This window comes from Anabrus simplex, chromosome 4 (assembly GCF_040414725.1).
Source record: "Anabrus simplex isolate iqAnaSimp1 chromosome 4, ASM4041472v1, whole genome shotgun sequence".
Classification (NCBI taxonomy): domain Eukaryota; kingdom Metazoa; phylum Arthropoda; class Insecta; order Orthoptera; family Tettigoniidae; genus Anabrus; species Anabrus simplex.
Genome location: NC_090268.1, coordinates 290943929 through 291879823, shown reverse-complemented (window position 1 = coordinate 291879823; position 935895 = coordinate 290943929). Strand labels below are relative to the sequence as shown.

General features: G+C 38.6%; 4 protein-coding genes across 27 annotated transcripts; 1 reads left to right on the top strand and 3 right to left on the bottom strand.

The window, feature by feature from the left end:
* Positions 1–104883: 104883 nt before the first annotated feature.
* ewg (DNA-binding protein Ewg) lies at positions 104884–386682 on the bottom strand. Of its 10 annotated transcripts, none has more exons than XM_067145587.2 (11): positions 386597–386682; positions 382395–382529; positions 330814–331036; positions 314810–314934; positions 281469–281585; positions 275928–276236; positions 237693–237836; positions 213503–213643; positions 201491–201659; positions 123730–123842; positions 104884–106695 (listed from the first exon to the last, which is right to left on the bottom strand). In XM_067145587.2, exons 3-11 carry the CDS (start codon positions 331028–331030, stop codon positions 106432–106434), a joined length of 1599 nt encoding a protein of 532 aa, XP_067001688.1. In that variant the 5' UTR covers positions 331031–331036; positions 382395–382529; positions 386597–386682; the 3' UTR covers positions 104884–106431. The 10 variants fall into 10 exon arrangements, with proteins under 10 accessions (XP_067001688.1, XP_067001687.1, XP_067001682.1 ...); XM_067145586.2 differs by lacking the exon at positions 386597–386682 and adding an exon at positions 386221–386353; XM_067145581.2 differs by lacking the exon at positions 386597–386682 and adding an exon at positions 385926–386005.
* Positions 386206–498591, top strand: Coq7 (ubiquinone biosynthesis protein COQ7, mitochondrial). 5 transcript variants are annotated; one of them, XM_067145599.2, is made up of 5 exons: positions 386466–386556; positions 404474–404651; positions 460871–461025; positions 472391–472540; positions 498173–498591. In XM_067145599.2, exons 3-5 carry the CDS (start codon positions 460872–460874, stop codon positions 498448–498450), a joined length of 582 nt encoding a protein of 193 aa, XP_067001700.1. In that variant the 5' UTR covers positions 386466–386556; positions 404474–404651; position 460871; the 3' UTR covers positions 498451–498591. The 5 variants fall into 5 exon arrangements, with proteins under 5 accessions (XP_067001698.1, XP_067001703.1, XP_067001700.1 ...); XM_067145598.2 differs by lacking the exon at positions 386466–386556 and adding an exon at positions 386784–386919; XM_067145597.1 differs by lacking the exons at positions 386466–386556; positions 404474–404651 and adding an exon at positions 386206–386344.
* Positions 426839–625286, bottom strand: LOC136871898 (protein shifted). Of its 6 annotated transcripts, none has more exons than XM_067145593.2 (9): positions 625199–625286; positions 624313–624473; positions 581351–581448; positions 581125–581269; positions 571746–571889; positions 543000–543200; positions 460735–460830; positions 450804–451013; positions 426839–427158 (listed from the first exon to the last, which is right to left on the bottom strand). In XM_067145593.2, the coding sequence occupies exons 2-9, from the start codon at positions 624455–624457 to the stop codon at positions 427085–427087; spliced, it is 1113 nt and encodes a 370-aa protein (XP_067001694.1). In that variant the 5' UTR covers positions 624458–624473; positions 625199–625286; the 3' UTR covers positions 426839–427084. The 6 variants fall into 6 exon arrangements, with proteins under 6 accessions (XP_067001694.1, XP_067001695.1, XP_067001696.1 ...); XM_067145594.2 differs by lacking the exon at positions 625199–625286 and adding an exon at positions 624949–625141; XM_067145595.2 differs by lacking the exon at positions 625199–625286 and adding an exon at positions 624949–625140 and having other exon boundaries at positions 624180–624473.
* Positions 625287–661542: 36256 nt separating this feature from the next.
* Nrg (Neuroglian) lies at positions 661543–877870 on the bottom strand. Of its 6 annotated transcripts, XM_067145580.2 has the most exons (23): positions 877769–877870; positions 877212–877292; positions 876898–877027; positions 855391–855506; positions 848590–848783; positions 838079–838218; positions 837572–837733; positions 819741–819931; positions 814721–814996; positions 807567–807744; positions 805175–805266; positions 804803–805084; positions 801006–801193; positions 786257–786436; positions 783332–783566; positions 773402–773520; positions 773095–773281; positions 758631–759066; positions 745483–745646; positions 728601–728811; positions 728297–728400; positions 721012–721131; positions 661543–664938 (listed from the first exon to the last, which is right to left on the bottom strand). In XM_067145580.2, the coding sequence occupies exons 2-22, from the start codon at positions 877276–877278 to the stop codon at positions 721034–721036; spliced, it is 3750 nt and encodes a 1249-aa protein (XP_067001681.1). In that variant the 5' UTR covers positions 877279–877292; positions 877769–877870; the 3' UTR covers positions 661543–664938; positions 721012–721033. The 6 variants fall into 6 exon arrangements, with proteins under 6 accessions (XP_067001681.1, XP_067001676.1, XP_067001678.1 ...); XM_067145575.2 differs by lacking the exon at positions 721012–721131; XM_067145577.2 differs by lacking the exons at positions 721012–721131; positions 877769–877870 and adding an exon at positions 877620–877674.
* Between the last annotated feature and the right edge of the window lie 58025 nt (positions 877871–935895).

The following is a 935895-nucleotide window of genomic DNA, read 5'->3' as shown; positions in this document are numbered from 1 at the left end:
CATACGGCTTGTCAAACTGTACCCCATACTAAACAGTAAACCCAGCATAAACACAAAGGTAGCAGTCAACATGTATAAAGCCTTGATAAGACCAATCATCATGTATGCTGCCCCAGCATGGGGATATACGGCCAAAACCAACATCAACAGTCTCGAGTGTATACAAAACAAATGCCTGCGAGCAGCGGCGAAACTCCATTACGGAACGGCAGCAAGGGACCTACGCACTCTAACAAACACTCGCTCTATAAGACAACACATTAGAAAGCAAACACTTCGAATGTACACCAAGGCGTGGGGCAACAGGATCAATCCCTTAATCAGGAGTATTGGAAGGTACGACCCAGACCAATACAAAAAGTACCCCACGCCAAAACAAATACTATTCAGCCACAGCAATAGAAGATAAGGGGATCCCCGTATTCCTTTTACGGCTTCGACCTCACTAAAAATATTCAAAATCAAATAAAAATCTCTTTATTTGCAAATGAGGTGTCTAGCTCGGTGGCAAATGGTACTCTAAAATACATTATTGTCAAGCACTAAATTTTAAATCAACAAGAGACGAAGAAAATTTTCCTAGAATACAATATTATACAATTTACGCTAATAATTTGTTCTATTAAACACACACATCATCCTTAATAAATTTATATTGTTTACAAAATTCTACTTCTAATATCTTACAAATATAGTCAACTCATATACAGTATGTGAAATTACTTCTAATAATAATATACAACTGGTATAAGATTAAAATTAACATTGAATTTATTTACATATTTATATTTTACCCATTTCGGAACATAAGTAGCATAACGACCTGCTGCGTCTTAACCAGGGCCCCTTTTGCCACCACATTTCAGAGTTCCTGAAGGGCCTTCACAGCTACCGTAGCGGACCCAGGGCCCTCGAAGTCCCCACTATACTTCACCCCTACTTGGGCTGTCCAAACTCCATAGACCATTAATTTAATCACACACATTTTTTATTTACAATATCCTGCACTGGTCGAATGCCCCCTAATATTTCATTGATTTTCTCTGTTGTTGTTTATTCTCTTCTTGAATATCTGTACAGATTTTGGAAAAGGATCAAACACTACCCCTGGTAAACTGTTCCACTCATTCACGCCCTTCCCAATGAATGAAAATTTACCCCAATCGCTTCTGCTAAAATTCCTTCAAAATTTTGCACTTGTGGTCAGTTCTACCAATATAATTATTTTCCAACTGAAGCCTCTCACGGATATCTCTCCATGCTTCTTCTCCTGTATAGGCTCTATATAATCCAATAAGTCTAGTTTTCTCCCTTCTCTTACTTAAAGTTTCCCAACCAAGTTCCTTTAACATTTCTGATACACTACTCTTTCTCCTGAAATCCCCTGTTACAAACCTTGCTGCTTTCCTCTGCACACCATCTAGTTCTTTTATTAGGTATTCTTGGTGAGGATCCCAAACACTGTTTGCACATTCCAATAATGGACGAACCATACTTAAGTAACATTTTTCTTTTAATTCTTTGTTGCATCCTTTCAGTAGCCTCATTATGACATGTAATCTGTATGCTTTCCCAACAATGTCATCAACATGACCCTTCCAGTGAAAATTACTTTCAAATCTCACACCTAAGTATTTGCACTTGCCATCTTTAGGGATAACTACCTCATCCAAAGTATATTCAAATTCAGTTTTAAAGCTCCTATTTGTAAATGTTGTAACAGTTGATTTGCCTACATTAATCTTCATATTATTTTCTTCAACCCATTCCTGGATACTCTCAAGGTCCCTTTGTAATTCTGAGCAATCCTCAATGTTATTTATTTCCCTATAAACAATTATGTCATCCGCATACAATCTTATTTTTGATGTTATATTGTTCCCTAAATCATTTACGTATATTAAGAAAAGTAACGGACCGATTATACTACCCTGTGCAATTCCCTTCCAAACTTTCTCTTCCTGTGATATATTATTTCCTACTTTGACTTTCTGAACCCTTGAATTTAGAAATGTTCTCATCCAACGTATAACCCTTACGTCCAATCCTATTCCCTCCAATTCCTTTAATAATATTCCATGTTCCACTCTGTCAAAGGCTTTGGAAAGATCTATGGCTATGCAATCCAACTGGCCTCCTGAATCCAACTGATCTGATATATCCTGCTGAAATCCCACCAGTTGTGCCTCACAAGAAAATTTCTTTCTAAATCCATACTGGCTCTTCATGAACCAATTTTTATCATCACATATCCCTCTGATGTACTTTGCTATTAAACTCTCCAGTATTTTACAAACTATACTGGTCAGGCTGATTGGTCTGTAGTTCTGTGGTTTCCTTTCATCACCCTTTCCTTTATAAATTGGTATTATTATAGATTCCTTCCATTCCTTTGGTATTACACTATTATTTATGACATAGTCAAAGAGAAAATTTAAATAAGGCACTATATACCACCCCATTGTCTTTAATACCTCCCCAGTAATTTGATCACTTCCTCCTGCTTCTCCTTGCTGAAGCAGTTGGATTTCTCTGAAAATATCTTCATTTGTGAATGAGAAGCTTCTTGTTTCCCTATGTGTCTCTCCCTCTCTATCTTCTGTTATGGTTTCCAAGTCCTGACAATCTTCTACTGAATCTCTGATTTCCCTACTAAAGAGGTTTCTGTTAAATAGTGTTCACCCCCTTCTCCCACCATTGTAGGGATTTGGATTCCTTTTCCTTTTTGATTCCTAATATATGAATACAGCTTTTTCCATTTCCCTTTGTGGTCATTACCCTCTCGAAGAATTCCATTCATATAAATTATCTTTTGCTTCCTTTTTCACTCTATTCAGTTCCTTCATTAGCTGTTTTCTAGTTTCTCTATTCTCCCTCTTTGATTTTCCTGTTTAATATTCTACATTTTCTTTTTAATTTTCTTATTTCTCTTGTATAATAAACAGGGTCTGAGGTCATTTTACCCTTCTTAACAGGTGCAAATCTCTTTTCTCCTTCCCAAATGATTCCTTTAAATTTAGCCCAAAGTGTATCCACATTACTCCCTTCACTTATCTAACAACTGAATTGCGATTTAAGGTAAGTCCCAAATTCATCAACTTTAGTTTTTCTGTACAATTAAGCCTTTTTGGTACCAGTCCCACATCCATTATTACAGCCTTATGGTCACCTATTCCTTCAATTACCTCAGTTTTATCAACAATTTTCCATGGTTTAACCAAGAATACATCTAGTAAGTTATTGAGACGAGTCGGTTCTTGTACTACTTGTGTAAATAATATAAATATAAATATAAATAAATAAATAAATAAATAAATAAATAAATAAATAAATAAATAAATACAAATATTTAAACAAACACCACTCAAAGTACACTAAAAATGTTAAACTGTATATAAAATGTATATAATATGTTTCCACTCCCTTGTATTTCCATATATATGTTTCAGTAACGCGAAGGGAAAGCAGGAGACCAGCCCCTCAAGAAGCGCACACCGACAACAATCACATAAGATAAAATTGCTTGCAGCGACAAGAGAGCAGAACCCCGAGCCCGCACTCAAACTTAGTGTACAGTAATCATTGTAATAATAAGCATGTATGTATGCTCTTGTATGTTTGTCTTTAGATTAGAAGTGACATGAGTGAATACCACCCAATACCGGGACACACCCAGGGATGAGAGAAGAAGAAGGCGTTGAAGAAGACGTTAGCCCCAGCTACACGGCAGCCTTGGCTTATTCCTTCTCCAAAATGGAGGCTTGGCGACAGGGAACAGTGGCGGCTGGACGATGGGACTTTTCCTGTAGTCCCAAAGCCCAGATACCATTGGACACGCGCATAGAACCCCGCAGTGTCAAGAAGGCTGATCCCCTATAACAAACAAATCTGGCAGGAGAAAGGAATGACTTGTGCATGATACATACTCCTCAATAACACAACCTGGAAAAGTCCAGCCCACATCCTTGCATGTGCTATCTACAAAATGTCAGGTTTTACATGTAGGCATATTTCTATTTCTGCCTATGTGGTTTTGTCCTGACCCTTACTACCCGATTACACCACTATTGATACCCAACACCACATCTGGCCTGGTAACATGCTGAGCATGGCGACAGCCAGATACTCCTGTAGTATTATACTCCCACTCCTCCCTGCTATCTTTCTCTTCTTAGAACTAATAGCATGTCGGAGGCAATATAGAATAGAGTCGATTGCCACGCCGGGCAGCGGACTACGGGGTCCACCCGTATATAAAAAAAGTTTCAAACCAGTGGACGAGCTTGACTGTCGTAGTGGAAGGACGTGTTCCTCTCACTTGCTCTCTCTCTCTCTCCTCGCCAGGCGATCTGTACTTTCGCAGTACTAGTCAGGCAGCTGTACTTGTTAATACATCTCCGAAAGAGCATTGTCTACTGTGTACTTTCAAGTGCGCAGTACGAGCTTGTCAGGAAGCGCTTCTTAGTGTTATTTCTCTTTCAGATTTTTATTTCAGGAAGCAACAGGAATGATGGAATTGCGAGACGACCTACCAGAGAACTTCAAGGAAACAGTGGGGGAGATTATTCACTGGGTCGACCACAGGACCGTCCCAATGAATATGGCCCTCCCTGCTCTATTGGTGCAGTACTGACAGGGAAGCGACCCCCTACAGGGACGCACACCTCATCATCGACCTCCTCACTAGGCTGGAGGGGGCTGCAGGGAATGAACTCTCTACTAACGACATCATGGGCATAGTGAACTGGGCGATTATCATTCGCCCCATGGACCCAGTCCAGATCAGCCGCTACGAGAGGAGATTTTCTGTTTACTTTCAGGTCACACGAGTACCAGGATTGAGAAGCTACCCTACCGGCACCGGCAGCCAGGAGACAGCCACTCAGACGTCACAGGGGACGTCTAGATTCGGGACGCAGACAGCCAGGAGGCAGAGGCACAAACAGGTGGGAACGGACCCACGCTTCTTGGCTCCTCTGGAGCTGAGGACTGAGGACAACGGCGGCACTCCCGAGCGCTGCGATGGTGCGACCCAGGTTGATTTGCTGTACTTCACGAAGTACACGCAGACCAACAAGGCCGCTAACCAGGAACGTCCACCATCTGCCCGGACTACCCGGGAAAAGCCCACCACCCGAGCGCAGACCAGGAAGGCGACCCGGACGGCGGAAAGTGGCACGGACGCGGACACCCCCGGAAGTTCAGAGGCTGCTCCCCAGGCCTAGCCTGCTAGCACCTCGTTCACGATGCAGACATCCTTATGCGCCCTAGAGGACAGGGCTCGCACAGAGATGCCAGCAACGACCGATACCACCGCCAGCCAGGAGGAGGGAGAAGACGGCGACGCAGTGGGGCCACCCGCTATCCCGAGGTCACCAGGCCGGGAGGAGGGCGACCAGGACGAGGTCTCTTCCCCTGCCGAGAAGAGACCCCCGGGAAGGAGACGCCGCCCCAGGATCAGGAGGAAGAAGGAGACGACAGCCCACCAGGAGAGGGCCCCCCCAGCCGCAACCCAGGACTGCTCCTAGGACAGCAGTCGACCGAGGAGCCAATCAGGAGTGGACCTCAGCGGGTAGCGGCAATCAGGTGAGATTGAAACGTCCCCCTCAACAGTCCTTGCAGTGGTTCCGCTGTCTGAGGTGGGGCCATCGTCAGGTCAGCTGTGGGCTCCAAGTGAGATGCAACCGCTGTGGTTGTGATCATTATTACACGGCCTGCGCTACACTTGTGGAGGCGCCGGTGTGTGCCAACTGCGCAGGGGGCCACCCGGCCTCCCATCGCTGTTGCCCTGTATACCTGGCCATGGTGCGGGCAGAGGAAGGAGGCCTGGCGTCATGACTCCCCCCCCCCCCAGGAACCACGCCTCGGCGGGCTTGGCCTCATTCTCCGGGATCTGAGACTGGGTACAAGGAACCCAAGGAGGTGGCGCTGTGCGGCGGGCCCTAGTGGTACTCGAGGCATGGCTCCACAACCGACATGGCCCGCGCTAGCAACAGCAGTGCCCAGAAGGACTGATCCCCTAAATAACTGGACTGGCGTGGAATAGGCTTATCACATGAGCACATCCTTGCATGTGGTATCTACAAAATGTCAGGTTTTACATATAGGCATCTTTCTATTTCTGCCTATGTGGTTTTGTCCTGACCCTTACTACACGATTACACTACTATTCATACCCAACATACCTGGCCTGGTAACATGCTGAGCATGGGGACAGGCAGATACTCCTGTAGTATCACACTCCCACTCCTCCCTGCTATCTTTCTCTTCTTCGAACTAACAGAATGTCGGAGGCAATGTAGAATGAGTCGATTACCACGGCGAGGAGCGCGCTACGGGGGGCCCCCGTTAAATAAAAAATATTTCAAACCAGAGACTATTTCCGATTCATCGGCACTCCCAGAAACAGATGAGTAGAGAGGCATAGTTTTCGCCCCGAGACTCTCGTGAACTTGCCCTCGAAAAAACAACATGTTTCACAAACCTCAAGCTCCTAAACCAGGAGTTAAAAGCTGCAGTTGCACAAAAAATCGTCCAGGTCGTCTCGTACAGGAAAAGTCTAGAAAAGCCAACGTAAATATATTTATTTTACGTAATTCATCTATAGTATTATACAATAAAGAAAGTGCGAAATGTGTGAATTTGTGTACATCTGGAGGGTAAACTCAGAAACTACTGGACCGATTCTAAAAAATATTTTACTAGTAAATATACATTATCCTTGAGAGACATGGGCTGTATTTTATTTTCTGGGCATGTTTGCAAGATAACCATGGGGGTTTGCTGAAAAGAAGAATATGTTCCCTATTTAATGGTTGGATTAGTTGCACATCATTGTTTACAAAGGCAAATTCACATTCTGAAGTGTCCGTTAGAATACAATTAGTAGTTTTAACATTACAATATATACATACATAAGATATATACATAAAATTAAAAATGAATACATAAACACCTTAAGTGCTTATGGCTTCATTTCATACATCAACTCTACAACAAGAATAACCCCCAAATCTAGAACATGTACAGATCACATACATATAAAATCCCATAGATATAACAATTTTGAGTCATGCCGTATGTTATACATACTAGTATCACAGATCACAGTCCTATTTTCCTCATACAAAAACAATCCCAGAAACATCATATACCACAAATGGAAGGAAAAATACAGAACAATGCCAGAATATATTATGAAGCTTTAAATGAAGCCTTAAAAAAGGAAAATTGGGTATCTGTCCTAAATGAACATGATGTCCACAAAGCGACCGGTATTTTTATGCGCCTATTTATTCAACATATCTCTGAACTCTGAACTACCACAAGACATGTAAGATCAAAATTCAGAAAGGTAACACCATGGATCACAACTGGAATCCTAACTTCCATTAGAATAAGGGACAAATTACACCAGGCAATTGTAAAACAAAAGGTGAGGTCCTCAAAAATGTCGAGATCACTAACACTATTAAGAAACATAAAACATACCGAAACTGGATAAACGGGCTCATTAAAGTAGCAAAAGAGAAGTACTATTCCAATAAAATTATGTCAAGCTCAAACAATTCTAAAATCCTATGGAAAAGCATAAATGATACTACATATAGAAAGGAGAAAAGAAATTCAAATGTAGACAGCATAAATCTTACAGACTCACAAGAAACAACCAACTATCATTGCAGACAAATTTGTAGATTATTTCAGTGCTATAAGTATAGAACTTGCTGACAAAATAACGAATACCAGCAAAAAACCTAATGACACATGTATTAATGACATTCATGCAATACCTCAACCACAATCAATCTTTTTTCTTCCCATAACAGAAACAGAAATAATGAATCACATAGCTGCACAAGAAGATAACTCAGCCAATGGCTATGACAATATCTCAAGTAAAACACTTAAAACAATGGGTTCACGTATTCTACAGCCTCTGCAATATATTTTAATTTTTTCACTAATGAAAATACAATTTCTATACCCATTCAAAATTGCTACCATAGTCCCAATCCATAAAGCAGGCGATAACAGAGAGTTAAACAAGTATCGCCCAATTTCTCTCACAACCCAACTTTCAAAATTACTAGAGAAATGCATTAAAACCAGATTACTTAATTACCTGAATAAGTATAACATATTATCTCCAAACCAATTTGGTTTTAGACCAAAAAATTAGCGCTCAAGATGCAATATTCTCCTTAACTGAATATTTGTATAAAACCATAGATAGCTCCAAAAGAACTATTTCCATATTCTTGGATTTAACAAAGGTATTTGATACCGTAGAACACAATATACTCCTTAGAATAATTGAAAAAGTAGACATTCGTGGCATTCCTCAAAATCTAATTAAAATCTTTATTCTTTCTAACAGAATTCAAAAGGTAAGTATCAAGGATACCCTAAGTACAAGTGCTCAAGTAAAAAATCGGAGTACCCCAAGGAACAGTGGGAGGACCAATTCTTTTTCTGTTAAATATCAATGATCTGTGTGAGCTAAACTGTAATGCAAAAATTAACTCATATTCTGATGACACGGTAGTCACAGTCACGGGTGAAACTTGGGAGGAAACCTTCAACAGAGCTCAACAAACCCTAGTCATAGTCCAGAAATGGCTAAACAACCACCTACTTACTTTAATGAAAATAAAACTAAATCCCTCTGCTTCTCGTATAATAAAACAATGCAACCCTCAGACAACCTAACACTAAAACTCCACACACCAACTTGAAAAATTACTGAAAGCTGCAACTGTTATACTTTACAGAAATCTATAAATGTTTCAAACCTAGGGGATAATTATAGATAGGTATCTGAAATGGAATTTTCATGCAACAAATTTGATCGTTAAAATTCAGAAACTTATTTATATATTTTACAGAATTAGAAATTGTATTTCAACAAAAGCCTTGAAGTCAGTATACTTTGCCTTAAAACAATCGCAACTGCAATTTGGAATTAACAGTTGGGGTGGAATACTTGATTCACACTTGGCTCAGGTAAATACATGCCAGAACTACATACTGAAAGTCATGTACAAAAAGCCACTGAAGTTTCCAACATATGAACTGTTCCAGCAAAGCATGGTACTTAACATACGGCAGCTATTTGTGCAGTCAGTAACCCTATACATGCATAAAAATTTAAAGCTCTTCTGCAAAGAACACAAGTCAAAAATTTGCACTAGGCCGCTAGACAGAACTGGAATAAGTATACCACGCCGGAACACTTTACTTGGACAAAGAAATCTAAGTTGTCTAGGGCCACGGATATACAATGGACCTGTGGACGTGATCAGTGGCAATCGGAATACCCTGAAGGAAAGGCTATTCATATGGCTCAAGAACAATTATTACAAAGTAGATCAACTTATAAATTTCCATTATAATATTTAAATCAACTAGCACACTATTCCTCTCTACTAAGAAACCAACCTTCTCCTTAACCCATGTCCCTCCCTCCCAGATTCCTGTTTATTACACCAAATGCAGAAAAACAGTTCATAAAATTTCTGTAGCCAAATATCACCAAAATGATAATGGAGTAAATGATATTCACAAGATGCCATGACGCAAATAATCTTGCTATTGCATTTTTGAAGCCCACACACAAGTTTACCTTATGTTGGATTCACACTGTATCTTTTACTACCTCTGTATGTATATGCAAGACATTGATTGTGAATAAATGTGTTTAAAATATACAAGGTCCATTTCAAGATGGAGCCTTGTAAATAGTATCTTTCCGAAGGGATTAACACGAGATAATTGATACCAGGCACAGGCGAAATTGAATACATTTGATACTGATTTCCATCTGCAATTGGCATAGCAAGAATCAAGATCATTTCTTTGCCCATCATGAGAACTTCCGTTTTTGATTATTTAAGATTTTCAATTTAATGGTACCTATTGATCAGTATGAATCATAGTTTTTGTGGGATAAATTGATTGTAAATTGTTTACTATATTTGAGAGATCTTGTTATTGGTCATTTCATTAAATGATAAGTTAATGGTTTCAAGTAGCACTCGCACAATTTTGTTAAATATGTTCGCGCACAGTAACACATATTGTAGATGCTTCAGTACATTTATCTTGAAGTCTTCTCCCTGTAAGATTCTTGTATTACCTTCATATTTTCATTGACATGGTTCATATCACTGTATAATTTTTTGGGTAATTGAATTGATACAGGTTTGTTTATGTGTTCAATTTCGTTATTATTACTTTGCTTTAGTGAATCAATTTGATTTTGCAGATTGTCCAAGTCATTCTGGTCTAAACTGCCAGAGATGAATTTGATTACGGTACCTAGGCCGTTTATTAAACCTCTTTTAGTTTTAGGTGTAGTAGGCCTACATAGTAACTTATTCAATTCTTTCTTTGCTTCCTTAATGGCTTCTTGTAATTCAGACATTATATGAGGGAAGGTGTTCTTACTTCGTGATAGTAGGCTTGAAATAGTGTTGAGAATGTTATTATAAGATTCTCTTAAGCTCCTGAGATCAAAATGAAACATAAACTCTTGGTAGTCGTTAACTATTATGGCAGGTCTCATTGAGCCAGCTACTAATGACTACTAGCTTACCTGCTTCATTAGGAATCTCCTTGAAAATAGAAGTTCCTTGTTGAATGTTACGTAGTCCTTCACCTATGATGTTAGGTTCCTGTCTAAGGCCCTTATTAGCACGGCATAGCTATTCTTGAGACCGAACGGGAGTGTACAGCATACATATGCCTGGTTGTTAAACATGAATCCAGTGAGCAACCTATATTTCACTTCTAACACAACATGATGGCATGACGACGTGAAATCCATACAAGTAAAATAATGCATGTTTCTAAATTTTTTACGATGTCCTTTATTCTCGGAACCTCTTCATATCCTGGGATTCGTTTTTTGTTTAAATTCCTGTCATCTAAATATATTTTTGGGCTTGCATTACTTTTCTTTACAGTTACCAACGGATTAAGGTATGGCGTATTTGTTTTGGTTATTATACCCTTAAATAACATCTCCTATATGATTTCTTTGACTTCGTGGAAATATTTTTCTGGAATGTCATATATTTTCCCCAATAAGGAGTTCAATTATTTACTAACAATTTATATTTGAAATTTGGGATTTGCCTTGGTTTATTCTTAAAATCCTCTGAATGTTGCTTTAAAATTTCATATAATTTCATCCTTTCCCCTCACGAGATTTCAGTTTCTGCAAAACTCTTCCAAATATATAATACCAATATAATGGTCCGTTATTGGACATTATAAATTTTCCAGCTAACTCATTCTTGGTTGCCTGCGTTTCGCCCTCGTGTGCTAAGTTAGGCTCGTCAGTTGGGACTTAGCACACCAACCAAGACGCAAGGCTAGTGAATACCGTGGAGGCCACTGCATAGGCTACTGGAAGCCACCAGCAGTGCCAATGCACTACGAGAGCCATGTCTCATTTCCAAAAATAGATGCCTGCCTGGCCATCAAATAATGTAGATGTTGATTCCCATAGGGAACCTAAAATATTTGTCCCGAATGAGCAAATTTATAATACCAATATAATGGTCCGTTATTGGACATTATAAATTTTCCAGCTAACTCATTCTTGGTTGCCTGCGTTTCGCCCTCGTGTGCTAAGTTAGGCTGTCAGTTGGGACTTAGCACACCACCCAAGACGCAAGGCTAGTGCATACCGTGGAGGCTCTTCTTCTTCAATGCTTTCATTCCCCACCCTGAAGGGGTGGGGCGGGCCACCTAGAGGGTGTCGCCCTCTCTCTGGCCAAGAGATGCGGGCGGGTTGGGGAGATGTGATGGAAGAAGGAGGTGGGTAGAGGATGTGGAGAGTTAGGAGATGAGAGAGGAATTGTGCCTATGCCTGGGTATTACACAATTGCTTTATTTAAGTCATAAGTACATGATACATAAAACATATATTATTTACGAAAGGGTGTGGGGGATAAGGGGGTGTGTAAGGGGGAGAGATGAAGCGTAGAAGGAAGTGCCGGGGTAAAGGTGCAAGGTAAGGAGATGAAGGGTGGCTGTCAGGTGATTAAGTGAAGTGATGAGAAGTCGAAGGAGTTCAAACGTCGGGACGGTTGGGGGGATGAAACCAGTCGGAGGAAGGGGAGGACAAACTGGTGGAGATGGGTAAACAGGAGGAGGGTCCGGCCGGGGTCGGCGACGAGGAAAGGTAAATCGGGTCGAAGGTTGGGGAGGCGAACGGGAGGGTTCCACACGATGGTGACGTCCATATAGCTGGATCCCATGAGTGATGAGTTGGTTCACGTCTTCGGGCGTCGGCAGGTGGAGGCGAACTAAAAACGTTGGACCATCAGCGTTGTGTATCCGAAACACTCGTTGTACGGGTAGTCCTTGCTGGCGGAGGTGAGTAGCGATGTCGTCAGTAGGAATGTTTGGGCCCACCCCGCAAGCAACACAGCTGTAGTTATTAGTACGGTTGGGCGACGGTGGTGGTGATGGTGGATTTGCCATGTTTATTGAAGTCCCGGTGTTTGTTCGCTCGGCAGGTGGCTCGGAGGTTATACACTGAGGACTTTGTTGAACAGTGGTGGGAGGGTTGGGGAGTGTAGACATCATAAGGGGTAAAGGATGGGATACAGTTGTAGTGGTGATAGGGTGGGTGGGGGAGGTGGATGCAGAGGTGGTGGTGACGGTGGTGGTAGTAGTTGTGGTGGTAACAGGGTTGGTATGACTAGGGAACAACGGTGGCGATGGAGGAGGGGGTGAGTTGACGACGGGCGAAGCAGTTGTAACAGGCGTAGCAGGTTCATCTGCTGGCAGCTGGGCTAATATATATGATGGAGTAGAGGTCACTCGGTGTCGGCAGCCATGGATGAGCGCTCCGCTTGCTTGAAGGCGATTGTGGTCGTTCTCAAAGGCGAAATACAGAAGTACATCGGGAGACGGGTCGGGGCCATCATAGAGCCGTGAGGCGCTATGGACGCCGGTCCCGCGGAGGGCGGTCTGGACGTCGTCGTTGGAGAGAGCAAGGCTCACTTCTTCGATGATACAGGTAAACATGGTGGGAGGCCGACTTCCAACGAGGTGTCAGGCCGTTATGCGTGCTTGGGATCGGCGGGGTGAAATAGTAGAGTTGTGGAAACACCCGGCAGAACAAAAAGAGACCTTGCGTGGAGAAGCGATTATTGCCGTGGAGGCTGCTGCTGCTGCAGAGCTTTCCAAACTGCTGCTGCTGCAGAGCTTTCATTCCCCGCCCGAAGGACGGGGCGGGCCCCCTAGATCGTGTCGCGATCTCTCGGGCCGGGAGATGTGGAGAGAACAGTGGGATGTTTGAAATGAAGAAGAGGGAAAAACGGTGTGAAAATTTGGATGACTGCCTATACGGATTGAGATTTATACAGGAGTGTCGAGAAGGAAGTTTCGTGGAAGGGTAAGGTGGTAAAGTGTTGAAGCGATGTGATAGAGGACAGTTGTGAGGTGTCGGAGATGTTCAAGGGTCGGTGGTGGTGGGAGGGAGATATTAGCAGAAGAAGGAGTTGGACGGACATAGATAGAGCGTTGGAAGGGAGGATGATCAGGCCGGGTATGGCGACGAGTGGTGGAGTGGTGATATCTAGGGCGGGGAGGTGAACGAGAGGGTTCGACGGGATGACGACGGCCGTAGAGAAGTGCTCCGCTGGAGATCAGGTGGGCGACGGCTGCTGCACTGGTAAGCTGAAGTCTGATTAAATACGTCGGACCGGTGGAGTTGTAGATACGGAATGCCCTCTTGACGGGTATGGCTTGAAGACGAAGTTGTTCTTGAATGTCAGTTGCCGGGATGAGTGGGCTTACGCCGCGGACGACGCAACTGAAGACTTCGTTTGTGGCTGATGTGTCTGACGGTGTTGGAGGTTGATGAGCGGCTGCTGCTGTTACGACGGACAGTGGTGGTGGTGATGTCGTGGTCGGCAAGGCAGATGTAGACAGCGTAGAAGGGCGGGTGAAGTAGCGGGGAGGAATACGTAATAGTCGAGGTGGATCAACAGGAGGTAGCGCGGGGAGAGAGGTGGATAGAAGCGGCGATGAATGGGACGACGTAACAGTTGTGATGGAAAGCGAGGAAAAGGTGTGAGCAGCGGTCGCAAAGGTAGTGGTGATGGTCGTGGTGGTGGTGGTCGTCATGGTGGTTGGTGGTAGGGAGGCTGACATCCAACGAGGAGTCGGCCTATATGCTTTGTTGGCTCGGCGCGAGTGGAAAGTAAAGATGTGTAGCCACCCGGCCGATCAAAAATAACAGGAGTGTCTTCAGCGACGAGTTGTGGAGTTCACTTGAGGTTGACCCAGATTTGAGATCCTGGAGAGAAGATCCCCGTGGAGGCCACTGCATAGGCTATTTGAAGCCACCAGCAGTGCCAATGCACTATGAGAGCCATGTCTCATTTCCAAAAATAGATGCTTGCCTGGCCATCAAATAATGTAGATGTTGATTCCCATAGTGAACTTAAAATATTTGTCCCGAATGAGCAAATTTATAATACCAATATAATGGTCCGTTATTGGACATTATAAATTTTCCAGCTAACTCATTCTTGGTTGCCTGCGTTTCGCCCTCGTGTGCTAAGTTAGGCTCGTCAGTTGGAACTTAGCACACCACCAAAGACGCAAGGCTTGTGCATACCGTGGAGGCCACTGCATAGGCTATTTGAAGCCACCAGCAGTTCCTAACTTAGCACACGAGGGCGAAACGCAGGCAACCAAGAATGAGTTAGCTGGAAAATTTATAATGTCCAATAACGGACCATTATATTGGTATTATAAATTTGCTCATTCGGGACAAATATTTTAGGTTCCCTATGGGAATCAACATCTACATTATTTGATGGCCAGGCAAGCATCTATTTTTTTTGGAAATGAGACATGGCTCTCATAGTGCATTGGCACTGCTGGTGGCTTCAAATAGCCTATGCAGTGGCCCCCACGGGGCAACTCTCTCCTCTGATTTGGATTGCACCGAACTCCGTCGCACCTTCAAATCATTTTTGCTCGGCCGGGTGGCTCACCATCTATAACTTAGCTTCCCGCCGATTCAATCAGCATATTAGGCCGACACCTAGTTGGTAGTCAGCCTCCCCAGCACCATGTCCAGCTGCGTGCTCCATGACATCGACCCCGCTCTCTCTGACCAGGACTTACTTGCCAAACTCCAAATGGCACACGTCCCAGCCCGAAGCGTCTCAAGGATACTGCAAGACTTCGTCCCTACACGTCGGGTCCTGCTACATCTCCACTCAGCTGACGCCGTTTCACATTTTCTCGCCAGCGGAATCTACTTGGACAGCCAGATCCACCGAGTGACATCTTGTCCTTCGTACTTTGCCAACGAAACACCACCACAGTGGACTCCGTCCCAACCATCTTCCTCTCATTTCTACACAACTCCCATCGCCACCACCACCAGCACCACCATCACCACTACCATCGCAACGACCAGCACGCCCTCCATCCCTCTCTATCCTTCTGTCCCGGTCACAACTGTTATAACATGCCATCCTTCTCCTCTCATGACTTCTTTCCTCCCTGTTTGCCCTAGCCCTGAAGGACCTCAACACCTGAACCAACCCACTGAGACATCTCCGTCTACAGCTGCAGCACTGCCTTCGTCACCACCATCTACGCACGCCGCCGACGCAGCAGCCTCCGCCGCACCACCATCCACGCAGTCCTCATCGACCTGTCACACCATGTACAGCTGTGTGATACGCGGAGTGGATCCTGCTCTCTCAGCTCGAACGATTCTCCAGGAACTTCAAGCCGAAGGCGTCCCAGTTCGTCGCGTCTTTCGGATCAAGAACTCCTCCGGCCCGACGTATATGGTCCGCATACACCTTCCAACTGCCGAAGATGTCCAACGACTTATTGCCAATGGAGCTTACATCTATCGCCATCGTCATAAAGTTGAGCCCTCTCTCTCCCCACCGCAACCTATTCGCCAACGTTTCAACCCACCATATTGCCGCCCCCGGCCAATTCCTCCTTTCCAACCTAGTACACCCGTTTGCCCACGCCTTTCCCCACCTAATTTCTTCCCTCCACCACCTCCAACGCTAGATATCATCCGACTCCTCATCACTTCCCTTAACAATATCACAACAATTCTGCAACTCCTCACATTCCATTTCCACCCTGCTACATTCATTTAAACTTCACTCCTCGAGCACAATTCCTATCGTTCCCATCTCCCCAGCTAAGAAGACCCACCGTTACTTCCTCATGAATATTTACATCGCTATCCCCATCTTCCTCTTCTATCACACCTTCTACTTCTTTTCCCTTCTCCCGGCCCGAGAGATCGCGACACGATCTAGGGGGCCCGCCCCGTCCTTCGGGCGGGGAATGAAAGCATTTAAGCAGCAGCAGCCCCCACGGCACCACGATTCTCTACTTCTCGCTAGGAGCGACATCTCCGAGTGGAACATCAAAGCTACTCCTTACTCCTTAATTTTTTTTCGGCCGGGTGGCTCACCATCTTTACCTCCGCTACCTCGCCGACTCTAAAGAGCATATTGGCTGACACCTAGTTGGTAGTCGGCCTCCCCGCCATGCTTACCTGCCTACTCCGTAACGTCAACCTCGCTCTCTCAGATGACGATATCGTCCAACACATCCGCCAGGCAGGCGTTCCAGTTCATTGGGCCACAAGACTACGAAACAGTTCCGGACTGTCACCAGATGTCCTTCTATATTTTCACACAGAGGAAGACGTCTGCCGCCTCATGAACAACGGCGTCCATATTCATCACATCTTCCATCGTGCGGAAGTTACTCCTGCGTCACTCATAGATCAGCTCATAGCCACTAATTTTACTCCGCCTGCAACGGTCGCGCCACCACAGGAGACTTCCTACCAGCTGCCTTCGCACCAAGTGGAATCTACGCCGTCAAGCCACCCAACATCACACGCCGTTTCTACGTCGCCGATAACTACCACTACCACCACCATCTCCACTACAACATCAACCTTCCACCCCTCCCCCATTCCCACCACTGTGGTTACAACCAGTCATCCTGCGTCCATAATGATTTCTTCCCTCCCTCTTCCTTCAACACCTGAAGAACGTCATGCCTCATACATGCCTCCGGCAACGTCTGCAGCACCGTCGTCTTCGTCGTCTTTCAACGCCGCCGAAGAAGCACCACCCTCATCGCAGTCATCACCGTCCCGCCACACTATGTATAGCTGTGTGATCCGTGGATTGGATCCTGCTCACTCAGAACAAGCCATCCTCCAACAACTTCGAGCAGAAGGCGTACCCGTCCGTCGAGTCTTCAGGATCAAGAACACCTCCGGTCTGACGTACATGGTCCGTATCCACCTCCCTACTGCCGCCGACGTTCACCATCTCATCGCCAATGGAGTCTACATCTTTGGCCATCGCTACAAAGTCGAGCCATCTCTTTCACCACCCCAACCTGTTCTACATAACTCCAACAATGCCCGTCGTCACACCCGGCCACCCCCTCCATATCGACCCCCACCACCCGTTTACCCTCCCCTCCCATCAATCAGTTTCTTCCCCCCATCAGCTCCAACACTCTACATCTGGAGATTCCTAACTTCCTCCCTCTATAACATCACGGCGACCCTGCACCTCCTCAGTTTCCATTTACAGCCTGGTACCCTCCTCTAAACATGCCACTCCTCCCGCACACCCTCATAACCTCAGCCCCGTAGCCATTCATCAAAATTTAAATACCGTTTTTCCCCTCTTCTTCATTTGAAACATCTCACTGTTCTCCCCACATCTCCCGGCCCGAGAGATCGCGACACGATCTAGGGGGCCCGCCCCGTCCTTCGGGCGGGGAATGAAAGCCTTGCAGCAGCAGCAGCCTCCACGGCATCTCCTCTCCATACTCGAATCTTTTGCAACTCCGGGGGAACGTAACTTTTTTTTCGGCCGGGTGACTGCTCATCTTTAATTTAGCACCCCGCCGAGACAATAAAGCACATAGGCTGGCACCAAGTTGGAGGTCGGCCTTCCCATCATGCTGTTCACCTGTGTTCTTCACGACGTTCCCGTTGTACTTTCTGAAGATGACCTCCTTACTGAACTTCATCCCACCGGCGCCTATTCTGTCACCAGGCTCTACGAAGGGACTCAACCAGCACCAGCTATACTTGTGTATTTTCACTCTTCAGCAGACCTCTCCACCATCTACAAGACTGGAGCCCGTATTGGTGGTCGTCTTTATCCAGCAGAACCCACTCCAGAGGATATTCAAGTCCAGCTCCAGCTACAGTACGACGAACCCTCTCAGCCTGCAACAGCCGCTCTGATCGCCGTAACCACGCTATCTTCCTCCACCTCATCACCACAACCTTCGTCTTCCATTTACACCACTCCTGCCACTACTACCACTACTATCACCACCATTACCACTTCAGCCCACCTGCCTATTACTACTACTGTCATGTCTCATTCCTTCCCTCTTATGACGTCTATTCTTCCCTTCCCTCCCAACCCTGATCTAACACATCCGCAGAGCGCATCTCTTCAGTCACCTGCCGAGGGAAATTCTACTACAGATGCTCCTGGAAACATCGTACATCTTCCACCGATACCACCGCCTTCTGCCTATGCTAACACCTATAGCTGCGTGGTTTGCGGTGTAGAGCCTAGCATACCATCTGCAATCATCGCCCAGGAACTCCGCCAGGCAGGACTACCCGTGCGAAGAGCTTTCCGCATTTACAACGCCGACGGTCCAACATATCTAGTCAGACTTCTCCTTCCAACTTCTGACGACGCCGCACGACTCATCGCCACTGGGATCCACCTCAACGGCCGTCACCATCGGATCGAACCATCTCGTTCACCTCCCCAAACTTCGCCTCGTCCCACCACATCTCGTAGCCGTCCCCGGCCTGCCCCACCTCCCCAACCACCTAGTCCATATCTTCGATCTTATCCACCCCCACCTCCACCCGGTTATTTTTCACCACCACCACCTTCCTTTGACATCATTCGACTTCTCCTCACTTCTCTTGTTAACTTCTCCTCCTTCTATCATAGCGTTGCACTTCACCTATTTCCCTCCCACCTTGTCTAAACCTTCGCTACATAGCATCGCTGTCCTATCTATTCATGTCTTGTATCCAATCTCAATCTAACCCAGTATAATTACCCCACTTCGCCACCTCCACACTTTAATTACCTCACCTACTCCCATCTCCTTCTTCTAATACCCCTCCTCAACCCCGTCATCTCTCCTGGCCAGAGAGAGGGCGACACCCTCTAGGTGGCCCGCCCCACCCCTTCAGGGTGGGGAATGAAAGCATTGAAGCAAGCAGCAAGCAAGCCTCCACGGGGGACGGGATTTCCAAGAGGCTTTTAACATTCAAGATCTCTGGTTGGGGACACGACGACTGCTCTCCTCTGCTTCAACGCAACGCATATTTTTTCTTCGGCCGGGTGACTGCTCAACTTTACTTATCACCCTGCCGAGACAACAAAGCATATAGGCTGGCACCACGTAGGAGGTCGGCCTTCCCACAATGCTCTACACCTGCCTTGCCCGCAACGTTCCTCTCGTCTTCTCAGACCAAGATGTCCTCGCTGCTCTTCGTCCGGCGGGTGCCTATGGTGCCTGCCGGGTAGTCGACGACGAAGCTCAACCACTATCCGATGTACTTCTCTATTTATCCACTCCAGCCGACGTCTCTACCATCATCAAGAATGGCGCACGCATCCACAACCATCTCTATACAGTTGAACCTACTCCAGAGGATCTTTTGGCTGAGCTACCGGACACCGACGACCCTCCGCCTGGAACCATCGATCCGCCCGCTACGACCACACCACCTCCCTACTGCTCACCCCCGCCCCCTTTGTCCTTCCCTCCTGTTACCTCTGCCACTACTCTAACCACTGCTACCTCCACTATTACCACCTCAGTTCACACCTCCTCTTCCCTTCCTATCACTACTACTGTTACCACTCATCCTTCCCCTCTCATGACATTTCCTTTCCCCTTACCTCCCTCCACTGACCCCACACACCCCCAGCGCTCATCACTTCCGTCATCTGAAGAGGGATATTCCCATCAAGATACTCCTGGCAACTTGGCACAGCCACCATTGGTCCCACCGCCTTCCACCAGCACTACCACCTTTAGCTGTGTCGTCTGCGGTGTGGAGCCCAGTCTTCCATCAGCATCTATCATCCAAACACTCCGCCAGACAGGGATACCAGTGCGCCGAGCCTTTCGGATCTATAACTCCGCTGGACCCACCTATCTCGTCCGCCTTCATCTGCCGACTGCTGAAGACGTTGAACGCCTCATCGCCACCGGGATCCACCTCAACGGCCGTCATCATCGCATAGAACCATCTCGCTCACCTCCACCACCTTCATCTCATCCCTCCACACCTCGAAGTAGTCCCCGGCCGGCCCCACCTCCCCAACCACCTCCTCCATCATTTCATCCTTATCTCTTCCCGCCCCCACCTCCTTACTTTCCCCCACCTCCCTCTTTTGATATCCTTCGCCTTCTTCTAACTTCGCTTGTTAGCTTCTCCTCCTTTTATAACACCCTTGCCCTTCATTTATTTTCCTCTCACCTTGTATAACCCCTCTCCTCTTTGTTCACAGCTCATTTTGACATAATCACAACTGTATTCTCACTTCAATAAAGAATAAATACTTAGGAATAGACGCAATTCCCCTCCCATCTCCTAACTTTCCACATCCTTTACCCACCTCCTTCTTCCATCACATCTCCCCAACCCGCCCGCATCTCTTGGCCAGAGAGAGGGCGACACCCTCTAGGTGGCCCGCCCCACCCCTTCAGGGTGGGGAATGAAAGCATTTAAGCAGCAGCAGCAGCCTCCACGGTATGCACTAGCCTTGCGTCTTGGGTGGTGTGCTAAGTCCCAACTGACGAGCCTAACTTAGCACACGAGGGCGAAACGCAGGCAACCAAGAACGACTTAGCTGGAAAATTTATAATGTCCAATAACGGACCATTATATTGGTATTATAAATTTGCTCATTCGGGACAAATATTTTAGGTTCCCTATGGGAATCAACATCTACATTATTTGATGGCCAGGCAGGCATCTATGTTTGGCAATGAGACATGGCTCTCATAGTGCATTGGCACTGCTGGTGGCTTCAAATAGCCTATGCAGTGGCCTCCACGGTATGCACTAGCCTTGCGTCTTGGTTGGTGTGCTAAGTCCCAACTGACGAGCCTAACTTAGCACACGAGGGCGAAACGCAGGCAACCAAGAATGAGTTAGCTGGAAAATTTATAATGTCCAATAACGGACCATTATATTGATATTATAAATTTGCTCATTCGGGACAAATATTTTAGGTTCCCTATGGGAATCAACATCTACATTATCTTCCAAATATCCCAATTTTCTTCTTCTTCAATGCCCATTATTTTCTTGACTGTGTTGATCATTTCTACCTCCATATGATCGATATCATTCTGCATGTTATCTGGGTGCGAATTTTCTTTCAAATGTTAGCTATTTCTTGCCTTTCTATCTCATGTGTTCATTATCATACATGTTATTTAATCTAACTACCGAGCTCGATAGCTGCAGTCGCTTAAGTGCGGCCAGTATCCAGTATTCGGGGGATAGTGGGTTCGAACCCCACTGTCGGCAGCCCTGAAAATGGTTTTCCGTGGTTTCCCATTTTCACACCAGGAAAATGCTGGGGCTGTACCTTTATTTAGGCCACGGCCGCTTCCTTCCAGTCCTAGCCCTTTCCTGTCCCATCGTCGCCATAAGACCTATCTGTGTCGGTGCGACGTAAAGCCAATATCAGTCATTTAATCTCTTTCGGCTATTTCTTCTCCCTTATCTCCGATAGTTGGAAATCTGACTTCCTGCTTTTCCATGTCCATCGTCATTCTTGTTGCAATTATAAAATCAATACCTAAAATGATATTCTATTTAATTCTCTTCATTATTACGAACAGGTGTTCAAAATTTCTACTCCCAATACTAATTCTGAGGTAAGTTTGCATCTTGTATTCCACAGTTTTATCTGGAATTATCCGATTTTTATTCCTGATACTGGTATTATTGGTAACTTAATTGTCCTCTCAATTTCTTGAAATAGTGCATGTGATATGACACTAATGAATGCTCCGGAATCCATCAAGCCATCAGTTCTCACTGCGTATATTTTTACTATAATTATTGGTAAATTATATGTAATCTTAATTCAATACGGAACCAAAAATGAAATTCATAACCTTGGAAAATTATATTGTTGCGTTCTTGTATCAACTGTGATACTAGTTCGTCTGCTCCTATTTCCTATGAGAACTTGCGCAATGATCGAACTTAAAATTTTGTTATTTTCCTCTTTCATAACATCTTTTATGTCTTGACCTATTCTAAAATTGGCGTTTTTTCTTTTCTTCTCAGACGCCTCTGAGTTCACGTTGAAACTTGCAACACTAGGGTTCAACCTGTGCTCTTCTCTTTCTCTGTGCTTATATCTCTGCAGTTCCAAGCACTCTGTCACTTCTGTCTCCATTATCGATGGTCTCGGATGGCTTACTCCCATCTCTCTTTGTTTTGCGTACCCTCTCGCAGATCCCGTATATACTTTTTATTTGTATATTCCCTTTCCTTAAAATTTTGCTCTCTTCTATTGTTATATACTGGTCTTCTGCGGTAGTTATATCGGTTTCAGTCTCCTCTGAATCGGTTGTTTGGCCTACGATAGGTATAAACCTGTTATTCGAGTTATACCTCACATAAGTTTCGTGATTTATGTTCCATGGACATCTTTCTGCTCTCTTTTTCCCTCTCGTTCGTATTTTCTGGGATTGTTTCTCTGTTCTGCTAATATGTTTCTACCAGTATCCTCTTGCTCTCTCATTACTCGGGTTACGAATGACTCTACTCGTAGGATGTATTGTTGTCATGTCTAACTGGTTCAGTATATTTTCCATGTCTACTGCTGATTCCACGTTTGCAGCTGATAACAATCTTTGTACATCTGGTGGAAATTGCTTTTGGATTGTTTTGATTGCTTCTAATTCGCTCGGCGCTGCACCTAAGTCTTGGAATCGGTGAAATTGATATCCGAAGAAATCGCTTAATCTAGTCTGTCCGGTTGAGACGTATTTTCTTGAGTGCAGTTCCAGTTAGGGGGCAAACTATCGATAGTAATCGCCATCGATATTTTCCGATATTATGAGCTCTAGTATCGATAGTACTCGATAGTTTCAAAGAAGTGGAACGAATCATATCATTATGCATGAAGATAGAACATTCATTGAACACAATCCACAAAAAAGATTTAGTAAAAATTACAACTATTTAATGCTATATAATTTCTGAAATTCAAATCGGAATCACTCGTAGATCTCTTTAGTGGCACGACGGAGATATTCGCGAGCTGCACGCGCTTGCCCATAACTTGACCGCCCGAAAAGTCCTCGTTCAGCTTCAGTGCTCATTTTGCGATCGCCCGACATTTTCTCGGGTATAGTAATATCTTTGGAAAAACGTTTTACAGCATTCTCAACGGATGGCAGGAGAGTTTTCAATTGCTTTCGTGAAGCCTTTGGCCTAAAATTTGCCTTATGTTCTCTCGCCTATAAGTTATACAATCTCTGATTCACCAACTGACAAGGTAAACAGAAATGGCGAGCGCGAAACGGAAGAAATGTTTGTGTGATGACAAAATAAGAGACTCGCCTACATCCAAGATGAATCTCTAAATGATATAGGTAATTCTGATAGTAGTGATAATGATTTGTCGCATGATGACCTGGTATTTCTAATTAATGCGAGGAAGATATATTACTCGGAAACGATGGTGATGGGAGATGTAGAACATACATTCGTGTGGAAAAAATGTAAGCCTGTAAATAATGAACGATCTAATATAATTCCATTTACGGGATATTCAGATGTAAAAGTTGTATTACAGTATTACCGGAGGTTAGTGAGATTGACAGTTTCAAACTTTTTCCACACTCAATGCACTTAGCTATTTTTTATCCTCACTACGCCTAAACCACTTCTAAACGTCAGGTATCTTCCTTTTGGGCATATTTGTATGAAGTTCATAATTTTAAACTGGTATATTAAAGTTACTACCAAACCGTGAAACAGCTGTACAATTTATGATAGTGTGAAAGAGAGGCGGAAAGCTATCAATAGTGCTATCGATGGTTATCGACAGCGACCACTATCGTCATACATCGATAGTCAGTTGCCTATTATCAATAGTCAACGATAGTTCTTTCCACTCACTGGCTTGTTTTTCGCGCTAACAGAAATTATACAGTTGTTTGCAGTGAACTGGTGAGGAGTTCGTTCTAATTCATAGGTGTGCATTTAAGTATCTCAGCGTACCTGCGACTTCAGTGCCGGCATAAAGGCTATTTATCATTTTGGAAGGTGGGATTCCCCATTCAACCTAACCTTAGTTGAGTTGATGCCAATACGAGACAAGAAGTGAGATTTATACGTTGTTAGAGACTGTACGTAGGCGAGAGAAGATAAGGCAGATTTAAAGTCAAGGACTTCATGAAAGCAACTGAAAACTCTCCTGCCATCTGTTGACAATGCTGTAAAACATTTCTCCAAAGATGTTGCAATACCGGAAAAAATGTCGGGCGATCGCAATATGAACACTGCAGCTGAACGAGAATTTCTCGGGCGGTCACGTTGTAGGCAAGCGCGTGCAGCCAAGAATGTCTCGGACGTGCCACTGAAGAGATTTATGAGTGACTCCGATTTGAATTTCAGAAATTACATAGCATAAAATAGTTGTGCTTTCTACTGATCTTTTTGTGGATTGTGTTCAATAATAGTTCTATTTTCGGACATAATGATATGATTCATTCCACTTTTTGAAAACTATCGATTACTATCGATAGTAGAGCTCATATTATCGGAAAATATCGATGGCGATTACTATCGATAGCTTGCCGCCTCTAGTGTGAAACCAAGACCAAATACAATTACATCAGACCGTAATCCAGAATAAACATGGCGGACATCGGCGTGCGATATGAGAGGTTGAGGGAAAGGTTATGCATGTTTATTTCGAGTCACCTAAAGAAAATATCACAAGTCGAACGTCATGAAATGCAACTCACTAACTCAAAATATGAATAATTAAACACCAAAATTAGCGTTATAGCGTATTGTAAGTCTAAATGAATTTTCAGAGGGGAAAATAACGAAGGGACAATTATTGTATCAACGTCAGGTTGAAACAGACAGAGAGTATAAAAATATTTCACATATGAATCTCCGGTCAGCAAATACGATATACAGATATCAACAAAGAACATTATTAACCGTACATGGAATACTATGTAACACCACCATTAACCCCAGCTCATTATGTAAAACACGCAAACAAATTTCTCCAACAAAATTTCAACCCTCCAAAATCCACCTGTATTGTTGAGTAGGTACACTTGACCAGCTTAAAACTCACCAGAATTGATGGCATAATTGTATTTTATATAAAAGAACACAATCCTCATGTTCACTCCACGGGAAATGGGGTTAGGTTTAGTTAAAGCATGTTCATTGTAAAACGTTGAAAATTTATTACATCATTCTTGCGCCACCGCTTAAGATTAATTTAGTCTCTAAATCATAAATTTTAGTCATGATTTCTGGGACTGATTTAATGTTCTTTGTAGTAAGGTACGTTGGCTGATAAGGCAAATGCTAGGATAGGCGTCATTAGTTTAAACTTCGGAAGTTTGCGCTGCACTCGAATTAGATCACCACCTTCTATGGGTATATAATGTCTTCCCTAACAATACATTTGATTTCAAAAATGATAAAATGATTAATCCACACAACATTGTTAGTCTTATGATTCGGTTCGAAGTTTTCCTTACGAATGCTCTTAACCCAATTTTGTCTTAATACTAGGTCTTCTGGAAACGGGAACACTTAAGCTCTTACTTACATCCAGGCACACAGCACATTAAACATATTGCATAGGTAACTAAAAATGAAGAAAAAACTTTCAGAAAAGAACACGAGAATCAACATTAACCTTATCACCACCGATATTGTTGGAATAAATAAGCTCTTTGAGAACAAATAGCTTCTTACGGCACTGAAAGAGGATCTGTAACCTTCTTAAGACTATAAATAAATATAATGTACGATTAATAATATTGAAATTTCCGTAAATATTTGGTAACAACACGGCTTACACAAATCAAAACAAACGCATGCTAGCACTCCAGCTGCCGCCATTATGGACAGTTTCGATAAGTCGGTTAAGGTCTGATATATTGTAGTTGGTCTTGGTGAAACATAAGCCAATAAGGAAAAAGAAACTGTCATTGACTATCGATAATAGGCAACTGACTATCGATGTCAGACGATAGTGGTCGCTGTCGATAGTTTTCCGCCTTTAGTTCCAGTCATAGCTGTTGTTGCAATTCCGAATTCCAAAATCTTCCGGGTTTGAGTTTAGGTGTTTTCCATTATTCGTAATTTCTTGTCCTCGGGGATTATGTTCTCCCTAGAACATGCTTCTAATTCTCCCAGGAATTGTTTCGGTGATATACTCACAGTATTATTAAAGTGTTTAGGCCTATCATCGTATGTCTTAATGATATTTATAATTGCAGGATAGCCGTTGTTATTGCTCCCTATCGTTACGTCGTTAGTATTCAGGTTTGTTTCTGCTGTACCTCTAGGTGTTGTTTCCCTGTCGTTAATTTGGATTTCCATTGCTCTCTGCCTCTCATTATAATTAGATATGACAGACTTCGTTGCTTGGTTTTCCATTCTAAACTCTTGGATTTCCTTCCTAACCTGTTGTAATTCTTCCGTCTTGTCAATCCTTAGGTTGGCCCCATCTTTATTACATTCCATTTCTTCTCTCATGATGCCTAACTTGTCTGCAATCTGGTCTCGAGCTACGATGAAGTTTACCTCCATCGATTGGTTTGTAATTTCAATTCCTTCATTCAATTCATTAATTCTCTCCTGGTATTGTTCCCATCTTTCTTGTGAATTGATCTTGAATCCCTCATTGTTTTGTCAACTTCTTTATTTCTTCTTCCTTCAAGTTCTGAATGTACTTTCGGTTCTCGGATAATTCTCTAATTTTGTTGACCTTTTCGTAAACCTCTTTATTCTTGTTTTCCATGAACCCCGTCATTTCAGTACACAGGTTTACTATGTCGGTTTTAATATCTGTGATTTCCGACCTAAATTTTCCAATCTGTGTTTTGACGATTTCATTCTGTCTTGCCTCCATGTTTCTCATTTCTTCCATCTGCTTCTGTTACATTTCCTCCTGCCTCTGCTGTCCTTCCTTCATGCTTCTGATATCTTCAATCATTTCTTCTTGTTTTTCTTGATCTTTTCGCCTTTCCCTCCTCATTTCTTCAATCATTTTATCCTAACAATGATAAAGACTAACTTACACCTTTTCAATCAAAGACAGTGTGTTGCTCTAATTAAAACACTACACTTTTTATTTGGAACCGATTTCGACATTTGGCGAGTGTCATCATCAGGCAATCTTGTAAATAGGGTCAAAGAGCATGTTATACAAAAGATTATTACACACACATTATAAAACCTTAACACTATTGATTGCGAAAAGCAGGCAGAATGGTAAGAGTTAAAACATGAGTCTAATGTTTCTGACAAGATGAATCTTGAGAGTCTTGTGCAATCTTATGTGAGAATGAAAAACACGTATAATGTTAAAAACTTCGTTGATCCACTTTGCTTCTGGTAATTAAAACCTTGAAGGACTTGTTAATAGCGACAAGCGCACTATTGACGTCCGAAACGGGGGAGGAGCTTACCGTCAGCTGTTTCCAATATGGCGGCGGGATAGTGACGGGATGTAAACACGACAGTGATCGGGTGTGCGTCTGTAGGATTTATTAAGTGTTCAAAATGTCTTTGATGTCGTATGCGCAACTGTTGAGAGTTGTCGGAGATTTCATGCGTCCATTAGTGGAAGGGGAAGAAATATTCAAGCGTAATTACTTGATATGTGTAGGTAAAAAGTTTGAAACAGAAGATGAAACTGGTTGTGTTTACAGTCATCCCACATCGATTCAAAACCGCACAAAGTTAATGTTGTCTTGAACAAGGGGGTGAAAATGTGAAGTGCAACTGTATATGTAAAGCGGGTTTGTCAGAGAAATGTTACCGCTGACACGCTAATTCACCTTAACAGTTAAGCTACTGTAATTTTCCACTATTAGAGGTTATGGAGTAATTTCTTAGCCAGGTGACGGGGGAGTTACCTGTTTTGTAAACTGTAATCTTGGGGAAGAAAGAAAATAATTATACTAAGTAAATGTTGTAAAGCAAATAAATCCTAGTCTTTATACAGGCTTGTGTTGGAACAGCCCACATAAACTTAAATGTTCTTCCATTTTTACCATCAGCACAAAAGTTAGAACTTAGAACCGACAATAATAAGTATAAAAAATTATAACTACCTACAGAATATGCAGAGCAAAGTTGGAAAATTATAATTTAAGAGTACTATAACCTCTACAGTCACAGCTGTTTGGGGTTGAAGAATACTTGGTTTGTCCAATTCTACCAAATAATTAGGTTATGGCTTCTAATTTATGATGACCGGGCGAGTTGGCCGTGCGGTTAGGAGCGTGCAGCTGTGAGCTCGCATCCGGGAGATAGTGGGTTCGAAACCCACTGTCGGCAGCCCTGAAGATGGTTTTCCGTGGTATCCCATTTTCTCACTAGGCAAATGCTGGGGCTGTACCTTAATTAAGGCCACGGCCGCTTCCTTCCCATTCCTAGACCTTTCCCGTCACATCGTCGCCATAACACCTCTCTGTGTCGGTGTAACGTAAAACAAATAGCAAAAAAAGCTCATTTATGACGGAATACTACATATTTTCTTTCATTGATAGAAGTATTATATAGGCAATTTAAATTCAGTGCTTAATTACTATCAGTTAAAGATATTACTCACATGTAGATAGTTAATTTACTGTCTGCTGTTACACATATGAAGAAGTTTACAAAGAGCGGATTACATTCTATGTGCGGCACAGAAGTATTAGGCTACAAGTTTATCAGTATTTTTAATGTAGCTAAATCTTTGTGAATACAAATTAGAGATAATAACTATCAATGAGTACAATAAACAGTACCGGCACCTACGCTGTGGAAAGAAGTCGTCTTCACGAGAATGCAGACTGCGCACTGTCATGTATCGCGCAACGCGTTTTCCAATTGACAGCGCGGAAACCCATCTTTCTTTCTGAACTTTTTGTACAGGACAGTAGTGACCAGATTTCGCATCCGTTTTATACGATTTGCAACCTTATACAGAGCAGTACCTCCTCAAATTTGACAATTTTCTTTCTGTTTCCATCACGGCGTCAATGCTTCGCCATGTAAATATACCTCACCAGTCACTATGTTGCAGCTTCAACATTCTACCGCGTGGCTGCGCCATCCAACTTTTCTGACGTCAATACATGCAGGGTCTTGTTGGTAGATAAAATCTTTAAAACTTGAGAGGATACTTTGATAGGTCCATCTATGAAGAATTATCGTAGTTTGTTTAAGAGCAATGCAACTAAAATTCATGAATTGAATCTGATTGTGCAATTAGAGAGATTAGCTAGATATATGTGGCAAGTTCTAGAGGGAAAAGAAAGAAAACAACGTGTAGTATGGGACTCCCCTTGTGCAGCCTGATACAGGGCTCGAGTGTGTGTAGGAACTGAGAGGTGGAACGTGTGTGGATCAAGGGCTTGGAGTGAGCGGGGGTAAGCGAGAGAGGGGCGATGGTCCCGAGGGACGGGGTGAGAGGAGATTGTATGGAGGGTATCCGGAGGGCGGTGCGATAGGGGTGCGTGACGTGATAAGAGTGTTACACATAATGCGAAAAATCGAACTGTTTACAATTTTTATGTTTGTGAAAACTGTAATGAGGAAATTGAAAAGTGATTTGGGTTTCTCATATGTCATTCAAATTTAGATTAAAGTACCGATCCAGGTGAATAAAACAGTTTTCGGTGACATCAAGTAAAAATCCTTTCCTTAATATCTCCAGGATCTCTATATCCTGATCTATACTGATGAAACTGTGTTTTAAATCGGGTATGTATTGGCCCACCACGAAAATCTATTATGTTTTATTGCATTAACGTGTTCTGCATACCTAATTTTGAAGTTCCGTCCAGTTTGCTCTATGTAAGGACAATTATAGTACGCGAACCTTTTCTTGATCCGTGAACTCCCTAGTGCTGAACAGGAACTTGGGATCGAGAAAAGGTTCACGTACTATAGAGTTGTTGCAGCTGAACCTGTAGACTCCTGATCTTAAATGGGCGTTAGATTTATTTATAGAAGCGGGGTTACCGTATGTAATACCTCCATATTCCTGTTGTTGGTACGAAATGAAATTTTGGCGTTATGATTTGTAAAGATGTTCGCAATACTATATACGTCCTTATTAAAAGTGAAGGTTGAGTATACGTCAGGAGTAGGTTTCTCTTTTGGTAAAGTTGATTTGAGGCGATGTCTAAATGTATTAATTATTCGTTCAATAAAGGGTTTATTGAAGCCATTGGATCTGGCGATGGAGCAGATAATGTTTAGTTCTTTATTTAGATTGTCACTGGACATAGGAATCTTAAAGGTATGGTCAACGATGTTGTTTTCAGTAGCGCATTTATGTGTTTGTGGGTGTATAGAATATTGTCTTATATTGGTAGTGTGACTGGGTTTTCTATAGATCTTAAGCGATAGTAAAAGAACCAAGTCTGGTTATTGTTACACCGAGCTCGATAGCTGCAGTCGCTTAAGTGCGGCCAGTATCCAGTATTCGGGAGATAGTAGGTTCGAACCCCACTGTCGGCAGCCCTGAAAATGGTTTTCCGTGGTTTCCCATTTTCACACCAGGCAAATACTGGGGCTGTACCTTAATTAAGGCCACGGCCGCTTCCTTCCCACTCCTAGCCCTTTCCTGTCCCATCGTCGCCGTAAGACCTATCTGTGTCAGCGCGACGTAAAACAACTAGCAAAAAAAAGGTTATTGTTACATCTAAGAAATTGAGTGACTACTGTCGGATTTTTTATTATGGACACTCGAGTTTAGGCTTTAATTATAAACGAACCAATAGGCCTATTGCAATGCGAGTTATACCAATATTTTCCTTGTTTAATTCTACATTAGCGTATATAAGACACGTTGTTTTCGACGTTCATTAAATATTTTTATTTGTGGTTATAATAAATATTGCCCGGGATTTTGGCTTCTTCTCTAGGAAGCGCTCACTTAGGAATATATACAAGGAAAACTACTTGTCTGATGGTAATGGAATTTTAATATGTTATAACCACATGTATTTGTAGTGTAATATTCCTGTTGCAATTTTTTTCAATTACCTAGAAAAAAGTTCTTATCATTTTTCTTAAGCAACTCCTTCTCAGCCCAGGATAAACGTACAACAGCAAACATGGGCTTGTTTTGAAGCACTCAGTCATGGTTATCAGAAACTACAACAACTGTAACCGTACAGTTTTGTACCGAATTTATGAAGAGTAATATTGAAAGGAGGTTTTGTGTACGCCGAACCGTGCGATTAACAGCAGGCCGGGTGGGGAAATTGGGTGCAGTGTTGCCGCGTTCAGTAGTAATCATGCGCGCAACGAACACAGCTTTTCGTTTACTTTCAACCTTTAATTTTATTTCCTCTTATAAATTCCACTTTCCATTACCTTTTCTTGTAAAGGATTTGGACCTTCAAAGGCAGGTTTAAAAATGGTTGACTTCCTAATTTAGAAATATCACACTGTACAATTTTTACAAGAGTTATTTGCATTATTATTTACATATATTTACAATATTAATTCTATCAATTTTCTTCGTCTGAAAAATCAGTGTTCCGATGAATCGGTGCTGCTGTCATTCATGTTGATTGTGACTGGCTGGAAATAAGGGACGTTTTCAGACAGTCCATCTTTTTCCCAGTAGTGATCTTCAATTTTCTTAGTGTGTTTAATGCATTGTTTCCAGAGTTCAGGGGTGACGGTACGTAAGGCTTCTCGGCATAAAGCGTTAACTGCTTCCATACCTCTCCCCATTTTCTAATGTGTTAGCCATAGTTATTATTATTATTATTATTATTATTATTATGTTTTTTTTTTCTATTTTCCCTTTTACGTAAGCCCAAATGAGCTCGATTGGATTAAGCTCGCAATGGGCCACTGGTAACCAAACAAGCTGTACATCTGGTCGAAGTCGTTTAGTCAGTTGTTCCAGCTTCTTTACCGGTGTTTGAAAATAAGGCCTGGCAAGGACAATCAGCTCTGATTTCGTTAATTTGTTATAATCGTCAACTCCAGGTGGTAGTGAAATATTCTTTGATGTTTTCCAGGATATAATTTCAGGTTTCAGCCATGACATGTTCGGGTTTTTAGATGACGGATCGACCATCGCATGATATGGAACTTGATCTATAACGACAGCCGACTTTTGAGGCAATAAACTCAGGACTTTCGTGAACCATTCTTCACAATGAGTCGAGTTCATCTCATTGTGGTAATCACTACTGCCTTTTTTGCTAATAAAACAAAGTTCTGCACCGTCAAGAAATCCTTCTTCACTTCCGATGTGTAAAATTATGATGCGTTTCCCAGCTCCAGACGGTGTTTTGAACCCTCCACGCCATCCATAAATTTGCTGAATGTACCCTCTGTACAGATTATAGTTGTCAAAGTTGTATTCTAAAGCTTCAATCACGTTTTCTTGCCACCCATATTTCATAGTATGGTTCTGTCCGCACCAGGTCTCGTCTGTAAAGAAGATCTCGTATCCCTGTGCCCTTAAGTCTTTAATTCGTCCAAGGTAAGTATGTTGGGATGCAGCAACCGTCACGGATTCCATTAGCACTGGTTTCATGTTTAGTTTTTGAATCGGGATCCCAAGCTTCGAACTACTTTCAAAAGCGTAGAAATTGACATATCAGGAAAATCCGGCATATTTTCTAACAGTTTCATGCGGAGGCTTTTAATTGTGGGAAATATCTTATTCATATAAAAATCGTGCAAATTTCTTCGTATTGTGCACAAAGTAAAATCATCGAGATGAATTTTCGGACGCCCCTGTCTCACACACTGCTTCTTTCTTGACCTGGATGACGTATTTCCATAATTCTCCTTTGAACCAGCTCCTACTCTCTTCACTGACGACAGCGATAATCCAAGACAATCTGCCACCTTCTTGTACACAGGAAACCTCTTGTCCCCTACTTTTCCCCCTCACATTGAAAGAAACAAATATCACTCAAAATCATTGCAAGTTCACCCTCTGATAACGGCGGTCTCGGAGGCATCTTGAAGTGACGTGGCCAACATGCAGAACATAGGACAACTGAAAATAGCTTGCGGATAAACCAAGGTCATGGGCATTCCGTTGCACAACTGCCCGGGGCGAGTGTACTGTGTTCGTTGCGCGCGTGATTACTACTGAACGCGGCAACACTGCGCCCGTTTTCACCACCCGGCCTGCTGTTAATCGCACGGTCCGGCGTACACAAAACCTCCTTTCAATATTACTCTTCATAAATTCGGTACCAAACTGTACGGTTACAGTTGTTGTAGTTTCTGATAACCATGACTGAGTGCTTCAAAACAAGCCCATGTTTGCTGTTGTACATTTATCCTGGGCTGAGAAAGAGTTGCTTTAGAAAAATGATAAGAACTTTTTTCGGGGTAATTGAAAAAAATTGTAACTTGAGTATTACACTATAAATACATGTGGTTATAACATATAAAAATTGCATTACCATCAGACAAGTAGTTTTCCTTGTATATATCCCTAAGTGAGCGCTTCCTAGAGAAGAAGCCAAAAACCCGGGCAATATTTATTATAACCACATATAAAAAATATTTAATGAACGTCGAAAACAACGTGTCTTATATACGCTAATGTAGAATTAAACAAGGAAAATATTGGTATAACTCGCATTGCAATAGGCCTATTGGTTCGTTTATAATTAAAGCCTAAACTCGAGTGTCCATAATAAAAAATCCGACAGTAGTTTCTGACTCCAGAGTGAATTTAATGTGGGGATCAATGTTGTTCAGATCTGTGAGTGTAGTAGGTGCATCTACAGTACGGTCATCCAAGATTATTAAAGTGTCGCCCCTCACCCCCCCCCCTTTCTCGAGACGACCTACCCTCTCTCGCTTATCCCCGGTCACGCCAAGCCCTTGATCCACACACGTTCCACCTCTCAGTTCGATCCAATCCAACCCCGCCCCCCACCAGCGACAAAGGAGTGGACGAAAAACCCACCCCTGCTAATACCATTTAACTATTAATTTACTTGTTGTACTTGTACTTGTTCTACAGGACGCGAGAGCAGAAAAGCGGCCCGCACTCTACAGAAGAAAAGTAATAATGTATATATAATAGGATGTGTGTATATATGTGTATATATTGTGCCGTTTCATAGTTCTTTTTAAGAGCTGTAGTAACAAAGATGGAGTCTCTGCGATCAAAATGTCAAATAAAATGCATTTAACGTCAGTACGGGCCGAAATGTAAGTCTTTTCGTCGGTCGGTTACGGAAATGACCGCGTATAGAAGGCGCAGAAAAAAATGACAAATGGACATTATTTAAAACCATTATTCAAGATAAAAATTCTCATCACTTATTATATAATCTGACTTCGATGTGTTAAGAAGACGCAAGACTAGATTTGAAAGGGATTATCCAGCGGAGCTAAATACTATAAATTGGAAACGAAAGATAATTTGCGACTACACGCCAATCTGCTGATATCAAGATTTAAACGCTGCGCGGGAGATTAAATACGCAAAAAGAAGAGATAAATAGACTACAGTAGAACTACGTCACGAAGTGGCGCAGGTCCTCAATAAAATTTTCCCGATACTGTTTAATGTTGAAGGACACCTACTGACCAGTTGTTGAGTGCATTTACGCCAATAAAAAGATAGCGGAAAGAAATTTATTTTCAAATTGAAATATATACAGAACATCTGTCTTAGTCGATTTTGAACTAGTTTATTGGATCAACTGTACCCCAACGAAATCTATGCAATCTGAGCAACGCAAGAGATATATTAATTGGAAGATGTCAGCAATGAATCAAATATTCTATTATTGTTCTGTTTCATACGCACGAGTCTTCACCATGGGTCTGTAAGGGAGCAAGGCGATGCTGCTTGGATCCTGACGAGGCGATACGATGTTGGCTGTCCCGGATGACCTGTGATCAGTGTTGAGAAGCTACGATGTACCCGACCACTTTTGGAGGAACCAGATGCCGAGATCCTAATCTCAGATGACCGGAGATGAGGAAACATCGAGACCATCTTGAGCAAAGCTAAGTCCATTACCTAAGTCGTTTTCGTAAGTAAGAGTATATTATTTCTTTTATTGCATGTTGATGTTTGTTTTGTGCTAAGACTGTGCGTGGATAAACGTATTGCTGATGTGATTGGAAGTAGGTATTCATCCATATGGTATGTTAATTCCACTTGTAGGCGTGGTCACCAAGTGATTGTGCGATCGTAATGTTTTCCAGTGATATGTGAGGAGAGACAGCGAGAGTTATTATTATTACCAGTGTTGAGTAGTGCGTGAAGTTGGCATTAATACCTGTGTGTCCTAATTTAAGCAATGTCAATCAGTTCGAGATCGTATATAGGATGTGTTTTATGAAGGAATATGGCAGTAGACTACTCCAAGTTCATGTTAAATTTGGCACTATGACAGTAGTAAGTAAAGTAGGCATTTTATGAATGTCACGGCACGTTGATGTGTAAGTTAAGTTGTGATTTACATATGATGAAGTGAAAGAGTTGTTATATATGAAATATGTGTATATTAACGCGTCATAGATATGATATATGGATGTTAATGATTTATGATGGTGGTAGTTATTGTTTTCTTCGAGAGAGAAATAGTCATAGTGGTGCGAAGTGAGATCTAGTCTTTTCAAATGATGTTTCGGAGGGTGTCACAGAATTCTCGCCAATTCCATGTAATAATTCTGGATCTTACGCATTGTACATAGCTTAGGATATGATCTCGAGACGAGTAGTGCAATGTTTTTTTCATCCATGTTAGGATTACCTAGAGAATCATATATGTACTCAAGATACGATTTGAGCTTTCACTGATTTACTTAGAATGATCTTGAAAATTCTCACGGTGTATAACTTTATTTCTGGATAAATTTCAACCTATAGGCTGATCACTGGTGACCTAGATTTTCAAAGAGAATTAATTTTTTTTAGTCGGAGATAGTGTCATCTGACCATGTAGATTTTCCGTTGATAGTATGTGTTATGATAGCTACATATGATATGTGTGGTGACGTTTTTTTTGTTTTTTTTGCAAGCATGTACGCACGTAGTCTGATAATCAATAAGCTAAGGTCATATTACCTTAAGTTCATAAACTAAATCTTGCGATAATGTTACTTGTAGGGTGATTACGACTTACAATGGACGTAGCTTGGCTCATGATATGTGACACAAGGAAATATGAGCGTCTAAGAGGCAACTAAGTAGGCAGAAGTGAATGTTTAAAATGTAAAACATACAAGAGAGTACTTGTCAAATCAAATCTGAAGAAGAGCTTGGTGATAGCCTCATTGAGAGTCCTAAACCTGCATCTAGACAAACAGTCAGTGAAAATTTAGGAATGTGACAGTTTATAGAGTAAGGATTAGGTGGTAACTAACAGAATCCCAAGAATAATTGATTCAGAAAACTTGAACTCCATTTCTTGACTGAACATTAAAAATCGGCAATTCTACTAGCGTTTCTTTATTTTCTCAAGAGAGTGTCACTAGAAATACTGTAAATAGTAGTTAATACAATTTTTATTTTCTTCTTTGAGGATGCATCCTATATTCTTAGTATACTTGATTTTAATGTTTATTTTCTTGCCAGTATGGCACATGTAAATACCATTATCTGTATTCACATTAATTTATTTTGTTATCACCCAGCTTTGTAGGTGAGTTGTATACGAAGGAAAACATAGCTTTTTCAAAAATTTCCCAGATGTTACATGGAATTTATGCTAATAAGTTATGATTTTGGAGATTAATGGGCTTATGAAAGGAAATAATATGATCCGAAAAGACATTTATTTAGGATGAATTCGGAAGATGTAATTTTTCTGAAAGTTGTTGACGGATATAGACTATAGGGTTGACAATGAGTCACTCATTTCAAGAACGACTTCATTGGTAAAAATTTGCGATAATTTTCTTGAATATTTGACTTAATATTTAAAATAAATATGGAATAGTGAAACCTAAACACTCTTTCTCTGTGTTCTTAGAATAAGAATTAGTTGTAAGACTGTAGTAGTTTCAAGCGACGACAATTTCTATAAGAGTTAATAAGAATATGGTACCTAACTAGATACGAGTAAGAGACGTCTTTCTGCGTTAGTTAGAAACTACCATTAATCGACCTGGACGTTTTTCTATTACGGAACTCACACCCGTAGAACTCAGTCACCAGATTAATTGAATTTAGAGCTAGTCAGGATCTCTTGAGTCCATGCCTGGACGCGGGAACGGCGCAAGTAGAAAATGGCGCCTCAACGTGATGCGAATGGAGAAAAACGCCACGGGAACTGTTGGTCGCAAACCAAGTAGAATTTTTGGGATACTCATGTATGTGGAAATTCAAGAGAAAGTCGTCGTGGGAATTCCAAGAGAAAGAATACGACACAGAACGGTGAAGAGGTTGATTCCCATATGTAGCGATAATAATGAGGAAAACATCGGGAAACCTGTTAAGAAGATGACAGAGATGATAGTCGAATGACGGATCTTTGGTGCAATATTAGAGTAAAATGGGAGAATTTACTCAAAAGAAGTGGGTAAGATAAAGAAGATATTTTAGGAATTAATGGATGAGGAATTATTGATTGTAACAGCAAGATGATTGCATGGAGATGGAGATGTCGTACGGTAATTTCTTTATTGGACTGTTATGCATTATTATTTTATGGGATCGAAGTGGACACAGCAAGATATTAGGCTGTGAGAACGAGTAGATGCCCAGTATAGATAATGGAATAGGAGAAAGAAGAAATGGATGATTGCTCTGAAGAGAATAACAGAAAATAGCTGGTAGCAGTCAGAACTCGGAAAGAAGGAAGGATGACCGCTAATATGTTAATTTATTTAGATGTAACTTAGATATAAGAGATAGATTGTAAGAGGTTATTTGAGTTAATTTCAGTTAAGAATTGGAGTCATATGTACATGAACAAGTACCTCATATTTCCTAGTGTGATTGGGTCAACATCGTGAGCTGAGTCAGATCCAAGTAGTGAAGCCTGCCTGTTTATTTACTGAATATATATTGTTGGTTGAAGTAGTGGGAGAGACATTGCTGGAGAACTTGAGTTGTGGAGAACTTAGGGAAAATATAGAGTTTATTAGGATTTTTAGAATTTAGAATACTAATTGAATATCGATATGACGACGTTAAGCCATTTGAAAGCTCAATTTGAGGAGTATCAAAGGGAACAACGAGAAGAACAAGAACAGTATCGGAAAGGCCAAGAAGAGAAACAAGAGAAATATCAAAAAGAACAGGAAGAGAAAGAAAGAAGACAGAAAGAAGAGCATCGGGGATTGTTGCAGGCTATAAAAGAAATGATGGAAGAAGCTAGAAAGGAGAGGTTGGAAGAGAACAGAAAGCGCGATGTAGAAGCTAGAAGACGCGACGAGGAAGCTAAGAAAGAGAGGCAGGAAGAAATGAGAAAGCAGGAAGAGACATTGAAGAAGATGATGGAAGAAATGAATAAGAAACAGGTGGAAGAAATGGCTAAGAAGCAGGAAGAAGAGAAGAATAAAGAGAGACAAGAACGAGAGGAGAAGGAGAAGAGGCAGGAAGAAGAGAGGAAGAGAGAGAAGCAAGAACAAGAGGAACGATATCAGAGATTCATGGAAGATTTGGAGAGAAAAATGGGGGAGATACAGGAAGCAAAACATAGAGAAATGATGGAGGAAATAAGGAGAGGTCAGCAAGAACAAACGGAAGAAATGAATAAATATCAGGAGAAGATGGAAGAGGTGACTAGGGAACAAGAAGAAAGACATAAGATAATGATGGAGGAGATGAAAGAAGAGATCAAGAACAATATAGATGAATGGAAAGCTGAAATTAGTGGAAGTATAGCGGAGAAGAACCGAGAGATACGAGAAGAAATAAACGAAGTTAGGAAAGAAATGACAGGGAACAATAACTATCTCCAGTCTTTAAAGGAGAATGTAATAAAGGATTTATCAGACAACATGGAAAGGTTAAGCCTAGATTCCCAAGAAAAGTGGAGATTATGTGAGGAAAGTATAGGAAAACTAGGTGAGGACGTGCAAACCACGAGTACAAGTCTGGAAAAGAAGTATGACCAGGCTGCAAACCAAATTGGGAGCAGAATAACGGAGATAAGGGACGAAATAGAACAACATAAGGATGAATTAAACCAAAGAATATCGAAATCTGAAGAAGGGCTTAGACGAATGCAAGCTCAGTTACGAGAAATTCGGGAGGAAGGACCAGGAAAGACTGTTATGATGTCTGGTAGCGAGCGGAACAGAGGAGTTGAGTTTCAAATAAATGAAAGAGAAGGGACACCCATACCAGTCACACGTTCTAACCACAGTATGGGGGAGACAAATGTGGATAACGGAAACAGTGGTTATCCTACGATTATTAACGTCATAAAAACTTTCGATGATAGACCGAAGCACTTTAATAATTCCACCAGTATTTCGCCCAAACGTTTCCTTAGGGAAATGGAGGATTACTTTAAGGAACATGGCATAGCTGAGGAGAAGAAATTGAAAATAGTGGAAAAGCATTTAGATGCTAATCCAAGCTTATGGTTCCAAGCATTTAAGTATACTTTCCATGAGTATAGCGACTTTAAAACGGCGTTCTTACAAAAATTTTGGAGTCCAGAGGTGCAGCAGAGTTTACGTCTAGAGTTGTATTCTCGCAAGTATGCTACTAATGGTCAAACAGGGTTTAGTGATTACTTCGCTTACCAGTTTCACCGTTTTCAAGATCTTGATTCGCCACCCAGTGAACTTGAAGCGATCAAGACGATACAACGACAATTTCCCTCAGATGTACAACGACTGCTGGCTACTGCTAACCCAACTACGGCAGTGCAAATGGAAACGACACTTAGACAGATCGATATGACTACAGCACCACACCCTCAAAGAATGATTAGGAATACTTACGGTGAAGAAACGGTTAATGTGCTCACACAGGAAAACATCGATAGGAATACCCCTGAAGAAAGAGGAAAAATGAATAGGAAGAGACAATGGGGAAACCAGGAGAGTGGAAGGAGAGATGAAGAAAAATGCTATTGCAGGAAAGGGTCCTACAACCAAGAAGCATATATGGGAAATAGAGCATATAGACCCAACATGCGATACAGGAACCCGTATAGAGAAAACAGAGGAAGAAGTAATTTCAGAGGAAGACATGGTTACGGAAAAAGAAATGTGAGAGACAACCAAGGAAGGGAAACTTATAATCGGAGACCTATACGCGAAGTAAATGAGGACCGAAACGAGAAGGTCAAGTGGGAGAAAGCAATTAGAGAACAAGACGTCAATGCTGATGTAGAGGGAGCGGAGAGTCTTGAGTTACAGAGATATAAAAAGAGGAAACAGGAAGAACAAATCCTCGATCCAAATTCGAGAGAATTCGAATGTAGAAGAGAAAATGAGAAGATAACAAGCAAAAAAAAAACGCCGATTTTGAATTAGAAGGTGAGGTTGAGAATATAAAGAACGCATTGGATTCCAAAATTCACAGTTATTTCATAACGCAGGTTGATTCATGGGAAATCGATTCGGAAAAACTGATAAAGGATTTGACAGTACGTCACATGAAAAGAAAATATGAATTGCCTATTATCGTAGCAAGAGTTGGAGAGCTGAAGGTACGTTGCCTAGTTGATTCTGGGGCTAGCATCAGTGTGCTTTCGAAGGAATTATTCCAAGATATGAGTAGAAGAATGAAATTATTAACCATCCCAGTTTCGAAAATTAAAATAAGAGGTATAATTCCGGATAAAACGGTGGAATGCAATATACAAACATATTTGGAAATCAATATTGGAAACAGACACTTTGAACATCCATTCATCGTCATGAACAAAATTAAATATAATATTATACTAGGAATAGACTTCATGACGGTAACTGGAATGACGATCGATATGGAGAAACAAGAAATAAGATTCCCTATATCTGACGAACACACCAGGGAAAACCAAGAACGGATTAAGATCAATGACGACATTATGATCATAGATAACAAGGAGGTACCGGAAGAAGAAAACTTACCGTCGGAAGAGCATCCAAACTTTCAATCAGAGGAAGGAGAGATATCTCTGGCAGATGAAAACATTGTAGAAAGCATAGAAAAGGTAATGGCTATGGAGGAGGAAGAAGACATGCCGAACATTGCAGAAGCAGTGGCGAATGCTAAGATTTCCTCCGTCGGAAAGTCAAAACTTCATGAAATCTTACAGAAATACTCGGATTTATTTAAGAATAAACCAGGACAGATTCCAAATTTTAAATATAAACTAATAGTGAACGATTGGACACCCTATAAAGGCAAACTCTATGGAATTCCGGAGAAACACTTCCCAGAAGTGAAAAAGATCATAAAGGAAATGGAAGACGATGGCATTATAATGAAGACATCTAGTCCTTATTTGAATCCCTTAGTAATTGTGGTGAAAAGCAACGGGAAACTCCGTCTGTGCCTTGACGCGCGTTTTTTGAACGGTCGGTTGGTTCCAGAGTATAATCAAACTCTAAAGATAAAAGATATTATTCAGAGATTCCGTGACATGAGCTATTTTCAACCATGGATTTTACGTCCTCATACCATCACATCGTTCTGGAGGAAAAATCCCGATTGTTAACCGGATTTATGTTTGATAATCAGACATATATCTATTGTCGTCTCCCATTCGGTTTGAGGAATAGTTGTGCAGTTTTGGTGAGAGCTTTAGACAGAAATTTAACGCCGGAAGTAAAGGAGTTTTTAACTTACTACGTGGACGATCTAATTCTGGCAACTAAAACATTTACAGAACATTGTGACAAGCTTGAAAGGTTGTTTCGAAACCTAAGGGCCACTGGATTTAAGATCAACCTTACAAAATCAAAATTCTGTCAAGAAGAGGTCCTATTCGTCGGTCACATGATAGACGGTACAGGAGTACGGCCAAACCCAGTTAAGATCCAGGCCATATGCGATTTTCCCCGACCGAAGCGTATAAAGCACGTCAGACAATTTCTTGGTATGGCGCAGTTTTTCTCTAACCATTGTCAAGGATATACCCAGACCGCCGCACCTTTACAGGATTTGTTAAAGATCAACAACAGGTGGAAATGGGATGAAAAGGCAGAGAGAGCATTCCAAGAATTAAAGACCTTGTTAACCAAAAGCATCAAATTAGGCTATCCGAACTATGAAAAAGAATTTATAATACAGTCAGACGCATCTAATGTTGGCATCGGAGCTTGTTTGTACCAAGAAGAAGAAGGAACACCTCCCAAAAGAATATATCTAGCATTCACTAGCCGAAAATTGAGGAGCCACGAGGTTAACTATACCACGACAGAACAGGAGCTGTTAGCAATCATTTACGCCTTACAGCAATGGAGAAAAACTATTTACGGATACCCAATAACGGTCAGATCAGACCATAAGGCATTAACGTTTGGATTGAAAGCTGCAATGACTAATGAGCGGATAACAAGGTGGATGTTGTTCACGCAGCAATTCGAGATAAAAATCGATTATTGTAAGGGAAAGGAAAACATCCTTGCTGACGCCTTAAGTCGTAACCCTGTGGAGAAAGAGGAAGTAATTCATAAAATAGAATTGGTCCCGGAAGATGAAGAAACATTAGAGAAACTACTGAACCTAGTACACTTGCAGCGTCAAGACGAAAGGTTGAAACAAATTATAGATAAATTGGAAGACGGAAACCGTGAAAGTGAAACAAGGTCGAGGATTACGAAAATCTACAGCTTAGAGCAAGGAATACTAATGGCTAGAACAGGTAAAGGTCATAAAAGGATACGTATAGTACTACCTTCGATGTTATACAAGGAAGTAATCTGGCACATACATAGGATTACAGGTCACGGTGGCGTAGAAAAGGTAACCCAAGTCATACTCGAGAAATTTACTTGGAAAGGCATTCGAAGGACTGTGAGGAATACAGTAAGAGCATGCGACATATGCCAGAAGGTCAAACATGGCAGTGGTACAGTAAGACACGAACCCAGAGCTATACTACCGCATAAAGCTCGAGAATTATATGCTATAGATATCTTTGGCAGACTCCCAACTGCCAGAAAGGGACATAAGTTCATAGTCGTAGTGATGGATGTGTTCTCTAAATATGTGTCGTTACAACCAATTCAACGCGCCAACACAAAACAGGTATTACAACGTCTAATCAAAAACACCTTACCTAGTATGGGAAAACCTGAGAAATTACTGTCAGACAGAGGGACACAATTTACGTCGCTTCAATTCAGAGAAACCATGGAAGAGTTAGGAATTAAACACATTCTTTGCTCGGTGAGACATCCAGCGTCCAATCCTGTTGAAAGATGCATGAAAGAAATAGCGAAGTTCTGTCGAATCTATTGTCCAAACCAACACTGGAGGTGGTTAGAGGTAATTGGAATAATAGAAGACAGCATGAATAACACAATACATGAATCCAGCGGACAAATACCTAAAATTATTCACCATAGTATTAAACCTAAGAGACCTTGGGACACAGTTATTCACCTACCTGCTGAACCTAACTTAGATATCAACGAAATTAACAAACTGGTTCGAGAGAGAATGTACAGACAAGCACAGAGAAGGTTAAGGAGAGTACAGCATAAGAAATTCAAACCTGAGTTGAAGAAAGGCGACCTTGTATTAATAAAGAAACCCGCAATTTCCAGTGTAACGAACAAAATCTTCGCGAAATTCTTGCATTTATTCGAAGGACCGTTATAAGAAGAAAGGCGAATATAATAAATATATAGCAAGCCATATATTTCTTTCAACGCAGGGGAAGATAATGTGCCGTTTCACAGTTCTTTTTAAGAGCTGTAGTAACAAAGATGGAGTCTCTGCGATCAAAATGTCAAATAAAATGCATTTAACGTCAGTACGGGCCGAAATGTAAGTCTTTTCGTCGGTCGGTTACGGAAATGACCGCGTATAGAAGGCGCAGAAAAAAATGACAAATGGACATTATTTAAAACCATTATTCAAGAAAAAAAAATGCTCATCACTTATTATATAATCTGACTTCGATGTGTTAAGAAGACGCAAGACTAGATTTGAAAGGGATTATCCAGCGGAGCTAAATACTATAAATTGGAAACGAAAGATAATTTGCGACTACACGCCAATCTGCTGATATCAAGATTTAAACGCTGCGCGGGAGATTAAATACGCAAAAAGAAGAGATAAATAGACTACAGTAGAACTACGTCACGAAGTGGCGCAGGTCCTCAATAAAATTTTCCCGATACTGTTTAATGTTGAAGGACACCTACTGACCAGTTGTTGAGTGCATTTACGCCAATAAAAAGATAGCGGAAAGAAATTTATTTTCAAATTGAAATATATACAGAACATCTGTCTTAGTCGATTTTGAACTAGTTTATTGGATCAACTGTACCCCAACGAAATCTATGCAATCTGAGCAACGCAAGAGATATATTAATTGGAAGATGTCAGCAATGAATCAAATATTCTATTATTGTTCTGTTTCATACGCACGAGTCTTCACCATGGGTCTGTAAGGGAGCAAGGCGATGCTGCTTGGATCCTGACGAGGCGATACGATGTTGGCTGTCCCGGATGACCTGTGATCAGTGTTGAGAAGCTACGATGTACCCGACCACTTCTGGAGGAACCAGATGACGAGATCCTAATCTCAGATGACCGGAGATGAGGAAACATCGAGACCATCTTGAGCAAAGCTGAGTCCATTACCTAAGTCGTTTTCGTAAGTAAGAGTATATTATTTCTTTTATTGCATGTTGATGTTTGTTTTGTGCTAAGACTGTGCGTGGATAAACGTATTGCTGATGTGATTGGAAGTAGGTATTCATCCATATGGTATGTTAATTCCACTTGTAGGCGTGGTCACCAAGTGATTGTGCGATCGTAATGTTTTCCAGTGATATGTGAGGAGAGACAGCGAGAGTTATTATTATTACCAGTGTTGAGTAGTGCGTGAAGTTGGCATTAATACCTGTGTGTCCTAATTTAAGCAATGTCAATCAGTTCGAGATCGTATATAGGATGTGTTTTATGAAGGAATATGGCAGTAGACTACTCCAAGTTCATGTTAAATTTGGCACTATGACAGTAGTAAGTAAAGTAGGCATTTTATGAATGTCACGGCACGTTGATGTGTAAGTTAAGGTTGTGATTTACATATGATGAAGTGAAAGAGTTGTTATATATGAAATATGTGTATATTAACGCGTCATAGATATGATATATGGATGTTAATGATTTATGATGGTGGTAGTTATTGTTTTCTTCGAGAGAGAAATAGTCATAGTGGTGCGAAGTGAGATCTAGTCTTTTCAAATGATGTTTCGGAGGGTGTCACAGAATTCTCGCCAATTCCATGTAATAATTCTGGATCTTACGCATTGTACATAGCTTAGGATATGATCTCGAGACGAGTAGTGCAATGTTTTTTCATCCATGTTAGGATTACCTAGAGAATCATATATGTACTCAAGATACGATTTGAGCTTTCACTGATTTACTTAGAATGATCTTGAAAATTCTCACGGTGTATAACTTTATTTCTGGATAAATTTCAACCTATAGGCTGATCACTGGTGACCTAGATTTTCAAAGAGAATTAATTTTTTTTAGTCGGAGATAGTGTCATCTGACCATGTAGATTTTCCGTTGATAGTATGTGTTATGATAGCTACATATGATATGTGTGGTGACGTTTTTTTTGTTTTTTTTTGCAAGCATGTACGCACGTAGTCTGATAATCAATAAGCTAAGGTCATATTACCTTAAGTTCATAAATTAAATCTTGCGATAATGTTACTTGTAGGGTGATTACGACTTACAATGGACGTAGCTTGGCTCATGATATGTGACACAAGGAAATATGAGCGTCTAAGAGGCAACTAAGTAGGCAGAAGTGAATGTTTAAAATGTAAAACATACAAGAGAGTACTTGTCAAATCAAATCTGAAGAAGAGCTTGGTGATAGCCTCATTGAGAGTCCTAAACCTGCATCTAGACAAACAGTCAGTGAAAATTTAGGAATGTGACAGTTTATAGAGTAAGGATTAGGTGGTAACTAACAGAATCCCAAGAATAATTGATTCAGACAACTTGAACTCCATTTCTTGACTGAACATTAAAAATCGGCAATTCTACTAGCGTTTCTTTATTTTCTCAAGAGAGTGTCACTAGAAATACTGTAAATAGTAGTTTATACAATTTTTATTTTCTTCTTTGAGGATGCATCCTATATTCTTAGTATACTTGATTTTAATGTTTATTTTCTTGCCAGTATGGCACATGTAAATACCATTATCTGTATTCACATTAATTTATTTTGTTATCACCCAGCTTTGTAGGTGAGTTGTATACGAAGGAAAACATAGCTTTTTCAAAAATTTCCCAGATGTTACATGGAATTTATGCTAATAAGTTATGATTTTGGAGATTAATGGGCTTATGAAAGGAAATAATATGATCCGAGAAGACATTTATTTAGGATGAATTCGGAAGATGTAATTTTTCTGAAAGTTGTTGACGGATATAGACTATAGGGTTGACAATGAGTCACTCATTTCAAGAACGACTTCATTGGTAAAAATTTGCGATAATTTTCTTGAATATTTGACTTAATATTTAAAATAAATATGGAATAGTGAAACCTAAACACTCTTTCTCTGTGTTCTTAGAATAAGAATTAGTTGTAAGACTGTAGTAGTTTCAAGCGACGACAATTTCTATAAGAGTTAATAAGAATATGGTACCTAACTAGATACGAGTAAGAGACGTCTTTCTGCGTTAGTTAGAAACTACCATTAATCGACCTGGACGTTTTTCTATTACGGAACTCACACCCGTAGAACTCAGTCACCAGATTAATTGAATTTAGAGCTAGTCAGGATCTCTTGAGTCCATGCCTGGACGCGGGAACGGCGCAATATTTACAGAGGCAAGTGTGTGGCACCAACATCGCAAAGAAGGGACGTCATCAGGCGAGAAAGAAGATGCCCCTTACAATAAGTATGGCTTGGCACTACTCCCCTTCTCCTTAAAAGGAGACTTGGCACCAGGGACTGCTGGCTGCTGGACCAAGGGACTAACCTGTGGCCCAAAGCCCAGACGCCAGCGGACCCGAGCCGCACCAGGCAGTGACAAGTAGGACTGATCCCCAAAAATAATTGACAAAAGCTAGGTAAATGGTTATGATTTTGCATGACACATATTCCTAACTAACACAACCTCTGGGCTTTTCCAGCCCACATCCTTGCATGTGCTATCAAAAGATGTCAGGTTTTACATGTAGGCTCTTTCTTCTTTCTGCCTATGTGGTTTTTCCCTGACCCTTCAATACCATACTTCAACAACATATACCTAACACAATCTCGCCTGGTAACGTGTCTGACATGGAAACAGGCAGATACTCCTTGTATCACTTCCCACTCTACCCAGCTATCTCTTTTCTTCTTAGAAATTAATAGCATGTCGGAGGCCATGTAGATTGAGTCGATGGTCACGGCGGGGGAGGGGGCTACGCCCCCCCCCCCGTAAAAAAAACAAAAAAACCCTCTCAGTTCCTACACACACTCAAGCCCTGCAGCAGGCTGCGCAAGGTGAGTTCCATACTTCAATTTTACTTTCTTTCTTTTTCCTCTAGAACTTGCCACGTATATCTATCCTATCGTCTCTAATTAGCCCATTTTCCTCTTTTTTATGCTTCAGGACCCGCAATGGACTGAGAAACATTGGTCACACTTCCATCTAGTGGCCCTCATTTGTACTGTTCTCCACCTCTTGCAACACAGTACAACACGAACTCAGCACTAGGGATGGGCTTAGCAGTTATTTTTGATTAACGGTTATAACTGGAGCGGTTGCACAAAAATACTCGTTAACGTTAACTGTTAAAAATAACCTCTAATGCCGAAATAAGTGGCTGAGACGGTTGAGGCGCTGGCCTTCTGACCCCAACTTACCAGGTTCGATTCTGGTTCAGTTCGGTGGTATTTGGATACGTCAGCCTCGTGTGGGTAGATTTACTAGCACGTAAAAGAATTCCTGCGGGACTAAATTCCGACACCTCGTCTTCTCCGAAAACCGTAAAAGTAGTTAGTGGGACGTAAAGTCAATAAAAGTATTATTATTATTATTATTATTATTATTATTACCTCTAGTACAAGAGGGGTACCTAATATTCGCTGCACAAAGGAAATACGGTGCCAGTAGCGTGCCAGCCTGGTCAGCGATTTTCAACTGCATCTGAGAGCTGCTTCGAGAGGTCCACGTGTTTATACACTTGAGAAGCTATCTGACGGCGATGACGGCCTTGGTCAAAAATGCCGAGAATAACCACCGGGAGGATTCGTCTTGCTGACCACGCGTCACCTCGTAATATGCAGACATGCGGGGTGAGGAGCGATCGCTTAGTAGGCCAAATGTCCTTTAAAGCAGGAAGTATAGTATGTGAACCAACTGCAAGGTTGACGTAAGGAGCGTAAGTTAAGTCATAATTCCCTTTTATGTAAATACTACATACATGAAGTCGATCAGTTTAAGAATGACGAAAAATTGCCTCCAAACAACAGAACGATACTGTAAATGAATGAAAAATACATGCTTAAATAACTTTATAGAAGAGCCAGAAGCATGAACAAGGAACACAACAAAAATTTAATCCACCATCATTTAAAAATACTGTTAATTATAAGCTGAAATAACTTGCATAAATTCTTATTACTGTGATGGAAACTGGTAGCGAGTACGGCCGCACGGTTCTGCCCACTTCATAATTCCCGTAACTCTTTTAGGCCCCATTCACAATGCAAACGTAACCGTAAACTTAACGACGTAACGTAACCGTAAAATTAACGTTAAATTTGTGGTATTCACAATGGAGGAACGTAACATTAACGTAAAGAGTACACAGCAGCCAATCAAAACACTGCCATGTTATTTAGTACGGAAGTCAGGTTTTGGGCTATCTCGCAGTTTTATATTTCAATACCTCGATGGAATCAAACAACGTGGTAGCGGAATTCATATTACTTCAAACATCTATTGCTTTGCTCCTGGGAGCTGTGTAGGCCTACGGTACCTGAAAAGGCGATCTAAACAACGGTGCAGAAAATGGGGTTCATCCCTTGAATCAAAGAAGGTTATCTCAGGGCGATTTCGGTAATCTACTGTAAGAAATGACCCTCATCAGTTCGTTTTGGACATGCGGATGAAACCTGAACTGTTTGCCTTTCTTACGATTTGCTTCCCCTTTTGTAATAAAAAGAAATGTAAAAGGTCCCCTTCACCGACATCTATGACCCTATCTACAACACCCCGATGAGATGTTTGGATGATATCGTTTTCGTAAACTAGTAGTCCGTCATAATGTTAAGAAATATACAGGGACACTTTTATTTATGACAGGGATTGTCTCTCGTCCCTTTGCCAGCGCTGCGAGCTTGTCTCCCGCCATTTATTGTCAGATTTCATTACTACAGGATATTAATTTCCACCAATTATTTTTCGGTACAGCGTATTTGTAATTCTTTTTCCTTCTATCATACATAGCCTATACACAAAGATTAGTTGAAAGAGAAACACGTGTTTCGTCGAAAGAAGTCATTATATCGTGCACAACACACAATGTTTACCTCTGCTCTGATTGGCTGGTTCTTAAAGTTAACGTAAAATTAAACGCAATAGCTTGGAGTTTGCAATCCCTTAATTTTACGGACTCGCAGTTAAGTTTACGTCGGCGCATTGTGAATGGATCCATAAGATAAGATGGCCGCTAACTTCTAAGTTAACGTTAATTTTAAGTTTACGTTGCATTACGTTTGCATTGTGAATGGGGCTTAACACGTCTACGAGTCAGTACTGATTACTTGAGGCGGCTACTGATAGCGTGCAGGCCCGCGCGGCGCCCTCGTTAACCGAGTTCATACGAGTATTGCCGAGCCGCTGTTATTTCAGTAACTGGATATTATAATACTAGTTAGATTCTCTTTGCTAGTTAGTAAAAATAGTACTTACGGGAGGCAGCTACTGGTAACGATTCGTCCGCGCACTGGCCTCGTTAACCGAGTACACACGAGCATTGCCGAGCCGCTGTTATTTCAGTAATTGAGTATCTCCTGTAAACGTAACAAACTCCAATCGCGTACTGGTAAAAGATCCTCGTTACCAGCCACAATTTTCATGGAAATATCACTTCCTGTCTGCAAGGTAGACGCAAGTAGGGTAAGTTAAGCTTCGTAATTTCCTCTTAAGTACTATTTTCTCAGTCTCCATTGTACAACAGACATCCATAGAGAAATATATTAAGTCGATCATTTTAAAAAAGAACGAAACTACCAAGAAAGGAATCCTACTTAATAACAGAGAACTGTATTGTAACACGAATGTAAAAGGCACATATAAACAACTATTTAGAGAAAAGCTGAGGCAAATGTTGAATAGGAACTATATGTTTAACAATACGGTAATTACAATAATTAAAAATAATACAACAGAATATTCCCCTAAATAATATAAGAGGCAAATGAATGCAAAATACAAGCTTAATTAAATATTCAGAGAAACAATACAATTTTGCTTTAGGTCGCACCGACACAGATAGGTCTTATGGCGACAATGAGATAGGGGAGATCTAGGAGTGGAAAGGAAGCAGCCGGGGCTTTAATTAAGGTACATCCCCATCATTTGTCTGGTGAGAAAAATGGGAAACCACGGAAAACCATCTTCAAGGCTGCCGACATTGGGGTTCGAACCCACTATCTCCCGAGTACAAGCTACGTGGACCAAGCCACATGGCCACTTGCTCCGTATACATTTAGAGAAAAACCAAGGCAACTGCTAAATAGGAACTTAAATTTTAAATAATATAGTAACAAAAATAAACAAATTGAACTCCACGTAATAGACCTATAAGAATAATATAAATGAATGCGAAATGCAAACTTAAATAACTGTACTATTTGTCCAACCATTGGCCCGTTTCTGTGCGGAGCCGGGTATGTTCTTTTACAATTTTGCTTTACGTCGCACTGACACAGATAGGTCTTACGGCGACGATGGGATAGGAAAGGCCTAGGAGTTGGAAGGAAGCGGCCGTGGCCTTAAGATACAGCCCCAGCATTTGCCTGGTGTGAAAATGGGAAACCACGGAAAACCATTTTCAGGGCTACCGACAGTGGGGTTCGTACCCACTATCTTACGGATGTTGCAAGCTCACAGCTGCGCGCCCCTAACCATATGGCCAGCTCGCCCGGTAGGATCAAGTATGAAGTGAGATGACGCTTCGTAGGAAATTTTATGACCGGACGACAAACTCATCAGAGGACTTAATGAAATGATATGGCGTATGGCTTTTAGTGTCGGGGTGCCAAGATCAGGTCTTTTGAACTGACACCCGTAGGCGACCTGCGCGTCGTGATGAGGATGAAATGATGATGAAGACAGACACATACACCCAGCCCCCGTGCCCGTGGAATTAACCAATTATGGCTAAATCGCTCCGCAGTGTCGGGTATATAGTGAGATGAAGCTTCGTAGCAATTTTTTACTATCGGATATTCTTCCTGGCGTCAAACTCATCAGAGGACTTGGAGTTTCGATGTTTACAGGTAATATCAGCAGATAATAACAATATACTGAGCGAGATGGCTACTTGGTTTAGGGCACGTAGTCGGCAGATTGAGAGTTCGAACCCCACTGTCGGCATTTCTGAAAATGGTTTTTCGTGCTTTCCCATTTTCACACCAAACAAAGTAAGGCCACGGTCACTTCCTTCCCAGTCCTAGCCCTGCCCTATTCCATTGTCGCCATAAGACCTGTCTGTGTCGGTGCGACGTAAAACAAGTCCACTAATAATAATAATAATCAACAATAATAATATAATTGTATGTTCTAATCTTTTTTCACCTGTTATAGGTTTTTGAGAGACAACGGGGTTGCGGCATTTCATCCCGAAAAGAGGTTCTTTTCTTCTTTAATTTTCTGGCATGAGTCTCTTAAACTGGATTCCGCAACACTGAGCAAATAGAAGTAGAGAGATACATAACCTACAGAACACTTATGCACTTGCCTGCTTACATTAAAGAGTATGAACACAAAATTGGTTAACTTAAAAAATACTTATCTCGACTGCTGGCATTGCTATTTTTTAATTAATTGTTGGATGAATCCTTTCCACGTGTTTTTTAAAAATTTGATATGGAAAACTTGTAAGAGCATTTCGCGAACTCATTATCCATTACGGAAAATATGCCCACATAAAGCTCGTCTTTGCCCTCTTCATAACGTTGACGATATAAATGCATGGTTACAACTCAAAACTAGTCGGTAAATTCCGCGTTAAGAGTGAAATACTAGTTAATAGAGGCGGTTACTGCTAGCGATTACGGCCACGCGCTGCCGGTGTTAACCGAGTTCAACCGAGTATTGCTGAGCTTCTGTGAGGATAAAAATCCGCGTTAAGAGTAAAATACTAGATAGTAGAGGCGGTTACTGCTGGGGAGTACGGCTACGCGCACTTGTGTCTAGGGAATGTCGAGGTGCAGCCATCATCGGCTTTGCTCGGGACAGCTCGAGAAATCTCGGCGTTTAGGACCTCCTACCAATCATGGCGATTTCGTGCCACGTGTGGAGCAGGAGGAGGAGAAGAAGAAGCAGCTTTGTTTTGCTGTCGAGACACACCATAAAGGTCATTAACGACCTAGGGTCGAGGCATCAACCAGTAATATTTACACTGGAAGCGAACCCGGAGGAATATGAGAATAACCCCAAGCGCCGACTCAACTATAAAGCAGCCAATTGGGGTAAATTCGAAAGAAAACTAGATTCACTCCTGCAGGGGACTGAGGACATACAAATAGTAAACCCAGCCCAAACGGATGAATCACTAAGAACACTCGTAAATGCGATCCAGGCAGCCACAACTGCGAGCATTCCGGTACACAAACCTAGACAAAACACTAACATTGAAATACCGGCCCACATTAAAGATCTAATACGCCAGCGCAACAGACACAAGCGCAACTGGGCCCGACACCACCGCGATGAAGACCGGATACGTAAAAACGAACTCAGGGTCGAAATCGAAATAATGGAGTATAGGTCACGGATCTGGAATAACAAACTGAGTACATTCGACACAAATACCAGACCGGTGTGGAACTTAGCGAGACATTTCACGCGAGAACCACACGTGATCCCAACAATTAAGGGACCCAAACGGACCAGTATACGAAAATCAAGACAAAGCAGAGGTGATAGCCGACTCACTCGAGGAGGCCTTTAAGCCCAATGACGAACCGTCGGACCCCGCCTTCATTAGGCAAACAGAGGCCAAGGTAGCGGAATTCCTAGCAAACGCACCTAAGCCCGAGGTTAAGAAGACTAATATCCACGAAATTAAGTGGATAATAGATCACCTTAACCCGAAGAAGGCACCCGGCCCAGATGAGATTCAAAATATAATAATCAAAAAGCTAACACCGAAAGCCCTCGCACTACTCACTAAAATATACAATGCAATGTTCCAATTGCAGTATTATCCGGAACAGTGGAAAAAGGCGAGAATCCTTGTATTCGGCAAACCAGGCAAGGACAAATCTAACCCCAATAATTATAGGCCCATCAGTCTCCTGGACGCCCTCAGCAAAGTATTTGAGAAAATACTGCTGAAAAGGCTCATAGCACATATCAAGGAAAGAGGAATCATTCGAAACGAACAATTCGGTTTTAGAAACGGCCACTCCGCCCCGCAACTGCTTACCCGGGTCCTAGAACAAGCGACCATCGGACTAAACAAGCGGAGGGACACAGGCACGGTATTCCTTGATATCCAGAAGGCATTCGATAAAGTCTGGCACGAAGGCCTATTAGCGAAATTAATAGACCTCGAATTCCACCCAGGGTACATAAGATTAATTAAATCATACCTGGAAGGCCGAGAGTTCCAAGTAGATGTTCATAACACGCTGTCAAGCACGCGACCAATCAGGGCGGGCGTAGCCCAGGGGTCACTTATAGGGCCAATCCTGTTCATTCTATTTACGAATGACATGCCGACAGCGGAACTCACTACCACGCACCTCTACGCGGATGACACTGCTATCACAGTACAACACTTTCAGCTAGCATGCGCCCGAAAGAGACTACAAGTAGCACTGCGAACTCTCGAGCCCTGGCTAACCAAATGGCGTATCAAGGTCAACGTTGACAAATGCCAAGCTGTGTTGTTCACTAGGAAGAACAGACGCACACGTATGCCAGCTAACATAAAACCGCTCAAACTATTTAATCGAGATATAGCATGGCACGACAAGGTCAAATATCTAGGAGTAGTCTTAGATAGAAAACTAACCATGCTATATCACATTAAAGACATCCAGCGGAAAACAAACGCACGACTGGCACAGCTCTATCCGATACTGAATAAAAGATCCAGTATTAACAAGCGAGTAGCAATAAACATGTACAAGGCCTTAATTAGGCCGATGATAACGTACGCAGCTCCCGCCAGGGGCTACACTGCTATGACAAACCTGGATAAGCTGGAACTAATACAAAACAAATGCATTCGAGCAGCGGCTAGACTCCCGTATGACACACCAATACGCCACCTACGCGCAATTGCGAAAGTCAGCTCGATAAGGCAACACATACGAAATCAAACACTCCGAATGTACAAGAAGTCATGGGGTAGTAAGGTCAACCCACTAGTCAGTGGAATAGGACGCTATGACGTCGATCTATACACCAAATACCCCACACCGAAACACATTCTGTTCAGGCACAGGGCCAGGAGGCCGGGGGCCCAAAATCGCCCTCGCTCTTAAACTGACACCAACCCACAATACCGCACCACTTAACACTATGCACACACACCGCAACACCTGTATATATGTGCATGCTTGTTTACAACATACATCCTTTCCCTAGATTGTGTTATGCTATTACTATGTTACAGATTTGGCCAAGCGAGCGAGGATTGAGAGAAGTAATACAACACGACGAAGGCAGCACAGCCAAGAAAGAGACGATCCAATCCAACTCGCTCCCACCAACGACAAAGGAGTGGACAAAAAACCCACGCCTGCTAATATCATTAACTATTAATCTACTAATTGTACTTGTACTTGTTCTACAGGACACGAGAGCGGAAATGCGGCCCGCACTCTAAAGAAGAAAAGTAATGTATATATAATAGGATGTGTGTATATTTGTGTATATATTTACAGAGACAAGTGTGTGACACCAACACCGCAAAGAAGGGACGTCATCAGGCGGGAAAGAAGATACCCCTTACAACAAGTAAGGCTTGGCACTAATCCCTTTCTCCTTAAAAGGAGACTTGGCACCAGGGACTGCTGGCTGCTGGACCAAGGGACTAACCCACTGATCTCTATACCTGGATGGCTGGTAGCTTGGGTAGCAGTAAGCCGAATAGAAGATGACTGGCGTAGTAAGATGGCAGCGAGCGCACGGTGCAATAGACCACGAGGAGCGCGCTTGTTTTGTTTATGCTTAGTTCAGTGACGCCAGGCCTCTTGATTGTAGTTTCACGAGTGTTCTGTGCTGTGTTATTGCAAAGTAAATAGTAGTGTATTTTACGAATTTAGGTTCGTTGCCTTGTAGTATGCTTGTGAATTACAAGATTAAATTTAAATATGTATGTGTTTACCTGAAATATGAATGAAGAAACATTCTACGGGGTATTAACATACCGCAGTATTCAGCTTATGGATTTACAAACAGAACCGATCAGCAGAAGGAGAAATCATTTCATCGGGGAGTTTTAATAATAATGTTATTTGCTTTACGTCCCACTAACTATTTTTTTAAGGTCTTCGGAGACGCCGTGGTGCCGGAATTTAGTCCGCAGGAGTTCTTTTACGTGCCAGTAAATCTACCGACACGGGGCTGTCGTATTTGAGCACCTTCAAATACCACCGGACTGAGCCAGGATCGAACCTGCCAAGTTGGGGTTAGAAGGCCAGCGCCTTAACCGTCTGAGCCACTCAGCCCGGCTCGGGGAGTTTTATACTGTCATACCTGCCAACTTTTAGAACCCCAAAACAGGAAGATTTTTTAATTCTTGGATTTCATCACATATATTCCACCATGGTCTAGGTGAAAAAAGGTGAGGATAAGAGGCATACATATCTACAGTTACAATGCGAATTGACCATTAAATTTAAAATCTTAAGCTAAGAAAACAAAAATGGTTACAAGAAAATGTACCAAATCATTCTCATTTATGACATACATTTCTCTTCATAAAATTAATCATTAATATATTTGTCACACCGATACACGCAACAAAATGCACAATACCGTATTTTCTCGCGTAATTAACGCACTGTTTGAGGAAAATACAGGCGAAAACTTTGGATGCGTAAATTACTGAAGGAATTCAGATATTAATAAATTATTTACAATTCATTTACATGTAAAAGATACATCAAATGTAATATAAACAAAACTGGTTCAACTCATTTGCGGTTATCGTCATTTGGCGTAAAATTCCGGCGTGAGATTTTTTTCTATAAAGTCAAATAGGGTACATCAGGTAAGTTAGACACGTGGGTTTGAAGTACCGACACTGGAAAATATTCTTCCCATCACGAGCTGACAATACGACCTGAACTGAAATAAACATGAACTAATAAAAGTACAATTCATGTAATGTCATAACAATGACATACCGGCATAAAAAGAAAACTATCCAACACAAGAAGAGCCGGGCATCGAAGGAGGGACCCTGCTACAGTAACCTAAACCGTTCGTATCCAATCTTGTACAAGTGACGTGTCCATCCACCCTTTTTCTTGAATACGAACGTGGATCACTCGCGAAAATTTTGCTTTTGGCATTGTTTTTCGTTTTGGAGCAATGTAAGGTGCAAGCTTTGTGCCATCAGCTGTTACAGCAAGAATTGCAGTACATCGTTGTGTTTTGCTTCCGGTAGCGCGTACGATAAAACTATGTTCCTTTCGTATCGATTGTTCGACTTTGTGGCATATGGAAACTGATTGGCGTCTAACCTGTGGTTCCTATAAGGGAGATCAAATATTCATTCACTTTACGCTTCTCAATCACAAAACGATGAAAATGGTTGAAATTATTAGTCATTTTTTGGCATAATGTTGTTTTTCATCGAAGTCCATTTCTCTCCATAAAATTAATCAAGCCTTGGCTAACCTTCAAATCCGAGACACTGATTCCATGTGTAGCGGCTATTTCTCATTCTTTAAGATACAGCATTTCGCGAGAAACGGCTTATCCAGCGTTGCGTAACAAAATCATATATTTAAGCAGATCCTCCTCTACTTGCGGAAACTAGCCGCTTTTTGGTCCGCGAAATGCTTTGCGAGCGAGACTTGTTGGCCGCTTGAAGTGCACTTCTGTTACAGCGGTAGCGCACGTTTCATTTGGACACTGAATACTTGCTGCCCGTTGTCCTATTCCCCTATGTTTCTGCGTAACTGATCACCGCGAGTCTGTATGATGCAGTATTACTCGAATACTGTGGACTGAAACATTTTTGAGATCACAGAATGTCCCGTACCCGAAACACTCGTAAAACTAGTGCAGTGGGATTTCCTGTCGACTATTAACAGCATGTTGCCCTGTATTTGGAATGCCCGCTTTTGCAATAGGAAGCCTGCTCCTTGAGTAGTTTATATCTTTATTTCGAAACCCACCCGGAGTTGCGTGATGGGGATGTTCGAAGTTGTGGGTGCATCAAATAGGCCTACGTCAACATTTCTTTTTCTCCACTTTGGTCCCAAAAATATTAGGATGCGTAAATTATGCAAGGGTATTAATTACGCGAGAAAATACGGTAGTTTCCTTTATCAGACGGTAAAATTAACGGAAATTTATAGGTATTTCTGAACACTTGGGAGATACGTTTGTTATATTTTTTTACCATAACGAGAAAAGAAAATACCAGAAACCGTCACCGACACAACCCCCTTAAAAACATTCAACTCATTAACATTATGCATTTAAATACGCGAAACTACCACATACAAAACATATGTCCCATACATTATTAACATACGACTTTGACAGAAAGGGGGGGGGGGCATAGAAATACAAAAAAAAAAACACGTGGCCTACAACTCCGACGAGACTACGCACAGAAACGATGTTAACAGCGCGCGAACAATACAATAACAAACTCATTCTTTCGTCCCGATTAACTGTCGCTACCGCGCGCTAGCCTGTCTTGCTTGCAGGACGATTGGCCCGATACACGAAGGCGATGGACAAAAAACTCACGAAATAAAGTATCAAATAAATACGCTTGAAAATGAGGTTTCGTAAATTACACAAGCACATAAGAATTTATCCTTGATCCTAGGGGAAGAGTATTGGCCGTACTAGAGGTTATATTGGTCAAAAATAGGAAGAAGTAAAAATAAATCGGAAAATCGGAAGACGAGTTAAAAACCGGAAAGTTTCCGGGTAAATCGGAAGGGTTGGCAGGTATGTACTGTACATAAGAATCTTCCTAGGGTAGTGTTTTGAGTTTTAGGTTTATTGTATCTTATTTCGCATATTCCGGGAGCAAAATGGCAATTAATTTTTGTAGGTTTCCTTTCTCGAGACCCGAACATCTAAGATCATCGATTAGGAGTATCAGGCGGGAGAATTGGGAGCCTTCTAAAACAGCTGTTCTCTGCTCGGATCACTTAGAGGAAGACTGTTTTGATAGAAATGGACAAACTGTACACCTTAGAAGTGATGTACAGCCAACTGTTTTCAATTTTACTTAACATTAACTGCAAGTAAAGATTTGCTTTTTTTTTTCTTCTCATAATTAAACTGACGGTTTCGATGAAATAAGTGATGTGACCTTATAACAATCTTAGAAAATGAAGTCTGGAGGAATTCTAGACCTTATTTACATCAGTAATAATTATGGGTTTCAGACACTGGAGTGGTGGGAGAAGGGAAAGTGTGGTGGGTGTTTGGGGCTATTTCATTATACTATTAGTGGTATTTGGGACTCTTTTAATTGGTGTTACATATTTCTGATGATGACTATCAATATCGCTTTGCTAGCTGAATTTAATTAAAGAGGTTTGTAATAGTACATTAAGCTGCAGGCAATGTGATATATTGACTAGTTTTGAATATTTTCTGGTTTTATAAATGTGTACATTTGCTTCAATGATATTTTAATTTGATAATATGCGCGTTATTTCTTGGAAACAGGAAACAGAAATTCATTATCAAGCACCGATTACGATATGTCGAATCTAGGCCTGTATATTGAGCTACGTTTATAGGTACATCATTTTAAGAATGCATAATTTCGTGGCATGCATGTATACAATTTACACCAATGTTTCCAGAAACTGGTTTTCACTCGTATTGTGTTACCGATCGCTAATTGCATGTATTCAGCAGCTAAGTTAATATTTGCCGGCCGTTATTATACACTCATGTTTATTGCTATCCCGGAGATTTACTGACCTCGGAATGACGTGTCAGTGATCCCAATGTCCTTATGCTTTGAGTGAACATGTCTCTATATTTTTAATTATTCCAATGCACCATTAATTGCGACTTAAAATTGACTATATTATCATTGCTTCCCCATAAGGAGAGCTCGAGGTTGGGTACGCCAACATGGCGAACCGCGCGTTCAACTTGGCGTACTTTCTCCTGCAGCGGAGACCTGCCATCAGCGATCCATGTATAGAGATCAGTGGACTAACCTGTGGCCCAAAGCCCAGACGCCAGCGGACCCGAGCCGCGCCAGGCAGTGACAAGTAGGACTGATCCCCCATAATAATTGACAAAAGCTAGGTAAATGGTTATGATTGCATGACACATATTCCTAACTAACACAACCTCTGGTCTTTTTCCAGCCCACATCCTTGCATGTGCTATCAAAAGATGTCAGGTTTTACATGTAGGCTCTTTCTTCTTTTTGCCTATGTGGTTTTTCCCTGACCCTTCAATACCATACTTCAACACCATATACCTAACACAATCTCGCCTGGTAACGTGTCTGACATGGAAACAGGCAGATACTCCTTGTATCACTTCCCACTCTACCCAGCTATCTCTTTTCTACTTAGAAATTAATAGCATGTCGGAGGCCATGTAGATTGATTCGATGGTCACGGCGGGGGAGCGGGCTACGGGGGCCCCCCGTAAAAAAAAAAACAAACAAAAAAAAAAGCTGTCGAGAGAATTCGAGACGCAGCCATAAAGCATGTCCGCCTGTTTCCGCGAGGTGCAGCCGATGCAGTTTTCGTGAAGCACTCTCTCTCTTGAGCGCAGCACGTGGAGTCGCTCCCACGTTGTAAAGTATGAATTTCCTTCATTCTTAAGCAATAGTACAAATAAAATCTGTCTCTCCAGACGACGTACATATTTGTATAACTTTAAAGCCTAAAGTTTTAACTACGGTACTTAACCACATTTTTAAAGCGTTTTCAAGTCCCTGAAAAATAATCAGGCGGCAAGATTGAACAACGAACGTTACGTGTTTAAAAATGATAGAAATAATGAAACTAAATGATTTTTGCTTCTTTCTATTTCGATAGTTGAATGTTAATACTGATAGTAATAATAAAACTCAATGAGGATTTCAGTTTGTTCGAATCCTTGGCTGAATGGCCAGCGTTGTGACCGTCGTTTCAGAAGGTCCCGGATTTGATTCCCATCCGGATCAGAGATTTTAATCCCGTCTAATTACTTCCGGCTCAGAGACTGGGTGTTAGTGTTTGTTCCACCACTTTTCTCTTAATATTCAGGCAACACACTGAGCCTCCGTGTCTCAGACGGCAGCGCGTCGGCCTGTCACCGCTGGATAACGTGGTTCAAATCCCGGTCACTCCAAGAGGGATTTGTGCTGGACAAAGCGGAGACGGGACAGATTTTTCTCCGGGTACTCCCGGTTTTTTCCTGTCATCTTTCATTCCGGCAACACTCTCCATTCTCATTTCATAGTATCTATCAATTATTAATAAATCACCTTGGGAGTGGCGATCCCATCGCACTAATAGCCTAAATATGCTTCATTCATTTCATCCTTGACTCGGTCGAGGAAAACAGGAGGTAGTTTTTTTTAAATTCAGACAACACACTGCATTCCCAACCACCGCAGAAACATGCAATCGTGATTACTAGACTTCAGGTGTTAGAAGGTCATTCATTTTAGCTGCCTAAAAGACTGTCAAGTAGTTTCTAAAATACTTTTAGGCAGTTTCAATTGTACGTATTTTGATAGGCATTAATTAAAATACCATACTTATTTTGCTAAATTGATAATCAATAAATTAATTACTACTGATCTGCATTTAGAGCAGTCACCCAGGTGGCAGATTCCCTACCTGTTGTTTTCCTAGCCTTTTCTTAAAGGATTTATTGAACATCTCCCTTGGTAAGTTATTCCAATCCCTAACTGCCCTTCCTATAAACGAATATTTGCCCCAATTTGTCCTCTTGAATTCCAACTTTATCTTCATTCTGTGATCCTTCCTTTTAAACACACCACTCAAACTTATTCGTCTACTGATGTTCTCCAACGCCATCTCTCCCCTGACAGCTCGGAACATACCACTTAATATGCTTGCAATATTGTGACTTTTTATTCCACCTTTTCAATACAATTGGTTTTATGTTGTTAGATCATAATGCTACAACACTATTTTATGATTATGATCTAACAACATAACTGCATTGAAAAGGTGGAATAAAAAATCACAATATGTTATAGCATATTAAATATGGGTTCAATTTGTCCAGCACAAATCCCTCGTGGAATGACCGGGATTTGAACCACGTTATCCAGCGGTGAGAGGCCGACGCGCTGCCGTCTGAGACACGGAGGCTCAGTGTGTTGCCTGAATATTAAGAGAAAAGTGGTGGAACAAACACTAACACCCAGTCTCCGAGCCAGAAGTAATTAGACGGGATTAAAATCTCCGATCCGGATGGGAATAAAATCCGGGACCTTCTGAAACGACAGGCACAACGCTGGCCATTCAGCCAAGGATTCGAACAAACTGAAATCCTCATTGAGTTTTATTATTACTATCAGTATTAACATTCAACTATCGAAATAGAAAGAAGCAAAAATCATTATTTAGTTTCATTATTTCTATCATTTTTAAACATGTAACGTTCGTTGTTCAATCTTGCCGCCTGATTATTTTTCAGGTTCTTGAAAACGCTTTATCAAATCAAAATCTCTTTATTTGCAAATGAGGTGTTTACCTCGGTGGCAAATGGTACACTAAAATACATTATTGTCAAGCACTAAATATTAAATTAACAAGAGAATAAAATTTTCCTATAATACAATATTATATAATTTACGCTAACGATTTTTTCTATTAAACACACAGGTCATCCTTAATAAATTTACATTGTTTACAAAATTCTACTTATAATATCTCCTGTACTACATACAAATATAGTCATCTGATATACAGTATGTGGAATTACTTCAAATGATACTGTACAACTGGTATAAGATTAAAATTTACATTGCATTTATTTACTTTTTTTTTCTTTACCCATTCTGGAACCTAAGTAGCATAACGACCTGCTGCGTCTTAACCAGAGCCCCTTTTACCACCACTTTTCAGAGTTCCTGAAGGGCCTTCACAGCTACCATAGCGGTGCCAGGGCCCTCAAAGTCCCCACTGTACTTCACCCCTACAGGCAGTCCCCTACTTTGGCTGTCCAAACTCCTTAGACCAGGGGATGGAATTAATTTATTTACACACATTTTTAATTTACAATAACCTGCACTAGTCGAATGCCCTCTAACATTTCATTTATTTTCTCTGTTGCTGTTTATTCTCTTTTTGAATATCTGTACAGATTTTGGAAAAGGATCAAACACTACCCCTGGTAAACTGTTCCACTCCTTCACACCCTTCCCAATGAATGAAAATTTACCCCAATCGCTTCTGCTAAAATTCCTTCTAATTTTATATTTGTGGTCAGTCCTGCCGATATAATTATTTTCCAACTGAAGCCTCTCATGGATATCTCCCCATGCTGCTTCTCCTGTATAGGCTCTATATAAACCTATAAGTCTAGTTTTCTCCCTTCTCTTACTTAAAGTTTCCTACCCTAGTTTCTTTAACATTTCTGATACACTACTCTTTCTCCTGAAATCCCCTGTTACAAATCTTGCTGCTTTCCTCTGCACACTATCTATTTCTTTTATTAGGTATTCTTGGTGAGGATCCCAAACAGTTTGCATATTCCAATAATGGACGAACCATACTTAAGTAACTTTTCTCTTTTAATTCTTTGTTGCATCCTTTAAGTAGCCTCATTATGACATGTAACTATCTGTATGCTTTCCCAACAATGTCATCCACATGACCCTTCCAATGCAAATTACTTTCAAATCTTACAGCTAAGTATTTGCACTTGCCATCTTTTGGGATAACTACCCCATCCAAAGTATATTCAAATTCAGTTTTAAAACTCCTGTTTGTAAATGTTGTAACAGTTGATTTGCCTCCATTAACTTTCATGTTATTCTCTTTAACTCATTGTTGGATACTCTCAAGGTCCCTTTGTAATTCTGAACAATCCTCAATGGTATTTATTTCCCTGTAAACAATTATGTCATCTGCACACAATCTTATTTTTGATGTTATATTGTTCCCTAAATCATTTACGTATATTAAGAAAAGTAACGGACCGATTATACTACCCTGTGCAATTCCCTTCCAAACTTTCTCTTCCTGCGATACGTTAATTCCTACTTTGACTTTCTGAACCCTTGAATTTAGAAATGTTTTTACCCAACATGTAACCCTTACGTCCAATCCTATTCCCTCCAATTTCTTTAATATTCCATGTTCCACTATATCAAAGGCTTTGGAAAGATCTATGGCTATGCAATCTAACTGGCCTCCTGAATCCAACTGATCTGATATGTCCTGCTGAAATCCCACCAGTTGTGCCTCACAAGAATATTTCTTTCTAAATCCATACTGGCTCTTCATGAACCAATTTTTATCATCATATATCCCTCTGATGTACTTTGATATTAAACTCTCCAGTATTTTACAAAGTATACTGGTCAGGCTGATTGGTCTGTAGTTCTCTGGTTTCCTTTTATCACCCTTTCCTTTATAAATTGGTATTATTATAGATTCCTTCCATTCCTTTGGTATTACACTATTATTTATGACATAGTCAAAGAGAAATTTTAAATAAGGCACTATGTACCACCCCATTGTCTTTATCACCTCCCCAGTAATTTGATCACTTCCTGCTGCTTTTCCTTGCTGAAGCAGTTGGATTTCTCTGAAAATATCTTCATTTGTGAACGAGAAGCTTCTTGTTTCCCTCTGTGTCTGTCCCTCTGTAATTTCTGTTTCGGTGTCCAACTCCTGACAATCATCTACTGAATCTCTAAATTCCCTACTAAAGAGGTTTGCTTTCTCAGTATCTGTTAAATAGTGTTCACCCCTTTCTCCCACCATTATAGGTAGTTGGATTCCATTTCCTTTTTGATTCCTGATATATGAATACAGCTTTTTCCATTTCCCTTTGTGGTCATTACGCTCTTGAAGAATGCCATTCATATAATTCTCTTTTGCTTCCTTTTTTACTCTATTCAGTTCCCTCATTAGCTGTTTTCTACTTTCTCTACTCTCCCTACCTTCTTTGATTTTCCTGTTTACTATTCTACATTTTCTTTTTAATTTTCTTATTTCCCTTGTATAATAAACAGGGTCTGAGGTCATTTTACCCTAAGTACCGTAAAGTTATACAAAATGTACGGTGTCTGGAGAGACAGATTTTATTTGTACTAATGCTTAAGAATAAAGGAAATTCATACTTTACAACGTGGGAGCGACTCCATGCGCTGCGCTCACGAGAGACAGTGCTGGCTTCACGAAAACTGCATCGGCTGCACCTCGCGGAAACAGGCGGACATGCTTTATGGCTGCACCTCGGCATTCCCTTATTGAAATTATACGGCAAACTCGGCGTAATGACTCGTACAGTAAACTATCACAAACCAAGCAATACTGAAATAGACTTTCGAGACACAGCGTTGGCACTTGTGTTAAAATAAATCTCATTACCCGTGAAATTAAACGGCAAACTAACCACGATTAAAAAAAAAAAAAAGACTCATTACCCGTGAAAGTATACGGCAAACTCGGCGTAATGACTCGTACAGTAAACTATCACAAACCAAGCAATACTGAAATAGACTTTCGAGACACAGCGTTGGCTTCGCGAAAAGCTGCATCGGCTGCACCTCGCGTAAATGCTTTATGGCTGCACCTCGACAGCAAAACAAAACAAAGCTTCTTTTCTTCTTGCCCCACACGTGGCGCGCAATCGCTAGGTAGGCGGTACTAAACGCCGAGATGACTCGATCAGGCCCGAACATAGCCGATTATTGGCTGCACCTCGACATTCCCTAGACGCAAGTGGCTACGCGCTGTCGGTGTTAACCGGGTTGATCCGGGTATTGCCATAACATGTTCTTTGACCCTATTTATAAGTTTGGTTGATGATGACACTCGTCCAGTGTCGAAACCGGTTCCAAAATATAAGTGTAGTGTTTTAATTAGAGCGACAAACTGTTTTGTATTGAAAAGGGGAAGACCTTAAGTTAGTCTTTATCATCATTATTACTCTCAGTTCAATACGGACCCATTATGAAGTTTTTAACTTAAAAATAATTTTACCTTGTTTTCTTATCATTTCTTTCAGGATTTCCAATATTCCTCTTTGCCCTTCCTTCGCCTTTTGTATCTCTTCCTGAATATTCTTTATTGCTTCATCCCTCTTCTGCAGTTCTTCTTCTTGCTGTTTCTGGTACTCTTCGAATTGAGTTCGCATCTGATTTAGATTTGCCATTTCTAAGTTTTATTATTTTCTCTAATATTTTTCAAGACTAAAGTTTCCTAGATTTCCTCTAGTTTTCTGCTCTAAATTTATGTCTGTATCTTAATATATAAACACATTATTTTATTCGTAAATTTATGCAATTTGGTGGACTCCCCAGAACTATCCTAACCAATTTGCACTAGACCAATCCCGATCATGAAACGTATTCCCAACCTGACATTCAATTCTATTAGGTTTTCTCTATACTGACATCACTTTAGTCATGGAAAGGCTAACTTTCATATCATACTCACCACACCGAATTTCAACTTCCAAGATATTAGACTGCAAGCATTCAGCACAATCTGCCATTAAAACCAAGTTGTTGGCACAGGCCAAACTGTTTACTAGATTTCCATCTAACTGAATCCCCAACGTAAATGTTGTTGATTGCTTTTAAGAATCTATTCAGGAGTTTATAGACGCAAATGCGCCCAATGTGAATTTTCTTATGTTGGGCAAACTGGACGCAGCTTTCATACAAGATATTTAGAACATTAGAACGCATCTAAGCACAAAAAACACTCCGCTATGAGTATCCATATGAAAGAAACGGGACATAACTTCACCACCATAGACCAGGACCTTCAAATCTTAAAAATCATCAATAAAGGTAGTCTAATGAATGAATTTGAAAACACCTACATCCTTTTAGATCAACACTTCAATAAAAACAAAAATCTAAATGACACCGTACAAATAAAGAGCCCGGTCACGGAACAAATTCCTAATTTATTGTCATCTCTTAACATAAACGGTAATAATTTTTTTTTTTTAAATCTTCAACTATAAATCCAACAATAACCCAACTCACTCCCTGCCAACAATGACACATACTACAATACAAGAAGCAGAGATAAATCAACTGTTCAGACCACCTCACACAAGCAACACAACAGGACCTCCTCCTACCGCCTAAAGGGTAAGTTTCAAGAACAATAAATCTACTAACTAATAAATCATCCTAATATGGCACTCGCACACTTTTTTGTTTTATTCCACAGACTTCAATACACCCACCAGCCACACACTACATTCAGAATCCAGTGAACTGCTCTTCAACCTTACACTGAATAACCTCAACAAAGCTCCACGACAAAACAGCATACAACAAATTTATACGATCATGTATTAATCCGTTATCTAACAAATCTTGATCAAAATCTCTAACAGCATTCTTGCCATTCCACTATAAGGCACCTAAATATTGATATTCATTCTTCTAAGAAGTGATGCTGATCTATAGAATATTTAGACCTCCCCAAAAAACCATGTAAGCTGAACATGTTTCCATGTCCTACAAATATAAAAAAAATATTTAAAAGCTATGACTTCAATAAACTACAATGCCATCCCAGTATCAGCATTTTCTCCATTTGACAGGATATGAGTAAGACATCCCATCGAAGCTTCAAGACAAGTTCGACCAGTTCAGTTCCAAAATGTACCATAAGTTTGTATATACGAGGATGGTTTGAAAAGTTCTCGGAATCACCGCTAGATGTCAGTGCTAGAGCAACGAGGTTCCCGCGCAATAATCACACATCCTTTGTGAGCGAACATGTGGCGCGTCAGTGCTCTAGCTGCAGGAGTGTGGTAGTGATGACTCTTTGTTGTTGTTCCAGCATAGTGATTTGTGACAATGGAAAAAAACTGAGATTCGAGCAGTGATTAAATACTTTGTAAGGAAAGGTATGAAAGCAAAGGAAATTCATGCCGTCTTTCAGAACACACTTGGGGACTCTGCTCCTTCATTTTCAACTGTTGCCAGTGGACCAGCGAGTTTAAATTTGGTCGGGAGAGCTTGGATGATAATCCGCGTAGTGGATGGCCAAAAAGTGTTACGACCCCAGAATTTATCGCAAAAGTGCATAAAATGGTCATGGAGGATCGTCGACTGAAAGTGCGGGAGATTGCTGAAGCTGTAGAGATGTCTTCTGAACGGGTATATTATATTTTAACCGAAGAATTGGGTATGAAAAAATTATCCGCAAGATGGGTGCTGCGGCTCTTGACATTGGACAATAAATGCACCGGATTGGAAATGTCCGAACAAAGTCTGGCCCGTTTTCAGTGCAACCAACAAGATTTTTTGCGCCGGTTTGCGACTACAGATGAATCTTGGGTCCACTACTATACCCCAGAGACAAAACAGCAGTTAAAGCAGTGGAAACATGCTGATTCACCACCACCAAAGAAAGCAAAGGCAGTGCGTTTGGCCGGAAAGGTCATGGCCTCGGTTTTCTGGGATGCAAAAGGCATTCTGCTGATAGATTATCTTCCTACTGGCCAAACAATTACAGGGCAATACTATGCAAACCTCCTAGACCAACTATAGGAAAAGATACGCGAAACAAGGCCTGGTTCGGCGAGGAAAAAGGTCATCTTTCATCAGGACAACGCTCCGCTCCACACAAGTGTTATTGCCATGGCAAAACTTCATGAACTGGGGTATGAATTGTTGCCACATCCACCTTATTCACCTGATTTGGCACCATCAGACTTTAATCTATTCCCCAAGCTTAAAATTTTCCTCGGTGGACGGAGATTTTCTACAAGGGAAGAACTGACAGCCGAATTATAGAGGTATTTTGCAGGCCTGGAGGAATCTCATTTTCGAGATGGGATCAAGGCATTGGAACATCGCTGGACCAAATGCATTAGTCTACAGGGAGACTATGTTGAAAAATAAGAGCAGTTCCACCGAGGTAAGATACTTAATTCTAGTACATTCCGAGAACTTTTCAAACGACCTACGTATTATGTAAATTGTGTAAAAATAGTTTTTCAGAATAGTTCTAGCACATGTTAATCTCCAATAAGTTGTAAAATGTGCAAATGATTTAATCCTAATTGCATCAAGCCGTTCTCATTACTGACATTATGAAAGTTAACAGTCAATATATTTCCATTAAATGTGTACAAGAGTAGAATGTCACATTAGGACTTTAAAACATAGATGGCTTGATCACTCCTTTGCACTGTTACATAAATAATATTGACTATGATTAATCCTAAAACAGCATCCACTCAGAGCTCTGACTTGGAGATAAAATTAATGGCTGATGATGCCTGCAATGCCAGGCGAAACATGTACCATACTCAAACTTAATGTAATGGTATAGCTGCCTCTGTGGATCCGTGGTAGAGTGTCGGCCTCCGGATCCCAAGATAGCGGGTTCAAACCCGGCAGAGGTAGTCGGATTTTTGAAGGGCGGAAAAAAGTCCATTCGACACTCCATGTCGTACGATGTCGGCATGTAAAAGAACTCTGGTGATACATTTGGTATTTACCCGACAAAATTAATTAAATCTCAGCCATAGACGCCCAAGAGAGATCCGGTTTACTCTAGGTCCGCTAGATGGCAGACAGAGTAAACCGGAACGTCGAAATTGACGAGCAGACAGCCAGATGGCGTCAAATCGAAATGTCTGCAAACGGTAGCTGAGGCCATACGATTATTATTATTATTATGTAATGGTATTGTTATAGTCATAAAGACTCAACCAGTATTGAATAGGTGGTTTAAATAAATTAATATTTAACATTTAATACGTTAATTTGACTGCATTTCTCGAGTGTACGTAGATTTTGTGATTTTTACACATATATTTCATAGTTTGCCACACTTATAGGGAAGATAATCACAGAATTTGACACGCACACTGACACAACCGATGGTGGCTATATGTGAGCCAAATTTCATTAATCTAGTTTCCACACAAGTATGCGAAAAATAATATGAAGTAATAAAAATGTACCCAAATTTCACCCCATTCAAATTTTCTAACTCAATCGAACCCATAAATATGGGAAACGGGAAAATATTTTAGGACCAAACATGTAGAACGATAAAAGGGGCGTCTGATAGAGCAACCAGTTTGTCGATATGATGAACCGTTTAGGAGCAGTAAATCTAGAAATGAAGGACTGCATTTACAAACGTGCCCATGCTTGCCTGTCATCTATATATAACAGCAAGTCAGTATGGAGCGATATAGCGAAGGTGTGTCTGTCATTATTATTAATACTTTACATATTGATAGTGATTGTCAGCAGGACGTCTCCTGTTATGATCACTTCTCCCCACATCTACTTTGATTGGCAGTAGGAATGGGGTCCTTCTCCAACTCCTGTGCAAATGGCATTAGTAAGGAGGGCCTACCATTTTAATTAATAATTTCCTTCTCGGTTTGACTAGCAGAAGGTAAGGGTGCCTCCAATTATAAACAAATTTACCCATTAAAATGTGACTGTCATGAGGCAAAGTGGCCTGGTATTAAATTTGAAACTCACCAACTCGAGTGTGACTGGTATTAGGAAGAGGGGCCCGTCATTGTAATGATAACAGTATAACTCAATTTTGATTGGCAGTAGGGAAGGTGCCTGCCATTATAATGAAAGCTCCTCAACTGTAATGTGTCCGGAAGTAGGAAAGGGGGCCTGCCATTGTAAGAAAAACTACCCAAATCGATTGTGACCGGCAGTAGGCAAGGGGGCCTGCCATTATAAAGAAACTTCCCAACTCGATTGTGAATGGCAGTAGGCAAGTGAGCCTGCTGTTATCATCACAACTCGCACCTTACATGGGAAATAACGTATGGGGTCCTCTCTATGGCGTTTCTTCGATAACACTAAGAGACAGGCTATTTTATAAAATCTCGCTCACCGTGTACAGTATTTCACATAGAAATCTGTATACAATGTAGAATACCGCAGCAAAGCACGGGTATATTTGCTAGTAGAAAATAAGACAATGGACACAGTATCTTCTAAGCAAAGGAAGATGCTTGGTTAAGTATTGCTGAAGAATTCAATTCCTCAATACATACTGTAGAAAATATAAATAATGTTCTTATAATGGTAAAAATACTATTACAGAAGCAAAGATTGTATAAGTATTATTATACCTAGCACTAATTTGCTTATAATTTGTTATAGCGAGATGCCAAACAAATGCGTGAGGTATGAGCAAATATAAAATGCCACTGAATTCCACTTCACTGTAGAATTCAAATGGGTCCATAACATTTAGCAAGTATCGCTTTGGAGCATGGATTTCTTCTAACACTTTCTCAAAATATTCATCTGTTTTGCAGGTTAAGATGCGAAATAAATCAAGAGTCTCCTTGACTTGACGAAGTTCAACTTATTTCATCACATAAGTAGCAATTAAATGACTATGAATTCCATTAAGTCCAGCTGCATGAAGTTAGACTTTATGAAGTATATTGCTATTAAGTAGGACTTATTTGTGCCAGAATCTGGAATAAAATCGAGATTTAAGTTTGACTCAAACATAAGTATTACTTATTGCGACTATGAATACCGGCCTTAGGCTCAGCAGTTGAAGAAACCCCCTGATGTTAGGAAAACAATTAATTGCTCTGTTAAAGAAGAGGTTGAATGATCAGGAACGTAATTTGATCAGAACACAGAATAAACAAAATGTTGGGTCGGGGGAGTAAAATTAAACACTAGCTTTGCACAGGCAAAACAGATAGCCCCCATCCCCTCTGCAAAAAACAGAAAATTAGTGAACACAAAGTTAAAAGAAATGCCAAGTAGAATTAAAGAAATGAGCTTCTCTTGGATAGTCTACTTTTAAAAATGAAGTCTCCCAAAGGCACTGCTTAAATTATGACTTTGCCCTCTGAGGCTCATTTACAAAAATTGGTAGAAGGTCTTAAATTCCCTTATAGCATAAATGATCATGCTACCGCTGTCATAGCACATTTTTTTAGCAAAAAACAGGAGGATGTACGAGTCAGAATTTCAATGAAGTTAAACTTTGGGAAGTAATTCAGTTTAATTCACTGAAAGTGGGTGGCTTTATTGATTTGGGAAAATTTACTCCCGAGGAGAACAAGGATCATTTGGCAAGTCATGCTCCACTTTTTACATTTGTTCTCTTTCTTTTGTAATGGAATTCAGCTCCTAGCTAGAACACTACCCCTAGTGGCATAATTGCAAAATTTACACTGCTCATTGCACTCCAAGGGCTCCTTAAGTACTTAATCAAGTGTGGCCTGTTCTGGACTCTTTGGGGTTAATACTGCAATGGGGATGTAGGTAGTTCAAGCTATTGGCCGCAGAGAGAAGCACTGCATACTCTTAGAATTAAGAAGCAAATTCTGTTAACTACTCAGCATCCCCTAGTCACAGTTATAACATCCAGCCTATACATTCTATAAGACATAGATGGCGAGCAGAGACTTGCTGTGTAAGCTCGCGTTGATAGAGTACACACAAGGAAAACGTAGTCCAAAATTTTTGGTAGCAGCCTTTGTCAACGAAGGATAGAATAAGAGTGGTAATGGTCATTGTTGACAAGTAGACTCTGCTGTGAGGTAAAGGGAGGGGGTAGATAGGTGAGACAAGAGAATGGAAAGGAGTGGTTATGTAATGTCAAAGCCAGGTGCTTCCCTAGACCTAAGTAACAGTTTATGTCCAATTTCAGAATCTCTAAGGATAAGAACATATTGAAGGACTTTAACTGTGAAACTATCATCAAATATGGTTAGATGGTAATGGGTGTGAACGGGGACAGGAAAATTCATGTTATAGGTTTTGCAAGTACTGCAGTGATCGCACATTCATTTGGCCAACGTGTTGGTAGTTAAGCCAATGTGGAAAGAGGAGCAGAATCTGCATGGAAGCTGGTAGATGATGTTGAATGAAGTGCAGTCATGACGACCTTGTTTGACGTAAAACTTGTTGGTGATGCTATTGGTGAGAGTGGTACCAAATATACTGTATGGTCTTACAACAGCTGTGTTCACAGGAGAACGAGCCAGAAAGAGGTGGGGGTTGGTAAGGCTAATAGCGAGTGAGATATTTTTAAGGTTTGGTCGGCACCTGAACGTGAGCCTGTCTCTTTGGTGTGGGGTAAATCTGAAACTGAATGCTTGTTTTGGTACGTGGTTATAAAGGGGACTGGATTAGGTTTCTTGGTGAGTCTGGAGACAGAGTTCAGGGCTCAGGAGGTTTGACAGTCAACTAATTGGTGGGTAACCCCTAGCAGTAAAGGCTGTCCTCAGGTTGGTGTCGCTACTTCTATGATCATCAGAAAGCTGCAGGTGATGGTCATTCTGCACTTAAGCTGGAAGGTGATGGTGAATGAAGTGCAGTTATGATCTAGTATGGGGTAAGACTTGGTTCGTATGCTACTGGTGGAAGTGGCGCTGAGTATATAGACGACAGGTCTTACAGCAGCTGTGTTCACAGGAGAAAGAGCCGGAAAGGGGTGGGACAACAGTACAAACTTTGTCTCTTAATACAGATATGTCTACTCTCAGAATGCTTTATATATTATACCCCAATAACAATGTCAATAGATTACCAACCTCTTATCTCTTGTTCTACACTGAGGTAGTAGTTGTGGTAATAGTTGTTTAGCAAGTAAAACTATAAGATTATCACTTCCTCTCTAGAATCAAAAGACACCTAACTTACATAACAATTCAAGTTCATGCCACAATATAGCCTAAATACTAAGACATCTTTCTTATGCCAGGGCACAGCATCACTTACACAGGATTCTTCTCCCCCTTAAATGATAAAGATGTAGTGTCAAGTTCTTTCTTGGGACCTAATTTTGTATATGCAAGTCTTCTGCACCTTATGTAATGTAATCGTTCTTTTGCAATATTTTACTCTTGCCCAGCAGCATAATAATGCTTTTCTCACATCCTGCTGGGTTGCCAGCACGAACTGTCACACATATATGAATTTGACCTGGTTTTACAGCAGGATGTCTTCCCGATACCAACCCTACCATGGGGAGATGATAAACTTCAAGTAAGGTAAAAAATAATAATACATACAGTATACGCAAAACTCAAAATTACTTTAAATATATTTAACACACACACACAATTTCATGTATTTATAAGATGGTGAACATTCAAATTTAAGTTCTAAGGAAATATTAAATTTGACACAAACTCCATCAAACAGGAAAAAATGAGTACAGTATGTTTGTTCTAGGTAACCTATAACAGTAAAAAAAAAAAACTTCTGTGAACAATCTGCTTTTTTTTTTTATGACCAACACATGCACACAGGCACTCACGCACATGAAACACACGCTGCATACATAACATTGTTATTTTGAATTGCACATGCCTGATTTAACATTTTCAACCAGTTTTTCTTCTCTAAGGTTTTATATATAATAAGGATTAACGATTATTTGGCTCTCACACAGGACACACTTAACAATTAACACTACTGACTTCATTTAGACACAAATATTAAAAGACACCACACCATGAAGATTTAGAACCATATTACACTAACTCACAATACTGAGCTTGCTCTCAAGGTATGTTTAGCTCTGATGTATTTCACCTTTGTGCTATGATTAATTGCTATAAAAAGTTAACAAAAGTATACTATAACTAAAAGAAATATCACAATGGGAGATTTATGTCCATAGCATACTTATGAAAGAACTTTATTATGACATGAGGATAATTTTCTTCTGCTGCTCAATAAGCAAACAGTTCATCCAAAAAGTCTCCATACTGTATGTAATTTTAAAAATATTTTGCATTACTTCAGGCACAAATCAGTTTACAGCACAATTATGAAAACCGATATTGGCCACTTTATTGAGTAATTTGCCTGACTAAAATTTACTGTGTAACTTATGCTAATGTGTTTTACACATATACGTAAGCTGAATGGAAGTACAATAAAAATCTCAAGCTAGATGATAAAAGAAATATTTTATCACACTCAAATCTCCCTTTTTCATAGCATCAAGAAAGTATCATATATTTAACTAATAAGAAAAATATCCATAGCTTCTATTAAACTGCAAAGTATCATGGTGAGCATTTAAATTTTACCTGGGATGGAAATAATTTTTATATTATGACTTCAATAGCTTTCTAATTCAGATGTACTGTATGATGCTTAATAAGTAGTTCATAATCTATAAGAAAGTAAAACAGAAAATTTTCAAAACCTTGCACTATTTACCTCAGACTAAAAATCAATTACTGCAAACAGGTATAGCATATTGTTTCTTCACAATCATTCATACAATTGGTTTTCAAAATATCCAATTTGACAGTGGCCAGGTGAGAGAATATGATGTGGTTCAAACATGATTATTATTTAATGTGCATTTATTTCTCAGGAAAGGCTCACAACAAACTCATATAAATACATAGGAAACTGATACATGGCATGCAACAATTTAACAATCAGCAGCAGCCTACTGAATTAGACTAGTATGGTTTAAAATCCTCATGTAGACAACTCAAAGTGCTCAAATTGTAACCAGAGCTCAACATTTTAATTAATTAATCAATCAGAGAGAGAGAGAGAGAGAGAGAGAGAGAGAGAGAGAGAGAGAGAGAGAGAGAGAGAGAGAGAGGTGTAAAAGTTACAGACTTTAAAATATGTTCTTTAAAATATGCTCGGAATTTTGCACCAAAGAGAGTGTTAATATACCAGCATTGGTCTCTCACGTTTAAGTACCCTTAAATTACTGTGGAATTCAAACCTCAAACTTGAACATGTATACTGCTTTTCACGAGAGTTTAATCCTGATATAAACAAATAGACGGAGCAACTTGCCTTTCCACGTGGACATAGACGTAGTTGATTGGAGAAGCAACCGTCGCACTCACTTGACTGTACGCAAGCTCGAAGAAAAGTAATAGGTCGCATTAATTTTTTATTTTAGTTCATTATATTTAGAGAGTTTAGAAGAGTACGTAATGAAATTAAAATACAGTTGTCATAAATACCGGTATATATGTATAGTTCTTTTATAAAATAGTGATTAAATAACAAGAAACAAAGGCACAAGGCGTGGTGTAATACAGGAAGTCTTCTCGTAGTGAGAGAAAGTCCCAAGCTGTACAGCGTAGAGAAAAGGTGTTTCACTTTGTGGCAGCAGTCAGTATTCCTAGTGACAGAAATGGAACAAGAGGTAGGACCATCATGTGTAGTGAAGCACAAAAGAGGAAAACTGCTCAGAAGTGACCATAGGCAGTACATTGTGAATGTGTTCAATAAACTCAGTGAACAGAATTCACGTTTAGTCGTTTATTCAGAAGTTCAGATCTTCGCACTGCTGTCGTATGCGATGCGCAGCCCTGTACATCTGAACACGAGACTTTGACGGGGTGGAGGTCGGGACTACACGTTCAGCAAATCACAACTCTTTCTTTGGCAGAGGCATGGACATACTATGTTTACATCAGGATTAAACTCTTGTGAAAAGACATACAAACCAATGTCAATTATTAGAATTCACAGCAATAGTCCACCATTTTTTAAACTGTTTAAAAAATCTTGATACAATTTGAGCACTTTTGTTATGACAAAGAAAAAACCCTCTGTTATTTGCTGCTGTTAATTTCTAATATAATTTACACTGGTATTTGAAAGGATAATAATTTGATTTCATGAAAATCTTGTAAGTCTTTGGGCCGTTATATATTTGGAGAATGAACATTACAGAAATAACAATTCTTTTTAATCTCAGATAGTAAACGAATTCTGACAAATCTGAGCATAGCATACCATTGCCTGTTAAAAATATTATTTGAAGTCTCTTTTAATGCCAGTAGTTAGTGCCCCTATTATACCTAATGTTATACATGTTTGATTTGTTACTTTTCTGTCTAGATTTATGAATTCAAGTCATAGGTTTGAGTTTAAATTTCGACTAGTATTTTCCACTCAACATAGTCATTCTTCTCATACTAAATTCAGTTCTGCTCCTAGTTTGTGAGATGAGTTAAAATGCTGAAGAATGACATTTCAATTCCTTCAGACTGCAGCACAATTTACTTCTTCATTTCCTTAGCCCGCAACCATCTATTTCGATACTTGTGTACTAGTATCACATCCACCTGGCTAGCCTCTTGGCATCTTTGTTGACAGAGCAATATGGGAGAGTAGGATTAGAGTATACTATTATGATCATGCATAGCAATCCCCATTTTAACATGGGTTAAAATCTTGGAAATTTTATGTGAAATTTGTACTGGGAACACAACAGGCAGGATAAGTTTTCTGAGGTACCCTTCTATTTTCTGTCAATGTCACTGACGTAATCTGGATTAGATAGTAGTGTAGTAAGGGTAAGTACACTTTTGCCATGTCATTCTTGATTCAACTTTGTTTACATTTAAACTTTTTAATGAAAGGCTTCTGGCAAGCATATTTCCAAATAGTTTAGCAAAGGGTTTGATGGGTTCATCTCAGCTATTAGCATTATCACATGAATATGGTCATTTTAACTGATTTTATTATTAATGCTGCATTTTTAATATCCCTTTAACTGTAAACTACCAGTTCACCATGGGTGTAGCAGTGACCACTGTTCTACGAAGCTAGCAGTATTTAGCTTACATACTGATTTGGGAATTGGAGGAGCATTACAAGATTGTATAAAAAGGAAGTTGCCTAACACAGAAATACGAAGTGAAGAAGAGTGGGACAATTTAAGACAGGACATTTGTGGAAGTAGCAATTGAGATATGCGGAAACACAAAAAAGCAAAGGTTAAGGGAATGGAGACATGGTGGTGGAGAGACAAAATAAAAAAAAGAAAGGAACAAGGTGAAGAAAGAAATGGATAGGGAAAAGCAAAAAATGTATCAGAGGAATGAGATTAAGATAGAAAGGTTACATGTGGAATTCAAAAGATTGAAACTACAAGTAAAGGGGAGTATCAAGGAACTCAGAAACTATTATACAGAGTAATAAAATCATAAAGAATAAATCAAGAAAAAATCAAGGCATTAGAGAGAGAAGACGGATCCATAGTACATGACGAAAAGGATCTTCAGAAGGTGATAGCAAAGTATTTTGAAAAACTTTATAATGAGGATGACTGCTTGGAGGAAGGAGATAAGAAAATGGAAATAATAGACGGAGAAAAAGAAGAGAACCCGATAACATGGTTGGAACTTGAAAGGGCAGTGAAAGCAATGACTAAAGGTAAAGCAAGTGGAAAAGACAAATTCAATGCTGATGTGGTTAAGGCAGCAGGAAGCATTGGACTACAGTGGCTATACCGAGCCCTCAATGCCATATGGAAAGATGATAGGATACCTCAAGATTGGCAAGAAGGAAGCAATGTACCATTGTTCAAAAAGGATATAGGAAGAAATGTGAAAATTATAGAGATATAACCCTATTATCACATGGGCTAAAAATAATGGAGAAAATCATAGACAAAAGACTGAAAGATATAATAGAAACACAGATGAAGAACAATATGGCTTTAGACCGAACAGATCAACAATAGACTTGGTATTTACAGTGCAAACAATAATGGAAAAACATCTGGAAAGGAACAAGGAAATCATCTTCGTATTTTTGGATTTGGAAAAAGCTTATGATACAGTTAACAGAAAACATGTATGGGAATGCCTACTGAACAAGGCTGTAGCAAAATCATTAATTAACAAGATAAAAAGGTTGTATCATGAGAGTAAAAGCAGTATACAAGCGGGGAGTGGTGACTCTGAAACATTTCATACAAAAAAAGGTCTCAAGCAAGGAAGTGCACTGTAGCCATTATTGTTTATTATATTGATGGATGAAATCATAAAACGAGTAAAACAGAGTATCAGTAATGACGAAGTGAATGCTTTGGTATTTGCAGATGATGTGGTGATTTGGGGAAAGGGAGAAAATGAAGTACAAAGGAGACTGGACATTTGGAATGAGAATCTGAAGGAGTTTGGAATGGTAATTAGTAAAAATAAAACTGTAGTCATGCACTGTGGAAAAGAGAAGCCAAGTGAATATAGACAGAGAACGGTTGGAGAATGTAGAACAGTTTATATATCTGGGTTACATTATTAATGGAAGTAATGAAATCAACCCTGAAATTAATAACAGACTAAGTAAAGGTACAACATTTTATCATCAAGTCAGAGAGCTTTTATGGGATGACAAAGTACCCAAGAGAACAAAATTTAACATTATATAAAACAGTATTTCATACCAATTGTAACATACAGACTATGTAATAGACAAGAAAAATGTTCCACTGATCAATACATTTATTGTGAATGAATTATTGCACTAGTACCGGTTTCGGCCTATATTGGCCATCATCAGCTAGCACACAAATTTACAGTCATTAGACAAAATTACAAAGATGTTACGTTAGAGCATCCGGATGTCTAATGAAAAATGGAAGTAAAATATATTGCAGTATGTTGCGTTAAAATATCTCTGATTAAAAGTAGTGATGGTGTTGATTGAGCATGGACATGAGTACATAAACACATTAAAATATATATGCCACATCATAAGACACTAAAAAATATAGTACATTAAACACATTAAAACAGGGTATATTTTAAAAAACGTCTATTAAAATTTGAGTTCATGTTGCGTTGCATTCATTCTTCAATCCTCTTGTAGTTCTTGTGTTGATTAAGTTGTATTAGGTGAATATCGAGAATGTTCTATGGCTGATATACTTTGTATTGGTATGTTATAAGAACTCTTGTCATTAAAATTTGAAAATTGAGTACTGTGCAATTCAACTGTTGATGTAGTCAGGTAAGATTTATATATACAGCAAGATAGGGTTTAATTTTAGAGCAGTTGGTGGTGACACCTCTCTCGTCTATGCACGTTGTATGGTTGTTATCTGTAAAGAAAAGCTAATATGAGTAAAGCGTATGTATGAAGGAATGCCTGGATGTATGTGTGAAATGAAAAGAGTACTTACTGTTGTTGCTGTGGAGGTTGTGTACCGATATGTTTGGAGATTTGTTGTGTTCTGCTACGAGTACGTCTGGGGCTCATGTTAGCTGTGTGGAGGGATGTTGGTGGAGGGGATGGAGGAGTGGCTATTGTGAAGGTAGGGGCGGGGTTAGGTTTGTGATTCGTCGGTTTGTTATGACATGTGTTTACTAATTTGAGATAGTCGTTTTTTATTGCAGGAATGACTTTGTCAAAGATGATACTGGTTTTCTCTGTAATGTCGTTAATGTTATGATTGGGGTTAGCGTATTGATCCAAAGAAATATAGAAATCTTCGGTTATGTTGAACAGGGGGCCCTTAGAGTTTATGTTTAATATCATCATGTCATTATTGATGCCTGTGAAGTTGTGCTTAGATTCTTCTACATGTTGGCCTATTGATGGAATGGTTGTGCTTTACTGCATTGATATGTTCATTATAACGGACGGTGAAGTTTCTGCCTGTACGTCCAATGTAGCTTGTGTCACAGTTGTTACATTTGATGCGGTAGACACCTGATTGGTTGTATTTATTACTATTATTGACTGTTTTGGTGTTGTGTATAGTGTTGGTGCTGTTGTGTGTGGTTTTGAATGCTATTTTCAGGTTGTGCTTCTTAAAGATATTAGTTATAGTATATATATTGGTGTTCTTGAAGGTAAATAGGACATAATCTTTTTTCGGTTTGGCTGTTTTGATTTATTTAGTTTTAGGTTGGGATTTTATTTTGTGGATGATTTTGTTGACCATTTCTTTGCTGTATCCATTGTATTTGAGTATGTCGTGGATTAATTTTAATTAATTATTTCGATCTTCTATTGTCATTGAGATATTGAAAGCTCTATGTATCATACTATAATAGGCTGCTCTTTTATGTGTGTTACGATGAACGGAGTCATTTTTTATGGTATTTAAAGTGTGTGTGGGTTTCCTATAGATCTTGTAAGATAAGTGAGTGTCATGCCTGGTTATTGTTAAGTCCAAGTAATTTAAGGTACGGTTATTTTCTGTTTCTTTAGTGAATTTAATTTGGGGGTCTAAATTGTTAAGTTTGTCTAGTATAGTATCTGCATCAGTGAATCTATTATCTATAATTACGAAGATATCGTCGACAAATCTACACCAAAAATATATATTATCTATTTTATTAATTGACGTGTGTTCTAGGTAGTCGATATATATTTCTGCTAATATTCCGGAAGCAGGAGATCCCATACGTAATCCTTGTTGCTGATATATGGTATCATGAAATTTGAAGTAGTTATTGTTTAAGGCGAATTTAAGCAGAGTCATGAATTCTTCTATTTCTAAGGTGCTTAAGTTACTATGGTTTTTTAGGTTAGATTCAATTATTTTGACTGTTTGTTTAATAGGAATGTTAGGGTACATGTTTGTTATATCAAATGAAGTAAGGGTATGATGTTTTTCGATCTTCAGTTATTTGGTTCTGTTGCAAAAATCTATTGAGTTTTGTATTGTTTTGTTTGCTAAAAATGAATAATGCTTTTTCAGAAATTTCTGAATGAATTGTGATAACTTATAGGTTGAACTTGCTTTATAGTTTATAATCAGTCTCATGGGTACATTTTCTTTGTGTATTTTAGGGTAGGCCCTTGCGGATGGTAATTGGGGGTTCATAGTTATAAGTTTAGCAGATTCTGTTTCGGTGAGAATAAAGTGTGCGTTCTTGAGTAGATTTTTAAAATTCCTTTGTATATTATTGGTTGGATCTCGGCGTTTAATTGAAAAAGTGTTGTCCTGGAAACATTCTTTAGTCTTTGTTATGTATTCATTCTTATCCATAATGACCGTAGTGTTGCCTTTGTCGGCTTTTGTTATTAATAGGTTGTTCTGTTTTATTTTGTTTTTGAGTTTGTTTAGGTTCGATTTATTGGTGGTATTCATGTTTAGGTTATTATTGTGAACATTATTGATATATTGCGGGATCTTTCTACTGATTTCATGTCTAACTTCGTCTCGTATATCGTACGGAATTTTCTGTAAAGCGAGTTCTGTTTCGGTAACGGCAGTTATAATATTCTGATAGGATGATGCATTACCCCAGTTATGTTTGGGTCCCCTGCTCAACATAGCCATCCCTACATCGTCAAATACGGTTAGTGTGAGATTTTTTACAGGTGGGTGGAATTTATGTTGGGAATTCTTGTTAAGATGAGAAGGATCTTTATTTTCAGTTATGGTTAGTGGTTTCGGTTTGCTTTATGTTTCAGTGTTTCCAGTTTTTTGTTCAATGTGTTTTGTTTCTTTATGGCTAAATCTTCTATTTTATTTCTAGAAATTTGTTGAAAGTAATTCCAATAGCTATGTGGGAGTTCATGGGATACTTTGAGATGTGTTGAATAAAGTTCATTATTGAGATGTTGTTTCTTATGATATAGGAATTTTATTTCTTCTTTTAACCAAATTTCATTAGTCTTGTTTAGTGTTTTGCGTGTCTGAGCAGTTCGTCTATGTTTGTTATTGTATTTCTGGAGAAATTTCGGTGTTAAGTTGTTTGAAAGGCATTCCTTCAAGAAGGCAATACTTTTGGTTGCGTTCATTAGCTTGATTTGCACAGTACTCAATTTTCAAATTTTAATAACAAGAGTTCTATATCAGCCATAGAACATTCTCGATATTCACCTAATACAACTTAATCAACACAAGAACTACAAGAGGATTGAAGAATGAATGCAACGCAACATGAACTCAAATTTTAATAGACGTTTTTAAAATATACCATGTTTTAATGTGTTTAATGTACTATATTTTTTAGTGTCTTATGATGTGGCATATATATTTTAATGTGTTTATGTACTCATGTCCATGCTCAATCAACACCATCACTACTTTTAATCAGAGATATTTTAATGCAACATACTGCAATATATTTTACTTCCATTTTTCATTAGACATCCGGATGCTCTAACGTAACATCTTTGTAATTTTGTCTAATGACTGTAAATTTGTGTGCTAGCTGATGATGGCCAAGATAGGCCAAAACCGGTACTAGTGCAATAATTCATTCACAATAAATGTATTGATCGGTGGAACATTTTTCTTGTCTATTACATTGAATCCAATCAATACGGAATATGAAACTTATAAATAATACATACGGACTAGATACGCTGGTAACTAATAAGAGACAAGATAGTAAGATCCAAGCAGCAGAAATGAAATTTTTAAGAACATCGGTTAAAAAGACAAGAAGAGATAGAATTCAAAATAATAAAATCAGAGAAGAGCTAAATATAGAACCGTTAGTACAGAACATACAGAAAGCAAGACTGAGATGGTTCGGACATGTAAAAAGAATGGGAAAGGAATGGGTAGCAAGAAGGGAATTGGAAAGAGAAGTTAAGGGAAAGAGACCAGTTGGAAGACCGAAAAGAAGGTGGATGGAACAGATTTGGAAGGACATTAGAGAAGCTGGATTGGATGTGGTGGAAATAATGGAGCAGGAAAAGTGGAAGGACAGAAAGGAGTGGAGTGGACTTGTTAACCACACCCGGGCAACTGGAGTGGGACATTATTGATGATGATGATGATGAATGAAAAGAAATTCTAAACAGTCATTGGGAGTTAGCTTACAGGAATAGTGATTTCTTGTTGATGTAGGAGCTTGGATGAATGAAAAATGAATGATATTTGGTAAGACACGGCTCATCTTGCGTGATCATGGGTTCAGTGAAGCCTCATACAAAATTACCATTGGAATTTAATTTTTAAGGTCAATATGATTGTCCAAGATTGAGTAAAATTTAGATTCCCTTACCAAACCTTTAAAAATTTTGGACAGAAAAAAACTAATTGTGGGCCTACTAATTTCTTTGGTGGGTTCTGTCTCTTCTCTGAACACAAGCAACCAGCGAGCTGTGGGTGAGTTGAGGACGAGGGGCCGGGGGAAGGAAGCAGCCAAAATCTGTTCAAATTAAAACTAGTGAAGAGCCAATCTTTTCTGATCCTTCATGATGCTGGTCAGCTGTATCTGTCTCACAAGTGGCCTGACAGCAGAGCAACAATTTGAAGATGATGAGAGTGTGGAAGACTTTGTGCGCAACTGGCTGGTGATATGACCCTGTTCTTTTTACGATGAGGGCATCAAAAAGCTGCCCATACGCCAGGACAAATGCATTTCCAAAGCAGGAAACTATGTAGAAAAATAAATTATAATTGCCTTGTGTTTTTCAATAAATGAATTCAAATAAAAAATAAAATCCTGCTTATATTTGATCTCCCATCTTAACATCATTGCATAATGGAAAGGTTGGAGTGTGCTGCGCGGTGTCAACATCCGGGATTGTTGGCCACATTTTCTTTGATACGAATGTAGACACTGCAGTTTATACGGTCATCTTCAATACATTTGTGGAGGAGTTGCATGATGTTGAACTGACAGGAGGTTATTTCCAACAAGATGGAGCAACGTGTCATATGTCAAACATTTCCATGCAACTTGTAACCAGTTTCTTTGATGGCCGAATAATCTCTAAAAATTTGTGCCCCCTCCCCTCATCACCTGACCTAATATTGCCAGACTTTTTCATATCCCTTTCAGACCGTGTACGCACAATTGTGCGGGTTCATATTTTATTTATTTCTGAGCTTATTTGACGTTTTCTTGGCGCTAGACCGGACTGCAGTGCTTGTGCGGGACACGTAGCATGTACTTCAGCTGTTTTTATTTAGTACTTGACCACCAGGGGGCAGGAAGAAGAGTTTAAAAATACAGTTCATTAGCAAGATGGCGGGAAGCAGTAATGCCTAAAGTATGTATTTATTTATTGCATTCATGTTAATCTAGAAGCTTTACTGAATATCAGAATATAATCAATGAAGTGTGTAAATTGTGTAGCAAACGTAAATTGTGAACTTACAACATCGTACGTAATACCATGAGGTTTTGAATGTTGATACGCACATATGTGCGGGCTAGGTTTCCTTACAGGCAATACATGCAGGAGTGCTGGGTGCTGTGAAAGCAAAACTCGTACTCTACATGAGAAATGTAATGTATAAGATTTTAATTGTTTAAAATCACTCCATACTGTAAAGTAGAACATTTGATCATGTACATGTGCATATTCACATGTACTGAGTAGAATTTTTTAAATTTTTTTATTTTTAGCAAGTAGTGAATTAAGTCCTGACACGCACAATTGTGTGGGTTCTGTTTTTCAGCAGACAGTTCTTATTTTGTAAAATAAACTGTAAAAACATGTATTTGAGAGCATTTTAGTACGTTTTTGACGTTTTGACACCTCCAGATTTCTTTCAGGTCTGACGACATGTTGCTGCTGCCAAAAGGGCAGTAAAAGCAAAACTCTTCCTCAATGTAGAAAATATAACATTTACTTGTGGTGTTTAAACGAAGATTTAATTGTTTTAAATTAGTCCCTACTGTAAAATAGAACGTTTGATCATGTACATATGTATATTCACATGAATTGAGGAAATATTTCTTTTTTGTAAGTAGTGAAGTCAGTCCTGACACGCACAATTGTGCGGGTGCTTTTTTTTCAGATGTTAATTTTTATTTTGTAGAATAAACAAAAAATATATGTATTTAAGAGCATTTTAGTCAGTTTTTGACAAACAAAAATTCACACCGCCAGTTTTTTTCAGGTCTGAAAGGGTTATGGGGGGCATCCTAAAAGCAGAGTGTACAAGAATAGGCATTAGACAACTGCTGAACTCTGTGTGACCATTTAGACATGAAAGAAGCAACATTGGCGAGGATGCACTTCGCAGAACGTTGCAGAATATGATGAAATGAGTACAGTTGAGTAAGGATGCTGGTGGAGGGCACTTTGAACAATAAGGAATCTCCCAACAAAGTATTGTAACCAGTTTCTTTGCTGACCAAATAATCTCAAAAAATTTATGCCCCCCAGATTACCGGATTTTATCTTATGTATGCATGTATGTAATCTCCCAATTATGTATTAACATCTCCCGAAGTTGTATGTGTGTCCTATTACTGATTCAAATCTTACGACTCATTAAATTATTTCAGGTTTATATGGATCGTTTTGTATAATTAGATGAAACCTGGATTGGAACACAGTTGAGGAACAATGTGGGTTGGATAGAGGATAACAGAACCAACATCCCAGCAAGAGCTGGATGAGGGAAATGATGATAAGTGTATATTTCTTAAGGTCAAAGCCATATCACTCTCAATAATAATAATAATAATAATAATAATAATAATAATAATAATAATAATAATAATAATAATAATAATGAGATGGATCAACAAAATTTAAAAAAAAGACCTCGATTTGGCAGGAATCCACAAGAAGACATCGAAAACAGGGAGATCTTTGGATCCAAAATTCACAAATAGTTAACTGACCAAGAGGACAAACTGAAGGAAACAACAGGGATAATTTGGACCACAGAGAGAAAAGCAGCTCAAAGCAAAGGAATGAAAGAAATCTGGCCATAACAGAAGGCAAACAAATGCCACTCCAATAAGTACTTTTTGTAGTCCTAATGGGGGTATTTGTAACTGATAATAGTTTAACACCCCTTAAATGTCTAGCTGGGTCAGGGATTTTAACCTTAATTGGTTAATTCCAATGGCTCAGGGGCTGGGTGTATGTGTGTTATCTTCAACATTTCAAAACTGGCCCCGAGAAAAGTTTTTTAATGTGCCACTGAATTTACTGGCACTCGTTCCTTAAATTTAAGCACTCCTAAATGCCAACCAACAGGGTTGAAATTCAACCCCACCAACCAACATAGGAGATGAATGACTATTTGTTCAGAGAGATGGAAATGCAAATGTGAGTCCTTAAATTGTATAACATCATTAAAAAAATAAATGATAACCTGCTATACAACTGATCATCCTCCCCATTCAATTAAAAATACACTGATACAGATACACAGCAACACAGGTTAACCCTATCTCTTGCAATAACGGGAATTTCTGTCACAGTAAATGCATTCCCACAAATGCAATGACAAATTTCTGTCCTCCCTTTATACTGCTTTGTTGAGGTTTCCATGGATACAAACTGAAATTTATTTGCAATCCTCAACATCTTTATGAGATGTTGGTAACCGCATTCCATCCGTCTCAGAACTTCAGCTACATATTTCACTGTCAAAGAGGTTACAAATGTCAGTTGAAACTCGTTTGAGACAATTACCGAGTAGAGTTCCGATGAAGGTGAAGTCAACATCATGGCTGAGTGATGAAGCCAGAATATTAATGTTTTTTTTTTTTTGGAAAGCAATGTCAGTGACAGTTTTTCTGATGAAAGTGATACTGAATTACCTTTGAGGATGTTAGCATTAGTAGTTCTGAAGAATTATTGAAGAAAATGTAGAAGGGGACGCAGGTGGATGTGTGCTTTTTTTCGAAGACTGTAAGTGGACACAAACAAACAATGTACCAAATAAAAATATGCGGTGTAATATGAATGGAGAACCGAACACTGTAGTAGCAAGAACATTCGGCAAGAATCCAGGGAGAAGGATGACACACTAGGCGAGTTTTTTGATTCACAAATTTGGGGAACATGTCAAGAATGAAACTAATGCTAATGCAGCAAAATTTTTCCATGAAGAAAAAAAAAAAAAAAAAAATTCTGATGAGGAGAACTGGTTTCCTGTCACAAAATATGAACAAAAGGCTCATATTGCTTTATGCATTTTGATGTCAAACTAAAAAGTCTTCAGTTCAAGAATACTAGATGAAAAGAAGGGTTAGAGAAACACCAATTTTTTCGGAAACCATGCCTTATAGAAGATTCGGCATCATATCTAGATATTTGCATTTTGTTCCTGATTCTCTGCAAACCCAGTGTGATAAGCTCCAGAAGTCTGGCCTGTTTTGGAGCTCTTTTGAAGGCTTACAAATTAATGGGAAGCAATGTATCCCTTAGGATTCACTTTCTCCACTCACATTTAGATTTCTTTCCATCAAACTTATTGATGATACAACTTCAATTCCTTTCCCTAATATACCTTCTATGATTCTGAAGTTCTGTTCCATCTCAATTTTTATTCTGAGCTTCTCACTCATACACACTGATAGTACAAGTGAAAGGAAAACCTTCAATGTAGCAGAAAGAGTTTGATTCAGGTGTCTCAGTTGAAACATCTTACGAAACTAATCTGATATTTAAATATTAAGATAAATATAAGGGGAAAAACCTCCAAGTTTACTGATCATAGGTGACAAGGACTAAGAATAATGATAAATCATTATGACTTCGCTACAGACTTTTATGGTGAACAAATAACCTCACTGGAGCACTTTTAACCATTAATGGTTAAAATTGCATTGACATAAGAATTGTTTATTTAAAAAAATGTGTAGTAAAGATGTCGTTATTTATCTGTGCAATTATTGTCAAAGTATGATGGATAAAATGGACCAATTTTATTCTTCTATGTCCACATCGAACCAATAACATTTGGAGAAAAAACACATGGATAACTAATTTATAAATAAATAGATTATTATGATTAATGTTTTATGTAATGATGAAAGTGACATATGAAAAGTCTTGTTTTCTTCCTAATGTTGCCAGACGCTCAGACCAAGGCCAGAATCTTTTTATTAAAGGCAAAACTTCAACCAATATCATTCATTCAAATATCACAAAACTAGAAAAAAATCCATAGCCTGTGTCCAGTCATTCGATTGGGTCAGCAGTGAGGATAGGAACTGTGCCGGCTGCTGAAACCTGGGGCAATGATTAATGACTGACAGATGAAATGAAATGATATTGGACATTGTTGCTGAAATGAAAGATGACAGGAAAAACTGGAGTACCAAGAGAAAAACCTTTCGCACCTCCGCTTTGTCCAGCACAAATCTCATATGGAGTGACCGGGACGTGAACCACGGAACTCAGTGGCGAGAGGCCAGCGCGCTGCCGTCTGAGCCACGGAGGCTACTCACGAAACTAGACTGAACAAACCATCTGCTAATGGTATGCTGACCTAAATATCTTATAAAGCCAAAAGAGCACCTCAGCTGCAATGGTAAGGCACCCAAAGTACAGTATGTACATTAGAGCAACAGCAGCAATAACATTCTTGAACTATACCACACAGTAACAAGGTTGGAAAGTTTCAATAAATAAATGACAGTTACTACACTTCATAGATAACAATGTACATTTTCAACATTTACAAATAAAGAAAGCAATATATTCAGTCTATTTTCAATGAAAACTGATAGACATGATTTAAATTCCCTGATAAGGTAATAGGTGTACCAAGATTTCAGCTGAAAACCTTGGTATTTGCTCTTATAGGATGGATGAAATATATATTTTTTTAAATTAAAAAAAGAAAAACTGTACATTTTATAAACATGAACACGACAAAAAATATCCTCAAATACAAAAACAATAAATTTCCTATGGCACAGAAATCACAGGAAGCAACAAATACAGGGATAGAGAGAACAAACAAAATATCACGGTAAAACATTCACACTCCTGCTCATTTATTCACATCAGTCTGAATGCAATCCACGTTCACTTTAGAAAGTTTATTAGGACAGAACTGCACAGTAAAGAACTCACATAAAATGAGCAATTGGAAGCTTTATGAGGTGATTTACATAGTCTCTACCTCAAGGGCTCACAATTCTCATAAAATAAGACTTACATAGCTATTTGTAACAGATCTCATGGAATCTGGAAACTGAATGAATGTTTCATGAACTAATACACCCAAAAACAATATTTACAACAACAAAAAAAGAAAATCCTCAGAAACTAAATTCAATCAACATGATATAGCCATCAGTGCAGTATAGCTTAGAGTGAAACTAATACATTTTAAGAATACACAAATCAGTACATAAATTTTAAAAAAAGTAACTCAGTTCATGTACTACACAAAGTGACTATTAAATCTTGATTAATGCAGAACTTCATTATAATCCAATCTAGACCTTCCTGAATTCGTCATAATATAATATGGCGATGAACATAACTATCTAACAAGCACATTTCCATAGCAATGGGTATGCACACAGTACCATACAAATCATACAAAGCCGTTGAGGAAAAATAAAGAAATAAAAACCACTGCCTGAACCACGTGAAATGCTACTGTTGGATTATGGTACCAAGCGAACTTTTATTGGCAAGTATTGACTACACTGGTGAAAGGCAACAAGAAGAAGAGACACAAGAGGAGACAAGATTTTCGGAGAATGAAAGTGACAATATATAAATAAGCTGCAAGTTTATGAAATGTCCTAAAGAGAAAAGAAAAGTGAGTTCACCCTACCTATAAGATTTATTTTCCTTTAATTGAGGCGAATGGAGGAGGATAGGTTACCTAGGATAATAATGGACTCTGCTATGGAGGGTAAGAGAAGTAGAGGTAGACCAAGACGACGATGGTTAGACTCGGTTTCTAACGATTTAAAGATAAGTGGCATAGAACTAAATGAGGCCACAACACTAGTTGCAAATCGAGGATTGTGGCGACGTTTAGTAAATTCACAGAGGCTTACAGACTGAACGCTGAAAGGCATAACAGTCTATAATGATAATGTATGTATGTATGTATGTATGTATGTATGTATGTATGTATGTATGTATGTATTTTTTAAATTGGCTTTACACTGCATCAATACAGATAGGTCATATAGTGATGAAGGGGCAAGAAAGGGCTAGGAGTGTGAAGGAAGCAACTGTGATGTTAATTAAGGTACAGCCGCAGCATTTGCCTGGTGTGAAAACGGGAAACCATGGAAAAACATTTTCAGGGCAGCCGACAGTGGGGTTCAAACCCACTATCCACCAAATGCAAGCTCACAGCTGTGCACCCCTAATCACACGGTCAACTTGCTCGGTCTACTACCTATAAAAGTCATGGTATGATAAAGTTTGAAATACTTTTGGATTCCTTTTGGTTGCCCACTTTTTTTCTCTTATAAATCTGCCCAAAATTAAAGGTGATCACAAGGTTCTAGAATACTGGAACAGATAAATTAATTAATAGCCTACAGCAGTTATGACAAAGGAAAATAAATATAAAAAAGAGAATTAGCATTATTTCACAGAAATTCTATTGAAACATCATACAAACTACTTTTATGGTTTCTGAAGAAATGGCTGACAATTCATTCCTATCACTAACACTATACAAATGTAAGGAGAAAAATAAATCAAAAAGAACTGAATGCCTAGAAGAGAAATATTACTTACTAAGCACATTTCAAATACATAGATCGAAAATCTAATTTGTTTAAATAAGTTCAATAATGGTTAAATGAGACATTGACATTCTTAATATAACAAAGTCAGGGATGTAGAATTCTGGTAAAACATAATTTTAAGTCTTTGTATTCTGCATGAAAATAAAGAGAAATGTAGTGCAATAACTTTAGTCAAAGACACTTACTACAGATATACGACATATGCTCTGTAAAACAGTTATCCATACGCATGCAACATTTTCGAAATATACATATGTCTGCTGAGAATTCCTCTGTACATTGCAGAAGCTACAGAGTTTAACACTACCCACACTCTGACTGATTGCAAGATCATAGAACTCTTTAAAATTATGTTATTACCTTCAGTTGTGGAAAAGAGAAAACACTTCAGCAAAAAACTAGAGAAAAAATTAAAATGGAACTATAAAATTACAGAGGGCTGCATCCCACCAATCAACCACGGCTTAGTGCAAAGGCCTGCAGATTACGAGGTGTTTTGTAGTTGGTACAATGAATCCTCACGGTTATTATTTTTGGCTTTCTAGACCGGGGCCGCTGTCACACCGTAAGATAGCTCCTCAATTGTAATCATGTGGGCTGAGTGGACCTTGAACCAGAGCTCAGACCCAGGTAAAAATCCTTGACCTGGCCAGGAAATGAAATGGGAAAAACTTATGGGTCTACTTTTTCAGTACAAAACAATGTTATAATGGTTGAATTGCAACATTTTGATTAGTAATTAGGACTAGTTTCAACGCCAATTTCTGCGCCACCTTCAGCCGAAAATTGAGAAAAGACAAAGACACATATATAACCATACAAGGCAATGCACTAGAACAATGTTCCTCTATGTTTAAAATGATTAAAATGGGCTAAGAGTAAAAATGAGTGAACATGAGCTAGGAGATTTGACAACACTGAGTTAAAAATATTAACATTCATTCTATAACAACACATAACATTTTAAAAGCATGACATTAACTCAAGATTGAAGAATTTCATACTTATAAGTGAAAAAACAACTACTGAACATTTTGTGACGGAAATTCTAACTTATAAGCTCTTAAAGATTCCAATAAGAAAACTATTGTGCTTGTTGTTTTAAGGGGCCTAAACATCTACTGAACATTTTGTGATGGAAATTCTAACTTTTAAGCTCTTAAAGATTCCAATAAGAAAACTATTGTGCTTGTTGTTTTAAGGGGCCTAACATCGAAGGTAATCGGCCCCTGTTATGTGTTGTTATAGAGTGAATGTTAATATTTTTAACTCGGTGTTGTTAAATCTCCCAGTTCATGTTCACTCATTTTAACTCTTAGCCCATTTTCATCATTTTAAACATAGAGGTACATTGTTCTAGTGCATTGCCTTGTATGGTTATTTATATATGTGACTATGTCTCTTCTCAATTTTCGGTTGAATATGACGCAGAAATTGGCATTGAAACTAGTCCTAATTACTAATTAAAATGTTGTAATTCAATCATTATAACATTGTTTTGTATTGAAAAGGTGGACCCATAAGTTATTCCCATTTTATTCTCAGTTCAATACAGATATATATATATATGATGAAATTCTTAAATTTAAACCAGGCAAGAGGTAGGCTCGCTACCCCTACAGATGCAACGTCACTGAACAAATGCCCTGATCTTCTTTAAAGTATATAACTGCGCAACCAAAGAGAATATATATATATATTTGTCTGCACAAGACCATTGATGAATATCGATGAACGAGAAACCTAGCACTAATGATGTGGATAGTCGATGTGTGAAACGCATTTGCCCTCATCTGTTATAGCAGCAGATCCTTTGGTGGAAGAATTGAGAATTACTGCATAGTCGTGTGTAGTCAATACACTGCCATCCGAGACAAACGGCCATAAGTTATGAATTTCATTGTGGTCCGTATTGACAAATGACCATGCAAAAATTAGATCATTGTCTGTGATCAGTATCATCTGAGATTTTAAAAACAAAGCAGACCCAACCATTTACAGTTAATAGTCCAACTATAGCTCTTTAATTTAACATTCCTTGACAGTTTAAATAGGGCCTAATTGGGGTTAGAAAAAAAAAATTAAAAATTGCAGCCAACGCTAAATTCTATTATTTATCGGTATTAGGTTGGTGGGATTCTTGCTGGCTCCTCTATTCAGAGAAAATTTCTGCACCACTGTATTAGACACAAGACTTTATATCACCAAAAGACTTTTTATTCCTATTGTTATTCACTCAATGCTTAAAAAATGGAAGATGAGAGAGAGAGAGAGAGAGAGAGAGAGACTGACTATACATAAAAGAAAAATTCTAATGAATAAAGTAAGTCTCAAACCAGTACAATGAACCAGTGAACAGTCTTAGGTGCATTTTTTAATGGAAGTATCGCCCTGCACTATCAACAACAATAATAATAATAATAATGAGATGGATCTAACCACAATTTTTTTATGAGACTTGGCAGGGGCAAGACAACCTGGCTTCAATTATGAGTGACATCATGGAGTTACGGCCTTCACCCTCTCGCCCCTACGGGCCAGAGACGAGTCGGTCACTTATTGGCCAGACCATCTACTACATCACCATCACTACGGGCTTCCAGTGGTATGAGAAACAACTAGATTACTAGAAAGACGAACCCAGAGCTTTCCTTCTCCAGAGATTTTTAGCGGCTTCATGTCTGAAGTATCTGGAAGGGCTGTCCTTCCCATAAAAGTAATGCTTAAAGTAATGTGGTCAGTATTACAATGTTCTCAGCTTTGAGCAGATTTACTGCCTCTCATTTGAGGCAGGTCCCAGTTTATCTTATAAGACTGAGTAAGCAAGATTTCAACCCTCCAATCAGGATTAATATCTGTGTATGAGATAAGAATAAAACTTGGGACTAACAGGTAAGAAGCACAGATGTTCCTTTTATACTGTGTAACTGGCAGTTTCAAGAATGATCACAATTCAACAGAGCAATTACGAAAGTTAACGGTCGGTTCCATACATAAATACACAACAAGGTTAACCATAGAGATCTGCAGCACTTAAAACCCATAAACACCTAGCATTACCGTATAGTAACGTAGTACTTCTTCTGACTTGTATTGCTCTATGGAACAGTTCCGTGTTAGATATATGCGCAAATTTCACTGTTATTTGGTTGAGGAAGGAGTCTCTTTACATTCTGTGCCTTCTGATTAACAGTCAGTGCCTGGCTTCGGTCAACACCGTTGCGTGTTTGTCGTACTGAGATGACATGCGGCAGAGGGTGAGAAATGCAAAATTATTCCATGCAATGCATGTAATTAACATGTCTCTTCAAGAGTATGGTAATAGATACAGAACATCAAACTAATAATATAGTGCAATTTCTTATGCAATTCTTCAGGCTCACATGTGTTAGGCCTAGTTTTGTGTGCGTTACCATACTGCAAGCCGCCCACTTCATGACCGTATCGATGAGTACAATCAACAAATTAATTTAAAAAACCACCTAATCGATACTTTATTTTTGCCTTGGGAAAAATTAAAAATACATTAGCACACACATGTTCTACCATATGGTAGTACTAAGCAGAACCACAAAAAAAGAAGGAAAAAATGCTGTATGTACTTCGCTCATATGCATCTTTTCTATCACAATATTTTATAACAAAGTCATGCTTGGCATTACAGGCTAATAATTTCATGGCTCTGCTAATACTTCTTCAGCTGGGTATAGTGGGTGTTTCAGTAAATGTAGGTACTTGTAAATAATTAATTTACTTATTTCAGAGACCCTCGCACGCTGGTATCTTCATCTTGTCGCAATGTGGGAGCTTGCGTGCCTAAATGATCCTGAGAGCTATACCAGCGGGAGCCTAAGCTCCTGGTAGGGCCACCCAAGCCGGACAGGTTGGGGGTTGAGCATGGGGCTAACAACCCTATATCGGAAAAAACAGCTCGTTACGAAATACATAGACAAGAATAGCCGGACTGATGAGAAAGGTAAACGACCAATGCGAGGAAATGGAAGATGCAAACGGAAATATGATACGCACATAGCAATCTGGAATGTACGAACCCTGAATAAACCAGGAGCTCTACACAGTATGAAACAAAAAATGGAGAAATATAATATTGGAATAGCAGCAATTCGGGAAGTTAAATGGAAAGAAAATGTTTTTTTTTTGAAGTGGTATATACAGTGCTGCATAGTGGTGGAGCCAGAGGTAGAATAGGTGGCATAGGCTTCCTCGTGGATGACAGATATAAGTCAGAAATTTTGAATTTTAAACCTGTAAATGAAAGAATATGCACTCTAAGGATGAATGCCCATTTTTTGAACATCACCTGTGTGTGTGTGTGCGCGCGTGCGCGCCTACAGAAGGATTGAGGATGAAGAGAAAGATATGTTTTATGGACAATTGGAACAAGAAATAGAATGCATCCCAAGACAAGATGTAAAAATCATACTTGGAGATTTCAATGCTAAAGTGGGTAAGGAAGAAGCCTATAGGGAGACAGTTGGGAAGGAAAGTTTGCATGATGAGTCAAATGATAATGGACAGAGGCTAATTGATTTTGCCATGGGAAACTCGATGGTGGTGAAGAGTACATAGTTTCAGAGAAAGAATATACGGAAAGTCACTTGGTGGTCACCAGATGTTGTCACCTTTAATCAAATAGATCATGTAGTAATCAATAGGAGACATGCATCTTATATACCACAAGTTGACAGTTGTAGGGGAGCTGATTGTGATTCGGACCATTACTTGGTACGGGTAAAATACAGGCAACGTATTGCAACTTACAGATCTGCTAAGAAAGGAAAAGCTCCAAGGAGATATATGGTCTCAAATTTGAAAGATAAATGAACTGTGCAGCTATATGAATCCAGGATGGAGAAGAAATTGGAGGCTAAACAACAAAGCTGGGCAGCGGAAAACATCGAAGGAAAGTGGACTTTATTGAGGGATGCATTGCAGGAAACTGCAGATGAAGTACTAGGAGTGGAAGTAAAGACTGAAAGGCAAGGGTGGTTTGATGATAATTGCTGACGAGCAATTGAGGAGAGAAATGAAGCAAGGAAGAAAATGCTTAGCAGGAAAATAAGAACATATGTAGAAGAATTTATGAAGAAGAGGAAAGAGGCAGACAGAATTTGCAGGAGAAAGAAGAGAGAGGCAGAGAGGAAATGGACTACAGATTTGGAGGAACAATACGATATGCAAAAAGTACAGAAGTTTTATGGGAAAATAAATGACTTACAGAAAGGTTTTCAGCCACATGCTGTATTCTGTAGAGATAAAGAAGGAAACATGATTGGGGGAAGAGACCGGATTCTTGACCAATGGGCGGAATACTTTAGTGAACTGTTGAATATGGCTGCAGAGACGGTGAGATTGGAAGAAGAGGATGGGCAGCCTTGGCAGGATACTGGCCTAGGTTTAAAACCAGTGCCTGTACCATCTATAGAAGAAGTGAGGATGGCAATTAAGTACTTGAGGAATAATAAGGCCCCAGGAAGTGATAACATTTCAGCTGGGATGATTTAATACGGGGGTGAACAGTTGACACAACTTGTTCACCAACTAATTGTGGAAGTTTGGGAAACAGAACAAATGCCAGAGCATTGGAGCTTAACGATTATTTGCCCAATTCATAAGAAGAAAGATAAAACATATCTTTGCTTAGTGTGGTCTATATGGTCTTAGCCAACGTGGTTGAGCAGATACTAGGAGACTACAAAAGTGGCTTTCGACAGGGTAGATAAACAACAGATCACATCTTCACTGTCAATGCTTATAAAGTTACAGGTTTCCACCTATTCAATACATTAACATAATAATTCAATTAAACATCACATGTTTATTTAAAATATCATGGTATACATTATGGGACCGCTTTTGGCATCTATAGTGCCATCATCAGCCATTGAGATATTGATTGCAAGGTATATTAGAAAAATAAAAAATATAATACTATTAGTGCAGTGTAAAATGTATGCTTAGTATTATATTTTTTATTTTTCTAATATACCTTGCAATCAATATCTCAATGGCTGATGATGGCACGATGGATGCTGAAACCGGTCCCTTAATGTATACCATGATATTTTAAATAAACATGTGATGTTTAATTGAATTATTATGTTAATGTATTGAATAGGTTGAAACCTTTAACTTGATAAGCATTGTAAATCTCGAGTCAATACGGACAAAAAATGAAATTCTTAATATTAAATAATCTTCACTGTCGGGCGAAATGCTATGAATATAATGTGGATGTGCATCAGCTGTTTGTGGATTTTCGGCAGGCTTATGATAGTGTGAAAAGGAGGAAACTGTATCAAACAATGATGGATATGGAGTTTCCAAGACTGATACAAATGACCCTAATGGGTACTAAATGCATGGTTAAAATAGAAGGAAATCTTACTGAAGAGTTTGAAGTAAACCAAGGTTTATGTGTTATCTACCTTGCTCTTCAATGTGGTTTTGGAGCGTGTGATGAGAAGGGTGGAGGTCAGTAATCCAGGCGGTATGCTGTTCAACCGTGCAACACAGAATCTGGCTTATGCTGATGATGTTGATATGCTTTCTAGAAGATTGAAAGACCTAGAGGCAGGACTGGATGGATTAGAAAAGGAAGGAGGAGAAATGGGCCTAAGAGTGAATAATGCCAAAACTCATTACCTGTTTGCATCTAGGAGGACTATGGTTAGGGAAGACAAGTGCATAAAATTAAATGGGATTAACTATGAGAGATGTGAAAAGTTTAAGTATTTAGAAGTGCTGGTGACAAAAGATAATGACTTGAGTGGGGAAATGAAAGCAAGGATTGCTGCAGGAAATAGGGCTTACTTAGCTTTACTGAAAATGTTTAGATCACGCAGCCTAGGTAGAAGATTAAAGTTGACAGTCTATCGAACAGTATTACGACCAGTGGTAACTTACGGTTCTGAAACATGGACAACGACCAAAGTAAATGAAGAACTGTTGAACAGATGGGAGAGAAAAATATTGAGAACGATTTTTGGCCCAGTGAAGGAAGGGGACTTGTGGAGAATAAGGAAAAACAAGGAACTGGAAGAACTCTATGGACATCCAAGTATCTCTAGTTGAATTGGTTGAACTTTATTTTTAATGATGGTATACATATCATTTACTTGTCTATTAGACCTCCCTCGCGTATTAGAGCCCCCTGGTTTTTTGGGACAAAGAAAATGAAAAAATCTTGCATACAAGACCCCCCAAAGTAATTTGTCAGAGAAGAACAACGATTCCACTTCGAAGCGGGTACAAGTCTTACTGCAGCTCCGATGACATCACACAAATTTGTGAACAGTATCGTCCGTACGACCCGTGCAACGAAAACATGCGTCAAAATCATGCAGCACATCTGTGTTCGTAGTTATGTAATGTCACCTCCGTAGCGTAAGCCTACTGCAGCTCTGATGACGTCGTACAAATAGATGAATAGTTTTGTGTCCAACCTATGCAATTAAAGCATGCATCAGTCGTGCTATATGTCTGCCTTTTGGAGATAAGAATGTCCGCCAGCGTAATGGTTAGCACAGTTAGCTGCCACTCTCAGAAGCCTGAGTTCGCTTCCCAGTACCGTATTGCCAGAGATTTAAGAATGGCAGGAAAGTTAATATGCAGTAAAAAATGGTACATGCAGCTCCCCTCCATTGGGGGGCTGCAACCTCGGGATGAGAAAACGAGTTTACTTTAGGTAAGAAATGTTCACGGCTGTTGCTATTAATATAGCAGGTGAGATCACTAACAAAGTGATCATGTAATATCTTGTAACTCGGGCCAATATAGCCTACGTAATCTTTGGAGAGAAGTAAGTTTAAAACGCGATAAAAACAATCCAATCATAACGATTGTTTTACTCGCCAAAGTACCTAAATAATAATAACAATAACAATAACAATTTTAAGTCCCCACTAACTACTTTTACGATTTTCGGAGATGCCAAACGGAACATACTATGCATTAATAAATAAATATGGAGGCAACGGATGCGCAAAATTAAATGTTATGCTAATAAAATGCATTACCGCCACACCTGTAGATATCCATAAATGCGACAAGCTTGACTTATTTTTATTCTTTCAGTCATGGAACTTCAACACTAGCTGGGCACTTAGTAGCATACCTAACCTAAACAATGTGGTCTCTCTTATCTCAATTACAGCTGTTTAGGTAAATCCTGATGTGATAAATGTAGAGAACAAGCATGAAATATACTTAGAAATAAATGTCTGGCTTTCAATAGCTGCAGTTATCCAAAGAATGCTTGCAGTAACTATGTATTACATTAGGAAGTACAACTCGTAACATATGCTAGTTATCAGCTGGTGGGTTGGCACGCATTTTACAGAAAGGCTTCATTCAAAAGGGGTAGTTTCTGCTACACATATACCAACTAGGAATAACAGAGACCATCTCCAGAAAATAACTGTGAATAGATTCTCACTGTTTGGACTCTACAGCCTGCAATGAAACTTACTTTTTTTTTTTTTTTTTTTTTTTTTGCAAAAAGATGGGATCTTGAATACTCGTGACTAATGTGAAGATGACATCATCTGGAATGACGGCACGCCGGTAACAGGGAAGTTGGTGGCACAAGACGACGATAATTCAAATGAAGGCAATGACCAGGTTTACTGTGTGGTAGGACAACTGCTTAACTGATAGACACAAATTACTGCCATTAAGTTCTTTTGTATTAATATTGCATAATACGATACCCTTATCCCTTTTCTCTACAGGGTCGAGTATGAAGTGAGATGAATCTCTTAGCGAGTTTTTACGACCGCATGTCCTTGCTGACGTCAACCTCATCAGAAGAGTTAATGAGATGAAACGAATGAGTTGATATAAGAGTAACTAAAAGTGACTATATTTACTTTATATGCAGGCCTATAAGTCATGGGTTCACGACAAATTCTTTTTAAGTATACAAATACTGCCTTCAACAAAAATAGCCAGTAAAACTCAGAATACATTCGTTTGTTAAAGAATAGTGTTGAATGTTAACATGTACAATTTATAGCTCTTTCTAGCCCAGAAGTCGTGTTCACTGCACAAAATTTGAGGTTATTGCATATTGAACAGCCCCCTACTTTTCTCGGCTGTAAGTGGGGAAAAAAAGGGGGGGGGTCTAATACGCGAGTAAATACGGTAGTTATTTTGCTCTGAATAAAATTGTATCTTGTTTAGGAACTCTCCAGATCCATGTGGTGCTGGTAAAACCAGAAGAGCTCTATAGAGAAACTGAAGTGATCACGGAGATGTTTTTGTTGTAGTTAAAAATAAACGTGATAGAAATGAACGTTGTGAAAGTAAGACTATTAGACAGTACCATATGGCTGATAAGACAGGCATAAGGGAGTTCTTAAAAAAGTAATTATGATCTGTGGAAAAAGATAAATATACTTGGGGACAATACATGACGACCTCACCTCACACCACTCCTCTCCAGCGGCAGCCCGGTGTATATTACCTGCTTGTAGGATCTACTACATCTACTGTAGTGAGAGTTGCCAAATAGTCTACTGCACTCAACACGAAAAAAGGGTAAAGACTGAACAGACTGTGGAAGAAAGTGGTTTGGCAACCTCTCCACACCAAACAAGAATCACTTAGAACTCGTTAACTCAGCAGGGTGCAGGGTGTGATTGACTGCCGGCTTCCAACTCACTTCCAGGAACTGAGGCCGCCCTGTTTCGTTCCCAAGTACAAAAATGTAAACAGATTGTAGGATGGGTTTCAAGCAATTGTTAAGGAATGTGAAAACAGGTATGTACTTTTGAAAGTGGTAAGGAATGGTAAAGACCCACTATATTATAACAGAGAAATGAAGAGACTAAGGAGGTGATGAAGGTTGGAAAGAAATAGAGTTAGAAATGCCTGAGAGAGCTAAGAATAACATGATGTCAAGCGTAATTGGCAGTCGTACAAATTTTAATGAAAAATGGAAGGGTATGTATAGGTACTTTAGGGCAGAAATAGGTTCCAAGGATATTCCAGGAATCATTAATGAACAAAGGGAGTGTGTAAGCGAGGATCTACAGAAGGCAGAAGTATTCAGTCAGCAGTATGTAAAGATTAGTATTAGGCTGAAGATGCCCATAACTAGGGCGAAACTTGTCCCTAACTGGTGTTTATAATTCATGTAGAATTTAATCACTAAAAAATATATTTGTATTGAATAGGTGGACACACTAATTTTAATCTTGAAAGAGTTTTTACTTACAGGGAAAATGTCCAAGAGAAGAGGTGACTAATACTAACCAAGTATTACAATTTACTTATGATAACTAAGACATCTACAATAAGATACAAAAGTTGAAAACTAGAAAAGAGCTGGAATTGATAAGATTACTGGGAATATACTAATGACAAAGGGCTGGGATGTAGTACCATATCTGAAGTACTTACTAGATTACTGTTTGCATGAAGGAAACACACACAATGAATGGAGAGTTACTATAGTAGCCCCTGATAAAGGAAAGGTTAATAAATATAGAGCCGAAAATTACAGGCCAGCCAATTTAACATGTATTATATGTAAGCTTTGGGAAAGCATTATTTCCGATCATACTAGATATGTTTGTGAAATTGATAACTGGTTTGATAGAAAGCAGTTCGGGTATAGGAAAGGCGATTCCAGTGAAGCTCAACTTGTAGGATTCCAGCAAGATATAGCAGATATCCTAGATTCGGGAGGTCAAATGAACTGTATTGCGATTGACCAATCCAAGGCATTTCACAGGGTAGATTATGGGAGACTACAGGCAAAAATGAGTGTAAATGGACTAGACAAGAGAGTGACTGAATGAGTGGCTATATTTCTTGACAATAAAACAGAGAATCTGATCCTGTAACCATTAAGAGGGGAATTCCTCAAGGCAATAATACTGGTCCTTGATGTTTTCTTATGATACGAGTAAAGAACTGGAATCAGAGGTAAGGCATTTTGCAGATGATATACTGTATGGAGTAATGTCCGACTCGGTTGAATGGTCAGCGTACTGCCCTTTGGTTCAGAGCGTCCCGGGTTCGATTCCCGCTTCTAGTTAATTCTTCTGGCTCAGGGACTGGGCGTTTGTGTATGTCCCAACACTCTCCTCTTCCTATTCGCACAACACAAGACACCAGACTACCAACCACCACAGAAGCACACAATAGTTATTACATACCTACATATGTAGGGTTGGCATCAGGAAGGGCATACGGCTGTAAAACAGGGCCAAATCCACATGTGCCACACAGTTCGCACCCGCGACCCCACAGGTATGGGAAAAGTTATACTGTATGGACTAATAAATAAGTTACAAGATTGTGAGCAACTGCAAAAAGACCTCATAATGTTGTGAGATGGACAGCAGGCAATGGTATGATAAATGAGGTTTAAAGTCAGGTTGTGAGTTTCACTAACCGGAAAAGTCCTCTCAGTTTTAATTACTGCGTTGATGGGGCGAAAGTACCTTTTGGTGATCACTGGAAGTATCTAGGTGTTAATATAGGGTAAGATCTTCATTGGGGTGATCACATAAACGGTATTGTAAATAAAGGGTACAGATCTCTGGATATGGTTACGAGGGTATTTAGGGGTTGTAGTAAGGATGTAAAGGAGAGGGTATATAAGCCTCTGGTAAGACCCCAACTAGAGTATGGTTCCTGTGTATGGTACCCTCACCATAATTACTTGATTAAAAAAAAAATACAAAGAAAAGCAGATCGAGTTGTTCTGGATGATTTCCAACAAAAGATTAGCGTTACAGAAATGTGTCAAAGTTTGGGTTGGGAAGACTTGGGAGAAAGGAGACGAGCTGCTCGACTAAGTGGTATGTTCTGAGCTGTTAGCGGAGAGATGGAGTGGAATGACATTAGTAGATATATAAGTTTGAGTGGTGTTTTTAAAAGCAAGAAAGATCACAATATGAAGATAAAGTTGGAATTCAAGAGGCTAAATCAGGGGAAATATTAGTTTATAGGAAGAGGAGTTAGGGGCTGGAATAACTTACCAAGGGATATGTTCAATAAATTTGCAATTCTTTGCAATTATTTAAGAAAAGACTAGGTAAACAACAGATAGGGAATCTGCCATCTGGGTGACTGCCCTAAATGCAGATCAGTATTGATTGATTGATAGTATTATCAGTATTTCAGCTGTATATTTTGTCATTAATATTTTTAAGCTGGGATGCCTCCATATGTGGTATGAGTACTGTTTTGTGCAAATTGATGGGGAATCATTGCTATCATAACTCAGGAAATTCGTATGACTCATGTGTATATCCGAAAGTCTGATGAGGTGGACTTGTTATCGTAGTTGAAAAGTTCCGATGATGATAGGCAAAGAGACACTAGTACACTTACAACGGGATATACGGTACTGGAGTGATTCTACTGCTCTATACTGGACTGGACTTCAAACGTTCGTGGAACGTGGCTAACCTACAAACTGTGGAGTGCTTAGGCACCGGGTTTTGCATCACTTTGTGGTGGCCTGGTATTATATGTTGGTGAAAGCTATCTCAGACTTTCCATAATTTATGTTCAGAAATGACAAGCGTGTGGTGCTTAAGTGAATTATCTTTAAAACAAGTGTTAAGAGTCAGTGAACACAGTATTATGAGGTACAGTATCTGTATGATATAATAAGTGCCGATTATGAGAATTGGCAAGTCGTGTTGATACAGGGACAGTGAAGGGTACTTATCTACACATATGTGCATTGTTCAACGGACTATCTGCAAATGGTGGCTTGGTTCTCGCTTTTGTTTTCCCACTGTTTTCATTGTTGTTGTAAATATGAAGTCTTCCAGCAATATTTTGTGTGTCTATTATATGTATATTTTGGTGTGTTGATGAGGTACTCATGCCCAGATTTTATTGAGAATATAGTTGGTTATTTTAGAATCCGTGGAGTTATTGATGAACTTAGGTGCAGTTCCTACCTATTTAGTCGTTTTCAGAAGGTTAGGTAAGGCCTGAAGCAGATGTACCAGCACGCAGCTTTTATGTACACACCCTGGGAGAGAAAGAATTATTATCGTGCTCTATTAAAATTCGAGGGATCCATTCTGGTGAACTGTGGCGCCCATACTATGGACATTTCGATCAATTATTTTACTTCAAGTATTTTATTAAATTTTCGAGTAATTTTATTTATGATTATTCACTAAAAGTTACACATGGCGTTCGTAGATCTAGAAAAGGCATTCGATAATGTTGATTGGACCAAGCTGTTTGAGATTCTGAAGGTGATCGGAATCAGATACCGAGAAAGGAGAATTATCTACAATCTATACATAAATCAATCTGCAGTGATACGAACTGAGGTCTTTGAAAAAGAGGCAGCAATAAAGAAAGGAGTGAGGCAAGTGTGCAGTTTGTCCGCTCTCCTTTCAATATCTACATAGAACAGGCAATAAAAGAAATCAAAAAGGAATTTGGAAAGGGTATCAAAGTTCAAGGAGAGGAAATCAAAATCCTGAGATTTGCCAATGATATTGTTATTTTATCTGACTGCAAAAAATCTGGAGAAATTGCTGAATGGTATGGACAGAGTCTTGGGGAAGGAATACAAGATGAAAATAAATAAGTCTAAAACAAAAGTAATGGAGTGTGGTCGAACATAGTCAGGTGATGCAGGAAATATTATATTAGGAAATTAAGTCTGAAAGGAAGTAGATGAATATTGTCACTTGGGTAGCAAAATAACTAATGATGGCAGAAGTAAGGAGGATATAAAATGCAGACTAGCACAACCAAGGACAGCCTTTCTTAAGAAAAGAAATGTGTACACCTCGAACGTTGATACAGGAATTAGAAAGATGTTTTTTAAGACTATCGTCTGGAGCGTGGCATTGTATGGAAATGAAACATGGATGATAACTAGCTCAGAAAGAAAGAGAATAGAAGCCTTTGAAATGTGGTGTTACAGAAGAATGCTGAAGGTGAGATGGGTAGATATAATCACGAATGAAGAGATACTGAATCAAATGGGTGAGAGGAGATTGATTTGACTAAATTTGACCAGACGAAGAGATAGAATGATAGAGCACATCTTAAGACACCCAGGACTTGTACAGTTGGTTTTTGAGGGAAGTGTAGGTGGTAAGAACGGTAGGGGTAGACCAAGGTACGAATATGGTAAGCAGATTATAGCAGATATAGGATGTAGTAGTTATATAGAAATCAAAAGGCACATGATAGCGTGGCATGGAGAGCTATATCAAACCAGTCTACGGACTGATGGCTCAAACAACAACAATATACATTGTCATCTCTATACAATTAAAGTTCAATCTTACCACTGTGAAAGTCAGAACCAGCAACACAAACACAAACAAATCACAGTTTAAAAACAACTAAGTAGAAATTATCTTTTATCATTTTAAGAGTTGATTCTTTAGGTGTAAAAAGGAGATACTCCAATGCAAGTTCACTTCTTTTACTGCCCTCCCTACAGAAGAGATTATATAAAACTTTGTTTCATCATTCCAAAAGTACTACCCTGGTTCAGGATACATGGCTAGTTCCTATCATCCTGTTGTGACTAGGATTGCAGGATCAGCAAAGCATACTCAATACGAGGGGCATCAATATTATATTAAACTTATTTTCTCAAAAGAAATTGATTGTATTCTAACCTTAAATACACATGTACATTGCCACAGTGTCAAGAATATATATTAAAATAACAGAAATACGTCACTGCATATTATCAAGACCCATAATAAATGTTTCAAAAGCAATAAGTGTTCAGATATCATTTCTTACTATTGCTAGATGATGACAGTTCATACACCACTGCCATTATCACACTGTTCTTGGTGCTCAATTATCTTTACAACTTCAAATAATAGCCTAAGTTAAACAGTACTTATTACTGTCTGAACTTATAACACAATGAATGTTTTATGAAAAGAAACAATAAAACACTGAGTTTCATTTTCAAATAAGCTACACTGTACTGACAGCTATTAGTTGTTCTAAATTATATTTCCTAGAAATATAAATATATACAACATATTTAACAAGTATTTATGATATAAGCAGTAGCTGGTAACCTTGTACAATTCATGAAATACCTCACTATAGTGAGAGCTCATTTCATTCAGTAATGAATTTCAATGTGAAATTCTACTTTTCTGAATAATAAATTACTCACATTCACATGGATTTTGGCACAGATAGCTATCAGTCTGTAGCAGTGAGTTCTAATGAGTTGTTACTGATCAGCTGACTGTTGTCCAACAGTTGTTCTGTCCTCCTCTTTCACTTCTTCCTCCTCTGGCGATGGCACACTTCCGGCATCCTTTAAGGAAAGAACTTGCAGCACCTGGGGTTCCCCATTACCCATTGCCACTACTTGATGAGTACCCATAAGTTGTGGAGTCACTGTGATGGTATCAACACTCTCTGATCCACTGCTAGGCTCCACCTTCGGTACTTGCACCATTGGCGCCACAACCTGGAACATGCGTTCTTCCCCCTGAGGAAACACCAAGGGATCCATTAATAAAATTGAGTTGGGTATTGTCATAAATTAAAAACAACCCACACAGCAACAAGAACAAAAAATGCAGTTTCTAGAAGATAATCCATCCCTAAATTCAGATCTAACTTCAGAATTTCTGTATCGGCCTCAGTTTTTATGTGATAATAGTTTTCGTAGGCCTATGTATTAATGTGTCTGGCAAAATGGCACACACTCACAACAAGTGTTCCAAATGTAAATTGCAAAAAAAAAAGTATGTGTCAATACACAGCAATCAAAGAAGTGCGCAACATAAAAGTAAAAGAAAAAAGCACAGGAACATACCTAAAACTGTTTCTTGCCTGATTTCCTGCAATACTTTGCCTCAGGAATGTCTCTTTGTAAGATCCCGCAGTAGTCGGACAACATTTCAGCAATCCAATTGCCTTTATAAGGTTTTTCCATTTGAGAACTGTTTGCAGTGTTCGTCACTAATGACGCCAAAGTTGTCCGGGAAATAATTCCAAATGATTGTTCAAGAAATATAGTTTAAGTGACATGTTACATCCCATTCGTAGGCATGATCTCAGTAGTTCCTGTCCAATATCGCAATAGCTTTCTGCCTAGCGACTGTCTAAAAAGTTCTTACAGACACTTGTGAAAGACAGCCATGCCATTTTTTTCAACAACATTCAACAAATCAAGGAAACGTTCATCAGTCATTAATTCCCTAATTACCAAGCAAGTTGGTCATGCAGTTAGGGGCATGCTGCTGTGAGCTTGCATTCGGGAGATAGTGCGTTCGAACCCCACTGTTGACAGCCCTGAAGATGGTTTTTCCATAGTTTCCCATTTTCATATTGGTACAAAAAAGAGAAAGAGAAAAGATGGGAATGATAGCCTGGGATTGTGCTTGATTTTCACTTTTTGTGTGTATTTATAGTATTAAAAGCTACTGAATATATTTTCTGTTGCTTTCCCTTCGTACAATACGTAACAGTCCCCCATCATACCTTACCGTTTTTTATAAGTTCGAGACTAGATGTGCAACACCGTGTGAACATCTGAGTCCTTTACTTTTGTCAATATGGTTATTCCTTTAAATATCGTATAGGACTATATACAAACATAATTAGTAACCGAGCGAGTTGGCCATGCGGTTAGGGCCGCGCAGCTGTACGCTTGCATCCGGGAGATAGTGGGTTCGAACCCCACTGTTGGCAGCCCTGAAGATGGTTTTCCGTGGTTTCCCATTTTCACACCAGGCAAATGCTGGGGCTGTACCTTAGTGAAGGCCATCGCCGCTTCCTTCCCATTCCTAGGCCTATCCCATCGTCGCCATAAAACCTATCTATGTTGGTGCGATGTAAAGTAAAAAAAATGTATTACTTTACGTGGAATTTTTTCCCATGGGAGTTCTTTCATGTGCCGGTAAATCTATCTATAAGAGGCTGACATATTTGAGCACCTTCAAGTAACACCTGACTGAGCCAAGCTTGAACCTGCTAACTTGGGTTCAGAAAGCCAGGGTCTAAACCGGCGATGACAATATTTTATCTACTTTACCCCAAAATCTCGCCAATGCTTTTAGACCTAAAATCTTGCTCACTGGCTTCGTACAAGAGAGGACATATTTGGTCATTGGGCAGATTTATACGAAAGTCCTGGTCATTTACACAAAAGATAGCGAAATATACGTGCCCTCCTTCTAAACGTATGTTGTTAGAAGACTTAATATGAACAGTAAATTGATTTTATGTTACTTAACTACACATGAACACTGTCCTCTTTTATCATGCATTTCTCCTGTATTTATGCTTTTTGGGCTTTTTTACTGGAGAGAAGCATCGTAAGTATACTGTAGTATCTGAGAATGTTTACATGTAAGAATTTAAAACCATATCAATATCCATAAAGTTTTAAGTCCCTATTTACATTCATAAGTACAGCAGAGTAAGCTTTTTGCCAGCGATTTTAACAGGCTCCACTCGCTAGTGATTCTCTCGCAGACGGTGGCGCAGCTCCTACCTCTAGAGTATTATTTACTAACTTTATGGTTACAATGGGGTCGCCACTCCCAAAGGCATTTTAGAGCTATAGGTCCCGCAAGAAGAGCTTGCCAAAGAAAGCTGCGCAGAACATCGGCAGTGTTCGGGTGGGCTCGGTAGCAGCACTGCACGCACCCCTCACTTCGCTAAATCGCCTTACTGCCAGCAGTTGTTAATGAACCGTCTGCGCTGGCGGTCTGGCATGTTGAACTGTGAGCAGCGTTCGAGTGAAATCTCAGCGCGTGTATGTAATGCCTTATTGTAGTTATAACCAGAGCCAGGACACATTACCCTATAGCATAATGATATTGTTGGACATGCAGAATCAAAAAACATTTAATGAAATAACAATAATAACAATAACAAACAACGAGATTAAGAATTATGTGATCGTAAAATAGCAGTTAACCTACCCAATGGCTTGTTCTAGTCCGCATCTTCTGAAAGAGGTTGAAAGCTGCTCATACCGCCTTCACTGTCATCCGCGCTATCACTAACGCCCTCTCCGTCACTGTCACTATCGTCCTCCAGATTAATGATTATGCTGTCTGATACTTCATCCATTATGTGATCGCTCCCAATGTATTTATTCTCAGTGTCGATTATGTGCCTACATCGACTCGACCATTCTTCTGCCCCAATTGACGCAATTCCTTCCATCAGCAATGTTCTTGCATTATCGAGTCTGAAAGTAACATTCTTTTGTGCTACATAATCTTTAACTTGAGCCCAAATCATTTCGATTGGGTTCAAGTCTGGATGGTATGGCGGTAGACTCAAATCGTATGCCCATATGTTGCAAGTAATCTGTCGATTTGATATGACTTAAAGCGTGGTTTATGGGATTTAATCAAAGCGTACAGTTGGGGTTTTATCATCTCTGTAGAAAACGGAATATCCTTATCAGTCAACGAATCCTGCACTCTTTTTCTGGACGATGATGTGGGTGCACGCTCACATTGGACATTATGGTACGAGGCAATATCAATCACGACTACAGAGTTGGGTGGCAAATTAGGAATTAATTTCTGTGTCAGATATTTCTCGTAGTTTCTATAGTTCATCTCATCGTGATAAGCCCCTGTTGTTTGGTTGGATTTGAAAACCAACAAAGCATTCGTAACGAAACCTGCATCTGAACCGGCATGTACCACTATTAATCATTGCCCTTTAGAGATAGGTGACTTCAGTCCATGAAGAGTACTGTCACTCCAAGCACTTGACTTGGTGTGCGAACTATGCAAATATGTCTCATCAGTGTAAACAATAGGCCTACCTTCTTGTTGGTACCGCTTCATGCTCTGTATGTACTGCACACGTAGGAGCCTTGTGTCAGGCTTCTCCATAAGTATTCTACGCATGTCTTCTGTCTTCCTCCATCGAAAACTTAGGCCTCGAACTATCTTGCTTAGTGTTCTTACGCAACCTTTAAACTGTATATCCTCAACCAGCTTCTTACGGATCTTTTCAAGCGTTGGTCTCTCGCCTTCGGAATTGTGAAAAATGTGAATCGTGCGCCTGACCGCGCATTTCTCAAAATCGTCTAATTCACACTTCTTGACAGACTTCAGTCTTCTCTTTCCAGACGTAGAAAATGAATCCACTTCACCCCTTTCGATCTTCTTTGCGTCTCGTATTACATTCCGCACGGACCTTTCCTACACACCCGTTGCTTCGGCCACTTTCTTTTGAATAGCACATAAGTTTCCAGTGGGGTGGGTTTCGTTTTTCATGAATGTATACACATTATAAATAACTTCTCTAGTTTGACTGTGTAAAGTTTTAGCACTCCCTAATTTAGAACGAAACGGGGGCATCGCTACGTACACTGAATATCATACTACAACAAATTCACTTTCAGCTACGAAATATAAATAAAATATTAATAATACAAGCACACGCTTCTTGCTTCTTTTCAATACACGCTTGATAAAGAGCTGTACACTGTGCCTCTCAGTGAGCGGTTGAGTAGCAATGAGCCCGGTAATCAGCATTCGGGCGACACACAGGAGCCCCGCAACGAGCTTAAACTTCGCCAACAGATATTGGTCTCTGCGCACGTTTGAGTTTCAGCAAGCTCTTGTTGCGGGACCTATACTACCAGCAATTATGGAAAACTCATACTATGCCTCTTCTGCTATCTCCACCGTTCCAAAGTCCATCTTCTCCGCTGTAGATTCGATTGAGGTCTTCACTTGTAACCCTGATCTAGGATCCTTACCAGATGATACACAATGGGTCGGTGTGCATTCTTCTTTCCCAATTCTGTACCCTAAAGTTGACAAGTTGATTTCAGATAGAAAAAAGTTCTGAAAGCACCAACAAGAATTGATTTGCTCAGTGCAAAAAAAATCCAGAATTTGCAATTCCACATAGTCCCATTGTTACTCGTTGCGGGACATAGAAACAGTAGTGTATTATGCAAACAATTTAGAAAATTTTCAAATCAGCAACAAATAAACTAAGGATGATGCTTCATGAATCAAAATTCTTTAGGACTTACTTAAAGACAGTACATTAAAAAACAAATTATCTTATATATCTGCAAATTTGAGTTTTTGTCTTCCTGCATAAAACAATTAAAAACATCAACCAACTTGTTAACTGACACAATTAATGAGGTGCGCGAGACTGAGGAAAAAAATTCACTCCGAGGTCCTAAAGGTGGGAGCTATTTAACAGAAATTTAAAAGTGTGTTTGAAATAAATAGTTGATTCCATACTATGTGTAAGATTGTCAACGTTTTGGAAGGGCAAGAAGACGTTGGTGAAATTGAAATTTTGAGTGTCAGTGACATTCCTTTGATGAAATATGCAAGACTGTCTTCTTGCGATGTTCTTTTTCCTGATATTGTGCATTGTTCCGAGAAAACCGACATCGGTTTGTGATGAAAAACTTGGAAAAAGCTTTCATACTTCATTGCAATAGCGAGCTCTTTTAATCCACCTCTGCCCCAACATAGTTTTTTAATGATTTAACTTAAGTGTTTACAAATTTGCAATATTGAAACAAATTATTCTTCCTTTATAAATATTTTAATTTTTTTACTACATACAAATAAGATGTTTTCAAGTTTTTTAGCATATTAACATCTGTTCCCTAGCCATTTGATGGTAAAACAAAGATAAAATGATTCAATTTGATGTTAACGTGGAACAATGAATAGATCGTGAGTAAAACTGTGTGTCACTCCAATCAAGAATCTACCAATAAAGAGAGAAATGGAAGTGAGAATTACATAAAAATGGTATAACTAATAAAATGAGGGAGTCAGCAAATACAGAGGATAAAAACAAGTGACTTACTCAGTGTTGACTTTGATATAGTGATGTAAACAAGTGGGCAATATGGCTGGAACTGCATGACTACTAAACAAGTTGGCTGTTAGCCGTGGAAAGCGGAGGGCGGGGGCATAGGGGAATCATTGGAGTTGGGGGGGGGGGAATCTTATGTGGAGAACTGTAATAGGAAGAGTTTTAACTTTGTTACGCTTATCAAGAATAGCTGTTAAGGCCTTAAAAAGAATGTTGATCTGCTCAGACAAATTAGAAATTTCTTTGATCTAGAAGTATGAAAATGTTTTCATAAATGTTAAGTTTTTTTTTCTTTCTGCTGTGCATAAAATCAACAAACCAATGGATGGTGATTCAAATATGCCTAGTGTTCATTCATGGCTGGAAATCTATAGTATCTTTTGGAATTAACATGTTCTTATGAACGGATTTGAAAATGTCTTCCTGTTTGGCCAGTATAGCTGGAATTACAGTTATAGCATTGAAGTTTGTAAATACCTGAACTGGAATATTTATTACAAATGGTGAAATTGTGTATTGTAGCAAATGTTATAATTAGTATTATTAGTTTGAAAGGCTATACTAAAATTTTGCTTTTTGAACAGATTGGTGACCTGAAAAAATTAGTTGTTGTAAATACGAGATACTTCTCTTTGCTTATGGTTTCTCCAACAAGGGTTGTGGAGAGTTTATTTTTCAATTTATGGATCATTTTGTTACCAAAATGTTCAGCGCAATATTGTTATGAAATTATTTTTTTAAATTAACAGTTGAAAGAGGGATGTTAAGGGCTCTATAAATTAAACTGTAAAATGCCATTATTTTCTGGTTACCCAGAGTTACAATTTTGGGTTTCCTACAAATGTCGTAAGTTAAGGAACTGCTGTTCCTAGAGATTGTGACATCCAAATAATTTAACTAATTATTAACTTTAGATTCAACTGTGAATTTAACACCTTTGCTCCTGTAGATGAGAATGGTCATTTAGGTATGTTGTCTTCTGTGGCCCGAAGAGGAGTCAAGTTGGTTAGCACTTGTTCAGTGTAGCATGCTCTGATATGCTTGTGTTTTTGGAGACCAGAAGTGTTCTATTTAGAAGTCTCTTTTCCTTTCTGTAGATGACTTGAGCGTCCTCTTCTCAACATTGCACAACCCTCCCTGTGTGTTCCTTTACTAACGGTTTACAAGCCAATTTTCCCGCTTCCTAAACTGAGTGAAATAACAAGTGACTGTGAATATGTAGTAGGCATGGCTTCAAACGTGACTAAATTTTACAGCAACAGAGTGATTCTAGAAGAAGAAATATGCGATATTTTACATAATAACAATTCAGAGCACTGGGAGTGCCTGAATGTCTCATAGGCAAGGTCCAGATGCTGTACCACAACTGTAGCAGCTGCATACGTGTTGGGGATGGCTATTCAGAATGGTTTGATACCACACAGGGTGCCCAACAAGGGAGCAAACTTTCACCATTGCTATTCATTACTGTCCTAGATAGTACTCTTAAAATACTGAAAAGAGAACGAAATGGAGAACTACACACATTGGTGTTTGCTGGCAATGTAGTCATCTGAGGAAGACAGAGCTAGAGGTACAAACAAGTTTGGATGAATGAGCAGCAAAGTTCAAACAGTATCAGATGAAAGTTAGCACAACAAAAACTGTTGCACTGAAAATGGGTAGGAAAGATAATAGCTATCACACAAGGCTTGAAGGTAAAATCATTCAATGTGTACAGGTATTCAAATACCTCGGTAGTATGATTTCCATCAGGGGTACTGTAGATAAAGAAATAGTAAACAGAGTGTCTAGCAGTTCCAACTTCTACAACCTTGTAAGACATCTACTTTGGGATAAAGTGTTCATGAGAACCAAGATGACTCCATATAAACCATACTTTATGTCCATTCTCACATACAGTCTAGAAACATGTACAGTGGAACCTCGATTATCCGTTCCCAGAAACTATGTTTTCCCGGGTTATGCATTCAAATGATGTGGTCCCGTGAGCATCGTAATTAAATCACATTGTAAAAATCCAGCATTATCCGTTCCTTGAAGAAACAATTTCCCGGATCAACCGCCCCGAAATTTCAGTCCCATCAACGCTGAATCCTCGATTAAGAGTTTTTCAATAAACTGTATCTCACGAAAGGACGGCTATGGCATACTTATGGATCTTGGCGTTAATGCTGCGTCATTGCGATAATTAGAGCTAGTACCGGTACTGTACTGGAAAAGTGATCGCTGGTGAACTTGTAGAAAGGACCATCTTACCATTGCATTCAGGTGGTATTGTTCAGAGAATCTCAGAAATCATAAAGCAGAGTGGCCACAACAATTGTAAGGAGAGACAGAGCATTTCGACAGCTCTACTTGAAGAGAGAACAAGTTTCGTCAAATGTTCGCACTTATAGAACATCCACATTATGTCCAGAGTTAGATGTTTACATTATTACGTGTTTCGATTGTATTGCCAAACAGGTTTTCGGCAGTTTCCTCAGGGCACTGTACAGTAACTGGGCTTTCAGGCAGGAATCGAAACTGATCCTTCTTAACACAAATGTAGTATTTTAATATTATTGTCCACGATTACGTTATCGAGACCAGAACAGATGTTGCACCGCCATGGGAGAGGTCTTGGGATTGTCTATTACTGTTTTGGTCCTAATATAACGCTGACAATTTTACGTTTTTGTGTTAAAATGTCAAAAACTGCAGTCGTTTATTCGTGCACGTCATATTTAGATGGTTTGTATCATTTCCAACTCATGCTGACATGTGCAGTGAGCGTGCTTTCCAGTTGAGCTCAAGGTCACGAATAACCGCCATTTCTGAAGTTTTGATGACTTTTTTTTCTCTTTCCAATTTGATTGGATTAGTGATGGGCAGAATTGATTATAGTGCATTTGAGAACATTTGAGAATCGATACATACATTCAAAACCATGTTTTCGAGTCAACATAACCTTTAAAGGTCGATATAGGCCTAAGCTACGCTGTACAAGATTTTCAGCAGAAACTGACTCTGAACAGGGTACGGTACCAAAGACCAGATTACAATGGAAGATTAAGAAAAGAAGGGATTTCGCCATCATGTCGGGCGCTTTTGTATCGAATGTGCTTTATTTTATTAGATGAGAGAATTATAAACTACTTGCGGTCGATTTTCCTTTGGGATTTTTCGAAGAGTTTAGGTAATCCAAGTTGTTGAACTGAAAGAAGTTTTCACGGGAAACTGACGAAGTTTCCCCACGTAAAATTGAATATAAAGTATCGAGAATTTGAACTCGCGTACCGGTAATTAATGTGTGATGCCAGTTTTGCGGTCTAACATTTTACCTGGTTATAAGGGCTGGTTCCAGGTCCACTCAGCCTACGTGATTACCTTTAATTGAGGAGCCATCTAATGGTGAGATGGAGACCCTGGTCTAGAGAGCCAGGAATAACAGCCGAGAGAATTCGTTGCACTGATGATGACATCAGAATGGAACTGGACTCTACACAAGAAAAGCTAAGGACTTCGAGACTAACATGGTATGCACATGTAAAGTGAATATCTGGTACAGGAACAACACATGCATGCCTAAAAAGAAGGTTGAAGGAAAAACACCAGTGGGAAGATCAAGAAAGAGATGGCTACACCAATTGGGAGATGATATATATATATATAATTGGCTTTATGTACCAGTAACGACTTTTTACAGTTTTCGGAGAAGCCAAAGTGCTGGAACTTAGTCCTGCAGGAGTTCATCTACGTGCCAGTAAATCTACTGACACGAGGCTGATGTATTTGAGCCCCTTCAAATACCACCGGACTGAGCCAGGATCGAACCTGCCTAGTTGGGGTCAGAAGGAAGGCGCCTCAACCCTCTGAGCCACTAAGCCCGACCAATTGGGAGATGATGTGGAGAGCAGAGGGAGGAACTGGGAGTCAGTGGTGAGAGAGGGGCATTTCTGGGCAGACAACGATGCTGAAGGCTCGTTCAACACCATCCTACCCGGCATGCTGGAGGGGTTCTATGATGATGATGATGATGATGATGATGATGATGATGAACAATTCAGGTGATGATGATAGCTTTGGTAGATGCACGGTGGGTCTCGGCCCATAAGTGGCGACGGCTGGTCCGTGGTTCAACAGCTCCGCACTCTGACCGGCCAACCAAGCAGAGGAAGGTTGGCCACGACTCTACGCCTCTGCATTCTGGAGACGGGGCAGGGCTGGACCTCACGGCTGCCCCAACTGTCGGCTATCTTGAGACTGGCTTTTCATTCTCCTGCACTAAGGCAAATGCCGGGACAGTTCCTAGTATAGGCCACAGCTGCCAACCGCCTTACCTTCACCGTAACAAATCTCCTGGCCTGAGAGACAGCATCACCGTCTCTCCTTCAGAGGAAGAATGAAAACGTCTTAGTAGTAGCTTCAAACAATGAAAGTGAATGTGAGGTGTGCAGTGAAAACACTGGAAGGATGAATAGTAATCCAGAAGAGAGGTACGGGTACAATGACTCCCAGTCTCCTTTCTATCGTCCATTGGCTTAATACTTAATGTACACATGGGTGTAAATAAAAACAATGAGGTAAACAAAAGTATGTCTTTTGTAAATATACCTGTATTTTCAATAAGGATTTCTTTAATATGCACTAATGTAGAACTCAGCTGTCAAGTAGATGGCTTTTAAAGAATGGCTGGGATCCAGCAGTGGCAAACTACCCAGGCAGCTGGTAGTGAAAGCATTATTATACAGATCCAATGAGTACAAATGGTGAGGCACGACCTCTTCTTTGATAAAGCAATGGGCGATTATAGTGAAGATGTGGTCCACATATCTAGTCCAGAAAACAATCCTCTAAAATTCCTTAATGATCTTTGTGTCCTCCAAATTATCAATACAAATAATGGCTAAAATGCCAGAAGCAGGAGAGCCCATGGGAAGACCATCATGCTTTTAAATAGTGTTATTAAAGGAAAAATTGTTGTCTTTGAAGACAAATTTAAGAAGAACCATAAAACTGTTTATTTACATTTTACTCAATAATTGCAGTGACTGTAAATATAGTTTTAAGTCCTTTAGTTCTAATTTAGTGAATATGATATTGTTGATCTTTGAGGTATAAATGGATTGTGAGACATGGGAAAGGGCAAAGCAGCAGGCAAGATAGTGTGTGGTGTAATGGATCTTCCCCGTCCACCTTCAAAATTCGAGGCATGTAGTTATGCATTAGACTCTTCTACTAAGGATGTAACTAGGAATATAATCGAGGAAGCAGCAGAAATAGCTGTCAAAAAGAATCACAACAGACATGACCTCACAATAGCTCTTGATTATACATGGCACAGACATGTCATACCTCTAATATGGTGTTTTCACAGCTACTGTACAAATATGGATACAGCAAAGGTAATTGATGTAGATGTCACATCACAATATTGTAGATGTTCACATAGGCTAAGAAATGAACACCATGATTATTGCATTGCTAATTACTATGGCAGTAATAGTAGAATGGAGGTCACTGGGGTAAGAAAAATATTTGTTCATTCTTTTCAGTGGTACAATGTTCATTAGTTAAAACAGTTGGGGAGCAGTGATTCAGAGGCTTTCAGAGAGGTTTTAGAGCAGACCATATTGGAACGCTGTTGAGATCAGCTAACTGGAGTGTGTGGGACATGTGCAGAAGAGAATGGGGGCTACACATAGGCACTGAAGATAACTGTAACAGGTAAGAAACTAAATGACGGAAAAATACTAGATGACAAGGTAGGTTCACTGATGCTATGATAGACCATATTCAGAACTGTTATGGCCTAGCAGTTAGGCAAAATACAGGTAATGTTTAAGCTATGAGGAAAGCTGTATGGGTTCTTTCACACTGCTTCTACACAAGAACAACCTTAACATGGATTGTGTCTTGAAAGTGAAACAGCTGGCTTAAATACAATATGGGAAAAATGATAGATGAGACAAACAATAATCACCACAGTTCAACCAGTGAAAATTAAACCAACTTCCAAGATCTTTCTGCTGTAAATGTGAGGAAATGCGTTCGTGGTAAAACAAAGGACCTTAATGAGTGTTTCAACAGTGTTACTTTACTTCGTACTGACACAGATAGGTATGGAGATAATTGGATGAGAAAGGGCTAGGAGTGGGAAGGAAGTGGCCGTGGCCTTAATTAAGGTACAGCCCCAGCATTTGCCTGGTGTGAAAACGGGAAATCACGGAAAACCATCTTCAGGACTGCTGGGGTTTGAAACCACAATCTCCTGAACGCAAGCTGATAGCTATGTGACCCAAACTGCACAGCCACTTGTTTGGTAGCTAAAATGAATATACTGTCATTTTTTAATTATTGTATTAGCACACAATTTTCTCTTCTCATTTAAACTTGAGTGTTACTAAAGGATTTATGCAACAAAATTGTTATTGTGTAATTTATGTTAATTGCAAGACTTAGTTCATTATTGTTCAATCATTTTTACTTCATTTTACTTCAGTTTATTGGTGAGTAATTAAAAAAAACACACACACCCCCCCTCTTTCTACATCATACAGTGCACACCGTAAGTAGTTACATTACACAACTCTCAAGGTTAAAGCTCAGCTTCCCTGCATCATTCTTCCCAGATGTCATTTTTCATACAAAAGTGTAAATTATTTTGATGCTGCATAGAAAAAATTATAAACAACTCAATTCATAAGAAAATTAACAGATGACAGTGAAAATTCTTGGAGGTGTACTAACAAAACACTGCTCTCACGTTTAATTCTTTGTAATACAGGGTTAGCAATTGAAAACTAGCCCTCTATACACAGCCACTCAGCACATACCATACCTGCTAACTTTCAAGAAAAGAAATCCAGGAGGTCCTAAAGCAGGAAAATTTTAACAACACAAGCATGCGTCACAAAGTCTTGAGACATAGTGAAAAAGGACGGCAAGGGGGGAGATTACAAACAATACTAATACAAGTCAAATACGTTATGATCAGCCCTGAAATTAAAAACACAAAGTTACATCTTGATGAGTGCTCATCTGTTTTTACTTAACATTGGGAACAATTCACACAGCATACAAACAGTGTTTTTCTGCACTTTAACCCTTTCCCACGGAATATCTTTGACTCACTGTCAGGCGAAACCTAGAGTAATAATTTGCTTGTCAGGTATAGTTGTGGAGTACCTTCACTAAATAATTTATTCTGTAAAAACCACTTAAGACATCACTTTCAAATTTTGTAACAATGGAAAATACACTATATTTATTCTAAAATGATACAATGAGATCACCTAATTACACGCAAGACCCCCCGCCCCATCGTTCAGAATCATATATCAGGAAGCATCCAATATGGTGCATAATGTTAAATTGCTTGTTCTTGAAGTCAGTCTAAATTGCTGGACATGAAGGGGTTCTTATTTTCTTGGTAATGCAGAGAACGCAGGAATTCACCCTGAATCTCCCAATTTATTTCATTTTTGGGATCAGTCAAATGAAGATATTTAGATAGCAAATCGTGCTTCCTCTCGGACATACAAACTATAAACAATTTTTGACTGAATGGGATTGGAAGATAAATTGACATTAGTTGGAATAGGCTATTATGTAATTAAGTAGAGGCTCATAGTCCGAAACAGAAGTAACTGAAGAATTAAAACTGATAATTATGTTTTTTACAAGTAGGCCTAATATTTTAAAAGGGGACGGTACCTGAATGAACATTTCCTTTCCTGTGCCTATTTCGATTACTCTCAGATTCAGATTCTGTCCCAAATGCTTCCTGGGCATCTTCAATTCTTGAAACATCTGCAACCTTTGCATGTTCCAGTATTTCATCACTGAGAGGGAACTTGTTAATAATATAATCACATTCTGTGCAGAAGTAACCCCTGGCAGATAAAGAGATTGATTTATCTTTATCCTTACGTTTCTTCACCAAGTTCATTGTCTCAATGCCAATGACTAGCTCATCATTGTCTCTCTGATTCTCAATAGAATGGTATGGAACTTTTAATAAAAGTGAACTTTTGATCACTTTTGGTTTAACAAATCTGGAAAGCAGCTGCTTTAACAGGTTCATCATTAGTTCTAGTAGTTTATGAATGTGAGGGGAAGCAGTCTGAAGTATAGAATTGAGATTCACAAATAAAGGAATGACAGCATACAGGAAGGCACAGTATGCCTTATTTAAGCCTGACGACAAAACCAAAAAAAAAAAACTTCACGATTTTCAATAATGATCTTATTCTTTAACACAGGCGTGTCAGATTTTGCGACACATGCAAACTTTTTGGGAGTGACCACTTCTGACGACTCAGTAGCTTTCCTCTTTTCATGGTCTTTGCAAGTACCAGGCTCGGCTTTTGGCATCGTAAATGATGTTAAGCTAGTAGTTAATGCACACTGAGCATTAACAAGCACCTCATGTTTAAAGAAACCAAGTAGTGGATCTCATTGCTCTAACAGTCCCAGCCATCTTGTGCAAACATGTTTCAGTATCTTCTTCGTTTCCTTGTTGTGAAGTTCTTGGAATTTCTTAAGGCGTTCCTTCCTCTTACAACTCTTTTCTAAATAACAGAAAATGTCGACTAATAGTTAAAGGCAAACGGCTTGCACCTTTCACAGCAGCCAAGTTAATCAAATGACATGAGCAACCCAGTACGAAGACAGATGACTGTGCTTCCCTTAAAACAGCAACCCCATTCTTCTTTCCAATCATGACTAGAGCATTGTTGGAACAGAATGCTACACAATTCTGAATAGGTATTTTGTAACACACTAACTGTGAAATTACCGAATTACCCATATTACGTCCCGTTGAATCTCCCACCAAAGCTGGGAGAGACAACACTGAGCTAACTATCTTTTCCTGCTTTGCCACAAAACAGGTGACGACAATAGGGTAAATCTTACCATTACTATTATTGCTCCCATCCGTAGCTAAAGAAAATGGTTCACATTGCATGTTACCAACGAGTTCACTTCTTAAATCTGTAGCCATTTCTAAATGTGTGGTTTTCATAGACCAGTCATATTTTTTTTTGTAATTTCTGAACCTGGAAACATTTCCCTAAATGGAGCACCAGCATGATCGACAGCAGCTAACGGGACATTATGTTCAATTAAAAATTAAGTGAACAAGCATTCCGCTCTTATATCAAGGTCTGCTTCAGAAGAGGCAAAAAACAAGATAATTTTCTGACTGCCATCCTTAAATTTTGTACTGGAGACATCTTTAACAGATTTAATGTGATTTACTAATTCTGCTCCTCCTCCATGAGAAACGTTTATATCGCATGAGCACATGGAACAGAATGTGAATGTTTTGCCTTTCCATGATCGTATAAAACAAGGACATTCAGCAGAATATGCCTCCCTAAAAGATTTATAATAGAATTTCTTAGTTAAACTCATCACGAACACCACTAAAAATACTAAATTGCTTACAAATTCGTCACACCATTCCACGAGTTTCAGAACTACCGGCACTGTTACTTACACCCACACAGAAACAAAGCCTTTCAGCTGCTATGAAGCACGACACAGTTACTGAAGTTGCTGTATATATATTCACAGCCTGCTACTTTTCACTGGTTTCTTTTCTTCAAAATCACAGCCAGCTACTTGTTTGGGAACATCTCAGTGCATGAAGTAGCAGTTGAGTTAAACAGGTGACAAAAGCACGGTGATAATCGATACATTTATCGGTCAAATTTCAAACACTGCATCTTGTATTACCAGCTACTATCAAAAGTCAAACAAATCTGATTTGATCGCAAAAGGCAAAAACAAGCGCAGATATTCAAAATCCGCACAATAACGTTGTTCATCCGCAAAACCGTAAAACACACTCAAAATCTGTACATTTTATGGAAAAACTGGAATACTTGGCAGGTATGACATACTAAGAGAGTTGGTCAACCGGTTTGAAGTTGTTTAGAGGGGCCTATTTCTCAAAGCAACAAGTCTGACCAGTGGCTAGCATTACTAGTGACTGGTGGGTGACAAGTAGATTAATTTCTGTTTCTCAAACATCTTTGACAAAATTGTCACTCTCCACTATTTCATTGACAAGTTGGCAAGTAAACAAAGCTGCATTCTCTGCAGAAAGCGAGTGACTGTAGGAGTTCTGCTCTTTTCTTTTTATGTTTGTAAAGCGGAAGTTATGTTTTATACAGATGAAGGGTTGTTCTTTAACCCTAACTAGTACTTCTGTATTATTATTTATGTATTATTATTAGAATAAACAAATTTAATGACTGCAAACGTTTGTGCCCACTCATGTTTTGTAACAGTTGTGCCCGGGGTACGTTACCTATGCCTTCTGCATTTACTGTAGTTCTTCTTCCTCTTCAGTAAGGTTAACACATGTGTCTTCAGCAGTTCTACTAAAGTTGCACAAAGTAACACATGCCTTGATTAATTTGCTGGTGTATAGCGGCTGTAACCTTACTTTATTTAGGCATGGGAACTTCCTTTAAGAGTCCAAATGAGCACTCAATGACTCTTCTCGCCTCATTTTTCGTGTGTGTGCTTTAAGGAAACGTAAGACAGCTGGATCCTTTGGATCTGTGCAAACTGGTGGAATCTGTCACGGTCTCAGTGGAATATATGCACTATCTCCCGATAAATATCCATCTTTTATTGGCCTCCAACCTTCTTCCATTCTTCTGCATAGTGTACTATTTAGCATCACCTTTGAGTCATGAATGCTTCCTGGCCAGTTAGGATTTACATAACAGAACATGTTATAGGGACCACACATCAACACTGCATTGACAGAGTGGTTACCATATCTGTCTACATAATGTTCTTCATTTTCATGAGGTGCTTCAATTGGAAATAAGATGCCAACAACACATCCCATAACCAATGACATGCCATGTGAATCTGTGGAAATCACTCACAACTTTGACAGCCTCCACGACCTAACAACACGGCATACAGGAACCTTACTTACACCGTGCATGTCAACGACAGTATAATACCGCTCACCAGATCCGAGCTAGTGAAGGGCAACGTCTCAATGAATAACTGCTCAGAGTTGCTCGCTGTAACTGAGGTCCAATCATGTTCAGCATTTCTTCTAACTTTCCACTCTATGATCTGAACCATTCATTAAACTGGAAAGAACTTTCAAACCTGTATGTGGTCCTTTCACGATAAGTCCTTACTCTTTTTCGGACAGGCCCAATATCATCTGCAGAATCCGATGACAACATATCCCGCATAAGTGCACTACAATAAGAAAAGTCAGTAAAGTCAATAACAAACAAATTCCCGAATGCAGAAATTTTATTAATCTACTGTATATTTTGTACATGTACATACAACTCACGCTTATGTAGGGAATAATATGACAAGTGTCTCAGCCTGGGTCAGAAATTGTAGTTATTGACTAGTGACAAGTTTTCAGTTTTGAGAAACAGACCACTTGTCACTGGTCAAAAATTTACTAGTCAGTTCTTGTCACTACGTTTGAGGAAAAAACATCAAAATTTGTCGGCACTTGTCACTAATAATGCTTGTCACTTGTCAAACTTGCCGCTTTGAGAAACAAGCCCCACATATACATTTTATATATGTAACAGTTTTGAAAAGTATATAATGTAATTAAATGAAGACAATAAACTATATTTATCATAGCATGTTAGAAAGATTGAGCAGTTGTTTTCAATGGGTCAATACTGTGACTTACCTGAATGGTACCATCTCCTTGAGTATGGATTTGTGGAAGGTTTGCAATAACCGTTTGGAACATGGATGCAGATACTGGTACTGTTATCATTCCGGAAACTGAGACAGGATAACCTGATAGTATAAAAACACACAAGAATGAGTGGCATACTTTAGCGGACACAAAGGGAAGTCTCTTTATACCAAGGATAGGTGACAAACAAAAACCTTCATCATTTAAGTTTTGTAAAAATGTACTACAGTATGCTTGTTATGAAAATCAGTCAATGATAAATACTACATATCCCTATGAAAAGGAATGTGCCAGCAATCCTAAATAATATGACAGAAACTAGGCATAGGATTACAGCTGTTCAATGTATAATTAATTTCATTTATATTCTCAAGCTGTTCTGTAATTGACAATATGCATAAGGCAAAACAGCTGTCTACCAAGTAAAATGAATCAGAATAGACAATATATATATATATATATATAAACTGGTAAAAAAATATCAAGAATATTATATATACTGGTAACATGCAACAAAACTGGAAATGCAAATGGAGACAAAATAAATATTTTATCAGTTGAAACAGATGGATGTTGCTATTCAACTGTAATTTTTAACCCATTGAGGCAAATAATGTTGGCACAATAAATAAGGCCTGGAACAGGGAATTATTTTAAAGGAAATTTCTGTGAAAAAAGTTATAATTAGGTAACTTCCAAACTTTCAAAACATAAAAAAAGAAAATGAATATGATAAAAAACTGTGACACACTAGCATTCATTCCACGAACTGCAGAACATGGAATATGTTTAATTTTGTCGTTGTGCATCCATATCCAGTCCATTGGCACATACGTCACATTTATCATCTCCTTGCTCCTTGTCCTCTTCATATACACCACTATTGAATTCGTTATCATCAGAACTAGAACTGATACTACTCGCTTCACGGTTACTTTCATCGAAATAATTACAATTATCATCACTTTCAAGCAAAGACTGGATTTCTTTTTTCTTTCAGCCGCCGAAGAGATGCCATGTTCGGTTACTTGTGTCAAACACGTTATAATTCTCACGTTAGGTCCGTATTGAAATGTACGTAAATACAAAGTATGTTGCAAGTGTTTATTTATAAATCCACCTATTCAATACAAAGAGATCTTTTTAGAAATTAAATATTATTATAAAATGTTAAGGGACATGTTTCGCCCATATTAAGGGCATCATCAGCCTCAAATTCAAACCTGTATGGTGAAAAATCAGGCTCCTGATTGCTCTTACAAGCCATAAGAAGAGGATATCATTATAGGTGTCAGTCTAAACATACAAAATATTAGAATGTCCTTGGCTAAAATTGCAGTATCAAGCTGCATGTCATAAGTTCACATGAATATACTTTCCGGGGCGTTGAAAAACTTGTTGGGGTAGGGCAGTAAACAGCTCAGTCTTTATAATGAAACAGAAATGTGCCTCCTTGAAGATGATAAGAAAAAGCAAAGCTGATACACTGTTACAGATGTCAATATCGTATGTTGTGATAAGACAACAGATCTCTTAAATGGCTGTTCAGCTCCGGAAAGTATATTCATGTGAACTTATGAAATGCAGCTTGATACTGCAATTTTAGCCAAGGACATTCTAATATTTTGTATGTTTAGACTGACACCTATAATGATATCCTCTTCTTATGGCTTGTAAGAGCAATCAGGATCCTGATTTTTCACCATACAGGTTTGAATTTGAGGCTGATGATGCCCTTAATATGGGCGAAACATGTCCCTTAACATTTTATAATAATATTTAATTTCTAAAAAGATCTCTTTGTATTGAATAGGTGGATATATAAATAAACACTTGCAACATACTTTGTATTTACTTGTGTCAAAGTCGAAGACTAACTACTTGAAAATATCAAACAACACCAATCTATCTTCGATTGTCGATATATGTACCCAAAGAATATAAAAAGAGATGTCACTCACACATATACAGAGTGACAACTATCTCCATCTATTGTGGAATTGGTTAAATTTCATCGTATTGCCTCACACCCATAGTAGCAGAGCACAGAACGGTTCTGTGACTCTGCGCCAATGGGTTAATATTCACTTTTATTATTTATATGGAAATTTAAGTCAATTACACAACAAACAGAGGAAACTAAAAAACAAAAATGAGGGTAAAATAGGCAAAACATACTTAGTGTAATACAAAGAAGAAAAAACATTTTATACCTGAATATTTTAAACGGATATTGATTAATGTAACTTTAGAAAATAAATCAACTAGAAACATAATGCTAAGATAGGAGTTTCCATTGTGAGGGAGCACTGGTAGCACACAAAGACGGTAGAACAGTGCCAGTATTTCTGGTCCAGATTGAAAGAATGCTGATAATTTGTATCTTCCTCCCCATCTCTTTCATACTGTATGAATTATATTTGATCTACAGTAATTCCTAACAGTATTAGATATAGCTTACATTTAAAAAAATGTTAAATGCACACTTAACATGAATCGTACTTGAGTTAATTGAGACTATACCAATGAACTGATATCCAGCTTTTATCACAAATAATTTACTTCACATATAGAGTCCATTTCTAGTTTATTAAGTAACAGCTGAACAATACTGGAAGCCCTGAAATACACTTCTGACTTATTAGGTCATATGCACACAGTACAAGACTGGCCTAGGTCATTGTAGCTCAATTACGAGAGTAATGGTTGTGGGTTTGGTTTCTCATGGTGTCAAACTGGTCATTTCTGAGTAGTACTTAACATCTCTTTGGTATGTACTATATCTATTTGTTACAACCTAGTAGGCTGAAAATCTACAAGAAGTACAATATGGTCATGAAAGATAAATATTCAGCCAAGTGTGTTAACAGGAATGGCAGGGCAATAATGTCACTTCCAGCCATGGATGTCAATATAAAGTATGTTGACATGATACTGTATAGGCTTTTGGGCTTATGCCGTGTCAAGAAAAAAAGGTAAAATTCTTTACGTTTCGCTCTGCATCATCAGAAGAAAATCTTGACTATCCATGAGAAAGGCTTCCTAAACAATGAGCTTTTGAAATTTAGACGTTATTACAGAAGTGGAAATGGTACGTTCATTAGTCACCAGATGGCTCCCCGGACACGGCACAGCGCTAGCGTTCAAAGCGGAAGCTGACCAGACCATCAGAATCAGTCTAAGAGGGTCACATAACATGTGTACGTAACATATGAATTTGGAAAAACACTGGGACGAAATAACAATAGTGAAGGGACAGGGAAGGAAACTACCTACGTAAATCCTGAATGGCTGGCAACCAGGTATTACTTAACTGATAGCCAGTATCCCTGTTGAAATTGTTAGGATTTCTGTGTGTTTCCACACCTTCCGTATACTATGGACCCTTAATAATGAAATAACAATGGTTAGATGAAATACAAAATAAGATGGTGCTTAATGAGAAAATCATTCCTAAAATATTTACAAGTTAAAAACTTGTTGGTCAAGTTGTAAAACAAAGGTGAAAAATACTAACAAATATTTGAATGAGTCTTGATCACATTTTTTTGAGTCTTTTGAGTCTTAAGTGTGGCGTTGTTAACCACGGAAATAGTTTTGAATGCTGTCTTCTAAAAACTGATGTAAAATGTTGTTCCTCTGTAGAATGTTGACAATATGATAAAATATGTAAATTTAGTAGTGACTTGTAGCATCGGTTTTTATAAGGCGAAACACTAAGCTGTGACGTGATTTAAGCCAGCGGATCTTGATACAGACATGGATATTAAAGTCGTTATAAAACCCGAAATTTCTCGATCCAAAGTGGGACCTTGAGCGGCCTGTTGTGAATACGGAGTCTAGAGAGGAGCTCCTCTCCAGAATCCGTATTCTCCTCTCTAGACTCCGTATTCACAAGAGGCCACTCAAGGTCCCTCTCTGGAACGACAACTTTCTGATTTTATAACGACTTTAATATTCATGTCTATCAAGATCCACTGGCTTAATTACATCACGGCTTAGTGTTTCACCTTATGAAAACTGATGCCACAAGTCACTACTAAGTTTACATATTTTATATTATTGTCAACGTTCTACAGAGGAACAACATTTTAAGTCAGTTTTTAGAAGACAACATTCAAAACTATTTCCGCGGTTAACAACACTACACTTAAGACTCAAACCTTAAAAAAGTGATCAAGACTCATTCAAATATTTGTTAATATTTTTCACCTTTGTTTTACAACTTGACCAACAAGATTTAAACTTGTAAATGTTTTACAATAGAGTTATGACCAACAAGTTTTAAACTTGTAAATATTTTACAATAGAGTTAAACTAATGTATTATTAAGGTCCACCTTTTCAATACAAAATATACAGAGTTTAAATTACATAAATGCTTAGGGACTAGTTTCGACCTAATATTAGGTCATCCTCAGCCTAAAGCAAAATTAAAATATATGAATACCAAAGAAATCAAACAATGTAAAGACACACAAGGTCTCGTAAATGTACATACCATGTGAGATATTGAGAAAAGAATTATAGAGACGTGCAGCACTCTATTAAAAAATAACTTTATGACAGAGTTTCATAAAAAGTCCAGTGCACATTAAAAAGATGTTAAAGATAGGAATCCTTGAGTTGCTGGATAAGGAGATTAGTATATGTTGGCTCCTTTAAGATGTTGTTATCCAACTGAAGAACAACTGAGCCGAAGTACAACAGCACATTTAAGGAGCAAGCATATATTGAATTCCTTGACCTACAACTGAAAGATTTCTATCCCTAACAACTTTTTAATGCTGTAAGGCGCACTGGACTTTAATCGTAAATAAAAGACGTGACTTCAGCTACGGGACATAGATGCGCAAGTCAAGTTTCCTTTGCTTTATTGTGTATGTTCGAAATCTAGACATCAGAAATAAACTCAACAAATCGTAATACTTCCATCAGGATTGAAATCTCATGAAAAAGGTTTAGTATTAAGTAAAAACATTCAGTATTATAGGCCTAATCTAATTATAGAGCTTGGATTATTATTTATAAAAGTAATTTTCATTCTTTATTCTCAGAATCTTCATCTCTAACTCATCCTCATCTCTTGAACTGTACTAAAAAAAAAAGACACTGTCACCATCCAAATCACTCACTTTCCTTACTTTTTCAGAAATGTAAGGTTAACTTGTGGCACATACTTTAGTTTCCTGACAACTCTTCACATGGAGCTAAACAGATTTTAGTGCGCATGTCCAGAACGTGTAGCTCTCTCTCTGGACCAAGAACCGCTTTCATCGGTTCGGAACTGTTCCGAATCAGTTCTGAATTATGTTGGAACAGCAAGCTGAGAGTTCAGAACCGATTCTCGATTGTTGGAACGCCCGTCGAGTTACTGCACATGAGCAGACAGTTCAGAATCGATTCGGAATCATGTTGGAACAAACCTAATGTAATTTCTTTTGTATTTCATTCCTGAACGATTAGTGCATATAAATGTGTACTCACCCTAATTTTGAATAACGACATTTTGTTCCCGATGGTATTCCAAAAAGCACCCCCTCCTGCACAGTGGTAGATTGCACGGCTTACATATGAATGTTGTTTATTTGCCTCTCCTAGAAGCTGCCCTATTTTTCATTTATAAACACAAAGCGCACACTTTGGCACGACCAGGTATCTTCACAAGAGAATGAAATAATTTAGGGGATGGAGAGCCGATGGGTAAACTTCATTTCCTGCCCGTACATTTGCGGGATGTGAAGTTCCTGATCAGCTGTTGCACCAAGTTGCGCCGGAAGTTCAGCAGGCTGTTTCCATGAACTGTGAGAGCTGGTCGGTTACTCATATTATAACAAATTAAACTGTTCACAATGCACACATTGATCACAAAATGAAAATTTTCATCAATTTTTAGACGATTGCCCAACCCCGTGGTATTCTCTTTTCTGATCACTGATGTCCACGCCACCCATATGTTTTGTGTAATTTTTGACAGCGCGAGGACATGCAATTTCTATTTCTTCATTGCCTTTACCAGTTTTTCGTTTCACTGTGCCGTCATTCACAGATTCTGAATTTGTTGACAACATAAGAACAGTACGTTTATCTTGCCAGAATGTCTGTTACATCCTAATTTTACATTTTCGTACATCCTCCCCGCTTGAGTTTCAACTGTGTACGTTTCCTAAACTGATCAGGCCAACCTTCTCTGTCTACCCTCGTTGTCACAGAATTTTTCGGTAAGTTGCAGAGCTGACCATGCTTTGTGCAGAATATCGTAATGTTCATCTTGTGGTGTTGACCTGTTTACATGGCTACTTAGTTTTGCAGAACTGAAAACGTTATCAAAGTAAACGTGATGACACTTTCCCCAGTATGTCAGGTGTAAAACCACCTGCTCTCCTAATAATAAATTCTTGTCCCATACTTCTTTCTTCCACTTGTAAATCTCACATTTCAGAAGGTAGCCATTTCCACTGTCAGCAATACCCTCATGCTTTGATACCCCATTTGGTGCGTTTCGCTGGCAGGTACTGTTTCAAGATAATCTTCCCTTGAAACCTATCATAGCTTCATCTACTGAGAGTTCCCGGCCAGGTGCAAACAAAATTCAGAATTTTTCGGTAAGTTGCAGAGCTGACCATGCTTTGTGCAGAATATCGTAATGTTCATCTTGTGGTGTTGACCTGTTTACATGGCTACTTAGATGTAAACATTGCCCAATCTTTTTAAACCGTTTCAGTGTCATTGCCTGCCTTACTAACGGGCACAGGCAAAAGTCTCCTAGGAAGTAATAGCCCATTTCTGGTAAAACAATCAATCCCATATAAATTAGAACTCCTACATATGCCCTTATTTCATCAGCATTAGTGTCTTTCCACGTATCAACAGTGCCAGTCTTTCTTTTGAATATTTGGCATGAATATTTATCTGCTCTGCTACTAGCTCATACTCATAAAATTCCGATCCCATAAATGATTTAAAAAAAAAAAATTTTTTTTTTTGATCTCCTGGAAAATAAATCGTGATTTGGACCGGCATTGCTTTCCTATATTTTCAGTTCATCAAAACAAATATTGTGACTCCAGATATCACTAGCAACATTTCTCTGTAGACCTGTCCGTTGTTCTTTCACACAATATTTGTTCACGCTCATGATTCTCGGAATCATTATCACAATATCATCATGTACCTTATTTTATTTAATATTCATCTATGCAGGTGTTACAGTGTGTTTTAAATTGTTTTAAGTTGTTTGTGTTTGCCTGATTTGACCCGTTGGCTGATGATGGCACGTGTTCAGTGCCGAAACTAGTACCTCACGTGAACGACGTATGATCAATATTCATATTAATGAATGGCTTTGAATTGAATAGGAGAACCCTTAATAGTTTCAATTAATGTACTTAAAGACAAAGAATAATACTAGATTATAAATTCCACTTATTCAATACATAAGAGTTTTTTATTTAAATTTATGACATAGATCTTAACATATTAGATACAGGGAACATGTTTCACCCATAATGAGGGCATCAGCAGCCTAAAAATCTCACACCTGTCATCATTATATTCTAAAGGCTAAGCCTTGTCGCTGCAGCCACAGATGTCTATCTTGAGCCAGTCAACTCAGCGTACATCTTGCACTTCATCCTCAGAAGCAGGTTCTTGAAATAAGACACACTGGGTCGTCCTCTCCCTCTTTTTCCAGCAATTCTTCCTTCAATGATGTTACAAAGAAACTCTTCATGCCGCAGAATGTGACCAATGAATTTTATTTTCTGTTTTTTAATTTCAGTTATCAGATTCTGTCAGATTCTCTCTAAGGACTTCAGTATCACTCTTCATTTCAGTCCAACTTATCCTCTGCATTCTTCTCCAGATCCACATTTCAATTGCCTCTAGTTTTTTCTTTTCTTGCATTCCTAATGTCCAGCTTTTGCAACCATAGAGAAGCACGCTCAATACAAAGGTTTTTGCAAAGGCCTTCCGAGTTTGAATATCTATACGTTTGTTGGCTAGCAGATGCTTTTTATCTTGGAATGCTCTCTTTTCCATTGCTATCCTCTTTGTGACTTCTGATATGCTCTGATTATCACTCGTGATCTGGGTTCCTAGGTAGCAAAAGTGCTTCACTCGTTCAATTTTATCAGGGCCAATTTTGGTGTTATAGGGGTTTTCTTGTATTTACATACTGTCATGGTTTTTGTTTTCCTTGTATTAATTTTGAGGTTACATTTGCTTAAAATTTCAGCTAGTATTGCGATATCATCAGCAAATCTTATAGAGTGTACTTGTCTGCCATTAATTTTGAACCCAGTTGTTTTCTCCTTCATGACTGCGATGGCTTCTTCGATGAACATAGTGAAGAGATAAGGAGAGAGTGGACATCCTTGCCTAACTCCTCTTCTTATTTTGGCATTTTCTTTGTCCCATTGATTTCTAAATCGGTGTCCTGCATTCTGTATAAATCCTTCCAATCAATTCCTGCTTTTTTCATGGTAAGGAAAAGTTGTTCCCAGTCTACTCGATCAAAAGCTTTCTCTAAGTCGACGAAGGTCACATATACTTTCTTATTCTTCTCAAGTCTTCTCTCCAGAATTAAACGTAATGTCAGAATTGCTTCCCTAGTATCCCTCCCTGATCGAAATCCAAACTAGTCATTATCGATATACTGTAGTGTTCTAAATTCCCTTTAATTGTATTCTTGATGATGTTGAGCAGTATTTTTGAAGCATGAGACAGGAGAATGACAGTTCGATAATCTGAACAGTCCGTGGCATTCCTCTTGTTTGGTATTGCAACAGTTCTGGTTTTACTAAATTCAGGAGGAACTATGCCATTCTCATAGCAATCTGACACCAGCTGAAAAAGGCACATTTCACATTGTCATCCAAATGTTTCAGAAGTTCTGCTGGAATGTTATCTGGACCGGGTGCTTTCTTTTCCTGGAGACTGTGCAGTGCTGCATTAAACTCAAGATGTGATTGAGGGACCCTTTCTGTATTCGTCTATCTCGTGTTCTTTTTCAATGTAGCTGGTTGTATTATTTACATCTTTTCCTTGGTACAGGTCATCAATGTATTCTTTCCAGCGTTCACAGATTTCCTCAGTGTTGAACAGGATGTTTCCCATTTCATCTTCGACTATGGAGCTTCTGGTTTTTGGTTTGTGTTGTAGGGTTCTGATATTGAAATATGCCTTTTCCACCTGTCCTCTGATCATGTCCTTTTCCATAATCTCGCTTGTCTCCTTTATCCAGTTCTCCTTTGCTTCACGACACTTTGTTGTGACCTGATTTCTAATTTCTTTGTACCTGTTTTTATTCCCTACTATCCACTCCTTATGCCTTTCCGAACAAGGTTTATGATTTCATCAGTCATCCATGGCTTCCTAGGCTGTAAATGTCTTCTTCCCAGCATTTCTTCAGCAGCCTCAGTTATAACATTCCTTATTTCCTCCCATTCTGCACTGTCATGAAGAGCGTCTGCTAACTGATTAGTTACCATTTTGTATGCCTTCTTTATGCCAGTGTTCTTTAAACTTTGTGTGTTCCATTTGTGCTGGATCAATTTCATATTCTTCTTTAGCTTAATGTCACACTTGGCTATTACAAGATTGTGGTCGCTGTCCACATCAGCTCTTGGATGGCTGTGGCTGGATTTTATCTAGTTTTGATATCGCTGACTAATATATAATCAATATGATATCGTGCATTATCTCCATGTGCTTTCCACGTGTATCTTCTTCGGACAGGTACTTCAAAGAATGTGTTTGTTATGACCATGTCATGCTGTTCACAAAATTCTAAAAGTCTCTGACCTCTTTTATTCATGTTCCCTAGTCCGAATTTACCAGCATATTTCAAGCTGCTATGTGAACCAACAGAGGCATTGAAATTGCCCATTATCTTTATTTCCTACAAGCCCCAACAAGCTTTCAATTTACTCGTATACTACCTCTACCTCTTCGTCGGAACTGTTTGATGTTGGGCAGTATACCTGAATGATCACTATACAATACAATCAATACTGATCTGCATTTAGGGCAGTCGCCCAGGTGGCAGATTCCCTATCTGTTGCTTTCCTAGCCTTTTCCTAAATGATTTCAAAGAAATTGGAAATTTATTGAACATCTCCCTTGATAAGTTATTCCAGTCCCTAACTCCCCTTCCTATAAATGAATATTTGCCCCAGTTTGTCTTCTTGAATTCCAACTTTATCTTCATACTGTGATCTTTCCTACTTTTATAAACGCCATTCAAACTTATTCGTCTACTAATGTCATTCCACGCCATCTCTCCGCTGACAGCTCGGAACATACCACTGATGTAGATGGTGATTCCCATAAAGAACCTAAAATATTTGTCCCGAATGAGTAAATTTATAATACCAATATAATGGTCCGTTATTGGACATTATAAATTTTCCAGCTAACTCATTCTTGGTTGCCTGCGTTTCGCCCTCGTGTGCTAAGTTAGGCTCGTCAGGTGGGACTTAGCACACCACCCAAGACGCAAGGCTAGTGCAAGAATGAGTTAGCTGGAAAATTTATAATGTCCAATAACGGACCATTATATTGGTATTATAAATTTACTCATTCGGGACAAATATTTTAGGTTCCTTATGGGAATCAACATCTACATCATTTGATGGCCAGGCAGGCATCATTTTTTGAAAATGAGACATAGCTCTCATAGTGCATTGGCACTGCTGGTGGCTTCAAGTGGCCTATGCAGTGGCCTCCACGGTATGCACTAGCCTTGCGTCTTGGGTGGTGTGCTAAGTCCCAACTGACGAGCCTAACTTAGCACACGAGGGCGAAACGCAGGCAACCAAGAATGAGTTAGCTGGAAAATTTATAATGTCCCATAACGGACCATTATATTGGTATTACATACCATTGAGTCGAGCAGCTCTTCTTCTTTCTCTCAATTCTTCCCAACCCAAACATTGCAACATTTTTGTAACGCTACTCTTTTGCCGGAAATCACCCAGAACAAATCGAGCTGCTTTATCAACTGGAGTGGCTTTCACTTTGATCATCATCAATCTGTCACTTACATATGTGTTGATCACATGACTGGAACATTTTCTTCGCAAGATAATAGCAACTCCATTCATTCCCGACTTTTCACTTCCACTGTAAATTATTCTAAATTCGTCCGAACAGAAGTTCCCGTTTCCTGACCACCTTGTTTCACATATTCCTAAAATATCAAGTCCTGTTTCTCGCATTGCAATTTTGATTTCCTCTAGTTTTCCTATTCTTAGCTGTGTTTTCACATTCCAAGTCCCTAAATTGAACTTATTACGCACTTTCCTGCAAGGATTTTGTTGGATGACGACCTGAGAGACCTTCCATCCATCCCCTCTCCTGCCGGATCTTGGGTTCCGAAGCCCACGATCAGTATTTACAGATTCGCTCAAGCTTCTATCCACGACTGCTAATCTCGGGATTTTGCTTGTGCAGTGGTTTCCCGTTGCCTTCTGCACATCAGGTTACCAGCCGCCCCTAACCTGGAGAACAGGCACTGCCCACAAGTCGCCTACTATGGGTCAGATGCTTGCAGTTATGTATTCCAGTGGCATTTCCTCCACTGAGGGTTCATCGCTCTACTAAGAGAATTCCTCTGCTCAAACCGTTGGCCCCCCTCCCCCCTCAGTTGGCTGGGTTATTTCCCGCCAACCAACACTCGGCGTTGAGAAGCTGGCTATACGGCCTCCTCAATAATTGTAGCAGGGTATACCTGGCCAGACAGGCCTCACGTAATTTTTAATGAAGGTTTAAAATATAAACAAGATACTGTTGTAGGTACAAATGTCTAAAAGACTAGCAAGTGGAAGACAGTAAAGTACTCTTATGACAACGTCTTATAATCAATCCTTATTATGTATTTTTACAAATGTCCTGTTTTTAAATGTGGTAACGAGTAGATTTTGCTTTCAAAATGTATTTGTAAATTGCTGTGTTGAAATGAAATCTGGTAAATCTGGAGCCTTATTCTGGAGATGGCGTAAGGAGCTTATAACAGCTTAATATTTAGGATAAAAGACACTCTTAGTGGTGGTTAAATTAAAATCCAAAGTTGTTTGTCTGTTGAAGTTGTTAATCTTATGTGAAAAGATAAGATGGTAAATTTCTTCAAGTACTTAGGAGCGAGGACAAGTACTTGTCAGAAACGTAGCTATATTTATATTAGCAGGTAAACATGTACCTGATTATATTAAAAGTCGAAAGGAAAATGTGCGAGGTTGAGTAGAGCTTGTGGTGTTATGTCTGAAACAAGAGGAGAGTGAAAAGTTAAGGAATAAAATTAAAGGAGACAGAGAGAAGAAAAAGATGTGTGAAATTACTTACCCCTTCAACAGTTGTTATGTTAATTTGGTTAAAGGTGAGGTGAGTTGAAGAAATTATGTTGTGTGTAATTTCATTTATCTTTTCTACTGTTGTAATGTTAATTAGTTGCCATGGTAGCATTTGAATGACTGACATTTGCGCTTCTAGTGTTATATCGATGTGAGATTGGCGGGGGAGGGTATGGAGGTGGGGGTGGGTTGGACGGGGCGTTTATGTGCAATTTCTTAGTGGTCATGAGCATGACACATAGTCATAGTGTACACTAGAGAGTTGAGTTGAATCAATTTCTGAATGTCAACTAAGTTATAATACCATGATTCATTATACTAATAAATAGCTATAACCACGTCTACCTGCTAATATAGCTACATTTCTGACGAGTAATTGTCCTCGCTTCTAAGTGCTTAAAGAAGTTTGCCGTCTTATCTTTTCACACAAGATTAACAACTTCAACAAACAACTTTGGATTTTAATTTAACCACTACTAAGAGTGACTTTTATCCCAAATATTAAGCTATTATAAGCTCCTTACGCTATCTCCAGAATAAAGCACCACATTTACCAGATTTCATTTCAACGCAGCAATTTACGTATTCATTTTGAACTTTTAACTCACTACTTCCTTCCACATTTTAAAACAGGACATTCGTAAAAATCTATAATATTGATTGTAGCACTTGTCATCCACTTGCTAGTCTTTTTTAGACATTTGTACCTACAACAGTATCCTCTTATTTATATTTTAGATCTTCGTTAAAAACTACAAATAAGAACAATCAGACCAAGATTTTTCATTCTTTCAGGTATGAGATTTTTGGGTTGATGATGCCCTCATTATGGGCAAAATATGTCCCTGTATCTAATATGATGAGATCTATTTCTTAAATTTAAATAAAAACTCTTATATATTGAATAGGTGGAATTTATAATCTAGTATTATTCTTTGAGACTGGTCATTGGCGGGGAGTTGAATTTCCACTGCAAGTTAGACATGAAGAGGCATGGATCAGTGAAAGGATCGTGCACTTGTGGCTTCATTAGGGACTCCTGCTCTGACCTCATTTCAAAATAATACATTCACTTTCATTTCCACTACCAGGGAGTTCCATTTCTTGCACTCCCATTTCTTTCAGGTCCTTCTTCACCTCCTGATATCAGTGCACTGTAGTTTTCATGGTCGCATGAATCCTTACTACCTGGTCTGTCAGTCTTCCCAGGTCCATTCTGTAGATGTGTCTGAGGAACACGGCTCTCCTCTTCTGAATGGTATTTAAGATCTTTTCTGTCTAATGCTTGGTTTCCATTCTTTCTGTATGATCTATCTTCTGTTCTTTAGAGTCCCAGTATCTTCCTCAGAATCTTTCTCTCCATCAGTTCCAACTTCTTGACCAATCCTATTTTTATCATGTTTAAATATTTTTGGATGGATTGCTGGTCAAAGTATTCTTGTTTAACATTTGGAACTTTTGAGCAGTCAGGTGCAATGCATACAAAATAACAGTATAAAAAACACATGAAAATTAAAACGGTATAGAATTAGTTATTATTTCTTTGAAAGATATCTGGATTACAACATAACAAAATCGTGAAGATAACCAATTTATGATAAGACTTTGTATTTTTTTAGAAAGGCTCTGGTGCATTTTAATAACAAGGAATCTGGTAAGCTTTAGTTGTTGAAATTGTTGATATACTGAAGAGAGTATTCCTACTTCATGAAACTTATCTTACTCGTTCTACAAATTGATAAGCTAAATGTGGGCCAGTGCATCAGCACTGTGTTAAGCATATCTGTGTCCTTGTATCCTCCAAGGTGGTGGTGATCTTATTGAACTCATCTCAGAGCTCCCCTCTGGCAATCTTTAATGTCTCACAAGGAAACATCGGCAATGGGTAAATAGCCGATCGCGATGAAACTTGGAAAACACATTGAGGTACACGTAAAAATGATGTTGGCATCAATTTTGGATGCCAACATTCACTAGGGCATTAACTACGGGACCTAAAAGTTGCGACATTTCAAATTCCGCGCGATCAGCGATGAATACCTGCTGGCCAATGCTAAGCTGGCACACTGTGTATCTGGAGACACGCCTCTGCACCTCCTCCCCTCCCCGTTCCAGTTGGTTCGAAACGCACGTTCCCCTTCTCCCCGCGCTTGCTGGCCGCTCCTTTGTAATTTCCACGTTGTATTAGTTTACGTTTTCTGAAATGTTTATGAAAACGTTTGCACAGGGCGAGTTGGCCTAGCGGTTAGAGGCGCGCGACTGTGAGCTTGCATCCGGAGGATAGTGGGTTCGAATCCCACTGTCGGCAGCCCTGAAGATGGTTTTCCGTGGTTTCCCATTTTCACACCAGGCAAATGCTGGGGTTGTACCTTAATTAAGGCCACGGCCGCTTCCTTCCAACTCCTAGGCCTTTCCTATCCCATTGTCGCCATAAGACCTATCTGAGTCGGTGCGACGTAAAGCAATTAGCAAAAAAAAAAAAAAAAAAAAAAAAAAAAAAAAGTACGGTGCCTGTTGTTAATTGTGTTTTGTTTCAGTTTTCTTTTCACTATTGTTTAATGTTTCGAATAGACCAAAGATTGTTTTTGTTTACTATCAGTTATTGACGGGGAGTTTGCCCGATGTAATTGTTACGGAGTCATTTATTGTGTTGCCTTGTAATTGTTTTTTGTTGCACCAGTTCGTACAATACCCATTTAACTTTTTGCGTATGTAACTGCCATTATACCCAGAAGACTGTAGTGTGATACTTTAATATCGGTACTTGTTGAATACATAGACCTTCGTCAGCTATAACACAAAAGTACCGGTACAGTAAGACTACAGGTCTGCCTGTGATTACTGTACCGAGCTCGATAGCTGCAGTCGCTTAAGTGCGGCCAGTGTCCAGTATTCAGGAGATAGTAGGTTCGAACCCCACTGTCGGCAGCCCTGAAAATGGTTTTCCGTGGTTTCCCATTTTCACACCAGGCAAATGCTGGGGCTGTACCTTAATTAAGGTCATGGCCGCTTCCTTCCACCTCCTAGCCCTTTCCTCTCCCATCGTCGCCATAAGACCTATCTGTGTCGGTGCGACGTAAAACAACTAGCAAAAAAAAGTGATTACTGTATATCTATTGCATATATAATTGCACATCTTTTTTATGTTTCAAGGCTTTTCATATTACGTCAAACTTTACTACATTCCATGTCATACTCATATCGAAGTTGCCTATGCATTAAATTAATTTATATTCGACAACCATTGCTGCAATTGAAATGTGTTGTGCCCGTCACTGCACAACATAAATAAATCGTTCAGTACAAGCACAAATAAAAACATTCTACCTATAGGCCTATTCCTTATACCAGAGTACGAAATACGGAAAATACCAGTAGTTTCAAACTCGGAGTTTATAATTGTTGTTGTTGTCGTCCGCGATGTTGTTTCGTTATGACACAACTGGTAGCGTACACAAAATGGGTGGGGGTAAGGGGTCATAAAAAGAAGATCTGGACCTATAACCAGGTTTTGATATCCCGAGCTACCGAATCTCATTACATTCCTTGAGATCCTCTACCCAGGCACGAAATTTCTTTATATAAAAAGGTATTTAACGTTGTTTAAATGTGGGAGATTTAGTGGTGGGTGATTTAATTTAATTAATTCCATATGTATGTCCACTCTAAAGGACACTATCGACAGATTTAAGGAGTTTTAGAAGTAAATAATAATTTAATCGTAGGTAGGACGTGGTACCCCATCCCACGTTTCCATGGTACTTAACTCGGAGTTGTACCCACGAATGTGACAACTCACCGGAATTAGCAGGAATGAAAATATAACATTTGAATAAAATATGGGTATATTAGTTTAGGTTATTTATTATCATTACGTGTGAAACGGAACGTAATTTAAAGGATTTCAATAATTACAGTACGGAAAGAAGCAAATTATAGAGTCGGTCCCGTTGAACAGCTAAGCAGCCGGCAAGCGCGGGGTGAAGGGGACGTGCGGTGGCGAACCAATTGGAGCGCGGAGGGGAGGAGGTGCAAAGGCAGATATGCAGTGTGCCAGCTTAGCATTGGCCAGCAGGTATTCATCGCTGATCGCGCGGAATTTGAAAAGTCGCAAATTTTAGGCCCCGTAGTTAGCGCCCTAATGAAAGTTGGCACCCAAAATTGATGACGACATCATTTTTACGTGTACCTCAATGTGTTTCCCAAGTTTCATCGCAATCGGCGACTTACCCATTGCCGATGTTCCCTTGTCAGAGGGATGGGAATCAAAAGTGGGCATCTAAGGATAGCAGCTAATAGTACTAACCAATCCACTATGGAAGTGGACACAGTACTGTAAACACACCCTTCCTGAACACTGCCATTGTGGAGTAGTAATCTGTGTCCTTCATCTTGTACTTTTCACTGATAAGCATTAAAAACTCACTTTGCTAATACTTCTCTATTCCAACAGCCACTTTAGCATATCAACGAGAAATATTTTTATGAATTTTTTTTTTTTTTTTTTAATTTCTTAACCGTAATGAAGGTCTCCCATGGGGAGTGGAAGGTAAAAGTTTCCACTGTCTGCAACATCAACACTGAGTGGAGTCTATTGTTAGAGTAAATGTTCAGTCACCTTTGTCCCCAGAAATAAGTTTTTCTGCTTATTCAATGTAGGGCCAGTTCTATGCAGCAACTTGTCAGAAAATAACTACATGTACGAGTTTCTTAAATCTCAAATATGTCTCTGAACTATACAAAAAATTTTTTAAATGGTAAACAAATATAAGAAAATGATCAGCTCATAAAAGTGTAGGAATGTCAGGCATAGGTCGGAAGATAGTTTCTTCTCTGCAAGCAGCTATTTCAAGAATTTTCTACTTCAGGAACAAACATAACATATATCAACATTTTTTAACAGCTTCAATGGAAACTTGAGCATTTGGTTCTGAAAATGACCTCTACAGCCAGCAAGTGTATTATTATTCAGGACTAAGAAATGCAAACAGGTAGACATTAAAAATATGTTTCAGAATTGAAAAGGAATAAACAAGTGTCAAATCAAGTCTTATAGAGACAGGAACATCAATCAATACTGATCTGCATTTAGGGCAGTCGCCCAGGTGGCAGATTCCCTATCTGTTGTTTTCCTAGCTTTTTCCTAAATGATTTCAAAGAAATTGGAAATTTATTGAACGTCTCCCTTGGTAAGTTATTCCAATCCCTAACTCCCCTTCCTATAAATGAATATTTGCCCCAGTTTGTCCTCTTGAATTCCAACTTTATCTTCATATTGTGATCTTTCCTACTTTTATTAACGCCACTCAAACTTATTCGTCTACTAATGTCATTCCACGCCATCTCTCCGCTGACAGGTCGGAACATACCACTTTGTTAGTATATCACATACCACTTAGTCGAGCAGCTCTTCTTCTTTCTCTCAATTCTTCCCAACCCAAACTTTGCAACATTTTTGTAACGCTACTCTTTTGTCGGAAATCACCCAGGACAAATTGAGCTGCTTTTCTTTGGATTTTTTCCAGTTCTTGAATCAGGTAATACTGGTGAGGGTCCCATACACTGGAACCATACTCTAGTTGGGGTCTTACCAGAGACTTATATGCCCCCTCCTTTACATCCTTACTACAACCCCTAAACACCCTCATAACCATGTGCAGAGATCTGTACCCTTTATTTACAATCCCATTTATGTGATTACCCCAATGAAGATCTTTCCTTATATTAACACCTAGATACTTACAATGATCCCCAAAAGGAACTTTCACCCCATCAACGCAGTAATTAAAACTGAGAGGACTTTTCCTATTTGTGAAACTCACAACCTGACTTTTAACCCCGTTTATCAACATACCATTACCTGCTGTCCATCTCACAACATTTTCGAGGTGACGTTGCAGTTGCTCACAATCTTGTAATTTATTTATCACTCTATAGAGAATAACATCATCTGCAAAAAGCCTTACCTCCGATTCCACTCCTTTACTCATATCATTTATATATATAAGAAAAACATAAAGGTCCTATAACACTGCCCTGAGGAACTCCCCTCTCAACTATTACAGGGTCAGACAAAACTTCACCTACTCTAACTCTCTGAGATATATTTTCTAGAAATATAGCAACCCATTCAGTCACTCTTTTGTCTAGTCCAATTGCACTCATTTTTGCCAGTAGTCTACCATGATCCACCCTATCAAATGCTTTAGACAGGTCAATCGCGATACAGTCCATTTGACCTCCAGAATCCAAGGTATCTGCTATATCTTGCTGGAATCCTACAAGTTGAGCTTCAGTGGAATAACCTTTCCTAAAACCGAACTGCCTTCTATCGAACCAGTTATTAATTTCATAAACATGTCTAATATAATCAGAAAGAATGCGTTCCAAAAGCTTACATACAATGCATGTCAAACTTACTGGCCTATAATTTTCAGCTTTATGTCTATCACCCTTTCCTTTATACACAGGGGCTACAATAGCAACTCTCCATTCATCTGGTATAGCTCCTCTGACCAAACAATAAGTACTTCATCTTTAGTATATCCCCAGAAATCTGATCAATTCCAGCCACTTTTCTAGTTTTCAACTTTTGTATCTTATTGTAAATGTCATTGTCATCATATGTAAATTTTATTACTTCTTTGGCCTTAGTCTCCTCCTCTATCTCGACATTATCCCTGTAACCAACAATCTTTACATACTGCTGACTGAATACTTCTGCCTTTTGAAGATATTCACATACACACTCCCCTTGTTCATTAATTATTCCTGGAATGTCCTTCTTGGAACCTGTTTCTGCCTTAAAATACCTATACATACCCTTCCTTTTTTCACTAAAGTTTGTGTGACTGCCAATTATGCTTGCCATCATGTTATCCTTAGCTGCCTTCTTTGCTAGATTCAATTTTCTACCAAGTTCCTTCAGTTTCTCCTTACTTCCACAGTCATTTCTAACTCTTTCTTTCCAGTCTGCACCTCCTTCTTAGTCTCTTTATTTCTCTATTATAATAAGGTGGGTCTTTACCATTCCTTACCACCCTTAAAGGTACAAACCTGTTTTCGCATTCCTCAACAATTTCTTTAAACCCATCCCAGAGTCTGTTTACATTTTTATTTATCGTTTACCACCGATCATAGTTACTTTAGAAACTGCCTCATGCCTGCTTTATCAGCCATATGGTACTGCCTAATGGTCCTACTTTTAAGACCTTCCTTTCTACCACATTTACTTTTAACTACCTCAAAAACAGCTTCATGATCACTAATACCATCTATTACTTCAGTTTCCCAATAGAGCTCATCTGGTTTTATCAGCACCACATCCAGGATATTTTTCCCTCTCGTTGGTTCCATCACTTTCTGAATCAGCTGTCCTTCCCATATTAACTTATTTGCCATTTGTTGGTCATGCTTCCTGTCGTTCGCATTTCCTTCCCAATTGACATCTGGCAAATTCAGATCTCCCGCTACAATCACATTTCTTTCCATATCGTTTCCCACATAGCTGGCTATCCTATCAAATAATTCCGAATCCGCGTCAGTGCTACCCTTTCCCGATCTATACACTCCAAATATATCAAGTTGCCTATTATCTTTAGAAATGAGCCTTACACCTAGAATTTCATGTGTCTCATCTTTAACTTTTTCGTAGCTTACAAATTCTTCTTTCACCAGAATGAACACTCCCCCTCCCACCCTTCCTACCCTATCTCTACGATACACACTCCAGTGCCATGAGAAAATTTCTGCATCCATTATATCATTTCTCAGCCATGATTCAACTCCTATTACAATATCTGGTAAATATATATCTATTAAATTACTTAATTCTATTCCTTTCTTTACAATACTTCTACAGTACAACACTAACAATTTTATGTCATCCCTACTTGATTTCCAGTACCCTGTTCCCTTATCACCGCTCCCTAGGCCATCCCGTTTCCCTGAATGTACCTCCCTATTACCCTTCCAAACAAATTTCCTAACTTATACGTACCACTGCGGTTTAGATGAAGGCCATCTGAGCGCAGATCCATATCTCCTACCCACCCATTAGGATCTAGAAATTTCACTCCCAGTTTCCCACATACCCACTCCATAGTCTCATTTAAATCCCCAATCACCCTCCAGTCAGTATCCCTTCTACACAGTATTCCACTAATAACAATCTCCGCTTTCTTAAACTTCACCCGTGCTGCATTTACCAGATCCCACACATCTCCAACTATGTTGGTACTTATATCAGCTTGCCTTACGTTGTTGGTACCAACGTGGAACACTACCACCTTCTCCGTCCCCTCCTCCCTCTCTTCTACTTTCCTCAACATCTGCCTCAGCATAATTCCTGGATAACACTCTACCCTGGTACCCTTTCCTCCACACACTTTCCCCACCTGTCTAACAATGGAATCCCCCATGACCAGAGCCTCAACCCTACCCACCTCATTTGATCTCTTCCCCTCTTGGTCAGCCCTATCTTTGCTGATAGCTGCAGAAGCTACTTCCTCCTCCCTTTTCTCCTTCCCATGACCCTGTTCCACCTGTCTTTTCCTATCATGTACTCTACATTTCCCTTTCCTACCTTTTCCCTTCCTCCTACTTCCACACATCTCACCAACAGTTCCCTGTCCCTCATCTTCCCTCAGTTGTTCAACCTGGAATGACTCGTACCGATTCCGCACAGACACCTGTCCTGAATTCTGATCCTGAATGGAGCCCTTAGCCTGCAATCTCCTTCCGTTTAGAACATTTGACCACCTGTCTTCTACAATTCCCCCCTTTCCTTTCCCTTCCTCTTGTACACCTACTGTAAACTGTACATTGTTTGAGGGGGTCCTATCTTCCTTTCTGTCTTCTGTGAGAATCCTAATTATCTCCCTCAAACTTTCCAACTCCTCCCTCATACCCCTCAATGCCTTGCCACACCCACAGTTCGTACACTCGCGCTCCTTAGCCATTCTTTACGGGAAGAAAGAAGAAAATAAAATAACTTATTTGAAAAAAAAATGAACGGAGGGATATATTGTCTGGGATAGTACTAAAAGATCACACGACTGTAAGGTAATTTATATACAAATACACTACAATACTACTTAGTCGTACTCTATTATTTATCCTACAACCCCTAACAGATAAAAACTGCTGTTAATTACAGAATACACAAGAACTACACAATTCCAAACTGCAAAGGGCACACAACAGAATAAAAACAACGACAAGTCAGTTAAGGAAGAGGGAGCAATAGAAACAGGAGACAACAATAAACATGAAAATACAGACAGACAAAGACAATCTCCACATCTTCATACGCTGTTGTCCTCAAATAATGGACTCCCTCCTCATCAATCCCAATTCTTCTACATCCAACTCTTCTTAGCCCCAATGAGCCCATTTCTGTTGCCGGCTTCTTCAGGATCTTCATTCGTATGTTTCATCCCATTTCCTATATTTATCCACCTTTCTTCTTATCCTACACTTCATGCATCAAAATGTTCCTAGATCAAAATTATACTTCATTAACTATGTATTACTTCTTCCATGCCACCTCATTAACAGTTTTAACAAGAAGTATTAAATAGTTGACCAGTTCTATGAAGATTTACAAGAACTACTACGGTCAACACCATAAAAGGATGTCGTTTTCATAGTTGGAGACTGGAATGCCAAAGTGGGAAATCAAATTGCAGATGGTGTAACATGGAAATTTGGTCTTGGTACAACAAATGAAGCAGGGCAGAGACTCCTAGAATTCTGCCAAGACAATTCACTGGTTATTACCAACACACTATTCCGCCTACCTAAACGACGTCTATACACTTGGACTTCACTACACGGCCAATACCAGAATCAAATTGATTACATAATTTATAATATAAGTGGAAGAGTGCTATTCAATCAACTACAACAAGTCCAGGAGCTGATTGCGGATCAGACCATGAACTCTTATTTGCATGTTGAGGAAAACAGCTAAAGCCACGTCATCGTACAGATATGACCTTGGAAGAATTATACAGTAGAAATCAGGAATGGATTTAATGCATTGCAGGTAGAAGACAAAAACCCTCATGAGCTGCTGTCATGGAGGCAGCAGAAAAACACATTCCCAAGAAAAGGAATAATAAGAAGGCCAAATGGTTATCGGGTGAGGCATTGCAAATTGCAGAAGAATGAAGGAAAGCAAAAATCAAAGGGAATTGATCAGCAATGTTTGTTGAATTGAATGCAGAGCTTCGAAAATTAGCTAGGAGACAAGTTGCTCGAGCAAGAGGTATGTACGCAATAAATTTCATTGCCACGACCATATTCATGGATATGACTCCCCACCCCCCCCTTTTTTTATTACAAATTTTAATTTATTCTTCCATCTAATCAATACTTAATTTATATCATCAAATAGTACTAGCTTTGGTTGTTCATTGCAGCCATCCTCATCTTCAATTCTCGTTTCCAGCTTCCCGGGTCGGGTTTTGATCAACGACATCCATCGCTGCCTGTCTCTACAACATTCCTCTCCTTTTTTAAGTACATTTTCTGGTTTTCCTCCGCTCTTCTGTATGCACTCCCACACTGAATCTGTCCATTCCTTTCAGGGCCTCTTTCCTTTTAACTTCTCCGAAAAAAGTTTTTTTTTGGCACTCTCTCTTCTCCCATTCTCATCATATGCCCATACCAATTTAGCTTTGTTGTTTCTATCCTGTCTTGAAGTTTCAAGATTCCTGTACTTTTCCTCATCTCTTCATCTCTAATTCCATCCTTTCTGGCCTTGCCCTCGATACCTCTTAGGAATTTCATCTCCGCTGGCCGTATTCTACTCTCCTCTCGTTTTGTTGTAGTCCACGATCCAGCTGCATAGTTTAGTATGGGTTCATAATAGGTTGAATATAATATTTTGTTACATTTCTTCGGGACATTTTGGTTCCACAAAATACCCCTTACACTCTGGTAGAAACTGTTTGCTTGTTATATTCTTTTCCCAATTTCCTCGGTTAACTTTCCGTCTTTTGTGATCACACTTACCAACTACTTGAAACTTTTAACCACTTCCAGAATTTTACCATTTATCTTTCCTCTTCCTTCCTTCTCTTTGTCATCACTATTGGTTTACTTTTCATCCCAAATTTTTCTGTCTCTTGATTCGATACATCTACTTGTTTTTGCACTTCCGTTTCATCCTCACCCTATGTCACGATATTATCTGCAGACAACATGGCTTTTGTTGCCTTGTCTTCCCAATCTCTGTTTTAATGTTTTTATGAATTTTATCTATGACTATGATGAATAATATGGGGGTAGTACATTTCCCTGTTGGAGACCAGTTTCAACTTTAAACCATTTTGTTTTTCCTATATTAGTATTCACACTACTAACACAATTTTTGTACATAGCTTTTATCATTTGCACTTTCACTCCGTTAACCTGTGTTTTTCTTAATGTGTCCTATACCAACAGTCTGGGCACACTGTCATAAGCTTTCTCAATGTCAATAAATGTCATCACTAAGTCTTTTCCCCTCCTCTGCGAACCATGCGACCTTGCCGCGGTGGGGAGGCTTGCGTGTCCCAATGATGCAGATAGCCGAGCCGCAGGTGCAACCATATCTGATGGGTACCTGTTGAGAGACCAGACTAACGAATGGTTCATCGAAAGGGGGGGTAGCAGCCTTTCGGAAGTTGCAAGGGCGGCAGTCTAGATGATTGACTGATACGGCTGAAAGCAACGGGAAACTACAGCCGTAACTAACTCCCGAGGACATGCAGCTTTCTCTGTATGAATGGTGTACTGATGATGGCTTCCTCCCGGGTAAAATATTCCGGAGGTAAACTAGTCCCCCATTCGGATCTCCGGGTGGGGACTACACGAGAGGGGGCGATCATCAGGAAGATGGATACTGACATTCTGCGAGTCGGAGCATGGAATGTTAGAAGTTTGAATCGTTGTGGTAGGTTAGAGAATCTGAAAAGGGAGATGGATAGGCTAAAGTTAGATGTAGTTGGTATAAGTGAAGTACGTTGGCAGGAAGAAAAGATTTTTGGTCAGGCGACTACCGAATTATCAACACAAAATCAAACAGGGGAAATGCAGGAGTTGGTTTAATAATGAATAAGAAAATAGGGCAGCGGGTAAGCTACTACGACCAGCATAGTGAAAGAATTATTGTCGTCAAGATAGACACCAAACCAATGCCCACCACAATAGTGCAGGTCTATATGCCTACTAGTTCAGCGGATGATGAAGAAATTGAAAGAATATATGAGGAGATAGAAGATTTAATACAAGATGTAAAAGGTGACGAGAATCTAATTGTGATGGGAGACTGGAATGCAGCGGTAGGCCAAGGAAGAGAAGGTAGTACAGTAGGAGAATTTCGATTGGGACAAAGGAACGAAAGAGGAAGTCGGCTGGTTGAATTCTGCACTGATCATAATTTAGTCCTTGCCAATACTTGGTTCAAACACCACAAACGACGGCTGTATACGTGGACGAGACCTGGAGACACTGGAAGGTATCAAATAGACTTCATTATGATTAGGCAGAGATTCAGAAACCAGGTGTTGGATTGCAAAACTTTCCCAGGAGCAGGCATGGACTCTGACCACAACTTGTTGGTCATGAAATGCCATCTGAAGTTGAAGAAATTGAAGAAAGGAAAGAACGCAAAAAAAAAAAAATGGGATCTAGACAAGTTGAAAGAAAAGAGTGTGAGGGATTGTTTCAAGGAACATGTTGCACAAGGACTAAATGAAAAGGCTGAAGGAAACACTATAGACGAAGAGTGGAGAGTCATGAAAAATGAAGTCAGTAGGGCTGCTGAAGAAATGTTAGGAAGGAAGAAAAGATCAACTAAGAATCAGTGGATAACTCAGGAGATACTAGACCTGATTGATGAACGACGAAAATACAAGAATGCTAGAAATGAAGAGGGCAGAAAAGAATACAGGCGATTAAAGAATGAAGTGGATAGAAAGTGCAAGGTAGCTAAGGAAGAATGGCTGAAGGAGAAGTGCAAGGATGTCGGAGGCTGTATGGTCCTGGGAAAGGTAGATGCTGCATACAGGAAAATCAAGGAAACCTTTGGAGAAAGGAAAACTAGGTGTATCAATATTAAGAGCTCAGATGGAAAGCCACTTCTAGGGAAAGAAGGCAAAGCAGAAAGATGGCAGGAGTATATCCAACAGTTGTATGAAGATGTAGATAATTTGGTTCTGGAACATGAAGAATGTGTTGATGCTGAGGAAATGGGAGACCCAATTTTGAGGTCAGAGTTTGACAGAGCTGTGAGTGACCTCAATAGGAACAAGGCACCTGGAATTGATGATATTCCCTCTGAATTACTGACTGCCTTAGGAGAAACCAGCATGGCAAGATTATTTCAGTTAGTGTGCAAGATGTATGAGACAGGAGAAGTCCCATCCGATTTTCGGAAGAATGTTGTTATACCTATTCCCAAGAAAGCTGGTGCCGACAGGTGTGAAAACTACCGCACCATTAGTTTAGTATCTCATGCCTGCAAAATTTTAACACGTATTATTTACAGAAGAATGGAAAAACAAGTTGAAGCTGAGTTGGGAGAAGATCAATTTGGCTTCAGAAGAAATGTAGGAACACGTGAAGCAATCCTGACTTTACGTCTGATCTTAGAGGATCGAATCAAGAAGGACAAGCCCACATACTTGGCGTTCGTAGATCTAGAAAAGGCATTCGATAATGTTGATTGGTCCAAGCTATTTATGATTCTGAAGATGATAGGAATCAGATACCGAGAACGAAGAATTATCTACAATCTGTATAAAAATCAGTCTGCAGTGATAAGAATCGAGGGCTTTGAAAAAGAAGCAGCAATCCAGAAAGGAGTGAGGCAAGGCTGCAGTTTGTCCCCTCTCCTTTTCAATGTTTACATAGAACAGGCAGTAAAGGAAATCAAAGAGAAATTTGGAAAGGGAATCACAGTCCAAGGAGAGGAAATCAAAACCTTGAGATTTGCCGATGATATTGTTATTTTATCTGAGACTGCAGAAGATCTCGAGAAGTTGCTGAATGGTATGGATGAAGTCTTGGGTAAGGAGTACAAGATGAAAATAAATAAGTCCAAAACAAAAGTAATGGAGTGCAGTCGAACGAAGGCAGGTGATGCAGGAAATATTAGATTAGGAAATGAAGTCTTAAAGGAAGTAGATGAATATTGTTACTTGGGTAGTAAAATAACTAACGATGGCAGAAGTAAGGAGGACATTAAATGCAGACTGGCACAAGCAAGGAAGAGGTTTCTTAAGAAAAGAAATTTGCTCACTTCAAATATTGGTATCGAAATTAGAAAGATGTTTTTGAAGACTTTCGTGTGGAGCGTGGCATTGTATGGAAGTGAAACATGGACGATAACTAGCTCAGAAAAAAAAGAGAATAGAAGCTTTTCAAATGTGGTGTTACAGAAGAATGCTGAAGGTGAGATGGATAGATCGAATCACGAATGAATACTGAATCGAATTGGTGAGAGGAGATCGATTTGGCTAAATTTGACGAGAAGAAGAGATAGAATGATAGGACACATCTTAAGACACCCAGGACTTGTTCAGTTGGTTTTTGAAGGAAGTGTAGGTGGTAAGAACGGTAGGGGTAGACCAAGGTATGAATATGACAAGCAGATTAGAGCAGACGTAGGATGCAATAGTTACCTAGAAATGAAAAGGTTAGCACAGGATAGGGTGGCATGGAGGGCTGCATCAAACCAGTCTATGGTCTGATGACTCAAACACAAGTCTTTTCCAAACTCCCATCTTTTCTCCATCATGTCTCTTAATGTAAAGATGAGGTCAAACATTGATCTGTCTTTCCTAAAACCATGCTGTTCTTCCTCCTCAAGTCTTCCTTCCAATACTCTCTCAAAGATCTTAGCTACATGGGCAATAAACAAGGGTGATCCCTCTGAAGTTATTACATTCCTATTTATCACCTTTTTAAAATATCGGGATAATTAAACCCTTTCCCCACTCTTCTGGGATCTCTTTCTTCCTTTGGATTATTCCAAATAATCTATAGAGCCACTGTAGCCCTATTGGTCCTGCACTTTTATCATTTCCGTAGTTACCTCATCCACTCCTGCTGCTTTACCGCTCTTCATCTTTTGCATGGCTTCCCCTATTTCTAACATTGCTCCTTCTCCTCTACCAGTTCACTTTACTTAATATTTAGCAATTCTGAAAAGTATTCTTCCCATCCATTTAGTATGTTATCTCTTTGTGTCAATATCTGCTCTGTTTCAGTTTTTTTTGCTAGTTGCTTTACGTCGCACCGACACAGATAGGTCTTATGGCGACGATGGGATGGGAAAGGCCTAGGAGTTGGAAGGAAGTGGCCGTGGCCTTAATTAAGGTACAGCCCCAGCATTTGCCTGGTGTGAAAATGGGAAACCACGGAAAACCATCTTCAGGGCTGCCGATAGTGGGATTCGAACCTACTATCTCCCGGATGCAAGCTCACAGCCGCGCGCCTCTACGCGCACGGCCAACTCGCCCGGTTTTTTCAAATTTTGTATTTTCCCTATTTCATAATCTATTTTCCACCAAACCATACAAAACATTTTTACTACCCTTTATATCCTCCTATAAAGTTTCTGTGAAACTTTCCAAGCTCTTCCGTTTCTCTTCTTGAACGATTTTCTTACATACCTTTCTTCCTCCTTTATATTTCTGCCAATCTGTACTATTGCTACCTATCCCCAAGGAGTCTCCTTTTCCTTTTTCCTCCCTGATAGTCTTCCACAAGTGTTTACTGTACACTTTACAAAACCATTTCTGAAACATGTCCATTCCTCCCCCACACTGTTCCAAGTCATCTTTGGGAATTTCTTTCTTCAAATCCTTTTGAAACTTTTCCCTTATTTCTTTCTCTTGTAACTTCCATCCCTTTATTTTTCTTTCCCTTTTTTCTACTTCATTATTTTACCATTCTTAATTTGGCTACTGCCACTTTATGGTCTCCTTCGAAATCTGCTCTTGGCATTGCTGTCAACATCCTCCAGTAGTCTACGTTTCTTCTTCTCCACCAGAATAAGATCAACCGTATCGAGTTATTTTTTCCAAACCACGTATTGCCAACAATTAATCCATTCCTTCTACAAAAATCTATTACCAAATCTCCTTCTTCATCTTGGTTTCTATAACTATAGGTAAACTGACCATTTTTCTACTTGGCTCAAAGCGGGATACACTGATTCCGACAGCCACACACAAACGGGTGGTCAAATTTTGACACAGCTATATCTTATACGTTAAAGTTGGTATTGCAATATTTCTCCACTCCACATTTTAAGATAAAATTATAATAATACAATATCTTCCCTTTTGATACATTCCAGTGTTACTCGTAATTCTCAGAGGATATAATTAGCTGTAACAACTGTGGTGATGATTTCAAAAACTTATGAATCTCCAAACAATTCTGCAAAAAGTTAAACTTGATCATTAACAAAGCCTTAAGAGTAGAAAGTTTCAGGTGAGATTTTTCAGATGTCCGCAGTTTGTTCATTTGAGAGAAAACTCTTTCAACTGAAGCATTAGCTCCAGGAAGAGAAAAAGATATACTGTGCTACTATTGAGAGTTGACTGTGTCTTATATTGTTTTTCTTGAAGGGAAGAAAAACCTCTGTCCACCTTTTGTCTACTGAAACTTCTGCATCATTTCAATTGGATATTTTCTTTGGAGTGGCATATTTGGTTAAGCAGGAAAATTGATCAAATAGTTCTGAGTCATTCCCACCGTCAAAAAATCCTTTACTTGCCACAACATCACAACATTTTTCCACATCAGACGATTCAGGAACAGTTTTTAGTGATGCCCATTGGAAATTGTTCATGTCTTTAAAATGACTAGACCATTGGTCCAAATACAATATAGAGGTCAAAGTTCCTGCCACTTCTTCAGCATTCTTCCTACTTGCTAATCTTTCACCTTCAAGCACACCAACAAGAACTCTTACCTTATGTGGTAAAAACTTATGAGACAACTTATCTGAAAGATTGTCTTTTAGCTCACTCGTGGCTTCCATAACCTCTGTTGCAGAAATTAGCTTACCTTCAATTTTCAATACTACTTTGTGGAAAGAACTGGCTTGTGTGAAGACAAAATTTAAGCACACCTCTGAAACAGGATCTTCAAAGAAACGTAGCAAGGAAACCGGACATTTTGTTTGACTTAAGAAGTATGATTTCGTCCTTGGTACATGTCAAGCATTCTTTTCACTGCCGGCATGAGTGCTAACCACCTTGTTTTGCTATAACCAAGGACTTGTTTATACTCAATTTCCACAAAATCACAGAACTCTTTCAACTGTTCAACTTTGACTGTGTAGATATAAAAGTGAGAGTACCCCTTAACAATTATGTTCTCTACATCAATAGATAAACAATCACAAGAAGACTGTATTGCATGATGTATAATATGAGCACCACATCCTATACCAATTAAGTCCCTACCCAAAATACTGTTCAGTATCCTGGAAGTATTGTTAAGCCCTTTCCTTACTGATCCTCCAAATTACTGTTTGTATCATCACCACAAAACCCGATGATATCATTTTTTACCAGCACTTCTTGCAAGTATTTGACAACGTCTGATGTTTTACCGGGTTGAGATTGAAGATCCAGCAGTTTCACTTGAACACCGTCATAGGGGTCATAAAACCGAACAACAACTGGGAACACTTTAACATTCCCGTGGTTCGAGGCATTCGTTAGCAGTGTAAAGCGATGTGCCTGTCCGAGTTGTTGTTTGACTTGTTGCTCAGGTAAGGCGGCAAACACTTCAGTAATTACACATTCACATTTTGTCCGTGCACATCAGAATTTGGGCTCAAAACATGTCTGGAGAAGTTTCAAAGCGCAGTCACATGAGCGAATGCTTTGATTTTCGTTAGCTGTATGGTAAGCCCAGGTTCCTTCAGCAGCTGCGACTTTCAAGTCCTTGGACGTAGGTGTTGCACTATTGAAAAAACTAGTCAATGCTTTGCTTGAACTTGCAGTATTTTCAGCAGATTTATGTTTGGTAGATTGCAAATGTTTGGTTATAATCATGTCCACTGCCATGTGCAACGCTAAATGCCGCCCCACAAGACTGACATCGAACATCACTGTCGGATATTGTTCTCTTAATAAATGGGAATTTATTTTGAAATTCTGAATTAAATATGCATTTGTGTTCAGGCATTGTGCAATCACAGAAAAGAAATCAAACGTTCCAAACAACACCACACAGAGCCAGGAAGCAGGAAAAGTCTGAACGAGAAATGAATAATGAATTGATATAAACGACTTTTTATCAGTTTCTACTGAAGTGCGATGTTTAAAATTGTCAATCTGAAGCGGGACATTTAAGCGTCCCCAGAGTTTTTGAGGGGACAACAGGACAGAATACCTAAAAGCGGAACTGTCCCGTCGAATCCGGGACATCTGGTCAGTTTAACTATAGGGCCCAATTACCTCTTCTTTTCCCCGTCTGCCTGTTCCAACACGTGCATTCATGTCTTCCATTATTATAACATCTTTTTCTTCAATATAGCTTTCAAGTTCTTCTAGAAACTCTTCTAAACATTCATCTGCATTCCTCAATTGGGGTGCATAAACCTGTAAAAATCCTTGATACTACTCTGAAGTCCAAGTCTAACTTTTTTTTGTTAGTTGCTTCATGTCGCACCGACACAGATAGGCCTTATGGCGACGATGGGACAGGAAAGGCCTAGGCATGGGAAGGAAACGGCCGTGGCCTTAACTGAGGAGAGCCCCAGCATTTGCCTGGTGTGAAAATAGGAAACCACGGAAAACCATCTTCAGGGCTGCCGACAGCAGGGTTTGAACCCACTATCTCCCAGATGCGAGTTCACAGCTGTGCACTCCTAACCGCACAGCCAACTCGCCCAGTGTATAACTTTAATTATCCTGTCACTGATCTGGTCAATTTTGTCCACATATCGCACTTCTCTCAATATAACATCAACACCATTTGTTGCCATCTTTCCTCCACTCCAATATACTCTATACCCTTACATCAATTCTTTTTGACCTTTTCCCTTCCATTTTGTCTCACTCATTCCCATCATTGCTGTGTCTTTCTTCTCCATATACTCTATCAGTTCTTCTACCTTGCCATTCAAAGTCATGACATTGACGATACCGATTCTTGTGATGTCTGGTAGCCCACTTCTCACAGTTCCCCCAGAGCACCGGGAATTGCGCGTCACTTTAGGGTAACGCTCTAGCATTTTCCGAGGTCTCGATTCACTCGCACTCATTTTTCATTTTTTAGGCCGTTTGTGTGATGGGTTCACCACTCCCAAAGGTATTTTATTACCTTCTGCCAGGTTCAAATTAGGCCGCCCCTAACATGGAGTCAGACATCTTTTGTAGGCGCTCCTCTGGTTTGCCCCTTCCGCCATCTCCACCGCACCGAAGTCCATCTTCTCCGCTGTAGATGCCGTTGAGGTCTTCACCCATAACCCAGGGCAAGGACCCTCCAAATTTATGGCCCCTCGAGAGAGAGAGGGCGTCCCAGTATTTTAAAGCCCCCATGGAATGGGCTACCTGTTGGTCCGCGGGTTGTATTGGGTATTTCAACCAGCCCTATGTACTGTAGGGACCCCCCATCCACCACAAAGGCTGAGGTTATTTGCAGAGCCAGCTATTCACCATAAATTATTAAAATGGGGTTGAATCCCATAAGTTAAAATCATAAAATAAAAAAACAAATACACATACATACACATTTAAAAATTTCTAACATTTAAGACTCGGAGTATTGGTCTTGTGAATTTCAGTTCCAAAATGAGATTATGGCTGGTCACATATTCGTATAACTGGATATTTAAAGATAATTCAGTGTAGCTTAATCAAATGAAGTGTCATGAAATGTCATTGTCTAATAATTTGGAAAGAGAATCATTATAAAAGTATGAACGTTAAAACACTGTATTATTTAAAAAATGTAATTATCACAATATTAATACAGGTAAAATCTATTAATTGTTGAGGTACATACGGACCACTATATAAATAAAAGATTCAATCTGCTTTAAGTTAATGAAGGATATCCAGATGTTTTGAAAAGCAAATTGTATCCGCCCATAAGGGCGTTAACAGGGGATATCTAAAAGAAAAGAAAAAAATAAATTTAAATACGAATTGATATGTCATGGGTTTGCAAGCAGAAAAAGAAGGAACAAATTACACTTGGAGGTTGCTGTGGGAACACTTAACACAGTTGCCAGTGTTGACAGTAGCTTTGAACTTCTTGCGGCATAGCAGAGAAGGAGATGGGAGGGGAGCTATGGGAGAGAGGGAGGAGAACTGGGAAAGTTAGAAAGAGGAAGGAGATGGATGGGAAAGAGGGAAACTGTTTGGAGGATCATTTCTATGGCCTGTATGAAAGTTTTTGGCCTAACACAGTACTACTGTATATGTTGTGGAAATGATTGACTCAACGAGGGCATTAGTGTTCTCGGAAATTTCATTCAAGTTAAAAGCAGGAATAGTGAACTTGTCTAAATATATAAAATGCTCTTCCAGAATGTTGAGGATGGGACCATTTTGACTGAAATAAAGAATATTTAAATCATCTTGAATGTTAGTGAAATAATGATTCGATTCCATAACATGTAACCCCATAGCGGAGAATCTCTTATGCTTAACAGTATTAATGTGCTCTAAGTATTAAAAACTCCTCCCTGTATGGCCAATATAACAAACTGCAATCAGAACCTTTCAATCCATACATGCCTGAACGTAAATTTGTTAACAGAATTCAATGAACTGGAATAGTAAAATTTACAAAAATTATTGTTTGAGGTCCTGAATACCATTTGAACATTGTATTTTTTAGAGGGTTAGTTATGTAGTGAGTACTATCATTATAGGTAATAATGGTGTACTTTGTGGTTTTAAATCCCTGATTAGATTCAATTTGGGTTTATATATAATCTTATTAATAAGGTTAATTATAAATTAAAGGCTGCAACCGTTATTTAAAGCTATTGGCCAGATGATGTTTAATCCTTCTTTCAAGGTCAGACTGAGACATAGGAATACTAAATGCTCAGTTTGGGCGTACTGTGTGCAGAGTCTGCCCTGATGGTGGTAGAAGTTTGAGTAGGTTTCCTAAATACCTTGAATTTGAGATGATTGTCTTCTCTAGTTATGGTTAAGTCAAGATAATTAATGGAATTATTAATCCCCTTTTCTAAAGTAAATTTAATGTGAGAATCTACATTGTTAAGCAACTGTAATGTTGATTCACTGTCATTTAATCATCTGTCCTCACCACCAAAATATAATTTGCATATCTCAACCAGCATTCTGTATGTATTAGCTATGCTACTAATATTAGTGTAATCTAGATGAACAACGGGTCATGGGAATTGACCTGGGAAGAATATTTTTGACTCTGGCAAATGGGAGTGATGCATCATTGCAATCCAACTAGCAACAATAACATAAGGACTCAGCAAGTTTGAGTTCTCTAGCCTCTCTCACTTTATCTCCAAACACATAACATACAAGAGGTGCCCATGTTAAGCCGAGCAAACCATTGGAAGGTTTGGGTGCCCAACCCCAGTGGAAAACCAGGTCAGCCAGCCGATCAGTGCGGGAGGATCACCAATCCGTCATTGAAACAGGCGTGGTGATTAGGCTTCACACCCTTTAAGTCAAATGATTAATGACATTAAGGTTAATAAATTCTCTGGAGGTAAAATATTGCCACAGTTGGATCTCCGGGTGGGAGCAGCGTTGATGTCTCAGAAACAAAGATCTATTACAAAGAAACCTCAAATATTCATGTCTGTACCTATAACTGTCGCTCATTGCTAGGTAGTGACAGACTAGAAGAGATTGAAGAAGAACTTGGGAAGATCAACTGGAGTATTGTTGGTCTAAGTGAAATACGTCAGAAAGGAGAAGACTGTCCCCTCTTAAAATCTGGAATTTTTTTTTATTTCTGTAGCAAACCAGAAGAAAAACTGAATGGAGTTGGGTTTCTAGTAAACAGGAACATCACTGACAACATATCGGTACTAGAAGGAGTATCCAGAAGAATAGCCCGACTGGCTCCGAATTATGATATAGATGTTGATTCCCATAGGGAATCTGAAATATTTGTCCCGAATGAGTAAACACCAATATAAATGGTCCGTTATTGGACATTATAAATTTTCCAGCTAACTCACTCCTGGTTGCCAGCGTTTCGCCCTCGTGTGCTAGGTTGGGCTCATCTGTTAGTACCTAGCAGAACACGTTCTTCAAAAAGCATCCTAACTGAAAATGGACATGGAGAAGCCCCAACTTCAGTGTTAAAAAACGAGATATAATTTATTCTGTCAAATACGCCTCATATTGTGAAAGACGTCTCGGTTTTAAACAAATTCAATACTGTACTGACAGTGATCACTGACTTGTAAGAGCAAGAATTGAAATCAACGTAAGAGATGAAAGAAAAAACTCTTTAAAAAGGAAGAGAAACGTAATGATTGTTTCTGAAAGCGAGGTTATGGGATACCAAAGAGAAGACGTATCAGAGGGAGAAGACAGTTTGATTCCGAAACAACTAGCGCCATCTGATGGCTACAACCAAGAACCTGCAAGTAACTCCAACTGGCAGCTACTCCCAGCTAGCGACCACGCCCAATCAGGAGAAGGTAGCTCGACCTCAGAACAAATAGCTTCATCTCCTGGCCACAACCAAGAACCTACAAACAGCAACAACAGCCAAATTCAACCATCTGACGGCGAAATGCAAAGCTCGCATTTACTTGAAAGGACAACCCAGCTCATTCAGCTTAACAAAGCCGTGAACAATGAAACTAAGGATCTAGCGGATTTAAAAGAAACCGTAAGATATATGATGGACTTCATAACAAATAAAATAAATATAATTATTGAAGAAAAAATTACGCAGACCCTGAATAGGAATGCAGTGCTTACTCACAAGGATAATGAAGTACTCAATAACAAAACAGATGGAAGGGATAACGATCATAACTATAGAAGAGAAACAGAATGGACAACTGTAATAAATACAAACCATCAGAGGGACAAGGGTTATTTCAGTTACCTGGCGCTTACTGAAAATCTAATTCTAACAGCCCCTCTGTGGTATGAAAGCACACTGGTTTTCATCCAACTTATTTTTAACAGCTGATCATACCCTCCTTTCCAAAATGCCAGTGATCACCTTGCGTGGTATACCGATCAATGAAATACCTTTATATTTGTTTCACTCATGTTCCCTTTTTTTAAAAATAGATAGGTGCAATTACTGCTTCTGCCAATCAAAGGCTTTACTTTTTATTTATTCATTTATTTTCTTTATAGGCATGTTAGCCAAGGCACTTTTTGGTGCAATACAGAATAATTACAGTACATTGACAGTCATGTAGCTTTGTCCTTTCTTATTTATTACATCACCAACTATATTTTATTTTGTAATTTTATTGTGAAACATGGCTGCACACTTCCTAGTCAAAACCGATGTGTGTGTACAACTGGGCAGGTACAAAATGCCAATTTCCAATTTTTCTCCTTAACCCACACAGCTAGCAAAAACTTATCTGTTTCTCAGAAAGTACACTGCTAGTAATAAGAGTTGGCGTGTGACATTTCTTAGAGGGAGGTCCGTTTACTGCCTGCCAAGGCGGGATAAAGGGAGTGGCTGTGTGGTTGCCACGGAAACGAGGGTGGGGCGACTGCGGTTGCCATGGAGATAAAACTTCTGGGCAGCTCGTCTTGCTGGGAGTTGCCAAACCTCTCACTTCACTTGTGAGCTAGATCTTGTCGCAAGCAGTTCAGTGTGAGTGGCCGTTAGTAAGTTTCTAATTGTATTTTAAATACTATTTACATACATACGCACATGCAATCATTGTATTTTCATTTATATTTTGAGTACGATGAATACTCCTCGAGGGAGAGGGAGGCCCAGGCCTCATCCACCTCGTGAAAAAAATACCGTCGCCCATGGTGTGACAATTCATCACCAAGAAAGAGAAATGATATGTGCTGCAAGAGAATTTTTTGAAGAGGAGGCTACGAGTTTATCGGAAAGGAATGTTCCCTTAATTCCATTCTAGTCCAGGAACGCACTGCCAAAGCTCTTAGAGTTAGCAAAAGAACTGTGACAAGAGTTACGTTTGAGAGATATAAGAACTCAGAAGAGGGGTCATCAAAACTGTCTACGCGTGGAAAGAAGTGGCCTAGAACTTCCAGAATTACAAACCTGGATCCGTTTAAAGAGGATGCTATTCGCCATCACATATATTCCTACTACTCCGGAAGAGAACATCAACAATTCAAAAGCTGTTATTTACACACCCGAAAGGGTTATTTAAAGGCAGTTATTCTTCCTTACTGAAAGTGGTTCATAACCTTGGTTTTGAATATAAAACTATCGAATAGAACCCGGGACCTCTGTGACCAAAGGCCAGCACGTTAACCATTTAGCCATGGAGCCGGACAACCATCTGGTAACTCTAAATAAAAGGTTTATTTGAGAACTGTTTATTCCCTGTCAGTCCCGATATAAACGCATCAGTCACAAACGGTAAATATAAGTAATTTAATGACTTCCAACATACGATGCGCAAGATTCCCAGTTTCGCAAGTTACTTGAGGGATGTATTCCTGTACCAATCCTTCAATAAGGAATTCCCTCACAGCAACCCGACTGTTTGTATGTCACTGATAAGAACCTGACTGTTTGTATAAGAATGATTGCAAATGGGACGACACTGCCTGGCCAGGTAGTCTACAACAGATCACAGCAGTCAGAATGAAGGAGGGAACAAGTGAGCCGGAAGCGAGGGGTAAGAGCATGTAGAAAGGAATGCTGGAATGTGGCAACATCGTGAAATGGCACGTGCAGTGCTCCTCCCTCCAACCTTACCTGTCAGACGCCAACTTAAGTCTAGTATAGTAGGCGTATACACTCTAGTAGGTAAACCTCTTCGGTATGCCGCAACATGTATGGTCAGCCTATGAGAGGCGAATGGAGGAAGATAGGCTACCTAAGAGAGTAATGGTGGACTCGGTCATGTAGGGTAAGTGAAGTAGAGGGAGACCAAGATGATTTTCGTTTGACTAAGATTCTAATGATTTAAAGATAAGAGGTATAGAACTAACCGTGGCCACAGAGCTACTTACAAAATAGAGGATTGTGGTTGCATATAGTAAAATTCACATATGCTTGCAAATTGAAGATACGAGGGGTACCAAAAAAATAATTGAAAGCTAAATATTTTCAAAATATTTACAAAACAACCTTATCCCTTCAAAATACTCTCCATTACAACTAATACATTTGTCCCATCAGTGCTTCCACTGTTTGAAATTTTTTTTTTTTTTTGTAGTCAAGGGAAATTACTGGACTTACGATTGGCGCTAGAGTAACTATTCCTAAGGCGACGCTGAATTTCTTAAGAATAAACAAAATTACAGACACTATTATCCAGACCAAAGCGGACTCAGTGTTGAAAAATTCATTGGTGATTGTAAGACACCACTTGTACTCCCTAACTTGAAGAAACACGTATTGGATTTTCTTTCTCAAATAAAATCCGAAAGAGACAATCTGCCTGATGATGACAATAGTAATCTTGAGTTATGACTCAAGCCCTGCTTAATCCAAACTTCATATAAAATATTGTTCACACGAATTGATTAGGAAGCCGACCTTTTGATTCCCTAAGTGGGGCGGCTATCAGGTAGATTCTCTCTCTGACAGCTCTTCCCTCTTTTTTTTTCTCTCTTGACCTCTTCAATGTTGATTTGCATACGGAATGTCAAATTGGTGTCTTTTCTTGCCCCTTTTCATGCGTGGAAATAAGAAAGTCGTACGGAGCCAGGTAGGCAAGGGGCAGCGGAACCATGCCATTTTCAGCCAAAAACTGTCTAACAGAGATGGCTGTGTGTGCAGATGCGTTGTCACGGTGGACGAACCAGTCTCCTGTCTGCCACAAATCAGGTTGTTTTTGCCAAACACTGTTGCGCAATCTTCTTAAAACTTCCCAATAAAAGGTTTGCATGTTGTTCACTTAAACTTGATATCATAAAAAATGAAACAAGAACAAAGAGTGCTAGCAAAAAGAATCACTACAGATGAACAGAAAAAGCCAGTTCGGCAACATAGCTGAACTAGCAATGAGTTGCGCTATACACGCCTAGCGGCAGAAATACGTACTACACAAGCTTTGCCTACGGCAATGTTATTCTGGTTATTTTTGGGTACCCCCTCGTGTATGTATGTATGTATGTATGTATGTATGTATGTATGTATGTGCCATGGAAATGTCTACAAGATGATATATAAATATGTAACTTGAGTATAAAGCTCTATCTGAAAACTAATTTCAAAAGCCAAGAAGAACACAAAGCTGCAGATTTGGATTAGAGAATAAAGTAGGCATGTTCTAGAATATCGTTGTTGCACCCTGAAATACCATTATGTGACAATGTTGTAAAAGAAATACTGACCTGCAGTACATGTATCTCTTCGAACGAAAATTCACTAATAAGAGTTTGCACAATACTATATCTTAGATTACAGAACCTTTCTGGCCAGAGTTCAAAGTTGAAATACATCACATAGCGGTTTTTCTAGGTGCAAAGACGATACGTTTCATGTGAAAAAACAAAACTAGGGATATACAACAAGTAAAGTTCCATATTTCAATAGTGTTAGGAATGTAAGTTTCACCTATCATGCAAACCAGATTCTTATTTATGTACTGCAAAGTACTGAACTGCAACCATTGTAAAAAGAAAGAAATGAATCATGTAAACAATGAGATGAAGAAGAAGACACAGCTAATACTGCAATTAAATCAAGAAATAGAAGGAAAAAATCCTTGTTAATGCTATTTTAGCAAAAATGCCCAAAAGTGGTTTTCCAAATTGGATTAGAATTTACTTTCTAGAGAAGCAGATTGAGGTAGATAATAATCTGATTTGATTCATTGGAGGTTTGTGACATGAGAGCCTTGTTGCATGAAATAGCAATGCTATCACCTCGAAAGTACGATCACTTAGTTATAAGCTTGTATTAAGGAGATAGTTTTTTCCAAGGCCCTACACCACCGGCTGCACAGTTGCGTGTGGAAGAGATGTCCATGCGCGTTCCGCCATGTTGAGGGCACTCGTGACTCGCCGAAGAGATCGTAGTACGTAATTGATGCATTAACTTACATTAACACACGCATTAATACACCTCTTGATGTTATTTCTATGACATGAGATAAAACTGTAAGAACAAATGTTAGGTACATCAAAAATATTTTTACTCGGTGAGTTGGCCGTGCGGTTAGGAGCACGCAGTTGTGAGCTTGCATCCGGGAGATAGTGAGTTTGAACCCCTACTGTCGGCAGCCCTGAAAATAGTCTTCCGTGGTTTACCATTTTCACACCAGGCAAATACTGGAGCTGTACCTTAATTATGGCCACAGCCGTTTCCTCCCATTCCTAGGCCTTTCCTGTCCCACCATCGCCATAAGACCTGTGTCGGTACGATGTAAAAAACAGGAAAAAATTTTAAATTGTACCGGGTGGTACACCTCCACGCCGCTAATTCAAATATTGCGCCAGTGGAAACTCCTCTAAAGGAGAAAGCCTGAACGTTAACAAACTGAATTAACTCAACGGTTTTTCGGAAGATGTCACTACTGTAAATTTGGTAATTTTGAAGTGTTCTGAACTGTGTCTATTTTGATTTGTGTTTGTTTGCTCCGTATCAAGAAGTTGGGACATTCTCTAACAGATGTCTCTACCAAAACTTTGATAACGCACTCTAGTGTAAAGGAATGAACTTTCTTGAAGAAATTTAGCATTCATAAGTTTTGTTTTTACTAAATTTTGTTGTGGTTTGGGGGTTAGCAACAGTTATTCTTCTTTCCGCCTGTTTTGAATTTAACCAATAGCTAATTTTTGTAATTAATTTCTGACCAATAGTGTCTTTCTTTCTCGATGTTGATGTGTAACTTTTAGCGACCCAATAAAATTCAGGGGGTGTGTCTACTCATTCTTGAAAGATCTCAAATTCTCCACGAGGGTATAAAAACGGCTGATTTTCTTGCCTCGGTGCCACTTCTGTAACATCTTTCTTAGTGTGTGGATATGTAGCAGGGGGCGGGAAGCACCTCTTTCTCCAAGCAGCAGTTCATCTACAAGGTAATGGCCTGTTAACATCTTCATTTCTTGCTAGCTCAGCAGTTTAATTCTCGGGGAGGGTTCGAAACCTTTAGTATGTAACCTACCCTGTTAAAATGTAAATTCTTTTCTCTCTATCTACAAATTACAAATCTGTAAAGCGGGGATAGAGAGTGCTTCACCCTCTCGAACTCCCCTTCATTTTGAATTTGAGGCGACTATGTTTTGGTAACCGTTTTTCTCTTCCTTCTTAAAGTCTTAAACTTATTTGCCGATTAGTCACCTCCATAGATTGGGATTAGCCCCTGTATCATCGGCCTGGCGCCACATAGGTTTGTAAACAAAAACTTGGTGTAGGAGTGCTCTTATCGCCTCCATTCATTTTGTATATTTTGGGCCATTTTTCTTAACCTGTTTGTTTTCTTCATTCAAAGGCCCCGTAGGTTGGGTATTAATTACCCCTGTTTCCTTGTGTGCCGTAAGGGCAGATAGAAATGAAGTTTGTTGTAGCCTTTGATAGGCTTGTAAAATCGAGAGCGGGACAGCTCTTTATAGTGTTGTGGTAATAGTGCCTTAGAGAGGCTTGAGATGTAAAATTGGGAGCTAATGCTCCATGTAATTAAGGGTGTCCTGCCCTTTGGTATCTTGTTATTGTGAGCTGAGAGCTCAGAAATTATTTTTGGGGCTCGAAGCCCTGATCTTGTAATTACCCCCTAAATCTTGTGATTTCTTTGTATCTAATTTTGGCTTGTTGTTGACTTGTTAAGTTAACAAATTCTATGTCACCATTGTTAAGTTTTGAAAATATAACCTTTGTTAAAGTTTTAAATTAACTTTAATTTTGTAGTTGAGACCTATTCCCGCCCGCACCTTCTTTCACCTCTAACTACCACGGATAAGCCCGTAACATAAATAAAGAAAAATCAAAGGGACCACAATAAAAAACAGAAGATTTGTATGGATATTTTCGTCAGTTCGCAAACCAGAAACACTGTATTGTTAATGTCAAATCAAATGCCAGGCAGAAGTTGTATACAAGTAATCTGAGGTCTGAAATGGTAAAAGTAGACCGTGGCGTGTGAAAATCTGTGTCTTCCTTCATATTGATTCTCGGTAAATGTCCGACAATTTCTCATCAAGGCCTCAGGGAAACTCAGCCATCCCCAAGTAACTGATAATGAAAGACACAGCCTACACCAACTACCGTGCACACATAAAAACTGAACGCATTTTGGATTGTTACTGAACAATCTTCACAAACATGTTTTTAATTAAGAGAGCAGTCCCCGAAAAACAGAAAAAAACACTATATACTGGTGCATAAAATTGTTAACCTTAAAAAAGCCACCTAACTCAGCCATTTTATAGACTTGGGCCTACTAAAAATTTTGGAATAACATTCAACCATTCTTTTACTATAAAACAGATGTCAAAAGGAGAAATTAATACTTACAGTACTTATAATGGATTTTTCAGATAATGTTTAAGAATTTGAAACAATGCATTGCCCCAAAACTAGACAGGTTTCATCAAGCTTTATCAACCACATTTCTCAGATTCTAGGCCCATGTTTTCCAATTAGTAGTACACAGGCTTGTAACAAAAATATGCATGTTTTTTCAGGACAGCTGTTTATTTCTTAATAATTATCCTTCAATATATTGGAAAAAAGCCACGAATAAGAAGGCTACACATTCAAAATTCCATGCCCGTACATTCTCTGAATCTACTGTCATATAGCCTGCTTAATTCTCAATTTTGGTAAATTAAAATAATTTCAGTTCAATTTCCACTTATGAGAAGACATACCAGACCACTTCTGATAGCGATCTGTACAATTAAAAGCTGTACAAGGATTCACCATCCCTGCATAATTTTCCACTCCACACGTAGGGCCTAACTTATCTCTCCCTTTAATATTACCCATTGATTCAACTACTGCAAAAGCTCTCACTTATTCAGCGAAAACATTTGGCAATATATTATCATTCCTTCACATATAATACTACAGCAGATCCACTAACCGACACGATTCAATATGAGAGCACACAAGGAACTGTAAACATTATCACGTGCGAACCATGCATTCAAAGCTGAAGTGCCAAACATGGTGATGAGCGAATGTATTCAATATTCCTCATAGCATCAGCGCGCTCTGCGAGTCTAGATAAGTAATATTAAAGTCTTTGGTTTTCTCAAGCTTCCCATTTTCACGACACAAATTCCGAGTTGCAGAGTCCTCCTACCTCAATGCTAAAAACCTATTTCTGTTAGTGAGCTCAGTAGCTACCAAGAATTGTTAGCCTATCATTATAAGTAGAGCTGCGATTTCGATGTAATTACCTATTTTGTTCCTTGTTATTTATGTGCTGGGAAAAGTCATATGTTCACGAAACACTATTTTCACGGAATTTCATTTTACATATTTTTTTATATTTTTGGGTATTCTACATATTCTTAGTAAGATTACATAAAATTATATATTTTAGCGTTTTCCTGTTTTCATATGAAATAAATTGCTGAACTGAAGTTTCACACTTAATGTGGGGCTGTTGTCTGTCTTTTCAACAGGGGGATTAAGGTAATTATGAGTGACAGATATTTGAGAGGATGACAAGTGCAGATAGAGACCCTTGCAAAATAGGTTTTTCTAAAAGTTCCAATTAGCTGCAGGAAAACTTTTACTTTACATGTGCCAGTCTTAAATCTTTCATCCCTTTTAGACTTAATTTCGTTAAAACTTGCCACTTTCATGTTGGAGTTTCCAGGAATATTTTTCTAAATGCATTTCTGTGACCTCTTTGTTATGTATCTAGGAATTTCCAAATCAATTCTTAGAGCTGTCTTCCTTTTAAATGTCTCAAATTAGGATTTAGTTTCTTTTGAACAGCTGAAGAACATAGTTCATGAACATCAGTTTCCTCTAGAGTCAATATGGCACCAGTAGCGTCCTCGCTGGCTTCAAAGTTGAAATCATGGATTGCAGTTGACGAGTCCTTTGCAACTGATGGCAAAGTAGTGATTTGCCAAGCATGCAACAAACTTATCGCATGTTCCATGAAATCCCAGCTTGAGCAACATGCACGAAGTGCTCTGCATAGAAAAAACCAACAGTTAGGTCTACAAAAGAAACAAATCCTCTTAACACAGATGCAGCCTTCACCTTCAAGTAACCCTTTTTATAAAGACTTATACAGTGCAATGATTGCAGCCAATATTCCATGGTATAAACTTGAAGTGCCTGAATTCACATCTTTTCTGGAAAAATACTGCAAGCAACATGTTCCTAACCAATCAACACTACGCAAGAATTATCTCCAAGTCTTTTACGACGAGGTAATGCACAACATAAGACAGCATATAGGAAATTCTTTCATATGGGTTGCTGTTGATGAAACAACAGATGCTAAGGATAGATTTATTGCAAATCTTGTGGTGGGGAAGCTACAACCTGACAGCACCTCAAAACCGTGTTTGGCCTACTGTAAAGAGCTAGACTATTCAAATCACTCAACTATTGCGAGATTTGTGAATGATGGGTTAAGAGCTCTGTGGTTGACTGAGATGAAAGAGGAAAAGGTATTAGTGATGTATTCTGATGCTGCAGTATATATGAATAAGGCTGCAAATGCTTTGAAGATGTTTTTATCCCAATATGCTCCATTTTATACAGTGTGCTTGGTTCATGGACTGCAACGTGTTGCCGAAGATATTAGAGCTAAGTTTCCACAAGTGAATAGATTAATTTCAGCAACAAAAAAGGTTTTTCTAAAACCTCCACAACGAGTGCTATCTTACAAACAACAATTGTCAGAGATATCATTGCCGCCGGAACCAGTGTTAACGAGGTAGGGGACATGGATAGAAGCAGCTGACTTCTATAGTGAATATCTAGATGTTATAAATACTGTGGTAGATTCTTTAGATCCTGAAAAACTGCCTTTAGTGACTCCAAAGTGGCCTCCTCAATCATCTACATCAGGGGCAACTTCTGCTGATTTCCAGAAAGCATCAAACGTCTAGAAACATCAGGACTGCCACTGCAAGATTCTATTGCCATCATAGAGGGTGCTATTTAAAAACTAAGTAATATGATTAAGGCTGCAACTGCTTTGAAGGTGTTTTATCCCAATATGCTCCATTTTATACAGTGTGCTTGGGGAAACTGGTGCAAGTGTATTGAGTAAATTCAAAAAGTGTTGAAGAGAAATCCTGGTTATTCAACATTTCACAGTGTGTGCCGAATTCTAAATGGAGATGACGTCGATCCTCCCTAGGACATTTCTCCAGCGAAAATTCCTCTCCTAAAATTTGCCCCAGTTACATCATGTGATTTCGAAAGATCTTTCTCTGCATATAAGAACATCCTAAGTGAAAAACGCCTTTCCATGACCCCAGAAAACATCGAAAAATACTTAACAGTTCACTGTGCTACAAAATGTAAGGGATAATCATGCTTTTGAAAGTTGAAAATAATAAGTTTCTATTGAACATGTGTGTGATATATTCATATAATATGACTCCAAGGAACATTTAAAAATTCTTAATTGTTCACTGTGTTACAAAATATAATACAAAGCGTGTTTGGTGTGTTGTAACTGACAAAATGGTAAGTTTATATTAATTATACGATATTACATATTTTGCCCATTCTACATATTTTGCTACATATTTTGATGCTTTTTGTTACCTATTTATGTACATATTATGCCACTTGATTCTACATAAAAATCCCAGCTCTAATTATAAGTATTCTCTCTTCTACTTCACATACGTAAAGCAGGAATAAAATTACTTATTGAAAGAGTGCAAAAGGATACTTCAGATATATTATTCATCACGCACAAATTATCAAGCAGATTTTCATACTAATAGGATGGATCTGATCTGGATTCACGACAGGAAACCAACAATTCTAACACAGTTCAAAAGACTGATGATGTAGCTACGACAAAAGTCGTGATCATGAACAAAACAATGAGCAATGCAACATTTTGTATCTTAATAATGTAAATATAAAATATTTTCAAGAAGTAAAAAATTCCTCCTCCCAAGGAATGTTATGGATATTAGTTCTAGCAGTCAGGCCTTAACATTAAATAATATGATGCATTAAAATTTCTCGTAATGGATACTTCTAGATAACGGAAATTTTTAAAACATTTTCAGCAGAAATATATGAGCCTACTAGTTGATGTACCCATGCTTCCCTACAGAATTCTCAGAAAGACTGTCTTTGTGGTTTTCCAAAGAAGTCAACATAGGCCATTATAATAACGTCTGTAGGAATGCACACATGCCAACTTTCAAAAGTAAAAAATCAGCAGAAATTTGGCAGCGAATCATGACATATTACGACACACCACTGATGGCAGAGCATGTACTAATTCATTATAACTCAATACATTAACAATTCTATTTGGCCTACATACAAATATATATATACACTAGCTGATGTACCCAAGCTTTGCTACGGGATTCTCAGACTGACTTTGTGGTTTTCGTAACTAAGTCAACATAGGTCATTACAAAAATGTCAGTAGGAATGTAGTGATTAAAAGCAATGTTATCACATAAAACACTCGATCAAATGAAAAACCGCACATTTTCTCACTTTCAACGAACAGTACTATGGTGCCGATCAACCAGTCTAAAGTTTCAGAGCTGGAAGGACTAGGCCATAAACAGCCGTGAACACTCCTCTGCCATTATTCTGTTATATGTACACTGCTCATTCGAATCAGTGTCTCAGAGTAGGGATTGAATAGCTCGAATGGTATGATGAACCAGTGTGTTACGTACCAGTACCGGTAGTATCAGAAAATTTATGAACCAGAGAATGGCATGCTAAAGAAGAAAGTTATCTAACTCCCCAGCTACTTTCCGCCAATATTCAGGCAGGCTGTTACACTCTGTACGACCGGGAGAGTTGGCCATGTGGTTAGAGGCGTGCAGCTGTGAGCTTGCATCAGGGAGATAGTGGATTCGAACACCACTGTCGGCAGCCCTGAATGTTATTCCGTGTTTTCCCATTTTCACACCAGGCAAATGCTGGGGCTGTACCTTAATTAAGGCCAAGGTCTGTAGTTCCTCATTCTCCGACGTTACATACAGATTTTCGTTAAATTCTGTTTACCCATTTCCTCATGAGTCGGCGCTGATATGGACTTAGTAACAAAACTCCAAATTCATGAATATCTCTGTGATAACAGCCGATACTGTAACAATGTATAAGACATAAATGATCTGAAATTTAATACTATATAACTTTAGTTATGTAGTATTTGTCGATACGACCACTAATAACAAAAATATTTGAGAATTAAATTTTAGGCCTTCCCCTAAACTACCATCCTTCTCAGTGTGAATACAACTATTTATAGCCTAGAATATAGCGACTTATTCCCCGACTTTGCATACCAATTTTCATTAAATTCTCTACAGCCGTTTTCTCGTGATGTGTGTACATACATACATACATACATACCATACATACATACATACATACATGACAGACAGACAGACAGACAGACAGACAGACAGACAGACAGACAGACAGACAGACAGACAGACAGACAGACAGACAGACAGACAGACACACAGACAGACATAATTTACAGAAAATTAAAAAGTGCGTTTCCTTGTTACTGTGGACACGACTAATGCAGAAATACCATCCTTTTTATATTTTGAGCAATGTACAGACAAAACTCTTATTTTATATATAAACTAGATGATGTACCCGTGCTTCGCTACGGAATTCTACATTGAATGCAGAATTCTACGTTAGGTAGTGTACATGTTGTGAGCAAGATTGTATTAAATTACATAGCACATAACGTTACCCTAGAAACGCGACGGGTCAGTCACCAAAGATCTATTCTCATATGAAAACTGGGTTATGGAATTTTCATTGTAATGGTAGGCCCTCTTGCCTACCATCAGTCACAATCAGGTTGTGGAGTTTTGATTATAACGGCAGACATTCACTCTCCACCTACCTTTTTTACATCCTCAGAAAGACCGTCTTAATAGTTTGGCAATTGAAATGAACATAGGTCATTGCAATGACGTCAGTAGGAATGGCGCGATTAAAAGCAATGCTTTCATATGAAATACGCGATCAATTGAAAAACCACACGTTCTCACTTTTAATGAACAGTACTACGCTGCCGATCTAACAGTCCAAAGTTCCAGAGCTGGAATGACCAGCCGAGACAGCCGTGATCAGTGAACACACTTCGTCTTATTTCGACCGGGTGGGGGTGTCGAACAGTGGAGTCTCCCAGGGCAAAAACTATGCCGTTTTACTAATCTGTTTCCTAGGAGTACCCGATGAGTCGGGAAATCTCAGTTCACTACACAGGCGGTGGAAAAATCTATCAGACTTGGAGGTAAATTTTTCCTCCAAGCCAGAGGAAAAATCCCCTCTTCACTGCTAATTTGGAATAAAATGAATATACAATTTAATTAAAGTGAAGAGGAAGAAGTTTTTCTTAAGAAACGGCTCTTTTCAGGGTTGAATTTTGAGTTATTTAGTGAATTGTGGTGCTACAATTTGGAATAGGCCTAAATTGTTATTCTAGACCAGGTCATACTGCTATTACTACTACTACTAAGTGAGCCGCTGCCTTAAGTATGCACACTGCTCATTCAAACCAGCACGTCAGAGTAGGGATCGAATAGCGATTAGAAGCAATGCTTTCATATGAAATACTCGATCAATTGAAAAACCACACATTTTCTCACTGTTAACGAACAGTACTACGCTGCCGATCTAACAGTCCAAAGTTCCAGAGCTGGAATGACCAGCCCAGACAGCCGTGATCAGTGAACACACTTTGTCTTATTTCGGCCGGGTGGGGGAGTCGAATAGTGGAGACTCCCAGAGCAAAAACTATACCCTTTTACTAAAAACTATACCCTTTTACTAATCTGTTTCCTACGAGTACCCGATGAGTCGGAAAATCTCAGTTCACTACGTTATGATGATCCAGTTTGTTACATACCGGCAGTATCAGAAAATGTATGAACCAGAGGAATGGCATGCTAAAGAAGAAAGTTTTGCAACTCCCCAGCTATTTCCCGCCAATATTCAGTCAGGATGTTATACACGGTACGCAGCAGTAATACCATCTGAATTGAGCTGCAGCACAAGAGACAAAGAACAACACAACAAACAATGGTCAATGTAATGTTATTGTTGATGACAATGTTATGCGCTTTCAATATTGTAGGCCTGCACATTTAGTTTTCTTCCGACTCTGAAATACCATTCTTATCATCGTCGCTACGGTAGAACTGAATAAAACATAAATGGTAGGAAATTGTATTCTCTATAACTTTTGTTATGTAGTACTTTTCGATAGGACCAATAACATAGGTATTTAAAAGTTAAATTTTAGCCGCCTTCCCCTAAACTACAATTTCATCCAGGGTGAATAAAATTGTTTACAACTTAGACTGTATTTTCTTATTCTCCGACTCTATATACCGACTTTCATCAAATTCTGTTAACCCATTTTCTCGCGGCTCGGCGTTGATATGGACTTAGCAACAAAAATACAAATTCATGAATATCTGTGTTATCAAAGCCGGTACGGTAACGATGTATGACATAAATGATCAGAAATTTAATTCTATATAACTTTCGTTATGCAGTATTTATCGATAGGACCACTAATAATATAAATATTTGAGAATAAAATTTTAGGCCTTCCCTTAAACTACCATTTCACTCAGCATGAATAAAATTATTTATAGCCTAGATTGTAGAGGCTCATCCCCCGACTTCACATACCGATTTTCATTAAATTCTCTTCAGCTGTTTTCTCATGATACGTGTACATACATACATACATACAGACAGACAGACAGACAGAAATCACGGAAAAGTAAAAAAAGGCATTTCCTTGTTACTATGGACATGACCGATACAGAAATACCATTCTTTTCAAATTCTGAGCAATGTACAGACAAAACTCTTATTATATATATATAGATTTATATTTATTTTCATCATTTATATGCAAATACTAAATACTGGATACACCTGAACTTTAGGAACATGTGACTTCTCATCCTTCAACATGCTGAACACATTACGACTATTGTTGTTCAACACACTCGCAGCTGACTTAACCCTCTTCTGAAATACGGAACTAAATTTTTGCTCAAAGCATTTGTCTTGCTGAACTGATTTTAGGGTTAAAAGTTTCTACAAAGTTTGTTCAGACAGCAAGGCCGACCTGTGCTTTTGTATTTGTGACTTTGCTAAAAATCCTTTCACATTCTGCATTGCTATGTGGAGTTGATAAAATAGCAAGTATCACCTTAGAGAGTCTGTCACATTTAAGTACACCATCAGCTGATATCATCTGACCTACAGAAGCCTTTTGCCAATCTGTTTCTTTGAACTGAAAGTTACAGAACTGGGAATGCAGAATATCAGTTTCTTTATCTAAATGTTCCGCTTCACTAGTCAGAATGTTCAGAAACTTGTTAATGAAAAATCTAAGGCTAGAAAATGATGCCTTACTTATAGCAGAAATATTTGTAACTTCTGCATTAATTAAAACTTCATCTTTGAACGGAAATTTATGCACCCTGTAGTCACGTGACGAAGAGAAGATGCACTTTTCCTCAGATTTCAAAGTTTCACGAAAACAAATGCAGAGTTCCCTACTATCAGATCGGAGTTTTTAATAACGTGTGGTTTCACAAACCTTGCCATCACATTCTTCAATAGTTCCTCCAAAATTGACTTCAATAAGTGGATGTGGGGCATACTTCACTGAAGAGCTACGTTTGGATTCTCAAAGATATCCACAAAACTTGAGACAAAAAAGGCAAAAAGATTTATGTAAATTTGATGACAGGAACATGAACAGTCGTTCTTCACGTGAAAATGCATGGCTCTTAGTGTCATCAGTAGTTCATTTCCCTTTTGGGGTGAAACTGATGACTGGGTTTACCTTTTAACTGAGGAGTGTGGTGAAATGTTATGACAATGCTTCAACTTTTCAGACAAACAAGACACATATGCACTTAGATTGTTTAGGAATTTTGTAAGTCTTCAAAGTTCCCATCTGGGAATCCTTACTCACAATTTTGCTCCTGAATAAAGTAACCGAAGGGTCCCATTGCAGCAAAATCCTATCTAAACACCTTCTTAGTGATAACCATCGAGTAGCCACATGCTTCAGAATTTTCCTGAACACTGTGTTGTGTAAAGTCTGAAATTCTCTGAACTCTTCTTTCCCACTTGAATTCCTTTCCAGATAATAAAATATATCAATTATACTTTCATCTACATTTACAATCAAGCACGCCACACCTTTCTCTGCAGCAAGATTAATTAGCACCAAGAGTTAGGCAGTTTTTCAATGGATTGCAGAATTCCTGAAAAGTTGAGAGCAAGAGATTGGCAATGTTACCTCCAGTAGCATCCCCTTCTAAATTAGGCACAGAGAGTAGACAACTCTGAATTTCACAGAGTTCAGGCCTAAAAAAAATGTTACAACAATAGGATATATTTTCAAGTCACTTTTATTGCTACCATCAGTAGCAGCATAAAATGCAATCACCTGCAAATGTGATACAATTTTCGTCCTTTCTTCTGGGCACATTTCTGTAATGATAGCCACTGTTTTTGTTCTAGCACAACCATATCGTTTAGCGATTTCTGAATAAGGAAACATTTTGCGGAACAAAGACCCCACATGGTCAGCACAATTTACAGGCAGGTTATGTTATACGATAAATGATGTAAATAAAGCCTTGGCATTCGCCACAGGATTTACATCTTGGTTTTTACATGAAAGGTTCAGTTTCTGAATTCTTTCTGCATAATGGACACTCTCCTTATGTTTTTTCGTTTGCAAATGTTAAGAGTATATCGAAATTCTCACCATGCGCAACTGATAAATCACACCTACATATAGTACAGAATGTGAACGTCGGTCCCTTCCTGGATTCACTTGAACACGGAAACTCTTCCCTATAAGCATTTTTAAACACTACATCATATTTCTTTTTTGACGTTTTAGCCAGAGCAAATATTAAGTCATACAACCAAGAAGTACTATGCGATGCAACACGAATACTTATACAGGTACTGCCCCGCGTAGACGTTTATGACGTGCTACAGGTTACTCGCTTGTGACCTCCACTTCCTATTATTAAGCTGTTTGAGTATTTGATTGTATTAAAGACCAAAGAGGAGTACATGGCTGGCCATAGTGCCCCGTACTGCTATCCAGTTGTGATTATTAGAACTACTATTGACCAGCCATATTCAGCCATATATCGATAGAATGAGGAAACGCGCAGGAGTTTAAAATATTACGAAAATTACTGAAACTGCTCTGAAAATCAGGGGATCGGTCCCAGCGATCAGGAAGAACTATGAAAAATCCAGAGTCTCCCGCTTAAATCAGGAGAGTTGGCACGTCTAATGTAACGATTAAAAGCAATGCTGTCATATACAATACTTAATCAAATGAAAAATGCACAACTTCTCACTTTTAACGATCTAACAGACCAAAGTTCCAGGACTGGAATGACCAGGCCGCAGACAGCCACAAGCACTCCTCTGCCATTATTCCGTTAAATGTGCACACTGCTCATTCCAATCAGTGCCTCCGAGTAGGGATTGAATAGCTGGAATGCTGTGATGAATGAGTGTGTTACATACCAGTAGTATCAGAAAATTTATGAACCAGAAGAATGGCAAGCTAAAGAAGAGAGAGATCTAACTGCTTAGTTACTTCTCGCCAATATTCAGGCAAGCTATTATACTCGGTACGCAGAGATGATCGGAGATGATTGGCAGCAGAAGACACAAAGCGCACCACAACAAACAATGGCCAATGTAATGTTATTGTTACAAGCGAACTATGTAGTGCGAGTGGAATGTATTTTTTTTTTAAGACTTTATTTGTAAAATATGATATGATGTTTTATTTTTAATGACCTAACCTGTACTGTATAATATTGTAACATAGGCATTTGTAAATAGTAGAATTCTGTTCTATATTTCCTGGAAGGATCCGGAAAGTTATATGAATTATGGAACAGGGTGTGTTGTTTTGTGGGTAATGTATTCTAGAAAATATTTCTGACTGTTCTGGAAATACGACATTCGCGATCAGGCGTATTCTAGAATGTTGGTCCAAGTTCGCGATCGAAAGTAAGGTTGTGATTGGTGAGTCTAGGTGGCAATAGGGAACTCGTGCATGCTGATTGGCTGCCTCCAAGGCCGGAATTTCCTATATATAGTGAGCAAGGCAGTGTTCGAATTAATTCTGTATCCTGTATTCTGTCGGTCTTGGTCTATCTGTCTGCGAGCAGCCTATCTGGTTGACGTCTCCCGGTTTCCGGGATGGCACTCTCCTCGGGTAAGCACTTTTGAATTCCGTTCCTGCTAAAATTTCCATAATGTTACGATTTGCTTTGCATACAGGAGTCTGCCCTAACCTTGCCTAGATTCGCCAAATTAGTTACTTATGACGCCTTAGTTTTTCAGCTGGGCTTACCTGTTCGTTTCCGAGGCATTCCCATTTCTTGTTTCACTAAAATATGTAGATTGTAGCTTAATATTATTTCCCTTGGGGTTTGCCTCTGGTAGTTCTGTATCATTTTAGGTACGCTAGATTTTGGATAACCTGGTTCACATCACTGTAAATTGCATTGTACTACTGCACTGGTGACTAGCTGAATAGTTGGTTTAAAATTTGAATTTACACTGCTGCGAAATAGGCCATATATATCACTGAAATTATAGCTCGTAACTTGGAATTGTGTTGGAATGTATTTGTAAATAATATTTTTCAAATCTAAGGATCACGGCCATTTATTTCGGAATCCGCTATCTAAGCCATGTCCACGCCTCTGGTAGGTTCCCAGCCCTTTTCACCTTCCCAGTTTGTTGTTCACTAGTTGGCCCCACTGATATTTAAGTACATGTTTCGGTTGGAGATCCGCGTAATGCCAGCTAGTGTTTTTCCGAGTGTGTAGTGATGTCTTATATGGTGTAGTTGGCTCTTACCTTCCCCTTTTAACTCTGTTTATGCCTTGTTTTGGTGTTACCACTGTAGTAGAGGTAACAGTTATGATGATCAATTTTATGAGCTTTCGATATTGTAGGCCTTCACATTTAGTTTCCTTCCAACTCTGTGATATTAGGGCATCTTATAAAATTATTTATAGCATAGACCGTAGTTCCTTATTTCCTGACTTTAAATACCGATTTTCATTAAATTTTCTTTAGTCATTTTATAGAGATGAGCGTACGTACATACATACATACAGACAGAAATTACGGAAAATTAAGAAGTGCATTACCTTGTTACTGTCAACACGACCGATACAGAAATACCATTCTTTTTAAAGTCTGCGTAATGTACAGACAAAACTCTTATTTTATATATCTGTGGCTTGGTTCTAAAAGGTCCAATGTCATTTTTTATCGAAATTGAGATATTAACTGATACGAAAGCGTTTTATCCTGGCTTGCAACATGTTAAAAGGGCCAATGTCTCTGTTAAGTACTAAACGAACAGTTAACGTTTAATTAAATAAGCCCTTGCCAATAATGTTGGATTACCAATAAAGAATAGAGACCTGGCAATTTTTAAAGAATACGATAGAAAAAAATAGCGTTTAATAAGGTATCTTCAATAAAGAAAGTATAAAGTTATTTAAAGTTAGTTGCTGAAAAAAATAACTGGAGAACTATAAGCAAAACTTCAAAGGCTCATAGCTCAAAAACAGGTTTTTTGACATTGGCCCTTTTAGAACCAAGCCACAGGTATATAGATATGGAAAAATTACTTCTCAGCAATGGACATTCTCAATAATGGAAGTATTTCATACAGAATTACAGCACGATATTTTCTGTATAACACAGATCCAGAAGTGATAAATGTCAAAATGAAAGTGCTAAATCTAAACTTGGCAAACTTTTAAAACAATTCGGTGATGGTACAACAGACAGACTTCCGAGTCGAATGATGATTCTGAGTACACATCCATAAATGTTTGGCATCCCATTCAATGTGCGACTGCTGATATTACAGCATCAAACACGGATGAGGATAAAGATGAAGCGGTGGAAGCAACAGAAGCTCACAAAGGGATTTTAAGGATGCAAGAAGTGAAAAATTACTTCAGTCATGAAGATGCAAAGGAACCTAAAATTTTTTTAAAAGTAGAAAAAGTACAACACAAAATCTCATACAGTGCACTCCCGATAATTTGCGTGAGGATAATTTGCTTTGCGGTTAATTCGCGGGTCTCGGAGAGTTATTTTTTAAAGTATTAATTCTTACACCCACTAATCATCACACTGAGTAAAATTATCTCTGCCTGGTTTAAAAGCATTTTAATGCAATGCGTGGAGATGAAATCATTGATATTTGAGGAGAATGGACTTTGTTTCTCTATGATGTAGCAGCAGGCCTATATGCACACTGCTGCCAGAATGCTGCAAACTTGGAAACATTCGAGCATGTTGCTGGGCGTGGCACAGCACAGATTACCGTAATCTTGGAAGCAGACACAATGAAAGAGGAATGCACTCGGAATTTACCCTCCCTTTCCCCACAGCCCAAGGTCGCTGAACTGTAAGCCAAGTGAAGGGTAGGTGTGCCGGCAGTGAGTATATTGTAGGCTACTGTACTTGAGAAGTGTGAACGGAGTGCGGAAGTCTTTTCAAAGTTTTGATTAAGTCAGTAGTAAGAGTTTACGATATGAGTGGTCGAAAAATGAAATACAAAAGGTTAACCGTCAGAGAAAAACTGAAAATTATAGAAAGACTGAAGAAAGGTGAGGCGTCATCAAAGTTAGCCTGCGAGTTTGGTGTGGGTAAAACAACAGTGAGAGACATGAAGAGGCAAAAGGAAACCCTCATCAAATTTTCTGCTAATTGTGATCCTTCATCGTCCTGGAAATCAATGATAACATCGGACTATGCAAACCTAGACGAAGCCACGATATGGGGATATAATCGAAAACGAGCGGAAGTTATTCCTGTGTCCGGCCCAATGTGTGCTGAGCAAGCAAAACATTTTCATGATGCTCTTGGCTTAGAAGGCGATTTTAAAACATCTTTTGGCTGGCTTACGCAGTTTAAGAAATGCTACAGAATACGAGAAATTGCTATTCACGGAGATCGTCTCAGCGCAGACATGGATGCTGCTGACAAGTTCGCACAGAAATTTCAAAAATTCACTGAAAAAAGAACAGCTTGACCCTAGGCAACTTTACAATGCAGATGTAACAGGGTTGTATTGGGAACTTTAGTGATGCAACAAAAACAACAAGCCCCAGGCCGCAAAACATCGAAGGAAAGAATAACTTTCCTTTTTGCTATTTGCTTTACGTCACACTGACACAGGTCTTATGGCGATGATGGGATAGGAAAGGCCTAGGAACGGGAAGGAAGCGGCTGTGTCCTTAATTAACGTACAGCCCCAGCAATTGTCTGGTGTCAAAATGGGAAACCATGGAAAACCATCCTCAGAGCTGCCGACAGTGGGGTTCGAACCCACTATCTCCCATATGCAAGCTCACAGCTGCGCGCCCCTAACTGCACGGCCAACTCGCTCGGTAAGAATAACCATTATGGCGTGTGCTAACACAAGTGGTGATCATAAATTAAAATTATTAACGATAGGGAAATCCAGAAAACCCCATTGTTTTAAACGAGAGTATGTACGTTTGCAGTACTACCATCAAAGGCAGCGTGGATGGACACACATATATTTAAGGACTGGTTTCACAATCATTTTGTGAAACAAGTGACGGCCTATCTAATTAAGCAGTCACTGCCAATCAAAGCAGTGCTCTTGATTGATAATGCGCCTTCTCACCCACACGAAAGTGAACTGAAAGAAGGTGATATTTACATGAAATACCTTCCCCCGAATGTAACTTCTCTCCTCCAACCTATGGACCAAGGCGTTATGTGCTGCATGTCATCTCTGTTACAACAATTGGATGAAAAAGGCATCGATATTCCAACATTTTGGAAGGACTTCAGTTTGTTGGATGCTCTTCATGCAGTCAATAAGTCATGGGACAAAATTACCGCTACTACGCTCGCACGATCGTGGAAATCTCTTCTAGGTGAAGAGCAAGCATTTGCCGGCTTCAGCGACGATATTTCGAACGGGCAACGTAGTCTTGCTACGATATCATTACTGAAAAACCTGGATAAATGCCAAGATACAGAAGAAAGTATCTTCTTTGAGTGGTTAGGCGTTGATAAGGACGATTATGGTTTCAGACATGAAAGTGAGGAGGATATTGTATGGAATTTGACGGTTAGTGAGGAAGACGGAGATTCAGATGATATCGAGTGCGGGAGTGATGCAACGGAAACTCCGAAAGTTTCCCGCACAGAAGCTAGTGTGTCTATAGACACACTTATCTCTTACATAGAAAATAGAGATGAATTTTCATTTTCAGATATTGTTTTCTTGAGAAATGTACGATCCAAAATTAAAAAACATGAACAATCGTCTAAGAAACAAAAAGTGATGACAGATTTTCTTCGTTAGATACGAATGTTGGCATAATCCACATGGCATTTTGTAACTTTTCTCTAGTGTGTCTTTATGAAGTGTTACAATTATTTTCTGCTTGTTCATAAAATACATTTCATTATTTTAACCTAAGGTTTTGTTTTTACCAGGCTTAAAAATGACTGCGGATAATTCGCGGAAGTGCGTGCATTAATTACCACGAATTATCGGGAGTGTACAGTACAAGGTTTCTCAATACATGAAGAGGAAAATTAATGTCATGTCTTTTCAAATTAACTTTTTGGCAGCATTTTTAAAAGTTTAACTATCGTCTGATATTCTGATCCCTACTACTATCAAGCGAAAGTCGCATACCAGGGAATAACCAATATTAAGTAAAAGTACTAACATTAAATGAGCCAGGAATAAGAGAACAGCCAACATATTTATTTTGTAAATTAACTGTGCAACCTACAGAAAGCGTTACGTTCGTATGTTTGAATTAGCGCTCTCTGTTATGCACGACTGTGCCATGTGCTGGCTGCTACTTCATACCCTCCCCACAACTCACAACATCCAACAGCTGATTTTAGACCACGCTGACATACGCTTATAGTTGTTACATGGGGCAAGAGGTTGTCTGTATAATGGCAATCATCATTGGCAAAGCTATTTTTGTGTTGAAAGAAATATAATGGAACATGTGATATTCAGCCTCTCGGTATTCAAGAATATGATGTGCTGGATACTATTAGTGGTATTCTAATTGGTCTGTTTATCTGTTGGTTTGCATCTGTTTCAAAGCTTGTCTTTAACTTTTTACACACTGATATTTACATGAGCCATCAGAAGCTGACTTGAAAATGATAAGGTTTACATGGTCATGTCTTGTCTCACTTTTGTCTCAAATTATACGTCACATGATCCTAAAGCAAACGATTCCATGACAAATATTTGGAAGAAGGTGATAGCCAATACGGAACATTAAAGACAAACTAAAAAAAGGAAGGCTGAGGCTGTTCAATACTGGAGAAGGGGTAAGCAGGGCCCGCTTACATTTTCGTCAATGCAACAAAAGAATAGTGAGACTCACCGTAAAAAATTGAGGGCAATGGTACGTTCTGTCAGAAAAAAATTGACTTTGCCCACCCAAATAATTCATAATGTGACCATACAGCAGTGGGCTTTGCAAGTTGCCCATGAAGAACAATGTGCGGGGTTTAAAGTATGCCACACATGGGTACGAAACTTTAAAAAGCACAATGCTGTTTTGTCACAGAAAATTAAATCTGCAATGACAAAAAAGAAGACCCAAAAAAGAAATAGAAACCACGGCAGCAGCGTAACTATTCATAGAGGAAGTTAAATCTGTTATAGAGTCCTACGCATACCTGCCACTCTTAGAAATCAAAAATAGGAAGATTTTTTAATTACTGGATTTCATAACATACATTGCGCCGCGATCTCGATGAAAAAAAAAAAAGACAAGATAAAAGGCATACACATCTACAGTTACAATGGACTTGACCATTAAATTTACAAGCTTAAACTAAGAAAACATAAAAATGGTTACAAGAAATTGTACCTAATCATTCTTATTTATGACATACATACGAATAATAATATTTATATCATATCGTTATACTGTAAAATGAATGGAAATTCAATTTTATAGGTATCGCTGAACACTTGGAGATAACAGTTATGTTTGGTGGCCATAACATGAATAGAAAATGCCAGAAACTGTCACTGACACAACTCCCTGAAATACGCCAAACTACCACATACAAAACAGATCAGTATGTCTCATACATTATTACGACTTTGACAGCGGGAAAGCACAGAACTACAAGAAAAAATACGTTGCCTACACCTCCAACGAAACTACGCACAGAATGTGGTAAGTGCGTGAACCAAACAATAACAAACTAATTCTTTTGTCCCGATTAATTAACCGAGTCGGTGGCCTCTCTCACTTGTAGAATGATTGCCGTCCCGAATTCCCAGCTGCAAGGCAAACACACTGCTATAGTGAGAGGGAAACACGATACACGAAGGTGGACAGGCTATACACTCGCCAAATAAAGCATCACATAAATACACTTGAAAATGAGGTTGTGTAAATTACACAAGCAGATAAGAATTTACCCTAGGGGAAAAGTATTGACCGTACAGAAGGTTATATTGTTAAAAAAAATAGGAAGTAAAATTAAATCGGAAAACCGGGAGACAAGTTAAAAAATTGAAAGTTTCTGGGTAAATCGGAAGGGTTGGCAGGAATGCCTACGGCTCCCAAAACGTGTGCAACAGTGATCAGAAGGGGCCCGGTCAGGAGATGTGTATGGGAAGGACACTGACTTTAAAAGGGAAAAAATCAGTTTCCGCCACAATGCAAATCTGTGGTGTCCATCACACACAATTACACCAAAATACCGACAGTTAGTTCAAGTGGCAAACTTGTAGGGATTTTATGCATCACTTTATGAGAGTCGAACGGTGTGCTTGGTAAGAGGGTGAGGGGAAAAAAAATTGCATGAAAATATTCGTGTTGGATGCACGAAATACAAGAAAATGCAATCTACTCAAGTGAACAAAAACGGTTTAATGTTTTATTCTAGCATAATACACCGTCAATTGAACTTGCGCTTTACGATGGGCTTCTTCTGGATTCTTTTTCCAGACCTAAATCTATACAATAATAATAATAATAATAATAATAATAATAATAATAATAATAATAATAATAATAATCGTATGGCCTCAGCTACCGTGTGCAGACATTTCAATTTGACGCCATCTGGCTGTCTGATCGTCAATTTCGACGTTCCGTTTTACTCTAGGCCTAATAGATGGCAGATCAAGTAAACCTTAACTCTCTTAGGCGTCTATGGCTGAGATTTAATGAATTTTGTCGGGTGGACACCAAATGTGCCACCAGAGATCTTTTACATGCCGACATCGTACGACATGGAGTGTTGAATGGACTTTTTTCCGCCTTTCAAAAATCTGACTACCTCTGCCGGGTTCGAACCCGCTATCTTGGGATCCGGAAGCCGACACTCTACCACTGATCCACAGAGGCAGCTTAATCTATACAAAATGAAGATGATGTACAGCTCATGATTACCCCTCCTGGTGCCACAGCTTGCTGTCAACTATTAGATGTATATGCGTTTAGTGTATGGAAAGGCTTTGTACATAGATTACAGTATATGACACTGTTTGATTATTGATTTTCGATATTGTTTATGTGCTGAAAAATACCATCTTGAACATTCAGTCTCTGACATACCAACAACTGTCATTTCCTATTAAATGCTGAAATTACACCTAGTACCGACGCCAGAACTTGTCCAAGAAAACAAGAGCCTTTGAGAAACCTGTACAATATTGCTTTGACAGTGGTGACGTAAAATGTTCCACTTGCCTGTATCCTTGCTTAGTTAGGTCTGGTTGATGTAGAACCACTTTCTACCCTGAGGATCACTGGTGCAGGAACTAAGGAGTAACTTGCTTTCATATATAACACCTTGTTACACTAACAACATAACAATGTTGTTCTATTGCCTTTATTGACCCACAATCAATACAGGAATTAAGTTATTTCTCTGACCATATTTGCGATGTGCTACGCAAGTTATAATGGATTAAAAGAGAAGGTCAGTGGTGCAGTTCCTTGGCAAGTGAGCCCCGTAGTCGCTGCAGACTTCCACATCAGAAGTAGCTAATTCAAACATACTAAATTTAACACTGTCTGTAGGTCACACGAGTTAATTTCCAAAATAAATGTTTTGGTTGTTGTGTTATTTGTGGCTCATTTAATGTGTGTGCAAAATTTACTAAAGATCCGTTATTCCCCGATATGTGACCTTTCCTTGTAAGTGTCTTTGAGATCTGGGCACATTATGACCTCTTAAAATGCCAATATCACAGTAGGGGAAATGGGAAGGTAAACACAGAATTTAAATTATTACATTCAGTACTTTCAATCACTTTGGTTCCTGCTGCTGATACCAAACATTGCATTTGATTGCTTAAAATGGTGTTCTTGATCCCTGAACCTGCAGGGAAAAAAGCTAAGTTGAAGAAGAAGGAAAAGAATCATTTTGGTTCCAAATAAAAATAAACATGGAATATAAAATTGAAGGTTTATTCTTAGCTGCTACTGATCAATGCAATTTTGGATGTCTATACACAGGAAATGGGAATAAGCAGGTGATGGGGTGTAGATATCACAATTGTGTACATTAACATATTTTAATAGAAAAAGAAAATAAAGAAGCAAATAACAATTACTAGACAGGTTCCTTTTTCATACAAAAAAAAGTTCAATGGCAACAAGCAAACAAACTAACAAACAAACAAACGATGCATTCATCCAAATCCAGAAAGATCACTCTTAAAAAAAAAACAAGCCTCTATATAACTTACACATTTTCATGCCAATACCTTAATCCAAATGAGCATCATTGTTATTACAATAAGCTAAAGAACATCCACATTTAGCAGAAATAGGGCATGTTCAACCATCTGCTGGTAAATTACATGGCAGCAACACAGGTGGTGAACTACCTGGAGGGGTAAATCATCTGGCACCTTGGCTTGCATGCTACCATCTTTGCATAGGCACTGGGTAGTCACCCTGAGTTAAGACACCAATATATGGGGCCGACTAGACCAATTTTCAGCAATTTCTGGCTTTCGACTTAGCAGCTATAGTCAGATTTATAGAGCCCATTTTGATAGTCTTATTTTCTTGTACTCTTAATAGCCGATTACCAACACGACTGACAACGGGAGTCTGTAGTGTTATGAACACCGATTCATGTCAAGCTTTAGCGAGGTTAATCTCTGTGGGTTCAAAATCAGTACCTATTTGGCTTAAAATCTTGAGATTTTAATGTTTAATTTTTCATACACCACTAATAAGACGTCAAGTAAGCAAGCTTTTTGGACAGCGTTCCTGTAGTAGAATGATCAAGGCACTTGTTTTCAAACTGAAGGTGCACAGGTTTGAGTCTGAATTAGGCTGTGTCTTTTTATTTTATTAAAATTCAGTTATTTTTGTGCCCCACTTGCTGTTTCTAATACAGTGTCTTTTACATGCTTCCATACGTACGTATATACATACATACATACATACATACATACATACATACATACATACATACATACATACATACGACACTGGTTTATACACAACTTAGTTCTGCATAATTCAGTTTTATACATAAATTCCTGTAAGTCCCGGCAAAATATAACTTAAAAACATGTTAAATAAACCTCAATTGCCAACTCATTTATACATAACTCAGTGTTATTGGTAGATAACTAAGTTAAAATAATATTGCCGACGTATGCATTTCCTCCAATCAAAACGCAGGCAAGTAAGAAATGTGATGCATTAGAGTCAGCTTTGTTGGCGGTGGGACTTCAGCTGCAGATGTCAGAGGGATGCAGTACGGTAGTATAACGAAGGTCGTGGGAAGTGACCATGTAGCTTTTACTAAAGGGCAAGATTACAATCCAGATACCTGTTGTGGAACACAGTTGATTTGCATGCAACAGAGTTAAAATACTGCTGCAGACGTGTGAATTTCCTGATGTTACCGAAGTACAGGTGGGTTACAAATGTGACCATTAGTAAACTCGTGCCCTCATCCTGAGGTTGTGCAGCTCTTTCCAGGCACACCCCCAATGGAGGTGAGCTGCACGTACCATTTCAACCACTTACCAGCCTTATTGCCAATCTTAAATTTCTGGCAATACCGGGAATCAAACCCAGGTCCTCCGAGGACGGCAGGTGACAACACTAATCATTACGCTACAGAGGCATACTATTAAAGTCAGCATTGTCTGCAGCAGAAATTTAGCTGCAGATATCGGAAGGATGTGGTGGGGTGGTATAACGGAGGTAATGAGAAGTGACCGTGTGGCATAGAGCTCAAGTAGAAAAATTATAAGACATGTTCAAACATAGGACACACTTCCATTTTTAACTGTAAATAGGTTATTTTAAAGAGACAAATTAAAATTATGTCAACAGCTGACATTTCCCACGAGTAATAAAAACTGCGGATATATATAAGTAGAAACTGTATGTTGCGGTCTGTTGACCATGGAGAAAATAAAGAGGAAAAGTTACATGCTGGATGAGAAAGTAAAATTGACACGAGAAGTGGAAAATAATCCACATAAAACTAAAACTGAAATATGTTGAGATTTAGGAATGGCTTATACCACACTTGCAGTCATTAGCAACACACATGCTATTTTAAGCGAATGTTTAAAATCTGGGCGTAAAACCAGCAGTGTAGATTAATAATGTTGCAAATGTGATGTATCAAAAGAATCATCAGTACAAATTCAGTTTTTAACATATCTCTGAAATAACCTGTTGATCTTATTCCTGAAAATAGAGAAAATTATTTCAATAATTATATGACATAATATCTACAAATGACTTTTAAGTAATTCCTAACTATGCATAAAATCTGCTCTTCACCTTTAGACCTATAACTTGGGTTCAATTGTACATACATCTTATGGATTTATTGCCCTTGAGTATGTCTGCAGGCTTCTGTGAATTAAATATGTGCCTCCACGATCACCTATTTGCAACCAGCAGTGTGGCCTTTTCTAGTTCAATACGCTCCCCCTTTTCTTCTTCTTCTTTCTTTCTTTCTTTGAATGGGCTAACTAAGGACCATGATGTTCAACTTTTCTGCTTGGAGAGGGACTTGATATCTGCCCAAAACTCGTGCATTCTCTGGCTACCCCCTTTATTTTTTACATGATGGTCTGCCCTGAAACCTCTTTTGTTTGATTATTCTTATGAGAGATGCACAGTTTCTGATGTAGTTTTCAATTACTCCCAGTTCCTGCATGTCATTCTTCACCTCTGTATCCCACCTCGGCAGCCTGGTTTTTAACACTAGAAAGACGGAATGAGTCGCACCACCTAGAAAGACGGAGGGGTAAAAAATGACCCTTGAGTGATATGGATACAAAATGAAAGTATTTTGTGTGATTAGTTTTCTATTTTCATGAACCTATGAATCCATAATAAGCACATCCTTCAGTAGCCTGAAGAGCACATGATGAAGTACAGTATACCGGTAAATGAGTGTATGGTCAACCGTAAAACTTAAAAGAGATTCTACACAGATGACTATTTTCTCTTTTCCAATACATGTCTTGCAGACAACCTTAACGCATGCCTTACACACATGCCTACCTTTCATTTCTTTCTTACCTGGCATTTCCTGCATTTTTGGCTAGATTAATGTTCTATTTCACTATCATCATCGTTTGCAGTATCGGTCCTTTTATTTCTACTCTGGGTGTTTGCTGCAATAAATTCCTCAGCAAGTTGTAGGAGAAAGTTTCTTTGCAAGACCTTGATATTTGTAGCCTATTTGTAGAACACCCAAGCGTTTATTCCTGCAAATTCGAGAACATTACTGAATGTGTGTAACGGCCACCTACGTGCAGCTGGCTTGATGGTATACTTTCTGGTCATTTGGTCCACAACGTTGACTCCATACTTCGTTCTGTTGTAACATGTTATGGTGTCAGGTTTCTTCTTTCTGTCCATTTCCACCTGGGCATCTGGATGAAGTGAACTGAGCACATGTACATTCTTACAGACCCTGCCTTCATAAATATTCGGAAGTTATGTTGTTCCTTTTTAGAACTCGTGCTTGGGAAGTTTTCACCTCCGGCGGAGCCTCCCATCTTACCCGATTTATTGTACCAAGAAGACTGGTTTCCTGGGATTTCAGCTTTTCAGCAAGTTACAGTGATGCACCAAAAAACACCCACCTGTCACAAGTGACTTTCCTATCCTTGTTTATGAAAGGGGCCATTAACTTCACAACAACATAATCATCCAAATGCACATTTTCATGGCACTGTTCATCCCTTCGTAGATAAGGAAATACATTCAAGACCCATTTTGATTCTTTATCCATGGCCATCCAGAATTTCTGCCCATATTTGTCGGTCTTGGATGCCATAAATTACAAAAAGTGACAAGTTTTGCTGGAGAACAGTTTCTCATCAACTGTAATCCAAGCTCCAGGTTTATAGCAAATCTAAAAACTAAACCCCATGGTGCAACAGCCTCAAAGGGCCATGGCCTACCAAGTGACCACTGCTCAGCCTCAGGGCCTACAGATTACGAGGTGTCATATGGTCAGTACGATGGCTCCTCTCGGCCATTATTCTTGGCTTTGTACACCGGGTCCGCTATCTCACCACCAGATAGGTCCTCAATTTTAATCACGTAGGCTGAGTGGACCTCGAACCAGCCCTCAGACGCAGGTAAAAATCCCTTACTTGGCCGGGAATCAAATCTGGGGCCTCCGGGTAAGAGGCAGGCACGCTAACCCTACATCGTGAGGCCGGCGTTTTATTACAAATCTGACAATTTGAAATAAACCTCACCCATACTTCTGACATCAGAGTAAACTTACTGGTTTTAAGTTTCTCTGACCTTAACCCTTTCGCACTCAGTGCACCGATCTATCGGCGCGAGAGGTTATGGCGAAAACGCTCACGGCGCCGATACATCGGCTCTGTCTTATTTATGGATTTTGGTCATTTGCGTAGCTGTTAAATCGTAACAGTTGATCGTGATGGTACATTAAAGCGTTGAATTTGTGTTTAACTCAACAGATATATCCACAAGCCCTACAAAATATTTTTATTTTCGACAAATGAAATCTGTTGACCGAGAATGTTTATGTTGTGGTCATTTGAAGTTGTTATTGCGTGGATCTGTTTTGATTGGCTTATGAATACAACAAGTTGATCTTGCTACGAGTTTTGTTTATAGTTTATTTCATTTCTTTGGTATATCGTGTGTTCCATGTACTTCGTAAACTACAATTTTACTCCTTTTCATAACTCCGTTGTTGCACGTGCTTGCGTCATCTTTTTATAGTAATGGCTAGGCCATATTCAAGGCCGAATGAGGCCGATATCCTTGAATTTTCAGATGATTTAGACAGTAATAATGACCTTCTTTTGCTGAAAGTGATTACCGTTATGTGGGAAGTGACACGGTCATAACTGCTCACCGTGCATCGGACCGCGAGGTCCTGACATCGATGACCGTTACATGTACACTGAATAACTTTGTGCAATGCTTCATGAGTGAATTGCAGCACTCACATCATATTGATATCAAATTATTCAGAATTAAATGTTCTTTCATTCACGTCTAAGAGTAAAGAAGGAAGACGCAACAATGTCTAATTTTTCTATCATTGAAAACAATAATTTATTTTTAAAAATTTATTTTCGAAATTTAATAATTTTTTGGGGCTTAACCAATAACAATACGTCCAAGTTATATTCATTTCTGAAATGCTCATAGTTTCCTGTATTAGTGTGATTAATTTTATTTTAATGTGTCTTAAACTCTTTACGTGTTGAATTTTTGTAATTTGCTTTGGAAAATCACAAAAATTAGTCTGAGTGTCTTCGAGCAAACACCTGTATTTAGGCTGAGTGCCAAAGGGTTAAGGACTGATATTGAATCTCAAAATATCTATAAAACGATCTTGGGACATAGCATTTTTACACAATTCCCAAGTGCCCAGTTTTTGGACCAGAGAAATTTCAAATCCAGCGTTCTCGCACAAGCTGTCCTCATGAGCATACCATATACCTAGAAATGCACAAGTTCATTCATAGTCGCAGACCAGTTCTTACACTGTAGCTGCCTCTCAGCCTCTCCTTCCATACATTTCTGTATGTGTTTGAAGATGAATTCATCCATGATGGGTCTCTATGCACTTGTGATGCATCCATCAACAATATTTCGTATTGTATGTGGTGCTGGACCTGACTCTTCTCAGTAATCTTCACTTATTTCCTGGACAGAAACTATTACATCATCTGGTCTCAAATAACTTCTGTGCTCCATATTTGAGGAATCATTCGTAAAACAACCACAACAAACAACAACTAACTGTTTACAATACAAGTTTCACAAGCTCCTTACTGCGAATGGCGGGCTTGTTTTAACCTAGACTCTCGTTGGTGGAGTAGGGGAAGAAGCTAACATTGCATCACGCATAGGAAACAAATTAGAAGCAAGGTTATGGAAATACGAGGCGAGTTCTTGTAACATCTAATATGGGTCAAAAATGACCCTTCCACCCTTCTGGGCTAATTGAATTATAGGGAACAAGCTGTTATACAGTCATACAGTCTGAATAAAATCTAAGAAATTATGGCAAAAGCAAAGTGCGGAGTTCATAAAAGGGTAAAAAATGACTTCTCCGTCTTTCTGGTGTGCATTGAGTTGTTTCACTGCTACTTCTACGGCAGTCGCCAGAAGTGCCAGGTCATCTGCGAACACCAAGCAGTCAACTATTAGCCTCTTCCGTTTGTGTCCCAGTTAAATACCACTTGGTATCTTTTGTTCTTCCAGTCCTTTCCACCACTCTCTTTTGACCTTGTCCAATGAAGTCCGTCTCCCTGTCTAACTCCTGTTTTTATTTCAAACCTTTCCGAAAGCGTTCCTCTGAACTTCACTCGTAATCACGTATTACTCAGGGTCTTTTGGATAAGGCTGTAGGTCTTCTGCTCCAGACCCATTTCCTGCAGAATTCTCATGAGGGTAATTCTGTCTATTGAGTCGTATGCTTTCGTAAAGTCAACAATGGTGACTATATACTTCTTGCCCGCTAGTTTAACTTGCATTAGTACCGACTTCAAGTTGAGGATATGTTCAGCACAAGAACGTTCTTTCTGAAACTACCTTGGTATTCCCCCAATTGTGGATCCAATTGAGGTTTGGCTCTGTTTAATAAGGCCTTAGATACTATCCTGTAGGTAACTGGTATCAATAAGATCCTTCTATAGTTGTTCGTGTTAGTCAAGTCACCCTTCTTGTGTAAGGGGTGGATCAGAGCAGATGTCCAGTCATCTGGCAGCCTCTCTGTTTCCCAGAAGTTCCGTAGGATCTCTGTCAACTTGCTGATTACTTTGTCCCCTGGCCTGCTTCCATAGTTAGGCAACTATTGCATCTTCTCCCGGTGCTTTGTTATTTTTCAGAGATTGGATGATGTTTGTTACTTCTTCTTCTTCTGTTGGAGAAAGAGAGTTTGGTTGTCTGGGTCTGTCTCGGTAGACACAGGAAGTCTTAGTGGACTCGCACTTGAGGAGTTTCTCAAAGTATTTGGCCAATAGGTGACAGTTGTCTTTATCATTACAAGCTAAGTTCCCATCTGGTCCCCTGAAGTGCAGGCTGGGTGGAGTGCAGTGCCTGAGGTTTCGTTTGAAGGTCTTGTAGAAGTTTCTGGAGCTGTTCTTCTTAAAATCTTCATCCAATTGCATTAATTGGTCCTGGAGACAACTTAGTCAAAGTAGCCACAGAAGTCTTGGTCCCAGTTGTAACTCTCATATTCTAGCGCTTGCATTTTCTTTGTAATCATGTTTGATTTCAGTTTCTCCAGGTCAAACTTAGCGAGTTTGGGTGTTTGCGCTTTTTTTGTGTTTCTGGGTAAGAACTGAAATTATATTTTCGAGAGGTAGTGGTCCGCGTCCAGATTCACCCCTCTTAGTACCCTGACGTTTTGTATTTCTCTGGAGGACTTCCTTGAATGGCCACATGATCTATCTGAAATTCTCTAAGGAGTTTGTTGGGTGAAATCCATGTCTTCTGCTTTCTTGGCAGACGTTTGAAAGTCATTGATTTAATTAGTAGATTAAAGGCCTTACAGAGTCCAACAAGTCGTTTCCCATTTCTCTTGGTCCTCGTGTGAGCTGGGTATTCCCCCACTGTGTGTTTATACCACCTTTCCTAGCTGAGCGTTAAAATCACCCAATAAGAAGACTGTATGGCGCTCTGAAATCTTGTTAATCATATCTTCAAGCTCTTCTCAAAACTTGTCTGTCTCTTCAGGATTCCACTTCTTGTCCTGGTTAATGGGTGCATGTACATTCACAACTGTGTAGACCTTATTGGTGCACCGAAATGTTTAGTAGAATTACTCTGCTATTGGACAAATGGAAGTCGATAAAACTGAATCCAGTATTTTGTGGCTGACAATCAAGCCAGTTCCCAAATGAGGGATGTTCTTTACCTTCCGACGCCCCACTTTTTCCTTGAAGATCCGGTATCCCCGAGATTCGAATGCATATTCATCGGAATATAAGGTTTCTTGCACTGCCGTGATCAGAATCTGGTGTTGTGTCAAAGTGTCTGTTAGATGTCTTTGATTAGGGAGTTGACATTCAACGTGGGGAAGTAGTTGGGCTGTTTATGGTATATCTTGTTGCAAGAGGTTTCAAGATGCTCCGACTCCTCCTTGCAGCATGTCGGCGTGGGCTCCCCAGAATTCGAAGGCCCACAAAGTCACTGAAAGTGACGGTGGATTGGGTACCACCTGGGGTAATTATTTCTGTATGTTTGTCCTCCATGCTTTAGTTGAAAACTGTGTTGGATGGATTAGGGTTATTACATCCTGATCATGTTACTACCAAGGTTGTTTAATAAGAACATAACTTTCTGTAAGTAGCATGTACAGAGTAAAGCGAAATTTGCGCATTCGGGCGTCGCAGCGTGACTCCTCACATGCCAGCAATAAAAAAATGTCTCCCACAAAAGTTGGTCCTGCGAGTATATCAGGCAGAAAAAGGACGTTGAAGAGTGGCAATTTGGCAACACTGTAACCACATATAGGGTAAGTACCTCTGTCAGCAAATCCGTGCTGTACAGTTGGTGCAGTGGATAGAGTTTTGGGTTCGCATGCAGGAAGTCGAGGGTTCGATCCTGGGTTGAGGCGCATTTTTTATTTGCTAATTTCCATAGGACATTACATACTGTATTACAGTAGGACACCTGTACCTTACATCACATGTATCCTACATTTATAACATTTTGTAACGCTGAACACAACAAATACTTTGCTAGGCCTACTGGTAACGTAATGCCCTAACGAAATATAATGGACCTGAACGAGGCAAGATTAATAGTTGGTACTAATCTATGAGGTCCGCCTCTGTGGTGTAGTGGTTAATGTGATTAGCTGCAAACCCCAGAGGCCCGGGTTCGATTCCCGGCTCTGCCACGAAATGTGAAAAGTGGTACGAGGGCTGGAACGGGGTCCACTCAGCCTTGGGAGGTCTACTGAGGAGAGGTGGGTTTGATTCCCACCTCAGCCATCCTGGAAGTGGTTTTCCGTGGTTTCCCCACTTCTCCTCCAGGCAAATGCAGCGATGGTACCTAACTTAAGGCCACGGCCGCTTCTTTCCCACTTCCTTGTCTATCCCTACCAATCTTCCCATCCCCCCACAAGGCCCCTGTTCAGCATAGCAGGTGAGGCCGCCTGGGTGAGGTACTGGTCATCCTCGCCAGTTGTATCCTCCAACCCAGAGTCTGAAGCTCCAGGACACTGCCCTTGAGGCGGTAGAGGTGGGATCCCTCACCGAGTCCGTGGGAATAACCGACCCTGGAGGGTAAACAGATTACGATACAATACGATACTAATCTATAAGACCACTGGAGGAGGGTACAAAGGTTTCGCATCTAACATATGAAGTGGTGCGATTGAATTCACGCCCAGGACGTGGAAAAGGCGTCTTTCAAAGCTGACCAATGAAAACGATTGTTCGTCCATTTCTAGGATCGTAGTATGTAAGTGCAAATGGTGTCTATAGGACCCGCTGCAATCACTGTTGACGATTAGATGCCAGATACCATACCACCTGGACTACATTTACGAAATAATAAAATACACGCTTCAACCCAGGATCGACCCCTCGGCCTCCTGCATGCTAAACCAAAACTATATCCACTGCACCAACTGTACAGCACAAATATGTGCTGACAGAGGTAGTTACCCTACATGTGGTTAGTGTTGCCAAATTGCCACTCTTCAACGTCCTTTTTCTGCCTGATATATTCGCAGGACCAACTTTTGTGAGAGACATTTTTTTTATTGCTAGCATGTGAGGAGTCGTGCTGCGACGCCAGAGTGCGCGAATTTCGCTTCACCCTATATATTAATGATTTTCCTAACAGATATAATATTGTGATTAAATATTTGAATGAAATATATTATCAATAAAGGAAGGGATGAAAAAAGGCATGCATATGAATATTTTAAAATCAGCCTGATGGGGACTCAAACCAGCGTACCTCATGTTATGAAGCCAGTGCATTAGCCATTATGCTGTAAGAACGCTCCCCTGAACATTAGCATATACAACAACTTATAACTCGTGTTTGAAAACTGAAATACTAAAATTAAAAAACTGAAGCCCATTCAAGATTATTTTCAAATAGGTTTTGATTTTGTACCATACAGATTTTCCTCATGAAAGCTTGACATACAATTGGTGTTAATGACATTGGACGCGAGAGTGTGATGTGACTATAGCAACTCAAGGGAAGTATTCATGATTAAAAACCTGCAATACAATTCAGATCACTGTTACAGTATCATGTTTTTCTCAACATACTGAGCTAATTGTTGTATGTCACAAAAAAGGAAAGCTAATAATATTCAGATCTCAAGTCTTGCCTGGCAGGTAGTCTCATCTGACCCTCGCAGTGGCCGATAACTTATGCGGGAGTAGTTATGATTTATGAATTACAAGATATTAGAATCATTCCGTATTGACGTTTTCACTTTACAAAGGAAATTTCATATGTCCTCCTATTCAATACATACACATCTCCATCATTAGATAAAGTAATAATAGTCATACGTCTTTCAACTCGTCTGAGCCATCTTCAGTGAAAAAAAGTTAAGTTTTCTTACATTAGAGATCCTCAAAGATGTATTAAAACATAATGAAGGAAAGAATGAAAACAAATGAGACATGACAGAAATAAAACAATAAGTGATTATGGTGAGGTTGTGGACCTCTTAGTCTAAAACGTGCAGTGTGTTACAATTAAAAAACGAGGTCGAATTCACTATGTTAAAATTTGAAACGACAGTCTGTCTTTGTTGAGTCACCATCACAAATAGTCAAGAGGGCAGTGAAAAAATTGAGAAAACTATGTTTGGGAAGATAACAAAAGCTAGGTACACACAGTGGAAACCACCAATGAAGTTCAAATCTGTAATGGAAAAAATGAGGTTGTATGAGAAACTTGGGCTAATAAATTTGTGATGGTGACTCGATGAAGACAGACTGTCATTTTAAATTTTAACACAGTGAATTCATCTCATTTTTTAATTGTCACACACTGGACGTTTTAGACTAAGGGGTCCACAACATCGCCACAATCGCTTATTGTTTTAATTCAGTCATGTCTCATTTGTTTTCATTCTTTTCTTCATTATGTTTTAATACATTTTTTAGAATCTATTATTTAAAAAACAACTCTTATTTTCACTGAAGATGGCTGAAATGAGTTGAAACAGGTATGTCTATTATTACTCCATCTAATGATGGAGATGTGTATGTATTGAATAGGAGGACATAAAATTTCCTTAGTAAAGTACGATTTATGCAGCTGATAGCGCTACCCAGGAGGGGTTAAATGGAAATAAGCCCTTAGACAGAGGGTAAGTTAATCATTACTTTACCAGCAGGTGGTAAAACGGACCCAAAGCCAAGGGTTTGAAGAACAGCACATTTTTATATTTAATTATTGCAATCAATAATAGCCAAGCAGTGAACAATAAAGCACTCACTATGGACAAGATGTGATGCTATTCTACAATAAAATAACAGGAGACAATGGGAGATTCTAGTATGAAACAAGTCTTGAATCTGTATTATCTGAAACCGATTTTATATTTGCTGGCCCAGATCTGAATCTTGAGATGCAATTAACGTAGTTGATGTTCAACATCTGTGAATTCACCTTCATTACATTTCATTTCTGATCAAAAAGCATGCATTTCCTTATGTTTTGTCTTAAACAATGTTTTTATTTTAATGTACAGTAATAAACTGTTATTTCCCACAAAGGCCGATGACACACACAGCAGTTCTCGCCGAATCGGCAGCAATACTTTCCAAAACGACGTGGCTGTGAATGAGCTGCAATGTGATCGCTGACATGACAGAATATGGACCTCAACAGAAAAGATTTATTGCAAGTGGAGTTTAAAATTACCGTATTTCTCCGAATTCCAAAAAATGTTTTTTAAAATTTCATGTGAAAAATCAAGGGTTGTCTAGCATTCGCAACCTAACAGTAATGAACATCACTGGCAGCTACCACGGTAACCACACTGTTTCTTTCCACCCGCTGCACGCGCACACAAAACTCGTTGACAATCAATGTCCGCCTCTTTAATATACCTCGCTAGCCGTGGCAACCAGTTGTACAGTGCCTCTGTGTAACGGCACTGATCTCGGGAAATAATGAAGAGAGAATAACATTCTATTAGCCTCTACAAAAACTTTTGTCAAATCCACAGAATGGCATCAAAACATGCGAGCCTTTGAATTCTTAGAAAGGCCATGGCTATTCAGTGGCAGAGTTATAATGTGTCTATTGTACCTGACGCTTAGTAGAATTACATTTTATAGACAGCAGAAATATTTTTTTGGTGGATTGTCGTATTGTAAAGATACGTGGAACAGGTATTGCCAGCAAATTTTCAATAGCTTCTTGTCGATATTTTGATAACAATTTTAATTTAATGGTTATTAAAAACGCAGAAATGAAGAATAACTGTGCATCCACAAGTAAATATGGCACAGGCCTAACTAAAGCCAATATTCAGGGTTAGCGTAAAGACAAAGGTAGTGTCGTGTGTTGGTGGGGTAAATAAGTGAATAAATGAGTACAGAACCTGGTAGAGTCTTATTTCTAAGATTTATTAAAAAAACACACACACACACACACAGAGTTCCCTTCGCGCTGCTCAGAACACCCTAGGTTCTTCTCCAGCAGCCGGCTCCAAGAGACATCAGGGAAACAGGAACGAGTCCTCGGTTTCAACAGGCAGATACTCCATCGGCTGACATCTCAGCCCAGGATATAACTGACTGCGCTCTTCGCTAACTCACACTAGCGAACTCAATCTCTCTCTCGCTCACTCACTCACTAACTAACCCAGTCTAACTCTCACTAACTGTCTACAGGCAAGTAACTGCTCTTATATACCTGCGCCAGCCCTTCTAGAAAAGTCTGGATGCTCGATGAATCCAGGAACCTCGCGAGATGGAAGACTCCAGATTAATAGTCGAGTAATTTCCATCGTCCCATGCGGCGCGACCATGGACAGAAGAGAGAAGGGCCCACCCACCACTTAAGTGCTGCTCGTGATTGGCGCGGACGAGCGTAAGGGGGGGTGGGGCCGATACGGCCGATAGCAAGTTGCCATGGCGGACGCTATAACCATTACATTATGCAACAGATTCATTCAGATCGTTACAGGAGATAATCAGTATTGTAAATTATAGAAGATAGGTAGGCCTATTGAAACTAGTATGTCATTAACTTACTCATATGTAAGAAACAGTGAGTTCAAATATAAATTCAAAGGAAGGGAGAACAGAGTCAAATGCAACCTACACCATGTATAACCTGTAGGCCTAATTTCTAATATGATTTTGCTACTGTAGATATTAATGATGTGTCCAGTTAATAAAATACAGGTTAAAAATCTCTGAATGATAATACAAAAGACATATCTCACACAATAACAAGAATGCTTTAAAACCAAAGCATCATACTGCGATATAAATTCAAAGGACGGGGTATCCTAATCAAATGTGGCCTACACCATGTATAATCTGGCAGCCTAATTTCTGATATGATTGTGCTGCTGTAGTTATTAATGATGTGTCCAGTTAATAAAATTCACCATACAAAACCTCTGAAGGGTAATACAAAAGATAACAAGAATGCTTTAAAATCAAAGCAATATTTCATAGAAGAGAGATACTGGCAGGCAGTTTACTGAAATTCCATGAACTTATTAACATGTAACAAACATTACGTTTTGTATTGAAATACAAATTCAAATGAAGGGGGATCATAATCACATGTAGCCTTCACCATGTATAATGTGGTAGGCCTAATTTCTAATATGAGTGTGACACTGTAGTTATTAATGATCTTTCCAGTTAATACAATTCTGATATTGTGATATTCTGCATCACAAGTCGTCATTTCAAAGAGGCTCAACTTCGATGCCGATTAATGCAATAATCTACTAAGTCAATTTAAATGCTGGAATAAATGTACCACATCCGGCCTTGGAGCTCTCCAACCCATTCTTCGAATAATCTTTTATATTTGGCCTTTTTTTTCTTAGCTTGTTGTGCAGGTATTTCTAATAGAACTTCTTATCCTGCGCAAAAAGAGAACAGGAGAAAGGTGACAGATGCATAACATTATTCTCGGCACCGTTCAGAAGATAAAAATATAAATGGTCCACTATTGGACATTATAAATTTTCCAGCTAACTCATTCCTGGGGCGAGACGCTGGCAACCAGGAATGAGTTAGCTGGAAAACACCAATATAAATGGTCCATTATTGGACATTATAAATTTACTCATTCGGGACAAATATTTCAGGTTCCCAATGGGAATCAACATCTATATCACCGTTCAGAAGAGCGAAATAATATTAATGATACACACGGCTGACTTGATCGTTAACATTAACGCCACATTAAATAATGAGCTTGCTACAATGTTCTGTGAAATGCGATTTCTATAACACAGTAAGAAAAACAAAATATAACTGTTACAGGTGGTGTGAAGACAACAGTGGGTAGAACAGAATGGTTTGGAATTGACAATGGTCTGTCACCTTTATGGTTCATAATGGTGATGGATGACATCGTAAAGGCAGCAAGAGAAGATTATGGAGGGAAAGAATTAATGTAATGATGTTTGCGGACTATGCTGTGAAATGGGAAGAAGGTGAGGAGATAAAACAGCTGACTGTACTGAACAGAAGGTCTGAACAATGGGGATTGAGGATCAACGTGGAGAAGAGCAAGACAATGGTGATAAGTAGAGGAAGTAGGAGCTGTCAAAATTGAAGACTCGATATCAAAATGAGCAGAAGGATACAACTAGAGAATGCCTTTTACCACTAGGCACAGAGATTAGTATGGAATAAAGATGTACCAATGCAGGCTAGACGTAATATACAAGGGACATTACTTAACTATGACATATGCAGCAGAAACCTGGACAATGACTCCGAGAGATGAGGGTAGAGTACAGGCAGCTGAAATGAAATTCCTGAGGAGTATTGTACAGAAGACAAGGAGGGGTTGAGTGCGAAATGAAGATACACGAAAAGAGCAAAATGTGAGGACACTAAATAACAAACTTGAACAGAAGATATTGAGTTGGTTTGAACATATCAACTGGATGAAAGATGAAAGAATGCCAAAACAAGCACGGGAAAGACAGAAGACAGAAGCAAGGACGAGGGAGGCCAAGATTATGATAGATGGACTCACTGAAGAATGGCACAGGACAACGTAACCTGGACTGGAACATAGTGTTGGATGAGGAATGCTGGGAGACAGCATGAAGTGTAGAGGAACAATATTGGCCCCCACCCAGTATCAGCTCGAAAAGAGGAATTGATGATGACAAGAAAAAATTTATATAATAAAACAGGATGAATTTCAATTATATGTTGAAAAAACTGAGTGATATACACAACAAAGAGCAGAACTTAATTTGTTATACTGCAAATTCAACATTGTTAAACAATGTGTTAACATACATTAAATATGGAAAAGGGAAGGAAGCTAAAATTAATTTTGTAATACTGAACATTTTGTTATACTAGTATTCACTGCAGCAACATTTTACATTAATAGATCTAATATTGTAATTTCATTAATGTATTTATTTTCACTACATACCTTACCAAATTAATTAGTTATCATAGTTAACATATTATCTGAGTAAAAAGTGCAAGTTACTTAGTAGAACAATATAGAAGCTTCTTCCCCTCCATGCTACAAAATGAGAGTATAAAGATAACTGAAAATATTTAGAAGTGAAATTGATATGAAATTTCCATACAATAATGCTAGGAATTTAGGCATGGAAATTCACACCAACACTGTGCAATAAAATTACTGGGCTCCTCGTAACACTTGACACATACACCTATAATGATTTTTGCAAGTGTAGATGTGACTGAATGTGTAAGGAATAAAGGATCATGAAGAAACTGGGCCATTTAACAAGAATATTCCATTGAATACTAATCAGTAAGGAGAATAGTGTTAGGGCATCAATTTTGACATACCCAGGCTATGATAAAAAATAAATGATTCTCAATATGAGAAACTAATCATTGTAATGACAAGTCCCCATTTTCCTGACATACAATTAATTGAATACAGTAGATGAGTACATATTAGTATATTTCTCAGCCAGTAATATAGGAGGACTTGCTTACAAGCCTGTTGCACAACAAATTCCATCAACAAGAAATTCAAACAACTGCATGTATATCTTAAATATGTACTTTATACTAGTTTGAAATCAATTGTAATATAAACAAAAATGGAGAAGATACAAGCATGGCTTAACAATTATTCAGGTACAATACACAATAAATACTTAATGACAAATATACAAAAACAGGCAGATATCTGAATAGAACTGTGACAAATTAAAAAAATACACATGGCTCCATGATTCATACTAACATTCCTTTATGACTCACATGCCTGAGTGGAGTGTTTGTCACCTATCCCTGATAGTCATATATGAGGAAGAGAGTACCATGGCCATCCTCGCCCGTTAAGATCAACTGTCCATCCTGGTTGAGCGTTGCCTCAGTCACGTTATTCAGATCAACTGCTACACCGCCATCTCCCTGCGCCGACGCTACCTCCGCCAACGTTTGAACAGTATGAACTGTAGGAGTGCCGTCTCCTTGGGTCGTATGTATCTGGACAGAAAAGCAATAATTGTAAAATCATAACACTATTAATGAAATAAGAACAAATGCAATATTACACCACTAGAACTACAAACATAAACTACAAAAAATACTGTAGATGGTGAATAATGATTACGAGTTACAAGGGAAGTACCGTAAACAAGATACTGGTACACTAATATCTTCACAAGAGTTGGTAGAGAGGCAACTGAGATAGTGTACATTATTGAGATGAAAACCTTATCAGCCCAAATTAACAATCAAAGCCTCATTTACAACATTAAATTTGTGAACTTTGTACACAACTGTGCTTCAGCAAAGTATAATTGCCACCATCACTGTGAAGAGTTTGGCCAGTGAAATTCCTTGCTGAATCCACCTCAGTACCAATTAAAGAAATACATTCCACTAAACGTTTGAATGGCTACTGCAATTGCATACTTTTGGAAGCTCCCCTTTTGTGCCTCAGTGCTCAACTTGTTGCTCCCGTATAAAACATCATTGTGACATTGTAAGTTACTGTAACACTGGCATCCAGTTTTGCTAACCACCTATTTCACTGGATCAAACCTCAGAATGTATATTATTTGAGGTAGCCAGGACACAGCTATGGCAATCCACTACACCAGCAGGGTGGATAAAAGGCCAAAGAAGGTCTTACATCAGGCCATCGCACCAACTGGGAAATCTGGCGATCACCCAAGGGATTTAGGAGTGGTGTGGGAAGATGTAGAGTAAATTTACGTACATAGGAATATCTACAGGGTTCAGATCTCTGCAAGTGAGGGGAGAGACGGACAATATTACACCTGCCTACCTGCAAACCGTACCTATACTCTTGCACAACGCAAGAGTTAATGGTAGATTGTGACACTGCTACGAATTTGGCCCATTTCTGGGTCAAGATAATCTAATATGAGACACTTTATTTATTTTTCAATTTATAATTGTAACATTCCTTTACAGTATTGTATTTATTGCTCCCAACTCAAGGAAAAAAATTAATACCCTAATTTGGAATCTAAATGTTGTCCAAATTTCCTAAACCATTTCAGTGTCATTGCCTGCCTTACTAACAGGAACTCACAAAAGCCTCATACGAAGTAATGTACAATTTCAGGTAAAACAACCGAACCCATATAAATTAGAAGACCTAAATACGCCCTAATATTGTCAGCGCAAGTTTTGCCAGGTAGTATCAACAATGCCAGTTTTTCTTTGTAAATTTTCGGCATGAAAATTAATCTGCTTTACTACAAGCTCATAAAATTCCCATCCCACAAATAATTGAAAAGAATACAGTATTCTTTTCTAAACTTCTGGAAGGTAAATAGTAATTTGAATCAGCATTATTTTACCATATTTCCAGTTCACAAGAATGATTATCATGATATTACTAGTAACATTTCTCTGTAGCCCTGTCCCTCGACATTTACATGATTCTTGGAATCATAGTCACAACTACATTCATTAGAATATTATTCCGAACCTCTAATAGAAAGTTTAATTTCTCCACTAATTTGTAACGTACTCTAATTCTACATTTTTTCAAACCTTGTGATAATCCTCCACGATAAGTAGGCAAAATGATGAGAACTAGAACATAGATCATCTCTAACCAGAACACGATGTTTATAAACTGGGTCTGCTTCTGAAATATACACAGGAAAGTACGTCAACAAGGTGCTGAGAGCTTGCTGAGTCATGGGAAAACACTGTGGTTTCATGAATCTTTTCTATATTTCCATCAATACACTTCTAATGAACGCGTGTGTGACGAACACTTTGGGGACATTAATATCAAAATATTGGAAGCAATGCAGATGTTCATTTAGTGCTGCATGAAGATCACTGACAGAATAAAGCACAGAAAACTGATTCAGAAACCCTGGAGTCCTTCATGCAGAAGACATCACAGAAAATGAAATGTTGGATGATGCAGAAACAAAAGTAAACTGGAAGATTTTGAGTAAAAAGTTTAATGTGCGAATAAGTGTGAATCTAGCAGGCTGTATCAACATGGACTGTGATGTATTAGTGCAAAAAGAAATTACCGATTATGTAATTGTGGCAGACAGAGAAATAGTGATGTAATGGGCTCAATGTAAATTTGCACAAATTCAGACAGGATTTATACTCAGAATAATACAAGGTTATAGAACAATATCTACAGATGCTGCTCTCATTATAGCAGGTATAGAACTTTTGCATTTGAAAGCCATAGCAAAAGCTGAATTGACCAACATTAAGAAAGGAAGACAATGCAATAAGGTAATGCAAGAATATGATATTGAACAAAAAGTAAATATCCTTGAATGTGGTCATCCAGCATATCATTATGATTATGTTATCACTGAATGTTTTCTCTCACATGAGGTGCAAGTTTACACAGATGGTTCAAGAACACCCAAAGAGGATTGTACTAATCTAATAGGAAGTGCCTTTGTCGTGTATAAAGATGAAGCAGAAATATATTTTAAGACTATGAAACTTTCCTCCCAGTGTTCCATTTTTCAAGCAGAACTTCTTGCTAAAATTATGCAGTTCAGTGGCTGAAAGAAAGAAAGTTTAGTGCATGTATACATAGTGACTCGCAAGCAGCTCTGAAATTGTATAATTTAAATTCTTTGGCAAGTAGCATTAGAGCAGATCTCTCACAGTATGGAAGACATCTCTGTTTTAAGTGGGTTAAAGGGCATGAAGGTCTAATAGAAAGAGCAGATAAGCTTGCTAAACTTGCAGCATTTAGTGACAATGAAACTACACAAAAGAGCCCCTATATCAAAAGTGAAATGTGAATTATATAAATTCACGATCAGTGAAGGTCAAAGCTGTGGAACTCAAGTAATAAGGGTGACACTACAAGAACAATCTTTTTCCAACGGTACCGGACTGTTTGGACTGCAGTTTATTGAAACCAAACTTCACCAGCACTCTGTTTCTTTCGGGTCACGGAAAATTTAAATTTTATTTATATAAATTCAAAATAAGTAATAACAGTTGTGTTGGTGGAGATAAAAAAACTGCAACTCACCTTATTTTTTATGGTCTATTCTTCAGCAAAGCTAGATATATTTTGGAACAACACAATTGTTGTACAAGTAATGTTAGTCAAACCTATTTTTAGGATATTTCACAAGATCTGTCGTTTGAATGATTTTTATAAGTTTATGCAGTTTATCTTAGGAAAAAAATTAAGAATAGTTTTTTCTTTTCTCCCAGTTTAGTTAATTTGGGTGTGTAATCACTCACTTCAAAAATTTTGTATTATATGTTTGTACTATTTAAGGTAACTAGTTATAACCTGCAGCCCTAATATTCTAGACAAAGTAGGGCTTTTTCATGGATAGTAAATAAACAGATATAGTGAAAAATCGATGTGATGAGGAGGAGGAGGAAAAGAAAGATGTGCCTCAAAATGTTCCAAAAGAGTTTGACACTTGTGCAGGCAAGAAACATGGCATGTAGTCTTGATTTTTTCTTCCGTCACAAAGTGAGGTGCCAGAATCTGTCGTAATTTGTTTGCAGTGATTGGTGACTACCTTGAATGTTCTTTTGCGTCCGAGAGTGTTCAAAAGAAAATCACTTTTTTCTTCCCTTCCAGAAAATAAAGCCCAGAAAATCGTGTAGCAGAACAATGTAAAGTTTGATATGCTGAAAATTTATAGAAAACCTCTTGCAATTACTGTATATCATTACTTCATGTACATATGTCCTAATTTTCCTATCATCTAATAAATATTAAGCTGCTTTATCTGTAAATTCATGCTGAAGTAATGTAGATTCTGCAACGGATATAGCAACAGGGTAGTTCTTAAAAACTGACTCAAGTATAACAAAATTTAACCATACATTAATTTCCAAAATCCCCGCAATTTTGTTTTACTGGTATTTTACTGTGTTAGGATCTGGTTAGTATTATTACTGATTGTAAGATCGAAGAGGATGTGTGAGGTGGCAATATGATGTGTAGGGTTTAGGGGTAGGATTGTCAAATTAATAGACATATACATTTCAGTCAATTGTTTGGTTTTGGTATATTTAATTTGTCATATCAGTATTATAAAGTCTCCCAAAAATAAAATCACATGCTCATACCTGGGTGATATGTCGTAGAGCTTACTTCAGGTTTGCGATGTTACTAGTCTTCGGAGACTATTCACAATACCAAGAACTATAAGCTTGACAAACAAAAATTCAGAGGTATGAGAGAAATCACTATGGGATTTAAATATCACCTTATAGTTCATGTTATCCTGTATATACCTATCGATATCTCCCAACAAGTTTACTGCTTCTGTCATTCTTAACTAATGAACAACCATTCATTCTAACAAGAGATGAAGGGGTAGAATGATGTAACCACAACTTGGAAAACAGTACGGCATGCAGAATGTAGGCTGAGAACATTTCTGAGAATTCTGGGAAATGCCATATTTTGGTTATTCTGTATTGACTGTATTGTAAAAGAAAAGCTTATAATTAGTCCACCTTAGTCAATACATGAATGTGTCTTAAAAGAAACTTTAAGAAAAATCACATAACAGATAAGTGTTTTGGCCTCATTGGGCCTTTCTCAGCCATAAAAGTAAAATAAAACACTCTAAAGAGAACACTAAAAGTCCTATGAAAATTAAACTTGAAATATCTTGATATATTCTTAGAAACATAACAAAAAAAAATAACACACAGAGGAACATATAAAGGCCTTGAAGTCTTGATGGAAGAAATTACTTAAGAAGTGTGAACAGTGGTTATAGATGTCAAATTACAAGATTCATAAAAATAATCGTCATGTAAAAAGTCTTTTGAAACTGACAATTAGAAAAAATGAAAATTGAAACATGCTGACAATACAGAAAACAAAAGCCTGAAGTACCAGCAGAGAGTTGCTCTATGGAAAAGTTGTGTATAATGAGAAAGGAAAAAGGAAGAAAAGAAAAATTGTTGAGAATAAGTAAATGAAAGGGGAAAAGTAAATTTAAGATGAAATAGATGTGACTCACTTTATATTGCATATTGAAAAATGTAAAGCAAAAGAATATAGAATGAACTAATAGACTGCTGAGCAGGTCAGCTGTTAACTAAGGAAGGAAGAAAGGAAGGAACGGGGAAGAAGAAATTGTGGAAGGGAGACCTGAAAAAAATTATGAAAGACTGGACGGGTTGTAACTTTATGTTTTACAAAGAAGGATTTTTAATGCCTCGCAAAGAACGTTAGTCTATTCAGGAATTTCATTTAAATTGTTGAAGGTGGGGTTAATCATTTGATCTGAATGTACGAAAATGCTTTCCTAGATGGTAAGTAATTTTCCCTTATTTTCTCTATGGAGAATCAATAAATTGTTGTCAATGGATGTAAACTGACTATGAAAATCTGACAATGTCACTCACTCACAGCTGAAAATGTATTGTGTTTTTTTAGCATTAAGAAACTGAAGTAATAGATGATATCAGTGATCACGAAGCTGTTTTCGTCGCAGTTAAAAATAAACACAATAGCAAGGAAGGTTGTAAAAGTAGGAGTATTAGATAATACCATATGGCTCATAAGACAGGCATGAGGGAGTTTAAAAAAAAAAATGATCAGTGGAAAATGTCAAGACTGAGAGATTGTAAATAAAAGATACACATCTCCGCACTGGAGAGATGTTGTGGAATGACATTAGTAGACAAATAAGTTTGAGTGGTGTTTTCTAAAGTAGGAAAGATCAAAATATGAAGATAAAGTTGGAATTCAAGAGGACAAACTGAGGCAAGAGGAGTTAGGGACTGGAATAATTTCCTAATGTTCACAGAAATGTTCTCTCAGGTTTCCCTGACTTTCCCTGACCTACTACACCTAAGAAAAATTTCCTTGACTTATGAAAACTGAGTGACAAGTTAATTCGCCAAACAGCATGTTTTACAAAGAACAACAACAGGAAATTCCAGCCTCCACCATTCCCCTGGCTGGCCTAATTTTCTCTCCACTTCCTTTTTGTTAAATTATTTATGGAAAAACAAATGAGGGTACTTCATATATAAACAAATTGTTTAAAAGTAGCATGTAGGCCTACCATTTACCTTTAACTCATCATTTCCAAGGAACAAAGTACAACTAACTTATTAATAGAGTATTCAAATATGGAAATGAAATTATTTTACTACAGCAATCTAATATTATTTCATGCGGATTTAAAGCAATCTTGAGATCAAAAGGAAATAACTTTTGATTCTAATGTAGGTGAATATAATGAATTACAATTAGTCTATGTCTATATTCAAAACAGTTTTCAAATTTGGAGACAAATCAATCAGGAAAGATAGGCATGAAAAAGAAACGGTTGCATTTATCAAAAACATTACCGTTTTTGTTTTATGTCTTCTAGAACTATCTTCTTCCTTTCAATTACAGCACCCTGCTTTTCTCTTTCATTTTCAACCTTTTCTTGTTTTCCTGCAAATTTTTCAATTGTAATTCGATTTTCCTTCTCTCCATTTTCTTATTTTCCTCTTCTGATTCCTTTTCTTTTTTATTTTCCTGGTATGACTGATACCTTCTTCTTTAAGCTCGGTTCAAGGTCAGTATCCTTCTATTGATAGTAACATTCCTCAAACCACCGTGTTTCACACTATCGAAAATTATGCTCTGGGACACAAGTGGCTCCTCTAAAAGATTTTAAGAGTGGTAAATGTTCAATGACAGAAAAGTCTGTCTCAACAAAATGCATAACCATGGCATAAAATGAAACAGTTTCATTACAGACCAGAGATCTTCATATTTCTCATTTTCTCCTAAAAGATTTTAGTAAAATTCATCCAATCCCAAGTCATCTGTTCATCTAGAAATGAAGTCATTAATTAATTTGTTTGTTGATTCCTGCATTGTTCTGAGCTTCCTCTGTTAGCAGACAGACCCGTCGTCTGACCTTTACAGCACTTTTATCACATATTCTTGTATGGCTGTGCAAGTTTTCAAGAACAACGTCAATCCTTTTCATTGCCAAACTGGATTTGAGCAATATCATTTTAGGGCTTAAGGCAGTGATATCCCTTACTAAACGTGATTTTGGAGGATTTTTCTCTCTGAGTTTTTCTCACATGGTGATCAAGAGATCAGTAATTCTTACAATTAACCTTTTCCTTTTCAGAACATTTAACTTGTTTGAGTAAGCTCTTGGCAGCATGACCATTATGCTCTTTTTCTACTGAAAGCAGATTGGCACTATCTTGGAAGTCTAAATATTTTAACTTTTAGGAAGTACTTGCTTCAGCTATCTTGTAAGACTTAACAAGTCTCATCATTATGTTTTTCGTAAGTTCGTATCGTAATCTATAATCTTCATATCCGTATTGACGAACTACACAATTATAAATAAGAAAGTAAATCCACCTTATCATTATTTGTTTATTATAATTATTATACTACAGTACCGGTTCCGACCGCCATTTTCAGGTCATCCTCACAGCTGAACAATACACTCACATATAGTACATAAAGCAATGATTGATACCGTATTACTTTGTCTGGGGAATGCCATATGATAACAAATGTTTGAATACTTCTAAATGGGGCATGTCAAATCGGGAACTGACAGGTGTGCCACTACAAGTATATGTCTATAATGATATACTTTAAACTTACAACTGGTTTGTACAACACTATCTTAACTTAAAGCTAATTTATAAGTATATATGGCTAAAAACAATATATATAAGAACACTTCATGCACATAAACATTCATATCTTGCGTATACCCAGTTCATCAGTTGACTTCTGTATTTGAGTCTTTTGTCATGGTTGTGCATTTGATTGATGCTTTGGAGCTTAAATGATTTGCTTGTAAAATTGTCCTCTATTTTATATAAAAGATATTTGTCTTATATGTGCATAGCATAAAACACTTTCTGAAATTTAAAAATGAGTTCCAAGCGTGTAGTTACAACGATGATAAAATGTACGTATACAGCTCTGCTGTGAGTTGAATCTTGTTGTTTTATGTTAAAATCGAATCATATTGTGCTGTGACATTGATAAAATTTGGGTGGCATTAGACCCAAGGTGGTAGCTCCTTTCCCATCTGTTGCTGTGCATTGGTGTTATGATTATCTGTGGAAAATAAGATTGAGTTATGAGTGATATTTTATATTGGAAGAATGTCTAAGAATTGTGTGTGCAAATTTAAATATTTCTGATATTTGATCTGATTTTTTTATATGCTCTATTGGTGGAAAAATATCTAATTCCCTCTATGGGAACTTAGAATTTCCATTAACAACTGCAATTGACGACGTTACTTACATATTTGTTACGAAAACATTTTCTCCTCTTTCATTTCTGATTGTCTTCATGGAACAGCAGTTGACAGGTGTTACTAAATCGACTCAAACATCACCTATGAATATCTACGACAGAGATCGCAAGTGCACATAGCGAGAAAACTAAACAGAAGGTCGCATTTTGTGCCGAACGCTTCAATTTTCTTATTCTAACAGCATCACCTAACCTAACTTAACAGCGTATGTACCATGAAAACATCTATATCAAAACTGATAACCTTCTTGCTATAAAATGAGATGGGAATAACCTTATCAAAATTAAACGAGACGCGAGAAAATATAATCTTATCTTAGAAATCATTGATGTGCTCTGCCATATCTTGAGGTGTATCGCATTCTTACTTAATTTCAGTGAACAGTATTAAAATTAAGCAATTGTTTCCTTAGCCTTTATATCTAACGAGTTAACTGCTATCGACCACGTATTTATTACAAAAACATGTTCTACTCATTAATTTCTAATCTTTTTATGGAGCAACAGTTAAGGGTATTACTAATCGACTCCAACATTACCTTCGAATGTCGACGAGAGAACTTGCGAGTGCACATAGCGAGAGAACTATACCGTACCGAAGAGGATCGATCGCATATTGTGGCAAATGTTTCAGTTTTCTTATTCAAACATCATCACCTAATCAAACTTATATATACTATATGATCATGAAAACATATTTTCAAATGTCAGCAGAGAAATGATACCCTTCTCGCTATAAATTTACATGATAATAGCCTTTCCGAAATTTACCCAGACATGAGAAGCTATAAACTAACCTCTGAAATCAATGACGCACTCTTGCCATATACTGAGGTGTGTCCCATTCTTACTAAATTGCAGTATTTAGCATTAAAATTAAGCTATCGTTTACTTCAGCCTTTATTTTTAACGAAGTAACAACTGCTATCGGACACGTTATTTACACATTTATTACGAAAACATGTTCTCCTCTTTCGTTTCCATTTTTACTTATGAAACAAAATAGACTAGCATTGCTAATCGCCTCCGACATCACCTTCGAATGTTAACAAGAGAGGTCACTAGTGGACATACTAAGGAAACAGCAGACGATCGATCGCATACAATATACAGTAAAACCTCGTTAATTCGAAGTCGTTGGGACTAAAAAATCGGACTTCGAATTACGTGATTTCGAATTAACCGCCAATTCGCAATTCAGAAGTACCAACCCTTGCCCCGTTACAAAATATTCTAAGGCCGGTTACTGCATGCATTTAACCTTGATTCACAGTTTGTACCTTTCAAATGCCATGAAAAAAGAAATATTTCCAAAATGTATCCAAGAAGGTGCATTTACAGTATTCAAATAATACACTCGGATATCTTACTGGTAAACATACCCTCACGCAACGAAAGAAAGAAAAAAAAAAGTACGATTCAAAGACGAGGAGAAATCTATGCTCGCTCCCATGTGCAAGTGCTTCATTAATTGGATTACTATACTGTATGCATTTTAGATGCCTTGTATTTACACAGAAAGTACCCAATGCTCTTAAAATCGAACTTTCCTATGACTCTATCCTTGTACGATTTCTCGCCATGGCACGTCTCTCGTACTTCAGACATGTAAACACTTGCCGCGTCACGAAGTATTCTAAGACCCATTAATACACGCAATCACCTCAATTCACAGTTTAAACCTTTCAAATGCCATGGAAAAAACTATTTCCGAAATGTATCCAAAGGTGCATTTACAATGTTCAAATAATGCACTTGGATAAATCACTGACACACACAACCTCACGCAACGAAAGGAAAAAAAAACCACACAATTCAAAGACGAAGATAAATTATGCCGGTTTCCCTGTGCAAATGCATTATTTTTTTGATTTCTTTACTGTTTGCATTTTTATTATAGCTGCTTTGTACTGGCATGGAAAGTGCCCGACGCTCTTAAAACAGTGTGGCTTATCAAAGTTTCTTATGACGAGGGGATAAAGTATCTCGCTTCCATGTGCATTGCAACACACTATTATGACCCCCATCCCTCACACTGTACAATTTCCCGGCTGGCAATTTCTCCTTTAAAACCATAAGACCGTTTGGGTTCGCATTAAAATAAAGCAATGCAGTTTCACCGGCAATGTCAATATTGTTCGGTGCCCACGAATTTATTATATTTGCCACGGTTTTTCGTCAACTGTTTCGCGGATTCAGTTTTCCCGCACACTGCATGTTGCGTGATAGTACGGCATTCCTTAAAAGGTTGAACACAAAAGAATTCCGATTTCATTCAACTTAGCAATCATGAAGCGCACTGTAGACCCACCGAAGTGAGTGTAAGTGCGGAAAGCTACCCCTCCACGTTCCGGAACGTGCGTTCTATTATGACGCGGAGCGGATAAATTTCGAGTTGAAATTACTCTGTAACATACTATTGTTTTAAAATGTAAAGGCAGTTTCGAATTAAAAGTCTGAATTTCGGTAATGGGGCCGACATTGTACGTCGAATTACGAATTATCCCTATTTCGAATTAAACAATTGAAATAACATGCAAAACTGTATCTCATGTTTCCGGGAAAGAGAGCTTCTTCGAATTAGGCGGGATTTTGAATTAACCGATTTCGAATTATCGAGGTTCTACTGTAATCACTGGGTGCATAAATATCGGTAAAGGAAAAAATCATGCACATTTAATCGCTTGTAATAACGGATGCATCAGTGATAATACACAGTTTAATATAGCAATTTTGAGGGGACAAACAAAAACTGCCGTTACAATGGGGTTCTCGTTATAGCAGACTTCTACTGTAAACTTATACCTTTCATTTAGGTTATAAAATATCCAGACGCTATAATAACTATGGTGACAACGGTTTCAGAAGGAAAGAAGAAGGGCTAGTGGTCAGCACAGTTTGGCAGCTATTAGAAATGGCTGCATTGGTCACACTAGAAATACAGGGGGTGGGGCAGGGTAGCGGTCTGATACTGGCATCACCTAGCCTTCTCACTGTTATGAAATATTAACCCTAGAACCGGCAAGCATCGATGAATCGGCGATTTGCCATTTCTGTAGTGACGGAGTCGATACTTCAACAAGCTTTTTTTCCCCTTCATTTAGTAGCACTATTCTACTAACAAATGGTGCGACATGTCTTGTGATCCTGCAAGTTTACAGATGCCTCTTGCTCATTTTGATCCATAGAAAAAAATCTCCTATAAGCTTCCTTCAAAATAGATGAGTGACTCACTGCTATACAACCAAAAACATATCTTGTAATGGCGCTATACCTGTTATTGTTACTGCTCTTATTTTGAGGCTGTAGTTACATGTATTTGGGAGTTAAAAGTGCACTGTTGTTGACTAGGTTATTTTCATTGTGTTTACCTTCCATGTAGCATAGCTGCTGTAATAACATTTATAACAACATAAGTTCATACACCCACATGGATTATAACATGGCTCATGGGAGTCTGTTGGCTAAAAGGCTGCATGTTTGTGACTTCACTACACTTGACAAAATTCTCAAAATACAAAACATTTTGTTACAAATCAGATGCAAGTCAACTCACCGTGGCAACCCCTTGAACTTGTGCAGTAGTACCATCAGGAAGCGTGATGATAGGATTATTTGGATCTACTTGTATTACAGACACAGTGCCATCTGGATTGCTAATAGTCTGTAAGACAGTTGGGGCATACTGAGCTGACACCTGAAAAAACAGATGATAATATGTTGAAGATACAAAGAATACAATAATGAGAAGCATGCTACTACATAAATTTCAATGTTAAGAAATAATTTATTGTACAACTTTCGTTACCGTAACCATTCAACCCACGTTTAGATTAGCCCTATCCATCTGCAACCACTAATTACAACATAACATTTCAACAGATTTCACAGTTTCACTGCCCTGAGAGGATTACTAATAAAAAGTCATGTCTGTACAGTCTGTGAAGGCTTCTGCAGGATCAAAAAGTAAAGGCTTCCAATATTTGTAACTTCAATACCAAAAGGGATAGAATGCACCCAGGAATTAATGTGGTACTCAACAAAGAGAGTAGTACAACAAGACAGTTCATGAAATACCATGAGGTTGATGAACCTGAAGAAAAAGGAATTCCTACTATATGGGCAGAAACAAAAAGGGCCCTGAAACTGATGAAAGAAGGAAAGTCATCAGGGGAAGATGTACTGTCATAAGGAATACATGTTAAGCAGTGATCACACCAAATGCTGGAGCAATACAGACGGAGAGTAAAACCCCACATTACTGGAAGAAAGGGCTGATTATATTATTACAGCAAAATCTTGATATGATTCCATGCTGACATAGAGGTTATTGTAGAGGGAATTATTATTGTTAATATTATTCGATTTACATCCCACTAACTACAGTTTTCGGAAACACGGCGGTGCCGGAATTTTGTCTACTGACACGAGGCTGACATATTTGAGCACCTTCAAATACCACCGGACTAAGCCAGGATCAAACCTGCCAAGTTGGTGTCAGAAAGCCAGCACCTCAACCATCTGAGTCACTCAGCCCAGCAGAATTATTGTTATAAATATAGATTTAAAATAACAGGTTGTTATATCAATTGGCATTTTTAAATTGAATTACATTAACTGCCTGCCACATGATACCATTTAATTCCCACTGATATGAGGTCTGTGGGAGGAGATGTGTTGGGACAAGTTCACTACCAGGGTAACAAGACTGTGAAAGTAATGGGAAGTTCCTTTATAAAGTAGTCTAGAATAGAAGTAGTGAGCATGGCAATATCCCTGCACCAGAAACAGATGATGGGAGCCTGGTGAAGAGAGATCATGGCATCAGAGAAGAAATAAAGAACTACCTTAAATGCAGAAAGTTCCTGAAAGGATAACACTGAAGACTGCAGTTGAAGTGCGAGTAATGGAGCACAACACCAGCTAACATGGTTAGTAGTTTCAGCTGAAGAACATGAGAAAGGGGAAGTTCCGAGGGGTTTACTGACCTCACTGCTGACATGATAAAGGCAGTTGGAGTACAATGTGGTTGTAAAAAGTTCTCTTTGTCATCAGGAAAGAGAAGAGGATAGCAGAGGACTGGATGAAAGATATCATTATCCCCCTGCATAAAAAAGGAAGAAATGTGGAAATGACAGCAGCATCACTCTACTTTCTCACTTGAACTTCTGAAGAAGATCATTGAAAGAAGAATCGGGAATATAGTAGAATCATTATTGGAGGAGCAGCACCACGGCTTCAGGAAGAACCGAAGCACTGGAAATATGGTAAGAATTTAGTGATGTTTCTTATGGACATCAAGATATCCTACGACAGTGTGCCTTGGGAGATAATCTGGGAATGCCTAGAAGGTATTGTCAAACTTCCTGACTGATAAAGTAAAGATGCTCAGTCAAAAACGCTTCAGCAGTGTCCAAGTAGGGGATGGAAGATCAGATTGGTTTGAAAACAAAGATGAGTCCAGCAAGGAAGTGCCTTGTCACCACTCCTGTTCATCATATTCATGGGTCGGATAATAAAATGTAGTAAAGAACATTGCAAAGAGCCTAACACTCATATATATGATCAGATGATGATCTGATCTTGGCAGAAATATAGGAGAAACTAAATCTTAGGAAAGTCTAATTTTAACCCTTTCGCACTCAGCGCGCCGATCTATCGGCGCGAGAGGTTATGGCGAAAACGCTCACGGCGCCGATACATCGGCTCTGTCTTATTTACGGATTTTGGTCATTTGCGTAGCTGTTAAATCGTAACAGTTGATCGTGACGGTACCTCAAAGCGTTGAATTTGCGTTTAACTCAACAGATATATCCACCAGCCCTACAAAATATTTTTATTTTCGACAAATGAAATCTGTTGACCGTGAATGTTTATGTTGTGGTTATTTGAAGTTGTTATTGAGTGGATCTGTTTTGATTGGCTTATGAATACAACAAGTTGATCTTGCTATGAGTTTTGTTTATAGTTTATTTCGTTTCTTTGGTATATCGTGTGTTCGATGTACTTCGTAAACTACAATTTTACTCCTTTTCATAACTCCGTTGTTGCACGTGCTTGCGTCATCTTTTTATCGTAATGGCTAGGCCATATTCAAGGCCGAATGAGGCCGATATCCTTGAATTTTCAGATGATTTAGACAGTAATAATGACCTTCTTTTGCCGAAAGTGATTCCCGTTATGTGGGAAGTGACACGGTCGTAACTGCTCACCGTGCATCGGACCGCGAGGCCCTGACATCGATGACCGTTACATGTACACTGAATAACTTTGTGCAATGCTTCATGAGTGAATTGCAGCACACACATCATATTGATATCAAATTATTCAGAATTAAATGTTCTTTCATTCACGTCTAAGAGTAAAGAAGGAAGACGCAATAATGTCTAATTTTTCTGTCATTGAAAACAATGATTTATTTTTTAAAATTTATTTTCGAAATTTAATAATTGTTTTGGGTTTAACCAATAACAATACGTCCAAGGTATATTCATTTCTGAAATGCTCACAGTTTTCTGTATTAGTGTGATTAATTTTATTTTAATGTGTGTTAAACTCTTTACGTGTTGAATTTTTGTAATTTGCTTTGGAAAATCACAAAAATTAGTCTGAGTGTCTTCGAGCAAACACCTGCATATAGGCTGAGTGCCAAAGGGTTAAGGAACATGGACTAAACAGCATTAAAACAAAAACTATTGAAATGACCATCAAGAGGAAGCACAGTTTCAAACAATTTCCTGGAGAGAACTCTATTACAATCTGTTTCTAACTTCAAATATTTTGGAAGTATCATTTCAAAAGGTAACATAATAAACCAAGAAATCCTTAATAAGACTTTGAAAGTTTCTGTTTCATTATCAAGAAAGAAATTTACTCTGGGATGAAAACTGACCATGTCTCATACCTACTTCATTTCAATTTTTACATAGGGACTTGAAACATGTACCCTACATAACAAGGTTAATAGTAAAACCCAGTCAATAGAAATGGCATTCATTAAAACAATGAATAAAAAGATCAGGAAGGACAAGATTAGAAATGAAGCAAACAGGAAGGAGGCTGGCATCAAAATACCTGTTATTGAGCTTTTAGGAAGATGCAGGCTACAATGGTTTGTCATTTCATAGACCGAGAACAGCTAAGAATTATGGGAGAGGGCAGTAGGGAGGCCAAGAAAACGATGGATAGACACAGTGAAATCGGAGGTCATGCCTTTCCTAAAACCAAACTGCATTTTATCGAACCAGTTATTAATTTCGCAAACATGTCTAATATAATCAGAAAGAATGCCTTCCAAAAGCTTACATGCAATGCAAGTCAAACTTACTGACCTGTAATTTTCAGCTTTATGTCTATTACCCTTTCCTTTATACACAGGGGCTACTATAGCAACTCTCCATTCAATTGGTATAGCCCCTTCATGCAAACAATAATAAAATAAGTACTTCAGATATGGTACTATATCCCAACCCATTGTCTTAGTATATTCCCAGAAATCTTAACAATTCCAGCCACTTTTCTAGTTTTCAACTTTTGTATCGTATTGTAAATGTTATTGTAATGATATGATATGTTATGATATGTAAATTTTATTACTTCTTTAGCATTAGTCAACTCCTCTATCCAGATATTATCCTTGTAACTAACAATCTTTACATACTGCTGACTGAATACCAAGGGCACCAGGAAAGTTTTGCAATACGCAAAGACGGGTGGCTGGACACCCCTGTTATGGCGAGGGATGAAAAGAGGGGTGAAGACCGGTCTAGAAGACAGCAAGACGCAACCTTCACACCAGTTGTTACCAAGCAGTGGGAGATTGAAACCAAGTTAAGATGTCAGTGTGGTCTAAAGGTGAATATCCTCTAATTATCCGCTACAATTTTGCTCGTGGATCAACTGTTGACCAGTGCCTGGAGGAAATGACTCCTGTGCTGTGGAAAGACTGTTCACATCGGACAACAATTTTCCACTGGTACAAAGAGTTCCAGAGGGGAAATTTTGGGGTTGAAGACGATCCTCGTTCTAGGCGACCGTCTGAATCAGAGACTGAGGAAAACATTGAAGCTGTGAGGAAAATGTTGCAGCAAGAGAGGTGGTTGACATATCGGCAGGTAGAAGAGACCCTCCACATCCCTGCAACAGCTATTCATTCAGTTCTACATGACCATCTCCATGTTAGAAAGGTTTGTTCCCTTTGGGTGTCCCATTCACTTTCAGAGCAACAAAGGGCACATCGAGTGAAATGGTGCCGAAAAATGATAATTAAAACAGTTTGAAAATAAGACTTCACGTAACGTTAATGGCATCGTTACAGGTGACGAAACTTGGCTTTATTATTACGATGTCCCAACAAAATCCCAGACAAGGTGTGGCTGTTTGAAGATGAGGGTACTCCTGTGACTGTGCAAAAGTCAAGGTCAGTGAAGAAAAGGATGATTGCAGTATTCTCCACTAAACGGGGCATCCTGACTCGGGTTGTGCTAGAAACACAAAGGACAGTTACTGCGAAGTGGTACAGTAAGACTTGCCTGCCTCAGGTCATCCAGGCTCTCAAGCAGCTCTATCCAAGGTCACGGCTCAACACTTGGCTCTTGCATCACGACAATGCTCCAGCACATCGGGCTAATGTTACAATGAATTTTCTTGCCAGATCAGGGTTGACTGTGCTTGATCAACCTCCATATAGTCCTGATCTTGCCCCGTGTGACTTCCCACTCTTCCCAGAAGTGAAGATGAAGCTGAAAGGGCAGCGCTTTGCATCCGACGAGGAGCTTCTGGCAGCATGGGATCAAGAGTGTGAAATTTCTAACTCTATTTCTTTCCACTCTGCACCTCCTTCTTAGTCTCTTTATTTCTCTATTACAATAAGGTGGGCCTTTACCATTCCTTACCACCTTTGAAGGTACAAACCTGTTTTCACATTCGTCAACAATTACTTTTAACCCATGCCAGAGTCTGTTTACATTTTTATTTACAATTTTCCATTCTCTCATGCCTGCTTTATCAGCCATATGGTACCGCCTAATAGTCCTACTTTTAAGACCTTCCTTTCTATCACATTTCTTTTCAACTATGACAAAAACAAACAGCGTTGTGATCTCTAATACCATATATTACTTCGGTTTCTCTACCAGCACCACATCCAGGATATTCTTTCCTCTAGTTGGTTCCATCACTTTCTGAATCAGCTGTTCTTCCCATATTAACTTATTTGCCACTTGTTGGATATGCTTCCTGCTATTCGCATTAACTTCCCAGTTAACATATGGTAAATTCAGATCTCCCGCTACAATCATATTCCTTTCCATGTCGTTTCCCACACAGTTGATTATCTTATCAAATATTATGAATCAGCGCTACCCTTTCTTGGTCTGTACACTCCAAAGACATCAAGTTATCTATTCTCTTTAGAAATAAGCCTAACACCTAGAATTTCATATTTGTCATATTTAACTTTTTTTTAAATTACAAATTCTTCTTTCACCAGAATGAATACTCCCCCTCCTTCAATTCTCATCCTATCTCTACAATACACACTCCAGTTCCGTGAGAAAATTTCTGCATCCATAACATAATTTCTCAGCCAAGATTCAACTCCTATTACAATATTTATGTAAGTAATATTCCCTCTTTCTTGCTCCAGATCCACTTGGAGGGCATTTCAGACCTCTGTTAAAGTTTCCCCTCAGTTTATTCCATCTTTCATGGCACTGCAACCCTAAAATAAATTAAAATTGGATCGGTTTATTCTGTATAAAACTACTGAAATAATAATTATTTCTATTGTCGTTTCAGGTACCTGGCTACTGGGAGCAGTTTCTGGAGCTTATCGGTAATTTTCTAAGAGGGGAGACAAGTATTCACGGTATTATAAGGTAAGTAACAAAGGAGATTTGGGAAATCCTGTACACCGAGTTCATGCCAGCACTGAATCACGAGGACTTGTCAAATATTGCCATTAGATTTTTCAACTTGTGGAATATACAAAATTATTACAGAGCAATGGATGGAAAACGCATCCAAATAAAGAAACTGAAGCAAACAGGATCAATGCACATCAACTACGAAGGTTTCTTTTCTGTAATTGTAATGGCCATTGCAGGTGCATATGGGAACTTCATTACAGTTGGCGTGGGGGACTTTGAGAGAAACAGCGATGGAAAGGTATTCTCAAACTGCAACTTGGGAAAATTATAAGCAGAGACCTTGCTTTCCCTGACAATGTTCCTCTACCTGGAACTACTGACCGATTTCCACACATTTTTGTGATAGATCCACTTACAAAGAGACTTATGCATCCATACACCAGCAGCCAGTTACCAGACAACAGAAGAATGTTTAATTGCAGACTTTCAAGAGCAAGAGAAGTAACTGAACATGCACTTGGCATGTTAGTATCTAAATTTTGATGCTTTGATACTCCACTTGCATGCAGTGCTGATGCTATTGACAACATAGTAAAATGTGCATGTGTATTATGCAATTATATTCGTAAATATTCGTAAAGAACCACATATATCGGAAGCAAATTACAGCAATGGCTCTCGAAATTATCTAGGAAGGGTTTACGCCGTGTTAACAGGGAGGTGAATTAGATCGGTAAAATGAACAGAGATAAACTCAAAGACTACTTCACTGCAAATCCAATCCCACCTCACACCTAAATTTACTGCTAACCTAAAAATGCCAATTAATTCATTATAGTAACTTACGTTCTAAAAGTGTCACTGTATGTAGCCTGCGTCTATAATCTACTACGATATGCAAAAGAACCACTATTACCTGCATATACATTACTATATCCACGAAGTTTTAAAGCACAGTTAAATGCAGTAGGCTAATATTGAGACTAGATGTCAAAACCTACGTTACAAACTTACGCACAGGTAACTTTGACATGGTGACTTTTTCTTTTTTTTGCTAGTTGCTTTACGTCGCACCGACACAGATAGGTCTTATGGCGACGATGGGATAGGGAAGGGCTAGGAGTGGGATGGAAGCGGCCGTGGCCTTATTTAAGGTACAGCCCCAGAATTTGCCTGGTGTGAAAATGGGAAACCACGGAAAACCATTTTCAGGGCTGCCGACAGTGGGGTTCGAACCTACTGTCTCCCAAATACTGGATACTAGCCGCACTTAAGCGACTGCAGCTATCGAGCTCGGTGGTGACATTTTGTGAACTTATGTAGATGATTAACACTAGAACCGCCGGAATATATTATATATCTAGAACCGCCGATGCGGTCATTTTGACCGCTATTGAAATTGTTATATTTTCGTTATCGGTACGCACGGTTACTCATTATCATCATTTTACCTCTGTTTCTATATATTGCTTTATGAGTTTCAGTATTTATTTAGTAATAATTTTTTATTATTACTTTTTTTGCTAGTGGCTTAACACAGCACCGACACAGATAGGTCTTATGGCGACGATGGGACAGGAAAGGCCTAGGAGTGGGAAGGAAGCGGTCGTGGCCTTAATTAAGGTACAGCCCCAGCATTTGCTTGGTGTGAAAATGGGAAACCACGGAAAACATCACCAGGGCTGCCGACGGTGGGGTTCGAACCCACTATCTTCCGGATGCAAGCTCACAGCTGCGTGACCCTAACCGCACGGCCAACTCGCCCGGTGGGCCGCATTCTACATCAGACATGTCTTCAGGAATGTCATACAATAGACTCAGCAACAGATAGTTTACAAGACGTGTTTACTGTCCTGTAACAAGCAGATGAATGATAACACTACCGGAGACGCTGCGGAAATATAACTCGCACATTTCGTAATATATCCGAGTTCGATTGTTGTGTTTTTGAGCATTACCGTTGTTGATAGGATAATTATAAGTAGATTATTATATCTCAACGAGAGGTGTGTGTTATTATACATTTTATTATGCTAATTAATACAGCGGTCAAAATGACCGCTCTGGCGGTAGTAGGTATACCCGTTACTAACGCCCTATCCATCGATGCAAAATTAATTATATTTAATATGGATTTTTCTTACCACTAATCAGGAAAAGTCGCTGCAGTTCAATATCGTACAAAAAAAAACTGTAGTCAAAATTCAGTTTGGAAAATGTGTAGCGGTCATTTTGACCGCTCCGGCGGTTCTAGTGTTAATATTTACTTAAACTCCACACTATACTAAGTAGAACGTTATAATGAATCACCGCCATCTGGTGAACTGTACTAACGCGTGCACGTCAGCAGAGACATTGGCACTCCAACAGACAGCGTGCGGCACTAGATTTGTTACTATGGAGGCACCTTCCTGCTGTCATACCACTGGCGTGCAGTCTACAAAATACAGGTAAGTGTGCGGCCTGCCTAAATGTTCGAGAAACAGGATTACAAAAGCTTGTATCTTATGATGAAAAAGATGTTGCTGATACTTCTTGAACCATTTATCTTTTAAGCCATATTATTTTCGCTTGAATCTATGACGGATTTTTCTATTACCATTTATATCGTGTCCTAGAGGTAACCAGTCATTCTACATTCATTGCAAGTGGTGGGTGATTGAGAAAAAGAAATGCTTGGTGATTATCACATAACTGAGCGTGAGTTACACTGTGCAGAATGATCACATTGTAATCTCCTAGATATTAAACATGCTACCAAAAAGAATAAGCAACAGTAACAGCAGGTTTATGATGTTTAGACTTAACAAACTTCCCCAAGGATAAAGTACAGTAGAACCTCGATAATTAGAAATCTGTTAATTCAAAATCTCGCCTAATTCGAAGCAGCTCTTGTTCCCGGAAACATGAGGTACGGTTTTGCATGTTATTTAAATCGTTTCATTCGAAATACGGATAATTCGTAATTCGAAGAACAATGTCGGTCCCGTTACCGAAATTCAGACTTTTAATTCAAAATTGCCTTAACATTTTGAAAAAAAAAAAAAAAAAAGTATTTTACAGAGTAATTTAAATTCAAAATTTCTCCACGTCATTAAATAACGCGTTTTCCGGAACGTGAAGAAGTAACTTTGCGCACTTTCACCTACTTTGGCGTGTCTATAGTGAGCTTCATATCTGCTATGTTCGAGCGGAATCGTAATTATTTTGTATTCGGCGTTTTTAAGAACGCCACAATTCACAATACCATGTAGCAGGCAGTGTGTGGAGAGGTAGAATCCGCGAACACTGGCGATGCCGACAGTTAGCAAAAAAGCGTGGCTTATAGGCTACAATCAATTCGTACGCACCAAACATATTGTCAATGACGATGAAACTGCATTGTTTGTTTGTTTCATGTTTTTAAATGCTGAGGCCAAACGGGCTTATAGTTTTAAAGGAGAGAATTGCCAGCCGGGAAATGTACTGTGTTGCTATGCAGTGCACACTGCACACAGAAGCGAGAGACTTCCTTCCCCTGTCATAGGAAAGTTTGAAAAGCCATGATGTTTTAAGGACGTCGGGCACTTTCCATGCCAGCAGAGGGTGTTTAAAAATGTAGACAGTACAGTAATCCAAACGATAAAGCATTTGCACAGAGGAGCCAGCATAATCTTTCCTCGTCTTTGAATCGTGTTTTTTTTTTCCTTCCGTTGCGCGAGGTTATGTTTGTCATTGTTTTATACAAGTGCATTATTTGAATAATGTAAATGCACCTTGTTAGATCAATTTCTAAAATAGTACTTTCCATAGCGTTTGAAAAGTTTAAACTGAGAATCAAGATGATTGCATGCATTACTGGGTCTTAGAAGTGCCATGGCGGGGAAACTGTACAAGTACAGTCACTGTACTGTTGTAATGTGGACGGAAGCAAGAGACCTTCTCCCCTCGCCATAGGAAAGTTCGATAAGCAGCGATGTTTTAAGGACATCGCAAGGACATCAGGTACATTCCGTGCAAGCACAAGGCATCTAAAATGCATACAGTACAGTAATCCAATGAATAAAGCACTTGCACAGGGGAGCCATTATAGATTTCTCCTCATCTTTGAATCATGTTTTCTTTTTTTTTTATATCATTACGTGAGGTTATGTTTGCCGGTGAGTTATCCAAGTGCATTATTTGAATACTGTAAATGCACATGGTTGGATACATTTTGGAAATAGTTTTTCCGTGGCATTTGAGAGCTTTAAACTGTGAATCAAGGTTAATTGCATGCAGTAACTGGTCTTAGAATATATTGAGACATCGCAAGGGTTTGCATTTCCGAAGTACGTGTTGATGGTTAATTCAAAATCACGTAATTTGAAGTCCGATTTTTGCGTCCCAACGACTTTGAATTAACGAGGTTTTACTGTACTTGTGAATATACTCAGAGTTCTAATGTATACTCGCAGATTAATGTTCTTTAGACAATTTGTATCATATTATAAAGATATCCGACTGTGTATATTTTGATAGAGAGGACTGATTTTTAATCCCAAACACATCCAGATATTAGTGTGTAGATAAAAGCGAAGGAAAATGGAACACATTTAAAATCCAAAGTCATACTTACTCAATGAAAGCTCATTGCTCTGTTCCATAGACAAAAAAATGTATTTTAACTGTAGTTCATTTAGAAATAACAGTAGCAGCACAACGTTAAAACTAGTTTTGAAATCTCCAAACACAAACATAAATAAATAAATAAATAAATAAATAAATAAATAAATAAATAAATAAATAAATAAATAAATAAATAAATAAACAAAGGTCAAGTATGTACAAGTATTTCCTTGTTGAGTAGCTACCTTCAGCTTACACAGAAAAAAGACAACTGCACAAGTTGTCTTTATTGATCACACATAATAAAGACTGCCAGAGGGAACTGACATCATAGAATATTTCATAAACAAATAAGTGTAACTACGAGCAACTATGAAAGAGAGAGGACATATAATGTATTTTAAAAAAGTTATATATATTTAAAATATATGAAAAATATACAAATCAGAACAAAATCACTCAGCCATGCCATCAGAAGAAAGTTTAACTAAAAAACTAGATTTATGACGAAAATATGGACGGACATGCAAAATGAAAATTTAAAGAAATCTTGTAACCCTATAGTTTCCTTTACTACTGCTTTTCTTACAGCTGAAATAGGTATATAGTGCTTGGATATGCTTAGTAGGAAGGTACCTAAGGGAATTATGAGTGGAATAATTTAAATTACAGAGCAAAGGATGACAAATGATGTAGGGAGACATTTTAAAATATATACGAAGACTGGAGGGAGAGAACAAGTCGATTCCTTCTCTTTGTATAGGAGGGGATTTATTGATGGCAACATATATAGATAAAGCAGAAACATTAAGTAAGCACTACGGAAAGGTTTATAATCCGGTGGCACAGTTATTCAGGGACAACTTTCCGAAAACTAATAGCGATTTCCAAATTAAAGCTTCATTAGTGTGTAAAGGTCTTTCCAAACTCAGATCAATAAATCTTTAGGGCCAGATTCTATTTCCGGAGAGGCACTTAAACTCAGGAATGAAGAGATCCTACCATACTTATTAAGAATCTTTAATATATCACTGAGCAATACGAAGGTTCCAGATGATTGGAAATCGGCCGCTGTAGTTCCTACTCACAAAGGGAGTAACAAGTGACTTGAATAATCATAGACCGGTAGGTTTGGCATCAATCGTATGCAAGCAAATGGAGCAATTAATAGTAGACGAATTTAGATTAAAATGGGATCCTTCTGGAGTGATATTTAAGGGGCCGCATGACAATGTATAAAGATGTGAAAATTGTCCCACTCCTTTTGTGCTGTCAGAATGAATTTGTCTCTTCTTTCCATTGCTCCCTCTTTCCAGAATGACCAGCCATACGTTCAGCCTATTATGTGTTCCTTTTATTGTTGCTATCTATTTCTCTCTCTCTCTATATATATATATATATATGAATTGATTTCACACCTAGAGACTTGTAACACACCAAGCAAGTGGCTATGTCATTTGGGCCACATTGCTATCAACTTGCTTTCCGGAGAAAGTGGGTTCAAACACTAGTCAGCAACTCTGAAGATGGTTTTCCATGGTTTCTCATTTTCACACTAGGAAAATGCTGGAGCTGTGCCTTAATTAAGACCAGGGTCACTTCCTCCCCACTCCTAGCCCTTTTCTATACCATTGTCGCCATAAGACCTATCTGTGTCGGCACAACATTGAAAAAAACAGTAAAGAAATTAATTACTTTTAAAATTCTTCTGTGTAGCCACATTTCAAAGGCTTCCAACTTCTTAACTATGTGCTGTTACAGAGTCCATGTCTCAACATCATTCTGTAAGGTGGACCACAAACAGTTTTTTTACATGTGCCGTTGGAGTTTAAAATCATCATTTTATAACTGATATTTCATTCTAGTAAATGTGGTTCCAGCTATTTCTATATGGATATTGATTTTCAAATCACCATCTTGGCGTCGCTAACCCAGTAGCCAGGGTGGGAAATCTTGCTTACTTGTTGGATTGTTAAGTAAAACAGAAAATAAACACAGTCTGTATCAGCACAAATTAACATTTTATTACAACAGATTTATGGAAACTATTGTACTGCGAATCATCAGCACTGTTTTAAATATGTCTTGGTCATTTTATGATGACCATAGATTCTGTGTTTTAAAGTCAGTCTTATTCTTTATCTTACTGAAAAACGTCTGTTTTGTTTTGTCATCATTTATAAGCTCATTTCTTTACCAGTGTCATTCAGCTTGTCTAGAAACAGCTGTAAGTTCACAATATTCTCACTAAGGATTTCCTTATCATACGTTTGTATTATTTCTCACTGACAAACTTATACTCCCATATCTCCTAGATTTTTCTTGAAAATAGAACTGGAGTACAGGGTGAACAGTTAATGGAACAACACACAGTCTTGCGACACCTCAACAAATATCCAGACAATTTGTCACACCGTCTATCTTAACTACACCTTTATGATTCTAGTATATGGTGTCAATGACTCCGTCTTGCTCATCTGTTACCATTCCATGTAACAGTTTCAAGAAATCCACTTACCTACTGCGCTATTTTTCAGGGCACGTTATTCATTACTCGTGCTCTTGTTCATATTCTGAACCTGCATATCTGTTTTCCTTATGCTTGATTCAGTCACTTTACAAAAGTCAACGTTTCCTAGTTTTGTTGTCAGATGGCAGTGCTACACCATCTTTAATTTCCAAGCCTTGCTTCCTGTCGTAATGATGTAATGATAGTTACTCCTTGTTTTGTTTTTTTCAATGGAATCGAGGAGTATAATCAACAAAATCGGCACCACTCTAAACGAGACTGCTTTCTGACCTATCAGTAGCTTTTTAGCAGATTTAAAATATGAGTATCCCTATCTCACAATTTTAATTGTTCCTATATATTTCTGAGGTACATATATTTTATTCTATCTTTTCGGTATGTTGATTTTTATTTTACCCTTTGGTGCGTGCTGTTCTGTCCTTGAGCGCACGGTTGTGTGTGTGTGTGTGTGTGTGTGTAAATGTGTTGGGCGAGTTATTTGCCTAATTGATGTACGGTCCCTGTGCTTTGAATTTATGTGCCTCTACATTTATTCTTCGATTACATGAGTGTAGGACATTCATGTCAGAACCTGTATAATTGGCTCCGTGCGAATTGTGACCTCGTACACCTTGTGTGTCTTTGTTTGCCTATCGCATTAACCTTGTGTTCGATGCTTCTCATTTCTACGGAATACTGTGTCCCTTATATTGAGGCAAACTGATTTGGTAACCCGGCTTGGATGGGGAGACCACTGTGTGTAATTGCCCTTGGGGCGGTCCGATGGCCTCACGCCACATAGTTATTATTGTGTTCGGGTGGATGAGGTCATGCGTGTGGGTGTTGTGTGTATGAATTGGACGGAGCAGTAGCCGTACTACATTATGTATATTTTGCCCTTATTAATTCACGTGATTTTTTTTTTTTTTAATGTTGCTGCTCCATTTTTGCTTGTACCTGACCGGGCCTTGTGTCCGACTTATTTTTGATGGCCGGCATTTTATTTCTCATTCCCAGTTTTCTTTTTCTTATTCTTCCGCTTACTTGACTGTTTATGTGCGCAATCTCATGGTTTCCAGCCACAGAGGTTCATAACTGATTTTCTCAGCCCCCTTTGTCCTCTTTGACGCATGTATTTTTCTCCTTTCTGATGGGCCATCTTACGAATGCTTAATGAACTAAGAGTAACTATGTAAGTAAGTGAACATCGATCGTATGGGCGTGTTGGAAAAAAAAAAAGTTATTTATTTATTTACATATTTTACGCCCACATTGGAGCACTGAATTCAATACATTTGAGTTAATTTCTTCTCCCAGGACTTTCTCATCCTCTCCGACGGGGAAGCCCTTTGTGTGTCCGATATAGTATATTGTTTCCATTCAACTGTTTTTAGTTTGAGACTTATGCTTTTGTTCTTCAAAATCCTCTTCTTTTTTCTATCTTTGATTTGTTGCCAAGTTATACACAATTCTTCCAAATCATCCTGAACTTCTTTGAACCAATTATTATTGATTTTATTCTTCAAAAAGTAATCGAATAGTTGTTTCAATATCCTGCTGTCTGGTAATCTTGCTTTGTGACAGAAAAATGAAATTCTTCTTTTCCGCATTGTACATATTATTGATTCACATTCACAGTAGACAATGTTGTTAGGCAACAATCTCCACTGTCCATCAACTTGGTGTTTTTTTATTAATAATTGTTCTAAAAATACTTCTCTGTTTTCTGTAATTTGTCTGTTGTAGATTTTACATTTAACTTGAATAAAGTTTCACTAGCATACGTTGCCTCTGGTTTAACTATGGAATTATAGTGTTTCAGCTTAGCATTTATCAAAAGAGTTTTTATTTTATTTTATAGGTTAGCCAGGTAAGTCTTTGTGCTTGTTTAAATTTAGTTGTTCTGTGTTCTATTGCTTCTTTTTCATTTGTGTTCCATGTTATTATTTCCCCAAGATATTTGAATTTCTGAACAATTTTAATCTCTTTATTACAGTTCAGTTGAATAACTGGTAAATCAACTTTAAAAGTTGGCATCATTTCTGTTTTTTCAAATGAAATTTGTAATCCCAATTTTTTTAACTTATAGTTTCTAGTTGTTCAATTTGAAATTTAGCCTCTTCTATTGTATTTGCAAGTAATGCTAAATCGTCCACAAAAGCAAGGCAGTTGAGTTTAATATTTCTACCGATCTTAATAGTTGGTTGGCATTTCTTGTTCCATTCACGCATAACCTTCACCAATGCACAATTAAATAACAATGGTGAAAGTCTGTCTCCTTGACGAAGTCCAGTTCTCATAGTGAATGATTCTGATAATTCACCTCTAAATTTAACTTTTGCCTTCGTATTTTTAAAAGTCATACTAATGAGATTAACAGTTTTTGGTGTAAGCCGAATTCTTTAAAGCTTTTTAATAATGATTCACGATGAATACTGTCGTATGCTTTTTTTAAATCTACAAACAGGATGACTAGACCCTTACTTCAAACTCTTTGGTGCTTCATTATCCATTTTAAACTAATGATTTGATCTGGACAGCTTCTACCTGGTCAAAATCCTCCCTGATATTCTCCAAGTTCTTGGTCGAGTTGTTCTTGGATTCTTGTGTATATAATCTTGGATAAAATCTTGTATGTAATATCAAGGATATTCCCCGATAATTATTTGGATCAGACCGATCACCTTTCTTATGCAGCGGGTGGATTATCGCTGTATTCCATTCCTCGGGAAGCTTCTCTGTGTTCCAAATATCAATTATGTATTTATGTAGGTTTTGAATAGTCTGATCATTAGCATTCTTTCATATTTCTGCTACTATTTGATTCTCTGCTGCTGCTTTGTAGTTTTTAAGTGCATTAACTGCTGTTTTCACTTCATTGTAAACTGGTGGTATAATCTTTTGTAATGGAGTTTTATTTTTTGGGTTAGGGTCAAATTGTAGATGTTCCACAGGATCCTCACAATTGAGTAACTCTTTAAAGTATTCTGCAAGGATGTTAGCATTTTCCTGATTATTTTGTGCCATTTTTCCATTTTTATTTCTTAACATAAGTGTGGGAGGGGTAAATTTAGATTGATATTGCTTGAATGTTTTGTAATAGTCTCTTGTTTTATGCTGATTGAATGTTTCCTCTATAGTGTTAAGCATTTCCTTTTGATAATTTCTTTTAATTGTCATAATTTCTTTAGCTGTTTGTCTTCTGGCATTAATTAGTTCTTGAGATTTTTCTGTTTTCCTCCGTTGATCATTTAACCATGCCTTGTGCCTTGCTTGAATTGCTTTGTCACATTCCCCATTCCACCACGCATGTTACTTTCTCCTTTTAATTGGAGCGATTTCTTCAGATATGGTTTTAAGTTTGTTGATCATCGTCTCTAATTTGTCATTTAAAGGTGTTTTGGATCTCTCTAAATATATTTTATTATTTATTAAGTAACTGGGATCATAATTTCTCCTTGCTTTGAGATGATTACGTTTGTGTTTCCTTTTTTGTGTCAACTTGATTTTTATTTTTGAGATATAATGATCCGAGTCAATGTCTACCCCACGGAGGACTCTGACATTAAAAATTTCTTTCTCTTCTTCTTGCATTCCGGCCTTCTAAGGACCACGTTACAATTTCAATTCTTCCTCCTTAGTTCTTTCCTTCTCTTCCAGTATTCTTTCATTGTTTCACTGTGCTGCTTTTTCCTGTCTTCAGTCCACTTTGTGCCTGTTTTCTATTCCTTCTCTTTAGATAATTCTGGCCATTTGCCGTGCTGAGTTATTTTAATTTCTTCCTGAAAGTTTTCTATAGTTGCTTGTGTAATGTTGAGCCTACCTAAATTGTATTTCATTAATTTTCTCGACCTTCTTTGATTCCTGCGAGGTAGAAGGTTTAGCTTAATTTTAGACTTAATTTTAGAGAGGTAGTGATCGGAGTCTAACTCTCCACTTCTTATTAATTTAACATTCATAATTTGATAATACTTTTTTGAGAAATAGCTACATGGTCCAATTGAAACTCGCCTAACATCGGGTTTAGGGACACCCATGTTTTAGCCTTTCTTGGAAGTTTCTTAAAGATGGTCGACATTAATTTTAGGTGAAAGGATTTACAGAGATTAATTAGTCTCATGCCATTTTTGTTTGTTCTTTTGTGTGCCGGATATGCCCCTACTGTTTAGCTGAAAACTTTTTCTTTGCCTATCTGTGCATTAAAATCACCTAGTAGAATAATAACATTTGATTTTGGAATTTTTGACATTTCATCATCTAGAAGACTCCAGAATTCTTCAGTTTTACTCGAGTTCTTGTTATTATCTTCATTTATTGGTGCATGACAGTTAACAAATGTATACCTTTTGTTCTTGCATTTAAGTGTAAGAAGAGATAACCTTTCTGAACTAGATTTGAATTCCATAACATTATCAACTATTGCTTTATGAACATAAAAGGCGGTACCTATAGTGCTATTAAAACAATGTGCGTGTTCTGACAGTTCTAAGCGTGGTAGTAGGAGGTGGCAGTTACTATGACAACCAGTACATGCCTCCCGTTTCAGCCAATCCCAGCTCGACATGCACTCTCCCTTTTCCTACCCCCGCTGTAAGACAGCTTCTAGAGGCGGTCGGTCCGAGTTCCACGTTGCCAATATAGTATACCGTAGCACATGTGGCTGGGCTAACAATGTCTACTTTGAGTGATATCATTGTCTGTATAGTGTGTTTTTTAAATCAACTAAATATTATAGTGCTATTGTGTTCGTGTTAATAAGTGTATCGTTATCGAGGCTGGAATTCTCGTGTAGTGTAAATTTGATATAGTATTGTGTAGTACAGTGTCATTTTAACACCATCTCATTTACAGAACTCAAAATGTTGCAACCCGTTCAGAGCGCCGCTAAACGACAACGAGGGCGACCTAGAATTCATTCACCTAGAAAAAAGGCAAGGGTAATGGGGAGGCTTGGCTTCGCTATTCGTGGTCAAGTTCGCGATATGGTATGTGCCTTACGGGAATATTTTGAGGCTGAAAGGGAAAATGGAGGCCCACTGATAGAAGTTAACAAAGTTGTAGAAAGAACAGCAGCAGCTTTAAAAAATTCTCAAGCTACAGTAATTACAATAGGGAAATAAAAACAAAAGAAATAAAAGGAGATCTGAACCCAGAACGTTGAGCCGGCCTGTCAAAATGCCATTCTGATACTGAAATCTACCTAAAATTAAAATCTTCCGGAGAGACTGACTAAAGCCTATGAGGAAGGGGAATGAGGAGTTTGTCTTACGATATTTGAGCTGGTAAATTACTGCTGAGCCACCTTGGAATAATAGCAACGATATTTAATGTTTTTCTAACGCTTTCATGATCGCCGTTAATGGATATTATTTTCCGCAGAGCCTAGCGCAGAACGAGAGATGTTAACTGTGACGTAGTAACTCCTGCCGGATCATGTGGCAACACAGCTCTCCCACTCCTTTGTTCGGCGCCACGTGTTGCGAACTGTCAGAACACGCACATTGTTTTAATAGCACTATAGTAGTGGCATTCCTTTCATAATTTTGATTGCTGGTTTACCTTTAAAGATTCTATAATTTTTGGTTTCTGGTCTATCTAAGAAAATTTCCAGTTCTTTCTGTTTGCCGGTTTTTAGCAAGGAATTTACATTTAGGATGCGTGCAAAGAATTTCCTCTTAAATTTAAGTCTGAAAGGATTCCAAGGATGCTCCGACTCACCCTTATTGCAGATGTTGGGACTCCCCTGAACCCCTTTATGATAATCTTTATCCATAGCAACATGATCAATCTGAAACTCTCCCAATGTTACGTTAGGGCATTTCCATGTCATAAGTTTATGTGGCCGCCTCATGAATCTGGTGGTTTCCAAAACGAGTCCGTGATCTGCACAAAGTTCAATTAACCTTTGGCCATTTGTGTTTGTTAATTTAAGAGCTGGCCATTTTCCTACAACTGTGCGATACTTCTTTTCTATGCCTATTTTAGCATTGAAATCTCCAAGTAAGATTTTTATATGCTCATCAGGGATCTTCTTTATAACATTTTTTTTTTTTTTAACATTTTCTATTCAATATCCAACTTGCATGTTTCATTGATTAATTTTTCTTCCATTTTCTCTTTCAATAAACTGGGAAATTTGTGTGCCAATTCGCTTTTAATTCATAGTAGCATTAGTCCTTTAGTATTATCACTATTATTAAGGGACTAATCTCCAGTTCAAGGCTGATATTTTGTCGCCTTTCTCTATCACGATCGCCGGACCTCGTATTATTTGTGCACTCATTTTCTCGTGTTTCCTGTATTGATTCTCTCGTTTCAACTCTTTTTCCAGGATACGAGTGGGGGTATTGGCTCACAACTCTATCAAATGCTTTTTCACAGTATGATGGAGGCATAGACATTCTTCTGTTGTTCTGGCATTTTCATAGGAGAACTGTTAACCCAAAAAGTCAAGTTCCAAAACTCCAACGTTTCTTCAATGTTTCTGTCACATTTCTTTCTTATTATACCATGAATTATTTTCAGAAAAGTTGTTTGCAGATGATCCATTAAACTGATATGTCTATAATCATTACACCACATGGAATGTAACTACTAGGCAACTTGCACAAATTTGTGTATTATATATACCATCGAAGAGTTTTACTATTTTATCAACGCTATCTTTGATGATGGGTTTCAAGATCTCAGCTGGAATTTCACCTGGTCCCACAGCCTTTACTCTCTTTCAGTTTTATTGCATGAAATACTTTTCATTTTAAGACTGTATGTAGTCCTCTTCGAACAGCATCAGGCCACACATCAATGAGGAGACCTTCAATGTATTCTTCCCATTATTCCAATTTAACACAAAGGTTTATTATCAGCTTTCCTGCTTTGCCTTAGAAAACAATAGGGATTTTCTTTCAACAGTTCAAAGTTTTATGCATATTAAATATACAATTTTTCTGAGTAAGATTTTCAATTTCTTGGTATTTTTCTTTCATCCATTTTTCTCTGGCTATCTCTATTGCCTTTTTTAATTTAACGTATTTTAACATATTGAAATATGTTGTTTTTCAACTTCCCATGTTCTACCATAAAGTCCAAGATATGGTTTGTCATCCATTTTTATTTCTTAACCATACTGTCTGATTGAAGATGTTTCTTTCCAACAGTTCCGATGGTAATCGCTGTAAACCATACCTTCCCGTTTTTAACAACATGTAGCTAGCTGTCGTAAATTACTTTCTGTAGTTCTGTATTCAATTCATGGACAACTGTATATATAATTTCTTTGTCAGCTAGTTTCTGGACAACAATTTGAGAAAAGATCTTATTTTTCTGTATAACCTTCAATTTCAAAACTGAGTTAGCTACCAATGGATTGGGGTCTGATTCAACATCACCAGGATCAGTTTAAAATTCCTGAATCTCATATTACTGTACTAAGTATGAAATAATCTGGTTTCTTCTAAGTACCATATCTCCTCACATATCGGCCACAATTTTTATGCCAACTGTAAGGTCCCAAAATACGGCGTGCTGCTATTTTGTGAAAAATTTTCAGTCAAAATTTACTGAAGACATGGGGACATGTTGTGGCCATTGAAACTATTATTAGAGAGGTATTTATATAATAAGGAGATGTCGCGCTACTGCAAGTACAGCTTTTGACCAGTACAACACTATAACAGGCTGAGACTGGTATGTCCACTGTCAAACTGAGTATGGTAAATAGTGCACAATAACGTAGTTTCAAATTAGCATAGATTTCAATAAAACTTCACTGAAGGCTGTAATGGAATTAAATGGTCTGTCACTACGTATGACGACGTCAGATTCGGAGCAGACAGGGATGCTGTCACTTTTTTACATCACGTGCTGCGGAAATATTAATATTAATTGCAACTTTATAAAATCAAGCCTGTTGTGCTCAGTTCAGTTACTTGAAACAAGTTACCATGTGCCTTTAAAACAATAACAACTGTACTACATGCCGAGATAACAATCAAAAACAAAGTGTTACTCACAGAACATGCTCGAAGGACGACTTATTATGACCAGCTTACTTGTACATCTTCAGGACAAATTAACTTCAATCATAGATTTAATTTTCTGAACCACAAATATGATGACAAATTTGTGGTCAGCCTAATGAACTATTAAGAGATTAGCATGCTGTGTTCCTGCATCAACTTATTTGTGTGGCTGGTCTGAAATTCATCCTTCGCTTTCTCACGCATTGTCATGAAGGCTCCTGCGAACCCGACTGTGTCCCCGCCCTGAGCTGGCAGTGTCTCACGCATTTACGATCTTCGCATCACTGACACGGCGTTGTCAAGAACATAGAAAAGTAATCAGTAACACACGATAATGCATCCTGTAGGAAATGAGTAACGTTGCCTGTGTTGTTGAACTTATCTTACAAAACATTTTACCGGATACACAGTGAAGATTTTGACTTATTTACATATGTACAAAAAAACAAAGATTGAAACTGTACAAAGAGGCTGTTTATTAGTTTACATTTCGTTCATAATTTACCAACATAATAGGCCTTTCACTTGCAGAAGGCCTGGATTGTTTATATTTCAAAATCTTGGGAGAAAAATACATTATAATCGTACAGTACCATGTTACTGAACACTGGTTATTAACATTTACTCAGAATTGCGAACAGAGTGGCCAGTTTCACTTTGTTATTGTGGATACCAGTTGGAAATGTGATGTTCTTTGGTAAAGTCTTGCGTTTAAATATAATATATGGAGGCAGTTTATGGCGGTCAGCAGTAATGGCCAACATCACTGTATAACATAACTTTCCGTTGCCAGTTGATTTCATTAGGACACTTGCCGCACCGTTCTCAGAAACAGTAGCCTTCCTTGGCATGTCAAAATACACAAATGATTTGTCAGTATTGCCGATTTGCAAGAGGAGATAAGAGTTCTGGTGCCTTAACTTGATCACAAGCCCGTGAAACTAACTTTATTGGAGCAGTCTTTAGGCAGTTTTTGGCAGAAAGAAGTTTTCTGCCACAATGACAGGTTATTATACTACATACCCCGAGTAACCCAGATGAGACTTGCCTTGATATTCCTGAAATACTGTGAGATCACACAATTTCCCGTGCTTTTATTTGCAACATTTTAAGAGAAACGCTGCAGCCGCTGTTCCGCAACTCTCTCTCATTCATTCCAGTAACACTTCAACACCCAGGAACCTGCTCTGTTTTGGGCCACGAAATGCCACTTTATTTATTTATTTATTTATTTATTTATTAATTTATTATGGCTTCTTTCATGTGGCGAAGTTAGGGCACACGGCCCTCTCTTACACTTAACCACTTGCTGCCTCCCCTAATTCCTCACTTGTTTTTCGTGAACAGAAACTCACTGCCCGCTGCTCTGTTCCTTTCTTCTGCGAATTTCACCACTTTTAGCTTGAATTAAGCCGTGTAACTTTATTTCTCCCATGACAAGTACCATATTTACTAACAAGCTCCCCAATGCCAATATAATGGGTCTGTTATTGGATATTACAAATTTTCAGGCTAACTCATTCCTGTTGCCAGCGTTTCACCCCAGTATGCTAATTTGAGCTTACACTAAACGTACCAAATTGTAAAAAAGCAGTTTCTTCAGACCCCTTGTCTATTTACAGCCTGCCTGGAACTAAAAAAATTTCTCACCAAAGTGGTGAACTGGCAAAGTAGTTACCAGTTTGGTTTCCTGTTACTCTCTCTAGTGTGAAGTTAAATGCCAATATGGTGAACAGCCATAACCTGTGTTTGTGTAACCGCCGCACAGGAGAATGGACTTTACATGATGGTATGGCATTTCCTCCACCAAAAAACATCGCCTTACTAAGGGAACTTCTCTGCAAGTCGTTGGCGTCCTGAAGTCTGGTTATTTCCTACTGCCCTAACCTCAGGTTAGAGTCAATGGCTGTACGGTCTTCTCTATTATCGTAAAGGGATGACCTGACCGGACATATACTGCTGTTCAAAGTTCAAAGGAAGAGGATCTTGAAATAGCTTAACTTTCAGAAATAACTGATCAAATATTATTATTATTATTATTATTATTATTATTATTATTATTAAGTGATCAAAAGAGATGTGATGATATCTGCAGCTTACAAAATTTTGGATTTTTCTGCCTAGTATTGCAAAATTTAAAGATTCCTTTAAATAAGGTAACAAATCTCTCATGCAATTGGAACTTCTGTGAACATCACAGGAATACATTAAACAACACATCCAAGACCATTAGATTTGTTTGACTTCAGAAAATGCTACTTGAGAGATTTAATGTGCCAGCATTACAGCAGAGTTTGCAGTTCTAGAATTATAGTCTGTCTACAGACATTTAAGAATCTATAACTGGCAACATGGATGTATTCAGAAGACAATTATTACACTCGCCTGCGAGCGAATGCCTGTTATGATGATGATATTGCTGGCAAATATACAATTAGAACATGATCATAACTCAATGGCACATTTAACTGAGAGTTTTGTCATTCAGGAATAGGGCAAGGTGGAAATTGAAACATATTTAAGAGTGAGATTTCATCAAGAATACAGTGAAGTCAAGGTAATTATAGGGTTATCAAAATTTAAAACAAAAATTCTACACAGATAAAATAATGTAATAGGATAACCACAAGACAAGACAGACACCACACTACAGCAAACCTGTGCCGTTGTGGCTATAGGCTGTGACGCAGTGGCGAGTTGTGTGATATTGTTCTGAGTAGAGGTCTGCAGCTTGTGTAACTTTAACACTGTAGTGCCCACCGTAGTCGTTCCAGTTGCTGTTGTATTTGCCTTCTCGTCCTCCTCACTGAATGCAGGCAGCAAATCTTCCCGACCATGGTACTTGTAGCAGTTAATCACAATTTGGCGCAACGCGTGTGTCCACGAGATCTGCAAATTACGGCACTGAATCTCACATATACAAACTCACTCACACACAGATTGAAACTATACATGGTTGGACAGTACAACAAACAGAATCAAAAATAGCCTGTGCATTTTTAACAAACAACACTGATAATATAAATTAAAAGGTTTAGTAAAAACAGCCTTGTCCAGTCCATCCTGACGATCTACTAGACCGATTTGCTTCATTCTTCCTTTATTCTCTCCAAAATTACCTGCTAGTGAATCATCAGGCATTGATACGTCTCTATGTTTGGCTAACTTTGAGTAATCCTAAAATCAAATAACTAAATAACTGACTTAGTGGGTTCTACACAGTTACAGAGCAATTACATAAAGATATCATTGAAGGCAAAAAATTAAAAGTGATAGGCACCTATAAGCAATCCTGCAATTTAAACTAAAATTCATCCATATATGACTTAATAATAACTGGAGAGAAATACTGTGGGGGGTAGGACACCCCTAGCACAACTATGGTTCAGTTTGGGAGGGTGAGACATGAAATTGTAATTGAAAACGACGAATTTTAGTGTCAAATCCATCCTTTTTGTGGTGACTAAGATGAATAGTGGGCCGATGACCTTAAATGTTATGCCTCTTTAAACAACAAGCATCAGCAAGATGAATAGCGACACTCCAGATGTAGTTTAGGTCTCCATCAGCATGGGGGTTGAAAAGGGTTTGGGAGGGAAAAGACATTCAATATGAGCTGCCACAAGGACAAACTATTCTGCAAAACAAATTAATCTAAAATTAAACATTAAATTAAACACACAACAATAACTCAAACTATAAAACAGTTCATGAAATATTAATCAGTGATATAAAGAAATCAACAAAAATTCACTTGACACATTGTTAATAGGTAACATAAATCCTAAGAGTAAATATTCAAAAAAGTATCCGGGCAACGTATCAAACATTTTCTTATCAAGACACATTATTTGACCTATTTATAACAAATGCTGCGGAGCAGCACAGGTCCTCTAAGTTTTCATTTGAAACTTTTAATGTAAATTAAATACACTGCTGAAAATTGCAGTACCATGAAGGGATGACAGTGGTTACTCTGTACTTTAAGGGTATGATGTGCAAATGATTAAAACTGAAGAGTGATTGTGCAGATCTTGTCCAAGCAAATCCCCCACAACTGTCAAAAGTATAAAGGCTGTTGGGTGATGATGATGATTATTGTTGTTTAAAGGGGCCTAACATCGAGGACATCGGCCCCTAATGGTACGAAATGAAATGACAACAAAAGTTCAAAATAAGCCACTGGCCAAAATTAAAAAAAAGTCATGAAGAAGGAATGAATGGACATGAACCAAGAAAAACAAAAAAACAAGCTAACAAAACAAAACAGTGGATCCACTCAGAAAAAGATCATAAATAATGGATTACTGACCAAGGGACCACTTATAAAGCATAATCCTGAATCGAGGATACTTTATGTCTAAAGGGGTCAAAAATACAGGTCGAAGCCCCTCATAATGGTTCATGTCGCAAGTAAACTAGAACCATGATATTTGTCATGTTGGGGTAATAATCAAAAGTAGCGAAGGCTCACGATGTTCTACACAAGATGGTACTACTCACAAGTATTGCACTTCGTACAGGGAACGCAGACCTATGGTGTCTCTCACACAATGGCGCCACTCATAGCCAACGCAAACCGATGAGGTTCCTCACCGAGGTGTACTAGTCAAGGGTACCGGTATTCCCGTGGTATTCCTCACATCTTCTTATTCTTATTCTTTTCTAGCCTATTTCAATCCACTGCTGGATATAGGCCTCTTCCATATGCTTCCATTGTCTTCAGTTTTGAGCCACTTGGAACAAGCGTATTCCAGCCAACAGCCTTATGTCGTCGAGCCATCTCTTCTGGGGTCTTCCAATGCCTCTCTTATGTTCCAATGGTCTCCAGTGAACAATCCTAGAGGTCCACCTGTTGTAGTCTTGTCAAGCTACGTGTCCTACCCATTGCCATTTTAGTCTTGCTACTCTCTCTAGGATGTCTGTTAAATTAGTTATTCTCCTGATGTCCTCTGAACGGATCTTATCCCTAAGGCTGATCCCTAGCATCTGTCACTCCATGGCTCGTTGTGTTCGCTGAAGCTTGCAAGCACTTTCCGTCGTCAGAGTCATCGTTTCCAGACCGTAAGTAGCAACTGTCAGCACACACGTATTATAAACCTTGGTCTTCAGGTTAACTGGAATATCCTTGTTGGTGAGGATGAATCTTTGTTTTCGGAATGCTGTTCAACTCATACCTATTCTGTGAGGATAGTGGGTACTAATCACAGGCAACGCAGACCCACGGTGTCGCTCATATAGTGGTACAACTCACAGGCAACGTCCAGACCCGTGGTGTTGCTCACATGGGTATGACGCACAGGTACTGGAAACCCACAGATCACAAACCTATTTCATACCTAATTCAGTGGTACTACTTGCAAGTACAGGCAACCCATGGTGTTCCCCGCGTGATGGTATGAATCAAAAGTAGTTTCATGGTTCTAATTCAATCATCCCTTGGTCGCCCTTTTAGTCACCTTGCACGACGCGCAGGGGATACCGTTGGTGTATTATTCTTCTGCATCCCCCACCCACAGGGGGTAAAAGGAGAGAAAAAATTAGAAGAAAGAAGGAATCCGTCACTTCGAAAAATGAAGTAACAGACGAAGAAAGGCAAGGGCTCCCTAGGCCTCGAATGCTCTAACACTGTCGGGGTCGGAAAAGAACAAGAGTTGACCAAGTGAGGTCGGACAGGATAGACGAAAGTGAGGAGCCTGGCACAAGTAAGTGGAAGCAATGCCAAGACTCAGCTAAGAGACCCGTGGTCGCCAATCCACACTCCCAAGTTGAGAGCCCCTTGGGCCCCTGTTAGTCGCCTCTTATGATAGGCAGGGGACACTTAACGTAAGAAATTTCATTTTTTGTCCGTATTGAACTGAGAATTACAATAAATAAACTTTATATATCCACCTATTCAATACAATAATAATGTTGTTATATAAACGTAATTACAACATACTAATTATATACAGTACTAGTTTCGATTTCAAACAAGAATTTAATTTTACGTATTATACGCAACAAGTTTTCCCAACATTCGTTTTGTAGTCCACGCCCACCAGATCCCCTCCACACGCCCTGCTTCGGCCTACCCCTATAGCCCCTCCCTTGTTCCGTCCGGTTATGCATACCTGACTCGAGCTGTTCATTGTTTACTGCACGTTACTTGCAATACGATCGGTCTACGGCCGTATGAGGTGAGTCTCGCATACATTTATATCATCATATTACTAAGTAGAGCCTCAACACTTCCCGCTTCGAATCGTTAACAGCGTTTATTTATTTTTCACAGGTTCCACATTTGAACTGAGAAACATAGATTTTATATACACCTTAAGGAGCTACTTATATGTTTCCACCTCATAGACCTTAGACACAGAAGAATTCCATCATACCTAAATTTTATCCAGCAATGTTTATGATTTTTAAGATGACTCTGCAGTTCGTGGACCGTAGTTGAATGGACACAAAATGTTTTATTAATGTAAACCGCACATCAAACTTAAGGAACTTGCTACTGTATGTCCACAGGGACATCATTCAACTTGAGAACTGTTCAGTATATGTTTGACTCGCAAGTCTTCTACTTGTGTAACAAGTTTTTATTATGTGTCATTGTTTTTATTGTAGATTTCATTGGGTTTTATATTACGCACTTTAAGGTATGTCATGAGTTTTATATATAATTTTGCCTATTTTCCGTTTCTTTGTACAACTGAAGATGACACAAAAAGGCGTTGAAACAAGTACTGTATATAACTAGTATGTTGTAATTACAGTAAAACCTCGTTAATTCGAAGTCGTTGGGACTCAAAAATCGGACTTTGAATTACGTGATTTCGAATTAACCGCCAATTCGCAATTCAGAAGTACCAACCCTTGCCGCGTTACGAAATATTCTAAGGCCCGTTACTGCATGCAGTTAACCTTAATTCACAGTGTACAACTTTCAAATGCCATGAAAAAAGAACTGTTTCCAAAATGTATCCAAAAAGGTACATTTACAGTATTCAAATAATACACTTGCAAAAAAAAAAAAAAAAAGCACGATTCAGAGACGAGGAGAAATCTATGCTGGTTCCCATGTGCAAGTGCTTTATTCATTGGGGTACTATACTGTATGCATTTTAGATGCCTTGTATTTACACAGAAAGTACCCGATGCCCTTAAAATCAAACTTTACTATGACTCTATCCTTGTACGATTTCCCGCCATGGCACGTCTCTCGTACTTCAGAAATGTAAACACTTGCCGCGTCACAAAGTATTCTAAGACCCATTAATACATGCAATCACCTCGATTCACAGTTTAAACCTTTCCAATGCCATGGAAAAACTATTTCCAAAATGTATCCAACAAGGTGCATTTACAATATTCAAATAATGCACTTGGATAAATCACTGACGAACATAACCTCACGCAACGAATGAAAAAAAAAATCACACAATTCAAAGACGAGGATAAATTATGCTGGTTCCCCTGTGCAAATGCATTATTTTTTGGATCTCTGTACTCTTTGCATTTTCAGATGCTTTGTACTGGCATGGAAAGTGTCCGACGCCCTTAAAACATTGTAGCTTACCGAACTTTTCTATGACGAGGGGATAAAGTTTCTCGCTTCCATGTGCATTGCAATTGCAACGCACTACAATGACTCCCATCCCCAACCCTTGTACGATTCCCCGGCTGACACTTTCTCCTTTAAAAATCATAAGACCGTTTGGGCTCGCATTAAAATAAAGCAATGCAGTTTCATTGGCAATTACAGTATTGTTCGGTGCCTACGAATTTATTATATGAGCCATGCTTTTTCGTCAACTGTCGGCATTGCCAGCGTTCGCGCATTCTGTTTTCCTGCACACTGCCTGTTGCGTGATATTACGGCATTCCTTTAAAAGGTTGAATGGAAACGAATTCCGATTTCATTCAACTTGGCAATCATGAAACGCACTGTAGACCCACCGAAGTGAGTGTAAGTGCGGAAAGCTACCCCTCCACGTTCCGGAACACGCGTTCTATTATGACGCGGATAAATTTCGAGTTGAAATTGCCCTGTAACATACTATTGTTTTAAAATGTAAAGGCAGTTTCGAATTAAAAGTCTGTTTTTCGGTAATGGGACCGACATTGTACTTCGAATTACGAATTATCCGTATTTCGAATTAAACAATTTAAATAACATGCAAAACTGTATCTCATATTTCCGGGAACGAGAGCTTCTTCGAATTACGTGGGATTTTGAATTAACCGATTTCGAATTATCGAGGTTCTACTGTACATCTATATAACAGCATTATTATTGTATTAAATAGGTGGACATATAAAGTTTATTTATTGTAATGCAGGGGATACCGCAGGTGTATCCCGCATGAGTGTCCCCCACCCGCAAGGGTAAAGGTTGTTGGGAGCCACACAAGTTGTATATTTATTTATTTAATTAATTATTAGAGAAAACCTACGGAGGGCCATTTTACACTAATAACAAGTTTAAATATAAATATATAGTTATATGTATAGTTATAAAAGATAACAATCAATACAAACAACAATGTTAGGTATCAACAATAAATTAATAACAATAACAATGTAACAACAGTGGCAACAATAACTGGCAAGGGTCGGTTACAGAGTTAGGAAGAAGAAAATTCGTGGGTTGGGTGGACGGAAGAAAATGGAAACCTGGAGAGGACTTCAAAGGAATCTTTTAATTTTTGTTTGAAGGATGCAAAAGGAGTGAATATGTCAGTATCGGGTAGCGAGTTACCAAGGGTAGGGAGATGGTGGAAGATAGAGCGTTGTTGCAAGGTTAGGCGCGGGCAGGACACATGATGAGTACGACGGTTGCGTATTGGGCGGGAGCGGGAACGTGTGTAGGGAAGTATTACACGTGGTGTATCTATTGATTATTTTATGAATGTAACATGGATCGGAGAACTGTAAACGGCTTCTCAGGTCAAGTATACCCAGGTAGTTCAAAAAGTCAGATTAGTTTTGTTCTTAAAACAGGATTGAGAGTCTTACCAATGAACGTGAAAAAGTTAAAAATACTATTTAGTAGAATTATATTTATGATAGCAGATGAAGATCAAATGGGGGAACTAAAGTCAATAATGGGGAGAACAAACTAGACGAAGTATAATTTTAAGGTGTTAATATCATTAATTTCAGTGAACCTGTAAAGAATGCCTAGGGTATTCATAGCACAGGATTTTAATCGGCTGAGTACGAGCAGAGAAGGTAATTTACAGTCTACACCTACATCTCTTAGCTGAGAAGCCAATTGCAGTATATTTCCCTGGATGGTATAGGCAGTGTACATTCCTTGCTTTACCAATGAAAAAGATATTGTGTTACACTTCTCTATCAAAGATGGCAGATTCAGCATATCCCATCAATAATGAAGAAGAGTCAAATATAATAAAACAACAGACTTTTTATTTTGATGCATGATTTGCCTAGATTGCCTGCAAGAAATTTGATGTTCCCACTGCAGATAGCAATTGGGTTAATTGTAGGGATAAAAGTTACACTTTTCGTTACTAGCACTACCCTCAACATATTTCAATATGATAATGCCTACGTTAGAGCCTCCGTGGCTCAGACGGCAGCGCATCGGCCTCTCACCGCTGGATACCGTGGTTCAAATCCCGGTCACTCCATGTGAGATTTGTGCTGGACAAAGCGGAGGCGGGACAGGTTTTACTTCGGGTACTCCGGTTTTCCCTGTCATCTTTCATTCCAGCAACAGTCTCCATTCTCATTTCATAGCATATATAAGTCATTAATAAATCACTTTGGAGTGGTGACCCCATTGTACTAATAGCCTATATCTGCTTCATTCATTACATCCCTGACCCGGTCAATGACTGGAAAACAAGTTGTAGGTTTTCATTTTCAATGCCTACGTTGCTGGAAGCGTTCAAGCCTCCCATGAAGAGAAACAGACACAAATTCTTCCCCGTAATAAAAAGATGTTAAAGATAGGAATCCTAGAGTTGCTGGACTTTTTATAAATCTCTGTCATAGAGTTATTTTTTAACAAAATGCTGCTCTTTCTTATTAAAGATTTTTTTTTTTTCCCCCTAGGTGATGAGCCTTACTTAGGGCAGCCATATTTTACTTTTAGGAATCAACCTTACATAATTCCAAATATATAGGCATTCATTTAGTTGGTAGTGCTTGTGAAAGAGTTGTGATTATTCTATAACCTTATATATTGTACCAGGAACCGCCAGCGGTCGGGAACATAATTTATTTCAGCGTGAGGTTCTGCAAAGTAAACTGTCACAGCTAGAACTTTCGATGAGAGAGCGAGTAACCACGTCACAAGCTTCACGCAAGGAAGTGACATTGCTGTGACACGCCGATCATGTGTACAGCGCGTGATTGCATGGAAAGGAATGGAACTTTTTTACGATATCTTGATCCGGATAAGCTATCAAATAATGGAATATGTCATTTTGTAGCCAATCATTTGAAAGCAAATATAACCAAATTTCAAGTGAATCGTCCCACGGATTTACGAGTATTTCCACCTAGGAGATCAATCCTGCCTCGGCAGAATGATATAAAAGGACAGGGATTCGCCAAGTAAAAGTCAGTTCATAACTAACAGCTGAAGGAACAACACAATGTTATACGCGAGTGACTGCGCCAAGGTTCGAACATAGCCGCCACGAGCAAGGTTCGCCGGTAAGAACTCTGCCATAATTGTCGTCATCAGACTTGTATTCAAAGTGCTACTTTTGGACTTACAAAATTTTTTGAAAATTAAAATACGAACTTAGTTTTCACGAACTACTAGGACTATTTCGAGAATGTGTGATAATAACTTAAACTGTGGAATAATGCCTTTGAACTTCAACTCAGTTGAAAGCGATTGTGCAGAACTTGTACTCACACCAGATTTATTTCTAACTTGAAACATTTGTAACTTAAAAGAGTGTGCATATTAACGCAATTGTCCAGTGAAATACTTAAATACTTAGTCTGTTAAAACCAATAACGCAATAAAAGTGCTTAAAGATTGGTATTTAATTAAAGTGTGATTAACTCTAAACAGCATCAAAACATTCGTCGCTGGTGAACAAGACAGTGCCGCATTAGACGATTTCTTCTTTGTAACACTCCAACCATTTGAACGTACAAACATTCATGAGTTTAAAACACTTTTACTGTTGTAAATAAAACTTTCCTTCTTGCGTCATACCAATGATTATATTGGAACTGTGTTTTTCCTCTGAACAGTTCTTCCGATAAATGAGCTTTCATAATTTTGCTGCCAGTGTTAAGAACAGTGAACAAGTGGGCATTACAAAGTACCGTGCATACTTTTATGAAGTGCAAATACGAGTTATTTTGAATAAGACACTACTAAGCAATCATAGTCAGTTGAACTTTCACGTGTTCGCTAACACTACACAGTGACGTATGAAATCGTGACAGGAGCCTATTTCTAGTAATCATGATATGCCTGCCGCTACACAAGCTGAATCTCGAATCGACGTGGGACATGTCAACAAGGGAATGGAACTGCGGTATCAACGTGGAATTATGGAACGTGGTGCTATGGTGATGAATTCACGACATCGGCTGCCTATGGTAACAACTTGCTGTTCGCTGACCAGCAGCTGTCTACATTCCAGTCCTGAGTTCCAGTAAAAACTTGCTTGGTGTTTTAAGGGGCCTAACATCGAAGGTCATCGGCCCTCCACTAAAAAAAAAACAGGTGATATGAAGTGCATTTTAAACCACGTTTAAAACAAGTGCACAAAATTCCACAAAAACTAACTTTCTTCTTGCCAAGTGGAATAGTAAAATCAGTGACGTCGTTTAGCAGCTTTACGAACAATTATTACAACGCTCATTGGAAACCAAACTTTTACTAAATTCTAGTTTGCGTTATTTTCGAAGTGTTAAAATTTGCATGTGTATAGAAACTTTTAGGGAGAGCTTCACAAACTTTGAAAGTGAAAGAGTACTTATTTTAAAGTGAAGGGACATTTATTATTATTTAAAAGACTGTAGGAAAAAAGTGAAATTTATTATTTAAAAAGACTGTAGGGAAAACAATTCAGCATTTGGAATTTGATCTTCTGGCGAAAGACATTAATTTCAATTAATTTATGGTGACTTACGTAAAAACAAATTATTTTCAAAACATCAAGATAAAGGCAATCTCTTGTGGATATCATGTTTTTAAATCAGGCAAACATTGCATTACAAAGATTTCGTAAAAATAACTTGCTTTAATGTTTAAATAATTTGCCAACGAAACAAATATATCGTGAAAAGGAGCAGGAATAATACAGTAGGTAAAATTGCCCATAAATGCATGGTGGTGAATAAATTGAGTTTAAAGCCCAACTATTATTTTGCTCTGCGTACGCCTCTATGTACCTACCCCTATGTGAAGATTCTCATCCCTGATTGTTTCCCAGTACAATATGTTTAGAGGCTAGTACAATACGACTTGAGGTGTTTTTGACAGAATCGGTTGTGTAATCAGGTGCGTAATGCTGAACACTACAAGATGGCGCCTATAAATCGTTTTTCGATTCTTTTTGACTAGTGGGGTTCTTGCCGGCAACCCCTCAATTGTTTCCTCAGCTGACTCAGTGGCCCATTCCTGATTTGTACTATCACTGCTCACTGCATACCATACTTTAAAGATAAATTGCACATCAATCATTTTAACGTGACTAGTGTACTTTTTGGCTTCAAGTAATTACAAAAACTGAAGAACTACAAAACAGAAAAACAGAGACAATACATTACTGAGACCATTTTCAGAAGTCATTTGAATGGACGACATGGCTTTTGTTAACTTTTTATTAATACAAACTTGTGAACAGACTAAAGTGGAAGTAACGTCACTGCCTCGTCACACACACCGTTGTTGCCAAATGAACCGGCGTGCGATTCAAAGTTGTACCCCAGCACTATAATAGAGAACAGCTCACGGATTGTACCTCGAGTGCACTTAAAAGTATTAATACATTAACGTATGCGTGTTAGAATCCCACACATTCTTTTAATGGCTTACATCTTTAAACAATTAATTTACTGAATTATATTTTCAATGTCTACAATTTCACGCTTAAAGCACTGTGAACAAATTCTTATGACATACACAGTAAGCATTATATTCATTAAAGTATTATTAATATCAATAAAGATAACATTATTGTATCATTTATCATTCACTATTATTGTCTAAATATATGGCCTGATTCAATTCGAAGTAATTCATTCCAAGAATTTAAATGAACCTGTCGGATAGGTCTGACACGCTACTCACGAGCGATTGATGAATAAACGAGAAAAGTGATGATTATGTACTCGTACTGGAATTAACTTGAAACTGACAGGGGAAGTTGGGGTTCAAGGCGAAAACCTGTCCCACCTCTGCTTTGTCCAGCAGTTTCAATAAATTAATTATTACAAATATATTTTTATTTATTTTCCGGTTTTATAATCAGCTTTTACCCTGAGCACGGTTGTATATGAAGCTCTCACTGCCTCTGCTGTCTGTCTTGCTCCTTTATGAACAGTAGTAAACCCACCGCCAATAGTTTTCGCTCAGAAATGCTCATAGACAGAATTAGGTTTTTCTCGCCGGACGCAAAAATCTTGTGTTTCTTCTTCAACTAATAACAGTCTGGTGAATTTTTGTTCAGGTCTATTGCACAATAATATCCAATAACGAGTAAGAAGAAACCTACAAACGTACAAGAGACTACAAGAATTATGAATTAGCACACAAAACGCACATACACTTGTAAAAGCGAAGCACAATGATAAAATTCTCTCACTGCTGTTTTAAACAATGACTGGAACTGCACCCACGTGTTCAAGACGTCCAATGAGTAAGTATTGATGGCACCATTGCCAAAACTCGCGCTGAGTAGTGCGCCCCATTGCCCCCTCATCTACCATGTGACAATGCCGTAGGTGCTGCCCCTGTGGCCCACACCACCCCCAGATCCATACACTCACTTCTGCTTTAGTCTGCTCAAAAGGTGGTCTGGAGAATAGTAATTTCATTTTAAGCAAGCCTCATATCTAAGGGAGTAACCGATTCTCACTTCCATTTGAAAGACGAAGGATTCCTTAAACAACTTGGCAAACAAAATAGAAATTAATGGGAAGCTATCAATATTAATGGGACTAACGGAAGAAAGAAAGTAATTCTACAGCAAAGAGAATGTATCTGGATGTGTTAGGAGTCAATGATATATAGGTAAGGGGAGATAATGAGGAAGAGAAGGGAGATAACATAGTTTCTGTCAGACATGCAAATGAGAAAATTATGTGGGTAGATTTGGCAGTTGGAGAAATTACAATCTATTCACCATGTGAGGGTGCAAATGAGAAACTTGACAAGATTTTTTATGAAGCGTTGAGTAACATTGTAGTCAGGGTCAACAGCAAAGGATGGGAAAGTGGTAATGAGCAATTTCAATGCAAGAGTTGGAAATACAACTGTGAAGGGTAAATATGGGTAAGAGATATAGAAGCTAATAGGAATTTGAAGCATTTATTGGACTTGTGTGTTAGTATGAGATTAGCACTTACGAATATTCTTCAAGCATAGGCCTAATGCTATTCACTGCTACACACGGGAGTGTAGGGGGCACCAGATTCATATTAGACTATATCATAACAGACTCTAAATTCATGAAATCTGTTTCAGAATGTGCGAATATTCTGGTGATTTTTCGTCGATACAGACTCCTACCTGAACTGGCATGAACTAAGTAGCTCAAAGCCTAGGATAGAGAAAATGAAATCTGTATAGAAAAATCTCTCTTTTGTTGCATTATTATTTACTTGATATATTGTATTGTATTTTAAAGATGGACCCTCTTGTCAATTTATTTCTTATATAATTCCCACACGATCGCAGGGTATGCATATTTTCAATGTTGTCGCCATTTGTTGTGATCAAATGTGTCTTCAGGTGTGATATTGGATTTTTTTTCAGGTCTTTCATAACCCTGTCCAATCAGTACTTCCTGAGTTTTCCCCATGGTCAGTTTCTGACAGTATCCAATCTCAAATTCATATTAGCAATTGAATCCATGGCACTTCAGATAATGTGCCCAGTTTATCTCGGCTGCATTTCCCGCAATAGGAGCCATGATCCTTTTAAGACAAGACAGTTTCATTTGACAAAATCCCATTGTCACAACCCAAGGCCCCAACGCAGCATTTGCCATTTCCATCATGTGGAATGCCTGTTTGTGCCTCGACATTGCAGGCCAACACTCTGATCTATAGAGGGCAACAGGACACACGAGAGTCTACTACATTTTTGCATTGCCATTTCATCCAGGTTAACTCAACTATGGACATGGGAAAGGATATCATCAAGCCAGCTGATGACTGAACCAAGATACTTGAATTTTGTGGTCTTCGTCGGCAGTTCATCACCAATGCTGAGGGTATAATTAGCCTGCCATCCACTTTCCATACATAGAAGAAGTCTTCTATAGCGAGTACGCCACATAACGAGAACCGCGTTATAATAAGAGTTTTTGTCTGTCCCTTCAAAATTCCTATATTAAACTGTGTATTATCCTTCAGTTACAGTGAGAGTCCTATCACAGACACATCTGTTGTAACAAGCGATTAAGCGTGCATTACCGATATTTATGCATCCCAGCGATTATATTGCATGCGCTCCATCACCTTCGGTATTGTTTCCTCGCTATGTCCACTAGCGAGCTCACTCGTCAACATTCGAAGGAGTCGATTAGTAATATCCATCGACTGCTGTTCAGTAAAGAAAATTTGAAATGAGAGAGAATATTTTTGTAACAAATGTGTACATCATGTGTCCGATAACAGTTAACTTCAAGGGTTATGAATTTCATGTTGTTGGTCCGTACTTTATGTTAACCTTTTCCTATCTCCATATTTTGTTTTTACTGACTTTCTCCATTTAAACAGTTCCAATTTGGTTTCCACTAAGAACTGAGAATCAATATATCCATGCGCAGTTTCCACCTTCTTCTCAACCAGAAATTCAAAAATAACTTCACGTCCAACAATCAACAACGCAACCGGTCAACACAGCTTTAATACACCAAATGCCCAACTTCTCCGCTTAAGTGATCAGTGTCAAGCCGACTCGACATTAAAAGAGTATCACTTTTTACTCTCCAGACTTTGTACATACTTGTATATATGTTTATATGTGTCATTTTACATTGTTTCTTTAGTACGAGGACTACTGATATCCACGAGTTTATATTTTCACAACTCTAAGCACCCCACTTGTACTTTGTTCCAAACTTCTTTGTATATTATTAATTACTACTCACCTGTACCATACTAACATTTCTCATCTCATTACCACACTTCACTTTATAAATTAAAAATCCATAAGATTATTACAGTCAAAAATATATGTTTTAGGATTCGACAAAACTTATGTATGCTTTAATATGGCTGATGATGACCCCTAGGTGGGTCGAAACTAGTTCCATGTAATTTATAATATTGTAAATACATATTAGTACTGAATAGGTGGAAACCTTTACTGTATTACTATTCATATGTTAACAGTTAACTTGTTAAAAATTAAGGCTGAATAAACGATCGCTCAGTTTTAATGCTAAATATTGCAATTAAGTAAGAATGAGATACACCTCAAGATATGGCAGAGTGCATCATTGATTTCAGAGGTTAGTTTATAGTTTATAATGTCCAATGTCCAATAATGGACCATTATATTGGTATTATAGTTTATAGTTTCTCGCATCCGGTTAAATTTCGGTAACGCTATTCCCATGTAAATTTATAGCAAGAATTAACAGAGGTGCCAATCTTTGAAATGGCTTTACCGTAATCCCCCTCCCCTACCGTCCGAAAAGTTTTGGAGTCAAATCCAAAGCACAGTCATCCCTTCTGGATACGGATTCCCTCTTTGCCATTCCCGACAATCTATTCTAAAATATATCCTATTACAGAATAAACTTGCACATTACCAGTTAGTTCTGTCATAAAATATTCTTTGTAACTTGTTTCCCCACACAACAGGTGCTTTTGTGTGGTACTTTTCTCGAAGCATCCTTCCCACTGTGAGGACATTTTCACCTTATGAACAATATGCGATTCCAGTTTAGATGTCATTTTTGTAGGCCTGAAAAGCTTCTGGGTTGGGTTTTTTTTCCCTCTTAACAGTGAAAACTCTTTCTGTGGGAGAGTTACTGTCAGGTACACTTAATACTGCAATAATAAAAGATTACATTTTTCAGTGAAGAATAGCAGAGTAGAGTTCCTTCATTCACATTGAATTTCACAACACTCATGGGTAGCAAAAGGAAGTGACGACTGAATACGTATCATTGCCAACTAACAAGAATTGAAGCGGAGAGAGTCGAGTACTAATGCTAAAAAAGATTCACTTTTCTTTGTTTCCTTATTTTTTTCCGTAGATATTATGTTTACGCTATAATGTCCCTTTTCCGTAATAATTTACTCTTTGACCATAGTGCTCCAATCGTGAGGGGAAATCCGTAATAATTACGAATAAATCGGTAACAGTTGGCACTTCTAAAAATATAACTTTTCTACAGGCGCTTGAATATACGTTTTCATGGCATATATACGGTAAAGTTAGGTTAGGCGACTGTTTGAAAAATAAAGCTGAAGTAACTGCCCTATGTGAAGGCAATGTCTGAGACGATTAGTAATATCAGTTGAACTGCTGTTCCATAAAGAAAATTAGAAATGAAAGAAGAGAAGATGTTTTCATAATAAATACGTAAATAATGTGGTCGATAGCAGTTGTCAACTCGTTATAAATAAAGGTTAAGTAAACGATCACTTTATTTTAATACTACAGTAGAACCTCGACAATTCCAAATTGGTTAATTCAAAATCCCGCCTAATTCGAAGAAGCTCTCGTTCCCAGAAACATGAGATACGTCTTTGCATGTTGTTTAAATTGTTTAATTTGAAATACGAATAATTCGTAATTCACAGAACAATGTCGGTCCCATTACCAAAATTCAGTCTTTTAATTCAAAACTGCCTTTGCATTTTTAAAAATTAGTTTTTTACAGAGTATATACATATATTCATAATTTATCCGCGTCATGATAGAACGCATCTTCCAGAATGTGCAGTGATAGCTTTCTGCACTTTCACTCACTTTGGTGTGTGTAGTGTATTTCGTATTTGCTAGTTCAAGTGAAATAGTAATTCTTTTGTATTCAGTGTTTTAAGGAACGCCACAATATCATGTAGCAGGCAGTAGGCAGAGGAGCCGAATTTGTTAAACCGGAGATGCTGGCAGTTGGCAAAAACCGTGGCTCGCATAATCAATTCGTATGCACCAAACAATACTGTCAATGTTGATGAAACAGCATTGCTTTTTTTAATGCCAAGCCCAAATGGACTTCTGATTTTAAAGGAGAGAAGTGCCAGCTAGGAAATCATACAAAGGTGGGGGTCATCGTACTGTGTTGCAATGCACATGGAAGCGAGACACTTCCTCCTCACATCATAGGAAAGTTCGATAAGCCACAATGTTTTCAAGGTGTTGGGCACTTTCCGTGCAAGTACAAGGTATCTAAAAAATGCAAACAGTACAGTAATCCAAAGAATAATGCATATTTCCATGTAAATTTATAACGAGAACGTTATCACTTCTCCACTGGCACTTGAAATAGGTTTTAATCTTACATATAACACACTTAAGTTAGGTGAAACCTTCTGAATAAGAAAACTAACGTTTGCCACAAAATGCGATCGAACATCTTCGGTTATCTTTTTTTCAATATATATACAATTGTGGGCCATCACCCCAACATTCGAAAGCGATATCGGAGTCAATATTAACCGTCTACTACCGCTCTCTAAAGAAAATTTGAAATGGAAGAGAACACATTTTCGTAATAAATGTGTAAATAACATAGCTGATAGCAGTTGTTGACTCATTAAAAATTCAGGCTGAAGTACAAGATTGTAAATTATATATACATTTATACTGAAATTAAGTAATAATGTGATACACCTCAAGATATGGCAGAATACATCACTGATTCTTTTTTTTTTTTGCTATTTGCTTTACGTCGCACCGACACAGATATGTCTTATGGCGACGATGGGGTAGAAAAGGCCTAGGAAGTGGAAGGAAGCGGCCGTGGCCTTAATTAAAATACAGTCCCGGCATTTGCCTGGTGTGAAAATGAGAAACCATGGAAAACCATCTTCAGGGCTGCCGACAGTGGGGCTCAAACCCACTATCCCCCGATTACTGGATACTGGCCGCACTTAAGCGACTGCAGCTATCGAGCTCGGTCATCACTGATTTCAGAGGACAGTTTATGTTTTCTTGCATCTTGTTAAATTTTGGAAAGGCTATTCCAATGTAATTTTTTTAGCGAGTTTATCATTTTTCTACATGCACTTGAAATATATTTTCATGATACATATACGGTTAGCTCAGGTGACTCCATTTGAAGAAGAAAACCGAAATGTTTCACACAGAAGCCTCTGAACTGATACTATAAATTTTTCAGAATGAAATTAAAACATGCACTTTCACATAGTATCAGATTTTGAAAAATAACAAACAGGTAAGCCGCAGTGTGGATATCATCCATGAAAGCACAAGTTTTGAACAAACTGATTGCCGTTCCATACTGTTTCATAAAGTGTGTGAGGTTTTCAGAGATTTTACAAAAATGTGGTATAACGACAATCCGCTATAGCGAGGAAATTTTTCGCCGTTGCTAATTCTTGCTATAATGGACCTCTACTTTACTCTCTTTCTTCCAAGTACTGAGCCTTATTCTGTTGGTCTCAAGATGGGTCTTCTGCTGTTGTACCTGCTGACGCAATGCCACGCGATTTTCTGATGTTGGAAGATCGTCGTTAGGGGTGTTTGAAGGTCGGCAGTTATTGCATCCATGAAGAGAATTTTTATTTCCATTTCTTCGTTGTAGTAAGTTCAGTAGTTTCTTTCTTCAATTTTTCAAAGGTTTTCTTTGAGATTACCTCCTAGATTGAGTTACCTGCCACAGGTGTGGTTCTCATGTAGGTACTCCTGCCTTTTCTTGCTAGTTTATCTGCCAGTTCATTGTCTTCTACACGCAGGGATTCACTGAAAGTGATGTTGCCCTTTAAAGTTTTTAATTTTGTTAATAGATGTTTACAGTCATGAATTCTTAATGAATGGGGTCTGATATTTGAGGATACTGCTTATATGGCAGCTAGTGAATCTGTGAATAGGACTGATTTTTCAATATGACTCTACAAATCAGATTTTGTAGAACAAGATAGATGGCTTCTATTTCTCCATCGAATAAAGAATAATTGTGCTGCTGCAAGAAAATAAGGCATAACTAAAGGCGATGTTTGGCGTAGGTGTGAAGACAAAGATAGTTTTAAAATGCGTCCTGAACAAGAATGATTTCACAAAGCCCTTTTTAATCCCAATTCAATTTTTTTGAAGGGAAAATTGGGGGTCTTGGATTAGGAGAAATACGGTATTATCTTCTAAGTAATTAAATCCACGATTCAGTCACAGTTGTCAAACAAACTGAACTTGAGCTCCTGTAACAGCTAGCTCACTGCTACTCATATTATCAAAAAATGCAACAACAACTTTATTCAGACATTCATGAATGCAGAGCTCAGACTCGAACAAAGTATTCCCCGTCCTCTCCACAGGGACTGTAAAAAAAAAAATTGAGATGACCTATGCCGTTGTTTCTCTTACTCAGAAATTCAAGATACATGTGCTTCCTTTGTTGTAGTGTTTAGGAAAGCTGACTTTGTTTCTGCAACTGCCAAGTTCATGATTTTGTCTATCAATAACACTGACCATGGGTGCCATCAACAAGCCCTCTTAAGGTATTCCCACATGCATCCCTACATCGAGTTGAATCAGTAACTATGCCCAATACAATGTCATTATCCAGCTGTAGCAGGGTAGGAGCAAATATGGTTCCACTCCACCCATCTAGAGAAATGAATTTCATTTTATAGGTCTGTCATCATCATCATCATCATCATCATCCTAAACCATCTCCAGTTTCCCGGGTGTGGTTTATGAGCCTCCTCCATCTCATCTTGTCCTTGTACCATTCTTCCTCCACCAACTTGTTCCAATCATGACCTCTCAGCAGTACATCGCTCTTAACTAAATCTATCCATTTCCTTCGTGGCCTTCCCACGGGTCGTCTTCCTTCTACCTTTCTGTCAAATTCCTTCCTTGCAGTTCTGTTTACTGGCATCCTCTTCATGTGACCAAACCACTTCAGTCTTGATATCTGAATCTTATTGAGGAGAGAATCATCTATTCCTACTTCTTCTTTGATTTTCTCATTCCTAATCTTGTCTTTCCTGGTTTTCTGGATCATAGTGCGTAGGAATTTCATTTCAGCTGCCTGAAGTTTGGAATTATCTCTATTGGTCAGTGTTGTGGTTTCGAGACTGTATGTAAGAATTGGTGTATAATAGGACTTGTACAATGTCAGTTTTGTTTTCATGGGTATCTGCTCATCCCACAGCAGGTGTCTTACCTGGTGGTAAAATTGTGTTGCCTTATTGATTTGATTGTTCACCTCATGTTTTGCTAGGTTGTCATTTGATATAACGCTACCCAAGTATTTGAAAACTGGAATGCTGTCCAGTTGAGCTTCATTTAACATGACTACTGGTTCTGCTCCTTCCCCATACACTATCATCACCACAGTCTTGGTCTTGCTGATGTTTAAACCATATTTCTTAAACTCCTGATTCCAGCTTTGTATTCTCTCTCCCAATTCCTCTTCTGAGTCACTCCAGATCGCAACATCATCTGCAAATGTGAAGGCTTTGATATCTCCATGTTCTTTCCTTTTAATAGATTTCATTACTACATCCATTACAATAATAAATAGAAGTGGTGACAATGAGCTGCCCTGCTGCACTCCTCTCTTTGTTTCAAACCAGTCCGACAAACCACATCCGACTTGAATACAGCTTCTGTTCCCACTATACAACATTTTCACTTTGTCTATGAGGCTGTCCCGCGCTTGAAGTTCTTTCATGCATTGCCAAATTCTTTCCCTTGGTACACTATCGTATGCTTTCTCAATGTCCAAAAATATTAAAAATAAAGGCTTGTTGTTCTCCCAGTATTTTTCCATTAGCATCCTAATTGCAAATATAAGGTCTGTAGTTGACCTTCCTGGTCTGAAACCATACTGCTGTTTTTCCAAAATTGGTTCAACAATATCTCTGATTCTGGTCTCTATTATTTTTTCCAATATTTTCAGGACATGAGACAGTAGTGTGATACCACGGTAATTAGTACATTTTCGTCGGCTTCCTTTCTGTCTGTAGGTCTGTATTGAACTTTAATTAAAGCAAATTAATAATAAGCAAGTTAAATCCACCTTTTCAATACAAATTAAATAGTTAGTGTTTATTTAACAAACATTTAATGGGACTAGTTTCAACCTATTTAAAGGTCATCTTCAGCCGTACTGCGTGTAGAACAACGTATCTGAAACACAGTAGTTTTAAAGATGGTTTTAAAACACATAAGTTTGACACTATGAAAAAACTGCTTTTAGAATTTCCTTTAAACACTTTGTTCACTTTGCTGCGGGAATATATAAGGAGAAGTCTTTTAGTATTCTTCGTAGTATTCAAGATCGTAGATACAAGTCGAAATTCACAATCTTGATGAGATATGAAATTGGACATATATGCATAATGTTGTTGTAGTAGAGAAGAAGTCTTTTGATATTCTTCGTATCACTGCGAAGTGTAGATACGCTTTAAATTTTTTATAATCTTGATGAGATGTAGAATTGAGCATATATGCAAAGTAATGTCCTAATTAAAATATGAGTTGAACAAATATATTATTGCAGTGGAATATAGAATTTTCTTTCCACAATACAAATACAAATTTTATAGAAGTTATTGTTGAAAAATATTTAAAGTCTTATCTGAGAGACATAACCACTATATTGGGAACAATGTTACACTGTACAGCGCAAGGAATGCCAAAACATGCTGGTGCAATGAAGCAGTTTTTGTTCACAAACTACCATGTGTAGACCAGAGTGCGTTAACAGGATTTTAAAAAATTATAAACACAGAATTTGCAAAAATATTGCAATTTAGCAATTCAAATAATTAATTTGGGGATCAAATTGCCCACCTGGTGGTCATGATTTCAAGGTGTCAAATTGATATCGTCCGACACCAAGGTTAGCCGCTACGAGTCCCATTGGTTGAAAAAAAATTCACCATCAGAATGTTGGCTGTAAGGGTAAGACAGGTGGTGATATACAATTTCTAATCGCTAGATTGCACGCCAAAAGTCTGGATTAAATTCTAAACCAATATTAATATGGAGTGAGGGCATACGACTCTGTTAAAAGCAATTCGTCCATCGGAATTAAGGCTTGAGCAGACCTCTTCGGCTCAGTTTATTCAATGTCAGTTAACATTTAACTGCATGTCAAATTAATTTAACAGTGAACTTAACCAAATTAGCTCTTAGTCAACAATGGTTAAGATTAACAATCTGTTGAACTCTCAGTTAACTGCCCAGGTTCAAGCAGTTAAATTCTGTTAGCTCAATACAGTTCTTCTACTTCATATTATGCTTGCGCACTACGTCCAGTCACTGCTGTCCTCGGGGGCTTGGGTTCGATTCCCAGTATTGCCAGAAATTTAAGATTGGCAGGAAGGCTGGTATGTGGTTGAAATGGTACATGCAGCTCACCTCCATTGGGGGTGTGCCTGGAAAGAGCTGCACAACCTTGGGATGAGGACACGAGTTTACTTCACTTGTTTGATTGAAGTATTACCAAAAACTAATTACCAGATGTACGAACTACATTGCGGGAGAAGTTGTTTATTAATTATATCTTTCTAGGGTTAGAAACAAGTATACATTTGTTACTGGTAGTTGGTTTTATTTATCAAGGTTCTACAGCTTCACGCCAGTGTGATCTATCACGGCATCTTACTGCAACACACAAACATGACCAGATCAAAAATAAGGGATTCTGGATCTTTCATATTATATCGTAATATTACAGTCTTGTTTCAGCTGCTATATCGTACGTTGGCGAACTTCAGCATGCACACTGAATTCGCTACAAATTTTCTGCCAAGGGTCAATTTAGCTTTGAGTAAGGACCCATTACTTGACTTACTTTCTAAAATAGGTATATACAGTAGAAGTCCACTATAGCGAGTATGGCATATAACGAGAACGCCTCTGTAACGACACTTTTTGTCTGTCCCTTCAAAATTCCTATCTTAAACTGTGTATTATCCTTTGGTTACGAGAGCCCTACCACTGACCAACTGCTATTAGAAGCGATAAAGCGTGCGCAATTTTTTCTGTTACCAATCCTTATACACCCCAGCGATTAGGTTGCATGCGATCTATTATCTTCGGTATAGTTTCCTCGCTACGTCCACTAGCGGGCTCTCGTCAACATTTGAAGGAGACGTCGGAGTCAATTAGTAATACCTGTCGACTGCTGTTCCGTAAAGTAAAATCAATATGAAACAGGAGAAGATATGTTTTTGCAATAAATGCATAGATAATGCAGTCAATAGCAGTTGTTAAATCGTTAGAAATAAAGGCCAAAATAATCAATCGCATAATTTTAATATTGAAATTAAGTACGAATGTGATACACCTCAACAGATGGCAGAGTGCATAATTGATTTAAGGGTTTGATTACATTTTCTTGCATCTGGTTAAATTTTGGTAAGGATATTTCCTCGTAATTTATAGCAAGAAGATTATCACTTTTCTACTGGCACATAATATATGTTTTCATAGTATATATACGATATAGTTAGGTTACGAGACAGTGTTTGAATAAGAAAACAGAAGCGTTTGTCACAAAATGCGTGCACTTGGAAACACTCTCTTCGATATTCTAAGGCGGTGTCAGAGACGATTAGTAAAACCCATGAACTGCTGTTCCGTAAAGAAAATTAGAACTGAAAGAGAACATGTTTTGTAATGCATGCATAAATAACGAGGCCAATAGCAGTTGTCAACTCGTTCGATATAAAAGCTAGGTAAATGATCGTTTACTTTTAATACTATACACTGAAATTAAGTAAGAATGCGATACACCTGAAGGTATGGCAGAGCTATCACTGATTTCAGAGGTTAGTTTATATTGTCTCGCGTATGGTTAAATTTCGGAAAGACTTTTCCCACATAAATTTATATAGAGAAGATTGTCATTTCTCTACTAGCAATGAAATATGTTTTCATCATACATATAGTATGGTTAATTTAGGTTAGGTGATGTTTGAATAAGAAAACTGAAACTTCTGTCATAAAATGCGATTGAACATTTTCGGTACCGTATAGTTTCCTTGCTATGTGCATTTGCGAGCTCTCTTGTCGACATTCGAAGGCGACGTCGGAGTCTATAAGTGCTATTCCGTAAGGAAAAACAAAATTAAATAGGAGAACATGTTTTCATAATAAATGCGTATAGAATTTGGTCTATAACAGTTGTTAAATCGTTAGAAATAAAGGCTAAAGTAAACGATTGATTAATTTTAATACTACACACTGAAATGAAGTACAAATGTGATGTACGTCAAGATAGGGCAGAGCGCACCATTGATTTCAGAGGTTTGATTATATTTTCTCGTGGCTGGTTACAAGTCGGTAAGGCTTTTTCCATGTAATTCTATAGTGAGAAGGTTATCATTTCTCTATATGCGCTTGAAATATGTTTTCATGATTCATATACAGTTAGGTTAGATCAGGGATGGCAAACCTTTACTTACTAGTGTGTCAAGGTCTTATTTATTCGCTTTTACTGTCTAGTGTGTCATTGGTTAATTTCCTTTAAAATTATCATGAAACCCCTCATTTGACATCTTTTAGGTTTTAGATTGCATTACTTGTAAATTCTTTCAACTGAATGTTTTATGATTTTATTTTGAAAACCACTGAAAATTAAGTTTCTAAAAACAGGTAAATTTTAAGAATAAGATAAATTTTTGCTCTAACCCAATGATATTTGTAAAAAATATGGCCATAAAATTATTTGGGACATATTAATTAAAGCGTAATGTTAAAATGTGCTATATTGCTAGATTTTTCACCTTTATGGCCTGACGTGCCACAGAAGTCGTGGTCGCGTGTCACCTAATGGCACGCGTGTCATAGGTTCGCCATCCCTGGGTTAGGTGATGCCATTTGAAGAAGAAAACTGAAACGTTTGCCACAGAAGTCTCTGGAGTGATGCTCTAATTTTTTCAGAATGAAATTAGACATACAATTTCACGTAGAATCGCATTTTGAAAAATAACAAACAAGTAGGCCTAAGCTGTAGTGTGGATATCATCCGCGAAAACACAAGTTTTGAACAAACCAACTGCAGTTTCAAATCAATTTTAATGTGTATGGGTCTTTCCCTGACTATCCAACTCGTTGGCTGAATGGTCAGCATACTGGCCTTCGGACAGAGGGTCCCGGGTTCAACCTTCATTGGTTAATTCCAATGGCCCGGGGGCTGGGTGTTTGTGCTGTCCCCAACATTCCTGCAACTCACACACCACACATAACACTACCCATCACCACAATAAGGTGCAGTCACCTACACATGGCAGATGCCGCCCACCCTCATCGGAGGGTCTGCCTTTCAAGGGCTGTACTCGGCTAGAAATAGCCACACAAAATTATTATTATTTCCCTGACTTCAACAAAAAATCATATATAACAACAATCTGCTGTAACAAGTAAATTCTTCGCCATTATGAAATCTCTCTGTAATGGACTTCTACTGTACTTGGAAATCATTTCCAGAAGAAGAGAAATTTCAACCACGCATTCTCTTCTCGGCTTTTTTCATATTTCTCTGTAGAGTGACAAGAAATTCAGGGTCACGACGAAAACTTCGAATAAACGTTGACGCCTTGGTTTACAGTGGCTTTTTAAACAAAAAGGTATTGGAGCGCGCTCAAAGACTGAATGGTTCAGCCAATGCCTTCTACATTCTAATGGATTGTGACTCCTGTGAGAGTTAACATCGTATTAGATAGTTAACAGTTCTCAGGAAATGTTTGGACAAACGCAAGAATCTTAACATGCTACTAAATTTTTAACGCTATGTTAATAAACAGTGCGTTAGTGTTATTTTAACTGAGAATGAATAAACATGGCCTTGGTACTATTTGACAGGAGTAAGCTAAGTGCTGGCACCAGGTTTCAAACCGCACCCTTCCTACTATCATGTATCACATTAATTCATTTCATGTCATGTCCGACTCGTTGTCAGGTTATTTTCCGCCACATAACACTTAGCAGCTGAGATGCCGGCTGTACAGTCTACTCCATTACTGTAACAAAATATCCTGGACAGACAAGATTTTCATGCAGAGTTTGTTGACCTAGAACAAGAATATGATTGAGTTCCCAAAGAATTGATTTTTGAACGCCTTACGAACCTAAAACGTGCTGGAGTAGCTGGTAAATGTAGTGAAAAAGAGCTACGAAATGCCACTCTCTAAGGTCAAGAGCAGAATTGGGGAGTCCGATAGCTTCCCTGTGAAGGTTGATGTTCACGACTGTTCAGAGCTTAGTCCATCATTATTTATTTTGGTCATAAACTATCTGACCAAACATCTCATGCATAATCTACCCTGGAGCCTTCTGTACGTGAACACAATAATCTATTGGTGAAACAAGAGAGCAGGTTGAAGAAGTTCTTGTTAGATAGAAGCTAACACTTGAGAGCCATGGACTGAGAGTATATGCACATCAACTCTTCCACTTCATAATATATTGGCCCACAACGCAGTCAAAAGACCTACAAAATTCCACTCTCTAAAGTCATCAGCAGAGCCTGAGAGTCTTCCTCGGTGATAATGCCGTAAAGTTGGAAGACAAATTTAGGTACCTTGGATGTATTGACAAAAAAAGCAACAGTGGATGCTGATGTTTAATACAAAATAAATGTTGGTAGGCTAAAGTGGCAATCAGTGACCAGCATGATGTGTAATAAAAGAATGCCTGTGAAAATCAAAGGCAAGATTTACAGCAATGTGATCAGACCAGCAACAACATACAGAGCAAAGACATGGGCCAGGCAGGCCAAGCACAATCAGAAACGGCACGTTGCCGAAATGATGATAATGAAGATGATGTTTGTTGTTTAAAGGAGCCTAACAGCTAGGTCATTAGCCCCTAATGGTAAGAGGTGAACGAAACTAAAACTTCAAAATTTATCCACCGACTAGAACCTAAAACGAATGATGATGAAAAAATTATAGTGAAACGAAAACCATCAGTGGATCCAATTCACAAAGCCTGAAATACTGGGATGATGCATTATTATCTAAAGGGATCCAAAATCCAGGTTGCCGACCCCCCAATAATGAAACTAATCACTGGGAGGTAGAACCTTGGTGCTCCTACTCTAGTGGTACGAATCACAGGTAATGTAGACTAGTGGTGTTTTTCTTTTTTTTTCCTAGGGGCTTTACGTCGCACCGACACAGATAGGTCTTATGGCGACGATGGGATAGGGAAGGCCTAGGAGTTGGAAGGAAGCGGCCGTGGCCTTAAGGTACAGCCCCAGCATTTGCCTGGTGTGAAAATGGGAAACCACAGAAAGGTGTTTTTCTAATGGTGCTACTAATCACAGGAAATGTAGACCTATCGTATGTCGCACACAATGGTATCACTTACAGGTAAAACACTCATGGTGTTTCGCACATAAGGGTACTACGCCCAAGCAAAGCGGACCCATGGCACTCCGACTAATCATGGGTGCCGGTATTCCTGTGGTGTCCCTCACTAAGTGAAACTAATCACTGGCAACGTATACTCATGGTGTTACTCACATAGTGCTACTAATCATAGGCAATGTAGACCCACAGTGTATGACACATTATGGTAACAACCACAGGTAATACAAACCCATGGTATTCGTCACATAATGGAACTACTCTTAGGTAACGTCCACCCATGGTTTTCGCACATAGTGATACTTACCATGGGCTCCAGCCAAACTCCTAGGGCCGATTGCAGAAACGGTATTTAGACGATGTCTATGGTTAAACAATGCCTAAGCATGGCTGCCGCATTGCAGAGACGTTATTTATCACTTAGACACTGTCTAAAACCGATGTTCAACCGGTCATGTTTAAACACTGCCGAGAGCACTGTTTAACCTCAAATGAGAGGAGTGAATCACAATTAGAGGTTATGTACCATAAAATATGTAATTTGTATGATCATGTTGAAACGGTTCCGGAAAGAAAGGTTAGTCCGACGGCCTCTCTGTGGGTCGCCCGCTGCTAAATCGCAGCAATTCGTTTGACATGCACGGGGAGATAACAATAAAATAAGATTTCGCTTTACGAGAGACTTGTTTCTTGAGATCGACAAAGTGACAGTCCGGTAACTGTCAACTTGAATACAATTCTTGGCAACGGATATATTTTATTATGTACACGAGGTAATTTCCATGGATTTATAGGTCACTTCGACTACATATCAGAATTATGTGTCCCGATCGTCTGAGGGCTGTCACATATATCAATCAGGAGGGATTCACTTATATTTACTGCCAAGTAAACACACATAATAGTGAAAACTAAAAAGTAGGTTGTATGGGATTTTTATACATACTGTATATCATCGGCAACTATCAGATAGGAAAAGGCAAGTGGTGGTGATTATCGTTTAAAGAGGACTGAGGAAGAAGAGCCGTGGCCATAATAACAGCCCTAGTATTTGCCTGGTGTAAAAATAGGGAAACTATGGAAAACAATCTTCACGGCTGCCAATGATGCATTTCGAACCTACGATCTCCAGAATGCAAGCTACATCTATATGGCCCGTACAACAAACTCGGTTACACATTACTATTGCTTCATCTTCCCTTCGTCGAAGCTACCGTATTTATGAGTAGATTACACTCACTGTAACAACGCTATAATGAAAGCTACACTTCCCCGTACGGTGCCGTGTCGCTTTAGTGTCGATAATATGATGAGATTTAATTTCCACCGAAAACGATACTCTTATCTGTGGGCAAGTCATGCTCAGCCATATTTGAGTAATGTGTAGGAAGACAAATAGCTGACTGGCGTTCGGCGCGCGCACTGGCAAATTTCATTGGTTGCGACAAGCAAAGAGTTACATGAAAGATACTTCTATATCCATTTTCAAACCAAAACTGAAACTTTAAGGGATGTCTAGTTAAACATCGACTGAACATTGTTTATGCAATGGAAGATCGTGAACGATTTAGGCGTTGGTTAGGTAGACGATGTCTAAGGCTTAAAACTAGTCATCGTTTCTGCAATCGGCCCATAGTTTTTCTCATGTTGTGGTACTAATCACAGGCAACATATACCTATGGTGTTTCTCGTAAAGTGGTACTTCGCATAGGTAGCGTAGATCTGTTCTGAACCCAGCGGAACCAACACATTCCAGCACAGCATTACGGCACATGCGCATTAGTTCGCGCAGCCGAATGCCTCCTTCCCCGCTATGGAGGAAAACACATGATCGTAGACCCTACTAATAACAGAACCGTGGTGTTCCTCACATGGTGGTACTAACTGCAAGTAATGTCGACCCATAGTATTCCTCACGTAATGGTAGTAAGCACAAGTAGTTTCATGGTTCTAATGTCATCATCCCTTTGTCGCCCCTTTTGATAGGCAGGGGATACCATGGGTGTATTCTTCGTCTGCGTCCCCCACCCACCACGGATGTAACCGAAATGAGAATGGTTCGTTGCTCAAATGGGAGTCTGAGATAACTGATAAAATGGATCAAGAACAGTTGAAATGGCTTACACACCTTGTTCAGAGAGCACTAACAAGGAATGTCTGTTGGCTCAGCCAGGAATTTTGTGTTCCCATTTTATTTAGAAGTTTCACGTAACACTGCGATTAGGATGGCAAAAGCAACTGTGTTACTCTTAGTTTGCCTAATATCGGACTTTTAAAATGTCACAACATACGGACAATACATGGGGTGGTATGAATAAAACGCGAGTACTTACTCAAATTATACACTCATGAGCATGAGCATTTAGTAGGAGTATATTCTCAGACCAAGTAGCATGTACTCCATTTGTTAAGAATAAAAAGGTTCTCCTCTGATGGAGCAGATACTCAACAGCACCGCCATGTGGATCATTCGAAATCGAGTAGATGCACGTGTTCTGCGTGATCGTCAACTGTTCGCTCTGTGCTTCGCTACATAACCTCAACAGCGTATACCGCACACATATACACCAACAAACCGTGCTCGTGAAGTATCTCCGTGTGTTTAATTGTAGCGTGTATTTTTCCTCGCTTTGGAAACTGTTTCTCCATTAACTTTTGCCAGTATTTTGCGGGAACATGGTGTACTTTTTAGCAAATCTCAATTGCCGGCGGTTCGGAAGGAAAAATCCGAATCGTTGGAAGTAGTTCAGAAAAAGCTGCAAGCCATGTGTGGCAAGAACTTGGAGACGAGCACCATAACGAAGAAGATTAATAATATGAAAATGCGAGTGAAGCAAAAGTGTGGTATTAATAAAACGGGAAACAAAAAGATTGTTCTCAAGGACTGGGAGAAGATTATTTACAAACTGCTGGAAGGGGATACCAATCCAACAGTGACAAGAGTTCCAGGTATGTCCTCAAAGTATATTCACGATTTATTTTCTTGAACGGGTTTATAAAGGTTGTAGAGGGTATTTTGTGTGCCAACACTCCGGATTTTAAGGATACGATATTTCTATTCATTGTTACTTTAGGCCAATATGAACTTCACCCAGCCTTTGGTTCACTGTACCCGGGTTTGAATCCTGGGATGTTAGCTGCGTTTTATTCATTAATTGCATGTGAGGAAACTATATATAACTCTAAATTATATAAGTGACTTAAAACGAATTTTCATTTTTTCTTAGGAACAACTGTGGTTGGAGTAGGTCTGGATGTATGGCAGGAAGTAGAACCAGACAACCTTCCTCCACCTATAGTGGAAGTAGTAGTAGTAGAGGAAGGGGAAGAAGGAGGCAGCCCTAAAGAAGTCATGAATCCACCCCTAAAAGGAAAAAACGAAATATTTTCGAGGAATACAAGACGGAAGAGACAAGAAATTTCACTAACACTGAACGTCAGCGCTTGGTGCTACTAAAGCAAGTAAGAGTGTTGGACTTGAAGGAAAAAAAGTTGAAATCTCAAATTGTGGAATAACAACCTTGTATTGTTTTTTCTAAATATAACTTGTTTTGCTTACATGTTTGATATTTGGTAGTGAACAATAAGCAAGAGTGACACTGGTACTTGCTGCAACTCAAACACCTTGATATATTATCTCTGCCAATTCATTTCGCCTAGCTTCACCATTCCACCTGATATTTGCAGCAGCTGCCATGTCATCCTCATTTCCATCTTCTAACCTTACATTGCCACCTAATGGTTGTAGTTCAGGGTCCTCATCCTGTAAGTACTTGGCAATATTGTGCAACACACAGCAACAAATGATCAGTTTTGGCACTTTATTTAAAGACAGGCGTACTTTGTGCTGAAGAATAGGGAAACGTTGGTTTAGTTGCCCAAAACATCGTTCGATCACAACTCTTTCTTCGGTAATGCACCTGTTATAAGCAATTTCTTGAGGCGTTTGTGGATTTCTGAACGGTGTCATAAGCCAGGGTGCAATACCATAGCCACTATCCGCTAACAGTAACGCATTTACCCTATTCAGACTTACTGTTGTCTGGACAGCTGAATTTCTCCAGACTCGAGAATCATGCACAGATCCAGGCCATGACGCATCGACACTGGTAAAAACTTCCATGGCATTGCACGTTGCCTGTACAGTAATACTTGCATAACCTTTCCTGTTTATATATTCATCACCATAATGTGTAGGCTTCTTAATTCCAACATGAGTGCAGTCAAGAGTACCTACCGCTGCTGGAAAGTAGTACTTTTCCTACCACTCTTGTTTCGCAACTTCAAATTCCATATCTGTTTCAGGAAATTTTATCCACACTGCAGCTTTAGCCATGATGCGGTCCATAACCGCAACAAGATTTTTAGATCTTCTCCTACTCTCGAATCCTGGGTCACCTACCAATCTTCAAAATGCTTTTAATTTGACTATGTTTTTAACAGCACCACCTCTTGTTTCCAGTTTCTCTGGTCCAAATAAGTATAGGTTTAACCAATCCACATTAACTTTTCAAAAATGATATAGACTTTTAACATTATTAGAGTCCACATGTTCACTTCTCTCCTTGTAAATTTTTCCACGAGGCACCACATTATATACTCAGCCATGTTATTTCTCCTCAGAAGCTAAAAATTGGTATATGCTCAAGCTTGAGACAACTATCAGCCATACTCAAAACAAAGTGAGTATATACTCATCAATCTGAGAAGGTACTCCCTTTTATTCATAGCACATAAGAGAAACTACTCTCAGACTCTTAGGAAGGTGAGTATATACTACACCATCTCCATAACATGAGTATATACTCAGATAGTGAGTACATTCTCAAGAACTTTATTCTTATGAAGTGGAGTATATACTCAGAAAAGTTGAGTACATACTATATTCTCATTTTTATTCATACCACCCATGGATCCAAAGCTATCTAAAACACATTCGAGAGGATGGAGCAGTTTATCGGAATTCCAAAAAGACCCATATAACCAATGCCAAGTGTCTAAATGCTTATTATAAGGGTCTCAAAGTTATTGCACCACAGCGATGCGAGGAAATTTTCACGTATATGGAGCTACAGCCGAGCACATCTAGTGGCAACGTGGAGAAAAAATGTCAAAGCCATACCGACTAGATACTTTTTCTTTCCATAATACTTATCACCTGGTACATATTCTATGTCAAAACTTGTGGCCATGACCCCAAAACAGGCCCGTTCAAATTGTTAAAAGTTTACACTGGAAGAAGTTTCAGGCTTTGTTTCATTCTTTACATACGACACACCTGGAAACTTTAACATGATGTCAGACCGCACATGGTCTCAATAGTAATGTTCAATTTCGCCAAGTACAGAGCACACGGGAGTCATCCTTCCGAGAGATGAAGGCGAAAGCTGTTTGTAATTTGTAATATTTTGATTACATATATATTTATTTAAGTAAAATTTACGATTCCACCTACTAAATACAATATACTTTTGCAATGCAGTTTTTTACATTACAGGTTAATATTTATTCAATACCAGTTTCATCAGCCATAAACATTCGATTATACAATTCAGTCGAAAGGTCCTAAAACAATACATTTTTAACATGACATCTTAGTTAAAATAAACAAATATGACATTGTCAAGCTTAAAAGTTAAATGATAAGATACAAAGATGATAAAAGCACATGTATTTTAGTATTATGACAAATTGAATGCAATTATAGAGTGGCTACAGTTGACTCCAGATAGTGAGGTTCTGAAGTTCTAAAGGTGTATAACCTTGTGTAGCGCTGAATTAAGTAAACACAAATATGATAAAAGTTCGTAAAATAAATGCTTCAGAACATTCTGTTAAAGAAGTGCTGATGTATTTCTAGGTACTAACTGGTCTAAAATGCGTATCTTTCATATCAGTTCTAGCGATTGTATGACCTTGCTTCAAGCAATGTTTATGGCTGATGATGACCCCGAGCAGGGTTGAAACTGGTATCAAATAAATATTATGTAAAAAACTGCATTGCAAAAGTATATTGTATTGAATAGGTGGAATCTTAAATTTTACTTAAATAAATAAATATGTAATCTCAGTTCAATATGAACCAATCAAAATGAAGTTTCTAACCCCTAATATTTTGATTGATTCTTTACAATAATGGCAGGTTGTCATTAAACACGGAAGTTCATTTCTTTTGCTGTTTTACTGCGAAACAACGAAGCAAGAAACTGTAGAAACATATACAATGTTATCCTAATTTATATCAAACAAAATCTTAAGCATTTGTGGCCGTAAATCACGCTGTTTTGCAATGTCATGACTGTTGTTAGTTTCATTCTGCCCATTATTTTTGCAACGTTATTGAAACTATTCCACGTCCAGTTACTGAACTGAACGCATACCTGCCAACTTTTAGAAACCAAAAATAGGAAGATTTTTTTAAATTCTTGAAATTCATCACATATATTCCACCACGGTCTAGGTGAAAAAAGGTCAGGATAAAAGGCATACATATCTACAGTTACATTGCAAATTGACCATTAAACTGAAAATCTTAAACTAAAAAACATAAAAATGGTTACAAGAAAATATAGCTAATCATTCTTATTTATGACACATATGAATAATAATATTTACAGTATGTCTCACTGACACACGCAACAAAATACTTAATACTGCATTTTCTCGCGTAATTAACGCACTTCTTTGACAAGAAATACAGGCGAAAATTTCGGATGCATAAATTATTCAAGGAATTCAGATATTCAAGCACATGAAACACGACCAAAAGCAACAAATGTTATGGAAGTGCATTTTGACCCTTCACTCGAACAGAAATAGATATAGCAATTAAGAACACTCAGAACAATAAAGCATGTGGACCAGATGGAATTTACTATGAACATGTCAAAAGCATGGCGCCATACTTTTTAGACCTATGGAAGGACATCTTTAACGAATAACTGAAACAAGGTACAGTGCCAAAAATCTGGCAGCAAGCCACGCCGAAGCTATTGTATAAAGGTAAAGGAGATATTAAAGATCCGAATGCAAACAGGGACATAGCATTAGAACGTACAGCCTTCAAAATCCTAACGAGTCTCCTGAATAACCGCCTATACAAGATGATAGAGAAATTCATCCCTGAAGAGCAGTTCGGTTTCACCAAGGGCAAATCGACTTTACACGCTGTGAAATGTCTTATGGACAAAAGTGAGGAAGCCCTGAGGAATCCGAGAGGAAAGTTCCATGTGACCTTCGTGGACTATACCAAGGCATTTGACCTCATAATCAAATCCATGATAATAGAAAAGCTGGTAGGGTACATAGGGGAAAATTACATCACAAGAATTATTAGGAATATACTTGGGCATAACCTGGTACAGATAGTGTATACTGTGTTGACTGATCCAGACCGCTAGAACAGAAAAATGGCGTGCTACAAGGAGATCCACTGAGCCCATTATTGTTCAATATAGCCACATCAGATATCACCAAATACATCAAAGCGGGCGTCAAAATACTGGTCTATGTCGACGATATGGCTCTTTTATGTCACCCGAGATAACAAAATTTCTTCCCTTTGACCAACTGGAAAAGTGGGACACCAGAAATTAACTGCAACTTAACGAAAACCATGACAATGACGTTCAGGAAAGGAGGCACATCAGCAGCCAATGATAAGATCACATACAGGAACGAGCCACTATCAATCGTCCCTCACTTTAAATACCTAGGGATCACCTTGCAGACATATGGAACTGTTTTCACGATACATGTCAAAGAAAGAATAACAGCTGCAACCTTAGCCATGACTGGTATAAAAAATCTACCAAAAATCTCGCTGGCAACCGCAATGGAAATATTCAAATTGAAAATTATCCCCGTAATAACATATGGCATGGCATTAATTTGGGAGTATCTTACCAAAAGCAATCTAGCAGATATAGAAAAAGTGAAAGCCAAATTCTCAAAACAAGCTTTATGTGTATCAAAGTACACCCGATCGCGACTGGTATATTTGCTGAAAGAGAAACTTTTTCATAGAAGATCTCCGCCTACAACTGCAACTATCCTCTACACCGGCATACCAGAATTTGCTCATAGACCTTCAGAGAAAAGTGGAAGAAATATGGCTGGAATTCTACTCTGCAGACACTATGTTAAACAGCGAATGGAAAAGGCCCGGATATGAACTTAAGACATGTAATGACGCGATATGCTGTTCACGGATTTCACCACCGGATATGCAGCAGAGCCAACTAACATGAACCAAACGAATTACAGCGTTTATGCAAATTGTGTGGGAAAAGCTGTGAGAGGTACCACGCAATGTCATGCTGGAAAAGATTAGTGTCACTGACCAAATTCTGCCTCGACGAAAATGAGAGCTAAAATTATTTTCTTTGCACATTGTGCGAATCTTTTCTATTAATAATTCAGATATTTACAAATTATTTACAATTCATTTACATTTAAAAGTTACATCAAATATTATATAAACACAATTGGTTCAACTCATTTGCGGTTACCGTCATTTGGCGTAAAATTTAGATTTATTTCCTGAAAAGTCAAATAGGGTACATCAGGTACGTTAGACACGTCGGTTTGAAGTACCGACACTGGAAAATATTCTTCCCGTTACGAGCTTACAATATGACCTGAAGTGAAATAAAGATGAACTAATAAAAGTACAATTCATGTAATGTCATAACAATGACACACCGGCAAAAGAAGATAACTGTCCAACACGAGAAGGGTCGGCCATCGAAGGAGGGACCCTGCTACATTACCCCAAACCGATCGTATCCAATCTTGTACGAGTGACGTGTCAATACACCCTTTTTCTTGAATACGAATGTGGATCACTCGCGGAAATTTTTCTTTAGGCATTGTTTTTCATTTTAGAACAATTTAAGGTGCAAGCTTTCTGCCATCAGCTGTTACAGCAAGCATTGCAGTACATCATTGTTTTTCCCCTCCGGTAGCGCATACAATAACACTATGTTCCTTTCTTATCGATTGTTCAACTTTGTGGCATATGAAAACTGATTGGCGTCTGACCTGCGGTTCCTATAACGGAGATCAAATATTCCAACCCTTTAGGCTTCTCAATCACAAAGCGATGAAAATGGTTGAAATCATTAGTCATTTTTTTGCATAATGTTGTTCTTCGTCAAAGAAGAAGTCCATTTCTCTTCATAAAATTAATCAAGCCTCGGCTAACCTTCAAATCCGAGACACTAATTCCATGTGCAGCGGCTATTCCCCATTCTTATTTTGTGAGAAACGGCCTATGCAATGTTGCATAACAAAATCATATATTTAAGCAGATCCTCCTCTACTTGCGGAAACTTGCCGCTTTTTGGTCTGCGAAATGTTTTGCGGGACTAGTTGGCTACTTGAAGTGCACTTCTGTTACCGCGGTAGCGCACGTTTCATTTAGACACTGAATACATGCTGCCCGCTGCGCTGTTCGCATATGTTTCGGTGTAACTGATCACCGCAAGTTTGTATGATGCAGTATTACTCGAATACTGTGGACTGACAAACAATTTTGAGATCACAGAATGTCCCGTATCCGAAACACTCGTAAAACTAGTACAGTGGGATTCCCTGCCGGCTAATAACAGCACGTTGCCTTGTATTTGGAATGCCCGCTTTCGCAATAGGAACCCTGCTACAGTATGCAAACCTTTTCTTGATACCCGAGCGCCCTAGTGCTGAATCGGTATACCTCGGTTATCTTCGAGATTCGTACTCGCAAACCTTTGAAACACAAGCTATGAATCGCTTATGCATCGCCGTGAGACATCTGGCGAACACTTTACATACTCTTACTGTTGTTGTTCACACAGCAAAGACAAGCTATAGAATTCATGCTAGGAACAAAATTTGTATCAAGAAATGTTATATCATGTTATATAATGTGTGTGACACAATTGTTGGTTTAAGATAATAAAACTTTAGGAAATTCATATCGATCGATCATATTATCGATTCAATTCAATTTCATTTCCGTTCAGTTGGCAGTATAACCGGAACCGGAAAAGCTCCCTCCTTACTCCTCACCCCCGCAAAGTCCGGCTCCATGACTACATGCTTAGCGTGCTGGCCTTTGGTCAGAGGGGCCATGGGTTCGATTCCCGGCAGGGGCGGAAATTTTAACCATCATTGGGAGCTGGGTGTATGTGTCGTCTTCGTCATCATTTCATCCTCATCACGACGTGCAGGTCGCCTACGGGTGTCAAATCAAAAGACCTGCACCTGGCGAGCCAAACTTGTCCTCGGACACTACCGGCACTAAAAGCCATACACCATTTCATTTTACCCCCGATAAACCTGGTATCACGAAAAGGTTCACGTACTTGTACTTGAGTAGACATCTTTATTTTGAAACCCATCCGGAGCTGTGTGATGGATGTTCGAAATTGTGGGTACGTCAAATACGTAAACATTTCTTTTTCTCCACTTTGGACCCAAAAATATTGGGATGCGTAAATTATGCACGGGCGTTAATTATGGGAGAAAATGCGGTAGCTTCCTTCATCAGACGATAAAATGAAATGAAATTTATAGGTATCTCTGAACTATTGGAGATAACGTTTGTTATATTTTTTGGCCATAACGAGAAAAGAAAATACCAGAAACTGTCAACGACAGAATCCCCTTAAAAACATTCAACTCATTAAAATGATGCACTTAGATACACGAAACTACCACATACAAAAAAATTCAATGCAGACTTTGAGAGAGGGAGAAAGCATAGAAATGCAAGAAAAAACACGTGGCCTACAAATCCAACGAAACTAAACACAGAAACGATGTTAACAGCGCACGAACAACACAAAAACAAACTCATTCTATCGTCCCAATTAACTGAGTCGTTAGCGCACGCTAGCCTCTCTTGCTTGCAGGACATTACGACATTGTTATTCTTTTAACAATTTTGATCACTTAAGCTCAGGGCCCTGACCTAGTCTTTGTACATTAACGGCTGATGATATTCGCTATGCCGAACGAAACATGTTCCATTATTTAAGACACCTCATGATTATTTTATAATTCAATTGGTGTATTGTATTGTATTGTATTGAGTAGGTGGTTGTTAATAAAAGAATCTTATTTTAATATATTATCCTCAATACGGTTCTATTATGAGATAAATTACATGTTAATCAAGTTACGAAAGTTATATTTAAAAATTATTGTCTAGACATAACCTCAATATTTTCACAATGGCACATTTTGTAAGAAAGAAAAAAAGACAAAAGGAAACAACACCAATGAGTAAGTAAGAATTTTTTCTACATAACCATGGTGGGAAAATTATGCGAATTTGTATTTGTACTCAAATCTTCACTTTAAGATTAAGGGTGGGAATATTACGTGCAGGGAAAAACTGATGCTCAATTTTATTGACTTTACGTCCCACTAACTACTTTTACAGCTTCCAGAGACGCTGAGGCGCCAGAATTTAGTCCCACGGGAGTTCTTTTATGTGCCATTAAATCTACTGACATGAGGCTGACGTATTTTAGCCCCTTCAAATACCACCGGACTGAGCCAGGATCGAACCTGCCAAGTTGGGGTCAGAAGGCCAGAGCCTCAACAGTGAGCCACGTAGCCTGGCAGGGAAAAATTATGCAGCTATATATGGTAATTAAAATACACTATATTTAGAAGAAAACCTACTGATTTGTCAACAGTAAGTTCACTCAACGGCAATAACTTCACTCATGGCAGTTCCTGGAATTATTTTTCAGAACTTTTCCCTATTGCATCGATACAGGGCGTCATCGTCCTTATCAGCCATGTAAGCCAAAGGGCTATTTTTGAGTCCAGAAAATAGTGAGGGGAAAGAGAATGTTCAGTTCACAATTGAGTAAATACGGTAACTACCTGTAAGTAATGGCTAAGCTTAAGGTTAATGTAAAGAAAGCAGGCAAATCATTCCAAGAGAATAACACATTTGTGAACCTATATATTTTTTAAACATGCCTGCATGAGAGAAGTAAGTACATGTGTACTTTAAGGGTAATAATCTATTACTCTTGAGAAATTTTGTTTGTGTATGCCAAGTTTTACTGCAAAAGTAATAGTATGTCCAAGAGTATTTTAAGGACAATCTATTATCCTTGAGAAATGTTGTTAATTTTAAGTTCTACAGAATCTAGAAGCAGCTAATGGAAGACACCGAGAGGACAGAATGCAGGGGAAATCTTCTTTACAAATACTGTTCAAGAGATTTTGGAAACTTTAGGGTATACAGTATATTTATAAACGAGCACACAAAAATTTTAGTTCATTCGAACTCAATTAAAGAGTTACCTTTTGTTTCTCATCTTCTGAGCGGGCATCCATTCTAACATTAGCCCAAGGGAGCTCTTTGGGCCACCATGGTGGTCTGGTAGATTCTCGTCCCCAGCCTGGTTTTCCACGGCCCGTTGAATACTTCAGCATAAGGGGGATAAATGCACGTAACTGAGCCTGAGTCATTTTCTCAACAGGAGTGGGGATACCATCAATAATAAGTGGCGGCAGCTCATAAAGCGAGGGGTCTTCTTGTACTGGAGGAGGGGCATGCTGTGCAAGTGCAGTCTCCAATTCTTCCATGATCATTGTCCTAATATTCTTCATCTGTGAAAATTTACACATAATGAATGGGCAGGTAAATAAGTACATTCAATTACTCAATCATACAAGAATTCATAAATATGGAAGGCCATACTTCACATAACATAGGCAAGTACTCTCAGTAGATATAATGATGTAATTTGCAACGTTATACTCTGCATGCACTGCATCAGATTCCAAAGATGAACAGATTTTTCATAAAAGGACAGAAGGAAAAAGTTTACACAATAAACGGCAGCATGAAGCGCACCAAGAAATCTTGATCAATGATGACCCTCTTGTCATCAAGAGAGTCTTCAACAAGGAAGTGGGTTGTCACCAATGTTCCCTTTGATAAATTTATTACTGAAGTAATTCGGGAATGAAAGAGTACCGTATTTGCTCGTGTATTAGACCCCCTCACGTATTAGATCCCCTTGGCTTTTCGAGACGAAGAAAATGAAAAAAAAAAAAATCTTGCATACAAGACCCCCCCCCCAATGTAATTCGTCACAAAAGAACGAGTCCGCTTCAAAGCGGGTACAACCCTTATGCAGCTCTGATGACATCACACAAATTTGTGAATAGTTTCGCCCGTACGGCCCACGCAATGAAAACACGCTCGAAGTCATGCGGTACATCTGTGATGTGTAGTTAAGAAATGTCTGCCTTCGTAGCGTAGGCCCACTACAGCTCTGATGTCGGATAAGTAGGTGAATGGTTTCGTGTCTGACCCACGCACTGCAAGCTCGCATCAGTCATTTATATATGTCTGTGTTTTGTAGTTAAGAATGTCTGCCAGCGTAATGGTTAGCACAATTAGATGCCGTTCTTGGGAGCCCGAGTCCGATTCCCGGTACCGTATTGCCAGAGATTTATGAATGGCAGGAAGGTTCATTGGCGGTAAAAATGGTACATGCAACTCGCTTCCACTGGGGGGGCCTATCTAAAAAAATAAAAAAAAATAAAAAAAAAGAGCTGCACCACCTAGGGATGAGGTAACGAGTCTAATTTAGTTAAGAAATATTCACTGTTGTTAGGCCTATTAATATAGGCAGAGGAGATCATTAACAAAGCAATTGTTTAATATCTTTTAACTCGGGCCAATATAGGATTTTGGGGTGAAATAAGTAGGTTTAAAACGTGATAAAAACAATCCAATCACAACTGTTTTACTCACCAACGTACCTAACAAATAATAATAATAATGATATTGATTTTTTTATGTCCCCACTTACTTTCAACGATTTTTGGTGACACCAAACAAAACATACTAGGGTATGTGTTAATAAAAAAAATGAGAGACAACGAATGACTGAAATGAAACATTATGATAATAAAACGCATTACCGCCACACCTGTAGATACCATAAAGGGGCCAAAATTTCCGGTTATTTATTCTCATTCTTTCCGTCGTGGAACTTCTCACAACCAAACCTAAACAATGCTGTCTCTCTTATCCCACTTACAGCTATTTTGGTAAATCCTGATATGATAAATGTAGAGAACAAGCATGAAATATACTTAAAAACAAGGGTCTAGCTTTCAGCAGCCGCAGTTATCAAAATAATGCTTCGTCACCATGTATTACCAGTACATTTGGAAATACAACTCGTAACATAAGCTAGTTATCAACTGGTGGCTTGGCACACTTTCTGCAGCACGTCTTTATTCAAAAGGAGTGGCTCCTGCTACACAAACACAAACTCTCCAGAAACCATTTGGGAATTGATTCTCACGGTTTGGACTCTGAATGGTTCAATACAACCAAAGGAGTACAACAGGGAAGTGCCTTGTCACCACTTCTATTCATAGCAGTTATGGATACCATTTTATAGGAACTAAAAGGAAAAGGTAATAAAGATCTTCAGGCTCTGGTGTTTGCAGACGATGTGGCAATATGGGATGAAACAGAGGAGGGCGTGCAAAATAATCTGAATGCATGGTGTAAGAAGTTTGATGGTTATGGAATGAAATTGAACCCATCAAAAACAGTAGCATTAAAAATCAGCAGACTTTATACACAATGCAATATAAAAATACAGGACCACCAAGTTGAAGTAGTACACCAATTCAGTTATTTAGGAAGCGTAATCGCTAGTAATAACAGAGCTGAGATAGAAATAACAAGCAGAGTAACCAAAGGCTCTAACTTTTACAGCATCGTTAGACACCTACTATGGGATCAGAAAGTCCCACAAAGAACAAAAATGACCCTGTACAAGTCATATTTCATTCCTATCCTTACATATTCTCTGGAAACCTGCACACTAACATCAAAGGATTATAGTAGGATTCAAGCCTGTGAAATGAAATTTCTTAGAACTGCCCTCCAAAAGACCCGACTCGATCATGTGAAAAATGATGAGATCCGATCTAAATGAATCGATGGAGGAAAGACTTAGGTCAACTAGACTTAAATGGTTTGGGCATGTTAAACAAATGAATAGCCCAAGGTTACCATGTGCTTATTTGGAAAAGAGAATAACAGGTAGAAGACCAGCTGGAAGACCAAGAAGAAGATGGATGGACCAACTGAGGGAAGACGTGGAGAGAAGAGGATGGAATTGGGAATCTGTCTTGGACAACGAAATGTTTTTGAATAGGCAACTTTGGAAGACGCTCGTTTTCAAACACCCTACCCGGCTCGCTGGAAGGGCAAACCGATGATGATGATGATGATGATAATAATAATGATGAGTCTGGAAGAAAACTATTTTTTTAAAGTTTCAAGAAGACGGCACCATCAATGCTCTCGATGCATGGCTGACAAGATGGCAGTGAAGACTACGTCATTTGGAATGAAGATATGCCAGTAGCAGGGAAGTTGGCGACAAGACAATAATTCAAATGAAAACAGTGATTAGATTTACTCAGGTTTACTGTACGGTAGGCCTTCTGCTCAACTGACAAACAAATGACTGGCCATTGTTATTTTCTATCAATATTGCATAATATGATAATACATTACAATTATCCCTTTCATCTATGGGGTTGAGTATGAAGCGAGACGAATTTCCGTAGAATTTTCATAATCGTATGCCTTTCCTGATGTCAAACTAATCATAGGAATTAGTGAGATGAAACAAATGATGTGATATAAACGACTAAAACTGCCTTTATTTACTGTACATGTAGGCCTATACCTATATATTTACTGGCATGTAAAAGAACTACTGCAGAACAAAATTTCAGCACCTCGCCATCTCACAAAAACATCATAAAAGCCCTGTACTTACTTGCGTATTAGACCCCCCTTTTCTTCCACTTTTAACGCCAAAAGAAGTAAGGGGTGTCCAATATGCAATAAAAATGGAAACCTACAACCTGTTTTCGTCTTTGACCGGGTCAGGGATGTAACAAATGAACCATTTATATAGGCTACAATTACAAAGGGGTCGCCACTCTCAAGGTGATTATTAATGACTGATAAATGCTATGAAATGATAATAGAGAGTGTAGTTGCAATGGAAGATGACGGGGAAAACTGGAGTACCCGGAGAAAAACCTGTCCCGCCTCCGATTTGTCCAGCACAAATACCACATGGAGAGACTGGGATTTGAACCATGGCATCCAGCGGTGAGAGGCCGACGCGCTGCCATCTGAACCAGGGAGGCTTTTCCAATATGCAATAACCTTGAATTTTGTGCAGTGAACAGATGGCTTCTAGGCTATAAGGATCTATTAAATTATACGTGTAAACATTCTACACTATTCTTTAAACCTCAAACCGGTAGATGAAATAGCTCTAACCAGTGGGTGTGCAGCACACATTTGCAGTACCAGATTTATGTCACTCTGACACATGTATTAGTCACAGAATATGTACCGGAACATATAATACACCAAAACATTCAGCATGAACTGGACTATTTGAGAAGTGGTTTTGATTTACGCTCAATGAAATATTTTTAAAATTTTCTGCCCTTTTAAATGCCCCCTCAAAAAATCAAAAATATTTTTTTACTTACACATCAATTATAAATGACCAATAAGTTTTCTGAACCTTTTTAAAATATACATTATGTAGAAAAATTAATTCTGATGATAGGCATGCAAATTTGACATAAATAGTGTTAATACTTTAGGAAATATTCAATAAAAAAATACGGTAGTTGATAGAGCTCTAACAGGTGGGTGTTCAAACCTACCACAGGTGGCACAACACTTATCCGTTGTGCTGCAGTAGTCCTTGAATTTGCAGATGCATTTAATGCTATTAGAATATCTTCAACATTTAAATCCATAAATGTAGCCATTGTGTGGGCATAACACACAGTAAACAACGAAAGCAAGTCACAACAAAATCAACACGCGTGTGATAGCTATACGAATTGCGATCTTCATTTGTTTCAAAGATATCACACATAAATGGACGTATTTAATACCAAAACGTACCGCATTCCAACGAGAAAACATGCTTGATGAATGTTGCCATCTAACGGAAATATTCACAACTCCTTCTAGCTGTATTTATTGGTAAAGTACACCTAACGATCTATGTCAGCGGCGGTTGAGATAGACGCACACCTGCCGATCTATTGTCAGCTACCAGTTTGAGGGTTAACAAACTTTATGCTCACCATTTATTGATATTTTTTACATTTAGAAATACTGCCTTCCAACAAAAATAGCCAATATATACATTCATAAGTTTGTTGAAGAATAGTATAGAATGCTTACATGTATAATTTATAGATTCTTATAGCCCAGAAGCCATCTGATCCCTGCACAAAATTTGAGGTTATTGTGCAAATTGGACACCCCTTACTTCTTTTGGCTGTAAAAGTGGAAGAAAAAAAAGGGGTCTAATACGCGAGTAAATACAGTACTTTTATGATGGCTTTCTGAGACGACGAGGTGCTGGAATTTTGTCCTGCAGGCGGTCTCTTATATGCCAGTCAATTTACCGACAAAAGGCTGATGTATTTGTGCACCTTCAAATACCACCAGACTGAGCCAGGACTGAATCTGCAAGTTAGGGTCAGAAGGCCAGCACCTCAACCACCTGAGCCGCTCAGTGGGAAGGAAGCAGCTGTGGCTGTAATTAAGGTACAGCCCCCGCATTTGTCTGGTGTGAAAATGGGAAACGACAAACAATCTTCAGGACTGCCAGCAGAGGGGTTCGAAATCACTATCTCCCAAATGCATGCATCCTCATAGTAGTGCACCCCCTAACGACACGCCAATGCACTTTGTTTAATGAACGTTTAATATAACCTTCAACTAGGGCAGTATAACAGTTGTTCACTCACCACATCTTCCAGAGGTTTAGCACCGAACACTTTAAAGCTGTTCTGGGGTTTACCAGGTGTTGCAACAACCACGACTGCCTGCTGACCGACCCTAGTTGCAAATTCATCGATGGTTTGCTGTAACAAACGTAAACAATAAGCAGAACTAGAAGAAAGGAAGAATATCTGATACTCAGTGTTACCTACTACTACAGTGGTAACACAAACAAGGCACAAACACAGTCAAAAGGGAAGGTAAGAGTACAATACACAATATAAGAAAACACTACACTCTCGGAAAAACAGTAGCTGGCATCACGCGGGTCTCCAACAAAACATGTACGTAAACATCAGTAGAGCCAACTAGTGAACAACGAACCGGGAAGATGAAAAGGCTGGGAACCTACCAAAGGCATGGACATGGCTTAGACAGCGGATTCCAAATAAATCACCGTGATCCTTAGATTTTAAAAATATTATTTACAAGATAATTTTACGAATACATTCCAAGTTATGAGCTATAAGTTCAGTGATATACATAGGTTATTTCGTAGCAGTGTAATTTCAAATTTCAAATCAACTATACATCTATTTACCAATGTAGTTGTACAATGCAATATACAGTGATGTGAAAAAGGTTATCCAAAACTTAGCGTACCTAAAGTGATACAGAACTACCAGAGGCAAACGCCAAGGGAAATAATATTAAACTACATTCTACATATTTTAGTGAAACAAGAAATGGGAATGCCTCGGAAACGAACAGGTAAGTCTAGCTGAAAAACTAAGGCGTCATAAGTAACTAATTTGGTGAATCTAGGCGAGGTTAGGGCAGACTCCTGTATGAAAAGCAAATCGGAACATTACGGAAATTTTAGCAGGAACGGAATTCAAGAGTGCTTACCCGAGCAGAGTGCCATCCCCGAAGCCGGGGGACGTCAACCAGATAGGCTGCTCGCAGACAGTTAAACCGAGACCGACAGAATTCAGGATACAGAATTGATTCGAACACTGCCTCGCTCACTATATATAGGAATTACTGGCCTTGGAGGCAACCAATCAGCGTGCACGTGTTCCCTATCGCCACCTAGACTCACCAATCACAACCTTACTTTTGATCGCGAACTTTGACTAACATTCTAGAATACGCATGATCGCGAAAGTCGTATTTTTCCAGAATAGACAGAACACACTTTCTAGAACACATACCAACAAAGTAACACACCCTGTACAAAAGTTATGTAACTTTCTGGATCTTTCCAGGAACTATAGACAGAATTCTACTATTTACAAATGCCTATGTTACAACATTATACAGTACAGGTTAGGTCAATAAAAATAAAACATCATATTGTATTTTACAAATAAAGACTTCAAAAAAAAAATACATTCCACTCACATTACATATTTCACTTGTAACACTCAGGATTTGAACATTGGTCACCAAAACACAGCAAAATTGTAAAAATAGCACTCTGTTATAAAACCAATATTGCATAAGCAGGAAATTTCACCCAAGCACAGACCTAAATACCAAACATAATTATATTACTAAACTGAGACCCTCCCCATCTCACATAAATCAGAACTTCTTGAGAACGCAATCCCATGCCGGTGGACAAAGTAAATGGACCAGCGGAGAATTCTTAAGTTTTTAAATTCTTACGCAAGAACATGAAGATGAGCAGATGGTGATGGTACGGGTCTAGATAACATCTGCACATGGAAGATTCAGGTCAGTTGCTTTTCTGTGTCCTACAAACTACTGGAAAAAATGTTCCTATGCTGCATATTACGTGTGTCTGGTTTGCTGGATATAAGGAGTATTATATCCAGCAAACCAGACTTCATTCCAGTAAATTTTCATTGCATCACAGTTGGATCCTATGGTATACCGCGTGGTCCTCCAGCCCCTTGGGATCACTTTTATGCATCCCTTCACACTTACTACAATTCTCAAAGACATCAGTCCCTCTCCCTAAACCAGGGAAATATAACGAGATGTGTGTTTATGGGCTAGAAGACACCAGGAATTGTGAGTGCCACTATTAGTTCATTGTGGGTACCTCGAATGAACCCGTAAAACGAGTAAAGATACACAGAACACATACTTCAAAACAGGAGGTGACGCACAGACCGGGAGACTGTATAGGCTGGGAAGTGGGCGCCGTAAGTCAAATGTCTCAGTAGCTCACATGACAAGAGGGCAGGAAGATATGTGATAGTGGACAGTGCTCGAGGTGGGGGTTCGAATTCCACATACGAATTCTTTTCAACAGCCAGTTGCCTGGGATGTGATATCTTCTAAGGACTGATTTGTTTATTTGAACCTGTAAAAGACCATATGTATCGCTGCATAGGGTATGGTGCTGGGTTGGATGAGGATATGGAGATGATGGTCCGTGGAGAGTATAGACTGGGAAGTAAGAGCTGAAGGTCAAGTGTCATAGTAGCTCGCATGGCTAGCGCGATAGGATGAGTGACAGTTGACAGAGCTCGAGGGTTAGAAAGTTCCAGTCCCATGCAAGTATTATTTTTAAGCTAGTTGCCTGGGCTGTGGCAAAGTTGTATACTAAACACACTTATTTTTCACACACTGATTTGTTATTTGGCCCTGAAAAGGGCCATTCATTTGGACCTGGGTTGATAGAGGCTAGGAAACATGTTGTAAGGACCGTCTGGACCGTTGCATCATCTCCGGCGAAATGGATCGGCATGCCTCGGTGATGAACTGTCTAATGTTGATGAAAGCGTAATGGACTAGTGTAACTTGGAAACAATTCTCTAATCCATCGGTAAGTAATGAAAACATTGAGCTCAATTATTATTATTATTATTATTATTATTATTATTATTATTATTCACATAGTTATGAACAGACTTTATCTGGTATAAATCGTGATCGTATTATTCGTGTGTTGAATGATCTGTACTGAGTAACATGTGAGGTTATGTCATGATACATCTGCTGTACGTATATTAATAACAGTTTACTTAACGTAAGAACATGTAATTAATAGTATATTTATTATTACCCGTGAATATTATGTATAAATCCAGTGTAATGTTGTGCAACACACGGTAATAGTCCAGAACAACGCATCTGGTAACTAGAGAGTTACAGAAAACTCCATTCTTTATTTCTATTATTTATTTAGCGTATGATGCTACAGTTGACAGTCGACTATGTAACAAGTTCTTAACAGGCAAAAAAAAAAAAAAAGACTTTCTACACACACACTCTCTCTCCACATTAAAAAAGTTAATGTGGGGGTCTTTCAGTCTTTTAGAGACAAATATCCAGCTCTTCCAGCCAAGAGTTTGGAGGCTGTAAGGGCCGAGTTGAAGCAAGGCCAGTTGTGCTTTGGACCTTTCGAAAGAATTCTTATATCGTCCTCATCTAAGTTGGTGGTGGAAAGATTAATTACTGGTGGGTGGAATTGTTGTAAAGTGTCATTAGCGAGTTTAGGCTTGCTTGTCATGCCATAAAACACAATCGTTTTTCCGCGGCCGGCCTACATATAAAAGAATTTAAGCACAACTTTACTGAAATAGATCAAGATCTTGAGGTATTAGAAATTCTAAACAAAGGTTATTTACTAGACGTCACTGAAAACCTCTACATTCATTTAGATCAATATTTCAATCCAAACCTAAACTTAAATGATATCGCAGAGAAACCAAAGATCCTATTCGACTTTCTCATTGAATTTTTCAAAAATATTAATATTCCGAAAAACAGATCTGTCTTTCACATTATGCATAATACTTTGTCACACCACACACTTTCACCGCATCACCCTTCATATTCCACCTCCTTCCACTCCTTCTCCCCTACCGCTCCTTCCCTCTTAATCCAACAATGGCCGTTCCCCAGACCTAAACTATCCACCGTGCTCTTCCTCTTCATCTCGCGCCTTAGCTTTACCGCCTTAGGTCCCGCAATAAACATCATAGAAACTGCCCCCACCCTACACGTAACGTTGCAACAATAGACCACAAATATTAGCACAGTCAACTTCCAAGCTCTCAGAGGAACGTCTTCCTTAATTCGAATTTTGTATTCTTGTCGAGCTGAATATGTTTACTACACCCTCAACAAATGTGATTCTTTAACTACCATGTTCATCTCACACTTGGATTTAGATATGTTATATGCATTTGTACAAGTTTGGATATGTTGAGCCCTGTCTCATACTTATGCTGCGCTTGACCTACATGGCATCCGACGAAGAAATGTCAACAAATTTTAATTCTTTAACTGAGAATTTCACCTTGTACTACAAAAAATTTGAATATGTTAACTCGTATTTGAACTACACTCGCACCAGCGCCATTCAATGAATGAGTGAACGCAGACCTTTATGTGCCAAATCTATCACGAACCTACAGTTTCGAGTGTGTTGCATTTGCATTTATCGAGTCCAAACTCACGCTTACGCAATTTTGTCTCACCCTTCACAGCTGGTTTTGAATTGACGCTTAGTGAATAAGTGATTTCAATCCCTAACTGCCAAATTTCATCTCAACCCAAAAATGTTTTAAAATGTTATGTGCATCTTTGAGACGATTGTGTTTATTGAATGATATAGATGTTGATTCCCATAGGGAACCTAAAATATTTGTCCTGAATGAGTAAATTTATAATACCAATATAATGGTCCGTTATTGGACATTACAAATTTTCCAGCTAACTCATTCTTGGTTGCCTGCGTTTAGCCCTCGTGTGCTAAGTTAGGCTCATCAGTTGGGACTTAGCACACCACCCAAGACGCAAGGCTAGTGCATACCGTGGAGGCCACTGCATAGGCTATTTGAAGCCACCAGCAGTGCCAATGCACTATGAGAGCTATGTCTCATTTCCAAAAATAGATGCCTGCCTGGCCATCAAATGATATAGCACACGAGGCCGAAACGCAGGCAACCAAGAATGAGTTAGCTGGAAAATTTGTAATGTCCAATAACGGACCATTATATTGGTATTATGTGTTTATTGAAATCGAACCTATGTTTTGTACTACACTCGCGGCAGGCAACATTCAATGGAAGAGCGTCTGAAATAATTTGAATCTCCAATGCCCATCATCTCGAACTTCCGTGTGGTTTTGTTACAGTTTATATGTTTTTTAAGTGATTATGTTTTCGAACCCTATCTCATGTTTATACAATATTGACTCACCCTTCATGACCATTTTGAAACTGACATTGTACTTCACGATTTCATGTCTCTCATTTAATCACACTGATTTATTTAACATCTTGTATAATATAAATGTCTGAATGCTTACGCCTATGCCTATTTCCCACATTTTGGCTGAAGATGACGCCAAACAGCGTCGAAACTAGTTCCAAGTGTAAATATATGTTGTAAATAAACTATAACATTTATTTGTATTGAAAAGGTGGACCCTTTTAAGTTTCCTATCTTATGTTCTCAGTTCAATACGGACAAAAAATGAAATTCTAGATTTAAATATGTCGTTATAGTCGTGCTGCTGTTATATAGGTGGTGTAATAAATGGCCATAACTGGGAAGTGCAACTTATATTCTGATCTGCCCTCGTACTATATCATTCTGGCGTAGATTAATGCTACTAGGGAGGCAATTAATTTTAAACATAACGATGTTTTTTAAGGAAACGGTTCATGCAGCTCATTTTCATTACAGGTGTGCTAGAAAAGAGTTGCGCCACATCAGGATGAGGACATGAATTTACGCATGTAAAATGTGGTAGTTTTGTGAACAGTTACCTACATATGGCAGATGCCGCCCATCCTCATTGGAGGGTCTGCCTTACAAAGGCTGCACTCGGCTAGAATTAGCCCCACAAAATTATTATTGTTATTATTATTATTATTATTATTATTATTATTATTATTTTTATGTGACTAATTGAATTTGTCACAGACTTATTTATGTTTCGAAATACATATGTTTGTAGTAGAACAGGACTTATTTCATCTAGGTGGAATTTCCTCAAAGTATTGGTTGTGTTGTCAGACAAACCATGTGATTCAATACATTGAGAACTGTGAGAATTAATCTAAAAAGAAAGAAAAACGAACGGGTATAAGACCTCAACAAATTCTAAGGTAAGTTAATTTTAAGGTGTCTGAAGTATTTACTTCTTCGCCCCATTCCTCTATCTCTCTCTCTTGTCCGGCTGACCTGTCTGTGGCCTTGTGTGGAACTGTTGCTTGCTGCTGGTTGTATGCTATGAGCAGCATGCTTTAGACCGGTGGTGAGGGGAGCGGTAGGATGAGGTATCGAACAGGGGAGAGCAGAAGGATGGAGTATATTGATAATATATTAGATGTTTTCTGAAAGGTTTTTATAATCTCTTTGAAAAGAATATTAAGGGTTTCAGAGATTTCATTTTGTTTGTTGTTAGCGTTCTTCCTTTGTTCAATGTTAATGAAGATGTTCTCATACATGTTTAAGAGAACGCCTTTATTAGCTATTTTTAAGAAAGATCTTGTTCAATCTATATATATTGATATGTTTTATGGGTGTTAACTGAAAGTGTGTTTATTACAAAACTAGCTGATCGTGATTTTTTATTACGTCTCGTGAACATACAATATAATAATCTACTGTCAACTGTTTCGTCATTATCTATATCAACTGTCAACATACAAAAGTAAAATTCTCTAATTTGTACATGGTCATAATCTTCAACATCCTCCCCACCCTGGTCGGTCGATTTCTAAGGAAACGACCAGCTGCACTGGTCTTGTGACCATTGAGCGATCCGGGAGCTGAAGAATGACTGTTCGGATTCTGTTATCTTGTCCTCGGTGCAGTTCACAAATTCGGCCTCGTTTCCACGCCAGTCTGGGCTTCAGATCCTCTTGTAAAAGTACTACATCACCTATCCGTAGTTCGGTTTCTTTTTTGATCTGCTTCACTTCGTGGTAACTTCTTAACTGAAGGAGGTATTCCCTTTTCCATCTTTGCTCAAAGTGTAAGATTAGCTTTTGTCTCTGTCTGTACACCTTAGTCAAATCTTGATAGATGGAAGTATCTGGTGTACTTGGAAGAGATATCAGCCTTTCTCCTATGAGGAAGTGTGAAGGTGTCAGGATATCAGACTTACTGTCATCTACGGTAATAGGGCGCTAGTTTAGAGTGGCCTCGATCCCCACCAAAATAGTATTTAGCCCTTCCTCGTCTACTTGAGCTCGCCCGAGTATCTTCTTGAGGCACATCTTAGTGGACCATACCATCCTTTCCCAGAAGCCTCCCCACCATGCGGCTCTTGGTACTATAAATTTCCATGTAACATGGTGGTGTGACAAGTGAGTTTGTACTCTTGAATTTTCTAATAATTCCTGGAGTTCGGATATTTCTTTGTTGGCGGCGTGAAACGTTCGAGCATTGTCTGAATACATGGTGTTCGGAAGTCCACGTCTTCCTACGAAGCGCTGAAAGGCAAGTAGGAATTTATCAGTTGACAAGTTAGTTGTAAGCTCGAGATGAATGGCTCTTGTCGTTGCGCAGGTAAACAACACGATGTAGCATCTCTTATCTGCAGCTCCAGCCTTCACGAACAACGGGCCTGCAAAATCTACACCACAAACGGTGAATGGCCGTTGAAACTTAACACGGTCCATTGGCAAAGGGAAGGCATGAGTAAATGATCTTCTTGATTACTTGCCTAGCTTTCAAAATCCAGAATTCACGACGCAATTCTGATAACACAACACGAACTCCCATGTGATGAAGTCTTACGTGCGTTTCTTTTATCAATAATTTAGTGAAATGATGAGAGCCATCAAGAAGTAGGGGGTTTCGCTCATTCTCGGAAAGATCTGCAAACTGGAGCCTACCACCAAGTTGAATCAGGTTGTCTTCTAGAAGTGGATGGAATCGTGCAATCTTGGATGTAGCCGGTACCAGTTCCTTTCGTGTCAGGGCAGTAAACTCTGTACAGAAACATTCCTCCTGAACTTGGCGTATCCAGTAGAGCCTTGCAGCTTCTAATTCTGTGGTTGTCAAATGGCGTGGATACTCCACTCTTCTCCGTGTCACCTCCACGAAACGTAAAATCCAACAGGTGATATGTATTACCTTCCAATACGGACTATATCGTAAAATATCTATCAGTGATTCATTGGCACTGATTACAAGGACTTGAGGGTTTGCCTCTTTGGAATCGGGTAGTGATACCTTCTGACGTGAAATTTCCTGTGGCCAAGAAGTGGGAGCCTCAGCAAGCCATTGTGGTCCATTCCACCATAATGAAGAGGAATTTAGATCTGTCGCTAACATTCCACGCGTCAGAAGGTCTGCGGGGTTGTCTTCACTGGGACAATATTGACACTGAATCGGCGACAGTCTTGAATTTCTGTCACGCGGTTGCATACGAATGTCTTCCAGCGATTTGGGTCACTCCGTATCCAACCGAGGGCCACCATAGAGTCCGACCATAGTGTAGCTCGCGTGCTGTCAAATCCTGTTGACTGGCAAAAATATTTCAAGAGGCGGGAACCTATCAAAGTAGCCAGAAGTTCTAGTCGTGGGAGTGTAATCCTTTTAACTGGAGACAATCTGCTTTTACTGCAGGCCAAGTGTATTGATATATTATGGTCTGTTACCGTTCTAGTGTACAATGCGGCTCCATATGCTCTCTCAGAAGCGTCACAAAACACATGGACATGCGTAGCGTTTGGCATCTGTTTACACATTCCAATCCACCTCGGGACGTTTATAAGTGACAGCTGTTTGATGCTCAAGATCCTAAGTTGCCATTTTAAGGCTGTATCCTGTGGAAGAATCTCATCCCACTCTATGCCTCGACACCAAGTATCTTGGAAAATTAACTTTCCAACAATTGAGACGGGTGAGAATAACCCCAGTGGATCGTAAAATCTTGCTGTTCCTTGTAAGAGCTGACATTTCGTGGTAGGAATGTGAGCTAGCTTTTCAGTAATTTCTCGATGATCGAAAAGGATACAGTCCAATTCTGTGTTCCACCTGATACCTAATACTTCAGTTACTTGTTTGATATCTCGTCTCTCAGACTGCCATACGCTCTTAAGTGTTTCTGAGTTCGTTGCCCATTTATCCATTGGTAGTCGTATGTGCCTGAGCATGGAGCTTACTTCGTAATATAAGCTTATGACCCCATTGTCGTCGTCAGCACCAGCAACGAAGTCATCCATAAATGTGCTCTGATCTCTTTTTTTTTTTTTTTTTTGCTAGGGGCTTTACGTCGCACCGACACAGATAGGTCTTATGGCGACGATGGGATAGGAAAGGCCTAGGAGTTGGAAGGAAGCGGCCGTGGCCTTAATTAAGGTACAGCCCCAGCATTTGCCTGGTGTGAAAATGGGAAACCACGGAAAACCATCTTCAGGGCTGCCGATAGTGGGATTCGAACCTACTATCTCCCGGATGCAAGCTCACAGGTGCTCTGATCTAAGAGTTCTGCTGCTGTGGGGTATGTGTTACTGCACCTTGAAGCCAGTTCACGTAGAGTCGCAGATAGAAGGAAAGGACTGCACGTAAGACCAAACGGTAGCCGCGTGAACCTGTACGTGACAATTTCATCTGCTGTTTGCCAGTTACCATCTTCCCCCTTCTGGACGTGATACCAGAAAAATCTGGTTAAGTCTCTGTCTTTTTCATCTAGGTACAGTTGCAAAAAGGCTTGAGTTCCATCCCCGACTATTGCTTTTCGATATGTACAAAAGCGGATTAGCGTTGACAGAATTTCAGGAAGGAGGTTTGGTCCTGCTTCCAGAGCGTCACTAAGAGATGGCGAGTCTCTCTCGTGTGACGAAGCGTCGAAAACAATCCTCCATTTGATAGCTCCATTCCTCTCTTTCTTGACAGCGTGGTGTGGTAGGTAGAAAACATCGCTTAGATTATCTTCTGCAGCAGTCATTTCAACATGACCCTTCTCAATATAGTCAGTCATTTGTGAACAGTACATTTCTCGAAACTCAGCATTGCCATGAAGTTTCCTTTCAAGTGATCTAAAGCGATTCTTGGCGTTGACGCGGTTTGATGGCAAGATAACTTCCTGTTTTCTGGGTAGAGACACTACTCTCCGCCCCTCTTTCATACGAAATGAATCGTGAAACTGTTGAAGAATGGTAGCGTCCTTCCTACAAAGTGTTCTACCTTGCTGCTGTCTTATTCCCATGGTCTCTAAATCCCAGAATTGTCGCATGCTGTCGTCTTTAGGTTCAAATTCTTGACTTGTGTGAACATGATTTATAGCGACATGATGGACTGTGATTCCTGACTTGTTTCCGCTAAGAACCCAACCCAAGTTAGACGGGAGAAGTACTATGGACTCAGAAAGGCGTATTGGTTGGCCATCTCGGATCACCTTCCAGTAGTGATCACCACCTATGAGAAGTTCAATAGGGAGGTCGCTTTTATTGTCCTTGGGGTCTGCTAATTGCAACGTTCGGGCGCATGATAAAGAATAGACATCGTGTGGAACAGCAGGATGCGGGGAATATTTGTTTTCGCTCTCGAAAGCTGTTATCATTATATTAGTTTTCGACCACACGCCACTGATGTTAAACTGGACAACCGTACGTGTTGTAACCGTGTGTCGATCACACTCAAATGCCGTAACAGACAGTTTCCTTTTTTCGACAACAGTAAGCTTGAGCTGATCCACGAGGCTTGTTTCGATAAAACTGGACTGACTTCCAGCATCTAAAATACACCGTGTAAGTTTGGTCAGTCCAGTCGGGCCAGTTATCTAAACCCGAGCAGTTTGAAGATACGTGAAGTTGGAGGGCGTGTTTACATCTATCTTGCCCACCGCTACAGCTTCTCTCTCATCTCCTCCACAAATTAACATGTGGTGTGTCTTCTTGCATATGGAACATGATACCTTATTCTTCTTCGCACAGTCTTTATAGTGATGGCCTCGTCTAAGACAAAGGAAGCATCTGTTCGCCTTCTTCAGTTTTTCAGTTCTCTCCTGGTTGTTCGTTATTGTTTGACAATCTTGACCCCAGTAACCTTGATTCTCACAAAAAACGCAATACGGTTCTGTGACTAGTTTGATATACTTTCTCTTCGGCTTGTTAGGTCTGGTGTTAACATGGAGAGCCGCTGCCGTCGGAGTATAAGTAGTCGAAAATGGCCGGTCGCAACGTATCTTCTGCGTAGTCAAGGCACACTCCACCTCTTCGTTCAAAAACTGCATTAGACGCGAGATACTGCTTTCTGGTATTTCCAACCTCTTGGCGTTAAGTAGCCATCGGCGACAAAGATCGTCAGGAAATGCGCAAAGAATTTTAGGGGCTAGCAGTTTTCCACAGACGTCTACATCTTCACCTAGTGCTGTCAACGCTTGAATCCGTCGGTGGCACTCAATATACGTGGCATTGAGAATCTCAGGACTGTCGGAATGTGCAGGTTGCAGATGCTCCAAAAAATCCAGGTGGGATTGAATAATTCTGTTTTTATCCCCATAACGGGACTCCAGAATCTTCACCTGTTCGTAAGTATCGGCCGTTACTGATATTCCATCCACCAGATGTTTGGGTTCACCGTCGAGATATCCTCGAAGGAATACATGTTTGTTTATCACCGATACCGCCGAGTTCTTGTCCACCGAAGCCTGAAATTGCTCCCAGAACCGTGGCCATGATTCTATGTCTCCAAAAAGGTCTCTATTCTAATAGTAGGAAGCTTAACTTCGGAAGTAGCTATGGGTGATATAGTAGTAGCTGAGCAAGCATGTGCGTCTTGTGAATTCTTTGCCTTTATAAGTTTATTAGCCTTCCGCATTGCACGTTTAGCACTGTCTATGTAATTTTCAGACTTGTATATCCTCGTCATAGTCTTCGTTCTTGATCAGATCATGTATAGCATCATCTAGAACGATTAAGCTCTCAAAAGTGTCTTTAAGGCGTTCCAAGCAGTGTTCTACATCGTCCAGCGCCGCAGTATCGCTGAAATCATATATCTTTTTAGTAAAACGTGTAACGTTGGAACGCTGAATAGTGCGCTTCCTTTTTAGCTTGTCAAGCGAGGACTGAGACATTATTTCTTGTTAGTCGGTTAGTGTAATAATGTTCCGTGAATTTTCTCGTGACGTGTCTCACAATATGTTTTCTTTTGTAGTTACAGAAATGCTCAGGAGATAGCGCTAGTTGTCACCCTGTCGTTGTTAGTGTCTCCTAGAGATTATGACCTCTTTGCAGGTTATATGACAACAACATGGCGGCTAAAATATATTGCAATCAAATATAGTATTTTGAGATGACTGAAAATCAAGGAGCACTCAACCGTGTCTAAAAGCAAGTTTTTAGTGCTTTAACAACATTCAAAATAGTATTAATGCCGTGTAAGTACTTATCTGTTCCCTTGTCGTGGTGAAACGTAGGTTGATGAAGGGGCCGATAGTCACAAGTTTTTCAATTGTATGTTATTTTCTCCTGTATTCCGTGTTCCCGGGTTTCGGCACCATGATATGTTTTACGGGTGTTAATTGAAAGCGTGTTTATTACAAAACTAGCTGATTGTGATTTTTTATTACGTCTCGTGAACATACAATATAATAATCTACTGTCAACTGTTTCGTCATTATCTATATCAACTGTCAACATACAAAAGTAAATTTCTCTAATTTGTACATGGTCATAATCTTGTTCAATCTATCTATATATATAAAATAAGAGTTTTGTCTGTACAGTGCTCAGAATCTGAAAATAATGGTATTTCTGTATCGGTCGTGCCCATAGTAACAAGAAAATGCACTTTTTACTTTTCCGTAATTTCTGTCTGTCTGTCTGTATGTATGTATGTACACGCATCACGAGAAAACGGTTGAAGAGAATTTAATGAAAATCGGTATGTGAAGTCGGGGGATGAGCCTCTACAATCTAGGCTATAAATCATTTTACTCACGCTGAGTGAAATGGTAGTTTAGGGGAAGGCCTAAAATTGAATTCTCAACTATTTATGTCATTAGTGGTCTAACGAAAATCGGTATGTGAAGTCGAGGGATGAGCCTCTACAATCTAGGCTATAAATCATTTTACTCACGCTGAGTGAAATGGTAGTTTAGGGGAAGGCCTAAAATTGAATTCTCAACTATTTATGTTATTAGTGGTCGTATTTTAAAGAAAATGGGTATGCAAAGTTGGGGAATAAGTTGCTACAATCCAGGCTATCAATAATTGTATTCACGCTGAGAAAAATGGCAGTTTAGGGGAAGGCCTAAATATTTTTCTCAAATATTGTTGTTATTAGTAGTCCTATCTTGATGAAAATCGGTATGCAAAGTCAGGAAATAAGTCGCTATAGTCTAGGCTGTTAATTATTTTATTCACGCTGAGTGAAATGGTAGTTTAGGGGAAGGCCTAAAATGTAATTCTCAAATATTTCTTATAGAGGTGTAATCGATGAATGCTACATAACTAAGGTTATATAGTATTAAATTTCCTATTATTCATGTCTTATACATTGTTACCGTACTGGCTATGATCACAAAGATATTCATGAATTTGGATTTTTGTTACTAAGTCCATATCAGTGCCGAGTTACGAGAAAATGGGTAAACAGTATTTAATGAAAATTGGTATGTAAAGTCGGAGAATAAGAAACTACAGTTTATGGCATAAAATGTTTTACAACTCACACAGTCGAAAGAAAGCTAAATGTGAAGGCCTACAATATAGAAAGCTCATAACATTGATCAACAATAACATTACATTGACCATTGTTTGTCGTGATGTGCTTTGTGTCTTCTGTTGCCCCTCATCTCCGGTAGATAGGATTGCTGCGTACAGAGTATTTTTTATTTGATTTACGTCGCACCGACATAGATAGGTTTTATGGCGACGATGGGATAGGAAAGGCCTTAATTAAGATACAGGCCCAGCATTTGACTGGTGTGAAAGTGGGAAACAACGGAATACCATCTTCAGCGCTGCCGACAATGGGGTTCGAATCCACTATCTCTCGGATGCAAGCTCACAGCTGCGCACCGCTAACCACACGGTCAACTCGCCCAGTCGTACAGAGTGTAACAGCCTACCTGAATATTGATGGGAAGTAGCTGGGGAGTTAGGTAACTTTCTTCTTTAGCATTCCATTCCCCTGGTTTATAAATTTTCTGATACTACTGGTACATAACAGACTGGATCATCATAGCATTCAGTCTATTCAATCCCTAGTCTGAGGCACTGATTGGAATGAACAGTATGCATATTTAGCGGAATAATGGCAGATAAGTGTTCATGGCAATCTGTGGCCTGGTCATCCCAGCTATGGAAGTTTGGACTAATAGATTGGCACCGCAATCTAACCGCAGCATTGTTCGTTAAAAGTGATAAATAGTGCGGCTTTCCATTTGATCGAGTATTTTATATGATAGCATTGCTTTTAATTGCTACATTCATACTTACGTTTTTGTAATGACCTATGGAATTTCAGTTAGGAAAACCACAAAGTCAGTCTTTCTGAGAATCCCGTAGCGAAGCACAGGTACATCAGCTAGTATTAGATAAAGAGTGATTATAATCAGACATGTGACTAGTCATAGCCAAAAATCTACCCTATTTCTTGGCATTAACAAGTTATAAGAACAAGTAGAGAAACTATGTCGTGGCACAAGTTAATTTATAGACTCCTGAATTTGTAAATCTGGACCTAGCATTAATTTCATGATGGTTAAAAAACAAAGAGGAATTGTTTTTGAGTTTTAAACGCTATGTTGAAATTCTGTTTTTGAAAGAGATTTGTAATTTGATAAATATTTTCATTGTATGTAAATGTGACATAGTTTTTTTTTTTTTTTTTTTCGTTTTTGAATCTCTAACAAGGGTAGTCGCAGGTTTATTTTTGATTTAGTTGACAATTTTACCAATGAAGGTATTGTTAAAACCATTCTTGACAGCCAAACAGTATATTAAATTCATCTTCTCAACTACTAGCCGATAAAGGGACACCATAAGCTCTATGGACTAAACTACAGAAAGTTGCTCTTTTTATATGGGCTTCATGGTGGAAAGAATGATGTCCTAATGTATTAGCTGTCTGTGTGGGCTTCCTGTAGATGCTGTAGACGAGCTTTTCATTAGTCCTAGTGACCATTAAACCGGAAAAATTTTGTGATCTATTGACTTCCGATTCTAACGTGAACTTTATAGAAAGAGTCCATTTGATTCAACAGATTAAGAACTATTTTGCCATTAGAGACTTTCCGGTCAATTATTGTAAAGATCGTCACATACCAAGTCCAGAAGACGATTCCCTCTTTCTTATTAAAGATTTTTTTGTTTTTTGTTTTCCTAGGTGATGAGCCTTACTTAGGGCAGCCATATTTTCCTTTCAGGGATCAACCTTACATAATTCCAAATATATAGGCATTCATTTAGTTGGTAGTGCTCGTGAAAGAGTTGTGATTATTCTATAACCTTATATATTGTACCAGGAACCGTCAGCGGTCTGGAACATAATTTATTTCAGCGTGAGGTACTGCGAAGTAAACAGTCACAGCTGGAACTTTCGATGAGAGAGCAAGTAACTACGTCACGAGCTTCACGCAAGGAAGTGATATTGCTGTGACGCGCCGATCACGTGTACAGCGTGTGATTGCATGGAAAGGAATGGAACTTATTTTTACGATATCTTGATCCGGGATAAGCTATCAAATAATGGAATACGTCACTTTGTAACCCATCATTTGAAAGCAAACATAACCAAATTTCAGGTGAATCGTCCCACGGATCTATGAGTATTTCCACCTCAAAGGAGATCAATCCTGCCTCGGCAGAATGGTATAAAAGGACAGGGATTCGTCCAGCAAAAGTCAGTTCATAACTCACAGCTGAAAGAACAACAAGATGTTGTATGCGAGTGATTACGCCGAGGTTCGAACATACCGCCACGAGTGAGGTTCGCCGGTAAGAACTCTGCCGTAATTGTCGTCAAAAGACTTGTATTCAAAGTGCTACTTTTGGACTTACAAATTTTCGAAAATTTAAAATACGAACTTAGTTTTCACGAACTACTAGGACTATTTCAAGAATGTGTGACAATAACTTAAACTGTGGAATAATGCCTTTGAACTTCAACTCAGTTGAAAGCGATTGTGCAGAACGTGTACTCACACCAGATTTAGTTGTAACTTGAAACATTTGTAATTTAAAAGGGTGTGCATATTAACGCAATGGTCCAGTGAAATACTTAAATACTTAGTCTGTTAAAACCAATAACGCCATAAAAGTGCTTAAAGATTGGTATTTTATTAAAGTGTGATTAACTCTAAACAGCATCAAAAAATTCGTCGCATGTAAACAAGACAGTGCCGCATTAGACGATTTCTTCTTTGTAACACTCCAACTATTTGAATGTACAAACATTCATGAGTTTAAAACACTTCTACTGTTGTAAATAGAACTTTCCTTCTTGTGTCATACCAATGATTATATTGGAACTGTGTTTTTCCTCTGAACTGTTCTTCCGATAAATGAGCTTTCATAATTTTACTGCCAGTGTTAAGAACAGTGAACAAGTGCGCATTATTAAATACCGTGCATACTTTTATGAAGTGCAAATACGAGTTATTTGAATAGGACACTACCAAGCAATCATAGTCAGCTGAACTTTCACGTGTTCGCTAACACTACACAGTGACGCGTGAAATCGTGACAGGTGCCTATTTCTCGCAATCATGACATGCCTGCCGCTACACAAGCTGAGTCTCGAATCAACGTAGGACGTGTCAACGAGGGAATGGAACTGCGGTATCAACATGGCATATGGAGCGTGGTGCTATGGTGATGACTTCACGACATCGGCTGCCTATGGTAACAACTTGCTGTTCGCCAACCAGCAGCTGTCTACATTCCTATCCTGAGTTCCAGTAAAAACAGGTGATATGAAGTGCATTTTAAACAACTTTTAAAACAAGTGCATATAGTTCCACAAAAAACTAACTTTCTTCTTTCTAAGTGGAATAATAAAATCAGTGACTTCGTTTAGCAGCTTTACGAACAATTATGACAATGCTCATTGGAAACTAGACTTTTACTAAATTCTAGTTTGCGTTATTTTCGAAGTGTTAAATTTTTCGTATGTACAAAAACTTTTAGGGAGAACTTCACAAACTTTGAAAGTGAAAGAGTATTTAAAGTGAAGGAATATTTATTATTATTTAAAAAGACTGTAGGGAAAAAATTCAGTATTTGGAATTTTCAATTTGATCTTCTGGCGAAAGACATTCATTTCAATTAATTTATGGTGACTTACGTAAAAACAAATTATTTTCAAAACATCAAGATAAAGGCAATCTTTTGCAGATATCATTTTTTTGCATTACAAAAATTTTGTAAAATAACTTGCTTTAATGTTTAAATAATTTGCCAACGAAACAAATATTTCGTGAAAAGGAGCAGGAATAATACAGTAGGAAACATTGCCCATAAATACATGGAGGTGAATAAATTGAGTTTTAAACCCAGCTATTATTTTGCTCTGCGTACGCCTCTCTGTACCTACTTCATAAGAGCCGTCCACCCCTATGTGAAGATTCTCATGCCCAGATCCCTGATCATTTCCTGGTACAATATATACTTTAACGGACACATCTGTCCGTGCGCACAGACTACCTATGGACGCATATTTACGGTTACCGAGCCAGCGAGGTTTGCTCTTCAAGTTTTAAAATGTAACCAACAGATGTCAGGAACTACCTGAACTTTATTTTTATATCATAAGGGGTAACTTGTTCCTGGAATAAGAAAAATAAAATGCACATCACCGCGTGTTATTTGTAAACAAATACGGCAGGGGCCTGGAGTGGAGTGGAGGAGATGGTGTTACTCATGACTGGGCTGAGAATACTGATGTTGAGATTCACTACGAAAGTGTGCGAAGTGAAAATAATCTTCAAATGATATTGGTGAAGGTGAATCTGATTTCCGAAGAGCCAGCACCGACGAATAATTCAAGATTTACACAAGGTACAACATCGACAGGTAGAACTCAGAGTGGTATACAGCAAGAGGACTCTGCAAGGATACCTATTAGTAGAACCCAGATTATATGTAATTACACATTCTGTTACCATATTATGTAGCTTACAAAAAAAAACTAAAATGTCAGCAAATCACGCTAAAAGGACCATTAATCCAGGAGTTTGAAGTTACATATTTTTACGTATTTCGATGCATAATGAATATTTTGATAAATTTGATAAATACTACATATTTTAAATATTTTGAAGGATATTGCACATTTGAAAAAAAATTCTTTTTTTGCTAATTTTACATCAATTTAAATTTTTTAATTAAACACTTGAAAATAGCTCAAAAAGCCTGTACGTCTCTAAAATCTAAAAATTATTTAATAATTAAAGTGAAGTATTCTGTCAAAGAATCACATCCCTTAGCTATGTTGATGGTTTGTACATCCCTTCAGAAGTAAGGTACAGTGTGAAGGGTGGGTCAATGACATGTCGCTGCTACTACGGAGAAAGACACACAGTGAAAGTTACCCTGCTGATGGGATGACCGCTTCGCAAAAACAAACCCTGAAATAAAACACTTGCTCGAACCATATTATGAGTCATAGATAGTGAATCGCTATGGCAGCAGTTGCATCCAAAATAGCGTCAAAGTTAAAAGATTGGATGTAATTGATGAAGCCTTTACAAGTGACTGTAAAATCGTGCTATGCAGAGTGTGTGACAAACGTATTGGGTGCTCCATGAAGTAAACTGGAACAGAATTTAAAAACTGGTCATCATATGAGAAATAAAAAACATGCTCTGTCGAAGAAACAAGTTCTTCTTACACATGGGGTACTGGAACCTTCATCTTCTACCAGTGAATTCATTTAAGATTTGAGCATGGCAGTGGTCGCTGCAAACATACCATTGTATAAACTTGGAGTGACAAAGTTTCAAGGATCCCTGAGCAAATATTGGAACTTCAATATTCTGGATGAATCAACACTCCGGAAAAACTATTTCAACTCCTCCTACAATGACACAATGTGAACGATTAGACCTGAACTTGGCAATTCATACATATGGATTGCTGTTGATGAGTTGACCAAAGCTTTCGGTGAGCAGGTAAATTGGATCCAGAGACTCTGGGTCTTATTCAATTTACTGCACACCACTGGAACAGAAAAATCATGCTACAGTTTCGTGATTCACCAACAACGGACTTAAAGAGCTAGGGATTAATGAAGAAACGGTGTTGGTGCTCTACTCAGATGCTGTATCTTATATGCTAAAAGCTCTGGTTGCGTTGCCTGTATTTTACCGCAATATGGTCTACTTCACATGTTTTGCACATGGATTACATCGAGTAGCTGAGACCATAAGAGAAAAATTTGCTGAAGTGAAAGGTTTAGCATCAGCAACAAGAAAATTTTTCCACAAATCTCCCTACCGTGTGCAGTGCTACAAGAAATTGTTACCAAATGTGCCTTTACCTCCACAGCCTGTAACCACCACATGGGGAACGTGGATAGAAGCTGTGAACCTAACATTTTGAAGCAGTGAGTTCAATGGTGGAAACATTTCCTCCATATAAATCATAAACAGGAGTGTTTTCCACCTATTCAATACATAGTTGTATTTACAATGTTATTTACATTACATCTAGTTTCAACCCTACTCGGGGGTCATCATCGGCCATATTTAAACACACACAATATTTGACGCAATCCTAAAACATGTTTCTAAGCAGTAAGAACCTTATGAATATATAATTTACAATATGATGTGTGGTTGAATTAGGCAAGGTATTTAAATATGGCTGATGATGACCCCAAGTAGGGTTGAAACTAGTCCCATGTAATGGAAAACATTGTAAATACATATAAATATGTATTGAATGGGAGGAAAACTCTCATGTTTATAAATTTGTAATATTTTGATGATAATAAATAAAATCATGAATAAAAATATATAAATAAAATTACTCAAAAACTTAATAAAATTAATAAGCATAATTAACCAAAATGTCCGTAGTATGGGCGCCAGAGTTCACCAGAATGGATCCCTCAAATTTAGATAAGAGCATGATAAACTTTATATCCCAGGGCGTGTACATAATGCTGCGTACTGGTACATCTGCTGCAGGCCTTACCTAACCTCCTGAAAACGACTAATTAGGTAGGAACTGCACCTAGGTTTATCAATAACACTGATTCTAAAATAGCTAACTATATTCTTAACAAATTCCGTGCATGAGCACCTCATCAACATACAACATTATACATATAATACACACATAAAATATTGCTGGAAGACTCCATATTTACAACAACAACAACAACAACAATAATGAAAATCGTGGGAAAACGAAAGCGAGAACTAAGCTACCATTTGTAGATAGTCCGATGAACAATGTACATGTATGAAGATAAATACCCTTCACTGTCTCTATATCAATTCGACTTACCGATTCTCATAATCGGCAGTTATCACATCACACAGATACTGTACCTTGTACTACTGTGTTCACATATTTTAACACTTGTTGTAAAGATATATACACACGTCTGTCGATCCTCAACATAAATTATGGAAAGTCTGAGATAGCTTTCACCAACATATAATGCTAGGCCGCCACAAGTGCTACAATACTTAATGCGCAAGCACTCTCCACAATCAGCCACTTTCCACGAACATAACTAGACTACGCTCCACGAACGTTTGAAGTCCAGTCCATTGCTGCCGTGTCACTCCAGTACCGTGTATCAGCACCACTTCTTTCCCGTACAGTGCCTCAGTTGTAGTTGTAGTTATCTTCCTTCTCGTTCCTTTACAATCACCTCTACAATCACCCTTACAATGTCTCTTACAATCTCCTGGTTGCCGCCGTATCATCAACCTTTATAGACATCAACATCCCCCTCCTCTCAGATGATACGTCTGGATTGGTGCTTGCCAGCCAATCATGGGTGGTCCTCTTCTCAAGACATGCCCTGAACTTCTCCTTTCTCCCAAGAGATAAACAAACACTCGGGAGTTTTACATGAACCATCAAATTTCCCTGGTACAACAACAAGCTCATCTCATCAGGCTGGGATATATACATGACTCATGAATTTCCCGACACAAGTACATCACAACAAGTACTGGGGCAGCCATATGACTCATTCAAATTACCAGAGTTATTAAAGCAATGTTTTCCCACTCGTGCAAAACAAATTACTCATACCTACATATGTGGATATCTTCCAGCTTACCAATATAAATGGCAAAATATATAAATGAAATACTAATAATAATAATAATAATAATACTGACAATAATATCTATAACTTCTACATATAATTCGGGGGTGTGATATATCTACTATCACAAATTATATGTTATCTCAGTTCAATACGGACCAACAACATGGAAGTTCATAACCCTTGAACATTTCCTCCTGAAAGTGCAGCATCTGTACAGGAGTGTACGAGTGCCCTTCAAGATTCAAAGGCGGCTTCATTGATATCATACATCACAAGCCATTTTAGTTGGATTCTGAACAGCATTACAAAGGTGGAAACTTCTGGACTGCCCCTCCATGAATCTATATCTACAGTGGAGGATGCAATCAGTAAATAGGATGTTATGCCGGGAGATATTGGTGAGTGTGTTTCAGAAATATTCAATGATGTATTGACAAAAGAACTTAGGATACAATATTTTTCAAATGTATCCCCAATACATGACGGTGAGTCTATGCAGTTTCCTGAGAATGAGAATGTATCTTCCAGTGTCATTTCTCATTTGAAATACGCGCCAGTGACTCCAATAACATCCTAACAGATAGAAGGCATTCGGATCACCACAGAAAGTTTGGAAAAATAACTAGTAATTAATTGAGTCTCCAAATGAAAATGAGAGGTTGAACAACATCTGCACTTTTAATGTTTTTGGTTTTGTTTCCTTTTCTGTGTACAAGAATACATGAAATAAAGCTTGGATATTGTCATAATTTTTTTATTTGTTACATATTTAACTACATATTTTGTCAATTTCACCTACACTACATATTTATGTACATATTTCTCATTTCTATATTTCTTTGCATGTGGACACCTGCTTTTTCAGTGTAGCATACATGAAAGGACTTCTCCAAACCATACATGTATGGTGAAATGCAAAAAAATTTGCTTATACCTGTGTAACATCCGTGTATATATTTGTATGCATTTCCTTAACAGAAAAAACAAATAGTATGTAGGGGCACAATTTTTTCCAAGCATATCATGGGTCAAAGGGTTAAAAAGGAAGTAGAAGTAGGCAACCATCCTCTCTTAACAATAATCAGAAGAGAAAAAGAAAGAGGACCAAGGATGAAAGTATCAGCAAAAACAAAGGGAAGGATCACACAAGGCATAAAAACGGAAGACATCCAAGGCCTCGCAATCCAGTACTCTTGGGGTTGCATAAAGCATAAGAGTTCATCAACGGGTCTCAGACAGTGTACAAGAAAGTGAGGAGACTGACACAAGTATGTCGAAGCAATGCCACGAATCCACTAAGGGCCTCATGTCCACCAACACTTGATCCCTAATTGAGAGCCCCGGGGGTCCAACTTTTAGTCACCTCTTACAACAGGCAAGATACCATGGATGTATTCTACTGCCCTCACCCATAAGAATAAGAACATTGTTTCCGCAATGGTGAACTTTAAACAATACTTTTGTCAACAGCTGCAATTACCCAATTTAAATTTGCCATTATGTTATAAAATGACTATCCCTACCCCACATTCAGAGTTGAGTCTCTTAGGGCCGGTAGCATAAAAATCGCTAACTGTAGTTCAGTTTTGATCGAAGATCGGAAATGAACTTCGTTCTTTTCTCTGTGTGAGTTGTATAACACTAATCCGAGATCACTGAACCAAGTTCAGTTTTGATCTAAGGTCAACGAAACAGAGTTGACAACATCGTTAAACAAGAGAGATAATTGCGATTGTATCGAATCGAGTTGTATCGAACAGATAGAAACGATCGACAATTCTCGACGCCATTCGACATTCATTTGTCTGCGATACGTAAACAAAGCCGCAAAATGGAGAAGAAAGATGACGCGTACTGCAAATTTTAAGAAAGAGGAAAAAGATACCGTATTTCACGGCATAATCGTCGCACTTTTTATACCAAAATTTTCGAAAAAAAATTGTAGGGTGCGACCATTATACGATGAATATTTAATACCAGTATTTGTATTACTCAAAAAATGTATTTACAACTAAATTGTATTTGATACAAATTTAAGATGCACGTAATACTCGCGTTTATACATCAAAATAATTAAAATAGTCTAACACAAAATTCATAATTTTTCGCAACAATTTCCAACCTGAAAATAAAAAGGAACGTATTAATTTGTCATTAATTTGAGTATTAAAGTTAAAATATTACTCTTGCAAAAAATTATCGCTTTGTTGTGAAATGCGGACTTACCGGTATGCAATTTATTCCAAATCTTCGGTGTCGCTATCGCAGGTTTCGCTATCTGATGCGCCGTCCTCGCCTCTGTTAATACCAGTATCTGATTCTTCGTCTCCCTGCCACACTGCGTCATCTTCGGAACCGTCTAGTGCATTCGAAATCCCAGTCCTTTTGAAGCTCTTGGAGACTAGTTCAGGTGGTATAAGATCCCAACTCTTCTTCACCCACGAGCATAACAAGTCCAAGGGTGGACGCCTGATATTTTCGGCGGGCGTCAAATGCTGATCGCCGCTCATCATCCACTCGTTGTAAAATCGACGTAAGTGGTCTTTAAAGGGTTTATTAACACATACGTCTAGTGGCTGCAAAGCAGATATTAGGCCACCAGGAATGACTATCTGTCGTGTCTTATTTGTAGTGAGAATTTGCTTCACTTCGTTCACGAGGTGACCTCGGAAACTATCTAAAACAAGCAGAGCTGGTTGTTTTAGTAGTGCACCAGGTCTTCTATTCCACACAGTTTTAACCCAGTCCAGCATGAGTTCTACGTCCATCCAACCCTTTGGTTGCACTCGTACATGAATTCCACGGGGAAACTGTATATTCTTAGGCATCGTTTTCCTCTTGAAAATGACGTAAGGCGGCAACTTTCTCCCGTCAGCCGTAATGGCTAGCATTGCCGTGCATCGCAACTTCTCACTACCGCTGGTTTTCATTAATACACTCCGTGATCCTTTTAGCGCAATAGTGATGTTGCGAGGCATATCAAAAAAGATTGGAGTCTGATCGGCATTACCGATTTGAGAAAGCAAGTACGAAGTTTCCTTGCGCAAACGTATGACAAATCGGTGAAAATTTACAATCTTGTCCGTGTAATCAGCAGGCAACTTTTGGCTTAGTGTTGTTCTCCTTCGCACTGACAGACTGTGTCGTCGCATGAACCCCTTAATCCACCCACGAGTCGCCTTAAACTGAGTTACCGGTATGTTGTGTTTGCGCGCTACCTCCTGTCCCTTAATTTGTAACATTTCATATGATACACTGCAGCCATTGTTACGTATTTCACTGACGTACCTAACACTTCTTCGTCAATTATAGGAAACTTCCCTGTTTTAGGACCTCTAAATGCGCGTCTAGAAGGGTTTGTGCTTTTTAGCTTGTTTTTTACTTTCCGCCAGTCACGCACCAACTTTTCACTCACAGAAAATTTTCTTTCTGCAGCTCTGTTCCCGTGCTGTTCAGCGAAGGCAATTACGCTTAGCTTGAAGCCCGCATAATAGTTTCTATATTTACCCATAATCGCTTATAAATGCTTCACACGTTAATGTTTTGAGATATAAATGACTTTCCGTAATTGTTCACTATTAAAACAAATTATTTCTGCAAACACCCAAAACACAAATTAAAAACTTAAATTCTCACGCACACATGTCTACAGTAATCACGTAAATCTGAAACAAATAAATGCATCTGTGATCTGTCCATTCCAGAGCAGCCAATACTGTTAGGCAGCAAGGAAGCATGCAACAATTTATCAGTTTAGCTCGTTGGTTGCGACACACTACTGCGCTTGCGCAAAGCTCGCAAACCGGAGCTCTAGCTAGCGCGGTGTAGATCTACTGTATAGTTGACTGTATTCCGAGACGTCAGTAACAAACATTCATTTTTTTCAATTTCTTTTAAACATACGGTAATTAGGTTAATATTTCTTCCCAGTTATTTATGATTTTACATTACATTACTGTCGAGTTTATAAAATAAAACTTTAATAGCATTGGATAATAATTATCTTGACTGCTTGGATAAAAGTTTTCATCCCATGCCCGGACACTTATGACGTAGTAGTAAGATAAGAGTCTAGCGATGACAACTGAGACATCGTAAATAATTCGGCTGAATAATTCCGTGGAAATCTGCGTTATCGTCTTGGATTTCACTTCGTGCGCAATAACACAGGAGCCGGCCCCATGGTGTAGGGGTAGCGTGCTGGCCTCTTACACGGAGGCCTCGGGTTCAATTCACGGCCGGGTCAGGGAATTTTACCTGTATCTGAGGGCTGGTTCGAGGTCCATTCAACCTACCTAGCCGGTATTTCCTGGCGACGTTGCCGATAAGCAATAACTTACAGCCTTACGTATTTCAAATGGGAACTCATAATATGTAGGTGGTGAATAAATAGTACACTGTCTCGCGACCACGTTGTCAAACTGCCGATAGCCTACCGGTAAGCATAATATGTAGGGGGTGAATAAATAGTACACTGTCTCGCGACCACGTTGTCAAACTGCCGATAGTCTACCGGTAAGCCATGCGTCGTACATATACCGGTATTATTTATTTATACGTTGTGCAACATGTCGCAAACGTGACTGTGTTGCCAAATTGCCCATAAACCATACACGTATTTAAATTGCGCATTCATGTGCAACTTACGTTGCAGTTCCATTTACCTTTTAACCAGATTAGTGAACAAAATTTGGACGTGCGACGATTATGTAATTAAAGGTTTAAAGTCCGATTTTTGTATTGAAAATAAAGGATGCGACGATTACGCGGTGGCGACGATTATGCCGTGAAATACGGTATGTCCTCCTTACTTCACCCTCCTCAGCAGGCATCTTGATGAATTGAGGTTTTAGAGCTGCAATCTCTCTAGTGACTTTGTGTATAGTCCTACTTGCAGTTCCTTTATTTACATTGAATACATCTCCAATTACTATTTGGAAGCTTCCAGTTGCGTAAAATCTTTAGTGTGAGAAGGATCATGAACATTGGATTCAGTGCATGATTTCGTTTAGTTTGTTTCCTTAATTGTAGATGTAATCTTTGTTCTAGTCCTTCAACTACACGTTTTCCTAATCGAAACCTTATTTTAAATTGTCGATCATTTAGTTCTAACAAGGGATTCCTTCTATGTTGAAACACACGAGGAGCTCTTTGGAGTTCAAACTCTCCATTCTCGGATGAAACGTCAGAGTAATCTGAAATCTGAAAATAGCATAACCTATAGGCCTTAAGCATAAAACAGTGGAGAACAAACAACTTGTTAATAGTAGGATTATTGTTCAAATAATTACAATTAGCATTAGGCCTACTTATCATTTTACTTTAATCAACAGTAGGCCTATTTATTATTTTTCTTTGTTATTATGTCATAGACACCTAAACAGATTTATTTCTCACAAAAATAATAATTATATTCCTTCTGCTGAACTTAGTTCAACCAGGTTAATCTGAGAAAATTCACCAGTCAGATTTGATCTTCCATCAAGAAGACATGATCTTGGATTAATGTTTATACAACCAAAATTCTAAGTTCAGCTTGACTGGAGATCAGTTTCGGGTGGTTGAACTCAGATTAACTTTTATGCAACCGGCCCTTAGTGTACTGTCCTCCCTGAACCTACTGATTGTCCTTGCATATTAACACACTGGAGATGGCAATATTTGAATGTGCAACCCTCCAGAAATTGCAGGATTTTTAATGGCTTTTGAAATGTTTTCAATAATTAGAACAACTTTTGGAATATTTAGAAAGATCACACTTTCTTCTACATAAAAAGGATTTAATTATCATAACAGTGCAGCAATTTTTAAATATAAATTTATCAAGATGTTAAGTTTTACAAACAACAACAAAAATCAGTTGCTTCTATGGAGGCCAATTTGGTTAATATTTCAAAATCTGTCTAATATTGTCGACACATGTTGGTCTTATCCAAGGGGCACAAAGTTTGCATTATTAGAGTCACAACTGCCATGATTAATAAAGTATTTCATTTATTAGTTCAAAACTTCTCAAATGTACTGATTAAATAAGATGGTCATAATATTTGTTTCACACAATGTTTGAAAAAGAGTAAGTCAGAAAATGTTAAGAAATATTTTGTATCTCACTTATTTTGCTAGTCAGTGTATTTTTCAGTTTCATACTACAGTGGAACTTCCTTACTACGTTTTCAAAAGGACTGAAAAAATTGGATGATAAAAGCGGGAAAACTTACTACTAAAAACACTATACTCTATTTACAAAGTATAAAAAACATTTTTAAATTGTGCATCGTAGATACGCACGTGAAATTGCCGACCTTAAGAATTAATTACATGCACTACTACAGCCACAATATAAACATAGGTTCATCAGTTACTTATGGGAGAATAAATAACTACATAAAAATGAATTACAGTGTATTAACTTTAATTCTAATAATACATCTTACCTCACAATCGAACATGAATATTTACACTGGTTTGAAATACATCTGTATGCTTAACTGTTTTCTTGGTTTTAATTTTAAAATTGTTCTGTCCATCCTGATTAATAAAGTCATCACTCCACTATGTCCATTGCCTGCATCACTTTCGACACCGTAGGAACTGGCTCAGAATATGGCTCGTCATCACTTTCATCTAGCGCTTATGCTTTTTCCATCTTCTCTTCTTCACGTATTTTATCTATTGTCATATTTTCGCACACTGAAACAACATCCAACATTGACATATCTTATGAAAGTGACCTCTCCAGCTATTCAAAGCCATTCTTCACTCTCAGAAAAGTCATCTAGCGTGACGTCATCAGCGCAAACACGACAAAAGCCAGCTGCAATGAAACAGTTTTGAATAGTGTTTTGCTCCGCAGAATCCCAGGCAGCCTTAGTGAAATGCATGGCATCTAAGACTGCGACTTTTCTCGTTTATTCCATTGCAGCTGTACCAGCCTCTTACGATGCTTCTGCATGATTCACGTATTATACCTTGGTCTAACGGCTGTAGCTTACGTGTGCAGTTTGCTGGGAGAAAAATGATCTTTATGTTTCTCAAATTAGAAACAGTTGGGGGATGAGCAGGGCACTAATGAATGAAGAGTGCAATATTCCTGTTTCTTACACCAAGCTTTGCATCACATGCGTGTAACAAATTTTCAAATACTGCAGAAGTTATCCATGCTTTCGTGTCAGAAGTATACTTGCATAGAAAAGATCACACATTCATGAAACATTGCAGATCATGTGCTTTTCCAATAACCAGTGGTACCAACTTCTCGGTACCACTTTCATTACAGCACAGGAGAACTGCAAGCCTTTCATGTTAAGTTTGCCACTGTGACACTTCGACCCATTAAAATAAAAGTTTTATCTGGAAGACGAAGAAGAAAGAAAAAAAACAGCCCTGTTTCATCTGCACTAAAAATACTGTCACGAGTATAGTCTTTCATAATTGAAGGAAGCGTTTTAGTTATCCATGTCTCAATAATTTCAAAGCCATTCTTGATTCTTGAATCTGACAATCCAGCCATTAGATACTTTAAAAACCATCATGTCCTATGTTCTGTGCAATAAGTGTTGCCTGAGCTCAAACCACACTACCATCTACGGCACGTTTGAAGCTCGCTCTTACACAAACCACTTTAGAACAGCTTCTTCTAATTCTGGAACCCTGATGATTTATGTTTTCTTTGAGCACTTTTCCCTTCTTCAAAAGCAGTTTCAATCAGTTTACGGTTGATAACAATTGTATTTGAAGTTGACGGAGGAATGCATAACTTCTGCACTACATCAACACATTTCATATTTGGATTGTAATCCACTTTTTGAAGGATTTGAAGTTCTTCACTGTTTATTATTTGCCTCGATCTCTTCATCTCCACTGCAACATTTAAATAATGCCCAGATAAAAATAGCCAAGAACACTGTAACTACAGGGAGCACACTCGCTGCTAAACTGAGCTGAGCTCTCAACTGCTACTGTGCCAAGCTTAGGCAATCACTCAACCTTGACCGAAGTGATGCGATCTGAACCGACGCCACTTGAATGACGCTGTTGGCAGTTACAGGAAGATTCATACAGTTGGGGTGGAACAGAAATCAAACTCATAGCACTTAATGCACAATACTGATGTCTGAATGATATTAGAAGTGAAGACTACCACGACAGAATTCAACGAGATGATGCTTTAAACAGCAAATTAATGCCTATCATTTTAATACTGTACAATACGAAGCTACGTAAAGGAAGACCCCAGCGGATATCTAGACTTATTTCCGAATGCTAGCGGAGAAAACCGGGCATGTGTGATGTCATGAAATGAGTCTGTTAATGCTCAAGGGCATGTTCCAATGTTTACAACATGAAATACATGGCACCAGCTGTCTGTAAAGGTAATCAAGTATTCTCCCTTACCCTAACACACACTGCATCAATAAGAAGGGCACACATCAGTGGCAGCATGTCCAACTGGACTGACAAATGTGCAAGGAATGGCTAAAGTATTGAACGAAGAATGTCAAAATTAGAACGTAGTAAGTGGGTGCGCAAAAACGTGCTAAAGCAATATTTTACATAAAATTCCATGCTCTGGGACCAGGACTTTTATAATTTCACGTGATTAATGCCAAAATGTGTTACTGTGGAACGTACAAACAGGATACCACTGTATACATGTGATCAGATCAAATTATCATGAAACTCGTCAATGCAACCAGCATGATAAAGTTCAGAATAGTCTCTGCGTTACATTAGTGTACAGGAGCACCCTGTATCATTCTGAACAACATAAAGTCTTGTGAAGAAAGAATGCACCAGAAACTAATCCACCACCAGATGATCAAAAAAAAAGGATTGGATTAGTAATGTGTAGATCTGGTGAAAACATAATCTACCCTCCCCTAGAATGAAACCCATAGTGGCAAAGGAGAAAACAAGAGAAAATACCCCGATGGCATGGAGATCGGTGGAGGACAAAGGTCAGCAAATGAACTGGTCATGGATGGAAACCAGGTCGTATAACCAGATGATGAAGCTTTGTATTGCCCCTATACTCCTCAATCAATAGGAGTTTAATGAAATCACTACAAGTCACGTCAAATTTAACGCAACTCTAATGGGTTTTCATAACAAAAGAACATACTAAATAAGAAGAGATGGTTTTCCAAAGTACAAATAAACAAGGATATAAAAGATTATGTCAGAATTTCTTAACCTCCTGCTCCACAACTCAATACCTCAGAGGCCAAGAATCAAAACTCAACTTTTTAGTGTTTTGAGGTTCTGGTAACATAAGAATTGTTGGAAGGAAACTTATTTGAAGGTGTACAATAGTACCTCCAAGCTTTATTCAAATTTATTATAGGTTGTAAAAAGGAAGGCATACAACCCCATATCACATAGTGGTATATAATTATCATCATTATACAAATGGTATGTCAAAAATGAATTATGTAAAATAATAAATAATAAAGGGAAAATATCTAAATGTAAAAAAAAAAATCCTATCTATGCGCCAGTACTAAGAATGCAATGAAGTGTCTTCTCCTCTCTTGAAAAGTATGAGAAGTGATTTTCTCCTTTCCTGAAAAATATGAGTTACAACTCTTGACCTCTGAAGTACAGAACTAGTAAACTCTGTGTCAATAAAACTCATTCTGAAAATATCGAACATACCAAAATTATCAAGCAGAAAAAGCGTAAATGCAAAGATTCATAAATAGAAATATGCATTGAAGAGAAACCTTCAATTTTTGTTTAGAAAGACCAATAACTAATTCATATTAACCCTTTTAGGACCGGGTATATTCAAGGGGGACGTGCTTAAGACGAACAAAGCTTTTTCTCATGAGATGTAAATGGAGGCAGTTTGAACAAAATTAATATTTTAAAATAAATAATATTTTACATAATACCGAAAATGCTTCTTAAATGTTGAAGGGAAATAACTGTAACTTCTAAACTAAACAAAATTTATCGATTGGCAAATGTATTACTTATGTTCCATACATCATTTTCCGTATTATCACTAATTTTTTTTGGAGTTCAGACTGAAATTAATTAACAAAATATTGTTATTGTCAACTTCATCTGAAGTCTCAAAAAAAAACAATAAGCACACATTGATTGCCTACACTTTGTAGATACAAAGCCAGAACCTCTGAATAACACCAATACACACCTACAATATAACACACTGAAACTGACCCAATAATGTTTTAAAATGTTTTCTGTTGTTTTTCACGCATACAAAAATTTATTTACGAATATGTTTCACAAGGCACACACCATGGCATCCTTCTTGGCATTTGGTACACACAGTTTTTCAGCTGGTCCTATAAGGGTTAAAGATTAATAATATGACGAGGCAGCACGTAACCTAGTGCACTCTTCTCAGATTTATCGTTTGTTTGCTTATTTAAGGTATCTCCTGTCCAAGTGGATAATTATTTTGAGTGTTGTTTTCCCTTTCGAGACATACAGCCATCGCCTTTGTAAATAATGAGTGTTTCTCGTAAACATATGACAAGTTGCGAATTGTAGGCAGAACTCGACAAGAACTCTGACAATGACATGTTAGATGATTTATCACATTTCTGGAAAAGAGATGACGTAAATAAGAAAACAAACAAACAAACAAAGGATAAAACTGAGAAAAGTGCACTATGTTACTTGCCGCCACACGTGGTTTATATTGGGACGGCAACAGCAGACTGCACAGCTCGGCGATGAGGTCAGAGCGGCTGGCGAGCACGAGGTGGTGCTAGATGTGCTGCACTGTACTTGGTGTTTATTTCGTGCTTTGACTCTCATTCTCAATCAAACGTTAATCTAACAGTCCCAAAAGATCTTCAAGACACTTAACCCGATGAGTGCTACGGCCGCCTATAGACGGTGCATGAGAATTTTAATTTTTTTCAGTTTCTCGGTTCACTTTTGAGTGCAAATTTGATCTCTGACATGTTCTGCCATCTGTTGGGCATTATGTAGAACTAATTGATCAGAGATTATAGCTTCGGGAAGTAACTTACAGAACTTTTTGTAGACGTCTGTGGAGTTCACCTGTGATGTAAACAAACATGGCGGAACAACACTCTAGTTGCTCTTGCAGCGATGTTATTGAGGATCACAGAATCTTTCAGTTATTAACCACAGCGGAAAGTGATGATGGAGATGATCATTTTAATTATTAAACGATTTTGAAAGTGAGAGTGATAGAGAGAGCGCTGAAAATATTGTATGTGAGAGAGAAACAGAGCCTACTTCTAAACGAAAGAAGAAAAACATAGCTAGTACAAAAGCTATTTTATCACTATTTTCGTGGCGGATGGATTACTTTTCTTCACCAGAGTTTCAAGTGATTGTGACAGACTCTGAGGGCCGAGTATGTGTTTGATGACAACCCCCCAAAAAAAAAAATTTTAGAAACTTTTGTGCCAGTGGATTTGGTGCAGATAGTAGAACAAATCGGCATCACAAAAAAAACAGTAGAAAACATTTAACTATGTCCACTTTCCAGGTTTGGAAAGTATTTTAAAATATCAACTTATATACTTCTAAGACGTTACATGTGTTAGTTGCCTGCAGATTTTAGGAAATAATATTATTTTGGGCTCTTTACTTTGTATAAAGATAATGCACGCATGGGCATATAAGTGTAATTTTGTTTTCTCTCAAAATAATACTGAATGTAAGTGTAGGATTTTCCATTTGCATTTAGATTCATAAACATCCAACATTTATAAACATTTTAAGCTGATAAGTTAAAAATTGAGGCTTCTACAAATTTTTTTACATATGAATGAAAAAACTAAGCACTGGGGTACCAAACAGTCAACTGGTAACTCAGCACTTAAAAGGTTTATGGAGTGCCATATTATTCATGTGTTAAAATATCTGGCCTACAGATATCCATTTATTCAGACATTCCATTGATGAAATATCGCCAGGTGGTCTTTCTAACCAGTGACCACTGACAATATATTTTCAGTTGGTCTTTCTCGCAAGGATTGTCACTGACGATATCGTCAGATGGTCCTATAAGAGTTAAAATCAGTAACACAAACCAGAAAAAATAAAAATTATGTTTAAGTAAGCAGATGAATACTGACAATGATTTGTGGAAAATCCAAATTCTATTCTAATGAAACAACCAATCTCTACCATGCAGTAATAACATTTGCAAACGTTGACTACTTACTCTCAGTTTCCGTAGCAATCTGTTCTGTTGGCGTTTCCTGATGGACGGGTTGGTTTCGAATGAATGTACACGCTTCTTTTTCTTGGCTGAGACTATTGCTGCTGCAGCTGCCACCCCTACTGGTCCTATTTAATTTAGACAACCAATCCAATGATATGGAAACAACAAGGAAAAAATCTGAATACATCAAGTTCTTAAGTAGACTAACCAGTTTACATATCCCCAACTAGAATTCAGATAAAATTATCACAACAAAAATACCAGCTCCTGAAAATAGAGGGAAAGATAGATGACAGTCATGGACCTGGAAGAAGACAGACTTCTTGGTTTGAGAACATCTGCCAATGGTCAGCCCTGAAGTCAACAGATATATGCAGAGCATGTTTTAATAAACAGTTGGTGTAGACAGTAATTGTTTGTTAGCACAGCACTCTCAGAATTATTATTATTATTAGTATTATTATTATTATTATTATTATTATTTCAATGAATTAAATAATAATAATAATTAATAAAACATTCAATCAATTTACAGTAATGACCAGAATACAGTAGACTGTCAGGTATCCGGCTCGTTATTATTCGGCTTAGTACTGTAATGCAGTACAATACTTCTTCAAAGTTTTAGCAAACGGGCTCCTGCTAGAACCCTATGTGGTCTTTCAAAATGTTTTATGCATACCTTGTGTTTCTGGCACATGTGGAGTCACAATTATAAGGTACAGTACAGTATTGTTAATACATATGTATTGAATAAATTACAAGTAATCAATAAATTATCAGAAAAAAACTCTTGAACAAGCAAGATACAAGCCCTCTTTTAGCACTCACAAACAATGAACACACAGATAGCAGCTCTATTGGCAACTTTGTGTTCTTTTTTTCGTCAGCTGTTGATTGGATATCCAAAATGTGTATGTTGGTAAATTGTTGTTTGGTTCGTTCTATTGTGTTTCAATTAAAGATTGAGAAATGGGTGATAAACTAAAACTAAAAGAAGTAACTATGGATGAGAAACTACGTGCAGTACAGTATGTGAATACATATATACATTTGTAACTAGCACACACTACGTAAGAAGTCAGAAAATACTAATAAAATTGGGTTTTGATATTAAAAAAGGTGTTTTTTAATGGTACAGCTGGGGTCGGAAGAGAGTATTTATAGAACTCTAGCCTATCCGGCTTGACCTTCTGCCACATTACGCTGGACAGCCAAGAGTCTACTGTATAAAGAAACAAAATAGTCTGCCAATATGATGAATACACGAAGATGATAAAAATGATAAGTAAATAAGCAATGGTATTTACTCTCCTTACTCTATTTTCCTTATTAACTGAGGGATCATGATCCCATGACTTAATTGTCAAGTGTGAACTGTAGTTCTCCATTTGAGCCCATCTTCTGCTAGACTGGGTAAGATTTGAAGAGGCTTCCCAGAACAGTGCTTAATTTGGTCCAACCACATCAACAGTGAAGCTGTGTAACCTCTGGACCGCTGTCCATTAACTTCTCCTTGGACTAACAGTTTCAAGGCTAGGTGCCTTCATATCATACTACATGACCAAAGTACTGCAGAATGTAACAACAAAAGGTTGAGTGCCAGAAACAAATGCAAGTTAATTTAAAATGGACACACGCATTCTTCTCGCTGTCCACAAGATAAAGAGCAACCACCACCAGCACATTTCATTTAAAGGTATCGGTTTGTTTTACAACAGATATCTTCTATGTCCAGTATATTATCATCATCATCTGTTTACCCTCCAGGTTCGGTTTTCCCCCTCGGACTGAGCGAGGGATCCCACCTCTACCGCCGCAAGGGCAGTGTCCTGGAGATTCAGACTCTTGGTCGGGGGATACAACTGGGGAGTATGACCAGTACCTCGCCCAGGCGGCCTCACCTGCTATGCTGAACAGGGACCTTGTGGAGGGATGGGAAGATTGGAAGGGATAGGCAAGGAAGAGGGAAGGAAGCGGCCGTGGCCTTAAGTTAGGTACCATCCCGGCATTCGCCTGGAGAAGTGGGAAACCACGGAAAACCACTTCCAGGATGGCTGAGGTGGGAATCGAACCCACCTCTACTCAGTTGACCTCCCGAGGCTGAGTGGACCCCGTTCCAGCCCTCATACCACTTTTCAAATTTCGTGGCAGAGCCGGGAATCGAACCCGGGCCTCCGGGGGTGGCAGCTAATCACGCTAACCACTACACCACAGAGGCGGTCTCCAGTATATTATACAGAACAAAAATACAGAGAACGCTTAGGTTTCTATAATCTACTTCTTTGTTTTTCTGATTATCCGACTGTCAGACCACATCTCTGTAAGGTTGTCCCCAGATTGTGACCACTGCTATGTGCCTGTTTCACCTGCCCTGACTAGAAGCTAATGATCCTAGGTAGATGAATACATTAATCACTTCAATGTGTGGTAGTAAATCCTGCAGGTGGAGTGTATGAGTGTGACCTTAATCAATAACCGTTCCCTTTTTTTTTTTTTCTTCCCAAACCCTATGGCCTGACTTTCAGCATGGTCTTCCAGAGCATGTCTAGCAGTTCAGGAAGTCCTTGCCCAGTATAGTGGTATCATCTGCACACCGCCAAGTTAGTTTTCTGCCTCCTATTGATGTACAGTACCCCCACCCTAGTTGTCCAAAGCTTGCCTTATTATGAACTGGCCATCAGCACATCTTTTTGTTCTTGAAGTGTTTTGATCTTAATTTTTTATTCGTACAGCTCCAGTGAGTATAATCTATATTAATTTTTTTTATTGGGACAACAAGATGTCTTGGAACTCCCATTTTCATCGAGTATGGTTTCCCAATTGTACTTCCTCTTAAAACAACAATCACCATCATCATCACCATCACCACCACCACTTTAGCTAACTCTCTCCGAAGACTGGTCCACTGACCACAGTCAAATGCCTTCTTAAATTGACTAAGCAAAACATATGTTCATTTAATTCACAGGCTTTCTCAACGAGTTGCCAGAGTTTGAAGATCTGGTCTCTCTTTCTCTGCTTTTAACTAATCCTGCCAGTTCTACTGGTGTCTGGTGCTCTACATCATTTTGCAACCTCTGGTTACTTATACAAATGAGAATTTTACTCGCATGTGATATGAATTATACAGTGCATTAGTTGTTAAATTTCAGGGTGGATCCTTTCATCATAACTGGAACAAAGACCAGGTGTGTCCAGTCATATGAGTGCCAAATTTTGGAGAAAAGGTCAAACAGTATGTCGACTAAACTATCAACAAGAGCTTAACAAAGTTCGGCATTGATGTCAGAGCCCAGTGTTTTATTTGCTTTCAGGTACCATATAGTGAACTAAACTTCCGATTTCAGAATATCTGCTTCCTGATCGTGACTCAAAAAGATCCACCACATTCTCCTGCTCTAGCTCATTGTGTTCCCCATTATATAATTCACTATATTATTCATTCAATCTTTCCACAACCTTCACCATCTACCAAAATATGGGCCCATATTTAACGTGGATAGAAAAGCTCTTGGACCTGAATTTCTGAGGGACTGTTCTAACTTTCTTGAAAAGGTCCGATGTTTCATAACAACTTTGGTGTTGTTTTATCTCCATACGACATAGTTATTAAAATTTATCTGGCCATGTTCTGTGTGAAGTCTTGCCGCCTTCATTGTGCAATCCTGTTTCTTTCATGCATTTTTGTCTTCTATAAGAGTGAGCAGATCCAGTCACATCCAGTAAGTGTTTTTCTTGAAACTATTACAATTCTAAGTCTCTATTTACTACTTGCTTTAAATTTGCTCTGTTACATATATACTCATTCCTGGCATGTATTAGAGCCTTTATCAGAGGTTCCCTTTTTATCATACAATACACATACCAGTAGGGGAGTACCTCGACACTTTGAGGAATTTTCATTACTGACCCCATTCGTCTCCTTATATGGTACAACTACATGTTATTTCTTTATATTCAACTGTGAAAGGTAAGAATAATACAGTAAAACCTCATTAAGACGTTTCTGCAGAGGACAGCAAAAAAGAAAGTGTTAAGAGTGAGGAAACGTACTGCCAAATATACTAATTAAAGCTATCCAACAGGGATATGGAAAACACTAGATACGATCTTTTCCGACATGAGGGCATTTTACAGTTGTGTATCCATGGGTACAGTGAAAACTATACCTAACCTTTCTAAAAATAAGAGCTAAGTATTAAAAGGTGTGAAAAACGCGAGAAAACAACTATGAAAACTTTTTCTGCTGGGGCTTAAAAAATAACAAGTGCAATGAAAGGTGTGAAAAACACCAAACAACCAATATGAAAACATGTGCACAGGGGGCAATAAAAATATCAAAATATTACTGCAGATCATGCTCTTTCTAAAGGTTAGTAGAAGCCTTTTATTTCAGAGCAGTGGGTTTATGAACATTACTTTCTGGTCACATTCTTACACAACAAATTGGAGGTTACACTCGACCATGTGCGACCGGGAGGAATGACTCTGGCCGCCATTTTGAATAAACTTCAACAAAGTTGAGTGATCGAGTCGAAACTCAAAGGTGCAACTTCAACATTCGTGACTTCCACTTTCAGACAGATTTTAATTTTGTCTTCCTTAGTAAGGAATTTCAAGGCTTGTACTGTATCCATAACAAGACATATGCACAACGCTAGTCAATTTCACACAATTACGTTCCTAATCCAGATATAGGCTACCGTATCACGCAACGAATATTTGACACACTTCACTGGACCACTCAACACAAAATGAATTTCTAACTTCTGAATGGAATGCAAAATACAAGCACAAATAGCTTCACTGTGTTACTTAACAATCTCGCTGCTAACCAGCAAGCAAAACTGAACATTCCTGAGGCTAACGGCTTGCTCCCCAAAGATGCAACTTATCCGCTGAAGTTCAGGAATTCAAGGCCTTTTCCCGTAATCAAGCAACTGTGATGATGGCTCTTACCCGAGTTGGGAATCATGTTTCTTTCACAAGGGATGACCAATAACATTTTCAGGGCTTAAAAAATGTAATTGTACTAAGCAGTAATAGCGAAAGCTCTGACACGATAAGAGAGGTATTTTTATATAGATTCAATACAATGAGAATCGGTACTTCAAATTTACGACGTCCTAAGCGGGAAAATTCATTGATGAGGAACGCAGTAATGAGGTTTCACTCTATGTGTGTAGGGATGGTGATGGCAAAATTTCAGTTTATATTACATAAGCAGTTTCATGCTAGGATTGTTTGCTATGCCAGTACACCAAGAGACCACAAGTACATAGGTGGTTTGAAAAGTTCTCGGAATGTACTAGAATTAAGTATCTTACCTCGGTGGAACTGCTTTTATTTTTCGACATAGTCTCCCTGTAGACTAATGCATTTGGTCCAGTGATGTTCCAATGCCTTGATCCCATCTCGAAGATGAGATTCCTCCAGGCCTGCAAAATACCTCTCCAATTCGGCTGTCAGTTCTTCCCTTGTAGAAAATCTCCGTCCACCGAGGAAAATTTTCAGCTTGGGAAATAGATGAAAGTCTGATGGTGCCAAATCAGGTGAATAAGGTGCATGTGACAACAATTTGTACCCCAGTTCATGAAGTTTTGCCATGGCAGTAACACGTGAGTGCCACGGAGCGTTGTCCTGATGAAAGATGACCTTTTTCCTTGCCAAACCAGGCCTTGTTCGCGTATCTTTTCCTGTAGTTGGTCTAGGAGGTTTGCATAGTATTGCCCCGTAATTGTTTGGCCAGTAGGAAGATAATCTATCAGCAGTATGCCTTTTGCATCCCAGAAAACTGAGGCCATGACCTTTCCGGCCGAACGCACTGCCTTTGCTTTCTTTGGTGGTGGTGGTGGTGAATCAGCATGTTTCCACTGCTTTGACTGCTGTTTTGTCTCTGGGGTATAGTAGTGGACCCAAGTTTCATCTGTAGTCACAAACCGATGCAAATAAATCTTGTTGGTTGCACTGAAAACGGGCCAGATTTTGTTCGGACATTTCCAATCTGGTGCGTTTATTGTCCAATGTCAAGAGCCGCAGCACCCATCTTGCGGATAATTTTTTCATACCCAATTCTTCGGTTAAAATATAATATACCCGTTCAGAAGACATCCCTACAGCTTCAGCAATCTCCCGCACTTTCAGTCGACGATCCTCCATGACCATTTTATGCACTTTTGCGATAAATTCTGGGGTCGTAACACTTTTTGGCCGTCCTCTACGCGGATCATCATCCAAGCTCTCCCGACCAAATTTAAACTCGCTGGTCCACTTAGCAACAGTTGAAAATGAAGGAGGAGAGTCCCCCAGTGTGTTCTGAAAGTCGGCATGAATTTCCTTTGCTTTCATACCTTTCTTTACAAAGTATTTAATCACTGCTCGAATCTCCGATTTTCCATTGTCACAAATCACTACGCGGAAACAACAACAAAGAGTCTTCACTACCACACTCCTGCAGCTAGAGCACTGGCGCGCGACGTGTTCACTCACGAAGGATGTGTGATTATTGCGCGGGAACCTCGTTGCTCTAGCACTGACATCTAGCGGTGATTCCGAGATCTTTTCAAACCGTCCTCACAGTCTTATCAATATGCAATACACCTTATTTTTAGGTATCAGCTCAACCGTCTTCATGAGACTGAACTTGTACTAGTACCTTACTCTAAGTAATGTAATTATCAGAAACAGAGCTGTATTCACCGAAACAGAAGCCACTTACATTAATCACTAGATCAAGATAGTAGTTAGTTATTTCATGTCTACCTACGTTTTCTAGCATTGAAGCAAATAACCCTAACATTCCAAAGGGAATGTAAAGGATGATTCTTGCCAAGAAGCCACCAACTGAAGTCCAGCAGTAACCTCTAGACTCTGCCCTCAATACTATCTACACCTCTCTAAATGAAGTGCCGCATATAGTAATAAGGAAAATCTTATCTAGTCAAAATTTAGTTCAGTTTACTAAATTTTATAGTAGTATATTCTCAGTGTTGATGTGCCATATACTTCCTGACATATTCTACTGTGCAAGATAAAAATGGGTGAGTCCTCACAATTCATAAGGTATTAGCTGTAATATAACATTTTCTGATTCTCATTACCACGAACTGCATTCAAAAAGAATATAACATATAAGCCGAAAGTGTACAAATGATTTAAGACAACATATTTCTACTGCCATGCAATTTTGAAATAAAACTGAAGCTACTAGAATAACAAAAAAATCAATAAATTATATTATTATTATTATTGAGAATGCATGTAACACAACAAAGAAACAGCATTTTTATGAGCATAACAAGGAGAAACATGACCAGCTTTACCATGTTTAGTAAGAAGAGACACACTGTCTTCTCTACTTTTCAAATTATTATTGCATAATGGGTAAGACTACAGCCGATCACATCAGCCTACACACTCACTCATAACTCGTTGCTATTATGTGTCATACCCGCAGCCAAGACGTGGAATGGAAGGGGTAACCAGCAACAGCCAGGTCAGTAAACCTACGAGCTTCCTGTTTACTCGTAAGACTCGTTGACAATCAAATGCACTTTGTCAGGTGAAAAGTTGACAAAGGAATTTTGCGCTGGTAGATAGCAATTTGAAAAGAATGAGATAGGGAACATACAACTATGGTGATGAAGGAGGAAGCAATACCTAAGTTAGTAGAGTGAACTTATATTCTACTGGACAAAGTAGGTATAAGTCGTAATACCAGTGGAGATAACTTCACAGCATCTGTTGCTTTATTTTATTAGGGGGCCGATGACCTTCAATGTTGTTGATTTAAAGGCTGCAACATCTAGGTCATCAGCCCCTTGTAATTATCTATCAACTGTATATGTGATACATATTTGTTCATTGAATTCAATTACAATGTTTCATCGTTACATTATTTTACTCCTTACCCTTTCATTTTCACAAATATTGGTTCATGGTATAGCTGAACAGCTCTTGACAAATGGTAAAACAGACAAACAAGGTAAAGGACCCAAGATTCAAAGGCAAGAACATCTGGAAACTAATGAGCTCTCAAAGCCATTTTCACAAAATGAGTTGCTAAAGGCCATACAACAATGTAAGAACAACAAGGCAACTGGATTTGATGATATAAGAATAGAGAATATAAACAAATTTGGACCAACAACACTGATGATGATGATGCTTGTTGTTTAAAGGGGCCTAACATCGAGGTCATCGGCCCCTAATGGTACGAAATGAAATAACAAAAAGTACAAATTCATCCACTGACCAAAATAAAATAAGAAATGTCATGAAGAATGAATGCAACAACAACAACATTGAAATGGCTTATGGAACTCTTTAATAACTGCTTAAGGCAGAACAAAATTCCGAAAATACGGAGGAAAACTAAGATAATTGCTTTCTTTAAACATGGGAAAGATCCTTAAGACTCCCAGAGTTATCAGCCCATCTCATTATTATGCCATCTTTATAAGATATTTGAAACGCTGCTATTGAACTGCCTATTACCAAAGATTGAGAGTTTACTTATACCTGAACACGCAGGCTTCAGACCCCAGAGATATTGTACAGCACAAATAACTCATTTATCACAACACATAGAGGATGGGTTTGAAAAGGGGCAGATCACTGGAGTGGCATTTATTGATCTCTTATCAGGTTACGATACAGTTCAACACCGCATAATGCTACACAAGATCTACAGCTTGAACCTGGTCTTTGGTTTCACTAGAATAATTGCCACCTTATTGCACAACCGAAGATCCTACGCTGAATGAATTCGAAGGAAGTCAGAGCCGTTGGAGGATCCAAAGGAATGGCTTACCCCAAGAGAGTGTGTATATATTTGTGTTTGTATATTTATTTTTCAGCCAATCAAACTGTATGTAATATTTAATTACCCAATCAAAATGAGGTGGGGGGGGGGGGGGGTGTCAGACGTTAGCCCATAGTTTTCTGGAACCTTCCTCTCGGGTATAAAAGCTGGCACATTTTCGGACCAGGCTGCCTTACTCATTGCTCTAGTCTAGTGTGCTGTGTTTGTGAATGAAGGCGGGGGTGCCTTGTCCATCGCCTCAAGTTAATGGCAGTTCTGGTATAACTAAATGATAGTCTTTGAAAACTAGCTCGAGGGGAAGTTTTCCGACCTTTAATAATGTAATACCAATATAAATGGTCCGTTATTGGACATTATAAATTTTCCAGCTAGCTCATTCTTGGTTGCCAGCGTTTCGCCCTCGTGTGCTAGGGTGGGCTCATCAGTTGGTACCTAGCACACCTACCAATACGCTGGCTAGTGCATACCGTGGAGGCCACTGCGTAGGCTAACTGGAGCCACCGGCAGTGCCAATGCACTAAGAGACTTTGTCTCATCACTAAAAATTGATGCCTGCTTGGCCATCAGATGATATAGATGTTGATTCCCATACGGAATCTGAAATATTTGTCCTGAATGAGCAAATTTATAATACCAATATAAATGGTCCGTTATTGGACATTATAAATTTTCCAGCTAGCTCATTTTTATGCACTTATGCACTAGCCAGCGTATTGGTAGGTGTGCTAAGTACCAACTGATGAGCCCACCCTAGCACACCAGGGCGAAACGCTGGCAACCAAGAATGAGCTAGCTGGAAAATTTATAATGTCCAATAACGGACCATTTATATTGGTATTATAAATTTGCTCATTCAGGACAAATATTTCAGATTCCCTATGGGAATCAACATCTATATCATCTTTAATAATGTAACTTTAATTTTCTAAAATGTACATTTCAAACTTCTACTGTAAATTTCAAACTTTTAATGTAAATATCAAACAAGCCAAAGGTACTTAACCGAAATCAGGGAATAGAGTGTGAGCGAACCTCTTCTGTTCCCTATCAACTTCATTTTGAGGTGACTATGATTTTGTAACCTTTTTCAGTTTGTAATCTTTGTAACTTAAATATCTTCTCCATCTAGTCACCTCAGTAGTATAGACTTAGCCTCTGTAACTTCGGGCCATAAGCCCAAATAGGGTATTATACTTTTCATTTCAATGTTGATTTTTGGGCCAGTAACTTTAATCTGTTGTTTTTCACAAAGTCCCGGTAGAATAGGTATTTGATACCCACGCAAAATTCTATTTCATTCCTTTTAAGCAAAGATAGACTGTCGAGCATATTGCTTGAAATTGTAAAATATAGGCTATGCCTTTGATAGGCCTGAAAATTTCTGGAAATAGGTTCCTATGGGTAAATTTTATAGAGCATGGATGCTCTTTCTAGTTATGTACAGCTGTAAGGTGATAATGTTCAGAGAGTAGCCTCCTAGATAACTCAGTGGAGCAAAAGGTGCTTTTGGAAGATTGTGCATTTTGTATACTCTGTCTTCTAGTGGCGTAAAAGGAATTCGAGATCTGTCTCCTTGACTTGTTGAAAGGAGCCGCAGCGCTCATGGAGAATGTATAATTAGGGAGCTTCAAGCTCAAGGTTGTTAATTATTATTCAATTTTCTAAATTGTTACCCAATCTTATGAACTTTGTACCTGAATTGTACAGTTGAGATTTTGAAAATATACCAAAAGATAGCAGAGAACAAAATATAGCTCTAATTTCATAATGTTCTGATTGTCTTATAACAACCCATGCATGCCCGCACATTCTTTCACCTCTCCGTGATCCACAAAAACACGGTAACAGTATCTATTCCCAAGAAAACAGGAGATGACAGGTGTGGAAAACTACCACACCACTGGTCTGGTTTCTCACGCTTACAAAAAATTTTAACACGAATTATGAGGCCTGTACATAAGGTAGTGGCAATATTGACAAAATGCAATATTTAATGAATTAATATGTACAACTGCATTACATTCCTTCAACATAGTCAAGCAGAATGTCTATTACCTCTTGCCAAATGACAGGGAGCCGTAGGGAACCGTTCGCAAGGAGTTCTCTGTTGTTGACAGCTACGTAGTGCCCTACAGCACGGAGTACAGATGCCATCTCTGGAAATCGGCAGCTTCGGAGGGGTTCCTTCAACTTCGGAAACAGGTCAGGTCACAAAGACTCATGTCTGTTGAGTAAGGAAGTGTTTCAAGATCTACCAATGTCACCACTGCAATAAGAGCTTGACATTATCTGTGACTTGACAAAGTGCGTTGTCATGAAACACAATAGGCGATCGTCTCACAATAAATGTGAACATTTGCGCCGCATAGCCGGACACAGATGTCACTCCAGAAATTGGCAAGAGTGGTCACCGGTGACGGTTTGTCCCTCAGGCACAGTATGCGTAACAATAACACCCTCCTAGCTGTATACCCCAATCAGCATAAGCTTCATCCGACTGGGTTCCTGTCGAAATTTGTGGACGAGCCAAATCTGGGTGATGCCATTCATTCGAAATGACACTTTCATCCAGCCTCTAGGCTCATACCCACGTACTCTTAAAAGGTATGGTCAAATGTTCCACCTTTACAATACTATAAAATTTTAAAATGTATTTAATTATTTAAATAACATTTAAAAAATAACGGAACATGTTTCATCTATCTTGTAGACATCATCAGCTGAAAAGTTTTAAGATTAAGAACAAAGGACAAGGACAATAGTACATTAAAAATAATTCAGACTGCCGAATGCGTCAGTTAAAATGAATATGCTGGAATGTTCTGAGCACAACACTAGAATGCAAAGTGAAAATTAAAATAATGAACACATGAGATGGTTCAATAAAATTGGTAATAGAGTCCTTCTTAACAAGATGATGCTGTGTTGACACACAGACTGCCGATGCGTCGGTAGAAACTCGATGATATGGAACACAATGTTTAGTTCCAGTAGAATGAAGACAATTGTTAAACATATGTTAAACATGAGTGACGGTTCCAGTAAAATGGTATTGAGTTTGTCTTGTTGGCGTGATGATGTTAACAATTCTTGATTTAAAAAAAGTAGGTGGAATATCTGATTGTGATTTCATAAGAGGAATGTGCAGCAGAGTGCCTTAGAACGAGAATGACAGCTATTATCAGCGTTAAAAGTAGGCAAGTTTTTGAAGTATCTTGTAATACAAAAGAATGAAAATAAAATAAAATAACGCACATCTCATTACTTACGTTCCCGCCTACCTCAAGAATGGCTAGCTCAGTGTGTATAGATTTTTATGGTTGACTGGAAGTGAACTGTGGAGGCCGTGTGTGATGTAGGGTTGGGCACTATGTCCCTGTTTCGGCACAAGGTGCCGGTGCACAGTTATGTTCCGCTGTTCCAGAACACCGAGTGTCAATTGTTCCAAAACATTCTTAAGCGAGCCAGAGACACTGACTCGCTGTCCCATCAGAAGCGCTACTATGCACTGCCCTTCGCCTACTAGCTGAACTGTGCAGCGGGCGCATGGGACGCGGGATTGTAACTGCGCAGTGTAGAAAGAACTTCGAGAGGCAACATTACATGCTCCGCACCAGTGGGAACTGGGAATGTGCCTGTACGGAACGTGCCGTGTGGTGTGTGCCTATGTGTAGTTATGGCCATGGTCCAGCATAAAGCTGCAAGGAACGTGAACGAACAGTCGGAACACTGAAATTCGCGCCCACTAATCACGTTTAAAGGCTGCTTTTAGGTGAAGATTTTTCCGGTCAATATAAAATACACATAACACGGTTACAATCGCAGTGCAGGTGTTTAAAAGTAACCAATTCAAGAATATTTTCACCAGATGAATGTATTGGCCTGTATTGTGAGTAATTAGTGAGTAATTAATATGTCGAAAATTTCCCCTCAACACTTTCTCGGGGATTGACGTTAAAGATTAATTTGGACTTTAAGGAAACTTTTAAGCCCAAGAAAAGTATGGGTCGTCGCTTTGGAATTAAAAATATAACTGGATGAATACATTGTTGTACTTTCGTGCTGTTAGGCCAGGCGCACATTGAGAAGCAGTTGGCCGCAAAGCAGGGAAGAGCAGAGCAGAACAGCGCGAAGCTTACAAAACTGCGAAGTGGACGTGAGCGCACATCGCCACGCAGGGTCTCGTCGGTTTTCAGAAATAACATGTTTTCTTTAGACTCTGTGATACTGGGGCATCCAGTATAAAGAGACTCTTTTTTTCTTTTTCTTCAAGCATTCGCGATTTTTCTCATTTTGTTAGTCATCTTCACAATTTCCCTTGTGCTGATGGCAACGCGGTTTTTCAGCTTAAGACAATCGCAATAAAAACAACCACCTTCGCCAGTTTACAAGACTGAACAATATTTCTATGTTACCGATGTTCGGCGTTCATATGGTCTAAGCAAAGAATTTAATTCATGATTATCTTTTTATATTTTTTACGTCGCACCGACACAGATAGGTCTTATGGCAACGATGGAATAGGAAAGGGCTAGGAATGGGAAGGAACCGACCGTGGCCTTAATTAAGGTACAGCCACCCCCAGCATTAGCCTGATGTGAAAATGGGAAACGACGGAAAACTAACTTCACGGTTGCCGACAGTGGGGTTCAAACCCCCTATCTCCCGAATGCAAGCTAACAGCAAGGCGATCCTAACCGCACGACCAACTTGCATGGTAAATTCATTAATAGGATCACAGTGGGGGAGAGGGAAAAATATGTATTTACAAATGTACTGCTAGATTTTCATCTAGTTGTCACAAGACACAAGATACTAAAATCAATCAACATTGACAATCTGTTGTGAACGCGTTTGCATTTGTATTTGACAAGACATGATAAATGATTTTCCGTATTTATCTCTTCACATAAATGTGATGATGGATGGCGGCGACGGAGTTGGCGATGATGCTCTCCATAATCAGCATTAGATCTTTGTCTATATGTTGCGAGAACTTGGGTCACGGATGCGACCCTAACCGCACGGCCACTTGCTCGGTGGATCACATTTTAGGCCTTTCTCTAAACTACCTTGTTACGCAGTGTGAATAAAATGATTTATAGCCTAGACTGTAGTGCCTTATTCCCCGAATTTACATACCGATTTTCATTAAATTCTGTTCAGCCATTTTCTCACGAACATACATACATACGTACATACTGCATTGCAGTCCATATGATTCACATAGTACCTAAAAAAACATGGTGAGACTGAATGGCTGTGGTAATTTTCTCCTCCATTTCTTAACTAACTGCGTGACACGTGCGCAGGAAACTGTGTTTCGAAGACTGCGCGTGGTAGGCGGAAGTAGGTGCAGAACCGGCCTGATCTGCTCTGTCCTGCCCTGTCTGTCAACTTGCGATGGTGCAATGATTTGTGTGGATTACAAACATCTGCTCTGCGCTGCACTGCTTTAGCTGCTTCGCCTGCGTCCCAATGTGCGCCCCGCCTTATGCTCTCTGCATTTCCATTTACTTCCTTCAATATCTCGAAAATTTCCCTCAACATTTTCTTGGGGATTGACGTTAAAAATTAATTTGGACTTTAAGGAAACTTTTAAGCCCAAGAAAAACATGGGTCGTCGCTTTGGAATTAAAAATATAACTGGATGAAAACATTGATGTACTTTCGTGCTGTTATGCTCTCTGCACTTCGAATTCCTTCCCTCTCAACTTCCATTTACTTTCTTCAATATCTCGAAAATTTCCCTCAACACTTTCTTGGGGATTGACGTTAAAAATTAATTTGGACTTTAAGGAAACTTTTAAGCCCAAGAAAAACATGGGTCGGCGCTTTGGAATTAAAGATATAACTGGATGAAAAAATGTTGACACTCCAACACAGGGCGGCACACAGCCGGTATCGACAGGCAGACACAGCCAAGGCCAACTAATCTATCTAGTGCGGCCTTGGCACAGCACGTTCGGTTCAGGCACATTTCAGCTGAAGCGGAGCATGTCCTGTTGCCTCTTGAAGTTCTCTCTAGGACCCAGTTACAGTCCTGTGTCCCGTGTCTCGGCACTCTGTACCGAAACACTCCGCCTCAAGCTCCTAATGTTGCGGAACAAGTGAATGTTCCGGTCTGCCCAACCCTAGTGTGATGGAAGCTGGTGTGAGGGGAGAGCAGGGGAAGGCTGGAACCAATATTGAACTATTGATAAAAATGCTGATATTTATTAACTGGCTCATTATTTAATGGATATGGTTATGTTCGCATATTTCAGTTCTTAAAATTGATCACAAATACATGATACAGTACATCATTTTAAAAAGGGAATAGTGTCTCTTTTGAAGTGAAACAATTGGATAGTATACCTTTTGAAAAATAATATTTTATTGCAAAGAGAACCAATTTGTATTTTTCAAAGTAATAACTGTATTTAAAAATAAATGGTTTCAAATGTTAAAAAGCTCAATTATCTTCTGTAAGTTCATATAAGATGCCATTGTGCCCAGAACATTTTAATATATTATTAATATAATTATTATATTATAATTAATGATATTCTAAATAAATTTTGTCTTAAGCAATTTTTCTGTAAAATCAACTGTAAAAGAGAAACATTGAATATCATGTTTAAGGCCCCCTCTGACCTAGGCTACATAGGCTTTGTGAAATGGAACCAATAATAAGGCTCACATGTGGGTATGGTATGGCACTGTAAGTCTTTAACTTGCCAACAATATATGGTACGGAGTGCCAAGATTTTTGCTCATATGTTTAAATTAACTACCTTGGTCAAGACCAAATATGAGACCTGGGATCTGTTAAAGACATCCTATTTCTCATCCATCAACGCACCAAAGAGGATGTAACAAAATGGTAACAGAAGAAACAAGACACACTCAGAATTATACAAACTTATTCCCGTAGCAATTAAGTATTCACTAAAAATGATACTTCAAAGATACCCACCATAATTCTACATTTCTCAATAACAATAATAATAATAATGATAAAATGAAAAATTAAAATAAAAGCCACTAGAAAAATTAGGAAAAAAATAGGATTAGAGGGTCATCAATAAATTCTGTATCTGAAATGAATGCCTCAGACATGCATCTCACAACAGTACGATATTTATGGACAGACCATCTCTATAAAAATAAACAAAAAAAAGCAAAGTGAAATCACCATGTTCATTTTGCCAACCTGCTGCGGCGAGCTGTGCTGTCACTTCGTCACTCATAGCTGCTGCCATGAGATCGGTACTTTCCGTATACTGGGCAGAGCCTGGTGACGATGGGCATCCATCCTCGTCATCGGACACCATGTGGTTCATAGATGATCCACTGGTGCCTACTTCGATGGCCAAGGAGTCGCCACCAGAAGTGTTCATTATAGTGACCATCAGTACCTATAATGTGGTAGGAATTGAGAGACATGAGAGAGCATAAAAGCTTTGTAGAACAAAGGTAAATAAACAACTCTGCCCTTAGACAATAAACAAACATATTTAAGCCCCACAATAGAATGGTAATATATAATTTCCAATAAAGCAATATACAGTATTTCCTTATTAGTTAATGCTATCAATATTAATGGGGCTTATGGAAGACAGAAGGTAGAACTGGCTGAGTCAGCAAAGAGGATGTATCTGGATGTGCTCGGAGTAAGTGATATTCGGGTAAGGGGAGATAATGAGGAAGAGATAGGAGATTATAAAGTGTACTTGACGGGTGTTAGAAAGGGAAAGGCAGTGTCTGGGGTAGGGCTCTTTATCAGGAATACCATTGCACGCAACATAGCTTCTGTTAGGCACGTAAATGAGCGAATGATGTGGGTAGATTTGTCAGTGGGAGGAATTAGGACAAGAATTGTGTCCATGTATTCACCATGTGAAGGTGCAGATGAGGATGAAGTTGACAAGTTTTATGAAGCATTGAGTGACATCGTGGTCAGGGTCAACAGCAAGGATAGAATAGTGCTAATGGGTGATTTCAATGCGAGAGTTGGGAATAGAACTGAAGGATACGAAAGGGTGATTGGTAAATGTGGGAAAGATATGGAAGCTAATGGGAATGGGAAGCATTTGCTGGACTTCTGTGCTAGTATGGGTTTAGCTGTTACGAATACATTCTTCAAGCATAAGGCTATTCACCGCTACACATGGGAGGCTAGGGGTAGACTATATCATAACAGACTTTGAATTCAGGAAATCTGTTAGGAATGTACGAGTTTTTCGCGGATTTTTCGATGATACAGACCACTATCTGATCTGTAGTGAACTAAGTATCTCTAGGCCTAGGGTAGAGAAAGTGAAATCTGTCTGCAAACGAATAAGGGTAGAAAGTCTCCAGGGCGAGGAAATTAGACAGAAGTACATGGATATGATTAGTGAGAAGTTTCGAACAGTAGACAGTAAGGGAACAACTGTGTGTAAAGATGGGAAAAGGCGAACATCTTGGTGGAATGATGAAGTGAAAGCAGCCTGTAAACGTAAAAAGAAGGCTTATCAGAAATGGCTCCAAACAAGGGCCGAGGCAGACAGGGATTTGTACGTAGATGAAAGAAACAGAGCGAAACAAATAGTTGTTGAATCCAAAAAGAAGTCATGGGAAGATTTTGGTAATAACCTGGAAAGGCTAGGTCAAGCAGCAGGGAAACCTTTCTGGACAGTAATAAAGAATCTTAGGAAGGGAGGGAAAAAGGAAATAAACAGTGTTTTGAGTAATTCAGGTGAACTCATAATAGTTCCCAGGGAATCTCTGGAGAGGTGGAGGGAATATTTTGAACATCTTCTCAATGTAAAAGGAAATCATCATGGTGGTGTTGCAAACAGCCAAGCTCATGGGGAGGAGGAAAATGATATTGGTGAAATTATGCTTGAGGAAGTGGAAAGGATAGTAAATAAACTCCATTGTCATAAGGCAGCAGGAATAGATGAAATTAGACCTGAAATGGTGAAGTATAGTGGGAAGACAGGGATGAAATGGCTTCATAGAGTAGTCAAATTAGCGTGGAGTGTTGGTAAGGTACCTTCAGATTGGACAAAAGCAGTAATTGCACCTATCTATAAGCAAGGGAACAGGAAGGATTGCAGCAACTATCGAGGTATCTCACTGATTAGTATACCAGGCAAAGTATTCACTGGCATCTTGGAATGGAGGGTGCAATCAGTCGTTGAGAGGAAGTTGGATGAAAACCAGTGTGGTTTCAGACCACAGAGAGGCTGTCAGGATCAGATTTTCAGTATGCGCCAGGTAATTGAAAAATGCTACGAGAGGAATAGGCAGTTGTGTTTATGTTTCGTAGATCTAGAGAAAGCATATGACAGGGTACCGAGGGAAAAGATGTTCGCCATACTGGGGGACTATGGAATTAAAGGTAGATTATTAAAATCAATCATAGGCATTTACGTTGACAATTGGGCTTCAGTGAGAATTGATGGTAGAATGAGTTCTTGGTTCAGGGTACTTACAGGAGTTAGACAAGGCTGTAATCTTTCACCTTTGCTGTTCGTAGTTTACATGGATCATCTGCTGAAAGGTATAAAATGGCAGGGAGGGATTCAGTTAGGTGGAAATGTAATAAGCAGTTTGGCCTATGCTGACGACTTGGTCTTAATGGCAGATTGTGCCGAAAGCCTGTAGTCTAATATCTTGGAACTTGAAAATAGGTGCAATGAGTATGGTATGAAAATTAGCCTCTCCAAGACTAAATTGATGTCGGTAGGTAAGAAATTCAACAGAATTGAATGTCAGATTGGTGATACAAAGCTAGAACAGGTCGATAATTTCAAGTATTTAGGTTGTGTGTTCTCCCAGGATGGTAATATAGTAAGTGAGATTGAATCAAGGTGTAGGAAAGCTAATGCAGTGAGCTCGCAGTTGCGATTAGCAGTATTCTGTAAGAAGGAAGTCAGCTCCCAGACGAAACTATCTTTACACCGGTCTGTTTTCAGACCAACTTTGCTTTACGGGAGCGAAAGCTGGGTGGACTCAGGATATATTATTCATAAGTTAGAAGTAACAGACATGAAAGTAGCAAGAATGATTGCTGGTACAAACAGGTGGGAACAATGACAGGAGGGTACTCGGAATGAGGAGGTAAAGGCTAATTTAGGAATGAACTCGATGGATGAAGCTGTACGCATAAACCGGCTTCGGTGGTGGGGTCATGTGAGGCGAATGGAGGAGGATAGGTTACCTAGGAGAATAATGGACTCTGTTATGGAGGGTAAGAGAAGTAGAGGGAGACCAAGACGACGATGGTTAGAATCGGTTTCTAACGATTTGAAGATAAGAGGTATAGAACTAAATGAGGCCACAACACTAGTTGCAAATCGAGGATTGTGGCGACGTTTAGTAAATTCTCAGAGGCTTGCACTGAACGCTGAAAGGCATAACAGTCTATAATGATAATGTAATGTAATGTAATGCAATGTAATGTAATGTATGTATGTGTTTCTTTAACACTTCCTTCTTTTGCTTGTTACTTATTTAACATTACAGTAAGCTCTTGGGGCATTCAGCGATATTAAGAAGGGAGATTGGCAGTATGAGGAAGATAATGACCATGGATTCAGTTAAGGTAGATCCAAAGATTTTTACTTTTATTTTCTGATACTTAATTTTACTTCCTCCTTTCATCTCTTTATTCTATTCTTGCCATGCTTTCTTCTTATGTTTAACAACTTCCTTCACCTTTCCATTCCACTAAGGTCCCTCGTTTTTCCTTCACTTTCACCAAATTTCTGCCACAAATCTCCTCTGTACAGCCTACAAACATGTTTTTAAATTAGGTCCATTCGTCTTCTACACTTTCTATTTCTGATATAGGGACATGCTGTTTTAATTCTCTCAGTAATATTACATGTTTTGACATATTATGTGAAGAAAGTACATTTTTGCACATGTCTAGGTAATTATTCAATTTTTTTTAAAATTGTGTCAGCTGGTTTAATTTTCAGACTGTGTATATATATAGCCGGCCTCACAGTGTAAAGGTAGCATGCCTGCCTCTTGCCCGGAGTTCCCAGGTTTGATTCCTGGCCAGGCCAGGATTTTTACCTGGATCAGAGGGCTGGTTCGAGGTCCACTCAGCCTACGTGATTACAACTGAGGAACTATCTAACAGCGAGATGGTAGGCCCGGTCTAGAAACTCAAGAATAACGGCCGGAAGAGATCCGTTGTGCTGAACACTTGAATAAGCAGGCCCTCGGGCTGAGCAGCGGTTGCCTCCTTCAGGGCTATTGTGCCATGGGGTTTGGTTCTCTCTCTCTCTCTCTCTCTCTCTCTCTCTCTCTCTCTCTCTATATATATATATATATATATATATATATAAAATCCCTCATTCTGTCTCATTCACAGTGATATTGAGAGAACCAGAAGCTTTCTTCAACAGCTGAAATTGATACCAGTTATAGATTGTTATGTCTTCTTTACAAGAAAATTACAATGAACCTCTCACGACATCTGTTTCCATCAGCAAAGTTATTGTCTCATTCACCATGATGACGTGCGTACACAGCTATATCTATCAGCATGAGATTGAACTACGTACATCGTGACTTCTGTTGCCTTCCACAGATACTGTACATGGAGACAACGGGATCTTTCGAGAGACGTAAACTGGTATCAGATAAGAATTACAAGAACAATGCAATGATGACCATCATACTTACATTATTCAGTGAAAAATACTCTCTTTCTATGAAATGAATGAATAATTTTTTTCTGCGGAATGAAAACATTATCTCCATCTATAAACATAGCACACATGGTGGCCGTGATCGTGAAGGCGTGCTGTCAAAATGATCAGACACCATGGTTATCCCGTTTGAGTCCGTTGAGTTGAAGAAATTTTTACCATTAAAATGCTGGTCAGCAGAAGTGGTAGTATACAATTTCTAATCACTAGATTGAGTAAAGAAAGCCTGGATAAAATTCCAAACCTTTTCGCAATGCTCATTTGGAGCGAGGCCATATGATGCTGTTATGTCTTCTTTGCAAGAAAAATATAATGAACTTCTAATGACCACGACTTCTGTACTTTTTAAAAGAAACATACATTTCTATCGGCGAAGTTATACAGGTTACAAGAACAATGCAATGATGACCATCATGCTTGAAATATTTAGTGAAAAATACTATCTTTCCGCGAACCAAATGGATCATTTTTTAATCCGTTCTAAGATATCAAAATACATTATCTCCATCTCTAAGCATAGCCTGCATGGTGGCCATGATTGCTAAGGCATGCAGTTAACCCATATATGCCCACAGGGTCGAAAACGACCCACAATAGTCATTTGCCATCATTTATCCCCATGGATTCGTTTTCGACTTAAAATCATGATTATGTATTTGTCAGCATGTTGGCTATTATTGTGAATGTGTGATTGTTGATTTGAAGTTGTATTGTTTGCCTTGTAACTGCAAACAGATTGCTGTGTTACATCCTTCAGCATAGTATTGATGCAGTGCGGCAGAAAATGCAAGTTGACAATTTTGCTGTTTATTATTTTAGCTTGGTTCTTGTGCTGTTACTTAGAGTAAAGAATATAGTTTACGACTACATGTCACAAGTTTTTTAATTTTTCTATACGGTCATATAATAAAACGAGATATTTGATATGGGTCGTTTTCGACCCTGTGGGCATATCAGGAACCTTTCATGCATTTCATCAAACATGATCATAATTGCATTATTGCTCAATGATAAGATATAGCTTAGTTTCTTTCCGTTATTATTGCAACGTTTTTATATTTGGGGAGAGGGAATTATCACGGGAACCTATTACAGACTCGGTACTAAAACTTAAGAGTTCTTCTCATGTTTCCTAGTTTCCCAAACAGTCTTATAACTTTTGAGATTTTAGAAGAGCTTGAAAGGTTATCTTCCAAACAAGAGGTTTCAACTATTGATGGCTATACAACCTCCCGCTGATGAAGGTCATTGCTTCAGACAAAAGGTGTAAAGGCAACAGGAACTGTTAGAAAGGGCCATACGGGACACTGTCCACTAAAGGGAATTGGAGCCTAGAGGACCATTTGACACAATGATAAACAAGAAGCACGGTATCAGTGCAATTAGGTGGCATGATAACAGCGTTGTTACGTTCCTGTCAAGTGAGTACGGAGTTCATCCTATTCGACCCACGCAAAGGTAGTCTTCAGCACAGAAGAAAGGAATTGCCATTCCTCAGACATTCAGTTTTCATCAGTACAATGGTTATATGCGCGGATTGGATCAAATGGATAGCAATGTTGTTGTGTACCGGGTTGGAAAGGGGAAAGAAATGGTGCTAGATGTTTATGTGAACAATGCCTTCCTTCTAGCTCGTTCCCTTGGAAGAACCAATGATCTTCTATCATTTCGTAGGGAACTAGCTAAAACGCTTCTTCTGAAATATGGAGTTGCGCGAACACAACCCGGCCCATCTACCCGATCAAGGAACGTCATAAAGAATGTCCCAGAAATCGCACGCAAAAGTGATGGTCATATGATTACTGTGGGTCAGAAACGTAAAAGATGTGTTTCGTGCAAAAGTAAAACCACGAAAGCATGCAAGAGATGCAATGTCGCGTTGCATGATAAATGTTTCTCAAAGTTTCATGCATAGCTTTTCATGAAGACTGAGACTTCAGTGAAAGATGCACACAGTGCTTGTAAATTTCTAGTGCTGCAATATTTTGTGAATGTGTTGTAATTCACCATTGTACTTGAACTCATAATTATCTGTGTAATAATATTTGTGTATAATTGTAATAAACAAAACAATAACATTTCACACAATAATGGTTATCTGTATTAGTAAATAACTGTAAGATATGTAATTACAACAATTTAGGAAAAGGTAGTTTATACGCCCACAGGGTCGTTTTCGACCCATGGCCAATCAGACAGTAACGCTAATAGAAACAAAAAATCAGTGTTGCCATTAACCTAATATCACTAAAAGAAGCAACAAATGTGAAAATGAGCACTTCATTCAAAAACAAAAGTTGCGGGCATATATGGGTTAAATAATCAAACACCATTGTAAGGCAGTTCATGTCTCATTGGTCGAAAAAATTAACCATTTGAATGTTGGCCAGCAGGATAGGAGAGATGGTAATACACAATTTCTAATCACTAGATTGCTTGCCAGAAGCCTGGATTAAATTCCAAACCTTTTCGCATTGCTCAGTGCTAGAAAAGTGATCTTGCCTGGTACAGACTTCCAACAGTGCCTGGCAGTGATTCCCCACTGTTACAAATCACCTTTTATAAAGTCAAGTTTTAAATATTCTACCTTATGGCTCAAAATTATTTAACTTCACTGAAGGGCTTCTAACACTCGGAAAGGGAGAACTAAGTCAAATGCTACTAATGAGATTCAACAAACCCAGATTACAAAAATATTCGAGGTTCACATGGTTCTTCTTTTCATCCAAGTGAGAGTACAATGTTTTTCGATAAGTGGCAATTTTTTCCCCCAAGAAATAAACAGGTTAACATCATCAATCAATAGGTTCTGAATAGTTTGAAAGGTTACCAAATAACGTGTATTAGCACTGACTCCACAGTGTGCGATGATGTTAATAAAGATATTCCGTGCAACGGAACGAGATTGAATCTATGGAAGCTAGACAAAAATATCATTCATGCAGAAGTTTAGAAGGGCCCAGCTTTAGGAAGAATGTGTTTTATACCAAGAAAAGATTTAGTGTCCACTTCTATGGTGTAGTGGTTAGTGTGATAAGCTGCCACCCCTGGAGGGCCGGGTTCGATTCCCAGCTTTGCCACAGAATTTGAAACATGGTACGAGGACTGGAATGGGGTCCACTCAGCCTCGAGAGGTCAACAGAGTAGAGGGGGTTCGATTCCCACCTCAGGCATCCTTAAAGTGGTTTTCCGCGATTTCTCACTTCTCCTCCACGAAAATTCCGGGATGGTACCCAACTTAAGGCCGTGGCCACTTCCTTCCCTCTTTCCTACCTATCATTTCCAATCTTCCCATCTCCCCCACAAGCATAGCATGTGAGGCCGCCTCGGCAAGGTACTGGTCCTTCTTCTCAGTTATATCCCCAACCCAAAGTCTCACGCTCTACGACACTGCCCTCGAGGCGGTAGACGTGGGATCCCTCACCAAGTCTGAGTGAAAAACCAACCCTGGAGAGGAAAGGGATTAAGAAAGAAGGGAACAGATTTAGCACCTGTGAATCCAGCTATACCATTTGCTCTTAAATGGAGGCAATTTCCTCTAAATTTAGCCTGCTATGTCACAATGATTAAACCGCCGGGACAAACTTTAAAGTTGGGATGAACCTCTGCACTCCAGTGTTTTGGACAGTTGTACATAGCTTTTCCAAGAGTACTGAGATCCACAGACTTCAAAGTAGAACTCTAAGCTACAACTGCACTCAGTACAGTTTGTAAGGAAATACAATAATACCTGTTCTGATTCCATTCAAATGCTGTATAAAACCTGAAAAGTGTAACTTTTCTCATAACATATATTAATAGTACATTTAGAATTAAGAATTTATTTAATTCTTATTTTCTTGACACGGCATAAGCCCAAAAGCCTGTATCATGTCTGTAAGTATGGGCCGTGAAAGCATCAATAGCAACAATTTTATCTCATATTTCAACTGCTAAAGTTGACTTTAAAATTCCTTTAAATTTGGGGTACCTATATTCCTTTCTCAGAATCTGAGATAGTTAGGTGCATTTCATTGGTCAGAGTTTCTACCAAACTCCATGCAATTACATCAGTTTAAATGTAAAAATCCTGCTATTCAATACATACATTGTAATATATTCCAGCCATAAAGATTATACATCTACATTAACCATACATATTTCGACCCAATTTCATGCCATCTTCGGTGGAAATTAAGTTTTAAAACACAAGTTATAAGAGAGATTTGCGGTGAAAACTGTTACATAAAATTGATAAAAAATATATTATCGGAAAATTATGTCAGAATTGATGATGACTTAACAAAGCCTAAGCCAATCCTACAGACTGTAGGAGTTCCTTTGAGTCCACTACTCTTTAATGTCGCAACATGACATAACGAAAGCCATCGTTACAGAGCAGACAAGTATCTATCTATACGCAGACGACATGGTAATTGTCGCGTCTAGTAGAGAAGAACTACAAACAGCACTTGATAGACTGTCAAAATGGTGTGAAGAGGCTGGTTTGGAAGTTGACAAAGAGAAAACAGTAGTGATGGTTTTTAGAAGAGGAGGAAAACGAGCGGCTGCACATACTTTCTATTTTGATACTTTCTATTTTGAAGATTCTCTTCTAAATTCTGTGAACTCTTTCAAATACCTTGGAATAACTCTCCAAATGAACGGCAAAACATTCTCAGCTCACGTGAAAGAAAGATTTCTTGCAGCAATAATAGCAATAAATGATATAGAGCACATCGATCAATTATCAATTGAGACAGCAATGAAACTGTTCATCTAAAGATTACTCCAATTGCAACTTACGGTTTAGAACTAATATGGACCTTCTTGAAAAGGAAAGACCTAAAGGAATTAGAAAGGGTTAAAGCTACCTTCCTTAAACGAATCCTTTGTGTGTCCAAATACACGCCTTCGAGACTTGTTTACGAACTGACAAGAGAACTGTTTTTCATCGAAGACCTATGGTTTTCTATGACCCTGCAATCGACGACAGAATACCAAGACTTCCTGCGTAATTTGAAATTTAAAAAGACCGAAATATGGAGTGACTTCTACACAACCGACGCAATGACTACAACTGACTGGCAACAAAGTTGTTTTGAACTGAGACACGCGGTGACCCATGCAGCGGTCCACGGATTTCATCACAAGGCTTGTGCTACTCTCCGCTTTCACGATCCGAATAGTGACTGTGTATGTCGATGGTTCAATAGACTTTGTGGCCGTTACCACGCTTTGGAGTGCCCCAAGAGAGCCTACTCTCTGAAAAGTCTCTGTAGTGAATAGTGCTATGTATTCTACTCTTTTATTTGACCATTGGTTGCAATAAAGATTTATTATTATATATATATAAACCTGGTATGTAGATGTAAAATTACTTCAATTGTGAGTTGACTTTCATCATAACTTGATGTTAGTGTAGTCAATGATATACCATATTAGGAAGATAAGTGTTATATTACATATAGCCGTGTGCTGTTGATATCAGATGAAGTGCCGTCAAATGGGTATTCCATGTTATCTGCAATGGAGATGATTGAGTTCGAAGTATATATTGAAAACGTATGTACATAATGTAATAATATCTATGTATGAGTGAAAATTAATAACGAACTTACATTCCACTTATCGGCCCGGAATCTGATTGTTCAAAACTTTTTTCACCATTAGTCGTATTCTGACGGGTGAGCTACTGTTACTAGGAGCAGTTGGGAGCGATTCAAAAGGAGAGGCAGGGCATGTTCATGTAAAATACAAGTTGGATTCTTATACTGATTGATCTGAATTATGAACACAATTATAAGTACTGCATTATTAATCACATTTGAATACGGCATGTGGCCGCCGTGCGACTTTCCTTAATGATATCAGTTCTCTGCACAGGCTCGTGCAGGCTTGTACAGGGTCAGATATCAATTGCATGGCTGTCTTGTTTTGATGAGCGAAGTGTTCTGACGCTCTGAGATAAGATTTATATTCTCATGACTGAGAGCGCTACGCTGGATACAGAATGATAACCTAAAAATTACAGGATACGTAACACCAGCCTGTGGAAAACTTACGGGAATCGTTACTTTAAAATGCAGCAACATAGTTAAATAATGGTAACACAACATGGGATCTGCTGGATGTATGTATGTATGTATGTAGGTATGTATGTATGTATGTATGTAATAATTACCCGACAACTAAATATGGAAGTAATCTTCAATAATTTTCTTATCAACTAGTTCTATGGTCTACTCGTAACATCTGATCTCTACTGGAACAGTTAATATTGAAATTTATCTTCAACAAAGTTGTGTAAATATGGACAAGTGCAGCTGACTTGAGTTAAATGATAGCACAAGTTTATTACACCAGGACAACCTAATTTCTCACCTCCATGAACCCAAAGGTGAAGCGAGCAATGCTCGCTCATTGGTAGAAGTTTGGAGTATTTACTATTCAGACTCCAAAACTGTAAAGGAATCTGGGCTTTACAAATAATGTGGATTGAACAAAGCAGAGTGAACTTTACATGTGAACGTGATGATCTACCTACAGATGTTCAAGAAATGAAAGTCCTGTTTGGGCTGATTTACCTTCCTGGCATCCTTCGTTCATCCCATGAAAACCTTGCAGATATGAGGCCAACAGACGGAACAGGTGTAGAAATTTTCCAAACACCAATGAATCTTTGTCGCTTCAACGTCTTGCTTAGAGCTGCGAGATTTGATAATGTTCATAACAGAGACGTGAGAACTCCGAGTCAGATGGTCTTTCTAAAATCTGTGAGCTGTTTCGGGCTTTTGATGAACAATCCTTTAAATTATATTCACCAAATTAATATTGCACAGTGGACAAAAGGTTGGGAGTCATTTCATGGGAAATGTGTTTTTATGTGTTTACACCAAGCAAGCTGTCCAAGTTTGGCATAATTTTTTTTTGCCTCAGCCTGCGCCAGAATATATTACGCAGTTCATATGGAAATTTATCCCGGACAACAACCAGAAAGGCCATCTAGGAGTGGCAATTCACTGAGTGCCATTGTTGACAAGATGGTACAGCTAATATCAGGCACTGGGAGAAATGTGACTGCTGATTTATATCCTTCTCCCTAGCCATATAATTCTTGAAAACCACTGTCTAACTAGTGTCGGAATTGTCAAAAAAAGATCCCTCCAATATTTATTGCTCCAAAGAAGCCAGTTAACAGTAGCATTTTTGAATTTAAAGATGACTTTACATTGGTCTCTTACGTTGCGCTTCAAGGAAAAACAAGGTCGTCCTTTGGTTTCCACTTTCCATGATTCTGACAATTGATGAGAGTTCTGGAGAAGCCAGGAAGCCTGAACTCCTAATCTTCTACAACATGACGAAGGGAGTGTAGATACTGTTGGTTAACTGAAAGGAACCTATTCAGTTTTAAGGACCAGCTGTTGATGGCCAATGACTTTGCTATAGGTTACTAAATGTTGCTGGGATAAACACGTTCATTGTCCTAAGGAATAAATACACAGAAATCAGAGGTGCCAACCTTTGAAGTGGATTATCAATAATCGCCCTACGCCTCCGAGAAAAATTTCAAGTCAAGTCCAAAACATTCTCCTTCCTTCTCGATAATGACACCCCTTTTGCCCTTCCTTCTTGCAATCTATTTGAAAGTATATCATATTGCACCTTCTCAATAATGACACCCCTTTTGCCCTTCCTTCTAGCAACCTATTTGAAAGTATATATCATATTACACAATAATGTTTGCACACAACCTGTTACTTCTGTGATAAAACATTCCTTGTAGCTTGTTTTTCATGCAGCAGCTGCTTTTCAGTGTAGTTTTTTTTTAAACATCCTTCCCACTGTGATGACATTTTCGTCTTCTGAACCATAAGTGAGTCCACTGCAGGTGTGCTTTAATGTAAGCCTCACTTCTTTCTCATTCTTTCTGTCAACTGCCAGGTACACTTAGCGTAGCAAATACAATATTACTGAAATATTTATAATAGAGAAGACCAACGCCTGAGCACCTTCATTCACAATTACTTTCACAATGCTTATGAGTAGCAAAAGGAAGTCACAATCAAATAAGTATCGCTCCCAACTCACAAGCATTGAAACGAGGACGATTTAGGAGAAAGGCTTTTTCTTTTTTCCATAGAAAATTATTTTTTCGTGATGTCAGCTTTTTCGTAATTTCCCCTTGGACCGTAATTCTGTAATCGCGAGGTGAAATCCATAATAATTACGGACAATCCGTAATAGTTGGCACCTCTGAGAAATCCATCATTCTATGGCAAGTTTTGCAGAGACTCTTCTGGCAACTGTGCCCTGAATATCTACAACATGAGAAACAATTTATGCCTTATCCACGTCGATGAAGCAGCATCCCAAAAGAGCACAGCGAGCTAACAGATTGAATCTGAACAGCCTATATAGTAGTCTCCGTGTAAGGACATATCCTAAGGGTGCAACCTTACCCTTTCTCCCCTGTAATATTAAGGTATTGATTTATAGTTACTTTTCTTGCTGTTGGGTCTTTTTCAGTGTCGGTAACCATACAGTTTAGGGACCCTACTTGCCAATACGTCTTACGTTTACCGTTAATCTGGCACGTTGGCAACGTTCAATCACTGTTCTAGCGTGAATTGCGTATTGCCACCGCATTGCTGTTAAAGTCACTAGCGATACATTTGTGAGAATTTTTAAAGCATATTTTCTTTTTCTGTGGGATTGTAAATCTATTTGGCTAATACCAGGTAAGTAGAATTGTGGCATGTTCGGATAATGCATTTAATAACATAGTTTGTGTGAAATGATGAGCACATCATTTTATTAATTATGGTACGTTCCTATTTCGTCCCATACTTATATGAACAGAATTCGATTGGGGTGTCTAAGAAGGAAGAAAAATCTGCAAGAACTCCTCCGAAAAGGAAAGCAAGGTTACGTCCTTTACAAACATCAGGTCAAGAAATCCTTGTACATTGCTATGAGCAATTGAAACACGAAGACGACGAAGAAGGTATTAGTCGTAGTGATACGAAGCTAATGGCAAGAGTTTCATTATTAACTGGGCTACGTGTTCGTTTTTATCTTGTTTATATGATAAGTTTCTGACATAATGACAATCAGTTGAAATGGAGCAGTATTTCATTCTGAACCTAACCTAACCTAATCATGTAGGCCTATACCATGTCTTGTGTCGACATCGATACGGTTTGTAGACTTAACCTTTGTGTATTCCTGTTGACTTACGGTATATGTGTATGTAATAAATTTCTGTGTGTGTTTTCTTACATTGTAGTTTCGGTTTAGTCCGAAAAGTAATAGGAAATTTCAAGAAGGGAGTTGAATTTTCTACACCAGGTAAAAGCCGGAAGCGTGAACATCCAGTGACCGCCACAGACAGTTTTTCTAAGAAAGCAATTGCAAGGTTTATTTATGATAAATTACATAAAGGTAAGGTAACTTCACAAGGAATCTATTGCAACATTATTTATATTTGTTATACGTGCACCAATCACAGAACCAACTAGGGAAGTACCTTTTACTAAGGTGCATAATGTTTTTGCATACATGTATAATTGAAGAACTGAAGATCCATATACAGGTAAGTGGGTCGCCCATGTGGTAGGCCTATTACGCATCATAAGAAACTGAGTGAACTGGCTGTGCAGTTTGATCACATTGCTGTGAGCTTGGTTTCAGGAGATGGTGATGGATTCGAACCCCACAGTCAGCAGGTCTGAAGTTTTTTTTTTTCGCCCGTCATTTTCATTTCAGGCTAGTGCTGTGTCTCTACGCTTATTTACATTTTAAACATTATAAATCCTAGCCCTTTCCTATCCCATTCTTGCCTCACAACCTGTCTTCATGTGATTTAAACCAATATATATATACAAATCTGGTACTGTTTTTGACTCGTAGTGCTCCTGTACATTGGTTTCCGTAATGTTGTAAGCTTGAGATACACCAACTTGTAAGCTGAAAATATGTTTAAAATGCCAAATGCCGAAAACCGTAAAAGTATTTAGTGGGATGTAAAGCTGTCAGCATTATTATTAAAAGGAAGGACAGATATGTCTTATGTGGCAAGTCCTTGAACTTGCAGAAATCACAATGAATTATACAATTTATATTCCCTCCCCCCTTCCTTTAAGAATGCAGTTATAGTAATGCGTACATCAGAATAAAGGCAGGAAATGTTTAAAATTAATTTAAGCGAGTGAAGGAGAGAATGTATGACTAGCTATGGTTGGCGGATTCGAGTTCGGCGGTATTGGAAAGTGCTCAAATACGCCAGCCTCATGTCTAGATCTACCGGTACATAAAGAACTCTTGCGGGACGAAATACTGGCAACTCGGCGTATATGAAAACGATAGAAGTATATAGTAGAACTAATATTCAATCCTGCAGTGAGCTTGAAAGCTGACCTAATTTCAGTTCACGTAGGTTGGCACATTAGTGTTCCTATATGGTGGGTTCGAGTCCGGCGGTATTTGAAAGTGCTCAAATACACCATTCTCATGTCTATATCTACTGGTACATGAAATAACTCTTGCGGGACGAAATTTTGGCAGTAGAACTTATAACATTATTATTTTCAAATCCGCAGTGAACTTGAAAGCTGACCTTATTTCCGTTCACGGAGCTTGGCAAATTAGTATTCCTATATGTTTCCTGGTAAGCTTGAAGATATAACCAGCCTGCAGGCTGAAAATATGCCCAATAATCTCTCTCCTTACTGGTAACCGGTATTGAAGAGAGAAGGAAATGTTCGCACAAAAGAAAGGGAAGTCACTGGATGTCCGGAACTTTCTAAAATCACACTGCAAAGACTTATTAAATAAATTGCATCGTTTAACACGCCCCTCTTTTCAAGAATATGGTTATAGTACGCCTACTGTATACCAAAAATATGTAACATTAATTTGAGTGAGAAAGTGTGTTTATTTCCTTAATTCCTCATTGAGCGTGGAAACCGACTTAATTCTGAATATCTTGATTTATTTTACATTAACTTTTATCATTTACTAGGGCAGGGAAACATTCATTATCAGTGTTTACATTGAAGTTAGTTTGTTAAGGTTATGTCTGATTTTAATATGTAACCAGGCAGGTTGCAGCAGTGATCAGCCATTACAAAAAAGAGAAGAGAAGAGCATCGGGCAGGGATATTTACTTTCTGGGGTATTGCCTTACGTGGCGATTGTGCCTAATGTGATTTGACACAAACTCAGGAAAACCAAGACCCAGTTTAGCACATGTTAGTCGTACATCTGCAAGGAGCCCACAGTTTCAACTTGTGTTACATGTACAAGGAAAGGTGGTGACTGAGACTGAGCTATGGCTGTTCAAATCACCCACGATGACACAAACCTTCTCCTCTTGCCCTACAGCTGAATCAGTAAAGTGGAATGGAACGTTCGGTGGTTTATAGACAGATGTTATGATGCAGTTCGATAGCTCCACTGTTAAGATTTCTATATCATTGTTGTCTGTAGATGAGGTAGATATTACGTTCAGCTCTGGCCTTGTGAATATAGCACTACCGTAGTTTCCATGCGGCCTCTCGGCTACAAAACGCATTCCTAATAGTCTTGGTCGTCTTTGGTCGCTACTTCTGTGAGTTTCTTGAACACAGAGAACGTCACACTTGTGTATTTGGCAAAGTTATTGTAACAGGGTTTCCGTGACCGTAAGCGACATGCCTCCTCCTCACTCCACAGCCTTGCCTCCCCTGAAGGCGGAGCAAGCTTTGGAACACACATCATTACTTCACATGATGGAAGGCTATATCAGCCGTCGCTCCTCCAAGGACACAGTAGATTTTGTCAACAACAAGGTATGAAACCATTCTTTTATATAATAGGTTTCCTTGTGCAGAGTTAAAACACGCTTTTAAAAAGCAAGTCCCCATTTTACTTCATTTCAGATCTCGGGGAAGCTCTTAATAATAGTAAGACAGTAATCAGCTTCAGGGATCATGAATTAATTGAATTCAAGACACTTTTCTAAAATTAAAACAAACAACACTTGCCTTGGAAGGAGCAAATGAAGAGAACATCCTTGTAAAATACAGAACAGTGACAAAGGAAAATTATTTTTCAAAAACATTTTATTAGTAGACTAGCAGAATATCATATATCATAATGAAAAGTGCTGGAAACAAAACATTTTTTATAACATCTGTTCCAATGTATTGATATAGTTTTAAAATAGGTTGTGTTCCATAGGTTAAAATAAGTAAATCCATTTCCCATCCATTTCACCACTCCATTCATCCATCCACATTGATTTTAATTTATTTCAATTTTTTAAATTCACATAGATTTTAAGTAAAACAAGGTACTGCTTAAGATGTTCTTAAGAAGATAAATACTTTGTAATTTCACCTAAGCATTGTAATACAGCTGAAGATGTCCCAAATGGAATGAAACATGTACTGTATATGATTGATTGATTTGCTTAACGCAAATATGAAAAAGGTGGAAATTTACTGTTATTGATTAATGAGTGATTAACTCAAACACGAGACCGAACACAGAGTATTCTGAACGTCTTATGCTCTACTGCTTGTTCATAATCATGTAACACCAGGGCTTACACTTGATTTCTGTGGAGTGCCAACGGTTTGTGAAGTCCCGCGGAATCGAGTGCAAAAGTGCGATTCCACACTAATCCAAACACCGCGCACGACACTATGTGATAGTCAAGCTAAGTATTTAAAATCCTACATTGTGGTTTGTCCAACCCATGTGGCGTTTCCCTACGGGGTCAGGTATGAGGCGAGATGAATATGTCGTGGCAGGTTTTTATGACTGGATGCCCTTCCTGACGTCAACCTCATCAGAGGCGTTAATGAGATGAAATGAATGATGTGATATATGATAGTAGGGAGAGGGTGAAACCCGGTGCCGGCACATAGCCTACTCCTGTCGAATAGCACCAAGGCTTAACGTCGCCATCCGACAGACGAATCACCATCAACAGCGCCATATGCCCTCACTCCATATGAGCACTGTGGAGAGGATTGGAATTTAATCCAGGCTTTTGGCACGCAATCTAGTGATTAGAAATTGTATACCACCACCTCCCCTACCCTGCCGGCCAACATTTTGATGGTGAACATTCTTTCGACCAACGGGACTCGAACTGGCTAACCTCGGTGTCAGACCGTTTAGACTTCAGCGCCTTAACGATCATGGCCACCAGGCGGGCTATTTAAAATCCTATGTAATTGATTCAATTATGCTGCCAATAATTAAGATTTATCATTTGAATAAAGAGTTTTATAGTGTACACATTTTAATTTGGAGCATCCAATGACTCAAATAAGTATGTATTAATATTATGTAACAAGCAAATATCTAGGTTATTTTAGCCGGGCAGTCTGTAAAAACGGCAGGGGGGTGCGCCCATTAAAAAGATCTTAGGGAAAACACTGTGAGCGCCATCTCTCCTGGGTAAAATTTTGAAAAATTAGGTGCAGTTATGTTTTGGACCTTTACTTAAGACGTTTTGATATGTTTCACAAAGACTAACGTTTGTGTAAGATTTATGACAAGGGCATAAAAAATGTGATTGGTATTAACATTGTGAGAACAATGTTCATTTTCTCGGATTACTACCAGGTTTGAAACGTCTGAGGTTCTCTAATGTATTATCCAAAATGGTTTGCATTTTACACAAAATGGTGTGTAATGCGCACCATAAAATTTAGTTCAAAGATGACTCCTTGCTGCACAAATATTTTATTTGACTATTGATCCAAATCAAGTTGGATTTTCTGTTCCCGAATGGAAGCCATATATCTTTACTGAACGGATTTTAAAATTACAATTAAAACAGTAAAAATGTTTTAGAATAATGTATGAATTGAATAAAATCGTATGCACACATTGTGTTTAATATTAAATATTATTAAGCAGGAAATAAGTGATGCTCCTGTGTATTTTCTGGCTCGGGACTTTGCTCATCTGTGTGTACGGCTGATTCCAGAGAACAGTCCACTCAAGTAGGAAGAAGTGTAAAATAAAACAACTGTTTGATTTTATGAAAGTTAAAAGATCAAATTTGATTACCTTATTTATCCTCTCAATCCTGCACTGAATGCTCTGGAAATGGAAATGTTATGTATGCCATATCTGAGAATATGGGTCACTAGTAAGCAAACCATGCAATAAAATTTTTCGTCGTAACATGCCTAAAGGGCAAAACTGAGGGTCCTCGCATGTGAACCTCAGGTCTTTGTTAACACATTATGGATAAGCCGATGGTTTTTTTTTTTTTTTAATTATGTGTTTTCATTCCTATTATGTACTTTAATTACCTGAAAAACCAAAACCTATTTTGAAACACTATCATAACATGGGGAAACTGTGTATTACTAACTCGAAATAACCAAAACCTATTTTTATTATTATTAAAAGAATAGCTCACAATGTGCCTCAGTGTTTAGCATAAGTACACAATGATTTTTTTCTCTTTTTGCAAAACTGCAAATGATATCTGCGACAACTTTCACCACACAGTTCGCATACTCGAGTCACAAGGATCATTGAATCTCTTATTAGAGCGGACTGTACGATGGAAATCATGACAAGCATACCAGGTCACCACAGTTCTTAACTTCTAGTTACACTGTGTCCACGCCTTATCCGTCATGGCGTCAGTGGCATAAAACTCGCACCAAATGTTAGTTCGTTTTTGTTCTTGCTTTCTTAATGCATTTTGGAGGGCAATCGTTGATGGTAGTAGCATAGTATTTTTGATTTCTTGAATTAGATAGTCTTCTTTCATTAGGACATATACCAGTCTCAAACGAGTGAATTGTGAAACACCAAGTGTTCTCTTAAGAAATGAAGCCTTCACTTTTTCTAGGGTTTCCAGATCACATACTTTTAAATGGTCCCATACAATTTCTATTTCGTATATCAAAATTGGAAATACTTTCGCTTGAAAAAGTTTCATTGCCATGGACAGAGACAATTTTTCTGGGTTTGGAATTTCTTCCATGACTCTAATCGCTGCTGTTGCTTTTTCTTTAACATGCATAGAGAAGGTGGTCCGAGTCGTCTGGACAAATGCCCAGGTATTTGAATTGGTTCAAAATTGCTATTTCCTCCTAGGTACAGTTGGTCTTTTAATGCATTATTTCCTCCTTTCCGAAAAGTCATTTGAACTGAACTTAGTATTAATTGAGAATTTACTTTCAATTGTTCAATTCCGAGAGTCTATTGGATGTATCTTGGACGTTTTGTAGGATTGGCCCTCCTATGACAATGTCATCGTCATACGTGTACATCATGGCGTCCTTATCCATTCCATAGGTGATTCCTGTTACATCAGATGTTACGATATTAAATAAGACAGGACTCATGGGGCCCCCCTGAAGTACACCATTCATTTGCCTTATGGTACTGGATGTAGCAACGGCATCATCTATTATCACTCTTATGTCAGATAGAATGTTTCTCATTATTACGGTGAGGTAGTATTCCCGTCCTATCAGTTGCTCTAATTTCGTGATGGGTATTCCTCTGTCCAGAAAGTTGAAAGCCTGGTTGAAATCTATAAAAACTGGAAAGAACTTCCCTTTTTCCTTCCTTAATGTATCATTGATGTCATTCAATAAATTCTTTATTGTATGTAGAGTTGATCTACCCCTTCTAAAACCAAGTTGAGAGTCTGGCATAGAATTGTCAACCAGCTCTGTTAGTCTATTGCAAAGAATTTTAGTGAAGACTTAAAAGCAATTGTTCTCTAGGGCGATACCTCTATAAGAATTTGGATCTTCTGTGTTTCCTTTCCCTTTATAGAGAATTTTGGTTTTGGAGTACCTCCAGCAATGTGGCATATCCCTTTTTTTTCTACAGTTTTGACCATAATATGTTCATCTGTTCAAGTGAACCTTTTAAGTGCTCATTCACTATATCATCGGGGCCAGGGGCTTTCTTTTTCTTAGACTCTATTATTATCTCTGCAACTTCTTGCTCAGTGATAGGTTAGTAATTCAAATCATACGTTGCATCTACTTTTATATTTGCATCAAGGTTTCTGCAATTAAGAATTGACGTGAAATGTTTCTCCCATGTTTCTATCTCAATGTTGTTGCTGAATTGTAGTTGTCTTGGTCTCAATACTACAAAAGGGTTTGCCTCTGCTTCTTCTGCCAACTGAGTGTGTTTCATGTCTATATAGTTTCTTTCTTTTTCCTTTAGAATGTTTTTGTATTTCCAATGAACATTGTTATATCTTTCAAGTTCTTCAGGATTCTTGTTATTAGATCTTGTTTCATGTAGGCGGTCTAATACATATTTCCTTTCCGCATAGCATTGAGCATCGAACCAAGGTTTAGACTTAAGATGATAGTTTTCTACTGGTTCAACTGCTCTTTTTATTGTGTCTACTATAATCCGGGCTGCATTATAGAGTTGTCCATTACTTAGTTCCTGGAGAACATACTGGTTTGCAGTGTATGCTGATTGCTTGAGTGATTCTACATTAAGTGTTCTATTCATTCTTACTTGATCACTCTTTCAAGATTGAAGTGTTTTTCTGTTAGTTGTCAGAAAAGTTAGAACTAGTAGGTGCTTCCTGATGTCTGTTAACATAGATTATTTTAGAATATGTTGATTTAGAATTCTGACCTGACTGTTTGAAAAGACAAGGCCTATTACACTTGTGCCATTGTGGCAGACGTACATTGGGATTCGATGATCGTTATGTAATAGTAGGCCTTCTTGTTCTAAAAATTTTATCACTGCCTCCATTTTGTTGTTTTGTAAATCAATTCAGCAGTTAAGGTCTCCTGCCAGTATTGTGGGTTCATTTCCAACCTTATATAAGGCGTTGCTCAAGGATTCTATTATCTCAAGTGAAGACGATTCTGGTGGAAAGTCCGCAAAGAGAATTACACCAATTTTTGTTCTGATACCCAATACGTTTTGGGTTTTATGTATAACTTTTGTGGGTGTTAGCCATGGTTTAACTAAGCAAGATATACCACCACTCGGTCTGCCAATTTGTCCCTGAAAAGCCATAATATGATGACCATAGTATCCTTTTACACTAGTATTGTCCAGTAGGAATGTTTCTGTTAATACGACTAATATCCTCTTGGAATGCATTATCTGGAATCACTCTCACGACATTTCGTACACCTTCTATGTTCCACAGCAGTAGCAAGGTTTCCTTGTTTAATTTAGCCATCCCTCTCACTTCGTAATTGTACTCCTCCCTGCCGTTGCCTGATGAAACAAAAACGCCTTACCACAACCCCTTTTGGTCATAGCCCCGGTGTGTTGATGTTATCTAGATTTTCGAAGGCTACTCCAATTTTGAACACATTACTGTTTCCCCAGCTTTTCAGTTCCTCACATGACAACCAGTTTTCTTCGATGATAAAACTGGGTTACCCATTCATTTTCATTATCAATATCGGTGTCATGGGGCTCTTCTTCTATGTTTCTAGTCGTGTGTAGGCCATGTACTTGTTGTTCATTCGGCACTGGTCCTGGAGTCTTTGAGTTTGTTAGTCTCGCCTGTGATTTTTTGGTGTATGTTGGTGGTTTTGGAGCATTTTGTTTGACTTGCTTAATGACAGATGGTCTTGCTTGGTGCTGCTTTGATAGGATAGAGACTATTTCTTCCCATATTTTCTCCTGTAATTTATTTTCCATGAAGTTTAGTAATTCTTGTAATTTTTCCATGAGAATTCTTATGGATTCTTCGTCTTTTGTACTGCATTTCCTCAAAGCCCGTGGTTTGCATTCCACGCAGAGCCATGAAAGTTTACAATTTTTTCTTTTTAAAATATCATGTTCACCCTGTGTAAGGCCGCTGCAGTCTACATGCTGCCATTTGTCGCAACCTCCGAATTGAATGCCATGGTCATTAATGCCTACTTCCTTAAGACAGATGTCGCATTGTTTGAGGTGTAATTCAGAAGTAGTTGGAATTGTCATTTCTTATCTTCTTAAACTCTTAGTTCCATTCGGTGATTTGTGTCATCACTTCCGTCCAAATATCTAAGTGAAGAGTACTGTGTTGATATGTTCACTTTGGACTTAATTTGAAACTTAACCTACAAATTATCGACGTAGTTCTGTCGTTCAAGTGATTACAATAGTACGGATATGTGCTTACTACTCGGTAGGATTAAACTTCGATATTAAAGAAGTTATTCTATCGAAGGGCATATAATAACCTCTTAATCGTTTATCTATTTTACACCTTTGTTCACACGTAATTACAATCACAGTTTGCCACTAGCCACCATATTTTTTAAACACCATCATAACACACAAAGTCTGTGCATACACAGAAACTAAATGAATGGGTCAGATGAAAAAGGTAAACATTCCAAATATCCTAGTTTCAAGAAAACTAAAAAAAAAACTGTCTAGCTTGTGAACTAATTATTTCACACAAATAGTTGCAATTACAAAGTTGTTTAATATTAATATTATTTTGCACCATCAAAAACTTCTGAACGCTCGCTCCATTATGAATATAATTGATCAAAAGTCGTAGGAATGTTCTCCTTTTTCATCTGAACACAAATTGAAAACATATACAGTATTTAATTAAAATTCACTGCATTGGGTTTATTTTTCTCTATTTACATATAATGTAATGTACCATTTCATTGCCCAGTTTTGCATTATGAACGGGAGTTACATTACTAACATTTGCCATGCATCGCGGTAGAATGACGAAAATTATATATGTAAGAGTATATTACAGAGAAAATATGCAAATATAACGAGTCAAGTAGGCCATGAATTAAAATTGCGACGATCAGACCTAAGGAATCCAAGCGACCGTGAGTAAAAAGATCGGATTGTTGTCCCGAATTAAAAAAAAAAATAATAATAATAATAAAATCAATCACTTGAAAAAAAATTTTAATTAACATCGGAACAAAATTACAGGCAAGATTCGGTACACAAGAAAAGAAGAACTTGAAGTCGGAGAAAAGAACTGCTGTTAATATAATTACGACAGTATATAAAACGAAAGGAAATTCTCGCCAAACCTTAAATACGAATTAAAAATGTCGGGCGTGAAAGAAGAATAAGGAAAGAAGAAGAGATCGCCTGGTAGTAGATGCCAATACAAACCCAAAGCTGTTAACCAGAATCTCTTATAAAAATTTAGAGATCGACAGTTTATCTTTCGAGCTAGCAACAAGCAGAAAGTACTTAAAGTACTGCTCTAAACATTACCTCTTGTGAAATAATTTTACTAGAGAGATAGAAAATATACTCAACATTATTTATTTTCTGATTGGAAAATTCATCTAATGTCATCTTTCAATATGTTTCCATCGCATGTGATCAACGGAGATATTATGACTGAGTAAACCAAAAAGATGGGATTGCAGTCTGGAGGAGCCCTTACCAGCCATTCTCCACACCCGAAGCCGGACACCAGTCACCAACGATGACGTGTGCTTGAACTCGAGTCGGGAGCCAAAGGAGATCCAGGATAAAAACCAACCCAGTCGAATAACGAAAGCAAGATAAGTCAAGTTCCATGCAATTATTTTACGTAGTTAAATTATTTGTATTTGGATGAATAGTAGTATGTGACTAATTTAATATACGATTGTAGTAAGGTCAATATTTAGCTCTTCGAGGTAAGAGTTCCATGAATAGTGTCATTAAAAAGGAATCCATATAATTTCTTAAGAATACGGATTCAGGTAGTCTTTGACATCCCAAATCTATACTCAAGTGTGTAGGAATGTTTGTTTATTTTGAGGGAAGCTTTCAAAAATCAGCATTGTCAACGTGATACTGGAGATATATGTCTCATTGTGTAAATCAATCCAGATGCAATGTGGTATGAAATAAGACCGTCTTCTAGAACAATAGAACTTAACATAACGTTAAATTGACACCAAACGTAAGTAAATAGAGCCTGAAATAGTAACACATGCTTTCTTTTACAGGGGATGTGTAGTTGCTTGTGTTTTGTAATACAGTAAACCCATGATGTGTCATATTATATGAGTGGAGTATACATACATTGCGCTACTTGTAAAGCAACGAATGATTTTATTGTATGGAATCGTTGTCATGATCAACGAATTGATGAGATTGTAGGCTAGAATAATGGATATATGGAGGTATATAATTAATGAGGAATTATATTAGATATGGTGCGCATTCAGTGAAATATTATTATTACATGTGAGTAGTTGGTGATATTTATGCAACATAACACTAATGTTAGGTTATTGTTGTTGTCATCGCCATGTGAATTATAAGGTAGTGTACGAGGTCAGGTTAAATGGTACATGTATACGATTGTATGAGGTTATTGAACTTGCAGGCTATTAATGGTGTATGGTCTTCGAAAACATATCCTAAAACAAGGCATTTACGATTGAAACTTACCATGTTTCTAGAAGAATTTCACATGTTAGGCTATGCCCAAGTTGATTTCCTGTCAAAGACATGATTGGAAGGAGGAAACATCCTCATGAGTTAAATAACCACCGTCCGTAAACAGATAAATTTCTTATACCATTTTCTGTCCAAATTTCGCGGATAGATGATTGTTTTTGAGTGAAGGTATGGCACTCCCAGATGTTTGACTTGCTTATTGACACGTGTGTTACGGTAGGCTACTCCAACGTATTTTCAGGAGATGTTATGATTTAATAAGTTTGCTTAGTAGAAATAATATTTTATTTTCAATTTTATTTACGTCGGTATATGACTGAATGGCAATTTTTAAGCCATGTTACGTGGAACTTACTTATATTGTTTACGTTATAACAAAAAGAAAACTTGAGAAAGCAAGAAAGGCAAAGATAATAAGTGCGAATTTCAAAGGGACTTTCAATGAAATTTAGATGATATTTCAATAATATTTAAATGATGTTTGAATGATACTTAAATGAAATTCTTGATATTTCAATGATATTTAAGAAATATTTCAATGACATTTCAATAATATTCCAAGGTATTTCAGTCATTTCAATGATATTTAAGAAATATTTCAATGACATTTCAATAATATTCCAAGGTATTTCAATCATTTCAATGATATTTAAGAAATATTTCAATGACATTCAAATAATATTTCAAGGTATTTCAATGAATTTAATGATATTTCAAAGATATTTAAATGATATTTTAATAATATTTTCGATGATATTTAAAAAAATATCAGGTGTATTTCAGTTTGAGATCGGAATTCAATGAATATGACTGAACATGTAAATAATATTATACTTCATTCCAAGTACAATGAACTTTTAAATAAAATAGGAGATAAGGATTTTCATTGGAATTCTTGCTATTTATTCATTTCATTATCGGAAGACATATTAGGTGGAACACTTATAAGTTAATCAATGGGTAAATTCACAGTTTTATTTACTTATTGGCTACAGTTAAGCGGAGATGGTTTTGCGGATGAACTTAGGAAAGAGGCTGTGCATTTCTTCAGTCGAGTCCACGTAAAAGTTGATTGAAATTTGTATCCCTGAAAGGTATTGTGCAGTGAATTAATACATACTTGACATCAAAACATGATATACATATGATATTCGCCAGAATATGCAAATATCGGTGGAGGTAAAAGAGTACTGATGTCGGATGGGATGAACTATACAGATGTATTGGCAAACATGGATATTAAAATAATTATTTGGTCGCAGATCTAGGTTGATGTAATTACTTTCATTCCTATTTGCGTGATGTCTTGGAATTTGCAGGAAATGAATATATTTATTTGACTGTCCAAGATATATATTAGATTAATGGCCGGAGTATATGAAGTAGTTGGGGAAAAAGGCACAATACGAATGATGTACCCCCGTACGGTGCATTAACATTAAATCACAAAAAGGAACTTAATTTAAACTCATATCTACCAAAAGTTATGAAAAGTTAGTCATTTGCATACACAAAAAGTTTTCTACTGTGCTGAAAGAAAAGGTCAATTCACTGTCATCATCTTCAACAGTGTTTGCAGTAGGCCATATTAAAATGCTTGCATAAAATTCTTCGTATTGATCAGGTATGTAATGAGTTATTTTTGAAATACCTTGTAACTTCTGCACTTTGATAGGAACTCGTCCCGTGTAGGCCATCTGCGTCGGTAACTCAAAGTTTCCCGCTTTTAAGAGTTTGAACACGGCAGTTGAGACCATCAATGAACTCATTTGCAAAAACATAGCCTTTTTCTTCCTCTTTACAAATGAAATGCTTGTATGTACTAATTTTAAGAGATTCTTTTGGTGTGCCTAAGCTCTTTGCAGTTTTCTTGAAAAATATTGGCCACCACTTTTGGCCACAACAAAGGTTGTTTCTTATTTGCGGAAAGTATTAAATCACAATATTGCTCAGGTGAATATATCCTGTAATTTATTTATTTCTTTATTCCTGACTTACATTTGCGGCGAAGTTAGGGCTCACGGCCCTCTCTTACACTTAACCACTATAAACAATAAAATTTAAATATGTAAACATAAAAGTAAGACATAGAAATTCTAAAAAGAAATAATACAACGGACAGACTAAGTTAAACCTACTTATCAGTACAGAAATTAGTGCGACAATAATAATAATAAATGAAGACGACCTATTCACACAACATACACACAATGACTCACTCAACTCAGTTTTATGTTCCCAGGAAAAACTTTCGGCAGGCAGATTTGAATTTATGAGACGAAGTAAGGTTCCGAATGTCCATAGTATCTACTCTGGCATATCAAAAATTAATATACCATACTGCACGTTTCCATACACAGACACCAATTTTCCTTATTTCTGTAAAGTTTCTTCATAACATTTTGGGAGATAGTTTTTCCTTGATGTGGATTCGTCAGGAGGCTCAAAAGTAGTGTACTTCTTAGGAAATTTCTGAGTCCAAGATTATTTATTTTGCCAAGAGGTATGTCGGCGCAAAGAAATGCTCTGCACACATCTAAATAATAGCGGGAATATTTAGATGGGTCTGCATTTGAAGTAGCTGGTTCAGCTATTAGTAACTGTCGCAAACGCACACGCGAAGCAGCCACAATATGCTTATTTCCAGACAAATGCTGGGTTACTTGAGAACGTTAATCTGCACTTACTGTTTTACCACACGGTTGGCAAAATAATATTTTTCCATCGGTAGTGAAAATGCTTTAAAATTCCACTACATATTGTTGAAGACGCGACCTTATACTCGACTTCTGGCATTATTTAGCAGGTTACGACACGTGGGTTTACTGTGAATCACTGTTTCAATAAAAAGAATAGCAGTGGACACTGAAGGAAATATTTCTTAGAAATCCATACAAAATCACACGACCACGGGAATGATATATGAACCCGAACAGCTAACCTTACTCTTAGGAGTGATGAAATCCCACTACCTAATGGTGAGGCAATATTCTTCCCAGTCTCCCATGTCGTAACGGTATTACGTCGCCTTATCTCTCCGCGATTGCCTTTTGCTGATATTCTATAAACAAAACCCGAACGAACTGACTCATAAAAGCGAGTTGGAATGACATCATGCAAGGAAACATCTTGTGCAGCAAATCAAATCGCTGTCTAAATGTAACGACGTAGCCAGTGACCTTAGCAGATGTGGTGTGATTCCAATACAGGTTGACGATAAATTGCATGCCTCTACCACCCAGGGAAATATCATGTCGGACATGCAGTAATGTTTCATGTTTCATAAAGTAGAAAGCCTTTTCCTAATCAATAAAAGAAGCATAGGCCTATACCTCCACAGACATGTCTACACATATTTCCACCAAAACCTGCAAGCCCAGCAATGCTTTACTGGTGCCAAATCCATTACAGAATCCAAACTAAACTATGTAAGATTCACATTTCCTGTACTTTCTTGCAGTATTACTTTTAGGAAGGTTTAGAGAACAGGCTCATTAGGATTATGACTATAACCTCCATGAGATTTAGCCATTGTTCTCTTTGGAATAGGGATTAAAGTTGTCAACCAGCTCTGTCAGAATATCCATGATCGATCTTCCTTAACCCTTTGACCACAAGCCTCATACGCGGTGTCCATGTCCTATACCGCCAAGGCCTAATGAGCACTTTTTACCTTGCAGTAAATTATTTGTAATATCTTCCATTCAATTTATGTAAATTGGATGGGCATTTTTTTGTTTCGAAGGTAATGCTTTAGACATTTTATTGATGTAAATTAATGCACCTATATTTTATTATATGAAGTGATACATCAAAGAAAGGACAATAAGTTCCACCTTTTCAATACTATGTATTGTGTGAAAGTTTTACATTACAGTTAAAACATCACAACTTTTGTACATTCGGTACCGGTTTCGACAGATTCCCTGTCATCATCAGCCGAGAATAATTAAACAAAGACAAGTATAGATCATGATTCTTATGGTGGATTAAAAATATACATTATATGATTAAAATAGTACACACACACAAATTAAAGGTAAGTAAAATGGGAATGGTCATTATTCTATGAGGTGTACACCTTAATATTTCTAATTAAAAGGTTAATTTGTTAAAAGAAATTTTGTTCTTGTAATATATAATTAGGGCCTATAGTGAAATTTGATTGTAGGCTTAAATCTGTAATATTTTAACTTTTTGACCAGTCAATTCATTGAAGTTATGTAGCCATGTTTGACACATTAAAAAGGTAAACAAACATTTAGTCGAATGGTGTTCCACATAAAATATGTACAATAAAATTCAATTGGAGCTTCAACTTGGACTTAAGAATGGAAGAATTATATTAATGTTCAATGCAAGCAGAAATAGATGAGTTAATTTTTTCACTATGTATTGATGTTGATAGTTAGATCCATTGAACAGTTCAATATGTCGATTTGTATTCTGGAATGGTTTACATTATTTTGAGGAATAGTAATTGAGGTTCTTGCTAAGGTGGTACTTGAAGATCTTGTGTTGTAAGTTGTGAATACATAAATGATTTGGAAAGATCCTGATCCAAGTCGGAACCTATAAGATATAAAACACTATTTAAAGTTATATGAAAATCAGAAGGAGTAAAAATTCGTGAAATATTAGTGAAATGAAGGACTCACCTCAGGTGCCAAGTTGGTAGTAGATGTATTGGAGTGGAACTAACAGGCTGAATGTGAAGAGACGGACCTCAGAAGGAAGCAAGGAGGGGCGGAGTTACTGAGCGAGGGGAAGAGGGAGCGCGGTGGAGGCGGGACTATAATCGGGTGGGCGCGGACGGCGGTAGGGGTAATATGTAAGCGTGTTATGGATTGTAATAATGAACCAAACAGAATACGTATCCAAAACTAAAGATTTTTTCACAGACAGCACTTTTACAATAATTAACAAAGATCCAACACAAGCCATCCAACGGCAGTTAATACAGACACTTAAAAATACATCCTTTCTCTTAACCGATAGTGAAAAAAGTAAACTAATTCATATGAACCCAGAACTTCCCACTGTCAAAGCACAACCTAAAATACATAAGACTAATGTCCCAATACGCCCTATTGTAAACTATAGACCTAGTCCTTTGTATAAAACAGCACAATTCACTCAACAATTCCTTAAAAAACACTACACCTTTCAGTCCAAGAAATCTATAAAGAATATACTTCAACTTATTAAACAACTAGATGACTTTACACTTCAACCATATCACTCTTTACACTCGTTTGACGTTACTAATATGTACACTAGTATAAAACCAGAAAAACTCCTTCATATTATCCCTCAAAATCTACACAACCATAGCCAACTTACTGTAGTCAACTTGAGATAGCTGACTTTATGTCTATCTTGAAGCTTTTAATCAATAACAACTACTTTACATTCGATATAATAATATACAAGCAGGACGGCCTAGCCATGGGTTCACCAGCCTCCGGCATTTTAGCAGAAATATATCTAAGATTTTTTAGAACATACAAAAATAGACATTAATGCAACATTTAACAACATACATCTCTGGTCCAGGTACATCGATGATGTATTTATTATTATGGACCAACGCACTATAGACGCAGCTACCACTCTAACACATCTTAACACTATCGACACAGACATTAAATTGACACTAGAATCCGAAGTCAAGAATGCCATCAATTTTCTAGATCTCACTATCACCAAACTCCCATCTTCCTTTAAATATAAAGTCTATAGAAAACCCACACATACTGCTACGACAATAACGGGCTACCTACAATAGCCTAGTACACTGAGCATTCAATATTCCTATGTCAAAATCAGACCTCAATAAAGAATTAAACACTATACGTAATATCGCATTTCATAATGATTACAATAAGAATTTTATAGAAAATATAATCAGCAAATTCAGACATCGCCGAAAATCGAACCTAATTAAACAAACTACTAAATCAAAAACTTTTTCAAATTTTACCTATAACCGCAATATCCATAATATTACAAATATATTTAAGAAGCAGAATATTAACATTTCCTTCAGAACTAATAATAGAAACCTAGACATTCTACACAACTCTAACTCAATCAACCCTCCCAACCTCTTTGAAAAGTCAGGTGTCTATAGATTTCATTGTAACGACTGCCTCAGTACCTACCTCGGACAGACCGGTAGATCATTCAAAATTAGATATACAGAACACGTAAATGCAATTAAATACAGAAAATTTTCCGCAGTAGGCCAACATATACACGACTATAAAGACAAATTTTATGGCATAGACCACAATATAGACATCATTGAAATAATAAATAAAGGTCCTATACTTGATTTCACTGAACAATTTTACATCTCACTTGATCAGTACCATAATTCAAATTTTAATCTCAATGATTTATCCGACAAACCTACGATTTTATTTGATACGTTTATGAAAATATTGAACAATCTTAAAATCCCGAAAAATCGATCTATCTTCAAAACAATCCATAACACGCGTACATATTACCCCTACCGCCGTCCGCGCCCACCCGATTATAGTCCCGCCTCCACCGCGCTCCCTCTTCCCCTCGCTCAGAAACTCCGCCCCTCCTTGCTTCCTTCTGAGGTCCGTCTCTTCACATTCAGCCTGTTAGTTCCATTCCGATACATCTACTACCAACTTGGCACCTGAGGTGAGTCCTTCATCTCACTAATATTTCACGAATTTTTACTCCTTCCGATTTTCATATAACTTTAAATAGCGTTTTATTTCTTATAGGTTCCGACTTGGATCAGGATCTTTCCAAATCATTTATGTATTCACAACTTACAACACAAGATCTTCAAGTACCACCTTAGCAAGAACCTCAATTACTATTCCTCAAAATAATGTAAACCATTCCAGAATACAAATCAACATATTGAACTGTTCAATGGATCTAACTATCAACATCAATACATAGTGAAAAAATTAACTCATCTATTTCTGCTTGCATTGAACATTAATATAATTCTTCCATTCTTAAGTCCAAGTTGAAGCTCCAATTGAATTTTATTGTACATATTTTATGTGGAACACCATTCGACTAAATGTTTGTTTACCTTTTTAATGTGTCAAACATGGCTACATAACTTCAATGAATTGACTGGTCAAAAAGTTAAAATATTACAGATTTAAGCCTACAATCAAATTTCACTATAGGCCCTAATTATATATTACAAGAACAAAATTTCTTTTAACAAATTAACCTTTTAATTAGAAATATTAAGGTGTACACCTCATAGAATAATGACCATTCCCATTTAACTTACCTTTAATTTGTGTACACTATTTTAATCATATAATGTATATTTTTAATCCACCATAAGAATCATGATCTATACTTGTCTTTGTTTAATTATTCTCGGCTGATGATGACAGGGAATCTGTCGAAACCGGTACCGAATGTACAAAAGTTGTGATGTTTTAACTGTAATGTAAAACTTTCACACAATATATAGTATTGAAAAGGTGGAACTTATTGTCCTTTCTTTGATGTAAATCTTGTTTCAATACGGAACCTAAATATGAAATTCTTAACGTTATATGAAGTGATAATTCAAATAAATTATTTCCTTTCTTTGAAAAAAAAAAGGCATTACATGATCAAAAATCGATAAGAAAAATATATTTTTACTATCTAAAGCTGCATTATTTTAGAGAGGTGGTGTTTCCTATGATAGATATATATATATATATATATATATAAAAAAAACAGCCTTGTGTACAATATTACAGTTACAATATTATTATTATTATTAATGTGAAATTTTCTAATCTTACATTATATGCAAATGCTACAGTTCCTGGTTCGTTTTAAGTAAATAATTACTACTAATGTCTATTTCACACAGACTTAATGCTCAAAAATACACTTTTTTGTCTTAAAAATATGATACAAGAAATTATTTACTAATATTTACACATGTTTATGACGTGCTCTAGCAAATGTGCTTAGGGAAGCACAAAGGGTGTACACTCTTCTTACACTGTTTACAAATGTATCTGGTCTTTTTTCCATTTACCACCTGACTAGTACTAATCTTTCTGAATACGGAACAGCTGCGTTCCTTTTTTTTCTTTTTTCAGTAAAATAGTAAGGGGTTCGTTACCAGGCCGCGGGAACTGAATTGCTGCTTGGCCACCAAGCCACTCGGCAGCAAGCTCCTCAACTAAACTTGTTGTATATAGTCTTATTTAATCCAATACTAGTCCAAAACATGTATTATACATTATTAAAACGAAGAAATAACTTGAAAAGTACTTTTTCCGGAACGTCCGATCAATCGGATGTTGGCGGTTAAAGGGTTAAGAATTTTTAATATTTCTACAAGTATACCATCAAGTCCAGGTGATTTTTTTTTACACTTCTTGAGTGCAAATTTTACTTCCTGGTGAAGTATTAACCCAATCACTTTAAGTTCAATGGTCCCGCAAGCTCTCTTGGAATTCAGATTTAAATTGTCCTCAACAAGAGTGAGCCACTTGGTCAGAATTAAACAGTAACCAGAATTTTCATGCAGTTTTTAGTGAAGCATTCAAAATAACTGATCACCAACAATGATGTCAGAATGAAGATTTTGTGTAGTAAACTTCAAAACATTCGGGTATAGGTAGATGCACTTCACACTTTTTGGGGTCCCTTACATTTATCTTTGTTCCAATATAATTGGACGAGAGGCTTACGAACCTGGGATATCAGAATGAAGAGGGCAAAGTAGGCCTCAAATTCATCCTCATTAGTGTCAAACCTTCAGAAGCACACCCTCTCTATGGAAACCACCCAGCTACACAGAGGCTAAAATCTAGAAAAAGTTTTCTCCGCACATCAGTTAACCTTGAGGGGAAAGCAGAGAATGCTAGAGTCACAATGTGGAAAGAAAAAATCCACCACCTTTCCAACTGGATAGAGCCAAAGGAAAGTCTTCCATGTGGACACCAGGAGAAGTGGATGGACAGTACGGAAAGCCCTTAACAGATTCCATACAGAAGTCGGCAGAACAAAAGTAAATTTGCGGAAGTGGGGCTTCTCAAGTGACTCATCACTTTGTGATTGCGGAGAGCAGCAGACGATCCAACATTTATATCAGTGTGTTTTATGTCCTTCAATGTGCACTATGAAAGATTTGATTGCAGCCTCCCCCAACGCTATTGACGTTGCCCTATACTGGGCAAGCATCATCTAGCTCTCGAATATTGTTGCTCTATCTGTGATTGTATATTTGTATAGTAGGAATGTAGATATCTTGTTGCTTTTTGTTAAATATCTGTAAGTAAAGTTGATACTTCTGACACGAATAAAGAAGAAAGAGTGTCAAACCACTTGGTATCGTCTGTTCTTTTTTTTCCTTTTTCCTTGTCTGCGTCCAACAATTGTTCTCAAGCGTATATATTAATTCCCCGTGCAATGCGGGAAGACGAGGGGTCCTTAAACTCCAAAAATGAAATGAAGTTCATTTGTTATAATCCAAAATCAGTGACAAATTCTGTACAGAATTATCTAAATATTTGTTTCTCAGTTCACCTGACATTCCTGAAGAGCCTGTAAGGTGACAAATAATTGGTTGGTTATCACTATTACTAACCCACACCCAGCCATGGTGTTGTGCTTTCACACACAAAGTTTTCGGTACAATTTCTGAGTCACTCATATCAAATGAACTATCGCATTCACTTAAAATCCCTTCTTCAATATTACCATAATCACCAACACTGTCCTCCGAATCACTGTCTAAAACACTTTCAATTAATGCATCAACAGCATTGATGTCTGTAGTGTATTTTTAGAACATTGAGTGCGCTGGTAACATCAGCGTAAGGACACAGAGATGTATACTGTCTGGAGAGAACAGCTGTTCTCCCCATTGGGACTTTCATTGTAGGGAACAGATATGCCATGCTGTGCAGCAAATGCATATCCAAATAAAATAATGTCAAGTATTGAAAATATATATATTTAGTAGAGTATTCAGAACATAACAGTTGGCGACGAGGTGAAAATAAATAAGTATTGCTAATATCCTGCACAGTACTGTCAATTGACTACCGAAAATATATACCGCTGTTTTGACACAATTTGGTGACTCAGAAAAAGGTATGCAGAACAATTTTGTTGCTAAACCGTATATTTGCTTCTCATGGATTTTCAGGAAGCATTGTCTCAGATAATGCAGCCATTTTTCAAAGCACGCAACCACTAACGGCTTAAAAGAACGAGATATTCAAATACTGAGTAATCTTCTCCGTTCTGCCCCAGATGATAATGTCCCAATCCACAAGAAAATACAAAGATTCTGTTTCAATACCGTGCTGCACCCCTTGCATGTGGAAAGTTACCCTTCAAGTCAACCTTCATTATCCGTAGCCAAACCAGGACGATAATTTCAAGTGGGGGAGAGAGTCCAGGTGCGCTGCTTCTGCAATAACAAGTACTCTTGGAAATTCGGCAAAGTTATAAAGAAGTATAGTCAGCGACACTACCTAGTTATTTTGGACGAATCAGGAAGGAAACTGAAATGCCATATTGACCAAATGCATGGGACAGTGATTCAACCTAAATCAGTTACATTTGAACCAGCCCAATCATACAATGTGCCTAGAGCTCCAGATTGCCATGTCTCGATAAATTCTGATTTGACAGAATCACCACGTCAAGATCCAGTTGTTCAGTAGAAAATCCATCAACTCCCAATATGGCAGTCACACCATGAAAGAATCCCGATGTTCCAGCAAATGTAGGTGTCCATAGATCGAGATATTCTCAACTGCCTGTGCCGTTTCGCGATTTTGTTTTGTGAACAAACTCGGATACCTAACTTTTTCCTTCTCGACTGTTCTGTGAGAAGTGAGGTTACTTTTTCAAAATTCCATAGATTATCTGTACTCCCTCTTATTTAATTAGTCTATATTCCTTATCTAATATATTCACAGCTTCAAAGGGTTTATTTAAAATTCAATGTGTAACACGAGTCTAAGTGGGGGAGACTAGTGTATTTTTAAAAACATTGAGTGCGCTGGTAACATCAGCGTAAGGACACAGAGATGTACACTCTCTGGAGGGAACAGCTGTTCTTCTCATTGGGACTTTCATTGTAATGAATAGATACGCCATGCTGTGCAGCAAATGCATATCCAAATAAAATAATGTTAAGTATTGAATACATATATATTTACATACCTGCCAACTTTTAGAAATCAAAAACAGGAAGATTTTTTCATTCTTGGATTTTATCACATATAATGCACCATGGCCTCGACGAAAGATGGCCTACAGTTACAAGGCAAATTGATCACGAAATTTAAAATCTTAAACTAAGAAAACATAAAAATGGTTACAAGAAAATGTAATGTGACCATAATGTGAAGAGAAAATACCAGAAACTATCACCGACACAGCTCTCTGAAATGCATTTAACTCATTCAAATTATGAACTAAGAATGGACAATGCACTGAAATACACAAAACTACCACATACAAAACAGATCAATATGTCTCATACGGTACATTATTAACATACGACTGACAGGGGGAAAAGCACAGAACCGCAAGAAAAATTATGTGGCCTACAACGCCAAAGAAACTACGCACAGAAACAATGTTAATAGCGCTCGAACAAGAAAGTCAATCTTTCGTCCTGATTAACGGAGTCGCTAACGCGCACTAGCCTCTCTCGCTTGTAGGATGATTGCCGTCCCGAATTCCCAGCTGTAAGACACACACGATGCTGTAGTGAGTGGAAAATATGATACTCAAAGACGACGGACGATACATTTGTCAAATAAATACACTTAAAAATGAGGTTGAGTAAATTACACAAGCAAACAATAATTTATCCTAAGGGAAGAGTATTGACCTCGGATTGGTCAAAAATAGGAAGAAGTAAAAATAAAATGAAAATTGGAAGACGAGTTTAAAAAACGGAAAGTTTCCGGGTAAATCGGAAGGGTTGGCAGGTATGTATTTAGTAGTGTTAAGAACATAAAACTACCACTGGTCTTTAATACGCCTGGAGCCATGGCTAGGAGACTTACTGACACCCGATGAAATGTTTGTGCTTTCAGAGGCTACAATTGGGCAATAAATTACGGTACAAGTTCTTAGAAGGAAAGCTGCAAACAAGCCACATTCTTGTTTTATTCATAGAAGTTCACAAAAGGGAAACGCTTTGAGAGATGATCAAAACATAAGCTAGTACATGACTGCACATGAATGTCTCGTCATTTGAGTTGAAGGCCGAGCCAATGCCCGCATGAACGCCAAGTCAAATGAGTCGAATGTGTTAATAGTTCTTCACGTGTATCACAAACAGAAAAACATGGTCCAACTATTATCACAGAAAAGACGTCACACAGACTTTCCACCTGCTTAGGTTTTCTTCATGTTCAATGATGACATTCCCTTCATTGTTATGTAAGAATCCATTTGTCCTCCTAGTACAAGGGCAGATCAAATATAAACTGGAATTATTCTTTTAAATTTATTGCCTCAACCAAAAAAAAATGCACAAAGATCAATTGTCTACATAGTGTCCTGCCTTTGATACACATTTTCTCCATTGTATTGGTAAGTATTTGATGCCGTCCTGATAGAAAGAAGAGAGACGTGTGGGGAGCCAGTTGCGCACAAACTTTTCTACACTTGCATCATCGAACTGCTGTCCTCCCAGGTCTTGTTTGAGTGGTCCAAACAAATGGTAGTCGCAGGGCGATAAATCTGGACTCTACAGAGGGTGTTCCGGAGGTGTCCAGTGAATTTCCTCTAGTTCTTCCCGTGTTAAAGCGGCAGTATGTGGCCTTCCATTGTCATGAAGAAGAACAAAGTTTTGGATCGGCTGCCGGTGTCGCTTGTTGCAATACGCAGCTTTTGCTTTATACAAAAGCAACAGTAATAGGCTGCATTAATTGTCCTTTGGTCGTCAAAAAAATTCACCAGCAAAACACCCACAGAGTCCCAGAAAATGGTTGCAAGTACTTTTCCAGCAGATGGGCATGTTTTAGCCTTGACCGGACCTGCTTTGTCTCTTCGCCGCGACTTCACTCTTGCTTACTTTCTTTGACTCAGAGGTGTAATGATGCACCCTAGTTTCATCACAATATAACGCAAGAAATCCTCTCCTTCCTCTTCATAACAATGCAGGGGTCTCTGACAAACTTCCTGGCGTAAAGTTTTTTGTTTCTGGTGAAGGAAACGAGGAACCCACCTGGCAGACAACTTTCTGAAATAGAGTTCATCTCAGATGATGGTTTGAACACTTCCGTAACTTATTCCTACGGCTAAAACAATTCGCAAAATTTTTATTCTTTGATCTTCACCAATAATGTCACGAATGGCAACAATGTCTTCTGCAGTGATGCTTGTCTGCAGTCTCCTTTCATGGGGTTCATTTTCCACAGCTTCTCTTCCTGCCAAAATTTTTTCGCCCACTCACACACTCGAGTCTGCGAAGGCGTTTCTTCCCCAAACTGTGCGCGAAGCAGTCTCAATATTTCTGAAGGTTTGGTGCCCTCTTGTGCAAGAAATTTGATATTAATGCATTGTGCAATGGACATGTGCACCTCTTGCTCACTCACGGCGTACTGAAGCAGCCCAGCTCTCCACCGTCATTTGCACGTGCAAAACCAACATCCTGGCAAAACCCCACCGCAGGATTATTACTAACAGCAACAGTACATTCAAATTCCTGTTTAGATTTGATCTGCCTTCGTATGTAACCGTACAATTATGTAATTGAACAATTTATACAAGGTGTAATAAAGAGACAAATTCCTTGCCACAGGTATGTAAAAAAACGTCAGGAAAAAAAAATTTCTGTAGGTAAAAGGGGCGTGCCTCGATTTAAAAAAAATTGGTACACAAAGCCAATATTGTACACTCTTTCAAAATGCTCGGTTGTTAGTTTAAAATTTCAAATAGATTTGTATGTAGCCTATAGTAAAATATGTACTGAGCAAGTTGACTATGTGGTTAGGGTCGCGTAGCTGTGAGCTTGCACTGAGATGGTGGATTAGAGCCGCACTGTCGGCAGCCCCAAATATGCTTTTCCATTATTTGCCATTTTCACACCAGGCAAATGCTGGAGCTGTAACGTAAGTAAGATCATGGCCACTACCTTCCCAATCCTAGCCCTTTCCGAACCTTGTGCTGCTGAAAATCTTAAGATGCCTTAGGGTGATGTTGAACCACTAAGGGAAAAAAAGTAAAATACATTGAGTGTTTACGACACACTCACGAGCAAGCGACTGGGGTGTAAAGAGTCAAGTGTATTTGACAAGAATACATTGTGATGCAACATGCCGCCCATAGGAATAATTCAGTTTCTGCGTTACACTCAATTGTAAAGGGCATATTCTAGAACAGCAACCAGTATTCAAATTAAGGTGATTTATCACAATGCAGCTTTTGTTGTTAAGTGGTATCAGGAAGAGAAAAGAATTATGAGGCATTTAAAAGCAAAGAAAGACATGAGAAGAGAAGAAGGAAGACAACACCTGCCCTGTTATGCCTATGCTGCTAACACGTACAAGAATCGATAAAATAAAGAAAATATTTTTTTTTAAACACAGAGCTCAGAAGAAACTTCGGGACTTATCAACATTGACTTCCTGTAAATCTATATTGATTGCAGATCTGAATAAGCCACCATCTGTAAATAAATGCAAATAAACATGAGGAAAGGCTATAAAGTATTCAGAACAGGCTTTACCAGCAAATCCCCAAAATAAACTGGAAGTTGTTTCTGCTTTCAGTGCAAAATTTGGCACAAATTCATTTACCTCAGACAGGCGCAGCAAGTCGTCGCTTCCAAATGAAGAAGTTCTTGAATTTCTCAATCGAGGTATCAGTTCGCCATCCCATCGAGCAAGAGATTTTTATCCCCTGAAAGGACAGTTCTGGACAAAAATTAAAACCGAAGAGACATGTTCGTCACAATGCAACAGGCATACGAAATTTTCAAATGATTCCGAGATCATGTTATACACCAGTCTTTGTTTTGTGGGTTTCGACCGTAGTACATTTCTCTGCAACATCAAACTCCAAAAAATGTGTGCCTGTACAAGCAACATGAACATTTCTGTTTGCTACATTATGCTTTAACCCATTTATGCCCAATGGGCACTTTTGTAACATCTTGGAAATTTAACGGAGATGGAGAGTGAAGAAAGCGTTAGCAGGTTATCTTGACAGCCCCAAATTTGGCCAACCACGTGTGACTGACCACAAAAGAGCAAAGAGTTAATTTTAAATATTGTGTGAGAGAGAGAAAGAGACTGACTCCTGTTGGAAAGATAGAATGGTTTAGAAATGAAACTGGAATAAGACAGGAGGAATGAGCTGTCACCTGTTGTTTCTAATGGTTACAGACAAAATTGTAAAAGAGACAAAGGACAATAGGGAGATGATATTACTATTTGCAGACAATATTGTGGTCTGGAGAATGAACAGCAAAGAAGTATGGTACAAGAAAAACCTGATGCAATGAATGAGAAAATTGAAAAGCATCATATGAATTTCAGCACAGAGAAAGGCAAGACTATGGCGATATCCAAGAGGAGAAAGGAATTATGAAAACAGGTCGTCAAACTCTTGAAATTGTGAACAGTTTCAGATAAATACCTAGGGACTGAATTAAAGCACAATACACGGCTGGACATGGAGATTAGCAAAAGAGTGCAACACGGCAATGCATTCTACCAGGATATGAGAAAGTTTATCTGGAATAAGAAAGTACCAAGGAAGTGTAAAGAGAATGTACAAAATATATTATGCACCCATATTAACTTACACAGCTAAGATCTGGACAATGACAAGTAGGGATGAGAGTAGAATTCAAACCAGCAAAATGAAATACTTGAGAAGTATGATATGAAAGACAAGGAAAGACAGAGTGAGAAATGAAGATGTTAGTAAAGAAATCGGCATATAAAACCTAAATGAGAGAACTGATAGGAATAAACTAAGGTGGTTTGGATATGTTAAGAGGATGAAGGAGAGAAGAATGCCAAAACAGATGATGAAGTTTGAGGGAAAGAGTGTGAACGGGAGACCTAGAACAAGGTGGATGGGTTCAATAAAGATGAGTGCAAAAAGAAGAAAGCTGGAATGAGACAAAATGATGGAAGAAGAATGGTGGAAGGAGAGAGGAAGGTGGAGAAGTGCCATAAATGCCCCGACCCAGCAGGAGCTGGATAAGGAGAAAAGAGGAGGAGGAGGATGATGATGAAAGGAAGGAATACCTAACCATCCCTGAACTACATAAATCTCTTGGAAAAGCTCGGTTATTTCACGGCGGGAAAACTTTGCTTAGGAATATCATAAAAACTTCAGGATTTCATTGTAAGAAAATAAATAGAAGAATTTTAATGGATAAACCGGACACTTCTATTAGGCGATGTAGGTTTCTGAGGGAGATACTATAGCCAACCATTTGATACCTAATTAATAGGGGAAGGACATAATTGAATTTATGTGCATATTTGTTGTGCATTAGATTGAGTTTGCGAGTTTAATCAGCAGACTACCTATGTGCTACGTTGAGCGAATGAGCCGAGAACTCACGTTATTGAGAGGGGAGGTTTCACTATTATTTTTGTGTGTGCAGCGCATGCAGTCAAGGGTATATATGACCACGTGACAGCCCTGAGGCAGGCGAGTTGCGCATTAAATAGCAGAAGAATTTTAATGGATAAACCGGACACTTCTACTTAGCGATGTAGGTTTCTGAGGGAGATACAACCAAGGAGATGAGCGTACATACATACATGCAGATAGACAGACAGAAAGTACGGAATATTAAAACGTGCATTTCCCCTTGTTACTGTGGTCGCGACCGGTACGGAAATATTATTTTTAAATTCTAAGCTTATGTACAAACTTTTATTTTATTTATATTGAGATAAATTAAATAAGTCAGAATTGTCCACAAATGGTATTACCGTTAATGAAGTATTAAAAAGTATTAAAGTGAATACAACCAATGACTGTTCAGGGAGAAATCTCAGCCAATAAGAACATCATACCTGCCAACTTTACAAAACCGAAAATCAGGAGATTTTGAGATGAAAATCAGGAAAAATCAGGAGAAACAATTGGTCAAAATTGTTTATTCTACATGTCTTGTGCAATACAGTACTGTGAGATATTTATAACATGTATTGTCTCAAAGCCCGACTGTTGCCATACGAGGCTACAATTACACATCTCTATTCCCTCATACCTCTCTAAAGAACCAGAGAAACAAGGGAATGCCATTTGGTCCTTGTTTCAATGACGGTGAAATCCTGACATTCACCTCCCTGCAGTAGAGAGGGGGCAACGACTGCATACAAAAATATTTTATATGCAGGCGGCTAACGAATGAAGGGACCGATTATCTCCCGGTATAAGGAGATCCCCTATACCAAGTGAAAACAGTCTCTCTTTGAGAGTGGATGAGCGGGTATGGGTAAGGGCACTCTATTGTTCCCAAAGGCGGAGGAACCAGTTTGGTCAACGGCATTAGGATGCAGAAGGCAACGGGAAACCACTGCATTAAAGATCCTTAAGAGATATTCCAATAAATTCACATGGCATGGCTGCAACGTCAAGATCAGGGCTGGCCGTGTGGACCGTCGACCTCCTTTCGGAGACGACGTCTCAAGAAGAAGAAGATTCCCTCACAGGAAGTATGTGAGTGAGATGATTGGTCTCTGATAAGCCTACCAAAAATAGTATGAACTCGTGCTCCACATGTGTGAATCAGTCATGCACTTAAGATGCCATTACTTAGCAAATGCATAGATTAATATATTGCGTCAAGTGCCCGCGCATTTATGCGAAGCGCAATGCTATCTGTATCAAATAACTAACTGATGTACCCATGCTTCGCGACGGAATATGTCGCGATTAAAAGCAATGCTGTCATATGAAATATTCGATAAAATGAAATAAAGCACATTTTCTCACTTTTAACAAAAAGTACCATGGTGTCGATCTCTGAGTTCAAAGTTCCAGAGCTAGAATGACCAGGTCGCAGACAGCCGCGAACACTCCTGTGTAATTATTCCGTTTAAGTGTGGACACTGCTCATTCCAATCACTGCCTCAGACTAGGGATCAAATAGCTGAAATACTATGATGATCCAGTGTGTTACGTACTACTAGTATCAGAAAATTTATGAACCAGACGAATGGGTCGCTAAAGAAGAGAGAGATCTAACTCCCCCACTACTTCCTGTCGATATTCAGGCAGGCTGTTATACTCTATACGCAGCAGTAATCCCAATGTATCGGAGATAAATGGCAGCAGAATACACAAGGCACATCACAAAACACAATGGTCAATGTAATGTTATTGTCGATCAATTTTATGAGCTTTCTATATTGCAGGCCTTCACATTTAGTTTTCTTCCGACTCTATGATATTAGAGCATCTAATGTAAAGTGAGTCGTCCTTTCTTTCATGACTCTCTCTTGTGTTGTTATTCAAGCGATCATTCAATCATTCACAATTTAATCATCACCACCAATACTATTATAGCCGGTACGGTAAAACTGAATAAGACATAAATAATCGGAAATTGTATTCTCTATAACAATGTATAAGACATCAATGATTGGAAATTTAATAATATATAACTTTAGTTATGTAGTATTTATCGATAGGGCCAATAATAACATAAATATTCGATAATTAATTAATTAAATTTCAGGCTTTCCCCTAAACTACCATTTCACTCAGCGTGAATACAAATTATTTATGGCCTAGATTGTAGTGACCTTTTCCCCAACGTTATATACCGATTTTCATTAAATTCTCTTCAGCTGTTTTCTCATGATGAGCGTACATATAGTACGCAAACTTTTTCTTGAGCCCTGAGCTCCATAGTGCTGAATGGAAACTAGGGCTCAAGAAAAGGTTCGCGTACTATACATATAGACAGACAGAAAGTACGGAATATTAAAACGTGCATTACTGTGGTCCGACCGGTACGGAAATATTCTTTTTAAATTCTGAGCAATGTACAAACTTTTATTTTATTTATACTGAGATAAATTAAAATTAGTCAGAATTGTCCACAAATGGCTCCTAAAATCTCTAGAAAAGTCACTAGTCGATCATTAAAATTCTGTCACTAAATTACTAAGAAAGACTATATCTAGCGACTAGTCTGATGTGAACGAACACAAACATAGCATGGGAGAACGAGAGATTGACAATCGATATACGCGCCGCGATTTCAATAAACATCGCAGTTTCGCGCACATTCCTCGCATTAATAAATGCAGATATTTCGTTTGAAAGCACCCAATGAGCGAAGGACTTCTGGCCACTGACGTAAAAAAGGTGAAATGGCGGGATTTGAAAACAAATGTTTGATGTTCACCTAAAAATAAGCTGAAATCGGGAGAAATAATAGAATAATTGGGAGGTGGGAAAACTGTCAAAAATCGGGAGTCTCCCACCTAAATCGGGAAAGTTGGCAGGTATGGAACAAATTTATAAGCAACACCCACAAATGTGAAATTATATACGCTGTGAAGTTTCGTGTGAACACTCTCTAACATTCTCTTATTCTTATACTGATTCTCTTATTCTAATACTCTACATTGTACTACAATTTGGTTTTTTGGTGCCAAGTCCATACGAGTGCAAAGTCACAAAAAAATGGGTAAACAGAATATAATGAAAATCGTTATATAAAGTCGAGGAATAAGGAACTACAGTCTACGCTATAAATAATTTTGTAAGATGCCCTAATATCATAGAGTTGAAAGTAAACTAAATGTGAAGACCTACAATACTGAAGGCTCATAAGATTAAACAATAGCATTACATTACCATTGTTTGTTGTGATGTGCTTTGTGTACTGTTGCCAGTAATGTCCGATAGGTGGGTTTACTGCTGTATACCAAGGTTTTTTTTTTAAAATTAGCTTAATGTCGCACCGACACAGATAGGTATTATGATGACGATGGGATAGAAAAGGACCAGGAGTGGAAAGGAAGCGGCCCTGGCATTAATTACGGTACAGCCCCAGCATTTGCCTGGTGTGAAAATGGGAGACCACGGAAAACCATCTTCAGGACTGTCGACAGTGGTTTTAGAACCCACTACCTCCCGGATGAAAACCCACAGTTGCATGCTCCTAACTGCAAGGCCAACTCCCCCGATCGTACCAAGTATAACAGCCTGCCTGAATACTGTCTGGAAGTAGCTGGGCTGTTAGATAACTTTCTTCTTTAGCATGCCATTCCTCTGGTTTCATAAAGTTTCTGATACTATTGGTATGTAACAAACTGTTTCATCATAGCATTCGAGCTATTCAATCCCTACCCTGAGGCACTGATTGAAATGAGGAGTGTGTATATTTAACAGAACACTGGCAGAGGAGTGTTCACTGCTGTCTGCAGACTGGACATACCAGCACTGGAACTTTGGAACGATAGATTCGCATCGTAGTACTGTTTATTAAAAGTGAGAAAATGTGTTTTTCATTTGAGCGAGTATTTTATATGTAACATTGCTTTTAATCCCTACATTCCTACTGACGTTTTGTAATGGCCTATGTTAACTGTAGTTAGGAAAACCAGTCTTTCTGAGAATCCCATAGTGAAGCATGGGTACATCAGCTAGTTGGTATTATAAATTTACTCATTCCGGACAAACATTTCAGGTTCCCTATCGGAATCAACATCTGTATCATCTGAAGGCTGGGCAGGCATCAATTTATGGTAATGAGACAAAGTCTCTCATAGTGCATTGACATTGCCGGTGGCTGCAAGTAGCCAACACAGTGGCCTCCACGGTATGCAATAGCCATGCGTCTTGGTGGGTATGCTATTTTCCAACTGATGAGCCCGACTTAGCACACTAGGGTGAAACGCTGGCAAGCGGAATGAGTTAGCTGGAAAATTTATAATGTCCAATAACGGACCATTTATATTGGTATAATAAGATATTAACCCATTCCATTACAATGGCGGGTACAACCGTAAAGAGTTCCGCATTCATTAACATACAATGATGGGTACAACCGTCGCCGTGTACTCAAGTCGGAAATACGTCTGACTACTGATTTCTTTAGATTGTATTGTTGTACTATAGAATTACATTCCTAGATAGTTTTAGCATGTTTACATGCCAATGTTATTATCTGAAGGCCATTTTGTCACTGTTTATTTTGCTTCTATAGTCGGTCATATTGTTCATGAAATGAATGCTACCACGGAGCAAGATGTCGCGTAAACGTTGCGAGGAGGAAGAGGAAAGAATTCTGCAATTTCTTCTCTATAGTGGTGATGAAGATAACTCAGAATTATCTGGTAGTAGTTTCAGCAGTGATAGTGCGTCTCAGAACTGTGACTCCCGCTCATGAAAGTGATGGTGAGGATGAAGGTAACTTCGTACGTAACCTCACCACATTGAACAATTGCAACTGGAGTTTGGCCAGTAAAGTTCCGAAAGGCAATGCGTGTGCAGTTTTTGGGGAGCTAAATACTATAGTCAGGAGGCGTCTGGGTGATAATGATACAGAATATGACATTGTGAGTCAGTTCCTTACTGACACTTTTTGGGAGGGAATTTGCAAGTAAACCAATGCGTACGCAAATAAAATTCTGGAAGATGTCACCCTTCCTGATTACGTCACTATAGGAGGTAAATCTCGTACATAACCTCACCACATCGAACAATTGCAACTGGAGTTTGGCCAGTGAGACTACAGGCAAGGCACTGGGGTCATTTTCCTGAAAAGATTGCTCCTACAGTAAGTAAATAAGCCCCATCAAGGAGATGTGAAGTCTGTTTTGAGCGTGGAATCCGGAAAGAATCTTGCTTCCAGTGCAAGAAATGCAAAGTTGCCCTCAACGTGGATGGACTTCAGTTACTTGTAGTAACTTGAACTCAGCTGACTGAATAAGTGCTGGGTATGATAACAAGCAAGAAGTGGAAAGATACTGTGTTTCATATGAAAAATTATTGAATCTACAAGGGAAAATGAATGTTTTCTCTGGGGGGTTCTAGCAGTTCTTCTGATGATGGCAACAGTTCTGACAGTTGAAGTGACTCACAGATGAGTGGTGTATTCCTCATAGGATTATCATCTCAGGTATGACATATTAAATATTTGTGTGAATCCCATTCTATTCTTTCGTGTGCACTTTTGTTCATAGGATATAAACTTCATAGTTTTGATCCATATTGAATTCTGATCACAATAATAATTATTATTACATTAATGTTGTGTGGTCCACCTTTTTCAATACTATATTATACAATATTACTGAATTACATTATTAAACCAGGGACTAGTTTCGGCCTTGGCTGGCCATCTTCAGCCTTAATGTAACACATCTAATAACAAATGTAAAAACACACAACTGACATGAAAACTAATGTACAAACTCACAATTAACATTAAAATCCGGGATGAACTAAGTGTAGCATCTGAAAAATAAATAAGGCTCTAAATTCTTAGCATCTGGAGTATGCTCATCATCCAGACTCTTTCTTGTATTGATATTCATAGAATTGTTAGTTCCATCATTGCTAATCATTACAATTTATAACAGCCACAAATTACGAATGTGTCAGTTTTAAACATATCTTCATGTACTGTCCTGACAATGTCCAACGTCATTTCAGCATGTTTTTAACAAGCACTACGGGAACATTTCATTTTATTTACATTGGTCGATGTGGAAACACCATCTAGCAGATCTGCGTCAGCTGGTGGTTATTTACAGTGGCATCCAATGGCATGCATACTGTTAACACCACTCCAAGTAGATTTGGTGATTGATGATCTGACTACAGAATCAACATTTACCAGTTCCCAGTTTGCAACTGAAATTGTAACGATTATACACATGTCTTTTCATGAGAGTTTAATCCTGATATAAACATGGTATGTCCACGCCTCCGCCAAAGAAAGAGTTGTGATTCGCTGAGCGTGTAGTACAGACTTCCACCCCATCAACATCTCGTGTTCGGATGTACAGGGCTGCACATCGCATACAACAACAGTGCGAAGATCTGAACTTCAGAATAAAGGAGTAAACCTGGATTCTGTTCACTTAGTTTAGTGAACACATTCACAATGCACTGCCTATGGTCACTTCAGAGCGGTTTTCATCTTTTGTGCTTCACTACACTGCATTTCTCTCACTATGAATACTGACAATGACTGCTGCTGCAAGACGCAACACCTTATCTCCACGCTGTACAGCTTGGGACTTTCCCCCACTATGTGAAGACTTCCTGTATTGCACCACGCCTTGTGCCTTCATTTCTCATTATTTAATCACTATTTTATTTAAAAAATATATATACATACATACCGGTATATATGACAAGCATATTTTAATTTGATTACGTACTCTTCCAAACAATCTAAATGTAATAAAGTACGCTAAAATGACATACTACTTTTCTTCGAGCTGGCATACAGTCGAGTGAGTGCGATGGTTGCCTCTCCAATCAACTACGTCTATGTCCACGTGCTAAGGCAAAGTTCTCCACCTATTTGTTTAAAACAGGATTAAACTCTCATGAAAAGCAGTATAGCAGTGATGGAACCAACAATTCTATGAATATCAATACAAAAAATAGTCTGGATGATGAGCATACTCCAGATGCTAAGAATTTAGAGCCTAATTTATTTTTCAGATGCTACACTTAGTTCATCCCAGATTTTCATGTACGGTATTGTGAGTTTGTACATTAGTTTTCATGTCAATTGTGTGTTTTTACATTTTAGTTATTATATGTATTACATTAAAGCTGAAGATTGCCAGCAAAGGCCAAAACTAGTCCCTAGTTTAGTAACATAATTCAATAATATTGCATAATATTGAAAAAGGTGAACCATACGACATTAATTTAATCATTATTGTGCAATTTTCTTACTGTACACGTGCAACTGCCATACGGGAATTATATTTACTGATATAGATAAATATTTATTTCTGGCGCAAATACTTCACGTATTACATATGTTTATTTTTATATTTTACGTTGAATATCTGGTCAAGTTCCTTAAAATACATCTCTAATATACGGACTTGATGTTACCACAAGGAGGACTGGTTGAGTAATACGATTGTTGCAACTCTGAGCATCTCGCTCTCTTAAACGTCAAACCAATTCTATTTTTCGCGGACAGTTGAAAAGTACAGTTTTTTTCTTTTGCTATTTGCTTTACGTCGCACCAACGCAGATAGATCTTATGGCGACAATGGGATAGGAAAGGTCTAGGAATGGAAAGGAAGCAGCCGTGGCCTTCACTAAGGTACAGCACCAGCATTGGCCTGGTGTAAAAATGGGAAACCATCTTCAGGGCTGCCTACACGGGGGGTGGAACCCACTATCTCCCGGATGCAAGCTCACAGCTGCGCGCCCCGAACCGCATGGCCAACTCGCCCAGTGAAAAGTACACTTTTCAATATGAAAAAGGTCACAATTTACATAGCGACACCACTGAAATAGGTGTTGAAATTTTGCAGCTCATTTGAAAATACACTTTGAATTCATCTTCATGGCAAGACAAACAATGTAGACAAAATAACCATTTAAATTTCTAGATACATTAGTGTTGTGAACCCAATATCTTTGATTTTGCCTTTCTTCTTCCCTCTCAGCTTCTTCAGCCAACAGAGCACGAGCTGACAAGTGATCCGTTAGTTGCGTTCAGCGGGGCCAACACCTCACACACAACTGACAGATTTTGATGGACAGCTGTCCAAATGGCGAGGCATGCTATAGGTAGGTACACAAGAATCTCGTTTATCCGACCCTCTGATTTTATTATTTACTGTATTATTATTTTTGTATTGTTTTGTCACGAAAATATAGGCTCACACCCTATAAATAATACTGTATATATGAAACTATACAATTGTTATGTTTGCACCGCAGGCAGCATAAGAGATTGCCAGTCCCAACGCTTCAAGCTATTGTTACCAAGGTCACTGTGGATTTGTTCCTAGCAGAGTGAAGACACAGTGTATTGTTCTTTTAATATTTTTGGAAAACAATATGGTCTGCTGTTTAGGATTCTACCACTGATGTTTCTGAAGTTGTTGGCATGTCCGAAGACCTTGAAATATTTGCAAACATTCCTGGTTGTTCGGATGTTGACAAGGCATAAATGCCTGGTTGTGGAATGACAGAGATGCTGGTTAGGCATGAAGACTGATGATGAAATTATTGCCGCTAGTGATATAGAGGACAATGATTGGAAAACGAATGTGACGTTTTAGGGGAAGGGAACACCACAAATGGAAAAATTATAGTTAATCTAGAACGTCAGACAGAAACAACTGTTCTGATATGCCACACAAATTTGAAAACAAAAGAAACTTGCACACTATTTCTGTGAACAGAAGTGAATACAGTACGTACGGTATTGAGTTTATGTGCCAAATAAGCGTTTCTTTTCTAAATTCTTGTTAATATCAAAATAAAGGTTTGTATAGTCTAGTGGTTTATATTGATTTATTAGTTTGTTTCTGTATTATCTGTATTACCTCCAGTCCCACCTAGTCCGGATAAACAAGGTTCTTGTATATAAGCACATACAGGAGAAATTCTTCTTGGATTATCCACTCCACGTGTCTCCCTTCCGATAAGTGTGAGCCTTATTGCTCACCAAATTTTACTCTTGAATTACCCTAAACTCATTATGATATTCTATTTAAAACCGAAATAAGCATCAAATTCCACTGATGTTCATGGGCCACAAAACCAAATCAAGAATGAAATAAATTACGAAGGCAGCCAGCATTGACGTCCCTATTACCAGTGTAAGTAAGAGAATGCTATTTTTTACGTCGCACCAACACAAGATAGGTTTTATGGCGACGATGGGACAGGAAATGCCTAGGAGCAGGAAGGAAGTGGCTGTGGCCTTAATTAAGGTACAGCCCCGGCATTTGCCTGGTGTTAAATTGAGAAACCACGAAAAACCACCTTCAGGGCTGCCGACAGTGGGGTTGAAACCCACTATCTCCCGGATGCAAGCTTGCAGCTTTGCGACCCTAACCGCACGGCCCACTCGCCCGTTACTATGAGAATGAAAAGGCTAAAGAACTGCCAAATAATACCAGTGACGAGCATCCTGTAGAGTCCTGCTAAAATGAGATACAAAGTAAGGTTATGGGCACAAACCATGACAATATGTAACTGCGTGATTTTCTTATTTTCAAGAAAGGTGGCAGCCTTGTGGGCACACACAGTGCAAGCTCTATTGGGCACCACAGTCTTTATGATAGCTGACCCAAACTGGCCAATAGCAACATAGAAAATTGTCATAAATCTGAGATATAGAGAGCCTAAGTTTTAATTCTTCTATACAAGTAAGAATACTTCTAAGGGTGGGCCGATGGGTCCCTGGCAAGCATACAGGATCGATCTCTCTTCTACGCTACTTCAGGTCAATTTTATGTGCTTTTTCACCCACTTCACCTATGAAGGCTCTACCGAAGTACCACACTGTTGACTTCAAGAACAATTTACTGCAAAAGTAGAGCTTCCTCTTTGTTGGTGCACACCATCCTGGCAACCCTACTTGTATCCGTGTCTTGGTACAATAGTATTTGGTATGGTGTCATATTTTTGCCAACTAGGAACCTCTCATTATAGGAAAAGTTTGTAAAAAAAAAACTAAAATACTTACTACGTCTAGCAGAAGATTTCCCACACTAAAAGCTTTGTCCTGCTTATATGTTTCATAAATCCATGATGAATTTTTCCAAAAACAGATATAACGGAGCAGCTTGCAACAGTCACAACATCCAAATTGCTGGAGTATCTGAAATCATGTATCATTTATATTTTACATCATTCCAACAGGCAAAAGGATTTCAAGGCACATTAATGAATTTAAATGAATTTCCTTTTATTAAATGAGTTAATATGTACCGACTTGGCTTTCAAAAACTGAAATTCTATTTTTTTTTTTGAAAGAACAGAAGAAGACATACAGTGAGTCAAAGTGAAACTCATACACCACTGCAACTAGTATGTGTTTATGTTATCAGTGGACAGATGGCGTGGGAGGACATCAGTAGACGAATAAGTTTGAGTGGTGTCTTTAAAAGTAGGAAAGATCACAATATGAAGATAAAGTTGGAATTCAAGAGGACAAATTGGGGCAAATATTTGTTTATAGGAAGGGGAGTTAGGGATTGGAATAACCTACCAAGGGAGATGTTCAATAAATTTCCAATTTCTTTGCAATCATTTAAGAAAAGGCTAGGAAAACAACAGATAGGGAATCGGCCACCTGGGCGACTGCCCTAAATGCAGATCAGCAGTGATTGATTGAATATAAATGTGGACAACAATTTATGTTCGCATTTTTATGTGTGGAACAATAAAGGTACATCTTGAATTATTAGGTCACCACAAGCAAGTTAGCATGTCCCTTAACTTAGCAAGATATAAGAGATTCGTCTATATATTGCTGAGGCACGTCAAAATGAAACTCATACAGTCCTACATGGGCAGATAAGAGGGCAGTACAAATGCTGTATATTTATGTTTCGACACCACATTCAGTTTGATGTGGACAGCTGTGAAGTACAGACAAGTTCCCGTGCTGTCATGGGGCGTCAAAGAGGACAACCTTTGAAGGAAGAGAACAGATGATTTTTGACCATAAGAGAGGAAAATCACTAACAGAAATTGGTAAATTTGTAAATAGGAATCATGCAACCATACAATGCATTATAAATAGACATAAAAGTACACGCGGTATTGAAAATAAAGACAGAGTGAGTGGTAGAAAAATTTTCAACCTCAGGGAGGAACATTGAATAGTAAACAGGTAAAGAAAAATCCACCGCTTAGTGCTCCAAAACTGGCTGTGATGGTTGAGGAACATACCAATAACAGAGCATATCCAGAAACTATTCGACTTACCCTAAGCAAAAGTAACCGCCAAGGACGAATAGCTAGAAAAGAAAACATGTTTAACAAGATTAATAGGAAGAAAATGTTGAACTTCGTTAAGGAGTACATAGAAAAACATTCTGACTTCTGGAAGACCGTTATTTTTGCAGATGAAAGGAAGTACAATCTCTTCGGATCAGATGGAAAGGTTAATGTCTGGAAGAAACCGAATGAGGAGTTGAAGCCTAGCAATCTACGTCCAAGTGTCAAACATGGTGGAGGTAGTGTAACTGTCTGGGGGTGCATGTCAGCTAGTGGACCAGGAGAGTTGGCTTTTATTGATCGGACCATGGATGAACATGTGTATCTAAACATACTGAAAGAACATTTACGACCTAGTGCTGAAAAGCTTGGAATACTTGATCGATTTAAGTATTAACCGAGATAATGACCCGAAGCACAAAGCTCATAAAGTACAGCTGTATAATTGCCCAAAAGTACTCGAGACACATCCACAGTCATCAAACTTAAATATGGTGGAAAATCTATGGCATTACTTGGAAGTAGGATAAGAAAACACCAGATTTCGAACAAAGATGATCTGAAGGTAAGGTAAGGTAAGGGTGTATTCTGCTCGAAGGCAGGTCCAAACCTCCGCAGAGGTGTGTCTCAGCCAGAGTTTACGTACGGTAGGGTGGCCAGTTCCTTTCCGTTCCTTCATTCCCTTACCCCCACCAACAGTGCGTGGCAACCCATCCAAATCTTGACCACGTCCAATGTTACTTAACTTCGGAGATGGGGATCCGGTGTTTCAACATGGCTATGGCCATTGGCGATGATCTGAAAATAGCTTTATGTAAAGAATGGGAGAAAACAGATCCATCCTATTGCGAAAAGTTGGTGCAATCTTTGTCTAACCGTTTAAGAGCTGAGAAAAGTGCTAAAGGATATCCTACAAAGTATCGACTGTTAAAAATACTGTGTTATTAGAGATCGCACAGAAACTATTTGAAGGTGTATGAGTTTTACTTTGATCTGTTTCATCCATGTTTAAGAATAATGTATTGATTTTCTTTGTAAGTATACGAAGTAGGAGTTGATTTATTATCCACACACTTTATCTCGGTGCACGGGGGTGAGGAGTAAGGAGGGAGCTGTCCCGGTAGTGCTGGCAACTGAATAAAAATTAAATCTGAATTGAATCGAGAATATGATCGATTGATATGAAGTATCTAAACCGTTATTATCTTAAGCCAACAACTGTGTCACATACACACTGTAGAACATTATATAACATTTCTCGATGCGAATCTTGTTCCTAGCACGAATTCTATAGTTTGGCTTTGCTGTGTAAACAACAACAGTACTAGTACGTAAAGTGTACGCCAGATGTCGCACAAGGATGCTTAAGCGATTCATAGTTTGTGTTTCAAATGTTGCCAGTACGAATCTCGAAGATTGCAGAGGTCGACCGATTCAGCACTAGGGTGTAAATGCACCAAGATAAAGTGTGCCGATAATACTTTGCACCTTAGTAGAGAAACGTGTATTTGTTAAACCAGAACCAAGACCAAAATAAAGTAATAGTTAGGCTATAGTTTTCATTGAATCCAAATAAAAAAAAGCTTTCCTCTAGTGTATGAGTTTTCATTTTGACTCACTGTCCATGCACAACAGATCATTGTAACAAGGTTCTTTGTACAATTGCTCTCCTATAAAATGAAATGTATCTTAATGTAACTGATCCTGACTTCTGTCAGCTACTGGAATATTTGATCTAGCATTTCAAATATAGAAGCAAATAACTACTCTGTAATGAGCAAGTTACTGGTATTCTTACAGGCTAATGACTAGTTCATGGGGGATTATTTATTATATTTTGCTAACTAGGCCTAGTTCATTTGGGATTAGCATAGTAAATAAATTATATGTTCTTCACTTTGCTTCAAGTAAATTTACTTGTAGAATTTATCTAACTATATTTAACGAAAGAAAGGAGGTATAACAGAAGATTCCCCAAAAGCTGCAGCAAAGTTAGGGAGTATAGACATATTGTTGAAATACTGCAATTGCTCTTACTAAAATATTAGGCGTTTTGTAATTCTCTAAATTAATGAATAAGCATAGATCGAATAGCTGACGCATACGGAAGCTAACATCAATGCATATAACAACGTCCCTACAGAAAATCAATAAGGGAAACCTCCCACTAGCAAAGAACTCTGGGATCATGCAGGTTAACTCAACGATGCATATACGAAACTAAAAAGAAGCACCGTAAATACATGATGTATTTATTAAACAGTAAACTAACCATCCTTAAAACAAGACAATTAATCCTCAAAAATCTCTCAAGAATAACACGAGAGAAGAGGATAAAATGCCATACATGAATTGCAGATATGGCCACCCTTACTACAATCTAAATTAACCCATAGCCTAATATGTCCAAACTTCAGGAAACACAAGGGGAAGGACATGAGCTTCCTGATACATAAATAACATTGTTGCATGCGAAAATACTGAAAGTAATCAGCGCTAGCAAGAAAAGCGCGGTACAACACTGAGCAGGCCCAGTTAAAATTCAGAGACTACGGCTGCGTACGCACCTGCGTGAAGGGAGGGCCATTTCAACACGAAAACATGTCTCTGAATGCTGTTCCTCAAGAATCGTGACTACTGGAGACACTTCGGACAATATCTTCACCCCAGATCTTTCAACGGCAACACCAGGTTAGGAAAACACTTCTGGCTAAAAAATCCAGCCGACATCTATGAATATCGATCGAATCCTTACTTTCCAAGGAAATGCACAACAAAATATTCACAGACGCCATTTTGCCCGAGTCTGCGCGATAGATTCTTGAGCAGACGATACGAATATACGGCCTAGGATGTTCGCTGGAAAATTCCTTTTGTGAAGTGACGATCAGTGTGACTATAAAGTAAGACATACAGAGAACTATGCGCACGAATTGTACTTACCTTAAATGATCAACAAGATGCATTTACTTGTCCACTGATTCATCATGTTCGAATAGACATAAAAAATCGTTTCATCCTAAATGAATGCGCCTGACATCTAGTAGCTACTTTTATAAACTTTTGTTTACATGTACCATTGCCTGCCCCGCCTCTTGTCTTGAAAATATATGTCTGCATTCGTATTTTCTTTGACATTTTTACAATTGATATGAGTTTCGGAGCTCAAATTAGGCTACTCGGCGTATTTTGTGTTGTATAGCTTATTATTATATGTATTAGAGAGAAATCATTCAATTGTTTAATTAAATTCTTGTGTGAAAAAGGTATTGGAAAATGATAAAATGCTCTATAATATATTGAGAAAGATATATAATCGTGTTCAATCATTTCGATGTGTTTTACAATAATACATAACTCGATGCAGTGTCAAATAATTACTTCATTGTTCAACTAGCAATATTCTCTTTAAATGATTAACCTTCGATGATTTTGGGTGATTCAATTTCATGGGCATGATGTATAAATCAAATCGTGTATCGTCAGGAAACTTAGCCTACAGGAGATGAAACAATTTCATATTCATTCTAATACAATAAATCAGGTAGGGGTTTATAAGGACCCAAGACTGTTTGAAAGAAGGCCTCTTATTTGGTCAGAGGAGGCCTAGGCCAATATGTTAAAAATTCGGACAGCCTTCTGTTGGTGATCAGTATTATTTGATGCATTATTGACTGATAGTTTATTCATGCATGCAACTGATCAAGGCGAAGTCAGCCTGGCATAACTGCAATAACTTGTTGAAGATAGAATACATGCTAAATTGTGGTATAAGTTACCTACCTTACTAAGTTTATGATTACTGTTGGTGCTTGAGAAAATTTTAATATCAAGACTTGTAATAATGAAGATAAAACATGCATAAGTGTGCAATAAGAACTGTTTTAACCTTCAGCACTGAGTTCAGACACTGTTTAAGTGCATTTGTTACAGTTCAGAAAATTATATAAATAAATGATTTAATAGAGCACACAATTTGTGTATATGAAGCGATTACGTGTCATTTAAGCATAAGTCTATTATAGGCTTATTTCGCTTAGAGCATTCCACAACGTAGTAACGAGGACAAGTCAAATCACACAGTGCACACACAACTATCGTCAGCTTCAAGAAAGATCTGTTTTGCAGAATTTATAGTAGTATCCATGAATTGTCACAGAATTGACAAAATGTCTGAGATCCTGGTTTGTATTGGTCCAAGTTCTATTCGTCATTGCTTCAGTCGAGTAGAATTCAGTACAAATATCATTCCAAGAGTTTCTTCCAATGATCTGTATGAGGTAGAGCAAGCTTGAATCTCAAATCTTCAATTAAAATAGGCTCCTTTGCAAGTTCATAAACCAGTCTTGATCTAGTAAATCTGGACACACAGAGGGTTGTCTTTAAGAACCGGGCGTTGATTTTTTCTAGAATGAGTAGGTTATCCTTTGTTAGCTTATCCCAAGTGATTTCCAGTCCATATGTTAAAATAGGAATTATTTTTGCGTCAAACAAGGTCATGGCCATCTTTAGAGATAATCTATTTAAATTCTTGATGTCAGATATTGCTTACAAAGCTGCTGCAGCACATAGCCTAATATGAAGCCTAAAGGAGTTTACTGTCGTCTGCATCGTCAAGCCCAGATATTTAAAACTATTTATGTTGTTTAAAATCTCAGCTTTATAAGTCACTTTGTCACTTGATAGTATTCATCCTCCCTTCCTGAAAATCATGTAGTCAGTCGTTTCAATGTTCACTTGCAATTCATTTGTATCTGTCCACTTCTCCAGTGCATCCAGTGCTTTTTGTAGCTCTTTAACACTGTGTGATCCTAGAACCATATTATCAGCATACAAAATTATATTTATCACAGTTTCTTATGCAAAATCGGCAGATATTCTTGTGAGATACTAAATGAAAGTTCCCAATAGTGCACAGCATGTGACGGAAAGCATGCTCTACTAGGCTGGTCACTACAGTTCTCAGTTGTTGATTCACTTCTATCCATCCTCTGTCTGCCATGGCACTCACTACTCTTCCCCAAGTTCTTTCTCTGCTAACAGTTCTCTGCAGCTGGGAGTATCAAAGTATATCAAAGATGTTCAATCAGGAAAGGTTCCTTGGTTAATACATAAATGTAACAAGATGATGTGAATTTTGATTAACCCACTGCTCTTTTAAGAAATGTAGCCTTCACATTCTCCCAAGTCTTTGTATCTTTATTCCTTGAGATGCTCCCAAACTATGTGAATACCATAAGTCAAAACTGCAGTATATTTAGCATGCATATACTGTCATCCGCAGGAAAACGCAACCGAAATAATAGAAAAAAGATAATGACCATTGACTCCAAAATGGTTCCAAAAAAGCAATAATCGCAGGCGATTTCAACTGCAGAATAGACCGCGCTGACCACAGATGTAACACTGTGCTCGAGGCCATGCAAGAGGAAGGTTTCACTCTAGTCAACAAATCAGAACTAAAGACATACAGTGGAACCTTGGATTGCGAGCATAATTCATTCCGGCAACATGCTTGTAATCCAAAGCGCTCGTATATCAAAGCAAGTTTTCCCATAAGAAACAATTGAAACGCGGATAATTCGTCCACAACACAAAAATATTTATTCACATACCATTTCTGAAACAAAATATAACTTAAAACAAATTAAACTGCACTTTACAATAGAATCATTGATGGTGTGAGGGAGACGAGAGATGACATGAGAAGAGTTACTATGTAGCACGAATTTCACTAACGGAATCACTCCTCTTGTTGGCTCACTGGAATTGTTTACTTTTCGTGCATCTTTAACGAGGAACCTGTCCAATGATGGAGCTTTTGCCTCTTTTTGAGGATTTCATGAAAATGTGACTTTGATTATCATTGAACTGATTCATCGCTCGTACTGCTACAGCCTTATTCGGGTGGTGTTTTTCTACAAAATTTTGAACTGTTTCCCACATTTTGCACTTCTCCCGAATCTCAGTTGAAGTGAGAGATTCCATTGACTTTTCCTCCTCCTCCTCTTCCCCGCGCTATATATCCTGCATAACCTCCTCCTGCTGTTCACGATGCAGGTCCATCAGTTCGTTGGTGGACAGTTCCTGGCTATGTTCTTCCACCAGCTCTCGAATGTCCATGTCATTCACCTCCAACCCCATAGTCTTCCCTAAGGACACAATTGCATCGACAATCGGTGGCTCATTTTCACCAACAATCCCCTCAAAGTCACGTCCAAGAACACAGTCAGGACACAGCTTTCCACGAGTGGGAGTTCTCTTGGCGACTCCATCCCAGGCTTTATCGATGATCTTCAAGCAGTTCACGATGGGGAAATGATTTCTCCCAAACTCTTGGATGGTAAAGTTTGTTCCTTCGCTTTCTTCAAAGCATCGCTGAAATAGTGCTTTGGTGTATAGCTTCTTGAAGTTCGAAATGACTTGCTGATCCATAGGCTGGAGTAGTGGAGTAGTGTTGGGAGGAAGGAATTTAATGTTAACGAACTTGAATTCCTCCAGTAAGTCGTCCTCAGGGTCTCAAGACCTGGAGCAAGACTTTGAGCGGCAGATTATTTTCTGAAAGGTATTTCTTCACTACAGGACAAAAGACCTCGTTCATCCATTCAACAAAGGCAGAGGGGAGGGGTAAACCTAGGCACACGTGACACTCGTATTGCGGAACCTCACTTGCTTATCAAGTTACAATTTATTTAAAATGTTTGCTCGTCTTGCAAAACACTCGTACACCAAGTTACTCGCATTCCGATGTTTCACTGTACATGGCACACAACGGCTCTAGCGCAATAGACGTTGTGTTCCACAGAGGCACCACTATCATAGCACAAAAGCAAAAGGGAGTATGGAAATCGGGAGACACACTCCTAAGAAAACATATTCCGATTACAACAGAGTTTCTCCTTAATTGGGACAACGACAAACAACAGACAAGGTCACCAAAAATATCAAGGCAAATTGACCTAGAAATTCTGAACAACGCAAAAAGAGTAGCGTTACAAAAATGTTGCAGTGTTTGGGCTGGGAAAATTTGGGAGAAAGGAGATGAGCTGCTCAATTAAATGGTATGTTCCGAGCTGTCAGAGGAGAGATGGCGTGGGAGGACATCAGTATGCGAATAAGTTTGAGTGGTGTCTTTGAAAGTAGGAAGGATCACAATATGAAGATAAGGTTGGAATTCAAGAGGACAAATTGGGGCAAATGTTTGTTTATAGGAAGGGGAGTTAGGGATTGGAATAATTTACCAATGGAAATGTTCAATAATTTTCCAATTTCTTTGCAATCATTTAAGAAAAGGCTAGGAAAACAACAGATAGAGCATCTGCCATCTGGGCGACTGCCCTAAATGCAGATCAGTAGTGATTGATTGTGATTGAATAGCGGACAAAGACAATCCACAGGAAGAGATAGATAAAGGCAATCTAAATAAGGCATCAGACAAGATAACTGAAATACTTAAAAGAGCCATAGTACCAGCCAGGAAGAAATATCGAAAAGGCTGGTTCGATACTGGATGCTACAAGGAAAGAAAGAAAATTCAGACCCTTCTACACGAAGCAAAAGAAAGCCTATCCCACGAGGCACTCCAGACGTATGCAGAAGCCTGCAGATCATACAAACAGCTAATCACGAGGAAATGGAACGAACACACTGAAGAAGGAAAGAAGATGGCAATAGAGGCAGCATCTGACCCCTTCTTAGTTTCAGGCAAAGAAAATGCAAACAGAATACACAAAGGAAAGTTTCTGGGTGTATTCATAGATTATAGCAAAGCTTTTGATCAAATAAACAGAGAATTCATGCTTACGAAAACTGCAAAAAAACAATAGACACTTGCCAATCACAACTCTCAGCAAGAACATACTGGAGAGACACTTTCAAGAACTTCTCAACAAAAACAAAATAAAAGAAAACTCCACTCCACCTGGGACTAATACAAGAACGGAAACAATAACAACAATGGAAGTAGAAAATGCAGCAGCAAACCTCAAAAAACGAAAAGCAGTAGGACCGGATGGTATATTTAATGAACACTTACAGCAGTCAATATACCAACTGGTAAACATATGGATAGCCCTATTTAATAAATGCTTGGAAACAGGGGACATCCCTAAAAGTTGGAAGCTATCCACAATCAAAATGCTGTATAAAAGGAAAGGCCCAGTGGAAAGTCCAGATTCATACAGAGGTGTCGCCCTCGAAAGCAACGCGTTCAAGCTCTTCATGAGAATACTAACAGACAGACTAACACCACAGATACACCCGCATATACCGGACACACAATTCAGTTTTCGAAGTGGAAGATGCACTCTACATGCCGTTCAGAATTTACTGGATGACATTGAAAACACACTAAGAATACCCAAAGGAAAGTTTCTGGGTGTATTCATAGATTATAGCAAAGCTTTTGATCAAATAAACAGAGAATTCATGCTTACGAAAACTACAAAAAACAATAGGCACTTGCCAATCACAACTCTCAGCAAGAACATACTGGCATATAATGAAATTCAGGTAGATGACTCGATCACAGTCTCCAAAACCATAAGACAATTCAATGGAGTGCTCCAAGGCGACCCAATGAGCCCTCTACTCTCTAACGTCATGACATCGGACATACCGAGAGCAGTGCAGAACCCAAACATCTCTATGTATATGTATGCAGATGATATGGTAGTCGGAGCAACAGACTCTAAGAACACTACAAGGGGCAATCACCAAACTAGAGAACTGGGCAAAAGAGAATGAATTTCATATAAATGAAACAAAAACTGTTCAAATGATATTTCGGAAAGGACTAATAGTTATAAACAACAAAGAATTAGAAGTAGTAAACCATTTCAAGTACCTAGGCGTTACACTGCAACCTTCAGGATGCAGTTTCAGTGCACACACCAAAGACAGAGCAGTAGTAGCAATCAAAGCCATCTATGAAATTAGAAACCTAACAAACCTCTCATTGGAAATGGTTAAACAAATATTCAAGGCAAAAAAAATACCAATACTGACATATGGAATGTCGATCACCTAGCAGCAACTAACAAAGGAGGACATAAAATTAATGGAATCAGTGAAAATGAGATTCCTGAAAGCAGCATTAGGGACTTCAAAATATGCACCATCAAGACTAATATACAAACTAGCCAACGATACTTTCCTCATCAAAGACTTGAAGACATTTCTACTCCCATCCACTAGACCAGCAGAAGACGTGCTCAATGAGAGAAAACGCAAAAGAGAAGAAATCTGGATTGAATTCTATAGTACAGATGCAATGACTGACAGAGGCTGGACCAAACCCAACCAGAGCATGCGAAGCGCCATTACAAGACTCACTATTCACGGATTCCACCACAAAACTGTGTAAAACAAAACACTTCCATGAACCAAACAGTCAGTGCATATGCAACTTATGTGACAAACCGTGTGAAAGATATCACTTCACGTACTGCAAAAATCGAACTAGATAACTGAACGAGTACAGTAAGGAGATCTGACTCCATAAAACTTAATGCACATTCGTGCACTGTTATTATATTATTATAAGTCAAAACTGGGACTATTTTGTATTTAAAGAGTTTCATTGTTATCTCAACTGATAACACTTAAATGTGGTATTGCTCGTATGGCCATTATAGCATTTTCCTTTGCATGGATTCCAAAAGTGATCCCTGTTGGCTGAGGTGTTACCCACAGTTATTTAAAGGAGTTTGTAATGCTTAGGATATCCTCTTTGAAACATATGGTATCTTGGGTTCCTTTTCTTCCTCGTTTTAAAATTTTTTATTAATATGAAATGAGCTCAAACGTGCGTAGGCCTATAGTTATGCAACATAAAATTAATTATATTACTGTTCTTTACAGTATTCCATTAATGATTTTGTTCTCCTAGTGCACACACTAAAATGGTAATGTTCACATATCCTCTGGCACAATTTGCATACACATTGCGGTGTTGGGTCATGGTAACCTTGTCGCGTACATAAGATGTGGAGAAATCCATGAACTGCCAATCTGCTCACTGCAATGCGTAAGTTTTTGTTTGCTTCCATCCAGTTACGATGAGTCATTGCATCTGTGCTGTAGAAATCCAACTAAATTTCATTTTTTTGGATTCTATTCTTTAGTAGGGTAACCTCCTGAGGAGTATTTTTATTGAATTGAATTGAACATAACAGGCTTTCGCCAAGTTACAATGTTCCAAATATACAACTCAAAAAAATAAACACTTACAGAATATTTATTAGCTATGCACTAACTACAACTACCTCTAAATCTACTATGTAGCATACTGCACATGGGCGGATAGCCAGCTCCACATGCAACACGCTACCTCTGCTTGTAACTAAACTAACTACTTTACTACATTAAATATATACTAATTCTATCCTAAATCTGTCTGGCCGCGACATCACCCCTTGTGAGGAACTGCTACCACCCTTCCCTGGGATGTCACGACCAGACATGTCTCATGAGGCTCGGGAACCGATACCTCATAGACCCCTTAAGCTGTCAATGTTATTTCCTCACCACTCCTTCATGTAACAGCCCACATGTGTACAGATTGCCCATCTCTACATGTAAGCTGACACGCCTGTATTCTTCTGCTGAGACGGATTCCATAACTCGGCTCATCTTTCACCGTCTCATTGACAACTTACTTCCTCTAACCTAACACTATTCACTATGTTACTCTACTCTACACGGGCAGGCGTACCGAATCAACACTTTAGCTTGAGATAGGTCAGGCGTATCTCACCCTATTCCAGCTCTACTGTACGTTAGCAGCCAAAACAAACTAACAAAAACAAAAGGCCAAAAAACAGGCAGACAAGCAACAAACCACCTCATTAGAAGAATACAGTACAGCTTACATATCAATGAACTGAATCTACTAATTAGAAAATATACAATACATAAGGAACAAAGGAACAAAACTGAACTAATATAAAAATGAAACATAATACTAAAATTATAATTATTGTCGTCCTTACTTATTAGTGACTTGAACTTTATAATGTTCCATATCTGTGTATCAAAGTTATTTTATGTACATACATGGTTACAAAACTTCGTTATTATTAGCCCATACAGAGATGATACTTCAGAGATAAATACTTTCCATATGTTTTCTTCTACTCACTACAATCAATTTTAAACTGCTTATTTAATGTATGGGTAACTGATCGATTTGGAGTCTCCCTCTTCCAACTTTGGTTGTCTGAGGTAGGAGAGCCAAGACTTGGTTCATCCTGAAATGTTACCATGCATTCCTGTATATGTAGTTTAAGTGTCCCATAGTATCCTTTTAACCATGTGTACTCGTGTTGATTTCGCTGTTTCATTTTCTTCAGCAGCATGTACCATTCCCTCTTTTACCACTTTCATTTTTTTTTTTTTTTTTCTTCGCACCTTCATCTGCATGTGCCCCTTTCCTCATTCACCACTTTCATTTTTTCTTCCACAAGCTTTTTACAATTGTCAATAGTTTTGATAGTTTCCCTGGCCTTCTCTATTCCCTGTTTATTACTTTGATAAGAGTATAGTATTTAAAGATAAAAATTTCATTGTTCCATATTGAAAAGTATCACAGTTAAAATTGAAATAATAAATAAAGAGTTTCAGCCTATTCAATACATAAGAATAAGAAATGCAGTGATTACATTTGTATTTAATAATAAGTAGAAGTGGTACCAGTTTCGACCCTAGTCCAGGTCATCATCAGCCAATTAAAACATGAAAAACAATGCATAGGAAAAAGAAACTAAAAGATCGAGTTCACTCCAGATCAGTAGAAGAGGCGATATAAAAATGACGGGGGTAGACACTGTAAAATTCAGAAGAAGTTAAATGTAAGTCACTTAAAAGAAACTTAAAAGAAAACAGTGCGTAACTTTCTGAGCGGCAGTATGTCACACGAAACCGGTACCACTTCTACTTATTATTAAATAAGAATGTAATCACTGCATTTCTTATTCTTATGTATTGAATAGGTTGAACCTCTTTATTTATTATTTCAATTTTAACTAAGAGTATAGTACTCAGATTTTCTTTCCATTTTATTTATCTCTTCCTCTTCCAAATATTTAACCTGTAATGCTCTTGTACTTTCAAACTGTCTCAAGAAATGTGCATTTCCTAACTCCTTCTCACACAATAAATATGTATTTGCAACTTCTGTAAATGCCTTATTTTTATAAACTCCCATCAGCCACCATATCATTCCCCTGTATTCTTTTTTGGTTAATTTATCAGGTATTATTTTCATACCTGGATATATATTCATGAATTCCTCCAGAGTTCTCCTATTATTACCCTCAGCTCTTGACCTTTGTATTTCTATATCTGCTACTCTCTGTGCCACATTCCTGCAGACTTTTCTTTCTTCTAAATCGTTGTCCCAATAGTTCTCCATCCCAATTCCTAGTATTTTCTTTAAGTTGCCCACCCAGTACCCATCCTGGTACCTCATTTGATGTCGGTAAGCTATATCTAGAATTTCTCTCCCCCCTCCCCTTTTTAACCTAAACCAATATTTTATTAGTCTCTTAATTATATCCACTTTTATATTAATGTCTGTACACTGTAATCTTGCTCCACTATTCGCTGTACATATTGGTAAGCCTGTAATTATTTTAATAAATCTACTAGTGACTGAATCGAGCATTACTATTTCCTTTTCTGTGTCCTATACTTCTGCACTGTATAACATTTTAGATTTAATCACAGCGTTGAATACATTTCTTTGTACCCTAAAATCAATATTAGGCATCTTGTTATCTAATATTCTTATACTAGCTAGGGCTGCTGCACCAATCATTTTTGCTCTCTTGACGTGTTCAGACCAATTTCCATTTCCTGATATGATAATTCCTAAATATTCTAACTTGTTAACTACTTCCAGAACTACTCCTTCAAGATACAATTTTTCCTTTTTTGCTAATTTGTTCCCTTTTTTGCACACCATTACTCTAGTTTTCTGTGCGTTAATTTTCATATTCCATTCTTTACAGTACTTCTCGATACCATCAATACTTTTGTGCATTGTAACTGGTGTTAGTGTGAACAGGACTATGTTGTCAGCAAAGACAAGATGAGGAATATCCTGATTTTCTAAATATGGCAGTGCAAATCTTTCCTCAACTTCAAATTCTAGCATATCGTTAATGAACAATAGAAATAAAATTGGTGACAATTTACACTCCTGTTTCAGACCCATTTTAGAGATAATCTCTCCTACTACTACTCCTTCTTTCACTCTCACAGTACACTTTACTTCCGCATATATCTTTTCTATAGCCTTTATCATTTTACATGACACTCCTACTTGCCTTAATCTAGTAACGACTGCTCCCCTGCTCACAGTATCGAATGCTTTTTCTAAATCTATTGATGTAATATAGAGCTTACCACCTTTTTTTCTTTACATATTTGTCAATAAGAGTTCTCACAATAAAAACATTATCTGGTGTTGTTCTCCCTCTTCTGAAACCACTTTGAAATCTTGACAGGACTGAATGTCTCTCTGCCCAGTTCCTTAGTCTATTTGCTAGTATACCTGTATATACTTTCCCCAATGTATCTAATAAGGTAATTCCCCTAGAGTTTCCTGGATTTAATCTCTCCCCTTTATTTTTGTATATAGGGCATATAATCCCCTCTTTCCAAGCTTTCGCAAATACTCCTTTCTCGAAGATTTTGTTGAATATCCTTCAGAGCTCTCCTTTCGCCTCTTGATAAATTGGGCGCGGGTACAACAGCGGACCTTATGAGTCTCACACATTTCTGCCTTAACTCCTCAGCCTCATCCATAGGTAGTTTGTGGATGGCTGCCGTAACCAAAGTAATTAACTCCTCAGTGGGAATTTTAGAGGGAGCGACAGCGAAATTCCCCTAGCTAGAACTGCCGTTTGGTTCTTGTCCAAGGATTTCTTGGAAAGATTGACGACAGTTTTGCTTGCATCCGGGTTCGTGCGAGAGACCGCCTGTTTCTGAGCTAGAAATCCTAACAATTTCAACAGAGACACCGGCTATCAATTAAGTAATACCTGGAGGCCATTAAGAATTTACATAGGTAGTTCCCTTCCTGGCCCCTTCACTATTGTTATTCCGTCTCAGTGTTTTCCAAATTCGTACGTTCCTCGTCGCCAGATATTTCATTCCAGGCTTGTGTCTATGCAATACACCTGCCAATGTCATGTGTTACGCAAACACGTTATGTAAACCACTTAGACTGATTGTGATGGTTCAGTCAGCTTCCGCTTCGAACGCTAGCGTTGCCACGTCCTGGGAGCCATCTGGTGATGAATGAACGTACCATTTTACACTTCTATTATACATACATACATTATCATTATAGACTGTTATGCCTTTCAGCGTTCAGTCTGCAAGCCTCTGAGAATTTACTAAACATCGCCACAATCCTCGATTTGCAACTAGTGTTGTGGCCTCATTTAGTTCTATACCTCTTATTTTTAAATCGTTAGAAACAGAGTCTAACCATCGTTGTCTTGGTCTCCCTCTACTTCTCTTACCCTCCATAACAGAGTCCATTATTCTCCTAGGTAACCTATCCTCCTCAATTCGCCTCACGACCCCACCACCGAAGCCGGTTTATGCGTACAGCTTCATCCATCGAGTTCATTCCTAAATTAGCCTTTATCTCCTCATTCCGAGTTCCCTCCTGCCATTGTTCTCACTTGTTTGTACCAGCAATCATTCTTGCTACTTTCATGTCTGTTACTTCTAACTTATGAATAAGATATCTTGAGTCCACCCAGCTTTCGCTCCCGTAAAGCAAAGTTTGTCTGAAAACAGACCGATGTAAAGATAGTTTCTTCTGGGAGCTGACTTCCTTCTTACAGAATACTGCTGATCGCAACTGCGAGCTCACTGCATTAGTTTTACTACACCTTGATTCAATCTCACTTACTATATTGCCATCCTGGGAAAACACACAACCTAAATACTTGAAATTATCAACCTCTTCTAGCTTTGTATCACCAATCTGACATTCAATTCTGTTGAATTTCTTACCTACTGACATCAATTTAGTCTTCGAGAGGCTATTATAACATCCAAATTTAAAAGTGTCATTGTTTAAGAAGCCTTTCTCGTGGACAGTCGAGATTTCTTCTGAGGATGCAGAGCACAGTTCCCTGTGAAACGTTAAGAATTTCACCTTATTTTCTTGACACGGCATAAGCCCAAAAGCCTGTACAGTATCATGTCTTTAAGTACGGGCCATGAAAGCATTAATGACAACATTTAAAACCTCTATGGGGCTTCAAAATTCAGCAAATTAAGGAGAAAGAAGTCTATTCTTCTTTCTCCTTTGTGCTTTCTACTGAGATGCAGGGACCATAACATCATTCCCAACTGTGTGAAGCTGAAGCACACGTCAAATACACCAAAAGCTAGGAGAATATATCAACGCACTAGCAAGGCTCTTGTGATCGAGAGAGTGCATAACACTCATAGGGAACTGGATTCAGTCTCCCGTGAGTTGTTTCGTTTACACCTGCTGTTAAGCAACACTCTCTCGCGGGAATTGTGGATGACTTTCGATCGCATTACTGCTATACAGGCTGAACAAAAATTCAACCAGGTGTCATTCAGACAGAAATCAAAGTTCCTCCGTCTAGCTCAGAAACAGGCGGTCTCTTGCACGAACCCAGATGCAAGTAAAACTGTCATCAATCTTTCCAAGAAATCCTTGGACAAGAACCAAACGGCAGTTCTAGCTAGGGGGTCTTAATTTCGCTGTTGCTCCCTCTAAAATTCCCACTGAGGAGTTAATTACTTCGGTTGAGGCAGCCATCCACAAACTACCTATGGATGAGGCTGAGGAGTTAAGACAGAAATGTGTGAGACTCATAAGGTCCGCGTTGTACCCGCGCCCAATTTAACAAGAGGCAAAAGGAGGGCTCTGAAAGAACTTAGAGATGATTTTGAACTGACCATTCTCTCAGCTGATAAGGGTAATGCGACAGTGGTTATGGAAACTCTTAAGGCAATCTTCAGTTCCAAAAGAGGAGGCTAAACATCTGTCCCCGAGGGATGCAGTGCCACCTAGATTATATGGACTGCCTAAGATTCATAAAAAAGATGTTCCCCTCAGACCTATTGTTAGTGCGATAGGTTCTCCTACGTATGCTCTGGCTAAATACCTAAGCAAATTGCTTTAGCCACACATAGGACGTACTGAATCATACGTCAGGGACTCTTGGTATTTCGTCAACAAGCTGTCAACCATATCCCTTCAACCTAATGCACTTTTGGTGAGTTTTGATGTGGAGTCCTTGTTCACTAAAGTGCTGATTGACTCGGTCATGTCTCTCATTGAACACCTGTTCCCTGAGGACATTACCAAGCTAATTTACCACTGCATGACGTCCAGCTATTTCTTGTGGGGTAGGAATTTTTACGAACAAACGAACGGAGTGGCTATGGGCAGTCCACTTTCGCGCGTAGTGGCTTATTTCTTTATGGAGCATTTAGAGGAGGAGGCTGTTGCTTTGGCGCCCGTCAAGCCTATGATATGGTGGAGGTATGTTGATGATGCATTTGTGGTCTGGACAGAAGGTCCTGAGAAACTTCATCTATTCCTAAACCACCTAAATCAGCAACATCCGTCAATAAAATTCACTATGGCGATGGAGTCAGACGGATGCCTTCCTTTCTTGGATGTTCTAGTAAGAAAGAATCCGGACGGCTCCCTAGGACATACCATCTATCGTAAGCCTACCCACACAAATCACTATTTTCATGCAGATTCTCGCCACCATCCAGCACAAAAACAAGGCATTCTCACGACACTCGCCAAGAGGGCGAGACAAATTTGTGAGCCATCACATATCCAGGTGAAGATGGACACACTCAAAGTCGCATTCAAGGGTAATGGTTACAGCGATTTGAAAATTCATAGAGCCCTACATCCCAGAGAAACGACCAAGCAAAGCTCACAGAAGGAAGAAGTGAAGGGAACTGCCTACTTGCCTTACGTTCACAACACCACAGATCGAATTGCCAAGGTCCTCCACAAACACAATATAAAAACCATATTTGGCACTGCCACTAAAATTACTCACAGTCTTAGTAAAACCAAGGACAGATAGTCCCCACTTTTACATCCTGGGGTATACGAAATTTCTTGCACTTGCAGTAAGGTATACATCGGCCAAACATGCTGGTCCATTGGTACCCGTATCAAAGAACATGAATGTAATATTCATCTCAACCAACCAGACAAATCGGCCATAGCTGAACACGTTTTATCATCGGGTCATGATGTCATGTTCCAAGATGCTCGAGCTCTTACCCACACTAGACACTACAGGTCCAGGATTATACGGGAAGCTGTGGAAATACGTAGAAATCCTAACAATTTCAACAGGGACACCGGCTATCAATTAAGTAATACCTTGTGGCCAACCATTAAGAATTTACTTAGGTAGTTCCCTTCCCAGCCCCTTCACTATTGTTATTTCGTATCTGTGTTTTCCAAATTTGCACGTTCCTCGTTGCCAGATGTTTCATTCCAGGCTTGTGTTTATGCCATACACCTGCCAACGCCATGTGTTACGCAAACACGTTATGTGAACTGCTTAGACTGATTGTGATGGTTCGGTCAGCTTCCGCTTCGAACGCTAGCATTGCTACTACCTGGGAACCATCTGGTGGCGAATGAACGTACCATTTTACACTTCTGTTATAACGTCCAAATTTAAAAGTGTCATTGTTTAAGAAGCCTTTCTCGTGGACAGTTGAGATTTCTTTTGAGAACGCAGAGCACAGTTCCCTGCGAAACGATAAGAATTTCACCTTATTTTCTTGACACGGCATAAGCCCAAAAGCCTATACAGTAACACTATTATTATTATTTTCTCTTTCAGGTAGTTTATAAAATGTATTTACTCAAAGATAGTTCGGCAGACTGAACATTCTAATAGTCGAAACTGAAAAGAGAGAGTTTCAGATATTATGGTGAGGGGAGAGTCAATACTTTCACGAAATAAATAACAAAGAATTCCCAAATCACCTGATTGTGCAGCCAGCACCAGTTCATGGACCTGTTATGCAAATAACAAAGGCAGAAGTGAGAAAGATGAAACAGGGAAAGGCAATGGGATCAGGTGACCTGCCCACGGAATTGTGGAAGTCTAAACAATGGGATCCCACATAACGGTTAGCAGGTTTGTTCCACAAAATCATTGAAAATAGAAAAGTGCCAGCTGAATGGATGTATAGTACCAACAGTTCCTATTTGGAAAACAGAAAGGCAGTCCAACTGAATACTCTTATCACCCGAACTCTGATGATATTCAAGCATATCATCGAAAACAAGTTAAGGGAAATTGTCCACATTAAATCAACCAGTGTGGGTGTGTGAAAAGTTGCGCTACTATGGACGCTATTCATGCTGCTAGTTTGTTGGTGGGAAAGCACTTCAAAAACTCAAAGCATTTATACCTTGCCATTCTGGACCTGGAAAAGGCTTATGATTGCGTGCCTCATGATCTGATTTAGTGCACCCCATGAAAGCATAGCGTCCCAGAAAGAATAATAAGATTGGTCAAGCACTTTTATCAAGCTCCTAAAAGCTGTCCGCAGTCAGCTGCTGGCTTATCAAGTGAGTTCCGAATGTTGGTTGGAATCCATCAGGGATTGGTGCTCTCACCTCTACTTTTCCTCTTAATTATGGATGCCATTTGTGAAGTTTTCCAGAGACCTGTACCCTGGACTGGACTGTACTGTATGCTGATGATATGTTGATGGTTACAGAGAGCAAGAAGATTCAACATCAAATTCAAGTGTGGAAAGACCACTTTCACGAGTTTGAGTTGCAGCTGAATTTTTAAAAAAAGAAGCATTACTATCTTACCACAGACTAGGATGAAAGAGATACCATTAACATCAATGGTACTGACTTGCCAAAAACCAAGACTTTTAAATACCTCAGCTTGATAACTGCTGATAATTGGACCCTTCAGCCAGAACTAAACAACCTCATAGCCGTATTGAAAACCGGATCCTGCGAGGTCTCCGAAGTTAAGCAACATTGGGCATGGTCAAGATTTGGATGGGTTTCCACGCGCTGTTGGTAGGGGGTGAGGAAATGGAGGAGCGGAAAGAAACTGGCCACCCTACCGTACATAAACTCCAGTTCAGGCACACCTCTGCAGAGGTTTGGACCTGCCTTCGGCCAGAAAACACCCTTACCTTATAGCCAATGTGTGTGCATATGGATGTCCAACCCTTGTCCTGTTTCCCTACAGGGTCAGGTATGAAGTTACATAAATCGTCGTAGCGAGTTCTTACGACTGGATGCCCTTCGTGACATAAATCTCATCAGAGGAGTTAATGAGGTGAAATGAACGACGTGATATATCATACTAGAAAGCGACGGGGTGAAACCTGGCACCAGCACACAGCCTACTCCTGTCTAATGGCACCAAGGGATCTATTCAAGGCCTAACGTTCCCATCCGATGGACAAATTACCATCAACAGCGTCATACACCTTCACTCCATGTAAACACTGCAGAGGGGTTTGGAATTGAATCCAGGCTTTTGGCACGCAACCTAGTGATTGGAAATGATATACCACCACTTCTCCTGCCCTGACAGTCAACTTACTGATGGTGAAACTTTTTTCAACCAACAGGACTCAAACTGGCTAAGCATGGTGTTAAGACAATTTATAGACTTGACACCTTAACAACTATGGCCACCTGGTGGGTTTAAACAACCTCATAGTCAATGCTTGGCTTAAATGGCAGATTATTATGACTGGTGCCCTCTGTTATAGGAAGTCTCCAGATCAGCTTAAATTAAAAAATATAGCACTGTATCATCTGGTCACTCGCTCTCTATGGTGCTGAGTGTTGGCTGGCTACAAAGGAGGTGGAGCAATGATTCGTTGTGATGGAAACGAGGATGCTATGGTGGACATCTAGTCTGACACTTCTTCATTGTGTGGCAAACAAAGTACACGGGCAATGTGGAGTGGCTCCAATCATAGAGACGATGGCAGAAAGCGCTGGTACAGTCACGTACTTCGAGCAGAGGAATCAACGGTGGCAAAGAGGGCTTTTGAAATGCAAGTCGATGGTAAAGGATCAGTAGGAAGACTGAGGCAATGCTGGCTTCATAACCTGCACTTTGACCTCAGGATTACAGGCATTCACCGTAACCTCTGCCCCTGTGAGTGGGGGGAGTAGGATATCATGTTGTCAGCGGCGGCAGTTACTCGTTACCGAGTTTACAGATTTCCTGGCTAATATCTCACTTCAATTCACAGCAGTTCTTGCATATAACCTACATCCACATGTCGCGCAGCTGAGGGACGGGGGAGATCTTGGCTGGGTTTGGCAAAGTTTGCGTTTCTGTCGCTTAATACCTTCATGTCTGCGTCGTTCTTGTTCAAGGTGTTGAATTGAGGCACAGACACTTTGCCGCCAAAGTAAACGGTCCTTGGCAAGTGTTTCCCAGGTTTGTTGGTTTATTTCTGTCATCTTTAAGGTTTGTTTCAATTGGTCTTTGAAACATCTCAGGGGGGGGGGGGGGGGTCTTGAACCGGAACCAAGTTCACGATAGAGGATCTGGCGCGTAGTCTGGTGTCATTCATACGGCGCACATTTCCTGCCATCTGAGGTAATGGCCAACGACCAATGCTTCTGCATTCTTAGCACATGCTTTCTCGAGAAGTTCAACATTAGAGACATAGTTTTCCCACTTGATGTTAATGATGGAGCATAGTTTTTGTTGGTGACAGCGCTCCAGTTCTTTTATGTCACGTCAGTATAAGTTCGACATTTCACAGCCATAGAGAAGTGTAGAGATGACTACAGCCTAGTACACCATTAGTTTTGTGCAAATTGTAAGGTTTTTATTCCTGAAGACTCTGTGTGATAGTCGGCCAAAGGCCACAAGGGCAGCACAAAGACTGTTTTCCACATCCTGTGTTCTGAAGTACAGTTCTTTGACAAGATACTCCCAAGGTAAGTGAAGTGATCTACTTATACTAGTTTGGTGTTTGAGATGGTAATGTTAAAAGAGGCCACCATCAAAGCGGTATTTAATCTCTATGCCAGGGTTGTCTGTTGTTTCCTAAAGCATGGCCACCAGATACAAGGCAAAAATAGTTGGAGCAAGTACGCAACCCTGCTTCAATCCATGTGTGATTGGGAGTGGTCCGGAGAAGGATAGGTGGGCTTCCTGTTTGGCACTGATAAGGTTCAAAATTTCTTCATTGTTGTCCTCAAACCAGTCTTGCCTCTTTCTTTTCATGTATCCAATGATTTCCTCAGCTGACCCAATGATAGCCCTTTGGAGTGTTGACCATTCTTGCTCCACATCATTTGTGCATACTGGATTGCTTGCCAGTCGGTTCATGATCGCATTTTGGAAGTCTGACAATGTGGATTTATCTGAGAGTTTGAAAGTGGCAAACTTGCGTCAGAGCTTGCTTGGGTGATCCACAGTTGGTTTCCGATGGAAGGATGTTCTGAGTCAACAAATCAGAAGTTTGTGATCTGTCCATCAATCATCAATACTCCTTGCAGTCTTAGTGATGAAATCATCTTTCTTGTCACACTGTCGGGTGATGACGTTGTCGAGGATGTGCCAGTGCTTAGATCGTGAGTGCATCCATGTAGTTGTGTAACGGTTAGGTAGGCAAAACAGTGTTAGTGATGAACAGCTCATGTTCTGCACACAGGCCGAGAAGTAGCAGACCATAGGCATTGGAGTTACCCATACCACGTTTGACCATTCCACTTCCCCACTACCAGTTATCCCTTCTCACTCTGCCACTGAAGTCTCCAAGCAGTAGCAGTTTGTCTAATGTAGGTGATGATGGAGTTTAGCTGGTGATAGGAATTGTTCTTAGTTTCTTCATCGGCTTTAAGGGTGGGGGCATATGCAGAGATGATTGTGATGAACCTATCTCCGGAGAGTGGTATACGGAGTGACATGGGCCTTTCACTGAATGCAATGGGTGTGAGCTGATGATCATTTAGCAGTTTCGTCCTAACTGCGAATCCAACCCCATGAATACTTTCTCTCCATTATCCTTACCTTTCCAAGAGATGGTATAGCTCAGTCCAGACTCAACAATCTTCCCTTCATCTGATAGTCTAGTTTCGCTAGACTAAACCTAGACGTTGCTGCACTGCACTGAGCGAATCATGTTGTAAGAGGAGACTAAAAGGGGCCCCAGATGCTCTTGACTTGGGAGCATAGGTTGGGGAACACGGGGCCTTTAGCTCTGAGTCTTAGTCTTGCTTCCACTTACTTGTGCCAGACTTCACACTTTCATGTACTTTATCCGATCTCCCTTGGTCAATTCTTGTTCTTTTCCAACCCGACAGTATTAGGTTTACAAGGCCTAGGAAGTCTTTCATTTTCACGCCCTTCATGGCTCTTCACTCTCCTTGGCAAATATCTTCACTTTTTGAAGTGTTGAACCAGCGCCACTTAGGATACAAGGTCGCTACACTCAAAATGTGACGTCATCACTGTGCGACCTACAGGAATACCAAGGAGTACGACGTTGTATAGTATTCAGTACTCAGTCGAACTCGCGCTAACATTGAAAACAAATACTCATTTTGAGAATTACATTTTTAAAAGTTATATACATTACTTTTTCTCAAAAATATTATGAGTCATAACATACAACACGCCACCGTACGAGTCAACAAGGATTATTTTATCATAATTATTTGAGGATTAACAAGTGGTCTTTTATTGCAATCATTGCTATAATGAAAAATGAAATGTCGTATGGCTTTTAGTGCCGGGATATCCCAGGACGGGTTCGGCTCGCCAGGTGCAGGTCTTTCTATTTGACTCCCTTAGGCGACCTGCGCGTCGTAATGAGGATGAAATGATGATGAAGACAACACATACACCCAGCCCCCGTGCCATTGGAATTAACCAATTAAGGTTAAAATCCCCGACCCGGCCGGGAATCGAACCCGGGACCCTCTGAACCGAAGGCCAGTACGCTGACCGTTCAGCCAATGAGTCGGACATTGCTATAATTATATTGGACTTATAGAGCCGATCGTGAAGGAAGAAATAAAATTAGGGAGTGAAGAGGAGGAAATGACTATTCTGATAAACAGTAGTGGTTCTAAAATAATTACACATAATTTTAGGAAAACTTAAATCTCTTGTAATTGGTGACACTCTTTTCCTCTGTACAGTCACTAAATTTTGTTGTATCACTATTTAACAAGATATCTACAGATATGTATACAATGTAATGTAAAATATCACAGACATTATGACCAGTAGTACATTTATGGGTAGGCAAAAACAGATATTTGAAAGTGATACTTATTGCAAAATATTTTTGGCTTGTTTGATTCAAGAACAACTCTTCCTTGTCATCTAGGATGTTTTTTGTTTCAGCAAGGACATTGCATACACATGTTATTGCATCTGAGCTTAGAAAACATAAGCCACCACTTCTTGTCTGACTGATGAAGCTATTTCTGTCATCTTGAATTTCATTATCATCAGCAGATACAAATAACTTACAATAACCACACTTAAATTCTACAAGAACAGTAACACCATGTAGAATAACACAGGAAGTACACTTTCATTCAAGCCATCTGTGTCACCATCCCCAGCAACAACACAGAGCCTGCAGATACACATCAGTCACATCCTTTCAGCAACAGCGATTTACAAAAATATCCTCTTTTGATATACAGTTGAACCTGACTTATACATATATCAAGGGAAGAGAAAAAACTACTTGTAACTCAGAATTACTTAGATATCAGACTTACACAATACATCACATATTTACTGAGGAACCAATGGAATAGGCCTACATATGTAAATCCTTGCAAATAATAAATACATTAAAACAGAAGATATTATTTTGTACTTCGTCCAGCCATAAATAAATCAACCTCTTCTTTCCAGTGTTGCATCGCGACGTCGTTCACAGCTTTTGAGTCGCCGTAAATTGTTCTCCCTGTGATTCCATGATGATCTTTAAATCCTTGCAACCATCCTGATGAAACCTTAAAACCGCAGTGATACTCATCATTTTAGCTAAATCTATCGCCTTTGCCTTCAGCATGTCGCTGCAGCCCGCTTTTGCTGGAACCATGTGAAAAGTGCTTTCTCCAAATCTGCGCACCTTCCTTCTTGCTGACGGCTGTGCTTTGCTGATTTCGAACCCAGTTTTAAGAACGCATCCAAGATAACGTTTCTTTTACTGATGACTGTACATAGCGTGGTATAAGCAATACCTAATTCTGAAGCAATTTCAGTTTTTGTTTTGTGAATCAGCGTCCATTTCTCGTATAAATTTTACTTGTTTATCTAGGGTATAACTTTTCCTTTTTATGTTCTCCATGGCCAATCAAATGAAACTGAATGACAAAAATACTGATCAACAGTAAACACCAGATATTGGCACCGTGGACATTTTACTCCTCCGTTGTTCCCACGAAAGAAATACTCATATTCAAACAAATTTACTGTATTTTCTTTCGTTTCCGCACCGAATGTAATGTATCTTAATCTTTGGCGGCATTGTGAAGGTAAAAAACAACAAAGGTAGAGGGGGAGCGAGATAGAGAGCGAAGGGGACTCGCTCGGTTAGTCTGTGTTATGCCGCCAGTAAATAAGGGTCAACTATGTCACTCGGCGAAACTCTTTGTGTTCTGTTGCAGCATCGAAACCCGACCGCTCTACCTCGACCTACGCCGACAAAGAGGAAACTTCGTCAATACAGCAGTTTCTTTTAAAAAAGCACGTGCTCATTACTATTACACAAAACTCAATTATATTTCACTGACACTTAATACGTATAACAGCGAATTACGTATAAACGGATTACGTACAAATAAGGTATAATTAACATGCTTTTAAATTAAATTTTGCCAGGACCTAAAGGAAATTACGTACAAATACAAATTACGCAGAACAGAGTTATGTATAAAGCAGGTTCAACTGTATCAACATCTCCTGCTCTCTTCTGATAAACATTGATGGTCCTAAACAGGAACTACATACACAGTCTTAGGAACACTTAATTGGTGACATTCTTTTATTTTGTATAGTCATTATATTTCTGTGTATAATTATTTAATAAGATATTTACAGATGTAGTACAACTGAATGTGCAATATCTTGGACTGTATGACAAGTGGTACAATTATGGGTAGAAAAAACAAATGATGGTATATTTGAAAGCGAGACCTGGTAAAAAATGTTTTGCTGACTTCTTTGATTTTAGAACAATTCTTCCTCATCATCTAGGATTGTTTGAGTCACAGCAAGGACATAGGATACATATGTTACTACATCTGAGTTTGGGCAACATAAGCCACCACTACTAGTCTGACTGATGAAGCTATTTCTGTCATCTTGAATTTCATTATCATCAGCAGATACAAACACCTTACAATAGCCACACTTAAATTCTTTAACAATTCTATAAGAACAGTAACCTCCTATGTAGAATAACACAGGAATTACATTTTCGTTCTGGTCATCTACGTCATCCCCAACAACAGCATTCAAGGATTCCAGAGTAGCTATTCCTTCTGGAATATTGTCACAAAACTGTTGAAATCTCATTACTTTTCCTTTCTGATTAAGCCAGTTATTTCTTACACATTTTAAAATATGCACACTATCAAAAATAAAATACAGAGGTCTCTGTGTCACACTTCGTTTAGGATGGTCGTATTTAATTTTCAGTTCAGGAGGATCACTAAAGAAGGAAATAGCCTTTTTTTGATAATTATTATCAGCAACAACACCAAATACCTTAAATCATACGTCCTCTAACCTCAAAAATCACTGCCTTACAAAATGAATGCAAATCCTCTGCCTTAAAGTATTTTGCTGGCAGAATATGGGCTACATCTAAATACTTGGAATCTAAGTTAGGGACCATGAAAACATAGGCACTAACAGCACACTGAGAATACATTCTGCATTACCTACAATATTTCTACCCTTATAATCCATCCATTTAAAGAACATCATCTTTGTCTTTATCATCAAAGAATTCAACTATCCTAGCAAGATAACCTAGAAAGTTAGACGACCTCTGTTCGTTAACTGGAGAGGTAGAAAAGTTACTACTAACCCTACTCTCTGTGTTCTCACACAGAAGCATCATTCCAGATATAGGCCTACTTCTTGAATATCGATTACAATGAGGTGATATTGACTGAACAAGAGACCAATATGCCTGCACAAAAGATTTCAATGAATATCTTAAATTAGATTTGGTACACTTGAGCAAATGCAATAGTTCCATCAAAATTGAATCCCATCTGCTTTATCATGCATGCAAGGAGGTAAGCTACTCAACATGTCCTGTATCACTTGCTGAATTGGAAAAGTCATTGAATTGAATGAGCACTTCTTCAAGTACCTATGGAATGTAATTGGTTGGTGTTACAATTACTAGTTTTGTACTGCCTACCTGATTCATTGGTGCACACTCAATAAACACCAATAAAAATAATTCCTCATTGATTACAACGTAACACACAATCTTAGGAAATGGAACATCACGTATCAGTATAAGACATGCATGCGAACCTTTTTTCACTATCACTCACTCAGGCTGTAATTTAATGTTTGCCTGAAATTCGTCAAGGTTATGAAACAAAATCCTTTTCATGTCTTCTTCTTGAACAATGAGGCATTCCTCAATGCTGGTCTTCATAAAAGCATTTTCGAGTCATTCTCTGCGGTTCTCAGGATCTTCTGTTGATGTTGAAGGTCTGGATGGATATGAGGGACACCCCGGCAGAAGTGATGGAATTGCATCTAAAATAATAATAATAATAATGTACATATAGCACTTAGGCCTATGATAGTACAAATTCTGCTATTATCATAGGTATTCAACTATATTCACATATAGACTACTGTAGAACATGTAACCCACCTTTCTTGAGACGAGGTTTGTCTACGGGAGCTGTTAATAACCTTCTATTCTTAGGGTCGTACATTGAATTACTTCTCTCTATATCAGTGGACTGGAAATGTAATTCACAGACCTGAAAAGCAGGAAGAATTTCCATATTATGCTCACAATATTTGCAAAATATCTTATTTAAAAATTCAAGTACAGTAACTTAAAATAACTTCAAGTAGGTGAGGATAGGAGCTGTAGTTAGTTCTGTACCTCAACATGTGGTCATTTCATGTATTTAAGGAACTCTGTATATTAACAACAGAGGGTAAAACATTCAAATAACACTCTGAAAATTAAACTAGAAGTTAACTCACCACAGATTGTTTGGAGGGCACAAATTCATCCTATTGAATAGCTTAATCCATTTCTCTTTGAGGTCTGCATCACTCACTTTTGGTCCGGCTGAATAATTGCCCTTACAGGCAGGGACACTGATCTATATTTCACAGTAACAGTACTAGACCCAAATGTTTCGGTACGAAGATAACATTTATACACCTCCAAAAACAATGTAAATACTAGCACTGGGTTAGGCTGCAATGCTGTGACTTCAGCAGCTGAGATCTCGGTAGTGTAGCGGCCTTGTATCCTAAGTGGCGTTGACTAGACCCTTTCCATTCTTTCCCAGAAAAAGATTGCCCAGTTGTATTTCCTCTTAAAATAATAATCACCACCACACTGGAAAAGAACAAGAGTTGACCAAGGGAGGTCGAATAGGAAATATGAAGGCAAGAAGCCTGACACAGGTATGTGGGGACAATGCCAGACTCAGCTGTGGACACGTGGTCGCCACCCCATATATTTTATCGCACCCCATTCACAGGGGGAAGTGTTGTAGGGACTGGCAATTGAATACAAGGGAGAGTTTACATCGAGATCAGTGGTTTACATGGACAGACAATGCTGGCGAGAGCTCATTCAGGACCACCCTACCCAGCATCCTGGGAGAGTGACATACTGGTGATGACTTTGTTTTAAACACAAGGGTTTTTTTAGTAATTGTTGTTTGAATGACACATTATTTTGGAAATAATTTAGTGAGTATTATCTATCATAATATAAAGAGATCTCTAAATTTTATCTGTAAATTCTTCAACAATGAATTTGCAAGTGTGAATTTATCTTGAGAGAATCTGGAGCTTCAGTTGTATTTATTTAGCAATAACTACAAAATGGAATAAGTGATTTTTTTTTTTTTTTTTTTTTTTTGCTATTTGCTTTACGTCGCACCGACACAGATAGGTCTTATGGCGACGACAATAAGTGATTAATAATAAGTGTGTATGTATATAAAGAAGATCAAATACATAGGTATTCATAACACGTACAGAGAACAAAACTTTTGGCATGGAAATATATAGTTTTATTTTTGCATTTAAACTCTTTAAGAACCAGTCTCCCAATATGTCAGCTTCATGCTTCCTGTACTGTCATCACCACTCCCTAGTCCACCCCGTTTCCCTAAATGTACCTCCATATAACTTTTCTAAACAAATGCCCTAACTTATATGTACCATTCCGGTTCAAGTGAAGGCCATCTAAGCATTGATCCCTATCTCCTACCCACCCATTAGGATCCACAAATCACGTACCCATTCCATAGTCTTGTTTAAATCTGCGATTATGCTCCAGTCAGTATTCCTTCTACACAGTATCCCACTGATAACAATCTTTGCTTCCTTAAACTTCTTCCATGCTGCTGTAACCAGATCCCACACATCCCCAACTGTGTTAGTGCCTATTCCTGCTTGCCTTACGTTATTGATACCAATGTGGAAAATTATCACCTCCTTGCCCTCCTTCCTCCCTGTTATTTTCCTCAACATCTGCCATAATCTAATTTCTGGATAACATCCTACCCTGGTTCCCCTTCCTCCACACACACATGCCTGACAATCGAATCCCCCCAAGACCAGAGCCTCAACTCCACCCTCCTCATTTGATCCCCCTCTTTCCTGGTCTCCCTTAACTTACCTGATGCCAGCAGAACCCTCTCCCCCTCACTACCCTCTTCCTATCTTCTACTCGACATTTCCCTTTCCTCGTGCCCCGCCACTACTCTGTAACACTTCCCTGATCTCCATCTTCCCTCTGCTGATCTGCCTGCAGTGACTCATACCAATTCCTCACCACTATCTCTCCTGGGCCCACTCCGTGAGGAAAACCCTTAGTCCTTGTTTTCCTTGACCTTAAAACAACGTCTCCACAACTTCTCCCTTTCCTTCCCCTCCCTCTTGCCTACCTGCCATATCCTGTACATTGATTGAGGAAGACCTCTCTTCATTCCTGTCCTCTGTTACAAGTCTAATTATCTCCCTCAAACTCGCTATCTGTTCCCTCATCTTCATTAGTTCCCACTCACACCCATATTCATTACACCTGCCTTTCTCAGCCATTTACTATGATGGATTTGTTCATGCCAGATTGAAGCCTTCATAATCAGAAAAATTGACCAAGTTTGGTGAATTCTCCCTCAGAGCGTACCTTCCTTGGCTGCTATGCTTGCGGGCTGAGTAGTGATTGCCCAGTCATCAGCATATCCAGACTTTCTAGGAACTGTTTCTGGTATGTCTGTGATGTATGCTTGTATGCAGAAAATCTGGCCCACATCTGTAGATCGCAATGATGTTTTCCTTCTGTAAGGTTTCTGTGTATACCAAACTAAAACCTGTCTCCACCCAGCCCTTATTGCTTCTCTCTATGACTGGCTTGCAGTAAATCCAGAGAAACAAATATGAGCCACTGAATTATGTTACAAGAATTATACAGTTAAAAGTTTCTGCCTTAGTCAATACAGTATACAGTCAACATGGAACAGTTAAAACAGAGATTTTTAAGTTAGAATGATGTTACATTCAGTGTAAAATAAAGTGTGGGTCAATAAAATAGCCTCTGTGAATGATATTTGCTATGATTGGAGAAAATTAGGAGAACTGGACTAGTCTAATGTAATATACAGTAATTAGAGATATAACCTTATAGAGGGAGGAGGTAAGTAACTTCTCAATCAAGTTGCTGGAAGCATACAGGAGGGGGACAGAGGTTGACACTGGAGAAGGCAGGTCTGCTACACATTTCATTACGAACCTAAATTATATTTCCTAAATGGGCAGTCCGTTATTGAGCTTATTTTGTTATTACCCATGACAATTGTGAAAAATCTATCACTTTCCTTATTGTTAACGAGACAAGCTGTAGTGTTGTAGGAATCACATGGATGAGTTTGTAAGTTACATCCCCTCTCTTTACTGCATCATATTGCAGTCATTAGGTCAGTGAAAGCTACAGAAGTTTTTAGGCATTTTTAGAATCCTCCTCTAAATAAGTAGTTGGCGACAACACCTAATCTGTGCAGCTTAGTCCAGATCTTAATCCCACTTGCTGTATAGAAACATGCTTCAACAGCATAGGGAAAATTTTAATTCAAGTATCTCCACAAGTTTGTAGCGTACACTCAATAATGCAATGGTTTAAACACTCTGCCAATACCAAAAGCAGGGAAGAATCGGAAGTCTGTGAACTACAGTACGTAGTTAAGATAATAGACCAATAGAATATTGAATATTGAAGAAGAGAGACCTCTTCTCTAATTATACTTTGTTTTTTGATTTCATCAGTCCATCATTGACTGACTGGTTGATCCTAAGGGTGATATTCAGGTAGTGTTTCTTTAAAAGGAAAATGGTTGCTGTATTGTTTTTAATCAGTTACTATGTGAACCCACAACAGTTGTGAAGAAGCAGCACAGCATTATGGACCCCACACTGACCTTAAGACCTTTGGTGTGAACTGGAACAACATGCAGAACACCATAAATCTCGTGAAATTTTTAATGAATTGAAATATCTGGTGACGGATTTCAAAGTTAGAAAATCAAATATCTGCCACCAATATTGGGACACAAAAACTGATCCTGAAAACACTGGGGAGATGGAAGTGTTACTGTGAAACCCTGTTCAAGGGAGATCCAACATGGAACTCTGGTAACCACAAGAGCCTACTGGAAGACAAGGAACCTTCAATCTTGAGGTTGGAAGTTGAAAAGGCAATTAGGCACCTACAGTGGAACAAACTTTCAGGTGTGGAAGAATTTATCTGTGATTTCATTTGTGTGGAAGAATTTATCTGTGATTTCATTTAAGTTCAAATTAGGATTTGCGTATTGGTCCATACTGATGTAAAAATCTTCCATTATATTGAGCAATGGGCCTGTGGAGTTCATATTTAAAATTTCCATGTCATTCTCGATATTAGTGAATTTATGCTTGTGTTCCTCAACATGTTGCCCTATGGATGAAAAGTGATTATATTTAGTGGCGTTGATGTGTCCTTTGTATCGAATAGAAAAACATCCTCAATACGGTTCTATTATGAGATTAATTACATGTAGAAAAACATCTGTCGGTGCACCCAATGTAGCTGGCTTCACAATCGCTGCATTTTTGCGGTATACTCCTGAGTGGGTGTATTTTGTATTCTCATTGACCGATTTAGTGTTGTGTAAAATAGAAGCATTATTACGTGTGGTTTTGTAAGGTATTCTTAAGTTGTGTTTTTTGAAAATACAGTATTGGTTATGGGGTGGATGTTGTTGAATGTAAAAAGTGTGTAGTCTTTCTTAGTTTCGCTGTTTCTGCTTAATTTGGATTTCGGTTGATGTTTTATTTTGGAATGATTTTGTTTATCATGTTTCTATTGTATCCGTTATGGTCTGCTATTTTGTGAATTATGTTCAGTTCTTTTTTCAATTCTTCCTGAGAGAGAGGTATGTTGAAAGCTCTGTAAATCATGCTGCAGTATGCTGCTTTTTTGTGTGCGTTCGGGTGAGTGGAATCAGTTTTTATTTTGTTGGAGTTTTGTGTAGGTTTCCTATAGATTTTGTACATTAAGTGCTCTTCTGTTTTAGTGACAGGTAAGTCAAGATAGTTCAAAGTGTGATCTTTCTCAGTTTCCATAGTAAATTTTATATGTGGATCTATTTTGTTCAAGTATGCTGTTTTCGTTTGTGGACCTGCATTCTAACAATTGTCTACAAATCTGCACCACAATGATATATTGTTCATTTTGCTAATTTCTGAGTGTTCTAAGTGGTCTATGTAGATCTCGGCTAGTATTCCTGAAGCTGGTGAACCCGTGGGAAGGTCTTGTTCTAGGGGTGTCTTTTCCAGATAATAAATTATACTTGTATCACTTTTGGTTGATAGTTACGCTGGAACATAAATACGTCCCTTATCTTGGTCATTTTGGACAATTTCCTTTTTACCCTTTCTGAACCTCTATGCCAAAGGGAGCTGAACTTGGACTTTAAAATATCCACAATGCCACTGTAAATCTTATCGACCATGCAAACTGTGGTTTCAACACTATTTTTTATTATTTTTATATCTCACTCCCCCACACTCCCTACTGCAAAGGGGGCTGAACTTGGACTTATAAAAGATCTGGAGTCACTATTCATCTCAGCGACCCCCAAAACTATGGATTCAACACTATTTTCGATTATTTTGATATCTCACTCCCCTCTCGCAACCCACCCCAAAGGGGGTTGTACTTGGACTTGAAAAATTCCAGAGTGTAACCATTCATCTCAGCGACTCCAAAAAGTATGGATTTGACACTTGGGGTGTCTTACCACCATGCGGTTTGTCTCCTGATACTAAGTCATAAGTGTACCAAATTTGTTTGAAATTGCTCCACTGGTTTAGGAGGAGATGTAATAAATGCACATATACATACAATGACATTTGTATAGATAGATAGATGATATAGACTTGCCTTTGCTCGTTGGGAACCCCCAGTTGTTCTTCGTTAGGAGTGGTTGGTAACTCTTGTCATTCCACTGTTGATATTCTACATTTTTCACAGTTTCTTAAATATTTTTTCACATCTACAGTCTTCAGACAGGGCAGAACTATCAAAGTTTTTTGCTATAACATGAAAGTATGTTTCAGTCATGGCATGCTGGATTGCTATTTTCAAATAACAGTCATGATCACAAGGTACTTTATAAAACAAGGTGGCATGTTCCCATCATCCTATATACAGCATTTATTACCATTCTACCATGATACAGCATACGCTGCTGTCGCGTAGCAACAATCTGTTCATCAAGTCAACCCAATCCTGGTGTTGCTTTGCAGTTACATGAAATTACTCATCATAAAGAAAACTACCCATCGGAGTTTGTTCAAACCACTTTATAAACCCTCCCAAGAGTAATAAGAACAAATTGTGAAATTTTCAGCAAAATCGGTCCAGTAGATTTTGAGTTTATTAATCTCAAATATACCAACACCCACATTTATATACAGTAGAAGTCCACTATAGCGAGTATGGCATATAACAAGAACTCCGATATAGCGACGATTTTTTCGGGCCCTTCAAAATTCCTATATTAAACTGTGTATCGTCCTTCAGTTACAGCGAGAGCCCTATCACTGACGCATCCGTAATTACGAGCGATTAAGTGCGCGCGATTTTTCCCGTTACCGATATTTATGCATCCCAGCGTTGATATTGCATGCGATTGATTACCTTCGGCATCGTTTTCTCGCTATGTGCACTGCGAGTTCTCTCGTCGACATTCATAGGCGATGTCGGAGTCGATTAGTAATACCCATCAACTGCTGTTCTTAAAGAAAATTCGAAATGAAAGAGAAACATATTTTCGTAATAAATGTGTAAATAAACGACTGTTAACTCGTTAACCCGCGACTGGTCGCTAGCCAAAATGTAACGCGAGTGGTCGCGCGTGAGATTTTCTCTCACGTTAAAATAAATGTGACATTTTTCACAGTTTTGTGGGGCGTAAGGCTGAAATTTACCACTGAAATCAAACGCAAGTTCTACCTTATATATTTTAGATAAAAATGAAATAAAGAAAATGATATGGCCTACGGCTTTTAGTGCCAGGAGTGTCCGAGGACAAGTTCGGCTCGCCAGGTGCAGGGTTTTTTATTTGACTCTCGTAGGCGACCTGCACATTGTGATGAGGATGAAATGATGATGAAAACGACACATACACTCAGCCCCCGTGCTAGTGAAATTAACCAATTATGGTTAAAATTCCCGACCCTGCAGGGAATCGAACCCGGGACCCCTGTGACCAAAGGCCAGCACGCTAAGCATTTACCCATGGAGCCGGACATAAATATGAAATGATTAGCTCTTTGTTAAAGACACAAATTGCTACTTAAAATAACATATGCAATGTACATAAAAATAACTTCCGTCCTGGAGTTGTAAAAAAATAAAATCTCACACATGCATTATATCTGGTAACATTTACGTAAAAAGCAAGGTTTCTGAACACAATAACATTTTCAAAAACAAGAAGTGCTCATAATACAAATATTAACGCGTACAACAGGAGTAAGTTTTCCGCTCCACTTCAACATAACACCAACGCCATTGGTCGCGCGATGAGAGAAACTCTCACACAGCGCGCACGGATATATAGGAACCTTTGTTCTGACTAGGGGAGGGGGTGCTTACCCTTCAAATGTGAATCGCTCTACTCACGACAGTTATAAACTCAGCTAGAAGAGGGAACAGTCACCTCCCTTTCATCACTGTGAAGTAATATCACAATAAAAAATAATGTGAGAGAAAATCTCATATAGCGACCACTCGCGGGTTAAAATTAAGGCGGACTAAACGACCGCTCTTAATTTTGAGGCTAGATACTGCAATTAAGTAAGAATGAAATACACCTCGAGATATGGCAGAGTGCTTAATTTTGATTTCGGAGGTTAGTTTATATTTTCTCGCGTGTGGTTAAATTTCGGAAAGGCTAATATGAAAATGTATAGCGAGAAGGTTATCATTTCTCTACTGGCGCTTGAAGTGTGTTTTCATCATACGTATAGTATGGTTAAGTTAGGATAATTTACGCTGTTTGGATAAGAAAACTGTAACGTTTGCAACAAAATGCGATCGACCTTCTTCGGTACCGTACGGTAGAGGCAGCAAACTATTAGTAATCGCCATCGATATTTTCCGATATTATGAGCTCTACTATCGATAGTTTACAAAAAGTGGAACGAATCATATCATTATGCCCGAAAATAGAACATTTATTGAACAGAATCCAAAAAAAAAAAAAAAAATCAGTAGAAAAAACAACTATTTCATGTTATGTAATTTCTGAAATTCAAATCAGAATCACTCATAAATCTCTTCAGTGGCACGTCCGAGACATTCTCGGGCTGCACGCGCTTGCCCATAACGTGACCTCTCGTTCGGCTGCAGTCAACGAGCTAGAATAACATAGAGGGGCTGTATACCTGACATCAGCGCTCCCTGCTTGAAGCAAGTTGATAAGGGGCAGCCATGTTAACGGTTGTCAAAACAAAGCGAATTGGCGCGAGAGCATATGTTGAGGTGACAGGGAGATCGTGCATGCCAATTTAACTCCCTAAGTTTTAAGAAGTGAAAACATAGATTCTCGCTTTCAAGAATGCCAGCCGTAAGCTCAACGTATGGTTGTACTAATCGGAGTAATAAAACCAAGGATATATCGTACTTTAAGTAAATATTACTGAATTATAGCCGAGATTCCTTTTTGTAATTTCTGTTTGTAATTAAATCCATTTTATTGTTTACTTAGCGAAAGTACGGATAGCCACGGTAATTATTTGTCGAATTTTGTTTCAGATTTCGTTTAAAGAACAAGGAATTAACCGAACAATGCGTTGTGAGGGCGAAAAGAGATAAATGGTATCCCACTCAATTCAGTTGCTTATGCTCTGTACATTTCCAGCCCTATTTAATTTTCATTCACATTTACAAATAAAGGAAACGGAACGCCCACCACCAAGAAAACGTAACCAAAAAAAAAACCACTTCGTTCAAACGTACACCAAGTATGATAAATACAGCATTTTACTGCTATTTTTGAAATGTATACAGCCTTTATTGTAGATGTCTGTTGCGTTGGTTTTTAAAACTATGCCACACTTCACAATGGACAACTTTCAAGCTTACCTTTCAGCTAGTAATCCCAGTATGATATGGTAATGGGAGAAACATGATATCCCCCCTACATTATAATAAATAATTACACTAAACGATTATTGTGGTAAAGTATTCATGGGCCGCCTCTGTGGTGCACTGGTTAGCGTGAGCAGCTGCCACCCCTGGAAGCCCGGGTTCGATTCCCAGCTCCGCCACGAAATTTGAAAAGGGGCACGAGGGCTGTAACGGGATTCTATCAGCCTGGGGAGGTCAACTGAGTAGAAGTGGGTTCGACTCCCACCTCAGCCATTCTCGAAGGGATTTTCCGTGGTTTCTCACGTCTCCTCCAGGCAAATGCCGGGATGGTACCTAACTTAAGGCCATGGCCGCTTCCTTCTCCCCCCCCCCCACAAGGCCCCTGTTCAGCATAGCAGGTGCAGCCCTCCCTCACAGTTGTATCCCCCGACCCATTGTCTCACGCTCGAGAACACTGTCCTTGAGGTGGTAGAGGTAGGATCCGTCACTGAGTCCGTGGGAAAAACCAACCCGGGAGGGTAAACAGATTAAAAAAGGAACACAGTACTCATGAGGATGCAATAATTTTAAAAATATGAACAGAATGAGGTTGTAACCTATTGTAGGTCCCTATGATTTTAAGGTTTCCTGTCATAAATATTTATGTCCATCGTTTTTATTCTAATTTACGCTTAATCACAACAGCCAAGCAGGGTAACGCTCTTGTTCCGATTTCGAGGCCTATTCGTATGTCACTGTGCGATGATTTCGAACTACCCTACAATCAACTGGTCGTGATGTTGGCCTCGTGCCGCAATATGATGAAGTGGCGGTATTAGCTTTCAGGCTTTCGGCAACGGTCTTTAATTCTCCCCCAGCGATTCTAAAATGCGCATTTTCTACACTTTTCGTCATTTAAAGGCCATGCCCCCTTGCTTGTGTGACAACAGGAAACATGGCGGACGTTCGTTCTATTAGGTTCACCCAGGCAGCGCTTCCGCCTCTCTATGTTATTCTAGCTCGTTGGCTGCAGTGTTCATTTGCCCGACATTTTCTCAGGTATTGTAATATCTTTGGAAAAATGTTTAACAGCATTCTCAACATATGGCAGGAGAGTTTTCAGTTGCTTTCATGAAGTTTTTGACCTAAAATGTGCCTTATCTTCTCTCGCCTACATACAGTCTCTGACAACATATAAATCTCATTTTTTGTTAGGTTGAATTGAAAATCCCACCTTCCAAAATGCTAAATAGTCTTTCTGCCGGCACTGAAGTCGCAGGTACGGAGAGATACTTAAACGGCAAATAGCCGTACAATTTCTGTTACCGCGAAAAATAAGCCAATGTAAAAAAAAAAAAAAAAAAATGTATGACGATAGTGGTCGCTATCGATAATTTTCCGCCTCTACCGTATTGTATAGTTTTCTCACTTTGTGCGTTTGCGAGCTCTCTCGTCGACATTTAAAGGCGATGTTGGAGTTGATTAGTAATACCCGTCGACTTGGGCTGTTGTTCTCTAAAGAAAATTCGAAACGAAAGAGGATAACATGTTTCGTAATAAATGCATAAATAACGCGGCCGATAGCAGTTGTTAACTCGTTATAAATACTGAATTAAACGATATCTTAATTTTAATGTTACCGGTATATACGGAAATTAAGTAAGAATGTGATACACATCAAGATATGGCAGAGTACATCACTGATTTCAGAGGATATTTCACATCTTCTCGCGTCTTGTTAAATTTCTGAAAGGCTATTTAAATGTACATTTTTCGCGAGGAGGTTATCATTTTTCTACATGCGTTTGAAATATGTTTTCATGATACATATACGGTTAGGTGACGCCGTTTGAAGAAGAGAACTGAAGTGTTTGACACAGAAACCTCTGGATTGATACCGTATTTCTCCGTATCCAAGACTTTTTTTTTCTTAGAATCTCATGCGAAAACTCAAGGGTTGCCTTGCATTCGCGGCTTAACAGTAAGTTAATGGATACCACTGGCAACTACCGCGGTAACCACTTTTCACACGCACACAAAACTCGTTGACAATAAACGACCGCCTCTTTACTATAGCCTACATCGCTAGCCGCGACAACCCGTTGTACAGTGCCTGCGTGTAACGTCACTAGATCTCGGGAAATAGTGAAGAGAGTATGGCGTTATATTAGCCCCTAAAGAAACGTTTCTCAAATCTGCAGAATTACATCAAAACATGCGAGCCTTCGAATTCTTAGAAAGGCCATGGCTACTCAGTGGCAGAGTTATAACGCGTTTATTGTACTTGACGCTTAGTAAAATTAAGTCTTATAGACAGCTGGAATATTTTCGTGATGGGTAGTCGTATTGTAAAGATACATGGAAAAGGTCTTGCCGGCAAATTTCCAACGGGTTCTGGTCGATGTTATGATGCCAATTTTAAGTTAATGGTTATTAAATACTCGGAAATGTAGAATAATTGTGCAGCCGCAAGAAAATACGGCATAGGCCTAACTAAAGCCAATATTTGGCGTTAGCGTGAAGACAAAGTGCTAAAAAATGCGTACTGTACAAAAAATGCATTCAGTGGTCCGCAACAAGGACGCTTTAAAGAAGTCGAAGATGAAATAGTGAGGTATATGCACGAAAAACGCAAGGGCGGAATGGCTTTCAACGTCCGCGATTAGGCCTATACATCGCTAGCCGATGAATTTGGCCGAACCCGGCAAGCGAGACATGCGTGTAGCGGTAGCCGGTTTTATATCTGACGCCGAGTAAAAGTAACAGTTTTATAGACAGCAAGAATAATTTCCTGATGGATCGTCGTAATGTAGAGACGCATGGAATAGGTAAAGCCGACAAATTTTCAACGGGTTTTCTTCGGTATTATGATGCCAATTTTAAGTTAATGGTCCTTAAACTAGAGGAAATAAAGATTAATTGTGCAGCCGCAAAAAAAAAAAAAAAAAAAAAAAAAAAAAACCGGCATGACGAAAGTCAATGTTCGGCGTCTAAAAATGCGAAGTCCTACTGTACAACAAAGGCATTCATATGATTTTACAAAGTACTCTTTGAGGCTGATTTAAATTTTTTGAAGGAAAAAGTGGGGTTCATCTTGGATTCGGAGAAATACGGTACTATATTTTTTTCAGAATGTCATTAAACATACACTTTCACGTAGTATCAAATTTCGAAAAATAACAGACAAGTAAGCCGTAGTGTGGATATCATGTGCAGAAACGCAAGTTTTGAACAACATGATTGCCGTTTCAAACCGATTTTATATGCATGGGGGGGGGGTTTCCGACTTTTATACAAAATCGGATATAACGACAGTCCGCTATAGCGAGTAAATTTTTCGACGTTGTGAATTCTCGCTATAGCGGACTTCTACTGTATATGGATATTAACCTGAAATGTTGTAATTAGGTGAATGAATACATGTACTCACCTAAAATGTTTTTGTGTGATAGATTTCAAAGTAATAACTGACATGTAGTGGAATTTTGCACTTCTTGCACTGCCAGGTTGTCTCACTTCTTTTCTTCTGCTTTCAGCACACGAAACATCACTTAGAGAGATTGTCCCTTTCAGTACTAGGGATATGCATGGGAAAATGAGCCCAGTTTCTAGCTTGTAGCCTGAGAGGGGTTGCACTAGGTGAAGGTTCCCTGACCTTGTAATGAGGCAGTTGCATGGTCACAAGTAACTGTGTGGCTACGGCCACACGGAAGTCTGTATAGTAGGGTTTTCTTTGCTCTGACTGTGAGAAAGTACAGTACACTACAAAGGAACTGAAAAGACAAATGTCTAGAATATAGACAAGTATTTTTCTGAATCCTTTGTCTGTTCGCCTCATGATGGGTAAAAGGGCAATAGGCTGGTCTTGTAAATCTACTCCCTTCATCCCATCTTGGTACTCAAGGGCCAGTTTTGGTTTTTTGCTTCTTCCTGTGGCACTTGTTCATGCTTTCTCCTGAGTTTTCCCAGTGATGAAATATTTACTGTTGTATGTTTTGAAGAAAGGAAATGAACATCTTTGTTATCCTTCCATTTGAAGCACAAAATGTTGTTGGACGACCACGTTTGGTATTCAACTCTTTGTAGTACTTTAGATGAAATATCAGGTTTCATGTTTTTTCTGTTGGGCCTGACAATTCCTACAATATTTGTTTGTTTTTCATTAACCCTTTAAAAAAGGTCTGGAGACATGTACCAGTTGTCAAAGTACAGAGTGTGACCTTTGTTGAACAAATGTTCATACATGCTCATAACAACATTAGTGCTTGTAGGTAAGGAAGGGTCAATCCTATCATTTCTTGTATACATAAGAAAGGTGTTGCAGTAGCCTGTATGCCTCGCAAACTTTATATATCTTTATGCCAAATCTGGCTCTTTTACTGCGATTTCAATACACGTTCAGCAGCCTACCATGAAATTTCATAAGGGATTCATGTAAAGCAATGTTTTCTGACAGTTCAAACAATATAAATGGTCCGTTATTGGACATTATAAATTTTCCAGCTAACTCATTCCTGGTTGCCAGCGTTTCGGCCCTGTGTGCTAGGCTGGGCTCATCAGTTGGTACCTAGCACACCTACCAAGATGCTGGCTAGTGCATACCGTGGAGGCCACTGCGTAGGCTAATTGTAGCCACCAGCAGTGCCAATGCACTATGAGAGACAAACAACGAAGAAAATGTGCCCGAGAAGTGCAAAGTTATAGGCCTAATTTTCCTCAGTTCTCCCTAGCACTATCTGGAATGTCATCATTGAAGTGTAGGAAACATAAAATGAGGAGAAATCTTTCCCTGCTCATTGTTTCCGAAACATTTCAATACACCTTCAATACAACTAGATACAAGGTTTCCAAACCTGGGACATCAGGATACACAAACCAAAGTATGCCTTTACTTCATCCTCCGTTGTGTTAAACCATTTCTCATCATCTTTTCTCATCTGTAAGTTGTTCTTGAGCATAATTAGTTGTCTCTGTAGCAATTACGGAAAATAACGGGTCCATGTAGTATAAGAAGACGGAGAGCTCTGATGGAGCTGTGGCCGCATATTTCTGAAGTAAAAACTCAGAAACACCGCTGTTTGCAGTAAAGGGGTAAATGACAGGATTATTATCTCCACTTATCCACACCCTGTCATCCTGTTTCGCACATTTTGGTTTAGGAGGCCTAGCGCGAAGGTTTTGCTCATCATCACTCTCTGAGTTGTCTTCTTCCTGATACTTTTCTGCATATGCAGGTCGTTCAATTCTGTGAGTCACTAGTGATATATACATTTCCTGACACATTTACATAATATACACTCAACACTTCCTCACACAAATCGTCGTCTTCTGATTCCTGAAGATCTTCACTTACACTATAGTCGGAATCACTATCTAAAACACTGTTAAACCCCTGTGGGTGGGGGAAGCAGACGAAGAATACACCCATGGTATCCCCTGCCTGTCGTAAGGGTCGACCAAGGGATGATCAAATTAGAACCATGAAACTACTCGTGATTAGTACCAACACGTGGTGAACACCATGGGTCGCTTTTCCTTGCACGTAGTACCACTATGTTAGGTACCAAATAGGTTTGTGAGTAGTAGCAAACGAGAGCGCAACGGCTTTTACAGTACCTGTGATTAGTAGCACAATATGAGCGACACCATAGGATGACGGAACCCATGGTTCTGGCTTGCCTATGATTAGTACCCACTATATGAGGAACATCATGGGATAGTACAAGTCCCTGTCGTTAGTACACTTAGGTGATGAACACCATAGGTTTGCGTTGCCTGTCAATGGTACCGCAATGTGCGAAACACAGTAAGTCTGTAATACATGTGCGAATTTCATTACCTGTGAGTCGTACCATAATGTGTGGGATACCGCAAGTCTACGCTACTCTTGATCAGTACCGCAACATGACAAATACCATTGTTCTACTCTTCTAGTGATAAATACCATTATGAGGGGCTGATGACCTGGATTTTGGACCCGTTTCGACAACAAGCATAATCGATTCAGCATCGTGCTACAGAAGCAGTCCCTTGGTCTGTAATACTGTTGTTTTGTGTGAGCTTCTGTGCATGTGAGGCACTGTGGGTCGGATCCACTGATCGTTTTAAATTCATATCCATCCATCCATTCATTCTTCGTCCTCACGCTTTGAATTCTGGTCGGTGGAGGATTTTGGACTTTTCATTTGTCATCTAATTTCGTACCATTAGGGGCCGATGACCTCGATGTTAGGCCCCTTTAAACAACAAACATCATCAATATCAAAACACTGTTAATTAACTTCACTAATTCTTCATGTTCAGAAACGCGCACGCTGCTAGTTGCCATATGGACTACTGTCTTGAAAGGAATTTGAAATATTTCGCAGTCACCCTATGCATGTGGTATGAAGGTCAAACAAGGAGGAACTTTGACATACCCTCACCTCAACCTTCTAGTATATGAAAATCTTAACTCAAGAGCCATATGTTACAAACTGGGTGGACTATGGAAAGATATCTGAGCATTGGCAATGCGTGGGCCCGGCTCATCATCTGAGTTGTAGGCCATGTGCTCGCAAGCGGGTGTGCCTCCTCATCCGAGTTCATTGGGTTAAAACATTCCGAGCATGCTTGGTGAATATTCTGTGAATCAGGTTGCTACCCTTACACATGGTCGCAGTGAGGATCTCTCCTCTAACGGATTAGGGACCACCGGTGGATTGTATAGTCCTAGCCACCCCAGCACAAGGTGGCCATGACTCAGAATATATCTGAGATGCCCACTCCCATTCCATAGCAACTGGTATCCCGACTCTCAGGACCACTTACTAGGCCACTCAGCTGTTTCCCATGGTTCACGAACTGGGATGTGACTACAGTAACCCACACCACGAACCACAGAGTACAGATACTTTTTAACATTTTTTTATATATATATATAGTTTCTTTTTTTGCTGCGGCTCTTAATGACCTCAAAAGAACAATAAATGATGATGATGATGATGATACATTACCGGTATTTTATATACACTCACTGTTGCACCTGCAAAATTCGTTATGTGAAATATTTTAGCTTAGAACTTTGGCCAGTAAGATTCTGTCATCTAAGGTTCAATATTGTGAGACAATATTAAGGAATTCTCACTCGGCATAATATATGTGCTGCAGGTCAGTATTTCTCCAAAAATATTATCACATAGTGGTTTTCGCAGGTGCTATTCTTTCATCCCATTATCTAGATAAAATTGTACATAATTTCTTTGTTAAAGAGTTTATTAAAATTTCATAACATTTCTTGTAGGTTTGTATCAATGCCCCTTTTAGTGCCCCTTACCTTCTAAAATGGTATGTATACATATATATATATTTTTTCAAAGTATGCATCATCAAATGTATATTTACAACTGACATCTCATGTCTCATAGTTATACCAAGAGTTTATGAATGAAGCTTGTAACCTATATATCAAAAACACAATTATATGTGAATCTTGAGAATTATAGCTGAAGATTATTCAATGTCATTTTCTTGATGTAATCTCCTTCTAGCTGAAATTCTGCCATTCTTCTGTGTCTGCGATACTTCTGTCAAGAGAAAGAAATATTAATTAATACATAAAATTTGGACAACACAGTACCTTAAGCTATATTTACAAGATAGAATTAAAGGTCCCCCTTAACTTGACCACAGAGGGATCAGAAGAATGTATTTCCTATAGTCATTGTGTCAAATCCCAGAAGAGAAATTTGGCTTCAGAAGAGGTATAAGCACGACGCAGGCAATAAGATAGTAATCTAATAGACGACATAGATAACTCTCTCAGACTGCCAAATGGAAAGTTACATGCTGTGTTTGACTTCACAAAGGTATTTGACACATCGAAGATGAACATCATCTTCTGGAAACTTGATACTTTAGTTGAGGAAAATAAGGTTCTCTGTAATCTAGCTCATATCATGTTGAAAAGTAATATGGTCATAATCTGACAACCTAGCAACATCTAATGGGATTACTCAGACTAATAGCATGCTGCAGGAGCATCCTCTCAGCCCTCTGTTATTCAATGTCACCACATACGAAGTCTCACATGAAATAAATTTCATTTTGGATTTGAATTGACAGTTATGTTATATAAGTTGAAAAACTAGTATATTGATTCCACCTAGTCAATACCTGTAAGTTTACTTACAATTCAAAGTTTTAAAAACATATTAGAACAATAAAACAATCAGGACATGTTTCAGCTGCATTAGGCGATCTTCAACTGTCTAAAAATAACTTGAAATTAATATACTAAAAGTTACAAAACGTAAGTAAAATTTACATGCATATGATATACTTATAAATTAAAATAAGTGCATGTTGAAACATCATCAGATGAAAGAGTTGCTTGATGTAGAACAATTAAGTCAGAATGAGTCTGACACTGAACGGTTCTATGTAATAAATTATGATAATGTAATTAGAAGATTCTTCTATTCCTTAAAATTTTTTCACGTAAAAATTTTGACAGTTGATTAATTAAAATTGTTGTTCCACTTCATATAAAAATTTCTAGATTGTAACAAGTTTACAAACATAGATTAAATTAGTTTTAATGCCAGCCTTTCAGCCAGACCATTGAGTGCAAATGAACTGCCGTCGGGTCATGTTGTGCGATATGAAATTTTCAACAGTTTGCGTCATATCATATCAAGTTCAGAACCCCTCGGGCCCACCTTAGTCACCTCTTACGACAGGCAGGGGACACCGTGGGTGTTATTCTGCCACCCAAACCCATGGGGGATAAGAATTAAATGTGTTTTCCTAAAAACTAACAGTTCTACTCTCTTTCTCCCTCTAGCCATTTATTATGTAAGGCACTATGACATAAGTAAGTTTTATGAATGCAATGAACATGAAAAATAATAGTATACATTTTCATGTGTTCCATGTTTGCTTCTCTTCAACAATCACTAATGAGACTTTAAATTATAATGTAGTCACTGTTACCACTTGGAGAAGTACTACCAAACTTTTGTGAGAATTGATAATAAATACACTCAGCTGAAATTAAAGTATCAACACAGATGAAGAAAATACTTTGCCTTGAGGGCCAGTCCTTAATGAGTTAAGAAAATAATTTAGCTCACTTCGAGCATTGGTACTAGAATTAGGAAGATGTTTTTGAAGACTTTCATCTGGAGTGTGGCACTGTATGGAAGTGGTGAGAAGAGAACGATTTGACGAAATTTGACCAGAAGAAGAGAGAGAATGACAGGGCACAATTTGAGGTAGTGGTGATTATTGTTTTAAGAGGAAGTACAACTAGGCAACCATCCTCTATATCAGACGTCATCACATACTTGCTCTAGGGAGCCGGTGTTACTTGCTCCGCTCATGACAGCTGTCAGTCACGTGACATGGGAGCAGCGGACAGGCGGGTTGCATACCGTGGCGGTACTGTACTTGAAGCTCGGAAATGTTACCATATTGTTACGTGTTGGCGGGGTAAATAAATGAATAAATGCGTACAGAACCTGGTAGCGTTCTATTTCTAAGATTTATTATCTAAGCACTACAATTACACATTTACACACACACAGACGATAACCGAGATTACAACTTATGCAAGCACACTCACACGGTTTGCGCTCTCTCTCTTAGTTTCTCATGTTCCATCTGCAATGACACACACACATAGAGTCATCGATTATGTACACTACACTCACTCAGTCACACTCGCTAGCACTGTCACGGTCCACAGCCTACACGTCAGTCTCGCAGGTCGGGATAGTATCCTCTGTTCACTCAATTCGTCGAACCCCATTCGCAGTCCGCACATGTCGGCACCCAGTGTTCCCTTCATGCTGCTCCAGAACACTCCAGGTTCTCCTCTAGCAGCCAGCCTCAAGGGACATACACACACGACATCAGGGAAACAGGAACGAGTCCTCAACTGCAACAGGCAGATGCTCCATCAAGCTGCACTCTCCCGGGCCATCACCGACTGCGCTCCAGCGGACTCAATCTCGCTCTCACTCACTCTTACTCACTAACTCCGTCTCTCACTTACTCCAGGCGAGTCACTCCTCTCTTATATAGCTGCGCCGACCCTTCTGGAGCAGTCCGGATGCTAGATGTTTCCAGGAACCTCGCGAGATGGAAACTCCAGATTAATAGTCGAGTAATTTCCGTCGTCCCATGCGGCGCGACCACGGATAGAAGAGAGAAGGGCCGGCCCAGCAATTAAATGTTGCTCGCAATTGGCGCGGTCGAGCGTAAGGGGGGTGGGGCGATGGGTGACGAGCTTGGCCCGCTGCCAGTTAGCATGGCAGACACTATAACCATTACAATGTGAACAACAGCAATGAAATACATACCGGTACATAAATAAATCATCTCTGAGGAATTATCAAACATTATAATATTTTTTCTAGTAACACTATGCTTTCTTGGCCTTCATATATATCATACTTTTTGAAATGACATAAGGAACAAAGGCGCTGCTGATTAAATATTTTTAATATGATTCAATATTTTATTACCTATTATACATTTTGTGTGTTATTTTCTTGAAGTATCAAATACTCTTGTTCCCAAGAAGGTTTGAAACTTGTTGGCGTCGATGGCCTACGCTGTGCTGAACTCTCTTCCATAGTAAATGCAACATTTACCGACAAGGCTTGAACGTCGTGTGGTGTGACTACTGTCACGTAAAGTGAGTTCACGCGTATCGTGTCGCAATCTAACCTGTCCAGAAAGATGTGCTATACCTTTGTGCCACTGACCTTCAGCGCGTAGTACGTCATCCACTTCCCCTACTTGCTCGCTAAGCTGTTCTCGTTCCTCAAGAGCAGGGAGCAAACTGACTCCAAAGGCATTTCACTCTCGATTGACGATGCCTGCTCTACATAGCACTAATCAGAGAGAAAAATGGAAGGGGTCCGACACTTCGAAAAATGAAGATATCGACCAAAGAAAGATAAGGGCCACAAAGGGCATGAAAATGTGACTCCCTAGGCAGGAAAGAACAAGAGTTGACCAATGGAGGTCGGACAGGATAGATGAAAGTGAGGAGGCTGGCACAAGTGGAAGCAATGCCACCCACAGGAGGTAACAGGCACCCAGGACTTGTTCAATTGGTTTTTGAGGGAAGTGTAGGCATTAAGAACGGCAAGGGTAGACCGAAATATGTACATGACAACCAGATTAGAATAGATGTATGATGAGCAATGTAGAAATGAAAAGGTTTGCATATGTTAGCACAGTCTATGAATTGATGAGCCAAACAACAACAAACACAATTTGCCTAGCAAACCTGCCTTATATCAGAGACAGGAAAAATTAAAGAACTAAGATTTTTTTTTCCATTATTGTCTTGTAATCTCCTAGGTCTAGTAACTGGCTAACAAGTGCAGGGTCCAGAAAAACAAAAGCTGTCACCTTTTTGTCAAGATGGAGTTTGAGGTGTCATTAGATTCACCCTGGAAAGGGGTAGGCTATTTTTTTAGAGGTATGTAATGGGGAAAAATCCCAGACTAATTATGGGTTTATTTGCCTTTATAATTATGTTGAATAGATGACTTTTTGGTTTTGATATTACTGATATTTCTATCCTCTTCCTCTCCATTCTGCCGAAGTTCTCCAATCCTCTCATTCTCCCTATGAAGAGTCAACGTGCCTTGCTTCGACATTCAAGCAGTACCACAACTTCTCTTCAGGAAGTCTAACTTCCCTCTCATTATTTGTTTCATGCAATGTTGTGAGAGTATAGCAAGGTCCATTTACAGCCAACCATTCTTCTCTTTCTCTGCTAGTTCCCCTGTTCATCAACTGAATGTGCTATACCCTGTCTCATTCCTATCTTTCCTCTCTTTCAGCTTCTGTCTCTTGTTCCCTCAATTCAGTGTGGCAACCCCTGTCCCGATGCTGTTTTCCCTCTCTTTCAGAATCTGTCTCTTGTTCCCTCAATACAGCGTGGTGCACCCTGTCTCTGACGTGTTTCCTATCTTTGCCTTCCATTTCTTGTTTCCTCATTTCAGTGTAGTGCACTCTGTCTCGGTGCAATCTTTCCTCTCTTTCAGGATCTGTTTCTTGCTCCCTTAATTGAATGGGGTATACACTATCTTGACACAATCTTTCCTCTTTTTGGGCTTCCATCTCTTGTTCCGTCAATTAAGTGTGGAGTACCCTGTCTTGACCCAACCTTTCTTCGGTTTGGGCTTCAGTCTCCTGTTCTCTAAATTAAAAGTGGCATATCCTGTCTCAATCCAATATTTCCTCCCTTTGGGCTTCAGTCTCCCATTCCCTGAATTAAAAAGGGTTTACCCTGTCTTGAGTTAATCTTTTGTCCCTCCTAAATTTAGTTCTTGTTCCCTCAGCATAACGTATCGTATTCGGTCTTAATGCAGTCTTTCCCCTCTCTCAGCCCCACTTTCTTCTTTTCTTAACTCTGCAATACATGCATTATTCTGAGACACTCTCTCCTGTGTGGGACTCAGTCTCTGCTTGTCTTGACTGTGTAGCATGCTCCCTCAGTCCCTCAAACTTTGAGACATAACTAAGAAACAACGAGATAATATAGAGTCGAGAGAAGCGAAGAAGAGAACAAAAGAAGACAGTAAACCTTGGCTAATTCCAATTAAAATAAAACAATGTCAGTATTCTTGTCAGAATACCAAATTTACCGACTCGTAATCACGGTTAAAAGCAATGTTCTCATACGAAATGCTTGATCAAATGAAAAACTGCTTGGTTTCTCACTTCACTAACAGTATTAAGCTGGCATTCAAACCATGCCACGTTTCAGAGCTGGAATGACCCAGCCACAAACAGCGCTGAACAATGCTCTGCCATAGTCCATTAAGTGAGGCAATCTCCCTATTCCTATAACTATAACATAGCAGGGATCGAATAGCTGGAATACTGTGATGAACCAGTGTGTCACATACCAGTTGTTACCGGACCATGTATGAACCAGAGGAATGGCATGCTAAAAAAAAAAAAAAGTTATCTAACTCCCTAGTTACCTCCAGCCAATATTTAGGCAGACTGTCAGGCTGCTCTACTCAGATAACTAACTCTCTTAGCTCATGTGGTATGCAGCAGTAATGCCATCTATCGGAGATGAGCAGCAGCAGAAGAGACAAAGCACATCTCAACAAATAATAGCCTATGTAATGTTTTTGTTGATCAATTTTATGGGCTTTTGCTATTTTAGACCTTCACTTTTAGTTTTCTTCCAACTCTCTGATGTCAGGACATCCAATGTAAAGAGAGGCCTTCTTCATCCTTTCATGACTCCTTCTTGTCTTATTCTTCAGGCAATCATTCCTTTATGACTTTTTCCTTGTCGATATGGACTAATTGCCACACGGTTTTCAACCTTAAGGTAAACATGACAGAAACCAACACCATCATAGTTTATTAGCTCCATGTCCCATATTGATGATTTCAATGATCACAGTTATAAGGCTGGATTTTCCCGCCTAATCAATACTTTTATTTATATAAAGTACTTAAAACATTTTTCAGTACCAGTTTTGGCCTTTATAATAGCACACTCCCGACAAACACCTAAGCAGTCAACTAGAGACAACAGAAAAATACCATATTTACGCCAATAATCCCCACCGCCGAATAATCCCCATACCCTAATTTTAGGAAGGATCATTTGGAAAAAAATGAATTGAACTAAAATTCCTTCCATCAAAAGAATAATGTAGACATAAACAAACATTTCATATCACTCTGCGAGGTAATGATGAGTAAAATCTATGGATATTTCAGATAGTGTTAATAAAATACATTTTATTGGAACAGTTCAATATGAACATGTAAATTTACACATATAGCTGCTTTGCCAGAGATAAAAATACATTACCACTACTATGAAATATATTTCCCATGAAAATTAGCTAGTAGGTCTACTTAACTGACGGATATTTAATTAATCTGTATTTGCGATAGGCTCGATTTCCTGTAGATCGGAAGATTTGTCGTCTTTGGCTTCACTAGAATCCTCTCCTAAATGACTTACAAATTCGTCACACTCAATGTCTAAAACACTTCTCACATGCGGTCTCTTTATACTTGGATAGAAACATGACATGACACTTGAAACAGACACACCGGCGTATTCGGATGTTAGTTTTGCGATGCAGTAAAACCTCATTAATTCAAAGTCTTTGGAATGCAGAAATTGGACTTCGAATTACGTGATTTTGAATTAACCGCCAACTTGTAATTCAGAAATGCCAACCCTCGCCATGTCACAAAATATTCTAATACCCATTACTGCATACAATTAACAAATTAACATTGATTCACAGTTTAAAACTTCCAAATGCCATGAAAAAAACTACTTCCAACATGTATTCAACAAGCTGCATTTACAGTATTCATATAATGTACTTTGATAACTCACTAGCAAACATAACCTCAAGTAACGAAAGAAAAAGACTTATTCAAAGACGAGGAGAAATCTATGCTGGCTCCCCTGTGCAAGTGCTTTATTCATTGGATTATTGTACTGTATGCATTTTAGATGCCTTGTACTTGCTCGGTAAGTAACCAATGCCCTTAAAAGATCGTGGTTTATCAAACTTTCCTATGACGAGGGAAGGAAGTAGGAAGTCTCTCGCTTGTTCTTCGTATTTGATGGACTTCGCTCACGCGTTATGTCCAGCCACTAGTCTTACATATAATAAAAGGGAAGTTTTGTGAATAAATGAGGTTAGGACAAGTGTATAAGTGGAGCCTGTAGGATCTCTCTCTCTCGCTTCCGTTTGCATTGCACTACAATACGATTTCCCGCCATGGCCAAATGCCAACCCTTGCTGCGCAACAAAGTATTCTAAGACCCATTAACCCTACAATGGTAACATTAATTTTCTGTACGTTATAGGTAATGATGAGTAAAATGTATGCATATTTCAGTTAGTGTTAATAAAATACATTTTATCGGAACAGTTGCAATTCATTCATACTCAAGCGGTCCCCTATACTCTAAAAATAAACAAATTAAAAGTTGGAATTAATAATTTAGAAGACCTGTCAAAATTGTACATATTTTGCACATAGCTGAAGTTTCTATGTCCTTGTTCAACACTCCGGGCACTTTTTCTTTTGATGCTCACCACAAATTGGTTTGTGACATTCCAAACAATAGGTAGTTGTGTGCCTTCTCTTGGTGTAACGACAGTACGCACAATATTTTCTTGATCCTTTTTAAGATGGAAGTTTTTTGCCATCTGCAACTTCTTTTCACAAGCCACATCTTGAATCACGTTCCTAAGTTCCTTGCTGAGTGCCGGTTGTTTTAGTCTTTTGATCTGCCATTCATTTGTCAGTCTGGTGTGCAAATTAAACATGAACTGCAATCTGGATAAGGGTTTACTCCCATCTTGGTTCTTCTTGTAAAAATTATGGACATAAATTACGTATGCATTGACTGTGGCCATGTTCTTCATATTGAAGAAGATAATAAATGTTATTTGCTTTACTTTTACGATTTTCGGAGATGCCAAGGTGCCGGAATTTTGTCCCGCAGGAGTTCGTTTATGTGCCAGTAAATCTACCGACACAAGGCTGACATATTTGAAATTGCTCAAATACCACTGGACTGAGCCAGGGTCGAACCTGCCAAGTTGGGATGAGAAGGCCAGCGCCTTAACTGTCTGAGGCACTCAGCCCGGCTATTGAACAAGAAGTACAGTGGCCATCATTTGGTTTTACGATTACAGTTCATATTATGGCTCATCTGAGCATATGAATCTACACCTCATTGGGTGCCATTGTAATTAATTACCATCACAGGCTTTTCAGTGCTTTCATGAATAGTTGAATTATTGTTGTGTAGATTATATCAAAGTCACAAGTTTCTGGGTGTTTGGTTTGTAGGAAACAACTGTCAAATCTTCATGGAACAAGAATATAGATGGTTTTCTGTTTTGAAACTTGAGGTCAATAAACTGAGATGGAAACTCTCTTTTGTTTTTCTTTATAGTACCTATATTAGTCAGTATAATCTTCTTTCAAAAGCTAATGAAGTTGTGGTCAGTAGTCGGTAGAAGACTGGTCATCTGGGACAGATCTATTTCCTAAGTAAGGAATAGCATCCACCACATACTTAGTTGAATTGTCACACATTATCACAATTTTTATGGCTTACTTGGTCGGTTTGGATGAGATGTACATCCTAAACAGACATCGACCTTTAAAGCCGACCAACTGCTCGTCAGTGGACACAAACGAACTTGGTTTGCATAAATTCCTGCAGTTACTGATGAATAATTCCCATATTTCAGAAAAAGGTGCCAGTCGGGTTTGCTGTTTGCGATCAGGTCGGGTATTTTTATCATCAAATCGTAAACAATTTATCAGGAAGTTAAATCTCTTCTCGGACATTGTGGCCCGATACCTATTGCCACTAAATGAACTGTCAAAGAGGATTTTGGTAGTTAAATGATTGTCTTTCAATGCAGCACATAATATAATAATTCCAAGCAATGCATGCAATTCGGTCAATGTCACTTCCGCTAAATTTGCATTATTTGGAACTTTGTAATTTTACCTTTGGTGAAGAATTTCTTCATTTGTATGAAGCAATATTATTTGCATAAACTCGTCCAAAAAATATAACTTGGAGCATTCTTCTAGTTCGTTAGCAGACACAGCAATTGCAGAAGGACCAGGGTGTATATGAACGATGTTCCTTTTAGGGACTTTTCCCTCAGGAATTTCACTGCATGTGTTCCACACAAAGCCATTATTCCCATCAATTTGATTACTGTCCGAAATCCTAACAATATTCTGCTTTCCTCTGTTTTCATTGTTGTCATGTTGCTGTTCATTTTGTTTCCTTTTCTCTCCTGGTAGTTTGAAATTCGTCTTTTCTCTGAAGTTGTTCATGCAGATGGTTGTAAGGATCTAATTTCTTCACAAATTCGATCTTCAGGATCCAAATCATCTGCATCGGGGATGAAGTCTGGGTTAGCATCACACTCCTCTCCTGATTCATTTTCTTCAAATTCTCTTCACTCCGTAAGATATCCTTCGGATCCATGGAAGTGACCATGTTGTTTCTGAGAAAAGAAAAATGGAATTATTGGACCCATCTGAAGTTAAAAATTATGTTCCATATAGCATATTCTTGTGATACAGGTGTTGATTCCCATAGGGAACCTGAAATATTTGTCCTGAATGAGTAAATTTATAATACCAATATAAATGGTCCGTTATTGGACATTATAAATTTTCCAGCTTACTCATTCCTGGTTATATATTCCATTTATATTGGTATTATAAATTTACTCATTTGGGTCAAATATTTCCGGTTCCCTATGGGAATCAACATCTATATCATCTGATGACCAAACAGGCATCAATTTTTGGTAATGAGACAGAGTCTCTCATAGTGCATTGGCACTGCCGGTGGCTCCAAGTGGCCTACGCAGCAGCCTCCACGGTACGCACTAGCCATGTGTCTTGGTGGATGTGCTAAGTACCAACTGATGAGCCCAGCTTAACACAAGGGGGCAAAACGCTGGCAACCAGAAATGAGTTAGCTGGAAAATTTATAATGTCCAATAACGGACCATTTACATTGGTATTAGCATATTCTTGATGAATTAAATGGAAATTGTATAATGCAACATGAGAAACCACAACAGTAGTATATACATAAAGTATGAGGACAACACATGTAAAAGACGAACATGCATATAAGAATTCAGTGCGTGGTTGTTTACTATGTATAAAAGTTAAGTATACATAATCGGTAACCGTGCGTAATTTTTACGCATTGATGTTATTATGCATTGGTAATGATGCGTAATACTTACGTAGTGACTTCTGTGTACAATGGTCAGCTTCTGAGAAGGAAGCTTACACAGGTCTCGCCATGCCACAGTCCTCACGATAACTAAACAAGGGTAGAATAGCAGTAAGCTCAGGGAGCTAATCCCCTCCACTCGGCGAAGAGTCACGTGGTTATGCGTCATTTGCGTAAAATTTACTCACGTTACCATTCTAGGTTTAATGCATGCAATCACCTTGATTCATAGTTTAAACCTCTCACATGCTATGGAAAAAACTACAGTATTTCTGAAATGTATTCAACAAGGTGCATTTACATTATTCAAATACTGCACTTGGATAAATCAGTGGCAAACATGAACTCGTGCAACAAGAAAAAAAATCACGATTCGTGATGAAGATGATGACGATTCAAGGACGAGGACAAATTATGTTAGCTCCCCTGTGCAAGTGCTTTATTATTTTTTTTTTTTTTGGTTTACTATACTGTTAGCATTTTTAGATGCCCTGTACTTGTTATACTTAAATTTAAGAATTTAATTTTTAAGTCCGTATTGAACCGAGAATAATAGACAAGTAAAATTAAAAATCCACCTTTTCAATACCAATATTAAACTAAATAAGTTACAACATTTACGTGGAACGCTGGTGAGCGTCATCTTCAGCCAAATATGAGAACAGGCAATCGTAAATATACATATCATCATTAAATCAATGCACATATAAACACTCTTAATATAGAACTTATGCTACCCCTAAAAGTATCTGGAGATTAAAACTTCAAATAATCACAATTTCTCAATCTTGAAGTCATGATTAGAACAACACTTAACACGATATAGTTCTTTTCACTCAAGGAAGAACTTTGAAAGTATTGAGTTCGACTTAGAACTGTAAGATTCTCAAATAAATAAAAAAAATCATGTCATAAATGAAATGTTATACAAAGGTTGAACCACATATAGAGTTTCTCTGTAAATATTACAGTCACAATTAGAATGACACTTTATTATTTTTCATACATCTGCCACAACGGAGGAAGCGCAATAGATTTAGTTCTAGTAAAGGTCATAGAGGTGCAGTCCCAAACACTTCTCACACGTACTTGGTGCACTGATGAGGAAGCACATTTCAGTGATCACAAACGTGTACTGCAGTCCAGCTAGAGAGACAAGACCTAGTAATGAAAAGAAACTAAAGAGATGTCTAAATTCATCTCTTCTACAGGAAAACTCAAATGAAACGGAGCATATGCTCCAAGAAATCAGAGCAGGAAAGATAGCCGAAGCGACACTTCTCATAGAGGACTACATAAAAGAAGTGACCGAATCGTGGAATGGTAACCACAAAGCCAAAGAGTGGTTCGACAGAGTGTGCTTTCAAGTAAGGCAGGCAACTTTGAAGAAAATGCGAGTAGCCAGACAAAGTATGGACGTCGTCCACCTAGCAGAATATCAATCTGCTAGAAAGGCATACAAAACACTTTTAAGAAAGCCAGTTACATAGAAGTATAATTTCAGAAGCTAATGAAGGAAATCAAGGAAAACCTCTACAAAGCAGTGCGTCCACGCCAACCAAGATTCCCAGCAGACATACCAATGGAGATCTGGGAGATGTACATGGAAAATATATTAAGTAAACGGGACTTTACACCTACAATACAAAGAGAAGTTAAACCATGCAGTCCTTTCACTCAGGATGAAGTAAGGAAAGTGATCTCAAGTGCAAAATCTAACAAGGCAGCAGGCTCAGATGGCCTCTACAACGAATATCTGAAGACATCTCTCCCTTACCTAGAAACAGTATGGCTAGAACTGATGAACAAGTGTCTGGAAACAGGAAACATTCCAAATGTATGGAGAAAATCAGTCGTTAAGATGCCCTACAAAGGGAAAGGAGAAATAAACAAACTGGAATCATATCGCGGAGTGGCTTTTAAATCAGCAGCTTTTAAGATTCTCACCAAACTGATAACTCAGAGAATTAATAGAATAGCAGACCCGCTTCTCCCTGACGAACAGTTCAGATTTAGAGCTGGGAGATCAACTCTGATGGCAGTGGAATGCCTCCTGCAAGATATTCTTGAAACAACCAGAAAAAAACAAGGCAAAATGTTCGTAATATTTATTGACTACTCCAAAGCTTTTGACACAGTAGATAGGTGGAAACTTGTTAGAAAACTAGAGGAAATCGTTGCTCGTACCTGGCTCACACGGCTAGTTACCAACATACTATCGGGGAACTATATTGAAATAAGTGACAATCTCTGCACATCAGGGTGGATTCGGCAGACAAATGGGGTATTACAGTGGGACCCACTAAGACCTCTGCTGTTTAATATCTTCACACAGGATGCAATCAAAGAAATCAAGAACCAAACACGAAAGGTTAACGCATACATATATGCGGATGACATGACTATTGCGTCTGAGAGTAAAGTGGAACTACAACTTGCCATGGACTTAATGGTGGAGTGGGCAGAAGAAAATAAAATGGACCTTAATGCGAACAAAACTGAATTGTTTGTTTTCAGGAGGGAAGGAAAATTATCTAAGAATGATTATATCCTATGTAAAGGACAAAAGTTACGGATTAATAATCATTACAAATACCTAGGGACTACAATACAGGTAACAGGAACAACATTCACAATACACCTAAAGGAGAGAGTCATCGCAGCTATAAGAGTCATTAGTGATATTAAACACCTTCCACAGCTATCTTTGGGGACAGCCATGGCTCTGTTTAATATGAAAGTTGTTCCAACAGCCAAATATGGTCTAGAGCTAATATGGGAACATCTCTCGAAAAGACAACTACAAGAGCTGGAAAGTCTGAAGGCTAGATTTTTGAAGAGTGTTCTATGTGTTTCTAAATATACACCATCAAGACTAGTATACATTCTTGCAAAGGAGACGTACTTCATTGAAGACATAAGATTTAGACTGCTACTTTCAGCGACAAGGAGTTATAGGGAGTTGCTACAAGAACTGCAATCAAAGAGGGCTATGATATGGGATGAGTTATACTAAACTGATGTGATGATAAACAGGGATTGGACACACGGTGGATATTATCTGGAGCATACAGTGACCAGGTTTGCCGTACATGGATTCCACCATAAGGTATGCAGAACCTTGGGATTTCACAAGCCGGGACCAGGCTGAGTATGTGTCTTCTGTGACCAACAATGTCGTATATAACATGTCATCGAATGTGTCCATAGAAAAGGAAGTTTGACACAATTATGTCAATTGATGGTGTTTTGCACGCATTGATTGTATATTATTATTATTATTGTATATCTGAGTGTATTTATTATGACAATTTGGTTGCAATAAATTTATTATTATTATTTTCCTCAAGATGGAATCTTGAAAGTACTGAGTTCAAATTAGAGTAGGAAGATTCTCAATTTAAATAAAAGGTCTTGTCATAATTTATCAGAAGCAGAAATGATGAAACATGTATAAGGTTTCTTTATAAACATTAAAATTATTCTTCAATAACATTTCATTTATGACAAGACTTTTTATTTATTTGAGAATCTTACAGTTCTAAGTTGAATTCAGTACTTTCAACATTCTAACTTGAGTGAAAAGAATTATCTTGTGTTTAGTGTCGTTCTAATCGTGACTTCAAGATTGTGAAATTGTGATTATTTGAAGTTTTTCCCTCCAGATACTTTTAGGGGCATCATAAGTCCCATATTAAGAGTGTTTATATGCGCACTGATTTAATGATGATATGTATATTTACGATTGCCTGTTCTCATATTTTGCTGAAGATAATGCTCACCAGCGTCGAAACTAGTTCCAAGTAAGCGCTATATTTTATTTAGTTTAATATTAGTATTGATAAGGTGGATGTTAAATTTTACTTATCTATTTGCCTTTTACTTGCACGGAAAGTGCCCGACGCCCTTAAAACATCGTGGCTTATCGAACTTTCGTATAACAAGGGGAGAAAGTCTTTCGCTTCCGTCTCTACTAATGCTTTGTAACAGACCAACAAACGCTGCTGGCTTTGAATCAAACTCAGCGGGTTTGCTTTCCTACTCCCTACCGGACAGTGTGGCACAATTTACCTCAGCAGGGACGAGCCTAAGCCTGCACAGCATCAGGTAACATGCTCGCCAGTATCGGTCTCGAGGAGTTGGACGAGACTAGCAAGTCCCCTTTACATGGCATTGCATCCATGCCATGCTACATAAGTGGGGACTTCGAGAATCCCCTGCCTGTGATTGTGGAGCCCCTTTCTAGTCAGTGCAGCACATTATTGTGGAGTGCACTCTGAGGAAGCCCAAGATGTCATCAGTGCTACACCCCCCTTCTTAGAATGGCTACAGCAACTGGACATTGATTTGTAAATGTGAACGCCACCAACATTCTTGTCCTTGTATATAGTGTACATTTTCTTTTTCTTTTGTATACTTGCCATACAATAAATAAATAATAAAATAAGCAAGTCCCCTACCGAACAGTTCCAAATGTCCCCGTTAAGATTGCTCCACTCTGTGGAGATTACTTCATTCCTGCTTTCTCACCTCTTACAAAGGTAATTCATTTCCGTTTTTTTAATATACAAATTTCATTTACATTGCACTGATGCAGATAGGTCTTACGGGAACTATGGGATAGGAGTTGGAAGGAAGCGACCGTGGTTTTAATTAACGCACAGTCACAGCATTTGCCTGGTGTGAAAATGAGAAACAGCAGAAAACCATCCTCAGGGCTTCTGACAGTGGTGTTCGAACCCACTATACCCCAAATGCAAGCTCACAGCTACGCAACCCTAACCACGCAGCCTACTTGCTGGGTCATTTCTCTTCCACACCATACCAGACCACCCACAATAATACCAACGTCTTGTTTCAATGAAAATCAGGATGGCAATTCAAGTGAGGCAAAAATAACTTTTTTTTTTTTGCTAGGGGCTTCACGTCGCACCGACACAGATAGGTCTTATGGCGACGATAGGATAGGAAAGGCCTAGGAGTTGGAAGGAAGCGGCCATGGCCTTAATTAAGGTACAGCCCCAGCATTTGCCTGGTGTGAAAATGGGAAACCACGGAAAACCATTTTCAGGGCTGCCGACAGTGGGATTCGAACCCACAATCTCCCGGATGCAAGCTCACAGCCGCGCGCCTCTACGCGCACGGCTAACTCGCCCGGTCAAAAATAACTGTGCCAGGCTGAGTTGAGGCTCTGGCCTTCTGACCCCAACATGGCAGGTTCGATCCTGGCTCAGTCCAGTGCTATTTGAAGGTGCTCAAATATGTCAGCCTTGTGTCAGTAGATTTACTGGCATAGAAAATAACTCCGGCATCTCGGCGTCTCCGAAAACCGTAAAAAGTTGTTAGTGTAACGTAAAGCCAAGAACATTATTATTAAGAGTAACTGAAGTTACAGTGTATAATTAGCCTCTTATTTCCTGGGTTGTAATTGCCAGATATATTACAGTTCTAGTAGGAATGTAGTTCATTACTTAATAGAGTTTCTTGTAATTTCTGGAAGCTATAAAAATGTGACACTGAAAATGTTGGTGCAACACCCAGCTTCAGATGCCACCAGCCGCCACTGATTGCAACACAGTACAGTACCATAAGTTTGTTTGGGCTCGGCATTTAAAAAAAAGAAAAATGCAGTTTCATCAGCATTGACAATATTGTTCGGTGCGTACGAATTGATTATAATATTAGCCATGTTTTTTCGCTAACTGTCGGCATCGCCAGTTTTCGCGGATTCTGCTTTTCCGCACATACAATACGCTGAAGACAAAAGAATTATGATTTCACTCAAACTTCAACTATGAAACACATTGTAGACACACTGAAGTGAGTGAAAGTGCAGAAAGCTACACCTGCACGTTCCAGAAGACACGTTCTATCATGACACAGAGAAATTATTAATTTTAATTTTCTCTGTAAATAACTTTTTTTAAATGTAAAGGCACTTTAGAATTAAAAGTCTGCATTGTTTTCCATTTAAATATGACATATGGTGAGTTTTCTTCCACCTGCGGTTACACAAAGCATAACTGTGCACTCAACATCGAAAAACTAGATGAGCCTGGAACTTGTTGCCAACCTTGATGCAAATAAGACCCGCATCCCAATTTCGTGCCTCAAAGGTTTTTTAAAAATATGTGGGGATTATTCACATAAATACGGTATTCCGACACAGCTATCACAATTTGCAACACATCACAAATTATGGAGGAAGGAACACTCACCATATTACTCTAAAACATGGGGCATTAAATTTAAGACAACCTGACCTTGAGCAGTGCTCAAAGTATATGAAGATTTCAACTCAATTTATTCATTCCATCAAAATTGGCACTTGAAATGTACAATATGTACCTGCTTTAACATAGAAATCATAAATAGTGCATTAATAAAACATCAAGACCAGTGATACTCCATAAACGAACTTTTAGATCATTTTAGACTTCCTATTGACACAAGTTTTATCACAAAATTGTTTTATTTAAATTTAGAAATAAATAAGCCATCTTAGAATAAGTAGTCTCTAACATTGTAATATAGCAATCAAAAGAGTTTTAAAGGATCATCAAGACCTGTGACACTTCACAATGAACTATTAGATAATTTTAGACTTTTACAATTCTCATTGGGCCTATGACCTTAGATGTTAGGCCCCTTTAAACAACAAGCATCAACAACTCGTTGACACATGTTTTATCACAACAATGTATCATTTAAACTTAGAAATAAGTTGTCCTAAACTTAGAATAAGTATGTATTTTGTATGTATGTATGTATTGTATGTTATTTTAACAAAATCAAGTTTCTTCAGCAGCTGAAGATGGCCTATTAAAAAGGCCGAAACCAGTACTGAAAAATGTTTTAAGTACTTTAATATTAATAAAAATATTGATTAGGTGGGAAAATCCAGCCTTATGATTGTGATCACAGAAACCACCACCATCGCTAGTTAACAGTATTGAACAATATTTCCATGTTAATGGTGTTCGGTTTTGATATTGACTAAGCAACAGAAATCTAAATTCATCAGAGAATTAAATGTTAGACCTTTCCCTAAACTACTATTTCACCCATTTATAGCCTAGACTGCAATACCTTATTTCCGAATTAACATACCGATTTTCACATTAATAAGAAATTAAAATGAAGGTCCACTTATTCAGCACCATTTAGTTTGATATCAAATCACTTGTCATATTGAAATGAAATGGTGTATGGCTTTTAGTGCCGGGAGTGTCCGAGGACATGTTCGGCTCGCCAGGTGCAGGTCTTTTGATTTGACTCCCGTAGGCGACCTGCATGTCAAGATGAGGATGAAATGATGTGAAGACAAAACATACACCCAGCCCCTGTGCCAGCGAAATTAACCAATGATGGTTAAAATTCTCACTCCGCCATGCTGGGAATCGAACCTGGGACCCCTGTGACCAAAGGCCAGCACACTAACTATTTAGCCATGCAGCTGGACACTTATCATATTAAAATGGTGCTGAATATTGCATATGATGCCAAATCACTTATCATATTTGTCCGGCTCCATGGCTAAATGGTTAGCGTGCTGGCCTTTGGTCACAGGGGTCCCGGGTTCGATTCCCGGCAGGGTCGGGAATTTTAACCTTAATTGGTTAATTTCGCTGGCACGGGGGCTGGGTGTATGTGTCGTCTTCATCATCATTTCATCCTCATCATGACGCGCAGGTCACCTACGGGTGTCAAATCAAAAGACCTGCATCTGGCGAGCCGAACATGTCCTCGGACACTCCCGGCACTAAAAGCCATACGCCATTTCATTTTTTACTTATCATATTAAATGGTATTGAATAGGTGGGCCTTCATTTTAATTTCTTATTAATGTGAATGTTTGTCAATACAGATCATGATGAAATTTATATTGTACAATACCAATTTTCATGAAATACCCTTGAGCCATTTTATCATAGCCAGTACGGCAAAACTGTACATGGCAAATGATAAAAAATTATATTTTCTATAAATTTGGTTATGTAATAATTATCAATAGAACCAATAATAACATAGATATTTGAGAATTACATGTTAGGTTCGCCTAATTTACTATTTCACCTAGAGTGAATAAAATTATTTATTGCCTAGATTGTAGTGCCTTATTCTCTGACTTTAAATACCAATTTTCATTCAAGTCTGTTCAGCCCTTTTCTCGTGTTGCGCATACATACATACATACATACATACATACATACATACATACATACATACACACACATATGTACATACTGAAATGGGAATGCCATGACTACATTCTCCATCAAAGTATTTCCAACATAACTCGTGCTAACACCCATCTGAAAGAGTTTGAAAAGAACGCTGTATGCGCAGGCAGCAGAAGCGAAAACGAGGCATGCAACCGCTCGCTGCAGAGAGCCAGCCAAGGCCAGGTGACGTTACTATTGAACTTTTCCATTCCTTCTATTTCAATATCTCAAGAATGGAATAGGCTATCAAAATTCTAACCATGTCATCGTGTAGCCCATTATCACAAATCATAATGTACCAAGTTTCATAAAAATCTGTGGAGGGATAGCCGAGTTATTAAAGGGAAAAGATTCGTGAATTTGAAACCACCTGGTCCGGCCTACAGATATAAAAAGGAGCCCACTGGGCTAGCAGAAATCAGTGTCTTCGTGTATTTCCAGCTGCCACAACATGCGAGCCAGCTGTGGAAAGTTATATTCGAGGCCGTTACCCTGTCCAGCCGAGTGCCGATGAGAGGCGTATTGCAAAGTACGAGTGTTCCAGTTTAAATTTCTAAGTGTCAGAGGTGCGAATCTAGGACTCTAACTTCGTGTGATATTGGAGGTGATAAATTACCTCAAGTTGTTAATAGTGATTGACTTGTATAAACTGTGACACATGAGTAATAGAATCTGTTTCGTAAAGTGTTGAACTGAAAGGGCTTAAATAATTGACATTCCTTGTTCAACTAAACAATCGTGAAGTGACTTGCATAATTCATTTCAGTTCGTAAAGACTGTGCATTAAATTATTTCACGGGACTGTTTCACATAAACAGCACTTTAGCTTATTCTCAAATGACTGTGCCTTCGTAACAGAGCTTATTTACAAAACTGTGCTTAACTTATTCTCATAAGACTGTACCTCAGTGAAAAACTTAATTCCTTTTCGTAAGACTGTGCTTCGAATTTTTACAATACTGTGCCTCAGTGAAAGAACTTAATTCCTTTTCATAAGACCGTATCTTTGCAACAGTGTTCATTTCACAAACTGTAAAATCCCATCATGGGATCTCAGTGGAATAAAATGTAAATTAATTATTCCATGCTGCACGCTGACATCATCAGACGTCAAACTCCCGGGTTCGAGTCTCAACAGAACTTCAAGGGCCATCAACCGCCGTGCGATAACATGGTGCCATGGTGCTGAGAAGAACTCCATGGTGAGGGGGAAGGAGTATGATGATGTAGGACATCATCGACGCCAAGGGACAGCGTCTCTCCCTATCTCTGTCTGCACTTTCTAAACCCTACTGCTTATCTGTAAAAGGTGATATAATTTCTTTAAATTGAATAAACGCATGCTTCAACTTAATAGGAACTTCTTATACTACCCTTCTCTCTCTAGTTTTCCTAGCATGGACCCTGGCGTCAACCCATGCTTTCCGCTGAATTAAAGTACGGGTGTTTTGGTTACAGTACTGACAGACGGTCAAAGACGATGGAAAATTAAAAACTGCATTTCCTTCTTATTGTGGACATGACTAATACAGAAATACCATTCCTTTTTTAAAAAAAATTCTAAACAATGTACAAACAAAACTCATTTTATATATAAAAGTATGTGTATGTGTGTATTGTCTCAAAAAGTATATAGTTGCTGCTAAAGCTTAAGATTGTTTTTTTTAAATATTCATTTCAATTTTATTGAGTATTTGTTGAGAAATTAAATTCATCAAGCAAATGGCCACAAAAAAAAAAAAAAAATACACACATACAATCGATAAAATGCTCAGAAAAAATCAAGAAAAAAGAGGATGGTTGCCCTGTTGTACTTCCTCTTAAAACACCTCCACCACGTCAAGAAAAAAAAAAAAGGAAATATCAATGTAAGAAAATAATTACCAAGAACAAGCAATACAGTATCACAACGTACCATTTTATTGGTAAATAGCCAGAGCTCTCAAGAAGCAAAATATATTCATAACCTTCATTTTTTCAATTTGCTTTACATCGCACTGACACAGGTAAGTCTTATGACAATGATGGGATAGGAAAGGACTAAAGGACTAGGAGTGGGAAGGAAGTGACCATGGCCTTAATTGAGGTAATTGAGGTACAGCTCCAGCATTTGCCTGGTGTGAAAATGGTAAACCACGGAAATTCATCTTCAGGGCTGCCGAGAGTGGGCTCAAATCCACTATCTCCCAAATGCAAGCTAACAGCTACGTGGCCCAAACCGCGCAGCCACTCACTCGGTCATCAGCTTCTCAACCATAAACAACCTGGGTCAGATTCTACCGCTCAGTCAATACACCAGAGTATATTCAAAACAGACCAGTGTATAAAACTTGAATGTTTTTATACTGGACAAACTGGAAAAGGATTTGACATTAGATTTCAAGAACACCTGGCAGCACTTTGGCTACATATGTATGAAAAATCAGCAGTTACAGCACATCTACATGACAGAGGTCATGGAGTATCATATATACTAAATTCTCTCACCATTTTATATATACATAAAAATAATCTGTAAAAGTATTGTAAAGAAAGGACCAGATATTGTAATAGGAATTGAATCATGGCAGAGAAGTGATGTTATGGATACAGAAATTTTCTCGCGGAACTGGAGTGTTCGTCGTAGAGACAGGTTGGAAACTATAGGAGGGGAAATATTTATACTGGTGAAAGAAGAATTTATAAGCTATGAAAAAGTTAAGGATGAAGAACATGAAATTTTAGGTGTAAGACTCATCTCTAAAGATAATAGACTACTTGATGTTTTTGGGGTGTACAGACCTGGCAAGGCTGGTACTGATGCGAATGCAAAATTATTTGATAAGATAATCAGCTATGTGAGGAACAACACAGAATGGAAAGTTATTGTAGCGGGTGATCTGCAACTGCCACATGTTAACTGGGAAGGGAATTCTAATGACAGAAATCATGACCAACAAATAATGAATAAGGTAATATAGGAAGGACTGTTGAATTAAAAAGTGATGGAACCAACTAGAGGGAAAAGTATTCTAGACGTGGTGTTGATAAAACCAGATGAGCTCTATAGGGAAACTGAAGGGATAGATGGTATAAGTGATCATGAAGCTGTCTTTGTCAGAGCTAAAAATAAATGTGTTAGAAAGAAATGTCGTAAAAGTAGACTATTAGGCAATACCATATGGCTGATAAGAGGGGAACGGGGGAACTTTTAAAAAGTAAAATGTAAAATGGTAAGTAAAAATGTAAACAGTCTATGGGGTGGGTTTAGAACAATTATTTAGGGGTGTGAAAACAGATAAGTACCTTTTAAAAGTGGTAAGGAATAATAAGGACTCATTATATAAGGGGCAGTCAAATGAAAACTGAAAACCTGCCATAACACACATTCCATGCAATGGTGACAACACTGTTGTTACAGTACGTATCGGTATTGCCATCGCTGTGGTAGGAGAACTGCATAGTGGCAACTCACAAGTGCACGCAGTTGTTGGGTTATGTCTTTAATGGTGGACGGGGTTTAGTGTGTTCGTCCAGCTATAGAAACGGAGGCAAGCAGAGAAGTGTGGTTTGAGTTCTGGTGGCTGAGGGTGCTGGAGTACTCTAAACTCATCATCGCATGTCTGCTGTGGCGAATAACAAACAATGATTAAAACACAACTTTAAAGGTCTCAAAGAGACTCATTATTAATATTATGTATTATTCACACTCGTTCAATCTTGTCAAACTTGTTATCTATGCAACCTTTCAGGTGATGAAGTCTTCATTGGACATTTCTCAGAAAAAGCTGTTTTTCAAGAATTCTTATGAACATAACCTAAGAAGTGAATTTTAGTGATTTAATCTTTTCCAAGCAGCTGAAAACATGTCCTGCTTTTTTAAGAATTTTGTTATGTATATATGACTTGCGTAAATATACGCTGTATTGGTAAGTTGGACCTATTTAAGAATTATTTTCTCTCCGTTGAAGTCAGATAACGATCAATACAGACCATAAACATGAAGTTTATAACTTGCAATAGGTGATATATTTCGAGCTGTCAGTGGAGAGTTGGCGTGGAATGACATAAGTAGAGAGAATAAGCTTGAGTGGATCTTTTAAAAGTAGGAAGGATCATAGTATGAAGATAAAGTTGGAATTCAGGAGGACAAATTGGGGCAAATATTTGTTTATAGGATGAGGAGTAAGGGATTGGAATCGATTATCAAGGGAAATGTTAGATAAATTTCCAAGTTGTTTGAAAATGTTTAAGAAAAATGGGCGACAGCTTTAAATGTACATGGTTGGTTGGTTGGTTGGTTGGTTGGTTGGTTGGAAATGATGAAGAAGACGACACATACACCGAGTCCCCGTGCCAGAGAAATTAACCAATTATGGTTAAAATTCCCGACCCTGCCGGGAATCGAACCTGGGACCCCTGTGGCCAAAGGCCAGCACGCTAACCATTTAGCCATGGAGCCGGACAAATAGTTCCATGAAAGCCATTCATGTAAACGTAAATTACATAAAGGAATTAACTAACCTATTAAAAAGCTTGTTAGACTATCCCTGAATAGTTTTCAAAAACAATTCAAATTATGTTAACAATGATAAAAGCAGATTAATCTAAATGAACTGAAATGTACTGTTCCAAAAGAGTTGAAGTAAGCAAAAATGAAATAATAAAAATTACTGATTTAACAGGCATCCCATTAGATGCTCAGAACCCTTGTATTATTTACAAAAATAATTGTAATACGAGGAAAATGATGTTCTTTCAGGAACGAAACACGTTCTATTTTATTGATTTGTTTCTTTTTCAGGTGTAATACTGTTACCATATATTTTCTCTTTCAGGTAGTTTATAAATTTATTTACTCAAGGTTAGTTTTGGCAGACTGAAGAGCCTAACAGTTATAAATCAAATCAAGATCATCAATCACGAAAAAAATATGAAACTGCATAGGGCTACAGAGAGCAAGAAAGTGGGTATGTCACAACAAACGACTAACAGGAAAAAGCATGCCCACTTACATGCCTCAGAATCTGGGGAACAATTTGAGGGGTGGCCAAAAATGTAATTATACACATAATAAGTGATTGTCTCATCAACGATGGGCATTACAGCTAGAAATGAATATTTAAGAAACATGCAATGCTGTAGAGAAGAAAACTGAACACGTTTTATAAAATTTAAGTACTAATTTGACTGAGTGTTCTGTACTTACTTCTGTTGCACAATTTCCCAAACCATCCTGTCTCGCATAGACAGGTGTTGTCTGGTCTGCAGGTTCCATGCCTACATGGTTTGGTGCAGGTGCTCCTCTGTGGCACCCTTCGGCCTATCTCGCAATGGTCTCCCTTAAAGCCCGCTGTACAGCGGCACTTATTCACTCCACGACATCGCCCACCATTTAGACACGGAATTACACATTTAGCTGAAATGAGAGGTTTCAGTTGTACCAAAGTATTCCATCAAACCATGTTCCTTACTGATCTTCTTAGTACACACCATCAACACAATTGTATAAGTTACAAACCTTTGACCAAGAGATCTTCCAAGCCCAAATATAATCTGCCTGTGAATTTGAGAAAAGTTTGTCATGATCAGCACCTTATATATTCTTTATTGTAGTTTTTTTTTTTCCCTGAGGTCTGAGGGTTGGAATGATTGGCCCAGATTAAAAATACCCACAGATTTAAGGTTTGACTCTTAGTTACTGTACCACTGAAGACTGCTGACAACTCCACTTTTAACTGATAATGGAGAAATTTTAGAGCATTGGAAGGAACATTTCTCTGAGCTTCTAAATCGTGTCTCCAATGTTGCTGAGGACTTTCTTCGTAATGTCCCTCAGCAGCCCCAACAACCATGGATGACAATTCCACCTACATAGAGAGACTTCACCAAAGCACTCAATCAACTAAAACGAAGAAAGGCTCCTGGTCTTGATAACATCCCTCTGGAACTGATACAAAATGGAGGTATACCCTTGAAGACTAGACTTTTCACACTCATCCTCTTGATTTGGGAAACTCGAGAAGTACCTGACAACTTAAAGAATGCTACCATCATCACTATCTTTAAGAAAGGTGATCGTAGTGTATGTGGGAACTACCATGGTATATCGCTTTTGTCAATTGCAGGTAAAATTCTCGCAAGAATTCTATTAAACTGACCTCAGAGAGGATTTTGCCGAGTCTCAATGTGGTTTCCGATCCTCCAGAGGCACAACAGATAAGATATTCTGTGCTAGACAACTCCAGAAAAAATGCAGAGAGCAACAGCAGGCTCTGTATTTAGTTTTCTATGATCTGGAAAAAGCCTTTGATTCAGTATCAAGATCTGCTATGTGGAAAGTATTGAGACATTTTGGATGTCCTGAACGTTTTGTGGAATTGGTTCAAACTTTTCATGATGGCATGTCTGGACAGGTTCTTCATGGTAACTCAGTATCAGATTCGTTGCCAACAACTCGAAGACGACACATACACCCAGCCCCTGTGCCAGTGAAATTAACCAATGATGATTAAAATTCCCGACCCTGCCAGGAATCAAACCTGGGACCCCTGTGACCAAAGACCAGCATGCTAACCATTTAGCCATAGACCGGGTACTCTTTTGAATGACTCCCAAATGGAAGTGGGAGCAAAGGAGCAGCTCGATCAATCCTTACCCCAGTGAACCTGTGGGATGAAATGACACACCATCCAGAAGATGTTGGCTGTTACATCACTGAGTTACAACTGTACAGTAAGTCCTATATCAAGCACAAAGTAGCAAAAGTATACTAGGCGAGACAGTTTCTTTACTTACTGAATATCCTGGCCAGGGCATTTTAAATTTCTTTAAATACGAGGGTTGGGGCAAAAGTCATGGCAACTATTGTTTCTTTCTTGAAGATACCAGTCCGGTTGGAAAATGTGACATATACAGACGAAAGGACAAGGTGTTAACTACATGTGTGGACAATGAATAGCACTGAAATATCGTCACACGCTAATTTATTACGGTAGTATACAGGGCAATATGGCCTTCCCGGTGCAAAAGAATGACAACACAGCACACATAAAGTTGACATGACAAACCTGGGCCTAAAGACCCTCAAAGTAGTCCCCTGCGACTGACACCACACGCTCCTAACGATGTGGGAGGCGCAGAAAACCATCTGCCTCAGCATTTGCCTCACCATGTGTGAATCAGGTCACCTGTTGGCGCACAGAATTAGCAATGCCCTCTCGTGTTGCAAACCCCCTACCACATAGTGGTTCCTTAATCTTTTGAATGAGATCAAAGTCACAGGGCGAAATATCTTGATTTATGAGTTTCATTTCCGTACTGACAGATTATACATGTATAGATAAGAAAGGATTTCCACCCTATCAATACTGCTAACAATAAACAGTATTGATAGGGTGGAAATCCTTTCTTGTCTATACAGGGCGAAATGTCGGGAGAGTACGGTGGGTGCTCCAATTCTTCCCATCCCCAACGTCGCAGTAGCTGCTCTACACGCTCTGCTTTATGTGGTTTTGTATTGCAAGTTATAAATATCATTCCGTATTGACAGTTGTCGCTTTACAAATAAAAGTATTTTAATAAACCATTAATCATGATCACTGTCATTTCACTTCATCAAGAATTTTAATTTGTTTGTGTTATATAATAATTGTTCTGCTACTGAAGATGGCCTTGAGAATAGGCTGAAACATGTATAGACTCTGTTTCATCTAACAGATGAGTTGATTAGTATTGATAAGGAGGATTTTATAAATACTTTTATTTGTAAAGTGGTTTTGTATTGTCGTGCAGGATTATTGCAGTGTCCACAAGATCCGGACGTTTCTCCCAAACGCCACGTCGTACCTGTCACACCAGGAAGTCCCTGTAGTACTGTGCGGTCACTGTTCTGCCATGTGGAACAAAGTGGCAAACAATGACACCCCTGACGTCATACACGACGATCACCATTAATTTGACTGGGGAAGGTTTTTTTAATTTGTTTTACATCGCACCGACACAGATAGGTCTTATGGTGACAATGGGACAGGAAAGGCCTAGGAATGGGAAGGAAACGGCCGTGGCCTTAATTAAGGTACAGCCCCAGCATTTGCCTGAAAACGGGAAACCACAGAAAACCATTTCCAGGGCTTCCGACAGTGGGGTTCGAACCCACTATCTCCCGGATGCGAGGTCACAGCTGCGCGCTCCTAACCGCACAGCCAACTTGTCCGGTGGGGAAGGATTCTGGCGGACCTTCTGCCTCCTTTGTGATCCAGCATGTCGCCACTCTGCGGACTGACATTTTAGTTCTGGTTCGTATGTCCTGGCCCAAAATTCATCGATGGCGATTATTCGTGACAAGAATTGATCGCCGTCCTGTTGCCAGCGTGCAAGGTGGTCGGAACATATTGCATGGTGCACCCACCTTTGAATTTCCGTCAGTGAATGCGGTACCCACCGTGATTAGATTTTGCACAGTTGCAGCTCATTACGCAATATCCTGTGGACGGTGTTCTCGATGCCACTTGCCCTCTCTAACTCCAGTAGCGTCTATCATCTGTCTTCATCCAAGAGCTGCTCGATGACGGCACGTGCCACGTCGGTCCGCACACTGATAGGTCGTCCGTCCCGAACGTTCCTCATCACTGGCTGACACACATGCTTGCTGAAACTTTCCTACCCAGCGTGCTACTGTACGGTATGGTAGGGCATTATTCCCAAGGGCTTCCACTAATTCACTGTGACATTCCATCGCATTTCTCCCTCGGAGAATGGCTATTTTGACGTAAGCACGCTGCTCAACATGGGTTAATTCCATCTCGCACGACACTCACCAACTGACTGATTTCACAGCTCTCGCTGCGCTACTACCAGCTATCACATAGCCATCTGTTGTTCTGCATACACACTATGCCTGCAAAACTTCCACACAACACATGTACGTTTGTGATCCATTCACATATCTATAAGAAAAAAATTAGTTGCCATGACTTTTGCCCCAATCCTCGTACATTCCCATGAGGAAACTAACATTTCTTTTCCACTGATTAATAGTAACGCAGGCTAAAGCAGTGCTGGGTATTGAGCATTATGTATGCAACACCAGTGCTGTGAAAGCTCCTTGCAGTCCCCTCCGTGGCGCTCAGTGCCGTGGAAGGTCCTTGGAACCTCCAGGCAATGGGTGGGTGTCAATTGTGTTGATAAGCTAATGTACACTAGCTGATAACATTGAGTATTCTCTGGACACAGATGACACACAGTATACTAATTAGTTTACTGATCAATAGGAGACACTGTGCAAAGATGTGTACTATCATTCTAAGATGGGGAGAAATTCCCACATGCTTAAAAGATTTAGCTAGGCAATATATTAAACTATCCATTCTCATAAATCTGCTCACCGAGCAAGTTGGCCGTGCGGCAGCTGTGGACTTTTATTCAATAGATAGTGGATAGTTTTCTGTGGTTTTCAATTTTCACACCAGGCAAATACTAGGCTGTACCTTAATTAAGGCCATGGCCGCTTCCTCTCCACTCCTAGCCCTGCACTATTCTATCGCCGCCATAAAATCTATCTGTGTCAGTGCAACGTAAAGCAAATTACTAAAAAAAAAAAAAAAAAGTGCTCATTAGGAAAGCTAGTTGCAGTTTGACTGACATAGAGAACAAGGTTCCTGCTGACTGAGAGGTCTAGGTTGTGGTTTCTCATCAAGACCGACAATATTCAATTAAATCAACTTTCCCTCATACTTTTATCTAGGGTTGGGACTGGTAGCTTTGCAATCAACAATTGAACTTCAGTTATGATTTCAAATGAAGATGAATCTGTCTTCACCATACTTGAGCATTGCATTTCTTATTAAGACATCGCTATTTCTAACCACGCTTAATGATCTCAGTTTTACAAAATGCACAAAGGATGAAAATGGACAGTGGCTGCAGGACAGGCATGCAATTCTGAAGCAGTGACAATAGCATTTCAACAAAAATTAAATTGAAATTTGAATACTGAAAATGTTAAACCTTGAATTCAAATGGCTGCTCATACCAGAAGACTATTTACATGCTGGTCTCGACTACCTATGCAGGGTTTAAACCCATGATCTTGGGATCCGGAGGCTGACACTCGACCACTGATCCACAGAGGTAGCTACTGGGCTAAAAAGTGCTACTGCAGCACGATTGACCTTAGTAGCATTTTACATAACAACCACACTATTTGTGCTCTAAATGTCATTACTCAACACCACCAACACCTCAACAGCTTCCATACTGTCACAGCCATAACTGGGACTGAGACTTGGGTGGAAACTACATTTTACTCTGACCTATGACACCAAGAGACAGGGAAAAAATACTATATCCATCTAGATATAGCAACAGACAGAGAAAGAGTGAAGAAGTCAAAATACCATGGAACATGACAATTAGACCCTTGCTTTGCGATGACTGGAAATCAAATATGGAGATTACCCTCCACAGCTGATTATAGAAGGGATTGTCGAAGGGAAAATTCATAATTAGGGTATGCCTAAGTGCAGTTTTGAATTGCACTGTACTTATTTATTAGTATCTTGCTTAATTGGCCCCACAGTGTAAAGGTAGCTTGCCTACCTCTTACGTGGAGGCCCCGGGTCCCAGCCAGGTCATGGATTTTTACCTGGATCTGAGGGCTGGTTCAAGGTTCAAAGGTCCATTCAGCCTACATGATTACAACTGAGAAGCTATCCGGCAGTGAAACGGCAACCCCGGTCTAGAAGGCCAAGAATAATAGCCATGAGGATTCATTGTGCTGACCACAAGACACCTCGTAATCTGCAGGCCTTCGGGCCAGTTGCTTGGTAGGCCATGGCCCTTTGGGTTTTTTCGCCATGAGGTTTGGTATGGATTTTCTATCTTGCTTGCTTTAGTCTAACTCCTTAGCTGAATGGTCAGCATACTGACCTTCAGTTTTAGGGCCCCAAGTTTGATTCCTGGCTGGGCTGGAGATTTTAACTCTGCATCGTTAATTTAACTGGCTCCGGGATCGGGTGTTGGTGTTCGTTCTAATACACTTACTTCATATATATACAACATATCACACTACCAATCATCACAAAAACATACAATAAAGAATACATCCCTCTCATAGGTTGGCATCAAGAAAGGAATCCGGTTACAAAATTGAGCCAAATCTACACCAATTACCAAACCTAATACATTGCGAGAAAAGACCAGGAAGAAGTATCTTGCTTGCTTTATTGTTGTGTAAAACATTTGATATTTCAGCACATAATGCCAGCTTTCATTTCTATTAGCGCGTAGTAGGATAATATTATGATTATAATAATTATCATCATCTGTCCACATATTTAGTTTAAACCAAATTTTTCTGGTTTCAATTATTCCTTTTATTTTATATTTGGGATATGCCTCAGTAGAACTGTAGTACAGTTATTTTATTAGTTAATAACTTACTTGCTTAATTGTGTAATATACAATATTTCTTTTCTTTGATCTTTTCTATTCACAGAATATGTTCAACACATTTCTCTGGAAGAAGAATAATGCATGGCTGAGGAATGGAGGAGTAGGGGTTGCATTTGTGAGTGGACATTGGGGAATATGACAGAAGTTAAAGAGTTTAAGAAAGAAAATTATGCTTCTAATGGAGGACAAGAATAAAGATAGGTCTCATTTAAACAACGTACAGGGTACGGTAGATGGACAAGAAGGTGGGGGAAGGAATAGGAGAAGTTGTAGCAGACAGATGGGCTCACGTTTTAAGGGGAAGGAAATTGTAAAGTAAGGAGTCTAGTCAGGAGAATGGTGGGGAATTGGTAAAGTTGCTGCTGGTAGAACAGCAGAGGAAAGATGGGAAACAGGAAAGTGTTATAGAGGAAGGAGGAGGCAAGAGGAAATGGAAAGGTAGGAAAGGGAAATACAGAGTAGAGAATAGCAAGAGGAAGGTGGAACAGAGTCATGAGAAAAGAGGAGGAGGAAGTAAGTTCGGCAACCATTAGGAAAGATAAGGGATGAGAGGAGGGGAGGAAATCTAATGAGGTGGGTGGGTTTGAGACTCTGGTCATGGGAGACTCTATAATTAGGCACATGAGAAAAGTGTATGGAGGAAAGGGATCTAGGATAAAGTGTTATCCAGTAATAATGTTAGAGCATGTGTTGAGGAAAGTAGGGTAAGGAGAAGGTGGTTATGTTTCATATTGATACCTATAAATGTGAGGCAAGCAGGAACAGGTACCAAAATAGATGGAGATGTGTAGGAAAGTTTAAGGGAGCAGAGATTGTTATCAGTGGGATACTGACTGGAGGGTGAATGGGCATTTAACCTCCTCAGTCCATATGTAGCATATGCTCTACATGTGGTTTTCTTTACTTATAATAATAGAAAACAATTTAAAGCAAAAATAATAACGGTAGGAAAGTCAGCTCTGATTCCTGATGTAGCATATATGCTACACGTCACAAAAGAACTTAGTGAAACTTACTACATTCTTTGGTGTATTCTTAAAATTTATTTGAGAAAACTATAATCAATCGAATGAAAAAACAAGCTCGGGACTGAAGAGGATAAATGAGACTATAGGGTGGGTATGCAGAAAACTGGGAGTGAAACTGTAGATCCTAATTAGTGGGTAGGAGATAGAGATCTGCGCTCAGATAGCGTTCACTTGAACCGGGAGTTGTTTAGAAATGTTATAGGGAGGTCCATTCAGGGAAACTGGGTGATCTAGGGAGTGGTGGTGAGAGTACGTAAAGCTGGAAATCAAGTAAGAATGACATAAAGTTGTTAGTGATAAACTCTAGAAGTACTGTAAAGAAAGGAATAGAGGAGTGTCTGCATATCGTCATTGCCGGGGCTAAACCTCCTATGTGAAAATATTTTTGGAGATATACTGACCCACAGCACGTGAATTATGAAGAGCGAGATTGCCTTGACAATGTTCACACAATATTGCACCTTAGATGACAGAACCTTACCGGCCAAAGTTCTAAGCTAAAATATTTCACATAGGATGTTTTGTCCCAGCAGCGACAATATGTTAACACACTATAGTTATGGAGCTGAGCTCTGCATTCAGGAGACAAATGGCTTCAAACCCCACCATTGACTGTCCTGAGAATGGTTTTCTGTGATTTCTGTTTTTTCACTTCCAAGCAAGTTCCAGCACAGTTCATAGGCCCCAGCTGAATCGTTCCCCTTCCTTATCCAATTTCATTAAATATCTTTCATTTCATCATCATTAGCTCCTCAACTGAGCTTGGTGTCAGGAAGGGCCATAAAAACATGCCACATAATTTCATCTCACCTCATCTGCAACCCCATATCAGAAAAAGGGACTATGGGGTAGGCATACATATTTATCAAATATTGTAGGAGTTGAATCGTGGCTGAAAAAATATACTGCATTATGGAGGTCTTCCAGAACTAGAGTTGTAGAGACAGGATAGAATCAATAGGAGAGGGAGTATTCATACTGGTCAAAGAAGAATTCATCAGCTATGAAAAAGTTTAGGGATAAGAAACACAAATTTCCAAGCTTAAGGCTCATCTCTTAAGTTAATAGACAACTTAATATCACAGCAATAGAACCCGCTTTTGGGTGGTTAGGCCGTGTGCATTATGCAGAGTTTCGTCCAGACGTGCCATTTGGACTCATCAGCTGGAATGGCACGCCCCTCCAGGACTCTGCTTAGCAGTAGCAGACCAAACTGCGTGGCCTCGCTGTGTTAGCAAATCAAGTTTGCTAACCTGCTAAAGGAGAAATCATTTCTCCGTTCAAAAAATGCTCCCCCATTGGAGATACAATGTCAAAAAATGCTTTCACAGCCGCAACTTAATGTTCCTGAGGTGCACAGACATGAAAGGGATAATGCTGATGCAGAATTATTTGATAAGATAATCAGCTATGTAGGGAATAACACAGGAAAGAATGTGATTGTAGCAGGTGATCTCAATTTATGAAATGTTACCTGGGAAGATAATACAAGTGATGGAAAGAAAAAAGAATTGTTGCTGGGAAGGACAACTGTATCAGAAAGTGATGGAACCAACTACAGGGAAGAATATTCTAGACGTGGTGCCAATAAAACCAGATGAGCTCTATTGAGAAAATTAAGTGATAAATGGCATAAATGTTTTTTACATACATACAAACATACATACATATATATCCCTGTACCCTTATTACCACTCCCTAGTCCACCCTGTTTCCCTGAATGTATCTCCCTATAACCCTTCTAAACAAACTTTCTAACTTATACGTACTACTGCAGTTCAAGTGAAGACAATCAGATCCGTATTTCCTACCCACACATTAGGATCAACTAATCTCACTCCTAATTTCCCCATATTCCCCTTCCATAGTCTCATTTAAATCCCCAATTACCCTCCAGTCATTATCCCTCCTACACAATATTCCACTGATAACAATCTCTGCTTCCTTAAACTACTTCTGTGTTGCTGTAACGAGATCCCATACATTCCCAACTATGTTAGTACCTACTGTATGTTAATACCTGGTCAAAGAAGAATTTGTAAGCTACAGAAAAGTTAAAGATGACAGACATGAAATTCTAGGTGTAAGGCTCATCTCTAAAGACAAGAAGCAAGTTGATGTTTTTGGAGTGTACAGACCTATGAAGGGTGACGTAGACGCCGATTCAGAATTATTTGATAAGATAATCAGCTATGTGGGAAACGATACAGAAGGGAATGTGATTGTAGCAGGTGATCTCAGTTTAACAAATGTCATTTGGGAAGGTAATGAGAACGACAAGAAGCATGACCAACAAATGGCAAATAGATACTAAAAGACACATCAGTCTATAATGGAGAGAAAGAGAGTATTCACATGTGTACTTATGATAATTTAAACTTTTGTTAAGGTGTATATGTACTGTTAAGAACATCTAACTTCAAGAGCATTTTACTACTCTCAACTCTTAATCTCTAGAATAAATTACCTGTTTTTTTAGTAGAAAAATGTTTAATCTATGACATAAAATGAACGTGAAAGGGAACATAGAAGGACATGCTGGATTGTGAAAGCCTAAGCATGCAGTACAATATATTTCTCACAAATGATAGAGAAGCATTTATTTTGGTATTCACTAAAAGTCGCTATTCACTAAAATGAAAGTAATGAAATACTTACAAAATTCGCATCGAAGCCCGTAATAACCTTTTGGACATTCGCATGTGTCTTTCTGAATACACTTTCCTCCATTAAGGCACTTTTCAGCACATATACCTAGAAACAAAAAATATAGTATTAAACCCATTTGTTACAGAATGTTTTGGCTGGTAGTTCGCAGGCCTCTCTCCACTCACAGTAGCAGCAGACTTCAAAGTGTTAATCTGGACAAATTACATAGCATTATACGAGTTGACCATGCAGGAGAACTTGGAGCTGATCGCATATACGCAGGTCAGATGGCTGTATTAGGTACGTATTACTTAAACTTTTGTAATAATTCAGAAAGTATTTGTTATTGTGGTAACTTCTGAAGTTCTAAACTATGTAACAGCTTTATCTCAAGTAACAAAATATATACCAATTTTCAATTGTGATATAGGTTCAAAGCATATGTAACAGAGATGCATTTTTCTCTGTAGGAACATGAAAACATACAAGCAAAAAAACAATTATCATTTTACTTGAAACAAGTTTTTGCCTGCAACATTTCTGGGAGTGATGTCTTACAGCCTTATTACTTTGTGGATCCTTTTTTCTGATTTCCTGTAACCTTCATAGGATCGATTCAACTAAGTTTTCAGCAGATGAGCTAGTAATAGTGTGGCAGAGAACTAAATACAAATATCTCGCAGTGACAACTGAACATGGTGGAAATTCTGTATTTGTTTGGGAGTGTGTAATACTAATGATGTAGAAAAATTGTGTTTTATCAATGGCACTCTACAGGGTGTTTCAAACCTTTTGTGTCAAACTGAAACAACTGATGGTGGGTCCACAACCGATTATATTGGGATAATGGTTGGAAATGCACATTTATTGCATTATAGGTATACACAGCGTACACCGCATAACAACAGCATAGCTCATAGTAATTATTCAAAGCGATGACTGCCAGTCTCAATGCATGCATGACAATGGCGCATGGAGTTCTGCCGCACTCTCTCAAAGATCCCTGGTGTCTGTTGTACCAGGAGACAGGCAGCTTGGACTCTAGGAAGCAGGTCTTCATCCATTTCTATGGGGATTTCATACACCAATGACTTGACGTAACCTCAGAGGAAAAAGTTCAGATGTGTGAGATCCGACGATTGTGCTGACCATGGGATAGGACCTACCCTTCCAATCCAACGATGAGGGTACATGTTGTTCATGTACTTGCGTACCAAGCACCTGACATCAGACATGAACTTTCAAAGAGGCAAGGGCAAAACAGAATTTAAAATTCAATAAGGGATATAAAGGAAAAGTTTCTATGAAATGTTTCCGAGACATTAGAAAGGCAAACCATTGGCACCTGAGACCGTCCGAGCAGAAGACAGTGATGAAGGCACACCATATGGATTTTGTGGCGTAACTTTCTATTCTACTCAGTCATATCAAAGGGTGACTAGATACAATGCCAAGACTATGGAACATGATTTCAAGATGTGGGTGTTGATGCTACTGGAAGGAAAAACTTAATTTGTGGTAAATGCCTTTGAGAAAGAGACATTACATTTTGTGAATGGAATAGCCCCACGCTTGGGAGTAATAGCCCCACTAATACTGTAATTTCTTATTTTTGCTTTGATTCATATTTTAATTTGACCAACCTGTATATTTTTATATCAGTATTTTTTCAATAAATATATGTAATAAAGGATATATAATGAATGTTTTTAATTTATAATGCTTACAATTTGAAATGAGCTGAATAGTTCCTCCCTAACCAGCTGCCTTTTTCATATCTGAGGTAAAATCATCAAAGCCCAAGGACTTCAGTTTAAGATATTACCAAAATTTATTAGGATCAACCTATTCAATACAATTGAATTTCCAAAGTTAGGACTTACATCCTATTAAACTAAAATTTGAAGGGGTGCCAAGACTATGGAACATGATTTCAAGATGTGGGTGTTGATGCTACTGGAAGGAAAAACTTAATTTGTGGTAAATGCCTTTGAGAAAGAGACATTACATTTTGTGAATGGAATAGCCGCACGCTTGGGAGTAATAGCCCCACTAATGCTGTAATTTCTTATTTTTGCTTTGATTCATATTTTAATTTGACCAACCTGTATATTTTTATATCAGTATTTTTTCAATAAATATATGTATTAAGGGATATATAATGAATGTTTTTAATTTATAATGCTTACAATTTGAAATGAGCTGAATAGTTCCTCCCTAACCAGCTGCCTTTATCATATCTGAGGTAAAATCATCGAAGCCCAAGGACTTCAGTTCAAGATATTACCAAAATTTATTAGGATCAACCTATTCAATACAATTGAATTTCCAAAGTTAGGACTTACAGCCTATTAAACTAAAATTTGAAGGGACATGTTTCGCCATTTATAAGGGCATCATCAGCCTTTTTACAGTCGTACTTCAAAGATAAAAATCAGGATCCTAATTGTCATGGTAAAAAATATAAAAATGAGAATATAAGATTGGAAAGGAGTATTATACAATGTGAGAAATTGTTATGAGTTCTTAAATAATAATTTACAATTGAAACTTCATTTAAAATGTTTGCGAAGAAAAGATTGAAGTTGGTATGATATTACACTAGTAATTTTAAAATATTTTATAAAATAGACAAACTAGGCCTTAACCACATAATAACAAGAAGGTCTATGACTAAAGTTGCCGTATCAAAGTTTGAATGAAATTCGGCTGAAAGCAACTTGATTTACATGTTGAAGAGAAGGTTAATGGACCTGACACTGAAACTTTCTTGTTGAAAACTTGTAATATTAAACTGTAGTATGGCACTGTGTAGATGATGAAGTTGGATCCATTAATCCATTAATTTCATTTTTTACGAAGTGGGTTCGCGGTCTCCGTAATTTTGTTGAAGGAGTGATAAAGAGTTCATAATTGAATGTTGCCATATAGATCTTTGCTAACTGGGGTAGTTATTAACTCATAGACTGATAGTTAAATGGGAACATTCTTACTTGTTATTGGCTGTAGTTTTGAATATAGATTAACTATTGAAGGATATATGGTGAAGAATCTGTAATGAAAAGAGAATAAAAAGATATGAAGTTTAGAGGAAAACACGGTTGAATTAGGCGAAATAATATGTATTCAATTACTTACATTCTCGATTTTTGTGGTATGAACTGGTTGTCTGTATGGTCTCGGAATGAGTAAGATTTGAATGTCGTGTGTTGTATCTGTGTGGAAATGAGGGAGGGGGGTGTGATGGAGGAAAGGAAATGAGCGGAGCGTTGAGCTTGTGCACTATTGGCTGTTGAAGATGTGGAATTGAGGGAGAGGGGTGTAATGGAGAAGAGGAGGTGGGCGGAGGGTTGAGCTTACGCGCTGTTGGCTATGGAAGATTAGCAGAGGCAAGGACGGAGGGAGTTACCTTTAGGGGGAAGTTGGGATCTTTATTGGAAGTTAGTTTAAGATTTTAAGGATTTTATTTAAATTTGGATTTAAAGATTGTAATAAATTGGGTAAAGTCTCATATAAGGGATTTTTTATTTCGACGGGATCATTGAGATTTAGGTCTTTGTTGTAATGTTGATCCAAATATATGTAAATGTTTTCTAATTCGTTCATTAATTTTCCTTTGCCTACTATTTTGATGATTGTAAGGTCCTGTTCGATAGTTGTGAAATGATGACCTGCATCTTTCATATTGGAACTCATGGCTAGAAACTGTTATGTCTATTGGCATTATAGTGCTCCTGATATCTAGTAAGGAAGCTCCGGCCTGTTTGCCCAATGTATGATTTTTCACATTGCGTGCATTTGAGCCTGTATATGCCTGAGTTTGAGTAAATACTATTGTTTATGTTGAGTGTATTGTGATTAAAAAACAGGCTGCAGTTGGTGTTTGTCGTCTTAAAGGCAATGTTAATGTTTTGTTTTTTCAGAGGGTTTGTTGCTTGGTAGATGCCTGAATTATTGTAAGTAAAAGTGGCGAATTTAGATTTTTTGGGTTTATCAGGGATGAGGTTTGTTGCTAGTTTATATTTGATTTTATTTATATATGGTTAATTATATATGGTTTATTAAAGCAAAATAAAATGTTCAGGAAAGAGAAAATTAGAATAATGGTTCATTTCATAAGTCTTAAAATCAAATAAATCACTTGGGAATGGTTCTATTTACAACTTGGGTACATTTTTGTTTTCCAATTATGATCATCACTTGCTTGATATGAGCTAACCTAACATTATGACATTTTATTCTGGTGACTGAACTTACTTCTTTAAAATAATGTCCACAGACACGTTGACTTTACTTGAAACAATCTTATTTACCATACATCTATCTACCAGTTTCCTAAATTTGAAATTATTCTTGACCACTAAATTGTTTTCCCAACATGATTATTTATCATGACTACCTTTGAATGATATGCTAAGTTTCATAGTTTTCCTTCATCATCATCATCATCTGTTTACCCTCCAGGTTCGGTTTTTCCCTCAGACTCAGCAAGGGATCCCACCTCTACCGCCTCAAGGGCAGTGTCCTGGAGCTTCAGACTCTTGGTCGGGGGATACAACTGGGGAGTATGACCAGTACCTCGCCCAGGCGGCCTCACCTGCTATGGTGAAGAGGGGCCTTGTAGGGGGATGGGAAGATTGGAAGGGATAGGCAAGGATGAGGGAAGGAAGCGGCCGTGGCCTTAAGTTAGGTACCATCCCGGCATTCGCCTTGAGGTGAAGTGGGAAACCACGGAAAACCACTTCGAGGATGGCTGAGGTGGGAATCAAACCCACCTCTACTCAGTTGACCTCCCGAGGCTGAGTGGACCCCGTTCCAGCCCTCGTACCACTTTTCAAACTTCGTGGCAGAGCCGGGAATCGAACCCGGACCTCCGGGGGTGGCAGCTAATCACGCTAACCACTACACCACAGAGGCGGACCATAGTTTTCCTTACCAAGCAAAAATCTTGCATCTATAAGCCTAACCATACTTTATTTGACTACTTCAATCATATGCCATAACCTCAGAAAATGAAAATCTTTAACAGAATTCTAATTCTATTCATTCTTAATTGATTACAGTTCTCATCTAATAGTATATGCTCGACTATCAGTGTAGTATAATTTTCCTCTAACGTATATTCAGTTCTTTAAATCCAATGAACAGCTTACTTATGACTACTGATATCAATATTGATCATTTCAACCATATACTCTGTATACTATCATATGAAACATACCTATGGGATGTTTATCATGGGTAACTCCTAACATATATAACTTTACTTCATGAATATGGTTATAATAAGATCGACTTGGCTTTACATTCACTAATCTAGGTTAGATATGTCAACATTATACTTCTTTGCTCCCTCGATGAGATTTCCTTTCATCTCAGTACTGCCTGTACAAGATCCAGTCTTAAGCTACCGGGCGAGTTGGCCATGCGTGTAGAGGCGCGCGGCTGTGAGCTTGCATCCGGGAGATAGTAGGTTCGAATCCCACTATCGGCAGCCCTGAAAATGGTTTTCCGTGGTTTCCCATTTTCACACCAGGCAAATGCTGGGGCTGTACCTTAATTAAGGCCACGGCCGCTTCCTTCCAACTCCTAGGCCTTTCCTTTCCCATCGTCACCATAAGACCTATCTGTGTCGGTGCGACGTAAAGCCCCTAGCAAAAAAAAAAGTCTTAAGCTACACATATTTCGCATTAAATCTATCTCTTCTGTGCCTTCCTCACATCAATTCTCTTCGACGATTATTCATTTCCTTCAATACAAGATGTAGCTCACTTATTTCAACCATAATACTTTCTTTACGTAGCCATTTCCTCTTAAGTATCTTAATCTCTTCTCATAGACACATTTCCCTCGGCATATAATACTCAAATAAAACTATCTTCACTTTACTGGATCACATATTATCTCATCATGATGATATTTAACTTCCTAGTCTACCATAATATTCCTTCTTGTTTTCCCATTGACAAAGACAACATATATTTATTGCATATCTCTACCTAATCATATCATTCTGATTTCCAAATATGCGTTAGGTTACTCGATCTATTCATAACATCCACTTCCCAATAACTGATCTTTTACTGTCATAGTAAATTCTACCAATTCCTGACATCAATAGCAAGATTACCATAGTTATTGCATCGTATTCTCATGTATACACACTGTAAATTATTCCAAACTATATATCGATTCTAACATATCGTATTCGCGAGAGCTTGACTTTGAGTTTACACTTCACTGAATATATCAACACTACAGGTACATACCTTAGGCTACAATTTCCAAACATTGTTTTGCATTAATTCAATTAAGAACTGCAATGTAGGAAAACTTAGCTTATCATTCTCCAGTCCAGGACGATTCACCAGCCATCCAATCTAGGGCTGCTCCACCCGGCCAGTTGGAAACCAAAGATCAGCTGGTTTCACGTTCCGCTTGAAGAATACCATTATATATATTTATTTTATTTTCTTGCGATTAAATGCCATTGACAACCTTGTCCTCCATTTGCTTTTTCTTGATAGTGAGTAATAACAATACAATTTTTTTCTTTTAACAATCTGCATCGTATTTCCTGTTTTTTTTTTCTCAACTGCCATAGCGATTATGCTCTTTTTTCTAAGTTCAGCCCCTGTGGACTTCTGAATCATATTATTATTTGCGTTTGCTCTACATAAATTTCATTTCGCACAACTTTATTAATTCAACTTGGCAACATTTTTTTTAACATTACAGAAAATGCAATGGCACATTTTCTTCCCCCAGTCGGATTAAATATATTAAATATATTAATATTTAAATATTAAATATAATATAATATTGCTCGCAATATATTTATCTATTCTAGTTCGTTCTTACAAAATGTGACTTTGCGTTTTCCTGTCTGAACGTTCTGCTTATATTGCATTTTTGGTCTTGGGTATACTGTAACTTCTCTAAGTCTCCTTCATCTCAGTAAATCTTATATCACAGCTTATGTTATGTCCTTAACTTCCTTATTCCACTTCTCCTTCTTCTTGACTACTGTCTGACTGGTAATTGAGGTCAGAATAAACCTTTTCCTTAGCTATCTCTAGCTCACTATTTGCTATTCGATTCTGATCTTCCTCGTAATATAATTTTAAGTTAGCTGCATTGTGAACATTTCTATATTTACCAGTTCTATCTTCCACTTCATAGCATTATTCCCATATGCCTTTTTGATTATATATGGTCCGTCATATAAGTGCGTGAATTTTGCGTATATTTTCGCTGATACATTTCAAATTGGCGCCTTTCTTATTAACACTAAATCATTTTCCTTCAACGATGCGTGGAATCTTTTATTCTTTACCCTACTCAACCTATTTTTATTGTTTTTCCAGCCTTTCCCTTGCCATTTCATTGATTTTTTGGGCACTTGGTTTGACTTCCATTTTCTGACTGATGACTATCCCATGGTCTTTGAGGATATATGTTGTTATGGACAACATTTGGGATTTGCCCTGTTGATTCAGGTACTGTATTATTTACACCTTCTTCAATTATCCCAGTCACATTTAACCATCTCCAGTGACATTCTCTGCAATATATTCAGCCGAATTTTGCTATTTCTCTCATATGTCTTTCAACTGGGTTTGATGCTGGATGTCTCACTGAACACAACACATGTCTGATGTTTAATTCCTTCATTTGCTCCTGAAATTGACTGGATGTGAACTGCGTTCCTCTATCAATATCGTATCTGGCTTTCCCATCTTTGGCAATACATTACTTATCAGGCATTGAAGGACTTATTTTGTGTTCACCCGCTGTATTGGCTGCAATGATATGTATTTTGAAAATACATCCATTATGACTACTATGTATCTTCGCCCTCTTTTCGCAGTTGGGAGTCTACCAAAAATGTTGATTGCGTATATCTCTCTAGCTTTCGCTGGTAATATCTCAATAGGCTGATGGCTAGTGAGAAAGGTATTATACTTTGCTCTCTGACAGATATCGTATGTCGTATTTCTGCGTTAATTGCGTTTCAGCTATGCCCTCTTTAAGTTTCCCAATGATCAGGTTCAGATTCTCATCCAATCTTTGTATTGCACCCAGGGTTGCCAGCTTGTAGGTTTTCCCTATTCTTACCTTTTTATTTCCCCGTATGACCCTTTCTTCTGTTTTTTAATAATTCCAATAACTATAAAAAATGAATCATTACAGCCAAATTCCCATAAGCAAGCCACATATTACAGTTTAGTATACAGGGCATTAAAAATCCCTCTTTCAACAAATAATTTAAAAAAGAATTATTTTTCATAAAAGAAATAACCAGATTCAACGGGTTTAATCCAGACACGATCAATAAAATCATTAATAAAGTAAAACTAAAATTAGCCACAATCCTTTCTCCAATAAAAAACAACAAACCAAAATGCGCAAAGTTCACAGTTACCAACCCAAGTATCCACCAAATTACCAATCATTTAAAAAAAACACAAGGTAAAAATTGCTTATACTACGCAGAACAGTAATCGAAATTTATTATTTAATCATAACTCAATCAATTTACCCAATAATCAATATTCAGGCTCAGGTATATACAGACTCAAATGCTCAGTATGCAATTTTTCTTATGTTGGTCAAACTGGCCACAGTTTTTTAACTAGATACGCAGAACATTTCAACGCCCAAAAACACAATAAGTTCTCTGCAATGAGTAACCAATTTATTACAACAGAACGGAATTTACAAATCTTAAAAGGAATTGAAAAAGATAAGCTCTTGATGGAATACGAAAACTTATACATCATTCTGGATCAACAATTTAACAAAAACAAAAATGTAAGTGATGTAATACATAAAAAAAGCCCTCTTTACAAACAGATCTCAATATTATTGCAAAAATCAATTCTTCAGAATAGTAATTTCTATAAAAATTTTAGTACTAATCAGTAAACACTCCCATCAATTCAACACACACATTACTCCCCTCCTGCTGCCGGCAACTCCCCCTCATGAGCAACGAATAAGCCCTTAGCCACACCTTCTCAAGCTGAACCCCTCCACCAAGACCCCACAGCTACAACAGGCAAAGTAAGAGCTCGGCAGCTGCCAGTAGCTCGAAAGATCTCAACATAATAAGTTAACATCTCAGCGGTCGAAGGGGTAAGTGTCAATACTTATTTAACTTCCACTGCTAGCCCTCTCTTTTCAATTCTAGTTCTTCAATAAAATTTCACATAAATCTTTTTAATTACAGACTTTCATCACACACTTGGCTATCCACTGTTTGACAACAACTATTACAACAACACTGTTCCCTTTTGACCAGCACGCTTGCTTCAACACGTCCAACAACAAAGAGCTACACCAGTTAACTTTTCTACAAATACCACATCAAAGAAGATGGCCCAATGACGTCTACAACAAACCTTAATAATGGCCAACAGCATCCAGTATTCACACTAGTACTATTTCAAAAAGAACCACGCCGTGAATTATTTAATTTTATACGTACAAAAAACAATATCAGTACATATTAACTCCTTGAACCAAGGACTATTATCAGATGAAATTTTAATGTTCAACATTGTACAAGTTTTTAACAACACGCCATTTGATAATTAACTGGAATGTGCTTTCCAATATTTAACTATATTGTAACAAGTTTTTAATATTGCAAATCAACCACCTTATGTCATAATTTTCTCAAATAATTATGTTTTTTGACTCAGCTATTGCTACAGTTATTGTTAATCAAATGATATACTACATCTTATGTTTTAATCATTGTATAACAACCTCTCATCCAACTTACAAAACATAGTTATAAATCAACAGTATTTCATAAGTCAATTTCAATCAGGTACCTGATTTATTCTTAAGGTGAACTATGGCTGATGATGCCTACAATGAGAGGCGAAACATGTACCATCTAATTTAATTTAATAATAATTTGTTATGTTGTCCGACTCGTTGGCTGAACGGTCAGCGTACTGGCTTCGGTTCAGAGGGTCCCGGGTTTGATTCCCGGCCGTGTCAGGGATTTTAACCTTAATTAGTTAATTCCAATGGCACGGGGGCTGGGTGTATGTGTTGTCTTCATCATCATTTCATCCTCATCAAGACGTGCAGGTCGCCTACGGCCGTCAAATAGAAAGACCTGCACCTGGCGAGCCGAACCCGTCCTGGGATATCCCGGCACTAAAAGCCATACGACATTTCATTTTTTCATTTGTTATGTTGATAATATGATAAGGACAAAGTCCTAATTTGTAAGATTTTATTGTATTGAATACGTGGATATACAATAAAAACATACTACTTTTAATTAATACTTACTGTGGTTATTGTCCAGATTCCTACCTGGCACAGCTCGGATTGCAAGAACATTATTTTGAATATATTTTCTACACTACAGTTAATTAAAACTCATAAACTTTGATAAATGTATGAGTTGAATTCTGTTTCTTCTTCTTATTATTATTATTATTTTATGACTGCATTGGATCACTTTAGTCCGTCCATCGTTCAGATCTCTTTGAAGGGATTGTTCGGGCTTTGCGGTCCTCCCAGTACTTCTTCAGACGCTATCTTCGCGCCCTTTCCTCGGTTGAAAATGTGCGCGTTGTGGGTTTGTTTCATGTAAGGGTAAACCGGAGGTTTGTATTCTTGAGTTTTGTATTCAGTTTTATCTTATTTGTGGTGTCTTCTGTTGTAAGGCCTATTTCCTTCAGATCCTCTGAATTCTGTTTATTATTAATAATAACAATAATAGGTTGACAATATTACATACGTATATTAATAGTGTCATATCATACGTTATTGAGAGGAATAACATTTTGGTGTGCTGGGTCAAGTCATGGTTGTGCCATAAGTAGAAAAGATTGCAGATTAAATATTTAATGTCAAAGTCGATATGCCTTACAGTGTTCATATTCTGATTGTAACCACCAGAACATATTAGCATACTTTAATGTTACATTAGGGAGCCCGCCTGGTGGCCGTGATCGTTAAGGCGCTGAAGTCTAAATGGTCTGAAACCGTGGTTAGCCGGTTCAAGTCCTGTTGGTTGAAAATATTTTCACCATCAGAATGTTGGCCGGCAGGGCAGCAGAGGTGGTGGTATACAATTTCTAATCACTAGATTGCGTGCCAACAGCCTAGATTAAATTCCAAACCTCTCCGCAGTGCTCATATGGAGTGAGGGCATATGACGCTGTTGATGGTGATTCGTCCGTCGGATGAAGACATTAAGCCTTGAGCAGACCCCTTGGTGCTATTCGACAGGAGTAGGCTATGTGCCAGCACTGTGTTTCACCCTCTCCCTACTATCATATATATATCACGTCATTCATTTCATTTCATTAACTCCTCTGATGAGGTTGACGTTAGGAAGGGCATCCGGTCATAAAAATCCGCCATGACAGATTCATCTCACCTCATACCTGACCCCGTAGAGTAACGGGACAAGGGTTGGACAAACAAACTTTAATGTTACATTAGGTAGGGGCATATAAATAGATCTTGAACCGTATTAGCAGTTATTTCTTGTATTTACTGGTACAATAACTTAATGTGACTATAACCAGTCAATTGCATTTTTGAACTACTGTACCTGATATTATTCTTTATTTTTAAAGTTCTCTATTTTATGTAGAGTGAAAGTTTGTTTTTTTATTGCTTTCTACAGGAAGGACTAAAGATGGCCCAACAATACAGCACATGTGGGATCAAGAGAAGGAGCACAAAGCCAAGTTTGAAGAGTTGATTAATAAATATAGAGTGCGTCCCACTGCTCTCATTCCAGTATGGAATGTAGCAGGCTTCATGCTTGGAGCAGGTTGGTTTCATTTCTTTGCAACATATTTTGTTCCAGTTATAGATTTACAGCACCAAAAAGAAGCTTCTCAGAATAGAAAACAAGATCAATAAAACTAGGTAGGCAATTTACTCTCTCTGTTATTGCAGCTGTTAGTATATTATATCCGTGCCGACCACACAACACCTCGTAATATAGAATCCTTCGGGCTGAGCAGTGATCACCTGATTGACCATGGCCCTTCAGGGCTGTAGCCCCATGGGGTTTGGTTTTTTTTAGTACATTATATTTACACTAATGTAGTGTTCTCCCTAGGACCTTTTTACACACCGCTCGGCTAACAAACCTAGATATGTGCTAGTTACATATTATTAATACATATTCGAGTAATTGGGTGCTCCAAATTAAAATAAAACCTCTCTAGCAATTTCAGTAATTCTTTTGCCTGCTTGGTGGTCATGATCATTAAGGTGTCAAGTCTGTATGGTCTGACACCATGGTTAGCTAGTTTGAGTCCCGTTCGTGGAAAAAAAATTTCACCATCAGAATTTTGGTCAGCAGGGTAGGAAAGGTGGTGGTATACAATTTATAATCATTAGATTGCGTGCCAAAAGCCTGAATTTAATTCCAAATCTCTCCGCAATGTTCATATGGAGTGAGGGCAAATGACGCTGTTGATGGTGATTTATCCATTAAATGGAGACGTTAAGTCTTGAGCAGACCCCTTAGTATTATTCGACAGGAGTAGGCTATGTGCCAAAACTAGATTTCACTCTGGATGAAAAAGAAACTACACGAAATTTTTCAATTCACAGAAAAAATCACAGATACCATCAGAAAGAGACGACTAAAATTCTACGGACACCTACACAGAATGGATAACAACAGGCTGACAAAGAAAATTCTAAATCTAGCTCTAACCCTGAAAATCCGCAACAATTGGTTAGCAGAAATTCATGAAGATCTACAAGAAATGGGTATTGAGGACGAAACCATTCAAGATAGAATGAAATTTAGAAGCTTAGTAAACAAACATAAATTTGCAGAGAAACCAACAAGAAAAAATACAGGCTGGACAGAAACACGCAGAAAGGAACACAGTGAAAAAATGAAGAGATATTGGGAAGAAAAGAAGAAGAAACATTTTGCAAAATAAGTTCAAACGCGCTCCACAGCTGGGCACAACGAATCAAAAAAAAAAAAAAAAAAAATTCCAACTGTTAGAACTGTTACTTATTAGAACTGTTTGCTTATTGGGAAAGCAGTAGTTGTGAAAAAAATAGAGCAACTCAGAAATATTGTGCATCCAGGGCCCAAAAAGTTAAGGTGCCATCTGAATGAACTGTTAGTCCTATTAAAAAATTGAGCCTGCCAAGTCCATTTTGAATTTGATTTTGTACCAAAAAAGAGATTTCAAATGAATTTTCTTCCTAACTAGCAGTTTTCCAAGAAAAAATACCTGCCTGTGTTATGGTCATTCTTCATCTTATAAAAACAAAAATAATGGGTAAACTGTAAGCCATATTGAAAAAAAAAAGCACAAATGCAGGGCTTTAAATTAAATTTTCTATGAAAATATCCATATATTCTTCCTAACTAGCAGTTTTCAAGGAGGGAAAAATGCTTCTCTGTCGTTTTGATACATGGTTTATTGGAGATAAAACAACTGGTAAACTGTTAGTCAAATTAAAAAAAAAAAGTGTACATGCAGGATTTTAAATTTCCTACATAAAGTCCATATGCATTTTCTTCATTACTCTTAACAGGTTGCCAGATAATTGCACTTATGTGTTAACGGAGTACTTCAAGGATATGGCCCAGAGGACTCGCATATCAAACATAACAGAGCTGGGTGTAGGTGGTAGGGTGACTATTTAGCTCATTGCTCTGATGACTAATTCACTGTAAGAATATCAGGAACTTCAACCAATCAGCAGCTATCACCACAATTCTATAATTTTTGTTTTATCACTTTCATGTCGTCACACCTCTAGGCCTGCGCCTTACTCAATGTCGTTTTGGCTTCCCCTTAAAAACCTTCTTAACCATCCTATCCTCTAGCCTTCTTTCCACATGGCCCAGCCATGCAGTCTGTTAATTTAATTTCTGAAACAATATCTGGTCTCTTGTACAGTTTTCTAATCTCTCCATTGTTTCTCAGTCTCCAAAATCCTGGACCATAAATTTTTCTAAGAATTTTCCTTTCCCATCTTCTTGAAACTTCCTCATCTGTGTGTCATTTCCAAGTCTCTGAACCATACATCACTACAGGTCTCAACTCAGTAAAGTACACTATTAACTTTAGGTTTCTACTGAGACTTTTTACCAGCAGCTATCCTTGTATATACAGTGAACTCTAGTTAATTAGACATTGGATAATTCGAAAATTGGATAAAAAAGTTTACTCCCCTTGAAATTCCTATTCTAATCAATGCAAAAAGAATCATATTTAATTTGAATTTTCAAAGCTATTATTTGGATAATTTGAAGTCAGGATTTTATCAGAAGTTACTCTTGTAATGGTTCCTTGATTTGAAGCCTTCAAATAATTCCCAAGAATTCTCTATTTTTATTGTAGCTTCCTAGTTATGGTCAGATAGTCACTATTGTTAACAGACTTAACCTTTATCTCTGCGACTGTCAATTATCGTAGGATTGGCATGTCCTTGTCTATGTGCATCCGCACTTGGGCACCGGAAATTTTCTTCTTCCACCACCCGAAGTCGTCAACACTAGAATGTGAGCAAACAATTGTAAACTGTTTCCATAGAGCAGGTTTCAAAAATAAAGAAACCAATACAGAAATTGTTCCAGAAAACTAGAACTGCACGTGGAACCTGAGCGATGGCAAGAAGTAGTGACTGATGTCAGTTATGATGTGTGTTTAGCTGTTGATACTGAAGTTGCAATATGTGGAGATCTGATAGATGATATTCTGCTAGAAGTACTACAGAATTCCAATCCATCCAGTAATGAAGAGGAAAACAGTCATGATGTCATAGAACAGCCTGTACTGGCCACTTCTGAAGCTTTCAAAATTGTATCTATCATGTAAAACTAAACAAACCCAAACCAACAAAAAGTCACCAACTTTTCAAAGTGAGTAATGGAATTTGTGTATTGTCACATGTGCTAAATTGTGTGTAAATACTGTAAATGCTGTTGTTTTACTAGTGTTTATACAGTATATATTTTAGTGTGAAAACTTTTATCTATAGTACAGGACAACATAGCAGCTGTTAAGGTATGATAGAATGCATAATACTGTAATAATTATTCAATTTTATGTATTTCTACAGAACTATACTATATTTTCATTAAAATAATAATTTTCAGTTAATTTGAATTTCAAATAATTAATTTTTTTTCTGATTCCCCTTGGAGTTCGAATTAAAAGAGTCCACTGTATCTCTTATCTTATGTTGTTATTATCTGTAATAATAACTGTACAGCTCTGACAGGATTTGTAATCATTACCATTTAATTGTATAGTTGTATTCTGTTCTCTTTATCTTCTTGATGATAGCATATACTTAGTTTTTGACTTATTGATCTCCAGCCCTATCTCAGTACCTACCATATTGTTCTATTTTTCTCAAATTTCCTTCAAGATTCTGTCTTCTTCTACATAACACATCAGTGTCATCTGCATAGTCTAGGTCTTGAGTAATTCAATAAAATATTATTCCATCTATGTTACTTTCTTGTACCCTTCTCATGACTCTCTCCAATGCAATATTGAATAGAGGAGTAGAGAGCACATTACCCTATCATAAATCTTGGTTAACCTCAAAATCCTTTGATAATTTACCTTCAGTCTTTACATACTGTCCTTTGGAGCATCATTTGGACCAGTCTTATGCATTTGGATGATACCATCACCTCTTTCATAGCCTATCATAGCTGATCTATTCTGATGTTGTTGAACACTTGTTTAAAGTCAATAAACAATTGGTGCACATCAACATTATACTCGTAACATTTTTCCGAAAATATGTCTAACTATAAAAATCTAATCTGTGTTGGACCTGTTAGTTCTATATCTGCACTGGTAATCACTAGATATAATTCCACATATATGCACAGAAAACCTTTTCACTATATGCTGTAGATCGTACCCGCATCCATTCGCAGTAATCATTGCATCTGTGATATTAAAGTCGTCCCATATAGCAGCTTTCTTTGCTTTCAGACTCTTCAGAACTGTAGACGTAGTTTCTTAATGAAGAAAAGTTCTGTGTCTCTTAAAACTACTTAACTACATACTCTAACTAATTTGGTGGTGTCGCCCAGGCGGATCACCAGACCATGGGCTGCGCCACCCTTCACTAAACACACAATATCTACCATCTATCTCTTAAAACTACTTAACTACATACTCTACTAATTTGGTGTCGCTGCACAGGCGGAGTTCCAGACCGTGAGCTGCGCCACCCTTCACTAAAACTAATATTCTACTAATTACAACTAACTAACAAAAGGAATGGCCTTGAATGCTGTCGTTGCAAGTAGCAGGAACTGTAGACGTAGTTTCTTAATGAAGAAAAGTTCTCTAGTCAATTCATTTGTAAGACAGGATAGAGTGAATTTAGACAGGCAGAGAGCTCTTTTCAGGTACGTTGCTTTCATTTTCTTCTGTTGTTCCATTTGCTTCTTTCGAAAGTGAAGCCATGCCATACGTAGCTATCAGCCTGACCTTCAAATCAAAAAGCTTTATGGCAGTTGCGATAGATAATTTACCTGGTAATCTAATATCTTGCATAGCCTTCAATGCAGCATTAAGTCTGTCAATTGGGTGTAGACTGAAATTGTTACTTTAAGGCTGAAAAGTTACCCTTAAATATTTGAAATTAGTAACTGCTTTGAGTTGATTCTTCCCTATGTAGAAAAGGGCTTTTTTTTAAAAAAAAAAAGAAAATCTCTTTATTGCCCACCCTAGTACATACCATCGGCTTAAAGACAGCAAAACACACAGAAACAAAAATTTAAACAAACAATATCTACAATATGTCTCTTAAAACTACTTAACTACATACTCTACTAATTTGGTGTCGCTGCACAGGCGGAGTTCCAGACCATGAGCTGCGCCACCCTTCACTAAAACTAATATTCTACTAACTACAACTAACTAACAAAAGGAAAAAAAGAGACAACTGGCTGTTTGCGGTATACCCTGGTAATGAGGGACCCCCTTCCACCCATGATACTGCTATCAGCCACACCCATGGGTCAGATGTCATCCACACCTAAACCACGTAGGCAATGTGCTTCCCTCCCATTCTTTGCATGGCGAATCACAGAGGTGGATATCAGACCGCCATGCGACTCGTCACGCTCTTATCTACTGTCCCGCCTACTAATCTGAGTCGTCTTACATCACATTGCCTGCTCCCATCTTTGACTCTCCATTATCTCTATGTGCGGACATGCTTGTTTTTCTCACCTTAGGATGGGTCTTTCGCACCCCATCCTTCCACCTTACATCCTCCCTCCCTCCCTCCCTTTTCCAAATCTTTCCCTGTCTCTTCCTCACTTACACCTATTCATCTCCTTATAGTAACTTATCCACTATATTTTCAACACTATGTCCTAGAGTTAATATTTTATACACCATTTAACAACACTGAACTTTGTAATTTATCCACTGTTGTTTACACCCTGCTTGTTTATTTCCATCCACTATGTCCTAGTGTTACTCTTTTACATTTTTTTTTTCAACACCGAACTTGCCAACAGTTCTTTTACTCATCACAGCTCTTTTCTCTTATTTACATCTCTTAGTCTAAAAAACCACTCACTACTGCACATTTCTTTACATTACCAATTTCATTATTATCTTCACCTAGAGATGGGTCTGTTGCATCCCATCCTTCTACCTCTTATACCCCCTCCCCTCCCTCTTCCAAATCTACCCATCTCTCTTCTCACTTACACCTTTTCATCCACCTTATAGTAACTTATCCATTATAGTTAACACATTGCTTACTTATTTTTAACCCTATGTCCTAGAATTAATATTTTAAAACACCTTTCAGCAACACTGAACGTGCCAACAGTTCTACAGTTCCTTTTTCATCTTATTTATGTCTCTTATTCTAAACAGCCACTACTAATTACACATTTATAACAATTTTTCAACTCATCCTCGTCCCTATCTAACTATTTCAACTCTCTTCTTAATACTAATATATACATCCCTTTTTTTGTCACTACATTAACTGAAACATCACACATTCGACAACATAATACAATCTTCTTTCAATATCTACAATTTTTTAAAAATAATACATTCTTTTCCAGTATATTCAGTTATCGTCTTTTTTTTCTTTTTTTACGTTATATATAATCCACCAGTTTCACCTACATGTTTCCTTCCATTCTTCTGAAACACCATTCTAAATTTATTAAAAATCTAGTTCTAACCAAATTTAAATATTTTGATATATTTGTTCCTCTTTCCCATTCTCTGCATAGCCATGACATCATCTTATAACCCTTTTCTACTTTTTCTATCTCTTTCTTACTCAACACTTTCTTTTTCATCTCCTCTAACGCACTACATTGAGTAAATATATGCAGGTCCGACCATCCCTCCTCACATAAAATACATCTATCTGTATTTTCTCGACCTATCCATCCTCTATTTTTTGGAACTCCCATAACCCACCAGCAAAAACCTCTTTTACCCCTCCTACCCTCAAATTCGGTTCTCGGGTTAGTAGTTTCCACCAATTTGTTTAATACTGATAGTGAGTCTCTTTCCCTACATTCCATTATTAAACTCTGTCTTTCTATATCAGCCATTCTCTTTTTCACCCTTCTCCATACCCATTCTTTCCTCTCTCCCCATCTCTCACACCCTTGATCTCCTAACCCTAGCTTTTGTAATTTATTTTTGCACTTATTCACCCAGTATTCTTTGTTCTCCATACTTTTCTGGAACCTATACACCTCTTGTAATAAGTCCCCTCCCTTCCCTTCTTCCAATCTCATCCAATACTTCATCACCCTCTTTGCTATAGTAATGTCTATCGATTCTTTACATACTAATCTCGTCCCCACATTAGCAGTACAATCTGGAACCCCCATCATAATCTTACTAAATTATGCCACCACCTGGTTTAATTCATTTCTATTCTCCTCCAATCCCCACACTTCTACCCCATATAACATTTTTCCTTTAATCATTGATTGGAAGACCATTCTCTGAATTTTGTACTTAATATCCGGGAATTTATTTTCTAATACCCCCACTACTGCAAGTGCTCCCCTCCCTTTAAGTTTGGCTCTTCTGATCTGATCCTTCCAGGTTCCGTTGCTACTAATTATTACTCCTAAATACTCAATTTTTTTTTTTCTGGTCTGATTTCTTCCTGTTCTACTATCCAAAGTTTTCCTTTCTTGTCTTTCCTTTTCCTACATACCATTATCTGCATCTTCTGTACATCTATTCTAAGTGCCCATCTTCTAGTGTATTCCATAACCTCTTCTAGCCCTAGAAAAGGGCTTGCTTCCCTCCTTTCCTTAAGGGGATGGGTACAGTAAACAACCTTCAAAATTTGGACATTTTAAATAATTTATATATCAGCTTCTACTGTATGTATGACAATGAAACTTTCTAAATGAAGCATACTACATGTTTACTATGCAAGCACATATCTCATAATTGATTTTTGGCATTATTGAATTCACCAATTAATTATTCAAATTGGTGGCTCCTTGTGTGTCTGTACTCACCGTATCCTTCATAGCTGGGCCATTTATCAATATATTAGCGTTCTGCTTTTTTAAGTGTACTGATTGAAGTGACAGCTACAAAACTGACCACTTCCAGAACTATATTTGCCAAATTAGTATTTTTAATTTTGTGTTACTTAAATATTTTGGTCATTTTTTTGCATGTAGATAATTTTTTTTACAAACAATTATCAACCCTAGGCATATGAGTTAGGTCATTTTTGTAGACACTGTCACTAAGATCATGTGAGAAAGTGGCATTGCAATACACCATATAATTTAGGAGTTACAAGGGAAATGGTTTTGAAAAATACAGTTTTGAGAAAATGAGCTCCAAAGTTATATGACGCCTGTAAAGACACAGCAGCCTTCCAGTGTGTGCAAAAATACTGTTGGGGCATAGAATGTTCCCTCTAAAACCGTTTTCTCAGCTTCATATTCCAGTATTAATTTTCTTCTGCTTTGTCTGGCCCCTTTTGTGGCTTCTCATACCCTTTCTTCAGCAGACTTCATACGCATCACGTGCTCTTGTAGCATTGCACGTTCACAAAAGACACCAGGAGTCAAGTCCATTTCTTGCAGCACAGCCAACCTACTCTTCACTCCATCACTAAATGTCATAACTGCATCATTTGTGGCAATCTTCACAGTTGTCTTTCCACAGAATCCAGTTTTTGGGTACATTTTCCAAATCCTAGCATTATGAGACTCATTAGCATTCTGTGTATAACCTCCTAAATACCTTTTCAACAGTTTAGTAGCAACTAAATCCTTGAAAACATGCTTAATCACATCCATAACGGCTGATTGTAATGTGTTTTTGTGTTTGTATTCTTGAACGCTGCCTGCATTGACAGCGCGCTGGTACGGGCACCAGGAATTATTTCCTTCTGGGCAGAAGTAATGAAGTGGATTTTCATCAGATGAGTTTTTATCGTACCAAATAGCCCAGATAGCAGTTCTCATATCATTTACTGATGTTGAGTTACTTCTTATAGCATTTCCACTGTAAGTCGTCAGAGTTTTTATTGCAGAATCTGTCAGTATCTCCTTTCCAGACAGTAATTTGCCATCTGAATGTTTTTCCCCTTGAATTCTTTCTATGTACCGTACACCATACCTTATCTCCAGAATTTTCAGAATTCTCTAAATATCCTATGCAGTGTCTAGCATTTTAAATCATAACTCCTATACTAGTGCAGATATTTAAATAATTCTTTCACCATAATGAACTAGAAGAGTGTAGTTAAACATTAAAAAATACTTTGAAAAATCAAATTTTTGAATGTTGTTTACTGTACCGATCCCCTTAAAGTCATGGAGATAGTTTTGCTTTCATTAATTTTCATCTCACTGTCAGGTCATCAAACACTGTCTGGAGCTGTTCCTGTGAGATTGACATCAGTGCCATGTGGTTTGCATACATCATTAGCCTTGTGTTACCCTATATTGTTGCAATGTCTGCTGTAGCTATTACGAAGAGGAGTGAACTGAGCGCATCGCTTTGTAAAACGCCTCTTGTCTGTTCTATCAGCTGGAATATAGTAATGCTATCATCAATCTGAATATTATTACTTGTTGTTAGGTCTCTAATGAGAGGCAGCAAGTAATGGTGTGGTTTGATTATTGGGATTGCTCTGCTGATGGTGTTGAAAGCTTTTGTATAATCTATGAATATGGCATGAAGTGTCCCTCTTGGCAGTGACAATGACATTAGTAGACAAATAAGTCTGAGTGGTGTTTTTAAAAGTAGGAAAGATCACAATATGAAGATAGAATTCAAGAATACAAATTGGGGCAGATATTCATTTATAGGAAGAGGAGATAGGGAGTGGAATAATTTACCTAGGGAGGTGTTCGATAAATCCACAAATTCTTTGAAATTATTTAAGAAAAGACTAGGTAAATAAGTGACAGAGAATCTGCCTCCCGGGTGACTTCCCTAAATGCAAAAGGATGGTGATTGATTGATTGATTCAAAATCTCATTGCATTATGAAGAAAATTAATAGGAAGTTTCAAACATTCCTGAAAATAAGTATTCTTAAAGTTGCACAGAAAAATCTTTTTCTACACAATGGCATACCACCACCTGATTCAAGATGAATGCACACAATGGAATTCAACTCTCCATATCCAAAAAAACTTCAAGCACGGAAGAGAACCACTGTATTCATATCTGCTGACCTCAGCCTTCCAGTAAATCTTACAGTATTGCAATGGGAACGTACTGATTTATTGTTCAATACTTAAACATTTTTGATCAAGCAACACTCGCCCTTCTTCTACAATCTTCTTAGACAATCCCCATTGTGCCACTGTGAACAGCCAGCCTGAGTGGTTCAGACAGTTGAGGTGCTGGCCTTCTGACCCAACTTGGCAGGTTCGATCCTGACTCAGTCTGGTAGTATTTGAAGGTGCTCGTATATGTCAGCCTCGTGTTGGTAGATTTAGTGGAATGTAAAAGAACTCCTGCAGGACAAAATTCCGGCACCTTGGCGTCTCCAAAAATCATCAAAAAGTACTTAGTGGGATGTAAAAACAATAACATTATCATCATAGTGAACAGTATTATACCTTGTATTCAGAGGCCATCAAACAGTAATTGTGACAGTAAGACACTCATTACTGGATGCAATTATTATGCTGTGCAAAGACATTGAAAATAACAAAATATGTTGCACTGCAACGCTGTTGGAGCCCCACCTAAAAGGATGGTCGTTTTGCAGTTTGAGTGCTCTTACTGATGCTATAGACAAACTGGTGCAACTTGCTAATCAACAGGAGGGTCCTGAACCTACAACTGAAGAGATAAGTTTGTAACTCGATTTTAATATGCCATATATTCAAATCTTGGGCAAAATTGAGGGGTCCACTTAAACACTCACTAAAAATAGTATAGTAAAGATTTTTTGAAATAATTTTATTTCAGAGGACCTATTCTTCAGAGCTAAGAAAATTGCCTGGTATGTGGTGCCTGTACCGCAGCAGTGTTCTCCCTAGAACCTTTTCATAGCCGGACTGCCCTGCCATTTTTACAGACCACCCTTCTAACATAACCTAGATATGTGCTAGTTCCATAATATTAATATATATTTGAGTCATTGGATGATCCAAGGCTAAATTTAAATACTGTAAAACTGTTTATTTAATAACAAATCTTCATTATTGTCAGAATAATTGCATCAATTATATCGGAGTTTAAGTGTTTAGCTTGACTACTACACAGTGTCATGCGTGAGCGGTGCCTGGATTAGCATGAAATCGCATGTGATTCCATATGACGTCATAACCCGTACGGCACTCCACAGCAACGAAATGGTAAGTCCCCCCTGTTACATGATTATGAACAAATGGTAGAACACTAGAAGTTCAAAATACTCTGTTACGTCTTGTTTGTGATAACACTAAAATAGTTCAGTTTTGCAGTTAATGTTTACCTGTTCAATATTATTAATGCCTCGAGGGGAATAAAGTGAAATTTTATAATATCCATTTTTCACGCCCTATTTTCCGCCTCGCTACACATTCCTGACACCCGGCTGACAAAAATTTCTGGGAAGAACAACTGCGCAGCATTATGTAAGAAAATGGCACAACAAATTCCATACCTGCCAATCCTTCCGATTTACCCGGAAACTTTCTGTTTTTTTAACTCGTCTTCCGATTGTCCGATTTGTTTTTAATTCTTCCTATTTCTGGCTGCAGTGCCTTTAGATAATGGATGGATAACGTCCAGTACATTCAATACTCTTCCCCTAGGATAAAGGACAAATTCTTATGTGCTTGTGTAATGCACCCAACCTCATTTTCAAGCGTTTTAATTTGATGCTTTCTTTCACGAGTGTATCGTCCGTCGCCTTTGTGTATCGTGTTTCCTGCTCGCTACAGTAGCATGTGTGCTTTACGGCTGGAGATTCAGGACAGCAATTGTCCTACAAGCAAGAGAGACTAGCTACTCAGTTAATTGGGACAAAAGAATGAGTTTCTTATTGTGTGGTTCACACACTATTAACATCCTTTTTGTGCGTAATTTTGTTGGAATTGTATACCATCTGTTTTTTCTATCGATTGTATGCTTTTCCCCATGTCAGAGTCGTATGTTAATAATGTATGAGACATACCGATCCGTTGTATATGTGGTAGTTTCGCATATTTCAGTGCATTTTTGTTTATTCTTACTTCATAATTTTAATGAGTTGAATGTATTTCAGAGAGTTGTGTCGGTGACAGTTTCTGTTATTTTCTCTTCATGTTATGGCCAAAAAACATAACAAACATTATCTCCAAGTGTTCAGAGATACCTATAAAATTAAATTCCTGTTCATTTTACAGTCTAATAAAGGAAACTATTATGCAAATCACCTTGGGAAATAAATTTTATTTCATGTTATTGAGATTTTGAGACATAGAGAATACCGTTTTTGAGCATGTACAGCACATAATTGAATCATATGTATCTACGTGCCTTTACTGAATTATAAGACTTTTTATAGTAACTTTTTAGAAGACAGGGCACAGTACACACAGTAGTGAAACAAGAAACATAGCTCTGTTAACACGTTTGAAAAAAAAACAAAAAACGTTAGTCTCTTCTGTTTGTTGCGGTTAATCTTTCCTCCCTTCACGTTGAAACTTCTTGTCAGTACCTCGCAGCTGAGTTTTGTAAATGGAGCTTGTCATCTGCAACTTCTGGGCTTGCTTTCATATGTGACCGATAATTAATTAACACCCGAGAAGCGGCGAGGATTTGCCAATCACTAGAAGTTTGAGTTTTTCGGTTGCCGTCATTATTAGTTTCCAGCTTCACTGGAACCCTTTCTTTACTTGTTAACTGTTCCTAATAAACCGCAAATGCCGTATAGCACAGTTAATGTTGCACAAAATTCGACTTACAGAGTATTTTTTTGCTTCAAGGGAGGAAATGTTTGCTTCGAGAAATCGAGAAATTCGTATAATAGAATTTCAAGAATAGAGAAATAAATACACGGGAAGAATAGGACAAATGGCCGGAAAATCTAAGTTAGTTCGAGATACTGAAAATTCGAGTAATGGAGGTTCAAGACATCGAGGTACGACTATTATTATTCGCATATATGTTGTCATAAATGAGAGTGATTAGGTACATTTTCTTGTAACCATTTTAATGTTGTTTCTAGTTTAAGATTTTAAATTTAATGGTCAATTCACATTATAACTGTAGATATGTATGCCTTTTATCCTGACCTTTTCTTCACTTAGACTGTTGTGCAATATATGTGATGATTTTTTATTTCTAAAAGTTGGCAGCTATGAAATTCACTGTCAGTTAACACTTCTGAAGATGAAGTCACCGCATACCTAAAAGAAGATCTATTATTCCAACTTTCAAGTGTTTACAATTATCGTAAAATAAATACAAAGTTTCCAAAGCTGCAAAAACAAGCTGTGAAACATTCATGTATACCACCACCAACAGTATTTTGTGAGAGACTTAGCACAACAGGAAAATGAAATGAAATGGTGTATTGCTTTTAGTGCTGGGAGTGTCCGAGGACAAGTTTGGCTCGCCAGTTGCAGGTCTTTTGATTTGACGCCCATAGGTGACCTGCGCGTCATGATGAGGATGAAATAATGATGCAGACGACACATACACCCAGCCCCCATGTCAGCAAAATCAACCAATTACGGTTACAATTCCCGACCTTGCCGGGAATTAAATGCAGGACCCCTGTGACCAAAGGCCAGCACACTAACCTTTTAGCCATGGAGCCATTTAGCACAACAGGACTCATATGTGACAGGAAAGAAGTAGGCTCAGCCCTGACAGAGTGAGAATTCTTGTATTTTTTAACAAACCTTGTAACTATTAAGTTACTGTTTTATCATTCAATTTTGATGTTTTAAACAGCATCAATATTTTTTTAAATATTTGGTTTGTGGAAAGATATGTAACTACTACTAATTAGAACTAGAAATAATTTAATTTACAGTTATACAGATACTACCTGATGTACCTGTACTTCACCACAGAATCCTACATTGTATACAGAATTCTAGATGAAGTAGTGTACATATTGTGAATAAGATTTTATTAAATTGCATTGCTCTTAGCATTACTCCAGTTTCAAGAAGGGGAAGTCTCCATATGTCATTTCTCATGTGAAACTGAGTTAGGGAATTTTCATTGTAATGACAGGCCCCCATGCCTAATGCCAGTCACAATCGAGTTAGGGGTTTTCATTATGATGGCAGGGCCCTTTGCCTACTGCCAGTCACAATCAAGTTGGGCAGCTTTCATTACAGTGGCAGACACTCACTCACCATCTGCCATTTTACATCCCCAGAAAGACTGTCACTGTTCCCAGGGTCTTAAAGGATCCACCAATAGACAGAAACCCAACATGACAGCAATATTAACTCAATAAAGTGGGTTTTTTATATGTCTGTGTGATAACATGTTCAAAGGAAAAATTATTAATGATTAATGTTTTATTACTGGTATAGGAACAGATATAAGATAATTGGCCTGTGTATAGATATCATGTAAAATGGTTTCCTAAAGAACAGTATGTTTCCAGGACATATTGCTAGTATTTATCATAACAACTCGCAGAATGTTAAGAACCACGATGGCTGCAACTGAGCAAGGGTTATAACGACCTCTGTTATATTACATTATACAGGATGGACAAAATAAAACTGGTCCAGAAAAGACTTATAAGTCTGATGCGGAATTGACCCTTGTTAACGAACAGGACAACTGCCCATAACAGGAAATGCTGGAAATCGTGATTTCAATCCACCAGTCAGTTGCTGTCACATTTCTGGACGTGCGCATCTCCTGAGTACGTCGCTGTCTCATTACTTATGAGTGAGTGAGAGGAGCAGACATGTTTACCGACGAGTTGAATGCGACACAAAATGGTGCTCACAATAAAACTGTGCTGTTCATTGTTGAGTGTTATGTAAAGTTAAAATTGAAATAATAAATAAAGAGGTTCAACCTATTCAATACAAAAGAATAAGAAATGCAGTGATTTCATTCTTATTTAATAATAAGTAGAAGTGGTACCGGTTTCGACCCTAGTCCAGGTCATCATCAGCCGATTAAAACATGAAAAACAATGCATAGGAAAAAGAAAATAAAAGATCAAGTTCACTCTGGATCAGTAGAAGAGGCAATATAAAAATGACAGGGGTAGACACTTTAAAATTCAGAAGAAGTAAAATGTAAGTCACTTAAAAGAAACAGCAGTATGGCACACGCAGTGTTAGACAAAGTCTTATAATGTTTATGAAAAGCGGAGAATGGTTAAATGAGCTAGCTTGTATACACTGTCAGGCACAAATTCAAAACACAATCGAACACATATGAAGATCCATAAATGTGCTGAAGCTGAAGATGAGTAGATCAATTGAAGTAACTTGCCAGCTCCCAGTGATCAGTGCGATATATTCAATATCAGGCACTGTGGTTTCAAACGCCAACGTAAAATGAAGAATAGCTTAATGATCAAGTATTTGCTTCGGTCACGGGAATGTAAGTATATATAGATACATATAATATAATTCAGTTATACTGAATTTTTTTTCTACAGGATCATAATTACTTATTCAATTATATTGAATTATATTATATGTATCTATATATACTTACATTCCCGGGACCAAAGCATACATTAAGCTATTCTTCATTTTACGTTGGCGTTTGAAACCACAGTGCCTGATACTGAATATATCGTGCTGATCACCGGGAGCTGGCAAGTTACTTCAATTGATCTACTCATCTTCAGCTTCAGCATGTTTATGGATCTTCATATGTGTTCGATTGTGTTTTGACTTTGTGCCTGACAGTGTATACAAGCTAGCTCATTTAACCATTCTCCGCTTTTCATAACATTATAAGACTTCGTCTAACACTGCATGTGCCATACTGCTGTTCAGAAAATTACGCACTGTTTCTTTTAAGTGACTTACATTTTACTTCTTCTGAATTTTACAGTGTCTACCCCTGTCATTTTTATATCGCCTCTTCTACTGATCCAGAGTGAACTTGATCTTTTATTTTCTTTTTCCTATGCATTGTTTTTCATGTTTTAATCGGCTGATGATGACCTGGACTAGGGTAGAAACCGGTACCACTTCTACTTATTATTAAATAAGAATGTAATCACTGCATTTCTTATTCTTTTGTATTGAATAGGTTGAACCTCTTTATTATTATTTCAATTTTAACTGTGATACTTTTCAATACGGAACAATGAAATTTTTATCTTTAAATGTTATGGAAAGCACGATTTGTGGAAAACCTGTGCAAATCGTGTTTGTGAGTTTAAGACAAAGTTTTTTTGGCAAAACCTCTAGCAAAGTCTGCAATGCAAAACTTAGTGGCAAAATGGTGTGAAATGGGCTCTGTAGTGAATAAAAACCATGACTATCCGAAAAGAGTTTGAACACCAGAAAACATCGCTCGAGTGAAAGAAAGCCTGGAATGAAGTCTAACGGAATCTCAACGCCGTTTATCCATGCAAGCGGGAATTAATAAATCATCATGGTGAAACATTATCAAAAAAGATCTGCATCTCTATATTCTTACAAATTTACTGTCATGCACACGTTAAAGCATCTAGACGAACCTTTGCGTGTTAAGTTCTGCCGGAGGTTTCTGATTGAAGTGAAGTCAGGATTTTTGGGTCCTCAGTTTTTACTTTCTTCAGATGAGTCGATTTCCAGCATCTTCTGTGATGTCCATTAACAAGAGTCAGTCTCATGTCAGTCCTCTTGTAAATATTTTCCAGGCCACTTTTATTTTGCCCACCCGGTATTATTTGCAGTATCTTGCAGTGAACCTACATGCCATAATAGCTAACTGAGTGTGTTTCTGTTTCGCCATTTGTTTAATCTATTATTGTTCCAATCAAAGGCATTCTAAATAAGATAGACTTACAAGTGGTGCTGGTGTACTGTCCTCAAACTGAAGTGGAAATTAGTTGTATATGGTTTTTACTTGGTTGCTGCAAAAAGTCTAGAAAAGACAAGAGGATGAGTGGGCATGATAAATCACACACAAATGTGTGTAGCAGTTCTTGAATTAAATGGTAGAGCTTCTGCCATTTTGTGGCTTATTTTATTCATTCAAAGTAAGGACGTCCATCACACTCCAACTCTCAAAAGTATGCACCAAAACAGAAACATTCTGTTCTCAGAAATGATTAGAGTTGTAAAGAAAACTCATATAAACATTTTTTTCTGGCAAACTGAATTTTAAGTACACCTGCTTTACTCCAGTGTTTCATAGGACTAACTGTTCAGACAGCTTGTTCAATTTTAAGGGTCCCAGGCATATGTTTTCCTCCGACTTGCTTCATATTTTCTTTTGCTACATAGCCTGCTTAAGAGATAGTGTGATGGTAAAACACAGAAAAGTGTATTTTTCTGGAATACTGTTAGAATTATGAAGGGAATGCTTACTAACTTTTTTATATGAAATAAAATTTTAAGTATGCTTGCTGACTCCATTATTTAGTAGGAGTGACCATTTAGAGAGGTTATTCACTTTTAAGGGTCTCAGGCATATGTTCTCCTATGATTTGCTTCACATTTTATTTCCCTGCGTGTCATATTTCGTGTACACTTGGTGTGCTCCATTGTTCATAGGACTAACAGTTTAGATAGCGTATTCAGTTTTAAGGGTCTCAAGCGTAAGTTGCCCGACTCGTTGGCTTAATGGTCAGCATACTTGCCTTAGATTCAGAGGGTCCCAGGTTTGATTCCTGGACGGGTCAGGGATTTTAACCTTCATTGGTTAATTCCAATGGCTCGGGGGCTGGGTGTTTGTGCTGTCCCCAACGTCCCTACAACTCACACACCACACATAACACTATCCTCCACCACAACAACTCGCAGTTACCTACATATGGCATATGTCGCCCACCCTCATCGGAGGGTCTGCCTTACGAGGCAGACAGGTGAACATACAAACTTTGAGATTTATTATTGCTGGAATTATTTTCCTTAAATCATGCTCTCACAGGAATGCTTCTATATTTTGGGATGATACATAGGCTGTATTACTCGGAATGATATTATCTTCCACATGGTAAAAGAAATTTCAAAATTGGTCTTGTAGTTTCTGAGATTACCTGTTACATATTTTAAAAATTCACTGTCTCTCAATATCAATCTCTGTTCTTCCAGATCTAACTCAGTCTTCAACAAACATGTTTCTTAAACGTAAACATGTTTTAATGAAAGCCTTGTCCATGACTCTGAATTAATTCATTATTAAATAATTAAAACTGTTATCAGTCACAGTTTTTATTAATTTGCACAATGCATTTCAGATTATACTCTTATACTCGTCAGGTGGTGAAATGGTGACACTCAATTGTTGTTCTATTTGATACACAATTGTTTTCAAAGAATATTGTATTATTTCATCGAAGAATAGGGACATTATGAATTTATTACAGCTATATTAGGTCAGCCATAAGTATGTGTCGTCTCAGAAATATACAGTTGCTTCTAAAGCTTAACATTGTTTTTAAATATTCATTTTCAATGTTATCATTGAGTATGTGTTGAGGATCTATTAGTTGATGTCTGTAATTTTCTAGAGTTTCTAAAATGTTCTATTTTATCCCTTTTGGATGTGTATATAAAACGGTGAGAGAATTTTGTATATTTGATACTTCATAACCTATTTTTTGTAGATATGCAGCAACTGCTGATTTCTCATGCTTATATAGCCAAAGTGCCACCAGGTGTTCTTGAAATCTGACGTAAAATCTTCTTCCAGTTTATCCAATGTAAAAACACTCACAGTTTTCACAGGTGATTTTATATACACCAGTCTGTTTGAATTTGTCTGGTTTATTGGCTGAGTGTGGAAAGATTTGATGCAGGTTGAGAAGTTGATGAGTATATTTTGCCTCTTGAGGGCTCTGGCTGTTGATATGACACTTTTCCATTGAATGGTGTGCTGTGATCCTGTATGTATGTTTTAGGTGTTTACTTTCTTGCATTTGTTCTTTTGACGTTTTTAAGCATTTGATCTATTATAGGTGTATTGTATCCATTTTTTGTGGCCACGTGCTTTATGAATTGAAGTTCTTCAGTTCTGCATTCTTCAGGTAATGGTAGTTTTAAATGCTCTATGAAGCATAGCTCTAAATGTTGCTGTTTTTTGTGAGGTTGGGTGGCATAAGGAGCCCTCAAAAAGCAAAATATACAAATATACTCATCAGCTTCTCAACAAAAAAAAAAAAAAAAAAAACCCACAGTTTTTACACTGGACAAACCAGAAAAGGATTTGACATCAGATTCCAACAACACCTTGTGACAGTTTGGCTACAAAAGCATGAAAAGTCAGCAGTTACTACACATCTGTATGACACAGGTCACGAAGTATCAAATATACAAAATTCTCTCACCGTTTTACACACACGCATCCAAAAGGGATAAAATTGAATAACATTTTAGAAACTCATTAGACATCAGTTAATAGATCCTCAACACATACCGTAACATGGGGGAATACCAATCAGCTTTCTTGAATTTTTTAGTGTAACTTTCTCAGGAATTAAAGTATTGAACTACAAAAATTAAATTATGTTTAACTATAACTTGGCATTATTTTGCCAATGAATTTAATTTTTTCAACTTTCCATAAAATAGATTAAAATTGTATGTTTTCGGATCGGTGTTACCTCATGGTATGGGGGTTATACGAATTGATATTTTAAGTTAAAAAAAAAATTACTGATGGCTCCAGATGGGATGCAGCAGTGAAATTTATTTGGTAGTACCCTAGTGTAGGCACTCCAGTGTATAACACACAACTTCGCAAAGAGATATATATGAATTGTACCTTAAAATCCTTTCAGAAGAGAGATGTGTTCATTACCAATGCCAGGGACCCACCAACACGCCCAAAAAGGTATGTTTACTTTCATAACACAACGAAAGTTTTCACGCGTCATTGACAATTAGCTGGCCAGCTATGAGCACGGCCATTGGCTGACATGACGTCATTCCCATAATCCATAACTCTCTGGTTCCAGTACCAACCCACGCAGAATAAAAACACAGCAAGAAACACGCCAAGAAAAATACGTAATTTAGTAGCTGTAACCTCTCTTTCCAAATTCAGGCCAAGCTCTGTCATGAGAACAGTGGCCCCCTTTGGGGGCCACACTCCCTTCGAGAGGCTCTTAACTATCACTGCGACGCATACTGCCCGCACGGCAGGAAAAAAAAAAAAAAGTAATTTAGTAGCTATAACCTCTCATTGCAAATCCAGGCCAAGCTCTGGTCATGTGAACAGTGGCCCCCTCCGGGGGCCACACTCCCTTCGAAAGGCTCTTAACTATCGCCGCAGCGCATACTGCCCACACGGCAAGAAAAAAATAATTTAGTGGTTGTAACCTAATAATAAATTTTGCAACAACAGTCCGTTGGACATTTCTTTAACAGTTGGCAACAGTTCGCAGATCGTAAAGGACGTTCCTATCGGCAATCCTGTGGACTAAAAATAAAAGAGCATCACCAGCCGCCAAGCTTCCGTGTACAGCAAGCGGAGTGAGTGGAGTGCCTACACTAGGGCTATGCCATTTATTTTATTTGTTTATTTATTTATTTATGAACATAATAAGAGTCTAATGCAGAAAACATAATGAATAAGCATAATAATAAATTATTGTATTACAATCTTAATTTCCTTATATCTATAGGAACAACCTCACATAAATTAAACAAACAAGGTTCCAAATTCTGGATATACATAATTGACAATCACTATTGAGATGCTTTCTATTCAAGCTGAATTCCTTTTGCATTTGTGAAGGAAAACCTTCTGCAAGAGCAAGATAACTCCGTCTCTTTCCTCACTATTTGTTCTTTATTCACGTCTGCAATATCAGGGTGATCGTAGCTCAGTCCAGTGGTATTTGAAGGTGCTCAAATACGTCAGCCTCGTGTTGGCAGATTTACTGGCACGTAAAAGAACTCCGCTGAACTAAATTCCAGCATCTCAGCATCTCCAAAAACTGTAAAAGTAGTGAGTGGGACATAAAGCCACAAACATTATTATTATTATTATTATTATTATTATTATTATTATTATTATTATTAAAGTCAAATCAACTGCTAGAATTGCGGTTGTTGCCAACACCTTCTATGCCTCCTCCTTTCCAGGTTTCATATTGTGTATAGTGTAGCGTGGGAGCAGTTTCTCATCTGTAGACGCTACCATCATCACAGTGATACTAGATTTTGAGGTGTCCATTATCTGGTCTGGGTGTTTTAACTCCACGTCTCACTACCACTTTAACTTGCTCAGGACCGTCAGTAAAATTAGGCTCATCATAATTTATGATGTTTCCTCCAATTGTTCAGAGTAGGCTTTAATAGTTTCTCTGCATGGGATTGTTTGATATTTTGTCCCGTCTTCAGTGCGAGTTCCTGATTTCATGATAAGAATTCTTGAAGCCATTCATTCAATTTCAGGACCCGCTTTTTGACTTTTCCTTCATGGTTTAGGTATCCCTGCACAACATTACATATATCTTTATCTTTAAGGGGGAATCCCCATTTCGCACATTCTAGGAGACCTTGAGCAAGATTAGTTTCTTCCTCCGCACTTAAAGCTTCAGGCGCAGCAGCCGTCAGTTTGTACTTGTTCCTTAATTTATCGTTAAGGGTTATATAGGGTACTCCGTATTCTTCATGTGCCCTTGTAATGCTTAATTTGCCGCCAGTTTGTACTGCCTTAATGGCATTTTCCATATATAGCAGATTATACCTACATCTACCCAATGACCCGGTCATCTTCTTACAAATTCTTCCTATGATCAGTGTTACACTATAAAATTACAAAATGTTATATTTATGTAATTATATGATGTTTATATTAACTGAAGAATGCAACTAAATTAATTTTACACATCATGAGCGATTCTAGATCATATTTTTAACATTACTTACCTTCTGACTGCAGCAAGTCTTGCTGTGCAAATAAGTTATTCATGCCTTTAATAATACAAATTTCCATCTTTCAGTATTGGATTTTTTATTTTCATTGAATAATGATGAACGCATGAGGTTGGTATTCATTGTTGTTGATGAGCACATTACCTTTGTGGAATGCTTACACTTTTTTTTTTTTTTTTTCCTAGGGGCTTTACGTCGCACCGACACAGATAGGTCTTATGGCGACGAATGCTTACACTTAGACTGGATAAAAAAATAACCTCAAATAAAATAACCTCACTATATTGGTGTTACCCCATTTTACAGTACTCAGTGATAAAACTGTACGTCTCCATGGCTAAATGGTTAGCGTGCTGGCCTTTGGTCACAGGGGTCCTGGGTTTGATTCCTGGCAGGGTCGGGATTTTAACCATCATTGGTTAATTTCGCTGGCACGGGGGCTGGATGTATGTGTGGTCATCATCATTTCATCCTCATCACGACACGCAGGTCACCTATGAGTGTCAAATCAAAAGACCTGCACCTGGCGAGCTGAACATGTCCTCGGACACTCCTGGCACTAAAAGCCATATGCCATTTCATTTCATTGGTAAAATTGAAAATGAATGTTTAAAAACAATGCTAAGCTTTAGCAGCAAGTGTATATTTCATCGACGATACACACCTATAGTTGACCCAACATAGCTGTAATAAATTCATAATGTACATAGCTCCTACTCTTCAATGAAATAGTATAACATTGTTTGGAAACAACTGTGTATCAAATAGAGCAACAATTAAATGTCACCATTTCACCACTTGATGATAGAATATAAGCCCTGAAATGTGTTGTTGAATACAAATTAATAACATTTGTGACTGGTAACAGTGAATTGAGGGTGTAGGCTAAGGAGAGAGATGGATAAATAAAAGGGAAGGGAGAGCCAAAAGATGTTACATTGCCATGTATGTATGTATGTATGTATGTATGTATGTATTGTACCATTACGTTACGATTGACGTCAATTTACATGAATATAGATCGGAAGAAAAATGGCGCAGATCAGCTTCAAACGTTGAGAATGCACGGAATAACTTTTTATGACAAGTTCACCGCAATCAGGAGGCAGTGCCTGGCAAGATGGAAAGGAAACTCTATGAGAAATGAACCATTGTACGTAAAAAAAAATTGAAAAACGTTCTATTATTATCTACTTTGGCAAGAAGATTTTCGTCGTAAACGAACTGTGAATTGCAATTACCTGACCAGAAGATTAGCTGACATAATCAATATAACCGTAATAGGAGCCATACGAAGGAAGAATCCAGAAACAAACTACCGGAAAATACGTAAAAACGGCAGGGAAACACGCATAATACATTTCAAATACTGTACGGAAGAAGAGGTGTTGGAATACGGCATTCGTAAATAAGGCCTACACTGACTTAATAAACGGCCAAATTTTCCTCAAATTATACGTATAGCCCATTTATAAGATTTAAAGAACATTATTCAGACAACATAGAAAACCAAGGAAGAACCAGTTTATGAAAATAAAATTGAATCTGAGCAGTATCTATAGAGGAAAAGGAAATATAAATACAGTTAGACAAAGTCCTTGGAAGAGCTCTATATACTGAAAATTAAGATGTATTCTATCAATTTAATAATATCTTTTCGTTGCATGGAAATTGGACACGAAATGGAGCTAGCCTAAAGCGATGGAGGAAGGCTGACCAGATCATCGTAAGCTCAAGCCTGAAGACCTAGAGATCCAGCTTGACGTAATCCAGCACAAGGCTAGACGTTCCGAGATGCCGTGAGGAGGAAGAAGAAAGCAACGTCGGACATAAAAAGGCCTGAGATAAGTAACATTATAAGAAATTTAACTATAAAGTATTTCATTTGGTGTAGTATAATTGTAGGAATGCTGAAGTGCCAAAGATATGACCTGTTTGTGCCAAGGTGTGAATTCTAAGGCATATGCCGGAGAAAATAACCACAGATACGTATTATTTATGTGTAGTAATATACTGCCGTGCTCATAAGTTTGATCTGAGGTTAATGTGAGCAGTATCGGGAAGAGAAGTGATGTTTTTGAACCTATATGCTTAGGGGAACGTCGTATTCAAGCTAGGCGAGGCTGAGATATGAAAGTGAAGTGCAGTATAATAATAATAAACCTAGGCTACCCAATGACCAGATTGAATAACTAGGCCAATATCGTCCATATTTACGATGAGTTGAAATAAACAGTAGCAGCTTGCGGTGTTTTGAGTAGATATTAAGGTAAAAGAAATGTTTTACGGCGACGTGGTAGACATTATGAAGAAGCTGAGTAGAGATATTGATTGTATGTGGAGGAATCGCAGTAATTAAAAGCATAAATGATAATATGTTGTTGGAGATTTGAGATGTTGAATAGGTATTGTGTAAGTAAATGATTGAAGGAAATAGGTGCGAATTTATGCTTAGCTACAGTTATGTTGTGATTGAAAATGAGGCAAGCAGTGAATTAAGGCCTAGATATGTGAATATTAAGTGTAGCAGTGAGGTTAAATGGTCAATTGGTCGAACTCAAATGAAATATGGAGATAGGTTGATCGTAATTTACATGTATTTGAAGTGCATATGGGAAGGAGATATAGTCTCCTAGTAATATGTATTTGTCTCACATAGTGAATATACAATATTGGAACACGCGTTAACCTGAAAATGGTAAAGTTAGTAGGCAGTAGAAGGAACCATTTTAATTGAAAATACACATAATAATTAATTGATCGGTACGATTCTGGCAGGTTATGACGGTTGAAGAACATGGAGATGGCACTCGTAAATGAAGATATTTAATTTTATTTTGGCACACATTTTTAATATATAAGGATGTTGGAATTAATATTTATGGTTAGGATTAATTTCTTTTAGATACTTAAAATGGCATTTTGAAGCCATAATTGGAAAGAGTTACTTATCTCATGCCATAAACAAGTCAATATGCAAATTCCCAAACCAATTCCAAAGAGTACTGCAAATAGACCTAAAGGAAAGAAAGACCACTCCCTCCTTTAATAAAGAGTAAATCCTAATTGTCCCCATGATGAAATAAAATGATGAAATGTGGTCACGCAGCAAAATAATAATTGCCCAGATGAATTAAAGATACCTGCCCAATTTTAATTATGTTAATTCATTAATTTGAGTTGTCAAGAAAGATAATATGTGATATTCGAGTTTATTTTCCTCTATTACCAAAGATGATCATTATTTTGTTAATTATAGTATTGGCATGCTAATAAATTAGTTTTAAGATTATTTTAGCGTTTATTTTCAAAGGTAGAGATAGGAAGAGTAGTTATAGGATATATTTAGACTGCTATTTCGTAATCATGATATTCAGAGGCTCATATTGATTCTACGGTAGGATTTTGGAGAAAATGAGTAACATATTGAAGTATACAACCTCTTCAACGGAACTTGCGAAGGTAAATAGTATTTTTGAATATACATAGATGTTTTTACCCTGAGATATTGACGTAATATGGACATGCAACCACCGCACTTGATTGGTATATCCATCCCCGATTTCGGATAGTTAATTAGCAACATTTAAGTGGAAATATTGCACGGGCAACATCATATTAAATTAGTACTACAACTTGAGGTGAAGTATGAGGAAGTACAGCGCGATGGTGATACCTATATTTTTATCAGTCCAACCTGGAACTTGGTAAGAATTAGGACTACGAGGCCACCAAAGGTTGCATTAGATTTATCACCCATTTGTGAGGCAAAATTGAAGAGAAAGGCACCATAGGGCATGTTGCAGTATGTATGTATGTATGTATGTATGTATGTATGTATGTATGTATGCATGTATGCATGCATGTATGTATGTATGTATGTATGTATGTTCATCTATATCCCATTGAAATAGTAAGATAATGATATTTTCCTTTCTTATTTCAGGCACAGCACTTCTTGGTTCCAAAGCTGCAATGGCATGTACAGTAGCTGTTGAGTCTGTAATCGTAGAACATTACAATGACCAACTGCGTACTCTAATGGCTGACCCAGATGCAAATAAAGAACTGATGGAAATTATTCAGAAATTTCGTGATGATGAACAGGAGCATCATGACAAAGGCATTGATCATGGAGCTGAAGAAGCACCATTGTATCAGACACTTACTGAAGTTATTAAATTAGGTTGTAAAGCAGCTATTGCCATATCAAAAGTTGTATAGTTATTTTGAACAATAAATAGGATAAGTTTGTCTTTTTTAACTGAACAATAAGAAGAGGTTTCTTTGTTCTAATTCCTTATTTTTCTTGTAATAAATTGGCAATAAACTAGAAAGAATAAAAAGGAACGAGCTATAGAATAATTATATTTTTTAAATTCTCAATTATTCCCCACTTGTGACATCAAAGCCTTATGATGTCAGGGTTTGCAAGCCTGAAATTCCAAAGACACAGCAAGTCTCTTAAGCTGGAACGTCTTAAGATTCAGTCTAGACTTAGATGACAATCCCTAATTTACTTGAGAAATTTATGTGCTCCTTTCATTCTTATCTTTTGCTAGGCTGAATAGCTTAGATGGTATAGTGCTGCCTTTCTGAACCTAAGATGGCAACCATCCTTGTGTTGGTAGATTTATCAGCATGTAAAAGAACTCCTGTGGGACAAAATTGCAAGCATTCTTTTCAAGGTATGACTCCATTATTACCCTGGACTGAATGAGGGAAGAGTACAAACTGACCAATAGAGGTTGTGGCTAGAATTATACATCTCCCCTCTTGAGGCAAATGGGCTGCTATAATGCTACGCTAGTAGGCATTATAAATCATCACAATGGTCAGTAAGAAATGTTACTGTATAAGTAAAACATGAATTCATCATAGTCATCTTTCTTCCATTTTGCCACCTATGTGAGGTCTGCATTATTGCATTGTTTTCTCCACTTCAAACAAGCCATAGCATCCCAAGGGTTGAGTTTTGCAAGGCAGATGTCATTTCTCATTCAATCCAGTCAACATGTTTGTGGTCGTCCTCGAGGTCAGCAATACTCGCCGTTCAGTTGAAAGGCAGTCTTTGCAGTGGAGGTGTCAGTGCTCTGAAGTGCATGTCCATACCATCGTAAGCATAATCCCGCATTTCCAGTGCAATTGGAGCTACCCTGAATTTTCTTATGCACATCATAGTTCCTTGCATTGTTTCGTCAAGTCAAGCCAATGGACCATTATGGCATCTTCATTTCCAGTGCATGTGGCTAGAATTATATTTATACATGGTATCATATTTCAAATATTTATTTGCTGTTTGCATGAAGGAGCTATACCGAATGAATGGAGAGTTGCTTCAGTAGCCTCAGTGTACAAAGGAAAGGGTGATAAACATAAGCTGACTGAACTATAAATAGCCATTTTAACATATGCTGCATTTAAGCTCTGGGAAAGCATTCTTTTTGATCATATTAGACACATTTGTGAAAATATTAAGTGATTCTACATAAGGCAGTTAAGGTTTAGGAAAGGTTATTCCAGTGAGGCTCAACTTGTAGGATTCCAGCACGATATAGAAGGTATTTTAGATTCAGAAGATCAAATGAACTGAATTACTACTGACCTATCCAGAGCTTTTGATACGGTAGAACATAGGGGACTACTGACTAAGATAAGAGCTAATGTCGTAGGTTATTTTTTAAACCAAAACCAAGAACTTTTCACATGCCAAGTAGTTCAAGTCTTTGTACATTTCATTTCAATGTATATATATTTCATCCAGTTTAATCAGATAGAAACAAGACTATCAAGTCCAAGAACATTCTTAAAGCGCCATGTGTTTCATATCATTATAAGTGTTTCATGTTGTATTTGTGTATACAGTATTTTCAACCAGTGCATATGTTTCCAGTGTTCTCTTTCCATGAACACATGACAGTTTAAACCAGAACTAGGAAGTTTTTAAGTTGTATTGCTTACCATGTGTACGTTACATTTCAAGGTAATGTTTTGCAACCCATCAATGTGTTTTCAGACAATCGCCTTTATGTACAAAATTTTTTATTATGATGTCTTATGTCTACCAATTGAGCTGTATGTAGGCAACCCTAATGATGATTGTTATCAGATTCCCCTTGATTATATATTCAAAAAGAACTGATGATGACTCCAAGGGAGTCGAAGCCGGTCTTTGCCCAATAAATTTAATATATTTTACAATGTGTTGAATGGTGGAACATCCCTCAAACTCTAAGGGCTAATGGACTAGAAAAAACAGTGATTGATTGAATGAATGGCTAAATTTCTAGGAAACAGATCTCAGAGAATTACAATAGGTGAAGCATTAGCTGATCCTATAATGATAAAGGCGCTTCCACATACTAGCGGCGATTGGGAGCTAGAAGTGGGGGCACAAATATTTATAGACAGTAAAAAGTACTGGGGTTTAGGAGCTAGAACAAAAAGGGATGGGGAGCATAAAAAGAAAAAGTTGCAAAATAGAAAGCCTTGTTAATGCTTTTGGAGCGAATTTCAATAGAGACGTAAAGGTTGAGCCCATGAACTTTAGTGCGGTAACAATAGTATTATAATATAAAACTTTCGCCAAAGGGACAATGATTACACATGTATTACAATTAAATAGAAGCTCGGCGTGATAATACATCTTCGTACATTTAAAATGTATTTAGTATTTGACTACATAGTAACAAAGGTACAGACACTAGATGGAACTACACAGACATATTTACTGAGCGAGACTTGCTAGAATGACGAATGCGAGCAGCAAGAGCGTGAATCATACCTGTGTCTTCAGTGAGTCATTCCTTCAATTTGTTGTGCACCACTTCAGTTTAAGTCGCTTATTTACAACAATAACATTTGGCATTTTCAATGTGTTATATGTTTAATTTTAAGTGTTTCCTCAAGACCTTCGTGGAATTTGTGAAGTTAAACAAGTGTTTTAACACTCTGTGGTTCCTTTACACATAACACAGCTCAACCATTCTCTTATGTTCTTGTACTGATTTTAATCCATTTTTTTGATACATAGGACTGTTTTATGGTTTTCATATATTTAGATTGCTTTTAGGTTTCCCTATTATGTGCTAATTTATTCTTTAAATTTTCTCAAAACTAGTATAACAATATGAAATAAATATTTCTATCCTGTATTTTGAAGTGTTGATTAGGTGGAGCATCTAGTCCAATTTAAGGCAACACTTCCCTGTCAACCAAATCATATGCTTTTTTGAAGTCTGCAAAGACCACTACCAAATCTTTGGAAATGTAGTTTTCCAGTACAGTACTCTTTTCAGGCTCCAAATCTGTTCCATGCATCATCTTCCTTTTGTGAAGCCCACTTGATATTCTCCAGGTTGATGATCTATTTGCTCCACTAACCTTGTCTGTAGTTCTTCTTCTTCTTCTTCTTGTTATTATTAACCTCGCATACAGAAATTGTGCCATCTGTTTGGTCGCTGCATTTCAGGTACTCCATTTTCATATTTAATTTCATCCTAAATTCTTTGAGGCGCATCTTCCAGTCTTCCAACTGCTGTTCAAGGCCCTTGCCTGTCTCATCTGCATGTTATTTTTGATAGCATTCATGCGGTATGAAGAGCAAGGAGGACATGGCTGATCCTTGATGGACACCAACATTGATTTGAAAGGCACCTGACATTCCAACTGCACAGTATATTGAGTTAGGGTACAGACTTACAGCAGAAAAGTTTTACCCACCTGACATTGTGTTGAATTCAACAACATTAATCACAAAAGTTCTAATTGCACTGTCTTGATTTTAATAGACAAATACAAAATAATGTTATGGTACAGAAAAAATAGGGCAACTATTCCTTGTTTGTACATAAATGTTACAGAAAAAAATGCTTATAAAATCCTTCCGATAAGCAAACTGCAGTTTTGCTATCTGGAAGATAAATTTCGACTTGCGTACTACCCATGGATTTTAACTATGGCATTGTTATATCGAAGTTGCAGTAACATTTTATTTATGTGTTTTGGTAAAAGTAATGTCTGTCTTTGTAATCAATGCCACCGAATTTTGTTATGGTGTAAAAATAAATATGGAAAACCAAGAATTCACTAGAAGGCCTAAATAATAGCCTGCTAGTGTATATGCAAAGGAGTACTGATAATTTCTCATTCGTTATTCAATTTACTGTTGCAAATTTAATAAGTAGTCATTTTATTTTTTCAAGACAATGTTAAGAGTAGTAACTGGCAAACATTCATCTCATTCAAGAGTAAATACTTAGTAGTAAGTTGTTATAAGACCCAGTCCTTTGGCATGCACTCGAGTGATTAGGAAATGTATACCCACCACCCATGGGCGTAATTTGAGCATTTTGTTTGAAGTGGCAGGGAATACCGGGGGGGGGGGGGGGTGTCCATAGGTCCCTTTTGAGAGCAATATGCTAACCATAAAATTATCCCTAATATTCTCTATCTTTCTTTTTAATATTTTGTGTTCATAACTTTAATTTAATAACCAAACCTCTGCAAAGTAAAGAACATTCGCACAGAATTAAAAAGTAGATCTAATTTAAATGTGCATTCTTACTCAACCTCTTTTTACCCCATAAAAGTAAGAATCAAGCAGACAACATCAAAATCAAAACTTTTATTCATTTTACATAATTTGCCCTCTTCATATGTTTACACAAAATAAAGTCTTCTCTTTCGATAAGTCATTAATTACTTTTGAAAAAGCAACATCAGTACTCCCTTCGATAGCTAAAAAGTCAAAGAGGATAACCTCCTCTGGGAGATCGTGTTCCTGCAGTACGTACGTTTTTAAATGCTGCAGGCATGAAAAATACTTCTCACAGGTTGCTGAATTCATTGAAACTTTATAAAAAAAATTACAAAATGGAAAAGTTAAAAAATGAGACTCAATACACTTTTCAAATACTTCTCTAAAACAATGGCAGCTCTTTCTTGGATATGTTTGTTGTTTTATTCTTCCATTTTTAAAAACAAAACACACAGCTCAGAGAGTAGGAGTTTCTTGTCCAAAGTGAAAATTTACAAACATATTTTACTCTGGCCTTGTCTACTTTGCTTCCATTTAGAACTTGACTTAAATGGTTGAGAACATCCAAGTTATTTTCTTGAAACTTGGTCTCTATCTCTTGTTTATGCATGTCAGTAACAGGAAACAGCATTCCAGTTTTGTAGCACTATTACACTGTCTTCAATGGAACTTTTTTCCCACTGCCAATTTTCTCAGAACTGTTGCCTTTTCTTAGCAACAGTGCTACGCTAAATCCAAATTTCTCTGCTACCTCCATGCGGTGACCGAACAATATTGAGTAAAAAATTCTTCAGTTCTAAAAGATTGTAAAACATCAAATGTTGTATTGTTCACTGATTTTACAACTTCATAGATCACACTGCTGGACTGTAGGGTTTTTAATAATGATTCACATTGCATTAGAACTCTTCTGAGTAAAAGCGAATCAAATAAAAAGTTGGAATCATCCATGCTTTTTAACAGAACACTGGCTTGTCTACCGCTGGCAGAGTCAGTTCGTGAAATTTCTTGTAGAGCCCACAGAGTGGCTTTGAAGTTATTTAACTAATATATATCTATTTATTTACAAGTAAAATTAATAGTGCTTGTCAAATTTGAAAAATGTTTCTACATAAAGATAAAATTTTCTCGTAAAATAATGGAATAAACAATAAGCACACTGGCCCAAATTAAACTTAAGAAAATACATACAATAGAGAATTTCCTTACCATTTAGCTATTATAAATGTTGCAGATTGCAGCCAAGCAGAACAGCCATTAAATGTAAGGACAGGAGATACACCATAACATAGCCAAACAGTGTTTCCATCTCTCAGAAAATATGCATATGGTAGGTAAACGTCTGATCATCAAGACAGTTGTATAGAGCCACAGCCCGCAGTCTGTCACATTTGGCACCTACCTGTCAGCACTTTATCGGAACTTATTACTGACATTTTAATTAAAATTAAGGGGGAAAGGTAAAACTGAACAATAATAAAAAATATTTCTTCTAACATTATATAGGTAGCCTGTAGCCTACACAATTTTGTAATGATCGTTTTTTTCATTGGGCTACATTAAAAAGAGTAACGAGAAATGTTAGGTTTTCTTGTATATGTTTTTCTATGTATGGAATATTATGAAAATTTGATTTCCTTCAAAATATCGGGGGCAACTGCCACCCCCAAATTACGCCTACGCCACCACCTCTAGTACCCTGCCGGTCAACACTCAATTGGTAAAAGAAAAGTTTTGACCAACAGGACTCGAACTGGCTAACCACAGCGACACACCATAAAGAGTTGATGCTGTACAATAATGGCGGTAATGCGCTTGCGTAAAAGTCGGAGTTAGTGGGAACAACTTCCTAGCTCATAGTAAAGCCATTAAAAATCCTCAGAGAGCTAGACAAAAAGCTTGATGGATTTTATAAACTTTATTTACTCACCTATTTATTTCCACTGCATATTTTCCCTGCTCTGTTTTCTCGGAACTGAAAACCAAATTTTATTTTTCCCCGCAGAATTTCCCCACCCTCTGTCTAGCTCAACTAGGCGAATCAGCTGACCAGCCATCTCGAGTTGCTGTCGTACTTGCGGGGCAAATATTGTCCCGAGTTCCCAGCTGCACAGCCGACTGCCAAGCGAGAAATGACAGCAAAAATTACACTTGCAAGATAAAGTATGAAGTTTAACACTAAGGTTGTGCAAATCACCAAGCAATTACGATATTCTCCTAGAGAATGGGAACTATTCGCAGTACTTCCTTTTTAACAGATATATTACTGGAGGTCAAATTGATTAAAATTTGGAAGAAATAATAGTAATTAAGAACATCAGAAGAAGAAGTGAAAATTCAGAAAGTTTCCTCATAAATTGGAAAGGGCGACAGGTATGTCCTAACCTACAACACCTGCTTTCCAGACGGTCAAGGGTGCACTCCTTCCCATGCGCTCCTTTTAAAAATAACTCGCAGGAGGTACAGTGGTGTCGCAACTTCCACATTCAGAAATCCTGAGCTGAGCCAGCTTCCAGGTAGTACAGCAGTTACCTTGGTCATGAGCAGATTGTAAAAACGCTTAGTGCAATAAAACAGTTAAATTTTCTGGCGAGTGAAACTAACAAAGATGGGCAACATAATAGTTATACGGCGGAGTTTAAGGTGCGTGCACTTTCTTCCACAGAAATGACCGGAGTAAGAGCTGCAGGCTAAGAATTTTCAGTTGATCCAAAGTTAATACGATACTGGGAAAACCAGAGGGAAAAATTAATGGCGGCTAAGAAAACATTGCGGTCTTTTCATGGTCCGAAATGTGGAAAATGTAGCAAAATTGATGAGAAAGTGCTACAGTATGTTACACAGCTGAGAAACAGCAGTTACAAAGTAACACACAAAATGCAGATTAAAGAGCACAAGGTGGTGAGAAGCAACGGCATCAGTGCACAAAATTTTATTGGGCAGTATAATTTATGCGAAGAAGTGAACTAAGCTTAAGAAGAAAAGCATTACTCTGTCAGTGACTTCCAGAAATGTACGCCGATAAGATACTAGAATTTCAAAACTTTGTCATCAGGCTATGGCAGAAGAACAACTATGTTCTTTCTCAGACTGGAAATACCGATCAAACGCTGGTGTTTATTCACATGCCAATAAACACTACAGTTAACAATACTGTATAGGTGCACATAGTGTGTTGGTGAGAAGTACATGAGCAGAGAAAATGAGGTGCACAGTAATGTTAGCTATCACAGTAGATGGCAGGAAGTTGGCACCTCACATAATTTTTAAGTGGAAGGCTCTTCCGTTCTGCCAGGAATCCACATTCGAGTGCAGGAGAAGGATTGGATGGTCGGCGAATTGATGGAAGACTGGCTGAATACTGTATGGAGAAGACATCCTGGAGCCTTATTATAGCTGAAGTCTATGCTTATTTTGGATAGTTTTAGAGGCCATCTTGTGGATGCTATAAGGAAAAAAATACAGAGATGAAATAGGACCTCGTAATCATACCTGGCGGTCTGACATCTGTTTTTCAGCCTCTTGATGTTTCAGTGAACAAGCCCTTCAAAGATTACTTACGTAAATTATGTATGGAATAGGATGTCAATGAATGCGCATAGTTTTACACCAACAGAAGGAATTCGAAAACAATCAAACAGATGTGCCAGTGGATTCTCCAAGCATGGGCTGTGAACCCTGAATGTGTGAAAACGGGCATATCCAATTCTCTCAACGGATCAGAGGACGACATAACGTGGACGAAAGACCCAGACACGCAAGCCGAAAATGAGAGCGATGGTCTACAGGCTGAATCATCAGATGAGAGTGGTCATGCATGAGACAGGTAAGTTGCAGCATGTCTCTACTTTGCGTTCACATGACGTAAAATTATCGAAAATCATGGATATTTTTGAACGGATTTTTTCTCTCATTGGCAGGTGGCTGAAAGAAAAGTAGAACAAGTGCACTCTTAAACCCAAAAGCAGAGCTCTTTCTTCCATGAGCAGCATAGAAGTGAAAAGCAATTACACACATCCTACCAAACATTGTTTCAAGTGTTAGCATAATACCTTTGTTTATTTATATATTCACGGAGTTGCACGATTAAATATGTGTTATTTATTAACATCTCTTGTAACATGTCATTATTTCTCATATTTTTCTTTAAAATGGCCATACAACTTTTGCTCAAACTCCAAAGACATTTTTATTTTTTAAGAAGGAAGACATAATTTCCACTGTCTACTCAGTTAAATTCAACCTAAAAGCTCTTCAGTCTGTCGAACACACAGGTTAAATATATAAATATTATACTACAACATACTGCAAAAAAAAAAAAAAAAAAAAAAAAAAACATTACTAAACAAGGGAAAAAATACACACTATTAAACAAAGAGTGGCATGTTTCGTTCTTCAAAGAACATCATCAGATTCTATCAAGTCACATTCAAATATTTAGAAATAATATTTGTGTTTATCTCTTTTTAATATTTAGGAACTTAAATTCTAGAATTTATCTCAATAATGTCCTGCTTTGTCTCCACTTCAGCATTAACCGTGAGGTGTTTGGATAACCGTTGCTCTGTGATTGGTGTGGGTCCAATAGCTGTAGTCCGTTGACCTACTTTCGCCACCTCACGTCCCTTTCCCTGCCACATCATGCCCCTCTCCTTGACACGTCACTGACACATTGTTTATTATTTTTATTCCTGTTGTTGTTGTTGTTATTATTAATATTATTTCTCGTATTTCAATTCTTTATGTAAACAATGCAAGGGTTCTTAATGGGCATCTTAACAATCATGTAATTTACGTTTACATGAATGGCTTTTGTATTTTTATTATCATCAATGTATTTATTTTATTTATTTTGGGATAGTCTAATGAGCTTATTTTTACTGGGTTCGTTAGTCTTTCTTTAATTTTAGTTTTGTAATTTAGGTTACGTTTACATGAACAGGTTTTGTAGAACTATATTCGTAGTTTTTATTATTAAGGAATAGTCTAAAAAGCTTTTTAACGGATTGTTTAGTTTTCCTTTTCTATTGTGTAATTTACGTTTGCGTGTACTATTTTCGTGGAACTATATTCATAGTTTTATGTTGTTTGTTTGCTTTTTTTAGAGTCCTTGTAAGATTTTATTTTAGTGATATATGATAATCTATTTAAAGATCATCTTGAGTGCTGAGGATGGTGCGTAAGTTTTGGAAAACTTACTGCAGATAAGAATATCCTAATCCACATTCACGACCGTTTAAGTCAGAGGACATCAACACACATCTAAAAATTTTGCACATCGAAAATAAAAGTAAATCTTTGAATATAAAAGAAGCAATTGAAATTTATATTGCAAAAAAAAAAAAAAAGATAACAAAAACAACCTGAATGAATATACAATTTTTAAAAATTCCCCCCCATTCACCCTACTTGATAAACATCTGGACAACATTTAAAGTTTTTATATTAGCGCTTAATGAATCCCACAGGAGGTAATCTCTGACAACGTCTGGAATGTGGGTTAGAATATTCTTATCTGTAGTAAATTCTCCAAAACTTACGTACTACCAAGCTCGATAGCTGCAGTCGCTTAAGTGCGACCAGTATCCAGTATTCAGGAGATAGTAGGTTCGAACCCCACTGTTAGCAGCCCTGACAGTGGTTTTCCGTGGTTTCCCATTTTCACACCAGGCAAATGCTAGGGCTGTACCTTAGTTAAGGCCACGGCCGCTTCCTTCCCACTCCTAGCCCTTCCCTATCCCATCGTCGCCTTAAGACCTATCTGTGTCGGTGCGACATAAAGCAACTAGCAAAAAAAAAAAAAAAAAAAAAAAAAAACTTACGTACTGTCCTCAAAGAATAAGAAGAAGAAAATATGAATATAGTTCCACCTGAATGAACACACAATTTTAAAAACTCCTGCCCCCCCTTATTCACTCTCCTTAATTAACATCTGGACAACATTTGCACTTCTTACATTAGTGCTTAATGAATCCCACAAGAGATAATTTCCGACTTAAATGTCTGGAAAGTAATAATAATAATAATAATAATAATAATAATAATAATAATAATAATAATAATAATAATAATAATACCTGTCGTGAATGCCACGGCGCACGAGTCTCGTTCGGATTCTGGGGGAGACTCGACATCATGCAAGAGATGAGTCGGAGCGTCTCGGTGTACCCTGAAGAGTCAAAAACTCAGGCCAAAATCTAAAACCTTTCTAGCAACTTTCAACATAAATTCACTTACACAAACTGGCAAGCTGAAAACCCTCACCAAAGCTCTTCACGAAAATCAGATATCCATAATGGCCCTACAGGAAACAAGGTACCCAGATGAAGAGATTTTTGAATCCGAAGGCTACCGATTTTTCAAGAGCAAAGCGCAAAGAGGAATCCTCAATGGAGCTGTGATGCTTGGAACAGCGTTTGCTGTTAGAACCAAGATCCTTAAATCGGTTGCAAATTTCGAACCTGTGAATGACAGATTTTCTATACTCACAATTAAATGCGCGAACAAAACCTACGCCCTAGTTAACGCACATGCTCCTACAAACGATAAGAACAAGTTTGATCCAGACGAAGTTGATAATTTCTGGGACCTACTGGATGAAAAATTAAACAAAATCCCCAAACACCATGTCAAGCTTCTTTTGGGTGACTTCAATGCCCAACTAGGTCGTGAACAGAAGTACAAGAAAGTTATAGGAAATTACCCTGCTCACAAAATAACCAATCCCAACGGCAAAAGACTGGTGTCCATTTGCGAAAATCACAACCTGCAGGTCATGTCGACCCACTTTCGCCATCTACCCAGAAAGCAAATGACTTGGCGTTCTCCCGTCCAAGCTCTCAGAGAGTTCCAAATTGATCACGTTGCAATCTCCAGGAGAAACAGCCCTGAGATTATGAATGTGAAGGTGAAGAAAGGCATCAACGTGGCCTCAGATCATTATATGTCTCTTATCAAATTCAAACCAATTCCCGCAAACACAAGGAAGACAACCAAACAGATCACACGGTTCGACAATGATAAACTTCGGCAAAGGGTCGAGGAGTTCCAGGAGAAGGCTAGACCAAATGACTGTGACTTTAACAACGCCAAAAGTCTCCTTGTTGAGGCCGCCAAAGACGTTGCAGAAATCAAGAGAAGCAAAAAGCATGCATAGTGGAATGGTGCCTGCGAATCAGTCCTCCAAGAAAGACTGAATGCGTGGAAACAGTACTACTCTACGAAATCAGAAAATGATTGGGAAACCTACAAAACCCAACGTGCCCAAGCAGCTAGGGTGTTCAGAACTGAGAAACGTAAATACGAAAAATCTCTCATTGAAAAGATAGAACAAAACTTTGGGAAGAATGAAAGCAGAGAGTACTATAGAGCCTTCAAACGCAAACTCACTGGCTATAAACCACCATCTCTATGCTTTGAGCGAAAGGACGGCTCACTGGCGACGTCAAATGAAGAAAATTGCAGCATTCTGGCAGACTACTTCAAGAATTTACTTAATTGCTCTAAACCGCAAAGCACCATTGAGACCAAGGAACCCTTACTCAGGTACCCAGATTCCAGACCACCCGACAGAGATGAAATCAAGCGCCACATTGCCCGTCTCAAAAATAACAAAGCGCCGGGTGAAGACTCAGTAGGAGCAGAGGAATCACTTGATATCTTGCAAAAGCAAATAAAAGAAATTTGGAACAAGGAGACCCTACCCGAAGATTGGAAAATAGCTTTGATCCATCCACTACACAAAAAAGGCAGCATGAAGAACATCAACAACTACAGAGGAATATCTTTGCTACCCGTGACTTACAAAATTCTATCACTTGCCATCCTGGAGTGTTTGGAAGCACAAGTTGAACATCAAATAGGTGAATACCAAGGAGGGTTCAGAAAAGGTCGCTCAACAGCTGAACAGATCCAAAATCTCAAAACGATCATCAGATATTGTACACTAAGGTCCAAGTAGTATGTGTCTGTCTTTGTGGACTTTAAGAAAGCGTACGACTCCATTGACCGGGAAGTCCTGCTAAACATCTTAAATGAATTTGGAGTTGATTTGAAACTGCTGGCATTAATTAGAGCCACTCTGACCGGTACAAAATCCAAGGTGAAGTTCCACGGATGTCTCTCGCATTCCTTTGACATCAAAACAGGAGTCCGACAAGGTGATGGGCTATCCCCGATACTCTTCAACTGTGTTCTTGAAAAGATCATCAGAACCTGGCGGGTGAGATTACAGGAAATCAACTACAGTCCATGGAGAATAGGAACCAAATCCAAGGGGATCTCAACAGACTGCTTAGCATTTGCCGATGATATTGCTGTTCTCTCAAACGACATAGAAACCGCTAGAGCTCAAGTTGAAATTTTAAAGGAAATTGCCGAACAAACTGGTTTGCAGATATGGTTTGAGAAAACAGAAGTAATGACTAACATCAAAGAGGCTCCACCAAAACTCCATACAAAATACGGGGACATCACCCGAGTAGACAAATTCAAATACCTGGGTGAGATCATCATGGAAAATGGACTGGACAAAGAAGCACTTCAGGAGCGAGTACGCAAACTGGAAATAGCCTACCAAACATCCCGCACAATCTACAACAAAAAATGCCTTTCCCAAAACACCAAGATACGTCACTATGAAACAGTTCTGAAGCCAGTAGTTCTATATGCAGCCGAAACCCTGTCTCTAAATGCCAATAAAGGACTCCTTGAAGAACTGGAGAAAAGAGAACGCAAAATTGTGAGAGGAATCTTGGGATCAAAGTACAAAAATGGAATCCATCAAAAGAGATCCAACAAGGAAGTCTACAGCAAAATAGAGAAAATTACCGACACAATCAGGAAAAGACAGGCACGATTTTACGGTCATCTGAAAAGAATGGACGGAAGAAAGTTAACTAAAGAAATCTTTTACTTTTTTGATTCAAACCCCAAAACCACAATTTCCTGGTTTAGAAATACCAAAGAAGACCTGCAAATGCTACATATCTCAGCTGAAGACGCCCATAACAGAGATCTCTTCCGCAAGAAAATATTGACAAACGGGCTAAACCGAGACGAGCAACCGAAGAGAAGACACGGTGCCCCTTGGACAGAGGAGCGTAAGCAGGCCCACTCACAAAGAATGAGGGAAATTTGGGCTCTAAAGAAGGCCAAGTTCAGTGTCAAATGCAACAAGACTTAACGTGGTCCTTGATGGCCCCAGCGAATTATATATATATATATATATAATGTTATTTGCTTTACATCCCACTAACTACTTTTACGGTCTTTGGAGATTCTCAGGTGCCGGAATTTAGTCCCGCAGGAGTTCTTACGTGCCAGTAAATCTACCGACACGAGGCTGTTGTATTTGAGCACCTTCAAATACCACCGGACTGAGCCAGGATTGAACCTGCCAAGTTGGGGTTAGAAGGCCAGCACCTTAACCATCTGAGCCACTCAGCCCGGCTGTCTGGAATGTGAGTTATGATATTCTTATCTGTAGTAAGTTCTCCAAAACTTACGCACCATCCTCGCCACTCGAGATGATCTTTGAACAGATTATCATACATCACTAAAATAAAATATCAGAAGGACCCTCAAAATAAAGAATAAAACTATACAAGCAGTTCACATAAACGTAAATTACACTACGGAAAATTACAGGAGAACTAACCAATCCATTAAAAAAAAAAAAAGCTCATTAGACTATCGCTTACAATAAAATTCCATCTGTTTCATTACTCTAATTTATTTCAGTATGACCTAATAAATGCACACACACACACACACACACACACACACACACACATACGCGCGCATACATGCATACATACATAGATACATACATACATACATAAACACACACAATTCTAACCAGCTGTGAATAGCCACACTTACTAATTACTGTCTATTTACAAATCTCTCTTCTGTACACATACCAGGGCATCCCGGCCAGCTGGAATTACCTGGGGACGGCTATAATCCTTACTTTCACTTTCCCAAGATCAGTCAACTGGTACAGCAGCTGTGTGTAGACCACTGGGATTTGAACACAGTGCCACTAGCTACACAACACATGATGACTGTTCGTTGGTTCGATTCCACAGATAGTCCAATAATTCACAGTCACATGCAGTGAACAACTAAACAACTCAACAGTATTCAACAGCAGGACGATTCTCACAACAGCGAACACACAGGTTCATATACCTTCATACTTGTGATAGCAGCTTTCCTCACTGTCTCGTGGCGATCCTCAGTCCACAGAAATACACAAGCACACTGTTCTCTCAGGTAGTACACATCTTCCGTTCTGTCGTCTCCACCTACACACTGGTCTCTCCGACACCACAACAACTGCTTCTGGTTCAGACTCGGTGGGACACTAGCAACAGCCAACAGCTCTGTCACCCGCAGCCCAGCCACTGAACCCTAACGCACTGAGTCTCTCACTGACTTCACCGCAGAGTCCAACACTGACTCCGAGTCCGACACTGACTGACTGTCTGTGGCTCGCTTCCCTTTTTATAGCTCACGTGATTTGAGCCAGAAATTTTGCAATGTCACTAGAGGCAGAACATTCCCGTTGAATCTTCAAGAAACTCACAGGTAAGCCAGCCAACAAGAACATTACACAGAAAGGCTGGCCCCACCCCACAAGCTGGCTGGGAGATCCCAGGGCGTCTGAGTCACCAGCCCCTTCCTGGAAGTACCAAAAGGGGCTACCATGGGGCTGGCACGTAACAATAATAATAAATACAAATATAGTTCTACAAGAGATGTTCATGTAAATGTAGCCTAAATTACAAAATGAAAATTAAAGAAAACTAACCAACTTGATGAAAAGCTCATTAGACTATCCCAAAATGAATCAATAAAATAAATACATTATGGTAATAAAAAAAAATAACGAAAGCCATTCAAGTAAATGTAAATGACATGATTGTTACGATGTTCATTAAAAACCCTTCCATAGTTTACATAAAAATTTGAAATACGAGAAATAATATTAATAATAGTAATAATAATAACAAGAGGGTCAACGGACCACAGCTGATGGATCCATGCCAATAACAGAGCAACAGTTGTCCAAGCACCTCGCAGTTAATACTGGATTGGAGAGAAAGCGGGATAAGTTCTAGAATTTAAGTTCCTAAATATTAAACAGAGATAAACGTAAATATTATTTCTAAATATCTGAGTGTGACTTGATAGAATCTGATTATGTTCTTTTAAGAATGAAGCATGTCATTCTTTGTTTAATAATGTGTATTTTTATCCCTTGTTTAATAATGTGGTTTTTTTTGCAGGTATGGTGTAGTATAATATTTACAAACCTGTGTGTTCGACAGACTGCAGAGCTGTTAGGTTGCATTCTCAGAAAACAACATGTGTTTTCCCCTCACCTCAATTCCCTGTCTCAAAATTTTGAAAAAAATGTGAAGCAAATACTCGAGTAAATACGGTATACACAGTGCTGTGCAAATTAATTGCATCATGACAATAACATACTTTTTTTTTTTTGCACTTATTCACCTAAACATATCTTTAATCTATGCTAATAGCCAATATGTTCTCCTTTCTGTTTTATAAGTTGCTTTAATGCAATTTGGCATAGATTCCACAACCTTTGAACACACATTTTTGAGCTCATCATCATGAAACCATACCGTAACTACAGGCTCTATCGTGCATATTTTTGTAGAAGAGTAATGTTCTGTCTGAATCTCTTTGTGCAAATAGCCCACAGGTTTTCTGTTAGATTACTGTCAGAAGAGTCCCCTGGCCCTAAAAGATACAAATAATATTCTCATCAAGGAATTTTATCACTTTCTTTGAATTAAGGCAAGGAGCCAAATCTTGCTGAAAAATTCCATCAGCCTAATGGAAACCTCTTCTGCAGCTCACCAACAACTCTCCTTTCCAGTACTTGGATGTATGCTCAGATTTCATTATCCTGTCAACTGGTACTAAGGGTCCTGGTCGTTCATGCATGAAACACCCATAAACCATCTTGTTCTTGAGGTGTTTTGTGGTCTGTTGCAAATGTGCTGAATTTATTGGCTCATTCTTCACTTGGTGTACATATTGAACCCTCTACCCCTACACTTCAAAATGACTCTCATCAGAGAAAAGAACTTTCTTCCAGTGTTCCACTGTCCAATCCTGATCACTACATAGCCGCAAGAGACATTTTCTGCACATTTCTCCTGTTGAAAGGTGTTTCTTTACAGGTTTGCAAGTTTTCCTTCCAGCTGCCAGAAGTCTACAACCAACATTAGACATGTGCGGATTTACTCCCTTTTCCTTCGATTCGTGAGCCAGTAGCGAGCCTGGGGTTTGATTTGCTTCTTATGAGAAAAACGTTCCAACAGTTGGTGTCCTTTTCCTTTTCTGTCATAGTTTCCTTTTTCTTTGGTGAAATTGAGCCAGGCTGTTTGTGCCACTGAATAATTCTATTTATAGTACCTACCTACACCAAATTTAGTAGCTAACTCTTTTTGTGTCATGAAAGTATTCTGAGATAATGTTACAATTGCAATGCGCTTCGTGCGAGTCATATCCATTGAAGACATGGGTATTATTAATCGTTCAAGGAAACCTAATATTTTCTCAAAAGTGGTACACATTGAAATAAATACCTTTTAAACATAAAACCATCATCACACAAGTTAATTACTAATGATTACCAGTGCAAAGAATGCAAAGAAAGTACAGGGTCGAAGAATAAGCAATGCATAGCTCACTGTTGTAAACCACTGAGAAAATTATTTTGTCGGGAGAATTCCACTCCTGGATAGGAGCTTCAGTCAGTTGCTGAATGTTAGCAGAAAGATTAGGACAGCAGGCAATTGCTTTCTTCAGTTCACGCCATGCATCTTCAACAAAGCTTGTGTCTGGCAAAGTACGCTGGCTACACCATTTGCTCTATGCCATGCAATTCAAGGAACTGATTGGTCACTGGCTTTGTGGGCATGGGTATTATCATTCACTAGTGTAAATCCCTTGCCCACAGTAGCAGAAAATCCTCTAACTACAAGTTGGAGGATCTTGTCTGTATGTACCGGACCAGTCATGTCAACCTGGATAGGAATTAAAAGGCATACACAGTAATTTATCAAAGGAAATATTCAATAAATTTCCAAGTTCTTTGAAATCATTTTTAAAAAAGACTACGTAAAACAACTGGCAGAGAATCTGCCACCTCGGTAACTGCCCTAAATTCAGATCAATGATGTTTGATGAAACATGATCCCATCCCAAAATATGATTGGAACCCTCTTGATGCTGATAGCACTCCAGGAGGAAGGGCTCATTCCATCTCTCAACGGATTTTCTCCAGACTCTAATACACCTGTTGTACGGGTGCAAGTTTATGGTGATCTTACCAGAAAAGAGTTTACGCTTCCACTGTTTCTGATGCAATTGGCTATCAATTGTCTACCTCACATGAGCTGCCCTGAGGTGTGGTTTAAGGGGAGCTTTTGATACAGGCCTCCTTGATATCAGACCTCTGACATCATCATTAGTCATTTTGTTCATTGCTGAGCGTTGAGACCTCACAACTCTCTCATTTTTGCATTGCAGCCTTGACAAGATGCCTCCACCCAGAGTGGTTTTCAGCTTTCCATGACATGATCTGAAGAGGTAGGCCAGTGATCTTCTTCGTCTGATCTAACTCATCTACTTGCTGTTCTTCCTCGTGGTGTACTGTCTTAAACTTAGCATTGCAAAATGGTCTTTTCCAAGTTCTCTTCTGAAAATGTGGCCAAGGAACTGGAGGTAACACTCATTCACACGGAAAGATAGGCGTTTCTTGATGCTCAGTTCATTCAGAACGGAAACATTGGTTCTTCTTTCTGTACAGGGTACACACAGCATTCTCCGCCAACACCACATCTCAAAGGTATCAATTCGACTCTTGCCTCTAGGTCTCACAGCCGTACAAAAAAGACTGAGAACGATAGTGATTCCACCAAGCGCATCTTCGTAGTTTTTGATATTGTCCGGTTCTGCCAGATCTTAGTGAGTTTAACCATTGCAGCACAGACCTAGAACAATCCGTCTTTTGATCTCTCTTTGACAGCTTCCTGTGTCATTGATGACTGACCCAAGGTATACAAATTCCTCTACTATCTTCAGGTCCTTTAGACATCCTGTAAGTTGGATTTGATCTTCCCGATCAACTAACCTCTGACATGCAGCTGCTTTTGTACTGTATGACCTGACACACTGCTTTTGTACTGTATGATCTGACACATTCACTCTCCCTCCGAAGATCCTGGCAGAGCGAGGTGGCAGTAGCAGATGGCCTATGAAGTGCTGAGAGCAACAAATAGCAATCCTCTTTGCAAATTATTTTGCGTGGATGTTGCATCCATTGTCGATCAGCAACCATATTTGTCAGCCTGAACTTTTTCCAAATACAGACAAAAGTTAAGAATGAGGAACATGAATTTCAAGGTGTAAGACTAATCTCTACAGACAATAGGCAAGTGATATGTTTTTGGGGTGTAAAGACTTGACAAGGATGACACTGACACTGATGTGGAATTATCTGATAAGATAATCTGCTATGTGGGCAACGACACAGAAAGGAACATTATTGCAGCGGGTAATCTAAACTTGCCAAATGTAAACTGAGAATGAAATACAACAGAAAGCATGACCAACAAATTGTGAATAAGTTATTATGGGAAGGACAGCTGAATCAGAAAGTGATGGAACGAACTAGAGGGAAAAATATTCTAGACATGGTGCTGATAAAACCAGGAGCTCTACAGGAAAACTGAAGTGATACAAGGTATATATGCTATTGAAGTTTTGTTTTTTAAAAGATGTGTTAGAAAAGAATGTTGTGAAAGTAGGACTATACTATATGGCTGATAAGAGGAGAATGCATAAATTTTTAAAAAGCAATTATGATCAACGGTAAATAAAAACGTAAACAGCCTATGGGATGGGTTTAAAGCAATAGTTGAGAAGTATGAAAACAAATATGTACCTTTAAAAGTGGTAAGGTATAACAAGGACCCATTATATTATAACAGGGAAATGACAAGATTAAGAAGGTAGTGCAGATTAGAAAAAAATAGATATAGGAATGGTTGCAGAAGTTGCTAGGATAACATGATGGCAAACATAATTGGCAGCCATATGAATTTTAGGGAGCAATGGAAGGATATGTATAGATACTTTAAGGCAGAAACAGGTTCCAGGAAGGATATTCCAGGGATCATTAATGAACAAGGGGAGTGTATATGTGAGGGCAGAAGTATTCAGTCAGCAATATGTAAAGATAATGTCCTGATAGAGGAGGCTGGTTAAAAACTAAAATTTACCTGTGTGTGTTTGAGTCATCAGTCCATAGACTGGTTTGATGCAGCTCTCCATGCCACCCTATCCTGTGCTAACCTTTTCATTTCTACGTAACTATTGCATCCTACATCTACTCTAATCTGTTTGTCATATTCATACCTTGGTCTACCCCTACCGTTCTTGCCACCTACACTTCCTTCAAAAACCAACTGAACAAGTCCTGGGTGTCTTAAGATGTGTCCTATCATTCTATCTTTTCTTCTCGTCAAATTTAGCCAAATCGATCTCCTCTCACCAATTCGATTCAGTATCTCTTCATTCGTGATTCGATCTATCCATCTCACCTTCAGCATTCTTCTGTAACACCACATTTCAAAAGCTTCTATTCTCTTTCTTTCTGAGCTAGTTATCGTCCATGTTTGATTTATAAAAGGATACAAAGTTTGAAAGCTAGAAAGGCAGCTGGGACTGATAAGATTCCTGCAGATATATTCAAGGCTATGGGTTGGGATATATTGCCATATATGAAATAATTTGCTTATTATTTGCATAAAAGAGCCAATACCAAATAAATGGAGAGTTGATAGCTGCAGTGTAGAAGGGAAAGGGTAATAATAATAATAATAATAATAATAATAATAATAATAATAATAATAATCGTATGGCCTCAGCTACCGTTTGCAGACATTTCAATTTGACGCCATCTGGCTGTCTGCTCGTCAATTTCGACCTTCCGTTTTACTCTAGGCCCACTAGATGGCAGACCGAGTAAAGTGGATCCCTCTTGGGCGTCTATGGCTGAGATTTAATGAATTTTGTCGGGTAAACACCAAATGTGTCACCAGAGATCTTTTACATGCCGACATCGTACGACATGGAGTATCGAATGGACTTTTCTCCGCCCTTCAAAAATCCGACTACCTCTGCCGGGTTTGAACCCGGTATCTTGGGATCCGGAGGCCGACACTCTACCACGGATCCACAGAGGCAGCTTAGGGAAAGGGTCACAAACATAAAGTGGAAAATTACAGGCCAGTCAGCTCCACATATGTTGTTTGAATGCTCTGGAAAGCATTATTTCTGATTATATTAGAGACGTTTGCAAAATTACTAACAGATTTGATAGAAGGCAGTTTGGGTTCAGGATAGGTTATTCCAGTGAAGCTCAACTTGTGAGATTCCAGCAAGATACAGTACAGCAGATATTTTAGAGTCAAGAGGTCCGATGGACTGTATCACTGTTGACCTATCCAAGGCTTTTGATAGGATACATCATGGGAGATTACTAACGAAAATAAGGGCTACTGGACTAGACAAAAGAGTTATTGAATAGATAGCTACATTTCTAGAAAATAGTATTCAGAAAATTAGAGTAGGTGAAGCATTATCTGAGCCAGTAATGATTAAGAAAGGGGTTCCCGCAGGTCAGTATTCTTGGACCTTTATGTTTTCTTATATATAAAAATGATATGAGCAAAGAACTGGAATCACAGATAAGGCTATTTGCAGATGTCGTTATACTATATAGAGTAGTAGATGAGTTGCAGGATTGTGAGTGACTCCAGGGGGAATTAAACAATGTAAAGAGATGGACAGCAGACAATGGTATGAATGTAAATGGAATGAAAAGTTAAATTGTAAGTTTCATCACGAGGAAAAGTCCTCCCAGTTTAGTGTGTTGATGGGATTATACTGTAGTACCTCATGGGAAATACTGTAAGTATCCAGGTTAATAATTTTGTGTGGCTATTCAATCAATCAATCAATCAATACTGATCTGCATTTAGGGCAGTCGCCCAGGTGGCAGATTCCCTATCTGTTGCTTTCCTAGCCTTTTCCGAAATGATTTCAAAGAAATTGGAAATTTATTGAACATCTCCCTTGGTAAGTTATTCCAATCCCTAACTCCCCTTCCTATAAATGAATATTTGCCCCAATTTGTCCTCTTGAATTCCAACTTTATCTTCATATTGTGATCTTTCCTACTTTTATAGACGCCATTCAAACTTATTCGTCTACTAATGTCATTCCACGCCATCTCTCCGCTGACAGCTCGGAACATACCACTTACAAGTAACTATTCTCATTTTGGTTCCGTATTGAAGTTGACGTATGTCTCAAGTATTATTACAATATTATAAGTCCACCTGTTCAATACAATCAGGTGGACTTATAATATTGTAATAATACTTGAGACACATACCACTTAGTCGAGCAGCTCTTCTTCTTTCTCTCAATTCTTCCCAACCCAAACATTGCAACATTTTTGTAACGCTACTCTTTTGTCGGAAATCACCCAGAACAAATCGAGCTGCTTTTCTTTGGATTTTTTCCAGTTCTTGAATCAGGTAATCCTGGTGAGGGTCCCATACACTGGAACCATACTCTAGTTGGGGTCTTACCAGAGACGTATATGCACTCTCCTTTACATCCTTACTACAACCCCTAAACACCCTCATAACCATGTGCAGAGATCGGTACCCTTTATTTACAATCCCATTTATGTGATTACCCCAGTGAAGATCTTTCCTTATATTAACACCTAGATACTTACAATGATCCCCAAAAGGAACTTTCACCCCATCAATGCAGTAATTAAAACTGAGAGGACTTTTCCTATTTGTGAAACTCACAACCTGACTTTTAGCCCCGTTTATCAACATACCATTGCCTGCTGTCCATCTCACAATATTTTCGAGGTCACGTTGCAGTTGCTCACAATCTTGTAACTTATTTATCACTCTATAGAGAATAACATCATCCGCAAAAAGCCTTACCTCTGATTCCACTCCTTTACTCATATCATTTATATATATAAGAAAACATAAAGGTCCGATAACACTGCCCTGAGGAACTCCCCTCTCAACTATTACAGGGTCAGACAAAGCTTCACCTACTCTAACTCTCTGAGATCTATTTTCTAGAAATATAGCAACCCATTCAGTCACTCTTTTGTCTAGTCCAATTGCACTCATTTTTGCCAGTAGTCTCCCATGATCCACCCTATCAAATGCTTTAGACATGACAATCGTGATACAGTCCATTTGACCTCCAGAATCCAAGATATCTGCTATATCTTGCTGGAATCGTACAAGTTGAGCTTCAGTGGAATAACCTTTCCTAAAACCGAATTGCCTTCTATCGAACCAGTTATTAATTTCACAAACATGTCTAATATAATCAGAAAGAATGCCTTCCCAAACCTTACATACAATGCATGTCAAACTTACTGGCCTGTAATTTTCAGCTTTATGCCTATCACCCTTTCCTTTATACACAGGGGCTACTATAGCAACTCTCCATTCATCTGGTATAGCTCCTTCGGCCAAACAATAATCAAATAAGTACTTCAGATATGGTACTATATCCCAACCCATTGTCTTTAGTATATCCCCAGAAATCTGATCAATTCCAGCCGCTTTTCTAGTTTTCAACTTTTGTATCTTATTGTAAATGTCATTGTTATCATACGTAAATTTTATTACTTCTTTGGCCTTAGTCTCTTCCTCTACCTCGACATTATCCTTGTAACCAACAATCTTTACATACTGCTGACTGAATACTTCTGCCTTTTGAAGATCCTCACATACACACTCCCCTTGTTCATTAATTATTCCTGGAATGTCCTTCTTGGAACCTGTTTCTGCCTTAAAATACCTATACATACCCTTCCATTTTTCACTAAAATTTGTATGACTGCCAATTATGCTTGCCATCATGTTATCCTTAGCTGCCTTCTTTGCTAGATTCAATTTTCTAGTAAGTTCCTTCAATTTCTCCTTACTTCCACAGCCATTTCTAATTCTATTTCTTTCCAGTCTGCACCTCCTTCTTAGTCTCTTTATTTCTCTATTATAATAAGGTGGGTCTTTACCATTCCTTACCACCCTTAAAGGTACAAACCTGTTTTCGCATTCCTCAACAATTTCTTTAAACCCATCCCAGAGTCTGTTTACATTTTTATTTACCGTTTTCCACCGATCATAGTTACTTTTTAGAAACTGCCTCATACCTGCTTTATCAGCCATATGGTACTGCCTAAAAGTCCTACTTTTAAGACCTTCCTTTCTATCACATTTATTTTTAACTACCACAAAAACAGCTTCATGATCACTAATACCATCTATTACTTCAATTTCCCTATAGAGCTCATCTGGTTTTATCAGCACCACATCCAAAATATTTTTCCCTCTGGTTGGTTCCATCACTTTCTGAATCAGCTGTCCTTCCCATATTAACCTATTTGCCATTTGTTGGTCATGCTTCCTGTCGTTCGCATTTCCTTCCCAATTGACATCTGGCAAATTCAGATCTCCCGCTACAATCACATTTCTTTCCATGTCGTTTCCCACATAGCTGACTATCCTATCGAATAATTCCGAATCCGCATCAGTGCTACCCTTTCCCGATCTGTACACTCCAAATATATCAAGTTGCCTATTATCTTTAGAAATGAGCCTTACACCTAGAATTTCATGTGTCTCATCTTTAACTTTTTCGTAGCTTACAAATTCTTCTTTCACCAGAATGAAAACTCCCCCTCCCACCTTTCCTATCCTATCTCTACGATACACACTCCAGTGCCGTGAGAAAATTTCTGCATCCATTATATCATTTCTCAGCCATGATTCAACTCCTATTACAATATCTGGTAAATATATATCTATTAAATTACTTAATTCTATTCCTTTCTTTACAATACTTCTACAGTTCAACACTAACAATTTTATGTCATCCCTACTTGATTTCCAGTTCCCTGTTCCCTTATCACCGCTCCCTAGGCCATCCCGTTTCCCTGAATGTACCTCCCTATTACCCTTCCAAACAAATTTCCTAACTTATACGTACCACTGCGGTTTAAATGAAGGCCATCCGAGCGCAGATCCCTTTCTCCTACCCACCTATTAGGATCTAGAAATTTCACTCCCAGTTTCCCACATACCCACTCCATAGTCTCATTTAAATCCCCAATCACCCTCCAGTCAGTATCCCTCCTACACAGTATTCCACTAATAACAATCTCCGCTTTCTTAAACTTCACCCGTGCTGCATTTACCAGATCCCACACATCTCCAACTATGTTGGTACTTATATCAGCTTGCCTTACGTTGTTGGTACCAACGTGAAACACTACCACCTTCTCCTTCCCCTCCTCCCTCTCTTCTACTTTGCTCAACATCTGCCTCAACCTAATTCCTGGATAACATTCTACCCTGGTTCCCTTTCCTCCACACACTTTCCCCACGTGTCGAACGATGGAATCCCCCATGACCAGAGCCTCAACCCTACCCACCTCATTTGATCCCCTCCCCTCCTGGTCAGCCCTATCTTTCCGGATAGCTGCAGAAGCTACTTCCTCCTCCCTTTTCTCCTTCCCATGACCCTGTTCCACCTGTCTTTTCCTATCCTCTACTCTACATTTCCCTTTCCTACCTTTTCCCTTCCTCCTACTTCCACGCATCTCAGCAACAGTTCCCTGTCCCTCATCTTCCCTCTGTTGTTCTACCTGGAGTGACGCGTACCGATTTTGCACAGACACCTGTCCTGAATTCTGATCCTGAATAGAGCCCTTGGCCTGCAATCTCCTTCCCCTCCCTCTTGTACACCTACTGTAACCTGTACATTGTTTGAGGGAGTCCTATCTTCCTTCCCGTCTTCTGTGAGAATCCTAATTATCTCCCTCAAACTTTCCAACTCCTCCCTCATACCCCTCAATGCCTCACCACACCCACAATAAGTACACTCGCGCTCCTTAGCCATTCTTTACGGGGGGGAAATTTTAAATTAAAAAATAAAATAACTTATTTGCAAAAAAAATAAATGAACGGAGGGATATATTGTCTGGGATAGTACACAACAGTAAGGTAATTAATATACGACTACACTACAATACTACATAGTCGTGCTGTATTATTTTTTTATTTTTTTTATTTTTATCCTACAACCCCTAACAGGATAAAAGCTGCTGTTAATTACTGAATATCGAAAGTAATACACAAGAACTACACAATTCCAAACTGCAATTAAGCCTGTCCTAATTTCAACAATATTTTAGTAAGAGTTTCTACGGATACCTCTACCACACCAGTACTACACAAATATTTTACAATAATAAAATAAGCACACTAAATTCTAATAGGATATTACTCGTATACTACTGTACAGTACACTACAGTAATTTTTAAACTACTTTCAGACGTATCCCAATTATGATACCGGTACCGTACCGTATGTCACTACTACTGTAAGCACAACAGAAATGAAATTTGCAAGAACTACTGTACTCAAAGATTACCAACGAAGCTAAATGCTTAGACAAATTATTATTAGTATTACGGTCTAATAGATATACATGAAAGATAACACACGAATATAGTACGCAAGATACGGCACTATCTAAATTACTGTATCTATACTACAATGTATCTACACTACACTACACTGCGTTTGGTTAAATGCTTAAGTATCAAAAGGATTGCCGTACACGAAGAAAAACACGAATATAACTGGCAAGATACTATCTAATATATTATACCTTATCTTCACTACAATTCTACTGAAATGTGGTTATGTGATTATTACAGCTGGTGGATTACTATTATTTTCCCTACTCCATGGGACGGAGAAAAAAAAAAGTGTCCTTAATTAGGCCTACTGAAAAATACGAGGTTGTCTACAATAATTTCTCAAATATTTCTATCAAAACTACTACTACTGCTACTCCAGGGACTTGAACTGCAATTACTGGGATATATGAACTTTATTATTATTAGCTAACCGCTCATAAATACTGAAAGATTGAGGGAGCGAAATATAAATTACGGATACTAACTACCTACTCAGAAGTACAAATGAATGGAATACAAGGTCAGCTGATTTTTATTTATATTTACTTGACTACACTACACCCTTTGTTCACGACTGTAGCCAACAATGCAATATTTGAATATGAGGAGCGACAATAATCAATAACAATACGACTGTTAACTATTACCGTGTAATCTCTTTAACTTCTTTTTAAATGGAAGTTTACAGGCGTATCGTGTTTTTTAATGTAGTAAATTATTACCTTCGCGATAGTTTGAACGTATATCTATACGAAATACCGGAGAAGTTGCTGCAGAAGTTACGGTACTATTCCTTATGATAATCTGCCTTCGTAAGTACAACCAACGAATCTACAGATATTTACAAATATTTTTAAAGTTAATATTGTTACCTAAAGTATTACCTAAACCTAAATTCGAAACAAGGTGCACCTAGCTAGCCTACTTAACCTAGAAAACGTAATTTACTGAAGACCAACTGAATTACTTGTTACAAAATTTAAATAATTATTACTACTCCCAATTTCTACCAACAAGCACTAAACACCACTATATAAACAGCACTAAATGAATCAGATATACACAAAATTAAGCTATTTCAATAGGTTTTCACTACTTTATCACTACAATAATGCAAGAGCTCACTCAACAGCCAACCGTTCTCAAGCGCATCCAACAATGCAATCCAGCCGAGTGCAGCCCTTGTAAGGCAGACCCTCCGATGAGGGTGGGCGGCATCTGCCATGGTTAGGTAACTGCGTGTTATTGTGGTGGAGGATAGTGTTATGTGTGGTGTGCGAGTTGCAGGGATGTTGGGGACAGCACAAACACCCAGCCCCTGAGCCACTGGAATTAACCAAGGAAGGTTAAAATCCCCAACCCGGCCGGGAATCGAACCCGGGACCTTCTGAACCGAAGGCCAGTACACTGACCATTCAGTCAACGAGTCAGACAGTACCCAGGAGTTAATATATGAAATGATCTTCATTGCAGTAATCATATTAATGAGGTTGTTGAGAAAGGTTACAGATCTCTTCACATGCTTATGAAAGTATGTAGTGGCTGTAGTAAGGATGTAAACGAGAGGGCGTATAAGTTTCTGGCAAGACCGCAGTTACAGTATAGCTCCAGTGTATGGGTCCCTCACCAGAGCTACTTGATATGAGAACTGGAAAAAATTCAAAGGAAAGCAGCAGCACGATTATTTCTGGGTGATTTCCAACAAAGGAGTAGTGTTAGAAAATGGTTGCAAACTTTGGGCTGGGAAGACTTAGAAGTAAGGAGGCAAGATGTTAGACTATTTGGTATGTTTCAAGCTCTCAGTGGAGAGTTGGAGTGGAATGACATAAGTAGATGAATAAGCTGGAGTGGAGTTTTTAAAAGTAGGAAACATTATAATATGAAGATAAAGTTGGAATTCAAGAAGACAGATTGGGGCAAATATTAATTTATAAGATGGGGAATAAGGGATTGGAATAAATTATCAAGGGAAATGTGTGATAAATTTCTTTGAAAATATTTAAGAAAAAGCTAGGTAAACAATTGATAGGTAATCTGCCACCTAGGCGACAGCCTTAAATACAGATCATTGATGACTGATCCACTTGTCACCCTCCTTCTTGCTAAAATGTCACAAGTCAAATGCTGTCAGTAGCAGACATGGATACTAATGCCATGTTTATCTCAGTCCCTGGCTTTGGATTTGAGCTCATGATGAATGAAGGTACTCTTCAGGATACATTACATCTAAATTTATAAAATGATTTCTTACCTGTGAGTATAGCCCTCATCTGCAGGATCTGGAATGTGGTACAGTTTCTGGTTCCCTTTTTGTGTAACAGAAATTCTTGCTCATAGTAACATTTAGTGAGGATAACTTTCCATATGTATCTTCTTGTGTGACTGTTGCTTGTTAAACATATTTAGTATTCCATTATCTCATTGGCAACATTCAGGTTGTTATGGAAATTATGTTGGGAAGCAATGTAAAAAGTCACTTAGTACATTTTATATTCTCTTACAGACAACAGCACATCGATAGGAATGTTTTAACAATCTTAAGATTTTTGGACACCTTCATATATCATTGATATCGACAGGTTACCGGTATATTGACAAAACAACATATAATACCAATATAGTTGGTCGGTTATTGGACATTTTAAATTTTCCAGCTAATTCATTCCTGGTTGCCAGCGTTTTGCCCCAGCGTGCTAAGTTGGGCTCATCAGTTGGTAAATAGCACACCTACCAAGACGCATGACTAATGCATATCGTGGAGGCCACTGCGTAGGCTACTTGGCACTACCGGCAGTGCCAATGCACTATGAGAGACTTTGTCTCATTTTCGAAAATTGATGCCTACCTGTGTTTATTGGAATTCTGCGCTGACAATGATACGACTATCTGCTACACTATTTTTAAGCATCATGCAAGACAACATTTTACTGGATTTTGTCTGGTGACAGAGTCAGAAACATTGATTTCTTACTAGTCAGATGACGTTGGAGATCTCGTGTCCTAGATTCAAAGACTATTTTGAGGAGCATATTGTGGGAGCAACCATATTATGTTGGTCAAGACAATGCATATCAAACTGCAAACCATCAAAAGAAAGGAGTGAGAAGCTGGTAGGACTTACAAATCGCAAATCCCAAACCATCAAAAGAAAGGAGTGAGAAGCTGGTAGGACTTACAAATCGCAAATCCCTTCAGGAATTTGGAGAACGAATAAGATCAAAACTCCACAAATTGTATTCAGAAGAGATCGAATCTGTATCCCATGCTTGAGGTAGATTACAAGAAAGGGTTTACTCATCCTCCTAGAGTCTGCAAAAGACAACTGAAAAACAAGCTTCCCAGTGCTATGAGAATGAGGAATGGATTACAATATATGCACCCTCATCAAACAGACTCTCACAGTCACCTCCTCCAAGGTAAAAAACACAGGAGAACTGTCTCAGAGTTTCAAGATCAGAACTGGTGTGAGACAAGAAGATGGCCTCTCACCTATTCTCTTCAATCTGGTGCTCAACAAAGTCATAAAGACCTGGGAACTTACAGTGAGCAATCTTGGAAACAAACCAGTTACCATTGGAGCCGGAACACAGAAGATCAAGATCAGGAGCCTTGCCTTCACAGATGACATCACGATCTTAACCAACAACTCTAAGGATGTTGCAGTTGCTGTTCAGTCCTTACATGAAACAGCAGTGAAGACAGGACTACAAATATCATACGAAAAGACCAAGTACTTTGAGAGCAAGCCCCTTTGATGACCATCTATGGAAAGATTTGAAAAGTCAATCGATTCCGGTATCTTGGTGAAGGGATCCACCCCAATGGTAGAGACGGAACCTCCAACTTAGACAGACGGTGGTGGTGATTATTGTTTTAACAGGAAGTACAACTAGGCAACCACTAACACTAATCAGAGAGAAAAAATGGAAGGGAAGACAGATGTGCCAAACTCAATGCCACATAACAGTATACTAGTTTCGACCCTTCCACTGGGGTCATCATCAGCCTCAATCACAACTGGAAAAGACATTACATGCAAATTACAGTCATCAGTATTCAATATATCACATTGGCATGTCTTGATTCACTGATATAACATGTCCCTATATCACTGGTCTTGTCCAGATCCTTTTCTTGCTATTTGCTTTATGTCGCACTGACAAAGATAGGTCTCATGGCGACGATGGGATAGGAAAGGCCTAGGAGTTGGAAGGAAGCGGCCATGGCCTTAATTATGGTACAGCCTCGGCATTTGCCTGGTGTGAAAATGGGAAACCACGGAAAACCATCTTCAAGGCTGCCGACAGTGGGACTCGAACCCACTATCTCCCGATTACTGGATACTGGCCGCACTTAAGTGACTGCAGCTATCGAGCTCGGTTTTTCCAGATCCTATCAATCATCAATCTCAAGATGGCGGCTAGAGTAGACACGCGCAAGCTTAGTGCTGCTGCAGTTTGTGTTGTTTGTGTGGTAATAATCAGAGTTGTTGCACTTTACGGTTCTCTGCATGGGTCTATTCGAGTTAATGAATCGGTGTGTGCAAGTGAAAAAGTGAGTTCTCCTTTTGCATGGCTACTAGCAGAGAGAAACTACTACATTCCGGCGTTCTCTCTGACTGGATGTGCCATTTTCCAGAGTTATAGGCGCCTCCCTACTAGCTCTGAGCCGAACAAGCCTAGGCCTGGTCGCTCAGCAATTAGGGGCTTGCTTTGGCTCCTGCTACTGGCTGGAGATGTCCACTTAAACCCTGGTCCCACCACTTGTGAAATGAAAACAGACATAAACATCTATTGTCAGAATGCAAAGCCTGAACAATAAGCTGTCTGATTGTGAACTATCCCTGCCAGACTTAAGAGAAGTTGATGTGATCGGACTTACTGAAACATAGCGCTCGTGGGCTAGTGACAGTGAACTATCACTCAATGCTAATTACACCATATATTGTTGTGATCGCGCTACTCTAGGGGGTGGAGTGATGCTAGCAGTGAACAGTGCGTTACCGTGTAAACGAAGGACAGATCTCGAACGGAACTGTGAGTTAGTGTGGGTGGAGCTACTCTTTCCTGGATGCCCTGTACTTGTGGGATGTTACTACAGACCACCAAACAGGCCATTCTGTGACCTTGAACAGTGCCTGGACTCAGTCATTGCAGTTCTCCCTCATGGTGAAGTAATTTTAATGGGCGACTTTAACCTGTCTATAAAGTTGTCTTCTCCAACTTCCGGACTGTCAGCTAACAACTCTGACACATACTTTATAGACAGTTTTATTAATGGCCTCGGAGTGAAACAGTTTAATATGTACCCAACCCGTGGACCCAACACCCTGGACCTCATACTCTCCTCATTAGAACTTAGAACAATAACCCCAGGCAGAAACCTTTTCCTGTGCGACCACCAGTCTATTGATGCTACATTCCTCCTTCCTCACCCCTCCTCAAAGCCTCAAAGCAGGACATCCTACCGCCCTACCTACATCTGGCGCCGTGCCGACTGGCCTGCAATGTGTCGTGGCCTGGAATGCCTTCCCTGGAGTCTGCTCAAAATAGCTGATATCGAATCGGCTCTTGACCTGCTGTACGACTGGCTGCAATTAAAGACTTCGTTCCTGCAGGCTACTACCAGCAATTATCAACACTGGATATCACAAGAGACCAGACTGATACTATTTAATAAGAAGAGAGCTTGGCGCCTGTGGAAAGACTTCCCTAACACACACACTCACAATACCTTCATTAAAATCCGCCGCCGTTTATGGTCAGAAGAGACTACAAAACACATGTAGACACTGACACTGAAAACGTCTGCAGCAATCCCAAGCGCTACTGGAGTCTCATCAACACACGGAGAAGGACGGAGCGGATTCCTGTCAGCGTGAACCACAACGACGCAACAGCAGACGGCGCTGATCGCAATGAACTGTTCAACAGGTATTTCTTCTCCAACTACTCCCCTCCCTTACAAAACCAACCGCTTCCTCCCGTTGGTACAGCTTCAAACAGAATCCTATCAACCATAACTACCACACCAAGTGAAGTTCATAACCTTCTTCAAACTCTTTGTATCAACAAAGCTACCGGTGCCGACACTATAGGTCCTCTTTTCCTAAAAAATACTGCCAGCACTCTTTGTGTCTCTCTCTCTAAATTATTTAACAGATGTTTTGGCGCGGGCTATTTTCCTATTGCTCTTCGTCACTTCTTCCTCATGATCATTCAACCTCTCTTAAACTACTGCTCTCCGATTTGGACAACAGCCTCCCCCTCCAATACTAAGCAGTTAGACAGAGTAGTGTCCTTCTTTGCTGCAATTGTAAGGAACAGAAACCCCATGCTCAGAAATATGTCTATGCAGCAGGTATTAATGGCAATGAATATGTCACCGCTGCACATCAGGCGACAGGTAGCTTACCTGAAATTCCTCCACGGAATCTTAAATGGGCATTACCGCTCGGAACATCTTGTCTCACTCTTCTCTCTTCGTGTTCCTTCTCGCTCCACCAGAACCAAAGACCTTCTCCACATTCCCCACACTCAGCACTCAATACTTCAACGATCTTTCCTAATCCGCCTCCCAACACTCTTTAACAATATTAATAGGAGACAAGAGCTTGATATAGCATCAAATAAAAGCATATTCGAGAGGGGTGCAAATAGTCTCTTAAAGATAAGTTGATGTGAAGGGATTATAACATCATCTTGACCCACAACGACTTGGCTATGAACATGGACATTCTCATTGTTTTCGATTTGGACAGTTGTTATTCGTAGGCTGTGTACCTGATCTTGTCATATTTTGTTATGTTTGTTACATTTTATTATGAAAGTTTACGTTTGTTAAATAGTCTGTTGACAGTGCAAGTGAAATTTGCTCAGAATGAATGAATGAATGAATGAATGAATGAATGAATGAATAAATAAATAAATAAATAAATCCTTTGTTTTCCTAGCCTTTTTTTCAATGATTGCAGAGAAATTGGAATTTATTGATTTATTTATTCCAATAACTCCCCTTCCTATAAACGAATATTTGCCGCCCCAATTTGTCCTCTTGAATTCCAACTTTATCTTCATATTGTAATCTTTCCTACTTTTAAAGACACCACTCACCTGCTATTTGGAAAGAAAGCAAGTCCTGAAGGCTCTTCATGTGGCAAAAACAACACTGAATATAGAAGACTTAACTAACTACAGTCAGCTCAGAAGGAAATACAAAGAACTACTGAAGACTTCTAGAAACAAGTATATTGAACATGAAGCAATGAAGATGGCTGACGAAGCCAAGAAGGACCCATTCATGGCATTAAAACCACGTAAAGTTCCAACAACTGGCAAAATAGACATGAATAGATGGGAAAAGCACTTCTCACTCATCCTAAACCAACAAAGATCTGTAACAGCCTATCCAAGAAAATACGTTGAAGCAGACAGGGGAGGCATCACCCTATTCTCATAAAAAGAAGTCTCTGACACTATACTCAAACTAAAAGATGGAAAAGCACCGGGCCCTGATGGCATTTTCAGTGAACACATTAAAGCTTCAATAAATGTATTACTTCCATCCATAACGAATCTCATGAACCTCTGCTTGTTACTAGGAGACATCCCCAAAGCATGGAAAACCTCCACATTGAAGGTCTTATACAAAGGAAAGGGTAACTTGCTTTATCCAAATTCCTATAGAGGGATTGCTCTGGAGAATAATTTGATGAAGATACTCACCAAGCTAATAACCACTCGACTGACGGAAGAAATCGAAGCCAAACTTCCGGAAGAGCAATTTGGTTTTAGAAAAGGAAGAAGTACTCTACACGCAATAAGAAATCTACTGGACGATATACATGACACCTTACGGCTACCAAAGGGTAAATTTCACACAGTGTTCATAGATTTCTCCAAGGCCTTCGATAATCTTAATAGAAACATCATATCGTCGAAACTAGATTCTCTTGTAGAGGACAAGGCGCTCACTCTTTTGATCCATAACATGTTGATAAATAACACTGTCATCATCTCAGACAATATAACCTCATCGAGGGAGATCACGCAGACAAATGGCGTTCTACAGGGTGACCCTCTCAGTCCTCTATTGTTTAATGTAGCTACCTATGATGTGGTCCAAGCGATAAAAGAGGTGACAAACGAAGTAACCACGTATTTATATGCCGATGATATGGTTCTAGGATCACACGATGTTAAAGAGCTACAAAAAGCAATGGATGCACTGGAGAAGTGGGCAGATATAAATGAATTCCAGGTAAACATCGAAAAGACTGTCTACATGATTTTCAGGAAGGGTGGACGAACATCCTCAAGTGACAAAGTGACGTACAAAGCAGAAACATTAAACGACGTGAACAGTTTTAAATATCTGGGCTTGACGATACAGACGACAGCAAACACCTTTAGACTTCATATTAGACTACGTGCTGCGGCAGCTATGAAAGCGATATTTGACATCAAGAATCTAAACAGACTATCTCTCAAGACGGCCATTACCCTGTTTGACGCAAAAATAATCCCTATTTTAACATATGGGCTGGAAATCATTTGGGATAAGCTAACAAAGAATGACCTACACATTCTAGAAAAAAGTCAAAGCCCGATTCTTAAAGACAACCCTGTGTGTGTCTAGATTCACTAGATCAAGACTGGTTTATGAACTCGCAAAGAAGCCTTTCCTAATTGAAGATTTGAGATTCAAGCTTGCTCTACCTTATACAGACCAATGGAAGAAACTCCTGGACGAAAGAGTGGCCAAAAGGAATGATATTTGTCCCGAATTCTACACGACTGAAGCAATGATGAACAGAACATGGACCATTACAAACCAGGACCTCCGACATTTTATCAATTCTATGGCAATTCATGGATACCACTACAAACTCTGCAAAACCAGTATCTTTCATGAACCGGACGAGAGTTGTGTGTGTACACAGTGTAATTTGACTTGTTCTCGTTACCATGTCGTGGAATGCTCTAAGAGAAATAGGCCTATAATCGACTTATGTTTAAATGACATGTAATCGCTTTATATACACAATTTGTGTGCTATTAAATTATACTCCGTACGGCTCTACTTCTAAATTGACGTTTTAGCAGATTTTGGCTCTGTCTGGTGGTTATGCGCTGAAGCATAGACATCCAACCAATCCCAAGCTGCCATTCATATCGATTTATATCGGCAGAGCACGATCTCGAAACTTAGTTGCCAACTCTAATATTTACATTCGCCACGTGGTTAACCTATCTCGCTCAACGTGTATGCTATTCGATACGGTTCGCGATCTTTTTTCATTTTCCTTCAGTAATTAGTGTGTTCTTCATATTGTTGGAGGGTTCTAGTGACTGAGATCAGTGGACTGCTCCCTTTGTAGGCCATAACCTCCTTTCTGTGCCAGCCATTAGCCGTTAGTGATGTGTTATTTCCTCATTCTCTTTTATTGTTAATAATATATTCTCTTTAGTGCCAGATATTGTTAGAAAGTGTAGTTCTTGTGAATTTGTTTTCAATCCATATTCATTCGTTTTTCTGAGTACTGTATTGCAATTTAAAAGGGCTGTTCATCGCGGTTGTATTGCATTAGCTGTTCCCGCGGCAGTAGCGCGCTGGCAACAGAGGGAAGGCGATGCTCATTTGTTTTGCAAAACTTCAATTTAGAAGTAAGGCCGTGCGGAGTATATATATATATATATATATATAAAGACACCACTCAAACTTATTCGTCTACTGATGTCCTCCCACGCCATCTTTCCACTGACAGCTCGGAACATAACACTTAAGGGGGGTCATACACAAGTCATGCCATGTTTAGTTACCACCTGACAAAAATATGACTATTTCCTATATTATTTCAAGTAGGACATTGAAAATCAATATGATATAAAACATCCTAACCTATTGTTTGATATAGTACAAATCAATATTTAATGTAAAGTAGCCACATTATTAATTAATAAATTTTGATAAAATTATTAACCACATGATACAACAAAAACATGATAACTCTTTAAATATGAGCTTACATGTTGTTTTCTTTCCTTTTAATTGAAGCTGACAGAATATTATAGAGGATGGACTAAGATGAAATCACTAAGTGCATTCAAATTAATTTGACAGAGTTTAAAAAATATACATATAATTTTTACATTTTTATGACCAGTTTATATCATTATATTAAGCCTAAATTTTGTCTCAGTTCCATTATTTTAGTTCATCCTATATAAAATTCTTAATTGACCAACTGTGCAAAGTTTCATTTAGATTAGACAAATGGTTCTTGTGATATTACGTTTCTTGTTTGAAAAAAATAAGTTTTCTGGAAATAGCATGTAAAGTTTTCACACACAGTTCTATTCACCTTTCACCTTAGAAGGCTCCACTGCCATATGTTATAGCCTCTGTCTGGATGTTCTTGGATTGTTCTTCTAGTCTGAGTCTTCACCTAGTCCTTCTAGCCTAAAAAGTTGAGTTTTTAACTTCTTTTCAGCTGAATCTACATGTACCTTGTCAAACTTTCTCAAAGCTTCCACAGTATTCTTCCCAATTGTGTTTCCCAATGCCTTCCGTCCTTGTAGACTACTGCTAGCTCCATCATTAAAACCAGCCACTGCACTGTAGGTTGCTATTTGAACAATTTTATTACCATTGCATGATGTTTTGGGACAAATGGAACAAACTTTACAGTTGAATGACTCATTTGCATTTTGGTTTCTCCCTTTTAGACATCTTCTCAGTAACTCTGTTTTGCCAACCCAGATATATTACTTCCAGTTAATTTCACACTTCCATGACACAATTTGCAACACAAAAATTCACTTATATTATTCACTAAAGTAGAAAAATATATAATCCTCTATGACATGCTGTCAGTCAGTATCTTTAGCATCACTGAGAGGTGACCTAATCTCTGGCCCAAGTTTCCTGGCTGATGCACTAGGCCTACTGGTTACATCAATAATAACATTGTCATTATCACCTCTCTCTTCATTAGAAAAGCAATTTCCAGCAAATCTCCTCTTTTTCTGTCTTGCAACGTTCCCTTTTTTAGGCATTATGATCACAATTCACAACACAATGTAATAGAAGCACGTGGAAAGTTTCAAAACAAACTGCTGCTACCGCCAAGGAGTACACAACAGAAACCTTGGAAACAAAAGTTCAAAGCTTCCCACTCTAGAAGACAACTTACTAAACCACGGATACAGGCATGGCCTTCATGTATACTAACCATGAAGCCAGTAATATAAGAAATTGACGAAAAGAGAAACCACAAAACTGCCTGGCGCTGTACATTTGCATCCATTGCTACGTAGCCATACCCATCACATTGTGCAAGCTGTCACTAAAATGCAAATATCTCTAAAACTATGAGGAATTTTTACATAAAACTTTGTATCTGTGTTTAGAAAGCCTCAACCTTTTGTATGAGATTTATTTTTAAAAATGATATTTTAAAGTATAATCTACTGTATGACTCCTCTTAAAGTCAAATAATAATACTAGATTATAAATTCCACCTGTTCAATACATAAGAGTTTTTTATTTAAAGTTAAGAAATAGTTCTTAACATATTAGATATTGGTACATGTTTCACCAATAATGAGGGCCTCATCAGCCTAAAAATCTCATACCTGAAAGAAGGATAGATCAGGATCCTGATTGTTCTTATACGTAAATAAGAGGATACTGTTTTAGGTAGAAATGTGTATATAATGACTAGCAAGTAGAATATAGTAGTTATAGGATAAAAGTCACTCTTTGTGGTAGTAAGTTGTTAATTTTATATGAAAAGACAAAAACGACAAATATCTTGAAGCACTTAGGAGCGAGGACAGGTGTTCGTCGGAAAACGTAGCTATATTTATAATTAACTAGTAGACATGGTTGTAGCTTCTTGTATTAAAAGTCGAAAGGAAAATATGTGAGGTTGTGTAGAGCTTGTGGTGTTATGTCCCTTCGAGAGTTGTAATGTTAATTTGGTTAAGTATGAGGTAAGTTGAAGAAAATATGTTGTGTGTGAGATTTTTAGGCTGATGATGCCCTTATTATGGGTGAAACATGTCCCTATATCTAATATGTTAAGAACTATTTCTTAAATTTAAATAAAAAACTCTTATGTATTGAACAGGTGGAATTTATAATCTAGTATTATTATTTGATTTCAAGTACATTTCAATACAGACCATAACATGAGATTTGTAACATGTAACATACCACTTAGTCGAGCAGCTTGTCTCCTTTCTCCCAAGTCTTCCTAGCCCAAAATTTGCAACATTTTTGTAACGCTACTCTTTTGTCGGAAATCGCAAAGAACAAATCGAGCTGCTTTTCTTTGGATTTTTTTCAAGTTCTTGAATCAGGTAATCCTGGTGAGGGTCCCATACACTAGAACCATACTCTAGTTGGGGTCTTACCAGAGACTTATATGCCCTCTCCTTTACATCCTTACTACAACCATGTGCAGAGATCTGTATCCTACTCTAATTCTCTGACAATGAGATCTATTTTCTAGAAATATAGCACCCATTCAGTCACTCTTTTGTCTAATCCTATTGCACTGGAATGTCCTTCTTGGAACCTGTTTCTGCATTAAAGTACCTATACATACCCTTCCATTTTTCACTAAAATTTGTATGACCACCAATTATGCTTGCCAACATGTTATCTTTAGCTGACTTCTTTGCTAGATTCAATTTCCTAGTACAGTAAGTTCCTTCAATTTCTCCTTACTTCCACAGCCATTTCTAAATCTATTTCTTTCCAACCTGCACCTCCTTCTTAGTCTCTTTACTTCTCTGTTATAATATAGTGGATCATTACTATTCCTTACCACCTTTAAAAGTACAAACCTATTTTCACATTCCTCAACAACTGCTTTAAACCCATCTCAGAGTCTGTTTACATTTTTATTTACCGTTTTCCACCGATCATAGTTACTTTTTAAAAACTCCCTCATGCCTGTTTTATCAACCATACGGTACTGCCTAATAGACCTAATTTTAATATCTTCCTTTCTTTCACATTTATTTTTAACTACCACAAGAGCAGCTTTGTGATCACTAATACCATCTATTACTTCGGTTTCTCTAAAGAGCTCATCTGCTTTTACCTGCACCACATCCAGAATATTCTTCCCTCTAGTTGGTTCCATCACTTTCCGAATCAGATGCCCTTCCCATATTAACTTATTTGCCATTTGTCGGTCATGCTTCCTGTCGTTCGCATCACCTTCCCAATTGACATTTTGTAAACTGAGATCTCTCACTACAATCACGTTCCTTTCCGTATCGTTTCCCACATAGCTGATTATCTTATCAAATAATTCTGAACCAGTGTCTGCGCTACCCTTTCCCGGTCTGTACACTCCAAAGACATCAAGTTGTCTATTATCTTTAGAGATCAGCCTTACCCCTAGAATTTCATGTTTGTCATCTTTGACTTTTTTGTAGCTTAAGAATTCTTCTTTCACCAGAATGAATACTCCCCCTCCGACCATTCCTATCCTATCTCTACGATACACACTCCAGTTCCGTGAGAAAATTTCTGCATCCACTATATCATTTTTCAGCCATGATTCAACTCCTATTACAATATCTGGTAAGTATATATCTATTTAATTACTTAATTCTCTTCTTTTCTTTACAATACTTCTACAGTTAAGCACTAACATTTTTATGTCATCCCTACTTGATTTCCAGTTCCCTGTTCCCTTAACACCGCTCCCTACACCACCCCGTTTCCCTGAATGTACCTCCCTATAAACCTTCTAGACAAATTTCCTAACTTATATGTACCTCTGCAGTTTAAGTGAAGGCCATCTGACCGCAGATCCCTATCTCCTACCCACCCATTAGGATCTAGAAATCTCACTCCCAGTTTCCCACATACCCACTCCATAGTCTCATTTAAATCCCCAATCACCTTCCAGTCAGTATCCCTCCTACACAGTATTCCACTGATAATCTCCGCTTCCTTAAACTACACCCGAGCTGCATTTACCAGATCCCACAAATCCCCAACTATGTTGGTGCTTACACCTGCTTGTCTTAGGTTGTTAGTACCAACATGAAACACTACCACCTTCTCCTTTCCCTCCTCCTTCTCTTCTACTTTCTTCAACATCTGCCTTAACCTTATTCCTGGATAACACTCTTCCCTGGTACCCTTTCCTCCGCACACTTTCCCGACATGTCTAACGATAGAATCTCCCATGACCAGAGCCTCATCCCTACCCACCTCATTTGATTCCCTTCTCTCCTGGTCAGTCCCATCTTTCCTGACAGCTGTAGAAGCTACTTCCTCTTCCCTTTTCTCCATCCCATGACCCTGTTCCACCTGTCTTTTCCTATCCACTACTTCACATTTCCCTTTCCTACCTTTTCCCTTTCTCCTACTTCCACACTTCTCAGCAACAGCTCCCTGTTCCTCATCTTCCCTCGGTTGTTCTACCTACAGTGACTCGTACCGATTTCTCGCAAACACCTGTCCTAAATTCTGATCCGGAATGGAGCCCTTAGCCTGCAATCTCCTTCCTCTTAAAACATTAGACCATCTGTCTTTTACAGTTCCCCCCTTTCCATCCCATCCCTCTTTTACACCTACTGTATCCTGTACATTGTTTGAGGGAGGCCTACTTTCCTTCCTGTCCTGTGAGAGAATCCTAATTATCTCCCTCAAGCTCTCCAACTCCTCCCTCATACTCCTTAATGCCTGGCCACACCCACAGTTCCTACACATGCACTCCTTAGTCATTCTTTACTGAATAATTAAAAGAAAAGGAAAAATAAGATAACTTATCCTGTGCAAAATAAAAGTGAAAGGAAACAAATACTGTCTAGGATAGTTCACAAAGATCACACAACAATAAGTTAATTAATATAGGCTATTACTACACTACAATACTACTTAATTGTATGACTTTTTATTCCTACAACACCCTACAGGATGAAAATTGCTGTTAATTACTGGAAGCAGAGAATAATATACAAGAATTACACAATTCTTAACTGCAGTTAAGTCTACCCTAATTACTACAACAGAATTCTAGTAAGAGAGTTATTACAGATACCACAGATATTAAACTACATAAATATATCACAGTAATAGAATAAACACACTATTTTCTAATAAGTTACTATACTACACTACAAGAATTTTAAACTACGTTCAGATGTATCCTAATTACAATAGGTTATTACTAAGCACAAATATAAATGAAAATTCCAATTAGGCTTAAAGTTAGATATTCGCAAGAACTACCAGTACTCAAGCATTACCAACAAAGTTAAACACGTAGACAGATAAATATTAGTACTACTTTATCCTAGTATGCTGTAATAGAAATTAAACCTGCCGTTTGCACAAAAATACACACGAATATAACAGGCAAGATACTATCTAATATACCGTATCTACACTACAATTCTCAACTGAAATGTGGTTATGTGATTATTACAGATGGTGGATTACTATTATTTTTCCTACTCCGCAGGCCAGAGAATAAAAGTGTCCTTAAAATATGAGGTTGTTTACAATAATTTCTCAAAAGTATTTCTGTGTAAACTACGCCAGGGACTACAGACCAATGTTCTTGCCCAGGTCCTATCCTAACCGTCTGCACGCCAAGAATTAGTCCAGACCAATCGTCTTTCCACACGAAACTAAAGGCCTACAGCCGCTTTGTGGCTTCTAACTTGGGGGCTTAAGCCTCCAGACCCCCTTTGCTTCTCCCTCCAGCTTTCGAAGTACCACTCACTCATTAGTTCCTAAGTACAGAGGTTGTCAGCACTGAGCACCGTTTGACAACTTCCTTCCCGACAAGGCCGCGAGCATGTAAACAAACAACAATCGTTTCGCGTGTGTGAAAGTCAAATGACAGTCATTGCACGGGTGTGAAAATCTTAACAGCCGGGCTGAATTAATAATGAAGTACATAACAAAGATATTAAATCCATGGCCAGCTGGTATAAATTGAAGTTGCAAAGATGGTTTATATGTGACTAGGCTATGTCAGCTATCATTTTTAACATTTATTGTACCGAGCTCGATAGCTGCAGTCACTTAAGTGCGGCCAGTATCCAGTATTCGGGAGATAGTAGGTTCGAACCCCACTGTCGGCAGCCCTGAAGATGGTTTTCCGTGGTTTCCCATTTTCACACCAGGCAAATGCTGGGGGTGTACCTTAATTAAGGCCACAGCCGCTTCCTTCCCACTCCTAGCCCTTTCCTGTCCCATCATTGCCATAAGACCTATCTATGTCAGTGCGACGTAAAGCAACTAGCAATATATATATATATTTATTATGGGGGGGGGGGGATATTTATACTATGAAATGTTGCCCTTTGATCTTTTGGATTCATATGTTAAATTATTTTACATAAACTAAATGTTTGGAAAAGAAAAAATGCCAAGAATAGACTGGCTGCTCATTAGGTATGGAGGAATGGCTTATGGTGGTGGAGAATGGAAAGAAAGTGGGTGGTAAGGGTCAGATGGGGGGCGGTTAGGTAGAGGTATACAATTTGGAAGGTTTAATGTTGTATTTCTTTTTAGTTTATTTTTTATATAAATATGAAAAATTATGTCAAGGTAAAACTTCAGCCGTATTCACACAAGTTTTATAAGGAGGTGTTGTAGAATAAAGCATGCAAAACTTACGTGGAATTCCTTTTAGAGAAGAGATGTGTCCATTGCCATGGCCAGGGACCCACCAACCCACCCCAAAAAGTAGATTTACTTTTATAACCTAACGAAGAGTAGCGCACACCATTTTCCATTGCTGGAATGGCTATGCGCATTGCTGTTTGCTGTCGTAAAATGCGTTGTTATGTCATTGCCATTAGTGATTAGAAGCACATAGCGTTGCTAACCCGCAAAGTCAAAATGCACGGTCTTGTCCACGCCCTACCCTAACCAGTGCAGACCAATGGTGTTTCCTCAGGTAACTAGAGGCCTAAGGCCGCTTTGTGGTTCTAACCTGGGGGCTTACGCCCCCAGCCCCCCCTTTGTTCACTGATGGTCTAGTTTCTAAGTAGAATGGTTGGTACCATTGTGCTTTGCTCGATCACGTCATCTGTGAGAAATAAACATAGGACAGTCATAACCAGGCGTAATTATTGGTGATACAAGCGGTAACCATGGTACTAAATGTTGTGTGAACACCAATGTCAAAAATAATATTAGGTTTCTCATTAATTTCATTGATGTTGTAATTTGGATTAAGGAATTGTTTAATATGAATATAAAGGGTTTCTAAAATGTTAAGCAATGGACCTTTCTTTTCTGTTTTTAAAATGATTAGATCTAGGTTAATAGATGTAAAATTATGTTTGGAGTCTGTCATATGTTGAGCCACTGATGAAAACCGATTATATTTCATAACATTGCCATGTTCCATATATCTTATTGAGAAACTGCAACCTGTTTTTGCTACATATGAGGTCTGGCAGTTTAGAAATTGTAGTCTGTAAAGACCTTATCGCTTTGATTGATTGTGTGTGTTATAAAAGATTAAGGAACTATTATTATTATTATTATTAGTTTCAAAAGCTATTCTTTGATAATATTTCATGAAGATATTGGTAATTTGATATATGTTTGGATTATTAGATGTGAATGAGGAGTAAGTTTTTTTGTGTATTGATTCTCTAGATAGGGTAGAAATTTGGCATCTTTTAGTTGTATTTATTATTTTGTTAATGAATTGTGTATTATATCTGTACCGGGAGGTACACCTCAACCCCGTAATTTTAAAAGAAGCGCCTTAAGGAACGCTATCTCTCTAACAAAACGTGAAACAGCTACGGCAGGAAGTTGGAACATTGACCAGAAGATGTCACCAGTGAATTACCTACTGAGTAATGTTTTATTTTTGAAGTTGCCTAAACTGACTGGATTTATTTGTTTTGTTTTACATCAAGAAGTTTGAACTTTTCTCCATAGATATCATTACAAAAAAAACTGAGGTAATGCACTCTGGTGCAAAGTAAAAGAATTAGTGATTTAAAGAAGTTTGGTGTTCTTAGATTTAACTGAATTAATGTTCATTTATTTTGTTATTTCAAGGTCTGTAACACTTCTTTCTCATTCTGCCAGTTTTTGAATCTGGCCAATCATGAATTTTCTGTAATTATTTTTCAGCCAATAATAGGTTTCTTGTACCTTTTAAATTCGGCCAATAAAAATGAGAGGGTGTGTCCAGATTTAGTCCAGAACCCTCTTGAACCGTCCCCTCGGGTATATAAGCTGGGGCTTTTCTGGCTACCTTGTCTTTTGATCGCTGTATTTCTGAGAGTGTGTGTGTTACGACAGGAGACGGGGCGCCTCATCCTTCGCTAAGCAGTTCAACAGATAAGACCTATCTGTGTCAGTGTGACGTAAGGCCACTAGCAAAAAGAAAGAAAAATGTCCATTCATTCACCCAACATGTGGGAAATATGAGTTTGGTTGATAACATTTTGCATTCTTATCCCTTTATTTGATGATCACTTTAAGATAAGCTATCCTGAAGTCAGTTATAAGATAGTTAAGAATATCTGAATGAACAGTTCATACATAATAAGTGAGAAATTCACACATACCTCCTTCACAGTGTCTCCCTTGGAAACCCATTGGACAGCTACAGACACCAGGGGCAGTGCAACTTCCTCCATTCATGCATTGTGGATAACAGAGAGCTGTTTTGCAATACTGCCCCATGTATCCTTCAGGGCACTGGCAGATCTTTTCATGATTACACCAGCCACCATTAGCACACTTCTTATCACATTCTGGGTCAGGACCTGAACACAGCAAAATATGCAATTTCTTTAGTATATGAAGACTTTCATAAGAAACTTTATATATAGAATGTCATTAAAATATGAAGAATGATAAAATAGCTCCGCCATATCAGAAGTTAGTTCCTATATGGTCAGTATCTCTGTGTTTCTCTCAGACAGTGTGTACACATATCTATGCTCTGTCCTATGTCAGTATCTAACAAGGTAAAGAAGCAAAGGTGTAGTCAAGGCGGAATTCATATGCGTGCTCTACCCTAGTGTCCCCTCAGAATCACACATTACACTAAGCATACTTATTAATATATGTACAATATCATAAAATGCACACAAACAGAAACAAGATTATAGTAGGTATAAAGGTATTGTAATTCTAAAAAGGATGTATTAACTACTGTAAACGTATGTTTATAATTTACTCGCGTTTTCATTCTTCTAGTTCGGTGCTTATTTTCTTTCTGTTTTCTGAGCAGCTATTCTTGGTACACAATAGTGGAACTATTTTATTTCAATTAGATTTAGGCTACATAAAAAAAATTCAAATTAGAGCTTTACTGGATCGTACCTCATAGTCAAAAGAAGGTTTCTTTGCTATTGTTGCTTGTTTTTAGCTGTAAAGCAGATATTTACCAATACACTTCTTTTCTTGCTTTTCTAGAAGCAAAACTTTTGACAACCTGCTCAATGCTAAGACTTTTTGTGATGTCATTCCCAATGACAATATGTATTTCTTTAGCATATGAAGACTTTTGTAAGAAACTTTATATGGAGAACAAGTTTTTGGTATGCTTGAGGGCTGAAAAGGATCTTTCACTGCTGGAGTTGAGACACTGCTGTTGATACGAACATCTCTAAGGCGATCCCAGTATTTGGTAAGCACAATGAAAGTTACTTTATTTTCCTTTAAGCAGGTCAATAAAGATTGCATGGTTTGCATCTTTGCATCACTGATGTATATGTTCTTTAAAATGCAAACACTCTTTAAGATGGGCTGATAGCTCAGGCAGTAGAGTGCTGGCCTTCTGAGCTCAAGTTGGTAGGTTCAATCCCAACTCTGTCTGGTGGTATTTGAAGGAACTCAAATACTTCAGCTTCGTGCCAGTAATTTTACTGGCATGTTAAAGAACTCCTGCAAGACAAAATTCTGGCACCTTGGTGTCTCTGGAAACCATAAAAGTATTTAGTGGAATGTAAAATGAATAATATTATTATTTTAACTCTTTATAAAAGGTCACCGAGCTCGATAGCTGCAGTCGCTTAATTGCGGCCAGTATCCAGTATTCGGGAGATAGTAGGTTCGAACCCCACTATCGGCAGCCCTGAAAATGGTTTTCCGTGGTTTCCCATTTTCACACCAGGCAAATGCTGGGGCTGTACCTTAATTAAGGCCACGGCCGCTTCCTTCCAACTCCTAGCCATTTCCTGTCCCATCGTCGCCATAAGACCTATCTGTGTCGGTGTGACGTAAAGCAACTAGCAAAAAAAAAAAAAAAAGGGTCATGTTTGTACGTGTTTACCAAAATATCTGTGCTATTTAATATTTCTTGAGATGTCATTTCAGGCAATTTTAGAAATCCAGATAATCTCAGAAATTCTTCATGGGCATCATGAAACTTTTTCAACTCCACTGTAATTTGGTTATTATTATCACCAAGATTGTGTTAATTCAGAAGTTCTCACTTCCGTTCATCTCAGGCACAGTATTACTACTCTCAAGAATTCCATCATGATCTTCAAGAACCATGCTTGTGGACTCAAATAAATGTTTGACGTGCATCACTCTTTTGCCTAATTCTTATGTAACTTCATACAATATTGTGAAAGGCTAATCCATTCATCTATATCTATTATTGTTATTCATTTACTCTTTATCCTTGGGCAACCTGCAGCTGTTGTGGGAAGATTGTATAATAAATAACATTATTATCTAACAAGTTTGACCTCTTCCTCATGCTTTTTTATGAGCCTAGATCCCACTTAATTTTTTTTTCTCACTCATTGTGAAATTTAAAGCACTCCCCAAATAAAGAGAATATAATTCACTGATACCAGTACAACCTTCTACACGGCTGTGGCACGAACCATATAAAAGCTCTCAAGTACAAAAACTGTAAAACATGCATGAACTGTGAATGTACAATTGTTACACACACAAACAAATTCACCATTGCTTAAGAATTTAGTTACTGGCCATTACGAATGGATTGCAAGCTTGGAATATCAGCAGATTTGTAGTCTACAACAATGCATGAGATATAAAAGTAATCTGAATATCTATAGATGTTTCATTTAATTTTCATACAGCTTTAATTATTATGGTTTTTGTTGATTATAAGTCAGAGATTAAAAGTCTGGAATATGGGTTAGGATATTCTCATCTGTAGTAAATTCTCTAAAATCTCTGATTCTCTGAATATACACACGCCGTGCGCGTAGAGGCGCACGGCTGTGAGCTTGCATCCGGGAGATAGTAGGTTCGAATCCCACTATCGGCAGCCCTGAAAATGGTTTTCCGTAGTTTCCCATTTTCACACCAGGCAAATGCTGGGGCTGTACCTTAATTAAGGCCACGGCCGCTTCCTTCCAACTCCTAGGCCTTTCCCATCCCATCGTCGCCATAAGACCTATCTGTGTCGGTGCGACGTAAAGCCCCTAGCAAAAAAAAAAAAAAAATATACACACAGTCGTTTGCCATTTGAGACAATCTTTTAGATTATCATTTATCACTAAAAATAATAACATCTTACAAGAACTCTCTAATTTAATCATTATAATAATAATAATAATAAAACACTAGGAGTAAAGCATCTGAAGAGGAAGTGCAGCGTGTCATTGACCTGACCAGGGTGGGGATAATGTAATGAAGGATCGGTGGACCAGCAGCCGGTTGGATTCGAGCCAATGAAAGAGCAACTGTTTTTCAAGCACCTCACTTTGTATGCTGGAGTGGAGACAAAGCAGGACTTCATTAAAATAAGCTCTAAATATCAAATTCCTAGGTATATGGACAGAAATAAACATAAATATTTTCAAATATTGGATGAGGCATGATAGAATCTGATTATTTTCTTTTAAGAAAGAAACATGTCATACTTTGTTTAATGGCTGTATTTCTATTCCTTGTTTAATAGTGTCTTTTTTTTTTGTTATGTCATAGTGTAATATTAATAGTGAACCTGTGTGTTTGACAGGCTGAAAAACTTTTAAGTTACATTTAACTGAGTCGACACTGGAAAGTACGGCTTCCTTCTTAACAAAATACTTCTTTTCGTCCAAGCACTCCCAAATTTTCTTGGTCCAAATATCTTTCTTTTACTTTTTGATGTAGGCTGATTGGTCCCCTAGGTACTTGAATTTACTCACTCTACTGTCTCTGTCATATCTTGTGTTTAGGAATCTTGGAACATTTTTAATGTTCTCCACAAATTCTGTCTTCTCAAAAGAAATTTGTAGCCCTGCCTTTTCTGCTGTCTCTTCTAAAATGTTTATTTGCTGTTTCAATGTTTTGGGGAAATATTGCTATGTCATCTGCAAAAGACTAAGTTTGATGTTCAACTTCTTATATCCTGATCTGATTTCTCGGATTCCTGTTTCTTTCTCTTCTCCACAATGCAGTTAAAGAGGATTGGGTATGGCCATCTGTGCCAAATTCTTCAAGAATACTGAAGAGCATTTCTCTAACCATGGAGTAATAAGCCTGTTTGAAATCTACCCATACAAAGGTTACGGCAAGATTTTTGCTTCTATGACATTAGTACGTGATGATCAATTTTAGATTGAAAATATGTTCTACGCAAAATGTGCCCTTCCTAAATCTTCCTTGATATTTACCAAGCTCATGATCCATTTGCTATTCCAAATGATTTTGAAGAGTTTGATTTTGTAAGTACAACCACTAAAGAGATTATTTTATTCTCTAATATTTCCCAAAAAATATTCTACTTTATCTGGTTATTTTTAATTGCCTTTGTTTATAGCGACCGTTAATCAGCGTATAGTTTTTGTTTTCACATCGCAATGTTAAAATGGATAGTCTTTCTGATGGAGAATAGAAGTTCATCACAGAGTCCATGGTTTAACAATTGATGGTAAATACTGTTCGTAGATGTGGAATACCTTGTTTATACATACAGAAGCTGCCCAGACCAAATTCTCTGCCTGAAATAATAATGGAATATTACAAGTGCAGAAATAAACAGCTCTTTATCTCATTCATAGATTTCAAAAATGCAATGATAGTACAGTATCCAGAGAACTAAACATTTAAAAATCCTCAGATCATACAGTCTTCATCCCAAATTAATAAAAATTATCAAAATAACTTTAACCAACACAAATTCTAAGGTAAAGTTTTGGAGCAAAATGTCAAAAACTTTTACAATAAAAACTGGCCTCAGAAAAGATGACGGATTATCTCCACTGCTTTTTAATATGTTTCTCGATTACATCATGTCACTTTGGAAAAATGAAAACCCATCTACAATCAAAATTGGAGCACAACCCTCAATAAGAACAAACTGCCTGGAATTTGCAGATATTTAGCTCTCTTAGCCCTTGACTTGGCAGAAGTTTGTGTCCAGATCACCAGTCTTCAAAAAGTTGCCTTAAAAACAGGATTACGAATATCATTTGAGAAAACTGAGATCATGCCCATGAAACCCCTGAGCATAATCAAAGTCTTCATACATGATCAAAAAATTAACATAGTTCTACAATTTAAATACCTTGGAGAAATCATCACACACAACTTAAATAAGAAAGAAACATGGATAAATAGAACCAACAAAATTTAAAAATCCCTATTTCTAACCTGGTCCTCGTATAATAAGTGCTTATCAAGAGACACTAAACTCTCCCAGGAGCCACTTATGCTGTTCCAAATTGAAAACAAAAGAACTGATCAGTTCCTCAAAACAGAAAGTAGAATCATCAGAACTTACGTACATTAAAAAATACCATGTCGAAGGAGTCTGGATAATCCTTCCTAATGAAAATGTCTATTGAGAGATTGACCCAATCACCAGCACAATGTAGAAGAAAAGAATTTCATATTTCTTTCACATCTTGCAACTGCCAGTAAATCGATTTTTATGATAACTAGTGATGAGAAATCTCAGAAAGAAGACAGGAGGGCAATGGATCCATGAAATTCTACAAGATCTCAAAGCATTTGGATTCAAGATAGCAGATGCAGAGAACAAAGATAATAACACCCTTCTTAAGACTCAAATTTTCAGCAGAATTTGGTCTTTTTTGTTTATTTTACAATTGCGATAAACACGCAATACTATAACGATGGATGTCCTACAAATAGGTTGTGTTGTCGGAGCTGTTCAACTACAGTTATTAGCAATATTTAAAAAGAAACCTGGTAAGAAAAGACGTTGATGGACTCATCCTGCGTTATCAAATCGGCTCACCGCTGGACAATTTCATTTAACGTTTTGCGAACACAGGAGCTATCCGGAAATGTTTTTCCAATATTATAAAATGTCAGATGCTTCATTCGATGAGCTGTTTGAACTTATTAAGGTGCATGTTACTAAACGAGTGAAATGGTAGTTTAGGGGAAGACCTGAAATTTAATTCTCAAATATTTAAATTATTAGTGGTCTTATCGATAAATATTACATAATTCAAGTTATGTAGAATTAAATTTCCGATAATTTATGTCTCATACATGTTTACCGTACCGGCTATGATAACAGAGACATTCATGAATTTGTATTTTTGTTGCTAAGTCCATATCAACGCCGAACCAGGAGAAAATGGATTAACATAATATAATGAAAATCGGTACATAGAGTCGGGGAATAAAAAACTACAGTCTAAGCTATAAACAATTTTATTCACCCTGGATGAAATTGCAGTTTTGGAAAAGGCACCTAAAATGCATTTTTTACATGCCTACAATAAGTTATTGGTCCTATCGAAGAGTACTGCATAACAAAAGTTAGAGATAATGCAATTTCCGATCATTTATGCTTTACTGCCAGCGGCCGTAGCCGTGTTGAAACACGGGATTCCGTGAGATCTCCGAAGTTAAGCAACATTGGGCGTGGTCAAGATTTGCATGGGTTGCCACGCGCTGTTGGTGGGGGGTAAGGGGATGGATGAACGGAAAAGAACTGACCACCCTACCGCACGCAATCTCCGGCTCAGGCACACCTCTGCGGAGGTTCCGACCTGCCTTCGGGCAGAATACACCCTTACCTTTATGTTTTATTCAGTTTTACCGCACCGACTATGATAAGAGTGGTATTTCAGATTTTTAAATTATTGTGGTATTTCAGAGTCGGAAGAAAACTAAATGTGAAGGCTTACAATATCGAAAGCGCATAACATTCAACTACAAGAACATTATATTGACCATTGTTTGTTTGTTGTGATGTTCTTTGTATCTTATGCTGCCACTCAACTCCGATAGATGGGATCACTGCTGCGTACAGAGTATAACAGCCTGACTGAATATTGGCAGGAAATACAGTAGCTGGGGAGTTAGAAAACGTTCTTCTGTAGCGTTCCATTCCTCTGGTTCATACATTTGTTAGTACGTAGCACATTGGTTCATCATAGTATTCCAGCTATTCGATCCCTACTCTGACGCGCTGTTTTGATTGAGCAGCGTGCACATTTGAGACAGAGGCTCACTTAGTAGTAGTAGTAGTAGTAGTAGTAGTAGTAGTAGTAGTATGATCTGGTCTAGAATTACAATTTAGCTCTACTCCAAATTATAGCGCCACAATTCACTAAATAATTCACAATTCAACCCTGAAAAGAGCCGTTTCTTAAGAAAAGCTTCTTCCGCTTCACTTTTATTAAATCTATATTAATTTTATTCCAAATTAGCAGTGAAGAGGAGCTTTCTCCTCTAGTTTTCAAGAAGAATTTACCTCCAAGTCAGATAGATTTTTTCGCCGCCATTGTAGTGAATTGAGATTTTCCGACTCATTGGGTACTCTTAGCAAAACAGATTATTAAAAGGGCATAATTTTTGCCCTGGGACTCTCCACTATTTGAGCCCCCGCCCGCCGGAAAAAAGACGAAGAGTCTACACGAATCACGATTGTCTGCAGCTTGGTCATTCCAGCTCTAAAAGTTTGGATTGTTAGATCGAAAGCGCAGTACTGATTCACAATTAAGTATTTATTTTCCACCTAGTCGATACAATGATTGCTTAAGGCAATTTTGTATCGACTAGGTGGAAAATAAATACTTAATTGTGAATCTATTGAAGTGCGATACAGACCATGAAGCTGATTTTATGTAAGCGCAGTACTGTTCGTTAAAAGTGAGAAAATGCGTGGTTTTTCATTTGATCGAGAATTTCATATGGAAACATTGCTTTTTAATCGTGTCATTCCTACTGACATCATTGCAAAGACCTATGTTCATTTCAGTTGGGAAAATGTCTAAGACAGTCTTTCTGAGGATGTGAACGGGCAGGTGGAGATTGAGCGTCTGCCATTATAATGCTCCCCAACTTGATTGTGACTGATGGTAGGCAAGCGGGCCTACCGTTAAATAGATATTCCGTAATCCAGTCTTCATATGAGAAAAGACGTTTGGTGACTTCCCCGTCGCGTTTCTAGGGTAACGTTAAGAGCTATGGAATTTAATACAATCTTGCTCACAACGTGTGCACTACCTAACTTAGAATTCTGTATACAATGTAGAATTCCGTAGCGAAGCACAGGTACATCAGCTAGTAAAGAATATACTACACTTCAGGCGGTTCCTATCGTGCGACAGAGGCGGGTGAACTGCTCACTGCCGCCACGTGGAGTATGATTCGCTGTTCTACCGCTAGCGGGAATGACGCCTCTGCTGGCGTTAGACCCGCCTGCCCGCTCATGGACGCGTCCACCCGCGGCGTGCAAACCGCCCGTGTAGACAACTCGACACATATCCCATGGTTCTGTTCCGCAAGCGGGTTTGTAACGGGCGAACAGCGGTGTTTTACCTGCTCGTGGAGAATCAGCCTTAATATGCTGTAGTTTGGCTTCCCAAGTGAGGCGAAACAAGCCGAGGCCTTTATACTTCCTTTCGGTGTATACCACGTGATCCGGAACGTCTGCTGGTAGTTGGAATAATTCTTTAGTTCTACTCTTTAATATTTTATCTGCATCTGATAGAAAAGTTTGAGGTATCTCGTTTATTAGGGGAGTAACTGAGTGGGTAAATAAGAGTAGGTGATACTGAACTATTTAAAATTGAAAATTTCTGGTCAGATTGCAGCAATGGTGAGCTACAAGGGTGTCAATCTTGTTTCATGTCTTGTGGATCCAGTTTAAGTTCAGTGATGAAATTCACACCTAAGTAAAGAATCGCACTTCCGTTGCACTGTGATTTAATTTCACAGTCGTCATTAATGATGATATTCTCCTCCGTTAGCCCACCTTTCTTGATAGAAAGACAAGCTGATTTTGAAGCAATGATGTCCAGGCCGAGTTCCTTAAATCTTTCTATGGCAATCCTGGCTAGTTCGGCAGCAGATTCAGTGTTTTTCCCAAATATTACCATATCGTCGGCGAAACACATTATAGTGAGGTTAGGCTCCTCGTTTGCAATCGAGTAACCGTAATTCCTTGCTAAAGAATCTTCAGATAGTTCTTCCACAATATGATTGGTAGCGATATTAAATAATGCCAGTGACAAAGGGGAGCCTTGAAGCACACCGCGATTAATTTTGATGGGTTTTGTTCCCTGTTTTCGTGTCTGTATCTGTGTTACGTTTTCCTCTTGTAGAGCAATTATCAGTCTCGTCAGTTTTTCGGGCACTCCGACCGACTCCAGTGTACTCTGGAGGTGCGCATGTCCGACATTATCAAAAGCTTTGCGAACGTCGAGAAATATAATGCATGCATCATTCTTTTCTTGCCTAGTGTGCTGTAAAGCGGCTTCCAAAACTGAAGTATTTATGTAAGTACCGGGTGTATTGGTGAAACCCCTTTGATTGTCATGAAACACAATGTAGTTCTAAAGCTGTTTATCAAGAACTTTCTCGATGACTCATCTAATAACTGAGCATATAGTAATTGGACGCCAGTTACTGGTATCATTTTCGTCACCTCCTTTATGAACCAGAATTGTACGGGCTTTCTTGAAAGTCGATGGTACTAACCCTGTTGTTAGCATTCTAGTGGCGATGATTGCGATTATCTCTGAAATCGTGCTGTTTTTAATAGCTCGGACGATTACGTGGTCAGGACCGCTTGCGGTGTCTATCTTGATTTTCTGTGTTGCCTGAATAATGTCTTCTTTAGATATGACCGGATTGTATAGGTCGTTAGTCTCCATGATTTCACTCTCAGTGCCTTTTTGAGGGTATTCTGGTCTCTTGTGGTTGTTCAGTCTAGAAAATATGTCCGAAAAGAATGTGTGCCATACATCTTCTTTCAGGCTGCAAATTGGTTGTTCGTTTGTAAACACATTGTGCATAGCTTTTCGGCGCTGATTGTAATAGTAGAACTGAGTGAATTCATACATGTACTTCCTTCTTCTCTTCTCTCTTCCCCTTTTCGTTGATCCTTCAGGGTTTGAAGAGGTCCTATATGAACGTTGGGCATAATATTTCTGGGCGGGGTGTTTCAGCCCGGGAAGAATATGTGGTACTGAAGCTAAGAATTGGACGAAGTCATTAACGGCCTCATCAAAATGGTCGTCTGTTAGGTTTTCGGAAAACTTCGACTTCCATTTAATCAGATCGCTGTTGTACTCGTCCATATTCGGAGCTAGAGTAGTAGCGGTATTGGTTGTGGTTTCATTGGACTGACAATCCTCTGGGGAATTTTGTAAAAATGCTGATTTTACTCTGCTTCTTGACCAGGGTATCTCTGTGTACTGCAGGGTGAGCTCTGCTATTGTGTATGCTTACGCTCCTATCAGATCGATAATATTTTCCACAGTGCATGCATTGTACACTGTGTGATTGTTGTTTGTTGGAAAGATTATTAGCCATATTGTGAACATGTATATGTGACCATATAACTCATGAATGAAATATTCTTGTCATGTGCTGTTATCCAGAAAAGAATTTAAAACGAGCCACGTGATCTTTTAACATCACAGAATGTTGTTATACCTATTCCCAAGAACGCCAGTGCTAACAAGTGTGAGAACTACTACACCCTTGTACGAGAGTTCCAGAAAATTGAGCAAAATCTACAACTTCGTCAACTTCTGTATCAACAGAAATCAGAAGTCTCGTCATCCACCTATATGAGATGCTTAAAGCATGCTGGGAAGCAACTTCAGTTACATGACAGCTTGGAAACAACTTACTTGATAGGAGGGAGAAACCAGCATGGTTAGGTTATTTCATTTAGTGTGTAAAATGTATGATACAGAAGAAGTGCTGGCTGATTTTAGACAAAATGTTGTTATACCTATTCCCAAGAACGCCAGTGCTAACAAGTGTGAGAACTACTACACCCTTGTATGAGAGTTCCAGAAAATTGAGCAAAATCTACAACTTCGTCAACTTCTGTATCAACAGAAATCAGAAGTCTCGTCATCCTCCTATATGAGATGCTTAAAGCATGCTGGGAAGCAACTTCAGTTACATGACAGCTTGGAAACAACGGTGGGAATTACAGACAGAACATCTGCTACATAGTTTCTTCCCCCAAGGGCGAACAGTTGCACGGTTCAACTTACCTCGTCAAACTTGGATAAACTTGAACCGACTAAGGACAAAACATGGTAGATGTAGGGACTCCTTGTTCAAGTGGAAGAAAGTGACTAGTTCAGAGTGTGACTGTGGTGCCCCCCGTCAGGCCATTGATCACATTGCCATGAATGTGAGCCGTAAGGTTGGACTGGTGACTGGAAGGATGTGATCATGGCTACTCCTGAGGCCGTTGTATGGTTCAACAAACTTGATGTACAACTTTGAACATTATTTGCATAATTGTGCTGCCCTAATATTTTGTTTTCTTTCTGTATTTATTTACTTTTATATCACTACATGTCATATAAATGCCATACGCTAAATAAATAATTATTATCTTACGCTTGCAAAATTTTGACAACGATTATTTACAGAAGAATGGAAAGACAAGTTAAAGGTAAGTTGGGAGATCATCATCCTGACTTTACATCTGATCTTAGACAATCGAATTACAAAAGACAAGTCCATGTACGTGGCATTCGTAGCTCTAGAAAAAGCATTTGAAAATGCTGATTGGACCAAGCTATTTGGGATTCTAAAGGTGATCAGGATCAGATACCAAGAAAGAAGAATTATCTACAATCTGTACAAAAATCAGTCTGCAGTGATAAGAAACAAGGGCTTTGAGAAAGAAGCAATGCAGAAAGGAGCGAGGCAAGGCTGCAGTTTGTCCCCTCTCCTTTTAAATGCCTGTATAGAACAGATGATGATGATGATGCTTGTTGTTTAAAGGGGCCTAACATCTAGGTCATTGGCCCCTAATGGTACAAAATGTAATGACAAATTAAAAGTCCAAAATCCTTCACTGACCAGAATTCAAAACGTGAGGATGAAGAATGAATGGATGGATATGAATTTAAAACAATCAGTGGATCCGACCCACAGTGCCTCACATTCACAGAAACTGACGTAAAACAATAGTATTACTGACCAAGGGACTGCTTCTAAAGCACAGTACTGAATCGATGATGCTTGCAGTCTAAAGGAATCCAAAATCCAAGTCATCAGCCCCTCATAATGGTACTTATTGCTAGGAAAGTAAAACCACGGTATCTGTCATGGTATGATAGTAATCAAAAGTAGCGTACACTCGCGATATTCCACACATTATGGTACTACTCACAGGTAATGAAATTCGCCCATGTAATACAGTCCTGTGGTGTTTCGCGGTGCCATTTACAGGCAACGCAAACCTATGGTGTTCATCACATAAGTGTACTAACCACAGGGACTCGTATTATACCATGGTGTTCCTCATATAGTGGGTACTAATCATAGGCAAGCCAGAACCATGGTGTCGCTCATATAGTGGTACTAATCACAGATACTGTAAAAGCCGACAGTGCACTCTAAGTGGGGGGGCAAAATACACAGTGCTCCTGTGCCAGATGGAGTCAAATCAAAATGTCTGCACACGGTAGCTGAGGCCATACGATTATTATTATTATTATTATTATTATTATTATTATTATTATTATTATTATTATTATTATTATTATTATTATATATATATAATTCGCTGGGGCCATCAAGGACCACGTTAAGTCTTGTTGCATTTGACACTGAACTTGGCCTTCTTTAGAGCCCAAATTTCCCTCATTCTTTGTGAGTGGGCCTGCTTACGCTCCTCTGTCCAAGGGGCACCGTGTCTTCTCTTCGGTTGCTCGTCTCGGTTTAGCCCGTTCATCAATATTTTCTTGCGGAAGAGATCTCTGTTAAGGGCGTCTTCAGCTGAGATATGTAGCATTTGCAGGTCTTCTTTGGTATTTCTAAACCAGGGAATTGTGGTTTTGGGGTTTGAATCAAAAAAGTGAAATATTTCTTTAGTTAACTTTCTTCCGTCCATTCTTTTCAGATGACCATAAAATAGTGCCCGTCTTTTTCTGATTGTGTCGGTAATTTTCTCTATTTTGCTGTAGACTTCCTTGTTGGATCTCTTTTGATGGACTCCATTTCTGTACTTTGATCCCAAGATTCCTCTCACAATTTTGCGTTCTCTTTTCTCCAGTTCTTCAAGGAGTCCTTTGTTGGAATTTAGAGACAGGGTTTCGGCTGCATATAGAACTACTGGCTTCAGAACTGTTTCATAGTGACGTATCTTGGTGTTTTGGGAAAGGCATTTTTTGTTGTAGATTGTGCGGGATGTTTGGTAGGCTATTTCCAGTTTGCGTACTCGCTCCTGAAGTGCTTCTTTGTCCAGTCCATTTTTCATGATGATCTCACCCAGGTATTTGAATTTGTCTACTCGGGTGATGTCCCCGTATTTTGTATGGAGTTTTGGTGGAGCCTCTTTGATGTTAGTCATTACTTTTGTTTTCTCAAACGATATCTGCAAACCAGTTTGTTCGGCAATTTCCTTTAAAATTTCAACTTGAGCTCTAGCGGTTTCTATGTCGTTTGAGAGAACAGCAATATCATCGGCAAATGCTAAGCAGTCTGTTGCGATCCCCTTAGATTTGGTTCCTATTCTCAATGGACTGTAGTTGGTTTCCTGTAATCTCACCCACCAGGTTCTGATGATCTTTTCAAGAACACAGTTGAAGAGTATCGGGGATAGCCCATCACCTTGTCAGACTCCTGTTTTGATGTCAAAGGAATGCGAGAGACATCCGTGGAACTTCACCTTGGATTTTGTATTGGTCAGGGTGGCTCTAATTAATGCCAGCAGTTTCAAATCAACTCCAAATTCATTTAAGATGTTTAGCAGGACTTCCCGGTTAATGGAGTCGTACGCTTTCTTAAAGTCCACAAAGACAGACACATACTGCTTGGACCTTAGTGTACAATATCTGATGATCGTTTTGAGATTTTGGATCTGTTCAGCTGTTGAGCGACCTTTTCTGAACCCTCCCTGGTATTCACCTATTTGATGATCGACTTGTGCTTCCAAACGCTCCAGGATGGCAAGTGATAGAATTTTGTAAGTCACGGGTAGCAAAGATATTCCTCTGTAGTTGTTGATGTTCTTCATGCTGCCTTTTTTGTGTAATGGATGGATCAAAGCTATTTTCCAATCTTCGGGTAGGGTCTCCTTGTTCCAAATTTCTTCTATTTGCCTTTGCATGATATCAAGTGATTCCTCTGGGGCATATTTCCATAATTCTGCTACTACTGAGTCTTCCCCCGGCGCTTTGTTATTTTTGAGACGGGCAATGTGGTGCTTGATTTCATCTCTGTCGGGTGGTCTGGAATCTGGGTACCTGAGTAAGGTTTCCTTGGTTTCAATGGGGCTTTGCGGTTTAGAGCAATTAAGTAAATTCTTGAAGTAGTCTGCTAGAATGCTGCAATTTTCTTCATTTGACGTCGCCAGTGAGCCGTCCTTTCGCTCAAAGCATAGAGGTGGTGGTTTATAGCCAGTGAGTTTGCGTTTGAAGGCTCTGTAGTACTCTCTGCTTTCATTCTTCCTAAAGTTTTGTTCTAACTTTTCAATGAGAGATTCTTCGTATTTACGTTTCTCAGTTCTGAACACCCTAGCTGCTTGGGCACGTTGGGTTTTGTAGGTTTCCCAATCATTTTCTGATTTTGTAGAGTAGTACTGTTTCCACGCATTCAGTCTTTCTTGGAGGACTGATTCACAGGCACCATTCCACCAGGCATGCTTTTTTGCTTCTCTTGATTTCTGCAACGTCTTTGGCGGCCTCAACAAGGAGACTTTTGGCGTTGTTAAAGTCACAGTCATTTGGTCTAGCCTTCTCCTGGAACTCCTCGACCCTTTGCCGAAGTTTATCATTGTCGAACCGTGTGATCTGTTTGGTTGTCTTCCTTGTGTTTGCGGGAATTGGTTTGAATTTGATAAGAGACATATAATGATCTGAGGCCACATTGATGCCTTTCTTTACCTTGACATTCATAATCTCAGGGCTGTTTCCTGGAGATTGCAACATGATCAATTTGGAACTCTCCGAAAGCTTGGACGGGAGAACGCCAAGTCATTTGCTTTCTGGGTAGATGGCGAAAGTGGGTCGACATGACCTGCAGGTTGTGATTTTTGCAAATGGACACCAGTCTTTTGCCATTGGGATTGGTTCTTTTGTGAGCAGGGTAATTTCCTATAACTTTCTTGTACTTCTGTTCACGACCTAGTTGGGCATTGAAGTCACCCAAAAGAAGCCTGACATGGTGTTTGGGGATTTTGTTTAATTTTTCATCCAGTAGGTCCCATTAATTATCAACTTCGTCTGGATCAGACTTGTTCTTATCGTTTGTAGGAGCATGTGCGTTAACTAGGGCGTAGGTTTTGTTCGCGCATTTAATTGTGAGTATGGACAATCTGTCATTCACAGGTTCGAAATTTGCAACCGATTTAAGGATCTTGGTTCTAACAGCAAACGCGGTTCCAAGCATCACAGCTCCATTGAGGATTCCTCTTTGCGCTTTGCTCTTGAAAAATCGGTAGCCTTCAGATTCAAAAATCTCTTCATCTGGGTACCTTGTTTCCTGTAGGGCCATTATGGATATCTGATTTTCGTGAAGAGCTTTGGTGAGGGTTTTCAGCTTGCCAGTTTGTGTAAGTGAATTTATGTTGAAAGTTGCTAGAAAGGTTTTAGATTTTGGCCTGAGTTTTTGACTCTTCGGGATACACCGAGATGCTCCGACTCGTCTCTTGCATGATGTCGAGTCTCCCCCAGAATCCGAACGAGACTCGTGCGCCGTGGCGTTCACGACGAGGGATTTATCCGAAGATTTACCCCCTGGGGTATGTTTCTTGAAATATTGTGCCATCATGCTTTTTGACTTGACTTTGCTTTGGACGGGTACCCATCCTTTTACAACTAGGGTTGTTAGCCCTAGAGGTTGCCTCAAGATGTTTTCTGGCTTCTGGTCATTTACAGTCTTCGCCGTAACCCTGGCAAGGGACCAGTTTTTTTTTCACGGTGGTATTTTATTTCTCTACTACCATCTGACTCTGCTGGCGGCAGAGCCAGCGAGCTTCCCCAATTCCAATGGGACGCGCCGATGGAGGTAACCGGTAAATCCCCACACGGGTATTATTATTATTATTATTATTATTATTATTATTATTACCTAACATAGTGGTTCTACATGCAAGTAAAAACGACCCATGGTGTTCCCCGCATGGTGGTACTAATCACAAGTAGTTTCATGGCTCTAATACAATCATCCCCTTGGTCACCCCTTTTAGTTGCCTCTTACTACAGGCAGGGGGTACCGTGGTTGTAATCTTCGTCTGTGCCCCCACCCACAGGGGGTTGCGTTTTTGGTCCATGAGAGGTATTTTATTACCCTCAAGTCCGCCGGCAAGCCGGTTAGAACCCCCCTATCCGCCACCTGGGAGTATCACCTCTCCCCCTGCTACGCCAGTGTAGTAGGTTCGTGGTGTACAGAACAGGCAGTAACGGAAATCAAAGAGGAATTTCGGAAGGGCATCACAAGCCAAGGAGAGGAAATCAATACCCTGAGATTTACCAATGATGATGTTATTTTATCTGAGTCTGCAGAAAATCTGGAGAATTAAACTCGTGTCCCTGTCCCGAGGTGATGCAGCTCTTTTCAGGAACACCCCCATCGGAGGTGAGCTGCATGTACCATCTTAACCACATACCAGCCCTCCTGCCATTCTTACATTTCTGGCAGTACCGGGAATTGAAACCGGACCCCCGAGGACGGCAGCTAATAGTGCTAACCGTTACGCTATGGAGGCGGACATCTGGAGAAGTCGAATGGTATGGACTCAGTCTTGGAGAAGGAGTACAAGCTGAAAATAAATAAGGCCAAAACAAAAATAACATAGTGCAGTCGAAAAAAAGTCAGGTGATGCAGAAAATATTAGATTAGGAGGTAGATGAATATTATTACTTGGGTAGTAAAATAAGTAATGATGGCAGAAGTATGGAGGACATACGAAGTAAAATGCAGACTAGCACAAGCAAGGAAGGCCTTTCTTAATCCTCTACTACATACTGTTGCCGTTCGGCAACAAATAACTTTTCACCTGTATAAATGGATAAATATTGTAGACAGAGGTAGTTTTACGGCACACCTTCAACTGTACAGTCAATTAAACACATATCCCAGTGATGCCTTGTTTTTTTTTTTTTTTTTTTTTTTTTACATAAGACAAAACCAAAGGTACTCCTTCCATCCCGTCAACATCCACGCGTACCAACTACCGTTTATTTTATGTGGGCCCTCCCCATCACATTACCACAGGCTTCAGGAGTACCTTTGGCTCAACCTCAAAGACATTACCGACCTACGGTCGTGCAAGCTGTACTTGCGCCTTGCAGTACGTACCCATGGCCAATAGGTAGTAATGTTCGGTCTTTGAATGTTAAAAGCTTAGTGTAAAATTGTGAAAAATCGTATATATATTCCACTATGGCAATCCACATCACATACGAGTGTTAAGCTATTAGCCCCAGTTAAAAATTGCTGGTACATCTAAAACACTAGCACAAGCAAGGAAGGCCTTTCTTAAGAAAAGAAACGTACTCACTTCAAACACTGATATAGGAATTAGATGTTTTAGAAGACTTTCATCTGGAGCATGGCATTGTATGGAAGTGAAACATGGATGATACCTAGCTCAGAAAGAAAGAGAGACGAAGATTTTGAAATGTGTTTTTACAGAAGAAAGCTGAAGGTAAGATGGGTAGATTAAATCACAAATGAAAAGATACTGAATTGAACTGGTAAGAGGACATCAATCTGATTACATTTGAACAGTTTAAAGATATTAACATTAAAAGTTCCACCTTTAAAATACTCTTAATGTTAATATGTTTAAACTGTTCAAAATTGACAATGCAGGCTAAACATGTCATATATTACCCGTAATTGGTTATATTTGAAGAGAAGAATAGAACGATAGGGCACATCTTAAGACACCCAGGACTAGTTCAGCTGATTTTTGAGGGAAGTGTAGTTGGTAAGAACAGTAGGGGTAGACCAAGGTATGAATATGACAACAGATTAGAGCAAATGAAATAGAAATGTAAAGGTTTTTTTTGCTAGGGGATTAACATCGCACCGACACAAATAGGTCTTATGGTGACAATGGGATAGGAAAGGCCTAGGAGTTGGAAGGAAGCGGCCGTGGCCTTAATTAAGGTACAGCCTCAGCATTTGCCTGGTGTGAAAATGGGAAACCACCGAAAACCATCTTCAGGGCTGCCGATAGTGGGATTCGAACCTACTATCTCCCGGATGCAAGCTCACAGCCGCGCGCCTCTACGCGCATGGCCAACTTGCCCGGTAATGAAAAGTTTAGCACAGGATAAGGTGGCATGGTGTGTTGTATCAAACCTGTCTATAGATTGATGACCCAAACAGCACAATAATATGAAAATTTGGTATGCACACACGAACTGCTCAAGTTAGCGATTTGTGGTTTATATTTAAGTTTCATGCATTCAAGACCATGGAAGTAAACATCTCCATTATCTTCTGCACACTGTTGGTGTCATAGAACTTGGTCCATAAGTATACAGTTTCATAAGGACTCTAAAAAAGTCATACAGAACCTACTAATTGGTACTTTGTTAACATTATAAGATCAATATTGGGTAGATATGACCAAATATGAGTGGTATCATCACAATCCTAACATCCAGAAATTATTGATCAACTCTGTCCAACAGAGGATGGTTACCTAGTTGTACTTCCTCTTATAAACAAAACTCACCACCACCACCACTCAACTCTACCCAATCAACTACAACCATTCCTAAATGCACATTTCTTTTGTCAAATTATGAGCTGGAGGAAGGTTAATGCTTTACTGCACTTTGAACTCATTTCAGATGGACCCATTAGTGATGATGAGTTTATACAGTTCAAACTCAAGAATATCCAGAAAATATAAACACAAAGAGAACTCTGTTACAACAAAGCGACACAACCTACAGCATTACTTGTCTGATCAGTCATTATCACTAATGAGCGCGCACAGAGCACAATATGTGAGTAAAATCATGGGTCTGTGTTTCCTGAGAGTAGTGGTACCATTATGTGAGGAACACCATGGGTTTTTATTGCTATGGGCGTGTGATACACCATGGGTCTACATTGCCTATGATTAGTACCACTATGTGAGCAACACCATGAGTATACATGGCGTGTGATTAGTTCTACCAAGTGAGGAATGCCACAGGAATACTGGCGCCCGTGATTAGTCCCACTATGTGAGGAACACCACAGGTCTGCGTTGCTTGTGAGTAATATCCTTATGTGCGAAACGCCATAGGTTTGTGTTACCTGTGAGTGGTGCCGTTTTGGGTCTACATTTCCTGTAATTAGTACTATCATGTGAGCAACACCATGAGTCTAAATTACCTGTGATTAGTACCACTGTAGGAGGAACACCAGCGTTCTGCTTTACCCTTTATTAGCACCATTATCAGGAGCCATCAACCTGGATTTTGAACCCCTTTACATAATGTTACCTGATGAACCAATCAACTACAACCATTCTTAAATGCACTATTTTTTTGTCAAATTATGAGCCTGGAGGAAGGTTAATGGTTTATTGCACTTTGAACTCATCAGCCTTAAAGCAAATCAATACAAATATATCGAAGAAAATAAATAATGTATAGACACAAAGGTCTTAACAACTGTATGCGCAACTCATAGAATTGAAGTTAAGACTGGTAACATAAAATAAAATTCTGTTGAAAGTTCAAGTAATTTAAGACATAGTGCAGTGTCAATGACATAAAAATGATATATACATACTAAGTAAGAGAATAAGGTAAGGTTCAAGAGATGCGCTGCACTACGCTAAAAAGTTGTTCATTGATAGAGATTCATAAAAACCCGGTGCGCCGCACTACATTAAAAAGTTGTTTACGATAGAGATCCTTAAATTGCTGGTCAAAGATGATGTGTAGAAGTTCAATAAAGGCTGGCTCCTTAAATATGCTGCTTTCTATTCAAAGTTCAACTGAGCTGAAGTCACGTTGTCCTCTCAAGATATTCATATATTCAGTATACATGAATACGATGCATGATGATAGAAAGGCTCTTCTGTTTTAAGAATCTTGAAAGATGATGATTGTTGCACATGGAGGTCTAAATACACAATAGTAATTGGGAACATGCATCATTTTCAAAAATATTTTTTTTGAAAAGTACACCAATGAAATAGTACGTAAACGTATTACATTGTGGTATGTTGCCTTGTTTTCTACCATTAAAAAAATATTTAATAGTGCCTTTCCGCAAGGCGAGTGAAACGGCCTCTGACGTAAGCGGCGCGCTGTGACGTCACGATCCAGTACCGCATGGAGCTCTGCCAGCCGTTGTGCATCAGCCGTTGCTAAAAGCCGATTGTTTATTATTCACGATCGCGAATAACTTCAAAATGACAGAAGAAAGGTTCAAAACAGCACAATCAGACAATCTATCATGTGTAAATGTCATCATTCTTGAAAAATAGTGACTTTTGTGGCCGCAGAAATTCGCGGATAACAAGCAAGTTTGTAAGTGGCGTCTTTTATATACGTGCAATGTACTGTAACCCATGGTATTAGGATAACAACGAACCTGGATAGATATCACATCACTTTCAACATTTCCTTCTAGACTGATTCCCCTATTAAAGAATAACATTACATTTTCAGGCTTTCAGCATTAGTAAAGTAAGAAATCGGATTTCAGCACTAACATAAACATATAGGTAGCATTATAGTACTAGTCCGCTTCTGTGGTGTAGTGGTTAATGTGTGCCACTCCTGGAGGCCCGGTTTCGATTCCCGGCTCTGCCATGAAAGTTGAAAACAAATAGTACGAGGGCTGGAACGGGGTCTACTCAGCCTCGGGAGGTCAACTGAGTAGAAGGGTTTCGAATCCCACCTCAGCCATCCTCGAAGTGGTTTTTCGTATTTTCCTACTTCTCCTCCAGGCACCTAAGGCCACGGCCGTTTCCTTCCCTCTTCCTTGTCTATCCCCTCCAATCCTCCCATCCTCCAACAAGGCCTCTGTTGAGCATAACAGGTGAGGCCGCCTGGGCGAGGTAATGGCCCTCCTCACCAGTTTCATCACCATACTCAAAGTCTCACGTTCCAGGACACTGCCCTTGAAGTGGTAGAGGTGAAATCCCTCGCTGAGTCGGAGAGAAAACCAACCCTGAAGGATAAACTGATTAAAAAGAAAGAAAGAAGGAAACCAAGATATATTGGTAGAATTAGAGCTGTCAAAATGGTTCATAACCCCTTTGATTTATTATCTTGACATGGATCACACAAAACATAGGTTAGGTTTGGAGAATACTTTAATAATCAGCATTATTTAATGCACTGTTTATTACTTTTTTTTTTTGCTACGGGCTTTACGTCGCATCGACACAGATAGGTCTTATGGCGACGATGGGATAGGAAAGGCCTAGGAGTTGGAAGGAAGCGGCCGTGGCCTTAATTAAGGTACAGCCCCAGCATTTGCCTGGCGTGAAAATGGGAAACCACGGAAAACCATCTTCAGGGCTGCCGATAGTGGGATTCGAACCTACTATCTCCCGGATGCAAGCTCACAGCCGCGCGCCTCTACACGCACGGCCAACTCGCCCGGTGTTTATTACTTTCATATTCCAAGATGTAATTGAAGCATTTAAATAAAGCATCATACATTAAAATTTAAAGTTTTACCACTAGAACAGCTGACATGGAAAAGTGATTTGAAAATTCAAACAAATTCATCTTACGTTAAAATCTTCAAAAAAATAAACTGTAGACTTTTCCGATATATTACCAGCATTTCTCCAGCTCGCCAAAATCCATTTCTCCCTAGTTTTAGCGTCTTTCGAACGTTTATAAGCAATTTGTTTGGTATGGTATGCGATGTGCTATTGCACATCGGAACTCTACACCATTTATAAGTTTTCTGCCTCACTGTCTGCGCAGGATTCATTTTAAGTCTAAAATATACCACTCAGATTATTATCCAATGTATAGACCTCGAATTTAACCATACTAGACACTAACGTAAAGTAGAAATACGCGAAGTGTATCGTGCTTCTCACAGCACACTATGTGTTATTTCGTGTGCTAATTCAGTCAACCTGTACGATGACGTCAGACCAATGAGATCGCGTACTTGCGTGACGTGACATTTTCGTAGATTTTTATCATGTTTGGAGTTATTATTTGTACATTCTGATCACATTTTTGAATTCTGCATGCAATTTTGAATCAGATTAGCATATTTTTAATTAAAACCCCGGATCATGCATGTTCCCTATTACAGGTGGTTGGATTTTGCAGTTCAATGAGGACTGTACAGTTGACCTGGATAAATGACAGCTAAAACAGAAAGAGTTATGTTAGAGGGAAGAATGTAATTAAATGACATGTTGTACTATCCACATCCTCTATAGGTTTACCACTGAAGACAAATGGGTCTAGTTTGTTGGTGTTCATCCTTAGGGCCTTGGTCTTTGAGTTGATCGTTAGTCCCACCTTTTTTCCTTCTTTTACCAAGTCTTCAATCTTTGATTGCATTTCACCATGTGCCTCAGACAGGAGACACACATCGTCAGCGAAGTCTAGGTCTTCTAACCTATTAGCTAATCCCCACTGGATACAACGTTTCACATTTCGCGTTACATTCTGCATTACCGCAGCAATCACCACCGGGAACATGGTTGGCGAGAGGATACAACCTTGACGTACTCCTGAACATACAGATATAGGCTCAGATACACGGCCCTCATGAAAGACTCTGCATGTATAATCACGGTATGTTTCTCGAATGAGGTTGGTAATTTGTGATGACCCACAGCACCCGAGCTTTGTGGTGGGGCTGTCACCTACGCCTCCAAGCCTGCTGTTTTCTGTTGAGGTAGTCTCCCTTAGCCTTTGAAGATCCCTCTTCACCACAAGGCAGTGGATTTCCTCTTTATTTTACCCCAAGAGGAAGGGTTGCCTCCTCCGCCAACTTTGCCGTACCAAAGGTCTCATTTTCCACCTCACTCAATTGCCGTTAAGGACTTCGCCAGAGCCCGGTTAGCCGTTACTTTCCAGGGTTCTTGTAAGGTCTTCACAGCTACTATAGCAGTCCTGGGACACACAAGGTCCCCGCTGTACTTCATCCTTACAGGCTATCCCCTACTTCGTACCGTTGCCTGTCCCCCACGACGTGGACGAGGGGTTGGACTTATGGGGGACAAGGAAAACAAAACAACCTGTTATTAACTTCGCACCTCTGAGAATCTTTTGCCACTACTTTCACCATAGTCTAAATCATAATATTAAGATCAGGCATTGGGCGCCTGGCATTCTTAATCTCAAGTTTTCGCTCAAGAGAGAGACAAGACAAGTTTGTCTTCTTATATCTGGACACTGTTCAAACTCATTATGTAGCTCCTTACCTTTTCCCAGGCACAAAGATTGTCGACACAACTACAATGCACAAAAGTTAAATTTCTGAATGGCACAACAGCGCAGGAAAACACTCACATGCTAGTACAGCGTACAGTAATATTACGAATTATAATTACTACAAATGTTTGCAAACACTAGTATCACACTTGAAAAACATGAGGAAACTATAGGTATGTATGTTTGCACTGTTCACAATGTTGGTAACATAACCCTTAGAGTGCCGATCGCGCTCCTCCCAACTCCCGCTAAAATTGCCGGGAGCGCGATTGCGCTCTTATTGCTAGTGCCTTAATAAACACTAATTACTGAGTACTGTTTCGTTGATAGGTGGAAAAACTGGTTGTAGGATAATAAAGGCAAAGACTTTTCATTATGGCATGCAGATTGTCACTACGTTTGTTTGTTCAGGTTTTATGAGTGCTTGAACTTGGTGTATGTTTTATGAAGTGTCGCTGAGTAGCTAGTGAAAATGGCAGCAAGACATGATGCTGACAGTGATGTGTTCGCAAATGATGATGAGTTTGTGGAGTATTTCAGCACTTCAACCTGTAATGGGAGTGATTCTGGGAATAATGACTCGGACAGTGACAGTAGTGAGGTTATGGCGGGAACCGCACAAGTGAGTGCTGTGAATATATCTGAGAACTTGGAGGTTTCCAAACTTACTGATGGAGCAAATGATGGTTCTGAGAATGAGGATAACGATGATGATGGTGGTGATAGCAGTAATGCTACCCAAAGATCTGCGTTTCGGGAAGTTCGTAGGAAGTGATACTCGTTATCACCCTGCACCTGTCTACTTGGAAAATCCAGGTCCAAAGCATGTCCTGCCTTGCAATGCGAAACCTATTTTGTATTTTTATATCTTCTTTACTCACGCTCTGTGGCAGCTAATGGTGACAGAAACTAATAGATATGCTACTCAATTCTTGTGGTCAGCACAACAATTGAAGCCAAATTCCCACGTAAAGCAGTGGCGGCCTGTTACTCTAAAGGAAATGAAAGTATTATCGCTGTATTGTTAGAGATGGGAATTACACGCAGAACGACAATATCTTCATACTGGAACACTGATTCTCGAGTCGTCCCATGGTTTTTAAAGATGAAATGAAATGTCGTATGGCTTTTAGTGCCGGGATATCCCAGGACGGGTTCAGCTCGCCAGGTGCAGGTCTTTCTATTTGATACCCGTAGGCGACCTGCGTGTCGTGATGAGGATGAAATGATGATGAAGACAACACATACACCCAGCCCCTGTGCCATTGGAATTAACCAATTAAGGTTAAAATCCCCAATCCGGCCGGGAATTGAACCCGGGACCCTCTGAACCGAAGGCCAGTACGCTGACCGTTCAGCCAACGAGTCGGACGGTTTTTAAAGATGTTCTCAAGGAACAGATTCCAGCTAATACTGAAATTCTTCCACCTTGTGAATAATGCTTCGTTGTTTCCACCAGGCCATGAAAAATACGACCCATGTGCTCGCTTCAGTCTTCTTGTGGATCACACCAACAATTAGTTCAAGCACTATTACACTCCCCGCCAACACCTTAGCATAGACGAGTCACTTGTTGGAACAAAATGTCATTCCATTTTGTTGCAGTATCTTCCAGACAAAAAGCATCACAAATGGGGGATAAAATTCTGGATGCTGTGCGACTCAATATCACATTATTGTTTGGGTTTCTTCTGCTACCAGGGAGCAAAGACCAATGTTGATATATATAAACATGGACTAGCATTTCTTGTTGTGACTAAATTACTATAATAATAATGCTATTTGCTTTACGTCCCACTAACTACTTTTACGGTCTTCGGAGACGCCAAGGTGCCGGAATTTAGTCCGCAGGAGTTCTTTTACGTGCCAGTAAATCTACCGACACGAGGCTGTCGTATTTGAGCACCTTCAAATACCACCGGACTGAGCCAGGATTGAACCTGCCAAGTTGGAGTTAGAAGGCCAGCGCCTTAATCGTCTGAGCCACTCAGCCCGGCGACTAAATTACTGGGCGATAGGTAACTACCTAATGAAGGGCTATCATGTGGTAACTGACAATTTCTTTACTACGATTAGTCTGGCCTAGCATTTGTTTTCTAAGGGCACATATTTCACAGGTACTCTCTGGCAAAACAGGAAGGATATCCCTTCAGAACTGAAAAGTAAATTTGCTATTGATGAGGCTAGGTAATGGACTCCAGTATGGAGGGTAAGAGGAGTAGAGGGAGACCAAGACGACGATGGTTAGACTCAGTTTCTAACGATTTAAAGATAAGAGGTATAGAACTAAATGAGGCCACAGCACTAGTTGTAAATAGAGGATTGTGGCAACGTTTAGTTAATTTACAGAGGCTTGCAGACTGAACGCTGAAAGGCATAATGGTCTATAATGATGATGTATGTATGATGTATGTTTAAAACTACAAAATAGTTCATAAAACATCAATCAACATCACAATAAAGAACTATACAAAAAAAATCACTTGACACATAATTAAGAGATAATATAAATCATAAGAATAGACATTCATAAAGTACCCACGCATAACATGAAGCAATTTCATATCAAGACACAGTATCTGACCTATTTATAATGAATGCTGCGGAGCAGCACAAGTTCTCTTGTAATTAGTTTCGACAGACTGAAGAACCTAACAGTTATAGAGTAACAGACTGTGTCACTCTATTAATAGCCCTATTGGTAATCTCTCATTAGATGAAAAATATTAATAAAGTCTTTGATAAGTGTACAATATATCCATGATCTTATTCTTCTTCCCAATTTCCTGGGATCACCACTTAGTACTCATTTTGCCCAGTGTTATGTCCAGATGCCTTTCCTGACATAAGCCTTATGTGTAGGGAAGTATTCACTATGGCATGTTTCTGTGGTAGTTTGCAGTATGATGTACGGTATGTAAATGTGCATTCAGATGAACACAAACCCAGCCCCTGACCTATGGAATTAACCATTAAAATCCCCGATCTAGCCAAAAATCGAATCTGGGTTCCTCTGAACCGAAGGCCAGTATACAGGCCATTCAGTCAAGGAGCCTGACATCCATGATATCCTCTGCTTGTTGTAAAAGACCACCAATTCATTCTTTGTGACTTAGATGTTTGCGAACTAGAATCTTTGTGAAATGAAGAGAAAGAATACACTGATAGGTAACACCTACCTTTTATGGAAGGCAACTATTAGCGTATCTTGGCCTTTGATCCTTTGTGAGAAATTGACCATCAGTTCCTACAAGACAGGCATCAAAATTTTGTGAATGTTACTTGAGAAAGGTTGTTTTACATGTGAAATGACATGCAATAGCCTAGATGGTATCTGTATCCCATTGAGCAGGGTAGAAATAGAATCTGCAGTAGTACAACAGTGCACAACCTGGAATGGGTCTGTATATGCCAAAGAATGCCACCGGTAGTTTCATTTAATTTTTCAGTGTTCCTTGAAAAGGTTAAAGTAAGGTGCAAGGCCTCATTTTTCTCTTCTATTATGGTGTAACAATTGCCCTGGTCTTCCCTCCTCTTAAAATCAGAACTGTTTTGCGTACCTTAGTGAGAAGATCTATGTAAGGAAGACACTGGATGGCATACTGGAGATGACCCTAGTTGGAATTCTGACTGATGCTTGTGGGATTTTTGAAATGAAAACTCACTTCCCTGTGATCAGGTTCCCCATAAAACTGAAAGTCTCATCATGATATCAAGTCACGTAGAAACAAGCTTGCTTTTGCTTCGCTGCTCATACCAGGAAGCATGATAGAAATCTTTTATTCTAACACTAAAATCTTATGTGTTGTTTTTGTTTTGCCGAATGGGGATATCTTTGGTCTTTAGCTTCATAACTGCAGAAATTCTCTGTTATAATTTATGTTATTTTCAGCTCTGTGGAATCACTTTTAACAGCAATTATTTGGGTCTAGAATTGAAAATGGTTGCACAAGTCGTGAAATGTGGAGATGTGAGTATACCGGAAAATATGACTCAAGATAGCTATCATCATTACTAGACTGTTAATCTCATCAAATTCTCAGAAGAATGAACCCAAAACCCTTCAAGGATACATATGATGGAAGCCATGAAAGAAAAAAATGAAAACAAAACATCTTTGATAGTATTATAACATCAGTATATGAAAGGAATAATGACTGATCATGGTACAGTAATAACAATAATTTATCATGTCAGAAGAAAAAAAAATGATAACTTAGAAAGAATACAAATACACATTAAAAATATTGGGTGTAACAATATTCAATATTCAAACTTCTAGGGATGATACAAGAGACCAGCAGATATGTTTTATTAAATAATCATACGTTGAAAACTGATAACTAAAGTACATTTTGACATGAGTGAGAATGAAACTATTACATTTCAATTTATTGTAATCCTTTGCAAAAACTATGCAAAAGTAAGACCTCATGCTGCATTACAAGATTTATAATGATATGCCACTTCCTGTCATACACATTCAAAGACTCTAGGCATGTTCCGGAGAGAGTAAGCAGCTGCACCCAAGCAATGAGCTCTTCCTCCATTTGACTGGAGCCTCATACCACAGACTCTTCAAGTGTCCCCACACACAAAAGTCAAGTGGGGTGAGATCGGGAGAATAAGCAGACTATGCAATGTGTCCACTGCGATCAATCTAGAAATGTAATCGTTTCATTCTCAATCATGTCAAAAAGTAACTCAATTATCAATTTCTGACTTGTGATTTTATTTAATAAAACACATTTGTTTTGGTCTCCTCTATCATTCCTAGAAGTTTTAGAATTTCATTTTTGTTACATCTGGTAAATAGACAACACTATGTATTCACATGGTGAAACTTTCGTGGATCAAAAGCTGGCCAATTGAAGTGCATTAGTTGTTGTCTTTAGCAGGTCTTATGCTATGCAACTGGCTGGGCATGTACTACACAGTATATTGCAACAAATGGGCTGTGGTCTGCGGTCTGCTCCTCCCCACATTCACACAATGTGGAATCTGCACTGAAGACCCACATCTTGAGGTTTGGCCTGCATCCACAGCACCTGAATGCAATCTATTTAGTGATTTCCAAGTCAACCAATCTACCATGTGGCCAGGAAGGAGTTATTCATCTGCTGTCATCTGGCCCACCACTCTTGAACCCTTGTTTGCCATGATGCTCCTGCAAGTGCCTTGGTAAATCTTAAGAAGCTCCTTCTTCATCTGAGATGTTAATTTGTTGGAAAATGTCCAAAAAAAAAAAAAAAAGGAAGTATCTGAAATGTCACTGCCTTGTTCTCTTTCCTAACAGCTATTTCTCGATCTCAGATCTCCATAGACCTTCTATTGTGGAGTGTGAGTTAACATGCTGGATGATGAAGGTATGTTATTTTGTGTGCAGTTAGTAGCAGATAGTATAGTTAACAAAATTACAAAATTCCGGCACCTTGGCATCTCCAAAGACCGAAAAAGTAGTTAGTAGGATGTAAAGCAAATAACATTATTATTATTATTATTATTATTATTATTATTAACAAAATTACATCATAAACTCACCTCTGTGAGCACACTCCTTCCTGAGTCGCAGTCTCAAAGGAGTTCCTGGTAATGGCTTCCCTTTCCTGCTTTCAATCATTAAGCCAATACCGAAAGATGCTATTCCAGAACTATTTCCTGAGCAAGGTAGGAACACACTAAAACCTAAAAATATAGTAACTTTAGGTAACATCAAATTAATACAATGACTTAAAAATTACAGGGCCCACTTGTTCATGAAATCAAATTCAGAATATTAAAGAGCATGCATTTTATTCCTTCTTTACGTTTCAGGCCTGGTATTAGCAGAATACACTGATATAGCCAGTAATATTACTCACCAATTTGCCATAAAATCTCTCATGAATAGGGGACAAACTTTGGTGGGTTATAAAGAACTAAAGCCTTGATGGCCCTTTGGCTTCCAAGCAACTGCTGCTCAGTCTAAATGCCTGCAGATTATGAGGTGACATGTGGTCAATGTGACAAATCCTTTCAACTATAATTTTTGGCTGCTATCTAAGCATCAGATAGCTTCCCAACTGTTCTTACATAGGCTGAGTAGACCTCGGACTAGCCCTCAAATGCAAGTAAAAGTACCCAATTTGGCCATGAATCAAACATAGGACCTTCAGGCACGAGGAAGGCTTGCTACCCCTAGACTATGGGCTAGCATAGGAGCTTTTAATTTTACTGCGCCTTCACTGAAGTACTTTTAAACCTAGATTTGTTCAATATTACTAAAGGTATTACAATAATTTAGTTTTTATTTATTGTTTGTTAGCTTGCTTGCAAAATTAGGGTTCTTGGCTCTCTTACACTTAACCACAAATTATTTTTGAGATTTTTATAGTATTATTTTAAATATTACGGTAATGAACTCGAGTCATGAAAACATGTATACTGTAAGTTACATACAGAGGAAACAATAATAACATTTCTAAAACAATAATTAAAGAATACTTAAGTTAATACAACAGCATCTACTAACTAGCTTAAAGTAAAACTTATTAACTAATGAATATGAGGCACAAAGAAATGAACTGAATGTTATTACATTACTACAGTGAAACTTCTCCAAATGGACACAGACTCTGCTACTGTATATAGTGGTCATTTTTTGTCTATGGCAGAAATACGCAGGCATATATGAGAAAATTGCTTCTCAATAATGGACATTCTCAATAAAAGGCACAGGCACAACAAAATAAGTACAGTATATGGATAAAACTCTTTTGTGCAGGGTGTCCAAGAAGTCCCCGTACCCCTAGTTTCATACATTTCATATTATAGTGGAGGGATGGATGGACTTACATATAAAAACTATGAATCCAGGGAATCTGTATGTGCACCCATGCCTTACAGAGTTCTATCCATCTCCAAGTCCTCATTGACATCTTGCGGAGCATCTCAGGAGTTATGGAACGAAAGGCTTCCTCCACACTTTGGCGCAATTCTTCATTAGTCGTGTACCAACGTTGAGCCACATGGGACTTGATTATTCTCCATAATAAGTTTCTGGCGTGGTAAGGTCCGGGCTTCATGGTGGCCATTTTGAACGGGGCTGGAGATGTTGGTGAACCACGGCCAATCCAGCGGCCTTGAAACTGTTCATCAAGGAACTTGTGCACCTGAATAGCAAAATGTGCTGGAGCCCCATCCTGCTGTAACCACACATGACCCATGATTCCCTTGTCTTGAAGCTGAGGTATTAACCAAGATTGTAACGTATGCAAATAAGATTTTCTATTCACATACCCATCAAAAAAAATACGGTCCGCACAAGTGACGTGATGATATCCCGGCCCATACCATAACATGAGGGGAGTTCCATTCCAACTCTTGCATATAATGAGGATTTTCCTTAGACCAGAAAACCACACTCTTCCTATGTGAACTGCGATATATCGCATATTCATCAGAAAATAACACTCTTGAGCAAGAGACGGAAGTCCATGTCATTGCTCCATGTCATTGTCAGATAATTCATTCACATGCATCGGCCTAAATCCTTTCATTTTCAAATCTCTTTTAATGTGGTCATGCATTGTTGACCGTGGTACTTGAAGTTCAGCTGCTCTTTTGTGAATGGATTTCAATGGAGACTGCTTAATTGATTGAGCGACAGCAGCACACGTTTCTTCCCGCGTCTTCTTACGTCCACTACGCAGCCTGTCTTTGACACTGCCTGAAGCAAACGCACGTTTCTCCCAATCAAGCAGAGTAGCTTTACGAGGTGGGGGTTTGCAAAATGATCTCTAAATGCACTCATTATCACTGTCGTTGTTTGCCCCGTATGTGGTCGTTTGTGCACCCACACACACGCCACTAATCGCTCCTCAACAGTGTAGCTGTGTCCGCTCACGTCCGCCATGACTTAACTGAAATGAGACTGACAACAATGCTAGCACCACATGCCGCAACGAGAGGTAAGTCTTATATAACCTATGCCACACTCTATCTCTACTTCTATTCATTAATTTTATCTAATTTTATCTAATTTTATCTATCATTTATTCATGTTAACTTCATGGATACCGCAATGAATTGTGAATCTATACCAGCCACAAATTAAGAATGTATCAGTTTTAACCATATCTTCATGTGCCGCCCTGACAATGTCGAACAGCATGATTTTAACAAGCACTACTATTTACGTTGGTCGATGTGGAAACACCATCTAGCTGTTCTGTGTCAGCTGGTGGTTATTTACAGTGGCATCCAGCGGCTTGCATACTGCTAACACCACTCAAGTAGATTTGGTGATTGATGATCTGACTACAGAATCAACATTTACCAGTTCCCGTTTTGCAATTGAAATTGTAATGATGAGCAGTGATGGAACTAACAATTCTATGAATATTAATACAGAAAGAGTCTGGATGATGAGCATACTCCACATGCTAAGAATTTAGGGCCTAATTTATTTTTCAGATTTTACACACAGTTCATCCCAGATTTTAATGTTAATTGTGTGTTTGTACATTTGTTTAGTTATTAGATGTATTACATTAAGGCTGAAGATGGCCAGCCAACGCTGAAACTAGTCCCTAGTTTAGTAATGTAATTCAATAATAATGCATACTATAGTATTGAAAAAGGTGGACCATTACAACATTAATTTAGTAATTATTATTGCGATCACAATTCAATACGGATCAAAACCATGAAGTTTATATCTTATGAGTGAAGTTTATATCCTATGATCAGAATTGATGGCTGTACAGATCTTGTTGTCATCCGTGGTAATCTTACCGCTGCGGGGTTCATCGAGCAGATAATGCTGCAGCATGTGTTGGTTGCTGCATACGGTGTTGGCCCTGAATTCGTACTCATGCACGATAATGTAGCACGCATCACCAGAGCTGTCTTGTGAGAACTGGACATTCAAGAGATGGAATGGCCAACAGTGAGTCCCGACCTTAATCCCATCGAGCATGTGTGGGATAGGCTTGACAGAAGAGTTTGTGCACGTTCTTTTCCACCACAGACTCTCCAAGACCTCGAACAGGCTCTCATTGTAGAATGGGACCTGATACCGCAACGTGACCTCCGTTGACTTATACGGAGCATACCACCTAGGTTCCAAGCTGTGACAAATGCTCGTGGAGGACATACACCCTACTGAAGCTCTCCAACTGTGATTAAAATCCACCCTGGAGGACTGTTATCACTTTGTTTTTGCCCCTATTTGGACATTTCTGTTTGTATTCTGAAAAAGAACATGAATCCATCGATGTTCTGTTGTACACTTCAAAGGTAAATAATAAAGGTTTAGCTGGGTGTGAGGTATTGTTTTTTGGAACATGGCATACGTTCAAAAACATGTTCCCCTAATTTTTTTTAACTGTGTATGTTGGACATTCCCTTGTTTGGCTCATCAGGTTTATATTTTATGTTTAAAGAGACTCTCTTCAACTTTATTTTACTCTGAGTTCTTTTTGCTTCTTCCTTCTCTTTACTGTCCATCTTTCTTTAATTACCTCATTTCCCACAGCTGCTTTCTTTTGTGCATTCTCTCTCTGCACTTTGCCTGGATTTCTGATGTTTTTGTGAGGGGCTCCCTTTCTTTTACCTTTGGTGTGTCTGACTATCTAAGAACATTTGCTAGGGGACACTCGACCTCGTTATCCTTCTTCTACAGTGAAAATAACTTGCAAAGTGAAAAGTTCACTTGCTAAGCTGGCAAAGTTTGCCATTTATTCCACATTTTGAAACATTTTCTTCATGAAAAACTGAAATAACACTCTTAGACTGAAAATACATACTCTAACAAATAAAGTACAGCCCCTGAAAAGATTACATATCTGCACCTAAACTTTACCCATGTAAAGATTTCTCTACTTTCCAGTCACCTTCAGATTTTAAGATGAAGTCTTCCTCAGCTATTTCCTTCAATCTAGAATATTTTTGAAACCTTGCAGTGACATCAAGAAGCAGTTCAACTTCATTAGCAATATCAACCATCCTTCAGGCACACACTGTAATCAACTGCATTACTGTTCCATGGACACAGACCACATGCTTCAAAATCTTCCCTGATTAATAGAACTCATAGAATTAGAGTAGGTTAAAGCATTATCTGATCCTGTAATGATTAAAAGGCAGTATTTTTCGACCTTAAAGTTTTCTTATGTGTATGAATGATATGAACAAAGAATTGGAATCACAGATAAAGCTTTTTGCTGATGATGTTATACTGCATGGACTAGTAAATAAGTTACAAGATTGTAAGCAACTGAAAAAAGACCTGGACAATATTATGAGATGGACAGCATGGACGTGGTGAAAAGGCAGGTTGTAAGTTCATTACATTGAAAAGTGAAGTGTGTCCTGAGGTCATCCAGAAAAAGTCCTCTCAGTTTTAATTACCATGTTGATGGGGTGAAAGTACCTCACAGGGATCACCATAAGTACTTAGGTGTCAATATCATCATAATCATCATCATCATTTTCCAACTCCAGTTTCCCAGGTGTGATGAACAAACATTTACTATCTCTTCCTGTCTGCATACATATTCTGTTCCAGGACATCTTCCCATCTGAGACCTCTCTCCTCCACATCTGATTTCACTGTGTCTATCCAGCATTTTCTTGTTCTTTCCCTTGGTCTTTTTCCTTGGACAATAAGGTCGAAATATTCTGGCAAGTCTCTCGCTCTTCATTCTCATAATGTGCCTATACCACTTAAGTCTATGCTTCTGTATTGCACTGGTAATAGTGACCTCAATGCCAGCCACCCTCCTATTTACTTCATTCCTGATTTTGTCCTTTTGAGTAGTTTGCTTCAAATCTTATTTCTGTTGCCTGAATTCTGCTGTAGTCATTGTTTAGTAGAATACATGCCTCTAAACCATATGTGAGAATTGGTACCAAGTAGGTATGGTACGGTTGTTTTTGCCGCTTTTTGAGGTATAGCTATCAGTCTTAGAGTAGGTTTCTGACTTGATTGTTAAAGTTTGATGCTTTCTGTGTCCTGCTGAGTATTTCCTGCTTGCCAGTGTTGTATTTGGAGATAGCCCTTCTAAGGTACTTGAAGTGAGAAACTGATTTCTGTTCCTTCCAAAGAGAGTTTTTCATCAACAATAAATATTATGTCATTCGTATTGACGTTAAATTGGGTAAGAATGGGTTCACCTATTCAGTACATAAATATTACTACATTTTCATAAAAATTGGCCATATTCTCATTAAAACTAATGATACTAGTTTCGACCTTACTTGAGGTCATCCTCAGCCATTACGTAGTCAAAATTGGCATAATTAAAAATACTGAAATAAGAGCCACACTGTGATATCTGGATTTCTTCATTTTGATAATTACTTATAAAATATATATTTTTTTCATTTATAAATTGACCTTTTTCATGAATTATTAAGAAAAGAATATTCATTAGGACATATTCTCTATGGAATATTGTACAAGTGTTTCCATGACGACTGCTTTCTATTGTAGAAATAATTTATATATTTTCTCTTGAGTTATTTGTTTGTTTTAATGTTGTCAATCTTATGTTAATTTTAACGACACTTCCTCTAAAGCATTACTTTGTCAATTTATATATTTTTCATCTAAACAGTGTTATGTGGCTGAGATGTTGATAATATACGAAACATGTACCACTTTTGACCATTAAAAATTGCCTTAAGCAATCATTGTATCGACTAGGTGGAAAATAAATAAATGAAGCTGATTTTATGTAAGCAGTTTGACTATCGTAGGCTATGGCTTCTCAGACCTTAAATTCTGCCATGGGGAATAGGGTGGGCCGAAAAAACTCGAATTCCTTTTTACAAGTCGTAATACTGCGGAAAAGTTGCGAATTGGTGAGAATAAAATGGGGTAAAAAAAGAAACAAAATAGGTTCATTTCTTCCGGTCACGCACGTGCTCTAAAGTCTGACGAAATTTGGAAAAATGTATATTTTTACGATAATTTTCTACCTTGATTAACTTGTCAATATTTAAGTGGAATAGCTCTACTAGACTCTTACTCGAACCAATAATGATTTGGAAAAAAGAATGGTTCAAATCAGTTAAGGTCTTCCGTTCACGCAACAGCCGTCAAAAATCTAACAAATACTCGCGCTCGTCGTAACTCGCTCGGGTCAAAGACTCTGGCGCTCAGTCCACCTACACTCTCGCCACCACGCCGTGCCATTGTTGTGTCAGTCTGCACTTATACCTCGTGTTTTATGCGTGTTTCATTCGCTCTTCCAGTTACTACTGTGTCATTTGCATCTACTGTATTTCGATGTTTGTTTTGTGTTATGACATTTTTGTGTAACTTTGTGACTTAACAGTGGTATACTATAGCTGTACCTCGGAAACTCATCACAAGACAGGTATTTGATTGCCCTATATTTGCTGCACCTAAAGACTTTTCATCAAACAAGCTAAAGTTAAAGTTAAAGTTAAAGTTGTTACCCCTCTAGTAAAGGTAGCAATAGCGACCAAGATACTGGTCTTCATCATCAGTTTCAACAATAGTTACATTTGAATAAGAGCACGTGGATTTCAGATGGCATTCAGATTCATCACCCAGAATTAAATGGCTGTCACGCGATCTCCTTTTCAATGATTTAATACATTTTTTTGTTTCAGACACTTCCAACCCTCCAATTTTTCCTATTCCGTGTGCTCGTAATAAGTAAACAAATCTTAGCTCAATAGCAGGTATTTTGTTTGATTTTGCACACAGTTGAGAGTTATATCGCATTTACATAAATCAGGGGTTATGTTACAAATTAAATTAACAACAGTGGGGCATTTGAAAGCCGCTACGTCAAAAAGCAATGAGCATTTTTACTTAAACTCGTCAATTTTCTGCTTAAACGAATCGTTATTCTTATCCCGAGTATATGATTTTTCGAATGCTGTAATATTTAGCATGCAACGCTTTTATAAGTTGCACAATTCTCTTATCTGTAACCGTTGGGATGGATGCTTTCTGATACAAACCAAGTATTTTGTTAGCTACTGTACTGGCAACGTGTGAAAAACTGACGCTCTTATTATTAACTTTAAGCACCAAGTGGTATCTCTCCTGTGAACAGCACCGAATCACGTCCTCACCAGTAGGAAGCTTGTTTGATGAAAAGTCTTTAGGTGCAGCAAATATAGGGCGATCAAATACCTGTCTTGTGATGAGTTTCTGAGGTACAGCCATAGTATACCACCGTTAAGTCACAAAGTTACACAAAAATGTCATAACACAAAACAAACATCGAAATACAGTAGATGCAAATGCCACAATAGTAACTGGAAGAGCGAATGAAACACACAGCAAACGCGAGGTATAAGTGCAGACTGACACAACAATGGCACGGCGTGGTGGCGAGAGTGGTAGGTGGGCTGAGCATCAGAGTCTTTGACCCGAGCGAGTTGCAACGAGCGCGAGAATTTGTTAGATTTTTGACGGCTGTTGCGCAAGCGGAAGATCTTAACCGTTATGAACCATTCTTTTTTCTAAATCATAATTGGTTCGAGTAAGAGTTGACTAGAGCTATTACATTTAAATATTGACAAGTTAAGCAAGGTAGAAAATTATCGTAAGAATATACATTTTTCCAAATTTCGGCAAACTTTAGAGCACGTGCGGGACCGGAAGAAATGAACCTATTTTGTTTCTTTCTTTACCCCATTTTATTTTCCCCAATTTGCAACATTTCCATGGTATTACGACCTGGAAAAAAGAATTTGAGTTTTTTCGGCCCACCCTAATGGGGAAGTGTGCCACTCAACAGTGAGGTTGGGACTGTGGCATTAACCAGAAGCCCTCTACACGTGGGCATAATGATCATTAGTCCTATAGTGAAGCGGCACTCATCATTAAACACTGCACATCGCCAGTTTGTGGCCTGATATCACTGCAACTGGGGTCACTGCTGTTGTGAAGTTACCAGCAACACACATAACGGGTGCTGGGCTCATAGGGTTGCTGCTGCAAAGCATCTGGAAATGGTTCATGGGCACACAGGAGTCCCTACACAGGCTAGTATCACGGACCAGGTCTCCATGGGATTCTTTGCGCCTGGCACACAGTCCGTCAATCCTCTTGACTAGTGGTTGCCCTCACCCTCCGTGTGTGTGGATTCCTTCATTTATTCACTGTCCCCAACAACAATGGGCAATATGGTTTGAAAGCTCCACATGGTGGGCTATATAGCAATACAGCGATTACATGTCCTTGATCAAAGTCTTGGCATCTTTCCGGCATTCTTCTTACCCTGTATGCTGGCTTGGTATCATCCGGTATTTCCTGCATTAATGCGCCCTCATTTTTATGCTAGTTTTATAAGACGACTGGACAGTGTTTGCACCACTACTGCTCATGTGCAGTCAAATGCAAACACACCAAAATGGGATCATGTGCATACCAGCCTGTACTCTCGCTATTTACAACGGTTAGCAGTTGTTACATGGATCCTTCGTGGTGCACTATTTTTATTGTCCAGCAGTGAATAGACCTAATAACAAGCCGATAGTGAGTGGCATAAATTTTTCAAAAGCAACTAGGAATCTTCACTGATACATTTATGGTGGGAAGATAATGATTCTTGACATCCTTCACATAATCATAATAATATTACACAGGATTAAAATGACTAACCTTACACTTTTTCAACAGTAAATGTATTTCTCAACTGGAGTACTTTCTACCATGTGAAATTGATGATCTTCAGCTTGTATGCTGAGTTCTCAGCCTGAAGGCTGGTTGGCTTTCTAACTACTCCATCATCAGATATACCAGAAGGGGCATATCAGAGAAAAGAGAAGCAAAGTATTTTCTCATCACTTTCTGCAGCTTACCATTGCAAAAAGTTTAGTGTAGTCAGATCAATCACTATTCTTCAATTCAGCAACTAAAAAAATAATTCAAGAGATATTAGAAATGTACCTTTTGGTCTCCTTGGGACTCGTCCTTTTGTTTTGATAGATATAACTGGTGGATCTAAAATAGTTTCATCAAAAGACTGAAGCCGATCAAAATTGTAATTATACTTCTTAACTCCTGATTTCCATGTGAAGTTAACATAGCCAACCTACAAATTCAATACAAGTATTAAATAGTGACTCATTGCTGTAAATAATTAATTCTTCCTTTTAAAAGCATGAATACAGACCTCGGATGGAATTATGGGAAGATATTTCTCAAAATTAGGATCTAGTATATAAGGCAAAACTTGTCCGTCCACAATAGCATATATTTCCATTGACATACCTGTAAACAATAATAATTTAAAATTTATAAATGAACATGCACTGAAAATTGAACAAATTATTTACACAAAAAGAAAAAAAGCAAACAGAGAAAAAGCAAATGGAGGTATAGTTTCAAGCTCAATGAATCTGCTATAGTATGTCAAATATGGCACAAAGCAGCAGAAAGAAATTAAGCTCAGCATTCATACACCTAAAATCTCAAATGTAACCTTGACTAAATGTGCTCAAATTCCTCAGTACACTTTTAGATGCCAATATAGTTTTCATGATTGTATGAGAACAAAGATTGACTGATTTGGTTGAGTTCAAATCCTTCTTAAAAATAAGGGTTATTAGGTACAGTCAAACCAAATCATAACATCTCTCCAACAACTATTCTTGTATTTTCTGCACTTGAGGCTGATGAAATCCTTAGATCCTAGCGGAATAGTGATGGTCTCCTAAACTTTAATATTTGTACTACAATTTTAAAGGGGTGGGGGGTGGGGGCACTTTTAAATAATGTAAGATGTATGCATGACTGTTGCTCTCATGGGCCTACCATACCACTGAGTAGCGTTTCAAAGAGAAGAGAGAAAGTACCATCTGAAAGATGACTAACAAAGGAAAATTGTCTTTAAATTCTTTGATTTAAGGAAATACCGAGCTCGATAGCTGCAGTCGCTTAAGTGCGGCCAGTATCCAGTATTCAGGAGATAGTAGGTTCAAACCCCACTGTCGGCAGCCCTGAAGATGGTTTTCCGTGGTTTCCCATTTTCACACCAGGCAAATGCTGGGGCTGTTCCTTAATTAAGGACACAGCTGCTTCCTATCCATTCCTAGCCCTTTCCTGTCCCATCGTCGCCATAAGACCTATCTGTGTCGGTGCGACGTAAAGCAAAAAAAAAAAAAAAAAAAAAAAAAATTTAGGGAAGTCAAATGTTGGAGTATGGATTATGGAAACCTCCATTTAATTGTGCCCACACAGAAAGACTTCTTTCTCAAAGAAACACAGGAAACTGGCATTCTTCAGGGTTCTCATTTCTAATCACATTGACTGATACAATGTCCACCATCTGATTCCCAGTTCTTGTGTGATGTTCTACTTTCAGTAATACCAAAAATTCTTCAACAACGATTTTGTCATTAAGATAATGTAACAGATCCACATTGGTTTACTCAAAATACATGAGTAAACTCAGTGACACATTATGGACGGCTGACCTTATAATGTTGCTACATTGCTGTTATACACTCACTTTTCCCATCAAGACAATAGAAGTGTGGTATATGACTGAACAAATGCATGCATTCTAAAAATGCTAAATAGGTTGGTTAGGAACTGGTTCACTTAAAATGTACCTAATTTCCAGCCTGTTCACCAAATATGCTCCTTACATGCACAGTCAAAAGTTCTTTGCAACTTGCACACAAAGTGCTGCAGGTTGAGAATTATATTATCAGTGTTATTTTAACAAGTGATGCAATCAAAAATTGATCCAAGAGCCACATAGGTAGTCAAAATACATGTTGACAGATTGTGAACTAGATAAGGATGTAAGTAAATATCTTGTTCAAATGGGCTGATGACCTAGATGTTAGGCCCCTTTAAACATCAAGCACCATCATCATCTCATTCAAACATATAGTAACTAATATTTATACCTTATCTTACAACCAGAAATACACTATCTGCACACCAAGCCTTCAGCTGCCTTTAATAGCAGTAGCAGAAATCATAGAGACATCTAGACTCTAGTTTACATGTCCACATACTTTTGATCATATAGTGTACGATGATCAGCTTTAAGCTGATGACTCAAGGTGTACATGCATGTCTATACTATTTTAATAGATTTCACAAAGAACTACTCCATGAATCAAAAGTGAACATTGATTGCCTCCTTTCATCAGAGATATTTCCAGGACTTCGTTCACCAGTATCCGGACGTGTAGGTTGTCTTCAGGATGGTTCTAAAGTAGGAGAGAATGTAGGATGCTTATCTTCGATGAAGACAGTACCAAGATCTCACTTCCAAGTGTCTCTACTGTGTATACTGTGGAGCTCTTTGCCATCTTAGAAACTCTCTGCAGTTTGCGATGAGTGATGAAGGAGGTCACTTTGTCATGTGTACCGACTCATTAAGTTCTCTACAGTCTATTAATACCTGTTTTACTGGGCAAGTTGGCCATGCGGTTAGGGAGTTAAGACCATTAGGCCTTCTCTTATACTGGATTCAAATCCCACTGTCGGCAGCCCTTAAGATGGTTTTCTGTGGTTTCCCATTTTCATACCAGGCAAATGCTGAAGTTGTATCTTAATTAAGGCCACAGTTGCTTCCTTCTCACTCCTAGCCCTTTCCTATCCCATTATCACCATAAGACCTGTTTGTGTCAGTGCAACATAAAGCCAATTGAAAAAAAAAAAACTGTTTCCTGCAACACCCATTGATCCTGCAGATTCATGACCTTGTCTGATTGTGTGATGGTGGTAATAGAATCACCTTCATGTGGCTTCCAAGCCACATTGGGAATGTGGGAAATGAACTTGCAGATCAAGCTGCAAAAGAAGCAGTAATTTTACCACCTAGAACTGCTAGAGATATTGGTTCTCAATTATGTTGAACCATCTTGGCGTCCTGGGAGTTGGAGTGGCTAGCTATCTGAACTCCCAATAAATTGAGACCAATTAAGAAGACAAGTGCCATATGGCAGTCTTCTTTTCATGCTTTATTGGAGAGAGGCCGTAGTTTTGTGTTGGCTGATGATAGGTCACTCTTACCTCCTAAAGAGGGAAGACCACCATTGTGTTCTTATGGTTGCTGAATTCACAGTAGCCCACATCCTCACAGAGTACAAATATCTCTCTGGCCTAAGACAGAACCTCGGCCTGCAGAAGACACTCAAACTCATAATAGCTGACGGCAAGAATACTGCCGATCTTGTCATTCCCTTTATGTGTGAGAGTGGATTAATCAAGGGCATATAAATTTCAAGTTTTCTGTTACTCAGGGAACTTTTGATGCATTTGTGTCTCTTTTGGCTTAATAAAATAAGTTTTGTTTTATTTTAAATTCCTCTATTGAATAAATACTTGTATTTTAATTTTAATCTTTACTTAATTTGTTCAGAGAGGATGATTCCCTAGTTGTACTTCCTCTTTAAACAAATATCGCCACCACCACCACCACCACCTGAATTGAAGAAATTGAAAATTCACAAATTTTGAGCAATATTAGTTGAGATTTAATGGTTGTTATCCACATATGAAACATTAAGTTTTCTATGGGGTAAATTAGACAGAATCCAGTAAAATTGTGACGTGTTCCTTTTGCAAAGTCTTAATAGCTGTCTAGTGATTACTGACAACCTGCAGAAGAAATTACTACGGTATAGTTATTTGACATTAGTGTCCACAGAAACGTGCAATAGTGAATACATCCCTCCACATAGGGTTGGTGTCAATGGAATCTGGCCTTAAAAGAGGGCCTAGTCCATATGCGCAGCACAGTTTTCACCCACGATCCCACCAGGATATAGAAAAAATTATGGAAGGCATCTGACATGAGCATAAAGTTGATTATACTCCTCTATCTCGACAACTCATGTTCTGCACTATTGTTACACCTGGTGCCCTTTTCCATTCCCATATATTCCCATTGGAAGACAACAGTTTTAGATCCAATTTTCTAAATACTAGTTCAGGATCAAATATCACCTTAAAGTACTAGTTGAAATAAAATAGTCCAAATTCTTCTCCAAGCTGCTGTCCAGATTAATAGTCACAATTTTTGACTGGTCTGCACTATCATAATTTTGGAAAGTTTGAATCATTTTGACTTCTATGTCTGCAGATATTCCCTAAGAGACGCAAGATGAGGAATGAAAGGTTAATATGTGGTATCTGTTTCCTTTCTACTAACATCAAGTCAGTCTTGATCATCATCATCGTCATCATCATTTCCCTTTATCCAGCTGTAGCCGGGTAGGGGCAAATATGGTTCCTCTCCACTTTCTCCGGTCTTTCCACCACTCCTCCTCCAACACTGTGTCCCAGTCCAGGTTTCTTTCTATAATGCTGCGTTGGATGGTATCCTTCCATCTCAATCGTGGTCGTCCACGGCCTCTCCTTCCTTGGATTTGCATTTCCATCACCCTTTTTGGCATTCTTTCGTCGCTCATTCGCTTTATGTGCCCAAACCATCTTAGTCGGCTCTTCTCTATTCTATCATTCATTTTTTCCACTCCAATTTCTTCCCGGATTTTCTCATTCCTTATTTTGTCTCGTCTACTCTTCTGTATCATACTCCTCAAGAATTTCATTTCGGCTGCCTGTATTCGACTCTCATCCTTCTTTGTCATTGTCCAAGTTTCTGCTCCGTAAGTTGTTATGGGTACGTAATACATCTTGTACATAGTATCCTTTGCTTCCATTGCCACATCTTTGTCCCATAACATATTTCTTACACTATGATAGAAACAACTTCCAGCTTGAATCCTTTTACTAATCTCAGCATCCAGTCGAGCATTCTCCATTAATTCACTCCCCAGGTATTTAAACGTTCCCACTACTTCCAGGGGCTTGTCTGCAAGTCTAATCTGACCTTTCCCTTCTTTCTCCCCTCTAGTCATAACAAGAGTTTTACTCTTTTCTACACTTATTTTCAATCCACATTTTTCAATCTTCCCATTCACCACATTCAACTGTTCTTGAACCTTCCTGTCGTCTTCTCCCCAAATCACAATATCATCTGCAAATAACATCATGTTCATTTCTCTTCCTCCATATGCTGCTTTTGCTGTTCTCATCATGTCATCCATTACTATTGTAAACAGGATTGGTGATAGAACACTTCCCTGTCTCAGCCCACTAGTTATTTTGAACCAACTTGTCCTGCCAACTTGTGTTTGCACGCAACTACAACATTCCTTATACAATGCCATGATCATTTTTATTAATCCCTGTCCAATTCCTTTTTGCACCAGACTGTCCCAAACTTTCGTCCTAGGGACACTGTCATATGCCTTTTAAATATCAATGAATGTCATCACCATATCATTCCCGTACTCCCAATGCTTTTCCATTAGTTGTCTCATAATGAAAATGGGCTCTATTGTTGACCTTCCACTTCTGAAACCAAACTGATTTTCCTGTATCTGTTTCTCAACCCTCAACCTTATTCTACTTTCCAGTATCCTTTCCATTATCTTAGCAACATGGGATATTAGAGTAATTCCCCTGTAGTTCTTCAAAACTTTCTTATCACCTTTCTTGAAAATTGGGATGATTATTCCTTTTTGCCAATCCTCAGGGACCTCCTTATTCTCCCAGACATTCCTGAGAACCCGATATGTCCACTGCAGGCCTACAGCTCCAGCTGCCTTTATCATCTCCACTGAAATTTCATCTATTCCAGCAGTTTTTCCATTCTTCATCTTTCTTACTGCCATTTCAATTTCATTTATTGTAATTTCTTTATCCATTTCTTCGTCAACTAATTGCCTTTCCTGGTCGTCCATTGAATGACTGTCATCCGTTCTTGTGTTCAGCAGCTTCTGAAAATACTCTCTCCATCTATTTCTTATTTCTTCTGGCTTTGTTAAAATTATGCCACCTTCATCCTTCACAAATCTGGTGTTTACTTGATCTCTCTTTTTGTTTCTTAAGATACCATACAGTAATTTCTTGCTGCCCTGCATATCATCTCTCAATTTCTGTGTGAATAAGGCCCAGCTTTTCCTCTTTTCTTCCTCCACTACTTTCTTGGCCAAATTCTTTGCCTCCACATATTTTCTTCTACTTTCTTCAGTCTTAGATGTTTTCCATGCTTTCCATGCCATTTTCTTTTCCTTCACTTTAATCTTTACCCTATCATTCCACCAGTGTGTTTCTTTGTCCTTCACATTTCCTGATGTTCTACCACACACCTTTTCTGCACATCCAACCAGTGCTTCCTTAAATCTTTTCCATTCCTCTTCAACATTCCCCACCTCTGTTCTGGGTACCAAGGGTATTATTTCCCTTTGAAATTCTTCTTGTATGCTTTTCTCCTTCAACTTCCATACTTTAATTCTTTTCTCTCTTCTTAATTGGGGTTTTTCAATCTTCCAACTTTCAATTTTCCTATCACAACTCTATGATCTCCACCAAAGGCTTCTTCAGGCATGGCTGTTACATCTACAAGGTTCTTCCGGTGTTCTTTCTCTATGATTATATAATCAATCATGGTCTTTGTTCATCTGTCTCCCCAGCCATACCTTGTAATCTTCTGACTGTTCTTCTTCCTAAACCAGGTGTTTCCAACAATCAATTGATTCCTCATGCAAAAATCCACCAACAACTCGCCTTCTGGATTTACATTTCCATATCCAAAGGGCCCTACAACATCTTCCTTTCCTTGTCTTTCCATTCCAACTTGTGCATTTAGATCTCCCATCAATAGTACTTCCTTATCTTCTATCTGTCTCTCCACTTCCTCTAAGAAGTCCTCTAGATGTTCATCTATGCAACCAGTTTGTGGGGCATACAACTGAAATAGATCTTTCACACCATTTTCAACCTGGAGTCTCATCATCATCATCCTATCGCTGACGTACTTTGTATATTCCAGATATTCTTGGATTTCTCTTCTAAGTATGATGGCCACTCCATTTTTTGCTTCAGGTCCTCCGCTGTAATACAGCCTGTATCCTTCTCTCAGAGGGATCTCCCCTGTACCCCTCTTCTTGGTCTCGCACAGTCCAAGTATGGCTATATCTTTTTCTATCATGAAGTCAACCAGTTCTTCTGTCTTTCCTGTCAGTGTCAGTACATTAACTGTTGCAATTTTGATGTAGTTTGGTGCTGGTTGCCCATTTTTCACAGTTCCCCCAGCACCTGAAGAGCTGCACGTCGCTTTTAGCAGGGGACGCCCTAACCTTTTCCGAGGCACCATATCTGCTTTGTCCATATAGGCTATTGTTACGATGGGCTCGCCACACCCAAAGGCATTTTATACCTACTGCCAGGTTCAAAATTAGGCCGCCCCTAACATGGAGACAGACGCCTTTCGTAGCCGCTCCTCTGGAGTACAGACGCTACGGGTATGCCCCTTCCGCCATCTCCGCCGTACCGAAGTCCACCTTCTCCGCCGTAGATGCCGTTGAGGTCTTCACTCGTAACCCTGAGCTGGGACCCATACCAGATGTTACACACCGGGTCAGTGTGCTCTGGGACTCACATAGGCAGGGGTGCCACTCCCTGGGTAGGGCTGCCTCCGAAGAGGGTCCCTACCTGCTAAGAGGGTCCCTACCTGTCTTGATATATAATTAAATTGATGATTTTGAAAACAGTAATTTCAATTAAAACTATTTTACAACATTTTCAATATAGAACAGACATACAGGAGCTTTTTTTTTTCTTTCAAATACAAGTAGGTTGAGTTACACAAGATGCCATCAAAGTTTTGTAACATTATTGCTGATTATTCTATGCTTTTTAGAATTTGATAATGGTCTGCTTCCATATAAAATACCTTATACATAGGCTATACCATTCTTTTCTACTATCCATTTTATTGAATTTGCACATCCAATGCTGTTGCTTGAAATGTTAATGGCCCTTTTTCTTCATATTAGCCAATTAGGTGGTGAATTCTCCCTGTTACCAATGTCAGTTTGGCACTTCTTCATATTACACTTTATAACATCTTTATATCACTTTTTCTGTCCTTCCTGATAATAATAATATCCATTCTCCAAAAGAGAATTAATCACTTGCTTTGGAAAGTATAGTGTTAGGCACTTGGGTGACATGGTCGACACATCAGAGTTGTTTGAGAGGATTTGCCTCATTTAAGATAGATCAGTCTTCTGTACATGTTTAGTATCATGCCAGCATCATGCTTGATTTAATTTGTTTTTAGAAAAAGTTAGGTAATGTAACATGCTCAGGCAAAAAAAAAAAAAACCAACTTAAGAGCAAAATACGGAGGGGGGTGCTTTTTCTTATTTGTGACAACTATTAATTACAATAGATTATAAAGAGTCTTCAGCATTGTGTAGAACCGTAGTATCCCTGCAGCAGCACCTTTCCTCTGGATGGTGCAAATGGAACAGTCTGTTGTCTTTGGGAACAGTTTGGAAGTGGATGCCACAAGTACAGACAGTCTTTTAGTACATGAAAAACAGTTTTAGGTGCTATGCCTGTCTCTTGGGCTAACTCACAAATCCTGTGGGTTGTATCTGTTCCCAGCAACCCGCCAACAAGCGGCACGTCCTTGCCACCGACTCTAGGGCAACTTGGCCGAGGCATCGTCCATTTTTTAAGGCTTTGACCCACCGTACCTTGATTCTGGTTCTGTAAGGCAATTCTAAATCCTTGCACACCTCATAAAAACCTTCATCACACTGTCATGTTGAACAGCCATGGGTACATTCAATTTTAATCCAGCTGTGCTATTCTTGTTTCCTGAAGACATCTTGTAAACTAACCGTTCAGTTAATCAAAATGTGATACAAATGTCCTCAAATCAATTTAATTGGTAAAATCCACTTTTCAATACTTTACACAATCATCTAACAGCACATGTTTCAATCCTTTAATTGGACCTTCTTCAGCTATCACTATGGCAATTAGACCTTTTTTCAGCTATCAATAAAGGACTGAAACACGTACTATTAGATGATTGTGTAAAGTACTCAAAGATGGATTTTGCCGATATAATTTCCTAAGAACGTTTTTATTATATTTTAATTGTAATGCAATATGGAAGGCAATATTAAATTTATTACATCTAAAACTAATCGTTCAACCAGCCTCTTACAGGCTATGCTATTCTTCACAGCACAGTACATGCGTGGGACGTTGGATGGACAAGTCCATGTACTGTGAAGTAGGCTGGGTACCACTCTAAGGTGTGTTTATTCGAGAAACACTGGTTTTGTATCTTGGTGTTCATTCAACAGTTGTTACTAATAAAGAAACAAATGGATAGCAGCATCAATAGAGCACACAGTAAGAAAAAATTATATTTGGCTGCAGCTTCTATCACAGGAGGAAAGAGAAAGAATGGTGGTAAACATTGCTGAAAGACATACAGTGCTATGAGGTAAGCAGGAGTGGGGATAGTAGACATGAGAGAAGGTAAAAAAAGGAGTAGTTATCTTATGTTGAGGTCAGATGTTTCCCTGAACTTGAGCGCATCAGTTGATGTCAAATTTCCAACTTCTAAGGGCAAGAAGGTGGCAAGACAGGAGTAAAATTTGAAAGAATGTAACAGTGAAACACTTTTCAAATGTGTTTTGATTGGATGAAGACGGATAAGGAAGATCCACATTATGGATTCCAGGTACTGAAGTGGTCACATATTCATTTCGCTAGAATGTCTACAGTGAAGCCAATATAGAAACTTCAGCAGAGTCTTCAATGAAGCTGGCAGATGATTCTAGATGACGTGTAGTAAAGGCAATCTTGTAAAGGAGTACTACTTGTTGATGATGTACCAACTTAATGTGGTAAATGAAATGACGTATGGCTTTTAGTGCTGGGAGTGTCCGAGGACAAGTTCGGCTCGACAGGTACAGGTCTTCTGATTTGACGCCAGTAGGCGGCCTGCCTGTCGTGATGAGGATGAAGTGATAATGAAGATGACACATAAACCCAGCCCCCGTGCCAGCCAAATTAACCAATGATGGTTAAAATTCCCGACCCTGCCGGGAATCGAACCCGGGACCCCTGTAACCAACCATTTAGCCATGGAGCCGGACACTTAATGTGGTGTGAGGTATATATAAACAGCTGGTCTTGCAACAATTATGTTCGTAAAGAAAAGAGCCAGAAGAGGGAATATTTCGAGGCTTGTGGGACCTCAATGTAATTTTAGAGTTTTGAGAGGATTATCATAGGTGTTGGGTTGAGGACATGGGAAAAGTTGAATTATTGTTTCAAAATTTAATTGATTTTGTGGAGATGATGATGATGTGTGGTAATCAGGTATTCTGACTTTTGTTGGTTGGTGATTCTGGAGCAAGAGTTCATAACTGCTGGTCAACAAATTGGGTACAAGGCTCAGTTTTGGAGACCGAGACAATCCATTTACCCTGATAGCAACACTGAAGATAGTAATCCTTTGATGTGGTGTAGGTGCAAACCATAGTGTAAGTACTGTTGATGGTCAGTGGGTTGGATCTGCACAGAGATGTCTATTATGCCACAATGGAGATGAAGTCAATGTTGAGGAAAGTGAAAGATTAACATCAGCAAGAACATGGAATGGAGCAGATATCTTAGAGGGGCAGAATTGAGACCTCTAGACAGACCAGATGTTTCATAATCATTTGCAACAGAGTGGGTTTCAAGGTCAGTCAGGGGTTCAGATGAGGATTGTGTAAGTGGCAGTGGTAGAAGATTGACTATTGGAGAGGATGGCTTTGAGAAGCAGAAGAGTCCTGGCAGGAATGGAATGGAATTCATTAGAGAAGTGGTGACTTGGTAATGAAAGTATGACATATATGCTAGGTGTGAGAGAGGAATACTTGTTTTAAAGGCATCAGTACAGAATAGGTTCAAATTGCAGAGATGTTGGGTGGCATGGTGGGAAAGATTGTACATGGCTTTGTAAATTATGGTGGTATGTGTGCTAGGTTCTTGACTGAAATGAGAAGTGAGAGAAGTCAAGTGAGATGGTATTGTACAAGAGCAGTTAATCATTCACCACTGATCTGCACTTAGGGCTGTGAGAGGATGGGTTTGCTGAGTTTTATTTGTCTGATAGCAGAAAGCAAGGTTGCCATAGAGCAGGTGACAAAGCAGATAGTCTATAACTGTTAGGTTCTTCAGTCTGTCAAAACCGATTTATGATATAATCAATTTAGAAAATATTTGAAAAAGAAAACATTTAAAAACAGATTATATCTGAAAAATATACAATTTAACTAAAATAAAATAAAATGACATGTTTCGTGTTTCATTCTTGAAAGAACATAATCAGATTCTACTAAATCAAACTTTTAATTTTTCTCTCTTTGAATTATGAATTGGTGAATATTATTAAAAAGTGTTATGTTAAAATTATGTGTCCACTCCTCACGTGCTTCCTTTCTCTTCACTGGTCCAACTAGGAGTGCAATGTGGTGAAATGCACTGTCACTGGCATTGCACCAGCTAGCTTGTTTACTGGTGACTTTCCGTTACATCACGCTCCAGTGACATCATCGGCCATTGTGGAACTATAATTATAGCCCATTACTATTAATACCTTTTTTCTTCTTCTTTTTACTTGTGAATTGATCACATAGGGTCACGCTACAACCCCATTTCTTTCTCTTCGTGTGGAGTTTCCTCTGGGTCCAATACTCCTCCATCCATTCATTGGCCTGCTTCTGTTGTTGTTCTTCTGTCCAGGCTCTTCCAGTCTTCTCAGCTCTTAAAACCCTTCCAAATGTTTCACTGTGTTCCTAAAATAATTTTCTGTCTAACATTTGGACCTCTCCTTCCATATTTTTCCGCTTTTTCTTAATCCATACTGTAGTATGTAGTCTTCTTTTTTCTAGAAGTAATAAAATACTGTATATGTTTGGTAAGTCTATATCTGATCATTCTGTACAAATGTCCTAGAAATGCCAGCCATCTCCTCCTCTTCATGGTTTGCAAGATTCTCTCCACCTTCTGGTAAATTTCTTTGTTGCTCCAAAGTTTCCATCTGCCTTCAGTCAGTACAGCACTCATTATTTTTGTGAGGATTATTCTTTCTAGCCTGCTCACACCTAGCAGAAGGAAGACGCGGCGCGAAGGCAGAAAAATATTCTTTCGCTGCGTAACAGAAGTCAGGCTCACATTTACACGTACTGGAGAGGAAACGCGCCACGCCAAAGAAGAGGAAGTTGCTTGGCGAGAATATTTCTTCTGCTTCTCCTGCCAGAATTTTATTTTGGTAACGTTCGTATAGTATTCGGGTGTATCACAATCGCGTGGAGTCCATACCATACATAGCGTTTGCTTCCTCTGGGCTGTGTTGAAAATGGACTGCGAAAACATATCCATTTATTTGAAAAGTACACTTTTCTATATGATAAATGACATAAGTTATATAGCAATAGCATTGAATTAGCAGTTAAAATTTCACAATGCTCATTCAAAAATACACTTTGAATTTATCTTGAGGGCGTAACAACTGTTGAAACAAATTAGACATTTCTCCATTTAAATTTCTAGATAAATTAATGCTGTCCTTTGTTCTTCCCTTTCAGCATCTTCAACCATGAGAGTGTCCGGCTCCATGGCTAAATGGTTAGCGTGCTGGCCTTTGGTCACAGGGATCCCGGGTTCGATTCCTGGCAGGGTCAGGAATTTTAACATCATTGGTTAATTTTGCTGGCACAGGGGCTGGGTGTACGTGCCATCTTCATCATCATTTCATGCTCATCACGACACGCAGGTCACCTATGGGCATCAAATCAAAAGACCTGCTCTTGGCGAGTCGAAGTCCTCGGACACATCCCAGCATTAAAAGCCATACGCCATTTCATTACCAAAAGAGCTAAGAGCTAACAGGTGATCCATTAGTTGCATTCAGCTGAACCAACACTTTACACACACCAGCAAGACAAGTTTTGAAGATCAGCTGTCCAAATTACGAGGCGTGCTTCCGATAGGTATGAGCGCTCACAGGAGAAATTCTTCTCGGAAGTTCCTCTCTCCGCATCTCCCTTCTGGTACCAATATAGTTGGTCCGTTATTGGACATTATGAATTTTTCATGTTCCCTATGGGAATCAACATCCATATCATCCCTTTCGGTAAGTGTGAGGGGCCTTAAGACCTCTAGCTTCTCCAACTTGTAGTTCATGGACAGGTATTCACTGGCATACAGGCATTCTGTTGTAATGTTTTATTTTGGCATTCCAGGTGTGTACTTCTTAGTGTATATGTTTTTGTTAATTCATATGCTCTCTCTATTTTTGAGATCCAAATTTCACTGGGTTTTTTTTTCCCTAGTCCATTCTCCTGTATGGTCTCACGAAGGTACTTGAACTTCTCGACCCTTTTGATCTGACCTATCTGTGTTTCAAAGAACTTCATTCTATGTTTGATGTTCATCATGAATTTGGTCTTTTCTTTCGAGATCCTCAGTCCTGTTTGGCTGGCAATTCATTCCAAGAGATTGATTCGGATGAATGCAGCCTGTGAGCTTTGTGATCGTATAGCAAAATCATCCGTGAAAACCAAGCAGTTGAATTTAATCCCACTTGACTTTTTTTATTTTTCTCCCCAAGGCAGATTGGGGTTATCCCTTGAGGTTCAAGTTTCGAGTACCAAATTCTTACAACCTTTTCTAGGACACAGTTGAATAGGAGCTGGGACAATCCATCACCTTGCTTCATACCTGTTATTATTATTACTACTTATTTTATTCATTACAGTAATTTTCATCCTAGGATGAAATATTTGGATGACATCAAGAAGAGGTTAGGTTGTGACAATTACATGGAACTGAAACGAACAGCCAATGAAAGAAAAGAGTGGTTGCATCGATAAGGCATTAGCCTTTAGAATATTGATTGACAGTAATTTATGGAGCATGTTTACACAATCCACCAAACCTTCTATTCTTAAACTTATTCCCTTTTCTTTGGACTTCTTTCAGATATTCGTCGTTGACTTCTCCTTTATCGCTGTTCAACCGAGGTGTTGTGTGACTTAACAAGTTTCTCCGGTGCATCCCTCATTTTTCTTCCTAAAGGTTGTCCCTCCTGAATCCGCACTTCTTCCAAGTCCTTGTGAACCTTGTTACGCCAATAAAGCTGCTTTTGAGACGAGTATATCTGATATAGCAGCTTCAACCAGCACATCATCTTTTTTGCATTGGTTATATTACAATATATTATGATAATTTATGAATCAACCAACTCAATAAGATAATTTAAAACATTTACCTTTTCTCCTGGCCAATATTCTTTAGCTGCTGTTTGCAAAAATAAATAAAATCAACCTCAACATTTCAACCAATCTAGTCAATTGAAGACATGTATTGACAATTGCCTCAAGCTAATATATGCTCGAGGTACGCAGGTTCGAGTCTTCATAATGCTGAGTATTATTATTTTCATTATTAGTTTTGTATTCATCTGTATGCCTCTTTTCATACGTTTTTCTGTTATTAATATATTTCATTCAAATGTTGTCCGGCTCCATGGCTAAATGATTAGCGTACTGGCCTTTGGTCACAGGGGTCCCGGGTTCGATTCCTGGCAGGGTTGGGGAATTTTAACCTAGTCTTTTCGCAAATGATTTCAAAGAAATTGGTAACTATTCCATTCCCAAATTCCTCTTTCTATGAATGGATATTTACCCTAATCAGTTTATCAGAAATTTACAATATCTTCCAACTTTATCTCCATAAAGTTAAACATCAGAATGATATGCATTATCAATAAATGGAAGCATGTGGAACTAAACGAGGTCACAGAGCTAATTGCAAATAGAGCATGGTGGAGATACTTAATCAATTCACAGAAGCCTGCAGATAGAACGATCAAAGGCAATAAGTCCATAAGGAAGATGTGTGTATATACGTATATGGAAGCGCATAAAAGAGAGTTAAGAACAATGGCAGGGAACGAAAATAAATTTTTAAATGTAAATTTGAAAGACAAAGAGAACCTGCGTACCTTCTATTACGGAGCGAGGGACTTGACCAATCTACTACGAGAATACTTTCCAAAATGCTACCTTACATGACAGGTTATAACGGGCTTAAGAAAATGTAATCTCGAGATTTTAAGCCCAATTAGGTATTGATTTTGAAGCTCACAGATTAACCTCACGAAAGCTTGACATAAAGCATTGTCCATAACTATTAAGACTCCCCTTATTAGGCTTGTTGGTGATAATCAGCAGATGTAAGCACAGGAAAATAAGACAATCGAAATGAGCTTCATACATCTAACGATAGATAGCACCTAAGTCGAAAGCGAGAAGTCGCTGAAAATCAGTCTAGCCAACCCCGTATATCGCTGTCTAGCTCCGAGTAGCTACCTAGCACTTGCATGGAGGCAGTTGCATGCAAGCCAAAGTATCAGCTGATTTACAGCTCCAGGTAGTTTACCTCCCGCGCAGCTGACAGCCAGTTTACTAGAAGATGGTTGAACCAGCCCTAAGTCCATTTGTGCATAAAATAATTTATTAAAACTATGATCCATATGTCTCTTGATGTGATTTACACTGCCCCTATTTAGTGTGTCAAATCCTTGTTGAGTGGAGCATTCCAATGATAAATTGTCTAACGTGCATACATCTGTAGTGACAAGGCGTATCCTTTAAAGTCATAACTGCCAAAGATTTAACTGCAAAAGTTTTGTCTGCCAGGTTGTGTGTGTTTCTTCAATATATTCACGTGAGACAGCTATTATACATTGGCCAAAGCAGCACGTCCATCTCATGATGTGAGAAATAACCCAGCACAAATCGTGCTGCTTTCCTTTGAATTTTTTCCACTTTTCATATCAAGTAGTACTGGTGAGGGTCCCATACACTGGAACCATACTCTAACTGTGGTCTTACCAGAGATTTATACGTCCTCTCCTTTACATCCTTACTGAAAATGAAAACATACAACCTGTCTTCCAGTCAGTGACCGGGTCAGGGATGGAATGAATGAAGCAGATATAGGCTGTTAGTACGATGGGGTCGCCACTCCCAAAGTAATTTATTAATGAATGATAGATGCTATGAAATGAGAATGGAGGGTGTTGCTGGAATGAAAGATGACAGGGAAAACCGGAGTACCCAGAGAAAAACCTGTCCCGCCTCCGCTTTGTCCAGCACAAATCTCACATGGAGCGACCGGGATTTGAATCACGGTATCCAGCGGTGAAAGGCCGACGTGCTGGCGTCTGAGCCATTACATCCTTACTACAACCCCTAAATACTCTGATAATCATGTGAAGAGATCTGTAACCTTCCTCAACAACCTCGTTAATATGATTACCCCAATGAAGATCATTCGTTATACTAATACCTAAATACTTACAGTGTTCCCCATGAGGTACTATCACCCCATCAACACAATAATTAAAGCTGAGAGGACTCTACCTATTTGTGAAACTTACAACAACTTGACTTTCCATCTGATTTACATTCATAGTCTGCTGTCCATCTCACAACATTGTTTAAGTCCCCCTGCAGTCACTCACAATCCTGCAACTCATTTACTACTCTATACAGTATAACATCATCCACAGATAGCCTTATCTGTGATTTCAGTTCTTTACTCATATCATTTACCATCTATATATATAAAGTAACTTGTCCTGACTGACTGACTGACTGACTGACTGACTGATTCATCATCGCCGAGCCGAAACTACTGGACATAAAGAAATGAAATTTTGAGGAAACATTCATAATAAGATGTAGGTGCTCGCTAAGAGAGGATTTTTGGATATTCCATCTCTAAGGGGGTGAAAAGGGGGGTGAAAGTTTAATATGAGTGTATCTATATCTCAAAACGTTAAAGGTTTACAGATATAAAAATTGGTATTTAAAATCTTCCTTAAAAATAAGGAAACACGTATTTTTTTGTTTTCGGAAAATCCCTATGGAAGGGGTGAAATAGGGTGAAATAGTGGTTGAATGCCTTTAATGAGGATACCGGTACTTATATCTCAGAAACTGAACATATTACAGACCTGAAAATTGGTACTTTAGATCTCTTTTAAAAATAAAGAAACACGTATTTTTTTTTTTTTTTTGGAAACTCCAATTAATGGGAGGGTGAAAAGGGGGGTGAATTTTTAAAATTGGTGTATCTATATCTCAAAACTTTAAAAGTTTACAGATGTAAAAATTGGTATTTAGATTCTTCATTAAAAATAAAGAAACACGTATTTTTTTGTTTTCGGAAAATCCCAATAGGAAGGGTGAAAAAGGGTGCAAAATTGTTCGAATGCCTTTAATGAGGATATTTATATCTCAGAAGCTGAAGATATTACAGACCTAAAAATTGGTGTTTGGGAGCTCCTTTAAAAATAAAGAAACATGTATCTTTTTGTTTCCAGAAAATCCAATTATTGGGGGGTGAAAAGGGGGTGAATTTTTAAAATGAGTGCATCTATATCTCAAAACTTTTAAAGTTTATAGATGTAAAAATTGGTATTTAGAATCTCCTTTAAAAGTAAAGAAACATGTATTATTTTGTTTTCGGAAAATCCTAATAGGAAGGGTGGAAAAGGGTGAAAAAGGGGTTGAATGCCTTAAATGAGGCTACTTATATTTCAGAACATGAAGATATTACAGACCTGAAAATTGGTGTTTGATCTCCTTTAAAAATAAACCCGTATTTTTTGTTTTTGGAAAATCCAATTAATGCGGGGTGAAAAGGGGGTGAATATTTAAAATGAGTGTATCTATATCTCAAAACTTCTAAAGTTTATAGATGTAATAATTTGTATTTAGAATCTCCTTTAAAAATAAAGAAACAAGTATTTTTTTTCCCCGGAAAATCCCAATAGGAAGGGTGGAAAAGGGTGAAAAAGGGGTTGAATGCCTTTAATGAGGCTACTTATATTTCCGAACCCGAAGATATTACTGACCTGAAATTGGTATTTGGGATCTACTTTACAAATAAAAAAACATGTATTTTTTGTTTTTTGTTTTTGGAAAATCCAAATAATGGGGGGTGAAAAGGGGGGTGAATTTTTAAAATGAGTGTGTCTACATCTTAAAACTTTAAATGTTTTTAAAGATGTAAAAATTGGTATTTAGAATCTCCTTTAAAAATAAAGGAACACATATTTTTTTGTTTTCTGTAAATCCCAATAGGAGGGGTTAAAAGGGTGAACAATAGGTTGAATGCCTTTAATGAGGATACATATATCTCAGAAACTGAAGATATTACAGAACTCAAAATTCTTATATGGAATCTCCTTTAAAAATAAAGAAACACGAATTTTTTGTTTTTGGAAAATCCAATTAATGGCGGTTAAACAGGAGTGACAAATTGGGGTGAATTTTTCGAAAGACTATATCTACAGAATATCTGAGAAACGTAGAATGTTACAGACGTAAAAAGTAGGTATTTGGAATCTCCTGTAAATGTAAAGAAACATAGGTGATTTGTTTTTGGAAACTCCACTTAAGGGAACTAAAAAGGGGTGAAATTTTAAAAATGAGAATTTCTACAGTATATCTCAAAAAACTTAACATGTTACAGAAGTGAAAAATGGTATTTTTATCTCTATTAAAAATAAAGAAACGTGTACTTTTAGTTTTCGGAAATACCACTTGGGTGGAGGGGGTAGTTAATAATGACTGAAAATGGTGTTGAATTCTTTTAATTAGGCTACTGATATCTCAAAAATGAAGATGTTACAGACGTGAAATTTGATATTTGGAATCTGCTCTAAAAGTAAAGAAACACGTATTCTCGGAAAATCCAATGAAGGGGAGGGGGGGTTAAAGAATTGAAAATTTAATTGACTTATTTGTATGAGAATACATAAGCTAATAAAAACTAAAGTTGTTACAGACGTGAAAATTGGTATTTGGATCTCCTTTAAAAACAAAGAAAAACGCGTTTTGGGGGGAAACCATCTTGGAGGGTGTGTGTGTGTGGGGGGGGGGGGGGGGGGGCTGGAGTGAAAAGGAGTTGAATTCCTTTCGTGAGGATAAACTGAAAAAGTTAGAGTCGTGATATTTGGTATTTAGAAAGATCCTTTACTATTAAAGAAACAAGTATTTTTTGCTGGAAAATTCACTTGGTTGGGTGGGGAGGGGGAGGAGTGTGAAAGGAAGTGAAAAAAGTGAATTATTTTTATGGGTATACTTATATCTCAAAACTGAAGGTAATAGACGTGACCACATTGGTGTTTGGAATCTCCTTTAAACATAAAGAAGCACGCCATCTTTTCATTCCTTTTTGGGGGGTAAATAGACTTAACCGCGGTGGGGTGTCATGGAGGGGAGACCAATTGATTTTACTGTTCGCAATGTACTTACAAGGAGCCTCCGTTGCTCAGGCGGCCTCTCACAGCTGGGTTGCGTGGTTCAAATCCCGGTCATTCCATGTGACATTCGTGCTGGACAAAACGGAGGCGGGACAGGTTTTTCTCCGGATACTCCGGTTTTCCCTGTCATCATTCATTCCAGCAACACTGTCCAGTATCAATTCATTTCATTTGTCATTTAATAATCATTGCTCCAGAGAAGTGCGACAGGCTTCGGCAGCCGGAACAATTCCTATTGTCGCCGCTAGACGGGGGCTTTATTCATTCCATTCCTGACCCTGTCGAATGACTGGAAACAGGCTGTAGATTTTCGATGTACTTATTCTGATCATAAACCGATCATTTCTAATCTTTACTGGGTTCGTTTTGAAGAACCATCTTTTCCTTCGGAGAACGTTCTTAGATTACAGTAGATTCTCCTGGCATATAAATAAAAATTTAAACACATTTGAAATAAACGATAGGAAAGAGATTGACCGTCCAATTGTTCACCTCTATAATAAGGTCAATAATGCACGGGAGTATGTCATTCGTATCGCCAGAAATCCCGCACACTTGCCTTGGATCGTCGTCAAATGTGCGGATCCCGCTGGAAACGGGTCCTGGACGGGTAATGACTAAGAATGCAGTCCCGCTGCGGGTTCAGTACCGCCAAGGCACCGAAGAAGACACCACGCCGGATCTCCTGAAGGATTTGATCCATATTAAAAATGCTTATAGGAAAAGATGGCAAAGATTTAGGGACCCAACTGACCGGGTGGAATACCTGGACCTAGCCGGGAAGTACGAAATCGATTGCTGGAAAGAAAGATTGAAAAATGGGAGGAAACTTACCGTAATCTATTAGAAAACGAGTCAGATCGTGAATTCTGGCGGATTCTCGTAGTAAACGAGTCAGATCGCGAATTTCGGCGGATTATATATCTACAACAATAAGCATTCAATTATAAATTTCAGTATAATACCGTAGCGAAGCACGGGTATCTTGCTAGTATATATATATAAGAAAACATAAAGGTCCAATAATACCGCCCTGCAGGTCCCCCCTCTTAATCATTACAGAACCAGATAATGCTCCACCTACTCACTGTTTTCTAGAAAGGTAGCCACCCATTTGTCTAGTCCAATAGCCCTCATTTTCATCAGAAATCTCCCATGATGTACCCTATCAAAAGCCTTGGATAGGTCAATAGATCAATGATCAGTTGTATCCAGCTGTATTTGTCATTTTGGAAGATGTGACTAAAATAGGCTGCCTTCCTTCGTTTTGCAAGGGTTCCAACCTTACATGATTTTTCTGTTATGACAGAGTACCTCCTCTTCTGCCCCATGAGAATTCTGTGCACATTTGTCTGGACAGTTTTGCTGAATGCCTCACAAACTTGAGAGTACATGAAACCATTCAAGAGTGCTTGTATGTCCAACCTTTGTCCCGTTTCTCTACGGGGTCGGGTATGAAGGGAGATGAATCTGCCGTGGCGGTTTTTGTGACTGGATGCCCTTCCTGACGTCCTCATCAGAGGAATTAATGGGACAAAATTAATGATGTGTATATGATAGTATGAAGGAGAGGGTGAAACCCGGTGCCGGCACACAGCCTACTTCTGTCGAATAGCACCAAGGGGGTCTGATCTAGGCTTAACGTCATATGCCCTCACTCCATGTGAGCACTGTGGAGAGGTTTCTGGCACACAATCTAGTGATTAGAAATTGTATACCACTACCTCCCCTACCCTGCGGGCCAACATTCTGATGGTGAAAACTTTTTCGACCAATGGGACTCGAACCGGCTAACCACGGTATCAGACTGTTTAGACTTCAACTCCTTAATGGTCATGGCCTCAAGGCGGGCTTGAAACCATTCGAGAGTAAACAAGAGAAATCCTAAAATACCTCATCTGGGGAGATTCAAGCCTTATCATTTGTGACATGATCTACCCAGGGCCAGATTTGGGTGTAGTGCTGCCCCTAGACAATGCTCAAATTTGCCACCCTCTATTCCTAGAAAGAAAAGTCACTATATTCAGGATATGTTTATCTTTCAATGAAGTGGTACAATTTAGAACATTAAATTACTGGAATCGAATTGCATACATCTTACTTGCGAATTATAGAGTTTTTCTCCGCACTTTCTTCACAGGGAAAGCAATGTATCAAAGTCAATCTGACAAGCACATCACAGACTCGATGCAAAGAAAGTATACAGCATACAATCTCTTGTCGTTTTGTCAAATGGAACATAGAGTACATCAGAAATTGACTCCAACTCTTTATGCCAGGGCCTCTGAGGGTGTATGCACCAGTGCATTACACTGTGCATGGTGCAAAAGACGACTTTGCTTGGTTGAACAGAGTGCAGACCCCCACTCCTCAATTTGGAGCAATAGCGCTGTCTTTCTCTTTCCCCACGCATGTCGCGCTCACTCCACCTGTCTCCTTCTTCCTCACTTGTTCTGTAGCGCTCCAAATCCGAGCCAAGTTGAGCCAAGCTTAGCTGAGTAGCCCAGAGACGAAGCGTTGGTCCAAACCAAGTGGGACCTATGCACTGTGCACAGGAACTCTGCGCCTCAGTTTGCACGCGTGAGATTTTGGGCGTTTGAGAGTCCCTGCTTTATGCAATTAACTTTTCATATTGAATAATAGAATGCACTTGTCATCTGCTGGAAAGTGATAAATAGTTGAAATGTAATTAACAAAGGTTCCTATCCACAGTAATAATTAGACATCAGATTTGAGGCAAAAATGCTATTTTGTTCCTGAACAGATAACTTAGAATGAAGTTAAATTTACACATTTCATGTATTTATAAGGTTAGGAATGGTGGCCCTATAGTGCCTAAAAATGCCTAAATTGACGTTGGAACCTATATTTGCCTACATTCCTACAATAACAATTTTTTACCCCTAAATCAATTAACAGGGCTTTTAATTTATTCCGAGAAACTAAAATATTTACCAACTAGTTTTCAAAATAATGAAATACTTTTTCGAACAAAATCTTAAAAACAAGAATGTGTAAACCAAACTCCCAGAAGTCCTATCTTTAAGAAACTCCCACAGTACACACCTGTAGTCTGTGTCACAAATGAAAACAAAAAAAGTGACTTCCAAGTTGTCTTCAGTTAAAAAGTTACAGAAGTTTCTCCACTTCACGTAGGGTGATAAAATTATATTGTAGCAAAGAGGTGAGTAATATTTGTTTTATATTTCCCCCTAAAGTGTTATTATAAATTTATCAAAATAAAAATGTTATAAATGTTATTCTAATTGATATATGCCTATTAAAATAGATAAAATTGAAGCTGCATAAAATATATTATACCAACCTGTGGGATCTTCGACATTTGTGATAATGGTTTTTCTTTTCAATTGTTTAACATCGTACTAACACATCAAAGGTTTTCAGTGATGCAAAGATGGGAAAAGACTAGGATAGGGGAGACAGCGGCTGTGGCCTTAGTTAAGGTATAGCCTCAGCATCTGCCTGGTGTGAAAATTGGGAGCCACAGAAAGTCATCTTCAGGACTGCCGATGGTGGGATTCGAACTTGCCATCTCCCGAATGAAAGCTCACAGCTACACAACCCTAAGTGCGTGGCCAACTTGCTCAGTAACTTCTGTGATACATCAACATTTCAAAGGCCTGCAGTCGGTTTACTAACGATGTCCTTAGTCCCCATCCTTCAACACTGTAAAGTGGCTCTGATAACACATCACAACACACCAATGAGTTTTGGATAAGATACCATCTTTGCACAGAAGATGTTTTAATTTCAGCAACACACTACTTACAATGCTAACTCTGGTTTAGATTTCTACATCAGGATGCCACTCTTGTGTCAGACGGCATCCTAGGTACTTGAAATGTGACTACCTTTCAATGGTGTTTCCATCACGGTGATAACACCCTTGGTGGTATTTCTGCTTGCTGATTACCATGAATGTTGTCTTGTGAATATTTATTTTAAGGCCAAACTCTCCAATTACTTCGTTGATGCTGTTCAAAAGGAATTAAATTTCTTCTAAATTGTCAAAGTATAGCAGATGGTGTTTATTCGCTTCACGTTTATCTTGATTTCAGTGTATGGGACCCTCACCAGGATTACCTGATTCAAGAACTGGAAAAAATCTAAAGAAAAGCAGCTCGATTTGTTCTGGGTGATTTCTGACAAAAGAGCAGCGTTACAGAAATGTTGCAAAGTTTGGGCTGGGAAGACTTGGGAGAAAGGAGACGAGTTGCTCGACTAAGTGGTATGCTGAAAGATAAGAATTTCATTATGGTCTGTATTGAACTGAGATCACAATTTAAATTAATAAAATTATGTAATGGTTCCACCTTTTCAATACATCACTAGTTGATCATAAACAGTACCAGTTTCGACCCCAAATTTCAGGTAATCATCAGCCGATCACTTCAAAAAGAGAGAAAAAACAATGCACTGATAAATAACCAGTAATGTAGAAGATATAGTTTTTTCACCAGATGTAAGTTCGTGTGGAGCAGTATAACACATGTGACTGTAGCACTGTGTTTTAAAAGTTTTTATAATCTTGAAGAGAAGAAAAATAAATAGCTTGAGGATCAGTATTGTAATCATTTTCTACTCTATTATTCATTTCCAAATTCAACCCCTTACTATATATAATGCTATACAATACGTATTATATACTATATTTTTTACCCACTTACTTCATTGCCTTTTAAAGTCTATCCCCACCTATTTTGAGCTTCTATTAACCTCTTATTTCTTTCTTTTTCTGCATTGAACAGGCAATTAAAATTTCATTTTTGGTTCAGATCAATATGACCTTCTAATTTATTCTCTTCACCACCTCAAGAACTGCCCGAGTACTCATCTTCAAGAAACCTTCGTTTGTCAATTGCGATTCTCAGTTGTTCTAACACTGCATTTTTACTTATTTTTAATCATCTGCATCTTCATACATCAAGCATACGATTACAATACTGAACCTCGAGCTATTTATTTTTCTTCTCCGCTTCAAGTTTATAAAAACTTTTAAACATAGTGCTACAGTCATGCGTTACACTGCTCCTCATGTGCTTACCCACAAGATTGATCCTCAAGCTATTTATTCTTCTACTTTTCAAGATTTAAAAACCTTAACAAACAGTTCTACTTTCACATGTGTTATACTGCTCCACACGAACTTACGTCTGGTAAAGATTACAAGATCGTTTCCTCAAGCTATTTATTCTTCTCTTCAAGATTATAAAAACTTTTAGAACACAGTGCTACAGTCACATGTGTTATACTGCTCCACATAAACTTAGATATGGTGAAAAAACTATATCTTCTACATTACTGGTTATTTATCCATGCATTGTTTTTTCTCTCTTTTTTAAGTGATTGGCTGATAATGACCCGGAATTTGGGGTCGAAACTGGTACCGTTTATGATCAACTAGTGATGTAACCTTACATTACAAAGTTTACATGTACTGAAAAGGTGGAACCATTACATAATTTTATTAATTTTAATTGTAAGTGGTATGTTCCGAGCTGTCAGTGAAGAGATGGCGTGGAATAACATTAGTAGACGAATAAATTTGAGTGATGTCTTTAAAAGTAGGAAAGATCACAATATGAAGATAAAGTTGGAATTCCAGAGGACAAATTGGGGCAAATATTCCTTTATAGGAAGGGGAGTTAGGGATTGGAATCACTTACCAAGGGAGATGTTCACATAAAATTTCCAATTTCTTTGAAATCATTTGAGAAAAGGCTAGGAAAACAATAGATAGGGAATCTACCACCTGAGCAACTGCCCTAAATGCAGATCATTAGTGACTGATCGATTGATTCCTTTATCAATTTTATCAATGGTGACTCAAAAAAAAATAACTTCAGAGTATAAGTTACAGAGGACTGGAAAGGGTATACAACCTTGTTCTCAGCTTTTTGAAACTTGATCTCTTCAGTAATGTGCTCTCATATTTTGATGTGAACTGTCTGGTTCCAATACAGCTTCTTGATGATGTTAGCATCTTTCCTGACAAGCCCAATATGCTCCAGCTGATGTATAATGATATCATAGATATCGTGTACAATATTCTGAAAAGCTTTTTCAAAATCAATGAAGCAACCAAAGACAGTTTGTTTTTAGTCCAGACATTTTTGGACTTCAATTAATGCAAATCACTAAAATTAGCAATATATAGGGGTGTGATTTGATGGTAATTATTTTGCTCTGATTTCGGTCGTTCTTCATAAAATATGTGAGCTTTGCAATATTTTTTTTCTGCCACATGCTTGATTTGTTGCCTGTTATCACTTAATAGTGGAAAATAGACAAATAGCAGGAACAAGAAAAGGAACACAAAATAAGATGAAATAAAGGCAGGTCAATGTGTGACAAGGGAGCAACAGAAACAGGAGGCAAAGACAAACAAAAAAGGACAAGGGCAATCTCCACATCTTCAGATTCTGCCATCAGCAAATAGATGGACTCTTTGGCAAAAGTACAGGGTTCTTTGGTAAATGCAGCTTTACATTGTACAGACTTTCCTTTTCCAGAATTTAGATCAGAAAAATATGAAAGCACTACTGAAACAGAATAACACTCCAACTCTCTGAAATAATAAATAATATCCTCTAAATAATCTTCTATATAAAGAACTGCCGCCTGTCGCCATTTCTTGATGGATGCAGTATTTTTGTATTCATCTCTTGGCACAGGCCAGAGCAAAGTGTAGCTTCCACCGAAGTCCCAGTCTCATCCATGGTTGTGACAATATGGAAGCTGCTGGGGTGTGGGTGGTGATGAGTAATGACATTTGGAGCACAACTAGTGTCATGGGTGTTACCGGTACGAAAGGTGTTGCTCATAGGATCAGTCGTGCTGCAGTAGCACCTTCTGGTCCAGTGAGGAAAGCAATGGCAAAATATCTCTCTCCTCATCTTGCCTAGTACGCCTCATTTGGGCTCTGCCATTGGTTTTTGCGGTTTCCCTATAACTGCATAGCCTTTGGTGGTGCTATTTGAGGATCCAACCAGCCTCTGGGCTGATGACCTAACAGACAGACAGACATAAAGAACTGACACCATCCAGGAACCCCAGTGAGTTACTTTTGGTGAGGGAAACAATTTCACTGATTTTTCATCAAATACCTACTTAAGACAGCCATGCTTACATTTATGTGTGTTCAGAAAAGCACTTTTTGTTTGTCGGACTCAACCATTAAGACTTTTAAGTTCATTGGCATGTATTTTAGCATGTTCATCTAATTTATGGGCCCAGCACTGAACATGGGTAAGATTTTCAGATACAAGATCTGTAAGTGTATGGACACAACTTGTCATACATCTAGCGACATCTGTAACAGTGACCATACGAGCCAGCCATGCAGTTAGGGTCGCGCAGCTGTGAGCTTGTATCTGGGAGACAGTGGGTTCGAAGCCTACTGTCGGCAGCCCTGAAGATAGTTTTCCATGGTTTCCCATTTTCACACAAGGCAAATGCAGGGGCTGTACCTTAATTAAGGCCACGCCCGCTTCCTTCCCATTCCTAAGTCTTTCCTATTCCATTGCCGCCATAGACCTATCTGTGTCGGTGCGACGTAAAAAAAGAACGGCCATAATGTTCTTACAGTCCACTGAGAAATGCATGAAAACTTTTACCTATGCCTGGGAACACTCACTTGCAGTCACGTTTTCAAAACTACTTGTGGCAGGAGTGAAAATACTGTCTAGTCCCGTAAACCCAATACCACCAAAGTTGGAAGAGAACAAGAGTTAATCAAGGGAAGATGGATAGGAAATATGAAACAGAGGAGCAAGTGGAAAAAATGCTGGACTCAGCTGGACATAGTGGTTACTATAACACACTCATTAGGTGAGTGTCTGTGTGATAAACTGCAAAATGTACATTTTAAGACTTCAGTTTCAAAATTGCACTTGTCTCTAACAATATGAGGATCAAGATGAAATATACAGAATTCACTACCAAAACCACTGAAATAAAAAGGCTTCTCTGGAAGATGCAGTATTAATAAAGCAATAGCTATTAGTTGCACAGAAGCATTACAAGATAAAGTCTAAACAAATATTTATTTTGTTCTTGTTAAGCCAGGTTAACTTAAGTTGGGATAAGTAGGATTCAATAGTGTGAGTACCTAGTATGTAATACCACAGTCATTAAAAGTGTGATTATTAGGACTTTTTACATGGGTGTCTGTAAGCACTATTATTACCTTATTTGTTTGAGATTACAACTATTAAGAAATTATCCATTAAAATCATGTTTCACCATCATCTGTTGTGGTATTATAAAGAATACAGCTATCTTTAAATCCTAGTAAAGTTCTTTCATCTAAACATTTGGACAAAATTGGATCTGGCAATAATATGTCACTAAGTAATATCACTTTAACATGGTGGGCAGGTTTGTTTATCTCAAGGATCCCGAAAGTGATGCTGGCGGGAGATTTGGTTCCTAGCAAGACCACCCAAGCCAGTAAGGTTGAGGGTGAGAGACCAGACTAAATGACAGATCACACTCATATAAGAGCCCCTTACCAGGAACATGGTAAAGTCCCAAACAACATATTTTACAGAGAAGGAGACCTTTGGTGGGGTGAAGTTGGCAGATTAGGCAACTCTCGCTCTTGGAGTTAAATGAAGACGGGAAACGACTGCGATGTGGTGAAGAGAGATCATGAAAGTTTAAGGGAGACAACCTTAACGGAAAACAGCATATTTTATGCTTCAGGTGTCAATCCTACCACCAATTTCAGGTGCTGTGGACTAATAACGTAGCCTGTATGAAAGAGGTATGGCCTGAATATCCTTGGTCTGAGTGAAGTGAAATGCAATAACTTTGGTGAGATGGCCACTCATAACATTTTTGTACTTGGGAAGCAGCAGAAATGGAAATGGATTGAGCACACTCTGAGGAAGGGAAATGAAGCCATAGAGAGAGACAGGCTCTGGACTAGAATCTGATGGAGAAAAGGAAGAAAGGGAAATCCAGACACTCATGACAAAGATCTGGAAGAGCGAAAGACTAGGAATAAAGTACAGAGGTTGGCTGTCAGCAGGACCAGATGGTGATGCTGTGTTGATGCCCAGTGTTCCAAAAGGGATGACAGAAACAGGAATTAAGTCGGTTATGTCACTCCAGATTAGTTCAAATATAAGCATAAATATTAGCTGCCCACTTTTAGTTCTTCTGTTATGCAAAGTCGCCAGCCCTGTGGTCTAGGTGCAGCTTGCTTGCCTATTATCCAGGGCCCCCACATTATATTCCCAGCCAGGTTAGGGACGTGTTACCTGGATCTGAGGGCTGGTTGGAGGTCTACTTAGCCTATGTGATTAGAATTGAGGTGCTATATAATGATGGAATGGCAGCCCTGGTCTAGAAAGCCAACAATAACAGCTAAGATAATCTGTCATGCTGACCACGTGGCACATCGTAAGCTGCAGGATTTTGGGCTAAGCAGCGTTCGCTTTGTAGGTCAAGGCCCATCACGGCTGTTGTGCCATGGGGTTTGTTTGTTATGCAAACTCTAGTTAAAAATGAATCAAAATTAAGATATATTTAAGAGATAACAGCCCAGATGAGTTAACAATTTAAAACTCATACAATTGTCATCATTTAACAGCTATAAGATAGGAAGTCTATGAGCAAGCAGTTCTTGGATTAGGCAAGGAATATTTAAAATAGAATCACCTATTAACAAATTATTATGATGTCAGCCAATATTTCAGTACATAGTGAGCTCCCACTGTACATCAATTGGTGTTAGCTTGCAGACTCCAAGATTGCAGTTCAAACCTAGCAGAGGTAGCTGGATTTTTGAAGGGTAGAAAAAAAATTCTCTTCAGCTCTTCATGTTGTATCATGTCAGCATGTACAGAATCTCTGGTAACAAATTTGGTGTTTACCCAACAAAATTAATTAGAACTCAGTGATAGATCACCCAATAAATTTCTGGTCTCTCTCTGCCATGTGTTAGAGTAAAATAAAACACTGAAACTGACAGGCAGGCAGCCAGCCTTAGATACCATTAAACCAAAATGCTTGCTCATGGTAGCTGTTGTCAAACAATGATTATGATTTCAAAAATTTATGATGCTTGATGCTTGTTGTTTAAAGGAGCCTAACATCTAGGTCATCGACCCATTCAAAAATTAAGTATCCAGTGTGGCAGCTTTGTCAAAAAAAAAAAAAGGCAACTGATGGCTTTCACCCTCATTTTACCACTAGCCTGTGCCCATAGGTCCTCTCGCCACGCCAATTCTAAGACAACAATGAGTAGCAGTCGACACCGAGTGAATAATGGCTGTGTGATTTGTTTCACACACCGGAGAGAAGATTTGCTTTTTATTATTGTTGTGATGATGATGATGATGATAATAATAATAATAATAGCTGAGCTGGTTAGCTCAGCCAGTAGAGCCCTGGCCTTCTGAGCTCAATTTGGCAAGTTCGATCCGGACTCAGTCTGGTGGTATTTGAAGGTGCTCAAATATGTCAGCCTCGCGTCGGTAGATTTACTGGCACGTAAAAAAAAAAAAACCTCCTGTGGGACAAAATTCTTGCACCTTGGCATCTCCGAAAACCATAAGAGTAGTTGGTGGGATGTAAAACCAATAACATTATTATTAATAATAAAACAGAGGTGATAACATTTAAGTTGTGTCAAAATGTTACGCACAATAGATGATGTGATCAGTATGTGCTTCTGTATTTAGGTTTCGCACACTAAAGAAAATGCATGTATTATTATTGTAATTACATTATTATTATTATTATCTTTTATCTCGTTATCCTATGACATATACCAGTTGGTCCACCAGCACCTTGCATTCTAGTTTTATGCATCTTGCCACTTTTACTACAATTCTGAAATACATCGGACCTTCTCCCTAAACCAGGCTAATATAACGAGATGTGTGGTTACGGGCTAGAAGACAGCAGGAATCATGAGCGCCACAATTAATTCATTATGGTTACCACAAATGAACCAGCGCGCGCGCGCGCCCGCCCGCCCGCCCGCCCGCCCGCACGCACGCACGCACGCACGCACGCACGCACGCACGCACGCACACACACACACACACACACACACACACCAGATGCAAGTTTTTCTTTTTAACTGCCAATTGCCTGGGATATTGGTAAGATTACATACTTGATACCTTCCACAGACTGATTTCTTTATTTGGCCCTGTAAAGGGCTGTATGTATCGTGGCATACAATATGGAGGTGAGTTGGACGGGGATGAAGAGGTGACGGTCTGTGGCTAGGACACAGGCAACCAGTTAGCTACATCCTACATGTTCCAAACTTCACAGACCACAAGTAGGGCAAAGTGTGCCCCAGTGAAACGAAAACAATATGCAATGGTAGGTAGATATGTAGCTGCACAAACTCTCCTCCTTCGAGGCAAATCTGTCAACATAACACAAAGCTTATTCACTGCCTTGTGATGTATTCTAGAGACGAGTATTGTGTATGTTACTACTCATCTATGGAGAACGCTATCCGTATAGCTGGCAGCCGACGGGCATGACATTTCCGAGTGTGGAAAGACATCTGTGAGCTACTGCGTCCCTGGGAAGGACATGGCCTGTTCAAGATCATCCCATGACGTCTGCTCGCAATGAAGGAGTTGTCTTGGAAGCTATCCAGCATAACCCTCACACTAGCACATGGGCCATTGCACAGGAGATGAATATCAGTGGGAGTCTGTTATGCTGATATTGCAAACCCAGTAGTTTCACTCGTATCATCTGCACTTACACCAGGAGCTCCATGGTCATAATTTTGAAGCCCAGGTGGCGTTCTGACAATGGACCCTACAGCATGTGAAAACTGACCCTGCCTTTTTAGCAACCATCTCATTTATTGATGAAGTGCTGTTCCACAACAATGTAACCATTAATCAACATAATATGCATTACTGAAGTGTGGATAATCCCCATTGTGTATGATATGCAGCTTTTCAGGTACAATGGGGCGTGAACATATGCTATAACATTGTGGGCAATCACCTTATTGGTCACCATTTCTTTGAGGAAGCTCTGACGGGAGAACACTATCTGCGGTTCCTCCAAGATGAACTACCATCATTCTTGGAATATGTGCCACTCCTTGACTACTGCAGGATGTGGTTTCAACATGATGGAGCTCCAACACATGTGACGGTGGTCACCCGGAACCATCTCCATGCAACATTTTGTGATAAATAGATAGGAAGAGGAGGACCTGTCCCCTGGCCTGCCAGATTGCTCATCTTATGCACCTGAATTTTTTCTGTGCGTCCATGTAAAACAACTGGTGAATGCACAGGAGCCAGCTAATCCTGGTCACCTTAGACAGCTCATCACAGAAACATGCCGATCCGGTACGCCAGAGATGTTGCAACATACTAGATGGTTCTTCCAACATCGTGCACAGCTCTGTATTGACCACAAAGATTGTCAGTTCGAGCAGGTGCTATGTTACACGACACAGATAACTGAAATCCTGTCACAGGTTCCCTAGCCTCAACCCAGCTCCATACCATATGCCACTATTCCAACGTCCCTTTTCAGGGCCAAATAAACAAATCAATCTGTGGAAACTATTAAGTATGCAACCTTTCCACATCCCAGGGAACTGGCTATATATTTAAATGAAATAAGTTTCATTATGATATATCCGTACTGAACTGTGATTACAATAGAGTTAAACTAATGTATTATTAAAGTCCACCTTTTCCATACAAAATATACAGAGTTTAAATTACATAAATGATTACAGACTAGTTTCGACCTAATATTAGGTCATCATCAGCCTAAAGCAAAATTAAAACATAAATACCGAAGAAATCAAACAATGTAAAGACACATAAGATCTCGTAAATGTACATACCATGTGAGATATTGAGAAAAGAATTACAGAAACGTGCAGCACTATGTTGAAAAATAACTCCATGACAGAGATTCATAAAAAGTCCAGTGCGCATTAAAAAGATGTTAAAGATAGGAATCCTTCAGTTGCTGGATAAGGAGATTAGTATATGCTGGCTCCTTTAAGATGCTGTTATCCAACTGAAGAAAAACTGAGCCGACGTCACATCATTTATTCATGATTAAAGTCCAGTGCGCCGTACAGCATTAAAAAGTTGTTAGGGATGGAAATCTTTCAGTTGTAGGTCAAGGAATTCAATATATGCTTGCTTCTTAAATGAGCTGTTGTACATTTGAAGAACAACTGGGACGAAGTTACGTCGTTTTTCTTGATATTCATAGACGTAAAAAGTCCAGTGCACATTAAAAAGATGTTAAAGATAGGAATCCTTGAGTTGCTGGATAAGGAGATTAGTATATGCTGGCTCCTTTAAGATGCTGTTATCCAATTAAAGAACAACTGAGCCGAAGTCACGTCGTTTATTTATGATTAAAGTCCAGTGCGCCGTACAGCATTAAGAAAGGTTGTTAGGGATGGAAATCTTTCAGTTGTAGGTCAACAAATTCAATATATGCTTGCTCCTTAAATGTGCTGTTGTACATACGAAGAACAAGTGGGACGAACTTTGCTTAAACAGTCTTCCATATTTCCACATCCCTCAGCCCTGCCTTAATAACCTCTTTCCCCCTTTCTATCCCCCCCCCCCACCTTTTGTCCATCTATTTCCTTTCCTTACTCTTTTCCCTTCACCTCTTTCTCAAGTTTTCCATTGAACCTCACCTACCCCCAATTCTCTCTTCAACTTATTACAACATGAAATAATTCCCATATGACATATTTTTTAAGTATTTTCTTCCACCTGACTTAATTCTTTCTTTCTTTCTTTCTTTGCTGTCATTTATTCAGAGTCAAACGTATGGTCCGCAATGAACTGTGAATTTTTATCCACCTTATTTAACTCCATATAATTATGTTAATCCTCCTCACGTAACATCTATCCTCCTTCAAGATTCCAGAAACAGAAGAATTTTCTTCTACCATCATACTTCGCATCTGCATATATATCAAGTTTATAAACATCTTGTGAAGACAATGTTACTACAATTTCACTTGATCTCTGAATTTTCGATTTTCATGACCAGCAACTTAAGGATTAATTTTAAAACTTTTTACTTTTATACGGACTTTTGAAGAGTCTTTCTAGCACCCATGTGTTTTTACGTCTATGAATATCTTGAAAAACGATGTAACTTCGTCCCAGTTATTCTTCGTATGTACAACAGCACATTTAAGGAGCAAGCATATATTGAATTCGTTGAGCTACAACTGAAAGATTTTCATCCCTAACAACCTTTTTTAATGCTGTACGGCACACTGGACTTTAATCGTAAATAAACGACGTGACTTCGGCTCAGTTGTTCTTCAACTGGATAACAGCATCTTAAAGGAGCCAGCATATACTAATCTCCTTATCCAGCAACTCAAGGATTCCTATCTTTAACATCTTTTTAATGTGCACTGGACTTTTTACGTCTATGGATCTCTGCTTTTTAACATAGTGTAGTGCATCTCTGGATTCTTCAGCCTCCACGCGCAACAATCACCTTCCTTCAAGTTCCAAAAACAGAAGAGTCTTTCTAGCACCCATGTGTTTTTACGTCTATGAATATCTAGAAAAACGACGTGACTTTGTCCCAGTTGTTCTTCGAATGTACAACAGCACATTTAAGGAGCAAGCATACATTGAATTCCTTGACCTACAACTGATAGATTTCCATCCCTAACAACTTTTTAATGCTGTACGGCGCAATGGACTTTAATCATAAATAAATCTCCGACCATGCCCCTGCCAAGTGAGCTATTGCGAGGCTTGACATACAGCAGGCAGTTCTCAGCCTATACAATACCCATTCCTGGTCTGTATGTGCACATCCTGTTGTAAGATACGTGTTCTTTGAATCTGTACTAGTTTTACGGGTTTATTAGGTGTAATGAGCTAATAGTGGTGTTCACAATTCCTGCTGTTTTCTAGCCTGTAGCCACACATCTTGTTATATTTCTCTGGTTTAGGGAGAGAGACTGATGTATTTCAGCATTGTAATAAATGCGGTGGGTTGCATAAAACTAGGTCGCAAGGGGAGGGTGAACCACCCAGTATATTTCATATGGCAAAAGACCTTACAATCACTTACATAAATAGTTAAAAATAACTAGATATACACAATGAACACATGTTATTGAGATGTGAAGAGCTGTTATCAACACTTCTGGTGGGTACTATTCAGATAAATAGCAACAATCAGAATTGGATGTCCAGAAATATCAACCAGCTTCTTCGGTGACTGGATGCAATGGGCAATCAATGACTATATGTTGAATAGTTTGAGAGGTAACCACAGTCACATGAAGGGCTCCATCCTAGCATTCCCTACTTATGCTGCCCGAACCTCCATCTACAGTGATTCATTCGCACTCGGTTCAATGATATCCAAATCTTTTGTGGTAAGTTGAAACCAGGAGGCTCTTTACAAGGTTCAGAGATTAACCCAACTTGGCCATAAGTTGATGTAGCCCATTCTTCACGCCAAACTTAATTCATACCGAACTGCGAATCAAGCAGCCTTCCATGAGGAATTTCTACATTTTAATCTCTCCTTGATACTGTTGCATACAGTTTTTGTTTATTGGAAATCATTGATTTTTGCAGCATTTTTACCAATCACTTTTCAGGGCTCTTTGCCTTCGAAGATGAGGACAAATGTTGAACAAACAGGAAGCCAATTCGGTGGTGTGGGCTTCATGATGCCAGGTACTGTCATTATAACGTTCAGCTGGGTGACAACGGTCTTTGTGTGTGCACTATTGAATCATACAGGACTACATTATTCTGCAACAGGATAAACTAAGGCAAGGGCTGTTGTCCTTGGAACCATAGCATTTTCTCCCAAACCTCCACAACTAAGCTTGTGCAAGGTGTTGTTTCGTATGTGAGCTTGCTGGAACTGCAGGGGAGATGTTCCTTGTATGTCAGAGAACAGTCTAATACAACACTCGTGTATTTAGGGTGAGTATTATTCTTAAGTTGATGACATCTGAATTCTACTCGGGCCATGTAGTCGGCCTGCTTATGGTGCAAGTGAAAACAACTGATCTCAGTTTTGTTTGCATTTGGTTTAAGCCACCAGATGTTGATCTAGTTGTTCAGTTTATGGAGATCTTGTGCAAACATATTTTCAGCTGTTTTTGAAATCACTTGACTGAACTGTCAGAGCTATTTCAATAGCATATATGAACTTTCAAGAAACTGTAGCTAGTAAGTCTGCAGTGCAGAGGTTATAAAGAAGTGGAGCATGAATTGAACCTTGTGGTAAACCATCGTTTATCTGAAAAATTTGCTTACTCTTCCATGCAAATGCACCGCTTTACATTTATTACACAGCACGCTATTGAGCAAACATGCAAGGGTCTTACAAGGAATTATTTTTTAAAAATTTGGAAGTATTCCCTGTTGCCAGACTGTGTCATATGTATCATTAGTTGATGATGATTATTATTATTATTTTTATTATTATTATTATTATTATTATTATTATTATTATCATCATCATTATTTACATACAGCATATGCTGTATTGTATCAAATACTAGCTTTTGTCCTCTATCTCATTATACTATTATTACATTTATTGAAATAAAAACAGTTGGAAAAGAGCAAGGTTTCACATTCAGACACAGCTATCTGCAGTGCTATTATTTGTCTCTACTCGCTGAACCTGTCATAGCATAATCTGGCTTGAACTTTTACGCTTGCACTCTACACTTTCTGAAATTTCAGTGGAGAGTCATAATATAATTTCATCAACTGACAGTCGTCTTCTTCTCAGCGTAGGTGCAGGTGAGTCCTTAAACACCATTTTACAAGGTTATGGTAACTATTATTACTCCATCTAATGATGGAAATATGTATGTATTGAATAGGAGGACATATTAAATTTCCTTTGTAAAGGTTATGGTTGTCGTTTAGCCTCAAGACAACATCCCTCACGCCCGCTTTTACTGTATCTCGCCAGTCATTTTTTTTTGGTCGTCTAGGTGGGCACTGTTTACATTGAAGTAGAAAACAAAGTTAGCAACTGTGCCAGGTGCACCTTTCCTCTGTAACTGACATGATGCCCATTTGTTGCCAAATTGTATCATTCCTGATGTGAAGGTTTAAGGAGATGCTCATAGACCAGTGAGCATTTCCATGGCAAGAAAGTTGCATTCAGTGGTTTCGCTGGATGGATAGCCAGCATTCGGCTCCATACAGCGCAAATGAAGGTACTATTGCTCTGTATATCAGGCGAAGAGGCATTCCTTTGTCACAAAGTACACCAGTGACATACAACCACCACATCCAGATCATATTTATCTTAGCATCAATTGACAATATCATATCAACATTAAAATATTTACGTTTTTGCAATTGTAAAATAAACACTATTTTGCCCCAGTAAGGCAGCGAGCTCACCAGTTCAAGTGCCATACCTTTGTAAGACATTGGCTATCACACTGTTGATACACCACTGCAAACCTCTTTTGAAGCACAATGCAATGGCAGTGCATTAGGGGAGGTACATACTTCAACTTGTAAAACATGCCTGCCGTTGGCTTTCAGGTCAAACATTTTCCCAGTAGAGAAAAAAATTAATTTGCCAGATAAAAAATCCATCATAAGTGATTTTTAGTTTAAACTACCTTCTTAAATCACATTTGATATCCCAAAAAAGCAAGATCCATTGATATATAACCTTGCTAAGACTAATTTTATAATATGGCCATAAAACAATACCGAGATGGGAAGATGGGAGAAAAGAAAGAAAAGAAGATCTATACCAACACTTTAGAAAACTTGACATTAGAAAAGTGATGGTAAGAAAGAGACTGCGATGGCTGGGCATTGTTGTGAGAGCAGAGAATACCCTTCCAAACAAAGTGTTCAGCTCTCAGCCAGATGTAAAGTGCTCAAGAGGTTGCCAAGAACAAGGTGGTAGGATCATGTGAGGACCACAACGGCCACTTTCGAAGATGCAAGAGACATGAACATGGAAAACAAACCTCTCTGAGGTCGTCAACAAATTTCTCAGTTCAAAGCAAGGAATTAAACCTCTGATGTAAATTGTTTAGCCAGTATTTCTTCCTGTAAGTTACCTTTTACTTTTAGTGAAGAAATGCCCAACTAGAAATGTTTATTAAAATCAATATTTTAATTTTTTAAATTATTCTATTAATATTAAACAGAAGTTTTTGTTTCCCAAATTGACACAATTATTGTTTCACGTTTCACGTTTTTGCTGGATTACAGAAGTGGTGAAATTATAGGAAGAGGGCACCGAAAGTTACTTTGCCCAGGGTGCCAATGACCTAAAACTAGGCCTCGTAAAAAGAATACTGTCAGAGTTAGAAACGAACAAGAGTTGACTAAGGAAGGTCAAGTAGGAAAGATGAAAAAAGTGAAACTAGTACAAGTAAGTTAAATGGCAGCAATATCAGACTCAGCTAAGCATCCCATAATCTCCACACCATACCCTACTCTCAAGTTGATACTCTCTCTCTTTCTTGTCAACTTTACGGTATTTGCTAAGAAATTGGAAAGCAGTTTGGCCTTTTTTCTTTCTCAAAGGAAAGCAAATATATATTCCTTGATATAAATTTTCATAAAAGCACTGGATAAAGAAGATGAATGGTCACATAACTTTTTTTTTACATCCATGCCACGGGTAACTACATGAATTTGGTTATATCAACAACAATATAATTTGAAAAATGAACAATGTAACCCTCATGTTTTAATGCCACTTAGAATAACTTTTTTTAAATCTAGACTGAAAGGTCAGTTTTAATTGCTACAATGTTAATAAAAATGTGGCAAAATTAAGGAAATCAAGCCAGGAAATATTTACAAAAGATGATAATGTTCACCAAAAACGCCTTCAATACTTACATTGCCAAGCAATTGAATTGTCGTTTTGGCAAAATGACGCTATGGTCAGGCCGGTGAGCACAGAATGGCTATGACATGAAATCTTGGCACATTTGATCGTAGCTAGATTGTCGGTGCCATACATATGGGCTATTCTAACTACAAAATCGTGCATGCAATGGGCCTTCCATGCGCCATCGTGTCCAGAGTGTACCATGTGTACATAGATTCGGGCAAAACCACCATCGCTACGGTCAACTGCCGTGGAGTACAACATTGTTGACAGGGGTCACCATCAACTGATTTGGATGGTAAGAGCAGATAGATGGGTCACAGTGCAACAGATTAATCGCAAATTCAATGCTTGGTAACAACGAAGTGTTACTACCACCTCGCAATGAAGCACAGAAGGCACAAGTACTTGAGTACAACTGTTCACTGCACATCACAAGGCTCAAAGAATGACACTGGCACAGGAACACCACTACTGAACTTTCACAGCATAGAGAAAGATCGCCTGGACAAATAATGGTAGCAGTTTTTTCATGTCAATGGCAGGCTATGAATACGGTGGGTGGGTGTGTAAAGTGAGTTAAGTTAAGAAATGGTGTCAACTGAGTTAACAGTGGCATCAAAGAGAGGAGAGAAAGCTGCTTGCATGTGTATAGTGAGTTATGTCATACTGTGGATGGCTACGAAGTTATTGAGTTGTGTATTATGTGTTAAATTGACTTGGCCAGGCTTTGGGTGTGCAAAGTGCGTTATGTCCTGCCCTCCACGACTTACACACTGAACACTATTCAATACTTTATTCTGTGCGTGCAAAGTGCATTATGTCAGTTTGGTAGTGACTAAGTGCATTTTATTTGCGCTGTTCATCAAGTTGGCTAACAATATAGAATGACTTCTTACACTAAGCATCACCGATTTTTATCACTGAGTGAGTACTGAACTAAATTCCCACCACCTAGATGGTCACATAGTCCATTGTCAATCATCATTTCCCAGCTGTTCTATTTGTTGGCTAGTCAAAGGCCTTGTTGCGGTTCCTATTGCTTTGCCCACAGAAGCTCAATTTTCACAGTGAATGTTATGTGAGCTTAATTAAGGAGCATTATGTCTTCCAGAAAGGGAAATATTTTTTATTAGGCAAGGATCAATCTACCGAAAGCAACGGAGGAGAATCTGGTAAGTAAAAGTGCTTCAATTGTCATTCATATCGCTTAAAACCGAATGAGTTGGCAGTGCGGTTAGGGGCGTGCAGCCTTGAGCTTACATTCGGGAGATAGTGGGTTCGAATCCCACTGTTTGCAGCCCTGAAGATGGTTTTCCATGGTTTCCCATTTTCACATCAGGCAAATGCTGGGGCTGTACCTTAATTAAGGCCACAGCTGCTTCCTTCCCACTCCTAGCCCTTTCCTCTCCCATCATCGCAATAAGACCTATTTGTGTCAGTGCAACGTAAAGCAAATAGTAAAAATAAAAATTAAAAAATTGCTTAAACCAGTATTATGCAAGTTGTGTTTTTATCAGAGAATGCTCTTGTGAGTTAGGTTACTGATTCATGATCAGTTCTAATGAATCTGTCTTGGAACTAACGACGAGAAGCACAAAATTAGAATATGCTAACTTCATTATTTTAAAATTAAAACTATCGAAAATTATAATTGAGGAATAGATGTAGTGATTCTTATAGCATGCTGTAAACTGATGGTAATGTAGTTCACTCTGATTTATAAATTCAAGTTCTGCACCTTCTATTCCTGAAGAACTTCCGTACATTTTGAACTTCGATGATTCCCAGGAGGACCCAGACTTCAGTATTATTGACTTCTCATCTGATTCACCTTGTTCTGATGTTACTGAAGGTACACCCCAGAAAAAAGTAAAGAGGGTGTCACACAAGGAAAGTGCGAGTAGTTCTTTTTTAAATCCTTCAGAGAGTGAACCTGACAGACATTGCATTAATTGAAAAATTCCACACTGTTCGAAGTGTCAGTGCACGAACCTTCTCATGATTTTGAAGAAACTGGATCTGTCCGTAACACAAGTGGAAAAGTGTCAGTGGGCAAAACAAAAACAGTTACGTCTTAGCGATGTGCATGATGGCTTTGCAAGATTCTGAAATGCTCCAGACCATTGGCCATAAATTTCTAGTCCCTGGCCATATCCATATGAAATGTGATTGTGATCACAGTATGTATGATAGAAAAAGCAAAGAAGAGGTGCAATGTAAATACTGATTACCCTCACGACTGGACCCAACTGATTAGGCAATCCACCAAGAATAAGCCTTTTATCGTAAAGGAAATGAACCATGAAGAACTTTTGGATCTCTCAGCGCTCTGCGAGGTCCTCTGCAACACAGGAAAGTAAATAAAAACTAAGGTCGTCCCAACTGGAGGGAAATGAAATGGTTGCATTCTGACAAAAGTAACACGGGCATTAGTCATTATAAAACAAAACTTGATACCAGTGAATTTGAAGAGGTCTCGTTTTTGAGGTGGGGCAAGCGTGCCACCCTAAACCCACCTGCAGCTGACAATGATCTAGTTCCCATCTCTGACAAAAAGAATAAAGATTTAATGGATCTCCTCCAATTTATCTTGCCAGTTTTTCACAACTTCTACAAGGAGATTCCCTCGGTAAGCATAGTACGAGACTTGCACCTCAACACCCTCAAGGATGGCAATGATGAACAACACAATGTCGTGTGAACATAATGTTTCTGTCAACGAACTGTGACATTTTGTGAGGTGAAATGTCAATCATGAACAAATTATGAGTGGGTTGTGTAAATAATATCTGCATTAATACTGAATGTGGTATTCTAATAATAAAGCCAAATCATATCCATATTACTGCACAGCATTGCATTATATTACTAAATGTGGGTGTGCAAAGTGTGTTTAGTAATAATTTATTTGACAACTCGTGCTGTTTGGCTACGTAGGCCTAATTACATGAATTTACATGGAATTTATTATGACGAGTTACCCCATTGTTGTGAACAGTATTAGGTTACTGAAGATATAATTCAAATTACTCATATTCCACAACTCGATTTTGGGTTTCAAACTGAACTTTAAAAATGTATTTTCTCAAAACTAGTAAATTGTGACATAACGCACATTACACACCCACCCATCATATGTCACCATGCACTTGAGGCAATGGATTCTCTTGTCAGCACGGTACAGTTCAGGCCGAAGGTGGCTGTATCATCATGCGGGGACAGCTCACATGGGATGAAATGGGATCTCTGGTACATGTGGCAATGTCCATCACTGACGAATGATACTGGAACCTGCTGTAGGATACCCATCCATTTGTTCACCTCCAGAACACTCCAGAAGATCTGTAAAGTACAGTAAGACAATGCACCATCCAGTCACTCTTGAACTGTGGTTGATTGGTCATGACATAAGAATGCTTGCCCGGTCCCTATGGTCATCCGACCTCAATCCTATTGAGCAAATCTAGGATGCTGTCAAGAGAGATGTGCACGCCATTGACCCTGCTCCAAACACACTGTGTGCATTACAGGAGGCTGTAAGTGGTCATGGAACAGTATGACTTCCATGTTTCTGGTACCTTGTAGAGCCCATGTCAAGCCACATTGCCATAATCAGGATGAAAGGGGGTGTTACATGCAGCTAGTCAAGTATAGGCATATCTAATTCAATTGCTCATCAGTGTAAATAAAAAGTGGTCTTATTTTGGGACCTCCATTTGTAGAAATTAGATATTAATAATGTGCACTAAAAACTTCTAAACTTCTTAAAAACCAACCAACCCCATGATGCAGCAACCACTGCTCAACCCAAAGGCCTGCAGATTATGAGGTGTCATGTGGTCAGCACAACAAATACCCTTGGCTGTTATTCTTGGCTTTCCAGATCGGGGCCGCCATCTCATCGTCAGATAGCTCCTCAATTGTAATAACGTGGGCTGAGTGGACCTCAAACCGGCCCTCAGATCCAAGTAAAAATCCCTGGTTTCGGCGAGAATCGAACCTGGGGCCTCCAAGTAAGAGGCAGGCACACTTGTTAAAAAAGCTGTCTAATTTTGAAACCTCCATTTTTCAAGACATTATCCATCAGGATCTTGAAAGATGCAGTGACCTCTGATAGCCTCACAGATATCATAAATGACCATGCCTACAGAGGTAAATAATTGACAAATTGTACAATTAATCCGTACTTCAAGGATGTATTTCAGCAACACATAAAATCTTACAATTTAGTCACCGATAATAATAATAAATAAAAAAACGTTTGTTTCCATAGCAAATCTGTACCCCACAACTTTTAATGATTGAAAATTATGGTTTCTATTCCTATAAGCAATCCACATGTACAACAAATGTTTCCTTATGAGAAAAGCGTGTGGATTGGCGAAATAAATTTCGGGTGAAATCTGCGGCAATTTAACTTCTCGTTAAAATAAACTACCACTATGCTTTACATGAACAGCAACTTCAAAAAAGTAACATTCTAGACACACATGACGTTCGAGTCCAGAGAGAGAATGAAGAAGTAAATTTAATTAAAAAGTTCCTAACAATGGTAATAAAATACAGTGCATTCCGAGATTTTTAAAGAGTTAAATCGAAGACGAAATTATGTTATCATTTTTATAGGTCGGTCGTTATTCTTGTCAGGTCCACTCAAATGACATGAGTGTAAAACAATCGGAGTCTATACCAGCAATTTTTCTCATGAACTGTAACTAATATTTTTTCAACTACATCCAGTTATTACTTCCTGGAATGTGTGCGATATATTTTTGTAATTTCAAACAAGGTACATAAATATTGATCGAGCTAATAGAATATCGAGTAAGCCGCACCAAAAGTAATAAAATTAATTTTAGCAGTAACTACGTACGAGAAGAATGAAGTATTCGTACGTAGCGCTCAACAGTTTGAAAGGCGATATGCATAGCTGATTGGTTAACGGTGGTAGTTAGTGTGATGTGATTGGTTACTGCGAGAGACTTGCAACTGTTCATTATATTCACCACTAAACATTTTCACTTGCTGCTCATCAATCCACAAAGACAGGTCTCCATTCCTCGGTGCATTCTTGCCTTGTACTGCGACCATGAGCAACAGTAACATCTTCCACATTTCAAATTCGGTGATAATCGCCATCGTCTTCATCATGGCAGACACAAGAACCCTAAAAAAAAAAAAAAAAAAAGAAAGAAAACAAAACAGGAATATAACATATTGCGCATTTCTGCCATACTGATCAGATTCATCAGCTAGGAAAGCGCTACGTAGTGGTTGCCTTGGCAACACAGCACTAGTACTGCACACACTATAATAGGTGTAAATAAACACAAGACTCACAGAGGATTAGTTTTAATGGTATCCGAACTGATCGACTGACACGGTAAATGAAAACATACAGTTAAACACGGATCTGTCATTTAATGTTACATCCGTGGTAAGCCCATAGGAACTTAAATTGATCTATGTTTTTTCTTTTGTAAAGTATGACTCACTGCAAAGTACTGTCTGCTAGTTTTAAGACAGTCCGAAAGGGGAAAGAATGCCCTCGAAACTCGCGTGTTGATTATCAAGATGGCTCAGATCGACAAGTGTAACAATACATTCAAGAGGGCATTTAAAGGTAGACACACTGTACTTACAAGAGAGTTCTCGTTACGATGTAATAATAAATAGTCGATTTCAAAATAGCTATTTGGTTCGGTAATAATGTTATATCCTACTAGAACACGGAGAGTATTCTGACATGGCGAAATGCAAACACTGATCATTTGATGGACATGAAATTTGTATCTCACGGGCAGCTGTGGATCCAGCCTCCCCAGACGCTGAAGGCGTGACGTCACGTGCAACAAAATAAATATCGTCTGCTCTGGAAACAGGTTTTTTTACCTGGTGGTGGGACTTGCCTTGGACTTTTTGTTTCTTATTTCAACAAACAACCTGAATACAATATGCACCGGCTTCTTGCTTACTTGTTTCTTCGTTGCAGAATCGAGTGCATCCTCGAAAAATTACTTATCGTCCTTTGACTACGAGGTCGATATCATAGGATATAAACCATGGTTTTGATCCGTAATGAATTGTAATCACAATAATAGTTATTAAATTAATGTCGTAATGGAGCACCTTTTCAATACTACCAGTATAATATGCAATATTATTGAATTACCTACATTACTAAACTAGGGACTAGATTCGGCATGCTCCAGATGCTAAGAATTTAGAGCCTAATTTATTTTTCAAATTTTACATATAATTCATCCCAGATTTTAATGTCAATTGTGTGTTTGTACATTTGTTTAGTTATTAGATGTGTTACATTAAGGTTGAAGAAGGCCAGCCAAGGCCGAAACTCGTCCCTAGTTTAATAATGTAGGTAATTCAATAATATTGCATATTATAGTATTGCAAAGGTGGACCATTACGACATTAATTTAATAATTAGTATTATGAGGTCGATAGGTGGATACTTGATCAAAATCAGACTGTACTTGGTCTTGACTTGATTGTTTTGTAGAATAATTTCGTTTTCAGAAAAGATGTCTATCCCAGAATTCTCACAAGACTGAATCCTATATAGCCTAATTATAGAAGTGTCAGGGTTATGAATATTCTCTTTGTTATGAATCGAGAGGCTAACTTGCCTACTTTTTAATGCCGTTTAAATGTAATTCGTTTCGAATATACTGTACATCTTCGGGCACTGTATGATTACAAAAATATTCCTACCCTTTCTCTCATAGTTTTGCCGACAATTCTTAATTGTGGTCGGCATTTTGTAGTTATGGAAACTTCCGATAACCTGTTAATTTAACCTTAACCTGGGATATCGTTATAAGCTTGCCAGCAATAAGATACACTACGTGTACTTGCTCATATTTGTATTTGTAATATGTAAATTTTAAGGTGTTAATGTTTAGTTGAGTTCAAACTGAGAACACCTGTTCTTTAATTTTAAAATCGGGTTGAGACGAACACAAACACCCCGTCACCAAGCCAGTAAAATTAACTAGATGCGACTAAAATCCTCGACCCGACCGAGAATCGAACCCCTGATGAGCTGACTGAAGGCCGTTATTCTAACCACCCAAGGAGCTAAACATTCGCCACACCCGGTGCTTGAAAATAAAGGAAATACTGGATGGTTATGTCGTTTACTCCTGTCACCTCGACTCACAGAAATGATGGGCAGTCTCACTAGCTAGAAAATTATTTGAGATTCAGCAGAAAAAGTTGATCCAGTACACAACTAAAAAAAAAAAAAATAATGCAAAAATTGCAAGAATATGAAAAAAGAATAGAGGAATTCAGTCATTTTCCAGATTTCATACATACATACATACATACATACATACATACATACATTATCATTATAGACTGTTATGCTTTTCAGCGTTCAGTCTGCAAGCCTCCGTGAATTTACTAAACGTCGCCACAATCCTCGATTTTCAACTAGTACTGTAGCGTCATTTAGTTCTATACCTCTTATCTTTAAATCGTTAGAAACTGAGTCTAAACATCGTCGTTTTGGTCTACCTCTGCTTCTCTTACCCTCCATAACAGAGTCCATTATTCTCCTAGGTAACCTATCCTCCTCCATTCGCCTCGCATGACCCACCACCGAAGCCGGTTTATGCATACAGCTTCATCCATCGAGTTCATTCCTAAATTAGCCTTTATCTCCTCATTCTGAGTAGCCTCCTGCCATTGTTCCCACCTGCACCAGCAATCATTCTCGCTACTTTCATGTCTTTATTAATAATCTTGACCATGATGGTCGGGATTGGATCCGTATTGACTTAGTAACAGTAAATATGTTGGAAGATAGTCCGCCTAGTCAATACAATTCATTTATTTACCTTTCACCTTAAACATCTAGTACATGTTTCGAGAATATTATGCATTCTCTTCCTCTTTCATGTCTGTTACTTCTAATGAATAAGATATCCTGAGTCCACCCAGGTTTCGCTCCCGCAAGTTGCAAGAAAACAGACCGATGTAAAAAGACTTCCTTCTTACAGAATACTGTTGAGCTCACTGCATTAGCCTTACTACATCTTGATTCAATCTCACTTACTATATTAACCTTGCTGGGAGATCACACACCCTAATAATACTTGAAATTATCGACCTGTTCTAGCTTTCTATCACCAATCTGACATTCAGCTCTGTTGAATTTCTTACCTACTGACATTAATTTAGTCTTTGAAAGGCTAATTTTCATACCATACACATTGCACCTATTTTTAAGTTGCAAGATATTAGACTGCAGGCTTTCGGCACAATCTGCCATTAAGACCAAGTTGTCAGCATAGGCCAGACTGCTTACTACATTTCCACCTGACTGAATCCTTCTTTGCCATTTTATACCTTTCAGCAGATGATCCATGTAAACTACGAACAGCAAAGGTGAAATATTACAGCCTTTTCTACCCCTGCAAGTACCCCGAAACAAGAACTCATTCTACCATCAATTCTCTTTGCCTTTGATTGATTTTAATAATCTACCCTTAATTCCATAGTCCCCCAGTATGGCGAACATCTTTTCCCTAGGTACCCTTTCATATGCTTTCTCTAGATCTACGAAACATAAACACAACTGCCTATTCCTCTCGTGGCATTTTCAATTACCTGGCGCGTACAAAAATCTGAAACCACACGGGTTCTCATCCAACTTCCTCTCAACGGCTGATCGCACCCTCCCTTCCAAGATGCCAGTGAATACTTTGCCTGGTATACTAATCAATGAGATACTTAGATAGTTGTTGCAATCCTTCCTGTTCCCTTGCTTATAGATAGGTGCAATGAATGCTTTTGACCAATCTGAAGGCACCTTACCAACATTCCATGCTAATCTTACTACTCTATGAAGCCATTTCATTCTTTCCTTCCCACTATACTTCACCATTTCAGGTCTAATTTCATCTATTCCTACCACTTTATGACACTGGAGGATTTTTTTTACCATCCTTTCCACTTCCTCAAGCGTAATTTTTCCAACATAATTTTTTTCCTCCCCAGGAGCTTGGCTGTAGACAGTTGAGAAGATGTTCAAAATTTTCCCTCCACCTCTCCAGTGATTCCTTGGGATCTATTATTATTTCACCTGAATTACTCAAAACACTGTTCATTTCCTTTTTCCCCTCCCTTCCTAAGATTCTTTATTACTGTCCAGAAAGGATTCCCTGCTGCTTGACCTAGTCTTTCCAGGTTATTACCAAAATCTTTCTACGACTTCTTATTGGATTCACCAACTATTTGTTTTGCTCTGTTTCTTTCATCTTCGTACAAATCCCTGTCTGCCTCAGCCCTTGTTTGGAGCCATTTTTGATAGGCCTTCACAAGCTGCTCTTACTTCATCATTCCACTAAGATCAATCAATCAGTCACTACTGATCTGCACTTAGGGCAGTCGCGCAGGTGGCAGATTTCCTATCTGTTGTTTTCCTAGCCTTTTCCCATCTTTACACACAGTTGTTCCTAGGCATTCCCTTGCTGTTTCTACTACAGGATCACTGTAAGCCACCCATTCTCTTCTATATCCTGAACCTGCTTACTGTCTACTGTTCAAAACTTCTCACTAATAATTACTTTTATGTGGCTATTTCTAGCCGGGTGCAGCCCTTGTAAGGCAGACCCTCCGATGAGGGTGGGCGGCATCTCCCATGTGTAGGTAACTGCGTGTTATTATGGTGGAGGATAGTGTTATGTGTGGTGTGTGAGTTGCAGGGATGTTGGGGACAGCACAAACACCCAGCCCCCGGGCAATTGGAAGTAACCAATAAAGGTTAAAATCCCCGACCCGGCCGGGAATCGATCCCAGGACACTCTGAACCGAAGGCCAGTACGCTGACCATTCAGCCAACGAGTCGGACTTCTCACTAATCACATCCATGTACTTCTGTCTAATTTCCTTCGTCCTGGAGACTTTCTACCCTTATTTGTTTGCAGACAGATTTCACTTTCTCTACCCTAGGCCTAGAGATACTTAGTTCACTACAGATCAGATAGTGGTTTGTATCATCGAAAAATCCCTGAAAAACTCGTACATTCCTAACAGATTTTCTGAATTCAAAGTCTGCTAAAATATTGTCTATTTTGGATCTGGTACCCCTAGCCTCCCATGTGTAGCAGTGAACAGCCTTATGCTTGAAGAATGTATTCGTAACTGCTAAACCCATACTAGCACAGATGTCCAGCAAACACGTACCATTCCCATTAGCTTCCATATCTTCCCCATATTTACCAATCACCCTTTCGTATCCTTCAGTTCTGTTTCTAACTCTCACTTTGAAATTGCCCATTAACACTATTCTATCCTTGCTGTTGACCTTGGCCACAATGTCACTCAATGCTTCATAAAACTTGTCAACTTCATCGTCATCTGCACCCTCACATGGTGAATACACTGAGACAATTCTCATCCTAATTCCTCCAACTGCCAAATCTATCCACATCATTCGCTCATTTACGTGCCTAACCGAAACTATGTTGCGTGCAATGGTATTCCTGATAAACAGCCCTACCCCATACTCTACCCTTCCCTTTCTAACACCCTTCAAGTACACTTTATAATCTCTTATCTCTTCCTCGTTATCTCCCCTTACTCGAATATCACTTACTCCTAGCACATCCAGATGAGGACAATCGGTGCCACAATCGTCCGCTTGAAAATGTTAGTGGATACTCTAGGTCACTTGACTCCAAGTTGTTGAAAAGCTCTGTCGCGTATTTGCCAGCCTCATCTGTATTACATGTTGCATGTCAATAGGCTTATAAATTTGTAGAACACCGAGTAATTCTTGTAAAAGTTGCTTGCTGATGACTCTGACAGGTTCCTTTCTTGGAGTAAAAGCTGCTCCTTGACACAGCCATGAGTTATCGATGAAATGCTGTTCCGACGTTAACAATTTCAAATCTCTGCGTCCCGCAGATTTAGCTGGGCATCGTGCACATACACACAGATTAACAATTCCGGATATCACGTACTTAACGAAAATAGCTGCCTATGCCATGGCATATTGGCTGATATATGTATTACTATTCCTTTTTGTACAAGATTAGCTTCAGGTCTCACCGACACGGATAGATCTTATGGTGACGATGGGATAGGAAAGTGCTAGGAATTGAAAAGAATTGGTCGTGATATTAAGGTACAGCCCCAGCAGCTGTCTGCTGAGAAATGGTAAGCCATGGGAAACCATCTTCAGGGCTGCCGACATGAGGTTTGAACCCACTATCTCCCGAGTGCAAGCTCACAGCTGCGTGCCTACAACTGCACGACCAACTCACTCGGTTTACTATTACTTGTTTATCTATCTTATGTATTATATGTTTCCTCTGTATAAAATATAAAATTGTGTTGAAAGATAATATGGTTCACGGTTTATTGCCTGTATAGTGAAATCCTTATATTCACTAACTTAAATGAATATAGGGTAAATAAGAAATAAGTAAATACAGTAGAAGTCCGTTATAACGAGAATCCACAACGGCGAAAATTTACTCGTTATAGCGGATTGTCGTTATATCCGAGTTCTTGTAAAAGTCGTGAAAACCCCCTTACTCATTAAATTCAGTATGGAATGGCAATCAGTTTGTTCAAAATTTGTTTTCGAAGATAATATCCACGCTGCGGCTTACTTGTTTGTTGTTTTTCGAAATCCGATACTACGTGAAAGTGTGTGTTTAATTTCATTCCGAAGAAATATATATTACGGTATTTCTTCGAATCCAAGACGACCCCCCCCCCGCACTTATTCCTTCAAAAAAATTTAATTAGGCCTTAAAAAGTTCTTTGTAAAATCATACGAATGTCTTTCTTGGAGTACGCACTTTTAGACTGTAGACGCCGAACATTGGCTTTAGTTATGCCGTATTTTTTGCGGCTGTACAGTTATGCTTTATTATTAACTTAAAATTGTTATCATAATATCAAAGAGAACTCGTTAAAAATTTGCCGGCAATACACATTCCACACGTCTCTACAATAAGACGACAATCCATCAGGAAAATATTCTTGCTTACTATAAAACTGTTACTTTCACTCAGCATCAGATATAACTGGCTGCCGCTACACGCACGTCTTGCTTGCCAGATTCGGCCAACTTCAGCGGCTAGCGATGTATAGGTCTTAATCGCGGACTTTGAAAGTCAATGAGCGAGTTTATTGCGCCGCGGTATGGCAATTCCGCCCATGCATTTTTGTGCACATACCTCACAATTTCATCTTCGACTTCTTTAAAGCGTCCTTGTTGTGGGCCAGTGAATGCATTTTTTGTGCAGTACGCATTTTCATGCTATATTTGTCTTCACGGTAACGCCGAATATTGGCTTTAGTTAGGCCTATGCCGCATTTTCTTGCGGCTGCACAATTATTATACATTTCCGAGTGTTTAATAGCCATTAACTTAAAATTGGCATCATAACATCGACGAGAACCCGTTGAAAATTTGCCGGCAATACCTGTACCACGTATGTTTACAATACGACGATCCATCACGAAAATATTCCTGCTGTCTATAAAACTTAATTTTACTAAGCGTCAAAGGTAAGCAGACGCGTTATAACTCTGCTACTGAGTACCCGTGGCCTTTCTAAGAATTCGAAGCCTCGCATGTTTTGATGCCATTCTGCAGATTTTAGAAACGTATTTGTAGAGGATAATAGAATGGCATTCGCTCTTCACTATTTCCCGAGATCCAGTGACGTTACACATAGGCTCTGTACGACAGGTCGCCGCGGCTAGCGATGTAGGCCAATGATAAAGAGGCGGTCGTTTATTGTCAACGAGTTTTGTGTGCGCGGGCGCGGGGGTGAAAAGAAGCAGCCTGGTTATTGCGGTAATTGCCCGTGGTGTTCATTACTATCAGGCCACGAATGCAAAATGACCCTTGATTTTTCACATGAGATTCTGAGGAGAAAAAAGAAAAAAACACGTCGTCTTGGATTCGGAGAAAAAAGGTATCACTCCAGAGGTTTCTGTGGCAAACATTTCAGTTTTTTTCTACAAACGGCATCACTTAACCTAACTGTATATGTACGACAAAAATCTATTTGAAACGCATATAGAGAAATGATAACCTCCTCGCTAAAAATTGACATGGGAATAGCTTTCCGAAATTTAACTAGATGCGAGAAAATATGAACTATCCTCTGAAATCAGTGCTGTTCCTTGGCGTATCTTGAGGTGTATCACTTTATTACTTAATTTCATATACGGTATACCATTAAAATTAAGAGATCGTTTACTTCAGCCTTTATTTTTAACGAGTAACAACTGCTACCGGCCACGTTATTTACGCATTTATTACGAAAAAGTGTCAGCCTCTTTCATTTGGATTTCGAATTTTCTTTTGAGAACAGCAGTCGACGGGTATTACTAATCGACTCCAATATCGCCTTCGAATGTTGACGAGAGAGCTCGCAAATGCACATAGCGCGAAAACTATACCGTACCGAAGATGATCGATCGCATTTTGTGGCAGACGTTTCAGTATTGTTATTCAAATAAATAGTGTCACATATCCTAAGTTCTCTGTACTATATGTATGATGAAAACATACTTCAAGCGGAAGTAGAGAAATTATAACCTTCTCGCTATAAATTTACATGATAATAGCCTTTCCGTAATTTAACGTACGCAAGAAAATATAAACTAACCTCGTACCCGGTAATTAATGACGCACTCTGTCATATCTTGCGGTGTAGGCCTATCCCATTCTTACTTAATTGCGGTATTTAGCATTAAAATTAAGCGATCGTTTATTCAGCGTTTATCTTTAACGAGTTAACAACAGTTATCGGACACGTTATTTACGCATTTATTACGAAAACATGTTCTCCTCTTTCATTTTCCTCGCGTAAGAGTAGTCGATGTGTATTACTAATAGACTCCGACATTGCCTTCGAATGTCGACGAGAGAGCTCGCTGGTGGGCATAGCGAGAAAACGATACGGTATCGAAGATGATCGATCGCATGCAGTATGACTGGGTGCATGAATATCGGCAACGGAAAAAATCGAGCGCGCATGATCGCTCGTAATAACGGATACGTCAGTGATAGGGTTCTCGCTGTAACCGAAAAATAAAAAACAGTTTAATACATGAATTTTGAAGAGACGGACAAAAGTTGTCGCTATAACGGGGTTCTCGTTATATGCCGTACTCGCTATAGCGGACGTCTACTGTAAATGCATAAATAAATAATTACAGCGAATAAAAGTTATATAAATAATGAATGAAAACAGATCTTGATCTGTATCATCGAACAATAAGCCCATGTTTAAAATTTCAGATTTGGCTGGGCATTACAAACATGCACAGTAAAACACTTCCGGATATTGCGGCCTGAATGTGGCTCTTCGTATCTGGAACCGAAAATGCCTTCCTACATCATAGACTTAAAATGGCTCCTTGACTTGTATTACCTTAGCAACAGCGAATCTATGCATTTAATCTTGATGACAGCACATTAGATTGCCATAACCCAATACACGTTTTCCGAGAGTTTTTCTTTCATAACTCACAAACGAAAGCAAAAATGAAAAATCTGGATTCGAGGTGCATTTGGACCCTCTTCCAACTACCTATGGTCAAAATTTCAGATCGCTCATGCCGTAGATTTGGCTGGGCATCACGCGCACACACACAGACAAACACTTCCTTTTATTATTATATAGATAATTTTGCTGCTGTAAGAATACTGGAGCTGACGTTGCCATGGTTACGGCAGTTCGTTTCTTTATCCGATTCCTAGAACGGGTAGTGTGGTGCCAATATCTCCATAATGGTTGGTTTTAGGGCCTTAAAGCATAGTTTTTGGGCCCGTAGGGCTTACCGAGGTTTGTTCTTTGTGTCAAGGGGCTTAAATTGAGCTTTGTCTTGTCCTTGTAAGACAAATTCGATATATCGCCTTTATTAGCCTACTCCCCCCCCCCCCACGTGCATCCCCTCCTCGAATTGTTTAGAAAATAAAATACAGCCCATGTCCCTCAGGGATAATGAATATTTACATTAGTAAATTAATTTTTAGAATCAGTCCAGTAGTTCCTGATTTGGCCATTACGTACAAACAAATTTTACCTCTTTATATATTAGTATAGATATATATGGTTAACATTGTTTTTTAAAGGTATTAAGAAATGAGAAGAACTTTTCTCTACAGAATGAAGAAAAATTTTACAAAAAAAAAAAAAAAAAAAAAAAGGTTGAAAATTCAAATATTTAATAGGAATATTCTGAATGGCCAGTCTTGTAGCATTTTAATATTAGTGATTTTTTATGGCTGAAGGTGTTTCAAACATGAGATGAAACATGCCCTGTGTTTTTTAATATAAAGAATATGAATATATATAGTGTGAGTTACTGTAGTCATGTCATAGTTCGTGAACCATGGGCAACGGCTGAGTGGCCTAGTAAGTGGTCCCGAGTCGGGATACCAGTTGCTATGGAATGGAAGTGGGCATCTCGGACATATTCCGAGTCATGGCCCTTCTTGTGCTCAGGCAGCTAGCGCTATACAATCTACCGATGGTCCCTAACCCATTAGAGGAGAGATCATCACTTAGACTATATGTCAGTAGGGTAGCATCCTGCTTCATGAATTTACCGAGTTCAGAACATTTGAAGCAAGCCTTGGACCTATGAGAGTAATGAAGTCCCACTCTTATTTGACAGGCGAGGGACTCCTTGGAAACAACTTGGCGAACAAAATGGAATTCGATGGGGAGATATCAATATTAATGGGGCTTATGGAAGAAAGAAAGTAGAACTGGCTGAGTCAGCAGAGGATGCATATGGATGTGCTAGGAGTAAGTGATATTCGGGTAAGGGGAAATAACGAGGAAAACTAGGAGATTATAAAGTGTACTTGATGGGTGTTAAAAAGGGAAGGGCAGAGTTTGGGGTAGGACGGTTTATCAGGAATATTATTGCATGCAACATAGTTTCTGTTAGGCAAATAAATAAGCGAATAATGAAGGTAGATTTGGCAGTTGGAGGAATTAAGACGAGAATTGTCTCAATGTATTCACCATGTGAGGGTGCTGATGACGATGAAGTTGACAAGTTTTATGAAGCATTGAGTGACATCATAGTCAGGGTCAACAACAAGGATAGGATAGTGCTAATGGGCGATTTCAATACAAGAGTTGGAAATAGAAGTGAAGGATACGAAAGGGTGATTGGTAAATGCGGGGAAGATATGGAAGCTAATGGGAGTGAAAAGCGTTCACTGGACTTCTGTGCTAGTATGGTTTTCGCAGTTATGAATACTTTCTTCAAGTATAAGACTATTCACCGCTACACATGGGAGACTAGGGGTAGCAGATCCATAATAGACTATATCTTAACCGACTTCGAATTCTGGAAGTCTGTTAGGAATGTACAGGTTTTTAGGGGATTTTTCGATGATACAGACCACTATCTGATCTGCAGTGAACTAAGTATCTCTAGACCTAGGGTAGAGAAAGTAAAATCTGTCTGCAAACGAATAAGGGTAGAAAATCTTCAGGATGAGGAAATTAGACAGAAGTACACCGACTGAGCAAATGTCGTGGGATAGCGGAGCACTGATGCGCAAGTGTGTTGTCTGTGCATCAAACGCCATGCCAGCCAGCGTGTCACCGTCCACAACAAATGAACGACCGGCTGTCCAGCCACCCTCGATGACCGTGACCGGCGACATCTGAGACGGATTGTCAATAGTGACAGACAGGCAACCGTGCAACAAATCTCGGCTCAATTCAACACAGGCCGTGCTAGACACGTCTTCCAGTGGACAATCCGTAGGAACATGGGTTCTATGGGGTATGGGAGCTGGCGCCGCACACGGGTGCTACTGTTAACCCAACGTCATCGAGCACAACGACTCTTTGTCGCCAATCACCAGAGATGGACATTGGAACAATGGCGTAACGTGATATGGTCGGACGAATCATGATTTCAACTTCACCATGCCAATTGGAGGCACGTGTATGACGCAGACCACATGAAGTGATGGATCCCGCCTGCCTCGAAGGTGTGGTCCAGGGCGCTGGTGTCTCTGTTATGGTCTGGGGTGCATTTGCTGGTATGGAATGAACCTCCTAGTTGTTCTGGAAGACTCTGAATGGTACGCGGTATGTTGAGCTGGTCGGAGACCATCTCCACCCATTTTGGGTCGTCCAGCGCCCAGACGGTCCTGCGGTCCAGGCTTATCAGAAATGCCTCCAAACAAAGGGCGATGCAGACAAGGAAGTGTACGTAGATGACAGAAACAAAGCAAAACAAATAGTTGTTGAATCCAAAAAGAAGTCGTGGGAAGATTTTGGAAAGGCTTGGTCAAGCAGCAGGGAATCCTTTCTGGACAGTAATAAAGAATCTTAGGAAGGGAGGGAAAAAGGAAATAAACAGAGTTTTGCGTAATTCAGGTGAACTCATAATAGATCCCAGGGTATCACTGGAGAGGTGGAGGGAATATTTTGAACATCTTCTCAACTGTCTACAGCCAAGCTCATGGGGAGAAGGAAAATGATGTTGTAGAAATTACGCTTGAGGAAGTGGGAAGGATGGTAAAAAAAACCTCCAGTGCCATAAAGCAGTAGGAATAGATGAAATTAGACTTGAAATGGTGAAGTATAGTGGGAAGGCAGGAATGAAATGGCTTCATAGAGTAGTAAGATTAGCATGGAATGTTGGTAAGGTACCTTCAGATTGGACAAAAGCATTAATTGCACCTATCTATCTCATTGATTAGTATACCAGGCAAAGTATTCACTGGTATCTTGGAAGGGAGGGCGCGATCAGTCGTTGAGAAGAAGTTGGATGAAAACCAGTGTGGTTTCAGACCACAGAGAGGCTGTCAGGATCAGACTTTTGTATGCACCAGGTAATTGAAAAATGCTACAAGAGGAATAGGCAGTTGTGTTAATGTTTCGTAGATCTAGAGAAAGCATATGACAGGGTACCGAGGGAAAATATGTTTGCCATACTGGAGGACTATGGAATTAAAGGTCGATTATTAAAATCAATCAAAGGTATTTATGTTGACAATTGGGTTGCAATGAAAATTGATGGTAGAATGTTCGCCATACTGGGGGACTATGGAATTAAAGGTAGATTATTAAAATCAATCAAAGGCAAAGAGAATTGATGGTAGAATGAGTTCTTGTTTCGGGGTACTTACAGGGGTAGAGAAGGCTGTAATCTTTCACCTTTGCTGTTCGTAGCTTACATGGATCATCTGCTGAAAGGTATAAAATGGCAAAGAGGGATTCAGTTGGGAGGAAATGTAGTAAGCAGCCTGGCCTATGCTGACAACTTGGTCTTAATGGCAGATTATGCCGAAAGCCTGCAGTCTAATATCTTGCAACTTGAAAATAGGTGCAATGTGTATGGTATGAAAATTAGCCTTTCGAAGACTGAATTAATGTCAGTAGGTAAGAAATTCAACAGAACTGAATGTCAGATTGGTGATAGAAAGCTAGAACAGCTCGATAATTTCAAGTATTTAGGTTGTGTGTTCTCCCAGCATGGTTAATATAGTAAGTGAGATTGAATCAAGGTGTAGTAAGGCTAATGCAGTAAACTCGCAGTTGTGATCAGTATTCTGTATGAAGGAAGTCAGCTCCCAGACTAAACTCTCTTTACATCGGTCTGTTTTCAGACCAACTTTGCTTTACGGGAGCGAAAGCTGGGTAGACTCAGCATATCTTATTCATAAGTTAGAAGTAACAGACATGAAAGTAGCGAGAATGATTGTTGGTGCAAGGTAGGAACAACGGCAGGAGGGTACTCAGAATGAGGAGATAAAGGCTCGATGGATGAAGCTGTAGGCATAAACCGGCTTCAGTGGTGGGGTCATGCGAGGCTAATGGGGGAGGATAGGTTACCTAGGAGAATAATGGACTCTGTTATGGAGAGTAAGAGAAGTAGAGGTAGACCAAAACGACAATATTTAGACTCAGTTTCTAACGATTTAAAGATAAGAGGTATAGACTAAATGAGGCTACTGCACTAGTTGCAAATAGAGGATTGTGGCGACGTTTAGTAAATTCACGGAGGCTTGCAGACTGAACGCTGAAAGGCATAACAGTCTATAATGATAATGTATGTATGTATGTATGTATATACGAAATCTGGAAAATGACTGAATTCCTCTATTCTCTTTTCATATTCTTTAATTTTTGCATTAATTTTGTTTGAGTTGTGTACTAGATCAACTTGTTCTGCTGAATCTCAAATAATTTTCTAGCTAGTGAGACTGCCCATCATTTCTGTGAGTCGAGGTGACAGGAGTAAACCACATAAACATTCAGTATTTCCTTTATTTTCAAGCACCGGGTGTAGCGAATATTTAGCTCCTTGGGTGGTCAGAATAGCGGCCTTCAGTCAGCACATCAGGGGTTTGATTCCCGGTCGGGTCAAGGATTTTAGTCGCATCTAGTTAATTTTACTGGCTTGGTGACGGGGTGTTTGTGTTCGTCACAACCCGTTTTTTAAATTAAAGAATAAATGCTCTCAGTTTGAACTCAACTAAACCTTAACACCTTACAATTTACATATTACAAATACAAATATGAGCAAGTACACGTTGTGTATCTTATTGCTGGCAAGCTTATAACGATATCCCAGGTTAAGTTTAAATTAACAGCTTATCGGAAGTTTCCATAACTACAAAATGCCGACCACAATTAAGAATTGTCGGCAAAACTATGAGATAAAGAGTAGGAAAAAGTAGGCAAGTTAACCTCTTGATTCATAACCCTGACACTTCTATAATTATACAGGATTCAGTCTTGTGAGAATTCTGGGAAATACATTGGATAGACATCTTGCTGTTCGTAGTTTACAGTGATCATCTGCTGAAATGTATAAAATGGTAGGGAGGGATTCAGTTAGGTGTAAATGTAGTAAGCAGTTTGGCCTATGCTGACGACTTGGTCTTAATGGCAGACTGTGCCGAAAGCCTGCAGTCTAATATCTTGGAACTCGAAAATAGGTGCAATAAGTATGGTATAAAAATTAGCCTCTCGAAGACTAAATTGATGTCAGTAGGTAAGAAATTCAACAGAATTGAATGTCGGATTGGTGATACAAAGCTAGAACAGGTCGATAATTTCAAGTATTTAGGTTGTGTGTTCTCCCAGGATGGTAATATAGTAAGTGAGATTGAATCAAGGTGTAGTAAAGCTAATGCAGTGAGTTTGCAGTTGCGATCAACAGTGTTCTGTAAGAAGGAAGTCATTTTCTGGACAAAACTATCTTTACATTGGTCTGTTTTCAGACCAACTTTGTTTATGGGAGCGAAAGCTGTGTGGACTGAGGATATCTTATTCATAAGTAACAGCCATGAAAGTAGCGAGAATTATTGCTGGTACAAACATGTGGGAACAATGGCAGGAGGGTACTCAGAAGGAGGAGATAAAGGCTAAGTTAGGAATGAACTTGATGGATGAAGCTGTACGCATAAACAGGCTTTGGTGGTGGGGTCGTGTGAGACGAATGGAGGAAGATAGGTTACCTAGGAGAATAATGGATACTTGTGGAGGGTAAGAGGAGTAGAGGGAGACCAAGATGATGATGGTTAGACTCAGATTCTAAGGATTTAATGATAAGAGGTATAAAACTAAATGAGGTCACAGCACTAGTTGCAAATAGTGGATTGTGGTGATGTGTAGTCAACTCACAGAGGCTTGCAGACTCAACGCTGAAAGGCATAACGGTCTATAATGATAATGTATGTATCTATAAGATTGTAAGTTGTATTGAATAGGTAGAAGGTTTCGCTTCATAAAAAGAACCGAGCTGTAATTCTGATATCTGCAAGGCACAATACACCAGAAATTGGTTCTAAGACTGGGAAATCTGAGAAAATAATGGATTATTATATGTCCAAGGGAGGCGTAGGCATGATTGACCAAATGAGCATTATTTACAGTGTTTCATACATTACAAGTCGGTGGCCTATGGTAGTGTTTTACTCATTGTTGAATTGAGCTAATATACAAGCTCAGGTTTTCTATTGTTCTAATCCTAAAAAAATTCTAAGGTAACCAGGAAGCATTTGCTGAAATGATTGTCTTTACCTGCTATGAAACATCACCGCATATAAAAAGCAGCCATAAAGTCACTGCCATCCAATGTCAGAGCATTCCTTGACATATATCCTACACTCCAGTAGATGAAGTAAACCCTGATGGACCAGTGAAGAAGAAACATGGTGGATGTTGCTTATGTGGTCAAGCACAATACATTTGTACTCCATTCAATGTACACCCAGAGTGATTCTTGCAGTGGCAAAGAAGGTAAGTATTCATCCTAAATTTAGTTTATGGATTTGATAGACGGAACAGAGAACATTATACCTTGCGCTATACAGTAAATATTTATCTTAGCAGTTACTTGTGAGAAACAGATCATCTTCATCAGAAATATTTTTATTGTTGCATTTTCACTTGTTACAGGGTATAAGGTAAAATTTGCAATTATTAGTGATATGGGTGATGCTTTAGGCTTAGCAGGTCAGCAGATGGAGTAAATTTGTACTTGCTTTCAACTATAATATAAGCCTTTGATGGAAGTTTAAAAATGGAAATGAAATTCACAAGTCTCTGGCAGCTACAGTTGCACAGTATGATGGTAATGCTGATGTTCGTGCAAGTGTTAGATCGGAGAACAAAACCCGATTTTGAACAATAAATATTTCAACAATCAATGGGAAGGAAAATGAATTGATTGACCTAATGAAGAGACAAAAACGACATGCTGGGATTAAGTGAAGTAAAATGGAAAAGGAAAGGAATGAAGAAACTAAGAGAGGGGTACACATTGTACTGGATGGGTAACAGTAAAGAGAAAAGTAATGGAGTGGGATTTATAGTGAATCAGAATGTTGAACCAATAGCTGAGGTTGACTATGTAACTGAAAGAATTATAATAATGCACATACAGGATGTAGCGTGGAAGAAAAAGATTTCCCCAATGAACTGGAAACACATGTTGTTGGAGATGGGATCATGATAATGGAAGATCTGAATGCTCATGTGGGAACTGATAAAATGGGATATGGGAATGTTCTGGATCCACATGCTTATGGTGATAGAAATGAAGATGGAGAGAAACTGTTGGACTTTTTTTTAAATCAGAAATAACCTGATAATAAAGAACACATGGTTTATGAAGAGAAATAGCCATAAGATCAGCCAATATAGTTGGGATGGACAGTATGGAACACTCATCGATTTTATAATAACGGACCGAGAATGGGGAAGATACGTCATGAATACGAAGATCATCCTGAGTGAAAGTATGGAAGGTGATCATAAATTATTAATTGTGGAAATAAAACGAGTAAAAATCCCTAAAATTGTACTGAAGAAGAAACCAAAGATCAGGATTTGGGAATTGGAGGAGGAGGATTAAAGAATGGCATTCCAAGACTGGATAAAAAGGAAGTTGCCTAACACGGAAATACGAAGTGGAGAAGAGTGGGACAATTTAAGACAGAGATTTATGGAAGCAGCAATTGAGGTATGCGGGAAAACAAAAGCAAAGGTTAAGGAAAAGAAGACACGGTGGTGGACAGACAAAATATAAAAGAAAAGAACAAGGTGAAGAAAGAAAAGGATAAGGAAAAGCAAAAAAATGTATCAGAGGGATGAGAATAAGATAGAAAGGTTACATGTGGAATACAAAAGATTGAAACTACAAGTGAAGAGGAGAATCAAGGAAGAAAATGAGAAATGTTGGGGAGAGTTTACGAACAAAATTGAGCAAGATAGTCAAGGAAATCAGAAACTATTATACAGAGTAATAAAATTGAGAAGAATAAATCAAGAAAAAATCAAGGCATTAGAGAGAAAAGATGGATCCACAGTACATGACGAAAAGGGTCTTCAGAAGGTGATGGCAAAATATTTTGAAAAACTTTATAATGAGGATGACTGCTCGGAGGGAGATAAGAAAATGGAAATAATAGATGGAGAGAAAGAAGAGAACCTGATAACATGGTTGGAACTTGAAAGGGCAGTGAAAGCAATGACCAAAGGTAAAGCAAGTGGGAAAGAGGATATGATTAAGGCAGCAGGAAGCATTGGACTACAGTGGCTATACCGAGCCCTCAATGCCATATGGAGAGATGAAAGGATACCTGAAGATTGGCAACAAGGAAGCATTGTACCATTGTTCAAAAAAGGAGATTGGAAGAAATGTGAAAATTATAGAGGTATAACCCTATTATCACATGGGCTAAAAATAATGGAGAAAGTCATAGACAAAAGACTGAGGGATATAATAGAAACACAGTTACAGGAAGAACAATATCGCTTTAGACCGAATAGATCAACAATAGACTTGATATTTACAGTGCGAACGATAATGGAAAATCATCTGGAAAGGAACAAGGAAATCATTTTCGTATTTTTGTATTTGGAAACGCTTATGATACAGTTAACAGAAAACATGTATGGGAATGCCTACTGGGAAGGAATGTACCAAAATTATGAATTAACATGATAAAAATGTTGTATCATGAGAGTAAAAACAGTGTACAAGTGGGGAGTGGTGACTCGGAAACATTTTATACATAAAAAGGTCTCAAGCAAGGAAGTGCACTGTCGCCATTATTGTGTATTATACTGATGAAATCATAAAACATGTAAAACAGAGTATCAGTAGTGATGAAGTGAATGCTTTGGTATTTGCAGGTGATGTGGTGATTTGGGGAAAGGGAGAAAAGGAAGTACAAAGGAGACTGGACATTTGGAATGAAAATCTGAAGGAGATTGGAATGGTAATTAGAAAAAAGAAAACTATAGGCATGCACTGTGGAAAACAGAAACCAAGTGAACATAGACGGAGAATGGTTGGAGAATGTAGAACAGTTTACATATCTGGGTAGCATTATTAAGGAAGTAATGAAATCAACCTTGAAATTAATAACAGACTAAGTAAAGGTACAACATTTTATCAAGTCAGAGGGTTTTTATGGGATGACAAAGTACCCAAGAGAACAAAATTAACATTATATAAACAGTATTTCATACCAATCGTAACATACGGACTAGAAACGCTGGTAATTAATAAGAGACAATATAGTAAGATCCAAGCAGTAGAAATAAAATTTTATAGAACATCGGTTGAAAAGACAAGAAGAGATAGAATTCAAAATATTAAAATCAGAGAAGAGCTAAATATAGAACCATTAGTACAGAACATACAGAAAGCAAGACTGAGATGGTTCGGACATTTAAAAGAATGGGAAAGGAACAGGTAACAAGAAGCGAATTGGAAAGAGGGAAAGAGACCCAGTAGGAAGACTGAGAAGAAGGTGGATGGATCAGATTTGGAAGGACATTAGAGAAACTGGATTGGATATGGCGGAAGTAATGGAGCAGGAAAAGTGGAAGGACAGAAAGGACTGGACGCTTGTTAACCACACCCAGGTGACTGAAGTGGGACACTGATAATGATGAGTGATATGGGTAAATAAAATGTGGTGCAAATGAGTTGACCAATAATATGTGATGTTATGGTGTGTGAAAGAAGCATTAGCCTGTACAATTTTACATTTCTCTGAGTGTGTGATGGGCATTTCATCCAGTACTATTGAGTGATAAGGGGTGTTATCCATACAATCACAGATTTTGAGACAATTTGTTGACAAACCAGTGTTTGAATGTGTTGCCACTATTCATTTTTGAATGATGGTCGGTCAGTTTTGACTTTGACTGGGACACCAATTTGCATTCTGGAATAAATCCAGTAGCGTTGCAACCTCCCCTATCAGTTGGAACCTATCAAACACCTGCTTCCTCATGGTTCATATAGCAAAATTTTGCAGGATTCTGCTTAAGGCACTTTCCATCTTGACAATAGATTCGTGTAGAACCATTTTGTTTGATATTTTGCACATTTGAATAATTTCACTCAAACAGTTGCTATACCAATCCATTCCATCAGGAACTTTCTGCAGTCACTGGCATCCATACACTTCCGTCATAGTAAATGGCCTGTCTCATTTTGTGAACCAGTTTTTTCACAGTTGGATACTCCTCATGATCTTTTTCTTTTTGTAGTGCCTTCTCCATTACTGAAGGTTGGCCACAATCACAGCAAACATAATTATTTTGCACCTCATTAGGTCTTTGTTAAAATTATCCAATTTGCAAACATCTCTTTCAATGGTGTTTTTTGGCTGGAGATGAGAAATTAACTCTTCCCGTTTGTTCATTACTTCTCCTTGCTGTAATAAACTAGAGTATGGTTGCAGCGTATGGGACCCTCACCAGGATTACTTAATTCAAGAACTGGAAAAATCCAAAGAAATGCAGCTTGATTTGTTCTGGGTGATTTCCGACAAAACAGTAGCGTTAAAAAAATGTTGGAAAGTTTGGGCTGGGAAGACTTGGGAGAAAGGAGATGAGTTGCTCGACTATATGGTATGTAAACAGTAATAATAATTATTTCAGGTTCCCTATGGGAATTGACTTCGATATCATAAGTGGTATGTTCCGAGCTGTCAGTTGGAGAGATAGCATGGAATGACATTAGTAGACAAATAAGTTTAAGTGGTGTCTTTCACAATATGAAGATAAAGCTGGAATTCAAGAGGATAAATTGGGGCAAATATTTGTATATATGACGGGGAGTTAGGTATTGGAATAACTTACCGAGGGAGATGTTCAATAAATTTCTAATTCCTTTGCAATCATTTAAGGAAAGGCTAGGAAAACAACAGATAGGGAATCTGACACCTGGGTGACTGCCGTAAGTGCAGATCAGTAGTAACTGATTGATTGATACCACAAGCTACAGCTGTCCTCGCCCAACTATTGGCAACATCAGTCACTGGCTCGTGCTTTAAGAAATGATGCACTTGATATACTGCATATGTCCCCACGCCTGACTTTTCAGTACTTCTCTCTTTGAGGTTTCTTCAACCATCATGCAAATATTACACTACAGCACTAATAACACTAATTCTATATCTAACTATAACACATTAGCAAACCTATTTCAATAAACTCTCATCTTCTGTGTAAACTTCACAGTGTATGTGTATAAACCTGACTAAATTTGATTGGCTCTTGAGAACACATCATTACTTCCTTGCCAGTGTACAGCCAAGGTCACTGCACTTGCACCTAGTGAGGAGTTTAACAACCAACTGACCAGACACCCTTTGTGATCACTTTCCCGTAACCTATAGACAGTACCATGGTTGAGACTAAATTCCTGAATGTGTGGTAAACCTACGATCATTCTTTACCAGTCTAGTAAAACGGAAGTAACAGCATTCCACTTGCATAACATGGAAGCTAATCGGAAGCTACATGTGGTTTTCAACGGAATAGAAGTCATCCACAACTTCTTCCCAAAATATCTGGGTGTCACACTCGATCGATCCTTGTCGTTCAAACAGCATTGCCTGAATCTGTCAAAAAAGCTGAGTACAAGAGTAAATCTGCTGCATAAACCAGTGGGCAGCATCTGGGTTGCAGATGCAAACACACTTCGCACTGCTTCACTTTCTCTAGCATACTCGGCTGGTGAGTACTGCGCTCCTGTGTGGGAAAACAGCGTACATTCGAGCAATATTGATGTAGAGCTGAATGAAACCTTGAGAGTTGTTACTGGTACGATGAGGTCCACTACTACTCAGAGGCTGACTATTTTAGCAAACATTGCTCCTCCAGATCTGAGGAGATCAGTGAAAGTACAGTTGCTAAGAAGACCCTAGCACACACGAACTCACTCTTGTTCAACGCCTTACGAGATCCACCTGTGATGAGGTTAAAATCCTGAAATCCACTCTGGACTGTTCTGCACTCCCATGAAAAATTCAGTGTAACATCAGAATAGAGACAGCAAGTGGGAACAATGTCCACCCACCAACGCCTTTCTGATTAAAGACCTAACGAAGAAAGTGCCAGGTTTCGATCTTTCTCGATATGAATGGCCAAAACTCAACCATTTCAGAACAGGCTATGGCAGGTACCAATATATGATGAAAAAGTGGCTATATTGTGAAAGTGCTGCATGTGAGTGTGGAGCTGATAAGCAGACATTGCTTCATGTTGTTGAGAGCTGTCCACTGTCATCATTTAAAGATTGTTTACAGGCTTTGCATGAATTGACACCTAATGCAGTGGACTGGTTGTCAAAGCTCGACAATGTAGTTTAATTATTTCTCTATTTTAACTTGTATGTTCATTGTATATTTTTGCACATTATGCTTGTAAATAATAATAATAATAATAATAATAATAATAATAATAATAATAATAATAACTCCGTCAGTCCCGGTCGCAAGCCCGGGGCCTCATTTTGCAAGTGATGGGGAAGGAGGAGCGGGAGGAGTATCAACCTCGTAAAACCTCGTAAAAAAACCAGGGTCCATCTGGCTCTGGATGGTAGCACCCTGTTATAGGGCCCCTACCTAGGGTTACTAGGCGAAACTGGTCAACGGCCTCAGTGGCAGAAGAGGAATCTATTTCCCAACGGCACAGAGAGCGGAAGAACCTAAGGGAGCACACCCTGAAAAGAAAAGCGACTTAAAACCCAGGCGCGACTGTTCCCGAATCGGGCGGCTTCCTGGTCAGCGTCGGATTCCATTTTAGGGACGGCTGTTCTAAAACTACCTTTTGGATGGGGTTCTACCCTATCCCCCAAACCAAAAACCACGCAACTCACATGATGACAAAACGTATGGAATCTAGTACCCCAGCCGGTAAAATCCGAGGCCAGAGTTCTGGTTCAAGTAGGGCAAAGGATTCTGGGGGCCCTACACCATCATGTTTGGATCAGTCGGAGGATCCATCACCCTGCAAACTCAGAACGAAAGAAAAGCATTTCTTTGGCACACTCAATGTGAACACCCTTTTGAAAGTTGGTAAACAAAAGGAACTGATCAAAGTACTCGATGAATATAAGATCAAAGTTCTAGCGGTCCAAGAAACAAGATTTATTTCAGATGAAGTGTCGGCTATTGGAAACTACAGAATACTGAAAGGACGACCAGCTATCAAAGTTAAGAAGTCAGAGAAAACCAAGAATCCAGTGTTAATACTCGGGACAGCCTTCTTTATTCACAACTCTATAACAGAATCTATAGTAGACTTCAGATCTCCATCTCCCAGACTGTCTGTACTAACTCTCAAAAGTGGAAACAAATTGTACTCCATCTTCAATGTTCATGCTCCAATTAATGAAGATAACAGAAAGAATCCAGAGAAAGTAGAAGAATTTTGGTCACAACTTGAAGAAGAACTGTTCAGAACCCCAGGAAAACATGTCAAGATTTTGATGGGAGATTTTAATGCTCAGATTGGAAAAGAGAAAAAATTTCGAAACATCGTTGGAAAATACACGGCTTACAAAAGGACAAACAGAAATGGGGAAAGATTGATAGATGTTTGTGAATCATTTGGTATGAAAATAATGTCCACTCAATTCAAGAGAGCTCCCAAGCGGATGATGACATGATGATCACCTAACACCATGTTAGGAGAATTCCAAATTGACCATGTAGCGACCACCAGCCCGAAGGAAATAATGAATGTCATAGTGCAAAAAGGTGCTAATTTTGATTTCGACCACTATCTAACAAGGATAAAAGTGAAACCCATACCTTGTAACCGTAGAAAGAAACCCCTCAGAATACAGAAGTACAGAATTGAAGAACTCAAAGTCAGCAAAGAAATAGTAGTGAAATATCAGAAAGAACTCGACACGTTGGAGTCCTGTGAGTGGGACAAAATGGCTCAAAAGATTCAGGAAGCAGCTAAACAAACCATTTTTCTTGCTAAGAAGAAGAAACATCCATGGTGGAATGATGAGTGTGAAGATGCTCTACGAAGATGATCAGAAGCTTGGAACAAGTGTAACTCCAACAAACAGAACTTCGAAGAATTTAAGATCCAAAGGAAAATGACAGCAAAGGTGTTCAAGAGTACCAAAAGAAGATTCGAAAGAGACCAGCTGAGAGAGATAGAAGAGAATTTCAAGAAAAACAACACCAGGAATTTCTATCAGACGTTTAAGACAAAACTTCGAGGTTACTCGTCACCCAACATTTGTTTCAAAAATGATCAAGGTAAGCTGATTATGAGCAACAAACAGAACTGTGAACACTTGGCTAAATATTTCAAAGAACTGCTCAACTGTGATCCACCTCAAGAAAAACTACGTTCCAGAAACCAGAAAGCACATTGCATGAATCAACCCCACCAGATAAGAACGAAATAAAGGAGATCATCAAAGCTTGAAAAATAACAAAGCATCTGGCAAGGACTCAGTTGTTGCTGAACTTCTGAAATATGCAGGGGATAACTTCCTGGAACAACTTGAAACACTCTTTCAACAGATCTGGTCCACAGGAGAGATCCCAGAAGAATGGAGGGAGGCTATCATCCACCCCCTGCACGAGAAAGGAGACAGAACGAATATCAATAACTATAGAGGGATATCACTTTTGCCAGTAGCCTACAAGATACTTTCTATAGCACTCAAGCGTAGGATAGAAGGATATATAGATAAACAATTAGGAGAATATCAAGCTGGCTTTCAAAAGGGGCGGTCATGTGCAGAACAGATTTTTACCATCAAGACCTTAATCAAAACTAAGACATTAGCAGCAGATAAGAAAGTGATAATGACATTCGAGGATTTCAAAAAAGCATACGACTCCATAGACTGGGACACACTAATGGAAGTGCTTAAGGAATTTGGAATAGACAATAAGACAACAACCTTGATTCATCAAACACTAAAAAACACACGATCGCAGGTAAAATTTTTAGGAGAACTGTCAGAGCCCTTTGAACTCAAAACAGGTTTGAGACAAGGAGATGGCCTCTCTCCAATTTTGTTCATCTGTGTTTTAGAGAAAGTTATCAGGGAATGGCGAAATGAGCAAATTCAACTTTCCAAATGGAATTAGATTAGGTCACAAGAGAACTGGGCTTAAATTTGAATGCCTCGCATTTGCAGATGATATAGTCTTTTTTGCAGAGAATTTGCAAATTGCAATTAAGCAGATTGAAGTCCTTAAAGAAACAGCAGACAAAACAGGATTGCAAATATATTTTGAGAAGACGGAGTACATGAACATAAATACCACTGACCCAACCTGGACAATGAGGACGAAGTACGGTGACATTAAAAGAACTACAAAATTCAAGTACCTAGGAGAGATTTTGACTCCAATCATGAATGAGAAAGCAGCTATTCAAGAACGTGCAAGAAAGATGGAAACTGCATTTAGATTATGTCAGAACACCTACAAATCTAAGTCGATCTCCTACCAGGCCAAATTCAAGCACTACAGCACGATAGTCAAATCTGAATGTTTATATGCAGCTGAGACAATAGCCATGAAGGGACTCTCAGATTTGGAAGAGAAAGAAAGGAGGTTTCTTAGAAAGATTCTTGGACCCATAAAATCATCAGACAAGTTTACATTTCGCATGAGACCAAACTGAGAACTATACCAACAATCCGAAAACATCATCACCACAATGAAAAAGAGGAGATTGACGTTCTACGGTCATATTAAAAAGATGGGATCGGAGAGACTCGCCAACAGGATCCTCACCTTCCAAGGGAGAGCAGGAAGACACAAGTCCAAAGGGTGAAAGAAGTCCACCGAGATTTAGAAAAATGTGGGATCACGGCAGAAGATATAACAAACAGAAAAATCTTCAGGCAGAGAGTTGCGGAGGTGAAGGACCTAGCTGATGAGAAAACGAGGAAGAATAGAGTATTCTCGGCAGAAGAACGAGCACGAGCAAGCCAACGGATAAAGGAATGCTGACGAAAAAGGAAGGTGAAAGAACTTGAGAAAGCAATGAAGTTGCGTAATCGTAGCCCATAGATGGCTGAAACAAAAAGAATAATAATAATTTCAAGGATTGATAACATTGTGTGTCTGCCAATACACTTTTATGAGGTTCAAGGAAAAGAACGCACCACTTCTGGACATGTCTTTGCAACACAATGGTCCATATATACAAGGCCTGTGGCTACAGAAAATCGAGAAAAGTCAAAATGGAGATATTTACATAAAATTTATTCAAAATGGTCTTCCTTATAATTGAATTGGTGTGTGTTTTTCAAGTCTTTGGTGACCATTGACAGGTTTTACTTTATGATAAGTTTCAGCTTGTCAGGCAAACCTTTTTGAACGTTGACAACAAAATGTAATCTTTTCATTTTGAGTTACAGAAATAGAAAATAATCATGTGGAGGCAGGTCAGGTGAGTATAGTGGATGGTCCAATATTGTGACAGCCTAATGCTCTGCATCCTTTTAATGAAGTGAATTCAAGACTCTATTTATTGTACACCCTTCTTGCAAAAATTTGTTCAGCAAAACTCCTTGTTGATTAGAAGAAAATAATCACCAACCTGATGAGACCAATTGTAGAAACCTACGTTTTTCTGGACATTAGTGAATTTTCTTCATACCATTCTGTTCTTTGGAATGAAATACAAGTTTTATCACCTGTAAATATTTTCATACAAAATGTCCATTTTAATCCTTTCTGATCATCCCCAACAAATCTTCACAAGAAGCAACATACCCTTTCATTTCAAGGAATAAGGAACGAATTGAATCCATCCATCTGTCTGTCCAATTAAATTTCTTTTGTGAACCGTGTGTTTCCTACAATCAGCTGGTGCTTCTGGCAAAAAATAATAAGCATATTGCTTTCCTGATTTCACTGCCATATTCATAGGGTCCTTCTCTTTCTTTTTTGTATCTTTCTATCTGCACATTCATATTTTCCATTATCATTACATTTTCCAGTCCTTTAACAAACTGCTTTATATATATCTTTTTAAAGTTCAGTGTGGAAGGTATGTAATGGAATCAGTTCTTTGTTCCATTCTCCTACCGCATTACCATTATGGTCATCTCATGTACACCATTTCTCTCTTGCATGCGTTGTTCTATATAATTTCAATAGCTTCTAAGGCCTAGTTTAACAATTTATTAAATTGTTTTAATGTTTGAATAAACAAAATCATGAGTCATTAACAAATGCTAAAGTAAATTTGTTAAACTATGTGCTAACGTGTGCCCCCCCCCCCCAATGATAAATGTCTAACGTTCGCTAACTGTTCCAAAACAGCTGCTGCAGGTCGTGCTTTGGATATGGAATTGTATTTAGATACTTTAATTGAACATCATTCCTGATAGAGAGAGGTTTGTGCAATGTAATGATTTTGAAAATACAGTATGATACAGAATTTCTCACATACTTGGAAATGGTCCCACTAGATTTAACTCTTCTAGTGAGGAGTGCAATCCTCACCAGCATGTGCCTGTGGTCCACCACCACAGTACATTCATCATGTTAGGGAAGACTGTGGAAATAGAGCTTACAGAGGAGAGTATGGGGAATTCCTAATGACAACCCTGAATTCTATCAGATACAAGTTTGTTTATAGTGATGAATGTATTTATGTTTCTCAGCATGTATCCAAAAAGCCATACACTAGATAAATACAGATCCCAAGGAAGATCATATGGGCTGCATTGTGACATCAAAATGTTCCTGAGGAGTATGTGAGAATGTTCCAGAATGAAAATAAAATGTAGTTCAGGTATCTCTGGAAGTTACCCTGTTGAAGTTGGTGTACATCAAGGTTCAACCATGAGGCCAGTTCTCTTCAACATTCTTGTCTAACAAAGCAGCTAATGCCAGAATTACCATGGATTCTTCTGTAAGCGGACGACATTGTGCTAATTGGTGAAATACATGAAGAGTTTGAGGCAGTCTTAGAACTTTGGAGGGAAACAATGGAGAAAATGGACTCAGAATTAGGCAAAAAAGGACAGTATATGTTTTCTAACTTTGACAAGCCAGAAGTTCAAGGTCCATCTAACATTTTTTACCTAGCCTCTGAACCACTGGTAATGGACAAATTCAAGTACCTGGGTACTGCTATTGCCACCGATACCACAATGGATGAAGACGTGAAGCACCACCTCAATGTTAGATGGATGAAATGGAGAGGGTGGTTTTTTTTCTTTTCTATTTTGCTTTACATCGCACCGACACAGATAGGTCTTACGGTGACGATGGGATGGAAAAGGCCTAGGAATGGGAAGGAAGCGGCCGTGGCCTTAAGGTACAGCCCCAGCATTTGCCTGGTGTGAAAATGGGAAACACGGAAAACCATATTCAGGGCTGCCAACAGTGGGATTTGAACCCACTATTTCCTGGATGCGAGCTCACAGCTGCGCGCTCCTAACCGAACGGCCAACTCGCCCGGTTGAAATCGAGTTTGCTGATAGGTGTCCAAGATATATAACATCAGACTTGCCCTCATTTACAGATCTAAATGTTGCACAAGGCAGAAGCAGCTCATCATGGAGATGAGGATGTTGAAACGGTCAGCAGATGCACTGGTACAGGAATGTACGTCGTGATAAACATGATTCCTTACAGTGAGCTCTTTGTCATCAAATGTCTATTGATCACGGTAAAATGTTTCGTAAAATTTGTTGTACAATTCATTTTATAAAAATTTGGTGAAAACAAGTTGTTTAAGGTTATAAACTTTATAATTGGTTCCGTATTGAGTTGAGATTACACGTAAAGTAAATACAAAAAATTATTTCTACCTTCTCAATACATATCAATCCTGCAATGTTTACAATAACATTACAATATTATTAGATACTAGTTTCGGTTCTGTAAAGAACCATCATCAGCCAAGCCAAGACAAGTGTAAATTATATTGCTAAAATGGATTAATGCAGTGAAATGAAATATGAAGTGATGGTCTAAAAATGGGGTGAAAATGATATACATATATAAATGGGAACAGTAGAATGCGACAAAATTATTTAAAAAGCGACAATAGTATAAACTATTATCTCAAATAGAATAAACAGCTCTAGTTGACGGAGTAGCACATTTAAATTGGTTGAATCAGATATAAACAAAGTCCAGAGTTTCCATTAGGTTCTAGAAGATGTGGATCAACATTGCGCAGAGGGAATTTTTGTTCAAAAGTCTAGAGCGGAGGCTAAAAGATGTCAGAGCTGTAGAATGTATCTTGAGGTAAATTGTGTTGCTCACGGTAAAATTATTTTATAAAATCCGTGGAAGCATCAGGATGGCCATCTATGAACTCGCTTCTGAACTAAGAGGTGTATGTGCTGCAATCTATCGATAAACTTTTAAACGAAGAATCAGCTGTTCAACTTACAGTGTGTCTGAGAGTATGGCTCCAACAAACAAAGCAAAACATGCTGCTTTAGCTGGAAGTATATGTTGTACAGTGGTAAAAAGGAAGAAAAGAAATGCCAGGAAATGCTGGACTTGGGATGGGATCAAAAGAAGAGAAGAAGGTAGAGGATTGCTGTCCTTGGCCGAAAATTAGTTGAGGTTAGGAGACCACCATTCATATAGAATTCGGCGATTGTGTTTTCTGCCTCTCTTCTCACATTTCTGTTGTGGTAAAGTGGCGTTTTAACTTCGTACAAACAAGGATATTTCTGGTATTCATCCAATAAAACGCTAACCGTTTCCTTAGTTTTACGGAATAGAACATGTCCTATTTTATGAAAAGTTTTATCAAGGTTTTATAAAACTTGAGTTTGACTGTAAAAACAGAAATTTTATAAAATTAAAGTATTGTACAATCAATTTGACAGAAAATTTTACCGTGGGCAACAGGCATAAGTTTCTACAACAGGTAGCTCATACAGTATAATGGTTACCCCTCAAACTGTGAGGTGAATCTTTATGTATTTAAATGGTGAGGAGAGGTCAAAACTGGAATCAATATAAAATTCTCATAAAAATGTACCTATTCTGCAAGTAAAAATACCAAACAAACCCTCACAGTTGCACTCTCAGAAGTTATTACATAGCCCATGTGAATGTGTTAAATTTGGTATGATTAATAGATAAAATTATACTCATCCATCAGACTCGAGAAGGAATTGCAAGACCCTAAAAGATACTAATTTTCAACATTAAAGAGACAGAAGATTCCAAAATTTATACTGAGAAATCAGTAGCAAACCCTATCAGAGTCTAGAAACACAAACATGAGAAATATTTTTTTCCACCTTTCTTTGATTTCACAAGCGGTGAATGTACTGTACTTCACAATCTGTTCTCTGGATACTCGCAGCAGGGAACGGAACAGCATTTTTGGCACACTGGACGGCAGCAAGCGACACAGTACAGTATAGGCTCGCTCCCACCTAGTAGAATTGAATCAAACAGCCAAAATTTCCTCTCAACCGCTCACATCTAGTGGAACAGAATCAAACGGGATTCTACATGGAACTTTCGGCTTGCAATGGGCGGGCTGATAGAAGGTGCAAGGAGGCAAAAAATTACGAGAGATCAGAGAAGTTTCTGGGTGCATGAAATTAACAAGAGAGCCAAAAGGAGAGTATTCAAACTTTATTTATTGGATGATGAACCTAACTCAATGATAGGCCTACCTTAGGGTCGTATTCATGAACAAGACTTTGACTTTGACTTAGTTGAGTTTCGTGGAAGTCTGTTTCATAGACGCAACTTTTACAAAGTAGACTCTGGCGTAAGTGGACTTTGGTAAGTTACGATGTGAAGAATTAGATATGAAGTTGGCAATGAAAACAATGGAAGAGCAGTGCAGCGTCTTGCGTCACTCAAGGTTGTTTTCGTAATAAAGCAGTAGAAGAAGAAGAAAGTCAGATGTTTCCTGCGTTATAGATTGTATTGGACTCTAAAATCAATACAGTTAAATTTCTATTTCTCGGCGAAGGATGGAAAGAAAAAATTGCCAGCCTTCAATAACTATGAAAGGGAAGGGTTATTAGAATTAGTGAAAGAGAAGAAAGATATAGTCGAAAACAAAAAGACAGACAGTGTTAACATGAGGGAAAAATTAAAAGCGTGGGAGGATATTAGTGTCAAATTTTGTAGTGTAGCTAACACAAGCAAGAGAAGTGGAGAGCAGTTAAAAAAGTGTTGGAACAATATACAATTTAGATCTAGGCAACGCAAAATGGAGCAAAGAAAGGAGAGTATTGCAACTGGTGGAGGCCCTAGTGCAAAAGATGACAAGGATGACAGTTTTCTGGCAATGGTGGAAAGTGTAGTACCTCACCTTAATCTGAGGATTCCGAGTGAGTTTGACAGTGATGGATTCATGGGTGAAGAGGAGACGGAAGAGGAGGTGTTGTATGATGAAGTCACTGAAGTACTGGAAACATCCGGAGCCACGAACTGAGGCAGTGTCATATCTGCAAGCCAGGAGGGAACTTGATGTAGAGCAGATGAAAGAGCTTCACAAACTAAAGATTCAGCAGGAGAAGGAGTTCCATGCAGCGAGGATGAAGTACCAAGAGGAGGTGCATAAGTTGACTATTATGCAGATGAATGAACTCCATCAATTAAAAAAACTAAATACAACTAATAATGTATATATATATATTAACCTAACCTGAAATGACTAACATTAATGAACACACTATTATTATTATTATATAAATGGGCACAATTATTATAAAATAGAATTTAGAGCATTAATAAAGCAATTTTATGAAGCAAATGATATTACATAATTGTGGTAATGCATTTATGAAAGGGTAATGTTGTTATTTTAGATGCCACAGAACACTTTTAGTTAAAATATCGTTCTATGATGCGTCTTCTGGCTACAGCTCCCAACATTTGGGGTGTAGGTCGGTCACGATGTTCACCACCGTCATTCCCTTCATCAGGTTCTTCCAGGAGACCACGATCTGCAGCAATGTTATGAAGTACAACGGTAGCCACAATGACTGGAGGTATGTTGTTTAATTTCAATATAAACTTTCTTGATAAACACTGAAATTTTTTCTTCCAGCTTCGAATGTTCTCTCTACTACGTTTCTAGCAAGAATGTGAGAAGCATTGTATGCTTCTTCAGCTGGTGTTTGAGGATTAATAAGGGGTGTCATCAAGAATGGCCTGCAAGCGTAACCGCTATCTCCAGCGAGTAATCCACGTCGCTGTCCCGTTTCAAATTGTAAACAAATCCTGCTGTTGAAAATTCTATTATCATGTGTAGAACCCGGCCAACCCATCACGAAATCAATAAACTTCATCTCGTGGTTGACTATGCCCTGACAATTGAAACTAAAAATTCCTTTCCTATTACGGAAAACCTCAGCATGGTTGCCACCTGGACTTATTATTGGTACATGGGTGCAATCAATAGCTCCAACCACTCCAGGGAATCGGGATCTTTCATACACACGACGCGCATTATTTCGACATTCAGCTTCATTTGGGAACGAAACAAACTGTGGTCTCTTTCGGGCAATCAGAATCGATATTCTTCTGATTATTCTACATACTGAGGGCTGGCTTACTCCTCATAAATCAGCGGAGTCAATTTGGAAGTTACCTGAAAACCATGGAAGTGCGAAAGGCTATTGTAATTACCATTAGAATGCATTAATCTGTACTGATCATCCCTTAACCTAACTAGATAACACAATGAGTAGAAAGTGCAAAAACTTTGCACTAGAGTAACAACAATTTTACTCTTACCTGTAGCATAATATCTTAACAAAATTAGCAACTGTATTATTGGAGGTATGGGTGATCCTCGATTATTATATTTCTGTAATTCGTCTTCAAACATCGTTAGTACATCTAATACTGTACGTTTGTCGAATCTATATCGTTTTCTGAACTCATTTTCTGTATAAAATTCAACGGGGTTCTGTGCATCTCTCATAATACGCCGAGGATTATGCACAACGTACTGAATAATTTCCTGGATCTCTTCAACTTCGTCTACAAAATTAACTACATCAGCAATATCTGCCATTTTATTATTTTTCTTATCTCAGAGTCTACTTACGTACGGAACATCGGCGACTTGGAAGTAAGTCGCCATTTAAGTTTACTTACCTCCATGTAGCGATTATGAAATGGAAATGGCGATTTACCGCCTCCTAAGTCTAAGTCAAAGTCTCGTTCATGAATACGACCCTTAGAGTTACTGTATTGCAATTTAAACAACTATTCCAGAAACTGAAGGAAAAAGAAAGGGTGAGAAGGAAATACAAAAGATCAGGCCAAGAGTGCAACTGTGTGCAGTTTTCCACGTTACAAAGTGAATGTAAAAAAACTGCAGAGTGCTAAGTACAGGGACTACATTAGGTCAGTAGAAGATGACATCACACGCCCTAAGCGCTTTTAGAATTTCATTAATAATAAAAGAAAATCTTCTCATCTGCCTCCCATGATGCTAATAAACGGAATTGAAATCTCTAACCCCTATGGACCTTCATCTGGCGTCCCACAGGGATCACCGTTAGGGCCTCTTCTATTTGTTTTGTTTCTAAATGATATTACTACAGTCCTTCAGAGCAGTGAATGTCTCTTGTATGCTGATGACTTGAAACTATATAAAGTCACAGAAGAAGACAGTGATGGCGATTATCTACAAGAGGATTTGAAGCAAATATGCGAGTTGTGTGATAAGTGGTCCCTTAAAGTGAATAAATTCAAGTGTGGTGTCATGTCATTTACTTGGAAATTAACACCTGTATTTTACAGATATGAAATCAGTGCAGAAAGTTTAAATCGTGTGGAGGAGTTTAATGATCTAGGTGTAATAAATTCTTAGTAACAGGAATGGCTTATCCTTTGAGGAACACATCGATGGTATTATAAAGAAGTCTTTCAGACTCCTGGGGTTTGTCAAAAGGAATTGTAAATATTTCAGTAATATTGCATGTGTCAAAACTCTGTTTTGTTCCCTGGTGAGACCCTGTCTCAAGTATGGTTGTGAGGTGTGGGTCCCGTATCAGAAAGGCCACATACACCATCTCGAGAGAGTACAGATAAGGTTCATGAAGTGGATTACTTTCGGATTCCTGGGCATGTCACTCTCTTTAAGCAGGCATGAAGAATTTGTAAACATTCTAGGAATGAATATGCTGGCAACGCGCTGAAAATGTGCGAACGCAATGTTAGTGATTAAATGCTTGAAGAGTAAAGTGGACTGTCTGGCTATACTGGGGTTGATCCCACTTCATGTTGCAAGCAGACAAACAAGGCAGACATGTACATTCCACCTGCCCAAATGTAGGACGGTTGCACATGAAAATTCTTGGCTCGTGCAAACCCTTAGGACAGTAAATAAGCTGGAAGGGTCACTCGACATTTTTCACCACCCTTCCACTGCAATTTGGAAAGTCCTTCTCAAGCATGGAACGTGATAATTTTGTAAATTATGTAAATAATATGTAGAAAACAAGTGAAGATTTATATCTGTATATATATATGTATTTATTTATTTAATTCAATTATTTAATTTAATTTTCTGTTACATCATCTGTAATTGGGACATCCTGTAGGTGATAAATAAATATATTCTATTCTATAGTAGAATTTAACAGAAAATTCAATTTTACAGAAGGAAATGCTACCTCAGATGCAATAGGAGTCCGTGATCATTTTTAAAACTATTTTAATGCAGCCGATTGCGTCCCATGGTAGGATGAAATCATTAATAGAGGTAGCATTATAATTTTACCTTCCGCAGCCCAGCACTCGCTACATTCAGCTGCGCGCTGTACGACTGTCGTTTGTTTGCATGCTCGGGCAGAATGTTGTCGATAGGCGATCAGGGCTGCCAACCTCTGTACTTAGGAACTAATGAGTGGTACTGTTGCTGGTGGTGATTATTGTTTAGGATTCTGGGCGTGGACAAGACCATTGGTCTGGACAGTTAGGATTCTTGCCGTGGACAAGATCATTGGTCTGGACAGTTAGGATTCTTGCCGTGGACAAGACCATTCGTCTGAACAGTTTATTTCACATTGTTTCCTTTACATAGTGTTTTTTTTTTTTGTTTGTGCTTTTATTCAGCCGGGATTGGTAACACAATGTACTTATCAGCATTGATGGCAATGACGTCACATTACGTTCACCAATGAGAATGCAAGTAGTTACGCTAGCCGTGGCTGATGGCGGCTGCTGCTCTTATTAGGTTATAAAAGTAAATGTACTTCTGGGGGCGGGATGGTGGGTTCCTAGACATCGCAATGAACACATCTCTCCTCTACAAGGTATTCCAAGTAAGATTTGCATTATTTTAGTTTCCTCATAATGTTATAAACTCTGGGCTGCGGAAGGAAAAATTTTGCCGAGGTAGCCTCAATCAACATTTAAAAATTGTTTTTACAATTCGCTTTACGTCGCACCGACTCAGATAGGTCTTATGGTGACGAGATCGGAAAGGGCTAGGACCGTGGCCTTAATTAAGGTACAAGCCCAGCATTTGCCTGGCATGAAAATGGGTAAACCACAGAAAACCATCTTCAGGGCTGCCAACTGGGTTCTAAACCCACTATCTCCCAAATGAAAACTTGCACCAATGCAACCCTAACCGCACGGCCAACTCTCTCAGTAACATTAATTATAGACTGTGAAGGGTATTTACTGTCCACAGTAGAGCAGTTTCGTGTACAATTGCCTATTATTTGTTAGGAACACATATACGACAGTGTGAAACCTAGGGAACACCACTTACGAAATCATTCACTGTAATATAATAAACACTTAAAGATGCATCCCATGTGAGATGTGATATCAATTATCGTACTGGTATACTGTATGTGGACTCCAACATAACATGATTTTGTGGTAAAGTCAACGAAAATTATGAAATAAATTTTATATAGACTACAGTAACCTACCACAAAATTGAATATTTTAATAACTTTGGTTTTTCATAGCCTTGCTTATTTCCTACCAGGCATTATCTTTTATGTTGTTGTTGCAGTAATGCTCATAGCTCTAATTGTAGAGGAAATCATATTTTTGAACTAAACTGATAAGTTTTTCCGTGTCTAGTATTAATAAGTTAAATAAACTACTTTAATGCAATTGCGTCCTGTGGCAGGATGAAATTACAACACAAAACATAAAACAGAATGTTCCTGACCGTATCCAAGAAACAGCTGACTTTCTAGCTGAAACTGATACACATTTGCCGCCAAAGGGTCGTCCGAAAGATCTCAACCCGGCTGTCTACGAAGTTGCACGAATCTTGATAATTTTGTTTGATTTCGCTCCACTAGTTGAAAAATATTCTTGGCAGGGAATCCTTTTCCGTTTGGTTCGCCTCGTGGCGATCGCCATCTTTATCTCCTGTTTAAACACATGTTAAAAACAAATTCTGTTCGGTTCGATTCCATTCCAAACGGTGAGCAGGCCTGTTTGCTTGTCCGATTCTGCTTCAGAACTTTCAAACTGAAACTCACGTTTGTTATACACCCATCGCATTGCTCCCATTGTAATTGTTATTTAGTACACTGTTCACAAAGTCTGGAAAATCAGGATCAGTGATAAAAATCTTTCCTCAAGAGCTAAAGCTGAATAAAAACCCGTGGACAATATCTGCATGAAGAGTTGAAGTTTATGGTGCCAAATTTGTCAAATGTAGAAGAAAGTAAAATACATTTTACTTATGCAAATGGTGAGGTGGGATCAATAATAGTACCACTATTATTTCAAAACTGGTAGTACGAAGATGGACAACATTAGTGAACAGTCACTTCAGCAAGGACTACCGTAGTATTTAGCTGAGGGCAAGGTACAAGGAAAAGCAACAGTTACGGAGTAAAGTGAGCAACATGGTAGAGGTGTACAGTTCGACTGGTGCCATCAATGACCCCACCTCACCATTTGAGGATATACAGTCATATATGAACAAGATTTGACTGTATGTGACTTACACAAAACAAAATTAAGTAGGGTCACTCTGCAGATTTTTTAAACTTGCTATTTGCTTTACGTCGCACCGACACAGATAGGTCTTATGGCGAAGATGGGATGGGAAAGGCCTAGGAAGTAGAAGGAAGCGGCCGTCGCCTTAATTAAGGTACAGCCCCGGCATTTGCCTGGTGTGAAAATGGGAAACCACGGAAAACCATCTTCAGGGCTGCCGACAGTGGGACTCGAACCCACGATCTCCCGATTACTGGATACTGGCCGCACTTAAGCGACTGCAGCTATCGAGCTCGGTACTCTGCAGATTTACAATATACAGTATTCAAAATCAAACCTGACTAAAGTAGAGAGAATGGTGCAAATACTAAAAAAGCTGCAATAGGGAAAGAAAAAAAAAATTAAAAAAAAAAATGAGTGACTGATATATGAACTATAGAGGCATACTGTATACCATCTACATGATGAGGATAAGATGAACAGGAATACAAACAAAACCGAATGTATTGTGATTGTTTATTGTTTCTCTGAGGCTGTAAACATAAAAAATAAAATACAGATATAAAACAATTTTCTTTATAATGTAGAGAGGATTTGTTAAGTTGAACATAATGTCAGAAAGCCACTACAAGAACTAACAATAAAATAAACCACAATTCAAAGGAAGTTGAGCAAATGCTCTGACCAAGGAATGCATTAATAATCAACCAGATGCCACACTTGCATCACAGATACAGTACAAAAGTTAAATTAAATCTCTTCTAAAAAATAAATCATATTTCTTTTTTATATATAAAAAAAGCACTGGCACGGTCTATAAACTTTCTCAGAAAGTATCTTTCTCTACAGTTAACTTTAAAAGCTTATGAGAATGAGAAATCAGACAAAAAATAAGAATTCATAATCAAGAGCAATAATACCCATACTGTATTAATATATGCAACTGGCATACAAAAATACACACTACCATCTTCTCTCCACAAGATGTGAGTTGTGCAATTGTTTTCTTTCCTCATTGTGTGTTTTAATCTATGTATTAGCAGTCACCAAGAAGGAATAACTGCTGTCAATTTTGTTTCATATTAAAAAAATAACATCACAATCTCAAAATGATCTGCAAGCATACAAAAATACAAGACAAAAATAATACAGGTGTCTTTCAGTTGGGAAACTAGGACAACCCATCCCTTTCAGACTTCTTTTAAACAAATTTCATTCATGTGAAGATAGTAGAATTTAAAGACAGACAATATTGTGCACTTCTAATAGATAGGATAAAAGCGATGAAGGAGTGCACATTGAAGATCTCTATCAGCTGAATTCAATTATGCTTTCTCATCCAAGTGATACAACAATGCCTTACCTAAGGCACTTGTGCTAAGAGAATAGGTCAATTTAATAACACGAAATATAAAAAGCGATATATTTATTATAATTGTTATAAGACTGCCTATCTAAACTAAGAATGCAATGTCAACAAAACTGTGAAGTGCAGGAATAAATACTAGACAGAACATGTAGACCTGTATAGCAACAACCGTTGTAGTATTTACTCAATTACAAGGTGCCACAATGTGAAGTATGTACACACACCACATTTCCAATTCTTTTTCACAATACTGACATTTCTGACTGCAAAAAATATCTACATTTTTAAGGGCTGAGGAGAATACACATCATTATAATCCACACAAAACATTTCCTTCACCTTAATAACTGCATACCTTGTAGATTTCTAATTATTGATATCTTTATTCCCAGACAATTTCAATTATATTTGATATACAATAAAGCAATATTTACAGTTTAGTCCTGTATATATAAGGATGCATTGTTTTCTAAACCAAAGTTGACATCACCTATGCATACAAAGAGAAATGGAAACCAATATTAAGGTATCTCTTCTAAAACTCAGAGGAAAGAAAATAAGTAACACAAATCAATGATTCATATGTTAATGGTTTCTACAAGGTTTTGAAGAATGCAGTTTTTATCCGATTGAGAATGGGCACCTTATATTCGAGTAAATTAACTACCAATAGTATTCAAATGCTATAGATCATGTAAATGTTGAAGGCTGAAAGAAAATGTCAACAAAATTAAATATTAAGGAAGACCAGGAAAGAATAAATTAAAAGAATAAATTGTAGTCAGCAAAATACTACTTAATCACTTATAAAAACTTGCAAAATAGTACTTAATCTCTTATAAAAACTTGTAAGATAAGCTGCCATAACGTCATTAAATACCGTTTATGCTGCACGCAATGGAATAAAAAGTAAACAACCAATTACGTGAAGCCTTAACAACCACTGGATCAGACTCTTCCAAAAACCATACCAACTTGAAATGTCCATGGGGGGTAACAGATTATAGCAGTCATATTCTTAAAATAAAACATTCTTAACGTTGCTAACAATTTTCAAAATGTGACACTAACAAAGATATCTTTTGTTTCATGACACCAAATAAGATCATTTTCAAAGTGAAGCAATTTCTGAAGCTAAATGTGTGGGCATCTAGCAATAAGCAACACCAAGAAGATATATATATGTTGACAAGAAAACTGCACATCAAACACTCTGGACATTTTACTTCATTAAATAGGAAACATTGGCATGATATATAGCATTCTCTTCTGCCCATTCATACAACCTGAACCCTTTCCCCCCCCCCTCATATACAGATTATATCTTACTGTACAATAACAAGAAAAATTATATTTATAATATAGTAAAGGGCAGTGCATGGTGTGAGGCATACAAAAACTTTATTCATATATATTTATTTCTAACGTGTCAACTACAATAATCTAATACTAACGACTAACTTTCTACCGTGCTTCATTATGGAGGAGACCGAGTCAATGGAATATTTTACAATAAAAAGCTGTTCTTATTTAAACGTCACTCATAATTACGCCAGTTTGTTTCCTAAACAAAGATTTTAAACTCATGAAAGCCATTTACACCTCAAATTATTTTTAAGATAAGCACCACCAGTTTAATTATTCACACATGCTGTGTGAGTGTGACGTATAAAGAAAAAAACACCAACACTTATTTATATCTCTCTATACGTATATATATATATATATGTATAAAAAAAATAAATTAAAATAAACAGGCTTATTTTCAGCCTACAGATCATTTTCGTACAGATTCCTTACTTTCACATAATTGGTCCTGTTTGATTATGTTTATGTAGTCTGAAACCAGTTCTTCAATGATATTTTCACATACCGGTACCTAATACTTGATATCAAAAGCAAAGGATGAAAATTTTGCAACAGACAAAAAAATTAAGACCTTTTTTGAAGCCAACACTCAAATAAATGCAGCATTTTTAGTTAAGAGTAAAACAAAGCATTGTTTTACTAGGAAAACCACTAAAAACTTCAATTCCATAGGAGTAGAAATACTTCGTAGTCAATACTCATTTACAAGATTACATTACACACATGGCAGATCTTCCCTTCCCCAGATCACTGTCGTATATGCGGAACTTAAGTCACTAGATTCAACAATGGGGAGTACATCTGACCAGCATGATCTGTCCTTACAGAAACACTTTCTAACAAATGCCACTTTCTGTGCTTTACACATCAAGCAACGTTGATAACAACAGAAAACTATTTAACATTGAGGAGCAGGTATCAAACAATTAACATTCTATACTCTGATACCATTTAACTGTTCTCTCATTCATACCTTGTAGAAACAAAAACATGTCATTTGATAGAAAGCTGCCTCCATGCCATATAAAAAGTCTGTTTCGTACGTGGCCAGACACTACACATAAGTGGCAATTGCCGAGGGCGACTGTTGCTCCTCCTGTCTTCGTTTACTGCCAGGGCCATACTGCCCAATGAATGAGCCATCTTCTGTAAAGCGACCTGTAAAAAGAAATATAAAATGAAATATGAATGTTGTACAGTGAAGTGTGTACTTTTAAGGGGGAACTTCGTATATGTGAGAGAGAGAGAGAGAGAGCGAGAGCGAGCAAGGAATGGATTTTCTATTAATTAATATAATTATTTTGAGGTAGATTTGGAGAGGTGCTTTTAAACTTTAAAAACTTATAAATCCTTACAAAGTACGACTTCCAACTTAGGAGTGTACCTGAATTAGATCCAATTTGTTGCCTTCACATTCATATGACAACTAAGAATTATCATCATTTCATCATAATTATTACATTATTCTACATAGTTAGGCACGTAAATGAATGAATGACGTGAATGAATCCCAGTGTATTCACCATGCCAGGGTGCAGATGAGGATGAAGTTGACAAGTTTTATGAAGCATTGAGTGACATCGTAATCAGGGTCAACAGGGATAGGACACTGCTGATGGGCGATTTCAATGCGAGGGTTGGAAATAGAACTGAAGGATATGAAAGGATGATAGTAAATGTGCGGAAGATATGGGAGCTAACAGGAATGGGAAGCGTTTGCTGGACTTCTGTGCTAGTATGGGTTTAGCAGTTACGAATACATTCTTCAAGCATAAGGCTATTCACCACTACACGTGGGAGGGTAGGGGCACCAGCTCCATAATAGACACTATCTTAACAGGTTTTGAATTCAGGAAATCTGTTAGAAATGTGTGGGTTTTCTGGAGATTTTTCAATGATACAGACCACTATCTGATCTGTAGTGAACTATCTCTAGGCCTAGGATAGAGGAAGTGAAATCTGTCTGCAGATGAAGAAGGGTAGAAAATCTCCAGTGCGAGCAAATTAAAGGGAAGTACATTGATTTGGTTAGTGAAAAGTTCCAAACAATGGAGAGTAAGCAGGTTCAGGATATAGAAAGAGAATGGCAGGCATACAGAGATGCTGTTGTAGAAACAGCAAAGGAATGCCTACTTTCAATTATGGACACTCGAGTTTAGGCTTAAATTACTCATGAACCGATAGGCCTGTTACCAAATAAGTTATACCAAGATTTCCCTTGTTTAATTCTGCTTTAGATTGTATAAGACAAATTGTTTCTGATGTTCATTCATGTTTTTTATTTGTGGTTGTAGTAAATATAGTCCGGGTTTTTGGATTCTTCTCTAGGAACCGCTCGCTTAAAATACATATATATGGAAAACTACTTATCTGATGGTAACGAAATTTGTACATGTTATAGCCACATGTGTTCGTAGTGTAATACTGAAGTTACACTTTCTTTCAACCCCCCCCCCCCCCCCAAAAAAAATCTCAATTTTTTCTACAGCAATGTTTTCTCAGCCCAGGATAAATGTACAAGAGGAAATTTGGGCTTGTTTTGAAGCATTCATTCGTGGTTATCAGAAACTAAAACCACTGTAACTGTACAGTGTGATACTAAATTTATGAAGAGTTATATTGATGGGAAGTTTTGTACACGCTGGCCTGTATGATTAACAGCGAGTGGAGTGGTGAAATCTGGTACAGCGTTGCTGCGTTCAGTAGTAAACACAGCGTGCAATGGACACAGCTTTTTGTTTACTTTCAATCTTTGACTGTACTTCCTCATATAAATTCTACTTCCCATTACCTTATAAGGACATTTGGAGTTCAACTGCAGGTTTACAAACGGTTGGCTTCCTAATTTAGAAATGTCACATTGTACAATTTTTATGAGAATTATTTACATTACTATTTACATATCTTTACAATATTTAATTGTCAACATTCTTCGTCTGAAAAATCACTATGTTCCGATGAATCAGTACTGCAGCACTTCATGTTGATTATGACTGGCTCGAAACGAGGGAATTTTCAGACAAGTCCATCTTTCTCCCAGTGGTAGTCTTTAATTTTCTTAGCGTGTATTTTTACATTGTTTCAAGAGTTTCAAAAGCACAGAAATTGGCATATCAGTAAAATCCCTCGAACATTCCAACAGTTTCAGGTGGAGGCTTTTAATTGTGGGGAACGGCTTATTTGTGTAAAAATCGTGCATATTTCCTCATATTGTGGCCAAAGTAAAATCATCAAGTTGGATTTCCGAATGCCCCGGCCTCAAACATTGCTTCTTTCTTGACCAGTGAATATATTTCTAATCATTCTCCTTTGAAGCAGCTCCTACTCTCTTCTCTGATGACAACAATAATCCAAGACAATCTGCCACTTTCTGGTACACAGGGATCCTGTGTCCCATACATTTCCCCATCACTTAGAAGGAGACAAATAACACTCAAAACCACTGCACGTTCACCTTCTGACAACAATGGTCTCGGAGGCAACTTGAAGTCATGTGGCTAACATGCAGAACACAGGCAGACTACTCGGTGCAAGTGTACGGGGCGCGGCAACCCTGCACCCGGTTTCAACACCCCGCACGCTGTTAATTGCACGGTCGAGCGTGCACAAACCTTCCCGTCAATATAACTCTACATAAATTCAGTAGTATTACACTGAAAGGTTACAGTGTAGTTTCTGATAACCTTGACCGTGTGCTTCAAAACAAACCCAAGTTTCCTGTTGTACTTTTATCCTGGGCAGAGAAAAAGTTGTTTTAGAAAAATAACTTTTATTGGGGTGGTTGAAAAAATTTTAACTTTAGTATTACACTATGAATAAATCTGGCTATAACATATAAACATTTCATTACCATCAGAAAGTAGTTCTCCATGTATATATTTTTAATTGAGCAGTGCCTAGAGAAAAAGCCAAAAACTCTGACAATATTTATTACAACCACAAATAAAAATATAATTAATGAACTTCAAAAACAATTTGTTTTAGACACTAATGCAGAATTAAAAGAGGAAAATATTAACATAACTCATTTCAAAATAAGCCTTTTGGTTCATTTGTAATTAACGCCTAAATTTGAGTGTCCATAATATAAAATCCGACAATAGGAACAACTGTGTGTAAAGATGGGAAAAGGCGAACATCTTAGTGGAATGATGAAGTGAGAGCAGCTTGTAAACATAAAAAGGAGTATTAGAAATGGCTCCAAACGAGAACTGATGCGGACAGGGAATTGTACATGGAGGAAAGAAACAGAGCGAAACAAATAGTTGTTGAATCTAAAAAGAAGTCTTGGGATGATTTTGGTAATAACCTGGAAAGGCTAGATCAAGCAGAAGGAAAACCTTTCTGGACAGTAATAGAGAATCTTAGCAAGGGAGGGAAAAAGGAAATTAATAGTGTTTTGGGTAATAAAGGTGAACTCATAATAGATCCCAGGAAATCACTAGAGAGGTGCAAGGAATATTTTGAAAATCTTCTCAATGTAAAAGGAGATCTTCCTGGTGATATCACAAACAACCAAGCTCATGGGGAGGAGGACAATGATGTTGGTGAAACTATGCTCGATGAAGCAGAAAGGATGGTAAATAAACTCCACTGTCATAAAGCAACAGGAATAGATGAAATTAGACCTGAAATGGTGAAGTATAGCGGGAGCACAGGGATGAAATGGCTTTATAGAGTAGTAAGATTAGCATGGAGTGTTGGTAAGGTACCTTCAGATTGGACAAAAGCAGTAATTGCACCTATCTACAAGCAAGGGAACAAGAAGGATTGCAACAATTATCGAGGTATCTCACTGATTAGTATACCAGGCAAAGTATTCACTGGCATCTTGGAAGGAAGGGTGCGATCAGTGGTTGAGAGGAAGTTGGACGACGACCAGTGTAGTTTTCAGACCAAAGAAGGGCTGTCAGGATCAGATTTTCAGTAGCCAGGTAACTGAAAAATGCTACGAGAGGAATTAGATCGTAGATCTAGAGAAAGCATATGACAGAGTAGTGAGGGAAAAGATGTTTTCCGTACTGCAAGAACTATGGATTAATGGTAGATTATCAAAATCAATCAAAGGCATTTATGTTGACAATTGGGCTGCAGTGGGAATTGATGGTAGAATGAGTTCTTGGGTTAAGGTACAGGGGTTATCTTTCACCTCTGTTGTTCATAATTTACATGGATCATCTGCTGAAAGGTATGAAGTGGCAGGGAGGGATTCAGTTAAGTGAAAATGTAGTATGCAGTCTGGCCTATGCTGATGACTTGGTCTTAATGGCAGATTGTGCCAAAAGTCTGCAATCTAATATCTTGGAACTTGAAAATAGGTGCAATGAGTATGGTATGAAAATTAGCCTTTCCAAGACTAAATTGATGCCAGTATGTAACAAATCCAAGAGAACTGAATGTCAGACTGGGAATACAAAGCTGGAACAGGTAGATACTTGTAATTTCAAGTATTTAGGATGTGTGTTTTCCAAGGATGGTAGTATAGTGTGTGAGATTGAATCAAGGTGCAGTAAAACTGATGTAGTTAGCTCAAAATTGCGATAAACAGTATTCTGGAAGAACGAAGTCAGCTCCCAGACGAAACTAGCTTTACATCAGTCTGTTTTCAGACTAACTTTGCTTTACAGAGGATAATCTCATTCATAAGTTAGAAATAACAAGACATGAATTTAGTGAGAATGATTACCGGTACAAACAAGTGGGAACAATGGCAAGAGGGTACTGTGAATGAGGCGATAAAGGCTAAGTTAGGAATGAACTCGATGGATGAAGCTGAATGCATAAACCAGCTTCGGTGGTGGGATCATGTGAGGCAAATGGAGGATAGTTACCTATGGGAATAATGGTTCTGTTATGAAGGGTAAGAGAAGTAGAGGGAAATCAAAGACAACTATGGTTAGACTCAGTTTTTAATGATTCAAAGATAAGAGGTATAGAACTAAATGAGGCCAAAGAACTAGTTACAAATAGAGGATTGTGGCAGCATTTAGTAAAATTCACAGAGGCTTGCATACTGAATGCTGAAAGTCGTAATGATCTATAATGAAGAATTAATTTATTTCTGTACAAATAACAAATCTTCATATAATCTGAGTCCTAGTAAGTACACACGAAAAAAATACACATTCTTTCAGAATTTCAGTAGTTAGGAAATTATTTCTTTATCTCATAAACCAAAGAGTTTAAATTTTACAAATCAGCTAAGCACTCTGATTAATGCTTGGTAGTGGATGTACAAGAAAGACAGAAGCAAAAGGAGAATTTTTGGAGATAATGCTGGACAGGTGCTTTATAATAATGGACATATCCACTCCCATCAATGGCTGGAAGAAACCATTATGAAATACGTGTTTCTGAAACAAATCATATCCGCGTTTAACAGAGAGCTTTTCCTGGTAAATCCACGTATTTTAAACAGACATACTGTATTTGTTTAATGTCCCTTCAATTACAATCAATTTTCAGATACATTGGGGTGTCAATTGTGTGTTGCAGGGATTCTTCACCATGAAAGCCAAAACCTCACAGTTATCACATTAAATATCTTTGAATGCCACCAACCTATCCAGACTGGATCTACTTTCTTGAGGACTAAATGACAGTGCCACGTGGGTCAGTTATAAAGGAAGAAATATCAGAAGAGGATACAGCATACAATCTGGGAAAGGAAACCACCAGTTGAAGATATTTTTCCCTATTTGTCAAATCTGAAACTATAGTCCATGCAGAACTAGAATGGGACTGACAGCTGCTTCAACATGTGTTTTCCAGCTGTAGTGGGAATGGAGTGGGAAGAAAGCATTAGTTGGTTGTCCTGACAACCCGGAATTTGATCTATCACATGCGACTAACCGCAAAAGAGTATGAAGAGAAGGGAGGGAAAGCTTAAGACGATGTTGCTCTTTTCGCAACATGTGCAGCGAGAGAGTGTTTTCCCCAGCTGAGTTCATTGTGCTATCAGTTTCTTAACTGTGAAGGTTACTTTGTATTTGTGTGTCTGCATGTATAATTGTTCTGTTATTCGTAAACAGTTTCTCTAAAGACATGTGCGTGGGTATAATAATTGCATAGTTGCACAGTTTTTTTTTTTTTTTTTTTTTTTTTTTTTTTTTACTGTTCGACCGAGCGAGTTGGCCGTGCGGTCAGAGTTGCGCAGCTGTGAGCTAGCTTTCGGGAGACAGTAGGTTTGAACCCCACTGTTGGCAGCCCTGGTTTCCCCATTTTCACACCAGGTAAATGCTGGAGCTGTACCTAAATTAAGGCCACGGCCACTTCCTTCCCACTCCTAGCCCTTTTCTATCCCATTGTCACCATAGACCTATCCGTGTCTGTGCAACGTAAAGCATGATACTTATATATATATATATTGTTTGTGTATTATATGCTGAGTATCTTCCAATTTTAATCTGCTGGTGGAAAGTAAAGAGAGGAAACGTTTTGGCAAGGCATTCCTACATAGGGACAAACTCGGGACGCTATTTGTTATGTACGACAGTACTTTGAACGGAAGAAAATTAATAATGGTGCTCTCATTTCTGTAAATAAAATGTCAGATAGAACTACAGCTGCGGTTAGAGCAAGCAAAAACACTGTAATTAAAATAGGAAAAGACAAGTGTGATTACTGTAGATGGGCAACTGTTGTCGGGAAATTATATTTACTGACATTGATAAATATTTGTTCTTGATGCAAATACTAATCTTAATTATGCATTACATATGGTTATTTTTATATTTTACTTTGAATATCTACTTGAATTCTTTAAAATAACATATTTAAAATACGGTACTGACTTTGCCGCAAAGAGGTTTTCGCTGAGTAATACAATGTGGCGCCACGGACCATCTTGCTCTCTTAAACATCAATCCCATTCTACTTCCGCACAGATTATAGTGCTAGTAAGCTTGCTCCAAATAAATCTTAAGAACCCTGTAGGTATTCATATAATATTAGTAAGGCTGGTCTTTTCTAGGTCTTTCCGAGGTGACAATTGAAGCAACTGTGCCATATGTGGGTCTATAAGGCTAGGCCAGGCGTAGCTTTTAGTTGCTGCTCAGTACACAGTGGAGTTTTTCCTTCTCTTTTTTTTTTCTCCCTATATCTCTTCTTAATGTAATAATGACACATTTCTGATAATATTTTGTGTTCAAATAGAAATTCTCAATATTTAATGTGATCCAGTGCAGTATTTTGCCCTTGCACATTCTCTTGTGTTACCAAAATCAATGCCTGCCAGCCATCTGGATATTACACCTTTTGCCACTTTCAGTATGTTATCTACACACACTTCTTTGAAGAGGCAGAATAAAATGAGGTATGAACTACTTGTACTTAATACATTAGTTCCACAAAACAACAGGACTTATGTACAGAACAAGATTTTAATCATACAACCACATGAAAAGGCATTGCATGCACTGAATTCAGTACAGACTTGGCTACCCTAAAAAAGAGGCTATGTCTGCGTAGGTCATGGAGTTCCTTTAGAAGCATGCAACACTATCTATTCCTTTACTGTATATGCTTTAAAGGCTTATAACTAGACAGTACAAGAGGAAACAACCTGCCAGCCTCATCAAACAACTTAAGAAAAAGTCGTGCGATGGCATCATTATCGATATAATAGTATGGTTTTCAAGTAGGACACCAATAAGGGGGGGGGGGGGGGGAATTCAAAATTAAATTCCTAATAGGGGTCAAACCATATGGAATGAGCCAGAACACTCAAGAAGTTATTAATTAACCCTGGAACAGGCAATGTTAAATCTTGTGGTGGCAGCCATATTTTGCAGCTTTTACTTGTCTGACTAAAATACAAAATATCCACAAGGTATGGAACAAAATTATTTATTTACGTACCTACATAAGGCTAATATACCGAGGACTGTCATGTTTACACAAAACTGTATAAATGTTTCAACTAGAAAAACGTACGGTAAGTTACGCACTAGCAAAAGATCCATCATTCCCGAGAGGTATATTCTTGAAAATATTAGGGAAACTTTTTGAGTTGCTGTAAAGTTTCATCACTCCCGAGAGGTATATTCTTGAAAATATTACGGAAACTTTTAGGGTTGCTGTGTGTTAGGCTTTTTATTACTTTCACTTTCTGATATTTAATGAAAGAAGCACCTGATATACATCCTGAATCCAACTTAGAATCTGTAGATTAATTCTCAACATCCTCTAAGTTAGGTCCGGCACGTTTATCTTTTAACAAATTTTGCACTACTTCATCACTAATATTCCCTAACTAGCTGCAGTACCTGTCGTTGATGGGACAATCATATAGAATGTGCAAAGTTATCTAAACTTCCTAGCTACTTTCCGCCAATATTTGGGCAGATTGTTTTACTCGGGACACAGCAGTAATCCATCTACTGAATGGCAGCAGAAGAGCCAAATCGCATCATAACAATGGTCAATGTAATGTTGTTGCTGATCAGTTTTATGAGCTTTTGATATTGTAGGCAATCCTTCAAGCGATTGTTCCTTTAAGATTTTTCTAATTTTTTACAATCATCTTCACATTTTTTCTTGTCGATACGGACCGATGACCACACGGTTTTACACCTGAAGACAATCGTGACAAAACCATCGCTAGTTAACATGATGAAACTTCCATGTTGATGCTTAGTGCTGATATGGACTACGTAACAAAAGCCTAAATTCATTATTCTATTATTATATGTAATACAAATTCTTATAATTTTGTTACTAATCTATTCTATTGGATTAAGATTATGCTTGTAAACCTGACTGACAAATCTCGTAATATTTTACAAGTTTTATAACCTGCAATCTATTATTATAGTCGGTACGGTAAAACTGTGTAAGACACAGATTACTGAAACTTTTAGTCCCTTTAACTTTTGTTATGATATGTAACACTTTTCAATAGGACCAGTAACATAGCTATATTAAAACGTAAATTGTAGGCACCTTCCCCTAAACTACTATTTTATCCAGCGTGAATAAAAATTATTTATATCTTATACCGTAGCACCTTATTCCCAGACTATACATACCCATTTTCATTAAATTCTGTTCACTCATTTTCTCGCTGTTGGGTGTTGGTGTGGACTTAGCAACAAAAACAGAAATTCACAAATGTCCGTTATCAAAGCTGGTACGGTAAAAATGTATAAGACATAAATGATCGGAAATTTCATTCTATATAACTTTAGTTATGTAATATTTATTGATAGGACCATTTAATAACATATAATTGAGAATTAAATTTCAGGCCTTCCCCTAAACTACCATTTCCCTCAGAGTGAGTAAAATTATTTATAGCCTAGACTGTAGTGCATCATTCACCGACTTCACATACTGATTTTCATTAAATTCCCCTTCGGTCATTTTCTCGTGATGACCGTACATACAGATGGACATGATCGATACAGAAATACTATTCTTTTTAAATTCTGAGCAATGTACAGACAAACTCTTATTTTGTTTATATAGATGAGGATGCCATATTTAGATACACACTGTACAAAAAATGTACAAATTACATATATAAAAGTAAATAACTCGCCACAAATGGAAATTTACAAAATAAAATGAAATAGAACAGCAACGCAGTGTGCGAACTGCAATGGCACTCAAACAGACGGATGGAAAACTGCATGTTCAGAAAACAATGACTCTGCTTTCAATGGTAAGTATTTAATATAGAAACTTTTTAATACGCATATTTGAAGGCGTTACACTGGCTTCATTTATTTCCGTGAAATTGCGCCTAAAGAGGTTACAACTATGAATGAAATGGAACTCTCAGCTGCTGCAGACATCGAGAATGACAAAAGGTAGACTACCATTGCATCTGTTAATGAATTGAGGAAATTACGTGAAGAAATACAAACATGTTGAATCTTCAACAGCGCCACTACAACAGGGACTTAATAACAATAAAAATCTTCCACCTTTTTGATACATATATTTGCATTTTAGCAAAATAATTAATTACACACAGTACATGTTTTGTTCTTTTTTAGAACATCTTCAGCTGTTCACATTGCTTAGGTGATTCACTAAGTGTTTATCTTTTTAAGTACATCATAATCAGGTACCTTGTTCTTCTTAAATACTACGTGAATTTAATTAAATTAAAATGATTTTAAAACAATGTGTTGGTTAAATGGTTAAGTGAAATGAGATTGAAATGGATTTATTTATAGATAGCCTATTATAAAAACCTATTTCTATTCATTTGAACAGTTGTTAACATTTTTCCAGCACTTCATCACTAAAATATTCCACTTGTTTCTGATAAAAAGGTTTTGAAAAAATGTCATTTCACTAACCCATTTAACCAACACATTGTTTTAAATCATTTTAATTTAATTATATTCACGAAGTATTTAAGAAGAACAAGGTACCTGATTATGATGTACTTAAAAAGATAAACACTTCATGAATCACCTAAGCAATGTGAACAGCTGAAGATGTTCTAAAAAAAAAAAAAAACGAAACATGTACTGTGTGTAATTAATTTGCTAAAATGCAAATATATGTATCAAAAAGGTGGAAGATTTTTATTGCTATAAAGTCTTTGTAAATAGGATTTGATACGGAAAATGAAGCTGATTTCTTGCAAACTACAACAGGGACCAAAGTGTCGAATGTTCAATAGTTAAAAACGGCTTGTCAAAAACGGCTATTACCGTCCTCTCACCACAACTAGTTAAGAATTCAGTAACAGTGTCTGCTTAGTTGGCTCACTGCAGGGCCAATTCTGAGTTGTAATTGGAATGAGTGCAGTTTAAATCTAATAAATATTATCATGAGGAACTGATTAGAGATAGGTTAAAAAAATAATTTCATTAATACCCAATATTCAGACGAGGTCTTAATTGTGACGTAAATTGCAATTTATGATTCCTATCAACTAGATTAAAGTGATGACATTGAATAGCTGTAGAGTAGGCCTACAAATGTAGGCTTGTTGTTTTAACCCCTCAGCGTCGCAGCCATTTAAATAGCTTCCTAGCCCGCGGCCGGATGAGATTTCAACTACGCGCGACTGAAATACATCGATTCACTTAAAGCGTTACTACAAGTATAAGAGTAGCCCGATTTCCACGAAATTTGGAATTCCTTATGACAGAACTATGTACATGCAGATAATTACATAATTATTTCACATTTCCTTAGTAATTTAGTTCCGTGTGATAGAGTTCGAAGCACTCTTTGAGACAGCAAATACAGTAGAGACAATACACGACACTGAGCGAGATATCGAGGGACAGCTATTGGAGCACACTCTAGCGGATAGACCTGAACGGTACTGATTCTGTCATAAGAGCATGTGTATTTTTGTGTGAAGTTTTTGGTGTTATTTATGCGTTTTCAGCGAGTTGACATAATTAAATAGTAGCGTGTGTCATTCCTTGATATCTCCTCTCAACATGAGAGGAAAGGTATGTGCTGTGTTTGGCTGCAGTAATTACGAAGTAGAGAAAAAGGCGCGCTCGTTCTTCAGGTTCCCTCGTGACAAGAACATGTAAGTAATATTGTGTTTGTATATATATTCTTCCAGTGACAGAGATTTTTATAGTACTTCTGACCTGCTCGACCCATGTTTTAACGGGCTTAAAATATAATACGCATATTTTATTGTATAGTGCAGCAGTTAACCTTCAATACCGATGTGTTGTTGTAGGTGTGATCTGTGGGTTTTGAAATGTCTCAGAAGTGATTTGGATAAAGTGTACAAGAAAGAAGGGACGTTACGCTTGTATAAGAATTATAAGATCTGTTCAGATCATTTCCAGGCCAGCGACTTTAAAAATCCTCGACTATACAGCCAAAGGTATGTTACATTTTTACTCTAATTGTACGTAAATATTCCTCAAAGCATCACTATCGACAACATTTTCAAACTTTTCTTTCTTTTATCCCTCTTCTCAGATTAAAGCCGGGATTTTATAGATTTTCTTTTAGTAGGCTTCATGTTAAGAGGAAAATTGTCCAGCTATTAAATGTTAATTCATTGCATCATATGTGTAAGGAATGTGCCGATATTTTTATTGACAAATGTCTTAATGTGATGATACGTTGTTTTTAAATGAGGAAAAAAGACAAATCCAACCATAAGATTTCAGGCAGGTATGCTAAAGCTAAAAAAGTAATGCATAAATGAAAGATCAAGCCATTTCACACCTTGTTTATATGTCTAATTTCAGTCTTTGAATAATAACCTTTTAAATAATTCTTCATTCATTTATCCAGAATTGCTTTAGCAACTTCGAAGTTAACATCTCAATACCACTTTCTTTCTAGACGTAATTTATTTATCCATTTCCGTATATACATTTCCATTGATATTTGAATTTAGCGCGATTTGTTCAGGTCAAGTCACTAGGAGCGCCACCGTCGAATTGTCTCCCATTTTAGCAAGGCGAAATCCGTAAGTGTCGTGTATTGTCTCTACTGTATTTGGAGACAGGGACTCAAGTCACACTCCTGGCAGCAGTACACTGACGTCTTCTTTTCGCCGTGTTTTGAACACAGGATACAATGTCTCTGAGGTTTGGATTTCCAACTCCTGGGTGCTCATTTCCTGATAAAATGTCTTTCCTGCAACCTTGGAACTGTATTATCTGATGCGCGCCGGCCTTGAATATTTCGTTCCCCTCCCTCCCGAGCGTATTTTGTAAACAAACCTTTCACCAGCTGAACCCGATAAGGTAATTGCTCAATATTTGGCTCTGTGACCTGTGTGAGTATTATTAGAGAATTTAGCAATCACAATTCACCGTTGAAAACTCCTCTTTGACCTGTATAATTATCTATAGTCTCTTACACGAAATTTCCAAGTACTGTTTCCTCCTCATCGTCACTCTCATCATTTACCACTGCTACATCATCTAATTCATTATCACTGCTGCTTATACTGTCACTACTACTTCCGACTAAACTTTCATCTGAATTATACAATATTTCAAGCACATTACTGTCAGTCAAACCACGGCTGAGCGCGGCGCGTCACACGGACTGATGAAGCTGCAGCGAGGCCGAAAGCAGCAGGACGAAACTGAATGAGAGGAATAACATTCATGACGAAACAAACCAACTCGATACATATTTCAGATAAAAGGTCGAGATATCGTCTTTCAAACGAGATATATACCATGAACAACTGGTTCTCGTATCGTATGACAGAAAGCAGCACTAACTGATGCCTACACAGAGCGCTCGTGGAGAGTTACGAAAATATTACAAGCTGAGAAATAAAGACAAATATAATAAATAAACCGCACTCTCAATGTAAAACTAGAGCAAAGAACATCACACAAAAAGACAAACTTCTCAGATCATCTTTCTTTACTTTATTCTGTGGAAAAGAATGAAGCAAACAGACTTTAAAAAAAGCAAGAGATTAGTGCTCAGGCTTATTTGACAAATAATTATCCTTGCAAAAACAACTACATTATAACGATTTTTCAATTCTTATTTACAACACTGATAAACCCGAAAATGTCTTCTTGGAAACAAAACAATTTGCATATCAGTAACTCCAAAACTCTTCGCGCTAAAGCCGTAAATGTGAAACCATGTATGGGTCTATACCACGTATAGAGGTCGGCGGCTACGGAAGAAAAGAGGGTCTATACCACATATAGAGGTCGGCGCTGAGGAGTTAAGGGCATAACATCGAAGGTCATCGCCCCCACAAATCTAGGGGGCGATAGGAAAAATCAATTTGATTTCAGGGTAAAGCTTAAAATTCATGAACTTGTGAAATTTAAAAAGTTGCCTTTTAGAATGAGCAAAATAGAAAAATCGCGCATAGTACAATCCATATTCCATGGCAAGTATAACCCCATCAAACCCTTACAGTCTCAAGTGAAGTATATAATCGGAAAAAAGGAATACAAAATTCATAATGAGACATGTTGCAAACATTTCAAGATGTACTACTGACAGGTAGAAAGTCACAAGCCAAAAAACAAAGTATTATTACTGAGGAAAGCAACGGGGAAACTACCTCGCTCCTCATTTCCTTAGTATGCCTCTGCAGTGATGCCTACGTTGTCAACGATAGCTTTTGGTGGAGCTGTGGAGGATCAAACCAGCCTTCGGGCTGAATACCCAATATACATACATTACTGAGAATGAGGCTCACTGACTGAAGCACTGATCAAATCATGTTTAAAAAGATGAACACAATGACAAGTCTGTGAGGTAAGAGAGCTAGAGAAAGAAGAGATCTCCATTTCCTCATAAATTGTCACCTTTACATAGGCTCTCTCCACACCAATCCCACTTCTTGTATATCTATTTCTTTTCTGCCTATCCTCTCCCCCCACCCCCGAATCAGGAGGAATAAAGCTGGAGATACTACTGTATACCATCAAATAGATTTCCTTCTAACAATTCTTACAATACCAGAACCTCAAAATGGAGTTATGATACAGTTTGTTCTCGGAGCCTCTTTCTCTTGCTTCTTCCCACACTGACCTGTTATGTTCGTCCCATCTATCTCTGATTGGATTTGTCACTTGCTAGTTCCTTTCCATTATGCAAATTACTGATCAGTATGCTACGGATGTAGTGAACGATTCTGTTAACTGATAAGGACATTTCCAGAGGATAGCAGTTCACATATTTGAGAACTACAAATAAGGCAATGGGGATATTACATAGTACAATTATTTCTCACTAATTATTTGTGCATGACTACATACTTCAAACACTTTCTTCTCAGACTACATCAAGCCACCTGTGAATGTCAATAGAGCTAATGTTTTCAGCATTCAAAAAATAACTGATCGAAATTCACAGTCAGTGGGGTTCTCATTATGTACAGTCAACTGCACAAAAATTGGCCTGTAAAGAAACATTTGATTTTATACATTCTCGAAATGAGAGGGTATTCATAAACTGTAGATAGATGGTGGCCAAAGAGATGATACTAGGAATCCTACCAACTGCACAGTATTTTCATCCTATTCCAAACAAGAGGATTTTGAATGAAAGTTATCATCAATGACTGCCAATTTTTGTGCAGTTGAGTGTATATTAGTTTTTAAAGATCACTACACTCAACAAGTTAATACACTGCAAGGCAACAAATCCACCACGTAAATGTCTGTATCACATTCAACACAGCTCACGTGAGACCGGCTGCAATAAGCTACCTGCACAGTCAGTTTGCACAAATGTACTTTATTTTCCTAATGCATATGTATACTTCAAAATCCTTTTATGATTGCAGTAATTATTGCAATGATTTTATTCATTAGGGCCTTAGCAGACTAGTAGCACTGTCACTGGCTTATCACCAATGCAGCCGTGGTTTGAATCTCCGTGCATGTGGTATTTTTGAAACAAATAGTTCTGTCCTAGTTCAGACTTAAGACTGGAAGAAAGTGTGATAATCACTAAGTGGATAATTATAGGCCAATCAGACGTATTGCATGTAAGCTCTGGGAAAGCATTCTTTCTGATTATATTAGACACGTCTGTGGCATTACTAACTGGTCTGCTAGAGATAGTTTGGATTTAGGAAAGAATATTCCTGTGCGGCTCAACTTTTAGGTTTCCAGCAAGGTAAAGCAGATATTTTAGATTCAGGTGGTCAAATGGACTGTATTGCCATAGACAAAAGTGTGACTGAATGGATGACTACATGTTTAGAAAACAGAACTCAGAGAATTAGAATACGCAAAGCATTACCTGATCCATCAATGATCAAGGAGGGGTGAGGGATTCTACTAGGCAGTATTATTGGACCTCTATGTTTTCTTATATAAATAATATGAGTAAAGAATTGGAATTACAGATAAGGCTGTTTGCAGATGATGAGGTACTGTCATCATCATCATCATCATCATCATCATCATCATTTTACAGTTCCAGTCTCCCGGGTACTGTTGGCGAGCCTCTTCCATTCTGTCTTCTTGCCTCATTGCTTTGTTCACCAGCAAAATCAACAAGGAAGCACTCTACAGAAATGGACATTCCCATGCTTTGTTGGATGAAGGAAGATTACTGCTCATTTTGACCCAGCAGCATAAATGAATTAAGTCATCATGATATGAATATGAGATGTGATTTGCGTGAACAGTTATAACTGAGACAGCCAACGCGTACCCAGCGGCACTCAAAACAGTTCGGCAAACGTTTGATCTCCCTGGCCACTCTCTTGCCTAGCAGGAGGGATTTATGACGGCAGTGGGCTTTAAAACGGAAGTTCGCATTCCCCTTCAGAAATCCTCACAGCTCTGTTGCCAACGCACCTCTTGTTAAATAGACGTCAGTCTCTCTTTTCAGCTCAGACAATTCACACTTGCTTTGTTCGCTGTTTGAAAGTTTTGGATTATTTCTTTGCTTCGTTAATATTTGTGAAGTGTGTTGTTTTTCACTTCGCTTCACGCAGTAATGTGGAGGCCGTGGGAATCACACCTGGAAATCCTGAATTAAATCTGCCACTGCAGGCAAACGATCCTCAACCGAGCACCGGTAACAGTGATATTCGACCGAGTAGTACTGGTTCCGTGTCCGCGAGTGATACTCAGCCGGGTAGCAGTGGTTCCGCGCCCGCGAGTGATATTCAGCCGAGCAGCAGTGGTTCCGTGTCCGCGAGTGATACTCAGCCGGGTAGTAGTCGTTCCGTGGAGAAAAGAAAAGCGACTAAAACTTTAAGTAAGCAAAGTCAACGGCTGGTATGTAACGCATACGAATACGTTATGAAGAACATCGTTTGCAAGGGTTATATTTCTGAGACAGCTAAAATGTTGAAACTTAACAGGAAAACTGTAAGTAAAATAAAAAAGAGGGGACCTACAACTCCGAAAAAGTGTGGTAATAATAGGGTTATCTTTAATAAAATTGATGATTTTTGCTGTGACTTGGTGAGATGCGAGGTATATGCATTCTTTACTAAAGGTAAGTCACCATCTGTACAGGAACTGTTAAAACATTTGAAAAATGTGTGTGGCTTTCCTTATGAAAAAACTACTCTACGACAGCTGTTGAAAAAACTTGGGTTTTGTTTCCGTATTCTGAAGAAAAAAACAGATTGTAATGGAATCTGCTAGAGTAGTAGCTTGGCGATATAAATTCATAGACCGCCTCCGGACGTTGCGTTCCGAGGGATGCAGAGTTGTCTATCTAAATGAAACTCGGTACGATACTCATGACATTGTGAAGAAAGGGTGGGATGATGGAACTTGTAATTGCATACTGAAAGCACCAACATCGCGAGGCAAGAGTATTATGGTATTGCATGCTGGAGGCAGTGAGGGCTGGGTTGAGAATTGCGTTTATTTATCGGCTAAAAACATTGGAGACTGCAAAGCTGATAGCCATGACGAAATGACAGCTCAAGTTTTCAAAAACTGGTTTAGGTCTCATCTTCTAGAGAACCTACCACGTGACCAAAAATGTGTAATCGTGATGGACAACGCAAGCTTTCATTCGCGGCAGCTGATTAGGTTTCCTTCCATGAACACTAATATTAAGGACATTATTAAGTTTATGGAGTACAATAACATTCCCGTGGCAAAACCTGTACCCATCAAGGCAGTTATGTTGCAGGAAATCAAATCAGCCAATATCAGTAAAAGGTACGCTGTAGAGGAGATCGCAGCCTCATGTGGACACGAAGTTTTGCGACTCCCTCCATATCACTGTATTTTAAACCCCATAGAAATGATCTGGTCTCAGCTGAAGACGTATGTTAGGAAAAATGATGTTACGCCAACTTCGAGTGCTAGTGTGTGTCAACTTCTTCGTGAAGGAGCTGGAATGATCGGTCCTGAGAGGTGGTCTGCTTGTGTTTGAAGCACCATTAAGACAGAAGAGAAGTACATGAAACAAGACACGGATAGCAACCAAGATAGATTTGTAATTCACCTAGCAGACAATGATGAGGACGACGAATAGAGGTAAGGTAAATAATGCATTTGTTTTAAAAGTAGCTAAGTTTGCTGGCTATTTTTTGTCCGAACTACATACTCCGATATTTATTATTATTATTATTTCTTAATCTACTTACCCTCCAGGGTTGGTTTTTCCCTCTGACTCGGAGGGATCCTACCTCTACCGCCTTGAGGGCAGTGTCCTGGAGCGTGAGACATTTGGTCGGGGGATACTAGCAGGGAGAATGACCAGTACCTCGCTCAGGCGGCCTCATCTGCTATGCTAAACAGGGGCCTTGGTGGGGGATGGGAAGATTGGAAAGGATAGGCAAGGAAGAGGGAAGGAAGTGGCCGTGGCCTTAAGTTAAGTACCATCCCGGCATTTGCCTGGAGGAGAAGAGGGAAAACACGGAAAACCACTTCCAGGATGGCTGAAGTGGGAATCGAACCCACCTCTACTCAGTTGACCTCCTGAGGTTGAGTGGACCCCGTTTCAGCCCCCGTACCTTTTTTCAAATTTCGTGGCAGAGCCGTGAATCGAACCCGGGCCTCCGGGGGTGGCAGTTAATCACACTAACCACTACACCGCAGAGGCGGAAAATTATTATTATTATTATTATTATTATTATTATCATCATCCCAGTCCCTAGTTCGTTATTTTACTTTTCCTTTGCCAGGCGAGTTGGCCGTGCGGTTAGGGGCGCGTAGCTGTGAGCTTGCATCGGGGAGATAATGGATTCAATTTCCACTGTCGGCAGCTCTGAAGATGGTTCACCGTGGTTTCCCATTTTCACACCAGGCAAATGCTGGGGAAGTACCTTAATTAAGGCCACGGGCACTTCCTTACTACTCCTAGACCTTTCCTAGCCCATCGTCGCCATAACACCTATCTGTGTCGGTGCGACATAAAACAAATTGTAAAAAATTGTTGCACTTTTCATTTCTTTACTGAAAGCGAGACACTGATATTAACAGCATAAAATTAATATTTTAATGGGCCTACTTTGGTATCAATTTAAGTTCAGTCTTTGTAGAGTTTATTTGCCAATTCCTTCTTCCTGTTTTTTCTTTCTTTCTTTCTTTCTTTCTTTCAACGTCTGCGACCACCGCACGGGTTAAGCACGAAACAAATTATTCTGCGATATTGATTTGTGCTGTGGTTCAGTATCTTTATATTTATATTTTGACTTTAGAATAAATTAAATGTTAACATGTTTAAACAATCGACGCAAAATATGACAACCTTGCTTTTGACGGCGCTCACTTGCCTTTTAAATGACACGCCTCTTGTGTCCACAGGAAAGGAGCCGACTGTCAACCCCCATTATCACTAGGGTGGGCAGACTGACAACCCTCATTATTACCAGGGTGGGCCAAGTTTTGAGATCAGAAGGTACCGCGTGGGTATGCGTTGAGCGTCAGGACTATACTTGCAGCTTTTCAACATTAGCGGCTCGTCATAAGGTTATGATGACAGATGAATGTGTGTATCTTAGCTCCCCGTTTTGAAACGTTTATTTCTGGGCAAAAAACAACCCTCATTATCATGAAGAAATTAAGCAACACCCTCCTCATGTTATGGTATGGGCCAGTGTTACCAGGGAACTTGTCATCGGGTGGTATTTCTTCGACGGGTCAGTGACAGGGGAATCTCACCACCAGATGTTCTCTCACTGGCTGTTACCTGAACTCAACAAATATGGCTAGCTGAATGTCGTAGTTATGCAACAGGATGGTGCCCCTGGACACTACTTGACTCTTATTCGAGACTGGTTGAACAACCGATTTCCATTATGAATTGGACATGGAGGGCCTCTTATATGGCCGCCCAGAAGTCCGGACTTAACAACGTGCGATAATTGGCTGTGGTCCTTCTTAAAAGAGAAGATTTCTGCAACTCTTATGACTTTTGTTGAAGAACTGAAAGAAGAGATATTGCCTGAGAATGCTAACTCCCGAAATGCTGTGCCGGGCAAGCAGACGCACACGGCAGCGAATTCAACTCTGCATCGAGAATGAAGGTCAGCATACCGAGAGAGCTTTAAGTATGTAACAACGTTCATTTCTGTCTTGTTCCATTCTTGCATGTATTTTTCTTCTTCTGTTAAATACAACTGTTTGCCCTTCATGTTGCTTCCTGTTCCAATACAATAACATTAAACATTTCCAAACGTAACTTCTGGCCCACCCTGTACATAAGTTCCAGTTTATCTGCTTTAACAAGTTCCACCAACTCACTCTTGGTCATGTCATCAAGACAGCAATTATGTTGTCCATCAACCACGGCACTAAAATATTTCTATTAGCAGCATGTGAGGAAGGTTTATTATCATGAATAGTATAATACGGTGCATTATTAGGGACTACAATGCTCTTCCTCTGAAGGCGAGGGTGGTAGAATAACTTCCACAGTGTACTCTGCCTGTTGTAAGAGGCGACTATAAGGGGCCCCGGGGGCTCAACTTCGGAGCGTGGGTTGGCAACCACGGGGCCCTTGGTTGAGTCCTGACAATACTTCAACTTACTTGTGACAAAGGACTCCCCACTTTCATCTATCCCATCCAATCTCTCCTGGTCAACTCTTGTTATTTTCTGACCCTGATGGTACTACAGCATTTGAAGCCTATGGAATCCTTCATTTCCATTCCCCTGCCTCCTCATGGCTCTTGCCTTTCTTTGTCTGATAATTTAAGAAGTGTGTGCCTCCTTCCATTTTGCCCTTCTAATTAGTGTTAAAAACACAAGAGAATTGGTCTCGAGTGAGAGCATTGCCCATCACTAGTGAACACGGCAGGCTTCTTAGGTGTATTTACATTCTGTCTCAATGCACGAAGAAATGCTGCACAACTTGCAATAATATCGCTACACTTTTGCAGCTTTTAAAATTAAATCCATGTTTTTTTATGAGTGCGTTTTCCTCCTGTAAATGGTATTTTTCTTTTGACAGCATTCAGAAGTTAATGCAAAATGGAGGGGAATTTCTTTAAAATTCTAGAAATGTTTGGTGCACAGTATTTTTTTATTGAATTAATCAACCTCTGTCTTCTTCCAACGAAGGCCATTTTCACCTGGGGTACGAATCACAACTTCATCTTCTGTGGCTTTTCCCACACTGCCTAGCAATATACCACACAGTCCTTTCTACTGATAGCTTTAGAAATTCTTTCCACAGCTTTCTGGAGAGTCATTAAGGGATCTCTGCTCTTTTTCTCTTCACAATGCTGTAGGACATTATATATTAACTTCCTACCCTGAGATCAGAGCACTTTCTGCAATTTATTTGTGGGTGTCTGCATGCTAAATACAATACAATACAATACAATACAATACAATACAATACAATACAATACAATACAATAACATGTCAGAGTCTGTATAATTTACTTGAATGTTTACAAGTTCCCTAATATGGAATAGCAACACTGCATCCAACACGCAACTGAGCTTAGTGCTAGTGGCACGATATATGTGCGTAGACTGCATCGCACACTATTTTCAACCTACTGCATAACACACAACTGTTAGTTCGCTTGAATCCTGCCGGCAAAGACTCGTGCGATGGATAGCAACTTTTAGGGATTTGTGTTTGCACTATTAATTCTAACTTACCATTATTTCAAGTAGTCTATATTCATGGTTAAGAGCTATTAAAACAACAGTATCACATAACATGTCTCCAGTTCAAAATTGAAGAGAGCAGAGTATATTAACTTGTTAAATGAGTAAAGTATCTATGGAAAGTAACTTTCTCATGAAGTCAATAGTAACCCTTATTTATAAGAAAACAATGCTTTTGATCTCAATATCTGCCATGATATTTTAAGCAAAACCCTGTAAGAAGACACTTAGCAAATAGCAAGTACTGCTGCTGTTGTAGCTGCAGCTACATGCAAGAGAGTTTGAATATCATGGTCCACAGCACCATGTACTTAAAACATGAAGTGTGATAACCTGTGTAGCTGAGGTGGCTGCATTGGTAAGTGGGCTAGGAAAGTGCAGGAATCATCTGTGCTAGATGACTTCGTAAGACCAGAAGAGTGACTCCATTTACCATTTAAACACATATAAAAGAGAAAAGAAATTTCCAGATTTGCAATGTAGACATTTGCTTTTTATAGCTTTCAAGAAAGGACCAGGAGTCAGCTGAACTGCGTAATTTCCTAGACAACATAACGCCACAACTACCATGCATGAATAATTGTTCAGAACAACATTTAGTTATATTGAACAATATTAAGGCTGTACAAATTAGAGCTGGCCCAACACTCTATTTCACTACCAACAACACAGTCCAATGGCCTGGAAAATATTTAAGAATATATTTCTGGATTAAAATGTTCATAAACATGAATTAATTTAACCATCAGGCAATTGACCCAGCCCTATTTGCAACTGTTGTCAGTATCTCCACCATTTACAAGGCTAAGGCTACTACTCTACAGAGTACAATTTGTATTAACCTCATTTGGTGCTTAGTTTTTCGCAGGTGCTTGACTCATGATCTGTAGATTGCTCCCTGCAAGAAACATTTCGAATCACCAAGATATTACAAAAAGTTTAGTAGTGGATAATTCTACTCAGCTACTTTATGTATGACACTAAAAGAGGTACATTCAGGTTCTGTTCAAAGTAAAATTTAATAGAATAATGTAACAAACTTGAAGGAACAGATCATATTATGCTACTAAGATTAATACTCTTATACATTTCTCTATAACAGAAGAAGGCATGCTATCGCAGAATACATGAACAGATCTGACTGTATCAGCAAGTCTCTCGGGTTTCATTGATGAGTAGATTATCTCCCCTTTCCATTTTTGTAATTGATCTTTGAGGCCACTTCGACAACCTATAATTTGTATAATAGATTCAAGACAATCTTAACTATGCCCGATGTCTAGAACAGAACACATGTACGGAAAAGAATAAGGTACAGTTCAACATCAAACAGCACATTATCCTTCCCCTTCCCCTCTCCCGTAACAATTATTAGATTAGCAGGAATATCAGTATAATAAGGTGAAGTGTTCCAAAGGCAAAATTCACAATACAGTAAAACCTCAATTATCCGTTCTAATGCCCGGGAAGGGGTGAACGGTTAAAAAAAAAAAAAAACCAACGGATAATCCATACTACTAATTTTAATAGACTTTAAAGTACATAAAATACACACTGCACCGCATAACTTTAAAAATGCAGGGCATTAAACCCTCTTTAAAACCAAAATGTAGTCAAAGCTACAACAATGCATACTAAATATTCACCTAAATTACCAGCAGACCATAAATAATTTACCTGGTGTCATTTAAGCTGCTTTAAAAAAATCCATTACTTTATTTTTTGCACTCTCCTACAGCTTATTTTCTTCTTTATGTCCATTCTGAGCTTTCTAATTACAAGAATGTCTGAAAAATACATATCATCCTCTTGCTCCAAAAAATCCATCAAAGTTTCAGCCGGCTCCAGGGCGGTCTGAAGCAGTATGCGACACACTCTTCTTCCCCATCCCCCTCACATTTAACTCGTCACTTTGCAGCTGACTGCCGAGTTCCCGTTCCCGCTTTTATTTACTATATTATCATCAGTTAAAATGTGATGCCCAGGCAATACATCGTCAGTATGAAGCCACTCCTCAATGTTACTTTCATCCACTTCTCCAAAATGAATGTTTTCTATAGTCTTCAAGATATCTTTGACTATCAATCCCTCATTTTCATTTTCATCAGTAAACCCGTGAAAATCGTCGGTGAGCTTTTCAACATCAACATACTATTTTCTCCATGATCGAGTGATGTTTTAAGTGGTTACCAGATCCCATGATTTCTGGGCAAGATAAAGCGTTTTTTAAGATTGAGTTTTTTCCAGAACTCAACCATCGACGTTTCTTCGGAAAGTAAGAGGCCTAGCAATTCCCGCCTATAATGCGCCTTAAAGGTTGTGATGAGGTCTTGATCCATTGGCTGAATTAATGAAGTTACATTATGTGGCAAATATGAAATAAAAATGTTTCCATCCTCTGATTTCAACTCTAGCAACAGGGTGAGAGGGTGCATTATCAAGAAAAAGGACGGCCTTTAATGGCAAGCCTTTGAACGCCAAGAAATCTCGAACACACGGAACGAACTTAATATGGAACCAAGTCCTGAAAATATTGCATGTCATCCATGAAAAGAAACGGCGTATGGCTTTTAGCGCCAGGAATGCCCGAGGTCTTTTGAGTTGACGCCTGTAGGCGACCTACGCGTTGTGATGATGAAATGATGATGAGGACGACACATACACCCAGCCCCAGTGTCAGCAAAATTAACAAAGGGTGGTTAAAATTCCTGACCCTGCTGGGAATCGAACCCGAGAACCCTGTGACGAAAGGCCAGCACGTTAACCATTTCGCCATGGAGCAGATTTGTTATGACAATGATCTACTGGGAAATATTTCATCACTGTTCCTTTGAAAGAGCGCAGAATTTTTGCTTTACCAACAGCTAATTTTCATTTATGGTCGCCACTAGCGTTTGCACAGCAAAAAATGGTAACGCGCTCTTTACTAGATTTGTGACCAGGAGCTGATTTCTCTTCAGCAGCTGCTAGTGTTTTACTGGGTAAACACTTCCAATAAATTCCAGTTTCATCGGCATTGTTCACTGGTGAGGGCCCTGAGAACCCCATCTTTTTGTGAAAAATTTGTGCCTGCCTTGTTACCATAGAACCACTAATAGGTACACCTTCGCCTCTCTTTTGCTGAAACCACGTGAATAATGCAGCATCCAGTTCTTTTAAAGATGGTGCTTTTGTTGTTTTTCTTTTAGCGAGTCCATGCGAATTGTCAAAACTCGCCGCAAACTGCAACACTTTGTCTTTATTCTTCATTAGGTCCCGCACTGTTGTCACACCCACACCGAACTCGGATGCTAAATTTGAGACTAGTTCACCTTTCTTTAACTGTTTGATTATATTAAATTTATTTTGTATGGTTATAACTACACATTTTCTTTTTAACTGCAGATTTTGACCTCAACATTTCTTTGCTGTTAGAACGGAAAGTAAATGTTCAACTTTACCAGTCACTCTCACATTTCCTTATTTTGCACTACAGTGCAGAATGTAGCCTATCTGTCTACGAATAACAGAGGTTGACGACGACGGACCACTAGGCCGATTTCCGATTCCTGTGCATTGTGATATATTTACGATGCAGTAGCCTGTGGTGAAAATATTTAACCTTGACAGAGAATGATATGAAAGATCTACGTACGATACTCGGAGATGTTACACACTATCAAATAAGTTATAGGTATCATTCTGAAGTAGAAATGACCAGCATACCGTGCTCTATGTTCCGTGGGCTGGGAGAGGGCACGTTACAGTACATTATTCGTCAACAATGGAATAGAAAATAAAGTTTGTAACTGTTGAAATAGAATAGCATCCCTCTTCTTTCGTAACAGTTAAAAGTTAAATAATCTTACACAGCATAAAATGACGTAGTAAAAAAATGTATAAAGTCATGTCTTCAATGCCGACTGCTGATCTATGCGTGTGTACATACAGTAGTTACTGTACAGGTTATGATTGTGGACTCAGAAGTCGGAGAGTCAATGTACAGTCGCTCCAAAACAGAATACTGTATCAAGATATCTTGACATCAAGAGCCGGGCGGAGTAGCTCAGGCGGTTGAGGTGATAGCCTCGTGACCCCAACTTGGCAGGTTCGATCCTAGCTTAGTCCGGTGGTATTTGGAGGGGCTCAAGTACGTCAGCCTCATGTCGGTAGATTTACTGGCACGTAAAAGAACTCCTGCGAGACAAAATTTTTGCACCTCGGCGTGTCCGAAAACAATTGAAGTGGTTAATGGGACGTAAAACCAATAACATTATTATTAATATTATTGACGTCAAGAGTACGCTCATTCAGTTTTGGAGCGAGTGCACATTGCTTTTTTTTAAAAAAATTTTTGGCGAAGGATAATCTGCAGAATGGTTAGGGATGGATAATAGAGGTTTTCCTGTATATATAATATATTTTCATATGAAATTTTTCTATGTACAAATACAGATCTGAATTGCATCCTTTTATCAAACAAAAGGAGAATACATGCAACAAATCAAGCTGAAAAGGGAACTTGTAATAAGGGTAAAGATGAATTACCCAGGCAGGACAAAAAGACACATGCATAGTAGATTAAAATGACACAAAAAGACTTTTCATCAGGTGAAGAGGAAGAAGAGTCCTGTGCGAGTCCTTCAACTTTTCTGATTGACAAGATACAGTATAACACTGAATTTTTTTCGGTAATGCGCTAAACTACCATGTGAGTGTGTCTCTCTCTCTTTCCCATTTTCACATCCCCATTCAGATAATTGTTGACCACTTCATCTTACATCTGTCTGAGTAAATTCATGAATTTAAATTACCTTTCTCACAATTGCAATTGGGTATATTTAATTATGACAAAAGTTGCATTTGTCCCTAGAATAGACCAGTAAAACTGCAGCAAAAGTAAGCAGGAGTCACGAGCTAGTGGTGCAGGCCCCCTCTTCACCCACTACAGTGGCCTGGCAGTCCAAACCATTCCCCTTCTCTTCTACCTCTCCCTGTAGTAGTCTTACAAAATCACTGACCGAATCCCTATACTATCTGCTTATACGGTTTAATACCTGATAAAGATGCAAATAATACAATTTGCTTTATGCTGCACTAACACTGATAGGTCTTATGGCAAAGATGGGATAGGAAGGGGCTAGGAGGAGGAAGGAAGCGGCCGTGGCCTCCATTAAGGTACAGCCCCAGCATTTGCCTGGTATGACATTGGGAAACAATGGAAAACCATCTCCAGGGCAGCAGACAGAGGGACTCAAACCCACCGTCACTCGAATGGAAGCCGACAGCTACACGACCCAAACCACGCAGCCACTCACTCTGTGATGCATATAATGACAGAAGAAAATAATTTACCAAAAAGTGAATGAAATGCTCGGTGGGACCAATCTGCTTCACAAAGCTGCAAATGACCCAGTGTTTCGTCATCAAACTTTACGGGGTGTGTGAAAGTTGAACATAAAAACTACTACTACCTACAAACTTGTCAGCAGTGGATGCAAAGGTAGAAAAATGGAAGACTGCTGCTGATATATACAAGGTATGACATTTTAAAGAACTACAGTTTTTATTAAAGTACTTATAATTATGTATTAGGGTTAGTTTTGAAGTTACTGTTTTTCTATTATATTAATATTAGTTGTTGTGTAGTTTGATTTTGTAGCATTTTAAGACTGGTGAAGTGTAAGAAAGGGATCAGAACTCTAATTTCAGCACCAATTAAGACAGCATCTCCAGGGAGAGGCAGAGAAAAGTAACAGGCATTTGGCTGGTGCTGCTGCGCAGGTGGACTTCAGAGAGGTGAATGCAGAGAGCATGTTTGGCAGCAAGCATACAAAGCAAATTTTTAATTTTCGAATTTTGAATTTTCGAATAGAAAATGAAAATAGATGAACAGAATTGCTTTCCAGAAAGGGTTCGAGAGCACGATTTAAGAAACTTGCCCGGTAAACTCATAATAATAATGCTCCATACCACTCCATCATTCATAACAAAGACCCTAAAAATGGCAGATAAGAGTAAATCAATCAATCAATCAATCAATCAATCAATCAATCAATGGCGTATGGCCTCCGGAAAGGCTTGGTGCGGGTATTTTTCTCGTTGAAGGCCTATTAGGCGACCTGTATGTCTGTTAAGATGATTTTTAATGCTGAATACGCCACACACACCCAGCCCCCGAGCCATTGGAATTAACCAATTAAGGTTAAAATCCCCGACCCGGCCAGAAATCGAATTCGGGACCCTCTGGACCAAAGGCCAGCACGCTAACCATTTAGCCATGGAGCCGGACAATCAATCAATCTATCTATCAATCAATCAATCAATCAATCAATCAATCAATCAATCAATCAATCAATCAATCAATCACTACTGATCTGCATTTAGGGCAGTCGCCCAGGTGGCAGATTCCCTATCTGTTGTTTTCCTAGCCTTTTATTAAATGACTGCAAAAAGGGAGCTGAATGAATAGTTTACAGACCACAATGTTCAATGTAAAGGGCAAGTGGTGGTGATTTTTGTTTTGAGAGGAAGTACAACTAGGTAATCATCCTATTTGAACAAATTATATGGAAACAAAAATGAAAATAAAACTATTTATAGGCCATGATCGTTAAGGCACCAAGTATATAGGGTCTAACACCATGGTTAGCTAGTTTAAGTGGAGAAAAATTTCGCTCTCAGAATGTTGGCCAGCAAGATCGTGGAGGTATACAATTTCAGATCACTACACTGCGAACTGGTGTCGGATATACGAGCAGCATCTGTGGATGGATAGAACAAACTGGAGGAGGCTCGTACACAACCGCACCCAGCTTGCTGGAGCGAAGAAATGATGATGATGACAGTGTGTGCCAAAAGATCGGATTCAATTTCAAGCCTCTCCACAGTGATGTGCGAGAACATACGATGCTGTTGGTGGTGATTTGTCCACTGGATGGAGATGTTAACACATTGCGGACGGGAGACGAGTTAACTCGTCTTCACGGGACTCGTATGTTCGGTGGCATCTGTAGAAACTTCTGAAACTAGCTGGCGGTCAAGGTTACTAGAATCTCGGTGTTGAAGCTTTAGTTTATTCCATGCTAGCTTTGCTTTACATTCTTTCATTTTATGATTTATTTGCCAAGTTTTCCGACCTCATGTTTACATCGTTCAAGAAGCCATGTGGTGGATAAGATGGCGCTTCCCAGACTGAACACATGCTTAGGTGCAGACAAGATTCTTAATGAATTATATGCGGATAAGTATTCGGAATGCCCCAGTGATGCTGACGATCGCGAGTTCGGTTTTGAATCAGATGCAAGGCTTTTTTCAGGCGTTTTGCTCTATCAACCAGAGTTTCGTCTTAGGTCTGACACTAGACTCATCAGAGTGGGATGTGTCAGACCCTACCCACTGATGCTGGGGTGTATGCAGGTGACTTATCAGAAGCCCATTCGGTTTTGAAAGCTACTCTGACGAAAGTGATGTACGCCCTCCAAAACGACGTGACATAGTGGTGGTCAAGAACGGGCTGAAAGTGATGATGCGAGTATAAATGGAAGTAATATGTCTATTTCTTCTGACGAATGGATAGAAAATAATAGTTCACCAGCTTTAGAGGATTTCCCAGGAGCTCTTGGCATAACTGTCAGACTTGATGAACCTCAAAACATTGATGAAGTAGTAGGGCTTATTTTTTTAAATAGGATTTCTTTGAACTCGTTGCCGAGCAGACAAACTTGTATCACCAGCAAACTGCATCATCATCATCATTTCCTGTCTCCAGCTTCCTGGGTTGGGTTGTGAATCAAGGACCTCCATCGCTGCCTGGCCCTCCACCAATCTTCTCCTTTTTTAAGTACATCTGGTTTCCCTCCCGTCTTCTCTATGCACTCCCATAATGAATCTGTCCACTTCTTTCGGGGTCTTCCTTGTAGTCTCTTTCCTGTTAACTTCTCTGAAAAAGCTTTTTTTGGCACACACTCTTCTCCCATTCTCATCATATGCCCATACCACTTTAGCTTTGTTGTTTATATCCTGTCTAAGTTTCAAGATTCCTGTCCTTTTCCTTATCTCTTCATTTCTAATTCTATCCTTTTTGGTCTTGCCCTCGATACCTCTTAGGAATTTAATCTCCGCTGCTTGTATTTTACTCTCCTCTCGTTTTGTTGTAGTCCACTATCCAGCTGTGTATGTTAGTATGAGTTCATAATAGGTTGAATATAATACTTTCTTACATTTCTTTGGGGCATCTTGGTTCTACAAAATACCCATTACATTCTGGTAGAAGCTGTTTGCTTGTTGTATTCTTTTCCCAATTTCCTTGGTTATCTTTCCATCTTCTGTGATCACACTTCCAATTACTTGAAACTTTTAACCACTTCCAGAATTTTACCATTCAGTTTTATCTTTCCTCTTCCTTCCCTCCCCTTGTCATCACTGTTTTTTTACTTTTCTCTGGGCATACTTTCATCCAAAAATTTTCTCTCTTGATTCCATACATCTACTTGTTTATCCACTTCCATTTCATCCTCACCCCATATCACTGTATCATCCGCAAACATGACTTTTGTTGCCTGTCTTCCCAATCTCCTTTTAATGTTCTTACGAATTTCATCCATGACTATGATGAATAGTATGGGGGATAGTACACTTCCTTGTCAGAGACCAGTTTCAACTTTAAACCATTTTGTTTTTCCTATAATAGTCTTCACACTACTAACAGAATTTTTGTACATAGTTTTTATCATTTGCACTTCCATTCTGTTAACTTGTTTCTTCCTTAATGTGTCCCATACCAACTGTATGGGTACACTGTCGTACGCTTTCTCACTATCAATAAATGTCATCACTAGTCTTTTCCAAACTCCCATCTTTTCTCCATTGTATGTCTTAATGTAAAGATCAGGTCAAATGTTGATCTGTCTTTTCTAAAACCATACTGTTCTTCTATTTTTCCTTCTAGCTTCCTCCTCAGTCTTCCTTCCAACACTCTCTCATAGCTACATGGGCAATAAGGATGATCCCTCTGTAGTTATTACATTCCTTTTTTTTTTTTTTTTTTTAAATATCGGTATAATTAAACCCTTTCTCCATTCTTCTGGGATCTCTTTCTTCCTCCAGATTATTCTAAATAATCTATACAACCACTGTAGCCCTATTGGTCCTGCTGTTTTTATCATTTCCGTAGTTACCTCATCCACTCCTGCTGCTCTACCGCTCTTCAACTTTTATATGGCTTCCTCAATTTCTAACATCGATATCTCCTTTTCTTGTTCTTCTTCTTTCCCCCTTGTTTCTTCTTAATCCTCATCTACCAGTTCACTGTATTTCATATTTAGCAATTCTGAGGAGCATTCTTCCCGTCTTTTTAGTATGTCATTTCTTTGCGTCAACATATGGCCTGTTTCAGTTTTTACAAATTCTGTCTTTCCTATTTCGTAAACTATTCTTCACTACACCATACAAAACCTTTTTACTTCCCTTTATATCCTCCTGTAAAGTTTCTATGAAACTTTCCCACCTGCTAGATAGCTAGACATAATAGTGCCAGCCAGTGGCAAGTCAGTGTGGGAAGAGGGAGAAACTGATAAGAGGAGATGAGCACGAACATGAAACCACAAAAGGACAAGGATAATCTCCACATCTTCATATACTCCCCTCTTTCAATATATAGGCTACCTCTTCATCACTTCCCAGTTCTATTAATGGTCTATTATTGGTATACATACATCAACCAGATGCGCAGAAATTTACATGCACTAGTAGAGTACATCATACTTACATATTGAGTTTTAATGGACGCACAGTAGGTATAGGCTAATGGGACCGAGGATGACATTCAAGGTCATTTCTGATGATGATGCTGCTGCTTGTTGTTTAAAGGGGCCTAACATCGAGGTCATCGGCCCCTATGGTATGAAATGAGACAAAATGCAATTTAAAAGTATACAATTCATCCACTGACCAGAATTCAAAACCTGCTGATGAATGAATTGATGAATATGAATTTAAAACAATCAGTGGATCTGACCCGCAATGCCTCACAATTTCAGAAACAATATTACTGACCAAGGGACTGCTTCCAAAGCACAATTCTGAATCGATGATGCTTGTCTAAAGGGGTTCAATATCCATGTCAGCGGTCCCTCATAATGGCACTTCGCGCTAGTAAAGCAGAACCATAGTATTTCTCAAGTTGCGGTACTAATCAAAGGTAGCATAAACTCACGGTGTTCCAAACATTATGGTACTACTCACAAGTATTGTACATCGTACAGGTAACGCAGACCTCTGGTGTTTCTCACATAATGTCGCCACTCATAGGCAACGCAAACCCATAGTGTTCCCCACCTAGGTGTATTAATCACGGGCGCCGGTATTCCCGTGGTGTTCCTCACATAGTGGGTACTAAACATAGGCAACGAAGACCCACGGTGTCGCTCGGATTGTGTTACTAACCAGAGGCAACGCCCAGACCTGTGGTGTGTCCCACATAGTGGTACTAATCACGGGACGTAAGCATGTAAGGTACTATTGAGTACCTAACAGAGTGGTACTACTCGCAAGTAAAGGTGACCCATGGTGTTCCCCGCGTGATGGTACTAATCACAAGTAGTTTCATGGTTCTGAGTCAATCATCCCTGGGTCGCTGCTTTTAGTCTCCTCTTATGACAGGTAGGGAATACTGTGGGTGTATTCTTCGCCTGTGTCCCCCACCCACAGGGGGTAGACAAAGAGAAAAAAGAAGGAAACAGTCACCTCTCGAAAAATGAAGTAACGGATGAAGAAAGGCAAGGGCCACAAAGGGCGTGAAAATGAAAGACTCCCTAGGCCTCGAAAGCTCTAATACCTTTTTAAAAAAAATGTATTAGTTTCCTTTTTCCATATTGATAGTTATCATATATCATAGAAGAGAAAGGATCCACTTAATCAATACAAGTTTATTGTAAGAGTTCTTATATTACAGTACCGGTTTTGACTCTTTTTATAAAGTCATCTTCAGCTGTGTATACATCTAATATTAAGTGTGTCTGAGAGCCTAAAAATCGTGTTGATCAACTTATTTTAAAAGATATAAATACATAAACACATTAAAACATTCACAGTACATGTTAAAATTACACATTAAAATGCACATTTCATGCTAAAGTCCAATGTGATGAATAGGAACACATTTTTGAAATGAAGTTGACATCTTGCGTTTGTTTGTTTACTTAATTATCCAACATAAGAGGAAATGTCCGTGCTTGTGTTCGTATGGGGTGCTTCCATAATATTCTGCTCTATATTAGGTTCATCCACTTGTATGAACAATCTTCAGTTGTCAATAATAAATCTGTGTATGTTCAAAAGTAGGTATGTGCAGCTGAGGTTGAAAATCGTCTTAAAAACGTTGAATGCAGTTTGTGTTAGTGTATAAATGTCAGTTGCAAGGGGGTGGCTCTTTCTTGTCTATAATTGCCGATAAATATCTGTAAGAAACGAAAAGTAAAGTTAGAAATTTGTGTTCTGAAAGTGCCTGCTTGTATGTGTGTTTCCGTAGTAGTTAATTACTGTTGCTGAAGTGGATGAGTTACGTTTGACCTGGCTGCCTGGCGTGTACTGTGCCGTGTTCTCCTGGTGTTGGTATCCGTTGCTGTGAGGGGAATGGAGGGGTGGGTGGGGGGAGTTGCTGTCGTATGTATAAGGGCGGAGTTGGGTGTGTCGGTCGTCTGCATTGTGGCGCGTGTTGGACATTGTTTGTTGACTGTTTTAAGATAGTAAAAGGCGGGGATAACTTTGTTAAATATGGTGTTGGTTTTTTCAGTTATTTCATTGATATTGTAATTTGGGTTGGTATATTGACCCAATGATATATACAGTTCTTCTGTTATATTGAGCAAGGGGCCTTTGGAGTTTGTGTTTAGTATTATCATATCGTTAGCTATGTTCGTGAAACTATGTTTGTATTTGTCCACATGTTGACCTATTGCAGAAAAATGGTTGTGTTTTACGGCATTAATGTGTTCATTGTATCTGATTGCAAAGTTCCTATCGGCACGTCCTATGTAGCTTGTTTCACAATTGTTGCATCTGATTCGGTATACTCCTGAGCGATAGTACTTGTTAGTATTGTTGATTATCTTGGTATTATGTATGATACTGCTACTATTGTGTGTACTGTAGTTCTGAAGGCTATTTTGAGATTGTGTTTTTTAAATATATTAGTCAAGGGAGATATGTGTGTGTTGTTGAAGGTAAATATAGCATAGTCCTTCTTAGGTTTGTATATTTTCGTCAGCTTGGTTTTTGGTTGAGATTTGATTTTTTGAGTAATTGTATTAACCATTTCCTTCCTGTACCCGTTATTTCTGGCCATTTCTTGAATCAACTGTATTTCTTCATTAAAGTCGGTTTTTGATAATGGTATGTTGAAGGCCCTATACATCATAATGTAATACGCTGCTTTTTTTAATGGGTATTAGGATGGATGGAGTCTGTTTTGATCGTATTTAATGTGCGAGTGGGTTTACGATAAATTTTGAATGACAAGTGGTTTTCATGCCTGGCTATTGTCAAATCAAGATAATTTAATTTGCAATTATTTTCAGTTTCTTTCGTGAATTTTATGTGCGGGTCTATAGTGTTTATTCTATCCAAAAGGGTATTGTCGTTTGTGCGTTTGTCGATGACAAAGATGTCGTCGACAAAACTACACCAGAAAAATATTCCGTCTATTTTGCTGATTGATGTATATTCTACATGGTCTATGTATATTTCAGCCAGTGTACCGGAAGCAGGGGACCCCCATCGGTAGGCCTTGTTGTTGGTAAATTGTGTCATGGAGAGTCGAAACCGGTACTGTAATAAAAGAACTTGCAATAAACTTGTATTGATTAAGGTGGATCCTTTCTCTTCTATGATATATGCTCCAATACCATCGGGGTCGAAAAATAAGAGTTGACCAAGGGAGGTCGGACAGGATATATGAAAGTGAGGAGCCTGGCACAAGTAAGTGGAAGAAATGCCAGGACTTAGCTAAGGGCCCTGTGGTTGCCACCCACACTCCTAAGTAGAGAGCCCCTGGGCCCCTTTTAGTCGCCCCTTACAACAGGCAGAGGATACCGTGGGTGTATTCTTCATCTGCGTCCCCCACCCACAGCGGGTAAGGTCATTTCTATTTCACAACTCGTTAGTGGACGCTCTTCTAGCCGTACAGGCAATAATGTTAACGGGGTTGGGAGAATATGTGCTTACTTATGATAGACATGTTATTTTTATGTTCTCTACCAACCTAGGGTTATAAATACTTTTCCCCAATATGGTTAGCGTGACATGCCTCAACCATGTGCCACGTAGAATTTGTGAAGAATTGCATTCCTGGAAGTACAAGCTTTGATTTTTTTCCTGCTAGTGGTTTAATGTCGCACTACACATTTCAGGTTTTTGGCAATGCACGGATGGGAAAGAGGATTCGCAAGGAAGCGGCTGTGACTTAAATTAAGGTACAGTCCCAGCATTTGTTTGGTGTGAAAATGGGAAACCACAGGAAACCATCTTTGGGGCTGCAGGCGGTACGCTTTGATATCAAACACAAATAAGATGTTTCTCAAATCTCTAACCAGAATTCAGTTATTCAAAGAAACTGCCCCAGAACTTTCATTACCCCTGCAGCCAGCATTAACTAGATGAGGTACATGGCTACCTGCAGATTTATATAATGCCAGAAACTCGAAGAAGATCCAGGATATTATTAACTATCTGGGTGAAGATGCATCATCAATTCACATTACAAAACAGTTGCTGTTGAAAGACATTGCACAAAATCACTTTGCTATCATTGCTGTCAACTACCCAGCACTGCCAGAAGCAATCAACAGTTTAAGGGAGGAATAAAATAAAATTAAAAAAAAGAAGAACACTGGTAAATTCACTGATATCTTGTACTGTGCTGTGCAGAGAATTCAGGCAGTTTCATATGATGCAGGCCAAAATGTACATGAATAATGTGAATGAGTTTTTTGCAACAGGCGGGATGTCACAACAAACCCGCTCCCCGTTATGGACGATAAATTCTCATCAGGAAAACATGCCCGCCGCACATTATTGCAAATTATTTTGATCAAATGTGCATTGTATTGTACTGAATAATTTGGAAAAAATACCTTTCTTGAAATAATAATAACAATAATAATAATAATAATAATAATAATAATAATACAGTGTATTTGTATCATATTTACATGGTGAGCTTAGTACTGTATATCTTGAAACAGGGATTGAAGCACAAGGTTCATTTCTTACATCTTTCCCAACACCTAATTTCTGACAGAACACACATCGCTGGCCAACATTCTTTTTCTTGTCTGTGGATGGAATCTTGGAGAAGAAATATCTCTTTTAGCCTATCACCGAAGCTGAAATTAATATCACTGTCATTGTCTAGTACATCTTCAACAATATCTGTCCATTTCCACGGCACTAACGCTCACCAAACCTCGCGAACCGTTCAACTCGCCCTGACTTGTTAAAACAGACTTAAATATTCAAGGCATACTATTTGTAGGTCTATATGTTCATTTTTGTAATCTCATTTGTTATTTATATGTCTGTGTCTTTATTACAAGATAAGCAAATGCGTCAGACACCATATGCCTGCATTCGTAATTTGCAGCGAGAGCCAGCCAGTACATATAATTCAAAATGAGGAAATTATATTGCTGACATTAAACTCTATATGGGTTTCTTTCATAGTGCAAGCGGAAATGTCTGGCCGCATAGACTGTACAGCCCGAATGCAAATTTTTAACTACTGTTGGCATTTTCTAGCAACTAACCTTAAAATATTAAAAGAAAAAAGAAACTTCTGATATAAAACTGCAATGGCGAATGGGTTAAAAGATACACACAATTCATAGAGGTGAAAACAATTTGTCGACTAATCTTGATCCTAACACTATTTGAATATGCTCCAATAATGTTAGTAAAGGTAATTTTTGGTGATGAAAAATGTGTTGTCTGATAGAAAACAAAAATTAGAAGTGGAAAATTTGAACAATAATCTTGGTGTCATGTACAATCAACAATAAATTCTTAACGAGTTCAAAGACTATCTATTGTGTGTTGAGCGAGATAAAAGTGCTCAAATAAGGTCACGAGTGTATTATTTTATGTGGAATTTGTTCCATTATACAATAATGTATTCACGCAGGTTGCCCTAATCAGATAACCCATAGCTTAAGATTTACTTCATTCCATAGAGAGTTATTTATAAAATATGTTCATATTACATACTTAATGTGGAAAATTTGAACAAGCACAGGGTCTAGATATTTTGCCATGTACTGACCGTAATTCTTGTTATAAAGTCAACACTAAATTAGAGTTATTATATTGTTGCCTACTTTCACGATTTTTAGTGCCTTACTGCCTGCCTATTTTGCATTATTTTTGCGGCCGCTCGGATATGGTAACCATTAGCACGGTACCAGAAACCTTTTTTATGCTTAACAGAGTTTATTTCTGTGTCCTTACCCATTTTAGATTGAAACTACCGATGAGCTTATCGCCTGCAGTGCTGTTTGACGCAGCATATGCGTCATGCCAGGTAATGAAGTGGAATCGGGGAAAGAAGGTTTTGTTCAGTCGTAGATATTCAATAACTTTCCTACGACAGATAAATAAGTTTTTGAACATTTCTCGCAAAAATATTGCATGGTAAAATCAAGCTTTTCGCCTGCAGTGCCGTTTGATACAGCACATACGTCATGACAGGCAATGAAATGGAATCTGGGAAAGAAGGTTTTGTTCAGTCGTAGAAATTCAATAACTTTCCTAGGACAGATAAATAAATTTTTGAACATTTCTTGCAAGAATGCTGCGTGGTAAAATCTGCCTTATTGCTGCGTGAACATTGGCTGTACAACGGACGTAGTCAATACAGTTGTCTCTAACAGTGCGCTGCAACAAACACAGGTAGATATGGCATTGTTTGGAGTAAATTACTTCTGTTGTTTGTGTCATTCCACAAAATATTGCTCAAGACACAAGTCTGGCTCTCCTGGACACACTCTACAGTAGAGCATGTAGTAGTGCGCTGCTGCCCCCATCTAACACTGTATGCACGGCTTCCGCAATCTTTGCCCATTATCCTTAGCCATACATTTACTGGCAAAATGTGAAAATATGTTCTTGTAGGTGGTGTGATAGATTTTGGGAGCCTACGAGACATTGTTTTTTCTGCTGAGAAGGCCCAGCAACCTCACTATTCTCTGCTGACATCACAGAAAATTATGCCGAATTGTAATGACTACAGAGATGGAAACTAGCAATTAAACTGATGCCCAGTTGGAGCATATGTTTAACAACAGCTTAACAATGCACAGATAAGAGGTCCACTTGTTTACATAGGTACTAGCATAAATACGAGTTGAGTGTAACACATGTGGTATCATTGGCACTAAGTGAAAAGTGGAGTCATAATGCATTTGTCGTCATTGGCTGTGAACAATTTATCATCCACTCTAGTTATAAACAACACATATCGAGAAACTTGGTATGTCACAGATAATTTCTGAAAATTTCACAATGTTGTGCGATTATCTTTTCAAGCTACTATTTTTTTAGGCAGGCAACTCGATGTTGAAAACATCCCAGGGATATGAGCTTCAAATTTTAGGTAAATATAAAATATAATAAAGTAAGAGAATATATTCTTTATTTATTCCTAAAAATTACAATCCTTTTCTTAACCCTTAACTATGGACGTGCGGTCAACATGACCGCGGTGGAAAAGTAAACACGTGCCACACCTCGCTTATCGCCCTGCCAGTATATTTGCTTGCAGTACCTTTCTATTTTAAGATGACCTCTCCACTGTATTTATCTTATCTGTCATAAATAACCGTGCAGCTGCGATAAGAAGCTGATGAGTTTCGTAGCGGCCTGGGTGACCGCACGTCCATGGTTTGAAGCAGTCTTCAGTTGATAGTGCTGTGTGTAGCAATGAGTCAGCGTGCAGGTATTTCGGCGAGTTTCCGAACATGTGATGAAAATTACGAAGGAACAATTACCGAGTGGTTTGAAGAAGACATGAGTGATGTGGATGATGGTGATAGTGAAATAGAGAGTGATCACAATACCGATACTGAGACTGAAGGAGAGGGAGAAGAAGATGATGAAAGTTCCGCGCTACTGCCTGATGATTCACGTTCTAAGTGTTTTTATGGTAGAAATAGGTACAAATGGTCGTCTGTGCAACCTCCACAGAATGTGCGTACACCTCGTCACAATATCGTGATTCACCTTCCCGGTTTGCGCCCTTCAGCTCGAGTTGGAAACAGTGTGGATCCTGTTACAGCATGGACACTAATATTTAGTGAAGAAATGGTGAACTTACTAGTGCGATGGACAAATGTGAAACTCAGTGCAATGAGAAGTAATTACCGAAAGTCTACGCGACCAGAATTACAAAATGTTGACGCAGTTGAAATGAAAGCTTTTCTAGGCCTTCTTATTTATTCGGCGGTTTTCAAATCTAACAAAGAGGACATCGCTTCAGTCTTCGCAGCTGACGGTACGGGCCGTGAAATATTTCGTGTTGTGATGTCAGGTACAAGGTTTTCCATTCTCCTGTGCAGCCTGCATTTTGACAATCCTGAAGACAGAACGCAGCGGAGAGAGACAGATCCTATTGCACCCATATCTGAGCTTCTGAATATGTTGATTCAGAACTCTCAAAGGTGTTACTCGATTGGCACAAATGCAACAGTAGATGAGATGCTAATTGGTTTCAGAGGTCGGTGTAAGTTCAGAATGTATATTCCAAACAAGCCTGAGAAATATGGAGTGAAACTGATGTGCCTAACCGATTCGAAAAATAGTTATTTGTACAATGCATATATTTATGCAGGGAAGGACACTGATGGAATAGGTCTTTCAAGGGAAGACAGAAAATTTTCAAAGCCAACTCAGGCAGTTCTTCGTTTATCGGAACCAATACAGGGTACAAATAGAAATATAACAGCTGACAATTGGTTCACCTCAGTGGAGCTTGTTCAGGAGCTGAGGAAAAGGGGACTCACTTAGTAAGAAAGAACAAGAAGGAAATTCCAACTAACTTCTTGCCTTCCAAGCAGAGAAAGGTCGGTTCCTCTGTGTATGGCTTCACGAAAGACATAACTCTTCTCTCACACGTTCCGAAAAGAAACAAAGCTGTTTTGTTAGTATCCTCTATGCACCATGGGAAAGCAACTGATGCGGACACGGGGAAGGAAGAGATGATTCAGTTTTATAATTCTACGAAGTCTGGAGTAGATACTTTGGATCAGATGTCAGCCAACTACTGCACAGGTAGAAGAACAAGAAGGTGGCCGATGGCAGTCTTCTTCCGTATCGTCGATATTGCAGCTGTGAATGTGAATATCTTGCATCAGTCCTATCGCGAGAGCCCCCAAATGACCAGGCAACATTTTCTTAAAGAACTTGCTGCTCAACTCACTAGGCCACACATGATAAGAAGATTATCAAATCCCAGGATCCCAAGAGATATTCGAGGCGCTATCTCTAGAATTTTGAGCATCCCTGCGGAGCGTATCAACATTTCCGAGGAGAAGCTTGAAAAACAGATAACTTGTCGTCTGTGCCCACCAGCAAAGAAGAGAAAAACATATTACAAGTGCTACAGATGTGAAAAACCAGTATGCTTGGAGTGTACAAGGAAGATCTGCTTCGAATGTGTTGAGTGAGAGTAACATTGAGGGCCAAGTTCAGTGCTTGCAATTTCCACCCCAACAAGAGATCAGTCTAATGTGTCGTTAGTTTTCAGTGCAGTGGTTATCAAACATCTTTAATACCCAAGTTAGGGTCAATTTTTGTTGATAGTGTAAAGGATATGTGTGTGTTTAAATGGAACAGTGTATTCTGAATAACGAAAATTGCTGCGACTGCAATCTGAAGGTATGAGGGTTATACAAATTAACAAATGGAAAATATTTTTGTGGTTTTGGGTTCAATAAAGTGTAATTATTCAAATAAAAGCAGCTAGCAATTTATCTCATTAACCGTCCCTTCCATAGTCAAATTAATTTTCATGCGGTCTCAGTGACCTCACGTCCATGTTGATGTCACTGAAAATGTACGTCAATAGTTAAGGGTTAATTATCGTTATCCGGTCGATTAGATTAGGAGTTTGCCCTTTTTTTCCCTACCATTACGAGCACTAATGTGAGTCAATGCAGAGTTTCACTTAAGCCCTTATAACTACATTCGGTGTGCACATTAAAAAAAGAAATTAAAAATCACTTCAGGGTGTACCACGGAGGTACAGAAAGAATGATGTAAAATAAGTTAATTTGGCTAGGATTTGAATAAAAAAGAAAACAAGTAAAGAAACAAGAGCTTTTAGATTGTTTTTCCAGAAGTGCATTTAAGTCAGAAGTGATTTACAAAATTTGTACTTGTTTAGTTTGATAGAGCTATCAAAGACTCACAATTTGAAACCTTTCCGGGCCCTTTAGTTCTTCCACTTTCAGCACAATTGAGGAAATTGCTTAATTTAAGTTTTTAGTGATATGGGGACCCCTACTTTGCCTGCCTTAAGAAATGTTTTCAACATTAAGAAGTTACTAAGCAATTAGATGTCAAAGATTTTTTCTGCCAAATTTTAATAATGATTGTGTTACGCGTTTTCAGAGGTAAATTGTTTATGTGAGATTTCGTGAGCTGCTTTGTGAGGAGGCAAAGTATTTTGCTTCCACTCTATTGGTTTATCTAGTCTGTGGTCGTCCTGAACTGTTTGCAGTAACGACAGCAGGTAGGACAGGATAATTAGGAACATCATGTGATGGTGCTAAACTTGCATATGAATTCAGCTAGTATGTTAAAATTGCAATCAGAAAACTTATGAAAATAATCTACTAAAGGCCTATCTCGAACATGAGGATTTTTTGTTGTTGATTTTGTTTAAAGGGGCCTATTATCTAGGTCATCTAGCCTTGAGGATTTATGTACTTTGCGCTATGTTTATAATATTTCTGAACTACCTACAGTGTCAACATTTGGTAGCAAGTTTTATGAGCAGTACCTTTTTAAAAAACACTGAATTTTTGGTGTGTTTTTCAGTTTGATAGCGTGCCTCATAATATAATATATGAAAAACAATTTTAAAAACGGAAATACCATATTTTCGGATATTGCGAGTACCAATTATTATTACATAAAATCAGCTTCATGGCCTGTATTGCACTTCAATAGACTCACAATTAAGTTTTTATTTATTTTCCACCTAGTCGATACAATGATTGCTTAATGCAATTTAATGGTTAAAAGTGGTACGTGTTTCGTATATTATCAACATCTTCAGCCACATAACATTGTTTAGATGAAAAATATATAAATTGACAAACTCTTGAGTTATTTGTTTGTTTTAATGTTGTCAATCTTATGTTAATTTTAAGGACACTTTCCTCTAAAGCATTACTTTGTCAAATATATTTTTCATCTAAACAGTGTTATGTGGCTGAAGATGTTGATAATATACGAATTATGTACCACTTTTAACCATTAAATTGCATTAAGCAATCATTGTATCGACTAGGTGGAGAATAAATAAATACTTAATTGTGAATCTACCAATTATTACACGTATTTTTTGTAATTTTACCAATTATCGCTATAGTGAGGTTGTACAGTAATTAAAAAGAGATTCTTTTAGTTTATTAGCCTGTTCCTTTGGATAATCCTTCACAGTTTTAATTACTGCATTGATGGGGTGAAAGTTCATAGGGATGGAAAAAAAAAAAAACACTTTCTAAATTCACCTTTGTTCGTATCATTATTTTGCATTATTTAAGGACAACTCATTTCCTTTCAAATGTTACAGTCATTACTGCACTACATTTCTGTACTATCACACACAAACTGTAAGAAACGTGCATTCCCCCTCCCCTCTGGGCAGGAATAACAGTTTCAAGCTTATGGGGCCTATTCCTGATGAGTGCTACAATGTCCTCTTAAGGAATGAGCTCACATGAAGGACTTCCAGCAGCTCTCACATAGTCTCTGGACTACGACTACGCATTTTTCTTCCAAAAATGTACCATAGATGCTCAAGTGGGTTGAGATCCAGATTGTGTGCAAGCCACTGCGTAAGTTGAATCCCAATTTCGTTGAGGTACTGAAGGACACATCTTGCTACATGCATTGTACTGCATTAGCAGGAAGTCTTCATGAATGAATGGTGCAAAGGGAAGAATGTGTTCTTTCAGGATTTTTTTTTCAATGTAGCAATGGGCCATAAAGTGACCCACCTTCCACAAAGATGAGCTCTATTCGGACAGCCAAGGAGATATCTGTCCAACTCATTACAGAATTGCCAATGAAAGCCATCCATGAATAACAGTATCATGGAGACTACATCTTCTCCACATCCTTTCTCATCAGTCTGGGAATCTGAGGCTATACTGAGAGATCCATGAAGATAACTGTTTCCCCACTGTTCATCAACCTAGTCCTGATAATCTCTCGTGAAACATAAGCGATTGTTGATGTTGACATGTCAGATCTGGACCAGTAGCGGGACTTCTGGAGTAGAGTTCACCATCGTGTAACCTCCTCCTCACTGTCCACACACTGACATTCAAACCTTTTACCTATTCAAGCAGACTTCTGGCTTGAACTGCAGTACTGTGCCAGTTATACAGAATTTGAAGGTGTAAGAACTAGTCATCCCTTGGAGAAGTTTACCTCCTATCTGATCATGGTCTGCACGATTATGAACTCAATTCCTGGTATCTCTACATGGTATGTGAAATTACTAATGAAGCACAGTGTAACAACTTAGCCACATAATGTAAGCTGCGTCCATTCTCTACCAACACTACTAACCTAGCGGTATCTTCATTCCCTAAGTGCTGTTTGCCACTGAGTAGAAGATCAGAGAATTCCCTCACTCAAACTTGGGGGCAACAATTAGTGTACGGGAATAAAGATTCGCATTCCTGTGATAGGCAGTAATTTTCATCTGTGTAACATTATACCTTTAGGGTCTATTGTTGGCTATTATTGCCTGAAGGTGATTTCATTCCATTTGGCAATCTTTGAGAACATTTCTTAAGATTCAATACATAGTAAAAATTCCATAGTGGAACATGAGAAATATGAACAATTTACCATATATTTTAGTTTCTCAAATATCTTGAGATGTTACGGTTCTTTTTGCTTGCCAGTGTATATAGGACTTTACCGCTATTATAGCAGATATTTAGCCCATGACAAAAGCAACACTGGGAATACATGCATTTCACACTTTTTAAAAAAAAAAAAAAAAAAAAAAAAAAAAAGTAGCAGACTTAACACCAAGTTGGAAATGTGAATGATTTTGATAATACTCATCCAGGAGTCGAGATTTGGAGCAAACATGACGTGTAAAGAGCTAATTAACACACTATAGTTTCAATTAAACTCAATTTATAATACCTAAGACTCACTTTTATAATGCAATTTAGAGTTACAGGAAAAAAAAACCACTGAAAGCACATCATCTTTGGACCAGAACCATTCATCTTAACACACTGACTAGCCCTGTAGATCACTGTAGTACCGCGGCCAGCGGCTGATGACGGACACCGGAGATCTCAGTTTTTACGCAAGGGTATCGTTTGTAGCTTGTTGGGCTATCTGTTGGCCATCATTTTAACTACTTTCAATCATGTGATGGAGTAGAGGGATCGTAGATTTTAGTGTCGATGTATTTTAATTGTACGATCATTGTAGCCATGGAAACTTCGTATATACACAGGTATTCTTATGTGGCGAGAATCATTGTACATGATGACGCACCCATGGCAATGTGCCCTATATGACAAACTATTTCAACAATTATATGCAGATTCATTAACTGATGTGCCACATGGGTGATGAGCACTGAAAATTCTCGTAGTTTCCAGCCGACAGTAGGTGACGGGCTATGAGAATTCTTGCCTTTATGCACCTTGTATTTTCTTGACTATTGATGAAATTGTGGGCGAGATTACGAGTTCCAAATGGTGTAGTATTGGAATATAAATTAATGCTGCATCTTTCTTTCTTTAAACCTTCCTGTATTTAACAAAACAATGTCGGATATGTAGAGCTTTCCCTGGAGCACCCGTGCTGATGTCAACATTGCGTGGCGTATTCAGTTGCCGACAGCTACCAATAATTGTGATTAATTATGTACAGACCGGTTATAATAGGTACCGAGTGATAGTGAATTAGGCTAACACAAAACGGGGAATACCCGCAGAGAGAAATCCTTGCATACTTGAAAACAATGAGTACATGAATGGCACAAATACGGCATTCATACCACACTGTGCTTAGAAAGACTATTGAATGGAGCCACGAACGGTATTGCTTTGAAAAATATCACAATGTACAGACTACGAAGTAACCTAGTGAGTACATGTACCAAGTTTGAGGTCAATATTTGAATACATTTCGAGTTACAGTGGTTTGAGTGCAACAGTGTAATTTCTTTCTTGGAGGCTTGAACTATCTGGTCTGCTTGGGGTAGCAGCCTTCGTTTGACGCCCGTCAGTGTGTTACGAGAACATTCTCGCGACATACCCTAGTTCACAATAGAGGTAAGCAATATATTACTTGGGGTTTGTGCAAATTCACTACAGATTACCGTATATCCTCTCCAATAATCTCCACATATTTTTCAAAATCTGGTACTGAAAAATTAGGGTGCAGGTGCTTTTTGCATCAAGGTATGGCCCCTGTAATACAGAAATCTAGAGGTTGGTATTTTTACACTCACTATTTTGGGAACTCTGTTCCTAGCAAAAGCAAGAAGCGTGCTGTGTACTTAACATGTCAGTTAAACTAGTAGCTTGTGTTTAGGATAGCTAGTGCGAGTTCTCGCTAGAAGTCGTTCGTAGCTGCAGAAAAGCTCCACATTATTGAAGAGGCAGAGTAAATTGCTATTTGAACAGCAGGAAGAAAATACGAAGTTGATGAAAGTTACATATGTGATTGGAAGAAAAGATAAAGCTTGTCTTCAACAGAAAAACAGTAACTGATGGGTATATCATAGACAAAAGGCAAAGTTTCTAGAAACTGAAAACAGGATGTGTGAAGATGTGATTGTAAAGAGACAGTCTGCATATTTAGTCAGAAATGAAATGTGTCAGCTGGAAGCAAATTCAATAGAGTTAAAAATTATGGGTTGTGAGGCTAGCAGAGATGGCTTACATGAGGTTTTTGAGCGACTTAACTTCTGTTTTCGTAGCCCAATCATGAAGAGAAGATTGTGAATTTTCACAGATTTGTTACTGGTTTGCACCAGAGAAATTTGTATTTGCTCTTGTAAATTGGTACCGCAGACCTGGCACTAGTATATTATGAAATATCATTGGACTATCCTAATGCTGATTATGATGTGACAATTTTATCATTTACTGCACTGTAGTACTGGGTGCCAGGGAATATTCTCCGCAGTGCCTACGTGCTGCTGCATGAGGGAGCATCAGCAGTTTAGATGGCAGCACATCTGTCACGCTCACTCGCTGACAGGATAGCAGTACAGGAATGGCCACACATATGAGCTGTTGAAATCGTCAGTGTGTAATGCAGTAAGCGAATGTTCAGATAGATTATTGGAATAGTGCAACAGGATACAGGTGGTAATGTTTACTACTGAAGAGACAGCTTTCTTGGTGGAATATGTTTTTCGTGAAGGCGATTGGTTTACAGAAAAAGTAAAACTAAAATTTCAGGCGCGGTTTCTTAATTCAAAGTGTCCAAACCGGGATACCGTTTGGGATTTTATAAGTAAATTTTGTGTGAACGGCTCAGTTCACGATGTGCCGGGAATGGGCAGGCCTACGCTTTTAATAGACGAAAAATTTGATGGAATTTCCGATATAATGTTGCAAAGTCCAAGTAAATCAAGATGCAAATTAGCTCAAGAAACAAGAATCTCTAAGTGGACGGTACATAAAGCTGTAAGAGAGAAGCTTTGGTTGTTCCCTTATGAATTACAAGAAACTGATTATGAAAAAAAGAATGCTGTACTATGAATGGTTCCAGAGATTCATAATTCGACATGGACTTAACGTTTTAAATAAAACTTTTTTCAGATGAAGCATGGTTTTACTTATCCGGCTATGTAACAAAACTCACGAATTTGGTCTTCAGACAACCCCAAAGCACTAAGACAAACATTGCATTTGCAGAAAATTGGCGTATGAGTTGCCATATTAAGAGCACGCGTAATAAGGCCAATCTTCTTTGACAGTTCAGTGAATTCTGATGTTTACTGCTCAGAGATAATTTACAAGTTTATTGATCAGTTGAATGAAGACAAAACTGAATATTCTTTCAACAGGACAATGCTACAGCATATACGTCCCACCAGTCGAGTCGCTTCACCTTCTAAATCAATTTTTTTGGGATAGAATAATAACTAAAGGTCTCTGGCCACCACGGTCTCTCGATTTAACCCCACCAGATTTTTCCTTTACGGTGTGGCAAAATCTGAGGAGTACAAAAGTAACCCACAAATATTTGATGAACTTAAAGTGAATATCATTAATTATGTGCAGTCCATTATGCAAGAAACTTTACTGAAAGTCTTCGACAGTATGTGTAGACTTGTTGAAGTCTGTCTTTGAACACAAGGACAACACTTCCAGCATCTGCTATGAATTGCTGTGGTGAGTACAAAGTTTACTGTTTGTGCGTTTTGTTTTGATACAAGAGGCAGCAGCCGTGCTGCCAAATCAACTGCTAATGCTACCTCGTGTAACAGCACGCAGGTGCTGCAAAGAACATTCCCCAGCACCCTGCATTTGTTTACAAGATAAACATTTAACCCTAGAACTCCTAATGGCAGTATCTCAGACTCACCTCATTATGTATTGTACTGTATACTCTTGCCGTTTTTGTGCAGTAACCTCTCCTTCAATTTATGTGCATGAATAGCATTTTTCTACAAAGAGATGGCGTCATTCATTATTTCATTAGTTATTGGTGTGCTTCATTTGAACAATGTTGCACTGACACCCAGGCTCAGTCTGCTAGATCCACAAGTATTGTTTCTTCCATCTAGATTATTTTGTCAGTATTCTGTTGGCATTTCTGTAGTGAAAATGTGCTTGTTTTGTAACAGTCACAAAGTAAATATTGAATTTCATAAATAACAGTTCACTGAAGATGAGTAAGAGAAAGCTGACAGAATGTGACTGATACCGGTATGAATTTAGAAGACTGTGAGGGTTATGCATGTGAAGTTATCAGTGAAGATGAATCCGACTATATACCAAAAGATGAAAATTATGATGAGGATCATTAAGCAAAGTAAGTGAGGTAAATGACAGTTTTGCTGAGCATTTCATCTATCACGCTTTCAACAATTCTCCAATATATATATATAAAATTTGAAAGTGTAACACAATATTGTGAGAAAACTGCAACACATCAAAAGAAAGATCTCCATCTCAAGATTACTACTAAATATGATTTATTTCACTGAATCCTTTATTTGCATAAGTCATTTATTTGAATTAAACAATGCTTAGGTCACTGCAGTTAACTGTATTTGCTGTAAGATGGCTGTATGAAAGTTGTCTATGCAGATCTATGATAAGACAATTCACAAAACTTTTGGTTTGCTTGTTCCAGTAATGGAAAGTTCGGTTTCGTGTATTAAATGGGACAGTTCAGAAACAGACATTTTGCAAAAATCAGCCGTTATTATTATCACCACCACCACCACCACCACTATCATCATTGATGAAGCTTTGACGATACTTGCATTAACAGGGCATTGAACGCCTACTAAAGAACATTATGAAGTGTGAAAAGGAAATGAGTGGTAGATTTTTGCAAGTTCTTCCTGTGGTATCGAAAGGTGGAAAAGCTCATATAATTAAGGCAATGTATCCGGAATGCTCAAATATGGCCAAAAATTAAATCATTGCACTTTAAAACAAGTACGCGTGCAAGGCCTTCCGAACAGGAATTCGCGGCATAGCTACTACAATTAGGGAATAATGAAATTAAAAGTGAAATACGAAATAAGATAAGGGTTCCCAATCACTTTGTAAGTAACGATTCCTTGGTAAGTCAAGTTTTCAGCAATTGTATAGACTAATTCTGCAGCTTACAACAACAGAGCAATTTGATGTCCTTTCAATGATGAATGTAACAGCATAAGTGAAGACGTTTTTCACCTAATCCTAGGAAGTTATAAAGAATACAGCAGTGTTGGTACTCTGTTGTTAGACGATGCTGACACAGATTTCGTAAGCAGCCTACCCATAAAATATCTACACTCCATTATGTCATCTATGATGCCTCCACATGTATTAAAATTGAAAGTTGATGCAATTGTAATGCTTATAAAAAAGATGCACGGGGCCTTTGGTTTATTAAACAAAGCAATTATGATAGAGAAATGCATGACAAACTTATAAAATTAGAAGTTATTGCAGATGCTTCCAAGAATCAAGTAATTTATCTACCTAGAACTGATTTGGTGTCTACTGACAATAACTTGCCTTTCAAATTTAAAAGGAGGTAGTTCCCATTATGCCCTGCTTTTGCAATGACCATTGACAAAGCACAGAATCAAAGTTTTGACAAAATAGGTATTCACTTATCTCTGTGCATTTACAACCATGATCAGTTATATGAGGCATTAGTAGGGTTAAAAGCTGTGAGGGATATGAAAATTAAAATTTTAACTACACCATATCAGGGTCAGTTCCCCAAAACTGAAGGATATTTCACAAAAAAAAAAAAAAAAAAAAAAAAAAAAAAAAAAAAAAAAAAACCCACAGTTTACAATGAAATACTAAAATCAGTTAATGAATAGGACAGTCAAATGCAATCATTTACAGTGAACTGTTGCCTACTTTATTACAGTGATTAAAACATGACTGTTACAAGCATTTGTTCCACTATGCCTGAAACATGATGGACATGTCCCCAACAAAAGCAAGTTGCAATGAAAGAAATGGTCTGGTATCCATTGAGGTCTTTAATAACTTTTAGTGTTACTCCACCTTTCCACACGGTGTCTATTCAAATACCCCGACATGCATTAAAAATGTCTTCTCTACTTATGACAACCTGCTCAGTTTCAGTTTTGAGACTACCGGTCTCACACACCTCATTGTATTTATCAAACACGTGTACACTGCTAGAATCAAACAGACTGCTATAATACTCAAGAACAGACTAAACACGCAGTATACTATCTGCTAAGGATGGGGAAGAGATAATCTTCCTTACCACATTTATTCGATTATAATGGTAATGAAACTGCGCAAGCTCAAAATCATGTCTATTCTTTTGTTGTTCAACATGCCTTTTACTAGCCTGTTTCGGATTTTAAAATCTTTAGCAAGTTACTACATTAAGTTTAATTTTCCTGGCATGCCTCTTTTTAACTTTACTGATGGATGCTGTGGCCCTTTACAACTATTCACAGCTTATTTGAAAAATACACAGTAGTCATTCACTAACTTATCAAATTATCTTCGGGTGAATCCAAAGAGACAAGCCCTTCAAACCTAGAGTAAACCAAATCTTTCGAGCATCTACGGCCGAGTTTTAATGCATTTCGTTGGATAAACACCACCAAATGTGTTACCAGGCCAACATCTTACGTGGAGTGTTGAATAGACTTTCTTCCGCCCTTCAAAAAATCTGACTACCTCTGCCAGGTTTGAGTCCACTATCTTGGGATGCACACACTGAGAGAGAGAGAGAGAGAGAGAGAGAGAGAGAGAGAGAGAGAGAGAGAGAGAGAGAGAGAGAGAGAATAGACTCTGCTAACACACGATGGCTATGACTAATGGGGTGGATGAACTGCAAAGCAGGTTTGTGGTTTTATATGACTGTTCTTATTCTGATCATAGCCTCTGGACTTCCAATTTTACAAGAACCTGAACCACAGGGATGTAACATTATTCATTTCAAAAAATGCCATGCTTGGGCAGGACCTGAACCACAGTCACTTTGATGAGAAGCCAGTGATTGTGCCCTTCGGCTATCATACTCATTTGATAAATTCCAATTATATCAGTTTTACGAGAGTAGTTAATAAATAAGAGAGGTTTCATTGTACACAAACTACAATTCTACAAGGTAAAAAGAATGCATTCAGAAACCAAGCTTGACTTTGTTATTTCATTCCATACAACATTTCAAAAATATGAATATTTAAAAATAAAATGGATAATGAAGCAATCCTATTTTGAAAGGGCACAACAAAGGACAGACATCAAATAAGAAAAAGGTGTTATATTTACATTTTATAAGATAGCATCAAAAAGATGTGCACTTGGTTTTCTATTTTAACATTTGCAAAATAATGCATACTAAGCAAGTCATTATTTTAAATTCACATGAATACTTGAAAATTCACCAAGGAGTCAATGTAATATTATAACAAATAAGGATATTAAAAACTTTCAAAGCAGGAGACCTATTACAATAAAGTTCTAGTGAACCAATTGTTTTTATAAAATATAGGTCCTGGAATATTCAAAGTAGGCTTTGAAGGCAATAGAATTTTTTTTTTTTTATAAGACTGTTCACAACCTATTGGGCCGATTGCAGAAAATATGACTAGTTTTAAGCCTTAGACAACGTCTATCTAAATAACGTCTAAGTCGAGTACAATCTTCCATTGCATAAACGATGTTCAACAGGTGTTTAGTTAGAAGTTGTAGTTTCAATATTTATTCACAAATGGAAATAGAAATACTGTAAAACCTTGTTAATCCAAAGTCACTGGGTCGCAAAAATTGGACTTCAAAATACCTGATTTCGAATCAACCGTCAACTCGTAATTCAGAAATGCCAACCCCAGCCGTGTCTCACAGTATTCTAAGACCTATTAATGCACGTAATCACATTGATTCACAGTTTAAACCTTTCAAATACCATGGAAAATACTACTTCCGAAATGTTTTCAACAAGGTGCATTTACACTATTCAAATAATGCATTTGGATACATCACTGACAAACACAACCTCACGCAACAAAAGGAAAAAACACAAGATTCAAAGACGAGGACAAATTAAGCTGGCTCCCCTGTGAAAATGCTTTATTTTTTGGATTACTGTACTGCTTGCATTTTTTAGATGCCTTGCACTTGCACGGAGAGTGCCCAATGCCCTTAAAACATCGTGGCTTATCGAAATTTCCTATGTCGAGGGGATAAAGTCTCTCTCTTTGGTCTATAATGAAAGTGAATTTGTGTGTATATGTGTGGCAATTAGAAAACTGAATAACAAGGAATAAATTGCTTGTGATAAATTTCATATTTGAGGCCATATTGTCAAAACTAATCAACTTGTGAAAATTTAAATTTATAATTCCACCTTTACAATACTGTACCGAGCTCGATAGCTGCAGTCGCTTAAGTGAGGTGAGTATCCAGTATTAGGGAGATAGTGGGTTCAAACCCCACTGTCGGCAGCCCTTGAAGATGGTTTTCCGTGGTTTCCCATTTCCACACCAGGCAAATGCTGGGGCTGTACCCTAATTAAGGCCACGGCCGCTTCCTTCCCATTCCTGTCCCATCGTCGCCATAAGACCTATCTGTGTCGGTGCGACGTAAAGCAACTTGCAAGAAAAAAAAAAAGAAAGAAAGAAAAAACCAACAATACTGTAATCGTCATTACAGTCATTAATGACTCCAATAAACTTAGATAAAAATATTTAGAAAACCCACTCGAACAGTGAACATACTTAGAAAAGATTCTACGCACCCGGCAACAAAGAAAAGGGCCTCCTTTTAGAGTATTGTAAAAATGAATTGAATACTATTTATTTAATAGCTAAAAGTAACGGATTCAACAGGCAATTTGCGGACAAAATTATTAGCAATGTTGAGAAGAAATTGTTTTTGATATTAACTAAAGATACTAAAAAGAAAAAAGACAGTTATGCCCTTTTCACCTAGTCATAATAAAATCTATTAAATTACGAATGTTTTCAAGAAACTTAATATGAGAGTTTATTTCAAGACAACCAACAACACCACTCATCTTTTTTTATAATCAGCACACTATTAATAACGTCAATAACAAATTTCAGAAATCAGGAGTTTACAAATTAGTGCCAGCAATGTCCTGCCAGGTACATCAGACAGACAGGCTGCAATTTTAGCAGAAGGTATAAGGAACATGTCAATACGTCGAAATACGGCAGATTCTCGGCAATGGGTTCTCATATGGTTGATACTAATCATACATTCACGGACATAAAACGAGACCTTCAAATTCTTGAATTAAGTAAGAAAGGGAACCTACTGAATATTTTTGAAAAAATTTTCATAAATATTGATAAAAATGCAACGCAATTTATAATCTGAATGAAATATCAGAAGAAATCAATATACTTTTTGAGGAGATTGATCACTAAATTCTTTACACGAAGGCACGTAACTAATGTACCTCACACCTCTCCCCTTACATCAAACTCCCCACAACCTCCTCTCCAAGTCAAAGTCAAAAGTCTTCGAGGACTGCACTGAGTTAGCTTCAACACTTTATGTGAAGTGGACGGCACAGGACGGGCAAGGAGGTGAGTGACCAGATGGGCACACAGTTTATATTTCACATTGAATTTTTCATTAGTTCATTCATATTTTTTTCCTTTTTTAGGCCCATATTGTCAACAACAGAACCAAGTTCAACTTGCTTCATTCAACGTAAGTCCACCTTACTTAAACTCATCACAAGAAGTTATTTTAACGTGGCATTAAAATTACACTATTTTATGTATACATTCAAGAACATGTACAATATGTTCACAATGGCAGGATAATTATACGGTTAATTTAATTCACATAGCCACTCGTGTTGTATTATATAAGTGCAATTCCTCGCATGTAATGACATTTTAATTTGTGCAGTAACTGGACTTCATGGTTCACATCATGTTCAAGTTGTGCTATTTTAAGATTAAAGATTGACAAGACGCTAATACACCGTGTCGCAAGATTCATAGACTTCTTATTAATTACTTTTAATGTGTCCTTACCATATTTCCAATGATTTTGTGTGTGACTGAAGATGTCCCCTAAGAGGACGAAACATGTATCACCAATATAGTATAATGTAGTCTTATTAATAAAGCCAATTACAGTACTGTAAAGGTGGAATTATGAATTAAAATTTTCACAAGTTGAAGAAATAAATGGTTGAGCTTAGGTCTCGACATTCAAAATTATAAGCCCACCGCTATGCAATTTCAGTGGTTTTTTTCTCTTCTATTTGATTAAGTCGCACTGACACAGATAGGTCTTATGGCGACGATGGGACAGGAAAGGTCTAGGAATGGGAAGGAAGCGGCTGTGGCCTTAATTAAGGTACAACCCCAGCATTTGCCTGGTATGAAAATGGGAAACCATGAAAAACCATTTTCAGGGCTGCCGACAGTGGGGTTCGAACCCACTATCTCCCGGATGCGAGCTCACAGCTGCGTGCCCCAAACTGCACGGTCAACTCGGCTGGTCAAAGTAGTTCTTGACCACTTAAGATTAAAAGGGAATTTATTTCTTCTTCAGTATTTTACTGAATTTCTATACAGATGTGCTTAAACCCAGTCATGAAGGTATAAAATTATTTGAGAAAGAATGATGCAATTACAAATCAAATCCAAGTGACTTATCCAAATCTGAACATCTGTGATCTAGGCAGCAGCCCTAGCTAGGCCAGATGTTACTAATCAGGCATTCTGAGCCAAAGTTTACTTGCTTCTATAGCTAACAGCACATGGGCTAGCAATCCCAGTAATGACCATACCCAATGTAGCTTAACTTTGGGGATCTCACAGGATTTGGTGTTCAACAAGGCTATGCAATTGGTCAATCATAAATAAATATTAAAATCCTACACTCATTTAAAAACTGTGTTCTACAATATATATGTGTATGTGTATATAAATTTGATGCAATTAGTGTCAAGAAAACAGGCAATGCAAGAATATAGAGTCTCCTATACTCCTATAAATAGAAATAACAATGAACAATTGAAGACATGCTTGCAAAAACTATCTAACCCTCAAAATTAAAAAAAGCAAGTTAGGTGCTGCTTCCTATTGAACAACATCAATAGTAACTATTCCTACATGCGCTAATATCATCAGGGATCATTCAGAGGAAATACAGTGGGTGAAAATTTGAGTGTGGCCGATGATATAATCTCACACCTATGGCATTATGTAATTACTTCCATTCCTGATAATGTTAACCACCTGTTAGTATATTCTGATTCTTGTTTTGATCAAAACAAGAATTTTTCTTTAGTTAGCTTTTGGATGTTATTAGCCCAGACTGAAAGATTTAATATAATAGAACAAATATTTAGTGCCAGGTCACACATATTTGCAATGTGACAGAGACTTTGGCCTTATAGAGAAGAAAAAGAGGCAAGTGTCATCAATTTACATTCCAGATCAATGGATGGAACTTGTTAGGGAGACTAGGGTTAAGAAGCCGTTTGCAGTGGTAAAGATGACACGCGACATGTTTATCACTGCTTCGCCTTTACTGGATAAGATAACGAAAAGAACAGTCTCTGATTTGAAGCACAAGGTATATTAAGCAAGATTACATGTAAAATCAGTAAAGAGGATCCATTTAGGTTACTTTTCAAGTACTCATACTCTTCTACTAAACAGTGTGATTCTGTAGATCTCAGAAAGAAAGTACCTGGTAGACCATCATTCGGTATTGAACACCTACCATGCAAGTACGACAGACCTAGGCCTGTACTTCCAGCCAAAATCAAGGATATTTTAGACTCATTAGATTACATACCCCCTGGGTATCATGCATACTACAGAAATCTTGCTTCCAATGAATGTAGCCCCGTGGAATCAGAAGAAGAAGAAGAATATCCGCTTTAAAAAAAAAATTATATATTCCTGATTATGATTAGGTTAAGGTACAGAATTAAGTACCTGTAGGCCAACCTCATTATTGTATTTGTTGATAAAGTATGTATTATTAGTTTTAACAACACTTTCCTTATCTACATTATATAATGTATTGCCAGAATTATTTGTATTTCCTTTCCATTTATCACAAAGTCACGTGGATTTGTTATAAAACGATCACATGTACATTGAGCATACAACTTCCCTTCAGTTCATTTAGCTACTACATTGCTAGTCTGCAATAAAACAACTTAAAATTGGTATGAAAAGATTTTTCTGAAGGTATACTTTGATTTGATGTGCAATTCAGCACGTAAAATTAATGCAGTATTTTTTTCTTTCTTTGGTTCCATTTACAAAACTTAAATATTCTCCGTTCAAGCTAACTGGGGGTTAGACTGCTTTTGCGAGCATGTATTCAACTGAACGTCATCCATTATTAATGGATTTGCAGCCAGTAATGAATTGGAGTTCAGAAGTTATCAGCTATTTCACATGCAAATATTTCCTGTACATATAAGCAAAATCAAAATGGGTGGCACAGCATAAAGGAAAATATATTGTACTGAAGTTTAGGTAATACTTCCAGAAAAATGAGAAGAAAACTAGAAAAATTAGTAGCTACTTTCTCTTTAGAACTTGCAATGAAACATCTTAATCTCAGACAATGAACCTGTTCCAGGACGGGTGAAACTATTTTTAAAATACATGTAACGACCTGCTGCTTTGAAAGTAAGGAAAGGAGAACTTAACTATGTTCTTCTTGAAATAGCTTGTAGATATAAAAGCTGTAAATATTTTCAAAAAAACATGGCATATTTCTAAAGAAATATGTCACACTATGCCTACCTATAGGAAGACAGCAGCTCCTTTACACAAGGGTAGCAAACCCTGTCGAAGCAGTCTCTCCTTGTTTCCTCTGCTGTCGTCCATACTGACCGATAAATGATCCGTCCTCATTCATGCCCTCTGTCATGTGTAAGGAACAATTAAAGCCAGTGAGCAAACAAAACCAAAACATAAAAAATAATAAAATCTAATTACACAACCCATGAAAATATAGATTAAAAGAGTGCATTCATGACCATTCACACATATAACAACAATTTGCAGGGAAACAAAAAAAAAAAAAAAAAAAAAAAAAAAAAAAATAAATAAATAAATAAATAAATGCCACTCAGTTTCTATGGTACCTATAAGAAAAACTTCTAGAATTAGGTTTCCACAGGTATTTCTTCTTCCAGAAACTAAAAGGTACAAAGTTTCAAGGAATAATCCAAATATAAACTGATGAAATCATATGCATGCATTCAGTAGCTGCCAAGAAATGCACAAATGTAGATTCATTCCTCCATATGTTTAAAAATTCAAAGTTTTAATTAAAATTATAATTATTTTTCTAGTGTACTTGGGTTAGAAGGAAGTATGAACTCATTGCCCTAAATCAAAAAGCCTATAACAAAAATTAAACTATTCTTATACCTTTTCAATAAATCACTGCCTTACTTAAAGTGGTACAGTTTATTGCAGGAAAAAGTAAGTCAAGGAAATTTCCCAAACATCTCTGCAGGGAAGCACAGAAAAAGTATAAGAAATGAAGACAAACTCTTTAGTTCACTTAGATTTAAAGTTCTCCCAAGACTTAGGGCTCAAACATCCAAAGTTTTCCCCAATTAAAAATATAATGTTCAGTAGGCCCTTAACAAAAACAAAGTTTTAATGGAAAATGACTTCAAAATATAGTCAAAAAGACAACTTACGAACAAATTTTTTTTAAAAATACATTTGTTACTAATGTTTGTGATGGCATCTTTGTAATACACAGTTATTTTCTGTCTCTGGTAAGTCTTTTTCTTGTGGTAATCTGCAATGGCCAAGGGAAGGAATAATTTAAAAAATAAAATGTACACATTGGTAAGCATATTGATCACCGCATATAATTATGCGAGTGTAATGAAGAAACAACAATACAGAGCACAACGGTTTATCAGAGATTAATATATATACCGTGTAATGTTTTCAGTATTAACCCCTTAACTGGGTTTGAAGCCTAAAGGCATCAAAGGCTGTCACACGAGTATTGGGTTTGACGCCTTTAGGCATTCTTGTAATTCTAAATATGTTCTTACGTTGGGTTAGCTGCCTATAGGCGTCTGGCTATTCTTAACCCTGGAACCGGCAATCGTCGCGATCGCGACTCATTTCCCTGTTACTCAACCGGCAGAGTCGCTATCGAGATGCATTACGCCAGCACTGACTAATTTTGAGATAGCGCCTTGAAACTCAACATCTTTATGACATATCTTGCATAATATTGAAGAGGAAACTCTACTCTATAAATACACCACACTCTAAAGTAGTTTAGTGTGACAGAGTGTGCGGTATACACGTGGAAAAACGAGAACGTTTTGCAGACGGTAATTCTGTTGTGCTTGCTGTGATTGTCTGATGTGCATTAGCTTTCGTGGCGCAAAATGAATGAATTTTCAGGGAAGTAGTGAAATTCGTAATTGTTTGTTTGATCTGGACGGCGAAGGTGATAGTGACGTACTTTTAGAAGGAATTGAGGATGATGTTGACAATAATTCGTCAGGTAGTGGCAAGTTATATGAGCCTGGGCTAAGTGATTTCGACACTGTTATTGACGATGATGTGGAACACAATGAACCAGCCACTGATGATAATAATGATAATGACGGTAATGCAGTTGACAAAACAGAACCGAAGTGGACAAGAGTTTATCCTCCAGAGCCAGAAATAAAATTGGAAGAGAAGTTCAAGGTTAGAAATGCAGGTATATGAAATTGCCCTCCCAGGAGCAGTCCTCCTCTAACATATTTCTATTTGTTTTCTCCAATGCTATCCGGAATCTTTTAGTGACTGAAACTAATAAATACATACGCACAGGAAATTATACGAAATAAAACGAATTCCGGAAATAGGGTCCGTATTCACGTCTGCAAAGATGGATTGACGTTACAGTATAAGAAATGAAAAAAAAAAAAATCATTTCTCTAGTTATAAATATGGGTCTGAACCCTAATAACAACATTGAAAAACAGTGGTACACTTCAAAATCGCAAATAACTTATTTCTATTTTTTTCTAACGTCATGTCACTAAAACGTTTCGACTGGAAAGAAATATTCTATAACCTGTTGGTAATAGTAATTTTTGATGCCTATAAACTCTATAGTTCGAACACCGACAAACCCCTTGAACAGGAGGAATTTATGGTTAGTATTGTCGAAGGTCTTGTAGATGAAGAAACTCTTCAAAACCTTCCACCTGGACCTTCAGGAGAAAAGGGATATCAGCTGGTACGCCTCCCAGGAAAGAAACTGCGGTTGTGCCGTGTCTGTTCGACTGCAGAAAAACAGTCAAGCACCCACTTCTTGTGCCCAGGATGTAATTGTAATGTCCATCAACAGTACTACCATAAATTACAACATTTTTGGAGGCCTATGAAAGCAGGAAGAAAGATGAGCCACTTCGAAGGTAGCGAGGATGAATCTAAGTAGACTCACGTCTTGGTGCGATGTGTCTGTGTTACTTCAGTTCTATTTTACTTTACAATACTTCAATGTAGTGAAACCTTTTGCACATATTTTTAATCAGCATAAAATTGTGCAAATTTTGTATATAGTAAAATTGTCACATAATATTACTTTTTACGTACACGTTGCCCATAACTTTCGGATTATTTTGGAATACTTAGTGTGTGTTGGATACTTCGTCCATACTGCTTCAGGATACAAAATTGGTAAGTTTAATTTCCTACTATAGTATTCTTCGTCCTTTTCTGAATAAAATGACATGTTGTACGTAAAAATAAATTGAAAAACAACATTTTTATGAATTTTTTAAAAGTTGCTTGCAAAACTCGCCTAAATGCTTGCCGCTTGAAGGTGAACTGCTTGCCGGTTCCAGGGTTAAACACTTCTGTCATCTACTATCATAATTTAAAACTAATTCCATTCATATTAGTTGAGATTATTGGTGTCCTATTCACTTTTATCCGGTCTCACGCCAGTCGGGTAGTTCGTGCCTGGGCGGCAGTCCGACAGCTGTCTCACATTGCCTTGTGCAGTCCGCACCAAATTCTTCATAAAGAATTTATTTGTGTATGTGTACACTGAAATTACTAAATTTGTGAGTGGGCCAATGATCTTCGATGTTAAGCCCCTTAAAACAACAAGCAAATTTGTGAGTTGTTGTTGTAGTAGTTGTTGTTACGATACAGTTGTTCTGCGAACTCCATTGTCCATGTTCTGATAACTTTTTGTAAATTGGTCTGTGTATGGTGGTAAACTGTTCCGTGTGACGTGAACATGGCTTGGTTAGGGAAGACGTTGAATTATATCGGTGACTATGAAATAGTGGAACATTTATTACAAGATACTGACATTGACGCATCCACTGATGGGCAAAGTGACACAGAAACGACGATCCTGGAAAAGAAGTGGTGGAAAGTGACACTGTATGGACTGACATTCTAAGTAAGCCTAGGTCTAGATTTCCTTTCATTGGAGACGCAGGTATACACATAGTACTGGAATGTGATCAACTAAATATTATTGAATTCTTTTTTACTGATGAACTATGTACTCTAATTGCTGATCAAACAAATTTTAATCAATTGAAAAAAAAAAAACTCAAGCTGCGAAAATGAACAATAGAAGTCATGACAAGAAATGGGAACATACTAATGGCTCAGAAATAAAACTGTTGTTAGGTCTATTTTTACTACAAGGCATAGTTTAGAAGCCAACAATGGGGATGTTTTTCAGTAAAAATTACCCACTGGTTGGTTGACGTTATGAAACTATTCCCCAGTTAAGGGGTTAAGGACACTAATACCAAACCTACTCTTAAAAGAGGTACCTTTGTGCCCACAGAAGGTGTTCACTTTGACAAATTCGGATTTAAGATCTCCTGAGAGAACACATGTTCTGAATATTGGAAATGGTCTACCTGCTTCACCTGTGTATTCTCTACAGGGTATTAAATTCTGTTAGATCATCATCATCATCATCATCATCATCATCATGTTAAACACTTTTGATTTCAAACAAAATGAGAAGAAAACCATTGAATAAATGGGGTTAGTTAAACCTTCCTTGGTACACCTCATCCACTCTCCTACTACAGTACACCAGGGTCTGACTTATCCAGCATTTACAGTCATTAAAAAGGTTAAATTTGCCTGTGTTCACTGTTTTGTTACATCAAATCAATAAGTCATTTTCACTAAGAAAATCAATACTGAAAACATTAAAAGGTTAAGAAAGTAAAAACTGGTTAAATTATTTTATAGCAAGTTCACAAAATGCCGGAATAGCATGTCATCAAAATACACTTGTAAGGATCGAGGAAAAAAATGTGCTTGGTCATCACAATGTTTGATTTCTTCATTGCTTTTTGATGTTTCCAACAACCAATCAGAAATTTTACTGTTTGGTAGCATTTTGCACTATACACAAGAGTTCACTTGCGCTTACTAAGCGAACAATATTGTTACTGTCGCAGAGGAAAATGTAATGGATACAGTACACTAAGGTCATACAGACCCTCGCAACCTGTTCTGGTAATGCCTCATGGAGGATTTATGAATACTATATTAATGATTAAATGCACATAGCAAATTTGTCTCCTATTATCATCGTTCAGTAGCTTCAAAACACATACAGTGGAACCTTGGATTGCGAGCATAATTTGTTCCGGCTACATGCTTGTAATCCAAAGCGTTCGTATATCAAAGCAAGTTTTCCCATAAGAAACAATTGAAACGCAGACGATTCGTCCACAACACAAAAATATTTATTCGCATACCTTTTCTAAAACAAAAGAAAACGTAAAACAAATTAAAGTGCACTTTTCCTTACAATAGAATCATTGTTGGTGTGAGGGAGACGAGAGATGACATGAGAAGAGTTACTGTGTAACACGAATTTCACTAACGAAATCACTGCTATCTGTTGCTCACTGGAATTTTTTTCTTTTGATGCAACTTTAACGAGGAACCTGTCCAATGACTTTTGCCTGTTTTTGAGGATTCCACGAAAATGTGACACTGCATTGTCATTGAACTGATTCATCGCTTGCACTGTCACAGCCTTATTCCGATGCTGTTTTTCTACAAAATTTTGCACTGTTTCCCACATTTTTCACTTCTCCCGAATCTCGGTTGAAGTGAGAGATTCCATTGAGTTTTCCTTCTTCTCTTCCCTGGATGAGATCTCCATAACCTCCTCCTGTTGTTCGCAATGCAGGTCCATCAGTTCGTTGGTGGTCAGTTCCTGGCTATGTTTTTCCACCAGCTCTTGAATGTCCATGACATTCACCTCCAGCCCCATAATCTTCCCTAAGGACACAATTTCATTGACAATTGGCGGCTCATTGTCACCAACAATCCCCTCAAAGTCACGTCCAAGAACAGTCAGGCCACAGCTTTCTCCAATCGGAAGTGAGAGTTCTCTTGATGACTCCATCCCAGGCTTTATCGATGAACTTCAGGCAGTTCACGATAGGGAAATGATTTCTCCCAAACTCTCGGAGGGTAAAATTTATTCCTTCGGTTACTTCGAAGCATCGCTGAAATAATGCTTTGGTGTATAGCTTCTTGAAGTTCGAAATGGCTTGCTGATCCATAGGCTGGAGTAGTGTTGGGAGGAAGGAACTTAGCCTTGACGAACTTGAATTCCTCCAGTAAGTCGTCCTCAAGGCTTCAAGGCCTGGAGGATGAGCAGGAGCACTGTCCATAACCAGCAAGACTTTGAGCGGCAGATTATTTTCTGAAAGGTATTTCTTCACTACAGGACCAAAGATCTTGTTCATCCATTCAACAAACGAACAGGGGAGGGGAAAACGTAGGCACACGTGACGCTCGTATTGCAGAATCTCCCTTGCTTATCAAGTTACAATTTATTTAAAATGTTTGCTCGTCTTGCAAAACACTCGTAGACCAAGTTACTCGCATTCCGAGGTTTCACTGCACCTCTAAATAATTATTCTCTTTCTTTTTCACTAGAGGTTTAAGGGTACAAACACAGGTAGGTTTTCAGTTAAGTTATGCTACAACAGGAAAGAGTCTGACATTTGTCTGTGTGAAACTGGAAAATTATCTCCCAAGTGAAAGCTTATAGCTGAATGACTTACCACATAACCACCTGCTCAGTGTAAATATTTCTCTTTGGTGTTAAAGAGGACAAGTCCTGTGCATCATCATTTTTGTCGAAGTTTGGCCTAATACTCTACTGGAGGTTAAGTGAGCAACTCTGACTTAAGGTGTAAGTTATTGTTCAAGTTATATTGTCTCAAAAAGGAATACAATTAGTATAACAAGTATAAAACTTAGATTTCTGGAAGTGTAATATTTAAATTATCATCTTTACAGTGACATTTTTCAGAAAATTACATTTGATCCTGACTTATGGCACTGTGATATTTTTGAAGTGATTAGTGTATTTTTAACGATAACCACCACTGTCCATGCCAAAAAAAAATTCTTCTTAAAATTATACATTCTACAATACTTTCTCAGTGCAAATATTGCTCCATGTATCCAAGTATTATTGGAAAGAGGATTGATATTTTATAAAAAACTGTCTAATCAGATATTGATTTCTATAAATTACCGTATCCGCTTTTAAAGTGGTTATGACATATTACCATAAAATAACCAAGAACGAGCTTGTGCTTCAAAAGGGAAAGGAAGCGGCTATCTAGAAGTTTTTCTTAAAGCTACCATATTATTTCCAAATTTAGTCTTTAAGAGAGAACGTATAATCACATTTTACTATTACTGTGACTTTTGCATTGTTGTTGTTGTTATTGCTTTGAATGTAAGAAAATATTTTTAAAATAATTTCAAAAAAAAAAAAAAAACTGAGGAAGTGTTTTATTACTTAAACTACAACAATTACATATATATCAATAAGTCTCGTGCAATTACTTTGAAATGAAAACTCAATGCATGCAGTGCTAATAAAGTACAGGAAAATAATAATGGAATAGTCACATTATATTAGAAGTTCTGCACACACAACATAACAACAAATAACTTAATCATAATTTGCAGAACATACACCTGCTCCAACGTACAATACAGACTACAAACTAACATGCTTTCTTACCAGTGTCACCATCTCCATATTCCGCCATGGAGTCAGTGTCACTCTCCGGAGCTGCTTTGGGATCACTACTCATAGAGCCTCGTCCATGGGACTTATTATCCAACCTGACAAGATATAGGAACAAATTCTCGAAATATAATATGTTTGAAAAACCAAAGAACCAAAACTAGATTAACACCACTAAGCAAAAAACAAGATCACTAAATCATTATAATGAATTAAACATAAACTAATTAAAAAACTGTAACCAAAATTAAACTTGAACAGGATCCTAAATTTAAGTAGAATCAAAGCAAAACTTTACGGCTGTGAGTATTCGTGGAATCCAGGTTCTTCCGGATAATCATTCCGTCCATGTGCTGCTTCTCGTTCATGAACTGCATACTTTCCCCCACGATTGCGTTTGATAATGCAGACAATAATCAATACGAGCAATAAGAATGCGATGGCTAGCATCATACCAATAAACCAACCAGCAGTGGCAACATTTTCCTTAGGTTGAATGATTGGTCCATCTGCAAAAGAAAACCATTAACCTAATTGTTTAATACAACCAACATGTCAAACCGTTCAACGTCGGAACAGAGTTTGTTCGAACGTTGCCGTACAGAACAAGAGAGTGCAGTGAAACCTCGATTCTCCTTTTTTGGAGGAACCACGAAAAAAAGAAAGAAAAAAAAAAAGTACAACATGGGAAAACGGAAAATCCGGAAATGAATTAAAACCATCAAAAAATTTAATAAACATCACAAAAATGAAATATGTACAATTATAATCTTACAAACACTCCTAAACCAAACCATATTACAGTTCTAATGAGCCTTTGCCTACCAAGCCATCTTTATTTTATTACATGTAACTAATCATGTTTAGACCCGTATTGAAATTTGCTATAATATACTTACAATTTTGTATTTTATATTTTTTATTCCACTTTTTCAATACAATTAATTTTATGTTTTTAGAAATTCACATTGCTACAACTCTATTTTATAGAGACATGTTTCGCTTGGTTTCAAGCATCCTCAGCCTTTTTAATCATTTTAAGGTTAAGACCTGTCATTGTTAATTTGCTTTGACAAATTTGTGCTTAATTATAATTCTAAAATTAAGTAGTAAAATACATATGCATAGGAATTTATGAGCACATTGACAGTTTTACAATATTAAAGACAATATTAAAATTGGAATATTTGTTAATTCTAAAGACATTGACGTCCAAAACACAGTAGAATCTTCATAATGATGAAAATTTGGCTAAAATTTAAGTTCAGTTTATTAAAAACAATTGTTTGACTACTTGTGTTAGAATTTGAGTCGTAATATTTGTTAAAACTTATTGGTGTCTGAAGATTGAAATCTTGGATATGTTGGAATTCTGCTTCAGGTATTAATTTTGAGGCATACTGCTGTAATTTATTAGTTATGAACAGTAAAATGCTAAATTTGGTGTAGTTTTGAACTAGTCTTGTTTTGATGATCAGATTTTACATTGGCAGTAGTCCGTTAAAATGAAGGCTTAGTCAAAAGGGACATCAATCCAAAAATCTTGAGGTGTTAATGTGATTTCTTATTTCACAATATCCGTAAAGATAATTGTTAAGAAGAGAAAAAATTAGACGTGACATCATTATTACATGTTATAAACCTCATTTTAGGTCCGTATTGAAAATTTACAGTTCAACAACAATAAAGGTGTTTTAATTTGTTCCACCTATTCAATACTTTTATTTTCACTTATAGTGGTTACATAAATAGACTCTTAGTTATATGGGACATGTTTCGCCCTCAATTAAGGGCATCTTCAGCCTAAAAACAATCATCAAGAATACAACTAATATTAAAAGTGAAAGCTAAAAGTTTAGCCAGTTATTAAAATTCGGAACATAAAAATGTGAAAAATGATACAATATATAAAGATGCTAATGGAAAACTGTCTATGATTAAACTATAATCTTGTCGGAAACTAAAACTTCTTCCAGACTCAGAGCCAACAGACGGGCAGCAATCGACACAACAGTAGATAACAAATAACAATTTCCACTAACATAAAACATTATTTCTGCATCTACTGACATTTCCTGGCAAGGTTTCAGCCAATTGTATTACCTACCGGTGCTAAGGGCCACTTACAATTTTTCAACAGATGCTTCTGTCTCCCTTTATGCTGACGAATTTCATCAGCGGCCTTGGAAAGATTGTATTTATGACAATCATGCTTATGCTTGTGTTCACGCCCTCATGTCGTTAGCTTTATATTATTACCACTTTGGTTTTCCACTAATATTTTAAATGGACTGTTTTTAATTAGAATTTTAATGGAAGAAGTTTTAGTCTCCGATAAGATTATAGTTTAATCATAGACAGTTTTCCATTAGCATCTTTATATACTGTACCATTTTTCACATTTTTATGTTCCTAATTTTAATAACTGGCTAAACTTTTAGCTTTCACTTTTAATATTAGTTGTATTCTTGATGATTGTTTTTAGGCTGAAGATACCCTTAATTGAGGGCGAAACATGTCCCATTTAACTAAGAGTCTATTTATGTAACCATTATAAGTGAAAATAAAAGTATTGAATAGGTGGAACAAATTAAAACACCTTTATTGTTGTTGAACTGTGACATCATTAGTCAAGCATTAAAAAAAAAAAAAAAAAAAAAAAAAAAAAAAAAAAAAAAAAAAAAAATCTTTACCTAATTTGGCAACCTTTATCTTCAAATTACAATATAGGTTTGCTTTCTTACTAGCCTGGATGGTAACTAAGGTTAAGTTAAGAGTAAGTTCCCACCTTCCAATACTTATCAATTTCTATATAATAGACTTATTAATTACATAATATAATCCATATAACCTCTAGTACATGTTTCGTTCGTTCCGATATGGAACATCTTCAGCTAAAATTGGTAAAATGGCAAGACAATTAAAATACATTGATGTTAAGATGATACATAAGCTAAAAGATATGATAAAATGGCTCGAAAATTAAAACATATGATAAAGATGATGAGATAAAGTTCATTCATGTTGGTTAAAAACACAACAAGTCAGTTTTCAAGTGGCGAATTAAAAACAGCGATAAGGTTCTTCATGTTGGAGGCGTGTACATTTTGTCGATCTTGAAGATAAATTGAAGAATACAGGATTTTCTTATATGTGATTTATCGAGGAAATCTTGATAAAATAACCGTAGTTGAAGTTGAGTTTGGTAGGATTATTAAAATGTGTCTTAAAGACAATCTTGTCGTATTTAACGTCCTCCCTTACGCCGTGTTGTTAACAGACTGTTAACAGACTGTTAACAACACGGCGTAAGGGAGGACGTTAAATACAAGATTGTCTTTAAGACACATTTTAATAATCCTACACGCCTCCAACATGAAGAACCTTATCGCTGTTTTTAATTCGCCACTTGAAAACTGACTTGTTGTGTTTTTAACCAACATGAATGAACTTTATCTCATCATCTTTATCATATGTTTTAATTTTCGAGCCATTTTATCATATCTTTTAGCTTATGTATCATCTTAACATCAATGTATTTTAATTGTCTTGCCATTTTACCAATTTTAGCTGAAGATGTTCCATATCGGAACGAACGAAACATGTACTAGAGGTTATATGGATTATATTATGTAATTAATAAGTCTATTATATAGAAATTGATAAGTATTGGAAGGTGGGAACTTACTCTTAACTTAACCTTAGTTGTGTTGAGCCAATACGGAATAAACATGAGATTTATAAGCTAGCCTGGATGGTGTTGCCATTGCAAGTTATAAATCTCATTCCGTATTGACGGTTTATCACTACAAATGAAAATATTTATAAAATCCTCCTCATTAAGCTCACGTCACCAATAGACTCGATAAGGTTTTACTGAAAAAACAAAGCACTAAGAAGTGGAATAACTTGATAAAAGCTTCCCACAATATCCCAAACACGCAGAATAACGCTGAATCGAATGTTTTTCACCCGCCGGTAGTGAACCTCAGTCAAGTTGACCTTGATCATAAGGACCTCAAGACATTGAATAAGGGACCAAAACATAACTGGGATACGTCCTTCAACCACGACGATTTAATCATTACGTTGGCTGAATCTGAATTAGCGGTTCAAAATGAGGTTAGATATGAAGTCAAGCGAAAGTTACTTTCTTCTTTCGATCAGAAACATACCGGTACTGGTAAACCCAATAAAGAACAAGTCACCAACATACGCAATCTCAAAAAGAAAATTGAAGATAACGATTGACAAGATTTTATAGTATGGTAGGAATTATTTAATAAGATTAGAACCTGAATCTTACCTTTTGCATCCAGTTTTAAGGCCCTGAAACGAACCATTTTTAAGATATTGGAACCACACTACCCCTGCTCTAGGAATCTGATAAAGAAACGAACGGCCGTAACCATGGCAACGTCAGCTCCAGCATTCTACAGCAGCTAGATTATACATGTACGTTTGGGCATAGCCGCCAAACAAAATTGATACACATGACTTACTATCTGGAAAAAATAACCTGTTGTGTAAGACACTCATAGCACTCCTTTCGGCGGGGATGGAAAGGGAGTGAAGTATAAAAATAATAGTCCTGGAGATCTCCGTAGTACAGCGACCAGTGGTTGCCGACGGGCCTCCGTTTTTATGTAGTGGCTTAGGTTTTAGCATTTTGCGGAGTCTTATCTATAGTTTAAACTATTTTCTATCAAATCATGGAGTAGTAGGATCATTGATGTAATTAGTGCCGATATTTTGGTCCACTTTTACGATCATTGTAATCATGAAAACCACCTATATACTGTACACAATTGTCAAGATAAAAGTTTCTGAACATTTATACTCAGATTCATTATATGATGTGCGACATTAGTGACAAGCCCTGAGATTTATAATTCTCAATAATTATAGCAGCTTCTTTTATGCATCACATATTTCCTTGATCATTTGTAATAGTTTCGACGATAATTAGGAACTAATATTTAGAGGCCCCCATGAAGAAAAGAAGGAGATACGCTATAATTCCAAACATGACAATTAATTTCTACGTACTTAAGTAAATACACCAGTGATATAAATATCTAATGAAGTCAGTCACACCAATATTAGGAGTAACTAAAGCCAGTTTCTGATAACCCGTACGAAGAACGGGTACTTCTGCTAGTACAATATAAATTTGTTTATCCATATATTGATGACCTTTTAATTTACGAAGTTTTGACTTGTTTGCGCACTGCTATCCTCACTGTAAACCCTTCCAAATTTTTTTGGCTAGAACTTTTGTTAAGTTTCTTGGTCATATCATATCTGGAGAAAGTATTTCAGTAGACCCTGAACGTATGGCTCCTATTCATCAAATTTCTTGCCGTAAGAACCTAAAGCAATTATGTTCATTTCTCAGAATGGTTACCTTTTATAATAAATTTATTCCCAAATTTTTTCATAAACTAGCCTTTAAATCTTATTAAATGCAAAGGTGTTAAATTTCATTGGTCCAAGGACCAACAAAACGCATTTGATCAATTACAATCCTCACTGGTCCAAACTCCTATTCTCCAGTTACCAGACTTCTCTCTACCATTCTTGGTATATGCTGATATCTCTGATATTGCTATAGCTGAAATCTTACATCAGGTTAAAGATGGAATGGCTGAACCTATTGCATATTTCAGTCACCTTTTGTCAACCACTGAGTGTAATTATTCTACATTTGAATGAGAAACACTAGCTCTTCTTCTTACTCTAGAGCATTTCTCTATCATGGTTATTTCACAATGCGCACAAGATCGGTCGTACTGGACGTTGGCTTCTGCAACTACCTACATTAAAATTTTCACTTCCTTTTATTCCTGGCCATGACAACCCCGCCTTTTTTGATTTAGATTCTGCCACCCCAGATTCTCAGGTGAATGTTTCTTTCTCTACAAATCTAGTTCCTAACGTTAATGCCATCTCTTCTCTACTCCAATTTCCTTCGTCTTTTACTTCTTGTAAGGACCATCAACTTGCTGATCATTATTGCTCCTAAATTCTTCAAATATTGTCTGACCCTAATTACAAAGGACCATTTAAGATATCTAAGGATATTTTAATATAGTATAAGCCAAAACCAAAATCTACTCCCAAAGTCATGTTGCCTGATGCACTTCGTCCTATGATACTTCAGTATTATCACAGTTCTCCTACTGGAGGCCATTTAGGAATTATTAAAACATACTTTAAAATATCTTCTCTTCTTTCAGCCTCAAATGCACCAATATATTTATAATTTTGTCAAAAATTGTGAATTATGTCAGGAAACTAAGTCTCTCAATACTTTACCTCACGGTAATTATTCCGCCTTTCCTTCCACCTATCCTTCAGAAACCTACTACGTAGACGTGGTAGGCCTAATTACTCGTTCCGCGCCGGGTGATATTTAAATCTTTTATGCTATTGGACGGCTTTTCTAAATTTTTCATTCTTTGTCCTTTAAGACATCTAAACTCTACTTCACTTATTACCTTTTTGCAACAGCAAGCCCGTAATTGGCATCTGTTTTCACCTCTAAAATCTTCTATGATATATGTTTTCCCCCCGGGGATAAAGAAAGTTTTTAATACTCCTTAGCATTATCACCGTAACTTGAAAGTTGTATTATCTATTTTTCATTCCGACCAGCAAAAGTACTGGGATACCGAACTATCATCCTTTGCTCTTGCCTTTAATTCCAGAATTAATTCAGCTACAGGGCATCCCCCTGCTGAACTTTTTTTGAGCCGTGCATTGCAAACCCCTCTTTCTCTCTCGTGGGACCTTCCTTCATTGCCTTTTGATCCCCCCAGTAATAACATTAAACATTTATGGAACTCCACTTTACAGCAAATGTATCATGCACGGCAGGTATGTAAGTTCACTCATAATAAAAAGCATACTCCCGTTAAATTTGAAGTATCTGATTTGGTTCTTTTGTGCAATCATCCCTTCAGTTCCACTTTGCAACAAATTTCTGCTTAACTTTGCCATTGATGGATTGGGCCCTACAGGATTATCTCCCTTTAATCTCCAGTAAATGCTCTTCTTCAAGGAGTCTCTGATCCTTATGATATCAGACGCTTCCATGTGGATCAATTAAAGAAATTTCATAAGTCGCTTTGAATTTCTCCCCTACCTATTTCCTATCTTGTTCACTGAGGTGGTTCCATTCTTGTGCCGATTCCTTACCACTGACCCTCCCATTATTTTTGGAAGGGAGTCTTTTAAGTTGTTTCCTTCTTCAAATAATTATATAAACTCCATTTATCCTTTTCTTTTTGGAGTACTCCAAACCCTTTGCTTCCCCATTCCCCCCCCCGCCCCTCTTTCCTTCCTCATTTCACCCTTTTTTGTGTCTTATCTTTCATTGTTGCATAAATTCTGCGCTAGTTTATTTATGTTGCAGCCATGCCACACACCAACGACTTTTATCTACTTGTGCTGGATATATTACGTCTTTTGCAAATTGTTCTCCTGCGTAAGGCGCCAATGTGGGACTACCTACTGCTGCATCACTCCAGACTTCATCTCTCCACCATATACTCTTCCACCTTGGAGAAGAACTCTTGTAAGATATACATATCTGTGATCTGTGAAGGAAATAAAAAATTTGTTTTCTCTACAGGTGGCGGATATTGTAATGTTCTCTCACCTTCTGTCACCAATATCCTTGCACATGTTTCTAACCTTACTTTACACTTGTTTCTTTCTACCCCGGATATCTACACTTCTACATATGCTAATCGCGTCTTTTCAACTTCTACTATATTCTTGAACTTCCCAATCTCATTCCCCTCTCGCCCCTACCACTGAGCCTGTCTATGTCCCTCTTTTCTGCTTATAAATTCTCGGCTATCACTTCACACTTGGTCAGTGTGCTACAGATCACTTTGGGACGGGAACTTATTTCAACTTCGTCTCTGTGACTACTATTTCACTTCATTCCAGCTGAAGTGTCTTTAATGATGCTGGTAGGGGAGGGACCTTTCGATTTTCTGGGCAAATTAGTTCTTCCCAGGTCTGTTTTTTTTTTACAAAGTTTTACTTCAAGACTGAGCCTTTTTCTGAAGTAGATGATCCTGGTGACCTAATCCATGATAGACTACTAAAGCTTTCTGCTCTCTCTTCGTGTCATAATACCAACCCCCTTTCCTTTTCTCTTTTTCTTAAATCTTGGATTCATGCTTAGGACCAAAGAGGATAGAACTTTGGACTTTGCCTGTTGTGCCGATATGGTGAATGTAGTGAGCTCCCTTCTTTTCCCTTTTCTTTTTTCTTTCTTTCTTTCTTTCTTTCTTACTGGAACACTTGGAACACCTGTGTTTGTTGTGCTCAAGTTGGCTAGACTGTTATGTGCCATGGCTACTCATGTAAACAGTGTATCTTTCTCCATATGAATACTTCTCTTTTCTATGTTCAGATTTTAGAATCTCTTCTAATTGTGTATTATATATATAATATTGTGAGTATTCAAATTGCATTATGTTTCTAAATTTGAAGAAGGACAGAGCTCGATAGCTGTAGTCGCTGAAGTGCGGCTAGTATCCAGTAATCGGGAGATAGTGGGTTCGAGCCCCACTGTCGGCAGCCCTGAAGATGGTTTTCCGTGGTCTCCCATTTTCACACCAGGCAAATGCCAGGGCTGTAGCTTAATTAAGGCCACGGCCGCTTCATTTCAATTCCTAGGTCTTTTCTATCCCATCGTCGCCGTAAGAGATATCTGTGTTGGCTGGGCGTAAAGCAAATAGCAAAATTTGAAGAAGGAAAAGTTACCCTCTAACTATCAATGTTTCGTATTTTTGGAACCTTTACAACACAGTTGAACCAACAATAGACTCGATCACGCGAATGAGACCGTTACTTTGAGAAGGCCAGGCCATTTGAGAGGACAACCACCTGCTAAACACCATTAGAACTTCATTGACGGTTTCCACTAGGTCACTTACAGTTTACTATGCACCTGTCTTCTACCTAACACAGCTTCTCAATTTTATATCGCGGCCCTTCCGACCCTTTATAATAAGGCAAGACACCAGCCAACATTATGAAACAATAATCAAGAAAGGGACCGCTAGATTGAGAAGATATTGAGAATGCTGCTATTTCTAAAGCTTTAAATTTCATGGGTGATTTTTTCCTTGTCACAGACTTTTCGCCTGCACATCATATCAGGCTTGGTTTCTCAAAAATGTTTGCTCCCGCTCCCACCCTGACCAATTAATGTGATGGGTTTCTACAAGGATGATTTTCGACAGTGTTTTCAACCTGTTTTGTTATTGTTTCTAAACAATATTTTGTAAACTATAAGGTCCACAACCTCACCTTGTGCTACTATTGTTCATTTCCATCTGCATCATTTGTTTTTTCATTCGTTTTCTTAGGTTAACACAGTTTTTAGTTTCAATTATTTTAAATTAACACCTTTTCACTGAAATTTTTTTCGCAGTGAGTTGTTTTTTGCTCTGCATATTGATGTAAATATTGTATATTTGTGCTAATTTCATTTCCGTCTAGGCTCTCTTTTGTTTGTTTTTTCATTTGCTCCATTATATTTTTTAGCATTTTTTTAACTTATATTATGTAAATTATTTCAAACTCCCCTCATTTTTCACTGAAGATGGCTCAAACGAGCTGAAACATGTTTGAATTTGTTTATTACGTCTAATGACGGAATATTTATTATATTGAATTAGGAGGATACTCTCATTTTTCACCTTTGTAAAGTTTTTGGAACCTACCATTTTAATTCATCTTGTTTAAGTTCTACCTTGTATTTTCCTTTATATATAACCTATATATATTTTTTTAAAAATATTACTTGATCATAGGTTGTCATCAGACATTGTTTAATACATGTACCCTCCCGGTGAGGTTAGTTTCTCAATTTTTTTTTTAGTTTAATGTTATAATTGTTAATAATGTCGTGTTGCTAACCCGGTTATAAAAAAGATCTTAATTTGGTGTTAAACACACTAATGATTGTGATTAGTTAAATAAAATACTCCTTGAAAAACTTTTCATTTATTAATCTGTACGTCCACGGACCCCTCTCAGGTGAAGGCCCAAAATCGTTATATGCTTCCACGCTTTTTGATGAATATTCCTGCAATTATCTGCTTATTCTTATTTATGTTACATATCATTTATAATACGTTATAGGTATACCACCACGCTAAATTTAACTATATTTTCAGTAACCTTATTGCCAATGCAATAAAAATGTTACTGCATCTTACGCATAACAATACCATAGTTAAAATCCGTCGGTAGTCATTATCATCATAATCATCAGCCAATTCTATCATTACATGATGTGGCCTCTTTAAGTCGTGAACTCAGGTAAGTCTTTGGCAGAACTCTCCAGGTGGAACGGTCTCGAGCAGTTCTCTACCAGGTAAGACCAGTTGTAGCACACAAGAAAAATTTAACGTCTAGTTTGCAAAACTGCACCCTACGTATCTGGCTATCAGGCAGTCGTAGTACAGGTTCTAAGTCTATGTTCAATAAGTCAATATTTTAGTGAAGATTTCGTACTATGGAGTCTATGTAGAGTACAAGGTCGCCAGTGTACGTATGGTATTTGGAGCGCCTTAGATTCGATCAAATGTCATTCACAAAGAGTGTGAAAAGAAGAGCTACAAGTACAGAGCCTTGAGGAACTCCTCATGCCAAGTGGCACTACGAGGAAATTAGTTCATTATTACCTTTCACATACTGCTGTCACCTGTGAAGTTAAGAATACATCCAAGCAATTTTACTGAGAAAATTGTACAGCCTTCAGTTTTACAAGTAAAATGCCAATGTCTACACTATCAAAAGCTTTACTGTAATCTAATAGTACCAGAACTGCGAATGGTCCTCTGTCTATTACTTATCAAACGTCCTCAGTTGTACCAACTAAGACTATTGTTGTACTATGTCCTTGTCGGAAACCGGACTGGAAAGGATTAAGGAAATTGTGGGTTTGAAGGTAATTGGACATTTGTGTATGGACTTAATATTTTAAGATTTTAGACAGATCTGATAAAACACAGATTAGATGACAGTCTCCCTCGTCCGGTGGATCTTTTCAGTTGCATATTTGTATATTTTGTTTTGATTCCTAAAAACGCTTTTCTCCCATGAAATTCATGGTGACTACTACTTATCTGTTCAAGATGGGCTTTATTTTTCCTCCAATCATGTATGAAACTCTCGTCCACATATTAGTTTCTTCCCGCAGCTCTCTATCTTCAACAATGTGGAACTTTTCTTTAGCCATGAACGACCTTTAACAATAACTCAGCAGCCATGCTGAACATGTGATGTTACTTTAATTGATGCCACATAAATGAAGTGGTATGTACGCGATACCCTTCTCTGTATTGGTGGGAACAGATTTTGTAACAGTAGGTTTGAAAATACCAACTTTCAGATTTGTGTATGTCAGGAGTACTGCACAACTTTGACACAAACAATACCCACAACCCAAATTTCCACCACTAAATTGAAATGTTGGAAAGAAAAAAAAAAAAGAACTTATGTGGGGTAGCCACCTAAAAGACAGCAATGAGCTGGAACGTTTGCAATCACCTAAACATACATCATCAGAAGTCAAGAACAGGATCAAGCATAACCAAATCAAGTACATTGTGACACACAATATTAATTCTCTATTGAAAACGGGAAAACTTAAAAGTTTTATTGATGAATTGAATAAACAGAAAATTTTGATTGTGGGGCTCCAAGAGATGAGAAATACAAGGGAAGAACCGTCTGAATCTTAAGGATACAGAATTTACGATGGGAAGCCTGGATAAAAGACGGATGTATCCGCAAAGACGCACACAAAATGCTGTCAATTGTGTACACTGTTTTATTTACAAGTTATTTACACATATTCTAGACACACACACTAATGAACCACCATCTTGACAAACAATTGACTGCTACAGTAGCATGTCAACAGTCACAACACGAGTTCACGACTTCAACACAAGTCTCATTAAAACAACTCGACTCTACTCCCAAGACTGCCTCTTTATATACGTTGCCTGGCCAGGCTTCTAGAAGAATATGACAGCATGTTTTTCTGTAATTTTGAGAGTCTACAATAGACTATTTACAATGTAAAGAAGTTTTTACCGAATTCCAGTCACACATTGCGTTGTTATGGACTTATTACAGTGTGTTGCACAATATTGCAGTAGATTATACCTCATATATAGAGGTAATCATAAATTATATACTATTAAGTGTTCTTACATTAAATAAACCCTTTAATATATATGCAGCAGATGTTTCATGACATAACCTCACATATAATATGATTGCCCATACATAACTACGTAAATAATACTAATAGATGTAAACAACTTCATAGCCACGCCTCACAAGTAGTAATAATTTGTCGAGCTTGATATTTTCGTTATTTACCAATGCATTAGAGAATTGTTTCCAAGTTATACCAGTCCATTACACTTGCATCAAGACTATGAAACAATGCCGACAATTTGGAACAGGGTTTATAGTAAATACTAACATCATAGACTCTATCCATGAACTTTCAGGCCATCTCACCAAGAATTGCAACTTCAACTTTAAAAACAACAAACAAAATTTATACCATCATAAATGCCCATGCCCCCACAAGTTAGAAAAAAATTCTAACAAAGACCAGGAAAGAAGTGGAAAATTTTTGGATCCCCTAGAACACACAAATCAAATAAATAAAAACCATATTAAGATTCTATTAGGGGATAAACAATGCCTACAATTTGGAACAGGGTTTATAGTAAATACTAACATCCTAGACACTATCCATGGGCTTTCAAGCCATCTCACCGAAAACTGCAACTTTAACTTTAAAAACAACAAATAAAATTGATACTATCATAAATGCCCATGCCCCCACAAGTTAGAAAAAATTTCTAACAAAGACCAGGAAAGGAGTGGAAAAATTTTGGGATCTCCCAGAACAGACAAATCAAATAAACAAAAAACAATATTAAGATTCCATTAGGGGATTTCAATGCCCAACCGGGAAAGGAAAAACATTATCGAGATATGATTGGAAAATAGGCTCCACACAAATTTACAAATAAGAATGGTCAAACATTTGTTGAATTATGCAGAGAACACAACCTCATTTCCAAATCCAATACTTCAAAAGGAGACTGAACAAACTTAAAACTTGGAAACATCCTGACTGGAGAAAAGGGGAATGGCAGCTAGATCATGTGTCTATGGACAAATCCTTTCATAGAGAAATTTACAATATTAACCCTCTTAGTGCCGGCTCCCTTACTGCCGTGGTTGCTAAGAACGCCAGAGAGAAAATGACTATTATGCAGCACCAAAGATAAAAGCATATCCTATCCTCACTTTTCAAGATACCTCATTGTAATTTACATTTTCTTGTAGCTAAGTGATCCCTCTCTTCACTCATTATATTAACATCACGAAAATAATTTATACTTCCGAGCAAAAAAATTAAATTTGTTCATGCAATTTTTGAAAAATTTTAAAATTCAAATTTGGATCTCAGCACATCTTAGTATTTTGATCGTACTCTCCTAAATTTGGTATTCCTGCGCACACTGATGCATTGTTTACTAGTTTGTAAAATATCAGTGTTTTAAGAATAATAGGTCTTGTAAAAATCAATTAAAATACTGACTTGGTCTAGCATCAGGAGGAGGTCCGTTTAGGGCCGGGCGTCTCAAGGAATGCAGGAGAGGGCTAAAATTGCACGTCGTGATCGGACTGAATTTTACGGAAATTGGGAATCTGGCCATCATCGTCGTTACTGTCTCCGTCAATTCCATCATTATTCGTCACTATAATTACCGTCTTTATAAAAAATGTTATGCATCACTGTCACACTAGAAAGTCTGATAACATAACCAGTATCGTCATTGTTTGAAACGTTATCGGCATTATTATTACTCTCAGTATCATTTGAATCATCGCCTGACTCGATATAATCAGAATCATCACTCAATCAATATACTGTACCAAATCACCATCGATTTCAAGCACAATACGAGAACTAGTTGCCATTATTACAAACACATGGTCTGCTGAAATAGAAAAAATCATAACATCAACACAACATGTTGCACAGAGATTCTGGTGGTAGATTTAGAAACGATGTAGTATCTACTACAGAGTGATGCCGACTGGAGCTGCCATCTGTCAGATATGTGCAAACTATTACGACTTACACAGACAGATGCAACACGTATCGCACTCCTGGCACTTTTCACTAGGCTACAGAGAAGCGTGATCGCGCTCCCCGGCACTCTAAGAGTTCAAGTGCTGAGAGGAATAGACACCAGTTCAGACCACTACACGGTCAAAATCAAAATTAAATTCACATCATTAAAGAACAAGAAATCACAAAACAATACAGGAAAAAGGAATTAAAATCCATACCACTTAATCAGAAATGACAAATATCAAGAAGTCGAATGCACCATAAAATTAACAAATGATTTAGAAGAACTTGAACCAATTTTCAAACAACAGGCTGAAAATTTGGCCCCTTTAAATCCATGGAAAAGGCATGCTTTATGGACATCAAAATGTGACAAATGTTCTGAAGAAAGACACCAGGCATGGTTAAAATTTAAAACTCAGAAAACAGAAGAAAATGCCACCAACCTCAAAAATATTAGGAAAAAATTCACCCGAACTATTAGAAAAATTGAGACAATTTCAGAAAGATATAATCCCCTCAATAGAAGAAAACTACCATAAAACCAATTCTAGATATTACTATAAAATCTTTGGTAGACAACTGAAGAAATTGAACCCCCCTACATTAATATTGAAAAGTGAATATGGAAAAATGGTGCATAGTAATAAGGTAAATGATAAAATTGAGGCAAAAGCATTCAATAAACTTCTGAACTGCAAAGAGCCCGAAGAACTTTTGAAAATGAACACAGACACCACAGTAAAAACCAAACTTGAATACCCAACCCCCCCCACAACATTCCAAGAGGTGGAAACAGCAGTTGAGGGGATGAAAAACTACAAGGCATGTGGAGAAGATCAAGTTTTTGCAGGAATGTGGAAATATGCCAGTGACAGTTCAAATCTCCTTACACATGGCTCTATCGAAAATATCGACAACAGAACATTTTCCCGAACACTGGACAACAGCTATCAACCACCCACTTAAAAAAAAAAAAGACATAAGAACAATCCAAATAACTACAGAGGTATCTCTCTCTTGGAACGTACACACAAAATATTTGCTAGAATCCTGTATGGCAGAATTAAAGAACAATTAGAGCAATAATTAAGTGAATACCTTCAGACCTTGGAGAAGCTGTACGGAACAAATCATCACATTAAAATTAGTTATGGCATGTTACAGAAAACGAAACAAATCTCTCGCAATAACGTTTGTAGACTTTAAGAAGGCGTATGACTGTATTCATAGACCTTCAATATTGAAAATATTTATAAATTTTGGACTGCACCCGAAACTAATCAAACTGATTGAACTCACCTTAACCAAAACACAATAAAAAATCAAATTCAGAGAGGAATTTTCTAAGCCATGCCTTTGATAAAACAAATCATGTTAATCAACCCACCACTTGCAAAGAAAATCGAAGTAGGAGAATCGGAAATCAAAATCGTAAACAAATTTAAATACATTTAAATACTTACGTGAAATTATAACATACAACTTTAATGAAAATGGAGTCATTTGTCCTCATCTATGAATGTTTTCTTTCGCTGTGTGAGGTTAGGCTTGCCAGTGTTTTATCGAAATTCATTATTTGATTATGTAAATGTACCTTGTTGAATACATTTAGGAAATAGTGTTTTCCATGGCACGTGAAAGGTTTACACTGAGAATCAAGGTGATTGCAGGCATTAATGGGTCTTAGAATACTTTGTGACGCAGCAAGAGTCGCAATTTCTAAATTACGAGACAAGGCGGCCATGGACAAGTGCCATGGCAGGAAATCGTACAAGGATAGTCACTGTACTGTGTTGTAATGCAGACGGAAGCGAGAGACATTTTCCCCTCACCATAGGAAAGGTCGATAAGCCACGATGTTTTAAGGGCATTGGATACTTTCCGTAAAAGTACAAGGCATCTAAAATGCATATGGTACAGTAATCCAATGAATAAATTGCGTGAGGTTATGTTTGCCGGTGAGTTATCGAAGTGAATTATTTGAATACTGTAAATACACCTTGTTGCACGGATACATTTTGGATATAAATTTTTTAAAATTTTCTACGGCATTTGAAAGGTTTAAACTGTGAATCAATGCATGCAGTAACGGGTTTCAGAATACTTTGTGACGCTGCGAGGGTTGGCATTTCTTAATTACGATTTGGCAGTTAATTCAAAATCATGTCATTCTAAGTCCGATTTTTGCGTCCCAATGACTTTGAATTAACAAGGTTTTACTGTATTTTGCTAGTGTTTTAATAATTTATAGCATATATGCTACATCAGGATTCAAATAGTTTATTTTTCTACCATTATTTACCTTTTCCTTGTATTGTATTATTGCAAGTATATAAAATGATTTTTCGAGTATATGCTACATATGGACTGAGGAGGATACATGAAACATTATCTGCAACAGAGAAATCTGAAAAGGGTGTAGAGTGCAGGTTAGAAAAACAAACTGTCTGCAACAGTAAGATGAAAGAGTGAACTGTTAACGTTTGTTCTCAAATGCAAAATGGAGAAAGAAATAAGCATGAAGTGAAACAAATGAGAAAGCCTGCAGAACAAACCCAAGATGATGATGTGTACAAGTGGTTTACTCAACTATGTTCAAGTGGACTGGCTGTCAGAGGAACTAAAATTCAAGCTGCTGCAGGAAGACTGGCAAAGTGGTTGTGAATAAACGTTTCAGAGAGTTCAGGCTGTATTTTCAGATTTCGATGACAGTGAATAATTTTTTTTAGGTCTATGTCATTTAAATGTACCATAATAAAAGCATTTTGTTGCAGTAAACTGTGTTTTAATGCACTTTTTGCTGTTCATTTTGGAAATTTTAGGTAATCGGGACTTTTGTTGATCTGGTCAAAGTATCTCCCCAATTAGTCCAGATTAACAATTTTCTACCATGTTATTAACCTATCCTATCCTATTATGGCTACTTGTGAGTGGACTCATTAAAACTTCTAAGAAACAATTCACTCACCTCCATGAGTCTCCACCTCTTCAAGTTCACTTGCAGCCATGTGATCACCATCAACAGATACAACCTGGAATTCATAAACTTCTCCAGGCTTAAGTCCTCTTACAACAATGAAATCTTCATCCATTTCCATGCTTGTCTCTTGGAATGTGGTCTCACCTTTCAACCTGAAAATGCACATGTTCTTGCATCAAAAGCATCCTGCAATTAATTTCAAACTGTGTAACTCTTGTGGATGAATTTGTATTTAATGAATTATGGCAAGCAAAGATGTTAACACACTCAGGGCAAGTCCATACCTTGTACTTGTACCCAGAAACTAGACAATTTTAGTGATTTTCAAAAATTTCCTTCTCTCCACTTGCACAATGGATCTTAAGTTGTGACACCCCATATGAAAGGTGATGTCTTCCACATTTATATCCCATTTAATGCATTCAAATATTCTGACCAGGGTGGGGGATTGCAATGTTCTTTATCACTGAGTAGACAACAAAAGAAAAGTAATTTCAACATATTTCTTGTTCTGTGAATGTTAAAATATAGATGATAAAAATGTTACAAGCTACATGCATATTTGGTATTCAGCCCAAATACTTGTCTGATCCTCAACAGCCCCGCCATCACCTGTCACAGATGGCCTAGGTGTCAATGAAGAGGCATTCTACGGAAATACGGAGGTAGTTTGCCGTTGCTTTACTCACCAAGCCAGAAGTTGCTATTACATATCAGTCTGCCAAGCCCACTGAAATGCATGCACCAATTGACCCTATGAATGATATTTTCACGTCATTCGTAACAGTGACTGGCTGCATAAGGAATGACAAGGTACGTATGAACCAATTTATACTATCTACTATTTCACAAGCTATCATATGTTCCTTGGTGTGGTAAAAATGTGCCCCACATCCACAATTTCATTAAAAAGCCTAAGCCTAAAATTAGAAAAAGTTGTAATAAAAAATGTAAAGATTATGCTCTCCAAGTTATTTTCAATATATACCCCAATTGTAACTACCAAACCATCATTTTCACTATTGTAGTCCTCTTTGTTACGAGCCCAAGTCAAGGCTTGGAAGTAGAGGCCTCACCCACACATGCTAGAGAGGCATCCATGGCTCCTCCACATAGGTGATACAGTGATTCAGGTGAAGTGGGGCTGGTGAATGAGGTGAAGGCTCACTGCAGGGTGCTGGAACCAACACATCACTTTGCTCTACATAGCCTGGACGAGCTACGAGCCACGGGTTGGGAAAGGGGTGATCCCAACCTTAGGGGGAAAGTCATTGCTGTGAATTCAGTCATTATAATGCCAGGTGGAGACCACGTGAGTAGGCCTACTGAAGGGGGAACAAACCTGGCTGGGTTCAGGCCAGGATGGACGACTGAGGGACATGGTCTCTGCTACGGAGAGCCCGAGTTGTGGGAGGACAATGTCTGGCTGTATGCCTCAACACGGGTGGTGAGAACGACGCTCAGGACCCTAGAAGGGGCAAAAACCCTATGATTGATTGAAATATGAATGCTTATAAAGAACCAATTTCAAAAATTTTGACGTCAAGGGAAGCCAAGGAAGCTCCAGTAGAGCAGATCCAGGAGCAAACCCAAGATGAAAAAATGGAGACAGAAGTCCCAATTGGACAGGCTGTCGCCGACTCAAAACGAGAAATTGCAACAGAAGCTCCAGTAGAGCAGACTGCTGTCAGAATCAATCAGCACGACACCAAACTTCTAACACAAGAGTGCAGAGTGCTGAATGCTACTTCAATTGATTAGACAGGAAGGACAGTCGTTTTAGCCCTTGGTGGAACAACAAACTAGGCAAAATGAAAAAAGAGGTTGTATAGAATATCATCTAGAAATGGTATGTGGGACGTATATCATAGGAAACTCTCTGAGTATAACTTAGAGATACAGAAAGCAAAAAGAAAATCTTGGAGACAGTTCTGTGAGAAAGTGGAATCACACACTGAAACAGACCATTATGTTTAACTTCCTTCATGCTGAAAGCAATGGAGAAAATTCTGGATAAATCTATCAGAAGAACGGTGCAACTGAACTCAACGTTACTTAAAAATCAGTTTGCATATAGACCGGCAGATCCACTGAAGTAGCACTCCACCAGTTGGTTTGCAAACTACAGAAAAGCCTAGAATACAAAGAAATTGCACTGGCAGCATTTCTAGATATAGGAGCCTTCAGCAATACAACCTATGACTATGATCAGAGCACTGGAAAAGAGCAAGGTGAGTTAAATCGTCGTCAAATGGATTAAATCCATATTAGACGGAAGGAAGATAAAAGCAACCCTGTTTGAAGAAACGCTGACAGTTAGGGCTACCCGAGGCTGTGCTCAGGGAGGAGTTCTTTCTTCTCTGCTGTGGAACTCGTGAACAAAATCATAGCTATGCTCAATGAACAAGGTTTTCATACACAAGGATACGCAGATGACCTAGTGATTGTGGTACGAGGTAAGGCAATGAGTGTTATCCAGGACCTCATTCAAAGATCACTTAACCTTGTGGAGAACCGATGTCGGGAAGAACAACTATCAGTCAATCCGAACAAGATAACTCTGGTCCCTTTTACAAGGAGGAGGAAATTAGAGGGAAAGAGATCACTGAAGCTCTTTGGGCAAGATATATATATGGAAGAACAGGCACTGCACCTATGTGTAGTGTTAGATAAAAATCTAAACCTGGAATCAACATATAGAAAGGAACATAAACCAGGCCAAGAACTTTCTGTATGCATGTAAAAGAGCCATCGGGAAGACATGGGGCCTAAGACCATCAATCGTAATGTAGATATATACAATGATCATTAGACTGTTGATGGCCTATGCTGCAATCATCTGGTGGCAAAAAATAAGCCGAGGAAAAGTCGGTAGTAGATTGGATAGCCTACAGAGAATGGCATGCATAGCCATAACTGGGGCCATGAGAAGTACGCCGACAGAAGCCCTGAATACTTTACTAAACCTCCCATCACTATGCAATTTCATAAAAGGACAGGCTAGAATGCACAAAGACCCAATCCAGGACACTGTAAAATTAACAGAGTAATAACAGAGGAAGTTCTTCACACGCCTTCTGATCATATGATACCAAAGACAACTTTGAAAAACCATTTGAGACCCAGAAATAAAAAAAGAAGACTGGGATATCAACAAATGGAATACTGAAAAAAGAAGATATAGTGTGGTGGACTGATGGCTCAAAGACTGGAGATGGACAGGAGGAGAGATCAACGGGGGAAGACCTGAGAGATAAATCCAGATGAGCCTGGGCAAACACACTACAGTCTTTCAAGTGGAAGTGATAGCTATCACAACATGTCTTGAAGAAAATCTGAAAATGAACTATAGGAGTAAGAACATTTTCATTTTTACGGACAGCCACGCGACCATAAAGGCACCAGAAGCAGTCCGGATAATATCCAGAATTGTCTGGTATTGCCATTCACTTCTCCTGAAGCACTCAAAGTACAACACTGTCAAAATAATATGGGTAACAGAGCATGCAGGTATAGAAGGAAATGAAAAGGCAGATAAACTGGCCAGGAAAGGGGGCAGAAACACATTCTGTAGGCCCAGAACCTGTATGTGGATTTCCTATGGACAAGCCCGACACTATATAGGAAAATGGGTACGAAAGAAACAAATGGAGAACTGGAAAAATACTCCAGGATGAAGGACTGCAAAGGAACCGATAAAAGGACCAAACGAGAAGCATACTAAAGAACTGTTCAAACTCAGCAGAGAAAATATAAGATGGGTAATAGGACTGTTGACAGGACAATGCCATCTGAAAAAACACCTACATAGAATTGGAGTAATAAGAGGCAACATATGTAGGAAATGCAATGAAGCAGAGGAATCAGCTGAACACATACTTTTCGAATGTGAGGCGCTGGGTAGAATCAGACTCTCCATTCTAGGACTACCAGATGAAGAGAGAGAAAAAATCCGAGAAGACCCAATAAGAACAACCTGCAGCTTTGTGAAGGGAGCAGGTATATCTAGGTGGGAATGAAGGAAAAACACGGCAGCAAAAGATCTTAGAGGTCGACGCTAATTAGGAACTAATATTTAGATGCCCCATGAAGAAAAGAAGAAGATCGTAGTCATCTATACTGATCAGAAAAATTAATGGATCACTTGAATTTTCAAAGGAAGAAGCATATTAAATTGGGAAACATTTGTTTTATTTACATTGATTATTTTCATGAAAAAATTATCTAAGTAACGTTATTTGTCTGTTATTGTCTTCCCGTTACAGAGCGTTATGACAGGCATTGTGTTGTCCTGTCATAACACGCTCTGCAACTCCATGTTTGTAAAAACAAGGACAGATAATGGAACCTCAAATAATATCCATTGACAGTCTCAATTAACATCAAACTTCAAGAATGTATACAACTTACTTCCCCACATCAATGCATTTGCCAAATATTAACAGTGCACGTGATAAATTTCATATTTGAGCCCGTATTGTCAAAAAGTATCAACTTGTGAAAATTTAAATTTATAATTCCACCTTTGTTTATCAAATCACTTTAACATGCATAAAGTGTATTTTGTATTGAGTAGGTGGGCTCTCAAAAGGCTCTTAAATTCTTCATGATTACAGAGTCTCAATACGGATCAAATAATGAATTTTGTAATATGCGATGTCAGTGCTACAGATCCTATAGTAAACATCCAAAGGAAATTAAAAACTTGACTTAGGAATTCCTCTTTCTTACTTAATGAAAAGGAGATCCAAAATCTATTAAATATGAATCCATGGCTTCTTCCTACACTTCGTGCGTTGCCGAAGATGTACAAGACTGGGTTCCCCATGTGACCTATCATTAATTTCAGAAATAGCTCTACCTATGGCACTTCAGTATTTATTCCTAAGTTTTTTAGTAAATATTATAAGTTTCACAATGATTCTCCCTTGAGAAATTCATCAGATTCTTGCAAAAAGCTTAGACTTTCAAATTTCTTCTGATCATATGATGTGTTTTATGATATTAAGGATATGTAATAGGAACTGCTGGCTCGGTGAGGAAAGCAACGGGAAACTACCTCACTCATTTTATCATATATAATAACTTGGTCAAAATTGCCTTAGTGGAAACTATAACCATTAAATTTAGCTAACTCTTTTATAAAACTAAGTTCCTTATCTTGCTCAAATTTAGAAAGAGGAATGTCAAAAGCGCTATGTACCAAACTATAGTAATTGGTTCTTTTTTTGGCTGTTAGTGTGAGCTGAAGTGCTTTTTATAGTTACTGGCGAGAACTGCAGTTTTCTAAATATTTTAAACTCAACCTTATCTTGTAAACATGTTATTGTTACATCAAGAAAATTTAAAGAACTATTAACTTCATCTTCTAATGTAAATTGAATATTGTGGTCAAGGGAGTTTAAATAATTGAACATTCTATTAACTTTCTGGTCAATTATAATGAATGTATCATCCACATAATGGTACTAAATCTTAAGGCCTGTTATTTTCCCAAAGATCTTGGTGTGCTCTAGATGATTCAAGTAAATGTTTGCCAAGATACCCGAGGCTGGGGCTCTCATTGGTAGACCTTCCTGGTGAAATATTTTATTACTGAAAGTGAAAAAATTATTTAAAACGAAAGTCACTATTTTGAGGAAATTATCTATGTATATTACCTCAACATCAGCGAGACCAAGACAGTGATGATGTCAGTCAACAGAGATGGGCGTTCAGCAAGTGTAAAACTAGGAGATAGTGCCGTGCATTGTTCGAACATGAGACGGATAACCAAGACAGAACATCATGTGCCTTGCTGCATATGCAACCAGTATCAGTCATGAGTAGTGCATGTAAGCTAAAATGCCCGAGTTTGCTCCAATTCGTTCGACAGGGCATGTTCGAAGCGAAGCTTGCTGACTAGGGAGGATGGCTTTGCTTGCTTTACTGACGTTGCAAGCGATGTGGTTTTTCCAGATATAGGGAATCCCTTGTTTACATAGAGCAAAGCCCGGGAATTCAGAGGTATAAAAGGGCACAGGAATGGTTGAGTTACCCGTAAGTTTTGAGCTTAAGTTCACCATGCCACGTGAATCGACGGACAGCGTTTTGGCTAAAATTCAAAGCAGTGAATATAAACTAATCAAGAGAGATGGGCTCAGTTCTAATGTTTGGAAGAAGTTCCTTCTTGTGGTCACTGTAGATAGTCAGCAGACAGGGTATGTTTCCTGTGAAATGTGCAATGCACTGTTAACATATAAATCCAGTACAACTCATTTAAAAAAAAACACGTTTGCAAATTTAATGCTGGCTTTTCTCGCCAAGTATTGCCCGGCATTACAAAGCAAACCATAACTAGCGTGTATGTTTTCATATGTGCCAAAGATTTTCGACTGTTTAACACTATTGCTGGAGAAGGCTTTAAAGAATTAGGGCAAGAACTGATTAATATCGGTGCTAATTTTGGAAAAATAGATATTGTTGATGTGTTACCGCATCCTTCCACCATCAGTAGAAACGTCCAAGCAAAGGCAGATGAAATACGAAGCAAAGTATTTCTGGTATGAATGACAAATGTTGCTCGGTTACTGTTGATACGTGGACTGACCAATACAACCAAACACATTATCTGACGCTGACTACGCAGCATAAAGACAGAGAGTGGAAGCTGATCAATAATGTGGTTTTTACTACAAAATTTCCAAATACAAAGAAAACAAGTGCAAGTATAATTCACAAAAAGAATGTCCAAGTTAAACATTCCTCAGTGTGATTATGAAGACATGATTTTTGTAACAGATCAGGGTTCAAACATAAAGAAAGCTTTCGAAGAACACAAACGTCTGCCTTGTGCTGCTCACTTTGTAAATACAGCACTTGCACATGTATTCGATGAAACAAGATTTCTTGTGGAAGATGCTCCAGTATCTGCAAACACAATAAACGCTGCAAAGGCAGTAGAGAGGCATTTTAAAAAAAGCTTCAAACAACGGTACAGCAAGAAGTAATGATGAGGTGGAATAGTCTCTATACGATGTTACAGTCTATTTTTAAGCAGTAGGATTGTTGCTTCAGTTATGAGGTTGCAGAAGAGATGGTAGCTTTCCTTAAACCATTCAAAGAAGCAACCGATGATCTGGAACATGACAGCACCAACAATTCACTTAGTACTCTTGTGGTTCCATAAACTGCGGCAGCACTGCTCAGTCAGTGAGGTATTTGTTAATGGTTGACTTATTCATTTTCTGTCACTTAAGTAATATGCATATAGTCATTACATAAATATTATGTTGAACCTTGATTTTACTTTCATGAAATCCATAAAATAAAAATCAGAACTCGCAAGTTATTAAGTGAAATGGTACAAGTCTCAACTGTACACAAAATAGCCACATTTCTGTAGCCTCCATATCATCACCTGAAAATGTTAGAAGATGATGATGATGAAAGGAAGCGTGTAATGGATGAAGTCAGACGCGTCTGTATAACATCGGATATATCAGGTTCGTAATATAATTTGCTGTGTGTAATTACTTAAGTGATTTTATTACAACGTCCATCAAACATCTCGTTAAATTTCTTTATTTCTAATTTTATATTTCTCTCTCTGTAGATCCTTCACGTCGCACTATGCGTGTATTGATCAGCCTACAAGAGCCTCTAAAGAAAAAGAACAAATTCAGTGAATGGATAAGCGACAGCTCAGCTGCTGGCAACAAAGTAGGGATGTACCGCAATATGAATGCTGGTGAAAATGACTACAACCTATTGCGATGGTGGAAGGAACACAAAACCAGTCTGCCTACTCTGTCAATAATTGCCAGACGTACGTTGTGTATCCCAGCAAGTAGCGAAAGGAACTTTAGTAAAGCTAGAATGCTTTTAACAAGTCGTAGGAGTCAACTAGACCCAGACCAGGTTGTTTTTAATTCATAACAATCAGAAGAATAAATAATTAGTTTGCAATTAATTCCCAGTTCGGAGCTAGAGTTTGTGCACTAGCCATAGAAAACCTTGAACAAAGAGGATTGTTTAAATTACTTTTGAGGTTTAAATATAACTTTATGTGTTATAATGACCTAACTTGAACAGTTGATATAAAATGTCTTTGGTATAGTTAGTAGTGAAATATATAGCTTATGCATTAATAATGTGTATTTAGTTTCCGTATAAAAACGGTAAAGTATGCTATCCAGGAGGAATACACGTGGCAGCACGTGAAATTCATTAACCATTTCTCCAACAGGAGCGATATTTACTACATTATTTGCCAGTATTGCTTACTTATATATACGAGGCTGCCCGAGTTCATTATATTGTAGAATCACAGTCTAAAAATAAGAGTTTAACTATTGCCCAGTCATAAGTCCACCACTGAGGCAAAAGTGAATGTTTCGATAGATAAAGGTGCGCGAGACAAACAGCAGAGTACAGCTAAAGAAGAACGAGGGGAAACGAGCACTTCTACTTGTGCCCGAGATAGCGCGTAAAGGAGCGAGTATGAAGGGGCAAGTTCGAACAAACATAGCTCGCCTCGCCTGTGAGAAGCGAGGTTCTGTCATAGCCATAATCGCCAAATATGAACTGAGCATAGAGCGTGTTTTGCAAGATACTACTAGGAGACCACCAGCTAGAGTGTGTGGATACTTTTCCTTACCTTGGAAGTGTAATCTCCAGTGATAATTTGGTCAGAAAGGAAATTACAAAAAAGAGTGCAAAAGGGATCAGAATTCTACCCACACAAATTAGAACACTTATGGGATGACACGATTCCAAAACCGGCCAAACTGATGTTTAATCCTTTTCTGCCCACATTTTCACTCCGCTTATCACCAGGCTTCAACCTATTATTTCAGAAAAACTGAAACCGAGCATATTGTTTCAGAAAAAGTTAAATATAATAAAAACTTTGATCACAAAGTATTCAAATTTTCAATATTATTAGAAAATATATCACATCCATTTCTCTATTCATAGTCATAAGGTTGTTGGTTCAAATCTACCCCCCATCCCCTCCCTAGTGGTGATACTCAACACAAAGATAGGCTGCATTTGTCACATTCTCAGGTTGTCTGAATCCCTCCAAACCAAAAGGAAGTGGAATGATGGCCATGTATGTAGGATTTTATTTCATCTCGGCAAGTGTCTTCCCATTCTGTATCTATTTTACCGGAATGTGCCTGTTTGAATGCTGCATTGATATATATATCCAATGTTCACTGAATAGTTTTGTCTCTTACTAACATACGTAAAAATAAATTTAAAAAAAAAAATTAACGTAATACTCTTTCCAAATTATAAACAGGTGCAACTTCATCCATATAATAATTCAGAGTAACAAAACAAAAAGTTTGTGTTACAAGAATTGCCACGGCATCGCCATCAGGTCCGATTTCTCAATATCCATTTTCACTTACATCACTAAAATTATCTTCGTTGATATGTTATTCACTCAGTAAAAATTCACCTCACCCCTACCCAATGATTCTGCATCACTTTCTTTGCCTATATTCAGCTCAACATACAATAAAGGAGAGTACAAATGATCCACCTTATATCAATACAAAAGAACAACATTGTATTAGCAACATATTTTGTATTGATATAAGGTGGATCATTTGTACTCTCCTTTATTGTATGTTACTCTCCTTTCAATACGGACCAAAGATGAAATTTTTAATATTAAATATATTTGGCTCAGTTTCTACATCCGCAGTATTCAATCCTGCCATGTTTATGAATGAAACAGCTGACCTGCGCTTGCGGAGTTCAATACCGTTGCCTAGGCAACGTCAAGAAAGATGGGAATCAACATCTACTTCAAGAAAGATTATCGCTCCTTTATTTCCTAAGCCTCGTAGATTGTGCTGCGTGTTTATAAACACCATACAAACACTTCCCTGCTGAAAAAAATACAAAACTATCACAGGCTCAGGCGTGAGCAGGTAACGCAGCCGGGCGCTTTCGGGCACTAAGGTGGGAAAGGGTTAACAGCTATTTCATACCAATATTGACCAATGGTATTGAAAGCGTGCACCCTCACAAAATGAGATTTATCAAGACTGGAAGCATCAGAGATGAAATTCCTTAGATCCAAGACCAAGATGGACAAGTTAAGAAATGAGAAGGTGAGGAACAAAGCTGGAATGAAGACATCTCTATTAGACCGAATCGGCACATCCAGACTATGGTGGTACAGGCATCTGATATGGATGGAGTCTACAAGAACAGCCAAAATAAATTTGGAAAGACAGGTGGAGGGGAAAAGACCTGCAGGAAGACCTCAAACCTGATGGATTGACATGATCAAGGTTCAAACCTGATGGATTGACATAATCAAGGTCGATCTAGTTACCAGAGGACGGACAGTGGATGATGATCCCCATGACAAGTTGTACATGGACAGGAAGAAGTGGAAGAGGCTCATTAACATTACCCAGGAAACTGGAACTGTGCAATGATAATGAATAATGACTTATACTAATCCAGGTATAATGCAGATTGCTGATGTTTTCAAGAAATATAAAATAAATATCGCTTTTTCAACTAAAAATAATCAGTCACTTTTATTTAATCATAATGAAGTGAATAGAAAATCAAAGAGCTTTTTTAACTCGGGAGTTATAAGTTGGACTGCAGGTACTGTAATGCCTCATACATTGGTCAAACTCGTAGGTAATTTGCCGTAACATTCGCAGAACATACGAGCCCTAGAAAGCATCGAAAGTTCTTGGCCACGAGCCAGGACATGGATAGTAGCAGGCATGCTTTCACTACTATCAAGAAGGATTTCAGTATTCTAATGAATGTAACAAAGGGAGTTTAATGAATACAACAGAAAACTTGTATATTTTCTTGGACCAAGGACATGATTGTAAAAACAAACAGCAAGAATGGCCGTTGAGGATAAGACGGGCTGAGTACATGTCCTCTTATAATAATGGTATGTTTACGCTCTCAGTTTCAACCGTTGACAGATTTTTTTTTTTTTTTTTTGCTCTTTACAGACCTTTTCCTATACGACACAAGATCGCGCCGTATTTGACATCTTTTCGCTGAGGTTTTTTTTTTTTTTTTTTTTTTTTTTTCCAATCCTTGCCTATGAGAGGTCCCCTATATCCCATATAGTTAAAACTTCACCTGAATTTTAGCATGAAGAATTTTTTTAATTATTTGCTTTACATTGCACCGATACATATAGGTCTTATGGCGATGATAGGATAGGAAAGGACTAGGAATGGGAAGGAAGCGGCCATGGCCTTAAGGTACAGCCCCAGCATTTGCCTGGTGTGAAAATGGGAAACCACAGGAAACCATCTTCAGGGCTGCCGACAGTGGGGTTTGAACCCGCTATCTCCCGGATGCAAGCTCACAGCTGTGCGCCCCTAACGACACGGCCAACTCGCCCGGTGAACAGTTTTTAATGCAGATTTTACCCTCTTCAACCAGGGCGAATGATCATAGTTTTTTTGTAGTGACATTGTTATTGTGAAGTTTCCCGAACTGACTGTACTCCTACTTGTTTTGTTTGCCATTCATCAAGAAGTTTGGACTTTCTTCCATACATGTCACTACAAAAAACTATGATCATGCACCCTGGTGTGAAGTGAAAGAACTTTCGATTTAAAGAAGTTTTGTATTCGTAAGTTTTTTTTTACTAATTGATGTTCATTTATTTTTGGGTTCCGCCAGTTTTGAATCCAGCCAATCCCTAATTTCTGTAATTAATTTTCTACTAATCACGGTCTTCTTCTTCTTCTTCTTCTTCTGTTTTCAGTGTAACTTTTAAATGAACCAATAAAATTGAGAAGGTGTGGCTAGTTAATCTTGAATGGTCTCGAACTTTCCCCGAGGGTTTATAAACTGCGGATTTTCTCATCTCTTGGCCAATTGATCGTCATCTGACCTAGTGTGTGTGTCAAGCAGGAGGCAGGTGGCGCCTCTTTCATCAGGCAGCAGTACTCTGACAAGGTAATGGCCACATAACATCTTTATTTCTTGCTAGCTCTGCAGTTTAACCTGAGGGAAAGGTCCAAATCACTATGTAACCTAGTTTTCCTAAAAATGTAACTTTCAGCTGGCTAATGTAAAAACTCGGGGATAGAGAGTAATGTACCCTCTCGAGCTCCCCTTCATATTGGTTTGAGGTGACTACGTTTGGCAACTGGTTTTCTTCCTTTCCGTAATGTTCTAATCTATTCTTATACGAGTCATCTCCATAGTTTGGGAATAGCCCCTGTTTCACCGGCCTAGTGCCCTTTAGGTTTTAAGTGTTCATATCTAGGAGTGCAAGGTATTCGCCTCCATTCATTTTGTGTTCGGGCCATTTATTTAAATGATGTTTTTTTCTTCTTTAACATGAAGGCTCAGTAGGTTGGGTATTAAATACCCCTGTATAATCATTTTCCTATTGTAAGTTGTGCCTTCAGAGGCCGGAACTGTAAGTTGATATTGCCTTGAATAGGCTTGGAAAACTGAGAGCCTGTTAGCTCTTTTTCAAAGTAAGATTACTGTATACCTCTTGAAGGCTAGATGTTTTATTTTGGGAGCAAGTGCTCCATGAATTTAGGGGATTTCTGCCCTTTGAACAAATTTATGCTCGTCTGTAAAATTTGAGCTGGGAACTCCAAAATTGAAAGACTAGGGGCTTGTAGCCCAAGAGTGTTAAAGTTCTGAAATCTTGGATTTTTCTAAGTCTTGTTTCTAAATTGCTATGTCATTGTTATCTCACTAAGCGAAAAGTTGTTAAGTTTATTGTTTTTCAAAAATATAACCTTCAGTTTACGTTTTAAATTCAATTCTTGACATTGTAGTTAGACCCATTCACCCCGGCACCTTCTTTCACCTCTGCATTCCACATAAACAGCGGAATAATAATAATAATAATAATAATAATAATAATAATAATAATAATAATAATAATAATAATAATAATAATAATAATAATAATAATAATAATAATTCTGACAGGTGCTCATGCACCTAACATGGATTATGGAACATTCTTATGACCTTAAAAATTTGTCATACAAGTTAACCTTAATAGGAGTTCAAGGCTTGTCTGAAAGAACAACAATTTGAATTAAATCTATGTATTATACAGTTTGTAAGCCTAACAGGCAATAAGATGCAACTCCACACTGACGGGCACTTACTTGTATTTAACAAAGAAATGTGATCCAGGTTTCCCTTCCACATTTGGCAGCCATACCACATTGATAGTAGCAAAACCATTATCTGAAGGTAACTGACTCCACTTGAATTTTGGAATATCAGGCATAACTGCAGGAGATCCACGTGTTCGTTGTTCAATAAAGTAATCTTCTCCTTCACCAGCCCTAGTGAATGCTCTTATGTGAAGTCTGTACTTAGTTCCAGGTTCAAGACCTGCTAATTTGGCTCGTGTTTGATTGGGGTCTGAGATATGTGGTTCTCTTTCAAGAAGAGGTCCAACTTTGGTATTTTTCACAGTTTGATAGTATATTTTATATCCTCTTAGAATTCCATTTGGCTGTTCAGGTTTTTTCCACATTAAATACAAGGCCGATGAACCTAATGGAATAGCATCAAAAGATTGGCAGGTACCAGGTGCTGAAATAGAAAGAAAAGGAAAAAAAAATTAACTATATACTACACACACAGAGCAAATTCCATACAATGACTAGAAGAACAAGGATTAATTTCTATATAAAGCCCATATTCAAATATAAAGGATCAATATTTAGCTCAATGCAATAAGAATAAAGGAAATAATCAACGTACAATGTTTTGCTTATGTTCTGTACAGTAGATCAGAATACGAATGAGTGCAAGGTACACTTTTCTCAGAAATAACTGAACCTATAGATAGTGTGTGTGTGCTCCTTTCATTACGATAACCTTTTCACTGATTCATCCGTTATTATGAGCAAATTAGAGAGAGTTTTTTTCCATTATCAATATTTATACACTCCAGCGTTTATATTCAACACGCATCTTCCATGTAAATTTTTCGCTATGTGTGTGAGCGAGCTCTAGCCAACATTGAAAAGAGCTGTTGTAATGTGGCCAACACCAGTACAAATAAAGGCTCAAGTAAATTATTGCTTAATTTTAATACCAGGTACTGAAATTAAATAAGAATGTGGTACTTTTCAAGGTACGGCAGTGTGCACTAGTGATTTCAGAGGTTAGCTTACATACCCTTGTGTCTGTTAAATTTCAGAAAGGCTGTTCCCATGTAAATTTATAGTAAAACGGGTTAGGCATGGTAAAGTTAGCTTAGGTGATGCTATTTGAAGTAAGAAAAATAAAACATTTGCCACAGAAGCCTCTGGAGCGATGCTATTACAATTTTTAAGAATTAATCTGACATGTTTACAGAGTATCAGAATGAGAAAATACCATAACTAATAAGTAAGCCGCTGCATGGAAAACACCCGTAAAAAGTTCTGAATGAAATGGCTACCGTTTTATATTGATTTTAACGGGTTTTTAAAATAATTTTTCTGACATTGCCAAACGAATTCTCAGTATAATTCACTTCTGAACACAGCACTAAATAGATTATTTCAAAAACAACTCAAACTGCCAAATGCATAGCCTAAGCCACAAATTAAAAAAGAAGGTTTTACGAATAACACGCAAACCAAATAATTCACACAAGAATAATTGAGAGTACAATGTATAACGTCTGTAATGAGTATTCCCAGTGATGGTGGTGGTTATTGTTTTAAGAGGAAGTACAACTGGGACACCATCCTCTATTGTGGATCTACAGGGGGTTTGTATCTAAATGGGACACGAATTATATTTTGATAATTAAAAGCAAGTCTGTTAAAATCTACATATATATAATAAGAGTTTTGTCTGGACTGGGAGGACAGCAAAGCCCGAACAATCACTTCAAAGAGACCTGAACAATGGACTGACTAAAGTGATCCTACGTGGTCATAAAAGAAAATAAAGAGTTTTGTCTGTACATTGCTCAGAATTTAAAAAGGATGGTATTTCTCTATCAGTCGTGTCCACAGTAACAAGGAAATGCACTTTTCAACTTTCCGTAATTTCTGTCTGTCTGTCTGTCTGTCAGTATGTACACATATCACGAGAAAACAGCTTAAGAGAATTTAATGAAAATTGGTATGCAAAGTCGGGAATAAGTCGCTACAATCTAGCCTGTAAGTATTTTTATTCATGCTGAGTGAAATGGTAGTTTAGGGGAATGCCTAGAATTTAATTCTCAAATATTTATGTTATTAGTGGTTGCATCTTAATGAAAATCGGTAGGCAAAGTTGGAGAATAAGTCGCTACGTGGTTGCATCTTAATGAAAATCGGTAGGCAAAGTTGGAGAATAAGTCTCTACAATCTAGGCTATAAATAATATTGTATTTACGCTGAGAAAAATGGTAGTTTAGGGGAGGTCTAAAATTTAATTCTCAAATATTTATGTTATAGGTGGCCTTAACGAATATCGGTATGCAAAGTCTGGGAATAAGTCACTATAATATAGACCATAAATCATTTCATTCACGCTGAGTGAAATGGTTGTTTAGGGGAAGGCCTAAAATTTAATTCTTAAATATTATGTTATTAGTGGTCGTATCAATAAATACTACATAACTAAAGTTATATAGTAATACATTTCCGATCATTTATGTCTTATACATTGTTACCGAACTGGCTATAATCACAGATATATTCATGAATTTGGATTATTGTTACTAAGTCCATATCAGCGCCGAGTAAACAGAATTCAATGAAAATCTGTATGTAAAGTCAGAGAATAAGTAACTGCAGTCTACGCTATAAATAATTATATAACACGCCCTAATATCACAGAGTCAGAAGAAAACTAAATGTGAAGGCCTACAATATAGAAAGCTCATAAAATTGATCAACAATAATATTACATTGACCATTGTTTGTTGTGATGTGCTTTGTGTCTTCTGTTGCCACTCATCTCCAATATATAGGATTACTGCTGCGTACCGAGGTTTTTAAATTTTGCCACGTAGCACCGACACAGATAAGTCTTATGGCGGCGATGGAATAGGAAAGGGCTAGGAGTGTGAAGGAAGCAGCCTTGGCCTTAATTAAGGTACAGCCCCAGCATTTGCTCTATGTGAAATTCGGAAACCACAGAATACCATCTTCAGGGCTGCCGACAGTGGGGTTCGAATCCACTATCTCCCGGATGCAAGTTCACAGTTGCGCGCCCCTAACCACACGGCCAACTCGCCCGGTCGTACCGAGTGTAACAGCCTGCCTGAATATAGGCGGGAAGTAGCTGGGGAGTTGGAGACCTTTCTTCTTTAGCATGCCATTCCTCTGGTTCATAAATTTTCTGATATTACTGTACGTAACACTGGTTCATCATAGAATTCAAACTATTCAATCATTATTCTGAGGCACTGATTGGAATGAGCAGTGTACATATTTAACGGAATAATGGCAGAGGAGTGCTCGCGGCTGTCTGCGGCCTGGTCATTCTAGCTCTGAAACTTTGGACTGTTAGATCGGCACCGTAGTACTGTTCGTTAAAAGTGAGAAAACGTGTGGTTTTTCATTTGATAAGAGTATTTTATATGATAGCATTGCTTTTAATCGCTACATTCCTACTGACGTTTTTTTAATGACCTATATTGACTTCAGTTAGGAAAACCACAAAGTCGGTCTTTCTGAGAATCCCGTAGCAAAGCACGGGTACATCAGCTAGTACTGTATATATACAAATAATCCACACACTGATTTTGAAAGAGACTGTTAAGAAATTGGCTTAATTTTGTTCTTGTTTACAAGAACATAATCTTACATAATTATGCACTCCAAAATTGAGTAAAATATGAATTTGCACGAGGTTTGCTTAGGGCCAGTTTCATCTATGTGTTGTAATGAGCGTGCTGTTTGGTATTAGCTGAATTAGAAAGTGTTGTGCAAAATGCCTGATAATTACTCTGTGAAGCAACATTTTGTTTTTTTGCCAGTTGCGAGTACAACTTTCTCTGACATCGTACTGGTACTTTCATCCTGTTGTGCGGTTTCTAATTTACTCTGCATCTTCAGTAACACACTCAGATTTTCTTTAGCCATGAAGGAGTGATTATGAGAATTTGTAGCCATACTTAATAAGTGGTTCACACTTTCACTTCTAACATGCTACTGATGCCACAGGGACCAAGGTCAGACAAAGCTATAGTGTAACGGGGTCCACTGTTTGAGGGAAAGTGGTATCAATCTCATTTCAATTAATGCAAGTTTTCTTTGCTAAATTCTGGAAGAAATATGCTTGAGAGTATTTGTGTATGTATGGTATTAAAGGCGAGGAACATAAAATACCATGCACTCATCCTTTTCTTTGAGCGACTATACGATCAATTTCAAATGCATAATTTCTATTTCAGTTCTATTTTACCTGGATCAGAGAGAGAGAGAGAGAGAGAGAGAGAGAGCGTGTATTTCGAGTAAATCAGGTGAACAAAATGAAGATCCAAGGGTATCATTCGACAGGTGAAGGAACATCTAAATATTCAGGGTAAGAAAAAGAGCAGTGAAGGCATTGAAATTATACTCAAACTACAATGTCAGTAAAGTAGCATGAATAGCTGAAATTAGATCTGAAATGGTGATATACTGTGTACAGTCCTAAGGTGCAGACTAAATGGTTTCATACAGTAACAGGATTAGAATGGAATTTGGGTAAGGGAGAGTGGATGAAAGTATTAACTCCACCCATCAACAAGCAAGGGAACAGGAAAGATTGCAACAACTGTCAAGTAATTATATCGATCAGTATATCCAGTGTAGCCTTTAAAACTGGGAGAAATTTTAAATTAAAGGCGACAGCAAGTTTAGTCAAACTGAGATTTTTAATCATCTGTCAATCAAATACAGTAAAACAGATCTTTTGTAACACCGTTGTGAATACATGCCTACTCACATAGCTAATTAAACTTTCTATGGCGGTCGAAATATTAAAATGCAATATAACGGAATTAATAGACAAGAACAACAGGCCACTCCACATTGTCTTCCTGGATCTGGAAAAGGCCTCTGACCTCATTCCTCATGAACTGATTTGGCATGCACTTAGATCACATGACGTCCATGGGGAGTATGTTGGTTGGATAAATTTGCTGTATCAAAGATCTACCAGCACCATCCGATGCCCTACTGGAATTTCACTGCCATTCCCATCGGGTTGGTGTCCACCAGGGATTGGCCCTGTCGCAACTTCTCTTTATTTTGTGTATGGACACATCATTCCCCCCAGGGTCACTCCTGTATGCTGACCATATCCTCCCGGCTACTGAATAGCGTCAACATATCCAGCAGCAAGTTCAAAAGTGGAACAAAAAACTAACAGCACATGGACTTCGACTGAATATCACGAAAACTGAGTACATGAGTGCGGTCTGCAGACGAATGGAACCATTCAGATAGATGGCCAAGATCTCAATACAGTAGAACAGATAAGTACCTTGGTTCCTTGATCAACACCAAGTGAGACTCTATTCCAGACATCCGCGCACGTGTAAATGTGGCCTGGATGGAGTGGCGGCAAACTACTGGTGTTTTCTGTGATTGTCAAATACCAATCCACCTGAAGTCCAAGGTTCGCCCAGTCGCTCTGTACGACTCTGAATGCTGACTGTTGGCCGTCCTTGGAAAGGTTTTTCGTGGTTTTCCATTTCATCCCTAGACAAAAGTCTGATACATTCTTTAAAGGCCATGACCGCTTCCTTCCCAAATTCCCACTCAAACTTTCTTCAAAAAGACCCAGTCAGCAGTTACCTCATATATTGGAGGAATGGCAAATCCGCTTTGGTAGCCGAGTAATTAGCATGTTGGCCTTCAGACACAAGGGTCCCGGATTCGATTCCGAGCTGGTTCAAGGGATTTTTAACGCTAATGGTAGATACCCTTTGCGTACTTGTGCATGTCTCACCTTTCCCCCCCCCCAAAGCCCCCATAACTCCTCTGTTGGTGGCAGGTTGTGAATAATGGGATGGCTCTCCACTGGGAGGCAAAGGGAGAAAGCCCTCCTGAACCAAAACTGGAAATTGGCAGGGGTCAATTCAAAGCCTGCACAGGGTGCCATAAACCTTAAAGCTCGCCCTGAATAAACCAGAGGTGGTGGTCACAAGTATTTTAGAAAAGATGCTGCAATGAATGGTGCAGAGTAAGAGTGGTTTCAGACTACAGATGCGTCAGGGCCAGATTTTCAGAATGCATGAAGTAACTGATACTTATTCTTAAGTTCTATAGATCTAGAGAAGGCATATAACAGAGTACCATGACAAAAGAGGTTAGCAGTACTCCAAGATTACGCCTTCAGCGGTAGGTTATTTATGCCGACAATCGGACTGTAATGCGATCTGATAGCAGAATGAGTTCTTGGTTCAAAGTAGTTATACAGGTTAGACATGGCTGTAATCTTTCAGTCTTATTGATTTTAGTTCACAATGATCATTTACTGAAAGGTATTGAATGGAGGTATTCAGTTGGGTGGAAGCATTGTAATCAATTTGTACCGGGTGAGTTGGCCGTGCGCGTAGAGGCGCGCGGCTGTGAAGCTTGCATCCGGGAGATAGTAGGTTCGAATCCCACTATCGGCAGCCCTGAAAATGGTTTTCCGTGGTTTCCCATTTTCACACCAGGCAAATGCTGGGGCTGTACCTTAATTAAGGCCACGGCCGCTTCCTTCCAACTCCTAGGCCTTTCCTATCCCATCGTCGCCATAAGACCTATCTGTGTCGGTGCGACGTAAAGCCCATAGCAAAAAAATCAATTTGCCTTATGATCAGAGATGCCAATCTTGAAAGGATTTTATATACCAAGTTATAAAACAAATTAATTACACACACACAAACATAACTATTGTCGCGGCCACCAAATTAGGCGGTGAGGAAAACTGCGCTGTCGTCAGATATGGGAACGGCAAAGCGACATATGGTCGAGAGTCGCTTACCTCCGAGCATGGAGTGGCAACGCTGATCGTGCAGTGCTGTCAAGCTGAAGGCCATCCGCTCCAAGCCATCTTACCCGAGTCACTCCCTGTCATGCAGCTGTTGAGCTCGCACCGTAAGTGCAGTTAAATATTATGGATAGTGAATGTGAATTGATTTGAGCCAGAGTCAAGAGAGAAGTGGCAGAGAGGAACAAGACATTCAAAACAAAGGACGTAAAAAAACTCACGTCAGAAGACATTGACCGTGTGACTGCTGCAGATTGGGAAAAGTGCTTCAATCACGAGGAAAATCTTCAGACGATTGGGCCAAGGAAATAGTTAGGGACGAAATTATGGAGCCATTCATCATCAGTGTAAATGACAACTCGGCAGATAGTGAAATGAGTGGTGACAATTACTAAGAAATCTTAAACTGCCTTGAAGCTAGAAACCGATTCTTAATTCATTGTAAATCAATGTAAAACTATTTTTAAAGTAGTTTTTTTCTATATTACTCAGTACAATATACAGTTTTCAAATATTTAAAGTTATAATATAATAAAACTGATACAGATTAATATGTAATACGGAAGTATTTACGGCGTCCTGCAGCCTGTGCTGGCGCGCGCGCCCTGAACTGCCTCAGCTAGCGACATTTACACGATCATTTTCCGGGCGATTTTCCAGGAAAATTACAAGACTCACGGAAATATGTTTCAGATAAAAAATATGTTAGGCGACTTTTTACATTTTTCTTTTTTTTTTATTGGCTGAAGAAATAACTTGGCCGCTTACTGAAATTTTCAATACATGATTCTACGGATTTAAATTTACTAATTCAAGATGCTATTTTTAATAATTATTTAAAGCGGTTTATATGGAAAATAGCTATACCACTGAAATCAGCAGTCTTTTCTGAAGCTTGTAATATAATTTGTTTTGAAACATTGTATGAAGTAACGTCAGGAGCTTGTGAGAGAACAACTTGCCTCGCGCTCCGAAATGATGTGTTCAGTTGGACATTTCTTCGCCAGTTGCTACATAACCTTTGCAACAGCGTAATTCCTCTGACCCGCCTAATTTGGTGGCTGCAACAATAAGTTACTTTTCTTGCAGCATCTTCACAGTTGCTTCTTCTCAAAAACCTTCTTTAGACAGCAAATCTCAGAGTATGATATTTTTATTCCCCTTGTCCACCACAGCACTCAGAAAGTCAAAAGTCAGTGTGATTCTTGCAAACAATACTGAATATTCGCTTAGTTGAAGCACTGCTGTGAGAAATCTAAATGGGAAGCATCACTTGAGGAAGAACTGCATACCGTATTTAATGTCTACAGAAACAACTTTCAGCTTTGAAATTTTAGCCGAGGCTTCATCCACTGTTTCACAGTTTGAAATATCTTAATTTAATGGATCTGTTCGGTAGAAAGCAAATTCCACTTCCCATCTGCCTTGCTCAGAGTTCTCAATTATGTTTTGAAAAAAAAAAAAGGCACTGGTGAAAACGAAGTAGTTGCTCTCAATGAAACATCCAATAACTTCTGCATGTTGCACCACAGAGTCATGAAACAGGAATTTATCCAAAATGTAGTCGATGCTGTAGTGAAGAAATTTCTCACCAATGTGAAGAACTGTCTCATATCATCTCTAGATAAACAACCAGCCTCACTTCCTTGCTTAATGTGCTGTCCTGTAACTCCAGTTACAAGATCATCTTTCTGACAACTCCTGTAACTGAACTTTATATCAGTACTGCATTTCAAACTTACTTCCAACTGCTTTCCAATCTTTTCTGCTTTCATAAATCTCACCATTAAATCCATCATCAATTGATTCATGCATCTGGCCAGTTTATGTACGGGGGGGGGAGGAGAAGATTCTACTTGCAAAATGATGTTGCACTTCGTGGAAAATGGAGAGGGTTTTCTTCAGAAATAACTAGTAAAGTTTAGTGGCATAATTTTCCATTGTTGCTTTCACTGCAAGAAATGTACTATTGCTGATTTTGTTCAATCTTCTTCTTCTTCAATATGAAATAATTTCAATCTTCTTCTTCTTCTTTTCCTGCCGCTTTTCCCACACCTGTGGGGTCGCGGGTGCGAACTGTGTCGCACATGTGGATTTGGCCCTGTTTTACGGCCGGATGCCCTTCCTGACGCCAACCCTCTATGGAGGGATGTAAGCACTATTGCGTGTTTCTGTGGTGGTTGGTAGTGTAGTATGTTGTCTGAAGATGATGAGGAGAGTGTTGGGACGGACATATACACCCAGTCCCCGAGCCAGAAGAATTAATCAGAAGCGATTAAAATCCCCGACCCGGCCGGGAATCGAACCCGGGACCCTCTGAACCGAAGGCCAGGACGCTGACCATTCAGCCAACGAGTCGGACAATATGAAATAATTTCAATGACTCCCACTATTCTAATAACTTTGTTTACTGAATCAATGAGAGATAACCATCTTGTGCTAACATGTTTCAAGATTTTGAGGCTTTTGACCTCAGGTCCACTCATTTCCTGATACAGCATCAATTATTTTGCTTCCAATGTTTTAGTAGTCTTCTGGGCAGCTAAATGAAGTCTGTGACAAATATAGTCTCGTATAACCATTGAAAGAATTTTGGCCGTTTCAAAAATGCTGGCACTGCCTAAAATTTACCTACACTGTATTTGCATTGTTGCAACCGAATGATAAACAGTTTTTCCATTTCAGTATCTTTACCATAATTTCTCTATCAAACACCTTTCCCAGTGTTATAATCACAGTCCATCAAAGCAAGCAGTAGAGTAACAATCTTTTTTTTTTTTAATAAGTAAACTCCAAAGGATACAACTTGCAGTCATTATACCATCAGTAAATAGTGAGTAAGGGTGTCAGCTGTCTTGGTTCTGCCACTTCCATAAGCAATTTCAGAGTCTGTAAACATGGCCTTGAATAATGGTCTAGCATGGTCTGCTGCAGGTAAGTGAAGGTTACGGTCAACTAAAAAAGTGTGAAACAACATTTAGCCCATATAACTATTATAGTAACTTTTTGTAATTAAAAAAAAAAAAGACTAGAGCATCTTTCGTCGCCCTTTAATGGGCCTGTACTCTTCAGGTTTTTTAGATTTTACATCACCTACATCATATGCAGTTTCCACCAGTTGGCCAGGTCTGCCTGGAACATAAGCCTCTTCATCTCCTCTTGTCTTCCCACCACTTCTCCCTCTTCATTCTTGTTCAGTCTTCTCTGTCACACTCTTCCATTCCTTTTATCCACCTGTCTCTTGGTCGTTTTCCTGTTATCTCCGTTTCATGTATCCTCCTGGGTATCCTTTCCTCTGTCATTCTCTTCATGTGTCCATACCATCTACGTCTAGGTGCCTTTATCCTGTTATGTAGTGGCTCTTCTTTTACTATTTGTCTAACCTTCTCATTTCTCACCTTATCCATTCTTCTCACTCCTACACTGCTTCTCAGAAATTTCATTTCACTTGCCTGTATCCTAGAAACAGCTCTCTGCCTCATCTCCCAAGTTTCTACTGCGTACGTCGAAGAGGTACAGAGTACGTCCTGTATATCACTCTTGTACTTCTCTGAGGACATCCTTGCTCCAAACCAGGTTCTGAAAACGCTCCTGCTTGTCTTCTATGCTAGACTATTTCCTTACCATTTCTTCCACTTTCCTTTATGATACTTCCCACCTACTTGAAATTCTCTAACTTCCTAAGCTATTCCTCTCCAAGCATTATCCCTCTCGTAGGTCTCTCCTTCTTTCTAGTTGTAATCACTATCTCGCTCCATTTGGCATTAAATTTCATTTTACATGGCGTTGACAATCATTACATCCTCCACGTTTAACTGAAAAATCACCTTGCATGTTTTTACAAAACACGTCGTTCGGTAAAGTTTAGACGGAAATTCTTCCGTATACTGCTTTCGGTAATGTTAATTTACCGCAAACTGTTTTTGTCCACTGTAACTCAGCTCTTCATTGCTTTTACACCTAAACATCTTGTTATATCATTTAACACAGATACAGGCCTGCACTATGAGACATCAGCTTCACTGTGTTTTGCAAAAAATATGGCAATTCATTACTAAACAAAAGGTAATAGAATAAGAATTGAACCCACCCAAAGGGAATATGTTTGGCAAAGTGGTATACAAATGTCCCCATCTCCTAATTTTTTCAAGAACTATCTTTTGATAGCGAGTCCTCTACACAACGTACTGTACGAAACTCAAGTTTTTCATATCTTTGGGGAAAATGAAAAATTTGAAAACAGCACTTTGAATCACACTCCTCGCCCACAAAACAGCTATTTACAGTGGCACATCAATGTGACAGAATTTCTTTTTAAGACTATAATATTTCCTATTAAGATGGGATCACACAAGTTTTTTGAGGCACTTTACCCCTCGTCTGTCGGGTGAGGCCCGACATTACGATATTCCCTTGCCAATCGCATGTCGGACAAGGCCCGACATGAGATCATATTGCCCACCGATCGCCTGCCGTCTCTTAGCCAACAAATTATAGGATGCCATACTGTACTGCCATCTTTTGGTTCAACGTGGAACAGTGCGAGATCCAGATACTATTTGACAGTCTGTCAAAAATCTATTATTTAGATGGCAATGTAGTCAGCTGTGTCCAGTGCACTTGTGCATGCAAAGGCTCAAGCGATAGTAAACAAACATGGTTGTCATGTGCTCTTTTAGTCATATACAGTGTACTGTTCATTGTTGTATACAGTATGTCAGGGAATTCTACAAAACCCTGGTATTTTGCACATGTACCCCTTCCTTGTACCCTAAAGAATATATCTAATAGCATTTGATGGCACCTACGAGTGAACTGGCAAGGGTTGGCTTGTGTACTATAACCCAACATGTAGCCGATGCTGATGGCTGACAATTATAATTGGTTCAACATGGAACTGTGAAAGATCCAGATACTGTTTGACAATCGGTCAAAAATCTATTATTTAGATAGCAGTGTAGCTTTTATTTGCTCCAGTATAGCTTGCTGTGAATGTTTATAGCCTAAATACAGAGTGCGGCAGAAATACCTGACGAATTTCAGACATAAATAACTCAAACGCAACAAGCCATTCACAAATTTGTTGCGCAGTTTAAAAGAGCAGGGTTTGCCATTTATGTCACATACAGTAGATTGGAGCGAACTAAAGGTCATATTGGCCACAGCTTGCCAACAAGTGTTATTGTCATGATGCGTGTGGTCTTGGCCTTGGAGAACACGTGCATCGTCTCGTCCAGGCTAGTCAGCCAGCCAATCACTAGCATGGCATGGAGTGGTGAATACCGAGGTTTCGTGATCGAGACTTATTTAAAAATGCCAACTCTTACCACAACACAGCGTTTGTTTCGCAGACACTTTGGCTTAGGTTGACATGAGAAAGTTCTGAGCAGGAACACCATTCTGTTATGGGTGAACAGTTTGAGAAAAAGGGGTTCGAGTGTGACAACGAAGCCGCCTGGTAGGCCTTGTTGCGTCCGAACACCAGAGATCGCCTGTGCAGTGAGACACACCGTTACGCAATCTCCTCAACGTTCGGTGATACGCATTCACGTGCTATGGGACTCTCGAATCGCACCGGCACCGTCAGGAGGATTTTACACGCAGACATGAAGTTCCATCCGTACAAAATGGTGGGTGTTCAGAAACTCAGTGAGCGTGATTGGGCCAACTGCAGAGCGTGTTGTGAGACTATCCTGGAAGCTGTAGCAGCTGACACCAGTGTCTTGGCAAGTGATGAAGCACACTTTCATTTGTCAGGCTACATTAATACTAAATTTTCGGTACTGGTCCGCAACCAATCCTCAACAGCTCCATGAGCGACCTCTCCACAGCAAGCGTGTTAGCGTCTGGTGCGCTGTCACTGATTTTGGAATTGTAGGCCCTTACTTTTTTGAAGAGGAAGATAGAACTGTAACAGTAACATGGATCATTACGTACAGCTGTTACGCAACTTCCTGCAGCCGACACTCACCGACTTAGGTAATCCTGCTGTGTGGTTTCAGGCCTAACCCCTACAAGGTGGCTTCGTTTTCACATTCAAACCACTTTTCTCAAACTGTTCACCCATAACAGAATGGTGTTCCTGCTCGGAACTGGCACACACAGCCAGGGCGTCGATGGGTCTCCTCAGAGAAATGTTTCCAGGATGTCTCATCTCCTTACAGGGCGACGTTCCATGGCCAGCCTGTTCCCCTGACCTTGCCCCGTGTGATTTCTTTCTCTGGAGATGTTTCAAGGATCGCGCCTTCCGACATAAGCCGCGAACACTACAGGAACTGAAAGCTGCCATCCGTGAAGAAATCGAGGCAATACCACCAGACATGCACAAGCAAGTCATACGGAACTTCAGGGAGAGGCTTCAGAGGTGTATCGAACAGGACGGTTAGCATTTGGATTACATTATTTTAAAAACCTAGTGTGTATGTGTATGTGTCGCAAATGGCAAACACTACTCTTTCCAACTGTGCAACAAATCTTTAAATGGCTTGTTGCATTGCCGAGTTATTTACATTTGAAATTCGTCAACTATTTCTGTTGCACCTGTACATCATTTAAGAACAAGTGCTATCTCCAAAATTGTGACAGATGAATACAGGTCATATAAGACATAAATTCACATTTAAAATAAGAGTGGTAGAGACAACACAGAACTTTCATTCGAGGGGTAAGGGTTAAGGTATGTGCCTTAAACATTCGCGAAGATGAAAAAACATGTCACGCAGTTCTTACAAACATGTAACTTAGGGTTGAACTGGAGGGTCATTGGCTTTAGAAATGAATGCATTTGCCTTTTACACGTTACAGTACATAATTGCATACTTGAACTTGATAAAATGAATTACACCAATAGTAAAATTTTAACACATTGAATTCGTAAAATCCACTGCTTCCGTACCGCCGAAGTACAAGTGAGAAATCTGTAGAAACTATGGAAAACCCGTAGGGTTTAGCATCTCTGTATGACGACTTGGTCTTGAAGGCAGACTGCGCTGAAAGCTTGCAAATAAGCAACTTGAAGCTAGAAAAGAAGTATGGCAAGATAGCAAAATTAGCATTTTTAATGCTCATGTGATGTTAGATGGGATGAAACCAATGAGGATTGAAAGTCTGACAGGGAATACAGAACTAGAAGAGGTAGGTTAATTAAGTACTTAGGAAGTGTATTCTCTCAGGATTGTAGTACAATGGAGGCGATTTTCAGCCAGGGCCGAGTTTTCTAAGTGAGTGCAGCAGCAGCAGCAGCAGCAGCAGCAGCAGCAGCAGCAGCAGCAGCAGCAGCAGCAACAGAAATACATGGATTACTGGGATATAAACTAGTATATTATAATAAATAACTGGAGCAAAAAAAAAAAAAAATTCCACATTCCTGAAAAACAAGACTACTAGATCAAATTGGTACATGCCAACAGAAAAAGACCTTCAAGAATTAAGATCGCCGTATCCACAGCACTGAGTTGCAACTAGGAAAATCACACAAACATGGGGCTTCGAGAAAAAGAAAGACCACACAACATAGGCAACATGGTCAGAGCAATGGAAATGAACCCACTGGTTGCACATGAAAGTACTGGGTTAAAGCCAATATACGTTGATTCCATATAGTCCTAAGGAACCCATTTAAGAAGAAGAAAATATTTTTAATTGACACAGTTAACAACTTACTTCCTTCAGGTGTATCAAAACTGATGACTTCGCTGGGAGGTCCGTTATGCCGTCCATTAAATACAAGTACTCTGGCAAAATTCTTTGAATGTGGAACAAATTTGGTGACTAGAGCTCTTGTAGCATCTCCTTTGACTTGAATCTCTCGCATACCTGCCTCACCTTCTTTTTCAGTCCATGTCTGGATCTGCAAAATCAGACAAATTCCTTCTTCATACATGTTGACCAATGAATGTCTTAGAGTAACAACACACTAAAAGTGACTATATCAATATGACAGTTATGATGCAATAGGAAATTAAAATACCTTGTAGCCCTTGAAATGTCCCCGCACTGTCTCTGGAGGAACAGGGTTCCAACTGAGAAGGGCACTAGTGCTGTCAGCCACATTTACTAATGTGAAATTGGTTGGGGCCTGGGTTGGAACTGCAAAAGTAACAAGGCATTTATATATATATATATCATTATATAACACATATATGAATGGTGACAAAGACAGAGGTGACTAGCCAAAATCACAAAATATGAGCTGGTCATTACAATTAACTCTCAGGAAAAGATTTATTCTGTACTGTACATTACTAACACTTTGAGAACTGCGCAGTACCATTTATACAGTATGACCCCTTTCTTTGTTATCAAGACAGCATATAATTTCTCTTCAAGCCAGAGATGACTTAGCTGATGGTCTACCACAGAAAACTAGGCTGTCACAAATATGGATTTAGTGTACGAACAAACAACCAATTCTGATAGTTTTGACACTGTTAGAGATCCAAAATAAGTGATATACAAACCAATCACTAATACCAATTACAAAGGTGAGGAAACTAATTGTGACAAATAATTTGCTGCAATAGAGAAAGCTAAATGACTACACCCAGAGATATGCATACCTAATTACTGGGCCAAAATGATTATAAATAATAACATTTATTATAATCCCAAGAAAGAGTGAAAATTTCACGTCTCAAAGATAAGTAAGAATATTTTCAACACAAGTCCAGTAGCAGACTTTTGCAGACGGCAAAACATCAAATGGCTTAAAACTTGAAATGTACTCAAAATGGAGCAAACTCTGCTTATAGACCCGAGTTGTTCAGTAAAATGTAAGTGCTAAGTGTTTGAAACCATCACTTGTATGTAAATGGCAAGAGTCTAATAAAGGTGGGGTTTTTTTTTCCTAATTTGTACCAATATATTTCACTAGCTTATCATTCCTACTATAAGCAATTGAAAAACTGATTATATTGGATATGATCTGGTTGATGGACAATAAAATGTTTCCTAATATGAGAAAGATTTAATCATACGATTTTGATGACAGGTTAGATAAACATTACATTCAAAGCAATTTAACCAATTAATTATGCAGCACTATTCTGTTAACACACTAGTAACATTGTCATTGGCACCAAATTACAACTGAAACATTTATGCGCTAAATTCATTACCAGTGTTTCTGACAGGACTATTGCTGTAGTCCTAACTTCACTGAACCATGTTAGGAAAATGGTTTCTATTTATCAAATAGATATATTTATTACCTAGCAACACTTCCTCAATTTAGAGGCTGCCTAAAAAAGTGTGCTAAAAGAGAGTAATGAAAAAACAAATGAAACCATCAGTTGAATTTTACAGAAAATCATCAAAGATGGTTTCTTAAAATACCTATTGACGATTTCAAGGCATTATAACAATTAATTTTAGTATCTACTGAAAATTCTGGAATAAATATTGGAAATGAACAAACAAGTGTTAAAAAAACTCACTCACTCACTCTCTGTTCCTTTCAACATTTTTGGTCTCGAGAAAGTTTTCTTTACAGAGAGTTGACTTTTTCTTTCTCATATTGCTCTTCACTTTCATTCTCTCCTTCAATAAGTCTTTTAGGTATGTTTCATTTCAAATACAACTCCACAAAATATAGTCTTATTTTAGGCTTGGGCGAGTGTCCGATGAGCAGCACGTAAAGGCGACAGCTCGGCCGGGTGACTCATTTATCGAGAGATATTTGCTCCATGTCCGGCTGATGTGATCTAATGCAGTAGTGATAAGTCCCGTGGCTTTACAATAGTTTAGTTAAACATCTGCGGTATTGGTCAAGTGTTCAATGTGTTAGCTTTAGCATAGTTTTGGCATGAATACAAAAGTGTGAGTTTTGCTATGCGAAGCATTCTTCTCTTAGAGCATACTGCTTTTGATTCATTCATAAATTTCCGTAAATGAAGAGCTCGTTTCCAAAACTCGCTAAGTCAGTTTTTGACGAAACTGAGATGTCCATGATGAGTGTGCTCGGAATGCCACGGGAGATTCCGAGAAGGGCGCACATCACTGAAAGACGATGCACGCCCAGGACAGGCCCAATGATGATGATGATTATTATTGTTTAAAAGGGCCAAACAGAGAGGTCATCAGCCCCTAATGGTACAAGAGCAAGAAAATGAAAATTTAACTGACTAGAATCTAAAACGAATGGTGACAAAAAAAATGATCGTGCAACAAAAATAATCAGTGATGCCAATTCACAATGTCTTAATTACTGGGATGATACATATTTAAAGGGGTCCAAAATCCAGGTCACCAGCCCCTCATAACAGTACTAATCCCTGGTAAAGCAGAACCATGGTGTTCCTTCTCTAGTGGTACTAATCTTGGTGTTTCTTGCAGGATGGTACTAATCACAGGCAATGTAGACCCACGATATGTCACCACTCGCAGGTAACACAAACCTATGGTGTTTCGCACATAAGGGCACTACTCACAAGCAACGCAGATCTATGGTGCTCCTCACATAGTGGGACTAATCACATGTGCCGGTATTCCCGTGGTGTTCCTCACTTTGGAGTACTAATGACAGGTCATGTATACTCGTGCTGTCGCTCGCATAGTGGTACTAATAATAGACAATGTAGACCCATGGTGTATCACACATTACGTTAACACCCACAGGCAACACAAACCCATGGTGTTCCTCACATAATGATACAACACTCAGGCAACACAAACCAATTGTTTTCTTCACATAGTGGTACTAATCACGGGTGCCAACTAAACCCGTGGTGTTTCTCGTAGTAGTACTAATCGCAGGCAAAGTAGACCCATGATACTTCTCATAGGTAACGTAGACCCATTCTGAACAAGTGGAACAGACCGGTGGAATACATACAATGGCACTTATCACAAGCAATGCCCAGATCCGTAGAGTTCCTTACATTATTATACTGCTCCAATATAACATAGACCCATGGTTTTCCTGGCAAGGTGGTACTAGTCACAAGAAACATCGACCCATGGTGTTCCGCACATAATGGTACTAATCACAAGTAGTCTCACAGTTCTAATGTCATCATCCCTTGGTTGCCCCTTTTAGTTGCCTCTTACGAAAGGCAAGGGATACCGTGGGTGTTGTCTTCGCCTGCGTCCCCCACCCACAGTGGGTCAGGCCCGCTGAGCCATTACTCCTGATGTGATAGGGAGGAATGATGGACTTATCTGGAAACAACTACGAATCACGGAAGAAGAAATTCGTGTTCAGGTCAGCATTAGCCATGGCTCTGCGCATGTCATTATCAAAGACCACTTGCATTTCCACCAAATTTGCACGCAGTGGGTTTTGCATCAACTGACTGAGGGACAAAAGATCGACAGAATGGTATCATATCTGAGTCATCTGCAGCGGTACGAGGAAGACTATGCGTTTCTGACCTGTATCATCACAGAGGATGAAACGTGGTGCCGCTATTTCAAACCAGAGAGCAAATGGCAAAGCCAACAACGGAAACATCGCAATTCTTTCCTGCCAAATAAATCCAAAGCCGTTCACACCAGTTCCAGTAGTCATGATGACCTCCTTTGACTGCAGACCCCTTTAATTGTTGACTTCGAGTGTGGAACCACAATCAACGCACAGTGCCATGAATATACTTTGCAGAAACTATGACGCGCCAAAAAGTCAAAACGCCTTGGAATGCTGCTGTGACAATGTTCACCCCCAGACTTTCAATCTGGTAAAGGCTACGCTTCAGCGATTTGGTTGGGAAACATTTAGGCAACATCCTCCGTACAGCCCAGATCTTTCACCTTGGGATTTTCACATCTTTGGCGACCTGAAGAAAGACACTCGTGGATGTTGGTTTCATTCGGACGAGGAAGTGCAAGAATGGGTGTGGTTGTGGATGTGTCAGTGACCTACCTCTTTCTAAAAAACTGGAATTGATCGTCGTCTCGTCTCCCAGTGGGATATATGTATTAAGGTTTTCATTTGACTGCCCCTTGTTACATGGCTTCATAGGTTCTGTGGAAGATATGGCATTTCCCGCAAGGTTATAAATGCAGAAGCTAATGATGCCCCAAAGGAAGTTGAGTCTTCAACTACAACTTGCTTTAAGTTGCATCGACACAGAGAGGTCTTATGGCGACGATGATATAGGAAAGGGCTAGGAGTGGGAAGGAAGCGGCCATGGCCTTAATTAAGGTACAGCCTGACCATTTGCCTGGAGTGAAAATGGAAAACCACGGAAAACCATCTTCAAGGCTGCCCACAGTGGGATTTGAATCCACTATCTCCCAAATGCAAGCTCACAGCTGTGCGCCTGTAACCGCACAGCCAGATGTCAGTCACATTCACAAAAATGGTTTATTTTCATTGTGCGCCTAGTGATGAAAGTAGTACTCTGCAGCAGCAGAATGTGAACCAGCCCGAGTCCATTCACTATATTATTCTATTAGTTATTTTGTCATACATTTCACTTTTCTGCATAATCTTATTTCTTTCCACACATTTTCCCCACCATTCTGCAAACTTGAAAATACCTATGCGGTAGAATGGACAACCTGCAGACACCGACACTGTTTTCTGAACATCCAGAGTCATCTCCTAGTATTGGCCCCACATCCCAGATCCTTCACACAGTTAAAGAGTGCCATGACATTATTGTAAGAGGGGTACTTCCCAACCCGTTTTTTCCCAAATTCCTCCTAGTGTTAATGAACATAGGGAGGATATGCATTAATGTGTTATAGGTGCTCCCCCCCCCCCCTTTATTCCTTTTTACAATATGCTTTATGTTGCACCGACACACACAGGTTTTATGGTGATGATGGGATAAGAAAGGGCTAGGAGTGGAAAGGAAGCGACCGTGGCCTTAATTAAGGTACATTCCCAACATTTGCCTGGTGAGAAAATGGGAAACCATGGGAAAATCACCTTCAGGTCTGCCAATAGTGGGGTTCGATTCACTATCACCCAAACGCAAGCCGACAGCTACGTGACCCAAACCACACAGCCAGCCACTTGTTCAGTTGTTAACAGTATCTTCTTTACAGAGTGTTACATGCAACGCACATCAGAGCTAGTGAAATGATTGGAGATAACAGCGAGCTTCTACGGTCCCCCCTGGTTCAGGAAATTCAACCAAAATGCATCCCTCTTCATTGCAGAACTGTGCTCATAACTTGCCCAGCAGACGGCACTATATCATTTTTGTTTTTTTGTTTTGTTGTTGTTGTTGGCGAACTCCAACAATGCTATTCCATGCTCAGCAGCTCAGTTTCAAGTTCATAATGAAGTACCACCTCTCATCACCTATCACAATACTCAATAAAAAATAATTGCCTTGATTTCTCTCTGAAAAGGTCCTGAGCATGGTTTTTCCATGAACTTTATGGTCTTCCACCAATAAACATGGGATCTAGCATTTAAAAACTTTTCAATAACCTAAGCTTGCCATCATTCCCTGCACTACTCCACTTTAATCCACAGCGACACATCTACCTTCTTTACACTAGTCGCCATCTCTTTCCATACTACGTTCAGTGGCGGCAATATGAAGGCAATCGTTATGAGGCTGATTTTGGATGCTTATGTTTCCATCTTTAAAATATTTCACCCATCTTCTAACATTGTTAGCATCCAAGCAAATATCTCCATATGCAAGCTGAAGTCAGTGGCGAAGTTCAGCAGCAATATTTCCTTCTTTTAAAAATGAATTCAATGACAGCATGCTACCAAAACAAACATCACTGTCAAACATTTTCTACCAACTGCCTGAGAAGCTATTAACATCACAATACCTTAATGCATTGAGCAAAGTTCGTAGGCTGCAGATTATATTTGATTATAATATACAGATGGATCTCTTTGTTTCTTAACACATTCACTCCTGTGGATCCTTAAGGCGTTTAAAAGCTGCCTATGTGCGGGGCAGTATCAGAGTTAAGGTGTTTAAGATCGTGCGATGTAAACATTGTTTCGAATTTTGAAGATGGATTGATTGATGTTTGTTGTTTAAAGGGGCCTAACATCAGCCCCTAATGGTACGAAATGAGATGAAAAGAAATGACAACTTAAAAGCCCAAAATCCTCTACTGACCAGAATTGAAAGCGTGGGGACGAAGAATGAATGGATGGACAGATACGAATTTAAAACGATCAGTGGATCCGACCCACACTGCCTCACATGCACAGAAGCTGGCACAAAGCAATAATATTACTGACCAAGGGACTGCTTCTAGAGCACTATGCTGAATCGATTATGCTTACAGTTGAAACGGGTCCAAAATCCAGGTTATCGACCCCTCATAATGGTATTTATCGCTAGGAAAGTAGAACCATGCTATGTGTAATGTTGCGATACTAATCAAAAGTAGCGGAGACTCGCGGTACTCCACACATTATGGTACTAGTCACAGATAGTGTAATGCGCACATGTAACACAGACCTATGGTGTTTCGCACACTGCAGCACTACTCACAGGCAATGCAAACCTATGGGGTTCCTCACATAAGTGGACTAACCATAGGGACTCTTACTATCCCGTGAAATTCCTCACACAGTGGGAACTGAGCATAGGTAAGGCAGATCCATGGCGTCGCTTATGTAGGGGTACTAATCACAGGTACTGTAGGACCCACATCCTGATTCACTAATCAAACCTACTGCATACCTAACATTGTGGTACTACGCGCAAGTAAATGCAACCCATGGTGCTCCCTGCGTGATGGTACTGATTACAAGTAGTCACATGGTTCTAATTGGATCATCCCTTGGTCGCCCCTTTTTAGTCACCTCTTATGACAGGCAGGGGATACCGTGGGTGTATTCTTCCTCTGCGTCCACCACCCACGGGGGCATTTTGTGTTTGGTCCACGAGAGGTATTTTATTTCCCTCAAGTCTGCTGGCATGGACAACCCCCCACCAATCCGCCACCTGGGACTCACCACGTGGGAGTATCAGCTCTCTCCCTGGGTTTTGAATTTTTGCACTAAATTAGTACAAAGTCATAGTTTGTGTTGAAAACTATAGATGGCATATAAATAAACAGCCCTTCACCCTGACTACCTGAAAAGAGGGTATATTCCAATGCTTTGTTTCTTTTTTCTTTGACTAAACACAAACCTAAGCCAGTCATGATATTTTTGTGAGGGTGTGTAGTGAAGTGAATTACTGTGTTGCAGTAAGGTGAGTTACGAACGCAGTATTCGAAATGAGGAAAATGAAGACATACTACTGAACGATGATTCTGGGGATGAACTCATGCCTGATTTCGGCGATTGTGACAGCAATTCCGATGATAACATACCAGACTCTGGGCAAAGTGAAATTCGGCACATTCAAATAACCAATACGCATCCATCTTATTGCCCACCTACAATCAATTTCACTGACTGGGTAGGACTGAAGGTTGACATCGAAAATAGCAACAAAATAATGTCTTTCATCAATTTATTTGTAAATGACAATTTCCTTGAATATATATGTCATCACACAAACTTTTATACTGAACAAGGTATTAGTGCAGCACTACGTCCATTCACTAATTATTCTATTTTTCAGACGTGGAAACCGGTCTATGTAAATGAGATGTCAGTTTTTAGGACTAATGTTTGTAATGGAAATAATTCAAAAACCAGATCTGAAAACGTACCAGACAGAGGACACTAATTTCCGCTCACCAATTTTTTTGAAAACCATGGCACGAACCTGGTTCAAAAACATAATCCCGTTCTTGCACTTTAGCAATAACAGTCATTATGGGGGGGGGGGGGAAATTCTGATAGGCTAGACAAAATTAGGCCGATTCTCAAAAGGCTCAGCGACCAGTTTTCAGTTGTATACACTCCGGATCAGAAAATTGCCCTTGATAAAGGAATGTTAGCTTGGAGGGGCTGCTTGCGTTTCCGAGTTTACAATCCAGGAAAAATTACCAAATATGGAATTTTGATAAGGATGGTGTGTGAATTCCCTGCAGGGTACAAACTTAAGTTGAAAATCTATGATGCAAGTGGCATGAACATCAGAGGCACTATATTTGACTTCTTAGATGCCTACCTTGGCCAGGGGTATACAGTGTACATGGACAATTTTTACAACAGTGTAAGCTTAGCCAAGGAACTGCGTGAACGAGAAACGGCTATTTGTGGGACAATAAGGCAGAATAGGGGACTTTCTAAGAAATTCAGTGAAGGGCAGAAGAAGTTGAAAACAGGGGAAATCACCTTCAATAGCGACAATGAAGTACCGCTATGTCCTTGGAAGGACAAAAAAGTAATTAGGCCTACATACCTGCCAACTTTACAGAACCAAAAAAAATCAGGAGATTTTGATATGAAAATCTGGAAAAATCAGGAGATACAATTGGCCAGAACTACTTATTCTACATGCCTTGCGCAATACAGGAGTACGATGGTACATATTATAACACATTTTCTCAAAACCTGACTGTTGCTATATGAGGCTACAAGACTAAAAATTTCACATCTCTATTCCCTCGCAGAAAGTATGTGAGTGAGATGATCAGTCTCTGTTAAGACTTGAGAAAATAGTTTGAAAACATGCTCCACACGTGTGAATCAGTCATGCACTTAGATGACATTACTTAGCAAATGTATAGATTAGCATCATGCGCCTGCACGATTATACGAAGCGCAATGCTATTTATCAAGTAATAAATTGAAATTCGCCAGAATTGTGTCGAAATGGCTCCTAGAATCTCTAGAAAAGTCACTAGTTGCTATCTTTGAAATTCTGTCATTAAATTACTAAAAAAGACTCCAAATCTAGCGACTGGTCTCTAGAATCAACTAGACTGATGTGAACAAACATGAACAAAGCATGTGAGAACGAGAGATTTACAATCGATATACGTGTCGCGATATACAGGTTTCAATAAATATCACATATTCGCGCGCATTTCTCGTATTAATAAACGTCGATATTTCATTTGCAAGCGGCCAATGAGCGGAGGACTTCCGGCCAGTGTCATACAGTGTTGAAAAGGCAAGATCTGAAAGCAAATGTTAGAATAATCGGGAGGTGGGAAAATGTCGAAAATCAGGAGTCTCCCGCCTAAATCGGGAAAGTTGGCAGGTATGTAATTACCATGGTTTCAACTGTACATTCTACAGAAATGAAAGTTCCAAACAGGTTTGGGAAAATAAAAATGAAAACCTGTAAGCATTATTGATTATAATCAGTTTATGCACAGCTGACCAGTATTTGGCAATGTATCCATTCATGTGAAAAACAGTGAAGTGGCTGGGAAAAATTTTTTTTTCTCTTCATTCTGCAATGTACATTTTTTAATGCATTCAGGCTTTTCTAAAAATCCAATAACTCGAAAATAACTTTTGTGACATTCATGCAGACAATATGTAGAAACTTGTTACAAGACAGTGAACATGTAAAACCATCAGAAGCCACGAACATTTCTGTGCCACCGGTCCCATCTCAGTCTTCGGTAAGCTCATCAGCATCTACATGTAGTCCACCGGTGCAGCCCCCTAAGCAAACTCCGGCTAATGATCCATCATTTCTACTTGATGGGAAAATAAAGAGCATGTACTTCATAAATCCCCAGCCATGAAATTGGACAATTTCCCAACTAGACTGTGCAGAGCGTGTACAAAAAGCAATGTCCGGCATGAAACCAGGTGGTTCTGTGGAAAGTATGGTGTCTCTCTCCATCCAGGAAAATGTCATACCATAGCCTCAAGCACTACTAGTAATCATCCTCAAGGTATGTTGAAATTTTCAATATTGTACCTATGATTGTTTTCGTACAGTAACATTTAGTGTAAAAGAGTGCACTATTGAGGGGATTTAAAAAGGCTGGGCTGGAGGTTTAAATAACCACTGAGGAGCTAGTAGTGAACGTGTTAAATCACTGATGATTTATTTCAGTATGACCTTTATAACATTTCATTTAAAGCTTAAATGATGAACAGGATTCTTACCATCTTCTCCTGAGTATCCAATTACTTCCTGTGGAGCAACATTGGCTTCACCCATTTCATTAAAGGCAACTACTTTAATGCGATACCGTTGGAAGGTAGGTTGATCACGGATGATTAGCTCAGATTTCTGCCAGTCCCTTATATCCTCAGAGTTCCACACTTCTCCATCGATGTCACGCCTCCAGGACACTCTATACATGAAATGCGGTGCGTTGTGTTCAATTTCGGCCATAGGCTAAAATAAAGAAAATGACAAATGACATTAAACTGACATGCTTGTGATTCATAAAGAGAAGGCAGTCATGATTTCCATGGCTATGGAAATAACAGAAATGATATTTAAGTTTTGCAATTAATATGATGACTCCAGATAATGGATTTACTCCTAATTATAACTGCCAAAAGACAGATTAAAGGAATAAGCCATGCACATTAAGAAAATGCAATGGCACTAAACATGGAAACAGGAGGCCATCATAAGAGTGACAGATATGCTCTACTTAGTATATAATTTAATCTCTGTGAAGCTCTTCGAGTGTTCAGTAATGTGTTTTGCAACTCAGATAATGTGTAAAATGTTTCTCCTTACAAATGAGAAATGTCTCATCAAAAAGAAGTTGACAGTTCTCAAGCATGCCATCTTCAGCTACGGCAGACTCCTCGGGCTGGCCAAGTCGTTAGTGGCTACAATTTTGTTTTTAATCTATCCTCTGCCAGGCTGAGTAGCTTAAGCGGCAGAGAACTGGCCTTTTGGGCTTAAGTCAGCAGGTTCGACTCTGGCTAAGTCCGATGGTATTTGAAGGTACTCAAATACATTGGCCTTGTGTCAGTAGATTTACTGGCACATTAAAGAATTCATGCCAGAAAAAATTCCAGTATCTCGATGTCTCCGAAAATCATGAATATATTAGTTGGTGGGACATAAAATGTCGCAGACAAGAAACTGAAACCCATGAAAAGCATAAACTACATCAGATCCAACCACGTCCTCCACCCACCTTTAAATGTGACCTGTGTGGTAGCATGTTTCATGCAAACATTGGCTTAATCAGTCATCAACGACATCTCCACAGAGCCAACAGACTTTAAGAAGAATTGCAGGAGAAAAAGTATTCTTGGAAGCAAGCAGCGGCTGACGACAATCCTCTTATACCTATAGGCACTACAAAATGATTCATAGAATTTCCTAGGGAGGAACTCACTATTTGCTGAGGTTTTTGATGTGAAACAACATCATTTCCCAGACAATTTCCTATCTGATAGTACTTGACACATTTTTCTTACAATAGTTACTATGTATTAAAGTCTGATAGTATTAATAACACAGTTGTGATTCGTGCAGACAATATTTAGTTGAACTATTTCAAAATGCTCAAGTACGAAGAAGTTTTCTATCCTGTTCAGAAAGTTCCAAATCTTAATACTTTAAAATAAAATTATCTCCGTACCAGAAATTAATGAATAATCCTTTGAATATTAAAAAAGATTAGCAACACTTTACCATTTGATATGAACTCGTGAAATGAAATGGTGTATTGCTTTAAGTGCCAGTAGGTCCCAGGACGGCTTCGGCTTGCCAGGTGCAGGTCTTTTGATTTGATGCCCGTAGGCGTCCTGCGTGTCATGATGAGGATGAAACGATGATGAAGACAACACATACACCCAGCCCCTGTGCCAGGGAAATTAACCAATGATAGTTAAAATTCCCGACCCTGCCGGGAATCAAAGCCAGAACCCCTGTGACCAAAGGCCAACACGCTAACCATTTAGCCACGGAGCCGGACATATGACCTCATGAGCTATGATGAATGAACTATTTTAGAAATATACTCCTATATTCAGGTTTTATCACCATTTATTATTCGCTTAAGGAGCATTTCATCCTCATTTTGCGACAATGTTTTTAGGAAATCATAACACGATTTTATTTCCATTCCACGGTTTTCAGCTTAGGAATGAACTTCGATGCAATGCGACATATGTCCAGCTACTGCAACAGGATCTCATGACATGAACCAACAAAATGAATCCATTCGACTGCTAATACTGCAAATTACAATGTACAATTCTAAAATCAGTAAGAGCACAGGGTATGTGCTTGAACAAGTTCACCAAGTTTTCTGCAAATTTCGAACTGATACTTTGTTTGTGAAAGTTAGCTATTTCAAATTTACGTTTATCTTCACAAAATATACCGCTCCTTCATAATCTCTGTGTCTAAGTCTTGGAATTCGCTACCTGCGAACATCAGAGAAAATCCTTCTCATCGCAAGTTTAAAGTGGCTTGCCGGGAGCATTTGCTGGGTAGATCCCGCTGACTTGCTGGATAATTGTTGAGTGAATGAAGGAATGAATGGGATGAATGAATGGATTACTGCAGTTACATAATTTAAGTGTACGTTATTTTGTGTATTTTAAAATTAAGGATTCTTTCATTATTATTATTATTATTATTGCTGCTATTGCTATTAGTATTATTTGTTTTATTTGTATTCGAAATTATAAGTTATGTATATGTATACTCGTCTAGTGGTTAAGTGTAAGAGAGGGCCTCGAGCCCTAACTTCGCCACCAATAAAGGCATTATCTATCTATCTATCTATCTATCTATCTATCTATCTATCTATCATGGACAAAACTGTAGGACTCATGATGACATAGAATAATGAAAGAAAATAAATGAATGAAACTCCGCTCTAGCATGAAATCAAATTTTGAGTTCTTTTTGAAAGGGAGAGTATTTACATGCAATAAACCTACAAGATTATCATATAATTAAAGTTTTACTGATCTGTGAAATCATGGACTGTTAACAATTAACATAGCTTCCTCTCTTGAGGTTTAAGACTTCCTTACAACACACTGAATAAGAAACAAATTCATACACTTTTCTTCAACTTAATAAAAACATTTAAATATACTTACCGTCCAGCGAATAACCATGTTGTTGGGCTCTGTTCCTTTACCTTCAACATTATCAGGATTCTTGTATGGCACATCTGGTTGTGTTGTACAAGGATATGAGTGAGATGATGCTTGTGATGGGCCAATTTTATTCCAGGCAATAACACGGAAAGTATAGTTAGCCCATGGACTCATTGGAAGCTGTAAAGGAGATTTTTTAAAATACTTCAAAATGCTAAATGGTAACAAATGTAACAAATCCTGTGTATAACAAAAACAGCATCAAACTTCAATTAATTTATCATAGAAATGAAGACAAGCACTTCATAGCAACATACACTCCCCCCACCACAAAAAATATATTCTGAAACACATGATGTAAAGATGGATTCATCTTTAACAAACTTCAAATCATTTCCTGATCTAAAATGGAGATTGGAGACATTGTGTACACAAGGCCATATGAGTGAAATTGGTCAGTTAACATGATGGTGAAAAAATGAAGATCCACAGCCTCCTTCCAGTCATTCGACCGGGTCAGGAATGGAATGAATGAAGCCCCATCTAGCGGCGCGGATAGGAATTGTGCCGGCTGCCGAAGCCTGTCACACTCCTCTGGGGCAGTGATTAATGAATGATAGATGAAAGGTAATGAAATTGGTGTGTGTTGCTGGAATGAGAGAAAACTGGAGTACCCGGAGAAAAACTTGTCCCGCCGCCGCTTTGTCCAGCACAAATATCACATGGTGTGACCAGGATTTGAACCACGAAACCCAGCGGTGAGAGTCCGGCGTGCTACCGCCTGAGCCACGAAGGCTACTTAACATGATGGTACGATGTGTAATTTCTTAGGACTAGAACTGAGATTTGAATAACGTTCTAGCTGTACTTGAGAAGACTCAACTGTGTAAAAGCCTTCGTCATTGGTCACTGGCTTCATTGGGCTGAGTATGTCCATTGTATGAGTAACACAGGTTTCATAGTCGAATCCTTTATGATGAATTTTGCTTCTCCGACCCAAGACTCCAATCCCTCTGTGGGTGGGTCTGGTAGAGTAACACAGGGTATCCCCCTGCCTGTCATAAGAGGCGACTCAATCGAGCCCCAAGGGCTCTCAACTGTGGAGCGTGGGTTAGCGACCACGGGGCCCTTAGCTGAGTCCTGACATTGCATCCACTTGTGCCAGGCTCCACACTTTCATCTATCCTATCCGACCTCCCTTCATCAACTCTCATTCTTACCCGACCCCGATGCTATTAGGTTTCCGAGGGCTAGGGAGTCTCATCTTTACGCCCTTTATGGCCCTTGTTTTTCTTTGGCCGTAACCTTCATTTTTCGAGGTGTTGGATCCCTTTCATTTTTTTCTCTCTGATTAGTGTTATATAGAGGATGGTTGCTAGTTGTACTTCCTCTTAAAACAATAATCACCACCACCACCACCACAAAAACTCCAAACAGTCTGATTTGGATAGCTAAGTGGAGAGGAGATGTATTAGATAAAGTACAGGTGGATAAGTTCAGAAAACATTTTTTTCATTTATTAAGGCATCAAACACAGAATTTGCACATAAATTGCTTTTACATTTGTTCATATTAATCACCAATTCTTAATTGACAACATTTAAAAAATGATGTAGGATGACATTCTTTCAGGAACAATATAGCATTCTGTTATATTTTCTATCTAAGGTATTTTTGTTATTTCTTTTGAAATTGGAGAGATAATGGCTTCCTCTTTTAACAAAATGTACAAAGATGGTCATTAATTCTCCACGAGTACCTATTTTTTTTTTTTTTTTTTTTTGCATAACCTCTGTAATTACATAATATTTAGTGGTGTGAGAGAGCTTTAAAAATTTAGATAAATTCAATAGAATCAGGGGTAGGTTATTTTGGCCAATCTGAAGCATTTATGTTGATAATTGGGCTGCAGTGATATTTGAAGGTAGAATAAGTTCTTAGTTCATAGTAATTAAAAGAGTTAGACATAGTTACAATCTTTCACGTTTGTAGTATACATGCATAATTTACTCAAAGGTATAAAACAGGGTAGTTTTTCAGTTGGATGAAATGCAGTAAGTAGCTTGGTCTATGCCTACGACTTAATCTTGCTGGTAGACTGTGCTGAAAGTCTGAAGAAAGGTGCATTGACTACAATATGAAAATTATCATTTCCAAGACAAAAGTGGTGTTGGTAGGGAAGAAACCTACGAGGATTGAATGTCTGGTAATATGAAACTGCTAAATCTTGGGTGCGGGTCATATTCAAGCCGTTCATTCTCGTATTTACTAGGTTTACATGGAGTACTGAAATAGATTTGAATACGGTTACCGTACTCAATATACCACATGTAAACGAGCATTCAGGTCTTACTGTGTTTTAGTTGGGTTCTAGAAAACAAGTGATTTTTTCTCAATACGGTTACAGTGGCATGTAAACGCGAAATGTAAGGTAATTAAATAGTGTAAATCAAATAAAATGGGTACATATGCGGTAAATATGAAAGCCGCTGCTGCGGATGCTCGATTGTCATTTGTTTCACAAGTATTGCTGGCATGCTGGGTGCGCGAACAGCTGGTCTCGCGGGATATTGTACTTTGTTACAAAAATGAAACATGCTTGTGTTGAACAGTTACAGAGGACATACAACTGACGCCATAAAATATGTGATGAGGAAAGGAAAAACCGATCTTGCAACAATTCCCGGATGACTCACTTCTATTCTACAGCCGTTGGATGTGTGCGTGAACCGGCCTTCCAAAACTGCAATGAAACATGTACACCGAATGGATGTCTTATGGCGATCGCGTGTTAACACGAACCGGACGAGTGAAGAGGCCTTAAGTGGGACTAATATGCAGCTGGCTCAAGACCGCATGGGCATGCACTTGCAACGATCTAGTGTCCAAAAGCTTGAAGAAATGTGGAATTTCAAATTCAGTGGGCGGTAGTGAGGATGACTATTTGTGGAAAGATGCCAGCGACGGAAGTTCCTATGGTGAAACTTCAGATGACGGCGAATTGTGAATGATCCGAGTATTGGACCGATTTTATTTACGATTTTTGTGATGATTTCATTAATTGTAAACTGTTTGAATTTATATTTGTGGTATATTTGAAGAAAATTAAATAGGTATGTAACTTATTTGATTTTTAATTTTTTTCCGTATTTTGCCGTCTCAAAAATTTTAAAGTTCCTTTTTATGACAGAGAAAATCTTATTACTGATCACGAGAGATTCTCTACAAATTATAAATTTGCATTTATACTTCAAATCGTATCCCCTTACGATGAATTTTGCAAAAAAATTATTATTATTCCATTATTATAATTATTAATTATTATAGAATCTTCCTGCAACAGCTGCCGGTAGCCCAAGGACAAAGAGTACCTTAACAATAAAGGATATAGATACAGTAGATAATGCGATCGTATGGTAAGTGTAGGCAAACGAGTGAGGCACGTCAAACATTTGAGGCCCACAAGCATGGTTCTTGAAGATCATGATTGACTTCTTGGGTGTGGTAATCGCGATGTTATAGATGAAATCTCTATTCAACCCAAAGGTATTGCAGAAGTTGACAAAAAATGTAGGTATAGTTCCTCGAGCACGAAACATCAAGCCGATTACAGAGATGGATGAGAGCTTATACGTTTGCTTATAGAAGTTATATCTCACACACACAGAGAGATAGATAGATAGATAGAGAGAGAGAGAGAGAGAGAGAGAGAGAGAGAGATGTCCGGGTTAATGGTATAATAATATAAAATTTAATAACTTGAGTAGTGGAGATATTTACTTGCGGTTTGTTACTGCAAGTAGGGTAAGTCAAAATGTTTGTTTACGTAGCTAATAAACCTTGATATGCACATCATTAGTGACGTGACAGACATCTAATTGGTATTCCACTTCTCTCCAAGGGTTCTGCAGCATTGTAGGCGTAATTGGTATTCCACTTCTCTCCAAGGGTTCTGCAGCATTGTAGGCGTAACATTTGCGATAGGTGCACGAATGCGATGACGCAGATCTGGTAGATCACGAACTGGTGTCTGGTACACTTGATTGTTGACAAACCCCCACAGGAAAAAATCAAGTGGCGTAATGTCAGGGCTTCTAGTGGGCCAAGCAATTGATGGACTACCTCTCCCAATCCAGTGATCTGCGAACTCACGATTCAAGAAATCCCTCACAACCTCCGCGTAATGGCAGGGTGCACCATCTTGCTGAAAGATCACGTCACGGGGAAGTTGTGGCACAACATACTGCTCCAACATGTCTAGGCAACTTGTTCCATTAACTGTAGGCTCAGCGAAGAAGAATGGGCCAATAACCCTGTCCTTCAACAATCCACACCACACATTCGCTTTCGGAGAGTCCGGTTCCAACTCTATCACGATGTGGGGGGGGGTTCAGATCCCCATATGCGGCAACTGTGCTTGTTTACTGTGCCGGAAATATAGAATGTAGCCTCGTCCGAGAAACAGACCGAGTCGAGGAATGCCTCGTTTCCATCAATTTTTGCCAGAATTGTCTCTGCGAATGCCTTCTGTAGCAGCCTGTCTTTAGGTTTGATTTTCTGATGAAGCTGCAGTTTGTACACCCGTAGGCGCAACCTTTTGTGGACGACATCGTGTACTGTCAAACGAGATAACTGTTACTGACTACTTGCTTGTCGAACTGATTTACGAGGGCTCGGCTTGAAGGACTCTTGGATTAAATCAACAGTAGCCTCTGAAACTGCGTGCTTGGCGTGGCGGCCCGACATCGACAGCAAGGTCCCAGATTGTCGAAGGCGCCTGTCCCATTTTGTGATTGTTACATAAGTGGGAAAATCATCAGTTGGAGACAGTCCTTACTCACACCGAAATCTACGTTGTACAAGTGTAACCGATTTTATCTCCGCGAGCGAAAGCATACAGAACACCTTCTGCTGTGGAGTCCACATGGTTACTGGCGCTCGTGAACAATGCAGTTACGCGCATGCGCATATGGTACCACCACCACAAATGAACACAGAAAACATTTTAAGTTACCCTAGTTGTAGAAACAAACCGCCAATAAATATTTCCATTATTTCTCAAGTTATTAAATTTTATATTATTATACCTTTAACCCGGACACCTTGTATTTTATTTTTATTTTTGAAATACTTCCTCTCATGCAGAGGCTGCCTTGTGACAAAGTATACTTTTATATTTATTTTTAGAAGAGAAATAGATATACTGTACTTGAGAAATGTTGAAGGTAACCTAATTGTAACAGTGATTTCTTAGAATTATCAGTGAGCCCCTTAAGGCTATGATGGCAATCTCCCGTAATGTTGTAACTGACAGAGACATCTGTTTCCAGAAATTAGCGGCAAAAGCGGGAATCGTTCTCCTTGCTCCAATCATCAGACCTACTATGTCGATTTCCTCTATCTGGTATTTCACCCTGTAGTAAGGAATTGTTGGTAAGTAAATATTCCTTTTCTCTAGGTTAACATCTGAGGGCTGCGACTTATGGCTTTCAAAGCAAATTGTGGGGTCGATGATGTAACCTCTCTTCTTATTCTTGAAAGCAACGATGTCAATCCTTCTGTGGCTTCTGTTGTCCGCTAAGCCATGAACCTCTTCAAATACCTGGAAACCATGGTCTTTTAGCGTTGCCGCAATTAAAGAGTGGATGTTATGATGATGCGTATTCCTTAAAAGTTCACCATGAGGACAACATCCCAGAACATGTGCAAGAGTTTCAATCTCCTTGAGGCAGCGCCTACAAAGGGAATCGTTCCGAGATCTTCCTGGTACCGATCTAACTGCAGAAATGTTTCCTGTCATCTTAATTGCTTCACGCCATTCATTACATGATAAGCCTTGATGGTCTCGAATCCAGGAGTTGGCAGGAGTATATTCATTGTACAAACATAAACCTCTTCCTTTCTGCTGCAAGTTACTCCACTCACTGAATGCCCTTTCTCTCAGTACTCTTCTCACTTTCCTGGCATCTGTTATTTCTAGACGTGGATGTAGCAAATTGTCAGATGGAGGGACATTGAGGGATTGTAGTCATCATCATCATCATTTCTCCACTCCAGTTGCCCGGGTGTGGTTTACGAGCACTCTCCACTTCTGTCTGTTCATGTACCACTCTTCTCTCAAGACGACATCCCAGATGATTCCTCTTGCTATGTCCTCTTTCACTTGGTCCAGCCACCTCTTCCTAGGTCTTCCTACCGGTCGTTTTCCGGCCACGACTGTGTGTAGCCATTGTTTTGCTGTCCTTCCATCGTCCATTCGTTTGACATGGCCAAACCATTTCAAACGGGGCCTTGTCACTTTTTCATTCAGGGATGGGCACACACCAGCTTGCTCCCTTATTCTTTCATTCCTTACCCTGTCCCTTTTTGTCTTCTGTACCATAGTTCGTAGGAACTTCATTTCTGCGGCTTGTAGTTTGCTGTCCACTTGTTGGGTTGTTGTGCAGGTTTCTAGGCCATATGTTATTATGGGAGTGAAGTATGATTGGAATAGAATCTGCTTTGATCTTAAGGGAACTTGTTCGTTCCAGAGGAGGTTCTGGACTTGATGGTAAAACTGAGCTGATTTTTGAATGCGGTTGTTAATCTCATGCTGTATTCTGTTATCACTTGAAATGATGCACCCAAGATATTTATACTGGTCTACTGTTTCCAGTTGTGTACCTTCCAGCATTATTTTTCCTTTCTTCTTCTGCCTGTTGACATAGTAACATAGTAACATAGTAACATTTTTATTTTTGTATTTTTATTTTTGTAGTGAGAGAGTTATTTCTTCTTTCAGATTTCTTGTAGCACGGATGTATTCATCACCTGAGCTTAATAGTAACTTAGAGATGTTAATGTGCTGAAGATGAGCTTCCCAAGTGGCGCAGAAGAGTCCCAACCCCTTGTATTTTTTCTCAGTATAGACCATTCCATTAGGAATGTCTGCAGGTATTTGAAGAATTTCCTTAAGAGCACTTCGAATTAGTATGTCTGTATCAGCAAGGAACTTTTTCGGAATCATCTCTGGCTTGATAGTTTGGAATGGGTATATGAGAGATGGGCATATAACTGTGTTTATTACTTTAAATTTCTGGTCAGCCTGTAATAGTGGAGAAGAAACCAATTTCTCTATTTTATTCTGTAATTTTTTTTAGCTGTGTAGGTTGAAAAATTATTTCATTTGAAAAGTTAACTGCCAGACAGCGGATTGTTTCCCCACGTCGCAAACTCGATATATCATAGCTCTTAAATTCAGCTGGGCCTTCAATTAACTTTCCGCGTTCGATGCCGATTGACGCAGATTTCATTGGGTTGACATAAAGCCCTATTTCATGAAATCTCCTTGTGACTATTTTCGAGAGCTCAAGTGCTGCTGTTTGACTATTTCCTATGACAACCAAGTCATCAGTGAAGCCCATGATCGTTAAAGGTGGAAGATATGGTACTAAAGAAAATCCATAGTGGCTTGTGAGAGAGTCTTCAGTTAGTTTGTTTAAAATATGATCTGTCGCTAGATTGTAGAGACAGGGAGGAAGAGGTGAGCCCTGCATAACACCCCTTTTTAGGCTTAAGGTTACAGTTTCTATTTTTGTAGTGTTTCCTGTCTGGAGATTAACTATTAGTTCCTTTAATTTCTCAGGTATTCCTAATGCTCTCAAGGTCTCATGTAAATGAAGGTGCCCAATGTTGTCAGACGCCTTTCTGACGTCTAGAAAAATCTCTGTTAGATCAGTTTTGTTCTGTTTCGCGGAATTTAAAACCGAACGGAGTGTAGAAGTATCGATATGTGTACCAGAGACAGGGAGGAAGAGGTGAGCCCTGCATAACACCCCTTTTTAGGCTTAAGGTTACAGTTTCTATTTTTGTAGTGTTTCCTGTCTGGAGATTAACTATTAGTTCCTTTAATTTCTCAGGTATTCCTAATGCTCTCAAGGTCTCATGTAAATGAAGGTGCCCAATGTTGTCAGACGCCTTTCTGACGTCTAGAAAAATCTCTGTTAGATCAGTTTTGTTCTGTTTCGCGGAATTTAAAACCGAACGGAGTGTAGAAGTATCGATATGTGTACCAGCCGAAGATATAAATCCCCGTTGTTGTGGATTAAAAGCAACGTATTCTCTCAGGCGTTTATCAAGAGCTCGCTCAATTACTCTCCTAACAGAAAATATTGTGATTGGTCTCCAGTTTGCAATGTCATCAGGGACACCTCCCTTGTGTATAAGAACGGTTCTTGCCTTTCTAAAACACGGTGGTACCTGTCCTGTTTGAAGCATACGAGTGGCTATTGTGGCAATTATCTCAGAAGCAATGTCACTTAATAGCTCTAATGATGACGTAATCAGGTCCAGGTGAAGTGTCAACCGCAATTCTACTTGTTGCAAGCTGTATTTCATGTTTAGATATAACATCATTAAACGTGTCATTGTAAACCGTTTGTGTAGCTTCACTCACTTTTGGGGGATAATTTTCTCTCACTGAATTATTTTCATGCCCTAATATTTCATGGAAATAGCCATATAGATGTTGAGAATTAATCAGACATCTTTCATTGTTTTCATGAAGGACAGTCCTACGTTGATTGTGGAACTGAAATGAGTTAACTGACCAATATGATACTGATACTGATATAAATATTTACGTCTTTTTTCTCTATCCCTATTAGTGGACCTTTGCGGATTTGGACTTTGTTTATATCCTTTTTCCGTATTAACAGACGATTTCTTTTTACGTGCCTCGTAAAATTTCCTTGCTGGGTGTTTAGGCCCAGGCAAAATATCAACTGCAGTGGACAGAAACTTTAGTAAGTCTTCTACAAATAAGAATTCAGAAATTGATGTCACCTTGTAGCTTTTCCCTCCATATCACAATTTTCTCTTGGTAGTACGAGTTATGTGTGTTTTGTTGTTTTATTTCTTTTCTAGATTCATGCCCTTACTTGGTGGTTTGATTCCCCAGCTATCTGTCTATTCACTAGTCGTGTTCGTTGCTCATTCGGATGTGCTTTTGAGATATGAATATTGACCCCCCGAGTGGACTTAAACAGTTCCCCACAATGGTTACACATAGGCTGAGATGAATTACTTTTGTCATTAGCCGAAACATTACTTCTGTATGAATTATCCATCTCAATGCACGATGTGTCAGCAGAGGTATATAAACTTCAGTTAACCTTACTTACGTGATCACCAGCTGATCATACAAGTGCTATGGTAACTAAGCACTATAAGTAATGGCTTCCCAGACTGAAGATGTATACACATTCAATTTGAAAAGATTATATAAAAAAATATACTGACGAAAACACAGATAACATAGCATCGCATAAAAATCAATATAAATAACCACAATCACAATCCTATTATGCTGAAGAACACATCACTTAAAAGATTAATCCTATAAAGACCACATGCAATATCCTTCGCCAATACATTCTCCATGTATTCTGGACCTTTATGGTCACCCTCACAGAGGACGGATGATTTAAGTTTTTAATAAATCTTACTACTACTACTACTACTACTACTACTACTACTACTATTATAGAAAAAACTTAAAATGCCTGGAGAAATTCCACCAACAGTGTTATAGAAGAATATTTAGAATAAAATAGCAGACCAGTCAAACAAAAATCAGTATCTTAGAAACATAGAGGCAATTGAAGTCATTAATTCCAAAAGAGCACAGGTCCACATTTTAGCACTGTACGAGTTATTGGTATCAGTGTATTCATCCCACGCCAGGAAAATCACTGACAGTCAGAACAGCACAAACTCAATGAAGGGGTATTTTATTGAGGGAATTATATTCAAAACCGCACATGTCCATGAGCTAGTGCTCTTTTGATTATCAGTAGAGGTGAAGCATTTTTTTCAGTTGAGTTTCAAAACGACACATGTTCAACATCTGCCACATATTCCCAACCAAAGGCCACTCATATCTGGCTTGTGAAAGTGATTTTGCCCATACATAGCTTAAGAAAGCAAGATACTGTCTACACACCAAATCAGTGAGTTAAGATAATCCAGAAAAGTGCTAGTAAAGCATTGTTATGTTGAGCAATCCATGATCAATTACAAAACCTTCTTCAGTTTGAAAGAACCTGTTCCTCTGGCAAATAATCAAGGGGAGTGGAAAGTGATGACATATAAAATCATTTAGTACCATAAGAACTGCAATTGGTCTGGTCATAGATACATTTCAATTCCGAAAGAAACAAATCCTTAACGATCGGTTACTTGAATGTGCTCGCAAAGATGACATACCTTTAAAAGCTCCTAAGGCAAAGGACTTGGGAAGTATGTAGGATCCACTGATTCCCATCATCGCCGAAGAAAACTGGGAACTGTGCCAGGAAAAAGAAAACGACTCCAACCGATGACCATTTCCTCTTCAGGGAGTAAATTAAACCTTAGGCTAACAGCTGTGGACTTCGCACGTTAATTGGGGGAAAGAAGAGTGAATCTGCACGTTTCTAATGTTTGCTTTAGACTTCAGTTTACTGGAAGGAAAGCCTGCAAACCTGTAACCTTCTAACAGCAGAAATGCACAAGAAATGTTTTTTGTGGGCAAGTAGTCGCCAGGACTGGACAACGGAACACTGGGAGATAGTTATTTTCTCTGATGAAAGTTATTTTCAGGTGCAGGATAGAGGGTTCAATATGTGTGCCCAACGAATAATGAGGCAACAACTTCACGTCATTTGCAACAGACTGTAAAACATCCTGTGCACGTGCTTTGGGAGCGTTTCACACATGAAGGATTAGGACCCTCAGTACCAGTTGAAGAGATATTGAAATCTGACCAGTACATCCACATACTGCAAAAAAGAGGTGTTCCTGAGCTGCAGAAGAGGTTTCCTGATGGTAACGGAATTTTTCAGCAAGATCTGGCTCCTTGCCATACTTTAAAGAAAGTGAAAAAATTTTTCAAAGAGAACAATATTCGTGTTTTGGAGTGGCCAGGGAACTCTCCAGACATAAATCCCATAGAAAACTTGTGGGCTATTCGCAAAAGAAGACACAAAACTTGACTGTTCGGCCAAAGTACATATGACAGAGTCCTTAATAAAACTGTTGTTTTCATGATGAACTGAAAAGTATGTGCTCAAAGCTTGTGGAATCAATGCCAAATCATGTGAAAGGACTTATGAAACACAAAGGAGGGACATATTAGCAATTAGAAAGTATTAAAGATTGTGAATACATGAAAGAAAGAAAGAAAGAAAGAAAGAAAGAAAGAAAGAAAGAAAATATGTGTGCTTCAGTGCAGCATTCCGACTAATTTGCAAGGGACTGTATGTCTATGGATCCTGCTAACTTCTGAAGAGTAGTGATTAAAGCACAAGTTAGATAAAAGAGATTGTAGAAAGGAATAGACGGGAACAAGCAGGACAGAAAAGAAAATTAAGTATTAAAGGAGGTCAACAAGATTTACTGTACATAATGGAAAATTGGAAAATTAAATTTGTAGCTCATGGTGTAAATGAAAGAATTATAATAATGCACACACATGTAAACAAAGAACTACTGAAGATAGCACAGGTGTATGCTACACAGACAGGATGTAGCGTGGAAGAAAAATAAGAGTTCCTCAATGAACTGGAAACACATATTGTTGGAGATGGGACCATGATAATGGGCGATCTGAATGCTCATGTGGGAACTGATAGAGTAGGATATGAAAATGTCCTGGGCCCACATGGGTATGGTGATACAAAATGAAGATAGAGAGAAACTGTTTGACTTTTGTATCAGGAATAACCTGATGATAAAGAACACATGGTTTATGAAGAGGAATAGCCATAAGATCAGCCGATATAGTTGAGATGGACAGTATGGAACACTCATAGATTTTATAATAGCAGACGGAAAATGGGGAAGATACGTCATGAATACGAAGTAAAATTATGGCAGGTGATCACAGATTGTAAAGTGTGGAATTAAAACAAGTAAAAATCCCTAAAATTGTATTGAAGAATCAATCAATCAATCAATCAATCAATCAATCAATCAATCAATCAATCAATAATGATCTGCATTTAGGGCAGTCGCCCAGGTGGCAGAAAACAAAGATCAGAATTTGGGAATTGGAGGAGGAGGATAAAAGAATGGCACTCCAAGATTGTATAAAAAGGAAGTTGCCTAACACGGAAGTACAAAGTGGAGAAGAGTGGGACAATTTAAGACAGACAATTGTGGAAGAAGCAACTGAGGTATGCAGGAAAACAAAAGCAAAGGTTAAGGAAAAGGAGACACGGTGGTGGACAGACAAAATAAAAGAGAAATAAAAGAAAGGAACAAGGTGAAGAAAGAAATGGATAAGGAAAAGCAAAAAATCATATCAGAGAGATGAGAATAAGATAGAAAGGTTACATGTGGAATACAAAAGACTGAAACTACAAGTAAAGAGGAGTATCAAGGAAGAAAAGGAGAAATGTTGGGAGAGTTTACTAAAAAAAATTGACCAAGATAGTCGAGGAAATCAAAAAATTATCATACGGAGTAATAAAGTCGAAAAGAATAAATCAAGAAAAATAATCAAGGCAATAGAGAGAGGAGATCGATCCATAGTACATGATGAAAAGGGTCTTCAGAAGGTGATGGCAAAGTATTTTGAAAAACATTATAATGAGGATGACTACTCGGAGGAAGAAGGAGAAAAGAAAATGGAAATAATAGATGGAGAAAAAGAAGAGAGCCCGATAACATGGTTGGAACTTGAAAGGGCAGTGAAAGCAATGACCAACGTTAAAGCAAGTGGAAAAGATGAATTCAATGCTGATATGATTAAGGCAGCAGGGAGCATTGGACTACAGTGGCTATACCGAGCCCTCAATGCCACAAGGAAAGATGAAAGGATACCTGAAGATTGGCAAGAAGGAAGCATTTTACCATTGTTCAAAAAAGGAAATAGGAAGAAATGTGAAAATTATAGAGGTATAACCCTATTATCACATGGACTAAAAATAATGGAGAAAGTCATAGACAAAAGACTAAGGGATATAATAAAAACACAGAGGAAGAACAATATGGCTTTAGACCGAATAGATCAACAATAGACTTGATATTTACAGTGCGAACGATAATGGAAAAAAATCTCTGGAAAGTAACAAGGAAATCCTCTTCGTATTTTTGGATTTGGAAAAAGCTTATGATACAGTTAAGAGAAAACATGTATGGTAAAGCCTACTGAAAAGGAATGTATCAAAATCATTAATTAACAAGATAAAAATATTGTATCATGAGAGCAAAAGCAGTGTACAAGTGGGGAGTGGTGACTCAAACATTTTATAGAAAGAAAAAAAAAAAGGTCTCAAGCATGAAAGTGCAGTCGCCATTATTGTTTATTATAATGATGGATGAAATCATAAAACGTGTAAAAAAAGAGTATCAGTAGTGATGAAGTGAATGCTTTGGTATTTGCAGATGATGTAGTGATTTGAGGAAAGAGAGAAAAGGAAGTACAAAGGAGACTGGACATTTAGAATGAAAATCTGTTTGGAATGGTAATTAGTAAAACGAAAACTGTAGTCGTGCACTCTGGAAAAGAGAAAAAGAGGAGCCAAATGAACATAGATGGAGAACGGTTAGAGAATGTAAAACAGTTTCCATATATAGGTATCATTATTAATGGAAGTAATGAAATGAATCCTGAAATTAATAACAGACTAAGTAAAGGTAGAACATTTTATCAAGTCAGAGAGCTTTTATGGGATGACAAAGTATCCAAGAGAACAAAATTAACATTATATAAACAGTATTTCATACCAATTGTAACATACGGATAGAAACGCTGGTAACTAATAAGAGACAAGATAGTAAGATCCAAGCAGCAGAAATGAAATTTTTAAGAACATCGGTTAAAAGGACGAGAAGAGATAGAATTTAAAATATTAAAATCAGAGAAAGGCTAAATATAAAACCATTAGTACAGGACATACAGAAAGCAAGACTGAGATGGTTCGGACATGTAAAAAGAATGGGAAAGGAACGGGTAGCAAGAAGAGAATTCGAAAGAGACCAGTTGGAAGACCAAGAAGGAGGATGGATCAGATTTGGAAGGACATTAGAGAAGCTGGATTGGATGTGGCAGAAGTAATGGAGCAGGAAAGGTGGAAAGACAGAAAGGAGTGGAGGAAGCTTGTTGACCACACCCGGACGACTGGAGTGGGACATTGATGATGGTGTTAACACAAAAACAACTTTTGAAACAAACTTTTTGAAGAAAATAATCCAGAAGGAAATGAGAGAGGAAGAAATATCTGGAGGATATTAAATGTGGATTGGCTTTGGAAGTTATTAGAAGCTGAAGAGGACAGCCAAATACAGGAGCGAACATGCTCTAATTTGGAACAATAGAATCATCCCTACTAATACTCTATCACACTTTCAAAGAGAGAGCCATACTGACAAAATGACGTGAAAATCATGGCTGCCTTATAGTAGCAGAAAGATGTAACCTTTAAACCTGATTAAGAAAGGAATGGAAAAATTCAACCTTCAGGCTCTACAACAAAAAGGTTACTAGTATCGCAGCAGACCTCAGGGTTTTAGAATTGGTCTTTTCATCCAATGATCCACTTGGAAAACTATTAACATACCCACCAGCAAGTGAATGCCAACAACGACAAAATAACTAATATACTGCACATTTTTAAATATCGCTCATCACTTAATTATTCACTGACTTGGCTTCACACAATTATGTTTATTATCAATGATGCGTTTTTTCAGAAGTTAACATCAATAAACAAACAATGTAACTTACCGTGTACGTCATGTCAGTGGCGGGAACTGAATCAAAAGCAACTTCCCAAGTGTCTGGTGTAAAACTGGTATTGTACTGAATTGTATAGCGAAGAATGGGAGCCCTATTATCTCCCATTGGCTCCCAACGAATAGAAGCATCACGTTTATTGCAACTAATGCCGAGAAGTCTAGGAGCATTGGGTACATCTGCAGAGAAAAAATTAAAATACATCAGCAAAGGAAAGAAGTAAATAGGAAATGGTACATCTAGGAAAGATATCAAAATCAAGGAACAATAAGCACATTACGGAAGGAAATATGAATACCATATTTACTTGTGTATTAGACCCCCTCCCCTTGTATTTTGAGACAAAGATAATGAAAAACAATCTCCCATACAAGACCCCCCCCAATGTAACTCATCAGAGAACAATGATTCCGCTTCGAAGAGAGTACAGGCCTTACTGGAGCAATGATATCACACAAATTTGTGAACAGTTTTGTCGATACGACCCATGCAATGCAAAGAAATGTCTGCCTCCATAGCGTAGGCCTAGAGCAGCTCTGACTATTTTGCACAAATAAGTTAATAGTTTCGTGTCCGACCCACGCAATGCAAGCATGCATCAGTCATGCTATATGTCTGTGTTTTGTAGTTAAGAATGTCTGCCAGCATAAAGGTTAGCACAATTAGCTGCTGTTCTCGGTGGCCTGAGTTCGATTCCCGATACCATAATGCCAGAGGTTTAAGGATGGCAGGAAGGCTGATACCAGAATCCAGTAAAAATAACACATGCAGCTCCCCTCCATTGGGAACATCCCTAAAAAGAGCTGCACCACCTCAGGATGAGGAAACAAGTTTACTTTAGTCAAGCAATATACACGGACGTTGCTATTAATATAGCAGGTGAGATCATTAACAAAGTGATCGTTTAATATCTTGTAACTCGGGCCTATACATATACTTTCTGAAGGTAATTAGATTTAAACTGTGATAAAAACAATCCAATCACAACGACTGTTTTACTCGGCAATGTACCTAACAAATAATAATGTTATTGATTTTACATCCCCACTAACTACTTTCACGATTTTCGGAGGTTCTAAACAAAACATACTATGCGTTAATAAACAAAATGGAGACAACGAATATATGAAATTAAACATTATTATCATAAAACTCATTACCGCCACCCTTGTACATATCGATAAATGCCCACATGCTTTCCTGTTATTTATTTTTATTCTTTCCGCCGTGCAACTTCTGGTACTTTGATAGCATGCCTAACCCAAACAATGTGGTCTCTCTTATCTCAATTACAGCTGTTTAGGTAAATCCTGATGTGAAAAATGTAGAGTACAAGCATGAAATATAATTAAAGATAAAGGTCTGGCTTTTAACAGTCGCAGTTATCCAAAGAATGCTTCCAGTCACTATGTATTACATTCGGAAGTACAACTCGTAACATATGCTAGTTATCAGCTGGTGTGTTGGCACACTTTCTACAGCACAGCATTATTTGGAAGGGGTGGCTTCTGCTACACATACACCAACTGGGAACAGACACTATCTCCAGAAAGCATTTGCAAATATATATTAACTTTTTGGACTCTACAGTCAAGAACAAAACTATTTTTAAAAGTGTCAAGAAGATGGGATCTTGAATGCTCTCGATGGCAGTGCATGGCTGATGAGATTACAGAAGATGACGTCATATGGAATGATGACACGCCGATAGCAGGAAAGCTGGTGGCACAAGATGATAATTCATATGAAAGCACCAAGCAGTGATCAGGTTTACTGTATAGTACGCCTAATGCTCAACTGACAGACACAAACGACTGGCCATTAAGTTCTTTTGATCAACATTGCATACCATTATCCCTTTTCTCTTAGGGGTCGAATATGAAGTGAGGCATGCCCCATTTGGATATGACCTAATGTTTATTATCGTATGGCATTCCTTTGACAATACTATCTTAATCATAGCTTCATCACAATGCATGCATGGTTCAGCTGAGGATGACCTTATGTAAAGGGTTGAAACCGGTCCTGTAGCATAATAAGTGCAATAAACAAGTATTGATAGGTGGAAATCCTTCCCTATTTCTAATTGTGATGGGTTTGATTCGATTCCACAAGGTGAGTGTAAGCATCTGGTGTCTGTTGTCATAGCGTGATGTCGTATGGCCTTGGCAAGCCCGGACAGGTTCCGTGACACCAGAGACACACCGCAAGCGCGCAAATGGTCAAACACAGGGTGCAACTTGCGCGGAGACTGGAGGGTTTTAACCCTGGGCTGTTTTGAGCCGACGTTTTCCATCTCAAGGGGCTCTAAAATCTGAATTGTTTAACCGTAAAATATATTTACAACAGAACACATTAAACGGGAAAAATATACATATATCTTAATGCAACTGATCAAGGGACCAAGAATATCAGACTTCTTAGGCGGGAAAACTTCTTAACCGAGTTTCACTGTGTATATTTGATACAATGAGAATCAGGACTTCGAATTTACGACGTGCCAAGCGGGAAAACGTGCTGATGTTAACTACTGTTAACTACTTTGTGTGTTGATTTAAAGGTGCAAGTCTGCTTTTAAACCATGCCAACCTAAACTACATTATGTGAAATTTTCACATATCTCTGAAGATGAAAATTAGGAAACAATAAAGTAGGAGTTATATGCGAGTAAATATGGTAACTTACCAGTCATGTTGTTCATAAAATCGTATACAGTGTACTTCAACAGAGATGCCAACTACTACGATTCAATCGTAATAATTACGAATTACCCATCATAATTACGCCTTTACGAATCACACACCACAAATTACGATTTTTTGTTGATTTTTAAATTTAAGTGTATGAAGTGTTCAAAAGGATACACAAGGCGGCGTGAATTCTCAGAATATTATCTTCGGATTTCTCAGAAATAATTTATCCCCCTTTCCTGTCCCTCGTTTAAGAATATTTCGAGTTTTCACGCGCCGAACGCAGTGTGTGCTTCCAGTACCGGAAATTTAGGCACCTGTGAAGTGGCATATCTTGCGGAGTTGTTGTCCTTGTTCGTCACATGATCAGACTTCCATGCAAGTATGAGAGTTCTTTTGTCTTTGTTTTGGCGGTAAAGTGGTGACAAACTCCATTTAATTGTGAATACTGTTTGGGTGACTGTTGAAGAAGTATTTATTGCAATTTTGGTTGCCAAATTTACATATTTGCTCTTCTAGGATATATGCTAATCCTGTGTTACGAAATGCGAAAGGTTTGAAATAATGAAGGGATTTCTTGTGCAGGAAAATACGTGTGATTACGTTACCGTGACTAGTGACGCTAGTAACAAATATAGTTGAAAATTTAGGGAGGTATACCCGGAAGAATGGCCCAGTTTAATGCGCTCCTCGAAATCTCATTCACACGTGTTTTGTAGTGTGTTGAGCCGTGATGTTTCGGATGCGCATGATGAAGATGAACAAGACTGAATTTCGTGCTAATATGAACTCCGAACTGCTAAGTGCTCTGTTAGTGCAGAGGATGCACATGATATGAAAAGAAAAAGCATGTTACCAGTGTACATTTACCAAACAGTAACTACAAGCTTTAAATGATATGTAAGTTAGTAAGATCACGATTAAAAAATATATATCTACGACCGTGCCCCTCCCCCCGGTGCCCTAACTGCTGCATTACGAATTACCTTTTTTGAAAGTTGGCATCTCTGCTTCAATAATAACTTATAATTATAAGCAACAATACTTTAACATATCGCATCTTCTGCAAGGAAGAGAAGGGGGGAAAATTTTTTTTACCTTGAACAGTGAGTGTTGCTTGAGCTGTTGCTTCATCAAGATCTGTTCGAGCTACACATGTGTATGTTCCAGAATCCAACTCTGTAGTCTTTGTAATGGTGAGAGAATAATCAGATGTGCGTACAAATCTAGGTTCAGATTCCACATCGATCAATTGCCCATTAACCAACCATTCAACCTTCAGAGGGAGAGAGGAATCACTCACTGCATTGCAACGGAATGTTGCAGTACTTCCAGCAGCAACTTCATAGTCTTCAGGTTCATCTGTTATTTTCGTATGTTCTGTGAACAGTAAGCAAAACTTTCAATTAGATATGAATCCATCTAAGGTTCAAAAATATAATTTTAAGTAAAAGGGAAAAGAAAACATACCTTTAACAACCAAAGTACCAGATGCATCAGTATTACCAAATTTATTTTCAGCATAGCAAGTGAAATCACCAGCATCAGAAAAGCTGACATCTCTGAAATAACAAAAACATCCTATGATACTTTCAACAGTAAACATTGAAAGATTTCAAACAAAACAGGTCTAATGAATAATAAAAAAAAGAATATACTACAAAAAGAGATGATCTACAATAATAAAGAGGTGTATGCAATTTGGCAGTGGATGAGTCCACTCTGGTACACCTTAGCAAAACAGGACAGGCATGCAGGAGTGTAAAACATCCATTCGTCATGAATTAATAGACTGTAAGATGGAAAGTATAAGACAATGCAGAGGTGAAATCTATTGAAGAGAAGGATTCATATGAACCAAGTTTGATGGAACCATTGTAGGATAAGGAAGTCCAGGATTGTAAAGTTAAGGAAGAGATTTGCAACAATGATGACAGTCAGTTATCAAGAATGGGTTAAGTATTTTCAGGTTATCAGGCTACAGAAGTAACATCCTGTCTTCTTCAACCAACAGGGGTCCTATTGCTCTCTAGGCCAATTGCTTCATATGACAAGTTGAAAGACATTTCCTGACTAAGGACCTAAACCAGATTCTATGCTCATTTTTTTCCCCTCTTTGTTACAAGTTGCCATACGTCGCACCGACACAGATAGGTCTTATGGCGACAATGGGACAGGAAAGGGCTAAGAGTGGGAAGGAAGTAGCCGTGGCCTCAATTAAGGCACTGCCCTAGCATTTGCCAGGTGTGAAAATGGGAAACCACAGAAAACCATCTTCAGGGCTGCCGACAGTGGGGTTCGAACTGTGACGATTTATAGCAACAACGTATAGATTAAGATTCTTTGACAAGACGTTCAAGGAGAAAAGAGCTGGGACCAATTGGAGGTTAGTGGAGGTTAGTGGATGTAATAAGAAGAAGAAAAAAAAAGTTAATCAAAACAGTATATTGTTTCTACAAAGGAAATCAATTTTAAATTTTACAACTCAATTTTGTAACCTGACACACACAAAAGAAAACACTCATCGTGAATGACGTACATTAGAATAGAATCCCTAGACCATTTACAAATTATAATATTTGACTAATCAAATGAACGCGGTAACCTATAAAGCCTCGGAAAATATGGACACAAATTTCCAAAAAGGTAAACAAAGAGAGAAGAAAGGCACGGGAAGGACCAAGGACAGGGATCACAATAATGGGAGTCGCCTGAGTATAAACATTGCCAAATGCAGGAACAGTTTTATGTGATAAGTTGTACCGTCCAGGCCACAAGTTCAATCACTCACCAACTCTTGAAATTGGATATTACTCAATGTTCATTTGTTAAGAAAAAATATCAGTCATATCATACTTAAAAGAAAATCGGCCACCACAATGAAGATAACTCCAAAATCCATAGGAGGAGAATAATAGTGGTAATTATAAAATAAATACTCTGTTGCTCACCCAATGCAGCAAATAAAAGAAGTGGAGCTTCCCAGCAAATACTGGGAAGTCCTCAGACGACCCTCCAACCACACTCGGAATCAGTGCTGGACTGAAGACCGAGTATGTGGGGGAAGCCTTTATACCGCTGCAGAAAGTTCCGGAAAAAAGTACACAAAACGTCGAGAAATATCGGACACTGACGTAGCAGATGACGTAACGCAGAGGAGACTCAGTGTGTAGTTAGCAATTCACCAGGACGGATGCACGGCGCGGCAGCAGAGAAGGTCCAAGGCCGGTTAGATGAGTGAAGTATCGGCGAGTATATGAACATAGATGAAGTTCCAGATGACGGTAGCCGAAAATAGGTGAGTGATCGTTACAGAACCAACGATCTCCCAAATACTGGATACTAGCCGCACTTAAGCGACTTCAGCTATCGAGCTCAGTTTTAACGTTTTTCACACTATTGTGAACCACAGGGTTGTGCTGGGAAACTGAATATTTTAATTTACCTGCCCAGAACAAAATATTTTATGCTCCAAACTGTAACATAAAATATGGATGTTCACCACTTGTTTCCATAACATTTAATTATTCTTCTTAGATTTCAAGTTCAATTACTTAGTACAAGAAAAAAGGCTAAAAAGACATAACTGACTTAATTCAAATTTAATTCTTCTTAGATTTCAAGTTCAATTACTTAGTACAAGAAAAAAGGCTAATTCAAATTTAATTTTCTACTTCAGGGAGGGACCCCCATGTACGTATAGTATAGAAAACTGTAGGATGTTCATAAATGTAAGTGACCTATGTGGGGACGATGTACTGTTTCATCTTAGACCTGACGATTCTTACCAGAAATTAAAACCGTTTCATTTTACTACTCAAATTAAAATTCGTGCAGATAAAATCTCATGCCAGCTACCTACCTTATTTCCAAATCACCATTTTCCTTAACAGTGTAGCGACCTCCAGTAAGTTCCTTTCCATTCCGAACCCATTTTACTTGAGGCTTTGGAGCTCCAAAGACTCGACAAGTTAGAGATACTGTATGACCATCAACAGTGGCCTGATTACTGGGAGGTTCTGTTATTTCAGGAGGAAGAGCTGAAATGAGACCCCTTAAATCAATAAAGTACTTTAATATGAACTATTTATGCAAACAGAATATCACATAATCTCACTTGGTTGGCAATGAGATAATACAATGCACAAAGCCCACATGAACTGGCTGAAATTTCTTTACTTGAAGTCCACTTGCTCAGTATGCTGTACAGTTAGAAGGAAGGACGTCTTTCAAATAAATGCTGATATCCAGCGACAAAACTGAATAATCAAATAAGCGATTATTTTGTATTTGATTGTTGTTGCTGTTGTAACCTATGGCTTTATTGGGAAGTAACTCCAATACATAAAGTTGATATCTCTAGACAAGAGTAATACACAAATAACATTAATAAAGTACAGATGTATTCCAGAACAGTCTTGTTTCATCTTGTCTCTGGCTGTCCAGTATCGTATTACTATATCAAGCATCTAGCCTCATCCCTATTTTTATACTCTGCCATGCCTGTATCACAAATGACTTCCACGCGATACAACCATGGACATTACAGTATTATAATATACTGATGACGTTATGTTGGCAAATGAAAAACACAAGTACCCCAAATAGCAGGTGCAACAGCGAAAGATATGCCTCGAAGAACTTGGGATGAAACTGAATTTGAAGATGACTAACACTAAACACGGTGACTAAACAGATGGCACAATTGCTGTATGCAGGATTAAACTTAATAAAGTAACCCAGTTCTATTGCTCGGATTCATAAACCTCTTCTGACTGTACTACCACAGCTGATGGAAGATAGGAAACTTAAAAGGGTCCACCTTTTCAATACAAATAAATGTTATAGTTTATTTACAACATATATTTACACTTGGAACTAGTTTCGACGCTGTTTGGCGTCATCTTCAGCCAAAATGTGGGAAATAGGCATAGCATGTAGACATTTATATTATGCAAGGTGTTACATCAGTGTGATTAAAAGAGAGAATATGAAGATGTGAAGTACAATGTCAGTTTCAAAATGGTCATGAAGGGCGAGTCAAAATTGTATAAACATGAGATAACATAAACACATAAACAAAAAACATATATACATATAAACTGTAACAAAACCATGCGGAAGTACGAGATGATTGGCACTGGAGATTCAAATTATTTCAGACACTCTTCTATTGAATGTTGCCTGCCGTGAGTGTAGTACAAAACATAGGTTGGATTTCAATAAACACAATCGTCTCAAAAATGCACATAACATTTTAAAAACTGCCAAATTTCATCTCAACCCAAATATTTTTAAAATGTTATGTGCATTTTTGACACGACTGTGTTTATTGAAATCTAACCTATGTTTTGTACTACACTCGCGGCAGGCAACATTCAATGGAAGAGTGTCTGAAATAATTTGAATCTCCAATGCCAATCATCTCGTACTTCTGCATGGTTTTGTTACAGTTTATATGTATATATGTTTTTTGTTTATGTTATCTCATGTTTATACAATTTTGACTCGCCCTTCATGACCATTTTGAAACTGACATTGTACTTCACATCTTCATATTCTCTCTTTTAATCACACTGATGCAACACCTTGTATAATATAAATGTCTACATGCTATGCCTATTTCCCACATTTTGGCTGAAGATGACGCCAAACAGTGTCGAAACTAGTTCCAAGTGTAAATATAAGGGTTGTAAATAAACTATAACATTTATTTGTATTGAAAAGGTGGACCCTTTTAAGTCTCCTATCTTCCATTCTCAGTTCAATACGGACAAAAATGAAATTCTTAGATTTAAATTAAATACCACAGCTGATGTCGTAAAGAACCAAACCAGTGCCGCACGGATTTAATGGCACCAAATTAATAGAGTGCTATGCGATACGAAAATTTCCTTGCACCTAAAACTTGATGAAGATGCAACAATGGTCCACTGGCTTGACTAAACTAGACAATGCAAGGAACCCTTCAACTCAACGTGGAGGTTTGCTGTGTAATGGAGTTTGAATAACTACTCGTCATGGTACTATGTTGTCTCTATTACATTCATGCCTTCACATCATTTGTCTGCATCTCCGAGTGTTGAATATCGTAACTGTATGAGCTTTCATTAAATTGCTGATGGTGAGCCATCTAGTGGTGGATTTAGTACTTACCATTCGAAGTGAGTAGTTGTGCTGCTATCTGGGCGCCAAGAAGATAAGCTTGCTTGGCCATGAACCGTGCTCTAACAATCAGCGTGTGCAGTTGTTCTACTTCTTGCCTTTTAAACTGGAAGACGCGTTGAGCTAATCTTTGCTGGTTGTGTCTTAAAGATACAAATTATCCTACAAGAAGGGAAGATGGTGCGGATATTTGATCCCGGTTGATGGATTCTCCATCTGGCATAAGCGCCAAAGATGTGGTTTGTTTTTTTGAAACGATTTAATTTTTGAAAACACCGACCTCGTAAGTAGCTTCATTGGATGTCATGACTGTTTTAACTGAGGAACTATCCTGTTATTTTGTTGTGCTAAGATGCTGAGCACTTAAGTCTACGATATGTGAGAATTTCTAAAGGTGATGTTCGGATTATTTGTGGGTAAAAAAAAAAAAATTTTTTAGAGTCGAAAACAGGTCATTGTCGTTAACTTGTAATGTGAAAATATTTGAGGTTTCAATTTAATTTAAGAAGATAATTATATGTTAATTTTTGGGCTTCAGCATTCAGTTATATTAGCTTTCGTGCACGAAAGGAATGATTATGTTCAAGGAGCTCCGACAAGATGATGTACGAATTTATTGTATAACCTTAAAAGCCTGGTTTTATTTCCTTCCTGTTTTCAAACATAATTAAATATTTATTATTTAAAATATTTTTCAAACCATTTCGGGCTGTTAAAAGTAAACTTGTGCTTTAAATGAAAGCTGATCTATTGACTTACTCGGTACATCGTGTTCTCATTTTAATCATGGCGGTTGTCCTGTGTAATAGAATGCAAACGCAATGGGGGGCGTTGCTGTGTTGAAACTGACATTTGAGAATCTGCGGATTATTGTAGTATTGACGTTCATCTGTATTGGAAATAGTTGCGTGCATTGGATCTTTTCTGCTGTATTTGACTTTCTCCTTCGATTTTAGTTATCGTCTCTGGGGAATATTGAATTATTTTATCCTACTTCTGTGATTTTTTGCATGTTCCTGAATTATTTCTTCGTTTGGTGATATAGTGTGTTTGGTTGATCCTTACTGTTTTCACGCAACCTCCGAAAACCGAGATAGTCTATTAGATAGGTTTTCATTATCCATTCTATAATGGTGGATTTAATTATTTAATTTTCAATTGAACCTCGTTCATTTATTATTCTAAAGAGGTCTTCTGTTTTCATTCAGCAATTATTAATATAAGGATTTTACCTTCTACTGGGTTATTCTTTTAATTGATCTAAATAGAATTCAGTATTTATCGTATCTTTTAAAACAATTCAAAAAAAATTAATTTTGAGGTCGGTAAATTATAAATGTTTTGGTATTATTAAAGATTTTTTTAAATGAATCAAGGAATTATTATTTCAGTCAATTAGTTAAGCTAATTTTTAGTTGATTCGCTAGGCCTCTTGTGTCCAGAGCTTCCTCAATCAGCGACGGCCTTTTAATTGGGATAATTGTAAGTATTTCCTTTAATTTATTTATTTATCCCTGGTCGTGCTAACACTCTTCACCTTTACTTACGTTGTGAGAGTGTGTTTGGTAGCAGAGCGTGGTTTTGATCCACGGACCTCTGGGTTATGGGCCCAGCACGCTTCCACAAGATATCAGAACGTAGCAGTACAAAAAACACACTCTCACAACGTAAGTAAAGGTGAAGAGTGTTAGCACGACCAGGGATAAATAAATAAATTAAAGGAAATACTTACAATTATCCCAATTAAAAGGCCGTCGCTGATTGAGGAAGCTCTGGACACAAGAGGCCTAGCGAATCAACTAAAAATTAGCTTAACTAATTGACTGAAATAATAATTCCTTGATTCATTTAAAAAAATCTTTAATAATACCAAAACATTTATAATTTACCGACCTCAAAATTAATTTTTTTTGAATTGTTTTAAAAGATACGATAAATACTGAATTCTATTTAGATCAATTAAAAGAATAACCCAGTAGAAGGTAAAATCCTTATATTAATAATTGCTGAATGAAAACAGAAGACCTCTTTAGAATAATAAATGAACGAGGTTCAATTGAAAATTAAATAATTAAATCCACCATTATAGAATGGATAATGAAAACCTATCTAATAGACTATCTCGGTTTTCGGAGGTTGCGTGAAAACAGTAAGGATCAACCAAACACACTATATCACCAAACGAAGAAATAATTCAGGAACATGCAAAAAATCACAGAAGTAGGATAAAATAATTCAATATTCCCCAGAGACGATAACTAAAATCGAAGGAGAAAGTCAAATACAGCAGAAAAGATCCAATGCACGCAACTATTTCCAATACAGATGAACGTCAATACTACAATAATCCGCAGATTCTCAAATGTCAGTTTCAACACAGCAACGCCCCCCATTGCGTTTGCATTCTATTACACAGGACAACCGCCATGATTAAAATGAGAACACGATGTACCGAGTAAGTCAATAGATCAGCTTTCATTTAAAGCACAAGTTTACTTTTAACAGCCCGAAATGGTTTGAAAAATATTTTAAATAATAAATATTTAATTATGTTTGAAAACAGGAAGGAAATAAAACCAGGCTTTTAAGGTTATACAATAAATTCGTACATCATCTTGTCGGAGCTCCTTGAACATAATCATTCCTTTCGTGCACGAAAGCTAATATAACTGAATGCTGAAGCCCAAAAATTAACATATAATTATCTTCTTAAATTAAATTGAAACCTCAAATATTTTCACATTACAAGTTAACGACAATGACCTGTTTTCGACTCTAAAAATTTTTTTTTTTTTTACCCACAAATAATCCGAACATCACCTTTAGAAATTCTCACATATCGTAGACTTAAGTGCTCAGCATCTTAGCACAACAAAATAACAGAATAGTTCCTCAGTTAAAACAGTCATGACATCCAATGAAGCTACTTACGAGGTCGGTGTTTTCAAAAATTAAATCGTTTCAAAAAAACAAACCACATCTTTGGCGCTTATGCCAGATGGAGAATCCATCAACCGGGATCAAATATCCGCACCATCTTCCCTTCTTGTAGGATAATTTGTATCTTTAAGACACAACCAGCAAAGATTAGCTCAACGCGTCTTCCAGTTTAAAAGGCAAGAAGTAGAACAACTGCACACGCTGATTGTTAGAGCACGGTTCATGGCCAAGCAAGCTTATCTTCTTGGCGCCCAGATAGCAGCACAACTACTCACTTCGAATGGTAAGTACTAAATCCACCACTAGATGGCTCACCATCAGCAATTTAATGAAAGCTCATACAGTTACGATATTCAACACTCGGAGATGCAGACAAATGATGTGAAGGCATGAATGTAATAGAGACAACATAGTACCATGACGAGTAGTTATTCAAACTCCATTACAGCCTCCCCCCCGAAACCATCAACCTGGGGTGGAGTATCACAAGCAGTCATAGTTGAAAACCATCTGTTGTCTCAAGAATATGTGTAATAAAAGTTCCATCTTCGATAATTTAACATAAACACTTCTCAATATGAACAGAGATATACTAGGGTGATATATAACAGTGATCAGACCACTCACAGTTGTTTAGTGTTCAATTAAGTTTTCACGCGCAATATCATCAGCACGCCAATTTTCTTTAACATGTTCAGATAATACTAAGATTACTAAGGTAATCGGAGTTTGCTTAATCACAATAAATTTTCAGACACATAACCTACACAAGAAAACAGGTCTTACAAGGTTTAAAACATAGCATAATTCTCATTCGAACATAATTCAGGGCTTCAATTATAGGGAATGACAAGACTTCAAGAGTGATAACCATATTACCACATAAATACCCCAAAAGGAAAACACAAGAAGAAGAAGAAGAAGAAGAATAAGAAAAGGACCAAAATAAATAGGAAAACATAAGCCTCCACAAGAAGTAAGTCAGTGCAACGAACATTAGATAATTCTTCAAGTAACTTATCACACTAATCACTTTATCATCAGTTTCCTCCAATCCGATCAGAATACCACAGCAAGAGCCGAAACCAGACAACGAATATGGGAACACGTTGGAGTCCAAGCCATTCTTCACCCCTCTGTTCCAAAAATCCAGCCTTTTTGCTTTTTAGATATATTTCAAATAATTTTGAACATGGTTGCTGTGAACGCATACAAAAATCATTATCATATTCCAAAAGAATAAGGATCAAGGATCTATTAGAGGTAAGAATAAATGTCAAAAGCAATAAATCCATTTAAAAAATGTCAAATTAAAGAAAAATCTGTGTAAGAAGCGTAGTCTGAATTATCAGTAGTTTCTTCTGTGGAACACTGAATTTTATTATCTGTTCGAAAAACTTCTTGCACATTGATGAAAAAATTACAGATAAGCAACATGAGAAAACATGGAAAATAATTTCAGCTTCTATTACGATGGTGCTAGGAGATCTTGCTGTGTGATACTACAGGCCTTTTATTTCATAACAACTCTAACTAGTCGAAGAATGGCAACAAAAATAAACAGCATCAAAGAGAAAAGACTAATGAACGCATCCATGGTAACTTAAACCAGAGATTGGGTCATACACACGAACTTGCAACAAAGGACATATGTATTCGTGCTTTACTTAGGCATGGAACATGCAACCATTTTATACAGCCCAAGTATAGGGTGTGTGCTTCAATGTGTTAAGCTTAATTCTGTTTACTGTGAAGAATAAATTTTCCAATTTGGTCCTCACCAACTAAACATTCAATACAATATAAATAACTCAATGCTCACAAAATATTCTCACAAGTTATGCAATGGAGAGAGACTGCTTTTAACAACAAATTATGTAATCAGAACGAAAGATCAAGGGTAAAACTTACCAAGTACATTAACATACACATCCTTGTACACATATCCTATGCTGTTGGTAGCATTGCACCCATAGTTGCTAGTATCAGATTTTTCAAGCTTTTCAATTGTTATTGAATTGGCAGTCACTTTACGCCGTGGATTTGGAGGGGACTGCTCAATGGGACGACCATTATGAATCCATTTTATTTGTGGTTCTGGAACTCCAGATGCTTCACAATGAAATGTGACAGTTTCATCTTCAGCAGCATTTATTATTTCTGGCTCAACCGTGAAGTATGGAATTGCTACAGAAAAAAATACAACACAATATTACTAAGAATCAATAACAAACACATATATATTAAGAAATTTAAGATGAAGATTATATGCAGTTGAAAAAAAAAAAAGGTTCTTCTAGTGGTAAGATGTCTAGATGCTGTGAAGAAATAGATATGTACACTAAGAACTAAAACTGATAGGAGAATCAATGTGAATAATAGCAGTGTATGAAGATGTGGAATCTACTACTGTGTCTATCATTCATTAATGTTCCCATCTTCAATGCATATCCACTTAAATAAAATTATAATTTTGTCTGTATACTGTACTTTGAATTCTTGCCTCAATTTGTTTTTCTCTCAGATTAGGCACAAAAAAAGTTGAATGAAGGTTCAATTCTATTTTTGTCTATGTCATCACAGCAAAAGTGCTTAACAAAATGATTTGAAACTCAGTATTTAAGTTCATGGAGAACTGAGGTGTGTACTAGGCTATATATTGTTTCATTAGTGTACAGTAGCGTAGCAATATCAAGGCCCGTACGCACCAACTCAAGTAAAAGCTTTTATCTTAGTTTAATGGTACGTAAACCCGATAACAGTTAAGTTTGTATTCACCAACAACATTATCTTGGATAAAAAGTATTATCACGGTTTAAAATTTTACCAGAGATTGGCTGGCCAGTATGCCAAGATGGCAGCTCATAGATGTCTGGAATATCTAACTGAAAGACAAAATCACAGCAACTAGGAATATGATCAAGATTATGCTATTAATAAATGACCTACGTGGATAAAGGAGCGTGCGTCATATTTCGAGGACTATGACGACTCTGAGTTTCAGACACATTTTAGGTGATGTAAAGCTTCGACACTGTCAGTGTTATCCATGATCAAACATAAACTGGAATTCCCAACACATAGGATGGCCTAAGATGAATTCTCAATTACGGCTTATATCTGGTACGATACTCAACTGTGTGACATTTTAATGAATACTGCCTTATTTTCCTCTGAAAACTTCTTTCAGTTCAGCAACTTTGATCAGTCAAACCTTGAAAAACCTAATAACACCAAGCCAAACAACAATAGACCACAAGTAGTTTTTAATTCTCTAATCTAATAAAATAAAGCACATTGGATACAAAAGTGCCCAACACGATGGTGAAATCCCTTTTTCTTTAAATCTTCCACTGTAATTTCGTCACCGGTATACTGTTCGTAGTCAGTTTATGGAAATCTTGTACCGCGTAAATAAGGCCTACATTGACTTTTATATATAATTTATTAAACACATTGTGTACACGGTATTAATTAATTAAACGAAATTAGCATCATTTGCATAGTGTGACAAAGTCAATGCCCTGTCTTTGCACTCAATGATATGATATGTGTTGCATGGTCCTCCACATATGGTGAACTGACATCTGTCGGTGGGGATGTGGTATCCTTTGGTTGAACATATTCAGTGATGTAGTCCGTGGGCTGCCACTCTCGTATATAAATGGCGCAGTTGGTAGTTGGCCTTTTTCCATTCGTTGGTTGTCATCGCTGGGGCGGTGAGGAGCCCGGGATTGATGTCCCTCACTTTCTGTCGCCTGTCTTCTAGGAATCTGGTGCTTTGTGGTGTTGGTATCAGATTATGAGCTTTCGTCAGGTCTTCTATAAAGAAGGTTGTGTCTGCCAGGATATACGTTATTCTGTTTTGCGTGTATTTTGAGACACAGAGCATTCTTTTCAGGTAGGCTGTGTTAATTCCCTCTAATCGCTTCAGATTAGACTTTTAAGGTTATGTTGAACTCTAGAATATGGTTTTGAATGTAAATATCCATTCTCAAGTTCTCAAATGCATTATATTAAATTCTGCCCATCACTAATCACAATCAAACTGGGAAGAGAAAAAATATCATCAAAACTTCCAAATTTAAGGTTATTCGCGACCTTGAGCTCAGCTGGAAAGCGTGCTCGCTGTACTAGTCGGTAAGAGTGTGAAATGATGTTTTTTAATGTAATGTGCGCAAATAAAACGACTGCGATTTTTATAAAATTTTAACACAAAACCCGTGAAATTCCCAGTCTTACATTAGGACCAAAACAGTAAAAGGCAATCCCAAAACCTACCAAGGCTTTATGTATGTAAGGTGCAACGTATGTTCTGGTCTTGATAACATAATCGTACACGAAAATATTAAAATACTACATTTGTGTTACTTAAGAAGGAGCAATTTGTATTCCTGCCTGAAAGCTCACTGACTATACAGTGCCCTGAGGGAAGTGCCAAAAACCTATTCGGCGATACACTTGAAAAAAGTAATAAAATAAACATCTAGCCCTGGACATAATTTAGATGTTTTTTCAAGTACAAACATTTGACGAAACTCATTCTGTCTTCAAGTAGAGCTGTCGAAATGCACTCTGTCTCCTTCCAATTGTTGTGGACACTCTCTGCTTCATGACTTCGATTCTCTAAACAATACCACCCGAATGCGATGCTAAGATGGTCCCTTCTGCAAGTTCACTGCCAATCGCTTTTCCGGTATAGTACTTCCTCGAATTACCACAATGATGGGACGTCAACACCAACATCCGTAAGTATGCTGTAGCCGCCCTTTCGTGAGATACAGTTTCTTGAAAAACGCGTGATCGAGGATTTAGCGTTCATAGGACTGAAATTTCTGGACGGTTGATACGGGAAATCATTTCTTCGAGGAATGGATAATGCGGGATTTTTACAACGTAATTTAATTAGGATACTCGCGGGACCACATAATTCTAACGGATTATACAGAAAAACGTTGTTTCCGGGAATGTATAATCGAGGTTCTACTGTAAATAAATAAATAAATAAATAAATAAATAAATAAATAAATAAATAAATAAATAAATAAATAAATAAATAAATAAAGTGAGATGACTCTTCACAGTCAGTTTTTACGACTGGATGCCTGACGTCAACCGCGTCAAAGGAAACTAATGACGTGATACAAGAGTAAATAAAACTGATCATAGTTACAGTATATGTACGCCTAAGTCGTGTGTTCACCATTTATTGTTTGTCTTGATAATAATTGTTGATAATAATACTTTATTAACGGTAGGCCTAATACAAACACAATAATAGAGAAAAATAAACAAAACAAAACACCCTAAAAAGAAAGTTCAGTGGAGTATAAGTAGAAAAATATGTACAGATATATACACAGGTTATATTACAAGTAAGCACAGGAAAGTAATAGTCAATTCTGGAGATTATATAAGTGATTTTTGAATTTTCACAATGAGCAGTTAAATATATCAATATCCACTTTGTTTACAGATCTTGACATTCGTTCAATTGGCCCGTTGAATGCATACTTAGTTCTATGCCAATTTGTAGACAATGTATTCTTGAACCTCCTGCGTCTGTCTGGTACATGTATGTTAATTTTTACAAGGAGTTGTGGACAATTCACCAAGGAATGAAGCAATTTAAAAATGAAGAGGGCATCCAGGAATTCACGGCATTGTGACAGACTATGCAGATTTAATGACTGTTGTAGGGCTGTATAATCAACATTTTCATACGAGAATCCTGATCTAAATGAATATAAACAAAGAAATTTATCTTTTTTTTAACTTTAGAAATACTGCCTTCCAATGACTGAGGCCAGTAAGACTCAGAATACAATCCTAAATTTGTTAAAGAATAGTGTAGAAAACACTCCTGTACCCAGAAAACACTGCACAAAATGGGAGGCTATCGCATATTGGGACCGCTTACTTTTTGCGGCTATAAAAGGGAGGGGGGGTCCTAATATGCAAGGAAATATGGTAATAATAGAAATATTTAAGAGTAATTTGACAGAATGTATAGAAATACTTATTGTACAGGGCAGTACAGGTGGGAAATGATACCAACATGAGAATGCCCCCAAGCGAAGTGCTGGAATTCTGCCCAACAACACAACTGTAAAAGGTCTGTCACAAATTAACACTTAATTAACCCAGGACATAGCACAGACTTTTTTTTAAAAAATTTATAAGTATGAACATTTAACAAAACTCTTTCAGTTTTTAAGTAGAGCTGTCATTGTGTGCTACCCCCCTTTCAAGTATTGTGGCCATTCTGCTACAAAGACTTCTATGATTTCCCTAAACAATACCAGGTGAATACGATGCAAAGATTGTCCGTTAAGCAACCCAATACTTTATCTAATTGATCTTATGACTGGATATTAACGCGAAAATCCATCGATATGACGTAGCCGTCCTTGTTATTACATCACCGTATATGTAGTTACATTTTTAAGTCTTGTACCACATAAATTACTGTTATGCCTACTATACTTTAAAAAGGTACGTCGAGGACTATGGTTTCAAATGCAAGTATCAATTCTCCAAAGTTCTCAATTGCATTATATTTGATTCTGCAAGTATTGAAAAATGCTTGATTGAGGATTGAGCACTGATGGGACTGAAATTTCTGGACAGTTCTGCGAGAAAAAGTTTCTTCAAGAAAGGATAATGCAGGATTTTAAAACACTATTAATCAGGATGCTTGCAGAACCACATAATTTGAAGGAAAAATCTGGGAAAACAATGCTTCCAGGAACAGATAATCAATGTTCCACTGTACATCATTATGTAGGATTAATTTCTTTTACATAAAACTCTTAAGCCAATTTTGTAAATGATCTAAAATTAGGGTGCCCAGATTATTTGCATATATATGGTATATACTTTGTCACTCACTTTTCATTCTATGCACACTCCAAATTATAGACAGACTTACCCATGACCTGAAGGTTGATGGAGTAGGACTTCGCTTCACCAACACCATTACTTGCTTCACATGTGTAAGTTCCTTCATCTTCAAAATCTGCATGTTTAATAATTAAACTTTTACCATAATTCCCTTGCTGTTTATGATCTGATGACTGTATAGGTTTTCCATTTTTACTCCAAACAATTTGTGGTAATGGTCTATGAACAGACAAAGAACAGTAAGTAGTTAACAAATTAGTCACATCCCATCTGTAAGATTATAGACTAGAAACTGCATATAGGTAAAATAAATATTTCAAGATATATACTTCTTGTATGGCTGCAACCAGACGTAATTATCCAAGGGCCTTAAGGGCCCTGGACCAGGGCGGCAAAAATTGAAGGATCTAATAGTCTGAAATAGAGCTTTTAGAATGTGCGCACTTTCGTAGTATTCAAAAGCAAAAGTTCCCATCATGAATAACGGAATTTTCTTTCCACTTATGTGGAAGCTGTTGGTAATATTATAAATGGCACCACAATGTTGAAACAGCTTTCTCAGTTCTGCATACGGGTGTCAAGATGACTTCGGGCTGCAAATTGTGAATCAATGCCACCTAGAGACAACCAATAACATCAAGCATACCCGAAGTCTACGAAAGCCATTTTTATTCATTTTTTGAAAGTTTTATTACGTGTTTTTCGTGTTACGTACATAACATGGATGGTTGAAAACATTTACAGTAAATGGCGCAAATTTTCGCAGTTCAGCAGAAGAAAAGAAGAGGAGGGAAAATGAACTGTTGTCTCAAACACCAAAATTAGGGTTGTTTTCCACAGGTTCCAACTGTAACTCCAACTTCTCACACAATAACGAAAATAAAAATGATGGTAACAGCACAGAAAACTTTGATAATTGTACGCTCAATTTTAGTTGCTTTTTCATTGGTCTGCTGTTGGAACTGCAAGTAAAACTCTTGAAGATAATCTAGTACTGAGAGAACAGACAAACCTTTATGCCTAGCAGAAAATTACACATAAAACTCAGCTTAGTAAGATGAAACAAAGAAGTCAAAACCAAGACTGGATCCAGGCAAATACGGATGAAATAAAGCTTCTTATGGGCATACTGCTACTGCAGGGGATTGTACAGAAACCTAAATCAGGACACTTTTTTTCTCGCAATCGCTTGCTGACTACACGTATTCTATGAGCTGATGGCAGAGAAGAGCTAGTTTCCTTCTTTTCAGCTTTTTACATTTCTCTGAGAACGAGGCATATAATGGACAAATTCCACCTACACTTAACAGGATGAAGCCAGCATCTGACCACCTGGTAGCAAAATTTTCCAAAGCTTATACTCCTGATGGCAGTGTCAATTGATGAGGGTGGAAATGATACATACAAGAAAAAAATTACAATCGCCTTTCGGAATGGAAACATACAAATTATGCTAAGCCGAGGCAGAGCATGTATGTAACTTGATCTGGTATACCAGAAAAAACACAGAACTTCTTGCAGAGTTTCTCGGAATAGATATTTCAAATATTTCAAAGCCTTCAATGATTGTGTTTATGCTTGCTGAAAACATCTTATTGGCATGGACTATTCTAACAGTCTAGAACTCTTCAATCTTCTGAACAAATTCAATATAGATGCCGTTGGTACTATGCGAAGTAATCAAAAGGAACTCCTGAAAGAATTTATAAAATGGAATCTCAAGAAAGGAGAAGTTTTAGTCTTGTACAGGAAAAAGTTGATGGTTCTCAAGTGGAGCAATCAGAGGGAAGTCTGTATGCTGGGTAGCATACACAACGGCAAAATGAAGATAGTCTCTGATAGAAAAGGAGGAACGCAACTAAAACCCACTGTATGCACCAATTACATTTTTGATATGATGGGGTGTCTATCTATCGAATCGGCATATTGTTACATATGCCAATACAAGAAGAAATATTACCAGAAATTATTTAAACATTTAATGGATCTGAAAGTGTTCAACTCCCTCATAATACACAGGAAGAACGGAAGAAAGTACAGTAATCTATAGGTCAGAATACACCTTGTAGAAGAGATTCTGGACACTTATACAGGATCAACTCCTCACGAGGCACTTTCCGTGCGAATCGTATGCGTACATCCTCCAAATCAGGCCAAGAGATTCATGGATAGACATTTCCCTGAAATGAATCCCCCTTCTAAGGTAAAGAAGCACTAGAAGTGTATGGTGTGTGCTTCCAAAAAAAGTAAAGTGAGACACAATCTTTATGTGTAATTTTGCAAAGTGCCTGTATCCCACTCCCTGCTTCTATGGTATTATACTCGAGAGCTGTAAAACATAACACTGTGAAGACTGTAAATATTACATGTAGTGTGTAGTGTAGCGTATATAGTCTGTGTATGTCTTATGAACTGCAGGTAAAACTGGATCCCACAAAAGCACTAACATAACAGAAAATTTTGTATTCTAATCTATTCCATTCTCAATCTTTTAGGTGCATGTTAAATTTGTAAACTATAAAATGTCTTTCCAGGCAGAGATTGTTAGTAAACTGCTTGAAGTATTAATAAATGTATACCAAAAAACAGAATTTTACTATTAGGAAGAAACAAGCTATTGAAAAATTAAAATAGTAGGATTTTTCAATAATTAAATACATTTTATTCTAGTAAATCTCTTAGGGTTCTTTTACAGTTTACTTTAGTCCAAGATGGTTTTCAAGCAAGTAATTATTTTCTTCAATCAGGGGAATCTCTCCCCACCTGTACTGAGCTTCCCGCTTAAGGGATTAAGATAAAATCAGCCAGGAGATCTACATACAGACCCAACCTTTCACCTTGTTTCAACTTAACTAAGCTATGAACAAGTACAAGATTGGTGAAACAGCTGGTCTGGACACACAACATGAACAAATCAAGAACTTTGATCTGGCTGCAAGGCACCAGCTGCTTGACCTCATGAACAACTGTGTCTAGTCCTAAAAAATCTGAAGGACCAGCAGGAAAGCTAGAGTTTAGTTACTGCCAAATAGGATCACAATGAAACAATACCAAAAGTTAAACCTACTTCCCTCTTATGCTATTTCTACAGAAAGTCACTCGGGATCTCTGGTGACGAGTGATGATTAACCTCAGTACTGACAATGTGTGTCTAGAGTTTCGTGACATTAGCTGCAACGATGCTGAAGCTGATTGAGCCTTACTGGGAGCGATACATAACATCCCTTCCTGATGCTAAATATAGTTATTGTGCAATTCAAGGAACGTGTAAGAAGCGTGATTTCTTGATATCAAAGAATGGGATCAGTGTTGTATGGAATAAAAAATGCAAAGGCTGACTGGGCTTAATTCCAGAGGGAAAAAAACAGGCAAATCTATGACCAGCCACCAGCCGTACACCAGAAGTGCTGAGGGAAAGTGTAGGCCCTTGTCGCAGGTGGTAACTCCCCCACCCCAAAGAACTAGCGCAGATAAGCAACAATTAACACCATAATCACCAAGGACCTGCAATTAGAAAAGCAGCATAAGCACCAAGTTCACAAGCGGTTGCCTTGTCACATTTCTGAACGCTGCACTAATGCAAGAAAGCTGTGTAAGAGCTATCTGACAGGGGACAGATGGAGAAAAGTGGTAACATTAGACGAAGCATAGTGATTGCAACAAACCCTGCTTGATTTACTACCGCACTAGAGACAAAAGAAAGTATCGAACGTTGCATAAAGAATGCCAGGAAAGTTTCCCAAGAGGTTTCAGGATCATTGCTGGGTACTGCTACAATGGCAAGTTAAGGTGTCGCTAATAATATGAAGGTGAACTCTACAAACTATCAGCAAGAGGTTTTAACACCCATTTACAACACACACTTCCCAGCACTGTATGGGAGGGTGAAAAATCAGGTATGGGTACATAAGATAAGCATCCAGCCACACCTCTCGTTCGACTTGTCTCTTCTTGGAGAGAACGGAGATGGAAACCGGAATCTGTGCAATTCCTTTGACTAATATTCCGATGAAGGCACCCGAGTGGGTCACCCATGAACTTCTATTCATCTGGACTCTTAAAAAGGGCCTTAGGAAATAAATGTGCACACACTATCAGTGGCGTATGGAAAGCCTTTCAGGAATGGGATAAGATAGACATGCTAGCTCTGCAAAAAATTCTGCTGCAATGAAAATTACATTGTCGGGTTATAGCTAGAAATGCTGGCTTCCAACAGAGCATGGCGTTGGTGGAGACATGACTTTTTATAAATTAATTACCGAAGCCACCTTCTGTAATGATATCTCCAGGGGTGACTAATTTTTTGTCTGGTGAGCTTACATTACTTTACTGAATAAACTTAAAACTAGGACTTAACAGTCTCACAGGAAAATGTTCTTCACAGTTTTTCATTGTGGATTCAGCTTTGACGGAATAGCTTATTGAGAACGGAGACATGACTAATGACTGAATCAGTATCATCTTGATGAACAAACTACCACAGTTACACATTGACTGAACAAATTGGCTACGCGGTTTGAAGCATGTAGCTGTTGGCTTGCATTCGGGAGATAGTGGATTCAAACCCACTGTTGGAAGCCCTGGTTTTCCACGATTTCCCATTTTTTTCACACCGGGCAAATGCTGGTACCGGACTTTAATTAAGGGCACAGTTCCCTCTTGCCTAACCCTATCCCTGCACTATCCCATAATCACTGAAAGACCTGCTTGTGTCAGTGCTACATAAACAAAATAATAATAATAATAGGAAGAACCACACAATACAATGTGCTCATTCTTTTGAGAGACTGGATATTACACTGACTGGCCCTTATTTCTTTTCATATCATTATATTTTCTTCAATTTCTTTTGTTTACGAAGAATAAGGGTTTTTGAAAATGTTTTCTTTCCCACAAAATTTAGAATATTAGGTATATAATATGAGCTGATGGTATTCCTTGATCTAGAGAAGGTAAATGATAGTGTTAATAGAGAAAAGGTGTGGAAAACCCTGGAAAGAAAAGGATGTGGAAGGTAATTGAGGGAACTAGTAAAAGCAATGTCATAAGAATTGTTTCAGTTGTGTCCAGACTCCAGTGGGGAGGACAGAATGGTTTAGAAACCAAACTGGACTAAGACAGGGAAGTGTATTATTGTCTTCACTTATGTTTATAATGGGAGTCAACAATACAAAAGTGCAAATCCAACTAGAGGCTTTAAATAACAAATGAGAAATATGGTATGAAAATCAGTGTGGAGAAGAGCAAAAGAGAGGTGATGACAAGAGGAGAAAGACTCTTCCTTTTTTTTTCTTTTACAATTTGCTTCACATCGCACCGACACAGATAGGTCTTAAGGCAACGATGGGATAGGAAAGGGCTAGAAGTGTAAAGGACATGGCCGTGGCCTTAAGGCGCAGCCGCAGCATTCGCGTGGTGCGAAAATGGGAAACCACTGTAAACCATCTTCAGGGCTGCCGACAGTGGGGTTCGAACCCACTATCTCCCAGATCCAAGCTCACAGCTGCATGCCCCTAATCTCACGGCCAACTCATCCAGAAGAGGAGAAACAGAAGGAATCGTTAGTACCAGGGAACAAGACCTTGAAGTTGTTGAATACTTCAAATATTTGCAAAGTGAAATAATGCAAGATGCAAGGTTGGATAAGATCAGCAGTAGGGTACAAGCCAGAAATGCGTTCTACCAGAATGTAAGGAACCTGGTGTGGGAACAGAGAAGTTCCTATGAAATGTAGAGAGATAATGTACAAGACATACGTATGCATATGCATCAAAGACTTGGAACTTTGACAGCAAAAATGAGAGTAAAATTCAGGCCAGTGAGATGAAATTCCTGAGGAGTATGGTAGGGTAGACAAGGAGAGACAGAGTAAGAAATGTTGAGGTCAGAAAAGAGATGGGGGTAGAAAACTGAGTAATAAGATGGAAAAGAATAAATTGAGATGATAGTTTGGGCATGTTATGATGATGGAGGTGGGAAGGATACCAAAACAAGTGTTGGAGGCTAAGATAGAAGGAAAGAGAGCATGAGGGAGGTCCAGAGCAAGATGGATGGACTCTGTCAAGAACAGTATAAGAAAAAGAAGACCAGACTGGAATACAATTACAGTAACACCTCATTAATTCGAAATCGTTGGGACACAAAAATCAGACTTCGAATTACGTGATTTTGAATTAACTGCCAACACGTAATTCGGAAATGCCATCCCTTGCGGCGTTGCAACATACTTGTTAGGATAGAAACAAAACTACCCGTTTTAATCTTCCACTAAGTATTTATTGACACTAAGACACCTGTTTCACATGTCATCTCGATTTCTCTTAGTCAAACAACCAAACAAGGGTTTGGATTTAAAAAAGTCTTAAAGTTCCCAAGCTCACAGAATAAACACAGCCTGTCATCTAACATCCTCCCACCTTTTGATTCTAACAACTTACAGAATCAAAACATATACAACACGATTCTTTCGTATATCTGAAACTTTCTTGTTGGATTATCTTTACTAAATTCCCTTCTGCATCATCCGATTCTCTGGCAGACAACTCTCCAGTAATAGCCCTCTTCCTTGCGTTGTTAATGAATCGCAGCATCCACGCTACTATTCAAAGGATCTTTATGTAGAGAAATAGCTCAAGTACCATTCCTCTTTCTGACAGGAGGTAACCAGCGATAAAACATCTTCCTTTTTTCTCTCTTGGCTTACCTCTTCTTGACTTACGACAGACTGGGACTTCGAGCCAGCTTGCACCCTCCCATCGTGACTCTAAGAGCTTTCTTGTATTACAGCCTCTGGAAGGTAGATCGGCAGGGTTTTCTTGTCCGGGGATGTGTTTCCAGTCCCTGGGATTGGAGTTGGTGCGGATTTCTTTCACCCTGTTCCCAACAAATGTTCGCCAGTGACCTTCTCTAGTGATCCAATGCAACTCAGTGGTTGAATCTGTACAGTACCCTCATGTCAGTTATATTTAACCCTTTCTTCACTTGTATGGCTAGACGTACTCCTATTAAGCAAGCCAACAATTCCAACCTAGGAATAGTTGTACTTTTGAGTGGAGCAACCCTCGATTTTGCTTGTAGCAAACTTACAGTTACTTGCTATGTATTTTTGCATCTCAGAAATACAGCCGTTGCATAGGATAATTGATGCATCGCAAAAGATGTGCAAGGAACAGGAGTCAGCATTTGTCAGTGAAGTCCATCTACGTATCCGTACATCATTCAAAATAGGTAGTTCTTCAACCCATTTCAGAAATTGTGACTTCAGTTCTTCTGGTAGCTCGGAGTCCCAACTCAACTTGGCCTCCCAGCTTTTTTGCAGGAGTAGTTTAGGGAAGAGAGTGACGGGAGAACCGAATCCGATTGGATCGAATACTCTATGCGCCAATGACAAAACAGATCATCTAGTTATTACTACTTCAGGCTTACTCAGTCCGTCAATACTGCAGAACAGTTTATCTTCATTCTTGTCCCATGAGAGTCCGAGGACTTGTGCCGGTTTTGAGTCTTCCTTGCTTGGTAGGGAGGAAGTGTTCTACCAACCTCTCAGCTCAAATCTACCTTCAGCCATGATTCCACTAGCTTGCTCCACAAATGTCTTCAGTTCCTCTACTGAATCAACTGACGTGACGCAGTTGTCTTCATAAAATGAATTACTCAGTTTCTCTGCCACCTCTCTCTGAGATGGTTTACAATGATCCAAATGGTGCTGTATGACAGCCCCCAGAATACGTGGGCCGCAGTTCACACCCACTTCACAGTGTCCCATAACCCTTATCTTCTTCTCCTCGAGATTCTCCCACCAAAGGAACCTCAGAAAATCTCTATCCCGATCGTGAACAGATCTGAAGAAAAGTAGTCTTAATATCAGAGATCACGCCGATCCTCCCTCGACGGAACTTTAGAAGGACTCAGGAGATTAAATCTAATAGATTCAGTCCTTTAGCCAGTCATTTAATGAAGGACTTCCCTTCACCTTACAAGAAGCATCAAATACTGGTCTTATACTTGTTGTCAAGTTCTCTTTGAACACCCCGTGATAAGGTAGATAATGTCCAGGTCCTTGTACTTCATCTTCTGGAACGATTTGTGTTACTCCCTCCATTAGCCACGTTTATAACACCTCATCATAGCGCTCAAGTTTCCCAATAGCACAGAGTTTTGATGTCGTTGAGAGCAATCTCTTCTCTGTTATCCCTCGATTATCCGGTAACTCTTCAGCGCTATTTATCCAAGGGAACTTGACTTCATATCTTCCCCCAGGATCTCTTTTCACAGTTTCCTTGAAATGGTTTCGCACGGCAATTTCTACTTCTTCCTTTGTTCGACTTTCACAGGGGTCTGTGATACCAAATTCCAAAGATCCGCTAATCGATAGGTGTGGGTTAGAAGCGTAGTTAGCATAGTGGCATGGGTCATAGACTCAGTTTTGGTAATAAACTTGCCCATCACAACCCATCCCAGTCTCGTTTCCATGGCAGTGAGACCACACTGCAGTTCCTTTATTGTGCCAGTGTATAGTTTTCCTAAAGCATCCGCTCCTAACAGTACTTCAACAGGTGGCTGTCGAACTCCCATGTCAGTAAGATGAATCCCCTTCGTCTTTAGTTCTTTAAGCCAGGAACCACCTTTAGGGCGGGCAATGCCACCACATATTAGGGGCTGATCCAACATCTGTACCTCACATGAAAAGTCTCCTGTCAAACTCTTCAATCTAATAATAATAATGTTATTTGCTTTACGTCCCACTAACTACTTTTTTAAGGTCTTCGGGCCGGAATTTAGTCCCGCACGAGTTCTTTTACGTGCCAGTAAATCTACCGACATGGGGCTGTCGTATTTGAGCACCTTCAAATACCACCGGACTGAGCCAGAATCGAACTTGCCAAGTTGGGGTTAGAAGGCCAGCACCTTAACCGCCTGAGCCCCCGCTCTTCAATCTAATGTTGTAGCACTTGTGTTTTATTTCTTTCGTCGAACCTCCCCCAAACAGTGTGTATATCACTGTTTCAGAGTCAACAGCTATACATCCCATTTCCTCCGCAGTTCTCTTCAATATATAGGATCTTTGAGAACCAGTGTCAATGAGGGCTCTTACAGTGCGCAATTTTCCGTTGGTCTCAAGGTTCACTAGAAGGGTCTGCAGAACTACTTCTGAACTCTACTGATTTGAGAGCGAAACATTCAGCACTTTCTCTGCTGTCTCTTCTGATGCTCAATTCTGCTTGGTCACCAGTTGAGAGCACACAATCGTATGATGCGTCTTAAAACAAACAATGCAACTTACTCTGTGTTTACAGTCCCTTGCTCGATGCCCTGACTTCAAGCAGACGAAATATCCTTTCTTCTTTCTCAAGATATCTCTCTTTTCTCAAGCGATAATCTCTGTGCCTGGAAGCACTCCTTACTTTCATGAGACTTGTCACAAAATATACAGACAACTCTAGTGCTCTTGTGTTCACAGGAGAGTACATCCATTGCAGTTGCTGGGGCTTCTCTTTTCTTCTGTTTCTTTGGGCCTCGTCTTCACTTAATTTAAATCCAGCATTTGCCAGCGAGATTCTTTCTCCATTTTCTACGTCCTCAGAAATAACATCAATTGTTTTACCCAATCTCCATAGACTTGACTTCCATCATCCTCCCAAAGTGTTGGCTGATTTCGTAACCAGATCTTCAGAATATCTTCTGGTATGGAGGATTCTACAAGTGGAAATAGCATCGCCGCATACTTGTCTGATGAAATGCCAATAGATTCCAGGGCACACAGGTGAGCTAAGTTATCATACAGCCGAGATAGATCACGGGCTTTCTTGTTTTCTGCACCAGCAGCCTTCTTAATTTAATTACTAATGACAGCAGCTCCCTTACATAATATTCCGTTAAAAGTTCCTCTCTACCAATCTATTTTGCAGACTTTCAATGGCTTTCTCATAGTTTTCCGCGGTGGCAGGGAAACTATCCACAATCTCTCGTGCTCTTGAGCCCTCGACAGTTGCTTGAATCAGATACTGAAACTTGTCTTCGTTTTCCATCTCATCATCCTCATGCATTCTCTTAAAATGGCTCCAAAAGCTTAGAAAGTCCTTAATCTCGCTGCTAAATGTCTTTAATTCTATTTTCAGGGGCCTTAATTTTCTCCTATCTGCAGCCGGTGATGAAGCATTTGATTGCACCACACTGACAAATTGTACCTAATTAGCTGCAGTAAAATTCTCCATCATCACTCTTGCATGGTCCATCTTTTCTCAACGTTCTTCAGAAGTTAAATACTTGGCCTCAAAGTTGGCGTTTTCATCCTCTAGCATCAACGAAGTGACGTTATCATCTAGGTTTTGTAGGTCAGCCGCTAACCTCTCAACAGTCGTAAACTTCGTTTTCACAACTTCTTTATCGAGATTTTCGCTGTCTATCTCTTCAATAAACTTGTCTTAAGTCTTAGTAAAAATTGCTCTTACTGCCTGGCATCTTTTCACGGCTGATAACATCTTGCAACTTTCACTTTGTTATAATAATAATGCAAGGATATTTAGACTTACCGATATCGGCTGGTGATCACGTCGGTGTCACCACTAATGTTAGGACAGAAACAAAACTACCCGTTTTATTCTTCCACTAAGTATTTATTGACACTTGTATCACATGTCATCTCGATTTCTCTTAGTCAAACAACCGAACAGGGGTTTTGATAATAATAAAAGTCTTCAAGAGTTCCCAAGTTCACAGAATAAACACAGCCTATCATCTAACAATACTCTTAGACCTGTTACTGCATGCAATTAACACTGATTCACAGTTTAAACCTCTCTAATGCCATGGAAAGTCATCATCATAATTTCCCTTTTTCCAGCTGTAGCCGGGTAGGGGCAAATATGGTTCCTCTCCACTTTCTTCGGTCTTTCCACTACTCCTCCTCCAACACTGTGACCCAGTCCAGGTTTCTTTCTATAATACTGAGTTGGATTGTATCCTTCCATCTCAATCGTGGTCGTCCACGGCCTCTCTTTCCTTGGATATGCATTTCCATCACCTTTTTTGGCATTCTTTCGTCACTCATTCCCTTTGTGTCCAAACCATCCTGGTCGGCTCTTCTCTATTACATCATTCATTTCTTCCACTCAAATTTCTTCCCGGATTTCATCTGCAAATAACATCACGTTCATTTCTCTTACTCCATATGCTGCTTTTGCTGTTCTGATGTCATCCATTACTATTGTAAACAGGATTGGTGATAGAACACTTCCCTGTCTCAGCCCACTAGTTATTTTGAACCAACTTGTCCTGCCAACTTGTGTTTGCACGTAACTACAACATTCCTTATACAATGCCATGATCATTTTTATTAATAATTATCCAATTCCTTTTTGCAGCAGACTGTCTTAGTCCTGGGGACAATGTCATATGCCTTTTCAATGTCAATGAATGTCATCACCATATCATTCCCGTACTCCCATTACTTTTCCATTAGTTGTCTCATAATGAAAATGGGCTCTATAGTTGACCTTCCACTTCTGAAACCAAACTGATTTTCCTGTATCTGATTCTCAACCCTCAACCTTATTCTACTTTCCAGTATCCTTTCCATTATTTTAGCAATATGGGATATTAGAATTCCCCTGTAGTTCTTCACAACTTTATCTCCTTTCTTGAAAATTGGGATTATTATTCCTTTTTGCCAATCCTCAGGGACCACCTTATTCTCCCAGACATTCCTGAGAACCCGATGTGTCCCCTGCAGGCCTACAGCTCCAGCTGCCTTTATCATCTCCACTGAAATTTCATCTATTCCAGCAGTTTTCCCATTATTCATCTTTCTTACTGTCATTTCAATTTCATTCATTGTAATTTCTTCATCAACTAATTCCCTTTCCTGGTCGTCCATTGAATGACTCATCCATTTTTATGTTCAGCAGCTTCTGAAAATACTATTTCCATCTATTTCTTATTTCTTCTGGCTTTGTTAATATTATGCCACCTTCATCCTTCACAAATCTGGTGTTTACTTGATCTCTCTTTTTGTTTCTTAAGATACCATACAATAATTTCTTGCTGCCCAGCATATTATCTCTCAATTTCTGTGTGAATAAGGCCCAGCTTTACCTCTTTCCTTCCTCCACTACTTTCTTGGCCAAAATCTTTGCCTCCACATATTTTCTTCTACTTTCTTCAGTTTTAGATGTTTTCCATGCTTTCCACGCCTTCTTTTCCTTCACTTTAATCTTTACTCTATCATTCCACCAGTGTGTCTTCCAAAATGTACTTAACATAGTGCATTTACAGTATTCAAATACAGTAGAACCTCGATAATTCGAAATCGGTTAATTCAAAATCCCGCCTAATTCGAAGAAGCTCTCGTTCCCGGAAACGTGAGATACAGTTTTGCATGTTTTTTCAATTGTTTAATTCGAAATACGGATAATTCGTAATTCGAAGTACAATGTCGGCCCCATTACCGAAATTCAGACTTTTAATTCGAAACTGCCTTTACATTTTAAAACAATAGTATGTTACAGAGTAATTTCAACTCGAAATTTATCCGCTCCGCTTCATAATAGGCGTTCCGGAACGTGGAGGGGTACTTTCCGCACTTACACTCACTTCGGTGCGTCTACAGTGCGCTTCATGATTGCTAAGATGAATGAAATCGGAATTCTTCTGTATTCAACCTTTTAAAGAACGCCGTAATATCACGCAACAGGCAGTGTGCGGGAAAACAGAATCCGCAAACACAGGCGATGCTGACAGTTGACGAAAAATCGTGGCTCATATAATAAATTCGTAGGCACCGAACAATATTGTCATTGCTGGTAAAACTGCATTGCTTTATTTCAATGCGAGCCCAAACGGCCTTATGGTTTTAAAGGAGAAATTGCCAGCCGGGAAATTGTACAAGGGTGAGGGATGGGGGTCTTAGCAAAGAGAAAATGCACGTGAGCGCGAGATACTTTATCGCCACGTCATAGGAAAGTTCCATAAGCTACGTTTTCAGGGCGTCGGGCTCTTTCCATGCCAATACAAAGCATCTAAAAATGCAAACAGTACAGAAATCCAAAAAGATAATGCATTTGCACAGGGGAACCGGCAAAAAAATTTCTCGTCTTTGAATTGTGCGATTTTTTTTTCTTTCGTTGCGTGAGGTTATGTTTGTCAGTGATTTATCCAAGTGCATTATTTGAACATTGTAAATGCACCTTGTTGGATACATTTCGGAAATAGTTTTTTCCATGGCATTTGAAAGGTTTAAACTGTGAATCGAGAGGTGATTGCATGTATTAATGGGTCTTAGAATACTTTGTGACGCGGCAATTGTTTACATTTCTGAAGTACGAGAGAAGTGCCATGGCGGGAAATCGTACAAGGATAGTCATAGAAAAGTTCGATTTTAAGGGCATCGGGTACTTTCTGTGTAATTACAAGGCATCTAAAATGCATACAGTATAGTAATCCAATTAATAAAGCACTTGCACATGGGAGCCAGCATAGATTTCTCCTCGTCTTTGAATCGTGCTTTTTTTTCTCTTTCTTTCGTTGCGAGAGGTTATGTTTACCAGTGAGAAATCCGAGTGCATTATTTGAATACTGTAAATGCACATTTTTGGATAAATTTTGGAAATATTTCTTTTTTCATAGCATTTGAATGGTATAAACTGTGAATCAAGGTTAACTGCATCCAGTAACGGGCCTTAGAATATTTAGTAACGCGGCAAGGGTTGGTACTTCTGAATTGCGAATTGGCGGTTAATTCGAAATCACGTAATTCGAAGTCCGATTTTTGAGTCCCAACGACTTCGAATTAACGAGCTTTTACTGTAATGCACTTGGATAACTTACTGGCAAACATAACCTCACGCAATGAAATCAAAAGAAAGAAAACATTATTAAAAGATGAGGAGAAATCTATACTGGCTTCCCTGTACAAAGGCTTTATTCATTGAATTACTGTACCGTATGCATTTTAGATGCCTTGTTCTTGCACGGAAAGTACCCGATGCCCTTATAACATCGTGGCTTATCAAACTTTCCTATGACAAGGGGAGAAAGTCTCCCGTTTCCGTCCGCGTTACAACAGTACGGTACTGTACAGTGACTATACTTTTACGATTTCCCACCATGGCACTTCTAAGACCCATTAATGCATGCAATCACCTTGATTCTCAGCTTAAACTTTTCAAATGCCATGGAAAACACTATTTCAGAAATGTATCTAATACATACATACATAATCATTATAGACTGTTATGCCTTTCAGCGGTCAGTCTACAAGCCTCTGTGAATTTACTAAACGTCGCCACAATCCTCGATTTGCAACTAGTGTTGTGGCTTCATTTAGTTCTATACCTCTCCTCTTTAAATAGTTAGAAACCGAGTCTAACCATCGTCGTCTTGGTCTACCTCTACTTATAAGGTGCATTTATATTATTCAAATAATGCACTTGGATTAAACAATGGCAAACATAACCTCATGCAATGAAAGAAAAAGAGACACGATTCAAAGACAAGGACAAATTATGCAGGCTCCCATGTGCAAATGCTTTATATCTCTTGGATTACTGTACTGTTTCTTTTTTTTTGCTTTACGTCGCACCGGCGCAAATTGGTTTTATGGCATCGATGGGACAGGAAAGGCCTAGGAATGGGAAGGAAGCGGCCGTGACCTTAATTAAGGTACAGCCCCAGCATTTGCCTGGTGTGAAAATGGGAAACCACGGAAAACCATATTCAGGGCTGCCGACAGTGGGATTCTAAACCCTCTATCTCCCGGGTGCAAGCTCAGCTGCGTGCTCCTAACCACATGGCCAACTCGCCCGGTGCTGTACTGTTTGAATTTTTAGATGCCTTGTACTTGCACAGAAAGTGCCCGACGCCCTTAAAACATCGTGGCTTTTTGAACTTTCCTATGACGGGGAAAGGAAGTCTCTCGGTTCTGTGTGCACTGCATAACAGCACAGTACCTTTCCCCGCTGGCAATTCTCTCCTTTAAAACCATAAGTCCGTTCGGCCCCAGCATTTAAAAAAATAAAACAAACAGTGCAGTTTCATCGGCAATGACAATACTGTTTGGTGCGTATGAATTGATTATATAAGCCACGCTTTTTCGCCAACTGTAGGCATCGCTAGTGTTCATGGATTCGACCTCTCCGCACACTGCCTGCTACGTGATATTGTGGCGTTCCTTAAAACAATAATAAAGTTTTATTATGAATCCACCTGTTCAATACATTATAATGTTATTACATTTAAAATAACTTCATTAGTTAAAAAGTTATATATGGGACATGTTTCGCTCCCTTATAGAGCATCATCAGCCAAATCTGAATCTCAAATAATTGTTATTTACGTAAATAAAGACTTAAGAACTATTAGAACATTTTTGACAAACTTAAAACTTATTCTATTAGAAAATCATAAAATATAAAATCTTTGTATACATGGCTTAATTACATGTGCTTAATAGGAAGACACATTAAAATTATGGAAGAGAGAGTACTAAAATATAAAATAAATAATATATATATCATGTCCAAAATCCTAGAAAGACGTGAAGATCAATCTTAGGACCTAAATTTGAGGATTTTCTTAGCAATAAGATCTGGTAAAAAGTTATTTATCCCTTGTGGGTAAGAGTCTATAAAGATTCAAATTTATCGTCAATTTGATGATTGAACTTATAACAGGGTAAATGTTGGTCTTCAAGAAATTTAAATGCTGACAGAACAGACAGTTACCACATAACCTCGGACAACACCAAACCGACAAACAGCAATTGGAGGGACATTCAACAAGATAAACCAAGCAGCAGCTTTCAATACAAACGTTGATTTACGTCCCTTTCAATCATCCTTATCAAATCCATTAGTTCAACGAACGGTCATTGACATCTATAAGAACATATCTTTTCAACAGCATTTGCCGAGGTCACATGACAACAAGCATTTAAATTTCTTGAAGACCAACATTTACCCTGTTATAAGTTCAATCATCAAATTGACGATAAATTTGAATCTTTATAGACTCTTATCCACAAGGGATAAATAACTTTTTACCAGATCTCATTGCTAAGAAAATCCTCAAATTTAGGTCCTAAGATTGATCTTCACGTCTTTCTAGGATTTTGGACATGATATATATATATTATTTATTTTATATTTTAGTACTCTCTCTTCCATAATTTTAATGTGTCTTTCTATTAAGCACATGTAATTAAGCCATGTATACAAAGATTTTATATTTTATGATTTTCTAATAGAATAAGTTTTAAGTTTGTCAAAAATGTTCTAATAGTTCTTAAGTCTTTATTTACGTAAATAACAATTATTTGAGATCAGATTTGGCTGATGATGCTCTATAAGGGAGCGAAACATGTCCCATATATAACTTTTTAACTAATGAAGTTATTTTAAATGTAATAACATTATAATGTATTGAACAGGTGGATTCATAATAAAACTTTATTATTGTATATCAACAGATTTCAATACGGATTAAAACATGAGATTAGTCACTTGCAGTTCCTTAAAACGTCGAATACAAAATAATCAAGATTCCCCTAGAATTTAGCAGATATAAAGCAAACTGTAGACATGCCGAAGTGGGTGAAAGTGTGGAAAGTTACCCCTGTGCACCTTCCGGAAGACGCGTTCTTTCAAACATGGAGAAATTCTGAATTTAAATTACTCTGTAAAATACTAATTATTTTAAAAATGTACAGGCAGTTTTGAATTAAGTCTGAATTTCGGTAACAGGACCAACATTGTACTTTGAATTACGAATTACTCATATCTCGAATTAAACAATTTAAATCACATGCAAAACCGTACCTCATGTTTCTGGGAATGAGAGCTGCTTCGAATAAGGCGAGGTTTTGAATTAACCGATTTTGAATTATCAAGGTTCTACTGTACTGAAGAGGAGTGGTGGACGGAGTGTCAAAAGTAGAGAAGTGCCATCACCATCCCGACCTGGCAGGAGCTGGACAAGAGGTAATGAAAATGATGATGAATAAAAGTTCCGTTTTTGAAACTGCCGTTACAGTGCAGGAATGATGTTTAATTACAACCTGAGATTACCATATTTTGAAATACGTAACAAGGAAAATGCACTTATAAGGAAAAGGCACTGTGCTTAGTGAACAATCTGCATAAAAGTGCATAGAAATCATTTGGTAGTACGCACAATATTAAGTTGGAACAGTGAAGCTTATCTCAGCCCGCTGAGTGCAGTTGGCTGAGAAGCCCAGTGGTATTGGCTAAAAAATGGCCACGTAAGGAGAGTAAAAGGCAGTGGTCGGGTTGGGCTATCAAAGTGAGTGGGCTGAGTATGCTGTGCGGTGGGCCACTCGTCACGACTCTTGATTAAATCTGTAACGCACGATTATGGAATGCCATTTTCTTCCTGCTGCACAATTCCTTAACTCTTCAACCCCTTTAATAACTCTATTTTCTGCAGTACTGACGGAACGCAATATTTTACCACTCATATTTGCAAACTCAATACAAAAGGGTATTTTCACTATGTGTCTGTCGCAGCGCAGTGTGTGCACATGGAATCGAGAGCAGAAGTTTGCCAGAAGTTCTATGCCAGTCAAATACTATAACATCGGTTGGAACATGACTCAAATTAAAGTCTCGAGAGCAGAAGTTTGCTGGAAGTGATACACCCATCATATAACGTAGTTTGGAACATGACCCAAACTTAAGTCTTCGTGCATGACATGCACCTCACTTTTGGAAGTTTTTTTAAGTGCAAGCAGAACACGAGCTAATACAGTATTTTTATAACTACAAACTATATTGTAAGTGCACTTGCATATAGTTAAAAGCATAAAAAACAGTTAATATAATATTTCTTCCATGTTAAAATACTTACGTTCCACCAAAAATACAGTATAACTCAGCCCTTTTACCCCGCAAAGCAACCTCATTCTTCCTTGTAACATACTGCTTCACTGGAGGGTATTTGTTTTGAGATGCTGAGGCTCCCGTTGCAATTACATTCAACAGAACACGATTTCCCAGCTTATATTCATTCCTATAAAACACAAGACAACATTATAATAATAAAAAGACAAATGAAAGCAGTATAGAAAAAAAGTATATGATTGTAATAAATATAGACAGAAAAATTAGAATGCTCTATTTATCAGTGAGATGGGTATAAATACAAGCTGATGTAAATTGACTGACCCCCCCCAATGAGAACACATCATAATCTACACAATTAAAGGTAACCAAACAAGACTCTTCACATAGTACTGAAATTCTTTCATTTAAAAGATATCTTGCAGCACTTGTCACTTGATTCCTCAAACAATACTCGTAACAAAAAATGCCGTAAATTGAAGATAGAAGTACAAGAAACTAAGGAGTTGATTACCTGAATACTGACGTAGCTGCACATGCATAGCTGAAGTCATCACTAGCATCATGACGAGTTACATTGGAGAACCACAAGTTACCCTCAGGATCAAGAGTCATGCGGGAATTATTTATGCTTTTTATTCCGCCATCAGTGTTCTGGAAAAGACATTATTAGAATAAGCTAAATTACACAAGTTATTAAGGTTTTGATATAAACATTTTAAACCTTACTTGAATCTTCCTGCTTCTTTTTATCACCACCAAAGAAGAGATGTAAATAAGCAAACAGATATGAAGCAAGTAGTAACAACGGACACCAGAAAAATGAACTCTAGAGTTAAATGGAATATTTTATCAAAGTTGTATGCAATTTCATTAATCTTTCAAGACATATCCTTTGTCTCTATAGAGGAAACTTTTGTAAATAACAGAAAGAAGCATTTCCCTTCTTTAGATTTGAATATATTTTTCTAAAACCAACTGTGCTTAGTTTCAATGCAGTTCAAACACCACTTTTAAGATCAGACTGAGAGTCACAGGACTTTTGTGTAAGCTACTATCACAGCAGTTCTCTGGAGCAAAAAGACAAGGCAAAAAATACAGTAACATTCAAACACAATCCACAATCACATTCCAAGGAGAGTAATATATAATTTCCTTATGTCAACACAGACGAGGTAAACTGGCATTTTGTAACAAATAAAACTCTGTTTCCAAATACAAATTCTCACTGTGTCAAATAAATCCATGTAAGAACAAGATTAACTGACTTTTGTCAATTCAAGAATTATGATGCCATCTACTGGCTGAATGCTAATACTTTCAGGTGACGTAACTTAACTAAGGAAAACTCTCACAGGTCACAGGTTATAACTTTAGAAGTCCAAGTAAAGTAGGGAAAAGACTTGGAAGTGCTGGAAATCTCGAATTTTGTAGGACTATATATCAATACGTCATGCCATTTCACTGTCATAAATGAACAGTTTGGAAAAAAATGGACATTATGCCGCGAGAAGAATAGACATGGCATGCGAATTCAATCATTGATGCCAAGAAGATAATATTTGTAGCGTACATGAGCCGAGAATTATTATCAAGGAGGCGGTGTGAAATAAAGAAGGACATAGGATTGTTATGGCATTATTATTCCTCAAGAAAAATCATTGCAAGCTACATGGAGCGACGTTCTAACTGCGAGAATAATAGCATATTACAAGCACCAGATCAAGAGTTTAGAGGATTGAAGATAATATTTTGAAGAAGAGAGCCGAAAGCTATATAATATTGCGTAGAGTCACATAATTAAACCAAGTAGTTAAAGTGGCTTATTGAAATACATTACAAACAGGAGCAGCGAATATTATTTTAAGATCGCTGGCAAGAAATAAGAAAGCCACGGGAATTTATAGCAATATATAAAATTATAAATCAAATTATACAATTGAAGATAGGTAGACATATTGGTAATCTGGAAGACAATAACTGAATTAAACTTAAGAGAAGCAATTGTTTCAACACATATAATTATGAATGTTAGAAGGCTTTGAACATACTAAGATGACGAAACTGATCATGTCCGTTTATATTTTTGTTATATCTCCGCAAAATATGTACAGCAACATGAGCTAAGAAGACCGAGGCCGACTGTCCGGGGAAGATGACCTGAGTTGACGTAGAAGGATGGATGACCTGCCCACAGATTCCCACAGACCAGCGGAATGTAGCAACCAGACCTACCTAATAGATGTCCTAGTACATCTAACCACAACATCGATGGAGCTAAGGGAAGAAAAGATAAGTCAGGAAATTAGATATTTGTTTCAAAAGTGCCATTTCTTAGTGTGATAAACAAATAATTGTGCAGTGCAAACGTTGATTTAGCTCAAGAAGAGTGGATTTAAATGTGAAATCGCGTACACATGACGATGGAGGAGGATAATAGGTAGTCATCTGACAGAATATAGCAATTCTTTGGCTAGGATGTATTAGAACATTGGTAACCTAATTATGCGTTCATAATGTTACCCATCATAAATAAGAGATTAATTTACTTGAATTGTGAGGAGTAGACCGACATCATGGTTAATGTAATGGATAAGTTAGGGTGTTATGTTATGAAATGAAGGTGATACTGTGCAATGTACAGGTTATACTTGTTATACTTGGATTATGTGAGGACATATGAGTAATATGAAGTGAATCCAAAGAGAATTGAGAAGGAAGGGAATATTTAAGTGAATAGATGATAGTTATGGAATCATCTGTGTCGAGTCAAAGTATGCATGAGAGTTATTGAAATGAAAGAAGAAATATGATGTGAAGATATGAAATGGATAATATGTATATTAAGAATAGTTGAATAAGAAGAAGAGTAATGATGGTGATGCATTTTAATGGTGATATTGAGTTAGCAGATGTGATTTAAGGTTAAGAGTGCAGATATTTAATTCCATGATATATGTTAATGTATTCCACATCCAACGTTAAATATAATCGATACAGCTTACATATATCGGATAGGCACTGGTAGATCATCGAGATGAATCTGTATAGGTGAAATTGAGCAGAATTAACCAACATTAACCCAAATTCTTGACCACAGTCGTGTTTCCTGTAGTAAACAGAGATATAGTGCATACTTATTCATCTCAACGATGTTCATGAAGAGGTTACCCATAATTAGTTGATAAAGATATTGGTTGTGAAAGTCTTAGATGATGTAATATATATTTTCAGAAATGATGAGTTAGGTGTTGTAAATTACTGATCACATGTTAATATGTTGTACGTGATATAACAATTGGCACTTAATTTAAGTTATGGAATTTTTTTCAAGAAACAATATCCACATGAGCTATTGGTAATGGTAATTTAAATTATTTAAAAAAATGCAATTTACTTGATGGAGGCGTCCATCAGATTAATTTAAGCGAATCCAGCCGTCGAGCACACCCGTCTTTTACTCTCGGGACGCACGACCTCAAGAATATTCAAAGTTAGGAATTTGCATGTTGAATGACTTATTTAACTTTTCTTCCTGATGTGTCCGCATATGAGAACCACAAACTGAAATCCTCGATGTAAATCAGAAAATTAATATTTTTCTTACATCATTGATTAGCTGTGTATGAATGTTTAGTCCTCAGCCCGAAGGCTGGTTGGATCCTCAACAGTTCCGCCATCAGCTGTCATAGATGGCCTAGGCATCACTGAAGAGGCGTACTAGGGAAATGAGGAGTGAGGTAGTTTCCCGTTGCTTTCCTCACCGAGCCACAAGTTGCTATTACACATCAGTCTGCCAAGCCCACTGAAATGCATGCACCAACTGACCCTATGAGCAATATTTTCACACCATTCATAGCAGGGACTGGCTGCAGAAGGAATGGCATTACTAGCATTACTCATACCTCAGTCACTTTCATTTTGTCAAAGCTAAGGATAAAGCTGAGACAGGTCAATGAAAGTAACAAAATTGCTCTAGCCCATACCAGAAGACATAGTGCACTGTAAACACTAGGTCCTGCCAGCAAAGCTATGATATGAAATCATGGATATATAAAATATGGATATTTAAATCTACGCAAAAAGAAGAATGCCCGTTAATTTTCCAGATAGGTCTGCAAAATATTGTGATTTTTAGGAGATTCTAGGGAAATACCTTCATTTAAACAGATCTTAATTTAATCTAATAGAATTCTACGAAGCATCTCAAGATTGTTTCCTACTTTCCAACAAAATGTTTATTTTGAATCAAAGATCTTTGAACTATTTCCTCATTAATTAATTAACTTCAGGAGAACAGAAGGATTCATTTCCAAGAATATTTCATTTTTATTTTACTTTCAAGCTTCTTTTAACTTAATGAATGATCATGGTCAAACTTGCTTATAATATTTTAGGATAAGTAAGTAGTTATAGACAACCGAAGGTTAAGTATTATGGAATTTCATGAAGCGAAAATGATTGATTTGCGAGATGGAGGCGTCCATCAGATTAATTTAAGCGAATACAGCCGTCGAGCACACCCAACGTCTTTTACTCTCGGGACCCAGACCTCAAGAACATTCAAAGTTAGGAATTTGCATGTTGAAATGAGCTAGTCAGGATTTCTTTGCGGGCCAGCCTGGCCGCGGGAATGAAAGTAAGGAGTTTTCATGACTACTCCATCCTCCATTTCTCATTATCACCATAATTATTCCACACGCTCTAAAAACACTGCACAATGTCATCCCCTTTAACACATGCTAAGGAAATAAATACTATGTTCCACAGCAAGTGGACAGTATTGTGTGTTCAGCACAACCGAGTGTGCAGCCGTTTATCTATGTTACTAGTTTTATTGCATACAGCAATCTGTACATTTAAAAAAATATTACCTACTAAGACAATTTTTGTTGAAAATGGAAAGCATCCATAATGCAAAGAAAAATTTAAGTGGAAAACTGGGGTCCATCTATTATGCTGTGACGTGTATTACGAGAAAATACAGTATATAAGCCTAAAAGTCACATGTTCACCATTACACCATCATGTAGGCGTAGAAGTCATATTCTCATATATCACATATTGGAACCAACTTACTTTCTGTGGCTGGGGAAAAAAAAAAAAAAAAAAAAAAGAAAAAAGTGGGGGTGGTCTAATATACAACTAAATATGGTAAATTTGTCCTATAACTTAACTAAGTTAAGTGGATATATTCAAAACACGTAAAACCAGATATTATTCTGGATTTCATTTCATGTTTGCACAAACATCCCTATCAAGTTCTCCAGTGATTCTTCTCCCCCCATTTCACTAGCTTAGTGTTTTAGTGAAACACACTTGCAGCAGCCAGTGAAGATATTTGGGAAAAATAATGTACTTTGACCTGATTATTCAGATAAATTGCAACTTAGAGAATCAATATCTTATTCCAGTATTCTATGCACATAGTGTTTAACCCTCTTGGAGCCAGGAGCCGATCTGGTCGGCCGCTCACCATCTGCTGGAAGAGGCCAGAGCTCCACCTCCACTCTACTACCGTACAGTGCCAGGCCGACTTTAGTGGAAATTCAGGCATTTTAACATTCGCGTATATCTACCGGTGTATGGCAAATACCGGCAAGAAATTTTCTACACATCGACTACATAAAATAAATAACCGATTCAGAGTGATATAAAGAATTAAAAAGTATTATTGTTGACGTTATGATTGTCGATATCGTTTATTTTTAGGAAGAGAAAAACATTTTCGCAATTTCTCTCTCAATATCTACTTTGAAAATATCACCTACGATGCAAAAGAATATACGTGATAATGTAGAATTTATTTCTAAATATAATTCTATAAAATAATTACACTGAACGGGGAAAAAAAAATTCAAACGTATGTAACTAATTAAAAAAAAGACAATTTTACTCACCGATAAAATTCATTTACATATCGATGTACGGCCAATACTGAAAAGAAATTTTATATGTGCGGACTAGATTGTATAAAAATTGTTCTGAGCTATTAAGTAAAAAATAATAGTTGAGATTATAGTTTTTATTTTCACGGAAAACCTTTTTTCTCGTTTTCGGATCCAGTATCCATTTTTTTAAAAATATTTTACAATACAATACAATACGCGTAATTAAAACATCTCTGGCACTAAAGGCCTGATGGTCCTTTGTCTACCAAGCGACCGCTGCTGAACCCGAAGACCTGCAGTTTACGAGGTGGCGGATGGTCAGTGAGACGAATTCTCTCGTTCATTATTCTTGGTTTTCTAGAACAAGGTAGCTCCCTCAGCCTCAGATCTCTCCTCAATTGTAATCACTTACGGTCACTTAGTTTGAGTGGACCTCGAACCAACAATCAGATCCAGGTAAAAATTCTTCACCCGTCCGGGAGTCGAACCCACTTCCATGTGAGAGGCAGGCAGACTACACTTGATCCGCGGGGACCGGCATTTACGTAATGATAGAGAATTTGTTCCTGAATAGAATTATAATAATTACTCTGAACGAGAAAAGTAAAAAACAATAAAAATGCAAATTCAAATTTATTATGTCACTAGTAAAAAGAAGGAAAATGACAAAATAGATTTACTCACTGAAAACTGTTGAGAAGAAGACGCATCACCAGCTATATAATGTTGTTGAAAGTCTGAGACCACTGTTGAAGCACTTAAGGGTATTTACACTAATCACTTATCACGTCTCTTCTTTAGCTTTGGTGATCCCGGGGACGTGTCTGGTGTAATTTCCTCACTACTCCATGAACTAAATTCACTATCACTATCCGATAAATCATCCGCATTAACGTTGCATTGTTCCAAATACTGCATTAATTTATCGTCATCAATACCTGCTGAAAATATATCACGTGAACCACTTCCCATTCACTGCAAGGAGCAATCTCGTACTGACGGGTTAGCGGTATTTCTAAACACAGAAAAGCTAGAACACCCTCTTATAAATTCCAAAGCAAGGTCAGACACACAATAACTTATAGCCCCTTTACTATAGGTTGTCACAAAAGTATGCACGTCACTATAGGTTGCCACAAAATTATGCACATCACAGAAATTTAAGCCAGCCGATGTAATCGCCTCTGGCAACTTCCGACTGGATATTTAAAGGCCGACCTGATCGGCTCTGGCAATTTAAAGGGCGGATGCTCGCAGTACCGCCTGGCTCCAAGAGAGTTAAGCATAACATAGCATACATATTTTCTTAGGATGCACCTATCGTGCGCGAGTAACTGCACTTAAAGCATCCAAGAAGTCCCACAAAGCATTTTGCAGCCCGAAACGGTGGCAAATTTCCACAAACAGAGGAGGATCTGCACAGATTTCGTTATGCAACAATGGATATGCCATTTCCCACAAAATGCTGTAAGACAAGAAACAGCTGTAGCACGAGATCAGTATCTCTGATTTTAAAGTTGGCCGAGGCGGTTGATTCATCTTATGCAGACTTCAATGAAGAACATCATTATGCCAAACAAATACTGAATGATTTCAACCAAAATCACCGAGTCATTGCTTTGTGATTTAGAAGCAGAAAGTGAAGTACAGTAAAACCTCGTTAATTCGAAGTCGTTGGGACTCAAAAATCGTACTTCGAATTACGTGATTTCGAATTAACTGCCAATTCGCAATTCAGAAGTACCAACCCTTGCCGCATTACAAAATATTCTAAAGCCCGTTACTGCATGCAGTTAACCTTGATTCACAGTTTATACCTTTCAAATGCCATGAAAAAGAAATATTTCCAAAATTTATCCAAAAATGTGCATTTACAGTATTCAAATAATGCACTTGCAAATCTCACTGGCAAATATAACCTCATGCAACGAAAGAAAGAAAGAAAAAAAAGCACGATTCAAAGACGAGGAGAAATCTATGCTGGCTCCCATGTGCAAGTGCTTTATTCATTGGAGTACTATACTGTATGCATTTTAGATGCCTTGTATTTACACAGAAAGTACCCGATGGGCCCTAAAATCAAACTTTCCTATGACTCTATCCTTGTACAATTTCCCGCCATGGCACTTCTCTCGTACTTCAGAAATGTAAACACTTGCCACGTCACAAAGTATTCTAAGACCCATTAATACATGCAATCACCTCGATTCACAGTTTAAATCTTTCCAATCGCATGGAAAAACTATTTCCGAAATGTATCCAACAAGGAGCATTTACAATGTTCAAATAATGCACTTACATATCTCACTGGCAAATATAACCTCATGCAACGAAAGAAAAAAAAAAAAAAAGCACGATTCAAAGACGAGGATAAATTATGCTGGTTCCCCTGTGCAAATGCATATTTTTTGGATATCTGTACTGTTTGCATTTTTAGATGCTTTGTACTGGGATGGAAATTGCTCGATGCCCTTAAAACATTGTAGCTTATTCAACTTTTCTATGATGAGGGGATAAAGTTTCTCGCTTCCATGTGCACTGCAATTGCAACGCACTATGACCCCCATCCCCGACCCTTGTACGATTCCCCGGCTGACTCTTTCTCCTTTAAAACCATAAGACCATTTGGGCTCGCATTAAAATAAAGCAATGCAGTTTCATCAGCAATGACAGTATTGTTCGGTGCCTACGAATTTATTATATGACCAACGCTTTTTCGTCAACTGTCGGCATCGCCAGTGTTCGCGTATTCTGTTTTCCCGCACACTGCCTGTTGCGTGATATTACGGCGTTCCTTAAAAGGTTGAATACAAAAGAATTCTGATTTCATTCAACTTGGCAATCATGAAGCGCACTGTAGACCCACCGAAGTGAGTGTAAGTGCGGAAAGCTACCCCTCCACGTTTCGGAACACGCGTTCTATTATTACGCGGATAAATTTCGAGTTGAAATTACTCTGTAACATACTATTGTTTTAAAATGTAAAGGCAGTTTCAAATTAAAAGTCTGAATTTCGGTAATGGGGCCGACATTGTACTTCGAATTACGAATTATCTGTATTTCGAATTAAACAATTTAAATAACATTCAAAACTGTATCTCATGTTTCCAGGAACAAGAGCTTCTTCGAATTACGTGGGATTTTGAATTAACTGATTTCGAATTATCGAGGTTCTACTGTAATATTTTCTTTCCCAAATAGGAAGTACAGATTAGACGCCAATCTGTTTTGATACCCCACAAAGTCAATCGATAAGAAAGGAAAAGAGTGTTATCATATGCACTATTGGAAGCAAGGGGAAGCATTGGGAAAGCAGGGTTCTTTTTGTATGCAGCAGGTAAAGGTACGCATCTACATTTCAGAACGTGGCAGCACTGTATGGGTCTGTTTGCTGTCCTAGCCTAGCAGCGATTTTGGCAACTTAAGTTCTGTCGAGTCTTGTTGTGGTGGTGATGCGCACATTTCGACCGTGTTTTATAATAGTTAATCTCTGGTTTTTTGTACTATTGTAAGGCTTCATTGATTTTGATGTTAGTAAGAAGTAGCCGATTTATTTAGGAGTAATGTGGTACAGCCTTAAAATACAACTAATTCGGCGCTAATTCCAGTTTAGAGGACTTTTGTTTTCTGCTTGCATAATCTTCCACAGTTGAACTCCTCTAATGGCGGGTGTAATTGCACGCAGCTATGCGCCCAAATACCCATGAGGGGTAACGGTACGCAGGATTACGGAGTGACAGTACAAGAACATAATTCAAGCAGGATGATGAATTGGGTGTTATTAATTTGTGGCGGCCTCTAGTATCAATATATGTGTATAAACTCATATGTGTTATAAGCTCCTTGAACTTTGTTAGGGTTTCAAAGACTTTTATATATTGATGTTCTGTGCTTCTAATATTATCTTTATTCTCTCTGATTATTATTCATGTTTTTACTTTCGTCCCCACGATAGTTGGAGTGTTAATTAAACACATTAATACACCATCTCTGTTCTATTATTCAAGTACATAATCATCATCAATAACTACAAATTCAACATTTAGAAGTACATTACATAAGACTACTTTATTAGGTCTACTATATTACAGAAATAACCTTGACTTTGAATTAAAAACAACGGTTGAAATTTTTTTTCTTTGTTTTAGTTTGTTTCACTCACAATAGGATACTTAGATTGGCAATGATCACAAACGCATTGTTCTCTTGAGACATTATTTCTTCAAAGGTGATTGAAAGGAGCTTCAAGAAAACTGTAATCTCAAATACGTTACGAGTGAAGACTACTTCTTACAGAGAGACGTGAGCAGCGATAGCAGCAGCAATTCTTTCTGCAGTTATGGTAGCAACATTAAAGAAGGAGGCCTATAAAAGCTAAGACTTTTCCTTCTTACTGTACATCATTATTTCTTACTGTGTGCAATTGGTACTTTAGTTAATTAATATTTTACTCCGGGTAACAGGAAGAATATTTTCCACTACCTATACTTCAAATCTGCATGTCCAACTTGTCTGGTGTATTCAATTTGAATGTTCAGGAAAAACCTAATGGCAAAATTTCACGTCAAATGACTGTAACTGGAAAAGAGTTGAACCAATTTTGTGCATAATATATTTTTTGTGTATAGTATATTTCGTGTATCTTTTAAATGTAAATAAATTGTAAATAAGTCCGCCCCTGTGGTGTAGGGGGCAACGCGTCCACCTGTCACCCGGGTTTGATTTCCGGCCAGGTCAGGGTTTTTAAATTGTAATGATTAATATCCCTGGCCTGGGGACTGGGTGTTTATGACCTCCCTTATCTTCCTTTCCACACACACACAACATTCCACACTACTGCCATTCCAATTACACGCAGGTTCATATATGGTGGCAGTAGGGGCCAAAGAGCCATGTTAGGTCTACGGCCGTTTGAGATGAGCCCTACAAATAAACTTAACAATTGATAGGATTATATCTTGCCGTCCTTCGTTAATTTTGGGTTTTTCATCATTTGCAGGTTTCTGATATAGAACTGAGAAACATAGTCCATGTTAACATCTTCGGGACATTATTATTATTATTATTATTATTATTATTATTATTAGAAGACACTGGAATCCAGAAGCAATTTATCAAACATAACTTTACTTGCCTGTATGAGCCAATACACAATTGGTTTTGGCCAGCCATCAGGTGGCTGACACGTCAATTTGAATGGTTCACCCTCTTGAGCAGTTACTGTCTGAGGTGGCTGATCCTTAAATGAGTTCAATTCTGCTTTTCGAACGAAGACAGAATTTGAAGTTGCTGTACCCCATTCATTCTCCGCGAAACACTGATACTGTCCTGTTGAACAAATAACAAGAAAGGTTTCACTCATACATACACCTAAAAGTGAATTTCCTAAGTACAGGTATAAGGTTATTCCATGTCATGTCATACAGAAAATTCAGTGACTGTTACTCTATATAAGATATTTTCATACAAAATTGTTGAATTACAATATAAACATACCTTTGAACAATCCCAAATCTAGACTATATTTTACTATTTGACTGCAGAGTATTAGCAATAGGAAATGTCATATTCAAGTTTAAAAACTGATGTCAACACAGACTGAGCTACACTTTATACACAGAATATATATGTTTTTATTTATTTATTTATTTATTTCAATCAACATAGAGAGTTTCTTCTACTGATACATATATGATACTGATTTTATCAAATATTTAATACAATGAAATTTAACTGATCAGACATACATCTACATTACAGACTGTTAGCCTTTCAGGGTTCAGTCTGCAAGTCTCTCTGAATCAGCAACGTGGTCCAACAAACCTCTATTTCTAACCAGCTCCGCAGTCTCATTTATCTACACCTCTGATTATAAAAACATTAAGAATTGAGTCTAATCGTCATCACATTGGTCTTTCTGTAGCTCTCTTATCCTCTATGGCAGAGTCCATTCTTCTCTTAAGGTAACCTATCCTCCTCCATTCATGTGACATGATTCCACCACTGAGGCTGGTTTATACTTGGGTCTTTTAACTCCCCATACTGAGTACTCTCTTGCCACTGTTCATACCTGTTTATACCTGGAATCATTATCACTACTTTCATGTCTTACTTCCAACTTGTGAAGAAGGTACCTTGTGTCCATCCATCTTCCACTCCTGCACAGCAAAGAGAATTTTATCCAGGAGCTAACATCTTTCTTTCAAACTACCATTGATTGCAACTGCAAACTTACTCCAATTGCTTTGTTCCACCTCGATTCAATTTTGCTTAGCAAACTACAAAATACACAACCTAAATACCGTATAATCCCGAATACCACCCGCCACTGAATAAAACCCGCACCCCAAATATGAGACGGCAAAATACGGAAAAAAAAAAATCAAATATGTTACATTCATATTTAATTTTCTTCAAATATACCACAAATATAAATTCAAACAGCTTACAATGAATAAAATCACAAAATTGGTCTGACACTCAGATCATTCAGTTGTCATCTGAAGTTTCACCATAGGAACTTTCGTCGCTGGCATCTTTCCACAAATAGTCGTCCTCACTACCGTCCACTGAATTCGAAATTCCACATTTCTGAAAGTTTTTGGACACTAGATCGTTGAGAATGTGCACTCACGCGGTCTTGATCCAGCTGCATATTAGTCCCACTTCAGGCCTCTTCATTTGTCCGGTTGGTGTTAATGCGTGATCACCATCAGACATCCATTCAGTGCACACTGCTTCATTGCTGTTTTGAAAGCCCGGTTCATGCCACATCCAACGGCAGTAGAATAGAAGTGAGTCCTTCGGGAATTATCACAAGATTGGTTTTTCCTTTCCTCATCATATCCTTTACGGCATCAGTTGTATGTCCTCGGTAACTGTTCAAAAAGCATTTTCGTTTTTGTAACAAAGCTTTTTTTTTTTGCTAGCGGCTTTATGTCGCCCCGACACAGATAGGTCTCATGGCAACGATGGGATAGGAAAGGTCTAGGAGTTGGAAGGAAGCGGCTGTGGCCTTAATTAAGGTACAGTCCCAGCATTTGCCTGGTGTGAAAATGGGAAACCACGGAAAACCATCTTCAGGGCTGCCGACAGTGGGATTCAAACCCATTATCTCCCGGATTCAAGCCCACGGCTGCGCGCCCCTAACTAACGCACTGTCCATCCAGGCGGACTCGTGTTCTAACAATAACACCGGACGGCGAGTTTCCTTTCGGAAGTGTTTTCCTTTTCAGAACAACATATGAAGGGAGTTTGGAGTTTGGTTCCATACACTAACACGCACAACATTACCTGGCACCATTGCTTTTCGTTACCAGCCGTTCTGATGGTTACACTTACACTTCGTATCCACTGTATTTTCCAATGGCATTTCAAAACAGACAGGTGTCTGGTCAGCAATCCCAATTTACGACAGCAAATACGAATTTTGGTTCCTCAAATGAATAATGTGACTCTAAAAGGCCGTTAAGTTTTCTTCATACACCACAGGGAAACATTGTGAAATATACATACTTCTCCGAATGCATAATCCCTTTCTCCGATGAAAGTTTCGGATCCATCCGCGACTTGCAGTAAAAGCCTGTGTTTTGAGTTCTTTTGAGATTTCTAGTGCTTTCAATCAACACATTTCACTAGAAACACCATATCCTAACTCACGTTTTTCTATCACAAATTTGTGGAGTCGTCCTTCAATTTCTGGAAACACTGCACTCTGCCCACAGAACGCTCTGCGAACGCAGTTACCTTTTAGAAGTCTTTCCTTCTTCCGCCAATCACATATCATACTTCCGTATGTTTCAGCTTCGCTTACAACTTTAAATTTCTCACGCACAGTAAATGACCGCACACACCATTTTGAATCCATAGCTTACTATCGAGACAGCACTTTCACGGGACAGATATGGAACTCGAATGAGAGTGAGGTAGACTTCCGTAACCAACAGTCTCGAGATCAGCTATTCGCGCACCCAGCATGCCAGCAACACTTGTGAAACAAATGACGATCGAGCATCCGCAGCAGCGGCTTTCACATTTACCATTATTTTTTTATTTACCGTATTCCATTACCTTACATTTCACGTTTACATGCCACTGTAACCATATTGAGAAAAAAATCGATCTTGTTTTCTAGAACGCAACTAAAACACAATAGGACCTGAATGCCTGTTTACATGTGGTATATCGAGTACGGTAACCGCATTCAAATCTATTTCAATACTACATGTAAACGTAGTAAATATTTACGAGAATGAACCGCTTGAATACAACCCATATCCAAGATTTAGAACCTGTATTTTGGGGAAAAAAGTGCGGGTGGTATTCAGGATTATACGGTACTTTAAAGGGCCCCCCTATTCCAGTTTCATATTACCAGACATTCAATCCTCTTAGATTTCTTCACTACCAACACCACTTTTGTCTAGGAAAAGATTATTTTCATATTGTAGTCAATGCACCTCTCTTCAGACTTTCAGCACAGTCTACCAGCAAGATTAAGTCGTAAGCAAAGACCAAGCTACTTACTGCATTTCATCCAACTGAAAAGCTACCCTGTTTTATACCTTAAAGTAAATTATCCATGTATACTACAAACAATAAAGGTGAAAGATTATAATAACCATGTCTAACTCCTTTACTTACTATGAACTAAGAACTCATTCTACCATCAAATATCACTACTGCCCAACTGTCAACACAAATGCTTCTGATTGGCCAAAATAACCTACCCCTAATCCCTATCGAATTTATCTATATTTTTAAAGTTCTGTCACACCACTAAATATCATGTAATTACAGAGGTTACGCAAAAAATTGCTAGGCGGGCAATAATTCCATTGTGGATATTTATCTCCCGTATGCAGTTATCAGACTGTGCCTCTTATAAGGGCTTCTGATAACTACACCTGCATACACCCCAGCGTCAGTGGGTAGGGTCTGACACATCCCACTCTGATGAGAGTGATGAGTCTAGTGTCAGACCTAAGACGAAACTGTGATTAATAGAGCAAACGCCTGAAAAGCTTTACATCTGATATGTTTTTGACAAAAAAAATAGGTACTCTTAGAGAATTAATGACCATCTTTGTATATTTTGTTAAAAGAGGAAGCCATTATCTCTCCAGTTTCAAAAGAAATACAAAAAATACCCTAGAAAGAAAACAATAACAGAATACTATATTGTTCCTGAAAGAACATCATTCTACATAATTTTTTAAATGTTGTCAATTAAGAATTGGTGATTAATATGAACAAATGTAAAAGCAATTTATGTGCATATTCTGTGTTTGATGCCTTAATAAATGAGAAAATGTTTTCTGAACTTATCCAACTGCACTTAATCTAATACATGTCCTCTCCACTTAGCTGTCCAAATCATACAGTTTGGAGTTTTCGCGGTGGTGGTGATTACTGTTTTAAAAGTACAACTAGGCAACCATCCTCTATATAACACCAATCAGAGAGAAAAAATTATAGGGATCCGACACCTCGAAAAGTGACGGCCAAAGAAAGACAAGGGCCATAAAGGGCATGAAAATGAAAGACTCCCTAGCCCTCGGAAACCTAATAGCATCAGGGTCAGAAAAGAACGAGAATAGACCAAGGGGGGTCGGATACGATAGATGAAAGTGAGGAGCCTGGCACAAGTAAGTGGAACCAATGCCAGGACTCAGCTAAGGGCCCCGTAGTCGCTAACCCACGCTCCTCAGTTGACAGCCCTAGAGTCGTCTCTTATGACAGGCAGGGGATACCGTGGGTGTTATTCTACCACCCCCACCCACAGAGGGATTGGAGTCTTGGGTCGGAGCAAAATTCATCATAAAGGATTCGACTAGGAAACCTGGTGTTACTCATACAATGGACATACTCAACCCAACGAAGCCAGTGACCAATGACGAAGGCTTCTACACAGTTAAGATGAGTCTTAAGTACAGCATTAATGTATATCGAGTACTCAGCCCAATTGCTTTCCTCGCTGAGACAGACATTATTACATCCGCCTGCCAGCCCTTTGAAATGTATGCAACAACCGACCCCATGAGTAACGTTTTTGCACCATTCGTCATAAAGAATGGCATTACTAGCATCGCTCGTACCTTAATCACTTTCATATTGTCATAACCAAGGATGGGACTAAGAAAGGTAAATGAAAGTAACAAACCTGCCCTAGTTTTGTACAAAGCATACCAAATATCTGAGGATACAGAAATGGAGGAAGACAAGTAACAAACCTGCCCTAGCTTGGTACAAAGCATACCAAATATCCGAGGATACAGAAATGGAGGAGGACATCTAGATAACAAAAAATGACAAAAGAATAGTTTTCCTACACAGAATTATCCATAAAACACAATAAATTGAGGACATGGGTGGACTAACGACTAAAGCCGGGTTAAGTCATTAGTCCACCCATTATGAATTCTGAATCCCCAATGTCTGTTTTAATATCCATAAAAAAATAGTTTGTCTCCGACGATCCTAGATGGAACTAGAGGCAAGTATTTCAATATAGTGTTAGAGTTGTTAGTATAGAGAACACAGCGTGTGGTATCAACGCTCTTTGTCATGGCCAACCATAATGTTTCCTTGCAGACGACATTCAGCTGTTAATCATGTGATGATGATGCTTGTTGTTTAAAGGGGCCTAACATCGAAGGTCATCGGCCCCTTAATCATGTGAAACTTACAGTGGCTTATTTCTCAAAGAAGAGAACTCTTATTGCACGTAAAGAGGATTAAAACTGAAACAATATGTTGCCTCCTGGACTGATGTTGGTTAATTAATTTCGTGTGGCTATTTCTAGCCAAGTGCAGCCCTTGTAATGCAGACCCTCCGATGAGGGTGGTCGGCATCTGCCATGTGTAGATAACTGCGTGTTATTGTGGTGGAGGATAGTGTTGTGTGTGGTGTGCGAGTTGCAGGGATGTTGGGGACAGCTCAAATACCCAGACCCCAGGCTACTGGAATTAACCAATGAAGGTTAAAATCCCCGATAAGGCCAGGAATCAAACTTGGGGCCTCTGAACCGAAGGCCAGAATGCTGACCATTCAGCCAGCGAGTCAGACACCGATGTTGGTAAAAAAAGAATTACATTTTGTCGCTACTCAAGGTCATGACTCCAGAAAATTTGGAGTGGTTCAGGAAAGTTGTCGATGATGTGCCTTCCGATGACTTTAATGGCTTAGAAGATTATATAAGTGACAGTGGAGAAAATGAACCGAATTTGTGATGAACACTGCTTCTGTATGATTATTATTTACCAACATATTTCTCTATAATGTTTAAAAATCAATTTAAGTGCTGCTTTTTTTTTTTCATGCACTGCCAAAATAAGTAAATATTGATTTTTCGTGAATTTCCTACTCCAGAAATGTATGTCGTTATGATTTAAACTTCTTTTTAGATAAATAGAGCAAACACTCTTAACTCGGAAACTCAGGTTTGAAATGAGTTCATGGACTAACGATTTAAGACGTTTCTTTTGCGATTAAACATATTCACGAGATAAAAAATATTTTGTAATTGAAGTAAATACCTATTAACCCTCGGAAAGAATTATACTAGTAATATAACGTCAAAATAATAGCCGATATATATGTATGTTCGATTGGCAGAGATTCTAAAACTTTGATCGTGTTTTTCTCAGAAGTTCATTTTCTGACTTAAGTTGTTAGTCCACCTATGTCCTCAATTACGTTCTGTTCTACTCTCCAGAATTCAAAGTGATCCTCCGATAGTACACAGGACCACTCTCATGATGAATGGATCGTCCAAGTTGTACTCCGTAGAGAATTTTACAAACAAGTTGGGAATTGTCCCATGAACTCCGATCAGAATCTTGATGCGTGATCAATTATATTTCTCTTGGTAACAGGAAACAGTCAGTTCATAAATGTTGTGTTTTAACACAGAGACAAGAATAAGATACTTACCAAGATCTTCGTCCCGTGGTTTAGATATAAGCAGGGTACCTCTGCCAGGCTGTTGAGATATACGATCATCGTATGCTTGCCAGTCGAATTTCTTTCCGTTCTTTATCCACCTGTATCTGAAAAAATAGAATAAATATGTTAACAAATGTGAGCTTACTTCAGATGAAGGGGAAAGTTGAATGATAAGTTGACAAAACAGAATATATACAAAAACTATTTGTATCTCAGAAGTGAAAGTCAAGAGACAAAAGGAAATGTAAGGCAGTTCCACTAATGAATAGTTCACTACCTACTAACGAGGAACACAACAGGCATTAACAATTCATGACAAGGGGTGAAAGTTCCTTATGGGAATCACTGTAAGTACCTAGGTGTTAATATAAGGAAAGATCTTTGGGGTAATAACAGAAACAAGATTGTAAAAAAAGGGTACAGATCTCTGCACATAGTTATGAGGGGTTGTAGTAAGGAGGTAAAGGAGGACATATAAGTCTGTGGTACGACCCCAATTGGAGTATGGTTTTAGTGTATGGGACCCTCACCAGGATTACTTGATTCGAGAACTGGAAAATATCCAAAGAAAAGCAGCTCGATTTGCTCTGAACAATTTCCAACAAAAACAAGTAGCACCATGAAAATGTAGCAAAGTCTTGGGAGTAAGGAGACGAGCTGTTCGACTAAGTTTTATGTAAAATGTTAAAATACAATTGTTAATTTGTAATTTCACCTATTCAACACATAAAATACTTTTATCTTTAGGGCTTCATCCTTGATATAAATTCTGTATTTCGTACATGTTTTGCCCATCTACCAGGCTTCATTAGCCACAATATTGTCTCAAGGTTAGTTCAGGATCTTGATTTTAGTCTATATGAGTTATCTGTACTTAATTATGGTCTTAAAACTAATTTACAAGAACTCATTTTGTAATAGAAAATAAATTGTAAAGATGGTAGTTGTTACAAAAGCTTAAGTCTAAGGGGACAATCAATATTTAACCTTAGATGTTGAATTAATTGCTGCTATTTGTGCCAATACATGTTGACGTGTCTGTAAGAAGAGCAAACTACGTGAATATCATGTGTTGGCTGATGAAGTCTGGTAGATGGGCGAAACATGTACCAAATACAGAACTTATAACAAGGATGAAGTCCTAAAGATAAAAGTATTTTATGTACTGAAAAGGTGAAATTACAAACAAACAATTGTATTTTAACGTTTTATAGGCCTATGAATTTCAATACGGGCTCAAATATGAGAACAGTTAGCCTACTTGTAAGCTGTATGTTCCGAGCTGTCAGTGGAGAAATGGCGTGGAATGACATTACTAGACAAATAAGCCTGAGCGGTGTTCTTAAAACTAGACAAGATCACAATATGAAGATAATCGTTGGAATTCAAGGACAAATTGGGGCAAATATAAGAAAGCAGTCCATCGTCATCCTTCTCCTCCTTTCCCTTATCCAGTTCCCGCTAGGTCGAGACATTTATAGTACTTCACCTTTCTCTCTCCTTCCACCATTTTATCCCAGTCCAGGTTTTTTGCACTACTCTTTATTGAATCAACACATCATTCTCTAGGCCTCCCTCTCACCCTCGAATTTCATCTACATAATCTGTTTTGGTATTCTTTTCTTCTCCATCCTCTCTACATATCCAAACCATCTTAGTTTACTCCTATCAATTCATCCATTTAGACCTTTCTGAAATCATTTCTCAATCTGTTTTTCCTCATCTATCTTGTCATATTTCTTAGGTGTTTCATTTTCCTGGCTTGAAATCTCCTCTCCTCCTTCCTTGTCACTGTCCAGATCTCAGCTGCATAAATCAATATTGGTGCATAATACATTGCATTATCTCTTTACACTTCTTTGGTACTTCCTTATGCCAGAAAGGTTTTTTTTTTTACACTATGGTACAATGCAGTGCCCTGTTGCACCCTCCTGCTAATCTCCATGTCCAGTCTTGTATTCTGTATAATTTCACTTCCTAGGTATTTGAAACTCAACAATTTTAAGGCTTTGATCACCAATTTTCACATTGCCTGGTTCCTTGTCTTGCGCCTTTTTATATCACCATGGTCTTGCTTTCCTCTGCGATAATTTTCATACAGTACTTTTCAATTTTCTCGTCAAGGACATCAAGTTGTACTAGTACTTCTTTGCTGTTCATTCCCCAGACCACAATATTGTCTGCAAATAGTAATAACTTCATCTCCCTATTTTCATATGCTTCTTTTGTCTCCTTTACGATTTCACCCACAACCATTCGAAACAAAAGAGGTGGCAGCACACACCCCTGGCTTAGTCCAGTTTCATTTCTAAACCGTTCCGTCTCTCCAACTGGAGTCTGTACACTGCTGAAGCAGTTGTCGTACATTTGTAATTTACAATGATAAGCTTTTTAGCTTTTAAAGATATAAAAAATTTAATGACAGGTTTGAACTCTGCATCCAAAAATACCACACTTAACTGAAATTGATCAAAAATAACAAATTGAGTTTCTTTACCTGCCATTTGAATTTAAAGTTTTACCTTTTCAAATTGTATTTGATAATTTAAAATAGCCTCAAACGTATTCACTGCTTCACTTAAAAGATTCATCGAAATATGTTCAGTTGTTTTGCTGGAAAGCAAAAAATAATCCGTCTTAAACAGATGAAACCAAATTTTGGAACATTAGCCGTATTGTTTTCAAGATGGCAGATAACATTTTAATGTTGCAAGAAACCCCCCACTTTTTTTTAATGGCTCTACATAACAAAGAAAGTTTTGTTGAAATTTTGTTGAGCTGTATTTCTGTGAAAAGCGAACAAAATATCTCTCAAACCTAATAAAATTCTGTTTTGGAGCCTCCGCCATTTTATTTTAAGATTGCAGGTGGCAATTACTTATTCATCACATGTAATTACTTATTTATCCTTCATTTAAAGGATTCATCAAAATATGTTCAGCCATTTTGCTGCAAATCGATTAAAGAATAAAATCGCTGTCCAAATACAGGGTCTTTATTTATGCTCGACAAGGACTTTCTCACTCGACCTTGGCCGCCGCCGACAGGCCGCTTCCGGCCACTGGCGCACGCGGTTTCCAGCACTTCCTGCAGTTGCTGAGATCTGAGCTGATAGATGGTGTTCAACGAAGCTACTGCGTACCGTATGTTGTATGTATAGTGTTTTATTGTGATTGTGTATAGTGCTGTAATGTATGTGAAATATTAGTTACGTGAACATGTATATCTGCACAATACTTAAATTAAGTGCAGAAAATCGTGCGCTAGGACAAGACAAAAGTTTTGAGCGAAATTTCTAGGGAGACCCACTCCTATCAATCGGACAATAAAACAACTGGCCAAGAGATTCCAACGTACAGGTTCAGTAAACAATAAAAATAGACATAAAGGTCGTTATCTCCTTACTGAAGCGTGTTTGGAACGAGGATCATAAGTAAAAATCTGTGGACCCCTCGTAGCCCAGATTTAACGGCATGTGATTTTTATTTGTGGGGAATGTTTAAAAAATGTAGTTTATGGGAACAACCCTCACACACTAGATGAACTTACAGACAATGTAAGAGCTGCAATTGCATCCATCAGTGCTGAAGAACTTGGTAGAGTAACCGAAAACTTCATTAGGAAATGCCGATTATGTTTGGCAGCGCATGGGGAACATTTTCAGCATAAAATACAAAAATGGTGAGTAAAATGCATGATAATAATTTTGAGCATAAACTGAAAACATGGTGAGTAAAATGCATGATAATGATTTTGAGCACCGTATTCTGCTGTACATACGCACGCGCGGTAGCCAGCAACTGAACCGTCACTGGCGGCCAAGGTCGAGCGAAGAAGTCCTTGCCAAGCATAAATGAAGACCCTGTAGATAAAATTATGTTTTGGAACATCCAACATTTTGTCTCAAGATGGAGGATAACAGTTTAATGTTGTTAAAAACCTTTTTTATGGCTCTACATAACAAATTTGCTCTAAATTCCTTTAGCAGCTTTTCTCTGAAAAGTGAAAGAACAAAATCAGGTTTTGGAGCCTCTGCAATTTGTTTTTAGATAGTGGATAGCAGGTGATATTGCTACAAACCTTCTTACAGCTCTATATAAGGAAAGAAGTTTCAGTGAAATTGGTTTAGCGATTTTCTTGTGAAAAGCAAACAAAACCTGCCCCATCATTGCAACAGACAGAAATATAGACAAAAATGTAGTCTATTATTTTATTTATTTATGATCTTTGCTTTCTATTTAATTGTATAACAATAATCACATTGAAATAGTTTGGTTTTTTTTAATTAGAGAATTTTATGGACACTAAAGGTTTGAGAAATATTGTTATTCAATAATATTATAGAAATGACTGAATTTCCAAGTTTCATGCGTGGTGTATGAACAGCTGACCCACATTCCGGCAATGCAGCTCAGGTGTTCTATGTTCACACCGTACCTGTCATGACGTTACTCTCAAAATTCAGAATATAACCTCGATATCAGGTCTCTTTCAAATTGTAAAAGCCAGGAAAGAGAAAATAAGAAAATCTATTCTAGCCCTTACCAGAAGACATAGTGTATGGTAAACACCATGTCTCACCAGATATCGAACAGGGCAAAGTCTGGTGATGTGCAAAGTTATGAACATATAAGCTTTCAAATGACGTTGGTAAATGGTCCCTCCTTAATAAATATCTATACAATCAAAATGTCTTGCATCTATGCTTGTTTCTACCAACTACTTTTGTAGTGCTGTTGTAGTTAGGTCAAAATCATGACCGGCAGTTATTGAATTGGAGCGATATATATAATTTCAATATGTAGAAGTCTGAGTTTCTTTTTTACTACACAAAATACTTACGGAGGCAAAATCAGACCAAAACATTAACATACAGTAGCTAATAAGAACTGTGCTCAACAGCAGCAAGGAAAGGGAGCTCATGTCTCAATGACATCCATACTGACAAAAACCTACGAAGTCAAAGAGGTTGTTTTACTTGTGTTGCAAATTTATATTCACATAACTATACCTATTTATCAATGTCTCACCATTACACGTGTTACAAACGTCCAGCCTGAATGTAGGTTGACTTGTACGTTCCTCCCAACCTTTATTGAATAACCTCACCCTCACTACAACAAAGTAACTCTCTTAAAATGATTGCTTTACATAAAAGGAATTTCACTAATAACAAAACAAAAATCTAAATCTAAAATGACTTTTTTTTGCTATCTGCTTTAAGTCGCATCGACACAGATAGGCCTTATGGTGACGATGGGATAGGAGGCGCCTATGAATGGAAAGGAAGCGGCCGTGGCCTTAATTAACGTACAGCCCCAGCATTTGCCTGGTGTGAAAATGGGAAACTATGGAAAACCATCTTCAGGGCTGCCGACAGTGGGGTTCCAACCCACTATCTCCTGGATGCAAGCTCACAGCTGCGCGCTCCTGACTGCACGGCGAACTTGCCCGGTCTAAAATGACTTTTTTTTGCTAGTGGATTAACATCAAATTAAGGTACAGCCTGGTGTGAAATTGGGAAACGAGAGAAAACCATATTTAGAGTTGCTGACAGTGAAGTTCAGGACCCACTATCTTCCGAACACAAGCTACGAGACCCTAACTCTCTGGTCAATTTTCTGAGTTGATTAAATTATAACTGAAGTAATTTCAAACTTTTAAAAAATGTTTGTTTGCTAGAAGTTTAAAGTAGCTGCAACACACAGAAGGTTTTCATTGACATAAGGATGAAAGGGTTAGAAGTGGAACTGGGACAGAAGGGCTGTGGTCTTAATTATGGTACAGCCCCAGAACTTGCCTGATGTGAATGTGGAAACAATGAAAAACCATCTTCAGGGTTGCCAATGGTGGGATTTAAACCTACCATCTCCTGAACGCAAGCTCAGAATATAATTATCTAAGAATTAAAATGATTTTTAAGGGTGAATTTAAATTATCTGATTCAGCAAAGAGAATTGTGATATCAACAGTTTATTTACCTTTAGTGACATAATGGTAAACAGTGGTGATATGGAAGTATATGTACACAATAATATAAAATTCACAGATTTACTTACATCAAACATACTTTAGAATGGGCCAGAATTCTTATTTTGTGAGCTGCAGGTTTCAGTGTGAAGTGTTTAGTTGATATTTTTCATGTACCAAAGAAGATACAGTATGTACCTCTTCTATTCATACGGGCTGTTTCCTTTAGTACTTCAAGGCACTGGCAGAAAATAATAAACTGAAAAGGATTTTATTCACTGAACATGTAGTCAACAAAGCCTTCAGAAAACATGTATCTACTATATCTGTTTGCAACCATTTAACAAAACATACAGCTTCTAATAAAGAAAAGCGCACCTATAATCATATCTTTCCTATTCGTACAAGTAAATTGAACACTTGAAATAAACAAACAAAGGGTTCTTGTAACATGGAATGTCCCCTAGCCTTTATAACTGCCCGACATCGTCACCGCATAGAATACACCAATTTCTTGCACATGTCCAGATTGATTTTCTGCCATTCGTGAAGAATCACACTTTTAAGTTACTCCTTTGTACGCACACGTTGCCTGTGGATATTCCTCTTTGACGTAGCCCAAAGTTGTTCGATGGGATTTAAGTCTAGAGACCGGGGAGGTGTTCTAAGCTGCTTAGGAATGTTCCAGATCAACCATGTCTTATTAATGTTGGTAGTGTGTTTTGAGTCGTCATCATGCTGGAACATATAAACAGGTGGCATCCCCATTTTTTCGGCACTCTGCTTCACGTTTGTTCTTGCATTATAGCCCTCCTTGTTCATTCTTCTGTCAATGAAATGTATGTTACCCACACCTCTGGCTGATATACAGCCCCAAAGCATTACAGACCCACCATCGTATTTTACAGTTGAGAATGTATTTACCACAACGTTGTCCGTACCAATTTTTCTCCAAATTCTGTGGATGCCATCTGACCCGAAAATATTTTTTTTTTTGTCTCATCAGACCAGATAACATCATTCCAGAATTCATTCTTATTTATATGCTCCTTAGCGAATGCCAGTCTACCATCTGTTTTTTCTACTTACATATGGCCTTTTCCGAGGGATTTTTCCACAATACCCATGCAGATACAGGGTCCGTCAGATGGTGGAGCTGCTGATCTTCTTTCTAGTTCGTTCCTCTGTGAGTTGCCTCAATACTTGTGGACTTAATTTGGAATCTGACTATCAGCCAATCAACAAACCGTTCTTCCCTTTCAGTTAAACACTTTCTCCTGGGTTTCCTTGGCGAGTTCTTAATATGGCCTTTGTATTTAAATCTATCAATCACATATTGCACCGAAGAATGTGTTCTATTGACCAGATGTCCAATCTTTCGACATGAAATTCCTTTAAGTGCCAGTTTAAGTATAGCGTACTGAACCTCCGTACTTAACTCTACACTTCTACCCATGTCCACTAGGAATGAGACTAACGCACTTGACCAGTCGTGTGCCATCACTGAGACTTTTCCGTGCATCACGAACAAACGGTGGGCATCATTCTGACCATGTGTACGAATACAACTGGTACACCCGTTTTTTTCGATGCCGACACATTCACATAAAATCTTCCTGCCTACATGTAAATAAGTATGGTTTTGAGTAACGAATTTATCATTGACAAACCATGTTTTTACCCGTAATGTAAATTTTATTTCAGTTTTTTAATTGTTAATGTGAATATACAAGACTTCATAAGAAATTGAAGCCTGTACGAATAACAGAGACACATACGGTATGTCTAATATCAGAGGAGGGATAATAGGACCAGTTATCCAGGGAAAGGACATGTCACTGCCATCTGTACCCAGCTGTACCTAATCGTCACCGATAATGACAGAATACTTATGTTTGGACAATTATCAGCTCCTGGAATATCTCACCGTGAAATGTCATTATTATAACCCTTAACTAATTATCTGTCGAGACATTCTTTAGCATGTAGATAATGTAGACAAATGTCCCAACTCAAAGACCTAATGTTGGTATAGTTGGGGACAAATCATGACGACCTCGCCTCACACCACTACTTTCCAGCGGCAGTTCGGTGTCTATTAGCGACTTATAGGATTTACTACCTCTACTGCAGCCAGAGTTGCCAAATCGGCTACTGTACTCTATGTCTCAAATATTATTACAATATTATAAGTCCACCTGTTCAATACAATACAATATGATCCACTATTTCATATGGTCAAAATTTTATACATAATACATAAAAGTCAATGGTACATGTTTCATCCTCCTTACCGGCATCATCAGCCTATATCAATCTTAAAAATAATACGTATGGAGTCATTCTAATCTTATAAATTATAGGTTAAAATGTTGAAAAATGATTTCGTAAAACATTATACAATAACATCTAAAACAACGATAATGCACCAAAGTATGTTAAAAAAAAGAGTAAATTAATGAAGATTAAAACGTGGTTAAACATGAATTTTGAGAGTTTAAAACTAAAATGGATCCTTTTTTTTATAATATCATTAAGACTGTGATGGCCTTGAATGTAAACACAATCATCAAAGGGGGATGTTTCTGTACTGTACTCTACACGAAGAAAGGGTAAATACTACAGAGAGTGAGGAAGAAAGTGGTTTGGCAGCCTCTCTAAAACAAACAAGGATAACTTGGAACTCGTTAACTCAGCAGGGTGCAGGGTGTGATTGACTACTGGCTTCCAGCTTGCTTCTAGGAACCGAGGCCGTCATGTTTTGTCCCGAACTATACTTCAATGATTATTATGCCAATATATGAACAAATGAACAACATGAAAGAAATTAAAATTATTGCCTTGGCTGATACCGCATATTGGGGGTTCGCAGGATGCAAAGGAGATGCAGTTCGATTAAAAATTTCAACTTCAGGAAGTACAAAGAAATTAAACAGCATTATAACACAAACCATGGATGGTAAGATACGTCATACACGACATCTTGTGACTTGCCCCTTGATGGAGAGCTATTATTTAATTCGTTCCCTCAACCTGCCCAACAGCTGAGCGAAAAATGCAACTATCCAACCTAAATTTAGGCACCGGTCTTTAATTTAATGTCCTAAAAACAAATATTTTATAAGAACGCTTGGACAGACTCTCATCCCAGTGCCCTAATCATTAAGCAGGAGAATTAGAAATCAAAAGGCTAATTAATGCAATCTGATTAAAGTGAACCAAGAAAATAACTAAAAAATAACGACTGTTTTACGAGAACTGAATTTAAAGTTAGAAATTAATTTAACAAAAAACTGAATGACTATCTCACGGAAACTTGCAATATCTTTAACTCGCTTGCTCACCATGTGGCCTTGTTCTGGTGGTCCTTGGAACGCTTTCATCCTTGTAGCTGGAACATTACCGGTTGTCTTTGGGATACCTCCATCTGCCGCCAAGTACCAATCCTGCCTTGCCAAGTGCACCAACCACTAATTGGATGATGGCTTCGAAACTGCCACTCCCTGTTATGCTCTCTCATATGTTGGAGATGAGCCCTGATCAATGTTAGAAAAACCCCCTTGGGTTATGCGGAGAGGATACTGAATTAATAATCCTTCCAACTTTACTGAAAGTGTGTACTGTAGTTTCATTTCTAGCTAGTTTAATGCTACCTATTGTTTTAGACTGGTACAAACCGGTCTAGTAGTAGAGCTGTTCGTACTGCCTGATGAGAGCGGCTGCACACCCATCATTCAGAAATTCCTAAATACCATGTTGTGGTAATGAAGTGAAGAAGTGATAAACTATCAGACTAGTCCACTATGGGACATCAACCATAAGACAAGTCATAAGACCTAAGTTGAAATACAAGAGATAATATGCCGCCAGGAGCTCCAACACGCCCTTAAATAAACTTTACTGGCTCTCATTACAGGTCGAAACACGTGGTCCAATCAGGTGAAACGTCTCTCCCTACTCCTGCTATCGAAGATGATGGGTCCCAACGATGCTATCAACTGTTCTTCCATTAGCCATCTCACTCAGTATCCATGGCAACAAGACGCTCCTTTGAAAATGTAGGCGGTGACCAGTTTGAATTACCCAGCTCGGAACACAGTAGCTGCGGTTAGAACGGTTGGACACATGCTGGCTTTTCCCAGGAATTGAGGTCTAAATTTGTAGCTTCTTCCTCAAAGATGTGGCATGGTAGAGGAAAATCTACTGCAAGTTAAATTTTATTGAATATCGCATAAGTTAATACGAGGATAATCAGCCCTCGTTTAAAAGTCGTAGTTACAAAGTAGGCCTAATGAAATGATAGCGAGCAAATGATCAGAATGAATTATAATAAAATTACATACGAAGATATATATGACGTAAAATTATACCTTTCCTGAATTAATTATACATAATAAAATTAACATAATTACACTGTGACGTCTGGAAAGTTACAATCTTAGCAAAGGACTAGCTCGCTATTATGTAAAAAAAAACTGTTCATAACAAAGGCTTGATCATAAACAATCGTAGTGAAATCAGTGTAGATGTGCCACTGGACAACTTAATTGTTTTTCCTCACAAACAACACAAATAGAGGTGTGGATACCGGTGATTGGAAACAAATTAAGACAAAATTTGGAGGCACAGTAGAGCCCCGTATATTCAGATTCTGTTAACACTTTCACTACCAGCTGCCTGAGCAGCTTGCCACTGATGGGGCCCAGCCATTTTTAAAAAGCCACCTACTTGACTGCTGAGTTCTTCATTAGTGCATATTAAAGAAATCATCATCGAAATTTTTTTTTTTACAAAAGACATAACGTTGTTTTTCTAACCGTTTTTATTTACTCCTGTATGTACATCACTGATGTTGAAAATGTCCCATCGAATGTAATTTTATTTGCTGAGTGTTTCCAAGGAATCACTGGCTTGTCAAATCAGATGAATGAGGAACTACTGTCACAAAATATCCGAGTAAATTTCTGTTGAGTAAGGTGCTGACCTTATTTACTTATTTACTTACCAACGGTAAAGGGCCATTGATAGGGAAGTCCGGTTATGTAGACCAAAGGTATTGGCGAAATATCACTATAATATTTGTCCCAAATAGAATATAATAATTCATTTTACTCAAAGTGTAAAATCTGCAGTAAATTAAGATATAGTACAAAATATTTTACTTGCAGGGAATAATATGGATACATACTTTACTACCTTACAACTACTTTTCTGCTACATCGCAGCGCTTCCGTATGTGTTTTGTTTGTCTAACACTTTAGTGTGTGATGTCTTTGCTCACTGAAGTTGTTTGAATTAATTAGGTGTTTTCTTCATTTTGCTCACTCCGCTGCTTGTGCCGTCTTTTCTTCCTTTCTTTCTTTCTTTCTTTCTTTCTTGAGGTCCAGGGCTTACACCGACGAATGGGAGTGCTTTGTCTGTTAATTGTCATTATATACATATTTCTCTAGTGACGACTGTATTTCTTAATTTACCCCGAATTTTTCACTTTATTGGTGTAAAAACAATTATAATGTTCCATTTGGGACAACTATTTCAGTGACATTTCGTCGATACCTTTGGTCTACATAACCGGGCAGTCCTAACTGCCTGAGGATCATTACTCGGAAGGGGGACGAGCGTTGCTTTACGTCCGTAGGTGAAACCTTAAATTACCCTACACGTGTCCCCCGGGTAGAGCTAAGAAAGCAACGGCGAAGAGATGCGATCGAACTGTCTGAAAAGACCTCTCGGTCATAATGCACAGAGTAATGAAGAAATCGGTCCTTATCAGGACCCGGAAGCCTATAGCCGAAAAATCGGACCTTCAATTCGAATGTGCCATCTTAACATCGAAGGCATCAGCAGAGCAAAATGTGAGTGTCTAGCTAAAATTCTGAAAGGTCAACAGATTGATGTCATTGCGCTACAAGAAACTCATACAGCCAATGATATGCAACTAAGAACAAGAGGCAAGATCCCAGGCTTCAAATTAGTGGCTCACAATAATCACGAAGTGTATGGCTTAGCTACCTATGTGAGAAACAATATTACTAACTATGCAGTAGTCGACTGTAGCTCAAGTGATGACATTTTCACCGACACAATTAAAATCAATAATCTAACAATAATGAACGTATATAAGCCACCAAACACAACGTGGCCCACTCCTCCTCTACCATCCTTACAACACCCAACCGTAATCATAGGAGTCTTCAACAGTCATCACACATGTTGGGGCTATCAACAAAATGATCTAAATGGGGAGGCAATTGTTGACTGGATGGACATGGAAAATCTTAAACTAATCTATGATGCTAAAGAAAAAGGAATCTTCTTCTCCGCTCGATGGGGTAAGGAATACACTCCAGATCTTTCCTTCATAACCCAATCCCCAAACTCTCCAAACCAGATACTTCGCTCAGTTCTCAAGTTTCCCCTCATAGTCAACACCGGCCTGTCATACTCCAAATTGGCATGTATATTCCTGTCATTCGATCTAATCCGAAACCTAGATGGAACTTTAAAAAAGCTAACTGGAAAAAATTTAAAGAACAAACTGATGCAAATATGAATTAAGCCAAACTTTAATAACTATGACAGATTTGTTGGAGTTATAAAAGGTGCTGCTCGGCGCTGCATTCCAAGAGGATGCCGTAAAGAATATATTCCTGGATGGACTGCAGACAGCGAGAGCCTTCTTAAGGAATTTGAGGAAAATGGCAACAATGAAACAGCCACAAAACTTATTCAATCACTGAATGACAATAGAAAACAAATTTGGAACGACACTGTGTCATCTCTTGATTTTACCCACTCAAGTAGAAAGGCCTGGTCTCTCATTAGAAAGCTTGACTCATCAAAGCCAGCTGGTTGACAGAAACTGAGTGTTAACATTAATGATCTAGCCAAACACATGATCTCTATCTCAAAGATCAATAGAGATAATCAAGTTGTAAGGGAAATCCGGTCAGCACTGAAACATAAAAAGCAATTAGCAAAACAACAATCATCCCAATTCTCTTGTCCTTTCACAAGAGAGGAAACCCTAGAAGGCATCAAGAACATAAAATCCGGGAAAGCAGCAGGTATAGACGGCATCTATCCTGAATTCCTGCAACATCTTGGACCTGCAACAGTCACCTGGCTCACCAAATTCTTCTCCAATATTTTGGAGACAGGTAACCTTCCTTCACTATTCAAGAAGACCAAAGTAATATCGATCTTGAAACCCAACAAGGACCCTCTGAGAGTGGAAAGCTACAGACCCATTGCACTGCTAAGTGTTACTCTAAAGCTCCTGGAAAGACTAATATACAATAGGATCTCAGAAACCATCAATTATCTCCTTCCGACAGAACAAGCTGGCTTCAGACCTGGAAGAAATTGCGCTGACCAAATTTTTGCATTGACCTCTCATAAATGAAAATGGATTTGAGAATCGGAAGATTAGTATGGCTGTCTTCTTAGACTTATCAGCAGCCCATGATACTGTTTGGCGAGAAGGGCTCCTGCTAAAACTTATCTCTGCCATCCCCTGTGTCAAGCTTACAAATCTCATTGGCAATATGATTAGCAACAGAAACTTTCAGATCTTCTCGGATGATGCAGTAAGCAAAACCTACAAACTGAATGATGGACTTCCACAAGGATCTGTTCTGGCACCCTTACTTTTCAACCTCTATACTGCTGACTTACCAGCAACTAAGTCCAGGAAATTTATTTACGCAGATGATATACTACTGGTTAGCCAAACACCAAGTTTTCCAGAAGCTGAACAAATTCTTACAGCAGATCTACAAAAGCTAGATATATACTTCCAAAAGTGGTGTCTCCGTCCAAATCTCCAAAGGACTGTTGCATCTGTGTTTCATCTCAGAAATAAATTTGCCAACTACAAGCCTACAATAACATTCAGAAATCAATCCTTACAACACTGTCCCTTCCCAAAATATTTAGGTGTCACATTAGACAGATCCCTAACATATAAACATCATATTAACAACACAGCTGCCAAGATTAAAAGTCGGAATAATATTTTTAAAAAATTAGCCGCCACATCCTGGGGCGCAAACAACCAAGTGTTGAGATCTACTGCTCTAGCTCTTTGCTATTCAGTTGCCGAATACTGCGCTTCAACTTGGCTGAACAGTGCTCATACTGCGAAGATTGATGCTCAACTAAATCAAGCAATGCGCATTATAACTGGTTGTATTCGCTCTACAAACGTGGCCTGGCTGCCTACACTCAGTAATATTCCACCGCCTTGCTTAAGAAGGTCTGAAGCTCTTCTAAAACTGTGGAAGAAGACCAGCCAGGACTCCAACCTCCCCGTTCATCAGGATATTACTCAACCTGCCCCTCCACGACTTAAGTCTAGATCTCCACCCTGGCGCACTGCACTTACACTGGAAGAATCTGGGTTCTCCATCACGAACGCCTGGTTACACCAATGGCAGCAGTCTTCTGTTCCCAATCAACATCTTGTGACTCTACCTCATGTTCAACCTCCCGGATTCCATCTACCCAGACGTCAATGGAGGACTCTAAACAGGATAAGAGTCAATCAAGGAAGATGCGGCTATACTCTTTATAAATGGGGCTGGCAGAAGTCTTCTGGGTGTGATTGTGGAGCTACCTCACAGACCATCCACCACATAATTGCCAAGAGTGTCCACAGAGAGCATTTCAAGGTCCTTTGGAGGACATACACAACGCAACTGAGGAGGCCTTAAAATGGATCAATGGACTCGATTTGGAACTATAGGCTTCTGCTTGTATATATTGTGTATATATTGTATACTTATTTATATAATCTATCTGTGCACATCATACGATAAATAAATAAGTAAATAAATAAATAAATAAATAAATAATTACTCAGAATATGTACAAGATGCTCACAATAGGTATCCTGACTCAGGACCACCCACTAGACTACTAAGCTGCTGCCCAGAATTCACAAAAACAGAACAGGACTACAGGATCCCACACCACAAACTATAAATAACAAATCAATGAGCATAATGTGTCAACAATGTGCCTGTTGCAGGGAATAACAATTATGAGTCCATTCCTAAAGGAGGTATTTTATGTTGGTTAAATGCTAATCCTCTTTTGTCAATCACATATTTGTGAAATAATATTATTGTTGATAGAGATTAAAAATCAAGATTCAGAGGAAAGTTTCACAACCCACATCTCCATGACCTTCCAGTTGACCAGTGGTGACCTCTTCTCATGTGCTAATGCACAGTAACATTTGTATTGGATGTAAGTGAAGGAGACAGATGTCCATGTAGACAAGAGGAGTACGTTTCAGTAAATGGTCACTAGGCATCTGAATCTCATGTCATTCTGATGCAGTCATGGAAGCAGACTCAACGACGGATTGGCCAAGCAAGATGCCCCAGAGACAAGACGGAAGATCACACATACCACAGGTCTAAACACCCTGTAATTAACTCTGCCTTTTTCATAAATAGAGATAAACGAACTCAAGTGGGCTGGAAAAGCAGCCTTCTCCAAAAATACAAAATTTCTTAATCAGTTTCAACATTACTTCCTTGCTGGATCCTCACAGTTACATGTCACAGGTTTCTTGCTGTTTTCTGATGCAACAAATAATAAAGCTATTCCTGAAATGGTATAGGCCCTATTCAAATTTAAAGAGAATTTAAAGAGAACTGAATAGTTAGAAATGATGTCTGGAAGTCAAAACTTTGTCCTACAGGAGTTCTTTAACGTGCAAAAAAAAAAAAAAAAAGTGATATGGTGTTGTAAGATTTAAACAATCTTTGCTACACACCTCAATCAGGATCTAACTCACAATCTAGCAAACAGGAACGTTAACACATAACCAACTACACCATTTAGGTCAGTATGCAAGAAAATATTCAGACATGTTCCACGTCTGAAGCAGTAAGAAGGAACCACCATAGAGCTTCTAAAGATTCGACTGAGAGGTCACCAAAGATAGCGTTATGTGCCAGCCCGCCTTTAGTATTTCCTGGAAGGAACTAGTAAATCAGCTATAGAGCATCCAGGATTAAGAAAAGACTACAGGTCTTTCGTCTTTTTACTTCTATTGGTGTTTCCCCCTTTAGTTCCAAATGTATGTAAGAATTATAATGAAGTCCCGTCCAAATGTAGTAAACAAGAACCTCGTTTATCTGGCCCTCCGGTTTATCCGGATTGAAAATAATAAACATTTATTTTTACTTGTACAGTATTTCTTTTACGGGGTCTATTCTTCTTGAACTTCTCTTCCGCCAAGGATAGTTAAGGACAGGAATTGAAAGCAAGTCGGCCGCGGTCTATCAAAGGTACCATCCCCGCATTCGCCTGGAATTGAGAATGGGAAACTGTGGACTCTTCTGAGTTCCTTGACACATCTGCACGCATTCCCAGATGCTCGGACGTAGATGAGAATGACATCAATTAATGGTTGAAAAATTACTGTAATTCAGGCTACGGTGTAATGAGAAATGAATAAATTATTGCCTCTTGTTCTTTGGCAGGTAATGACGAGGGTGATTATGAATTTGAAAATGAAACCAGTGCTCCATCAGAAGAAAATGACTGAGATGGCAACAATGGAGCTGGACAAACTGATGGGCTATTTAGAATCCCAGACTGAAACCACACCGGCACAACTGATGTTAGTAAAACGTCTTTGTGATCATGCTGTGCGCAAACACTATACAAATGTAAAACAGAAAAAGCTCACACATTATTTTGTTGCATAAATCAGAGTCGTAAATGTAAGAAAAGTGTTTTTATATTTTTTTTGTACAATTGAAAAAAGGTATTACTGTACAGCTTATGTTAATATGTTGTAAAACATATATTGTATTTGTTTTTTAGTTTTCAGGATTACCCAGATTTTCGATAATCTGGATCAGTTCCGTTCTCAATCGGATAAACGAGGTTCTTGTGTATTTTTGAGTTTATAATTTTAAATATTACATACACAGCTCACTATACATAACAACCGGCCATGTTTGCCATATCACGCCACAATTGAGTGCGGAGTGGCGGGAATCAACATGTGGTGTAACTCGTCTACTGCAAATTATAATTGGTGAGGTCAGCGCATCATATTTGCAGGTGTCACACTCATTACACTGATTGCTTATGTAACGGAGATATTCATCAGATTGAAGCGATCACCTTTCTGGGATGCATGGTGTTCATTGTAAATATATTGTGCTTCATACTCCATGCATTGCATTGCTTTTTGTTAAGTGTATACTGTTTTTGTCTGTTTAGTATTCTATATTATCAATCAGCCCATAAGGTCTGTAGTCTTTTCTTAACTCTCGATGCTGTATAGGAGCTCCCAGTCAGAGGGCATAGTGACAGTCTCTCTCCCCTATTTTTCTCATCTTGTTTCTCGGAGATCTTCTCGAAAAACAGATTAGATCTTCTCGAAGGTGTAATGAGAATGTTCTCATTCTGGCCGCACCTTGAAAAGTCCAGAACTCTGGGGATATAAAATGGACTGCCGTGAACTGACAGTGCAGGACAGTTGGGCAGCAGTAGTGCCAGTTGGTGCCGTAGTTGGTGTGAGAGGGGTCCCACTGAAGTCTGTGCCTGAGCAGCATCGTCGTATTGGAGTACTGCTGCAGTACGGACTGGAGTAATGTGTGTGTACAGCAATGCAGTAAGTTACTGAGTACTGTGTGCAGCATTCTCCCTAGGACCTTTTGGTTGGGCGCACCGCCCTGCCGTTTTTACAGGCCGCCCGGCTAACATAACCTAGGTAATTGTTAGTTACATAATATTCATACATATTTGAATCACTGGTTGCTCCAATTTAAATTGTACATACCGTAAAATTGTTTATTTACACGATAAATATTCATTTTTATCCGCATAATTGCTTCAATTACATCAGAAGTTAAATGTTTAGCTTGACTGTCATGTAGTGTAGTGCTCAAGCAGTGTCTGGATTAACGTGGAATCGCATGCGTGCATTCAATTCCGCATGACGTCACAAACCCGTATGGCAGTCCACAGCAACCGAGTGGTATGCCCCGGTGTTAGGCCTATATGATTATGAACGAGCAGTAGTCGAACCCCACTTTTGACAGCCCTGAAAATGTTTTTCCGTGGTTTCCCATTTTCACACTAGGCAAATGTTGGGACTGTACTTCAATTAATGCCACGGTCACTTCCTTCCCACTACTAGCCCTTTTCCTATCCTATCATCGCCACAAAACCTATCTGAGTCTGTGTGACGTAAAGCAACTTGTAAATCAGGTATAAAATGAGCGAGTAGTAGAACGCTAGAAGTTTGAAATACTCTAATGTTTTATTCATGATAATAACACTAAAATAGTTATATTTTGCAGTTAATGTTTACCTGTCTGATATTATTGTCAATACCTGGGAGGAATGAAATTTTATCATGTTCATTTTTTACGTAGTATTCTCCGCCCGGCTACTCATTCCTGCCACCCAGCTAACGAAAATTTCTGGGGAGAACACTGGTGTGTATGTGTACCTAAGTGGAGTCAGTTTGTGGAACAGCTGATGTGAATAGAGTTGGAGAAGTGTTAAATGTCATTGTTGCGAGGAGTATTGTAGTGTGCACTACTGAGTTGTTGCTGTTATGTGACTGCTGTTTAGTTGTCAGTTTTGAGTGGTTCATTGTATGAAGCAGTCAACTTGACTGTGAGTGAACCAAATTGACTGAAGAGTGTGCGAGTCATCAGATTCGCCTGGAGTCGAACCAAGGAAGAGCCGTCCTGCACTGTGATTGTTAACAGAACGTGTTCTAACCTGTCTGCATGCAGCTGTTGTGTGAAGCTGAGCATTGCGGAGTAAGGTGAAAGCGAGGCCCGTCAATCAGGATTATCGCCCGCCAAGGTAATATCAGATTTTTAAATAGACAGCAAATAGTGAAGTATGGTCATTCATGGCTGAATGCACTTGTCTGTACTAACTGGGTCATCCTTAATTAAAACAGACTGATAGAACAGAGCATTATATTCATGATAGTAGGTCAGAGAACCAATATGGCATGGCTCGCATGTCACAATAGGCCTACTGTAAAAAGGGCTACCAAAGTTGACACATTAACCTATCCAACACAACACTTTAAAGTGGACGAAAGTTGAATTAGACTTGCACGGCAATCAAAAGGAGTCTGTTGCGTAAGTCCCCAGGTGACAGTGACAAGAACATAGGTTGTTTAGATTAGGTTAGGCCTCAAGACTTGCACAACAAGAGGTTCTACAAAAAAAGCCTACAGGCTTTTAGTATCCCCTGGATAAGACCACAGATCTGCTTTTGTTATGTACAGTATGTTAAGTGACAATGACCTCTGGTCTGGTTTGGGTGGTCCAGTGAGTGAAAAGACCCTTGGTCTGCTTTGTTGCTAAAAAGTGACAGAAGCATAAGGACCGCGCAGTCACATCACACACAAGCCATGACAATTTCAAACTAGGCAGTTCTATTATTTTCACAAAATGTGGCAGCTTTGAAGGCAGACATAACAAGGGCTTTATCAAGAGACAATAGAAAATTTGCCTTCATCACAGCCATCCAATAGCAACACAGAAAATGGTCGCATTTCAAATTTCCAGTATCTGCTTGCATTCTCATATTCCTTTCCATATATAACAAGTAAGAATATATATCTAGGGGCGAGTTGATGGGCTCCTGGCAAGCATAAAGGAAGGACTCTCCACACTGCTACTTCAGGTATCGCTTCACATCATTTTTAAACGTGTTAACCATTTCCTAACATGAGATCCCACGTTCGAAACACTATCCACAGTGACTAATCAGAATTTCATCGTAGTCTTCCAGTGAAAACAATGAATTTTGTATTGTAAAAAGGTTACGTAAACGCTACTGATCCACGAAATATCACTAATATTTGTCACATATGAAAGGTAATCATTGATTTACTCAAATAAAGTCTAAAATCCCAGGTAGATTAAGAAATAATGGAAATATTTAATTTTACAGAATACATACTTTACTGCCTTACAGCTATATACAATTTTTTCTGCGTCGCAGGGCTTCCGTGTTTTGTTTGTGTAACACAACACTTTCGTGTGTCATGTCTTTGCTCACGGTAATGCTTTCGTGTCGTGTCACTTCAACTGTCAATTGTCTAATAGTGCTGTTCCTTTAATAAAGTAATATATCTATTAGGGGTATGATGCGCAAAGGTATCACCCAAATATCACTATAAAATTTGTCACAAATGGAACATAATAATTGCTTTTACACATATCAAGTGAAAAATCCCTGGCAAATTAAGAAATACCGTCGTTATTTGAGAAATATGAAAACATAGTTAAGGCTTGTAGACAGGACTGGTTTATGTCGTACTACGCTGCTGGTGCCGTCTTTTGTTACTTTCTTCAGGTCCAGGGCTAGCACCGTGGAATGGGAGTGCTATGTCTGTAGATTCTCATTATCTTTGGCCAGTACGAACAGCAAAATGGAGGTCAAAAGAAAAATAGCATGATCGTTGGACCAATAAATATTTTTATTTCTGTTCGAACGAAAGTAACTCGATCCCTGGACCAATAAATCACTAGTCCACTGAATTTTTCTTATGTACATTGGCCATACCATTTTGTCGCCTATTAAATATTGCATATCGCGATACAATTCATGAAATGATGTGATTGACAAGTGAAGAATGAAACAAAAGCAAAGAACTTCAGTGAACACAGATATCACACACGAAATTGTTCAAAGTGTAAGACAAAAGACATACGTGTCACTGTGAGCGCAACACCAAATGTACTTGTAAAGTGGTAAAGTACTTATTAATATTCTCCAAAAAACATATATTTCTTAATTTGCCAGGGATTTTTCACTTGATATGTGTAAAAGTAATTATTATGTTCCATTTGTGACAAATTTTATAGTGATATTTAGGTGATACCAATGCGCACTATACCCATCTATTGGTCCAGGGATCATGCTATTTTCCGGTTGCTTCGGCACGAGATTTAGGTCTTGTAATTTCCTTATTACATGGTGATTTTTGTCGTCAAAAAAAGCGATAACATCCTTAATGTTGTTCACCTCCATTTTGCTTTTTGAACTGTCCGCGCTAGACAAATGCACAAAGATAATAAGAATTCACAGACATGGCACTCCCATTCATCGGTGCCAGCCCTGGACCTCAAGAAACAAACAAAAGACGGCGCGAGCAGCGGAATGCAACATGATGGACTCCTGTTTACAGCTCATAAGTACGTAATTATATTTCTTGCTAGTAACGACGGTATTTCTTAATCTACCTGGGATTCGAGACTTTATTTGAGTAAATCAATGATTACCTTTTACATGTGACAAATATTACAGTGATATTTCGTGGATCAGTAGCGTTCATATAACCTTGTAAAAATCCTCAATTAAGCATGCATATAAATAAAACATATTACATACTGGAGCAACATGAAAAATAAAGAATAAGATATCCAAATTTGGTTAAAGTGTCTTTAGCAACCTAACAGGCATGTACAGTATACCCAAATGCACACTAAGAAAGAAGACTTTTTATAAACTTACTTAGGAGCAGGTTCACCTTCAGCTTCACATTCTATTATGAAAGATCTCTCATTTTCGTTAAGTGGTTGCGCTACTTGAAAGAGGAGTTCATCAGTAGGAGGTTGCTTAGTTATTCTTGGAGGAGATTGGACTGGAAAAAAAAAAAAACGAAAATTAAACGTCATTTTCATATTTTAGTGGTAATATTAAAAAAAAATATTTACTATTCCATAGTACCGTAGTTCTGGTATCACCAGAGCAACATTTCAATAAAATGTCAAAAACTAGTACAGACGTTTATTAATATTCAACTATTAAAATCAATGTTTACTCACTCAACGCCGATGTCTGTAAAACACATCCAACCAATAAAATGAGCTTTGCTGTCCACACAAAATCCATGTTTACACTTCTACCTACAACAATAAAAGTAATACACAAAATTACGTTGAGACACTAGCGATGAAAATCAGTCATAAACCTTCCGCACACACATTCAAAGAGTACTAGAGATTTGATTCACACATGCAATCAAGACGATGATCTAATTTCGTCTGAATTTACCCTGCAGGCGTATGTTATTGACAACACCCACCAAAATAAAACACAGTCCATATATTTGTATAAAGCAGAACTTCCGAAAATCATACGAAGATCAGTAATATCCGACAAATTATAAGAATGTCATCCTTGCGGGGTAAAAGGTACTCTCACGGTAAATTACAACAAGTGTTGTTACTAACGTTACCAGTACGCAGGCTCCTACTCCATTGCTGAACACCGCTCGCGAAAGGGTGTTGCCTTATCGACCAGCCCGCAGTGACGCATAGACCCCACATTGCATAACAGTGCTTTCCTCACTTAACTTTACCTTTTAAAGTTGATATCTCACCTTATTCACTGTTTAAGATCTAATACGATTCCAATACATGTGTTAAACCATATTTATTTTCGTGCTTAAAACCTTCAAAATCCTTCCCCCATCAGTCACGTGACAACCACTACGATCAATAGATTTATTCAGTATTATTGTTGTTATAATTTTACATTTCCTTAATTCACAACAATGATGGACATCTCTAATACCAATGAATATAATTTAATTAATTAAGAAAATACAAAATTAAATCTTAGTTATATTAAAATCAATATAATTAATGTCGGACAACAAATGACTAACGTAGTAAAGGTGGGGAGTCCTCTTCTCTTGAAATTCGAACGCATTTTGTTCTCCATTCGCCCCAGCAGCTAGGAAAATGTTTGTTATCCTATTAATACCTACAAGAACTGCTCTTTGCAATACAGATTTTGGAAGTTTAGAAGATAATTGCTTAGTAGTACTTAACTACATCACACTTTGGAGAACAGCTTAAAGGTCAATGCCCTGCAACCCTTTTGTCTTCGATCTTCGTGTCAATCTGTGTTCTTTGTCATATGTCGTGTAAATGGAGATGTAGAGGGTAAATACAATATTGCACAGTTCCTCAGTAAATGACCGCGAAGTTAGGAATATCAGCTGGCACATGATCGGGGAGAGAAAATGTTATCCATCTTGATCTTGATGACCACGACAGAATTGCTGGTGGGCAAATGAACTGTACATTCGTGATACATAGGCTACTGTAACCTTGTGAATAAATGGAATCAAATTTATTTTCGAGTACAGCTGTCTCTGGTAGAGCGGAAAGCGTTCCACAAAAGAAAAGAGATTAATCTGGTTCAGAATTTTTTAGAAAAGTACCAGTATTCAAATGAGCCTCCGTGGCTCAGACGGCAGCGCGTCGGCCTCTCACCGTTGGATACCATGGTACAAATCCCGGTCACTCCATGTGAGATTTGTGCTGGACAAAGCGGAGGCGGGACAGGTTTTTCTCCGGGTACTCCGGTTTTCCCTGTCATCTTTCATTCCAGCAACACTCTCCATTATCATTTCATAGCATTTATCACTCATTAATAAATCACCTTGGGAGTGGCGACCCCATTGTAATAACAGCCTATATATGTTTCATTCATTACATCCTTGACCCGGTCAATGACTGGAAAACAGGTTGTAGGTTTTCATTCACCAGTATTCAAATATTACAGGGCCTCTAATGAGTTGTTAACCTTATAGGTAGGTACGGTACTTTTTGAAGGCGAGGATGCAATTTGTGAAGTGAAAGGACGTAACCTCAGTAATTATGTAGAAAAAGCAAATATTGAGGCAGGGAACCATCAGACAAGGGTAAATCTGTGCAGGAAAGTTCGGCCTTCTTGCTCGTGGACTAATTAATTTTTAAATTTGTTTAAAAAAATAACAAATTATATAGGGTAGGTACCGGTAACAAATTAAAACGGCAGCAAGCAAGATTTCCGAATGGCTGTAGGTACTGTTTGTTTTCGAAGCAATACCGGGCGAGTTGGCCGTGCGGTCAGGGGCACGCGGCTGTGAGCTTGCATCCGGGCGATAGTGGGTTCGAATCCCACTATCGGCAGCCCTGAAGATGGTTTTCCGTGGTTTCCCATTTTCACACCAGGCAAATGATGGGGCTGTATCTTAATTAAGGCCACAGCCGCTTCCTTCCAACTCCTAGGTCTTTCCTATCCCATCAGACATATCTGTGTCGGTGCGACGTAAAGCAACTAGCAAAAAAAAAAAAAAAAAAAAAAAAAGCGAAGCAGTATAAATATTATGTAAAAAAAAAATAACTAAACTTAGAAGGGTGTTACAAATTGCTTATTCGATCAAAAGCCTGGATAATACTAAAAATCACTGGGAAGTTGTCAATAATAACATCTTAGCAACTAACAGCAGGAAGAACAACGATATTAACCTGCTGGTGCACGGTTACCTTTCATTATACTCAATTGTAATGTCACCAATATTGGTAATATTCTTGAAAATAAATTCCCATTAAAACTAACACAAATAGGCCTATCCCAAGAGCGCCATGCAACTCCTTGTTTCTTACGCCCACAGATGAAACTGAGGTTTCAAAAATAATCAGGGGATTAAAATACACCAGTATTACTGACTGTTACGGTATAAGTCAGGGATGGTGAACCTGTGCCACGCGTGTCACTAGGTGACGCGCGGACACGATTTCGGTGGCACGCCACATGAACATAATAATATTTTATATATACGTCTCGTACTACAGACAGTGCATATCTTACAGTGTTTCACGTGTAAGAAATAAATATCGAAAATCTAAATACTAGTTCCACTCGCACGTGCAATATGGCAACACTGCTACAATGATAGGTCCGAAAGTCAAGTGAGAGAGTGTCGTTTTCTGGTGGTATTGAATACGGACATCGCAAATATGTTTTCGGTGCCGAAATAAACAGAAACTTAACAAAGGCTATGACCGTATTTTTCGAGAACTCTGGCCAAGGGAATTCGGACTGTTAAAAAGATGTGTTGCCTGTGTTCGAAAACAGTTGTATCCCCCACATTTAATGTAAAGCGCAATTTTGAGACTGGTCATTCAAATGTTTGTTCCACTTCAAATGAAGAAAGAAGAGAGTTCGTTACACAAAATATCCAACATTACACAAACAAACTAGTTCTTTTGTATCATCTTTCCGGCCAAGGAATAATATCAGTGCGGCTGCATAGTACAGCACGCATGGGAAACAGATTTCTGACGGTGACTTGTTGAAAGAAAGTTTCTTATTGACGTCCAACACATCATTTGAAAACTTCCCTAACAAACAACTAATAATTAACAAGATTAAAGGAATCCCAGCCAGCTGAACAGCTGTCAAGAATAGAATAATAAAAATGAGTGAAGAAGTTTCGGAGCAGTTGAAATTTAATTTGGATAATTCCCACATATATGCAGTATGTTTTGATGAAGGCATGGATGTGACCTTACAAACAAGATTAGCTGTTTTTTTTTGTTTTGATTTTTAGATTTCCTTATGGAAATGTGATGAGGGAGAAATTAGTTTAATTGTTGAGCGTACAAACTACAACATTGGAAGATAATGAAGCTAATGGAGGAAGTGAAGTCCATTCGCAATATTAGTACTTTACATTTTTATATCTAATATTTTTTTTTACAATTTGTTTTACGTCGCACCGACACAGATAGGATTTGTGGCGACGATGGGATAGGCTTACGAGTGGGTAGGAAACCACCGCGGCCCCACGGAACATGCAATCAAATGTATTTACAAGATATATTGCACCCGTTATGCAAATATGTATAATAAATAAATAAAATGACTCAATAAATGAATAAATAAATAACGTATTATGAAACATAATCGGAAAATTGAAAGAAAGTTGCGAGGGGGGGGGGGGTGTAGGTTGTACACATATGGAAATGGAAAACAAGTGGCACAGTCAACAGATGAGAATAATAAACCAGAGTTAAAATGGCACACTGGTTGGAAAAGGTTCGCCATCCCTGGTATAAGTAATAGACTGGCCAATAAATTACCTTCTCATGTAATATCAATCAATCACTACCTACCACAGCCGACTACAGATGGCTCTGATCACTACTGATCTGCATTTAGGGCAGTCGCTCAGGTGGTAGATTCCCTATCTGTTGTTTTCCTAGCCTTTTCCTAAATGATTGCAAAAAAAATGGAAATTTATTACCACATAATACTAAATTAATAAGTCCATCAGTGAAGGTAGAGTTCCTCAGAAGTTAAAGGTCACCAGAGTAATGCCAGTTTATAAAGGATCCAATCAACACGATGTTAAAATTACAGACCTACCCAAATGCTTCCTATCACACCCAAAATATTGGAGCCAGGCTGAGAGGCTCAGACGGTTGAGGCGCTGGTCTTCTGACCCCAACTTGGCAGGCTCGACCCTGGCTCAGTCTGGTGGTATTTGAAGGTGCTCAAATACGTGAAAGAACTACTGCGGGAAAAATTCCGGCACCTCGACGTCTCCAAAACTGAAAAAGTAGTTAATGGGATGTAAAGCCAATGACATTTAAAAAATTTAAAAATATTGGGATAGGTGGAAAAAGGGTTTAGAAGGAGAAAGAATTATAATAATGCACATACATGTAAACAAGGAACTACTGAAGATAGTACAGGTGAATGCTCCGCAGACAGGATGTAGCATGGAAGAAAAAGATTTCCTCAGTGAACTGGAAACACATATTGTTGGAGATAGGATTATGATAATGGGAGATCTGAATGCCCATATGGGAACTGATAGAATGGGATACGAGAATGTTTTGGGCGCACATGGTTATGGCGATAGAAATGAAAATGGAGAGAAACTGTTGGGATTCTGTATCAGAAATAACTTGATAATGAACAACATGTTTTATGAAGAGGATTAGCCATAAGATTAGCCGATATAGTTGGGATGGACAGTATGGTGCACTCATCGATTTTATAATAACAGACCGAGAATGGGGAAGATACGTCATGAATACGAAGATAATCCCCAGTAAAAGTATGGAAGGTGATCATAGATTATTAATTGTGGAATTAAAAGAAGTAAAAATCCCTAAAATTGTACTGAAAAAGAAACCAAAGATCAGGATTTGGGAATTGGAGGAGGAGGATAAAAGAACGGCATTCCAAGATTGCATAAAAAGGAAGTTGCCTAACACAGAAATCCGAAGTAGAGAAGAAGAGTGGGACAATTTAAGACAGACATTTGTGGAAGTAGCAATTGAGGCATGCAGGAAAACAAAAGCAAAGGTTAAAGGAAAGGAGACACGGTAGAGGACAGACAAAATAAAAAAGAAATAAAAGAAAGGAACAAGGTGAAGAAAGAAATGGATAAGGAAAACCAAAAGAACGTATCGGAGGGATGACAATAAGATAGAAATGTTACATGTGGAATACAAAGGAATGAAACTACAAGTAAAGAGGAATATCAAGGAAGAAAAGGAGAAATGCTGGGGAGAGTTTACCTACAAAATTGAGCAAGATAGTCGAGGAAATCATAAACTATTGTACAGAGTAATAAAATCGAAAAGAATAAGAGAGAGAACATGGATCCATAGTACATGACGGGAAGGGTCTTCAGAAGGTGATGGCAACATATTTTGAAAAACTCTATAATGAGGATGACTGCTCGGAGGAAGAAGGAGAAAAGAAAATGGAAATAATAGATGGAGAAAAAAAAGAGAACTCGATAACATGGTTAGAACTTGAAAGGGCAGTGAAAGCAATGACCAACGTTAAAGCAAGTGGAAAAGATGAATTCAATGCTGATATGATTAAGGCAGCAGGAAGCATTGGACTAAAGTGGCTATACCGAGCCCTCAATGCCACATGGAAAGATGAAAGGATACCTGAATATTGGCAAGAAGGGAGCATTGTACCATTGTTCAAAAAAGGAAATAGGAAGAAGTGTGAAAATTATAGAGGTATAACCTTATTATCACATGGACTACAAATAATGGAGTCATAGACAAAAGACTAAGGGATATAATAAAAACACAGAGGAAGAACAATATGGCTTTAGACCGAATAGATCAACAATAGACTTGATATTTACAGTGCAAATGATAATGGAAAAACCTCTGGAGAGTAACAAGGAAATCCTCTTCGTATTTTTGGATTTGGAAAAAGCTTATGATACAGTTAAGAGAAAACATGTATGGTAAAGCCTACTGAAAAGGAGTGTACCAAAATCATTAATTAACAAGATAAAAACATTGTCTCATGGGAGTAAAAGCAGTGTACAAGTAGGGAGTGGTGACTCTGAAACATTTTATACAAAAATAAAAAAAAGGTATCAAGCAAGGAAGTGCACTGTCGCCGTTATTGTTTATTATATTGATGGATGAAACCATAAAAAGTGTAAAACAGAGTACCAGTAGTGATGAAATGAATGTTCTGGTATTTGCGGATGATGTGGTGATTTGGGGAAAGGGAGAAAAGGAAGTACAATAGAGACTGGACATTTGGAATGAAAATCTGAAGGAGTTTGGAATGGTAAGTTTAATTAGTAAAACGAAAATTGTAGTCATGCACTGTGGAAAAGAGAAAAAGAGAGACAATTAGAGAATGTAAAACAGTTTAAATATCTGGGTAGCATTATTAATTGAAGTAATGAAATTAACCCTGAAATTAATAACAGACTAAGTAAAGGTACAACATTTTATCATAAAGTCAGAGAGCTTTTATGGGATGACAAAGTACCCAAGAGAACGAAAATAACTATATAAACAGTTATTTCATACCAATTGTAACATATGGACTAGAAACGCTGGTAACTAATAAGAGACAAGATAGTAAGATCCAAGCAGTAGAAATGAAAGTGTTAAGAACATAGGTTAAAAAAGACAAGAAGAGATAGAATTCAAAATATTAAAATCGGAGAAGAGCTAAATATATAACCGTTAGTACAGAACATACAGAAAGCAAGGCTGAGTTGGTTTAGACATGTAAAAAGAATGGGAAAGAAAGAGGTAGCAAGATGGGAATTAGAAAGAGAAGTTAAGGGAAAGAGACCAGTTGGAAGACCGAGAAGAAGGTGGATGGATCAGATTTGGAAGGACATTAGAGAAGCTGGATTGGATGTGGCGGAAGTAATGGAGCAGGAAAAGTGGAAGGACAGAAAGGAGTGGAGGAGGCTTGTTAACCACACCCAGGCGACCTATTTCCTTTTTCGAACAATGGTACAATGCTTCCTTATTGCCAGTCTTCAGGTACATTGATGACGATGATGATGATGATGGAGATTATTGAAATTTCTAGTATCGGTACATAATAATTATTCGTATCCTTACCAGTGTGGGTTCAGACCGAATTCATGTACCCACAGTGTCACAGAAGACATTATTAATAAACTGCAAGAATAATCAGACAAGAGCATGATAGCATCTGGCTTGTTCACAGATTTAAAAAAAAAACATATGATACAGTGGACAATGTTCTCCTCCATCAGATGTTAGAAGCAGCAGGTGTGAGCGGTATTGCCCTTAACTGGTTCAAAGACTATCTCGATGGCAAGGAACAATTTGTTCATTGTATGGGTGAATACAGTACTTCTCGAAATATCTCAATTGGTGTACGACAGTGTTCTTTATTTAGCCCCATTCTCTTTTTTTAATATGTATTAATGGTATTGGTTGTTTAAATTTGAAAGGTAAACTACCGTATCTTTAAATGTTCATGATACCGGTACCAATATTTTCTACGTTGGTAATTCCTGTAATGACTTTGAACGGAAAAAACAACACAGTATAACCTTAATTTAATGCTGGATGGATGAAAGTAGATTAACACTCACACTGGCGACAAATTATATTGCTTTCCACATACCTTCATACAGTCTTCCTTTGAATATGACATTGTCACTCTATTGTCAATGTATATTCGTGCAAAGTTGACGAGATTTCTATGATTATTTCTAGATGAAACATTCTCTTGGGATAAGCATGTTAACTCTATTTGTGTTAAGATTATTCCTGCTATGGGTGTCTTGAGCAGGCTGAAATTAAAGTTAACCCATGGACTGCTAGTATTTACCATGCACTTATAGAGAACCAACTCACTTACATGATCCATATTTGGGCATGTTGCCGGGAGAAACAATTTGAAAAATATAAATATCTTGCATAAAAGAGCATTAAAATAGGTACTTTTCAATCTACTCATATTGAATCCAACTGCACACAGCACATTTGTACAAATATTGTAATATCCTATTATCACTAGTCTCCGTCAGAAAACCTCAGGTATAATGGTGTATAAGTTAAAGCATAAGTTGACACATTCCAATACTTACTGTAAGACTAATTCAGATATCCATATGTACTACACTAGAAGTACTTCAACAATTCATTTCGCACAAATACATACTTGTAAGTTTCTACAAATTCATTGTTGAATTTTTCTGTACATATTTTTAAAGCTTCCCTGAAGATATAAGAGAGACATGCATATTGTTTTACTTTTAAGCTTAAACTACACTCATGTTCATAAAACCCAGAACACCTTGAAAGACTAGAGATAAGAAATTCATATTCACAGGACATATGCATTAGTATGTTCTGAAGAAATGATTAGCATTTGACCCATCTCGGTCCTCCCGTTCAAGGTCCACATCGATATCTCGGCGCACCACCACCGACTGGTGAAATGTGCCTGCGGCCCTCGTCGCTATAAACCAAAGGTAATGGATCAGTGTTACTTGAGCAGACGTGTAGGATGCCTCGCAGGCGCATGCGAGAACCGTACCGTCAAATAAGTGAGTTTGAAAGAGGGCGCATTATTGGCATGAGATAACGTGATGCATCTATCCGGGAAATTGCTGCTCGTGTGGGACGAAGTGTGTCGGCAGTGCAACGAGTGTGTACAGAATGATTCACAGAAAGCCGAAGGACACGACGAGATGGGTCTGGTCGCACTACCCAGACCACCCCCGAGAAGATCAACATATCATCCGAATAGAATTACAGGACAGATCTGCGTCCTCCTCGACTCTGGCGCAGCAGTGGAATACTGTAACACATCGTATAATATCAGGACTGACAGTCCGTCGCCGTTTATTACGGTCTGGGTTACCAGCGCGTCATCCACATCTCCGCCTACCTTTGACTAATGTGCATAAACATGCTAGACTGCAATGGTGTATGGAACGACGTCACTTGGACAGGAATGGCAGCAGATAGGTTTTCGGACGAATCCAGGTTCTGTTTGTTTGAAAATGATGGCCGCATTTTGGTTCGCCGGAGACAGGGGAGAGGCATCACACTGACTGCATTCACACAAGACATACAGCGCCAACTCAAGGCCTTATGGTTTGGGGTGCTATTGGGTACAAACACAAAACACAGTTGGTGCGTGCGTGTCCAGGGCACTGTGACCAGTTTAACCTACGTGAATGATATTCTGGGACCCGTAGCCATACCTTTTCTGCACGACACCCCAGATGCCATATTTCATCAGGACAATGCGTGACCACATGTTGCTGCACGAACACGTGCCTTCTTGTTGTCACAGAATGTCAGATTATTGCCCTGGCCCGCCCGATCACCGGACTTGTCCCCAATCGAAAATGTGTAGGATATGGCGAACCGACGAGTGCGGCCCTGTGACCCAATGTCAGACAGCAAAGATGAACTGTGGAACCAGGTGAACGCAGTATGAATGACTATATCCCAGGACGCCATTCGCGCCTTATACGCGTCGATGCTATCACGCATGGAACAAGTTATCTATTGCCCATGGAGGACCCAGTGCCTACTAGATAACAGGACACATGCTAAACCTAGGTGACTGAAATGCTAATCGTTTTCGCAGAACATATTAATGAACATGTCCTCTGAATATTAACTTCCAATCTCTCATCTTTCAAGGTTTTCTGTTTTTTATGAACATGAGTGCAGTTAACTATCTGTCTCATGTCACACACTGTTTGCATATAATTTAGATTACGCCTACAGTGTAATGTATGTACCGGTTAGTGCGCCATTACAACTTACTAAGCTCAGGTGCCGCATCAATAAATACATGCTTTACTGTAAAATCTATTCCAGCCTTGAGTAGGGTCAGTGTAACGAAACCCAGTGTTTTTAAATTTCATGCATTTTCTTGGTTGTATTATTCAGAGCACGCCACAACGTTTGTATTTTGTAACTTCAAGTTAGTAATCTCTAGGTAGGAGATAGGGTTTTCAGGTACGCGGTAGTACGGCTTCCTAGGATGTTACTTCGATTCTAGATATGGTCACAGTCCTGGGTTTGCAGTGACGGAAGTTGTCATGGAATATTTTCATGCATTTTTTGTGTGCGTGTTTATTTATCTCTTGTATTTATTGTCAGACAAGCTCTGTTCTTGTCGTGCGGTACTTTTGTTTGTTGTCATGTGGATTCTGTTCCAATGGGTCGATAAGTCTTTGAAGCAAGGGAAAGCATCCTTTCGCTGTAAAAGCAGTGTCGATTTAGTATTCTTGAGTGTTAGGTTTCCGTATCGGCCCTTTGCTATAAATTTTAATTCAGTGTATATTTAGTGCAATATTACCTGGTATAATGGAAGTCAGGTGACATCTAGCAATGTCCTGTTATGATTTTTAACCAGTTTTTCACTCAAGGAATGGTTACTTCATAGGGTATACTTGTCTGGATCTTGTTTTAAATATCAAATGATGATTGATAATTTAAACATTTTACAAGTTATTTGGGCTTATTTTGAAACACGTTTGGGCCATTTGTGGATTATAATTTTTTTCTCTCAGTAATGGTTTGTGTTAATTGATTTCTACATTTTTGTATTTCCATTTACCTGTGAAAGGGGCTTAATAAATTTTGCTTTGCTTGTTGTAAGAGTTCTTATTCATAATATAATTTGATCAATCTTACCACTTTCCTGCCTATTCATTAATTGTAAGGTTTTCATTATTTCGAACTGTCATTCAGGGCACCTTTTACGTCCTGGAATGATGAGCCAGGGACCATATTAAGGCAAGGGAGGGTAATATATATATGAGATTATATAGTAATACTTCCTCAATGTAGGGGCTGGCGAAAAGGCGAAGTATACTTCGTACAAGATAAAAGTTTGTAATGGAAAAATAAAGAAAACAATTTGTTTAATTTTAAAGAACATCAACGAAGAGGGTTCCTTAAAATACTCATTGATGACTTTAAGGCAGAAAGTACAATATCACTCATCAAAGGTTTTGTTAGATGGAATGTCTTGTAGAACTCAAACGAAATTTCAAGGTATTGTGCCTCTACTCCTGATCAGCAAACATATGAATTTAATCCTTTTTAGATGTTATGCTTGCGTGTAGAATGGGATTGTGGGTTCATACATTCCCTTCTTCTGACGGTCAGCATCGCCAGGTTGAAACGCGGAGGTTTCAAAGTGGAAGGTTGGATCAATTACATTTCCGTTTTTGTTGTAGGCAATCGTATCGATCCCTCGAGTTTTTCCATTACCTTCCGAACTGTAGATCTCTTCATGGATGGTGAATTCGGTTTTTCTGTGAGCCTTGGCGATGGAGATTCTTACTTGATTTTTTTATTTATTTGGCTTCAGGCCCCATGAACCACAGAGCCAGCAAAACCATTACAACTTTACGAGTCACACAACGATATATAAAATAACATGTTCTGACTGACTGACTTATTCATCATCGCCGAGCCAAAACTACTGGACATAAAGAGATGAAATTATGAGGATACATTTATTATACAATGTAGGTGCTCAATAATGGAGGATATTGTGATATTCCGTCGCTAGGGGGTGAAAAGGGGGATGAATTTTAAGGTGTATCTATATCTCAAAAACTGAACAGTTTGAAGACATGAAAATCGCTATTTGGAATCAAGGAAACACGTAGTTTTTGTTTGGGGAAAATCCTGTTAACGGGGGTGGAAAGAAGGTGAAAAGGGGGTTGAATACCTTTCATGAGGATGCTCAAATCTCAAAAACTGAAGATGTTACAGTCATAAAAATTGGCATTTGGAGTCTCCTCTAAAAATAAAGAAACACGTACTTTTGTGTTTTTGGAAAATGTACTTAATAAAGGAGCCCGCATAATTTTTCTGGAAATAAACTTAAGAGGAAGTGTTAAAGGGAGTGAATGTTTAAAATGAACTTATCTACAGTGTCTCTCAAAAACTTAACATATTACAAACGTGAAAATGGGTATTTTAAATATATTTTAATAAAGTAACATGCATTTTTTTGCTAGGGGCTTTACGTCGCATCGACACAGATAGGTCTTATGGCGACGATGGGATAGGAAAGGCCTAGGAGTTGGAAGGAAGCGGCCGTGGCCTTAGTTAAGGTACAGCCCCAGCATTTGCCTGGTGTGAAAATGGGAAACTACGGAAAACCATTTTCAGGGCTGCCGATAGTGGCATTCGAACCTACTATCTCCCCGATGCAAGCTCACAGCCACGCGCCTCTACGCGCACGGCCAACTCGCCCGGTTATACGTATTTTTTGTTTTAAAAACAGTTAGGGGGTGAAATGACTGAGAAAGGGGGTTTAATATTTCGCATTAGGATACTGTTATCTCCAAAACTGAAGATATTACAGACGTGAAAGTTGGTATGTGCAATCTCCTTTAAAAATAAAGAAACATGTATTGTTTTCGGAGAATTCATTTAAGAGGGTTGTAAAAAGGACTGAACAAGGGATTGAATTCTTTTTATGACGATACTTATATCTAAAAAACTGAAGATGTTACAGACATGAAAATTTGTATTTGGAATCTTCTTTAAAAATAAAGATATACGTATTTTTTATTTACGGAAAATCCATTTAAGGGTTTGGGGTGGGTGAAAAGAAATGAAGAAAGTATTCAATTATTTTTATGAGGATGATTATGTATCAAATGCCCAAGATGTTATTAAATATTTAAAAAAACATTCACCCCTTACTAAAATATTCATTCCCCCAAAACAGTTCGACGTACAAAATCAACATTTCACAGGTTAGTCGCTTTTACATCCTAGAAGGTAGGGTTTAAAACATTCAAATTGTTCCGTATGGGGTTCAAATGAGTGTTTGATCAGAAAATAAATTGTTCCGTGTGGGGTTCAAATGAGTGTTTGATCAGAAAATAAATAATAATTCCCCCAAACCCGTTTGACGTACGAACTGAGGGCATATTTCACAGGCTCAGCTAACAGTGGACTCTCCAAAATGTAAAACTGTGAATAACGTTCAGTTTAAAACGGTAGCGAAGTACGGTTATTTTGCTAGTACGAGGACTAGGGCAAAAGTCATGGCAACACTATTTTTTTCTTGTAGATATGTGAACGGATCACAAACGTGTATGTGTCGTGTGGAAGTTCTGCAGGCATAGTGTGTATGCAGAACAACAGATGACTCTGTGATAGCTGGTAGTAGCGCAGCGAGGGCTATGAAGAAATCAGTCAGTTGGTGAGTGTCGTGTGAGATGGAAGTAACCCATGTTGAGCAGCGCGCTTACATCAAAATAGCCGTTCTCCGGGGGAGAAATGCGATGGAATGTTACAGTGAATTAGTGGAAGCACTTGGGAGTAATGCCCTACCATACCGTACAGTAGCAAAGTTTCAGCAAGGACGTGTGTACTTGCGCCTTGCAGTACGTACCCATGGCCAGTAGGTAGTAATGTTCGGTCTTTGAATGTTAAAAGCTTAGCGTAAAATCGTGAAAAATCGTATATATATTCAACTATGGCAATCCACATCACATATGAGTGTTAAGCTATTAGCCCCAGTTAAGAATTGCTGGTACATCTAACACACTGAACGTATGTTGAACATACAAGCCTTGATCGCCGTCCTGTTGCCAGCGTGCAAGGTGGTCGAAGCATATTGCATAGCGCACCCACCTTTGAACTTCCGTCGGTGTATGCGGTACCCACCGCGATGCAATTTTGCGCAGTTGCAGCTCATTACTCAATATCCTGTGGTAGATACCCTACACACCCAACCAGCATCTGAGGCTTAGCATATTTCCTTTCTACAGGGTTGGTGTTGAAATCCTAAGTAAATGTAAAATATTAACTAGGTGCTTAATGCGACCAGTACTCACCGGTACTCAGTCCGGTAGTTCGTATTGGTAAATGGGTACCGGAAAATTTCCGTATATATTAGAAAGTGTGGTACTCATGAATACTCTATTGATAAATGTTAATTTATTTCATACTAGTACGTATCTGTCTTACCTAAAAAAAGTACGGAAAATGACATTTTACTGTCCTGTAATTTCTTAACCTTGTTAAATTGTTTCCCCACCTGATAGCAGCATCGTGCCCATCTACATATCAATAGCGTTTTTGTATTCCCAGTTCAGGTAATCTTCTTTGATTGGTTGAACTCCGCTTCACAGTAATGTAAACACGGATAGTCAGGAAGGTTATGAATCATCGAGTACCAAACTTAACCTTGTTAAATTGTTTCACCGCCTGATTGCAGCATCGTGCCCATCTACATAACAATAGCGTTCTTCGTATTCCCAGTTCAGGTAATATTTTCTGATTGGCTGAACTCCGCTTCACAGTAATGTAAACACGGATAGTCAGGAAGGTTATGAATGATCGAGTACCAAACTTAACCTTGCTAAATTGTTTCCCAGCCTGATTGAAGCATCGTGCCATGTACATTATCAATAGCGTTTTCGCATTCCCAGTTCAGGTAATCTTCTCTGATTGGTTGAACACCGCTTCACAGAAATGTAAACACGGATAGTCAGGAAGGTTATGAATCATCAAGCACCAAACTTAACCTTGTTAAATTGTTTCCCCGCCTGATTACAGCATCGTGCTCATCTACATTAACAATAGGTTTTCGCATTCCCAGTTCAGGTAATCTTCCGCAATCACCATGTTGACTAATGTATAGGTTTCTCCACTTCCGACAGATAAATAGTGCACATATCACATTATATCATAAAGTTCGTATTACCGTCATTAATTCAGGACCGGAGGACCATGTTTACGATCCTAGTAGCTTAGAGGACTGTTCACTGCTTCAAATTGTATTCATTTTGATGTTGTCCTACCACATAACTCCACGTACAGAACTCATATATCTTTCATAGCAACACACACACACACACACACACACACACACACACACACACACACACACACACACACACACACACACAATAAAATAAAAATAACTTTACTGCATGAGTCAAACATGAATGATTTGCGTGGCGACGTCTAAAATTATGTATAATTAAATATTTAATTTAAAATAACTAAATTCACGGTGATATGAAATAAAATATTGTACGAAACAGCCACTAAAGTCATAAGTTTACGTTGGTTTCTTGGAAATATCGATCCCACTTGTAACGCAAAATATTACGTTCCGTGTTTGTTGCATAAACAAGTACGGAAGGCCTATTTGTTCTCATTTATTGGTTCTTATTTTATCTCTATTGTCCTGGACGTATTTATCATTTTGTGATTTCCTCTTAAGTGGTATTTTTGTTTATGCCAGGCAGGTTTGCATTTTTCAGCACAGACCACGGCCGTTTCCTTCCCACTCCTGGCCCATTCCTATCCCATTGTCGCCATAAGACCTATCTTTGTCAGTGCGACGTAAAGCACTTTGTAGAATTTGTGTGATCCGCCTGACATCAATGATTCAAGTAAAATAATAAAATTTGCAGACAGAAAAATGAAGAAAAAATGAAGAGAACAAACCAGATTATCACCATCCTCTAATGTCAGCGGTCAACACTTTTACATTATCCACAACTGTGTGAACGTTCCTTCAGATCGATGCATATAATCGTGACTCCTGTTAGACTCCTTTCTTCGGGCGAGTTGGCCGTGAGGTTTCGGAGCGTGTGGCTGTGACCTTGCATCCGGAAGATAGTGAGTTCGAATTCCACTGCCGGCAGCGCTGAAGATGCTTTTCCGTGGTTTCCCATTTTCACACCAGGCAAATGCTGGGGGCTGTACCTTAATTAAGACGACGGCCGCTTCCTTCCAACTTCTAGGCATTTCCTTTCCCATCGTCGCCATAAAACCTACCTGTGTCGGTGCGACGTAAAGCCACTAGCAAAGAAAAAAAAGACTCCTTTCAGTGAAACACTTGCCCGGATCCATGACTGAGTTTTCAGTGTCTTACTGTTCGGTCCTCGAGGTTTTAGGTTCTAATTCAGACCGGATCGAGGGATTTTTAATGTTAATTGAATAATTCCCTTGCTTCGGGAAGTAGGTGTATGTGCAGTCCCCAACGTTTCTACAACTCACACACAACATTATACTCCACCTCAATAACACTCCGTTCCCCATGCACGGCAGACGCCGCTCACCCTCATTGGATGGTTTGCCTTACAAGGCCTGCATGTGGATAGCAAGACACATGCAAGTTTTAAAAAAATTAAACAATTGAAAAACGTAGCAGACTTAATGTTTATTAATCTTACGGGACCCAACTCCAACTAACTGATCCACTATCATATGTAAAGACTTGGTTGTCATCTGGAAGACGTTCAGCAGATGGTCCCAACTCCTGGAAAAGTAAAATGGCAACCGAATCTCAGCAGGATCGTAGTCAGGGGGGGAAGGGGAGTCGTTTACTGGGGGTTAGAACTCCCCCTGTCCGTGGAATTTTTGAAAAAGAAAATAAACAGAAATTGACAATAAACAATAAACTAAACAAACATTCAGAGACATAACCATCAGGTATGTGGCGGCATCAGGAAGAATGAACTCGCCCCACATACAGAACGCACCCTTGTGCACGATGCAACATTGAATCAGGGTATAGCTTGCAAAACTAGCGTCATTCGGCTGCGTGGAGTGAGCATGAGCATCACGCCTGTTTGTGTCTTGTTGGTGTAATCAGTGTACCTATCTCACATGCGAAGGTGTACTAAAACTGTGTGTGGTGTAAATATATCTTATTATCCATGAGGGCTGGTTTATTTATGAACGAGTGGAGCCACCTACAACCAAAGCTCCATAGGTATGTTGAATCTGTTTTCTAAGAAGCCCCGAAAAACTGGATTTAGATTGTAAACTAAACGTACAATTTGCTGTAAAACTGTTGACCTTGATCGTACTATTCTTTTTCTAGTGTGTTGCAGTCTGATTATTAACATAATTCACTTATATCCGTATTCTTATAATGACAAAACATGCATGCGCGCACCACACACGCGCACCTTCATTATGTTCTATCAGCATTTTGTAACTATCCTCCCCTACCCCCATTGGCCGCTACTGATCTCATCACTGTGAATCCATGTGAAAAATACTGAAACGTTATGTGAATGTAAGAAGTGCATAATTTCCAACTAAAGCTCTAGTGTCGACAGCAATAGGTCCCAAATTTCTTCTGTTGTAAATAGATAAGTCACTTACAGTAATACATTTAATTAAAAGTAAGAGATGCTGTATTAAAAACAGTAACATTTTGGGTGTGTAAATTATTGTTGTTTGTCAACGTCGGCAATCTTGCGCTTGACAGAGAACTAGGTCAATAATCTTAGAGCCAGAGGCGCCAGGCAACGGCCAGACGTCTGAACACCCCGACAGATTTCTGTCGAGACTGCTAATGCAATGCAGCATTCAACAGTTAGATAGCACAATGGAGCTATGGAGGGTTTATAGCATATTCGTGATGTTGATATTCCACAACATAGCTTCCTGTTTTGATGATGCCTCCGGGAAGAACATTTTTGCAAGGATTTACTGGGTATAGGGACTCACCGCCTCATTTTCCATCTTTCAGTTTTCCAATTCCCGGACATATTCCAAATTGGATCCACCGGATATTATTTTACTTTTATTCCCTGTTAAGTCTTCAGTCCAAAGGCTTGTTGGATCCTCAAATAGCACTACTTAAGTTTATGTGATGCCTTTGCTGGTGATACCTAGTGTTTACAGTGCACTGTGTCTTCTAGTGTGGGCTAGAGGAATTTTGTTACTTTCATTGATCTGTCTCAGTCTTATCCTTGGCTTTGACAGTATGAAAGTGACTGAGGTATGAGCGATGCTAGTAATGCTATTCCTTCTGCAGTCAGTCCTTGCTATGAATGGTGTGAAAATGTTGCTCATAGGGACGGTTGATGTATGCATTTCAGTGGGCTTGGCAGACTGATATGTAATAGCAACATCTGGCCCAGTGAGGAAAGCAACGGGAAACTACTTCACTCCTCATTTCCGTAATACGCCTTTTCAGTAATGCCTAGGCCATCTATGACAGCTGATGTTGGAGGTGTTGAGGACCAGCTTTCGGGCTGAGGTCTGAACATTCACATACAAGGTTATGTGGACAGGGAAACCGCCAAATCCGATCGCGGCGCCGTATGAGTCGCACAAGGCACGGTTAAGAGTGCCATTGCAACTAAATTCCTCAGTCGGCCAGAAAGTGCTCTTGTAGTAACTTTCATGGTATCCAGACACATCAGTCGTGTTCTGAATGGCATACTGTCACAGCCATAGATGAGACTGAGACTTCAGTGAAAGCTTTGATCTTTGCCAAGAGATAAATGTAAAAATACTGTATCCGTCAAGAAACATCCACAGACGATTTTCTTGTGTATTGAACACCAAAAAACACATCATCTTTTCAAAGCTACCGACTTGCCAAACTTACAAAGTTATCTATTAGAGCCTATATATATTTTAAAGGCTACAGAGACATCTTCATGAACTAAGAAAAGATCCACTACCAAGCGGGTTGGCTCCACGATTCGGGTCACATAGCTGTGAGCTTGCATTCGGGAGATTCTGCAGTCCTGAAGATGGCTTTAGTGTTTTCTCCATTTTCACACCAAGCTGTACCTTAATTTCATCCATGAACACTTTCTTCCCAGTTTTCACACTATGCTATGCTATCGTCGCCGTAAGACCTGTCTGAATGTATGCGACGTAAACAAACAATAGCGTACAAACTAATAGTAAGAGATCAACCTATATCAAAATATTCTCAACTAGTTGCAGATACTTTTTGGTGCCTAGTGTGCACGTTTATACTGACATTTTCGAGGACAGGATTTTTAGGTACTAATAGATTAGAATGCAAAGGTCACACTAGTTCTGCTATGAGATTTGCATAAACATTAGGGATATAGATTACCAGAGCCCCTAAAATTTATGCAATTTATTTACACAACTGTAGACCGGGCAAGATGATACTTGTCACTTGCTCCCATTAGTGCATAGCGTTAGAAAAATGGGACGTCTTAAAAATGATAAAAAGTACGACCTTTATGCATGGTTTTAAGCTCACACTATTTTCTTTCACTTCAGAAAGGCTGTAGCTAACAGGAAACAAGAATACATTATTCTCAGTTCTTAGCGTTCATTGTTGAATCACATTTTAGCCAGGATGGCGGCAAGACAAAAAAATGTGCATTAATGGGTTTTAAGGGACACAAGGACTGAAATGTCTAATTCCTGTAAATATTAAGATACCACCTTAATATTTTGTTTGCTTAAATTACGTCGTAGCATGAATGTCTCTACCAAATTTCAACAATGTACCTTTACTTGTTTTATACATATTAAATATTTTCCAATACTCATATGCAAACTACACAAATATTCTAAATGTCAAGCGTGCCAAGCCGATTCAGATAGGAACATTTGTCTATAGTTAACTAGTAACTTATTCTTATATAAATGAAACGGCGCATTGCTTTTGAGACTGTATTATTTACTTTGCAGATCAACTTTTCCCCACCGAGCTCGATAGCTGCAGTCGCTTAAGTGCGGCCAGTATCCGGTATTCGGGAGATAGTAAGTTCGAACCCCACTGTCGGCAGCCCTGAAGATGGTTTCCGTGGTTTCCCATTTTCACACCAAGCAAAAGCTGGGACTGTACCTTAATTAAGGCCACGGACGCTTCCTTTCCATTCCTAGCCCTTTCCTGTCCCATCGTCGCCATAAGATCTATCTGTGTCGGTGCGACGTAAAGCAACTTGCAAAAAAAAAAAAGTTTTCCCCCAATCGAAGTTATTTTTTTGTAAAATTCTTGACATTTTAAAGTTTGAATATTTTTACAGGCAAAGCAGAACTACAGTCCTGAAAGAAATATATTGAACCCTTGAACTTACCGTTCCATCGTTGGTCGTCTGCCTCGGCTGGATCTTGGGATTGTTACGAGTTTTTTCTGTCACTACATCGATCAAAGAATAGGGTTCAGAGGAGAGCATAATTACTTCAAATAAGAAGAAAAATATGTGCTACTACAATATTTATTCAATTTAAATGACGATAATTCATTTATTAAATTGGCAAGGAAATCACTTAGATTTTTCACAACATATTTTATTATAGTGACCATGCATAACGTGAGTGGTGAAGTTTTACTGATATGACTTATTATTGTCTTTCAAAGAATGAAAATGTAGTGTAAAATTCGTGGACAGCGAAATTCAGAAAACGAGAATAAAATCTGAAAATCGGACACCATTGATCCAAACGATAACCGAGAGAATCCACACGATCCATGGAAAATCAGGCCATTAACAAGTAGAATTCCAGGTTTACATTTAATTATGGTTATCCACTAGTCTACTATCCTGTCGGATATTGGAACATTCCCCGACCACTTTTTCTTCCTTTTGCTTTTGTACTTCGGCTTATGCCAGTGGGAAGAGACTGAATGGATTTTGTAATCACTAAGTAATACATTACAGAAATCAATAAAAATTTCAAGAAAATTCACAACCACAATAAATTACAAACAAAAAAGAAAGCTAACCATTCTCTCTCTCTCTTGAATACTTGTTTGTAAACAGAAGTAACCATGCGGCACGATAATCTGTATTCATCACAAATATTTCAGAAATAGAATTAGTTCATCTACTGGTATTTTATAGGCAACTAGAATGACCCACGAAATTAAAACAAATATAGAATCAAAATGAAAAATGTCCTCATGTTGACCATCTAAAATATTTATTTATTTACGAGGGCCATCCGATAAGTACATTCCCTATTTTACAAACAAATACAAGTGGCTTATTTACACTTGTGAAATAATTTATTTTCATTCTACAACTCGTACACTACTTCTCCACGTAGTCACCAGTTCTGTCCAAGCACTTTTGGTATTTTGGGAGCAGTTTTTGTTACCTTCGTCATACCAGGTCGGGTCCTCTCTTCGTAGCCAGCGGTTCACCTTCGCTTCCACCTCTTCATCGGTAACAAAAAGCTTGCCTCCTAGGTACAACTTGATTTGTGGAAAGAGATGGAAATCACTTGGGGCAAGATCCGGTGAATAAGGTGGATGGGAAAATCCCATTTGAAGTTATGCAGCGAAACCTAGATCCTTTGAGCTAAATGGGGGTGCTCGTTGTCATGAAAGAGCAACACTTTCCGAAACAGAAGGCCAAGACGTTTGCGTTTGATTGCAGCTCTGAGCTTCATAAGGGCCGTGCAGTACCTCTCAACTGTTACCGTAGTGCGTCGGGGCAGGTAGTCAACCAGTAGAACACCATTACTGTCCCAAAAGACAGTACCTACAAATTTTCCCTCAGAGGCTGAAATCTTTACCTTTTTGGTGCACATTCGCAAGGTTTCTCCCATACCATGCTTTGTCGTTTTGTTTCTGGAGTTGAATGATGCACCCAGCTTTCATACCCAGTGACAATGCGGGAACACAGTTGATCTCGCACTCTTTGAAGCATTTTCACGAAAGCTCGGGCCGCCTCAATCCGTTGTTGCTCGTGAGCATCAGTTAGCAAACGTGGGACCCATCTTGCACAGAGTTTTCGATACTGCAAGACATCTGACAGAATCGTCGCTATAGAGGAGCGTCCTATTCCCATACCAGGAGGCAGTCGATTCATTTTCTCAACAATTCTAAATCGCTGATCGTCGTCCACCACATTCTGACCTGCAACAGCGGCTGCATTGCCTGTAGTGGTAACGGGCCTACCACTGCGCTCGTCATCATGCACATTTTGCCGTCTTTCCAGGTACCATTAACGCCAGTGGCGAACCTTTTGGGTGCTCATGCATCCTTCACCATAAAAACACACTAAATGGCAATGAATATTAATAGCCGTTTAATTTATCGCCGTGAAAATGCGAATAAGGGAACGGAGTTCACAAGCGGACACGTTTTCATGTGTAGCTCCATGGCAGCTGGCGGCATATTGGCGAACGCGGAGCGAGTACATGCTGTTGAAAATCAAGCACAGCCACCATACCACAGTGCAAATTCCTACTGAGCCCATAATTCTACCTTGCTGAAATTTCAACTACAAGATGAAGTGCATCCATATCTTTATTGCAAGCTCATCTCGCGCTCCGTGGCACGGCATCTCACAGCGGTAGGCGAGCCACCAAACATTTGAACGAGGTCGGAACATTTCGGAAGACCTCGGATAATTAATAATGACATTCTGGATAATAACCCTCATTACGAGAGATTTCGGCACTGTCATTAACAAAGAAATAAGTAATTAAGAATTTTGGGAAATATCTGATGAAGCTAAAGCCCACAGGGTCGAAGTGTATTTAATTAGGCTCGGAGAAGGGTTGGCATCCATACTGGAATAGTGTACACGTGTCAAGGACATGCAGTCAAACGCGCGGCAAACCTAATGTACGAAATTAATTAATCACGCCTGTAAAAGAAACAGAAAACATCAGCAAACAACACCATCATGACAGGAAAAATAGGTGTAATTTCTGGCGTGAGTATCGAAGAAATCTGTCCAGTGGTCGTCAATTGGAATGATTGCACCACAGTAGATAACGCCAAGCAGAGCGTCCCTAGAAAATGCATAAATCGCCCCTCCTCATGCAAGAGCGTCAGTCGTCATTCTATGTGCCTAGAAGGTGAACCTACGTCAGGCAACATCAAGAGGAAGACATAAAGTGGGCTAAATAGACTTGTAGAATCTCTAAAGCCAGTTGGCTTGAGGGATGCACATTTTACCAAGTGGTAAATAGTGAACGAAGACAAAATTATCTGTTGAAACATTGTAATTACGACATCTATCACGGTCGGGGAAGAAAATCATAAGTCGAATAACTGTACGATTCCTGAACTTCTGCATAGGGAGACAGCAGGTTTATAGATAGCTCTTGTGAATTATTGGGGACAAAGTTATTTTTGTAATCGGTAAGAGAGAACTTTTGTGGACTGGCCGAGATAAGCTTGTGTCTCACGGTCAATCACACCTGTGAAACATCTGGAGAGGAAGGAGTAGGAGATTTCCACAAACTGCGTCCTTTGAATTCTCGATACGAAGCGGGGCGGTTTAACTGTTATATGTGGATAGATTAACATTTATTATTTAAGTTTCATAAAAACGATGTGTATTGCTTCAAGAATCGGTGTATTTATAAGATAATATTTAAGCAAAGAATGTGTCCTGCAATTAAGAGGGGCTAAGTCGGAGGTGGGCTGGCACAAGATGAAGCCCAGATAATGCCACACCAAACGACTACAATTACAGGTCTGTCTAATTTAAACATTATGTTTTGTAGTTAGAGATATAAATGCTTTTTCCTTTAAATAAATTAATTAATCATGACATCGCGTTGTATATGTGGCGGGTGTAATCAAGTATATTGCGATAATGAGGAAGTGTCTTGTCGTTATTCGATTGTAGATGCGAATTGTCTGGTGTTTGTGTCAGCGCGCGAGATTTTAAAGCATGTTAAAAATTCTTAAAGAATAAGAGTGAAATTAAATATTGCAATGAAAATCAATGAAATAACGTTCGGGCCGGTAAAAGAATGAGAACTATAAAATAACCGTTATGAGTGCATTAAAGTCAAATAACAATGTGTCCAAAAATAAATAATAATATTAAAATTAAAATAATAATATTCACGTCAGGATAAATTTGTGATGATAAATTATGCGTGCAGCAATAATGTCATGCGAGATTTGCGGTTTATATCGAAATCCAGTGGTATGATAAAGTTGGCATTTTGGGAAATTTTAATTTTGTGACACCGTGTATTTGTGATACAGAAAATCGCGCTATGTTATTGCGCTCCTGAGGTCAGGAAAAATTTAGAGAAACAAATAACTGTGAGATCATTATAACATTGTTTGATCGTGGTGTCGCTTGTATTTAAAACGTTTTAAGAAAGAAGGAAATGGATTGTAATGGAAATAAAATATTGTGAGAATAGTTAGAAAGATGGTAAAGGCAGAGTGAGCCTGTATTTTATGTGGGATGTAGAATAAGCAGGATGCTGAGGATAAGAGGCCCTCTACTTCGACGGAGAGGAATTTTTGTGAGATGGTGTATACGTTGAGGTGTAATATTTCTGAGACAGGCTGTTTTTTTTTGCTACGGGCTTTACATCGCACCGACACAGATAGGTCTTATGGCGACGATGGGATGGGAAAGGCCTAGGAGTTGGAAGGAAGCGGCCGTGGCCTTAATTAAGGTACAGCCCCAGCATTTGCCTGGTGTGAAAATGGGAAACCACGGAAAACCATCTTCAGGGCTGCCGATAGTGGGATTCGAACCTACTATCTCCCGGATGCAAGCTCACAGCCACGCGCCTCTACGCGCACGGCCAACTCGCCCGGTGAGACAGGCTGTATACGATGAACGATGTCCTGTAGCGATCCAGAACGATTGATGAATGTAATAGGTTGTCAAATACAAGTGAGCGCGTTGTAACGCCTATTTAAAGTACAAGTTGATGTTTCTCTCATGATTATTATTTTATGTAAGACCGTAGGTAACGGCAATTGAGTCTAAGTGACGGTTCTATTTTATACCAGCGAAGTGCATTTTGTGATAGCCGACCTTGTGAACAAAATACATTCTGACACACGGTCAAGGTAATACTTGATTACTTGATTCTATTTTGTATCTTTACGAAATGAAAATATCGCTGACTAGAACCATTGCGTTTGTGAAAAATGAATTTTGTTAGAATTATAGTTTAGCTTTGTAAATCGATGGGAAGATACTTCACTGGACAGTTCACGGTGTTTCGAGTGTTAACAAGAAAGGTCAGTTGGAGCCTCAAACTAGAGTTGTGCCGTGAACATCGTTATGGTAGTGATTACTGTTTTCACTGATATTACGTAACATTACACGGGAGTTGAGTTTATTTTTATTTAGCGAACTTCACTGCATGTGTTGAGATTGTTTTGAGGAATATATTAAACTGAGTTGAGTTTGAGTTGAGTTTATTTTTATTTAGCGAACTTCACTGCATGTGTTGAGATTGTATTGAGGAATATATTAAACTGGGTTGAGTTTGAGTTGAGTTTATTTTTATTTAGCGAACTTCACTGCATGTGTTGAGATTGTATTGAGGAATATATTAAACTGGGTTGAGTTTGAGTTGAGTTTATTTTTATTTAGCGAACTTCACTGCATGTGTTGAGATTGTATTGAAGAATATATTAAACTATTCGGACATGTTGTTTAACTTCGATTTCACGCTTGGTTGTAGGAAATGGACACAGTAATATTTCCAGGTTCGAGTTCATTTTTGTAGCGAATTTCACTTCATGTGTTAGAGTTTCAACGAAGATCAGATTTAATTATCCGGACATTGTGTTGGATTACGCCTGGCAGTATGAATGATGTGTAGATACCATAACGTTGGCTCAACGACAAATTTAGGATGCTGCGTGTATTATATAACTTAAGGATGAGTAGTCACTGTGACGTTGGCTCGACGACAGGATTAGGGCGTCGTCTGTACATAGTCAAGCCATAGGTTAGCCATTTTTGCGAATCGACTTGAACGATGTTAATGTTGTAGTAATGGACACAAATGTGAAAAATATTAGCAGGTCTATTCAGCCCATGTTTCGGCACAATTCTTACTAGCCAGAAGGTGTAAGAGTTGTCCCACGTGGAAACCGGGCTAATGGAGACTGATCATTACTAATTAGCCGCGCGTGCTCAAGTTCGATGAACTTTCGCTTTCTATTTACTTTTCTTTACTTTAAGTTTCATTGTTCGGGTGTCTGGTGTATTATGATAAAGCCGTGTGTTGACAGTTGATTTGTGTAGGATTTTCACTACGAATGCGGTTTCGATTCGTCAGCTGTTAATATACTTTATTTTCAATTTTCGTTATTCGCATTATTTATGTGAGACGTTGATCTACCGATCGCTTGTAGTTTAGTTTAATGGGATAAGTGTAGGTAGACAGATTTGTAATTGTAGTCGCAGTTATACCCGGTCTAGAAAGCCAAGAACAACGGCCGAGATGATTCGTCGTGCTGACCACACGACACCTCGTAGTCTGCAGGCCTTCGGGTTGAGCAGCGGCCGCTTGGTAGGCCAAGGCCTTTCAAGTGCTGTAGTGCCATGGGTTTTTTAGTCGTAGTTATAGAAAATTGGAAAGATTTCCTTTTGTTTGATTTATATTGTGCACTTGTAATTTAACGAATTTAACAACGTAACTGTTTCATAACCTGAAAGTTGGTTTAGTAAGAACACAAGTTTTCTTTAACTTCGGTATTTGGCATTTCTTCTGAATGAATAATGAATTAACGTTTTCCTGCATTTCGAAGTTTTGTTCCTTCAGAACTATGTAACATAAGATCCCATCGGATCAAGTGTTGTTGGTTCCTTCTGAACATCTGTTTGGGGTGATGCATGTTTCAGCATCGGGATTCCTATGTAATTTGTCTTGAGATGACAATACAAGTTGGAATTTTATTTTAGATTGTGACAATTGCTGTTAACTTGTAATGAACACCATGCTTTGAATTAACATTTCGCAACCTATCCAAAGTAAGTGATAGTCGATTTGGTTCGATTAAGGATCCATTCGGGGGATGTTCCAATATCCAATAGGATAGTAGACTGGTTGATAACCTTAATTAAATGTAAATCTGGAATTCTACTTATTGAAGGTCAGATAACCCACGGATCGTGCAGCTTAACTCTCAGTTATCGTTTGGATTAATGGTGCCCGATTTTCAGGTTTTATTCTCATTTTCTGGGTTTTGCTCTCCACGAATTTTACAGTACATTTTCATTCTTTGAAAGACAATAAATAATTTCAGTAAAACTTAACAACTCGCGTTATGCATTGTGACTGTGTTAAAGTATCTTGTGAAAACTATAAGTGATTTCCTTGCCAATTTAATAAATGAATTGTCGTCTATTAAATTGAATAAATATCAATCAATCAATCAATCAATAAATAAATCAATCAATCAATCAATCAATCAATCAATCAATCAATCAATCAATCAATCAATCAATCAATCACTACTGATCTGCATTTAGGGCAGTCGCCCAGGTGGCAGATTCCCTATCTGTTGTTTTCCTAGCCTTTTCTTAAATGATTGCAAAGAAATTGGAAATTTATTGAACATCTCCCTTGGTAAGTTATTCCAATCCCTAACTTCCCTTCCTATAAACGAATATTTGCCCCAATTTGTCCCCTTGAATTCCAACTTTCTCTTTATATTGTGATCTTTCCTACTTTTAAAGACACCATCCAAACTTATTCTTCTACTGATGTCCTCCCACGCCATCTCTCCACTGACAGCACGGAACATACCACTTAGTCGAGCAGCTCGTCTCCTTTCTCCCAAGTCTTCCCAGCCCAAACTTTGCAACATTTTTGTAATGCTACTCTTTTGTCGGAAATCTCCCAGAACAAATCGAGCTGCTTTTCTTTGGATTTTTTCCAGTTCCTGAATCAAGTAGAGGATCCAACCAGCCTTAGGGCTGAAGACTGAACACAGCTCTGCCATCAGCTGTCATAGATGGCCTAGGCATCACTGAAGAGGCTTACTAGGGAAATAAGGAGTGAGGTAGTTTCCCGTTGCTTTCCTCGCCGAGCCAGAAGTTGCTATTACATATCAGTCTGCCAAGCCCACTGAAATGCATGCACCAACCGACCCTATGAGCAACATTTTCACACCATTCATAGCAGGGACTGGCTGCACAAGGAATGGCATTACTAGCATCGCTCATACCTCAGTCACTTTCATTTTGTCTAAGCCAAGGATAAGACAGAGACAGACAAATAAGAAAATACAGTGGTCCAATAACACTGCCTTGCGGGCCCCCTCTTAATCAATACAGGATCAGATAACGCTACACGTGCTTCAGTTCTCTCAGTTCTATATTAAGGAAATTTAGCCATGCATCCAGTACCTTTTTTATATTCCAATAGCCCCCATTTTCGTCAATAATCTTCCATGATCCATAATATTAATAATAATAATAACCATTATCATCATAATCACAAATGTAGTTGGTCAATGCTATCAATACCTTCCACACAGCTTGACCCTCGCTGAAGAAACTCGAGATGCGAAAACCCCGATGCGTCATTTGAACTCGGCTTACTCATGCAAAGGAGCTAGGAAGGGAGGATTACTGACTGCTCTCTCTCTAGGGGACGGGGAAAGGCCTCCTTGCGGTGGACTTAAAGGTTACTATACTGTCTGAGTAGCTGAAGTTATTGCTACATTCCTTCATACATATACAACCCCAGGGGCTCTGAACTTTGGAGCGTGGGTTGGCGGCCACGGGGACCTTAGCTGAGTCCTGACATTGCATGCATCTATCCTATCCGACCTCTCTTGGTGACTCTTGTTCTTTTCCGACCCCGACGCTATTAGGATTGCGAAGGCTAGGGAGTCTTTCATTTTCACGCCCTTCGTGGCCCTTGTCTCTTTGACCGATATCTTTTCGAAGTGTCGTATCCCTTCCATTTTCCCCTCTGATTAGTGTTATAAAGAGGATGGTTGCCTAGTTGTACTTCCTCTTAAAACAATAATCACCACCACCACCAATCATACATATACATACATCTTCATTAAGTACTATTATGCCTTTCACCGTTCAGTCTGCACGCCTCTGTGAATGAACTAGCCGCGCCTGCTAGTTCCACGCCTCTTATAATTAAATAATTATAAACTGAGTCCAACGAACGTCGTCTTAGTCTCCCTCTGCTTCTCTTACCCTCCATGGCCGCATAATTTATTCTCCTAGGTAACTTCTCCTCCTCCAATCACATGATCCCCACCACGGAAGTCGGTATATTCGTACAGCTTCATCCACCGAGTTCATTCTAACTTAGCCTTTATCTCCCCATTCCGAGTACCCTCCTGTCATTGATCCCATCTGTTTTAAACAGTCATTATTTCCCTATTTATTATCTGTTACATCAAACTTATAAATAATACATCCTGACTCTACCCAGCTGTCACTTCCGTACAGCAAAGTAATTCTGAAAACAGACCGATGCAAGGATAGTTCCATTCGAATGCTGAAGCCTTTGTAATAGAATACCGTTGAACATAACCGTGAAGTCATTGAATCTTGATTTGATTTCACTTACCATCCTGAGGGAATACACAGCCAAGTACTTTTGATTGCAAGTTTTCAGAACAATCTGCCATTAAGACCAAGTCATAGGTTTCTTGTTCTTCTTCTTGGCCTTCTTTCCAAGTTCTCGTAGTCGGCACCTGACATGGATTTGGCACAATTTTATAGTCACCTGAAACGAACGGACGGAAACAGGCTGACCAAACAGATCTTTAACCTATTTGATTCAAAACCTAAAACCACGATGGCTTGGTTTAGAAACACCAAAGAAGACCTTCAAGAGCTAAAGATCAGACAGAGGCCTTTTTCCGAAAGAAGATACGAACGGGCTAAACAGAGACGAACCACCGAAAAGAAGACACGGTGTCCCTTGGACAGAGGAACGCAAACAGACCCTCTCAGAAAGAATAAGGGAATTCTGGGCTCAAAAGAAAACAAAGTTCACTACCAAATGTAACAAGACTTATTCCTCGATGGCTCCAGCGAATAATAATAATAATAATAATAATAATAATAATAATAATAATAATAATAATAATAACAAAGTGGTGAACATTTTCGGTTATTCCCGTTATGGGCAGTTATTTTGGAGTGTTTGCTTCGGACATTTTTACTTTTAACATTGTCAGTTTGACAGTTGAATTTTGTAAATTATACTCTTAAGCTTTTCTTCGAATTGCCAACGGAAATGTTGATCAAGAAATTAAGGTCAACGGGAAGCGAGTAAGGACTATCTGCTATGCAGGTGACACCGTGTTACTTGCTGACATCTTACAAGAGTTTCAGTTCCTTTTAATCAGTATCAACAAAGCGAGCGAGGAGTTTGGCCTTAAAATAAATATTCAGAAAACCAAATTCATGGTAATGAGCAAACAGAAAATCACCAACGCTGTGGTTACCCTAAAGGAAACACCATTAAACGGGTATCATATTTAAACACATAGGATGCTGGATATCACTGGAATGGAATCCGGATCTAGAAACCAAAACCAGAATCAGCATCTTGTGTACAGCCGTGTCCTTCGATTTGAAACTCGTGTTACATGATATCGTGCTACTTTAAGGTGCGGAAGGATGACCACTAAGGGCTTGGTCAATGAACCGACCACACGCCTTTGAAAAGTAGATGTGTCGCAAAATGTTCATGATCCCCTGGGTAAACCACGTCACCAATGAGGAGGTACTCCGTTGTGCCGCGGAATCATGCGAAGTCTTAACTCTCGCAAACCCGATAGGGAAAACTTACTCCATGATGGTCGTTATCTTCCTATGAGGGGACAGCACTTGGAGAAGAGAAGGAGAAATAATAATAATAATAATCCGAGCGAGTTGGCCGTGCGGTTAGGAGCGCGCAGTTGTGAGCTTGCATTCAGGAGATAGTAGTTTCGAACCACACTGTCGGCAGTCCTGAAGATGGTTTCCCGCATTTTCCCATTTTCACACCAGGCAAATGCTGGGGCTGTACCTTCATTAAGGCCACGGCCGCTTCCTTCCCATTTCTAGCCCTTTCCTGTCCTATCACGCCATAAGACCTATCTGTGTCGGTGCGACGTAAAACCAATAGCAAAAAAAAAACTACGAACAACAAAGGTGAAAGATTACAGCATTGTCTAACCTTTGTAAGTACCCTGAACCAAGAACTCATTCTACCGTCAATTCTCACTGCAGCCCAATTGTCAACATAAATACCTTTGATTGATTTTAATAATCGACCGTTAATACCATAGTCCTCCAGTATGGCAAACATATTTTCCCTCGGTAACCTGTCATATGCTTTTTCTAGATCTACGAAACATAAACACAACTGTCTATTCCTCTCGTAGCATTTTTCAGTTACCTGGCGCATACTGAAAATCTGATCCTGACAGCCCCTCTGTGGTCTGAAACCACACTACATTCCATCCAATTTCCTCTCAACCACTGATCGTACCCTCCCTTCCAAGATGCTAATGAATACTTTGCCTGGTATCCTAATCAATATGATACCTCGATTGTTGGAATCCTTTAGCCAATTGAATAATAATAATAATAATAATAATAATAATAATAATAATAATAATGTGAAGAAGAAGACATTTTTACATTTATTGTTATACGTTCGCTTCGTACATCGTGGCATTATACACAGTTCAAATAATTAGGGGAACATGTTATTGAACGTATGCCATGCTCCACAAAACAATACCTCACACCCAGGTATATTACCAACTAAACCTTTATTCTTTACCGTTGAAGTATACAAAAGAACATCGATGGATTCACGTTCATTTTCAGAACACAAACGGAAATGTCCAAATAGGGGCGAAAACAAAGTGATAACAATCCTACAGGGTGTATTTTGATCACAGTTGGAGAACTTCAGTGTGGTGTGTGTCCTCCACGAGCATTTATTACAGCTTGGCACCTATGTGGCATGCTCCGTATAAGTCGACGGAGGTCACGTTGCGGTATCAGGTCCCATTCTTCAATGAGAGTCTGTCGAGGTCTCGGAGAATCTGTGGTCGAACAGGACACCCACGAACACTTCTGTCAAGCCTATCTCACACAAGCTCGATGGGATTAAGGTCGGGACTCACTGTTGGCCATTACATCTCTTGAATGTCCAGTTCTCGCAAGACAGCTCTGGTGATGCGCGCTACATGAGCCCTGGCATTGTCGTGTATGAGTACGAATTCAGGGTCAACACCGTATGCAGCAACCAACACATGCTGTAGCAGTATCTGCTCAATGTACCCCGCAGCGGTAAGATTACCACGGACGACGATAAGATCCGTACGGCCATCAATAATGCTGCCACATCACACCATCACAGAACCTTGTACGAGTCGGTAGCCTTCCTGGACAACATTTGGCATGTACTGCTCATCACGGCTTCTCCATACACGTTGACGTCCATCACGCTGTGTCAGGGGAAATCTGAACTCGTCTGTGAACAACACAGGTCTCCATTAGCGAAGTTGCCAGTTGACGTCGGTACGGGCAAACAGAAGGCGAGCTGCGCGATGTTGGTGCGTTAAACGGGGGACTCGAACAGGACGTCTGGGTCGTAAGGACACTTATCTTAACCTGTTCCTTACTCTCTGATCAGACACCGTGACTCCAGTAACCCTCCTGAGGTCTTGTTGCAGTTCTCTGGCAGTTGCTAAACGACGCCGCGACGTACAGATGGTCAGATATCGGTCATCCTGTAGGGTTGTCATGCGTCCACAACCTTGTCCAACCATCCTTTTGAGCTGGCCTGTCTCACTGTAGCGATGTCCGACTCGTTGGCTGAACGGTCAGCGTACTGGCCTTCGGTTCAGAGGGTCCCGGGTTCGATTCCCGGCCGGGTCGGGGATTTTAACCTTAATTGGTTAATTCCAGTGGCACGGAGGCTGGGTGTATGTGTTGTCTTCATCATCATTTCATCCTCATCACGACGCGCAGGTCACCTACGGGTGTCAAATAGAAAGACCTGCAACTGGCGAGCCGAACCCGTCCTGGGACATCCCGGCACTAAAAGCCATACGACATTTCATTTCACTGTAGCGATTCCACAAGCGTTGAATAACTGACGGAGAGACATTGAGATCCACAGCAACACGACGAAAAGTCCAACCTTCTTGGATCAAAGCGATGGCCCTTGCGACTTGAACCTCGTTAAGATGTCTCATGGGATGTGCTGGTTTACGTAAAACGTGCTCAGATGACCGCAGTAGTCTGTGTACCTCACAGCGACACACGGACGCACCACTATTCACTTTGTCTTGAGGGGTCACCTGACAGTTTAATGCATGGCTACACCTACAGATGGAGTATAACTTCGATTTGACATACCCTGAGTAGCTAAGGTCTCAAGGTATGCTGTACGACCATCTACCAAATTTAAGTTCACATAACATATGTTAAAAACATCTTCCCTAATTTTCCTGAACTGTGTATAATAATTCATCATTAACTGAGTCTTTCAAAGATGAAGTTTGGCGATCTTGCCTCCATTACATCCGATTTCCTACTACATGGCTTGATTAACCTAGTGTTCAGTTAGTTCTATTTTTCGCCCGGTCTATCCATCACATCGGGCATTTTCCTCGAGATCTTTATCTTTCAACTTTTCCTTGAACAATGGTTTTCTCCAGGCTGTCTTCTTTTCGACGGACAAAATTATCTGGTAACAAATAGAGGGCAGCCTTTTCTTGGCATTGAACTCACTTAGAATTGCTTCATTAGTTCTTTCCTCCCTCCACCATACCCACAGCGTCCTCCTCTATAACTACATCTCCGAAGCATATTTTTTTCCTGCCTGTGCTTCAATTGTCCATGTTTCCGACGAAAAAGGAAAATTGGAAAAACTAGGGTCTTCAGCACTTTTAGTTATGGTACGCCTACTTACCACACTGTTCTTCCAGATGACTATCAGCTTTCTCCTTCGACCTGAGGAATAACTAACCAGCATTTATCCATAACGAGCTGTATTAGAAATACCTGTTCACAGTAGCTCAGACACAAGTTAATGGTCGATTCTCTGCTCTTGAATGGCCCGAGAAAAATACGAGTATTTTAAAGCAAACCTGTGTCAAAATAATTGGGAGAGAAATATGCCAAGAAGAAAAATGTATCGATTTTCTGACAGGAACTGTGCTGAATAGGCAGGAGTCTTGAAGTATGGAACTGGTCTGTGCTGCGAAGCGTGGGTGAGTACGTGATGTTCGTTATGATTCAGACGAGGGAGTGGGTAAGAGCATCGTACTCGTAAGCAGCACAGATCATCCAAGTACAGCAACTTAGTCAACTGTTCACACGTTCCTCGTATAAAGATACACTTTTGGACAAAAAAATGTTGAGCGGTCACTTGTACGAAAAAAAAAAAAACATTGCCAACTTTAGTATACCTCTCTCGTGCGATGCCGTTTGTAATAAAATATTTCCTGTCTCAATTAATATATATTTATCCAATACACTTTCCCAAGAAACCTGGCTAAGATATTTCTATCATGTGAGGAAAGTAACAAGCAGCGTTACTGTAGTCAATCCATTAGAAGTATATTCCTGTCAAATGCGAGTTCGGGTGAATCTGTGCGAAGTCTGTTCGTCCGAAATAGTGCGTACGCTATGCGTTCTTTGGCTGTATATACGGCTGAATTAATTAGTATACTGAATGTTTGAGATAATAGCTTAGGAATGAAGTGATTTGACGGGAAGAAAGGAGCAACTTATGGTACTGCTACAGCCTGTGATATAAAAGGCAGTTGAAACTTTATAAACAACCTGTAAAAAAAAAAAAAAAAAAAAAAAAAAAAAAAAAAAAAAAGTAACCAGGCGGGAAATAGAAGTATTGGCAGAGCTTATGATTCAGAGGTCACCTAATACTTGTTTTATAAATAATATTCAGTATCAAGTGAAGTGACGAAAAGTGTCCCCAATCATGCGGAAAATAATCGGGGGTGGCCCAAAACAACACAAAAAGTCCCGATGGACATATGCCCTACGGTCAATCACTTACGAGCTACACCTACTTTAGTTATATTTTACTATATATAAAAATGGATGTATGTATGTATGTGTGTGTGTAAATGACACATCTCCTCCTAAACCACGGGAGCAATTTAGACCAAACTTGGTACACTTATGATTTAACTATCTGGAGACGAGCACTGTGAGGGTAAACCATCCGTAGTTCCCTTTGGGGTGGGGGCGAGGGGGGAGTGATATATAAAAATTAAACGAAAATAGTGTATAATATATAGTTTTTGGGATCGCCGAGGTGAATTGTACACTCCGGATTTTTAGTATAAGGAGACAAACCACGTGGGGGCAAGACAGGGGGGCAAGTTTTAAAAATAATCGAAAAAAGTGTCGAATCCACAGTTTTCGGGGTCGCTGAGATCAACAACAGTGACACTCCCGATTTTTAAAAAGTCAAAGTTCAGCTCCCTTTTGCGTGGGGGGCGCGGGGGATGTGATATATAAAATTAAACGAAAATAGTGTCGAATACATAGTTTTCGGGGTCGCCGAGGTGAATTGAACACTCCGGATTTTTAGTATCAGGAGGAGACAAACCACGTGGGGGTAAGACAGCCCAGGAACCCTTAGGGGCGGGGGGAGGGGGTTCAGATATATAAATTAACGAAAATAGTGTCGAATCCATACTTTTCGGGGTCGCTGAGATGAATAGTGACACTCCGGATTTTTTTAAAGTCCAAGTTCATCCCCCTTTGGGGTGGGGGCGAGGGGGGAGTGATATATAAAAATTAAACGAAAATAGTGTATAATATATAGTTTTTGGGATCACCGAGGTGAATTGTACACTCCGGATTTTTAGTATAAGGAGACAAACCACGTGGGGGCAAGACAGCCCAGGAACCCTAAGGGGCAGGGGGGTGAGGAGGCTGAGATATAAAAATAATCGAAAATAGTGTCGAATCCATAGTTGTCGGGGTCGCTGAGATGAATAGTGAGTTCCCGGATATTTTATAAGACAGTCCAAGTTCATCCTCCTTTGGGGTGGGGGGGCGAGGGAATAGTGTCGAATACATAGTTTTTGGGGTCTCCGAGGTGAATTGTACACTTCGGATTTTTAGTATCAGGAAACAAACCACGTGGGGGTAGGGCACCCCAGGAACGCTTATGGTCGGGGGGGGGGGGGGAGAGATATAAATATCATCAAAAGTAGTGTCGAATCCATACTTTTTGGGCTCGCTGAAATGAATAGCAACACTCCGGAATTTTTATTGTCCAAGTTCAGCCCTCTTCGGGGTGGGAGGCGATGGGAGAGTGATATATAGATATAATAGAAAATTGTGTCGAATACATAGTTTTCGGGTCGCTGAGATGAATAGCGACACTCAGGATTTTTAATAGCAGGAGACAAACCACGTGGGTGTAAAACATCCCAGGAACCCTTAGGGGCGGGGGTGGGGACAAGGGGACTGAGATATACAAATAATCGATAGTAGTGTCGAATCCATACTTTTCGGGGTCGCTGAGATGAATAGTGACACTCCAAAAAAATTTAAAGTCCCAAGTTCAGCCCCTTTCGTGGCGGGTGAGATGGGAGAGTGATATATAAAAATAATCGAAAATAGTGTCGAATCCATAGTTATCGGGGTCGCTGAGATGATTAGTGAGACTCCGAATATTTTATAAGTCCAAGTTCATCACCCTTTGTGGTGGGGGCGAGGGGGGATTGAGATATAAAAATAATCGAAAATAGTGTCGAATCCATAGTGTTCGGGGTCGCTGAGATGAATAGTAACACTCCCGATTTTTTAAAACTCAAAGTTTAGCCCCCTTTCGGGCGGGGAAGGGGGGAGTGAAATATAATAATAATCAAATATACTGCCGAATCCATAGTTATCCGGGTCGCTGAGATGAATAGTAACATTACGGATTTTTAAAGTCTTACTTCAGCTCCCTTTGGCACAAGGGGTGAGAAAGGGTGAAAAAATAAATTGTCAGAAATGGCCGACATTATGGACGTGTGTATGTTCCAATATGACTTTCAAGTATGGCTTACTACCTGGAAAACATACTGTGGGAGTAAGACGCCGCTAAAACCACTAGGGAAGCGGGTGAAATATAATCTATATTAATAAATGGAAGTGATATATAATGAAAACAGACGTAAATTAATGAGACCATTCTAGGCATCTTAGAAATTGAAGACTTGGTACCAGAAAAGCTGATGATCTATAATTCTCAAAATTATCTGAGGGGGACACGTTGGGAGTTTCAAATATGCATAATAACACAGTCGGTGATATTTATCCAAAACGATAACCTATAGGTTTCATGGGCTTAAAAGTTTCCTGAAAGTCCTGATTTTAACCCCCTCCCCCATATCAAGATGGCAGCACAATCTCCCAGACGAGTTAGAAAGTAGAAATTTGGCTAAATTATAGCTTTTTGCCTGTAACCGATGGAAAATTTACGAGATGTTTAAAAAAAATTACCCCCAAAAATTATCGAAATATAGAGGCAATTTTAAGGACGGTGCAAACCTTCCTTTCGAGGTATTTGGTGGCTAAACGTTAAGTCGTATCACAAAACGGATGGCACAATCTCCGTTCAATTTGGAGTGATCTACAACTTTGGTCCTATGACTTTTTGTCGTATCTCTATCCCCCATACGTTAAATTTGGCTCTATTTCTGGATTTACCTACATTTTTCACTTTGTACACGTATAATTGATGGTTTGATTCACTTATAGGAAAGATGGGATCATCAAGTTCTACACAAATATTGGCCCACCCAGTAGTCATATGTGAGCCAAATTCTATGTTTGAACCTGTCGCATAAGTATCTGAAAAGTAATTCACTGTGTGAAAACCTTACACAAATTTCACTCTATCCAACTTTTTTAAAACAATTTTACCTTTAAACAGATGAGATACGAGGATATATCATAGGGCCAGCAATTTAGATCGCTAAACGAGGCCAGAGGCGTCTTTTCGTACAATCCGTTTTACGATATGTTGCACCGTCTAGCAGCAGTTACTCTGTAAATGAAGGTGAACATGCATATACTTCCGTAAGTCGATCTACATCTGTTCATTGAAGTTAATTTGTAGCGAGCAAGAAGGGGTGTGTCTGAAATTGTAATTAATACTTTACAAATCAATAGTGACTGTCAGCAGGAGGGCGTCTGCTGTTGTAATCAGTACTCCCCACATCGACTTTAACTGGCAGTAGGAATGGGGTCCTCCTGCAACGCTTGTGTACCGTTGTAATGAATAATTCCCTTCTCGATTTGACTAGCAGAAGGCAAGGGAGCGTGCATTAAAAAAAAAAACCTTTACCTGATTCTCTTTATCATTAGATATAGGTGCCCCCTTGCACGGGTGCCCCTGATCATAAACAAATGTACCGGTACCCATCAAAATTTGACTGACGTTACGCATAGTGAATTGTGGTAGACAAGTGGACCTGTCATTATCATCACAACACCGCAACTTGCACTTTACATTGGAAACAACGTCTGCGGACCTCCCTATGCTTTTTCTCGGATAACGCCAAGAAACATGCAATTTAAAAATTATTATTCACTTCATGTACACTAATTGACTTCGATATCCCTATACAATTTGGAATACCGTAGTGAAACACAAGTACATTTGCTAGTTGGTTAAATAAAATAATATGTTATCTAACATACAGTACTTCTTATTCTTCTCCTTCTTCTGGTGCCTTATCCAGTCTGGATAACAAGCAACACCAAGTGATGAAGTGACAATTGTAAATTTAAATAACGAACGGTAGTTTTTCTTTTGAGGAATTTCAAAAGAATGAATTACACCTTTAGAAGCGGTTCCTCGAATAATTAACATGAATTTTAAATGTGATTGTAAAGATTCACAGTATATTTTTAAGAACGCACGTGGTAATCCGGTCTGAAATGAGAGTGATATAGGATTGACTGGGTATCCCAACGGCCTTTCTTCTTACAAAATCCGTTGATCCCAACTGCAGCTTTGTTAATTCACTAATTATATCGCCATTCTGTGGAATTCTAGGTACGTGTTTAGAAATTGAAATGGTTCTTCAGGTCAAATTTAGTATCCCCCACCTGACATGTAAGCCTCTTAGGTTTCTACGCAATATATATAACTATAGCGTTGAGAATACTGATTACCATTTCAAATTCGTTGGATTCATGTTCCAGTATATTACAGTACAGTGAAGTTTCGATCTGTCTTGAAAATGAAAACATCGGCAAAGTCTAACTGGTTACAATGGTCGTAGTGGTGATGATTGTTCTCTAAGGGTAAAAATGTGATTATCAGCCAGTTGCTGTAGTTTTACTCAATAGAACACCATTCTGGCTTTCAGTAAATGGTACACGTAACTATAATCAAGGATGTAATAGTTCAACTCTCACTGCAACCCAGTTATTATCATCGTGAATATATTGCCTGTTACAATTTACCATTTATTTATTTATTTATTTATTTATTTATTTATTTATTTATTTATTTATTTATTTATTTATTTATTTATTGTGAACATGAAAGGTCGTGAGTTCTAATTACAAGGTCCACGAGAATCTATATATAAAATAATATCTGACTGACTGACTGACTGACATATCCATCATCGCCGAGATAAAAACTACCGGACATAAAGGAAAGAAATTTTGAAAATACATTTATATTACAGTGTAGGTGCTCACTAAGGGAGAATGTTTTGATATTCCATCGCTAAGGGGGTAAAAAGGGGGGTTAATTGTTTACATGAGTATATCCATATCTCAAAAACTGAAAAGTTTACAGACGTAAAATTTGGCATTTGGTATCTCCTTTAAAAATAAAAAAACATGCGTTTTTTTGTTTTCGGAAAATCCCTTTAAGGGAGGTGTGTGAAAAAATGTGAAAAAGGGGTTGAACACGTTTTATAAGGATACTTATATCCCATAAACTGTAGATGTTACAGACATGAAAATTGGTATTTGTAATCTCCTTTAAAAAAAAACGTGTATTTTTTGTTTTTTGAAAATCCAATTAATGGGGGGGGGGGCAGGAGTGACAAATGGGGTGGATTTTTAAAATGACTATATGTACGGTATGTCTCAGAAACGTAACATGTTACAGACGTAAAAATTGTATTTGGAATCTGCTGTAAAAGTAAAGAAACACATAGAATTTGTTTTCCGAAAATCCACTTAAGGGGAAGTGAAAAAGGGGGTAAATTTTTAAAATGAACGTATCTACAGTGTATCTCAAGAATTTAACATGTTACAGACGTGAAAATGAGTATTTTTAATCTTTTAAAAATAAAGAAACCTGTATTTTTTGTTTTCGGGGAAAACACTAGGTGAGGGGGAGGGTAAAAAGGACTAAAAGAGGGTTGAATTGTTTTTATTAGGATAGTGATATCTCAAAAACTGAAGATGTTACAGACATGGAAATTGGTATTTGGAGTCTCCTTTAAAAGTAAAGAAATGCAAGTGTTTTTTTTTTGTTTTCAGAAAATCGATTTAAGGGGAAGTGAAAAAGGGGATAAATTTTTAAAATGAGCGTATCAACTTAAAGGGGGCGAAAGAATTGGAAAATTAGTTAAATTATTTGTATGAGGTTACTTATATCTCAAAAAGGAAATATGTTACAGACGTGAAAATTGATATTTAGAATTTCCTTTAAAAAGAAAGAAACACGTATTCTTTTGTTTTCGGAAAATCCATTTAAGGAGGGTGAGAGAATTGAAAAATTATCTGAATTATTTGTATGATGATACTTCTATCTAAAAGAACTAACGATGTTACAGACGTGAAAATTGGTATTTGGAATCTCCTTAAAAAATAAAGAAACATGAATTTTGGGGGGAAAATCGACTTGGGGGATGGTGGAATAAGAGGTGAATTCTTTTTATGAGGATATATATATATCTCAAACAACTGAAGATGTTACAGTCATGGTAATTGGTATTTGGAAGCTCTTTTATAAATAAAGAAATACGTATTTTTTCGGAAAATTCACTTAAGGAGGGGTGGGGGTGAAAGGAAGTGAAAAAATAGAATTGTTTTAATGGGGATACTTATATCTCAAAAACTGAAGATGTTACAGACATGAAAACTGGTATTTGGAATCTCCTTTAAAAATAAAGAAGCACGTATTTTTTGTTTTTGGAAAATCCACGTAAGGGGGTGAAGGGAATTAAAAAAGCATGTGAATTTTTAAAATTAGTACTGGTATATCTCTGGAACTGAATATAGTACAGACGTGAAAATTGGTGGTTGGAATCTCCTTTAAAAATAAAGAAACATGAGTGTATTTTTGTTTTCGACTTGAGAAGACTGTTTCTCACATGTATAGTTTTATGTCGCATGGTCATCTTAGCACCAAAAGTCAATACCACAAACGTGGTTTACAAAGAGTTTCTGGGGTAAATGAAAAGCACTTTTTCGGTGAGTTTTTATACTTTTGGGATATTCAGATAATGTCTTAGTATAGTACAGAGAAACGATTACTTTTATCAAATTACGAAATCCACGCGAGCGAAGCCGCAGGTAACTGCTAGTTATTACATAAAATTATAGCCTGGCTGAGTAGCTCACATGGTAGAGCGCTGGCCTCTTGAGCTCAAGTTGGTGGGCTCGATCCGGTGGTATTTGAAGGTGCTAACAATCGTCATCCTAAAGCCGGTAGATTTACTGGCGCATAAAATAAACCTTGTAGACATGAGAATAAGCTTTTGGGCGTATGCCACGTCGAGAAAACAAGGTGAAACTCTTTACGTTCCGCAGAGAACTTTGCTCCATGTATTCAGGAGTAAATCTCGACTGTTCACGATGGACAGGCGAGATTTTCTTGACACGACATAAGCCCAAAACCACATGTCATTTCTACAAGGACGGGCCGTGAAAGCATCAATGTTAACAGAAGTCAATCTTGTGGGACATATCCTGGCATGTCCGAAAACCGAAAATGTAGTTAGTGAGATGTGGAACCAATTACATCATTATTATATGTTACATATATTTAAAATACTTAAGAACGATATTCTTGAAATTACACAAACAAGGTTCTTTTTACTTCGCCTGACATAGATAAGGTCTTATGGCGACGATGGGATAGTAAAGGGGTAGGAGTGAGAAGGAATCGGTCGTGGCCTTAATTAAGGTACAGCTCCAGCATTTGCCGGTGTGAAAACGGGAAACCACGGAAAACCACCTTCAAGACTGCCGACAGTGGGGTTCAAACCCACTATCTCCCAAAACTCTAACATCAAATCACAGTACAAGGTGCCAACCTTCGTGGGAAAACGGTTAGTGCTATTAACTGCCGTCTAAACATTTTCTCTATATCTAAGAAAGGTAAGTATAAATAGACATGATATCTTTTGAGCTTTTGTCGTGTGAAAGAGGCAATGTCTAGGGAACTTTTTAAGTTTCACTAAGACTTTGCTCAGCGTCCCCAAAGAGAAAATGTACTGACCACGACTGCGACTGTTCTGTTGGTTCTTTCTCCAGAAACATTCCTTTAAAATGTCTTGAAATGTCACTCATCCATCTTAGCATCCGTATTTCAGGCACCTCCAGTTTCCTTGCCTGAGCGTTGGTAACTGCCCAAGTTTCAACACTATACACTACTCCAGTCTTAACTGTCTTGTATAAATTTACTTTCAAGCTGCTGTTCACATTCCTACCGCACAACTCCACTAATTTTTCTCCAGTTCCTCCACCCACACTCGATTTGAAGGGAAACCGTTTTCTTTTATGTCCATAAGTTAGGCAGCGTTAACTCTGATTGTGTAGGCCTACTGCTTACTGAATATGTTATCCTGATAACTCCTTTGCTTATCAAAAAGCAATGAGTTTCTTCTTCTAAGCATTTTCACACTTCTATGTGGGGTTAGCATTTCCGTCCTTTATTCTTTACTGCCACACCTCTCAATTCAGTACTTCCTCTTTCGACCAGCCGCTTCTTCTCAAGATCTTCGACTACTTTATCTGCCCACCTTCACTTGGGTCTGCCGATCCTTCTTCCTGGCGCCTCCAGCATACACTCTCTTTCTCACATAATTTTCGGGCTTCGTTCCACATGGCCAAATCAGCTCATACTACCTACTTGAATTTCTCTAACCAGCTGCCCTACCTTTACGACCCCTCTGATACACCCATTCAGTATTCTGTCATCTCTTGAAATGACACACATCCACCTTAGCATTCGATCCAGTTTCCTTTCCTAAGCGTTGGTAACAGCCCAAGTTTCAGCACTAGACACTACTCCAGTCTTAACTGTCTTGTATACATTTATTTTTCTTTTCTTTTCTTTTCTTTCTTTCTTTCTTTCTTTCTTTCTTTCTTTCTTTCTTTCTTTCTTTCTTTCTTTCTTAATCTGTTTATTCTCCAGGGTTGTATTTCCCTCGGACTCAACGCCTCAATGGCAGTGTCCTGGAGCGTGAAACTTTGGTTTGGGGATACAGCCGGGGTGGAGGACCAGTACCTCGCCCAGGCGGGCTCACCTGCTATGTTAAACCGGGGTCTTGTGGGGGGATGGGAGGACTAAGGAAGAGGGCAGGAAGCGGCAGTGGCCTTAAGTTTGATACCATCCCGGCATTTGCCTAGAGGAGAAGTGGGAAACCACGGAAAACTACTTCGAGGATGGCTGAGGTGGGAATCGAACCCCAAACTACTCAGTTGACGTCCTGAGGCTTAGTATACCCCGTTTCAGCCCTCGTACCAATTTCCAAATTTCGTGGCAGAGCCGGGAATCGAACTCGGGCCTCCGGGGAAGGCAGCTGATCATACTAACCACTATACCACAGAGGCGGACTACTTTCAGTTTGCTGCTCACATTCCTACCACACAGTTCCGCTCATTTTTCTCTATCCCCCTCCCCCTTCCGCACTCGATTCGAAGGGAAATAGTTTTCTCTTACGTGCGTAAGACTTATTCAATTTTCACTCGGATTGTGTGCTGATAACTGACCACCTTATGGCATATAATTCAAGTTACCTGGTTTACCTGTCTCCTGGTGTCCCACTTTGTATTGAGCTTACGATTGTGGTCGTATGTGATGAAGTGCGCCTGCTGCTCTGGCTAACCCGCAGAGCATAATGAACAAGTCATATTCAAATACATAGCTGAAAGCCAGCTACTTTATGGCCAGTTGTAAAGCTTCATTTTGGGTCTCTCGTTTGATTTCCACCAACTACCTACCATAAAATATCTTCTGGGGGTATTTCCAGATAAACTTCATCAATTAATTGCTGGGGTGATATGTTTCTCAATTTTTTAGCAGAAATAATATAATAATTCGTTACTGTGTTGTATTCCAATAAAAAATATACTGGAATAGCTCATTCTAAAAAAATGAATACAGTATTGTATTGTTTTGATATTAAATTATATTTAAGTATATTGATGTGATAGCCTACATTTTAGAATGGGGTAATTATGAAATGTTTTGGAAACGTGACTATGAGCGTTCATATAAATTATAAATGATCATTCTTTTTTTTTTTTCGGCTCCTTGGTAGATTGGTAAGCGTTGTCACCTTCGGTTCAGAGGTCTCGGGTTCTATTCCCGACCGGGTCGGAGATTTTAACCTTAAATGATTAATTGCCATGACTTGGGGCTGGGTTTTTGTACTGTCCCCCAACATCCCTGCATCTCACACACTATATACAACACTATCTTCCATTACCTTAACACGCAGTTTCTTATACATGGCAGATGCCACCCACCTTCGTCGGAGGGCTGCCTTGCGCACCACGCTAGCAATAGCCACACGATGTTATTATTATTATTATTATTATTATTATTATTATTATTATTATTATTATTATTATTGTAGCCTATATCCTTTCTTCATGTGTGTTGTTTTATTACTGTTTATACCGAGCTCGATAGCTGCAGTCGCTTAAATGCGGCCAGTATCCAGTATTCGGGAGATAGTAGGTTCGAACCCCACTGTCGGCAGCCCTGAAAATGATTTTCCGTGGTTTCCCATTTTCACACCAGGCAATTGCTGGGGCTGTACCTTAATTAAGGCCACGGCCGCTTCCTTCCCACTCCTAGCCCTTTCCTGTCCCATCGTCGCCATAAGACCTATCTGTGTCGGTGCGACGTAAAGCAACTAGCAAAAAAAAAATTACTGTTTATATTTTCGATCCAAACAGTTGAGAAGCTGTCGGATATGAGAATTTGGAAGGCTCTATCATAGTCTCTAATGTGCTGATTATATCATGGGCTCTATCATGCTGGCTCTATCATAGGCTCTTATCGTGGGCTCTGTAATGCTGTCTATATCGTGGACTCTGTGGTGGGTTCTATAAAGCTGACTGTAGAGTAACGATTCTCAACTAAAACGGACCACAACCCGGTAAATTCAACATACGGTATTAATAATCAAGTATGGCGTAATCTTCTGTGTGCTGCGAGTGTTCCCTTCCTTTCACTTATCCTCGAGATCACTTTGTATACTTGAGATGGATGCATCACTAGTTGTTACATCACATATACCTTCAGTATGACATTTCTTAGAAGAAAAATTAAGTCTCTTGTTTATTGTTCACATCAACATCTATATATGTGCGCCTATAACTTTTAAAAATCAGGGCACTCGGGTTTTGAAACAAGAAAATTACACACTGCAATGCGACTCTGATTATTCAGTATCGAGGACCGGATAGAGACTACCCTAATCTTCAATATTGTGAATAAGCTTTGTTTATACAATATTTCACAGCTAATTGGTCGCTGATGTCTGCGACACATAGCCTATGTTATTTCGTTCAGTTTTGAGAACAGAGGCTTCACTGCCTATTGTTGTCATGAGACCCGTCATAAAGAATGGTATTCACTTTCTCGAAAGTTGAAAGATTTTGTTTTCCTGTTCGTTCAAACATAAGTGGCTTGGTCACGACATATCTTATACACACGTTATTTAGTTCGATTTTAGAATTTACAGATCAGCTGGGTCTGCACTTTACAAAACAATTCCGAAAATTGTTCTCCTGAGAACATTTGAGAAAATGCTTAGAAAAGTAAAACGACAAATTGCAGCGATAATCTCGCGGCCCGGTATAACTGATGCCAGGCCCAGTACGGGGTCGCAGGCCCTCGGTTGAAAAACACTGCTACAGAATATGTACAGTAGTTCTGTCAAAAGGGAGAAAGCCGAGGCCTATAACAATACGAAGGTTGTGTTTATGGTACAGAAGACAATGGCTACCGAAAATGATGTGATTTCGTGTCGTTTTCTTTTCAAAGTAGTGACTCGAGTTATCGTGGTTAGCAGCCTCATGTACCTTTTGCGGATTGTGAATTCTTTCGGATAATACATGTTACCGGTACTGATGTCCATTGTAGCACTCTTCTCGTATTTACACGTGCTTTTATATTGTGTTAGGAGTAAAAATAAAGTGACTATAAACGTATGGAATGGTCAGCCAACTCGCACCGTTACTACAATTAAAACATTAGAAGTATATTCCAGGTTTAATAACACATGCTACAATTTTTCCAGATAAACTCTTTAGAAACATTTTTTTTTTTTTACCATCACTTGTGATTTGAAGTTTATCAACTGACTCCAGCTTGGCTGTGATTTCACTCAGTTTACAAACGAATATTCACAACCTCACGGCACGTCTGACGTCATCACTTCCCATCAGTAAGCACATAGCAAGACCATGACGTAACCTCTACCTCCAGTTGATTGAGAAACTTCATTGACACACACGGGTCTAGAGAATAGGTCAGTATTTAAAGGATGAGCAACCTACTGGCTGGCTAAGATTTATGGACGGTTATGATGTATAGTCGGAATGAAATTGACAGAAGAAGTTTGGAGAAAATTATGTCCCACCTCTGCGTTGTTCAGCACTGATATCACAAGGTGTTATTGAGATTTGAACCCGGGACGTAGCGGAGAGAGTCCGACGACAAGCCGTCTGATTCTAGGAGAGGTACTGAATAAGTGTAAGCTGATGAAGTAGAACCACCCATTTGGTCCACAGGATAATGTAGCAAACGGCTGTTAGTATTCCACTGCAAGTAAAGGAATTTGAAACTTGAGAAGATGCAGTCCGCCTCTGTGGTGTAGTGGTTAGCATGATTAGTTGCCACCCCCGGAGGTCTGGGTTCGATTCCTGGCTAAGCCACGAAATTTGAAAAGTGGTATGAGGGCTGGGACGGGGTCCACTCAGCCTCGGGAGGTCAGCTGAGTAGAGATGGGTTCGATTCCCACCTCAGCCATCCTGGAAGTGGTTTTCCGTGGTTTCCCACTTCTCCTCCGGGCAAATGCCGGGATAGTACCTAACTTAAGGCCACGGCCGCTTCCTTCCCTCTTCCTTGCCTGTCCCATCCAATCTTCCCATCCCCCACCAAGGCCCCTGTTCAGCATAGCAGGTGAGGCCGCCTGGGCGAGGTACAGGTCATTCTCCTCAGTTGTATCCCCCGACCCAAAGTCTGGCTCCAGGACACTGCCCTTGAGGCGGTAGAGGTAGGATCCCTCGCTGAGTCCGAGGGAAAAACCGACCCTGGAGGGTAAACAGATTAAGAATAATAATAATAATAATAATAATAATAATAATAATAATAATAATATAAGAAGAAGAAGAAGAAGAAGATGCAGTGAAAAAGCAACAAAAAAGCATAACGGTTTATTTTGCTGCTTTTATTCTATCCAAGTTATAATAGTTTCTCGAATAAAAGTACAGCATACGAAAATTCAGTGTTGTTTTCTAATTTGCCTGAATCGCAATTAAAATTCTGAAGGAGGGTATTTGCATCTTATCTCAAAGAATTTTCAGTGCTAATGGTTGATGTCTGATAAGAATATAAATGAACAACCACGATAAGGGTGTATCGATTGGAGGTAAAAAGCTAACTAACACGTGCTATGCCAACTATTTCACCACTTTGGTTTAAGGTGGCTGGTTCAAATCAAACATTTCACCAGAAACCCTCTTGAGGTTTCTCTCAGTTCATATCTTGCGAAATGAGCCGTAGGATTGCGGTTATCAAATGATGAAGGGGAAAAGTAAGATTTTTTAAAATCCTATGCTTTTCCAAACACTATCAAATTAGCTTAACTGCATGTGTGTTAACATACAGAGATATAGAAGTAGGCTATAAAAGGATTTTATTTGGGATAGGTGGGCTGCGAACGACAGAGAAAACAACTTGCATACAAGAACACTGCGTTGCTTGTTAATAATAATAATAATAATAATAATAATAATAATAATAATAATAATAATAATAATAATACCGAACGAGTTGGCTATGCGGTTAGGGGCGCGCAACTGTGAGCTTGCATTCGAGAGATGGTGAATTCGAGCTCCACTGTCGGTAGCACTGAATATGCTTTCCCGTGGTTTCCCATCTTCACATCAGGCTGTACCATAATTAAGGCCACGGCTGCTTCTTTTCCACTCCTAGCCCTTGTCTGTCCCGTTGTCGCTATAAGACCTTTCTGTATCGGCGCGACGTAAAGCAACTTGTAAATAATAATAATAATAATAATAATAATAATAATAATAATAATAATAATAATAATAATAATAATAATAATAATAATAATAATAATAATAATAATATGTTTGTGTTTAACGCCCATTCCATTGCTACAGGTTTTTTAAGAGACGCTTCTACGGTTCAAATTCTGTTTATATACAAACTAAAACCATTGAATGTTGTTTGGTCTGCCCAATTACTGATTAACATACCGAAACTACTGTTAACTATTTGCGTCAACCTGAAACTATTAAGAAGAAACAATCATCTGAATAATTATTAGTCTAGAGCACATTCTGCAGTATAGAAGGGAGCACAACTATAAAACAATTAAAGCGAAGTACCGGTAATGAATACTGCAGAGTTCGTCCCTACTTCTCCAAGTTTTAATCATAACGAGCAAAAACTGATTTCGAAGGTACGAGCTGAGATGAAATGGATCATAAGACATTAAATCATCAATGAATAAACTTGCAGCAATTGGCACAGCTACAGAAACACAATGGTATTTCATAATCACAAAAATAGCATTAATGATAACTTCTACGCCGGCCCCGTGGTGTAGGGGTAGCGTGCCTGCCTCTTACTCGGAGGCTCCGGGTTCGATTCCCGGCCAGGCCAGGGATTTTTAGCTGGACCTGAGGGCTGGTTCGAGGTCCACTTAGCCTATGTGATTAGAATTGAGGAGCTATCTGACGGTGAGATAGCGGGCCCGGTCTAGAAAGCCAAGAATAACGGCCGAGAGGATTCTTCGTGCTGACCACACGACACCTCGTAATTTGCTGGACTTCGGGCAGAGCAGCGGTAGCTTGGCAGGCCAAGACCCTTCAAGGGCTGTAGTGTCATGGGGTCACAGTGTGGTCGGAAACAACGTGATCGAGGTATATGACCGTTACAGTGTTCGTCATGGTGATAAATAATTTGAAAGGTATAATTCGACATCTATCAAACTTTGTCGTTTTCTCAGCTGCTGGAGTTAGCCAATCAGATCGTTTCGCGCGGGAGTTCAAATGGGCTTTGAGCGGCGGTGTTGTTAAATCTGCACATGACTTAAGAACGGCTTGAGAGCCATGCCGAGAAATCCACATCGAACACAAACACACCGTTGGTGTGTCACCGTAGCGCACTAGCTAGGGCGCGGTGCTGTCAGCTCGGCGATCTGTATTCCAACCCCTCCTCTGGCGAGGTTTTCTTCTTCAACTGGTGCCCTCAAGCCGGTCTTTAAGTCGCGAACATCGCCTTGCAAACCCCATTTGAATTCGACCGCGAAGTGATCTCATTGGCTAACTCCAGCAGGTGATAAAGTGACAACGGTGCATAATATGGAATTACAGTATTTCTGTCAAATTATTTATCAGTATGACCAACCTTGTATAGTATTTGGAGTCCAAATTGTTATTACAAATGTCTTCCACATGGTATGTATTACATAGATAGAAAAAGCTAGGACTTTGTGGTATATGGTGGTGTTTGCTAGTGTTAACGTTGAAGTTTACAATGAAGTGTCAATACTGAGGACAATTTCAAATAATCGAAATTGCCTTTTCTTCCCGATGTACTCATTATTGTTTACAAAGAATTTGACGAAACATATACAGGGCGATCCTATGTATGTACAATTTTACTGACTTACACATTTGGACCAATAACAGCAAAAGTCTGTTCTGAATTACAGAGTAAGTGAGAGCTTCATAGCCATCGAATTAATTCAGAACTCTTGAAGATACCTACGCAGTTTTCGGTGAAATGTCGGGACCATCATATGCTCCAAGACCACGGCCTATCCCCCTGTGGGTGGGGGGGTAGAATAACACCCACGGTATCTCCTGCCTGTCGTAAGAGGTGACTAAAAGGGACCCCAGGGTTTCTCAACTTTGGAGCGTGGGTTGGCGTCCAAAGGGCCCTTAGCCGAGTCCTGGCATTGCATCCACTTACTTGTACCAGGCTCCTCACTTTCATCTACCCTATCCGACCTCTCTTGGTCATCTCTTGTTCTTTTTCCGACCCCGATGGTATTACGTATGGAGGCCTATGGAGTCTTTCATTTTCACGCCCTTCGTGGCTCTTGTCTTCCTTTGGCCGATACCTTCATTTTTCGAAGTGTCGGACCCTTTCCATTTTTTCTCTCTGATTAGTGTTCTATAGAGGATTGTTGCCTAGTTGTACTTCCTCTTAAAACAATAATCACCACCACCACCACCACCGACCACGGCCTACAAGCCCGGAAAATACAGTGTTCATAACGCCGGCCTTGAAAGCCTCAATTGTTGTAAATCCCTACAATGCATAGCGATTCAGGTATATGGATCGTACGATTTTTTAACTTGCTGCTTTAACCTGTTACTGTAATTTTACGGTACCCATAGCACAGCTTCAACTGTACAGCCAATCCAACACATATACCAGTGATGCCTTCTTGTTTTTTGTTTTGCTTTTTACATAACATACGACAGAACAGCCCTACAACCAAAGGTACTCCTTCCACCCCGTCAACATCCACGCGTACTAACCACAGTTTATTTTACGTGGGCCATCCCCATCACATTAGTACAGGCTGGCTTCAGGAATACTTCTGGCTCAACCTCAAAGAAATTACCGACCTACAGTCGTGCAGGTATACTTGTGCCTTGTAATACGTACCCGTGGCCGGTAGGCAATAATGATTGGTCCTTGAATGTAAAAGGCTTAGCGAAAAATGTTAAAATATCGTATGTATATTCCATTGTGGCAAACCACTTAAGCCCATCTTAAGAATTGTTGGTATGTCTTAAGACAATGAATCCCATTTGGAAGTTACAGCTTGAAATATTCGTCACCAAACGGAAACGGAAAATAATTCATGCAGTAAAGGGTGAGTACTGCACACTCAAGTTATGACTGCAAAAACTAGAGACTAATATTTAATTAATAGTCAACAACAGCCAACAATAGTCATGACATTCAACAATGGATGGCACGGGTACCAATATAGATTCTCAAAATCACTGAGACCATTAAACTCAGTATCAAGTTTACAGTAGCTACCAGAGGGAAATTATTAATAATTAAATTGTTAAATTGTTAAATTAATTACATTGTTAAGGGTTATATGGATCGCCCTGAACCTACCTGGAGAAAAAACTAGAGCTCGAGTAGTCTTTTGATGTTATGTTTTGGCAGGTAACATTAAAAGTATTGGTTTCACTGATTGCGTGGGATGAGAACTGGTGATTACTGATTAGATCCCGTCTGCTGAGTGTCGGACAGACTCTTCTGTCCTAACCTACTAGTCTGTTTGTGTGCTCCCCTCGTGGCCTCGACGTTAAGAGGTCAAGTGGTTAGCCGGTTCGACTCCCGTTGATTGAAAAAATAATAATAAACCGTTAGAATGTTGGACGACAGGGCAGGCGAGGTGGTGATATACTATTTCTAATCACTAGCTTGCGTCCCAAAAGCCTGCATTCAATTCCAAACTTCTCCGCAATGTCCATATGGAGTGAGGCCGTATGACGCTGTTGATGGTGATTCGTCCGTCGGATGGAGACGTTAAGCTTTTAGCAGACCCGTGTATGTTATTCGACAGGAGTAGGCTATGTGCCTACACCGGGTTTCACCTTCTCCCTACATCATCATCATCATCATCATCATCATCATCATCACATTTCCCATTAGTTTCACTCGAGTCGCTGACAGTATAGAAGAGGGCGTGGCTACAAAATGTCACATGTAGGAGTTGATTGAAATTTAAGCATTCAAACTGAGTTTGTGCTTTCCTTCTTTCGGCATAATGTTAATAATATGTTAATGTTAATAAGATGGAAAAAACAACCAATAACTCGATTTTTATGTTTTGGCCCAATTTTGGCTGGCTTACTCCCCTTAAAACACATTTATGATCGTGTATGTTTATATATTTTACTTATTTTGAAATAGAGCTGAAAATAATAGCTATATTTATTGCCTTCTTTAGTAAAGAACTTTACAGTATGCACTGACAGTTTACCTGAAAAATGGTATATGCACTACGCCTAGATAACACATAGACGTAAAGTCATCGTCTAGAAGATATTACTATTCAGTAGTTAGATGCACAATGCAGTAGTTCTCGTAGCAGCATGTTCTTGAGAGGCCAATTCTAAATCGGGCCGTTTAATGAACACGAGAATAAATAGGAAGATACAAGGATCTTAGTGACTGGAAAATCTAAACTCTCATTATTATTCTTCTTAGTCTGTTTACCCTCCAGGGGCGGTTTTTCCCTCGGACTCAGCGAGGGATCCCACCTCTACCACCTCAAGGGCAGCGTCCTGGAGTTTCAGACTCTGGGTCGGGGGATACGACTGGGGAGAATGACCAGTAACTCGCCCAGGCGGTCTCAACTGCTCTGCTGAACAGGTGCCTTGCGGGGGGGATGGGAAGATTGGAAGTGATAGACAAGGAAGAGGCCGTGGCCTTATGTTAGGTACCATCCCGTCATTTGCCTGGAGGAGAAGTGGGAAACAACGGAAAACCACGGAAAACCACTTCCAGGATGGCTGAGGTGGGAATCGAACCCACCTCTACTCAGTTGACCTCCCGAGGCTGAGTGGACCCCGTTCCAGCCCAAGTACCAATTTTCAAATTTCTCGGCAGAACCGGGAATCGAACCCGGGACTCCGGGGGTGGCAGCTAATCACACTAATCACTACACCACAGAGGCGGACACTCCCAACTCTTATCAACCCAAAAAGAAAACAACGCATAGATAAACAGCCAACGGCCGTAGCCGTGTTGAAACACCGGATCTCGTGAGATCTCCGAATTTAAGCAACATTGGGCGTTGTCAAGATCTGGATGGGTTGCCACGCGCTGTTGGTGGGGAGTAAGAGAATGGAGGAGCGGAAAGGAACTGGCCACCCTGCTGTACGTAAACTCCGGCTCAGGCACACCTCTGTAGCGGTTCGGACCTGCCTTCGGGCGGAAAACACCCTTACCTTACCCTTACCTTACCATAGATGAGCAACTAGTCTCCCTACTCCCAACTCTTACCAACCCAACTCGCCGCAGTACTCCCAATTCGTTTTTTTTTTTTTTTTTTTTTTGCTAGGGGCTTTACGTCGCACCGACACAGATAGGTCTTTTGGCGACGATGGGATAGGAAAGGCCTAGGAGTTGGAAGGAAGCGGCCGTGGCCTGGTGTGAAAATGGCAAACCACGGAAAACCATCTTCAGGGCTGCCGACAGTGGGATTCGAACCCACTATCTCCCGGATGCAAGCTCACAGCCGCGCGCCTGTACGCGCACGGCCAACTCGCCCGGTCTCCCAACTCTTACCAACCCAAAGATTAGAACATATTCGCAAGAAAACTCTTTTGCCGAAAATCATCCGAAACAAAACATTCTGCTTTCCTTTAAATATTTTGCAGTTTTCGTATCACTTAATCCCGGTGAGGGTCCCATACACTAGAATCAGGCTCTAATCGGGGTCTTACCCGTGATTTAAAATGCCATCTCTTTTACATCCTTACTACGATCCTTAAGTACCCTCATAGCTATAATATTAAGATGTCTGTAACCTCTATTTAAAACTTCGTTAATGTGATCACCGCAATGAAAATTATTCCTTATATGAACACCTAGTTAGCTGCAGTGATTCCCATGAGTTATTTTCACTCCATCAACACAGTCTTCAAGACAGCTTTTGATCTGGGTGAAACTTACAATCTGAATTGCCATACCCTTTTCCATCATACAACAATTGTCTGCTGTCCATCTCACAACATTTAGAGCGCAGTCGCTCACATTCCTGTAACATTATCCGGAAAAAGCCTTCCCTGTGGTTCCAGTTCTTTACTATGTAATACAAGACAATATCAAGGTTCAATAATGCTCCCTTGCGGAACCCCCGCTTAATCATTACAGGGTCAGGTAATGCTCTTAATTTACTCGAATTCTCTGAAGTCTGTTTTATAGAAATTTAGCCACCTATTCAGTCACTCATTTCTTTAGTCCAATAGCCCTCATTTTCATCAGAATGATGTCCATGATCTTCCCTATTAAGAGCCTTGGATACAGTGGCGTATGCTGAGTCCAAGACGTGGCTACCACTATACTTATGTTACCCCTTTTCGATGGTTGGTTTAGTGAATGTCAAGCCTTTTAAGAGTTTTGAGCTGCAGCCAATAGTCAACGGAGCAGCCTGTTGTGTTGTCAAGGCTGCTTCAGAAGCTACTGTTCTGGCCTCTGCTGCTGTCAATACTCAACACCTGATCAGTGGAGATGGTAGCCTAAGGTTTAGCAAATGAAAGTCCGGCTTTGTGGCTAAATGGATAGAATGCTTACCTTTGGTCCGATGGCCCCGGTTCAGTTCTCAGAATTGACCCCCTCATACTCTTAATTCCCCTGGCTTGGGTACTGGATATTTATGACGTCTTCGCCATTCATTTCACCCTCATTAGGTCACCACCAAACCTATATAGATGCCATGCACTATTATTATTATTATTATTATTATTATTATTATTAAATAACAATTTTGAATTTTACAGCATTAAGAAAGATCGTACGCATCGTTCACAGGTTTATTAGCTTCCTCGGGAGATCAGTGGTGGTGTCCGACCCATGATCACGGGTTCGATTCCATCCAACAAAAGAGAACACTACACCAGGAAAAATTGCATTTCATTTTAGCGGACCTACCTATGAAAAGAAAACTATATTAGCCTACTCGTATAACAGCAGGCCTGCAGTGTCTTCCTACAAGGATGTACTGTAGAAGTAACGGGAGTGAAATATCAGCAATCTGTTATCTATGAGTATGAGGTAAGGAATCAATCAATCAGTCACTACTGACCTGCATTTAGAGCAGTCGCCCAGGTGGCAGATTCCCTATCTGTTGTTTTATTAGCTTTTTCCTAAATGATTGCAAAGAAAATGGAAAGTTATTGAACATCTCCCTTGGTAAGTTACTCCAATCCCTAACTCCCCTTTCTTTAAACGAATATTTGCCCCAATTTGTCCTCTTGAATTCCAGCTTTATCTTCATATTGTGATCTTTCCTACTTTTAAAGACATCACTCAAACATATTCGTCTACTGATGTCATTTCACGCCATCTTTCTACTGATAGCTCCGAACCACTTAGTCGAACAGCTCGTCTCCTTTCTCCCAAGTCTTCCCAGCCCAAACTTTGCAACATTTTTGTAACGCTACCCTTTTGTCGGAAATCACCCAGAACAAATCGAGCTGCTTTTCTTTGGATTTTTTCCAGTTCTTGAATCAAGTAATCCTGGTGAGGGTCCCATACACTGGAAGCATATTCTAGTTGGGGTCTTACCAGAGACTTATATGCCCTCTCCTTTACATCCTTACTACAACCCCTAAATACCCTCAAAACCATGTGCAGAGATCTGTAACCTTTATTAAAAATCATATTTATTTGATCAACCCAATGAAGATCTTTCCTTATATTAACACCTAGGTACTTACAATGATCCCCAAAAGGAACTTTCTCCCCATCAACGCAGTAATTAAAACTGAAAGGAATTTTCCAATTTGTGAAATTCGCAACCTGACTTTTAACCCCGTTTATCATCATACCATTGCCTACTGCCCAAGTATATACGATAAAGGTCGCAGGGCTGTTACTAACAAGGTGGGGTGGCGATCTGATGGACCGAAGCCCAGCTCACCCATCCCCCCGGTCTCCGCACCTAACGATCATACATCAGCAATCCGCGCGAGGGGGGTCGAGGGGAGAGGGGCGAAGCTGCAAGGTCTGTCTTCGATGCCTTGCTCTCAGAAATACGTGCGACGTATTATCTCATTCCTTTGAAGTGTTGTAAATGGAACAATGTGCCGGACGCTTACATTATAACGTGCTTTAGGTTTGGGTTTTACCGATAGCCTTGGTAGCCCTCAGTATACGCCACTGCTTGGATAGGTCAATAGCGATACAGTCCATTTAAACTCCTGAGATTGAAATATAGGCTGTGCTACATCTTGCTGGAATCCTGTAATTTGAGCCTCACTGGAATAACATTTCCTAAACCCGAACTTACTTATATCAAATCAATGAGTAATTTCATTCCACTCTCTTCATGGTGGTGGTGCCCTAGTACTTCGATCTTGGCATGCTTCATTGGTAACTCCAGACTATAATGATTCTGGCGTAGATCCCCAAAGAAAAAGTACGCCTTCTACACACTGTAGGGAGTGAAGACTCGGGCAATATGAGCGGCTGGTCGTGGCTTGTGGTAGGACGACATTTAATGTACAGGAAGAGGTTTGGCAGAGACGTTGACCATCGATAAGTGTTTTAAGACGAAGAAGATATTCTCAAATATGGATAATATATTTTAAGTTACAATTAAGATTAATATAGAAATGTAAAACATTAGTGGTAAACGCCGTCTAGAAGTGTACTGGATAATGGTATACACCCAAACTTTCTGTACTGGAAGTGTCTCTGTAGGCACTTTGATCATAATCAGTGGCAGATAGTGGCGAGCACATCGTATCCAGAAAAGAAAGAACCGTTGACTTTGCGTGTTTTGATATGAAACTAGTGTGCTTTCGACTGCTATGGCGCAAAGAACATAGATAACCGACAATACGCGAGGTAGAATAATCAGAAGCACTGATCTCTATCCAAGGATCGCTGATGGCAGCTCTCCGCTGCAGGAGAAAGTACGCCAAGTTGAGCGCGCGGTTCGCCATGTTGGCGTACCCATCCTAGAGCTCTCCTTGTATGTATGTTGGGTAATCAGCCCGAAGGCTGGTTTGATCCTCTGCAGCTTCGCCAACAGCTGTCATAAATAGCCTAGGCGTCACTGAAGAGGCGTACTAGGGAAACGAGGAGTGAGGTAGTTTCCCGTTGCTTTCCTCACCGAGCCAGCAGTTGCTCTTACATATCAGTCTGCCAAGCCCACTGAAATGTATGCACCAACTGACCCTATGAGCGATATTTTCACACCATTTATAACAGGGACTGGCTGCATAAGGAATGGTATTACTAGCATCACTCATACCTCAGTCACTTTCATATTGTCAAAGCCAAGGATGAGACTGTGACAGGTCAATGAAAGTAACAAATTTGATATAGCCCATACCAGAAGACATAGTGCACTGTAAACACTACATCTCGCCAGCAAAGGCATGAGCTCTCGTTATGGGGAAGCAATGATAATATAGTCAATTTTAAATCGCAATTAATGGTGCGTTGGAATAATTAAAAATATAGGGACATGTTCACTCAAAGCATAAGGACATTGGGATCACTGACACGTCCTTCCGAGGTCAGTAAATCTCCGGGATAGCAATAAAAATGAGTGTATAATAACGGCCGACTAATATTAACTTAAGTGCTGAATACATGCAATTAGCGATCGGTAACACAATACGAGTGAAAATCAGTTTCTGGAAACATTGCTGTAAATTGTATACATGTATGTCATGAAATTATGCATTCTTAAAATGATGTACCTATAAACGTAGCTCACTATACAGGCCTAGATTCGACATACCATAATCGGTGCTTGATAATGAATTCCTGTTTCCTGTTTCTATCAAATTAAAATATCATTGAAGCAAATGTACACATTCATAAAACCGGCAAATATTCAAAACTTCTCAATACATCACATTATCTGCAGCTTAATTTACTATTACAGACCTCTTTAATTAAATTCAGCTACCAAAGCAATATTGATGGTCTTCATCAGAAATATGTAACACCCGTTAAATGAGCCCCAAATACCACAACTAGTATAATGGGATAGCCTAAAACACCCACCACACTTTGCCTTCTCCCACCACTCCAGTGTCTGAAACCTATAATTATTACTGATGTAAATAAGGTCTAGAATTCCTCCAGACTTCATTTTCTAAGATTGTTATAAGGTCACGTCAATTATTTCATTAAAACCGTCAGTTTAATTAAGACAAATAAATAAAAATATAATTAAATCTTTACTTGCAGTTAATGTTCAGTAAAATTGAAAACAGTTGGCTATACATCACTTCTAAGGCGTGCAGTTTGTCCATTTTTATCTAAACAGTCTTCCTCAGCGTGATGGGAGCAGAGAACAGCTGTTTTAGAAGGCTCCCAAGTCTCCCGCCTGATACTCCTAATCCATGATCTTAGATGTTCGGGTTTCGAGAAAGGAAACCTAGAAAAATTGCCATTTTGCTCCCAGAATATGCGAAATAAGATACAATAAACCTAAATCTCAAAACACTACCCTAGGATGATTATGTACAGTATAAAACTCACCGATGAAATGATTTCTCCTTCTGCTGATCGTTTCTGTTCGTACATCCATAAGCTGAACACTGCGGTATGTTAATACCCGGTAGGATGTTTCTTCATTCGGATTTCACATAAATACATGCACATTTAAATTTAATTTTGTAATGTACAAGCAGTATCCGCCTCTGTGGTGTAGTGGTCAGTGTGATTAGCTGCCACCCCCAGA

What these genes read in the sequence shown, in the direction of transcription:
- Nrg (XM_067145575.2), bottom strand. Translation starts at nt 877,278, where the DNA reads ATGGATTTTGTGTGGACAGCAAAGCTCATTTTATTGGTTGGATGTGTT. An exon ending in ACCACGGGACGAAGATCTTG is followed by an intron (nt 848,784 to 855,390) that starts GTAAGTATCTTA and finishes TTTGTTCAACAG; the next exon opens with GACAGTATCAGTGTTTCGCG. An exon ending in CATTTCTTTGTTAAATACAA is followed by an intron (nt 745,647 to 758,630) that starts GTAAGTGCCCGT and finishes GTGCATTTTCAG; the next exon opens with GTTGAAAGGTGAGACCACAT.
- Coq7 (XM_067145597.1), top strand. Translation starts at nt 386,265, where the DNA reads ATGCTGTTCCTCAAGAATCGTGACTACTGGAGACACTTCGGACAATAT. An exon ending in TCTTTCAACGGCAACACCAG is followed by an intron (nt 386,345 to 460,870) that starts GTTAGGAAAACA and finishes CATTTGTTACAG; the next exon opens with AATGTTTTGGCTGGTAGTTC. An exon ending in AGGTCAGATGGCTGTATTAG is followed by an intron (nt 461,026 to 472,390) that starts GTACGTATTACT and finishes TGCTTTCTACAG; the next exon opens with GAAGGACTAAAGATGGCCCA.
- LOC136871898 (XM_067145592.2), bottom strand. Translation starts at nt 624,726, where the DNA reads ATGACAGATCCGTGTTTAACTGTATGTTTTCATTTACCGTGTCAGTCG. An exon ending in GAAGGAGTGTGCTCACAGAG is followed by an intron (nt 543,201 to 571,745) that starts GTGAGTTTATGA and finishes TGCTGTGTTCAG; the next exon opens with GTCCTGACCCAGAATGTGAT. An exon ending in CGGGCTTCGATGCGAATTTT is followed by an intron (nt 451,014 to 460,734) that starts GTAAGTATTTCA and finishes CTCTCATTTCAG; the next exon opens with CTAAATGTGTAATTCCGTGT.
- ewg (XM_067145581.2), bottom strand. An exon ending in AGGTTGGCAAAATGAACATG is followed by an intron (nt 314,935 to 330,813) that starts GTGATTTCACTT and finishes TAAATTAAATAG; the next exon opens with GACCAGTAGGGGTGGCAGCT. An exon ending in GATTGCTACGGAAACTGAGA is followed by an intron (nt 281,586 to 314,809) that starts GTAAGTAGTCAA and finishes CGTTTGTTACAG; the next exon opens with CAAACCATCGATGAATTTGC.